Below are 1,140,782 nucleotides of genomic sequence, written 5' to 3' on the forward strand. Positions count from 1 at the left end.
GCTCTGCCTGGGGGTGGACAATGAGTCAGCTGAGAGCTGAAGGGTCAACCTGAGAGGGCAGTCCAACGTGGGCAACGCTGTGTGTGGGGGGGGGATGTCTGCTATGGATCCCCGATCAGGAAGAGGAAGTAGATGAGGCCTTCTTCAAACAACTGGAAGATGCCTCATATTTGCAGGTCCTGGTCCTCACGGCAGACCTAAATTACCCCAGCATTTGCCGAAGGGGCAACATGGTGAGGTGAAAGCCACCCACAGGAGGGTTTTGGAGCTCATTGGTGACGTCTCCCTTCCGCGGGTGACTGAGGAGCCAGCGAGGTGAAGTGTCTTGCGGGACTTCATACCTCCAAACAAGGAGGAGCTGGTCAGGGATGTAACCGTCAGGGATGAGAAGGTAAAGTTGAGGCTCCTGAAAGAAGCAAACCCGTAGGTTTTTCCTTTTGTTTATTCCCCTCTTCTGTGTTACTTTAAAAATCTTTTATTTCGCCCCCGGAAAGCCAGAATGATTTAGAAAAATTGTTTTTCAGCAAGAAAGTTGTCAGTGCCTGAGGAAGAATCTGTTTAGCGAGCTTTCTGTTCTACCTGGCGAAGTTCAAGTGTGGACGGAAACGGACGACGGAATAAACACAGGATGTGTTGTCTTTTCCCTGTTTAGCTCTGGTTTTCCCTGAAAACCAAACCTTTCCCTCTCCTCTAACTCTCCTGCCTGCCTTTACTTCCCACACGTCTCCTCGTTTGTCACCGTCTTCGTGCCGCTTTCTCTGCGTTCCTCTGCATTTTAGCCCATCCTAACAGACGCCTTTAAACAGACTAAAGTAAGAACGATGGAGAAACGCCCGTTTTTTTTTTCCTCCATTGACTGTAAAGGCATTCTTGGCTAAAGAGCTCAAATACAAGAAGTCACATATTGTTATTTATAGTGGATTCCTGCTCTAAGCCCCACACTAAGTTTGCTCTCAGTGGACAAAAGGATGTCGTCTTGCTCTAGGCTGATTCTCCGCTCCTATCTTCTGTTTTCCTTCCAGCCTGTGTCGGAATGTGCCGGTGAATCTTTTTTTTTCTCATCCTTCTACATTCTTTCCCTCTGTCTCATCTTCTTTTAACCTCCCGCGGCATTGTGCCCTCCACTGACCATCTGCCCTTCCTCACTGCGGCTCGGGCGTAGAAATTTTGAACCATACGAGTGCCACAGAGTTCCTTCTCTTGGGCTTCCCCACCCTCCACCATCAGCAGCACCTAAGGGCAGTGACTCTCCTGCCTTTGTACCTGATGATCTTAGTGGGAAACACGCTGGTCATTTCCCTCGTTCTCGCTGAAAGACACCTCTACAGGCCCATGGAATTTTTCTCTGTAACCTCTCCCGTTCGGAGATCTTCATCACTGCGTCCATCATACCCAAAGCCATAGGAAACTTGCTGATGAGCAGCAAAGCCATCTCCTGCCCAGGCTGCTTAACTCAGTGCTGCTTCTACTCCCTTCTGGGCTACGTTGAGTTTGTCCTTCTGGCTGTCACCTCCTATGACCGTTATGTGGCCGTATGCCACCCTCTTCAGTTCCCCGTGCTCACCAACAGTCAGCTTTGCCTCCAGCTTCTCTTGGGCTCGTGCCCTGCAGGCTTGCTGGCCACCATTGTCTCCACGGTCCTGGTTGCCAGGGTGCCCTTCTGCAATGCCAATCAAACTGACCACTTCTTCTGTGACAGCACACTTTTGATCAAGTTGTCCTGTCCAGAAACACAGATTGCTGAGCTGATCGCCTTCCTGGCCTCCTCCATCATTCTCCTGGGCTCACTGGGCGTGACAGCAATGTCCTACCTTAACACGTCATTAACCCCATACTTAGGTTGCCCTCTCACTGCTTCCTCACAGCACAAGAGACGTTCTCTACAAGTTCCTCTAACTTCACCGTTGTCATTGTGGGCTGTGGTTGCTGCATCTTCATGGAAGTCCAGCCATCAAGTCCCCACACCTCCTCTAACAAGGCAGTGACCCTTCTCAGAACAGTGGTAACGCCTTCGACGAGTCCCTTGCTTTCAAGCCTGAGGAACCAGCTGATGAACGATCCTCTTAAGACAGGCTTGAAGAGAAGTGTGGCAATCTTCAGGCAACGCTTTTCCATCTTTCCGGCCTTTTTGTAGATGGATTTTGAAAGGGGAGTCCGGTAGGGAGGGCAAACACAGGATTATGATGCATTTCGGGAATGGAGACCGACCTTTCTCAGCAAAGTTTCCTGAAATGAATATCACCACAGGTTCTCTCCTGCAACAGACCATCATAAGAAGACTTTACATAGGAATGTGTTTCCAGCGACCTAAAAGCACTTCACAAACCACGGTGAATACCTCAATGGTGTTTCCCAAGTGTGGGAACCAACACAGAAAGCAACAAGCAGAGGACTTCATCCCCCCACGACACACCCAGTTCTCAAGAAACTTCACCCTCCATCAGTTGTGATGCAACTTCTCCTTGCTCCTCAATCTGGTTTCCTGATTATTTTGGTGGCAGATCTTTGTTGAACCTTTTAATCTTTAGGAAATGACAGAAAAGAGATGGAACACAATAAAGAGAACAAGAATGGCTTTATTCCTCTATGAAGTGCCGCCTACTTCTCCACATTAACCTCCTGGTGAGATGTCCTGTCCGCTCCTCCCCGCAGGTGGGACCCCGCTGTGCTTTTCCACCGCCGACCCTCCAACGGGGCAAGCGACAAAGTTCACTGCCCTCGGCTGTTAGAGCAGTAAGTGTAAGCAGGAACCTCTCTGCACCCCGTGCCCGGGCAACGGCTATAAACGTAGGTCTGATCACTCCGAGAGCGAACGGTGTCTGCACAATATGCTGTTAATGTCAGTAGTTAGAAGAGACCTGGCTAAGAAGCAAAGTTACCGAACAAACATAGTTCTGTTTTACCTCGAACCAGGAACACAAACACGCCTGAAATAAAGTCCAGTTTAACTTTCTGAAATTACCTTTCCTCTCCTTTGGTGCAAAATCTAGACTATTGGTCAGAAATGTAGTTTTGAGGAACAATGCCCCTGTCTCCAAATCACGTCCGGTGAAATAAATGTCCAGTCCTTGACACAACGCTCTCGCACCCAATACTTCAGCTCATCGAGCAAATTCCGTGGAATTAGCTTATTCAAACATAGGCTTTTATAACTTTAATGTCTAAAAAGATGAGTCCCGACTCCGGTCTCCTTTGGCAGCGTGGAGGAATCAGCATTCTAGAGGATGATATCATCTCCTCCCATAGTGCTCTTGTCCTGGTTCCAGCAGGGATGGGGTTAATTCTCCCAAGGAACCGGCAGGGAACAGAGGTATTACATCCCATGAGACCCATGCCCAGGTTATGGGGGGAGCTTGCCGGGGGAGGGGGCAGGAAGTCGTGGCTTGGAGCGGGCTGCGGCGGTCGGGGTCCGGTCGGTGAGTGGCGGCACTGTAATCACGTTCGTATATTCCTTTACCGGTGTTATTGTTATTCATAGAATCATAGAGTCATCGAATTGTCGAGGTTGGCAGAGACCCTTGGGATCATCGAGTCCAACCATCTACCCTACTCTACAAAGTTCTCCCCTACACCATATCCCCCAACACCACATCTAAACGTCTCTTAAACGCATCCAGGGATGGTGACTCAACCACCTCCCTGGGCAGTCTATTCCAATGCCCCACCACTCTTTCTGTTAAAAAATTCTTTCCTAATGTTCAGTCTAAACCTGCCCTGGTGGAGCCTGGAGCCATTCCCTCTTGTTCTGTCATTCATTACCTGTGAGAAGAGACCAGCACCAACCTCTCTACAGTGCCCTTTCAAATAGTTGTGGAGAATGATGAGGTCTCCCCTCAGCCTCCTCCTCAAACCAAACAGTCCCAGCTCCTTCAACCGCTCTTCATATGATTTGTTGGCTACGCCCTTCACCAGCTTCGTTGCCCTCCTCTGCACTCCCTCCAGCACCTCCATATCTCTCTTGTATTGAGGTGCCCAAAACTGGACAAAATACTCGAGGTGTGGCCTCACCAGTGCTGAGTACAGGGGCACAATCACCTCCCTACTTCTGCTGGCCACGCTATTTCTAATACGAGCCAGGATGCCGGTGGCTTTCTTGGCCACCTGGGCACACTGCCGGCTCATATTCAGCCGCTTGTCAAGTAGAACCCCCAGGTCGCTTTCTGCCCGGCAGCTTTCCAGCCACACCTCCCCAAGCCTGTAGCGCTGCACGGGGTTGTTGTGGCCCAAGTGCAGGACCTGGCACTTGCCCTTGTTGAAACTCATACCATTGATGTTGGCCCAATGATCCCATCTATCTAAGTCTCTCTGTAGAGCTTCCCTATCCTCCTGGGAATCAACACTCCTGCTTAACTTGGTGTCACCTGCACACTCGCCGATGATACACCCTATGTCCTTATCGAGGTCATCGATAAAGACGTTGAACAGAAATGGTCCCAACACTGAGCCCTGAGACACACCACTTGTGACCGGCCGCCGGCTGGATTTAAATCCATTGAGCACCACTTTTTGGGACTGAGCACCACTCTTTGGGACTCGGAGGGTGTCCCACTCTACCTTACCAGTTTGTTCTTCCACGCTTCCCGGGAAGTATCACCGGTTGCTGTGGGAGATCAGGCCTTTGGTTGAGAACAGCGTGGCCATTCCTATGCCACTTTACGGCCCCTTTTGGGGAAGCGCGATAAGCGATTCTCAGCGTTAAAGCAAATGTGCGCACCCTGTTTTTCCCCCCTCCCCCTGCACAGACATGACCACGCACCGACCCACCCACGCAGTTGTGAAATCCTTTGAGACGCGACTGCGTGTGGCTTCCTAACAAAACACGTGAAACTTAACTGCTGGTGATAAAAGTATAAATGCATTTGGGAGAGGCAACGTTAGGACACCTTTCAAATGCCGCCACGCTGTGGGGATGAAGAGGGTGAATCCGTGAAGACGGGGCAACCATTTTCCTCAGCGCACCAGTGAACTGGAGCAACCGGACGCCCACTGCAGAGCAGTGTTTCTTCGCAGTACTAGGGTCCACCTGGGTGCATTTGACTTGAACTGAGGACAGCACAGGAACTCCCCTGCAGGACAACTATCCCCTTACCCACAGGTCCTCTCTGAACGGCGGTGGTCTCTCTGGCGTTCGGAGGGCCACCTTGGTTCGGTGTCCTTTGCCCAGGTTCATCCAGCCAGTTATGAACACATACTGTTGGGACCACAGCAGTTGTTACAGGCATCCCACAGGATGAGAGGGATGTTGGGAGGGCTCCGGCCCAACCGCCTGCCCAAAGCAGGGTCAGCCCTGGGGTCAGACCAGGTGGTCAGAGCTTTGTCCAGCTGGGGCTTGAAACCCCCCAAAGCGCAGAGACGGCACGTTGCCTCTGGGCTACCAGCCCCATGTCCAGACTCTCCTCATGGGCGAAAGGTGGCCCCGGTCTCCAGCAGCAACTCCCGAGTTCCAGCTGACGCTGTGCAGAGGCAGGTGGCCCATTGTGACATCACCGTGTCGTGGAGGGTGACATCACCGTGTCGTGGAGGGTGACATCAGCTGGTGGTGCATTGTGACGTCACATGCCTCATGCTTATATATGGGCGCCGGCAGAGCCTGGGCCAGCCTGGCTCGTGCCCGGACTCCTGCCGAGCGTGCCTGCGAGGTGTGGAAGGCCGAGCGAGGCTTCCGCTGGTGCTGGGTGGTGCTGTGGGGGCTGCCGTCAGCAGCCCTCAGTGCCCGTCCCAGAGCCACCCCCTGTGTTTCCCCGGTCCTGCCTGGTTCAGGCAGCCGGGCACCGCGGGACGCGCTTACAGCAACAGAGGTGAGCTGTGGGGGAAACGTCCCCCCGGGGTGGCTGTGGGGCAGGTGGTGGGGCTGGGGGAGGTGGGAGGGTGTCCTTCTCCAGGGGCCTGGGCATTCCTTCCTCCCTTCCCTTCCATGACACAGCAACCGACCGTGGCCACTCTCCATTTCGCAGCGCGAGACACCCAGTGCCGGTGCCAGCGAGGAGGAGCAGCTCCTCATCTTCAGCTCTTCCTCAACCCAACGCGGAGCACAAAGATGGCCGCGGCAACAGAGTGGAACTGCCTCATCTGCTGCGATGCTCGAGACGACGTTGCTTACGTGATTCCCTGTCTCCACGAGTTCTGCCTGGGCTGCATCCTGCGGTGGGCAAAAGAGGCATCAAGTTGCCCACAATGCAGACGACAGATGGAGGTGGTGAAATTTTCTGTGCGGGCGGACGATGATTACCTGGAGCATGTCATCGCACCGCCTACACAGCCATCAGCCTTCGGCAGCTGGGCAGGCCCATTTCCCAGCCCCACACCGTCCCCTCTGTCGGGAAATCCATTTTGGGAACAGCAGGAGGCTGCGGGGGCAGAGGCTGGAGTTACCATGGGTGGCCTCCTGCCTGAGGTCTGGGCGGCACTTTTCCGTCAAAACCGGCATCTCCTCGACCCCGTGCTGCCCTGGCTGCGTCGGGAGCTTGAAGAAATATACGAGGAAAGGTGGTGGCTGGCAGTAAGAGCAGAAGACCTGATCCTGCAGGCCCTCTGTTACTGTGGGCTGAACCAGCGAGCCATGGTGTGGTGGCTGCAGCCTGGCCTGGGAGAAGCTATAGCACCGCTGGTCCGTGGCCTCATCACTGCCATTCTGCGCTGGTGCAGTGAAGAGGCCCGCAGGCTCCTGCACTTGTACACCGCCAGAGGGGCAGTCAACAGCCCTGCAGCCCGCGCCGGCGGCGCCAGCGCCAGCAGGTCCGGCGCCAGGATCTCTACTGCCGGCGATGCCAGCACCAGCAGGTCCAGCGCCAGCAGCGCCAGCAGTGCCACCACCAGCGGTACCGGCAATGACAGTGCTAGCTACAGCAGCTCCAGTGGTCCCACCTCCACCTCGAGTCCCCCCACGCCCAGCGGGGGAACACCTGCACCCCACCGGCACTCCTCCAGCAGCCCTGCCATCTCCGATGTGGAGGAACCACCCAGCAATGTGGAGGACGCCCCCAGCATGTCGCAGGCCGCCCTGCCCGGGGGTCCCAGCCGCCCCCCATCTGCGCCCGTCTCTGCAGAGCAGGAGCAACCACAGGAGGAGCCGGGGCAGGCGGCAGCGGCCGGTCCTTCTGCCCAGGGCAGGAGCTCCAGCCCCTCCGCTCCCGGCCAGGACAGGGACCGCCTGCCCAGGGCGCCCCGCCGCCCCCCAAAGAGGAGGGCCCCCGGCCCCCAGGACTCTCCCCAGCCCCACAAGCGGCCTCACCGCCGGCGGCACTAGCGGGGCCTCGCCTCGTATGAATGGCAGGAAAAAGCAATAAATGCCTATTTCCCTGACACGGTCCCCGGGTGCTGCTTTCTGCCCCTTCTCCTGCTGCCTTTCCCCGCACCCAGCGCCCCACCGTGGGTGGCACCCGCCCGCTGGGGGGCACAGCCGTGGGCCCCCGCAGAGCATTCCCTGCAGCCGCCAGCTGCTTCTTAGCTTCAGCTTCAATAGCTGGCTACGGAACTGGTGCCATGGCCAGGGGGCCAAGAAATCTGGCTTATATTTATATTTAAATTTATATTTATATTTATATTCATATTCATATTTATATTTATATTCAAGGACGACCTCCGCCAAGCTCAGGAGCGATGCGTCCTGACAAAGAGGGCGTCAGGCAAAAAACGCCTGGCGGCCTGCGTGGATGATCAAGGCGCTCTTGGACAATGTCCAACAGAAAAAGGGAGCCTGCGGAAGGTGGAAAGGAGGCCAGAAATTGTCCCAGCAGCCAGGGATCGGGTTAGGCAAGCTAAAGCCCAGATAGAGATAAATCTGGCCCAGGGTGTGAGGGGCAACAAGATAAGCCTTCTGTAGGTATCTCTGGGAGGCAAAAAGACTGGGGAAAATGTGGACTGGAAGGAAACGGTAGACCTGGCCACCCGGGACATGGAGAAGGCTGAGATACTCAACAACTTTCTTGCCTCAGTCTTCACTTGGGAAGGGCTCTGATCACACTGCCCAAATTGCAGAAGGCAAAGGCAGGGACTGGGAGAACGAGGAAAACTTTTCCACTGTAGGAAAAGACCAGGGTGGAGACCAGCTGAGGAACCTGGAGGTGCACAAGTCCATAGGACCTGATGAGATTGATCCGTGGGTCCTGAGGGAACTGGCAAGCTAAGTTGCTAAGCTCTTATCCATCCTAGTCGGGAGGTCGTGGCAGTCTGGTGAAGTTCCCACTGACTGGAAAAGGGGAAATATAACCCCCATTTTTAAGCAGGGTAAAAAAGAAGAGCCGGGGAACTACAGGCCTGTCAGTCTCACCTCTGTGCCCGGCAAGATCACGGAGCAGATCCTCCTGGAAACTCTGCGTTTTGGGAAACACATAACAATTTATTGTCGTTTAGACAATTTTCTATGCCCTGATGACCCCTCCCCCCCTCTTCCTTCCAAGCGGGAAAGGGAATTGGGAAAAACAAGGAAACGCAGGAGATGATGAAGTATAAACAGATTTGATAGAGTGAGATGAGATCATTAACATTAATAGCACTGAAGAACCAATATTGATCCCAAATAGGGAATACGCACAGATTACACTCAGCCAATTCTATCCGTAGGAGGCTGTGAACTCCCAGCAGTGGACAGTATATGTCAGACACTGTGAGCCCTGTGGCTTCGGGAGGAAGGGAAGGGCTCAGGAGTCTGGCACCAAGGCACAAAGTTCTCAGGATGGCAGCCATCGAGGGAGCGGGGGACCTTCACAGCAAACATTCTAATTTATACTGAATGTGACGTTCATGGTATGAAATAAACCTCTTGGCCAGCCTGGGTCAAGTACCCGGGTCTCACTCCTCCTCGTCCCCGCAGCGGGCGAGCTCGAAAACACCGAGACCTCGAAACCCACACACCACAGCTGGCTGCAAAGTAAGTATTTTCGCAAATTCAGACACTGGAGGCTTCTAAAAGTGCAATCTTCCCAAGTGTTAGAAGAGAAATTAGTCCTGTGTGACTCAAACCAGCACGGGCACAAGGGAAATAAGGAGGTGGTCGGTAGCAGCCAGCACGGCTTCACTAAGGGCAAATCGTGCCTGACAAATTTGGTGGCCTTTTACGATGGCGTTACAGCGTTGGTGCGTAAGGGGAGAGCAACAGACATCATCGCCCTGGGCTTGGGCAAAGCATTTGACGCCGTTCCTCACGACATCCTGGTCTCTGAATTGGAGACATGGATTTGACTGATGGACCGCTTAGTGGATAAGGGAGTGGCTGGACGGTCCCACTCAAAGGAGTTGTGGTCAATAGCTCCATGTCCAAGTGGCGAGCGGTGACGCATGGTGTTCCTCAGCTGGGACCGGTACTATTTTATATCTTTGTTGGTGACATGGACAGTGGGTTGGAGTGCAGCCTCAGCAGGTTTGCCGATGACACCAGGCTGTGTGGAGCAGTTGACACGCTGGAGGGAAGGGATGCCATCCATAGGAACCTGGACAGGCTGGAGAGCTGGGCAGAGAAGAACCTAATGAGGTTCAACAAGAGCAAGTGCAGGGTCCTGCACCTGGGGAGGAAGAATGCAAAGCACCAGTATAGGTTAGGGGAAGCAGTTCTGAGGAGAAGGATGTGGGTGGGGGTCCTGGTAGACAGTAAATTATCCATGGCCCAGCAATGTGCCCTTATTGCCAAAAAGGCCAATGGAATCCTGGGCTGCATAGGGAAGAGTGTGGCCAGTAGGTCAAAGGAGGTCATTCTCCCCCTCTACTCTGCACTGCTGAGGCCACAACTGGAATACTGTGTCCAGTTTTGGGCTCCCCAGTTCAAGAGGGACAGGGAACTGCTGGAGCGAGTCCAGCGAAGGGCAACTAAGATGATTAAGGGATTGGAGCATCTGCCTTATGAGGAAAGGCTGAGAGAGCTGGGACTCTTCTCTTTGCCTTCATCTGTATCCTTCGTACTCGTCAAGTACGAAGCTTGATGAGCTTGATGAGAAGCATCCTTCTCTTTTGAGGTCACGGCTCCTTTTTCTTTCGGCGCTTCCTTTTATGCTTTACTCCTAAGTTCCCCAGTTTTGGTCTAACGGTGCTAGATAGTTTTTGTTCAGGGCAGCCTGGGACCTGAATGGGAACAGAGGTGTTAATTGGGGACACAGGCGTACGCTGTTCTTGCTGCTTGAGCTGTGGCAGTGGACATCACGGCAGCAAGAAAAAGCAGTGCGAGCGGGTAACGGCTCTAACAGGAAGCAGCAAGTTTCTCCATCCCAAGAAAAAGGTACAGTAAGAAACACACTGATCACAGGGATTTGGGCTAAAGAACAGCCAAAGAATAAGGTTTGTCTTAGATTTGTTTCTAAGACCGCACTTCCTACGGCAAGGAGCTGGGTACTATTTAAGCCCCCCCAAATGGGTTTGTTCCATTTACGTTGAGGAGACGGTGGGAATGGGAGACTCTTTGAAACGGTCCGATTTTCCACGCTTTACTCTGAAGCAATGGAGATAAAGGAAGACGTTCAAGCCGGACAGGTCCCAAAGCACCGTCTTTATCATTTCATGAGCTGGAGGAGCGGCTGGCAACCGTGGAACCTCGGAAGCATAACATTCTGTACTGGCTGGCAACTGCCTTTGTTGGTCCAGCAAGCCTGGAGGAGGTACCACCTCTTCGTTTGTGTGTGTATTTCACTGTCAGTTGTAGTTTTGTTTCAAAAAAGAATCCGAGGTAAGGTTCTGACAGTCTAGTTTTTGAAAGAAAATGACTGCTTTCAGGGTAAGAATACGATTTGCCTGACTGTTGATAGCTTTAACGTTTTCATGTATGTTCTGGCAGTGGAGGAGAAGCACAAAAGGTGAAAATGGCCACTGCTGGGAATGACGACTATTTTTATTCCGACTCTGCACAGGTAAATGCAGTAGATTTTAGAGTGGTTTGTATCCTTGATTTTCTTGAGATGCCCATGTTGAAAGGGAGGTTTGTTACGTAAAGTTCGAAGTTGCTATGTCACGCTGGCTGGGTCATGGAAGCATCTGTAGATGAGCTATCTGATCTTCAGAAGCGGCGAGAAGAGCTACCGATCATCTAAACTATGGACAATTTCTCCTGGGAACTGGGCTCAGATACTCAGAGAACACACAAGTTAAAAACCGCGCGTAGAGATCACTCATCACTGTCCCGTTGAACCGACATTATATTGATTCTGAATAAATAGTCCGTGTTTGCAACTTCTGCTAATAGCGACTCCCTGAATTTTGCAAAACCAGTTCTTTAAAGCAAAGTCCTTCAAAAGGGGTTTGGTCTTCCAAGAAATATTTATATTCCACCTGGTGAAAATCCGGGGGCGGCTGTAGGGCTCTTTGTCATTGCATCCGTTTCATCCCCGGGGGATTTAGGCGTTAATGGCGGGGCGATGGGCTTTGGCTCCAGCCCCCGGCGTGTCTCGGGGGATGGCCCAGTCGCACTGACTACAGTCCGACAGTGGCGTGGGTTTGAGATGCTGCTCCTAGACCCAGCCACTGGTGTCTGGAACTGGGTGAAACTGACCTTCAAATGCTCCGATATTTTCGAGTGTGACTTTGTTTTCCTCCAAAAAAATCACTCAGAAACTGGTTAAGAAATAACCGGCAACCTGGCGTTTCCAGCTGTCAGCTGGGATGTCGTTCATACCCGGGATATAAACCCGCGTTTATATTTGTCACCATAATGCTGTTATACCTGGGCTACTGTATTATTAATTAAAACCAAAGAGTTTTAAAAGACGAGATTCCCATTTGAGGCAGCCACTAGAGTATGGGAATGTAGCGCGACTTACCCGCAAAGTCATTGTCCTCATGTGGGTTCCGGGTGCAGATTCTGTCGCTGCGTTCACAGCAGCACACCCCGTATTAATCCATTTAGTCCATTTATTGCTGTTTGTATTGTATTTGTATTGTTATTGTATTTATTGTTGTATTTACAGTACCTGAAAACTGTTTTCTCCTGCAGCAAAAGTACAGCAACACCTCCTGTTGCTGGGAAAGACAACCTTTAGGCCGTTTGAGCATCAGTTGTGCCGTCGGTCACAGCAAACCTCGTTACATGAACGGACCTTTTTTGCCGCCGTGTAACAGTGAGTAAAAATATATTCTCAACCATTTGGTCATGAACCATTTGTTCATGTTCTATGGGCACAAGCTTGAACATAGGAAGTTCCATCTTAACATGAGGAGGAACTTCTTCACTTTGAGGGTAGTGGAGCACTGGAAGAGGCTTCCCGAAGAGGTTGTGGAGTCTCCCACTCTGGAGACATTCAAAACCCGCCTGGACGCCGTCCTGTGCAACCTGTTGTAGGTGCCCCTGCTCTGGCAGGGGGGGTTGGGCTAGATGATCTCCAGAGGTCCCTTCCAACCCTGACTATTCTGTGATTCTGTGAGAGTAGATACAGGAAAATGTCCTCCCGGTGCTTACTTCCCGTGCTTACGTAGTATGTATTAAGGTCAAGAAACGTCCCGTTGCAAATCACTCGGGTATGACCTGCTGCCCCAGCAAGTTGAAGGCAAAGAAAGGGATTGTATTGGCGTTTGAATAGGGTCTGCCACATGAATTTTTTCAGCTGTCACATTACAGGTCTTCCTAACGAGGAGTGACACGAACGATGAACTCACAAATGGCAATTTAGGTTGCCAAGGTCCGCAGAGTAAAAGTGTTGCTTTCCTTGGGTTAAATCTCTCCAGTAGTGAAAGCGGTGAGTAGGCAGGTAGCGATGTAAGAGAAATGAGGAGTGTGCGTGGCGGGGGGAGGAGGTTGGTAGGGCCACCGGTAGCAGTATCTGTTGATAGAGCACAACGTGTGAGATGGATGAGACTCCCCCTCCGATAGAGAACGTCAGACTACAGTGCAGTGCGTGCAGGTGTCTTTCCATTCATCATTTGGAATAAATTGTTCAGGCGTGAACGTTGGACGCAGGCTATTGAAATACCGTGTGCAAGGCAATACCATAGCCCCTCGTCCTTTTTTAAATAGCGTAGAATAACTGTGTTCCTCTTTTCAAAAGGCTTTCTTCAGCGGTGCCTCGTCTGCCCGTTCAGAGGAGCGAGTGCCCGTGATTCTTCCTACTCGCTGTAGTTGGAAGGTGCTCTTGGAAGAGAGTGTCTCTCCTACTCTCTGGTGGTTGGAAGATGTCAACCTCCGCAGAAGAGTTTTTCTGCAATGCACAATCTCTCTATTTAATGATTCCTTCAACATGATAATGATTTAAAAACTGTACCTGCTGGTCTGAACCTGGACTTGATGTTCTAGTTCCCTCCTAATAAAATACATATAATGTCCTTATCTGCAGATGCCCCATTGCCACAGGGTGTAGGAGAAGGGATTCAGCCTGCAGCCCATCGTCACCGATCGCTCAGAACTCATAAGAATATTTTACTACCGGTTCACCCTCCAGTGATTATAAACCTCAGTGACGAAGATGATGAAGAGGACGATGAAGAGGAAGAGAACTGTAAAGAGTTTTTGTCTTTCTTTTTCAATGAAGTAGAGTGGGGTTTTTGGGCCCTTGCAATGCACTTCACAACTGATGTATTATGATTATGTTTTTAGAAAAGAGTTGTTGACAAGTTTTGGAAATAGTTTCCAGCTCATCTTCAAAATTTTGGAATCGGTAGTCCCCAGATGTGAGTGAGGCAACGTTTTCTGACTCCTGTGAAATGCCTGGCTGTAGATGTCAGCAGTGGTGTAATTCACATACTTCTTTTTCATTCAATAAAGTTTAAAATGCGAGCCACCATTCCGATGGTGCGATCCACCGTTCAGGTGGCCATCAAATACTCTTCAAAAGTTCTCAGTATTTGGGGATGAAATCACAAGTTTTGGACGTAGTGCTTTTCTGGGAAACAAACTTCGGCACAGGGGCTGTAGACGCTCATCACTGAAGGTGAAGTCACAGGTTTGTTTACAAAAGAGAGCTGTGTGACTTCAACTCCAATTGTTCGATCGATTTCCTAATTTCTGAAGGCAGTCTCATGTTATTCCAGAAAGTTGTTCTTAAACCTAGCGAAGAGAATCCAGACAAAACTCCTTACTAGATTAACTGCGGTGTCTATGCGTATATATTTACATCATAATTTATTTACATTTTTTGAACTGTAGTTAAACGGTTGACTGTATCTCACTGAGGGATGAGAGATCCATAGGGGTGGAATGAATCGCACGTTCCCAGAGGGTGAGAGAAGGACCTCCTCTCCCGCGTGCACCCCGCAAATGACTGTGCTGGTTCTCCGGCAGCCCCGAGCTGCCTTTCCCTTTCCCCGGCCCTTCGGGTGGGCGGGCAGGGCTGCCTGTTAGGGCCTCCGAACTCGGTGTCAGTTTGAGTTGGCCACGTTAACTGAGACAACAGAAAAAGCGGGGCGTTGCTCGTCTGGGACAGATAAGGAGCGCTCACTTCACCGGCTCTGCCGGCAGACGTCGCGTGACGGTGACTTTAGGCAGAGGTTTGGTGACACGCACTCCCCGGTGACGTGTTTAGTCAGGAGATTTCCTTTTGGGTGTAAACGAAGGATTATTTTGCAAAGGAGGACTGAAGGTGCTTTTGAATCATTTTAAATCGCCGAACGTTAGCTTAATATGTGTTGTGAGTGCAATTCCATTGCACTTGGCAACGCCTAATATTAAGGAACTCTTTTTCTGTCCCGAAGCAGAGGCTGCAGTCAGAAAAGAAACAGCCACGACCCAAATGAAATTCGTTATGGGATTTGATTATTAAGAATTGTTGAAGGTCTTTGTATAGACACCTAAAAATCTTTTTAAACTGTTTCCTACAGATGTTTCTGAATGGGTGCCTAAGGCTGCTGCAGATATTGAAGAGGAAAGAGCAATAAAGGAAGCGTTCTATATATCTGGTAAATACGGAATTAGTCACTCTTTCCTAAGCAGCAGCGCTACCAATATAGTAAACTCTGGTGGTTTGTTTTTTTTTCCCTCTTGGGGTATATTTAGGCGAGTATTACGGGATTCAGTACCCTCACAAACACCGATCAACAAAAACTGCGTCTTCGCGTTGGGAAAATGAGCTATTACCCTTGGAAGGTACCAAGCGACGCTCGCAGAAAGGCGAGTACTTTCCGTCTTCTCGGACAATGTTTACCAGTTTCCAAACTACTGTTACAGGGAGAAACGATGACATAGTTTCCCGCCCTCCCCGCTTTTTTAATTTGGTGACGATAAAAGATAGCGTATTACAAAGAGCATAAAAATCCTTCATTCCTTTTCCCCCGTCTATATTTATACTGTCACACGCGTGGTGACTCCCTGCATCAGTCGACTGTAGGTGGAAAAGGTGGAAATGGGCTGTTAACCCTAAGCGTACGTTCCTGAGATACACAACATAGGTCTTTCATAGACTTTTTCTTCACGATCAAGATCTATGTAGACTAAGTTTAACCACCCTAAGGTCAGGAATGTAGTTTAAATTTCTCATGTGGGCTCTCTGTTGGAAATGGAGAGAGACGGGCACTCTTTGGGGGCTGTTTATTGGATCATAAGACAGCGCCAAAGACAGGTGAGATGGCGCCGCGCTCTCTGCTGGCTCTCTTGGCTGTCCAGAGGATTAGATGCAGCCATACGCCAAACTTTTATAGAACTAAATTTAGAGTAAATAAGTACCCCCTTGAAGTGTCTTGCAAAAGATAGTACCAAATGAGTTCCGTGTTATTTGGAATGTTGTGCTTTATCCAACATAATTAAGCTCCAAGGAGGACAAGCTAATAAATATTTACCTCCTTTAATATGTTTCTCCTTCATTCTTGACCAAGTGGCACGACTGAAAAAAAATCTGTATTAGTTCATTTAACGAACCGGTAATAATACAATTCCATTGTAGGAGGGAGAGTTATGTTCTGAATATAACAAGACAGCAGAGCAGTCGGTGGATCAGTCATTAAGAATTGCTGGGCAGAAACATGACCTGCTACTTTTAATAAAAAAGAATATTATGGTTTGTTTTGGGTAAATGTTCGGGATAAAATCGCGTTAATGCTGTTTTATGTAAAACAGATTTGAGTAGGATGATGTGCTAATTCAAAAATGGGAATGGAAAAATGGTCTCCATTTTATATAATACAGACATGTGAAGTCACGTTTTATTGACGGACCATTGTTGCCAACCTAAATTGGCAAATAGAATTGCGCAACATTATTTTCTTCTAAGGTCTACATTTAAAATGTTTGTTATTAAGATAGTTTTGATAAGCTATTCCTGGCAAGTATTTAGATATATTTAGACTATAGACAAAAGTTGGGAGTTGGACTAGATGATCTCTAGAGGTCCCTTCCAACTCTGAAAATTCCGTCATTCCGTGAAAAGCACTGGCACAGGCTGCCCAGAGAGGGGGGGAGTCTCCCACTCTGGAGCCATTCCAAACCCGCCTGGACGTGTCCTGTGCCACTGCTGGAGGTGCCCCTGCTCTGGCTGGGGGGTGGGACTTGGGGGAGCTCCAGAGGGCCCTTCCAGCCCTGACCAGTCTGGGATTCACTCTGTGATTCTGTAAAGCACTGGGCGTCTGAGCAGCGTGCTTGTGGGTGCTCCAAGAAACGGACAGAGCTGTCGGCCTCTCTTCTGTAGTCTGTCAGTCTTGAGCACTGGCGGCGTCAGTTTTTAGGTCACAGCTATGAAAGCCACGGCGCAGAGTTTCCATGCTTTAGCCGAGGGCCTGTTGGTTGCAGGGCAAGCGTGTCACGCCGAAAAACCTGGTTTACGAAGTGAGACTCTGCCGTGGCTTGTTTTTCTCCAAAGGTCTCTTGGGTTTGTAGCCACACAGAAGCCAAAGCAGCTTAAGCTGCATCAGGAAAGAACCTCACGCATTGGCAGACTCTCCTGTAGTGACCTTTGAGAGCATTTTGCTGTTGGCATTCGAACTATTTTAAAATTTGAAGATTTTGCTGCTTGGGTTTGATGATGAAACCTGAAGACTTCTTGAAATGCACTGTTAGAGCGTTGAGGCGATAACAGCGCACTGTTACACAGAAAATTTTGCTTTTAAATTCGTGCAAGAATTCTCTGAAGTGCTGTCCCAGTCCATAGTAACATATATTCTTAAAAACTGATTGATATTCTTTTCTGTATTTATGTTGTTTTCAGAATACGCAGATGACAATGCCCCGACTCCTAAGAACTCATGGGTAATTGTCGGAAGAATCCCTGCTGGAGGAGTAAAAGGTAGCAGCAAACCATCAGTTATGTAAGTGTCCATAAAGCGTTGTATTCTTTGTTCAGGTTTCAGTGTGTTAACTTTTTTTTATGGGTATTTACAGAGGCACTGAGATTCACAGAATCACAGAATCACAGAATTATCAGAGTTGGAAGGGACCTCTAGAGATCATCCAGCCCAACTCTCCTGCTAAAGCAGGATTGCCCAGAGCACATGATCCTTTTCCTCCAAGCTATCTCCCAGCAGGTCAGCCCCTAACCTGTACTGGTGCCTAGCATTCTTCCTCCCCAGGTGCAGGACCTTGCACTTGGTTTTGTTGAACCTCATTAGGTTCTTCTCTGCCCAGCTCTCCAGCCTGTCCAGGTCACGCTGGATGGCAGCGCGGCCCTCTGGGGTGTCAGCCACCCCACCCAGTTTGGTATCATCAGCAAACTTGCTGAGGATACACTCTGTCCCCTCATCCAGGTCATTAATGAATATATTAAACAAAATAGGACCAAGTATTGACCCCTGGGGGACACCACTGGTTACAGGCCTCCAACCAGACTCTGTGCCGCTGATCACAACCCTCTGAGTCCTGTCCCGCAGCCAACTCTCAATCCACCTCACTGTCACCTCATCTAGCCCATAGATTGTACCACTCTTGTTAAAGCTGCTCTGACCTTTTGTTGTCACGGGGCAGATTTTAACGTATCCTTTATTTTGGTCACCAGACTCCTAAATCGCACAAAATGCTTTCAGGTGACATCGCTACTACTATTTTTAGTCCATTTAGCATATGGAACGCGTTTAGTATTTGGGCACCTTCATGGCTAAGCGTGGTGGATATCTGAAGACAGTGTGTGGGCTTCCACAGAGAAACGCTGTTCTGCAGACTGTGCTGCTGAGATTTGTGTTAATTCTTTGTCGGACGACTGATTTGTTTCACAGAAGTGAACTTGCACTTTGAAGCGTCAGGATCATCGCTGTTCCTTCTTAGAAACTAAATTTCTCTGTCTGGTACCCCTTTGTAATACCGGCGACCCACAGATTGGCTGAAGTTACCTCTATGCTTTGGTGGCTGATTCTTCAAGAACACAAAACTGTAGCACAAGACTTCATTTTTTTTTTTTTTTTTTTGATACTTACGGAGCCGAGATAAAATATCCGAGGACTTCCTCTTGCACTGCCCTCTTCTCCATCTGTCAGTCTCAGAGTGCTTTGTGACCAAGGAGAAATGTGATTTGGGGGTTTTGGTTTTTTCAGTACCAGGAGAGAACAGGTTCTGTATACAAAGGAACTTCCCCGTTCACTGGATTGTCAGAACATAATGTTTTGATGTTCAGGTTGTAGAATGTGTTTTCGCTGCTTTATGTTGGGTACATAAGTTCTGATCCCCTTTCTGTCTTCTCCTAGAAGTCGAACTGGGCCAGCGAGCGGAACATCAAAAGCAGTATGTAAAAACAGTCCCAAAGGTTTTTCTACACGCTGCACTTAATTCTAAACAATGTCGCCTTGTGTTAATTTTCCAAACATCGACTTAATCTATTTTCCAGTAAAATGTAGTCCATGTGGCAAATACAATGTGTTGAATTCAGCACAGCAAAAAGTGAGTAATGCCATCATTTGCCCAGTTCGCACGCGAATATCGGTGTTTGTGCCCAGCAGTGCATTGTATTTCATAGTGAATATGCTGGAAAATTTCCTGTATGACTTTATGTTGTACAGATAATGTATGGTGGGTTTTAGATCGTGCAGGTTCACGGTTTGCACAGCTGAATTTGCTGCCGTGTTCTACCTCTGTCTGTCCGTAGCTTGTGATACGTATGTTTGTATGGGTTGTTGCGTGCTTTTTGTTTCCTGCAATGAAAATTGTTTAGAGGGTATTTTTTTTCCATTTTCACATTGTATTGCTTAGCTTTGGTTTTGGAACAACTTCCCCGACTCTTGAGTGTCCTTTTAATGCGCAAAATATAAATAATGATAGTTGCGTGCATCTGTCCCAATTAAATGAACAGCGGATAGCTTCTCCTTCTAATGGTCCGGAGCTTAAAAATCCATTTAAAAATACGGGGTAGTATATTTTTTTCTGCACATAGCTTCAGTCCGCTTGGAAGAAAACTGGATTGGTCACACCAGTCTTTTTGTGAGGTACAAAGAGAGCCGAAGGTTCTGAGCGCCCGAGAATGCTCTTTTCAGGTGGGTGAACGGGCACATCACGCGATGGCGTAAGGACTCCCCAGAACACCTTCAGGACGACCGTATTTGATAGAAGCCGCTGTTTTCACGCAACCTCAGCTGGCGTTGTGCTGCTCTTTCCAGGATGGGGTGAGCGGTGCTGTCTTGGGCTGTGTGGGCTTAAACGTGTTTCTAATGTGTACATCAAATCCTTCCCTGTTACACAGAGTGACGACCTGGCCGATGCTTCCGAAGAAGATATAATGAAAGCTACGATGATCCAGTCGTGCTGTAAATACGATCCAATGAAGTAAGTGTTGATAATGTCACATCTCTTCTTTGAAAATTATGGAAAGATTGTAGAGGTGGGTTCTTTTAACAAGAGAGACGAATGTATACCTTTTTCTTCTTTTCCCAAAAAAACCTGTTAGTTCCATGAAGAAACCCTTGGCTCCACCTCCACCGTCATACATTTGCTTTCGTTGCGGAAAACCTGGCCGCTATATAAAGCACTGCCCAACCAATGGGGTAAGGTTGTGGGGGACTGCTGGTGTTAATTAGCTTTTATTATTTTTACCTTGGCAGTTACGTAACAAACACGGGAACGCTCATATTCCGAAGTGTTTCCCTTGAGGTGACAGACAGATGCTATATGGCAATGTCGCAAAAGCCTTCAAAATGCAAGGGAAACCCAGAATTAAAAAAGTGACATTTTCTTTTTTCTTTTTTTTTTTTTTTTTCCTAGGTCATAGACATTAAATACGTCCATAGATCTTTCTCTGGGAACTTTCATGCGTATTTACGTATATTTCAATACTATCGATGTTTCTGTTGACCCCACCTATTGAGTATTGACGTGTTTTAAGGACACAAGCCTCTGGCTGAGTATTCGTACCGGGTAACATCAGTCGCTCGACGCATACGCAGCCTTCATGTATATAGGTGGTGAAAGTAAGTTTCTGAAGTGGCCGATTCCGAGCACTGAGTTCAGCTCTCACTCTGGACTGCGCTTTGGAGCCATATGCGATTGTGCCTTTTCTCTGAGTGGGTGGTGAGCTCAGGTAGACGTAACCCTTATGGAACCTGAAGTTAAGCAAAATAACATCGATTCTGCTGCTCAAGTCTTTGGAACATATTGGCTCTATTAATTTAGGAAAATAAGTATTTTAGTCGAGAAACCCTTGCGCTAGGTAAAAGGAGAGGATTAAGGGCTTTTGCTGCTTAAAATGATCATTGAAACGTCGTTCTAAGTGTGGGTCTTAAGATGAGATATGTCTGCATTTCTTTTCTTAACAGGACAAAAATTTTAAGCCTTTTCCCAGAATTAAAAAGAGCACAGGAATTCCAAGGAGCTTCATGATGGAGGTGAAAGATCCCAATAGAAAGGGTGCTATGCTGAAAAGCACCGGAAAATATGCACTACCGATTATTAATGCGTAACTATGGAGTTAATTGGATGGGCCAAAAAGTGAAGGAGACAAACCATGCGTAGATGCCTGAGGGACGATGCAACCGAGTTGGCCAGCGTCGGTCATTACTGGGGAGGAAGCACTGGCGTTGCATCGTCACCTTACCAACTGTGATACTTGCTAGTATTAAAACGGGGTGGTCCTACTGTTCGTGCCTCTGGAATTGGTTAAATTTGCAGCGCGCTAAGAATCTGTAGTTCTGCAAAACATTTCTGTAGTGTTCAACGTGGAGTTGTTCTCTTGGAAAGCCCATTTTGCTTCTGGTTCATGTTCCAAAGGCTTCTTGTAAGATTTAACAAATAGCTCTCGGACTGAGTTTTCCTCCCCTGCTCTGACTTTTATCGAATCCCGTGTGGGAAACCCACTGAGGTTTTCCTGTTGCTATAAATTAAGACAATACTACTGTGTGCTGACAGGAGTGGCTGTTTCAAAATGCACTTGGTGACACTTCTGTTCTTCTGTCCCGCATCTCCTTTTTGTAGAAGCTGTCACGTAGACCTCTTCCATCTATAAAATGCACTTACTCGGAGACAAACTTTATCCTGACTCTACAATTTGCATGTACCCTCTGGCCCAGGAGAGGTGGGATTCATTGCACCTGATTTCTGGCTGTCAAGAAATGATGTTTCCAGTCTGAGCTAATTTCTTAGTTGAGCCAATGAATGGGAAAGTTCTGCAGAAGGAAGATTGCTCCCCCCTCTCTCTTCTGGTCTTGTGGCTATTGCAAAGTGGTTTAAACGAAATGCCTGCGTTTCAGAAGGCAAACGTGGAGTGAGAATTCCATCTATTCTCTTCCTCTGGTGATATCCAAAGCTTCGAACAGTTTTCCTTTACCCATCTGTAACTTTTTTCTTTTTCCTTCCCCACCCCGCCCTCCAGGGAAGCTTATGCTGGAGGAAAGAAGGAAAAGCCTTCCTTTTTCCCAGAGGAGCCCTCCTCCTCCTCCTCCTCCTTCTCCTCCTCCTCCACTTCCTCGTCGTCGTCGTCGTCCTCCTCCTCCTCCTCCTCCACCTCGTTGTCGTCGTCGTCGTCGTTGTCGTCCTCCTCCTCCTCCTCCTCCTCCACCTCATCGTCATCGTCGTCGTCGTCCTCCTCCTCCTCCTCCTCCACCTCCACCTCGTTGTCGTCGTCGTCGTCGTCGTCGTCGTCGTCGTCGTCCTCCTCCTCCTCCTCCTCCTCCACCTCGTCGTCGTCGTCCTCCTCCTCCTCCTCCTCCTCCACCTCGTCGTCGTCGTCGTCGTCGTCGTCCTCCTCCTCCTCCTCCTCCTCCACCTCGTCGTCGTCGTCGTCCTCCTCCTCCTCCTCCTCCTCCTCCACCTCGTTGTCGTCGTCGTCGTCGTCGTCCTCCTCCTCCTCCTGCTCCTCCTCCTCCTCCTCAGAAGAAGAAGAAGACGACCCTATTCCAGCTGAGTTTTTGTGTCTCACTTGTAAAGAGATAACGACTGATGCCGCTGTTATTCCCTGCTGCGGAAAGAGTTACTGTGAGAAATGTACGCGTTCTTCCCGTGTTTCTTAATTCAAAACATCACCTCTGATTTTCTGAGAGCAGAAATAGGAGACGACGAAATTACGTTGTTGCCCGTTCTATTTCATACTAATGTACCCCCTGAATAGGAAAGGGCTCTTTTTGTAGAAAGGAAAAAAAAAAAGGCAGAAAGCATTTTTTCCTTTTATGTATCCGGTTAAATCCTCTTTCCATGCGGAAGGAGGCGTATGAGAAGAGTGCATAACTGCGCAGCGCATTACAGTATTGGATATCAAATGCATTTAGTTTTTTCACAGCCCTTTCTCTCACACATAATTGTGTGCTCTGCAACAAACGGGTCGTTGGGCATTTAATCTGCATTCTTCTCCAGGGGAGAGTTGGTGGAATCCTTCAGGACTCAAACCTACTAATGTTTTGTTGAGGTGTGTTTTATTCATTAACTGTGAGGTTGGTGACTTCTCACTGCGCCGGATAGTGGAAAAGAGACTTGGTCGAACCATCGAGTGTTACACTGGTGAAATATCAAAACTGTGTATGTATTTGCTGCGTACTAGAAATTGTTTACACTACTGAACATTTATAGCTTCACGCTCTCAATTAAAGCCATATTCCCCCATCAGTCATATATGTCTTTTTATTAGAACCCCCAACAATGCCTTCCTTTGGCTAAACCTTCTGTGATGACTCTATCGACACACAGGTATTAGAACGGCGTTACTGGAGTCTGAGGAACGCACATGCCCAAGGTGTCATCAGACAGATGTTTCTCCTGATGCTCTCATTGCCAACCGGTTCCTGCGCAAGGTAACGTGATGACTTCTACGTGAACCGTTTGTAAGAAAAGTCTGTTAGTAAAAGGTGAAAGGGAAGAAAATAATAATTTACATCTCCTTAAGCACGGCGAAATCGAATCATAAGGCCACGTTTACTTTCTAAATACGTCATCTTCTGCTACAGAAGCTTACAACTCTTTAGAGACAATGGGGCCAGTTCAGGGCACACTTTTGTTTTCCGATTCGGTGTTAACACTGAAGTGCTTTAAATACAGATACTCTGTGTCACCCGTCATCAATATCAGTGTTTAATGCGATGTGTTCATACATCTGTGTGTTGATTCATTTTAGGATCGATAACGTTTGCAGGAGCACACAAGTAACGTTACTCTGTGGAGCCTTTTGTTCGTATATCTACTGAAGTTTCATATCACCTTTTTGTAAACGTTTTCCTGCCTCTAGGCCGTGAACAACTTCAACAATGGAACCGGCTATCCAAAAAGGCTCCGTCAGCAGATTCAGCAGCCGCAGCAGCCGCCAGCGCCGCCAGCGCCACCACCTCCACCACCGCTCATGCCTGTTGCACCTCCTCGACCTTTTCGGTAGGAAATCCGTAGATCAACGTGAATATGAAAGACACCAAAATGCTGCAGTCAGATTCTTCTTCTTGAGCTTCTCCGCTGGTGATTTATGTATCATTAGTGACAGTTCCAGATAACTGTGGAATTTCTGGGTTTTGTCTTTACTTTGAATGAGGCCACGTCGATAAGTTGGAAGTGTGCCTCATGCAAGAATTTTCTCAGAAGTGTTCCTTGCTTGGTTGCCTTATCAGTCGTTCAGTAAAGGTGTATCCTGAGAGAGGAACGTTTTTTCCCCAGAAGCCCTTTGATTGCACGTGGCTCACAGTTCCTAAAGGAACCATTTAGTTATGTCAAACCTTCTCGAGTGCATCAATTTCTCTTTAGGACTGGGGAAATAATATTTTCGTGAAAAGCGTAAAAGTACAATTATAGGTAAAATTGGCCAGGAGTTTTCACATTATTTTTTTCTACGGTCTTGATATCATCGATACTATGATAAGTCAGAGTCATCCTCAGCAATACACAGTGTAGTCAGTGCCGCATACAGATTGGATAATAAACGTTGAAACACTGTAAAGCTGAAGTATTTACAAACATGACAGTCTTAAGTTTGCAATCCAGTGAAGTCATATGAAAATACACGAGAAATCTGTGCTATTGTTTAGGGCTTATACCCTTTCGACTTCATGCGCTGAGTGCAAACAGCCGCTCTGCCCAGCAGACTGTCGGGCTCGGCCGTACCGTTGAATGCACCGGATCACAGTTCAAAAGAACCTCTCGGGCAGCCTCTGAACGAGCACATCGACATTTCCCAATAGAATTGCAGCTCTTCCATCTTCCCACACTGAGATTGAGCGTGTGGGTTCCACCTACTCCGATCCTTTCATGTGCAGCCAGCTTAATAAACTATTTTCCCCGTGAGATTTCCCTTTCAATGCCAGTAGTCCATAGGGACTTCTCGACAGGGCTTCATTTGGAATCAGCCAACTTCACATTTGTAAATCTGAAAGAGAGCCGGGAGGACCATGACCCCAATGGATGTGAAGGGGCGCACAGCCGGTCCCGGGTCACCCCTGCATCCGTGATGTCATAACAGGGCGTGTGATGTCATTATGGAGCACGTTGCAGAGCCACCAGGGGTTGGGAGACGGTGTTGGAGAGAGGGCACGGACAAAGCGCTGTGGCACCTCCGGGAGAAGCACCTTCCACTACCGCAGGCTGCGACGTGGGCGATAGCTTGGCTCCTGGTGGACACTCATCCTCACCCAGGGAGAGGAAGATGAGTGCTGTGCTTTGCACCGCCTTCAGTGAGCTTTGCCTGGAGGAGAGACTCTGCGATGTGGTTATCAGCGTGGGTGGCACTGAGTTCAGTGCTCACAAGAACATCCTCTGTAGCTGCAGTCAATACTTCACGGAATCACAGAATTACCAGAGTTGGAAGGGACCTCTAGAGATCATCCAGTCCCACTCCCCTGCCAAAGCAGGATTGCCCGGAGCACATTACTCAGGACTGCATCCAGGCGGGTCTTGAAAATCTCCAGAAAAGGGGTCTCCACCACCTCCCTGGGCAGCCTGTGCCAGTGCTCTGACACCCTCACCGTAAAGAAGTTTTTCCGTGTATTTGAACGGAACTTCCTGTGTTCTAACTTGTGCCCATTGCCCCTCGTCCTGTCACTGGGAACCATTGAGAAGAGCCTGGCTCCATCCTCCTTCAACCCACCCTTTAGATACTTCTAAGCATGAATAAGGTCTCCCCTCAGCCTTCTCTTCTCCAGGCTAAAGAGTCCCAGCTCTCTCAGCCTTTCCTCATAAGGGAGATGCTCCAAGCCCTTCATCATCTTAGTTGCCCTTCGCTGGACTCGCTCCAGCAGTTCCCTGTCCCTCTTGAACTGGGGAGCCCAGAACTGGACACAGTATTCCAGTTGTGGCCTCACCAGTGCAGAGTAGAGGGGGAGAATGACCTCCCTCGACCTACTGGCCACACTCTTCCCTATGCAGCCCAGGATTCCATTGGCCTTTTTGGCAACAAGGGCACATTGCTGGATCATGGATAATCTACTGTCTACCAGGACCCCCAGATCCTTCTCCTCAGAGCTACTTCCCAGCAGGTCTGCCCCTAACCTCTACTGGTGCTTTACATTCTTCCTCCCCAGGTGCAGGACCTTGCACTTGCTTTTCTTGAACCTCATTAGGTTCTTCTCTGCCCAGCTCTCCAGTCTGTCCAGGTCACGCTGGATGGCAGCACGGCCCTCTGGGGTGTCAGCCACCCCTCCCAATTTGGTATCATCAGCAAACTTGCTGAGGATACACTCTGTCCCCTCATCTGGGTCATTAATGAATATATTAAACAAAATTGGACCAAGTATTGACCCCTGGGGGACACCACTGGTTACAGGCCTCCAACCAGACTCTGTGCCGCTGATCACAACCCTCTGAGTTCTGTCCTGCAGCCAACTCTCAATCCACCTCACTGTCACCCCATCTAGCCCATACTTCCTCAGCTTCCTAATGAGGATGTTACGGGAGACAGTGTCAAAAGCCTTGCTAAAGTCAAGGTAGATGACATCTAGAAGGTCCCACAAAGCTTTGGGGTGAAGGAGGTCCCACCAAACGCTGCCCTTTGGGACACCTGCCCAGCTCTTCTCCAGCACGCCAACAAACGCTCAACCAGACGGTTCCCCAAGGCCGCGCTTGCTCGGGCGGTCGCCGCGGGCAGTGCATCCTCCCTCACAGCCAGACCAACCGACCCTTCTCAGTGCCCTCCGGGGCCACTGCGCACATCACACTCACGCCCCTCCGCACCACCACCCTGGCACTCACCCTTCTCCTCCGACCGCTCTGCTGCTGGTGTTGCCAGGAGAAGAAAACAGCACAAGTAAATGAACCCGCACGAAAATAGAAATTAAAGAGGACCGGACAGTAAGGATAAAACAATATCCCGTATCTTATGAGGGGACGAAAAGTCTAAAACCAGTAAGTGATTCATTGTTGAAGGATGGATTGTTGGAACCCTGGATGTCACCTTACGATAGTCCAATTCTACCAGTAAAGGAGGCTGAGGGGAGATAGAGATTAGTCACAGACCTAAGAGAAGTCAATAAACGAGTACAGACTCGGCAGCCTGTGGTTTCGAAACCATATACCCTCCTGAGTAAAATATCGCATAATCGTAAATGGTTTAGTGTAATAGACCTTAAAGACGCCTTTTGGGCCTGTCCATTAGCAGAGGAGAGTAGAAACTTATTTGCCTTTGAATGGGAAGATCCGGACACCGGGAGGAAGCAGCAACTCCGCCGAACCTCCCTGCCTCAAGGGTTCACAGAATCCCCAAATCTATTTGGACAGACACTAGAGAAAATTTTAGGGGAGTTCCAGGCAGAACCCGCAGTAAGAATCTTGCAATATGTAAATGATCTGTTGGTATCGGGAGAGCAGGAAGTCAGAGAGACATCAATAAGTTTGCTGAATTTTTTAGGAGAACAAAGAATTAAGAGTGTCAAAGGCAAAACTGCAGTTGGTACAAAAGGAATTAAGGTATTTAGGGCCTTTAATTAGTGGAGGAAAAAGAAAAATCAATCCAGAACGAATTTCTGGGATTACAGCTTTAAGTGTCCCAAGAACAAAAAGAGAAATAAGGAAGATTTGAGGGTTACTAGGGTACTGTAGACTATGGGTTGAGGGATACACTCAATTAGTAAAATTGCTGTATGACAAACTAGTAAAAGAAGGTCCACTACAGTGGACAGAAGACAAACAGGAGCCATTACAAAAACTGAAGCAGAAGCCAATAAAAGCTCTGGTTTTAGCCCTCCCCTCCCTAGGAAAAAAAAAAAAAGAAACCAAAACCATTTCACCTTCTTGTAAACGTGGAAGAAGGGATAGCGCATGGAGTCCTAATGGAGGGACGGGGCGGAGAAAGGAAACCAGTGGCATAGCTATCCAAATTAATGGACCCAGTATGTCGGAGGTGGCCCACATGCATGCAGGCAGTGGTAGGGACCGAGGCAGTCCCAGGCGACCGAGCTACCAGCACCTGAAACACCAAATCTCTTCAGCGATGGAGCAAACCTGGGAGGAGGGGGGCGGGGAATGACCTGGGGTGGGTCCCTTGTTTGGGAGGAGAGACAAGGGAGGAGAAAGGGAGGAGTCAAGGAAGATGAGGGGGATGTTCAAGCAGGGAAAATGGAGACAAGGGGGGATCAATCCCCCGTTAACTACCCCTGAAATCTGGCTCTTTCTCCTGGGGCTGAGAGCCCTGTTGGCTTCTCACTCTTTGCTGTGGTCAGCAATTTCTCTTGTCACGCTCAGGAGTTTCACACCGTCTGTTCAATTAGCTACGGCTTACGCTGGGCCCTAATCTCCAGCTGTGTGCCTTAATGCATAGCCCCAAAGTTGTCTGCAGGTCACATCACTGTTTCCTATCCTCCATGTGCCAGTCTTCTCCGTCCCATGGTGGCTCTGAGCACCCTCCTCTCTGACCAGGCACCGTTTCAGCCCTTGGGAGTCACTCTCCCTTCGTGCCCTGCTGTCTGCCTGCAGCCTCGTCGGCAGGCGCCGGGCACGCAAGTCCTTGCCTTGCACCGGAGACTGAATTGGACTCAAACACGCTCAGCTGTGAAAATCAGGAACTTTATTTCTACAACCGAGTCAACATCAGCCCTTCTGCGCTCAGAGGAGCGCGGGCAGGACAGAGCAGGCCTTGGCACTGAGGCTGCCTTTGGCTCAGCAGGCATTGCCCCGGAAGGAAATGGTCGTGGAACAGCGCATCCTGCTCTGGAGCCTCTTCGTCACGCTGCTCAAGCCTTTTTCCCCCTTAGGACCTGCAGCAGCTCCTGCAGCCGACTAAAGAATTCCACCAGCTTCTGGAGTGGAAATGGGCAGGAGCTAATCGTGCCCGGTGGTGTTGGTGTTGGCCTTGGCCTCTGATAAGGGGTTGAGGCAGTGAGAAAATGACTCCAAGCCCATGCTGTTGGAGTACCCCTTACTGCTGGGCTCAGTCCCATCTGGACCAGGATCCAGTTGTAGAAGTGCTGGGTGGAGGTGTAGACTCCGGGCCGTTTGGCTCTGGCACAGCCTCTCCCCAGCTGGTCACCCCAACAAGCCAGAAGTAGTCCGCGTTGTTGTCTTTGCACACCAGAGGACCACCACTGTCACCCTGCAGGGGAGGAAAGAGGGTTGAGGTGGTGTTGGGTGGCCGCTGTCAGCGCTCTGGCCGGCTCCTTCTCTCTCCCAGCACCTGCCAGAGCTCTGCTCACTGCACACAACGGCGCTGCTCCGGCGCTGGAGCCTACAGAGCCTCGTGTGGGAGGGGGTGGAGGGCCTGTAAGGTCGGGCGCTCTCTCATCTCTGCACAGTGCTCCCGGCTGTGTGGAAGGGGGATGCTTTGGGATCTGGACCTATGGGCTGCCGGGAGCACAGGATGGGCTTTCTGGGCAGCGTCCCCGGGCTCTGGGACAAGGCGGGCACTGGGCAAGGACCTGCAGCTGGGGAAGGGGAGGTGAGCCCCAGCAGCGGTGGAGACCCAGCAGTAGCAGGGTGACTTGCCAGGCCAAGCACGTGCCGGGCGATGTTTGGGCGTTGCGAGAGGGCTGCCGGTGCTGCCGGGGCTTGACTTGCAGCACGTCCTACCTGGCAGGTGTCGATGCCACCCTGCGGATAGCCAGCACACAGGTTGTGGCTGTGGATGGCCCCTCTGTACCACCCGCTGCTGTTGCAGAGGTTGACATCAATGAGCTGGACCTTGGCCTCCTGCAGGACATCCGTTGACCCTGCAGCTGTGAGCACAGAAAGCAATGAAGCCCCAGCAGCTCCCCCCCTGCCTGGGTGAACCCCTTCCCTCGGGCTTGGCTTTGCGTCCTGAAGGCACTGTGCCCGTGTTTCCCCTCTGTCTGGCTTTGGGCGGTGGGTCAGCCCATTCTCCCCGGAGGCATACGTCCCCACAGCCTGACTGCGGCTTTCGCCTCCGCTCTCGGGAAGCCCAACCCCTCTCCCCAGTGTGCCGAGCTTGCACTCAGGACACCAGCACTTTTGGGGAACTCACATCTTGCAGTGGTGGCGCCCCAACCGCTGACGTAGCAGGTGTGCAGCTCTGACACTCTAAGTGAGGCGTCGGGCACACAGGCAAGCTGGGTGTAGTAGTTGCACTGGACCGGCTGGTCCAGCTCCAGCAGGGCGATGTCGTTCCTCTGCGTGATATTCCTGTAGTGCTCGTGAACCAGCAGCCGCTTAATATGGCGCACTTGGGCCTCGGGGCCCAGCCGAGTCAACTGGGTGGCCCCGATCACCACGCGCCACATGCTGATGTTCCTGGAAGGCAGATGGAGAGGGGGGTCAGAGGGAGCGGAGCCACGCGCTGCAGCAGCCCCGCCGTTCCCTGCCTTCTGCTTCCCAGGGCAGAGAGGAGAGCAGTGCCACGCAGGCTGCCACCGCCCTGGCATGCCTTAGGCACGAGCCACAGAATCATAGAATTGTCTAGGTTGGAAGAGACCCTTGGGATCATCGAGTCCAACCATCTACCCTACTCTACGAAGTTCTCCCCTACACCATATCCCCCAACACTACATCTAAATGTCTCTTAAACACATCCCGGGATGGTGACTCAACCACCTCCCTGGGCAAATGTGGCGCTGGAGGCTGCTAGGAAGCAGTGGCCCGAGCCCAGCCTTCTCCTGAGCAGTCTCTGGGCTGGGCTCGGCAGTGCCCAGGCACTGGGCGTACTGGCAGGAACGGGGATGGGAGTAGCAGGCGGTGCTGCGCGCAGGGCACCTGCGAGGGTGGTGGGGACAGCCCCCTTCCCTGGCCCTCCTTACCTGGCCTCGATGAAGCAGTGTGCCGCCGTGAGGACCCACTGTGGGCTGATGAGGGACCCTCCGCAGATGTGCCCCGTGCCTGCTTCCCAGGGGTCCTGGATGCTGACGATCCAGGGCCAGGCTCCTGGACGGGCATCGGTGCCACCCACCACGCGCGACATGCCGTACTGGTAAGCCATGGGCCGGAGCCCGCAGGTCCCTCTGTAACCAGAAACTCATGACTGTCCTGCTCCACGCGTGCTGCGGTTCAGGCTGAAGGTCAGCCCTCTTCCCTCCCCACAAGGCGCTGCACGGACAGCAGGGCCAGGGAACCCCCTGGGGCGGGCATGCGTGCGCCCCTGTTTCTGCCTGAGCCCCGCAGAGGAGCTGTGCCAGCAGCCGGGGTGCTGGCCAGGATCTGAGGCTCCCAGGCGGGGTTGGGGAAGCTGTGGCCACGGGGGACAAGCGGGCTCCCTCCAGTGAACCCCATCAGGGTTGCCCAAGCTCCCCCCCAGAGCCTGGGGCCACTTACCCACAGCTGTCCCACGCGCCTTGCACAGGCCAGCACAGGGCCAGCAGGACGACGACGAGGAGCAGTTTCATTGCTGCCAGTGGCGGCACGTGGCACCTGCAAGAAGCGAACCGAGGGCCTGTCGCCACCAGTGCCGCAGCCGACGTAGTGCCCGCAGTGCTCACGCTGCCCACGGTGCTCTTGTTCCCGGGGCTGATGTCACAGAGTCGCTGGTTCCGGGCACCGGGCCCGGTGGCCTCTTGGCAGAAGGGGGGGCACCATGGGGGGTTCCCGGCAGGAGGGGAGGCAGAAGCCGGCATGGGACACCCCCGACAGACCCCCGCTGAATTCTCTGCCTGCGGGACGAGGCTGTGCAGGCCCCGCGGCAGGCAGCAGCGCCTGGCTGTGAGCGCTGCCTGCTGACAGCTGGCAGCAAGAAACCCCGTGTGGCATCGCGGCCTCTTGGGGAAGTTCACTGCCACCCCGCTCTCTGCAGCCCTGTGCCACCAGGGCCTTCCCAAAACACATACACCAGAGAACAGAACTGCTACAGGCAGCATGCACGGTTTTGGGTGTTGAAGGGCCCATCTGGCTACAGCCGCAGCAGGCAAGCGGTGATGTGCGAGCGGGACGAGTCCAGCACACCCACATGCTGCACTCCGTACCTATGCGCACGCCTGGGCGCACACACAGAATCACAGAATGGTTTAGGTTGGAAGGGACCTTGAAGACCATCAAGTTCCAACCCCCCCGCCCTGGGCAGGGACACCTCCCACCAGCCCAGGTTGCTCCAAATCCCGACCAACCCGGCCTTGATCACTTCCAGGGATGGGGCAGCCACAGCTTCTCGGGGCAACCTGCGCCAGGGGCTCACCGCCCTCACAGTCAAGAATTTCTTCCTAAGATCTATTCTAAACCTCCCCTCTTCCAGTTTGAAGCCATTCCCCCTTGTCCTGGTTTGAGGTAAAAATAAATGGGCCCGTGACCAAGGTGTGGATTTGGCCTAAACCACGACACCCCTCATCCTGTCACCACACGCCCTTGTAAGAAGTCCCTCCCCAGCTCTCCTGTCGGCCCTTCAGGGACTGGGAAATGCCGGCACGTCAGTTTGTGTGCTGCGCTCTGTGTGTGCACGCATCGTGTGTGCCCTGTGTGTGGGTGCACTCGGTGTCTGGGTGCACTCCGTGTCCCGGTACCCACACGGTGGGTGCACACTGTTTACGTGCAGTGTGGTGTAGATGAGCCTGTGAGCGTGCGCACTGCAGGTATGCGTTTACTGGGTCGAGCGCGTGCCGTGTGTGCGGGCATTTTGTGCGTATGCTGGCAGGCTGTGTGTGCCCGCACTGCGTGTGTGCGTGCGTGCTGCATGTGCATGCCTTCCACGCTCTGTGCATGACGTGCACGAGCACTGTGTGCATTACGTGGGGTGTTCCATGTGTGGTGGGGGCGTGTGTGGGGTGTTAGTGTGTCTTGGTCTGTAGTCAGTGTGTGTGTTCCTATGCAGTCGGGGGGTGTGTCAGTGTGTGTTGCTGTTGTAATAAGTAATTTAGCAAAAGAATTTTGCTTCAGCTAAAATAGATGTGTGCTCACTATGGCTTCAGCTAAGATGGGTCTGTGCTCGCTGTGTGTTTGGGAAAGGGATAGTGTTAGACAGGATATCAGACGAGAGCAACAGTTGGAAGTACAGAAACTTGCAGGGCAAAGGGTGGTGTCGTTAGCTAAGATAACCACAGGAGTGTAAAGAATGAAGAAGCCACAAGAAGGACATGGTGGTAAAGACTTCGAGCCTCCCTCCAATGACTATTAGGAAGACTCGTGAGGAAGCACAGCGCCTGCGCTGCTGGAAGGGAGGGGGCATGTTCAGGGGTGGGCTGCATTCCAAGAACTCATTGATTATGTATTTGGGGGTGGGTTGTGTTCCAAGAACTCAAAGAGGAATCGCCGATGGAACAGTTGAAGAGGCTCTGAAGGAATATTCAGCAGTTTTCTGGGACTGACCCAGACACTGTGGCTGGCCAGGAATTATTAAAAAATAAATTTTGTCACCCATGCCTGGCCAGCTATTAGGAAAAAAATGGAAAAGATGGAAGACTGGCATGAGAGAGGAATCAATGAGCTGTTACGAGAAGCACAAAGAGTATATGTGAGGCGCGATGAGGAGAAGCAGAGGGCAAAAGCAAAACTAATGGTAGTGACTGTAAAAGAAATAACAAAGACTAAAGATAAAGCGCCCCAGAATCCGGGGCCAGGGATGAGAGCACACAAGATACAGGGAGCCCATCTGCTGCCGCTCAAAAAGCCCATGTGAATGAAATCAGGAGCCCCAGAGGGCGGAAAGTGTTACCATTGTGGGCAGGGAGAACATTTTAAGAGAGAGAGTCCCAGGCGAAAGAGAGGTCAACGAGTGTTTAAAATCTGTCAACAGGAAGAATACGCTCCCGAGTAAGGGTGTCAAGGGCTCTGCCTGCTGGGGGAAGAAAGAATTAGTGAGCCCTTGATAAACTTAAAATCACACCCCCAGGAGGAAATTTACACCTTTTTAGTAGACTCAGGAGCTGAGAAGTCTTGTATTATGAAATTGCCTTTGAATGGGAAAATCCAGACACCGGGAAGAAGCAGCAACTCCGCTGGACCTCCCTGCCTCAAGGATTCACAAAATCCCCAAATCTATTTGAACAGACGCAAGAGAAAATTTTAGGGGAGTTCCAGGCAGAACCCGCAGTAAGAATCTTGCAATATGGAAATGATCTGTTGGTATCAGGAGAGAGGGAGCAAAAAGTCAGAAAGAGACATCGATACGTTTGCTGAATGGTTTTTTTTGGAGAAAAAGAATTAAGAGTTTCAACGACACAACTGCAGTTTGTACAAAAGAGGTAAGGTATTTAAGGCATCTAATTAACAAAAGAAAAAGAAAAATCAATCCAGAACGAATTACAGCATTAAGTGTCCCAAGAACGAATAAAGACTTTAAGGTTACTAGAGTACTGTAAATTATGGGCTAAAGGATACAGAAATTTTAGTGACTGAGTCTATGACAAACTTGTAAAAGACAGTCCACTACAGCGGACAGAAGACAAACAAGAGCAATTTAAAGAATTAAAGCAGAAGTTAATAGAAGCCCCGGGTTTAGCCCTCCCCTCCCTAGAAAAAAAAAAGAATTTCACGTTTTTATAAACACGGAAGAAGGGATAGCACATGGAGTTGTAATGCAGGAACGGGGCGGAGAAAGGAAACCGGTGGCATACCTATCCAAAATTAATGGACCCGGTATGTTGGGGGTGGCCCACATGCATACAGGCAGTAGTGGCCACAGCAATATTAGTAGAAAAAAGCCAAAAATTAACCTCTAGAAGAACCCTAATCGTACATCCACACACACACTGTAAGAACTATCTTATCTCAAAAGTCTGGCCGGTGGTTAACAGATTTCAGAACTTTGAAGTACGAAACGATTTTAATAGAAAAGAATGATTTGACCCTGGTGGTAGACAGAAACCTGAATCCTTCACAACTCCTGTAGGAACGGGCAAGTGGGGAGCCGCATCATGATTGATTAGATTTTATAAATTACCAAACCAGGGTAAGAGAAGACCTAATAAACACACCAATGCCCTATGTAATAAAACAAAAACAAACAAACCCAAAAAACTATCCAACAACTTTTTATAGATGGTTCCTCCTGATGTATAGTTGGAAAGAGAGCAAGGAGTTATGTCGTCATTGATGGGGAAGAAAAAGCAGTAATTGAAGAAGGAGGATTACCAGCAAATTAGTCAGCCCAGAGTTGTGAACTATATGCTCTGAAGAGAGCTTTAGATTATCTCCAGGGAAAAGAAGGCATTATCTATACAGATTCAAAGTACGCATATGGAAATTAACCATGAGAAGGAAGTCTCGTGATTTTGCTTTGACAGGAAAAAGCCCTGGAGAGCCTTCAGAAGGCGCATAAGAGTCAGTGCTGCTGCATGAGAGCAACAGACAGCAAAAGCCTTGAGAGTGCCTTCGGACTGGGGTGGCACCAAACCCCTTCGACCCTACTTTGCTGCAGTTGTAATTGTTGCGTGTTATAAATTACACAGGTTAAGTGTAAGAATTGTAATAAGGTCATTTGAGGTCCCCGTGGCAGACAGGAGCAGTACCTCTCCCAAGTCTTCGATCTTTAGTGTATCCGATGTGGGAATACAACCCCAATAGATAAGTGGATTAGACATTATTGTTGCAGAACCCACAGAGAATTACGTAATGTGGATCGACCCAACCAGAATGTTCATAGATCCTCGAAATATCAGCTCCAATATGAGTTCTGGGACCGAAGAAAGGAGCCTATTGTGCCACAAGAATCAGAGATACCGGACTAAAGAGGAGGGAGGGCAAGACCAGGTTGGCCTCTGGACTCGCTGCCAAGAAGAACTATTTCTCGGCTGTTGGAGGCACCCCAATAGGCACGAGAGGTAGGAGTATAAGCCAGGCTGGACCTCCACTGCCAGTGGTATTATCACTAGTGGTATCTCTAGTACCTGGTGACGAACTTAATAGGCAGAACAAGATTAAGAGCAACCAACCCAATCATTAGGAGAAAGTCTCATTTTTCAGTCACGGATTTTCAAGGATTTTCTTTTCAAGCCACCCAAACAGGGCGTGCTTTCATAGCCATCGGCAATTAAGTTCTCCGTCCCCTCCAGAAAAGCCTTTTCCTAAAGGCGCTCTCCTTCCAAGGGCAGACCCACAAAAAGAAGCCCTCTCTGCTTAATCCATTTCACAGAGAATTTCAAATGCAAACAAGAATTAAACAGGACGTCTTTTCCCCGCTTCAGGGAAAGCCACTAATATAGACCTCGGCAACATATTTAGCAAATCTGTCATTGTAATGCCTTTGCATTGCCCATTTCCAGCTGGAGAGCAGGTTGCAAGGACTTTCATAAAAAAAAAAAAAAAAACCACCACTGCAAAACATATTCCTATCTAGGATGTAAATTTATGAAAATAGGACAGAAGTGAAATTCCTGTGAAACAGAGGGGTTCGGATTGTTACAGTCTTCTTCATCTGGGTTCATCTAGAACCCAGATGAAACAATGAAGAATAGAATAGAGAAGTTTTGTTTGAGGCTTGTAATTATAGAAACCTGTCATGCACCAGTGACGCTGCTTAGAAACCCCCTTACCCTTCCCATCTTGATTTAAATATCTACACTCAAATTAATAGATATTAATAGAAATAACCATTGATTATTTGGATATGGGTATTGAGAGTAATGTATAGTCAAGGGACCAATCAATGAAAATCAAACCCATAAGATGCATTTGGGAACTAGGTATGACCTAACCTAGCTGTAGCTTTGAAGTACCTGTGAAGAAAGCGAGGAGTTGTAGGCCTGGTTAGTAAACCGAGAAAATCTTCTGGAGGTTCCAAGATTAAAGGGGAGGTGGAACTCTGTGACCAAGCTGAGCACGCGCAAGGACCGGGTTCAACCAGCAGACACAGTGAGGAAGACTATGGACGACCACCAGAGGACTCTGGATGACCACCAGTGTACCTGAAGGTGCATGTGTCACGGACATTTACATATCTTAGTGAGTTCGCGGAAATCATATGAATATGTCAATTGTTTCTCGGAAATGTAATGAATACGTATATTTTAATTTTTGTAGTGGAGCAACTCGGTACGCACACTGGGTGGAGTGATCCCCTGTGCGCCCGGTGCCGTAATAAAGCAGCGCCTGCTTTCTAAACTTAAATTAAGGCTTAGAAAGTTTGGTTCTGCCGATTTACGGTAACAGTGGGGGGGGGCTACGTGTCGGGAGGGGATGGGGAGGCGACAGGTGACGCCTCCTTTTGGGGAGGTACATTGTACTCGCAGACATGACCCGCAGCCGCCGCACCGGGAGGGCTGTCCGGGGGCGGCGGGGCCGGGCCTCGGGGAATGGGGGCAGAAGAGACGGCCGGGCCGGTGCCCGGGGAGGGGGCAGCCCCCCCGGCCCGCCGCCGCCGGTAGCGGAGTTAAGCGATTTCAGGCGGAATTGCGGCATTGGCAGAACCCCCCGTGACGTCTGAGCAGCGGGGGGCTCCCACACCCCCCGCACGGGGGCTTCGGCGCGGGGGCTCCCACACCCCCCCGCACGGGCTCCGGAGGCAGGGCCCCGCCCGGCACTGACGCACAGGGGCTCAGCGCGCTGCCTGACCGCCACCCGCACCCCCGCGCCGACCCGCCCACGGCTACCGGGGGGTGGACGGCGGCGGCGGGGACACCCCGGCTCGGTACGGGCGAAAAATAACGCACACAACCCCTCCGCCAGCGCCTGCCCCCGAACCGGCACATTTGCATAGACCACGCCCCCTCCCATAGATTTCCACACACCGCGCCTCCAGAACGAGTCCTCCCATGCGCCACCGCCCCCGCGCCCAGAGATTCGCATGCGCCACGCCCCCGACTCGCTATATTTGGATGCACCACGCCCGCAGTCACACATATTTGCATAGGCCACGCCCCCTCGCGCCACCCACCTACCAGAGGCCACTCACCCCGGGCGAGGAACGGGGCGAGCAAAATCCGCAGCGGGCCCGGGGAAGACCGGGCAGCCGGTTCCTCCCGCTCGGGGCCCCGGAAGGCTCCGCGTTTGGGGAAAGACCTCCCCTCCATCCCATTCTTGGCCCATTCCAACACTCAGGTTTGGATGAAACGGCCCAAAATTTGGGGGTTAATGGGGGTTTTTGGACTGCACTGAAAGCGCGGAACAGGCGTCCAAATGGAGTTGGGGATGGGAAAAAATCCCAAATTGCCCTGGTATGCGAAAAGCGCATTTGTTTTAAAAAAATCCAGTTCCCCAAGTTATTTTATGGACAAATAAAGCACCAAATTGCTCCCCATTTCTTTTAAGGCGCTGGTGATGGTGTCACCCGGACAAAGATGACACGTGTGGGGACACACAAATGTCGCTGACAAAAGGATTTGCAGCATCCAACAATTCCCGGCTTTCTCCCCCCAAAATTGTTTAGATTCATCAAAAGAATTTCTCTGAATCCTGGTTGGAAAATAATAAAAATAAATAACTGGGGAATAAAAGCGGGGAGGGAGGAGGGGGTTTGGAGGCGAGAGGAGCGCTCCTCCATGTTATTTGTGCAAAACTGTGGTTTTAAGCCCCTAAAAAAACGTACGTGGAGGCAGCGCTGTGGGGATCTAATACTTTTTAAAACACTATGAAAAAGATGTTTTTATAGATTCACTACCAAGAATGAAAACTGTATTTAGGAAGGGGAGGAAACTGCCCAAAAAGGGGGAAAAAGAAGCCCCCCAAAAGAGAGGAGGAAAGGTGGGAAACTGCACCAAAAAAAGAGGGGGGGAACCACCCTGAAAGGGGGGGGCGGGGGGAGGACGACCCTGAAAGAGCGGGGGGGGGGGGGGAGGACCACCCTGAAAGGGGGGAGGGGGAGAGGGGGGAGTAGAGGGGGGGGAGAGGGGGTGGTGGACTACCGTGAAAGGGGGGGAGGGGGGAGGGGGGGGGAGGACCACCCTGAAAGGGGGAGGGGGGGGGAAGAGGGGGGAGGACCACCCTAAAGGGGGGAAGAGAGGGGGGGAATCAGCAGGGTTAAGGGCTGCTTTTTTCCACTGGAAAGCTGGGAGACACCCCCATTTCCCAACTTTAAAACCTGCTTTTTGCTCCAAAGCTGGGAGGGGAAAAAAAAAAAACACCAAACCCCAACCCCACATTTACCCTTTTGGGGATGGATTGTGGGGTTGGTTTTTTGTGCATGTGGAAACAGAGCTGGCGACAGCTTCCCCACCACCAGTGCTGCCGGGCAGCCCAACGCCCGGCACAGCCCAGGGTCCTCCACAACCCAGTTCCAAACTGGTGGAGCCGGAACGGAGATTCGGCAGGTGACTGGCGAGGTGCTGCCAGGGCCCAAGCGCCCCAAATAGGTGGGTTAAATATGATTGACCTCCGCCGGTAATTAATCTGCAAGAGGCCGGGAGTGGGGTTTTGTTCATAACCTGGATTGGTCGGATTTGAATAGGATTTACCTGTGCTTTGTGCCTGGGTAGGACCTCGCTGGGGGTGGGTGGGTTATTTTGGGGCGTTACGCCATAAAACTGTGGCAGCGACAGAAGATTCGCCCAATGCCGTCGTCCACCGCTGCTCGTCATTGTCTTCGTCACCATCCACCGTGTCAGGACTCCAGGCTGTTTTAGCAGAGGAGTGGGGAAAAACATAAAAAGGAGAAAAACAGCCAAAATCCTTCCATGAAGCGAAAGCAACCTGCCAGTGCTGCCCTCATAGGGTGCAAAGTTGGGTAAAGAAAACCTCATCAGCTAAACATCAGGTATCCCGGGAAGTGAAAGTTCCCGTTCCATGTAGCAAAAAATCCACTCGCATGAATAACTTAGACAAAACCCGCCCACAAAAGGACAAGAGGCACCTTTGGTCACCTTTTGCTTGAAGCTTCGCTAAAACTGTATACTCAGATTGGCCCTGTCCTGCAGTTTCTTTCCCAGAGTTTTGCCCCAAACCCACGCTTCTAGCCCCGCTCCCCAAGCCCTCCCTCGGGGCCACCGCCTTTCCCCAGCCCAGCCTGTCCTTAAAGCTTTTCTTTCCACACACAGCCCTTTCCACTCACCTCCCTCCGGGGCCTCCTCTCTCACAGGCACCTCACAGCCCTGCAAACCTCCTCTCCCACTCACGAAAACCCATTCCCCCCTCACAAACACCCACTCCCCTCACATTAAGACCCATGTCCCCGACTCCTCCCTCACACACCCATTCTACTCACAAACACCTATTTCCCTCATTCCTCCCTCATGGTAACACCCATTGCCCTCACTCCCTGCTCCCGTTAACACCGTCCTCACATAACACCCACTCCCCTCACTACCCCCTTGTAATAAGTAATTTAGCAAAATTTTTGCTTCAGCTCAAATGAACATGTGCTCGCTATGGCTTCAGCTAAGATGGGTCTGTGCTCACTGTGCGTTTGGGAAAGGGATAGTGTTAAATTGGATATCAGATGAAAGCAACAGGTAGAACTACCGAAAATTTGCAGAACAAAGGGTGGTGTCGTTAGCTAAGATAACCACAGGAGTGTAAGGAATGAAGAAGCCACAAGAAGGACGTGGCGATAAAGACTTCGAGCCTCCCTCCGATGACCACCAGGAGACCCCTGAGGCAGCACAGCGCCTGCGCCGCTGGAAGGGAGGGGCGTGCTCGGGGGTGGGCTGCATTGCAAGAAGCCATTGATTATGTAATTAAGGGTTGGTTTATTTTCCGAAAACTCATTGATTATGCAAATTATGTTCCAAGAAGAAACATGAATAAGTATAAGGAATACGAAATAAAAACAAGTGGTTGTAAAGGAAAACTGAGCCACAGGAGGAGAAATCCCCTGTGTAACTCCCAGCGCTGTAATAAATATTCTTTGCTCCACCGAATTTGCCCCAGACTAAAATTCAATACAGTGAGCGTGTTTCTCACAATTTGGGGGCTCGTCCGGGATACCTGAAGCCCACGTTCGGAGCCTTGGACGGGTGAGTAGACCGGGACAGTGCGCCACTGCTGACTTCAGCAATTCTCACGTTCTCCCCGCCCACAGTGACGGACCAGCGGCAACAGCCCGGTGAAGGGGCTCGTGGACACAAGGGGGGTCCCAGGGATAACCGCGGCAGCCGATAACACTTGTGCACGAGACCCGGGTAAGAAAATTGACTGTTAAGTATTGCTCGGGCGGCTGGGTGACGGGGGATTGAGAGTGGTGTGAGTGAGACGCGGACTAGATCTGCGAAGCGAGTGCGGAGTCTTTCTAACCGCGGTTCCGTATCTCCGCGAGGAGACCGGCCGGTGAAGAGACGAAGCAAAAGGCTGGAGTTGAGAGATCCCCCGGGGAAAAAATTGGGACAAGGGAAAAGTAAAAAGGAATTTAAGGGAAATTCCAGGAATACCTCCAGACAGTCCATTCGGGAGGATGTTGTTACAATGGGGGCAGGAAGGAGAGTCCTGCACCCGTGATAAAGATAAAGGAAAGAAAATTATATATTGTATGTTTAAATGGACCAAAGAGCCCATAAGGCCAGAGAAGTTGTATTGGCCAAAGTATGATTCTATAGAGGGGTGGCTGTGTCAAGCACTAAACGTATATGTTAACTCTAAAGAATCATTTGATGAAGAAGAAAGCGAGTATGCAGCATGTTGGAAAGGAGCTGCAGGGGTTTTTAAATGGGAAATACAAAAGAAGGAGGAAGACCAGAGACACCATGTTTTTGTCCTCTACTGCAAAGTGTTCTGTGAAAAACAATCAACCAAACCCCACCCAACGACAACATCAAAACCCAAAGAGAAATCTCTCCAGCTCACACGAGCCTGAGCTCGCTCTCCGTTCCTCTCTTTCCAGTGTCTTTGCGGGGGGGTGGTGGTGGGAGTTTGCCCCATGGCTGTGATGGGGGGAGAAGGGGTGGGTGGGGAGTGGGGGATGTGGTGTGGGGGTTTTTTGGGGGGTGGTGGTTTTTTGCCAGGTGTCGCTTTACCCAGTGGCTCGGGAAGGCGTTGGCATCAGGAAGCCTGCGCTAAAGCGGGGTGGGGGCCTCGCCGCAGTTGGTTAGCAGAGCCAAAGTGGTTACTAATGGTTATTAACGGCAAAGTAATTAGGCCCGTGTAATGGGGAAGCTCAGATGCCCCCTAACCAACCCCCCGGTGCTCCTCTACCCAGGCGAGCGCTGGGCGCCCCCCCCACAGGAGAGGAGCGCACCTCCGGGGTGGGTGGAAGGGCATCACCCAACGGGGAGAGGACCAAGATGGGGCTTGGGTGTCCCTTGGGGTGGCCAGGTGGCGGGGTAGGGCTGCTGGGGGCTGCCCGATGAGGGACATCCCCACCACGCCTTTCTCCATGGCTCCCACAGCTCTGCTCCCTCCCTCCCTCCCACCCATCCAGTGCCACCGGAGAGGTGGTGTCCCCCCTCCTGGGGCGGGCAGGGGCTGTGCCACCCCATCTAACACCTCAACGCAACAAAGCACCTCACTGGGGGAGGGACCCTGTGCCTGGTAGCCCCGTGCGCCCCAGCACTGTAAGGATGAGGCTGAGCCCCCACCACGGCCACCCTGTGCAAACCAAAGACCCCCCCAAACACACCCCACTCCCCCCATTCCCCGCGGCGCTGTGAGGATGCACAGCCGAGGGGTACGGGCAGGGCTCTCTCCATCCCACAGCCTCCCCCTTCCTCCTCCCTCGCCTCCCGACGCTATCCCTTTCGTTGGACTAACATAGGCAGAGAGACAGAGAGTTTTTATTATTGTTTTTTTATTTCCTAAAAGCCACCGGTTTTTCATCCCAGGCATGGCCAGAGGAGCTCGCCCAGTGTTGAGGGGGGGAGGTTGGGCTGCGGTGCACAGCGCAGTGGCTCATCAGTTTTTAGAATTAATGTAACACTAACAAAACTAACGGCGATTTTTAAGTTTTGTAAGGATTTTAATTCTTTATTTATTTCATTTCAGAGGGGGCCAGGGCAGGAGAGGGACATTTGTTTTTTAGCAAAAGCCGGCTTTCCTAGAGGTTAAAGGAAAGGCCGTGCTCGGCTGTAAATGCTCCCCTCCAGCGTCCTGGATGGGGGGGACGGATCTCCTAGGGGCCAGCTGTATCCTTGGAGGATTCCCCATTTGTCTCCCAAGACCCTGCGGTTTATATTTCCTGACTCGGTGAGGGTGCAGGATTATGCCTGAGTGGATTACACTGTCTGGGATATTTCCCTCTGGTGGTGCCATAGCGAAGTCTCTGTTGCCAGTTTGTGATGTCCGGCGCTCAACGTCACGGGAAGAGTGGTGGGATGGGACTCGGGGCATTTTGATTGTTAAGGGCCATTTGGTTTTGGTTGTTCTGCACCATCTGGAGATAAGCCCGGGCTGAGCTGTTTTGCAGCTCCCCCCAAGTTCTCTCTGCACAGCCAAGGCACGGCGGGGATGGAGCTGAGTGGGATGGCAGCTCCCTGCCTCTCACCTCTGGTGCTCTGAAACCGGCTTGGCTGGCTGCTCCCACACAGTGTGTTACTGGCTTGCCCAGCAGGTAAAGAACCCAGATTTGGGACGCCACTGGCGTGTCCATAAGGGGTCCTGGGCTGCCCTTATGGGGTCCTGGGGGGGGGGGGGGGGGGGGGGGAGTCTTGCAGGCCAGAGGGAGTCTGGGGCAGCCCTTCAAGGATCTGGGGGTCCCCTCTGGTGCCTCTGGGGAGGGTTTTGTGGCTGGAGAAGGCCAAGCTGGTTGCAAGAGATGCTTCCTCCCTTTCTCCAGCCCACCCAGCTCCCCCGACACCACCACCCCCCCAGGTTGGTGGGTGCCCGCAGTGCCAGCCTGTCCCACTGGGTCGGGCACTGAGGGGGGCACAGCCCCAGCCGCGGGATGGGAAGATGAACCACAGCACCAGGGATAGAGACCAACATTTTATTTCTTTAACATTTCCCATGGGGTCACCAAAGGGTTGCGTGGCTGCACCGCAGCTGGTGCCAGGAGGGACTCCAACGTCCCCCCCGCAGCTCACCCGGCTCCGCTCGTGATGCTGTTGATGGGGCTCAGCGCGGTCTCTTCTGTGCTACGGACCAAGCGGCTCCAGGTAGGCGACTGCTGCACCGCACTGTGCCGCAGCGTGGGGTGGGGGGCTGCGGCGCGGGGCTGGGAGCTGCTCCCGTCTCACCCAGCTCCCGGGGTCCTGCAGAGGGAATGGAAGAAGCCAAAGCAAGGGACGACGGACGCGAGAGCCCGCCCGCAGGAGCAGAGCAGTGAGTGGCCCCGGCACCGAGCACCATGCAAACAGCCCACACCCCACGGCAGCCCTGAGCCGGGGGCTGCCGGCCGCTCACTCCGTCCCCTCCCTCAGCAGCTTCTCGGCTAGTGGATGAAGGATGGGAGCTCAAGTCGACACAGGAGAAGCAGGGAGTGTGGCGGAGACCCCCAGATCCTGCCCCAGACCCTCAGCCCTTGCCCTGCCCTCCCTGTGCTGGGCAGCCCTGCCCGCCTGCTGAGGAGGGGGTGCTGCCCGTGGGCTCCAGCGGAGGAGACGGTGTGCAGCGGGTCTCTTCTCTCTCCTCCTCTGCAGGGCAACCGAGGAGGCAGCGAGGAGGGAGCACCAGGCCCCACAGGACCCACTGGGCTCCCTGCCAACCATATATCATCTGAGCAGTGATGCCTCTCTCTACCCCCTGCCCCTGCCAAGCCCCCACGTCCCCCTGCCCTCCTCTGCCACCTATAGGTCCTATCAGTGGGGACACCTCCTTCTGGCCCCCGAGGGCCACCGCAAGAGTCCCTGCAGCCTGTGCTCGCTGGCCAACTCGGAGGACTGCAGCAGCCTGTTGAGGAGCAGCTCCTCTTCCCAGAGCTCCCTCTACCACTTCCTGGAGCCCTGGCCCAGTGCAGCAACAGAGCCAGTGGTGCTCACACACTCAGGACAACCCCGCTCTCCCATGGCTGCTGCTGGGGCAGTGCGGAAACCGGGGCTGGTCCTCGGCCAGGAGCCTCCACAGGAGCTGCCAGCAGGGACCGAGAAAGAGTGGGTTCCCAGGCAGGGGATGGACAGGACACAGAGGCCCACGGATGAGCACCTGTCCCCCAGAAGGCCCCCAGCCATGGACATGGACAAGGTGGAGCGGGTGGAGGAGATCACCTGTGCTTTCCAGGCCTTGAACACAAAGACGGAGGAGTCCTGCAAGACCACGGGCAGGGAGTGTGGCCAGGCAGACCCAGGGCTGTGCAGCACAGGAAGGTGCCTGCAGCAGGGCTGCGCCTGGCTGTGGGGCTACCTGAAAGGCTGGTGGAGATGCCACTAGCCGTGTCTGCTTCCGCCAGCCCTGCAAGTGGTGACAGCGCCAGGCCCAGAAGACCAACACTGCCCCGAATACTGAGCGGCTGTGGGGTGTGGGGCCGGGAACCCCTCTGGGGTACCCCCTATGTGAAACGTTAAAGAAATAAAATGTTTGTCTCTAGCCCTCGTGCTGTCCTTCCTCCTCCCATCCCACGGCTGCGGGTGCTCCCCCGAGGGAGCAGGCTGCAATCAGCAAGCACTCTGTGTTGAGCTCCCCTGCTCACAGCCATGCTCCGCCTGAAGGCGGCGAGGCAGGAGCAGTCCCCAGCCGACTTGGGCGCAAAAAGGTTCATCTGACTCAGCGGGTGAGGAAGGGCCCGTTTCAACTCTGTACCTTTGGCAATCTCAGGTCGGAGGATTTGATGGAGCCAACTGGGAGCGGCAGCATACGCTGCGGGGCTCTGAGCTGCTGCGTGGTGCCAGGTCTATCCAACGTCAGGCAGTACGTTCCCAGGAGATGTCACCGCTGACAACTCTTCCGAGGAAGTGGGGCCGTTTCTGTAGTCGTAGCCTGCCTGGAGAAAGAGCCCCACGGAGCTAAGAGTCTGCTGAGCAGCAAGGGAGCAGAGTCGCTGACTCTCAACCAAGGACTGAAGTACAGCAACCCACTCTATTGCCTTCCCCCTTCGCCCGCTGCCTCCCACAGTCTAGAAGAAAAGAACCAGGGAGCTCCAAAGGAGGGGACCCCTCCCCCACTCCCCCAAATCTGCCCAACACCTCCAAAGCTCCCTCAAGACACGGGACTCCTCCCACACACCTCCACTCCCCACACCGCAACCCTCCCCCTCCCCCAACGCTCCAAAAAGCAGCAGTCCTTAGGGCAGACTCCTTAAGCTGACTCCACAGCTACGGCTCCCCGTCGGCTCCGGGGGAGACAAGGGGGCCCCGGGGCTCTCCGTGGGCTTTAAGGGGGTCCCAGGGCTGCCCACGGGCTCCCAGCAATGCCCGTGCCCACCACCCACCCCCGCTTCAGGGGGCCCAGCGATGACACCCCCCGACCCATCTCGGGGGTACCTGGGGGGACTCGGCCGTGGGCTGGAGGCGGGCCAAGGGGGCACGGCCGGGCTGACCTGCCGGGGGGAGCTGAGAGCGGAGCCCAGAGCGGAGCCAAGCGCCCGCCCAGGCCGGCCCCGGGCACCCTGCGCTGCGGCCGGGGCTGCCGCCACCTGCGGGGAGCGAGCGGGGGGTGAGGGGGCGGCAGCGGAGGACGGGGGGGGGGGAGCTAAATCGGCCCTGTTCCCCCCGGGGACCCCCCACTCGGCTCTGCTCCCCCCCAAAAAGGCCCAGGCCGCCCCCCGAGTCCCCCAGCCCGGTCCCGACACCCCACAATCCCCCGAACTGGCCCTGGACACCTCCGCACCACCGCTCCTGCCGCCGCCGCCGCCGCCGCCGCCCCGCCCGCCCACTCTCCTCTACCGCTCCTGCTCTCCTTCTCCCGCTCCTGCTCTCCTCGGCCCCGGTCCCCCCCGTCTCTCCCGGTACCGACCGCCGACGCACACCGGAAACGTTCTCCTTCGCGTCCGCCCAACCGCGCACGCGCCGAAGGGCAAACCCGGGCCACGCCCCCCAGCGTCGCCGCGGCGAAAGCGGGCGAGAGGGGCGGGGCCGCGCCGAGGAGAACGAGGGGGCCGGGCCCCACCGCAGCCCCGCACCGGGCACTGCGAGTTCGAAACCATCCCTGCCCTCCCCAAAATCAGCCGGGACCGCCCGAAACCAGCCCAGCCTTCTCCAAAAGGAGACGGACGTCCGCCTGCAGAGCTCCGCCAGCCCCCCCGACGGACATCACGGGGATGGGGGGAAAGAAAACAACCAGAAAGGTACTGAAAATAACGTGGAGACGGTGCTTAGAGATCCTTCCGAGAGGCAAAACCCGGCCTTTGTTCTCATTTTTGAACACGGGGTTTCGCAGTGCTTCGCGGGCAGTGGTTATCCAGGGGCATCAGCTATCCCGGGAAGCGAACGTTCCCATCCCGTGTGGCAAAAGTCCACTCGCATGAATAACTTAGACAAAACCCGCCCACAAAAGGGCAAGAGGCACCTTTGGTCACCCTTTGCTTGAAGCTTCGCTAAAACTGTATCCTCAGATTGGCCCTGTCCTGCAGTTTCTTTCCCAGAGTTTTGCCCCAAACCCACGCTTCTAGCCCCGGTCCCCAGGCCCTCCCTCGGGGCCCACCACCTTTCCCCAGCCCAGCCTGTCCTTAAAGCTTTTCTTTCCACACACAGCCCTTTCCACTCACCTCCCTCCGGGGCCTCCTCTCTCACAGGCACCTCACAGCCCTGCAAACCTCCCTCTCCCGAAAACCCATTCCCCCCTCGCTCCCCCCTCACGCAACACCTCTTCCCCTCACACACTCGCTCCCACACCCCCCACCATCCTCTCTTCCTCTCTCCTCCCCCTCCCCCCATCTTTCGCCCCCCCTTCCCCTCTCCTCCCATTCAAAATGCCGCCGCCCTTCCCTTCCCTTCCCCTCTCGCCTTTTCCTGCCTCAGCCCCCGCCCCCCGCTCAGGTGACACCGCACACAGCCGCCATGAGGCGCGGCGGGGAGGGCCGGGGCTGTGAGAGGCGATGGCGGGGAGGGAATTTTCCTCTTTTTTCCTCTTCTTTTCATCTCCTCAGGCTTCGGGCAGCCCCGCGTGGGCGGCTGGAGATCCCCCCCTCCCCTTCCAGGAGTGGCCCCGGCCCTGGGGCGGCCCCCGCCTCCCTCCTCCCCACAGGCTCTCCTCAGGGAGAGCCCCCAAATCTGTCCCCTGGGCGGCTCCACAGCCTCCTGTGTGTCCGGGAATGGGGTTTCCCTCAGGGAGAGCCCCCAAATCCATCTCTGTCATTGCCCTACAGCCTCCTGCATGGCTGGGAGCAGTGATTCCCTCAGGGATAGATCCCCCCTCATCCCCAAACCTATCCCCAGGGTGGTCCCACAGCCTCCTGCATGGCTGGGAGCAGTGTTTCCCTCAGGGAGAGCCCCCAAATCCATCCCCAGGGTGGTCCCACAGCCGCCTGTGTGGCCAGGAACGGCGTTTCCCCCATGGATGGAGCCCTCTCCTTCCCCCTACCCCACTCCTGGGCAGCCTTTTCCTCCCTCCCACCTTCTCCCCACAGCTCTTCCAGGGCTGGGAAAACACTCCTGCCCTTTCTCTTCCTGCGGGTTTTGAGAAGAGCCCCCTGTCTTCCCAGCCCACACGTGGGGTGTGGGCAGCTCCACGCCTTGTGTTTGAAGCGGGAATTGGGATATTTCAGTTTTCTTCTGCGATCAGGCATGGTTGTGAAAGGGCCAGTTGTAGTGGTTAGGCTTTGGTGGGTGAGTAACAGCAAATCTTATTGAACTTTTCCTTTTTTTCAGATTTTGTGTAGGGGGCTCGTTGTCCTCACGCCCACGAGTTCTGCTCCAGGTCAAGCGAAGCCCCATGGAACTGGCCCTAAGGGCGGCGGCGGCCATGGACCAGCGCCCCTTTGGCGTCGAGAACGTGGTTTATTTTGAGGTGAATCTCCCTGTTTTTCTTGAAAAGCGGGGGGCTGGTTTGTAGTGAGGCTTAAAACCCCGGGTTGTGCCTAAGTGTGGGGCTGATTTCAACCTCAGGGGCTGCGACTCCGTCCTCAGGGGCTCCGACTCACAGCCCTGGCAGCACCGTCAGCGCGCCGGGCTTGGCATTCTCTTGTATTTTGAAGGGTTTCTTACGGATCCGCAGCAGCCGGGGATATTTAGCAGCTGTGTATTGGTGGTGGAATCCGTGTGGTGAAAAGATCTTTGGGGTAAAGAGGTGAATAGGTGGTTTGTTTTTTTTTCACCTCGAGAATGTTTCTTGTTGCCTTGTACCTGTAAAAAGATGTTCAAATCGTTAAGGTGTTCAAATCGTTTCATAAAATTACCCCCTAGACAGGAATATGTTTTGTGGTTGGTTTGAGGTTTTTTTATGAGTCCTTTCAGCCTGCTCTCCAGGTGGAAATGGGCAATGCAAAGGCATTACAATGATAGATTTGCTAAATATGTTGCCAAGGTCTATATTAGTGGCTTTCCCTGAAGCGGGGAAAAGACGTCCTGTTTAATTCTTGTTTGCATTTCAAATTCTCTGTGAAATGGATTAAGCAGAGAGGGCTTCTTTTTGTGGGTCTGCCCTTGGGAGGAGAACGCCTTTAGGAAAAGGCTTTTCTGGAGGGGATGGAGAACTTAATTGCTGATGTCTCTAAAAGCGCGCCCTGTTTGGGTGCTTTGAATTTTCCAGTGTGGGAAAAGCCGCAGAAGTGTGTATTTCTGTCCAGCTGCAGAGAAATGGGTAATACTGAGCCCTACAATAGCTTGGTTGTTTTTTTTCCCCTGTGTGATGACTGGTGTGGAGGGAGTTTGTACCAAAGAGTCAACTTCTGATTGTGGGCAGCCCCTGTTTTAGGAACTGTTGCGCAGATTGCTTATCGATGCAACTGCTGCCGCGACTCCCGCACTCCCTGCTGCTGTCAAGCTTTTATTACTTGTTCTGAAAAGCTCTCGAAATACGTGCAGAGCTGCGCGGCTCCCCCGAGCCAGGTGTCCACGGCCACTGCCTCCTCGGCTCCTGTTGGCCATGGCTGACTATTTTCAGCAGGATTCGAATATGTCTGTGTGCTCCTCCTTCCTTTTTTAGCCATCTGTTATTTGAGTTTGGGACTCGGAGGCCTTACTGTCTTCCTGCGCTCTGTTTTTTATCACTGTTGACAGTTCTGGATTCACCAATAACAGTACTCAGCGCTTACATCTGGAACTCCCTGAAAACAATGAACTCATTGATCCAGGGCCAAAGGTTTAGAAATAAATGGAACAAGGTCAAGCCTTGGGATCTTTAGTAACGTGATTCGGAGCCTCTCACCTGGCTTCTTGGTGGAGCTGGCACAGAGGTCGGTGATAATCCAAAACTGCAGAGCGAGCTGGGTGCCCGTGGAAGGGGAACCGCACTCTCAAGTGGAAATACTTGGGGTCTCGTTGCCTGTGGGAGGGAAAGGGACGTCAAGAGTCAACCTAAAGGAACTTCTCACCTTCAGAGGTCGCGCTCTGGAGGTGATGGTTAATTGAGGGGAGTCGTGGAAGTGTGCCTTACTGAGCAACATGCTGCTGCTGGCCCGAGACTAAATGTCTCCAAAGTTTGGGATTGGTTTAAGTGCTTTTTGGTTATTAGCTGGATGTCACTCTTAGAAGCACCTCTTGCCCTGTCTGGAGGGGTTTGCTGCTGCCTCCTGCATTGGGCCAAGGGGACCGGCAGCCCTCAGGACAGGGACTTTCTCAGGCGCGGAGGTTAAACCTGGTGCGTGCTGCTTAAAAACTGCTCTGGGTGTTAGTGCGGCGGTCACGGTGAGAAATGTGTTGGCTTAGGGGAGCCTGAGATTTGCATTCCTCTTAACTGCGGGGGATTTTGGGGAGCCTGTGTGGTACAATCCCCTTCCTGCTCCCAGATTCCTGTCACTGACCCGTCAGCGGGGTGTTAGCAGAGCTGATGCCCGCAGCGGCTGAGGGTCGGCATGATCCCGGCATCGCCGGAGCTCTGGAGCCAAGGAATGGGAGCGTGGCCCATTTGCATCACAGCTTGTGAGGGAAATAGTGCGGTTTGATATAGCCGGGGTGCGTAAACGGGGATTCCTCTTTGCACATGTGCTTACAGGGTGCACGCATGTGTGTTACGTGGAGTGTTTCTTAATGCCTGCGAAGATTTACGAGATTGGTTAATGAGCGTTGCTTTGCTGTGCAAGTGCAAAGTGTTATTTTCATGGAGAAACCAGCTCGGATGTTCCGTTTAGGCATTCTGCCTTTAAAAAAAGAAAAATATTTTAAAGCTTTCCTTGCAGGCAGAATAACATCTGCTTTTGAGGATTGTTTCTTTCCCTGCAGGGTGGGAAAATCTACAGCCTCGCTAAGGCCGCAGAGGAAGAAAACTTGTCAGTTTCCTGGAGCAAACTGCAGTTTGGAGGAGGGGGGGTGTGTTTTGCCAGAGCGCCTTTTAGCACCTCGTCGGGCACATTTCTTTTCCCTGGGGGCTGAGGTTTAACACGGCCTTTTCATTTGCCTAGCTTTTGGTTGTATGAATTAATGGGTGTTTCAATGGGAACCACAAGACCTAATTTCTCAGTCGCCATCTTAAAAATTGTGCAGGGACGGAAGTGGGACAGGGAGGTGACCGGAGTGAAACGCTGAAGGCTGTTAAGGCTGGAATAAGGAATGGCGGGGCTTGTTCTGGTCACACACTATGACAATAAAAGGCCACGAGTTCCTCGTGGAGGTAAAGAACCGACAATCTGGGAGGGCGTTCAGGGATTTGCCTCATCGAAGGGTTTCCAGGGGAATATGGGGGTCACTCTCCATCTCATTCCTGGTGAGCTGCCTGCCTGTTAAGACCATTATTACTTTATAATCACGGAGGGAGGCCCTGAATTCAGGTTTGGGAAGCCATTAGCTAATTTTGTGGTTAATGCTTTTTTTTTTTTTCAGAGTGAGTCTGTGAATCGGTTCTCTGTGCTGAAGGTGAGACACGTCCTTCCCTCTGCTTTGGCAATGGCCGCTTTCCTTGGGCACAGGGACCACACAGCCCTCTGCACGTTTCTCGGTAAGTAAATTGTGGCTGTGCCGCCTTCCTGCCCGGCCTGGGGAGCTTGTCCTTTACTGAGTGAGAAAGCAAGTTTTTCCCTGGAAGAAATAAAGAGATTTAAAAATCTCTATCCTTCTGTGCAGCAGTGCCGTCCCAATGCGGCCTCGGGAGAGGCACCTTTCCTCCAGCGCTGGAACCATGGCAGGGAAGGGACCTGCTATATTGTTAGGTGGACGAATTTCATCGTTCTTTGGCAACAAACGAATGTGGTGACAATGGTGACCTGGTCCAGCCAGCCTTGGTGATCAGTCCGCTCCTCCCTTTCCCTGTGGGAAGGCTCCGAGGATCTCCTGGGCTGTAGGAAAGGGGAGGCAGTAAGGATGCTGTGCTGGGGAGCTTTGACTGCCTTTGCTGTCTTCCAGATGGAGAGATGGATCCGCAGCACTTGGGAGCTCACCTTCCCCAAACGCTGAGTTTGCCATTTGTTATCCACAAACGACGTGTTTTTCCGTGCAGGAAATGGATTTTTCAGAAATTCCAGCGTGTTATGGAAAGAAAACGCTCCTGGAGTTTTTAATGCAGGTCATTCTTTTTTGGTGTAGCGGTTAAAACGTGATGTCTGTAACTTTGAAATGAATATTTGTATGCATCTGTCAACGGGTACAATTCACATAGCCGCTCACAGGAGAAGGGATCTTAACCGCATTTCTGATTTTAGGCTGTATCGTGATAATGCCGGGGATTGATGTCGCGCTGGAGATTTTTCTCCAGTTTCCACCTTTTGCCACTAAATGAGCGGCAGAGATTTCCCAGCTAGACAGGCAGTGAGCTCTACGCAGGAATGTGAGCGCGGATCCAACGTTGACGGTAATTAAATTACGTTGTTCAGAGGTTCCTCCTTTTAATGAAAGTCTGGAAAAGTGAAAAAGGAGGTGCCTTTCTCCTTTGGGATTGCTGTTGTGGCAGAGGGGATGGAAACAACCCACGGGGGTTTTGCTCCGCTCCTGGCTTTGGCTTGGAAAAAGCCCTGAACGGTTTGATCCCTGTGGGGCCAACTCTGAGCAGGGTGAGGGGCAGCTGTGCCAGGAGATCCAGAGGGTCCATCTCCACAGCTTCCGTGTCCAGTAAGCAGTTTCCCCGAAAGGAGGGAAATTCTGGGAGAATGGGGAGCGGTGTGTGATGATGAGGGCGGTGAGGAAGGCTAAAGGATGATCTCAACGATTTTAACTTGTGCTGTTTTTTCTATACATCTTTTGGGCAGAATGGATGGGGACTTTGGGTTTAGCCGAAGAAGGATAACCCTAAAATCAGCGTTGGGCCGTGAGCTCCGGCCCAGCGGTCAGAATAACCGCAAACCCTGGGGAAAGGGGGCTGAGGAGCGGGTGCACGGTTGGTTCGGCACCGGGGCTCTGCCAGTCCTTGCTGTTGCTGTTGACCTGCTCCCCATGGCTTGTCCAGTTCTCCCACTGCCCCGCAGCGCTGCAGAGGGTAACAGAGGGGTTATTTTGGCTGGAGTATACCCCCGTGCTTGCCAGAAATGGCCAGTGCTAGCCCAGGCTGGGCTTGCCACTCAGGCTGACCTCATGATGCTGGTTGCCGGCCTCCCGCCTTCTACACAACATTCCAACGGTGGTCTTGGCCCACTGTCGCAGCTCTTCTGCTGCTGGCTGTCGGTCTCAGAGTGAACCTCGCCAGTTTGCTCAGGCTTTTGAGGAAGGAAGCGGCAATTTTCTTGCCCGATGGGGCGCAAAAGGGCTCACGTGGTGGAACGGTAATGCTGTTGGTGGCGAGAAGGGGCTGTGGGAGTTGTTAGAGGGCAGTTGGTGACGCTGTGCTGGGAAATAACTGCCGTACCTGACACGTCCCCTCCTTCGAAGCGGGTGCGTGCTAGCGTGCTGTTCCCAGCTCTCCTTCCTCACCTCCTCTGCCTTAACGATTTCAGACACGTCAACGTCGGCAGTGAATTTCAGGCCGAGATCCCAGACCTCCAGGACAGATCCCGGTTGGAGGAGGAGGAGGAGGGAGCATCGCTAGTGTGGAAGCCCTGGGGAGACATCGCAACGAACCCGGAAACACAGGACAGAGGTTTCTCTTAACGCTTTTCTTCCCAGGTCCCCCCCGAGATACTAAGGGTCGAAAACTGCACGTTTTCACAGCAGCTGTTTGTCCGTTGGGACCCTCTCCCTCTTTTCCTTGACAGCATTCGTGGCTGGTAGCACCCGAGGGTGGCTCAGATCTGGTGGGACAGTGAACAGATAACAACCGGTGGTGCTCTGAGTCGCGTCCTCTGGGAGAGACGGTCAGGGGCGTTTGTAGCTGTCCCACGTCAGCTGCAGCGACCTCGGGAGAGGGGAGATCTGTCTCTGGAGCTACCGGTCCCAAAGCTGCTCTGAAGGGAGAGAGAGCGATACCGGATAACCTGCCTTTTTTTCGGTGCCTTTTCTGGGTCTCCAGTCTGTCTGCTCTGTTTGCCCTCTGCCTTGCATCGCACTTTTTCTCCTTTCTTGACGAAAACTGACTTTCTGTTGGTTTTTGTTGCATTTCTAGTGACAAATCTGCTCAACTTCGCCTGCTCCAATGTCATGCCGGGGGGAAGAGCCAACCTGGAGCACGCCTTGCACCGCCTGCATGAAGCTCTGGTAAGAAGCAGCTCTTTTCGAATTCCTACTGGACTAGGAAATATTCTCATCAACTGCCGTGGGCGGAGGTGACCCCGACACGCTGTTGCTGAGCGTCGACTGAGTACCATCTTCCCACAGTGGGCTGAAGAGTTGATCTTTTGGCCCCTGCTGAGGGGGAATCTAAGTCTTGTTCTCTGAACTCCCGCAGGAGGGTCTGGAGATGTTGCAGTCTGGGGCACCCCAGCGACCTGAATCCCATCCCCTGGCTGATTATCATTACGCAGGTAAACTGGAAGCAGAGCTTGTTGCTTCTCCGGGAATGCGAGCGGGTACTGCCGTTCCCTTTGTTCTGATTGAAAGAAGTGATTTTTAGAAACGTGCGAGCAGTGGCTCGTGTTCTTTGGGGCAGGGAAGTAGTCTTTTTAATCTGTTCTGGGGGCCTTTTGGCACGGGGAATGCCTCGTCCCTGTGTTCTAGCCTGCTGCTGTCCCTTGCGGTGACACCCCATGCCGCCCAACGCTCCTCCTTTCCCTCGCGCCCCGGCTTTACTGCGTGCAGGGCTTGCTCTGCTGGCAGCCATAACTGCTCGTGCTAACAAACTGCCTGCGGTGTTGGCTAATTGCTTTGCGAAGGAGGAGACATGTGGACGCGTGACAAATACATCGTGCGCGTTTCCGTGAGGTTGCAAGGGGTCTAATCGTTTGCACGTGGCTGTTTCTTCCCAGGCTCAGACACTTGGACGCCCCTGGAGGAGCAGTTGTTTAAAGAGGCTTTTTATGTGCATAAGAAGAATTTCCACCTGATCCAGAAGAAGGTAAAGCCGTTAGACCGAGGCGGGTCACGGGTTGGTAGCGTGGAGGGGAGTTTTAACCCAGAAAAGTCGTCTTTTGAATGGTGCATTGTAATCCTGTCCTTGGGATGCCGCTTCATTCCAAAAAGATACCGGTACAAGACATAATTGGCTCTAATGTCTACCGAATTTGCCCGAATATCAAGCGAATATTTAATCTCTCCAGTACAAAATACAGGAAATACTAGAAGAATACTGACACGTTCCGCTGACCATCGGCACGAAACGTACAGTTCTGCCCTCCCAAGGCTTCTTTACGGCCCTTTCAGAAGAAGGGGGCTCGTGTTCAGCCTGATCTCACCCGTGCGTTGCGCTGTGGGAACCGCAGACACAGGGGAGGACAAACAGTGCTGGATAGATCCGTCCTGGGTCTGTGCCTTCATTGTTTTCCTGTGGTATTTCCCTCATCGATCGCTTCTGGTTTTCTCCCGACAGATTCAGACGAAGACCGTGGCCCAGTGTGTGGAATATTACTACACCTGGAAAAAACACGTCAGGTTTGGCGCCACCCGACCAGGATGGACAGCCAAAAGGCTGCAGCGAGGCACGGATGAGGTGGAGGAGGCCGAAGAGAAGGTAGGAAAACTGCCGGGGGTGGGTGCGAGATGCCGCTCCTCCATGAACCCTTCGTCCCAGGCTCTGGGAAACGATCCACTTCGTGTTAAACCTGCTGATGATGATTTTTGGGGATGTTTCGTAACGTCCCAGTGCTCCGTCAAAGGAACTGTTGGTGACCCACCTCTGCGCGGGTGTTGCCAAAACCTTCCTTGCCAGGAAATGGGACTTTGGCTCACAGAAACACATATTATTTAGGGTTTTTTTTGGTGGTAGACACCGGGTAACCATGTCCCTTCAGTGCTCAGTAATTCTACGTTTTAAACCCATTTTACAGACTTTTGTGGAGGAAAGTGCTGTTCCGCTGAGGACGGTAGAAATAATACGGTTTTTCTTTCACCATCTGTCTTCGCACCCCATCCTCCCCGCCGAGTTTCAGCATTGTTTGGGCTGTTTTAGCGTTCGGAGGAGCTCACCGGGGCAGGCTGGGGCTGACAGAACACGTTCCACCCGGCACACAAATAGACCCCTCACTGCCTGGGCCATTTGGGGATGTTTCCAGCCAGTTTTTCGCTTTAGCTGTCCCCCTTGCTGAGGAGAAGGAGAAATGAGCACAGGCTGTCTGCTTTACAGGCTGGTTGCAGCCCGAAGAAGAGGCGCCGGCTCGGGCCCAATGAAAAGCTCACCAAGAAGCAGAAGAGCAGCGAAAAGACGCCCCGTGGCACAGGCAGTCCCTCCCGCCATTCCGGGGACGCTCCGTGCGGGGCTGGAGGCGCAGGCGATGTGGCTGGGTTTCCCTGCGGGCAGTGTGGAAGGTGAGCCGCTCGTTTTTTCTTCTCAAAACCCGCTGCTTTGGGCTCAAACCGATGGAGACTCGGCATTTCCATCCTCTTCCCATCTCCTCCGCACTCGGGGCTCCTCCGTCTCCCGCTGACTGCAGCCACAAGGGTCTCTCTCTCTCTCTCTCCCTTTGAAGGCCCTTTCCTCCCATTACAGGCCTGGGGCGGTTCATCTCCTCGGGCGAGAATCCCAGCGTTTCTCGTTTTTTTTTGGCTGAGAAAAAGGTTCCACTGAAGTTCCTTCTTGCGGTTTGCGGCCCGAGGGCTCCCGCGCTACGGTCGCTTGTGCCACGCAGAGCCACTTGAGTTTCAGTCTGACCCGATTTTAAGCCGTCTCGCCGTTACTTCTCTTATTTTAATCCCTAATGATCTGCCGTGTTTAACCACCGAGGTCCCACCCACCCGGGGGTACTGGCACAAGCTGTATGGCACCACGCAGCAAAACAGACCAGAAGCTCACAAAAGTAGAAATAATGAAATGTCATCTAATGATTATTTTTTTTTAAAAAAAAAAAAAAAGGAATTCAAAATCCCTGTTTGTTTTCTCCCTTCCAGGGTGTTTGGGACAGTCAACGGGAGGAATGCGCACGTGAAATACCATCGCCTGCAGGAGGATCGGAAGGCCCCAGAGGAGTCTTTAAAGGGCGGCAAAGCCGGCAGAAGCCCAGAGGGTGACCGCCTCTAGTTGGCAACTGGGCAACTGCCGGTTCAGCCCGGCAACCAGGTCCCTTTCATGCTCTGGGAAAACCCACCCACCATCTCTCGCCTCCGGCAGCACCTGAGCTCTGCGGAGGGTCCACCACCACGAGGTCGCCCCCACTCACGAAAGACCCACAAGATGAGAATGGCAGAGAAAGAGTTATCATATTTAATAGTGTTTCCCCCTTAGGTAATAGTCCCGTGTAGGTTTTAGGTCTTAGCTAGCCATCCTTTAGGTCTTAGTTTTAGGCTTTAGTGTTCTTCTGATAGGAGTGAGGTTTGTTGTTCTGGTACGAGTCAGGATGTTTATCTTGTTATAGGAGTAAGTGGGGGGGGTTATGTGTTGTTCTCCTTAATTTATTACATTGGGTTGTTGAACGTTCCAGTCCTGGGGCTGCTCTTGCTGGGTTTGTGCTGTAAATAACTGAAGCCGTCAAAACCCGTTCCACACGGTTGGTGGTGCAAAGTGAAGGAGAACCTGGGTCCGCGCCGCGTGGTGCTGTTCCCTGGTTGGTTTTCCCACTGGAAAGCACTGTGGCACCACCGTGGCAGAGCCAGCAGCAGGATTGGGGTGGGTGAAGGCGTTGGATGGCCGCGAAGCCTCTCGGTTATCCGCCAGAGTCGGCGTTGGCCTTTCGTGCTGCACTGTAGCGCCCATCGGTGTTTGATTGCACAAATAACGCGGCTTTCGGCAGTGACAATGGCAGTTGGATTAGTCCAGGGAATGACATTGGAGTTTTCCCTGACCGGATGGCTGCAAAGGTTTTTGTCATCATAGTGAGTTTTGTTCGAATGTCTTAAGAGTCTCGCTATCAAGCAATTATCTCAATCTTATGTATTAGTGATACGGGATAGAAAATGAGGCTCATCCAAGTACAGAAAGACTTGGATAAGTCTCAAAGGGGGGAATTGTTGTAGTAAAATGGACATCAACTAGGAAAATTAAATGTCATTGAAGCAACAAAGGAAACCTGCTGCTGCTCAAGTCCTCTCTACTGCCCCAACGCTATTTCTTGACCTCATCTTCACATAGATAAATAGTTACTGGACACGATTTATCTATGGTTCAGTTAAGGAACTACCCAGCAGGCGATGGAGCACTGTTGAGAAGCAGGGGGTTCCTGTCGAGAGAGCCATGAACTGTAGGCCTGGTCAGCAAACCCCGAAAACCACTCGGAAGTGCCAAGATGAGAGGAAAAGCAGGTAAAAGGGAGTTCCGGCAGGGGGAGATGGTGACCACCCACTCATTGACCACCTCCCCAAACGGTACCACCTACTCAAAAGAAGGAAAAAAAAGACAGAGTCTGCGCACTCCTTTACGTGGGAAGCAAAGAAATCTCGACCAGTCATTAGAGGGAATGACAGGGAATATGTATTAATTGTTCGAATATGTAATAATCAATGAATGAAAGGGGAGATTTTTGGAACTAAGGTGTGAGCACTCCTGTTTTGGGACAAGCAGCCCATTTCTGCGCATTAATGGCATAAACTTAGAAATACCTCTGCTCTGTGTGTGTGACAAAACGGGAAAAAGGGCTTCACTGAGAGGTTCAAATTAACAATTTCTTTGGACTTCTCTCACAGGTCCAATACGTCACTATTGCAAGTTCTGTGTGTGCGATGGCGATTACACTATTGCAGTTTAGAAGCAACTAGCGGGATCCACTATTGCGAGCTACAAATGCCCCCGACAAGTAGCAACACAAACCACGAGGGCGCTAGATATTAATGCCTTAGAAGAGTGCACCAGTCACAAACTCAATCGCATGCCCTATACCGTACGGATGTTTCTTAGTCACTTACCCTCTCTCTCTCAGGTGAGGTCGCTCCATCCCGGGGAAGTTACCCTGTACAGCGTCCTGGATCAGGGGGGGACAGATCTCCTAGGGGCCAGCTGTATCCTTGGAGGATTCCCCATTTGTCTTCCCAGACCCTGCGGTTTATATTTCCTGACTCGGTGAGGGTGCAGGATTATGCCCGAGTGGATTACACTGTCTGGGATATTTCCCTCTGGTGGTGCCATAGCGAAGTCTCTGTTGCCAGTTTGTGATGTCCGGCGCTCAACGTCACGGGAAGAGTGGTGGGATGGGACTCGGGGCATTTTGATTGTTAAGGGCCATTTGGTTTTGGTTGTTCTGCACCATCTTGAGATAAGCCCGGGCTGAGCTGTTTTGCAGCTCCCCCCAAGTTCTCTCTGCACAGCCAAGGCACGGCGGGGATGGAGCTGAGTGGGATGGCAGCTCCCTGCCTCTCACCTCTGGTGCTCTGAAACCGGCTTGGCTGGCTGCTCCCACACAGGGAGGCGTGTGCATCACGAAGCCCGCACTAAAGCGGGGTGGGGGCAGTTGGTTAGCAAAGCCAAAGTGGTTATTAATGGTGGTTAATGGCACACTAATTACGCCCGTGTAATGTGGAAGCTCAGATGCCCCCTAACCACCCACCCCCCCCCGGTGCTTCTCTAGCCAGGCGAGCGCTGGGCGTCCCCCCCGCAGGAGAGGAGCGCACCTCCGGGGTGGGTGGAAGGGCATCACCCTCTTGTGGTTCGCTCCAGGTAAACGAACTGCAAAACTTAACCAGCGCGGCAGTCATTGTGCCACGAGACCAAACCCCAGACGAGAACGAGGAGGTCATCGTTAAAATCATTGGGCATTTCTTTGCCAGTCAGGTACGGTTTGGCCGTGGTGTTACCCGATATTCCCTGGCCGCTTTCATCCACCGAGGAAAGGTGTGGGGCTTGCTGAGCCCAGCAGCACCCGAGCGATCTGCTGCTCTTCTTTTGGGTGGTCTCTGTGCCCCCAAGAGGCACTGAAGGTGTTTCGGTAGCTTCCCCCCAGCTGTGCAAGTGCTGAAATTGAAGATTGGCTCGATTGAGCTAAAAATGTGTGTTCTGGAGGCCGTGCAGAGCAGCGCCCAGGGTGTGAATGGACTCCTCTGTGCAGGCAAAGCCACCCGCATCCCACCTGGGTGCATCTTCCATAACTGCACAGCGCCAGATGAGGGAAATGCTCCAGCAGGTGAAGCAGCAGGAGCAGAAACACGCTCCGGGAGCCCCGGCCTCGCAGCACAGCAAGGGAGGCTCCCGCCGTGCCGCCCAGCACCGCCCGATGACTGTAACCCCGCCGCCAGACATCCCCCCCCCCCCCCCCCAGCAGGTCAGGGGAACAAACCAAAGACCCCCCCAAACACACAGCCCCCCACTCCCCGCGGCGCTGCGAGGATGCACAGCCGAGGGGTACGGGGAGGGCTCTCTCCATCCCACAGCCTCCCCCTTCCTCCTCCCTCGCCTCCCGACGCTATCCCTTTAGTTGGACTAACGTGGGCACGTTTGGGTACCTCAGCACCTCACGCTTGTGTCTCCCTTTTAGAGATTTTGTGTGCCTTGGAAACCTGAGAGTTGGAGGGTTTTTTTATTAATTTTCTAATAAAAAAAGAAACGAGTTGGACAAAACGATGGGAATAGGCAGCACTCTGGTCATTCTCTCCGGGGCGTTGTGGAGGAAGGCTGCCAGTCTTCCTCCCAGTGTACTTTTCCCCGTTGGCTCCAGACTGCTGCTGGGGCTGAGCTCTGAGCCGCCAGAGCGGTTCTCAGCAGACGGTCACTCGGCGCAGACAATGAGGCCCTGAATAGCCCTTCCTGTGCTCTTGATGGCTCCGGATGGCTCTGCTCCTCTGCTGCTTCTAAGGTGGGGCTGCCCCAGTGCCCTCACTCAGGAGCCTTTTGTCCGTGCAGGTCTCACTTGTGACAGGGGGTGGGGGTGTTGCCAAACTAACTGCTGTGTTGCGATGTGTGAGTGGGTGTTCCTGCCCGTGTCAGTGCCAGAGCTCTTCCGTAGACTCCTTCTGCCAGCGGAGAGCCAGGGGCCGCTCCTTCGGGAGAGAGCTTGTTTAAAAAGAGAAGAAATAAAAAAAAAAAAGGGAGGGGGGGAAAGGGAAAAAAAAAGTGGAAAAAAAAGGGGGGGGGAAAGAAAAAAGGGGAGAAAAGTAAAAAAAGAGAAAAGTGAAAACGGGGGAAAAGGGGGAAACAGAGAAAAAAGGGGGAAAAGGCAAAAAAAAAGGGAAAAAACAAAGGGGAAAAAGAGGAAAACAGTAAAAAAAGAGAAAAAGTAAAACGGGGGGAACGGGAAACAGAAAAAGGGGGGAAAAGAAAAAAAAGGGAAAAAGGAAAAAGGGGAAAAGAGAAAAGGGGGAAAAGAAGTGAAAAAAAAGGAGAAAAAAAATATGGGGAAAAGGGGAAACAGAAAAAAGGGGGAAAAAGCAAAAAAAAAGGGAAAAAGAAAAAAAGGGGAAAAAGAGAATAAAGGAGGGGGAAGCAAAAAACAAAAGGGAGAAAGAAGAAAACCCCCACATATTAAAAAAGAATGGTAGAAAGGAAAAACCAAACAAACCAAGGAAGGAAAGTGGGAACAGCCGCCGGGCAGGAGGAGGGACAGGAGCCGGGGGAGGGGGGGGCGTGGGGGGAGGTGGCGGTGCCAGCGCCGGCCCCGGGGGCTGCGACACCAAGTTTTTGTCCTCTACTGCAAAGTGTTCTGTGAAAAAAACAACCAAATCCCACCCAACGACAACATCAAAAAACAAAGAGAAATCTCTCCAGCTCACACGAGCCTGAGCTCGCTCTCCGTTGCTCTCTTTCCAGTGTCTCGGGGGGGGTCACGGCCGAGCTGAGATTGGGGGGTGGTGATGGTGGGAGTTTGCCCCATGGCTGTGATGGGGGGAGAAGGGGTGGGTGGGGAGTGGGGGATGTGGTGTGGGGGTTTTTTTGGGGGGTGGTGGTTTTTTGCCAGGCGTCGCTTTACCCAGTGGCTGTGGGAGGTGTTGGCATCAGGAAGCCTGCGCTAAAGCGGGGTGGGGGCCTCGCCGCAGTTGGTTAGCAGAGCCAAAGTGGTTATTAATGGTTATTAACAGCACAGTAATTAGGCCCGTGTAATGGGGAAGCTCAGATGCCCCCTAACCAACCCCCCCCCGGTGCTTCTCTAGCCAGGCGAGCGCTGGGCGTCCCCCCTGCAGGAGAGGAGCGCACCTCCGGGGTGGGTGGAAGGGCGTCACCCAACGGGGAGAGGACCAAGATGGGGCTTGGGTGTCCCTTGGGGTGGCGGGTTAGGGCTGTTGGGGGCTGCCATGACGAGGGACACCCCCACGCCTTTCTCCATGGCTCCCACAGCTCTGCTCTCTCCCACCCTCCCACCCATCCAGTGCCACCAGAGAGGCGGTGTCCCCCCTCCCGGGGCGGGCAGGGGCTGTGCCACCCCATCTAACACCTCAATGCACCAAAGCACCTCACTGCGGGAGGGACCCTGTGCCTGGTAGCCCCGTGCGCCCCAGCACTGTAAGGATGGGGCTGAGCCCCCACCAGGGCCACCCTGTGCAAACCAAAGACCCCCCAAACACACCCCACTCCCCCCATTCCCCGCAGCGCTGCGAGGATGCACAGCCGAGGGGTACGGGGAGGGCTCTCTCCATCCCACAGCCTCCCCCTTCCTCCTCCCTCGCCTCCCGACGCTATCCCTTTCGTTGGACTAACACAGGCAGAGAGAGAGAGAAAGAGAGGTTTTATTATTCTTTTTTTTTAAATTTTTTATTTTTTATTTCCAAAAAGCCACCGGGTTTTCATCCCAGGCATGGCCAGAGGAGCTCGCCCAGTGTTGAGGGGGGGAGGTTGGGCTGCGGCGCACAGCGCAGCGGCTCATCAGTTTTTAGAATTAATATAACACTAACGAAACTAAGGGTGATTTTTAAGTTTTGTAAGGATTTTAATTATTTATTTATTTATTTCATTTCAGAGGGGGCCGGGGCGGGAGGGGAACATTTGTTTTTTAGCAAAAGCCGGCTTTTCTAGAGGTTAAAGGAAAGGCCGTGCTCAGATGTAAATGCTCCCCTCCAGCGTCCTGGATGGGGGGGACAGATCTCCGAGGGGCCAGCTGTATCCTTGGAGGATTCCCCATTTGTCTCCCCAGACCCTGCGGTTTATATTTCCTGACTCGGTGAGGGTGCAGGATTATGCCCGAGTGGATTACACTGTCTGGGATATTTCCCTCTGGTGGTGCCATAGCGAAGTCTCTGTTGCCAATTTGTGACGTCCGGTGCTCAACGTCACGGGAAGAGTGGTGGGATGGGACTCGGGGCATTTTGATTGTTAAGGGCCATTTGGTTTTGGTTGTTCTGTGCCATCTTGAGATAAGCCCGGGCTGAGCTGTTTTGCAGCTCCCCCAAGTTCTCTCTGCACAGCCAAGGCACGGCGGGGATGGAGCTGAGTGGGATGGCAGCTCCCTGCCTCTCACCTCTGGTGCTCTGAAACCGGCTTGGCTGGCTGCTCCCACACAGTGTGTTACTGGCTTGCCCAGCAGGTAAAGAACCCAGATTTGGGATGCCACTGGGGTGTCTGTAAGGGGTCCTGGGGGGGACTCTTGCAGGCCAGAGGGAGTCTGGGGCAGCCCTTCAAGGATCTGGGGGTCCCCTCTGGTGCCTCTGGGGAGGGTTTTGTGGCTGGGGAGGGCCCAGCTGGTTTCAAGAGGTGCTTCCTCCCTTTCTCCAGCCCACCCAGCTCCCCCGACACCACCACCCCCCCAGGTTGGCGGGTGCCAGCAGTGCCAGCCTGTCCCACTGGGTCGGGCACTGAGGGGGGCACAGCCCCAGCCGCGGGATGGCAGGAGGAACCACAGCACCAGGGATAGAGACCAACATTTTATTTCTTTAACGTTTCCCATGGGGTCACCAAAGGGTTGCGTGGCTGCACCGCAGCTGGTGCCAGGAGGGACTCCAACGTCCCCCCCGCAGCTCACCCGGCTCCGCTCGTGATGCTTTTGATGGGGCTCAGCGCGGTCTCTTCTGTGCTACGGACCAAGCGGCTCCAGGTAGGCGACTGCTGCACCGCACTGTGCCGCAGCGTGGGGTGGTGTGGGGGGCTGCGGCGCGGGGCTGGGAGCTGCTCCTGTCTCACCCAGCTCCCGGGGTCCTGCAGAGGGACTGGAAGAAGCCGAATCAAGGGATAACGGATGCAAGAGCCCACGCGCAGGAGCAGAGAGGTGAGTGGCCCTGGCACCGAGCACCGTGCAAACAGCCCACACCCCACGGCAGCCCTGAGCCGGGGCTCTGCCAGGGGCTGCCGGCCGCTCACTCCGTCCCCTCCCTCAGCAGCTTCTCGGCTAGCGGATGAAGGATGGGAGCTCAAGTCGACACAGGAGAAGCAGGGAGTGTGGCGGAGACCCCCAGATCCTGCCCCAGACCCTCAGCCCGTGCCCTGCCCTGCCTGCGCTGGGCAGCCCTGCCCGCCTGCTGAGGAGGGGGTGCTGCCCGTGGGCCCCGACGGAGGAGACAGGGTGCAGCGGGTCTCTTCTCTCTCCTCCTCTGCAGGGCAACCAAGGAGGCAGCGAGGAGGGAGCACCAGGCCCCACAGGACCCACTGGGCTCCCTGCCAACCATATACCATCTGAGCAGTGATGCTTCTCTCTACCCCCTGCCCCCCCCCACCAAGCCCCCAGGTCCCCCTGCCCTCCTCTGCCGCCTATAGGTCCTATCAGTGGGGACAGCTCCTTCTGGTCCAGGCACCCCCCGGGCTCCTGGGCCCCCCGAGGGCCACCGCAAGAGCCCCTGCAGCCTGTGCTCGCTGGCCAACTCGGAGGACTGCAGCAGCCTGTTGAGGAGCAGCTCCTCTTCCCACAGCTCCCTCTACCACTTCCTGGAGCCCTGGCCCAGTGCAGCAACAGAGCCAGTGGTGCTCACACACTCAGGACAACCCCGCTCTCCCATGGCTGCTGGTGGGGCAGTGGGGAAACGGGCTGGTCCTCAGCCAGGAGCTGCCAGCAGGGACCGAGAAAGAGTGGGTTCCCAGGTAGGGGATGGACAGGACACAGAGGCCCACGGACAAGCACCTGTCCCCCGGAAGGCCCCCAGCCATGGACATGGACCAGGTGGAGCGGGTGCTGGAGATCACCCGCACTTTCCAGGCCTTGAAGGCAAAGACGGAGGAGTCCTGCAAGACCACGGGCAGGGAGTGTGGCCAGGCAGACCCAGGGCTGTGCAGGACAGGAAGGTGCCCGCGGCAGGGCTGCGCCCGGCTGTGGGGCTACTTGAAGGGCTGGTGGAGATGCCACTAGCCGTGTCTGCTTCTGCCAGCCCTGCAAGCGGTGACAGCACCAGGCCCAGAAGACCAACAGTGCCCCGAATACTGAGCGGCTGTGGGGTGTGGGGCCAGGAACCCCTCTGGGGTACCCCCTATGTGAAACGTTAAAGAAATAAAATGTTTGTCTCTAGCCCTCGTGCTGTCCTTCCTCCTCCCGTCCCACGGCTGCGGGTGCTCCCCCGAGGGAGCAGGCTGCAATCAGCAAGCACTCTGTGTTGAGCTCCCCTGCTCACAGCCATGCTCCGCCTGAAGGCGGCGAGGCAGAAGCAGTCTCCAGCCAACTTGGGCGCAAAAAGGTTCATCTGACTCAGTGGGTGAGGAAGGGCCCGTTTCAACTCTGTACCTCTGGCATTCTCAGGTCGGAGGATTTGATGGAGCCAACTGAGAGCGGCAGCATACGCTGCGGGGCTCTGAGCTGCTGCGTGGTGCCAGGTCTATCCAACGTCAGGCAGTACGTTCCCAGGAGACTTCACTGCTAACAACTCTTCCGAGGAAGTGGGGCCGTTTCTGTTGTCGTAGCCTGCCTGGAGAAACAGCCCCACGGAGCTAAGAGTCTGCTGAGCAGCAAGGGAGCAGAGTCGCTGACTCTCAACCAAGGACTGAAATACAGCAACTCACTCTATTGCCTTCCCCCTTCGCCCGCTGCCTCCCACAGTCTAGAAGAAAAGAACCAGGGAGCTCCAAAGGAGGGGACCCCTCCCCCACTCCCCCAAATCTGCCCAACACCTCCAAAGCTCCCTCAAGACACGGGACTCCTCCCACACACCTCCACTCCCCACACCGACAACCCTCCCCCTCCCCCAACGCTCCAAAAAGCAGCAGTCCTTAGGGCAGACTCCTTAAGCTGACTCCACAGCTACGGCTCCCCGTCGGCTCCGGGGGAGACAAGGGGGCCCCGGGGCTCTCCGTGGGCTTTAAGGGGGTCCCAGGGCTGCCCACGGGCTCCCAGCAATGCCCGTGCCCACCACCCACCCCCGCTTCAGGGGGCCCAGCGCTTGACACCCCCCGACCCATCTCGGGGGTACCTGGAGGGACTCGGCCGTGGGCTGGAGGCGGGCGAAGGGGGCACGGCCGGGCTGACCTGCCGGGGGGGGCTGAGAGCGGAGCCAAGCGCCCGCCCAGGCCGGCCCCGGGCACCCTGCGCTGCGGCCGGGGCTGCCGCCACCTGCGGGGAGCGAGCGGGGGGTGAGGGGGCGGCAGCGGAGGACGGGGGGGGGGAGCTAAATCGGCCCTGTTCCCCCCGGGGACCCCCCACTCGGCTCTGCTCCCCCCCAAAAAGGCCCAGGCCGCCCCCCGAGTCCCCCAGCCCGGTCCCGACACCCCACAATCCCCCGAACTGGCCCTGGACACCTCCGCACCACCGCTCCTGCCGCCGCCGCCGCCCCGCCCGCCCACTCTCTTTCTCCCGCTCCTACTCTCCTTCTCCCGCTCCTGCTCTCCTCGGCCCCGGTCCCCCCCGTCTCTCCCGGTACCGACCGCCGACGCACACCGGAAACGTTCTCCTTCGCGTCCGCCCAACCGCGCACGCGCCGAAGGGCAAACCCGGGCCACGCCCCCCAGCGTCGCCGCGGCGAAAGCGGGCGAGAGGGGCGGGGCCGCGCCGAGGAGAACGAGGGGGCCGGGCCCCACCGCAGCCCCGCACCGGGCACTGCGAGTTCGAAACCATCCCTGCCCTCCCCAAAATCAGCCGGGACCGCCCGAAACCAGCCCAGCCTTCTCCAAAAGGAGACGGACGTCCGCCTGCAGAGCTCCGCCAGCCCCCCCGACGGACATCACGGGGATGGGGGCAAAGAAAACAACCAGAAAGGTACTGAAAATAACGTGGAGACGGTGCTTAGAGATCCTTCCGAGAGGCAAAACCCGGCCTTTGTTCTCATTTTTGAACACGGGGTTTCGCAGTGCTTCGCGGGCAGTGGTTATCCAGGGGCATCAGCTATCCCGGGAAGCGAACGTTCCCATCCCGTGTGGCAAAAGTCCACTCGCATGAATAACTTAGACAAAACCCGCCCACAAAAGGACAAGAGGCACCTTTGGTCACCCTTTGCTTGAAGCTTCGCAAAAACTGTATCCTCAGATTGGCCCTGTCCTGCAGTTTCTTTCCCAGAGTTTTGCCCCAAACCCACGCTTCTAGCCCCGGTCCCCAGGCCCTCCCTCGGGGCCCACCACCTTTCCCCAGCCCAGCCTGTCCTTAAAGCTTTTCTTTCCACACACAGCCCTTTCCACTCACCTCCCTCCGGGGCCTCCTCTCTCACAGGCACCTCACAGCCCTGCAAACCTCCCTCTCCCGAAAACCCATTCCCCCCTCACTCCCCCCTAACGCAACACCTCTTCCCCTCACACACTCGCTCCCACACCCCCCACCATCCTCTCTTCCTCTCTCCTCCCCCTCCCCCCATCTTTCGCCCCCCCTTCCCCTCTTCTCCCATTCAAAATGGCCCTTCCCTCCCCCTCTCGCCTTTTCCTGCCTCAGCCCCCGCCCCCCGCTCAGGTGACACCGCACACAGCCGCCATGAGGCGCGGCGGGGAGGGCAGGGGCTGTGAGAGGCGATGGCGGTGAGGGAATTTTCCTCTTTTTTCCTCTTCTTTTCATCTCCTCAGGCTTCGGGCAGCCCCGCGTGGGCGGCTGGAGATCCCCCCCTCCCCTTCCAGGAGTGGCCCCGGCCCTGGGGCGGCCCCCGCCTCCCTCCTCCCCACAGGCTCTCCTCAGGGAGAGCCCCCAAATCTGTCCCCTGGGCGGCTCCACAGCCTCCTGTGTGTCCGGGAATGGGGTTTCCCTCAGGGAGAGTCCCGAAATCCATCTCTGTCATTGCCCTACAGCCTCCTGCATGGCTGGGAGCAGTGATTCCCTCAGGGATAGATCCCCCCTCATCCCCGAACCTATCCCCAGGGTGGTCCCACAGCCTCCTGCATGGCTGGGAGCAGTGTTTCCCTCAGGGAGAGCCCCCAAATCCATCCCCAGGGTGGTCCCACAGCCGCCTGTGTGGCCAGGAACGGCGTTTCCCCCATGGATGGAGCCCTCTCCTTCCCCCTACCCCACTCCTGGGCAGCCTTTTCCTCCCTCCCACCTTCTCCCCACAGCTCTTCCAGGGCTGGGAAAACACTCCTGCCCTTTCTCTTCCTGCGGGTTTTGAGAAGAGCCCCCTGTCTTCCCAGCCCACACGTGGGGTGTGGGCAGCTCCACGCCTTGTGTTTGAAGCGGGAATTGGGATATTTCAGTTTTCTTCTGCGATCAGGAATGGTTGTGAAAGGGCCAGTTGTAGTGGTTAGGCTTTGGTGGGTGAGTAACAGCAAATCTTATTGAACTTTTCCTTTTTTTTAGATTTTGTGTAGGGGGCTCGTTGTCCTCACACCCGCGAGTTCTGCTCCAGGTCAAGCGAAGCCCCATGGAACTGGCCCTAAGGGCGGCGGCGGCCATGGACCAGCGCCCCTTTGGCGTCGAGAACGTGGTTTATTTTGAGGTGAATCTCCCTGTTTTTCTTGAAAAGCGGGGGGCTGGTTTGTAGTGAGGCTTAAAACCCCGGGTTGTGCCTAAGTGTGGGGCTGATTTCAACCTCAGGGGCTGTGACTCCGTCCTCAGGGGCTCCGACTCACAGCCCTGGCAGCACCGTCAGCGCGCTGGGCTCAGCGTTCTCTTGTATTTTGAAGGGTTTCTTACGGATCGGCAGCAGCCGGGGATATTTAGCAGCTGTGTATTGGTGGTGGAATCCGTGTGGTGAAAAGATCTTTGGGGTAAAGAGGTGAATAGGTGGTTTGTTTTTTTTTCACCTCGAGAATGTTTCTTGTTGCCTTGTACCTGTAAAAAGATGTTCAAATCGTTAAGGTGTTCAAATCGTTTCATAAAATTACCCCCTAGACAGGAATATGTTTTGTGGTTGGTTTGAGGTTTTTTTATGAGTCCTTTCAGCCTGCTCTCCAGGTGGAAATGGGCAATGCAAAGGCATTACAATGATAGATTTGCTAAATCTGTTGCCAAGGTCTATATTAGTGGCTTTCCCTGAAGCGGGGAAAAGATGTCCTGTTTAATTCTTGTTTGCATTTGAAATTCTCTGTGAAATGGATTAAGCAGAGAGGGCTTCTTTTTGTGGGTCTGCCCTTGGGAGGAGAACGCCTTTAGGAAAAGGCTTTTCTGGAGGGGATGGAGAACTTAATTGCTGATGTCTCTAAAAGCGCGCCCTGTTTGGGTGCTTTGAATTTTCCAGTGTGGGAAAAGCCGCAGAAGTGTGTATTTCTGTCCAGCTGCAGAGAAATGGGTAATACTGAGCCCTACAATAGCTTGGTTGTTTTTTTTCCCCTGTGTGATGACTGGTGTGGAGGGAGTTTGTACCAAAGAGTCAACTTCTGATTGTGGGCAGCCCCTGTTTTAGGAACTGTTGCGCAGATTGCCTATCGATGCAACTGCTGCCGCGACTCCCGCACTCCCTGCTGCTGTCAAGCTTTTATTACTTGTTCTGAAAAGCTCTCGAAATACGTGCAGAGCTGCGCGGCTCCCCCGAGCCAGGTGTCCACGGCCACTGCCTCCTCAGCTCCTGTTGGCCATGGCTGACTATTTTCAGCAGGATTCGAATATGTCTGTGTGCTCCTCCTTCCTTTTTAGCCATCTGTTATTTGAGTTTGGGACTCGGAGGCCTTACTGTCTTCCTGCGCTCTGTTTTTTATCACTGTTGACAGTTCTGGATTCACCAATAACAGTACTCAGCGCTTACATCTGGAACTCCCTGAAAACAATGAACTCATTGATCCAGGGCCAAAGGTTTAGAAATAAATGGAACAAGGTCAAGCCTTGGGATCTTTAGTAACGTGATTCGGAGCCTCTCACCTGGCTTCTTGGTGGAGCTGGCACAGAGGTCGGTGATAATCCAAAACTGCAGAGCGAGCTGGGTGCCCGTGGAAGGGGAACCGCACTCTCAAGTGGAAATACTTGGGGTCTCGTTGCCTGTGGGAGGGAAAGGGACGTCAAGAGTCAACCTAAAGGAACTTCTCACCTTCAGAGGTCGCGCTCTGGAGGTGATGGTTAATTGAGGGGAGTCGTGGAAGTGTGCCTTACTGAGCAACATGCTGCTGCTGGCCCGAGACTAAATGTCTCCAAAGTTTGGGATTGGTTTAAGTGCTTTTTGGTTATTAGCTGGATGTCACTCTTAGAAGCACCTCTTGCCCTGTCTGGAGGGGTTTGCTGCTGCCTCCTGCATTGGGCCGAGGGGACCGGCAGCCCTCAGGACAGGGACTTTCTCAGGCGCGGAGGTTAAACCTGGTGCGTGCTGCTTAAAAACTGCTCTGGGTGTTAGTGCGGCGGTCACGGTGAGAAATGTGTTGGCTTAGGGGAGCCTGAGATTTGCATTCCTCTTAACTGCGGGGGATTTTGGGGAGCCTGGGTGGTACAATCCCCTTCCTGCTCCCAGATTCCTGTCACTGACCCGTCAGCGGGGTGTTAGCAGAGCTGATGCCCGCAGCGGCTGAGGGTCGGCATGATCCCGGCATCGCCGGAGCTCTGGAGCCAAGGAATGGGAGCGTGGCCCATTTCCATCACAGCTTGTGAGGGAAATAGTGCGGTTTGATATAGCCGGGGTGCGTAAACGGGGATTCCTCTTTGCACATGTGCTTACAGGGTGCACGCATGTGTGTTACGTGGAGTGTTTCTTAATGCCTGCGAAGATTTACGAGATTGGTTAATGAGCGTTGCTTTGCTGTGCAAGTGCAAAGTGTTATTTTCATGGAGAAACCAGCTCGGATGTTCCGTTTAGGCATTCTGCCTTTAAAAAAAGAAAAATATTTTAAAGCTTTCCTTGCAGGCAGAATAACATCTGCTTTTGAGGATTGTTTCTTTCCCTGCAGGGTGGGAAAATCTACAGCCTCGCTAAGGCCGCAGAGGAAGAAAACTTGTCAGTTTCCTGGAGCAAACTGCAGTTTGGAGGAGGGGGGGTGTGTTTTGCCAGAGCGCCTTTTAGCACCTCGTCGGGCACATTTCTTTTCCCTGGGGGCTGAGGTTTAACACGGCCTTTTCATTTGCCTAGCTTTTGGTTGTATGAATTAATGGGTGTTTCAATGGGAACCACAAGACCTAATTTCTCAGTCGCCATCTTAAAAATTGTGCAGGGACGGAAGTGGGACAGGGAGGTGACCGGAGTGAAACGCTGAAGGCTGTTAAGGCTGGAATAAGGAATGGCGGGGCTTGTTCTGGTCACACACTATGACAATAAAAGGCCACGAGTTCCTCGTGGAGGTAAAGAACCGACAATCTGGGAGGGCGTTCAGGGATTTGCCTCATCGAAGGGTTTCCAGGGGAATATGGGGGTCACTCTCCATCTCATTCCTGGTGAGCTGCCTGCCTGTTAAGACCATTATTACTTTATAATCACGGAGGGAGGCCCTGAATTCAGGTTTGGGAAGCCATTAGCTAATTTTGTGGTTAATGCTTTTTTTTTTTTTCAGAGTGAGTCTGTGAATCGGTTCTCTGTGCTGAAGGTGAGACACGTCCTTCCCTCTGCTTTGGCAATGGCCGCTTTCCTTGGGCACAGGGACCACACAGCCCTCTGCACGTTTCTCGGTAAGTAAATTGTGGCTGTGCCGCCTTCCTGCCCGGCCTGGGGAGCTTGTCCTTTACTGAGTGAGAAAGCAAGTTTTTCCCTGGAAGAAATAAAGAGATTTAAAAATCTCTATCCTTCTGTGCAGCAGTGCCGTCCCAATGCGGCCTCGGGAGAGGCACCTTTCCTCCAGCGCTGGAACCATGGCAGGGAAGGGACCTGCTATATCGTTAGGTGGACGAATTTCATCGTTCTTTGGCAACAAACGAATGTGGTGACAATGGTGACCTGGTCCAGCCAGCCTTGGTGATCAGTCCGCTCCTCCCTTTCCCTGTGGGAAGGCTCCGAGGATCTCCTGGGCTGTAGGAAAGGGGAGGCAGTAAGGATGCTGTGCTGGGGAGCTTTGACTGCCTTTGCTGTCTTCCAGATGGAGAGATGGATCCGCAGCACTTGGGAGCTCACCTTCCCCAAACGCTGAGTTTGCCATTTGTTATCCACAAACGACGTGTTTTTCCGTGCAGGAAATGGATTTTTCAGAAATTCCAGCGTGTTATGGAAAGAAAACGCTCCTGGAGTTTTTAATGCAGGTCATTCTTTTTTGGTGTAGCGGTTAAAACGTGATGTCTGTAACTTTGAAATGAATATTTGTATGCATCTGTCAACGGGTACAATTCACATAGCCGCTCACAGGAGAAGGGATCTTAACCGCATTTCTGATTTTAGGCTGTATCGTGATAATGCCGGGGATTGATGTCGCGCTGGAGATTTTTCTTCAGTTTCCACCTTTTGCCACTAAATGAGCGGCAGAGATTTCCCAGCTAGACAGGCAGTGAGCTCTACGCAGGAATGTGAGCGCGGATCCAACGTTGACGGTAATTAAATTACGTTGTTCAGAGGTTCCTCCTTTTAATGAAAGTCTGGAAAAGTGAAAAAGGAGGTGCCTTTCTCCTTTGGGATTGCTGTTGTGGCAGAGGGGATGGAAACAACCCACGGGGGTTTTGCTCCGCTCCTGGCTTTGGCTTGGAAAAAGCCCTGAACGGTTTGATCCCTGTGGGGCCAACTCTGAGCAGGGTGAGGGGCAGCTGTGCCAGGAGATCCAGAGGGTCCATCTCCACAGCTTCCGTGTCCAGTGAGCAGTTTCCCCGAAAGGAGGGAAATTCTGGGAGAATGGGGAGCGGTGTGTGATGATGAGGGCGGTGAGGAAGGCTAAAGGATGATCTCAACGATTTTAACTTGTGCTGTTTTTTCTATACATCTTTTGGGCAGAATGGATGGGGACTTTGGGTTTAGCCGAAGAAGGATAACCCTAAAATCCGCATTGGGCCGTGAGCTCCGGCCCAGCGGTCAGAATAACCGCAAACCCTGGGGAAAGGGGGCTGAGGAGCGGGTGCACGGTTGGTTCGGCACCGGGGCTCTGCCAGTCCTTGCTGTTGCTCCCCATGGCTTGTCCAGTTCTCCCACTGCCCCGCAGCGCTGCAGAGGGTAACAGAGGGGTTATTTTGGCTGGAGTATACCCCCGTGCTTGCCAGAAATGGCCAGTGCTAGCCCAGGCTGGGCTTGCCACTCAGGCTGACCTCATGATGCCGGTTGCCGGCCTCCCGCGTTCTACACAACATTCCAACGGTGGTCTTGGCCCACCGTCGCAGCTCTTCTGCTGCTGGCTGTCGGTCTCAGAGTGAACCTCGCCAGTTTGCTCAGCGTTTGAGGAAGGAAGCGGCAATTTTCTTGCCCGATGGGGCGCAAAAGGGCTCACGTGGTGGAACGGTAATGCTGTTGGTGGCGAGAAGGGGCTGTGGGAGTTGTTAGAGGGCAGTTGGTGACGCTGTGCTGGGAAATAACTGCCGTACCTGACACGTCCCCTCCTTCGAAGCGGGTGCGTGCTAGCGTGCTGTTCCCAGCTCTCCTTCCTCACCTCCTCTGCCTTAACAATTTCAGACACGTCAACGTCGGCAGTGAATTTCAGGCCGAGATCCCAGACCTCCAGGACAGATCCCGGTTGGAGGAGGAGGAGGAGGGAGCATCGCTAGTGTGGAAGCCCTGGGGAGACATCGCAACGAACCCGGAAACACAGGACAGAGGTTTCTCTTAACGCTTTTCTTCCCAGGTCCCCCCCGAGATACTAAGGGTCGAAAACTGCACGTTTTCACAGCAGCTGTTTGTCCGTTGGGACCCTCTCCCTCTTTTCCTTGACAGCATTCGTGGCTGGTAGCACCCGAGGGTGGCTCAGATCTGGTGGGACAGTGAACAGATAACAACCGGTGGTGCTCTGAGTCGCGTCCTCTGGGAGAGACGGTCAGGGGCGTTTGTAGCTGTCCCACGTCAGCTGCAGCGACCTCGGGAGAGGGGAGATCTGTCTCTGGAGCTACCGGTCCCAAAGCTGCTCTGAAGGCAGAGAGAGCGATACCGGATAACCTGCCTTTTTTTCGGTGCCTTTTCTGGGTCTCCAGTCTGTCTGCTCTGTTTGCCCTCTGCCTTGTATCGCACTTTTTCTCCTTTCTTGACAAAAACTGACTTTCTGTTGGTTTTTGTTGCATTTCTAGTGACAAATCTGCTCAACTTCGCCTGCTCCAATGTCATGCCGGGGGGAAGAGCCAACCTGGAGCACGCCTTGCACCGCCTGCATGAAGCTCTGGTAAGAAGCAGCTCTTTTCAAATTCCTACTGGACTAGGAAATATTCTCATCAACTGCCGTGGGCGGAGGTGACCCCGACACGCTGTTGCTGAGCGTCGACTGAGTACCATCTTCCCACAGTGGGCTGAAGAGTTGATCTTTTGGCCCCTGCTGAGGGGGAATCTAAGTCTTGTTCTCTGAACTCCCGCAGGAGGGTCTGGAGATGTTGCAGTCTGGGGCACCCCAGCGACCTGAATCCCATCCCCTGGCTGATTATCATTACGCAGGTAAACTGGAAGCAGAGCTTGTTGCTTCTCCGGGAATGCGAGCGGGTACTGCCGTTCCCTTTGTTCTGATTGAAAGAAGTGATTTTTAGAAACGTGCGAGCAGTGGCTCGTGTTCTTTGGGGCAGGGAAGTAGTCTTTTTAATCTGTTCTGGGGGCCTTTTGGCACGGGGAATGCCTCGTCCCTGTGTTCTAGCCTGCTGCTGTCCCTTGCGGTGACACCCCACGCCGCCCAACGCTCCTCCTTTCCCTCGCGCCCCGGCTTTACTGCGTGCAGGGCTTGCTCTGCTGGCAGCCATAACTGCTCGTGCTAACAAACTGCCTGCGGTGTTGGCTAATTGCTTTGCGAAGGAGGAGACATGTGGACGCGTGACAAATACATCGTGCGCGTTTCCGTGAGGTTGCAAGGGGTCTAATCGTTTGCACGTGGCTGTTTCTTCCCAGGCTCAGACACTTGGACGCCCCTGGAGGAGCAGTTGTTTAAAGAGGCTTTTTATGTGCATAAGAAGAATTTCCACCTGATCCAGAAGAAGGTAAAGCCGTTAGACCGAGGCAGGTCACGGGTTGGTAGCGTGGAGGGGAGTTTTAACCCAGAAAAGTAGTCTTTTGAATGGTGCATTGTAATCCTGTCCTTGGGATGCCGCTTCATTCCAAAAAGATACCGGTACAAGACATAATTGGCTCTAATGTCTACTGAATTTGCCCGAATATCAAGCGAATATTTAATCTCTCCAGTACAAAATACAGGAAATACTAGAAGAATACTGACACGTTCTGCTGACCATCGGCACGAAACATACAGTTCTGCCCTCCCAAGGCTTCTTTACGGCCCTTTCAGAAGAAGGGGGCTCGTTTTCGGCCTGATCTCACCCGTGCGTTGCGCTGTGGGAACCGCAGACACAGGGGAGGACAAACAGTGCTGGATAGATCCGTCCTGGGTCTGTGCCTTCATTGTTTTCCTGTGGTATTTCCCTCATCGATCGCTTCTGGTTTTCTCCCGACAGATTCAGACGAAGACCGTGGCCCAGTGTGTGGAATATTACTACACCTGGAAAAAACACGTCAGGTTTGGCGCCACCCGACCAGGGTGGACAGCCAAAAGGCTGCAGCGAGGCACGGATGAGGTGGAGGAGGCCGAAGAGAAGGTAGGAAAACTGCTGGGGTGGGTGCGAGATGCCGCTCCTCCATGAACCCTTTGTCCCAGGCTCTGGGAAACGATCCACTTCGTGTTAAACTTGCTGCTGATGATTTTTGGGGATGTTTCGTAACGTCCCAGTGCTCCGTCAAAGGAACTGTTGGTGACCCACCTCTGCGCGGGTGTTGCCAAAACCTTCCTTGCCAGGAAATGGGACTTTGGCTCACAGAAACACATATTATTTAGGGGTTTTTTTGGTGGTAGACACCGGGTAACCATGTCCCTTCAGTGCTCAGTAATTCTACGTTTTAAACCCATTTTACAGACTTTTGTGGAGGAAAGTGCTGTTCCGCTGAGGACGGTAGAAATAATACGGTTTTTCTTTCACCATCTGTCTTTGCACCCCATCCTCCCCGCCGAGTTTCAGCATTGTTTGGGCTGTTTTAGTGTTCGGAGGAGCTCACCGGGGCAGGCTGGGGCTGATAGAACACGTTCCACCCGGCACACAAATAGACCCCTCACTGCCTGGGCCATTTGGGGATGTTTCCAGCCAGTTTTTCGCTTTAGCTGTCCCCCTTGCTGAGGAGAAGGAGAAATGAGCACAAGCTGTCTGCTTTACAGGCTGGTTGCAGCCCGAAGAAGAGGCGCCGGCTCGGGCCCAATGAAAAGCTCACCAAGAAGCAGAAGAGCAGCGAAAAGACGCCCCGTGGCACAGGCAGTCCCTCCCGCCATCCCGGGGACGCTCCGTGCGGGGCTGGAGGCGCAGGCGATGTGGCTGAGTTTCCCTGCGGGCAGTGTGGAAGGTGAGCCGCTCGTTTTTAATTCTCAAAACCCGCTGCTTTGGGCTCAAACCGATGGAGACTCGGCATTTCCATCCTCTTCCCATCTCCTCCGCACTCGGGGCTCCTCTGTCTCCCGCTGACTGCAGCCACAAGGGTCTCTCTCTCTCTCTCTCTCCCTTTGAAGGCCCTTTCCTCCCATTACAGGCCTGGGGCGGTTCATCTCCTCGGGCGAGAATCCCAGCGTTTCTCGTTTTTTTTGGCTGAGAAAAAGGTTCCACTGAAGTTCCTTCTTGCGGTTTGCGGCCCGAGGGCTCCCGCACTACAGTCGCTTGTGCCACGCAGAGCCACTTGAGTTTCAGTCTGACCCGATTTTAAGCCGTCTCGCCGTTACTTCTCTTATTTTAATCCCTAATGATCTGCCGTGTTTAACCACCGAGGTCCCACCCACCCGGGGGTACTGGCACAAGCTGTATGGCACCACGCAGCAAAACAGACCAGAAGCTCACAAAAGTAGAAATAATGAAATGTCATCTAATGATTATTTTTTTTTAAAAAAAAAAAAAAAGGAATTCAAAATCCCTGTTTGTTTTCTCCCTTCCAGGGTGTTTGGGACAGTCAACGGGAGGAATGCGCACGTGAAATACCATCGCCTGCAGGAGGATCGGAAGGCCCCAGAGGAGTCTTTAAAGGGCGGCGAAGCCGGCAGAAGCCCAGAGGGTGACCGCCTCTAGTTGGCAACTGGGCAACTGCCGGTTCAGCCCAGCAACCAGGTCCCTTTCCTGCTCTGGGAAAACCCACCCACCATCTCTCGCCTCCGGCAGCACCTGAGCTCTGCGGAGGGTCCACCACCACGAGGTCGCCCCCACTCACGAAAGACCCACAAGTTGAGAACGGCAGAGAAAGAGTTATCATATTTAATAGTGTAGTGTTTCCCCCTTAGGTAATAGTCCCGTGTAGGTTTTAGGTCTTAGCTAGCCATCCTTTAGGTCTTAGTTTTAGGCTTTAGTGTTCTTCTGATAGGAGTGAGGTTTGTTGTTCTGGTACGAGTCAGGATGTTTATCTTGTTATAGGAGTAAGTGGGGGGGGTTATGTGTTGTTCTCCTTAATTTATTACATTGGGTTGTTGAACGTTCCAGTCCTGGGGCTGCTCTTGCTGGGTTTGTGCTGTAAATAACTGAAGCCGTCAAAACCCGTTCCACACGGTTGGTGGTGCAAAGTGAAGGAGAACCTGGGTCCGCGCCGCGTGGTGCTGTTCCCTGGTTGGTTTTCCCACTGGAGAGCACCGTTGCACCACCGTGGCAGAGCTGGCAGCAGGATTGGGGTGGGTGAAGGCGTTGGATGGCCGCGAAGCCTCTCGGTTATCCGTCAGAGTCGGCGTTGGCCTTTCGTGCTGCACTGTAGCGCCCATCGGTGTTTGATTGCACAAATAACGCGGCTTTCGGCAGTGAAAATGGCAGTTGGATTAGTCCAGGGAATGACATTGGAGTTTGCCCTGACCGGATGGCTGCAAAGGTTTTTGTCATCATAGTGAGTTTTGTTCGAATGTCTTAAGAGTCTCGCTATCAAGCAATTATCTCAATCTTATGTATTAGTGATACGGGATAGAAAATGAGGCTCATCCAAGTACAGAAAGACTTGGATAAGTCTCAAAGGGGGGAATTGTTGTAGTAAAATGGACATCAACTAGGAAAATTAAATGTCATTGAAGCAACAAAGGAAACCTGCTGCTGCTCAAGTCCTCTCTACTGCCCCAACGCTATTTCTTGACCTCATCTTCACATAGAGAAATAGTTACTGGACACGATTTATCTATGGTTCAGTTAAGGAACTACCCAGCAGGCGATGGAGCACTGTTGAGAAGCAGGGGGTTCCTGTCGAGAGAGCCATGAACTGTAGGCCTGGTCAGCAAACCCCGAAAACCACTCGGAAGTGCCAAGATGAGAGGAAAAGCAGGTAAAAGGGAGTTCCGGCAGGGGGAGATGGTGACCACCCACTCATTGACCACCTCCCCAAAGGGTACCACCTACTCAAAAGAAGGAAAAAAAAGACAGAGTCTGCGCACTCCTTTACGTGGGAAGCAAAGAAATCTCGACCAGTCATTAGAGGGAATGACAGGGAATATGTATTAATTGTTCGAATATGTAATAATCAATGAATAAAAGTGGAGATTTTTGGAACTAAGGTGTGAGCGCTCCTGTTTTGGGACAAGCAGCCCATTTCTGCGCATTAATGGCATAAACTTAGAAATACCTCTGCTCTGTGTGTGTGAAAAAAGGGGAAAAGGGCTTCACTGAGAGGTTCAAATTAACAATTTATTTGGACTTCGCTCACAGGTCCAATACGTCACTATTGGAAGTTCTGTGTGTGCGATGGCGATTACACTATCGCAGTTTAAAAGAAATTAGCGGGATCCACTATTGCGAGCTACAAATGCCCCCGACAAGTAGCAACACAAACCACAAGGGCGCTAGATATTAATGCCTTAGAAGAGCGCACCAGTCACAAACTCAATCGCATGCCCTATACCGTATGGATGTTTCTTAGTCACTTACCCTCTCTCTCTCAGGTGAGGTCGCTCCATCCCGGGGAAGTTACCCTGTAACGTCCATCGTCCTGGATGGGGGGGACAGATCTCCTAGGGGCCAGCTGTATCCTTGGAGGATTCCCCATTTGTCTCCCCAGACCCTGCGGTTTATATTTCCTGACTCGGTGAGGGTGCAGGATTATGCCCGAGTGGATTACACTGTCTGGGATATTTCCCTCTGGTGGTGCCATAGCGAAGTCTCTGTTGCCAATTTGTGATGTCCGGCGCTCAACGTCACGGGAAGAGTGGTGGGATGGGACTCGGGGCATTTTGATTGTTAAGGGCCATTTGGTTTTGGTTGTTCTGTGCCATCTTGAGATAAGCCCGGGCTGAGCTGTTTTGCAGCTCCCCCCAAGTTCTCTCTGCACAGCCAAGGCACGGCGGGGATGGAGCTGAGTGGGATGGCAGCTCCCTGCCTCTCACCTCTGGTGCTCTGAAACCGGCTTGGCTGGCTGCTCCCACACAGGGAGGCGTGTGCATCACGAAGCCCGCACTAAAGCGGGGTGGGGGCAGTTGGTTAGCAAAGCCAAAGTGGTTATTAATGGTGGTTAATGGCACACTAATTACGCCCGTGTAATGCGGAAGCTCAGATGCCCCCTAACCACCCCACCCCCCCCCCGGTGCTTCTCTAGCCAGGCGAGCGCTGGGCGTCCCCCCCGCAGGAGAGGAGCGCACCTCCGGGGTGGGTGGAAGGGCATCACCCTCTTGTGGTTCGCTCCAGGTAAACGAACTGCAAAACTTAACCAGCGCGGCAGTCACTGTGCCACGAGACCAAACCCCAGACGAGAACGAGGAGGTTGTGATAAGCTCAGCGCTGTTTGTTCACCAAACCTAGAAACTCGCATTGTCACATTGTTTTACAAAAAGGCAATTGCTGAACCTGCTGTTGCAAGATAGCCAGCATCCTGTGAGCGGGCAAGGCTAAAACTGCAAAGGTCAGGTTATGCAAACAAAGTAGGATGTGAAAAAGACTTGGAGGAGGGGAGGGGGGCTCATGAAGACGAAGAGTACATGATGTGAGGAAGACATGAATCTTTCATCCCTGCGACAACCAGGAGGAAAAGGAAAGCAGAAAATGACCCCCTAGCAATAAGTCGTGTCGTGCAGATGCAGAGTACCTCTCTACCGGAAAAAGAAGAGTATAAAACCAAGGACTTTCGGGAACCGGGCGCGAGCCGTCGGCGGAGTGAGACTCCCGGGCCGCCCAGCGCTGTTTTGCTTGCTGCCGCTTGCTAAATAAATATTCCAAATTTTAATTGACTCTGTCTCGCATCAATTTGTGGGATCAACTTATAACAATTTTGGTGCCGTGACTCGGATAGAGGCAATCTGGTGAGAAGCCCCATACGGGGAGGCGCCCCGCTGAAATTCAGCGGCCCTGGCTGGGTGCTATCGCATCACATCCTCTACCGACGAACCCTAAATTCGGCAACAAGCAAAAGAAAGCCGGCAAACCCTGTAATCTTTGTGCACGAAGCCCCGAACGAAGACGCAGGAACGCGTGAGTATAGGCCGGTTATCCGTTCGGTTGGGGTTGGGTATCCCGGAGTGTGATAATGTGAGACGTCCACCGGACTTAGTAGTCCACCGGATGAAGCGAGTGTGGACCCCTTAGTAGTGCGGTTCCCATCTCCCGCGAGGGACTGGGCCACGAATAGGGGGAGCGTGTGTGTGTGTGTAAGAAGGCACTCCGGAAGATGGGACAGAGGAAGAGCAAGCCCTCTGATCCCATGGGTGGATTGGGACCTCACGTGAGACCCCCCCAAATACCACCAGACAGTCCGTTGAATTTAATGATCAAATATTAGGATGATTACCCCTTCTAGGCGGGGTAAGGACAAAGTGAAATTGATTCACTATTGTATGGAAATATGGAGAGAAAGAAACAAATAAGAAAATGTTTATATTGGCCAATTTAGATTTGTGATCAGTCTGACTATCTTGGTGCAGATTAGTGGTAAACGGCAAATAGTTTAAGATTTAAGTTACACGTAACTAGCTATTGTTTTAATTAGAAAATCTTTTGGTGTGAGTGAGAAGTGTAATAGGCTCTTTTATATGACTGAGTGAGTGTTTGAGTGAGTGAGGTGCAGAGTTTGTGTGTTCGCCCTAAGCGAAAAAGAATTTTTATAATAGAGGAGAGTGAACATCGACATAGTCCAGGTGCAGACATTAAATGGCTACTACAGCGGCCAAACTGGACTAATCAAGACACTGAACATAAAACTCATATGGTGGATCTGCTCACCAGAGTTGATCAAGAAATTAAAGAATCTGTTCCTCAAAGACAGAATATAAATAAAACTCTTAGTGAATATCAAAGGAAAGATAACCCCCCCGACATTTATAAAAACATTGTTGAAAAGGAATATAAGACAAAAAAGATTTTAATGAAGATTAGAGGGGTCAAAGTTTCTATTTACTGGGGACTCGTAAAGTCACCGAGCCCTAAATGAAGTTAAAATTGAGTCCCCAACACGAAGTGTCCGAGTTCCTTGTGAATTTGGGCGCCAAAAGATCAACCGTCCAAAGGTTACCATCTGGATGTGTTGAATCAAAGGAAAAACTCCGAGTAATTGGTGCAAAGAGGAAAACTTTTAAAGTGCCCCTGATAAAAAGTGTAACGATAGAAACTCCAAATAAATATGGAGTGAGAACATTTTTATTAGTTCCAGAAGCTGAATATAACTTTTTGAGATGAGACCTGATAGTAAAATAAGGAATTAATTTGAGAGTAGATCAGGAGAAACTAAAAGTAAAATTATGCTTATTAACTGCGGAACATGAAGCCAGAATTAATCCAGAAACCTGGTATAGCCCAGGATCGGTGAAAAAAAAAAAAAAATTAAAAAAAAAAATATTAAACCGATCACAGTCTCCATAAGAGACCCAGACCAACCAATTAAGATAAAATAATATCCCATCTCCAGAGAAGGGAGAGAAGAGTTGCAACCAATAATCTAGAGATTTTTGACCCAAAGACTTTTAAAACCCTGTATGTCTCCTCACAATACTCCCATCCTGCCCGTAAAGCAGCCGGATGGGTCCTATTGTCTGGTATAACACTATACTTAATCAATTAAGCCCAGATTACAAATGGTATAGTGTCATAAATTTAAAAGATGCCTTTTGGGCCTCCTCCTTAGAGGAAGATTGCAGGGATTATTTCGCCTTCAAATGGGAAAATCCCAAAACACATAGAAAACAACAATTACGGTGGACCGTCTTGCCCCAGGGGTTTACAGAATCCCCAAATATGTTTGGACAAGCTTTAGAGCAATTATTAGAATCCTATAAATTAAATCACGAGTTGATTCTGATACAATATGTAGATAATTTACTAATTGCTGGAAAAACTCAAGAAGATGTTAGAACTGAAAACATTAAGTTGCTAAATTTTCTAAGTCTCCAAAGACTAAAAGTTTCAAGATCTAAATTACAGTTTACAGAAGTAGTAGTAAAATATCTAGAGCACTGGCTTACAAAGGGGCATTAGAAATTAAATCCCAAAAGAGTAAAGGGAATCTTGCCTCTAACAATACCTACTAATAAAAGGCAAACAAGACAATTAGAATTGTTAGAGTACTGTTGACAATGGATAAAAGATTATAGTAATAAAGTAAAATATTTATATGAATGAAATTAACTAAAAATGAACTAGTAAAGTAGACCTCTGAGGACAAGAGGCGTTGGGAAGAGATAAAAAGAAAATTGATAGAAGCACCTGTCCTCAACTTACCTGATATCCGTAAACCCTTTCAAATTTTCATCAATGTGGATAATAGAACAACATATGTGGATTTGACCCAGGGATGGGCAGGGCAGAGAAAACCTGTAAGATATTATTCTAAAATCTTAGATCCTGTAAGCGGGGGTGGACCACTTGCCTGCAAGTGGTAGTGACAACCGCATTATTAATAAAGGAGGTTGGAAAAGTCACCTTAGGAGGTGAACTGAAAGTATATACCCCCCATAACATCCGGGGAGTGTTGCAACAACGAGCTGATAAATGGCTTACTGACAGTCGGTTGTCGAAGTATGAGAAAATTCTGATTAACTCCCCTAGATTAGAAATGGAAATGACTTCCATTCAAAATCCAGCCCAATTTTTATACGGAGAGCCCAAAGAAAGACTACTGTCTCCAGTTAATAAATCTACAGACCAAAATAAGAGAAGATTTAGAAGAAGAAGAATTAGATGAAAGAGAAAAATTCTTTGTGGACGGCTCCTCATGAGTAGTGAAAGGGAAACAAAAATCGAGATATGCCATCATGGATAAGTACACTTTTCGAATAAGAGAATCGGGGCCATTGAATACGGCTGGGTCTGCAAAAGCCTGTGAATCATATGCTATGTTGAAAGCACCAAAAACTTTTAGAAAATAAAATTGGGACTATTTATATGGATTCCAAGTATGCCTTTGAGGTGGTACATACCTTTGGAAATCCTACCAAAAGAATTAGCCCGGGGCATACTTAACAAATTACACAGCAGAACCCATTGAGGAATTCAAGCCCTTGTAGATCAATTTGAAACTAACTATGCCTGTGTCGGGATATACGGTTTAGCAAAAAGGATCTTAGAAAGATGTTTAACCTGTCACAAACTGAATAAGAGACAACTTAAAGAAAAAGTACAAGAAGGGCGTGAATTGGCTAAAAGACCATTTGAAAAAAAAAAAAAAAAAACAAACCCAAGTAGATTTTACTGAATTACTGAAGGTTGAGAGATATCAGTATCTATTAGTCTTGGTTGATGATCTTTGTAGAAGCCTTCTCGGTGGTAAGAACTACGGCGAAAACAGTTATTAAAGTCCTCTTGGAAGAGAGGCCCACATTTTACCTCCAAAATAATCAAGAAGCAACTAAATTATTTGGAACAAAATGGGAATACCACCCTCCCTGGTATCCTCAAAGTTCTGGGAAAGTAGAAAGAATGAATGAGGAGATAAAGAAACATCTAACCAAACTAAAGGTAGAGACGAGAATGAATTAGGTTAAATGTTTGCCATTAGCCTTACTACATATTAGAACTCAACCAAGAACAGATACTGGTATATCCCCCTTTAAATTGTTGTATGGGATGCCTTACAATTTCAGAATATTAGTAAAACACCTGAAAGTCGAAGATGAAATCTTAACGAAGTATATTTTAGAACTCACTAAAAGAAGAGACCTCCCTTGGACATTTCCATACACCGAATCCAACCTGGAGATCAGGTGTTGATCAAAACCAGGAAAGAAACATCATTAACGCCCCGCTGGGAGGGATCTTTTTGTTGTTTTACTTAACACAGATACAGCAGTATGGACAGCGGAGAAAGGATAGACCCACACTAGCAGAATAAAAGGACCTATCTTCCCAGAGAGGTGGACTATGACGTCGGAACCGAGAGACCTTTGAGTAAGATTAAGGAACGAGACTGGTAAATGCACTTTTCCAGAAGAGAAGTAACGGATAGTTTAACCATGTATAAAGCACCATACTTCTGGATACCTGTGTTACGTTGTTTGCAAGTGTGCAAAGTTTGGTAAGAAGTGGTCATGTGTCTCGTTTAACATGCAATCTTGCTGTATGAATTGTCGCAAAAATCTGACATATCAAGAATCAGAAAGTCAAGCAAAAATCTGTAAATTATTTTGGGGATGAGAACTATCAATATCTGAACCCTAGGAGGTATATGAAATGAACTGGTATTGAGCCTTAAGACAGTGTGCTGTAAGATTCCTCTGAAAACAGGCCCAGCAACAAAACAGGTGGAAATATATTTAAGAATTATTGATAAATTAACAGCAGAGTTACTAAAGTGAGAAAGGCGTGGTAAAAGAAAAGCCAGAAAATTCCCCTGAAGACTACCTGCTGCTGCCGAGAAGATATTGATATCCCGTTGCTCTCTGCAAGAGAGTAGACGAGGACAGGCAGAGAGGTATTAAACAGTGGGGCAATGAAAGCTGGTATCCTTTCACTACCACGGCCTCAAAAAAAATGAACACCAACCCTTCAATTGGCACCATAGTTAACTACCTTAATTTCCACCCTGGCGGGACCCCTCATAATACTGTTCTTAATTCTAACCTTCGGGCCTTGTTATTGTTAACAAATTTGTAGCTTTTGTTAAGAACAAGTTAAAAACAGTGCAACTAATGGTAATAAAGCAATCAAAACTAGAAATGAAGATTATACCAGATGAAAACTCTGAGTTAAATGCAGCTTGTGAAGTACTGTCCAAGTTTGATCAGCAAATTTCTTGTAAATAAAAGAAAAAGAGGGGAAGGATTGTAATAAGTAACAGAAGATCATTTGCTGATCCAACCAGTCGCTCAAAGACCGTCTGGACAGTAAGTTATCTCAAGCACAATAAAAGCTCAAGCACAAGCGCTTAAGCGGTTTGATGAACAAAATAATAAAAAGTAAAAGGGGGGAATTGTGATAAGCTCAGCGCTGTTTGTTCACCAAACCTAGAAACTCGCATTGTCACATTGTTTTACAAAAAGGCAATTGCTGAACCTGCTGTTGCAAGATAGCCAGCATCCTGTGAGCGGGCAAGGCTAAAACTGCAAAGGTCAGGTTATGCAAACAAAGTAGGATGTGAAAAAGACTTGGAGGAGGGGAGGGGGGCTCATGAAGACGAAGAGTACATGATGTGAGGAAGACATGAATCTTTCATCCCTGCGACAACCAGGAGGAAAAGGAAAGCAGAAAATGACCCCCTAGCAATAAGTCGTGTCGTGCAGATGCAGAGTACCTCTCTACCGGAAAAAGAAGAGTATAAAACCAAGGACTTTCGGGAACCGGGCGCGAGCCGTCGGCGGAGTGAGACTCCCGGGCCGCCCAGCGCTGTTTTGCTTGCTGCCGCTTGCTAAATAAATATTCCAAATTTTAATTGACTCTGTCTCGCATCAATTTGTGGGATCAACTTATAACAGAGGTCATCGTTAAAATCATTGGGCATTTCTTTGCCAGGCAGGTACGGTTTGGCTGTGGCTTTACCTGATCTTCCCCGGCCGCTTTCATCCACCGAGGAAAGGCGTGGGGCTTGCTGAGCCCAGCACCACCCGAGCACCCTGCCACTCTTCTTTTGGGTGGTCCCTGTGCCCCCAAGAGGCACTGAAGGTGTTTCGGTAGCTTCCCCCCGGCTGTGCAAGTGCTGAAATTGAAGATTGGCTCGATTGAGCTAAAAATGTGTGTTCTGGAGGCCGTGCAGAGCAGCGCCCAGGGTGTGAATGGACTCCTCTGTGCAGGCAAAGCCACCCGCATCCCACCTGGGTGCATCTTCCATAACTGCACAGCGCAAGATGAGGGAATTGCTCCAGCAGGTGAAGCAGCAGGAGCAGAAACACGCTCCGGGAGCCCCGGCCTCGCAGCACAGCAAGGGAGGCTCCCGCCGTGCCGCCCAGCACCGCCCGATGACTGTAACCCCGCCGCCAGACATCCCCCCCCCCCCCCCCCCAGCAGGTCAGGGGAACAAACCAAAGACCCCCCCAAACACACAGCCCCCCACTCCCCGCGGCGCTGCGAGGATGCACAGCCGAGGGGTACGGGGAGGGCTCTCTCCATCCCACAGCCTCCCCCTTCCTCCTCCCTCGCCTCCCGACGCTATCCCTTTAGTTGGACTAACGTGGGCACGTTTGGGTACCTCAGCACCTCACGCTTGTGTCTCCCTTTTAGAGATTTTGTGTGCCTTGGAAACCTGAGAGTTGGAGGGTTTTTTTTATTAATTTTCTAATAAAAAAAGAAACGAGTTGGACAAAACGATGGGAATAGGCAGCACTCTGGTCATTCTCTCCGGGGCGTTGTGGAGGAAGGCTGCCAGTCTTCCTCCCAGTGTACTTTTCCCCGTTGGCTCCAGACTGCTGCTGGGGCTGAGCTCTGAGCCGCCAGAGCGGTTCTCAGCAGACGGTCACTCGGCGCAGACAATGAGGCCCTGAATAGCCCTTCCTGTGCTCTTGATGGCTCCGGATGGCTCTGCTCCTCTGCTGCTTCTAAGGTGGGGCTGCCCCAGTGCCCTCACTCAGGAGCCTTTTGTCTGTGCAGGTCTCACTTGTGACAGGGGGTTTGGGTGTTGCCAAACTAACTGCTGTGTTGCGATGTGTGAGTGGGTGTTCCTGCCCGTGTCAGTGCCAGAGCTCTTCCGTAGGCTCCTTCTGCCAGCGGAGAGCCAGGGGCCGCTCCTTCGGGAGAGAGCTTGTTTAAAGAGAGGAAAAAAAAAAAAAGGGGGGGGGGGGGGCGGAATTGTGGGAAAAGAAAAAAGGGGAAAAAGAGAAAAAAAGGGGAAAAAAGTGAAAAAAGGAGAAAAGTGAAAACGGGGGAAAAGGTGGAAACAGAGAAAAAAGGGGGGGGGAGCAAAAAAAAAGGGAAAAAGCAAAAAGGGGAAAAAGAGAAAAAAGGAGGGGGAAGCAAAAAACAAAAGGGAGAAAGAAGAAAACCCCACATATTAAAAAAGAAAGGTAGAAAGGAAAAAAAAAAAACCAAACAAACCAAGGATGGAAAGTGGGAACAGCCGCCGGGCAGGAGGAGGGACAGGAGCCGGGGGAGGGGGGAGGGGGGGGGAGGTGGCGGTGCCAGCGCCGGCCCCGGGGGCTGCGACACCACGTTTTTGTCTTCTACTGCAAAGTGTTCTGTGAAAAACAACCAACCAAATCCCACCCACCGACAACATCAAAAACCAAAGAGAAATCTCTCCAGCTCACAGGAGCCTGAGCTCGCTCTCCGTTGCTCTCTTTCCAGTGTCTCGGGGGGGTCACGGCCGAGCTGAGATTGGGGGTGGTGGTGGTGGGAGTTTGCCCCATGGCTGTGATGGGGGGAGAAGGGGTGGGTGGGGAGTGGGGGATGTGGTGTGGGGTTTTTTTGGGGTGGTGGTTTTTTGCCAGGCGCAGCTTTACCCAGTGGCTCGGGGAGGTGTTGGCATCAGGAAGCCTGTGCTAAAGCGGGGTGGGGGCCTCACCGCAGTTGGTTAGCAGAGCCAAAGAGGTTACTAATGGTTACTAACGGCACAGTAATTAGGCCCGTGTAATGGGGAAGCTCAGATGCCCCCTAACCACCCCCCCCCCCGGTGCTTCTCTAGCCAGGCGAGCGCTGGGCGTCCCCCCCGCAGGAGAGGAGCGCACCTCCGGGGTGGGTGGAAGGGCGTCACCCAACGGGGAGAGGACCAAGATGGGGCTTGGGTGTCCCTTGGGGTGGCCGGGTGGCGGGGTAGGGCTGCTGGGGGCTGCCACGATGAGGGACACACCCACGCCTTTCTCCATGGCTCCCAGAGCTGTGCTCCCTCCCTCCCTCCCACCCATCCAGTGCCACCAGAGAGGTGGTGTCCCCCCTCCCGGGGCGGGCAGGGGCTGTGCCACCCCACCTAACACCTCAACGCACCAAAGCACCTCACTGGGGGAGGGACTCTGCGCCTGGTAGCCCCGTGCGCCCCAGCACTGTAAGGATGGGGCTGAGCCCCCACCACTGCTACCCTGTGCAAACCAAAGACCCCTCCCAAAAACACCCCCCCTCCCCCATTCCCTGCGGCACTGCGAGGATGCACCACCGAAGGGTACGGGGAGGGCTCTCTCCAACCCACAGCCTCCCCATTCCTCCTCCCTCGCCTCCCGACGCCATCCGTTTTGTTAGACTAACACAGGCAGAGAGAAAGAGAGGTTTTATTATTCTTTTTTTTCTTTTAATTTTTTATTTGATATTTCCTAAAAGCCACCGGTTTTTCATCCCAGGCATGGCCAGAGGAGCTCGCCCAGCGTTGGGGGGGGGAGGTTGGGCTGCGGCACACAGCACAGCAGCTCATCAGTTTTTACAATCAATGTAACGATAACGAAACTAGCGGCTATTTTTAAGTTTTGCAAGGATTTTAATTCTTTATTTATTTCATTTCAGAGGGGGCAGGGGCAGGAGGGGGACGTTTGTTTTTTAGCAAAAGCCGGCTTTTCTAGAGGTTAAAGGAAAGGCCGTCCTCGGCTGTAAATGCTCCCCTCCAGCGTCCTGGATGGGGGGGACGGATCTCCGAGGGGCCAGCTGTATCCTTGGAGGATTCCCCATTTGTCTCCCCAGACCCTGCGGTTTATATTTCCTGACTCGGTGAGGGTGCAGGATTATGCCCGAGTGGATTACACTGTCTGGGATATTTCCCTCTGGTGGTGCCATAGCGAAGTCTCTGTTGCCAGTTTGTGATGTCCGGCGCTCAACGTCACGGGAAGAGTGGTGGGATGGGACTCGGGGCATTTTGATTGTTAAGGGCCATTTGGTTTTGGTTGTTCTGTGCCATCTTGAGATAAGCCCGGGCTGAGCTGTTTTGCAGCTCCCCCCAAGTTCTCTCTGCACAGCCAAGGCACGGCGGGGATGGAGCTGAGTGGGATGGCAGCTCCCTGCCTCTCACCTCTTGTGCTCTGAAACCGGCTTGGCTGGCTGCTCCCATACAGAGTGTTACTGGCTTGCCCAGCAGGTAAAGAACCCAGATTTGGGACGCCACTAAGGTGTCCGTTAGGGATCCTGGGCGGCCCTTATGTGGTCCTGGGGGGGGAATCTTGCAGGCCAGAGGGAGTCTGGGGCAGTTTTTCAAGGATCTGGGGGTCCCCTCTGGTGCCTCTGGGGAGGGTTTTGTGGCTGGAGAGGGCTGAGCTGGTTTCAAGAGGTGCTTCCTCCCTTTCTCCAGCCCACCCAGCTCCCCCGACACCACCACCCCCCCAGGTTAGTGGGTGCCAGCAGTGCCAGCCTGTCCCACTGGGTCGGGCACTGAGGGGGGCACAGCCCCAGCCACGGGATGGGAGGAGGAACCACAGCACCAGGGATAGAGACCAACATTTTATTTCTTTAACATTTCCCATGAGGGGCACCCCAGGGTTGCGCGGCTGCACCGCAGCTGGTGCCAGGAGGGACTCCAACGTCCCCCCCGCAGCTCACCCGGCTCCGCTCGTGATGCTGTTGATGGGGCTCAGCGCGGTCTCTTCTGTGCTACAGACCAAGCGGCTCCAGGTAGGCGACTGCTGCACCGCACTGTGCCGCAGCGTGGGGTGGGGGGCTGCGGCGCGGGGCTGGGAGCTGCTCCCGTCTCACCCAGCTCCCGGGGTCCTGCAGAGGGACTGGAAGAAGCCAAAGCAAGGGACGACGGACGCGAGAGCCCGCCCAGAGGAGCAGAGCAGTGAGTGGCCCTGGCACCGAGCACCATGCAAACAGCCCACACCCCACGGCAGCCCTGAGCCGGGGCTGTGCCGGGGGCTGCCGGCCGCTCACTCCGTCCCCTCCCTCAGCAGCTTCTCGGCTAGCGGATGAAGGATGGGAGGCTCAAGTCGACACAGGAGAAGCAGGGAGTGTGGGGGAGACCCCCAGATCCTGCCCCAGACCCTCAGCCCGTGCCCTGCCTGCACTGGGCAGCCCTGCCCGCCTGCTGAGGAGGGGGTGCTGCCCGCGGGCCCCGACGGAGGAGACGGGGTGCAGCGGGTCTCTTCTCTCTCCTCCTCTGCAGGGCAACCGAGGAGGGAGCACCGGGCCCCACAGGACCCACTGGGCTCCCTGCCAACCATATACCATCTGAGCAGTGATGCCTCTCTCTACCCCCTGACCCCCCCAAGCCCCCACGTCCCCCTGCCCTCCTCTGCCGCCTATAGGTCCTATCAGTGGGGACAGCTCCTTCTGGTCCAGGCACCCCCTGGGCTCCTGGGCCCCCCAAGGGCTACCGCAAGAGCCCCTGCAGCCTGTGCTCGCTGGCCAACTCGGAGGACTGCAGCAGCCTGTTGAGGAGCAGCTCCTCTTCCCAGAGCTCCCTCTACCACTTCCTGGAGGCCTGGCCCAGTGCAGCAACAGAGCCAGTGGTGCTCACACACTCAGGACAACCCCGCTCTCCCATGGCTGCTGGTGGGGCAGTGGGGAAACTGGGGCTGGTCCTCGGCCAGGAGCCTCCACAGGAGCTGCCAGCAGGGACCGAGAAAGAGCGGGTTCCCAGGCAGGGAACGGAACTGAGCGTGGAAGCATACACTGTGGAGCTCTGAGCTGCTGCGTGGTGCCAGGTCTATCCAACGTCAGGCAGTATGTTCCCAGGAGACATCACCGCTGACAACTCTTCCAAGGAAGTGGGGCCATTTCTGTAGTCGTAGCCTGCCTGGAGAAACAGCCCCACGGAGCCAATAGTCTGCTGAGCAGCAAGGGAGCAGAGTCGCTGACTCTCAACCAAGGACTGAAGTACAGCAACTCACTCTATTGCCTTCCCCCTTCGCCCGCTGCCTCCCACAGTTTGGAAGAAACCAACCAGGGAGCTCCAAAGGAAGGGACCCCTCCCCCACTCCCCCAAATCTGCCCAACATCCCCAAAGCTCCCCAAACATACGGGACTCCTCCCACACACCTCCACTCCCCACACCGACAACCCTCCCCCTCCCCCAACGCTCCAAAAAGCAGCAGTCCTTAGGGCAGACTCCTTAAGCTGACTCCACAGCTACGGCTCCCCGTCGGCTCTGGGGGAGACAAGGGGGCCCCGGGGGCTCTCCGTGGGCTTTGAGGGGGTCCCAGGGCTGCCCACGGGCTCCCAGCAATGCCCGTGCCCACCAACCACCCCCGCTTCAGGGGGCCCAGCGCTGACACCCCCCGACCCATCTCGGGGGTACCTGGGGGGACTCGGCCGTGGGCTGGAGGCGGGCCAAGGGGGCACGGCCGGGCTGACCTGCCGGGGGGGGCTGAGAGCGGAGCCCAGAGCGGAGCCAAGCGCCCGCCCAGGCCGGCCCCGGGCACCCTGCGCTGCGGCCGGGGCTGCCGCCACCTGCGGGGAGCGAGCGGGGGGTGAGGGGGCGGCAGCGGGGGACGGGGGAGCCTGAATCGGCCCTGTTCTCCCCGGGGACCCCCCACTCGGCTCTGTCCCCCCCAAAAAGGCCCAGGCCGCCCCCCGAGCCCCCCAGCCCGGTCCCGACACCACACAATCCCCCGAACTGGCCCTGGACACCTCCGCACCACCGCTCCTGCCGCCGCCGCGCCGCCCGCCCGCCCGCCCGCCCACTCTCCCGCTCCCGCTCCCGCTCCCGCTCCCGCCCTCCTCGGCCCCGGTCCCCCCCGTCTCTCCCGGTACCGACCGCCGACGCACACCGGAAACGTTCTCCTTCGCGTCCGCCCAACCGCGCACGCGCCGAAGGGCAAACCCGGGCCACGCCCCCCAGCGTCGCCGCGGCGAAAGCGGGCGAGAGGGGCGGGGCCGCGCCGAGGAGAACGAGGGGGCCGGGCCCCACCGCAGCCCCGCACCGGGCACTGCGAGTTCGAAACCATCCCTGCCCTCCCCAAAATCAGCCGGGACCGCCCGAAACCAGCCCAGCCTTCTCCAAAATGAGACGGACGTCCGCCTGCAGAGCTCCGCCAGCCCCCCCGACGGACATCACGGGGATGGGGGCAAAGAAAACAACCAGAAAGGTACTGAAAATAACGTGGAGACGGTGCTTAGAGATCCTTCCGAGAGGCAAAACCCGGCCTTTGTTCTCATTTTTGAACACGGGGTTTCGCAGTGCTTCGCGGGCAGTGGTTATCCAGGGGCATCAGCTATCCCGGGAAGCGAACGTTCCCATCCCGTGTGGCAAAAGTCCACTCGCATGAATAACTTAGACAAAACCCGCCCACAAAAGGGCAAGAGGCACCTTTGGTCACCCTTTGCTTGAAGCTTCGCTAAAACTGTATCCTCAGATTGGCCCTGTCCTGCAGTTTCTTTCCCAGAGTTTTGCCCCAAACCCACGCTTCTAGCCCCGGTCCCCAGGCCCTCCCTCGGGGCCCACCACCTTTCCCCAGCCCAGCCTGTCCTTAAAGCTTTTCTTTCCACACACAGCCCTTTCCACTCACCTCCCTCCGGGGCCTCCTCTCTCACAGGCACCTCACAGCCCTGCAAACCTCCCTCTCCCGAAAACCCATTCCCCCCTCGCTCCCCCCTCACGCAACACCTCTTCCCCTCACACACTCGCTCCCACACCCCCCACCATCCTCTCTTCCTCTCTCCTCCCCCTCCCCCCATCTTTCGCCCCCCCTTCCCCTCTCCTCCCATTCAAAATGCCGCCGCCCTTCCCTTCCCTTCCCCTCTCGCCTTTTCCTGCCTCAGCCCCCGCCCCCCGCTCAGGTGACACCGCACACAGCCGCCATGAGGCGCGGCGGGGAGGGCCGGGGCTGTGAGAGGCGATGGCGGTGAGGGAATTTTCCTCTTTTTTCCTCTTCTTTTCATCTCCTCAGGCTTCGGGCAGCCCCGCGTGGGCGGCTGGAGATCCCCCCCTCCCCTTCCAGGAGTGGCCCCGGCCCTGGGGCGGCCCCCGCCTCCCTCCTCCCCACAGGCTCTCCTCAGGGAGAGCCCCCAAATCTGTCCCCTGGGCGGCTCCACAGCCTCCTGTGTGTCCGGGAATGGGGTTTCCCTCAGGGAGAGCCCCCAAATCCATCTCTGTCATTGCCCTACAGCCTCCTGCATGGCTGGGAGCAGTGATTCCCTCAGGGATAGATCCCCCCTCATCCCCAAACCTATCCCCAGGGTGGTCCCACAGCCTCCTGCATGGCTGGGAGCAGTGTTTCCCTCAGGGAGAGCCCCCAAATCCATCCCCAGGGTGGTCCCACAGCCGCCTGTGTGGCCAGGAACGGCGTTTCCCCCATGGATGGAGCCCTCTCCTTCCCCCTACCCCACTCCTGGGCAGCCTTTTCCTCCCTCCCACCTTCTCCCCACAGCTCTTCCAGGGCTGGGAAAACACTCCTGCCCTTTCTCTTCCTGCGGGTTTTGAGAAGAGCCCCCTGTCTTCCCAGCCCACACGTGGGGTGTGGGCAGCTCCACGCCTTGTGTTTGAAGCGGGAATTGGGATATTTCAGTTTTCTTCTGCGATCAGGCATGGTTGTGAAAGGGCCAGTTGTAGTGGTTAGGCTTTGGTGGGTGAGTAACAGCAAATCTTATTGAACTTTTCCTTTTTTTCAGATTTTGTGTAGGGGGCTTGTTGTCCTCACGCCCGCGAGTTCTGCTCCAGGTCAAGCGAAGCCCCATGGAACTGGCCCTAAGGGCGGCGGCGGCCATGGACCAGCGCCCCTTTGGCGTCGAGAACGTGGTTTATTTTGAGGTGAATCTCCCTGTTTTTCTTGAAAAGCGGGGGGCTGGTTTGTAGTGAGGCTTAAAACCCCGGGTTGTGCCTAAGTGTGGGGCTGATTTCAACCTCAGGGGCTGCGACTCCGTCCTCAGGGGCTCCGACTCACAGCCCTGGCAGCACCGTCAGCGCGCCGGGCTTGGCATTCTCTTGTATTTTGAAGGGTTTCTTACGGATCCGCAGCAGCCGGGGATATTTAGCAGCTGTGTATTGGTGGTGGAATCCGTGTGGTGAAAAGATCTTTGGGGTAAAGAGGTGAATAGGTGGTTTGTTTTTTTTTCACCTCGAGAATGTTTCTTGTTGCCTTGTACCTGTAAAAAGATGTTCAAATCGTTAAGGTGTTCAAATCGTTTCATAAAATTACCCCCTAGACAGGAATATGTTTTGTGGTTGGTTTGAGGTTTTTTTATGAGTCCTTTCAGCCTGCTCTCCAGGTGGAAATGGGCAATGCAAAGGCATTACAATGATAGATTTGCTAAATATGTTGCCAAGGTCTATATTAGTGGCTTTCCCTGAAGCGGGGAAAAGACGTCCTGTTTAATTCTTGTTTGCATTTCAAATTCTCTGTGAAATGGATTAAGCAGAGAGGGCTTCTTTTTGTGGGTCTGCCCTTGGGAGGAGAACGCCTTTAGGAAAAGGCTTTTCTGGAGGGGATGGAGAACTTAATTGCTGATGTCTCTAAAAGCGCGCCCTGTTTGGGTGCTTTGAATTTTCCAGTGTGGGAAAAGCCGCAGAAGTGTGTATTTCTGTCCAGCTGCAGAGAAATGGGTAATACTGAGCCCTACAATAGCTTGGTTGTTTTTTTTCCCCTGTGTGATGACTGGTGTGGAGGGAGTTTGTACCAAAGAGTCAACTTCTGATTGTGGGCAGCCCCTGTTTTAGGAACTGTTGCGCAGATTGCTTATCGATGCAACTGCTGCCGCGACTCCCGCACTCCCTGCTGCTGTCAAGCTTTTATTACTTGTTCTGAAAAGCTCTCGAAATACGTGCAGAGCTGCGCGGCTCCCCCGAGCCAGGTGTCCACGGCCACTGCCTCCTCAGCTCCTGTTGGCCATGGCTGACTATTTTCAGCAGGATTCGAATATGTCTGTGTGCTCCTCCTTCCTTTTTAGCCATCTGTTATTTGAGTTTGGGACTCGGAGGCCTTACTGTCTTCCTGCGCTCTGTTTTTTATCACTGTTGACAGTTCTGGATTCACCAATAACAGTACTCAGCGCTTACATCTGGAACTCCCTGAAAACAATGAACTCATTGATCCAGGGCCAAAGGTTTAGAAATAAATGGAACAAGGTCAAGCCTTGGGATCTTTAGTAACGTGATTCGGAGCCTCTCACCTGGCTTCTTGGTGGAGCTGGCACAGAGGTCGGTGATAATCCAAAACTGCAGAGCGAGCTGGGTGCCCGTGGAAGGGGAACCGCACTCTCAAGTGGAAATACTTGGGGTCTCGTTGCCTGTGGGAGGGAAAGGGACGTCAAGAGTCAACCTAAAGGAACTTCTCACCTTCAGAGGTCGCGCTCTGGAGGTGATGGTTAATTGAGGGGAGTCGTGGAAGTGTGCCTTACTGAGCAACATGCTGCTGCTGGCCCGAGACTAAATGTCTCCAAAGTTTGGGATTGGTTTAAGTGCTTTTTGGTTATTAGCTGGATGTCACTCTTAGAAGCACCTCTTGCCCTGTCTGGAGGGGTTTGCTGCTGCCTCCTGCATTGGGCCGAGGGGACCGGCAGCCCTCAGGACAGGGACTTTCTCAGGCGCGGAGGTTAAACCTGGTGCGTGCTGCTTAAAAACTGCTCTGGGTGTTAGTGCGGCGGTCACGGTGAGAAATGTGTTGGCTTAGGGGAGCCTGAGATTTGCATTCCTCTTAACTGCGGGGGATTTTGGGGAGCCTGGGTGGTACAATCCCCTTCCTGCTCCCAGATTCCTGTCACTGACCCGTCAGCGGGGTGTTAGCAGAGCTGATGCCCGCAGCGGCTGAGGGTCGGCATGATCCCGGCATCGCCGGAGCTCTGGAGCCAAGGAATGGGAGCGTGGCCCATTTCCATCACAGCTTGTGAGGGAAATAGTGCGGTTTGATATAGCCGGGGTGCGTAAACGGGGATTCCTCTTTGCACATGTGCTTACAGGGTGCACGCATGTGTGTTACGTGGAGTGTTTCTTAATGCCTGCGAAGATTTACGAGATTGGTTAATGAGCGTTGCTTTGCTGTGCAAGTGCAAAGTGTTATTTTCATGGAGAAACCAGCTCGGATGTTCCGTTTAGGCATTCTGCCTTTAAAAAAAGAAAAATATTTTAAAGCTTTCCTTGCAGGCAGAATAACATCTGCTTTTGAGGATTGTTTCTTTCCCTGCAGGGTGGGAAAATCTACAGCCTCGCTAAGGCCGCAGAGGAAGAAAACTTGTCAGTTTCCTGGAGCAAACTGCAGTTTGGAGGAGGGGGGGTGTGTTTTGCCAGAGCGCCTTTTAGCACCTCGTCGGGCACATTTCTTTTCCCTGGGGGCTGAGGTTTAACACGGCCTTTTCATTTGCCTAGCTTTTGGTTGTATGAATTAATGGGTGTTTCAATGGGAACCACAAGACCTAATTTCTCAGTCGCCATCTTAAAAATTGTGCAGGGACGGAAGTGGGACAGGGAGGTGACCGGAGTGAAACGCTGAAGGCTGTTAAGGCTGGAATAAGGAATGGCGGGGCTTGTTCTGGTCACACACTATGACAATAAAAGGCCACGAGTTCCTCGTGGAGGTAAAGAACCGACAATCTGGGAGGGCGTTCAGGGATTTGCCTCATCGAAGGGTTTCCAGGGGAATATGGGGGTCACTCTCCATCTCATTCCTGGTGAGCTGCCTGCCTGTTAAGACCATTATTACTTTATAATCACGGAGGGAGGCCCTGAATTCAGGTTTGGGAAGCCATTAGCTAATTTTGTGGTTAATGCTTTTTTTTTTTTTCAGAGTGAGTCTGTGAATCGGTTCTCTGTGCTGAAGGTGAGACACGTCCTTCCCTCTGCTTTGGCAATGGCCGCTTTCCTTGGGCACAGGGACCACACAGCCCTCTGCACGTTTCTCGGTAAGTAAATTGTGGCTGTGCCGCCTTCCTGCCCGGCCTGGGGAGCTTGTCCTTTACTGAGTGAGAAAGCAAGTTTTTCCCTGGAAGAAATAAAGAGATTTAAAAATCTCTATCCTTCTGTGCAGCAGTGCCGTCCCAATGCGGCCTCGGGAGAGGCACCTTTCCTCCAGCGCTGGAACCATGGCAGGGAAGGGACCTGCTATATCGTTAGGTGGACGAATTTCATCGTTCTTTGGCAACAAACGAATGTGGTGACAATGGTGACCTGGTCCAGCCAGCCTTGGTGATCAGTCCGCTCCTCCCTTTCCCTGTGGGAAGGCTCCGAGGATCTCCTGGGCTGTAGGAAAGGGGAGGCAGTAAGGATGCTGTGCTGGGGAGCTTTGACTGCCTTTGCTGTCTTCCAGATGGAGAGATGGATCCGCAGCACTTGGGAGCTCACCTTCCCCAAACGCTGAGTTTGCCATTTGTTATCCACAAACAACATGTTTTTCCGTGCAGGAAATGGATTTTTCAGAAATTCTAGCGTGTTATGGAAAGAAAACGCTCCTGGAGTTTTTAATGCAGGTCATTCTTTTTTGGTGTAGCGGTTAAAACGTGATGTCTGTAACTTTGAAATGAATATTTGTATGCATCTGTCAACGGGTACAATTCACATAGCCGCTCACAGGAGAAGGGATCTTAACCGCATTTCTGATTTTAGGCTGTATCGTGATAATGCCGGGGATTGATGTCGCGCTGGAGATTTTTCTTCAGTTTCCACCTTTTGCCACTAAATGAGCGGCAGAGATTTCCCAGCTAGACAGGCAGTGAGCTCTACGCAGGAATGTGAGCGCGGATCCAACGTTGACGGTAATTAAATTACGTTGTTCAGAGGTTCCTCCTTTTAATGAAAGTCTGGAAAAGTGAAAAAGGAGGTGCCTTTCTCCTTTGGGATTGCTGTTGTGGCAGAGGGGATGGAAACAACCCACGGGGGTTTTGCTCCGCTCCTGGCTTTGGCTTGGAAAAAGCCCTGAACGGTTTGATCCCTGTGGGGCCAACTCTGAGCAGGGTGAGGGGCAGCTGTGCCAGGAGATCCAGAGGGTCCATCTCCACAGCTTCCGTGTCCAGTGAGCAGTTTCCCCGAAAGGAGGGAAATTCTGGGAGAATGGGGAGCGGTGTGTGATGATGAGGGCGGTGAGGAAGGCTAAAGGATGATCTCAACGATTTTAACTTGTGCTGTTTTTTCTATACATCTTTTGGGCAGAATGGATGGGGACTTTGGGTTTAGCCGAAGAAGGATAACCCTAAAATCAGCGTTGGGCCGTGAGTTCCGGCCCAGCGGTCAGAATAACCGCAAACCCTGGGGAAAGGGGGCTGAGGAGCGGGTGCACGGTTGGTTCGGCACCGGGGCTCTGCCAGTCCTTGCTGTTGCTCCCCATGGCTTGGCCAGTTCTCCCACTGCCCCGCAGCGCTGCAGAGGGTAACAGAGGGGTTATTTTGGCTGGAGTATACCCCCGTGCTTGCCAGAAATGGCCAGTGCTAGCCCAGGCTGGGCTTGCCACTCAGGCTGACCTCATGATGCCGGTTGCCGGCCTCCCGCGTTCTACACAACATTCCAACGGTGGTCTTGGCCCACCGTCGCAGCTCTTCTGCTGCTGGCTGTCGGTCTCAGAGTGAACCTCGCCAGTTTGCTCAGCGTTTGAGGAAGGAAGTGGCAATTTTCTTGCCCGATGGGGCGCAAAAGGGCTCACGTGGTGGAACGGTAATGCTGTTGGTGGCGAGAAGGGGCTGTGGGAGTTGTTAGAGGGCAGTTGGTGACGCTGTGCTGGGAAATAACTGCCGTACCTGACACGTCCCCTCCTTCGAAGCGGGTGCGTGCTAGCGTGCTGTTCCCAGCTCTCCTTCCTCACCTCCTCTGCCTTAACAATTTCAGACACGTCAACGTCGGCAGTGAATTTCAGGCCGAGATCCCAGACCTCCAGGACAGATCCCGGTTGGAGGAGGAGGAGGAGGGAGCATCGCTAGTGTGGAAGCCCTGGGGAGACATCGCAACGAACCCGGAAACACAGGACAGAGGTTTCTCTTAACGCTTTTCTTCCCAGGTCCCCCCCGAGATACTAAGGGTCGAAAACTGCACGTTTTCACAGCAGCTGTTTGTCCGTTGGGACCCTCTCCCTCTTTTCCTTGACAGCATTCGTGGCTGGTAGCACCCGAGGGTGGCTCAGATCTGGTGGGACAGTGAACAGATAACAACCGGTGGTGCTCTGAGTCGCGTCCTCTGGGAGAGACGGTCAGGGGCGTTTGTAGCTGTCCCACGTCAGCTGCAGCGACCTCGGGAGAGGGGAGATCTGTCTCTGGAGCTACCGGTCCCAAAGCTGCTCTGAAGGGAGAGAGAGCGATACCGGATAACCTGCCTTTTTTTCGGTGCCTTTTCTGGGTCTCCAGTCTGTCTGCTCTGTTTGCCCTCTGCCTTGCATCGCACTTTTTCTCCTTTCTTGACGAAAACTGACTTTCTGTTGGTTTTTGTTGCATTTCTAGTGACAAATCTGCTCAACTTCGCCTGCTCCAATGTCATGCCGGGGGGAAGAGCCAACCTGGAGCACGCCTTGCACCGCCTGCATGAAGCTCTGGTAAGAAGCAGCTCTTTTCGAATTCCTACTGGACTAGGAAATATTCTCATCAACTGCCGTGGGTGGAGGTGACCCCGACACGCTGTTGCTGAGCGTCGACTGAGTACCATCTTCCCACAGTGGGCTGAAGAGTTGATCTTTTGGCCCCTGCTGAGGGGGAATCTAAGTCTTGTTCTCTGAATTCCCGCAGGAGGGTCTGGAGATGTGGCAGTCTGGGGCACCCCAGCGACCTGAATCCCATCCCCTGGCTGATTATCATTACGCAGGTAAACTGGAAGCAGAGCTTGTTGCTTCTCCGGGAATGCGAGCGGGTACTGCCGTTCCCTTTGTTCTGATTGAAAGAAGTGATTTTTAGAAACGTGCGAGCAGTGGCTCGTGTTCTTTGGGGCAGGGAAGTAGTCTTTTTAATCTGTTCTGGGGGCCTTTTGGCACGGGGAATGCCTCGTCCCTGTGTTCTAGCCTGCTGCTGTCCCTTGCGGTGACACCCCACGCCGCCCAATGCTCCTCCTTTCCCTCGCGCCCCGGCTTTACTGCGTGCAGGGCTTGCTCTGCTGGCAGCCATAACTGCTCGTGCTAACAAACTGCCTGCGGTGTTGGCTAATTGCTTTGCGAAGGAGGAGACATGTGGACGCGTGACAAATACATCGTGCGCGTTTCCGTGAGGTTGCAAGGGGTCTAATCGTTTGCACGTGGCTGTTTCTTCCCAGGCTCAGACACTTGGACGCCCCTGGAGGAGCAGTTGTTTAAAGAGGCTTTTTATGTGCATAAGAAGAATTTCCACCTGATCCAGAAGAAGGTAAAGCCGTTAGACCGAGGCGGGTCACGGGTTGGTAGCGTGGAGGGGAGTTTTAACCCAGAAAAGTAGTCTTTTGAATGGTGCATTGTAATCCTGTCCTTGGGATGCCGCTTCATTCCAAAAAGATACCGGTACAAGACATAATTGGCTCTAATGTCTACTGAATTTGCCCGAATATCAAGCGAATATTTAATCTCTCCAGTACAAAATACAGGAAATACTAGAAGAATACTGACACGTTCTGCTGACCATCGGCACGAAACGTACAGTTCTGCCCTCCCAAGGCTTCTTTACGGCCCTTTCAGAAGAAGGGGGCTCGTTTTCGGCCTGATCTCACCCGTGCGTTGCGCTGTGGGAACCGCAGACACAGGGGAGGACAAACAGTGCTGGATAGATCCGTCCTGGGTCTGTGCCTTCATTGTTTTCCTGTGGTATTTCCCTCATCGATCGCTTCTGGTTTTCTCCCGACAGATTCAGACGAAGACCGTGGCCCAGTGTGTGGAATATTACTACACCTGGAAAAAACACATCAGGTTTGGTGCCACCCGACCAGGATGGACAGCCAAAAGGCTGCAGCGAGGCACGGATGAGGTGGAGGAGGCCAAAGAGAAGGTAGGAAAACTGCGGGGGGTGGGTGCGAGATGCCGCTCCTCCATGAACCCTTTGTCCCAGGCTCTGGGAAACGATCCACTTCGTGTTAAACCTGCTGCTGATGATTTTTGGGGATGTTTCGTAACGTCCCAGTGCTCCGTCAAAGGAACTGTTGGTGACCCACCTCTGCGCGGGTGTTGCCAAAACCTTCCTTGCCAGGAAATGGGACTTTGGCTCACAGAAACACATATTATTTAGGGTTTTTTTTGGTGGTAGACACCGGGTAACCATGTCCCTTCAGTGCTCAGTAATTCTACATTTTAAACCCATTTTACAGACTTTTGTGGAGGAAAGTGCTGTTCCGCTGAGGACGGTAGAAATAATACAGTTTTTCTTTCACCATCTGTCTTTGCACCCCATCCTCCCCGCTGAGTTTCAGCATTGTTTGGGCTGTTTTAGTGTTCGGAGGAGCTCACCGGGGCAGGCTGGGGCTGATAGAACGCGTTCCACCCGGTACACAAATAGACCCCTCACTGCCTGGGCCATTTGGGGATGTTTCCAGCCAGTTTTTCGCTTTAGCTGTCCCCCTTGCTGAGGAGAAGGAGAAATGAGCACAGGCTGTCTGCTTTACAGGCTGGTTGCAGCCCGAAGAAGAGGCGCCGGCTCGGGCCCAATGAAAAGCTCACCAAGAAGCAGAAGAGCAGCGAAAAGACGCCCCGTGGCACAGGCAGTCCCTCCCGCCATTCTGGGGACGCTCCATGCGGGGCTGGGGGCGCAGGCGATGTGGCTGGGTTTCCCTGCGGGCAGTGTGGAAGGTGAGCCGCTCGTTTTTTCTTCTCGAAACCCGCTGCTTTGGGCTCAAACCGATGGAGACTCGGCATTTCCATCCTCCTCCCATCTCCTCCGCACTCGGGGCTCCTCCGAGACTGCAGCCACAAGGGTCTCTCTCTCCCTTTGAAGGCCCTTTCCTCCCATTACAGGCCTGGGGCGGTTCATCTCCTCGGGCAAGAATCTCAGCGTGTCTCCTTTTTCTGTCTGAGAAAAAGGTTCCACTGAAGTTCCTTTTTGCAATTTGCGGCCCGAGGGCTCCTGCGCTGCAGTTGCTCGTGCCAAGCGACATCACTTGTGCCACGCAGAGCCACTCGAGTTTCAGTGCAACCTGATTTTAAGCCGTCTCGCTGTTATTTCTCTTATTTTAATCCCCAACAATCTGCTGTGTTTAACCACCAAGGTCCCACCAAGCCGGGGGTACTGGCAGAGACTCTGTGGCACCACGCAGCAAAACACACAAGAAACTCACAAAAGTAGAAATAATGAAGTGTCATCTAAGGATTTATTTTTTTTTAAAAAAAGGAGTTAAAAATCCCCGTTTGTTTTCTCCCTTCCAGGGTGTTTGGGACGGTCAATGGAAGGAAAGTGCACGTGAAATACCATCACCCGCGGGAGGTTCAGAAGGCCCCGGAGGCGTTTTTAAAGGGTGATGAAGCCGGCAGAAGCCCAGAGGGTGACCGCCTCTAGTTGGCAACTGGGCAACTGCCGGTTCAGCCCGGCAATCAGGTCCCTTTCCTCCACTGGGAAAACCCACCCACCATCTCTCGCCTCCGGCAGCACCTGAGCTCTGCGGAGGGTCCACCACCACGAGGTCGCCCCCGCTCCAGAAAGACCCAGAAGATAAGAACAGCAGAGAATAAGGTATTGTATTTAATAGTGTTTCCCCCTTAGGTGATAGTGACATGTAGATTTTCGGTCTTTCTTTAGTGACGTGTAGTCTTTCGGGTGAAAGACTGAGAGGAATTTGCGTCTCCGCCAGCAAGGGATGATGGTCACGTCCTGGTGATGCTCAGCTGTGACCTGCGTGTGTCCCCCCCTCACAGCCCCACTTTGGGGCTCTGGAGATGTGTCCTCTCCCGGGTCCAGTCCCCGTCACAGCCCAAATCCTGGCTCAGGAGCTGGAGGGGTCCCTGCAGGGGATGGTGCTGACCCCCATGATAGCAAAGGAGGGAGCCACAGGGCCGGTGGCTTCGTCTGGGTAGGATGGAGATGGAGAGGGGTGAGGAGGGGGGTCTCCTGCTCCGCCACCAGAGCAGCTCCCCCAGTTTGGCCCCTCATCCCCTTATAACACTGGGATCAGTGTTATTAATTACACTTTGCGTGAGATTAATTACATTAGTCCTCCCTCCTGCTGCTGGTGGCCAGTCCAGCTTGCGTGTGACGGGACGAGGGGGCCGAGGTGGGAAGTTTGCCTGCTCGTGCGATGCTTTTGGCCTCCCCTGGCACTGGGAGGACTCAAAGCCAGACCTGAACCTCTGCTTTGTACTTTTCCTCATCCTCAATTACACCAAAGCTTCCCCAGGGAAAGATTTTTCTTTCTAACCGGAAGAGTTGCACTGAGACAGGTAAACTGAGGCAGGACAGTCAAAAGTCCCTCTCCCTCCTGCTGGGACAAAAAAAACCCTGCAGCAAAATAATAATTTGGAGAAGTTTTCTTGAGATGGAACAACACCCTCTGCTCCGAAACTCAAAAGTGAGCTCGCCATCCCCTTTCCCAGCCCAGTTTCGATGATTTGATGTTTTCCAAGCGCCTGGCAGCGGCGGCGAAGGACAAAGGGGGAAGGTGAAGCGTCTGTGAGTGCTGGTACCCATCCTGGGATGGGATAATTCGCTTTCTGGAGGCATCTCTCCGTCCTGCTCCGTCCCATCCCAAGCCCACGCATCCACAGATCCCATAGACTTATTAAATTCTTAAATCCTCCAGCAATTTCCTCAATGAAATAACCTTTCTGAGTCCATTTGAGTGGCTTAATCAGGAAAAAGAGGGTTTTGAGTGGCACCGGTTCCTTCGGTGGCATCTCTGTGCGAGGTTTGCCACGATTTCGGGGATGCTGCAACAACTGGGGAAGGGCGATGGGATGCTCGGAGCATCTTGCCACGGACCCACTTGGTTTCTTTCCTCCTGTCTTTGCGTCTGAAGCTTTAATACTAAATAATAAAAAAGCAGCAGAGATCTGAGCTTGGATCCCAATGGGGTTTTAACGGATTAGACCTCGTTGTCACCCTCCTTCGCTGTGTTATTTTACATCCCATATCACCTTTCAGGGCGAGCCGGGGCCGTTAACCTTTGTGCTGAGCAGCGCCGGGGAGGAAGTTCATGACAGCAAATGAATCTGTAGGCTGGAAATGAGGGATTAGCTCCGCTCGGAACATAAAGTAGGGCTGGAGATAGCTGGCGGAAGCAAGGAGAGTAAAACATGGGGCTTCTCTGGACATTTCCGTACGGCGTAGGACTTGGTCTGGCTAACGAGGGTTTATGGAAGCCGCGAAGGGACAGAGGCTGTGCCGAAGGGAGACCTCTCTGAAACACCCTGATTTGATGCAGGAAATGTTGATGAAAATCAGGGCTGCCCCATAACGGGCATTTCCCCAATGGTTTGTGCCTCACGTGGTCTTTTGGCAGTTTGGGCTTTCAAATACACCCAAACACTGTGTAACACCTTTTGCCCTGCCGAGATGCAGCGTTTCCACCCCTTTTCTCTATTCTGGATAGTTTTTCCTCAAAACAGAGCAGGTTTCTCCCCATCCGCTAAGTTTTCCAAGCGGGATCAGTATTGGGGTGTATGGCTTTAAATAACTGCCGGGGTCACCCTGAACATTCCGATCCCAGCAACAGTCGCTGTTTATGTGCTGGAGATGGTTCAGACTGGGAGTCACTGGGCTGCAGTCGGAGGGTTTGGTCCTCTGATTGATCTGGAGGCTCAGTTATCCCCCAAAACCGGTGACCGACTTGAGGATGAAGCAGGAGGAGGGTCCCAAAATGACACTTCTGGAAGAGTTACAGGTGGGAGGGCTGTGCCAAGGGGCTGCGCATCCCCCCAAAAGGGGGGGAGACTTCCCAAAATCCCACTGGCATGTTGCCAGAGCAGGGAAGGATGCGGGGGGACGATGCTTTGTGCCCTGCCGGGGGCAGGTTTAGCATCGTGGGTGGGAGCACGGAGCCAAAATGGTTTCTGAGAGAGAAGCAGACTTTCCCCATGTTGCTCGGGGGGGATTTGGGGAGCTGTGATGCCCAAATCGCTCCCTTTATTCCCACTCTGACACCCCTGTAACACACTCAAGCTCGCTATTGTATTTAAATTGCGATTTTATTTCAATTGTGATTGTATCTAAGTTGCGATTTAATTTAAACAGTGATTTAATTCAAATTGGGGTTTTATTTCGGTGGCGATTTTACTTAAATTGTGATTTAATTCAAATTGGTGTTTTACTTAAGTAACGATTTTACTAAAATTGCCATTTAAAGCGATTTGATTAAGCCCCTTTTGTCCCGTGCCTTTTCTGAGGATGGGGTTTGGGTTTTTGAGTTTTTTTTCCGGTAAATCTGGAGGGGAGTAGACGCATTGCTAAGAAGGGACGGAGGGTGGTGGAGATCAGCGTGGGAGAGAGGACGGGAAAGCCACAGGCGCGTCATAATCCGGCTGCCGGGTGACGCGGGCGAGTGCCGGGAGGTGGCGGGGAGGTCGCAGCAAGTCGGCTTTGAAATTAGTACTCGGGGGCCAGAAAAAACTCATTCCCAGATGGGAACGTTTGTTCCTTTTGCTCATTAAATTAACTGGTGAGCGGGAGGTGTGAGCTTCCCGAGCGTCGCTGCTGCGCGGCGGCAGGTGATGCCATTCAGTCGAAGCAGGGATTTGGGGGATAAAAAGCAGATTTCTGGTGTTTTGCTCTTCTCTAAAGAGAAGGGTTTCCTGGAGGCCCTTTCAAAGTTGCAGTTGCGACTTGAGTGTGAGACGTGGTTGGGTTTTTATTTCTTTGAGCGTGGTGATCCCGGTGATGCCCTTCCCCAGCCCAGGGGCAAGGGGAGAAGAGAACGCCTGTAGTTCTCCTTTGGCTTTTAAGGCACAGATGCTCTTCGTGCAGCACTGGCAGTGGTATTTCAGCCAAGGAGGGCATTAGCTGTTAGCCTTTGGCTTTTCTTTTGAGGAGAAAAACGCAGTTTTGTGTGGAAAGCGGGCTTGCAGCAAGAGAAGCCCGAGCCTGGTTGGGCTGAAGTCGAAGCTTCACCCTTGCAGGTTCTTGAGGGCCTTTGGAGGTTGATGGTGGCCATGTCCTGTGGCCAAGTGCCATCTAGTGAGTCCTGCAGCTATCACTTTTGGAGAATGAAACTGGCTGTGCTCAAAAGTGTGGAGTTGGGTTCCCCCACCCCACTCCACCCCAGTTTGGAAATCCCTTTTTTAATTTTAATTTTTCGAAAGGAACCACAAGAATGAAGCAGGAGGTTTGGTTTTGGTTTGAAACACTCAACTGTCTCCCCTTTTAGTAAATCCTTCCAGACTCACGGTATATACAATACAGGTGACATTACAGGTGGTTTTATTTGGGTATGGGAATAAAAACCTCCAAGTCCGTGTTTTTAGGGCTGTGCCTGGAGGAGGAGACACACAGAGGTGTGATGCTCTTGGGCTCGCGTGGCCGCAGGGATGGGTGATGACTGGGAGGACGTAAGGGAGCTCTCCTCACCCGGCCCCAACTTGTATCTTCTTCTCCTCACTAAACAGAGACACGACGAGGAGGCGGTGATTGACCAGGGAAGAACAAGCACTGCTGTCACTATTCACTATGAGAAGGAGGAGCTGGAAGGTGAGTCGGGAGAGGTGCCACCAGCCCCACGCGTTTTCCCGTCGCGCAAAGTCCCTGCCGCGTCCTGTGCTCAGCGTATGCATCACCTGCAAATAAACAAGCACAGTTATTTTCACATTGTTTTAATATTATGGCTTTTAGACAGAGGGGAAAAAGCCCCCATGGCATCTGCGGTGTGAGCGTTGGCCACAGAGCTTGGTAGTTCCCAGCTTGTTTTCTCAGAGGCTGCTCTTGGCTTGGAGAGGTCAGGAGAATAAGTTGATGGCTGCAGACACAGGGCTGTGATTTTCTTTTTTTTTTGTTCCAGACTTCATTATCACAGGACTGATTGGATCTCCTCTTGTTGCCTTGTGCCATACAAAGATTTTAAAAATAATTACCTTCTGTCGCTGCTTAATGAGCAGGTCTGAGTGTTGTCCAGCCAAAGCTGGAATTTTAGACAAGGGTTGATATTTTCAGGGCACTTTTAGGTGACCCAGAGCCATCGCTTGTTGTTGCTCTATTGTTGCAAAGTTAAACAGGCTTGGAAAAAAGGATGTCTCTGACATTCAGGGATGCAGTGAAACTAAAATGAAGAGAAGTTGGTGTTTCCTCCTGGGATGGATGCGCTGGTTTAATCGTGGCAGCGGTGTCAACCGTCTCCACAATATCGAGAGTGATGCGAACACTGCTTTTTTCGCAGGCCACCGCACCCTGTCCGTGGGCGTGCGGATGCCGCTGGTGAGGCAAAGCCACCGGTGCCACCGGCACCACCGACCCCACCGCCAGAAGCATCGGAAGAAGGAACGGGAGAAGGACTGTGCCCCAATGGAGCAGGGCTACCACTGTAAGTCCCGCCGCAGCGTTCACGAGCCTTCTCGGGGCTGTGTGGGTGCCGGGATCCTCTGCAAGCAGGTCTGTGTGGCTGATTTGTGTGGTTTGCTGTTCTTCTGAGGGAAAGTGGCATTATTTGGGAGGCAGTTGAAGGCATAATGGATTGAGGCTGGTCTTCCTTAGAGGGATCCTGCCATTAAAAATGGAAACGTGGGGAAGGAAAGTGGCCCGTCCTTATGCAGAGGTGCAATAGATGCTTCTCCTTCTCCGTGGCTCTGTGCAAGCCCGGCCAGACCCGGGGGAGAGGGGCCAGCCCAATATTTAGGGCTGAACTGGTGCCGATCAATGGCCACTTTGCGTATGAGTGTGACGGGTCGAATGCAGGTGTGGTAACGGGATTTATCTTCTGCCCCCAGACACCCCATCCCAGCGGGTGCAGTTCATCCTCAGCACCGAGGAGGACGAGCAGCATGTTCCCCACCACTTGTTCACTGAGCTGGATGAGATCTTCCTGAAGGCGGGTGAAGATGCCGAGTGGAAGGAAACGGCAAGGTAAATCCCTGCCGCCGGCTGCGGTGGCGGCCGTGGGCTCTGCCTTCCGCTCTCTGGGACGTGAAGCTTTGCAGCTGCAGGTGCCAATGCGCGGAGCCTTCTCCTCTTGCCGCCCCATAGCTGCACCAAAGAGGTTGCAGAGCTGAGGCTGTTTTCTTGCAACGGGGCTGATCGTGCCCAATGTCCGCAGGTGGCTGAAGTTTGAGGAGGACGTGGAAGATGGTGGCGAGCGCTGGAGCAAGCCCTACGTGGCCACGCTGTCCTTGCACAGCCTCTTCGAGCTGCGGAGCTGCATCAGCAACGGGATGGTGCTGCTGGATGTTTGTGCCAACAGCATCGAAGAGATCGCAGGTACTGAGCGCACTGCGACCCGCTGGGAACGGCCGAGCTCAGTTTGCCGTGGTGCCCTTCACTCCCGTATCAAACCCTGCCCCAATGGCACGTCCTTTTCCAGAACCTCCACTGTGTTTTTAAATCGTGGGTTGCTTTTTGGATGTAGACTGGGTGTACAACAGTCACATCAGCTTTTTCTCCCAGTATGGGAGCCTTTTGAAAGCAATTTGTGGGGTCAGAGAGGCGATTAGAGAATATTCTCCGGCCAGAAAGGAGTGTCAGGGCTTGGCAGGCTGCTCTCAGGAACATGGAGTCTGTGTAAGAGCTGAACCTCCTTAAATAAGCTACTTACTACAAGCTGTTTCTTCCCGTTCTTGGTTTTTTTTTTTCCTATTGCCTTAACATCCAGGATTTAAGAGCTTTAAAGGCAGAGTTTATCTGGCAGGTGACCAAGCAGCATATTTCTGTGGGGAAGATAATTGAAGTTAATTGAAAAAGCGGCTTTGGAGAAATTATCTTTGACTGGCAGGTCTCCATTCAGCCCTTGCAAGAGCTGGAGAAGTCGGAGCCGTTCTTAGCACGTTTCTCCCTGGGCTTGGCAAATTGCAGTCGATGGGCAAAGGAAACTCTGGGAAAGTCTGTGCTAGAGATTGCTTATAATTTGTTGACATGTGTCGAGTCTAGAAAGTCTGTCTAGAAACGCCAGATCGGGCAAAAAAATCACATTATCTAGGATGGGGAATAATTATCTGAGCGGAGTGATGAATAAGCACTTTGATGATGGCTTTTAGCAAAAGAGAATTCTTCCTTTGGCTGCAAAGGCTGAACTGCATTAAAACGTCTTGCTAAGCAAGGCTGAGCCCGCGTTAGGGTATCCTGCATGTCGCAGCCTTCGCCGGGGGCTTGAGGGGTCGGGGCTTGGGGACTTTCTGCTCTGATGGCTTCGTTTCCCGTTGCCATCTCCAGATATGATCCTGGGCCAGCAAGAGCAGTCCACGGAGTTTGATGAGCGCACGCAGGCAAAAGTTCGAGAAGTGCTTTTGAAGAAGCATCACCATCAGAATGAGAAGAAAAGAAACAACCTTCTCCCCATCGTCTGCTCGTTTGCTGACATGAGCAAGAAGCAGTTAGACGTGCATCCCCTCGGCAAGCCAGGTGAGGGTTCCTGCAGGGTTTGGTACCCGGTGAGGGTTTCTGCCAGGCTTTGGCACCAGGTGAAGGTTTCTGCAGGGCTTTGGCCCCATTAGACTTCTCCTGGCAAAGGAGAAGTGTCCCGATTGCTCCTTGCCTGTCTTTCTCAGTGTCTTTCTTTCTCCTCCCAACCCAAACACTCACTCCTCATCCATCTCCCACCACTGCAGAAGCTAAAAATGGGGTGAACCATGACAGCCATGCGATGGATCTAAGCAAGGTGAGACACTCGTAGCTTTCTTACGCTTTTAGGCCAGATTTGCTCTTGCAAACTTGGCTGCAGAGTGTTCTGCAGAGTGCGGTGGGCTTTACTTTTGGGGTAATGGCCTGAAAATCCTTTGTCATGCCCAGGCGGAGCTGCGCTTCATGAAGAAAATTCCCACCGGGGCTGAAGCGTGCAACGTGCTCGTAGGAGAGCTGGATTTCCTTCGCCAGCCCATCGTGGCATTTGTCCGCCTGACCCCAGCTGTCCTCCTCTCGGGCATGATGGAAGTTCCCATCCCAATGAGGTCTGAATGAGAAGCGCAAAGTTTTTATTTAAAAAAAAAAACACCACAACAAAACACCAAATTCATGCATCAGTTGGGCGTCCCAGGGGAACACAGCCAGTGGGAGCAAGCACGTTTCTCCCACCCACATCTCCGTGCTTTCATTCCTCCCTTCCCTGCTGGAGCTTTTAAACCCATTGGCCAATTTTAATGAAAGTTGGCCCAAACCTCAAATTTGTGTTTGGTTTTGATGCGTTTCAAATTCATCACCGGAGTCGGTGAGCCTACACGTCCCCCCTGGAGCCACGCTCTGGGCTGGGAGCTCCCAGGGATTTCCTTGGGCGCCCTTTGAGTGAGGCCATGTTCTTCTCTCTCATTTTGGTTTTCTTGCCTAGGTTCCTGTTTGTTTTGCTTGGACCAGGAGGAAAAGCCCATCAGTACCATGAGATCGGCAGGTCCATGGCTACTATCATGACGGATGAGGTGTGACGAGATAAGAGATATCTCCGGGTCATTTTTTGGGGCTTTCTTCACCTCTCCCTGTCTCTGTAGTAGTGAGGAAGAGGGTTTGCTGTCCCTGTTAGCTGCCTGCAGGAGGCTAAAATCCCACCTGGGCTGCAGCCCATGCCTCATCCTTCTCCCCAGGGTCCCCAGCACGCTGTCCCCAGTGGTGGCATTGCCAGGGCCAGTGAAACTTCTCTGCTTGAAGCAGAAGGCTGTGGTGTGCCATGGGGGACGGGAGCCTGGTGGAGATGGTTACAAATACTGTGATGCACAGATTTTTGCTTTGGGGGGAATATTTCCTGCCACTTCCAACAGGCGATTTGGGGGAAATGACCTTGCATTTAGCCAAGAGCTTATTGCACTGGTTAGGACATCCGAGATGGGTCATGCTCTCACCAGGTTGTCTCCTACGGCAGGTTTTCCACGATGTTGCCTATAAAGCCAAGAACCGGGCTGACCTGGTGGCTGGCATCGATGAGTTTCTGGATCAGGTCATGGTTTTGCCGCCAGGAGAGTGGGATCCCTCCATCCGAATTGAGCCCCCGAAAAACGTCCCTTCGCAGGTGGGTGCTGCGGCAGAAGGAGGCACGAGGGGGACGGGCAGGAGGGCAGCACGGCTGGGGGTGCTGCTCAGGGGCCCAAATTCACAGGTCACGTACCCAGCCCAAAAAGCAAAACAAGCCAGTGGCTGCAAAGACATATCTTTATCTTATTTCCATTTTAACAGGAAAAAAGGAAGGTGCCAGAAGCTCTCGATGACAGCGCTTCTCACAGCAAGCCGGAGAAGCACAGCGGTCCTGAACTGGAGCGGACAGGAAGGTGTGAACTGAAATAGTTTGGTGGGGTGTTTTTCTGTTTGCCCCTAAAATCTGAGTGTGCACCTCCCTTCTAGCAGAGTTTTGGGGTGAACTGGGTCAGTGAAGGGGCTCCAGGTTCCCAGCTTGGTCCCCTGGGCTGGGTGGGTGGGACATTTGGGCAGCTGGGCTCAGCCGCAGCATGGTTGCACACAGGTTTTCTTGCTTTGGGGTGGAAGCAGATGTGTAAGTACCTCCAGGTAGAGCTCTGCTGCTTCTCAAAGTGAGGGACTGTTGCAATAAGAGGGGACGGGCTCTCAGGTTTGGTCTCTTTTTGTTGGAGGGGTTTTTTGTATGCCTCAGTTTCTACTGGGGCTAAAATGGGAGAAGGAGACTTCTTTTTAGCAATGGAAGTTACTCTGTGCTTGCGATTGTCCTTCCTCAGCCAAGAAAACTTAACGCTGTCTTCCACGAAAATGGTTTGGTTTTTTTTTTCCTTCCTCCAGGCTCTTTGGAGGTTTGATCCGGGATGTGAAGCGAAAAGCCCCCTGGTTCTGGAGTGACTTTCGGGATGGTCTGAGCCTGCAGTGTCTGGCGTCCTTTCTCTTTCTCTACTGTGCCTGCATGTCCCCCATCATCACCTTCGGGGGACTGCTGGGGGAGGCGACCAACGGCCACATAGTGAGCACCTCTCTCTGTTGGGTGGCATGGGGGAGGACAAAACTCATGCAAAAGTCCTTGCTGCAGTGAATTTGCACTTGTGTTTTTCCCTCTAATGACTTAATTACTCACTGCTGCCTCTCTTCCCCGGACAGAGTGCCATGGAGTCGCTGCTGGGCGCATCCATGACCGGTGTGGTGTATTCCCTCTTTGCTGGCCAACCTCTCACCATCCTCGGCAGCACCGGCCCCGTCCTCGTGTTCGAGAAGATCCTCTACAAATTCTGCAAGTAAGGCTGGCTGCTGCGGCCAGGTGCTGCGAGCGCCTTTGGAAGGCAGGGATGGAGAAAAGATGTTTTTCTTAGTGGTAGTTGGTAGATTGAAGTTGTCTTCTGTGTCACAGACATCACGCGCTGCTGCTTTAGTATGTGACGGTGCAGGAGCCCTCGGTCTCTGAAGGATGGATGGGTGGTTCGGGTTTTTTAGGGTTAAAGTGAAAGAGCAGGAGGAGGAGAAACCACAAGGATGTGGATGCCCGAGATGGGCTGCACAGGGAAGATGAGACAAATGACTCTGGTTTGGGAATGAGGGAAGATTTGCTTTCCTCTCAGTACAAACTCGGGCACTTTTTTGCATGATTTTTGCTGGAAGTGGAAATATATTTTACCCACATATCCAAAGAGTTTTCTGGTCCAATGTTTTGATGATTTTTGAGAAAGCAGGAGCTTTTCAGGCAAAATGGATATTTTCCATGACAGTCTTTTTGTTGTGGCAACTGTGATGGGAGATTAACCCCCTTATTGCAATTAAATTTATTCTGAAGCCCCAACTTGCTGGCAGCAGGTAACTGGGTGCAAACCCAGCCGGTTTCGCTGTTAGGGCATCGGGGTGATGTGGGAGAACACCACCTTCCACAACAGGGACCTGACCTCAGTTAGGCTCCGAGGCATTAACACAAGGTCATTGTTAAATAAGGATAATTAAATAATTAGCCTCTCCTCCTGCTGGCCCACACCCTGTGCCGCAGCCCTGAGGCTGTCTGTTGTAGGACGTGGAAACTGCATTTACCATCCGCAGCCTTGACACGCTCCTGAATTGCTGCCGACTTTCCCCGAAGGAAGGCACGGCTCGGAGCCTCTTGCTGCCCTCTCCACCCTGCGTTTTCTTTTGCTTTCCCAGGGACTACGCGCTCTCCTATCTCTCTCTCCGGGCATGCATTGGTCTGTGGACCGCCTTCTTCTGCATAGTGCTGGTGGCCACTGATGCTAGCTCTTTGGTGTGCTACATCACCCGCTTCACCGAAGAAGCCTTCGCCTCCCTCATCTGCATCATCTTCATCTATGAGGCTCTGGAGAAGCTGAGTCACCTGCGAGTGACCTACCCTGTGCACACGCACAGCAAGCTGGACTTCCTCACCGTCTCCTAGTGGGTTTCTTCCTCCTAAAACACCGCTGCCCCTTGGCAGGAGCTCAGGGCTGCACCTCCATCGCCTTCCCCTCACCCCTGTCTTGGCTTCTCTCCTCCCAGCTGTAAGTGTGAGGCACCGACCCATCCCAGCAACGGAACCCTGCAGTTCTGGGAGAGCAACAAGATCAATGTGTCTGGCATCACCTGGGAGAACCTCACGGTGACTGTAAGTGCCCCGAGTCACTGCTTCCTCGTGCTGCGGCCGCGGGGTCCAGGGGCACTGGCCTGGTGCAAAGCTCAGAGCCCTTCAGGTGATGGTGGGCTTCAACTTGTGCCAGTGCTGCTCTGAAAAGTCATTACTTCAGTGTGTTTAACCTCCTTGGGCCTGGGAAGGAGAGTCCACCTCTCCACCTCATCCCCGACATGGTGGGCAATAACTGTTATCCTCAGGACAGCGGTTCTGTCTGGGAGCAAGGTTCAGTGGGTGCTTTGGTTATTGGAGAAGTTGGAGGACTTAAGTTCATGCTTGAAGGCTGTAATTAGCTTCCTTAATTGGTTCCTAGTAACTCCAGGCCTTGCTTTCTTACTCAGCGCTGTCTGAAGGTACGTGCATAAACTTGCATGTCTGAGCAGCCCCTTGGGCCGTTGTTGCTGGAAGCAGAGCTCAGGCACAGGGTGGGACGCTCTTATGGACATCTTCACCCCCCTTGGCCGTGTCCTGTGAACCCGCCCCTGGGAAGGGACAATTTGTCTCTTCTCCTTTCCTGTCGCTGTTGTCTTAGCCCTCCTTCCCCGTTCCCTCTTTCGCTCTCCCCAAGAGTTCCCAGTGTTTCCTTCCCCTCTGGTGTCTTCAGCCACGGTTACCTGCCGTTCAAGCGGAGGATGTGCCATAGGTCTGTGGTACAGTGTCCCATCACATCTCCTCTCTCTGCTGTCTGTGTAGTTCCATGTGTCACTTATTCAGCTGCTGTTGATCGTTAAATATAAATCTCCGCTAGCTGCAGCAGTCCCGAGGTCACAGATCTTGGAGCAAGATCCTCCAAACCCCCAAGTTATCCGAGGTTTCCTTGCCGCATGTGCACTACCTTTGTGTCCTGATGCTCTGTTTCCCCAGGAATGTCGGTATTTGCATGGAGAGTTTCGTGGACCTGCCTGTGGACACGATGGCCCCTACACGCCCGATGTCCTCTTCTGGTGCTGCATCCTCTTCTTCTCCACCTTTGTCCTGTCGGGCTTATTGAAGAAGTTTAAAACCAGCCGCTACTTCCCGACCAGAGTAGGTAGAAGACGGCGGCCAGCAGCAGTCTCCACACTCATTTCCCAAAATGGCTTTCCCGGAGCACTAAGCAGTGTTTGCCACCGCTTGGTCAAACTGGGAAATATTGGACCTTGAAGGCCAAACTTGGATGTCTCTCACTCATTTCCAGGAGTGCAAAACAATCGTAGCGTTTCCCACCTGCCTCGTGACCTGCCCCAGAGAGGTATTTTCCCCAGGCAGTGGGAAATCGGTCTTCCAAAGTTGGTTGTTTGTTGTATTTTCATTTGTGGTTTTTTTCACCTGGTGTGCCCAAGGGGAAAGTTGATTCAAATGAGGAACTGCCATAGAAAAAGACACAAAAGACACCGTTTCTTCCTTTTGAGGAACAAATGATGCCTCAGTGCCTTATTCCCATTGTAGCTGTGAGTGCAGCTGTAGTGGCAGACGTCTGTTCCGTTATTTTTTAATATTTATTGGCTTTTTTTTTAAGTTTGAATTTAAACCACCCTTTTCCACCTAATTAAACTTTTTTTATTGCCTGACACCAGATCTCGCAGGTACAAACACAGCAACACTATCCAAACGAGGGATTTGGCTGCATCTTCTCAGAGTGGTGGGAATTTGTTAACCAGCCTTAATGCTGTTGATGTCTTTAACTTTTCCATCTCACGGTATGGCCCCGTTTGTGCTGTCCCTTTCAGCTCTGCTTTCTTGCCCCAGGTACGGTCCGCAGTAAGTGACTTTGGTGTCTTCCTCACCATCGTCGTCATGGTCCTCATTGACTTCCTGGTTGGGATCCCGTCGCCGAAGCTCCACGTCCCCCACATGTTCAAGGTAATGGGGTGTTTTGGTGTGGAGCCGCTTTCAGCCCTTGGGGATGCCACAAGGTGATGCTGGGACAGGACAGGGCTGAGTCTGGAGATGCTGGTGGTGTTACCATCTCCTCTTCCACCTCCGAGTGCATTGTTTCCTTCTGGAAAGAGGAAGCCAGCCCCAAAACTTGATACCTACAGAAGTATCTATAGGTGCTTGCGACGAGGACGCTGGCACTGCTGAACCCGGTAGGAGAGGGTGACACGAAGGCAGGGCCAGGAGATGAGGCGGCACAGCGATGGAGAGGAAAATCAAAGCCAGTGAAGTGGCTGGGCTGGGAGTTGATCCTGATGTGTGTTTTGGCTTTGTTGCAGCCTACCAGAGACGACCGCGGGTGGTTGGTCAACCCCATAGGGCCCAACCCTTGGTGGACGGTGTTGGCCGCGCCCATCCCAGCTCTGCTCTGCACCATCTTGATATTCATGGACCAGCAGATCACGGCTGTCATTGTCAACAGGAAGGAGCACAAGCTGAAGGTAAGGGGCTGCAAGAGCTGACCCCATCCCCACCCCACTCTGGGCTGCAGGTGTGGGGAGAAGCTCCTATGCCAAGTGCTTTGTGAAGGCGTTGGTTTGGGACAACGTCAGGCTGTGTGGCAGGATGCTCTGCTGGATTAGTGATGTCACAGGGAGCAAACGAGGGGAGTTCAGATGAGCAATCTTTTGGAGGAACAAATTAATTTTCCAGCACTATAGAAGCGTGTTTTTGTTTCAAAACGCCAGCAGGAGCTGGGGGAACGATCTGTTTTGACGCGCTGCCAGGGATAACTCGGGGTCACGCCTTGCTTGCCAGTGGTAGAACTTTCTTTATGAATGAAAATAGTCTTTTTTGTTTGGTTTTTTTTGAGAAGTAGCTATTGCACAAACCTCCCAAATCCACTTGGTCTGAACCCCTGCCAGATTTTCATGCAAGGTGCTTGCGCAAAGACCGGATCCATCCTTATTTTTGCCAATTCTTCTCTTAAAGTTTCAAGAGGGTGACTTGTGCCCAAGTAGGGTTTGAGTCTGAGTCGCGACGTTGTCCTCGCTCTTGTGCTGTGGGATGCTCTGTTCCTTGTTTTGCTGCCCACAGAAAGGATGCGGGTACCACCTGGACCTTTTCATGGTGGCCGTGATGCTCGGGGTGTGCTCCGTGATGGGGCTGCCCTGGTTTGTGGCTGCGACTGTCCTGTCCATCACCCACGTCAATAGCCTCAAAGTGGAGTCTGGCTGCTCAGCTCCAGGAGAACAACCCAAGTTTCTGGGGATACGAGAGCAGAGAGTCACCGGCTTGATGATCTTTGTGCTCATGGGCTGCTCTGTCTTCTTCACTTCGGTGTTAAAGGTAAGAGGAAAATGCAAAACGCCCAACAAGCGTGAGCTTTTTGGAGGTTTGACAAAAACCATCCCCTCCCTCCAGGCCTGAGTAGGTGTGGAGCAGAGGAGGAGGCGATCCCAAACCTTGAGGCTTGGCCCACAGTGGGAACCAGCCTCAGTTACCCTTTCCAGCCCTTCACACCCCAGTTTGGTGTCCTCGAGGCAAGCGAGCAGGACAACTGCTTTAATTCCCAGGTGTCTCTCAGGCCCACCTGTGTTTATGGGTTACGATGAAGCGGATTCAGACCAGTACACTGCTCTCTTTCAAGCAGGCAGCACCTTATGGGATGCAATTGGCTCCCCCAAATGCCTCCCAACAGCCGTTCCCAGTAGCTAAACACACCAAAATCATCCCCGTGGGCTTCCTTGTGTGTTCCTCCCACAAAGTCACCACAGCTCAAGGCTAAAAGGAGGCACTTCGCTTTTGCGTGTTGCCACAAAAATGTGTAGAAATGTTCTTCTCCCATCACAGAACGTGGTGTACAGTTTCATTGGTGAAATGACCTATTTTCCTCCAACCTTTCAGGAAAATAGGATTATTCTAATGAAACGTAACTCAGAAGCTCAGCCTAAAGCAGAGCATTCACTCACTCACTCTCACGCACAAAACCTCTACGGGTTAAGAGGTGACACATCTCTAACCCTGTGGAAACTGGAAAGCTTTAGGCAATTTTAGGCAGTGCCTCTAGAAGAGAGCAGTAATACTGAAAAAGCAATTAAAAAAATAAATTATTTCATTCTTTTTTTTTAATTTCCCAGTTTATACCCATGCCTGTGCTTTACGGTGTCTTTCTCTACATGGGTGTGTCGTCGCTCAGAGGGATTCAGGTATGGACTCTTACAGCGTGCGGCTCCCTGCTGTGTCATCTCCAGAGAAGCAGGAAAAAAGCAGTGGTGTGGGAGAAAACCTCCCCAAAAGCAGGCAGTGAAAGTATTTTGTATAAGGAGAAGATTGGTGGGGGCACAGGAGGTACGTAGGGCGGGAGGACCAGGCAAGTTCAGCGCGCTCTGCGTCACAGTTTGGGACAGGGCAGTGTTTGGTGTGGTGAAAATGGGGGAATTCAGTGCAAAGCGAAGGCGATTTCTACTGCCGGTGGGAATCCTCATTGGGGGATTCAGTGGGCTGAGAAATGCCAAATAACAAACAGAAGAATAGAATATATTAAACATATATTTTTATAGAAGAACAGGGAGGGGGGGTGAGATGGTCTGAGGAGGACCTGGGGGTGCGGACTGATGAGAAGCTCACCGTGAGCCGGCAATGCGCGATCGCAGCCCAGAAGGCCGACTGCATCCTGGGCTGCATCAGCAGTGTGGCCGGCAGGGCGAGGGGGGATTGTGCCCTCTGCTGTGCTCTGCTCTGGGGAGACCCCCTGCAGTGCTGCCTCCAGCTCGGGGACCACAGCACAGGAGAGCCATGGACCTGGTGGAGTGGGGCCAGAGGAGGCCCCGGAGCTGCTGGGTGGGCTGGAGCCCCTCTGCTGGGAGGACAGGCTGGGAGAGTTGGGGGTGTTCAGCCCAGAGAAGAGAAGGCTCCGGGGAGCCCTCAGAGCCCCTTCCAGTGCCTAAAGGGGCTCCAGGAGAGCTGGGGAGGGACTCTGGATGAGGGAGGGGAGCGATGGGACGAGGGGGGATGGTTTGACACTGACAGAGGGCAGATTGAGATATCAGGGAGAAATTTTTCCTGTGAGGGTGGCGAGGCACCAGCGCAGGTTGCCCTGAGAATCTGTGGCTGCCCCATCCCTGGAGGTGTTCAAGGCCAGGTTGGTCGGGGCTTGGAGCAACCTGGGCTGGTGGGAGGTGTCCCTGCCCAGGGCAGGGGGTGGGACTGGCTGGTGTTCGAGGTCCCTTCCAACCTAAACCCTTCTGTGATTCTATAATAGAAGGATGTGGAATAATTGCAATTTGGTGGGCAGCTCTCATGGACACACTGGTTTATAGATGGAGCAAAGGGAAAACGGGTGCTGCTCCTGGGAGGAACAAAGTGGGATCCAGGATTTCTCACTGCACGTGAGATCCTGAAAACTCCTTCCACGTCCCAACAGGGCCAGAAACTTTCCACAGCCCCAAGGGGTAACTTTTCTGCTTTTATTTTGCAGTTCTTCGACCGCTTGAAGCTCTTTTGGATGCCGGCAAAACACCAGCCGGATTTCATCTACCTGCGGCACGTTCCCTTGCGGAAGGTGCATTTCTTCACCTTGATCCAGCTCATCTGCCTCGTCCTGCTCTGGGCCATCAAGGTGTCCCGTGCTGCCATCATCTTTCCCATGATGGTAAGAGCCGGTGCCGCTCAGCAGCGGGACGTTTGCAGCGTCGGAGATGTAACATCATCTCAGACCTCACCCCCTCTTCCTTCTTATTTTGTGAAGGTTTTGGCTCTCGTGTTTGTCCGGAAAGTGATGGACTTCTGCTTCTCAAAGCGGGAGCTCAGCTTTTTGGATGACCTTATGCCAGAAAGCAGGAAGAAGTTGGCCGATGCCAAAAATGAAGCCAAAGAAGAAGAGGTGATGCTTGCTGGGTGCTCGGGGGTGGGTGTCTCCCTCAGGCTCTGAGATTGCCTCTTTCTGTCACAGCTTCTCTTGAAATGTTGGGGGAAGATCCGAACTCAATAGAAATAGATCCTGACAGCCTGGATCCCGCATCATAACCTTGTTTTTAAATTAGCAGTGAGCTTAACACTTGAATAGCGGTATAATTTTTAAAGGTGCCATTTATAATCAACATTATAATTATGATGGAAAGATTTGCTCGTAAGGGTGGTTTTAACCCCCCCCCCCAAGTGTTTGGAGTGAAAGGTCTTTCCCCGGCTGCGCTAACAGAAGGTCAGAAGGAAAGGGCAGCACGTGGGCTTTGCTGGGTCTTTAGTTTATCTCCACTTCGATCATAGACAGAGAACTTTGATTTGTCCCTTTTTATGTCAGGAGTCCCAGGAGATGATGGAAGCTGCTGCTGCAAACTCCGTTCGGCTGCAGCTGGGCAAGACCAGCAGCGCGGATATCCCAAAGCCAAGCAGCGACAGGTAAAGCCCCACCAAGCAGCAGGACCCCCGGCAAGATCAGCCTGAAGGGGGTTGGCAGAATTTTCTCCACGTTTATCTTTGCTGAGCATCCCAGCGCCATGCACTCAGCTTGGTGGGAAGAGCAAATTTATGGGCAGGGCGGGCGGCAGAGCGCTGGCACAGGCTGCCCAGAGAGGTGGGGGAGTCTCCCACTCGGGAGCCATTCCAAACCCACCTGGAGGTGTCCTGTGCCACTGCTGTAGGTGCCCCTGCTCTGGCGGGGGTGGGACTGGGGGAGCTCCAGAGGGCCCTTCCAGCCCTGACCAGTCTGGGATTCTGTGCAGAGCCTTTGCACAGAGCTGTAGCTCTGCGGCTCTCCGGCTCGCCTTCCAAACCTCCTCCTCCCACCCAACCCGCTGTGCTTATGCGCAGCTTTGGTTCTCCTCCCCCCCGTTCCTCTTGCTGGTGCTGATGCGCTGGGTGGTGTCAGTTCCCACAGTCACAGATTGCTGTCTCAAATATTTATTGCAGGACTGATCCTTTGGAGATTAATGTCTCAGATGAGATATCAAAAACAACCGTGTGGAAGGCTCTCACTATGAGCACGGAAACAGTCTGAATCTGGGGAGGAAAGAGGTAAATGATCGCGTGGGAACGTGGCCGTGCTCCTTTGCGAGCGGTGGCACGTGCCTACGGCTTTTTTTTTTTGCCGGCAATGCCGAGCAAGCGGCGAGGGCTGCGACACACGAACCAGCTCCTCTCTGCCGGCGCGGTCCCACGAGCGGGGCAGCAGCCCCACTGATGACGCTCTCCCTCCTTTTCTCTCTCCTTCCTCCCCCCAACTCCAGTTTTCATGTGTAGGAATCTTGACTTTGAAGGAGAGGCGTGAGAACGTGACTCGGGGATGTGCCCACGCAGACATGGGCAGAAACCGCTTTTATTTTGTTTTCCAGTTGGCGGATTCCCCTTTAAGCCACGGCGATGGTTTCAGCTGTCCTTGGTGTGCTTCAGGCATTCCCTCTCTCCAGAGCAGCAAACTGAGGCGCACATGACAGTCAGTGGAGTTCGGTGGTGTTCCGCCTCCGTGTGTTCGTGTGTGGGTTGTTGCCGCTTTGTAGCGGTAGAGGGACAGCTACCGCTTCATCGTTCGGTGCTATTTTTTTAATATCTCACTCCTCCTCTTCTGTTTCTCTTTTTGTTCCCCCAAAATAAACTCTGAATGTTTCTGTTGTATGTGATGCATTCTCCACTTTCTTCTTCATCGCGACCAGGTTCTTGGGTCTGGTTTGGGGTCCTGCCTTCAGTTCGCCCTTCTGTCTCTCCCTGCCAGGAGAGGGATGCCCTCCGTGGCGGGGCAGCGCGGAGCGCCCGAGCGGTTGGGCCGAGGCGAAGGAAAAGCATTTGCTCCCTGCGCTCCAGTTTTACATTGGAGTTTTTTTTTAATTTTTGTTTGTTTGTTTGTTTGTTTTTATTATAATTATTTTTCTTGTTTCAGCTCTGCCGTCAGCCTGGAAGCTGCAAAAGGCAGAAATGGCGCCTTCTCCTCCCCCGGCTGTTAAATTAATATAAGGCAGCGCTTCAGATCAAACCCCTCCAATCCGCCGGGTGGTGGCGGGAGCGGCCAGGTGAGACCTGGGGCTCTGTGTCCCCGGGCTGCCCCTCCGCTGTCCCTCCGCTTTCCTTCCTTTTCCCTCCCTGGCTCTCTCTCTGTGGTGTTTTTTCCTCCTCCCCTCTCCTCGCAAAACCGCGTCTCTCTCGCAGGGTGGGATGAGCCCGGAGGCAAGTGGGAAGGTGCCTTTTCCTCCTCCTTTTTCCTGCCCCTTTGCAGGAAGAAGCTGTTGAGCAGAGATGGTTCTCGTGCTCTCTTCCCATCTCGGGGGGGTCGTTGGGCTGCGGCGTGGGGCCACAGAGCCTGGGAGGAGAGGACAACCCCGAAGAAAAGGTCCCCTTGCCGCCCTCCACCAGCAGCGGTGGGATGGGTGCAGGGACCCTCCTGCCATTGGCTTATCCCGTCCCCCGTGGGAGCCTTTTTCTGCAGCAAACCGACCCAAAACGACAACGGCACGTTGGTGCTTCTTGCTAAATGGGGAGGGGGGAGAAAAACAAATCATCTATCAGTTTGCTCTGTAAGGATGGAAGCGGCGCATCCCCAAACAGGGCCAAAATCAGGCGGCTTTTACGGGATGGGGTTTTGCAAAGCGGCTGGTGCCAGTGCCCCACGGTGACGGTCGGAGGGGGAAGAAGCTGGTTGAGCCCTTAAAAAGAGGAAAAGAAAAAGGCTCGGAGGAAGGGAAAGGTGCAGCACCGGGGTTTCCTTGCTGCTGTTCCTCCAGGATGCCCGTGCGTGTCCCCTCCACGCTGCCCGCCGGGCAGGACCGTGCTCGCTGCTCCGGCTCTGCCTCCCCGGAGGGGAAAGGTCCTGGTGCAGGAGAGTCCCCGTCTCTCCCCCCTTCCCAAAAGAAACTTTAATTTAATCGTTGCACTGGTGACCCACAGTGGCTGTGGGGCTGGGGGGCTGTGGTACCAGCCCTGTTGCTGCCCTGCCCTTAAAATGGAATTATACACTTCTAATATAGGGCAATTTGGGTTTTTTTTTCCATTTTGTTTTCCTCCCTGTAAAAGGAGGGAGTGGGGCTGAGCTTCACTTCCTCCTGGCCGGGACCGGGGCCAGAGCCTGGGATGGTTTTCAGCATGTGCCAGGCATCACTCCAGCGGAGACGGAAAAGAAGAAAGTCACCCTGGAGGGAAAACGCGGCCGGTTTTGGGGCAGAGCGGGCTGAGTCCGGCTCTGCATCTCCCCCTTCCCCGGGGGCCACAAAACCTTGGCAGCTGCCTCCAAAAGTCCTTACTTAAAATCAAAGCAGATTTCCCCGGCGCGGCCCTCTCCTGCATTTGAAGCTCGGGGGTTTTTGCTGCTTACAGGGTGAGATTTTTTATTTATTTATATATTTATGTATTTATTTTTAATTAAATGAAAGCTGAGGTCTTGGTTAACAACGTGACTCTGAGCCACCTAAAAGGTGGCTGTGACCCCCCGGGCTGACTGTGGGACACAGTGCTGCGCCTGTCCCCCCCTTCGGGCCCCGTGATCCCACGGCCGGCTCCGTATTTTGGGAGGATTTAATATTTCCCTGTGCAGAGGGGAATTTTATGGGGAGGAGTCGGGAGGAAAAATCCCTCTCAAAGCTGCTGCTGTAGTTGCTTTAGGAATCAAATCCCACTGGACCCAAGCCTGGTTTCATCCCCCAAGGTCAGATCTGAAACTGGGGCCGTTCCCCACCAAGTGTCAAGGACCGGCGCAGGAAGTGCAATTCCTGGGGCTCTGGTGGATTAAAGGAGCTGCTTCAGTCCCTCAAGATACCCTAAAAAAAAACAGAACAGGGGCAGAATCCACCCAGTGTGAAGGAGTTACAGCAAGTTCTAGGAACTTTAAGCTGTTGGCATAAACACACCCCTGGCTTTTCCATCATTGCTCGCCCCTTGATGATTTGCTCAGGAAGGGAAAATCCTGGGAATGGACTGACCAACATACCAATGCCTTGGAATTGCTAATAAAAGAGCTGAGGTTATTCCAACAACTTGGTCCTATACATCCAACTGACCCTGTCCATGTAGAATGGGGGTTCAGTGAACGTGGTTCTCACTGCACTTTGGCAGAAGGGACCCACACACCTCCACTCCCCACACCGACAACCCTCCCCCTCCCCCAACGCTCCAAAAAGCAGCAGTCCTTAGGGCAGACTCCTTAAGCTGACTCCACAGCTACGGCTCCCGGTGGGCTCTGGGGGAGACAAGGGGGCCCCGGGGCTCTCCGTGGGCTTTAAAGGGGTCCCAGGGCTGCCCATGGGCAGAGAGAGGGGTAGGAGAAGAAAAAAGGAGAGAGAGAGGAGAGGAGAGGAGAAGAGAGGAGAGGAGAGGAGAGGAGAGAAGAGAAGAGAAGAGAAGAGAAGAGAAGAGAAGAGAAGAGAAGAGAAGAGAAGAGAAGAGAAGAGAAGAGAAGAGAAGAGAAGAGAAGAGAAGAGAGAGAAGAGAAGAAGAGAAGAGGAGAGAAGAGAGAGGAGAGAAGAGAAGAGGAGAGAAGAGAAGAGGAGAGAAGAGAAGAGGAGAGAGAGAGAGAGAGAAGAGAAGAGAAGAGGAGAGAGAGAAGAGAGAGAGAGGAGAGAAGAGAGAAGAGTCGAGGGGGAGGGGAGAATGGTGGGGGGAATGGTTGGGGGTGTGGGAGTGAGCGTGTGAGGGGGAGTGAGGGGAATGGGTGTTTGTGAGGGGGGAATGGGTTTTCGTGAGTGGGAGAGGAGAAGGAGAGGAGGTTTGCAGGGCTGTGAGGTGCCTGTGAGAGAGGAGGCCCCGGAGGGAGGTGAGTGGAAAGGGCTGTGTGTGGAAAGAAAAGCTTTAAGGACAGGCTGGGCTGGGGAAAGGTGGTGGGCCCCGAGGGAGGGCTTGGGGAGCGGGGCTAGAAGCGTGGGTTTGGGGCAAAACTCTGGGAAAGAAACTGCAGGACAGGGCCAATCTGAGGATACAGTTTTAGCGAAGCTTCAAGCAAAGGGTGACCAAAGGTGCCTCTTGTCCTTTTGTGGGCGGGTTTTGTCTAAGTTATTCATGCGAGTGGATTTTTGCCACACGGGATGGGAACTTTCGCTTCCCGGGATAGCTGATGCCTCTGGATAACCACTGCCCGCGAAGCACTGCGAAACCCCGTGTTCAAAAATGAGAACAAAGGCCGTGTTTTGCCTCTCGGAAGGATCTCTAAGCACCGTCTGCACGTTATTTTCAGTACCTTTCTGGTTGTTTTCTTTCCCCCCACCCCTGTGATGTCCGTCGGGGGGGCTGGCGGAGCTCTGCAGGCGGATGTGTGGCTCATTTTGGGGAGGGCTGAGCTGATTTCAGGGAGTCCCGGCTCATTTTGCGGAGGATTGGGCTGGTTTAGGGGGGTCCCGGCGCATTTTGGGGGAGGGCTGCGCTGGTTTCGGCCTCGCAGTGCCCGGGGCGGAAAGAAGCGGTGGTGCGGGGCTGAGGGGGCCTCGTCGTCCTCGGCGCGGCCCCGCCCCTCTCGTCCGCCGTTGCCGCGGCGACGCTGGGGGGCGTGGCCCGGATCTGCCCCTCGGCGCATGCGCGGTTGGGCGGACGCGAAGGAGAACGTTTCCGTTGTGCGGCGGTGGTCGGGAGCTGCGGCGTTTGGTACCGGGAGAGATGGGGGGACCGGGGCCGAGGGGGGCGGGAGCGGGAGCGGGAGCGGGAGCGGGGTGGGACGGGGCGGCGGCGGCGGCAGCGGCAGGAGTGGTACGGAGGTCTCCGGGGCCAGTTCGGGGGGTTTGTGAGGTGGCGGGACCGGGCTGGGGGGCTCGGGGGGCGGCCTGGGCCTTTTTGGGAGGGACAGAGCCGAGTGGGGGGTCCCCGGGGAGGACAGGGCCGATTCAGACCCCCGTCCCCCGCTGCCGCCCCCTCACCCCCCGCTCGCTCCCCGCAGGTGGCGGCAGCCCCGGCCGCAGCGCAGGGTGCCCGGGGCCGGCCTGGCCGGGCGCTTGGCTCCGCTCTGGGCTCCGCTCTCAGCCCCCCCCGGCAGGTCAGCCCGGCCGTGCCCCCTTCGCCCGCCTCCAGCCCACGGCCGAGCCCCCCCAGGTACCCCCGAGATGGGTCGGGGGGTGTCAGCGCTGGGCCCCCTGAAGCGGGGGTGGGTGGTGGGCACGGGCATTGCTGGGAGCCCGTGGGCAGCCCTGGGACCCCCTTAAAGCCCACGGAGACCCCCGGGGCCCCCTTGTCTCCCCCAGAGCCGACGGGGAGCCGTAGCTGTGGAGTCAGCTTAAGGAGTCTGCCCTAAGGACTGCTGCTTTTTGGAGCGTTGGGGGAGGGGGAGGGTTGGCGGTGTGGGGAGTGGAGGTGTGTGGGAGGAGTCCCGTATCTTTGGGGAGCTTTGGGGATGTTGGGCAGATTTGGGGGAGTGGGGGAGGGGTCCCCTCCTTTGGAGCTCCCTGGTTCTTTTCTTCTAGACTGTGGGAGGCAGCGGGCGAAGGGGGAAGGCAATAGAGTGTGTTGCTGTACTTCAGTCCTTGGTTGAGAGTCAGCGACTCTGCTCCCTTGCTGCTCAGCAGACTATTGGCTCCGTGGGGCTGTTTCTCCAGGCAGGCTACGACTACAGAAATGGCCCCACTTCCTCGGAAGAGTTGTCAGCGGTGACGTCTCCTGTGAACGTACTGCCTGACGTTGGATAGACCTGGCACCACGCAGCAGCTCAGAGCTCCACAGCGTATGCTTCCACACTCAGTCCCGTCCCCTGCCTGGGAACCCACTCTTTCTCCGTCCCTGCTGGCAGCTCCTGTGGAGGCTCCTGGCCCAGGACCGGCCCCGGTTTCCCCACTGCGCCACTAGCAGCCATGGGAGAGCGGGTGTGTCCTGAGTGTGTGAGCACCACTGGCTCTGTTGCTGCACTGGGCCAGGCCTCCAGGAAGTGGTAGAGGGAGCTCTGAGAAGAGAAGCTGCTCCTCAACAGGCTGCTGCAGTCCTCCGAGTTGGCCAGCGAGCACAGGCTGCAGGGTGCAGCCGCGCAACCCTGGGGTGTCTGCCGTGGGAAATGTTAAAGAAATAAAATGTTGGTCTCTATCCCTGGTGCTGTGGTTCATCCTCCCATCCCGCGGCTGGGGCTGTGCCCCCCTCAGTGCCCGACCCAGTGGGACAGGCTGGCACTGCTGGCACCCACCAACCTGGGGGGGTGGTGGTGTCGGGGGAGCTGGGTGGGCTGGAGAAAGGGAGGAAGCACCTCTTGAAACCAGCTCAGCCCTCTCCAGCCACAAAACCCTCCCCAGAGGCACCAGAGGGGACCCCCAGATCCTTGAAGGGCTGCCCCAGACTCCCTCTGGCCTGCAAGAGTCCCCCCCAGGACCCCATAAGTGCCGCCCAGGACCCCTTATGGACACCCCAGTGGTGTCCCAAATCTGGGTTCTTTACCTGCTGGGCAAGCCAGTAACACACTGTGTGGGAGCAGCCAGCCAAGCCGGTTTCAGAGCACCAGAGGTGAGAGGCAGGGAGCTGCCGTCCCACTCAGCTCCATCCCCGCCGTGCCTTGGCTGTGCAGAGAGAACTTGGGGGGAGCTGCAAAACAGCTCAGCCCGGGCTTATCTCCAGATGGCACAGAACAACCAAAACCAAATGGCCCTTAACAAACAAAATGCCCCGAGTCCCATCCCACCACTCTTCCCATGACAGTGAGTGCCGGACATCACAAATTGGCAACAGAGACTTCGCTGTGGCACCACCAGAGGGAAATATCCCAGATAGTGTAATCCACTCGGGCATAATCCTGCACCCTCACCGAGTCAGGAAATATAAACCGCAGGGTCTGGGGAGACAAATGGGGAATCCTCCAAGGATACAGCTGGCCCCTCGGAGATCTGTCCCCCCCATCCAGGACGCTGGAGGGGAGCATTTACAGCCGAGCACGGCGTTTCCTTTAACCTCTAGAAAAGCCGGCATTTGCTAAAAAACAAATGTTCCCCTCCCGCCCCGGCCCCCTCTGAAAATAAATAAATAAATAAAGAATTAAAATCCTTGCAAAACTTAAAAATCGCCGTTAGTTTCGTTAGCGTTACATTAATTCTAAAAACTGACGAGCCGCTGCGCTGTGTGCCGCAGCCCAACCTCCCCCCCTCAATGCTGGGCGAGCTCCTCTGGCCATGCCTGGGATGAAAAACGGGTGGCTTTTAGGAAATAAAAAATTAAAAAAAAAAAGAAGAATAATAAAACCTCTCTTTCTCTCTCTCTCTGCCTGTGTTAGTCCAACGAAAGGGATAGCGTCGGGAGGCGAGGGAGGAGGAAGGGGGAGGCTGTGGGATGGAGAGAGCCCTCCCCGTACCCCTCGGCTGTGCATCCTCGCAGTGCCACGGGGAATGGGGGTGGGGGGGTCTGTGTGGGGGTCTTTGGTTTGCACAGGGTGGCCGTGGTGGGGGCTCAGCCTCATCCTTACAGTGCTGGGGAGCACGGGGCTACCAGGCACAGGGTCCCTCCCCCAGTGAGGTGCTTTGGTGCGTTGAGGTGTTAGATGGGGTGGCAACAGCCCATGCCCACCCCGGGAGGGGGGACACCACCTCTCCGGTGGCACTGGATGGGTGGGAGGGAGGGAGGGAAGGAGCAGAGCTGTGGGAGCCATAGAGAAAGGCGTGGGGGTGTCCCTCATCGTGGCAGCCCTACCCGGCCACCCCAAGGGACACCCAAGCCCCATCTTGGTCCTCTCCCCGTTGGGTGACGCCCTTCCACCCACCCCGGAGGTGCGCTCCTCTCCTGCGGGGGGGACGCCCAGCACTCACCTGGCTAGAGAAGCACCGGGGGGGGGGTGGTTAGGGGGCATCTGAGCTTCCCAGTTACACGGGCGTAATTAGTGCACCATTAATAACCATTAGTAACCACTTTGGCTCTGCTAACCAACTGCGGCGAGGCCCCCACCCCGCTTTAGCACAGGCTTCCTGATGCCAACACCTCCCCGAGCCACTGGGTAAAGCGACGCCTGGCAAAAAACCACCACCCCCCAAAAAAACCCACAGCACATCCCCCACTCCCCACCCAGCCCTTCTCCCCCCATCACAGCCATGGGGCAAACTCCCACCACCACTCCCCCCAATCTCAGCTCGGCCGTGACCCCCCCGAGACACTGGAAAGAGAGCAACGGAGAGCGAGCTCAGGCTCGTGTGAGCTGGAGAGATTTCTCTTTGTTTTTTGATGTTGTCGGTGGGTGGGATTTGGTTGTTTGTTTTTCACAGAACACTTTGCAGCAGAGGACAAAAACGTGGTGTCGCAGTCCCCGGGGCCGGCGCTGGCACCGCCACCTCCCCCCCCCTCCCCCCCCCTCCCCCCTCCCCCGGCTCCTGTCCCTCCTCCTGCCCGGCGGCTGTTCCCACTTTCCTTCCTTGGTTTGTTTGTTTTTTTTTCTTTTCTACCTTTGTTTTTTAATATGTGGGGGTTTTTTCCGTTTTCCCTTTTTCTTTTTTCTCCCTTTTGTTTTTTGCTTCCCCCTCCTTTTTCTTCTTTTTCCCCTTTTTGCTTTTTCCTCCTTTTTTCTGTTTCCCCCTCCCCCCCCCCCCGTTTTTTTTTCTCTCCCCCCGCCTTTTCCCCTGTTTTTCTTTTTCATTTTTCCCCCTTTTTTTCTTTTTCCCCTTTTTTCTTTTCCCACTTCCCCCCCCCCCCTTTTTTTTTTCCCCTCTTTTTAAACAAGCTCTCTCCCGAAGGAGCGGCCCCTGGCTCTCCGCTGGCAGAAGGAGCCTACGGAAGAGCTCTGGCACTGACACGGGCAGGAACACCCACTCACACATCGCAGCACAGCAGTTAGTTTGGCAACACCCCCACCCCCTGTCACAAGTGAGACCCGCACAGACAAAAGGCTCCTGAGTGAGGGCACTGGGGCAGCCCCACCTTAGAAGCAGCAGAGGAGCAGAGCCATCCGGAGCCATCAAGAGCACAGGAAGGGCTATTCAGGGCCTCATTGTCTGCGCCGAGTGACCGTCTGCTGAGAACCGCTCTGGCGGCTCAGAGCTCAGCCCCAGCAGCAGTCTGGAGCCAACGGGGAAAAGTACACTGGGAGGAAGACTGGCAGCCTTCCTCCACAACGCCCCGGAGAGAATGACCACAGTGCTGCCTATTCCCATCGTTTTGTCCAACTCGGTTCTTTTTTTATTAGAAAATTAATAAAAAAACCCTCCAACTCTCAGGTTTCCAAGGCATACAAAATCTCTAAAAGGGAGACACAAGCGTGAGGTGCTGAGGTACCCAAACGTGCCCACGTTAGTCCAACTAAAGGGATAGCGTCGGGAGGCGAGGGAGGAGGAAGGGGGAGGCTGTGGGATGGAGAGAGCCCTCCCCGTACCCCTCGGCTGTGCATCCTCGCAGCGCCGCGGGGAATGGGGGGCTGTGTGTTTGGGGGGGTCTTTGGTTTGCTCCCCTGACCTGCTGGGGGGGGGGGGGGGGGATGTCTGGCGGCGGGGTTACAGTCATCGGGCGGTGCTGGGCGGCACGGTGGGAGCCTCCCTTGCTGTGCTGCGAGGCCGGGGCTCCCGGAGCGTGTTTCTGCTCCTGCTGCTTCACCTGCTGGAGCATTTCCCTCATCTGGCGCTGTGCAGTTATGGAAGATGCACCCAGGTGGGATGCGGGTGGCTTTGCCTGCACAGAGGAGTCCATTCACACCCTGGGCGCTGCTCTGCACGGCCTCCAGAACACACATTTTTAGCTCAATCGAGCCAATCTTCAATTTCAGCACTTGCACAGCCGGGGGGAAGCTACCGAAACACCTTCAGTGCCTCTTGGGGGCACAGGGACCACCCAAAAGAAGAGCAGCAGGTCGCTCGGGTGCTGCTGGGCTCAGCAAGCCCCACACCTTTCCTCGGTGGATGAAAGCGGCCAGGGAATATCGGGTAACACCACGGCCAAACCGTACCTGACTGGCAAAGAAATGCCCAATGATTTTAACGATGACCTCCTCGTTCTCGTCTGGGGTTTGGTCTCGTGGCACAATGACTGCCGCGCTGGTTAAGTTTTGCAGTTCGTTTACCTGGAGCGAACCACAAGAGGGTGATGCCCTTCCACCCACCCCGGAGCTGCGCTCCTCTCCTGCGGGGGGGACGCCCAGCGCTGGCCTGGCTAGAGAAGCACCGGGGGGGTGGGGTGGTTAGGGGGCATCTGAGCTTCCGCATTACACGGGCGTAATTAGTGTGCCATTAACCACCATTAATAACCACTTTGGCTTTGCTAACCAACTGCCCCCACCCCGCTTTAGCGCGGGCTTCGTGATGCACACGCCTCCCTGTGTGGGAGCAGCCAGCCAAGCCGGTTTCAGAGCACCAGAGGTGAGAGGCAGGGAGCTGCCGTCCCACTCAGCTCCATCCCCGCCGTGCCTTGGCTGTGCAGAGAGAACTTGGGGGGAGCTGCAAAACAGCTCAGCCCGGGCTTATCTCCAGATGGCACAGAACAACCAAAACCAAATGGCCCTTAACAAACAAAATGCCCCGAGTCCCATCCCACCACTCTTCCCGTGACGTTGAGCGCCGGACATCACAAACTGGCAACAGAGACTTCGTTATGGCACCACCAGAGGGAAATATCCCAGACAGTGTAATCCACTCGGGCATAATCCTGCACCCTCACCGAGTCAGGAAATATAAACCGCAGGGTCTGGGGAGACAAATGGGGAATCCTCCAAGGATACAGCTGGCCCCTAGGAGATCTGTCCCCCCCATCCAGGACGATGGACGTTACAGGGTAACTTCCCAGGGATGGAGTGACCTCACCTGAGAGAGAGAGGGTAAGTGACTAAGAAACATCCGTACGGTATAGGGCATGCGATTGAGTTTGTGACTGGTGCACTCTTCTAAGGCATTAATATCTAGCGCCCTTGTGGTTTGTGTTGCTACTTGTCGGGGGCATTTGTAGCTCGCAATAGTGGATCCCGCTAATTTCTTTTAAACCGCAATAGTGCAATCGCCATCGCACACACAGAACTTGCAATAGTGATGTATTGGACCTGTGAGTGAAGTCCAAAGAAATTGTTAATTTGAACCTCTCAGTGAAGTCCTTTTTCCCGTTTCGTCACGCTCCCCGAGCCACTGGGTAAAGCAACACCTGGCAAAAAAACCCACACCACCCTCAAAAACCCCACACCACATCCCCCACTCCCCACCCACCCCTTCTCCCCCCATCACAGCCATGGGGCAAACTCCCACCACCCCCCCACTCTCAGCTCAGCTATGACCCACCCCCCTCCCCCCCCCCGAGTCACTGGAAAGAGAGCAGCGGAGAGCGAGCTCAGGCTCTTGTGAGCTGGAGAGATTCCTCTTTGTTTTTTGATGTTGTTGTCGTTGGATGGGATTTGTTTGGTTTTTTTTCACAGAACACTTTGCAGTGTGGTGTCACAGCCCCCGGGGCCGGCGCTGGCAGCGCCACCTCACCCCCTGGCTCTCGTCCCTCCTCTTGCCCGAAGGCTTTCACCACTTACTTTGCTTGGGTTTTTTAGGGGTTTTTTTCCTTTCTACCTTTCTTTTTTTTAATTTGGGGTTGTTGTTTTTTTTCCCTTTTTTTTTTCTTTTCCCCCCTTTTTATCTCTTTTTCCCTTTTTTCTTCTTTCCCCTCGTTTTTTTCCTCCCCCCCTTTTTTTCTTTTATTTTTTTTTCCTTTTTCTCTTTTTAAACATCTCTCAAGCTTTCTCCGAAGGAACAGCCCCTGGCTCTCAGCCAGCAGAAGGAGACTATGGAAGAGCTCTGGCACCCGTGGGATTGCTTTCCTTCTCCCGCCTCGCACTCAGTAGAGTGTGTTTTCCAACTCTTTTTTTTTTTTTATTAAGAAAAGAAACAAAAATAATGTGCCAGCTATCAGTTTTGTAAGGCACACAAAATCTCTAAAAGGGAAACAGAAGCGCAATGTGCTGAGGTAAACCCTGAGGTAGTTTTTGTGTGTGGTTGTGTGTGTGTCATCTGGTGTTGAGGGTTGTATGCGTTTTATTTTTGAAATTAAAAAAAAAAAAATTATTTTGCTAGTGTGTTTTTTTTTTTTCCCCCAGCCCTGGGCTGACAACCTCTTGGAAATCTGGCTTTCCACCCCTGCCCCTCTTTCCCCCTTCTCTCCTTACAACCGGGATCATTCCCCAAAGTGTTTACGGCCGAGCACGGCCTTTCCTTTAACCTCTAGAAAAGCCGGCTTGTGCTAAAAAATAAACATCCTCCTCCTGCCCCCACCCCCTCTGAAATGAAATAAATAAAGAATTAAAATCCTTAAAAAACTTAAAAATCGCCGTTAGTTTCGTTATTGTTACATTAATTCTAAAAACTGATGAGCCGCTGCGCTGCGTGACGCAGCCCAACCTCCCCCCCTGAACACTGGGTGAGCTCCTCTGGCCATGCCTGGGATGAAAACCGGGTGGCTTTTAGGAAATAAAAAAATTTTTAAAAAAGAATAATAAAACCTCTCTTTCTCTCTCTCTCTGCCTATGTTAGTCCAACTAAAGGGATAGTGTCGGGAGGTGATGGAGAGAGCCCTCCCCACACCCCTCGGTTGCGCATCCTCACAGTGCCACGTGGAATGGGGGGGTGGGGGGGAGGTGTGTTTGGGGGGGCTCTTTGGTTTGCTCCCCTGACCTGCTGGGGGTGGGGGAGGGGGGGCAAAGTCTGGCAGTGGGGTTACATTCATTGGGCAGTGCTGGGCATCATTGCGGGAGCCTCCCTTGCTGTGCTGCGAGGCCGGCGCTCCCGGAGCGTGTTTCTGCTCCTGCTGCTTCCCCTGCTGGAGCATTTCCCTCATCTTGTGCTGTGCAGTCCTGGGGAGGAGAGGGGAAAAGCAAGAGGTGGGGGTCAGTGCACGGTTTCTCCCCCTACCACCCACCCCCAAGCCCCCACCGAGCATCTCGCCACTCCCAACTTGTCACTCTGGACAAGCTGTAAGTAATTTCAAGGTTTTTTTTTTTGTCTGTTTGTTTTTTGTTTGTTTGTTTTTTGTTTTTTGTTTGTTTGTTTTTTTTTTTTTTTTTTAAACTTGTGCTTCCTCCACCGCTCCTCAAGACCACCTGAATTTTTCTGGGGGGCCACCATCCCTCTCGAGTGGACAGGAGACAAGGTTATGGAAGATGCACCCAGGTGGGATGCGCGTGGCTCTGCCCGCACTGAGGATTCCATTCACACCCTGGGTGCCGCTCTGCACAGCATTCAAAACACCCATTTTTAGCTCAATCGAGCCAATCTTCAATTTCAGCACTCCCACAGCCGGGGGGAGCTACTGAAACACCTTCAGTGCCTCTTGGGGGCACAGGGACCACCTGAAAGAAGAGCGGCAGGACGCTCAGGTGGTGCTGGGCTCAGCCACCCCGCGCCTTTCCTCGGTGGATGAAAGTGGCCGGGGAATATCAGGTGAAGCCACGGCCAAACCGTACCTGACTGGCAAAGAAATGCCCAATGATTTTAACGATGACCTCCTCGTTCTCGTCTGGGGTTTGGTCTCGTGGCACATGGACTTCCGCACTGGTTGTTTTGCAGTTCGTTCACCTGGAGCGAACCACAAGAGTGTTTTTCTTGTGGAAGAGCCAAAATCCTCCACTGTCGGTGTCACCACGGCACCAGGCACCCTGTGTGTCTCCCCCTTCCTTGGGACCAACAAGAACCACCACCAGGACGTGGGGGCTGAGGGTCAAGACATCGCTGAAACCACTGTGCACCCGGGATTTGTCCCCCTGGGGTGGGCAGGGGTGACAGCTGACACCCAACTCTGCGTCCCCGGGGCAAAGAGAGGGGGGGGCACCCATGCACACACCCCCACACACCTACTGTCTTGCCACCTTTGCCTACCACGCAGCTGGAGGCGAAGGAAGGCACCTTGATGTGGGCTTCAAGCTTCACTTCTTCTTTCGCGTTAAAGAAGTTTTCCTCTTTCAGCTTCCCAAATATTCACCCCTGGGCCTGGGGAGGAGACGGACAGGAAGGAAAACCATCAGGCAGCGCCCGCTGTGCCTCTCCATCCCCAAAGCTGACAATGACCCCATGTCCAGCAGCATCAAAACCACTGTACCCAGCAAAGAGCTCCCCCGGCACTGAGGGAGGCCAAGCCAGGCTGCCAGCACAGTGGTGACCACAGGGACGCTCTCATCTTGTCCCTTACTGTCCCCCCCACCCAGCGCACCTTGAACTGAGCCTCGGGCAGCCCCATGATGATGATCATCCGCTCACTGGCCTCGGGACCTTCTGACGGGGTGATCTGGGAAGGGATGGGGGAGGAGCGTGAGCACGGCCCCCGCTTCGGCAAGACCTTCCCTCAGTGGGATGTCCCCCCCCCAGCGCAGGGCAACCCCCCCATGCAGGAGCATCCCCTCCCACCTGAGCTGGGCTGATAACTGGGGTGCTGCAGACCTGGCCTTCTACTAATGACAGCCTGGAGAGGTGGGCACATGCCAACCTCTTGAAGTTCAACCAGGCCAAGTGCAAGGTCCTGCACATGGGTCGGGGCAATCCCCAGCACAAATCCAGGCTGGGTGGAGAATGGATGGAGTGCAGCCCTGGGGAGAAGGACCTGGCAGTGCTGATTGATGAGAACCTCAACTGCTGCCTCCAGCTCAGGCGGTTCCAACAGCAGAAGGACACGGACTTGATGGAGATGGGCCAGAGGAGGCTGCGGAGATGCTGCAAGGGCTGGAGCCCCTCTGCTGGGAGGACAGGCTGAGAGAGTTGGGGGGGGTTCAGCCCAGAGAAGAGAAGGCTCTGGGGAGACCTTAGAGCCCCTTCCAGTCCCTAAAAGGCTACAGGAGAGCTGGGGAAGGACTTTTTACAAGGGCATGGAGTGATAAGACAAGGGGGAATGGCTTCAAAGTGGAAGAGGGGAGATACAGATGAGATATCAGGAGGAAGTTTTTCCACTGTGAAGGTGGTAAATCACTGGCCCAGGTTGCCCAGAGAAGCTGTGGCTGCTCCATCCCTGGAGGTGTTCAAGGCCAGGTTGGTCAGGGTTTGGAGCAACCTGGGCTGGTGGGAGGTGTCCCTGATCAGGGCAGGGGGGTGGGACTGGATGGTCTTCAAGGTCTCTGTCAACCGAAACCATTCTACGATAATTTGGGGAGCAACACTGCAACCCGCAGACTCCCATTCCCTGCCATTGGCAGTGGGGAGGGGAAACTGAGGCACGAAACACAGGACCAGCCCCGCAGCGCATTCCTCACCTTGATGGAGGCACCTGCAAACCGCACCAGCTGCTTGATGTGCTGCCCCTTCTTCCCGATTATGGCCCCCACCACCTGCGTCCTGATGAATAGGTTCACAAACTCTTGCTCCGGAAGCTGAAGAGGCACAGAAGAGCGAGAGGGTCAGGGGACCAGCCAGACAAGGGACAAGGGAGGTGGCTGTCCCCATGCTACCATCCCATGATGGTGGTGGTTGCTCACCCTCCCAAGGTGCCCAAGCGAAGATCTCCTGGAAAGGGGTGCCAGGCACTTACTGGGTGCTGATTGGGGAAGGCACCGGCCGGGGGGGGGGCTCCATACACACCCAAGAGGTACACCGAGGAGCTCTATGGTGGCAGAGAAAACGATGCTCAGTGACAGCCCCAGCGTGCCAGACCCTTCCCGGCCACTCCCAGCCCCACGCACAGCAGCGTGCCACCACCGTGAGCCCAGCAGGGACACGGGGACAACCCTTCAGGCCCTGAAACCCCCCCTCACAGAGCGTGGGTGCACTCGAGGGTGCATTGGGGTGAGCTGCAGCCCCGACCCAGCGCGATGGGGCTGGGAGGCACATGGGGGCTCCCAGTTACCCCCACACCCTCCCCACTGCCATGTTTTCGTCTGTGTCCTGCATTTGTAGGGGAAAACCAGGACACAACTCTCTCCTGCTCTGCGTTCCAGCAAGTGCAGCCAGATGCTACCTGCAAACCACCATTTCTCAGGGCGGGGAGGAGCAGACCCAGCTCCCCTGCCCAGCCTGGACGCCGCTCTCGCTCCCAGCCCTGGAAAAAAAGCCTCTCCAGGACGGGGCTGCAGCAACAGCCGCACATTTCCACCCCACAGGAAACAGCTCGTTAACGAGGGGCGAGCACCGCATTTCAAAGCCCCCTTAGGAGCAAGGCAGCGCCCCAAGAGCCAGCCCAACCCCCCGCACACAGCTCAGCACTCACCACACGCTCGCCGGCCCCCGCAGCAGCGGCTCGAGCGGGGCTGCCCGCGGCCGGCGGTCGGGCGCCGCTCCGTCACAGCCGCTCACCATGGTGGAACGCCGAACGCAGTCCGCGTCCTTCCAGTCGCGCCGCAGCCATGGCGCAGCCGGATGCGGCTACCGGAGCTCCGCGCCAGAGGGGCGCAAAGCGCCGTGCGAGCGCGGAGGAAAGGGCTCGGTAAGCCCGGGATTGGCATTCCCTCACCCACCGCGGGCAGAGGAGGCAGGAGGGGGCGCGCAAGAGCCCGCGCCGCCGGGCGGTGCCGCTCGCCTCAGTCCTGCGGGACGCCGAAAGGCTTCTCCGCTCTCCGAGGGGCCCCTCCGCCTCTGGGAGGCTTCTGGGGGGCCCCTCCGTCTCTGGAGGGCTTCTGGGGGGCCCCCTCCGGCCTCTGGGGGGGCCTCTCCCCGAGGGCAGACACGCCTCTTCCCCTCCTCCGGGCACCCCCCGCCTCCCGGTGCCCAGCTGCCAGCCGGGGCCCGGCTCGAGGCTTTCGGAGAAGGGCCAGCGCCTCCCCCAGACACAGGAGGGCGAGGCGGGACGCCGCCGGCCCGGCCCCACCGCAGAGCAGAGGCAGAAGCGGGCCGGGCGGCCGCTAACGGCTCCCTCAGGCAGAGCACAGACGCGGCACGCCTGCGCGCACCCACCGCCCCGCCCCTCTCTCCCCCCTCAGCCGCCCCTCCACTAATGGCTGCGGGGGGCCCTCGGCGCCCTCCTCGCCGCCCCCGGCCCCGCCGCCGCGCAAGAGGCCGCCCCCCAGGTCAGCGAGCCGCCCCGCCGCCTCAGGGCCGCCCCCGGGCATCGCCCCGGCGCCCACTCCCCCCCCCGCCTGGGGCCTGCGGGACCCCCGGGGCTCCTTGGCGGGAGCCCGCCCGGCGCCTCTGCCGGGAGCGGCGTTAGTCGCTCTGTGGGCTCGGGTGCAGGGCGGGGTCTTGCTCTGGGGCTCCCCTGGCTCTGGCTGCCCTCCCCTGGGCTGGGCTCGGCCCCTCTGCCCGCCCAGAGTCCCCCCTCCGGGGCGGTGGGGCTCGTGGTGGGCCCCGGCAGCCCCGTGCCCCCCCCCGCCCTCTCCCAGCCCGGCAGCCCCGTCCTTCCGGCCCTGTGCGGCGGCTGTGGCTCCTGCCGCTGTGGGCTCGCCCCGGGCCGCAGTCAGAGTCGTTCCCCTGTGATGCCGAGATGACTGTGGCTTCCAGATGTTCCCCCCGAATCCGTGGGCAAAGCCACCCCCTCGTTGGCTTTCCGTCTGCACAGCGGGGGCTTGAAAAGGGAAAAAGAGGGGGTGGAGACTTGGAGTGGTGAAGGAGCGGGGAGCAGCTTAGTACAACTTCCCAGGAGAGAATTCCTCTTTTCTCACCCTCAAACTGATCCTAAACCTCCAAGTGGCTGGTAAAGTAAAAAAGGACAAAACAAGTCTCTCCCAGGTGCCGGGTGCTCTGGTAAAGCTGGAGAAAGCGGCATTTCTGTTCACAGGCAGTTGCCGTAAGTGCCGTCAGGTATTGAAACTGCGCTTCTCTCAGGACGTAGCCTTGAGCCTGGAGAGCAGCTCAGAAGGAGTTAGCTCCTGCGAACAATTGAGCAGGAGGATACAAAGATTTTGCCTTCTTTACTTTTGCCTTCTGAAGTATGAAATATGCTGAGTAAGAATGCATTTTCATGGGAAGATATTTACCTCTAATGCCTACCCCCCGATATTTTCTGCCTGACTTTAATAGCATAGTAATAGCCAATACTCTTGACATTGTATGAAAGGTGCCGTTAGGGACTTCTTTGTGCTCCTGATACAGAGAGAAGATAGTCCAGAAGCAATGCTATCATCAGGGTTCGGGGGCGTAACAGTTTAAAAGAAATTCCTTTGTGTAAGAAAGACCAAAGAATTCTTCAAAGAATCCTTGCCGTCTGTCATGACATTTGGGAGGGCAAATAGAGGCAAAAACCCACCTCGGACCATCCTTTGTGCTCCATTCCCAAAGGAAAAAGTGATTGAAGTGGGTGTATGCACGAGTTGCTTTCCCACCTTTTATTTCCTGTCCTCCTTAGACCTTTCTTTGCAACTCAGTGTAGTGATTTACGAAATGAGATGGCGTAGTAATCTCTGGTGTGCTGCTTTCCCCGAGGAAAGAGGAGAACTTTACATATGAACTTAAGTTTTTGGCGATGGGAACAAATGTAAAAAGTTAGGAAGCATTAACCGAATGAGAAAAAGAGACCTAATATGCTGCAGCGGGATAATTAGCTCTCTGAGAGCGGTCGTTGGCTGGGAGAGGTTGGGGGGTGTTGAGGAGGGGTGCAGTTAGGTGTGTGTGTGCCTGAGATGATCCCAGGGGCGCTTGGAGGGGGGGACCTTTGGGATAGGAAAGGTAACTTTGGAAGTTTGGGCCCTGTGAAGGGAAGTCAGCCTGTTGGGAGCTTCCCTAGGGTTGCAAAACACTGTTGTGTGTGTTCTCTCCTCAGTGTTTGGATACCTGTGGACGATGGTGATGAGAGTCCGCCGAAAAAGAAAACATCAGGTATTGCACATTACAGAAGTATTGAATATGCCCGATTTTCCTGAGGTTTCGTGTCCCTTGGAAAAGTCTGGCTTTTGTGCTCTGGCATTGTTCCTGAAACTGTGGCTTTTCAAGCTGTTCTTTCCTTGTGGCTATCTATGCCTATAGCCAATGGCTTGAGGGTGTACGGTAGGGCTTAGCCCTCTGTATGACGTTCTCTGCGGTGACTGTGGCAGGGCACAGTACTTTTACTGCCAGCAGGAGATAGCCCAGGTCTCTGGCGGTGAGCCCGCGTGTGTCAGCAGAAAGAGTATTTTAAATCAAAGCTGTGTGCTCCCTCCTGGCTGTATTCCCAATGTACCTCTGTTGGTTTTCATCATGTTCTTATATGGCCTGTCTTTGTTTTTTAGATTATGCCATCTCTGAGTGGAAGGAGAAAGCTGAAGAAGTTTCTGTTGTGGTGCAGTTGCCAACCAAGGCAACCAAACGCCCGGCGGCTTCTGTCAGCGAAGATGCTCCATTCCCAGAGTCTGCGGAAGAGGTTAGTGACAGGTTTGATATATTATGATCTGTGCAAGGTGCAAGAGCAAGCGGCTCTCCCTAATGCATCTTGAGGTTGAGCCTGCTCTGAGCCTGTACAGCTGTAGGTGGTTCTTTTCCATTTCTAGCAGGCAGCTCTAATGTGGGCTGGGTTTGCCTTACTCAAGTCTGCATCCTCTGCTCCGGCACTGGCAGCTGCGGAAGGAGCAAAATGTGTGTTGTCTTCCAGATACTTGACACTTGTTCAAGTTTATAGTTTTAGTGTGTTTGTAAACTGTTATTCTCTTTCTCGAGCTTGCAGTTAAGGCATCAAAATACACTACCTTACAAGAAAAACTGCATACTTCCTGTGGATAGACCTCTTTCTGCTCATTATCCACCAGTCCATGAGAGGATTCCTGTAGGACTTTGGCTCTGTAAAAATGAGCCTCTGACTGCTTGACTCCCTAGTTTGGTTCAAAGGTGTAGTGCTATTTTTCTTATTGCCCCATGGGGTAAGAGGGCTAAGAGACTGTCGGGCTCTAATTCTTCATTCCCGAGAGAGTTGTTAACTCATATTTGTACCAAATATATTTTTCAAGGGCTGAATTATCACACTTTGCAATGTTTAGGAGCTGACTGAGTGATTACTGAGTGACAAGCTTGTATTTTTTTAATTGCTGCATGTATGAGAGCCTGTATTCAAAAATTAAAGCATACCTGTCAGAGATCCTGCAAAGATTGGCATTCTTCTGCAATCTGACCCAGCAAGTCATGGTCCCCAATTCACAGTAGAGCTGACTAAGTCTCAGGAAGTGTGTTTGCTTGGATTCACATTCAGGTTATACTCACACTGGTACTTTTTTTTGTTTTCTTTTAAGCCTCGGTCCACTTCTTTTGAGCCTTCAACTAAAAGACCAAGATTTTCGTCGCTTGATATATCAATGCTGCAAATTGGTAAGGCTGACATCAAGTTATACGACTTGTTTCATTTTCACCCTACTTTGTGTACCGTCCAAGCCTACCCCTAGGGTTCTGTAGGGATTATTGCAGGCACGGGACGAGGCAGCATCTGGGAAGACTTGAGCGTGACCTCTGTTTCTTACCTGCACCCTTGCATTGCTTCTGGAGTGGAGCTGAGCGTTTATCTTGTCATCTCAGTACCAGAGCTGCCTTGGATGCAGTCCTTCCATTCTGATCCGTCCACTGTTAGCTTGCCAGAAGTAAATTGTTTTCAAGGCTCCTTTTAGGTAGTAGATCCCGAGAAGCCTTTCGTATTTCAGGTTTCGTCTGGCAATACCTTGTGCACACAACTTGCTGTAGTTGCCGGTGTGGAAACCTGATGATGTGAGAGAGAAAATGACAATTTATCTTTGGTGAAGCTCGTTACTGTAAACTCATAAAACTCTTCAGTTCCTTTTTATAGTTCCTGATGCCTTACGCTCTTCTCTCATAGGTCAAATGCCGTGTGGAACCCATGCTCACTTGACTAAGCAAACACTATCCCGTCCTCACAAGACAATTCCATGTCCGAGGTAAAAATCCTTCTGTTTTCTTTGACTTCTTCCCCGAAAGGTTTACTGCCTATGGTAAGGGAGGTCTCCAGCTGCTTCCTCCCCGAAGAACCAATTTTAAACTTTTTCTTTAAAACCAGATACTTAATTGACGCAGGAGATTAGGTAGAGATTAAAGGTCTGCGGTAAGAGGAAGTGTTGAACTTGAGAGGAGGCTGAGGACACAATTGACACCGTATCTTCAAGGCAGTTGTTGTGATTTTCACTTTTACTTCTCTGTACTTCCCCATTAGCCAGTTGAAGACAGCAGGTCTTCATCTGAAAGTCATGAACATCTCGTGTCTGTCTCCATCGTCATCGGTGTACGTGCTTGACAAAGTAGTTGGTGGTGGAGGTGCATATTGGAATGTTCTCTGGATACAATTTCTTTTGCGTTGCTGTTTTCAGCACAAGCCGGAACGGCAAACAGAGCATCAAAGCTGCTCCAGACAGCTTCTTACCCCTGAGGCCACCCATTAAGGAGCGCGCTGCACCAGAATCCGCCACTTCAGATGAAAATCCATATCATGAAAATGATACAGAAAACAGTTTCTCATGTAATTTTAAGTGCAATGGCAATAGCATTTGAGAGCGGGTCAAGAGTCTGCTTTGGGCGTCTAATCTGCCAGTCGTTGCTTATTGTGGTGTGGCTCATATTTTGGAGCAGATCTGGAGCCTGAGAAAGAGATTCCTTTCAGAGGAAGCTAAACCAGAGAAGTTCCTGGGGAAGGTGTCTAATGCACTCCAACCGCTACTGAGCATATAGTCCCTGAGGTCAGAGCAGGGCAGGTCTGAAGTAAAATGTCCCAGCAGTGTGGATGTTGTGGACATTGCCATTCTCAGCGTCAGCATAACCTTTAACAAATAGATTGAGCAGAATTGGTCAGGGCTGGTTGAAATGAACGCTGTCTTGTCCCACAGAGTAAAGTGGCCTCCTCAGGTTGATGCAGATATTTGTTGGATGTGCAAAGAATATTTTTTTCTTTTCAAAGAAAAACCCCAAAAGCCACCGTGAATTGGTACGCACTGTTAACAAATGCCCCACATATAAAAATTGTGATTCTCCTCTGTTGTTTGTTTCCTGCCCCAAAGTGTTCAAGCCTCCTCCAAGGAACCAGTGACGACTGTGAGTCGTGTGGAAGAACCAAAATACAGAGGAGAGGTCTATCCACATCCAACACTAAGGACCGGTGAGTATCCCCGTGATTCCAGTCCGTTCCACTTTGTAGGTAGACTTCAAATGGGAATAGGGCATTTCTTATACACTCACAGATGATGTTCCAAGTTCAAAGTGCTTGCCAGAATTCGAACTTCCTGACCATACAGTCAGCATTCAAAGTTTTGGGGTTTTTTATTTATCACTCAGAAATGGAGAGCTATGTAAATCTGATGGTGATTCAAAGTCGACTTCTTGTTTTCTTCCCACTGCTTTTCTGTGCAGGTGTCGAATGTATAGATGTTTGCTGCCCACAGTGGTCGCAGAGAGGTGATACGATCAGGTAGAGTCTCTTTTAATGATGGTTCTTGTTTCTTTTGGCTCTGTGTGCGTATGCCTTTCAGCCGCTGGTAGAGTCTCGGAGATGACCAATGGTATGTGATCGTCTCAGTGCTGTGAAAGAGAAGTAGCTAGCTTGCGGCTCCGGAATTGCTCGCAAGCCAGTTGCATCTCCAACACAAGCGAGAGCCGTGCTGCGTGACAAAGAGGGTTGTGCTGGTGTGGTGTTTGCTGTGGGAAGAAAGCCAGTAAGGGTGCGAGTGGTGGCCGTCCCAAGTTGTCCTTGGATGTGCAGAATCCGTTTTGGTTTGTGAGTCGTTCTGCTGAGCCATCAACGAGCTGACGTTGCATTTCTTTCACTTGGAAACTCACATCCTGAGCATAAGGATGAGAGAGCTTGTAAAGCCTGGTGGGACTTGAGGCAGTTTTTGGGACTTAGAGGATGCGTGGGGTTTGCCTAGGAGGGGGAAAAAGGCAGCGTGCGTTTGGGTTTGAGAGGCCAGCGGCCTCATTGGTGTTGGCTGTCTGAGCTGGCAGGAGTCTGAGTTCTGAGGGCTTTGTGGTGTTGAGGGAAACGGGTTTTGGGGGCAGTAGGTGCAGCTAGAGGGAGAGATTTTGTACGGCGGTAAGATGCACGCATCTTTCTGCAGTGACCTGCCCTTACATGAGAGAGGAGAAAGCGTAGATGGGAGCAGAGAGAGACTCAGTTGCGGCAGTCCTGTTTTTTAGCTAATTCTGTCCCCGTTCTTCTCCCCGCTTTAAAAACTAGTGCTATATTTAGCTGTGCAGCACTGTTGTGTGCTTAAATTAAAATAGTGGTTCCCCTAAGCTGGAGGGGAGAGAAGGAAAGAAAATACTGATAGAGAATGATGCCTTCAAGTAAAAAGAACATTTTCTTGCCTTTTTTGAGGGGGATTTAGTTACTAACTGAAACGATTTGACAAAGCTTGTGATATCTCCTCTTACCATGCTGGACTGAAAGCCGTTAAAGCACAATGAGCGTAGAATACCGTGAGAGTCTGGTGTAGGTCTCCCTCCTGAAAAAAAGGGGTCTTTTGGTGACAATGCGAATTCTTGTTTTTGAAGCAGGGACATATATCTGGACAACTTTAATGTCTGTGTATTTGTTTGCTCTTCAGAGTCTGTGTGGTTTGAATGACAATCCTCTCCAAATGGGGATAGTCACTCTCTTGACTGGCCTGTAGAAGGCAAGTAAACATCCTGTGGCTGTCCCATTTGGAATTCAGTGTGCTGGCCTTAGTTTCCCGAAGCTCACTCTGTTTGGATGCAAGTCTAGTTGCAGATGTTCCTGTTACACCTTGCAGTAGAACACCCAGCGTGCAGTGTTTATCAGCAGTAGATCACAAAGCACTCGATAGAGGAAGTGCTGGTTGCTTCTCTGTTTTCTAAATAATGCAACTGATAAAGAGAAGGAAAAGGAGTCTTGTACAAGTAAATGGGAAAAAAAAAAATTGCAAAGCTCCCAGCTCTTCATTCTATCCCAGTCTTGCTGCTAAGAAAGAACGGTGCTGGAAGTTGAGGCGATATTGTCACATGTTGATGTGCGCAACCGGGGCTGTAGTCAGAATAAGCCTTGAAAAAGCCTTTCTTGTCCAGAGGGTGAATTCTTGAGAATTCCGTGGGAGAGGACGGATACACAGCTCACTTCTCTCTCTCCCTCTCCTGGCAGGTACTGCACACCAGAAGAAAACTCTCAGGAAGAGGAAGGAGCAGCGAAACAAACCATCGCAGGGGTAAGATTGTGTTATTCACAAGGAAAATAGAGCTATTTGTGATCAGAAACTTCAGCGCACTCTCCACTTCACATGACTTACTCAACAATATCTGTATTTGCCCAGGTTGTTTTTCCCCAGGAAAGCGGGAGCATTATTTGATGAGTAGCGCTATGGCAAAGTGTTTTCCGCTACCGTTAATTTTGTTTCTGGACTATTAGGAGCACGCTACACTATAGCATTTTGATTCTTCCCCTTTCATGTGTTGGGTATAGCCTCAAAATCTTTAGCGCACAGCCTTAGTTGACCTGCAAAGCTGGACTGGGGTGTCTTTAGTCTTATCTTGTTTGCTGGGATGGGAAGTACATCTCCGACTTTCACCTCTGGTCAGGATTGAGGTCAAAAATACAATTTTAATCATGGAAATCAGAAATCGTAATCTCACTCTCAACTTGATACCTACACGTGGAGGCTTTGCTGGGGTTCTTAACGCTAGCCCAAGGCAAACGAGCTCTCTGCCTCTCTTGCCTCCGAGTGCAGCACTCCATGGGTGCATAGTTGGAATGCAGTCGTCAATAAAAAGTCACTTTGGGGTTTGCTGTTTGGATGTGTGTACAAAAACCCTTCCAGTTTTCTGTCCTGTCCCCAAGCAAACAAATCTGTGCTTGATTGCTAGCTTAACGTCCGTTTGTCTAACAGAGGCAGCATGGAGCTGAAATCTCAGAAGATGCGTTATTCCAAGGACATCCTATACCTGTTCGGTCCAAAAAGTCAGCCAGCCTCACCGTGGAAGGAAAGAAAGTGCCAAGCCTGGGAAAAACAGCGGAACGCTTTCCTCCGCTCACAGAGGTACCACAGCCGACAGTCTGTTAGACAAAAGAGAAGGTTGTGACAGAGCTGCAGGGAACTCCTCTTATTCTCGGTGGTTCTTGAGGCTTTTTGAAATCTGAAGAACTTGCATTGAACCTGTTAGCGAGTGTCTGCGGCTGTGACTTTGCAGTGCGAGGGTCAGCACTAAAGCTGGTTTGAAGGATTTCGTGTGCTCCAGCGCTCCTTCAGTTGTGCTGCCCTGAGGGTTTGTGGGCCTTCTGTTAGCAGGACAAAAAATTAGTCCAGGTTGAACACCAGTCTCCAGAGCAGTGCTAACCCGACTCATCCAGTTATATTGGATGTGCCTCTTGTCCTACCGTGGTGATAGAACCTGAAAGATCAGCTTGTGCTGGTCCGTGATGCCGTTCCCCAGGGAGTGGGAGTTCAGTTTCCCCTGCTTGTATGAATTTTGGCTGCTTTTATTCTTTGGAGTTGCAGTCTAATTGAGCTCCCCCCACCTTTTCCTGCCTGTTGAGGATGGACTCGGAAAGGGCGGGCAAATGCAGAGTTTACAAAGTCTGCGGAGTTGATGCTGGGTACAAGGGAAACCGGGTGGTTTTCTTATTTTGCTCGCCCAGATTCAAGCAAGAAGGAGATGCTATTGCAGATCAGAGTATTTTATACCACCATCCGTAGTGGTTTCTTTGCATTCCCCGCTGGGGTTGGCTTAAACCTGGGTATTGCGAGGGCTGCGGCAGCACGTGGGAAAGGGGTTTGCCAGAGTTGTGTTCCATTTTCAGCTGCTTTAGCGTGTTTGCTGAGTTTACGGGTTTTATCCCCACGTCCTTGGTGAAAAGAAACGGCAGCAAGCCTGGGCTCTAAAGTTCAAAGTTAGGATGCTGAAACCAACCAAGCAAGGCAAAAGCGCTATCGCTCACTGAGGCAGGAAACCGTCGGAGGCAGTTGCTCTGTCACCTGAGCTGAATTTACAGGCCGTGTTTCAGTGGAAAGCTGCCCCCAGGTCAGCGTGCTCCATGCGCTGTTTCACAAGTCCTTCCCCATTGAATTGTTCCTTTCAGGCCATGGAGAGAGAGGTCAGTGCCGCATTTGGCAGAGGTGAGCCAGATGAGATCATGAGCAGTGCCTTCAAACTAAAGGTCACTCGCGAAGACATCCGCACGCTCAGGAACCTTTGCTGGCTAAACGATGAGGTAAAACCAGCTGCAGCACAGGGACAGTCTCATTCAGCCTTTATTGAAAAATACCCCTCTGCCGTGTACAGAAGTCCCGTCAACGTTCTTTGACGACCTCCGTGGCAGAGCCTAAAAACCTCTGTAGAAGTCTTATTTGAGGTATTGAAGGGTCGAGCGTTTCTGGAAGTTCCGTTACTTCTTGTATGACGCAGCTTCCCGGAGTTCGTCCGGGTTTTTGGTGTGGGTGGCAGGTGTTTTGATCAAACTGCCGATGTAGCCCCGTGTGAAATTCTGGGAACAAAAGCTGACAGCTGAGGCTGGAGTTCTCTCCGCTGCGTGCTTGAGGGTGGCCAGAAAAGAGGTGGTGCTGTATTTTTGGTTGGGGAAGGCAGCGTCTTATTTTGACACCTCACGTTTCCTCTTTATGGTACAGGTCGTTAATTTCTACATGGGTCTGCTGATGGAAAGAGGCAAGAAGGAAGGCTATCCAGCGGTCCACGCTTTCAGTACTTTCTTTTATGCCAAACTAACATCTGGGGGCTACGATGCAGTAAGAAGATGGACCAGAAGTGTTGATGTTTTCAAGCAGGACATCATCTTCGTGCCTGTAAACTTGAAAGCGCACTGGACACTAGCTGTGAGTCCCACGGGCCTTTTCTTTAGAATTGGACAGGGAGCAAAAACTGGCAAGAGAAGTCATTTAGGTGTTGGGGGGTGTGCGGCAGAAGGTTGTGCTTTGTCTAATGGTCACCTTTTAATAACAGGTCATAGATCTCAGGAGGAAGACCATCATGTACTTGGACTCTCTGGGCCAGAAAGGGGACAAGATTTGTCAGACTTTGCTGTAAGTAACCGCTCCGTCACTGCTTTTCTGGTGTGAATGAGGAGAGGGTTTTTAGATTTAGTCCCCGTAAGGCGACTGCAAGTTTTCACATGGCTTGTAGATAACCAACCAGGAATCTTGGAGTTGCTTGCTGCGAGTTGTCTGGCATCGACTGCTTATCTGGTGTCACAGCGACCCCTCCGCCCAGGGTCTGGGGTGCCTGGATTCTGCCACCTTCCCGTGATAGGCACAGCCAAATCCACCATAGCCCCGTGGCACACGTCTACCGGCTTTGTTAGTTGGATCCCAGTATGTGGGATGAAGGCACACGGTGGAATTATGGCATTACAGTTCCTTGCTGGGTTTGTCTCTTTGTCTTCTGATAACATGTGATTTGGGGCTTTTTGACCTCTCTGAAGCAATGGAATCATTGGCCTTGTTCTTGACCATTAGCTCACAGCCTCTCCCTGTGTTTGTAAGTTTCAGATTGGGATTTTTCCTCAAAATCAGCCTTAAATCAGCTGCTGTGAGGATCCTCTGACATTTTACTGTCCTGCCGTTTGTCTTCCTGTGATCCTTCAGCCACTTTATTTTGTTGTTGGCCTAAATTACAGAGATGAAAAGGGATTTATGTTTTTCCCTTTTGTTTTAACCAGCCAATACCTGCAAAAAGAAAGCCGGGAAAAAAGAAACCTGGAGCTGAATGTTTCAGAGTGGACTCTTCACAGCATGGAGCCACGTGTACGTGAGCACCCCTTGGGTTTGAAATGGGAACTGTAAGTGCTTCTTTGGGGCCCAGATCCTGGCCCGTGGCAAAGAAAGGGCTGAGCTGATGTTTCTCGAGGAGTTGATAGTAAAAAGCAGTCCCTAAAGACCGGATTTAAGAAAGGTCACTTAAGAAAAAGGCAGTGCGAACCTCGAGAGCCTCGCAGGGAGGAGGGCTGCTGCCCCTTCTGGGCCTGCCAAGAATTTGGATTGTAGTGTCCGAGTCCGGGAGGCAGAGGGGAGGGATGGTGCGCAGTGAACTGGGTCTGTTCCTCGTGGGCGGGAGTGGGTATTGGGGATTAGGCAAGTAGGGTCAGGAGTGTGCGGTGAGCGCAGTGTCGGTGTGGGTAATGTGCGCTACTTCCAAGTTGCTTTTCTTTTGAGATAGAGGGAAATCCTCCATCTTCTTTGCATTCCTTAGGAGATCCCTCAGCAGCTGAATGGAAGCGACTGCGGCGTCTTTATGTGCAAATACGCAGAGTACATCTCCAGAGAGAAACCGTTCAACTTTACCCAGGTGAGTGAAGGTCATAAACCCCTCCAGCCCCTTTCGCGCAGGGACAGGAGCCGGGGAGGTTACGCAGCAGCTCTTAATTGTGTCCGGGGCAGGGGCTGAGGTTTCGTGCCCCGTTTCGGTGCGTAGTTGCTGGGGTCAGAACTTCCAAGTGGCCTGGGCAGGGCAGAGCTGTGGTTCTCCATCCCTGCCTTTGGGAGCTGCTGCCGGTGAGATTCCTCTTGGGCAAGATACTGCCGCCAGCGGGTTTGGCATATCTGGGCTCGTATCTTTTGGAGAAATGGCTTCTACCCTTTGACCAGTCAAGACAGCGCTTATTTTTATTGATTTCATTTTAGACCGGTCTTTTATTAGCGTGCTTGTAAGCTGTCGCGCGGTCAAGTCAATCTGGTTTTGTCGGGTTGTCGTGTCACCCTCTTAGGAGCCGCGTGGGGTGTTGTACCCAAACGGTTGACAGTTCTTAAAGGGAACTTCATATTAAGGACTCCGCTGGGCGTTTATGCGTGTTTGCCGCCTCTTTCTACCGTGACGTTGTAATTTAATGGATTTCTTTTCTCTTTTCAGACTCACATGCCATACTTCCGCAAGAAGATGGTGTGGGAGATAATCCACCAACAGCTGCTGTGACATGTGGACTATTAGAGTTCTTATTTTAATTACGTTTCTTAGACCTTAGTTACATTTCTTAGGCCTTTAGTTAGTTTTCTTAGACCTTTAGTTACATTTCTTAGACGAATTTTCCTCTTTAGGTTATGAAGTAGAAGTTAAGATGGTTTATTCCCCCCACCTCCCTTATTTTGGAGACAGTAACTCTGGGGTTTGGGGTTTTTTTTTTGCCAACACCACCAACAGCTGCTGTGAGATGTGCACTATTAGAACAACGCTGTGATCACCTCCGGGTGACTAGTTGTTATTGTAGTTACATTTCTTAGACCTTATTTGGAACAGCAGCAGGCACACAAATTTTCCTCTTCAAGTTATGAAGTAGTGGGTTAAGACAGTTTATTTCCCCGTGCCCCCCCCCCCCCTTATTTTGGAGACAGTAACTCTCTTTGAAATTAGCTAACGCACCTTAAGCGAGAGCCAGAAAGATGGGTGTGACCTCGTTAAGGGCAGAGTGAAGAAGGAACATCGTCAACTTCCATGGCTGAGCCGCACGCTCGCGCCTCGCAGCGCACGCGACCACATTACAGACAAATGGGAAACATCCGTGGTGGTGGTTACAGTCGTGTTTGCCCAACTTACCTTCCCAACGACAACGTGCTGAACTACCGTCTCCTCAAAGAGAGTTTTCCTCTGTTTCTGGAATATCTACCGTCTACTTGATTCCTAAAACTGGATTTGTCATGACCACGGAAAGAAAGCGTTTACCATCTCTTGATTTCTCACCAAAGCCCCTGTCATTTGGGCTGGTTTGGGGTGGTTTGTTTTTTGCTGTCTCCAGGGAGTTATCCAATGTGAAAGGATAGGTATTTATTTCTTTATATAATTTAAATATTTATTTTAATAAAAAGAGCCTTAATGGAACGAAACTCTCCCTGTGTCCTGGTTTGAGGTAAAACAGAACCAATTTTGTTCAGTAACTTCGCTTCTTAGCGGGGCCTCTTCTAACTACTGAAGTTAACTGCATATTGTGCAGACAGTGTTCACTCTCTCAGAGAGGTCAGACCAATGTTTACAGCTGATGCCCGGGCGTGGGATGCAGAGAGGCTCTGCTTATACTCATTGCTATAACCCCCACGGCCAAACAACTTTGTGATTTGCCCCATTGGAGGGTCGGAAGCGGAAAAGCATAGTGGGGTCCCACCTGCAGGGAGGAGCGGACAGGACAGGTGACCCCAAACTGACCAACAGGGTATTCCATCCCATCTGCCTCATGCTCAGTATAAAAGCTGAGGGATCAAAGGGTCAGTGCTCTTCCTTCAATGGCCGATGTCTGAGGGGGACTCTGTTCGTCTGCCTGTGATCCCCATCCTGAATGCAGATCCGGAATCCAGTTCCCGTCCGTCACTGAGTCCAGCCTGGGACTGCCCCAGTGCCAGCCGGTGACGTGATTGTCATCTCGGGAGCTTGATACGGTTTTGTATATATTTTTCATTATTTCTTTTTATTTTATTATTAATATTTCATTAAAGTAGTTTAGTTCCTTCTAAACTCCTAAGTCTCTTTTTCCTCCTCTGCCTCTCTCTTTGAAGAGGGGTAGAGGGGAGCATCTGTCGGTCCCGTTTGGGGTCCCCCAGGTCCCCAGTGGTGGATTTGGCCTAAACCATGACAGATTAATTGGCGCCCAACGTGGGGCCCGAGCAGTGCTCCACCAGAGCTGTGATAAGTTGCCCGAATAGTTTGAATTCCAGTTTGCTCAGAGATTAGAACAGACAGCTTGCATCATGTCGTTCTTAGACGAAATCGTGTATCATGCCTTTAAACAGCTTTGTTGGACCTTAATGCAGTCAACTTGGTTTAACCTGCCAAAGGTGTTGCAAACTTCATTTATTCTTTGTCTTTTTATGCGAAGGTTTAAAGGTGCTGTTTTGGTGTGGTTCGCAATTCAGATGTATAACACGATGAGTTGGGTAACGGCTCTACCTGTATATCTCGGGCATCAGGTGATGGATTCTGTTATTAATTATACTTTCGGTTCTACCTGGGGAATGTTTACTTCGCCCTTTGATACTTATGCTGATGTGACACCCTCAGAGCTGGGGCATGGAAACCTTTTGGGCTCTGGTACCTTCTCAAGATCGTGATTTTGTTGTTGGTGCTCCTGAATGTGTTGCAGGGGTGGTTTCATAGGAAACATGGGCACAGGGGAAGCCGTAGGGGACCATGCGCTGCCGCCACTCAGACCCGCGCAGCCGCTCGGCGATCTGCAGCGGTGCAAACCGCAGCCCCGCCCAGCTCGGCCGCAACCGCCCCCCCACCACAGCGGCACCGGCACCACCGGCAGCCGCCCCCCCCACTGCAAGAACACCGGCCCCTCCGCCGCCCGTCCCAGCACACGCCGTGCCCCCCCCCGCAGCGGCACAAGCCATGCCGCCGCCTGTCCCGGCACAACCTACTGCAGCCACTACAACCAGCACCAAAACTACTCAAACTCCATCAAAATCGGTACAAGCCGCCCCGGTAACCAGGAGCAAGAAGAGGAGGTCAACTCCTTCCCCTGCCCCTTACGACAAAGACCACCTCAAGTCAGATAGCTTGGGGGAGAGTTCTGAAGAAGATCCAGGGGAGGGTCCTTCAAGACCAGAGAAGGGAAAGAGACCTTTGAAAACAGACAGAGGCCAGAGTCCTTCTAGAGCAGATGCTGCAGAGGCCCCTTCTGGGGCAGCCTCACCACAGGAGGACTCAGATGTAGAGGGAGTTGTTCAATCCTTCTCCGTGAAAGATCTGAGAAATATCAGGAAGGACTTTAGTCGTCATGAAGGTGAAACACTTGTCTCCTGGTTGCTCCGATGCTGGGATAGTGGGGCAGATACCCTAGACTGAGATGGCAGAGAAGCTAGGCGATTGGGAAACCTGGCCAAGGATGGAGGGATTGATAAAGAAATTGGGAGAAAGACAAGCACTCTCAGTCTCTGGAGGCGACTGGTGTCAGCCATAAAGCGCAGGTATCCCTTCAAGGACGATATCGAATGCCGTCCAAGTAAATGGACCAACATGGGAAAAGGTATGAAGTACCTGAGAGAATTGGCTGTGCGAGAGGTGATTTATAGTGATGGGCAAGTGATTGTAGACCCTGATGAAATGCCATGCAAACGGTCTGTGCTGAAAAAGTTTGTACAAAGTGCACCATCAACATATTCCCACCCATTGTCAACAATGGTCTGGGGAGGATCCGATACTGACACACCAACTGTAAATGAAGGGGTTAATAAGGTACGACAGTATGAAGACAGTCTCTCTCGTCCCTTCTCTGTGGCAGCCATAGAAAAGCTGACTGTGACCACCGAGAAAATGACTGAGAAACTGACTGAGAAAATAGAGCAAATGACCCAGAGATTAGTTGAGCAAACCGATAAACTGTTTGATAAACTAACCAAGGTGGAGGAAAAACTCCATGCTTTCCCTGTACAGACTCATGTTGCAGCTGCTAAGAGGAAACGCCCTCCTACTCAAGAGAAAAACCACCCTCCGACTCAAGACAAATCAAACCCGATGTGAGATATCCTGTGGGTTTGCCTCTGTGAATATGGAGAAGACATGAAGAAGTGGGATGGAGAACCTACCTCAGCCCTACAGGCACGGGTGCTTGAGTTGCAAAATGAAGCCGATAGAAGAAAGGATTCTTACAGGAAGAAGGTTGCTCCAACCTACGGTAGGCGATCCTACGGACCAGGTAGGAACCAATCTGATAATCGTAGGTACTACGGTCAACAGTAGAGGTGCCCTGCCTCCAGCCAGGAGGAGGAGAGGGACAACCGAATTTATTGGACTGTGTGGATTCGACGGCCTGGCACATGAGAGCCACAAAAGTATAAAGCCCTGGTGGACACTCGTGCACAGTGGTGGTGGGGTTTTTTTGCTGTCTCCAGGGAGTTATCTAATGTGAAAAGAGAAGTATTTATTTCTTTATATAATTTAAATATTTATTTTCATAAAAAGAGCCTTAATGGAACAAAACTCTACCTGGTAATAAGAGAGGGTGATTTATTCTTTTTTTTATTTAACTGAAAAAAAGTTGGATGTAGCGATGTGGTTTTTTGCTCCCTCACAATCCCCCAGGAAGAGGATTGGAGCCAGGAGGAGCATCGGAGCACAGAAGCCGCGAAGCGATGGTCACAATGTGCTGAAGGGGCAATCGGGGAGTTGTTCAGCGGTGAGATGAGCAAGCAGCATCCCGAAAATCCGCCCCTGGAGAGGGGTTAGTGGTGTACAGACACCCTCTATGTTCTGTAAACCCCCTGTGGGGAGCCCCTGCTGCCCCCTTGGCAGCGCCCGGGTGGCTGTGACTGCTGAAAGCTGGTTTGGTGCGTTGAGGTGTTAGATGGGGTGGCACAGCCCCTGCCCGCCCCGGGAGGGGGGACACCACCTCTCCGGTGGCACTGGATGGGTGGGAGGGAGGGAGGGAGCAGAGCTCTGGGAGCCATGGAGAAAGGCGTGGGGGTGTCCCTCATCGTGGCAGCCCTACCCGGCCACCCCAAGGGACACCCAAACCCCATCTTGGTCTTCTCCCCATTGGGTGACGCCCTTCCACCCACCCCGGAGGTGCGCTCCTCTCCTGCGGTGGGGACGCCCAGCGCTCGCCTGGCTAGAGAAGGACCGGGGGGGGGGGGGGGATGGGGGTGAGTGACTGGGGGCATCTGAGCTTCCCAGTTACACGGGCGTAATTAGTGCACCATTAATAACCATTAGTAACCACTTTGGCTCTGCTAACCAACTGCGGCGAGGCCCCCACCCCGCTTTAGCACAGGCTTCCTGATGCCAACACCTCCCCGAGCCACTGGGTAAAGCTGCGCCTGGCAAAAAACCACCACCACCCCAAAAAAACCCCACACCACATCCCCCACTCCCCACCCACCCCTTCTCCCCCCATCACAGCCATGGGGCAAACTCCCACCACCACCACCCCCCAATCTCAGCTCGGCCATGACCCCCCCGAGACACTGGAAAGAGAGCAACGGAGAGCGAGCTCAGGCTCCTGTGAGCTGCAGAGATTTCTCTTTTTCTTGTGATGATGTTGTCGTTGGGTGGGGTTTGGTTGTTTTTTTTTCACAGAACACTTTGCAGTAGAGGACAAAAACGTGGTGTCGCAGCCCCCGAGGCCGGCGCTGGCACCGCCACCTCCCCCCACCTCCCCCCCCCTCCCCCGGCTCTGTCCCTCCTCCTGCCCGGCGGCTGCTCCCACTTTCCTTCCTTGGTTTGGTTTGGTTTTTCCTTTCTACCATTCTTTTTTAATATGTGGGGGTTTTCTTCTTTCTCCCTTTTGTTTTTTTGCTTCCCCCTCCTTTTTTCTCTTTTTCCCCTTTTTTTCTTTTTCCCTTTTTTTTTGCTTTTTCCCCCTTTTTTCTGTTTCCCCTTTTCCCCATTTTTTTTTCTCCTTTTTTTCACTTCTTTCCCCCTTTTCTCTTTTCCCCTTTTTTCTTTTTCCCTTTTTGTTGTTTTTTTTTTTTTTTTTGCTTTTCCCCCCTTTTTTCTGTTTCCCGTTCCCCCCGTTTTACTTTTTCTCTTTTTTTACTTTTTTCCTCTTTTTCCCCTTTGTTTTTTCCCTTTTTTTTTTGCCTTTTCCCCCTTTTTTCTCTGTTTCCCCCTTTTCCCCCGTTTTCACTTTTCTCTTTTTTTACTTTTCTCCCCTTTTTTCTTTTCCCCCCCTTTTTTTTTTCCACTTTTTTTTTTCCCTTTATCCCCCCTCCCTTTTTTTTTTTTTTTTTCTCTTTTTAAACAAGCTCTCTCCTGAAGGAGCGGCCCCTGGCTCTCCGCTGGCAGAAGGAGCCTACGGAAGAGCTCTGGCACTGACACGGGCAGGAACACCCACTCACACATCGCAACACAGCAGTTAGTTTGGCAACACCCCCACCCCCTGTCACAAGTGAGACCCGCACAGACAAAAGGCTCCTGAGTGAGGGCACTGGGGCAGCCCCACCTTAGAAGCAGCAGAGGAGCAGAGCCGTCCGGAGCCATCAAGAGCACAGGAAGGGCTATTCAGGGCCTCATTGTCTGCGCCGAGTGACCGTCTGCTGAGAACCGCTCTGGCGGCTCAGAGCTCAGCCCCAGCAGCAGTCTGGAGCCAACGGGGAAAAGTACACTGGGAGGAAGACTGGCAGCCTTCCTCCACAACGCCCCGGAGAGAATGACCACAGTGGTGCCTATCCCCATCGCTTTTCCTACTCGGTTCTTTTTTTATTAGAAAATTAATAAAAAAACCCTCCAACTCTCAGGTTTCCAAGGCACACAAAATCTCTAAAAGGGAGACACAAGCGCGAGGTGCTGAGGTACCCAAACCTGCCCCTGTTAGTCCAACTAAAGGGATAGCGTCGGGAGGCGAGGGAGGAGGAAGGGGGAGGCTGTGGGATGGAGAGAGCCCTCCCCGTACCCCTCGGCTGTGCATCCTCGCAGCGCCGCGGGAATGGGGGGCTGTGTGTTTGGGGGGGTCTTTGGTTTGCTCCCCTGACCTGCTGGGGGTGGGGGAGGAGCGTTTGGGAGGGGGGGCATGTCCGGCGGCGGGGTTACATTCATCGGGCGGTGCTGGGCGGCACGGCGGGAGCCTCCCTTGCTGTGCTGCGAGGCCGGGGCTCCCGGAGCGTGTTTCTGCTCCTGCTGCTTCACCTGCTGGAGCATTTCCCTCATCTTGCGCTGTGCAGTCTTGGGGAGGAGAGGGGAAAAGCAAGAGGTGGGGGTCAGGACACCGCTTCTCCCCCCACCACCCACACCCGAGCTGCCACCGAGCATCTCAATGCTCCCAACTTGTCACTCTGGACAAGCCATAATTAATTCTGGGGGCGGTTTTGGGTGTTGGTTTTTTTTTTGTTGTTGTTGTTTTTGTTTTTTTTTTTTAACTTGTGCTTCCTCCATCGCTCCTCGAGAGCACCTGAATTTTTCTGGGGTGCTGCGATCCTGCTCGAGTGGACAGGAGACAAGGTTATGGAAGATGCACCCAGGTGGGATGCGCGTGGCTTTGCCTGCACAGAGGAGTCCATTCACACCCCGGGTGCTGCTCTGCACGGCATCCAAAACACCCATTTTTAGATCAATCAAGCCAATCTTCAATTTCAGTTCTCGCACAGCCGGGGGGAGCTACCGAAACACCTTCAGTGCATCTTGGGGGCACAGGGACCTCCCAAAAGAAGAGTGGCAGGACGCTCGGGTGGTGCTGGGCTCAGCCACCCCGCGCCTTTCCTCGGTGGATGAAAGCGGCCGGGGAGGATCGGGTAAAGCCGCGGCCAAACTGTACCTGACTGGCAAAGAAATGCCCAATGACTTTAACGATGACCTCCTCGTTCTTGTCCGGGGTTTGGTCTCGTGGCACAAGGACTTCCGTGCTGGTTACGTTTTACAGTTCGTTCACCTGGAGCGAACCACAAGAGGCTTCTGTTGTGGAAGAGCCAAAATCCTCCACTGCCACAGTCACGACAGCACCAGGCACCCTGTGTGTGTCTCCCCCTTCCTTGGGACCAACGAGAACCACCACCAGAACATGGGGGCTGAGGGTCAAGACATCGCTGAGACCACTGAGCACCCGGGATTTGTCCCCCTGGGGTGGGCAGGGGTGATGGGTGATGCCCAACTTTGCATCCCCGGGGCACCACCCCCCACCATTTTGCCACCTTTGCCTGTCACGTGGCCAGCGGTGAAGGAAGGCACCTTGATGTGGGCTTCAAGCTTCACTTCTTCTTTTGCGTTAAAGAAGTTATCCTCTTTCAGCTTCCCAAATATTCACCCCTGGGCCTGGGGAGGAGACGGATGCGAAGGAAAACCATCAGGCAGCGCCCGCTGTGCCCCTCCATCCCCAAAGCTGATGATGTCCCCACGTCCAGCAGCATCAAAACCACGGTACCCAGCAAAGAGCTCCCCTGGCGCTGAGGGAGGCCAAGCCAGGCTGGCAGCACCGTGGTGACCACAGGGATGCTCTCGACTTGGCCCTTACTGTCCCCCCCACCCACAGCCCCCACCCAGCGCACCTTGAGCTGAGCCTCAGGCGGCCCCATGATGATGACCATCCGCTCGCTGCCCTCGGGACCTTCTGACGGGGGCGATCTGGGGAGGGATGGGGTAGAGGGAGCATGAGCGCGGCCCCCACTTCGGCAAGACTTTCCCTCGGTGGGATGTCCCCCCCCAGCGCAGGGCAACCCCCCCATGCAGGAGCATCCCCTCCCACCCAAGCCGGGTTGATAACCAGGGTGCTGCAGGCCTGGCCTTCTACTAACGACAGGACGGAGAGGTGGGCACATGCCAACCTCATGAAGTTCAATGAGGCCCAGTGCAAGGTCCTGCACCTGGGTCGGGGCAATCCAAGCACAAATCCAGGCTGGGCGGAGAATGGATGGAGAGCAGCCCTGAGGAGAAGGACCTGGGGGTGCTGACTGATGAGAAGCTCAACATGAGATGGCAATGCGTGATCACAGCCCAGAAAACCACACATATCCCAGGCTGCATCAGAAGTGTGGCCAGCAGGGTGAAGGATGTGGTTCTGTCACTCTGCTTTGCTCTGGTGATACACCACCTGGAGTACTGCATCCAGCTCTGGAGCCCCCAACATAGGAAAGACATGGACCTGCTGGAGCAGGGCCAGAGGAGGCCACGGAGATGCTGTGAGGGCTGGAGCCCCTCTGCTGGGAGGACAGGCTGAGCGTTGGGGTTGTTCAGCCTGGAGCAGGCGCCGGCCAGGGGGGCTCCGTACAGACCTGAGAGGTACGCCCAGGAGCTCTATGGTCGGAGAGAAAATGAGAGTCAGTGATGGCCCCAGCGTGCCAGACCTTTCCCAGCCACCCCCAGCCCGACGCAGAGCAGCATGCCACCACTGTGAGCCCGGCAGGGACACGGGGACAACGCTTCAAGCCCTGAAACCCTGGGGTGATGTGCAGCCCCATCCCAGCGCGATGGGGCTGGGAGGCGCATGGGGGTCCCAGTTACTCCCAGTCCCTCCCCGCTGCCACATTTCCACCCGTGTCCTGCCTTTGTAGGGGAAAACCAGGACACAACTCTCTCCTGCTCTGCGTTCCAGCAAGTGCAACCAGATGCTACCTGCAAACCACCATTGCTCACGTGGAGGACAAGACCCAGCTCCCCTGCCCAGGCTGGATGCCACTCTCGCTCCCAGACCTCCATTTAAACCACCCACACCGAGGTTTTGTGCTCCTCGCAGCGAGCCCATGCTCCCCGTGTCCACCCTCTGCTTCTGGCCACGGGCTGCTCCATGGCTCCTACACCAACATGTCCTCTCCTGCCCAGCCACTCCTCAAGGCCAGCGTGGACACCGCACCTCCTCACTTCCCTCCCTTCACCAGGAGCCTCATTCCTTCTCCTCCATCCTTCCCAGGTCTCTAGAGCTCCACAGTTGAAGCTACAGCCACCAGCCCCAGGTCCTGCTGAGGATGCAGTCAGAAATGACCACTCCACGGTGTGAAACGTAAAGTACTTGGGTGGAAGGAGCAGAGGCCTCACCAGGGTGGCTTCAAAAAGGTCCCACAAAGCTTTGGGGTGAAGGAGGTCCCACCAAACACTGCCCTTTGGGACACCTGCCCAGCTCTTCTCCAGCACACCAACAAACGCTCAACCAGACGGTTCCCCAAGGCCGCGCTTGCTCGGGCCGTCGCCGCAGGCAGAGCATCCTCCCGCACAGCCAGACCAACCGACCCTTCTCAGTGCCCTCCGGGGCCACCGCGCACATCACACTCACGCCCCTCCGCACCACCAGCCTGGCACTCACCCTTCTCCTCCGACCGCTCTGCTGCTGGCGTTGCCAGGAGAAAAAACCAGCACAAGTAAATGAACCTGTGCAAAAATAGAAGTTAAAGAGGACTGGCCAGTAAGGATAAAACAATATCCCGTATCTTATGAGGGGAGGAAAGGTCTAAAACCAGTAATTGATTCATTGTTGAAGGATGGATTGTTGGAACCCTGGATGTCACCTTACAATAGTCCAATTCTACCGGTCAAGAAGGCTGAGGGGAGATAGAGATTAGTCGCAGACCTACGAGAAGTCAATAAACGAGTACAGACTCGGCAGCCTGTGGTTTCGAACCCATATACCCTCCTGAGTAAAATATCGCATAATCGTAAATGGTTTAGTGTAATAGACCTTAAAGATGCCTTTTGGGCCTGTCCGTTAGCAGAGGAGAGTAGAAACTTATTTGCCTTTGAATGGGAAGATCCGGACACCGGGAGGAAGCAGCAACTCCGCTGGACCTCCCTGCCTCAAGGGTTCACAGAATCCCCAAATCTATTTGGACAGATGCTAGAGAAAATTTTAGGGGAGTTCCAGGCAGAACCCGCAGTATGAATCTTGCAATATGTAAATGATCTGTTGGTATCGGGAGAGAAAGAGCAGAAAGTCAGAAAGAGACATCGATACATTTGCTGAATTTTTTAGGAGAACAAGGATTAAGAGTGTCAAAGGCAAAACTGCAGTTTGTACAAAAGGAAGTAAGGTATTTAGAGCATTTAATTAGTGGAGGAAAAAGAGAAATCAATCCAGAACGAATTTCTGGGATTACAGCTTTAAGTGTCCCAAGAACAAAAAGAGAAATAAGGAAGATTTTAGGGTTACTAGGGTACTGTAGACTATGGGTTGAGGGATACACTCAATTAGTAAAATTTCTGTATGACAAACTAGTAAAAGAAGGTCCACTACAGTGGACAGAAGACAAACAGGAGCCATTACAAAAACTGAAGCAAAAGCTAATAAAAGCCCTGGTTTTAGCCCTCCCCTCCCTAGAAAAAAAAAAAAGAAACCAAAATCATTTCACCTTCTTGTAAACGTGGCAGAAGGGATAGCGCATGGAGTCCTAATGGAGGGACGGGGCGGAGAAAGGAAACCAGTGGCATACCTGTCCAAATTAATGGACCCAGTACGTGGGGGTGGCCCACATGCATGCAGGCAGTGGCGGGGACCAAGGCAGTCCCAGGCGACCGAGCTACCAGCACCTGAAACACCCCATCTCTTCAGCGATGGAGCAAACCTTCTTCTGTGGGTACTCTGCTATTCCAGCACCACGTTTGGCAGGTGGTCAAGGAGGAACAATGAGAGTGGCCACACTGCACAGACAACTGGAGGAATGGTTGGGGTCAGTGTGGGCAGAGGCATCTAGCAGGGCCAGCAGTGCCCAGGAAGCCGCATCAGTAACGCCATGGCGGTCCCAGGCGACCGAGCTACCAGCACCTGAAACACCAAATCTCTTCAGCGATGGAGCAAACCTGGGAGGAGAGGAAGTGACCTGGGGTGGGTCCCTTGTTTGGGAGGAGAGACAAGGGAGGAGAAAGGGAGGAGTCAAGGAAGATGAGGGGGATGTTCAAGCAGGGAAAATGGAGACAAGGGGGGATCAATCCCCCGTTAACTACCCCTGAAATCCGGCTCTTCCTTCTGGGACTGAGAGCCCTGTTGGCTTCTCACTCTTTGCTGTGGTCAGCAATTTCTCTTGTCACGCTCAGCAGTTTCACACCGTCTGTTCAATTAGCTACGGCTTACACTGGGCCCTAATCTCCAGCTGTGTGCCTTAATGCATACCCCCAAAGTTGTCTGCAGGTCACATCACTGTTTCCTATCCTCCATGTGCCAGTCTTCTCCGTCCCATGGTGGCTCTGAGCACCCTCCTCTCTGACCAGGCACCGTTTCAGCCCTTGGGAGTCACTCTTTCCCTTCGTGCCCTGCTGTCTGCCTGCAGCCTCATTGGCAGGCGCCGGGCACGCAAGTCCTTGCCTTGCACCGGAGACTGAATTGGACTCAAGCACGCTCAGCTGTGAAAATCAGGAACTTTATTTCTACAACCGAGTCAACATCAGCCCTTCTGCGCTCAGAGGAGCGCGGGCAGGACAGAGCAGGCCTTGGCACTGAGGCTGCCTTTGGCTCAGCAGGCATTGCCCCGGAAGGAAATGGTCGTGGAACAGGGCGGCCTGCTCTGGAGCCTCTTCGTCACGCTGCTCAAGCCTTTTTCCCCCACAGGACCTGCAGCAGCTCCTGCACCCGAGTAAAGAATTCCACCAGCTTCTGGAGTGGAAATGGGCAGGAGCTAATCGTGCCCGGTGGTGTTGGTGTTGGCCTTGGCCTCTGATAAGGGGTTGAGGCAGTGAGAAAATGACTCCAAGCCCGTGCTGTTGGAGTACCCCTTACTGCTGGGCTCAGTCCCATCTGGACCAGGATCCAGTTGTAGAAGTGCTGGGTGGAGGTGTAGACTCCGGGCCGTTTGGCTCTGGCACAGCCTCTCCCCCAGCTGGTCACCCCAACAAGCCAGAAGTAGTCCGCGTTGTTGTCTTTGCACACCAGAGGACCACCACTGTCACCCTGCAGGGAAGGAGAGAGGGTTGAGGTGGTGTTGGGTGGCCGCTGTCAGCGCTCTGGCCGGCTCCTTCTCTCTCCCAGCACCTGCCAGAGCTCTGCTCACTGCACACAACGGCTCTGCTCCGGCGCTGGAGCCTACAGAGCCTCATCTGGGAGAGGGTGGAGGGCCTGTAAGGTCGGGCGCTCTCTCATCTCTGCACAGTGCTCCCGGCTGTGTGGAAGGGGGATGCTTTGGGATCTGGACCTATGGGCTGCCGGGAGCACAGGATGGGCTTTCTGGGCAGCGTCCCCGGGCTCTGGGACAAGGCGGGCACTGGGCAAGGACCTGCAGCTGGGGAAGGGGAGGTGAGCCCCAGCAGCAGTGGAGACCCAGCGGTGGCAGGGTGACTTGCCAGGCCAAGCACGTGCCGGGCGATGTTTGGGCGTTGCGAGAGGGCTGCCGGTGCTGCCGGGGCTTGACTTGCAGCACGTCCTACCTGGCAGGTGTCGATGCCACCCTGCGGATAGCCAGCACACAGGTTGTGGCTGTGGATGGCCCCTCTGTACCACCCGCTGCTGTTGCAGAGGTTGACATCAATGAGCTGGACCTTGGCCTCCTGCAGGACATCCGTTGACCCTGCAACTGTGAGCACAGAAAGCAATGAAGCCCCAGCAGCTCCCCCCCTGCCTGGGTGAACCCCTTCCCTAGGGCTTGGCTTTGCGTCCTGAAGGCACTGTGCCCGTGTTTCCCCTCTGTCTGGCTTTGGGCAGTGGGTCAGCCCATTCTCCCCGGAGGCATACGTCCCCACAGCCTGACTGCGGCTTTCGCCTCCGCTCTCGGGAAGCCCAACCCCTCTCCCCAGTGTGCCGAGCTTGCACTCAGGACACCAGCACTTTTGGGGAACTCACATCTTGCAGTGGTGGCGCCCCAACCGCTGACGTAGCAGGTGTGCAGCTCTGACACTCTAAGTGAGGCGTCGGGCACACAGGCAAGCTGGGTGTAGTAGTTGCACTGGACCGGCTGGTCCAGCTCCAGCAGGGCGATGTCGTTCCTCTGCGTGATATTCCTGTAGTGCTCGTGAACCAGCAGCCGCTTAATATGGCGCACTTGGGCCTCAGGGCCCAGCCGAGTCAACTGGGTGGCCCCGATCACCACGCGCCACATGCTGATGTGCCTGGAAGGCAGATGGAGAGGGGGGTCAGAGGGAGCGGAGCCACGCGCTGCAGCAGCCCCGCCGTTTCCTGCCTTCTGCTTCCCAGGGCAGAGAGGAGAGCAGTGCCACGCAGGCTGCCACCGCCCTGGCATGCCTTAGGCACGAGCCATGTGGCGCTGGAGGCTGCTAGGAAGCAGTGGCCCGAGCCCAGCCTTCTCCTGAGCAGTCTCTGGGCTGGGCTCGGCAGTGCCCAGGCACTGGGCGTACTGGCAGGAACGGGGATGGGAGTAGCAGGCGGTGCTGCGCACAGGGCACCCGCGAGGGTGGTGGGGACAGCCCCCTTCCCTGGCCCTCCTTACCTGGCCTCGATGAAGCAGTGTGCCGCCGTGAGGACCCACTGTGGGCTGATGAGGGACCCTCCACATATGTGCCCCGTGCCTGCTTCCCAGGGGTCCTGGATGCTGACGATCCAGGGCCAGGCTCCTGGACGGGCATCGGTGCCACCCACCACGCGCGACATGCCGTACTGGTAAGCCATGGGCCGGAGCCCGCAGGTCCCTCTGTAACCAGAAACTCATGACTGTCCTGCTCCACGGCGTGCTGCGCTTCAGGCTGAAGGTCAGCCCTCTTCCCTCCCCACAAGGCGCTGCACGGACAGCAGGGCCAGGGAACCCCCTGGGGCGGGCGGGCGGGCGCCCCTGTTTCTGCCTGAGCCCCGCAGAGGAGCTGTGCCAGCAGCCGGGGTGCTGGCCAGGATCTGAGGCTCCCAGGCGGGGTTGGGGAAGCTGTGGCCACGGGGGACAAGCGGGCTCCCTCCAGTGAACCCCATCAGGGTTGCCCAAGCTCCCCCCCAGAGCCTGGGGCCACTTACCCACAGCTGTCCCACGCGCCTTGCACAGGCCAGCACAGGGCCAGCAGGACGACGACGAGGAGCAGTTTCATTGCTGCCAGTGGCGGCACGTGGCACCTGCAAGAAGCGAACCGAGGGCCTGTCGCCACCAGTGCCGCAGCCGACGTAGTGCCCGCAGTGCTCACGCTGCCCACGGTGCTCTTGTTCCCGGGGCTGATGTCACAGAGTCGCTGGTTCCGGGCACCGGGCCCGGTGGCCTCTTGGCAGAAGGGGGGGCACCATGGGGGGTTCCCGGCAGGAGGGGAGGCAGAAGCCGGCATGGGACACCCCCGACAGACCCCCGCTGAACGCTCTGCCTGCGGGACGAGGCTGTGCAGGCCCCGCGGCAGGCAGCAGCGCCTGGCTGCGAGTGCTGCCTGCTGACAGCTGGCAGCAAAAAACCCCGTGTGGCATCGCGGCCTCTTGGGGAAGTTCACTGCCACCCCGCTCTCTGCAGCCCTTTGCCACCAGGGCCTTCCCAAAACACATACACCAGAAAACAGAACTGCTACAGGCAGCATGCACGGTTTTGGGTGTTGAGGGGCCCATCTGGCTACAGCCGCAGCAGGCAAGCGGTGATGTGCGAGCGGGACGAGTCCAGCACACCCACATGCTGCACTCCGTACCTATGCGCACGCCTGGGCGCACACACAGAATCACAGAATGGTTTAGGTTGGAAGGGACCTTGAACACCATCAAGTTCCAACCCCCCCAGCCTGGGCAAGGACACCTCCCACCAGACCAGGTTGCCCAGAGCCCCGTCCAACCTGGCCTTGATCACTTCCCGGGATGGGGCAGCCACAGCTTCTCTGGACAACCTGCGCCGGGGTCCAACACCCTCACAGTCAAGAATTTCTTCCTAAGATCTATTCTAAACCTCCCCTCTTCCAGTTTGAAGCCCTTCCCCCTCATCCTGTCACTACACACCCTTGTAAAAAGTCCCTCCCCAGCTCTCCTGTCGGCCCTTCAGGGACTGGGAAATGCCGGCACGTCAGTTTGTGTGCTGCACTCTGTGTGTGCACGCATCGTGTGTGCCCTGTGTGTGGGTGCACTCGGTGTCTGGGTGCACTCCGTGTCCCAGTACCCACACGGTGGGTGCACACTGTTTACGTGCAGTGTGGTGTAGATGAGCCTGTGAGTGTGCGCACTGCAGGTATGCGTTTACTGGGTCGAGCGCGTGCCGTGTGTGCGGGCATTTTGTGCGTATGCTGGCAGGCTGTGTGTGCCCGCACTGCGTGTGTGCGTGCGTGCTGCATGTGCATGCCTTCCACGCTCTGTGCATGACGTGCACGAGCACTGTGTGCATTACGTGGGGTGTTCCATGTGTGGTGGGGGCGTGTGTGGGGTGTTAGTGTGTCTTGGTCTGTAGTCAGTGTGTGTGTTCCTATGCAGTCGGGGGGTGTGTCAGTGTGTGTTGCTGTTGTAATAAGTAATTTAGCAAAAGAATTTTGCTTCAGCTAAAATAGATGTGTGCTCACTATGGCTTCAGCTAAGATGGGTCTGTGCTCGCTGTGTGTTTGGGAAAGGGATAGTGTTAGACAGGATATCAGACGAGAGCAACAGTTGGAAGTACAGAAACTTGCAGGGCAAAGGGTGGTGTCGTTAGCTAAGATAACCACAGGAGTGTAAAGAATGAAGAAGCCACAAGAAGGACATGGTGGTAAAGACTTCGAGCCTCCCTCCACTGACTATTAGGAAGACTCGTGAGGAAGCACAGCGCCTGCGCTGCTGGAAGGGAGGGGGCATGTTCAGGGGTGGGCTGCATTCCAAGAACTCATTGATTATGTATTTGGGGGTGGGTTGTGTTCCAAGAACTCAAAGAGGAATCGCCGATGGAACAGTTGAAGAGGCTCTGAAGGAATATTCAGCAGTTTTCTGGGACTGATCCAGAGACTTTTGCTGGCCAGGAATTATTAAAAAATAAATTTTGTCACCCATGCCTGGCCAGCTATTAGGAAAAAAATGGAAAAGATGGAAGACTGGCATGAGAGAGGAATCAATGAGCTGTTACGAGAAGCACAAAGAGTATATGTGAGGCGCGATGAGGAGAAGCAGAGGGCAAAAGCAAAACTAATGGTAGTGACTGTAAAAGAAATAACAAAGACTAAAGATAAAGCGCCCCAGAATCCAGGGCCAGGGATGAGAGCACACAAGATACAGGGAGCCCATCTGCTGCCGCTCAAAAAGCCCATGTGAATGAAATCAGGAGCCCCAGAGGGCGGAAAGTGTTACCATTGTGGGCAGGAAGAACATTTTAAGAGAGAGTGTCCCAGGCGAAAGAGAGATCAACGAGTGTTTAAAATCTGTCAACAGGAAGAATACTCTCCCGAGTAAGGGTGTCAAGGGCTCTGCCTGCTGGGGGAAGAAAGAATTAGTGAGCCCTTGATAAATTTAAAATCAGGCCCCCAGGAGGAAATTTACGCCTTTTTAGTAGACTCAGGAGCTGAGAAGTCTTGTATTATGAAACTGCCTTTGAATGGGAAAATCCAGACACCGGGAAGAAGCAGCAACTCCACTGGACCTCCCTGCCTCAAGGATTCACAAAATCCCCAAATCTATTTGAACAGACGCTAGAGAAAATTTTAGGGGAGTTCCAGGCAGAACCTGCAGTAAGAATCTTGCAATATGTAAATGATCTGTTGGTATCAGGAGAGAGGGAGCAAAAAGTCAGAAAGAGACATCGATACGTTCGCTGAATGGTTTTTTTTGAAGAACAAGAATTAAGAGTCTCAACAACAAAACTGCAGTTTGTACAAAAGAAAGTAAGAGCATCTAATTAGTGAAAGAAAAAGAAAAATCAATCCAGAACGAATTACAGCATTAAGTGTGCCAAGAACGAAATGAGAAATAAAGATTTTAAGGTTACTAGAGTACTGTAAATTATGGGTTAAAGGATACACTCAGTCAATAAAATTTTTCTATTATAAACTTGTAAAAGACAGTCCAATACAGTGGACAGAAGACAAACAAGAGCAATTTAAAGAATTAAAGCAGAAGTTAATAGAAGCCCCGGGTTTAGCCCTCTCCTCCCTAGAAAAAAAAAAAAATCACCTTTTTATAAACACGGAAGAAGGGATAGCGCATGGAGTCGTAATGCAGGAACGGGGCGGAGAAAGGAAACCGGTGGCATACCTATCCAAAATTAATGGACCCAGTATGTTGGAGGTGGCCCACATGCATACAGGCAGTAGTGGCCACAGCAATATTAGTAGAAAAAAGCCAAAAATTAACCTCTAGAAGAACCCTAATCGTACATACCCCCCCACACACTGTAAGAACTATCTTATCTCAAAAGTCTGGCCGGTGGTTAACAGATTCCAGAACTTTGAAGTACGAAACCATTTTAATAGAAAAGAATGATTTGACCCTCATAGTAGACGGAAACCTGAATCCTTCACAATTCCTGTAGGGACAGGCAAGTGGGGAGCCGCATCATGATTGATTAGATTTTATAAATTACCAAACCAGGGTAAGAGAAGACCTAATAAACACACCAATGCCCTATGTAAAAAAAAAAAAAACAACAAAACCAAACCCAAAAAACTATCCAACAACTTTTTAGAGACGGTTCCTCCTGATGTATAGATGGAAAGAGAGCAAGTAGTTATGTCGTCATTTTGGGGGAAGAAAAAGCGGTAATTGAAGAAGGAGGATTACCAGCAAATTAGTCAGCCCAGAGTTGTGAACTATACGCTCTGAAGAGAGCTTTAGATTATCTCCAGGGAAAAGAAGGCATTATCTATACAGATTCAAAGTATGCATATGGAAATTAACCATGAAAAGGAAGTCTCATGGTTTTGCTTTGACAGGAAAAAGCCCTGGAGAGCCTTCAGAAGGCGCGTAAGAGTCAGTGCTGCTGCATGAGAGCAACAGACAGCAAAAGCCTCGAGAGTGCCTTCAGACTGGGGCAGCACACAACCCCTTCGACCCTACTTTGCTGCGATTGTAATTGTTGCGTGTATCTACAGGTTAAGTGTAAGAATTGTAATAAGGTCATTTTAGGTCCCCGTGGCAGACGGGAGCAGTACCTCTCCCAAGTCCTCGATCTTTAGTGTATCCGATGTGGGAATACAACCCCAATAGATAAGTGTAACTGGATTAGACATTACTGTTGCAGAACCACAGAGAATTACGTAATGTGGACCGACCCAACCAGAATGTTCACAGATCCTCGAAATATCAACTCCAATAGGAGTTCCGGGACTGAAGAAAGGACCCTATTGTGCCACAAGAATCAGAGATACCGAACTAAAGAGGATGGAGGGCAAGACCAGGTTGGCCTCTGGACTTGCTGCCAAGAAGAACTATTTCTCGGCTGTTGGAGGCACCCCAATAGGCACGAGAGGTAGGAGTATAAGCCAGGCTGGACCTCCACTGCCAGTGGTATTATCACTAGTGGTATCTCTAGAACCTGGTTGTCCTGGTGACAAACTTAAGAATAGGCAGAACAAGATTAAGAGCAACCGACCCAATCATTAGGAGAAAGTCTCATTTTTCAGTCATGGATTTTCACGGGTTTTGTTTTCAAGCCACCCAAACAGGGCGCACTTTTATAGCCATCAGCAATTAAGTTCTCTGTCCCCTCCAGAAAAGCCTTTTCCTAAAGGCGCTCTCCTTCAAAGGGCAGACCCACAAAAAGAAGCCCTCTCTGCTTAATCCATTTCACAGAGACTTTCAAATGCAAACAAGAATTAAACAGGACGTCTTTTCCCCGCTTCAGGGAAAGCCACTAATAGAGACCTTGGCAACATATTTAGCAAATCTATCATTGTAATGCCTTTGCATTGCCCATTTCCAGCTGGAGGGCAGGTTGCAAGGACTCTCATAAAAGAAAACAAAACAAAACAAAACAAAACAAAAAAATCCAACCACAGAACATATTCCTGTGTAGGGGGTAATTTTATGAAAATAGGACAGAAGTGAAATTCCTGTGAAACGGGTTAGGATTGTTACCATCTTCTTCAGCCTTATCGATCTGAATGTCTTTTTACATGTACAAAGCAACAAGAAACATTTTTGAGGTGCAAAAAAACCCCATCTAGTCACCTCTTTACCCCAAAGATCTTTTCACCACATGGATTCCACCACCAATACACAGCTGCTAAATATCCCCACTGCTGCCGATCCGTAAGAAACCCTTCAAAATACAAGAGAACACCGAGCCTGGCACGCTGACGGTGCTGCCAGGGCTGTGAGTCGGAGCTGGACGGAGTCACAGCCCCTGAGGTTGAAATCAGCCCCACGTTTAGGCACAACCCGGGGTTTTAAGCCTCGCTACAAACCAGCCCCCCGCTTTTGAAAAAAAAATAAAAAAACAGGGAGATTCACCTCGAAATGAACCACGTTCTCGATGCCGAAGGGGTGCTGGTCCATCGCCGCCGCCGCCCTTAGGGCTAGTTCCATGGGGCTTCGCTTGACCTGGAGCAGAACTCGCGGGCGTGAGGACAACGAGCCCCCTGCACAAAATCTACAAAAAAGGAAAAGTTAAATAAGATTTGCTGTTACTCACCCACCAAAGCCTAACCACTACAACTGGCCCTTTCACAACCAGGCCTAATCGCAGAAGAAAACTGAAATATCCCAATTCCCGGTTCAAACACAAGGCGTGGAGCTGCCCAGACCCCACGTGTGGGCTGGGGAGATGGGCGGCTCTTCTTCTCAAAACCTGCAGGAGGAGAAAGGGCAGGAGTGTTTTCCCAGCCCTGGAAGAGGCTGTGGGGCTGCCCCAGCGCTGAGGTGTAGGGAGAGGTGGGAGGGAGGAAAAGACTGCCCAGGAGTGGGGTTGGCGGAAGGAAGGGGCTCCATCCCTGAGGGAAACGCTGCTCCCGGCCTCACAGGAGGCTGTGGGGCCACCCCAGAGATGGATCTGGGGGCTCTCCCTGAGGGAAACACCATTCCCAGCCTTGCAGAAAGCTGTGGGGCTGCCCCAGGGATGGGTTTGGGGGCTTTTCCCTGAGGGAAACGCTGCTCCCAGCCCTGAAGGAGGCTGTGGGGACACCCTGGGGATAGGTTTGGGGTTAAGAGGGTTTCTATCCCTGAGGGAATCATTGCTCCCAGCCATGCAGGAGGCTGTAGGGCAACGGCAGGGATGGATCTGGGGGCTCTCCCTGAGGGAAACACCATTCCCGGCCACACAGGAGGCTGTGAAGACACCCTGGGAATGGGTTTGGGGGCTCTTCCTGAGGGAAACGCCGTTCCCAGCCATGCAGGAAGCTGTGGGGCTGCCCCAGGGATGGATTTGGGGGAGTTTGGTAGCTCTTTCTGAGGGATAACGCTGCTCCCGGCCTCACAGGAGGCTGTGCCACTGCCCTAGGCATGGGTCTGGGGTCTCTCCCTGAGGGAAATGCAATTCCTGGCCACGCAGGAGGCTGTGGGGACACCCAGGCATGGACCTGGGGGCTCTCCCTGAGGGAATTGCTGCTCCCAGCCTTGCAGGAGTCTGTAGGGCAACTGCAGGAATGGATTTGGGGCTCTCCCTTGTTGTAAAATCACCAGATTGTGGTTATAGCAGAAGTAGAATGTGAGAGCACTGGGTGTTCTGGAAGTTGTAACCATAGAGCCCTCACTAGGTAATCGTTGTTTTGTATCAAGGAACAAGTAGAACCCAGATGAAACAATGAAGAATAGAATAGAGAAGTTTTGTTTGAGGCTAGTAATTATAGAAACCTGTTATGCACCAGTGACGCTGCTTAGAAACCCCCTTACCCTTCCCATCTTGATTTAAATATCTAGACCCAAAATAATAGATATTAATAGAAATAACCATTGATTATTTGGATATGGGTATTGAGAGTAATGTATAGTCAAGGGACCGATCAATGAAAATCAAACCCATAATAGGCATTTGGGAACTAGGTATGACCTAACCTAGCTGTTGAACAATGTAGCTTTGAAGTACCTGTCAAGAAAGCGAGGAGTTGTAGGCCTGGTTAGTAAACCAAGAAAATCTTCTGGAGGTTCCAAGATTAAAGGTGGGGTGGAACTCTGTGACCAAACTGAGCACGCACAAGGATCGGGTTCAACCAGAGGACACAGTGAGGAAGACCCTGGACGACCACCAGTGTACCTGAAGGTGCATGCGTCACGGACATTTACATATATTAATGAGTTCCCGGCAATCATATGAATATGTCAATTGTTTCTCGGAAATGTAATGAATACATATATTTTAATTTTTGTAGCGGAGCAACTCGGTACGCACACTGGGTGGAGTGATCCCCTGTGCGCCCGGCGCCGTAATAAAGAAGCGCCTGCTTTCTAAACTTAAAATTAAGGCTTAGAAAGTTTGGTTCTGCCGATTTACGGTAACAGTGCGGGGAGGGGGGGCTGCGTGTCGGGAGGGGATGGGGAGGCGACAGGTGACACCTCCTTTTGGGGAGGTACATTGTACTCGGAGACATGACCCGCAGCCGCCGCACCGGGAGGGCTGTCCGGGGGCGGCGGGGCCGGGCCTCGGGGAATGGGGGCAGAAGAGACGGCCGGGCCGGTGCCCGGGGAGGGGGCAGCCCCCCCGGCCCGCCGCCGCCGGTAGCGGAGTTAAGCGATTTCAAGCGGAATTGCGGCATTGGCAGAACCCCCCCGTGACGTCTGAGCAGCGGGGGGCTCCCACCCCCCCGCACGGGCTCCGGAGGCAGGGCCCCGCCCGGCACTGACACACAGGGGCTCAGCGCGCTGCCTGACCGCCACCCGCACCCCCGCACCGACCCGCCCGCGGCTACCGGGGGGTGGACGGCGGCGGCGGGGACACCCCGGCTCGGTACGGGCGAAAAATAACGCACCCTCCCCCACGCCTGCCCCCCTCAACCGGCACGACATTTGCATAGACCACGCCCCTCCCATAGCTTTCCACACACGGCGCCTCCAGAACGAGTCCTCCCATGCGCCACGCCCCCGACTCGCTATATTTGGATGCACCACGCCCATAGTCACACATATTTGCATAGGCCACGCCCCCTCGCACCACCCACCTACCAGAGGCCACTCACCCCGGGCGAGGAACGGGGCAAGCAAAACCCGCCGCGGGGCCGGGGAAGACCGGGCAGCCGGTTCCTCCCGCTCGGGGCCCCGGAAGGCTCCGCGTTTGCAGGAAGACCTCCCCTCCATCCCATTCTTGGCCCATTCCAACACTCAGGTTTGGATGAAACAGCCCAAAATTTGGGGCTTAACGGGGGTTTTTGGAATTCCCCGAACGGGGATAACTCCCTCTCCAGCGCTGGGGGGAAGGGGCTCACCCCCTCGCCTCCTGTCCCCAGATGGGGCCCTGCGGGGAGGAAAAAAGGGGGTTTAAAATGCAATTTTGTGGCTGGAATTCACCCAAAGGCACTCAGGCAGCATCAAAGCTCCAGAATAGTTTAGTTTTTGAGGTGTTTTCCAGAGGTGCTGCACTGAAAGCGCAGAACGGTCGTCCGAATGGAGTTGGGGATGGGAAAAAATCCCAAATTGTGCTGGTAGCTTTTCCCAGGCCCCGATTCCTTTTAAGGTGCCGGTGACAGCATCACCCAGACAAAGATGACACGTGTGGGGACACTCAAAAATTTCGCTGACAAAAAGAATTTACAGCACCCAACAATTCCCAGCTTTCTTCCCCCAAAATTGTTTAGATTTGTCCAATGCTATTTCCTGAATCCTGGCTAGAAAAAAAAAAAACCAAAACAAACAAACTGGGGAATAAAAGCGAGGAGGGAGAAAAGGGTTTGGTGGCAAGAGGAGTGCTCCTCCATGTATTTGTCTAAAACTGTGGTTTTAACCCCCCCAAAAAAGGACGTGGAGGCAGCACTGTGGGGATTTAATGCGTTTTAAAACACTATGAAAAAGAGCTTTTTTCCACCAAGGAAGAAAATTGTATTTAGGAAGAGGGGAATACTGCCCACAAAAGAGGGAAAAAGCACCCCCCAAAAAGGGGGAGGGGGAACAGCCCCCCAAAAAGGGAGGAGGACTGGGGGGAAACTGCCCAAAAAAAGAGGGAGGGAAACCCTAAAAGGGGGGGAAATAAAAAACTGAAAAGGGTGGTAGGGTGGGAACAGCCTGAAAAGGGGCGGGGGGGAACAAACAACACTTTATAAGAAGGGTTAAAAACTGCTTTAAGGAAGTGCTAAAACCGGCTTTTTTTTCCACCAGGAAGCTGGGAGACCCCCCCATTTCCCACCTTTAAAACCCGCTTTCTGCTCCAAAGCTGGGAGAAAAAAAAAAAAAAAAAACCCACCACCAAACCCCAACCCCACATTTACCCTTTTTGGGATGGATTATGGGGTTGGGTTTTTGTGTGTGTGTGGAAACGGAGCTTCCCCACCACCGGCGCTGCCGGGCAGCCCAACGCCTGGCGCAGCCCAGGGTTCTCCACATCCCAGTTTGAACTGGTGGAGCCAGAGCAGAGACTCAGCAGGTGACTGGTGAGGTGCTGGCAGGGGTAGGCAGGGCCTAAGTGCCCCAATTAGGTGGGTTAAATATGATTGACTGCCGCCGGTAATTAATCTGCGAGAGGTTGGGCATGGGGTTTTGTTCATAACCCGGATTGGTCGGATTTACCTTCGCTTTGTGCCTGGGTGGGACCTTGCTAGGGGTGGGGGGGGTGTTATTTTGGGGTGTTACGCCATAGAACCGCGGCAGTGCCGGAGGCTGAGCCCAACGCCGTCGTCCACCGCCGCTCGTTGTTGTTGTCGCCTTTGTCGCCGTCCACCGTGCCAGGACTCTGAGCTGTTTTATCAGAGGAGGGGGCAAAAGCACAAAAAGGAGATGAACCCCTGAAAAAAAAAACAACCCACATTTATGCCACACCACCTATGATTTTTGCCTTTATTTCACCCACCATGCCTAAAAAACCCACTTGGCAGAAAGCAATAATTTGACTAAAAATCATTCCCTCCAACGATGTTGCCGTCACCTACAATTTCACCCAGGAAGCGTTAATGGAAGAAACATTTTTGACTCCAGCAGAAAGCAAAAAAAACCCCAAACCCAACTTTAAGCGTGGCTGAACGAGGGGAAGGCACGAAGAATTTGGCCACAGACGTGTTCTCGCCCCAGAAAAACAGCCAAAATCCTTCCACGGAGCAAAAGCAACCCGCCAGCGCTGCCCTCACAGAAATAAAGCGGCAGTCGCATCCCGCAGCATGCTAATTAATTACCCATGTGGCCAGGAATATTCACTCCGGAGAGGAACTGGTCATAGCACCATAGAAACAAATAATAAAAAAAACCCACCACAACAAACTCTTGCTATTTTTACATTTGCCGAAAACACATAGCTGATAACTGAGAGCATGACATACTCCCCCTTTTTACCACCCCAACGCTCGCGGGTTTGCCCATCTCCTCACAGGCGATTCCTGCTTTAATCACCAGACTGCAGCAGAAGGAGCCACCACGACACCTTTCCCCCATTAAAACATATTTATTTACTGCCAGGGGACTCTTATCCCTCTCCCCCACCCCCCACACCCGAAAAAAAAAATTGCTTTCCCAGGTGGCTGCATCATCAGCCAGAGCAAAACCACTAAAGAAGAGCTTTTGCACCCCTACAATTAAAATGTTATTATAATTAAGGATGCAGCGACAGCCTGGCATTTGTCCTGGGACAGAAGGCCGTCCTGCTAAAGTTAACCTAAGTGATTTCCTTAAATGGGGGGAAAGAAAACAACCAGAAAGGTACTGAAAATAGCTTGGAGATGGTGCTTAGAGATCCTTCTGAGAGGCAAAACCCGGCCTTTATCCTCATTTTTGAACACGGGGTTTCGCAGTGCTTCGCGGGCAGTGGTTATCCAGGGGCATCAGCTATCCCGGGAAGCGAACGTTCCCATCCCGTGTGGCAAAAGTCCACTCGCATGAATAACTTAGACAAAACCAGCCCACAAAAGGACAAGAGGCACCTTTGGTCACCCTTTGCTTGAAGCTTCGCTAAAACTGTATACTCAGATTAGCCCTGTCCTGCAGTTTCTTTCCCAGAGTTTTGCCCCAAACCCACGCTTCTAGCCCCGCTCCCCAAGCCCTCCCTCGGGGCCCACCGCCTTTCCCCAGCCCAGCCTGTCCTTAAAGCTTTTCTTTCCACACACAGCCCTTTCCACTCACCTCCCTCCGGGGCCTCCTCTCTCACAGGCACCTCACAGCCCTGCAAACCTGTAATAAGTAATTTGGCAAAAATTTTGCTTCAGCTCAAACGAATGTGTGCTCGCTATGGCTTAAGCTAAGATGGGTCTGTGCTCACTGTGCGTTTGGGAAAGGGATAGTGTTACACAGGATGTCAGACGAGAGCAACAGTTGGAAGTACCGAACCGTTGCAGAACAACGGGCGGTGTGGTTGGGTAGGGCAACCACAGGAGTGTAAGGAATGAAGAAGCCACAAGAAGGACACGGTGATAAAGACTTCGAGCCTCCCTCCGACGACCACCAGGAGACCGCCGCTGGAAGGGAGGGGCGTGCTCGGGGGTGGGCTGCATTGCAAGAAGCCATTGATTATGTATTTGGGGGTGGGTCGTGTTCCCAAAACTCACTGATTATGCAAAGTATGTTCCAAGAAGAAACATGAATAAGTATAAGGAATACGAAATAAAAACAAGCGTTTGTAAAGGAAAAATGAGCTACAGGAAGAGAAATCCCCTGTGTAACTCCCAGCGCTGCAATAAATATTCTTTGCTCCACCGAATTTGCCCCGGACTAAAATTCAATACAGTGAGCGTTTCTCACAGCAGCCATGCAGGACGCTGTGGGGCTGCCCCAGGGGTGGATTTGGGGGCTCTGCCTGAGGGAAATCCCATTCCCGGACACACAGGAGGCTGTGAGCCCGCCGTGGGGGCTCTCCCTGAGGAGAGCCTGTGGGGAGGAGGGAGGCGGGGGCCGCCCCAGGGCCGGGGCCACTCCTGGAAGGGGAGGGGGGGATCTCCAGCCGCCCACGCGGGGCTGCCCGAAGCCTGAGGAGATGAAAAGAAGAGAAGATAAGCCTAAAATTCCCTCCCCGCCATTGCCTCTCATAGCCCCGGCCCTCCCCGCCGCGCCTCATGGCGGCTGTGTGCGGTGTCACCTGAGCGGGGGGCGGGGGCTGAGGCAGGAAAAGGCGGGAGGGGAAGGGAAGGGAAGGGCGGCGCCATTTTGATGGGAGGAGAGGGGAAGGGGGGCGAGAGGTGTGTTGGCTGAGGCAAGGAGAGAGAGAGGTAAGAGAAGAGAAGAGAAGAGAAGAGAAGAGAAGAGAAGAGAAGAGAAGAGAAGAGAAGAGAAGAGAAGAGAAGAGAAGAGAAGAGGTGGGTCGAGGGGAGAATGGTGGGGAAATGGTTGGGGGTGTGGGAGTGAGTGTGTGAGGGGGGAGCGAGGGGAATGGGTGTTCTGTGAGGACAATGGGTGTTAACGCGAGGGGGGAGTAAGGGGAATGGGTGTTTGTGTGAGGAAGGAGTGGAGGAAATGGCTCTTAATGTGAGGGGAATGGGTGTTTGTGAGAGGGAGGTTTGCAGGGCTGTGAGGTGCCTGTGAGAGAGGAGGCCCCGGAGGGAGGTGAGTGGAAAGGGCTGTGTGTGGAAAGAAAAGCTTTAAGGACAGGCTGGGCTGGGGAAAGGTGGTGGGCCCTGAGGGAGGGCTTGGGGAGCGGGGCTAGAAGCGTGGGTTTGGGGCAAAACTCTGGGAAAGAAACTGCAGGAAAGGGCTAATCTGAGTATACGGTTTTAGCGAAGCTTCAAGCAAAGGGGGACCAAGTGTGTGTCTTGTGCGGGCCTTTTGTGGGCTGGTTTTGTCTAAGTTATTCATGCGAGTGGATTTTTGCCACATGGGATGGGACCTTTCACTTCCCGGGATAGCTGATGTTTAGCTGATGAGGTTTTTTTTACCCAACTTTGCACCCTATGAGGGCAGCACTGGCAGGTTGCTTTTGCTCCATGGAAGGATTTTGGCTGTTTTTCTGGGGCCAGAACATATCTGCGGCCAAATTCTTCTTACTTTCCCCTCGTTCAGCCATGCTGAAAGTTGTTTTTTTGGGGTTTTTTTTGCTTGTTGCTGGAGTCAAAAATATTCTTGCGTTAATGCTTCCTGGGTGAAATCGTAGGTGACAGCGACATTATTGGAGGGAATGATTTTTAATCAAATTATCGCTTTCTGCCAATTGTTTTTTTTTTTTTTTTAGGCGTGGTGGGTGAAATAAAGGCAAAAATCATATGTGGTGTGGCCTAAATGTGTTTTTTTTTTTTCTCGGGGTTCATCTCCTTTTTATGTTTTTCCCCACTCTTCTGCTAAAACAGCCTGGAGTCCTGACACGGTGGATGTTGATGAGGACGACGACAATGACGAGCAGCGGTGGACGACGGCGTTGGGCCAATCTTCTGTCGCCGCCAGGGTTTTATGGCATAACGCCCCAAAATAACCCCCCCACCCCCAGCGAGGTCCCACCCAGGCACAAAGCAAAGGTAAATCCTATTCAAATCCGACCAATCCAGGTTATGTACAAAACCCCACGCCCGGCCTCTCGCAGATTAATTACCGGCAGCGGTCAGTCATATTTAACCCACCTATTTGGGGCGCTTGGGCCCCGGCAGCACCTCGCCAGTCACCTGCCAAATCTGCGCTCCGGCTCCACCAGTTTGGAACTGGGTTGTGGAGGACCCTGGGCTGTGCCGGGCGTGGGGCTGCCCGGCAGCACCGGTGGTGGGGAAGCTGTCGCCAGCTCTGTTTCCCCATGCACAAAAAACCAACCCCACAATTCATCCCAAAAAGGCTAAATGTGGGGTTGGGGTTTGGTGGTTTGTTTTTTTTTTTTTTCCCTCCCAGCTTTGGAGCAAAAAGCAGGTTTTAAAGTTGGGAAATGGTGGGGGTCTCCCAGCTTTCCAGTGGAAAAAAGCAGCCCCTATCCCTTCTGTCAAGCAGCCCTTAACCCCTCCCTCCTACTCCCCCCAACCCCCCCCGAGGGCGGTCTTCCCCCCCCCCCCCCTTCGAGCCTGGTCTTCCCCCCCCCCCCCCCCCCCTTCGAGGCTGGTCTTCCCCCACCCCCACCCCCCCGAGGCTGGTCTTCTCCCCCCGCCCCCCCCCCCCCACCTTCGAGGCTGCCCGGTCTTCCCCGGGCCCGCGGCGGGTTTTGCTTGCCCCGTTCCGGGGTAAGTGGCCTCTGGTAGGTGGGTGGTGCGAGGGGGCGTGGCCTATGCAAATATGTGTGACTATGGGCGTGGTGCATCCAAATATAGCGAGTCGGGGGCGTGGCGCATGCGAATCTGGGCGCGGGGGCGGTGGCGCATGGGAGGACTCGTTCTGGAGGCGCCGTGTGTGGAAATCTATGGGAGGGGCGTGGTCTATGCAAATGTCGTGCCGGTTGTGGGGGGCAGGCGCTGGCGGGGGGTGTGTGTGCGTTATTTTTCGCCCGTACCGAGCCGGGGTGTCCCCGCCGCCGCCGTCCACCCCCCGGTAGCCGTGGGCGGGTCGGTGCGGGGGTGCGGGTGGCGGTCAGGCAGCGCGCTGAACCCCTGTGCGTCAGTGCCGGGCGGGGCCCTGTCTCCGAAGCCCCCGTGCGGGGGTGTGTGGGAGCCCCCGCGCCGAAGCCCCCGTGCGGAGGTGTGTGGGAGCCCCCCGCTGCTCAGACGTCACGGGGAGTTTCTGCCAATGCCGCAATTCCACTTGAAATCGCTTAACGCCGCTACCTGCGGCGTCAGGCCGGGGGGGCTGCCCCCTCCCCGGGCACTGGGCCGGCCGTCTCTTCTGCCCCCATTCCCCGAGGCCCGGCCCCGCCGCCCCCGGACAGCCCTCCCAGTGCAGCGGCTGCGCGCCACGTCTCTGAGTACAATGTACCTCCCCAAAAGGAGGCGTCGCCTATCGCTCCCCTCCCCCCCCCCGTTACCGTAAATCAGCAGAACCAAACTTTCTAAGCCTTAATTTAAGTTACAAAGCAGGCACTTCTTTATTATGGCACCGGATGCACGGGTTCACTCCACCCAGTGTGCGTACCGAGTTGCTCCACTACAAAAATTATATACAGTCCAAATAGACATATTCATCACATTTCCGAGAAACAATTAACATATTTATACAATTTCCGGGAACTCATTAATATATCCATGATGCATGGGCCTTCAGGTACACTGGTGGTCGTCCAGGGTCTTCCTCACTGTGTCCTCTGGTTGAACCCGGTCCTTGCGTGTGCTCAGCTTGGTCACAGAGTTCCACCCCACCTTTAATCTTGGAACCTCCAGAAGATTTTCTCGGTTTACTAACCAGGCCTACAACTCATCGCTTTCTTGACAGGTACTTCAAAGCTACATTGTTCAACAGCTAGGTTAGGTCATACCTAGTTCCCAAATGCCTATTATGGGTTTGATTTTCATTGATCGGTCCCTTGACTATACATTACTCTCAATACCCATATCCAAATAATCAATGGTTATTTCTATTAATATCTATTATTTTGGGTCTAGATATTTAAATCAAGATGGGAAGGGTAAGGGGGTTTCTAAGCAGCGTCACTGGTGCATAACAGGTTTCTATAATTACTAGCCTCAAACAAAACTTCTCTATTCTATTCTTCATTGTTTCATCTGGGTTCTACTTGTTCCTTTATAGAAAACAACGATTACCTAGTGAGGACTCTATGGTTACGAGTTTCAGAACACCCAGTGCTCTCACATTCTACTTCTACTATAACCAAAATCTGGTGATTTTACAACAAGGGAGAGCCCTAAATCCATTCCTGCAGTTGCCCTACAGACTCCTGCAAGGCTGGGAGCAGCAATTCCCTCAGGGATGGCCCCCAGGTCCATGCCGAGAGCAGCGTTTTCCCTCAGGAAGAGCTACCAAACTCCGCCAAATCTGGGGCAGCCCCACAGCCTCTTCCAGGGCTGGGAAAACACTCCTGCCCTTTCTCTTCCTGCGGGATTTGAGAAGAAGAGCCCCCCGTCTGCCCAGCCCACACGTGGGGTCTGGGCAGCTCCACGCCTTGTGTTTGAACCGGGAATTGGGATATTTCAGTTTTCTTCTGCGATCAGGCCTGGTTGTGAAAGGGCGAGTTGTAGTGGTTAGGCTTTGGTGGGTGAGTAACAGCAAATCTTATTTAACATTTCCTTTTTTTAGATTTTGTGTAGGGTACTCTTTGTCCTCACGCCTGCGAGTTCTGCTCCAGGTCAAGCGAAGCCCCATGGAACTGGCCCTAAGGGCGACGGCGGCCATGGACCAGCGCCCCTTTGGCGTCGAGAACGTGGTTTCTTTCGAGGTGAATCTCCCTGTTTGTTTTTTTTTTTCAAAAGCAGTGGGCTGGTTTGTAGCGAGGCTTGAAACCCTGGGTTGTGCCTGAGTGTGGGGCTGATTTCAACCTCAGGGGCTGTGACTCCGTCCAGCTCCGACTCACAGCCCTGGCAGCACCGTCAGCGTGCCGGGCTCAGCGTTCTCTTGTATTTTGAAGGGTTTCTTACGGATCGGCAGCAGCCGGGGATATTTAGCAGCTGTGTATTGGTGGTGGAATCCGTGTGGTGAAAAGATCTTTGGGGTAAAGGGGTGAATAAGTGGGGTTTTCTTTGCGCCTCGAAAATGTTTCTTGATGCCGTGTACCTGTAAAAAGAGGTTCAGATCGTTAAGGCTGAAGAAGATGGTAACAATCATAACCCCTCTGTTTCGCAGGAATTTCACTTCTGTCCTATTTTCATAAAATTACCCCCTACACAGGAATATGTTTTGTGGTTGGTTTGGTTTTTTTTTATGAGTCCTTTCAACCTGCTCTCCAGGTGGAAATGGGCAATGCAAAGGCATTACAATGATAGATTTGCTAAATATGTTGCCAAGGTCTCTATTAGTGGCTTTCCCTGAAGCGGGGAAAAGACGTCCTGTTTAATTCTTGTTTGCATTTCAAATTCTCTGTGAAATGGATTAAGCAGAGAGGGCTTCTTTTTGTGGGTCTGCTCTTGGAAGGAGAGCGCCTTTAGGAAAAGGCTTTTCTGGAGGGGACGGAGAACTTAGTTGCTGATGGCTATAAAAGCACGCCCTGTTTGGGTGGCTTGAAAACAAAACCCGTGAAAATCCATGACTGAAAAATGAGACTTTCTCCTCATGACTGGGGCTGGTGTTTCTACTGATTTGCCAATTAGTAACGGCTCGTTCCTTACTCGTGGCTGGGGACCCTTGAATTGTTTCCCAAAGCCTAATCCAGCGGGAAGTGCTGGGGATTGCGACAGAGACCAACTTGCTGCGTGGCTAATAAAGTTACTTAAGTGAATAAAGCCTGAGATGTACATAAGCACTCATATACTGAAGAATGAACATAAGTGTGAAATAAGCAGGTAGTTTCTCCCCCGTTAATTTGCTTTTGATGGTTATGCTTTACTGTTCCCATATTTTGACTTTCTTTCCCTTAGTGCTCTGGCTGAGGTTGCTCCAGGAAAGAAAGTGCTGCATATCCCATTCAAGGACTCGGTCCTGACGAAACTCCTGCAGTCCGCTCTGGGGGGAAACAGCCGGACCATCATGGTAAACTGATTCTAATTCTGATCGCATGGCTCTAACAGTGGTGAAAGTGCGTGTAGATAAAAAGATAAAAGATTGCTTTCTATGCAACATAAAGGTGAGAACCCTTCTGCTGGTCACACGTTTCTTGCCACTAGGAAACACATTACTCAAATGGAGAGCACTTCTGTTTTCAGAACAAAAATCTCTCTCTCTCTCTCTCTTTCTACATTAAGCATTCAAACCCCATTTCTTCTGCAAGAGTTTTCTGCATATTTGTAAAAACTTATCTAAATAGAGAGAAATGTAGGTATAACACTCATAAGCAGCCCCCCTTTATTTAGAAAAGCCATGCTCTTTCCATAAAATGAAGCAATATTATGAAGCAACTATATTTTTTTCCTGAAATCTGAGATTATCGTTTGGGCTGTGCACAAGATGTTTCATTCCTAAATAAGATTAAACTGCCAAAGGATCGCCTTTGTCTCAGGGAACTAACTGTGTACTCCATCATCTCTGAAGAGGTATTTTTTCTTAAAGAAAGGACTATCAGTAGAGAGATGGAGGAATACAAATAGAAAAAGTGCATCTGTGAAAACATTGACTAAATGCTGACAGCCTTGAAACAGCTTACCTGAGTTTCTTCAAATGCTAAAGGAGTTAATTTATAGCCAGGTTGCTAAGACACTAGGATTCTCCTTTTATGTTTATGGACTTAATCCCTATCTGATTTTTGGTAGTGTTTAACACTGCTTTAAAAAAAAATCTCCTTCAAAGTCTAATGTCAGTTGATACTTTTCATACGCTTCCAGATTGCGGCCATGAGTCCGGCAGACCTCTCTTACAAAGGAACGTTGTCAGCCTTACGCTATGCTGAAAGGTACGCTTTCATAATTTTTCCTGTTCTGTTCCTGCTGCAAATTGCAGTCAGGTGCTGGGCAAAAGGACAAAAGATACCCCTTCAAAGTGATTGACAGCTCCGGATGAAGAAAGAGCGAATCTGTCAATAAGCAAAGGCAGCAGATTAAGAGCTTATTCTGTCTTTGTATTAGCGGAGGGCATATATTTTCACAACTAAGTTGTGGGACAGAGGTGACTGTTTTTCCTGAGAATTCTGGGTCTCTCTCCTACGTGTGACTTCTGCTTCTTTCCTTCCTTTTCCCTCCCAGTGATGCAGCATGGAGTTGAAACGTAGAACCTACAGATGATCCCTGCTGCCAGGTGTTTGTCACCTCTGCTTCCCAGCGCCAGATCCCAGCGACAGTGCCACACAGAGCTATTCCTGCCTGCCCAGGAGCAGCTCGCTTCCCGGCCGCTTTCCCAGTCTGTTGGGTCCTTCTGGAGGAGAAGGTTCCCCCCTCTCCTCCCCTTTGCTCTCCTCCTGCCCTTTCTGGGGCTCAGGACTGAACACCGCTCTCTTTGTGGTCCTTTCAGTCAGGCTTTTGCTGGGACTCCAGCACGACTTATTCCTTCTTATTCCAGCTGCCCCAAAAAGAGCTCAGGCGCTTACACTGCTGTTATGCCAAAGCGGATCACGTCTCAGTGACCTTGTAGCTGCAGCAGCCCACCTACTAGGAGATATCAGGCACAGAAAATTTAATTTTTCCAGCATCGATTCAGTCTTGCAAAGGGCTGAATTGCTTTCACGTGCCAAGGGACACAGACCAAGAAACTCCCCACGCCGGAGCCAGCTCTGTGCAGGGGCAGCTGGAGTTGTCTCTGCAGGGGATTTGTCCGCCTGCCTGGCGTACCCACGCTTGGGGTGGATGAGGTCTGGTTTGGAAGTACCCCATCCCACATTGCGCCGCGTACGAGGGGCACAGCAGCTGTGGCTGCATTGCTGCAAGTCAGGCTTAGCTGGAGAGGAGGGGATTTTCCCGGGCTGGCAGGGTCCAAAGCAAACCAGGCGGTGACTGCTGGTAGCGGTACAAGAGAGGGCAGCAGATGCTTCCACCCGCAGAGCAAAGTGGCCGTGAGACATTTCCACTTGTGAAGTTTCAGAGCTACACGGGATATTTCTGAACAGGGAAAAGAACAGAAGAAGAAGAGGAAAAGTCACATTTGACGGGAACTCTTCTTGTTTGCTGGGATTATCTGGCTAACAGCTTCTTTTTTTGTCTTTTATGTATTTTCCTATTTAAAAGGAGAAAAAGATCAGGAACAAAGCAGTGGTAAATGCAAGTCCAGTTATAAATGAAAGTTATCAGAGGCATTTTACAAAATGTGAACCCTGGTATGCCAGTTTCAAGTCTTCCAAAAGAGTTGGGTGGGAGAGAGGAGACCTGCACTACCCCTGCTCAGCCCTGACACGCGTGTGGGAGCACACCCCTTGTGTCTGGATTAGGACTCCATCTGACCCTGAGATGAGGCTCATGAGAACCAAGACCACCAGAAGCCTTGTCCTGAGCGGGCACTCCACGACAGTGGATACTCTCCCCTTACTGCCTGCCGGCCAGCTCGCACTCTGCTGTGTTAAGGCCGCTTAGCAGCACTGCTGCGTTTCTGCCTGTCAATACGGGAGTGGTACTTTATATCTGTGACTTGGGACTTTTTTCCAAAGTTTTTTTGTTTTTGTTTTTTTCTCCCCAGACCTTTTAAAAAGGTCAAAGGAAAAGAAGACAGCTCTGCCTTTGAGAAATGGTCCCCGTCCTCATTTGCAGCACTGGCACATTGGGTTGCCAAAGTCAGTTCCCTTATCAAGCGTTGGTGGTTTGCTCAAGGCAAAAGCCCAAAAGAAGTGTAAGTAAGGATGTTGTAGGCAGGAGGGAAAAATGTTCCTGCTGGCTGAGAACGAGTGGCAGATGCAGAGCACGCAGGTGATGTGGCAGTCTGGGCTGGAGGAAGCCTGGAAGGAGTGGGAGCACCAGTAGGTTGCCATGGCTCAGGCGTGTTTCCCAGTAACGGGCAAACAGATACATTAACCTCTGGTCTCCTGAGGCTGATGTGCACCTGCTGCACCAACTGCTTTTCCGACATTGATTTGCCTGGAGTTTGCTTTTTTCAGAGAGTAAGATAAACGTAATCGGGCTTCTATTAATCTCCCGTCTTGTACCGAGTAAGCTGTTGGCTCCAGTTTTAGAGAACTAATGGCGACAAGCCTTTGCTGGTGCGGTATTGCTTTAGTGGCGTGGTGGAGAGAACCCTTAAATTGACAGGAGAGAGTCACCATAAAGCTGGGCCTGTTGCATGTGTTGCCAGTGTTTTTGCGGTTCAGCTTGTCAGGTTGCTCTTTGTAAAAGTATGTTTCAGAATGAGGTATTCAACCGCCGCCTGGACACGGTCCTGGGCAGCCCGCTGCAGGTGGCCCTGCTGGAGCAGCGGGGCTGGCCCAGACGACCTCTGGTGATTGGGGAAGGCCTTCCTCTTCATTGCGATTCTGTGATTCTGAAATTGGTGCTGGGAGGGACAAGCGGTGCGGTACGCTGGAAAGCGTCTTGTTCACGACTGCCTCCCTCTGTCGGGAAGGCTGCGTGTGTGTTCTGTACCGAGATGCTCGGCACCTACGTCTGTCTGTCCAGGTGCACCGAGCGAGGTGAAAAAGAGCATAGTGTCAGAAGTGACTTGAGGAACTTTTGCGAGCTTAGCCACGTTGGACGGGGATTGCCACTCTGGAATGAAAGCACAGTCGTGTTAGGGGATAAGCGTAGGGGGCAGCAGGGTCACGTGGCTCCAGTGTCAAATTCTGATCTGTGGTGTTTGCTTTGTTGTTTCTGGTGGTGTTTTTTCTGTTTGTTTGCTTGTTTTTTAAAGGGAAATCAAAGCTATGGTCTGCATCAGGTACAGGACCTTAGCTGTTGGGGGCTGTTGGGACAGAGAGCTGAAATTCTGTCGTCTTCTCACCTCTGCTGTAGATTTGTGCTTGCAGAGCATCTGCACAAACTCGGCAAGACAATCTGTAGGCTGCACTTGAGTGAAATGAGACCATCTCTGTTACGCTTGTGGCTTTCTAGAGTAAAACTTAGGGCTTGGGTTAAATGGAGCGGTTTTGCCTAAAACATCAGGGGGAGGCTTTCTGCCTACGTGGGAAAGACCCAAGCCAGTGGTACTCACTAATCACCTGCTGACTCACTCACTAAATCCTCTTTCCGCAGGAGTAAAATACGGCAAAATACGAATTCACTGAAGCTGACTACTAAGGCGCAGAAAGTGACCTTTCCATCTACTGCTCCTCCAGTCCTTGTGAGTTGCTTGCTGTTGTTCTGGGGAAAACGTCACTGAACCAGTCCTTAATAATCATAATTTAATATTATTAATAATACAATTTATTATAATTATAAATCGAAAGATATTTTTATATGAATAACATAATATAATGTAATTATAAAAATACATGATTATCTGTTATTAGTCTGCTAATATTATAAGTCTAATAATATTTTAATACTATGAATAATAATTCAATTAATAATGATTGACTTGTGGCTGACAGATAGAGCTCAGAGGGTTGCGGTTAGTGTTGCAGAGCTTAGTTGGAGGTGAGTAAGAAGTGGTGTCCCTCAGGGGTCAGTACGGGATGCAGTCCTGTTCAATATAGTCATCAATGACCTGGATGAAGGGATGGAGTGTACCCTCAGCAAGTTTGCTGATGTCACAAAACTGGGAGGAGTGGCTGACACGCCGGAAGGCTGTGCCACCATACAGCGTGCCCTGGCCAGGCAGGAGAGTTGGGCGGAGAGGAACCTTATGAAATTCAACAAGGGCAAGTGTAAGGTACTGCATCTGGGGAGGAATAACGCCGTGCATCAGTACAGGTTGGGGGCTGACCTGCTGGAGAGCAGCTCTGTGGAAAGGGACCCGGGAGTCCTGGTGGACAACAGGATGACCACAAGCCAGCAATGTGCCCCGGTGGCCAAGAAGGCCAGTGGCATCCTGGGGTGCATCAAGAAGAGTGTGGCCAGCAGGTGGAGGGAGGTCTACTCTGCCCTGGTGCGGCCGCATCTGGAGTATTGCGTCCAGTTCTGGGCTCCCCAGATCAGGAAGGTCAGGGAACTGCTGGAGAGGCTCAAGCAAAAGGTTACTAAGATGATTAGGGGATTGGAGCATCTCTCTCATGAGGAAAGGCTGAGGAACCTGGGTCTTTTTAGTCTAGAGAGAAGATGACTGAGGCGGGATCTTATTAATACTTATAAATACTTAGAGGGAGGGTGCCAGGGGCATGGGAACAGCCTTTTTACAGTGGTGCCCAGCGACAGGACAAGAGGTAATGAGGAAAAACTTGAACATAGGAAGCTCCATCTTAACATGAGGAGGAACTTCTTTACTTTGAGGCTGGCAGAGCACTTGAAGAGGCTGCCCGGAGCGGTGGTGGAGTCTCCCACTCCGCAGACATTCAAAACCCGCCTGGATGCCGTCCTGTGCAACCTGCTGTAGGTGACCCTGCTCGGGCAGGGGGGCATTGGACTACATGATCTCCAGAGGTCCCTTCCAACCCTGACCATTCTGCGATTCTGTGATCTTGACCTGTTGTTCAACAAAGTGGATGCTGTTTTTCCCAAAAGAACTTAGTTTTCTTTCCATTTCTTCTTCTTTGGCTTCTTCCCACTCTTTGTCCTGTTTCCTTAGAAAATGTGATCTGAGTAGAGGCACACAATGTCGTCCCTTCTCTGATCACCAAGTACCACTTCCCTGAAATGACTTTGGCTTCTACCTCTGGCTGAAGGAAGGAGCGACGCCTGTCAGCTGCAGCCTTTCTCAGTGAGACGGGGGGCCTCTCCGTGCAAGAGGGAGTTCTAAGTGGACCGACTGTGTCCTGGGTGGTGTCCTTTCTAAAAGCAAAGGGGTTTTTAGCTCTCCCTGCAAACGGAATGTGGTGTTCACCCATGCCTGAGCTAGCATACCGGCTTACTGCCACAAAACGCACACGGACGAATTCCCTCTCCTTCTTCCCAACGCGTTGTCCTGCCCCCTTCCTTGTGCCGCCTTTTACACTTGCGAGTTCTCTCTGCAAGCCAGTTGGGCTCTCTAACCTGGTGGAACACTGTCTACTTTTCTGGCTTATTTCCCTGTCTGCTTAGGGAGGTAAGTTGGCTCCCAAAGTGCTCTAAGAAGTGTTCAAGGCAGCGCAAGGTAAGCCCACAGGAGTACAGTAGTAGAAGAAAGGGGCAGATGGAGAGATGGGAGGCGGCAGCAAGGCCTCTCTTTTGGTGGCAGCGCAGTCAACATGGTTTGTGAAATCCTCTCTTCAGCTTGGAAACTTGTGCCTGTTACTGAGAAGCTTTTCCCAATAGGATTTTTCTCAGACCTCCTCTTACTCACCTGTGTGAGCAGCCTTGAACTCAGTGTACTGGGTTTTTTCCTGTTATTTATCTCATCCATACCTCTCTGTCACTTTTTGTTGGGGATCTCATGGGCATCAGAAAAGCAAAGGATTCTCCTTTGGCTCTGCTGTGGGAGGAAAAACTGTCCTGATTGCCCCTTTTTTAAGGAAAAGAGATACAGGTGATGCCTAGGAGATTTTTCCCTGCGTCTGATGAAACTTGTGTCAATCTCAAGAATATTTATGGCTGACATGAGTCTGTTTGGTCAATGTTTTTTTTTATTTACAGTGAAGAATGCAAGACCTGAGGGCTCACGTAACGAGCAGTCTGCTGCAGTTTCCAGAGGTGACTCTTGAGGCAATTGGGGAAGAGGAGAGGAGCCGCAATTCTGTGCTGTGCGGGAAGTTTTCTAGAGGTGAGCATTTTCCTTTAAATTTGGACTTGGTATAAAGTTGTTATTGCCCGGAGGTTACCGGAAGCATCGGGTCATAGTATCAACTGTGCCAGGTCGGTGCTGTTAAGGTGCATCAGGCTTAGCGAGACCAAAAAGGATGCTTCAACGTATGCTAATATTAGAACATTGGTATAGTTAAACTTTGAAGTTATAACAACCTGCACCGATCTTGTGCAATTCAAATAGTTTACTTAAACATGCTGAGTCAGTGAGCCCTCCTCAATTTTTAATTCCATAAGAAAGCATTTTCAAAAAGGTGGTGTTTTTGGCGGTATTTATTTGCACCGGCTCTATGACCATCGTAACATCGTGTGCAGAAATAGTTCTTCTAGGCTGTTACAGAGGCACCCCCCCTGCTTTTTCTTTTCTAGTCTGAATAAAAACAGAAGGAAGAGGATAACGCTGTTAAGTGCTGCAGCCATATTTCCAAAGTATCTGCTAGGATGCAGATGAGTACCCCGGGAGAAGGTGTCCTGTGTCAAGGACAATTAATCAACTAGGAATGAATTGGCTTAGATTTATTATGTGGGAAGCCCGCTTGAAGACTTGCATTCCCATATGCATTTCGATGATTTCTAGCAAAACCAAGCCGAATGTGGTCTAAAGACTCTAGGTCAAGATATTGTAATCTTTATCCCAAACAATTCAGATTCTTCAGTGCAGGAATGACAGGTACAAATGCAAAAGAATAAATAAGGCTGTTAATTTTAAGAGGTATGGCTTGAGGATTTCAGTGGGTGATTTAAGGAATTGACCAGGACGAGGTAAGTCGGTCTTCCTCTGTTAGGTTCTTTTAGGGAAGGAAAGGGGCAGCGACTGTGATTTTTCAGTTGTTTTCAGTCTTCTCTTGGACATTTGCTTTAGCCAGCTTTCTTTTCTCTTCCAGGGAGGAATGGCCTAGCGTGGTTGGCGCGTGGTCCTCAGCTTGAGGTAGTGAACTCTGTGACAGCAGAGCGGCTCTCTGCGCACCGTTTCAGTGGAGTAAAGAAACAGCCTCCCACTGTTCGTGTGGTGAAGGAGTTTTCCTGGCAGAAGAGAACCGGACTACTGGTTGGGTTGGAAGAAGCAGAGGGAAGTGTTCTCTGTCTGTACGACCTTGGAACATCACGAGTGGTGAAATCGGTTGTTCTTCCCGGAAGGGTACGTACATTTTAATTGGAGAAGCGAAGCTTTTATGTTATTAGGTGCTGCATGACCCTGTCTCAGGACAAGCTTTGGAGCGCCTCTTTGTGGGAGGTATTTCTTGTCTAGTGCATTAACGTACTGTCCCTTGAGAGTATCCAGTCGAGAGAGCCTTGAGGTAAAATCTTGGGCACAACAGTACTGTTATCTTTTGAGTTTACAGATAGTAAACCAAGTTTTCTAGTTTTATTGTAGAGCACATAGTTACCTGATTCGCCACTTCCACAAAAGGGCATTGAAAAATACCTTTTTTTTGGCACGAGTGAAAAAAAAAAATCACTACCCCACACACTTTTCTGTTTTGTTTGTTTTAATGCTACAGTGTGCTTACTCGTCTCAAGCACTTGTATTGCGGTACTTTCTAAAGCGAGGAGTTGGGTTGGTGCTCCACTGGGTGCGTTTGCCCGCCGTCTGGGTAAATCTGAGAGTTGTAGCTGGAAAGACAAGTTGTGTGCTGGCATAGGTGTATAATCAATAAGTAAATTATGTGTGTGAAAAAGGACATAGCTTTATTAAGTTTTATTTCTGAAATCTAAGCAAGCTGGGAAGAAGAACAGGAAAGGGGAAGAAGGAACATGTCGTGTATTGAGTCTGTGTCTACAGAAGTGTTTTGAAACCAAATAGAGTTATAAGTCTCAGTTGTATCAGGGAGTCTTTCCATACCACAAAAAGAGTGGTTGAGGAGAAAATATGACGAAGCCTTGGGGGGATAAGTTGGCTGTTGTGTGATGAAGGTTGTGAATTTGGGAATAAAGCCAAAGCTTATCTGAGTTTCTGCTCTTATGGCCTGAATGCTCTTGATTACAAACCTGTCTGGTCTGTTGCTTTCATTTCGCTTCCTATCTTTTTGCTCTGAGGTTAGGTGAGCATAGGCAGGACACAGGTGTTGCTGGTTGGACTGTTGACTTCTGTGGACAACAAAGTTATCCAGGTTAACAGCAACTTCAAGTAATTCCGGACCGAGGTGTCAAGCCATGAGTGTATTAATACAGGGTATGTGTAGTGACTGTATGACTGTCTTTTAGTGGAAGAGTAGGTGTGTAGTCGCTCAGAGAGAAAAGGAATGACTTAGAAAACGGAACTTATAAGCTTAGAAAGAATTTTGGCTTTTTTTTTTTTTTTGTCATGGCAACAGCTCTTTTTACCCTCTGGATGATATACATGTGAAATGCAGCAGAAAACTGAAAATGTTAAAGGAGTCTTATTGGAATTGGTTTCTAGTAAAAGCAACTCTGAATTAAAAACATTAGTTCTGTTAAATGGGTTTATAATGGTTGTATGTTTCAGAAGTATGGAATGGTAATTTCCCAAGTTTTCCTGGTTTGTATGAGGTGGAGGGGTAGCATTTGGATCCTGTGAGCTGAGAAAAGTTTTCTGAGTTCATTCCCAGAATGAGTCGGCATTAGTCTAGGAGCATATGAAAAGCCTGTGCAGAGCGCAGTGGAAAACTAGGCCGTTTCAGGAGCTTCTAGGTGGTAAATGGCAGTGTTAAAATCGGGAAACGTTGTTGGAAGACCGTATGTACAAATGGAGAAGATTCATTTGGAGCCAGTTGAACAACGGAAACAATCTTAGAAGAGAAAGAAGTTGGAAGCGACACTTGAACTTTGGCTAATTGTGCAGCAAGCTGTGTAGCGTATTTCTGCTTCCCTCATAACAGTCCTCAAGACTTGGAGCAGCAAGAATTGGAACAATCAAAGCGCTTGCGATAGTCCTTCGAGTAGGAGAGAAGACTGGAAATTTGATTTGATTTAGAGGGAATCTGAAACAGGAAATGACAGTGGTCTAAATTGCTGCGGGTGCTTCTAAGATTAGAATTCTTGTGAGCAAGATGAAAGGTAAATTGTGGAGCAGGTCGCCAGGCAGAGTAGTGGCAACAAGTGCTTGATAGGGGAGAGGAGAAACCTTTGGGGCTTTGGGGTTTGGTTATTTTTCCCCACCTCTGGGGGTAAAAATAGAAGATAAAAAATGGACTACCTTGTGAAGTTCACTTCCTTGCTTTATTTTCCTGTAACAGTTTGTTGTTGATGTAAAGCTTCCTGTTTGCATTGGGTTGCATTTTGTGAGAGGGCTAAACGATAGCCTGTGTCCTTTTGTTGTATAGCTTCAGTGCAGGAGTCTTCCTGTGCTTGTGCTCTGCTCTGGCAGTGGGTATTGTCCTGGGACGTGTTGCAACATGTGCTGAAAAATCTGTCTTCACCTTGTAATAGAGGTGCATGCCGACTGCTTGGCATGTTAGAGAGCAGCGCGCGCTTCTTCCTTCCATAGTTCATTATTTCTAAGTAGGAAATGGAAGTTGGTAAGCTGTAATAATAGACTGCACCATTTCAGTTGAAGTTAATTCCGTGAAATAGCTGTAGGAAATACAGCAAAGGGAAGGCAATAAGAGATTTTGTACAGGGCTGTTTTCTTTTTCCTTGATAGAATCGGAAACCATGCTTTGTTTTTAAGTCTTATGCTCCTGTATTTACTTTCTTGTTTGTGATGTGCCAGTTCTGGCTTCCCTTTTGAATGATTTCGACTTGGGTTGTCAAACAGCTGAAATATTAACTTGTAGTTTTCCTGCAGGTAACTGCTATAGAGCCCATAACGAGTCACGGAGGAGCCAGTGTGAGCACTCAGCACCTTCATCAGAGCCTGCAATGGCTCTTTGGAGTGGCAGCAGTGGCTACAGATGTTGGTCATCTACTTCTGGTTGACCTTTGTTTGGATGATTTGTCTTGCAGTGAGAACGATATCGAAGCATTGGGTAAGCTTCAGTTTTTAAACATGAATTGAGGTGTAAGAAAATGTGTGTCTTTTAAAGAAGCAGTATGCATCCCGCTTTGAAGATACTAGTGTGCAGACATTTGTGAGTACTGACTGCAGGTGGCGGTCTGACATTGTATAGTCCTGAACTGATTAAAGTTAGGAGTGGCTGATTACTCCTTCTAGTGTTATAAATGCCCCCTCCCACCGAGATCGCTGTGTCACTATGGTTCTTGCCAGTGAGGTGTGGGAGTTTTACCATCTGAGTCGGTGCAGCTGCCTGGTAGGAAGTTGTGTCGGAGGTGCCCTATTTCGTGGGAACGTTCTTTGGCTCGTCTTAAGTGACTTGGGGCAAATTCTAGGCTTGTTTTCTAAAAAAAATCCAACTTGTCAAAACCCCTGCATTTGGATGAATGAAATCTCTGATTGGTGTATTCAGATTGCATCCACTGTTACAACATCCACTATTACAACAGTGGCTTCAGGAGTTGGTGTCACTTCAAATAGCTTCACTGTGAGGCCCAAACTCCTGATGTATGGAGTCCAAGAGGAATTTGTCTATGAAGGTTACGCTTCTACTTGATTTTTGCCTACGAGTGAGAATACGTGTCCGATCAGAGAGTTCTTATGTTCTTTGAAGACGTACAAAATGGAAATGGCAAAAAAAGTGCTGCATAAATTGGTATTTTGCCTGGGACGGTCGACTTAGATTATGGGTTTTGTGACGTCAGCGTATAAAATGCACGCTAAATGGCATCACGCATTCATTGTTTTGTGTGTGTAGATCTGGAAGTTGCCACTAGAAGTCCTGCTCAAGTCCCACAGAGAAGAGAAGCTGTGACCAGAGAAGGGAGACGTCTCTGTTTTTATTTAGAAAATCCTTCCGGAACAGCAGTGTCAACCCTGTGCTACATAAGCAGAAGCAATCAGCTCGCTGTGGGTTTTTCAGACGGCTACCTGTCACTGTGGAACATGAAGACTTTGAAGAGGGAGTAAGTAGGCCTTTACCCTTGGCCACGCCTGGAGGGGCAGCGGTCTCCATTTTTTGCGTAAGGAAGTATGTGAATTTAAAGAGGACTTTTTCAGGGACTGAACCCAGTATGAGTACAATCTTGGAATGTGTAGAAATCCTCTTCTGCAATACCTTTTAAGTCATACCTGCATTAAGTGGATGGCCTTCTCCTGCGTGCACTGGGATTGTTTTCCTTATTGTGCCTGTGGATTGAGGAATTGTAACCCAAAGAAGCATGCTTTCCACGTCAAGCAGTTGGGATGCGATAGAGCCGATTTTTATCAGACAGTCTGTTCTACCAGTAGTATTCAGTGAAATTTCCCTGTGTGCGTATTTTGATGAAACTGATTTGAGGAACTCTTTTTCAGATCCAGTAACTGCACCTAGGGCATACTTTGAAAGGCTGAAGTATGTCAGTGGTGTGATTTTGGTGATGCTAGTCGTTAAAATGTGCAGGAGGAAACAAGTGAGAGACGAAAAATCAGTAACTGATCTGTGTCTGAAAATATATTCTTTCCTCCACGTCAGCTTTGGCTGAAATCAGAGATTGACCCATTCCGAGGCAACGATGCGTGTGAATGAAAGTTTGCTTGCAACATTTGGCAGTGAGAATAAGGGAGGTGTAAATTTATAAGTAAGAAAAATTAAGAGGTGATTTAAGATCTGCCAAAGAGCAATCTCACTTGAAATATTTGGCCAGCTTCAGACAGGGATTCACTTCAGCACATCTGCAGCGACTCACCAGAAGCTGTTGGATGCATAGCCAGTGGAGGAATAATTAGGTGGCAAGAATGGACTGTGAAGGTACGAATAAGATTCACAAGTCTGGAAGAAAAATGCTTTGTGTAGTCCAAGAAATGAGAAGCTACTTGTGTTTGGCACTGTTTTAAATTTGTTCAGAAGATATGCTGCATCTGAAGTTCAATATTGAAGTAGGCTACAACAGTAGGAGCAATCTTTTGCTTGGCTGCTGAAGTAATCCTTTATGATGTTCCTCCTCCTGAGGCAGAGGAGGACATAAGCCCAGGTTATTGCATTTGCTGGACAGGAGTTTCCTCACCTCTTGACTGTTGCATATACAGTTGTCTCTTCCTTGACTCACTTGTTTGAGATGGAAGTATGACCTTCTGTACTTTGAGGATAAGCTCGTAAGGTCTTCTTTTCATGGAAGAAGCTGCTACCCTTCTACAAACAGTTAGGGCCGGTAGGCTCACCTTTTCTTTTTTCTTTTTCTTTTTTTTTTTTTTTAACGTTGTAGGCACCACTCTCAGCTTGAAGGAGGAAGGATTCCTGTCTATGCTGTCACTTTTCAAGAGTCTGAGAATGATCCTCACGATTGTTGCTACTTGTGGGCTGTTCGGTCTACACAGGAAAGGTGAATAAACACTTACTGTGAGCCACTGAATTTTATTTTTTTTTTAATATGTTTGTCGGCATACAGTCGATACAGGTATACTTGTTTTTTTTCTTGAGCTATGCAGGAGATCGTCAGGTAGGGAAGGTTTTAAGCTGACAATGCAATTTTTACAGGCTTTAAGAGATGTGAAGAGGGACCGGTAGTTCCCGCCTTCAGAAAGAAGGCAAAGCGACTGTGGCTGCATTTTTGTGCTTGCATTCTTAAATGATTTCCTTTTATTTCCTGCTGACTGTTTCACGGTTTGTTTGATGTTCCCAGCATGGTATTAAAATACCATTAAAAGCAGTTGAGGCTGCAGATCTAGAAGACTAAAGGTGCCGATACAACAGCCCGCTGCCCCTAAAGGAGGGCGGTGACAATATTGGCAATTGCCTTGTGCCAGCTTCGGCAGTCATGAGCCAGTGAGCCTTCGTGAGCCAGTTCAGCTCACCTGGAGGGAAGGATTCAGCAGAGAAGTCAATGGTTTCCTGCTGGACGACTGCATCACATCCAAATGCGGGAGGGTGCAGTGGGTGCAGGAGAGGGACCGGAACTTTGGTGGTAAGGGAAGGGGAGAAAGATCTCTCTCTCTTTCAGCATCAGCTCAGCCGTTCCAAGAGCGGCAGTCTTTTTGAGTTTGACTTTAAAGCAGTTGTGATCGAGACCTCTTGGCTGTGAAGAAGTCTATCCAACAATTTTTAGTCCATACAACGTATTAAAGCTTTCAAAATGTATGGTTAGCATTTGCCCTTGGAGCTTTTAGTGCCAAAATGTCCTCTTATGTATTTTAGTGGCTAAATGTGGCCAGTTACTGTGTTTTGGGAAGCGTTGTTTTACTTGTCAGCAAGAGCGTGCTATTAAGAAAACGTTGGTCTAGAACTAATGAAATGATTATGAGGATTATAAAGCATCTTTGTAATCAAATTTCCTCATTGATACCCTTTTCAGCGAAGGTGATGCGCTGAGTTTACATCTGTTGCAGTTAACATTTGGTGACAGAAAGTGCTTGGCATCAGGACAATTCATGTATGAGGTAAGACATGCACGTGTGTGAAAAGAAGAGTTATTTTCTGTGGGTGAGCATCAGCTGAGTTCGCAGGGGTAATATTGACCATCAAAATTCAGAGCTGACTGGAAAAAAAAGTAGTCTTTTGCTGAGTCTTCTTGGGCCTGGCCTTTGTGCATGCTTTTTGAAAACAAGGCGTACAATTTTGTGCTGCAGTGTCGTGTGTTGCAACTAGATTCGTCTGCAAAGAGCCCCTATCAATTCAATTCCTGAAGAGGAAGCAGCTTTTACAAATAAAATTATTCTTAAACAGCAAATTGAGGGCATGTAGGAAGAAAAGACAGGGCCTCGAATAGCTTTGTTTAACCAACCTGCAGACTTGAATAAGCTTCCGTCTGTCTCCCTTTCTCCAAAGACGGTCATCTATACCTGTTTCTTCTTTGCTGATCTTTGGATTTAGTTTCTTGGTTTCCTTTTGAGCTCTGTCGGCTGTACTTCACATGAAATGTACCTACAGCGTCTCTTACGTGTTGATGATCCTGAAACCTTGTAGCTGTAAAGATAACTTGTTCTTCTCTTTGGCTGGGTTACCTATTGAATCCACTCTCAGAGCCAGCAAAATATGTAAATACAGTAAACAGTGGGATGACTTGTTCAGAAGAGAATACAGAAATGTACAAGCTGGCTCCAAAGGTGGTGCGTTTAAAATGCAGGTGAGGTATCATTATATCTCTGGTATGTAGCAGATATAGGGCGCATCTGTGTAATGTAGAATTCTATTCAGTAGTATGCTCGGAAATCTTCCAAAACCTTTCTGAGGGGAAAGTAATCTTAATTCAGAGCAAGTCTTTCCTCCTATTTTGATCCTTTGTCTTGCATATTCCCAACAGGACAAACCCCAAAAGGTGCATTAGGCCAGGATCTGTACTCTACCGTGGGCACTTTTAGTCCCAGAACACTTCCTTGGAATCACAGCTTGGTCGGTACCACATGACCGTCTGCCTACACGGCTGTCTGAGACGAGTTTCTTTCCATCCTCACTGGCAGAAAAGTGTCTACTTTCATATCGGAGTGTGACCGGTGCATCTCATTTGAAAACTCTCTTCCTATTTTACTGGTCGATACAGTCCCTCCTTCATCTCTTCCATACAATGGAGTTCCTTAAGTGGGATTTGCTTGCCCCAGTGTGGGAAGTTTCAAATAGACTGCTTTGCTTCAGAAGTTGTCTTAGGCAGGAATTGTTTGGTATTATTTTGCCCTTCCCCTCTGCGCCCTCTTTGTGGAGGACTGGCTCTTCATATATGAATGAAAGTCTAAATTTCTAGCTCTTAAAATTAGTCTCTGACAGGTTTCTGGAGTTTTAGGACTTTACCTGATGAAACTGTCTTTTGGAGTGGTGGATGTCTCGTTCAGGACAACATCTTTTATTAAAATTGGGTGTAGTGATCATTCATTCTGTACCAAAAATGAGGCTCTTTGTCTATGCTTCACATCAGTTTTTCAGAGAGATGGTTTTCATTTTCCTTATCTCCTCTGCACGTCTGTTATTTCCAAAGGTGCCTGAGAAAACAGAATGGACTCTGCAGGGTTCAGAGCAAATGTTAGCCTTTTTTTTTTTTTATTAGGAATGAAAACCATAATTTTTTGTAATTATAACTGTTTTTAGACAGCCTTGATATTTATTTGAAACATTTCCTGGAACTATGAAGAGAAAGCTTGTCTCTTCTCAGGTGAATTAGATGTATGTTATAAGATCATATGGGAACGTGTTGTTTCATGCTAGTTTAGGAAAGTTTTAGGAAACTTGGGTAGAACGTGGTGTGATCTGTTTCTGGGTTGGTTTTTGGTGATTGTGGATTTTTGTTGTTTTTTTGTTTGGTGTCCACAGTATGCCCAGTCTTGCACCATACAGCAGACAGTTTGAACCAATGCTGTGTTTGGAAAGACGGTTCATTTTAGTTAATGCTTACTTAGCAACTGGTGGCATCAGGGGTTGAACACAATCCTGCCGGGGTTTCAGTGTATCTCAAAGCAGTTTGCTTACTCTGTAGTGCTTTGTGATCCTAAATGCCTTGGCCACGTGCATCCCATGTCCTCTCTGTTTTCCCCTTTTGCTGTTGGCTGTGCTCGGTGAAGGACCTGAGGGCCATTCACCCATTTCACCCAATTCACCCATTAATCAGTCTCTGACAAGATGAGAAGAGGAGGTGGCAGGAGCTTATGTGGTTTGAAAGAAGATTGTTCATCAGTAAGAAGTTCTCGTAGTTCCCAGCGAGGGATGTGCGTTGACTCTGGCGATGTGCCTCTAGATCATACCTCTCGACAGAGCTTTAGCTGCTGCGATGGCGTGACTTCTCTGACTTCATCAGTTCTGTGACCAAGACATGGAGGAAAGAGCTTTGTGTGCATGCGTGCTGCGTTATTTCAGATGTCTCTTTGTAGATATATATTTAGGTTTATAAAGAAACCTTGACATTGCAAGGAAGTCTGCAAAACACATTTAGATCTGAATAATGTTAGGGAAATGCTAGAGTTTGAAAATGTGCCTGGTCTGTACCGCCAAACTTACCTGTTGGGGTTTGACACTGAATTCTCTTGCATGTCATTTGTAGTTTCTATTTATCGTCACAAATAAGCTCACGGGAAATATACACGGTAAAATATGCTTATTATATGAGATATAGAGTGTCTTTCATATTTAGCTATAATGTGTGTTTTTATCTCAAAATGACCCTTTGTCTCTTCTGTTGTTTCCCCAGGGTTTGAAAAACTGTGACGAGAGGTACACTTTAGATCTCACGGGAGGAGTCTTTCCCTTGAGAGGGCAGATCAGCAGTATTAAATTACTCAGCTGTCAGACTGTAGAAAAATTTCTCAGCCCTGTTGACAGAGAGGATAGCATTAATGAAGGTTTGTTCTGATGTCTGTGTTTGATTATTTTAAAATACGTGGTTTTGGAATGTAAGCAATGGATGCTGTTCTGGCCACAGGGTCTGAAAGCCTTAAATATCTATACAGACTAGATTGTTGGGATTATTGAAAAAGACACACCGTGTGCTTAAGTTATGTGGGACTTCTTTCAGGTAAAAACTAGGTGAGTTTTCACGCTTGCTGACATGCTCTAGCGATGTATGGTGGGGTCATCTGTATAATGCTGCTCAGGCATTTTATTCCTTCAGCTGTCACCTTGGAACAATAAGATCATTCTCTCCACTGCTTTGGAATGTTATAATCTGAATCTCTTTTTGCCCTGTTCAAACCTGTTTGCGTGTCTACATCCAGACGGTAGTCCCTCACAGGCGGTGTTCCCCAGGGCTCAGTACTGGGGCCTGATGTCTTTAATACCTACCTTTATTAATGATCTGGACAGGGGAATGGAGCGCACCCTCAAGAATTTTTCAGAGGACACCAAGCTGAGTGGGAGCCTTGATCCGCTTGAGGGTAGGAAGGCTCCACAGAGGGATGTGGACAGGCTGGCTGGCCGGACTGAGGCCAATGGTCTGAGGTCCAACAAAGGCCGAGTGCCAGATCCTACGCTTGTGTCATAACAACCCCATGCAACAGTACAAGCTTGGGGAAGAAGTTCTCAGGATCACAGCCATCGAGGGAGAGAGAGCACTTCACAGCAAAGTTTCTAATTGATATTGAATGTGATGTTCGTTGTATGAAATCGACTTGTTGGCCAGGTCGGGTCAAGTGCCCGGGTGTCGCTCGTCTATGATTCTAAGAGTGGCTGGAAAGCTGCCTGGTGGAAAAGGACCTGGGGGTGCTGGTCGACAGGCAGCTGAATAGGAGCCGACAGTGTGCCCAGGTGGCCAAGAAGAGCAATAGCATCCTGGCATGTCTTAGAACTAGTGTGACCGGCAGGATTAGGGAAGGGATTGTCCCGCTGTACTCGGCACTGGTGAGGCCACAGCTTGAAGACCGTGTTCAGTTTTGGGCCCCTCCCTGGAAGAAAGACCTTGAGGTGCTGGAGCATGTCCAGAGAAGGGCAACGAAGCTGGTGAGAGGTGTAGAGCGCAAGTCTTGCGATGAGCGGCTGAGGGAACTGGGGTTGTTTAGCCTGCAGAAAAGAAGGCTGAGGGGAGAGCTTCTTGCTCTCTTCAACTACCTGAAAGGAGGTTGTAACGAGGTGGGGGTCAGTCTCTTGTCCCAAGTAACAGGATGAGAGGAAATGAGCTCGAGTTGTGCCAGGTCTGGTTTAGAATGAGTATTAGAAACAAATTCTTCACGGGAGAGGTTGTAAAGCGTTGGAACAGGCTGCCCAGGAAATGGTTGAGTCACCATGCCTGGAGGTACGTAAGAGACCTGTCGCTGTTAGGTTAGTGGTTGGACTCAATGATCTTAAGGGGCTTTGATCTTAAGGGTCTTCATCTGAAATGCCTTTGGATTAAGAGAACTGGTGTTGTGTGTGTAAGCGTGGAGGTGTGAATGTTGTGAATAGTTTATGTTAAAATCTCTATTCCAATTTCTGGTTTGTCGGGGTTTATTTATTTATTTGGTGTGAGAATTGTGGTCTTTCATTCAGAATATGCATGGAAAGGAGCTATTCTTAAAACTCATCATTGAGTCAAAGCTGGAAATGAATAATGCCAGCTGTGTGAGACAAGCATATATGACAATTATTTGTATGCTTTCTAAAAGTCGCAATGTATGTGTTCCTAGTATGCTTTTTTTGCTAAACTGTTCATCTAGCTAAACATCTTGATCAGCTCTTCATGTATGGAGAACTTAATTAGCTAATAATTGTGTATTTGACTTTGCTTAGAACAGATGCAATTTGAATAAGCAAAAGGGGCAGTATGACTGAAACCTGTCGCAGAGATGTTTGCTGCTCTGTAATTTTTTTCACTACTCTTAGTAAGTGTTGTGTTTCATGAGTGATAGAACAAAATTAAGCCAAAATAGAAAGCGTTGTTTTAAAAATAGTGGATCTACCCTATTTTCTGCAAATAAAACAATGTCTTCTCTTTTACAGCAATATATCCTGACATCAGGGTAGCAGTCTTCAGTTGGCAAGTGCAAACATATGGTCAAGGCAAACCATCTACTTATTTGGGTGTATTTGACATTAACAGCTGGTATCGTGCTCAAATGCCAGACTCGCTAAGGTAGATCTTGATTAAGTTGCTTTCAATATCCCTGCAAATAATTCATTTGAATGTCGGCGTTTAGCTGACGCGCTTGTTTTCTTTAAGGCCAGAAGAGTTCCTTCAAGATTGCCCCTATTTTGCTTTGTGGTCACTGGAGACTGTAACAAGCATGACTTCTCCCGAGCTCCTTTTGGATATTGTGGTACATGAGCGCAGTCTACGTCGGGAAGTTCCTCCTTTTTATCCACCACCGGAGCAGTTTTTTAATCCGAGTGCCTGTACTTTTGGTAGGTATTTCAGCGCTTTTAAGAGCGATAAGCTTAAAATGAGATCAAATACTATCTCTCGGTTCTCTTGTTCATTGTCTGTCACACAAAAACCCAACCCAACCCAACCCCCCACACTCCCCCAACCCAACTCTGATGACGTTGTACTAACAAGGTATTTCCTATTGTGAAATATATCTGGCAGTCTGCGGAGTTTTGCTCCTTTTGTAATGTAGCCTGTGAAGTGGTGCTGGTTATAGAAGGAAATGACTTGGAACTGAAGCTCAAAGTACTCAGTTCTATCTTTCCAGATACTGCTGTGTAAACAATGTAAACTGGTCATAACATAACTGAGAGTCTGGAAGGTTGTCAAATGTTTGTTGTTTCTGCAGATGGCACCTGCTTGCTGAACTCCGGAGTTGTTCACATGACTTGCACCAGCTTCCAGAAGGAGGTGACCTTTTATTCTGTCTCTGTTGAGAATGTCACGAGGTGGATGTTTTCTAAGCTTTCTGTTGCACTGCTTTCAGTGTCCGAGACCATTTTATGCTCCTCCTGCCCATCCACACGCGTAATTGCAATTGTAGCCTGTCACCAGATTTATGCAAATGCTCATGCTTTAGGTCCGCTCTTGGGACTGTAAAACCACCAGGGTCTCCTGTGGAAGCATGATCAGGGATTGGATGTATAGAAAGGAATGCAATGTTGCTCTAGGAGCAAGAACAGAAATGTTGTGGAAGTCGGGGAAAGCTGTTACTTCTTTAGGAGCCATCGGTCAAACTGCCTGCGTAGTCTTGAGTTAGGGTTTTTATCCCCGATTAACTTGAAAAAAGGGGGCCAGAATGGAGAAAATGAGAAATTACTTAACTGTTTGAGAAGAACGGAAATTTTTTTTCTCCCAAACTTGGCCCAGTTGTAACTTCCGAGCCACTGCCCAGATTGTGACAAATAATGTTGACTTGAGTTTGAGCTCTCTAAATATTTCCAACGTGGATCAGCTTCTGCACAAACTAGCATCGAAAGGATCTTCCACAGTTGTGTGTTAGTTTAGCTGCTATAGAATGCATTTTGTGTCAGTGGTCAGGGAAAAAGAAAGGCGTGTGTATTGAGAGAGAAGCTAGAAAACACTTAATCATTGCAAGGGCTGCTCTTTTGTTTCACGGGATTTTTAAAATAAACTGTAACTGTTAGTTTGGCTGCTGTCTTTAAGACTCGGCATAGTAACGCTTACTCAGATGGCTAAGCCAAAGCACATTCCTGATGCAGGCTTTCTGACAGTTTAAGGGGACGTTTCTATAATTTCTCTTAGCGGTTACCCAGGCCCTTAGTGACCGACTAACAATGCGGCCTTTATCAGTAGTTTTGGATTGACGTTTCAGACCTTGAATTTTTTGAAGAAATCTGTCCCTTCAATGACTGAAGCCATTGGTGAGAGCTACCACAGGTGTCTGGTAGCTGGCTTGCTGTCTCCAAGACTCGTCGGTGTCCAGCCATCCAGTTTGAGCCAGGTGAGCGCATATGAGGGAATCAAGGGGGAGATACAGCCCTCTGGTTTGGCAGGGCTGGAGAGGCTACAAGACATGATAACGTGGTTTTCGTATTATTTGCCAGTTGCCCTGAAATACGAGTGTTAGCAGAAGAAATAGTATGCTTAGCCGCAAACTACGGAGTTTGACTGGGAACAGCCCTAAGAGATTTGTCTTTAGAGACCCGTCTCTTAATTCTGGGCCACAGACACGCACAAGGAAGCGTGCGCTCAGTGCTGGTCATGCGCAACATCAAGCCTCTTTCCCTCAGAGCAACCTTCATCCCCATCAGTTTCTCGCAGCATGAAGTTTAGTGCAGTAGCTGACGATGGGGGTGTCTCGCTGGGATGCGAGCTGTTGCAAACGTCAGCTTGCTGCACTACACACGACCGTTTGCTTCCAAGGAAGAGAGCTGTGGCAAAGGATTACTGGTGTCAGGTGAAAGCAGATCTTCACCTCCGCGGCCTTTGCCTCGTGCTACAGTAGCCCAACGTACTCCTCTTAGACTGCCCCCTTGTTGCTGCGACACCGTCATCACCTTTATCTCATGACGCTCACTGCCTTCTGTCTGCTTTATCCCGCCATAGTGACTTCACCCCCTCTGTCACAGGTTTTCCTTTGGCACTGACCGTTCTCTCTCATCTGAAGAGCTTCATGAGAGATGGAGTCTTTGTGATGAACAGCCCGTCTATTTTTTAATAGCCTTTGCTGGATTGTGACTGTGCCGTTCAGAGACTTGTTATGCATTTGAGCAGGGATTCCTTTGGAATGTTAGTGAGACAAATTGCAGCAGTAGGGTCGAGAAGCTTGGTTTGCAGTTTTGTTTGCCACTGTGAATAGCATTTGGTGTGTTTCCTTGCCTGCAACCAGTTTTCAGAAAAAGATGGAAATATCACATGTGTATTCCACTGTGTAGAAATCCCTTGGAATGTAACGATTTTGCCTAGAAGGGAAAATGCTTTTGAATGTCTTTAAAAAAACCCAACTAAACAAAACCCCCAAAAGAACAAAGTAAAAGTTTATGGAGAAACCTTTCACCCTTCCTGCACTCCTGATGGCAACCTTACACGCACGGAATGCGTAATGGGGAGTGGCAGAGGATGTTACAGAAAAGAGCTAAGTGGAAGTCAGTGCATGAAGCCTGTACTGCAGAGGCATGGATCTAAAGATCAGAATTAGCCTTCAGTAAGTTGAAATGTCAGAGGAAAAGTTACTGTGCTCCTCAGACCAAGGAGCAGTCCAGCCTGTGGCTCAAATTAAGACAAAGAATGTGGAATGACTCGCATGTCTCCAAATTGACTTTGTGATGTCTGACTGAGTATACAGCTAGAAACAAACATTCACCGTTGATGGTTCAGGTGCTGAAAGTAGGTAAGATTCTCATTTTATTCTGTCTGTTATGTTTAGGAGGAGCAGGTGGAAGCAGTATTGTCAGCTGCTGTCCAGACAGGTTCTGCAGAACTTCTGAGAGGATGCATTAAACGTTGGACGTCTGAAGGTAATACTTCTTGCCTTCTTTTAAGGTGACATATTTTTTGAGTTTGAAATTTTTGATTCATTTCTTTTTTGTTCTCTTTTTTTCTAAAGTTGCCAGAAGTTCTGCAGTAGCCCAATCTGGCAAGATCCTTCCTCGAATTGAAAGGAAGCTGGCTGTTGAGAGAGCCAAGCCTTACCGTTTGCCTTCATTGGTCTTAAGAGAAGGTAACTTTTAGCAGAGGGAATAGAGTGGACAACTCACCGTCACTTTGATTACACAAGCCTGATATGTTTCCCTTCTTGCTTTACAGACTCAAGACCAAAGCCATTATCAACAATAATGAAACAAGCTCATGTGGGAAATGTGTGTAAAAGAGAAAATTTCCTCAGTCGTGTATTGGCCAATATTAGAAAATTCTGGGAAGGAAATGAGCAGAAACCCAGTTTCTCCCAACGCGATGGGTAAGCAGCCTTTTGTCACAGTCTTGAGCTACATGTGTGGAGAGAGAGAGAAAAATCCATTTGCATTATGTGAGTGTTTTGGAGGGAAGGTGCACCTGCGTAAAACTTTGGGTTTTTTGCACGTACAATATAGAACACTTGAGAAACTGTCCTTCATAAGGAGTATTTGGAGAGAGAGTTCTGCTATGAAAATCTCACTTATGCAAATACATATAGATATATGAATATATACACACACACATACATACCACATTGCCATTATGGTGAATGTGTTTACAGAATTTAAGAGGGCTGACACAAAAACTTTGATTACCACTAAGGTACCGTTGTACAGATTTTGATAGACTTGCTCGTGGGATTGAATAGTAATCTTTTACCGCTTCCTGCCCAGTTGCTGCTTCGTTTCTGTCTTTTTTACATCAACTTAAGCAGAATTCTAATGAGCAGGAAAGAGGCTTGCGGTTGTCCGATGATTTTCCTATGGGTGGCATGGTCAAATAAACTTGAATTCTGGTATGTGTGGACTTCAGGGGAATGGGAGTCAGTTACATTTTCCTTGTAATTCTAGTCCTAGAGCTACAGAACCGCCAGCCACAACATCAACTCCCTGTGATGCAGAGTTGCACGATGCATTTGTTGGGACACCAATTACAAAATCTTCACAAAAATGTTCCAGGTATAGTAGATCTAGCATGAATTTTTCCAAAAGGTGTTGCTTCTCGTATGTGGATGGATGGATGTGTGTGTGTAGACTTTCTGTGTTTTCCAAGTGCTTGCATTCTGCTTTGTCTCTGTGAAAGAAAAGGTCAACTTGGGCACACAAGTGAGGGGAGAATGTGAAGTGGTGCCAGTGTTGCAATGCAGATGATATTTCTTCTGGCGTGAGACTGACCTGACTTGCGCAATTTGCAAGGGATACCTCTCTCCTCAGTGGCAGTGGTTTGGGAAATTAAGCATGAGATGTACCAAAATACTTAAGAAACTAGAAGATGCCTGTAACTTGTTCTTGGGCCTGATACATCACCTGAACAGGGAGGGTTCACCTGTATTTCTTGTTCCTGGAATGTTTTTGTTATGTGTCGTGTCAGATTTCTTGACCGCAGCGTGATTTTTTTTTCCCCCCATTTATTTATTACTTTTCATCTTTTAAATTGTGAATCTTCCAGATTGCTGGATTTGGTGGGCCGTCCCGTTCCTTCGTGTTCTCCCGTGCGGGCTCGTAGCTGGCAGTTCCCATGCAGACCACCTACTTCATCCATGGCATCCAGCCCCTTTGGATCAAATATGTGTGGTCCCGTCTCACACAAGAAATTCGCGGGAGCATCAGAGCTGAATGTACCTGAGACTCCTCCTGTGGTTAAGGTTTGTATTTTAAAAAAGCCAGCAACAACAACCGACCACACCAGAAGCCGGTAAACTTGGTGTGAAATGAAGCCACCAAAGAATTTAACGGAAACACTGTTGCATTCACCTTGTGGAATATTTTCAGTGTGCGCGTGAGTATTGCATATACAGTCCTTTTGGAAGCAGCGCGTTAGGACCAGTCTTGAAGAGGGGAAGCTGAGTTCTAATTAAATTGCTGTGTGCACATTGTCCCATAGCTTTGGGAAGTACACTTCTTTATATTGCATGGAAGAAAGTGAGTTAACATTGGCATGTGGTCAGTACTCATTCAGGAAATCGCCTTGAGGAGAAGTGTATGGATTTCCCCAAGAATGTAGGCAGGAAGCAGCTGAAGTTGAAGGAAATATTCCTTTTCCACAGGAAGAAATAACTGTTTCTAACAGTTTTCCTAAAACTGAGGAAATGAATGTAAGTCAACTATGTTCCCATTTTCGACAAAACAGAAAAACTCTTTGCAAATGGAGGACAGTCCTGTCTTACTGACAATTGGAAGGCACCCAAAATGGTCTCAGTTTCTTTAGCTGGTGAACGCAAGTTAAAGCCTCATTACATAAGGGCAGTTCTGTTTTTCTCCTATGCGTTTTGTGGACCTCTAACACCGAATAGAACCCGTCAAGACTGGGGCCTTTGAGGGCTGTAGTAGGAAAAACAAAAGCGCCTAAACTATTTTTTAAAATAACCATACATTCGTTTGGTTTGTTAGAACTTAAAAGTTTCTTATTTGACTTAATAAAAGAAGTCGTTTAATTGTTAAAGACAACACAAAAAGTTGGGGAGTGCAGCTTTTCGATACTGGGGGCCGTTTACCAAATGACAAAATGCTGTGGGAACCAAACTCATTGTCGGAATGATTTAGGTGCTGAGATTGTTTACTCTCTTATTAACATAAACAGAATTCCCCGTAATGAGTTAATTTCAGCATCAAGATACTTCAAGCTACTTAAAAGTCTTTTTTTTTTTTTTCTTAAACTACATTTTTTAACATCTGAACTTTGTAAAATATGAATTTTGAAAGGTTGTTCACATGGACTGAAAATTAGAACTAGTGATTCTCCAGTTGTCCCAGGTTCTTCCCCATTGTTCTCACTTCTGCTGGCGCTGATGAGTTCTTCAGAAGACATCCACCATGAATTGTTAGTAACAGTTAGGAGTGAAATGCAAACTGAAGGGAAGGCGTAGCACAAATAGATTGGTCTTAAGTAAGAGAAAGTGCTTTTCAGTGTCCCACATTTGAGATGAAGTTAAATGGGCAGTCACTTATTTAGCTGTCTCGGCTTTGGGATTTAGGATGACACTGTAGAGAAGAGGGTTACAGACTTGGGAATACGTAAATCCCTTATGGTGTAGACGGGAAATTTGTGATGGGAAGAAGGCAGCGGGTACATGAGACGGTCACAAAGCTTCTGCAGTCATTCGTGTGGCAGTACGGGGAAGGTTTTTCTGCTTTCGTTATAACTGTTTTGTCCTGATTTAGATGTAAACACCTGCTTTTGGCTCGTCTGCCTTCACTGAATTGAGGACAAAGTAGTCACTGCTCTCTTGTTTGTAGATTTGTAAGCATGAAAGGAAAGCTTATGGCAGACTAGTATGTCTTGAGTTTAGTTGTGAAGCATGGTGTGTTACTATCATAGGATGCTTTGGCAACTTTGGACAAGGCAGGAGGCAAGAAAACGAGCCGGTTCTATGGAGACTGCTGCAGAGGGGCTTCTTCCTTCTGCCATCGTTGGCTAGCACGATAACGTAGAGGGCTGGGCAAAGGTGCTTACACAGGGGTTAAATTCTCTTGACCATCGGAGTCACTGGAAATAAGTCACAGATACTACTTTTGTTCTCACTGTAAAAGCCTGAGTATCTCACGTGGATCTAGAAGGAAAGAAGAATTGCTCGGTACAGGGAACTAGAAAGCACGAGGTGGAGGTAGTTAAAATATACGTGTTGTCTCGTGTAATCCAAGTGATTCCTGAAAGCGCAGTGTCGAGATGCCAGATGTGATACCTGGCCAGTTTGGCGCAGTGTTGCGGTCACACCTCTCATGACTGAAACTTCAGACGTTGGGGACATTTTGCCCCATTAGGTGCAGAGTCGGTCACTCCGTGTGGATTAGTAGTCGGTCCAGAAGGTACTGCAATGGGATGATTACTGGCAGTTGTGTATGCAGCTTGTATTGTAAAGCCGCTCACTTTGTCCACGAGTGGGGGCAAATCGTTACTCGTGAAGAGAAACACCAGAAATGGAGCACTGAATGCTCTCTTCTATCCCTTCAACACATGAACTGTTATCTGTAGCAGAGAGTACCTTGTACGTGTCTTAACTTTTTACACCCAGTGGTGATCTGAAAGGAAAAGCAGCATTTCACTGTCCTCGGTTTCATCTAGCTCAACTTGAAGTTAGTCTGTTTGGTAATGAATATTGCCTTAACAGACCTTTTTTAACTTCAGGGGATTGAAGATAGTGCAGCACTGGGAGCATCTCTGTGTCAAGGAACGGGCCAGATTGACACTGCTCATGAGATAAAAACGGCAGCCAGTCCCAGAAGAAGTGCAAGAAAACGGAAAAACCTTAAGGTACAATTTGCTGAAAATACAGTCAGGGATGAAGAGGCGCAGCCTAGTGACCAACCTCTCTTAGCTGGGGAAGCAGACCATCCTGGGCAGCTTCAGGATTTAGACCCGGACTTGTCTTCCCAACCTGTCTTTTCGCCCCCTCTTTTGAGGTCGAGGGGAAAAAAGTGTGTCTAGCATTTCCCGAATTGTGAAAGAACCAGTAAGCAAACCACTGGTTGTCTCATGTTCTTAACTTTTGCTCTGTACTGCTTTTTCAAATCATAGTTAGCAAGGCCTTGCCTTTTTCCTTGAAAGTATATCGAAAGAGAGCTTGAAATTAATCAGCTAAATGATTTGATTATTTTTTTCCTTCATGGAAACTAGCGACAAAAATCACCGTTGAATCTGTGTAGGTCAAGAATTAGGAAGTGTTGCTTTGCCTTTAACAAAAGGCAGAGTAGCTTTCTTTAAACTTACTTGGTGGGCTACCTCTTAATTGCAGACTTTCAACTTGTAGGATGGTAGGAGAATTTGAGATGGAAGGTTTGTTTTTGTGGAGAGAAACTGTCATGCTTTTGGGAATCACTCTGTCATGACTTCTTCATGAAAGAAACATTCATTTGTGTTCTGTAGAAGTGTAAGAACTTGTGCACGAGTAAAGTTTTTGTTGCCTTGACACAGGAGCTTCCAAGTCAAGAGGAGGAGGATACCAACTCCCGAGAGTCTGTGGGAAAGCAAAAACTCAAGAGAGGGAGAGCTGCAAAATCAGAAAGGAAGAAAGCAAGCAAGTATGAAATTCTTTTTGAGCACTTATTTGCATTCCTTTGTCGTGCTAGCGATTCAGCTTTTAGCCACCGAACTGCCTCTTCCTCACTTGGCTCTACAGTTCTGCTCTAACTTTCTGAGCCTGTGCAGCTTGCTGGTCTGCTGGGCACTGTTTTCCCCACTTAGGGGTTTAGTTTTCTAATGGAAACAGAAGAGGGATGGGAGAGAAAAGGGCAAGTGGGCACTACTCTTTGCAACGATGGCGCGCTCTTCTATCTGCCTGTCTGTCTATCTGTCTATCTAAGGTCTTATTCCACCTTATGAAACCACACTCTTATGGTCTTTAGTTCCCTATAGAATGCAGGAGAAGGTCAGATAACGAGTAAAGAGAACTTCTTGTTTCTGGCCATGTTGTCCGGTTCCCTCTGGAAAAGCGTTTGAGGAGGGTTGCCTCTTAAAACCTGGGGGGTGGGAGGGGCTCTGAAAGCTCATGCAAATAGTGACTGAGAATGCTTGGGGCAGTCTGGCAAGGAATGACAGCAGAAGGAAGCTTCTTGATGTACCTTTTCTGCCTTGATCCTGTCTACAAAGAAGGCCATAACTAATTCCTTGGCATTGATTTTGTAACTCCACGGGGTTTCTTTTCCTCTACTAAATACTGTTGGTAATAAAAGAATCAATTTGATACTTCTCTGTCTTTGCAGAACCACAAGAAAAGAAGGTCCTTGGTCACCTCCCCCAATGGAAACAAGATTCATCTCTCCTTTTGGAAGCGCACTAGCTAGAGCGATGGATCGTTTGGCAAGATCATGCCCAGTGTGCATGTCCGCAGCCAACCAAGTAGTTTAATTCCCCTTCAGAACTTCCTCTTGTAGAAGACTGCTCTCAGGGTTGTTAATGCATTAAATTTATTTCCTGCCATTTCTTCAGTTCTCATGTAACTGCCCCTAAATAGCTTTGTAGTTGATTTTAGAGGGGGGTGGGAGGGAAAGAAGCCACAGGTAGAAGCCTCAGTTTCTCGTGAGTCGTTGCCTTTTAATTCTTATCCATAGTCTTGCTGTTAGAGAACAGGGGTTTTTTGGAGTTAGTTGGTCACCTCCACCAGTGGAAATCAAATTCATCTCTCCGTTTGGAAGTCCAGTGGATGGAACAAAAAGCAAACAGAAAGAAACCGCAGGCATGGCAGAGAACACTCTGAAAGAACAAAAAAAGACTGTCTCATTTTCCACAGCCACTTGTGTGCCAGAAGATGCTGTAACTGTTTTTTAAGTTTATAATGAACACCACTGTTTGTAAAGTCATCCAAATGGTGTGGATTAGGAGAAAAGAAAAAAAATCGTCTAATTTGGAAGAGATCATTTATAGAAATGACTGTAAAATTTCATGAACAAAAGGTCTTCGATAAGTAACTCCATATGGACTTTGATTTCCTCTGTCAATGCAGTTTTCTATTTTATATTAAGACTTCATTCATTTATGTAATATGTAGATACAACTTATTTTAGGAATGTTAAATAAACATGTGTACTTCACAATATGCTTACTGCCTGATAGCTTTTTTAGGGAACAGTGGGTTGAACGGCCTGTATAGGTCAGAAATATTAATGTTGGTTTGCAAGAGTATTTTGAGCCCTCAAAAGTGAGGCCAACAGCTTTTTAAGCTTTTTAAAGTTTGCTTACAAGTCCTGTAACAAGTTGACATTTAAAACATCCAGGTTTAAATTTTCTATGTGATGTTTGACCTTCTGCCACAAATAATTTGGCTCACAATGCAAAATGTTAATTCCTTACATTCACAGTTAAGCTGTACTGTACTGAAGTCAGAACGTCAATAACTGTATTTTAAGCTGTGCAATATTATTTGGTACTTGTCCTAAACTTTGGGAAAGCTGCTCTTCCGTTCCTAAAACTACATCACACCTCAGAGGTTTCCCTATTTTTTACAATTTGTTGTCAGCAAAAAGTCGATTGTGTAGAGGGTGTGCTGCTTACAATAGCATATCAAATTTAAAGGGATACTGCCCACAAACTTTGGAATTTGAGTTCAAGAGTTGATTCTGATACAATATGTAGATTATTTACTAATTGCTGGAAAAACTCAAGAAGATGTTAGAACTGAACGCATTAAGTTGCTACATTTTCTAAGTCTCCAGGGACTAAAGGTTTCAAGATCTAAGTTAAAGTTTACAGAAGAAGAAGTAAAATATCTAGAGCACTGGCTTACAAAGGGGCATTAGAAATTAGATCCCGAAAGAGTAAAGGGAATCTTGTCTCTAACAATACCCACTAATAAAAGGCAAATAAAAACAATTGTTAGGATTGTTAGGGTACTGTCGATAATGGATAGAGGATTATAGTAATAAAGTAAAATTTTTATATGAATGAAATTAACTAAAAATGGACTAGTTAAAGGCACCTCTGAGGACGAGAGGCGTTGGGAAGAGATAAAAAGAAAATTGATAGAAGCACCTGTCCTCATCTTACCTGATATCCGTAAACCCTTTCAACTTTTCATCAATGTGGATAATAGAACAACATATGGGGTTTTGACCCAGGGATGGGCAGGGCAGAGAAAACCTGTAGGATATTATTCTAAAATCTTAGATCCTGTAAGCGGGGGTGGACCACTTGCCTGCAAGTGGTAGTGACAACCGCATTATTGATAGAGGAGGTCAGAAAAGTCACCTTAGGAGGTGAACTGAAAGTATATACCCCCCATAACATTCGGGGAGTGTTGCAACAACGAGCTGATAAATGGCTTACTGACAGTCGGTTGTTGACGTAGGAGGGAATTCTGATTAACTCCCCTAGATTAGAAATGGAAATGACTTCCATTCCAAATGCGGCCCAATTTTTATACGGGGAGCCCAAAGAAAGACTACTGTCTCCAGTTAATAAATCTACAGACCAAAATAAGAGAAGATTTAGAAGAAGAAGCATTAGATTAAGGAGAAAAATTCTTTGTGGATGGCTCCTCATGGGTAGTGGAAGGGAAATGGAAATCAGGATATGCCATCGTGGATGGGTACACTTTTCGAATAAGAGAATCGGGGCCATTGAATACGGCTGGGTCTGCAGAAGCCTGTGAATTATATGCTATGTTGAGAGCACTAAAACTTTTAGAGAATAAAATTGGGACTATTTATACGGATTCCAAGTATGCCATTGGGGTGGTACATACCTTTGGAAATCCTTCCAAAAGAATTAGCCCGGGGCATACTTAACAAATTACACAGCAGAACCCATTGAGGAATTCAAGCCCTTGTAGATCAATTTGAAACTAACTATGCCTGTGTCGGGATATACGGTTTAGCAAAAAGGCTCTTAGAAGGATGTTTAACCTGTCACAAAGTGAATAAGAGACAACTTAGAGAAAAGGTACAAGAAGGGTGTGAATTGGCTAAAAGACCATTTGAGAAAATACAAGTGGATTTTACTGAATTACCGAAGGTTGAGAGATATCAGTATCTATTGGTCTTGGTTGATCATCTTTGTAGAAGCCTTTCCGGTGGTAAGAGCTACAGCAAAAACAGTTATTAAAGTTCTCTTGGAAGAGATTTTTCCAAGATATGTGCAGATAGAGGCCCACATTTTACCTCCAAAATAATCAAGGGAACAACTAAATTATTTGGGACAAAATGGGAATACCACACTCCCTGGTATCCTCAAAGTTCTGGGAAAGTAGAAAGAATGAATGGGGAGATAAAGAAACATCTAACCAAGCTAAGGGTAGAGCCGAAAATGAATTGGGTTGAATGTTTGCCATTAGCGTTACTACATATTAGAACTCAGCCAAGAACAAATACTGGTATATCCCCCTTTAAAATGTTGTATGGGATGCCTTATGATTTCGGAATATTAGTAAAACACCTGAAAGTCGAAGATAAAATCTTAACGGAGTATATTTTAGAACTCACTAAAAGAAGACAGGAGCTAAGAAAGAAAGGCTTAGTCTCATAGAGACCTCCCTTGGACATTTCCATGCACCGAATCCAACCTGGAGATCAGGTGTTGATCAAAACCTGGAAAGAAACATCATTAATGCCCCGCTGGGAGGGACCCTTTTGTTGTTTTACTTACCAGAGATACAGCAGTACGGACAGCGGAGAAAGGATGGACCCACAGTAGCAGAATAAAAGGACCTATCTTCCCAGAAAGGTGGACTGTGACGTCGGAACCGAGAGACCTTTGAGTAAGATTAAGGAACGAGACTGGTAAATGCACTTCTCCAGAAGAGGAGGAAGGGATAGTTTGACCATGTATAAAGCACCATACTTCTGGACACCTATGTTGGGTTGTCTGCAAGTGTGCAAAGTGTGGTAAGAAGTGGTCATGTGTCTCGTTTAACATGCAATCTTGCTGTATGAATTGTCGCAAAAATCTGACATATCAGGAATCAGAAAGTCAAGCAAAAATCTGTAAATTATTTTGGGGGTGGGAACTATCAATATCTGAACCCTGGGAGGTATTTGAAATGAACTGGTATTGAGCCTTAAGACAGTGCGCTGTAAGATTTGCCTGGAAACAGGCCCAGCAACAAAACAGGTGGAAATATATTTAAGAATTATTGATAAATTAACAGCAGAGTTACTAAAGTGAGAGAGGCGTGGTGAAAGGAAAGCCAGAAAATTCCCCTGAAGACTACCTGCTGCTGCCGAGAAGATATTGATATCCCGTTGCTCTCTGCAAGAGAGTAGACGAGGACAGGCAGAGAGGTATTAAACAGTGGGGCAATGAAAGCTGGTATCCTTTCACTACCACGGCCTCAAGAAATGAGCACCAACCCTTCCATTGGCACCATAGTTAACTACCTTAATTTCCACCGTGGCGGGGCCCCTCATAATACTGTGGTTAATTCTAACCTTCGGGCCTTGTTATTGTCAACAAATCTGTAGCTTTTGTTAAGAACAGGTTGAAAACAGTGCAACTAATGGTAATGAAGCAATCAGAACTAGAAATGAAGATTACGCCAGATGAAAACTCTGAGTTAGATGCGGCTTGTGAAGTACTGTCCAGGTTTGATCAGCAAATTTCTTGTAAATAAAAGAAAAAGGGGGATTGTAATAAGTAACAGAAGATCATTTGCTGATCCAACCAGTGGCTCAAGGACCATCTGGACATAGGTTATCTCTAGCTAAGGTTAAACATTGAAACTGCATACATAATAAGAAAAGCTTAATCGCAATGTTATGATTTTATGGCTTATGTATTGTTATAATCAAACACAAGCTGTACTTTTATATAAACTTTAAAAGCTAACAGTATAAACCAGATTCAGCCTGTGTAACTGTTAGCCAAACTGATATACTAGCTCTGTATAAGATGCAGTTTTTGGAAACTGGTGTAACTAAAGCTCTATATAACCGGAATATCTGGCTAAGTAAACCAAGTTGTCTTGTTTGATGTATGCTGTGCAAGCAGGGAACGGGCTCTATGAAGGGGGAAGGTCGCGCCTTACCACGAAGGGGAAGAATAGTGACCCCCTCCTAGCAACAAAGAACCGAACCCAAGAAGAAACCAGAGAAGACTGCAAAAACCCGGAATTAAAAGGGTTATAAAAAGGGGACTCTAACAAGGGTAAATTCGCGAGCCTAGGTGGAGCTGCGACTCCCCGGCCGCCCAGCGCTGCTTTTGCTTTCCTACCTTGATAAATATTTAGTGAATCTGGTTTTGATTCAATTGGTCCTAATTTCAACTATAACAATTTGCATATTGCAAGATTCTTACTGCGGGTTCTGCCTGGAACTCCCCTAAAATTTTCTCTAGCATCTGTTCAAATATATTTGGGGATTTTGTGAATCCTTGAGGCAGGGAGGTCCAGCGGAGTTGCTGCTTCTTCCCGGTGTCTGGATTTTCCCATTCAAAGGCAGTTTCATAATACAAGACTTCTCAGCTCCTGAGTCTACTAAAAAGGCGTAAATTTCCTCCTGGGGGCCTGATTTTAAATTTATCAAGGGCTCACTAATTCTTTCTTCCCCCAGCAGGCAGAGCCCTTGACACCCTTACTCGGGAGCGTATTCTTCCTGTTGACAGATTTTAAACACTCGTTGATCTCTCTTTCGCCTGGGACACTCTCTCTTAAAATGTTCTCCCTGCCCACAATGGTAACACTTTCCGCCCTCTGGGGCTCCTGATTTCATTCACATGGGCTTTTTGAGCGGCAGCAGATGGGCTCCCTGTATCTTGTGTGCTCTCATCCCTGGCCCTGGATTCTGGGGCGCTTTATCTTTAGTCTTTGTTATTTCTTTTACAGTCACCACCATTAGTTTTGCTTTTGCCCTCTGCTTCTCCTCATCACACCTCACATATACTCTTTGTGCTTCTCGTAACAGCTCATTGATTCCTCTCTCATGCCAGTCTTCCATCTTTTTCATTTTTTTCCTAATAGCTGGCCAGGCATGGGTGACAAAATTTATTTTTTAATAATTCCTGGACAGCCACAGTGTCTGGGTCAGTCCCAGAAAACTGCTGAATATTCCTTCAGAGCCTCTTCAACCGTTCCATCAGCGATTCCTCTTTCCCTTGTTTACTGCCAATGGCTTTGCTCACATTTGACCCCCTCGGGGCTGTCTCTTTAATTCTCCTTATAATTAACGTCCGATAATCAGACACATTTCTCCTTCCTGCGGGGTCATTTTGATTCCAATCAGGTCTTTGTAGGGGTAACTTTTGGTCCCTCGCCACCCCATGAACGTTTTCCCTTTCCCATATTCTCATCCCTGCTACACGGATCATTTGTCTTTCCTCAGGGGAGAACAAAGTTCCCATGATGGATTGCATTTCTTCCCAAGTGTATACATTGGGACCTAAAAATTGGTCTAATTGTTCTGACAAACCTAGGGGATCTTCCAACAATTTCTTCATTTCTTTTTTAAAGCTCCTGACTTCCGTACTGGTTAGGGGCACATTCACAAATCCTGCCCCATTTTGAACTCCTGGCATCGGGACTTCCCATAAAGGATGCAGCCCGATTGGTTCTGTCATCTCCTCTTTTTCTTCCACTACGGACCTCCCCACTTCCCGCCTCCGTCTCCTCTGGCATTCCCTTCTAACGGGGACCTGAGGCTCTCTCGTGCCTTCCGGAGGGTCCGGGTTATATGGGGGAGGTAAGTATTCGAGAGGATCCCAGACTGGTCTCTGGTCCTCCTCCTTCTCCTTCTCCTTCTCCTTTTGTGTCTCCCATTTAAAAACCCCTGCAGCTCCTTTCCAACACGCTGCATATTCGCTTTCTTCTTCATCAAATGATTCTATAGAGTTAACGTATACATTTAGTGCTTGACGCAGCCATCCGTCTACAGAACCATACTTTGGCCAATACAGCCTGTCTGGCCTCATGGGCTCTTTGGTCCATTTAAACATACAGTAATTGATCATCTTCGCTTCGTCCTTACCCCGGGTGCAGGACTCTCCTTCCTGCCCCCGTTGTAACAACATCCTCCCGAATGGACTGTCCGGAGGTATTTCTGGAATTCCCTGATCAGCTTTTCCCTCAGATTCCTTTTTACTTTTCCCTTGTCCCATTTTTTTCCCCTGCAAACCTCCCTCTCCCGAAAACCCATTCCCCCCTCGCTCCCCCCTCACACAACACCTATTCCCCTCACACACTCGCTCCCACCCCCCCCACCATCCTCTCTTCCTCTCTCCTCCCCTCCCCCTCCCCCTCCCCCTCCCCCCATCTTTCGCCCCCCCTTCCCCTCTCCTCCCATTCAAAATGCCGCCGCCCTTCCCTTCCCTTCCCCTCCCGCCTTTTCCTGCCTCAGCCCCCGCCCCCCGCTCAGGTGACATCGCACACAGCCGCCATGAGGCGCGGCGGGGACGGCCGGGGCTGTGAGAGGCGATGGCGGTGAGGGAACTCTTGGATTTTCTCCTCTTCTTTTCATCTCCTCAGGCTTCGGGCAGCCCCGCGTGGGCGGCTGGAGATCCCCCCCTCCCCTTCCAGGAGTGGCCCCGGCCCTGGGGCGGCCCCCGCCTCCCTCCTCCCCACAGGCTCTCCTCAGGGAGAGCCCCCAAATCCATCCCCAGGGTGGTCCCACAGCCTCCTGTGTGTCCGGGAATGGGGTTTCCTTCAGGGAGTGTCTCCAAACCTATTCCCGGGGTGTCCCCACAGCCTCTTGCGTGGCCGGGAATGGGCTTTCCCTCAGGGAGAGCCCTCAAATCCATCTCTGTCGTTGCCCTACAGCCTCCTGCGTGGCTGGGAGCAGTGATTCCCTCAGGGATAGATCCCCCCTCATCCCCAAACCTATCCCCAGGGTGGCCCCACAGCCTCCTGCATGGCTGGGAGCAGTGTTTCCCTCAGGGAGAGCCCCCAAATCCATCCCCAGGGTGGTCCCACAGCCGCCTGTGTGGCCAGGAACGGCGTTTCCCCCAGGGATGGAGCCCTCTCCTTCCCCCTACCCCACTCCTGGGCAGCCTTTTCCTCCCTCCCACCTTCTCCCCACAGCTCTTCCAGGGCTGGGAAAACACTCCTGCCCTTTCTCTTCCTGCGGGTTTTGAGAAGAAGAGCACCCCATCTCCCCAGCCCACACGTGGGGTCTGGGCAGCTTCACGCCTTGTGTTTGAAGCGGGAATTGGGATATTTCACTTCTGCGATCAGGCATGGTTGTGAAAGGGCCAGTTGTAGTGGTTAGGCTTTGGTGGGTGAGTAACAGCAAATCTTATTTAACGTTTCCTTTTTTCAGATTTTGTGTAGGGGGCTCGTTGTCCTCACGCCTGCGAGTTCTGCTCCAGGTCAAGCGAAGCCCCATGGAACTGGCCCTAAGGGCGGCGGCGGCCATGGACCAGCGCCCCTTCGGCGTCAAGAACGTGGTTTCTTTCGAGGTGAATCTCCCTGTTTTTCTTGAGAAGCGGGGGGCTGGTTTGTAGCGAGGCTTAAAACCCCGGGTTGTGCCTGAGTGTGGGGCTGATTTCAACCTCAGGGGCTGCGACTCCGTCCAGCTCCGACTCACAGCCCTGGCAGCACCGTCAGCGCGCCGGGCTCAGCGTTCTCTTGTATTTTGAAGGGTTTCTTACGGATCGGCAGCAGTGGGGATATTTAGCAGCTGTGTATTGGTGGTGGAATCCGTGTGGTGAAAAGATGTTTGGGGTAAAGAGGTGAATAGGTGTTTTGGTTTTTTTCACCTCGAAAATGTTTCTTGTTGCCTTGTACCTGTAAAAAGATGTTCAAATCGTTTCATAAAATTACCCCCTAGACAGGAATATGTTTTGTGGTTGGTTTGGGTTTTTTTTATGAGTCCTTTCAGCCTTCTCTCCAGGTGGAAATGGGCAATGCAAAGGCATTACAATGATAGATTTGCTAAATCTGTTGCCAAGGTCTATATTAGTGGCTTTCCCTGAAGCGGGGAAAAGACGTCCTGTTTAATTCTTGTTTGCATTTCAAATTCTCTGTGAAATGGATTAAGCAGAGAGGGCTTCTTTTTGTGGGTCTGCCCTTGGGAGGAGAACGCCTTTAGGAAAAGGCTTTTCTGGAGGGGACGGAGAACTTAATTGCTGATGGCTCTAAAAGCGCGCCCTGTTTGGGTGCTTTGAATTTTCCAGTGTGGGAAAAGCCACAGAAGTGTGTATTTCTGTCCAGCTGCAGAGAAATGGGTAATACTGAGCCCTACAATAGCTTGGTTGTTTTTTTTCCCCTGTGTGATGACTGGTGTGGAGGGAGTTTGTACCAAAGAGTCAACTTCTGATTGTGGGCAGCCCCTGTTTTAGGAACTGTTGCGCAGATTGCCTATCGATGCAACTGCTGCCGCGACTCCCGCACTCCCTGCTGCTGTCAAGCTTTTATTACTTGTTCTGAAAAGCTCTCGAAATACGTGCTGAGCTGCGCGGCTCCCCCGAGCCAGGTGTCCACGGCCACTGCCTCCTTGGCTCCTGTTGGCCATGGCTGACTATTTTCAGCAGGATTCGAATATGTCTGTGTGCTCCTCCTTCCTTTTTAGCCATCTGTTATTTGAGTTTGGGACTCGGAGGCCTTACTGTCTTCCTGCGCTCTGTTTTTTATCACTGTTGACAGTTCTGGATTCACCAATAACAGTACTCAGCGCTTACATCTGGAACTCCCTGAAAACAATGAACTCATTGATCCAGGGCCAAAGGTTTAGAAATAAATGGAACAAGGTCAAGCCTTGGGATCTTTAGTAACGTGATTCGGAGCCTCTCACCTGGCTTCTTGGTGGAGCTGGCGCAGAGGTCGGTGATAATCCAAAACTGCAGAGCGAGCTGGGTGCCCGTGGAAGGGGAACCGCACTCTCAAGTGGAAATACTTGGGGTCTCGTTGCCTGTGGGAGGGAAAGGGACGTCAAGAGTCAACCTAAAGGAACTTCTCACCTTCAGAGGTCGCGCTCTGGAGGTGATGGTTAATTGAGGGGAGTCGTGGAAGTGTGCCTTACTGAGCAACATGCTGCTGCTGGCCCGAGACTAAATGTCTCCAAAGTTTGGGATTGGTTTAAGTGCTTTTTGGTTATTAGCTGGATGTCACTCTTAGAAGCACCTCTTGCCCTGTCTGGAGGGGTTTGCTGCTGCCTCCTGCATTGGGCCGAGGGGACCGGCAGCCCTCAGGACAGGGACTTTCTCAGGCGCGGAGGTTAAACCTGGTGCGTGCTGCTTAAAAACTGCTCTGGGTGTTAGTGCGGCGGTCACGGTGAGAAATGTGTTGGCTTAGGGGAGCCTGAGATTTGCATTCCTCTTAAGTGCGGGGGATTTTGGGGAGCCTGTGTGGTACAATCCCCTTCCTGCTCCCAGATTCCTGTCACTGACCCGTCAGCGGGGTGTTAGCAGAGCTGATGCCCGCAGCGGCTGAGGGTCGGCATGATCCCGGCATCGCCGGAGCTCTGGAGCCAAGGAATGGGAGCGTGGCCCATTTCCATCACAGCTTGTGAGGGAAATAGTGCGGTTTGATATAGCCGGGGTGCGTAAACGGGGATTCCTCTTTGCACATGTGCTTACAGGGTGCACGCATGTGTGTTACGTGGAGTGTTTCTTAATGCCTGCGAAGATTTACGAGATTGGTTAATGAGCGTTGCTTTGCTGTGCAAGTGCAAAGTGTTATTTTCATGGAGAAACCAGCTCGGATGTTCCGTTTAGGCATTCTGCCTTTAAAAAAAGAAAAATATTTTAAAGCTTTCCTTGCAGGCAGAATAACATCTGCTTTTGAGGATTGTTTCTTTCCCTGCAGGGTGGAAAAATCTACAGCCTCGCTAAGGCCGCAGAGGAAGAAAACTTGTCAGTTTCCTGGAGCAAACTGCAGTTTGGAGGAGGGGGGGTGTGTTTTGCCAGAGCGCCTTTTAGCACCTCGTCGGGCACATTTCTTTTCCCTGGGGGCTGAGGTTTAACACGGCCTTTTCATTTGCCTAGCTTTTGGTTGTATGAATTAATGGGTGTTTCAATGGGAACCACAAGACCTAATTTCTCAGTCGCCATCTTAAAAATTGTGCAGGGACGGAAGTGGGACAGGGAGGTGACCGGAGTGAAACGCTGAAGGCTGTTAAGGCTGGAATAAGGAATGGCGGGGCTTGTTCTGGTCACACACTATGACAATAAAAGGCCACGAGTTCCTCGTGGAGGTAAAGAACCGACAATCTGGGAGGGCGTTCAGGGATTTGCCTCATCGAAGGGTTTCCAGGGGAATATGGGGGTCACTCTCCATCTCATTCCTGGTGAGCTGCCTGCCTGTTAAGACCATTATTACTTTATAATCACGGAGGGAGGCCCTGAATTCAGGTTTGGGAAGCCATTAGCTAATTTTGTGGTTAATGCTTTTTTTTTTTTCAGAGTGAGTCTGTGAATCGGTTCTCTGTGCTGAAGGTGAGACACGTCCTTCCCTCTGCTTTGGCAATGGCCGCTTTCCTTGGGCACAGGGACCACACAGCCCTCTGCACGTTTCTCGGTAAGTAAATTGTGGCTGTGCCGCCTTCCTGCCCGGCCTGGGGAGCTCGTCCTTTACTGAGTGAGAAAGCAAGTTTTTCCCTGGAAGAAATAAAGAGATTTAAAAATCTCTATCCTTCTGTGCAGCAGTGCCGTCCCAATGCAGCCTCGGCAGAGGCACCTTTCCTCCAGCGCTGGAACCATGGCAGGGAAGGGACCTGCTATATCGTTAGGTGGACGAATTTCATCGTTCTTTGGCAAGAAACGAATGTGGTGACAATGGTGACCTGGTCCAGCCAGCCTTGGTGATCAGTCCGCTCCTCCCTTTCCCTGTGGGAAGGCTCCGAGGATCTCCTGGGCTGTAGGAAAGGGGAGGCAGTAAGGATGCTGTGCTGGGGAGCTTTGACTGCCTTTGCTGTCTTCCAGATGGAGAGATGGATCCGCAGCACTTGGGAGCTCACCTTCCCCAAACGCTGAGTTTGCCATTTGTTATCCACAAACGACGTGTTTTTCCGTGCAGGAAATGGACTTTTCAGAAATTCCAGTGCGTTATGGAAAGAAAACGCTCCTGGAGTTTTTAATGCAGGTCATTCTTTTTTGGTGTCGCGGTTAAAATGTGACGTCTGTAACTTTGAAACGAATATTTGTATGCATCTGTCAATGGGTACAATTCACGTAGCCGCTCAAAGGAGAAGGGATCTTAACCGCATTTCTGATTTTAGGCTGTATCGTGATAATGCCGGGGATTGATGTCGCGCTGGAGATTTTTCTCCAGTTCCCACCTTTTGCCACTAAATGAGCGGCAGAGATTTCCCAGCTAGACAGGCAGTGAGCTCTACGCAGGAATGTGAGCGCGGATCCAACGTTGACGGGAATTAAACTACGTTGTTCAGAGGTTCCTACCTTTTAATGAAAGCCTGGAAAAGTGAAAAAGGAGGTGCCTTTCTCCTTTGGGATTGCTGTTGTGGCAGAGGGGATGGAAACAACCCACGGGGGTTTTGCTCCGCTCCTGGCTTTGGCTTGGAAAAAGCCCTGAACGGTTTGATCCCTGTGGGGCCAACTCTGAGCAGGGTGAGGGGCAGCTGTGCCAGGAGATCCAGAGGGTCCATCTCCACAGCTTCCGTGTCCAGTGAGCAGTTTCCCCGAAAGGAGGGAAATTCTGGGAGAATGGGGAGCGGTGTGTGATGATGAGGGCGGTGAGGAAGGCTAAAGGATGATCTCGATGATTTTAACTTGTGCTGTTTTTTCTATACATCTTTTGGGCAGAATGGATGGGGACTTTGGGTTTAGCCGAAGAAGGATAACCCTAAAATCAGCGTTGGGCCGTGAGCTCCGGCCCAGCGGTCAGAATAACCGCAAACCCTGGGGAAAGGGGGCTGAGGAGCGGGTGCACGGTTGGTTCGGCACCGGGGCTCTGCCAGTCCTTGCTGTTGCTCCCCATGGCTTGGCCAGTTCTCCCACTGCCCCGCAGCGCTGCAGAGGGTAACAGAGGGGTTATTTTGGCTGGAGTATACCCCCGTGCTTGCCAGAAATGGCCAGTGCTAGCCCAGGCTGGGCTTGTCACTCAGGCTGACCTCATGATGCCGGTTGCCGGCCTCCCGCGTTCTACACAACATTCCAACGGTGGTCTTGGCCCACCGTCGCAGCTCTTCTGCTGCTGGCTGTCGGTCTCAGAGTGAACCTCGCCAGTTTGCTCAGCGTTTGAGGAAGGAAGCGGCAATTTTCTTGCCCGATGGGGCGCAAAAGGGCTCACGTGGTGGAACGGTAATGCTGTTGGTGGCGAGAAGGGGCTGTGGGAGTTGTTAGAGGGCAGTTGGTGACGCTGTGCTGGGAAATAACTGCCGTACCTGACACGTCCCCTCCTTCGAAGCGGGTGCGTGCTAGCGTGCTGTTCCCAGCTCTCCTTCCTCACCTCCTCTGCCTTAACAATTTCAGACACGTCAACGGCGGCAGTGAATTTCAGGCCGAGATCCCAGACCTCCAGGACAGATCCCGGTTGGAGGAGGAGGAGGAGGGAGCATCGCTAGTGTGGAAGCCCTGGGGAGACATCGCAACGAACCCGGAAACACAGGACAGAGGTTTCTCTTAACGCTTTTCTTCCCAGGTCCCCCCCGAGATACTAAGGGTCGAAAACTGCACGTTTTCACAGCAGCTGTTTGTCCGTTGGGACCCTCTCCCTCTTTTCCTTGACAGCATTCGTGGCTGGTAGCACCCGAGGGTGGCTCAGATCTGGTGGGACAGTGAACAGATAACAACCGGTGGTGCTCTGAGTCGCGTCCTCTGGGAGAGACGGTCAGGGGCGTTTGTAGCTGTCCCACGTCAGCTGCAGCGACCTCGGGAGAGGGGAGATCTGTCTCTGGAGCTACCGGTCCCAAAGCTGCTCTGAAGGGAGAGAGCGCGATACCGGATAACCTGCCTTTTTTTCGGTGCCTTTTCTGGGTCTCCAGTCTGTCTGCTCTGTTTGCCCTCTGCCTTGTATCGCACTTTTTCTCCTTTCTTGACGAAAACTGACTTTCTGTTGGTTTTTGTTGCATTTCTAGTGACAAATCTGCTCAACTTCGCCTGCTCCAATGTCATGCCGGGGGGAAGAGCCAACCTGGAGCACGCCTTGCACCGCCTGCATGAAGCTCTGGTAAGAAGCAGCTCTTTTCGAATTCCTACTGGACTAGGAAATATTCTCATCAACTGCCGTGGGCGGAGGTGACCCCGACACGCTGTTGCTGAGCGTCGACTGAGTACCATCTTCCCACAGTGGGCTGAAGAGTTGATCTTTTGGCCCCTGCTGAGGGGGAATCTAAGTCTTGTTCTCTGAACTCCCGCAGGAGGGTCTGGAGATGTTGCAGTCTGGGGCACCCCAGCGACCTGAATCCCATCCCCTGGCTGATTATCATTACGCAGGTAAAGTGGAAGCAGAGCTTGTTGCTTCTCCGGGAATGCGAGCGGGTACTGCCGTTCCCTTTGTTCTGATTGAAAGAAGTGATTTTTAGAAACATGCGAGCAGCGGTTTGTGTTCTTTGGGGCAGGGAAGTAGTCTTTTTAATCTGTTCTGGGGGCCTTTTGGCACGGGGAATGCCTCGTCCCTGTGTTCTAGCCTGCTGCTGTCCCTTGCGGTGACACCCCACGCCGCCCAACGCTCCTCCTTTCCCTCGCGCCCCGGCTTTACTGCGTGCAGGGCTTGCTCTGCTGGCAGCCATAACTGCTTGTGCTAACAAACTGCCTGCGGTGTTGGCTAATTGCTTTCCGAAGGAGGAGACATGTGGACGCGTGACAAATACATCGTGCGCGTTTCCGTGAGGTTGCAAGGGGTCTAATCGTTTGCACGTGGCTGTTTCTTCCCAGGCTCAGACACTTGGACGCCCCTGGAGGAGCAGTTGTTTAAAGAGGCTTTTTATGTGCATAAGAAGAATTTCCACCTGATCCAGAAGAAGGTAAAGCCGTTAGACCGAGGCGGGTCACGTGTTGGTAGCGTGGAGGGGAGTTTTAACCCAGAAAAGTTGTCTTTTGAATGGTGCGTTGGAATCCTGTCCTTGGGATGCCGCTTCATGCTAAAAAGATACCGGTACAAGACATAATTGGCTCTAATGTCTACCAAATTTGCCCAAATATCAAGCGAATATTTAATCTCTCCAGTACAAAATACAGGAAATACTAGAAGAATACTGACACGTTCCGCTGACCATCGGCACGAAACGTACAGTTCTGCCCTCCCAAGGCTTCTTTACAGCCCTTTCAGAAGAAGGGGGCTCGTTTTCGGCCTGATCTCACCTGTGCGTTGCGCTGTGGGAACCGCAGACACAGGGGAGGACAAACAGTGCTGGATAGATCCGTCCTGGGTCTGTGCCTTCATTGTTTTCCTGTGGTATTTCCCTCATCGATCGCTTCTGGTTTTCTCCCGACAGATTCAGACGAAGACCGTGGCCCAGTGCGTGGAATATTACTACACCTGGAAAAAACACGTCAGGTTTGGCGCCACCCGACCAGGGTGGACAGCCAAAAGGCTGCAGCGAGGCACGGATGAGGTGGAGGAGGCCGAAGAGAAGGTAGGAAAACTGCCGGGGGTGGGTGCGAGATGCCGCTCCTCCATGAACCCTTTGTCCCAGGCTCTGGGAAACGATCCACTTCGTGTTAAACTTGCTGCTGATGATTTTTGGGGATGTTTCGTAACGTCCCAGTGCTCCGTCAAAGGAACTGTTGGTGACCCACCTCTGCGCGGGTGTTGCCAAAACCTTCCTTGCCAGGAAATGGGACTTTGGCTCACAGAAACACATATTATTTAGGGTTTTTTTTGGTGTTAGACACCGGGTAACCATGTCCCTTCAGTGCTCAGTAATTCTACGTTTTAAACCCATTTTACAGACTTTTGTGGAGGAAAGTGCTGTTCCGCTGAGGACGGTAGAAATAATACGGTTTTTCTTTCACCATCTGTCTTCGCACCCCATCCTCCCCGCCGAGTTTCAGCATTGTTTGGGCTGTTTTAGTGTTCGGAGGAGCTCACCGGGGCAGGCTGGGGCTGATAGAACACGTTCCACCCGGCACACAAATAGACCCCTCACTGCCTGGGCCGTTTGGGGATGTTTCCAGCCAGTTTTTCGCTTTAGCTGTCCCCCTTGCTGAGGAGAAGGAGAAATGAGCACAGGCTGTCTGCTTTACAGGCTGGTTGCAGCCCGAAGAAGAGGCGCCGGCTCGGGCCCAATGAAAAGCTCACCAAGAAGCAGAAGAGCAGCGAAAAGACGCCCCGTGGCACAGGCAGTCCCTCCCGCCATCCCGGGGACGCTCCGTGCGGGGCTGGAGGCGCAGGCGATGTGGCTGGGTTTCCCTGCGGGCAGTGTGGAAGGTGAGCCGCTCGTTTTTAATTCTCAAAACCCGCTGCTTTGGGCTCAAACCGATGGAGACTCGGCATTTCCATCCTTTTCCCATCTCCTCTGCACTCGGGGCTCCTCTGTCTCCCGCTGACTGCAGCCACAAGGGTCTCTCTCTCTCTCTCTCTCCCTTTGAAGGCCCTTTCCTCCCATTACAGGCCTGGGGCGGTTCATCTCCTCGGGCGAGAATCCCAGCGTTTCTCGTTTTTTTTGGCTGAGAAAAAGGTTCCACTGAAGTTCCTTCTTGCGGTTTGCGGCCCGAGGGCTCCCGCACTACAGTCGCTTGTGCCACGCAGAGCCACTTGAGTTTCAGTCTGACCCGATTTTAAGCCGTCTCGCCGTTACTTCTCTTATTTTAATCCCTAATGATCTGCCGTGTTTAACCACCGAGGTCCCACCCACCCGGGGGTACTGGCACAAGCTGTATGGCACCACGCAGCAAAACAGACCAGAAGCTCACAAAAGTAGAAATAATGAAATGTCATCTAATGATTATTTTTTTTTAAAAAAAAAAAAAAATTCAAAATCCCTGTTTGTTTTCTCCCTTCCAGGGTGTTTGGGACAGTCAACGGGAGGAATGCGCACGTGAAATACCATCGCCTGCAGGAGGATCGGAAGGCCCCAGAGGAGTCTTTAAAGGGCGGCGAAGCCGGCAGAAGCCCAGAGGGTGACCGCCTCTAGTTGGCAACTGGGCAACTGCCGGTTCAGCCCGGCAACCAGGTCCCTTTCCTGCTCTGGGAAAACCCACCCACCATCTCTCGCCTCCGGCAGCACCTGAGCTCTGCGGAGGGTCCACCACCACGAGGTCGCCCCCACTCACGAAAGACCCACAAGTTGAGAACGGCAGAGAAAGAGTTATCATATTTAATAGTGTAGTGTTTCCCCCTTAGGTAATAGTCCCGTGTAGGTTTTAGGTCTTAGCTAGCCATCCTTTAGGTCTTAGTTTTAGGCTTTAGTGTTCTTCTGATAGGAGTGAGGTTTGTTGTTCTGGTACGAGTCAGGATGTTTATCTTGTTATAGGAGTAAGTGGGGGGGGTTATGTGTTGTTGTCCTTAATTTATTACATTGGGTTGTTGAACGTTCCAGTCCTGGGGCTGCTCTTGCTGGGTTTGTGCTGTAAATAACTGAAGCCGTCAAAACCCGTTCCACACGGTTGGTGGTGCAAAGTGAAGGAGAACCTGGGTCCGCGCCGCGTGGTGCTGTTCCCTGGTTGGTTTTCCCACTGGAGAGCACCGTTGCACCACCGTGGCAGAGCTGGCAGCAGGATTGGGGTGGGTGAAGGCGTTGGATGGCCGCAAAGCCTCTCGGTTATCCGCCAGAGTCGGCGTTGGCCTTTCGTGCTGCACTGTAGCGCCCATCGGTGTTTGATTGCACAAATAACGCGGCTTTCGGCAGTGAAAATGGCAGTTGGATTAGTCCAGGGAATGACATTGGAGTTTGCCCTGACTGGATGGCTGCAAAGGTTTTTGTCATCATAGTGAGTTTTGTTCGAATGTCTTAAGAGTCTCGCTATCAAGCAATTATCTCAATCTTATGTATTAGTGATACGGGATAGAAAATGAGGCTCATCCAAGTACAGAAAGTCTCAAAGGGGGGAATTGTTGTAGTAAAACGGACATCAACTAGGAAAATTAAATGTCATTGAAGCAACAAAGGAAACCTGCTGCTGCTCAAGTCCTCTCTACTGCCCCAACGCTATTTCTTGACCTCATCTTCACATAGAGAAATAGTTACTGGACACGATTTATCTATGGTTCAGTTAAGGAACTACCCAGCAGGCGATGGAGCACTGTTGAGAAGCAGGGGGTTCCTGTCGAGAGAGCCATGAACTGTAGGCCTGGTCAGCAAACCCCGAAAACCACTCGGAAGTGCCAAGATGAGAGGAAAAGCAGGTAAAAGGGAGTTCCGGCAGGGGGAGACGGTGACCACCCACTCATTGACCACCTCCCCAAACGGTACCACCTACTCAAAAGAAGGAAAAAAAAGACAGAGTCTGCGCACTCCTTTACGTGGGAAGCAAAGAAATCTCGACCAGTCATTAGAGGGAATGACAGGGAATATGTATTAATTGTTCGAATATGTAATAATCAATGAATAAAAGTGGAGATTTTTGGAACTAAGGTGTGAGCGCTCCTGTTTTGGGACAAGCAGCCCATTTCTGCGCATTAATGGCATAAACTTAGAAATAGCTCTGCTCTGTGTGTGTGACAAAATGGGAAAAAGGGCTTCACTGAGAGGTTCAAATTAACAATTTATTTGGACTTCGCTCACAGGTCCAATACGTCACTATTGCAAGTTCTGTGTGTGCGATGGCGATTACACTATTGCGGTTTAGAAGCAACTAGCGGGATCCACTATTGCGAGCTACAAATGCCCCCGACAAGTAGCAACACAAACCACGAGGGCGCTAGATATTAATGCCTTAGAAGAGTGCACCAGTCACAAACTCAATCGCATGCCCTATACCGTACGGATGGTTCTTAGTCACTTACCCTCTCTCTCTCAGGTGAGGTCGCTCCATCCCGGGGAAGTTACCCTGTACAGCGTCCTGGATGGGGGGGACAGATCTCCTAGGGGCCAGCTGTATCCTTGGAGGATTCCCCATTTGTCTCCCCAGACCCTGCGGTTTATATTTCCTGACTCGGTGAGGGTGCAGGATTATGCCCGAGTGGATTACACTGTCTGGGATATTTCCCTCTGGTGGTGCCATAGCGAAGTCTCTGTTGCCAATTTGTGATGTCCGGCGCTCAACGTCACGGGAAGAGTGGTGGGATGGGACTCGGGGCATTTTGTTTGTTAAGGGCCATTTGGTTTTGGTTGTTCTGTGCCATCTTGAGATAAGCCCGGGCTGAGCTGTTTTGCAGCTCCCCCCAAGTTCTCTCTGCACAGCCAAGGCACGGCGGGGATGGAGCTGAGTGGGATGGCAGCTCCCTGCCCCTCACCTCTTGTGCTGTGAAACCGGCTTGGCTGGCTGCTCCCACACAGGGAGGCGTGTGCATCACGAAGCCCGCACTAAAGCGGGGTGGGGGCAGTTGGTTAGCAAAGCCAAAGTGGTTATTAATGGTGGTTAATGGCACACTAATTACGCCCGTGTAATGCGGAAGCTCAGATGCCCCCTAACCACCCCACCCCCCCCCCCGGTGCTTCTCTAGCCAGGCGAGCGCTGGGCGTCCCCCCCGCAGGAGAAGAGCGCACCTCCGGGGTGGGTGGAAGGGCATCACCCTCTTGTGGTTCGCTCCAGGTAAACGAACTGCAAAACTTAACCAGCGCGGCAGTCACTGTGCCACGAGACCAAACCCCAGACGAGAACGAGGAGGTCATCGTTAAAATCATTGGGCATTTCTTTGCCAGGCAGGTACGGTTTGGCCGTGGCGTTACCCGATATTCCCTGGCCGCTTTCATCCACCGAGGAAAGGCGTGGGGCTTGCTGAGCCCAGCACCACCCGAGCACCCTGCCACTCTTCTTTTGGGTGGTCCCTGTGCCCCCAAGAGGCACTGAAGGTGTTTCGGTAGCTTCCCCCTGGCTGTGCAAGTGCTGAAATTGAAGATTGGCTCGATTGATCTAAAAATGTGTGTTCTGGAGGCCGTGCAGAGCAGCGCCCAGGGTGTGAATGGACTCCTCTGTGCAGGCAAAGCCACCCGCATCCCACCTGGGTGCATCTTCCATAACTGCACAGCGCAAGATGAGGGAATTGCTCCAGCAGGTGAAGCAGCAGGAGCAGAAACACGCTCCGGGAGCCCCGGCCTCGCAGCACAGCAAGGGAGGCTCCCGCTGTGCCGCCCAGCACCGCCTGATGAATGTAACCCCGCCGCCAGACATCCCCCCCCTTCCCCCACCCCCAGCAGGTCAGGGGAGCAAACCAAAGACCCCCCCAAACACACAGCCCCCCATTCCCCGCGGCGCTGCGAGGATGCACAGCCGAGGGGTACGGGGAGGGCTCTCTCCATCCCACAGCCTCCCCCTTCCTCCTCCCTCGCCTCCCGACGCTCTCCCTTTAGTTGGACTAACGTGGGCAGGTTTGGGTACCTCAGCACCTCACGCTTGTGTCTCCCTTTTAGAGAGTCTGTATGCCTTGGAAACCTGAGAGTTGGAGGGTTTTTTTATTAATTTTCTAATAAAAAAAGAAACGAGTTGGACAAAACGATGGGGATAGGCAGCACTGTGGTCATTCTCTCCGGGGCGTTGTGGAGGAAGGCTGCCAGTCTTCCTCCCAGTGTACTTTTCCCCGTTGGCTCCAGACTGCTGCTGGGGCTGAGCTCTGAGCCGCCAGAGCGGTTCTCAGCAGACGGTCACTCGGCGCAGACAATGAGGCCCTGAATAGCCCTTCCTGTGCTCTTGATGGCTCCGGACGGCTCTGCTCCTCTGCTGCTTCTAAGGTGGGGCTGCCCCAGTGCCCTCACTCAGGAGCCTTTTGTCTGTGCAGGTCTCACTTGTGACAGGGGGTGGGGGTGTTGCCAAACTAACTGCTGTGTTGCGATGTGTGAGTGGGTGTTCCTGCCCGTGTCAGTGCCAGAGCTCTTCCGTAGGCTCCTTCTGCCAGCGGAGAGCCAGGGGCCGCTCCTTCGGGAGAGAGTTTGTTTAAAAAGAGAAGAAAAGAAAAAAAAAAAAGGGAGGGGGGGAAAGGGAAAAAAAAAAGTGGAAAAAAAAAAGGGGGGGAAAAGAAAAAAGGGGAGAAAAGTAAAAAAAGAGAAAAGTGAAAACGGGGGAAAAGGGGGAAACAGAGAAAAAAGGGGGAAAAGGCAAAAAAAAGGGAAAAAACAAAGGGGAAAAAGAGGAAAAAAGTAAAAAAAGAGAAAGAGTAAAACGGGGGGAACGGGAAACAGAAAAAGGGGGGGAAAGGAAAAAAAAAGGGAAAAAGAAAAAAGGGGAAAAGAGAAAAGGGGGAAAAGAAGTGAAAAAAGGGAGAAAAAAAATATGGGGAAAAGGGGAAACAGAAAAAAGGGGGAAAAAGCAAAAAAAAAAGGGAAAAAGAAAAAAAGGGGAAAAAGAGAATAAAGGAGGGGGAAGCAAAAAACAAAAGGGAGAAAGAAGAAAACCCCCACATATTAAAAAAGAATGGTAGAAAGGAAAAACCAAACAAACCAAGGAAGGAAAGTGGGAACAGCCGCCGGGCAGGAGGAGGGACAGGAGCCGGGGGAGGGGGGGGCGTGGGGGGAGGTGGCGGTGCCAGCGCCGGCCCCGGGGGCTGCGACACCACGTTTTTGTCCTCTACTGCAAAGTGTTCTGTGAAAAAAACAACCAAATCCCACCCGACGACAACATCAAAACCCAAAGAGAAATCTCTGCAGCTCACACGAGCCTGAGCTCGCTCTCCGTTGCTCTCTTTCCAGTGTCTCGGGGGGGGTCACGGCCGAGCTGAGATTGGGGGGTGGTGATGGTGGGAGTTTGCCCCATGGCTGTGATGGGGGGAGAAGGGGTGGGTGGGGAGTGGGGGATGTGCTGTGGGGTTTTTTGGGCGGTGGTGGTTTTTTGCCAGGCGTCGCTTTACCCAGTGGCTCGGGGAGGTGTTGGCATCAGGAAGCCTGTGCTAAAGCGGGGTGGGGGCCTCGCCGCAGTTGGTTAGCAGAGCCAAAGTGGTTACTAATGGTTATTAATGGTGCACTAATTACGCCCTTGTAATGGGGAAGCTCAGATGCCCCATAAGCACCCCCCCCCCGGTGCTTCTCTAGCCAGGCGAGCGCTGGGCGTCCCCCCCGCACGAGAGGAGCGCACCTCCGGGGTGGGTGGAAGGGCGTCACCCAACGGGGAGAGGACCAAGATGGGGCTTGGGTGTCCCTTGGGGTGGCGGGGTAGGGCTGCTGGGGGCTGCCACGATGAGGGACACCCCCACGCCTTTCTCCATGGCTCCCACAGCTCTGCTCCCTCCCTCCCTCCCACCCATCCAGTGCCACCAGAGAGGTGGTGTCCCCCCTCCCGGGGCGGGCAGGGGCTGTGCCACCCCATCTAACACCTCAACGCACCAAAGCACCTCACTGCGGGAGGGACTCTGCGCCTGGTAGCCCCGTGCGCCCCAGCACTGTAAGGATGGGGCTGAGCCCCCACCACGGCCACCCTGTGCAAACCAAAGACCCCCCCAAACACACCCCTCCATTCCCTGCGGCGCTGTGAGGATGCACAGCCGAGGGGTACGGGGAGGGCTCTCTCCATCCCACAGCCTCCCCCTTCCTCCTCCCTCGCCTCCCGACGCTATCCCTTTAGTTGGACTAACAGAGGCAGAGAGAGAGAGAGAGGTTTTACTATTCTTTTTTTTTTTTTTTTAATTTTTTATTTCCTAAAAGCCACCGGTTTTTCATCCCAGGCATGGCCAGAGGAGCTCGCCCAGCATTGAGGGGGGGAGGTTGGGCTGCGGCGCACAGTGCAGCGGCTAATCAGTTTTTAGAATTAATATAACACTAACGAAACTAAGGGTGATTTTTAAGTTTTGTAAGGATTTTAATTATTTATTTATTTATTTCATTTCAGAGGGGGCTGGGGCAGGAGGGGGACATTTGTTTTTTAGCAAAAGCCGGCTTTTCTAGAGGTTAAAGGAAACACCGTGCTCGGCTGTAAATGCTCCCCTCCAGCGTCCTGGATGGGGGGGACAGATCTCCTAGGGGCCAGCTGTATCCTTGGAGGATTCCCCATTTGTCTCCCCAGACCCCGCGGTTTATATTTCCTGACTCGGTGAGGGTGCAGGATTATGCCCGAGTGGATTACACTGTCTGGGATATTTCCCTCTGGTGGTGCCATAGCAAAGTCTCTGTTGCCAATTTGTGATGTCCAGTGCTCAACGTCACGAGAAGAGTGGTGGGATGGGACTCGGGGCATTTTGTTTGTTAAGGGCCATTTGGTTTTGGTTGTTCTGTGCCATCTTGAGATAAGCCCGGGCTGAGCTGTTTTGCAGCTCCCCCCAAGTTCTCTCTGCACAGCCAAGGCACGGCGGGGATGGAGCTGAGTGGGATGGCAGCTCCCTGCCTCTCACCTCTGGTGCTCTGAAACCGGCTTGGCTGGCTGCTCCCACACAGTGTGTTACTGGCTTGCCCAGCAGGTAAAGAACCCAGATTTGGGACGCCACTGGGGTGTCCGTAAGGGGTCCTGGGCGGCCCTTATGGTGTCCTGGGGCGGGGGGGGGGGGGAGTCTTGCAGGCCAGAGGGAGTCTGGGGCAGCCCTTCAAGGATCTGGGGGTCCCCTCTGGTGCCTCTGGGGAGGCTTTTGTGTCTGGAGAGGGCCGAGCTGGTTGCAAGAGGTGCTTTCCTCCCTTTCTCCAGCCCACCCAGCTCCCCCGACACCACCACCCCCCCAGGTTGGTGGGTGCCAGCAGTGCCAGCCTGTCCCACTGGGTCGGGCACTGAGGGGGGCACAGCCCCAGCCGCGGGATGGGAGGAGGAACCACAGCACCAGGGATAGAGACCAACATTTTATTTCTTTAACGTTTCCCATGGGGTCACCAAAGGGTTGCGTGGCTGCACCGCAGCTGGTGCCAGGAGGGACTCCAACGTCCCCCCCACAGCTCACCTGGCTCCGCTCGTGATGCTTTTGATGGGGCTCAGCGCGGTCTCTTCTGTGCTACGGACCAAGCGGCTCCAGGTAGGCGACTGCTGCACCGCACTGTGCCGCAGCGTGGGGTGGGGTGGGGGGCTGCGGCGCGGGGCTGGGAGCTGCTCCTGTCTCACCCAGCTCCCGGGGTCCTGCAGAGGGACTGGAAGAAGCCGAATCAAGGGATAACGGATGCAAGAGCCCACGCGCAGGAGCAGAGAGGTGAGTGGCCCTGGCACCGAGCAAACAGCCCACACCCCACGGCAGCCCTGAGCCGGGGCTGTGCCAGGGGCTGCCGGCCGCTCACTCCGTCCCCTCCCTCAGCAGCTTCTCGGCTAGCAGATGAAGGATGGGAGCTCAAGTCGACACAGGAGAAGCAGGGAGTGTGGGGGAGACCCCCAGATCCTGCCCCAGACCCTCAGCCCGTGCCCTGCGCTGCCTGTGCTGGGCAGCCCTGCCCGCCTGCTGAGGAGGGGGTGCTGCCCACGGGCTCCAGCGGAGGAGACGGGGTGCAGCGGGCTCTCTTCTCTCTCCTCCTCTGCAGGGCAACCAAGGAGGCAGCGAGGAGGGAGCACCAGGCCCCACAGGACCCACTGGGCTCCCTGCCAACCATATACCATCCGAGCAGTGATGCCTCTCTCTACCCCCTGCCCCCCCCGCCCCCCCCCAGCTCCAAGCCCCCAGGTCCCCCTGCCCTCCTCTGCCGCCTATAGGTCCTATCAGTGGGGACAGCTCCTTCTGGTCCAGGCACCCCCTGGGCTCCTGGGCCCCCCGAGGGCCACCGCAAGAGCCCCTGCAGCCTGTGCTCGCTGGCCAACTCGGAGGACTGCAGCAGCCTGTTGAGGAGCAGCTCCTCTTCCCAGAGCTCCCTCTACCACTTCCTGGAGCCCTGGCCCAGTGCAGCAACAGAGCCAGTGGTGCTCACACACTCAGGACACCCCCGCTCTCCCATGGCTGCTAGTGGAGCAGTGGGGAAACCGGGGCCGGTCCTGGGCCAGGAGCCTCCACAGGAGCTGCCAGCAGGGACTGAGAAAGAGTGGGTTCCCAGGCAGGGGACGGGACTGAGTGTGGAAGCACACGCTGTGGGGCTCTGAGCTGCTGCGTGGTGCCAGGTCTATCCAACGTCAGGCAGTATGTTCCCAGGAGACGTCACTGCTAACAACTCTTCCGAGGAAGTGGGGCCGTTTCTGTAGTCGTAGCCTGCCTGGAGAAAGAGCCCCACGGAGCTAAGAGTCTGCTGAGCAGCAAGGGAGCAGAGTCGCTGACTCTCAACCAAGGACTGAAATACAGCAACTCACTCTATTGCCTTCCCCCTTCGCCCGCTGCCTCCCACAGTTTGGAAGAAAAGAACCAGGGAGCTCCAAAGGAGGGGACCCCTCCCCTACTCCCCCAAATCTGCCCAACATCCCCAAAGCTCCCCAAAGACACGGGACTCCTCCCACACACCTCCACTCCCCACACCGACAACCCTCCCCCTCCCCCAACGCTCCAAAAAGCAGCAGTCCTTAGGGCAGACTCCTTAAGCTGACTCCACACCTACGGCTCCCCGTCGGCTCTGGGGGAGACAAGGGGGCCCCGGGGCTCTCCGTCGGCTTTAAGGGGGTCCCAGGGCTGCCCACGGGCTCCCAGCAATGCCCGTGCCCACCACCCACCCCCGCTTCAGGGGGCCCAGCGCTGACACCCCCCGACCCATCTCGGGTGTACCTGGGGGGGCTCGGCCGTGGGCTGGAGGCGGGCCAAGGGGGCACGGCCGGGCTGACCTGCCGGGGGGGGCTGAGAGCGGAGCCCAGAGCGGAGCCAAGCGCCCGGACAGGCCGGCCCCGGGCACCCTGCGCTGCGGCCGGGGCTGCCGCCACCTGCGGGGAGCGAGCGGGGGGTGAGGGGGCGGCAGCGGGGGAAGGGGGGGGCCTGTATCGGTCCTGTTCGCCCCGGGGACCCCCCACTCGGCTCCGCCCCCCCCCAAAAAGGCCCAGACCGCCCCCCGAGCCCCCCAGCCCGGTCCCGCCACCCCACAATCCCCCGAACTGGCCCTGGACACCTCCGCACCACCGCTCCTGCCGCTGCTGCTGCTGCTGCTGGCTGGCTGGCTGGCTGGCTGGCTGGCTGGCTGGCTGGCTGCCGCCCGCCCGCCCGCTCCCGCCCTCCTCGGGCCCGGTCCACCCGTCTCCCCCGGTACCAACCCTCGCAACTCCCGACCGCCGCCGCACACCGGAAGTGCTCCCCTTCGCGTCCGCCCACCCGCGCATGCGTCGAGGGACAAACCCGGGCCACGCCCCCCAGCGTCGCCGCGGCAAAAGCGGGCGAGAGGGGCGGGGCCGCGCCGAGGAAAACGAGGGGGCGGGGCCGGGGCCGGGGCCGGGGGCGGAAGAGGGGGCCGGGGCCCAACCCCCCCGGTGCTTCTCTAGCCAGGCGAGCGCTGGGCGTCCCCCCCGCACGAGAGGAGCGCACCTCCGGGGTGGGTGGAAGGGCATCACCCAAAGGGGAGAGGACCAAGATGGGGCTTGGGTGTCCCTTGGGGTGGCCGGGTAGGGCTGCTGGGGGCTGCCACGATGAGGGACACCCCCACGCCTTTCTCCATGGCTCCCACAGCTCTGCTCCCTCCCTCCCTCCCACCCATCCAGTGCCACCGGAGAGGCGGTGTCCCCCCTCCCGGGGTGGGCATGGGCTGGTGCCACCCCACCTAACACCTCAACGCACCAAAGCACCTCACTGGGGGAGGGACCCTGTGCCTGGTAGCCCCGTGCGCCCCAGCACTGTAAGGATGGGGCTGAGCCCCCACCACGGCCACCCTGTGCAAACCAAAGACCCCCCCAAACACACAGCCCCCCATTCCCCGCGGCGCTGCGAGGATGCCCAGCCGAGGGGGACGGGGAGGGCTCTCTCCATCCCACAGCCTCCCCCTTCCTCCTCCCTCGCCTCCCGACGCTATCCCTTTCGTTGGACTAACAGAGGAAGAGAGACAGAGAGTTTTTATTATTCTTTTTTTTTTAATTGTTTTATTTTTTATTTCCTAAAAGCCACCTGGTTTTCATCCCAGGCATGGCCAGAGGAGCTCGCCCAGCGCTGAGGGGGGGAGGTTGGGCTGCGTCGCGCAGCGCAGCGGCTCATCAGTTTTTAGAATTAATGTAACGATAACCAAACTAATGGCGATTTTTAAGTTTTGTAAGGATTTTAATGCTTTCTTTATTTCATTTCGGAGGGGGTGGGGGCAGAGGCAGAGGGGGTGTTTGTTTTTTAGCACGAGCCGGCTTTTCTAGAGGTTAAAGGAAAGGCCGTGCTTTGATATAAATGCTTTGGGGAAAGATCCCGGTTGCAAAGAGAGAAAGGGGGAAGAGCCAGATTTCCAACAGGTTGTCAGCCCAGGGCTGGGGAAAAAAAAAAAAAACACACTAGCAAAATTATTATTATTTTTTTTTAATTTCAAAAGTAACACACACACAACCCCCAACCCCAGATGACACACACCCATCCACACACAAAAACTACCTCAGATTCTCATACCTCAGCACATTGGGCTTCTGTTTCCCTTTTAGAAATTTTGTGTGCCTTGTAAAACTGATAGCTGGAGCATTATTTTTGTTTATTTTCTTAATGAAAAAAAAACGAGTTGGAAAACACGCTCTACTGAGTGCGAGGCAGGAGAAGGAAAGCAATCCCACGGGTGCCAGAGCTCTTCCGTAGTCTCCTTCTGCTGGCTGAGAGCCAGGGGGTGTTCCTTCGGAGAAAGCTTGAGAGATGTTTAAAAAGAGAAAAAGAAAAAAAAACAAAAGAAAAAAATGGGGGGAGAAAAAAAAAGAGGGTAAAAAAGAACAAAGAGAAAAAGAGATAAAGGGGGGGAAGAAAAAAGGGGGAAACGGAAAAAAAGGAAAAGGAAAAAAGGGGGCGGAGGGGGAAGAGAAAAAGAAAGGAAAAGGAAACAAAACCCCCAAATATAAAAAAAAAAGAAAGGTAGAAAGGAAAAAACAAACAACCACACCAAACAAGGAAAGGGGTGAAAGCCACCGGGCAAGAGAGCCAGGGAGTGAGGTGGCGGTGCCAACGCCGGCCCTGGGGGCTGTGACACCACACTGCAAAGTGTTCTGTGAAAAAACCAACCAAAACCCACCCAACGACAACAACATCAAAACCCAAAGAGAAATCTCTCCAGCTCACACGAGCCTGAGCTCGCTCTCCGTTGCTCTCTTTCCAGTGTCTCGAGGGGGTCATGGCCGACCTGGAATTGGGGGTGGTGGTGGTGGGAGTTTGCCCCATGGCTGTGATGGGGGGAGAAGGGGTGGGTGGGGAGTGGGGGATGTGGTGTGGGGTTTTTTTGGGGTGGTGGTGGTTTTTTGCCAGGCGTCGCTTTACCCAGTGGCTCGGGGAGGTGTTGGCATCAGGAAGCCTGTGCTAAAGCGGGGTGGGGGCCTCGCTGCAGTTGGTTAGCAGAGCCAAAGTGGTTACTAATGGTTATTAACAGCACAGTGATTAGGCCCGTGTAATGGGGAAGCTCAGATGCCCCCTAAGCACCCCCCCGGTGCTTCTCTTCTTCTGGTGTTTTTTTGCCAGGTGTCGCTTTACCCAGTGGCTCGGGGAGTGGGAGAGCGGCAGCATACGCTGTGGGGCTCTGAGCTGCTGCGTGGTGCCAGGTCTATCCAATGTCAGGCAGTACGTTCCCAGGAGACATCACTGCTAACAACTCTTCCGAGGAAGTGGGGCCGTTTCTGTAGTCGTAGCCTGCCTGGAGAAAGAGCCCCACGGAGCTAAGAGTCTGCTGAGCAGCAAGGGAGCAGAGTCGCTGACTCTCAACCAAGGACTGAAATACAGCAACTCACTCTATTGCCTTCCCCCTTCGCCCGCTGCCTCCCACAGTTTGGAAGAAAAGAACCAGGGAGCTCCAAAGGAGGGGACCCCTCCCCTACTCCCCCAAATCTGCTCAACACCCCCAAAGCTCCCCAAAGACACGGGACTTCTCCCACACACCTCCACTCCCCACACCGACAACCCTCCCGCTCCCCCAACGCTCCAAAAAGCAGCAGTCCTTAGGGCAGACTCCTTAAGCTGACTCCACACCTACGGCTCCCCGTCGGCTCTGGGGGAGACAAGGGGGCCCCGGGGCTCTCCGTCGGCTTTAAGGGGGTCCCAGGGCTGCCCACGGGCTCCCAGCAATGCCCGTGCCCACCACCCACCCCCGCTTCAGGGGGCCCAGCGCTGACACCCTCCACCCCATCTCGGGGGTACCTGGGGGGACTCGGCCGTGGGCTGGAGGCGGGCGAAGGGGGCACGGCCGGGCTGACCTGCCGGGGGGGGCTGAGAGCGGAGCCCAGAGCGGAGCCAAGCGCCCGGACAGGCCGGCCCCGGGCACCCTGCGCTGCGGCCGGGGCTGCCGCCACCTGCGGGGAGCGAGCGGGTGGTGAGGGGGCGGCAGCGGGGGACGGGGGGGGGCCTGAATCGGCCCTGTTCTCCCCGGGGACCCCCCACTCGGCTCTGTCCCCCCCAAACAGGCCCAGGCCGCCCCCCGAGCCCCCCAGCCCGGTCCCGCCACCCCACAAACCCCCCGGAACTGGCCCTGGAGACCTCCCCCCCGCTCCCCCGTCTCCCCCGGTACCGACCGCCGCAGCTCCCGACCGCCGCCGCACACCGGAAATGTTCTCCTTCGCGTCCGCCCACCCGCGCATGCGCCGAAAGGCAGACCCGTGCCACGCCCCCCAGCGGGGTGGGGGGGCGCCGCGCCGAGGAGAACGGGGTCCCCTCAGCCCCGCGCCGCCGGTTCCCTCCGCCCCGGGCGCTGCGAGGCCGAAGAAACCAGCCCAGCCCTCCCCCAAATGAGGGTGTCCCTGGCACCCTCCTCCCGGCTGGGATGCGTCACCGCGGGGGCGGCCAGGGGCACCAAAACGGCCCAAAATGGGGGAGTTCATGGGGTCTTTGGACCCCCTGAACGGGCGTTTCCTGTGGGGCGACCCCCCCCAGCACTGGGGCAGAAGGAGCCCACCCCTTCGCCTCCTGCCATGGGATCGGGCCCTGCCGCCACAAAAAAGGGGGTGTCAGCACCATTTTAGAGACGGAATCCATCCAAAGGTGCTTCGGGAACATTTGGGATGGATGTTGGGTACGGGCATCGATATGGAGCTGGTGGGGAGAGAAAAAACCCAAATCGAGCTGGCAGAGACCCACGGGTAGCTCTGAAGGACTCAGGGGGGGTTAATTACAGTTCCCCAAGTTATTGTAGAGATTGATAAACCAATAAAATACTCTAAATTCCTTTTAATACGCTGTGACTGCATCACCCGGACAAAGAACACATGCACGGGATGCCAAAAATGGTATTGCCAAAAGCAGAGATAGAGACTGTCACCGATCGGATTTGCATCCTCCAACAATTAATGGCTTTCTCCCCAAAAATGCTTTAGCTTCTGTGCGCCTTCATCAAATCAATAGCTCTGAATTGTGGCTGAAAAACCTAAAGAAATGGGCAATGAAACCAGGAAGGGAGGAGCGGGTTTGCCAGTGAGACGGGCGCTGCTCCTTCTATTTGTCTGATCCCGTGTGTGAAGCCAGAAAAAAGCAGACGGAGGCAGCGCTGCAGGGACTTGGCACTGATTTAAAACACTATGAACAATATCTTTACAGATATTCACTCACCAGGAAAAAAATTGTACTTAAGAAGGGTTCAAAACTGCTTTAGGGGGGCTGAAAAACTGCTTTGGAAGGGTTAACCAACTGCTTTAAGTAGTGTTCAAAACTCCTTTCAGGAGGGTTCCAAACTGCTTTTGGAAGGGCCACGAACTGCTTTCTGCAGCAGGGAAGCTGGGAGAAACCCCGCATTTCCCACCTGGAAAACCAACAAAAAGAAAGAAATAATCCACAGCCTCACTGAGGCCGCAAAGGAAGAAAACTTGTCAGCTGGGCGCCCGGCGGCGGCACTGCAGTTTTGGGGGTGGGTTGTGTGTGCCAGAGCGCCTTTTAGCACCTCCTCGGGCACATTTCTTTTCCCTCGGGGCTGAGATGTAACAGGGCCTTCTCATCCGGCCAGCTTTCCATTGCGCTCATTAATAGGGGTTGCCATTAGAATGCCCTGGGAACCTTTTGATGGTTGTGCTTGCGTTGTTAAGTTTTGCGGGTTTGACCTTTGTCATTGTCTGGATCTGCGGTAGAGGGAAACGTCCGGCAGAGACCCCGCCGGCTCCTACCGGCCACAGCCGCCGCCGGCCTCTATGGCGGGCAGTGATCCCATCCAGACTCCGCCGGCTGAGATCCTGCTGGCTCCTACGACAGCCCCCACCGACCCCCTGCTGTACACTGTACCGGCTCAGCTCCCGCCAGCCCCCCTGACGGGCATCCCGCCTGCACGGCCCCCGCCAGCCCCCGCGACATACATCATCCCTGCGCAGCCCCTGCTGGCCCTGTGACAGACACTGATCCCATCCAAACCCCACCGCCTCCCACGACAGCACCCGCAGCTGCAACAAGGACCAGACCTACTCTGACCGTGGTGATGGCTGATGCAGCTGAGCTACAGACACAGTCGGTGCCGGTACCAGTCACCTCTGTGCATAAGAGGAAACGTGCAGTAGGGCCAGACAGCAATGGGCAACCAGGGACATCATACAACGAAGGAACAGAGGAAACTACTCCATCAATAGCCCCAAGTGAGCTGCGAGACATACGTAAGGATTACGGCCGTCAGGAAGGCGAGCGAGCAATTCCTTGGCTACTCTGATGCTGGGATACTGGAGCTGAGAGTTTGGACTGAGATGGTAGAGAAGCCAAGCGGTTGGGACCATTGGCTAAAGATTCGGGTATTGACAGGGCTCTTGGAGGACCACCACAATCCCTCACCCTCTGGAGGCGACTGTGACGAAACGGGAAAAAAGGACTTCACGGAGAGGTTCAAATTAACAATTTGTTTGGACTTCACTCACAGGTCCAATACGTCACTATTGCAAGTTCTGTGTGTGCGATGGCAATTACACTATTGCGGTTTAGAAGCAATTAGCGGGATCCACTATTGCGAGCTACAAATGCCCCCGACAAGTAGCAACACAAACCACAAGGGCGCTAGATATTAATACCTTAAAAGAGTGCACTGTGGGAAACCTCGGCTGGTCCGAGGGATCAGAATGCGAGTTTAACATTGACCTTGAGCAGATATCCGTGGACCCTTGAAGAGACTGGGGAGTCCTGAGAAGAGCTGAGTAAAAAGATAAGGGTCGGCAAACATCCTGGCTCTGACCAGAGCATGAACAGCGTGTGATGTGAGAGCGTATCGGGCAAAAGTAGAATGCTGAATATATGCATAGATAAGCACCTGGGTAAGAGAATATAAAAAAGCACTGCTTGTTAAATAAAGAAATTGGATTGCTGCAACTTGATGTCCAGTGTCGTGTCCGTCCCAACAACAACAACTGGTGACCCTGACGTGATTCTAAGGAAGAAGATGACTGGAAATAGTCGTGGGGACGGAGCCCAGTGAAGCTGAGGACAGCGGGCAGAGCTGTTGATGGATCCGGATCATATTTAAGAAGACACCTGTAGTAGGTGAGCCATCGGGGACATGGGAGGGAAGTTAACTAAGGAGGAACAGACTAGACTCTCCACATGGACGCTGTTGTTGAAACGGCAAGGTGTAATCCTCCCTGAAGTGACTTTGCGAAAAATGCTATTGTGGGGAAAAGAACGGGGAGTAGAAGTAACGTCGCTTACAGCATTTAGTATAACGCAATGGACAAAGCTAGGGCAGACTTTATTTGAGGAAGCTACGCGCGGCTCAAAAACGGCTGCTGTGTTGTTAACTATGTGGCGGCTTTTATTAGAGACATTAAAGAACTTTAAGGAGCAGAGAGATTTAGCAGGAGGGAGTGAACAGCCGTCCGCAGCCCCTGCGCTGTTTGTCTCTAAACCTCATGTTGATGATTTAAAGGGGCAGGAGATTGCTGCTCGGGAAAATAAAGGACTGCTCCCGATGAACACAAAAGATAAACAATATAAATATGTATTACCTCGTGACCAAGCTGCAAGTGAAGGTGCTAACCGATCGGGATTTGTATTGCCTAGAGACCAAGTCGAGAGCAGTGAAGAGGTCCAAAAGACCCCTCCGGAGGAGGTGCTCATCCCTTGTGAACCTCCTAATCCACCCTTCCCTTATCCACCTTTGCCTCCTGAATCGGACAATGAGGAGGAAAGCAATTTGATCGACTGGGGCAATTCTCCTCCAGTTTCTGTCCCTTCTGCCCCACCTCCCCCTTGTCCTTCTCCAACTGATGTAAAATCACAAATAGAACAAGGGGGTCCTCTCTGTTGTTCAAAGTATCCCCGAACTTGGGACTTACCACCAGTTCAAGTGATGGTTAAACCCCGAAACCCTGTCCGATTTTGGAGGGAGGTGAAGCAAAAAGCGATGGAATTGGGTGAATGGGACATGTCAGAGAAAATACCTGTTTCACTTTCTCATGCCGAGTCTCCTAGTACTGAAATTGCCGAGCCTGCTGCTTTTCCTGTAGTATACAATGACCCTGCATCAGGGCAGCCCCATGAACATATGCCCTATTCCTGGAAAGTGATTCAGGATTTGCAGAAAGCTGTTGCTCAGTACTGCCCGAACTCTCCTGCAGTAATGCAACTCATAAGATTGCTGTCCTTAGAAGCGATGACTCCTTATGATATTCAACACCTCGCTCAGATTATTTTTCAGCCGGTGCAGTTAACAGTTTTTAGAAGCATTTGGCAACAAAGAGCTGAGGCACAAGCTGTGGCTAACTTACAGTTTCCGCAAGGGGACCCTCGCTTTGGTAATGGCGCTGAAGTATTAACAGGGAGGGGTCAATTTAATAATCCACAGCACCAGGCGCAATGGCCCCCCCTTGTGTTAGAACAAGTGAAGCGAGTAGGAATTGGATCATTAATCCCTACTGCCGAGTTGGCAGAGCCAAAACAGAAATATACCACTATTAAGCAAGGTACTCGTGAAGCATTTCTTCCGTTTGTTGAGAAACTGCAGGCAGCCATTGAGCGACAGGTGTTTGGCACTCACCTCCGTGAGATGCTACTGAAACAGCTAGCCCGAGGTAACGCGAACGCGGACTGCCAAAAAATAATTGAAGCTTTGCCAGGTGATCCCACCTTAGAGGCAATGATAACCGCATGTGCTAAAGTTGGGTCTATGGAACATAAAATGACTGCACTTGCAACAGCAATGGCAGTAGTGCGTGTGCAAAGCCTAAAATGTTATGGGTGTGGTCAGTCGGGCCATGTAAAAGCAGAGTGCCCTAAAAAGAAGCCACAGAGAACTGGCCCTCAAAAGCAGAGTACAGGAGGTGCTGCAAGCATGATGTGTCATCGATGTGGAAGAATGGGACATAGTGCTAAGCAATGTCACTCAAAATATCACTTTAATGGGCAACCTATACCATCGGGAAACGGCAAGAAGAGCACGAAAGGGTGTGCGCAGACACAAATACCCCGCCTCAACAATCCGTTCCTGGGAGTAGTGCAAGAGCAACCCTCTGTGACAGGCTATCAGGAGAGACAAGAGGGGCAGCCAGGATGGATGTATCCACTGCCGACGCAGTGACAATAAGTACGAAAGAGGTACACAAGTTGCCCCTGGATGCTTGGGGACCAATTGGCAAAGGTACCTTACTGATAGGAAGATCTCGTACCACCTTACAAGGCCTCATGGTACATGTTGGAGTGATTGATGCTGATTACACAGGACAAATATGTACCATGGTATCAACAGCTACACCACCTGTGACTATTGAGAAGGGAACTCGACTTGCTCAGTTAATCCCATTTCAAAATTGTGTTCCACGAACAAACAACGTTACACGTGGTAATGGTGGTTTTGGCTCTACAGGAAAGCCACAAGTCTATTGGGTGCAAAGAGTATCTAATCAACACCCACAAATGCATTGTGTTCTTGAACTTAATGATGCCACCCCCAAGAAGATCCGACTGACTGCAGACACTGGAGCAGATGTGACGATCATCTCTTTACGGGAGTGGCCTGTTGCTTGGCCATTAACCTCCAATGCCTTGGGAGTGGCAGGACTCGGAGGAGTTGTCAACAGTTATATGTCCACTAACCCTATTGTGATTGTAAACTCAGAAGGGCAAAGGGCTACAGTGCGGCCATATGTGACCTCGACTCCTTTAAACCTATGGGGAAGGGACTGCTTAGGCCAATGGGGAGTTCGCATAACTACGGATTTTTAGTCGGGGCCACTGTATTGCAGGGTGTTTCTCAACCCACTTTAGCTCTAAAATGGCTAACAGAAAAACCGGTGTGGGTTGATCAGTGGCCCCTTGGCCAAGAGAAATTAACGGCCCTGCAGTCTCTGGTAAGGGAACAACTTGTTGCAGGAGACGTAGAGGCCTCACATAGCCCTTGGAATACCCCAGTATTTGTTATCAAAAAGAAATCGGGGAAATGGAGATTGTTGCATGATTTGAGAAAGATTAACGATGTCATGGCAACAATGGGAGCACTACAACTGGGATTACCTTTGCCTACTATGATACCTACGGGGTGGGAAATTGTTGTAATAGATTTAAAAAAAATTTTTTTTTACCACTCCTCTGGCAGAACAAGACAAATTAAAATTTGCATTTACTGTTCCCTCTGTGAATAACATGGAGCCTACCAAAAGGTATCAGTGGAAAGTGTTGCCACAAGGTATGAAAAACTCGCCTACAATTTGTCAATGGTCTGTAGCAAAAGCGTTGACCATTTACCTTCACACCCATTGCTTAAATTGGGCACACAAATAACCTTTGGAAAAAAAAAAATCTCAGTCGTAGAAACCCAGTGGAGGGCCCCACGGTGTTCACAGATGGGTCAGGAAAAACTGGAAAAGCTGCCATTGTCTGGAGACAAGGAACACAATGGCGACATAAGATTGAACATCAGGAAGGTTCGCCCCAAGTCGTAGAACTACAAGCGATGACCATGGTGTTTCAGAGTTTCCCTGGCCCAGTCAACATTGTGACAGATTCAGCTTATGTGGCCGCTCTGGTACATAAAGCTGTTTTAGGTAATGTAACTAATGAATTACTGTTTGGTGTATTGAAACTGTCATGGATAACAATGCAGAGGCGACAGCAGGAATATTATGTGATGCACATTAAAAGTCATACCCAGTTACCAGGATTTATTGTAGAAGGCAGTGCACAAGCTGATGCTTTAGTGTCTGCAGTGGCCCTGGGACCTGTGCCCAATGTTAAACAGCAAGCGATAGCATCGCATAGTTTTTATCATCAGGGATATCGTGCTTTGAAACGTCAGTTTAATCTTAGTAATACTGAAGCCCGCAATATTATTGCGGCCTGCCCCGATTGTCAAGATGAACATGTACCTGTATATTATGCCACCAATCCACGAGGATTACGCGCTTTACAGCTTTGGCAAACTGATGTCACACATATTACTGAATTTGGCCGTTTGAAGTATATACATGTATCAATGGATACCTTTTCTTCTGCCCTCATAGCCACTGCTCACACTGGAGAATCAGCTCGAGATGTCTTACGCCACTGGCAGCGTGCATTTTCTGTTTTAGGTGTCCCACAACAGATCAAAACTGATAACGGTCCTGCTTATGTATGGCAAAAGGTAGCTTGTTTTTTACAACTCAGGGGTGTGACACATGTCACAGGCATCCCCCACTCACCCACAGCTCAGAGTACCGTTAAGCATGCACACAGGACTCTAAAACACCTTTTACAAAAACAAAAAGGGGGAATGATAGGGGAAACCCCTGAAGCACGATTAACTACAGCTGTATATGTATTAAACTTTTTGCAGCTTGCTGATGATACTCCTGCTGCGATGCCACCCCTTCTTTGGCACTTTGGTTCCCTTGTGACCCAGGAACGGGTGGGTCCTGGAGCAAAAGTGCTGCTGTGAGACCTAATAACCGCGGCATCCTTTTTAGCCCCTGGAGTGGCATCAGCTAGAGCGTGCTACGCTTAACAAGCTTGGGTGTTGGCTGGCCAAGCAATCTAATGCTACATCTTCAGCTTTAAGTAGTTTACTACTAGATGTAGACTCAGACATTCCACACTGCAGAATCGAGCTGCAGTAGATTTTCTGTTGCTGGCTCAAGGTCATGGTTGTCAAGATTTTGATGGGATGTGCTGCATGAACTTATCAGACCATTCTCAATCCATTCATGCGCGCATACAAGAGTTAATGGAACGAACGAAAAAGTTAAAGGAAGAGGATGGGTTCTTCTCTTTTGATCACCTTTTGCAAAACTGGGGACTCTCGGGATGGCTGGTTTCAAAGGTCAAAGCAGGATTAATAATATTGATGATAGTTGTAGTTGTGCTAATGATGGTGCCATGTCTCATCTCCCTACTGCAAAGGGCCCTGCAGCGGGTGATGGGGGCGGCATTTGTAGCACAAATACAAAAAGGGGGAATTGTGGGAAACCTCAGCTGGTCCGAGGGATCAGAATGCGAGTTTAACATTGACCTTGAGCAGATATCCGTGTACCCTTGAAGAGACTGGGGAGTCCTGAGAAGAGCTAAGTAAAAGGATAAGGGTTGGCAAACATCCTGGCTTTGACCAGAGCATGAACAGCGTGTGATGTGAGAGCGTATCGGGCAAAAGTAGAATGCTGAATATATGCATAGATAAGCACCTGGGTAAGAGAATATAAAAAAGCACTGCTTGTTAAATGAAGAAATTGGATTGCTGCAACTTGATGTTCAGTGTCATGTCCGTCCAACAACGACACCTGGGTATTGCGAGGGCCGCAGCAGCACATGGGAAAGGAGTTTGCCAGAGTTGTGTTCCATTTTCAGCTGCTTTAGTGTGTTTGCTGAGTTTACGGGTTTTATCCCAACGTCCTTGGTGAAAAGAAACGGCAGCAAGCCTGGGCTCTAAAGTTCAAAGTTGGGATGCTGAAACCAACCAAGCAAGGCAAAAGCGCTACCGCTCACTGAGCCAAGAAACCGTCGGAGGCAGTTGCTCTGTCACCTGAGCTGAATTTACAGGCCGTGTTTCAGTGGAAAGCTGCCCCCAGGTCAGCGTGCTCCATGCTCTGTTTCACAAGTCCTTCCCCATTGAATTGTTCCTTTCAGGCCATGGAGAGAGAGGTCAGTGCCGCATTTGGCAGAGGTGAGCCAGATGAGATCATGAGCAGTGCCTTCAAACTAAAGGTCACTCGCGAAGACATCCACACACTCAGGAACCTTTGCTGGCTAAACGATGAGGTAAAACCAGCTGCAGCACAGGGACAGTCTCATTCAGCCTTTATAGAAATCTCTGTACGGGTCTTATTTGAGGTATTGAAGGGTCGATCGTTTCTGGAAGTTCCGTTACTTCTTGTATGACGCAGCTTCCAGGAGTTCGTCCGGGTTATTGGCATGGGGGGCAGGTGTTTTGATCAAACTGCCAATGTAACCCCATGTGAAATTCTGGGAACAAAAGCTGACAGCTGAGGCTGGAGTTCTCTCCGCTGCGTGCTTAAGGGTGGCCAGAAAAGACGTGGTGCTGTATTTTTGGTTGGGGATGCCAGCGTCTTATTTTTACACCTCATGTTTCCTCTTTATGGTACAGGTCGTTAATTTCTACATGGGTCTGCTGATGGAAAAAGGCAAGAAGGAAGGGTATCCAGTGGTCCACGCTTTCAGTACCTTCTTTTATCCCAAACTAACATCTGGGGGCTATGATGCAGTAAGAAGATGGACCAGAAGTGTGGATGTCTTCAAGCAGGACATCATCTTTGTGCCTGTGAACTTGCGAGCGCACTGGACACTAGCCGTGAGTCCCACGGGCTTTTTCTGTAGAATTGGACAGGGAGCAAAAACTGGCAAGAGAAGTCATTTAGGTGTTGGGGGGTGTGCGGCAGAAGGTTGTGCTTTGTCTAATGGTCACCTTTTAATAACAGGTCATAGATCTGAGGAAGAATACGATCACGTACTTGGACTCGCTGGGCCAGAAAGGGGACAAGATTTGTCAGACTTTGCTGTAAGTAACCGCTCCGTCACTACTTTTATGGTGTGAATGAGGAGAGGGTTTTTAGATTGAGTCCCTGTAAGGCGACTGCAAGTTTTCACATGGCTTGTAGATAACCAACCCGGAATCTTGGAGTTGCTTGCTGCGAGTTGTCTGGCATCGACTGCTTATCTGCTGTCACAGCGTCCCCTCCGCCCACGGTCTGGGGTGCCTGGATTCTGCCACCTTCCCGTGAGAGGCACAGCCAAATACGCCATAGCCCCGTGGCACACATGTGCCGACTTTGTTAGTCAGATCCCAGGATGTGGGATCAAGGCACTCGGTGGAATTATGGCATTACGGTTCCCTGCTTGGTTTGTCTCTTGGTCCTCTGATAACATGTGATTTGGGGTTTTTTGACCTCTCTGAAGCAATGAACTTAGGTTTGTGTGGAAGCTTCTGTTGGAATCGTTGGCCTCGTTCTTGACCATTAGCTCACAGCCTCTCCCCATGTTTGTAAGTTTCAGATTGGGATTTTTCCTCCCAAATCAGCCTTAAATCAGCTGCTGTGAGAATCCTCTGACATTTTCCCGTTCTGCCGTCTGTCTTCCTGTGATCCTTCAGCCGCTTTATTTTGTTGTTGGCCTAAATTACAGAGATGAAAAGGGATTTCTGTTTTTCCCTTTTGTTTTAACCAGCCAATACCTGCAAAAAGAAAGCCGGGAAAAAAGAAACCTGGAGCTGAATGTTTTGGAGTGGACTCTTCACAGCATGGAGCCACGTGTACGTGAGCACCGCTTGGGTTTGAAATGGGAACTGTCAGTGCTTCTTTGGGGCCCAGATCCTGGCACGTGACAAAGCAAAGGGTTGAGCTGATGTTTTTCGAGGAGTTAATAGTAAAAATCGGTCCCTAAAGACTGGATTTAAGAAAGGTCACTTGAGAAAGACGCCGTGCGAACCTCAAGACGCCTCGCAGGGAGGAGGGCTGCTGCCCCTTCTGGGCCTGCCAAGAATTTGGATTGTAGTGTCCGAGTCCGGGAGGCAGAGGGGAGGGATGGTGCGCAGTGAACTGGGTCTGTTCCTCGTGGGCGGGAGTGAGTATTCGGGATTACGCAAGTAGGGTCAGGAGTGTGCGGTGAGCGCAGTGTCGGTGTGGGTAATGTGCGCTACTTCCGAGCTGCTTTTCTTTTGAGACAGAGGGAAATCCTCCATCTTCTTTGCATTCCTTAGGAGATCCCTCAGCAGCTGAACGGAAGCGACTGCGGCGTCTTTATGTGCAAATACGCAGATGACATCTCCAGAGAGAAACCGTTCAACTTTACCCAGGTGAGTGAAGGTCATAAACCCCTCCAAGCCCCTCTCGCCCAGGGACAGGAGCCAGGGAGGTTACGCAGCAGCTCTTAATTGTGTCCGGGGCAGGGGCTGAGGTTTCGTGCCCCGTTTCGGTGCGTAGTTGCTGGGGTCAGAACTTCCAAGTGGCCTGGGCAGGGCAGAGCTGTGGTTCTCCATCCCCGTCTTTGGGACCTGCTGCTGGTGAGATTCCTCTTGGGCAAGATACTGCCCACGGAATTCGAAAAAAGCTGCTTCTTACCAGAGCTTCATGCAGGCGGTGCAAGGCGTGCTCCAGGTTGGCTCTTCCCCCTGGCACCATGCTGGAGCAGGCGAAGTTGAGCAGATTTGTCACTAGAAATGCAACAAAAACCAACAGAAAGTCAGTTTCCATCAAGAAAGAGGAAAAGGTACGATACAAGGCAGCGGGCAAACAGAGCAGACAGACTGGAGACCCAGAAAAGGCACCGAAAAAAAAGGCAGGTTATCCGGTATCACGCTCTCTCCCTTCAGAGCAGCTTTGGGACCAGTAGCTCCGGAGATAGATCTGGCAGTTGAGGTGGGACAGCTACAAACACCCCTGACCGTCTCTCCCGGAGGACGCGACTGAGAGCACCACCGGTTGTTATCTGTTCACTGTCCCATCAGATCTGAGCACCCTCGGGTGCTACCAGCCATGAAGGCAGTCAAGGAAAGGAGGGAGATGGTCCCAAAGGACAAAAAGCTGCTGTGAAAACACAGAGTTTTCGACCCTTAGTATCTCGGGGGGGGGGACCTGGGAAGAAAAGCGTTAAGAGAAACCTCTGTCCTGTGTTTCCGGCTGCGTTGCGATGTCTCCCCAGGGCTTCCACACCAGCGACGCTCCCTCCTCCTCCTCTTCCAAACGGGATCTGTCCTGGAGGTCTGGGATCTCCGCCTGAAATTCACTGCCGCCGTTGACGTGTCTGAAATCGTTAAGGCAGAGGAGGTGAGGAAGCAGAGCTGGGAACAGCACGATAGCACGCACCCGCTTCAAAGGAGGGGACGTGTCAGGTACGGCAGTTATTTCCCAGCACAGCATCACCAACTGCCCTCTAACAACTCCCACAGCCCCTTCTCGCCACCAACAGCATTACCGTTCCACCACGTGAGCCCTTTTGCGCCCCATCGGGCAAGAAAATTGCCGCTTCCTTCCTCAAAAGCCTGAGCAAACTCGCAAAGTTCACTCTGAGACCGACAGCCAGCAGCAGAAGAGCTGCAACGGTGGGCCAAGACCACCGTTGGAATGTTGTGTAGAACGCGGGAGGCCGGCAACCAGCGTCATGAGGTCAGCCTGAGTGGCAAGCCCAGCCTGGGCTAGCACTGGCCATTTCTGGGCAGCACAGGGGTATACTCCAGCCAAAAATAACCCTCCATTACCCTCCGCAGTGCTGTGGGGCAGTGGGAGAAGTGGCCGAGCCACGGGGAGAAGGTCAATGGCAACAGCAAGGGCTGGCAGAGCCCTGGCGCCGAACCAACCACGCACCCGCTCCTCAGCCCCCTTTCCCCAGGGTTTGCGGTTATTCTGACCGCTGGGCCGGAGCTCACGGCCCAATGCGGATTTTAGAGTTAACCTTCATCGGCCTAAACACAACGTCCCCGGCCATTCTGCCCAAAAGATACATGAAAAAACCCGCTCACGGTAAAAATCATCAAGACCATCCTTTAGCCTTCCTCGCCACCCTCGTCATTGCACACCACTCCCCATTCTCCCAGAATTTCCCTCCTTTCGGGGAAATCTCTCACTGGACACGGAAGGTGTGGAGATGGACCCTCCGGATCTCCTGGCACAGCTGCCCCTCACCTGGGTCACAGTCGGCCCCGCAGGGATGGAGCCATTCGGGGCTTTTTCCAAGCCAAAGCCAGGAGTGGAGCAAAAGCCCGGTGGGCTGTTTCAATCCCCGCTGCCATAACAGCAATCCCAAAGGAGAAAGGCACATCCTTTTTCACTTTTCCAGACTTTCTTTGGAAGGCAGGAGTCTTTTAACAATATAGTTTAATCACTGTCAACGTTAGATCTGCACTCGCATTTCCTGCGTAGAGCTCACTGCCTGTCTAGCTGGGAAATCTCTGCCGCTCAATTAGCGGCAAAAGATGGGAACTGGAGAAAAAAACCCAGCCGGACATCAATCCCCGGCATTATCAGGATACAGCCTGAAATAAGAGATGCGGTTAAGATCCCTTCTCCTTCCAGCGGCTACGTGAATTGCACCCATTGACAAATACGTATAAATATTTGTTTCAAAGTTACAGACATTGCTTTTTAATTGCGACACCAAAAAGGAATAACCTGCATTAAAAGTTCCAGGAGCATTTTGTTCCCACACCGTGCTGGAATTTCTGAAAAATCCTGTTTCCTGCACAGAAAAACTCATCATTTGTGGATAAGAAATGGCAAACTCAGCGTTTAGGGAAGGTGAGCTCTGACAGCAAAGGCAGTCAAAGCTTCCCAGCAGAGCATCCTTACTGCCTCCCTGTTCCTATAGCCCGGGAGATCCTCAGAGCCTTCCCACAGGAAGTGCAGGAAGACAGTAAGGCCTCCGAGTCCCAAACTCAAATAACAGATGGCTAAAAAGGAAGGAGGAGCACGTAGACATACTTGAATCCTGCTGAAAATAGTCAGCCATGGCCAACAGGAGCCGAGGAGGCAGTGGCCGTGGCCACCTGGCTCGGGGGAGCCGCGCAGCTCAGCACGTATTTCGAGAGCTTTTCAGAACAAGTAATAAAAGCTTGACAGCAGCAGGGAGTGCGGGAGTCATGGCAGCAGTTGCATCGATAAGCAATCTGTGCAACAGTTCCTAAAACAGGGGCTGCCCACAATCAGAAGTTGACTCTTTGGTACAAACTCCCTCCACACCAGTCATCACACAGGGGAAAAAAAACCACCAAGCTATTGTAGGGCTCAGTATTACCCATTTCTCTGCAGCTGGACAGAAATACACACTTCTGTGGCTTTTCCCACACTGGAAAATTCAAAGCATTAGTACTAATAAAAAGACTTCTTTTTCTAACGCCTCTGTTGGAGGGCTCCGGCCCGTGGTCTGCAACGAGCAAATATCCACACAAAAACAAGCCCCAGAAGTCCCATGAAGCGGCTCTACCTCTTACGGTTTATTGCTGGCGTCCCCACCAACACCTAAACCCACGTGCCACCCCACCCCCCCCAGTACATCCTTTGCCATTTTGAACTTCGCTGCAAAACATTTTACCATTTTTCCACCCCTCTTTCTTGGGAAAAGACAGAGGGAACGAGACAACTCCAAACCGCTCTCTTTTATTTGATCTGCAGCAATCTGACAACCCCAGCACTTCCCGCTGGATTAGGCTTTGGGAAACAATTCAAGGGTCCCCAGCCACGAGTAAGGAACGAGCCGTTACTAACTGGCGAATCAGTAGAAACACCAGCCCCAATCATTAGGAGAACGTCTCATTTTTCAGTCATGGATTTTCACGGGTTTTGTTTTCCGTCCACCCAAATAGGGTGCGCTTTTATAGCCATCAGCAATTAAGTTCTCCGTCCCCTCCAGAAAAGCCTTTTCCTACACAAAATCTAAAAAAAAGGAAAAGTTAAATAAGATTTGCTGTTACTCACCCACCAAAGCCTAACCACTACAACTGGCCCTTTCACAACCATGCCTGATCACAGATGCGGCGGGAGAAGAGAGGAAGAGAGGATGGTGGGGGGTGTGGGAGCGAGTGTGTGAGGGGAATAGGTGTTGTGTGAGGGGTGAATGGCTTTTCGGGAGAGGGAGGTTTGTAGGGCTGTGAGGTGCCTGTGAGAGAGGAGGCCCCGGAGGGAGGTGAGGGGAAAGGGCTGTGTGTGGAAAGAAAAGCTTTAAGGACAGGCTGGGCTGGGGAAAGGTGGTGGGCCCCGAGGGAGGGCCTGGGGAGCGGGGCTAGAAGCGTGGGTTTGGGGCAAAACTCTGGGAAAGAAACTGCAGGACAGGGCCAATCTGAGTATACAGTTTTCGCGAAGCTTCAAGCAAAGGGTGACCAAACGTGCCTCTTGTGGGCTGGTTTTGTCTAAGTTATTCATGCGAGTGGACTTTTGCCACACGGGATGGGAACGTTCGCTTCCCGGGATAGCTGATGCCCCTGGATAACCACTGCCCGCGAAGCACTGCGAAACCCCGTGTTCAAAAATGAGAACAAAGGCCGGGTTTTGCCTCTCAGAAGGATCTCTAAGCACCCTCTCCAAACTATTTTCAGTACCTTTCTGGTTGTTTTCTTTCCCCCCATCCCCGTGATGTCCGTCGGGGGGGCTGGCGGAGCTCTGCAGGCGGATGTCCGGCTCATTTTGGGGAGGGCTGTGCTGGCTTCGGGGGGTCCCGGTTCATTTTGGGGATAGCTGGGCTGGTTTCAGCCTCGCAGTGCCCGGTGCAGAGGGAAGCCGGCCCCTGGTTCTCCTCGGTGCGGTCACTCCCTTCTCGCCCGCTTTTGCCGAGGAGAAGCTGGGGGGCGTGGCCCGGGTTTGCCCCTCGGCGCATGCGCGGTTGGGCGGACGCGAAGGGGAGCACTTCCGGTGTACGGAGGGGGGTGGGAGTTGTGGACGTCGGTACCGGGGGAGACGGGGGGACCGGGACCGGGGCCGAGGAGGGCGGGAGCGGGAGCGGGAGCGGGAGCGTGGGCGTGGGCGTGGCGTGGCTTGGCGGCAGGAGCGGTGGTGCGGAGGTGTCCAAGGCCAGTTTGGGGGCTTTGTAGGGTGGCGGGACCGGGCTCGGGGGTGGCCTGGGCCTGTTTGGGGGGGCAGAGCCGAGTGGGGGGTCCCCGGGGAGAACAGGGCCGATTCAGGCCCCCCCCCTCGTTGCCGCCCCCTCACCCCCCACTCGCTCCCCGCAGGTGGCGGCAGCCCCGGCCGCAGCGCAGGGTGCCCGGGGCCGGCCTGTCCGGGCGCTTGGCTCTGCTCTGGGCTCCGCTCTCAGCCCCCCCCGGCAGGTCAGCCCGGCCGTGCCCCCTTCGCCCGCCTCCAGCCCACGGCCGAGTCCCCCCCAGGTACCCCCGAGATGGGTCGGGGGGTGTCAGCGCTGGGCCCCCAAAGCGGGGGTGGGTGGTGGGCACGGGCATTGCTGGGAGCCCGTGGGCAGCCCTGGGACCCCCTTAAAGCCCACGGAGAGCCCTGGGGCCCCCTTGTCTCCCCCAGAGCCGACGGGGAGCCGTAGCTGTGGAGTCAGCTTAAGGAGTCTGCCCTAAGGACTGCTGCTTTTTGGAGCGTTGGGGGAGTGTTGGCTGTGTGTGGGAGGAGTCCTGTGTCTTGAGGGAGGTTTGGGGATGTTGGGCAGATTTGGGGGAGTGGGGGAGGGGTCCCCTCCTTTGGAGCTCCCTGGTTGGTTTCTTCTAAACTTTGTGAGGCAGCGGGCGAAGGGGGAAGGCAATAGAGTGAGTTGCTGTATTTCAGTCCTTGGTTGAGAGTCAGCGACTCTGCTCCCTTACTGCTCAGCAGACTATTAGCTCTGTGGGGCTCTTTCTCCAGGCAGGCTACGACTACAGAAAAGGCCCCAATTCCTCGGAAGAGTTGTCAGTGGTGACGTCTCCTGGGAACGTACTGCTTGACGTTGGATAGACCTGGCACCACGCAGCAGCTCAGAGCCCCGCAGCGTGTGCTGTCGCTCCCAGTTGGCTCCATCAAATCCTCCGACCTGAGAATGCCAAAGGTACGGAGTTGAAACGGGCCCTTCCTCACCCGCTGAGTCAGATGAACCTTTTTGCGCCCAAGTCGGCTGGGGACTGCTCCTGCCTCACCGCCTTCAGGCGGAGCATGGCTGTGAGCAGGGGAGCTCAACACACAGTGCTTGCTGATTGCACCTGCTCCCTGTTGCGTTAAAGGGGCAAAGTAGTTTTGGCAGAAAATAACCCCTCTTGCGTTCTCACACTCCTCACTGAGGTGGGAGGCGAGGTGCGGCTAGGTTTAATTTCTGAGTGATGCCCAACCACCACTATCAGTCCAGGCGCATTTAATATATTAAAGGTGTGAGGCGTTAGACCAGTGGGTGGCTGAGTAGGTACACCTTTAGAAGTTTTTTGGGGTACAGGTTTTGGGTTCTTTCAATTCTGTTTGCCAGTTCATAATTTTAGAACTTGGGCTTCTAAATAGGCATACACGATAAAAATAATATTACTGCCCGGATTAATGTCAAGATTCCTTGGAGGCACTTGAGGTCAGCGTAGGCCAATCCGTCGGTCCAGGTACAGTTCATTTAAGGTTCCTGTAAGACATAAAAGAAAAGAAAATCTGCTCGGTCTTATCTGACCGACGGGGTTAGAAAGAGGGCGAGATCCACTGGGTACTAATCCTGTGCATCTTTTCTGAACAATCTCTGGCTTCCTGTGCATGGGGATTTTGGGGAGTAATTAGTACCGTTGGTACTATCACCATTTGAGGCATTTTCGCCAGCACAGGTTGTCCAGGGTGAAATCTCCCTAGGTATTTTTCTGGTTTGGTGGGAACTTTTGGAGAGACGATATTAGCAGATGCACAGAAAGCTTTCATTTTAGGGCAGCCATCTCCACTCCATCTGTTATTTAATTGGTAGATGGCATCATCCAATCGCAAATGCCAACCAGGTTCGTGAGTTTTTGCAAAACGCTTAACCATGATTTCATTAGTGCCTTCTAACTAAGCATACCGCTTTGGAGCTGTGGGTTTCTGGGCAGTGCCGGCTGGTGGGGCTGTTCCTGTACGGACTACATCCAGGAGACAGAAAGGTCCCCGGATGATCACACTCTCTGTTCTCTTCTTATCTGCTCGGCTCGTTTCAACGCTCTCGCTGGGGACAGGAAACCCTTTTCAAGGTCTGAATATCTGTTCTCAGTGTCATTAAAGGAGTGAGAGCTAAATTCTAGTGGTCTTTCCGGTCCCGCTGGTCCCTTCTGCCAAACTGCAGTGAGAACCACGTTCACTGAACCCCCATTCTACATGGACAGGGTCAGTTGGATGTATAGGACCAAGTTGTTGGAATAACCTCAGCTCTTTTATTAGCAATTCCAAGGCATTGGTATGATGGTCAGTCCATTCCCAGGATTTTCCCTTCCTGAGCAAATTATCAAGGGGCGAGCAATGATGGAAAAGCCAGGGGTGTGTTTACGCCAACAGCTTAAAGTTCCTAGAACTTGCTGTAACTCCTTCACACTGGGTGGATTCTGCCCCTGTTCTGTTTTTTTTTAGGGTATCTTGAGGGACCGAAGCAGCTCCTTTAATCCACCAGAGCCCCAGGAATTGCACTTCCTGCGCCGGTCCTTGACACTTGGTGGGGAAAGGCCCCCGTTTCAGATCTGACCTTGGGGGATGAAACCAGGCTTGGGTCTAGTGGGAGGTGTCCCTGCCCATGGAGGGGGGTGGAACTCGATGATCTTCAAGGTCCCTTCCAACCCAAACCGTTCCGTGAGTCTATGATGGTGTCTGTCCAGCTGATGAGCTCCCACCTGAGTTTCACTCGGCGAAAAGCAGCAGCCGGTGCTTGGGTACCCAAAGGCTTCTTTTACATTTTTCCTCTTCTTTGTTTCTTAACTTTGTCAACTCAAACCAAAGGTGTTGGAAAGGGCGGCCCCGTGGGCAGAGAAATCATTCCTCCCTGCGAGATGGGCTGTGGCACCACAGGGCCATCTCACCTGAAAGGAGGAAACCCACAGGTCACTCCTTTTGGTCCAAAGAGTGGAAAAAAATAGAAAAGAGAAACAGCAACAACAACACACACACAAAAAAACCCCGAACCCAACCACCAAACCAGCCCCTCGCTGAAGGCGTAAGGTGGGAAATACTGCAACAACTGTATTTTTTGCAACAGCCCCACTTAAAAAACGCTGTAATGATTCATAACGACCCATCCGACTAAAACCAGGAGTAGCGGTGGCCTACCCGTCAGCTTTTAGCATCCTGCTAACCAGCTTAAAGGCACCGGTGAGGAGAAGAGTTCAGCCACAACCAGCTCGAAGGGGGAAAAGAGGATCTTGCTTTTAGGGGAACGGCTGTCTTTGCAGAAGGTAAGTGCCCCCGCGGCTCGACCGCCCCTTCAAACCACAATTTCTCCGGCTCAGTTTTCTCTGTAACTGCTCCCACAGCACCGCGGATCCTGCAGCTTTCCCTAAATCATAATAAAACCTTCCCTAAATCCGGCAGCCGGTTTCTGACGTCTCCAATGCCTCCGAGCATCGCGTGGGGATCCCGCACGCCACCAGTCCCCTGGGATTTCCAGGCTCTGACCCCTGGCTTGGCTCAGGTGCCCTCTTTTTTCACTCAGTTCCTCAAGTTTTAGGTAAAAGGGCACTGGGGATGCGCCTGCCTGACCCCACAGACCTGTGCCAGAGGGGGGTTTGAAAGAAATGAATAAAAAAAATACTATATGAAAGATAACTAGAATCTCTTTGGATTTTATGTAATGCTAATTAACTATTGCAAATGGACAAAAATATACCCCCAAGAATGTAGGGAGGAAAAAATGCTCAATTTCTGTTGTGCGCCGGCCCCTCCATCCCCCCAGTCCCCTTCCTGAGCTCCCTGAGCACCCCACAGTCTGGCAGAGGGGACACGTGTGATACTGGTGTCCCCTCCCTCCTGCAACACAGAGCTCATTGCAATTACTTGCACAGAGAAACAACCAAAATTATATATAAAAAAAACATTTAAAAACCCAAATTAAAGTAAACAACAAAATTTAAACCCCCAAATTTAATAACCCAAATTAAAAAAAAAATAAATTATAAACCAAAACATAGTTAAGTCATTAAATTTTTCAACCCCCAAACCCCCTAATTTCAGCCCTTTCCCCAGTCAGCTGGTTCCCCACCCCCAGCCCCAGGCAAATGGGCTTTCCCCCAAAAATCAGTGCTGCCCACTCCCCCATCCCCTCCAGCCCCCCCCCCCCAAAAAAAGCTCCACAGCCCCCTCCGCCTCCTCCCCGCCCTCCCAAAGACACGGCAGCGGCGCAGTGAGACAAACGAGAGGTTTATTCCATTATTTTTCCCATTACGTTCAATGGGCAACAAGAGAAAAAGGGCCAACAGTCCCGGCTCCGGCGGGGGGAACCCCTCAGTCCACAGTGATGCTCCACCGACGGGACCCACGCGACGGCGACAGGGATTTGTGTCATTTGTGTTCCACAGAATGAACCCAAAATAAATTAAAAAACCCCAATGAAACAAAAAAACTAAACCCAGACACAAAACCACACAAAGATTCAAAGTTATAACTAACACAGATTTGCTTGGGGGATTCCCCCCCTCCCCCCGGTTTTATTTACAACACGGAGTGTTTCCAAACTAGATCATCTCTTACAATAAAATAAATACATTTCAGCATCTGCGCAAGAAAAAGAACTGCTGCATTTCTACATGTAGTGCACTGGGGGGGGGATTAAAATAATTTAACCCCCCCACCCTTTTATATTACCTTTTTACATTACACCCCCACCCCCCACCCCCCCCCCGCTTAATGATCTCTATTATGCGCATCATTTTAGGAAACTTCTTTCGAGGGGCCCCCGGGGGTGTGAGGAGCTGTTTGAAGGCACCGAAGCGCACAGCAGCCCCCGTCCCGCCTCGCTGGGAAGGGGCTTTGCTGCCAACTAAAGCATTGCGGGTCACTGCAGGGATATCTCTTTTGATTCCTAAAGCGACTCCAGCAGCAGCTTTGAGAGGGATTTTTCCTCCCGACTCCTCCCCGTAAAATTCTCCTCTGCACAGGGAAATATTAAATCCTCCCAAAATACGGAGCCGGCCGTGGGATCACGGGGCACAAAGGGGGGGACAGGCGCAGTACTGTGTCCCACAGTCAGTCCAGGGGGGTTACAGCCGCCTTTTAGGTGGCTCAGAGTCACGTTGTTAACCAAGACCTCAGCTTTCATTTAATTAAATACATAAATACATAAATAAATAAAAAATCTCACCCTGTAAGCAGCAAAAACCCCCGAGCTTTGAATGCAGAAGAGGGCCGCGCCGGGGAAATCTGCTTTGCTTTTTAAATAAGGAATTTTGGAGGCAGCCGCCAAGGTTTTGTGGCCCCTGGGGAGGGGGGAGATGCAGAGCCGGACTCAGCCCGCTCTGCCCCAAAACCGGCCGCGTTTTCCCTCCAGGGTGATTTTCTTCCTTTCTGTCTCTGCTGGAGTGATGCCCGGCACGTGCCGAAAACAATCCCAGTCTCTGGCCCTGGTCCCGGCCAGGAGGGAGTGAAGCTCAGCCCCACTCCCTCCTTTTACAGGGAGCAAAACAAAATGGAAAAAAAAAAAACAAATTGTCCTATATTAGAAGTGTATAATTCCATTTTAAGGGCAGGGCAGCAATAGGGCTGGTACCACACCCCCCCAGCCCCACAGCCACTGTGGGTCACCAGCGTAACGATTAAATTAAAGTTTCTTTTGGGAAGGGGGGAGAGACGGGGACTCTCCTGCTCTGGGACCTTTCCCCTCCGGGGAGGCAGAGCCGGAGCAGCGAGCACGGTCCTGCCCGGAGGGCAGCGTGGAGGGGACGCGCACGGGCATCCTGGAGGAACAGCAGCAAGGAAACCCGGCGCTGCACCTTTCCCTTCCTCCAAGCCTTTTTCTTTTCCTCTTTTAAGGGCTCAACCAGTTTCTTCCCCCTCCGACCGTCACCGTGGGGCACTGGCAGCAGCCGCTTTGCAAAACCCCATCCCGTAAAAGCCGCCTGATTTTGGCCCTGTTTGGGGATGCGCCGCTTCCATCCTTACAGAGCAAACTGATAGATGATTTGTTTTTCTCCCCCCTCCCCATTTAGCAAGAAGCACCAACGTGCCGTTGTCGTTTTGGGTCGGTTTGCTGCAGAAAAAGGCTCCCGCAGGGGACGGGATAAGCCGATGGCAGGAGGGTCCCTGCACCCATCCCACCGCTGCTGGTGGAGGGCGGCAAGGGGACCTTTTCTTCGGGGTTGTCCTCTCCTCCCGGGCTCCGCAGCCCCACGCCGCAGCCCAACGACCCCCCCGAGATGGGAAGAGAGCCCGAGAACCATCTCTGCTCAACAGCTTCTTCCTGCAAAGGGGCAGGAAAAAGGAGGAGGAAAAGGCACCTTCCCACTTGCCTCTGGGCTCATCCCACCCTGCGAGAGAGACGCGGCTTTGCGAGGAGAGGGGAGGAGGAAAAAACACCACAGAGAGAGAGCCAGGGAAGGAAAAGGAAGGAAAGCGGAGGGACAGCGGAGGGGCAGCCCGGGGACACAGAGCCCCAGGTCTCGCCTGGCCGCTCCCGCCACCACCCGGCGGATTGGAGGGGTTTGATCTGAAGCGCTGCCTTATATTAATTTAACAGCCGGGGGAGGAGAAGGCGCCGTTTCTGCCTTTTGCAGCTGCCAGGCTGACGGCAGAGCCGAAGGAAGAAAAATAATTATAATAAAAACAAACAAACAAACAAACAAAAATTCCAAAAAAAACTCCAATGTAAAACTGGAGCGCAGGGAGCAAATGCTTTTCCTTCCCCTCGGCCCAACCGCTCGGGCGCTCCGCGCTGCCCCGCCACGGAGGGCATCCCTCTCCTGCCAGGGAGAGACAGAAGGGCGAACTGAAGGCAAGACCCCAAACCAGATCCGAGAACCTGGTCGCGATGAAGAAGAAAGTGGAGAATGCGTCACATACAACAGAAACATTCAGAGTTTATTTTGGGGGAACAAAAAAAAAAAGAGAAACAGAAGAGGAGGAGTGAGATATTAAAAAAATAGCACTGAACGATGAAGCGGCAGCAGTCCCTCTACCGCTACAAAACGGCAACAACCCACACACGAACACGCGAGGCGGAACACCACCGAACTCCCACTGACTGTCATGTGCGCCTCAGTTTGCTGCTCTGGAGAGAGGGAATGCCTGAAGCACACCAAGGACAGCTGAAACCATCGCCGTGGCTTAAAGGGGAATCCTCCAACTGGAAAACAAAATAAAAGCGGTTTCTGCCCATGTCTGCGTGGGCACATCCCCGAGTCACGTTCTCACGCCTCTCCTTCAAAGTCAAGATTCCTACACATGAAAACTGGAGTCGGGGGGGAGGGAGGAGAGAGAAAAGGAGGGAGAGCGTCATCAGTGGGGCTGTTGCCCCGCTCGTGGGACCGCGCCGGCAGAGAGGAGCTGGTTCGTGTGCCGCAGCCCTTGCCGCTTGCTCGGCATTGCTGGCAAAAAAATACAAAAAGCCGTAGGCACGTGCCACCGCTCGCAAAGGAGCACGGCCACGTTCCCACGCGATCCTTTACCTCTTTCCTCCCCCGATTCAGACTGTTTCTGTGCTCATAGTGAGAGCCTTCCACATGGTTGTTTTCGACACCTCATCCGAGATATTAATCTCCGAAGGATCAGTCCTGCAATAAATATTTGAGACAGCAATCTGTGACTGTGGGAACTGACACCACCCAGCGCATCAGCACCAGCAAGAGGAACCGGGGGGAGGAGAACCAAAGCTGCGCATAAGCACAGCGGGTTGGGTGGGAGGAGGAGGTTTGGAAGGCGAGCCAGAGAGCCGCAGAGCTACAGCTCTGTGCAAAGGCTCTGCACAGAATCCCAGACTGGTCAGGGCTGGAAGGGCCCTCTGGAGCTCCCCCAGTCCCACGCCTGCCAGAGCAGGGGCACCTACAGCAGTGGCACAGGACACCTCCAGGCGGATTTGGAATGGCTCCCGAGTGGGAGACTCCCCCACCTCTCTGGGCAGCCTGTGCCAGCGCTCTGCCGCCCGCCCTGCCCATAAATTTGCTCTTCCCGCCAAGCTGAGTGCATGGCGCTGGGATGCTCAGCAAAGATAAACGCAGTGAAAATTCTGCCAACCCCCTTCAGGCTAATCTTGCCGGGGGTCCTGCTGCTTGGTGGGGCTTTACCTGTCGCTGCTTGGCTTTGGGATATCCGCGGTGCTGCTCTTGCCCAGCTGCAGCCGAACGGAGTTTGCAGCAGCAGCTTCCATCATCTCCTGGGACTCCTGACATAAAAAGGGACAAATCAAAGTTCTCTGTCTATGATCGAAGTGGAGATAAACTAAACACCCAGCAAAACTCACGTGCTGCCCTCTCCTTCTGACCTTCTGTTAGCGCAGCCGGGGAAAGACGTTTCACTCCAAACATTTTGGGTTAAAACCACCCTTATGAGCAAATCTTTCCATCATAATTATAATGTTTATTATAAATGGCACCTTTAAAAATTATACCGCTATTCAAGTGTTAAGCTCACTGCTAATTTAATGCGGGATCCAGGCTGTCAGGATCTATTTCTATTGAGTTCAGATCTTCCCCCAACATTTCAAGAGAAGCTGTGATGGAAAGAGGCAATCTCAGAGCCCGAGGGAGACATCCAGCCCCGAGCACCCAGTAAGCATCACCTCTTCTTTGGCTTCATTTTTGGCATCAGCCAACTTCTTCGTGCTTTCTGGCATAAGGTCATCCAAAAAGCTGAGCTCCCGCTTTGAGAAGCAGAAGTCCATCACTTTCCGGACAAACACGAGAGCCAAAACCTTCACAAAATGAGAGGGAAGAGGGGGTGAGGTGTAAGATGATGCTACGTCTCACTCCGACGCTGCAAACGTCCCGCTGCTGAGCGGCACCGGCTCTTACCATCATGGGAAAGATGATGGCAGCACGGGACACCTTGATGGCCCAGAGCAGGACGAGGCAGATGAGCTGGATCATGGTGAAGAAATGCACCTTCCGCAAGGGAACGTGCCGCAGGTAGATGAAATCCGGCTGGTGTTTTGCCGGCATCCAAAAGAGCTTCAAGCGGTCAAAGAACTGCAAAATAAAAGCGGAAAAGTTACTCCTTGGGGCTGCGGAAAGTTTCCGGCCCTGTTGGGACGTGGAAGGAGTTTTCAGGATCTCACGTGCAGTGAGAAATCCTGGATCCCACTTTGTTCCTCCTGGGAGCAGCACCCGTTTTCCCTTTGCTCCATCTATAAACCAGTGTGTCCATGAGAGCTGCCCACCAAATTGCAATTATTCCACATCCTTCTATTATAGAAACACAGAAGGGTTTAGGTTGGAAGGGACCTCGAAGATCATCCAGTCCCACCCCCTGCCCTGGGCAGGGACACCTCCCACCAGCCCAGGTTGCTCCAAGCCCCGTCCAACCTGGCCTTGAACACCTCCAGGGATGGGGCAGCCACAGATTCTCAGGGCAACCCGCGCTGGTGCCTCACCACCCTCACAGGGAAAAATTTCTCCCTGATATCTCATCTCAATCTGCCCTCTGTCAGTGTCAAACCATCCACCCTCGTCCCATCGCTCCCCTCCCTCATCCAGAGTCCCTCCCCAACTCTCCTGGAGCCCCTTTAGGCACTGGAAGGGGCTCTGAGGGCTCCCTGGAGCCTTCTCTTCTCCGGGCTGAACACCCCCACCTCTCCCAGCCTGTCCTCCCAGCAGAGGGGCTCCAGCCCTCCCAGCAGCTCCGGGGCCTCCTCTGCCCCCGCTCCACCAGGTCCATGGCTCTCCTGTGCTGTGGCCTCCGAGCTGGAGGCAGCACTGCAGGAGGTCTCCCCAGAGCAGAGCACAGCAGAGGGCACAATCCCCCCTCGCCCTGCCGGCCACACTGCTGATGCAGCCCAGGATGTGGTCGGCCTTCCGGGCTGCGATCGCGCATTGCCGGCTCATGGTGAGCTTCTCATCAGTCCGCACCCCCAGGTCCTTCTCCTCATACCATCTCACCCCCCCTCCCTGTTCTTCTATAAAAATATATTTTTAATATATTCTATTCTTCTGTTTGTTATTTGGCATTTCTCAGCCCACTGAATCCCCCAGCGAGGATTCCCACCGGCAGTAGAAATTGCCTTCGCTTTGCACTGAATTCCCCCATTTTCACCACACCAAACAGTGCCCTGTCCCAAACCATGACGCAGAGCGCGCTGAACTTGCCTGGTCCTCCCGCCCTACGTACCTCCTGTGCCCCCACCAATCTTTTCCTTATACAAAATACTTTCACTGCCTGCTTTTGGGGAGGTTTTCTCCCACACCACTGCTTTTTTCCTGCGTCTCTGGAGATGACACAGCAGGGAGCTGCACGCTGTAAGAGTCCGTACCTGAATCCCTCTGAGCGACGACACACCCATGTAGAGAAAGACACCGTAAAGCACAGGCATGGGTATAAACTGGGAAATTAAAAAAAAAGAATGAAATAATTTATTTTTTTTAATTGCTTTTTCAGTATTACTGCTCTCTTCTAGAGGCACTGCCTAAAATTGCCTAAAGCTTTCCAGTTTCCACAGGGTTGGAGATGTGTCACCTCTTAACCCGTAGAGGTTTTGTGCGTGCGAGTGAGTTAATGCTCTGCTTTAGGCTGAGCTTCTGAGTTACGTTTCATTAGAATAATCCTGTTTTCCTGAAAGGTTGGAGGAAAATAGGCCATTTCACCCATGCTACTGTACGCCACATTCTGTGATGGCAGAAGAACATTTCTACACATTCTTGCGGCAACACCCAAAAGCAAAGTGCCTCCTTTTAGCCTAGAGCTGAGGTGACTTTGTGGGAGTGTCCTGGTTTGAGAGACACAGGACTAATTTCTCTTCTAATGCTTGGGAAAACTGCACTTTTTTAGAAGACTCCAGTGTCTGAATTTGTGAAAATATTTACTTTACAGCCAGCTGTGGTGTGTGGGTCTCAAGGTCTCAGTGTTTTCGAGCTCGCCAGGTGCAGGGATGAGGAGGAGCGAGACCTGGGCACTTGACCCAAGCTGGCCAACAGGATTATTTCATACCATCAACGTCACACTCATTATAAATTAGAAAGTTTGCTGCAAAGTTCTCTCTCTCCCTTGATGACTGCCATCCTGAGAACTTCGTGCCCTGGTGCCGGAGCCCTGAGGCCTTCCCTTCCTCCTGAAGCCATAGCACTCGCAGTGTCCCACATTAGCTGTCCACTGCTGGGAGTGCACAGCTTCCTACTGATAGAATTGGCCGAGTATAATCTTTGCATATTCTGTACTGGTGTCGGGATCAATATCAGTTCTTTAGTGCTGTTAATGTTAATTATCTAATCTTATTCTATTAAATCTGTTTATACTTCAGCTCTCGGGTTTTCTTGTTTTTCCCAATTTCCCTTTCCCAGGTGGGGAGGGGTCATCGGGTGATAGAATGATTGTCTAAATGACCACAAATTGTTATGGGTCTCTCAAACCGTAACAGGGAGGAACACACAAGGAAGCCCACGGGGATGATTTTGGTGTGTTTAGCTACTGGGAAAGGCTGTTGGGAGGCATTTGGGGGAGCCAATTGCATCCCATAAGGTGCTGCCTGCTTGAAAGACAGCAGTGTACTGGTCTGAATCCGCTTCATCATAACCCATAAACACAGGTGGGCCTGAGAGACACCTGGGAATTAAAGCAGTTGTCCTGCTCGCTTGCCTTGAGGACACCAAACTGGGGTGTGAAGGGCTGGAAAGCGTAACTGAGGCTGGTTCCCACCGTGGGCCAAGCCTCAAGGTTTGGGATCGCCTCCTCCTCTGCTCCACACCTACTCAGGCCTGGAGGGAGGGGATGGTTTTTGTATAACCTCCAGAAAGCTCACGCTTGTTGGGCATTTTGCATTTTCCTCTTACCTTTAACACCGAAGTGAAGAAGACAGAGCAGCCCATGAGCACAAAGATCATCAAGCCGGTGACTCTCTGCTCTCGTATCCCCAGAAACTTGGGTTGTTCTCCTGGAGCTGAGCAGCCAGACTCCACTTTGAGGCTATTGACGTGGGTGATGGACAGGACAGTCGCAGCCACAAACCAGGGCAGCCCCATCACGGAGCACACCCCGAGCATCACGGCCACCATGAAAAGGTCCAGGTGGTACCCGCATCCTTTCTGTGGGCAGCAAAACAAGGAACAGAGCATCTCACAGCACAAGAGTGAGGACAACGTTGCGACTCAGACTCAAACCCTACTTGGGCGCAAGTCACCCTCTTGAAAATTTAAGAGAAGAATTGGCAAAAATAAGGATGGATCCGGTCTTTGCGCAAGCACCTTGCATGAAAATCTGGCAGGGGTTCAGACCAAGTGGATTTGGGAGGTCTGTGCAATAGCTACTTCTCAAAAAAAAAAACCAAACAAAAAAGACTATTTTCATTCATAAAGAAAGTTCTACCACTGGCAAGCAAGGCGTGACCCCGAGTTATCCCTGGCAGTGTGTCAAAACAGTTCGTTCCCCCAGCTCCTGCTGGCGTTTTGAAACAAAAACACGCTTCTATAGTGCTCGAAAATTAATTTGTTCCTCCAAAAGGTTGCTCATCTGAACTGCCCTCGTTTGCTCCCTGTGACATCACTAATCCAGCAGAGCATCCTGCCACACAGCCTGACATTGTCCCAAACCAACGCCTTCACAAAGCACTTGGCATAGGAGCTTCTCCCCACACCTGCAGCCCAGAGTGGGGTGGGGATGGGGTCAGCTCTTGCAGCCCCTTACCTTCAGCTTGTGCTCCTTCCTGTTGACAATGACAGCCGTGATCTGCTGATCCATGAATATCAAGATGGTGCAGAGCAGAGCTGGGATGGGCGCGGCCAACACTGTCCACCAAGGGTTGGGCCCTATGGGGTTGACCAACCACCCGCGGTCGTCTCTGGTAGGCTGCAACAAAGCCAAAACACACATCAGGATCAACTCCCAGCCCAGCCACTTCACTGGCTTTGATTTTCCTCTCCATCGCTGTGCCGCCTCATCTCCTGGCCCTGCCTTCGTGTCACCCTCTCCTACGGGGTTCAGCAGTGCCAGCGTCCTCATCGCAAGCACCTGTACATACTTCTGTAGGTATCAAGTTTTGGGGCTGGCGTCTTCTTTCCAGAAGGAAACAATGCACTCGGAGGTGGAAGAGGAGATGGTAACACCACCAGCATCTCCAGACTCAGCCCTGTCCTGTCCCAGCATCACCTTGTGGCATCCCCAAGGGCTGAAAGCGGCTCCACACCAAAACACCCCATTACCTTGAACATGTGGGGGACGTGGAGCTTCGGTGACGGGATCCCAACCAGGAAGTCAATGAGCACCATGACAACGATGGTGAGGAAGACACCAAAGTCACTTACTGCGGACCGTACCTGGGGCAAGAAAGGAGAGCTGAAAGGGACAGCACAAACGGGGCCATACCGTGAGATGGAAAAGTTAAAGACATCAACAGCATTAAGGCTGGTTAACAAATTCCCACCACTCTGAGAAGATGCAGCCAAATCCCTCGGTTAGATGCTGTTGCTGTGTTTGTACCTGCGAGATCTGGTGTCAGGCAATAAAAAAAGTTTAATTAGGTGGAAAAGGGTGGTTTAAATTCAAACTTTAAAAAAAAGCCAATAAATATTAAAAAATAAGGAAACAGACGTCTGCCACTACAGCTGCACTCACAGCGACAATGGGAATAAGGCACTGAGGCATCATTTACTCCTCAAAAGGAAGAAACAGTGTCTTTTGTGTCTTTTTCTATGGCAGCTCCTCATTTGAATCAACTTTCCCCTTGGGCACACCAGGTGAAAAAAAACACAAACGAAAAAACAACAAACAACCAACTTAGGAAGACCTGATTTCCCACTGCCTGGGCAAAAAACCGCTCCGGGGCAGGTCGCGAGGCAGGTGGGAAATGCTACGATCGTTTTGCACTCCTGGAAATGAGTGAGGGACATCCAAGTTTGGCCTTCAAGGTCCAATATTTCCCAGTTTGACCAAGCGGTGGCAAACACTGCTTAGTGCTCCGGGAAAGCCATTTTGGGAAATGAGTGTGGAGACTGCTGCTGGCCACCGTCTTCTACCTACTCTGGTCGGGAAGTAGCGGCTGGTCTTAAACTTCTTCAATAAGCCCGACAGGACAAAGGTGGAGAAGAAGAGGATGCAGCACCAGAAGAGGACATCGGGCGTGTAGGGGCCATCGTGTCCACAGGCAGGTCCACGAAACTCTCCATGCAAATACCGACATTCCTGGGGAAACAGAGCATCAGGACACAAAGGTAGTGCACATGCGGCAAGGAAACCTCGGATAACTAGGGAGTTTGGAGGATCTTGCTCCAAGATCTGTGACCTCGGGACTGCTGCTGCCAGCGGAGATTTATATTTAACGATCAACAGCAGCTGAATAAGTGACACATGGAACTACACAGACAGCGGAGAGAGGAGATGTGATGGGACACTGTACCACAGACCCATGGCACATCCTCTGCTTGAACAGCAGGTAACCGTGGCTGAAGAAGACACCAGAGGGGAAGGAAACACTGGAAACTCTTGGGGAGAGTGAAAGAGGGAACGGGGAATGAGGGCTAAGACAACAGCGACAGGAAAGGAGAAGAGACAAATTGTCCCTTCCCAGGGGCGGGCTCACAGGACACGGACAAGGGGGGTGAAGATGTCCATAAGAGCATCCCACCCTGTGCCTGAGCTCTGATTCCAGCAACAATGGCCCAAGGGGCTGCTCAGACATGCAAGTTTATGCACGTACCTTCAGACAGCGCTGAGTAAGAAAGCAAGGCCTGGAGTTACTAGGAACCAATTAAGGAAGCTAATTATGGCCTTCAAGCATGAACTGAAGTCCTCCAACTTCTCCAATAACCAAAGCACCCACTGAACCTTGCTCCCAGACAGAACCGCTGTCCTGAGGATAACAGTTATTGCCCACCATGTCGGGGATGAGGTAGAGTCTCCTTCCCAGGCCCAAGGGGGTTAAACCCACACCTTAGACTGAAGTAATGACTTTTCAGAGCACCACTGGCACAGTTGGAAGCCCATCATCACCTGAAGGGCTCTGAGCTTTGCACCAGGCCAGTGCCCCTGGAACCCGCGGCCGCAGCACGAGGAAGCAGTGACTCGGGGCACTTACAGTCACCGTGAGGTTCTCCCAGGTGATGCCAGACACATTGATCTTGTTGCTCTCCCAGAACTGCAGGGTTCCGTTGCTGGGATGGGTCGGTGCCTCACACTTACAGCTGGGAGGAGAGAAGCCAAGACAGGGGTGAGGGGAAGGCGATGGAGGTGCAGCCCTGAGCTCCTGCCAAGGGGCAGCGGCACTTTAGGAGGAAGAAACCCACTACGAGATGGTGAGGAAGTCCAGCTTGCTGTGCGTGTGCACAGGGTAGGTCACTCGCAGGTGACTCAGCTTCTCCAGAGCCTCGTAGATGAAGATGATGCAGATGAGGGAGGCAAAGGCTTCTTCGGTGAAGCGGGTGATGTAGCACACCAAAGAGCTAGCATCAGTGGCCACCAGCACTATGCAGAAGAAGGCGGTCCACAGACCAATGCACGCCCGTAGAGAGAGATAAGAGAGCGCGTAGTCCCTGGGAAAGCAAAAGAAAACGCAGGGTGGAGAGGGCAGCAAGAGACTCCGAGCCGTGCCTTCCTTCGGGGAAAGTCGGCAGCAATTCAGGAGCGTGTCAAGGCTGCGGATGGTAAATGCAGTTTCCGGTCCTACGACAGACAGCCTCGGGGCTGCAGCACAGGGTGTGGGCCCGCAGGAGGAGAGGCTAATTAATCCTTATTTAACAATGACCTTGTGTTAATGCCTCGGAGGCTAATTGAGGTCAGGTCCCTGTTGTGGAAGGTGGTGTTCTCCCACATCACCCCGATGCCCTAACAGCGAAACCGGCTGGGTTTGCACCCAGTTACCTGCTGCCAGCAAGTTGGGGCTTCAGAATAAATTTAATTGCAATAAGGGGGTTAATCTCCCATCACAGTTGCCACAACAAAAAGACTGTCATGGAAAATATCCATTTCGCGTGAAAAGCTCCTGCTTTCTCAAAAATCATCAAAACATTGGACCAGAAAACTCTTTGGATATGTGGGTAAAATATATTTCCACTTCCAGCAAAAATCATGCAAAAAAGTGCCCGAGTTTGTACTGAGAGGAAAGCAAATCTTCCCTCATTCCCAAACCAGAGTCATTTGTCTCATCTTCCCTGTGCAGCCAAGCTCGGGCATCCACATCCTTGTGGTTTCTCCTCCTGCTCTTTCACTTTAACCCTAAAAACCCCGAACCACCCATCCATCCTTCAGAGACTGAGGGCTCCTGCACCGTCACATACTAAAGCAGCAGCGCGTGATGTCTGTGACACAGAAGACAACTTAAATCCACCAACTACCACTAAGAAAAACATCTTTTCTCCATCCCTGCCTTCTTCCAAAGGCGCTCGCAGCACCTGGCCGCAGCAGCCAGCCTTACTTGCAGAATTTGTAGAGGATCTTCTCGAACACGAGGACGGGACCGGTGCTGCCGAGGATGGTGAGAGGTTGGCCAGCAAAGAGGGAATACACCACGCCGGTCATGGATGCGCCCAGCAGCGACTCCATGGCACTCTGTCCGGGGAAGAGAGGCAGCAGCGAGTAATTAAATCATTAGGGGGAAAAAAACAAGTGCAAATTCACTGCAGCAAGGACTTTTGCATGAGTTTTGTCCTCCCCCGTGCCACCCAACAGAGAGAGGTGCTCACTATGTGGCCGTTGGTCGCCTCCCCCAGCAGTCCCCCAAAGGTGATGATGGGGGACATGCAGGCACAGTAGAGGAAGAGGAAGGACGCCAGACACTGCAGGCTCAGACCATCCCGAAAGTCACTCCAGAACCAGGGGGCTTTTCGCTTCACATCCCGGATCAAACCTCCAAAGAGCCTGGAGGAAGGAAAAAAAAAACCAAACCATTTTCGTGGAAGACAGCGTTAAGTTTTCTTGGCTGAGGAAGGACAATCGCAAGCACAGAGTAACTTCCATTGCTAAAAAGAAGTCTCCTTCTCCCATTTTAGCCCCAGTAGAAACTGAGGCATACAAAAAACCCTCCAACAAAAAGAAAAAGAGACCAAACCTGAGAGCCCGTCCCCTCTTATTGCAACAGTCCCTCACTTTGAGAAGCAGCAGAGCTCTACCTGGAGGTACTTACACATCTGCTTCCACCCCAAAGCAAGAAAACCTGTGTGCAACCATGCTGCGGCTCAGCCCAGCTGCCCAAATCTCCCACCCGCCCAGCCCAGGGGACCAAGCTGGGAACCTGGAGCCCCTTCACTGACCCAGTTAACCCCAAAACTCTGCTAGAAGGGAGGTGTGCGCTCAGATTTTAGGGGCAAACAGAAAAACACCCCACCAAACTATTTCAGTTCACACCTTCCTGTCCGCTCCAGTTCAGGACCGCTGTGCTTCTCCGGCTTGCTGTGAGAAGCGCTGTCATCGAGAGCTTCTGGCACCTTCCTTTTTTCCTGTTAAAATGGAAATAAGATAAAGATATGTCTTTGCAGCCACTGGCTTGTTTTGCTTTTTGGGCTGGGTACGTGACCTGTGAATTTGGGCCCCTGAGCAGCACCCCCAGCCGTGCTGCCCTCCTGCCCGTCCCCCTCGTGCCTCCTTCTGCCGCAGCACCCACCTGCGAAGGGACGTTTTTCGGGGGCTCAATTCGGATGGAGGGATCCCACTCTCCTGGCGGCAAAACCATGACCTGATCCAGAAACTCATCGATGCCAGCCACCAGGTCAGCCCGGTTCTTGGCTTTATAGGCAACATCGTGGAAAACCTGCCGTAGGAGACAACCTGGTGAGAGCATGACCCATCTCGGATGTCCTAACCAGTGCAATAAGCTCTTGGCTAAATGCAAGGTCATTTCCCCCAAATCGCCTGTTGGAAGTGGCAGGAAATATTCCCCCCAAAGCAAAAATCTGTGCATCACAGTATTTGTAACCATCTCCACCAGGCTCCCGTCCCCCATGGCACACCACAGCCTTCTGCTTCAAGCAGAGAAGTTTCACTGGCCCTGGCAATGCCACCACTGGGGACAGCGTGCTGGGGACCCTGGGGAGAAGGATGAGGCGCGGGCTGCAGCCCAGGTGGGATTTTAGCCTCCAGCAGGCAGCTAAGAGGGACAGCAAACCCTCTTCCTCACTACTACAGAGACAGGGAGAGGTGAAGAAAGCCCAAAAAAATGACCCGGAGATATCTCTTATCTCGTCACACCTCGTCCGTCATGATAGTAGCCATGGACCTGCCGATCTCATGGTACTGATGGGCTTTTCCTCCTGGTCCAAGCAAAACAAACAGGAACCTAGGCAAGAAAACCAAAATGAGAGAGAAGAACATGGCCTCACTCAAAGGGCACCCAAGGAAATCCCTGGGAGCTCCCAGCCCAGAGCGTGGCTCCAGGGGGGACGTGTAGGCTCACTGACTCCGGTGATGAATTTGAAACGCATCAAAACCAAATGCAAATTTGAGGTTTGGGCCAACTTTCATTAAAATTGGCCAATGGGTTTAAAAGCTCCAGCAGGGAAGGGAGGAATGAAAGCACGGAGATGTGGGTGGGAGAAACATGCTTGCTCCCACTGGCCGTGTTCCCCTGGGACGCCCAACTGATGCATGAATTTGGTGTTTTGTTGTGGTGTTTTTTTTTTTAAATAAAAACTTTGCGCTTCTCATTCAGACCTCGTTGGGATGGGAACTTCCGTCATGCCCGAGAGGAGGACAGCTGGGGTCAGGCGGACAAATGCCACGATGGGCTGGCGAAGGAAATCCAGCTCTCCTACGAGCACGTTGCACGCTTCAGCCCCGGTGGGAATTTTCTTCATGAAGCGCAGCTCCGCCTGGGCATGACAAAGGATTTTCAGGCCATTACCCCAAAAGTAAAGCCCACCGCACTCTGCAGAACACTCTGCAGCCAAGTTCGCAAGAACAAATCTGGCCCTAAAGGCGTAACAAAGCTACGAGTGTCTCACCTTGCTTAGATCCACTGCATTGGTGTCACGGTTCACCCCATTTTTAGCTTCTGCAGTGGTGGGAGATGGATGAGGAGTGAGTGTTTGGGTTGGGAGGAGAAAGAAAGACACTGAGAAAGACAGGCAAAGAGCAATCGGGACACTTCTCCTTTGCCGGGAGAAGTCTAATGGGGCCAAAGCCCTGCAGAAACCTTCACCTGGTGCCAAAGCCTGGCAGAAACCCTCACCGGGTACCAAACCCTGCAGGAACCCTCACCTGGCTTGCCGAGGGGATGCACGTCTAACTGCTTCTTGCTCATGTCAGCAAATGAGCAGACGATGGGGAGAAGGTTGTTTCTTTTCTTCTCGTTCTGATGGTGATGCTTCTTCAAAAGCACTTCTCGAACTTTCGCCCGCATGCGCTCATCAAACTCTGCAGACTGCTCTCGCTGGCCCAGGATCATATCTGGAGATGGCAACGGGAAACGAAGCCGTCAGAGCAGAAAGTCCCCAAGCCCCGACCCCTCAAGCCCCCGGCGAAGGCTGCGCCATGCAGGATACCCTAACGCGGGCTCAGCCTTGCTTAGCAAGACGTTTTAACGCAGTTCAGCCTTTGCAGCGAAAGGAAGAATTCTCTTTTGCTAAAAGCCATCATCAAAGTGCTTATTCATCACTCCGCTCAGATAATTATTCCCAATCCTAGATAATGCCATTTTTTTGCCCAATCTGGCGTTTCTAGACAGACTCTCTAGACTCGACACATTTCAACAAATTATAAGCAATCTCTAGCACAGACTTTCCCAGAGTTTCCTTTGCCCATCGACTGCAATTTGCCAAACACAGGGAGAAACGTGCTAAGAACGGCTCCGACTTCTCCAGCTCTTGCAAGGGCTGAATGGAGACCTGCCAGTCAAAGATAATTTCTCCAAAGCCGCTTTTTCAATTAACTTCAATTATCTTCCCCACAGAAATATGCTGCTTGGTCACCTGCCATATAAACTCTGCCTTTAAAGCTCTTAAATCCTGGATGTTAAGGCAATAGGAAAAAAACAAAACAAAACAAAGAACGGGAGGAAACAGCTTGTAGTAAGTAGTTTATTTAAGGAGGTTCAGCTCTTAGGCAGACTCCGTGTTCCTGAGAGCAGCCTGCCAAGCCCTGACACTCCTTTCTGGCCGGAGAATATTCTCTAATCGCCTCTCTGACCCCACAAATTGCTTTCAAAAGGCTCCCATACTGGGAGAAAAAGCTGATGTGACTGTTGTACACCCAGTCTACATCCAAAAAGCAACCCACGATTTAAAAACACAGCGCGACTTCTGGAAAAGGATGTGCCATTGGGGCAGGGTTTGATACGGGAGTGAAGGGCACCGCGGCAAATTGAGCTCAGCCGTTCCCGGCGGGACGCAGCGTGCTCAGTACCTGCGATCTCTTCGATGCTGTTGGCACAAACGTCCAGCAGCACCATCCCGTTGCTGATGCAGCTCCGCAGCTCAAAGAGGCTGTGCAAGGACAGCGTGGCCACGTAGGGCTTGCTCCAGCGCTCGCCGCCATCTTCCACGTCCTCCTCAAACTTCAGCCACCTGCGGACATCGGGCACGATCAGCCCCGTTGCAAGAAAACAGCCTCAGCTCTGCAACCCCTTCGGTGCAGCTACGGGGTGGCAAGAGGAGAAGGCTCCGCGCATCGGCACCTGCAGCTGCAAAAGCTTCGCGTTCCGGAGAGCGGAAGGCAGAGCCCACGGCCGCCACCGCAGCCGGCGGCAGGGATTTACCTTGCCGTTTCCTTCCACTCGGCATCTTCACCCGCCTTCAGGAAGATCTCATCCAGCTCAGTGAACAAGTGGTGGGGAACATGCTGCTCGTCCTCCTCGGTGCTGAGGATGAACTGCACCCGCTGGGATGGGGTGTCTGGGGGCAGAAGATAAATCCCGTTACCACACCTGCATTCGACCCGTCACGCTCACACGCAAAGTGGCCATCGATCGGCACCAGTTCAGCCCTAAATATTGGGCTAGCCCCTCTCCCCCGGGTCTGGCCAGGCTTGCACAGAGCCACGGAGAAGGAGAAGCATCTGTTCCACCTCTGCATAAGGACGGGCCACTTTCCTTCCCCACGTTTCCATTTTTAAAAGCAGGATCCCTCTACGGAAGACCAGCCTCAATCCATTATGCCTTCAACTGCCTCCCAAATAATGCCACTTTCCCTCAGAAGAACAGCAAACCACACAAATCAGCCACACAGACCTGCTTGCAGAGGACCCCGACACCCACGCAGCCCCGAGAAGGCTCGTGAACACTGCGGCGGGACTTACAGTGGTAGCCCTGCTCCATCGGGGCACAGTCCTTCTCCCGTTCCTTCTTCCGATGCTTCTGGCGGTGGGGTCGGTGGTGCCGGTGGCACCGGTGGCTTTGCCTCACCAGCGGCATCCGCACGCCCACGGACAGGGTGCGGTGGCCTGCGAAAAAAGCAGTGTTCGCATCACTCTCGATATTGCGGAGACGGTTGACGCCGCTGCCACGATTAAACCAGCGCATCCATCCCAGGAGGAAACACCAACTTCTCTTCATTTTAGTTTCGCTGCATCCCTGAATGTCAGAGACCCCTCCCTTTTTCCAAGCCTGTTTTACTCTAACTTTGCAACAACAGAGCAACAACAAGCGATGGCTCCGGGTCACCTAAAAGTGCCCTGAAAATATCAACCCTTGTCTAAAATTCCAGCTTTGGCTGGACAACACTCAGACCTGCTCATTAAGCAGCGACAGAAGGTAATTATTTTTAAAATCTTTGTATGGCACAAGGCAACAAGAGGAGATCCAATCAGTCCTGTGATAATGAAGTCTGGAACAAAAAAAAAAGAAAATCACAGCCCTGTGTCTGCAGCCATCAAATTATTCTCCTGACCTCTCCAAGCCAAGAGCAGCCTCTGAGAAAACAAGCTGGGAACTACCAAGCTCTGTGGCCAATGCTCACACCGCAGATGCCATGGGGGCTTTTTCCCCTCTGTCTAAAAGCCATAATATTAAAACAATGTGAAAATAACTGTGCTTGTTTATTTAGAAGCACGCCACGTTTCGCTGCAGGTGATGCATACGCTGAGCACAGGACGCGGCAGGGACTTAGCGCGACGGAAAAACGCGTGGGGCTCGTGGCACCTCTCCCGACTCACCTTCCAGCTCCTCCTTCTCATAGTGAATAGTGACAGCGGTGCTCGTTCTTCCCTGGTCAATCACCGCCTCCTCGTCGTGTCTCTGTTTAGCGAGGAGAAGAAGATACAAGTTGGGACCAGGTGAGGAGAGCTCCCTTACGTCTTCCCAGTCATCACCCATCCCTGCGGCCACGTGAGCCCAAGAGCATCACACCTCTGCGTGTCTCCTCCTCCAGGCACAGCCCAAAAAACACAGACTTGGAGGTTTTTATTCCCATACCCAAATAAAACCACCTGTAATGTCACCTGTATTGTATATACCGTGAGTCTGGAAGGATTTACTAAAAGGGGAGACAGTTGAGTGTTTCAAACCAAACCCAAACCTCCTGCTTCGTTCTTGTGGTTCCTTTCGAAAAATTAAAATTAAAAAAGGGATTTCCAAACTGGGGGTGGAGTGGGGTGGGGGAACCCAACTCCACACTTTTGAGCACAGCCAGTTTCATTCTCCAAAAGTGATACCTGCAGGACTCACTAGATGGCACTTGGCCACAGGACATGGCCACCATCAACCTCCAAAGGCCCTCAAGAACCTGCAAGGGTGAAGCTTCGACTTCAGCCCAACCAGGCTCGGGCTTCTCTTGCTGCAAGCCTGCTTTCCACACAAAACTGCGTTTTTCTCCTCAAAAGAAAAGCCAAAGACTAACAGCTAATGCCCTCCTTGGCTGAAATACCACTGCCAGCGCTGCACAAAGAGCATCTGTGCCTTAAAAGCTGAAGGAGAATTACAGGCGTTCTCTTCTCCCCTTGCCCCTGGGCTGGGGAAGGGCATCACCGGGATCACCACGCTCAAAGAAATAAAAACCCAACCACGTCTCACACTCGAGTCGCAACTGCAACTTTGAAAGGGCCTCCAGGAAACCCTTCTCTTTAGAGAAGAGCAAAACACCAGAAATCTGCTTTTTATCCCCCAAATCCCTGCTTCGACTGAATGGCATCATCTGCTGCCGCGCAGCAGCGACACTCGGGAAGCTCACACCTCCCGCTCACCAGTTAATTTAATGAGCAAAAGGAACAAATGTTCCCATCTGGGAATGAGTTTTTTCTGGCCCCCGAGTACTAATTTCAAAGCCGACTTGCTGCGACCTCCCCGCCACCTCCCGGCACTCGCCCGCGTCACCCGGCAGCCGGATTATGACGCGCCTGTGGCTTTCCCGTCCTCTCTCCCACGCCGATCTCCACCACCCTCCGTCCCTTCTTAGCAATGCGTCTACTCCCCTCCAGATTTACCGGAAAAAAAACTCAAAAACCCAAACCCCATCCTCAGAAAAGGCACGGGACAAAAGGGGCTTAATCAAATCGCTTTAAATGGCAATTTTAGTAAAATCATTACTTAAGTAAAACACCAATTTGAATTAAATCACAATTTAAGTAAAATCGCCACCGAAATAAAACCCCAATTTGAATTAAATCACTGTTTAAATTAAATCGCAACTTAGATACAATCACAATTGAAATAAAATCGCAATTTAAATACAATAGTGAGCTTGAGTGTGTTACAGGGGTGTCAGAGTGGGAATAAACGGAGCGATTTGGGCATCACAGCTCCCCAAATCCCCCCCGAGCAACATGGGGAAAGTCTGCTTCTCTCTCAGAAACCATTTTGGCTCCGTGCTCCCACCCACGATGCTAAACCTGCCCCCGGCAGGGCACAAAGCATCGTCCCCCCGCATCCTTCCCTGCTCTGGCGACATGCCACTGGGATTTTGGGAAGTCTCCCCCCCTTTTTGGGGGATGCGCAGCCCCTCGGCACAGCCCTCCCACCTGTAACTCTTCCAGAAGTGTCATTTTGGGACGCTCCTCCTGCTTCATCCTCAAGTCGGTCACCGGTTTTGGGGGATAACTGAGCCTCCAGATCAATCAGAGGACCAAACCCTCCGACTGCAGCCCAGTGACTCCCAGTCTGCACCATCTCCAGCACATAAACAGCGACCGTTGCTGGGATCGGAATGTTCAGGGTGACCCTGGCAGTTATTTAAAGCTATACACCCCAATACTGATCCCGCTTGGAAAACTTAGCGGATGGGGAGAAACCTGCTCTGTTTTGAGGAAAAACTATCCAGAATAGAGAAAAGGGGTGGAAACGCTGCATCTCGGCAGGGCAAAAGGTGTTACACAGTGTTTGGGTGTATTTGAAAGCCCAAACTGCCAAAAGACCACGTGAGGCACAAACCATTGGGGAAATGCCCGTTATGGGGCAGCCCTGATTTTCATCAACATTTCCTGCATCAAATCAGGGTGTTTCAGGGAGGTCTCCCTTCGGCACAGCCTCCGTCCCTTCGCGGCTTCCATAAACCCTCGTTAGACAGACCAAGTCCTACGCCGTACGGAAATGGCCAGAGAAGCCCCATGTTTTACTCTCCTCGCTTCCGCCAGCTATCTCCAGCCCTACTTTATGTTCCGAGCGGAGCTAATCCCTCATTTCCAGCCTACAGATTCATTTGCTGTCATTAACTTCCTCCCTGGCGCTGCTCAGCACAAAGGTTGACAGCCCCGGCTCGCCCTGAAAGGTGACATGGGATGTAAAATAACACAGCGAAGGAGGGTGACAATGAGGTCTAATCCGTTAAAATCCCATCGGGATCCAAGCTCAGATCTCTGCTGCTTTTTTATTATTTAGTATTAAAGCTTCAGGCGCAAATACAGGAGAAAGAAGCCAAGCGGGTCCGTGGCAAGACACTCCGAGAATCCCATCGCCCTTCCCCAGTTGTTGCAGCAGAAATCGCGGCAAACCTCGCACAGAGATGCCACCGAAGGAAACGGTGCCACTCAAAACCCTCTTTTTCCCGATTAAGACACCCAAATGGACTCAGAAAGGTTATTTCATTGAGGAAATCGCTGGAGGATTTAAGGATTTAATAAGTCTATGGGATCTGTGGATGTGTGGGCTTGGGATGGGACGGAGCAGGATGGAGAGAGGCCTCCAGAAAGCGAATTATCCCATCCCAGGATGGGTACCAGCACTCACAGACGCTTCGCCTTCCCTCTTTGTCCTTCTCCGCCACTGCCAGGCGCTTGGAAAACATCAAATCATCGAAACGGGGCTGGGAAAGGGGATGGCGAGCTCACTTTTGAGTTTCGGAGCAGAGGGTGTTGTTCCATCTCAAGAAAACTTCTCCAAATTATTATTTTGCTGCAGGGTTTTTTTTGTCCCAGCAGGAGAGAGAGGGATTTTTGACTGTCCTGCCTCAGTTTACCTGTCTCAGTGCAACTCCTCCAGTTAGAAAGAAAAATCTTTCCCTGGGGAAGCTTTGGTGTAATTGAGGATGAGGAAAAGCACAAAGCAGAGGTTCAGGTCCGGCTTTGAGTCCTCCCGGTGCCAGGGGAGGCCAAAAGCATCGCACGAGCAGGCAAACTTCCCATCTCAGCCCCCTCATTCCGTCACTCGCAAGCTGGACTGGCCACCAGCAGCAGGAGGGGGGATTGATGTAATTAATCTCGCGCAAAGTGTAATTAATAACACTGATCCCAGTGTTATAAGGGGATGAGGGGCCAAACTGGGGGAGCTGCTCTAGTGGTGGAGCAGGAGACCCCCCTCCTCGCCCCTCTCCATCTCCATCCTACCCAGACGAAGCCACCGGCCCTGTGGCTCCCTCCTTTGCTATCGTGGGGGTCAGCACCATCCCCTGCAGGGACCCCTCCAGCTCCTGAGCCAGGATTTGGGCTGTGACGGGGACTGGACCCGGGAGAGGACACATCTCCAGAGCCCCAAAGTGGGGCTGTGAGGGGGACACACACGCAGGTCACAGCTGAGCATCACCAGGACATGACCGTCTTCCCTTGCTGGCAGAGACGCAAATTCCTCTCAGTCTTTCCCGTGAGCTGTAATTTCAGGGCAGATTAATTAATTCCCCACCTCTCGTTTGCCCCCGAGAGCACCTCCTGCAGCTGGGTCCCATGGGTGCAGCGGGGGGGCGGACAGGCCCTCCCCCGGGCCAAGGAGATGCAGAAAGAGGGGGGGACCACCCAGCCACCTCCTGCCTGCACCCCAACACCGGGCGCATCCGTGCAAGCGCCCGGTGGGACAATAGCTGAGGTGACCGGGTAGCATGGGGCTCTGTGGGGACAGTGGCCTTTGTCCCCCTGCTCTGAAGGGCCACAGCATCACCAGGGGGTCACATCGAGATGCGGAGGAGGGGGGGTCTGGTGGGGAGACCCCCAACAGGCATTGCCCAGGTGCCTTCCTCCCCTCCTCACATCCCTCCCGCACCCAACTTGGGTACCCCTCGCCTCCCCCTTTGAGCCCCCACCCCTCTGCCTTGCAGATGCCTTGCTGATGCCTTACACCCCCTTTCAGCGGCCTGCTGTCCCCCCTCCTTGCACACCCCCAGCACCCTATTTTAGACACCTACCACCCTCCTTACCCCCTCCAACCTTGCAGATGCCCTTCACTCCCCTTTCCATGGCCCTCACAGCCCCTTGCAGATGCTTTGCCTCCCCCATTCACCCCCACCCCCTGCTCCCAACGTGTTTCCCCCCAGCCATGAGAAATGCCGCAGTGAGCAGCCATGGAGCATTCTCCAGCCACACCGGCGGCACGGCCCGCCCGGGGGTACCAGGCATCGCCCTCCCTGCCCTGGTGCCGCTGCCCCCCACCTGACAGCTGAGGACCCCATCGGCCCGTTGCTGCTGGTGGGCATGGCGGGGCTGGGGGGGAGATAATTGCTTGATAATGATACTCTTAAGACATCCAAACAAAACACTAACAAAAATCACTACGATCACAAAAATGAGTAGGTTTCACAATAGGCTTTGCAGCTGTCAGCTCAGGGCAAACTCAAAGCCATGCAAGATTTTGTTCAACCATCCGACTTCTATTGCCTCTCGTAGATTTCTGCCATCCAAGTAGAAAACAAATTAATTTTTCTTATTTTCTCTTTTGACTGATTCCCTGTCCAATCAATACACCAAGGAGGAGATCGCGTGTAATGCCATTCTCCGTGTTCTGCCGTCTTCCAAACTGAAGGGAACTGCATTCGAGAAAGTGCTCGAAAGCCCAGCAGTTATCGCCTCTGTTTTGGACCCGCGCTTCAAGGAGATGCAGTTTCTCAGCCCCAGCCTGAGAAGCGAGTTGCACCAGCCAGTGAGAACCACGCTGTTGTGGGTTTGCAACCACCAGTCCCCATCTGCCACCCAGTCTGGGGTGCCAAACTCAGATTCCAAAGCCACGGGCACAGATGCCGGCAGCCAGCTGCCTGCTCGCAAGGACCCATGCACCAGCGCCCCGTCTCAGAGTAGCTACGACATCCTTCTGGGGTAGGACCCGATGGAGAGCATGCCCGAGATCCACCAGCAACTGGAAAACTACATCCTGGAGCCCCTCTGCAAGCACAGCACCAGCTGGTGGAAGAAGAACGAGCATCGCTTCCCGGCCGTGGGGCGGCTGAGCCGGCAGTACCTCGCCATCCCCGCCACCGCCCTCCTGCCAGACCAGGCCTTCGCTGCTGGGGAAAGCGCCCTGGAGCATCGGTGCACTGTCCTGGTGCCGGAGAATCTGGTCCAAATTCTGTTCTTGCATCCACATTCTGATTTTTTAGAATCAATGTGAAACAGCAACAAGACTTGGAACAGGAACTGGCACGTGGAGCCCTTCCCTGGGTCAGTGGGGGGTTAAATCGACCCGCGGGGTTTTGGACACCACAGTTAGATAGGGTGCCGGGTATTTTTCCCAAACTCCCGCCTTTTTGGCATCGCTTGGGCAGCACCGGCAGTGAGGAGCAGGCTTAGGGAAGAGGTGTGAACACGCCGATGCCTCTTCTGACTTTTAGGGTAGTTTTTTTATAAATACAAGTGATGGGAAACAAAAGGAGAATGTTCGTACCCGCTCTGCAAAGCGGGCGCTTCGGGGAAAGAAGTTTACCATGGCCCAGACCTGAAGATCAATACTTTAAAGACAAAACAGAACCAAAATACAGATTTGCTTCAACCGGGCGGGAATATTCAGCCACACAAAAAAAAAAACCAAACCAAAACAAAACAAAAAAAAAAAAAAAAAAAACCCAAAGCCATGAAAATCAGGTGGCCTGGCAACGAAAAGTAAACCTTTTCTCCCTCCCGGTACACCGCCAGCAGAGACCAGCCCCCTTCTTTAGATGTCATTCCCTGAACTAACCCAACCACCATTGTCACTGCCAAACGCTGCGTTATTTGTGCAAACAAACACCGATGGGCGCTACAGCGCAGCACGAAAGGCCAACGCCGACTCTGGCAAATAACCAAGAGGCCTCGCAGACATCCAATGCCTTCACCCGCCCCAATCCTGCTGCCGGCTTTGTCATGGCAGTGCCGCTGCGCTCTCCAGTGGGAAAACCAACCCGGGAACAGCACTGTGTGGCGCAGGCCCAGGTTCTCCTTTGCTTCGCACCACCAACCGCACAGAACGGGTTTTGACGGCTTCGATTATTTCTGGCTCAAACCCAGCAAGAGCAGCCCCAGGACTTGAACGTTCAACAGCTCAATTTAATAAATTGAGGAGAACACATAAAAAAAAACCTTACTCCTCTCAGAAGAACAACAAACCTTACTCCTATCAGAACAACACTAAAGCCTAAAACTAAGAGCTAAAAGATGCCTAACTAAGACCGAAAATCTACACGTCACTATCACCTAAGGGGGAAACACTATTAAATACAATACCTTATTCTCTGCTGTTCTTATCTTCTGGGTCTTTCTGGAGTGGGGGTGACCTCGTGGTGGTGGACCCTCCGCAGAGCTCAGGCGCTGCTGGAGGCGAGAGATGGTGGGTGAGGTTTTCTTAGTGGTGGAAAGGGACCTGGTTGCTGGGCTGCACCGGCAGTTGCCCAGTTGCCAACGGGAGGAGGTCACCCTCTGGGCTTCTGCCGGCTTCGCCGCCCTTTGAAGACGTCCCCAGGGCCTTCCGATCCTCCCGTGGGCGATGGTATTTCACATGCGCGTTCCTCCCGTTGACTGTCCCAAACACCCTGGAAGGGAAAAAACAAACGGGGATTTTTAACTCCTTTTCTAAGAAAAAAAAATTTGTTAGACGACGTTTTATTACTTCTAATTTTGTGAGTTTCTTGTGCGTTTTGCTGCGTGGTGCCACACAGTCTCTGCCGGTACCCCCGGCTGGGTGGGACCTCGTTGGTTAAACACGGCAGATCATTGGGGATTAAAATAGGAGAATTAACATCACGATGGATCAAAATCGGGTCGGACTGAAACTCGAGTGGCTCTGCGTGGCACGAGCAATGTCGCTTGGCACGAGCGACTGCAGCGCAGGAGACCTCGGGCCGCAAACCGCAAGAAGGAACTTCAGTGGAACCTTTTTCTCAGCCAAACAAAGGAGAAACGCTGGGATTCTCGCCCAAGGAGATGAACCGCCCCGAGCCTGTAATGGGAGGAAAGGGCCTTCAAAGAGAGAGAGAGAGAAACCGTTGAGGCTGCAGTCAGCGGGAGACGGAGGAGCCCCGAGTGCAGGGGAGACGGGAGGAGGATGGAACTGAGCAGGAACAATCCCGACAGGTTCGTTGCTCCAACAGGCACAGAGGAAAAGCGGCTATTAAACAAATGGTGGTGACAACACGTGGCCATGTGCGGCATGGGACAGGTGCCCCAACACCTCAGGGAAGAGACAGTGAGGCCTTCAAAGGCACAGGAAAACACAGCGGTTTCAGCTAAAAGTCCAACAAAAGCAGCAGGTGGCGGCGGGACAGTGGGAATCCTCCAGCTGCCCTTAGTTCTGCTCCCCCCCAGCCATCTTGGAGAGTTTCCATCTGTTTGAGCCCAAAGCAGTGAGTTTCAAGAAGAAAAAGCGAGCAGCTCACCTTCCACACTGCCCGCAGGGAAACCCAGCTGCATCGCCTGCGCCTTCAACCCCGCGCGGAGCGTCCCCGGGATGGCGGGAGGGACTGCCTGTGCCACGGGGCGTCTTTTCGCTGCTCTTCTGCTTCTTGGTGGGCCCAAGCCGGCGCCTCTTCTTTGGGCTGCAACCAGCCTGTAAACCAGACAGCTTGTGCTCATTTCTCCTGCTCCTCAGCAAGGGGGACAGCTAAAGCGAAAAACTGGCTGGAAACATCCCCAAACGGCCCAGGCAGTGAGGGGTTTATTTGTGTGCTGGGTGGAACGCGTTCTATCAGCCCCAGCCTGCCCCGCTGAGCTCCTCCGAACGCTAAAACAGCCAAAACAATGCTGAAATTCGACGGGGAGGATGGGGTGCAAAGACAGATGGTGAAAGAAAAACCATATTATTTCTACTGTCCTCAGCAGAACAGTAGAATTACAGAGAACTGAAGTGACATGCTTACCCAGTGGCTGCCATCAAAAAAAAACCCTAAATAATATGTATTTCTGTGAGCCACATTTCTGCTTCCTGGCAAGGAACATTTTGGCAACACCCACACAGAGGCGGATCACCGGCAGTTCCTGTGACGGAGCACTGGGACGTCATGAAACATCCCCGAAAATCATCAGAAGCAAGTTTAATGCAAAGGGGATCGTTTCCCAGAGCCCGAGACAATGCGTCCATGGGGCATCTCGCACCCACCCCCGGCAGTTCCCTTACCTTCTCTTCAGCCGCCTCCACCTCATCCGTGCCTCGCTGCAGCCTTTTGGCTGTCTGTCCTGGTCGGGTGGCGCCAAAACTGACGTGTTTTTTCCAGGTGTAGTAATATTCCACACACTGGGCCACGGTCTTCGTCTGAATCTGTCAGGAAAAAAACAGAAGCGATCGATGAGGGAAATACTGCAGGAAAACACTGAAGGCACAGACCCACAACAAATCTATCCAGTGCTCTTTGTCTGTCCCCCCCTCTGTCTGCAGTCCCCACAGCACAATGAACAGGTGAGATCAGGCCGAAAACGAGCCCCCTTCTTCTGAAAGGGCCGTAAAGAAGCCTTGGGAGGGCAGAACTGTACGTTATATGCCGATGGTCAGCGGAATGTGTCATTATTCTTTTAATATTTCCCATATTTTGTACCGGAGAGATTCAATTTCTTTGGTAATTACACATTAGGAAAATTATGTTTCGTACCGGTGTCTTTTTAGCATGAAGCTGCATCCCAAGGACAGGATTCCGACACGCCGTTCAAAAGATGACTTTTCTGGGTTAAAACTCCCCTCCACACTAACAACCCGCAACCCGCCTCGGTCTAACGGCTTTACCTTCTTCTGGATCAGGTGGAAATTCTTCTTATGCACATAAAAAGCCTCTTTAAACAACTGCTCCTCCAGGGGCGTCCAAGTGTCTGAGCCTGGGAAGAAACAGCCACGTGCAAATGATTAGACCACTCGCAGCCTACCTGAAATCTGCACAAGTTATTCATCACACATCCACATCTCTCCTCCTGTGGAAAGTGATTAGCCAATGCCGCAGGGAGTTCGTTAGCACGAGCAGTTATGGCTGCCAGCAGAGCTGCCGTGAAGCCGGCATGCAAAAGGAGGAGCGTACAGCAGCGTGGGGCATCACTGTACAGGACAGCAGTGGGCTGGAATACAGGGACAAGGCACTCCCCATGCCAAAAGACCCCCGGAACAGATTAAAACAACTATTTTCCCTGCCCCGAAGAACATGAACCGTTGCTCGCACGTTTTTAAAAATCACTTCTTTCAATCAGAACAAAGGGAACGGCAGTACCCGCTCGCATTCCTGGAGAAGCAACAAGCTCTGCTTCCACTTTACCTGCGTAATGATAATCAGCCAGGGGATGGGATTCAGGTCGCTGAGGTGCCCCAGACTGCAACATCTCCAGACCCTCCTGCAGGAGTTCAGAGAACAAGACTTAGATTCCCCCTCAGGAGGGACCTCAACTCTTCAGCCCACTGTAGGAAGACGGTGCTCAGTCGATGCTCAGCAACAGCGCGTCGGGGTCACCTCCGCCCATGGCAGTCGATGGGAATATTTCCTCAATCCACACTGATGTGTTTTAAGAAACCAGAACCCGCGCAGATCTCCGGGGACCAAGCTGTGGCACCCCAACGGCCACTGCTTGCTGCTGGAGTCCTTCTGGGCTCGTCCCCGCTGCAGGCAGAGCTGCCTGCAGGAGTAGGAGGACTTCTATTCTCCAAATTGTCAGAATTGACAAGAGACAGAACAAGCTCTTATTGATACACAGGGTCTGTCATCCCACAAGACCTTAATGCAGACGGCGGCCAACAGGCAGCACGCAAGAACTCTGCCCCTTTAGCAAAGGGATTCGAGCCTGCGAAACAGAAAACTCAGGAGCGACTCCCAGCTCACCCCAGTAATTAAGTCTGTCCTACTCCAGCAGGAATTCGAAAATAGCTGCTTCTTACCAGGGCTTCATGCAGGCGGTGCAAGGCGTGCTCCAGGTTGCCTCTTCCCCCCGGCACCACATTGGAGCAGGCGAAATTGAGCAGATTTGTCACTAGAAATGCAACAAAAACCAACAGAAAGTCAGTTCCCATCAAGAAAGAGGAAAAGGTACGATACAAGGCCGAGGGCAAACAGAGCACACAGACTGGAGACCCAGAAAAGCCACTGCAAAAAAGGCAGGTTATCCACTATCGCTCTCTCTCCCTTCAGAGCAGCTTTGGGACGAGAAGGTCCAGAGACAGATCTCCCCTCTACCGAGGTCGCTGCAGTTGAGGTGGGACAGCTACAAACACCCCTGACCGTCTCTCCCAGAGGACGCGACTGAGAGTGCCACCAGTTATCTGTTCACTGTCCCATCAGATCTGAGCACCCTCGGGTGCTACCAGCCACGAATGCTGTCAAGGAAAGGAGGGAGAGGGTCCCAACGGACAAACAGCTGCTGTGAAAACGTGCAGTTTTCGACCCTTAGTATCTCGGGGGGGAACTGACAAGAAAAGCGTTAAGAGAAACCTCTGTCCTTTGTTTCCAGGTTCGTTGCGGTGTCTCCCCAGGGCTTCCACACTAGCGACGCTCCCTCCTCCTCCTCTTCCAACCGGGATCTGTCCTGCAGGTCTGGGATCTCGGCCTGAAAGTCGCTGCCAATGTTGACATGACTGAAATCGTTAAGGCAGAGGAGGTGAGGAAGGAGAGCTGGGAACAGCACGCTAGCACGCACCCGCTTCGAAGGAGGGGACATGTCAGGTATGGCAGTTATTTCCCAGCACAGCATCACCAACTGCCCTCTGACAACTCCCACAGCCCCTTCTCGCCACCAACAGCATTACCGTTCCACCACGTGAGCCCTTTTGCGCCCCATCGGGCAAGAAAATTGCCACTTCCTTCCTCAAAAGCCTGAGCAAACTCGCAAAGTTCACTCTGAGACCGACAGCCAGCAGCAGAAGAGCTGCAACGGTGGGCCAAGACCACCGTCGGAATGTTGTGTAGAAGGCGGGAGGCCGGCAACCGGCATCATGAGGTCAGCCTGAGTGGCAAGCCCAGCCTGGGCTAGCACTGGCCATTTCTGGCCAGCACAGGGGTATACTCCAGCCAAAAATAACCCTCCATGACCCTCCGCAGTGCTGTGGGGCAGTGGGAGAAGTGGCCGATCCACAGGGAGAAGGTCAACGGCAACAGCGACGGCTGGCAGAGCCCCGGCACCGAACCAACCACGCACCCGCTCCTCAGCCCCCTTTCCCCAGGGTTTGCAGTTATTCTGACCGCTGGGCTGGAACTCATGGCCCAATGCGGATTTTAGAGTTGACCTTCATCGGCCTAAACACAAAGTCCCCATCCATTCTGCCCAAAAGATATATGAAAAAACCCGCTCACGGTAAAAATCATCAAGACCATCCTTTAGCCTTCCTCGCCACCCTCATCATTGCACCACTCCCCATTCTCCCAGAACTTCCCTCTTTTCGGGGAAATCTCTCACTGGACACGGAAGGTGTGGAGATGGACCCTCCGGATCTCCTGGCACAGCTGCCCCTCACCTGGGTCACAGTCGGCCCCACAGGGATTGAGCCGTTTCGGGCTTTTTCCAAGCCAAAGCCAAGAGCGGAGCAAAAGCCCGGTGGGCTGTTTCCATCCCCTCTGACACAAAAGCAATCCCAAAGGAGAAAGGCACATCCTTTTTCACTTTTCCAGACTTTCTTTGGAAGGCAGGAGTCTTTTAACAATATAGTTTAATCACAGTCAACGTTAGATCTGCACTCGCATTCCCTCCGTAGAGCTCACTGCCTGTCTAGCTGGAAAATCTCTGCCGCTCAATTAGCCGCAAAAGATGGGAACTGGAGAAAAATCCCCAGCGGGACATCAATCCCCGGCGTTATCAGGATACAGCCTGAAATAAGAGATGCGGTTAAGATCCCTTCTCCTTCCAGCGACTACGTGAATTGCACCCATTGACAAATATGTACAAATATTTGTTTCAAAGTTACAGACGTCACTTTTTAATTGCGACACCAAAAAGGAATGACCTGCATTAAAAGTTCCAGGAGCGTTTTCTTCCCATACCGTGCTGGAATTTCTGAAAAATCCTGTTTCCTGCACAGAAAATCGCATCATTTGTGGATAACAAATGGCAAACTCAGCGTTTGGGGAAGGTGAGCTCCAAAGTGCTGAGGATCCATCTCTCCATTCACAGGAGGAAGATAGCAAAGGCAGTCAAAGCTTCCCAGCACAGCATCCTTACTGCCTGCCTGTTCCTATAGCCCGGGAGATCCTCGGAGCCTTCCCACAGGGAAAGGGAGGAGGGGGCTGACCACTAAGGCCGGCTGGACTGGGTAACGATTGTCACCATATTCATTTCTTGCCAAAGAACAATAAAATTCATCCATCTAACAATATAGCAGGTCCCTTCCCTGCCATGGTTCCAGCGCTGGAGGAAAGGTGCCTCTCCCGAGGCTGCATTGGGATGGCAGTGCTGCACAGAAGGACAGAGATTTTTAAATCTCTTTTTTTCCTTCCAGGGAAAAACTTGCTTTCTCATTCAGTAAAGGACAAGCTCCCCAGGCCGGGCAGGAAGGCGGCACAGCCACAGTTTACTTACAGAGAAAGGACCAGAGGGGTGTGCGGTCCCTGTGCCCAAGGAAAGCGGCCATTGCCAAAGCAGAGGGAAGGACGTGTCTCATCTTCAGCAGAGAGAACCGAGTCACAGACTCACTCTAAAAGAAAAAAGCATTAACCACAAAATTAGCTAATGGCTTCCCAAACCTAAACTCAGGGCCTGCCTCTGTGGTTATAATGCAGTAACGGTCTTAACAGGCAGGCAGCTCACCAGGAATGAGATGGAGAGTGACCCCTGTATTCCCCTGGAAACCCTTCGATGAGGCAAATCCCTGAACGCCCTCCCAGATTGTCGGTTCTTTACCTCCACGAGGAACTTGTGGCCTTTTATTGTCATATTGGGTGACCAGAACAAGCCCTGCCATTCCTTATTCCAGCCTTAACAGCCTTCAGCGTTTCACTCCGGTCACCTCCCTGTCCCACTTCCGTCCCTGCACAGTTTTTAAGACGGCAACTGAGAAATTAGGTCTTGTGGTTCCCATTGAAACACCCATTAATTCATACAACCAAAAGCTAGGCAAATGAAAAGGCGATGTTAAACCTCAGCCCCCCCCAGGGAAAAGAAATGTGCCCGACGAGGTGCTAAAAGGCGCTCTGGCAAACCACCCCCCTCTCCAAACTGCAGTTTGCTCCAGGAAACTGACAAGTTTTCTTCCTCTGCGGCCTTAGCGAGGCTATAGAATTTTCCCACCCTGCAGGGAAAGAAACAATCCTCAAAAGCAGATGTCATTCTGCCTGCAAGGAAAGCTTTAAAATAGGCATTCTGCCTTTAAAAAAAAGAAAAATAAAGGGAACATCTGAGCTGGTTTCTCCATGAAAATAACACTTTGCACTTGCGCAGCAAAGCAACGCTCATTAACCAATCTCGTAAAGCTTCACAGGCATTAAGAAACACTCCAAGTAACACACGTGCGTGCACCCTGTAAGCACACGTGCAAAGAGGAATCCCCGTTTACGCACCCCGGCTATATCAAACCGCACTATTTCCCTCACAAGCTGTGATGGAAACGGGCCACGCTCCCATTCCTCGGCTCCAGAGCTCCGGCGATGCCGGGATCATGCCGACCCTCAGCTGCTGCGGGCATCAGCTCTGCTAACACCCCGCTGACGGGTCAGCGACAGGAATCTGGGAGCAGGAAGGGGATTGTACCACCCAGGCTCCCCAAAATCCCCCGCAGTTATGAGGAATGCAAATCTCGGGCTCCCTAAGCCAACACATTTCTCACCGTGACCGCCGCACTAACACCCAGAGCAGTTTTTAAGCAGCACACACAGGGTTTAGCCTCTGCACTTGAGAAAGTCCCTGTCCTGAAGGCTGCCGGTCCCCTCGGCCCAATGCAGGAGGCAGCAGCAAACCCCTACAGACAGGGCAAGAGGTGCTTCTAAGAGTGACATCCAGCTAATAACCAAAGAGCACTTAAACCAACCCCAAACTTTGGAGATATTTAGTCTCGGGCCAGCAGCAGCATGTTGCTCAGTAAGGCACGCTTCCACGACTCCCCTCAATTAACCGTCACCTCCAGAGTGCGACCTCTGAAGGTGAGAAGTTCCTTTAGGTTGACTCTTGACGTCCCTTTCCCTCCCACAGGCAACGAGACCCCAAGTATTTCCACTTGAGAGTGCAGTTCCCCTTCCACGGGCACCCAGCTCGCTCTGCAGTTTTGGATTATCACCGACCTCTGTGCCAGCTCCACCAAGAAGCCAGGTGAGAGGCTCCGAATCACGTTACTAAAGATCCCAAGGCTTGACCTTGTTCCATTTATTTCTAAACCTTTGGCCCTGGATTAATGAGTTCATTGTTTTCAGGGAGTTCCAGATGTAAGCGCTGAGTACTGTTATTGGTGAATCCAGAACTGTCAACAGTGATAAAAAACAGAGCGCAGGAAGACAGTAAGGCCTCCGAGTCCCAAACTCAAATAACAGATGGCTAAAAAGGAAGGAGGAGCACACAGACATATTCGAATCCTGCTGAAAATAGTCAGCCATGGCCAACAGGAGCCGAGGAGGCAGTGGCCGTGGACACCTGGCTCGGGGGAGCCGCGCAGCTCTGCACGTATTTCGAGAGCTTTTCAGAACAAGTAATAAAAGCTTGACAGCAGCAGGGAGTGCGGGAGTCGCGGCAGCAGTTGCATCGATAAGCAATCTGCGCAACAGTTCCTAAAACAGGGGCTGCCCACAATCAGAAGTTGACTCTTTGGTACAAACTCCCTCCACACCAGTCATCACACAGGGGAAAAAAAACAACCAAGCTATTGTAGGGCTCAGTATTACCCATTTCTCTGCAGCTGGACAGAAATACACACTTCTGCGGCTTTTCCCACACTGGAAAATTCAAAGCACCCAAACAGGGCGCGCTTTTAGAGACATCAGCAATTAAGTTCTCCATCCCCTCCAGAAAAGCCTTTTCCTAAAGGCGTTCTCCTCCCAAGGGCAGACCCACAAAAAGAAGCCCTCTCTGCTTAATCCATTTCACAGAGAATTTGAAATGCAAACAAGAATTAAACAGGACGTCTTTTCCCCGCTTCAGGGAAAGCCACTAATATAGACCTTGGCAACAGATTTAGCAAATCTATCATTGTAATGCCTTTGCATTGCCCATTTCCACCTGGAGAGCAGGCTGAAAGGACTCATAAAAAAACCTCAAACCAACCACAAAACATATTCCTGTCTAGGGGGTAATTTTATGAAACGATTTGAACACCTTAACGATTTGAACATCTTTTTACAGGTACAAGGCAACAAGAAACATTCTCGAGGTGAAAAAAAAACAAACCACCTATTCACCTCTTTACCCCAAAGATCTTTTCACCACACGGATTCCACCACCAATACACAGCTGCTAAATATCCCCGGCTGCTGCCGATCCGTAAGAAACCCTTCAAAATACAAGAGAATGCCAAGCCTGGCGCACTGACGGTGCTGCCAGGGCTGTGAGTCGGAGCCCCTGAGGACGGAGTCGCAGCCCCTGAGGTTGAAATCAGCCCCACACTCAGCCCGGGGTTTTAAGCCTCGCTACAAACCAGCCCCCCGCTTTTCAAGAAAAACAGGGAGATTCACCTCAAAATAAACCACGTTCTCGACGCCAAAGGGGCGCTGGTCCATGGCCGCCGCCGCCCTTAGGGCCAGTTCCATGGGGCTTCGCTTGACCTGGAGCAGAACTCGCGGGCGTGAGGACAACGAGCCCCTTACACAAAATCTGAAAAAAAGGAAAAGTTCAATAAGATTTGCTGTTACTCACCCACCAAAGCCTAACCACTACAACTGGCCCTTTCACAACCATGCCTGATGGCAGAAGAAAACTGAAATATCCCAATTCCCGCTTCAAACACAAGGCGTGGAGCTGCCCAGACCCTACGTGTGGGCTGGGAAGACAGGGGGCTCTACTCAAAACCCGCAGGAAGAGAAAGGGCAGGAGTGTTTTCCCAGCCCTGGAAGAGCTGTGGGGAGAAGGTGGGAGGGAGGAAAAGGCTGCCCAGGAGTGCGGTAGGGGGAAGGAGAGGGCTCCATCCATGGGGGAAACGCCGTTCCTGGCCACACAGGCGGCTGTGGGACCACCCTGGGGATGGATTTGGGGGCTCTCCCTGAGGGAAACACTGCTCCCAGCCATGCAGAAGGCTGTGGGACCACCCTGGGGATAGGTTTGGGGATGAGGGGGGATCTATCCCTGAGGGAATCACTGCTCCCAGCCATGCAGGAGGCTGTAGGGCAATGACAGAGATGGATTTGGGGGCTCTCCCTGAAGGAAACCCCATTCCCGGACACACAGGAGGCTGTGGGGCCGCCCGGGGGACAGATTTGGGGGCTCTCCCTGAGGAGAGCCTGTGGGGAGGAGGGAGGCGGGGCCGCCCCAGGGCCGGGGCCACTCCTGGAAGGGGAGGGGGGGATCTCCAGCCGCCCACGCGGGGCTGCCCGAAGCCTGAGGAGATGAAAAGAAGAGGAGAAAAGCCGAAAATTCCCTCCCCGCCATCGCCTCTCACAGCCCCGGCCCTCCCCGCCGCGCCTCATGGCGGCTGTGTGCGGTGTCACCTGAGCGGGGGGCGGGGGCTGAGGCAGGAAAAGGCGAGAGGGGGAGGGAAGGGCCATTTTGAATGGGAGGAGAGGGGAAGGGGGAGGGGAGGAGAGAGGATGGTGAGGGGGGTGGGAGCGAGTGTGTGAGGGGAAGAGGTGTTGCGTGAGGGGGGAGCGAGGGGGGAATGGGTTTTCGTGAGAGGGAGGTTTGCAGGGCTGTGAGGTGCCTGTGAGAGAGGAGGCCCCGGAGGGAGGTGAGTGGAAAGGGCCGTGTGTGGAAAGAAAAGCCTTAAGGACAGGCTGGGCTGGGGAAAGGTGGTGGGCCCTGAGGGAGGGCTTGGGGAGCGGGGCTAGAAGCGTGGGTTTGGGGCAAAACTCTGGGAAAGAAACTGCAGGACAGGGCCAATCTGAGTATACAGTTTTAGCGAAGCTTCAAGCAAAGGGTGACCAAACGTGCCTCTTGTGGGCTGGTTTTGTCTAAGTTATTCATGCGAGTGGACTTTTGCCACACGGGATGGGAACGTTCGCTTCCCGGGATAGCTGATGCCCCTGGATAACCACTGCCCGCGAAGCACTGCGAAACCCCGTGTTCAAAAATGAGAACAAAGGCCGGGTTTTGCCTCTCGGAAGGATCTCTAAGCACCGTCTCCACGTTATTTTCAGTACCTTTCTGGTTGTTTTCTTTCCCCCCATCCCCGTGATGTCCGTCGGGGGGGCTGGCGGAGCTCTGCAGACGGCTGTCCGGCTCATTTTGGGGAAGGCTGGGCTGGTTTCGGAGGTCCCGGCGCATTTGGGGAAGCGCTGGGCTGGTTTCGGCCTCGCACTGCCCGAGGCGGAAAGAAGCGGTGGTGCGGTGATGAGGGCAGGGGCGGTGCTGGGGGGCGTGGCCCGGGTTTGCCCCTCGGCGCATGCGCGGTTGGGCGGACGCGAAGGGGAGCACTTCCGGTGTGCGTCGGCGGTCGGGAGCTGCGATGGTCGGTACCGGGCGAGACGGTACCCGGTCGGACCGGGGCCGAGGGTGGGCGGGAGCGGGAGCGGGAGCGGGAGCGTGCGCGGGCGGGGCGGCGGCGGCGGAGGCGGAGGCGGAGGCGGCGGCAGCGGCAGCGGCAGCGGGAGGAGCGGAGGTGTCCAGGGCCAGTTCGGGGGATTTGTGGGGTGGCGGGACCGGGCTGGGGGGCGCGGGGGGCGGCCTGGGCCTGTTTGGGGGGGGCAGAGCTGACTGGGGGGTCCCCGGAGGGAACAGGGCCGATTCAGGCCCCCCGTCCCCCGCTGCCCCCCCTCACCCCCCGCTCGCTCCCCGCAGGTGGCGGCAGCCCCGGCCGCAGCGCAGGGTGCCCGGGGCCGGCCTGGCCGGGCGCTTGGCTCCGCTCTGGGCTCCGCTCTCAGCCCCCCCCGGCAGGTCAGCCCGGCCGTGCCCCCTTCGCCCGCCTCCAGCCCACGGCCGAGCCCCCCCAGGTACCCCCGAGATGGGGTGGGGGGTGTCAGCGCTGGGCCCCCTGAAGCGGGGGTGGGTGGTGGGCACGGGCATTGCTGGGAGCCCGTGGGCAGCCCTGGGACCCCCTTAAAGCCCACGGAGAGCCCCGGGGCCCCGTTGTCTCCCCCAGAGCCGACGGGGAGCCGTAGCTGTGGAGTCAGCTTAAGGAGTCTGCCCTAAGGACTGCTGCTTTTTGGAGCTTTGGGGGGGAGGCAGGGTTGTCGGTGTGGGGAGTGGAGATGTGTGTGAGGAGTCCCGTGTCTTGAGGGAGCTTTGGGGGTGTTGGGCAGATTTGGGGGAGTGGGGGAGGGGTCCCCTCACTTGGAGCTCCCTGGTGACTGTGGGAGGCAGCGGGCGAAGGGGGAAGGCAATAGAGTGGGTTGCTGTATTTCAGTCCTTGGTTGAGAGTCAGCGACTCTGCTCCCTTGCTGCTCAGCAGACTATTGGCTCCGTGGGGCTCTTTCTCCAGGCAGGCTACGACTACAGAAACGGCCCCACTTCCTCGGAAGAGTTGTTAGCGGTGACATCTCCTGGGAACATACTGCCTGATGTTGGATAGACCTGGCACCACGCAGCAGCTCAGAGCTTCACAGCGTATGCTTCCACGCTCAGTTCCGTCCCCTGCCTGGGAACCCACTCTTTCTCGGTCCCTGCTGGCAGCTCCTGTGGAGGCTCCTGGCTGAGGACCAGCCCCAGTTTCCCCACTGCCCCACCAGCAGCCATGGGAGAGCGGGGGTGTCCTGAGTGTGTGAGCACCACTGGCTCTGTTGCTGCACTGGGCCAGGGCTCCAGGAAGTGGTAGAGGGATCTCTGGGGAGAGGAGCTGCTCCTCAACAGGCTGCTGCAGTCCTCCGAGTTGGCCAGCGAGCACAGGCTGCAGGGGCTCTTGGGGTGGCCCTCGGGGGGCCCAGGAGCCCGGGGGGTGCCTGGACCAGAAGGAGCTGTCCCCACTGATAGGACCTATGGGTGGCAGAGGAGGGCAGGGGGACCTGGGGGCTTGGGGGGGGGCAGGGGGTAGAGAGAGGCATCACTGCTTCGATGGTATATGGTTGGCAGGGAGCCCAGTGGGTGCTGCCTCCTCGGTTGCCCTGCAGAGGAGGAGAGAGAAGAGAGCCCACTATACCCTGTCTCCTCTATCGGGGGCCCGTGGGCAGCACCCCCTCCTCAGCAGGCGGGCATGGCTGCCCAGCACAGGCAGGGCAGGGCACAGGCTGAGGGTCTGGGGCAGGATCTGGGGGTCTCCCCCACACTCCTTGCTTCTCCTGTGTCGACTTGAGTTCCGTTCCTTCATCCGCTAGCCGAGAAGCTGCTGAGGGAGGGGACGGAGTCCTCCTCCCATCCCGCGGCTGGGGCTGTGCCCCCCTCAGTGCCCGACCCAGTGGGACAGGCTGGCACTGCGGGCACCCACCAACCTGGGGGGGGTGATGGTGTCGGGGGAGCTGGGTGGGCTGGAGAAAGGGAGGAAGCACTTCTTGAAACCAGCTCGGCCCTCTCCAGCCACAAAACCCTCCCCAGAGGCACCAGAGGGGACCCCCAGATCCTTGAAAAACTGCCCCAGACTCCCTCTGGCCTGCAAGAGTCCCCCCCAGGACCCCATAAGGGCCGCCCAGGACCCCTTACGGACACCCCAGTGGCGTCCCAAATCTGGGTTCTTTACCTGCTGGGCAAGCCAGTAACACACTGTGTGGGAGCAGCCAGCCAAGCCGGTTTCAGAGCACCAGAGGTGAGAGGCAGGGAGCTGCCATCCCACTCAGCTCCATCTCCGCTGTGCCTTGGCTGTGCAGAGAGAACTTGGGGGGAGCTGCAGAACAGCTCAGCCCGGGCTTATCTCCAGATGGCACAGAACAACCAAAACCAAATGGCCCTTAACAAACAAAATGCCCCGAGTCCCATCCCACCACTATTCCTGTGACGTTGAGCGCCGGACATCACAAACTGGCAATAGAGACTTTGCTATGGCACCACCAGAGGGAAATATCCCAGACAGTGTAATCCACTCGGGCATAATCCTGCACCCTCACCGAGTCAGGAAATATAAACCGCAGGGTCTGGGGAGACAAATGGGGAATCCTCCAAGGATACAGCTGGCCCCTCGGAGATCTGTCCCCCCCATCCAGGACGCTGTACAGGGTAACTTCCCCGGGATGGAGCGACCTCACCTGAGAGAGAGAGGGTAAGTGACTAAGAAACATCCGTACGGTATAGGGCATGCGATTGAGTTTGTGACTGGTGCACTCTTTTAAGGCATTAATATCTAGCGCCCTTGTGGTTTGTGTTGCTACTTGTCGGGGGCATTTGTAGCTCGCAATAGTGGATCCCGCTAATTTCTTTTAAACCGCAATAGTGTAATCGCCATCGCACACACAGAACTTGCAATAGTGACATATTGGGCCCGTGACCGAAGTCCAAAGAAATTATTAATTTGAACCTCTCAGTGAAGCCCTTTTTCCCGTTTCGTCACACTCCCCGAGCCACTGGGTAAAGCGACACCTGGCAAAAAAAACACCACCACCTCAAAAAAACCACCACCACCCCAAAAAAACCCCACACGACACCCCCCACTCCCCACCCACCCCTTCTCCCCCCATCACAGCCATGGGGCAAACTCCCACCACCACCACCCCCCAGTCTCAGCTCGGCTGTGACCCCCCGAAGACACTGGAATGAGAGCAACGGAGAGCGAGCTCAGGCTCTTGTGAGTTTGGTTTTTGATGTTGTCGTTGGGTGGGTTTTGGTTGGGTTTTTCACAGAACACTTTGCAGTGTGGTGTCACAGCCCCCGGGGCCGGCGCTGGCACCGCCACCTCACCCCCGGCTCTCGTCCCTCGTCTTGCCCGAGGGCTTTCACCCCTTTCCTTGCTTGGCTTGGTTGTTTGTTTTTTCCTTTCTACCTTTCTTTTTTTTTATATTTGGGGTTTTTGTTTCCTTTTCCTTTTTTTTTCTCTTCCCCCCCTTTTTTCCTTTTCCCTTTTTTTCTTTTTCCCCCTTTTTTCTTCCCCCCCTTTTATCTCTTTTTCTCTTTGTTCTTCTTTCCCCTCTTTTTTTTTCGCCCCCATTTTTTTCTTTTGGTTTTTTTCTTTTTCTCTCTTTAAGCATCTCTCAAGCTTTCTCCGAAGGAACGGCCCCTGGCTCTCAGCCAGCAGAAGGAGACTATGGAAGAGCTCTGGCACCCGTGGGATTGCTTTCCTTCTCCCGCCTCGCACTCAGTAGAGAGCGTGTTTTCCAAGTCTTTTTTTTTTTTTTTTTATTAAGAAAATAAACAAAAATAATGCTCCAGCTATCAGTTTTGTAAGGCACAAAAAATCTCTAAAAGGAACAGAAGCGCAATGTGCTGAGGTATGAAAGCCTGAGGTAGTTTTTGTGTGTGGATGTGTGTGTGTCATCGGGGGTTGGGGGTTGTGTGTGTGTTACTTTTGAAACTAAAAAAAAAATTAATATTTTTGCTAGTGTTGGGTTTTTTTTTCCCCCAGCCCTGGGCTGACAACCTCTTGGAAATCTGTTTTTCCCCCCCGCCCCTCTTTCCCCCCTTCTCTCCTTGCAACTGGGATCTTTCCGCAAAGCGTTTACGGCCGAGCACAGCCTTTCCTTTAACCTCTAGAAAAGCCGGCTTGTGCTAAGAAACAAACATCCCCCTCCCGCCCCCACCCCCTCTGAAATGAAATAAATAAATAAATAAAATAAAGTCCTTACAAAACTTAAAAATCACCATTTGTTTCGTTATCGTTACATTAATTCTAAAAACTAATGAGCCGCTGTGCTGTGCACTGCAGCCCAACCTCCCCCCCTCAACGCTGGGCGCACCTCTGGCCATGCCTGGGATGAAAACCGGTGGCTTTTAGGAAATAAAAAATTAAAAAAAAAAAAAAAGAATAATAAAACCTCTCTCTCTCTCTCTCCTCACAGTGCCACGGGGAATGGGGGTGGGGGGGGTCTGTGTGGGGGTCTTTGGTTTGCACAGGGTGGCCGTGGTGGGGGCTCAGCCCCATCCTTACAGTGCTGGGGCGCACGGGGCTACCAGGCACAGGGTCCCTCCCCCAGTGAGGTGCTTTGGTGCGTTGAGGTGTTAGATGGGGTGGCACAGCCCCTGCCCGCCCCGGGAGGGGGGACACCACCTCTCCGGTGGCACTGGATGGGAGGGAGGGAGGGAGGGAGCAGAGCTCTGGGAGCCATGGAGAAAGGCGTGGGGGTGTCCCTCATCGTGGCAGCCCCCAGCAGCCCCACCCAGCCACCCCAAGGGACACCCAAGCCCCATCTTGGTCCTCTCCCTGTTGGGTGACGCCCTTCCACCCGCCCTGGAGGTGTGCTCCTCTCCTGTGGGGGGGACGCCCAGCGCTCGCCTGGCTAGAGAAGCACCGGGGGGGGGTTGGTTAGGGGGCATCTGAGCTTCCCCATTACACGGGCCTAATTACTGTGCTGTTGAAACCCCCACACCACATCCCCCACTCCCCACCCACCCCTTCTCCCCCCATCACAGCCATGGGGCAAGCTCCCACCACCCCCACCCCCCAATCTCAGCTCGGCCGTGACCCCCCCGAGACACTGGAAAGAGAGCAACGGAGAGCGAGCTCAGGCTCGTGTGAGCTGGAGAGATTTCTCTTTGGGTTTTGATGTTGTCGGTGGGTGGGATTTGGTTGGGGTTTTTTCACAGAACACTTTGCAGTAGAGGACAAAAACGTGGTGTCGCAGCCCCCGGGGCCGCCGCTGGCACCGCCACCTCCCCCCACGGCCCCCCCCTCCCCCGGCTCCTGTCCCTCCTCCTGCCCCGCGGCTGTTCCCACTTTCCTTCCTTGGTTTGTTTGTTTTTTTTTCTTTTCTACCTTTCTTTTTTAATATGTGGGGTTTTCTTCTTTCTCCCTTTTGTTATTCGCTTCCCCCTCCTTTTTTCTCTTTTTTCCCTTTTTTTCTTTTTCCCTTTTTTTTGCCTTTTCCCCCTTTTTTCTGTTTCTCCTTTTCCCCGTTTTACTTTTTCTCTTTTTTTACTTTTTTCCTCTTTTTCCCCTTTGTTCTTTTTCCCTTTTTTTTTCCTTATCTCCCTTTTTTCTCTGTTTCTCCCTTTCCCCCCGTTTTCACTTTTCTCATTTTTTCACTTTTTTCCCCTTTTTTTCTCTTTTTTCCCCTTTTTTCTTTTCCCACTTCCCCCCCCGCTTTTTTTTTTTCCTCTCTTTAAACAAGCTCTCTCCCGAAGGAGCGGCCCCTGGCTCTCCGCTGGCAGAAGAGCCTACGGAAGACCTCTGGCACTGACACGGGCGGGAACACCCACTCACACATCGCAACACAGCAGTTAGTTTGGCAACACCCCCACAGCCTGTCACAAGTGAGACCTGCACAGACAAAGGGCTCCTGAGTGAGGGCACTGGGGCAGCCCCACCTTAGAAGCAGCAGAGGAGCAGAGCCATCCGGAGCCATCAAGAGCACAGGAAGGGCTATTCAGGGCCTCATTGTCTGCGCCGAGTGACCGTCTGCTGAGAACCGCTCTGGCGGCTCAGAGCTCAGCCCCAGCAGCAGTCTGGAGCCAACGGGGAAAAGTACACTGGGAGGAAGACTGGCAGCCTTCCTCCACAACGCCCCGGAGAGAATGACCACAGTGCTGCCTATCCCCATCGTTTTGTCCAACTCGTTTCTTTTTTTATTAGAAAATTAATAAAAAAACCTCCAACTCTCAGGTTTCCAAGGCATACAAAATCTCTAAAAGGGAGACACAAGCGTGAGGTGCTGAGGTACCCAAACCTGCCCACGTTAGTCCAACTAAAGGGAGAGCGTCGGGAGGCGAGGGAGGAGGAAGGGGGAGGCTGTGGGATGGAGAGAGCCCTCCCCGTACCCCTCGGCTGTGCATCCTCGCAGCGCCGCGGGGAATGGGGGGCTGTGTGTTTGGGGGGGTCTTTGGTTTGCTCCCCTGACCTGCTGGGGGTGGGGGAGGAGGGTTTGGGACGGGGGGATGTCCGGCGGTGGGGTTACATTCATCGGGCGGTGCTGGGCGGCACGGCGGGAGCCTCCCTTGCTGTGCTGCGAGGCCGGGGCTCCCGGAGCGTGTTTCTGCTCCTGCTGCTTCACCTGCTGGAGCATTTCCCTCATCTTGCGCTGTGCAGTCCTGGGGAGGAGAGGGGAAAAGCAAGAGGTGGGGGTCAGGGCACCTCTTCTCCCCCCACCAACCACTCCCGAGCCCCCACTGAGCATCTCGCCACTCCCAACTTTTCACTCTGGACAAGCTGTAATTAATTTCGTGGGAGTGGTGCTGGTGTGTGTTTGGGTTTTTTTTTGTTAATTTTTTGTTTTGTTTTGTTCTTTTTTTTTTTTAACTTGTGCTTCACTCCTCGAGAGAGCCTGAATTTTTTGGGGGGTCGCCATCCCGCCGAAGTGGACAGGAGACAAGGTTATGGAAGATGCACCCAGGTGGGATGCGCATGGATTTGCCCGCACCAAGGAGTCCATTCACACCCTGGGTGCTGCTCTGCACAGCATCCAAAACACACATTTTTAGCTCAATCAAGCCAATCTTCAATTTCAGTTCTCGCACAGCCGGGGGGAGCTACCGAAAAACCTTCAGTGCCTCTTGGGGACACAGGGACCTCCCAAAAGAAGAGCAGCAGGTCGCTCGGGTGGTGCTGGGCTCAGCAAGCCCCACACCTTTCCTCGGTGGATGAAAGTGGCCAGGGAGGATCGGGTAAAGCCACAGCCAAACAGTACCTGACTGGCAAAGAAATGCCCAATGATTTTAACGATGACCTCCTCGTTCTTGTCCGGGGTTTGGTCTCATGGCACAATGACTTCCACACTGGTTAAGTTTTGCAGTTCGTTCACCTGGAGGAACCACAAGAGGCTTCTGTTGTGGAAGAGCCAAAAACCTCCACTACCGGTGTCACGACGGCACCAGGCACCCTGTGTGTCTCCCCCTTCCTTGGGACCAACGAGAACCACCACCAGGACATGGGGGCTGAGGGTCAAGACGTCGCTGAAACCACTGTGCACCCGGGATTTGTCCCCCTGGGGTGGGCAGGGGTGATGGGTGATGCCCAACTCTGCATCCCCGGGGCACCACCACCTACCGTTTTGCCACCTTTGCCTATCACACGACCAGCAGTGAAGGAAGGCACCTTGATGTGGGCTTCAAGCTTCACTTCTTTCGCGTTAAAGAAGTTTGCCTCTTTCAGCTTCCCAAATATTCACCCCTGGGCCTGGGGAGCAGACGGACGGGAAGGAAAACCATCAGGCAACGCCCGCTGTGCCTCTCCATCCCCAAAGCTGATAATGTCCCCACGTCCAGCAGCATCAAAACCACTGTACCCAGCAAAGAGCATCCCCTGGCGCTGAGGGAGGCCAAGCCAGGCTGGCAGCACAGTGGTGACCACAGGGACGCCCGCGACTTGTCCCTTACTGTCCCCCCCACCCACAGCCCCCACCCAGAGCACCTTGAACTGAGCCTCGGGCGGCCCTGTGATGATGACCATCCGCTCGCTGCCCTCGGGACCTTCTGCCGGGGCGATCTGGGGAGGGATGGGGGAGAGGGAGCATGAGCGCGGCCCCCACTTTGGCGAGACCTTCCCTCGGTGGCATTTCCCCCCCAGTGCAGGGCAACCCCCCCATGCAGGAGCATCCCCTCCCACCCGAGCCGGGCTGATAACCGGGGTGCTGCAGGCCTGGCCTTCTACTAATGACAGGCCGGAGAGGTGGGCCCATGCCAACCTCTTGAAGTTCAACCAGGCCAAGTGCAAGGTCCTGCACATGGGTCGGGGCAATCCCCAGCACAAATCCAGGCTGGGCGGAGAATGGATGGAGAGCAGCCCTGGGGAGAAGGACCTGGGGGTGCTGACTGATGAGAAGCTCAACATGAGATGGCAACACATGATCACGAGATGTGGGGACTGAGGCAAAAGAAGGGTTAAGTGGGGTAGAACTAATAGGGAGGAATAAACAGCTGCAGCACTGTTCTGGCAGACGATGAAGCTGTGTGAAGCTCCTCCCGAGATAAGGAGGTGCTGCTCACAGGGAAGAGAGATTCCCTTTTCGGTGGGAACGTGATCTTTTGGAGTACGCGATGGTGTAAACAAGTACAGTAGGCAATTACTGCCTTGGTAGAAAGGTATGTAAAGAGCACGCTTGCTTAATACAGCGGATTCCGGTTTCGACCCTGCATATCGCAGTCCGCGCGTTCCCATCGCCACACGCCCCCTCCCCCGCGGGCCGCCCCCCGGCCCCGGCAGCGCCCCGCTCCGCCCGCCCGCCCCCGCCCTGGGCAGGAGCTCCCCGAGCCCGCGCCGCCCCGCCGGAGCGCAGCGGGACGAGCAGCTGCAGCGCCCGGTGCCGCGGGGCCGGTTCCTGCGCGCCGTCACCCGCGGCGGGAGGAGCCGCACCGCGCCCGCGGGCACCGGCGGGGCTCGGCTCCGCTCGGATGGGGTCGGCTGGGGTCGGCTCCGCTCGGATGGGGTGGGCTCCGCTCGGATGGGGTCGGATGGGGTCGGATCTGTTCGGCCCATCCATCCCCCAGTGGTGGGAGGGGAGAAGGGAACCCCCCCTCTTTGCCAGCACCGCCTCCTCCCCACAGTGTCCCCCAGAGAAGGCTCTGAACTCGGGACGATGCCAACGCGGGGGGGGACTGCAGTCTCTGCCCTCCCGCACCCACTCCGAGGGGATCTTCCGCTCTCGGACCATCTCCTGCTCCCGCTGCGGGGAGTCCCTGCTCTGGATGGATCCAGCCGGTTATGGAGGTATCGAGGGCAGTTGGACTCTCGCGTCCGCTACGGGGAGGTCAGAGCTGGGAAGCGCTCCGTACCCCGGCAGCAGCGGGGGGGGTTGAGCTGAGCAGGGAGGTGTTGGCCGGGCAGGAGGAACTGCTGCGCCGTCCCTGTCTCCCTCCAGAAGGACAGCGGCAAGAGAGGAGTGTGGGAGGAGGAGGTGGCGGGGGCAGAAGAGGAGGGGGAAGGGGAGCCGAACGCGGAGGAGCTGCGGGAGAAGAGCTGGACCATGGGGCTGTCCTGCCCCCCGCTGCGGGGCACGGGGGTCTGGGGGCACCGAGGGCTGGAGCTGTGCTCCGCAGGGCTGTGCTGGCCCCCAGGTGTGGTTTTAGTGTTGAATTTCTGTAAATGACTGGCTTGTAGAAGGCAGGTGTAGATTTGGGGAGGGGGGAAGCAGGAGCTGTGGCCGTGGGGGGGTGCATGCAGCTGAGGGGGTGGAGCTGTGACCTTGCTGGGCAGGAAGGACCACGGACCCGTCCGTGTCTGATCCCTGCAGCCCCTCGGCTGTCCCCCTGCAGCTCTAGGGGAAGGGGCTGCCAGCGTCGGACAGGCGGCTCCTGCTCCTGCCCCCCTCCGGGGGAAAAGGGTCCCCGGGGGTGCGGGCAGAGCCCCTCCTGTGCTCCCCGGGGGCTCTCGGGACAACGCCAAGGTGCCGTCAGGAGCGACCTCCTCTTGCAGTAGCAGCGGGGGGGGCAATGCCGCCCGAACCAAGGTGCCTGCCTGTGTCAGGTTCTGCAGGCAGCCTGTGGGCAGGGACGGTGCCCGGAGGGGGCGGGGGGGACCCCGCGCTCTTCCCACATGCCTGCAGCAGGGCAAGCAGCCCCAGGACCCTCCAGCCCCCCACGAGCGCCGGGGGATGTGCCTGTCCCCACCATGGCACCGCTACGGGGAAACAACATCCAGAGAGACATTGCAACATGGCAAAATGCATAGCGAGAGTCGTAGCTGAGAGGCTCCTGAATGGTGACCCTGGGGCAGCTCTACCTTGGAAGTGGCAGAGAGCAGAGCCATCTGGAGCCATAGAGCAGCGGCTTTGGCAACCAGATAAGGACAGTTGACCAAAACAATAGAGTGATTGAAAAGGAGTCAACGACTCCCAGAGGATTCTGAAGGACCACCGGGAGACTATAATGCGCATACCGGGGCGGGTAGTAGCCTATGGTAATGAGTTCCCGGAAAAGTCACGAACATGTTAATCATTTCCCGAAACCCTTGTGAATGTGTATATATGGCATGTCTATAAGCTGTATAACTAACCCTTTACGGTGTGCGAGTTTGGAGGAGCGATCCCCCTTGCACCAGTGCTGGAATAGACATAGGTGCTTTATAACTCTGCGTGAGTTGTGGAATTTGTTTCCGCACGTCAGCACTGCAGGGCTCAAGGATGGGGACGACACCCCCCCCCCCCGTCCCGTCCTGTCCCGTCCCATCCCCCCCCTCCATTCTGCCTGCAGGGAGCAGCCCCAGGCAGGGTTGCTGAGCACGGGGGTTTCTTGACAGGCCTGGGGCTGGCAGTGGTGACACATGGGGGCTGTAGGACATGTCCCACCCAGGCAGGGGTGCAATTCCTTCTGGGGGCAGCATGTCACTGAGAGCTGGGGGGGACTTGGATGGTCTTGGGCAGAGCGAGTGTTACCCCAGCCTGCCACCATGGCCCTTTGCAGCTCCGGCGGTACCCGGGCAGGGACGGGATGGGCTGGCCTGAGGCTGGAGCACCCCAGGGTGATGCCCCCCCACCACAGAGCATCCTCAGACCAATGGGCGCTGTGGGGATGGTGGGGCAGGGCTGGATAAAGGATGTGGGGCCAGGGCAGGGCCAGGGCCATCACCTGTAGCTGTAGCCAAGGGGAAGCCGAAGTCCTTTTGGGGTGAAGGTGGTGGAAGGAGTAGCGAGGGTGGCACTCGCTGTCGGACAGGTCCAGGTTGCAGTTCCAGCTGATGGTCACACTGATCACCCAGTCCTGCAGCAGGGACCAGCAGACCTTGCACAGTGCCAGCACGCTGCGCGCACAGCATTCTAATGGGCACGGCACCACCATGGTCACAGCATCTCCAGGGGCACGGCATCCCCATGGGATACAGCACCTACCTCCTTGCGGGCGTAGAATCTCCACAGACATGGCAATCCCCCAGGCACAGCACCCCAATGGGCATGGCAACCCCCATGGCATCCCTGCGGGCACAGCATGTCCACGGCTATGGCATCCCTGGGGGCATGCAGCATCCCCCCAACCCACACTGCTCTCGCCCGGCCACGAGCACAGCCCCATCCTCGCCCTCCCCAGCAGGACGGGGCTGGGTTGCCACAGGCGTTGGGCCACAGGCCCTTGCCAGGGACGCCGTTGGCACTGCCTGCTGGCCCAAGAGTGCCCGGGAAGGGGCTTCCCAGAGGAGCTGGCCGGGCAGCAAGGAGCAGGTCCCAAAGGACGGGAAGACGCTGGGGACGGGCAGGGGGGCAGAGAGCGGGGGAAGGATGGAACAGCGTCGAGTGCCTCTCCTGGGGGGGACTTGTCTGCTCCCGCAGGTGCAGAGGGCAGGGAGGGCCCTGCGGGGACGCTGCGCTGCTCGGCCACCCGCCCCCATCCCCGGCAGAGGCGGGAGGGAGTCCCGGGGAGGCGGCACTGCCTCGCTCCGGCCGCGCCTGCCGCCTGCTCCCCTCGCCCGGCTCGGCCCGGCTCTGCCCGCACGGCTGGCTGGATCGGCTCGGCTGGGCTCGGCTGGGCTGGGCTGGGCTGGGCTCGGCTCGAGTGGGCTGCGGCCCTGCGGGCCCGGGCCGGGCCGTGCGGCGGGAGCCCCGGCGGAGCGGCGGGGCAGGTGTGGGCGCGGAGGGGGCCGGGGGTCCCGGTGGGTGCGTGCGGGGGCTGCGGGCAGGGGGCGTGTGGGCCTCGCTCCGCGGAGGCTGCGGAGGCCGCGGCGGGGCCCGAGGGCAGAAGCGCGGGGCCGGCGGGCCCGTGAGCGGGTCCCCGCGGGAGCGGGCAGCGGCGCAGCCGTCGGGCGTCCCCCGGGCGCGGCCCCGCCCCTGCCCGCTGCTGCCGGGGGTCTGGCGGGGCGGCCGTCGGCGGGCAGCGGGGGTGCGGAGAGGGGCCGGGCTGCGGCCGCTGGCTGCGCTGCCCCCGGTGCCGGCGGGGACGGGGACGGGGACGGGGACGGGCCCGGGGAGAGGCGGGCTGGCGGCGGGGCAGAGGCTGCGGGGCTCCCCCGGGGCACAGGGTCGGGCCCGGGCCGGTGGAGACGCTCTCGGGCTGCGGCCGGGACAGACGAGGCACAGCCGGCGGCTCTGGCAGAGGAGACGGAGGCTCCGCTTCGATTGCCCGCTCCGTCCTGAGGCAGCATGGCGCCTGCAGCCTGTGCAAGCAGGCCGTGCCCGGCACAGGGCAGAAGACCCCCGGGGGGCTCGTGCAGGGAGGTCCCGGAGGTGCCCCTGCCAAGATGGCACAGGGAGGAGAGGCGGAGGGATGGAGGGCACCGCTGGACTCCCGCTCCTGCCAGGACAGGGAACCGCTGGCCACAACTGGCCCCGAGGAGCCCTGGCAAGGGGCCGTGCTCGGGGCTGCAGAGGAAGGCGAAAGACCCCCGGGGGCCCGTGCCAGTGTGCCCCGGGGGAAAAATTCCTTCCTGACCCCAAAAGTGGCGATCGGCTGTTCCCTGAGCACTCGAGCAAGACCTTTTGCGTGGCCTCCAGGGCAGCGGTGGCTCCAGGGGACACGTGCACTGCCCAACCCCTCCTCTGCTTCCACTGGGGGCACCTCAGGGCCATCCCAGCATGGAAAACTGACATGGTTTTCTCTACCAAAACACTCTTTTTCTATGAAAATGTATCCTCCAGGGTCCACACAAGACTCCTCCCAGGCAACTCCTCCAGGCTTTTGATCACTGCTTTAGGGACCTGAGCTCCCAGGAAGCAACCCCAGACTCATCCAGGGAAGATACCCGAGATGATTTTTCTCCGTGGACAATGCTCCATCCTCTGGGATGCATCCGAGACTCCACCCAGGTATGGCTGTGAGTCTTTTTTTTCCAGTGTTTAAGTGACCTGTGATCCCGGGTAGCAACCCCAGAATCCTCCAGGGAAGATACCCAAGATGATTTTTCTCCTTGGAAAATGCTCCATTCTTTGGGATGCAACCAAGACTCCTCGCAATTATATGTCTGAGTGTTTTTTCTGGTGGTTTAGGGCCCTGTGATCCCAGGTAGCAAGCCCAGACTCCTCCAGGGAAGATACCCAAGATGATTTTTCTCTCTTGACAGTGGTCCATCCTACGGGATCTACCCAGAACTCCTCCCAGGCGTCTTCCGCAGAGTTTTCTGCAATGCTTTAGGGCCCTGTGATCCCGGGTAGCAACCCCAGACTCCTCCAGGGAAGATACCCGAGATGATTTTTCTCCTTGGACAATGCTCCATCCTCTGGGAAGCATCCGAGACTCCTTGCAGGTATGTCCCTGAGTGTTTATTCCGGTGTTTTCGGGCCCTGTGATCCCGGGTAGCAACCCCAGACTCCTCCAGGGAAGATACCCGAGATGATTTTTCTCCTTGGACAATGCTCCATCTTCTGGGATGCATCTGAGATTCCTCCCAAGTGTCTCCCGCAGACATTTTTCCTGTGGTTTTGGTCCCTGTAATCCCGGGTAGCAATCCCAGACTCCTCCAGGAAAGATACCCGGGATGATTTTTCTCCTTGGACAATGCTCCATCCTCTGGGAAGCATCCGAGACTTCTTGCAGCTTTGTCCCTGAGTGTTTATTCCGGTGGTTTTGGGCCCTGTGATCCCGGGTACCAACCCCAGACTCCTCCAGGGAAGATACCCGAGATAATTTTTCTCCTTGGACAATGCTCCATCCTCTGGGAAGCATCCGAGACTCCTTGCAGGTATGTCCCTGAGTGTTTATTCCGGTGTTTTGGGGCCCTGTGATCCCGGCTAGCAATCCCAGACTCCTCTAGGGACGATACACGAGATAATTTTTCTGCTTGGACAATGCTCCATCCTCTGGGAAGCATCCGAGACTCCTTGCAGCTTTGTCCCTGAGTGTTTATTCCGGTGCTTTTGGGCCCCTTCATCCCGGGTAGCAACCCCAGACTCCTCCGTGGAAGATACCCAAGTTGATTTTTCTCCTTGGACTATTGTCCATCCTGCGGGATGCACCCGAGACTCCTCCCAGCTCTGTTTCTGAGTGTTTTCTTCCGGTGGTTTAGCGCCCTGTGATCCCGGGTAGCAACCCCAGACTCCTCCAGGGAAGATAACCCGAGATGATTTTTCTCCTTGGACAATGCTCCATCCTCTGGGAAGCATCCGAGACTCCTTGCAGGTATGTCCCTGAGTGTTTATTCCGGTGTTTTGGGGCCCTGTGATCCCGGTTAGCAACCCCAGACTCCTCTAGGGAAGATACCCGAGATAATTTTTCTGCTTGGACAATGCTCCATCCTCTGGGAAGCATCCGAGACTCCTTTCAGGTATGTCCCTGAGTGTTTATTCCGGTTCTTTTGGGCCCTGTAATCCCGGGTAGCAACCCCAGACTCCTCCAGGAAAGATACCCGGGATGATTTTTCTCCTTGGACAATGCTCTATACTCTGGGATGCATCCGAGACTTGTCGCAGCTATGTCCCTGAGTCTTTTTTCTCGCGGTTTATGGTTCTGTCATCCCAGGTAGCAACCCCAGACTCCTCCAGGGAAGACACCCAAGATGATTTTTCTCTCTTGACAGTGGTCCATCCTGCGGGATCTACCCAGAACTCCTCCCAGGCGTCTCCCGCAGAGTTTTCTCCAGTGCTTTAGGGCCCTGTGATCCCGGCTAGCAACCCCAGACTCCTCTAGGGAAGATACCCGAGATAATTTTTCTGCTTGGACAATGCTCCATCCTCTGGGAAGCATCCGAGACTCCTTGCAGGTATGTCCCTGAGTGTTTATTCCGGTGTTTTGGGGCCCTGTGATCCCGGGTAGCAACCCCAGACTCCTCCAGGGAAGATACCCGAGATGATTTTTCTCCTTGGACAATGCTCCATCCTCTGGGAAGCATCCGAGACTCCTTGCAGGTATGTCCCTGAGTGTTTATTCCGGTGTTTTGGGGCCCTGTGATCCCGGGTAGCAACCCAGACTCCTCCAGGGAAGATACCCGAGATGATTTTTCTCCTTGGACAATGCTCCATCTTCTGGGATGCATCTGAGATTCCTCCCAGGCGTCTCCCACAGACATTTTTCCTGTGGTTTGGGTCCCTGTAATCCCGGGTAGCAACGCCAGACTCCTCCAGGGAAGATACCCGAGATGATTTTTCTCCTTGGACTATTGTCCATCCTGCGGGATGCACCCGAGACACCTCCCAGCTCTGTTTCTGAGTGTTTTCTTCCGGTGGTTTAGCGCCCTGTGATCCCGGTTAGCAACCCCAGACTCCTCCAGGGAAGATACCCGAGATGATTTTTCTCCTTGGACAATGCTCCATCTTCTGGGATGCATCTGAGATTCCTCCCAGGCGACTCCCACAGACATTTTTCCTGTGGTTTGGGTCCCTGTAATCCCGGGTAGCAACCCCAGACTCCTCCAGGGAAGATACCCGAGATGATTTTTCTCCTTGGACAATGCTCCATCTTCTGGGATGCATCTGAGATTCCTCCCAGGCGACTCCCACAGACATTTTTCCTGTGGTTTGGGTCCCTGTAATCCCGGGTAGCAACCCCAGACTCCTCCAGGGAAGATAACCCGAGATGATTTTTCTCCTTGGACAATGCTCAATCCTCTGGGAAGCATCCGAGACTCCTTGCAGCTTTGTCCCTGAGTGTTTATTCCGGTGCTTTTCGGCCCTGTCATCCCGGGTAGCAACCCAAGACTCCTCCGTGGAAGATACCGAAGTTGATTTTTCTCCTTGGACTATTGTCCATCCTGCAGGATGCACCCGAGACTCCTCCCAGCTCTGTTTCTGAGTGTTTTCTTCCGGTGGTTTAGCGCCCTGTGATCCCGGGTAGCAACCCCAGACTCCTCCAGGGAAGATACCCGAGATGATTTTTCTCCTTGGACAATGCTCCATCTTCTGGGATGCATCTGAGATTCCTCCCAAGTGTCTCCCGCAGACATTTTTCCTGTGGTTTTGGTCCCTGTAATCCGGGGTAGCAAGCCCAGACTCCTCCAGGAAAGATACCCGGGATGATTTTTCTCCTTGGACAATGCTCTATACTCTGGGATGCATCCGAGACTTGTCGCAGCTATGTCCCTGAGTCTTTTTTCTCGCGGTTTATGATTCTGTCATCCCGGGTAGCAACCCCAGACTCCTCCAGGGAAGACACCCAAGATGATTTTTCTCTCTTGACAGTGGTCCATCCTGCGGGATCTACCCAGAACTCCTCCCAGGCATCTCCCGCAGAGTTTTCTCCAGTGCTTTAGGGCCCTGTGATCCCGGCTAGCAACCCCAGACTCCTCTAGGGAAGATACCCGAGATAATTTTTCTGCTTGGACAATGCTCCATCCTCTGGGAAGCATCCGAGACTCCTTGCAGGTATGTCCCTGAGTGTTTATTCCGGTGGTTTAGCGCCCTGTGATCCTGGGTAGCAACCCCAGACTCCTCCAGGTAAGATACCCGAGATGATTTTTCTCCTTGGACAATGCTCCATCCTCTGGGAAGCATCCGAGACTCCTTGCAGGTATGTCCCTGAGTCTTTATTCCGGTGGTTTAGCGCCCTGTGATCCTGGGTAGCAACCCCAGACTCCTCCAGGGAAGATACCCGAGATGATTTTTCGCCTTGGACAATGCTCCATTCTCTGGGAAGCATCCGAGACTCCTTGCAGGTATGTCCCTGCGTGTTTATTCCGGTGATTTGGGGCCCTGTAATCCCGGGTAGCAACGCCAGACTCCTCCAGGGAAGATACCCGAGATGATTTTTCTCCTTGGACAATGCTCCATCCTCTGGGATGCATCTGAGATTCCTCCCAGGCGTCTCCCACAGACATTTTTCCTGTGGTTTGGGTCCCTGTAATCCCGGGTAGCAACCCCAAACTCCTCCAGGGAAGATACCCGAGATGATTTTTCTCCTTGGACAATGCTCCATCCTCTGGGAAGCATCCGAGACTCCTTGCAGCTTTGTCCCAGAGTGTTTATTCCGGTGGTTTTGGGCCCTGTGATCCCGGCTAGCAACCCCAGACTCCTCTAGGGAAGATACCCGAGATAATTTTCATGCTTGGACAATGCTCCATCCTCTGGGAAGCATCCGAGACTCCTTGCAGGTATGTCCCTGAGTGTTTATTCCGGTGTTTTGGGGCCCTGTGATGCCGGGTAGCAACCCCAGACTCCTCCAGGGAAGATACCCGAGATGATTTTTCTCCTTGGACAATGCTCCATCTTCTGGGATGCATCTGAGATTCCTCCCAGGCGTCTCCCACAGACATTTTTCCTGTGGTTTGGGTCCCTGTAATCCCGGGTAGCTACCCCAGACTCCTCCAGGGAAGATACCCCGAGATGATTTTTCTCCTTGGACAATGCTCCATCCTCTGGGAAGCATCCGAGACTCCTTGCAGGTATGTCCCTGAGTGTTTATTCCGGTGCTTTTGGGCCCTGTCATCCCGGGTAGCAACCCCAGACTCCTCTAGGGAAGATACCCGAGATAATTTTTCTGCTTGGACAATGCTCCTTCCTCTGGGAAGCATCCGAGACTCCTTGCAGGTATGTCCCTGAGTCTTTATTCCGGTGGTTTAGCGCCCTGTGATCCCGGGTAGCAACGCCAGACTCCTCCAGGGAAGATACCCGAGATGATTTTTCTCCTTGGACAATGCTCCATCCTCTGGGAAGCATCCGAGACTCCTTGCAGCTTTGTCCCTGAGTGTTTATTCCGGTGGTTTTGGGCCCTGTGATCCCGGCTAGCAATCCCAGACTCCTCTAGGGATGATACCCGAGATAATTTTTCTCCTTGGATAATGCTCCATCCTCTGGGAAGCATCCGAGACTCCTTGCAGGTATGTGCCTGAGTCTTTATTCCGTTGGTTTAGCGCCCTGTGATCCCGGGTAGCAACCCCAGACTCCTCCAGGGAAGATACCCGAGATGATTTTTCTCCTTGGATAATGCTCCATCCTCTGGGAAGCATCCGAGACTCCTTGCAGGTATGTCCCTGAGTGTTTATTCCGGTGTTTTCGGGCCCTGTCATCCCGGGTAGCAACCCCAGACTCCTCTAGGGAAGATATCCGAGATAATTTTTCTGCTTGGACAATGCTCCATCCTCTGGGAAGCATCCGAGACTCCTTGCAGCTTTGTCCCTGAGTGTTTATTCCGGTGCTTTTGGGCCCTGTCATCCCGGGTAGCAACCCCAGACTCCTCCGTGGAAGATACCCAAGTTGATTTTTCTCCTTGGACTATTGTCCATCCTGCGGGATGCACCCGAGACTCCTCCCAGCTCTGTTTCTGAGTGTTTTCTTCCGGTGGTTTAGCGCCCTGTGATCCCAGGTAGCAACCCCAGACTCCTCCAGGGAAGATACCCGAGATGATTTTTCTCCTTGGACAATGCTCCATCTTCTGGGATGCATCTGAGATTCCTCCCAAGTGTCTCCCGCAGACATTTTTCCTGTGGTTTTGGTCCCTGTAATCCCGGGTAGCAAGCCCAGACTTCTCCAGGAAAGATACCCGGGATGATTTTTCTCCTTGGACAATGCTCTATACTCTGGGATGCATCCGAGACTTGTCGCAGCTATGTCCCTGAGTCTTTTTTCTCGCGGTTTATGGTTCTGTCATCCCAGGTAGCAACCCCAGACTCCTCCAGGGAAGACACCCAAGATGATTTTTCTCTCTTGACAGTGGTCCATCCTGCGGGATCTACCCAGAACTCCTCCCAGGCATCTCCCGCAGAGTTTTCTCCAGTGCTTTAGGGCCCTGTCATCCCGGGTAGCAACCCCAGACTCCTCCGTGGAAGATACCCAAGTTGAGTTTTCTCCTTGGACTATTGTCCATCCTGCGGGATGCACCCGAGACTCCTCCCAGCTCTGTTTCTGAGTGTTTTCTTCCGGTGGTTTAGCGCCCTGTGATCCCGGGTAGCAACCCCAGACTCCTCCAGGGAAGATACCCGAGATGATTTTTCTCCTTGGACAATGCTCCATCCTGTGGGATGCATCTGAGATTCCTCCCAAGTGTCTCCCGCAGACATTTTTCCTGTGGTTTTGGTCCGTGTAATCCCGGGTAGCAACCCCAGACTCCTCCAGGAAAGATACCCGGGATGATTTTTCTCCTTGGACAATGCTCTATACTCTGGGATGCATCCGAGACTTGTCGCAGCTATGTCCCTGAGTCTTTTTTCTCGCGGTTTATGGTTCTGTCATCCCAGGTAGCAACCCCAGACTCCTCCCGGGAAGACACCCAATATAATTTTTCTCTCTTGACAGTGGTCCATCCTGCGGGATCTACCCAGAACTCCTCCCAGGCATCTCCCGCAGAGTTTTCTCCAGTGCTTTAGGGCCCTGTGATCCCGGCTAGCAACCCCAGACTCCTCTAGGGAAGATATCCGAGATAATTTTTCTGCTTGGACAATGCTCCATCCTCTGGGAAGCATCCGAGACTCCTTGCAGGTATGTCCCTGAGTGTTTATTCCGGTGTTTTGGGGCCCTGTGATCCCGGGTAGCAACCCCAGACTCCTCCAGGGAAGATACCCGAGATGATTTTTCTCCTTGGACAATGCTCCATCTTCTGGGATGCATCTGAGATTCCTCCCAGGCGTCTCCCACAGACATTTTTCCTGTGGTTTGGGTCCCTGTAATCCCGGGTAGCAACCCCAGACTCCTCTAGGGAAGATACCCGAGATAATTTTTCTGCTTGGACAATGCTCCATCCTCTGGGAAGCATCCGAGACTCCTTGCAGGTATGTCCCTGAGTCTTTATTCCGGTGGTTTAGCGCCCTGTGATCCCGGGTAGCAACCCCAGACTCCTCCAGGGAAGATACCCGAGATGATTTTTCTCCTTGGACAATGCTCCATCTTCTGGGAAGCATCCGAGACTCCTTGCAGGTATGTCCCTGAGTCTTTATTCCGGTGTTTTGGGGCCCTGTGATCCCGGGTAGCAACCCCAGACTCCTCCAGGGAAGATACCCGAGATGATTTTTCTCCTTGGACAATGCTCCATCCTCTGGGAAGCATCCGAGACTCCTTGCAGCTTTGTCCCTGAGTGTTTATTCCGGTGGTTTTGGGCCCTGTGATCCGGCTAGCAATCCCAGACTCCTCTAGGGATGATACCCGAGATAATTTTTCTCCTTGGACAATGCTCCATCCTCTGGGAAGCATCCGAGACTCCTTGCAGGTATGTCCCTGAGTGTTTATTCCGGTGTTTTGGGGCCCTGTGATCCCGGGTAGCAACGCCAGACTCCTCCAGGGAAGATACCCGAGATGATTTTTCGCCTTGGACAATGCTCCATCTTCTGGGATGCATCTGAGATTCCTCCCAGGCGTCTCCCACAGACATTTTTCCTGTGGTTTGGGTCCCTGTAATCCCGGGTAGCAACCCCAGACTCCTCCAGGGAAGATACCCGAGATGATTTTTCTCCTTGGACAATGCTCTATACTCTGGGATGCATCCGAGACTTGTCGCAGTTATGTCCCTGAGTCTTTTTTCTCGCGGTTTATGGTTCTGTCATCCCAGGTAGCAACCCCAGACTCCTCCAGGGAAGACACCCAAGATGATTTTTCTCTCTTGACAGTGGTCCATCCTGCGGGATCTACCCAGAACTCCTCCCAGGCATCTCCCGCAGAGTTTTCTCCAGTGCTTTAGGGCCCTGTGATCCCGGGTAGCAACCCCAGACTCCTCTAGGGAAGATACCCGAGATAATTTTTCTGCTTGGACAATGCTCCATCCTCTGGGAAGCATCCGAGACTCCTTGCAGGTATGTCCCTGAGTGTTTATTCCGGTGCTTTTGGGCCCTGTCATCCCGGGTAGCAACCCCAGTCTCCTCCGTGGAAGATACCCAAGTTGATTTTTCTCCTTGGACTATTGTCCATCCTGCGGGATGCACCCGAGACTCCTCCCAGCTCTGTTTCTGAGTGTTTTCTTCCGGTGGTTTAGCGCCCTGTGATCCCGGGTAGCAACCCCAGATTCCTCCAGGGAAGATACCCGAGATGATTTTTTCCTTGGACAATGCTCCATCTTCTGGGATGCATCTGAGATTCCTCCCAGGCGTCTCCCACAGACATTTTTCCTGTGGTTTGGGTCCCTGTAATCCCGGGTAGCAACCCCAGACTCCTCCAGGGAAGATACCCGAGATGATTTTTCTCCTTGGACAATGCTCCATCCTCTGGGAAGCATCCGAGACTCCTTGCAGGTATGTCCCTGAGTGTTTATTCCGGTGCTTTTGGGCCCTGTCATCCCGGGTAGCAACCCCAGACTCCTCCAGGGAAGATACCCAAGTTGATTTTTCTCCTTGGACTATTGTCCATCCTGCGGGATGCACCCGAGACTCCTCCCAGCTCTGTTTCTGAGTGTTTTCTTCCGGTGGTTTAGCGCCCTGTGATCCCGGGTAGCAACCCCAGACTCCTCCAGGGAACATACTCGAGATGATTTTTCTCTCTTGACAGTGGTCCATCCTGCGGGATCTACCCAGAACTCCTCCCAGGCGTCTCCCGTAGAGTTTTCTCCAGTGCTTTAGGGCCCTGTGGTCCCGGCTAGCAACCCCAGACTCCTCTAGGGAAGATACCCGAGATAATTTTTCTGCTTGGACAATGCTCCATCCTCTGGGAGGCATCCGAGACTCCTTGCAGGTATGTCCCTGAGTGTTTATTCCGGTGTTTTGGGGCCCTGTGATCCCGGGTAGCAACCCCAGACTCCTCCAGGGAAGATAACCGGGATGATTTTTCTCCTTGGACAATGCTCCATCTTCTGGGATGCATCTGAGATTCCTCCCAGGCGTCTCCCACAGACATTTTTCCTGTGGTTTGGGTCCCTGTAATCCCGGGTAGCAACCCCAGACTCCTCCAGGGAAGATACCCAAGTTGATTTTTCTCCTTGGACTATTGTCCATCCTGCGGGATGCACCCGAGACTCCTCCCAGCTCTGTTTCTGAGTGTTTTCTTCCGGTGGTTTAGCGCCCTGTGATCCCGGCTAGCAACCGCAGACTCCTACAGGGAAGATACCCGAGATGATTTTTCTCCTTGGACAATGCTCCATCATCTGGGAAGCATCCGAGACTCCTTGCAGGTATGTCCCTGAGTGTTTATTCCGGTGTTTTGGGGCCCTGTGATGCCGGGTAGCAACCCCAGACTCCTCCAGGGAAGATACCCGAGATGATTTTTCTCCTTGGACAATGCTCCATCTTCTGGGATGCATCCGAGACTCCTTGCAGCTTTGTCCCTGAGTGTTTATTCCGGTGCTTTTGGGCCCTGTCATCCCGGGTAGCAACCCCAGACTCCTCCAGGAAAGATACCCGGGATGATTTTTCTCCTTGGACAATGCTCTATACTCTGGGATGCATCCGAGACTTGTCGCAGCTATGTCCCTGAGTCTATTTTCTCGCGGTTTATGGTTCTGTCATCCCAGGTAGCAACCCCAGACTCCTCCAGGGAAGACACCCAAGATGATTTTTCTCTCTTGACAGTGGTCCATCCTGCGGGATCTACCCAGAACTCCTCCCAGGCATCTCCCGCAGAGTTTTCTCCAGTGCTTTAGGGCCCTGTGATCCCGGCTAGCAACCCCAGACTCCTCTAGGGAAGATACCCGAGATAATTTTTCTGCTTGGACAATGCTCCATCCTCTGGGAAGCATCCGAGACTCCTTGCAGGTATGTCCCTGAGTCTTTATTCCGGTGGTTTAGCGCCCTGTGATCACGGGTAGCAACCCCAGACTCCTCCAGGGAAGATACCCGAGATGATTTTTCTCCTTGGACAATGCTCCATCTTCTGGGATGCATCTGAGATTCCTCCCAGGCGTCTCCCACAGACATTTTTCCTGTGGTTTGGGTCCCTGTAATCCCGGGTAGCTACCCCAGACTCCTCCAGGGAAGATACCCCGAGATGATTTTTCTCCTTGGACAATGCTCCATCCTCTGGGAAGCATCCGAGACTCCTTGCAGGTATGTCCCTGAGTGTTTATTCCGGTGCTTTTGGGCCCTGTCATCCCGGGTAGCAACCCCAGACTCCTCTAGGGAAGATATCCGAGATAATTTTTCTGCTTGGACAATGCTCCTTCCTCTGGGAAGCATCCGAGACTCCTTGCAGGTATGTCCCTGAGTCTTTATTCCGGTGGTTTAGCGCCCTGTGATCCCGGGTAGCAACGCCAGACTCCTCCAGGGAAGATACCCGAGATGATTTTTCTGCTTGGACAATGCTCCTTCCTCTGGGAAGCATCCGAGACTCCTTGCAGGTATGTCCCTGAGTCTTTATTCCGGTGGTTTAGCGCCCTGTGATCCCGGGTAGCAACCCCAGACTCCTCCAGGGAACATACTCGAGATGATTTTTCTCTCTTGACAGTGGTCCATCCTGCGGGATCTACCCAGAACTCCTCCCAGGCGTCTCCCGTAGAGTTTTCTCCAGTGCTTTAGGGCCCTGTGGTCCCGGCTAGCAACCCCAGACTCCTCTAGGGAAGATACCCGAGATAATTTTTCTGCTTGGACAATGCTCCATCCTCTGGGAGGCATCCGAGACTCCTTGCAGGTATGTCCCTGAGTGTTTATTCCGGTGTTTTGGGGCCCTGTGATCCCGAGTAGCAACCCCAGACTCCTCCAGGGAAGATAACCGGGATGATTTTTCTCCTTGGACAATGCTCCATCTTCTGGGATGCATCTGAGATTCCTCCCAGGCGTCTCCCACAGACATTTTTCCTGTGGTTTGGGTCCCTGTAATCCCGGGTAGCAACCCCAGACTCCTCCAGGGAAGATACCCAAGTTGATTTTTCTCCTTGGACTATTGTCCATCCTGCGGGATGCACCCGAGACTCCTCCCAGCTCTGTTTCTGAGTGTTTTCTTCCGGTGGTTTAGCGCCCTGTGATCCCGGCTAGCAACCGCAGACTCCTACAGGGAAGATACCCGAGATGATTTTTCTCCTTGGACAATGCTCCATCTTCTGGGATGCATCTGAAATTCCTCCCAAGTGTCTCCCGCTGACATTTTTCCTGTGGTTTTGGTCCCTGTAATCCTGGGTAGCAACCCCAGACTCCTCCAGGAAAGATACCCGGGATGATTTTTCTCCTTGGACAATGCTCTATACTCTGGGATGCATCCGAGACTTGTTGCAGCTATGTCCCTGAGTCTTTTTTCTCGCGGTTTATGGTTCTGTCATCCCAGGTAGCAACCTCAGACTCCTCCAGGGAAGACACCCAAGATGATTTTTCTCTCTTGACAGTGGTCCATCCTGCGGGATCTACCCAGAACTCCTCCCAGGCATCTCCTTCAGAGTTTTCTCCAGTGCTTTAGGGCCCTGTGATCCCGGCTAGCAACCCCAGACTCCTCTAGGGAAGATACCCGAGATAATTTTTATGCTTGGACAATGCTCCATCCTCTGGGAAGCATCCGAGACTCCTTGCAGGTATGTCCCTGAGTGTTTATTCTGGTGTTTTGGGGCCCGGTGATCCCGGGTAGCAACCCCAGACTCCTCCAGGGAAGATACCCGAGATGATTTTTCTCCTTGGACAATGCTCCATCTTCTGGGATGCATCTGAGATTCCTCCCAGGCGTCTCCCACAGACATTTTTCCTGTGGTTTGGGTCCCTGTAATCCCGGGTAGCAACCCCAGACTCCTCCAGGGAAGATACCCGAGATGATTTTTCTCCCTGGACAATGCTCCATCCTCTGGGAAGCATCCGAGACTCCTTGCAGCTTTGTCCCTGAGTGTTTATTCCGGTGCTTTTGGGCCCTGTCATCCCGGGTAGCAACCCCAGACTCCTCCAGGAAAGGTACCCGGGATGATTTTTCTCCTTGGACAATGCTCTATACTCTGGGATGCATCCGAGACTTGTTGCAGCTATGTCCCTGAGTCTTTTTTCTCGCGGTTTATGGTTCTGTCATCCCAGGTAGCAACCTCAGACTCCTCCAGGGAAGACACCCAAGATGATTTTTCTCTCTTGACAGTGGTCCATCCTGCTGGATCTACCCAGAACTCCTCCCAGGCATCTCCTTCAGAGTTTTCTCCAGTGCTTTAGGGCCGTGTGATCCCGGCTAGCAACCCCAGACTCCTCTAGGGAAGATACCCGAGATAATTTTTATGCTTGGACAATGCTCCATCCTCTGGGAAGCATCCGAGACTCCTTGCAGGTATGTCCCTGAGTGTTTATTCCGGTGTTTTGGGGCCCGGTGATCCCGGGTAGCAACCCCAGACTCCTCCAGGGAAGATACCCGAGATGATTTTTCTCCTTGGACAATGCTCCATCTTCTGGGATGCATCTGAGATTCCTCCCAGGCGTCTCCCACAGACATTTTTCCTGTGGTTTGGGTCCCTGTAATCCCGGGTAGCAACCCCAGACTCCTCCAGGGAAGATACCCGAGATGATTTTTCTCCCTGGACAATGCTCCATCCTCTGGGAAGCATCCGAGACTCCTTGCAGCTTTGTCCCTGAGTGTTTATTCCGGTGCTTTTGGGCCCTGTCATCCCGGGTAGCAACCCCAGACTCCTCCAGGAAAGATACCCGGGATGATTTTTCTCCTTGGACAATGCTCTATACTCTGGGATGCATCCGAGACTTGTCGCAGCTATGTCCCTGAGTCTTTTTTCTCGCGGTTTATGGTTCTGTCATCCCAGGTAGCAACCCCAGACTCCTCCAGGGAAGACACCCAAGATGATTTTTCTCTCTTGACAGTGGTCCATCCTGCGGGATCTACCCAGAACTCCTCCCAGGCATCTCCCGCAGAGTTTTCTCCAGTGCTTTAGGGCCCTGTGATCCCGGCTAGCAACCCCAGACTCCTCTAGGGAAGATACCCGAGATAATTTTTCTGCTTGGACAATGCTCCATCCTCTGGGAAGCATCCGAGACTCCTTGCAGGTATGTCCCTGAGTCTTTATTCCGGTGGTTTAGCGCCCTGTGATCACGGGTAGCAACCCCAGACTCCTCCAGGGAAGATACCCGAGATGATTTTTCTCCTTGGACAATGCTCCATCTTCTGGGATGCATCTGAGATTCCTCCCAGGCGTCTCCCACAGACATTTTTCCTGTGGTTTGGGTCCCTGTAATCCCGGGTAGCAACCCCAGACTCCTCCAGGAAAGATACCCCGAGATGATTTTTCTCCTTGGACAATGCTCCATCCTCTGGGAAGCATCCGAGACTCCTTGCAGGTATGTCCCTGAGTGTTTATTCCGGTGCTTTTGGGCCCTGTCATCCCGGGTAGCAACCCCAGACTCCTCTAGGGAAGATACCCGAGATAATTTTTCTGCTTGGACAATGCTCCATCCTCTGGGAAGCATCCGAGACTCCTTGCAGGTATGTCCCTGAGTCTTTATTCCGGTGGTTTAGCGCCCTGTGATCCCGGGTAGCAACGCCAGACTCCTCCAGGGAAGATACCCGAGATGATTTTTCTCCTTGGACAATGCTCCATCCTCTGGGAAGCATCCGAGACTCCTTGCAGCTTTGTCCCTGAGTGTTTATTCCGGTGTTTTCGGGCCCTGTGATCCCGGGTAGCAACCCCAGACTCCTCTAGGGAAGATATCCGAGATAATTTTTCTGCTTGGACAATGCTCCATCCTCTGGGAAGCATCCGAGACTCCTTGCAGGTATGTCCCTGAGTGTTTATTCCGGTGTTTTGGGGCCCTGTGATCCCGGGTAGCAACCCCAGACTCCTCCAGGGAAGATACCCGAGATGATTTTTCTCCTTGGACAATGCTCCATCTTCTGGGATGCATCCGAGACTCCTTGCAGCTTTGTCCCTGAGTGTTTATTCTGGTGCTTTTGGGCCCTGTCATCCCGGCTAGCAACCCCAGACTCCTCCAGGAAAGATACCCGGGATGATTTTTCTCCTTGGACAATGCTCTATACTCTGGGATGCATCCGGGACTTGTCGCAGCTATGTCCCTGAGTCTTTTTTCTCGCGGTTTATGGTTCTGTCATCCCAGGTAGCAACCCCAGACTCCTCCAGGGAAGATACCCGAGATGATTTTTCTCCCTGGACAATGCTCCATCCTCTGGGAAGCATCCGAGACTCCTTGCAGCTTTGTCCCTGAGTGTTTATTCCGGTGCTTTTGGGCCCTGTCATCCCGGCTAGCAACCCCAGACTCCTCCAGGAAAGATACCCGGGATGATTTTTCTCCTTGGACAATGCTCTATACTCTGGGATGCATCCGAGACTTGTCGCAGCTATGTCCCTGAGTCTTTTTTCTCGCGGTTTATGGTTCTGTCATCCCAGGTAGCAACCCCAGACTCCTCCAGGGAAGACACCCAAGATGATTTTTCTCTCTTGACAGTGGTCCATCCTGCGGGATCTACCCAGAACTCCTCCCAGGCATCTCCCGCAGAGTTTTCTCCAGTGCTTTAGGGCCCTGTGATCCCGGCTAGCAACCCCAGACTCCTCTAGGGAAGATACCCGAGATAATTTTTCTGCTTGGACAATGCTCCATCCTCTGGGAAGCATCCGAGACTCCTTGCAGGTATGTCCCTGAGTCTTTATTCCGGTGGTTTAGCGCCCTGTGATCACGGGTAGCAACCCCAGACTCCTCCAGGGAAGATACCCGAGATGATTTTTCTCCTTGGACAATGCTCCATCTTCTGGGATGCATCTGAGATTCCTCCCAGGCGTCTCCCACAGACATTTTTCCTGTGGTTTGGGGCCCTGTAATCCCGGGTAGCTACCCCAGACTCCTCCAGGGAAGATACCCCGAGATGATTTTTCTCCTTGGACAATGCTCCATCCTCTGGGAAGCATCCGAGACTCCTTGCAGGTATGTCCCTGAGTCTTTATTCCGGTGGTTTAGCGCCCTGTGATCCCGGGTAGCAACGCCAGACTCCTCCAGGGAAGATACCCGAGATGATTTTTCTCCTTGGACAATGCTCCATCCTCTGGGAAGCATCCGAGACTCCTTGCATGTATGTCCCTGAGTGTTTATTCTGGTGATTTGGGGTCCTGTGATCCCGGCTAGCAACCCCAGACTCCTACAGGGAAGATACCCGACATGATTTTTCTCCTTGGACAATGCTCCATCTTCTGGAATGCATCTGAGATTCCTCCCAGGCGTCTCCCACAGACATTTTTCCTGTGGTTTGGGTCCCTGTAATCCCGGGTAGCAACCCCAGACTCCTCCAGGGAAGATACCGAAGTTGATTTTTCTCCTTGGACTATTGTCCATCCTGCGGGATGCACCCGAGACTCCTCCCAGCTCTGTTTCTGAGTGTTTTCTTCCGGTGGTTTAGCGCCCTGTGATCCCAGGTAGCAACCCCAGACTCCTCCAGGGAAGATATCCGAGATGATTTTTCTCCTTGGACAATGCTCCATCCTCTGGGAAGCATCCGAGACCCCTTGGAGGTATGTCCCTGAGTGTTTATTCCGGTGTTTTCGGGCCCTGTGATCCCGGGTAGCAACCCCAGACTCCTCCAGGGAAGATACCCGAGATGATTTTTCTCCTTGGACAATGCTCCATCTTCTGGGATGCATCTGAGATTCCTCCCAAGTGTCTCCTGCAGACATTTTTCCTGTGGTTTTGGTCCCTGTAATCCCGGGTAGCAAGCCCAGACTCCTCCAGGAAAGATACCCGGGATGATTTTTCTCCTTGGACAATGCTCTATACTCTGGGATGCATCCGAGACTTGTTGCAGCTATGTCCCTGAGTCTTTTTCCTCGCGGTTTATGGTTCTGTCATCCCAGGTAGCAACCCCAGACTCCTCCAGGGAAGACACCCAAGATGATTTTTCTCTCTTGACAGTGGTCCATCCTGCGGGATCTACCCAGAACTCCTCCCAGGCATCTCCCGCAGAGTTTTCTCCAGTGCTTTAGGGCCCTGTGATCCCGGCTAGCAACCCCAGACTCCTCTAGGGAAGATACCCGACATAATTTTTCTGCTTGGACAATGCTCCATCCTCTGGGAAGCATCCGAGACTCCTTGCAGGTATGTCCCTGAGTGTTTATTCCGGTGCTTTTGGGCCCTGTCATCCCGGGTAGCAACCCCAGTCTCCTCCGTGGAAGATACCCAAGTTGATTTTTCTCCTTGGACTATTGTCCATCCTGCGGGATGCACCCGAGACTCCTCCCAGCTCTGTTTCTGAGTGTTTTCTTCCGGTGGTTTAGCGCCCTGTGATCCCGGGTAGCAACCCCAGACTCCTCCAGGGAAGATATCCGAGATGATTTTTCTCCTTGGACAATGCTCCATCCTCTGGGAAGCATCCGAGACTCATTGAAGGTATGTCCCTGAGTCTTTATTCCGGTGTTTTGGGGCCCTGTGATCCCGGGTAGCAACCCCAGACTCCTCCAGGGAAGATACCCGAGATGATTTTTCTCCTTGGACAATGCTCCATCTTCTGGGATGCATCTGAAATTCCTCCCAAGTGTCTCCCGCTGACATTTTTCCTGTGGTTTTGGTCCCTGTAATCCCGGGTAGCAAGCCCAGACTCCTCCAGGAAAGATACCCGGGATGATTTTTCTCCTTGGACAATGCTCTATACTCTGGGATGCATCCGAGACTTGTCGCAGCTATGTCCCTGAGTCTTTTTTCTCGCGGTTTATGGTTCTGTCATCCCAGGTAGCAACCTCAGACTCCTCCAGGGAAGACACCCAAGATGATTTTTCTCTCTTGACAGTGGTCAATCCTGCGGGATCTACCCAGAACTCCTCCCAGGCATCTCCCGCAGAGTTTTCTCCAGTGCTTTAGGGCCCTGTGATCCCGGGTAGCAACCCCAGACTCCTGTAGGGAAGATACCCGAGATAATTTTTCTGCTTGGACAATGCTCCATCCTCTGGGAAGCATCCGAGACTCCTTGCAGGTATGTCCCTGAGTCTTTATTCCGGTGGTTTAGCGCCCTGTGATCACGGGTAGCAACCCCAGACTCCTCCAGGGAAGATACCCGAGATGATTTTTCTCCTTGGACAATGCTCCATCTTCTGGGATGCATCTGAGATTCCTCCCAGGCGTCTCCCACAGACATTTTTCCTGTGGTTTGGGTCCCTGTAATCCCGGGTAGCAACCCCAGACTCCTCCAGGGAAGATACCGAAGTTGATTTTTCTCCTTGGACTATTGTCCATCCTGCGGGATGCACCCGAGACTCCTCCCAGCTCTGTTTCTGAGTGTTTTCTTCCGGTGGTTTAACGCCCTGTGATCCCGGGTAGCAACCCCAGACTCCTCCAGGGAAGATACCCGAGATGATTTTTCTCCTTGGACAATGCTCCATCTTCTGGGATGCATCTGAGATTCCTCCCAAGCGTCTCCCACAGACATTTTTCCTGTGGTTTGGGTCCCTGTAATCCCGGGTAGCAACGCCAGACTCCTCCAGGGAAGATACCCGAGATGATTTTTCTCCTTGGACAATGCTCCATCCTCTGGGAAGCATCCGAGACCCCTTGGAGGTATGTCCCTGAGTGTTTATTCCGGTGTTTTCGGGCCCTGTGATCCCGGGTAGCAACCCCAGACTCCTCCAGGGAAGATACCCGAGATGATTTTTCTCCTTGGACAATGCTCCATCTTCTGGGATGCATCTGAGATTCCTCCCAAGTGTCTCCTGCAGACATTTTTCCTGTGGTTTTGGTCCCTGTAATCCCGGGTAGCAAGCCCAGACTCCTCCAGGAAAGATACCCGGGATGATTTTTCTCCTTGGACAATGCTCTATACTCTGGGATGCATCCGAGACTTGTCGCAGCTATGTCCCTGAGTCTTTTTCCTCGCGGTTTATGGTTCTGTCATCCCAGGTAGCAACCCCAGACTCCTCCAGGGAAGACACCCAAGATGATTTTTCTCTCTTGACAGTGGTCCATCCTGCGGGATCTACCCAGAACTCCTCCCAGGCATCTCCCGCAGAGTTTTCTCCAGTGCTTTAGGGCCCTGTGATCCCGGCTAGCAACCCCAGACTCCTCTAGGGAAGATACCCGACATAATTTTTCTGCTTGGACAATGCTCCATCCTCTGGGAAGCATCCGAGACTCCTTGCAGGTATGTCCCTGAGTGTTTATTCCGGTGCTTTTGGGCCCTGTCATCCCGGGTAGCAACCCCAGTCTCCTCCGTGGAAGATACCCAAGTTGATTTTTCTCCTTGGACTATTGTCCATCCTGCGGGATGCACCCGAGACTCCTCCCAGCTCTGTTTCTGAGTGTTTTCTTCCGGTGGTTTAGCGCCCTGTGATCCCGGGTAGCAACCCCAGACTCCTCCAGGGAAGATATCCGAGATGATTTTTCTCCTTGGACAATGCTCCATCCTCTGGGAAGCATCCGAGACTCATTGAAGGTATGTCCCTGAGTCTTTATTCCGGTGTTTTGGGGCCCTGTGATCCCGGGTAGCAACCCCAGACTCCTCCAGGGAAGATACCCGAGATGATTTTTCTCCTTGGACAATGCTCCATCTTCTGGGATGCATCTGAAATTCCTCCCAAGTGTCTCCCGCTGACATTTTTCCTGTGGTTTTGGTCCCTGTAATCCCGGGTAGCAAGCCCAGACTCCTCCAGGAAAGATACCCGGGATGATTTTTCTCCTTGGACAATGCTCTATACTCTGGGATGCATCCGAGACTTGTCGCAGCTATGTCCCTGAGTCTTTTTTCTCGCGGTTTATGGTTCTGTCATCCCAGGTAGCAACCTCAGACTCCTCCAGGGAAGACACCCAAGATGATTTTTCTCTCTTGACAGTGGTCAATCCTGCGGGATCTACCCAGAACTCCTCCCAGGCATCTCCCGCAGAGTTTTCTCCAGTGCTTTAGGGCCCTGTGATCCCGGGTAGCAACCCCAGACTCCTGTAGGGAAGATACCCGAGATAATTTTTCTGCTTGGACAATGCTCCATCCTCTGGGAAGCATCCGAGACTCCTTGCAGGTATGTCCCTGAGTCTTTATTCCGGTGGTTTAGCGCCCTGTGATCACGGGTAGCAACCCCAGACTCCTCCAGGGAAGATACCCGAGATGATTTTTCTCCTTGGACAATGCTCCATCTTCTGGGATGCATCTGAGATTCCTCCCAGGCGTCTCCCACAGACATTTTTCCTGTGGTTTGGGTCCCTGTAATCCCGGGTAGCAACCCCAGACTCCTCCAGGGAAGATACCCGAGATAATTTTTCTGCTTGGACAATGCTCCATCCTCTGGTAAGCATCTGAGACTCCTTGCAGGTATGTCCCTGAGTCTTTATTCCGGTGCTTTTGGGCCCTGTCATCCCGGGTAGCAACCCCAGACTCATCCGTGGAAGATACCCAAGTTGATTTTTCTCCTTGGACTATTGTCCATCCTGCGGGATGCACCCGAGACTCCTCCCAGCTCTGTTTCTGAGTGTTTTCTTCCGGTGGTTTAGCGCCCTGTGATCCCGGGTAGCAACCCCAGACTCCTCCAGGGAAGATACCCGAGATGATTTTTCTCCTTGGACAATGCTCCATCCTCTGGGAAGCATCCGAGACCCCTTGCAGGTATGTCCCTGAGTCTTTATTCCGGTGTTTTGGGGCCCTGTGATCCCGGGTAGCAACCCCAGACTCCTCCAGGGAAGATACCCGAGATGATTTTTCTCCTTGGACAATGCTCCATCTTCTGGGATGCATCTGAGATTCCTCCCAAGTGTCTCCTGCAGACATTTTTCCTGTGGTTTTGGTCCGTGTAATCCCGGGTAGCAAGCCCAGACTCCTCCAGGAAAGATACCCGGGATGATTTTTCTCCTTGGACAATGCTCTATACTCTGGGATGCATCCGAGACTTGTCGCAGCTATGTCCCTGAGTCTTTTTTCTCACGGTTTATGGTTCTGTCATCCCAGGTAGCAACCTCAGACTCCTCCAGGGAAGACACCCAAGATGATTTTTCTCTCTTGACAGTGGTCCATCCTGCGGGATCTACCCAGAACTCCTCCCAGGCATCTCCCGCAGAGTTTTCTCCAGTGCTTTAGGGCCCTGTGATCCCGGCTAGCAACCCCAGACTCCTCTAGGGAAGATACCCGAGATAATTTTTCTGCTTGGACAATGCTCCATCCTCTGGGAAGCATCCGAGACTCCTTGCAGGTATGTCCCTGAGTGTTTATTCCGGTGCTTTTGGGCCCTGTCATCCCGGGTAGCAACCCCAGACTCCTCCGTGGAAGATACCCAAGTTGATTTTTCTCCTTGGACTATTGTCCATCCTGCGGGATGCACCCGAGACTCCACCCAGCTCTGTTTCTGAGTGTTTTCTTCCGGTGGTTTAGCGCCCTGTGATCCCGGGTAGCAACCCCAGACTCCTCCAGGGAAGATACCCGAGATGATTTTTCTCCTTGGACAATGCTCCATCCTCTGGGAAGCATCCGAGACTCATTGAAGGTATGTCCCTGAGTCTTTATTCCGGTGTTTTGGGGCCCTGTGATCCCGGGTAGCAACCCCAGACTCCTCCAGGGAAGATACCCGAGATGATTTTTCTCCTTGGACAATGCTCCATCTTCTGGGATGCATCTGAAATTCCTCCCAAGTGTCTCCCGCTGACATTTTTCCTGTGTTTTTGGTCCCTGTAATCCCGGGTAGCAACCCCAGACTCCTCCAGGGAAGATACCCAAGTTGATTTTTCTCCTTGGACTATTGTCCATCCTGCGGGATGCACCCGAGACTCCTCCCAGCTCTGTTTCTGAGTGTTTTCTTCCGGTGGTTTAGCGCCCTGTGATCCCTGCTAGCAACCGCAGACTCCTACAGGGAAGATACCCGAGATGATTTTTCTCCTTGGACAATGCTCCATCTTCTGGGATGCATCTGAAATTGCTCCCAAGTGTCTCCCGCTGACATTTTTCCTGTGGTTTTGGTCCCTGTAATCCTGGGTAGCAACCCCAGACTCCTCCAGGAAAGATACCCGGGATGATTTTTCTCCTTGGACAATGCTCTATACTCTGGGATGCATCCGAGACTTGTTGCAGATATGTCCCTGAGTCTTTTTTCTCGCGGTTTATGGTTCTGTCATCCCAGGTAGCAACCTCAGACTCCTCCAGGGAAGACACCCAAGATGATTTTTCTCTCTTGACAGTGGTCCATCCTGCGGGATCTACCCAGAACTCCTCCCAGGCATCTCCTTCAGAGTTTTCTCCAGTGCTTTAGGGCCCTGTGATCCCGGCTAGCAACCCCAGACTCCTCTAGGGAAGATACCCGAGATAATTTTTATGCTTGGACAATGCTCCATCCTCTGGGAAGCATCCGAGACTCCTTGCAGGTATGTCCCTGAGTGTTTATTCCGGTGTTTTGGGGCCCGGTGATCCCGGGTAGCAACCCCAGACTCCTCCAGGGAAGATACCCGAGATGATTTTTCTCCTTGGACAATGCTCCATCTTCTGGGATGCATCTGAGATTCCTCCCAGGCGTCTCCCACAGACATTTTTCCTGTGGTTTGGGTCCCTGTAATCCCGGGTAGCAACCCCAGACTCCTCCAGGGAAGATACCCGAGATGATTTTTCTGCTTGGACAATGCTCCATCCTCTGGGAAGCATCCGAGACTCCTTGCAGCTTTGTCCCTGAGTGTTTATTCCGGTGCTTTTGGGCCCTGTCATCCCGGGTAGCAACCCCAGACTCCTCCAGGAAAGATACCCGGGATGATTTTTCTCCTTGGACAATGCTGTATACTCTGGGATGCATCCGAGACTTGTTGCAGCTATGTCCCTGAGTCTTTTTTCTCGCGGTTTATGGTTCTGTCATCCCAGGTAGCAACCTCAGACTCCTCCAGGGAAGACACCCAAGATGATTTTTCTCTCTTGACAGTGGTCCATCCTGCGGGATCTACCCAGAACTCCTCCCAGGCATCTCCTTCAGAGTTTTCTCCAGTGCTTTAGGGCCGTGTGATCCCGGCTAGCAACCCCAGACTCCTCTAGGGAAGATACCCGAGATAATTTTTATGCTTGGACAATGCTCCATCCACTGGGAAGCATCCGAGACTCCTTGCAGGTATGTCCCTGAGTCTTTATTCCGGTGTTTTGGGGCCCGGTGATCCCGGGTAGCAACCCCAGACTCCTCCAGGGAAGATACCCGAGATGATTTTTCTCCTTGGACAATGCTCCATCTTCTGGGATGCATCTGAGATTCCTCCCAGGCGTCTCCCACAGACATTTTTCCTGTGGTTTGGGTCCCTGTAATCCCGGGTAGCAACCCCAGACTCCTCCAGGGAAGATACCCGAGATGATTTTTCTCCCTGGACAATGCTCCATCCTCTGGGAAGCATCCGAGACTCCTTGCAGCTTTGTCCCTGAGTGTTTATTCCGGTGCTTTTGGGCCCTGTCATCCCGGGTAGCAACCCCAGACTCCTCCAGGAAAGATACCCGGGATGATTTTTCTCCTTGGACAATGCTCTATACTCTGGGATGCATCCGAGACTTGTCGCAGCTATGTCCCTGAGTCTTTTTTCTCGCGGTTTATGGTTCTGTCATCCCAGGTAGCAACCCCAGACTCCTCCAGGGAAGACACCCAAGATGATTTTTCTCTCTTGACAGTGGTCCATCCTGCGGGATCTACCCAGAACTCCTCCCAGGCATCTCCCGCAGAGTTTTCTCCAGTGCTTTAGGGCCCTGTGATCCCGGCTAGCAACCCCAGACTCCTCTAGGGAAGATACCCGAGATAATTTTTCTGCTTGGACAATGCTCCATCCTCTGGGAAGCATCCGAGACTCCTTGCAGGTATGTCCCTGAGTCTTTATTCCGGTGGTTTAGCGCCCTGTGATCACGGGTAGCAACCCCAGACTCCTCCAGGGAAGATACCCGAGATGATTTTTCTCCTTGGACAATGCTCCATCTTCTGGGATGCATCTGAGATTCCTCCCAGGCGTCTCCCACAGACATTTTTCCTGTGGTTTGGGTCCCTGTAATCCCGGGTAGCAACCCCAGACTCCTCCAGGGAAGATACCCCGAGATGATTTTTCTCCTTGGACAATGCTCCATCCTCTGGGAAGCATCCGAGACTCCTTGCAGGTATGTCCCTGAGTGTTTATTCCGGTGCTTTTGGGCCCTGTCATCCCGGGTAGCAACCCCAGACTCCTCTAGGGAAGATACCCGAGATAATTTTTCTGCTTGGACAATGCTCCTTCCTCTGGGAAGCATCCGAGACTCCTTGCAGGTATGTCCCTGAGTCTTTATTCCGGTGGTTTAGCGCCCTGTGATCCCGGGTAGCAACGCCAGACTCCTCCAGGGAAGATACCCGAGATGATTTTTCTCCTTGGACAATGCTCCATCCTCTGCGAAGCATCCGAGACTCCTTGCAGGTATGTCACTGAGTGTTTATTCCGGTGTTTTGGGGCCCTGTGATCCCGGGTAGCAACCCCAGACTCCTCCAGGGAAGATACCCGAGATGATTTTTCTCCTTGGACAATGCTCCATCCTCTGGGAAGCATCCGAGACTCCTTGCAGCTTTGTCCCTGAGTGTTTATTCCGGTGGTTTTGGGCCCTGTGATCCCGGCTAGCAATCCCAGACTCCTCTAGGGACGATACCCGAGATAATTTTTCTCCTTGGACAATGCTCCATCCTCTGGGAAGCATCCAAGACTCCTTGCAGGTATGTCCCTGAGTCTTTATTCCGTTGGTTTAGCGCCCTGTGATCCCGGGTAGCAACCCCAGACTCCTCCAGGGAAGATACCCGAGATGATTTTTCTCCTTGGACAATGCTCCATCCTCTGGGAAGCATCCGAGACTCCTTGCAGCTTTGTCCCTGAGTGTTTATTCCGGTGTTTTCGGGCCCTGTGATCCCGGGTAGCAACCCCAGACTCCTCTAGGGAAGATATCCGAGATAATTTTTCTGCTTGGACAATGCTCCATCCTCTGGGAAGCATCCGAGACTCCTTGCAGGTATGTCCCTGAGTGTTTATTCCGGTGTTTTGGGGCCCTGTGATCCCGGGTAGCAACCCCAGACTCCTCCAGGGAAGATACCCGAGATGATTTTTCTCCTTGGACAATGCTCCATCTTCTGGGATGCATCCGAGACTCCTTGCAGCTTTGTCCCTGAGTGTTTATTCCGGTGCTTTTGGGCCCTGTCATCCCGGGTAGCAACCCCAGACTCCTCCAGGAAAGATACCCGGGATGATTTTTCTCCTTGGACAATGCTCTATACTCTGGGATGCATCCGAGACTTGTCGCAGCTATGTCCCTGAGTCTTTTTTCTCGCGGTTTATGGTTCTGTCATCCCAGGTAGCAACCCCAGACTCCTCCAGGGAAGACACCCAAGATGATTTTTCTCTCTTGACAGTGGTCCATCCTGCGGGATCTACCCAGAACTCCTCCCAGGCATCTCCCGCAGAGTTTTCTCCAGTGCTTTAGGACCCTGTGATCCCGGCTAGCAACCCCAGACTCCTCTAGGGAAGATACCCGAGATAATTTTTCTGCTTGGACAATGCTCCATCCTCTGGGAAGCATCCGAGACTCCTTGCAGGTATGTCCCTGAGTCTTTATTCCGGTGGTTTAGCGCCCTGTGATCCCGGGTAGCAACCCCAGACTCCTCCAGGGAAGATACCCGAGATGATTTTTCTCCTTGGACAATGCTCCATCTTCTGGGATGCATCTGAGATTCCTCCCAGGCGTCTCCCACAGACATTTTTCCTGTGGTTTGGGGCCCTGTAATCCCGGGTAGCTACCCCAGACTCCTCCAGGGAAGATACCCCGAGATGATTTTTCTCCTTGGACAATGCTCCATCCTCTGGGAAGCATCCGAGACTCCTTGCAGGTATGTCCCTGAGTGTTTATTCCGGTGCTTTTGGGCCCTGTCATCCCGGGTAGCAACCCCAGACTCCTCTAGGGAAGATACCCGAGATAATTTTTCTGCTTGGACAATGCTCCTTCCTCTGGGAAGCATCCGAGACTCCTTGCAGGTATGTCCCTGAGTCTTTATTCTGGTGGTTTAGCGCCCTGTGATCCCGGGTAGCAACGCCAGACTCCTCCAGGGAAGATACCCGAGATGATTTTTCTCCTTGGACAATGCTCCATCCTCTGCGAAGCATCCGAGACTCCTTGCAGGTATGTCCCTGAGTGTTTATTCCGGTGTTTTGGGGCCCTGTGATCCCGGGTAGCAACCCCAGACTCCTCCAGGGAAGATACCCGAGATGATTTTTCTCCTTGGACAATGCTCCATCCTCTGGGAAGCATCCGAGACTCCTTGCAGCTTTGTCCCTGAGTGTTTATTCCGGTGGTTTTGGGCCCTGTGATCCGGCTAGCAATCCCAGACTCCTCTAGGGATGATACCCGAGATAATTTTTCTCCTTGGACAATGCTCCATCCTCTGGGAAGCATCCGAGACTCCTTGCAGGTATGTCCCTGAGTCTTTATTCCGTTGGTGTAGTGCCCTGTGATCCCGGGCAGCAACCCCAGACTCCTCCAGGGAAGATACCCGAGATGATTTTTCTCCTTGGATAATGCTCCGTCCTCTGGGAAGCATCCGAGACTCCTTGCAGGTATGTCCCTGAGTGTTTATTCCGGTGTTTTCGGGCCCTGTGATCCCGGGTAGCAACCCCAGACTCCTCTAGGGAAGATATCCGAGATAATTTTTCTGCTTGGACAATGCTCCATCCTCTGGGAAGCATCCGAGACTCCTTGCAGGTATGTCCCTGAGTGTTTATTCCGGTGTTTTGGGGCCCTGTGATCCCGGGTAGCAACCCCAGACTCCTCCAGGGAAGATACCCGAGATGATTTTTCTCCTTGGACAATGCTCCATCTTCTGGGATGCATCTGAGATTCCTCCCAGGTGTCTCCCACAGACATTTTTCCTGTGGTTTGGGTCCCTGTAATCCCGGGTAGCAACCCCAGACTCCTCTAGGGAAGATACCCGAGATAATTTTTCTCCTTGGACAATGCTCCATCCTCTGGGAAGCATCCGAGACTCCTTGCAGGTATGTCCCTGAGTCTTTATTCCGATGGTTTAGCGCCCTGTGATCCCGGGTAGCAACCCCAGACTCCTCCAGGGAAGATACCCGAGATGATTTTTCTCCTTGGACAATGCTCCATCCTCTGGGAAGAATCTGAGACTCCTTGCAGGTATGTCCCTGAGTCTTTATTCCAGTGTTTTGGGGCCCTGTGATCCCGGGTAGCAACCCCAGACTCCTCCAGGGAAGATACCCGAGATGATTTTTCTCCTTGGACAATGCTCCATCTTCTGGGATGCATCTGAGATTCCTCCCAAGTGTCTCCCGCAGACATTTTTCCTGTGGTTTTGGTCCCTGTAATCCCGGGTAGCAAGTCCAGACTTCTCCAGGAAAGATACCCGGGATGATTTTTCTCCTTGGACAATGCTCTATACTCTGGGATGCATCCGAGACTTGTCGCAGCTATGTCCCTGAGTCTTTTTTCTCGCGGTTTATGGTTCTGTCATCCCAGGTAGCAACCCCAGACTCCTCCAGGGAAGACACCCAAGATGATTTTTCTCTCTTGACAGTGGTCCATCCTGCGGGATCTACCCAGAACTCCTCCCAGGCATCTCCTGCAGAGTTTTCTCCAGTGCTTTAGGGCCCTGTGATCCCGGGTAGCAACCCCAGACTCCTCTAGGGAAGATACCCGAGATAATTTTTCTGCTTGGACAATGCTCCATCCTCTGGGAAGCATCCGAGACTCCTTGCAGGTATGTCCCTGAGTGTTTATTCCGGTGCTTTTGGGCCCTGTCATCCCGGGTAGCAACCCCAGTCTCCTCCGTGGAAGATACCCAAGTTGATTTTTCTCCTTGGACTATTGTCCATCCTGCGGGATGCACCCGAGACTCCTCCCAGCTCTGTTTCTGAGTGTTTTCTTCCGGTGGTTTAGCGCCCTGTGATCCCGGGTAGCAACCCCAGATTCCTCCAGGGAAGATACCCGAGATGATTTTTTCCTTGGACAATGCTCCATCTTCTGGGATGCATCTGAGATTCCTCCCAGGCGTCTCCCACAGACATTTTTCCTGTGGTTTGGGTCCCTATAATCCCGAGTAGCAACCCCAGACTCCTCCAGGGAAGATACCCGAGATGATTTTTCTCCTTGGACAATGCTCCATCCTCTGCGAAGCATCCGAGACTCCTTGCAGGTATGTCCCTGAGTGTTTATTCCGGTGCTTTTGGGCCCTGTCATCCCGGGTAGCAACCCCAGACTCCTCCAGGGAAGATACCCAAGTTGATTTTTCTCCTTGGACTATTGTCCATCCTGCGGGATGCACCCGAGACTCCTCCCAGCTCTGTTTCTGAGTGTTTTCTTCCGGTGGTTTAGCGCCCTGTGATCCCAGGTAGCAACCCCAGACTCCTCCAGGGAAGATACCCGAGATGATTTTTCTCCTTGGACAATGCTCCATCTTCTGGGATGCATCTGAAATTGCTCCCAAGTGTCTCCCGCTGACATTTTTCCTGTGGTTTTGGTCCCTGTAATCCTGGGTAGCAACCCCAGACTCCTCCAGGAAAGATACCCGGGATGATTTTTCTCCTTGGACAATGCTCTATACTCTGGGATGCATCCGAGACTTGTTGCAGCTATGTCCCTGAGTCTTTTTTCTCGCGGTTTATGGTTCTGTCATCCCAGGTAGCAACCTCAGACTCCTCCAGGGAAGACACCCAAGATGATTTTTCTCTCTTGACAGTGGTCCATCCTGCGGGATCTACCCAGAACTCCTCCCAGGCATCTCCTTCAGAGTTTTCTCCAGTGCTTTAGGGCCCTGTGATCCCGGCTAGCAACCCCAGACTCCTCTAGGGAAGATACCCGAGATAATTTTTCTCCTTGGACAATGCTCCATCCTCTGGGAAGCATCCGAGACTCCTTGCAGGTATGTCCCTGAGTGTTTATTCCGGTGTTTTGGGGCCCGGTGATCCCGGGTAGCAACCCCAGACTCCTCCAGGGAAGATACCCGAGATGATTTTTCTCCTTGGACAATGCTCCATCTTCTGGGATGCATCTGAGATTCCTCCCAGGCGTCTCCCACAGACATTTTTCCTGTGGTTTGGGTCCCTGTAATCCCGGGTAGCAACCCCAGACTCCTCCAGGGAAGATACCCGAGATGATTTTTCTCCCTGGACAATGCTCCATCCTCTGGGAAGCATCCGAGACTCCTTGCAGCTTTGTCCCTGAGTGTTTATTCCGGTGCTTTTGGGCCCTGTCATCCCGGCTAGCAACCCCAGACACCTCCAGGAAAGATACCCGGGATGATTTTTCTCCTTGGACAATGCTCTATACTCTGGGATGCATCCGAGACTTGTCGCAGCTATGTCCCTGAGTCTTTTTTCTCGCGGTTTATGGTTCTGTCATCCCAGGTAGCAACCCCAGACTCCTCCAGGGAAGACACCCAAGATGATTTTTCTCTCTTGACAGTGGTCCATCCTGCGGGATCTACCCAGAACTCCTCCCAGGCATCTCCCGCAGAGTTTTCTCCAGTGCTTTAGGGCCCTGTGATCCCGGCTAGCAACCCCAGACTCCTCTAGGGAAGATACCCGAGATAATTTTTCTGCTTGGACAATGCTCCATCCTCTGGGAAGCATCCGAGACTCCTTGCAGGTATGTCCCTGAGTCTTTATTCCGGTGGTTTAGCGCCCTGTGATCACGGGTAGCAACCCCAGACTCCTCCAGGGAAGATACCCGAGATGATTTTTCTCCTTGGACAATGCTCCATCTTCTGGGATGCATCTGAGATTCCTCCCAGGCGTCTCCCACAGACATTTTTCCTGTGGTTTGGGTCCCTGTAATCCCGGGTAGCAACCCCAGACTCCTCTAGGGAAGATACCCGAGATAATTTTTCTGCTTGGACAATGCTCCATCCTCTGGGAAGCATCCGAGACTCCTTGCAGCTTTGTCCCTGAGTCTTTATTCCGGTGCTTTTGGGCCCTGTCATCCCGGGTAGCAACCCCAGACTCCTCCAGGGAAGATACCCAAGTTGTTTTTTCTCCTTGGACTATTGTCCATCCTTCGGGATGCACCCGAGACTCCTCCCAGCTCTGTTTCTGAGTGTTTTCTTCCGGTGGTTTAGCGCCCTGTGATCCCAGGTAGCAACCCCAGACTCCTCCAGGGAAGATATCCGAGATGATTTTTCTCCTTGGACAATGCTCCATCCTCTGGGAAGCATCCGAGACTCATTGAAGGTATGTCCCTGAGTCTTTATTCCGGTGTTTTGGGGCCCTGTGATCCCGGGTAGCAACCCCAGACTCCTCCAGGGAAGATACCCGAGATGATTTTTCTCCTTGGACAATGCTCCATCTTCTGGGATGCATCTGAGATTCCTCCCAAGTGTCTCCCGCAGACATTTTTCCTGTGGTTTTGGTCCCTGTAATCCGGGGTAGCAACCCCAGACTCCTCCAGGAAAGATACCCGGGATGATTTTTCTCCTTGGACAATGCTCTATACTCTGGGATGCATCCGAGACTTGTCGCAGCTATGTCCCTGAGTCTTTTTTCTCGCGGTTTATGGTTCTGTCATCCCAGGTAGCAACCTCAGACTCCTCCAGGGAAGACACCCAAGATGATTTTTCTCTCTTGACAGTGGTCCATCCTGCGGGATCTACCCAGAACTCCTCCCAGGCATCTCCCGCAGAGTTTTCTCCAGTGCTTTAGGGCCGTGTGATCCCGGCTAGCAACCCCAGACTCCTGTAGGGAAGATACTCGAGATAATTTTTCTGCTTGGACAATGCTCCATCCTCTGGGAAGCATCCGAGACTCCTTGCAGGTATGTCCCTGAGTGTTTATTCCGGTGTTTTGGGGCCCTGTGATCCCGGGTAGCAACCCCAGACTCCTCCAGGGAAGATACCCGAGATGATTTTTCTCCTTGGACAATGCTCCATCTTCTGGGATGCATCTGAGATTCCTCCCAGGCGTCTCCCACAGACATTTTTCCTGTGGTTTGGGTCCCTGTAATCCCGGGTAGCAACCCCAGACTCCTCTAGGGAAGATACCCGAGATAATTTTTCTGCTTGGACAATGCTCCATCCTCTGGGAAGCATCCGAGACTCCTTGCAGGTATGTCCCTGAGTCTTTATTCCGGTGGTTTAGCGCCCTGTGATCCCGGGTAGCAACCCCAGACTCCTCCAGGGAAGATACCCGAGATGATTTTTCTCCTTGGACAATGCTCCATCCTCTGGGAAGCATCCGAGACTCCTTGCAGGTATGTCCCTGAGTCTTTATTCCGGTGTTTTGGGGCCCTGTGATCCCGGGTAGCAACCCCAGACTCCTCCAGGGAAGATACCCGAGATGATTTTTCTCCTTGGACAATGCTCCATCTTCTGGGATGCATCTGAGATTCCTCCCAAGTGTCTCCCGCAGACATTTTTCCTGTGGTTTTGGTCCCTGTAATCCCGGGTAGCAAGCCCAGACTCCTCCAGGAAAGATACCCGGGATGATTTTTCTCCTTGGACAATGCTCTATACTCTGGGATGCATCCGAGACTTGTCGAAGCTATGTCCCTGAGTCTTTTTTCTCGCGGTTTATGGTTCTGTCATCCCAGGTAGCAACCCCAGACTCCTCCAGGGAAGACACCCAATATAATTTTTCTCTCTTGACAGTGGTCCATCCTGCGGGATCTACCCAGAACTCCTCCCAGGCATCTCCCGCAGAGTTTTCTCCAGTGCTTTAGGGCCCTGTGATCCCGGCTAGCAACCCCAGACTCCTCTAGGGAAGATATCCGAGATAATTTTTCTGCTTGGACAATGCTCCATCCTCTGGGAAGCATCCGAGACTCCTTGCATGTATGTCCCTGAGTGTTTATTCCGGTGATTTGGGGCCCTGTGATCCCGGCTAGCAACCCCAGACTCCTACAGGGAAGATACCCGAGATGATTTTTCTCCTTGGACAATGCTCCATCTTCTGGAATGCATCTGAGATTCCTCCCAGGCGTCTCCCACAGACATTTTTCCTGTGGTTTGGGTCCCTGTAATCCCGGGTAGCAACCCCAGACTCCTCTAGGGAAGATACCCGAGATAATTTTTCTGCTTGGACAATGCTCCATCCTCTGGGAAGCATCCGAGACTCCTTGCAGGTATGTCCCTGAGTCTTTATTCCGGTGGTTTAGCGCCCTGTGATCACGGGTAGCAAACCCAGACTCCTCCAGGGAAGATACCCGAGATGATTTTTCTCCTTGGACAATGCTCCATCTTCTGGGATGCATCTGAGATTCCTCCCAAGCGTCTCCCACAGACATTTTTCCTGTGGTTTGGGTCCCTGTAATCCCGGGTACCAACCCCAGACTCCTCCAGGGAAGATACCCGAGATGATTTTTCTCCTTGGACAATCCTCCATCCTCTGGGAAGCATCCGAGACCCCTTGGAGGTATGTCCCTGAGTGTTTATTCCGGTGTTTTCGGGCCCTGTGATCCCGGGTAGCAACCCCAGACTCCTCCAGGGAAGATACCCGAGATGATTTTTCTCCTTGGACAATGCTCCATCTTCTGGGATGCATCTGAGATTCCTCCCAAGCGTCTCCCACAGACATTTTTCCTGTGGTTTTGGTCCCTGTAATCCCGGGTAGCAAGCCCAGACTCCTCCAGGAAAGATACCCGGGATGATTTTTCTCCTTGGACAATGCTCTATACTCTGGGATGCATCCGAGACTTGTCGCAGCTATGTCCCTGAGTCTTTTTCCTCGCGGTTTATGGTTCTGTCATCCCAGGTAGCAACCCCAGACTCCTCCAGGGAAGACACCCAAGATGATTTTTCTCTCTTGACAGTGGTCCATCCTGCGGGATCTACCCAGAACTCCTCCCAGGCATCTCCCGCAGAGTTTTCTCCAGTGCTTTAGGGCCCTGTGATCCCGGCTAGCAACCCCAGACTCCTCTAGGGAAGATACCCGACATAATTTTTCTGCTTGGACAATGCTCCATCCTCTGGGAAGCATCCGAGACTCCTTGCAGGTATGTCCCTGAGTGTTTATTCCGGTGCTTTTGGGCCCTGTCATCCCGGGTAGCAACCCCAGACTCCTCCGTGGAAGATACCCAAGTTGATTTTTCTCCTTGGACTATTGTCCATCCTGCGGGATGCACCCGAGACTCCTCCCAGCTCTGTTTCTGAGTGTTTTCTTCCGGTGGTTTAGCGCCCTGTGATCCCGGGTAGCAACCCCAGACTCCTCCAGGGAAGATACCCGAGATGATTTTTCTCCTTGGACAATGCTCCATCCTCTGGGAAGCATCCGAGACCCCTTGCAGGTATGTCCCTGAGTGTTTATTCCGGTGTTTTGGGGCCCTGTGATCCCGGGTAGCAACCCCAGACTCCTCCAGGGAAGATACCCGAGATGATTTTTCTCCTTGGACAATGCTCCATCTTCTGGGATGCATCTGAAATTCCTCCCAAGTGTCTCCTGCAGACATTTTTCCTGTGGTTTTGGTCCCTGTAATCCCGGGTAGCAAGCCCAGACTCCTCCAGGAAAGATACCCGGGATGATTTTTCTCCTTGGACAATGCTCTATACTCTGGGATGCATCCGAGACTTGTCGCAGCTTTGTCCCTGAGTCTTTTTTCTCACGGTTTATGATTCTGTCATCCCAGGTAGCAACCCCAGACTCCTCCAGGGAAGACACCCAAGATGATTTTTCTCTCTTGACAGTGGTCCATCCTGCGGGATCTACCCAGAACTCCTCCCAGGCATCTCCCGCAGAGTTTTCTCCAGTGCTTTAGGGCCCTGTGATCCCGGCTAGCAACCCCAGACTCCTCTAGGGAAGATACCCGAGATAATTTTTCTGCTTGGACAATGCTCCATCCTCTGGGAAGCATCCGAGACTCCTTGCAGGTATGTCCCTGAGTGTTTATTCCGGTGGTTTAGCGCCCTGTGATCCCGGGTAGCAACCCCAGACTCCTCAAGGGAAGATACCCGAGATGATTTTTCTCCTTGGACAATGCTCCATCTTCTGGGATGCATCTGAGATTCCTCCCAGGCGTCTCCCACAGACATTTTTCCTGTGGTTTGGGTCCCTGTAATCCCGGGTAGCAACCCCAGACTCCTCCAGGGAAGATACCCGAGATGATTTTTCTCCCTGGACAATGCTCCATCCTCTGGGAAGCATCCGAGACTCCTTGCAGCTTTGTCCCTGAGTGTTTATTCCGGTGCTTTTGGGCCCTGTCATCCCGGGTAGCAACCCCAGACTCCTCCGTGGAAGATACCCAAGTTGATTTTTCTCCTTGGACTATTGTCCATCCTGCGGGATGCACCCGAGACTCCTCCCAGCTCTGTTTCTGAGTGTTTTCTTCCGGTGGTTTAGCGCCCTGTGATCCCGGGTAGCAACCCCAGACTCCTCCAGGGAAGATACCCGAGATGATTTTTCTCCTTGGACAATGCTCCATCCTCTGGGAAGCATCCGAGACTCATTGAAGGTATGTCCCTGAGTCTTTATTCCGGTGTTTTGGGGCCCTGTGATCCCGGGTAGCAACCCCAGACTCCTCCAGGGAAGATACCCGAGATGATTTTTCTCCTTGGACAATGCTCCATCTTCTGGGATGCATCTGAAATTCCTCCCAAGTGTCTCCCGCTGACATTTTTCCTGTGGTTTTGGTCCCTGTAATCCGGGGTAGCAAGCCCAGACTCCTCCAGGAAAGATACCCGGGATGATTTTTCTCCTTGGACAATGCTCTATACTCTGGGATGCATCCGAGACTTGTCGCAGCTATGTCCCTGAGTCTTTTTTCTCGCGGTTTATGGTTCTGTCATCCCAGGTAGCAACCTCAGACTCCTCCAGGGAAGACACCCAAGATGATTTTTCTCTCTTGACAGTGGTCCATCCTGCGGGATCTACCCAGAACTCCTCCCAGGCATCTCCCGCAGAGTTTTCTCCAGTGCTTTAGGGCCGTGTGATCCCGGCTAGCAACCCCAGACTCCTGTAGGGAAGATACTCGAGATAATTTTTCTGCTTGGACAATGCTCCATCCTCTGGGAAGCATCCGAGACTCCTTGCAGGTATGTCCCTGAGTGTTTATTCCGGTGTTTTGGGGCCCTGTGATCCCGGGTAGCAACCCCAGACTCCTCCAGGGAAGATACCCGAGATGATTTTTCTCCTTGGACAATGCTCCATCTTCTGGGATGCATCTGAGATTCCTCCCAGGCGTCTCCCACAGACATTTTTCCTGTGGTTTGGGTCCCTGTAATCCCGGGTAGCAACCCCAGACTCCTCTAGGGAAGATACCCGAGATAATTTTTCTGCTTGGACAATGCTCCATCCTCTGGGAAGCATCCGAGACTCCTTGCAGGTATGTCCCTGAGTCTTTATTCCGGTGTTTTGGTGCCCTGTCATCCCGGGTAGCAACCCCAGACTCCTACAGGGAAGATAACCGAGATGATTTTTCTCCTTGGACAATGCTCCATCTTCTGGGATGCATCTGAGATTCCTCCCAGGCGTCTCCCACAGACATTTTTCCTGTGGTTTGGGTCCCTGTAATCCCGGGTAGCAACCCCAGACTCCTCCAGGGAAGATACCGAAGTTGATTTTTCTCCTTGGACTATTGTCCATCCTGCGGGATGCACCCGAGACTCCTCCCAGCTCTGTTTCTGAGTGTTTTCTTCCGGTGGTTTAACGCCCTGTGATCCCGGGTAGCAACCCCAGACTCCTCCAGGGAAGATACCCGAGATGATTTTTCTCCTTGGACAATGCTCCATCTTCTGGGATGCCTCTGAGATTCCTCCCAAGCGTCTCCCACAGACATTTTTCCTGTGGTTTGGGTCCCTGTAATCCCGGGTAGCAACCCCAGACTCCTCCAGGGAAGATACCCGAGATGATTTTTCTCCTTGGACAATGCTCCATCCTCTGGGAAGCATCCGAGACCCCTTGCAGGTATGTCCCTGAGTGTTTATTCCGGGCTTTTGGGGCCCTGTGATCCCGGGTAGCAACCCCAGACTCCTCCAGGGAAGATACCCGAGATGATTTTTCTCCTTGGACAATGCTCCATCTTCTGGGATGCATCTGAAATTCCTCCCAAGTGTCTCCCGCTGACATTTTTCCTGTGGTTTTGGTCCCTGTAATCCCGGGTAGCAAGCCCAGACTCCTCCAGGAAAGATACCTGGGATGATTTTTCTCCTTGGACAATGCTCTATACTCTGGGATGCATCCGAGACTTGTCGCAGCTATGTCCCTGAGTCTTTTTTCTCGCGGTTTATGATTCTGTCATCCCGGGTAGCAACCCCAGACTCCTCCAGGGAAGACACCCAAGATGATTTTTCTCTCTTGACAGTGGTCCATCCTGCGGGATCTACCCAGAACTCCTCCCAGGCATCTCCCGCAAAGTTTTCTCCAGTGCTTTAGGGCCCTATGATCCCGGGTAGCAACCCCAGACTCCTCTAGGGAAGATACCCGAGATAATTTTTCTGCTTGGACAATGCTCCATCCTCTGGGAAGCATCCGAGACTCCTTGCAGGTATGTCCCTGAGTGTTTATTCCGGTGCTTTTGGGCCCTGTCATCCTGGGTATCAACCCCAGACTCCTCCGTGGAAGATACCCAAGTTGATTTTTCTCCTTGGACTATTGTCCATCCTGCGGGATGCACCCGAGACTCCTCCCAGCTCTGTTTCTGAGTGTTTTCTTCCGGTGGTTTAGCGCCCTGTGATCCCGGGTAGCAACCCCAGACTCCTCCAGGGAAGATACCCGAGATGATTTTTCTCCTTGGACAATGCTCCATCCTCTGGGAAGCATCCGAGACCCCTTGGAGGTATGTCCCTGAGTGTTTATTCCGGTGTTTTCGGGCCCTGTGATCCCGGGTAGCAACCCCAGACTCCTCCAGGGAAGATACCCGAGATGATTTTTCTCCTTCGACAATGCTCCATCTTCTGGGATGCATCTGAGATTCCTCCCAGGCGTCTCCCACAGACATTTTTCCTGTGGTTTGGGTCCCTGTAATCCCGGGTAGCAACCCTAGACTCCTCTAGGGAAGATACCCGAGATAATTTTTCTGCTTGGACAATGCTCCATCCTCTGGGAAGCATCCGAGACTCCTTGCAGGTATGTCCCTGAGTGTTTATTCCGGTGGTTTAGCGCCCTGTGATCCCGGGTAGCAACCCCAGACTCCTCCAGGGAAGATACCCGAGATGATTTTTCTCCTTGGACAATGCTCCATCCTCTGGGAAGCATCCGAGACTCCTTGCAGGTATGTCCCTGAGGCTTTATTCCGGTGTTTTGGTGCCCTGTGATCCCGGGTAGCAACCCCAGACTCCTCCAGGGAAGATACCCGAGATGATTTTTCTCCTTGGACAATGCTCCATCTTCTGGGATGCATCTGAGATTCCTCCCAGGCGTCTCCCACAGACATTTTTCCTGTGGTTTGGGTCCCTGTAATCCCGGGTAGCAACCAAGACTCCTCCAGGAAAGATACCCGGGATGATTTTTCTCCTTGGACAATGCTCTATACTCTGGGATGCATCCGAGACTTGTCGCAGCTATGTCCCTGAGTCTTTTATCTCGCGGTTTATGGTTCTGTCATCCCAGGTAGCAACCCCAGACTCCTCCAGGGAAGACACCCAAGATGATTTTTCTCTCTTGACAGTGGTCCATCCTGCGGGATCTACCCAGAACTCCTCCCAGGCATCTCCCGCAGAGTTTTCTCCAGTGCTTTAGGGCCCTGTGATCCCGGGTAGCAACCCCAGACTCCTGTAGGGAAGATACCCGAGATAATTTTTCTGCTTGGACAATGCTCCATCCTCTGGGAAGCATCCGAGACTCCTTGCAGGTATGTCCGTGAGTCTTTATTCCGGTGGTTTAGCGCCCTGTGATCCCGGGTAGCAACCCCAGACTCCTCCAGGGAAGATACCCGAGATGATTTTTCTCCCTGGACAATGCTCCATCCTCTGGGAAGCATCCGAGACTCCTTGTAGGTATGTCCCTGAGTGTTTATTCCGGTGCTTTTGGGCCCTGTAATCCCGGGTAGCAACCCCAGACTCCTCCGTGGAAGATACCCAAGTTGATTTTTCTCCTTGGACTATTGTCCATCCTGCGGGATGCACCCGAGACTCCTCCCAGCTCTGTTTCTGAGTGTTTTCTTCCGGTGGTTTAGCGCCCTGTGATCCCAGGTAGCAACCCCAGACTCCTCCAGGGAAGATATCCGAGATGATTTTTCTCCTTGGACAATGCTCCATCCTCTGGGAAGCATCCGAGACCCCTTGGAGGTATGTCCCTGAGTGTTTATTCCGGTGTTTTCGGGCCCTGTGATCCCGGGTAGCAACCCCAGACTCCTCCAGGGAAGATACCCGAGATGATTTTTCTCCTTGGACAATGATCCATCTTCTGGGATGCATCTGAGATTCCTCCCAAGTGTCTCCCGCAGACTTTTTTCCTGTGGTTTTGGTCCCTGTAATCCCGGGTAGCAAGCCCAGACTCCTCCAGGAAAGATACCCGGGATGATTTTTCTCCTTGGCCAATGCTCTATACTCTGGGATGCATCCGAGACTTGTCGCAGCTATGTCCCTGAGTCTTTTTTCTCGCGGTTTATGGTTCTGTCATCCCAGGTAGCAACCCCAGACTCCTCCAGGGAAGACACCCAAGATGATTTTTCTCTCTTGACAGTGGTCCATCCTGCGGGATCTACCCAGAACTCCTCCCAGGCATCTCCCGCAGAGTTTTCTCCAGTGCTTTAGGGCCCTGTGATCCCGGCTAGCAACCCCAGACTCCTCTAGGGAAGATACCCGACATAATTTTTCTGCTTGGACAATGCTCCATCCTCTGGGAAGCATCCGAGACTCCTTGCAGGTATGTCCCTGAGTCTTTATTCCGGTGGTTTAGCGCCCTGTGATCCCGGGTAGCAACCCCAGACTCCTCCAGGGAAGATACCCGAGATGATTTTTCTCCTTGGACAATGCTCCATCTTCTGGGATGCATCTGAGATTCCTCCCAGGCGTCTCCCACAGACATTTTTCCTGTGGTTTGGGTCCCTGTAATCCCGGGTAGCAACCCCAGACTCCTCCAGGGAAGATACCCGAGATGATTTTTCTGCTTGGACAATGCTCCATCCTCTGGGAAGCATCCGAGACTCCTTGCAGGTATGTCCCTCAGTGTTTATTCCGGTGCTTTTGGGCCCTGTAATCCCGGGTAGCAACCCCAGACTCCTCCAGGGAAGATACCCAAGTTGATTTTTCTCCTTGGACTATTGTCCATCCTGCGGGATGCACCCGAGACTCCTCCCAGCTCTGTTTCTGAGTGTTTTCTTCCGGTGTTTTCAGGCCCTGTGATCCCGGGTAGCAACCCCAGACTCCTCCAGGGAAGATACCCGAGATGATTTTTCTCCTTGGACAATGCTCCATCTTCTGGGATGCATCTGAGATTCCTCCCAAGCGTCTCCCACAGACATTTTTCCTGTGGCTTTGGTCCCTGTAATCCCGGGTAGCAAGCCCAGACTCCTCCAGGAAAGATACCCGGGATGATTTTTCTCCTTGGACAATGCTCTATACTCTGGGATGCATCCGAGACTTGTCGCAGCTATGTCCCTGAGTCTTTTTCCTCGCGGTTTATGGTTCTGTCATCCCAGGTAGCAACCTCAGACTCCTCCAGGGAAGACACCCAAGATGATTTTTCTCTCTTGACAGTGGTCCATCCTGCGGGATCTACCCAGAACTCCTCCCAGGCATCTCCCGCAGAGTTTTCTCCAGTGCTTTAGGGCCCTGTGATCCCGGGTAGCAACCCCAGACTCCTGTAGGGAAGATACCCGAGATAATTTTTCTGCTTGGACAATGCTCCATCCTCTGGGAAGCATCCGAGACTCCTTGCAGGTATGTCCCTGAGTCTTTATTCCGGTGCTTTTGGGCCCTGTCATCCCGGGTAGCAACCCCAGACTCCTCCGTGGAAGATACCCAAGTTGATTTTTCTCCTTGGACTATTGTCCATCCTGCGGGATGCACCCGAGACTCCTCCCAGCTCTGTTTCTGAGTGTTTTCTTCCGGTGGTTTAGCGCCCTGTGATCCCGGGTAGCAACCCCAGACTCCTCCAGGGAAGATACCCGAGATGATTTTTCTCCTTGGACAATGCTCCATCCTCTGGGAAGCATCCGAGACCCCTTGCAGGTATGTCCCTGAGTGTTTATTCCGGTGTTTTGGGGCCCTGTGATCCCGGGTAGCAACCCCAGACTCCTCCAGGGAAGATACCCGAGATGATTTTTCTCCTTGGACAATGCTCCATCTTCTGGGATGCATCTGAGATTCCTCCCAAGTGTCTCCTGCAGACATTTTTCCTGTGGTTTTGGTCCGTGTAATCCCGGGTAGCAAGCCCAGACTCCTCCAGGAAAGATACCCGGGATGATTTTTCTCCTTGGACAATGCTCTATACTCTGGGATGCATCCGAGACTTGTCGCAGCTTTGTCCCTGAGTCTTTTTTCTCACGGTTTATGATTCTGTCATCCCAGGTAGCAACCCCAGACTCCTCCAGGGAAGACACCCAAGATGATTTTTCTCTCTTGACAGTGGTCCATCCTGCGGGATCTACCCAGAACTCCTCCCAGGCATCTCCCGCAGAGTTTTCTCCAGTGCTTTAGGGCCCTGTGATCCCGGCTAGCAACCCCAGACTCCTCTAGGGAAGATACCCGAGATAATTTTTCTGCTTGGACAATGCTCCATCCTCTGGGAAGCATCCGAGACTCCTTGCAGGTATGTCCCTGAGTGTTTATTCCGGTGGTTTAGCGCCCTGTGATCCCGGGTAGCAACCCCAGACTCCTCAAGGGAAGATACCCGAGATGATTTTTCTCCTTGGACAATGCTCCATCTTCTGGGATGCATCTGAGATTCCTCCCAGGCGTCTCCCACAGACATTTTTCCTGTGGTTTGGGTCCCTGTAATCCCGGGTAGCAACCCCAGACTCCTCCAGGGAAGATACCCGAGATGATTTTTCTCCCTGGACAATGCTCCATCCTCTGGGAAGCATCCGAGACTCCTTGCAGCTTTGTCCCTGAGTGTTTATTCCGGTGCTTTTGGGCCCTGTCATCCCGGGTAGCAACCCCAGACTCCTCCGTGGAAGATACCCAAGTTGATTTTTCTCCTTGGACTATTGTCCATCCTGCGGGATGCACCCGAGACTCCTCCCAGCTCTGTTTCTGAGTGTTTTCTTCCGGTGGTTTAGCGCCCTGTGATCCCGGGTAGCAACCCCAGACTCCTCCAGGGAAGATACCTGAGATGATTTTTCTCCTTGGACAATGCTCCATCCTCTGGGAAGCATCCGAGACTCATTGAAGGTATGTCCCTGAGTCTTTATTCCGGTGTTTTGGGGCCCTGTGATCCCGGGTAGCAACCCCAGACTCCTCCAGGGAAGATACCCGAGATGATTTTTCTCCTTCGACAATGCTCCATCTTCTGGGATGCATCTGAAATTCCTCCCAAGTGTCTCCCGCTGACATTTTTCCTGTGGTTTTGGTCCCTGTAATCCGGGGTAGCAAGCCCAGACTCCTCCAGGAAAGATACCCGGGATGATTTTTCTCCTTGGACAATGCTCTATACTCTGGGATGCATCCGAGACTTGTCGCAGCTATGTCCCTGAGTCTTTTTTCTCGCGGTTTATGGTTCTGTCATCCCAGGTAGCAACCTCAGACTCCTCCAGGGAAGACACCCAAGATGATTTTTCTCTCTTGACAGTGGTCCATCCTGCGGGATCTACCCAGAACTCCTCCCAGGCATCTCCCGCAGAGTTTTCTCCAGTGCTTTAGGGCCGTGTGATCCCGGCTAGCAACCCCAGACTCCTGTAGGGAAGATACTCGAGATAATTTTTCTGCTTGGACAATGCTCCATCCTCTGGGAAGCATCCGAGACTCCTTGCAGGTATGTCCCTGAGTGTTTATTCCGGTGTTTTGGGGCCCTGTGATCACGGGTAGCAACCCCAGACTCCTCCAGGGAAGATACCCGAGATGATTTTTCTCCTTGGACAATGCTCCATCTTCTGGGATGCATCTGAGATTCCTCCCAGGCGTCTCCCACAGACATTTTTCCTGTGGTTTGGGTCCCTGTAATCCCGGGTAGCAACCCCAGACTCCTCTAGGGAAGATACCCGAGATAATTTTTCTGCTTGGACAATGCTCCATCCTCTGGGAAGCATCCGAGACTCCTTGCAGGTATGTCCCTGAGTCTTTATTCCGGTGTTTTGGTGCCCTGTCATCCCGGGTAGCAACCCCAGACTCCTACAGGGAAGATAACCGAGATGATTTTTCTCCTTGGACAATGCTCCATCTTCTGGGATGCATCTGAGATTCCTCCCAGGCGTCTCCCACAGACATTTTTCCTGTGGTTTGGGTCCCTGTAATCCCGGGTAGCAACCCCAGACTCCTCTAGGGAAGATACCCGAGATAATTTTTCTGCTTGGACAATCCTCCATCCTCTGGGAAGCATCCGAGACTCCTTGCAGGTATGTCCCTGAGTCTTTATTCCGGTGGTTTAGCGCCCTGTGATCCCGGGTAGCAACCCCAGACTCCTCCAGGGAAGATACCCGAGATGATTTTTCTCCTTGGACAATGCTCCATCCTCTGGGAAGCATCCGAGACTCCTTGCAGGTATGTCCCTGAGTCTTTATTCCGGTGTTTTGGGGCCCTGTGATCCCGGGTAGCAACCCCAGACTCCTCCAGGGAAGATACCCGAGATGATTTTTCTCCTTGGACAATGCTCCATCTTCTGGGATGCATCTGAGATTCCTCCCAAGTGTCTCCCGCAGACATTTTTCCTGTGGTTTTGGTCCCTGTAATCCCGGGTAGCAAGCCCAGACTCCTCCAGGAAAGATACCCGGGATGATTTTTCTCCTTGGACAATGCTCTATACTCTGGGATGCATCCGAGACTTGTCGAAGCTATGTCCCTGAGTCTTTTTTCTCGCGGTTTATGGTTCTGTCATCCCAGGTAGCAACCCCAGACTCCTCCAGGGAAGACACCCAATATAATTTTTCTCTCTTGACAGTGGTCCATCCTGCGGGATCTACCCAGAACTCCTCCCAGGCATCTCCCGCAGAGTTTTCTCCAGTGCTTTAGGGCCCTGTGATCCCGGCTAGCAACCCCAGACTCCTCTAGGGAAGATATCCGAGATAATTTTTCTGCTTGGACAATGCTCCATCCTCTGGGAAGCATCCGAGACTCCTTGCATGTATGTCCCTGAGTGTTTATTCCGGTGATTTGGGGCCCTGTGATCCCGGGTAGCAACCCCAGACTCCTCCAGGGAAGATACCCGAGATGATTTTTCTCCTTGGACAATGCTCCATCTTCTGGAATGCATCTGAGATTCCTCCCAGGCGTCTCCCACAGACATTTTTCCTGTGGTTTGGGTCCCTGTAATCCCGGGTAGCAACCCCAGACTCCTCTAGGGAAGATACCCGAGATAATTTTTCTGCTTGGACAATGCTCCATCCTCTGGGAAGCATCCGAGACTCCTTGCAGGTATGTCCCTGAGTCTTTATTCCGGTGGTTTAGCGCCCTGTGATCACGGGTAGCAAACCCAGACTCCTCCAGGGAAGATACCCGAGATGATTTTTCTCCTTGGACAATGCTCCATCTTCTGGGATGCATCTGAGATTCCTCCCAAGCGTCTCCCACAGACATTTTTCCTGTGGTTTGGGTCCCTGTAATCCCGGGTACCAACCCCAGACTCCTCCAGGGAAGATACCCGAGATGATTTTTCTCCTTGGACAATCCTCCATCCTCTGGGAAGCATCCGAGACCCCTTGGAGGTATGTCCCTGAGTGTTTATTCCGGTGTTTTCGGGCCCTGTGATCCCGGGTAGCAACCCCAGACTCCTCCAGGGAAGATACCCGAGATGATTTTTCTCCTTGGACAATGCTCCATCTTCTGGGATGCATCTGAGATTCCTCCCAAGCGTCTCCCACAGACATTTTTCCTGTGGTTTTGGTCCCTGTAATCCCGGGTAGCAAGCCCAGACTCCTCCAGGAAAGATACCCGGGATGATTTTTCTCCTTGGACAATGCTCTATACTCTGGGATGCATCCGAGACTTGTCGCAGCTATGTCCCTGAGTCTTTTTCCTCGCGGTTTATGGTTCTGTCATCCCAGGTAGCAACCCCAGACTCCTCCAGGGAAGACACCCAAGATGATTTTTCTCTCTTGACAGTGGTCCATCCTGCGGGATCTACCCAGAACTCCTCCCAGGCATCTCCCGCAGAGTTTTCTCCAGTGCTTTAGGGCCCTGTGATCCCGGCTAGCAACCCCAGACTCCTCTAGGGAAGATACCCGACATAATTTTTCTGCTTGGACAATGCTCCATCCTCTGGGAAGCATCCGAGACTCCTTGCAGGTATGTCCCTGAGTGTTTATTCCGGTGCTTTTGGGCCCTGTCATCCCGGGTAGCAACCCCAGACTCCTCCGTGGAAGATACCCAAGTTGATTTTTCTCCTTGGACTATTGTCCATCCTGCGGGATGCACCCGAGACTCCTCCCAGCTCTGTTTCTGAGTGTTTTCTTCCGGTGGTTTAGCGCCCTGTGATCCCGGGTAGCAACCCCAGACTCCTCCAGGGAAGATACCCGAGATGATTTTTCTCCTTGGACAATGCTCCATCCTCTGGGAAGCATCCGAGACCCCTTGCAGGTATGTCCCTGAGTGTTTATTCCGGTGTTTTGGGGCCCTGTGATCCCGGGTAGCAACCCCAGACTCCTCCAGGGAAGATACCCGAGATGATTTTTCTCCTTGGACAATGCTCCATCTTCTGGGATGCATCTGAAATTCCTCCCAAGTGTCTCCTGCAGACATTTTTCCTGTGGTTTTGGTCCGTGTAATCCCGGGTAGCAAGCCCAGACTCCTCCAGGAAAGATACCCGGGATGATTTTTCTCCTTGGACAATGCTCTATACTCTGGGATGCATCCGAGACTTGTCGCAGCTTTGTCCCTGAGTCTTTTTTCTCACGGTTTATGATTCTGTCATCCCAGGTAGCAACCCCAGACTCCTCCAGGGAAGACACCCAAGATGATTTTTCTCTCTTGACAGTGGTCCATCCTGCGGGATCTACCCAGAACTCCTCCCAGGCATCTCCCGCAGAGTTTTCTCCAGTGCTTTAGGGCCCTGTGATCCCGGCTAGCAACCCCAGACTCCTCTAGGGAAGATACCCGAGATAATTTTTCTGCTTGGACAATGCTCCATCCTCTGGGAAGCATCCGAGACTCCTTGCAGGTATGTCCCTGAGTGTTTATTCCGGTGGTTTAGCGCCCTGTGATCCCGGGTAGCAACCCCAGACTCCTCAAGGGAAGATACCCGAGATGATTTTTCTCCTTGGACAATGCTCCATCTTCTGGGATGCATCTGAGATTCCTCCCAGGCGTCTCCCACAGACATTTTTCCTGTGGTTTGGGTCCCTGTAATCCCGGGTAGCAACCCCAGACTCCTCCAGGGAAGATACCCGAGATGATTTTTCTCCCTGGACAATGCTCCATCCTCTGGGAAGCATCCGAGACTCCTTGCAGCTTTGTCCCTGAGTGTTTATTCCGGTGCTTTTGGGCCCTGTCATCCCGGGTAGCAACCCCAGACTCCTCCGTGGAAGATACCCAAGTTGATTTTTCTCCTTGGACTATTGTCCATCCTGCGGGATGCACCCGAGACTCCTCCCAGCTCTGTTTCTGAGTGTTTTCTTCCGGTGGTTTAGCGCCCTGTGATCCCGGGTAGCAACCCCAGACTCCTCCAGGGAAGATACCCGAGATGATTTTTCTCCTTGGACAATGCTCCATCCTCTGGGAAGCATCCGAGACTCATTGAAGGTATGTCCCTGAGTCTTTATTCCGGTGTTTTGGGGCCCTGTGATCCCGGGTAGCAACCCCAGACTCCTCCAGGGAAGATACCCGAGATGATTTTTCTCCTTGGACAATGCTCCATCTTCTGGGATGCATCTGAAATTCCTCCCAAGTGTCTCCCGCTGACATTTTTCCTGTGGTTTTGGTCCCTGTAATCCGGGGTAGCAAGCCCAGACTCCTCCAGGAAAGATACCCGGGATGATTTTTCTCCTTGGACAATGCTCTATACTCTGGGATGCATCCGAGACTTGTCGCAGCTATGTCCCTGAGTCTTTTTTCTCGCGGTTTATGGTTCTGTCATCCCAGGTAGCAACCTCAGACTCCTCCAGGGAAGACACCCAAGATGATTTTTCTCTCTTGACAGTGGTCCATCCTGCGGGATCTACCCAGAACTCCTCCCAGGCATCTCCCGCAGAGTTTTCTCCAGTGCTTTAGGGCCGTGTGATCCCGGCTAGCAACCCCAGACTCCTGTAGGGAAGATACTCGAGATAATTTTTCTGCTTGGACAATGCTCCATCCTCTGGGAAGCATCCGAGACTCCTTGCAGGTATGTCCCTGAGTGTTTATTCCGGTGTTTTGGGGCCCTGTGATCACGGGTAGCAACCCCAGACTCCTCCAGGGAAGATACCCGAGATGATTTTTCTCCTTGGACAATGCTCCATCTTCTGGGATGCATCTGAGATTCCTCCCAGGCGTCTCCCACAGACATTTTTCCTGTGGTTTGGGTCCCTGTAATCCCGGGTAGCAACCCCAGACTCCTCTAGGGAAGATACCCGAGATAATTTTTCTGCTTGGACAATGCTCCATCCTCTGGGAAGCATCCGAGACTCCTTGCAGGTATGTCCCTGAGTCTTTATTCCGGTGTTTTGGTGCCCTGTCATCCCGGGTAGCAACCCCAGACTCCTACAGGGAAGATAACCGAGATGATTTTTCTCCTTGGACAATGCTCCATCTTCTGGGATGCATCTGAGATTCCTCCCAGGCGTCTCCCACAGACATTTTTCCTGTGGTTTGGGTCCCTGTAATCCCGGGTAGCAACCCCAGACTCCTCCAGGGAAGATACCGAAGTTGATTTTTCTCCTTGGACTATTGTCCATCCTGCGGGATGCACCCGAGACTCCTCCCAGCTCTGTTTCTGAGTGTTTTCTTCCGGTGGTTTAACGCCCTGTGATCCCGGGTAGCAACCCCAGACTCCTCCAGGGAAGATACCCGAGATGATTTTTCTCCTTGGACAATGCTCCATCTTCTGGGATGCCTCTGAGATTCCTCCCAAGCGTCTCCCACAGACATTTTTCCTGTGGTTTGGGTCCCTGTAATCCCGGGTAGCAACCCCAGACTCCTCCAGGGAAGATACCCGAGATGATTTTTCTCCTTGGACAATGCTCCATCCTCTGGGAAGCATCCGAGACCCCTTGCAGGTATGTCCCTGAGTGTTTATTCCGGGCTTTTGGGGCCCTGTGATCCCGGGTAGCAACCCCAAACTCCTCCAGGGAAGATACCCGAGATGATTTTTCTCCTTGGACAATGCTCCATCTTCTGGGATGCATCTGAGATTCCTCCCAAGCGTCTCCCACAGACATTTTTCCTGTGGTTTTGGTCCCTGTAATCCCGGGTAGCAAGCCCAGACTCCTCCAGGAAAGATACCTGGGATGATTTTTCTCCTTGGACAATGCTCTATACTCTGGGATGCATCCGAGACTTGTCGCAGCTATGTCCCTGAGTCTTTTTTCTCGCGGTTTATGATTCTGTCATCCCGGGTAGCAACCCCAGACTCCTCCAGGGAAGACACCCAAGATGATTTTTCTCTCTTGACAGTGGTCCATCCTGCGGGATCTACCCAGAACTCCTCCCAGGCATCTCCCGCAAAGTTTTCTCCAGTGCTTTAGGGCCCTATGATCCCGGGTAGCAACCCCAGACTCCTCTAGGGAAGATACCCGAGATAATTTTTCTGCTTGGACAATGCTCCATCCTCTGGGAAGCATCCGAGACTCCTTGCAGGTATGTCCCTGAGTGTTTATTCCGGTGCTTTTGGGCCCTGTCATCCTGGGTATCAACCCCAGACTCCTCCGTGGAAGATACCCAAGTTGATTTTTCTCCTTGGACTATTGTCCATCCTGCGGGATGCACCCGAGACTCCTCCCAGCTCTGTTTCTGAGTGTTTTCTTCCGGTGGTTTAGCGCCCTGTGATCCCGGGTAGCAACCCCAGACTCCTCCAGGGAAGATACCCGAGATGATTTTTCTCCTTGGACAATGCTCCATCCTCTGGGAAGCATCCGAGACCCCTTGGAGGTATGTCCCTGAGTGTTTATTCCGGTGTTTTCGGGCCCTGTGATCCCGGGTAGCAACCCCAGACTCCTCCAGGGAAGATACCCGAGATGATTTTTCTCCTTCGACAATGCTCCATCTTCTGGGATGCATCTGAGATTCCTCCCAGGCGTCTCCCACAGACATTTTTCCTGTGGTTTGGGTCCCTGTAATCCCGGGTAGCAACCCTAGACTCCTCTAGGGAAGATACCCGAGATAATTTTTCTGCTTGGACAATGCTCCATCCTCTGGGAAGCATCCAAGACTCCTTGCAGGTATGTCCCTGAGTGTTTATTCCGGTGGTTTAGCGCCCTGTGATCCCGGGTAGCAACCCCAGACTCCTCCAGGGAAGATACCCGAGATGATTTTTCTCCTTGGACAATGCTCCATCCTCTGGGAAGCATCCGAGACTCCTTGCAGGTATGTCCCTGAGGCTTTATTCCGGTGTTTTGGTGCCCTGTGATCCCGGGTAGCAACCCCAGACTCCTCCAGGGAAGATACCCGAGATGATTTTTCTCCTTGGACAATGCTCCATCTTCTGGGATGCATCTGAGATTCCTCCCAGGCGTCTCCCACAGACATTTTTCCTGTGGTTTGGGTCCCTGTAATCCCGGGTAGCAACCACAGACTCATCCAGGGAAGATACCGAAGTTGATTTTTCTCCTTGGACTATTGTCCATCCTGCGGGATGCACCCGAGACTCCTCCCAGCTCTGTTTCTGAGTGTTTTCTTCCGGTGGTTTAACGCCCTGTGATCCCGGGTAGCAACCCCAGACTCCTCCAGGGAAGATACCCAAGATGATTTTTCTCCTTGGACAATGCTCCATCTTCTGGGATGCATCTGAGATTCCTCCCAAGCGTCTCCCACAGACATTTTTCCTGTGGTTTGGGTCCCTGTAATCCCGGGTACCAACCCCAGACTCCTCCAGGGAAGATACCCGAGATGATTTTTCTCCTTGGACAATGCTCCATCCTCTGGGAAGCATCCGAGACCCCTTGCAGGTATGTCCCTGAGTGTTTATTCCGGGCTTTTGGGGCCCTGTGATCCCGGGTAGCAACCCCAGACTCCTACAGGGAAGATACCCGAGATGATTTTTCTCCTTGGACAATGCTCCATCTTCTGGGATGCATCTGAGATTCCTCCCAAGTGTCTCCCGCAGACATTTTTCCTGTGGTTTTGGTCCCTGTCATCCCGGGTAGCAAGCCCAGACTCCTCCAGGAAAGATACCCGGGATGATTTTTCTCCTTGGACAATGCTCTATACTCTGGGATGCATCCGAGACTTGTCGCAGCTATGTCCCTGAGTCTTTTATCTCGCGGTTTATGGTTCTGTCATCCCAGGTAGCAACCCCAGACTCCTCCAGGGAAGACACCCAAGATGATTTTTCTCTCTTGACAGTGGTCCATCCTGCGGGATCTACCCAGAACTCCTCCCAGGCATCTCCCGCAGAGTTTTCTCCAGTGCTTTAGGGCCCTGTGATCCCGGGTAGCAACCCCAGACTCCTGTAGGGAAGATACCCGAGATAATTTTTCTGCTTGGACAATGCTCCATCCTCTGGGAAGCATCCGAGACTCCTTGCAGGTATGTCCGTGAGTCTTTATTCCGGTGGTTTAGCGCCCTGTGATCCCGGGTAGCAACCCCAGACTCCTCCAGGGAAGATACCCGAGATGATTTTTCTCCCTGGACAATGCTCCATCCTCTGGGAAGCATCCGAGACTCCTTGCAGGTATGTCCCTGAGTGTTTATTCCGGTGCTTTTGGGCCCTGTAATCCCGGGTAGCAACCCCAGACTCCTCCGTGGAAGATACCCAAGTTGATTTTTCTCCTTGGACTATTGTCCATCCTGCGGGATGCACCCGAGACTCCTCCCAGCTCTGTTTCTGAGTGTTTTCTTCCGGTGGTTTAGCGCCCTGTGATCCCAGGTAGCAACCCCAGACTCCTCCAGGGAAGATATCCGAGATGATTTTTCTCCTTGGACAATGCTCCATCCTCTGGGAAGCATCCGAGACCCCTTGGAGGTATGTCCCTGAGTGTTTATTCCGGTGTTTTCGGGCCCTGTGATCCCGGGTAGCAACCCCAGACTCCTCCAGGGAAGATACCCGAGATGATTTTTCTCCTTGGACAATGATCCATCTTCTGGGATGCATCTGAGATTCCTCCCAAGTGTCTCCCGCAGACTTTTTTCCTGTGGTTTTGGTCCCTGTAATCCCGGGTAGCAAGCCCAGACTCCTCCAGGAAAGATACCCGGGATGATTTTTCTCCTTGGCCAATGCTCTATACTCTGGGATGCATCCGAGACTTGTCGCAGCTATGTCCCTGAGTCTTTTATCTCGCGGTTTATGGTTCTGTCATCCCAGGTAGCAACCCCAGACTCCTCCAGGGAAGACACCCAAGATGATTTTTCTCTCTTGACAGTGGTCCATCCTGCGGGATCTACCCAGAACTCCTCCCAGGCATCTCCCGCAGAGTTTTCTCCAGTGCTTTAGGGCCCTGTGATCCCGGCTAGCAACCCCAGACTCCTCTAGGGAAGATACCCGACATAATTTTTCTGCTTGGACAATGCTCCATCCTCTGGGAAGCATCCGAGACTCCTTGCAGGTATGTCCCTGAGTCTTTATTCCGGTGGTTTAGCGCCCTGTGATCCCGGGTAGCAACCCCAGACTCCTCCAGGGAAGATACCCGAGATGATTTTTCTCCTTGGACAATGCTCCATCTTCTGGGATGCATCTGAGATTCCTCCCAGGCGTCTCCCACAGACATTTTTCCTGTGGTTTGGGTCCCTGTAATCCCGGGTAGCAACCCCAGACTCCTCCAGGGAAGATACCCGAGATGATTTTTCTGCTTGGACAATGCTCCATCCTCTGGGAAGCATCCGAGACTCCTTGCAGGTATGTCCCTCAGTGTTTATTCCGGTGCTTTTGGGCCCTGTAATCCCGGGTAGCAACCCCAGACTCCTCCAGGGAAGATACCCAAGTTGATTTTTCTCCTTGGACTATTGTCCATCCTGCGGGATGCACCCGAGACTCCTCCCAGCTCTGTTTCTGAGTGTTTTCTTCCGGTGTTTTCAGGCCCTGTGATCCCGGGTAGCAACCCCAGACTCCTCCAGGGAAGATACCCGAGATGATTTTTCTCCTTGGACAATGCTCCATCTTCTGGGATGCATCTGAGATTCCTCCCAAGCGTCTCCCACAGACATTTTTCCTGTGGCTTTGGTCCCTGTAATCCCGGGTAGCAAGCCCAGACTCCTCCAGGAAAGATACCCGGGATGATTTTTCTCCTTGGACAATGCTCTATACTCTGGGATGCATCCGAGACTTGTCGCAGCTATGTCCCTGAGTCTTTTTCCTCGCGGTTTATGGTTCTGTCATCCCAGGTAGCAACCCCAGACTCCTCCAGGGAAGACACCCAAGATGATTTTTCTCTCTTGACAGTGGTCCATCCTGCGGGATCTACCCAGAACTCCTCCCAGGCATCTCCCGCAGAGTTTTCTCCAGTGCTTTAGGGCCCTGTGATCCCGGCTAGCAACCCCAGACTCCTCTAGGGAAGATACCCGAGATAATTTTTCTGCTTGGACAATGCTCCATCCTCTGGGAAGCATCCGAGACTCCTTGCAGGTATGTCCCTGAGTGTTTATTCCGGTGCTTTTGGGCCCTGTCATCCCGGGTAGCAACCCCAGTCTCCTCCGTGGAAGATACCCAAGTTGATTTTTCTCCTTGGACTATTGTCCATCCTGCGGGATGCACCCGAGACTCCTCCCAGCTCTGTTTCTGAGTGTTTTCTTCCGGTGGTTTAGCGCCCTGTGATCCCGGGTAGCAACCCCAGACTCCTCCAGGGAAGATATCCGAGATGATTTTTCTCCTTGGACAATGCTCCATCCTCTGGGAAGCATCCGAGACTCCTTGCAGGTATGTCCCTGAGTCTTTATTCCGGTGTTTTGGGGCCCTGTGATCCCGGGTAGCAACCCCAGACTCCTCCAGGGAAGATACCCGAGATGATTTTTCTCCTTGGACAATGCTCCATCTTCTGGGATGCATCTGAAATTCCTCCCAAGTGTCTCCCGCTGACATTTTTCCTGTGGTTTTGGTCCCTGTAATCCCGGGTAGCAAGCCCAGACTCCTCCAGGAAAGATACCCGGGATGATTTTTCTCCTTGGACAATGCTCTATACTCTGGGATGCATCCGAGACTTGTCGCAGCTATGTCCCTGAGTCTTTTTCCTCGCGGTTTATGGTTCTGTCATCCCAGGTAGCAACCTCAGACTCCTCCAGGGAAGACACCCAAGATGATTTTTCTCTCTTGACAGTGGTCCATCCTGCGGGATCTACCCAGAACTCCTCCCAGGCATCTCCCGCAGAGTTTTCTCCAGTGCTTTAGGGCCCTGTGATCCCGGGTAGCAACCCCAGACTCCTGTAGGGAAGATACCCGAGATAATTTTTCTGCTTGGACAATGCTCCATCCTCTGGGAAGCATCCGAGACTCCTTGCAGGTATGTCCCTGAGTCTTTATTCCGGTGCTTTTGGGCCCTGTCATCCCGGGTAGCAACCCCAGACTCCTCCGTGGAAGATACCCAAGTTGATTTTTCTCCTTGGACTATTGTCCATCCTGCGGGATGCACCCGAGACTCCTCCCAGCTCTGTTTCTGAGTGTTTTCTTCCGGTGGTTTAGCGCCCTGTGATCCCGGGTAGCAACCCCAGACTCCTCCAGGGAAGATACCCGAGATGATTTTTCTCCTTGGACAATGCTCCATCCTCTGGGAAGCATCCGAGACCCCTTGCAGGTATGTCCCTGAGTGTTTATTCCGGTGTTTTGGGGCCCTGTGATCCCGGGTAGCAACCCCAGACTCCTCCAGGGAAGATACCCGAGATGATTTTTCTCCTTGGACAATGCTCCATCTTCTGGGATGCATCTGAGATTCCTCCCAAGTGTCTCCTGCAGACATTTTTCCTGTGGTTTTGGTCCGTGTAATCCCGGGTAGCAAGCCCAGACTCCTCCAGGAAAGATACCCGGGATGATTTTTCTCCTTGGACAATGCTCTATACTCTGGGATGCATCCGAGACTTGTCGCAACTTTGTCCCTGAGTCTTTTTTCTCACGGTTTATGATTCTGTCATCCCAGGTAGCAACCCCAGACTCCTCCAGGGAAGACACCCAAGATGATTTTTCTCTCTTGACAGTGGTCCATCCTGCGGGATCTACCCAGAACTCCTCCCAGGCATCTCCCGCAGAGTTTTCTCCAGTGCTTTAGGGCCCTGTGATCCCGGCTAGCAACCCCAGACTCCTCTAGGGAAGATACCCGAGATAATTTTTCTGCTTGGACAATGCTCCATCCTCTGGGAAGCATCCGAGACTCCTTGCAGGTATGTCCCTGAGTGTTTATTCCGGTGGTTTAGCGCCCTGTGATCCCGGGTAGCAACCCCAGACTCCTCAAGGGAAGATACCCGAGATGATTTTTCTCCTTGGACAATGCTCCATCTTCTGGGATGCATCTGAGATTCCTCCCAGGCGTCTCCCACAGACATTTTTCCTGTGGTTTGGGTCCCTGTAATCCCGGGTAGCAACCCCAGACTCCTCCAGGGAAGATACCCGAGATGATTTTTCTCCCTGGACAATGCTCCATCCTCTGGGAAGCATCCGAGACTCCTTGCAGCTTTGTCCCTGAGTGTTTATTCCGGTGCTTTTGGGCCCTGTCATCCCGGGTAGCAACCCCAGACTCCTCCGTGGAAGATACCCAAGTTGATTTTTCTCCTTGGACTATTGTCCATCCTGCGGGATGCACCCGAGACTCCTCCCAGCTCTGTTTCTGAGTGTTTTCTTCCGGTGGTTTAGCGCCCTGTGATCCCGGGTAGCAACCCCAGACTCCTCCAGGGAAGATACCCGAGATGATTTTTCTCCTTGGACAATGCTCCATCCTCTGGGAAGCATCCGAGACTCATTGAAGGTATGTCCCTGAGTCTTTATTCCGGTGTTTTGGGGCCCTGTGATCCCGGGTAGCAACCCCAGACTCCTCCAGGGAAGATACCCGAGATGATTTTTCTCCTTCGACAATGCTCCATCTTCTGGGATGCATCTGAAATTCCTCCCAAGTGTCTCCCGCTGACATTTTTCCTGTGGTTTTGGTCCCTGTAATCCGGGGTAGCAAGCCCAGACTCCTCCAGGAAAGATACCCGGGATGATTTTTCTCCTTGGACAATGCTCTATACTCTGGGATGCATCCGAGACTTGTCGCAGCTATGTCCCTGAGTCTTTTTTCTCGCGGTTTATGGTTCTGTCATCCCAGGTAGCAACCTCAGACTCCTCCAGGGAAGACACCCAAGATGATTTTTCTCTCTTGACAGTGGTCCATCCTGCGGGATCTACCCAGAACTCCTCCCAGGCATCTCCCGCAGAGTTTTCTCCAGTGCTTTAGGGCCGTGTGATCCCGGCTAGCAACCCCAGACTCCTGTAGGGAAGATACTCGAGATAATTTTTCTGCTTGGACAATGCTCCATCCTCTGGGAAGCATCCGAGACTCCTTGCAGGTATGTCCCTGAGTGTTTATTCCGGTGTTTTGGGGCCCTGTGATCACGGGTAGCAACCCCAGACTCCTCCAGGGAAGATACCCGAGATGATTTTTCTCCTTGGACAATGCTCCATCTTCTGGGATGCATCTGAGATTCCTCCCAGGCGTCTCCCACAGACATTTTTCCTGTGGTTTGGGTCCCTGTAATCAAGGGTAGCAACCCCAGACTCCTCTAGGGAAGATACCCGAGATAATTTTTCTGCTTGGACAATGCTCCATCCTCTGGGAAGCATCCGAGACTCCTTGCAGGTATGTCCCTGAGTCTTTATTCCGGTGTTTTGGTGCCCTGTCATCCCGGGTAGCAACCCCAGACTCCTACAGGGAAGATAACCGAGATGATTTTTCTCCTTGGACAATGCTCCATCTTCTGGGATGCATCTGAGATTCCTCCCAGGCGTCTCCCACAGACATTTTTCCTGTGGTTTGGGTCCCTGTAATCCCGGGTAGCAACCCCAGACTCCTCCAGGGAAGATACCGAAGTTGATTTTTCTCCTTGGACTATTGTCCATCCTGCGGGATGCACCCGAGACTCCTCCCAGCTCTGTTTCTGAGTGTTTTCTTCCGGTGGTTTAACGCCCTGTGATCCCGGGTAGCAACCCCAGACTCCTCCAGGGAAGATACCCGAGATGATTTTTCTCCTTGGACAATGCTCCATCCTCTGGGAAGCATCCGAGACCCCTTGCAGGTATGTCCCTGAGTGTTTATTCCGGGCTTTTGGGGCCCTGTGATCCCGGGTAGCAACCCCAAACTCCTCCAGGGAAGATACCCGAGATGATTTTTCTCCTTGGACAATGCTCCATCTTCTGGGATGCATCTGAGATTCCTCCCAAGTGTCTCCTGCAGACATTTTTCCTGTGGTTTTGGTCCCTGTAATCCCGGGTAGCAAGCCCAGACTCCTCCAGGAAAGATACCTGGGATGATTTTTCTCCTTGGACAATGCTCTATACTCTGGGATGCATCCGAGACTTGTCGCAGCTATGTCCCTGAGTCTTTTTTCTCGCGGTTTATGATTCTGTCATCCCGGGTAGCAACCCCAGACTCCTCCAGGGAAGACACCCAAGATGATTTTTCTCTCTTGACAGTGGTCCATCCTGCGGGATCTACCCAGAACTCCTCCCAGGCATCTCCCGCAAAGTTTTCTCCAGTGCTTTAGGGCCCTATGATCCCGGGTAGCAACCCCAGACTCCTCTAGGGAAGATACCCGAGATAATTTTTCTGCTTGGACAATGCTCCATCCTCTGGGAAGCATCCGAGACTCCTTGCAGGTATGTCCCTGAGTGTTTATTCCGGTGCTTTTGGGCCCTGTCATCCTGGGTATCAACCCCAGACTCCTCCGTGGAAGATACCCAAGTTGATTTTTCTCCTTGGACTATTGTCCATCCTGCGGGATGCACCCGAGACTCCTCCCAGCTCTGTTTCTGAGTGTTTTCTTCCGGTGGTTTAGCGCCCTGTGATCCCGGGTAGCAACCCCAGACTCCTCCAGGGAAGATACCCGAGATGATTTTTCTCCTTGGACAATGCTCCATCCTCTGGGAAGCATCCGAGACCCCTTGGAGGTATGTCCCTGAGTGTTTATTCCGGTGTTTTCGGGCCCTGTGATCCCGGGTAGCAACCCCAGACTCCTCCAGGGAAGATACCCGAGATGATTTTTCTCCTTCGACAATGCTCCATCTTCTGGGATGCATCTGAGATTCCTCCCAGGCGTCTCCCACAGACATTTTTCCTGTGGTTTGGGTCCCTGTAATCCCGGGTAGCAACCCTAGACTCCTCTAGGGAAGATACCCGAGATAATTTTTCTGCTTGGACAATGCTCCATCCTCTGGGAAGCATCCAAGACTCCTTGCAGGTATGTCCCTGAGTGTTTATTCCGGTGGTTTAGCGCCCTGTGATCCCGGGTAGCAACCCCAGACTCCTCCAGGGAAGATACCCGAGATGATTTTTCTCCTTGGACAATGCTCCATCCTCTGGGAAGCATCCGAGACTCCTTGCAGGTATGTCCCTGAGGCTTTATTCCGGTGTTTTGGTGCCCTGTGATCCCGGGTAGCAACCCCAGACTCCTCCAGGGAAGATACCCGAGATGATTTTTCTCCTTGGACAATGCTCCATCTTCTGGGATGCATCTGAGATTCCTCCCAGGCGTCTCCCACAGACATTTTTCCTGTGGTTTGGGTCCCTGTAATCCCGGGTAGCAACCACAGACTCATCCAGGGAAGATACCGAAGTTGATTTTTCTCCTTGGACTATTGTCCATCCTGCGGGATGCACCCGAGACTCCTCCCAGCTCTGTTTCTGAGTGTTTTCTTCCGGTGGTTTAACGCCCTGTGATCCCGGGTAGCAACCCCAGACTCCTCCGTGGAAGATACCCGAGATGATTTTTCTCCTTGGACAATGCTCCATCTTCTGGGATGCATCTGAGATTCCTCCCAAGCGTCTCCCACAGACATTTTTCCTGTGGTTTGGGTCCCTGTAATCCCGGGTACCAACCCCAGACTCCTCCAGGGAAGATACCCGAGATGATTTTTCTCCTTGGACAATGCTCCATCCTCTGGGAAGCATCCGAGACCCCTTGCAGGTATGTCCCTGAGTGTTTATTCCGGTGTTTTGGGGCCCTGTGATCCCGGGTAGCAACCCCAGACTCCTACAGGGAAGATACCCGAGATGATTTTTCTCCTTGGACAATGCTCCATCTTCTGGGATGCATCTGAGATTCCTCCCAAGTGTCTCCCGCAGACATTTTTCCTGTGGTTTTGGTCCCTGTCATCCCGGGTAGCAAGCCCAGACTCCTCCAGGAAAGATACCCGGGATGATTTTTCTCCTTGGACAATGCTCTATACTCTGGGATGCATCCGAGACTTGTCGCAGCTATGTCCCTGAGTCTTTTATCTCGCGGTTTATGGTTCTGTCATCCCAGGTAGCAACCCCAGACTCCTCCAGGGAAGACACCCAAGATGATTTTTCTCTCTTGACAGTGGTCCATCCTGCGGGATCTACCCAGAACTCCTCCCAGGCATCTCCCGCAGAGTTTTCTCCAGTGCTTTAGGGCCCTGTGATCCCGGGTAGCAACCCCAGACTCCTGTAGGGAAGATACCCGAGATAATTTTTCTGCTTGGACAATGCTCCATCCTCTGGGAAGCATCCGAGACTCCTTGCAGGTATGTCCGTGAGTCTTTATTCCGGTGGTTTAGCGCCCTGTGATCCCGGGTAGCAACCCCAGACTCCTCCAGGGAAGATACCCGAGATGATTTTTCTCCCTGGACAATGCTCCATCCTCTGGGAAGCATCCGAGACTCCTTGCAGGTATGTCCCTGAGTGTTTATTCCGGTGCTTTTGGGCCCTGTAATCCCGGGTAGCAACCCCAGACTCCTCCGTGGAAGATACCCAAGTTGATTTTTCTCCTTGGACTATTGTCCATCCTGCGGGATGCACCCGAGACTCCTCCCAGCTCTGTTTCTGAGTGTTTTCTTCCGGTGGTTTAGCGCCCTGTGATCCCAGGTAGCAACCCCAGACTCCTCCAGGGAAGATATCCGAGATGATTTTTCTCCTTGGACAATGCTCCATCCTCTGGGAAGCATCCGAGACCCCTTGGAGGTATGTCCCTGAGTGTTTATTCCGGTGTTTTCGGGCCCTGTGATCCCGGGTAGCAACCCCAGACTCCTCCAGGGAAGATACCCGAGATGATTTTTCTCCTTGGACAATGATCCATCTTCTGGGATGCATCTGAGATTCCTCCCAAGTGTCTCCCGCAGACTTTTTTCCTGTGGTTTTGGTCCCTGTAATCCCGGGTAGCAAGCCCAGACTCCTCCAGGAAAGATACCCGGGATGATTTTTCTCCTTGGCCAATGCTCTATACTCTGGGATGCATCCGAGACTTGTCGCAGCTATGTCCCTGAGTCTTTTTTCTCGCGGTTTATGGTTCTGTCATCCCAGGTAGCAACCCCAGACTCCTCCAGGGAAGACACCCAAGATGATTTTTCTCTCTTGACAGTGGTCCATCCTGCGGGATCTACCCAGAACTCCTCCCAGGCATCTCCCGCAGAGTTTTCTCCAGTGCTTTAGGGCCCTGTGATCCCGGCTAGCAACCCCAGACTCCTCTAGGGAAGATACCCGAGATAATTTTTCTGCTTGGACAATGCTCCATCCTCTGGGAAGCATCCGAGACTCCTTGCAGGTATGTCCCTGAGTCTTTATTCCGGTGGTTTAGCGCCCTGTGATCCCGGGTAGCAACCCCAGACTCCTCCAGGGAAGATACCCGAGATGATTTTTCTCCTTGGACAATGCTCCATCTTCTGGGATGCATCTGAGATTCCTCCCAGGCGTCTCCCACAGACATTTTTCCTGTGGTTTGGGTCCCTGTAATCCCGGGTAGCAACCCCAGACTCCTCCAGGGAAGATACCCGAGATGATTTTTCTCCCTGGACAATGCTCCATCCTCTGGGAAGCATCCGAGACTCCTTGCAGGTATGTCCCTGAGTGTTTATTCCGGTGCTTTTGGGCCCTGTCATCCCGGGTAGCAACCCCAGACTCCTCCGTGGAAGATACCCAAGTTGATTTTTCTCCTTGGACTATTGTCCATCCTGCGGGATGCACCCGAGACTCCTCCCAGCTCTGTTTCTGAGTGTTTTCTTCCGGTGGTTTAGCGCCCTGTGATCCCAGGTAGCAACCCCAGACTCCTCCAGGGAAGATATCCGAGATGATTTTTCTCCTTGGACAATGCTCCATCCTCTGGGAAGCATCCGAGACCCCTTGCAGGTATGTCCCTGAGTGTTTATTCCGGTGTTTTCGGGCCCTGTGATCCCGGGTAGCAACCCCAGACTCCTCCAGGGAAGATACCCGAGATGATTTTTCTCCTTGGACAATGCTCCATCTTCTGGGATGCATCTGAGATTCCTCCCAAGTGTCTCCCGCAGACATTTTTCCTGTGGTTTTGGTCCCTGTAATCCCGGGTAGCAAGCCCAGACTCCTCCAGGAAAGATACCCGGGATGATTTTTCTCCTTGGACAATGCTCTATACTCTGGGATGCATCCGAGACTTGTCGCAGCTATGTCCCTGAGTCTTTTTTCTCGCGGATTATGGTTCTGTCATCCCAGGTAGCAACCCCAGACTCCTCCAGGGAAGACACCCAAGATGATTTTTCTCTCTTGACAGTGGTCCATCCTGCGGGATCTACCCAGAACTCCTCCCAGGCATCTCCCGCAGAGTTTTCTCCAGTGCTTTAGGGCCCTGTGATCCCGGCTAGCAACCCCAGACTCCTCTAGGGAAGATACCCGAGATAATTTTTCTGCTTGGACAATGCTCCATCCTCTGGGAAGCATCCGAGACTCCTTGCAGGTATGTCCCTGAGTCTTTATTCCGGTGGTTTAGCGCCCTGTGATCCCGGGTAGCAACCCCAGACTCCTCCAGGGAAGATACCCGAGATGATTTTTCTCCTTGGACAATGCTCCATCTTCTGGGATGCATCTGAGATTCCTCCCAGGCGTCTCCCACAGACATTTTTCCTGTGGTTTTGGTCCCTGTAATCCCGGGTAGCAAGCCCAGACTCCTCCAGGAAAGATACCCGAAATGATTTTTCTGCTTGGACAATGCTCCATCTTCTGGGATGCATCTGAGATTCCTCCCAGGCGTCTCCCACAGACATTTTTCCTGTGGTTTGGGGCCCTGTGATCCTGGGTAGCAACCCCAGACTCCTCCAGGGAAGATACCCGAGATGATTTTTCTCCTTGGACAATGCTCCATCCTCTGGGAAGCATCCGAGACTCCTTGCAGGTATGTTCCTGAGTGTTTATTCCGGTGCTTTTGGGCCCTGTAATCCCGGGAAGCAACCCGAGACTCCTCCAGGAAAGATACCCGGGATGATTTTTCTCCTTGGACAATGATCTATACTCTGGGATGCATCCGAGACTTGTCGCAGCTATGTCCCTGAGTCTTTTTTCTCGCGGTTTATGGTTCTGTCATCCCAGGTAGCAACCCCAGACTCCTCCAGGGAAGACACCCAAGATGATTTTTCTCTCTTGACAGTGGTCCATCCTGCGGGATCTACCCAGAACTCCTCCCAGGCATCTCCCGCAGAGTTTTCTCCAGTGCTTTAGGGCCCTGTGATCCCGGCTAGCAACCCCAGACTCCTCTAGGGAAGATACCCGAGATAATTTTTCTGCTTGGACAATGCTCCATCCTCTGGGAAGCATCCGAGACTCCTTGCAGGTCTGTCCCTGAGTCTTTATTCCGGTGGTTTAGCGCCCTGTGATCCCGGGTAGCAACCCCAGACTCCTCCAGGGAAGATACCCGAGATGATTTTTCTCCTTGGACAATGCTCCATCTTCTGGGATGCATCTGAGATTCCTCCCAGGCGTCTCCCACAGACATTTTTCCTGTGGTTTGGGTCCCTGTAATCCCGGGTAGCAACCCCAGACTCCTCCGTGGAAGATACCCAAGTTAATTTTTCTCCTTGGACTATTGTCCATCCTGCGGGATGCACCCGAGACTCTTCCCAGCTCTGTTTCTGAGTGTTTTCTTCCGGTGGTTTAGCGCCCTGTGATCCCGGGTAGCAACCCCAGACTCCTCCAGGGAAGATACCCGAGATGATTTTTCTCCTTGGACAATGCTCCATCCTCTGGGAAGCATCCGAGACTCATTGAAGGTATGTCCCTGAGTCTTTATTCCGGTGTTTTGGGGCCCTGTGATCCCGGGCAGCAACCCCAGGCTCCTCTAGGGAAGATACCCGAGATGATTTTTCTCCTTGGACAATGCTCCATCCTCTGGGAAGCATCCGAGACCCCTTGCAGGTATGTCCCTGAGTGTTTATTCCGGGCTTTTGGGGCCCTGTGATCCCGGGTAGCAACCCCAGACTCCTCCAGGGAAGATACCCGAGATGATTTTTCTCCTTGGACAATGCTCCATCTTCTGGGATGCATCTGAGATTCCTCCCAAGTGTCTCCCGCTGACATTTTTCCTGTGGTTTTGGTCCCTGTAATCCCGGGTAGCAAGCCCAGACTCCTCCAGGAAAGATACCCGGGATGATTTTTCTCCTTGGACAATGCTCTATACTCTGGGATGCATCCGAGACTTGTCGCAGCTATGTCCCTGAGTCTTTTTTCTCGCGGTTTATGGTTCTGTCATCCCAGGTAGCAACCCCAGACTCCTCCAGGGAAGACACCCAAGATGATTTTTCTCTCTTGACAGTGGTCCATCCTGCGGGATCTACCCAGAACTCCTCCCAGGCATCTCCCGCAGAGTTTTCTCCAGTGCTTTAGGGCCCTGTGATCCCGGGTAGCAACCCCAGACTCCTCTAGGGAAGATACCCGAGATAACTTTTCTGCTTCGACAATGCTCCATCTTCTGGGAAGCATCCGAGACTCCTTGCAGGTATGTCCCTGAGTCTTTATTCCGGTGGTTTAGCGCCCTGTGATCACGGGTAGCAACCCCAGACTCCTCCAGGGAAGATACCCGAGATGATTTTTCTCCTTGGACAATGCTCCATCTTCTGGGATGCATCTGAGATTCCTCCCAGGCGTCTCCCACAGACATTTTTCCTGTGGTTTGGGTCCCTGTAATCCCGGGTAGCAACCCCAGACTCCTCCAGGGAAGATACCCGAGATGATTTTTCTGCTTGGACAATGCTCCATCCTCTGGGAAGCATCCGAGACTCCTTGCAGGTATGTCCCTGAGTGTTTATTCCGGTGCTTTTGGGCCCTGTCATCCCGGGTAGCAACCCCAGACTCCTCCAGGGAAGATACCCAAGTTGATTTTTCTCCTTGGACTATTGTCCATCCTGCGGGATGCACCCGAGACTCCTCCCAGCTCTGTTTCTGAGTGTTTTCTTCCGGTGGTTTAGCGCCCTGTGATCCCAGGTAGCAACCCCAGACTCCTCTAGGGAAGATATCCGAGATAATTTTTCTGCTTGGACAATGCTCCATCCTCTGGGAAGCATCCGAGACTCCTTGCATGTATGTCCCTGAGTGTTTATTCCGGTGATTTGGGGCCCTGTGATCCCGGCTAGCAACCCCAGACTCCTACAGGGAAGATACCCGAGATGATTTTTCTCCTTGGACAATGCTCCATCTTCTGGAATGCATCTGAGATTCCTCCCAGGCGTCTCCCACAGACATTTTTCCTGTGGTTTGGGTCCCTGTAATCCCGGGTAGCAACCCCAGACTCCTCTAGGGAAGATACCCGAGATAATTTTTCTGCTTGGACAATGCTCCATCCTCTGGGAAGCATCCGAGACTCCTTGCAGGTATGTCCCTGAGTCTTTATTCCGGTGGTTTAGCGCCCTGTGATCACGGGTAGCAAACCCAGACTCCTCCAGGGAAGATACCCGAGATGATTTTTCTCCTTGGACAATGCTCCATCTTCTGGGATGCATCTGAGATTCCTCCCAAGCGTCTCCCACAGACATTTTTCCTGTGGTTTGGGTCCCTGTAATCCCGGGTACCAACCCCAGACTCCTCCAGGGAAGATACCCGAGATGATTTTTCTCCTTGGACAATCCTCCATCCTCTGGGAAGCATCCGAGACCCCTTGGAGGTATGTCCCTGAGTGTTTATTCCGGTGTTTTCGGGCCCTGTGATCCCGGGTAGCAACCCCAGACTCCTCCAGGGAAGATACCCGAGATGATTTTTCTCCTTGGACAATGCTCCATCTTCTGGGATGCATCTGAGATTCCTCCCAAGCGTCTCCCACAGACATTTTTCCTGTGGTTTTGGTCCCTGTAATCCCGGGTAGCAAGCCCAGACTCCTCCAGGAAAGATACCCGGGATGATTTTTCTCCTTGGACAATGCTCTATACTCTGGGATGCATCCGAGACTTGTCGCAGCTATGTCCCTGAGTCTTTTTCCTCGCGGTTTATGGTTCTGTCATCCCAGGTAGCAACCCCAGACTCCTCCAGGGAAGACACCCAAGATGATTTTTCTCTCTTGACAGTGGTCCATCCTGCGGGATCTACCCAGAACTCCTCCCAGGCATCTCCCGCAGAGTTTTCTCCAGTGCTTTAGGGCCCTGTGATCCCGGCTAGCAACCCCAGACTCCTCTAGGGAAGATACCCGACATAATTTTTCTGCTTGGACAATGCTCCATCCTCTGGGAAGCATCCGAGACTCCTTGCAGGTATGTCCCTGAGTGTTTATTCCGGTGCTTTTGGGCCCTGTCATCCCGGGTAGCAACCCCAGTCTCCTCCGTGGAAGATACCCAAGTTGATTTTTCTCCTTGGACTATTGTCCATCCTGCGGGATGCACCCGAGACTCCTCCCAGCTCTGTTTCTGAGTGTTTTCTTCCGGTGGTTTAGCGCCCTGTGATCCCGGGTAGCAACCCCAGACTCCTCCAGGGAAGATATCCGAGATGATTTTTCTCCTTGGACAATGCTCCATCCTCTGGGAAGCATCCGAGACTCCTTGCAGGTATGTCCCTGAGTCTTTATTCCGGTGTTTTGGGGCCCTGTGATCCCGGGTAGCAACCCCAGACTCCTCCAGGGAAGATACCCGAGATGATTTTTCTCCTTGGACAATGCTCCATCTTCTGGGATGCATCTGAAATTCCTCCCAAGTGTCTCCCGCTGACATTTTTCCTGTGGTTTTGGTCCCTGTAATCCCGGGTAGCAAGCCCAGACTCCTCCAGGAAAGATACCCGGGATGATTTTTCTCCTTGGACAATGCTCTATACTCTGGGATGCATCCGAGACTTGTCGCAGCTATGTCCCTGAGTCTTTTTCCTCGCGGTTTATGGTTCTGTCATCCCAGGTAGCAACCTCAGACTCCTCCAGGGAAGACACCCAAGATGATTTTTCTCTCTTGACAGTGGTCCATCCTGCGGGATCTACCCAGAACTCCTCCCAGGCATCTCCCGCAGAGTTTTCTCCAGTGCTTTAGGGCCCTGTGATCCCGGGTAGCAACCCCAGACTCCTGTAGGGAAGATACCCGAGATAATTTTTCTGCTTGGACAATGCTCCATCCTCTGGGAAGCATCCGAGACTCCTTGCAGGTATGTCCCTGAGTCTTTATTCCGGTGCTTTTGGGCCCTGTCATCCCGGGTAGCAACCCCAGACTCCTCCGTGGAAGATACCCAAGTTGATTTTTCTCCTTGGACTATTGTCCATCCTGCGGGATGCACCCGAGACTCCTCCCAGCTCTGTTTCTGAGTGTTTTCTTCCGGTGGTTTAGCGCCCTGTGATCCCGGGTAGCAACCCCAGACTCCTCCAGGGAAGATACCCGAGATGATTTTTCTCCTTGGACAATGCTCCATCCTCTGGGAAGCATCCGAGACCCCTTGCAGGTATGTCCCTGAGTGTTTATTCCGGTGTTTTGGGGCCCTGTGATCCCGGGTAGCAACCCCAGACTCCTCCAGGGAAGATACCCGAGATGATTTTTCTCCTTGGACAATGCTCCATCTTCTGGGATGCATCTGAGATTCCTCCCAAGTGTCTCCTGCAGACATTTTTCCTGTGGTTTTGGTCCGTGTAATCCCGGGTAGCAAGCCCAGACTCCTCCAGGAAAGATACCCGGGATGATTTTTCTCCTTGGACAATGCTCTATACTCTGGGATGCATCCGAGACTTGTCGCAGCTATGTCCCTGAGTCTTTTTTCTCACGGTTTATGATTCTGTCATCCCAGGTAGCAACCCCAGACTCCTCCAGGGAAGACACCCAAGATGATTTTTCTCTCTTGACAGTGGTCCATCCTGCGGGATCTACCCAGAACTCCTCCCAGGCATCTCCCGCAGAGTTTTCTCCAGTGCTTTAGGGCCCTGTCATCCCGGCTAGCAACCCCAGACTACTCTAGGGAAGAAACCCGACATAATTTTTCTGCTTGGACAATGCTCCATCCTCTGGGAAGCATCCGAGACTCCTTGCAGGTATGTCCCTGAGTGTTTATTCCGGTGGTTTAGCGCCCTGTGATCCCGGGTAGCAACCCCAGACTCCTCAAGGGAAGATACCCGAGATGATTTTTCTCCTTGGACAATGCTCCATCTTCTGGGATGCATCTGAGATTCCTCCCAGGCGTCTCCCACAGACATTTTTCCTGTGGTTTGGGTCCCTGTAATCCCGGGTAGCAACCCCAGACTCCTCCAGGGAAGATACCCGAGATGATTTTTCTCCCTGGACAATGCTCCATCCTCTGGGAAGCATCCGAGACTCCTTGCAGCTTTGTCCCTGAGTGTTTATTCCGGTGCTTTTGGGCCCTGTCATCCCGGGTAGCAACCCCAGACTCCTCCGTGGAAGATACCCAAGTTGATTTTTCTCCTTGGACTATTGTCCATCCTGCGGGATGCACCCGAGACTCCTCCCAGCTCTGTTTCTGAGTGTTTTCTTCCGGTGGTTTAGCGCCCTGTGATCCCGGGTAGCAACCCCAGACTCCTCCAGGGAAGATACCCGAGATGATTTTTCTCCTTGGACAATGCTCCATCCTCTGGGAAGCATCCGAGACTCATTGAAGGTATGTCCCTGAGTCTTTATTCCGGTGTTTTGGGGCCCTGTGATCCCGGGTAGCAACCCCAGACTCCTCCAGGGAAGATACCCGAGATGATTTTTCTCCTTGGACAATGCTCCATCTTCTGGGATGCATCTGAAATTCCTCCCAAGTGTCTCCCGCTGACATTTTTCCTGTGGTTTTGGTCCCTGTAATCCGGGGTAGCAAGCCCAGACTCCTCCAGGAAAGATACCCGGGATGATTTTTCTCCTTGGACAATGCTCTATACTCTGGGATGCATCCGAGACTTGTCGCAGCTATGTCCCTGAGTCTTTTTTCTCGCGGTTTATGGTTCTGTCATCCCAGGTAGCAACCTCAGACTCCTCCAGGGAAGACACCCAAGATGATTTTTCTCTCTTGACAGTGGTCCATCCTGCGGGATCTACCCAGAACTCCTCCCAGGCATCTCCCGCAGAGTTTTCTCCAGTGCTTTAGGGCCGTGTGATCCCGGCTAGCAACCCCAGACTCCTGTAGGGAAGATACTCGAGATAATTTTTCTGCTTGGACAATGCTCCATCCTCTGGGAAGCATCCGAGACTCCTTGCAGGTATGTCCCTGAGTGTTTATTCCGGTGTTTTGGGGCCCTGTGATCACGGGTAGCAACCCCAGACTCCTCCAGGGAAGATACCCGAGATGATTTTTCTCCTTGGACAATGCTCCATCTTCTGGGATGCATCTGAGATTCCTCCCAGGCGTCTCCCACAGACATTTTTCCTGTGGTTTGGGTCCCTGTAATCCCGGGTAGCAACCCCAGACTCCTCTAGGGAAGATACCCGAGATAATTTTTCTGCTTGGACAATGCTCCATCCTCTGGGAAGCATCCGAGACTCCTTGCAGGTATGTCCCTGAGTCTTTATTCCGGTGTTTTGGTGCCCTGTCATCCCGGGTAGCAACCCCAGACTCCTACAGGGAAGATAACCGAGATGATTTTTCTCCTTGGACAATGCTCCATCTTCTGGGATGCATCTGAGATTCCTCCCAGGCGTCTCCCACAGACATTTTTCCTGTGGTTTGGGTCCCTGTAATCCCGGGTAGCAACCCCAGACTCCTCCAGGGAAGATACCGAAGTTGATTTTTCTCCTTGGACTATTGTCCATCCTGCGGGATGCACCCGAGACTCCTCCCAGCTCTGTTTCTGAGTGTTTTCTTCCGGTGGTTTAACGCCCTGTGATCCCGGGTAGCAACCCCAGACTCCTCCAGGGAAGATACCCGAGATGATTTTTCTCCTTGGACAATGCTCCATCTTCTGGGATGCCTCTGAGATTCCTCCCAAGCGTCTCCCACAGACATTTTTCCTGTGGTTTGGGTCCCTGTAATCCCGGGTACCAACCCCAGACTCCTCCAGGGAAGATACCCGAGATGATTTTTCTCCTTGGACAATGCTCCATCCTCTGGGAAGCATCCGAGACCCCTTGCAGGTATGTCCCTGAGTGTTTATTCCGGGCTTTTGGGGCCCTGTGATCCCGGGTAGCAACCCCAAACTCCTCCAGGGAAGATACCCGAGATGATTTTTCTCCTTGGACAATGCTCCATCTTCTGGGATGCATCTGAGATTCCTCCCAAGTGTCTCCTGCAGACATTTTTCCTGTGGTTTTGGTCCCTGTAATCCCGGGTAGCAAGCCCAGACTCCTCCAGGAAAGATACCTGGGATGATTTTTCTCCTTGGACAATGCTCTATACTCTGGGATGCATCCGAGACTTGTCGCAGCTATGTCCCTGAGTCTTTTTTCTCGCGGTTTATGATTCTGTCATCCCGGGTAGCAACCCCAGACTCCTCCAGGGAAGACACCCAAGATGATTTTTCTCTCTTGACAGTGGTCCATCCTGCGGGATCTACCCAGAACTCCTCCCAGGCATCTCCCGCAAAGTTTTCTCCAGTGCTTTAGGGCCCTATGATCCCGGGTAGCAACCCCAGACTCCTCTAGGGAAGATACCCGAGATAATTTTTCTGCTTGGACAATGCTCCATCCTCTGGGAAGCATCCGAGACTCCTTGCAGGTATGTCCCTGAGTGTTTATTCCGGTGCTTTTGGGCCCTGTCATCCTGGGTATCAACCCCAGACTCCTCCGTGGAAGATACCCAAGTTGATTTTTCTCCTTGGACTATTGTCCATCCTGCGGGATGCACCCGAGACTCCTCCCAGCTCTGTTTCTGAGTGTTTTCTTCCGGTGGTTTAGCGCCCTGTGATCCCGGGTAGCAACCCCAGACTCCTCCAGGGAAGATACCCGAGATGATTTTTCTCCTTGGACAATGCTCCATCCTCTGGGAAGCATCCGAGACCCCTTGGAGGTATGTCCCTGAGTGTTTATTCCGGTGTTTTCGGGCCCTGTGATCCCGGGTAGCAACCCCAGACTCCTCCAGGGAAGATACCCGAGATGATTTTTCTCCTTGGACAATGCTCCATCTTCTGGGATGCATCTGAGATTCCTCCCAGGCGTCTCCCACAGACATTTTTCCTGTGGTTTGGGTCCCTGTAATCCCGGGTAGCAACCCTAGACTCCTCTAGGGAAGATACCCGAGATAATTTTTCTGCTTGGACAATGCTCCATCCTCTGGGAAGCATCCAAGACTCCTTGCAGGTATGTCCCTGAGTGTTTATTCCGGTGGTTTAGCGCCCTGTGATCCCGGGTAGCAACCCCAGACTCCTCCAGGGAAGATACCCGAGATGATTTTTCTCCTTGGACAATGCTCCATCCTCTGGGAAGCATCCGAGACCCCTTGCAGGTATGTCCCTGAGTGTTTATTCCGGTGTTTTGGGGCCCTGTGATCCCGGGTAGCAACCCCAGACTCCTACAGGGAAGATACCCGAGATGATTTTTCTCCTTGGACAATGCTCCATCTTCTGGGATGCATCTGAGATTCCTCCCAAGTGTCTCCCGCAGACATTTTTCCTGTGGTTTTGGTCCCTGTCATCCCGGGTAGCAAGCCCAGACTCCTCCAGGAAAGATACCCGGGATGATTTTTCTCCTTGGACAATGCTCTATACTCTGGGATGCATCCGAGACTTGTCGCAGCTATGTCCCTGAGTCTTTTATCTCGCGGTTTATGGTTCTGTCATCCCAGGTAGCAACCCCAGACTCCTCCAGGGAAGACACCCAAGATGATTTTTCTCTCTTGACAGTGGTCCATCCTGCGGGATCTACCCAGAACTCCTCCCAGGCATCTCCCGCAGAGTTTTCTCCAGTGCTTTAGGGCCCTGTGATCCCGGGTAGCAACCCCAGACTCCTGTAGGGAAGATACCCGAGATAATTTTTCTGCTTGGACAATGCTCCATCCTCTGGGAAGCATCCGAGACTCCTTGCAGGTATGTCCCTGAGTCTTTATTCCGGTGGTTTAGCGCCCTGTGATCCCGGGTAGCAACCCCAGACTCCTCCAGGGAAGATACCCGAGATGATTTTTCTCCCTGGACAATGCTCCATCCTCTGGGAAGCATCCGAGACTCCTTGCAGGTATGTCCCTGAGTGTTTATTCCGGTGCTTTTGGGCCCTGTAATCCCGGGTAGCAACCCCAGACTCCTCCGTGGAAGATACCCAAGTTGATTTTTCTCCTTGGACTATTGTCCATCCTGCGGGATGCACCCGAGACTCCTCCCAGCTCTGTTTCTGAGTGTTTTCTTCCGGTGGTTTAGCGCCCTGTGATCCCAGGTAGCAACCCCAGACTCCTCCAGGGAAGATATCCGAGATGATTTTTCTCCTTGGACAATGCTCCATCCTCTGGGAAGCATCCGAGACCCCTTGGAGGTATGTCCCTGAGTGTTTATTCCGGTGTTTTCGGGCCCTGTGATCCCGGGTAGCAACCCCAGACTCCTCCAGGGAAGATACCCGAGATGATTTTTCTCCTTGGACAATGATCCATCTTCTGGGATGCATCTGAGATTCCTCCCAAGTGTCTCCCGCAGACTTTTTTCCTGTGGTTTTGGTCCCTGTAATCCCGGGTAGCAAGCCCAGACTCCTCCAGGAAAGATACCCGGGATGATTTTTCTCCTTGGCCAATGCTCTATACTCTGGGATGCATCCGAGACTTGTCGCAGCTATGTCCCTGAGTCTTTTTTCTCGCGGTTTATGGTTCTGTCATCCCAGGTAGCAACCCCAGACTCCTCCAGGGAAGACACCCAAGATGATTTTTCTCTCTTGACAGTGGTCCATCCTGCGGGATCTACCCAGAACTCCTCCCAGGCATCTCCCGCAGAGTTTTCTCCAGTGCTTTAGGGCCCTGTGATCCCGGCTTGCAACCCCAGACTCCTCTAGGGAAGATACCCGAGATAATTTTTCTGCTTGGACAATGCTCCATCCTCTGGGAAGCATCCGAGACTCCTTGCAGGTATGTCCCTGAGTCTTTATTCCGGTGGTTTAGCGCCCTGTGATCCCGGGTAGCAACCCCAGACTCCTCCAGGGAAGATACCCGAGATGATTTTTCTCCTTGGACAATGCTCCATCTTCTGGGATGCATCTGAGATTCCTCCCAGGCGTCTCCCACAGACATTTTTCCTGTGGTTTGGGTCCCTGTAATCCCGGGTAGCAACCCCAGACTCCTCCAGGGAAGATACCCGAGATGATTTTTCTGCTTGGACAATGCTCCATCCTCTGGGAAGCATCCGAGACTCCTTGCAGGTATGTCCCTCAGTGTTTATTCCGGTGCTTTTGGGCCCTGTAATCCCGGGTAGCAACCCCAGACTCCTCCAGGGAAGATACCCAAGTTGATTTTTCTCCTTGGACTATTGTCCATCCTGCGGGATGCACCCGAGACTCCTCCCAGCTCTGTTTCTGAGTGTTTTCTTCCGGTGTTTTCAGGCCCTGTGATCCCGGGTAGCAACCCCAGACTCCTCCAGGGAAGATACCCGAGATGATTTTTCTCCTTGGACAATGCTCCATCCTCTGGGAAGCATCCGAGACTCATTGAAGGTATGTCCCTGAGTCTTTATTCCGGTGTTTTGGGGCCCTGTGATCCCGGGCAGCAACCCCAGGCTCCTCCAGGGAAGATACCCGAGATGATTTTTCTCCTTGGACAATGCTCCATCCTCTGGGAAGCATCCGAGACCCCTTGCAGGTATGTCCCTGAGTGTTTATTCCGGGCTTTTGGGGCCCTGTGATCCCGGGTAGCAACCCCAGACTCCTCCAGGGAAGATACCCGAGATGATTTTTCTCCTTGGACAATGCTCCATCTTCTGGGATGCATCTGAGATTCCTCCCAAGTGTCTCCCGCTGACATTTTTCCTGTGGTTTTGGTCCCTGTAATCCCGGGTAGCAAGCCCAGACTCCTCCAGGAAAGATACCCGGGATGATTTTTCTCCTTGGACAATGCTCTATACTCTGGGATGCATCCGAGACTTGTCGCAGCTATGTCCCTGAGTCTTTTTTCTCGCGGTTTATGGTTCTGTCATCCCAGGTAGCAACCCCAGACTCCTCCAGGGAAGACACCCAAGATGATTTTTCTCTCTTGACAGTGGTCCATCCTGCGGGATCTACCCAGAACTCCTCCCAGGCATCTCCCGCAGAGTTTTCTCCAGTGCTTTAGGGCCCTGTGATCCCGGCTAGCAACCCCAGACTCCTCTAGGGAAGATACCCGAGATAACTTTTCTGCTTCGACAATGCTCCATCTTCTGGGAAGCATCCGAGACTCCTTGCAGGTATGTCCGTGAGTCTTTATTCCGGTGGTTTAGCGCCCTGTGATCACGGGTAGCAACCCCAGACTCCTCCAGGGAAGATACCCGAGATGATTTTTCTCCTTGGACAATGCTCCATCTTCTGGGATGCATCTGAGATTCCTCCCAGGCGTCTCCCACAGACATTTTTCCTGTGGTTTGGGTCCCTGTAATCCCGGGTAGCAACCCCAGACTCCTCCAGGGAAGATACCCGAGATGATTTTTCTGCTTGGACAATGCTCCATCCTCTGGGAAGCATCCGAGACTCCTTGCAGGTATGTCCCTGAGTGTTTATTCCGGTGCTTTTGGGCCCTGTCATCCCGGGTAGCAACCCCAGACTCCTCCAGGGAAGATACCCAAGTTGATTTTTCTCCTTGGACTATTGTCCATCCTGCGGGATGCACCCGAGACTCCTCCCAGCTCTGTTTCTGAGTGTTTTCTTCCGGTGGTTTAGCGCCCTGTGATCCCAGGTAGCAACCCCAGACTCCTCCAGGGAAGATACCCGAGATGATTTTTCTCCTTGGACAATGCTCCATCCTCTGGGAAGCATCCGAGACCCCTTGCAGGTATGTCCCTGAGTGTTTATTCCGGTGTTTTGGGGCCCTGTGATCCCGGGTAGCAACCCCAGACTCCTCCAGGGAAGATACCCGAGATGATTTTTCTCCTTGGACAATGCTCCATCTTCTGGGATGCATCTGAGATTCCTCCCAAGTGTCTCCCGCAGACATTTTTCCTGTGGTTTTGGTCCCTGTAATCCCGGGTAGCAAGCCCAGACTCCTCCAGGAAAGATACCCGGGATGATTTTTCTCCTTGGACAATGCTCTATACTCTGGGATGCATCCGAGACTTGTCGCAGCTATGTCCCTGAGTCTTTTTTCTCGCGGTTTATGGTTCTGTCATCCCAGGTAGCAACCTCAGACTCCTCCAGGGAAGACACCCAAGATGATTTTTCTCTCTTGACAGTGGTCCATCCTGCGGGATCTACCCAGAACTCCTCCCAGGCATCTCCCGCAGAGTTTTCTCCAGTGCTTTAGGGCCCTGTGATCCCGGGTAGCAACCCCAGACTCCTCTAGGGAAGATACCCGAGATAACTTTTCTGCTTGGACAATGCTCCATCTTCTGGGAAGCATCCGAGACTCCTTGCAGGTATGTCCCTGAGTCTTTATTCCGGTGGTTTAGCGCCCTGTGATCACGGGTAGCAACCCCAGACTCCTCCAGGGAAGATACCCGAGATGATTTTTCTCCTTGGACAATGCTCCATCTTCTGGGATGCATCTGAGATTCCTCCCAGGCGTCTCCCACAGACATTTTTCCTGTGGTTTGGGTCCCTGTAATCCCGGGTAGCAACCCCAGACTCCTCCAGGGAAGATACCCGAGATGATTTTTCTGCTTGGACAATGCTCCATCCTCTGGGAAGCATCCGAGACTCCTTGCAGGTATGTCCCTGAGTGTTTATTCCGGTGCTTTTGGGCCCTGTAATCCCGGGTAGCAACCCCAGACTCCTCCAGGGAAGATACCCAAGTTGATTTTTCTCCTTGGACTATTGTCCATCCTGCGGGATGCACCCGAGACTCCTCCCAGCTCTGTTTCTGAGTGTTTTCTTCCGGTGGTTTAGCGCCCTGTGATCCCGGGTAGCAACCCCAGACTCCTCCAGGGAAGATACCCGAGATGATTTTTCTCCTTGGACAATGCTCCATCCTCTGCGAAGCATCCGAGACCCCTTGGAGGTATGTCCCTGAGTGTTTATTCCGGTGTTTTCGGGCCCTGTGATCCCGGCTAGCAACCCCAGACTCCTCTAGGGAAGATACCCGAGATAATTTTTCTCCTTGGACAATGCTCCATCTTCTGGGAAGCATCCGAGACTCCTTGCAGGTATGTCCCTGATTCTTTATTCCGGTGGTTTAGCGCCCTGTGATCCCGGGTAGCAACCCCAGACTCCTCCAGGGAAGATACCCGAGATGATTTTTCTCCTTGGACAATGCTCCATCTTCTGGGATGCATCTGAGATTCCTCCCAGGCGTCTCCCACAGACATTTTTCCTGTGGTTTGGGTCCCTGTAATCCCGGGTAGCAACCCCAGACTCCTCCAGGGAAGATACCCGAGATGATTTTTCTCCCTGGACAATGCTCCATCCTCTGGGAAGCATCCGAGACTCCTTGCAGCTTTGTCCCTGAGTGTTTATTCCGGTGCTTTTGGGCCCTGTCATCCCGGGTAGCAACCCCAGACTCCTCCGTGGAAGATACCCAAGTTGATTTTTCTCCTTGGACTATTGTCCATCCTGCTGGATGCACCCGAGACTCCTCCCAGCTCTGTTTCTGAGTGTTTTCTTCCGGTGGTTTAGCGCCCTGTGATCCCGGGTAGCAACCCCAGACTCCTCCAGGGAAGATACCCGAGATGATTTTTCTCCTTGGATAATGCTCCATATTCTGGGATGCATCTGAGATTCCTCCCAAGTGTCTCCTGCAGACATTTTTCCTGTGGTTTTGGTCCCTGTAATCCCGGGTAGCAAGCCCAGACTCCTCCAGGAAAGATACCCGGGATGATTTTTCTCCTTGGACAATGCTCTATACTCTGGGATGCATCCGAGACTTGTCGCAGCTATGTCCCTGAGTCTTTTTTTTCGCGGTTTATGGTTCTGTCATCCCAGGTAGCAACCCCAGACTCCTCCAGGGAAGACACCCAAGATGATTTTTCTCTCTTGACAGTGGTCCATCCTGCGGGATCTACCCAGAACTCCTCCCAGGCATCTCCCGCAGAGTTTTCTCCAGTGCTTTAGGGCCCTGTGATCCCGGCTAGCAACCCCAGACTCCTCTAGGGAAGATACCCGAGATAATTTTTCTGCTTGGACAATGCTCCATCCTCTGGGAAGCATCCGAGACTCCTTGCAGGTATGTCCCTGAGTCTTTATTCCGGTGGTTTAGCGCCCTGTGATCCCGGGTAGCAACCCCAGACTCCTCCAGGGAAGATACCCGAGATGATTTTTCTCCTTGGACAATGCTCCATCTTCTGGGATGCATCTGAGATTCCTCCCAGGCGTCTCCCACAGACATTTTTCCTGTGGTTTGGGTCCCTGTAATCCCGGGTAGCAACCCCAGACTCCTCCAGGGAAGATACCCGAGATAATTTTTCTGCTTGGACAATGCTCCATCTTCTGGGAAGCATCCGAGACTCCTTGCAGGTATGTCCCTGAGTGTTTATTCCGGTGCTTTTGGGCCCTGTCATCCTGGGTAGCAACCCCAGACTCCTCCGTGGAAGATACCCAAGTTGATTTCTCTCCTTGGACTATTGTCCATCCTGCGGGATGCACCCGAGACTCCTCCCAGCTCTGTTTCTGAGTGTTTTCTTCCGGTGGTTTAGCGCCCTGTGATCCCGGGTAGCAACCCCAGACTCCTCCAGGGAAGATACCCGAGATGATTTTTCTGCTTGGACAATGCTCCATCCTCTGGGAAGCATCCGAGACTCCTTGCAGGTATGTCCCTGAGTGTTTATTCCGGTGCTTTTGGTCCCTGTAATCCCGGGTAGCAAGCCCAGACTCCTCCGTGGAAGATACCCAAGTTGATTTTTCTCCTTGGACAATGCTCTATACTCTGGGATGCATCTGAGACTTGTCGCAGCTATGTCCCTGAGTCTTTTTTCTCGCGGTTTATGGTTCTGTCATCCCAGGTAGCAACCCCAGACTCCTCCAGGGAAGACACCCAAGATGATTTTTCTCTCTTGACAGTGGTCCATCCTGCGGGATCTACCCAGAACTCCTCCCAGGCATCTCCCGCAGAGTTTTCTCCAGTGCTTTAGGGCCCTGTGATCCCGGCTAGCAACCCCAGACTCCTCTAGGGAAGATACCCGAGATAATTTTTCTGCTTGGACAATGCTCCATCCTCTGGGAAGCATCCGAGACTCCTTGCAGGTATGTCCCTGAGTCTTTATTCCGGTGTTTTGGGGCCCTGTGATCCCGGGTAGCAACCCCAGACTCCTCCAGGGAAGATACCCGAGATGATTTTTCTCCTTGGACAATGCTCCATCTTCTGGGATGCATCTGAGATTCCTCCCAGGCGTCTCCCACAGACATTTTTCCTGTGGTTTGGGTCCCTGTAATCCCGGGTAGCAACCCCAGACTCCTCCAGGGAAGATACCCGAGATGATTTTTCTCCCTGGACAATGCTCCATCCTCTGGGAAGCATCCGAGACTCCTTGCAGCTTTGTCCCTGAGTGTTTATTCCGGTGCTTTTGGGCCCTGTCATCCCGGGTAGCAACCCCAGACTCCTCCGTGGAAGATACCCAAGTTGATTTTTCTCTTTGGACTATTGTCCATCCTGCGGGATGCACCCGAGACTCCTCCCAGCTCTGTTTCTGAGTGTTTTCTTCCGGTGGTTTAGCGCCCTGTGATCCCAGGTAGCAACCCCAGACTCCTCCAGGGAAGATATCCGAGATGATTTTTCTCCTTGGACAATGCTCCATCCTCTGGGAAGCATCCGAGACTCATTGAAGGTATGTCCCTGAGTCTTTATTCCGGTGTTTTGGGGCCCTGTGATCCCGGGTAGCAACCCCAGACTCCTCCAGGGAAGATACCCGAGATGATTTTTCTCCTTGGACAATGCTCCATCTTCTGGGATGCATCTGAGATTCCTCCCAAGTGTCTCCCGCAGACATTTTTCCTGTGGTTTTGGTCCCTGTAATCCCGGGTAGCAAGCCCAGACTCCTCCAGGAAAGATAGCCGGGATGATTTTTCTCCTTGGACAATGCTCTATACTCTGGGATGCATCCGAGACTTGTCGCAGCTATGTCCCTGAGTCTTTTTTCTCGCGGTTTATGGTTCTGTCATCCCAGGTAGCAACCCCAGACTCCTCCAGGGAAGACACCCAAGATGATTTTTCTCTCTTGACAGTGGTCCATCCTGCGGGATCTACCCAGAACTCCTCCCAGGCATCTCCCGCAGAGTTTTCTCCAGTGCTTTAGGGCCCTGTGATCCCGGCTAGCAACCCCAGACTCCTCTAGGGAAGATACCCTAGATAATTTTTCTGCTTGGACAATGCTCCATCCTCTGGGAAGCATCCGAGACTCCTTGCAGGTATGTCCCTGAGTCTTTATTCCGGTGGTTTAGCGCCCTGTGATCACGGGTAGCAACCCCAGACTCCTCCAGGGAAGATACCCGAGATGATTTTTCTCCTTGGACAATGCTCCATCTTCTGGGATGCATCTGAGATTCCTCCCAGGCGTCTCCCACAGACATTTTTCCTGTGGTTTGGGTCCCTGTAATCCCGGGTAGCAACCCCAGACTCCTCCAGGGAAGATACCCGAGATGATTTTTCTGCTTGGACAATGCTCCATCCTCTGGGAAGCATCCGAGACTCCTTGCAGGTATGTCCCTGAGTGTTTATTCCGGTGCTTTTGGGCCCTGTAATCCCGGGTAGCAACCCCAGACTCCTCCAGGGAAGATACCCAAGTTGATTTTTCTCCTTGGACTATTGTCCATCCTGCGGGATGCACCCGAGACTCCTCCCAGCTCTGTTTCTGAGTGTTTTCTTCCGGTGGTTTAGCGCCCTGTGATCCCGGGTAGCAACCCCAGACTCCTCCAGGGAAGATACCCGAGATGATTTTTCTCCTTGGACAATGCTCCATCCTCTGCGAAGCATCCGAGACCCCTTGGAGGTATGTCCCTGAGTGTTTATTCCGGTGTTTTCGGGCCCTGTGATCCCGGCTAGCAACCCCAGACTCCTCTAGGGAAGATACCCGAGATAATTTTTCTCCTTGGACAATGCTCCATCTTCTGGGAAGCATCCGAGACTCCTTGCAGGTATGTCCCTGATTCTTTATTCCGGTGGTTTAGCGCCCTGTGATCCCGGGTAGCAACCCCAGACTCCTCCAGGGAAGATACCCGAGATGATTTTTCTCCTTGGACAATGCTCCATCTTCTGGGATGCATCTGAGATTCCTCCCAGGCGTCTCCCACAGACATTTTTCCTGTGGTTTGGGTCCCTGTAATCCCGGGTAGCAACCCCAGACTCCTCCAGGGAAGATACCCGAGATGATTTTTCTCCCTGGACAATGCTCCATCCTCTGGGAAGCATCCGAGACTCCTTGCAGCTTTGTCCCTGAGTGTTTATTCCGGTGCTTTTGGGCCCTGTCATCCCGGGTAGCAACCCCAGACTCCTCCGTGGAAGATACCCAAGTTGATTTTTCTCCTTGGACTATTGTCCATCCTGCTGGATGCACCCGAGACTCCTCCCAGCTCTGTTTCTGAGTGTTTTCTTCCGGTGGTTTAGCGCCCTGTGATCCCGGGTAGCAACCCCAGACTCCTCCAGGGAAGATACCCGAGATGATTTTTCTCCTTGGATAATGCTCCATATTCTGGGATGCATCTGAGATTCCTCCCAAGTGTCTCCTGCAGACATTTTTCCTGTGGTTTTGGTCCCTGTAATCCCGGGTAGCAAGCCCAGACTCCTCCAGGAAAGATACCCGGGATGATTTTTCTCCTTGGACAATGCTCTATACTCTGGGATGCATCCGAGACTTGTCGCAGCTATGTCCCTGAGTCTTTTTTTTCGCGGTTTATGGTTCTGTCATCCCAGGTAGCAACCCCAGACTCCTCCAGGGAAGACACCCAAGATGATTTTTCTCTCTTGACAGTGGTCCATCCTGCGGGATCTACCCAGAACTCCTCCCAGGCATCTCCCGCAGAGTTTTCTCCAGTGCTTTAGGGCCCTGTGATCCCGGCTAGCAACCCCAGACTCCTCTAGGGAAGATACCCGAGATAATTTTTCTGCTTGGACAATGCTCCATCCTCTGGGAAGCATCCGAGACTCCTTGCAGGTATGTCCCTGAGTCTTTATTCCGGTGGTTTAGCGCCCTGTGATCCCGGGTAGCAACCCCAGACTCCTCCAGGGAAGATACCCGAGATGATTTTTCTCCTTGGACAATGCTCCATCTTCTGGGATGCATCTGAGATTCCTCCCAGGCGTCTCCCACAGACATTTTTCCTGTGGTTTGGGTCCCTGTAATCCCGGGTAGCAACCCCAGACTCCTCCAGGGAAGATACCCGAGATAATTTTTCTGCTTGGACAATGCTCCATCTTCTGGGAAGCATCCGAGACTCCTTGCAGGTATGTCCCTGAGTGTTTATTCCGGTGCTTTTGGGCCCTGTCATCCTGGGTAGCAACCCCAGACTCCTCCGTGGAAGATACCCAAGTTGATTTCTCTCCTTGGACTATTGTCCATCCTGCGGGATGCACCCGAGACTCCTCCCAGCTCTGTTTCTGAGTGTTTTCTTCCGGTGGTTTAGCGCCCTGTGATCCCGGGTAGCAACCCCAGACTCCTCCAGGGAAGATACCCGAGATGATTTTTCTGCTTGGACAATGCTCCATCCTCTGGGAAGCATCCGAGACTCCTTGCAGGTATGTCCCTGAGTGTTTATTCCGGTGCTTTTGGTCCCTGTAATCCCGGGTAGCAAGCCCAGACTCCTCCGTGGAAGATACCCAAGTTGATTTTTCTCCTTGGACAATGCTCTATACTCTGGGATGCATCTGAGACTTGTCGCAGCTATGTCCCTGAGTCTTTTTTCTCGCGGTTTATGGTTCTGTCATCCCAGGTAGCAACCCCAGACTCCTCCAGGGAAGACACCCAAGATGATTTTTCTCTCTTGACAGTGGTCCATCCTGCGGGATCTACCCAGAACTCCTCCCAGGCATCTCCCGCAGAGTTTTCTCCAGTGCTTTAGGGCCCTGTGATCCCGGCTAGCAACCCCAGACTCCTCTAGGGAAGATACCCGAGATAATTTTTCTGCTTGGACAATGCTCCATCCTCTGGGAAGCATCCGAGACTCCTTGCAGGTATGTCCCTGAGTCTTTATTCCGGTGTTTTGGGGCCCTGTGATCCCGGGTAGCAACCCCAGACTCCTCCAGGGAAGATACCCGAGATGATTTTTCTCCTTGGACAATGCTCCATCTTCTGGGATGCATCTGAGATTCCTCCCAGGCGTCTCCCACAGACATTTTTCCTGTGGTTTGGGTCCCTGTAATCCCGGGTAGCAACCCCAGACTCCTCCAGGGAAGATACCCGAGATGATTTTTCTCCCTGGACAATGCTCCATCCTCTGGGAAGCATCCGAGACTCCTTGCAGCTTTGTCCCTGAGTGTTTATTCCGGTGCTTTTGGGCCCTGTCATCCCGGGTAGCAACCCCAGACTCCTCCGTGGAAGATACCCAAGTTGATTTTTCTCTTTGGACTATTGTCCATCCTGCGGGATGCACCCGAGACTCCTCCCAGCTCTGTTTCTGAGTGTTTTCTTCCGGTGGTTTAGCGCCCTGTGATCCCAGGTAGCAACCCCAGACTCCTCCAGGGAAGATATCCGAGATGATTTTTCTCCTTGGACAATGCTCCATCCTCTGGGAAGCATCCGAGACTCATTGAAGGTATGTCCCTGAGTCTTTATTCCGGTGTTTTGGGGCCCTGTGATCCCGGGTAGCAACCCCAGACTCCTCCAGGGAAGATACCCGAGATGATTTTTCTCCTTGGACAATGCTCCATCTTCTGGGATGCATCTGAGATTCCTCCCAAGTGTCTCCCGCAGACATTTTTCCTGTGGTTTTGGTCCCTGTAATCCCGGGTAGCAAGCCCAGACTCCTCCAGGAAAGATAGCCGGGATGATTTTTCTCCTTGGACAATGCTCTATACTCTGGGATGCATCCGAGACTTGTCGCAGCTATGTCCCTGAGTCTTTTTTCTCGCGGTTTATGGTTCTGTCATCCCAGGTAGCAACCCCAGACTCCTCCAGGGAAGACACCCAAGATGATTTTTCTCTCTTGACAGTGGTCCATCCTGCGGGATCTACCCAGAACTCCTCCCAGGCATCTCCCGCAGAGTTTTCTCCAGTGCTTTAGGGCCCTGTGATCCCGGCTAGCAACCCCAGACTCCTCTAGGGAAGATACCCTAGATAATTTTTCTGCTTGGACAATGCTCCATCCTCTGGGAAGCATCCGAGACTCCTTGCAGGTATGTCCCTGAGTCTTTATTCCGGTGGTTTAGCGCCCTGTGATCCCGGGTAGCAACCCCAGACTCCTCCAGGGAAGATACCCGAGATAATTTTTCTGCTTGGACAATGCTCCATCTTCTGGGATGCATCTGAGATTCCTCCCAGGCGTCTCCCACAGACATTTTTCCTGTGGTTTGGGTCCCTGTAATCCCGGGTAGCAACCCCAGACTCCTCCAGGGAAGATACCCGAGATAATTTTTCTCCTTGGACAATGCTCCATCCTCTGGGAAGCATCCGAGACTCCTTGCAGGTATGTCCCTGAGTCTTTATTCCGGTGCTTTTGGGCCCTGTCATCCCGGGTAGCAACCCCAGACTCCTCCGTGGAAGATACCCAAGTTGATTTTTCTCCTTGGACTATTGTCCATCCTGCTGGATGCACCCGAGACTCCTCCCAGCTCTGTTTCTGAGTGTTTTCTTCCGGTGGTTTAGCGCCCTGTGATCCCGGGTAGCAACCCCAGACTCCTCCAGGGAAGATACCCGAGATGATTTTTCTCCTTGGACAATGCTCCATCCTCTGGGAAGCATCCGAGACCCCTTGGAGGTATGTCCCTGAGTGTTTATTCCGGTGTTTTCGGGCCCTGTGATCCCGGGTAGCAACCCCAGACTCCTCCAGGGAAGATACCCAAGTTGATTTTTCTCCTTGGACTATTGTCCATCCTGCGGGATGCACCCGAGACTCTTCCCAGCTCTGTTTCTGAGTGTTTTCTTCCGGTGGTTTAGCGCCCTGTGATCCCGGGTAGCAACCCCAGACTCCTCCAGGGAAGATACCCGAGATGATTTTTCTGCTTGGACAATGCTCCATCCTCTGGGAAGCATCCGAGACTCCTTGCAGGTATGTCCCTGAGTGTTTATTCCGGTGCTTTTGGTCCCTGTAATCCCGGGTAGCAAGCCCAGACTCCTCCGTGGAAGATACCCAAGTTGATTTTTCTCCTTGGACAATGCTCTATACTCTGGGATGCATCTGAGACTTGTCGCAGCTATGTCCCTGAGTCTTTTTTCTCGCGGTTTATGGTTCTGTCATCCCAGGTAGCAACCCCAGACTCCTCCAGGGAAGACACCCAAGATGATTTTTCTCTCTTGACAGTGGTCCATCCTGCGGGATCTACCCAGAACTCCTCCCAGGCATCTCCCGCAGAGTTTTCTCCAGTGCTTTAGGGCCCTGTGATCCCGGCTAGCAACCCCAGACTCCTCTAGGGAAGATACCCGAGATAATTTTTCTGCTTGGACAATGCTCCATCCTCTGGGAAGCATCCGAGACTCCTTGCAGGTATGTCCCTGAGTCTTTATTCCGGTGGTTTAGCGCCCTGTGATCCCGGGTAGCAACCCCAGACTCCTCCAGGGAAGATACCCGAGATGATTTTTCTCCTTGGACAATGCTCCATCTTCTGGGATGCATCTGAGATTCCTCCCAGGCGTCTCCCACAGACATTTTTCCTGTGGTTTGGGTCCCTGTAATCCCGGGTAGCAACCCCAGACTCCTCCAGGGAAGATACCCGAGATAATTTTTCTGCTTGGACAATGCTCCATCCTCTGGGAAGCATCCGAGACTCCTTGCAGGTATGTCCCTGAGTCTTTATTCCGGTGCTTTTGGGCCCTGTCATCCCGGGTAGCAACCCCAGACTCCTCCGTGGAAGATACCCAAGTTGATTTTTCTCCTTGGACTATTGTCCATCCTGCGGGATGCACCCGAGACTCCTCCCAGCTCTGTTTCTGAGTGTTTTCTTCCGGTGGTTTAGCGCCCTGTGATCCCGGGTAGCAACCCCAGACTCCTCCAGGGAAGATACCCGAGATGATTTTTCTCCTTGGACAATGCTCCATCCTCTGGGAAGCATCCGAGACCCCTTGGAGGTATGTCCCTGAGTGTTTATTCCGGTGTTTTCGGGCCCTGTGATCCCGGGTAGCAACCCCAGACTCCTCCAGGGAAGATACCCAAGTTGATTTTTCTCCTTGGACTATTGTCCATCCTGCGGGATGCACCCGAGACTCTTCCCAGCTCTGTTTCTGAGTGTTTTCTTCCGGTGGTTTAACGCCCTGTGATCCCGGGTAGCAAGCCCAGACTCCTCCAGGAAAGATACCCGAGATGATTTTTCTCCCTGGACAATGCTCCATCCTCTGGGAAGCATCCGAGACTCCTTGCAGCTTTGTCCCTGAGTGTTTATTCCGGTGCTTTTGGGCCCTGTCATCCCGGCTAGCAACCCCAGACTCCTCCAGGAAAGATACCCGGGATGATTTTTCTCCTTGGACAATGCTCTATACTCTGGGATGCATCCGAGACTTGTCGCAGCTATGTCCCTGAGTCTTTTTTCTCGCGGTTTATGGTTCTGTCATCCCAGGTAGCAACCCCAGACTCCTCCAGGGAAGACACCCAAGATGATTTTTCTCTCTTGACAGTGGTCCATCCTGCGGGATCTACCCAGAACTCCTCCCAGGCATCTCCCGCAGAGTTTTCTCCAGTGCTTTAGGGCCCTGTTATCCCGGCTAGCAACCCCAGACTCCTCTAGGGAAGATACCCGAGATAATTTTTCTGCTTGGACAATGCTCCATCTTCTGGGAAGCATCCGAGACTCCTTGCAGGTATGTCCCTGAGTGTTTATTCCGGTGCTTTTGGGCCCTGTCATCCTGGGTAGCAACCCCAGACTCCTCCGTGGAAGATACCCAAGTTGATTTTTCTCCTTGGACTATTGTCCATCCTGCGGGATGCACCCGAGACTCCTCCCAGCTCTGTTTCTGAGTGTTTTCTTCCGGTGGTTTAGCGCCCTGTGATCCCGGGTAGCAAGCCCAGACTCCTCCAGGAAAGATACCCGGGATGATTTTTCTCCTTGGACAATGCTCTATACTCTGGGATGCATCTGAGACTTGTCGCAGCTATGTCCCTGAGTCTTTTTTCTCGCGGTTTATGGTTCTGTCATCCCAGGTAGCAACCTCAGACTCCTCCAGGGAAGACACCCAAGATGATTTTTCTCTCTTGACAGTGGTCCATCCTGCGGGATCTACCCAGAACTCCTCCCAGGCATCTCCCGCAGAGTTTTCTCCAGTGCTTTAGGGCCCTGTGATCCCGGCTAGCAACCCCAGACTCCTCTAGGGAAGATACCCGAGATAATTTTTCTGCTTGGACAATGCTCCATCCTCTGGGAAGCATCCGAGACTCCTTGCAGGTATGTCCCTGAGTCTTTATTCCGGTGGTTTAGCGCCCTGTGATCCCGGGTAGCAACCCCAGACTCCTCCAGGGAAGATACCCGAGATGATTTTTCTCCTTGGACAATGCTCCATCTTCTGGGATGCATCTGAGATTCCTCCCAGGCGTCTCCCACAGACATTTTTCCTGTGGTTTGGGTCCCTGTAATCCCGGGTAGCAACCCCAGACTCCTCCAGGGAAGATACCCGAGATAATTTTTCTGCTTGGACAATGCTCCATCTTCTGGGAAGCATCCGAGACTCCTTGCAGGTATGTCCCTGAGTGTTTATTCCGGTGCTTTTGGGCCCTGTCATCCTGGGTAGCAACCCCAGACTCCTCCGTGGAAGATACCCAAGTTGATTTCTCTCCTTGGACTATTGTCCATCCTGCGGGATGCACCCGAGACTCCTCCCAGCTCTGTTTCTGAGTGTTTTCTTCCGGTGGTTTAGCGCCCTGTGATCCCGGGTAGCAACCCCAGACTCCTCCAGGGAAGATACCCGAGATGATTTTTCTGCTTGGACAATGCTCCATCCTCTGGGAAGCATCCGAGACTCCTTGCAGGTATGTCCCTGAGTGTTTATTCCGGTGCTTTTGGTCCCTGTAATCCCGGGTAGCAAGCCCAGACTCCTCCGTGGAAGATACCCAAGTTGATTTTTCTCCTTGGACAATGCTCTATACTCTGGGATGCATCTGAGACTTGTCGCAGCTATGTCCCTGAGTCTTTTTTCTCGCGGTTTATGGTTCTGTCATCCCAGGTAGCAACCCCAGACTCCTCCAGGGAAGACACCCAAGATGATTTTTCTCTCTTGACAGTGGTCCATCCTGCGGGATCTACCCAGAACTCCTCCCAGGCATCTCCCGCAGAGTTTTCTCCAGTGCTTTAGGGCCCTGTGATCCCGGCTAGCAACCCCAGACTCCTCTAGGGAAGATACCCGAGATAATTTTTCTGCTTGGACAATGCTCCATCCTCTGGGAAGCATCCGAGACTCCTTGCAGGTATGTCCCTGAGTCTTTATTCCGGTGGTTTAGCGCCCTGTGATCCCGGGTAGCAACCCCAGACTCCTCCAGGGAAGATACCCGAGATGATTTTTCTCCTTGGACAATGCTCCATCTTCTGGGATGCATCCGAGATTCCTCCCAGGCGTCTCCCACAGACATTTTTCCTGTGGTTTGGGTCCCTGTAATCCCGGGTAGCAACCCCAGACTCCTCCAGGGAAGATACCCGAGATGATTTTTCTCCCTGGACAATGCTCCATCCTCTGGGAAGCATCCGAGACTCCTTGCAGCTTTGTCCCTGAGTGTTTATTCCGGTGCTTTTGGGCCCTGTCATCCCGGGTAGCAACCCCAGACTCCTCCGTGGAAGATACCCAAGTTGATTTTTCTCTTTGGACTATTGTCCATCCTGCGGGATGCACCCGAGACTCCTCCCAGCTCTGTTTCTGAGTGTTTTCTTCCGGTGGTTTAGCGCCCTGTGATCCCAGGTAGCAACCCCAGACTCCTCCAGGGAAGATATCCGAGATGATTTTTCTCCTTGGACAATGCTCCATCCTCTGGGAAGCATCCGAGACTCATTGAAGGTATGTCCCTGAGTCTTTATTCCGGTGTTTTGGGGCCCTGTGATCCCGGGTAGCAACCCCAGACTCCTCCAGGGAAGATACCCGAGATGATTTTTCTCCTTGGACAATGCTCCATCTTCTGGGATGCATCTGAGATTCCTCCCAAGTGTCTCCCGCAGACATTTTTCCTGTGGTTTTGGTCCCTGTAATCCCGGGTAGCAAGCCCAGACTCCTCCAGGAAAGATAGCCGGGATGATTTTTCTCCTTGGACAATGCTCTATACTCTGGGATGCATCCGAGACTTGTCGCAGCTATGTCCCTGAGTCTTTTTTCTTGCGGTTTATGGTTCTGTCATCCCAGGTAGCAACCCCAGACTCCTCCAGGGAAGACACCCAAGATGATTTTTCTCTCTTGACAGTGGTCCATCCTGCGGGATCTACCCAGAACTCCTCCCAGGCATCTCCCGCAGAGTTTTCTCCAGTGCTTTAGGGCCCTGTGATCCCGGCTAGCAACCCCAGACTCCTCTAGGGAAGATACCCTAGATAATTTTTCTGCTTGGACAATGCTCCATCCTCTGGGAAGCATCCGAGACTCCTTGCAGGTATGTCCCTGAGTCTTTATTCCGGTGGTTTAGCGCCCTGTGATCCCGGGTAGCAACCCCAGACTCCTCCAGGGAAGATACCCGAGATGATTTTTCTCCTTGGACAATGCTCCATCTTCTGGGATGCATCTGAGATTCCTCCCAGGCGTCTCCCACAGACATTTTTCCTGTGGTTTGGGTCCCTGTAATCCCGGGTAGCAACCCCAGACTCCTCCAGGGAAGATACCCGAGATAATTTTTCTGCTTGGACAATGCTCCATCCTCTGGGAAGCATCCGAGACTCCTTGCAGGTATGTCCCTGAGTCTTTATTCCGGTGCTTTTGGGCCCTGTCATCCCGGGTAGCAACCCCAGACTCCTCCGTGGAAGATACCCAAGTTGATTTTTCTCCTTGGACTATTGTCCATCCTGCTGGATGCACCCGAGACTCCTCCCAGCTCTGTTTCTGAGTGTTTTCTTCCGGTGGTTTAGCGCCCTGTGATCCCGGGTAGCAACCCCAGACTCCTCCAGGGAAGATACCCGAGATGATTTTTCTCCTTGGACAATGCTCCATCCTCTGGGAAGCATCCGAGACCCCTTGGAGGTATGTCCCTGAGTGTTTATTCCGGTGTTTTCGGGCCCTGTGATCCCGGGTAGCAACCCCAGACTCCTCCAGGGAAGATACCCAAGTTGATTTTTCTCCTTGGACTATTGTCCATCCTGCGGGATGCACCCGAGACTCTTCCCAGCTCTGTTTCTGAGTGTTTTCTTCCGGTGGTTTAGCGCCCTGTGATCCCGGGTAGCAACCCCAGACTCCTCCAGGGAAGATACCCGAGATGATTTTTCTGCTTGGACAATGCTCCATCCTCTGGGAAGCATCCGAGACTCCTTGCAGGTATGTCCCTGAGTGTTTATTCCGGTGCTTTTGGTCCCTGTAATCCCGGGTAGCAAGCCCAGACTCCTCCGTGGAAGATACCCAAGTTGATTTTTCTCCTTGGACAATGCTCTATACTCTGGGATGCATCTGAGACTTGTCGCAGCTATGTCCCTGAGTCTTTTTTCTCGCGGTTTATGGTTCTGTCATCCCAGGTAGCAACCCCAGACTCCTCCAGGGAAGACACCCAAGATGATTTTTCTCTCTTGACAGTGGTCCATCCTGCGGGATCTACCCAGAACTCCTCCCAGGCATCTCCCGCAGAGTTTTCTCCAGTGCTTTAGGGCCCTGTGATCCCGGCTAGCAACCCCAGACTCCTCTAGGGAAGATACCCGAGATAATTTTTCTGCTTGGACAATGCTCCATCCTCTGGGAAGCATCCGAGACTCCTTGCAGGTATGTCCCTGAGTCTTTATTCCGGTGGTTTAGCGCCCTGTGATCCCGGGTAGCAACCCCAGACTCCTCCAGGGAAGATACCCGAGATGATTTTTCTCCTTGGACAATGCTCCATCTTCTGGGATGCATCTGAGATTCCTCCCAGGCGTCTCCCACAGACATTTTTCCTGTGGTTTGGGTCCCTGTAATCCCGGGTAGCAACCCCAGACTCCTCCAGGGAAGATACCCGAGATAATTTTTCTGCTTGGACAATGCTCCATCCTCTGGGAAGCATCCGAGACTCCTTGCAGGTATGTCCCTGAGTCTTTATTCCGGTGCTTTTGGGCCCTGTCATCCCGGGTAGCAACCCCAGACTCCTCCGTGGAAGATACCCAAGTTGATTTTTCTCCTTGGACTATTGTCCATCCTGCTGGATGCACCCGAGACTCCTCCCAGCTCTGTTTCTGAGTGTTTTCTTCCGGTGGTTTAGCGCCCTGTGATCCCGGGTAGCAACCCCAGACTCCTCCAGGGAAGATACCCGAGATGATTTTTCTCCTTGGACAATGCTCCATCCTCTGGGAAGCATCCGAGACCCCTTGGAGGTATGTCCCTGAGTGTTTATTCCGGTGTTTTCGGGCCCTGTGATCCCGGGTAGCAACCCCAGACTCCTCCAGGGAAGATACCCAAGTTGATTTTTCTCCTTGGACTATTGTCCATCCTGCGGGATGCACCCGAGACTCTTCCCAGCTCTGTTTCTGAGTGTTTTCTTCCGGTGGTTTAACGCCCTGTGATCCCGGGTAGCAAGCCCAGACTCCTCCAGGAAAGATACCCGAGATGATTTTTCTCCCTGGACAATGCTCCATCCTCTGGGAAGCATCCGAGACTCCTTGCAGCTTTGTCCCTGAGTGTTTATTCCGGTGCTTTTGGGCCCTGTCATCCCGGCTAGCAACCCCAGACTCCTCCAGGAAAGATACCCGGGATGATTTTTCTCCTTGGACAATGCTCTATACTCTGGGATGCATCCGAGTCTTGTCGCAGCTATGTCCCTGAGTCTTTTTTCTCGCGGTTTATGGTTCTGTCATCCCAGGTAGCAACCCCAGACTCCTCCAGGGAAGACACCCAAGATGATTTTTCTCTCTTGACAGTGGTCCATCCTGCGGGATCTACCCAGAACTCCTCCCAGGCATCTCCCGCAGAGTTTTCTCCAGTGCTTTAGGGCCCTGTGATCCCGGCTAGCAACCCCAGACTCCTCTAGGGAAGATACCCGAGATAATTTTTCTGCTTGGACAATGCTCCATCTTCTGGGAAGCATCCGAGACTCCTTGCAGGTATGTCCCTGAGTGTTTATTCCGGTGCTTTTGGGCCCTGTCATCCTGGGTAGCAACCCCAGACTCCTCCGTGGAAGATACCCAAGTTGATTTTTCTCCTTGGACTATTGTCCATCCTGCGGGATGCACCCGAGACTCCTCCCAGCTCTGTTTCTGAGTGTTTTCTTCCGGTGGTTTAGCGCCCTGTGATCCCGGGTAGCAAGCCCAGACTCCTCCAGGAAAGATACCCGGGATGATTTTTCTCCTTGGACAATGCTCTATACTCTGGGATGCATCTGAGACTTGTCGCAGCTATGTCCCTGAGTCTTTTTTCTCGCGGTTTATGGTTCTGTCATCCCAGGTAGCAACCTCAGACTCCTCCAGGGAAGACACCCAAGATGATTTTTCTCTCTTGACAGTGGTCCATCCTGCGGGATCTACCCAGAACTCCTCCCAGGCATCTCCCGCAGAGTTTTCTCCAGTGCTTTAGGGCCCTGTGATCCCGGCTAGCAACCCCAGACTCCTCTAGGGAAGATACCCGAGATAATTTTTCTGCTTGGACAATGCTCCATCCTCTGGGAAGCATCCGAGACTCCTTGCAGGTATGTCCCTGAGTCTTTATTCCGGTGGTTTAGCGCCCTGTGATCCCGGGTAGCAACCCCAGACTCCTCCAGGGAAGATACCCGAGATGATTTTTCTCCTTGGACAATGCTCCATCTTCTGGGATGCATCTGAGATTCCTCCCAGGCGTCTCCCACAGACATTTTTCCTGTGGTTTGGGTCCCTGTAATCCCGGGTAGCAACCCCAGACTCCTCCAGGGAAGATACCCGAGATAATTTTTCTGCTTGGACAATGCTCCATCTTCTGGGAAGCATCCGAGACTCCTTGCAGGTATGTCCCTGAGTGTTTATTCCGGTGCTTTTGGGCCCTGTCATCCTGGGTAGCAACCCCAGACTCCTCCGTGGAAGATACCCAAGTTGATTTTTCTCCTTGGACTATTGTCCATCCTGCGGGATGCACCCGAGACTCCTCCCAGCTCTGTTTCTGAGTGTTTTCTTCCGGTGGTTTAGCGCCCTGTGATCCCGGGTAGCAACCCCAGACTCCTCCAGGGAAGATACCCGAGATGATTTTTCTGCTTGGACAATGCTCCATCCTCTGGGAAGCATCCGAGACTCCTTGCAGGTATGTCCCTGAGTGTTTATTCCGGTGCTTTTGGTCCCTGTAATCCCGGGTAGCAAGCCCAGACTCCTCCGTGGAAGATACCCAAGTTGATTTTTCTCCTTGGACAATGCTCTATACTCTGGGATGCATCTGAGACTTGTCGCAGCTATGTCCCTGAGTCTTTTTTCTCGCGGTTTATGGTTCTGTCATCCCAGGTAGCAACCCCAGACTCCTCCAGGGAAGACACCCAAGATGATTTTTCTCTCTTGACAGTGGTCCATCCTGCGGGATCTACCCAGAACTCCTCCCAGGCATCTCCCGCAGAGTTTTCTCCAGTGCTTTAGGGCCCTGTGATCCCGGCTAGCAACCCCAGACTCCTCTAGGGAAGATACCCGAGATAATTTTTCTGCTTGGACAATGCTCCATCCTCTGGGAAGCATCCGAGACTCCTTGCAGGTATGTCCCTGAGTCTTTATTCCGGTGGTTTAGCGCCCTGTGATCCCGGGTAGCAACCCCAGACTCCTCCAGGGAAGATACCCGAGATGATTTTTCTCCTTGGACAATGCTCCATCTTCTGGGATGCATCTGAGATTCCTCCCAGGCGTCTCCCACAGACATTTTTCCTGTGGTTTGGGTCCCTGTAATCCCGGGTAGCAACCCCAGACTCCTCCAGGGAAGATACCCGAGATGATTTTTCTCCCTGGACAATGCTCCATCCTCTGGGAAGCATCCGAGACTCCTTGCAGCTTTGTCCCTGAGTGTTTATTCCGGTGCTTTTGGGCCCTGTCATCCCGGGTAGCAACCCCAGACTCCTCCGTGGAAGATACCCAAGTTGATTTTTCTCTTTGGACTATTGTCCATCCTGCGGGATGCACCCGAGACTCCTCCCAGCTCTGTTTCTGAGTGTTTTCTTCCGGTGGTTTAGCGCCCTGTGATCCCAGGTAGCAACCCCAGACTCCTCCAGGGAAGATATCCGAGATGATTTTTCTCCTTGGACAATGCTCCATCCTCTGGGAAGCATCCGAGACTCATTGAAGGTATGTCCCTGAGTCTTTATTCCGGTGTTTTGGGGCCCTGTGATCCCGGGTAGCAACCCCAGACTCCTCCAGGGAAGATACCCGAGATGATTTTTCTCCTTGGACAATGCTCCATCTTCTGGGATGCATCTGAGATTCCTCCCAAGTGTCTCCCGCAGACATTTTTCCTGTGGTTTTGGTCCCTGTAATCCCGGGTAGCAACCCCAGACTCCTCCAGGAAAGATACCCGGGATGATTTTTCTCCTTGGACAATGCTCTATACTCTGGGATGCATCCGAGACTTGTCGCAGCTATGTCCCTGAGTCTTTTTTCTCGCGGTTTATGGTTCTGTCATCCCAGGTAGCAACCCCAGACTCCTCCAGGGAAGACACCCAAGATGATTTTTCTCTCTTGACAGTGGTCCATCCTGCGGGATCTACCCAGAACTCCTCCCAGGCATCTCCCGCAGAGTTTTCTCCAGTGCTTTAGGGCCCTGTGATCCCGGCTAGCAACCCCAGACTCCTCTAGGGAAGATACCCTAGATAATTTTTCTGCTTGGACAATGCTCCATCCTCTGGGAAGCATCCGAGACTCCTTGCAGGTATGTCCCTGAGTCTTTATTCCGGTGGTTTAGCGCCCTGTGATCCCGGGTAGCAACCCCAGACTCCTCCAGGGAAGATACCCGAGATGATTTTTCTCCTTGGACAATGCTCCATCTTCTGGGATGCATCTGAGATTCCTCCCAGGCGTCTCCCACAGACATTTTTCCTGTGGTTTGGGTCCCTGTAATCCCGGGTAGCAACCCCAGACTCCTCCAGGGAAGATACCCGAGATAATTTTTCTGCTTGGACAATGCTCCATCCTCTGGGAAGCATCCGAGACTCCTTGCAGGTATGTCCCTGAGTCTTTATTCCGGTGCTTTTGGGCCCTGTCATCCCGGGTAGCAACCCCAGACTCCTCCGTGGAAGATACCCAAGTTGATTTTTCTCCTTGGACTATTGTCCATCCTGCTGGATGCACCCGAGACTCCTCCCAGCTCTGTTTCTGAGTGTTTTCTTCCGGTGGTTTAGCGCCCTGTGATCCCGGGTAGCAACCCCAGACTCCTCCAGGGAAGATACCCGAGATGATTTTTCTCCTTGGACAATGCTCCATCCTCTGGGAAGCATCCGAGACCCCTTGGAGGTATGTCCCTGAGTGTTTATTCCGGTGTTTTCGGGCCCTGTGATCCGGGGTAGCAACCCCAGACTCCTCCAGGGAAGATACCCAAGTTGATTTTTCTCCTTGGACTATTGTCCATCCTGCGGGATGCACCCGAGACTCTTCCCAGCTCTGTTTCTGAGTGTTTTCTTCCGGTGGTTTAACGCCCTGTGATCCCGGGTAGCAAGCCCAGACTCCTCCAGGAAAGATACCCGAGATGATTTTTCTCCCTGGACAATGCTCCATCCTCTGGGAAGCATCCGAGACTCCTTGCAGCTTTGTCCCTGAGTGTTTATTCCGGTGCTTTTGGGCCCTGTCATCCCGGCTAGCAACCCCAGACTCCTCCAGGAAAGATACCCGGGATGATTTTTCTCCTTGGACAATGCTCTATACTCTGGGATGCATCCGAGACTTGTCGCAGCTATGTCCCTGAGTCTTTTTTCTCGCGGTTTATGGTTCTGTCATCCCAGGTAGCAACCCCAGACTCCTCCAGGGAAGACACCCAAGATGATTTTTCTCTCTTGACAGTGGTCCATCCTGCGGGATCTACCCAGAACTCCTCCCAGGCATCTCCCGCAGAGTTTTCTCCAGTGCTTTAGGGCCCTGTGATCCCGGCTAGCAACCCCAGACTCCTCTAGGGAAGATACCCGAGATAACTTTTCTGCTTGGACAATGCTCCATCCTCTGGGAAGCATCCGAGACTCCTTGCAGGTATGTCCCTGAGTCTTTATTCCGGTGGTTTAGCGCCCTGTGATCCCGGGTAGCAACCCCAGACTCCTCCAGGGAAGATACCCGAGATGATTTTTCTCCTTGGACAATGCTCCATCTTCTGGGATGCATCTGAGATTCCTCCCAGGCGTCTCCCACAGACATTTTTCCTGTGGTTTGGGTCCCTGTAATCCCGGGTAGCAACCCCAGACTCCTCCAGGGAAGATACCCGAGATAATTTTTCTGCTTGGACAATGCTCCATCCTCTGGGAAGCATCCGAGACTCCTTGCAGGTATGTCCCTGAGTCTTTATTCCGGTGCTTTTGGGCCCTGTCATCCCGGGTAGCAACCCCAGACTCCTCCGTGGAAGATACCCAAGTTGATTTTTCTCCTTGGACTATTGTCCATCCTGCGGGATGCACCCGAGACTCCTCCCAGCTCTGTTTCTGAGTGTTTTCTTCCGGTGGTTTAGCGCCCTGTGATCCCGGGTAGCAACCCCAGACTCCTCCAGGGAAGATACCCGAGATGATTTTTCTCCTTGGACAATGCTCCATCCACTGCGAAGCATCCGAGACCCCTTGGAGGTATGTCCCTGAGTGTTTATTCCGGTGTTTTCGGGCCCTGTGATCCCGGCTAGCAACCCCAGACTCCTCTAGGGAAGATACCCGAGATAATTTTTCTGCTTGGACAATGCTCCATCTTCTGGGAACCTTCTGAGACTCCTTGCAGGTATGTCCCTGAGTCTTTATTCCGGTGGTTTAGCGCCCTGTGATCCCGGGTAGCAACCCCAGACTCCTCCAGGGAAGATACCCGAGATGATTTTTCTCCTTGGACAATGCTCCATCTTCTGGGATGCATCTGAGATTCCTCCCAGGCGTCTCCCACAGACATTTTTCCTGTGGTTTGGGTCCCTGTAATCCCGGGCAGCAACCCCAGACTCCTCCAGGGAAGATACCCGAGATGATTTTTCTCCCTGGACAATGCTCCATCCTCTGCGAAGCATCCGAGACTCCTTGCAGCTTTGTCCCTGAGTGTTTATTCCGGTGCTTTTGGGCCCTGTCATCCCGGGTAGCAACCCCAGACTCCTCTAGGGAAGACACCCGAGATAATTTTTCTGCTTGGACAATGCTCCATCTTCTGGGAAGCATCCGAGACTCCTTGCAGGTATGTCCCTGAGTGTTTATTCCGGTGCTTTTGGGCCCTGTCATCCCGGGTAGCAACCCCAGACTCCTCCGTGGAAGATACCCAAGTTGATTTTTCTCCTTGGACTATTGTCCATCCTGCGGGATGCACCCGAGACTCCTCCCAGCTCTGTTTCTGAGTGTTTTCTTCCGGTGGATTAGCGCCCTGTGATCCCAGGTAGCAACCCCAGACTCCTCCAGGGAAGATATCCGAAATGATTTTTCTCCTTGGACAATGCTCCATCCTCTGGGAAGTATCCGAGACTCATTGAATGTATGTCCCTGAGTCTTTATTCCGGTGTTTTGGGGCCCTGTGATCCCGGGTAGCAACCCCAGACTCCTCCAGGGAAGATACCCGAGATGATTTTTCACCCTGGACAATGCTCCATCCTCTGGGAAGCATCCGAGACTCCTTGCAGGTATGTCCCTGAGTGTTTATTCCGGTGCTTTTGGGCCCTGTCATCCCGGGTAGCAACCCCAGACTCCTCCAGGGAAGATACCCAAGTTGATTTTTCTCCTTGGACTATTGTCCATCCTGCGGGATGCACCCGAGACTCCTCCCAGCTCTGTTTCTGAGTGTTTTCTTCCGGTGGTTTAGCGCCCTGTGATCCCGGGTAGCAACCCCAGACTCCTCCAGGGAAGATACCCGAGATGATTTTTCTCCTTGGACAATGCTCCATCCTCTGGGAAGCATCCGAGACCCCTTGGAGGTATGTCCCTGAGTGTTTATTCCGGTGTTTTCGGGCCCTGTGATCCCGGGTAGCAACCCCAGACTCCTCCGTGGAAGATACCCAAGTTGATTTTTCTCCTTGGACTATTGTCCATCCTGCGGGATGCACCCGAGACTCCTCCCAGCTCTGTTTCTGAGTGTTTTCTTCCGGTGGTTTAGCGCCCTGTGATCCCGGGTAGCAACCCCAGACTCCTCCAGGGAAGATACCCGAGATGATTTTTCTGCTTGGACAATGCTCCATCCTCTGGGAAGCATCCGAGACTCCTTGCAGGTATGTCCCTGAGTGTTTATTCCGGTGCTTTTGGTCCCTGTAATCCCGGGTAGCAAGCCCAGACTCCTCCAGGAAAGATACCCGGGATGATTTTTCTCCTTGGACAATGCTCTATACTCTGGGATGCATCTGAGACTTGTCGCAGCTATGTCCCTGAGTCTTTTTTCTCGCGGTTTATGGTTCTGTCATCCCAGGTAGCAACCTCAGACTCCTCCAGGGAAGACACCCAAGATGATTTTTCTCTCTTGACAGTGGTCCATCCTGCGGGATCTACCCAGAACTCCTCCCAGGCATCTCCCGCAGAGTTTTCTCCAGTGCTTTAGGGCCCTGTGATCCCGGCTAGCAACCCCAGACTCCTCTAGGGAAGATACCCGAGATAATTTTTCTGCTTGGACAATGCTCCATCCTCTGGGAAGCATCCGAGACTCCTTGCAGGTATGTCCCTGAGTCTTTATTCCGGTGGTTTAGCGCCCTGTGATCCCGGGTAGCAACCCCAGACTCCTCCAGGGAAGATACCCGAGATGATTTTTCTCCTTGGACAATGCTCCATCTTCTGGGATGCATCTGAGATTCCTCCCAGGCGTCTCCCACAGACATTTTTCCTGTGGTTTGGGTCCCTGTAATCCCGGCTAGCAACCCCAGACTCCTCCAGGGAAGATACCCGAGATAATGTTTCTGCTTGGACAATGCTCCATCCTCTGGGAAGCATCCGAGACTCCTTGCAGGTATGTCCCTGAGTGTTTATTCCGGTGCTTTTGGGCCCTGTAATCCCGGGTAGCAACCCCAGACTCCTCCAGGGAAGATACCCAAGTTGATTTTTCTCCTTGGACTATTGTCCATCCTGCGGGATGCACCCGAGACTCCTCCCAGCTCTGTTTCTGAGTGTTTTCTTCCGGTGGTTTAGCGCCCTGTGATCCCAGGTAGCAACCCCAGACTCCTCCAGGGAAGATACCCGAGATGATTTTTCTCCTTGGACAATGCTCCATCTTCTGGGATGCATCTGAGATTCCTCCCAAGTGTCTCCCGCAGACATTTTTCCTGTGGTTTTGGTCCCTGTAATCCCAGGTAGCAAGCCCAGACTCCTCCAGGAAAGATACCCGGGATGATTTTTCTCCTTGGACAATGCTCTATACTCTGGGATGCATCCGAGACTTGTCGCAGCTATGTCCCTGAGTCTTTTTTCTCGCGGTTTATGGTTCTGTCATCCCAGGTAGCAACCCCAGACTCCTCCAGGGAAGACACCCAAGATGATTTTTCTCTCTTGACAGTGGTCCATCCTGCGGGATCTACCCAGAACTCCTCCCAGGCATCTCCCGCAGAGTTTTCTCCAGTGCTTTAGGGCCCTGTGATCCCGGCTAGCAACCCCAGACTCCTCTAGGGAAGATACCCGAGATAATTTTTCTGCTTGGACAATGCTCCATCTTCTGGGAAGCATCCGAGACTCCTTGCAGGTATGTCCCTGAGTGTTTATTCCGGTGCTTTTGGGCCCTGTCATCCTGGGTAGCAACCCCAGACTCCTCCGTGGAAGATACCCAAGTTGATTTTTCTCCTTGGACTATTGTCCATCCTGCGGGATGCACCCGAGACTCCTCCCAGCTCTGTTTCTGAGTGTTTTCTTCCGGTGGTTTAGCGCCCTGTGATCCCGGGTAGCAAGCCCAGGCTCCTCCAGGAAAGATACCCGGGATGATTTTTCTCCTTGGACAATGCTCTATACTCTGGGATGCATCTGAGACTTGTCGCAGCTATGTCCCTGAGTCTTTTTTCTCGCGGTTTATGGTTCTGTCATCCCAGGTAGCAACCTCAGACTCCTCCAGGGAAGACACCCAAGATGATTTTTCTCTCTTGACAGTGGTCCATCCTGCGGGATCTACCCAGAACTCCTCCCAGGCATCTCCCGCAGAGTTTTCTCCAGTGCTTTAGGGCCCTGTGATCCCGGCTAGCAACCCCAGACTCCTCTAGGGAAGATACCCGAGATAATTTTTCTGCTTGGACAATGCTCCATCCTCTGGGAAGCATCCGAGACTCCTTGCAGGTATGTCCCTGAGTCTTTATTCCGGTGGTTTAGCGCCCTGTGATCCCGGGTAGCAACCCCAGACTCCTCCAGGGAAGATACCCGAGATGATTTTTCTCCTTGGACAATGCTCCATCTTCTGGGATGCATCTGAGATTCCTCCCAGGCGTCTCCCACAGACATTTTTCCTGTGGTTTGGGTCCCTGTAATCCCGGGTAGCAACCCCAGACTCCTCCAGGGAAGATACCCGAGATAATTTTTCTGCTTGGACAATGCTCCATCCTCTGGGAAGCATCCGAGACTCCTTGCAGGTATGTCCCTGAGTCTTTATTCCGGTGCTTTTGGGCCCTGTCATCCCGGGTAGCAACCCCAGACTCCTCCAGGGAAGATACCCAAGTTGATTTTTCTCCTTGGACTATTGTCCATCCTGCTGGATGCACCCGAGACTCCTCCCAGCTCTGTTTCTGAGTGTTTTCTTCCGGTGGTTTAGCGCCCTGTGATCCCGGGTAGCAACCCCAGACTCCTCCAGGGAAGATACCCGAGATGATTTTTCTCCTTGGACAATGCTCCATCCTCTGGGAAGCATCCGAGACCCCTTGCAGGTATGTCCCTGAGTGTTTATTCCGGTGTTTTCGGGCCCTGTGATCCCGGGTAGCAACCCCAGACTCCTCCGTGGAAGATACCCAAGTTGATTTTTCTCCTTGGACTATTGTCCATCCTGCGGGATGCACCCGAGACTCTTCCCAGCTCTGTTTCTGAGTGTTTTCTTCCGGTGGTTTAACGCCCTGTGATCCCGGGTAGCAACCCCAGACTCCTCCAGGGAAGATACCCGAGATGATTTTTCTCCTTGGACAATGCTCCATCCTCTGGGAAGCATCCGAGACTCATTGAAGGTATGTCCCTGAGTCTTTATTCCGGTGTTTTGGGGCCCTGTGATCCCGGGTAGCAACCCCAGACTCCTCCAGGGAAGATACCCGAGATGATTTTTCTCCTTGGACAATGCTCCATCTTCTGGGATGCATCTGAGATTCCTCCCAGGCGTCTCCCACAGACATTTTTCCTGTGGTTTTGGTCCCTGTAATCCCGGGTAGCAAGCCCAGACTCCTCCAGGGAAGATACCCGAGATGATTTTTCTCCCTGGACAATGCTCCATCCTCTGGGAAGCATCCGAGACTCCTTGCAGCTTTGTCCCTGAGTGTTTATTCCAGTGCTTTTGGGCCCTGTCATCCCGGGTAGCAACCCCAGACTCCTCCGTGGAAGATACCCAAGTTGATTTTTCTCCTTGGACTATTGTCCATCCTGCGGGATGCACCCGAGACTCCTCCCAGCTCTGTTTCTGAGTGTTTTCTTCCGGTGGTTTAGTGCCCTGTGATCCCGGGTAGCAACCCCAGACTCCTCCAGGGAAGATATCCGAGATGATTTTTCTCCTTGGACAATGCTCCATCTTCTGGGATGCATCTGAGATTCCTCCCAAGTGTCTCCTGCAGAAATTTTTCCTGTGGTTTTGGTCCCTGTAATCCCGGGTAGCAAGCCCAGACTCCTCCAGGAAAGATACCCGGGATGATTTTTCTCCTTGGACAATGCTCTATACTCTGGGATGCATCCGAGACTTGTCGCAGCTATGTCCCTGAGTCTTTTTTCTCGCGGTTTATGGTTCTGTCATCCCAGGTAGCAACCCCAGACTCCTCCAGGGAAGACACCCAAGATGATTTTTCTCTCTTGACAGTGGTCCATCCTGCGGGATCTACCCAGAACTCCTCCCAGGCATCTCCCGCAGAGTTTTCTCCAGTGCTTTAGGGCCCTGTGATCCCGGCTAGCAACCCCAGACTCCTCTAGGGAAGATACCCGAGATAATTTTTCTGCTTGGACAATGCTCCATCCTCTGGGAAGCATCCGAGACTCCTTGCAGGTATGTCCCTGAGTCTTTATTCCGGTGGTTTAGCGCCCTGTGATCCCGGGTAGCAACCCCAGACTCCTCCAGGGAAGATACCCGAGATGATTTTTCTCCTTGGACAATGCTCCATCTTCTGGGATGCATCTGAGATTCCTCCCAGGCGTCTCCCACAGACATTTTTCCTGTGGTTTGGGTCCCTGTAATCCCGGGTAGCAACCCCAGACTCCTCCAGGGAAGATACCCGAGATGATTTTTCTCCCTGGACAATGCTCCATCCTCTGGTAAGCATCCGAGACTCCTTGCTGGTATGTCCCTGAGTGTTTATTCCGGTGCTTTTGGGCCCTGTCATCCCGGGTAGCAACCCCAGACTCCTCCGTGGAAGATACCCAAGTTGATTTTTCTCCTTGGACTATTGTCCATCCTGCGGGATGCACCCGAGACTCCTCCCAGCTCTGTTTCTGAGTGTTTTCTTCCGGTGGTTTAGCTCCCTGTGATCCCGGGTAGCAACCCCAGACTCCTCCAGGGAAGATACCCGAGATGATTTTTCTCCTTGGACAATGCTCCATCCTCTGCGAAGCATCCGAGACCCCTTGCAGGTATGTCCCTGAGTGTTTATTCCGGTGTTTTCGGGCCCTGTGATCCCGGCTAGCAACCCCAGACTCCTCTAGGGAAGATACCCGAGATGATTTTTCTGCTTGGACAATGGTCCATCCTCTGGGAAGCATCCGAGACTCCTTGCAGGTATGTCCCTGAGTCTTTCTTCCGGTGGTTTCGCGCCCTGTGATCCCAGGTAGCAACCCCAGACTCCTCCAGGGAAGATACCCGAGATGATTTTTCTCCTTGGACAATGCTCCATCTTCTGGGATGCATCTGAGATTCCTCCCAGGCGTCTCCCACAGACATTTTTCCTGTGGTTTTGGTCCCTGTAATCCCGGGTAGCAACCCCAGACTCCTCCAGGAAAGATACCCGGGATGATTTTTCTCCTTGGACAATGCTCTATACTCTGGGATGCATCCGAGACTTGTCGCAGCTTTGTCCCTGAGTGTTTATTCCGGTGCTTTTGGGCCCTGTCATCCCGGGTAGCAACCCCAGACTCCTCCGTGGAAGATACCCAAGTTGATTTTTCTCCTTGGACTATTGTCCATCCTGCGGGATGCACCCGAGACTCCTCCCAGCTCTGTTTCTGAGTGTTTTCTTCCGGTGGTTTAGCGCCCTGTGATCCCAGGTAGCAACCCCAGACTCCTCCAGGGAAGATATCCGAGATGATTTTTCTCCTTGGACAATGCTCCATCCTCTGGGAAGCATCCGAGACTCATTGAAGGTATGTCCCTGAGTCTTTATTCCGGTGTTTTGGGGCCCTGTGATCCCGGGTAGCAACCCCAGACTCCTCCAGGGAAGATACCCGAGATGATTTTTCTCCTTGGACAATGCTCCATCTTCTGGGATGCATCTGAGATTCCTCCCAAGTGTCTCCCGCAGACATTTTTCCTGTGGTTTTGGTCCCTGTAATCCCGGGTAGCAAGCCCAGACTCCTCCAGGAAAGATACCCGGGATGATTTTTCTCCTTGGACAATGCTCTATACTCTGGGATGCATCCGAGACTTGTCGCAGCTATGTCCCTGAGTCTTTTTTCTCGCGGTTTATGGTTCTGTCATCCCAGGTAGCAACCCCAGACTCCTCCAGGGAAGACACCCAAGATGATTTTTCTCTCTTGACAGTGGTCCATCCTGCGGGATCTACCCAGAACTCCTCCCAGGCATCTCCCGCAGAGTTTTCTCCAGTGCTTTAGGGCCCTGTGATCCCGGCTAGCAACCCCAGACTCCTCTAGGGAAGATACCCGAGATAATTTTTCTGCTTGGACAATGCTCCATCTTCTGGGAAGCATCCGAGACTCCTTGCAGGTATGTCCCTGAGTCTTTATTCCGGTGGTTTAGCGCCCTGTGATCACGGGTAGCAACCCCAGACTCCTCCAGGGAAGATACCCGAGATGATTTTTCTCCTTGGACAATGCTCCATCTTCTGGGATGCATCTGAGATTCCTCCCAGGCGTCTCCCACAGACATTTTTCCTGTGGTTTGGGTCCCTGTAATCCCGGGTAGCAACCCCAGACTCCTCCAGGGAAGATACCCGAGATAATTTTTCTGCTTGGACAATGCTCCATCCTCTGGGAAGCATCCGAGACTCCTTGCAGGTATGTCCCTGAGTCTTTATTCCGGTGCTTTTGGGCCCTGTCATCCCGGGTAGCAACCCCAGACTCCTCCGTGGAAGATACCCAAGTTGATTTTTCTCCTTGGACTATTGTCCATCCTGCGGGATGCACCCGAGACTCCTCCCAGCTCTGTTTCTGAGTGTTTTCTTCCGGTGGTTTAGCGCCCTGTGATCCCGGGTAGCAACCCCAGACTCCTCCAGGGAAGATACCCGAGATGATTTTTCTCCTTGGACAATGCTCCATCCTCTGCGAAGCATCCGAGACCCCTTGGAGGTATGTCACTGAGTGTTTATTCCGGTGTTTTCGGGCCCTGTGATCCCGGCTAGCAACCCCAGACTCCTCTAGGGAAGATACCCGAGATAATTTTTCTGCTTGGACAATGCTCCATCTTCTGGGAACCTTCTGAGACTCCTTGCAGGTATGTCCCTGAGTCTTTATTCCGGTGGTTTAGCGCCCTGTGATCCCGGGTAGCAACCCCAGACTCCTCCAGGGAAGATACCCGAGATGATTTTTCTCCTTGGACAATGCTCCATCTTCTGGGATGCATCTGAGATTCCTCCCAGGCGTCTCCCACAGACATTTTTCCTGTGGTTTGGGTCCCTGTAATCCCGGGTAGCAACCCCAGACTCCTCCAGGGAAGATACCCGAGATGATTTTTCTCCCTGGACAATGCTCCATCCTCTGCGAAGCATCCGAGACTCCTTGCAGCTTTGTCCCTGAGTGTTTATTCCGGTGCTTTTGGGCCCTGTCATCCCGGGTAGCAACCCCAGACTCCTCTAGGGAAGACACCCGAGATAATTTTTCTGCTTGGACAATGCTCCATCTTCTGGGAAGCATCCGAGACTCCTTGCAGGTATGTCCCTGAGTGTTTATTCCGGTGCTTTTGGGCCCTGTCATCCCGGGTAGCAACCCCAGACTCCTCCGTGGAAGATACCCAAGTTGATTTTTCTCCTTGGACTATTGTCCATCCTGCGGGATGCACCCGAGACTCCTCCCAGCTCTGTTTCTGAGTGTTTTCTTCCGGTGGTTTAGCGCCCTGTGATCCCAGGTAGCAACCCCAGACTCCTCCAGGGAAGATATCCGAAATGATTTTTCTCCTTGGACAATGCTCCATCCTCTGGGAAGTATCCGAGACTCATTGAATGTATGTCCCTGAGTCTTTATTCCGGTGTTTTGGGGCCCTGTGATCCCGGGTAGCAACCCCAGACTCCTCCAGGGAAGATACCCGAGATGATTTTTCACCCTGGACAATGCTCCATCCTCTGGGAAGCATCCGAGACTCCTTGCAGGTATGTCCCTGAGTGTTTATTCCGGTGCTTTTGGGCCCTGTCATCCCGGGTAGCAACCCCAGACTCCTCCAGGGAAGATACCCAAGTTGATTTTTCTCCTTGGACTATTGTCCATCCTGCGGGATGCACCCGAGACTCCTCCCAGCTCTGTTTCTGAGTGTTTTCTTCCGGTGGTTTAGCGCCCTGTGATCCCGGGTAGCAACCCCAGACTCCTCCAGGGAAGATACCCGAGATGATTTTTCTCCTTGGACAATGCTCCATCCTCTGGGAAGCATCCGAGACCCCTTGGAGGTATGTCCCTGAGTGTTTATTCCGGTGTTTTCGGGCCCTGTGATCCCGGGTAGCAACCCCAGACTCCTCCGTGGAAGATACCCAAGTTGATTTTTCTCCTTGGACTATTGTCCATCCTGCGGGATGCACCCGAGACTCCTCCCAGCTCTGTTTCTGAGTGTTTTCTTCCGGTGGTTTAGCGCCCTGTGATCCCGGGTAGCAACCCCAGACTCCTCCAGGGAAGATACCCGAGATGATTTTTCTGCTTGGACAATGCTCCATCCTCTGGGAAGCATCCGAGACTCCTTGCAGGTATGTCCCTGAGTGTTTATTCCGGTGCTTTTGGTCCCTGTAATCCCGGGTAGCAAGCCCAGACTCCTCCAGGAAAGATACCCGGGATGATTTTTCTCCTTGGACAATGCTCTATACTCTGGGATGCATCTGAGACTTGTCGCAGCTATGTCCCTGAGTCTTTTTTCTCGCGGTTTATGGTTCTGTCATCCCAGGTAGCAACCTCAGACTCCTCCAGGGAAGACACCCAAGATGATTTTTCTCTCTTGACAGTGGTCCATCCTGCGGGATCTACCCAGAACTCCTCCCAGGCATCTCCCGCAGAGTTTTCTCCAGTGCTTTAGGGCCCTGTGATCCCGGCTAGCAACCCCAGACTCCTCTAGGGAAGATACCCGAGATAATTTTTCTGCTTGGACAATGCTCCATCCTCTGGGAAGCATCCGAGACTCCTTGCAGGTATGTCCCTGAGTCTTTATTCCGGTGGTTTAGCGCCCTGTGATCCCGGGTAGCAACCCCAGACTCCTCCAGGGAAGATACCCGAGATGATTTTTCTCCTTGGACAATGCTCCATCTTCTGGGATGCATCTGAGATTCCTCCCAGGCGTCTCCCACAGACATTTTTCCTGTGGTTTGGGTCCCTGTAATCCCGGGTAGCAACCCCAGACTCCTCCAGGGAAGATACCCGAGATAATTTTTCTGCTTGGACAATGCTCCATCCTCTGGGAAGCATCCGAGACTCCTTGCAGGTATGTCCCTGAGTGTTTATTCCGGTGCTTTTGGGCCCTGTAATCCCGGGTAGCAACCCCAGACTCCTCCAGGGAAGATACCCAAGTTGATTTTTCTCCTTGGACTATTGTCCATCCTGCGGGATGCACCCGAGACTCCTCCCAGCTCTGTTTCTGAGTGTTTTCTTCCGGTGGTTTAGCGCCCTGTGATCCCAGGTAGCAACCCCAGACTCCTCCAGGGAAGATACCCGAGATGATTTTTCTCCTTGGACAATGCTCCATCTTCTGGGATGCATCTGAGATTCCTCCCAAGTGTCTCCCGCAGACATTTTTCCTGTGGTTTTGGTCCCTGTAATCCCGGGTAGCAAGCCCAGACTCCTCCAGGAAAGATTCCCGGGATGATTTTTCTCCTTGGACAATGCTCTATACTCTGGGATGCATCCGAGACTTGTCGCAGCTATGTCCCTGAGTCTTTTTTCTCGCGGTTTATGGTTCTGTCATCCCAGGTAGCAACCCCAGACTCCTCCAGGGAAGACACCCAAGATGATTTTTCTCTCTTGACAGTGGTCCATCCTGCGGGATCTACCCAGAACTCCTCCCAGGCATCTCCCGCAGAGTTTTCTCCAGTGCTTTAGGGCCCTGTGATCCCGGCTAGCAACCCCAGACTCCTCTAGGGAAGATACCCGAGATAATTTTTCTGCTTGGACAATGCTCCATCTTCTGGGAAGCATCCGAGACTCCTTGCAGGTATGTCCCTGAGTGTTTATTCCGGTGGTTTTGGGCCCTGTCATCCTGGGTAGCAACCCCAGACTCCTCCGTGGAAGATACCCAAGTTGATTTTTCTCCTTGGACTATTGTCCATCCTGCGGGATGCACCCGAGACTCCTCCCAGCTCTGTTTCTGAGTGTTTTCTTCCGGTGGTTTAGCGCCCTGTGATCCCGGGTAGCAACCCCAGACTCCTCCAGGGAAGATACCCGAGATGATTTTTCTCCTTGGACAATGCTCTATACTCTGGGATGCATCTGAGACTTGTCGCAGCTATGTCCCTGAGTCTTTTTTCTCGCGGTTTATGGTTCTGTCATCCCAGGTAGCAACCTCAGACTCCTCCAGGGAAGACACCCAAGATGATTTTTCTCTCTTGACAGTGGTCCATCCTGCGGGATCTACACAGAACTCCTCCCAGGCATCTCCCGCAGAGTTTTCTCCAGTGCTTTAGGGCCCTGTGATCCCGGCTAGCAACCCCAGACTCCTCTAGGGAAGATACCCGAGATAATTTTTCTGCTTGGACAATGCTCCATCCTCTGGGAAGCATCCGAGACTCCTTGCAGGTATGTCCCTGAGTGTTTATTCCGGTGCTTTTGGTCCCTGTAATCCCGGGTAGCAAGCCCAGACTCCTCCAGGAAAGATACCCGGGATGATTTTTCTCCTTGGACAATGCTCTATACTCTGGGATGCATCCGAGACTTGTCGCAGCTATGTCCCTGAGTCTTTTTTCTCGCGGTTTATGGTTCTGTCATCCCAGGTAGCAACCCCAGACTCCTCCAGGGAAGACACCCAAGATGATTTTTCTCTCTTGACAGTGGTCCATCCTGCGGGATCTACCCAGAACTCCTCCCAGGCATCTCCCGCAGAGTTTTCTCCAGTGCTTTAGGGCCCTGTGATCCCGGCTAGCAACCCCAGACTCCTCTAGGGAAGATACCCGAGATAATTTTTCTGCTTGGACAATGCTCCATCCTCTGGGAAGCATCCGAGACTCCTTGCAGGTATGTCCCTGAGTCTTTATTCCGGTGGTTTAGCGCCCTGTGATCCCGGGTAGCAACCCCAGACTCCTCCAGGGAAGATACCCGAGATGATTTTTCTCCTTGGACAATGCTCCATCTTCTGGGATGCATCTGAGATTCCTCCCAGGCGTCTCCCACAGACATTTTTCCTGTGGTTTGGGTCCCTGTAATCCCGGGTAGCAACCCCAGACTCCTCCAGGGAAGATACCCGAGATGATTTTTCTCCCTGGACAATGCTCCATCCTCTGGTAAGCATCCGAGACTCCTTGCTGGTATGTCCCTGAGTGTTTATTCCGGTGCTTTTGGGCCCTGTCATCCCGGGTAGCAACCCCAGACTCCTCCGTGGAAGATACCCAAGTTGATTTTTCTCCTTGGACTATTGTCCATCCTGCGGGATGCACCCGAGACTCCTCCCAGCTCTGTTTCTGAGTGTTTTCTTCCGGTGGTTTAGCTCCCTGTGATCCCGGGTAGCAACCCCAGACTCCTCCAGGGAAGATACCCGAGATGATTTTTCTCCTTGGACAATGCTCCATCCTCTGCGAAGCATCCGAGACCCCTTGCAGGTATGTCCCTGAGTGTTTATTCCGGTGTTTTCGGGCCCTGTGATCCCGGCTAGCAACCCCAGACTCCTCTAGGGAAGATACCCGAGATGATTTTTCTGCTTGGACAATGGTCCATCCTCTGGGAAGCATCCGAGACTCCTTGCAGGTATGTCCCTGAGTCTTTCTTCCGGTGGTTTCGCGCCCTGTGATCCCGGGTAGCAACCCCAGACTCCTCCAGGGAAGATACCCGAGATGATTTTTCTCCTTGGACAATGCTCCATCTTCTGGGATGCATCTGAGATTCCTCCCAGGCGTCTCCCACAGACATTTTTCCTGTGGTTTTGGTCCCTGTAATCCCGGGTAGCAACCCCAGACTCCTCCAGGAAAGATACCCGGGATGATTTTTCTCCTTGGACAATGCTCTATACTCTGGGATGCATCCGAGACTTGTCGCAGCTTTGTCCCTGAGTGTTTATTCCGGTGCTTTTGGGCCCTGTCATCCCGGGTAGCAACCCCAGACTCCTCCGTGGAAGATACCCAAGTTGATTTTTCTCCTTGGACTATTGTCCATCCTGCGGGATGCACCCGAGACTCCTCCCAGCTCTGTTTCTGAGTGTTTTCTTCCGGTGGTTTAGCGCCCTGTGATCCCAGGTAGCAACCCCAGACTCCTCCAGGGAAGATATCCGAGATGATTTTTCTCCTTGGACAATGCTCCATCCTCTGGGAAGCATCCGAGACTCATTGAAGGTATGTCCCTGAGTCTTTATTCCGGTGTTTTGGGGCCCTGTGATCCCGGGTAGCAACCCCAGACTCCTCCAGGGAAGATACCCGAGATGATTTTTCTCCTTGGACAATGCTCCATCTTCTGGGATGCATCTGAGATTCCTCCCAAGTGTCTCCCGCAGACATTTTTCCTGTGGTTTTGGTCCCTGTAATCCCGGGTAGCAAGCCCAGACTCCTCCAGGAAAGATACCCGGGATGATTTTTCTCCTTGGCCAATGCTCTATACTCTGGGATGCATCCGAGACTTGTCGCAGCTATGTCCCTGAGTCTTTTTTCTCGCGGTTTATGGTTCTGTCATCCCAGGTAGCAACCCCAGACTCCTCCAGGGAAGACACCCAAGATGATTTTTCTCTCTTGACAGTGGTCCATCCTGCGGGATCTACCCAGAACTCCTCCCAGGCATCTCCCGCAGAGTTTTCTCCAGTGCTTTAGGGCCCTGTGATCCCGGCTAGCAACCCCAGACTCCTCTAGGGAAGATACCCGAGATAATTTTTCTGCTTGGACAATGCTCCATCTTCTGGGAAGCATCCGAGACTCCTTGCAGGTATGTCCCTGAGTGTTTATTCCGGTGCTTTTGGGCCCTGTCATCCTGGGTAGCAACCCCAGACTCCTCCGTGGAAGATACCCAAGTTGATTTTTCTCCTTGGACTATTGTCCATCCTGCGGGATGCACCCGAGACTCCTCCCAGCTCTGTTTCTGAGTGTTTTCTTCCGGTGGTTTAGCGCCCTGTGATCCCGGGTAGCAACCCCAGACTCCTCCAGGAAAGATACCCGGGATGATTTTTCTCCTTGGACAATGCTCTATACTCTGGGATGCATCTGAGACTTGTCGCAGCTATGTCCCTGAGTCTTTTTTCTCGCGGTTTATGGTTCTGTCATCCCAGGTAGCAACCTCAGACTCCTCCAGGGAAGACACCCAAGATGATTTTTCTCTCTTGACAGTGGTCCATCCTGCGGGATCTACCCAGAACTCCCCCCAGGCATCTCCCGCAGAGTTTTCTCCAGTGCTTTAGGGCCCTGTGATCCCGGCTAGCAACCCCAGACTCCTCTAGGGAAGATACCCGAGATAATTTTTCTGCTTGGACAATGCTCCATCCTCTGGGAAGCATCCGAGACTCCTTGCAGGTATGTCCCTGAGTCTTTATTCCGGTGGTTTAGCGCCCTGTGATCCCGGGTAGCAACCCCAGACTCCTCCAGGGAAGATACCCGAGATGATTTTTCTCCTTGGACAATGCTCCATCTTCTGGGATGCATCTGAGATTCCTCCCAGGCGTCTCCCACAGACATTTTTCCTGTGGTTTGGGTCCCTGTAATCCCGGGTAGCAACCCCAGACTCCTCCAGGGAAGATACCCGAGATGATTTTTCTCCCTGGACAATGCTCCATCCTCTGGGAAGCATCCGAGACTCCTTGCAGCTTTGTCCCTGAGTGTTTATTCCAGTGCTTTTGGGCCCTGTCATCCCGGGTAGCAACCCCAGACTCCTCCGTGGAAGATACCCAAGTTGATTTTTCTCCTTGGACTATTGTCCATCCTGCGGGATGCACCCGAGACTCCTCCCAGCTCTGTTTCTGAGTGTTTTCTTCCGGTGGTTTAGCGCCCTGTGATCCCGGGTAGCAACCCCAGACTCCTCCAGGGAAGATATCCGAGATGATTTTTCTCCTTGGACAATGCTCCATCTTCTGGGATGCATCTGAGATTCCTCCCAAGTGTCTCCTGCAGAAATTTTTCCTGTGGTTTTGGTCCCTGTAATCCCGGGTAGCAAGCCCAGACTCCTCCTGGAAAGATACCCGGGATGATTTTTCTCCTTGGACAATGCTCTATACTCTGGGATGCATCCGAGACTTGTCGCAGCTATGTCCCTGAGTCTTTTTTCTCGCGGTTTATGGTTCTGTCATCCCAGGTAGCAACCCCAGACTCCTCCAGGGAAGACACCCAAGATGATTTTTCTCTCTTGACAGTGGTCCATCCTGCGGGATCTACCCAGAACTCCTCCCAGGCATCTCCCGCAGAGTTTTCTCCAGTGCTTTAGGGCCCTGTGATCCCGGGTAGCAACCCCAGACTCCTCTAGGGAAGATACCCGAGATAATTTTTCTGCTTGGACAATGCTCCATCCTCTGGGAAGCATCCGAGACTCCTTGCAGGTATGTCCCTGAGTCTTTATTCCGGTGGTTTAGCGCCCTGTGATCCCGGGTAGCAACCCCAGACTCCTCCAGGGAAGATACCCGAGATGATTTTTCTCCTTGGACAATGCTCCATCTTCTGGGATGCATCTGAGATTCCTCCCAGGCGTCTCCCACAGACATTTTTCCTGTGGTTTGGGTCCCTGTAATCCCGGGTAGCAACCCCAGACTCCTCCAGGGAAGATACCCGAGATGATTTTTCTCCCTGGACAATGCTCCATCCTCTGGGAAGCATCCGAGACTCCTTGCAGCTTTGTCCCTGAGTGTTTATTCCGGTGCTTTTGGGCCCTGTCATCCCAGGTAGCAACCCCAGACTCCTCCGTGGAAGATACCCAAGTTGATTTTTCTCCTTGGATTATTGTCCATCCTGCGGGATGCACCCGAGACTCCTCCCAGCTCTGTTTCTGAGTGTTTTCTTCCGGTGGTTTAGCGCCCTGTGATCCCAGGTAGCAACCCCAGACTCATCCAGGGAAGATATCCGAGATGATTTTTCTCCTTGGACAATGCTCCATCCTCTGGGAAGCATCCGAGACTCATTGAAGGTATGTCCCTGAGTCTTTATTCCAGTGTTTTGGGGCCCTGTGATCCCGGGTAGCAACCCCAGACTCCTCCAGGAAACATACCCGAGATGATTTTTCTCCTTGGACAATGCTCCATCTTCTGGGATGCATCTGAGATTCCTCCCAAGTGTCTCCCACAGACATTTTTCCTGTGGTTTTGGTCCCTGTAATCCCGGGTAGCAAGCCCAGACTCCTCCAGGAAAGATACCCGGGATGATTTTTCTCCTTGGACAATGCTCTATACTCTGGGATGCATCCGAGACTTGTCGCAGCTATGTCCCTGAGTCTTTTTTCTCGCGGTTTATGGTTCTGTCATCCCAGGTAGCAACCCCAGACTCCTCCAGGGAAGACACCCAAGATGATTTTTCTCTCTTGACAGTGGTCCATCCTGCGGGATCTACCCAGAACTCCTCCCAGGCATCTCCCGCAGAGTTTTCTCCAGTGCTTTAGGGCCCTGTGATCCCGGCTAGCAACCCCAGACTCCTCTAGGGAAGATACCCGAGATAATTTTTCTGCTTGGACAATGCTCCATCCTCTGGGAAGCATCCGAGACTCCTTGCAGGTATGTCCCTGAGTCTTTATTCCGGTGGTTTAGCGCCCTGTGATCCCGGGTAGCAACCCCAGACTCCTCCAGGGAAGATACCCGAGATGATTTTTCTCCTTGGACAATGCTCCATCTTCTGGGATGCATCTGAGATTCCTCCCAGGCGTCTCCCACAGACATTTTTCCTGTGGTTTGGGTCCCTGTAATCCCGGGTAGCAACCCCAGACTCCTCCAGGGAAGATACCCGAGATAATTTTTCTGCTTGGACAATGCTCCATCCTCTGGGAAGCATCCGAGACTCCTTGCAGGTATGTCCCTGAGTCTTTATTCCGGTGCTTTTGGGCCCTGTCATCCCAGGTAGCAACCCCAGACTCCTCCAGGGAAGATACCCGAGGTAATTTTTCTGCTTGGACAATGCTCCATCTTCTGGGAAGCATCCGAGACTCCTTGCAGGTATGTCCCTGAGTGTTTATTCCGGTGCTTTTGGGCCCTGTCATCCCGGGTAGCAACCCCAGACTCCTCCAGGGAAGATACCCGAGATGATTTTTCTCCCTGGACAATGCTCCATCCTCTGGTAAGCATCCGAGACTCCTTGCTGGTATGTCCCTGAGTGTTTATTCCGGTGCTTTTGGGCCCTGTCATCCCGGGTAGCAACCCCAGACTCCTCCGTGGAAGATACCCAAGTTGATTTTTCTCCTTGGACTATTGTCCATCCTGCGGGATGCACCCGAGACTCCTCCCAGCTCTGTTTCTGAGTGTTTTCTTCCGGTGGTTTAGCTCCCTGTGATCCCGGGTAGCAACCCCAGACTCCTCCAGGGAAGATACCCGAGATGATTTTTCTCCTTGGACAATGCTCCATCCTCTGCGAAGCATCCGAGACCCCTTGCAGGTATGTCCCTGAGTGTTTATTCCGGTGTTTTCGGGCCCTGTGATCCCGGCTAGCAACCCCAGACTCCTCTAGGGAAGATACCCGAGATGATTTTTCTGCTTGGACAATGGTCCATCCTCTGGGAAGCATCCGAGACTCCTTGCAGGTATGTCCCTGAGTCTTTCTTCCGGTGGTTTCGCGCCCTGTGATCCCGGGTAGCAACCCCAGACTCCTCCAGGGAAGATACCCGAGATGATTTTTCTCCTTGGACAATGCTCCATCTTCTGGGATGCATCTGAGATTCCTCCCAGGCGTCTCCCACAGACATTTTTCCTGTGGTTTTGGTCCCTGTAATCCCGGGTAGCAACCCCAGACTCCTCCAGGAAAGATACCCGGGATGATTTTTCTCCTTGGACAATGCTCTATACTCTGGGATGCATCCGAGACTTGTCGCAGCTTTGTCCCTGAGTGTTTATTCCGGTGCTTTTGGGCCCTGTCATCCCGGGTAGCAACCCCAGACTCCTCCGTGGAAGATACCCAAGTTGATTTTTCTCCTTGGACTATTGTCCATCCTGCGGGATGCACCCGAGACTCCTCCCAGCTCTGTTTCTGAGTGTTTTCTTCCGGTGGTTTAGCGCCCTGTGATCCCAGGTAGCAACCCCAGACTCCTCCAGGGAAGATATCCGAGATGATTTTTCTCCTTGGACAATGCTCCATCCTCTGGGAAGCATCCGAGACTCATTGAAGGTATGTCCCTGAGTCTTTATTCCGGTGTTTTGGGGCCCTGTGATCCCGGGTAGCAACCCCAGACTCCTCCAGGGAAGATACCCGAGATGATTTTTCTCCTTGGACAATGCTCCATCTTCTGGGATGCATCTGAGATTCCTCCCAAGTGTCTCCCGCAGACATTTTTCCTGTGGTTTTGGTCCCTGTAATCCCGGGTAGCAAGCCCAGACTCCTCCAGGAAAGATACCCGGGATGATTTTTCTCCTTGGCCAATGCTCTATACTCTGGGATGCATCCGAGACTTGTCGCAGCTATGTCCCTGAGTCTTTTTTCTCGCGGTTTATGGTTCTGTCATCCCAGGTAGCAACCCCAGACTCCTCCAGGGAAGACACCCAAGATGATTTTTCTCTCTTGACAGTGGTCCATCCTGCGGGATCTACCCAGAACTCCTCCCAGGCATCTCCCGCAGAGTTTTCTCCAGTGCTTTAGGGCCCTGTGATCCCGGCTAGCAACCCCAGACTCCTCTAGGGAAGATACCCGAGATAATTTTTCTGCTTGGACAATGCTCCATCTTCTGGGAAGCATCCGAGACTCCTTGCAGGTATGTCCCTGAGTGTTTATTCCGGTGCTTTTGGGCCCTGTCATCCTGGGTAGCAACCCCAGACTCCTCCGTGGAAGATACCCAAGTTGATTTTTCTCCTTGGACTATTGTCCATCCTGCGGGATGCACCCGAGACTCCTCCCAGCTCTGTTTCTGAGTGTTTTCTTCCGGTGGTTTAGCGCCCTGTGATCCCGGGTAGCAACCCCAGACTCCTCCAGGAAAGATACCCGGGATGATTTTTCTCCTTGGACAATGCTCTATACTCTGGGATGCATCTGAGACTTGTCGCAGCTATGTCCCTGAGTCTTTTTTCTCGCGGTTTATGGTTCTGTCATCCCAGGTAGCAACCTCAGACTCCTCCAGGGAAGACACCCAAGATGATTTTTCTCTCTTGACAGTGGTCCATCCTGCGGGATCTACCCAGAACTCCCCCCAGGCATCTCCCGCAGAGTTTTCTCCAGTGCTTTAGGGCCCTGTGATCCCGGCTAGCAACCCCAGACTCCTCTAGGGAAGATACCCGAGATAATTTTTCTGCTTGGACAATGCTCCATCCTCTGGGAAGCATCCGAGACTCCTTGCAGGTATGTCCCTGAGTCTTTATTCCGGTGGTTTAGCGCCCTGTGATCCCGGGTAGCAACCCCAGACTCCTCCAGGGAAGATACCCGAGATGATTTTTCTCCTTGGACAATGCTCCATCTTCTGGGATGCATCTGAGATTCCTCCCAGGCGTCTCCCACAGACATTTTTCCTGTGGTTTGGGTCCCTGTAATCCCGGGTAGCAACCCCAGACTCCTCCAGGGAAGATACCCGAGATGATTTTTCTCCCTGGACAATGCTCCATCCTCTGGGAAGCATCCGAGACTCCTTGCAGCTTTGTCCCTGAGTGTTTATTCCAGTGCTTTTGGGCCCTGTCATCCCGGGTAGCAACCCCAGACTCCTCCGTGGAAGATACCCAAGTTGATTTTTCTCCTTGGACTATTGTCCATCCTGCGGGATGCACCCGAGACTCCTCCCAGCTCTGTTTCTGAGTGTTTTCTTCCGGTGGTTTAGCGCCCTGTGATCCCGGGTAGCAACCCCAGACTCCTCCAGGGAAGATATCCGAGATGATTTTTCTCCTTGGACAATGCTCCATCTTCTGGGATGCATCTGAGATTCCTCCCAAGTGTCTCCTGCAGAAATTTTTCCTGTGGTTTTGGTCCCTGTAATCCCGGGTAGCAAGCCCAGACTCCTCCTGGAAAGATACCCGGGATGATTTTTCTCCTTGGACAATGCTCTATACTCTGGGATGCATCCGAGACTTGTCGCAGCTATGTCCCTGAGTCTTTTTTCTCGCGGTTTATGGTTCTGTCATCCCAGGTAGCAACCCCAGACTCCTCCAGGGAAGACACCCAAGATGATTTTTCTCTCTTGACAGTGGTCCATCCTGCGGGATCTACCCAGAACTCCTCCCAGGCATCTCCCGCAGAGTTTTCTCCAGTGCTTTAGGGCCCTGTGATCCCGGGTAGCAACCCCAGACTCCTCTAGGGAAGATACCCGAGATAATTTTTCTGCTTGGACAATGCTCCATCCTCTGGGAAGCATCCGAGACTCCTTGCAGGTATGTCCCTGAGTCTTTATTCCGGTGGTTTAGCGCCCTGTGATCCCGGGTAGCAACCCCAGACTCCTCCAGGGAAGATACCCGAGATGATTTTTCTCCTTGGACAATGCTCCATCTTCTGGGATGCATCTGAGATTCCTCCCAGGCGTCTCCCACAGACATTTTTCCTGTGGTTTGGGTCCCTGTAATCCCGGGTAGCAACCCCAGACTCCTCCAGGGAAGATACCCGAGATGATTTTTCTCCCTGGACAATGCTCCATCCTCTGGGAAGCATCCGAGACTCCTTGCAGCTTTGTCCCTGAGTGTTTATTCCGGTGCTTTTGGGCCCTGTCATCCCAGGTAGCAACCCCAGACTCCTCCGTGGAAGATACCCAAGTTGATTTTTCTCCTTGGATTATTGTCCATCCTGCGGGATGCACCCGAGACTCCTCCCAGCTCTGTTTCTGAGTGTTTTCTTCCGGTGGTTTAGCGCCCTGTGATCCCAGGTAGCAACCCCAGACTCATCCAGGGAAGATATCCGAGATGATTTTTCTCCTTGGACAATGCTCCATCCTCTGGGAAGCATCCGAGACTCATTGAAGGTATGTCCCTGAGTCTTTATTCCAGTGTTTTGGGGCCCTGTGATCCCGGGTAGCAACCCCAGACTCCTCCAGGAAACATACCCGAGATGATTTTTCTCCTTGGACAATGCTCCATCTTCTGGGATGCATCTGAGATTCCTCCCAAGTGTCTCCCACAGACATTTTTCCTGTGGTTTTGGTCCCTGTAATCCCGGGTAGCAAGCCCAGACTCCTCCAGGAAAGATACCCGGGATGATTTTTCTCCTTGGACAATGCTCTATACTCTGGGATGCATCCGAGACTTGTCGCAGCTATGTCCCTGAGTCTTTTTTCTCGCGGTTTATGGTTCTGTCATCCCAGGTAGCAACCCCAGACTCCTCCAGGGAAGACACCCAAGATGATTTTTCTCTCTTGACAGTGGTCCATCCTGCGGGATCTACCCAGAACTCCTCCCAGGCATCTCCCGCAGAGTTTTCTCCAGTGCTTTAGGGCCCTGTGATCCCGGCTAGCAACCCCAGACTCCTCTAGGGAAGATACCCGAGATAATTTTTCTGCTTGGACAATGCTCCATCCTCTGGGAAGCATCCGAGACTCCTTGCAGGTATGTCCCTGAGTCTTTATTCCGGTGGTTTAGCGCCCTGTGATCCCGGGTAGCAACCCCAGACTCCTCCAGGGAAGATACCCGAGATGATTTTTCTCCTTGGACAATGCTCCATCTTCTGGGATGCATCTGAGATTCCTCCCAGGCGTCTCCCACAGACATTTTTCCTGTGGTTTGGGTCCCTGTAATCCCGGGTAGCAACCCCAGACTCCTCCAGGGAAGATACCCGAGATAATTTTTCTGCTTGGACAATGCTCCATCCTCTGGGAAGCATCCGAGACTCCTTGCAGGTATGTCCCTGAGTCTTTATTCCGGTGCTTTTGGGCCCTGTCATCCCAGGTAGCAACCCCAGACTCCTCCAGGGAAGATACCCGAGGTAATTTTTCTGCTTGGACAATGCTCCATCTTCTGGGAAGCATCCGAGACTCCTTGCAGGTATGTCCCTGAGTGTTTATTCCGGTGCTTTTGGGCCCTGTCATCCTGGGTAGCAACCCCAGACTCCTCCGTGGAAGATACCCAAGTTGATTTTTCTCCTTGGACTATTGTCCATCCTGCGGTATGCACCCGAGACTCCTCCCAGCTCTGTTTCTGAGTGTTTTCTTCCGGTGGTTTAGCGCCCTGTGATCCCGGGTAGCAACCCCAGACTCCTCCAGGGAAGATACCCGAGATGATTTTTCTCCTTGGACAATGCTCCATCTTCTGGGATGCATCTGAGATTCCTCCCAGGCGTCTCCCACAGACATTTTTCCTGTGGTTTGGGTCCCTGTAATCCCGGGTAGCAACCCCAGACTCCTCCAGGGAAGATACCCGAGATGATTTTTCTCCCTGGACAATGCTCCATCTTCTGGGAAGCATCCGAGACTCCTTGCAGGTATGTCCCTGAGTGTTTATTCCGGTGCTTTTGGGCCCTGTCATCCTGGGTAGCAACCCCAGACGCCTCCGTGGAAGATACCCAAGTTGATTTTTCTCCTTGGACTATTGTCCATCCTGCGGGATGCACCCGAGACTCCTCCCAGCTCTGTTTCTGAGTGTTTTCTTCCGGTGGTTTAGCGCCCTGTGATCCCGGGTAGCAAACCCAGACTCCTCCAGGGAAGATACCCGAGATGATTTTTCTCCTTGGACAATGCTCCATCCTCTGGGAAGCATCCGAGACCCCTTGGAGGTATGTCCCTGAGTGTTTATTCCGGTGTTTTGGGGCCCTGTGATCCCGGGTAGCAACCCCAGACTCCTCCAGGGAAGATACCCGAGATGATTTTTCTCCTTGGACAATGCTCCATCTTCTGGGATGCATCTGAGATTCCTCCCAAGTGTCTCCTGCAGACATTTTTCCTGTGGTTTTGGTCCCTGTAATCCCGGGTAGCAAGCCCAGACTCCTCCAGGAAAGATACCCGGGATGATTTTTCTCCTTGGACAATGCTCTATACTCTGGGATGCATCCGAGACTTGTCGCAGCTATGTCCCTGAGTCTTTTTTCTCGCGGTTTATGGTTCTGTCATCCCAGGTAGCAACCCCAGACTCCTCCAGGGAAGACACCCAAGATGATTTTTCTCTCTTGACAGTGGTCCATCCTGCGGGATCTACCCAGAACTCCTCCCAGGCATCTCCCGCAGAGTTTTCTCCAGTGCTTTAGGGCCCTGTGATCCCGGCTAGCAACCCCAGACTCCTCTAGGGAAGATACCCGAGATAATTTTTCTGCTTGGACAATGCTCCATCCTCTGGGAAGCATCCGAGACTCCTTGCAGGTATGTCCCTGAGTGTTTATTCCGGTGCTTTTGGGCCCTGTCATCCCGGGTAGCAACCCCAGACTCCTCCGTGGAAGATACCCAAGTTGATTTTTCTCCTTGGACTATTGTCCATCCTGCGGGATGCACCCGAGACTCTTCCCAGCTCTGTTTCTGAGTGTTTTCTTCCGGTGGTTTAGCGCCCTGTGATCCCGGGTAGCAACCCCAGACTCCTCCAGGGAAGATACCCGAGATGATTTTTCTCCTTGGACAATGCTCCATCCTCTGGGAAGCATCCGAGACTCATTGAAGGTATGTCCCTGAGTCTTTATTCCGGTGTTTTGGGGCCCTGTGATCCCGGGTAGCAACCCCAGACTCCTCCAGGGAAGATACCCGAGATGATTTTTCTCCTTGGACAATGCTCCATCTTCTGGGATGCATCTGAAATTCCTCCCAAGTGTCTCCCGCTGACATTTTTCCTGTGGTTTTGGTCCCTGTAATCCCGGGTAGCAAGCCCAGACTCCTCCAGGAAAGATTCCCGGGATGATTTTTCTCCTTGGACAATGCTCAATACTCTGGGATGCATCCGAGACTTGTCGCAGCTATGTCCCTGAGTCTTTTTTCTCGCGGTTTATGGTTCTGTCATCCCAGGTAGCAACCTCAGACTCCTCCAGGGAAGACACCCAAGATGATTTTTCTCTCTTGACAGTGGTCCATCCTGCGGGATCTACCCAGAACTCCTCCCCGGCATCTCCCGCAGAGTTTTCTCCAGTGCTTTAGGGCCCTGTGATCCCGGCTAGCAACCCCAGACTCCTCTAGGGAAGATACCCGAGATAATTTTTCTGCTTGGACAATGCTCCATCCTCTGGGAAGCATCCGAGACTCCTTGCAGGTATGTCCCTGAGTCTTTATTCCGGTGTTTTCGGGCCCTGTGATCCCGGGTAGCAACCCCAGACTCCTCCAGGGAAGATACCCGAGATGATTTTTCTCCTTGGACAATGCTCCATCTTCTGGGATGCATCTGAGATTCCTCCCAGGCGTCTCCCACAGACATTTTTCCTGTGGTTTGGGTCCCTGTAATCCCGGGTAGCAACCCTAGACTCCTCCAGGGAAGATACCCGAGATGATTTTTCTCCCTGGACAATGCTCCATCCTCTGGGAAGCATCCGAGACTCCTTGCAGCTTTGTCCCTGAGTGTTTATTCCGGTGCTTTTGGGCCCTGTCATCCCGGGTAGCAACCCCAGACTCCTCCGTGGAAGATACCCAAGTTGATTTTTCTCCTTGGACTATTGTCCATCCTGCGGGATGCACCCGAGACTCCTCCCAGCTCTGTTTCTGAGTGTTTTCTTCCGGTGGTTTAGCGCCCTGTGATCCCAGGTAGCAACCCCAGACTCCTCCAGGGAAGATATCCGAGATGATTTTTCTCCTTGGACAATGCTCCATCCTCTGGGAAGCATCCGAGACTCATTGAAGGTATGTCCCTGAGTCTTTATTCCGGTGTTTTGGGGCCCTGTGATCCCGGGTAGGAACCCCAGACTCCTCCAGGGAAGATACCCGAGATGATTTTTCTCCTTGGACAATGCTCCATCTTCTGGGATGCATCTGAGATTCCTTCCAAGTGTCTCCCGCAGACATTTTTCCTGTGGTTTTGGTCCCTGTAATCCCGGGTAGCAAGCCCAGACTCCTCCAGGAAAGATACCCGGGATGATTTTTCTCCTTGGACAATGCTCTATACTCTGGGATGCATCCGAGACTTGTCGCAGCTATGTCCCTGAGTCTTTTTTCTCGCGGTTTATGGTTCTGTCATCCCAGGTAGCAACCCCAGACTCCTCCAGGGAAGACACCCAAGATGATTTTTCTCTCTTGACAGTGGTCCATCCTGCGGGATCTACCCAGAACTCCTCCCAGGCATCTCCCGCAGAGTTTTCTCCAGTGCTTTAGGGCCCTGTGATCCCGGCTAGCAACCCCAGACTCCTCTAGGGAAGATACCCGAGATAATTTTTCTGCTTGGACAATGCTCCATCTTCTGGGAAGCATCCGAGACTCCTTGCAGGTATGTCCCTGAGTGTTTATTCCGGTGCTTTTGGGCCCTGTCATCCTGGGTAGCAACCCCAGACTCCTCCGTGGAAGATACCCAAGTTGATTTTTCTCCTTGGACTATTGTCCATCCTGCGGGATGCACCCGAGACTCCTCCCAGCTCTGTTTCTGAGTGTTTTCTTCCGGTGGTTTAGCGCCCTGTGATCCCGGGTAGCAACCCCAGACTCCTCCAGGAAAGATACCCGGGATGATTTTTCTCCTTGGACAATGCTCTATACTCTGGGATGCATCTGAGACTTGTCGCAGCTATGTCCCTGAGTCTTTTTTCTCGCGGTTTATGGTTCTGTCATCCCAGGTAGCAACCTCAGACTCCTCCAGGGAAGACACCCAAGATGATTTTTCTCTCTTGACAGTGGTCCATCCTGCGGGATCTACCCAGAACTCCCCCCAGGCATCTCCCGCAGAGTTTTCTCCAGTGCTTTAGGGCCCTGTGATCCCGGCTAGCAACCCCAGACTCCTCTAGGGAAGATACCCGAGATAATTTTTCTGCTTGGACAATGCTCCATCCTCTGGGAAGCATCCGAGACTCCTTGCAGGTATGTCCCTGAGTCTTTATTCCGGTGGTTTAGCGCCCTGTGATCCCGGGTAGCAACCCCAGACTCCTCCAGGGAAGATACCCGAGATGATTTTTCTCCTTGGACAATGCTCCATCTTCTGGGATGCATCTGAGATTCCTCCCAGGCGTCTCCCACAGACATTTTTCCTGTGGTTTGGGTCCCTGTAATCCCGGGTAGCAACCCCAGACTCCTCCAGGGAAGATACCCGAGATGATTTTTCTCCCTGGACAATGCTCCATCCTCTGGGAAGCATCCGAGACTCCTTGCAGGTATGTCCCTGAGTGTTTATTCCAGTGCTTTTGGGCCCTGTCATCCCGGGTAGCAACCCCAGACTCCTCCGTGGAAGATACCCAAGTTGATTTTTCTCCTTGGACTATTGTCCATCCTGCGGGATGCACCCGAGACTCCTCCCAGCTCTGTTTCTGAGTGTTTTCTTCCGGTGGTTTAGCGCCCTGTGATCCCGGGTAGCAACCCCAGACTCCTCCAGGGAAGATATCCGAGATGATTTTTCTCCTTGGACAATGCTCCATCTTCTGGGATGCATCTGAGATTCCTCCCAAGTGTCTCCTGCAGAAATTTTTCCTGTGGTTTTGGTCCCTGTAATCCCGGGTAGCAAGCCCAGACTCCTCCTGGAAAGATACCCGGGATGATTTTTCTCCTTGGACAATGCTCTATACTCTGGGATGCATCCGAGACTTGTCGCAGCTATGTCCCTGAGTCTTTTTTCTCGCGGTTTATGGTTCTGTCATCCCAGGTAGCAACCCCAGACTCCTCCAGGGAAGACACCCAAGATGATTTTTCTCTCTTGACAGTGGTCCATCCTGCGGGATCTACCCAGAACTCCTCCCAGGCATCTCCCGCAGAGTTTTCTCCAGTGCTTTAGGGCCCTGTGATCCCGGCTAGCAACCCCAGACTCCTCTAGGGAAGATACCCGAGATAATTTTTCTGCTTGGACAATGCTCCATCCTCTGGGAAGCATCCGAGACTCCTTGCAGGTATGTCCCTGAGTCTTTATTCCGGTGGTTTAGCGCCCTGTGATCCCGGGTAGCAACCCCAGACTCCTCCAGGGAAGATACCCGAGATGATTTTTCTCCTTGGACAATGCTCCATCTTCTGGGATGCATCTGAGATTCCTCCCAGGCGTCTCCCACAGACATTTTTCCTGTGGTTTGGGTCCCTGTAATCCCGGGTAGCAACCCCAGACTCCTCCAGGGAAGATACCCGAGATGATTTTTCTCCCTGGACAATGCTCCATCCTCTGGGAAGCATCCGAGACTCCTTGCAGCTTTGTCCCTGAGTGTTTATTCCGGTGCTTTTGGGCCCTGTCATCCCAGGTAGCAACCCCAGACTCCTCCGTGGAAGATACCCAAGTTGATTTTTCTCCTTGGATTATTGTCCATCCTGCGGGATGCACCCGAGACTCCTCCCAGCTCTGTTTCTGAGTGTTTTCTTCCGGTGGTTTAGCGCCCTGTGATCCCAGGTAGCAACCCCAGACTCATCCAGGGAAGATATCCGAGATGATTTTTCTCCTTGGACAATGCTCCATCCTCTGGGAAGCATCCGAGACTCATTGAAGGTATGTCCCTGAGTCTTTATTCCAGTGTTTTGGGGCCCTGTGATCCCGGGTAGCAACCCCAGACTCCTCCAGGAAACATACCCGAGATGATTTTTCTCCTTGGACAATGCTCCATCTTCTGGGATGCATCTGAGATTCCTCCCAAGTGTCTCCCACAGACATTTTTCCTGTGGTTTTGGTCCCTGTAATCCCGGGTAGCAAGCCCAGACTCCTCCAGGAAAGATACCCGGGATGATTTTTCTCCTTGGACAATGCTCTATACTCTGGGATGCATCCGAGACTTGTCGCAGCTATGTCCCTGAGTCTTTTTTCTCGCGGTTTATGGTTCTGTCATCCCAGGTAGCAACCCCAGACTCCTCCAGGGAAGACACCCAAGATGATTTTTCTCTCTTGACAGTGGTCCATCCTGCGGGATCTACCCAGAACTCCTCCCAGGCATCTCCCGCAGAGTTTTCTCCAGTGCTTTAGGGCCCTGTGATCCCGGCTAGCAACCCCAGACTCCTCTAGGGAAGATACCCGAGATAATTTTTCTGCTTGGACAATGCTCCATCCTCTGGGAAGCATCCGAGACTCCTTGCAGGTATGTCCCTGAGTCTTTATTCCGGTGGTTTAGCGCCCTGTGATCCCGGGTAGCAACCCCAGACTCCTCCAGGGAAGATACCCGAGATGATTTTTCTCCTTGGACAATGCTCCATCTTCTGGGATGCATCTGAGATTCCTCCCAGGCGTCTCCCACAGACATTTTTCCTGTGGTTTGGGTCCCTGTAATCCCGGGTAGCAACCCCAGACTCCTCCAGGGAAGATACCCGAGATAATTTTTCTGCTTGGACAATGCTCCATCCTCTGGGAAGCATCCGAGACTCCTTGCAGGTATGTCCCTGAGTCTTTATTCCGGTGCTTTTGGGCTCTGTCATCCCAGGTAGCAACCCCAGACTCCTCCAGGGAAGATACCCGAGGTAATTTTTCTGCTTGGACAATGCTCCATCTTCTGGGAAGCATCCGAGACTCCTTGCAGGTATGTCCCTGAGTGTTTATTCCGGTGCTTTTGGGCCCTGTCATCCTGGGTAGCAACCCCAGACTCCTCCGTGGAAGATACCCAAGTTGATTTTTCTCCTTGGACTATTGTCTATCCTGCGGGATGCACCCGAGACTCCTCCCAGCTCTGTTTCTGAGTGTTTTCTTCCGGTGGTTTAGCGCCCTGTGATCCCGGGTAGCAACCCCAGACTCCTCCAGGGAAGATACCCGAGATGATTTTTCTCCTTGGACAATGCTCCATCTTCTGGGATGCATCTGAGATTCCTCCCAGGCGTCTCCCACAGACATTTTTCCTGTGGTTTGGGTCCCTGTAATCCCGGGTAGCAACCCCAGACTCCTCCAGGGAAGATACCCGAGATGATTTTTCTCCCTGGACAATGCTCCATCTTCTGGGAAGCATCCGAGACTCCTTGCAGGTATGTCCCTGAGTGTTTATTCCGGTGCTTTTGGGCCCTGTCATCCTGGGTAGCAACCCCAGACGCCTCCGTGGAAGATACCCAAGTTGATTTTTCTCCTTGGACTATTGTCCATCCTGCGGGATGCACCCGAGACTCCTCCCAGCTCTGTTTCTGAGTGTTTTCTTCCGGTGGTTTAGCGCCCTGTGATCCCGGGTAGCAAACCCAGACTCCTCCAGGGAAGATACCCGAGATGATTTTTCTCCTTGGACAATGCTCCATCCTCTGGGAAGCATCCGAGACCCCTTGGAGGTATGTCCCTGAGTGTTTATTCCGGTGTTTTGGGGCCCTGTGATCCCGGGTAGCAACCCCAGACTCCTCCAGGGAAGATACCCGAGATGATTTTTCTCCTTGGACAATGCTCCATCTTCTGGGATGCATCTGAGATTCCTCCCAAGTGTCTCCTGCAGACATTTTTCCTGTGGTTTTGGTCCCTGTAATCCCGGGTAGCAAGCCCAGACTCCTCCAGGAAAGATACCCGGGATGATTTTTCTCCTTGGACAATGCTCTATACTCTGGGATGCATCCGAGACTTGTCGCAGCTATGTCCCTGAGTCTTTTTTCTCGCGGTTTATGGTTCTGTCATCCCAGGTAGCAACCCCAGACTCCTCCAGGGAAGACACCGAAGATGATTTTTCTCTCTTGACAGTGGTCCATCCTGCGGGATCTACCCAGAACTCCTCCCAGGCATCTCCCGCAGAGTTTTCTCCAGTGCTTTAGGGCCCTGTGATCCCGGCTAGCAACCCCAGACTCCTCTAGGGAAGATACCCGAGATAATTTTTCTGCTTGGACAATGCTCCATCCTCTGGGAAGCATCCGAGACTCCTTGCAGGTATGTCCCTGAGTGTTTATTCCGGTGCTTTTGGGCCCTGTCATCCCGGGTAGCAACCCCAGACTCCTCCGTGGAAGATACCCAAGTTGATTTTTCTCCTTGGACTATTGTCCATCCTGCGGGATGCACCCGAGACTCTTCCCAGCTCTGTTTCTGAGTGTTTTCTTCCGGTGGTTTAGCGCCCTGTGATCCCGGGTAGCAACCCCAGACTCCTCCAGGGAAGATACCCGAGATGATTTTTCTCCTTGGACAATGCTCCATCCTCTGGGAAGCATCCGAGACTCATTGAAGGTATGTCCCTGAGTCTTTATTCCGGTGTTTTGGGGACCTGTGATCCCGGGTAGCAACCCCAGACTCCTCCAGGGAAGATACCCGAGATGATTTTTCTCCTTGGACAATGCTCCATCTTCTGGGATGCATCTGAAATTCCTCCCAAGTGTCTCCCGCTGACATTTTTCCTGTGGTTTTGGTCCCTGTAATCCCGGGTAGCAAGCCCAGACTCCTCCAGGAAAGATAACCGGGATGATTTTTCTCCTTGGACAATGCTCTATACTCTGGGATGCATCCGAGACTTGTCGCAGCTATGTCCCTGAGTCTTTTTTCTCGCGGTTTATGGTTCTGTCATCCCAGGTAGCAACCTCAGACTCCTCCAGGGAAGACACCCAAGATGATTTTTCTCTCTTGACAGTGGTCCATCCTGCGGGATCTACCCAGAACTCCTCCCAGGCATCTCCCGCAGAGTTTTCTCCAGTGCTTTAGGGCCCTGTGATCCCGGCTAGCAACCCCAGACTCCTCTAGGGAAGATACCCGAGATAATTTTTCTGCTTGGACAATGCTCCATCCTCTGGGAAGCATCCGAGACTCCTTGCAGGTATGTCCCTGAGTCTTTATTCCGGTGGTTTAGCGCCCTGTGATCCCGGGTAGCAACCCCAGACTCCTCCAGGGAAGATACCCGAGATGATTTTTTTCCTTGGACAATGCTCCATCTTCTGGGATGCATCTGAGATTCCTCCCAGGCGTCTCCCACAGACATTTTTCCTGTGGTTTGGGTCCCTGTAATCCCGGGTAGCAACCCTAGACTCCTCCAGGGAAGATACCCGAGATGATTTTTCTCCCTGGACAATGCTCCATCCTCTGGGAAGCATCCGAGACTCCTTGCAGCTTTGTCCCTGAGTGTTTATTCCGGTGCTTTTGGGCCCTGTCATCCCGGGTAGCAACCCCAGACTCCTCCGTGGAAGATACCCAAGTTGATTTTTCTCCTTGGACTATTGTCCATCCTGCGGGATGCACCCGAGACTCCTCCCAGCTCTGTTTCTGAGTGTTTTCTTCCGGTGGTTTAGCGCCCTGTGATCCCAGGTAGCAACCCCAGACTCCTCCAGGGAAGATATCCGAGATGATTTTTCTCCTTGGACAATGCTCCATCCTCTGGGAAGCATCCGAGACTCATTGAAGGTATGTCCCTGAGTCTTTATTCCGGTGTTTTGGGGCCCTGTGATCCCGGGTAGCAACCCCAGACTCCTCCAGGGAAGATACCCGAGATGATTTTTCTCCTTGGACAATGCTCCATCTTCTGGGATGCATCTGAGATTCCTCCCAAGTGTCTCCCGCAGACATTTTTCCTGTGGTTTTGGTCCCTGTAATCCCGGGTAGCAAGCCCAGACTCCTCCAGGAAAGATACCCGGGATGATTTTTCTCCTTGGACAATGCTCTATACTCTGGGATGCATCCGAGACTTGTCGCAGCTATGTCCCTGAGTCTTTTTTCTCGCGGTTTATGGTTCTGTCATCCCAGGTAGCAACCCCAGACTCCTCCAGGGAAGATACCCGAGATGATTTTTCTCCTTGGACAATGCTCCATTTTCTGGGATGCATCTGAGATTCCTCCCAGGCGTCTCCCACAGACATTTTTCCTGTGGTTTGGATCCCTGTAATCCCGGGTAGCAACCCCAGACTCCTCCAGGGAAGATACCCGAGATGATTTTTCTGCTTGGACAATGCTCCATCCTCTGGGAAGCATCCGAGACTCCTTGCAGGTATGTCCCTGAGTGTTTATTCCGGTGCTTTTGGGCCATGTAATCCCGGGTAGCAACCCCAGACTCCTCCAGGGAAGATACCCAAGTTGATTTTTCTCCTTGGACTATTGTCCATCCTGCGGGATGCACCCGAGACTCCTCCCAGCTCTGTTTCTGAGTGTTTTCTTCCGGTGGTTTAGCGCCCTGTGATCCCGGGTAGCAACCCCACACTCCTCCAGGGAACATACTCGAGATGATTTTTCTCTCTTGACAGTGGTCCATCCTGCGGGATCTACCCAGAACTCCTCCCAGGCGTCTCCCGTAGAGTTTTCTCCAGTGCTTTAGGGCCCTGTGGTCCCGGCTAGCAACCCCAGACTCCTCTAGGGAAGATACCCGAGATGATTTTTCTCCCTGGACAATGCTCCATCCTCTGGGAAGCATCCGAGACTCCTTGCAGGTATGTCCCTGAGTGTTTATTCCGGTGCTTTTGGGCCCTGTCATCCCGGGTAGCAACCCCAGACTCCTCCAGGAAGGATACCCGGGATGATTTTTCTCCTTGGACAATGCTCTATACTCTGGGATGCATCTGAGACTTGTCGCAGCTATGTCCCTGAGTCTTTTTTCTCGCGGTTTATGGTTCTGTCATCCCAGGTAGCAACCTCAGACTCCTCCAGGGAAGACACCCAAGATGATTTTTCTCTCTTGACAGTGGTCCATCCTGCGGGATCTACCCAGAACTCCTCCCAGGCATCTCCCGCAGAGTTTTCTCCAGTGCTTTAGGGCCCTGTGATCCCGGGTAGCAACCCCAGACTCCTCTAGGGAAGATACCCGAGATAATTTTTCTGCTTGGACAATGCTCCATCCTCTGGGAAGCATCCGAGACTCCTTGCAGGTATGTCCCTGAGTCTTTATTCCGGTGGTTTAGCGCTCTGTGATCCCGGGTAGCAACCCCAGACTCCTCCAGGGAAGATACCCGAGATGATTTTTCTCCTTGGACAATGCTCCATCTTCTGGGATGCATCTGAGATTCCTCCCAGGCGTCTCCCACAGACATTTTTCCTGTGGTTTGGGTCCCTGTAATCCTGGGTAGCAACCCCAGACTCCTCCAGGGAAGATACCCGAGATAATTTTTCTGCTTGGACAATGCTCCATCCTCTGGGAAGCATCCGAGACTCCTTGCAGGTATGTCCCTGAGTCTTTATTCCGGTGCTTTTGGGCCCTGTCATCCCGGGTAGCAACCCCAGACTCCTCCAGGAAGGATACCCGGGATGATTTTTCTCCTTGGACAATGCTCTATACTCTGGGATGCATCTGAGACTTGTCGCAGCTATGTCCCTGAGTCTTTTTTCTCGCGGTTTATGGTTCTGTCATCCCAGGTAGCAACCTCAGACTCCTCCAGGGAAGACACCCAAGATGATTTTTCTCTCTTGACAGTGGTCCATCCTGCGGGATCTACCCAGAACTCCTCCCAGGCATCTCCCGCAGAGTTTTCTCCAGTGCTTTAGGGCCCTGTGATCCCGGGTAGCAACCCCAGACTCCTCTAGGGAAGATACCCGAGATAATTTTTCTGCTTGGACAATGCTCCATCCTCTGGGAAGCATCCGAGACTCCTTGCAGGTATGTCCCTGAGTCTTTATTCCGGTGGTTTAGCGCCCTGTGATCCCGGGTAGCAACCCCAGACTCCTCCAGGGAAGATACCCGAGATGATTTTTCTCCTTGGACAATGCTCCATCTTCTGGGATGCATCTGAGATTCCTCCCAGGCGTCTCCCACAGACATTTTTCCTGTGGTTTGGGTCCCTGTAATCCTGGGTAGCAACCCCAGACTCCTCCAGGGAAGATACCCGAGATAATTTTTCTGCTTGGACAATGCTCCATCCTCTGGGAAGCATCCGAGACTCCTTGCAGGTATGTCCCTGAGTCTTTATTCCGGTGCTTTTGGGCCCTGTCATCCCGGGTAGCAACCCCAGACTCCTCCGTGGAAGATACCCAAGTTGATTTTTCTCCTTGGACTATTGTCCATCCTGCTGGATGCACCCGAGACTCCTCCCAGCTCTGTTTCTGAGTGTTTTCTTCCGGTGGTTTAGCGCCCTGTGATCCCGGGTAGCAACCCCAGACTCCTCCAGGGAAGATACCCGAGATGATTTTTCTCCTTGGACAATGCTCCATCCTCTGGGAAGCATCCGAGACCCCTTGCAGGTATGTCCCTGAGTGTTTATTCCGGTGTTTTCGGGCCCTGTGATCCCGGGTAGCAACCCCAGACTCCTCCAGGGAAGATACCCGAGATGATTTTTCTGCTTGGACAATGCTCCATCCTCTGGGAAGCATCCGAGACTCCTTGCAGGTATGTCCCTGAGTGTTTATTCCGGTGCTTTTGGGCCCTGTAATCCCGGGTAGCAACCCCAGACTCCTCCAGGGAAGATACCCAAGTTGATTTTTCTCCTTGGACTATTGTCCATCCTGCGGGATGCACCCGAGACTCCTCCCAGCTCTGTTTCTGAGTGTTTTCTTCCGGTGGTTTAGCGCCCTGTGATCCCGGGTAGCAACCCCACACTCCTCCAGGGAACATACTCGAGATGATTTTTCTCTCTTGACAGTGGTCCATCCTGCGGGATCTACCCAGAACTCCTCCCAGGCGTCTCCCGTAGAGTTTTCTCCAGTGCTTTAGGGCCCTGTGGTCCCGGCTAGCAACCCCAGACTCCTCTAGGGAAGATACCCGAGATGATTTTTCTCCCTGGACAATGCTCCATCCTCTGGGAAGCATCCGAGACTCCTTGCAGGTATGTCCCTGAGTGTTTATTCCGGTGCTTTTGGGCCCTGTCATCCCGGGTAGCAACCCCAGACTCCTCCAGGAAGGATACCCGGGATGATTTTTCTCCTTGGACAATGCTCTATACTCTGGGATGCATCTGAGACTTGTCGCAGCTATGTCCCTGAGTCTTTTTTCTCGCGGTTTATGGTTCTGTCATCCCAGGTAGCAACCTCAGACTCCTCCAGGGAAGACACCCAAGATGATTTTTCTCTCTTGACAGTGGTCCATCCTGCGGGATCTACCCAGAACTCCTCCCAGGCATCTCCCGCAGAGTTTTCTCCAGTGCTTTAGGGCCCTGTGATCCCGGGTAGCAACCCCAGACTCCTCTAGGGAAGATACCCGAGATAATTTTTCTGCTTGGACAATGCTCCATCCTCTGGGAAGCATCCGAGACTCCTTGCAGGTATGTCCCTGAGTCTTTATTCCGGTGGTTTAGCGCTCTGTGATCCCGGGTAGCAACCCCAGACTCCTCCAGGGAAGATACCCGAGATGATTTTTCTCCTTGGACAATGCTCCATCTTCTGGGATGCATCTGAGATTCCTCCCAGGCGTCTCCCACAGACATTTTTCCTGTGGTTTGGGTCCCTGTAATCCTGGGTAGCAACCCCAGACTCCTCCAGGGAAGATACCCGAGATAATTTTTCTGCTTGGACAATGCTCCATCCTCTGGGAAGCATCCGAGACTCCTTGCAGGTATGTCCCTGAGTCTTTATTCCGGTGCTTTTGGGCCCTGTCATCCCGGGTAGCAACCCCAGACTCCTCCGTGGAAGATACCCAAGTTGATTTTTCTCCTTGGACTATTGTCCATCCTGCTGGATGCACCCGAGACTCCTCCCAGCTCTGTTTCTGAGTGTTTTCTTCCGGTGGTTTAGCGCCCTGTGATCCCGGGTAGCAACCCCAGACTCCTCCAGGGAAGATACCCGAGATGATTTTTCTCCTTGGACAATGCTCCATCCTCTGGGAAGCATCCGAGACCCCTTGCAGGTATGTCCCTGAGTGTTTATTCCGGTGTTTTCGGGCCCTGTGATCCCGGGTAGCAACCCCAGACTCCTCCGTGGAAGATACCCAAGTTGATTTTTCTCCTTGGACTATTGTCCATCCTGCGGGATGCACCCGAGACTCTTCCCAGCTCTGTTTCTGAGTGTTTTCTTCCGGTGGTTTAGCGCCCTGTGATCCCGGGTAGCAACCCCAGACTCCTCCAGGGAAGATACCCGAGATGATTTTTCTGCTTGGACAATGCTCCATCCTCTGGGAAGCATCCGAGACTCCTTGCAGGTATGTCCCTGAGTGTTTATTCCGGTGCTTTTGGGCCCTGTAATCCCGGGTAGCAACCCCAGACTCCTCCGTGGAAGATACCCAAGTTGATTTTTCTCCTTGGACTATTGTCCATCCTGCGGGATGCACCCGAGACTCCTCCCAGCTCTGTTTCTGAGTGTTTTCTTCCGGTGGTTTAGCGCCCTGTGATCCCGGGTAGCAACCCCAGACTCCTGTAGGGAAGATACCCGAGATGATTTTTCTCCCTGGACAATGCTCCATCCTCTGGGAAGCATCCGAGACTCCTTGCAGGTATGTCCCTGAGTCTTTATTCCGGTGCTTTTGGGCCCTGTCATCCCGGGTAGCAACCCCAGACTCCTCCAGGAAGGATACCCGGGATGATTTTTCTCCTTGGACAATGCTCTATACTCTGGGATGCATCTGAGACTTGTCGCAGCTATGTCCCTGAGTCTTTTTTCTCGCGGTTTATGGTTCTGTCATCCCAGGTAGCAACCTCAGACTCCTCCAGGGAAGACACCCAAGATGATTTTTCTCTCTTGACAGTGGTCCATCCTGCGGGATCTACCCAGAACTCCTCCCAGGCGTCTCCCGTAGAGTTTTCTCCAGTGCTTTAGGGCCCTGTGGTCCCGGCTAGCAACCCCAGACTCCTCTAGGGAAGATACCCGAGATGATTTTTCTCCCTGGACAATGCTCCATCCTCTAGGAAGCATCCGAGACTCCTTGCAGGTATGTCCCTGAGTCTTTATTCCGGTGGTTTAGCGCCCTGTGATCCCGGGTAGCAACCCCAGACTCCTCCAGGGAAGATACCCGAGATGATTTTTCTCCTTGGACAATGCTCCATCTTCTGGGATGCATCTGAGATTCCTCCCAGGCGTCTCCCACAGACATTTTTCCTGTGGTTTGGGTCCCTGTAATCCTGGGTAGCAACCCCAGACTCCTCCAGGGAAGATACCCGAGATAATTTTTCTGCTTGGACAATGCTCCATCCTCTGGGAAGCATCCGAGACTCCTTGCAGGTATGTCCCTGAGTCTTTATTCCGGTGCTTTTGGGCCCTGTCATCCCGGGTAGCAACCCCAGACTCCTCCGTGGAAGATACCCAAGTTGATTTTTCTCCTTGGACTATTGTCCATCCTGCTGGATGCACCCGAGACTCCTCCCAGCTCTGTTTCTGAGTGTTTTCTTCCGGTGGTTTAGCGCCCTGTGATCCCGGGTAGCAACCCCAGACTCCTCCAGGGAAGATACCCGAGATGATTTTTCTCCTTGGACAATGCTCCATCCTCTGGGAAGCATCCGAGACCCCTTGCAGGTATGTCCCTGAGTGTTTATTCCGGTGTTTTCGGGCCCTGTGATCCCGGGTAGCAACCCCAGACTCCTCCAGGGAAGATACCCGAGATGATTTTTCTGCTTGGACAATGCTCCATCCTCTGGGAAGCATCCGAGACTCCTTGCAGGTATGTCCCTGAGTGTTTATTCCAGTGCTTTTGGGCCCTGTAATCCCGGGTAGCAACCCCAGACTCCTCCAGGGAAGATACCCAAGTTGATTTTTCTCCTTGGACTATTGTCCATCCTGCGGGATGCACCCGAGACTCCTCCCAGCTCTGTTTCTGAGTGTTTTCTTCCGGTGGTTTAGCGCCCTGTGATCCCGGGTAGCAACCCCAGACTCCTCCAGGGAAGATACCCGAGATGATTTTTCTCCTTGGACAATGCTCCATCTTCTGGGATGCATCTGAGATTCCTCCCAGGCGTCTCCCACAGACATTTTTCCTGTGGTTTGGGTCCCTGTAATCCTGGGTAGCAACCCCAGACTCCTCCAGGGAAGATACCCGAGATAATTTTTCTGCTTGGACAATGCTCCATCCTCTGGGAAGCATCCGAGACTCCTTGCAGGTATGTCCCTGAGTCTTTATTCCGGTGCTTTTGGGCCCTGTCATCCCGGGTAGCAACCCCAGACTCCTCCGTGGAAGATACCCAAGTTGATTTTTCTCCTTGGACTATTGTCCATCCTGCTGGATGCACCCGAGACTCCTCCCAGCTCTGTTTCTGAGTGTTTTCTTCCGGTGGTTTAGCGCCCTGTGATCCCGGGTAGCAACCCCAGACTCCTCCAGGGAAGATACCCGAGATGATTTTTCTCCTTGGACAATGCTCCATCCTCTGGGAAGCATCCGAGACCCCTTGCAGGTATGTCCCTGAGTGTTTATTCCGGTGTTTTCGGGCCCTGTGATCCCGGGTAGCAACCCCAGACTCCTCCAGGGAAGATACCCGAGATGATTTTTCTGCTTGGACAATGCTCCATCCTCTGGGAAGCATCCGAGACTCCTTGCAGGTATGTCCCTGAGTGTTTATTCCAGTGCTTTTGGGCCCTGTAATCCCGGGTAGCAACCCCAGACTCCTCCAGGGAAGATACCCAAGTTGATTTTTCTCCTTGGACTATTGTCCATCCTGCGGGATGCACCCGAGACTCCTCCCAGCTCTGTTTCTGAGTGTTTTCTTCCGGTGGTTTAGCGCCCTGTGATCCCGGGTAGCAACCCCAGACTCCTCCAGGGAACATACTCGAGATGATTTTTCTCTCTTGACAGTGGTCCATCCTGCGGGATCTACCCAGAACTCCTCCCAGGCGTCTCCCGTAGAGTTTTCTCCAGTGCTTTAGGGCCCTGTGGTCCCGGCTAGCAACCCCAGACTCCTCTAGGGAAGATACCCGAGATGATTTTTCTCCCTGGACAATGCTCCATCCTCTGGGAAGCATCCGAGACTCCTTGCAGGTATGTCCCTGAGTCTTTATTCCGGTGGTTTAGCGCCCTGTGATCCCGGGTAGCAACCCCAGACTCCTCCAGGGAAGATACCCGAGATGATTTTTCTCCTTGGACAATGCTCCATCCTCTGGGAAGCATCCGAGACCCCTTGCAGGTATGTCCCTGAGTGTTTATTCCGGTGTTTTGGGGCCCTGTGATCCCGGGTAGCAACCCCAGACTCCTCCAGGGAAGATACCCGAGATGATTTTTCTCCTTGAACAATGCTCCATCTTCTGGGATGCATCTGAGATTCCTCCCAAGTGTCTCCTGCAGACATTTTTCCTGTGGTTTTGGTCCCTGTAATCCCGGGTAGCAAGCCCAGACTCCTCCAGGAAAGATACCCGGGATGATTTTTCTCCTTGGACAATGCTCTATACTCTGGGATGCATCCGAGACTTGTTTCAGCTATGTCCCTGAGTCTTTTATCTCGCGGTTTATGGTTCTGTCATCCCAGGTAGCAACCCCAGACTCCTCCAGGGAAGACACCCAAGATGATTTTTCTCTCTTGACAGTGGTCCATCCTGCGGGATCTACCCAGAACTCCTCCCAGGCATCTCCCGCAGAGTTTTCTCCAGTGCTTTAGGGCCCTGTGATCCCGGCTAGCAACCCCAGACTCCTCTAGGGAAGATACCCGAGATAATTTTTCTGCTTGGACAATGCTCCATCTTCTGGGAAGCATCCGAGACTCCTTGCAGGTATGTCCCTGAGTGTTTATTCCGGTGCTTTTGGGCCCTGTCATCCTGGGTAGCAACCCCAGACTCCTCCGTGGAAGATACCCAAGTTGATTTTTCTCCTTGGACTATTGTCCATCCTGCGGGATGCACCCGAGACTCCTCCCAGCTCTGTTTCTGAGTGTTTTCTTCCGGTGGTTTAGCGCCCTGTGATCCCGGGTAGCAACCCCAGACTCCTCCAGGGAAGATACCCGAGATGATTTTTCTGCTTGGACAATGCTCCATCCTCTGGGAAGCATCCGAGACTCCTTGCAGGTATGTCCCTGAGTCTTTATTCCGGTGCTTTTGGGCCCTGTCATCCCGGGTAGCAACCCCAGACTCCTCCGTGGAAGATACCCAAGTTGATTTTTCTCCTTGGACTATTGTCCATCCTGCTGGATGCACCCGAGACTCTTCCCAGCTCTGTTTCTGAGTGTTTTCTTCCGGTGGTTTAGCGCCCTGTGATCCCGGGTAGCAACCCCAGACTCCTGTAGGGAAGATACCCGAGATGATTTTTCTCCTTGGACAATGCTCCATCCTCTGGGAAGCATCCGAGACTCCTTGCAGGTATGTCCCTGAGTCTTTATTCCGGTGTTTTGGGGCCCTGTGATCCCGGGTAGCAACCCCAGACTCCTCCAGGAAAGATACCCGAGATGATTTTTCTCCTTGGACAATGCTCCATCTTCTGGGATGCATCTGAAATTCCTCCCAAGTGTCTCCCACAGACATTTTTCCTGTGGTTTGGGTCCCTGTAATCCCGGGTAGCAACCCCAGACTCCTCCAGGGAAGATACCCGAGATGATTTTTCTCCTTGGACAATGCTCCATCTTCTGGGATGCATCTGAGATTCCTCCCAAGTGTCTCCCGCAGACATTTTTCCTGTGGTTTTGGTCCCTGTAATCCCGGGTAGCAAGCCCAGACTTCTCCAGGAAAGATACCCGGGATGATTTTTCTCCTTGGACAATGCTCTATACTCTGGGATGCATCCGAGACTTGTCGCAGCTATGTCCCTGAGTCTTTTTTCTCGCGGTTTATGGTTCTGTCATCCCAGGTAGCAACCCCAGACTCCTCCAGGGAAGACACCCAAGATGATTTTTCTCTCTTGACAGTGGTCCATCCTGCGGGATCTACCCAGAACTCCTCCCAGGCATCTCCCGCAGAGTTTTCTCCAGTTCTTTAGGGCCCTGTGATCCCGGCTAGCAACCCCAGACTCCTCTAGGGAAGATACCCGAGATAATTTTTCTGCTTGGACAATGCTCCATCTTCTGGGAAGCATCCGAGACTCCTTGCAGGTATGTCCCTGAGTCTTTATTCCGGTGGTTTAGCGCCCTGTGATCCCGGGTAGCAACCCCAGACTCCTCCAGGGAAGATACCCGAGATGATTTTTCTCCTTGGACAATGCTCCATCTTCTGGGATGCATCTGAGATTCCTCCCAGGCGTCTCCCACAGACATTTTTCCTGTGGTTTGGGTCCCTGTAATCCCGGGTAGCAACCCCAGACTCCTCCAGGGAAGATACCCGAGATGATTTTTCTCCCTGGACAATGCTCCATCCTCTGGGAAGCATCCGAGACTCCTTGCAGCTTTGTCCCTGAGTGTTTATTCCGGTGCTTTTGGGCCCTGTCATCCCGGGTAGCAACCCCAGACTCCTCCGTGGAAGATACCCAAGTTGATTTTTCTCCTTGGACTATTGTCCATCTGCGGGATGCACCCGAGACTCCTCCCAGCTCTGTTTCTGAGTGTTTTCTTCCGGTGGTTTAGCGCCCTGTGATCCCAGGTAGCAACCCCAGACTCCTCCAGGGAAGATATCCGAGATGATTTTTCTCCTTGGACAATGCTCCATCCTCTGGGAAGTATCCGAGACTCATTGAATTTATCTCCCTGAGTCTTTATTCCGGTGTTTTGGGGCCCTGTGATCCCGGGTAGCAACCCCAGACTCCTCCAGGGAAGATACCCAAGTTGATTTTTCACCCTGGACAATGCTCCATCCTCTGGGAAGCATCCGAGACTCCTTGCAGGTATGTCCCTGAGTGTTTATTCCGGTGCTTTTGGTCCCTGTAATCCCGGGTAGCAACCCCAGACTCCTCCAGGGAAGATACCGAAGTTGATTTTTCTCCTTGGACTATTGTCCATCCTGCGGGATGCACCCGAGACTCCTCCCAGCTCTGTTTCTGAGTGTTTTCTTCCGGTGGTTTAGCGCCCTGTGATCCCGGGTAGCAACCCCAGACTCCTCCAGGGAAGATACCCGAGATGATTTTTCTCCTTGGACAATGCTCCATCCTCTGGGAAGCATCCGAGACCCCTTGGAGGTATGTCCCTGAGTGTTTATTCCGCTGTTTTCGGGCCCTGTGATCCCAGGTAGCAACCCCAGACTCCTCCAGGGAAGATACCCGAGATGATTTTTCTCCTTGGACAATGCTCCATCTTCTGGGATGCATCTGAGATTCCTCCCAAGTGTCTCCTGCAGACATTTTTCCTGTGGTTTTGGTCCCTGTAATCCCGGGTAGCAAGCCCAGACTCCTCCAGGAAAGATACCCGGGATGATTTTTCTCCTTGGACAATGCTCTATACTCTGGGATGCATCCGAGACTTGTCGCAGCTATGTCCCTGAGTCTTTTTTCTCGCGGTTTATGGTTCTGTCATCCCAGGTAGCAACCCCAGACTCCTCCAGGGAAGACACCCAAGATGATTTTTCTCTCTTGACAGTGGTCCATCCTGCGGGATCTACCCAGAACTCCTCCCAGGCATCTCCCGCAGAGTTTTCTCCAGTGCTTTAGGGCCCTGTGATCCCGGCTAGCAACCCCAGACTCCTCTAGGGAAGATACCCGAGATAATTTTTCTGCTTGGACAATGCTCCATCCTCTGGGAAGCATCCGAGACTCCTTGCAGGTATGTCCCTGAGTCTTTATTCCAGTGGTTTAGCGCCCTGTGATCCCGGGTAGCAACCCCAGACTCCTCCAGGGAAGATACCCGAGATGATTTTTCTCCTTGGACAATGCTCCATCTTCTGGGATGCATCTGAGATTCCTCCCAGGCGTCTCCCACAGACATTTTTCCTGTGGTTTGGGTCCCTGTAATCCCGGGTAGCAACCCCAGACTCCTCCAGGGAAGATACCCGAGATGATTTTTCTCCCTGGACAATGCTCCATCCTCTGGGAAGCATCCGAGACTCCTTGCAGCTTTGTCCCTGAGTGTTTATTCCGGTGCTTTTGGGCCCTGTCATCCCGGGTAGCAACCCCAGACTCCACCGTGGAAGATACCCAAGAGTATTTTTCTCCTTGGATTATTGTCCATCCTGCGGGATGCACCCGAGACTCCTCCCAGCTCTGTTTCTGAGTGTTTTCTTCCGGTGGTTTAGCGCCCTGTGATCCCAGGTAGCAACCCCAGACTCCTCCAGGGAAGATATCCGAGATGATTTTTCTCCTTGGACAATGCTCCATCCTCTGGGAAGCATCCGAGACTCATTGAAGGTATGTCCCTGAGTCTTTATTCCAGTGTTTTGGGGCCCTGTAATCCCGGGTAGCAACCCCAGACTCCTCCAGGGAAGATACCCGAGATGATTTTTCTCCTTGGACAATGCTCCATCTTCTGGGATGCATCTGAAATTCCTCCCAAGTGTCTCCCGCTGACATTTTTCCTGTGGTTTTGGTCCCTGTAATCCCGGGTAGCAAGCCCAGACTCCTCCAGGAAAGATACCCGGGATGATTTTTCTCCTTGGACAATGCTCTATACTCTGGGATGCATCCGAGACTTGTCGCAGCTATGTCCCTGAGTCTTTTTTCTCGCGGTTTATGGTTCTGTCATCCCAGGTAGCAACCCCAGACTCCTCCAGGGAAGACACCCAAGATGATTTTTCTCTCTTGACAGTGGTCCATCCTGCGGGATCTACCCAGAACTCCTCCCAGGCATCTCCCGCAGAGTTTTCTCCAGTGCTTTAGGGCCCTGTGATCCCGGCTAGCAACCCCAGACTCCTCTAGGGAAGATACCCGAGATAATTTTTCTGCTTGGACAATGCTCCATCCTCTGGGAAGCATCCGAGACTCCTTGCAGGTATGTCCCTGAGTCTTTATTCCGGTGGTTTAGCGCCCTGTGATCCCGGGTAGCAACCCCAGACTCCTCCAGGGAAGATACCCGAGATGATTTTTCTCCTTGGACAATGCTCCATCTTCTGGGATGCATCTGAGATTCCTCCCAGGCGTCTCCCACAGACATTTTTCCTGTGGTTTGGGTCCCTGTAATCCCGGGTAGCAACCCCAGACTCCTCCAGGGAAGATACCCGAGATAATTTTTCTGCTTGGACAATGCTCCATCCTCTGGGAAGCATCCGAGACTCCTTGCAGGTATGTCCCTGAGTCTTTATTCCGGTGTTTTGGGCCCTGTCATCCCGGGTAGCAACCCCAGACTCCTCCAGGGAAGATACCCGAGATAATTTTTCTGCTTGGACAATGCTCCATCTTCTGGGAAGCATCCGAGACTCCTTGCAGGTATGTCCCTGAGTGTTTATTCCGGTGCTTTTGGGCCCTGTCATCCTGGGTAGCAACCCCAGACTCCTCCGTGGAAGATACCCAAGTTGATTTTTCTCCTTGGACTATTGTCCATCCTGCGGGATGCACCCGAGACTCCTCCCAGCTCTGTTTCTGAGTGTTTTCTTCCGGTGGTTTAGCGCCCTGTGATCCCGGGTAGCAACCCCAGACTCCTCCAGGGAAGATACCCGAGATGATTTTTCTCCTTGGACAATGCTCCATCTTCTGGGATGCATCTGAGATTCCTCCCAGGCGTCTCCCACAGACATTTTTCCTGTGGTTTGGGTCCCTGTAATCCCGGGTAGCAACCCCAGACTCCTCCAGGGAAGATACCCGAGATGATTTTTCTCCCTGGACAATGCTCCATCCTCTGGGAAGCATCCGAGACTCCTTGCAGCTTTGTCCCTGAGTGTTTATTCCGGTGCTTTTGGGCCCTGTCATCCCGGGTAGCAACCCCAGACTCCTCCGTGGAAGATACCCAAGTTGATTTTTCTCCTTGGACTATTGTCCATCCTGCGGGATGCACCCGAGACTCCTCCCAGCTCTGTTTCTGAGTGTTTTCTTCCGGTGGTTTAGCGCCCTGTGATCCCGGGTAGCAAACCCAGAATCCTCAAGGGAAGATACCCGAGATGATTTTTCTCCTTGGACAATGCTCCATCCTCTGGGAAGCATCCGAGACCCCTTGGAGGTATGTCCCTGAGTGTTTATTCCGGTGTTTTGGGGCCCTGTGATCCCGGGTAGCAACCCCAGACTCCTCCAGGGAAGATACCCGAGATGATTTTTCTCCTTGGACAATGCTCCATCTTCTGGGATGCATCTGAGATTCCTCCCAAGTGTCTCCCGCAGACATTTTTCCTGTGGTTTTGGTCCCTGTAATCCCGGGTAGCAAGCCCAGACTTCTCCAGGAAAGATACCCGGGATGATTTTTCTCCTTGGACAATGCTCTATACTCTGGGATGCATCCGAGACTTGTCGCAGCTATGTCCCTGAGTCTTTTTTCTCGCGGTTTATGGTTCTGTCATCCCAGGTAGCAACCCCAGACTCCTCCGTGGAAGATACCCAAGTTGATTTTTCTCCTTGGACTATTGTCCATCCTGCGGGATGCACCCGAGACTCCTCCCAGCTCTGTTTCTGAGTGTTTTCTTCCGGTGGTTTAGCGCCCTGTGATCCCGGGTAGCAAACCCAGAATCCTCAAGGGAAGATACCCGAGATGATTTTTCTCCTTGGACAATGCTCCATCCTCTGGGAAGCATCCGAGACCCCTTGGAGGTATGTCCCTGAGTGTTTATTCCGGTGTTTTGGGGCCCTGTGATCCCGGGTAGCAACCCCAGACTCCTCCAGGGAAGATACCCGAGATGATTTTTCTCCTTGGACAATGCTCCATCTTCTGGGATGCATCTGAGATTCCTCCCAAGTGTCTCCCGCAGACATTTTTCCTGTGGTTTTGGTCCCTGTAATCCCGGGTAGCAAGCCCAGACTTCTCCAGGAAAGATACCCGGGATGATTTTTCTCCTTGGACAATGCTCTATACTCTGGGATGCATCCGAGACTTGTCGCAGCTATGTCCCTGAGTCTTTTTTCTCGCGGTTTATGGTTCTGTCATCCCAGGTAGCAACCCCAGACTCCTCCAGGGAAGACACCCAAGATGATTTTTCTCTCTTGACAGTGGTCCATCCTGCGGGATCTACCCAGAACTCCTCCCAGGCATCTCCCGCAGAGTTTTCTCCAGTGCTTTAGGGCCCTGTCATCCCGGCTAGCAACCCCAGAATCCTCTAGGGAAGATACCCGAGATGATTTTTCTCCCTGGACAATGCTCCATCCTCTGGGAAGCATCCGAGACTCCTTGCAGGTATGTCCCTGAGTCTTTATTCCGGTGGTTTAGCGCCCTGTGATCACGGGTAGCAACCCCAGACTCCTCCAGGGAAGATACCCGAGATGATTTTTCTCCTTGGACAATGCTCCATTTTCTGGGATGCATCTGAGATTCCTCCCAGGCGTCTCCCACAGACATTTTTCCTGTGGTTTGGGTCCCTGTAATCCCGGGTAGCAACCCCAGACTCCTCCAGGGAAGATACCCGAGATGATTTTTCTGCTTGGACAATGCTCCATCCTCTGGGAAGCATCCGAGACTCCTTGCAGGTATGTCCCTGAGTGTTTATTCCGGTGCTTTTGGTCCCTGTAATCCCGGGTAGCAAGCCCAGACTCCTCCAGGGAAGATACCCAAGTTGATTTTTCTCCTTGGACTATTGTCCATCCTGCGGGATGCACCCGAGACTCCTCCCAGCTCTGTTTCTGAGTGTTTTCTTCCGGTGGTTTAGCGCCCTGTGATCCCGGGTAGCAACCCCAGACTCCTCCAGGGAACATACTCGAGATGATTTTTCTCTCTTGACAGTGGTCCATCCTGCGGGATCTACCCAGAACTCCTCCCAGGCGTCTCCCGTAGAGTTTTCTCCAGTGCTTTAGGGCCCTGTGGTCCCGGCTAGCAACCCCAGACTCCTCTAGGGAAGATACCCGAGATGATTTTTCTCCCTGGACAATGCTCCATCCTCTGGGAAGCATCCGAGACTCATTGCAGGTATGTCCCTGAGTCTTTATTCCGGTGGTTTAGCGCCCTGTGATCCCGGGTAGCAACCCCAGACTCCTCCAGGGAAGATACCCGAGATGATTTTTCTCCTTGGACAATGCTCCATTTTCTGGGATGCATCTGAGATTCCTCCCAGGCGTCTCCCACAGACATTTTTCCTGTGGTTTGGGTCCCTGTAATCCCGGGTAGCAACCCCAGACTCCTCCAGGGAAGATAACCGAGATGATTTTTCTGCTTGGACAATGCTCCATCCTCTGGGAAGCATCCGAGACTCCTTGCAGGTATGTCCCTGAGTGTTTATTCCGGTGCTTTTGGGCCCTGTAATCCCGGGTAGCAACCCCAGACTCCTCCGTGGAAGATACCCAAGTTGATTTTTCTCCTTGGACTATTGTCCATCCTGCGGGATGCACCCGAGACTCCTCCCAGCTCTGTTTCTGAGTGTTTTCTTCCGGTGGTTTAGCGCCCTGTGATCCCGGGTAGCAACCCCAGACTCCTCCAGGGAAGATACCCGAGATGATTTTTCTCCTTGGACAATGCTCCATCCTCTGCGAAGCATCCGAGACCCCTTGCAGGTATGTCCCTGAGTGTTTATTCCGGTGTTTTGGGGCCCTGTGATCCCGGGTAGCAACCCCAGACTCCTCCAGGGAAGATACCCGAGATGATTTTTCTCCTTGGACAATGCTCCATCTTCTGGGATGCATCTGAGATTCCTCCCAAGTGTCTCCTGCAGACATTTTTCCTGTGGTTTTGGTCCCTGTAATCCCGGGTAGCAACCCCAGACTCCTCCAGGAAAGATACCCGGGATGATTTTTCTCCTTGGACAATGCTCTATACTCTGGGATGCATCCGAGACTTGTCGCAGCTATGTCCCTGAGTCTTTTTTCTCGCGGTTTATGATTCTGTCATCCCGGGTAGCAACCCCAGACTCCTCCAGGGAAGACACCCAAGATGATTTTTCTCTCTTGACAGTGGTCCATCCTGCGGGATCTACCCAGAACTCCTCCCAGGCATCTCCCGCAAAGTTTTCTCCAGTGCTTTAGGGCCCTGTGATCCCGGGTAGCAACCCCAGACTCCTCTAGGGAAGATACCCGAGATAATTTTTCTGCTTGGACAATGCTCCATCTTCTGGGAAGCATCCGAGACTCCTTGCAGGTATGTCCCTGAGTGTTTATTCCGGTGCTTTTGGGCCCTGTCATCCCGGGTAGCAACCCCAGACTCCTCCGTGGAAGATACCCAAGTTGATTTTTCTCCATGGACTATTGTCCATCCTGCGGGATGCACCCGAGACTCTTCCCAGCTCTGTTTCTGAGTGTTTTCTTCCGGTGGTTTAGCGCCCTGTGATCCCGGGTAGCAACCCCAGACTCCTCCAGGGAAGATACCCGAGATGATTTTTCTCCTTGGACAATGCTCCATCCTCTGGGAAGCATCCGAGACTCATTGAAGGTATGTCCCTGAGTCTTTATTCCGGTGTTTTGGGGCCCTGTGATCCCGGGTAGCAACCCCAGACTCCTCCAGGGAAGATACCCGAGATGATTTTTCTCCTTGGACAATGCTCCATCTTCTGGGATGCATCTGAAATTCCTCCCAAGTGTCTCCCGCTGACATTTTTCCTGTGGTTTTGGTCCCTGTAATCCCGGGTAGCAAGCCCAGACTCCTCCAGGAAAGATACCCGGGATGATTTTTCTCCTTGGACAATGCTCTATACTCTGGGATGCATCCGAGACTTGTTGCAGCTATGTCCCTGAGTCTTTTTTCTCGCGGTTTATGGTTCTGTCATCCCAGGTAGCAACCCCAGACTCCTCCAGGGAAGACACCGAAGATGATTTTTCTCTCTTGACAGTGGTCCATCCTGCGGGATCTACCCAGAACTCCTCCCAGGCATCTCCCGCAGAGTTTTCTCCAGTGCTTTAGGGCCCTGTCATCCCGGCTAGCAACCCCAGACTCCTCTAGGGAAGATACCCGAGATAATTTTTCTGCTTGGACAATGCTCCATCTTCTGGGAAGCATCCGAGACTCCTTGCAGGTCTGTCCCTGAGTCTTTATTCCGGTGGTTTAGCGCCCTGTGATCACGGGTAGCAACCCCAGACTCCTCCAGGGAAGATACCCGAGATGATTTTTCTCCTTGGACAATGCTCCATCTTCTGGGATGCATCTGAGATTCCTCCCAGGCGTCTCCCACAGACATTTTTCCTGTGGTTTGGGTCCCTGTAATCCCGGGTAGCAACCCCAGACTCCTCCAGGGAAGATACCCGAGATGATTTTTCTCCTTGGACAATGCTCTATACTCTGGGATGCATCCGAGACTTATAGAATCATAGAATCATAGAATCAGTGAGGTTGGAAGGGACCTTTAAGATCATCAAGTCCAACCATTAACCTACCCTGATAAAAACACCACCACTCCTAAACCATGTCCCTAAGCACCTCATCTACCCTTTTCTTAAACACCTCCAGGGATGGTGAATCCACCACCTCTCTGGGCAGCTTATTCCAATGTTTAATAACCCTTTCAGTGAAAAAATGCTTCCTAACATCTAATCTAAACCTGCCCTGACATAACTTGAACCCATTTCCTCTTGTCCTATCACTTGTCGCCAGGGAGAAGTGGTCAGCTCCCATCTCTCTAAAACCTCCTTTCAGGTAGTTGTAGAGGGTGATAAGGTCTCCCCTCAGCCTCCTCTTCTCCAGGCTAAACAACCCCAGATCCCTCAGTCGTTCCTCATAAGGTTTGTCCTCCAGACCCTTCACCAGCTTTGTAGCCCTTCTCTGGACACGCTCCAACACCTCAATGTCCTTCTTGTAGTGAGGGGCCCAAAACTGAACACAGTACTCGAGGTGAGGCCTCACCAGTGCCGAGTACAGGGGGATGATTACTTCCCTAGTCCGGCTCACCACACTATTCCTGATGCAGGCCAGGATGGTGTTGGCCTTCTTGGCTGCCTGGGCACACTGCTGGCTCATGCTCAGCCGGTTGTCCACCAACACCCCCAGGTCCTTTTCTGCCAGGCAGCTTTCGAGCCACTCCGCCCCCAGTCTGTAGCGCTGCATGGGGTTGTTGTGACCCAAGTGCAGGACCCGACACTTGGCCTTGTTGAACCTCATACCATTGGCCTCAGCCCATCTGTCCAGCCTGTCCAGATCCCTCTGCAGAGCCAATCTACCCTCAAGCAGATCAACACGCCCCCCCAGTTTAGTGTCGTCTGCGAACTTACTGAGGGAGCACTCGATCCCCTCATCCAGATCGTTGATAAAGATATTAAAGAGAACGGGCCCCAGCACCGATCCCTGGGGGACACCACTCGTCACTGGACACCAACTGGATTTAACTCCATTTACCACCACTCTCTGGACACGGCCATCCAGCCAGTTTTTTACCCAACGAAGAGTATACCTGTCCAGGCCATGAGCAGCCAGTTTCTCCAGGAGAATGCTATGGGAAACGGTGTCAAAAGCCTTGCAAAAATCCAGGTAGACAACATCCACAGCTTTTCCCTTGTCCAGCAAGTGGGTCACCTTGTCATAGAAGGAGATCAGGTTTGACAGGCATGACCTGCCTTTCACAAAGCCATGCTGACTGGGCCTGATCACCCTGTTCTCTTGCATGTGCCGTGTGATGGCACTGAGGATGATCTGCTCCATGACCTTCCCAGGCACCGATGTCAGACTGACTGGCCTGTAGTTCCCTGGATCCTCCTTCCGGCCCTTCTTATGGATGGGCGTCACATTTGCCAACCTCCAGTCAGCTGGGACCTCCCCAGTTATCCAGGACTGTTCATAAATGATGCACAGTGGGCCGGTGAGCACTTCCGCCAGCTCTCTCAGCACCCTTGGATGGATCCCATCCGGCCCCATAGATTTGTGCACCTCCAGGTGCTGAAGCAGGTCCCTCACCATTTCCCTTTGGACTACAGGGGCTTCACTCTGCTCCCCATCCCTGTATTCTAGCTCAGGGGTCGGAGAATTCAAGGAACAACTGGTCCTACTGCTGAAGACTGAGGCAAAGACGGCATTAAGTACCTCAGCCTTTTCCTCATCCTTGGTTACTATGTTACCAGCCCCATCTACTAGAGGACAGATATTATCCTTGGTCCTCTTTTTATCGCTAATATATTTATAGAAACTTTTTTTGTTGTCCTTGACAACAGAAGCCAGGTTTAGCTCTAGCTGAGCTTTGGCCCTTCTGATTTTTTCCCTACATCGCTTTACTACCTCTTTGTAATCCTCCTGGGTGGCCTGCCCTTCCTTCCAAAGGCCGTATATCCTTTTTTTTTCCCTAAGCTGCAACACTAGCTCCCTGCTTAGCCAGGCCGGTCTTTTTCCCCGACGGCTTGTCTTACGGCACACGGGGACAGCCTGCTCCTGCGCCTTTAGGACTTCCGTCTTGAAAGACATCCAGGCTTCCTGGGCTCCTTTGCCGTGGAGGACTGCCTCCCAGGGGACTTTGTCGACCAGGCTCCTGAAGAGCCCAAAGTCCGCTTTCCGGAAGTCCAAGGTGGCAGTTCTGCTGACCCCCTTCCTTGCTTCTCCCAGAATTGAGAACTCTATCATTTCATGGTCACTGTTGCCAAGACGGCCTCCGACCATCACATCCCCCACAAGACCTTCCCTGTTTACAAACAACAGATCCAGCAGGGCACCTTCCCTAGTTGGTTCTTTCACTAGTTGTGTTAAGAAGTTATCCCCAGTACCTTCCAGGAACTTTCTAGACTGTTCCCTTCCTGCTGTATTGTATTCCCAGCAGATGTCCGGCAAATTGAAGTCTCCCACGAGGACTAGAGCTCGCGATCTTGAGACTTCTCCCAGCCGTTTATAGAATATTTCATCTGCCTCCTCATCCTGGTTGGGCGGTCTATAACAGACTCCTACTACAATATCTGCCTTGTTAGCCTTCCCTCTGATCCTTACCCATAAACACTCAATCCCATTATCACCATCATTTAGTTCAAGACATTCATAACACTCCCTAACATACAGGGCCACCCCCCCGCCTCTCCTTGCTTGCCTATCCTTCCTGAAGAGTCTATAGCCATCCATGGCAGCACTATAGCTATGTGAGTCATCCCACCATGTTTCTGTGATGGCAACTACATCGTAATTACCCTGGTGTACAATGGCTTCCAGCTCCTCCTGTTTCTTGCCCATGCTACGTGCATTAGTGTATAAGCACTTCAGCTGGGCTATTGGTCCTTTCTTCTTTTTACTGGAGGGAGCTGAAGTTCTGCCATCCCCAGACATCTTCCTAAGGAGCCCGGTTACGCCCCCTGTCTTTTCCAAGTCTAGTGCCAGCAGACTTGTCGCAGCTATGTCCCTGAGTCTTTTTTCTCGCGGTTTATGGTTCTGTCATCCCAGGTAGCAACCCCAGACTCCTCCAGGGAAGACACCCAAGATGATTTTTCTCTCTTGACAGTGGTCCATCCTGCGGGATCTACCCAGAACTCCTCCCAGGCATCTCCCGCAGAGTTTTCTCCAGTGCTTTAGGGCCCTGTGATCCCGGCTAGCAACCCCAGACTCCTCTAGGGAAGATACCCGAGATAATTTTTCTGCTTGGACAATGCTCCATCCTCTGGGAAGCATCCGAGACTCCTTGCAGGTATGTCCCTGAGTGTTTATTCCGGTGCTTTTGGGCCCTGTCATCCCGGGTAGCAACCCCAGACTCCTCCGTGGAAGATACCCAAGTTGATTTTTCTCCTTGGACTATTGTCCATCCTGCGGGATGCACCCGAGACTCTTCCCAGCTCTGTTTCTGAGTGTTTTCTTCCGGTGGTTTAGCGCCCTGTGATCCCGGGTAGCAACCCCAGACTCCTCCAGGGAAGATACCCGAGATGATTTTTCTCCTTGGACAATGCTCCATCCTCTGGGAAGCATCCGAGACTCATTGAAGGTATGTCCCTGAGTCTTTATTCCGGTGTTTTGGGGCCCTGTGATCCCGGGTAGCAACCCCAGACTCCTCCAGGGAAGATACCCGAGATGATTTTTCTCCTTGGACAATGCTCCATCTTCTGGGATGCATCTGAAATTCCTCCCACGTGTCTCCCGCAGACATTTTTCCTGTGGTTTTGGTCCCTGTAATCCCGGGTAGCAAGCCCAGACTCCTCCAGGAAAGATACCCGGGATGATTTTTCTCCTTGGACAATGCTCTATACTCTGGGATGCATCCGAGACTTGTCGCAGCTATGTCCCTGAGTCTTTTTTCTCGCGGTTTATGATTCTGTCATCCCGGGTAGCAACCCCAGACTCCTCCAGGGAAGACACCCAAGATGATTTTTCTCTCTTGACAGTGGTCCATCCTGCGGGATCTACCCAGAACTCCTCCCAGGCATCTCCCGCAGAGTTTTCTCCAGTGCTTTAGGGCCCTGTGATCCCGGCTAGCAACCCCAGACTCCTCTAGGGAAGATACCCGAGATAATTTTTCTGCTTGGACAATGCTCCATCTTCTGGGAAGCATCCGAGACTCCTTGCAGGTATGTCCCTGAGTGTTTATTCCGGTGCTTTTGGGCCCTGTCATCCCGGGTAGCAACCCCAGACTCCTCCGTGGAAGATACCCAAGTTGATTTTTCTCCTTGGACTATTGTCCATCCTGCGGGATGCACCCGAGACTCTTCCCAGCTCTGTTTCTGAGTGTTTTCTTCCGGTGGTTTAGCGCCCTGTGATCCCGGGTAGCAACCCCAGACTCCTCCAGGGAAGATACCCGAGATGATTTTTCTCCTTGGACAATGCTCCATCCTCTGGGAAGCATCCGAGACTCATTGAAGGTATGTCCCTGAGTCTTTATTCCGGTGTTTTGGGGCCCTGTGATCCCGGGTAGCAACCCCAGACTCCTCCAGGGAAGATACCCGAGATGATTTTTCTCCTTGGACAATGCTCCATCTTCTGGGATGCATCTGAAATTCCTCCCAAGTGTCTCCCGCTGACATTTTTCCTGTGGTTTTGGTCCCTGTAATCCCGGGTAGCAAGCCCAGACTCCTCCAGGAAAGATACCCGGGATGATTTTTCTCCTTGGACAATGCTCTATACTCTGGGATGCATCCGAGACTTGTCGCAGCTATGTCCCTGAGTCTTTTTTCTCGCGGTTTATGGTTCTGTCATCCCAGGTAGCAACCCCAGACTCCTCCAGGGAAGACACCCAAGATGATTTTTCTCTCTTGACAGTGGTCCATCCTGCGGGATCTACCCAGAACTCCTCCCAGGCATCTCCCGCAGAGTTTTCTCCAGTGCTTTAGGGCCCTGTGATCCCGGCTAGCAACCCCAGACTCCTCTAGGGAAGATACCCGAGATAATTTTTCTGCTTGGACAATGCTCCATCTTCTGGGAAGCATCCGAGACTCCTTGCAGGTCTGTCCCTGAGTCTTTATTCCGGTGGTTTAGCGCCCTGTGATCCCGGGTAGCAACCCCAGACTCCTCCAGGGAAGATACCCGAGATGATTTTTCTCCTTGGACAATGCTCCATCCTCTGGGAAGCATCCGAGACTCATTGAAGGTATGTCCCTGAGTCTTTATTCCGGTGTTTTGGGGCCCTGTGATCCCGGGTAGCAACCCCAGACTCCTCCAGGGAAGATACCCGAGATGATTTTTCTCCTTGGACAATGCTCCATCTTCTGGGATGCATCTGAAATTCCTCCCAAGTGTCTCCCGCTGACATTTTTCCTGTGGTTTTGGTCCCTGTAATCCCGGGTAGCAAGCCCAGACTCCTCCAGGAAAGATACCCGGGATGATTTTTCTCCTTGGACAATGCTCTATACTCTGGGATGCATCCGAGACTTGTCGCAGCTATGTCCCTGAGTCTTTTTTCTCGCGGTTTATGGTTCTGTCATCCCAGGTAGCAACCCCAGACTCCTCCAGGGAAGACACCCAAGATGATTTTTCTCTCTTGACAGTGGTCCATCCTGCGGGATCTACCCAGAACTCCTCCCAGGCATCTCCCGCAGAGTTTTCTCCAGTGCTTTAGGGCCCTGTGATCCCGGGTAGCAACCCCAGACTCCTCTAGGGAAGATACCCGAGATAATTTTTCTGCTTGGACAATGCTCCATCCTCTGGGAAGCATCCGAGACTCCTTGCAGGTATGTCCCTGAGTGTTTATTCCAGTGCTTTTGGGCCCTGTCATCCCGGGTAGCAACCCCAGACTCCTCCGTGGAAGATACCCAAGTTGATTTTTCTCCTTGGACTATTGTCCATCCTGCGGGATGCACCCGAGACTCCTCCCAGCTCTGTTTCTGAGTGTTTTCTTCCGGTGGTTTAGCGCCCTGTGATCCCAGGTAGCAACCCCAGACTCCTCCAGGGAAGATATCCGAGATGATTTTTCTCCTTGGACAATGCTCCATCCTCTGGGAAGTATCCGAGACTCATTGAATGTATGTCCCTGAGTCTTTATTCCGGTGTTTTGGGGCCCTGTGATCCCGGGTAGCAACCCCAGACTCCTCCAGGGAAGATACCCGAGATGATTTTTCTCCTTGGACAATGCTCCATCTTCTGGGATGCATCTGAGATTCCTCCCACGTGTCTCCCGCAGACATTTTTCCTGTGGTTTTGGTCCCTGTAATCCCGGGTAGCAAGCCCAGACTCCTCCAGGAAAGATACCCGGGATGATTTTTCTCCTTGGACAATGCTCTATACTCTGGGATGCATCCGAGACTTGTCGCAGCTATGTCCCTGAGTCTTTTTTCTCGCGGTTTATGATTCTGTCATCCCGGGTAGCAACCCCAGACTCCTCCAGGGAAGACACCCAAGATGATTTTTCTCTCTTGACAGTGGTCCATCCTGCGGGATCTACCCAGAACTCCTCCCAGGCATCTCCCGCAGAGTTTTCTCCAGTGCTTTAGGGCCCTGTGATCCCGGCTAGCAACCCCAGACTCCTCTAGGGAAGATACCCGAGATAATTTTTCTGCTTGGACAATGCTCCATCTTCTGGGAAGCATCCGAGACTCCTTGCAGGTATGTCCCTGAGTGTTTATTCCGGTGCTTTTGGGCCCTGTCATCCCGGGTAGCAACCCCAGACTCCTCCGTGGAAGATACCCAAGTTGATTTTTCTCCTTGGACTATTGTCCATCCTGCGGGATGCACCCGAGACTCTTCCCAGCTCTGTTTCTGAGTGTTTTCTTCCGGTGGTTTAGCGCCCTGTGATCCCGGGTAGCAACCCCAGACTCCTCCAGGGAAGATACCCGAGATGATTTTTCTCCTTGGACAATGCTCCATCCTCTGGGAAGCATCCGAGACTCATTGAAGGTATGTCCCTGAGTCTTTATTCCGGTGTTTTGGGGCCCTGTGATCCCGGGTAGCAACCCCAGACTCCTCCAGGGAAGATACCCGAGATGATTTTTCTCCTTGGACAATGCTCCATCTTCTGGGATGCATCTGAAATTCCTCCCAAGTGTCTCCCGCTGACATTTTTCCTGTGGTTTTGGTCCCTGTAATCCCGGGTAGCAAGCCCAGACTCCTCCAGGAAAGATACCCGGGATGATTTTTCTCCTTGGACAATGCTCTATACTCTGGGATGCATCCGAGACTTGTCGCAGCTATGTCCCTGAGTCTTTTTTCTCGCGGTTTATGGTTCTGTCATCCCAGGTAGCAACCCCAGACTCCTCCAGGGAAGACACCCAAGATGATTTTTCTCTCTTGACAGTGGTCCATCCTGCGGGATCTACCCAGAACTCCTCCCAGGCATCTCCCGCAGAGTTTTCTCCAGTGCTTTAGGGCCCTGTGATCCCGGCTAGCAACCCCAGACTCCTCTAGGGAAGATACCCGAGATAATTTTTCTGCTTGGACAATGCTCCATCTTCTGGGAAGCATCCGAGACTCCTTGCAGGTCTGTCCCTGAGTCTTTATTCCGGTGGTTTAGCGCCCTGTGATCACGGGTAGCAACCCCAGACTCCTCCAGGGAAGATACCCGAGATGATTTTTCTCCTTGGACAATGCTCCATCTTCTGGGATGCATCTGAGATTCCTCCCAGGCGTCTCCCACAGACATTTTTCCTGTGGTTTGGGTCCCTGTAATCCCGGGTAGCAACCCCAGACTCCTCCAGGGAAGATACCCGAGATGATTTTTCTCCTTGGACAATGCTCCATCTTCTGGGATGCATCTGAGATTCCTCCCAGGCGTCTCCCACAGACATTTTTCCTGTGGTTTTGGTCCCTGTAATCCCGGGTAGCAAGCCCAGACTCCTCCAGGAAAGATACCCGGGATGATTTTTCTCCTTGGACAATGCTCTATAATCTGGGATGCATCCGAGACTTGTCGCAGCTATGTCCCTGAGTCTTTTTTCTCGCGGTTTATGGTTCTGTCATCCCAGGTAGCAACCCCAGACTCCTCCAGGGAAGACACCCAAGATGATTTTTCTCTCTTGACAGTGGTCCATCCTGCGGGATCTACCCAGAACTCCTCCCAGGCATCTCCCGCAGAGTTTTCTCCAGTGCTTTAGGGCCCTGTGATCCCGGGTAGCAACCCCAGACTCCTCTAGGGAAGATACCCGAGATAATTTTTCTGCTTGGACAATGCTCCATCCTCTGGGAAGCATCCGAGACTCCTTGCAGGTATGTCCCTGAGTCTTTATTCCGGTGGTTTAGCGCCCTGTGATCACGGGTAGCAACCCCAGACTCCTCCAGGAAAGATACCCGAGATGATTTTTCTCCTTGGACAATGCTCCATTTTCTGGGATGCATCTGAGATTCCTCCCAGGCGTCTCCCACAGACATTTTTCCTGTGGTTTGGGTCCCTGTAATCCCGGGTAGCAACCCCAGACTCCTCCAGGGAAGATACCCGAGATGATTTTTCTCCTTGGACAATGCTCCATCTTCTGGGATGCATCTGAGATTCCTCCCAGGCGTCTCCCACAGACATTTTTCCTGTGGTTTGGGTCCCTGTAATCCCGGGTAGCAACCCCAGACTCCTCCAGGGAAGATACCAGAGATAATTTTTCTGCTTGGACAATGCTCCATCCTCTGGGAAGCATCCGAGACTCCTTGCAGGTATGTCCCTGAGTATTTATTCCGGTGGTTTAGCGCCCTGTCATCACAGGTAGCAACCCCAGACTCCTCCAGGGAAGATACCCGAGATGATTTTTCTCCTTGGACAATGCTCCATCTTCTGGGATGCATCTGAGATTCCTCCCAGGCGTCTCCCACAGACATTTTTCCTGTGGTTTGGGTCCCTGTAATCCCGGGTAGCAACCCCAGACTCCTCCAGGGAAGATACCCGAGATGATTTTTCTGCTTGGACAATGCTCCATCCTCTGGGAAGCATCCGAGACTCCTTGCAGCTTTGTCCCTGAGTGTTTATTCCGGTGCTTTTGGGCCCTGTGATCCCGGGTAGCAACCCCAGACTCCTCCAGGGAAGATACCCAAGTTGATTTTTCTCCTTGGACTATTGTCCATCCTGCGGGATGCACCCGAGCCTCCTCCCAGCTCTGTTTCTGAGTGTTTTCTTCCGGTGGTTTAGCGCCCTGTGATCCCGGGTAGCAACCCCAGACTCCTCCAGGGAAGATACCCGAGATGATTTTTCTGCTTGGACAATGCTCCATCCTCTGGGAAGCATCCGAGACCCCTTGCAGGTATGTCCCTGAGTGTTTATTCCGGTGTTTTGGGGCCCTGTGATCCCGGGTAGCAACCCCAGACTCCTCCAGGGAAGATACCCGAGATGATTTTTCTCCTTGGACAATGCTCCATCTTCTGGGATGCATCTGAGATTCCTCCCAAGTGTCTCCTGCAGACATTTTTCCTGTGGTTTTGGTCCCTGTAATCCCGGGTAGCAAGCCCAGACTCCTCCAGGAAAGATACCCGAAATGATTTTTCTGCTTGGACAATGCTCCATCTTCTGGGATGCATCTGAGATTCCTCCCAGGCGTCTCCCACAGACATTTTTCCTGTGGTTTGGGGCCCTGTGATCCCGGGTAGCAACCCCAGACTCCTCCAGGGAAGATACCCGAGATGATTTTTCTCCTTGGACAATGCTCCATCCTCTGGGAAGCATCCGAGACTCCTTGCAGGTATGTTCCTGAGTGTTTATTCCGGTGCTTTTGGGCCCTGTAATCCCGGGAAGCAACCCGAGACTCCTCCAGGGAAGATACCCGGGATGATTTTTCTCCTTGGACAATGATCTATACTCTGGGATGCATCCGAGACTTGTCGCAGCTATGTCCCTGAGTCTTTTTTCTCGTGGTTTATGGTTCTGTCATCCCAGGTAGCAACCTCAGACTCCTCCAGGGAAGACACCCAAGATTATTTTTCTCTCTTGACAGTGGTCCATCCTGCGGGATCTACCCAGAACTCCTCCCAGGCATCTCCCGCAGAGTTTTCTCCAGTGCTTTAGGGCCCTGTGATCCCGGCTAGCAACCCCAGACTCCTCTAGGGAAGATACCCGAGATAATTTTTCTGCTTGGACAATGCTCCATCCTCTGGGAAGCATCCGAGACTCCTTGCAGGTATGTCCCTGAGTCTTTATTCCGGTGGTTTAGCGCCCTGTGATCCCGGGTAGCAACCCCAGACTCCTCCAGGAAAGATACCCGAGATGATTTTTCTCCTTGGACAATGCTCCATTTTCTGGGATGCATCTGAGATTCCTCCCAGGCGTCTCCCACAGACATTTTTCCTGTGGTTTGGGTCCCTGTAATCCCGGGTAGCAACCCCAGACTCCTCCAGGGAAGATACCCGAGATGATTTTTCTCCTTGGACAATGCTCCATCTTCTGGGATGCATCTGAGATTCCTCCCAGGCGTCTCCCACAGACATTTTTCCTGTGGTTTGGGTCCCTGTAATCCCGGGTAGCAACCCCAGACTCCTCCAGGGAAGATACCCGAGATGATTTTTCTGCTTGGACAATGCTCCATCCTCTGGGAAGCATCCGAGACTCCTTGCAGGTATGTCCCTGAGTGTTTATTCCGGTGCTTTTGGGCCCTGTGATCCCGGGTAGCAACCCCAGACTCCTCCAGGGAAGATACCCAAGTTGATTTTTCTCCTTGGACTATTGTCCATCCTGCGGGATGCACCCGAGCCTCCTCCCAGCTCTGTTTCTGAGTGTTTTCTTCCGGTGGTTTAGCGCCCTGTGATCCCGGGTAGCAACCCCAGACTCCTCCAGGGAAGATACCCGAGATGATTTTTCTCCTTGGACAATGCTCCATCCTCTGGGAAGCATCCGAGACCCCTTGCAGGTATGTCCCTCAGTGTTTATTCCGGTGTTTTGGGGCCCTGTGATCCAGGGTAGCAACCCCAGACTCCTCCAGGGAAGATACCCGAGATGATTTTTCTCCTTGGACAATGCTCCATCTTCTGGGATGCATCTGAGATTCCTCCCAAGTGTCTCCTGCAGACATTTTTCCTGTGGTTTTGGTCCCTGTAATCCCGGGTATCAAGCCCAGACTCCTCCAGGAAAGATAGCCGAAATGATTTTTCTGCTTGGACAATGCTCCATCTTCTGGGATGCATCTGAGATTCCTCCCAGGCGTCTCCCACAGACATTTTTCCTGTGGTTTGGGGCCCTGTGATCCCGGGTAGCAACCCCAGACTCCTCCAGGGAAGATACCCGAGATGATTTTTCTCCTTGGACAATGCTCCATCCTCTGGGAAGCATCCGAGACTCCTTGCAGGTATGTTCCTGAGTGTTTATTCCGGTGCTTTTGGGGCCTGTAATCCCGGGAAGCAACCCGAGACTCCTCCAGGAAAGATACCCGGGATGATTTTTCTCCTTGGACAATGATCTATACTCTGGGATGCATCCGAGACTTGTCGCAGCTATGTCCCTGAGTCTTTTTTCTCGTGGTTTATGGTTCTGTCATCCCAGGTAGCAACCTCAGACTCCTCCAGGGAAGACACCCAAGATGATTTTTCTCTCTTGACAGTGGTCCATCCTGCGGGATCTACCCAGAACTCCTCCCAGGCATCTCCCGCAGAGTTTTCTCCAGTGCTTTAGGGCCCTGTGATCCCGGCTAGCAACCCCAGACTCCTCTAGGGAAGATACCCGAGATAATTTTTCTGCTTGGACAATGCTCCATCCTCTGGGAAGCATCCGAGACTCCTTGCAGGTATGTCCCTGAGTCTTTATTCCGGTGGTTTAGCGCCCTGTGATCACGGGTAGCAACCCCAGACTCCTCCGTGGAAGATACCCGAGATGATTTTTCTCCTTGGACAATGCTCCATCTTCTGGGATGCATCTGAGATTCCTCCCAGGCGTCTCCCACAGATATTTTTCCTGTGGTTTGGGTCCCTGTAATCCCGGGTAGCAACCCCAGACTCCTCCAGGAAAGATACCCGGGATGATTTTTCTCCTTGGACAATGCTCTATACTCTGGGATGCATCCGAGACTTGTCGCAGCTATGTCCCTGAGTCTTTTTTCTCGCGGTTTATGTTTCTGTCATCCCAGGTAGCAACCCCAGACTCCTCCAGGGAAGACACCCAAGATGATTTTTCTCTCTTGACAGTGGTCCATCCTGTGGGATCTACCCAGAACTCCTCCCAGGCATCTCCCGCAGAGTTTTCTCCAGTGCTTTAGGGCCCTGTGATCCCGGCTAGCAACCCCAGACTCCTCTAGGGAAGATACCCGAGATAATTTTTCTGCTTGGACAATGCTCCATCCTCTGGGAAGCATCCGAGACTCCTTGCAGGTATGTCCCTGAGTGTTTATTCCGGTGCTTTTGGGCCCTGTCATCCCGGGTAGCAACCCCAGACTCCTCCGTGGAAGATACCCAAGTTGATTTTTCTCCTTGGACTATTGTCCATCCTGCGGGATGCACCCGAGACTCTTCCCAGCTCTGTTTCTGAGTGTTTTCTTCCGGTGGTTTAGCGCCCTGTGATCCCGGGTAGCAACCCCAGACTCCTCCAGGGAAGATATCCGAGATGATTTTTCTCCTTGGACAATGCTCCATCCTCTGGGAAGCATCCGAGACTCATTGAAGGTATGTCCCTGAGTGTTTATTCCGGTGTTTTGGGGCCCTGTGATCCCGGGTAGCAACCCCAGACTCCTCCAGGGAAGATACCCGAGATGATTTTTCTCCTTGGACAATGCTCCATCCTCTGGGAAGCATCCGAGACCCCTTGCAGGTATGTCCCTGAGTGTTTATTCCGGGCTTTTGGGGCCCTGTGATCCCGGGTAGCAACCCCAGACTCCTCCAGGGAAGATACCCGAGATGATTTTTCTCCTTGGACAATGCTCCATCTTCTGGGATGCATCTGAGATTCATCCCAAGTGTCTCCCGCTGAAATTTTTCCTGTGGTTTTGGTCCCTGTAATCCCGGGTAGCAAGCCCAGACTCCTCCAGGAAAGATACCCGGGATGATTTTTCTCCTTGGACAATGCTCTATACTCTGGGATGCATCCGAGACTTGTCGCAGCTATGTCCCTGAGTCTTTTTTCTCGCGGTTTATGGTTCTGTCATCCCAGGTAGCAACCCCAGACTCCTCCAGGGAAGACACCCAAGATGATTTTTCTCTCTTGACAGTGGTCCATCCTGCGGGATCTACCCAGAACTCCTCCCAGGCATCTCCCGCAGAGTTTTCTCCAGTGCTTTAGGGCCCTGTGATCCCGGCTTGCAACCCCAGACTCCTCTAGGGAAGATACCCGAGATAACTTTTCTGCTTGGACAATGCTCCATCTTCTGGGAAGCATCCGAGACTCCTTGCAGGTATGTCCCTGAGTCTTTATTCCGGTGGTTTAGCGCCCTGTGATCCCGGGTAGCAACCCCAGACTCCTCCAGGGAAGATACCCGAGATGATTTTTCTGCTTGGACAATGCTCCATCTTCTGGGATGCATCTGAGATTCCTCCCAGGCGTCTCCCACAGACATTTTTCCTGTGGTTTGGGTCCCTGTAATCCCGGGTAGCAACCCCAGACTCCTCCAGGGAAGATACCCGAGATGATTTTTCTGCTTGGACAATGCTCCATCCTCTGGGAAGCATCCGAGACTCCTTGCAGGTATGTCCCTGAGTCTTTATTCCGGTGCTTTTGGGCCCTGTAATCCCGGGTAGCAACCCCAGACTCCTCCAGGGAAGATACCCAAGTTGATTTTTCTCCTTGGACTATTGTCCATCCTGCGGGATGCACCCGAGACTCCTCCCAGCTCTGTTTCTGAGTGTTTTCTTCCGGTGGTTTAGCGCCCTGTGATCCCGGGTAGCAACCCCAGACTCCTCCAGGGAAGATACCCGAGATGATTTTTCTCCTTGGACAATGCTCCATCTTCTGGGATGCATCTGAGATTCCTCCCAAGTGTCTCCCGCAGACATTTTTCCTGTGGTTTTGGTCCCTGTAATCCCGGGTAGCAAGCCCAGACTCCTCCAGGAAAGATACCCGGGATGATTTTTCTCCTTGGACAATGCTCTATACTCTGGGATGCATCTGAGACTTGTCGCAGCTATGTCCCTGAGTCTTTTTTCTCGCGGTTTATGGTTCTGTCATCCCAGGTAGCAACCTCAGACTCCTCCAGGGAAGACACCCAAGATGATTTTTCTCTCTTGACAGTGGTCCATCCTGCGGGATCTACCCAGAACTCCTCCCAGGCATCTCCCGCAGAGTTTTCTCCAGTGCTTTAGGGCCCTGTGATCCCGGCTAGCAACCCCAGACTCCTCTAGGGAAGATACCCGAGATAATTTTTCTGCTTGGACAATGCTCCATCTTCTGGGAAGCATCCGAGACTCCTTGCAGGTATGTCCCTGAGTCTTTATTCCGGTGGTTTAGCGCCCTGTGATCCCGGGTAGCAACCCCAGACTCCTCCAGGGAAGATACCCGAGATGATTTTTCTCCTTGGACGATGCTCCATCTTCTGGGATGCATCTGAGATTCCTCCCAGGCGTCTCCCACAGACATTTTTCCTGTGGTTTGGGTCCCTGTAATCCCGGGTAGCAACCCCAGACTCCTCCAGGGAAGATACCCGAGATAATTTTTCTGCTTGGACAATGCTCCATCCTCTGGGAAGCATCCGAGACTCCTTGCAGGTATGTCCCTGAGTCTTTATTCCGGTGCTTTTGGGCCCTGTCATCCCGGGTAGCAACCCCAGACTCCTCCGTGGAAGATACCCAAGTTGATTTTTCTCCTTGGACTATTGTCCATCCTGCGGGATGCACCCGAGACTCCTCCCAGCTCTGTTTCTGAGTGTTTTCTTCCGGTGGTTTAGCGCCCTGTGATCCCGGGTAGCAACCCCAGACTCCTCCAGGGAAGATACCCGAGATGATTTTTCTCCTTGGACAATGCTCCATCCTCTGCGAAGCATCCGAGACCCCTTGCAGGTATGTCCCTGAGTGTTTATTCCAGTGTTTACGGGCCCTGTGATCCCGGCTAGCAACCCCAGACTCCTCTAGGGAAGATACCCGAGATAATTTTCCTGCTTGGACAATGCTCCATCTTCTGGGAAGCATCCAAGACTCCTTGCAGGTCTGTCCCTGAGTCTTTATTCCGGTGGTTTAGCGCCCTGTGATCACGGGTAGCAACCCCAGACTCCTCCAGGGAAGATACCCGAGATGATTTTTCTCCTTGGACAATGCTCCATCTTCTGGGATGCATCTGAGATTCCTCCCAGGCGTCTCCCACAGACATTTTTCCTGTGGTTTGGGTCCCTGTAATCCCGGGTAGCAACCCCAGACTCCTCCAGGGAAGATACCCGAGATGATTTTTCTCCCTGGACAATGCTCCATCCTCTGGGAAGCATCCGAGACTCCTTGCAGCTTTGTCCCTGAGTGTTTATTCCGGTGCTTTTGGGCCCTGTCATCCCGGGTAGCAACCCCAGACTCCTCCGTGGAAGATACCCAAGTTGATTTTTCTCCTTGGACTATTGCCCATCCTGCGGGATGCACCCGAGACTCCTCCCAGCTCTGTTTCTGAGTGTTTTCTTCCGGTGGTTTAGCGCCCTGTGATCCCAGGTAGCAACCCCAGACTCCTCCAGGGAAGATATCCGAGATGATTTTTCTCCTTGGACAATGCTCCATCCTCTGGGAAGTATCCGAGACTCATTGAATGTATGTCCCTGAGTCTTTATTCCGGTGCTTTTGGGCCCTGTCATCCCGGGTAGCAACCCCAGACTCCTCCAGGGAAGATACCCAAGTTGATTTTTCTCCTTGGACTATTGTCCATCCTGCGGGATGCACCCGAGACTCCTCCCAGCTCTGTTTCTGAGTGTTTTCTTCCGGTGGTTTAGCGCCCTGTGATCCCGGGGAGCAACCCCAGACTCCTCCAGGGAAGATACCCGAGATGATTTTTCTCCTTGGACAATGCTCCATCCTCTGGGAAGCATCCGAGACCCCTTGCAGGTATGTCCCTGAGTGTTTATTCCGGTGTTTTGGGGCCCTGTGATCCCGGGTAGCAACCCCAGACTCCTCCAGGGAAGATACCCGAGATGATTTTTCTCCTTGGACAATGCTCCATCTTCTGGGATGCATCTGAGATTCCTCCCAAGTGTCTCCTGCAGACATTTTTCCTGTGGTTTTGGTCCCTGTAATCCCGGGTAGCAAGCCCAGACTCCTCCAGGAAAGATACCCGGGATGATTTTTCTCCTTGGACAATGCTCTATACTCTGGGATGCATCCGAGACTTGTCGCAGCTATGTCCCTGAGTCTTTTTTCTCGCGGTTTATGGTTCTGTCATCCCAGGTAGCAACCCCAGACTCCTCCAGGGAAGACACCCAAGATGATTTTTCTCTCTTGACAGTGGTCCATCCTGCGGGATCTACCCAGAACTCCTCCCAGGCATCTCCCGCAGAGTTTTCTCCAGTGCTTTAGGGCCCTGTGATCCCGGGTAGCAACCCCAGACTCCTCCAGGGAAGATACCCGAGATGATTTTTCTCCTTGGACAATGCTCCATGTTCTGGGATGCATCTGAGATTCCTCCCAGGCGTCTCCCACAGACATTTTTCCTGTGGTTTGGGTCCCTGTAATCCCGGGTAGCAACCCCAGACTCCTCCAGGGAAGATACCCGAGATGATTTTTCTCCCTGGACAATGCTCCATCCTCTGGGAAGCATCCGAGACTCCTTGCAGCTTTGTCCCTGAGTGTTTATTCCGGTGCTTTTGGGCCCTGTCATCCCGGGTAGCAACCCCAGACTCCTCCGTGGAAGATACCCAAGTTGATTTTTCTCCTTGGACTATTGTCCATCCTGCGGGATGCACCCGAGACTCCTCCCAGCTCTGTTTCTGAGTGTTTTCTTCCGGTGGTTTAGCGCCCTGTGATCCCGGGTAGCAACCCCAGACTCCTCCAGGGAAGATACCCGAGATGATTTTTCTCCTTGGACAATGCTCCATCCTCTGGGAAGCATCCGAGACTCATTGAAGGTATGTCCCTGAGTGTTTATTCCGGTGTTTTGGGGCCCTGTGATCCCGGGTAGCAACCCCAGACTCCTCCAGGGAAGATACCCGAGATGATTTTTCTCCTTGGACAATGCTCCATCTTCTGGGATGCATCTGAGATTCCTCCCAAGTGTCTCCCGCAGACATTTTTCCTGTGGTTTTGGTCCCTGTAATCCCGGGTAGCAAGCCCAGACTCCTCCAGGAAAGATACCCGGGATGATTTTTCTCCTTGGACAATGCTCTATACTCTGGGATGCATCCGAGACTTGTCGCAGCTATGTCCCTGAGTCTTTTTTCTCGCGGTTTATGGTTCTGTCATCCCAGGTAGCAACCCCAGACTCCTCCAGGGAAGACACCCAAGATGATTTTTCTCTCTTGACAGTGGTCCATCCTGCGGGATCTACCCAGAACTCCTTCCAGGCATCTCCCGCAGAGTTTTCTCCAGTGCTTTAGGGCCCTGTGATCCCGGCTAGCAACCCCAGACTCCTCTAGGGAAGATACCCGAGATAATTTTTCTGCTTGGACAATGCTCCATCTTCTGGGAAGCATCCGAGACTCCTTGCAGCTTTGTCCCTGAGTGTTTATTCCGGTGCTTTTGGGCCCTGTCATCCTGGGTAGCAACCCCAGACTCCTCCGTGGAAGATACCCAAGTTGATTTTTCTCCTTGGACTATTGTCCATCCTGCGGGATGCACCCGAGACTCCTCCCAGCTCTGTTTCTGAGTGTTTTCTTCCGGTGGTTTAGCGCCCTGTGATCCCGGGTAGCAACCCCAGACTCCTCCAGGGAAGATACCCGAGATGATTTTTCTGCTTGGACAATGCTCCATCCTCTGGGAAGCATCCGAGACTCCTTGCAGGTATGTCCCTGAGTGTTTATTCCGGTGCTTTTGGTCCCTGTAATCCCGGGTAGCAAGCCCAGACTCCTCCAGGAAAGATACCCGGGATGATTTTTCTCCTTGGACAATGCTCTATACTCTGGGATGCATCTGAGACTTGTCGCAGCTATGTCCCTGAGTCTTTTTTCTCGCGGTTTATGGTTCTGTCATCCCAGGTAGCAACCTCAGACTCCTCCAGGGAAGACACCCAAGATGATTTTTCTCTCTTGACAGTGGTCCATCCTGCGGGATCTACCCAGAACTCCTCCCAGGCATCTCCCGCAGAGTTTTCTCCAGTGCTTTAGGGCCCTGTGATCCCGGCTAGCAACCCCAGACTCCTCTAGGGAAGATACCCGAGATGATTTTTCTGCTTGGACAATGCTCCATCCTCTGGGAAGCATCCGAGACTCCTTGCAGGTATGTCCCTGAGTCTTTATTCCGGTGCTTTTGGGCCCTGTCATCCCGGGTAGCAACCCCAGACTCCTCCAGGGAAGATACCCAAGTTGATTTTTCTCCTTGGACTATTGTCCATCCTGCGGGATGCACCCGAGACTCCTCCCAGCTCTGTTTCTGAGTGTTTTCTTCCGGTGGTTTAGCGCCCTGTGATCCCGGGTAGCAACCCCAGACTCCTCCAGGGAAGATACCCGAGATGATTTTTCTGCTTGGACAATGCTCCATCCTCTGGGAAGCATCCGAGACCCCTTGCAGGTATGTCCCTGAGTGTTTATTCCAGTGTTTTCGGGCCCTGTGATCCCGGCTAGCAACCCCAGACTCCTCCAGGAAAGATACCCGGGATGATTTTTCTCCTTGGACAATGCTCTATACTCTGGGATGCATCTGAGACTTGTCGCAGCTATGTCCCTGAGTCTTTTTTCTCGCGGTTTATGGTTCTGTCATCCCAGGTAGCAACCTCAGACTCCTCCAGGGAAGACACCCAAGATGATTTTTCTCTCTTGACAGTGGTCCATCCTGCGGGATCTACCCAGAACTCCTCCCAGGCATCTCCCGCAGAGTTTTCTCCAGTGCTTTAGGGCCCTGTGATCCCGGCTAGCAACCCCAGACTCCTCTAGGGAAGATACCCGAGATAATTTTTCTGCTTGGACAATGCTCCATCCTCTGGGAAGCATCCGAGACTCCTTGCAGGTATGTCCCTGAGTCTTTATTCCGGTGGTTTAGCGCCCTGTGATCCCGGGTAGCAACCCCAGACTCCTCCAGGGAAGATACCCGAGATGATTTTTCTCCTTGGACAATGCTCCATCTTCTGGGATGCATCTGAGATTCCTCCCAGGCGTCTCGCACAGACATTTTTCCTGTGGTTTGGGTCCCTGTAATCCCGGGTAGCAACCCCAGACTCCTCCAGGGAAGATACCCGAGATAATTTTTCTGCTTGGACAATGCTCCATCCTCTGGGAAGCATCCGAGACTCCTTGCAGGTATGTCCCTGAGTCTTTATTCCGGTGCTTTTGGGCCCTGTCATCCCGGGTAGCAACCCCAGACTCCTCCGTGGAAGATACTCAAGTTGATTTTTCTCCTTGGACTATTGTCCATCCTGCGGGATGCACCCGAGACTCCTCCCAGCTCTGTTTCTGAGTGTTTTCTTCCGGTGGTTTAGCGCCCTGTGATCCCGGGTAGCAACCCCAGACTCCTCCAGGAAAGATACCCGAGATGATTTTTCTCCTTGGACAATGCTCCATCCTCTGCGAAGCATCCGAGACCCCTTGCAGGTATGTCCCTGAGTTTTTATTCCAGTGTTTTCGGGCCCTGTGATCCCGGCTAGCAACCCCAGACTCCTCTAGGGAAGATACCCGAGATAATTTTTCTGCTTGGACAATGCTCCATCTTCTGGGAAGCATCCGAGACTCCTTGCAGGTCTGTCCCTGAGTCTTTATTCCGGTGGTTTAGCGCCCTGTGATCACGGGTAGCAACCCCAGACTCCTCCAGGGAAGATACCCGAGATGATTTTTCTCCTTGGACAATGCTCCATCTTCTGGGATGCATCTGAGATTCCTCCCAGGCGTCTCCCACAGACATTTTTCCTGTGGTTTGGGTCCCTGTAATCCCGGGTAGCAACGCCAGACTCCTCCAGGGAAGATACCCGAGATAATTTTTCTGCTTGGACAATGCTCCATCCTCTGGGAAGCATCCGAGACTCCTTGCAGGTATGTCCCTGAGTCTTTATTCCGGTGGTTTAGCGCCCTGTGATCCCGGGTAGCAACCCCAGACTCCTCCAGGGAAGATACCCGAGATGATTTTTCTCCTTGGACAATGCTCCATCTTCTGGGATGCATCTGAGATTCCTCCCAGGCGTCTCCCACAGACATTTTTCCTGTGGTTTGGGTCCCTGTAATCCCGGGTAGCAACCCCAGACTCCTCCAGGGAAGATACCCGAGATGATTTTTCTCCTTGGACAATGCTCCATCCTCTGGGAAGCATCCGAGACTCCTTGCAGCTTTGTCCCTGAGTGTTTATTCCGGTGCTTTTGGGCCCTGTCATCCCGGGTAGCAACCCCAGACTCCTCCGTGGAAGATACCCAAGTTGATTTTTCTCCTTGGACTATTGTCCATCCTGCGGGATGCACCCGAGACTCCTCCCAGCTCTGTTTCTGAGTGTTTTCTTCCGGTGGTTTAGCGCCCTGTGATCCCAGGTAGCAACCCCAGACTCCTCCAGGGAAGATATCCGAGATGATTTTTCTCCTTGGACAATGCTCCATCTTCTGGGATGCATCTGAGATTCCTCCCAGGCGTCTCCCACAGACATTTTTCCTGTGGTTTGGGTCCCTGTAATCCCGGGTAGCAACGCCAGACTCCTCCAGGGAAGATACCCGAGATAATTTTTCTGCTTGGACAATGCTCCATCCTCTGGGAAGCATCCGAGACTCCTTGCAGGTATGTCCCTGAGTCTTTATTCCGGTGGTTTAGCGCCCTGTGATCCCGGGTAGCAACCCCAGACTCCTCCAGGGAAGATACCCGAGATGATTTTTCTCCTTGGACAATGCTCCATCTTCTGGGATGCATCTGAGATTCCTCCCAGGCGTCTCCCACAGACATTTTTCCTGTGGTTTGGGTCCCTGTAATCCCGGGTAGCAACCCCAGACTCCTCCAGGGAAGATACCCGAGATGATTTTTCTCCTTGGACAATGCTCCATCCTCTGGGAAGCATCCGAGACTCCTTGCAGCTTTGTCCCTGAGTGTTTATTCCGGTGCTTTTGGGCCCTGTCATCCCGGGTAGCAACCCCAGACTCCTCCGTGGAAGATACCCAAGTTGATTTTTCTCCTTGGACTATTGTCCATCCTGCGGGATGCACCCGAGACTCCTCCCAGCTCTGTTTCTGAGTGTTTTCTTCCGGTGGTTTAGCGCCCTGTGATCCCAGGTAGCAACCCCAGACTCCTCCAGGGAAGATATCCGAGATGATTTTTCTCCTTGGACAATGCTCCATCTTCTGGGATGCATCTGAGATTCCTCCCAGGCGTCTCCCACAGATATTTTTCCTGTGGTTTGGGTCCCTGTAATCCCGGGTAGCAACCCCAGACTCCTCCAGGAAAGATACCCGGGATGATTTTTCTCCTTGGACAATGCTCTATACTCTGGGATGCATCCGAGACTTGTCGCAGCTATGTCCCTGAGTCTTTTTTCTCGCGGTTTATGTTTCTGTCATCCCAGGTAGCAACCCCAGACTCCTCCAGGGAAGACACCCAAGATGATTTTTCTCTCTTGACAGTGGTCCATCCTGTGGGATCTACCCAGAACTCCTCCCAGGCATCTCCCGCAGAGTTTTCTCCAGTGCTTTAGGGCCCTGTGATCCCGGCTAGCAACCCCAGACTCCTCTAGGGAAGATACCCGAGATAATTTTTCTGCTTGGACAATGCTCCATCCTCTGGGAAGCATCCGAGACTCCTTGCAGGTATGTCCCTGAGTGTTTATTCCGGTGCTTTTGGGCCCTGTCATCCCGGGTAGCAACCCCAGACTCCTCCGTGGAAGATACCCAAGTTGATTTTTCTCCTTGGACTATTGTCCATCCTGCGGGATGCACCCGAGACTCTTCCCAGCTCTGTTTCTGAGTGTTTTCTTCCGGTGGTTTAGCGCCCTGTGATCCCGGGTAGCAACCCCAGACTCCTCCAGGGAAGATATCCGAGATGATTTTTCTCCTTGGACAATGCTCCATCCTCTGGGAAGCATCCGAGACTCATTGAAGGTATGTCCCTGAGTGTTTATTCCGGTGTTTTGGGGCCCTGTGATCCCGGGTAGCAACCCCAGACTCCTCCAGGGAAGATACCCGAGATGATTTTTCTCCTTGGACAATGCTCCATCCTCTGGGAAGCATCCGAGACCCCTTGCAGGTATGTCCCTGAGTGTTTATTCCGGGCTTTTGGGGCCCTGTGATCCCGGGTAGCAACCCCAGACTCCTCCAGGGAAGATACCCGAGATGATTTTTCTCCTTGGACAATGCTCCATCTTCTGGGATGCATCTGAGATTCATCCCAAGTGTCTCCCGCTGAAATTTTTCCTGTGGTTTTGGTCCCTGTAATCCCGGGTAGCAAGCCCAGACTCCTCCAGGAAAGATACCCGGGATGATTTTTCTCCTTGGACAATGCTCTATACTCTGGGATGCATCCGAGACTTGTCGCAGCTATGTCCCTGAGTCTTTTTTCTCGCGGTTTATGGTTCTGTCATCCCAGGTAGCAACCCCAGACTCCTCCAGGGAAGACACCCAAGATGATTTTTCTCTCTTGACAGTGGTCCATCCTGCGGGATCTACCCAGAACTCCTCCCAGGCATCTCCCGCAGAGTTTTCTCCAGTGCTTTAGGGCCCTGTGATCCCGGCTTGCAACCCCAGACTCCTCTAGGGAAGATACCCGAGATAACTTTTCTGCTTGGACAATGCTCCATCTTCTGGGAAGCATCCGAGACTCCTTGCAGGTATGTCCCTGAGTCTTTATTCCGGTGGTTTAGCGCCCTGTGATCCCGGGTAGCAACCCCAGACTCCTCCAGGGAAGATACCCGAGATGATTTTTCTGCTTGGACAATGCTCCATCTTCTGGGATGCATCTGAGATTCCTCCCAGGCGTCTCCCACAGACATTTTTCCTGTGGTTTGGGTCCCTGTAATCCCGGGTAGCAACCCCAGACTCCTCCAGGGAAGATACCCGAGATGATTTTTCTGCTTGGACAATGCTCCATCCTCTGGGAAGCATCCGAGACTCCTTGCAGGTATGTCCCTGAGTCTTTATTCCGGTGCTTTTGGGCCCTGTAATCCCGGGTAGCAACCCCAGACTCCTCCAGGGAAGATACCCAAGTTGATTTTTCTCCTTGGACTATTGTCCATCCTGCGGGATGCACCCGAGACTCCTCCCAGCTCTGTTTCTGAGTGTTTTCTTCCGGTGGTTTAGCGCCCTGTGATCCCGGGTAGCAACCCCAGACTCCTCCAGGGAAGATACCCGAGATGATTTTTCTCCTTGGACAATGCTCCATCTTCTGGGATGCATCTGAGATTCCTCCCAAGTGTCTCCCGCAGACATTTTTCCTGTGGTTTTGGTCCCTGTAATCCCGGGTAGCAAGCCCAGACTCCTCCAGGAAAGATACCCGGGATGATTTTTCTCCTTGGACAATGCTCTATACTCTGGGATGCATCCGAGACTTGTCGCAGCTATGTCCCTGAGTCTTTTTTCTCGCGGTTTATGGTTCTGTCATCCCAGGTAGCAACCCCAGACTCCTCCAGGGAAGACACCCAAGATGATTTTTCTCTCTTGACAGTGGTCCATCCTGCGGGATCTACCCAGAACTCCTTCCAGGCATCTCCCGCAGAGTTTTCTCCAGTGCTTTAGGGCCCTGTGATCCCGGCTAGCAACCCCAGACTCCTCTAGGGAAGATACCCGAGATAATTTTTCTGCTTGGACAATGCTCCATCTTCTGGGAAGCATCCGAGACTCCTTGCAGCTTTGTCCCTGAGTGTTTATTCCGGTGCTTTTGGGCCCTGTCATCCTGGGTAGCAACCCCAGACTCCTCCGTGGAAGATACCCAAGTTGATTTTTCTCCTTGGACTATTGTCCATCCTGCGGGATGCACCCGAGACTCCTCCCAGCTCTGTTTCTGAGTGTTTTCTTCCGGTGGTTTAGCGCCCTGTGATCCCGGGTAGCAACCCCAGACTCCTCCAGGGAAGATACCCGAGATGATTTTTCTGCTTGGACAATGCTCCATCCTCTGGGAAGCATCCGAGACTCCTTGCAGGTATGTCCCTGAGTGTTTATTCCGGTGCTTTTGGTCCCTGTAATCCCGGGTAGCAAGCCCAGACTCCTCCAGGAAAGATACCCGGGATGATTTTTCTCCTTGGACAATGCTCTATACTCTGGGATGCATCTGAGACTTGTCGCAGCTATGTCCCTGAGTCTTTTTTCTCGCGGTTTATGGTTCTGTCATCCCAGGTAGCAACCTCAGACTCCTCCAGGGAAGACACCCAAGATGATTTTTCTCTCTTGACAGTGGTCCATCCTGCGGGATCTACCCAGAACTCCTCCCAGGCATCTCCCGCAGAGTTTTCTCCAGTGCTTTAGGGCCCTGTGATCCCGGCTAGCAACCCCAGACTCCTCTAGGGAAGATACCCGAGATGATTTTTCTGCTTGGACAATGCTCCATCCTCTGGGAAGCATCCGAGACTCCTTGCAGGTATGTCCCTGAGTCTTTATTCCGGTGCTTTTGGGCCCTGTCATCCCGGGTAGCAACCCCAGACTCCTCCAGGGAAGATACCCAAGTTGATTTTTCTCCTTGGACTATTGTCCATCCTGCGGGATGCACCCGAGACTCCTCCCAGCTCTGTTTCTGAGTGTTTTCTTCCGGTGGTTTAGCGCCCTGTGATCCCGGGTAGCAACCCCAGACTCCTCCAGGGAAGATACCCGAGATGATTTTTCTGCTTGGACAATGCTCCATCCTCTGGGAAGCATCCGAGACCCCTTGCAGGTATGTCCCTGAGTGTTTATTCCAGTGTTTTCGGGCCCTGTGATCCCGGCTAGCAACCCCAGACTCCTCCAGGAAAGATACCCGGGATGATTTTTCTCCTTGGACAATGCTCTATACTCTGGGATGCATCTGAGACTTGTCGCAGCTATGTCCCTGAGTCTTTTTTCTCGCGGTTTATGGTTCTGTCATCCCAGGTAGCAACCTCAGACTCCTCCAGGGAAGACACCCAAGATGATTTTTCTCTCTTGACAGTGGTCCATCCTGCGGGATCTACCCAGAACTCCTCCCAGGCATCTCCCGCAGAGTTTTCTCCAGTGCTTTAGGGCCCTGTGATCCCGGCTAGCAACCCCAGACTCCTCTAGGGAAGATACCCGAGATAATTTTTCTGCTTGGACAATGCTCCATCCTCTGGGAAGCATCCGAGACTCCTTGCAGGTCTGTCCCTGAGTCTTTATTCCGGTTGTGTGGCGCCCTGTGATCCCGGGTAGCAACCCCAGACTCCTCCAGGGAAGATACCCGAGATGATTTTTCTCCTTGGACAATGCTCCATCTTCTGGGATGCATCTGAGATTCCTCCCAGGCGTCTCGCACAGACATTTTTCCTGTGGTTTGGGTCCCTGTAATCCCGGGTAGCAACCCCAGACTCCTCCAGGGAAGATACCCGAGATAATTTTTCTGCTTGGACAATGCTCCATCCTCTGGGAAGCATCCGAGACTCCTTGCAGGTATGTCCCTGAGTCTTTATTCCGGTGCTTTTGGGCCCTGTCATCCCGGGTAGCAACCCCAGACTCCTCCGTGGAAGATACTCAAGTTGATTTTTCTCCTTGGACTATTGTCCATCCTGCGGGATGCACCCGAGACTCCTCCCAGCTCTGTTTCTGAGTGTTTTCTTCCGGTGGTTTAGCGCCCTGTGATCCCGGGTAGCAACCCCAGACTCCTCCAGGAAAGATACCCGAGATGATTTTTCTCCTTGGACAATGCTCCATCCTCTGCGAAGCATCCGAGACCCCTTGCAGGTATGTCCCTGAGTTTTTATTCCAGTGTTTTCGGGCCCTGTGATCCCGGCTAGCAACCCCAGACTCCTCTAGGGAAGATACCCGAGATAATTTTTCTGCTTGGACAATGCTCCATCTTCTGGGAAGCATCCGAGACTCCTTGCAGGTCTGTCCCTGAGTCTTTATTCCGGTGGTTTAGCGCCCTGTGATCACGGGTAGCAACCCCAGACTCCTCCAGGGAAGATACCCGAGATGATTTTTCTCCTTGGACAATGCTCCATCTTCTGGGATGCATCTGAGATTCCTCCCAGGCGTCTCCCACAGACATTTTTCCTGTGGTTTGGGTCCCTGTAATCCCGGGTAGCAACGCCAGACTCCTCCAGGGAAGATACCCGAGATAATTTTTCTGCTTGGACAATGCTCCATCCTCTGGGAAGCATCCGAGACTCCTTGCAGGTATGTCCCTGAGTCTTTATTCCGGTGGTTTAGCGCCCTGTGATCCCGGGTAGCAACCCCAGACTCCTCCAGGGAAGATACCCGAGATGATTTTTCTCCTTGGACAATGCTCCATCTTCTGGGATGCATCTGAGATTCCTCCCAGGCGTCTCCCACAGACATTTTTCCTGTGGTTTGGGTCCCTGTAATCCCGGGTAGCAACCCCAGACTCCTCCAGGGAAGATACCCGAGATGATTTTTCTCCTTGGACAATGCTCCATCCTCTGGGAAGCATCCGAGACTCCTTGCAGCTTTGTCCCTGAGTGTTTATTCCGGTGCTTTTGGGCCCTGTCATCCCGGGTAGCAACCCCAGACTCCTCCGTGGAAGATACCCAAGTTGATTTTTCTCCTTGGACTATTGTCCATCCTGCGGGATGCACCCGAGACTCCTCCCAGCTCTGTTTCTGAGTGTTTTCTTCCGGTGGTTTAGCGCCCTGTGATCCCAGGTAGCAACCCCAGACTCCTCCAGGGAAGATATCCGAGATGATTTTTCTCCTTGGACAATGCTCCATCCTTTGGGAAGCATCCGAGACTCATTGAAGGTATGTCCCTGAGTCTTTATTCCGGTGTTTTGGGGCCCTGTGATCCCGGGTAGCAACCCCAGACTCCTCCAGGGAAGATACCCGAGATGATTTTTCTCCTTGGACAATGCTCCATCTTCTGGGATGCATCTGAGATTCCTCCCAAGTGTCTCCCGCAGACATTTTTCCTGTGGTTTTGGTCCCTGTAATCCCGGGTAGCAAGCCCAGACCCCTCCAGGAAAGATACCCGGGATGATTTTTCTCCTTGGACAATGCTCTATACTCTGGGATGCATCCGAGACTTGTCGCAGCTATGTCCCTGAGTCTTTTTTCTCGCGGTTTATGGTTCTGTCATCCCGGGTAGCAACCCCAGACTCCTCCAGGGAAGACACCCAAGATGATTTTTCTCTCTTGACAGTGGTCCATCCTGCGGGATCTACCCAGAACTCCTCCCAGGCATCTCCCGCAGAGTTTTCTCCAGTGCTTTAGGGCCCTGTGATCCCGGCTAGCAACCCCAGACTCCTGTAGGGAAGATACCCGAGATAATTTTTCTGCTTGGACAATGCTCCATCTTCTGGGAAGCATCCGAGACTCCTTGCAGGTATGTCCCTGAGTGTTTATTCCGGTGCTTTTGGGCCCTGTCATCCTGGGTAGCAACCCCAGACTCCTCCGTGGAAGATACCGAAGTTGATTTTTCTCCTTGGACTATTGTCCATCCTGCGGGATGCACCCGAGACTCCTCCCAGCTCTGTTTCTGAGTGTTTTCTTCCGGTGGTTTAGCGCCCTGTGATCCCGGGTAGCAACCCGAGACTCCTCCAGGGAAGATACCCGAGATGATTTTTCTGCTTGGACAATGCTCCATCCTCTGGGAAGCATCCGAGACTCCTTGCAGGTATGTCCCTGAGTGTTTATTCCGGTGCTTTTGGTCCCTGTAATCCCGGGTAGCAAGCCCAGACTCCTCCAGGAAAGATACCCGGGATGATTTTTCTCGTTGGACAATCCTCTATACTCTGGGATGCATCTGAGACTTGTCGCAGCTATGTCCCTGAGTCTTTTTTCTCGCGGTTTATGGTTCTGTCATCCCAGGTAGCAACCTCAGACTCCTCCAGGGAAGACACCCAAGATGATTTTTCTCTCTTGACAGTGGTCCATCCTGCGGGATCTACCCAGAACTCCTCCCAGGCATCTCCCGCAGAGTTTTCTCCAGTGCTTTAGGGCCCTGTGATCCCGGCTAGCAACCCCAGACTCCTCTAGGGAAGATACCCGAGATAATTTTTCTGCTTGGACAATGCTCCATCCTCTGGGAAGCATCCGAGACTCCTTGCAGGTATGTCCCTGAGTCTTTATTCTGGTGGTTTAGCGCCCTGTGATCCCGGGTAGCAACCCCAGACTCCTCCAGGGAAGATACCCGAGATGATTTTTCTCCTTGGACAATGCTCCATCCTCTGGGAAGCAACCGAGACCCCTTGGAGGTATGTCCCTGAGTGTTTATTCCGGTGTTTTCGGGCCCTGTGATCCCGGGTAGCAACCCCAGACTCCTCCGTGGAAGATACCCAAGTTGATTTTTCTCCTTGGACTATTGTCCATCCTGCGGGGTGCACCCGAGACTCTTCCCAGCTCTGTTTCTGAGTGTTTTCTTCCGGTGGTTTAGCGCCCTGTGATCCCGGGTAGCAACCCCAGACTCCTCCAGGGAAGATACCCGAGATGATTTTTCTCCTTGGACAATGCTCCATCCTCTGGGAAGCATCCGAGACTCATTGAAGGTATGTCCCTGAGTCTTTATTCCGGTGTTTTGGGGCCCTGTGATCCCGGGTAGCAATCCCCGACTCCTCCAGGGAAGATACCCGAGATGATTTTTCTCCTTGGACAATGCTCCATCTTCTGGGATGCATCTGAGATTCCTCCCAAGTGTCTCCCGCAGACATTTTTCCTGTGGTTTTGGTCCCTGTAATCCCGGGTAGCAAGCCCAGACCCCTCCAGGAAAGATACCCGGGATGATTTTTCTCCTTGGACAATGCTCTATACTCTGGGATGCATCCGAGACTTGTCGCAGCTATGTCCCTGAGTCTTTTTTCTCGCGGTTTATGGTTCTGTCATCCCGGGTAGCAACCCCAGACTCCTCCAGGGAAGACACCCAAGATGATTTTTCTCTCTTGACAGTGGTCCATCCTGCGGGATCTACCCAGAACTCCTCCCAGGCATCTCCCGCAGAGTTTTCTCCAGTGCTTTAGGGCCCTGTGATCCCGGGTAGCAACCCCAGACTCCTCTAGGGAAGATACCCGAGATAATTTTTCTGCTTGGACAATGCTCCATCTTCTGGGAAGCATCCGAGACTCCTTGCAGGTATGTCCCTGAGTGTTTATTCCGGTGCTTTTGGGCCCTGTCATCCTGGGTAGCAACCCCAGACTCCTCCGTGGAAGATACCCAAGTTGATTTTTCTCCTTGGACTATTGTCCATCCTGCGGGATGCACCCGAGACTCCTCCCAGCTCTGTTTCTGAGTGTTTTCTTCCGGTGGTTTAGCGCCCTGTGATCCCGGGTAGCAACCCCAGACTCCTCCAGGGAAGATACCCGAGATGATTTTTCTGCTTGGACAATGCTCCATCCTCTGGGAAGCATCCGAGACTCCTTGCAGGTATGTCCCTGAGTGTTTATTCCGGTGCTTTTGGTCCCTGTAATCCCGGGTAGCAAGCCCAGACTCCTCCAGGAAAGATACCCGGGATGATTTTTCTCGTTGGACAATCCTCTATACTCTGGGATGCATCTGAGACTTGTCGCAGCTATGTCCCTGAGTCTTTTTTCTCGCGGTTTATGGTTCTGTCATCCCAGGTAGCAACCTCAGACTCCTCCAGGGAAGACACCCAAGATGATTTTTCTCTCTTGACAGTGGTCCATCCTGCGGGATCTACCCAGAACTCCTCCCAGGCATCTCCCGCAGAGTCTTTATTCCGGTGGTTTAGGGCCCTGTGATCCCGGCTAGCAACCCCAGACTCCTCTAGGGAAGATACCCGAGATAATTTTTCTGCTTGGACAATGCTCCATCCTCTGGGAAGCATCCGAGACTCCTTGCAGGTATGTCCCTGAGTCTTTATTCCGGTGGTTTAGCGCCCTGTGATCCCGGGTAGCAACCCCAGACTCCTCCAGGGAAGATACCCGAGATGATTTTTCTCCTTGGACAATGCTCCATCCTCTGGGAAGCATCCGAGACCCCTTGCAGGTATGTCCCTGAGTGTTTATTCCGGTGTTTTCGGGCCCTGTGATCCCGGGTAGCAACCCCAGACTCCTCCGTGGAAGATACCCAAGTTGATTTTTCTCCTTGGACTATTGTCCATCCTGCGGGATGCACCCGAGACTCTTCCCAGCTCTGTTTCTGAGTGTTTTCTTCCGGTGGTTTAGCGCCCTGTGATCCCGGGTAGCAACCCCAGACTCCTCCAGGGAAGATACCCGAGATGATTTTTCTGCTTGGACAATGCTCCATCCTCTGGGAAGCATCCGAGACTCATTGAAGGTATGTCCCTGAGTCTTTATTCCGGTGTTTTGGGGCCCTGTGATCCCGGGTAGCAACCCCAGACTCCTCCAGGGAAGATACCCGAGATGATTTTTCTCCTTGGACAATGCTCCATCTTCTGGGATGCATCTGAGATTCCTCCCAGGCGTCTCCCACAGACATTTTTCCTGTGGTTTGGGTCCCTGTAATCCCGGGTAGCAACCCCAGACTCCTCCAGGGAAGATACCCGAGATGATTTTTCTCCCTGGACAATGCTCCATCCTCTGGGAAGCATCCGAGACTCCTTGCAGCTTTGTCCCTGAGTGTTTATTCCGGTGCTTTTGGGCCCTGTCATCCCGGGTAGCAACCCCAGACTCCTCCGTGGAAGATACCCAAGTTGATTTTTCTCCTTGGACTATTGTCCATCCTGCGGGATGCACCCGAGACTCCTCCCAGCTCTGTTTCTGAGTGTTTTCTTCCGGTGGCTTAGCGCCCTGTGATCCCGGGTAGCAACCCCAGACTCCTCCAGGGAAGATACCCGAGATGATTTTTCTCCTTGGACAATGCTCCATCTTCTGGGATGCATCTGAGATTCCTCCCAAGTGTCTCCTGCAGACATTTTTCCTGTGGTTTTGGTCCCTGTAATCCCGGGTAGCAAGCCCAGACTCCTCCAGGAAAGATACCCGGGATGATTTTTCTCCTTGGACAGTGCTCTATACTCTGGGATGCATCCGAGACTTGTCGCAGCTATGTCCCTGAGTCTTTTTTCTCGCGGTTTATGTTTCTGTCATCCCGGGTAGCAACCCCAGACTCCTCCAGGGAAGACACCCAAGATGATTTTTCTCTCTTGACAGTGGTCCATCCTGCGGGATCTACCCAGAACTCCTCCCAGGCATCTCCCGCAGAGTTTTCTCCAGTGCTTTAGGGCCCTGTGATCCCGGCTAGCAACCCCAGACTCCTCTAGGGAAGATACCCGAGATAATTTTTCTGCTTGGACAATGCTCCATCCTCTGGGAAGCATCCGAGACTCCTTGCAGGTATGTCCCTGAGTCTTTATTCCGGTGGTTTAGCGCCCTGTGATCCCGGGTAGCAACCCCAGACTCCTCCAGGGAAGATACCCGAGATGATTTTTCTCCTTGGACAATGCTCCATCTTCTGGGATGCATCTGAGATTCCTCCCAGGCGTCTCCCACAGACATTTTTCCTGTGGTTTGGGTCCCTGTAATCCCGGGTAGCAACCCCAGACTCCTCCAGGGAAGATACCCGAGATGATTTTTCTCCCTGGACAATGCTCCATCCTCTGGGAAGCATCCGAGACTCCTTGCAGCTTTGTCCCTGAGTGTTTATTCCGGTGCTTTTGGGCCCTGTCATCCCGGGTAGCAACCCCAGACTCCTCCGTGGAAGATACCCAAGTTGATTTTTCTCCTTGGACTATTGTCCATCCTGCGGGATGCACCCGAGACTCCTCCCAGCTCTGTTTCTGAGTGTTTTCTTCCGGTGGTTTAGCGCCCTGTGATCCCAGGTAGCAACCCCAGACTCCTCCAGGGAAGATATCCGAGATGATTTTTCTCCTTGGACAATGCTCCATCCTCTGGGAAGCATCCGAGACTCATTGAAGGTATGTCCCTGAGTCTTTATTCCGGTGTTTTGGGGCCCTGTGATCCCGGGTAGCAACCCCAGACTCCTCCAGGGAAGATACCCGAGATGATTTTTCTCCTTGGACAATGCTCCATCTTCTGGGATGCATCTGAGATTCCTCCCAAGTGTCTCCCGCAGACATTTTTCCTGTGGTTTTGGTCCCTGTAATCCCGGGTAGCAAGCCCAGACTCCTCCAGGAAAGATACCCGGGATGATTTTTCTCCTTGGACAATGCTCTATACTCTGGGATGCATCCGAGACTTGTCGCAGCTATGTCCCTGAGTCTTTTTTCTCGCGGTTTATGGTTCTGTCATCCCAGGTAGCAACCCCAGACTCCTCCAGGGAAGACACCCAAGATGATTTTTCTCTCTTGACAGTGGTCCATCCTGCGGGATCTACCCAGAACTCCTCCCAGGCATCTCCCGCAGAGTTTTCTCCAGTGCTTTAGGGCCGTATGATCCCGGCTAGCAACCCCAGACTCCTCTAGGGAAGATACCCGAGATAATTTTTCTGCTTGGACAATGCTCCATCCTCTGGGAAGCATCCGAGACTCCTTGCAGGTATGTCCCTGAGTCTTTATTCCGGTGGTTTAGCGCCCTGTGATCCCGGGTAGCAACCCCAGACTCCTCCAGGGAAGATACCCGAGATGATTTTTCTCCTTGGACAATGCTCGATTTTCTGGGATGCATCTGAGATTCCTCCCAGGCGTCTCCCACAGACATTTTTCCTGTGGTTTGGGTCCCTGTAATCCCGGGTAGCAAGCCCAGACTCCTCCAGGGAAGATACCCGAGATGATTTTTCTGCTTGGACAATGCTCCATCCTCTGGGAAGCATCCGAGACTCCTTGCAGGTATGTCCCTGAGTGTTTATTCCGGTGCTTTTGGGCCCTGTAATCCCGGGTAGCAACCCCAGACTCCTCCAGGGAAGATACCCAAGTTGATTTTTCTCCTTGGGCTATTGTCCATCCTGCGGGATGCACCCGAGACTCCTTGCAGGTATGTCCCTGAGTGTTTATTCCGGTGCTTTTGGGCCCTGTAATCCCGGGTAGCAACCCCAGACTCCTCCAGGGAAGATACCCAAGTTGATTTTTCTCCTTGGACTATTGTCCATCCTGCGGGATGCACCCGAGACTCCTCCCAGCTCTGTTTCTGAGTGTTTTCTTCCGGTGGTTTAGCGCCCTGTGATCCCGGGTAGCAACCCCACACTCCTCCAGGGAACATACTCGATATGATTTTTCTCTCTTGACAGTGGTCCATCCTGCGGGATCTACCCAGAACTCCTCCCAGGCGTCTCCCGTAGAGTTTTCTCCAGTGCTTTAGGGCCCTGTGGTCCCGGCTAGCAACCCCAGACTCCTCTAGGGAAGATACCCGAGATGATTTTTCTCCCTGGACAATGCTCCATCCTCTGGGAAGCATCCGAGACTCCTTGCAGGTATGTCCCTGAGTCTTTATTCCGGTGGTTTAGCGCCCTGTGATCACGGGTAGCAACCCCAGACTCCTCCAGGGAAGATACCCGAGATGATTTTTCTCCTTGGACAATGCTCCATTTTCTGGGATGCATCTGAGATTCCTCCCAGGCGTCTCCCACAGACATTTTTCCTGTGGTTTGGGTCCCTGTAATCCCGGGTAGCAACACCAGACTCCCCCAGGGAAGATACCCGAGATGATTTTTCTGCTTGGACAATGCTCCATCCTCTGGGAAGCATCCGAGACTCCTTGCAAGTATGTCCCTGAGTGTTTATTCCGGTGCTTTTGGGCCCTGTAATCCCGGGTAGCAACCCCAGACTCCTCCAGGGAAGATACCCAAGTTGATTTTTCTCCTTGGACTATTGTCCATCCTGCGGGATGCACCCGAGACTCCTCCCAGCTCTGTTTCTGAGTGTTTTCTTCCGGTGGTTTAGCGCCCTGTGATCCCGGGTAGCAACCCCAGACTCCTCCAGGGAAGATACCCGAGATGATTTTTCTCCTTGGACAATGCTCCATCCTCTGCGAAGCATCCGAGACTCCTTGCAGGTATGTCCCTGAGTGTTTATTCCGGTGTTTTGGGGCCCTGTGATCCCGGGTAGCAACCCCAGACTCCTCCAGGGAAGATACCCGAGATGATTTTTCTCCTTGGACAATGCTCCATCTTCTGGGATGCATCTGAGATTCCTCCCAAGTGTCTCCTGCAGACATTTTTCCTGTGGTTTTGGTCCCTGTAATCCCGGGTAGCAAGCCCAGACTCCTCCAGGAAAGATACCCGGGATGATTTTTCTCCTTGGACAATGCTCTATACTCTGGGATGCATCCGAGACTTGTCGCAGCTATGTCCCTGAGTCTTTTTTCTCGCGGTTTATGATTCTGTCATCCCGGGTAGCAACCCCAGACTCCTCCAGGGAAGACACCCAAGATGATTTTTCTCTCTTGACAGTGGTCCATCCTGCGGGATCTACCCAGAACTCCTCCCAGGCATCTCCCGCAAAGTTTTCTCCAGTGCTTTAGGGCCCTGTGATCCCGGCTAGCAACCCCAGACTCCTCTAGGGAAGATACCCGAGATAATTTTTCTGCTTGGACAATGCTCCATCTTCTGGGAAGCATCCGAGACTCCTTGCAGGTATGTCCCTGAGTGTTTATTCCGGTGCTTTTGGGCCCTGTCATCCCGGGTAGCAACCCCAGACTCCTCCGTGGAAGATACCCAAGTTGATTTTTCTCCTTGGACTATTGTCCATCCTGCGGGATGCACCCGAGACTCTTCCCAGCTCTGTTTCTGAGTGTTTTCTTCCGGTGGTTTAGCGCCCTGTGATCCCGGGTAGCAACCCCAGACTCCTCCAGGGAAGATACCCGAGATGATTTTTCTCCTTGGACAATGCTCCATCCTCTGGGAAGCATCCGAGACTCCTTGCAGGTATGTCCCTGAGTCTTTATTCCGGTGTTTTGGGGCCCTGTGATCCCGGGTAGCAACCCCAGACTCCTCCAGGGAAGATACCCGAGATGATTTTTCTCCTTGGACAATGCTCCATCTTCTGGGATGCGTCTGAAATTCCTCCCAAGTGTCTCCTGCTGACATTTTTCCTGTGGTTTTGGTCCCTGTAATCCCGGGTAGCAAGCCCAGACTCCTCCAGGAAAGATACCCGAGATGATTTTTCTCCTTGGACAATGCTCCATCTTCTGGGATGCATCTGAGACTTGTTGCAGCTATGTCCCTGAGTCTTTTTTCTCGCGGTTTATGGTTCTGTCATCCCAGGTAGCAACCCCAGACTCCTCCAGGGAAGACACCCAAGATGATTTTTCTCTCTTGACAGTGGTCCATCCTGCGGGATCTACCCAGAACTCCTCCCAGGCATCTCCCGCAGAGTTTTCTCCAGTGCTTTAGGGCCCTGTGATCCCGGCTAGCAACCCCAGACTCCTCTAGGGAAGATACCCGAGATAATTTTTCTGCTTGGACAATGCTCCATCTTCTGGGAAGCATCCGAGACTCCTTGCAGGTATGTCCCTGAGTGTTTATTCCGGTGCTTTTGGGCCCTGTGATCCTGGGTAGCAACCCCAGACTCCTCCGTGGAAGATACCCAAGTTGATTTTTCTCCTTGGACTATTGTCCATCCTGCGGGATGCACCCGAGACTCCTCCCAGCTCTGTTTCTGAGTGTTTTCTTCCGGTGGTTTAGCGCCCTGTGATCCCGGGTAGCAACCCCAGACTCCTCCAGGGAAGATACCCCAGATGATTTTTCTGCTTGGACAATGCTCCATCCTCTGGGAAGCATCCGAGACTCCTTGCAGGTATGTCCCTGAGTGTTTATTCCGGTGCTTTTGGTCCCTGTAATCCCGGGTAGCAAGCCCAGACTCCTCCAGGAAGGATACCCGGGATGATTTTTCTCCTTGGACAATGCTCTATACTCTGGGATGCATCTGAGACTTGTCGCAGCTATGTCCCTGAGTCTTTTTTCTCGCGGTTTATGGTTCTGTCATCCCAGGTAGCAACCTCAGAGTCCTCCAGGGAAGACACCCAATGCTGCGATTGAGAGACGGGGAGACAGCTTGATGCAAGCAAGGTTCCGATTTATTGCTCTTAGCGATAGTTTTTATACAGTCATACTTAGTCGTGTCTTTTACTGATTGGTCTAAACACATAATTACCTTATGCATATTGCAAAAGCTAGGCTCACGATTGGTTAGTCGCCAGGCAAACCGTTACACTTACTCTTCTCTTTTTCTCTGCTTCTCCCTCATTCTTCTTTATCACAAGCATCCCGTTTTTGTCTAACTGTCCCAACAAGGACATGCTGTCCTTGTTTCTGATTGGTGATTAACAACTCAGGTCAGCTCTTTTGCACTTTTCCAAGGCCTGTGGTCGAGTTCCATCTTGTCCGCTTCTGTCAGGCGCGTTATGCTAGATACATATCTCAAGTCACTTCCTACATCTCCCCCTTTTTCTTTTTGCACTAACAAAACTTGACCAGCTACACGCGTAAGCAGCTTTCTAATACAAGAGAAAACACAACCCAAAACTACTAATCCAATGATAACAATAATTAATACAAGCAAAGCACTTTGTAACAACCCTTTTAACCAGCCTCCTATACCAAGCCAGTTTGCTAAGCCTTCCAGGCCAAAAAACCCAACATCTTTCTGTATCTTTTGGGAATGCTCCATGAGTTGCTGTATTTCTTTGTGTATTGAACTTGAGTTATCTTCTAAATCCATGCAACACATGCCGTCAAAATCTTCACAACCATGCCCATGAGCTAACAATAAAAAATCAATGGCCATACGATTTTGCAATACGGCATGTTGAACAGAGCTTAGACTATCGGCTAAGTCTGATAAGACTCTACTGGTGAGGTTAGCTTGTTTGACAATCCAGCAAGAAAGCGTTTCTATGTTTCTGTGAGCTCGGGCAGCAGCAACACCTGGGGTAAAAAAGGAGGCAAAGACTACTTCCCATTTGTTCCAGAGTTGAACATTATCATCACAGCTGTTACCAAGAACTTGGGTAAGGTCTCTTTTCCATCTCACTGGGTTAGCTTTTTTGGGGTGATGATGTGGCAAGGCTAAACTCAGGCGACCAATCGTACATGGGCCACCTGTGGGTTTAGGAGGAATTCCGTTCCATGCTCTATTGCCACAGATAAAAAACAAACCAGAAGGTAGTTTTCTAGGGGTTACTATTCCTTCTGTAGGGTGAGTTTGATTTGTAAGTGTGTAGTTACACCACCTTTTCCAGCTAGATCTATTTCCAATTGGATACACAAAGAGATCAGCGGTTGCATTACAAAGAGGATTACGACACTCGCTAGTATTCAGGTGTAGACTATAAGAGGCATTCAGAGAATCTACGAGTTCTATTTCTTGCACGCCAGGGTTAATAGGGAGACTGCCAGCACAGGTTTCTAGTTTTTCAAACAAGTTCCTGGTACTGTTTACTGAACAACGCGAGCGTGGCAGAGACAGGTTAAAAGCCTTCAGTGCGTCCCAGTCAGTATCATTTAGCGGTACCCCTACTAAACAGGTTAAAAAGGGTGCACTAGGGGTTGACAAACTGGCACAAAATGTGGTGGTGTTAACAGACCTACTCAAGGTTACCCATACATTTTCTCTAGGATCAAAAAGTGATGCAGGTATAAAGGCTACGGTTATAGCAATAAGGCTGATTATAACAATAAGCTTCAACATTATGCTTAATGATTCAACACAATTAAGGTGACAATTACTATTCTGAGAGCAACTTTCATCGGCCCTTTCTTAATTTCCAAGCAAACCGCTTCTTACACTTTTCTTTTGTCTGGTTCCAGTCTTTGTTAAGGACTGACCAGATGGCAGGTACTAAATTGGACCTGCTACATTCCAAGCTGCAAACCAATATTTTTCTTGCCTGTTCGGTCACAGTCTTGACCCAATCGGTACGGCGATAAAAATATCGATCAGAATCTTGTGCCTCGTGCTCCGTAACAAGCAAGAGTCTGATTATCTCAAACTCCCTTTCCAAACAACTATCGCACCAGCGTCCTGCAAGAGTTGCCTGACGCCACCACTCTTTTTCACAAGCATAGCACATACACAAAACCCAAGGGTCACAATGTTTACATAAGACACAAGTAATCTGTTTAACAAGCAGTTCTTGATACTTATTCATGTAAGTCTATTCCACTTAAGGTGTTTATCTCCTCGTGGTCCGTTTGTTGTCCAGGGGTCTGGTCGAGGGACTGATCCAAGGGCTGGTTTGAAGGGTGGTCAGGGTTTTCGCCAGGTGGTTGTGGGAGGGATTCACGGAAAGGTCGTACGTTCTTTGCCGGGATCCATCTAGGGCCTTTTTCTGTGGAAACACAAGCATAGCCTCTGCCCCATGTAACAAGAGTCCTACAACTTTACCTGTTTCTGGGTCGCGGACCAGTACTGGTGGCTTAGTTCGCATTTCGAGTGAAGCATTCATGTTAAAATGACGGACTATCGGAGGATTGTCATCCAACAAAGAACAGTTCAAAAAATTAAAAACATATAGAGCATTCTGTAAGCGTTCCTCGGGGGTGGCGGTTCCTACTCCCCCTTTTTGTTGTTGTAGTAGACCTTTTAAAGACTGATGAGAGCATTCAATTAGAGACTGACCTGTAGGGGAATGAGGAATACCAGTGATATGACTAATTCCCCAGGAATCAAAAAATTTTTTAATGGCAGCCGAGATATAAGCAGGGCCATTGTCTGTCTTAATTTGAAATGGGATGCCTAAAGTGGTAAAGGCACGCATTAGGTGTTTTTGAACATCGCGCGCCTTTTCTCCTGCATGGCAGGAGGCAAATAATGCACCAGAAAAGGTGTCAATTGAAGAGTGAATATATCTTAGGTGGCCAAATTCTGAAAAATGGGTAACATCGGTTTGCCAGAGTTGCAAACTTTGCAATCCTCTGGGATTGACCCCTCCCGCTACAGTCGGAAAGGAGTGTTTTTGGCAGTCGGGGCATACGGCAATAATGTTGGCTGCTTGTTGAGCGGTGAGGCCAAATTGTCGTTTCAGGCCTCCGGCATTCTGGTGAAAAAAGGAATGGCTGAGTTTAGCTTGTGCTACGCGATCCGGTAATACTTGCACTGGTAATGTAAGAATATCGGCTTGTCTATTTCCTTCTGCAATAAAACCAGGTAAAGAAGTGTGAGACCGAACATGCATAATAAAATAAGGATGAGAGCGAGAATCTAAAAGAGAGATAAGTTCCTGCAATAAGTTAAACAGTTCAAAATGCGAAACATCACGCAATACAGAGGCGTCAGCTCGTTCAACAATTCCTGTAACATAAGCTGAGTCAGTGATTATGTTAAGAGGTGTAGACCATTTTCGAAAAGCTTGAACAACTGCAGCTAGTTCTACTATTTGAGGAGAGCCTGGCACAGTTTCTATATCTGAGTCCCATTGTTTACGTTGATCATCCCACCATAAGATGACTGATTTGTGTGATTTTCCAGACCCATCTGTAAACACAGTAAGGGCTTGTAACGGCTGATCGCTCTTTTTTGGCTTAGGTATCACTTGAAAGTTAACATTAAATAATTTATGTGGAGGCGAATGAGAGATTAGCTGACCTGCATATCCAGCTATTGCGATATTAAAGGCATCTGACTGCTGGTAGAGCCACTGTAAGTAAATTCTGGCTATGGGTAAACAAATGCAGGAAAAATCCATTCCTGATAATGTCAGCAAACGCTGCCGAGCTCGAATAATTAAAGAGGCAAACATTTCATGTTGTGTTAAGATGGTCTTTGTAGGTTGGTTTGGCAAGAAGACCCATTCAATAATTAACAGTGGGTCTGACTTTTGATAGTCCCACTGAAATATCAATGCATGAGGTTGTCGGACAGGATTTAAAATGGTTAAGTGAAAGGGTAACTCAGGCGCCCAGCGATGTGCTTGCCTGTGAGTGATCGCTGTAGCAACCTTTTGTAAGGAATCGATAGCTTCTGGAGTAAGGCTCCGAGGGGCACACAAGTCAGAGCTTCCCTTAAGTAGGTCGAACAAAGGACTAAGGTCCACGTTGGAAATTCCCAACAAGGGGCGGACCCAATTGATTGTTCCTAGCAGTTTTTGTACATCATGCAGGTTTTTTACATCCGCCTGTATCTGCAGGGGCTGAGGAACAACGGTTTGAGCCCTTATACGCCATCCCAGATATTTCCATGGTGGTGTTTTTTGAATTTTCTCTGGTGCAATACAGAGGTCTGTCGATTTAACAGCAGCCATGACAAGGTACACAGCTTCCTCCATAATCTCGTGTTGTTGTGCAGCCACTAAGATATCATCCATATAATGACACACTAAGACGTCGGGCATCGCAACTCTGACCGGGCTAAGTACTTTAGCCACATACCATTGACATATTGTAGGGCTATTCTTCATTCCTTGTGGCAGCACAACCCACTGATATCTTTGCAATGGAGCTTGCATATTGACGCTTGGAACTGAAAAGGCAAACTTAGGAGCATCGTCTGGATGCAATGGAATGTTAAAAAAACAATCTTTGAGATCAATAACAGTCAAATGCCAATCTCGAGGGATCATAGTAGGGGATGGGAGCCCTGGTTGTAGGGCCCCCATGTCTTCCATAGCGTCGTTAATTTTTCTAAGGTCATGGAGCAAGCGCCACTTGCCAGATTGTTTTTTAATTACAAAGATAGGTGAATTCCAGGGACTAACAGAGGGTACAATATGTCCTTTTGACAACTGTTCCATAACTAATTCTTGGAGGGTGCGAAGCTTTTCTAGCGGTAGGGGCCATTGATCAACCCAAACAGGGGTATCGATTTTCCAGGTTAATTTCAGGGTGTCGCGCACTTCAATGACCCCACCTAAAAATGTGTTTGAATAGACATTCCCCACTGGGACAGCACATCACGCCCCCACAAGATCATAGGAATGGGTAGCACAAAGGGCTTAATGGAGGCTGTATGGCCTTCTGGACCCTGTATCTGAATTAGCTCCAAGCTTTGGTGACTGGTCCCGGTTCCTCCAATCCCTGCTAATGTTTGAGAGACTTTAGCTAAGGGCCACTGTGGGGGCCATTTGGCCTGAGAGATAACTGTAACATTGGCTCCTGTGTCAATAATTCCACTTAATACCACTTGCTGCCCCCGCGAATAAGGGTACATTGACATATAGGTCGTTTTTGTGAGATAGATTGTACCCATAAAATTTGTGGGTTCCCGGTAGATCCAAAACTCCCTTGCCTCTGTTGAAGGGTAGAGGGACTCATTTCCTTGGGAATCAATATTAATTGTGCAATGCGGCTGCCTTTCGGCACAGTGCAGGGGGGAAACGGGGTCCATGCCATGATTTTAATTTCATTAATACTATCAGCATCAATGACACCTGGTAACACAAAAAGTCCCGTCAAGGTTGTAGATGATCTCCCTAATAATAATGCCTGCGTCTTAGGGGGCAAGGGACCCGAAATATCAGTAGACAATAAATGAACAGAAGAATCAAGTAACGTTACTGTGTGGGCGGTTGCCAAGTCCAATCCGGCGCTCCCCGCTGTTGCTGGGCAGAGACTTGAGGCATTGCCGCTTCCCTCCGCGGGGGTTGAAATGTTGGTTGTGGAACTTGTGTCTGCGCGCGCCGCAGTCCCGCGCTTCGCGACCGGTTTCCCTATAGCGGCTGTCCCTGGAAATCATACTTAGATCGACATTGGTTAGAATAATGACGCCCTTTTCGGCATCTGGGACAGATTCCAGGTGCTGGGGGTCTGGTTCCGGCATTAGTGGCTAAGCAATTCTTTTTCAGATGACCGGGTTTACCACAACCGAAACAATTTCCAGGCCCCGCGAGGCCAGGCATGGCAGCGAAGGCAGAAGCCATGGCTTCAAACTTATGGTCCACCGTGCCGATCCTATTACAAGCCTCTATCATCTCTACTAGTGTGGGATTCTGATTTGGAAGAGATTTTAGAAGTTTTTTGCAATCTGCGTTAGCATTTTCAACCACCAATTTTAACAACAAAATCTCTCGTGCTTCAGGGTTATCTATCTGTCGCTCCAAGGCTTGTTTCAACCGATCAATAAACTGCATGTAGGGCTCCCGGGGCTCCTGAACAATAGTAGTTAAAGCTTTTTGTGGTTTTTGGGAATCAGGGACTTTAAAAAAGGCCTTTTTCGCCTCCTCTCGGACTGCTTCAAGGGCTTCCCGTGGGATATCTCGGGCTTGTGCCACTGGGTCAGAATGTTGACCCGTTCCGGTAAGGTGCTCTATAGTCAAGGCTGCCAAGGCTGCATTGCCATTACCCACATATGACACAAGAAGAGTCTGGAGCCCCCCCCTCCAATGCGATTCCCACAGAGTATATTGTGTTGGAGTTAACAACAGCTGTGCGAGAGATTTTAAGTCATGTGGAGTCATTACATAAGTATCAAAAACAGAGGATAACAAACTTGCAAAATACGGAGAAGAAAGACCGTGTTCAGTAACAGTACGGCGCAATTCTTTTACTACTGGGAAAGATAATGCTTCCCACTGAGCTCCCCGTCCTTGATATATAACAGGGGCCACTATTGTTTTTGCAATCTCCAACTCACCCTCCTTTAGGGCTTGATGTCTTATGTTAGCCCACACATCATGGGGATCGGGGGGATAAAGCTGTGGTTCCGCGTCAGGGTCCACTGGTCCTGGATCAAAAGGATCATCCTCTGGGGGATAGCCGGCTGCAGCCACTTGTGGGGGTGCTAGAACATCGTCGTCACTTGGATGACTTTTTCCTTGCTCTGGCTCTTCTTTATTCCCTTTCTCTTGTGCTTTTAAAGTCTCAAATATACTCCTCCTCCACGGGAGCATGTGTTGGGCTTCAGCATTCCCCCGAGTCGCTGCATTCCACAATTTCACTCCAACATTATCCCATAACTCCCGCGTAAAGATAGTAGAGGCAGTAACAGTGGGAATTTTCACTTGCACCCACTTATGCCCCAAGAGATTTTTCCCATGTTTCTTAAGAAGAGCTTTCATTAGCTCATATACATCTCTCTCTGGGGGAGACATCTGGTTCCCCATATTGCCCACAGCTCACCTCTCTACTCCGGAGGGATTTCAGGCCGCTTCCTGCTTCCTTTCAGCAGCTCATTCAAAGTTCTGTGGGACTCGCAGCATGCCACGCAGATAGGTGGTTCTTGCACCCTGGAATCACGTCGGGGTTACCAATTTGCCGCGATTGAGAGACGGGGAGACAGCTTGATGCAAGCAAGGTTCCGATTTATTGCTCTTAGCGATAGTTTTTATACAGTCATACTTAGTCGTGTCTTTTACTGATTGGTCTAAACACATAATTACCTTATTGGTTAGTCGCCAGGCAAACCGTTACACTTACTCTTCTCTTTTTCTCTGCTTCTCCCTCATTCTTCTTTATCACAAGCATCCCGTTTTTGTCTAACTGTCCCAACAAGGACATGCTGTCCTTGTTTCTGATTGGTGATTAACAACTCAGGTCAGCTCTTTTGCACTTTTCCAAGGCCTGTGGTCGAGTTCCATCTTGTCCGCTTCTGTCAGGCGCGTTATGCTAGATACATATCTCAAGTCACTTCCTACATCCCAAGATGATTTTTCTCTCTTGACAGTGGTCCATCCTGCGGGATCTACCCAGAACTCCTCCCAGGCATCTCCCGCAGAGTTTTCTCCAGTGCTTTAGGGCCCTGTGATCCCGGCTAGCAACCCCAGACTCCTCTAGGGAAGATACCCGAGATAATTTTTCTGCTTGGACAATGCTCCATCCTCTGGGAAGCATCCGAGACTCCTTGCAGGTATGTCCCTGAGTCTTTATTCCGGTGGTTTAGCGCCCTGTGATCCCGGGTAGCAACCCCAGACTCCTCCAGGGAAGATACCCGAGATGATTTTTCTCCTTGGACAATGCTCCATCTTCTGGGATGCATCTGAGATTCCTCCCAGGCGTCTCCCACAGACATTTTTCCTGTGGTTTGGGTCCCTGTAATCCCGGGTAGCAACCCCAGACTCCTCCAGGGAAGATACCCGAGATAATTTTTCAGCTTGGACAATGCTCCATCCTCTGGGAAGCATCCGAGACTCCTTGCAGGTATGTCCCTGAGTCTTTATTCCGGTGCTTTTGGGCCCTGTCATCCCGGGTAGCAACCCCAGACTCCTCCGTGGAAGATACCCAAGTTGATTTTTCTCCTTGGACTATTGTCCATCCTGCTGGATGCACCCGAGACTCCTCCCAGCTCTGTTTCTGAGTGTTTTCTTCCGGTGGTTTAGCGCCCTGTGATCCCGGGTAGCAACCCCAGACTCCTCCAGGGAAGATACCCGAGATGATTTTTCTCCTTGGACAATGCTCCATCTTCTGGGATGCATCTGAGATTCCTCCCAAGTGTCTCCCGCAGACATTTTTCCTGTGGTTTTGGTCCCTGTAATCCCGGGTAGCAAGCCCAGACTCCTCCAGGAAAGATACCCGGGATGATTTTTCTCCTTGGACAATGCTCTATACTCTGGGATGCATCCGAGACTTGTCGCAGCTATGTCCCTGAGTCTTTTTTCTCGCGGTTTATGGTTCTGTCATCCCAGGTAGCAACCCCAGACTCCTCCAGGGAAGACACCCAAGATGATTTTTCTCTCTTGACAGTGGTCCATCCTGCGGGATCTACCCAGAACTCCTCCCAGGCATCTCCCGCAGAGTTTTCTCCAGTGCTTTAGGGCCCTGTGATCCCGGCTAGCAACCCCAGACTCCTCTAGGGAAGATACCCGAGATAATTTTTCTGCTTGGACAATGCTCCATCTTCTGGGAAGCATCCGAGACTCCTTGCAGGTATGTCCCTGAGTGTTTATTCCGGTGCTTTTGGGCCCTGTCATCCCGGGTAGCAACCCCAGACTCCTCCGTGGAAGATACCCAAGTTGATTTTTCTCCATGGACTATTGTCCATCCTGCGGGATGCACCCGAGACTCTTCCCAGCTCTGTTTCTGAGTGTTTTCTTCCGGTGGTTTAGCGCCCTGTGATCCCGGGTAGCAACCCCAGACTCCTCCAGGGAAGATACCCGAGATGATTTTTCTCCTTGGACAATGCTCCATCTTCTGGGATGCATCTGAGATTCCTCCCAAGTGTCTCCCGCAGACATTTTTCCTGTGGTTTTGGTCCCTGTAATCCCGGGTAGCAAGCCCAGACTCCTCCAGGAAAGATACCCGGGATGATTTTTCTCCTTGGACAATGCTCTATACTCTGGGATGCATCCGAGACTTGTCGCAGCTATGTCCCTGAGTCTTTTTTCTCGCGGTTTATGGTTCTGTCATCCCAGGTAGCAACCCCAGACTCCTCCAGGGAAGACACCCAAGATGATTTTTCTCTCTTGACAGTGGTCCATCCTGCGGGATCTACCCAGAACTCCTCCCAGGCATCTCCCGCAGAGTTTTCTCCAGTGCTTTAGGGCCCTGTGATCCCGGCTAGCAACCCCAGACTCCTCTAGGGAAGATACCCGAGATAATTTTTCTGCTTGGACAATGCTCCATCTTCTGGGAAGCATCCGAGACTCCTTGCAGGTATGTCCCTGAGTGTTTATTCCGGTGCTTTTGGGCCCTGTCATCCCGGGTAGCAACCCCAGACTCCTCCGTGGAAGATACCCAAGTTGATTTTTCTCCATGGACTATTGTCCATCCTGCGGGATGCACCCGAGACTCTTCCCAGCTCTGTTTCTGAGTGTTTTCTTCCGGTGGTTTAGCGCCCTGTGATCCCGGGTAGCAACCCCAGACTCCTCCAGGGAAGATACCCGAGATGATTTTTCTCCTTGGACAATGCTCCATCCTCTGGGAAGCATCCGAGACTCCTTGCAGGTATGTCCCTGAGTCTTTATTCCGGTGTTTTGGGGCCCTGTGATCCCGGGTAGCAACCCCAGACTCCTCCAGGGAAGATACCCGAGATGATTTTTCTCCTTGGACAATGCTCCATCTTCTGGGATGCATCTGAAATTCCTCCCAAGTGTCTCCCGCTGACATTTTTCCTGTGGTTTTGGTCCCTGTAATCCCGGGTAGCAAGCCCAGACTCCTCCAGGAAAGATACCCGGGATGATTTTTCTCCTTGGACAATGCTCTATACTCTGGGATGCATCCGAGACTTGTTGCAGCTATGTCCCTGAGTCTTTTTTCTCGCGGTTTATGGTTCTGTCATCCCAGGTAGCAACCCCAGACTCCTCCAGGGAAGACACCCAAGATGATTTTTCTCTCTTGACAGTGGTCCATCCTGCGGGATCTACCCAGAACTCCTCCCAGGCATCTCCCGCAGAGTTTTCTCCAGTGCTTTAGGGCCCTGTGATCCCGGGTAGCAACCCCAGACTCCTCTAGGGAAGATACCCGAGATAATTTTTCTGCTTGGACAATGCTCCATCTTCTGGGAAGCATCCGAGACTCCTTGCAGGTCTGTCCCTGAGTGTTTATTCCGGTGCTTTTGGGCCCTGTCATCCTGGGTAGCAAACCCAGACTCCTCCGTGGAAGATACCCAAGTTGATTTTTCTCCTTGGACTATTGTCCATCCTGCGGGATGCACCCGAGACTCCTCCCAGCTCTGTTTCTGAGTGTTTTCTTCCGGTGGTTTAGCGCCCTGTGATCCCGGGTAGCAATCCCAGACTCCTCCAGGGAAGATACCCGAGATGATTTTTCTGCTTGGACAATGCTCCATCCTCTGGGAAGCATCCGAGACTCCTTGCAGGTATGTCCCTGAGTGTTTATTCCGGTGCTTTTGGTCCCTGTAATCCCGGGTAGCAAGCCCAGACTCCTCCAGGAAGGATACCCGGGATGATTTTTCTCCTTGGACAATGCTCTATACTCTGGGATGCATCCGAGACTTGTCGCAGCTATGTCCCTGAGTCTTTTTTCTCGCGGTTTATGGTTCTGTCATCCCAGGTAGCAACCTCAGACTCCTCCAGGGAAGACACCCAAGATGATTTTTCTCTCTTGACAGTGGTCCATCCTGCGGGATCTACCCAGAACTCCTCCCAGGCATCTCCCGCAGAGTTTTCTACAGTGCTTTAGGGCCCTGTGATCCCGGCTAGCAACCCCAGACTCCTCTAGGGAAGATACCCGAGATGATTTTTCTCCCTGGACAATGCTCCATCTTCTGGGATGCATCTGAGATTCCTCCCAGGCGTCTCCCACAGACATTTTTCCTGTGATTTGGGTCCCTGTAATCCCGGGTAGCAAGCCCAGACTCCTCCAGGGAAGATACCCGAGATAATTTTTCAGCTTGGACAATGCTCCATCCTCTGGGAAGCATCCGAGACTCCTTGCAGGTATGTCCCTGAGTCTTTATTCCGGTGCTTTTGGGCCCTGTCATCCCGGGTAGCAACCCCAGACTCCTCCGTGGAAGATACCCAAGTTGATTTTTCTCCTTGGACTATTGTCCATCCTGCTGGATGCACCCGAGACTCCTCCCAGCTCTGTTTCTGAGTGTTTTCTTCCGGTGGTTTAGCGCCCTGTGATCCCGGGTAGCAACCCCAGACTCCTCCAGGGAAGATACCCGAGATGATTTTTCTCCTTGGACAATGCTCCATCTTCTGGGATGCATCTGAGATTCCTCCCAAGTGTCTCCCGCAGACATTTTTCCTGTGGTTTTGGTCCCTGTAATCCCGGGTAGCAAGCCCAGACTCCTCCAGGAAAGATACCCGGGATGATTTTTCTCCTTGGACAATGCTCTATACTCTGGGATGCATCCGAGACTTGTCGCAGCTATGTCCCTGAGTCTTTTTTCTCGCGGTTTATGGTTCTGTCATCCCAGGTAGCAACCCCAGACTCCTCCAGGGAAGACACCCAAGATGATTTTTCTCTCTTGACAGTGGTCCATCCTGCGGGATCTACCCAGAACTCCTCCCAGGCATCTCCCGCAGAGTTTTCTCCAGTGCTTTAGGGCCCTGTGATCCCGGCTAGCAACCCCAGACTCCTCTAGGGAAGATACCCGAGATAATTTTTCTGCTTGGACAATGCTCCATCTTCTGGGAAGCATCCGAGACTCCTTGCAGGTATGTCCCTGAGTGTTTATTCCGGTGCTTTTGGGCCCTGTCATCCCGGGTAGCAACCCCAGACTCCTCCGTGGAAGATACCCAAGTTGATTTTTCTCCATGGACTATTGTCCATCCTGCGGGATGCACCCGAGACTCTTCCCAGCTCTGTTTCTGAGTGTTTTCTTCCGGTGGTTTAGCGCCCTGTGATCCCGGGTAGCAACCCCAGACTCCTCCAGGGAAGATACCCGAGATGATTTTTCTCCTTGGACAATGCTCCATCCTCTGGGAAGCATCCGAGACTCCTTGCAGGTATGTCCCTGAGTCTTTATTCCGGTGTTTTGGGGCCCTGTGATCCCGGGTAGCAACCCCAGACTCCTCCAGGGAAGATACCCGAGATGATTTTTCTCCTTGGACAATGCTCCATCTTCTGGGATGCATCTGAAATTCCTCCCAAGTGTCTCCCGCTGACATTTTTCCTGTGGTTTTGGTCCCTGTAATCCCGGGTAGCAAGCCCAGACTCCTCCAGGAAAGATACCCGGGATGATTTTTCTCCTTGGACAATGCTCTATACTCTGGGATGCATCCGAGACTTGTTGCAGCTATGTCCCTGAGTCTTTTTTCTCGCGGTTTATGGTTCTGTCATCCCAGGTAGCAACCCCAGACTCCTCCAGGGAAGACACCCAAGATGATTTTTCTCTCTTGACAGTGGTCCATCCTGCGGGATCTACCCAGAACTCCTCCCAGGCATCTCCCGCAGAGTTTTCTCCAGTGCTTTAGGGCCCTGTGATCCCGGGTAGCAACCCCAGACTCCTCTAGGGAAGATACCCGAGATAATTTTTCTGCTTGGACAATGCTCCATCTTCTGGGAAGCATCCGAGACTCCTTGCAGGTCTGTCCCTGAGTGTTTATTCCGGTGCTTTTGGGCCCTGTCATCCTGGGTAGCAAACCCAGACTCCTCCGTGGAAGATACCCAAGTTGATTTTTCTCCTTGGACTATTGTCCATCCTGCGGGATGCACCCGAGACTCCTCCCAGCTCTGTTTCTGAGTGTTTTCTTCCGGTGGTTTAGCGCCCTGTGATCCCGGGTAGCAACCCCAGACTCCTCCAGGGAAGATACCCGAGATGATTTTTCTGCTTGGACAATGCTCCATCCTCTGGGAAGCATCCGAGACTCCTTGCAGGTATGTCCCTGAGTGTTTATTCCGGTGCTTTTGGTCCCTGTAATCCCGGGTAGCAAGCCCAGACTCCTCCAGGAAGGATACCCGGGATGATTTTTCTCCTTGGACAATGCTCTATACTCTGGGATGCATCCGAGACTTGTCGCAGCTATGTCCCTGAGTCTTTTTTCTCGCGGTTTATGGTTCTGTCATCCCAGGTAGCAACCTCAGACTCCTCCAGGGAAGACACCCAAGATGATTTTTCTCTCTTGACAGTGGTCCATCCTGCGGGATCTACCCAGAACTCCTCCCAGGCATCTCCCGCAGAGTTTTCTACAGTGCTTTAGGGCCCTGTGATCCCGGCTAGCAACCCCAGACTCCTCTAGGGAAGATACCCGAGATGATTTTTCTCCCTGGACAATGCTCCATCTTCTGGGATGCATCTGAGATTCCTCCCAGGCGTCTCCCACAGACATTTTTCCTGTGATTTGGGTCCCTGTAATCCCGGGTAGCAAGCCCAGACTCCTCCAGGGAAGATACCCGAGATAATTTTTCTGCTTGGACAATGCTCCATCCTCTGGGAAGCATCCGAGACTCCTTGCAGGTATGTCCCTGAGTCTTTATTCCGGTGCTTTTGGGCCCTGTCATCCCGGGTAGCAACCCCAGACTCCTCCGTGGAAGATACCCAAGTTGATTTTTCTCCTTGGACTATTGTCCATCCTGCGGGATGCACCCGAGACTCCTCCCAGCTCTGTTTCTGAGTGTTTTCTTCCGGTGGTTTAGCGCCCTGTGATCCCGGGTAGCAACCCCAGACTCCTCCAGGGAAGATACCCGAGATGATTTTTCTCCTTGGACAATGCTCCATCTTCTGGGATGCATCTGAGATTCCTCCCAAGTGTCTCCCGCTGACATTTTTCCTGTGGTTTTGGTCCCTGTAATCCCGGGTAGCAAGCCCAGACTCCTCCAGGAAAGATACCCGGGATGATTTTTCTCCTTGGACAATGCTCTATACTCTGGGATGCATCCGAGACTTGTTGCAGCTATGTCCCTGAGTCTTTTTTCTCGCGGTTTATGGTTCTGTCATCCCAGGTAGCAACCCCAGACTCCTCCAGGGAAGACACCCAAGATGATTTTTCTCTCTTGACAGTGGTCCATCCTGCGGGATCTACCCAGAACTCCTCCCAGGCATCTCCCGCAGAGTTTTCTCCAGTGCTTTAGGGCCCTGTGATCCCGGCTAGCAACCCCAGACTCCTCTAGGGAAGATACCCGAGATAATTTTTCTGCTTGGACAATGCTCCATCTTCTGGGAAGCATCCGAGACTCCTTGCAGGTCTGTCCCTGAGTGTTTATTCCGGTGCTTTTGGGCCCTGTCATCCTGGGTAGCAAACCCAGACTCCTCCGTGGAAGATACCCAAGTTGATTTTTCTCCTTGGACTATTGTCCATCCTGCGGGATGCACCCGAGACTCCTCCCAGCTCTGTTTCTGAGTGTTTTCTTCCGGTGGTTTAGCGCCCTGTGATCCCGGGTAGCAACCCCAGACTCCTCCAGGGAAGATACCCGAGATGATTTTTCTCCTTGGACAATGCTCCATCCTCTGGGAAGCATCCGAGACTCCTTGCAGGTATGTCCCTGAGTGTTTATTCCGGTGCTTTTGGTCCCTGTAATCCCGGGTAGCAAGCCCAGACTCCTCCAGGAAGGATACCCGGGATGATTTTTCTCCTTGGACAATGCTCTATACTCTGGGATGCATCCGAGACTTGTCGCAGCTATGTCCCTGAGTCTTTTTTCTCGCGGTTTATGGTTCTGTCATCCCAGGTAGCAACCTCAGACTCCTCCAGGGAAGACACCCAAGATGATTTTTCTCTCTTGACAGTGGTCCATCCTGCGGGATCTACCCAGAACTCCTCCCAGGCATCTCCCGCAGAGTTTTCTCCAGTGCTTTAGGGCCCTGTGATCCCGGCTAGCAACGCCAGACTCCTCTAGGGAAGATACCCGAGATGATTTTTCTCCCTGGACAATGCTCCATCTTCTGGGATGCATCTGAGATTCCTCCGAGGCGTCTCCCACAGACATTTTTCCTGTGATTTGGGTCCCTGTAATCCCGGGTAGCAAGCCCAGACTCCTCCAGGGAAGATACCCGAGATAATTTTTCTGCTTGGACAATGCTCCATCCTCTGGAAAGCATCCGAGACTCCTTGCAGGTATGTCCCTGAGTCTTTATTCCGGTGCTTTTGGGCCCTGTCATCCCGGGTAGCAACCCCAGACTCCTCCGTGGAAGATACCCAAGTTGATTTTTCTCCTTGGACTATTGTCCATCCTGCTGGATGCACCCGAGACTCCTCCCAGCTCTGTTTCTGAGTGTTTTCTTCCGGTGGTTTAGCGCCCTGTGATCCCGGGTAGCAACCCCAGACTCCTCCAGGGAAGATACCCGAGATGATTTTTCTCCTTGGACAATGCTCCATCTTCTGGGATGCATCTGAGATTCCTCCCAAGTGTCTCCCGCAGACATTTTTCCTGTGGTTTTGGTCCCTGTAATCCCGGGTAGCAAGCCCAGACTCCTCCAGGAAAGATACCCGGGATGATTTTTCTCCTTGGACAATGCTCTATACTCTGGGATGCATCCGAGACTTGTCGCAGCTATGTCCCTGAGTCTTTTTTCTCGCGGTTTATGGTTCTGTCATCCCAGGTAGCAACCCCAGACTCCTCCAGGGAAGACACCCAAGATGATTTTTCTCTCTTGACAGTGGTCCATCCTGCGGGATCTACCCAGAACTCCTCCCAGGCATCTCCCGCAGAGTTTTCTCCAGTGCTTTAGGGCCCTGTGATCCCGGCTAGCAACCCCAGACTCCTCTAGGGAAGATACCCGAGATAATTTTTCTGCTTGGACAATGCTCCATCTTCTGGGAAGCATCCGAGACTCCTTGCAGGTCTGTCCCTGAGTGTTTATTCCGGTGCTTTTGGGCCCTGTCATCCTGGGTAGCAAACCCAGACTCCTCCGTGGAAGATACCCAAGTTGATTTTTCTCCTTGGACTATTGTCCATCCTGCGGGATGCACCCGAGACTCCTCCCAGCTCTGTTTCTGAGTGTTTTCTTCCGGTGGTTTAGCGCCCTGTGATCCCGGGTAGCAACCCCAGACTCCTCCAGGGAAGATACCCGAGATGATTTTTCTCCTTGGACAATGCTCCATCCTCTGGGAAGCATCCGAGACTCCTTGCAGGTATGTCCCTGAGTGTTTATTCCGGTGCTTTTGGTCCCTGTAATCCCGGGTAGGAAGCCCAGACTCCTCCAGGAAGGATACCCGGGATGATTTTTCTCCTTGGACAATGCTCTATACTCTGGGATGCATCCGAGACTTGTCGCAGCTATGTCCCTGAGTCTTTTTTCTCGCGGTTTATGGTTCTGTCATCCCAGGTAGCAACCTCAGACTCCTCCAGGGAAGACACCCAAGATGATTTTTCTCTCTTGACAGTGGTCCATCCTGCGGGATCTACCCAGAACTCCTCCCAGGCATCTCCCGCAGAGTTTTCTCCAGTGCTTTAGGGCCCTGTGATCCCGGCTAGCAACGCCAGACTCCTCTAGGGAAGATACCCGAGATGATTTTTCTCCCTGGACAATGCTCCATCTTCTGGGATGCATCTGAGATTCCTCCGAGGCGTCTCCCACAGACATTTTTCCTGTGATTTGGGTCCCTGTAATCCCGGGTAGCAAGCCCAGACTCCTCCAGGGAAGATACCCGAGATAATTTTTCTGCTTGGACAATGCTCCATCCTCTGGGAAGCATCCGAGACTCCTTGCAGGTATGTCCCTGAGTCTTTATTCCGGTGCTTTTGGGCCCTGTCATCCCGGGTAGCAACCCCAGACTCCTCCGTGGAAGATACCCAAGTTGATTTTTCTCCTTGGACTATTGTCCATCCTGCTGGATGCACCCGAGACTCCTCCCAGCTCTGTTTCTGAGTGTTTTCTTCCGGTGGTTTAGCGCCCTGTGATCCCGGGTAGCAACCCCAGACTCCTCCAGGGAAGATACCCGAGATGATTTTTCTCCTTGGACAATGCTCCATCTTCTGGGATGCATCTGAGATTCCTCCCAAGTGTCTCCCGCAGACATTTTTCCTGTGGTTTTGGTCCCTGTAATCCCGGGTAGCAAGCCCAGACTCCTCCAGGAAAGATACCCGGGATGATTTTTCTCCTTGGACAATGCTCTATACTCTGGGATGCATCCGAGACTTGTCGCAGCTATGTCCCTGAGTCTTTTTTCTCGCGGTTTATGGTTCTGTCATCCCAGGTAGCAACCCCAGACTCCTCCAGGGAAGACACCCAAGATGATTTTTCTCTCTTGACAGTGGTCCATCCTGCGGGATCTACCCAGAACTCCTCCCAGGCATCTCCCGCAGAGTTTTCTCCAGTGCTTTAGGGCCCTGTGATCCCGGCTAGCAACCCCAGACTCCTCTAGGGAAGATACCCGAGATAATTTTTCTGCTTGGACAATGCTCCATCCTCTGGGAAGCATCCGAGACTCCTTGCAGGTATGTCCCTGAGTGTTTATTCCGGTGCTTTTGGGCCCTGTCATCCCGGGTAGCAACCCCAGACTCCTCCGTGGAAGATACCCAAGTTGATTTTTCTCCTTGGACTATTGTCTATCCTGCGGGATGCACCCGAGACTCTTCCCAGCTCTGTTTCTGAGTGTTTTCTTCCGGTGGTTTAGCGCCCTGTGATCCCGGGTAGCAACCCCAGACTCCTCCAGGGAAGATACCCGAGATGATTTTTCTCCTTGGACAATGCTCCATCCTCTGGGAAGCATCCGAGACTCATTGAAGGTATGTCCCTGAGTCTTTATTCCAGTGTTTTGGGGCCCTGTAATCCCGGGTAGCAACCCCAGACTCCTCCAGGGAAGATACCCGAGATGATTTTTCTCCTTGGACAATGCTCCATCTTCTGGGATGCATCTGAGATTCCTCCCAAGTGTCTCCCGCAGACATTTTTCCTGTGGTTTTGGTCCCTGTAATCCCGGGTAGCAAGCCCAGACTCCTCCAGGAAAGATACCCGGGATGATTTTTCTCCTTGGACAATGCTCTATACTCTGGGATGCATCCGAGACTTGTCGCAGCTATGTCCCTGAGTCTTTTTTCTCGCGGTTTATGGTTCTGTCATCCCAGGTAGCAACCCCAGACTCCTCCAGGGAAGACACCCAAGATGATTTTTCTCTCTTGACAGTGGTCCATCCTGCGGGATCTACCCAGAACTCCTCCCAGGCATCTCCCGCAGAGTTTTCTCCAGTGCTTTAGGGCCCTGTGATCCCGGCTAGCAACCCCAGACTCCTCCAGGGAAGATACCCCAGATGATTTTTCTGCTTGGACAATGCTCCATCTTCTGGGAAGCATCCGAGACTCCTTGCAGGTCTGTCCCTGAGTGTTTATTCCGGTGCTTTTGGGCCCTGTCATCCCGGGTAGCAACCCCAGACTCCTCCGTGGAAGATACCCAAGTTGATTTTTCTCCTTGGACTATTGTCCATCCTGCGGGATGCACCCGAGACTCTTCCCAGCTCTGTTTCTGAGTGTTTTCTTCCGGTGGTTTAGCGCCCTGTGATCCCGGGTAGCAACCCCAGACTCCTCCAGGGAAGATACCCGAGATGATTTTTCTCCTTGGACAATGCTCCATCCTCTGGGAAGCATCCGAGACTCCTTGCAGGTCTGTCCCTGAGTCTTTATTCCGGTGTTTTGGGGCCCTGTGATCCCGGGTAGCAACCCCAGACTCCTCCAGGGAAGATACCCGAGATGATTTTTCTCCTTGGACAATGCTCCATCTTCTGGGATGCATCTGAGATTCCTCCCAGGCGTCTCCCACAGACATTTTTCCTGTGGTTTGGGTCCCTGTAATCCCGGGTAGCAACCCCAGACTCCTCCGTGGAAGATACCCAAGTTGATTTTTCTCCTTGGACTATTGTCCATCCTGCGGGATGCACCCGAGACTCCTCCCAGCTCTGTTTCTGAGTGTTTTCTTCCGGTGGTTTAGCGCCCTGTGATCCCGGGTAGCAACCCCAGACTCCTCCAGGGAAGATACCCGAGATGATTTTTCTCCTTGGACAATGCTCCATCCTCTAGGAAGCATCTGAGACTCATTGAAGGTATGTCCCTGAGTCTTTATTCCGGTGTTTTGGGGCCCTGTGATCCCGGGTAGCAACCCCAGACTCCTCCAGGGAAGATACCCAAGATGATTTTTCTCCTTGGACAATGCTCCATCTTCTGGGATGCATCTGAAATTCCTCCCAAGTGTCTCCCGCTGACATTTTTCCTGTGGTTTTGGTCCCTGTCATCCCGGGTAGCAAGCCCAGACTCCTCCAGGAAAGATACCCGGGATGATTTTTCTCCTTGGACAATGCTCTATACTCTGGGATGCATCCGAGACTTGTCGCAGCTATGTCCCTGAGTCTTTTTTCTCGCGGTTTATGGTTCTGTCATCCCAGGTAGCAACCTCAGACTCCTCCAGGGAAGACACCCAAGATGATTTTTCTCTCTTGACAGTGGTCCATCCTGCGGGATCTACCCAGAACTCCTCCCAGGCATCTCCCGCAGAGTTTTCTCCAGTGCTTTAGGGCCCTGTGATCCCGGCTAGCAACCCCAGACTCCTCTAGGGAAGATACCCGAGATAATTTTTCTGCTTGGACAATGCTCCATCCTCTGGGAAGCATCCGAGACTCCTTGCAGGTATGTCCCTGAGTCTTTATTCCGGTGGTTTAGCGCCCTGTGATCCCGGGTAGCAACCCCAGACTCCTCCAGGGAAGATACCCGAGATGATTTTTCTCCTTGGACAATGCTCAATCTTCTGGGATGCATCTGAGATTCCTCCCAGGCGTCTCCCACAGACATTTTTCCTGTGGTTTGGGTCCCTGTAATCCCGGGTAGCAACCCCAGACTCCTCCAGGGAAGATACCCGAGATGATTTTTCTCCCTGGACAATGCTCCATCCTCTGGGAAGCATCCAAGACTCCTTGCAGCTTTGTCCCTGAGTGTTTATTCCGGTGCTTTTGGGCCCTGTCATCCCGGGTAGCAACCCCAGACTCCACCGTGGAAGATACACAAGTTGATTTTTCTCCTTGGATTATTGTCCATCCTGCGGGATGCACCCGAGACTCCTCCCAGCTCTGTTTCTGAGTGTTTTCTTCCGGTGGTTTAGCGCCCTGTGATCCCAGGTAGCAACCCCAGACTCCTCCAGGGAAGATATCCGAGATGATTTTTCTCCTTGGACAATGCTCCATCCTCTGGGAAGCATCCGAGACTCATTGAAGGTATGTCCCTGAGTCTTTATTCCGGTGTTTTGGGGCCCTGTGATCCCGGGTAGCAACCCCAGACTCCTCCAGGGAAGATACCCGAGATGATTTTTCTCCTTGGACAATGCTCCATCTTCTGGGATGCATCTGAGATTCCTCCCAAGTGTCTCCCGCAGACATTTTTCCTGTGGTTTTGGTCCCTGTAATCCCGGGTAGCAAGCCCAGACTCCTCCAGGAAAGATACCCGGGATGATTTTTCTCCTTGGACAATGCTCTATACTCTGGGATGCATCCGAGACTTGTCGCAGCTATGTCCCTGAGTCTTTTTTCTCGCGGTTTATGGTTCTGTCATCCCAGGTAGCAACCCCAGACTCCTCCAGGGAAGACACCCAAGATGATTTTTCTCTCTTGACAGTGGTCCATCCTGCGGGATCTACCCAGAACTCCTCCCAGGCATCTCCTGCAGAGTTTTCTCCAGTGCTTTAGGGCCCTGTGATCCCGGGTAGCAACCCCAGACTCCTCTAGGGAAGATACCCGAGATGATTTTTCTCCCTGGACAATGCTCCATCCTCTGGGAAGCATCCGAGACTCCTTGCAGGTATGTCCCTGAGTCTTTATTCCGGTGGTTTAGCGCCCTGTGATCACGGGTAGCAACCCCAGACTCCTCCAGGGAAGATACCCGAGATGATTTTTCTCCTTGGACAATGCTCCATTTTCTGGGATGCATCTGAGATTCCTCCCAGGCGTCTCCCACAGACATTTTTCCTGTGGTTTGGGTCCCTGTAATCCCGGGTAGCAACCCCAGACTCCTCCAGGAAAGATACCCGGGATGATTTTTCTCCTTGGACAATGCTCTGTACTCTGGGATGCATCCGAGACTTGTCGCAGCTATGTCCCTGAGTCTTTTTTCTCGCGGTTTATGGTTCTGTCATCCCAGGTAGCAACCCCAGACTCCTCCAGGGAAGACACCCAAGATGATTTTTCTCTCTTGACAGTGGTCCATCCTGCGGGATCTACCCAGAACTCCTCCCAGGCATCTCCCGCAGAGTTTTCTCCAGTGCTTTAGGGCCCTGTGATCCCGGCTAGCAACCCCAGACTCCTCTAAGGAAGATACCCGAGATAATTTTTCTGCTTGGACAATGCTCCATCCTCTGGGAAGCATCCGAGACTCCTTGCAGCTTTGTCCCTGAGTGTTTATTCCGGTGCTTTTGGGCCCTGTCATCCCGGGTAGCAACCCCAGACTCCTCCGTGGAAGATACCCAAGTTGATTTTTCTCCTTGGACTATTGTCCATCCTGCGGGATGCACCCGAGACTCCTCCCAGCTCTGTTTCTGAGTGTTTTCTTCCGGTGGTTTAGCGCCCTGTGATCCCGGGTAGCAACCCCAGACTCCTCCAGGGAACATACTCGAGATGATTTTTCTCTCTTGACAGTGGTCCATCCTGCGGGATCTACCCAGAACTCCTCCCAGGCGTCTCCCGTAGAGTTTTCTCCAGTGCTTTAGGGCCCTGTGGTCCCGGCTAGCAACCCCAGACTCCTCTAGGGAAGATACCCGAGATGATTTTTCTCCCTGGACAATGCTCCATCCTCTGGGAAGCATCCGAGACTCCTTGCAGGTATGTCCCTGAGTCTTTATTCCGGTGGTTTAGCGCCCTGTGATCCCGGGTAGCAACCCCAGACTCCTCCAGGGAAGATACCCGAGATGATTTTTCTCCTTGGACAATGCTCCATTTTCTGGGATGCATCTGAGATTCCTCCCAGGCGTCTCCCACAGACATTTTTCCTGTGGTTTGGGTCCCTGTAATCCCGGGTAGCAACCCCAGACTCCTCCAGGGAAGATACCCGAGATGATTTTTCTGCTTGGACAATGCTCCATCCTCTGGGAAGCATCCGAGACTCCTTGCAGGTATGTCCCTGAGTGTTTATTCCGGTGCTTTTGGGCCCTGTAATCCCGGGTAGCAACCCCAGACTCCTCCGTGGAAGATACCCAAGTTGATTTTTCTCCTTGGACTATTGTCCATCCTGCGGGATGCACCCGAGACTCCTCCCAGCTCTGTTTCTGAGTGTTTTCTTCCGGTGGTTTAGCGCCCTGTGATCCCGGGTAGCAACCCCAGACTCCTCCAGGGAAGATACCCGAGATGATTTTTCTCCTTGGACAATGCTCCATCTTCTGGGATGCATCTGAGATTCCTCCCAAGTGTCTCCCGCAGACATTTTTCCTGTGGTTTTGGTCCCTGTAATCCCGGCTAGCAACCCCAGACTCCTCTAGGGAAGATACCCGAGATGATTTTTCTCCCTGGACAATGCTCCATCCTCTGGGAAGCATCCGAGACTCCTTGCAGGTATGTCCCTGAGTCTTTATTCCGGTGGTTTAGCGCCCTGTGATCCCGGGTAGCAACCCCAGACTCCTCTAGGGAAGATACCCGAGATGATTTTTCTCCCTGGACAATGCTCCATCCTCTGGGAAGCATCCGAGACTCCTTGCAGGTATGTCCCTGAGTCTTTATTCCGGTGGTTTAGCGCCCTGTGATCACGGGTAGCAACCCCAGACTCCTCCAGGGAAGATACCCGAGATGATTTTTCTCCTTGGACAATGCTCCATTTTCTGGGATGCATCTGAGATTCCTCCCAGGCGTCTCCCACAGACATTTTTCCTGTGGTTTGGGTCCCTGTAATCCCGGGTAGCAACCCCAGACTCCTCCAGGGAAGATACCCGAGATGATTTTTCTCCTTGGACAATGCTCCATCCTCTGGGAAGCATCCGAGACTCCTTGCAGGTATGTCCCTGAGTGTTTATTCCGGTGCTTTTGGGCCCTGTAATCCCGGGTAGCAACCCCAGACTCCTCCAGGGAAGATACCCAAGTTGATTTTTCTCCTTGGACTATTGTCCATCCTGCGGGATGCACCCGAGACTCCTCCCAGCTCTGTTTCTGAGTGTTTTCTTCCGGTGGTTTAGCGCCCTGTGATCCCGGGTAGCAACCCCAGACTCGTCCAGGGAACATACTCGAGATGATTTTTCTCTCTTGACAGTGGTCCGTCCTGCGGGATCTACCCAGAACTCCTCCCAGGCGTCTCCCGTAGAGTTTTCTCCAGTGCTTTAGGGCCCTGTGGTCCCGGCTAGCAACCCCAGACTCCTCTAGGGAAGATACCCGAGATGATTTTTCTCCCTGGACAATGCTCCATCCTCTGGGAAGCATCCGAGACTCCTTGCAGGTATGTCCCTGAGTCTTTATTCCGGTGGTTTAGCGCCCTGTGATCCCGGGTAGCAACCCCAGACTCCTCCAGGGAAGATACCCGAGATGATTTTTCTCCTTGGACAATGCTCCATTTTCTGGGATGCATCTGAGATTCCTCCCAGGCGTCTCCCACAGACATTTTCCTGTGGTTTGGGTCCCTGTAATCCCGGGTAGCAACCCCAGACTCCTCCAGGGAAGATACCCGAGATAATTTTTCTGCTTGGACAATGCTCCATCCTCTGGGAAGCATCCGAGACTCCTTGCAGGTATGTCCCTGAGTGTTTATTCCGGTGCTTTTGGGCCCTGTAATCCCGGGTAGCAACCCCAGACTCCTCCAGGGAAGATACCCAAGTTGATTTTTCTCCTTGGACTATTGTCCATCCTGCGGGATGCACCCGAGACTCCTCCCAGCTCTGTTTCTGAGTGTTTTCTTCCGGTGGTTTAGCGCCCTGTGATCCCGGGTAGCAACCCCAGACTCCTCCAGGGAAGATACCCGAGATGATTTTTCTCCTTGGACAATGCTCCATCCTCTAGGAAGCATCCGAGACTCATTGAAGGTATGTCCCTGAGTCTTTATTCCGGTGTTTTGGGGCCCTGTGATCCCGGGTAGCAACCCCAGACTCCTCCAGGGAAGATACCCAAGATGATTTTTCTCCTTGGACAATGCTCCATCTTCTGGGATGCATCTGAAATTCCTCCCAAGTGTCTCCCGCTGACATTTTTCCTGTGGTTTTGGTCCCTGTAATCCCGGGTAGCAAGCCCAGACTCCTCCAGGGAAGATACCCGGGATGATTTTTCTCCTTGGACAATGCTCTATACTCTGGGATGCATCCGAGACTTGTCGCAGCTATGTCCCTGAGTCTTTTTTCTCGCGGTTTATGGTTCTGTCATCCCAGGTAGCAACCTCAGACTCCTCCAGGGAAGACACCCAAGATGATTTTTCTCTCTTGACAGTGGTCCATCCTGCGGGATCTACCCAGAACTCCTCCCAGGCATCTCCCGCAGAGTTTTCTCCAGTGCTTTAGGGCCCTGTGATCCCGGCTAGCAACCCCAGACTCCTCTAGGGAAGATACCCGAGATAATTTTTCTGCTTGGACAATGCTCCATCCTCTGGGAAGCATCCGAGACTCCTTGCAGGTATGTCCCTGAGTCTTTATTCCGGTGGTTTAGCGCCCTGTGATCCCGGGTAGCAACCCCAGACTCCTCCAGGGAAGATACCCGAGATGATTTTTCTCCTTGGACAATGCTCCATCTTCTGGGATGCATCTGAGATTCCTCCCAGGCGTCTCCCACAGACATTTTTCCTGTGGTTTGGGTCCCTGTAATCCCGGGTAGCAACCCCAGACTCCTCCAGGGAAGATACCCGAGATGATTTTTCTCCCTGGACAATGCTCCATCCTCTGGGAAGCATCCGAGACTCCTTGCAGCTTTGTCCCTGAGTGTTTATTCCGGTGCTTTTGGGCCCTGTCATCCCGGGTAGCAACCCCAGACTCCACCGTGGAAGATACCCAAGTTGATTTTTCTCCTTGGATTATTGTCCATCCTGCGGGATGCACCCGAGACTCCTCCCAGCTCTGTTTCTGAGTGTTTTCTTCCGGTGGTTTAGCGCCCTGTGATCCCAGGTAGCAACCCCAGACTCCTCCAGGGAAGATATCCGAGATGATTTTTCTCCTTGGACAATGCTCCATCTTCTGGGATGCATCTGAGATTCCTCCCAAGTGTCTCCCGCAGACATTTTTCCTGTGGTTTTGGTCCCTGTAATCCCGGGTAGCAAGCCCAGACTCCTCCAGGAAAGATACCCGGGATGATTTTTCTCCTTGGACAATGCTCTATACTCTGGGATGCATCCGAGACTTGTCGCAGCTATGTCCCTGAGTCTTTTTTCTCGCGGTTTATGGTTCTGTCATCCCAGGTAGCAACCCCAGACTCCTCCAGGGAAGACACCCAAGATGATTTTTCTCTCTTGACAGTGGTCCATCCTGCGGGATCTACCCAGAACTCCTCCCAGGCATCTCCTGCAGAGTTTTCTCCAGTGCTTTAGGGCCCTGTGATCCCGGGTAGCAACCCCAGACTCCTCTAGGGAAGATACCCGAGATGATTTTTCTCCCTGGACAATGCTCCATCCTCTGGGAAGCATCCGAGACTCCTTGCAGGTATGTCCCTGAGTCTTTATTCCGGTGGTTTAGCGCCCTGTGATCACGGGTAGCAACCCCAGACTCCTCCAGGGAAGATACCCGAGATGATTTTTCTCCTTGGACAATGCTCCATTTTCTGGGATGCATCTGAGATTCCTCCCAGGCGTCTCCCACAGACATTTTTCCTGTGGTTTGGGTCCCTGTAATCCCGGGTAGCAACCCCAGACTCCTCCAGGAAAGATACCCGGGATGATTTTTCTCCTTGGACAATGCTCTGTACTCTGGGATGCATCCGAGACTTGTCGCAGCTATGTCCCTGAGTCTTTTTTCTCGCGGTTTATGGTTCTGTCATCCCAGGTAGCAACCCCAGACTCCTCCAGGGAAGACACCCAAGATGATTTTTCTCTCTTGACAGTGGTCCATCCTGCGGGATCTACCCAGAACTCCTCCCAGGCATCTCCCGCAGAGTTTTCTCCAGTGCTTTAGGGCCCTGTGATCCCGGCTAGCAACCCCAGACTCCTCTAAGGAAGATACCCGAGATAATTTTTCTGCTTGGACAATGCTCCATCCTCTGGGAAGCATCCGAGACTCCTTGCAGCTTTGTCCCTGAGTGTTTATTCCGGTGCTTTTGGGCCCTGTCATCCCGGGTAGCAACCCCAGACTCCTCCGTGGAAGATACCCAAGTTGATTTTTCTCCTTGGACTATTGTCCATCCTGCGGGATGCACCCGAGACTCCTCCCAGCTCTGTTTCTGAGTGTTTTCTTCCGGTGGTTTAGCGCCCTGTGATCCCGGGTAGCAACCCCAGACTCCTCCAGGGAACATACTCGAGATGATTTTTCTCTCTTGACAGTGGTCCATCCTGCGGGATCTACCCAGAACTCCTCCCAGGCGTCTCCCGTAGAGTTTTCTCCAGTGCTTTAGGGCCCTGTGGTCCCGGCTAGCAACCCCAGACTCCTCTAGGGAAGATACCCGAGATGATTTTTCTCCCTGGACAATGCTCCATCCTCTGGGAAGCATCCGAGACTCCTTGCAGGTATGTCCCTGAGTCTTTATTCCGGTGGTTTAGCGCCCTGTGATCCCGGGTAGCAACCCCAGACTCCTCCAGGGAAGATACCCGAGATGATTTTTCTCCTTGGACAATGCTCCATTTTCTGGGATGCATCTGAGATTCCTCCCAGGCGTCTCCCACAGACATTTTTCCTGTGGTTTGGGTCCCTGTAATCCCGGGTAGCAACCCCAGACTCCTCCAGGGAAGATACCCGAGATGATTTTTCTGCTTGGACAATGCTCCATCCTCTGGGAAGCATCCGAGACTCCTTGCAGGTATGTCCCTGAGTGTTTATTCCGGTGCTTTTGGGCCCTGTAATCCCGGGTAGCAACCCCAGACTCCTCCGTGGAAGATACCCAAGTTGATTTTTCTCCTTGGACTATTGTCCATCCTGCGGGATGCACCCGAGACTCCTCCCAGCTCTGTTTCTGAGTGTTTTCTTCCGGTGGTTTAGCGCCCTGTGATCCCGGGTAGCAACCCCAGACTCCTCCAGGGAAGATACCCGAGATGATTTTTCTCCTTGGACAATGCTCCATCTTCTGGGATGCATCTGAGATTCCTCCCAAGTGTCTCCCGCAGACATTTTTCCTGTGGTTTTGGTCCCTGTAATCCCGGGTAGCAAGCCCAGACTCCTCCAGGAAAGATACCCGGGATGATTTTTCTCCTTGGACAATGCTCTATACTCTGGGATGCATCCGAGACTTGTCGCAGCTATGTCCCTGAGTCTTTTTTCTCGCGGTTTATGGTTCTGTCATCCCAGGTAGCAACCCCAGACTCCTCCAGGGAAGACACCCAAGATGATTTTTCTCTCTTGACAGTGGTCCATCCTGCGGGATCTACCCAGAACTCCTCCCAGGCATCTCCCGCAGAGTTTTCTCCAGTGCTTTAGGGCCCTGTGATCCCGGCTAGCAACCCCAGACTCCTCTAGGGAAGATACCCGAGATGATTTTTCTCCCTGGACAATGCTCCATCCTCTGGGAAGCATCCGAGACTCCTTGCAGGTATGTCCCTGGGTCTTTATTCCGGTGGTTTAGCGCCCTGTGATCACGGGTAGCAACCCCAGACTCCTCCAGGGAAGATACCCGAGATGATTTTTCTCCTTGGACAATGCTCCATTTTCTGGGATGCATCTGAGATTCCTCCCAGGCGTCTCCCACAGACATTTTTCCTGTGGTTTGGGTCCCTGTAATCCCGGGTAGCAACCCCAGACTCCTCCAGGGAAGATACCCGAGATGATTTTTCTCCTTGGACAATGCTCCATCCTCTGGGAAGCATCCGAGACTCCTTGCAGGTATGTCCCTGAGTGTTTATTCCGGTGCTTTTGGGCCCTGTAATCCCGGGTAGCAACCCCAGACTCCTCCAGGGAAGATACCCAAGTTGATTTTTCTCCTTGGACTATTGTCCATCCTGCGGGATGCACCCGAGACTCCTCCCAGCTCTGTTTCTGAGTGTTTTCTTCCGGTGGTTTAGCGCCCTGTGATCCCGGGTAGCAACCCCAGACTCCTCCAGGGAAGATACCCGAGATGATTTTTCTCCTTGGACAATGCTCCATCCTCTAGGAAGCATCCGAGACTCATTGAAGGTATGTCCCTGAGTCTTTATTCCGGTGTTTTGGGGCCCTGTGATCCCGGGTAGCAACCCCAGACTCCTCCAGGGAAGATACCCAAGATGATTTTTCTCCTTGGACAATGCTCCATCTTCTGGGATGCATCTGAAATTCCTCCCAAGTGTCTCCCGCTGACATTTTTCCTGTGGTTTTGGTCCCTGTAATCCCGGGTAGCAAGCCCAGACTCCTCCAGGAAAGATACCCGGGATGATTTTTCTCCTTGGACAATGCTCTATACTCTGGGATGCATCCGAGACTTGTCGCAGCTATGTCCCTGAGTCTTTTTTCTCGCGGTTTATGGTTCTGTCATCCCAGGTAGCAACCTCAGACTCCTCCAGGGAAGACACCCAAGATGATTTTTCTCTCTTGACAGTGGTCCATCCTGCGGGATCTACCCAGAACTCCTCCCAGGCATCTCCCGCAGAGTTTTCTCCAGTGCTTTAGGGCCCTGTGATCCCGGCTAGCAACCCCAGACTCCTCTAGGGAAGATACCCGAGATAATTTTTCTGCTTGGACAATGCTCCATCCTCTGGGAAGCATCCGAGACTCCTTGCAGGTATGTCCCTGAGTCTTTATTCCGGTGGTTTAGCGCCCTGTGATCCCGGGTAGCAACCCCAGACTCCTCCAGGGAAGATACCCGAGATGATTTTTCTCCTTGGACAATGCTCCATCTTCTGGGATGCATCTGAGATTCCTCCCAGGCGTCTCCCACAGACATTTTTCCTGTGGTTTGGGTCCCTGTAATCCCGGGTAGCAACCCCAGACTCCTCCAGGGAAGATACCCGAGATGATTTTTCTCCCTGGACAATGCTCCATCCTCTGGGAAGCATCCGAGACTCCTTGCAGCTTTGTCCCTGAGTGTTTATTCCGGTGCTTTTGGGCCCTGTCATCCCGGGTAGCAACCCCAGACTCCACCGTGGAAGATACCCAAGTTGATTTTTCTCCTTGGATTATTGTCCATCCTGCGGGATGCACCCGAGACTCCTCCCAGCTCTGTTTCTGAGTGTTTTCTTCCGGTGGTTTAGCGCCCTGTGATCCCAGGTAGCAACCCCAGACTCCTCCAGGGAAGATATCCGAGATGATTTTTCTCCTTGGACAATGCTCCATCCTCTGGGAAGCATCCGAGACTCATTGAAGGTATGTCCCTGAGTCTTTATTCCGGTGTTTTGGGGCCCTGTGATCCCGGGTAGCAACCCCAGACTCCTCCAGGGAAGATACCCGAGATGATTTTTCTCCTTGGACAATGCTCCATCTTCTGGGATGCATCTGAGATTCCTCCCAAGTGTCTCCCGCAGACATTTTTCCTGTGGTTTTGGTCCCTGTAATCCCGGGTAGCAAGCCCAGACTCCTCCAGGAAAGATACCCGGGATGATTTTTCTCCTTGGACAATGCTCTATACTCTGGGATGCATCCGAGACTTGTCGCAGCTATGTCCCTGAGTCTTTTTTCTCGCGGTTTATGGTTCTGTCATCCCAGGTAGCAACCCCAGACTCCTCCAGGGAAGACACCCAAGATGATTTTTCTCTCTTGACAGTGGTCCATCCTGCGGGATCTACCCAGAACTCCTCCCAGGCATCTCCCGCAGAGTTTTCTCCAGTGCTTTAGGGCCCTGTGATCCCGGCTAGCAACCCCAGACTCCTCCAGGGAACATACTCGAGATGATTTTTCTCTCTTGACAGTGGTCCATCCTGCGGGATCTACCCAGAACTCCTCCCAGGCGTCTCCCGTAGAGTTTTCTCCAGTGCTTTAGGGCCCTGTGGTCCCGGCTAGGAACCCCAGACTCCTCTAGGGAAGATACCCGAGATGATTTTTCTCCCTGGACAATGCTCCATCCTCTGGGAAGCATCCGAGACTCCTTGCAGGTATGTCCCTGAGTCTTTATTCCGGTGGTTTAGCGCCCTGTGATCCCGGGTAGCAACCCCAGACTCCTCCAGGGAAGATACCCGAGATGATTTTTCTCCTTGGACAATGCTCCATTTTCTGGGATGCATCTGAGATTCCTCCCAGGCGTCTCCCACAGACATTTTCCTGTGGTTTGGGTCCCTGTAATCCCGGGTAGCAACCCCAGACTCCTCCAGGGAAGATACCCGAGATGATTTTTCTCCCTGGACAATGCTCCATCCTCTGGGAAGCATCCGAGACTCCTTGCAGGTATGTCCCTGAGTGTTTATTCCGGTGCTTTTGGGCCCTGTAATCCCGGGTAGCAACCCCAGACTCCTCCGTGGAAGATACCCAAGTTGATTTTTCTCCTTGGACTATTGTCCATCCTGCGGGATGCACCCGAGACTCCTCCCAGCTCTGTTTCTGAGTGTTTTCTTCCGGTGGTTTAGCGCCCTGTGATCCCGGGTAGCAACCCCAGACTCCTCCAGTGAAGATACCCGAGATGATTTTTCTCCTTGGACAATGCTCCATCTTCTGGGATGCATCTGAGATTCCTCCCAAGTGTCTCCTGCAGACATTTTTCCTGTGGTTTTGGTCCCTGTAATCCCGGGTAGCAAGCCCAGACTCCTCCAGGAAAGATACCCGGGATGATTTTTCTCCTTGGACAATGCTCTATACTCTGGGATGCATCCGAGACTTGTCGCAGCTATGTCCCTGAGTCCTTTTTCTCGCGGTTTATGATTCTGTCATCCCGGGTAGCAACCCCAGACTCCTCCAGGGAAGACACCCAAGATGATTTTTCTCTCTTGACAGTGGTCCATCCTGCGGGATCTACCCAGAACTCCTCCCAGGCATCTCCCGCAAAGTTTTCTCCAGTGCTTTAGGGCCCTGTGATCCCGGCTATCAACCCCAGACTCCTCTAGGGAAGATACCCGAGATAATTTTTCTGCTTGGACAATGCTCCATCTTCTGGGAAGCATCCGAGACTCCTTGCAGGTATGTCCCTGAGTGTTTATTCCGGTGCTTTTGGGCCCTGTCATCCCGGGTAGCAACCCCAGACTCCTCCGTGGAAGATACCCAAGTTGATTTTTCTCCATGGACTATTGTCCATCCTGCGGGATGCACCCGAGACTCTTCCCAGCTCTGTTTCTGAGTGTTTTCTTCCAGTGGTTTAGCGCCCTGTGATCCCGGGTAGCAACCCCAGACTCCTCCAGGGAAGATACCCGAGATGATTTTTCTCCTTGGACAATGCTCCATCCTCTAGGAAGAATCCGAGACTCATTGAAGGTATGTCCCTGAGTCTTTATTCCGGTGTTTTGGGGCCCTGTGATCCCGGGTAGCAACCCCAGACTCCTCCAGGGAAGATACCCAAGATGATTTTTCTCCTTGGACAATGCTCCATCTTCTGGGATGCATCTGAAATTCCTCCCAAGTGTCTCCCGCTGACATTTTTCCTGTGGTTTTGGTCCCTGTAATCCCGGGTAGCAAGCCCAGACTCCTCCAGGAAAGATACCCGGGATGATTTTTCTCCTTGGACAATGCTCTATACTCTGGGATGCATCCGAGACTTGTCGCAGCTATGTCCCTGAGTCTTTTTTCTCGCGGTTTATGGTTCTGTCATCCCAGGTAGCAACCTCAGACTCCTCCAGGGAAGACACCCAAGATGATTTTTCTCTCTTGACAGTGGTCCATCCTGCGGGATCTACCCAGAACTCCTCCCAGGCATCTCCCGCAGAGTTTTCTCCAGTGCTTTAGGGCCCTGTGATCCCGGCTAGCAACCCCAGACTCCTCTAGGGAAGATACCCGAGATAATTTTTCTGCTTGGACAATGCTCCATCCTCTGGGAAGCATCCGAGACTCCTTGCAGGTATGTCCCTGAGTCTTTATTCCGGTGGTTTAGCGCCCTGTGATCCCGGGTAGCAACCCCAGACTCCTCCAGGGAAGATACCCGAGATGATTTTTCTCCTTGGACAATGCTCCATTTTCTGGGATGCATCTGAGATTCCTCCCAGGCGTCTCCCACAGACATTTTTCCTGTGGTTTGGGTCCCTGTAATCCCGGGTAGCAAGCCCAGACTCCTCCAGGGAAGATACCCGAGATGATTTTTCTCCCTGGACAATGCTCCATCCTCTGGGAAGCATCCGAGACTCCTTGCAGCTTTGTCCCTGAGTGTTTATTCCGGTGCTTTTGGGCCCTGTCATCCCGGGTAGCAACCCCAGACTCCACCGTGGAAGATACCCAAGTTGATTTTTCTCCTTGGATTATTGTCCATCCTGCGGGATGCACCCGAGACTCCTCCCAGCTCTGTTTCTGAGTGTTTTCTTCCGGTGGTTTAGCGCCCTGTGATCCCAGGTAGCAACCCCAGACTCCTCCAGGGAAGATATCCGAGATGATTTTTCTCCTTGGACAATGCTCCATCCTCTGGGAAGCATCCGAGACTCATTGAAGGTATGTCCCTGAGTCTTTATTCCGGTGTTTTGGGGCCCTGTGATCCCGGGTAGCAACCCCAGACTCCTCCAGGGAAGATACCCGAGATGATTTTTCTCCTTGGACAATGCTCCATCTTCTGGGATGCATCTGAGATTCCTCCCAAGTGTCTCCCGCAGACATTTTTCCTGTGGTTTTGGTCCCTGTAATCCCGGGTAGCAAGCCCAGACTCCTCCAGGAAAGATACCCGGGATGATTTTTCTCCTTGGACAATGCTCTATACTCTGGGATGCATCCGAGACTTGTCGCAGCTATGTCCCTGAGTCTTTTTTCTCGCGGTTTATGGTTCTGTCATCCCAGGTAGCAACCCCAGACTCCTCCAGGGAAGACACCCAAGATGATTTTTCTCTCTTGACAGTGGTCCATCCTGCGGGATCTACCCAGAACTCCTCCCAGGCATCTCCCGCAGAGTTTTCTCCAGTGCTTTAGGGCCCTGTGATCCCGGCTAGCAACCCCAGACTCCTCTAGGGAAGATACCCGAGATGATTTTTCTGCTTGGACAATGCTCCATCCTCTGGGAAGCATCCGAGACTCCTTGCAGGTATGTCCCTGAGTCTTTATTCCGGTGGTTTAGCGCCCTGTGATCACGGGTAGCAACCCCAGACTCCTCCAGGGAAGATACCCGAGATGATTTTTCTCCTTGGACAATGCTCCATTTTCTGGGATGCATCTGAGATTCCTCCCAGGCGTCTCCCACAGACATTTTTCCTGTGGTTTGGGTCCCTGTAATCCCGGGTAGCAACCCCAGACTCCTCCAGGGAAGATACCCGAGATGATTTTTCTGCTTGGACAATGCTCCATCCTCTGGGAAGCATCCGAGACTCCTTGCAGGTATGTCCCTGAGTGTTTATTCCGGTGCTTTTGGGCCCTGTCATCCCGGGTAGCAACCCCAGACTCCTCCAGGGAAGATACCCAAGTTGATTTTTCTCCTTGGACTATTGTCCATCCTGCGGGATGCACCCGAGACTCCTCCCAGCTCTGTTTCTGAGTGTTTTCTTCCGGTGGTTTAGCGCCCTGTGATCCCGGGTAGCAACCCCAGACTCCTCCAGGGAACATACTCGAGATGATTTTTCTCTCTTGACAGTGGTCCATCCTGCGGGATCTACCCAGAACTCCTCCCAGGCGTCTCCCGTAGAGTTTTCTCCAGTGCTTTAGGGCCCTGTGGTCCCGGCTAGCAACCCCAGACTCCTCTAGGGAAGATACCCGAGATGATTTTTCTCCCTGGACAATGCTCCATCCTCTGGGAAGCATCCGAGACTCCTTGCAGGTCTGTCCCTGAGTCTTTATTCCGGTGGTTTAGCGCCCTGTGATCCCGGGTAGCAACCCCAGACTCCTCCAGGGAAGATACCCGAGATGATTTTTCTCCTTGGACAATGCTCCATTTTCTGGGATGCATCTGAGATTCCTCCCAGGCGTCTCCCACAGACATTTTTCCTGTGGTTTGGGTCCCTGTAATCCCGGGTAGCAACCCCAGACTCCTCCGTGGAAGATACCCAAGTTGATTTTTCTCCTTGGACTATTGTCCATCCTGCGGGATGCACCCGAGACTCCTCCCAGCTCTGTTTCTGAGTGTTTTCTTCCGGTGGTTTAGCGCCCTGTGATCCCAGGTAGCAACCCCAGACTCCTCCAGGGAAGATATCCGAGATGATTTTTCTCCTTGGACAATGCTCCATCCTCTGGGAAGCATCCGAGACTCATTGAAGGTATGTCCCTGAGTCTTTATTCCGGTGTTTTGGGGCCCTGTGATCCCGGGTAGCAACCCCAGACTCCTCCAGGGAAGATACCCGAGATGATTTTTCTCCTTGGACAATGCTCCATCTTCTGGGATGCATCTGAGATTCCTCCCAAGTGTCTCCCGCAGACATTTTTCCTGTGGTTTTGGTCCCTGTAATCCCGGGTAGCAAGCCCAGACTCCTCCAGGAAAGATACCCGGGATGATTTTTCTCCTTGGACAATGCTCTATACTCTGGGATGCATCCGAGACTTGTCGCAGCTATGTCCCTGAGTCTTTTTTCTCGCGGTTTATGGTTCTGTCATCCCAGGTAGCAACCCCAGACTCCTCCAGGGAAGACACCCAAGATGATTTTTCTCTCTTGACAGTGGTCCATCCTGCGGGATCTACCCAGAACTCCTCCCAGGCATCTCCCGCAGAGTTTTCTCCAGTGCTTTAGGGCCCTGTGATCCCGGCTAGCAACCCCAGACTCCTCTAGGGAAGATACCCGAGATGATTTTTCTCCCTGGACAATGCTCCATCCTCTGGGAAGCATCCGAGACTCCTTGCAGGTATGTCCCTGAGTCTTTATTCCGGTGGTTTAGCGCCCTGTGATCACGGGTAGCAACCCCAGACTCCTCCAGGGAAGATACCCGAGATGATTTTTCTCCTTGGACAATGCTCCATTTTCTGGGATGCATCTGAGATTCCTCCCAGGCGTCTCCCACAGACATTTTTCCTGTGGTTTGGGTCCCTGTAATCCCGGGTAGCAACCCCAGACTCCTCCAGGGAAGATACCCGAGATGATTTTTCTGCTTGGACAATGCTCCATCCTCTGGGAAGCATCCGAGACTCCTTGCAGGTATGTCCCTGAGTGTTTATTCCGGTGCTTTTGGGCCCTGTAATCCCGGGTAGCAACCCCAGACTCCTCCAGGGAAGATACCCAAGTTGATTTTTCTCCTTGGACTATTGTCCATCCTGCGGGATGCACCCGAGACTCCTCCCAGCTCTGTTTCTGAGTGTTTTCTTCCGGTGGTTTAGCGCCCTGTGATCCCGGGTAGCAACCCCAGACTCCTCTAGGGAAGATACCCGAGATGATTTTTCTCCCTGGACAATGCTCCATCCTCTGGGAAGCATCCGAGACTCCTTGCAGGTATGTCCCTGAGTCTTTATTCCGGTGGTTTAGCGCCCTGTGATCACGGGTAGCAACCCCAGACTCCTCCAGGGAAGATACCCGAGATGATTTTTCTCCTTGGACAATGCTCCATTTTCTGGGATGCATCTGAGATTCCTCCCAGGCGTCTCCCACAGACATTTTTCCTGTGGTTTGGGTCCCTGTAATCCCGGGTAGCAACCCCAGACTCCTCCAGGGAAGATACCCGAGATGATTTTTCTGCTTGGACAATGCTCCATCCTCTGGGAAGCATCCGAGACTCCTTGCAGGTATGTCCCTGAGTGTTTATTCCGGTGCTTTTGGGCCCTGTCATCCCGGGTAGCAACCCCAGACTCCTCCAGGGAAGATACCCAAGTTGATTTTTCTCCTTGGACTATTGTCCATCCTGCGGGATGCACCCGAGACTCCTCCCAGCTCTGTTTCTGAGTGTTTTCTTCCGGTGGTTTAGCGCCCTGTGATCCCGGGTAGCAACCCCACACTCCTCCAGGGAACATACTCGAGATGATTTTTCTCTCTTGACAGTGGTCCATCCTGCGGGATCTACCCAGAACTCCTCCCAGGCGTCTCCCGTAGAGTTTTCTCCAGTGTTTTAGGGCCCTGTGGTCCCGGCTAGCAACCCCAGACTCCTCTAGGGAAGATACCCGAGATGATTTTTCTCCCTGGACAATGCTCCATCCTCTGGGAAGCATCCGAGACTCCTTGCAGGTATGTCCCTGAGTGTTTATTCCGGTGCTTTTGGTCCCTGTAATCCCGGGTAGCAACCCCAGACTCCTCCAGGGAAGATACCCGAGATGATTTTTCTCCTTGGACAATGCTCCATTTTCTGGGATGCATCTGAGATTCCTCCCAGGCGTCTCCCACAGACATTTTCCTGTGGTTTGGGTCCCTGTAATCCCGGGTAGCAACCCCAGACTCCTCCAGGGAAGATACCCGAGATGATTTTTCTGCTTGGACAATGCTCCATCCTCTGGGAAGCATCCGAGACTCCTTGCAGGTATGTCCCTGAGTGTTTATTCCGGTGCTTTTGGGCCCTGTAATCCCGGGTAGCAACCCCAGACTCCTCCAGGGAAGATACCCAAGTTGATTTTTCTCCTTGGACTATTGTCCATCCTGCGGGATGCACCCGAGACTCCTCCCAGCTCTGTTTCTGAGTGTTTTCTTCCGGTGGTTTAGCGCCCTGTGATCCCGGGTAGCAACCCCAGACTCCTCCAGTGAAGATACCCGAGATGATTTTTCTCCTTGGACAATGCTCCATCTTCTGGGATGCATCTGAGATTCCTCCCAAGTGTCTCCTGCAGACATTTTTCCTGTGGTTTTGGTCCCTGTAATCCCGGGTAGCAAGCCCAGACTCCTCCAGGAAAGATACCCGGGATGATTTTTCTCCTTGGACAATGCTCTATACTCTGGGATGCATCCGAGACTTGTCGCAGCTATGTCCCTGAGTCTTTTTTCTCGCGGTTTATGATTCTGTCATCCCGGGTAGCAACCCCAGACTCCTCCAGGGAAGACACCCAAGATGATTTTTCTCTCTTGACAGTGGTCCATCCTGCGGGATCTACCCAGAACTCCTCCCAGGCATCTCCCGCAAAGTTTTCTCCAGTGCTTTAGGGCCCTGTGATCCCGGCTAGCAACCCCAGACTCCTCTAGGGAAGATACCCGAGATAATTTTTCTGCTTGGACAATGCTCCATCTTCTGGGAAGCATCCGAGACTCCTTGCAGGTATGTCCCTGAGTGTTTATTCCGGTGCTTTTGGGCCCTGTCATCCCGGGTAGCAACCCCAGACTCCTCCGTGGAAGATACCCAAGTTGATTTTTCTCCATGGACTATTGTCCATCCTGCCGGATGCACCCGAGACTCTTCCCAGCTCTGTTTCTGAGTGTTTTCTTCCGGTGGTTTAGCGCCCTGTGATCCCGGGTAGCAACCCCAGACTCCTCCAGGGAAGATACCCGAGATGATTTTTCTCCTTGGACAATGCTCCATCCTCTGGGAAGCATCCGAGACTCATTGAAGGTATGTCCCTGAGTCTTTATTCCGGTGTTTTGGGGCCCTGTGATCCCGGGTAGCAACCCCAGACTCCTCCAGGAAAGATACCCGGGATGATTTTTCTCCTTGGACAATGCTCTATACTCTGGGATGCATCCGAGACTTGTTGCAGCTATGTCCCTGAGTCTTTTTTCTCGCGGTTTATGGTTCTGTCATCCCAGGTAGCAACCCCAGACTCCTCCAGGGAAGACACCCAAGATGATTTTTCTCTCTTGACAGTGGTCCATCCTGCGGGATCTACCCAGAACTCCTCCCAGGCATCTCCCGCAGAGTTTTCTCCAGTGCTTTAGGGCCCTGTGATCCCGGCTAGCAACCCCAGACTCCTCTAGGGAAGATACCCGAGATAATTTTTCTGCTTGGACAATGCTCCATCTTCTGGGAAGCATCCGAGACTCCTTGCAGGTCTGTCCCTGAGTCTTTATTCCGGTGGTTTAGCGCCCTGTGATCACGGGTAGCAACCCCAGACTCCTCCAGGGAAGATACCCGAGATGATTTTTCTCCTTGGACAATGCTCCATCTTCTGGGATGCATCTGAGATTCCTCCCAGGCGTCTCCCACAGACATTTTTCCTGTGGTTTGGGTCCCTGTAATCCCGGGTAGCAACCCCAGACTCCTCCAGGGAAGATACCCGAGATGATTTTTCTCCTTGGACAATGCTCTATACTCTGGGATGCATCCGAGACTTATAGAATCATAGAATCATAGAATCAGTGAGGTTGGAAGGGACCTTTAAGATCATCAAGTCCAACCATTAACCTACCCTGATAAAAACACCACCACTCCTAAACCATGTCCCTAAGCACCTCATCTACCCTTTTCTTAAACACCTCCAGGGATGGTGAATCCACCACCTCTCTGGGCAGCTTATTCCAATGTTTAATAACCCTTTCAGTGAAAAAATGCTTCCTAACATCTAATCTAAACCTGCCCTGACATAACTTGAACCCATTTCCTCTTGTCCTATCACTTGTCGCCAGGGAGAAGTGGTCAGCTCCCATCTCTCTAAAACCTCCTTTCAGGTAGTTGTAGAGGGTGATAAGGTCTCCCCTCAGCCTCCTCTTCTCCAGGCTAAACAACCCCAGATCCCTCAGTCGTTCCTCATAAGGTTTGTCCTCCAGACCCTTCACCAGCTTTGTAGCCCTTCTCTGGACACGCTCCAACACCTCAATGTCCTTCTTGTAGTGAGGGGCCCAAAACTGAACACAGTACTCGAGGTGAGGCCTCACCAGTGCCGAGTACAGGGGGATGATTACTTCCCTAGTCCGGCTCACCACACTATTCCTGATGCAGGCCAGGATGGTGTTGGCCTTCTTGGCTGCCTGGGCACACTGCTGGCTCATGCTCAGCCGGTTGTCCACCAACACCCCCAGGTCCTTTTCTGCCAGGCAGCTTTCGAGCCACTCCGCCCCCAGTCTGTAGCGCTGCATGGGGTTGTTGTGACCCAAGTGCAGGACCCGACACTTGGCCTTGTTGAACCTCATACCATTGGCCTCAGCCCATCTGTCCAGCCTGTCCAGATCCCTCTGCAGAGCCAATCTACCCTCAAGCAGATCAACACGCCCCCCCAGTTTAGTGTCGTCTGCGAACTTACTGAGGGAGCACTCGATCCCCTCATCCAGATCGTTGATAAAGATATTAAAGAGAACGGGCCCCAGCACCGATCCCTGGGGGACACCACTCGTCACTGGACACCAACTGGATTTAACTCCATTTACCACCACTCTCTGGACACGGCCATCCAGCCAGTTTTTTACCCAACGAAGAGTATACCTGTCCAGGCCATGAGCAGCCAGTTTCTCCAGGAGAATGCTATGGGAAACGGTGTCAAAAGCCTTGCAAAAATCCAGGTAGACAACATCCACAGCTTTTCCCTTGTCCAGCAAGTGGGTCACCTTGTCATAGAAGGAGATCAGGTTTGACAGGCATGACCTGCCTTTCACAAAGCCATGCTGACTGGGCCTGATCACCCTGTTCTCTTGCATGTGCCGTGTGATGGCACTGAGGATGATCTGCTCCATGACCTTCCCAGGCACCGATGTCAGACTGACTGGCCTGTAGTTCCCTGGATCCTCCTTCCGGCCCTTCTTATGGATGGGCGTCACATTTGCCAACCTCCAGTCAGCTGGGACCTCCCCAGTTATCCAGGACTGTTCATAAATGATGCACAGTGGGCCGGTGAGCACTTCCGCCAGCTCTCTCAGCACCCTTGGATGGATCCCATCCGGCCCCATAGATTTGTGCACCTCCAGGTGCTGAAGCAGGTCCCTCACCATTTCCCTTTGGACTACAGGGGCTTCACTCTGCTCCCCATCCCTGTATTCTAGCTCAGGGGTCGGAGAATTCAAGGAACAACTGGTCCTACTGCTGAAGACTGAGGCAAAGACGGCATTAAGTACCTCAGCCTTTTCCTCATCCTTGGTTACTATGTTACCAGCCCCATCTACTAGAGGACAGATATTATCCTTGGTCCTCTTTTTATCGCTAATATATTTATAGAAACTTTTTTTGTTGTCCTTGACAACAGAAGCCAGGTTTAGCTCTAGCTGAGCTTTGGCCCTTCTGATTTTTTCCCTACATCGCTTTACTACCTCTTTGTAATCCTCCTGGGTGGCCTGCCCTTCCTTCCAAAGGCCGTATATCCTTTTTTTTTCCCTAAGCTGCAACACTAGCTCCCTGCTTAGCCAGGCCGGTCTTTTTCCCCGACGGCTTGTCTTACGGCACACGGGGACAGCCTGCTCCTGCGCCTTTAGGACTTCCGTCTTGAAAGACATCCAGGCTTCCTGGGCTCCTTTGCCGTGGAGGACTGCCTCCCAGGGGACTTTGTCGACCAGGCTCCTGAAGAGCCCAAAGTCCGCTTTCCGGAAGTCCAAGGTGGCAGTTCTGCTGACCCCCTTCCTTGCTTCTCCCAGAATTGAGAACTCTATCATTTCATGGTCACTGTTGCCAAGACGGCCTCCGACCATCACATCCCCCACAAGACCTTCCCTGTTTACAAACAACAGATCCAGCAGGGCACCTTCCCTAGTTGGTTCTTTCACTAGTTGTGTTAAGAAGTTATCCCCAGTACCTTCCAGGAACTTTCTAGACTGTTCCCTTCCTGCTGTATTGTATTCCCAGCAGATGTCCGGCAAATTGAAGTCTCCCACGAGGACTAGAGCTCGCGATCTTGAGACTTCTCCCAGCCGTTTATAGAATATTTCATCTGCCTCCTCATCCTGGTTGGGCGGTCTATAACAGACTCCTACTACAATATCTGCCTTGTTAGCCTTCCCTCTGATCCTTACCCATAAACACTCAATCCCATTATCACCATCATTTAGTTCAAGACATTCATAACACTCCCTAACATACAGGGCCACCCCCCCGCCTCTCCTTGCTTGCCTATCCTTCCTGAAGAGTCTATAGCCATCCATGGCAGCACTATAGCTATGTGAGTCATCCCACCATGTTTCTGTGATGGCAACTACATCGTAATTACCCTGGTGTACAATGGCTTCCAGCTCCTCCTGTTTCTTGCCCATGCTACGTGCATTAGTGTATAAGCACTTCAGCTGGGCTATTGGTCCTTTCTTCTTTTTACTGGAGGGAGCTGAAGTTCTGCCATCCCCAGACATCTTCCTAAGGAGCCCGGTTACGCCCCCTGTCTTTTCCAAGTCTAGTGCCAGCAGACTTGTCGCAGCTATGTCCCTGAGTCTTTTTTCTCGCGGTTTATGGTTCTGTCATCCCAGGTAGCAACCCCAGACTCCTCCAGGGAAGACACCCAAGATGATTTTTCTCTCTTGACAGTGGTCCATCCTGCGGGATCTACCCAGAACTCCTCCCAGGCATCTCCCGCAGAGTTTTCTCCAGTGCTTTAGGGCCCTGTGATCCCGGCTAGCAACCCCAGACTCCTCTAGGGAAGATACCCGAGATAATTTTTCTGCTTGGACAATGCTCCATCCTCTGGGAAGCATCCGAGACTCCTTGCAGGTATGTCCCTGAGTGTTTATTCCGGTGCTTTTGGGCCCTGTCATCCCGGGTAGCAACCCCAGACTCCTCCGTGGAAGATACCCAAGTTGATTTTTCTCCTTGGACTATTGTCCATCCTGCGGGATGCACCCGAGACTCTTCCCAGCTCTGTTTCTGAGTGTTTTCTTCCGGTGGTTTAGCGCCCTGTGATCCCGGGTAGCAACCCCAGACTCCTCCAGGGAAGATACCCGAGATGATTTTTCTCCTTGGACAATGCTCCATCCTCTGGGAAGCATCCGAGACTCATTGAAGGTATGTCCCTGAGTCTTTATTCCGGTGTTTTGGGGCCCTGTGATCCCGGGTAGCAACCCCAGACTCCTCCAGGGAAGATACCCGAGATGATTTTTCTCCTTGGACAATGCTCCATCTTCTGGGATGCATCCGAAATTCCTCCCAAGCGTCTCCCGCTGACATTTTTCCTGTGGTTTTGGTCCCTGTAATCCCGGGTAGCAACCCCAGACTCCTCCAGGGAAGATACCCGAGATGATTTTTCTCCTTGGACAATGCTCCATCTTCTGGGATGCATCTGAGATTCCTCCCAAGTGTCTCCTGCAGACATTTTTCCTGTGCTTTTGGTCCCTGTAATCCCGGGTAGCAAGCCCAGACTCCTCCAGGAAAGATACCCGGGATGATTTTTCTCCTTGGACAATGCTCTATACTCTGGGATGCATCCGAGACTTGTCGCAGCTATGTCCCTGAGTCTTTTTTCTCGCGGTTTATGGTTCTGTCATCCCAGGTAGCAACCCCAGACTCCTCCAGGGAAGACACCCAAGATGATTTTTCTCTCTTGACAGTGGTCCATCCTGCGGGATCTACCCAGAACTCCTCCCAGGCATCTCCCGCAGAGTTTTCTCCAGTGCTTTAGGGCCCTGTGATCCCGGGTAGCAACCCCAGACTCCTCTAGGGAAGATACCCGAGATAATTTTTCTGCTTGGACAATGCTCCATCCTCTGGGAAGCATCCGAGACTCCTTGCAGGTATGTCCCTGAGTGTTTATTCCGGTGCTTTTGGGCCCTGTCATCCCGGGTAGCAACCCCAGACTCCTCCGTGGAAGATACCCAAGTTGATTTTTCTCCTTGGACTATTGTCCATCCTGCGGGATGCACCCGAGACTCCTCCCAGCTCTGTTTCTGAGTGTTTTCTTCCGGTGGTTTAGCGCCCTGTGATCCCGGGTAGCAACCCCAGACTCCTCCAGGGAAGATATCCGAGATGATTTTTCTCCTTGGACAATGCTCCATCCTCTGGGAAGTATCCGAGACTCATTGAATGTATGTCCCTGAGTCTTTATTCCGGTGTTTTGGGGCCCTGTGATCCCGGGTAGCAACCCCAGACTCCTCCAGGGAAGATACCCGAGATGATTTTTCTCCTTGGACAATGCTCCATCTTCTGGGATGCATCTGAGATTCCTCCCACGTGTCTCCCGCAGACATTTTTCCTGTGGTTTTGGTCCCTGTAATCCCGGGTAGCAAGCCCAGACTCCTCCAGGAAAGATACCCGGGATGATTTTTCTCCTTGGACAATGCTCTATACTCTGGGATGCATCCGAGACTTGTCGCAGCTATGTCCCTGAGTCTTTTTTCTCGCGGTTTATGATTCTGTCATCCCGGGTAGCAACCCCAGACTCCTCCAGGGAAGACACCCAAGATGATTTTTCTCTCTTGACAGTGGTCCATCCTGCGGGATCTACCCAGAACTCCTCCCAGGCATCTCCCGCAGAGTTTTCTCCAGTGCTTTAGGGCCCTGTGATCCCGGCTAGCAACCCCAGACTCCTCTAGGGAAGATACCCGAGATAATTTTTCTGCTTGGACAATGCTCCATCTTCTGGGAAGCATCCGAGACTCCTTGCAGGTATGTCCCTGAGTGTTTATTCCGGTGCTTTTGGGCCCTGTCATCCCGGGTAGCAACCCCAGACTCCTCCGTGGAAGATACCCAAGTTGATTTTTCTCCTTGGACTATTGTCCATCCTGCGGGATGCACCCGAGACTCTTCCCAGCTCTGTTTCTGAGTGTTTTCTTCCGGTGGTTTAGCGCCCTGTGATCCCGGGTAGCAACCCCAGACTCCTCCAGGGAAGATACCCGAGATGATTTTTCTCCTTGGACAATGCTCCATCCTCTGGGAAGCATCCGAGACTCCTTGCAGGTCTGTCCCTGAGTCTTTATTCCGGTGGTTTAGCGCCCTGTGATCACGGGTAGCAACCCCAGACTCCTCCAGGGAAGATACCCGAGATGATTTTTCTCCTTGGACAATGCTCCATCTTCTGGGATGCATCTGAGATTCCTCCCAGGCGTCTCCCACAGACATTTTTCCTGTGGTTTGGGTCCCTGTAATCCCGGGTAGCAACCCCAGACTCCTCCAGGGAAGATACCCGAGATGATTTTTCTCCTTGGACAATGCTCCATCTTCTGGGATGCATCTGAGATTCCTCCCAGGCGTCTCCCACAGACATTTTTCCTGTGGTTTTGGTCCCTGTAATCCCGGGTAGCAAGCCCAGACTCCTCCAGGAAAGATACCCGGGATGATTTTTCTCCTTGGACAATGCTCTATACTCTGGGATGCATCCGAGACTTGTCGCAGCTATGTCCCTGAGTCTTTTTTCTCGCGGTTTATGGTTCTGTCATCCCAGGTAGCAACCCCAGACTCCTCCAGGGAAGACACCCAAGATGATTTTTCTCTCTTGACAGTGGTCCATCCTGCGGGATCTACCCAGAACTCCTCCCAGGCATCTCCCGCAGAGTTTTCTCCAGTGCTTTAGGGCCCTGTGATCCCGGCTAGCAACCCCAGACTCCTCTAGGGAAGATACCCGAGATAATTTTTCTGCTTGGACAATGCTCCATCCTCTGGGAAGCATCCGAGACTCCTTGCAGGTATGTCCCTGAGTGTTTATTCCGGTGCTTTTGGGCCCTGTGATCCCGGGTAGCAACCCCAGACTCCTCCGTGGAAGATACCCAAGTTGATTTTTCTCCTTGGACTATTGTCCATCCTGCGGGATGCACCCGAGACTCTTCCCAGCTCTGTTTCTGAGTGTTTTCTTCCGGTGGTTTAGCGCCCTGTGATCCCGGGTAGCAACCCCAGACTCCTCCAGGGAAGATACCCGAGATGATTTTTCTCCTTGGACAATGCTCCATCCTCTGGGAAGCATCCGAGACTCCTTGCAGGTATGTCCCTGAGTCTTTCTTCCGGTGGTTTAGCGCCCTGTGATCCCGGGTAGCAACCCCAGACTCCTCCAGGAAAGATACCCGAGATGATTTTTCTCCTTGGACAATGCTCCATTTTCTGGGATGCATCTGAGATTCCTCCCAGGCGTCTCCCACAGACATTTTTCCTGTGGTTTGGGTCCCTGTAATCCCGGGTAGCAACCCCAGACTCCTCCAGGGAAGATACCCGAGATGATTTTTCTCCCTGGACAATGCTCCATCCTCTGGAAGCATCCGAGACTCCTTGCAGCTTTGTCCCTCAGTGTTTATTCCGGTGCTTTTGGGCCCTTTCATCCCGGGTAGCAACCCCAGACTCCTCCGTGGAAGATACCCAAGTTGATTTTTCTCCTTGGACTATTGTCCATCCTGCGGGATGCACCCGAGACTCCTCCCAGCTCTGTTTCTGAGTGTTTTCTTCCGGTGGTTTAGCGCCCTGTGATCCCAGGTAGCAACCCCAGACTCCTCCAGGGAAGATATCCGAGATGATTTTTCTCCTTGGACAATGCTCCATCTTCTGGGATGCATCTGAAATTCCTCCCAAGTGTCTCCCGCTGACATTTTTCCTGTGGTTTTGGTCCCTGTAATCCCGGGTAGCAAGCCCAGACTCCTCCAGGAAAGATACCCGGGATGATTTTTCTCCTTGGACAATGCTCTATACTCTGGGATGCATCCGAGACTTGTTGCAGCTATGTCCCTGAGTCTTTTTTCTCGCGGTTTATGGTTCTGTCATCCCAGGTAGCAACCCCAGACTCCTCCAGGGAAGACACCCAAGATGATTTTTCTCTCTTGACAGTGGTCCATCCTGCGGGATCTACCCAGAACTCCTCCCAGGCATCTCCCGCAGAGTTTTCTCCAGTGCTTTAGGGCCCTGTGATCCCGGCTAGCAACCCCAGACTCCTCTAGGGAAGATACCCGAGATAATTTTTCTGCTTGGACAATGCTCCATCTTCTCGGAAGCATCCGAGACTCCTTGCAGGTCTGTCCCTGAGTCTTTATTCCGGTGGTTTAGCGCCCTGTGATCACGGGTAGCAACCCCAGACTCCTCCAGGGAAGATACCCGAGATGATTTTTCTCCTTGGACAATGCTCCATCTTCTGGGATGCATCTGAGATTCCTCCCAGGCGTCTCCCACAGACATTTTTCCTGTGGTTTGGGTCCCTGTAATCCCGGGTAGCAACCCCAGACTCCTCCAGGGAAGATACCCGAGATGATTTTTCTCCTTGGACAATGCTCCATCTTCTGGGATGCATCTGAGACTCATTGAAGGTATGTCCCTGAGTCTTTATTCCGGTGTTTTGGGGCCCTGTGATCCCGGGTAGCAACCCCAGACTCCTCCAGGGAAGATACCCGAGATGATTTTTCTCCTTGGACAATGCTCCATCTTCTGGGATGCATCTGAGATTCCTCCCACGTGTCTCCCGCAGACATTTTTCCTGTGGTTTTGGTCCCTGTAATCCCGGGTAGCAAGCCCAGACTCCTCCAGGAAAGATACCCGGGATGATTTTTCTCCTTGGACAATGCTCTATACTCTGGGATGCATCCGAGACTTGTCGCAGCTATGTCCCTGAGTCTTTTTTCTCGCGGTTTATGATTCTGTCATCCCGGGTAGCAACCCCAGACTCCTCCAGGGAAGACACCCAAGACGATTTTTCTCTCTTGACAGTGGTCCATCCTGCGGGATCTACCCAGAACTCCTCCCAGGCATCTCCCGCAGAGTTTTCTCCAGTGCTTTAGGGCCCTGTGATCCCGGCTAGCAACCCCAGACTCCTCTAGGGAAGATACCCGAGATAATTTTTCTGCTTGGACAATGCTCCATCTTCTGGGAAGCATCCGAGACTCCTTGCAGGTATGTCCCTGAGTGTTTATTCCGGTGCTTTTGGGCCCTGTCATCCCGGGTAGCAACCCCAGACTCCTCCGTGGAAGATACCCAAGTTGATTTTTCTCCTTGGACTATTGTCCATCCTGCGGGATGCACCCGAGACTCTTCCCAGCTCTGTTTCTGAGTGTTTTCTTCCGGTGGTTTAGCGCCCTGTGATCCCGGGTAGCAACCCCAGACTCCTCCAGGGAAGATACCCGAGATGATTTTTCTCCTTGGACAATGCTCCATCCTCTGGGAAGCATCCGAGACTCATTGAAGGTATGTCCCTGAGTCTTTATTCCGGTGTTTTGGGGCCCTGTGATCCCGGGTAGCAACCCCAGACTCCTCCAGGGAAGATACCCGAGATGATTTTTCTCCTTGGACAATGCTCCATCTTCTGGGATGCATCTGAAATTCCTCCCAAGTGTCTCCCGCTGACATTTTTCCTGTGGTTTTGGTCCCTGTAATCCCGGGTAGCAAGCCCAGACTCCTCCAGGAAAGATACCCGGGATGATTTTTCTCCTTGGACAATGCTCTATACTCTGGGATGCATCCGAGACTTGTTGCAGCTATGTCCCTGAGTCTTTTTTCTCGCGGTTTATGGTTCTGTCATCCCAGGTAGCAACCCCAGACTCCTCCAGGGAAGACACCCAAGATGATTTTTCTCTCTTGACAGTGGTCCATCCTGCGGGATCTACCCAGAACTCCTCCCAGGCATCTCCCGCAGAGTTTTCTCCAGTGCTTTAGGGCCCTGTGATCCCGGCTAGCAACCCCAGACTCCTCTAGGGAAGATACCCGAGATAATTTTTCTGCTTGGACAATGCTCCATCTTCTGGGAAGCATCCGAGACTCCTTGCAGGTCTGTCCCTGAGTCTTTCTTCCGGTGGTTTAGCGCCCTGTGATCACGGGTAGCAACCCCAGACTCCTCCAGGGAAGATACCCGAGATGATTTTTCTCCTTGGACAATGCTCCATCTTCTGGGATGCATCTGAGATTCCTCCCAGGCGTCTCCCACAGACATTTTTCCTGTGGTTTGGGTCCCTGTAATCCCGGGTAGCAACCCCAGACTCCTCCAGGGAAGATACCCGAGATGATTTTTCTCCTTGGACAATGCTCCATCTTCTGGGATGCATCTGAGATTCCTCCCAAGTGTCTCCTGCAGACATTTTTCCTGTGCTTTTGGTCCCTGTAATCCCGGGTAGCAAGCCCAGACTCCTCCAGGAAAGATACCCGGGATGATTTTTCTCCTTGGACAATGCTCTATACTCTGGGATGCATCCGAGACTTGTCGCAGCTATGTCCCTGAGTCTTTTTTCTCGCGGTTTATGGTTCTGTCATCCCAGGTAGCAACCCCAGACTCCTCCAGGGAAGACACCCAAGATGATTTTTCTCTCTTGACAGTGGTCCATCCTGCGGGATCTACCCAGAACTCCTCCCAGGCATCTCCCGCAGAGTTTTCTCCAGTGCTTTAGGGCCCTGTGATCCCGGCTAGCAACCCCAGACTCCTCTAGGGAAGATACCCGAGATAATTTTTCTGCTTGGACAATGCTCCATCCTCTGGGAAGCATCCGAGACTCCTTGCAGGTATGTCCCTGAGTGTTTATTCCGGTGCTTTTGGGCCCTGTCATCCCGGGTAGCAACCCCAGACTCCTCCGTGGAAGATACCCAAGTTGATTTTTCTCCTTGGACTATTGTCCATCCTGCGGGATGCACCCGAGTCTCTTCCCAGCTCTGTTTCTGAGTGTTTTCTTCCGGTGGTTTAGCGCCCTGTGATCCCAGGTAGCAACCCCAGACTCCTCCAGGGAAGATACCCGAGATGATTTTTCTCCTTGGACAATGCTCCATCCTCTGGGAAGCATCCGAGACTCATTGAAGGTATGTCCCTGAGTCTTTATTCCGGTGTTTTGGGGCCCTGTGATCCCGGGTAGCAACCCCAGACTCCTCCAGGGAAGATACCCGAGATGATTTTTCTCCTTGGACAATGCTCCATCTTCTGGGATGCATCTGAGATTCCTCCCACGTGTCTCCCGCAGACATTTTTCCTGTGGTTTTGGTCCCTGTAATCCCGGGTAGCAAGCCCAGACTCCTCCAGGAAAGATACCCGGGATGATTTTTCTCCTTGGACAATGCTCTGTACTCTGGGATGCATCCGAGACTTGTCGCAGCTATGTCTCTGAGTCTTTTTTCTCGCGGTTTATGGTTCTGTCATCCCAGGTAGCAACCCCAGACTCCTCCAGGGAAGACACCCAAGATGATTTTTCTCTCTTGACAGTGGTCCATCCTGCGGGATCTACCCAGAACTCCTCCCAGGCATCTCCCGCAGAGTTTTCTCCAGTGCTTTAGGGCCCTGTGATCCCGGGTAGCAACCCCAGACTCCTCTAGGGAAGATACCCGAGATAATTTTTCTGCTTGGACAATGCTCCATCCTCTGGGAAGCATCCGAGACTCCTTGCAGGTATGTCCCTGAGTGTTTATTCCGGTGCTTTTGGGCCCTGTCATCCCGGGTAGCAACCCCAGACTCCTCCGTGGAAGATACCCAAGTTGATTTTTCTCCTTGGACTATTGTCCATCCTGCGGGATGCACCCGAGACTCTTCCCAGCTCTGTTTCTGAGTGTTTTCTTCCAGTGGTTTAGCGCCCTGTGATCCCGGGTAGCAACCCCAGACTCCTCCAGGGAAGATACCCGAGATGATTTTTCTCCTTGGACAATGCTCCATCCTCTGGGAAGCATCCGAGACTCATTGAAGGTATGTCCCTGAGTCTTTATTCCGGTGTTTTGGGGCCCTGTGATCCCGGGTAGCAACCCCAGACTCCTCCAGGGAAGATACCCGAGATGATTTTTCTCCTTGGACAATGCTCCATCTTCTGGGATGCATCTGAAATTCCTCCCAAGTGTCTCCCGCTGACATTTTTCCTGTGGTTTTGGTCCCTGTAATCCCGGGTAGCAAGCCCAGACTCCTCCAGGAAAGATACCCGGGATGATTTTTCTCCTTGGACAATGCTCTATACTCTGGGATGCATCCGAGACTTGTCGCAGCTATGTCCCTGAGTCTTTTTTCTCGCGGTTTATGGTTCTGTCATCCCAGGTAGCAACCCCAGACTCCTCCAGGGAAGACACCCAAGATGATTTTTCTCTCTTGACAGTGGTCCATCCTGCGGGATCTACCCAGAACTCCTCCCAGGCATCTCCCGCAGAGTTTTCTCCAGTGCTTTAGGGCCCTGTGATCCCGGCTAGCAACCCCAGACTCCTCTAGGGAAGATACCCGAGATAATTTTTCTGCTTGGACAATGCTCCATCTTCTGGGAAGCATCCGAGACTCCTTGCAGGTATGTCCCTGAGTGTTTATTCCGGTGCTTTTGGGCCCTGTCATCCCGGGTAGCAAGCCCAGACTCCTCCAGGGAAGATACCCGAGATGATTTTTCTCCTTGGACAATGCTCCATCCTCTGGGAAGCATCCGAGACTCATTGAAGGTATGTCCCTGAGTCTTTATTCCGGTGTTTTGGGGCCCTGTGATCCCGGGTAGCAACCCCAGACTCCTCCAGGGAAGATACCCGAGATGATTTTTCTCCTTGGACAATGCTCCATCTTCTGGGATGCATCTGAAATTCCTCCCAAGTGTCTCCCGCTGACATTTTTCCTGTGGTTTTGGTCCCTGTAATCCCGGGTAGCAAGCCCAGACTCCTCCAGGAAAGATACCCGGGATGATTTTTCTCCTTGGACAATGCTCCATCTTCTGGGATGCATCTGAGATTCCTCCCAAGTGTCTCCTGCAGACATTTTTCCTGTGCTTTTGGTCCCTGTAATCCCGGGTAGCAAGCCCAGACTCCTCCAGGAAAGATACCCGGGATGATTTTTCTCCTTGGACAATGCTCTATACTCTGGGATGCATCCGAGACTTGTCGCAGCTATGTCCCTGAGTCTTTTTTCTCGCGGTTTATGGTTCTGTCATCCCAGGTAGCAACCCCAGACTCCTCCAGGGAAGACACCCAAGATGATTTTTCTCTCTTGACAGTGGTCCATCCTGCGGGATCTACCCAGAACTCCTCCCAGGCATCTCCCGCAGAGTTTTCTCCAGTGCTTTAGGGCCCTGTGATCCCGGGTAGCAACCCCAGACTCCTCTAGGGAAGATACCCGAGATAATTTTTCTGCTTGGACAATGCTCCATCCTCTGGGAAGCATCCGAGACTCCTTGCAGGTATGTCCCTGAGTGTTTATTCCGGTGCTTTTGGGCCCTGTCATCCCGGGTAGCAACCCCAGACTCCTCCGTGGAAGATACCCAAGTTGATTTTTCTCCTTGGACTATTGTCCATCCTGCGGGATGCACCCGAGTCTCTTCCCAGCTCTGTTTCTGAGTGTTTTCTTCCGGTGGTTTAGCGCCCTGTGATCCCAGGTAGCAACCCCAGACTCCTCCAGGGAAGATATCCGAGATGATTTTTCTCCTTGGACAATGCTCCATCCTCTGGGAAGCATCCGAGACTCATTGAAGGTATGTCCCTGAGTCTTTATTCCGGTGTTTTGGGGCCCTGTGATCCCGGGTAGCAACCCCAGACTCCTCCAGGGAAGATACCCGAGATGATTTTTCTCCTTGGACAATGCTCCATCTTCTGGGATGCATCTGAGATTCCTCCCAAGTGTCTCCCGCAGACATTTTTCCTGTGGTTTTGGTCCCTGTAATCCCGGGTAGCAAGCCCAGACTCCTCCAGGAAAGATACCCGGGATGATTTTTCTCCTTGGACAATGCTCTATACTCTGGGATGCATCCGAGACTTGTCGCAGCTATGTCCCTGAGTCTTTTTTCTCGCGGTTTATGGTTCTGTCATCCCAGGTAGCAACCCCAGACTCCTCCAGGGAAGACACCCAAGATGATTTTTCTCTCTTGACAGTGGTCCATCCTGCGGGATCTACCCAGAACTCCTCCCAGGCATCTCCCGCAGAGTTTTCTCCAGTGCTTTAGGGCCCTGTCATCCCGGGTAGCAACCCCAGACTCCTCTAGGGAAGATACCCGAGATAATTTTTCTGCTTGGACAATGCTCCATCCTCTGGGAAGCATCCGAGACTCCTTGCAGGTATGTCCCTGAGTGTTTATTCCGGTGCTTTTGGGCCCTGTCATCCCGGGTAGCAACCCCAGACTCCTCCGTGGAAGATACCCAAGTTGATTTTTCTCCTTGGACTATTGTCCATCCTGCGGGATGCACCCGAGACTCCTCCCAGCTCTGTTTCTGAGTGTTTTCTTCCGGTGGTTTAGCGCCCTGTGATCCCAGGTAGCAACCCCAGACTCCTCCAGGGAAGATATCCGAGATGATTTTTCTTCTTGGACAATGCTCCATCCTCTGGGAAGTATCCGAGACTCATTGAATGTATGTCCCTGAGTCTTTATTCCGGTGTTTTGGGGCCCTGTGATCCCGGGTAGCAACCCCAGACTCCTCCAGGGAAGATACCCGAGATGATTTTTCTCCTTGGACAATGCTCCATCTTCTGGGATGCATCTGAGATTCCTCCCACGTGTCTCCCGCAGACATTTTTCCTGTGGTTTTGGTCCCTGTAATCCCGGGTAGCAAGCCCAGACTCCTCCAGGAAAGATACCCGGGATGATTTTTCTCCTTGGACAATGCTCTATACTCTGGGATGCATCCGAGACTTGTCGCAGCTATGTCCCTGAGTCTTTTTTCTCGCGGTTTATGATTCTGTCATCCCGGGTAGCAACCCCAGACTCCTCCAGGGAAGACACCCAAGATGATTTTTCTCTCTTGACAGTGGTCCATCCTGCGGGATCTACCCAGAACTCCTCCCAGGCATCTCCCGCAGAGTTTTCTCCAGTGCTTTAGGGCCCTGTGATCCCGGCTAGCAACCCCAGACTCCTCTAGGGAAGATACCCGAGATAATTTTTCTGCTTGGACAATGCTCCATCTTCTGGGAAGCATCCGAGACTCCTTGCAGGTATGTCCCTGAGTGTTTATTCCGGTGCTTTTGGGCCCTGTCATCCCGGGTAGCAACCCCAGACTCCTCCGTGGAAGATACCCAAGTTGATTTTTCTCCTTGGACTGTTGTCCATCCTGCGGGATGCACCCGAGACTCTTCCCAGCTCTGTTTCTGAGTGTTTTCTTCCGGTGGTTTAGCGCCCTGTGATCCCGGGTAGCAACCCCAGACTCCTCCAGGGAAGATACCCGAGATGATTTTTCTCCTTGGACAATGCTCCATCCTCTGGGAAGCATCCGAGACTCCTTGCAGGTCTGTCCCTGAGTCTTTATTCCGGTGGTTTAGCGCCCTGTGATCACGGGTAGCAACCCCAGACTCCTCCAGGGAAGATACCCGAGATGATTTTTCTCCTTGGACAATGCTCCATCTTCTGGGATGCATCTGAGATTCCTCCCAGGCGTCTCCCACAGACATTTTTCCTGTGGTTTGGGTCCCTGTAATCCCGGGTAGCAACCCCAGACTCCTCCAGGGAAGATACCCGAGATGATTTTTCTCCTTGGACAATGCTCCATCTTCTGGGATGCATCTGAGATTCCTCCCAGGCGTCTCCCACAGACATTTTTCCTGTGGTTTGGGTCCCTGTAATCCCGGGTAGCAACCCCAGACTCCTCCAGGGAAGATACCCGAGATGATTTTTCTCCTTGGACAATGCTCCATCTTCTGGGATGCATCTGAGATTCCTCCCAAGTGTCTCCTGCAGACATTTTTCCTGTGCTTTTGGTCCCTGTAATCCCGGGTAGCAAGCCCAGACTCCTCCAGGAAAGATACCCGGGATGATTTTTCTCCTTGGACAATGCTCTATACTCTGGGATGCATCCGAGACTTGTCGCAGCTATGTCCCTGAGTCTTTTTTCTCACGGTTTATGGTTCTGTCATCCCAGGTAGCAACCCCAGACTCCTCCAGGGAAGACACCCAAGATGATTTTTCTCTCTTGACAGTGGTCCATCCTGCGGGATCTACCCAGAACTCCTCCCAGGCATCTCCCGCAGAGTTTTCTCCAGTGCTTTAGGGCCCTGTGATCCCGGCTAGCAACCCCAGACTCCTCTAGGGAAGATACCCGAGATAATTTTTCTGCTTGGACAATGCTCCATCCTCTGGGAAGCATCCGAGACTCCTTGCAGGTATGTCCCTGAGTCTTTCTTCCGGTGGTTTAGCGCCCTGTGATCACGGGTAGCAACCCCAGACTCCTCCAGGAAAAATACCCGAGATGATTTTTCTCCCTGGACAATGCTCCATCCTCTGGGAAGCATCCGAGACTCCTTGCAGCTTTGTCCCTGAGTGTTTATTCCGGTGCTTTTGGGCCCTTTCATCCCGGGTAGCAACCCCAGACTCCTCCGTGGAAGATACCCAAGTTCATTTTTCTCCTTGGACTATTGTCCATCCTGCGGGATGCACCCGAGACTCCTCCCAGCTCTGTTTCTGAGTGTTTTCTTGCGGTGGTTTAGCGCCCTGTGATCCCAGGTAGCAACCCCAGACTCCTCCAGGGAAGATATCCGAGATGATTTTTCTCCTTGGACAATGCTCCATCCTCTGGGAAGTATCCGAGACTCATTGAATGTATGTCCCTGAGTCTTTATTCCGGTGTTTTGGGGCCCTGTGATCCCGGGTAGCAACCCCAGACTCCTCCAGGGAAGATACCCGAGATGATTTTTCTCCTTGGACAATGCTCCATCTTCTGGGATGCATCTGAGATTCCTCCCACGTGTCTCCCGCAGACATTTTTCCTGTGGTTTTGGTCCCTGTAATCCCGGGTAGCAAGCCCAGACTCCTCCAGGAAAGATACCCGGGATGATTTTTCTCCTTGGACAATGCTCTATACTCTGGGATGCATCCAAGACTTGTCGCAGCTATGTCCCTGAGTCTTTTTTCTCGCGGTTTATGATTCTGTCATCCCGGGTAGCAACCCCAGACTCCTCCAGGGAAGACACCCAAGATGATTTTTCTCTCTTGACAGTGGTCCATCCTGCGGGATCTACCCAGAACTCCTCCCAGGCATCTCCCGCAGAGTTTTCTCCAGTGCTTTAGGGCCCTGTGATCCCGGGTAGCAACCCCAGACTCCTCTAGGGAAGATACCCGAGATAATTTTTCTGCTTGGACAATGCTCCATCTTCTGGGAAGCATCCGAGACTCCTTGCAGGTATGTCCCTGAGTGTTTATTCCGGTGCTTTTGGGCCCTGTCATCCCGGGTAGCAACCCCAGACTCCTCCGTGGAAGATACCCAAGTTGATTTTTCTCCTTGGACTATTGTCCATCCTGCGGGATGCACCCGAGACTCTTCCCAGCTCTGTTTCTGAGTGTTTTCTTCCGGTGGTTTAGCGCCCTGTGATCCCGGGTAGCAACCCCAGACTCCTCCAGGGAAGATACCCGAGATGATTTTTCTCCTTGGACAATGCTCCATCCTCTGGGAAGCATCCGAGACTCCTTGCAGGTATGTCCCTGAGTCTTTATTCCGGTGGTTTAGCGCCCTGTGATCACGGGTAGCAACCCCAGACTCCTCCAGGGAAGATACCCGAGATGATTTTTCTCCTTGGACAATGCTCCATCTTCTGGGATGCATCTGAGATTCCTCCCAGGCGTCTCCCACAGACATTTTTCCTGTGGTTTGGGTCCCTGTAATCCCGGGTAGCAACCCCAGACTCCTCCAGGGAAGATACCCGAGATGATTTTTCTCCTTGGACAATGCTCCATCTTCTGGGATGCATCTGAGATTCCTCCCAAGTGTCTCCTGCAGACATTTTTCCTGTGGTTTTGGTCCCTGTAATCCCGGGTAGCAAGCCCAGACTCCTCCAGGAAAGATACCCGGGATGATTTTTCTCCTTGGACAATGCTCTATACTCTGGGATGCATCCGAGACTTGTCGCAGCTATGTCCCTGAGTCTTTTTTCTCACGGTTTATGGTTCTGTCATCCCAGGTAGCAACCCCAGACTCCTCCAGGGAAGACACCCAAGATGATTTTTCTCTCTTGACAGTGGTCCATCCTGCGGGATCTACCCAGAACTCCTCCCAGGCATCTCCCGCAGAGTTTTCTCCAGTGCTTTAGGGCCCTGTGATCCCGGCTAGCAACCCCAGACTCCTCTAGGGAAGATACCCGAGATAATTTTTCTGCTTGGACAATGCTCCATCCTCTGGGAAGCATCCGAGACTCCTTGCAGGTATGTCCCTGAGTCTTTCTTCCGGTGGTTTAGCGCCCTGTGATCACGGGTAGCAACCCCAGACTCCTCCAGGGAAGATACCCGAGATGATTTTTCTCCTTGGACAATGCTCCATCCTCTGGGAAGCATCCGAGACTCCTTGCAGGTATGTCCCTGAGTCTTTATTCCGGTGGTTTAGCGCCCTGTGATCACGGGTAGCAACCCCAGACTCCTCCAGGGAAGATACCCGAGATGATTTTTCTCCTTGGACAATGCTCCATCTTCTGGGATGCATCTGAGATTCCTCCCAGGCGTCTCCCACAGACATTTTTCCTGTGGTTTGGGTCCCTGTAATCCCGGGTAGCAACCCCAGACTCCTCCAGGGAAGATACCCGAGATGATTTTTCTCCTTGGACAATGCTCCATCTTCTGGGATGCATCTGAGATTCCTCCCAAGTGTCTCCTGCAGACATTTTTCCTGTGGTTTTGGTCCCTGTAATCCCGGGTAGCAAGCCCAGACTCCTCCAGGAAAGATACCCGGGATGATTTTTCTCCTTGGACAATGCTCTATACTCTGGGATGCATCCGAGACTTGTCGCAGCTATGTCCCTGAGTCTTTTTTCTCACGGTTTATGGTTCTGTCATCCCAGGTAGCAACCCCAGACTCCTCCAGGGAAGACACCCAAGATGATTTTTCTCTCTTGACAGTGGTCCATCCTGCGGGATCTACCCAGAACTCCTCCCAGGCATCTCCCGCAGAGTTTTCTCCAGTGCTTTAGGGCCCTGTGATCCCGGCTAGCAACCCCAGACTCCTCTAGGGAAGATACCCGAGATAATTTTTCTGCTTGGACAATGCTCCATCCTCTGGGAAGCATCCGAGACTCCTTGCAGGTATGTCCCTGAGTCTTTCTTCCGGTGGTTTAGCGCCCTGTGATCACGGGTAGCAACCCCAGACTCCTCCAGGAAAGATACCCGAGATGATTTTTCTCCCTGGACAATGCTCCATCCTCTGGGAAGCATCCGAGACTCCTTGCAGCTTTGTCCCTGAGTGTTTATTCCGGTGCTTTTGGGCCCTTTCATCCCGGGTAGCAACCCCAGACTCCTCCGTGGAAGATACCCAAGTTCATTTTTCTCCTTGGACTATTGTCCATCCTGCGGGATGCACCCGAGACTCCTCCCAGCTCTGTTTCTGAGTGTTTTCTTCCGGTGGTTTAGCGCCCTGTGATCCCAGGTAGCAACCCCAGACTCCTCCAGGGAAGATATCCGAGATGATTTTTCTCCTTGGACAATGCTACATCCTCTGGGAAGTATCCGAGACTCATTGAATGTATGTCCCTGAGTCTTTATTCCGGTGTTTTGGGGCCCTGTGATCCCGGGTAGCAACCCCAGACTCCTCCAGGGAAGATACCCGAGATGATTTTTCTCCTTGGACAATGCTCCATCTTCTGGGATGCATCTGAGATTCCTCCCACGTGTCTCCCGCAGACATTTTTCCTGTGGTTTTGGTCCCTGTAATCCCGGGTAGCAAGCCCAGACTCCTCCAGGAAAGATACCCGGGATGATTTTTCTCCTTGGACAATGCTCTATACTCTGGGATGCATCCGAGACTTGTCGCAGCTATGTCCCTGAGTCTTTTTTCTCGCAGTTTATGATTCTGTCATCCCGGGTAGCAACCCCAGACTCCTCCAGGGAAGACACCCAAGACGATTTTTCTCTCTTGACAGTGGTCCATCCTGCGGGATCTACCCAGAACTCCTCCCAGGCATCTCCCGCAGAGTTTTCTCCAGTGCTTTAGGGCCCTGTGATCCCGGCTAGCAACCCCAGACTCCTCTAGGGAAGATACCCGAGATAATTTTTCTGCTTGGACAATGCTCCATCTTCTGGGAAGCATCCGAGACTCCTTGCAGGTATGTCCCTGAGTGTTTATTCCGGTGCTTTTGGGCCCTGTCATCCCGGGTAGCAACCCCAGACTCCTCCGTGGAAGATACCCAAGTTGATTTTTCTCCTTGGACTATTGTCCATCCTGCGGGATGCACCCGAGACTCTTCCCAGCTCTGTTTCTGAGTGTTTTCTTCCGGTGGTTTAGCGCCCTGTGATCCCGGGTAGCAACCCCAGACTCCTCCAGGGAAGATACCCGAGATGATTTTTCTCCTTGGACAATGCTCCATCCTCTGGGAAGCATCCGAGACTCATTGAAGGTATGTCCCTGAGTCTTTATTCCGGTGTTTTGGGGCCCTGTGATCCCGGGTAGCAACCCCAGACTCCTCCAGGGAAGATACCCGAGATGATTTTTCTCCTTGGACAATGCTCCATCTTCTGGGATGCATCTGAAATTCCTCCCAAGTGTCTCCCGCTGACATTTTTCCTGTGGTTTTGGTCCCTGTAATCCCGGGTAGCAAGCCCAGACTCCTCCAGGAAAGATACCCGGGATGATTTTTCTCCTTGGACAATGCTCTATACTCTGGGATGCATCCGAGACTTGTTGCAGCTATGTCCCTGAGTCTTTTTTCTCGCGGTTTATGGTTCTGTCATCCCAGGTAGCAACCCCAGACTCCTCCAGGGAAGACACCCAAGATGATTTTTCTCTCTTGACAGTGGTCCATCCTGCGGGATCTACCCAGAACTCCTCCCAGGCATCTCCCGCAGAGTTTTCTCCAGTGCTTTAGGGACCTGTCATCCCGGGTAGCAACCCCAGACTCCTCTAGGGAAGATACCCGAGATAATTTTTCTGCTTGGACAATGCTCCATCCTCTGGGAAGCATCCGAGACTCCTTGCAGGTATGTCCCTGAGTCTTTATTCCGGTGTTTTAGCGCCCTGTGATCACGGGTAGCAACCCCAGACTCCTCCAGGGAAGATACCCGAGATGATTTTTCTCCTTGGACAATGCTCCATTTTCTGGGATGCATCTGAGATTCCTCCCAGGCGTCTCCCACAGACATTTTTCCTGTGGTTTGGGTCCCTGTAATCCCGGGTAGCAACCCCAGACTCCTCCAGGGAAGATACCCGAGATGATTTTTCTCCTTGGACAATGCTCCATCTTCTGGGATGCATCTGAGATTCCTCCCAGGCGTCTCCCACAGACATTTTTCCTGTGGTTTGGGTCCCTGTAATCCCGGGTAGCAACCCCAGACTCCTCCAGGGAAGATACCCGAGATGATTTTTCTCCCTGGACAATGCTCCATCCTCTGGGAAGCATCCGAGACTCCTTGCAGCTTTGTCCCTGAGTGTTTATTCCGGTGCTTTTGGGCCCTGTCATCCCGGGTAGCAACCCCAGACTCCTCCGTGGAAGATACCCAAGTTGATTTTTCTCCTTGGACTATTGTCCATCCTGCGGGATGCACCCGAGACTCCTCCCAGCTCTGTTTCTGAGTGTTTTCTTCCGGTGGTTTAGCGCCCTGTGATCCCAGGTAGCAACCCCAGACTCCTCCAGGGAAGATACCCGAGATGATTTTTCTCCTTGGACAATGCTCCATCCTCTGGGAAGCATCCGAGACTCATTGAAGGTATGTCCCTGAGTCTTTATTCCGGTGTTTTGGGGCCCTGTGATCCTGGGTAGCAACCCCAGACTCCTCCAGGGAAGATACCCGAGATGATTTTTCTCCTTGGACAATGCTCCTTCTTCTGGGATGCATCTGAGATTCCTCCCACGTGTCTCCCGCAGATATTTTTCCTGTGGTTTTGGTCCCTGTAATCCCGGGTAGCAAGCCCAGACTCCTCCAGGAAAGATACCCGGGATGATTTTTCTCCTTGGACAATGCTCCATCCTCTGGGAAGCATCCGAGACTCCTTGCAGGTATGTCCCTGAGTCTTTATTCCGGTGGTTTAGCGCCCTGTGATCACGGGTAGCAACCCCAGACTCCTCCAGGGAAGATACCCGAGATGATTTTTCTCCTTGGACAATGCTCCATCTTCTGGGATGCATCTGAGATTCCTCCCAGGCGTCTCCCACAGACATTTTTCCTGTGGTTTGGGTCCCTGTAATCCCGGGTAGCAACCCCAGACTCCTCCAGGGAAGATACCCGAGATGATTTTTCTCCTTGGACAATGCTCCATCTTCTGGGATGCATCTGAGATTCCTCCCAAGTGTCTCCTGCAGACATTTTTCCTGTGGTTTTGGTCCCTGTAATCCCGGGTAGCAAGCCCAGACTCCTCCAGGAAAGATACCCGGGATGATTTTTCTCCTTGGACAATGCTCTATACTCTGGGATGCATCCGAGACTTGTCGCAGCTATGTCCCTGAGTCTTTTTTCTCACGGTTTATGGTTCTGTCATCCCAGGTAGCAACCCCAGACTCCTCCAGGGAAGACACCCAAGATGATTTTTCTCTCTTGACAGTGGTCCATCCTGCGGGATCTACCCAGAACTCCTCCCAGGCATCTCCCGCAGAGTTTTCTCCAGTGCTTTAGGGCCCTGTGATCCCGGCTAGCAACCCCAGACTCCTCTAGGGAAGATACCCGAGATAATTTTTCTGCTTGGACAATGCTCCATCCTCTGGGAAGCATCCGAGACTCCTTGCAGGTATGTCCCTGAGTCTTTCTTCCGGTGGTTTAGCGCCCTGTGATCACGGGTAGCAACCCCAGACTCCTCCAGGAAAGATACCCGAGATGATTTTTCTCCCTGGACAATGCTCCATCCTCTGGGAAGCATCCGAGACTCCTTGCAGCTTTGTCCCTGAGTGTTTATTCCGGTGCTTTTGGGCCCTTTCATCCCGGGTAGCAACCCCAGACTCCTCCGTGGAAGATACCCAAGTTCATTTTTCTCCTTGGACTATTGTCCATCCTGCGGGATGCACCCGAGACTCCTCCCAGCTCTGTTTCTGAGTGTTTTCTTCCGGTGGTTTAGCGCCCTGTGATCCCAGGTAGCAACCCCAGACTCCTCCAGGGAAGATATCCGAGATGATTTTTCTCCTTGGACAATGCTACATCCTCTGGGAAGTATCCGAGACTCATTGAATGTATGTCCCTGAGTCTTTATTCCGGTGTTTTGGGGCCCTGTGATCCCGGGTAGCAACCCCAGACTCCTCCAGGGAAGATACCCGAGATGATTTTTCTCCTTGGACAATGCTCCATCTTCTGGGATGCATCTGAGATTCCTCCCACGTGTCTCCCGCAGACATTTTTCCTGTGGTTTTGGTCCCTGTAATCCCGGGTAGCAAGCCCAGACTCCTCCAGGAAAGATACCCGGGATGATTTTTCTCCTTGGACAATGCTCTATACTCTGGGATGCATCCGAGACTTGTCGCAGCTATGTCCCTGAGTCTTTTTTCTCGCAGTTTATGATTCTGTCATCCCGGGTAGCAACCCCAGACTCCTCCAGGGAAGACACCCAAGACGATTTTTCTCTCTTGACAGTGGTCCATCCTGCGGGATCTACCCAGAACTCCTCCCAGGCATCTCCCGCAGAGTTTTCTCCAGTGCTTTAGGGCCCTGTGATCCCGGCTAGCAACCCCAGACTCCTCTAGGGAAGATACCCGAGATAATTTTTCTGCTTGGACAATGCTCCATCTTCTGGGAAGCATCCGAGACTCCTTGCAGGTATGTCCCTGAGTGTTTATTCCGGTGCTTTTGGGCCCTGTCATCCCGGGTAGCAACCCCAGACTCCTCCGTGGAAGATACCCAAGTTGATTTTTCTCCTTGGACTATTGTCCATCCTGCGGGATGCACCCGAGACTCTTCCCAGCTCTGTTTCTGAGTGTTTTCTTCCGGTGGTTTAGCGCCCTGTGATCCCGGGTAGCAACCCCAGACTCCTCCAGGGAAGATACCCGAGATGATTTTTCTCCTTGGACAATGCTCCATCCTCTGGGAAGCATCCGAGACTCATTGAAGGTATGTCCCTGAGTCTTTATTCCGGTGTTTTGGGGCCCTGTGATCCCGGGTAGCAACCCCAGACTCCTCCAGGGAAGATACCCGAGATGATTTTTCTCCTTGGACAATGCTCCATCTTCTGGGATGCATCTGAAATTCCTCCCAAGTGTCTCCCGCTGACATTTTTCCTGTGGTTTTGGTCCCTGTAATCCCGGGTAGCAAGCCCAGACTCCTCCAGGAAAGATACCCGGGATGATTTTTCTCCTTGGACAATGCTCTATACTCTGGGATGCATCCGAGACTTGTTGCAGCTATGTCCCTGAGTCTTTTTTCTCGCGGTTTATGGTTCTGTCATCCCAGGTAGCAACCCCAGACTCCTCCAGGGAAGACACCCAAGATGATTTTTCTCTCTTGACAGTGGTCCATCCTGCGGGATCTACCCAGAACTCCTCCCAGGCATCTCCCGCAGAGTTTTCTCCAGTGCTTTAGGGACCTGTCATCCCGGGTAGCAACCCCAGACTCCTCTAGGGAAGATACCCGAGATAATTTTTCTGCTTGGACAATGCTCCATCCTCTGGGAAGCATCCGAGACTCCTTGCAGGTATGTCCCTGAGTCTTTATTCCGGTGTTTTAGCGCCCTGTGATCACGGGTAGCAACCCCAGACTCCTCCAGGGAAGATACCCGAGATGATTTTTCTCCTTGGACAATGCTCCATTTTCTGGGATGCATCTGAGATTCCTCCCAGGCGTCTCCCACAGACATTTTTCCTGTGGTTTGGGTCCCTGTAATCCCGGGTAGCAACCCCAGACTCCTCCAGGGAAGATACCCGAGATGATTTTTCTCCTTGGACAATGCTCCATCTTCTGGGATGCATCTGAGATTCCTCCCAGGCGTCTCCCACAGACATTTTTCCTGTGGTTTGGGTCCCTGTAATCCCGGGTAGCAACCCCAGACTCCTCCAGGGAAGATACCCGAGATGATTTTTCTCCCTGGACAATGCTCCATCCTCTGGGAAGCATCCGAGACTCCTTGCAGCTTTGTCCCTGAGTGTTTATTCCGGTGCTTTTGGGCCCTGTCATCCCGGGTAGCAACCCCAGACTCCTCCGTGGAAGATACCCAAGTTGATTTTTCTCCTTGGACTATTGTCCATCCTGCGGGATGCACCCGAGACTCCTCCCAGCTCTGTTTCTGAGTGTTTTCTTCCGGTGGTTTAGCGCCCTGTGATCCCATGTAGCAACCCCAGACTCCTCCAGGGAAGATACCCGAGATGATTTTTCTCCTTGGACAATGCTCCATCCTCTGGGAAGCATCCGAGACTCATTGAAGGTATGTCCCTGAGTCTTTATTCCGGTGTTTTGGGGCCCTGTGATCCTGGGTAGCAACCCCAGACTCCTCCAGGGAAGATACCCGAGATGATTTTTCTCCTTGGACAATGCTCCTTCTTCTGGGATGCATCTGAGATTCCTCCCACGTGTCTCCCGCAGATATTTTTCCTGTGGTTTTGGTCCCTGTAATCCCGGGTAGCAAGCCCAGACTCCTCCAGGAAAGATACCCGGGATGATTTTTCTCCTTGGACAATGCTCTATACTCTGGGATGCATCCGAGACTTGTCGCAGCTATGTCCCTGAGTCTTTTTTCTCGCGGTTTATGATTCTGTCATCCCGGGTAGCAACCCCAGACTCCTCCAGGGAAGACACCCAAGATGATTTTTCTCTCTTGACAGTGGTCCATCCTGCGGGATCTACCCAGAACTCCTCCCAGGCATCTCCCGCAGAGTTTTCTCCAGTGCTTTAGGGCCCTGTGATCCCGGCTAGCAACCCCAGACTCCTCTAGGGAAGATACCCGAGATAATTTTTCTGCTTGGACAATGCTCCATCTTCTGGGAAGCATCCGAGGCTCCTTGCAGGTATGTCCCTGAGTGTTTATTCCGGTGCTTTTGGGCCCTGTCATCCCGGGTAGCAACCCCAGACTCCTCCGTGGAAGATACCCAAGTTGATTTTTCTCCTTGGACTATTGTCCATCCTGCGGGATGCACCCGAGACTCTTCCCAGCTCTGTTTCTGAGTGTTTTCTTCCGGTGGTTTAGCGCCCTGTGATCCCGGGTAGCAACCCCAGACTCCTCCAGGGAAGATACCCGAGATGATTTTTCTCCTTGGACAATGCTCCATCCTCTGGGAAGCATCCGAGACTCATTGAAGGTATGTCCCTGAGTCTTTATTCCGGTGTTTTGGGGCCCTGTGATCCCGGGTAGCAACCCCAGACTACTCCAGGGAAGATACCCGAGATGATTTTTCTCCTTGGACAATGCTCCATCTTCTGGGATGCATCTGAAATTCCTCCCAAGTGTCTCCCGCTGACATTTTTCCTGTGGTTTTGGTCCCTGTAATCCCGGGTAGCAAGCCCAGACTCCTCCAGGAAAGATACCCGGGATGATTTTTCTCCTTGGACAATGCTCTATACTCTGGGATGCATCCGAGACTTGTTGCAGCTATGTCCCTGAGTCTTTTTTCTCGCGGTTTATGGTTCTGTCATCCCAGGTAGCAACCCCAGACTCCTCCAGGGAAGACACCCAAGATGATTTTTCTCTCTTGACAGTGGTCCATCCTGCGGGATCTACCCAGAACTCCTCCCAGGCATCTCCCGCAGAGTTTTCTCCAGTGCTTTAGGGCCCTGTTATCCCGGGTAGCAACCCCAGACTCCTCTAGGGAAGATACCCGAGATAATTTTTCTGCTTGGACAATGCTCCATCTTCTCAAAAGCATCCGAGACTCCTTGCAGGTCTGTCCCTGAGTCTTTATTCCGGTGGTTTAGCGCCCTGTGATCACGGGTAGCAACCCCAGACTCCTCCAGGGAAGATACCCGAGATGATTTTTCTCCTTGGACAATGCTCCATCTTCTGGGATGCATCTGAGATTCCTCCCAGGCGTCTCTCACAGACATTTTTCCTGTGGTTTGGGTCCCTGTAATCCCGGGTAGCAACCCCAGACTCCTCCAGGGAAGATACCCGAGATGATTTTTCTCCTTGGACAATGCTCCATCTTCTGGGATGCATCTGAGATTCCTCCCAAGTGTCTCCTGCAGACATTTTTCCTGTGCTTTTGGTCCCTGTAATCCCGGGTAGCAAGCCCAGACTCCTCCAGGAAAGATACCCGGGATGATTTTTCTCCTTGGACAAAGCTCTATACTCTTGGATGCATCCGAGACTTGTCGCAGCTATTTCCCTGAGTCTTTTTTCTCGCGGTTTATGGTTCTGTCATCCCAGGTAGCAACCCCAGACTCCTCCAGGGAAGACACCCAAGATGATTTTTCTCTCTTGACAGTGGTCCATCCTGCGGGATCTACCCAGAACTCCTCCCAGGCATCTCCCGCAGAGTTTTCTCCAGTGCTTTAGGGCCCTGTGATCCCGGGTAGCAACCCCAGACTCCTCTAGGGAAGATACCCGAGATAATTTTTCTGCTTGGACAATGCTCCATCCTCTGGGAAGCATCCGAGACTCCTTGCAGGTATGTCCCTGAGTGTTTATTCCGGTGCTTTTGGGCCCTGTCATCCCGGGTAGCAACCCCAGACTCCTCCGTGGAAGATACCCAAGTTGATTTTTCTCCTTGGACTATTGTCCATCCTGCTGGATGCACCCGAGACTCTTCCCAGCTCTGTTTCTGAGTGTTTTCTTCCGGTGGTTTAGCGCCCTGTGATCCCGGGTAGCAACCCCAGACTCCTCCAGGGAAGATACCCGAGATGATTTTTCTCCTTGGACAATGCTCCATCCTCTGGGAAGCATCCGAGACTCATTGAAGGTATGTCCCTGAGTCTTTATTCCGGTGTTTTGGGGCCCTGTGATCCCGGGTAGCAACCCCAGACTCCTCCAGGGAAGATACCCGAGATGATTTTTCTCCTTGGACAATGCTCCATCTTCTGGGATGCATCTGAGATTCCTCCCACGTGTCTCCCGCAGACATTTTTCCTGTGGTTTTGGTCCCTGTAATCCCGGGTAGCAAGCCCAGACTCCTCCAGGAAAGATACCCGGGATGATTTTTCTCCTTGGACAATGCTCTATACTCTGGGATGCATCCGAGACTTGTCGCAGCTATGTCCCTGAGTCTTTTTTCTCGCGGTTTATGATACTGTCATCCCGGGTAGCAACCCCAGACTCCTCCAGGGAAGACACCCAAGATGATTTTTCTCTCTTGACAGTGGTCCATCCTGCGGGATCTACCCAGAACTCCTCCCAGGCATCTCCCGCAGAGTTTTCTCCAGTGCTTTAGGGCCCTGTGATCCCGGCTAGCAACCCCAGACTCCTCTAGGGAAGATACCCGAGATAATTTTTCTGCTTGGACAATGCTCCATCTTCTGGGAAGCATCCGAGACTCCTTGCAGGTATGTCCCTGAGTGTTTATTCCGGTGCTTTTGGGCCCTGTCATCCCGGGTAGCAACCCCAGACTCCTCCGTGGAAGATACCCAAGTTGATTTTTCTCCTTGGACTATTGTCCATCCTGCGGGATGCACCCGAGACTCTTCCCAGCTCTGTTTCTGAGTGTTTTCTTCCGGTGGTTTAGCGCCCTGTGATCCCGGGTAGCAACCCCAGACTCCTCCAGGGAAGATACCCGAGATGATTTTTCTCCTTGGACAATGCTCCATCCTCTGGGAAGCATCCGAGACTCATTGAAGGTATGTCCCTGAGTCTTTATTCCGGTGTTTTGGGGCCCTGTGATCCCGGGTAGCAACCCCAGACTCCTCCAGGGAAGATACCCGAGATGATTTTTCTCCTTGGACAATGCTCCATCTTCTGGGATGCATCTGAAATTCCTCCCAAGTGTCTCCCGCTGACATTTTTCCTGTGGTTTTGGTCCCTGTAATCCCGGGTAGCAAGCCCAGACTCCTCCAGGAAAGATACCCGGGATGATTTTTCTCCTTGGACAATGCTCTATACTCTGGGATGCATCCGAGACTTGTCGCAGCTATTTCCCTGAGTCTTTTTTCTCGCGGTTTATGGTTCTGTCATCCCAGGTAGCAACCCCAGACTCCTCCAGGGAAGACACCCAAGATGATTTTTCTCTCTTGACAGTGGTCCATCCTGCGGGATCTACCCAGAACTCCTCCCAGGCATCTCCCGCAGAGTTTTCTCCAGTGCTTTAGGGCCCTGTGATCCCGGGTAGCAACCCCAGACTCCTCTAGGGAAGATACCCGAGATAATTTTTCTGCTTGGACAATGCTCCATCCTCTGGGAAGCATCCGAGACTCCTTGCAGGTATGTCCCTGAGTGTTTATTCCGGTGCTTTTGGGCCCTGTCATCCCGGGTAGCAACCCCAGACTCCTCCGTGGAAGATACCCAAGTTGATTTTTCTCCTTGGACTATTGTCCATCCTGCGGGATGCACCCGAGTCTCTTCCCAGCTCTGTTTCTGAGTGTTTTCTTCCGGTGGTTTAGCGCCCTGTGATCCCAGGTAGCAACCCCAGACTCCTCCAGGGAAGATACCCGAGATGATTTTTCTCCTTGGACAATGCTCCATCCTCTGGGAAGCATCCGAGACTCATTGAAGGTATGTCCCTGAGTCTTTATTCCGGTGTTTTGGGGCCCTGTGATCCCGGGTAGCAACCCCAGACTCCTCCAGGGAAGATACCCGAGATGATTTTTCTCCTTGGACAATGCTCCATCTTCTGGGATGCATCTGAAATTCCTCCCAAGTGTCTCCCGCTGACATTTTTCCTGTGGTTTTGGTCCCTGTAATCCCGGGTAGCAAGCCCAGACTCCTCCAGGAAAGATACCCGGGATGATTTTTCTCCTTGGACAATGCTCTATACTCTGGGATGCATCCGAGACTTGTCGCAGCTATTTCCCTGAGTCTTTTTTCTCGCGGTTTATGGTTCTGTCATCCCAGGTAGCAACCCCAGACTCCTCCAGGGAAGACACCCAAGATGATTTTTCTCTCTTGACAGTGGTCCATCCTGCGGGATCTACCCAGAACTCCTCCCAGGCATCTCCCGCAGAGTTTTCTCCAGTGCTTTAGGGCCCTGTGATCCCGGGTAGCAACCCCAGACTCCTCTAGGGAAGATACCCGAGATAATTTTTCTGCTTGGACAATGCTCCATCCTCTGGGAAGCATCCGAGACTCCTTGCAGGTATGTCCCTGAGTGTTTATTCCGGTGCTTTTGGGCCCTGTCATCCCGGGTAGCAACCCCAGACTCCTCCGTGGAAGATACCCAAGTTGATTTTTCTCCTTGGACTATTGTCCATCCTGCGGGATGCACCCGAGTCTCTTCCCAGCTCTGTTTCTGAGTGTTTTCTTCCGGTGGTTTAGCGCCCTGTGATCCCAGGTAGCAACCCCAGACTCCTCCAGGGAAGATACCCGAGATGATTTTTCTCCTTGGACAATGCTCCATCCTCTGGGAAGCATCCGAGACTCATTGAAGGTATGTCCCTGAGTCTTTATTCCGGTGTTTTGGGGCCCTGTGATCCCGGGTAGCAACCCCAGACTCCTCCAGGGAAGATACCCGAGATGATTTTTCTCCTTGGACAATGCTCCATCTTCTGGGATGCATCTGAAATTCCTCCCAAGTGTCTCCCGCTGACATTTTTCCTGTGGTTTTGGTCCCTGTAATCCCAGGTAGCAAGCCCAGACTCCTCCAGGAAAGATACCCGGGATGATTTTTCTCCTTGGACAATGCTCTATACTCTGGGATGCATCCGAGACTTGTCGCAGCTATGTCCCTGAGTCTTTTTTCTCGCGGTTTATGGTTCTGTCATCCGAGGTAGCAACCTCAGACTCCTCCAGGGAAGACACCCAAGATGATTTTTCTCTCTTGACAGTGGTCCATCCTGCGGGATCTACCCAGAACTCCTCCCAGGCATCTCCCGCAGAGTTTTCTCCAGTGCTTTAGGGCCCTGTGATCCCGGCTAGCAACCCCAGACTCCTCTAGGGAAGATACCCGAGATAATTTTTCTGCTTGGACAATGCTCCATCCTCTGGGAAGCATCCGAGACTCCTTGCAGGTATGTCCCTGAGTGTTTATTCCGGTGCTTTTGGGCCCTGTCATCCCGGGTAGCAACCCCAGACTCCTCCAGGGAAGATACCCAAGTTGATTTTTCTCCTTGGACTATTGTCCATCCTGCGGGATGCACCCGAGTCTCTTCCCAGCTCTGTTTCTGAGTGTTTTCTTCCGGTGGTTTAGCGCCCTGTGATCCCAGGTAGCAACCCCAGACTCCTCCAGGGAAGATACCCGAGATGATTTTTCTCCTTGGACAATGCTCCATCCTCTGGGAAGCATCCGAGACTCATTGAAGGTATGTCCCTGAGTCTTTATTCCGGTGTTTTGGGGCCCTGTGATCCCGGGTAGCAACCCCAGACTCCTCCAGGGAAGATACCCGAGATGATTTTTCTCCTTGGACAATGCTCCATTTTCTGGGATGCATCTGAGATTCCTCCCAGGCGTCTCCCACAGACATTTTTCCTGTGGTTTGGGTCCCTGTAATCCCGGGTAGCAACCCCAGACTGCTCCAGGGAAGATACCCGAGATGATTTTTCTCCTTGGACAATGCTCCATCTTCTGGGATGCATCTGAGATTCCTCCCAGGCGTCTCCCACAGACATTTTTCCTGTGGTTTGGGTCCCTGTAATCCCGGGTAGCAACCCCAGACTCCTCCAGGGAAGATACCCGAGATGATTTTTCTCCCTGGACAATGCTCCATCCTCTGGGAAGCATCCGAGACTCCTTTCAGCTTTGTCCCTGAGTGTTTATTCCGGTGCTTTTGGGCCCTGTCATCCCGGGTAGCAACCCCAGACTCCTCCGTGGAAGATACCCAAGTTGATTTTTCTCCTTGGACTATTGTCCATCCTGCGGGATGCACCCGAGACTCCTCCCAGCTCTGTTTCTGAGTGTTTTCTTCCGGTGGTTTAGCGCCCTGTGATCCCAGGTAGCAACCCCAGACTCCTCCAGGGAAGATATCCGAGATGATTTTTCTCCTTGGACAATGCTCCATCCTCTGGGAAGTATCCGAGACTCAATGAATGTATGTCCCTGAGTCTTTATTCCGGTGTTTTGGGGCCCTGTGATCCCGGGTAGCAACCCCAGACTCCTCCAGGGAAGATACCCGAGATGATTTTTCTCCTTGGACAATGCTCCATCTTCTGGGATGCATCTGAGATTCCTCCCACGTGTCTCCCGCAGACATTTTTCCTGTGGTTTTGGTCCCTGTAATCCCGGGTAGCAAGCCCAGACTCCTCCAGGAAAGATACCCGGGATGATTTTTCTCCTTGGACAATGCTCTATACTCTGGGATGCATCCGAGACTTGTCGCAGCTATGTCCCTGAGTCTTTTTTCTCGCGGTTTATGGTTCTGTCATCCCAGGTAGCAACCCCAGACTCCTCCAGGGAAGACACCCAAGATGATTTTTCTCTCTTGACAGTGGTCCATCCTGCGGGATCTACCCAGAACTCCTCCCAGGCACCTCCCGCAGAGTTTTCTCCAGTGCTTTAGGGCACTGTGATCCCGGCTAGCAACCCCAGACTCCTCTAGGGAAGATACCCGAGATAATTTTTCTGCTTGGACAATGCTCCATCTTCTGGGAAGCATCCGAGACTCCTTGCAGGTCTGTCCCTGAGTCTTTATTCCGGTGGTTTAGCGCCCTGTGATCACGGGTAGCAACCCCAGACTCCTCCAGGGAAGATACCCAAGTTGATTTTTCTCCTTGGACAATGCTCCATCTTCTGGGATGCATCTGAGATTCCTCCCAGGCGTCTCCCACAGACATTTTTCCTGTGGTTTGGGTCCCTGTAATCCCGGGTAGCAACCCCAGACTACTCCAGGGAAGATACCCAAGATGATTTTTCTCCTTGGACAATGCTCCATCTTCTGGGATGCATCTGAGATTCCTCCCAAGTGTCTCCTGCAGACATTTTTCCTGTGGTTTTGGTCCCTGTAATCCCGGGTAGCAAGCCCAGACTCCTCCAGGAAAGATACCCGGGATGATTTTTCTCCTTGGACAATGCTCTATACTCTGGGATGCATCCGAGACTTGTCGCAGCTATGTCCCTGAGTCTTTTTTCTCGCGGTTTATGTTTCTGTCATCCCAGGTAGCAACCCCAGACTCCTCCAGGGAAGACACCCAAGATGATTTTTCTCTCTTGACAGTGGTCCATCCTGCGGGATCTACCCAGAACTCCTCCCAGGCATCTCCCGCAGAGTTTTCTCCAGTGCTTTAGGGCCCTGTGATCCCGGGTAGCAACCCCAGACTCCTCTAGGGAAGATACCCGAGATAATTTTTCTGCTTGGACAATGCTCCATCCTCTGGGAAGCATCCGAGACTCCTTGCAGGTATGTCCCTGAGTGTTTATTCCGGTGCTTTTGGGCCCTGTCATCCCGGGTAGCAACCCCAGACTCCTCCGTGGAAGATACCCAAGTTGATTTTTCTCCTTGGACTATTGTCCATCCTGCGGGATGCACCCGAGACTCTTCCCAGCTCTGTTTCTGAGTGTTTTCTTCCGGTGGTTTAGCGCCCTGTGATCCCGGGTAGCAACCCCAGACTCCTCCAGGGAAGATACCCGAGATGATTTTTCTCCTTGGACAATGCTCCATCCTCTGGGAAGCATCCGAGACTCATTGAAGGTATGTCCCTGAGTCTTTATTCCGGTGTTTTGGGGCCCTGTGATCCCGGGTAGCAACCCCAGACTCCTCCAGGGAAGATACCCGAGATGATTTTTCTCCTTGGACAATGCTCCATCTTCTGGGATGCATCTGAAATTCCTCCCAAGTGTCTCCCGCTGACATTTTTCCTGTGGTTTTGGTCCCTGTAATCCCGGGTAGCAAGCCCAGACTCCTCCAGGAAAGATACCCGGGATGATTTTTCTCCTTGGACAATGCTCTATACTCTGGGATGCATCCGAGACTTGTTGCAGCTATGTCCCTGAGTCTTTTTTCTCGCGGTTTATGGTTCTGTCATCCCAGGTAGCAACCCCAGACTCCTCCAGGGAAGACACCCAAGATGATTTTTCTCTCTTGACAGTGGTCCATCCTGCGGGATCTACCCAGAACTCCTCCCAGGCACCTCCCGCAGAGTTTTCTCCAGTGCTTTAGGGCCCTGTGATCCCGGGTAGCAACCCCAGACTCCTCCAGGGAAGATACCCGAGATGATTTTTCTCCTTGGACAATGCTCCATCCTCTGGGAAGCATCCGAGACTCCTTGCAGGTATGTCCCTGAGTCTTTATTCCGGTGGTTTAGCGCCCTGTGATCACGGGTAGCAACCCCAGACTCCTCCAGGAAAGATACCCGAGATGATTTTTCTCCTTGGACAATGCTCCATTTTCTGGGATGCATCTGAGATTCCTCCCAGGCGTCTCCCACAGACATTTTTCCTGTGGTTTGGGTCCCTGTAATCCCGGGTAGCAACCCCAGACTCCTCCAGGGAAGACACCCAAGATGATTTTTCTCCCTGGACAATGCTCCATCCTCTGGGAAGCATCCGAGACTCCTTGCAGCTTTGTCCCTGAGTGTTTATTCCGGTGCTTTTGGGCCCTTTCATATCGGGTAGCAACCCCAGACTCCTCCGTGGAAGATACCCAAGTTGATTTTTCTCCTTGGACTATTGTCCATCCTGCGGGATGCACCCGAGACTCCTCCCAGCTCTGTTTCTGAGTGTTTTCTTCCGGTGGTTTAGCGCCCTGTGATCCCAGGTAGCAACCCCAGACTCCTCCAGGGAAGATATCCGAGATGATTTTTCTCCTTGGACAATGCTCCATCCTCTGGGAAGTATCCGAGATTCATTGAATGTATGTCCCTGAGTCTTTATTCCGGTGTTTTGGGGCCCTGTGATCCCGGGTAGCAACCCCAGACTCCTCCAGGGAAGATACCCGAGATGATTTTTCTCCTTGGACAATGCTCCATCTTCTGGGATGCATCTGAGATTCCTCCCACGTGTCTCCTGCAGACATTTTTCCTGTGGTTTTGGTCCCTGTAATCCCGGGTAGCAAGCCCAGACTCCTCCAGGAAAGATACCCGGGATGATTTTTCTCCTTGGACAATGCTCTATACTCTGGGATGCATCCGAGACTTGTCGCAGCTATGTCCCTGAGTCTTTTTTCTCGCGGTTTATGGTTCTGTCATCCCAGGTAGCAACCCCAGACTCCTCCAGGGAAGACACCCAAGATGATTTTTCTCTCTTGACAGTGGTCCATCCTGCGGGATCTACCCAGAACTCCTCCCAGGCATCTCCCGCAGAGTTTTCTCCAGTGCTTTAGGGCCCTGTGATCCCGGCTAGCAACCCCAGACTCCTCTAGGGAAGATACCCGAGATAATTTTTCTGCTTGGACAATGCTCCATCTTCTGGGAAGCATCCGAGACTCCTTGCAGGTCTGTCCCTGAGTCTTTATTCCGGTGGTTTAGCGCCCTCTGATCCCGGGTAGCAACCCCAGACTCCTCCAGGGAAGATACCCGAGATGATTTTTCTCCTTGGACAATGCTCCATCTTCTGGGATGCATCTGAGATTCATCCCAGGCGTCTCCCACAGACATTTTTCCTGTGGTTTGGGTCCCTGTAATCCCGGGTAGCAACCCCAGACTCCTCCAGGGAAGACACCCAAGATGATTTTTCTCTCTTGACAGTGGTCCATCCTGCGGGATCTACCCAGATCTCCTCCCAGGCATCTCCCGCAAAGTTTTCTCCAGTGCTTTAGGGCCCTGTGATCCCGGCTAGCAACCCCAGACTCCTCTAGGGAAGATACCCGAGATAATTTTTCTGCTTGGACAATGCTCCATCTTCATGGAAGCATCCGAGACTCCTTGCAGGTATGTCCCTGAGTGTTTATTCCGGTGCTTTTGGGCCCTGTCATCCTGGGTAGCAACCCCAGACTCCTCCGTGGAAGATACCCAAGTTCATTTTTCTCCTTGGACTATTGTCCATCCTGCGGGATGCACCCGAGACTCCTCCCAGCTCTGTTTCTGAGTGTTTTCTTCCGGTGGTTTAGCGCCCTGTGATCCCGGGTAGCAACCCCAGACTCCTCCAGGGAAGATACCCGAGATGATTTTTCTCCTTGGACAATGCTCCATCCTCTGGGAAGCATCCAAGACTCATTGAAGGTATGTCCCTGAGTCTTTATTCCGGTGTTTTGGGGCCCTGTGATCCCGGGTAGCAACCCCAGACTCCTCCAGGGAAGATACCCGAGATGATTTTTCTCCTTGGACAATGCTCCATCTTCTGGGATGCATCTGAGATTCCTCCCAGGCGTCTCCCACAGACATTTTTCCTGTGGTTTGGGTCCCTGTAATCCCGGGTAGCAACCCCAGACTCCTCCAGGGAAGATACACGAGATGATTTTTCTCCCTGGACAATGCTCCATCCTCTGGGAAGCATCCGAGACTCCTTGCAGGTATGTCCCTGAGTGTTTATTCCGGTGCTTTTGGGCCCTGTCATCCCGGGTAGCAACCCCAGACTCCTCCGTGGAAGATACCCAAGTTGATTTTTCTCCTTGGACTATTGTCCATCCTGCGGGATGCACCCGAGACTCCTCCCAGCTCTGTTTCTGAGTGTTTTCTTCCGGTGGTTTAGCGCCCTGTGATCCAAGGTAGCAACCCCAGACTCCTCCAGGGAAGATATCCGAGATGATTTTTCTCCTTGGACAATGCTCCATCCTCTGGGAAGTATCCGAGACTCATTGAATGTATGTCCCTGAGTCTTTATTCCGGTGTTTTGGGGCCCTGTGATCCCGGGTAGCAACCCCAGACTCCTCTAGGGAAGATACCCGAGATAATTTTTCTGCTTGGACAATGCTCCATCCTCTGGGAAGCATCCGAGACTCCTTGCAGGTATGTCCCTGAGTGTTTATTCCGGTGCTTTTGGGCCCTGTAATCCCGGGTAGCAACCCCAGACTCCTCCAGGGAAGATACCCAAGTTGATTTTTCTCCTTGGACTATTGTCCATCCTGCGGGATGCACCCGAGACTCCTCCCAGCTCTGTTTCTGAGTGTTTTCTTCCGGTGGTTTAGCGCCCTGTGATCCCGGGTAGCAACCCCAGACTCCTCCAGGGAAGATACCCAAGATGATTTTTCTCCTTGGACAATGCTCCATCTTCTGGGATGCATCTGAGATTCCTCCCAAGTGTGTCCTGCAGACATTTTTCCTGTGGTTTTTATCCCTGTAATCCCGGGTAGCAAGCCCAGACTCCTCCAGGAAAGATACCCGGGATGATTTTTCTCCTTGGACAATGCTCTATACTCTGGGATGCATCCGAGACTTGTCGCAGCTATGTCCCTGAGTCTTTATTCTCGCGGTTTATGGTTCTGTCATCCCAGGTAGCAACCCCAGACTCCTCCAGGGAAGACACCCAAGATGATTTTTCTCTCTTGACAGTGGTCCATCCTACGGGATCTACCCAGAACTCCTCCCAGGCATCTCCCGCAGAGTTTTCTCCAGTGCTTTAGGGCCCTGTGATCCCGGCTAGCAACCCCAGACTCCTCTAGGGAAGATACCCGAGATAATTTTTCTGCTTGGACAATGCTCCATCCTCTGGGAAGCATCCGAGACTCCTTGCAGGTATGTCCCTGAGTGTTTATTCCGGTGCTTTTGGGCCCTGTCATCCCGGGTAGCAACCCCAGACTCCTCCGTGGAAGATACCCAAGTTGATTTTTCTCCTTGGACTATTGTCCATCCTGCGGGATGCAGCCGAGACTCTTCCCAGCTCTGTTTCTGAGTGTTTTCTTCCGGTGGTTTAGCGCCCTGTGATCCCGGGTAGCAACCCCAGACTCCTCCAGGGAAGATACCCGAGATGATTTTTCTCCTTGGACAATGCTCCATCCTCTGGGAAGCATCCGAGACTCATTGAAGGTATGTCCCTGAGTGTTTATTCCGGTGTTTTGGGGCCCTGTGATCCCGGGTAGCAACCCCAGACTCCTCCAGGGAAGATACCCGAGATGATTTTTCTCCTTGGACAATGCTCCATCTTCTGGGATGCATCTGAAATTCCTCCCAAGTGTCTCCCACAGACATTTTTCCTGTGGTTTTGGTCCCTGTAATCCCGGGTAGCAAGCCCAGACTCCTCCAGGAAAGATACCCGGGATGATTTTTCTCCTTGGACAATGCTCTATACTCTGGGATGCATCCGAGACTTGTTGCAGCTATGTCCCTGAGTCTTTTTTCTCGCGGTTTATGGTTCTGTCATCCCAGGTAGCAACCTCAGACTCCTCCAGGGAAGACACCCAAGATGATTTTTCTCTCTTGACAGTGGTCCATCCTGCGGGATCTACCCAGAACTCCTCCCAGGCATCTCCCGCAGAGTTTTCTCCAGTGCTTTAGGGCCCTGTGATCCCGGCTAGCAACCCCAGACTCCTCTAGGGAAGATACCCGAGATAATTTTTCTCCTTGGACAATGCTCCATCCTCTGGGAAGCATCCGAGACCCCTTGGAGGTATGTCCCTGAGTGTTTATTCCGGTGTTTTCGGGCCCTGTGATCCCGGGTAGCAACCCCAGACTCCTCCAGGGAAGATACCCGAGATGATTTTTCTCCTTGGACAATGCTCCATCTTCTGGGATGCATCTGAGATTCCTCCCAAGTGTCTCCTGCAGACATTTTTCCTGTGGTTTGGGTCCCTGTAATCCCGGGTAGCAAGCCCAGACTCCTCCGTGGAAGATACCCGAGATGATTTTTCTCCTTGGACTATTGTCCATCCTGCGGGATGCACCCGAGACTCCTCCCAGCTCTGTTTCTGAGTGTTTTCTTCCGGTGGTTTAGCGCCCTGTGATCCCGGGTAGCAACCCCAGACTCCTCCAGGGAAGATACCCGAGATGATTTTTCTCCTTGGACAATGCTCCATCCTCTGGGAAGCATCCGAGACCCCTTGGAGGTATGTCCCTGAGTGTTTATTCCGGTGTTTTCGGGCCCTGTGATCCCGGGTAGCAACCCCAGACTCCTCCAGGGAAGATACCCGAGATGATTTTTCTCTCTTGACAGTGGTCCATCCTGCGGGATCTACCCAGAACTCCTCCCAGGCATCTCCCGCAGAGTTTTCTCCAGTGCTTTAGGGCCCTGTGATCCCGGCTAGCAACCCCAGACTCCTCTAGGGAAGATACCCGAGATAATTTTTCTGCTTGGACAATGCTCCATCCTCTGGGAAGCATCCGAGACTCCTTGCAGGTATGTCCCTGAGTCTTTATTCCGGTGGTTTAGCGCCCTGTGATCCCGGGTAGCAACCCCAGACTCCTCCAGGGAAGATACCCGAGATGATTTTTCTCCTTGGACAATGCTCCATCTTCTGGGATGCATCTGAGATTCCTCCCAGGCGTCTCCCACAGACATTTTTCCTGTGGTTTGGGTCCCTGTAATCCCGGGTAGCAACCCCAGACTCCTCCAGGGAAGATACACGAGATGATTTTTCTCCCTGGACAATGCTCCATCCTCTGGGAAGCATCCGAGACTCCTTGCAGGTATGTCCCTGAGTGTTTATTCCGGTGCTTTTGGGCCCTGTCATCCCGGGTAGCAACCCCAGACTCCTCCGTGGAAGATACCCAAGTTGATTTTTCTCCTTGGACTATTGTCCATCCTGCGGGATGCACCCGAGACTCCTCCCAGCTCTGTTTCTGAGTGTTTTCTTCCGGTGGTTTAGCGCCCTGTGATCCCGGGTAGCAACCCCAGACTCCTCCAGGGAAGATACCCGAGATGATTTTTCTCCTTGGACAATGCTCCATCCTCTGGGAAGCATCCGAGACCCCTTGGAGGTATGTCCCTGAGTGTTTATTCCGGTGTTTTGGGGCCCTGTGATCCCGGGTAGCAACCCCAGACTCCTCCAGGGAAGATACCCGAGATGATTTTTCTCCTTGGACAATGCTCCATCTTCTGGGATGCATCTGAGATTCCTCCCAAGTGTCTCCTGCAGACATTTTTCCTGTGCTTTTGGTCCCTGTAATCCCGGGTAGCAAGCCCAGACTCCTCCAGGAAAGATACCCGGGATGATTTTTCTCCTTGGACAATGCTCTATACTCTGGGATGCATCCGAGACTTGTCGCAGCTATGTCCCTGAGTCTTTTTTCTCGCGGTTTATGGTTCTGTCATCCCAGGTAGCAACCCCAGACTCCTCCAGGGAAGACACCCAAGATGATTTTTCTCTCTTGACAGTGGTCCATCCTGCGGGATCTACCCAGAACTCCTCCCAGGCATCTCCCGCAGAGTTTTCTCCAGTGCTTTAGGGCCCTGTGATCCCGGCTAGCAACCCCAGACTCCTCTAGGGAAGATACCCGAGATAATTTTTCTGCTTGGACAATGCTCCATCCTCTGGGAAGCATCCGAGACTCCTTGCAGGTATGTCCCTGAGTGTTTATTCCGGTGCTTTTGGGCCCTGTCATCCCGGGTAGCAACCCCAGACTCCTCCGTGGAAGATACCCAAGTTGATTTTTCTCCTTGGACTATTGTCCATCCTGCGGGATGCAGCCGAGACTCTTCCCAGCTCTGTTTCTGAGTGTTTTCTTCCGGTGGTTTAGCGCCCTGTGATCCCGGGTAGCAACCCCAGACTCCTCCAGGGAAGATACCCGAGATGATTTTTCTCCTTGGACAATGCTCCATCCTCTGGGAAGCATCCGAGACTCATTGAAGGTATGTCCCTGAGTCTTTATTCCGGTGTTTTGGGGCCCTGTGATCCCGGGTAGCAACCCCAGACTCCTCCAGGGAAGATACCCGAGATGATTTTTCTCCTTGGACAATGCTCCATCTTCTGGGATGCATCTGAAATTCCTCCCAAGTGTCTCCCACAGATATTTTTCCTGTGGTTTTGGTCCCTGTAATCCCGGGTAGCAAGCCCAGACTCCTCCAGGAAAGATACCCGGGATGATTTTTCTCCTTGGACAATGCTCTATACTCTGGGATGCATCCGAGACTTGTTGCAGCTATGTCCCTGAGTCTTTTTTCTCGCGGTTTATGGTTCTGTCATCCCAGGTAGCAACCTCAGACTCCTCCAGGGAAGACACCCAAGATGATTTTTCTCTCTTGACAGTGGTCCATCCTGCGGGATCTACCCAGAACTCCTCCCAGGCATCTCCCGCAGAGTTTTCTCCAGTGCTTTAGGGCCCTGTGATCCCGGCTAGCAACCCCAGACTCCTCTAGGGAAGATACCCGAGATAATTTTTCTCCTTGGACAATGCTCCATCCTCTGGGAAGCATCCGAGACCCCTTGGAGGTATGTCCCTGAGTGTTTATTCCGGTGTTTTCGGGCCCTGTGATCCCGGGTAGCAACCCCAGACTCCTCCAGGGAAGATACCCGAGATGATTTTTCTCCTTGGACAATGCTCCATCTTCTGGGATGCATCTGAGATTCCTCCCAAGTGTCTCCTGCAGACATTTTTCCTGTGGTTTGGGTCCCTGTAATCCCGGGTAGCAAGCCCAGACTCCTCCGTGGAAGATACCCAAGTTGATTTTTCTCCTTGGACTATTGTCCATCCTGCGGGATGCACCCGAGACTCCTCCCAGCTCTGTTTCTGAGTGTTTTCTTCCGGTGGTTTAGCGCCCTGTGATCCCGGGTAGCAACCCCAGACTCCTCCAGGGAAGATACCCGAGATGATTTTTCTCCTTGGACAATGCTCCATCCTCTGGGAAGCATCCGAGACCCCTTGGAGGTATGTCCCTGAGTGTTTATTCCGGTGTTTTCGGGCCCTGTGATCCCGGGTAGCAACCCCAGACTCCTCCAGGGAAGATACCCGAGATGATTTTTCTCTCTTGACAGTGGTCCATCCTGCGGGATCTACCCAGAACTCCTCCCAGGCATCTCCCGCAGAGTTTTCTCCAGTGCTTTAGGGCCCTGTGATCCCGGCTAGCAACCCCAGACTCCTCTAGGGAAGATACCCGAGATAATTTTTCTGCTTGGACAATGCTCCATCCTCTGGGAAGCATCCGAGACTCCTTGCAGGTATGTCCCTGAGTCTTTATTCCGGTGGTTTAGCGCCCTGTGATCCCGGGTAGCAACCCCAGACTCCTCCAGGGAAGATACCCGAGATGATTTTTCTCCTTGGACAATGCTCCATCTTCTGGGATGCATCTGAGATTCCTCCCAGGCGTCTCCCACAGACATTTTTCCTGTGGTTTGGGTCCCTGTAATCCCGGGTAGCAACCCCAGACTCCTCCAGGGAAGATACACGAGATGATTTTTCTCCCTGGACAATGCTCCATCCTCTGGGAAGCATCCGAGACTCCTTGCAGGTATGTCCCTGAGTGTTTATTCCGGTGCTTTTGGGCCCTGTCATCCCGGGTAGCAACCCCAGACTCCTCCGTGGAAGATACCCAAGTTGATTTTTCTCCTTGGACTATTGTCCATCCTGCGGGATGCACCCGAGACTCCTCCCAGCTCTGTTTCTGAGTGTTTTCTTCCGGTGGTTTAGCGCCCTGTGATCCCGGGTAGCAACCCCAGACTCCTCCAGGGAAGATACCCAAGATGATTTTTCTCCTTGGACAATGCTCCATCCTCTGGGAAGCATCCGAGACCCCTTGGAGGTATGTCCCTGAGTGTTTATTCCGGTGTTTTGGGGCCCTGTGATCCCGGGTAGCAACCCCAGACTCCTCCAGGGAAGATACCCGAGATGATTTTTCTCCTTGGACAATGCTCCATCTTCTGGGATGCATCTGAGATTCCTCCCAAGTGTCTCCTGCAGACATTTTTCCTGTGCTTTTGGTCCCTGTAATCCCGGGTAGCAAGCCCAGACTCCTCCAGGAAAGATACCCGGGATGATTTTTCTCCTTGGACAATGCTCTATACTCTGGGATGCATCCGAGACTTGTCGCAGCTATGTCCCTGAGTCTTTTTTCTCGCGGTTTATGGTTCTGTCATCCCAGGTAGCAACCCCAGACTCCTCCAGGGAAGACACCCAAGATGATTTTTCTCTCTTGACAGTGGTCCATCCTGCGGGATCTACCCAGAACTCCTCCCAGGCATCTCCCGCAGAGTTTTCTCCAGTGCTTTAGGGCCCTGTGATCCCGGCTAGCAACCCCAGACTCCTCTAGGGAAGATACCCGAGATAATTTTTCTGCTTGGACAATGCTCCATCCTCTGGGAAGCATCCGAGACTCCTTGCAGGTATGTCCCTGAGTGTTTATTCCGGTGCTTTTGGGCCCTGTCATCCCGGGTAGCAACCCCAGACTCCTCCGTGGAAGATACCCAAGTTGATTTTTCTCCTTGGACTATTGTCTATCCTGCGGGATGCACCCGAGACTCTTCCCAGCTCTGTTTCTGAGTGTTTTCTTCCGGTGGTTTAGCGCCCTGTGATCCCGGGTAGCAACCCCAGACTCCTCCAGGGAAGATACCCGAGATGATTTTTCTCCTTGGACAATGCTCCATCCTCTGGGAAGCATCCGAGACTCATTGAAGGTATGTCCCTGAGTCTTTATTCCGGTGTTTTGGGGCCCTGTGATCCCGGGTAGCAACCCCAGACTCCTCCAGGGAAGATACCCGAGATGATTTTTCTCCTTGGACAATGCTCCATCTTCTGGGATGCATCTGAAATTCCTCCCAAGTGTCTCCCGCTGACATTTTTCCTGTGGTTTTGGTCCCTGTAATCACGGGTAGCAAGCCCAGACTCCTCCAGGAAAGATACCCGGGATGATTTTTCTCCTTGGACAATGCTCTATACTCTGGGATGCATCCGAGACTTGTTGCAGCTATGTCCCTGAGTCTTTTTTCTCACGCTTTATGGTTCTGTCATCCCAGGTAGCAACCTCAGACTCCTCCAGGGAAGACACCCAAGATGATTTTTCTCTCTTGACAGTGGTCCATCCTGCGGGATCTACCCAGAACTCCTTCCAGGCATCTCCCGCAGAGTTTTCTCCAGTGCTTTAGGGCCCTGTGATCCCGGCTAGCAACCCCAGACTCCTCTAGGGAAGATACCCGAGATAATTTTTCTGCTTGGACAATGCTCCATCCTCTGGGAAGCATCCGAGACTCCTTGCAGGTCTGTCCCTGAGTCTTTATTCCGGTGGTTTGGCGCCCTGTGATCACGGGTAGCAACCCCAGACTCCTCCAGGGAAGATACCCGAGATGATTTTTCTCCTTGGACAATGCTCCATCTTCTGGGATGCATCTGAGATTCCTCCCAGGCGTCTCCCACAGACATTTTTCCTGTGGTTTGGGTCCCTGTAATCCCGGGTAGCAACCCCAGACTCCTCCAGGGAAGATACCCGAGATGATTTTTCTCCCTGGACAATGCTCCATCCTCTGGGAAGCATCCGAGACTCCTTGCAGCTTTGTCCCTGAGTGTTTATTCCGGTGCTTTTGGGCCCTGTCATCCCGGGTAGCAACCCCAGACTCCTCCAGGGAAGATACCCAAGTTGATTTTTCTCCTTGGACTATTGTCCATCCTGCGGGATGCACCCGAGACTCCTCCCAGCTCTGTTTCTGAGTGTTTTCTTCCGGTGGTTTAGCGCCCTGTGATCCCAGGTAGCAACCCCAGACTCCTCCAGGGAAGATATCCGAGATGATTTTTCTCCTTGGACAATGCTCCATCCTCTGGGAAGCATCCGAGACCCCTTGGAGGTATGTCCCTGAGTGTTTATTCCGGTGTTTTCGGGCCCTGTGATCCCGGGTAGCAACCCCAGACTCCTCCAGGGAAGATACCCGAGATGATTTTTCTCCTTGGACAATGCTCCATCTTCTGGGATGCATCTGAGATTCCTCCCAAGTGTCTCCCACAGACATTTTTCCTGTGGTTTGGGTCCCTGTAATCCCGCGTAGCAACCCCAGACTCCTCCAGGGAAGATACCCGAGATGATTTTTCTCCCTGGACAATGCTCCATCTTCTGGGAAGCATCCGAGACTCCTTGCAGGTATGTTCCTGAGTGTTTATTCCGGTGCTTTTGGGCCCTGTCATCCCGGGTAGCAACCCCAGACTCCTCCAGGAAAGATACCCGGGATGATTTTTCTCCTTGGACAATGCTCTATACTCTGGGATGCATCCGAGACTTGTCGCAGCTATGTCCCTGAGTCTTTTTTCTCACGGTTTATGGTTCTGTCATCCCAGGTAGCAACCCCAGACTCCTCCAGGGAAGACACCCAAGATGATTTTTCTCTCTTGACAGTGGTCCATCCTGCGGGATCTACCCAGAACTCCTCCCAGGCATCTCCCGCAGAGTTTTCTCCAGTGCTTTAGGGCCCTGTGATCCCGGCTAGCAACCCCAGACTCCTCTAGGGAAGATACCCGAGATAATTTTTCTGCTTGGACAATGCTCCATCCTCTGGGAAGCATCCGAGACTCCTTGCAGGTATGTCCCTGAGTGTTTATTCCGGTGCTTTTGGGCCCTGTCATCCCGGGTAGCAACCCCAGACTCCTCCAGGGAAGATACCCAAGTTGATTTTTCTCCTTGGACTATTGTCCATCCTGCGGGATGCACCCGAGACTCCACCCAGCTCTGTTTCTGAGTGTTTTCTTCCGGTGGTTTAGCGCCCTGTGATCCCGGGTAGCAACCCCAGACTCCTCCAGGGAAGATACCCGAGATGATTTTTCTCCTTGGACAATGCTCCATCTTCTGGGATGCATCTGAGATTCCTCCCAGGCGTCTCCCACAGACATTTTTCCTGTGGTTTGGGTCCCTGTAATCCCGGGTAGCAACCCCAGACTCCTCCAGGGAAGATACACGAGATGATTTTTCTCCCTGGACAATGCTCCATCCTCTGGGAAGCATCCGAGACTCCTTGCAGGTATGTCCCTGAGTGTTAATTCCGGTGCTTTTGGGCCCTGTCATCCCGGGTAGCAACCCCAGACTCCTCCGTGGAAGATACCCAAGTTGATTTTTCTCCTTGGACTATTGTCCATCCTGCGGGATGCACCCGAGACTCCTCCCAGCTCTGTTTCTGAGTGTTTTCTTCCGGTGGTTTAGCGCCCTGTGATCCCAGGTAGCAACCCCAGACTCCTCCAGGGAAGATATCCGAGATGATTTTTCTCCTTGGACAATGCTCCATCCTCTGGGAAGTATCCGAGACTCATTGAATGTATGTCCCTGAGTCTTTATTCCGGTGTTTTGGGGCCCTGTGATCCCGGGTAGCAACCCCAGACTCCTCCAGGGAAGATACCCGAGATGATTTTTCTCCTTGGACAATGCTCCATTTTCTGGGATGCATCTGAGATTCCTCCCAGGCGTCTCCCACAGACATTTTTCCTGTGGTTTGGGTCCCTGTAATCCCGGGTAGCAACCCCAGACTCCTCCAGGGAAGATACCCGAGATGATTTTTCTCCTTGGACAATGCTCCATCCTCTGGGAAGCATCCGAGACCCCTTGGAGGTATGTCCCTGAGTGTTTATTCCGGTGTTTTGGGGCCCTGTGATCCCGGGTAGCAACCCCAGACTCCTCCAGGGAAGATACCCGAGATGATTTTTCTCCTTGGACAATGCTCCATCTTCTGGGATGCATCTGAGATTCCTCCCACGTGTCTCCCGCAGACATTTTTCCTGTGGTTTTGGTCCCTGTAATCCCGGGTAGCAAGCCCAGACTCCTCCAGGAAAGATACCCGGGATGATTTTTCTCCTTGGACAATGCTCTGTACTCTGGGATGCATCCGAGACTTGTCGCAGCTATGTCCCTGAGTCTTTTTTCTCGCGGTTTATGGTTCTGTCATCCCAGGTAGCAACCCCAGACTCCTCCAGGGAAGACACCCAAGATGATTTTTCTCTCTTGACAGTGGTCCATCCTGCGGGATCTACCCAGAACTCCTCCCAGGCATCTCCCGCAGAGTTTTCTCCAGTGCTTTAGGGCCCTGTGATCCCGGCTAGCAACCCCAGACTCCTCTAGGGAAGATACCCGAGATAATTTTTCTGCTTGGACAATGCTCCATCCTCTGGGAAGCATCCGAGACTCCTTGCAGCTTTGTCCCTGAGTGTTTATTCCGGTGCTTTTGGGCCCTGTAATCCCGGGTAGCAACCCCAGACTCCTCCAGGGAAGATACCCAAGTTGATTTTTCTCCTTGGACTATTGTCCATCCTGCGGGATGCACCCGAGACTCCTCCCAGCTCTGTTTCTGAGTGTTTTCTTCCGGTGGTTTAGCGCCCTGTGATCCTGGGTAGCAACCCCAGACTCCTCCAGGGAAGATACCCGAGATGATTTTTCTCCTTGGACAATGCTCCATCCTCTGGGAAGCATCCGAGACTCATTGAAGGTATGTCCCTGAGTCTTTATTCCGGTGTTTTGGGGCCCTGTGATCCCGGGTAGCAACCCCAGACTCCTCCAGGGAAGATACCCGAGATGATTTTTCTCCTTGGACAATGCTCCATCTTCTGGGATGCATCTGAAATTCCTCCCAAGTGTCTCCCGCTGACATTTTTCCTGTGGTTTTGGTCCCTGTAATCCCGGGTAGCAAGCCCAGACTCCTCCAGGAAAGATACCCGGGATGATTTTTCTCCTTGGACAATGCTCTATACTCTGGGATGCATCCGAGACTTGTTGCAGCTATGTCCCTGAGTCTTTTTTCTCGCGGTTTATGGTTCTGTCATCCCAGGTAGCAACCTCAGACTCCTCCAGGGAAGACACCCAAGATGATTTTTCTCTCTTGACAGTGGTCCATCCTGCGGGATCTACCCAGAACTCCTCCCAGGCATCTCCCGCAGAGTTTTCTCCAGTGCTTTAGGGCCCTGTGATCCCGGCTAGCAACCCCAGACTCCTCTAGGGAAGATACCCGAGATAATTTTTCTCCTTGGACAATGCTCCATCCTCTGGGAAGCATCCGAGACCCCTTGGAGGTATGTCCCTGAGTGTTTATTCCGGTGTTTTCGGGCCCTGTGATCACGGGTAGCAACCCCAGACTCCTCCAGGGAAGATACCCGAGATGATTTTTCTCCTTGGATAATGCTCCATCTTCTGGGATGCATCTGAGATTCCTCCCAAGTGTCTCCTGCAGACATTTTTCCTGTGGTTTGGGTCCCTGTAATCCCGGGTAGCAAGCCCAGACTCCTCCATGGAAGATACCCAAGTTGATTTTTCTCCTTGGACTATTGTCCATCCTGCGTGATGCACCCGAGACTCCTCCCAGCTCTGTTTCTGAGTGTTTTCTTCCGGTGGTTTAGCGCCCTGTGATCCCGGGTAGCAACCCCAGACTCCTCCAGGGAAGATACCCGAGATGATTTTTCTCCTTGGACAATGCTCCATCCTCTGGGAAGCATCCGAGACCCCTTGGAGGTATGTCCCTGAGTGTTTATTCCGGTGTTTTGGGGCCCTGTGATCCCGGGTAGCAACCCCAGACTCCTCCAGGGAAGATACCCGAGATGATTTTTCTCTCTTGACAGTGGTCCATCCTGCGGGATCTACCCAGAACTCCTCCCAGGCATCTCCCGCAGTGTTTTCTTCAGTGCTTTAGGGCCCTGTGATCCCGGCTAGCAACCCCAGACTCCTCTAGGGAAGATACCCGAGATAATTTTTCTGCTTGGACAATGCTCCATCCTCTGGGAAGCATCCGAGACTCCTTGCAGGTATGTCCCTGAGTCTTTATTCCGGTGGTTTAGCGCCCTGTGATCCCGGGTAGCAACCCCAGACTCCTCCAGGGAAGATACCCGAGATGATTTTTCTCCTTGGACAATGCTCCATCTTCTGGGATGCATCTGAGATTCCTCCCAGGCGTCTCCCACAGACATTTTTCCTGTGGTTTGGGTCCCTGTAATCCCGGGTAGCAACCCCAGACTCCTCCAGGGAAGATACACGAGATGATTTTTCTCCCTGGACAATGCTCCATCCTCTGGGAAGCATCCGAGACTCCTTGCAGGTATGTCCCTGAGTGTTTATTCCGGTGCTTTTGGGCCCTGTCATCCCGGGTAGCAACCCCAGACTCCTCCGTGGAAGATACCCAAGTTGATTTTTCTCCTTGGACTATTGTCCATCCTGCGGGATGCACCCGAGACTCCTCCCAGCTCTGTTTCTGAGTGTTTTCTTCCGGTGGTTTAGCGCCCTGTGATCCCGGGTAGCAACCCCAGACTCCTCCAGGGAAGATACCCGAGATGATTTTTCTCCTTGGACAATGCTCCATCCTCTGGGAAGCATCCGAGACCCCTTGGAGGTATGTCCCTGAGTGTTTATTCCGGTGTTTTGGGGCCCTGTGATCCCGGGTAGCAACCCCAGACTCCTCCAGGGAAGATACCCGAGATGATTTTTCTCCTTGGACAATGCTCCATCTTCTGGGATGCATCTGAGATTCCTCCCAAGTGTCTCCTGCAGACATTTTTCCTGTGCTTTTGGTCCCTGTAATCCCGGGTAGCAAGCCCAGACTCCTCCAGGAAAGATACCCGGGATGATTTTTCTCCTTGGACAATGCTCTATACTCTGGGATGCATCCGAGACTTGTCGCAGCTATGTCCCTGAGTCTTTTTTCTCGCGGTTTATGGTTCTGTCATCCCAGGTAGCAACCCCAGACTCCTCCAGGGAAGACACCCAAGATGATTTTTCTCTCTTGACAGTGGTCCATCCTGCGGGATCTACCCAGAACTCCTCCCAGGCATCTCCCGCAGAGTTTTCTCCAGTGCTTTAGGGCCCTGTGATCCCGGCTAGCAACCCCAGACTCCTCTAGGGAAGATACCCGAGATAATTTTTCTGCTTGGACAATGCTCCATCCTCTGGGAAGCATCCGAGACTCCTTGCAGGTATGTCCCTGAGTGTTTATTCCGGTGCTTTTGGGCCCTGTCATCCCGGGTAGCAACCCCAGACTCCTCCGTGGAAGATACCCAAGTTGATTTTTCTCCTTGGACTATTGTCTATCCTGCGGGATGCACCCGAGACTCTTCCCAGCTCTGTTTCTGAGTGTTTTCTTCCGGTGGTTTAGCGCCCTGTGATCCCGGGTAGCAACCCCAGACTCCTCCAGGGAAGATACCCGAGATGATTTTTCTCCTTGGACAATGCTCCATCTTCTGGGATGCATCTGAAATTCCTCCCAAGTGTCTCCCGCTGACATTTTTCCTGTGGTTTTGGTCCCTGTAATCCCGGGTAGCAAGCCCAGACTCCTCCAGGAAAGATACCCGGGATGATTTTTCTCCTTGGACAATGCTCTATACTCTGGGATGCATCCGAGACTTGTCGCAGCTATGTCCCTGAGTCTTTTTTCTCGCGGTTTATGGTTCTGTCATCCCAGGTAGCAACCCCAGACTCCTCCAGGGAAGACACCCAAGATGATTTTTCTCTCTTGACAGTGGTCCATCCTGCGGGATCTACCCAGAACTCCTCCCAGGCATCTCCCGCAGAGTTTTCTCCAGTGCTTTAGGGCCCTGTGATCCCGGCTAGCAACCCCAGACTCCTCTAGGGAAGATACCCGAGATAATTTTTCTGCTTGGACAATGCTCCATCCTCTGGGAAGCATCCGAGACTCCTTGCAGCTTTGTCCCTGAGTGTTTATTCCGGTGCTTTTGGGCCCTGTAATCCCGGGTAGCAACCCCAGACTCCTCCAGGGAAGATACCCAAGTTGATTTTTCTCCTTGGACTATTGTCCATCCTGCGGGATGCACCCGAGACTCCTCCCAGCTCTGTTTCTGAGTGTTTTCTTCCGGTGGTTTAGCGCCCTGTGATCCTGGGTAGCAACCCCAGACTCCTCCAGGGAAGATACCCGAGATGATTTTTCTCCTTGGACAATGCTCCATCCTCTGGGAAGCATCCGAGACTCATTGAAGGTATGTCCCTGAGTCTTTATTCCGGTGTTTTGGGGCCCTGTGATCCCGGGTAGCAAACCCAGACTCCTCCAGGGAAGATACCCGAGATGATTTTTCTCCTTGGACAATGCTCCATCTTCTGGGATGCATCTGAAATTCCTCCCAAGTGTCTCCCGCTGACATTTTTCCTGTGGTTTTGGTCCCTGTAATCCCGGGTAGCAAGCCCAGACTCCTCCAGGAAAGATACCCGGGATGATTTTTCTCCTTGGACAATGCTCTATACTCTGGGATGCATCCGAGACTTGTTGCAGCTATGTCCCTGAGTCTTTTTTCTCGCGGTTTATGGTTCTGTCATCCCAGGTAGCAAACTCAGACTCCTCCAGGGAAGACACCCAAGATGATTTTTCTCTCTTGACAGTGGTCCATCCTGCGGGATCTACCCAGAACTCCTCCCAGGCATCTCCCGCAGAGTTTTCTCCAGTGCTTTAGGGCCCTGTGATCCCGGCTAGCAACCCCAGACTCCTCTAGGGAAGATACCCGAGATAATTTTTCTCCTTGGACAATGCTCCATCCTCTGGGAAGCATCCGAGACCCCTTGGAGGTATGTCCCTGAGTGTTTATTCCGGTGTTTTCGGGCCCTGTGATCACGGGTAGCAACCCCAGACTCCTCCAGGGAAGATACCCGAGATGATTTTTCTCCTTGGATAATGCTCCATCTTCTGGGATGCATCTGAGATTCCTCCCAAGTGTCTCCTGCAGACATTTTTCCTGTGGTTTGGGTCCCTGTAATCCCGGGTAGCAAGCCCAGACTCCTCCATGGAAGATACCCAAGTTGATTTTTCTCCTTGGACTATTGTCCATCCTGCGGGATGCACCCGAGACTCCTCCCAGCTCTGTTTCTGAGTGTTTTCTTCCGGTGGTTTAGCGCCCTGTGATCCCGGGTAGCAACCCCAGACTCCTCCAGGGAAGATACCCGAGATGATTTTTCTCCTTGGACAATGCTCCATCCTCTGGGAAGCATCCGAGACCCCTTGGAGGTATGTCCCTGAGTGTTTATTCCGGTGTTTTCGGGCCCTGTGATCCCGGGTAGCAACCCCAGACTCCTCCAGGGAAGATACCCGAGATGATTTTTCTCTCTTGACAGTGGTCCATCCTGCGGGATCTACCCAGAACTCCTCCCAGGCATCTCCCGCAGAGTTTTCTCCAGTGCTTTAGGGCCCTGTGATCCCGGCTAGCAACCCCAGACTCCTCTAGGGAAGATACCCGAGATAATTTTTCTGCTTGGACAATGCTCCATCCTCTGGGAAGCATCCGAGACTCCTTGCAGGTATGTCCCTGAGTGTTTATTCCGGTGCTTTTGGGCCCTGTCATCCCGGGTAGCAACCCCAGACTCCTCCGTGGAAGATACCCAAGTTGATTTTTCTCCTTGGACTATTGTCTATCCTGCGGGATGCACCCGAGACTCTTCCCAGCTCTGTTTCTGAGTGTTTTCTTCCGGTGGTTTAGCGCCCTGTGATCCCGGGTAGCAACCCCAGACTCCTCCAGGGAAGATACCCGAGATGATTTTTCTCCTTGGACAATGCTCCATCTTCTGGGATGCATCTGAAATTCCTCCCAAGTGTCTCCCGCTGACATTTTTCCTGTGGTTTTGGTCCCTGTAATCCCGGGTAGCAAGCCCAGACTCCTCCAGGAAAGATACCCGGGATGATTTTTCTCCTTGGACAATGCTCTATACTCTGGGATGCATCCGAGACTTGTCGCAGCTATGTCCCTGAGTCTTTTTTCTCGCGGTTTATGGTTCTGTCATCCCAGGTAGCAACCCCAGACTCCTCCAGGGAAGACACCCAAGATGATTTTTCTCTCTTGACAGTGGTCCATCCTGCGGGATCTACCCAGAACTCCTCCCAGGCATCTCCCGCAGAGTTTTCTCCAGTGCTTTAGGGCCCTGTGATCCCGGCTAGCAACCCCAGACTCCTCTAGGGAAGATACCCGAGATAATTTTTCTGCTTGGACAATGCTCCATCCTCTGGGAAGCATCCGAGACTCCTTGCAGCTTTGTCCCTGAGTGTTTATTCCGGTGCTTTTGGGCCCTGTAATCCCGGGTAGCAACCCCAGACTCCTCCAGGGAAGATACCCAAGTTGATTTTTCTCCTTGGACTATTGTCCATCCTGCGGGATGCACCCGAGACTCCTCCCAGCTCTGTTTCTGAGTGTTTTCTTCCGGTGGTTTAGCGCCCTGTGATCCTGGGTAGCAACCCCAGACTCCTCCAGGGAAGATACCCGAGATGATTTTTCTCCTTGGACAATGCTCCATCCTCTGGGAAGCATCCGAGACTCATTGAAGGTATGTCCCTGAGTCTTTATTCCGGTGTTTTGGGGCCCTGTGATCCCGGGTAGCAAACCCAGACTCCTCCAGGGAAGATACCCGAGATGATTTTTCTCCTTGGACAATGCTCCATCTTCTGGGATGCATCTGAAATTCCTCCCAAGTGTCTCCCGCTGACATTTTTCCTGTGGTTTTGGTCCCTGTAATCCCGGGTAGCAAGCCCAGACTCCTCCAGGAAAGATACCCGGGATGATTTTTCTCCTTGGACAATGCTCTATACTCTGGGATGCATCCGAGACTTGTTGCAGCTATGTCCCTGAGTCTTTTTTCTCGCGGTTTATGGTTCTGTCATCCCAGGTAGCAACCTCAGACTCCTCCAGGGAAGACACCCAAGATGATTTTTCTCTCTTGACAGTGGTCCATCCTGCGGGATCTACCCAGAACTCCTCCCAGGCATCTCCCGCAGAGTTTTCTCCAGTGCTTTAGGGCCCTGTGATCCCGGCTAGCAACCCCAGACTCCTCTAGGGAAGATACCCGAGATAATTTTTCTCCTTGGACAATGCTCCATCCTCTGGGAAGCATCCGAGACCCCTTGGAGGTATGTCCCTGAGTGTTTATTCCGGTGTTTTCGGGCCCTGTGATCACGGGTAGCAACCCCAGACTCCTCCAGGGAAGATACCCGAGATGATTTTTCTCCTTGGATAATGCTCCATCTTCTGGGATGCATCTGAGATTCCTCCCAAGTGTCTCCTGCAGACATTTTTCCTGTGGTTTGGGTCCCTGTAATCCCGGGTAGCAAGCCCAGACTCCTCCATGGAAGATACCCAAGTTGATTTTTCTCCTTGGACTATTGTCCATCCTGCGGGATGCACCCGAGACTCCTCCCAGCTCTGTTTCTGAGTGTTTTCTTCCGGTGGTTTAGCGCCCTGTGATCCCGGGTAGCAACCCCAGACTCCTCCAGGGAAGATACCCGAGATGATTTTTCTCCTTGGACAATGCTCCATCCTCAGGGAAGCATCCGAGACCCCTTGGAGGTATGTCCCTGAGTGTTTATTCCGGTGTTTTCGGGCCCTGTGATCCCGGGTAGCAACCCCAGACTCCTCCAGGGAAGATACCCGAGATGATTTTTCTCTCTTGACAGTGGTCCATCCTGCGGGATCTACCCAGAACTCCTCCCAGGCATCTCCCGCAGAGTTTTCTCCAGTGCTTTAGGGCCCTGTGATCCCGGCTAGCAACCCCAGACTCCTCTAGGGAAGATACCCGAGATAATTTTTCTGCTTGGACAATGCTCCATCCTCTGGGAAGCATCCGAGACTCCTTGCAGGTATGTCCCTGAGTCTTTATTCCGGTGGTTTAGCGCCCTGTGATCCCGGGTAGCAACCCCAGACTCCTCCAGGGAAGATACCCGAGATGATTTTTCTCCTTGGACAATGCTCCATCTTCTGGGATGCATCTGAGATTCCTCCCAGGCGTCTCCCACAGACATTTTTCCTGTGGTTTGGGTCCCTGTAATCCCGGGTAGCAACCCCAGACTCCTCCAGGGAAGATACACGAGATGATTTTTCTCCCTGGACAATGCTCCATCCTCTGGGAAGCATCCGAGACTCCTTGCAGGTATGTCCCTGAGTGTTTATTCCGGTGCTTTTGGGCCCTGTCATCCCGGGTAGCAACCCCAGACTCCTCCGTGGAAGATACCCAAGTTGATTTTTCTCCTTGGACTATTGTCCATCCTGCGGGATGCACCCGAGACTCCTCCCAGCTCTGTTTCTGAGTGTTTTCTTCCGGTGGTTTAGCGCCCTGTGATCCCGGGTAGCAACCCCAGACTCCTCCAGGGAAGATACCCGAGATGATTTTTCTCCTTGGACAATGCTCCATCCTCTGGGAAGCATCCGAGACCCCTTGGAGGTATGTCCCTGAGTGTTTATTCCGGTGTTTTGGGGCCCTGTGATCCCGGGTAGCAACCCCAGACTCCTCCAGGGAAGATACCCGAGATGATTTTTCTCCTTGGACAATGCTCCATCTTCTGGGATGCATCTGAGATTCCTCCCAAGTGTCTCCTGCAGACATTTTTCCTGTGCTTTTGGTCCCTGTAATCCCGGGTAGCAAGCCCAGACTCCTCCAGGAAAGATACCCGGGATGATTTTTCTCCTTGGACAATGCTCTATACTCTGGGATGCATCCGAGACTTGTCGCAGCTATGTCCCTGAGTCTTTTTTCTCGCGGTTTATGGTTCTGTCATCCCAGGTAGCAACCCCAGACTCCTCCAGGGAAGACACCCAAGATGATTTTTCTCTCTTGACAGTGGTCCATCCTGCGGGATCTACCCAGAACTCCTCCCAGGCATCTCCCGCAGAGTTTTCTCCAGTGCTTTAGGGCCCTGTGATCCCGGCTAGCAACCCCAGACTCCTCTAGGGAAGATACCCGAGATAATTTTTCTGCTTGGACAATGCTCCATCCTCTGGGAAGCATCCGAGACTCCTTGCAGGTATGTCCCTGAGTGTTTATTCCGGTGCTTTTGGGCCCTGTCATCCCGGGTAGCAACCCCAGACTCCTCCGTGGAAGATACCCAAGTTGATTTTTCTCCTTGGACTATTGTCTATCCTGCGGGATGCACCCGAGACTCTTCCCAGCTCTGTTTCTGAGTGTTTTCTTCCGGTGGTTTAGCGCCCTGTGATCCCGGGTAGCAACCCCAGACTCCTCCAGGGAAGATACCCGAGATGATTTTTCTCCTTGGACAATGCTCCATCTTCTGGGATGCATCTGAAATTCCTCCCAAGTGTCTCCCGCTGACATTTTTCCTGTGGTTTTGGTCCCTGTAATCCCGGGTAGCAAGCCCAGACTCCTCCAGGAAAGATACCCGGGATGATTTTTCTCCTTGGACAATGCTCTATACTCTGGGATGCATCCGAGACTTGTTGCAGCTATGTCCCTGAGTCTTTTTTCTCGCGGTTTATGGTTCTGTCATCCCAGGTAGCAACCTCAGACTCCTCCAGGGAAGACACCCAAGATGATTTTTCTCTCTTGACAGTGGTCCATCCTGCGGGATCTACCCAGAACTCCTCCCAGGCATCTCCCGCAGAGTTTTCTCCAGTGCTTTAGGGCCCTGTGATCCCGGCTAGCAACCCCAGACTCCTCTAGGGAAGATACCCGAGATAATTTTTCTCCTTGGACAATGCTCCATCCTCTGGGAAGCATCCGAGACCCCTTGGAGGTATGTCCCTGAGTGTTTATTCCGGTGTTTTCGGGCCCTGTGATCACGGGTAGCAACCCCAGACTCCTCCAGGGAAGATACCCGAGATGATTTTTCTCCTTGGACAATGCTCCATCTTCTGGGATGCATCTGAGATTCCTCCCAAGTGTCTCCTGCAGACATTTTTCCTGTGGTTTGGGTCCCTGTAATCCCGGGTAGCAAGCCCAGACTCCTCCGTGGAAGATACCCAAGTTGATTTTTCTCCTTGGACTATTGTCCATCCTGCGGGATGCACCCGAGACTCCTCCCAGCTCTGTTTCTGAGTGTTTTCTTCCGGTGGTTTAGCGCCCTGTGATCCCGGGTAGCAACCCCAGACTCCTCCAGGGAAGATACCCGAGATGATTTTTCTCCTTGGACAATGCTCCATCCTCTAGGAAGCATCTGAGACTCATTGAAGGTATGTCCCTGAGTCTTTATTCCGGTGTTTTGGGGCCCTGTGATCCCGGGTAGCAACCCCAGACTCCTCCAGGGAAGATACCCGAGATGATTTTTCTCCTTGGACAATGCTCCATCCTCTGGGAAGCATCCGAGACCCCTTGGAGGTATGTCCCTGAGTGTTTATTCCGGTGTTTTCGGGCCCTGTGATCCCGGGTAGCAACCCCAGACTCCTCCAGGGAAGATACCCGAGATGATTTTTCTCTCTTGACAGTGGTCCATCCTGCGGGATCTACCCAGAACTTCTCCCAGGCATCTCCCGCAGAGTTTTCTCCAGTGCTTTAGGGCCCTGTGATCCCGGCTAGCAACCCCAGACTCCTCTAGGGAAGATACCCGAGATAATTTTTCTGCTTGGACAATGCTCCATCCTCTGGGAAGCATCCGAGACTCCTTGCAGGTATGTCCCTGAGTCTTTATTCCGGTGGTTTAGCGCCCTGTGATCCCGGGTAGCAACCCCAGACTCCTCCAGGGAAGATACCCGAGATGATTTTTCTCCTTGGACAATGCTCCATCTTCTGGGATGCATCTGAGATTCCTCCCAGGCGTCTCCCACAGACATTTTTCCTGTGGTTTGGGTCCCTGTAATCCCGGGTAGCAACCCCAGACTCCTCCAGGGAAGATACACGAGATGATTTTTCTCCCTGGACAATGCTCCATCCTCTGGGAAGCATCCGAGACTCCTTGCAGGTATGTCCCTGAGTGTTTATTCCGGTGCTTTTGGGCCCTGTCATCCCGGGTAGCAACCCCAGACTCCTCCGTGGAAGATACCCAAGTTGATTTTTCTCCTTGGACTATTGTCCATCCTGCGGGATGCACCCGAGACTCCTCCCAGCTCTGTTTCTGAGTGTTTTCTTCCGGTGGTTTAGCGCCCTGTGATCCCGGGTAGCAACCCCAGACTCCTCCAGGGAAGATACCCGAGATGATTTTTCTCCTTGGACAATGCTCCATCCTCTGGGAAGCATCCGAGACCCCTTGGAGGTATGTCCCTGAGTGTTTATTCCGGTGTTTTGGGGCCCTGTGATCCCGGGTAGCAACCCCAGACTCCTCCAGGGAAGATACCCGAGATGATTTTTCTCCTTGGACAATGCTCCATCTTCTGGGATGCATCTGAGATTCCTCCCAAGTGTCTCCTGCAGACATTTTTCCTGTGCTTTTGGTCCCTGTAATCCCGGGTAGCAAGCCCAGACTCCTCCAGGAAAGATACCCGGGATGATTTTTCTCCTTGGACAATGCTCTATACTCTGGGATGCATCCGAGACTTGTCGCAGCTATGTCCCTGAGTCTTTTTTCTCGCGGTTTATGGTTCTGTCATCCCAGGTAGCAACCCCAGACTCCTCCAGGGAAGACACCCAAGATGATTTTTCTCTCTTGACAGTGGTCCATCCTGCGGGATCTACCCAGAACTCCTCCCAGGCATCTCCCGCAGAGTTTTCTCCAGTGCTTTAGGGCCCTGTGATCCCGGCTAGCAACCCCAGACTCCTCTAGGGAAGATACCCGAGATAATTTTTCTGCTTGGACAATGCTCCATCCTCTGGGAAGCATCCGAGACTCCTTGCAGGTATGTCCCTGAGTGTTTATTCCGGTGCTTTTGGGCCCTGTCATCCCGGGTAGCAACCCCAGACTCCTCCGTGGAAGATACCCAAGTTGATTTTTCTCCTTGGACTATTGTCTATCCTGCGGGATGCACCCGAGACTCTTCCCAGCTCTGTTTCTGAGTGTTTTCTTCCGGTGGTTTAGCGCCCTGTGATCCCGGGTAGCAACCCCAGACTCCTCCAGGGAAGATACCCGAGATGATTTTTCTCCTTGGACAATGCTCCATCCTCTGGGAAGCATCCGAGACTCATTGAAGGTATGTCCCTGAGTCTTTATTCCGGTGTTTTGGGGCCCTGTGATCCCGGGTAGCAACCCCAGACTCCTCCAGGGAAGATACCCGAGATGATTTTTCTCCTTGGACAATGCTCCATCTTCTGGGATGCATCTGAAATTCCTCCCAAGTGTCTCCCGCTGACATTTTTCCTGTGGTTTTGGTCCCTGTAATCCCGGGTAGCAAGCCCAGACTCCTCCAGGAAAGATACCCGGGATGATTTTTCTCCTTGGACAATGCTCTATACTCTGGGATGCATCCGAGACTTGTTGCAGCTATGTCCCTGAGTCTTTTTTCTCGCGGTTTATGGTTCTGTCATCCCAGGTAGCAACCCCAGACTCCTCCAGGGAAGACACCCAAGATGATTTTTCTCCTTGGACTATTGTCCATCCTGCGGGATGCACCCGAGACTCCTCCCAGCTCTGTTTCTGAGTGTTTTCTTCCGGTGGTTTAGCGCCCTGTGATCCCAGGTAGCAACCCCAGACTCCTCCGGGGAAGATATCCGAGATGATTTTTCTCCTTGGACAATGCTCCATCCTCTGGGAAGCATCCGAGACCCCTTGGAGGTATGTCCCTGAGTGTTTATTCCGGTGTTTTCGGGCCCTGTGATCCCGGGTAGCAACCCCAGACTCCTCCAGGGAAGATACCCGAGATGATTTTTCTCCTTGGACAATGCTCCATCTTCTGGGATGCATCTGAGATTCCTCCCAAGTGTCTCCCACAGACATTTTTCCTGTGGTTTGGGTCCCTGTAATCCCGCGTAGCAACCCCAGACTCCTCCAGGGAAGATACCCGAGATGATTTTTCTCCCTGGACAATGCTCCATCTTCTGGGAAGCATCCGAGACTCCTTGCAGGTATGTTCCTGAGTGTTTATTCCGGTGCTTTTGGGCCCTGTCATCCCGGGTAGCAACCCCAGACTCCTCCAGGAAAGATACCCGGGATGATTTTTCTCCTTGGACAATGCTCTATACTCTGGGATGCATCCGAGACTTGTCGCAGCTATGTCCCTGAGTCTTTTTTCTCACGGTTTATGGTTCTGTCATCCCAGGTAGCAACCCCAGACTCCTCCAGGGAAGACACCCAAGATGATTTTTCTCTCTTGACAGTGGTCCATCCTGCGGGATCTACCCAGAACTCCTCCCAGGCATCTCCCGCAGAGTTTTCTCCAGTGCTTTAGGGCCCTGTGATCCCGGCTAGCAACCCCAGACTCCTCTAGGGAAGATACCCGAGATAATTTTTCGGCTTGGACAATGCTCCATCCTCTGGGAAGCATCCGAGACTCCTTGCAGGTATGTCCCTGAGTGTTTATTCCGGTGCTTTTGGGCCCTGTCATCCCGGGTAGCAACCCCAGACTCCTCCAGGGAAGATACCCAAGTTGATTTTTCTCCTTGGACTATTGTCCATCCTGCGGGATGCACCCGAGACTCCACCCAGCTCTGTTTCTGAGTGTTTTCTTCCGGTGGTTTAGCGCCCTGTGATCCCGGGTAGCAACCCCAGACTCCTCCAGGGAAGATACCCGAGATGATTTTTCTCCTTGGACAATGCTCCATCTTCTGGGATGCATCTGAAATTCCTCCCAAGTGTCTCCCGCTGACATTTTTCCTGTGGTTTTGGTCCCTGTAATCCCGGGTAGCAACCCCAGACTCCTCCAGGAAAGATACCCGGGATGATTTTTCTCCTTGGACAATGCTCTATACTCTGGGATGCATCTGAGACTTGTTGCAGCTATGTCACTGAGTCTTTTTTCTCGCGGTTTATGGTTCTGTCATCCCAGGTAGCAACCTCAGACTCCTCCAGGGAAGACACCCAAGATGATTTTTCTCTCTTGACAGTGGTCCATCCTGCGGGATCTACCCAGAACTCCTCCCAGGCATCTCCCGCAGAGTTTTCTCCAGTGCTTTAGGGCCCTGTGATCCCGGCTAGCAACCCCAGACTCCTCTAGGGAAGATACCCGAGATAATTTTTCTGCTTGGACAATGCTCCATCTTCTCGGAAGCATCCGAGACTCCTTGCAGGTCTGTCCCTGAGTCTTTATTCCGGTGGTTTAGCGCCCTGTGATCACGGGTAGCAACCCCAGACTCCTCCAGGGAAGATACCCAAGTTGATTTTTCTCCTTGGACAATGCTCCATCTTCTGGGATGCATCTGAGATTCCTCCCAGGCGTCTCCCACAGACATTTTTCCTGTGGTTTGGGTCCCTGTAATCCCGGGTAGCAACCCCAGACTCCTCCAGGGAAGATACCCGAGATGATTTTTCTCCTTGGACAATGCTCCATCTTCTGGGATGCATCTGAGATTCCTCCCAAGTGTCTCCCGCTGACATTTTTCCTGTGGTTTTGGTCCCTGTAATCCCAGGTAGCAAGCCCAGACTCCTCCAGGAAAGATACCCGGGATGATTTTTCTCCTTGGACAATGCTCTATACTCTGGGATGCATCCGAGACTTGTCGCAGCTATGTCCCTGAGTCTTTTTTCTCGCGGTTTATGGTTCTGTCATCCCAGGTAGCAACCCCAGACTCCTCCAGGGAAGACACCCAAGATGATTTTTCTCTCTTGACAGTGGTCCATCCTGCGGGATCTACCCAGAACTCCTCCCAGGCATCTCCCGCAGAGTTTTCTCCAGTGCTTTAGGGCCCTGTGATCCCGGCTAGCAACCCCAGACTCCTCTAGGGAAGATACCCGAGATAATTTTTCTGCTTGGACAATGCTCCATCCTCTGGGAAGCATCCGAGACTCCTTGCAGGTATGTCCCTGAGTGTTTATTCCGGTGCTTTTGGGCCCTGTCATCCCGGGTAGCAACCCCAGACTCCTCCGTGGAAGATACCCAAGTTGATTTTTCTCCTTGGACTATTGTCCATCCTGCGGGATGCACCCGAGACTCCTCCCAGCTCTGTTTCTGAGTGTTTTCTTCCGGTGGTTTAGCGCCCTGTGATCCCAGGTAGCAACCCCAGACTCCTCCAGGGAAGATATCCGAGATGATTTTTCTCCTTGGACAATGCTCCATCCTCTGGGAAGTATCCGAGACTCATTGAATGTATGTCCCTGAGTCTTTATTCCGGTGTTTTGGGGCCCTGTGATCCCGGGTAGCAACCCCAGACTCCTCCAGGGAAGATACCCGAGATGATTTTTCTCCTTGGACAATGCTCCATCTTCTGGGATGCATCTGAGATTCCTCCCACGTGTCTCCCGCAGACATTTTTCCTGTGGTTTTGGTCCCTGTAATCCCGGGTAGCAAGCCCAGACTCCTCCAGGAAAGATACCCGGGATGATTTTTCTCCTTGGACAATGCTCTATACTCTGGGATGCATCCGAGACTTGTCGCAGCTATGTCCCTGAGTCTTTTTTCTCGCGGTTTATGATTCTGTCATCCCAGGTAGCAACCCCAGACTCCTCCAGGGAAGACACCCAAGATGATTTTTCTCTCTTGACAGTGGTCCATCCTGCGGGATCTACCCAGAACTCCTCCCAGGCATCTCCCGCAGAGTTTTCTCCAGTGCTTTAGGGCCCTGTGATCCCGGCTAGCAACCCCAGACTCCTCTAGGGAAGATACCCGAGATAATTTTTCTGCTTGGACAATGCTCCATCTTCTGGGAAGCATCCGAGACTCCTTGCAGGTATGTCCCTGAGTGTTTATTCTGGTGCTTTTGGGCCCTGTCATCCCGGGTAGCAACCCCAGACTCCTCCGTGGAAGATACCCAAGTTGATTTTTCTCCTTGGACTATTGTCCATCCTGCGGGATGCACCCGAGACTCTTCCCAGCTCTCTTTCTGAGTGTTTTCTTCCGGTGGTTTAGCGCCCTGTGATCCCGGGTAGCAACCCCAGACTCCTCCAGGGAAGATACCCGAGATGATTTTTCTCCTTGGACAATGCTCCATCCTCTGGGAAGCATCCGAGACTCCTTGCAGGTCTGTCCCTGAGTCTTTATTCCGGTGGTTTAGCGCCCTGTGATCCCAGGTAGCAACCCCAGACTCCTCCAGGGAAGATACCCGAGATGATTTTTCTCCTTGGACAATGCTCCATCTTCTGGGATGCATCTGAGATTCCTCCCAGGCGTCTCCCACAGACATTTTTCCTGTGGTTTGGGTCCCTGTAATCCCGGGTAGCAACCCCAGACTCCTCCAGGGAAGATACCCGAGATGATTTTTCTCCTTGGACAATGCTCCATCTTCTGGGATGCATCTGAGATTCCTCCCAGGCGTCTCCCACAGACATTTTTCCTGTGGTTTTGGTCCCTGTAATCCCGGGTAGCAAGCCCAGACTCCTCCAGGAAAGATACCCGGGATGATTTTTCTCCTTGGACAATGCTCTATACTCTGGGATGCATCCGAGACTTGTCGCAGCTATGTCCCTGAGTCTTTTTTCTCGCGGTTTATGGTTCTGTCATCCCAGGTAGAAACCCCAGACTCCTCCAGGGAAGACACCCAAGATGATTTTTCTCTCTTGACAGTGGTCCATCCTGCGGGATCTACCCAGAACTCCTCCCAGGCATCTCCCGCAGAGTTTTCTCCAGTGCTTTAGGGCCCTGTGATCCCGGCTAGCAACCCCAGACTCCTCTAGGGAAGATACCCGAGATAATTTTTCTGCTTGGACAATGCTCCATCCTCTGGGAAGCATCCGAGACTCCTTGCAGGTATGTCCCTGAGTGTTTATTCCGGTGCTTTTGGGCCCTGTCATCCCGGGTAGCAACCCCAGACTCCTCCGTGGAAGATACCCAAGTTGAGTTTTCTCCTTGGACTATTGTCCATCCTGCGGGATGCACCCGAGTCTCTTCCCAGCTCTGTTTCTGAGTGTTTTCTTCCGGTGGTTTAGCGCCCTGTGATCCCAGGTAGCAACCCCAGACTCCTCCAGGGAAGATACCCGAGATGATTTTTCTCCTTGGACAATGCTCCATCCTCTGGGAAGCATCCGAGACTCATTGAAGGTATGTCCCTGAGTCTTTATTCCGGTGTTTTGGGGCCCTGTGATCCCGGGTAGCAACCCCAGACTCCTCCAGGGAAGATACCCGAGATGATTTTTCTCCTTGGACAATGCTCCATCTTCTGGGATGCATCTGAGATTCCTCCCAAGTGTCTCCCGCTGACATTTTTCCTGTGGTTTTGGTCCCTGTAATCCCGGGTAGCAAGCCCAGACTCCTCCAGGAAAGATACCCGGGATGATTTTTCTCCTTGGACAATGCTCTATACTCTGGGATGCATCCGAGACTTGTCGCAGCTATGTCCCTGAGTCTTTTTTCTCGCGGTTTATGGTTCTGTCATCCCAGGTAGCAACCCCAGACTCCTCCAGGGAAGACACCCAAGATGATTTTTCTCTCTTGACAGTGGTCCATCCTGCGGGATCTACCCAGAACTCCTCCCAGGCATCTCCCGCAGAGTTTTCTCCAGTGCTTTAGGGCCCTGTGATCCCGGCTAGCAACACCAGACTCCTCTAGGGAAGATACCCGAGATAATTTTTCTGCTTGGACAATGCTCCATCCTCTGGGAAGCATCCGAGACTCCTTGCAGGTATGTCCCTGAGTGTTTATTCCGGTGCTTTTGGGCCCTGTCATCCCGGGTAGCAACCCCAGACTCCTCCGTGGAAGATACCCAAGTTGATTTTTCTCCTTGGACTATTGTCCATCCTGCGGGATGCACCCGAGACTCCACCCAGCTCTGTTTCTGAGTGTTTTCTTCCGGTGGTTTAGCGCCCTGTGATCCCGGGTAGCAACCCCAGACTCCTCCAGGGAAGATACCCGAGATGATTTTTCTCCTTGGACAATGCTCCATCTTCTGGGATGCATCTGAAATTCCTCCCAAGTGTCTCCCGCTGACATTTTTCCTGTGGTTTTGGTCCCTGTAATCCCGGGTAGCAACCCCAGACTCCTCCAGGAAAGATACCCGGGATGATTTTTCTCCTTGGACAATGCTCTATACTCTGGGATGCATCTGAGACTTGTTGCAGCTATGTCACTGAGTCTTTTTTCTCGCGGTTTATGGTTCTGTCATCCCAGGTAGCAACCTCAGACTCCTCCAGGGAAGACACCCAAGATGATTTTTCTCTCTTGACAGTGGTCCATCCTGCGGGATCTACCCAGAACTCCTCCCAGGCATCTCCCGCAGAGTTTTCTCCAGTGCTTTAGGGCCCTGTGATCCCGGCTAGCAACCCCAGACTCCTCTAGGGAAGATACCCGAGATAATTTTTCTGCTTGGACAATGCTCCATCTTCTCGGAAGCATCCGAGACTCCTTGCAGGTCTGTCCCTGAGTCTTTATTCCGGTGGTTTAGCGCCCTGTGATCACGGGTAGCAACCCCAGACTCCTCCAGGGAAGATACCCGAGATGATTTTTCTCCTTGGACAATGCTCCATCTTCTGGGATGCATCTGAGATTCCTCCCAGGCGTCTCCCACAGACATTTTTCCTGTGGTTTTGGTCCCTGTAATCCCGGGTAGCAAGCCCACACTCCTCCAGGAAAGATACCCGGGATGATTTTTCTCCTTGGACAATGCTCTATACTCTGGGATGCATCCGAGACTTGTCGCAGCTATGTCCCTGAGTCTTTTTTCTCGCGGTTTATGGTTCTGTCATCCCAGGTAGAAACCCCAGACTCCTCCAGGGAAGACACCCAAGATGATTTTTCTCTCTTGACAGTGGTCCATCCTGCGGGATCTACCCAGAACTCCTCCCAGGCATCTCCCGCAGAGTTTTCTCCAGTGCTTTAGGGCCCTGTGATCCCGGCTAGCAACCCCAGACTCCTCTAGGGAAGATACCTGAGATAATTTTTCTGCTTGGACAATACTCCATCCTCTGGGAAGCATCCGAGACTCCTTGCAGGTATGTCCCTGAGTGTTTATTCCGGTGCTTTTGGGCCCTGTCATCCCGGGTAGCAACCCCAGACTCCTCCGTGGAAGATACCCAAGTTGATTTTTCTCCTTGGACTATTGTCCATCCTGCGGGATGCACCCGAGTCTCTTCCCAGCTCTGTTTCTGAGTGTTTTCTTCCGGTGGTTTAGCGCCCTGTGATCCCAGGTAGCAACCCCAGACTCCTCCAGGGAAGATACCCGAGATGATTTTTCTCCTTGGACAATGCTCCATCCTCTGGGAAGCATCCGAGACTCATTGAAGGTATGTCCCTGAGTCTTTATTCCGGTGTTTTGGGGCCCTGTGATCCCGGGTAGCAACCCCAGACTCCTCCAGGGAAGATACCCGAGATGATTTTTCTCCTTGGACAATGCTCCATCTTCTGGGATGCATCTGAGATTCCTCCCAAGTGTCTCCCGCTGACATTTTTCCTGTGGTTTTGGTCCCTGTAATCCCGGGTAGCAAGCCCAGACTCCTCCAGGAAAGATACCCAGGATGATTTTTCTCCTTGGACAATGCTCTATACTCTGGGATGCATCCGAGACTTGTCGCAGCTATGTCCCTGAGTCTTTTTTCTCGCGGTTTATGGTTCTGTCATCCCAGGTAGCAACCCCAGACTCCTCCAGGGAAGACACCCAAGATGATTTTTCTCTCTTGACAGTGGTCCATCCTGCGGGATCTACCCAGAACTCCTCCCAGGCACCTCCCGCAGAGTTTTCTCCAGTGCTTTAGGGCCCTGTGATCCCGGCTAGCAACCCCAGACTCCTCTAGGGAAGATACCCGAGATAATTTTTCTGCTTGGACAATGCTCCATCCTCTGGGAAGCATCCGAGACTCCTTGCAGGTATGTCCCTGAGTGTTTATTCCGGTGCTTTTGGGCCCTGTCATCCCGGGTAGCAACCCCAGACTCCTCCGTGGAAGATACCCAAGTTGATTTTTCTCCTTGGACTATTGTCCATCCTGCGGGATGCACCCGAGACTCCTCCCAGCTCTGTTTCTGAGTGTTTTCTTCCGGTGATTTAGCGCCCTGTGATCCCAGGTAGCAACCCCAGACTCCTCCAGGGAAGATACCCGAGATGATTTTTCTCCTTGGACAATGCTCCATCTTCTGGGATGCATCTGAAATTCCTCCCAAGTGTCTCCCGCTGACATTTTTCCTGTGGTTTTGGTCCCTGTAATCCCGGGTAGCAACCCCAGACTCCTCCAGGAAAGATACCCGGGATGATTTTTCTCCTTGGACAATGCTCTATACTCTGGGATGCATCTGAGACTTGTTGCAGCTATGTCACTGAGTCTTTTTTCTCGCGGTTTATGGTTCTGTCATCCCAGGTAGCAACCTCAGACTCCTCCAGGGAAGACACCCAAGATGATTTTTCTCTCTTGACAGTGGTCCATCCTGCAGGATCTACCCAGAACTCCTCCCAGGCATCTCCCGCAGAGTTTTCTCCAGTGCTTTAGGGCCCTGTGATCCCGGCTAGCAACCCCAGACTCCTCTAGGGAAGATACCCGAGATAATTTTTCTGCTTGGACAATGCTCCATCTTCTCGGAAGCATCCGAGACTCCTTGCAGGTCTGTCCCTGAGTCTTTATTCCGGTGGTCTAGCGCCCTGTGATCACGGGTAGCAACCCCAGACTCCTCCAGGGAAGATACCCGAGATGATTTTTCTCCTTGGACAATGCTCCATCTTCTGGGATGCATCTGAGATTCCTCCCAGGCGTCTCCCACAGACATTTTTCCTGTGGTTTGGGTCCCTGTAATCCCGGGTAGCAACCCCAGACTCCTCCAGGGAAGATACCCGAGATGATTTTTCTCCTTGGACAATGCTCCATCTTCTGGGATGCATCTGAGATTCCTCCCAAGTGTCTCCTGCAGACATTTTTCCTGTGCTTTTGGTCCCTGTAATCCCGGGTAGCAAGCCCAGACTCCTCCAGGAAAGATACCCGGGATGATTTTTCTCCTTGGACAATGCTCTATACTCTGGGATGCATCCGAGACTTGTCGCAGCTATGTCCCTGAGTCTTTTTTCTCGCGGTTTATGGTTCTGTCATCCCAGGTAGAAACCCCAGACTCCTCCAGGGAAGACACCCAAGATGATTTTTCTCTCTTGACAGTGGTCCATCCTGCGGGATCTACCCAGAACTCCTCCCAGGCATCTCCCGCAGAGTTTTCTCCAGTGCTTTAGGGCCCTGTGATCCCGGGTAGCAACCCCAGACTCCTCTAGGGAAGATACCCGAGATAATTTTTCTGCTTGGACAATGCTCCATCTTCTGGGAAGCATCCGAGACTCCTTGCAGGTATGTCCCTGAGTGTTTATTCCGGTGCTTTTGGGCCCTGTCATCCCGGGTAGCAACCCCAGACTCCTCCGTGGAAGATACCCAAGTTGATTTTTCTCCTTGGACTATTGTCCATCCTGCGGGATGCACCCGAGACTCTTCCCAGCTCTGTTTCTGAGTGTTTTCTTCCGGTGGTTTAGCGCCCTGTGATCCCGGGTAGCAACCCCAGACTCCTCCAGGGAAGATACCCGAGATGATTTTTCTCCTTGGACAATGCTCCATCCTCTGGGAAGCATCCGAGACTCCTTGCAGGTCTGTCCCTGAGTCTTTATTCCGGTGGTTTAGCGCCCTGTGATCACGGGTAGCAACCCCAGACTCCTCCAGGGAAGATACCCGAGATGATTTTTCTCCTTGGACAATGCTCCATCTTCTGGGATGCATCTGAGATTCCTCCCAGGCGTCTCCCACAGACATTTTTCCTGTGGTTTGGGTCCCTGTAATCCCGGGTAGCAACCCCAGACTCCTCCAGGGAAGATACCCGAGATGATTTTTCTCCTTGGACAATGCTCCATCTTCTGGGATGCATCTGAGATTCCTCCCAGGCGTCTCCCACAGACATTTTTCCTGTGGTTTTGGTCCCTGTAATCCCGGGTAGCAAGCCCACACTCCTCCAGGAAAGATACCCGGGATGATTTTTCTCCTTGGACAATGCTCTATACTCTGGGATGCATCCGAGACTTGTCGCAGCTATGTCCCTGAGTCTTTTTTCTCGCGGTTTATGGGTCTGTCATCCCAGGTAGAAACCCCAGACTCCTCCAGGGAAGACACCCAAGATGATTTTTCTCTCTTGACAGTGGTCCATCCTGCGGGATCTACCCAGAACTCCTCCCAGGCATCTCCCGCAGAGTTTTCTCCAGTGCTTTAGGGCCCTGTGATCCCGGCTAGCAACCCCAGACTCCTCTAGGGAAGATACCTGAGATAATTTTTCTGCTTGGACAATGCTCCATCCTCTGGGAAGCATCCGAGACTCCTTGCAGGTATGTCCCTGAGTGTTTATTCCGGTGCTTTTGGGCCCTGTCATCCCGGGTAGCAACCCCAGACTCCTCCGTGGAAGATACCCAAGTTGATTTTTCTCCTTGGACTATTGTCCATCCTGCGGGATGCACCCGAGTCTCTTCCCAGCTCTGTTTCTGAGTGTTTTCTTCCGGTGGTTTAGCGCCCTGTGATCCCAGGTAGCAACCCCAGACTCCTCCAGGGAAGATACCCGAGATGATTTTTCTCCTTGGACAATGCTCCATCCTCTGGGAAGCATCCGAGACTCATTGAAGGTATGTCCCTGAGTCTTTATTCCGGTGTTTTGGGGCCCTGTGATCCCGGGTAGCAACCCCAGACTCCTCCAGGGAAGATACCCGAGATGATTTTTCTCCTTGGACAATGCTCCATCTTCTGGGATGCATCTGAGATTCCTCCCAAGTGTCTCCCGCTGACATTTTTCCTGTGGTTTTGGTCCCTGTAATCCCGGGTAGCAAGCCCAGACTCCTCCAGGAAAGATACCCAGGATGATTTTTCTCCTTGGACAATGCTCTATACTCTGGGATGCATCCGAGACTTGTCGCAGCTATGTCCCTGAGTCTTTTTTCTCGCGGTTTATGGTTCTGTCATCCCAGGTAGCAACCCCAGACTCCTCCAGGGAAGACACCCAAGATGATTTTTCTCTCTTGACAGTGGTCCATCCTGCGGGATCTACCCAGAACTCCTCCCAGGCACCTCCCGCAGAGTTTTCTCCAGTGCTTTAGGGCCCTGTGATCCCGGCTAGCAACCCCAGACTCCTCTAGGGAAGATACCCGAGATAATTTTTCTGCTTGGACAATGCTCCATCCTCTGGGAAGCATCCGAGACTCCTTGCAGGTATGTCCCTGAGTGTTTATTCCGGTGCTTTTGGGCCCTGTCATCCCGGGTAGCAACCCCAGACTCCTCCGTGGAAGATACCCAAGTTGATTTTTCTCCTTGGACTATTGTCCATCCTGCGGGATGCACCCGAGACTCCTCCCAGCTCTGTTTCTGAGTGTTTTCTTCCGGTGATTTAGCGCCCTGTGATCCCAGGTAGCAACCCCAGACTCCTCCAGGGAAGATATCCGAGATGATTTTTCTCCTTGGACAATGCTCCATCCTCTGGGAAGTATCCGAGACTCATTGAATGTATGTCCCTGCGTCTTTATTCCGGTGTTTTCGGGCCCTGTGATCCCGGGTAGCAACCCCAGACTCCTCCAGGGAAGATACCCGAGATGATTTTTCTCCTTGGACAATGCTCCATCTTCTGGGATGCATCTGAGATTCCTCCCACGTGTCTCCCGCAGACATTTTTCCTGTGGTTTTGGTCCCTGTAATCCCGGGTAGCAAGCCCAGACTCCTCCAGGAAAGATACCCGGGATGATTTTTCTCCTTGGACAATGCTCTATACTCTGGGATGCATCCGAGACTTGTCGCAGCTATGTCCCTGAGTCTTTTTTCTCGCGGTTTATGATTCTGTCATCCCAGGTAGCAACCCCAGACTCCTCCAGGGAAGACACCCAAGATGATTTTTCTCTCTTGACAGTGGTCCATCCTGCGGGATCTACCCAGAACTCCTCCCAGGCATCTCCCGCAGAGTTTTCTCCAGTGCTTTAGGGCCCTGTGATCCCGGCTAGCAACCCCAGACTCCTCTAGGGAAGATACCCGAGATAATTTTTCTGCTTGGACAATGCTCCATCTTCTGGGAAGCATCCGAGACTCCTTGCAGGTATGTCCCTGAGTGTTTATTCCGGTGCTTTTGGGCCCTGTCATCCCGGGTAGCAACCCCAGACTCCTCCGTGGAAGATACCCAAGTTGATTTTTCTCCTTGGACTATTGTCCATCCTGCGGGATGCACCCGAGACTCTTCCCAGCTCTGTTTCTGAGTGTTTTCTTCCGGTGGTTTAGCGCCCTGTGATCCCGGGTAGCAACCCCAGACTCCTCCAGGGAAGATACCCGAGATGATTTTTCTCCTTGGACAATGCTCCATCCTCTGGGAAGCATCCGAGACTCCTTGCAGGTCTGTCCCTGAGTCTTTATTCCGGTGGTTTAGCGCCCTGTGATCCCGGGTAGCAACCCCAGACTCCTCCAGGGAAGATACCCGAGATGATTTTTCTCCTTGGACAATGCTCCATCTTCTGGGATGCATCTGAGATTCCTCCCAGGCGTCTCCCACAGACATTTTTCCTGTGGTTTGGGTCCCTGTAATCCCGGGTAGCAACCCCAGACTCCTCCAGGGAAGATACCCGAGATGATTTTTCTCCTTGGACAATGCTCCATCCTCTGGGAAGTATCCGAGACTCATTGAATGTATGTCCCTGAGTGTTTATTCCGGTGCTTTTGGGCCCTTTCATCCCGGGTAGCAACCCCAGACTCCTCCGTGGAAGATACCCAAGTTGATTTTTCTCCTTGGACTATTGTCCATCCTGCGGGATGCACCCGAGACTCCTCCCAGCTCTGTTTCTGAGTGTTTTCTTCCGGTGGTTTAGCGCCCTGTGATCCCAGGTAGCAACCCCAGACTCCTCCAGGGAAGATATCCGAGATGATTTTTCTCCTTGGACAATGCTCCATCCTCTGGGAAGTATCCGAGACTCATTGAATGTATGTCCCTGAGTCTTTATTCCGGTGTTTTGGGGCCCTGTGATCCCGGGTAGCAACCCCAGACTCCTCCAGGGAAGATACCCGAGATGATTTTTCTCCTTGGACAATGCTCCATCTTCTGGGATGCATCTGAGATTCCTCCCACGTGTCTCCCGCAGACATTTTTCCTGTGGTTTTGGTCCCTGTAATCCCGGGTAGCAAGCCCAGACTCCTCCAGGAAAGATACCCGGGATGATTTTTCTCCTTGGACAATGCTCTATACTCTGGGATGCATCCGAGACTTGTCGCAGCTATGTCCCTGAGTCTTTTTTCTCGCAGTTTATGATTCTGTCATCCCGGGTAGCAACCCCAGACTCCTCCAGGGAAGACACCCAAGACGATTTTTCTCTCTTGACAGTGGTCCATCCTGCGGGATCTACCCAGAACTCCTCCCAGGCATCTCCCGCAGAGTTTTCTCCAGTGCTTTAGGGCCCTGTGATCCCGGCTAGCAACCCCAGACTCCTCTAGGGAAGATACCCGAGATAATTTTTCTGCTTGGACAATGCTCCATCTTCTGGGAAGCATCCGAGACTCCTTGCAGGTATGTCCCTGAGTGTTTATTCCGGTGCTTTTGGGCCCTGTCATCCCGGGTAGCAACCACAGACTCCTCCGTGGAAGATACCCAAGTTGATTTTTCTCCTTGGACTATTGTCCATCCTGCGGGATGCACCCGAGACTCTTCCCAGCTCTGTTTCTGAGTGTTTTCTTCCGGTGGTTTAGCGCCCTGTGATCCCGGGTAGCAACCCCAGACTCCTCCAGGGAAGATACCCGAGATGATTTTTCTCCTTGGACAATGCTCCATCCTCTGGGAAGCATCCGAGACTCATTGAAGGTATGTCCCTGAGTCTTTATTCCGGTGTTTTGGGGCCCTGTGATCCCGGGTAGCAACCCCAGACTCCTCCAGGGAAGATACCCGAGATGATTTTTCTCCTTGGACAATGCTCCATCTTCTGGGATTCATCTGAAATTCCTCCCAAGTGTCTCCCGCTGACATTTTTCCTGTGGTTTTGGTCCCTGTAATCCCGGGTAGCAAGCCCAGACTCCTCCAGGAAAGATACCCGGGATGATTTTTCTCCTTGGACAATGCTCTATACTCTGGGATGCATCCGAGACTTGTTGCAGCTATGTCCCTGAGTCTTTTTTCTCGCGGTTTATGGTTCTGTCATCCCAGGTAGCAACCCCAGACTCCTCCAGGGAAGACACCCAAGATGATTTTTCTCTCTTGACAGTGGTCCATCCGGCGGGATCTACCCAGAACTCCTCCCAGGCATCTCCCGCAGAGTTTTCTCCAGTGCTTTAGGGCCCTGTGATCCCGGCTAGCAACCCCAGACTCCTCTAGGGAAGATACCCGAGATAAGTTTTCTGCTTGGACAATGCTCCATCTTCTCGGAAGCATCCGAGACTCCTTGCAGGTCTGTCCCTGAGTCTTTATTCCGGTGGTTTAGCGCCCTGTGATCACGGGTAGCAACCCCAGACTCCTCCAGGGAAGATACCCGAGATGATTTTTCTCCTTGGACAATGCTCCATCTTCTGGGATGCATCTGAGATTCCTCCCAGGCGTCTCCCACAGACATTTTTCCTGTGGTTTGGGTCCCTGTAATCCCGGGTAGCAACCCCAGACTCCTCCAGGGAAGATACCCGAGATGATTTTTCTCCTTGGACAATGCTCCATCTTCTGGGATGCATCTGAGATTCCTCCCAAGTGTCTCCTGCAGACATTTTTCCTGTGCTTTTGGTCCCTGTAATCCCGGGTAGCAAGCCCAGACTCCTCCAGGAAAGATACCCGGGATGATTTTTCTCCTTGGACAATGCTCTATACTCTGGGATGCATCCGAGACTTGTCGCAGCTATGTCCCTGAGTCTTTTTTCTCGCGGTTTATGGTTCTGTCATCCCAGGTAGCTACCCCAGACTCCTCCAGGGAAGACACACAAGATGATTTTTCTCTCTTGACAGTGGTCCATCCTGCGGGATCTACCCAGAACTCCTCCCAGGCATCTCCCGCAGAGTTTTCTCCAGTGCTTTAGGGCCCTGTCATCCCGGGTAGCAACCCCAGACTCCTCTAGGGAAGATACCCGAGATAATTTTTCTGCTTGGACAATGCTCCATCCTCTGGGAAGCATCCGAGACTCCTTGCAGGTATGTCCCTGAGTCTTTATTCCGGTGGTTTAGCGCCCTGTGATCACGGGTAGCAACCCCAGACTCCTCCAGGGAAGATACCCGAGATGATTTTTCTCCTTGGACAATGCTCCATTTTCTGGGATGCATCTGAGATTCCTCCCAGGCGTCTCCCACAGACATTTTTCCTGTGGTTTGGGTCCCTGTAATCCCGGGTAGCAACCCCAGACTCCTCCAGGGAAGATACCCGAGATGATTTTTCTCCCTGGACAATGCTCCATCGTCTGGGAAGCATCCGAGACTCCTTGCAGGTATGTCCCTGAGTGTTTATTCCGGTGCTTTTGGGCCCTGTCATCCCGGGTAGCAACCCCAGACTCCTCCGTGGAAGATACCCAAGTTGATTTTTCTCCTTGGACTATTGTCCATCCTGCGGGATGCACCCGAGACTCCTCCCAGCTCTGTTTCTGAGTGTTTTCTTCCGGTGGTTTAGCGCCCTGTGATCCCAGGTAGCAACCCCAGACTCCTCCAGGGAAGATATCCGAGATGATTTTTCTCCTTGGACAATGCTCCATCCTCTGGGAAGTATCCGAGACTCATTGAATGTATGTCCCTGAGTCTTTATTCCGGTGTTTTGGGGCCCTGTGATCCCGGGTAGCAACCCCAGACTCCTCCAGGGAAGATACCCGAGATGATTTTTCTCCTTGGACAATGCTCCATCTTCTGGGATGCATCTGAGATTCCTCCCACGTGTCTCCCGCAGACATTTTTCCTGTGGTTTTGGTCCCTGTAATCCCGGGTAGCAAGCCCAGACTCCTCCAGGAAAGATACCCGGGATGATTTTTCTCCTTGGACAATGCTCTATACTCTGGGATGCATCCGAGACTTGTTGCAGCTATGTCCCTGAGTCTTTTTTCTCGCGGTTTATGGTTCTGTCATCCCAGGTAGCAACCCCAGACTCCTCCAGGGAAGACACCCAAGATGATTTTTCTCTCTTGACAGTGGTCCATCCGGCGGGATCTACCCAGAACTCCTCCCAGGCATCTCCCGCAGAGTTTTCTCCAGTGCTTTAGGGCCCTGTCATCCCGGGTAGCAACCCCAGACTCCTCTAGGGAAGATACCCGAGATAATTTTTCTGCTTGGACAATGCTCCATCCTCTGGGAAGCATCCGAGACTCCTTGCAGGTATGTCCCTGAGTGTTTATTCCGGTGCTTTTGGGCCCTGTCATCCCGGGTAGCAACCCCAGACTCCTCCGTGGAAGATACCCAAGTTGATTTTTCTCCTTGGACTATTGTCCATCCTGCGGGATGCACCCGAGACTCTTCCCAGCTCTGTTTCTGAGTGTTTTCTTCCGGTGGTTTAGCGCCCTGTGATCCCAGGTAGCAACCCCAGACTCCTCCAGGGAAGATACCCGAGATGATTTTTCTCCTTGGACAATGCTCCATCCTCTGGGAAGCATCCGAGACTCATTGAAGGTATGTCCCTGAGTCTTTATTCCGGTGTTTTGGGGCCCTGTGATCCCGGGTAGCAACCCCAGACTCCTCCAGGGAAGATACCCGAGATGATTTTTCTCCTTGGACAATGCTCCATCTTCTGGGATGCATCTGAGATTCCTCCCAGGCGTCTCCCACAGACATTTTTCCTGTGGTTTGGGTCCCTGTAATCCCGGGTAGCAACCCCAGACTCCTCCAGGGAAGATACCCGAGATGATTTTTCTCCTTGGACAATGCTCCATCTTCTGGGATGCATCTGAGATTCCTCCCAAGTGTCTCCTGCAGACATTTTTCCTGTGGTTTTGGTCCCTGTAATCCCGGGTAGCAAGCCCAGACTCCTCCAGGAAAGATACCCGGGATGATTTTTCTCCTTGGACAATGCTCTATACTCTGGGATGCATCCGAGACTTGTCGCAGCTATTTCCCTGAGTCTTTTTTCTCGCGGTTTATGGTTCTGTCATCCCAGGTAGCAACCCCAGACTCCTCCAGGGAAGACACCCAAGATGATTTTTCTCTCTTGACAGTGGTCCATCCTGCGGGATCTACCCAGAACTCCTCCCAGGCATCTCCCGCAGAGTTTTCTCCAGTGCTTTAGGGCCCTGTGATCCCGGCTAGCAACCCCAGACTCCTCTAGGGAAGATACCCGAGATAATTTTTCTGCTTGGACAATGCTCCATCCTCTGGGAAGCATCCGAGACTCCTTGCAGGTATGTCCCTGAGTGTTTATTCCGGTGCTTTTGGGCCCTGTCATCCCGGGTAGCAACCCCAGACTCCTCCAGGGAAGATACCCAAGTTGATTTTTCTCCTTGGACTATTGTCCATCCTGCGGGATGCACCCGAGTCTCTTCCCAGCTCTGTTTCTGAGTGTTTTCTTCCGGTGGTTTAGCGCCCTGTGATCCCAGGTAGCAACCCCAGACTCCTCCAGGGAAGATACCCGAGATGATTTTTCTCCTTGGACAATGCTCCATCCTCTGGGAAGCATCCGAGACTCATTGAAGGTATGTCCCTGAGTCTTTATTCCGGTGTTTTGGGGCCCTGTGATCCCGGGTAGCAACCTTAGACTCCTCCAGGGAAGATACCCGAGATGATTTTTCTCCTTGGACAATGCTCCATCTTCTGGGATGCATCTGAAATTCCTCCCAAGTGTCTCCCGCTGACATTTTTCCTGTGGTTTTGGTCCCTGTAATCCCGGGTAGCAAGCCCAGACTCCTCCAGGAAAGATACCCGGGATGATTTTTCTCCTTGGACAATGCTCTATACTCTGGGATGCATCCGAGACTTGTCGCAGCTATGTCCCTGAGTCTTTTTTCTCGCGGTTTATGGTTCTGTCATCCCAGGTAGCAACCTCAGACTCCTCCAGGGAAGACACCCAAGATGATTTTTCTCTCTTGACAGTGGTCCATCCTGCGGGATCTACCCAGAACTCCTCCCAGGCATCTCCCGCAGAGTTTTCTCCAGTGCTTTAGGGCCCTGTCATCCCGGGTAGCAACCCCAGACTCCTCTAGGGAAGATACCCGAGATAATTTTTCTGCTTGGACAATGCTCCATCCTCTGGGAAGCATCCGAGACTCCTTGCAGGTATGTCCCTGAGTCTTTATTCCGGTGGTTTAGCGCCCTGTGATCACGGGTAGCAACCCCAGACTCCTCCAGGGAAGATACCCGAGATGATTTTTCTCCTTGGACAATGCTCCATTTTCTGGGATGCATCTGAGATTCCTCCCAGGCGTCTCCCACAGACATTTTTCCTGTGGTTTGGGTCCCTGTAATCCCGGGTAGCAACCCCAGACTCCTCCAGGGAAGATACCCGAGATGATTTTTCTCCTTGGACAATGCTCCATTTTCTGGGATGCATCTGAGATTCCTCCCAGGCGTCTCCCACAGACATTTTTCCTGTGGTTTGGGTCCCTGTAATCCCGGGTAGCAACCCCAGACTCCTCCAGGGAAGATACCCGAGATGATTTTTCTCCTTGGACAATGCTCCATCTTCTGGGATGCATCTGAGATTCCTCCCAAGTGTCTCCTGCAGACATTTTTCCTGTGCTTTTGGTCCCTGTAATCCCGGGTAGCAAGCCCAGACTCCTCCAGGAAAGATACCCGGGATGATTTTTCTCCTTGGACAATGCTCTATACTCTGGGATGCATCCGAGACTTGTCGCAGCTATGTCCCTGAGTCTTTTTTCTCGCGGTTTATGGTTCTGTCATCCCAGGTAGCAAGCCCAGACTCCTCCAGGGAAGACACCCAAGATGATTTTTCTCTCTTGACAGTGGTCCATCCTGCGGGATCTACCCAGAACTCCTCCCAGGCATCTCCCGCAGAGTTTTCTCCAGTGCTTTAGGGCCCTGTGATCCCGGCTAGCAACCCCAGACTCCTCTAGGGAAGATACCCGAGATAATTTTTCTGCTTGGACAATGCTCCATCCTCTGGGAAGCATCCGAGACTCCTTGCAGGTATGTCCCTGAGTGTTTATTCCGGTGCTTTTGGGCCCTGTCATCCCGGGTAGCAACCCCAGACTCCTCCGTGGAAGATACCCAAGTTGATTTTTCTCCTTGGACTATTGTCCATCCTGCGGGATGCACCCGAGTCTCTTCCCAGCTCTGTTTCTGAGTGTTTTCTTCCGGTGGTTTAGCGCCCTGTGATCCCAGGTAGCAACCCCAGACTCCTCCAGGGAAGATACCCGAGATGATTTTTCTCCTTGGACAATGCTCCATCCTCTGGGAAGCATCCGAGACTCATTGAAGGTATGTCCCTGAGTCTTTATTCCGGTGTTTTGGGGCCCTGTGATCCCGGGTAGCAACCCCAGACTCCTCCAGGGAAGATACCCGAGATGATTTTTCTCCTTGGACAATGCTCCATCTTCTGGGATGCATCTGAAATTCCTCCCAAGTGTCTCCCGCTGACATTTTTCCTGTGGTTTTGGTCCCTGTAATCCCGGGTAGCAAGCCCAGACTCCTCCAGGAAAGATACCCGGGATGATTTTTCTCCTTGGACAATGCTCTATACTCTGGGATGCATCCGAGACTTGTCGCAGCTATGTCCCTGAGTCTTTTTTCTCGCGGTTTATGGTTCTGTCATCCCAGGTAGCAACCTCAGACTCCTCCAGGGAAGACACCCAAGATGATTTTTCTCTCTTGACAGTGGTCCATCCTGCGGGATCTACCCAGAACTCCTCCCAGGCATCTCCCGCAGAGTTTTCTCCAGTGCTTTAGGGCCCTGTCATCCCGGGTAGCAACCCCAGACTCCTCTAGGGAAGATACCCGAGATAATTTTTCTGCTTGGACAATGCTCCATCCTCTGGGAAGCATCCGAGACTCCTTGCAGGTATGTCCCTGAGTCTTTATTCCGGTGGTTTAGCGCCCTGTGATCACGGGTAGCAACCCCAGACTCCTCCAGGGAAGATACCCGAGATGATTTTTCTCCTTGGACAATGCTCCATTTTCTGGGATGCATCTGAGATTCCTCCCAGGCGTCTCCCACAGACATTTTTCCTGTGGTTTGGGTCCCTGTAATCCCGGGTAGCAACCCCAGACTCCTCCAGGGAAGATACCCGAGATGATTTTTCTCCTTGGACAATGCTCCATCTTCTGGGATGCATCTGAGATTCCTCCCAGGCGTCTCCCACAGACATTTTTCCTGTGGTTTGGGTCCCTGTAATCCCGGGTAGCAACCCCAGACTCCTCCAGGGAAGATACCCGAGATGATTTTTCTCCTTGGACAATGCTCCATCTTCTGGGATGCATCTGAGATTCCTCCCAAGTGTCTCCTGCAGACATTTTTCCTGTGCTTTTGGTCCCTGTAATCCCGGGTAGCAAGCCCAGACTCCTCCAGGAAAGATACCCGGGATGATTTTTCTCCTTGGACAATGCTCTATACTCTGGGATGCATCCGAGACTTGTCGCAGCTATGTCCCTGAGTCTTTTTTCTCGCGGTTTATGGTTCTGTCATCCCAGGTAGCAAGCCCAGACTCCTCCAGGGAAGACACCCAAGATGATTTTTCTCTCTTGACAGTGGTCCATCCTGCGGGATCTACCCAGAACTCCTCCCAGGCATCTCCCGCAGAGTTTTCTCCAGTGCTTTAGGGCCCTGTGATCCCGGCTAGCAACCCCAGACTCCTCTAGGGAAGATACCCGAGATAATTTTTCTGCTTGGACAATGCTCCATCCTCTGGGAAGCATCCGAGACTCCTTGCAGGTATGTCCCTGAGTGTTTATTCCGGTGCTTTTGGGCCCTGTCATCCCGGGTAGCAACCCCAGACTCCTCCGTGGAAGATACCCAAGTTGATTTTTCTCCTTGGACTATTGTCCATCCTGCGGGATGCAGCCGAGACTCTTCCCAGCTCTGTTTCTGAGTGTTTTCTTCCGGTGGTTTAGCGCCCTGTGATCCCGGGTAGCAACCCCAGACTCCTCCAGGGAAGATACCCGAGATGATTTTTCTCCTTGGACAATGCTCCATCCTCTGGGAAGCATCCGAGACTCATTGAAGGTATGTCCCTGAGTCTTTATTCCGGTGTTTTGGGGCCCTGTGATCCCGGGTAGCAACCCCAGACTCCTCCAGGGAAGATACCCGAGATGATTTTTCTCCTTGGACAATGCTCCATCTTCTGGGATGCATCTGAAATTCCTCCCAAGTGTCTCCCGCTGACATTTTTCCTGTGGTTTTGGTCCCTGTAATCCCGGGTAGCAAGCCCAGACTCCTCCAGGAAAGATACCCGGGATGATTTTTCTCCTTGGACAATGCTCTATACTCTGGGATGCATCCGAGACTTGTTGCAGCTATGTCCCTGAGTCTTTTTTCTCGCGGTTTATGGTTCTGTCATCCCAGGTAGCAACCCCAGACTCCTCCAGGGAAGACACCCAAGATGATTTTTCTCTCTTGACAGTGGTCCATCCTGCGGGATCTACCCAGAACTCCTCCCAGGCATCTCCCGCAGAGTTTTCTCCAGTGCTTTAGGGCCCTGTTATCCCGGGTAGCAACCCCAGACTCCTCTAGGGAAGATACCCGAGATAATTTTTCTGCTTGGACAATGCTCCATCTTCTCGGAAGCATCCGAGACTCCTTGCAGGTCTGTCCCTGAGTCTTTATTCCGGTGGTTTAGCGCCCTGTGATCACGGGTAGCAACCCCAGACTCCTCCAGGGAAGATACCCGAGATGATTTTTCTCCTTGGACAATGCTCCATCTTCTGGGATGCATCTGAGATTCCTCCCAGGCGTCTCCCACAGACATTTTTCCTGTGGTTTGGGTCCCTGTAATCCCGGGTAGCAACCCCAGACTCCTCCAGGGAAGATACCCGAGATGATTTTTCTCCTTGGACAATGCTCCATCTTCTGGGATGCATCTGAGATTCCTCCCAAGTGTCTCCTGCAGACATTTTTCCTGTGGTTTTGGTCCCTGTAATCCCGGGTAGCAAGCCCAGACTCCTCCAGGAAAGATACCCGGGATGATTTTTCTCCTTGGACAATGCTCTATACTCTGGGATGCATCCGAGACTTGTCGCAGCTATTTCCCTGAGTCTTTTTTCTCGCGGTTTATGGTTCTGTCATCCCAGGTAGCAACCCCAGACTCCTCCAGGGAAGACACCCAAGATGATTTTTCTCTCTTGACAGTGGTCCATCCTGCGGGATCTACCCAGAACTCCTCCCAGGCATCTCCCGCAGAGTTTTCTCCAGTGCTTTAGGGCCCTGTGATCCCGGCTAGCAACCCCAGACTCCTCTAGGGAAGATACCCGAGATAATTTTTCTGCTTGGACAATGCTCCATCCTCTGGGAAGCATCCGAGACTCCTTGCAGGTATGTCCCTGAGTGTTTATTCCGGTGCTTTTGGGCCCTGTCATCCCGGGTAGCAACCCCAGACTCCTCCAGGGAAGATACCCAAGTTGATTTTTCTCCTTGGACTATTGTCCATCCTGCGGGATGCACCCGAGTCTCTTCCCAGCTCTGTTTCTGAGTGTTTTCTTCCGGTGGTTTAGCGCCCTGTGATCCCAGGTAGCAACCCCAGACTCCTCCAGGGAAGATACCCGAGATGATTTTTCTCCTTGGACAATGCTCCATCCTCTGGGAAGCATCCGAGACTCATTGAAGGTATGTCCCTGAGTCTTTATTCCGGTGTTTTGGGGCCCTGTGATCCCGGGTAGCAACCCCAGACTCCTCCAGGGAAGATACCCGAGATGATTTTTCTCCTTGGACAATGCTCCATCTTCTGGGATGCATCTGAAATTCCTCCCAAGTGTCTCCCGCTGACATTTTTCCTGTGGTTTTGGTCCCTGTAATCCCGGGTAGCAAGCCCAGACTCCTCCAGGAAAGATACCCGGGATGATTTTTCTCCTTGGACAATGCTCTATACTCTGGGATGCATCCGAGACTTGTCGCAGCTATGTCCCTGAGTCTTTTTTCTCGCGGTTTATGGTTCTGTCATCCCAGGTAGCAACCTCAGACTCCTCCAGGGAAGACACCCAAGATGATTTTTCTCTCTTGACAGTGGTCCATCCTGCGGGATCTACCCAGAACTCCTCCCAGGCATCTCCCGCAGAGTTTTCTCCAGTGCTTTAGGGCCCTGTGATCCCGGCTAGCAACCCCAGACTCCTCTAGGGAAGATACCCGAGATAATTTTTCTGCTTGGACAATGCTCCATCCTCTGGGAAGCATCCGAGACTCCTTGCAGGTATGTCCCTGAGTCTTTATTCCGGTGGTTTAGCGCCCTGTGATCACGGGTAGCAACCCCAGACTCCTCCAGGGAAGATACCCGAGATGATTTTTCTCCTTGGACAATGCTCCATTTTCTGGGATGCATCTGAGATTCCTCCCAGGCGTCTCCCACAGACATTTTTCCTGTGGTTTGGGTCCCTGTAATCCCGGGTAGCAACCCCAGACTCCTCCAGGGAAGATACCCGAGATGATTTTTCTCCTTGGACAATGCTCCATCTTCTGGGATGCATCTGAGATTCCTCCCAGGCGTCTCCCACAGACATTTTTCCTGTGGTTTGGGTCCCTGTAATCCCGGGTAGCAACCCCAGACTCCTCCAGGGAAGATACCCGAGAAGATTTTTCTCCTTGGACAATGCTCCATCTTCTGGGATGCATCTGAGATTCCTCCCAAGTGTCTCCTGCAGACATTTTTCCTGTGCTTTTGGTCCCTGTAATCCCGGGTAGCAAGCCCAGACTCCTCCAGGAAAGATACCCGGGATGATTTTTCTCCTTGGACAATGCTCTATACTCTGGGATGCATCCGAGACTTGTCGCAGCTATGTCCCTGAGTCTTTTTTCTCGCGGTTTATGGTTCTGTCATCCCAGGTAGCAAGCCCAGACTCCTCCAGGGAAGACACCCAAGATGATTTTTCTCTCTTGACAGTGGTCCATCCTGCGGGATCTACCCAGAACTCCTCCCAGGCATCTCCCGCAGAGTTTTCTCCAGTGCTTTAGGGCCCTGTGATCCCGGCTAGCAACCCCAGACTCCTCTAGGGAAGATACCCGAGATAATTTTTCTGCTTGGACAATGCTCCATCCTCTGGGAAGCATCCGAGACTCCTTGCAGGTATGTCCCTGAGTGTTTATTCCGGTGCTTTTGGGCCCTGTCATCCCGGGTAGCAACCCCAGACTCCTCCGTGGAAGATACCCAAGTTGATTTTTCTCCTTGGACTATTGTCCATCCTGCGGGATGCACCCGAGTCTCTTCCCAGCTCTGTTTCTGAGTGTTTTCTTCCGGTGGTTTAGCGCCCTGTGATCCCAGGTAGCAACCCCAGACTCCTCCAGGGAAGATACCCGAGATGATTTTTCTCCTTGGACAATGCTCCATCCTCTGGGAAGCATCCGAGACTCATTGAAGGTATGTCCCTGAGTCTTTATTCCGGTGTTTTGGGGCCCTGTGATCCCGGGTAGCAACCCCAGACTCCTCCAGGGAAGATACCCGAGATGATTTTTCTCCTTGGACAATGCTCCATCTTCTGGGATGCATCTGAAATTCCTCCCAAGTGTCTCCCGCTGACATTTTTCCTGTGGTTTTGGTCCCTGTAATCCCGGGTAGCAAGCCCAGACTCCTCCAGGAAAGATACCCGGGATGATTTTTCTCCTTGGACAATGCTCTATACTCTGGGATGCATCCGAGACTTGTCGCAGCTATGTCCCTGAGTCTTTTTTCTCGCGGTTTATGGTTCTGTCATCCCAGGTAGCAACCTCAGACTCCTCCAGGGAAGACACCCAAGATGATTTTTCTCTCTTGACAGTGGTCCATCCTGCGGGATCTACCCAGAACTCCTCCCAGGCATCTCCCGCAGAGTTTTCTCCAGTGCTTTAGGGCCCTGTCATCCCGGGTAGCAACCCCAGACTCCTCTAGGGAAGATACCCGAGATAATTTTTCTGCTTGGACAATGCTCCATCCTCTGGGAAGCATCCGAGACTCCTTGCAGGTATGTCCCTGAGTCTTTATTCCGGTGGTTTAGCGCCCTGTGATCACGGGTAGCAACCCCAGACTCCTCCAGGGAAGATACCCGAGATGATTTTTCTCCTTGGACAATGCTCCATTTTCTGGGATGCATCTGAGATTCCTCCCAGGCGTCTCCCACAGACATTTTTCCTGTGGTTTGGGTCCCTGTAATCCCGGGTAGCAACCCCAGACTCCTCCAGGGAAGATACCCGAGATGATTTTTCTCCTTGGACAATGCTCCATCTTCTGGGATGCATCTGAGATTCCTCCCAGGCGTCTCCCACAGACATTTTTCCTGTGGTTTGGGTCCCTGTAATCCCGGGTAGCAACCCCAGACTCCTCCAGGGAAGATACCCGAGATGATTTTTCTCCCTGGACAATGCTCCATCCTCTGGGAAGCATCCGAGACTCCTTGCAGCTTTGTCCCTGAGTGTTTATTCCGGTGCTTTTGGGCCCTGTCATCCCGGGTAGCAACCCCAGACTCCTCCGTGGAAGATACCCAAGTTGATTTTTCTCCTTGGACTATTGTCCATCCTGCGGGATGCACCCGAGACTCCTCCCAGCTCTGTTTCTGAGTGTTTTCTTCCGGTGGTTTAGCGCCCTGTGATCCCAGGTAGCAACCCCAGACTCCTCCAGGGAAGATATCCGAGATGATTTTTCTCCTTGGACAATGCTCCATCCTCTGGGAAGTATCCGAGACTCAATGAATGTATGTCCCTGAGTCTTTATTCCGGTGTTTTGGGGCCCTGTGATCCCGGGTAGCAACCCCAGACTCCTCCAGGGAAGATACCCGAGATGATTTTTCTCCTTGGACAATGCTCCATCTTCTGGGATGCATCTGAGATTCCTCCCACGTGTCTCCCGCAGACATTTTTCCTGTGGTTTTGGTCCCTGTAATCCCGGGTAGCAAGCCCAGACTCCTCCAGGAAAGATACCCGGGATGATTTTTCTCCTTGGACAATGCTCTATACTCTGGGATGCATCCGAGACTTGTCGCAGCTATGTCCCTGAGTCTTTATTCTCGCGGTTTATGGTTCTGTCATCCCAGGTAGCAACCCCAGACTCCTCCAGGGAAGACACCCAAGATGATTTTTCTCTCTTGACAGTGGTCCATCCTGCGGGATCTACCCAGAACTCCTCCCAGGCACCTCCCGCAGAGTTTTCTCCAGTGCTTTAGGGCCCTGTGATCCCGGCTAGCAACCCCAGACTCCTCTAGGGAAGATACCCGAGATAATTTTTCTGCTTGGACAATGCTCCATCTTCTGGGAAGCATCCGAGACTCCTTGCAGGTCTGTCCCTGAGTCTTTATTCCGGTGGTTTAGCGCCCTGTGATCACGGGTAGCAACCCCAGACTCCTCCAGGGAAGATACCCGAGATGATTTTTCTCCTTGGACAATGCTCCATCTTCTGGGATGCATCTGAGATTCCTCCCAGGCGTCTCCCACAGACATTTTTCCTGTGGTTTGGGTCCCTGTAATCCCGGGTAGCAACCCCAGACTCCTCCAGGGAAGATACCCGAGATGATTTTTCTCCTTGGACAATGCTCCATCTTCTGGGATGCATCTGAGATTCCTCCCAAGTGTCTCCTGCAGACATTTTTCCTGTGCTTTTGGTCCCTGTAATCCCGGGTAGCAAGCCCAGACTCCTCCAGGAAAGATACCCGGGATGATTTTTCTCCTTGGACAATGCTCTATACTCTGGGATGCATCCGAGACTTGTCGCAGCTATGTCCCTGAGTCTTTTTTCTCGCGGTTTATGGTTCTGTCATCCCAGGTAGCAACCCCAGACTCCTCCAGGGAAGACACCCAAGATGATTTTTCTCTCTTGACAGTGGTCCATCCTGCGGGATCTACCCAGAACTCCTCCCAGGCATCTCCCGCAGAGTTTTCTCCAGTGCTTTAGGGCCCTGTGATCCCGGGTAGCAACCCCAGACTCCTCTAGGGAAGATACCCGAGATAATTTTTCTGCTTGGACAATGCTCCATCCTCTGGGAAGCATCCGAGACTCCTTGCAGGTATGTCCCTGAGTGTTTATTCCGGTGCTTTTGGGCCCTGTCATCCCGGGTAGCAACCCCAGACTCCTCCGTGGAAGATACCCAAGTTGATTTTTCTCCTTGGACTATTGTCCATCCTGCGGGATGCACCCGAGACTCTTCCCAGCTCTGTTTCTGAGTGTTTTCTTCCGGTGGTTTAGCGCCCTGTGATCCCAGGTAGCAACCCCAGACTCCTCCAGGGAAGATACCCGAGATGATTTTTCTCCTTGGACAATGCTCCATCCTCTGGGAAGCATCCGAGACTCATTGAAGGTATGTCCCTGAGTCTTTATTCCGGTGTTTTGGGGCCCTGTGATCCCGGGTAGCAACCCCAGACTCCTCCAGGGAAGATACCCGAGATGATTTTTCTCCTTGGACAATGCTCCATCTTCTGGGATGCATCTGAAATTCCTCCCAAGTGTCTCCCGCTGACATTTTTCCTGTGGTTTTGGTCCCTGTAATCCCGGGTAGCAAGCCCAGACTCCTCCAGGAAAGATACCCGGGATGATTTTTCTCCTTGGACAATGCTCTATACTCTGGGATGCATCCGAGACTTGTCGCAGCTATGTCCCTGAGTCTTTTTTCTCGCGGTTTATGGTTCTGTCATCCCAGGTAGCAACCTCAGACTCCTCCAGGGAAGACACCCAAGATGATTTTTCTCTCTTGACAGTGGTCCATCCTGCGGGATCTACCCAGAACTCCTCCCAGGCATCTCCCGCAGAGTTTTCTCCAGTGCTTTAGGGCCCTGTCATCCCGGGTAGCAACCCCAGACTCCTCTAGGGAAGATACCCGAGATAATTTTTCTGCTTGGACAATGCTCCATCCTCTGGGAAGCATCCGAGACTCCTTGCAGGTATGTCCCTGAGTCTTTATTCCGGTGGTTTAGCGCCCTGTGATCACGGGTAGCAACCCCAGACTCCTCCAGGGAAGATACCCGAGATGATTTTTCTCCTTGGACAATGCTCCATTTTCTGGGATGCATCTGAGATTCCTCCCAGGCGTCTCCCACAGACATTTTTCCTGTGGTTTGGGTCCCTGTAATCCCGGGTAGCAACCCCAGACTCCTCCAGGGAAGATACCCGAGATGATTTTTCTCCTTGGACAATGCTCCATCTTCTGGGATGCATCTGAGATTCCTCCCAGGCGTCTCCCACAGACATTTTTCCTGTGGTTTGGGTCCCTGTAATCCCGGGTAGCAACCCCAGACTCCTCCAGGGAAGATACCCGAGATGATTTTTCTCCCTGGACAATGCTCCATCCTCTGGGAAGCATCCGAGACTCCTTGCAGCTTTGTCCCTGAGTGTTTATTCCGGTGCTTTTGGGCCCTGTCATCCCGGGTAGCAACCCCAGACTCCTCCGTGGAAGATACCCAAGTTGATTTTTCTCCTTGGACTATTGTCCATCCTGCGGGATGCACCCGAGACTCCTCCCAGCTCTGTTTCTGAGTGTTTTCTTCCGGTGGTTTAGCGCCCTGTGATCCCAGGTAGCAACCCCAGACTCCTCCAGGGAAGATATCCGAGATGATTTTTCTCCTTGGACAATGCTCCATCCTCTGGGAAGTATCCGAGACTCAATGAATGTATGTCCCTGAGTCTTTATTCCTGTGGTTTGGGTCCCTGTAATCCCGGGTAGCAACCCCAGACTCCTCCAGGGAAGATACCCGAGATGATTTTTCTCCTTGGACAATGCTCCATCTTCTGGGATGCATCTGAGATTCCTCCCAAGTGTCTCCTGCAGACATTTTTCCTGTGCTTTTGGTCCCTGTAATCCCGGGTAGCAAGCCCAGACTCCTCCAGGAAAGATACCCGGGATGATTTTTCTCCTTGGACAATGCTCTATACTCTGGGATGCATCCGAGACTTGTCGCAGCTATGTCCCTGAGTCTTTTTTCTCGCGGTTTATGGTTCTGTCATCCCAGGTAGCAACCCCAGACTCCTCCAGGGAAGACACCCAAGATGATTTTTCTCTCTTGACAGTGGTCCATCCTGCGGGATCTACCCAGAACTCCTCCCAGGCATCTCCCGCAGAGTTTTCTCCAGTGCTTTAGGGCCCTGTGATCCCGGGTAGCAACCCCAGACTCCTCTAGGGAAGATACCCGAGATAATTTTTCTGCTTGGACAATGCTCCATCCTCTGGGAAGCATCCGAGACTCCTTGCAGGTATGTCCCTGAGTGTTTATTCCGGTGCTTTTGGGCCCTGTCATCCCGGGTAGCAACCCCAGACTCCTCCGTGGAAGATACCCAAGTTGATTTTTCTCCTTGGACTATTGTCCGTCCTGCGGGATGCACCCGAGTCTCTTCCCAGCTCTGTTTCTGAGTGTTTTCTTCCGGTGGTTTAGCGCCCTGTGATCCCAGGTAGCAACCCCAGACTCCTCCAGGGAAGATACCCGAGATGATTTTTCTCCTTGGACAATGCTCCATCCTCTGGGAAGCATCCGAGACTCATTGAAGGTATGTCCCTGAGTCTTTATTCCGGTGTTTTGGGGCCCTGTGATCCCGGGTAGCAACCCCAGACTCCTCCAGGGAAGATACCCGAGATGATTTTTCTCCTTGGACAATGCTCCATCTTCTGGGATGCATCTGAAATTCCTCCCAAGTGTCTCCCGCTGACATTTTTCCTGTGGTTTTGGTCCCTGTAATCCCGGGTAGCAAGCCCAGACTCCTCCAGGAAAGATACCCGGGATGATTTTTCTCCTTGGACAATGCTCTATACTCTGGGATGCATCCGAGACTTGTCGCAGCTATGTCCCTGAGTCTTTTTTCTCGCGGTTTATGGTTCTGTCATCCCAGGTAGCAACCTCAGACTCCTCCAGGGAAGACACCCAAGATGATTTTTCTCTCTTGACAGTGGTCCATCCTGCGGGATCTACCCAGAACTCCTCCCAGGCATCTCCCGCAGAGTTTTCTCCAGTGCTTTAGGGCCCTGTCATCCCGGGTAGCAACCCCAGACTCCTCTAGGGAAGATACCCGAGATAATTTTTCTGCTTGGACAATGCTCCATCCTCTGGGAAGCATCCGAGACTCCTTGCAGGTATGTCCCTGAGTCTTTATTCCGGTGGTTTAGCGCCCTGTGATCACGGGTAGCAACCCCAGACTCCTCCAGGGAAGATACCCGAGATGATTTTTCTCCTTGGACAATGCTCCATTTTCTGGGATGCATCTGAGATTCCTCCCAGGCGTCTCCCACAGACATTTTTCCTGTGGTTTGGGTCCCTGTAATCCCGGGTAGCAACCCCAGACTCCTCCAGGGAAGATACCCGAGATGATTTTTCTCCTTGGACAATGCTCCATCTTCTGGGATGCATCTGAGATTCCTCCCAGGCGTCTCCCACAGACATTTTTCCTGTGGTTTGGGTCCCTGTAATCCCGGGTAGCAACACCAGACTCCTCCAGGGAAGATACCCGAGATGATTTTTCTCCCTGGACAATGCTCCATCCTCTGGGAAGCATCCGAGACTCCTTGCAGCTTTGTCCCTGAGTGTTTATTCCGGTGCTTTTGGGCCCTGTCATCCCGGGTAGCAACCCCAGACTCCTCCGTGGAAGATACCCAAGTTGATTTTTCTCCTTGGACTATTGTCCATCCTGCGGGATGCACCCGAGACTCCTCCCAGCTCTGTTTCTGAGTGTTTTCTTCCGGTGGTTTAGCGCCCTGTGATCCCAGGTAGCAACCCCAGACTCCTCCAGGGAAGATATCCGAGATGATTTTTCTCCTTGGACAATGCTCCATCTTCTGGGATGCATCTGAGATTCCTCCCAGGCGTCTCCCACAGACATTTTTCCTGTGGTTTGGGTCCCTGTAATCCCGGGTAGCAACCCCAGACTCCTCCAGGGAAGATACCCGAGATGATTTTTCTCCTTGGACAATGCTCCATCTTCTGGGATGCATCTGAGATTCCTCCCAGGCGTCTCCCACAGACATTTTTTCTGTGGTTTGGGTCCCTGTAATCCCGGGTAGCAACCCCAGACTCCTCCAGGGAAGATACCCGAGATGATTTTTCTCCTTGGACAATGCTCCATCTTCTGGGATGCATCTGAGATTCCTCCCAAGTGTCTCCTGCAGACATTTTTCCTGTGCTTTTGGTCCCTGTAATCCCGGGTAGCAAGCCCAGACTCCTCCAGGAAAGATACCCGGGATGATTTTTCTCCTTGGACAATGCTCTATACTCTGGGATGCATCCGAGACTTGTCGCAGCTATTTCCCTGAGTCTTTTTTCTCGCGGTTTATGGTTCTGTCATCCCAGGTAGCAACCCCAGACTCCTCCAGGGAAGACACCCAAGATGATTTTTCTCTCTTGACAGTGGTCCATCCTGCGGGATCTACCCAGAACTCCTCCCAGGCATCTCCCGCAGAGTTTTCTCCAGTGCTTTAGGGCCCTGTGATCCCGGGTAGCAACCCCAGACTCCTCTAGGGAAGATACCCGAGATAATTTTTCTGCTTGGACAATGCTCCATCCTCTGGGAAGCATCCGAGACTCCTTGCAGGTATGTCCCTGAGTGTTTATTCCGGTGCTTTTGGGCCCTGTCATCCCGTGTAGCAACCCCAGTCTCCTCCGTGGAAGATACCCAAGTTGATTTTTCTCCTTGGACTATTGTCCATCCTGCGGGATGCACCCGAGTCTCTTCCCAGCTCTGTTTCTGAGTGTTTTCTTCCGGTGGTTTAGCGCCCTGTGATCCCAGGTAGCAACCCCAGACTCCTCCAGGGAAGATACCCGAGATGATTTTTCTCCTTGGACAATGCTCCATCCTCTGGGAAGCATCCGAGACTCATTGAAGGTATGTCCCTGAGTCTTTATTCCGGTGTTTTGGGGCCCTGTGATCCCGGGTAGCAACCCCAGACTCCTCCAGGGAAGATACCCGAGATGATTTTTCTCCTTGGACAATGCTCCATCTTCTGGGATGCATCTGAAATTCCTCCCAAGTGTCTCCCGCTGACATTTTTCCTGTGGTTTTGGTCCCTGTAATCCCGGGTAGCAAGCCCAGACTCCTCCAGGAAAGATACCCGGGATGATTTTTCTCCTTGGACAATGCTCTATACTCTGGGATGCATCCGAGACTTGTCGCAGCTATGTCCCTGAGTCTTTTTTCTCGCGGTTTATGGTTCTGTCATCCCAGGTAGCAACCTCAGACTCCTCCAGGGAAGACACCCAAGATGATTTTTCTCTCTTGACAGTGGTCCATCCTGCGGGATCTACCCAGAACTCCTCCCAGGCATCTCCCGCAGAGTTTTCTCCAGTGCTTTAGGGCCCTGTCATCCCGGGTAGCAACCCCAGACTCCTCTAGGGAAGATACCCGAGATAATTTTTCTGCTTGGACAATGCTCCATCCTCTGGGAAGCATCTGAGACTCCTTGCAGGTATGTCCCTGAGTCTTTATTCCGGTGGTTTAGCGCCCTGTGATCACGGGTAGCAACCCCAGACTCCTCCAGGGAAGATACCCGAGATGATTTTTCTCCTTGGACAATGCTCCATTTTCTGGGATGCATCTGAGATTCCTCCCAGGCGTCTCCCACAGACATTTTTCCTGTGGTTTGGGTCCCTGTAATCCCGGGTAGCAACCCCAGACTCCTCCAGGGAAGATACCCGAGATGATTTTTCTCCTTGGACAATGCTCCATCTTCTGGGATGCATCTGAGATTCCTCCCAGGCGTCTCCCACAGACATTTTTCCTGTGGTTTGGGTCCCTGTAATCCCGGGTAGCAACACCAGACTCCTCCAGGGAAGATACCCGAGATGATTTTTCTCCCTGGACAATGCTCCATCCTCTGGGAAGCATCCGAGACTCCTTGCAGCTTTGTCCCTGAGTGTTTATTCCGGTGCTTTTGGGCCCTGTCATCCCGGGTAGCAACCCCAGACTCCTCCGTGGAAGATACCCAAGTTGATTTTTCTCCTTGGACTATTGTCCATCCTGCGGGATGCACCCGAGACTCCTCCCAGCTCTGTTTCTGAGTGTTTTCTTCCGGTGGTTTAGCGCCCTGTGATCCCAGGTAGCAACCCCAGACTCCTCCAGGGAAGATATCCGAGATGATTTTTCTCCTTGGACAATGCTCCATCTTCTGGGATGCATCTGAGATTCCTCCCAGGCGTCTCCCACAGACATTTTTCCTGTGGTTTGGGTCCCTGTAATCCCGGGTAGCAACCCCAGACTCCTCCAGGGAAGATACCCGAGATGATTTTTCTCCTTGGACAATGCTCCATCTTCTGGGATGCATCTGAGATTCCTCCCAGGCGTCTCCCACAGACATTTTTCCTGTGGTTTGGGTCCCTGTAATCCCGGGTAGCAACCCCAGACTCCTCCAGGGAAGATACCCGAGATGATTTTTCTCCTTGGACAATGCTCCATCTTCTGGGATGCATCTGAGATTCCTCCCAAGTGTCTCCTGCAGACATTTTTCCTGTGCTTTTGGTCCCTGTAATCCCGGGTAGCAAGCCCAGACTCCTCCAGGAAAGATACCCGGGATGATTTTTCTCCTTGGACAATGCTCTATACTCTGGGATGCATCCGAGACTTGTCGCAGCTATTTCCCTGAGTCTTTTTTCTCGCGGTTTATGGTTCTGTCATCCCAGGTAGCAACCCCAGACTCCTCCAGGGAAGACACCCAAGATGATTTTTCTCTCTTGACAGTGGTCCATCCTGCGGGATCTACCCAGAACTCCTCCCAGGCATCTCCCGCAGAGTTTTCTCCAGTGCTTTAGGGCCCTGTGATCCCGGGTAGCAACCCCAGACTCCTCTAGGGAAGATACCCGAGATAATTTTTCTGCTTGGACAATGCTCCATCCTCTGGGAAGCATCCGAGACTCCTTGCAGGTATGTCCCTGAGTGTTTATTCCGGTGCTTTTGGGCCCTGTCATCCCGTGTAGCAACCCCAGTCTCCTCCGTGGAAGATACCCAAGTTGATTTTTCTCCTTGGACTATTGTCCATCCTGCGGGATGCACCCGAGTCTCTTCCCAGCTCTGTTTCTGAGTGTTTTCTTCCGGTGGTTTAGCGCCCTGTGATCCCAGGTAGCAACCCCAGACTCCTCCAGGGAAGATACCCGAGATGATTTTTCTCCTTGGACAATGCTCCATCCTCTGGGAAGCATCCGAGACTCATTGAAGGTATGTCCCTGAGTGTTTATTCCGGTGTTTTGGGGCCCTGTGATCCCGGGTAGCAACCCCAGACTCCTCCAGGGAAGATACCCGAGATGATTTTTCTCCTTGGACAATGCTCCATCTTCTGGGATGCATCTGAAATTCCTCCCAAGTGTCTCCCGCTGACATTTTTCCTGTGGTTTTGGTCCCTGTAATCCCAGGTAGCAAGCCCAGACTCCTCCAGGAAAGATACCCGGGATGATTTTTCTCCTTTGACAATGCTCTATACTCTGGGATGCATCCGAGACTTGTCGCAGCTATGTCCCTGAGTCTTTTTTCTCGCGGTTTATGGTTCTGTCATCCCAGGTAGCAACCTCAGACTCCTCCAGGGAAGACACCCAAGATGATTTTTCTCTCTTGACAGTGGTCCATCCTGCGGGATCTACCCAGAACTCCTCCCAGGCATCTCCCGCAGAGTTTTCTCCAGTGCTTTAGGGCCCTGTCATCCCGGGTAGCAACCCCAGACTCCTCTAGGGAAGATACCCGAGATAATTTTTCTGCTTGGACAATGCTCCATCCTCTGGGAAGCATCCGAGACTCCTTGCAGGTATGTCCCTGAGTCTTTATTCCGGTGGTTTAGCGCCCTGTGATCACGGGTAGCAACCCCAGACTCCTCCAGGGAAGATACCCGAGATGATTTTTCTCCTTGGACAATGCTCCATTTTCTGGGATGCATCTGAGATTCCTCCCAGGCGTCTCCCACAGACATTTTTCCTGTGGTTTGGGTCCCTGTAATCCCGGGTAGCAACCCCAGACTCCTCCAGGGAAGATACCCGAGATGATTTTTCTCCTTGGACAATGCTCCATCTTCTGGGATGCATCTGAGATTCCTCCCAGGCGTCTCCCACAGACATTTTTCCTGTGGTTTGGGTCCCTGTAATCCCGGGTAGCAACCCCAGACTCCTCCAGGGAAGATACCCGAGATGATTTTTCTCCCTGGACAATGCTCCATCCTCTGGGAAGCATCCGAGACTCCTTGCAGCTTTGTCCCTGAGTGTTTATTCCGGTGCTTTTGGGCCCTGTCATCCCGGGTAGCAACCCCAGACTCCTCCGTGGAAGATACCCAAGTTGATTTTTCTCCTTGGACTATTGTCCATCCTGCGGGATGCACCCGAGACTCCTCCCAGCTCTGTTTCTGAGTGTTTTCTTCCGGTGGTTTAGCGCCCTGTGATCCCAGGTAGCAACCCCAGACTCCTCCAGGGAAGATATCCGAGATGATTTTTCTCCTTGGACAATGCTCCATCCTCTGGGAAGTATCCGAGACTCAATGAATGTATGTCCCTGAGTCTTTATTCCGGTGTTTTGGGGCCCTGTGATCCCGGGTAGCAACCCCAGACTCCTCCAGGGAAGATACCCGAGATGATTTTTCTCCTTGGACAATGCTCCATCTTCTGGGATGCATCTGAGATTCCTCCCACGTGTCTCCCGCAGACATTTTTCCTGTGGTTTTGGTTCCTGTAATCCCGGGTAGCAAGCCCAGACTCCTCCAGGAAAGATACCCGGGATGATTTTTCTCCTTGGACAATGCTCTATACTCTGGGATGCATCCGAGACTTGTCGCAGCTATGTCCCTGAGTCTTTTTTCTCGCGGTTTATGGTTCTGTCATCCCGGGTAGCAACCCCAGACTCCTCCAGGGAAGACACCCAAGATGATTTTTCTCTCTTGACAGTGGTCCATCCTGCGGGATCTACCCAGAACTCCTCCCAGGCATCTCCCGCAGAGTTTTCTCCAGTGCTTTAGGGCCCTGTGATCCCGGCTAGCAACCCCAGACTCCTCTAGGGAAGATACCCGAGATAATTTTTCTGCTTGGACAATGCTCCATCCTCTGGGAAGCATCCGAGACTCCTTGCAGGTATGTCCCTGAGTCTTTATTCCGGTGGTTTAGCGCCCTGTGATCCCGGGTAGCAACCCCAGACTCCTCCAGGGAAGATACCCGAGATGATTTTTCTCCTTGGACAATGCTCCATCTTCTGGGATGCATCTGAGATTCCTCCCAGGCGTCTCCCACAGACATTTTTCCTGTGGTTTGGGTCCCTGTAATCCCGGGTAGCAACCCCAGACTCCTCCAGGGAAGATACCCGAGATGATTTTTCTCCTTGGACAATGCTCCATCTTCTGGGATGCATCTGAGATTCCTCCCAGGCGTCTCCCACAGACATTTTTCCTGTGGTTTGGGTCCCTGTAATCCCGGGTAGCAACACCAGACTCCTCCAGGGAAGATACCCGAGATGATTTTTCTCCCTGGACAATGCTCCATCCTCTGGGAAGCATCCGAGACTCCTTGCAGCTTTGTCCCTGAGTGTTTATTCCGGTGCTTTTGGGCCCTGTCATCCCGGGTAGCAACCCCAGACTCCTCCGTGGAAGATACCCAAGTTGATTTTTCTCCTTGGACTATTGTCCATCCTGCGGGATGCACCCGAGACTCCTCCCAGCTCTGTTTCTGAGTGTTTTCTTCCGGTGGTTTAGCGCCCTGTGATCCCAGGTAGCAACCCCAGACTCCTCCAGGGAAGATATCCGAGATGATTTTTCTCCTTGGACAATGCTCCATCCTCTGGGAAGTATCCGAGACTCAATGAATGTATGTCCCTGAGTCTTTATTCCGGTGTTTTGGGGCCCTGTGATCCCGGGTAGCAACCCCAGACTCCTCTAGGGAAGATACCCGAGATAATTTTTCTGCTTGGACAATGCTCCATCTTCTGGGAAGCATCCGAGACTCCTTGCAGGTCTGTCCCTGAGTCTTTATTCCGGTGGTTTAGCGCCCTGTGATCACGGGTAGCAACCCCAGACTCCTCCAGGGAAGATACCCAAGTTGATTTTTCTCCTTGGACAATGCTCCATCTTCTGGGATGCATCTGAGATTCCTCCCAGGCGTCTCCCACAGACATTTTTCCTGTGGTTTGGGTCCCTGTAATCCCGGGTAGCAACCCCAGACTCCTCCAGGGAAGATACCCGAGATGATTTTTCTCCTTGGACAATGCTCCATCTTCTGGGATGCATCTGAGATTCCTCCCAGGCGTCTCCCACAGACATTTTTCCTGTGGTTTGGGTCCCTGTAATCCCGGGTAGCAACCCCAGACTCCTCCAGGGAAGATACCCGAGATGATTTTTCTCCTTGGACAATGCTCCATCTTCTGGGATGCATCTGAGATTCCTCCCAAGTGTCTCCTGCAGACATTTTTCCTGTGCTTTTGGTCCCTGTAATCCCGGGTAGCAAGCCCAGACTCCTCCAGGAAAGATACCCGGGATGATTTTTCTCCTTGGACAATGCTCTATACTCTGGGATGCATCCGAGACTTGTCGCAGCTATTTCCCTGAGTCTTTTTTCTCGCGGTTTATGGTTCTGTCATCCCAGGTAGCAACCCCAGACTCCTCCAGGGAAGACACCCAAGATGATTTTTCTCTCTTGACAGTGGTCCATCCTGCGGGATCTACCCAGAACTCCTCCCAGGCATCTCCCGCAGAGTTTTCTCCAGTGCTTTAGGGCCCTGTGATCCCGGATAGCAACCCCAGACTCCTCTAGGGAAGATACCCGAGATAATTTTTCTGCTTGGACAATGCTCCATCCTCTGGGAAGCATCCGAGACTCCTTGCAGGTATGTCCCTGAGTGTTTATTCCGGTGCTTTTGGGCCCTGTCATCCCGTGTAGCAACCCCAGTCTCCTCCGTGGAAGATACCCAAGTTGATTTTTCTCCTTGGACTATTGTCCATCCTGCGGGATGCACCCGAGTCTCTTCCCAGCTCTGTTTCTGAGTGTTTTCTTCCGGTGGTTTAGCGCCCTGTGATCCCAGGTAGCAACCCCAGACTCCTCCAGGGAAGATACCCGAGATGATTTTTCTCCTTGGACAATGCTCCATCCTCTGGGAAGCATCCGAGACTCATTGAAGGTATGTCCCTGAGTGTTTATTCCGGTGTTTTGGGGCCCTGTGATCCCGGGTAGCAACCCCAGACTCCTCCAGGGAAGATACCCGAGATGATTTTTCTCCTTGGACAATGCTCCATCTTCTGGGATGCATCTGAAATTCCTCCCAAGTGTCTCCCGCTGACATTTTTCCTGTGGTTTTGGTCCCTGTAATCCCAGGTAGCAAGCCCAGACTCCTCCAGGAAAGATACCCGGGATGATTTTTCTCCTTGGACAATGCTCTATACTCTGGGATGCATCCGAGACTTGTCGCAGCTATGTCCCTGAGTCTTTTTTCTCGCGGTTTATGGTTCTGTCATCCCAGGTAGCAACCTCAGACTCCTCCAGGGAAGACACCCAAGATGATTTTTCTCTCTTGACAGTGGTCCATCCTGCGGGATCTACCCAGAACTCCTCCCAGGCATCTCCCGCAGAGTTTTCTCCAGTGCTTTAGGGCCCTGTCATCCCGGGTAGCAACCCCAGACTCCTCTAGGGAAGATACCCGAGATAATTTTTCTGCTTGGACAATGCTCCATCCTCTGGGAAGCATCCGAGACTCCTTGCAGGTATGTCCCTGAGTCTTTATTCCGGTGGTTTAGCGCCCTGTGATCACGGGTAGCAACCCCAGACTCCTCCAGGGAAGATACCCGAGATGATTTTTCTCCTTGGACAATGCTCCATCTTCTGGGATGCATCTGAGATTCCTCCCAGGCGTCTCCCACAGACATTTTTCCTGTGGTTTGGGTCCCTGTAATCCCGGGTAGCAACCCCAGACTCCTCCGTGGAAGATACCCAAGTTTATTTTTCTCCTTGGACTATTGTCCATCCTGCGGGATGCACCCGAGACTCCTCCCAGCTCTGTTTCTGAGTGTTTTCTTCCGGTGGTTTAGCGCCCTGTGATCCCAGGTAGCAACCCCAGACTCCTCCAGGGAAGATATCCGAGATGATTTTTCTCCTTGGACAATGCTCCATCCTCTGGGAAGTATCCGAGACTCAATGAATGTATGTCCCTGAGTCTTTATTCCGGTGTTTTGGGGCCCTGTGATCCCGGGTAGCAACCCCAGACTCCTCCAGGGAAGATACCCGAGATGATTTTTCTCCTTGGACAATGCTCCATCTTCTGGGATGCATCTGAGATTCCTCCCACGTGTCTCCCGCAGACATTTTTCCTGTGGTTTTGGTTCCTGTAATCCCGGGTAGCAAGCCCAGACTCCTCCAGGAAAGATACCCGGGATGATTTTTCTCCTTGGACAATGCTCTATACTCTGGGATGCATCCGAGACTTGTCGCAGCTATGTCCCTGAGTCTTTTTTCTCGCGGTTTATGGTTCTGTCATCCCAGGTAGCAACCCCAGACTCCTCCAGGGAAGACACCCAAGATGATTTTTCTCTCTTGACAGTGGTCCATCCTGCGGGATCTACCCAGAACTCCTCCCAGGCATCTCCCGCAGAGTTTTCTCCAGTGCTTTAGGGCCCTGTGATCCCGGCTAGCAACCCCAGACTCCTCTAGGGAAGATACCCGAGATAATTTTTCTGCTTGGACAATGCTCCATCCTCTGGGAAGCATCCGAGACTCCTTGCAGGTATGTCCCTGAGTCTTTATTCCGGTGGTTTAGCGCCCTGTGATCCCGGGTAGCAACCCCAGATTCCTCCAGGGAAGATACCCGAGATGATTTTTCTCCCTGGACAATGCTCCATCCTCTGGGAAGCATCCGAGACTCCTTGCAGCTTTGTCCCTGAGTGTTTATTCCGGTGCTTTTGGGCCCTGTCATCCCGGGTAGCAACCCCAGACTCCTCCGTGGAAGATACCCAAGTTTATTTTTCTCCTTGGACTATTGTCCATCCTGCGGGATGCACCCGAGACTCCTCCCAGCTCTGTTTCTGAGTGTTTTCTTCCGGTGGTTTAGCGCCCTGTGATCCCAGGTAGCAACCCCAGACTCCTCCAGGGAAGATATCCGAGATGATTTTTCTCCTTGGACAATGCTCCATCCTCTGGGAAGTATCCGAGACTCAATGAATGTATGTCCCTGAGTCTTTATTCCGGTGTTTTGGGGCCCTGTGATCCCGGGTAGCAACCCCAGACTCCTCCAGGGAAGATACCCGAGATGATTTTTCTCCTTGGACAATGCTCCATCTTCTGGGATGCATCTGAGATTCCTCCCACGTGTCTCCCGCAGACATTTTTCCTGTGGTTTTGGTTCCTGTAATCCCGGGTAGCAAGCCCAGACTCCTCCAGGAAAGATACCCGGGATGATTTTTCTCCTTGGACAATGCTCTATACTCTGGGATGCATCCGAGACTTGTCGCAGCTATGTCCCTGAGTCTTTTTTCTCGCGGTTTATGGTTCTGTCATCCCAGGTAGCAACCCCAGACTCCTCCAGGGAAGACACCCAAGATGATTTTTCTCTCTTGACAGTGGTCCATCCTGCGGGATCTACCCAGAACTCCTCCCAGGCATCTCCCGCAGAGTTTTCTCCAGTGCTTTAGGGCCCTGTGATCCCGGCTAGCAACCCCAGACTCCTCTAGGGAAGATACCCGAGATAATTTTTCTGCTTGGACAATGCTCCATCCTCTGGGAAGCATCCGAGACTCCTTGCAGGTATGTCCCTGAGTCTTTATTCCGGTGGTTTAGCGCCCTGTGATCCCGGGTAGCAACCCCAGACTCCTCCAGGGAAGATACCCGAGATGATTTTTCTCCTTGGACAATGCTCCGTCTTCTGGGATGCATCTGAGATTCCTCCCAGGCGTCTCCCACAGACATTTTTCCTGTGGTTTGGGTCCCTGTAATCCCGGGTAGCAACCCCAGACTCCTCCAGGGAAGATACCCGAGATGATTTTTCTCCCTGGACAATGCTCCATCCTCTGGGAAGCATCCGAGACTCCTTGCAGGTATGTCCCTGAGTGTTTATTCCGGTGCTTTTGGGCCCTGTAATCCCGGGTAGCAACCCCAGACTCCTCCGTGGAAGATACCCAAGTTGATTTTTCTCCTTGGACTATTGTCCATCCTGCGGGATGCACCCGAGACTCCTCCCAGCTCTGTTTCTGAGTGTTTTCTTCCGGTGGTTTAGCGCCCTGTGATCCCAGGTAGCAACCCCAGACTCCTCCAGGGAAGATATCCGAGATGATTTTTCTCCTTGGACAATGCTCCATCCTCTGGGAAGTATCCGAGACTCATTGAATGTATGTCCCTGAGTCTTTATTCCGGTGTTTTGGGGCCCTGTGATCCCGGGTAGCAACCCCAGACTCCTCCAGGGAAGATACCCAAGATGATTTTTCTCCTTGGACAATGCTCCATCTTCTGGGATGCATCTGAGATTCCTCCCACGTGTCTCCCGCAGACATTTTTCCTGTGGTTTTGGTCCCTGTAATCCCGGGTAGCAAGCCCAGACTCCTCCAGGAAAGATACCCGGGATGATTTTTCTCCTTGGACAATGCTCTATACTCTGGGATGCATCCGAGACTTGTCGCAGCTATGTCCCTGAGTCTTTTTTCTCGCGGTTTATGGTTCTGTCATCCCAGGTAGCAACCCCAGACTCCTCCAGGGAAGACACCCAAGATGATTTTTCTCTCTTGACAGTGGTCCATCCTGCGGGATCTACCCAGAACTCCTCCCAGGCATCTCCCGCAGAGTTTTCTCCAGTGCTTTAGGGCCCTGTGATCCCGGCTAGCAACCCCAGACTCCTCTAGGGAAGATACCCGAGATAATTTTTCTGCTTGGACAATGCTCCATCTTCTGGGAAGCATCCGAGACTCCTTGCAGGTCTGTCCCTGAGTCTTTATTCCGGTGGTTTAGCGCCCTGTGATCACGGGTAGCAACCCCAGACTCCTCCAGGGAAGATACCCGAGATGATTTTTCTCCTTGGACAATGCTCCATCTTCTGGGATGCATCTGAGATTCCTCCCAGGCGTCTCCCACAGACATTTTTCCTGTGGTTTGGGTCCCTGTAATCCCGGGTAGCAACCCCAGACTCCTCCAGGGAAGATACACGAGATGATTTTTCTCCCTGGACAATGCTCCATCCTCTGGGAAGCATCCGAGACTCCTTGCAGGTATTTCCCTGAGTGTTTATTCCGGTGCTTTTGGGCCCTGTCATCCCGGGTAGCAACCCCAGACTCCTCCGTGGAAGATACCCAAGTTGATTTTTCTCCTTGGACTATTGTCCATCCTGCGGGATGCACCCGAGACTCCTCCCAGCTCTGTTTCTGAGTGTTTTCTTCCGGTGGTTTAGCGCCCTGTGATCCCGGGTAGCAACCCCAGACTCCTCCAGGGAAGATACCCGAGATGATTTTTCTCCTTGGACAATGCTCCATTTTCTGGGAAGCATCCGAGACCCCTTGGAGGTATGTCCCTGAGTGTTTATTCCGGTGTTTTGGGGCCCTGTGATCCCGGGTAGCAACCCCAGACTCCTCCAGGGAAGATACCCGAGATGATTTTTCTCCTTGGACAATGCTCCATCTTCTGGGATGCATCTGAGATTCCTCCCAAGTGTCTCCTGCAGACATTTTTCCTGTGCTTTTGGTCCCTGTAATCCCGGGTAGCAAGCCCAGACTCCTCCAGGAAAGATACCCGGGATGATTTTTCTCCTTGGACAATGCTCTATACTCTGGGATGCATCCGAGACTTGTCGCAGCTATGTCCCTGAGTCTTTTTTCTCGCGGTTTATGGTTCTGTCATCCCAGGTAGCAACCCCAGACTCCTCCAGGGAAGACACCCAAGATGATTTTTCTCTCTTGACAGAGGTCCATCCTGCGGGATCTACCCAGAACTCCTCCCAGGCATCTCCCGCAGAGTTTTCTCCAGTGCTTTAGGGCCCTGTGATCCCGGCTAGCAACCCCAGACTCCTCTAGGGAAGATACCCGAGATAATTTTTCTGCTTGGACAATGCTCCATCCTCTGGGAAGCATCCGAGACTCCTTGCAGGTATGTCCCTGAGTGTTTATTCCGGTGCTTTTGGGCCCTGTCATCCCGGGTAGCAACCCCAGACTCCTCCGTGGAAGATACCCAAGTTGATTTTTCTCCTTGGACTATTGTCTATCCTGCGGGATGCACCCGAGACCCTTCCCAGCTCTGTTTCTGAGTGTTTTCTTCCGGTGGTTTAGCGCCCTGTGATCCCGGGTAGCAACCCCAGACTCCTCCAGGGAAGATACCCGAGATGATTTTTCTCCTTGGACAATGCTCCATCCTCTGGGAAGCATCCGAGACTCATTGAAGGTATGTCCCTGAGTCTTTATTCCGGTGTTTTGGGGCCCTGTGATCCCGGGTAGCAACCCCAGACTCCTCCAGGGAAGATACCCGAGATGATTTTTCTCCTTGGACAATGCTCCATCTTCTGGGATGCATCTGAAATTCCTCCCAAGTGTCTCCCGCTGACATTTTTCCTGTGGTTTTGGTCCCTGTAATCCCGGGTAGCAAGCCCAGACTCCTCCAGGAAAGATACCCGGGATGATTTTTCTCCTTGGACAATGCTCTATACTCTGGGATGCATCCGAGACTTGTTGCAGCTATGTCCCTGAGTCTTTTTTCTCACGGTTTATGGTTCTGTCATCCCAGGTAGCAACCTCAGACTCCTCCAGGGAAGACACCCAAGATGATTTTTCTCTCTTGACAGTGGTCCATCCTGCGGGATCTACCCAGAACTCCTTCCAGGCATCTCCCGCAGAGTTTTCTCCAGTGCTTTAGGGCCCTGTTATCCCGGGTAGCAACCCCAGACTCCTCTAGGGAAGATACCCGAGATAATTTTTCTGCTTGGACAATGCTCCATCCTCTGGGAAGCATCCGAGACTCCTTGCAGGTCTGTCCCTGAGTCTTTATTCCGGTTGTGTGGCGCCCTGTGATCACGGGTAGCAACCCCAGACTCCTCCAGGGAAGATACCCGAGATGATTTTTCTCCTTGGACAATGCTCCATCTTCTGGGATGCATCTGAGATTCCTCCCAGGCGTCTCCCACAGACATTTTTCCTGTGGTTTGGGTCCCTGTAATCCCGGGTAGCAACCCCAGACTCCTCCAGGGAAGATACCCGAGATGATTTTTCTCCCTGGACAATGCTCCATCCTCTGGGAAGCATCCGAGACTCCTTGCAGCTTTGTCCCTGAGTGTTTATTCCGGTGCTTTTGGGCCCTGTCATCCCGGGTAGCAACCCCAGACTCCTCCAGGGAAGATACCCAAGTTGATTTTTCTCCTTGGACTATTGTCCATCCTGCGGGATGCACCCGAGACTCCTCCCAGCTCTGTTTCTGAGTGTTTTCGTCCAGTTGTTTAGCGCCCTGTGATCCCAGGTAGCAACCCCAGACTCCTCCAGGGAAGATATCCGAGATGATTTTTCTCCTTGGACAATGCTCCATCCTCTGGGAAGCATCCGAGACCCCTTGGAGGTATGTCCCTGAGTGTTTATTCCGGTGTTTTCGGGCCCTGTGATCCCGGGTAGCAACCCCAGACTCCTCCAGGGAAGATACCCGAGATGATTTTTCTCCTTGGACAATGCTCCATCTTCTGGGATGCATCTGAGATTCCTCCCAAGTGTCTCCCACAGACATTTTTCCTGTGGTTTGGGTCCCTGTAATCCCGCGTAGCAACCCCAGACTCCTCCAGGGAAGATACCCGAGATGATTTTTCTCCCTGGACAATGCTCCATCTTCTGGGAAGCATCCGAGACTCCTTGCAGGTATGTTCCTGAGTGTTTATTCCGGTGCTTTTGGGCCCTGTCATCCCGGGTAGCAACCCCAGACTCCTCCAGGGAAGATACCCAAGTTGATTTTTCTCCTTGGACTATTGTCCATCCTGCGGGATGCACCCGAGACTCCACCCAGCTCTGTTTCTGAGTGTTTTCTTCCGGTGGTTTAGCGCCCTGTGATCCCGGGTAGCAACCCCAGACTCCTCCAGGGAAGATACCCGAGATGATTTTTCTCCTTGGACAATGCTCCATCTTCTGGGATGCATCTGAAATTCCTCCCAAGTGTCTCCCGCTGACATTTTTCCTGTGGTTTTGGTCCCTGTAATCCCGGGTAGCAAGCCCAGACTCCTCCAGGAAAGATACCCGGGATGATTTTTCTCCTTGGACAATGCTCTATACTCTGGGATGCATCTGAGACTTGTTGCAGCTATGTCCCTGAGTCTTTTTTCTCGCGGTTTATGGTTCTGTCATCCCAGGTAGCAACCCCAGACTCCTCCAGGGAAGACACCCAAGATGATTTTTCTCTCTTGACAGTGGTCCATCCTGCGGGATCTACCCAGAACTCCTCCCAGGCATCTCCCGCAGAGTTTTCTCCAGTGCTTTAGGGCCCTGTGATCCCGGGTAGCAACCCCAGACTCCTCTAGGGAAGATACCCGAGATAATTTTTCTGCTTGGACAATGCTCCATCCTCTGGGAAGCATCCGAGACTCCTTGCAGGTATGTCCCTGAGTGTTTATTCCGGTGCTTTTGGGCCCTGTCATCCCGGGTAGCAACCCCAGACTCCTCCGTGGAAGATACCCAAGTTGATTTTTCTCCTTGGACTATTGTCCATCCTGCGGGATGCACCCGAGTCTCTTCCCAGCTCTGTTTCTGAGTGTTTTCTTCCGGTGGTTTAGCGCCCTGTGATCCCAGGTAGCAACCCCAGACTCCTCCAGGGAAGATACCCGAGATGATTTTTCTCCTTGGACAATGCTCCATCCTCTGGGAAGCATCCGAGACTCATTGAAGGTATGTCCCTGAGTCTTTATTCCGGTGTTTTGGGGCCCTGTGATCCCGGGTAGCAACCCCAGACTCCTCCAGGGAAGATACCCGAGATGATTTTTCTCCTTGGACAATGCTCCATCTTCTGGGATGCATCTGAGATTCCTCCCAAGTGTCTCCCGCTGACATTTTTCCTGTGGTTTTGGTCCCTGTAATCCCAGGTAGCAAGCCCAGACTCCTCCAGGAAAGATACCCGGGATGATTTTTCTCCTTGGACAATGCTCTATACTCTGGGATGCATCCGAGACTTGTCGCAGCTATGTCCCTGAGTCTTTTTTCTCGCGGTTTATGGTTCTGTCATCCCAGGTAGCAACCTCAGACTCCTCCAGGAAAGACACCCAAGATGATTTTTCTCTCTTAACAGTGGTCCATCCTGCGGGATCTACCCAGAACTCCTCCCAGGCATCTCCCGCAGAGTTTCTCCAGTGCTTTAGGGCCCTGTCATCCCGGGTAGCAACCCCAGACTCCTCTAGGGAAGATACCCGAGATAATTTTTCTGCTTGGACAATGCTCCATCCTCTGGGAAGCATCCGAGACTCCTTGCAGGTATGTCCCTGAGTCTTTATTCCGGTGGTTTAGCGCCCTGTGATCCCGGGTAGCAACCCCAGACTCCTCCAGGGAAGATACCCGAGATGATTTTTCTCCTTGGACAATGCTCCATCTTCTGGGATGCATCTGAGATTCCTCCCAAGTGTCTCCCGCTGACATTTTTCCTGTGGTTTTGGTCCCTGTAATCCCAGGTAGCAAGCCCAGACTCCTCCAGGAAAGATACCCGGGATGATTTTTCTCCTTGGACAATGCTCTATACTCTGGGATGCATCCGAGACTTGTCGCAGCTATGTCCCTGAGTCTTTTTTCTCGCGGTTTATGGTTCTGTCATCCCAGGTAGCAACCTCAGACTCCTCCAGGGAAGACACCCAAGATGATTTTTCTCTCTTAACAGTGGTCCATCCTGCGGGATCTACCCAGAACTCCTCCCAGGCATCTCCCGCAGAGTTTTCTCCAGTGCTTTAGGGCCCTGTCATCCCGGGTAGCAACCCCAGACTCCTCTAGGGAAGATACCCGAGATAATTTTTCTGCTTGGACAATGCTCCATCCTCTGGGAAGCATCCGAGACTCCTTGCAGGTATGTCCCTGAGTCTTTATTCCGGTGGTTTAGCGCCCTGTGATCACGGGTAGCAACCCCAGACTCCTCCAGGGAAGATACCCGAGATGATTTTTCTCCTTGGACAATGCTCCATTTTCTGGGATGCATCTGAGATTCCTCCCAGGCGTCTCCCACAGACATTTTTCCTGTGGTTTGGGTCCCTGTAATCCCGGGTAGCAACCCCAGACTCCTCCAGGGAAGATACCCGAGATGATTTTTCTCCTTGGACAATGCTCCATCTTCTGGGATGCATCTGAGATTCCTCCCAGGCGTCTCCCACAGACATTTTTCCTGTGGTTTGGGTCCCTGTAATCCCGGGTAGCAACCCCAGACTCCTCCAGGGAAGATACCCGAGATGATTTTTCTCCCTGGACAATGCTCCATCCTCTGGGAAGCATCCGAGACTCCTTGCAGCTTTGTCCCTGAGTGTTTATTCCGGTGCTTTTGGGCCCTGTCATCCCGGGTAGCAACCCCAGACTCCTCCGTGGAAGATACCCAAGTTGATTTTTCTCCTTGGACTATTGTCCATCCTGCGGGATGCACCCGAGACTCCTCCCAGCTCTGTTTCTGAGTGTTTTCTTCCGGTGGTTTAGCGCCCTGTGATCCCAGGTAGCAACCCCAGACTCCTCCAGGGAAGATATCCGAGATGATTTTTCTCCTTGGACAATGCTCCATCCTCTGGGAAGTATCCGAGACTCAATGAATGTATGTCCCTGAGTCTTTATTCCGGTGTTTTGGGGCCCTGTGATCCCGGGTAGCAACCCCAGACTCCTCCAGGGAAGATACCCGAGATGATTTTTCTCCTTGGACAATGCTCCATCTTCTGGGATGCATCTGAGATTCCTCCCACGTGTCTCCCGCAGACATTTTTCCTGTGGTTTTGGTTCCTGTAATCCCGGGTAGCAAGCCCAGACTCCTCCAGGAAAGATACCCGGGATGATTTTTCTCCTTGGACAATGCTCTATACTCTGGGATGCATCCGAGACTTGTCGCAGCTATGTCCCTGAGTCTTTTTTCTCGCGGTTTATGGTTCTGTCATCCCAGGTAGCAACCCCAGACTCCTCCAGGGAAGACACCCAAGATGATTTTTCTCTCTTGACAGTGGTCCATCCTGCGGGATCTACCCAGAACTCCTCCCAGGCATCTCCCGCAGAGTTTTCTCCAGTGCTTTAGGGCCCTGTGATCCCGGCTAGCAACCCCAGACTCCTCTAGGGAAGATACCCGAGATAATTTTTCTGCTTGGACAATGCTCCATCCTCTGGGAAGCATCCGAGACTCCTTGCAGGTATGTCCCTGAGTCTTTATTCCGGTGGTTTAGCGCCCTGTGATCCCGGGTAGCAACCCCAGATTCCTCCAGGGAAGATACCCGAGATGATTTTTCTCCCTGGACAATGCTCCATCCTCTGGGAAGCATCCGAGACTCCTTGCAGCTTTGTCCCTGAGTGTTTATTCCGGTGCTTTTGGGCCCTGTCATCCCGGGTAGCAACCCCAGACTCCTCCGTGGAAGATACCCAAGTTTATTTTTCTCCTTGGACTATTGTCCATCCTGCGGGATGCACCCGAGACTCCTCCCAGCTCTGTTTCTGAGTGTTTTCTTCCGGTGGTTTAGCGCCCTGTGATCCCAGGTAGCAACCCCAGACTCCTCCAGGGAAGATATCCGAGATGATTTTTCTCCTTGGACAATGCTCCATCCTCTGGGAAGTATCCGAGACTCAATGAATGTATGTCCCTGAGTCTTTATTCCGGTGTTTTGGGGCCCTGTGATCCCGGGTAGCAACCCCAGACTCCTCCAGGGAAGATACCCGAGATGATTTTTCTCCTTGGACAATGCTCCATCTTCTGGGATGCATCTGAGATTCCTCCCACGTGTCTCCCGCAGACATTTTTCCTGTGGTTTTGGTTCCTGTAATCCCGGGTAGCAAGCCCAGACTCCTCCAGGAAAGATACCCGGGATGATTTTTCTCCTTGGACAATGCTCTATACTCTGGGATGCATCCGAGACTTGTCGCAGCTATGTCCCTGAGTCTTTTTTCTCGCGGTTTATGGTTCTGTCATCCCAGGTAGCAACCCCAGACTCCTCCAGGGAAGACACCCAAGATGATTTTTCTCTCTTGACAGTGGTCCATCCTGCGGGATCTACCCAGAACTCCTCCCAGGCATCTCCCGCAGAGTTTTCTCCAGTGCTTTAGGGCCCTGTGATCCCGGCTAGCAACCCCAGACTCCTCTAGGGAAGATACCCGAGATAATTTTTCTGCTTGGACAATGCTCCATCCTCTGGGAAGCATCCGAGACTCCTTGCAGGTATGTCCCTGAGTCTTTATTCCGGTGGTTTAGCGCCCTGTGATCCCGGGTAGCAACCCCAGACTCCTCCAGGGAAGATACCCGAGATGATTTTTCTCCTTGGACAATGCTCCGTCTTCTGGGATGCATCTGAGATTCCTCCCAGGCGTCTCCCACAGACATTTTTCCTGTGGTTTGGGTCCCTGTAATCCCGGGTAGCAACCCCAGACTCCTCCAGGGAAGATACCCGAGATGATTTTTCTCCCTGGACAATGCTCCATCCTCTGGGAAGCATCCGAGACTCCTTGCAGGTATGTCCCTGAGTGTTTATTCCGGTGCTTTTGGGCCCTGTAATCCCGGGTAGCAACCCCAGACTCCTCCGTGGAAGATACCCAAGTTGATTTTTCTCCTTGGACTATTGTCCATCCTGCGGGATGCACCCGAGACTCCTCCCAGCTCTGTTTCTGAGTGTTTTCTTCCGGTGGTTTAGCGCCCTGTGATCCCAGGTAGCAACCCCAGACTCCTCCAGGGAAGATATCCGAGATGATTTTTCTCCTTGGACAATGCTCCATCCTCTGGGAAGTATCCGAGACTCATTGAATGTATGTCCCTGAGTCTTTATTCCGGTGTTTTGGGGCCCTGTGATCCCGGGTAGCAACCCCAGACTCCTCCAGGGAAGATACCCAAGATGATTTTTCTCCTTGGACAATGCTCCATCTTCTGGGATGCATCTGAGATTCCTCCCACGTGTCTCCCGCAGACATTTTTCCTGTGGTTTTGGTCCCTGTAATCCCGGGTAGCAAGCCCAGACTCCTCCAGGAAAGATACCCGGGATGATTTTTCTCCTTGGACAATGCTCTATACTCTGGGATGCATCCGAGACTTGTCGCAGCTATGTCCCTGAGTCTTTTTTCTCGCGGTTTATGGTTCTGTCATCCCAGGTAGCAACCCCAGACTCCTCCAGGGAAGACACCCAAGATGATTTTTCTCTCTTGACAGTGGTCCATCCTGCGGGATCTACCCAGAACTCCTCCCAGGCATCTCCCGCAGAGTTTTCTCCAGTGCTTTAGGGCCCTGTGATCCCGGCTAGCAACCCCAGACTCCTCTAGGGAAGATACCCGAGATAATTTTTCTGCTTGGACAATGCTCCATCTTCTGGGAAGCATCCGAGACTCCTTGCAGGTCTGTCCCTGAGTCTTTATTCCGGTGGTTTAGCGCCCTGTGATCACGGGTAGCAACCCCAGACTCCTCCAGGGAAGATACCCGAGATGATTTTTCTCCTTGGACAATGCTCCATCTTCTGGGATGCATCTGAGATTCCTCCCAGGCGTCTCCCACAGACATTTTTCCTGTGGTTTGGGTCCCTGTAATCCCGGGTAGCAACCCCAGACTCCTCCAGGGAAGATACACGAGATGATTTTTCTCCCTGGACAATGCTCCATCCTCTGGGAAGCATCCGAGACTCCTTGCAGGTATTTCCCTGAGTGTTTATTCCGGTGCTTTTGGGCCCTGTCATCCCGGGTAGCAACCCCAGACTCCTCCGTGGAAGATACCCAAGTTGATTTTTCTCCTTGGACTATTGTCCATCCTGCGGGATGCACCCGAGACTCCTCCCAGCTCTGTTTCTGAGTGTTTTCTTCCGGTGGTTTAGCGCCCTGTGATCCCGGGTAGCAACCCCAGACTCCTCCAGGGAAGATACCCGAGATGATTTTTCTCCTTGGACAATGCTCCATTTTCTGGGAAGCATCCGAGACCCCTTGGAGGTATGTCCCTGAGTGTTTATTCCGGTGTTTTGGGGCCCTGTGATCCCGGGTAGCAACCCCAGACTCCTCCAGGGAAGATACCCGAGATGATTTTTCTCCTTGGACAATGCTCCATCTTCTGGGATGCATCTGAGATTCCTCCCAAGTGTCTCCTGCAGACATTTTTCCTGTGCTTTTGGTCCCTGTAATCCCGGGTAGCAAGCCCAGACTCCTCCAGGAAAGATACCCGGGATGATTTTTCTCCTTGGACAATGCTCTATACTCTGGGATGCATCCGAGACTTGTCGCAGCTATGTCCCTGAGTCTTTTTTCTCGCGGTTTATGGTTCTGTCATCCCAGGTAGCAACCCCAGACTCCTCCAGGGAAGACACCCAAGATGATTTTTCTCTCTTGACAGAGGTCCATCCTGCGGGATCTACCCAGAACTCCTCCCAGGCATCTCCCGCAGAGTTTTCTCCAGTGCTTTAGGGCCCTGTGATCCCGGCTAGCAACCCCAGACTCCTCTAGGGAAGATACCCGAGATAATTTTTCTGCTTGGACAATGCTCCATCCTCTGGGAAGCATCCGAGACTCCTTGCAGGTATGTCCCTGAGTGTTTATTCCGGTGCTTTTGGGCCCTGTCATCCCGGGTAGCAACCCCAGACTCCTCCGTGGAAGATACCCAAGTTGATTTTTCTCCTTGGACTATTGTCTATCCTGCGGGATGCACCCGAGACCCTTCCCAGCTCTGTTTCTGAGTGTTTTCTTCCGGTGGTTTAGCGCCCTGTGATCCCGGGTAGCAACCCCAGACTCCTCCAGGGAAGATACCCGAGATGATTTTTCTCCTTGGACAATGCTCCATCCTCTGGGAAGCATCCGAGACTCATTGAAGGTATGTCCCTGAGTCTTTATTCCGGTGTTTTGGGGCCCTGTGATCCCGGGTAGCAACCCCAGACTCCTCCAGGGAAGATACCCGAGATGATTTTTCTCCTTGGACAATGCTCCATCTTCTGGGATGCATCTGAAATTCCTCCCAAGTGTCTCCCGCTGACATTTTTCCTGTGGTTTTGGTCCCTGTAATCCCGGGTAGCAAGCCCAGACTCCTCCAGGAAAGATACCCGGGATGATTTTTCTCCTTGGACAATGCTCTATACTCTGGGATGCATCCGAGACTTGTTGCAGCTATGTCCCTGAGTCTTTTTTCTCACGGTTTATGGTTCTGTCATCCCAGGTAGCAACCTCAGACTCCTCCAGGGAAGACACCCAAGATGATTTTTCTCTCTTGACAGTGGTCCATCCTGCGGGATCTACCCAGAACTCCTTCCAGGCATCTCCCGCAGAGTTTTCTCCAGTGCTTTAGGGCCCTGTTATCCCGGGTAGCAACCCCAGACTCCTCTAGGGAAGATACCCGAGATAATTTTTCTGCTTGGACAATGCTCCATCCTCTGGGAAGCATCCGAGACTCCTTGCAGGTCTGTCCCTGAGTCTTTATTCCGGTTGTGTGGCGCCCTGTGATCACGGGTAGCAACCCCAGACTCCTCCAGGGAAGATACCCGAGATGATTTTTCTCCTTGGACAATGCTCCATCTTCTGGGATGCATCTGAGATTCCTCCCAGGCGTCTCCCACAGACATTTTTCCTGTGGTTTGGGTCCCTGTAATCCCGGGTAGCAACCCCAGACTCCTCCAGGGAAGATACCCGAGATGATTTTTCTCCCTGGACAATGCTCCATCCTCTGGGAAGCATCCGAGACTCCTTGCAGCTTTGTCCCTGAGTGTTTATTCCGGTGCTTTTGGGCCCTGTCATCCCGGGTAGCAACCCCAGACTCCTCCAGGGAAGATACCCAAGTTGATTTTTCTCCTTGGACTATTGTCCATCCTGCGGGATGCACCCGAGACTCCTCCCAGCTCTGTTTCTGAGTGTTTTCGTCCAGTTGTTTAGCGCCCTGTGATCCCAGGTAGCAACCCCAGACTCCTCCAGGGAAGATATCCGAGATGATTTTTCTCCTTGGACAATGCTCCATCCTCTGGGAAGCATCCGAGACCCCTTGGAGGTATGTCCCTGAGTGTTTATTCCGGTGTTTTCGGGCCCTGTGATCCCGGGTAGCAACCCCAGACTCCTCCAGGGAAGATACCCGAGATGATTTTTCTCCTTGGACAATGCTCCATCTTCTGGGATGCATCTGAGATTCCTCCCAAGTGTCTCCCACAGACATTTTTCCTGTGGTTTGGGTCCCTGTAATCCCGCGTAGCAACCCCAGACTCCTCCAGGGAAGATACCCGAGATGATTTTTCTCCCTGGACAATGCTCCATCTTCTGGGAAGCATCCGAGACTCCTTGCAGGTATGTTCCTGAGTGTTTATTCCGGTGCTTTTGGGCCCTGTCATCCCGGGTAGCAACCCCAGACTCCTCCAGGGAAGATACCCAAGTTGATTTTTCTCCTTGGACTATTGTCCATCCTGCGGGATGCACCCGAGACTCCACCCAGCTCTGTTTCTGAGTGTTTTCTTCCGGTGGTTTAGCGCCCTGTGATCCCGGGTAGCAACCCCAGACTCCTCCAGGGAAGATACCCGAGATGATTTTTCTCCTTGGACAATGCTCCATCTTCTGGGATGCATCTGAAATTCCTCCCAAGTGTCTCCCGCTGACATTTTTCCTGTGGTTTTGGTCCCTGTAATCCCGGGTAGCAAGCCCAGACTCCTCCAGGAAAGATACCCGGGATGATTTTTCTCCTTGGACAATGCTCTATACTCTGGGATGCATCTGAGACTTGTTGCAGCTATGTCCCTGAGTCTTTTTTCTCGCGGTTTATGGTTCTGTCATCCCAGGTAGCAACCCCAGACTCCTCCAGGGAAGACACCCAAGATGATTTTTCTCTCTTGACAGTGGTCCATCCTGCGGGATCTACCCAGAACTCCTCCCAGGCATCTCCCGCAGAGTTTTCTCCAGTGCTTTAGGGCCCTGTGATCCCGGGTAGCAACCCCAGACTCCTCTAGGGAAGATACCCGAGATAATTTTTCTGCTTGGACAATGCTCCATCCTCTGGGAAGCATCCGAGACTCCTTGCAGGTATGTCCCTGAGTGTTTATTCCGGTGCTTTTGGGCCCTGTCATCCCGGGTAGCAACCCCAGACTCCTCCGTGGAAGATACCCAAGTTGATTTTTCTCCTTGGACTATTGTCCATCCTGCGGGATGCACCCGAGTCTCTTCCCAGCTCTGTTTCTGAGTGTTTTCTTCCGGTGGTTTAGCGCCCTGTGATCCCAGGTAGCAACCCCAGACTCCTCCAGGGAAGATACCCGAGATGATTTTTCTCCTTGGACAATGCTCCATCCTCTGGGAAGCATCCGAGACTCATTGAAGGTATGTCCCTGAGTCTTTATTCCGGTGTTTTGGGGCCCTGTGATCCCGGGTAGCAACCCCAGACTCCTCCAGGGAAGATACCCGAGATGATTTTTCTCCTTGGACAATGCTCCATCTTCTGGGATGCATCTGAGATTCCTCCCAAGTGTCTCCCGCTGACATTTTTCCTGTGGTTTTGGTCCCTGTAATCCCAGGTAGCAAGCCCAGACTCCTCCAGGAAAGATACCCGGGATGATTTTTCTCCTTGGACAATGCTCTATACTCTGGGATGCATCCGAGACTTGTCGCAGCTATGTCCCTGAGTCTTTTTTCTCGCGGTTTATGGTTCTGTCATCCCAGGTAGCAACCTCAGACTCCTCCAGGAAAGACACCCAAGATGATTTTTCTCTCTTAACAGTGGTCCATCCTGCGGGATCTACCCAGAACTCCTCCCAGGCATCTCCCGCAGAGTTTCTCCAGTGCTTTAGGGCCCTGTCATCCCGGGTAGCAACCCCAGACTCCTCTAGGGAAGATACCCGAGATAATTTTTCTGCTTGGACAATGCTCCATCCTCTGGGAAGCATCCGAGACTCCTTGCAGGTATGTCCCTGAGTCTTTATTCCGGTGGTTTAGCGCCCTGTGATCCCGGGTAGCAACCCCAGACTCCTCCAGGGAAGATACCCGAGATGATTTTTCTCCTTGGACAATGCTCCATCTTCTGGGATGCATCTGAGATTCCTCCCAAGTGTCTCCCGCTGACATTTTTCCTGTGGTTTTGGTCCCTGTAATCCCAGGTAGCAAGCCCAGACTCCTCCAGGAAAGATACCCGGGATGATTTTTCTCCTTGGACAATGCTCTATACTCTGGGATGCATCCGAGACTTGTCGCAGCTATGTCCCTGAGTCTTTTTTCTCGCGGTTTATGGTTCTGTCATCCCAGGTAGCAACCTCAGACTCCTCCAGGGAAGACACCCAAGATGATTTTTCTCTCTTAACAGTGGTCCATCCTGCGGGATCTACCCAGAACTCCTCCCAGGCATCTCCCGCAGAGTTTTCTCCAGTGCTTTAGGGCCCTGTCATCCCGGGTAGCAACCCCAGACTCCTCTAGGGAAGATACCCGAGATAATTTTTCTGCTTGGACAATGCTCCATCCTCTGGGAAGCATCCGAGACTCCTTGCAGGTATGTCCCTGAGTCTTTATTCCGGTGGTTTAGCGCCCTGTGATCACGGGTAGCAACCCCAGACTCCTCCAGGGAAGATACCCGAGATGATTTTTCTCCTTGGACAATGCTCCATTTTCTGGGATGCATCTGAGATTCCTCCCAGGCGTCTCCCACAGACATTTTTCCTGTGGTTTGGGTCCCTGTAATCCCGGGTAGCAACCCCAGACTCCTCCAGGGAAGATACCCGAGATGATTTTTCTCCTTGGACAATGCTCCATCTTCTGGGATGCATCTGAGATTCCTCCCAGGCGTCTCCCACAGACATTTTTCCTGTGGTTTGGGTCCCTGTAATCCCGGGTAGCAACCCCAGACTCCTCCAGGGAAGATACCCGAGATGATTTTTCTCCCTGGACAATGCTCCATCCTCTGGGAAGCATCCGAGACTCCTTGCAGCTTTGTCCCTGAGTGTTTATTCCGGTGCTTTTGGGCCCTGTCATCCCGGGTAGCAACCCCAGACTCCTCCGTGGAAGATACCCAAGTTGATTTTTCTCCTTGGACTATTGTCCATCCTGCGGGATGCACCCGAGACTCCTCCCAGCTCTGTTTCTGAGTGTTTTCTTCCGGTGGTTTAGCGCCCTGTGATCCCAGGTAGCAACCCCAGACTCCTCCAGGGAAGATATCCGAGATGATTTTTCTCCTTGGACAATGCTCCATCCTCTGGGAAGTATCCGAGACTCAATGAATGTATGTCCCTGAGTCTTTATTCCGGTGTTTTGGGGCCCTGTGATCCCGGGTAGCAACCCCAGACTCCTCCAGGGAAGATACCCGAGATGATTTTTCTCCTTGGACAATGCTCCATCTTCTGGGATGCATCTGAGATTCCTCCCACGTGTCTCCCGCAGACATTTTTCCTGTGGTTTTGGTTCCTGTAATCCCGGGTAGCAAGCCCAGACTCCTCCAGGAAAGATACCCGGGATGATTTTTCTCCTTGGACAATGCTCTATACTCTGGGATGCATCCGAGACTTGTCGCAGCTATGTCCCTGAGTCTTTTTTCTCGCGGTTTATGGTTCTGTCATCCCAGGTAGCAACCCCAGACTCCTCCAGGGAAGACACCCAAGATGATTTTTCTCTCTTGACAGTGGTCCATCCTGCGGGATCTACCCAGAACTCCTCCCAGGCATCTCCCGCAGAGTTTTCTCCAGTGCTTTAGGGCCCTGTGATCCCGGCTAGCAACCCCAGACTCCTCTAGGGAAGATACCCGAGATAATTTTTCTGCTTGGACAATGCTCCATCCTCTGGGAAGCATCCGAGACTCCTTGCAGGTATGTCCCTGAGTCTTTATTCCGGTGGTTTAGCGCCCTGTGATCCCGGGTAGCAACCCCAGACTCCTCCAGGGAAGATACCCGAGATGATTTTTCTCCTTGGACAATGCTCCATCTTCTGGGATGCATCTGAGATTCCTCCCAGGCGTCTCCCACAGACATTTTTCCTGTGGTTTGGGTCCCTGTAATCCCGGGTAGCAACCCCAGACTCCTCCAGGGAAGATACCCGAGATGATTTTTCTCCCTGGACAATGCTCCATCCTCTGGGAAGCATCCGAGACTCCTTGCAGGTATGTCCCTGAGTGTTTATTCCGGTGCTTTTGGGCCCTGAAATCCCGGGTAGCAACCCCAGACTCCTCCGTGGAAGATACCCAAGTTGATTTTTCTCCTTGGACTATTGTCCATCCTGCGGGATGCACCCGAGACTCCTCCCAGCTCTGTTTCTGAGTGTTTTCTTCCGGTGGTTTAGCGCCCTGTGATCCCAGGTAGCAACCCCAGACTCCTCCAGGGAAGATATCCGAGATGATTTTTCTCCTTGGACAATGCTCCATCCTCTGGGAAGTATCCGAGACTCATTGAATGTATGTCCCTGAGTCTTTATTCCGGTGTTTTGGGGCCCTGTGATCCCGGGTAGCAACCCCAGACTCCTCCAGGGAAGATACCCAAGATGATTTTTCTCCTTGGACAATGCTCCATCTTCTGGGATGCATCTGAGATTCCTCCCACGTGTCTCCCGCAGACATTTTTCCTGTGGTTTTGGTCCCTGTAATCCCGGGTAGCAAGCCCAGACTCCTCCAGGAAAGATACCCGGGATGATTTTTCTCCTTGGACAATGCTCTATACTCTGGGATGCATCCGAGACTTGTCGCAGCTATGTCCCTGAGTCTTTTTTCTCGCGGTTTATGGTTCTGTCATCCCAGGTAGCAACCCCAGACTCCTCCAGGGAAGACACCCAAGATGATTTTTCTCTCTTGACAGTGGTCCATCCTGCGGGATCTACCCAGAACTCCTCCCAGGCATCTCCCGCAGAGTTTTCTCCAGTGCTTTAGGGCCCTGTGATCCCGGCTAGCAACCCCAGACTCCTCTAGGGAAGATACCCGAGATAATTTTTCTGCTTGGACAATGCTCCATCTTCTGGGAAGCATCCGAGACTCCTTGCAGGTCTGTCCCTGAGTCTTTATTCCGGTGGTTTAGCGCCCTGTGATCACGGGTATCAACCCCAGACTCCTCCAGGGAAGATACCCGAGATGATTTTTCTCCTTGGACAATGCTCCATCTTCTGGGATGCATCTGAGATTCCTCCCAGGCGTCTCCCACAGACATTTTTCCTGTGGTTTGGGTCCCTGTAATCCCGGGTAGCAACCCCAGACTCCTCCAGGGAAGATACACGAGATGATTTTTCTCCCTGGACAATGCTCCATCCTCTGGGAAGCATCCGAGACTCCTTGCAGGTATTTCCCTGAGTGTTTATTCCGGTGCTTTTGGGCCCTGTCATCCCGGGTAGCAACCCCAGACTCCTCCGTGGAAGATACCCAAGTTGATTTTTCTCCTTGGACTATTGTCCATCCTGCGGGATGCACCCGAGACTCCTCCCAGCTCTGTTTCTGAGTGTTTTCTTCCGGTGGTTTAGCGCCCTGTGATCCCGGGTAGCAACCCCAGACTCCTCCAGGGAAGATACCCGAGATGATTTTTCTCCTTGGACAATGCTCCATCCTCTGGGAAGCATCCGAGACCCCTTGGAGGTATGTCCCTGAGTGTTTATTCCGGTGTTTTGGGGCCCTGTGATCCCGGGTAGCAACCCCAGACTCCTCCAGGGAAGATACCCGAGATGATTTTTCTCCTTGGACAATGCTCCATCTTCTGGGATGCATCTGAGATTCCTCCCAAGTGTCTCCTGCAGACATTTTTCCTGTGCTTTTGGTCCCTGTAATCCCGGGTAGCAAGCCCAGACTCCTCCAGGAAAGATACCCGGGATGATTTTTCTCCTTGGACAATGCTCTATACTCTGGGATGCATCCGAGACTTGTCGCAGCTATGTCCCTGAGTCTTTTTTCTCGCGGTTTATGGTTCTGTCATCCCAGGTAGCAACCCCAGACTCCTCCAGGGAAGACACCCAAGATGATTTTTCTCTCTTGACAGTGGTCCATCCTGCGGGATCTACCCAGAACTCCTCCCAGGCATCTCCCGCAGAGTTTTCTCCAGTGCTTTAGGGGCCTGTGATCCCGGCTAGCAACCCCAGACTCCTCTAGGGAAGATACCCGAGATAATTTTTCTGCTTGGACAATGCTCCATCCTCTGGGAAGCATCCGAGACTCCTTGCAGGTATGTCCCTGAGTGTTTATTCCGGTGCTTTTGGGCCCTGTCATCCCGGGTAGCAACCCCAGACTCCTCCGTGGAAGATACCCAAGTTGATTTTTCTCCTTGGACTATTGTCTATCCTGCGGGATGCACCCGAGACCCTTCCCAGCTCTGTTTCTGAGTGTTTTCTTCCGGTGGTTTAGCGCCCTGTGATCCCGGGTAGCAACCCCAGACTCCTCCAGGGAAGATACCCGAGATGATTTTTCTCCTTGGACAATGCTCCATCCTCTGGGAAGCATCCGAGACTCATTGAAGGTATGTCCCTGAGTCTTTATTCCGGTGTTTTGGGGCCCTGTGATCCCGGGTAGCAACCCCAGACTCCTCCAGGGAAGATACCCGAGATGATTTTTCTCCTTGGACAATGCTCCATCTTCTGGGATGCATCTGAAATTCCTCCCAAGTGTCTCCCGCTGACATTTTTCCTGTGGTTTTGGTCCCTGTAATCCCGGGTAGCAAGCCCAGACTCCTCCAGGAAAGATACCCGGGATGATTTTTCTCCTTGGACAATGCTCTATACTCTGGGATGCATCCGAGACTTGTTGCAGCTATGTCCCTGAGTCTTTTTTCTCACGGTTTATGGTTCTGTCATCCCAGGTAGCAACCTCAGACTCCTCCAGGGAAGACACCCAAGATGATTTTTCTCTCTTGACAGTGGTCCATCCTGCGGGATCTACCCAGAACTCCTTCCAGGCATCTCCCGCAGAGTTTTCTCCAGTGCTTTAGGGCCCTGTGATCCCGGCTAGCAACCCCAGACTCCTCTAGGGAAGATACCCGAGATAATTTTTCTGCTTGGACAATGCTCCATCCTCTGGGAAGCATCCGAGACTCCTTGCAGGTCTGTCCATGAGTCTTTATTCCGGTGGTTTGGCGCCCTGTGATCACGGGTAGCAACCCCAGACTCCTCCAGGGAAGATACCCGAGATGATTTTTCTCCTTGGACAATGCTCCATCTTCTGGGATGCATCTGAGATTCCTCCCAGGCGTCTCCCACAGACATTTTTCCTGTGGTTTGGGTCCCTGTAATCCCGGGTAGCAACCCCAGACTCCTCCAGGGAAGATACCCGAGATGATTTTTCTCCCTGGACAATGCTCCATCCTCTGGGAAGCATCCGAGACTCCTTGCAGCTTTGTCCCTGAGTGTTTATTCCGGTGCTTTTGGGCCCTGTCATCCCGGGTAGCAACCCCAGACTCCTCCAGGGAAGATACCCAAGTTGATTTTTCTCCTTGGACTATTGTCCATCCTGCGGGATGCACCCGAGACTCCTCCCAGCTCTGTTTCTGAGTGTTTTCGTCCAGTTGTTTAGCGCCCTGTGATCCCAGGGAGCAACCCCAGACTCCTCCAGGGAAGATATCCGAGATGATTTTTCTCCTTGGACAATGCTCCATCCTCTGGGAAGCATCCGAGACCCCTTGGAGGTATGTCCCTGAGTGTTTATTCCGGTGTTTTCGGGCCCTGTGATCCCGGGTAGCAACCCCAGACTCCTCCAGGGAAGATACCCGAGATGATTTTTCTCCTTGGACAATGCTCCATCTTCTGGGATGCATCTGAGATTCCTCCCAAGTGTCTCCCACAGACATTTTTCCTGTGGTTTGGGTCCCTGTAATCCCGCGTAGCAACCCCAGACTCCTCCAGGGAAGATACCCAAGATGATTTTTCTCCCTGGACAATGGTCCATCTTCTGGGAAGCATCCGAGACTCCTTGCAGGTATGTTCCTGAGTGTTTATTCCGGTGCTTTTGGGCCCTGTCATCCCGGGTAGCAACCCCAGACTCGTCCAGGGAAGATACCCAAGTTGATTTTTCTCCTTGGACTATTGTCCATCCTGCGGGATGCACCCGAGACTCCACCCAGCTCTGTTTCTGAGTGTTTTCTTCCGGTGGTTTAGCGCCCTGTGATCCCGGGTAGCAACCCCAGACTCCTCCAGGGAAGATACCCGAGATGATTTTTCTCCTTGGACAATGCTCCATCTTCTGGGATGCATCTGAAATTCCTCCCAAGTGTCTCCCGCTGACATTTTTCCTGTGGTTTTGGTCCCTGTAATCCCGGGTAGCAACCCCAGACTCCTCCAGGAAAGATACCCGGGATGATTTTTCTCCTTGGACAATGCTCTATACTCTGGGATGCATCCGAGACTTGTTGCAGCTATGTCACTGAGTCTTTTTTCTCGCGGTTTATGGTTCTGTCATCCCAGGTAGCAACCTCAGACTCCTCCAGGGAAGACACCCAAGATGATTTTTCTCTCTTGACAGTGGTCCATCCTGCGGGATCTACCCAGAACTCCTCCCAGGCATCTCCCGCAGAGTTTTCTCCAGTGCTTTAGGGCCCTGTGATCCCGGCTAGCAACCCCAGACTCCTCTAGGGAAGACACCCGAGATAATTTTTCTGCTTGGACAATGCTCCATCTTCTCGGAAGCATCCGAGACTCCTTGCAGGTCTGTCCCTGAGTCTTTATTCCGGTGGTTTAGCGCCCTGTGATCACGGGTAGCAACCCCAGACTCCTCCAGGGAAGATACCCGAGATGATTTTTCTCCTTGGACAATGCTCCATCTTCTGGGATGCATCTGAGATTCCTCCCAGGCGTCTCCCACAGACATTTTTCCTGTGGTTTGGGTCCCTGTAATCCCGGGTAGCAACCCCAGACTCCTCCAGGGAAGATACCCGAGATGATTTTTCTCCTTGGACAATGCTCCATCTTCTGGGATGCATCTGAGATTCCTCCCAAGTGTCTCCTGCAGACATTTTTCCTGTGCTTTTGGTCCCTGTAATCCCGGGTAGCAAGCCCAGACTCCTCCAGGAAAGATACCCGGGATGATTTTTCTCCTTGGACAATGCTCTATACTCTGGGATGCATCCGAGACTTGTCGCAGCTATGTCCCTGAGTCTTTTTTCTCGCGGTTTATGGTTCTGTCATCCCAGGTAGCAACCCCAGACTCCTCCAGGGAAGACACCCAAGATGATTTTTCTCTCTTGACAGTGGTCCATCCTGCGGGATCTACCCAGAACTCCTCCCAGGCATCTCCCGCAGAGTTTTCTCCAGTGCTTTAGGGCCCTGTGATCCCGGGTAGCAACCCCAGACTCCTCTAGGGAAGATACCCGAGATAATTTTTCTGCTTGGACAATGCTCCATCCTCTGGGAAGCATCCGAGACTCCTTGCAGGTATGTCCCTGAGTGTTTATTCCGGTGCTTTTGGGCCCTGTCATCCCGGGTAGCAACCCCAGACTCCTCCGTGGAAGATACCCAAGTTGATTTTTCTCCTTGGACTATTGTCCATCCTGCGGGATGCACCCGAGTCTCTTCCCAGCTCTGTTTCTGAGTGTTTTCTTCCGGTGGTTTAGCGCCCTGTGATCCCAGGTAGCAACCCCAGACTCCTCCAGGGAAGATACCCGAGATGATTTTTCTCCTTGGACAATGCTCCATCCTCTGGGAAGCATCCGAGACTCATTGAAGGTATGTCCCTGAGTCTTTATTCCGGTGTTTTGGGGCCCTGTGATCCCGGGTAGCAACCCCAGACTCCTCCAGGGAAGATACCCGAGATGATTTTTCTCCTTGGACAATGCTCCATCTTCTGGGATGCATCTGAGATTCCTCCCAGGTGTCTCCCGCTGACATTTTTCCTGTGGTTTTGGTCCCTGTAATCCCAGGTAGCAAGCCCAGACTCCTCCAGGAAAGATACCCGGGATGATTTTTCTCCTTGGACAATGCTCTATACTCTGGGATGCATCCGAGACTTGTCGCAGCTATGTCCCTGAGTCTTTTTTCTCGCGGTTTATGGTTCTGTCATCCCAGGTAGCAACCCCAGACTCCTCCAGGGAAGACACCCAAGATGATTTTTCTCTCTTGACAGTGGTCCATCCTGCGGGATCTACCCAGAACTCCTCCCAGGCATCTCCCGCAGAGTTTTCTCCAGTGCTTTAGGGCCCTGTGATCCCGGCTAGCAACCCCAGACTCCTCTAGGGAAGATACCCGAGATAATTTTTCTGCTTGGACAATGCTCCATCCTCTGGGAAGCATCCGAGACTCCTTGCAGGTATGTCCCTGAGTGTTTATTCCGGTGCTTTTGGGCCCTGTCATCCCGGGTAGCAACCCCAGACTCCTCCGTGGAAGATACCCAAGTTGATTTTTCTCCTTGGACTATTGTCCATCCTGCGGGATGCACCCGAGACTCCTCCCAGCTCTGTTTCTGAGTGTTTTCTTCCGGTGGTTTAGCGCCCTGTGATCCCAGGTAGCAACCCCAGACTCCTCCAGGGAAGATATCCGAGATAATTTTTCTGCTTGGACAATGCTCCATCCTCTGGGAAGCATCCGAGACTCCTTGCAGGTATGTCCCTGAGTGTTTATTCCGGTGCTTTTGGGCCCTGTCATCCCGGGTAGCAACCCCAGACTCCTCCGTGGAAGATACCCAAGTTGATTTTTCTCCTTGGACTATTGTCCATCCTGCGGGATGCACCCGAGACTCCTCCCAGCTCTGTTTCTGAGTGTTTTCTTCCGGTGGTTTAGCGCCCTGTGATCCCAGGTAGCAACCCCAGACTCCTCCAGGGAAGATATCCGAGATGATTTTTCTCCTTGGACAATGCTCCATCCTCTGGGAAGCATCCGAGACTCATTGAAGGTATGTCCCTGAGTCTTTATTCCGGTGTTTTGGGGCCCTGTGATCCCGGGTAGCAACCCCAGACTCCTCCAGGGAAGATACCCGAGATGATTTTTCTCCTTGGACAATGCTCCATCTTCTGGGATGCATCTGAGATTCCTCCCAGACGTCTCCCACAGACATTTTTCCTGTGGTTTGGGTCCCTGTAATCCCGGGTAGCAACCCCAGACTCCTCCAGGGAAGATACCCGAGATGATTTTTCTCCTTGGACAATGCTCCATCTTCTGGGATGCATCTGAGATTCCTCCTACGTGTCTCCCGCAGACATTTTTCCTGTGGTTTTGGTCCCTGTAATCCCGGGTAGCAAGCCCAGACTCCTCCAGGAAAGATACCCGGGATGATTTTTCTCCTTGGACAATGCTCTATACTCTGGGATGCATCCGAGACTTGTCGCAGCTATGTCCCTGAGTCTTTTTTCTCGCGGTTTATGATTCTGTCATCCCAGGTAGCAACCCCAGACTCCTCCAGGGAAGACACCCAAGATGATTTTTCTCTCTTGACAGTGGTCCATCCTGCGGGATCTACCCAGAACTCCTCCCAGGCATCTCCCGCAGAGTTTTCTCCAGTGCTTTAGGGCCCTGTGATCCCGGGTAGCAACCCCAGACTCCTCTAGGGAAGATACCCGAGATAATTTTTCTGCTTGGACAATGCTCCATCTTCTGGGAAGCATCCGAGACTCCTTGCAGGTATGTCCCTGAGTGTTTATTCCGGTGCTTTTGGGCCCTGTCATCCCGGGTAGCAACCCCAGACTCCTCCGTGGAAGATACCCAAGTTGATTTTTCTCCTTGGACTATTGTCCATCCTGCGGGATGCACCCGAGACTCTTCCCAGCTCTGTTTCTGAGTGTTTTCTTCCGGTGGTTTAGCGCCCTGTGATCCCGGGTAGCAACCCCAGACTCCTCCAGGGAAGATACCCGAGATGATTTTTCTCCTTGGACAATGCTCCATCCTCTGAGAAGCATCCGAGACTCCTTGCAGGTATGTCCCTGAGTCTTTATTCCGGTGGTTTAGCGCCCTGTGATCACGGGTAGCAACCCCAGACTCCTCCAGGGAAGATACCCGAGATGATTTTTCTCCTTGGACAATGCTCCATCTTCTGGGATGCATCTGAGATTCCTCCCAGGCGTCTCCCACAGACATTTTTCCTGTGGTTTGGGTCCCTGTAATCCCGGGTAGCAACCCCAGACTCCTCCAGGGAAGATACCCGAGATGATTTTTCTCCTTGGACAATGCTCCATCTTCTGGGATGCATCTGAGATTCCTCCCAGGCGTCTCCCACAGACATTTTTCCTGTGGTTTTGGTCCCTGTAATCCCGGGTAGCAAGCCCAGACTCCTCCAGGAAAGATACCCGGGATGATTTTTCTCCTTGGACAATGCTCTATACTCTGGGATGCATCCGAGACTTGTCGCAGCTATGTCCCTGAGTCTTTTTTCTCGCGGTTTATGGTTCTGTCATCCCAGGTAGCAACCCCAGACTCCTCCAGGGAAGACACCCAAGATGATTTTTCTCTCTTGACAGTGGTCCATCCTGCGGGATCTACCCAGAACTCCTCCCAGGCATCTCCCGCAGAGTTTTCTCCAGTGCTTTAGGGCCCTGTGATCCCGGCTAGCAACCCCAGACTCCTCTAGGGAAGATACCCGAGATAATTTTTCTGCTTGGACAATGCTCCATCCTCTGGGAAGCATCCGAGACTCCTTGCAGGTATGTCCCTGAGTGTTTATTCCGGTGCTTTTGGGCCCTGTCATCCCGGGTAGCAACCCCAGACTCCTCCGTGGAAGATACCCAAGTTGATTTTTCTCCTTGGACTATTGTCCATCCTGCGGGATGCACCCGAGACTCCTCCCAGCTCTGTTTCTGAGTGTTTTCTTCCGGTGGTTTAGCGCCCTGTGATCCCAGGTAGCAACCCCAGACTCCTCCAGGGAAGATATCCGAGATGATTTTTCTCCTTGGACAATGCTCCATCCTCTGGGAAGTATCCGAGACTCATTGAATGTATGTCCCTGAGTCTTTATTCCGGTGTTTTGGGGCCCTGTGATCCCGGGTAGCAACCCCAGACTCCTCCAGGGAAGATACCCGAGATGATTTTTCTCCTTGGACAATGCTCCATCTTCTGGGATGCATCTGAGATTCCTCCCACGTGTCTCCCGCAGACATTTTTCCTGTGGTTTTGGTCCCTGTAATCCCGGGTAGCAAGCCCAGACTCCTCCAGGAAAGATACCCGGGATGATTTTTCTCCTTGGACAATGCTCTATACTCTGGGATGCATCCGAGACTTGTCGCAGCTATGTCCCTGAGTCTTTTTTCTCGCGGTTTATGATTCTGTCATCCCAGGTAGCAACCCCAGACTCCTCCAGGGAAGACACCCAAGATGATTTTTCTCTCTTGACAGTGGTCCATCCTGCGGGATCTACCCAGAACTCCTCCCAGGCATCTCCCGCAGAGTTTTCTCCAGTGCTTTAGGGCCCTGTGATCCCGGGTAGCAACCCCAGACTCCTCTAGGGAAGATACCCGAGATAATTTTTCTGCTTGGACAATGCTCCATCTTCTGGGAAGCATCCGAGACTCCTTGCAGGTATGTCCCTGAGTGTTTATTCCGGTGCTTTTGGGCCCTGTCATCCCGGGTAGCAACCCCAGACTCCTCCGTGGAAGATACCCAAGTTGATTTTTCTCCTTGGACTATTGTCCATCCTGCGGGATGCACCCGAGACTCCTTGCAGGTCTGTCCCTGAGTCTTTATTCCGGTGGTTTAGCGCCCTGTGATCACGGGTAGCAACCCCAGACTCCTCCAGGGAAGATACCCGAGATGATTTTTCTCCTTGGACAATGCTCCATCTTCTGGGATGCATCTGAGATTCCTCCCAGGCGTCTCCCACAGACATTTTTCCTGTGGTTTGGGTCCCTGTAATCCCGGGTAGCAACCCCAGACTCCTCCAGGGAAGATACCCGAGATGATTTTTCTCCTTGGACAATGCTCCATCCTCTGGGAAGTATCCGAGAGTCATTGAATGTATGTCCCTGAGTGTTTATTCCGGTGCTTTTGGGCCCTTTCATCCCGGGTAGCAACCCCAGACTCCTCCGTGGAAGATACCCAAGTTGATTTTTCTCCTTGGACTATTGTCCATCCTGCGGGATGCACCCGAGTCTCTTCCCAGCTCTGTTTCTGAGTGTTTTCTTCCGGTGGTTTAGCGCCCTGTGATCCCAGGTAGCAACCCCAGACTCCTCCAGGGAAGATACCCGAGATGATTTTTCTCCTTGGACAATGCTCCATCCTCTGGGAAGCATCCGAGACTCATTGAAGGTATGTCCCTGAGTCTTTATTCCGGTGTTTTGGGGCCCTGTGATCCCGGGTAGCAACCCCAGACTCCTCCAGGGAAGATACCCGAGATGATTTTTCTCCTTGGACAATGCTCCATCTTCTGGGATGCATCTGAGATTCCTCCCAAGTGTCTCCCGCTGACATTTTTCCTGTGGTTTTGGTCCCTGTAATCCCGGGTAGCAAGCCCAGACTCCTCGAGGAAAGATACCCGGGATGATTTTTCTCCTTGGACAATGCTCTATACTCTGGGATGCATCCGAGACTTGTCGCAGCTATGTCCCTGAGTCTTTTTTCTCGCGGTTTATGGTTCTGTCATCCCAGGTAGCAACCCCAGACTCCTCCAGGGAAGACACCCAAGATGATTTTTCTCTCTTGACAGTGGTCCATCCTGCGGGATCTACCCAGAACTCCTCCCAGGCATCTCCCGCAGAGTTTTCTCCAGTGCTTTAGGGCCCTGTGATCCCGGCTAGCAACCCCAGACTCCTCTAGGGAAGATACCCGAGATAATTTTTCTGCTTGGACAATGCTCCATCCTCTGGGAAGCATCCGAGACTCCTTGCAGCTTTGTCCCTGAGTGTTTATTCCGGTGCTTTTGGGCCCTGTCATCCCGGGTAGCAACCCCAGACTCCTCCGTGGAAGATACCCAAGTTGATTTTTCTCCTTGGACTATTGTCCATCCTGCGGGATGCACCCGAGACTCCTCCCAGCTCTGTTTCTGAGTGTTTTCTTCCGGTGGTTTAGCGCCCTGTGATCCCAGGTAGCAACCCCAGACTCCTCCAGGGAAGATATCCGAGATGATTTTTCTCCTTGGACAATGCTCCATCCTCTGGGAAGTATCCGAGACTCATTGAATGTATGTCCCTGAGTCTTTATTCCGGTGTTTTGGGGCCCTGTGATCCCGGGTAGCAACCCCAGACTCCTCCAGGGAAGATACCCGAGATGATTTTTCTCCTTGGACAATGCTCCATCTTCTGGGATGCATCTGAGATTCCTCCCACGTGTCTCCCGCAGACATTTTTCCTGTGGTTTTGGTCCCTGTAATCCCGGGTAGCAAGCCCAGACTCCTCCAGGAAAGATACCCGGGATGATTTTTCTCCTTGGACAATGCTCTATACTCTGGGATGCATCCGAGACTTGTCGCAGCTATGTCCCTGAGTCTTTTTTCTCGCGGTTTATGATTCTGTCATCCCAGGTAGCAACCCCAGACTCCTCCAGGGAAGACACCCAAGATGATTTTTCTCTCTTGACAGTGGTCCATCCTGCGGGATCTACCCAGAACTCCTCCCAGGCATCTCCCGCAGAGTTTTCTCCAGTGCTTTAGGGCCCTGTGATCCCGGCTAGCAACCCCAGACTCCTCTAGGGAAGATACCCGAGATAATTTTTCTGCTTGGACAATGCTCCATCTTCTGGGAAGCATCCGAGACTCCTTGCAGGTATGTCCCTGAGTGTTTATTCCGGTGCTTTTGGGCCCTGTCATCCCGGGTAGCAACCCCAGACTCCTCCGTGGAAGATACCCAAGTTGATTTTTCTCCTTGGACAATGCTCCATCCTCTGGGAAGCATCCGAGACTCCTTGCAGGTCTGTCCCTGAGTCTTTATTCCGGTGGTTTAGCGCCCTGTGATCACGGGTAGCAACCCCAGACTCCTCCAGGGAAGATACCCGAGATGATTTTTCTCCTTGGACAATGCTCCATCTTCTGGGATGCATCTGAGATTCCTCCCAGGCGTCTCCCACAGACATTTTTCCTGTGGTTTGGGTCCCTGTAATCCCGGGTAGCAACCCCAGACTCCTCCAGGGAAGATACCCGAGATGATTTTTCTCCTTGGACAATGCTCCATCCTCTGGGAAGCATCCGAGACTCCTTGCAGGTCTGTCCCTGAGTCTTTATTCCGGTGGTTTAGCGCCCTGTGATCCCGGGTAGCAACCCCAGACTCCTCCAGGGAAGATACCCGAGATGATTTTTCTCCTTGGACAATGCTCCATCTTCTGGGATGCATCTGAGATTCCTCCCAGGCGTCTCCCACAGACATTTTTCCTGTGGTTTGGGTCCCTGTAATCCCGGGTAGCAACCCCAGACTCCTCCAGGGAAGATACCCGAGATGATTTTTCTCCTTGGACAATGCTCCATCCTCTGGGAAGTATCCGAGACTCATTGAATGTATGTCCCTGAGTGTTTATTCCGGTGCTTTAGGGCCCTTTCATCCCGGGTAGCAACCCCAGACTCCTCCGTGGAAGATACCCAAGTTGATTTTTCTCCTTGGACTATTGTCCATCCTGCGGGATGCACCCGAGACTTTTCCCAGCTCTGTTTCTGAGTGTTTTCTTCCGGTGGTTTAGCGCCCTGTGATCCCAGGTAGCAACCCCAGACTCCTCCAGGGAAGATATCCGAGATGATTTTTCTCCTTGGACAATGCTCCATCCTCTGGGAAGTATCCGAGACTCATTGAAGGTATGTCCCTGAGTCTTTATTCCGGTGTTTTGGGGCCCTGTAATCCCGGGTAGCAAGCCCAGACTCCTCCAGGAAAGATACCCGGGATGATTTTTCTCCTTGGACAATGCTCTATACTCTGGGATGCATCCGAGACTTGTCGCAGCTATGTCCCTGAGTCTTTTTTCTCGCGGTTTATGGTTCTGTCATCCCAGGTAGCTACCCCAGACTCCTCCAGGGAAGACACACAAGATGATTTTTCTCTCTTGACAGTGGTCCATCCTGCGGGATCTACCCAGAACTCCTCACAGGCATCTCCCGCAGAGTTTTCTCCAGTGCTTTAGGGCCCTGTGATCCCGGGTAGCAACCCCAGACTCCTCTAGGGAAGATACCCGAGATAATTTTTCTGCTTGGACAATGCTCCATCCTCTGGGAAGCATCCGAGACTCCTTGCAGGTATGTCCCTGAGTGTTTATTCCGGTGCTTTTGGGCCCTGTCATCCCGGGTAGCAACCCCAGACTCCTCCGTGGAAGATACCCAAGTTGATTTTTCTCCTTGGACTATTGTCCATCCTGCGGGATGCACCCGAGTCTCTTCCCAGCTCTGTTTCTGAGTGTTTTCTTCCGGTGGTTTAGCGCCCTGTGATCCCAGGTAGCAACCCCAGACTCCTCCAGGGAAGATACCCGAGATGATTTTTCTCCTTGGACAATGCTCCATCCTCTGGGAAGCATCCGAGACTCATTGAAGGTATGTCCCTGAGTCTTTATTCCGGTGTTTTGGGGCCCTGTGATCCCGGGTAGCAACCCCAGACTCCTCCAGGGAAGATACCCGAGATGATTTTTCTCCTTGGACAATGCTCCATCTTCTGGGATGCATCTGAGATTCCTCCCAAGTGTCTCCCGCTGACATTTTTCCTGTGGTTTTGGTCCCTGTAATCCCAGGTAGCAAGCCCAGACTCCTCCAGGAAAGATACCCGGGATGATTTTTCTCCTTGGACAATGCTCTATACTCTGGGATGCATCCGAGACTTGTCGCAGCTATGTCCCTGAGTCTTTTTTCTCGCGGTTTATGGTTCTGTCATCCCAGGTAGCAACCTCAGACTCCTCCAGGGAAGACACCCAAGATGATTTTTCTCTCTTGACAGTGGTCCATCCTGCGGGATCTACCCAGAACTCCTCCCAGGCATCTCCCGCAGAGTTTTCTCCAGTGCTTTAGGGCCCTGTTATCCCGGGTAGCAACCCCAGACTCCTCCGTGGAAGATACCCAAGTTGATTTTTCTCCTTGGACTATTGTCCATCCTGCGGGATGCACCCGAGTCTCTTCCCAGCTCTGTTTCTGAGTGTTTTCTTCCGGTGGTTTAGCGCCCTGTAATCCCGGGTAGCAACCCCAGACTCCTCCAGGGAAGATACCCGAGATGATTTTTCTCCTTGGACAATGCTCCATCTTCTGGGAAGCATCCGAGACTCATTGAAGGTATGTCCCTGAGTCTTTATTCCGGTGTTTTGGGGCCCTGTGATCCCGGGTAGCAACCCCAGACTCCTCCAGGGAAGATACCCGAGATGATTTTTCTCCTTGGACAATGCTCCATCTTCTGGGATGCATCTGAAATTCCTCCCAAGTGTCTCCCGCTGACATTTTTCCTGTGGTTTTGGTCCCTGTAATCCCAGGTAGCAAGCCCAGACTCCTCCAGGAAAGATACCCGGGATGATTTTTCTCCTTGGACAATGCTCTATACTCTGGGATGCATCCGAGACTTGTCGCAGCTATGTCCCTGAGTCTTTTTTCTCGCGGTTTATGGTTCTGTCATCCCAGGTAGCAACCTCAGACTCCTCCAGGGAAGACACCCAAGATGATTTTTCTCTCTTGACAGTGGTCCATCCTGCGGGATCTACCCAGAACTCCTCCCAGGCATCTCCCGCAGAGTTTTCTCCAGTGCTTTAGGGCCCTGTCATCCCGGGTAGCAACCCCAGACTCCTCTAGGGAAGATACCCGAGATAATTTTTCTGCTTGGACAATGCTCCATCCTCTGGGAAGCATCCGAGACTCCTTGCAGGTATGTCCCTGAGTCTTTATTCCGGTGGTTTAGCGCCCTGTGATCACGGGTAGCAACCCCAGACTCCTCCAGGGAAGATACCCGAGATGATTTTTCTCCTTGGACAATGCTCCATTTTCTGGGATGCATCTGAGATTCCTCCCAGGCGTCTCCCACAGACATTTTTCCTGTGGTTTGGGTCCCTGTAATCCCGGGTAGCAACCCCAGACTCCTCTAGGGAAGATACCCGAGATGATTTTTCTCCTTGGACAATGCTCCATCTTCTGGGATGCATCTGAGATTCCTCCCAGGCGTCTCCCACAGACATTTTTCCTGTGGTTTGGGTCCCTGTAATCCCGGGTAGCAACCCCAGACTCCTCCAGGGAAGATACCCGAGATGATTTTTCTCCCTGGACAATGCTCCATCCTCTGGGAAGCATCCGAGACTCCTTGCAGCTTTGTCCCTGAGTGTTTATTCCGGTGCTTTTGGGCCCTGTCATCCCGGGTAGCAACCCCAGACTCCTCCGTGGAAGATACCCAAGTTGATTTTTCTCCTTGGACTATTGTCCATCCTGCGGGATGCACCCGAGACTCCTCCCAGCTCTGTTTCTGAGTGTTTTCTTCCGGTGGTTTAGCGCCCTGTGATCCCAGGTAGCAACCCCAGACTCCTCCAGGGAAGATATCCGAGATGATTTTTCTCCTTGGACAATGCTCCATCCTCTGGGAAGTATCCGAGACTCAATGAATGTATGTCCCTGAGTCTTTATTCCGGTGTTTTGGGGCCCTGTGATCCCGGGTAGCAACCCCAGACTCCTCCAGGGAAGATACCCGAGATGATTTTTCTCCTTGGACAATGCTCCATCTTCTGGGATGCATCTGAGATTCCTCCCAGGCGTCTCCCACAGACATTTTTCCTGTGGTTTGGGTCCCTGTAATCCCGGGTAGCAACCCCAGACTCCTCCAGGGAAGATACCCGAGATGATTTTTCTCCTTGGACAATGCTCCATCCTCTGGGAAGTATCCGAGACTCAATGAATGTATGTCCCTGAGTCTTTATTCCGGTGTTTTGGGGCCCTGTGATCCCGGGTAGCAACCCCAGACTCCTCCAGGGAAGATACCCGAGATGATTTTTCTCCTTGGACAATGCTCCATCTTCTGGGATGCATCTGAGATTCCTCCCACGTGTCTCCCGCAGACATTTTTCCTGTGGTTTTGGTCCCTGTAATCCCGGGTAGCAAGCCCAGACTCCTCCAGGAAAGATACCCGGGATGATTTTTCTCCTTGGACAATGCTCTATACTCTGGGATGCATCCGAGACTTGTCGCAGCTATGTCCCTGAATCTTTTTTCTCGCGGTTTATGGTTCTGTCATCCCAGGTAGCAACCCCAGACTCCTCCAGGGAAGACACCCAAGATGATTTTTCTCTCTTGACAGTGGTCCATCCTGCGGGATCTACCCAGAACTCCTCCCAGGCACCTCCCGCAGAGTTTTCTCCAGTGCTTTAGGGCCCTGTGATCCCGGCTAGCAACCCCAGACTCCTCTAGGGAAGATACCCGAGATAATTTTTCTGCTTGGACAATGCTCCATCTTCTGGGAAGCATCCGAGACTCCTTGCAGGTCTGTCCCTGAGTCTTTATTCCGGTGGTTTAGCGCCCTGTGATCACGGGTAGCAACCCCAGACTCCTCCAGGGAAGATACCCAAGTTGATTTTTCTCCTTGGACAATGCTCCATCTTCTGGGATGCATCTGAGATTCCTCCCAGGCGTCTCCCACAGACATTTTTCCTGTGGTTTGGGTCCCTGTAATCCCGGGTAGCAACCCCAGACTCCTCCAGGGAAGATACCCGAGATGATTTTTCTCCTTGGACAATGCTCCATCTTCTGGGATGCATCTGAGATTCCTCCCAGGCGTCTCCCACAGACATTTTTCCTGTGGTTTGGGTCCCTGTAATCCCGGGTAGCAACCCCAGACTCCTCCAGGGAAGATACCCGAGATGATTTTTCTCCTTGGACAATGCTCCATCTTCTGGGATGCATCTGAGATTCCTCCCAAGTGTCTCCTGCAGACATTTTTCCTGTGCTTTTGGTCCCTGTAATCCCGGGTAGCAAGCCCAGACTCCTCCAGGAAAGATACCCGGGATGATTTTTCTCCTTGGACAATGCTCTATACTCTGGGATGCATCCGAGACTTGTCGCAGCTATTTCCCTGAGTCTTTTTTCTCGCGGTTTATGGTTCTGTCATCCCAGGTAGCAACCCCAGACTCCTCCAGGGAAGACACCCAAGATGATTTTTCTCTCTTGACAGTGGTCCATCCTGCGGGATCTACCCAGAACTCCTCCCAGGCATCTCCCGCAGAGTTTTCTCCAGTGCTTTAGGGCCCTGTGATCCCGGGTAGCAACCCCAGACTCCTCTAGGGAAGATACCCGAGATAATTTTTCTGCTTGGACAATGCTCCATCCTCTGGGAAGCATCCGAGACTCCTTGCAGGTATGTCCCTGAGTGTTTATTCCGGTGCTTTTGGGCCCTGTCATCCCGGGTAGCAACCCCAGACTCCTCCGTGGAAGATACCCAAGTTGATTTTTCTCCTTGGACTATTGTCCATCCTGCGGGATGCACCCGAGTCTCTTCCCAGCTCTGTTTCTGAGTGTTTTCTTCCGGTGGTTTAGCGCCCTGTAATCCCGGGTAGCAACCCCAGACTCCTCCAGGGAAGATACCCGAGATGATTTTTCTCCTTGGACAATGCTCCATCTTCTGGGAAGCATCCGAGACTCATTGAAGGTATGTCCCTGAGTCTTTATTCCGGTGTTTTGGGGCCCTGTGATCCCGGGTAGCAACCCCAGACTCCTCCAGGGAAGATACCCGAGATGATTTTTCTCCTTGGACAATGCTCCATCTTCTGGGATGCATCTGAAATTCCTCCCAAGTGTCTCCCGCTGACATTTTTCCTGTGGTTTTGGTCCCTGTAATCCCAGGTAGCAAGCCCAGACTCCTCCAGGAAAGATACCCGGGATGATTTTTCTCCTTGGACAATGCTCTATACTCTGGGATGCATCCGAGACTTGTCGCAGCTATGTCCCTGAGTCTTTTTTCTCGCGGTTTATGGTTCTGTCATCCCAGGTAGCAACCTCAGACTCCTCCAGGGAAGACACCCAAGATGATTTTTCTCTCTTGACAGTGGTCCATCCTGCGGGATCTACCCAGAACTCCTCCCAGGCATCTCCCGCAGAGTTTTCTCCAGTGCTTTAGGGCCCTGTCATCCCGGGTAGCAACCCCAGACTCCTCTAGGGAAGATACCCGAGATAATTTTTCTGCTTGGACAATGCTCCATCCTCTGGGAAGCATCCGAGACTCCTTGCAGGTATGTCCCTGAGTCTTTATTCCGGTGGTTTAGCGCCCTGTGATCACGGGTAGCAACCCCAGACTCCTCCAGGGAAGATACCCGAGATGATTTTTCTCCTTGGACAATGCTCCATTTTCTGGGATGCATCTGAGATTCCTCCCAGGCGTCTCCCACAGACATTTTTCCTGTGGTTTGGGTCCCTGTAATCCCGGGTAGCAACCCCAGACTCCTCCAGGGAAGATACCCGAGATGATTTTTCTCCTTGGACAATGCTCCATCTTCTGGGATGCATCTGAGATTCCTCCCAGGCGTCTCCCACAGACATTTTTCCTGTGGTTTGGGTCCCTGTAATCCCGGGTAGCAACCCCAGACTCCTCCAGGGAAGATACCCGAGATGATTTTTCTCCCTGGACAATGCTCCATCCTCTGGGAAGCATCCGAGACTCCTTGCAGCTTTGTCCCTGAGTGTTTATTCCGGTGCTTTTGGGCCCTGTCATCCCGGGTAGCAACCCCAGACTCCTCCGTGGAAGATACCCAAGTTGATTTTTCTCCTTGGACTATTGTCCATCCTGCGGGATGCACCCGAGACTCCTCCCAGCTCTGTTTCTGAGTGTTTTCTTCCGGTGGTTTAGCGCCCTGTGATCCCAGGTAGCAACCCCAGACTCCTCCAGGGAAGATATCCGAGATGATTTTTCTCCTTGGACAATGCTCCATCCTCTGGGAAGTATCCGAGACTCAATGAATGTATGTCCCTGAGTCTTTATTCCGGTGTTTTGGGGCCCTGTGATCCCGGGTAGCAACCCCAGACTCCTCCAGGGAAGATACCCGAGATGATTTTTCTCCTTGGACAATGCTCCATCTTCTGGGATGCATCTGAGATTCCTCCCACGTGTCTCCCGCAGACATTTTTCCTGTGGTTTTGGTCCCTGTAATCCCGGGTAGCAAGCCCAGACTCCTCCAGGAAAGATACCCGGGATGATTTTTCTCCTTGGACAATGCTCTATACTCTGGGATGCATCCGAGACTTGTCGCAGCTATGTCCCTGAGTCTTTATTCTCGCGGTTTATGGTTCTGTCATCCCAGGTAGCAACCCCAGACTCCTCCAGGGAAGACACCCAAGATGATTTTTCTCTCTTGACAGTGGTCCATCCTGCGGGATCTACCCAGAACTCCTCCCAGGCACCTCCCGCAGAGTTTTCTCCAGTGCTTTAGGGCCCTGTGATCCCGGCTAGCAACCCCAGACTCCTCTAGGGAAGATACCCGAGATAATTTTTCTGCTTGGACAATGCTCCATCTTCTGGGAAGCATCCGAGACTCCTTGCAGGTCTGTCCCTGAGTCTTTATTCCGGTGGTTTAGCGCCCTGTGATCACGGGTAGCAACCCCAGACTCCTCCAGGGAAGATACCCAAGTTGATTTTTCTCCTTGGACAATGCTCCATCTTCTGGGATGCATCTGAGATTCCTCCCAGGCGTCTCCCACAGACATTTTTCCTGTGGTTTGGGTCCCTGTAATCCCGGGTAGCAACCCCAGACTCCTCCAGGGAAGATACCCGAGATGATTTTTCTCCTTGGACAATGCTCCATCTTCTGGGATGCATCTGAGATTCCTCCCAGGCGTCTCCCACAGACATTTTTCCTGTGGTTTGGGTCCCTGTAATCCCGGGTAGCAACCCCAGACTCCTCCAGGGAAGATACCCGAGATGATTTTTCTCCTTGGACAATGCTCCATCTTCTGGGATGCATCTGAGATTCCTCCCAGGCGTCTCCCACAGACATTTTTCCTGTGGTTTGGGTCCCTGTAATCCCGGGTAGCAACCCCAGACTCCTCCAGGGAAGATACCCGAGATGATTTTTCTCCTTGGACAATGCTCCATCTTCTGGGATGCATCTGAGATTCCTCCCAAGTGTCTCCTGCAGACATTTTTCCTGTGCTTTTGGTCCCTGTAATCCCGGGTAGCAAGCCCAGACTCCTCCAGGAAAGATACCCGGGATGATTTTTCTCCTTGGACAATGCTCTATACTCTGGGATGCATCCGAGACTTGTCGCAGCTATTTCCCTGAGTCTTTTTTCTCGCGGTTTATGGTTCTGTCATCCCAGGTAGCAACCCCAGACTCCTCCAGGGAAGACACCCAAGATGATTTTTCTCTCTTGACAGTGGTCCATCCTGTGGGATCTACCCAGAACTCCTCCCAGGCATCTCCCGCAGAGTTTTCTCCAGTGCTTTAGGGCCCTGTGATCCCGGGTAGCAACCCCAGACTCCTCTAGGGAAGATACCCGAGATAATTTTTCTGCTTGGACAATGCTCCATCCTCTGGGAAGCATCCGAGACTCCTTGCAGGTATGTCCCTGAGTGTTTATTCCGGTGCTTTTGGGCCCTGTCATCCCGTGTAGCAACCCCAGTCTCCTCCGTGGAAGATACCCAAGTTGATTTTTCTCCTTGGACTATTGTCCATCCTGCGGGATGCACCCGAGTCTCTTCCCAGCTCTGTTTCTGAGTGTTTTCTTCCGGTGGTTTAGCGCCCTGTGATCCCAGGTAGCAACCCCAGACTCCTCCAGGGAAGATACCCGAGATGATTTTTCTCCTTGGACAATGCTCCATCCTCTGGGAAGCATCCGAGACTCATTGAAGGTATGTCCCTGAGTCTTTATTCCGGTGTTTTGGGGCCCTGTGATCCCGGGTAGCAACCCCAGACTCCTCCAGGGAAGATACCCGAGATGATTTTTCTCCTTGGACAATGCTCCATCTTCTGGGATGCATCTGAAATTCCTCCCAAGTGTCTCCCGCTGACATTTTTCCTGTGGTTTTGGTCCCTGTAATCCCAGGTAGCAAGCCCAGACTCCTCCAGGAAAGATACCCGGGATGATTTTTCTCCTTGGACACTGCTCTATACTCTGGGATGCATCCGAGACTTGTCGCAGCTATGTCCCTGAGTCTTTTTTCTCGCGGTTTATGGTTCTGTCATCCCAGGTAGCAACCTCAGACTCCTCCAGGGAAGACACCCAAGATGATTTTTCTCTCTTGACAGTGGTCCATCCTGCGGGATCTACCCAGAACTCCTCCCAGGCATCTCCCGCAGAGTTTTCTCCAGTGCTTTAGGGCCCTGTCATCCCGGGTAGCAACCCCAGACTCCTCTAGGGAAGATACCCGAGATAATTTTTCTGCTTGGACAATGCTCCATCCTCTGGGAAGCATCCGAGACTCCTTGCAGGTATGTCCCTGAGTCTTTATTCCGGTGGTTTAGCGCCCTGTGATCACGGGTAGCAACCCCAGACTCCTCCAGGGAAGATACCCGAGATGATTTTTCTCCTTGGACAATGCTCCATTTTCTGGGATGCATCTGAGATTCCTCCCAGGCGTCTCCCACAGACATTTTTCCTGTGGTTTGGGTCCCTGTAATCCCGGGTAGCAACCCCAGACTCCTCCAGGGAAGATACCCGAGATGATTTTTCTCCTTGGACAATGCTCCATCTTCTGGGATGCATCTGAGATTCCTCCCAGGCGTCTCCCACAGACATTTTTCCTGTGGTTTGGGTCCCTGTAATCCCGGGTAGCAACCCCAGACTCCTCCAGGGAAGATACCCGAGATGATTTTTCTCCTTGGACAATGCTCCATCTTCTGGGATGCATCTGAGATTCCTCCCACGTGTCTCCCGCAGACATTTTTCCTGTGGTTTTGGTCCCTGTAATCCCGGGTAGCAAGCCCAGACTCCTCCAGGAAAGATACCCGGGATGATTTTTCTCCTTGGACAATGCTCTATACTCTGGGATGCATCCGAGACTTGTCGCAGCTATGTCCCTGAGTCTTTTTTCTCGCGGTTTATGATACTGTCATCCCGGGTAGCAACCCCAGACTCCTCCAGGGAAGACACCCAAGATGATTTTTCTCTCTTGACAGTGGTCCATCCTGCGGGATCTACCCAGAACTCCTCCCAGGCATCTCCCGCAGAGTTTTCTCCAGTGCTTTAGGGCCCTGTGATCCCGGCTAGCAACCCCAGACTCCTCTAGGGAAGATACCCGAGATAATTTTTCTGCTTGGACAATGCTCCATCTTCTGGGAAGCATCTGAGACTCCTTGCAGGTATGTCCCTGAGTGTTTATTCCGGTGCTTTTGGGCCCTGTCATCCCGGGTAGCAACCCCAGACTCCTCCGTGGAAGATACCCAAGTTGATTTTTCTCCTTGGACTATTGTCCATCCTGCGGGATGCAGCCGAGACTCTTCCCAGCTCTGTTTCTGAGTGTTTTCTTCCGGTGGTTTAGCGCCCTGTGATCCCGGGTAGCAACCCCAGACTCCTCCAGGGAAGATACCCGAGATGATTTTTCTCCTTGGACAATGCTCCATCCTCTGGGAAGCATCCGAGACTCATTGAAGGTATGTCCCTGAGTCTTTATTCCGGTGTTTTGGGGCCCTGTGATCCCGGGTAGCAACCCCAGACTCCTCCAGGGAAGATACCCGAGATGATTTTTCTCCTTGGACAATGCTCCATCTTCTGGGATGCATCTGAAATTCCTCCCAAGTGTCTCCCGCTGACATTTTTCCTGTGGTTTTGGTCCCTGTAATCCCGGGTAGCAAGCCCAGACTCCTCCAGGAAAGATACCCGGGATGATTTTTCTCCTTGGACAATGCTCTATACTCTGGGATGCATCCGAGACTTGTTGCAGCTATGTCCCTGAGTCTTTTTTCTCGCGGTTTATGGTTCTGTCATCCCAGGTAGCAACCCCAGACTCCTCCAGGGAAGACACCCAAGATGATTTTTCTCTCTTGACAGTGGTCCATCCTGCGGGATCTACCCAGAACTCCTCCCAGGCATCTCCCGCAGAGTTTTCTCCAGTGCTTTAGGGCCCTGTTATCCCGGGTAGCAACCCCAGACTCCTCTAGGGAAGATACCCGAGATAATTTTTCTGCTTGGACAATGCTCCATCTTCTCGGAAGCATCCGAGACTCCTTGCAGGTCTGTCCCTGAGTCTTTATTCCGGTGGTTTAGCGCCCTGTGATCACGGGTAGCAACCCCAGACTCCTCCAGGGAAGATACCCGAGATGATTTTTCTCCTTGGACAATGCTCCATTTTCTGGGATGCATCTGAGATTCCTCCCAGGCGTCTCCCACAGACATTTTTCCTGTGGTTTGGGTCCCTGTAATCCCGGGTAGCAACCCCAGACTCCTCCAGGGAAGACACCCGAGATGATTTTTCTCCTTGGACAATGCTCCATCTTCTGGGATGCATCTGAGATTCCTCCCAGGCGTCTCCCACAGACATTTTTCCTGTGGTTTGGGTCCCTGTAATCCCGGGTAGCAACCCCAGACTCCTCCAGGGAAGATACCCGAGATGATTTTTCTCCCTGGACAATGCTCCATCCTCTGGGAAGCATCCGAGACTCCTTGCAGCTTTGTCCCTGAGTGTTTATTCCGGTGCTTTTGGGCCCTGTCATCCCGGGTAGCAACCCCAGACTCCTCCGTGGAAGATACCCAAGTTGATTTTTCTCCTTGGACTATTGTCCATCCTGCGGGATGCACCCGAGACTCCTCCCAGCTCTGTTTCTGAGTGTTTTCTTCCGGTGGTTTAGCGCCCTGTGATCCCAGGTAGCAACCCCAGACTCCTCCAGGGAAGATATCCGAGATGATTTTTCTCCTTGGACAATGCTCCATCCTCTGGGAAGTATCCGAGACTCATTGAATGTATGTCCCTGAGTCTTTATTCCGGTGTTTTGGGGCCCTGTGATCCCGGGTAGCAACCCCAGACTCCTCCAGGGAAGATACCCGAGATGATTTTTCTCCTTGGACAATGCTCCATCTTCTGGGATGCATCTGAGATTCCTCCCACGTGTCTCCCGCAGACATTTTTCCTGTGGTTTTGGTCCCTGTAATCCCGGGTAGCAAGCCCAGACTCCTCCAGGAAAGATACCCGGGATGATTTTTCTCCTTGGACAATGCTCTATACTCTGGGATGCATCCGAGACTTGTCGCAGCTATGTCCCTGAGTCTTTTTTCTCGCGGTTTATGGTTCTGTCATCCCAGGTAGCAACCTCAGACTCCTCCAGGGAAGACACCCAAGATGATTTTTCTCTCTTGACAGTGGTCCATCCTGCGGGATCTACCCAGAACTCCTCCCAGGCATCTCCCGCAGAGTTTTCTCCAGTGCTTTAGGGCCCTGTCATCCCGGGTAGCAACCCCAGACTCCTCTAGGGAAGATACCCGAGATAATTTTTCTGCTTGGACAATGCTCCATCCTCTGGGAAGCATCCGAGACTCCTTGCAGGTATGTCCCTGAGTCTTTATTCCGGTGGTTTAGCGCCCTGTGATCACGGGTAGCAACCCCAGACTCCTCCAGGGAAGATACCCGAGATGATTTTTCTCCTTGGACAATGCTCCATTTTCTGGGATGCATCTGAGATTCCTCCCAGGCGTCTCCCACAGACATTTTTCCTGTGGTTTGGGTCCCTGTAATCCCGGGTAGCAACCCCAGACTCCTCCAGGGAAGATACCCGAGATGATTTTTCTCCTTGGACAATGCTCCATCTTCTGGGATGCATCTGAGATTCCTCCCAGGCGTCTCCCACAGACATTTTTCCTGTGGTTTGGGTCCCTGTAATCCCGGGTAGCAACCCCAGACTCCTCCAGGGAAGATACCCGAGATGATTTTTCTCCCTGGACAATGCTCCATCCTCTGGGAAGCATCCGAGACTCCTTGCAGCTTTGTCCCTGAGTGTTTATTCCGGTGCTTTTGGGCCCTGTCATCCCGGGTAGCAACCCCAGACTCCTCCGTGGAAGATACCCAAGTTGATTTTTCTCCTTGGACTATTGTCCATCCTGCGGGATGCACCCGAGACTCCTCCCAGCTCTGTTTCTGAGTGTTTTCTTCCGGTGGTTTAGCGCCCTGTGATCCCAGGTAGCAACCCCAGACTCCTCCAGGGAAGATATCCGAGATGATTTTTCTCCTTGGACAATGCTCCATCCTCTGGGAAGTATCCGAGACTCAATGAATGTATGTCCCTGAGTCTTTATTCCGGTGTTTTGGGGCCCTGTGATCCCGGGTAGCAACCCCAGACTCCTCCAGGGAAGATACCCGAGATGATTTTTCTCCTTGGACAATGCTCCATCTTCTGGGATGCATCTGAGATTCCTCCCACGTGTCTCCCGCAGACATTTTTCCTGTGGTTTTGGTCCCTGTAATCCCGGGTAGCAAGCCCAGACTCCTCCAGGAAAGATACCCGGGATGATTTTTCTCCTTGGACAATGCTCTATACTCTGGGATGCATCCGAGACTTGTCGCAGCTATGTCCCTGAGTCTTTATTCTCGCGGTTTATGGTTCTGTCATCCCAGGTAGCAACCCCAGACTCCTCCAGGGAAGACACCCAAGATGATTTTTCTCTCTTGACAGTGGTCCATCCTGCGGGATCTACCCAGAACTCCTCCCAGGCACCTCCCGCAGAGTTTTCTCCAGTGCTTTAGGGCCCTGTGATCCCGGCTAGCAACCCCAGACTCCTCTAGGGAAGATACCCGAGATAATTTTTCTGCTTGGACAATGCTCCATCTTCTGGGAAGCATCCGAGACTCCTTGCAGGTCTGTCCCTGAGTCTTTATTCCGGTGGTTTAGCGCCCTGTGATCACGGGTAGCAACCCCAGACTCCTCCAGGGAAGATACCCAAGTTGATTTTTCTCCTTGGACAATGCTCCATCTTCTGGGATGCATCTGAGATTCCTCCCAGGCGTCTCCCACAGACATTTTTCCTGTGGTTTGGGTCCCTGTAATCCCGGGTAGCAACCCCAGACTCCTCCAGGGAAGATACCCGAGATGATTTTTCTCCTTGGACAATGCTCCATCTTCTGGGATGCATCTGAGATTCCTCCCAGGCGTCTCCCACAGACATTTTTCCTGTGGTTTGGGTCCCTGTAATCCCGGGTAGCAACCCCAGACTCCTCCAGGGAAGATACCCGAGATGATTTTTCTCCTTGGACAATGCTCCATCTTCTGGGATGCATCTGAGATTCCTCCCAGGCGTCTCCCACAGACATTTTTCCTGTGGTTTGGGTCCCTGTAATCCCGGGTAGCAACCCCAGACTCCTCCAGGGAAGATACCCGAGATGATTTTTCTCCTTGGACAATGCTCCATCTTCTGGGATGCATCTGAGATTCCTCCCAAGTGTCTCCTGCAGACATTTTTCCTGTGCTTTTGGTCCCTGTAATCCCGGGTAGCAAGCCCAGACTCCTCCAGGAAAGATACCCGGGATGATTTTTCTCCTTGGACAATGCTCTATACTCTGGGATGCATCCGAGACTTGTCGCAGCTATTTCCCTGAGTCTTTTTTCTCGCGGTTTATGGTTCTGTCATCCCAGGTAGCAACCCCAGACTCCTCCAGGGAAGACACCCAAGATGATTTTTCTCTCTTGACAGTGGTCCATCCTGTGGGATCTACCCAGAACTCCTCCCAGGCATCTCCCGCAGAGTTTTCTCCAGTGCTTTAGGGCCCTGTGATCCCGGGTAGCAACCCCAGACTCCTCTAGGGAAGATACCCGAGATAATTTTTCTGCTTGGACAATGCTCCATCCTCTGGGAAGCATCCGAGACTCCTTGCAGGTATGTCCCTGAGTGTTTATTCCGGTGCTTTTGGGCCCTGTCATCCCGTGTAGCAACCCCAGTCTCCTCCGTGGAAGATACCCAAGTTGATTTTTCTCCTTGGACTATTGTCCATCCTGCGGGATGCACCCGAGTCTCTTCCCAGCTCTGTTTCTGAGTGTTTTCTTCCGGTGGTTTAGCGCCCTGTGATCCCAGGTAGCAACCCCAGACTCCTCCAGGGAAGATACCCGAGATGATTTTTCTCCTTGGACAATGCTCCATCCTCTGGGAAGCATCCGAGACTCATTGAAGGTATGTCCCTGAGTCTTTATTCCGGTGTTTTGGGGCCCTGTGATCCCGGGTAGCAACCCCAGACTCCTCCAGGGAAGATACCCGAGATGATTTTTTTTTCTTGGACAATGCTCCATCTTCTGGGATGCATCTGAAATTCCTCCCAAGTGTCTCCCGCTGACATTTTTCCTGTGGTTTTGGTCCCTGTAATCCCAGGTAGCAAGCCCAGACTCCTCCAGGAAAGATACCCGGGATGATTTTTCTCCTTGGACAATGCTCTATACTCTGGGATGCATCCGAGACTTGTCGCAGCTATGTCCCTGAGTCTTTTTTCTCGCGGTTTATGGTTCTGTCATCCCAGGTAGCAACCTCAGACTCCTCCAGGGAAGACACCCAAGATGATTTTTCTCTCTTGACAGTGGTCCATCCTGCGGGATCTACCCAGAACTCCTCCCAGGCATCTCCCGCAGAGTTTTCTCCAGTGCTTTAGGGCCCTGTCATCCCGGGTAGCAACCCCAGACTCCTCTAGGGAAGATACCCGAGATAATTTTTCTGCTTGGACAATGCTCCATCCTCTGGGAAGCATCCGAGACTCCTTGCAGGTATGTCCCTGAGTCTTTATTCCGGTGGTTTAGCGCCCTGTGATCACGGGTAGCAACCCCAGACTCCTCCAGGGAAGATACCCGAGATGATTTTTCTCCTTGGACAATGCTCCATTTTCTGGGATGCATCTGAGATTCCTCCCAGGCGTCTCCCACAGACATTTTTCCTGTGGTTTGGGTCCCTGTAATCCCGGGTAGCAACCCCAGACTCCTCCAGGGAAGATACCCGAGATGATTTTTCTCCTTGGACAATGCTCCATCTTCTGGGATGCATCTGAGATTCCTCCCAGGCGTCTCCCACAGACATTTTTCCTGTGGTTTGGGTCCCTGTAATCCCGGGTAGCAACCCCAGACTCCTCCAGGGAAGATACCCGAGATGATTTTTCTCCTTGGACAATGCTCCATCTTCTGGGATGCATCTGAGATTCCTCCCACGTGTCTCCCGCAGACATTTTTCCTGTGGTTTTGGTCCCTGTAATCCCGGGTAGCAAGCCCAGACTCCTCCAGGAAAGATACCCGGGATGATTTTTCTCCTTGGACAATGCTCTATACTCTGGGATGCATCCGAGACTTGTCGCAGCTATGTCCCTGAGTCTTTTTTCTCGCGGTTTATGATACTGTCATCCCGGGTAGCAACCCCAGACTCCTCCAGGGAAGACACCCAAGATGATTTTTCTCTCTTGACAGTGGTCCATCCTGCGGGATCTACCCAGAACTCCTCCCAGGCATCTCCCGCAGAGTTTTCTCCAGTGCTTTAGGGCCCTGTGATCCCGGCTAGCAACCCCAGACTCCTCTAGGGAAGATACCCGAGATAATTTTTCTGCTTGGACAATGCTCCATCTTCTGGGAAGCATCTGAGACTCCTTGCAGGTATGTCCCTGAGTGTTTATTCCGGTGCTTTTGGGCCCTGTCATCCCGGGTAGCAACCCCAGACTCCTCCGTGGAAGATACCCAAGTTGATTTTTCTCCTTGGACTATTGTCCATCCTGCGGGATGCAGCCGAGACTCTTCCCAGCTCTGTTTCTGAGTGTTTTCTTCCGGTGGTTTAGCGCCCTGTGATCCCGGGTAGCAACCCCAGACTCCTCCAGGGAAGATACCCGAGATGATTTTTCTCCTTGGACAATGCTCCATCCTCTGGGAAGCATCCGAGACTCATTGAAGGTATGTCCCTGAGTCTTTATTCCGGTGTTTTGGGGCCCTGTGATCCCGGGTAGCAACCCCAGACTCCTCCAGGGAAGATACCCGAGATGATTTTTCTCCTTGGACAATGCTCCATCTTCTGGGATGCATCTGAAATTCCTCCCAAGTGTCTCCCGCTGACATTTTTCCTGTGGTTTTGGTCCCTGTAATCCCGGGTAGCAAGCCCAGACTCCTCCAGGAAAGATACCCGGGATGATTTTTCTCCTTGGACAATGCTCTATACTCTGGGATGCATCCGAGACTTGTTGCAGCTATGTCCCTGAGTCTTTTTTCTCGCGGTTTATGGTTCTGTCATCCCAGGTAGCAACCCCAGACTCCTCCAGGGAAGACACCCAAGATGATTTTTCTCTCTTGACAGTGGTCCATCCTGCGGGATCTACCCAGAACTCCTCCCAGGCATCTCCCGCAGAGTTTTCTCCAGTGCTTTAGGGCCCTGTTATCCCGGGTAGCAACCCCAGACTCCTCTAGGGAAGATACCCGAGATAATTTTTCTGCTTGGACAATGCTCCATCTTCTCGGAAGCATCCGAGACTCCTTGCAGGTCTGTCCCTGAGTCTTTATTCCGGTGGTTTAGCGCCCTGTGATCACGGGTAGCAACCCCAGACTCCTCCAGGGAAGATACCCGAGATGATTTTTCTCCTTGGACAATGCTCCATTTTCTGGGATGCATCTGAGATTCCTCCCAGGCGTCTCCCACAGACATTTTTCCTGTGGTTTGGGTCCCTGTAATCCCGGGTAGCAACCCCAGACTCCTCCAGGGAAGACACCCGAGATGATTTTTCTCCTTGGACAATGCTCCATCTTCTGGGATGCATCTGAGATTCCTCCCAGGCGTCTCCCACAGACATTTTTCCTGTGGTTTGGGTCCCTGTAATCCCGGGTAGCAACCCCAGACTCCTCCAGGGAAGATACCCGAGATGATTTTTCTCCCTGGACAATGCTCCATCCTCTGGGAAGCATCCGAGACTCCTTGCAGCTTTGTCCCTGAGTGTTTATTCCGGTGCTTTTGGGCCCTGTCATCCCGGGTAGCAACCCCAGACTCCTCCGTGGAAGATACCCAAGTTGATTTTTCTCCTTGGACTATTGTCCATCCTGCGGGATGCACCCGAGACTCCTCCCAGCTCTGTTTCTGAGTGTTTTCTTCCGGTGGTTTAGCGCCCTGTGATCCCAGGTAGCAACCCCAGACTCCTCCAGGGAAGATATCCGAGATGATTTTTCTCCTTGGACAATGCTCCATCCTCTGGGAAGTATCCGAGACTCATTGAATGTATGTCCCTGAGTCTTTATTCCGGTGTTTTGGGGCCCTGTGATCCCGGGTAGCAACCCCAGACTCCTCCAGGGAAGATACCCGAGATGATTTTTCTCCTTGGACAATGCTCCATCTTCTGGGATGCATCTGAGATTCCTCCCACGTGTCTCCCGCAGACATTTTTCCTGTGGTTTTGGTCCCTGTAATCCCGGGTAGCAAGCCCAGACTCCTCCAGGAAAGATACCCGGGATGATTTTTCTCCTTGGACAATGCTCTATACTCTGGGATGCATCCGAGACTTGTTGCAGCTATGTCCCTGAGTCTTTTTTCTCGCGGTTTATGGTTCTGTCATCCCAGGTAGCAACCCCAGACTCCTCCAGGGAAGACACCCAAGATGATTTTTCTCTCTTGACAGTGGTCCATCCTGCGGGATCTACCCAGAACTCCTCCCAGGCATCTCCCGCAGAGTTTTCTCCAGTGCTTTAGGGCCCTGTCATCCCGGGTAGCAACCCCAGACTCCTCTAGGGAAGATACCCGAGATAATTTTTCTGCTTGGACAATGCTCCATCCTCTGGGAAGCATCCGAGACTCCTTGCAGCTTTGTCCCTGAGTGTTTATTCCGGTGCTTTTGGGCCCTGTCATCCCGGGTAGCAACCCCAGACTCCTCCGTGGAAGATACCCAAGTTGATTTTTCTCCTTGGACTATTGTCCATCCTGCGGGATGCACCCGAGACTCTTCCCAGCTCTGTTTCTGAGTGTTTTCTTCCGCTGGTTTAGCGCCCTGTGATCCCAGGTAGCAACCCCAGACTCCTCCAGGGAAGATACCCGAGATGATTTTTCTCCTTGGACAATGCTCCATCCTCTGGGAAGCATCCGAGACTCATTGAAGGTATGTCCCTGAGTCTTTATTCCGGTGTTTTGGGGCCCTGTGATCCCGGGTAGCAACCCCAGACTCCTCCAGGGAAGATACCCGAGATGATTTTTCTCCTTGGACAATGCTCCATCTTCTGGGATGCATCTGAAATTCCTCCCAAGTGTCTCCCGCTGACATTTTTCCTGTGGTTTTGGTCCCTGTAATCCCGGGTAGCAAGCCCAGACTCCTCCAGGAAAGATACCCGGGATGATTTTTCTCCTTGGACAATGCTCTATACTCTGGGATGCATCCGACACTTGTTGCAGCTATGTCCCTGAGTCTTTTTTCTCGCGGTTTATGGTTCTGTCATCCCAGGTAGCAACCCCAGACTCCTCCAGGGAAGACACCCAAGATGATTTTTCTCTCTTGACAGTGGTCCATCCTGCGGGATCTACCCAGAACTCCTCCCAGGCATCTCCCGCAGAGTTTTCTCCAGTGCTTTAGGGCCCTGTGATCCCGGCTAGCAACCCCAGACTCCTCTAGGGAAGATACCCGAGATAATTTTTCTGCTTGGACAATGCTCCATCCTCTGGGAAGCATCCGAGACTCCTTGCAGGTATGTCCCTGAGTGTTTATTCCGGTGCTTTTGGGCCCTGTCATCCCGGGTAGCAACCCCAGACTCCTCCGTGGAAGATACCCAAGTTGATTTTTCTCCTTGGACTATTGTCCATCCTGCGGGATGCACCCGAGTCTCTTCCCAGCTCTGTTTCTGAGTGTTTTCTTCCGGTGGTTTAGCGCCCTGTGATCCCGGGTAGCAACCCCAGACTCCTCCAGGGAAGATACCCGAGATGATTTTTCTCCTTGGACAATGCTCCATCCTCTGGGAAGCATCCGAGACTCATTGAAGGTATGTCCCTGAGTCTTTATTCCGGTGTTTTGGGGCCCTGTGATCCCGGGTAGCAACCCCAGACTCCTCCAGGGAAGATACCCGAGATGATTTTTCTCCTTGGACAATGCTCCATCTTCTGGGATGCATCTGAAATTCCTCCCAAGTGTCTCCCGCTGACATTTTTCCTGTGGTTTTGGTCCCTGTAATCCCAGGTAGCAAGCCCAGACTCCTCCAGGAAAGATACCCGGGATGATTTTTCTCCTTGGACAATGCTCTATACTCTGGGATGCATCCGAGACTTGTCGCAGCTATGTCCCTGAATCTTTTTTCTCGCGGTTTATGGTTCTGTCATCCCAGGTAGCAACCCCAGACTCCTCCAGGGAAGACACCCAAGATGATTTTTCTCTCTTGACAGTGGTCCATCCTGCGGGATCTACCCAGAACTCCTCCCAGGCACCTCCCGCAGAGTTTTCTCCAGTGCTTTAGGGCCCTGTGATCCCGGCTAGCAACCCCAGACTCCTCTAGGGAAGATACCCGAGATAATTTTTCTGCTTGGACAATGCTCCATCTTCTGGGAAGCATCCGAGACTCCTTGCAGGTCTGTCCCTGAGTCTTTATTCCGGTGGTTTAGCGCCCTGTGATCACGGGTAGCAACCCCAGACTCCTCCAGGGAAGATACCCAAGTTGATTTTTCTCCTTGGACAATGCTCCATCTTCTGGGATGCATCTGAGATTCCTCCCAGGCGTCTCCCACAGACATTTTTCCTGTGGTTTGGGTCCCTGTAATCCCGGGTAGCAACCCCAGACTCCTCCAGGGAAGATACCCGAGATGATTTTTCTCCTTGGACAATGCTCCATCTTCTGGGATGCATCTGAGATTCCTCCCAGGCGTCTCCCACAGACATTTTTCCTGTGGTTTGGGTCCCTGTAATCCCGGGTAGCAACCCCAGACTCCTCCAGGGAAGATACCCGAGATGATTTTTCTCCTTGGACAATGCTCCATCTTCTGGGATGCATCTGAGATTCCTCCCAAGTGTCTCCTGCAGACATTTTTCCTGTGCTTTTGGTCCCTGTAATCCCGGGTAGCAAGCCCAGACTCCTCCAGGAAAGATACCCGGGATGATTTTTCTCCTTGGACAATGCTCTATACTCTGGGATGCATCCGAGACTTGTCGCAGCTATTTCCCTGAGTCTTTTTTCTCGCGGTTTATGGTTCTGTCATCCCAGGTAGCAACCCCAGACTCCTCCAGGGAAGACACCCAAGATGATTTTTCTCTCTTGACAGTGGTCCATCCTGCGGGATCTACCCAGAACTCCTCCCAGGCATCTCCCGCAGAGTTTTCTCCAGTGCTTTAGGGCCCTGTCATCCCGGGTAGCAACCCCAGACTCCTCTAGGGAAGATACCCGAGATAATTTTTCTGCTTGGACAATGCTCCATCCTCTGGGAAGCATCCGAGACTCCTTGCAGGTATGTCCCTGAGTGTTTATTCCGGTGCTTTTGGGCCCTGTCATCCCGTGTAGCAACCCCAGTCTCCTCCGTGGAAGATACCCAAGTTGATTTTTCTCCTTGGACTATTGTCCATCCTGCGGGATGCACCCGAGTCTCTTCCCAGCTCTGTTTCTGAGTGTTTTCTTCCGGTGGTTTAGCGCCCTGTGATCCCAGGTAGCAACCCCAGACTCCTCCAGGGAAGATACCCGAGATGATTTTTCTCCTTGGACAATGCTCCATCCTCTGGGAAGCATCCGAGACTCATTGAAGGTATGTCCCTGAGTCTTTATTCCGGTGTTTTGGGGCCCTGTGATCCCGGGTAGCAACCCCAGACTCCTCCAGGGAAGATACCCGAGATGATTTTTCTCCTTGGACAATGCTCCATCTTCTGGGATGCATCTGAAATTCCTCCCAAGTGTCTCCCGCTGACATTTTTCCTGTGGTTTTGGTCCCTGTAATCCCAGGTAGCAAGCCCAGACTCCTCCAGGAAAGATACCCGGGATGATTTTTCTCCTTGGACAATGCTCTATACTCTGGGATGCATCCGAGACTTGTCGCAGCTATGTCCCTGAGTCTTTTTTCTCGCGGTTTATGGTTCTGTCATCCCAGGTAGCAACCTCAGACTCCTCCAGGGAAGACACCCAAGATGATTTTTCTCTCTTGACAGTGGTCCATCCTGCGGGATCTACCCAGAACTCCTCCCAGGCATCTCCCGCAGAGTTTTCTCCAGTGCTTTAGGGCCCTGTCATCCCGGGTAGCAACCCCAGACTCCTCTAGGGAAGATACCCGAGATAATTTTTCTGCTTGGACAATGCTCCATCCTCTGGGAAGCATCCGAGACTCCTTGCAGGTATGTCCCTGAGTCTTTATTCCGGTGGTTTAGCGCCCTGTGATCACGGGTAGCAACCCCAGACTCCTCCAGGGAAGATACCCGAGATGATTTTTCTCCTTGGACAATGCTCCATTTTCTGGGATGCATCTGAGATTCCTCCCAGGCGTCTCCCACAGACATTTTTCCTGTGGTTTGGGTCCCTGTAATCCCGGGTAGCAACCCCAGACTCCTCCAGGGAAGATACCCGAGATGATTTTTCTCCTTGGACAATGCTCCATCTTCTGGGATGCATCTGAGATTCCTCCCAGGCGTCTCCCACAGACATTTTTCCTGTGGTTTGGGTCCCTGTAATCCCGGGTAGCAACCCCAGACTCCTCCAGGGAAGATACCCGAGATGATTTTTCTCCCTGGACAATGCTCCATCCTCTGGGAAGCATCCGAGACTCCTTGCAGCTTTGTCCCTGAGTGTTTATTCCGGTGCTTTTGGGCCCTGTCATCCCGGGTAGCAACCCCAGACTCCTCCGTGGAAGATACCCAAGTTGATTTTTCTCCTTGGACTATTGTCCATCCTGCGGGATGCACCCGAGACTCCTCCCAGCTCTGTTTCTGAGTGTTTTCTTCCGGTGGTTTAGCGCCCTGTGATCCCAGGTAGCAACCCCAGACTCCTCCAGGGAAGATATCCGAGATGATTTTTCTCCTTGGACAATGCTCCATCCTCTGGGAAGTATCCGAGACTCAATGAATGTATGTCCCTGAGTCTTTATTCCGGTGTTTTGGGGCCCTGTGATCCCGGGTAGCAACCCCAGACTCCTCCAGGGAAGATACCCGAGATGATTTTTCTCCTTGGACAATGCTCCATCTTCTGGGATGCATCTGAGATTCCTCCCACGTGTCTCCCGCAGACATTTTTCCTGTGGTTTTGGTCCCTGTAATCCCGGGTAGCAAGCCCAGACTCCTCCAGGAAAGATACCCGGGATGATTTTTCTCCTTGGACAATGCTCTATACTCTGGGATGCATCCGAGACTTGTCGCAGCTATGTCCCTGAGTCTTTATTCTCGCGGTTTATGGTTCTGTCATCCCAGGTAGCAACCCCAGACTCCTCCAGGGAAGACACCCAAGATGATTTTTCTCTCTTGACAGTGGTCCATCCTGCGGGATCTACCCAGAACTCCTCCCAGGCACCTCCCGCAGAGTTTTCTCCAGTGCTTTAGGGCCCTGTGATCCCGGCTAGCAACCCCAGACTCCTCTAGGGAAGATACCCGAGATAATTTTTCTGCTTGGACAATGCTCCATCTTCTGGGAAGCATCCGAGACTCCTTGCAGGTCTGTCCCTGAGTCTTTATTCCGGTGGTTTAGCGCCCTGTGATCACGGGTAGCAACCCCAGACTCCTCCAGGGAAGATACCCAAGTTGATTTTTCTCCTTGGACAATGCTCCATCTTCTGGGATGCATCTGAGATTCCTCCCAGGCGTCTCCCACAGACATTTTTCCTGTGGTTTGGGTCCCTGTAATCCCGGGTAGCAACCCCAGACTCCTCCAGGGAAGATACCCGAGATGATTTTTCTCCTTGGACAATGCTCCATCTTCTGGGATGCATCTGAGATTCCTCCCAGGCGTCTCCCACAGACATTTTTCCTGTGGTTTGGGTCCCTGTAATCCCGGGTAGCAACCCCAGACTCCTCCAGGGAAGATACCCGAGATGATTTTTCTCCTTGGACAATGCTCCATCTTCTGGGATGCATCTGAGATTCCTCCCAAGTGTCTCCTGCAGACATTTTTCCTGTGCTTTTGGTCCCTGTAATCCCGGGTAGCAAGCCCAGACTCCTCCAGGAAAGATACCCGGGATGATTTTTCTCCTTGGACAATGCTCTATACTCTGGGATGCATCCGAGACTTGTCGCAGCTATTTCCCTGAGTCTTTTTTCTCGCAGTTTATGGTTCTGTCATCCCAGGTAGCAACCCCAGACTCCTCCAGGGAAGACACCCAAGATGATTTTTCTCTCTTGACAGTGGTCCATCCTGCGGGATCTACCCAGAACTCCTCCCAGGCATCTCCCGCAGAGTTTTCTCCAGTGCTTTAGGGCCCTGTGATCCCGGGTAGCAACCCCAGACTCCTCTAGGGAAGATACCCGAGATAATTTTTCTGCTTGGACAATGCTCCATCCTCTGGGAAGCATCCGAGACTCCTTGCAGGTATGTCCCTGAGTGTTTATTCCGGTGCTTTTGGGCCCTGTCATCCCGTGTAGCAACCCCAGTCTCCTCCGTGGAAGATACCCAAGTTTATTTTTCTCCTTGGACTATTGTCCATCCTGCGGGATGCACCCGAGTCTCTTCCCAGCTCTGTTTCTGAGTGTTTTCTTCCGGTGGTTTAGCGCCCTGTGATCCCAGGTAGCAACCCCAGACTCCTCCAGGGAAGATACCCGAGATGATTTTTCTCCTTGGACAATGCTCCATCCTCTGGGAAGCATCCGAGACTCATTGAAGGTATGTCCCTGAGTCTTTATTCCGGTGTTTTCAGGCCCTGTGATCCCGGGTAGCAACCCCAGACTCCTCCAGGGAAGATACCCGAGATGATTTTTCTCCTTGGACAATGCTCCATCTTCTGGGATGCATCTGAAATTCCTCCCAAGTGTCTCCCGCTGACATTTTTCCTGTGGTTTTGGTCCCTGTAATCCCAGGTAGCAAGCCCAGACTCCTCCAGGAAAGATACCCGGGATGATTTTTCTCCTTGGACAATGCTCTATACTCTGGGATGCATCCGAGACTTGTCGCAGCTATGTCCCTGAGTCTTTTTTCTCGCGGTTTATGGTTCTGTCATCCCAGGTAGCAACCTCAGACTCCTCCAGGGAAGACACCCAAGATGATTTTTCTCTCTTGACAGTGGTCCATCCTGCGGGATCTACCCAGAACTCCTCCCAGGCATCTCCCGCAGAGTTTTCTCCAGTGCTTTAGGGCCCTGTCATCCCGGGTAGCAACCCCAGACTCCTCTAGGGAAGATACCCGAGATAATTTTTCTGCTTGGACAATGCTCCATCCTCTGGGAAGCATCCGAGACTCCTTGCAGGTATGTCCCTGAGTCTTTATTCCGGTGGTTTAGCGCCCTGTGATCACGGGTAGCAACCCCAGACTCCTCCAGGGAAGATACCCGAGATGATTTTTCTCCTTGGACAATGCTCCATTTTCTGGGATGCATCTGAGATTCCTCCCAGGCGTCTCCCACAGACATTTTTCCTGTGGTTTGGGTCCCTGTAATCCCGGGTAGCAACCCCAGACTCCTCCAGGGAAGATACCCGAGATGATTTTTCTCCTTGGACAATGCTCCATCTTCTGGGATGCATCTGAGATTCCTCCCAGGCGTCTCCCACAGACATTTTTCCTGTGGTTTGGGTCCCTGTAATCCCGGGTAGCAACCCCAGACTCCTCCAGGGAAGATACCCGAGATGATTTTTCTCCCTGGACAATGCTCCATCCTCTGGGAAGCATCCGAGACTCCTTGCAGCTTTGTCCCTGAGTGTTTATTCCGGTGCTTTTGGGCCCTGTCATCCCGGGTAGCAACCCCAGACTCCTCCGTGGAAGATACCCAAGTTGATTTTTCTCCTTGGACTATTGTCCATCCTGCGGGATGCACCCGAGACTCCTCCCAGCTCTGTTTCTGAGTGTTTTCTTCCGGTGGTTTAGCGCCCTGTGATCCCAGGTAGCAACCCCAGACTCCTCCAGGGAAGATATCCGAGATGATTTTTCTCCTTGGACAATGCTCCATCCTCTGGGAAGTATCCGAGACTCAATGAATGTATGTCCCTGAGTCTTTATTCCGGTGTTTTGGGGCCCTGTGATCCCGGGTAGCAACCCCAGACTCCTCCAGGGAAGATACCCGAGATGATTTTTCTCCTTGGACAATGCTCCATCTTCTGGGATGCATCTGAGATTCCTCCCACGTGTCTCCCGCAGACATTTTTCCTGTGGTTTTGGTCCCTGTAATCCCGGGTAGCAAGCCCAGACTCCTCCAGGAAAGATACCCGGGATGATTTTTCTCCTTGGACAATGCTCTATACTCTGGGATGCATCCGAGACTTGTCGCAGCTATGTCCCTGAATCTTTTTTCTCGCGGTTTATGGTTCTGTCATCCCAGGTAGCAACCCCAGACTCCTCCAGGGAAGACACCCAAGATGATTTTTCTCTCTTGACAGTGGTCCATCCTGCGGGATCTACCCAGAACTCCTCCCAGGCACCTCCCGCAGAGTTTTCTCCAGTGCTTTAGGGCCCTGTGATCCCGGCTAGCAACCCCAGACTCCTCTAGGGAAGATACCCGAGATAATTTTTCTGCTTGGACAATGCTCCATCTTCTGGGAAGCATCCGAGACTCCTTGCAGGTCTGTCCCTGAGTCTTTATTCCGGTGGTTTAGCGCCCTGTGATCACGGGTAGCAAACCCAGACTCCTCCAGGGAAGATACCCAAGTTGATTTTTCTCCTTGGACAATGCTCCATCTTCTGGGATGCATCTGAGATTCCTCCCAGGCGTCTCCCACAGACATTTTTCCTGTGGTTTGGGTCCCTGTAATCCCGGGTAGCAACCCCAGACTCCTCCAGGGAAGATACCCGAGATGATTTTTCTCCTTGGACAATGCTCCATCTTCTGGGATGCATCTGAGATTCCTCCCAGGCGTCTCCCACAGACATTTTTCCTGTGGTTTGGGTCCCTGTAATCCCGGGTAGCAACCCCAGACTCCTCCAGGGAAGATACCCGAGATGATTTTTCTCCTTGGACAATGCTCCATCTTCTGGGATGCATCTGAGATTCCTCCCACGTGTCTCCCGCAGACATTTTTCCTGTGGTTTTGGTCCCTGTAATCCCGGGTAGCAAGCCCAGACTCCTCCAGGAAAGATACCCGGGATGATTTTTCTCCTTGGACAATGCTCTATACTCTGGGATGCATCCGAGACTTGTCGCAGCTATGTCCCTGAGTCTTTTTTCTCGCGGTTTATGGTTCTGTCATCCCAGGTAGCAACCCCAGACTCCTCCAGGGAAGACACCCAAGATGATTTTTCTCTCTTGACAGTGGTCCATCCTGCGGGATCTACCCAGAACTCCTCCCAGGCATCTCCCGCAGAGTTTTCTCCAGTGCTTTAGGGCCCTGTGATCCCGGGTAGCAACCCCAGACTCCTCTAGGGAAGATACCCGAGATAATTTTTCTGCTTGGACAATGCTCCATCCTCTGGGAAGCATCCGAGACTCCTTGCAGGTATGTCCCTGAGTGTTTATTCCGGTGCTTTTGGGCCCTGTGATCCCGGGTAGCAACCCCAGACTCCTCCGTGGAAGATACCCAAGTTGATTTTTCTCCTTGGACTATTGTCCATCCTGCGGGATGCACCCGAGTCTCTTCCCAGCTCTGTTTCTGAGTGTTTTCTTCCGGTGGTTTAGCGCCCTGTGATCCCAGGTAGCAACCCCAGACTCCTCCAGGGAAGATACCCGAGATGATTTTTCTCCTTGGACAATGCTCCATCCTCTGGGAAGCATCCGAGACTCATTGAAGGTATGTCCCTGAGTCTTTATTCCGGTGTTTTGGGGCCCTGTGATCCCGGGTAGCAACCCCAGACTCCTCCAGGGAAGATACCCGAGATGATTTTTCTCCTTGGACAATGCTCCATCTTCTGGGATGCATCTGAAATTCCTCCCAAGTGTCTCCCGCAGACATTTTTCCTGTGGTTTTGGTCCCTGTAATCCCGGGTAGCAAGCCCAGACTCCTCCAGGAAAGATACCCGGGATGATTTTTCTCCTTGGACAATGCTCTATACTCTGGGATGCATCCGAGACTTGTCGCAGCTATGTCCCTGAGTCTTTTTTCTCGCGGTTTATGGTTCTGTCATCCCAGGTAGCAACCTCAGACTCCTCCAGGGAAGACACCCAAGATGATTTTTCTCTCTTGACAGTGGTCCATCCTGCGGGATCTACCCAGAACTCCTCCCAGGCATCTCCCGCAGAGTTTTCTCCAGTGCTTTAGGGCCCTGTGATCCCGGCTAGCAACCCCAGACTCCTCTAGGGAAGATACCCGAGATAATTTTTCTGCTTGGACAATGCTCCATCCTCTGGGAAGCATCCGAGACTCCTTGCAGGTATGTCCCTGAGTCTTTATTCCGGTGGTTTAGCGCCCTGTGATCACGGGTAGCAACCCCAGACTCCTCCAGGGAAGATACCCGAGATGATTTTTCTCCTTGGACAATGCTCCATTTTCTGGGATGCATCTGAGATTCCTCCCAGGCGTCTCCCACAGACATTTTTCCTGTGGTTTGGGTCCCTGTAATCCCGGGTAGCAACCCCAGACTCCTCCAGGGAAGATACCCGAGATGATTTTTCTCCTTGGACAATGCTCCATCTTCTGGGATGCATCTGAGATTCCTCCCAAGTGTCTCCTGCAGACATTTTTCCTGTGCTTTTGGTCCCTGTAATCCCGGGTAGCAAGCCCAGACTCCTCCAGGAAAGATACCCGGGATGATTTTTCTCCTTGGACAATGCTCTATACTCTGGGATGCATCCGAGACTTGTCGCAGCTATGTCCCTGAGTCTTTTTTCTCGCGGTTTATGGTTCTGTCATCCCAGGTAGCAACCCCAGACTCCTCCAGGGAAGACACCCAAGATGATTTTTCTCTCTTGACAGTGGTCCATCCTGCGGGATCTACCCAGAACTCCTCCCAGGCATCTCCCGCAGAGTTTTCTCCAGTGCTTTAGGGCCCTGTGATCCCGGGTAGCAACCCCAGACTCCTCTAGGGAAGATACCCGAGATAATTTTTCTGCTTGGACAATGCTCCATCCTCTGGGAAGCATCCGAGACTCCTTGCAGGTATGTCCCTGAGTGTTTATTCCGGTGCTTTTGGGCCCTGTGATCCCGGGTAGCAACCCCAGACTCCTCCGTGGAAGATACCCAAGTTGATTTTTCTCCTTGGACTATTGTCCATCCTGCGGGATGCACCCGAGTCTCTTCCCAGCTCTGTTTCTGAGTGTTTTCTTCCGGTGGTTTAGCGCCCTGTGATCCCAGGTAGCAACCCCAGACTCCTCCAGGGAAGATACCCGAGATGATTTTTCTCCTTGGACAATGCTCCATCCTCTGGGAAGCATCCGAGACTCATTGAAGGTATGTCCCTGAGTCTTTATTCCGGTGTTTTGGGGCCCTGTGATCCCGGGTAGCAACCCCAGACTCCTCCAGGGAAGATACCCGAGATGATTTTTCTCCTTGGACAATGCTCCATCTTCTGGGATGCATCTGAAATTCCTCCCAAGTGTCTCCCGCAGACATTTTTCCTGTGGTTTTGGTCCCTGTAATCCCGGGTAGCAAGCCCAGACTCCTCCAGGAAAGATACCCGGGATGATTTTTCTCCTTGGACAATGCTCTATACTCTGGGATGCATCCGAGACTTGTCGCAGCTATGTCCCTGAGTCTTTTTTCTCGCGGTTTATGGTTCTGTCATCCCAGGTAGCAACCTCAGACTCCTCCAGGGAAGACACCCAAGATGATTTTTCTCTCTTGACAGTGGTCCATCCTGCGGGATCTACCCAGAACTCCTCCCAGGCATCTCCCGCAGAGTTTTCTCCAGTGCTTTAGGGCCCTGTGATCCCGGCTAGCAACCCCAGACTCCTCTAGGGAAGATACCCGAGATAATTTTTCTGCTTGGACAATGCTCCATCCTCTGGGAAGCATCCGAGACTCCTTGCAGGTATGTCCCTGAGTCTTTATTCCGGTGGTTTAGCGCCCTGTGATCACGGGTAGCAACCCCAGACTCCTCCAGGGAAGATACCCGAGATGATTTTTCTCCTTGGACAATGCTCCATTTTCTGGGATGCATCTGAGATTCCTCCCAGGCGTCTCCCACAGACATTTTTCCTGTGGTTTGGGTCCCTGTAATCCCGGGTAGCAACCCCAGACTCCTCCAGGGAAGATACCCGAGATGATTTTTCTCCTTGGACAATGCTCCATCTTCTGGGATGCATCTGAGATTCCTCCCAGGCGTCTCCCACAGACATTTTTCCTGTGGTTTGGGTCCCTGTAATCCCGGGTAGCAACCCCAGACTCCTCCAGGGAAGATACCCGAGATGATTTTTCTCCCTGGACAATGCTCCATCCTCTGGGAAGCATCCGAGACTCCTTGCAGCTTTGTCCCTGAGTGTTTATTCCGGTGCTTTTGGGCCCTGTCATCCCGGGTAGCAACCCCAGACTCCTCCGTGGAAGATACCCAAGTTGATTTTTCTCCTTGGACTATTGTCCATCCTGCGGGATGCACCCGAGACTCCTCCCAGCTCTGTTTCTGAGTGTTTTCTTCTGGTGGTTTAGCGCCCTGTGATCCCAGGTAGCAACCCCAGACTCCTCCAGGGAAGATATCCGAGATGATTTTTCTCCTTGGACAATGCTCCATCCTCTGGGAAGTATCCGAGACTCAATGAATGTATGTCCCTGAGTCTTTATTCCGGTGTTTTGGGGCCCTGTGATCCCGGGTAGCAACCCCAGACTCCTCCAGGGAAGATACCCGAGATGATTTTTCTCCTTGGACAATGCTCCATCTTCTGGGATGCATCTGAGATTCCTCCCACGTGTCTCCCGCAGACATTTTTCCTGTGGTTTTGGTCCCTGTAATCCCGGGTAGCAAGCCCAGACTCCTCCAGGAAAGATACCCGGGATGATTTTTCTCCTTGGACAATGCTCTATACTCTGGGATGCATCCGAGACTTGTCGCAGCTATGTCCCTGAATCTTTTTTCTCGCGGTTTATGGTTCTGTCATCCCAGGTAGCAACCTCAGACTCCTCCAGGGAAGACACCCAAGATGATTTTTCTCTCTTGACAGTGGTCCATCCTGCGGGATCTACCCAGAACTCCTCCCAGGCACCTCCCGCAGAGTTTTCTCCAGTGCTTTAGGGCCCTGTGATCCCGGCTAGCAACCCCAGACTCCTCTAGGGAAGATACCCGAGATAATTTTTCTGCTTGGACAATGCTCCATCTTCTGGGAAGCAGCCGAGACTCCTTGCAGGTCTGTCCCTGAGTCTTTATTCCGGTGGTTTAGCGCCCTGTGATCACGGGTAGCAACCCCAGACTCCTCCAGGGAAGATACCCAAGTTGATTTTTCTCCTTGGACAATGCTCCATCTTCTGGGATGCATCTGAGATTCCTCCCAGGCGTCTCCCACAGACATTTTTCCTGTGGTTTGGGTCCCTGTAATCCCGGTTAGCAACCCCAGACTCCTCCAGGGAAGATACCCAAGATGATTTTTCTCCTTGGACAATGCTCCATCTTCTGGGATGCATCTGAGATTCCTCCCAAGTGTCTCCTGCAGACATTTTTCCTGTGGTTTTGGTCCCTGTAATCCCGGGTAGCAAGCCCAGACTCCTCCAGGAAAGATACCCGGGATGATTTTTCTCCTTGGACAATGCTCTATACTCTGGGATGCATCCGAGACTTGTCGCAGCTATGTCCCTGAGTCTTTTTTCTCGCGGTTTATGTTTCTGTCATCCCAGGTAGCAACCCCAGACTCCTCCAGGGAAGACACCCAAGATGATTTTTCTCTCTTGACAGTGGTCCATCCTGCGGGATCTACCCAGAACTCCTCCCAGGCATCTCCCGCAGAGTTTTCTCCAGTGCTTTAGGGCCCTGTGATCCCGGCTAGCAACCCCAGACTCCTCTAGGGAAGATACCCGAGATAATTTTTCTGCTTGGACAATGCTCCATCCTCTGGGAAGCATCTGAGATTCCTCCCAGGCGTCTCCCACAGACATTTTTCCTGTGGTTTGGGTCCCTGTAATCCCGGGTAGCAACCCCAGACTCCTCCAGGGAAGATACCCGAGATGATTTTTCTCCTTGGACAATGCTCCATCCTCTGGGAAGCATCCGAGACTCCTTGCAGCTTTGTCCCTGAGTGTTTATTCCGGTGCTTTTGGGCCCTTTCATCCCGGGTAGCAACCCCAGACTCCTCCGTGGAAGATACCCAAGTTGATTTTTCTCCTTGGACTATTGTCCATCCTGCGGGATGCACCCGAGACTCCTCCCAGCTCTGTTTCTGAGTGTTTTCTTCCGGTGGTTTAGCGCCCTGTGATCCCAGGTAGCAACCCCAGACTCCTCCAGGGAAGATATCCGAGATGATTTTTCTCCTTGGACAATGCTCCATCCTCTGGGAAGTATCCGAGACTCATTGAATGTATGTCCCTGAGTCTTTATTCCGGTGTTTTGGGGCCCTGTGATCCCGGGTAGCAACCCCAGACTCCTCCAGGGAAGATACCCGAGATGATTTTTCTCCTTGGACAATGCTCCATCTTCTGGGATGCATCTGAGATTCCTCCCACGTGTCTCCCGCAGACATTTTTCCTGTGGTTTTTGGTCCCTGTAATCCCGGGTAGCAAGCCCAGACTCCTCCAGGAAAGATACCCGGGATGATTTTTCTCCTTGGACAATGCTCTATACTCTGGGATGCATCCGAGACTTGTCGCAGCTATGTCCCTGAGTCTTTTTTCTCGCGGTTTATGGTTCTGTCATCCCAGGTAGCAACCCCAGACTCCTCCAGGGAAGACACCCAAGATGATTTTTCTCTCTTGACAGTGGTCCATCCTGCGGGATCTACCCAGAACTCCTCCCAGGCATCTCCCGCAGAGTTTTCTCCAGTGCTTTAGGGCCCTGTGATCCCGGCTAGCAACCCCAGACTCCTCTAGGGAAGATACCCGAGATAATTTTTCTGCTTGGACAATGCTCCATCTTCTGGGAAGCATCCGAGACTCCTTGCAGGTCTGTCCCTGAGTCTTTATTCCGGTGGTTTAGCGCCCTCTGATCCCGGGTAGCAACCCCAGACTCCTCCAGGGAAGATACCCGAGATGATTTTTCTCCTTGGACAATGCTCCATCTTCTGGGATGCATCTGAGATTCATCCCAGGCGTCTCCCACAGACATTTTTCCTGTGGTTTGGGTCCCTGTAATCCCGGGTAGCAACCCCAGACTCCTCCAGGGAAGACACCCAAGATGATTTTTCTCTCTTGACAGTGGTCCATCCTGCGGGATCTACCCAGATCTCCTCCCAGGCATCTCCCGCAAAGTTTTCTCCAGTGCTTTAGGGCCCTGTGATCCCGGCTAGCAACCCCAGACTCCTCTAGGGAAGATACCCGACATAATTTTTCTGCTTGGACAATGCTCCATCTTCTGGGAAGCATCCGAGACTCCTTGCAGGTATGTCCCTGAGTGTTTATTCCGGTGCTTTTGGGCCCTGTCATCCTGGGTAGCAACCCCAGACTCCTCCGTGGAAGATACCCAAGTTGATTTTTCTCCTTGGACTATTGTCCATCCTGCGGGATGCACCCGAGACTCCTCCCAGCTCTGTTTCTGAGTGTTTTCTTCCGGTGGTTTAGCGCCCTGTGATCCCGGGTAGCAACCCCAGACTCCTCCAGGGAAGATACCCGAGATGATTTTTCTCCTTGGACAATGCTCCATCCTCTGGGAAGCATCGAAGACTCATTGAAGGTATGTCCCTGAGTCTTTATTCCGGTGTTTTGGGGCCCTGTGATCCCGGGTAGCAACCCCAGACTCCTCCAGGGAAGATACCCGAGATGATTTTTCTCCTTGGACAATGCTCCATCTTCTGGGATGCATCTGAGATTCCTCCCAGGCGTCTCCCACAGACATTTTTCCTGTGGTTTGGGTCCCTGTAATCCCGGGTAGCAACCCCAGACTCCTCCAGGTAAGATACACGAGATGATTTTTCTCCCTGGACAATGCTCCATCCTCTGGGAAGCATCCGAGACTCCTTGCAGCTTTGTCCCTGAGTGTTTATTCCGGTGCTTTTGGGCCCTGTCATCCCGGGTAGCAACCCCAGACTCCTCCGTGGAAGATACCCAAGTTGATTTTTCTCCTTGGACTATTGTCCATCCTGCGGGATGCACCCGAGACTTTTCCCAGCTCTGTTTCTGAGTGTTTTCTTCCGGTGGTTTAGCGCCCTGTGATCCCAGGTAGCAACACCAGACTCCTCCAGGGAAGATATCCGAGATGATTTTTCTCCCTGGACAATGCTCCATCCTCTGGGAAGCATCCGAGACTCCTTGCAGCTTTGTCCCTGAGTGTTTATTCCGGTGCTTTTGGGCCCTGTCATCCCGGGTAGCAACCCCAGACTCCTCCGTGGAAGATACCCAAGTTGATTTTTCTCCTTGGACTATTGTCCATCCTGCGGGATGCACCCGAGACTCCTCCCAGCTCTGTTTCTGAGTGTTTTCTTCCGGTGGTTTAGCGCCCTGTGATCCCAGGTAGCAACCCCAGACTCCTCCAGGGAAGATATCCGAGATGATTTTTCTCCTTGGACAATGCTCCATCCTCTGGGAAGTATCCGAGACTCATTGAATGTATGTCCCTGAGTCTTTATTCCGGTGTTTTCAGGCCCTGTGATCCCGGGTAGCAACCCCAGACTCCTCCAGGGAAGATACCCGAGATGATTTTTCTCCTTGGACAATGCTCCATCTTCTGGGATGCATCTGAGATTCCTCCCAAGTGTCTCCTGCAGACATTTTTCCTGTGCTTTTGGTCCCTGTAATCCCGGGTAGCAAGCCCAGACTCCTCCAGGAAAGATACCCGGGATGATTTTTCTCCTTGGACAATGCTCTATACTCTGGGATGCATCCGAGACTTGTCGCAGCTATGTCCCTGAGTCTTTTTTCTCGCGGTTTATGGTTCTGTCATCCCAGGTAGCAACCCCAGACTCCTCCAGGGAAGACACCCAAGATGATTTTTCTCTCTTGACAGTGGTCCATCCTGCGGGATCTACCCAGAACTCCTCCCAGGCATCTCCCGCAGAGTTTTCTCCAGTGCTTTAGGGCCCTGTGATCCCGGCTAGCAACCCCAGACTCCTCCAGGGAAGATACCCGAGATAATTTTTCTGCTTGGACAATGCTCCATGCTCTGGGAAGCATCCGAGACTCCTTGCAGGTATGTCCCTGAGTCTTTATTCCGGTGGTTTAGCGCCCTGTGATCCCGGGTAGCAACCCCAGACTCCTCCAGGGAAGATACCCGAGATGATTTTTCTCCTTGGACAATGCTCCATCTTCTGGGATGCATCTGAGATTCCTCCCAGGCGTCTCCCACAGACATTTTTCCTGTGGTTTGGGTCCCTGTAATCCCGGGTAGCAACCCCAGACTCCTCCAGGGAAGATACACGAGATGATTTTTCTCCCTGGACAATGCTCCATCCTCTGGGAAGCATCCGAGACTCCTTGCAGGTATGTCCCTGAGTGTTTATTCCGGTGCTTTTGGGCCCTGTCATCCCGGGTAGCAACCCCAGACTCCTCCGTGGAAGATACCCAAGTTGATTTTTCTCCTTGGACTATTGTCCATCCTGCGGGATGCACCCGAGACTCCTCCCAGCTCTGTTTCTGAGTGTTTTCTTCCGGTGGTTTAGCGCCCTGTGATCCCAGGTAGCAACCCCAGACTCCTCCAGGGAAGATATCCGAGATGATTTTTCTCCTTGGACAATGCTCCATCCTCTGGGAAGTATCCGAGACTCATTGAATGTATGTCCCTGAGTCTTTATTCCGGTGTTTTGGGGCCCTGTGATCCCGGGTAGCAACCCCAGACTCCTCCAGGGAAGATACCCGAGATGATTTTTCTCCTTGGACAATGCTCCATTTTCTGGGATGCATCTGAGATTCCTCCCAGGCGTCTCCCACAGACATTTTTCCTGTGGTTTGGGTCCCTGTAATCCCGGGTAGCAACCCCAGACTCCTCCAGGGAAGATACCCGAGATGATTTTTCTCCTTGGACAATGCTCCATCCTCTGGGAAGCATCCGAGACCCCTTGGAGGTATGTCCCTGAGTGTTTATTCCGGTGTTTTGGGGCCCTGTGATCCCGGGTAGCAACCCCAGACTCCTCCAGGGAAGATACCCGAGATGATTTTTCTCCTTGGACAATGCTCCATCTTCTGGGATGCATCTGAGATTCCTCCCACGTGTCTCCCGCAGACATTTTTCCTGTGGTTTTGGTCCCTGTAATCCCGGGTAGCAAGCCCAGACTCCTCCAGGAAAGATACCCGGGATGATTTTTCTCCTTGGACAATGCTCTGTACTCTGGGATGCATCCGAGACTTGTCGCAGCTATGTCCCTGAGTCTTTTTTCTCGCGGTTTATGGTTCTGTCATCCCAGGTAGCAACCCCAGACTCCTCCAGGGAAGACACCCAAGATGATTTTTCTCTCTTGACAGTGGTCCATCCTGCGGCATCTACCCAGAACTCCTCCCAGGCATCTCCCGCAGAGTTTTCTCCAGTGCTTTAGGGCCCTGTGATCCCGGCTAGCAACCCCAGACTCCTCTAGGGAAGATACCCGAGATAATTTTTCTGCTTGTACAATGCTCCATCCTCTGGGAAGCATCCGAGACTCCTTGCAGCTTTGTCCCTGAGTGTTTATTCCGGTGCTTTTGGGCCCTGTAATCCCGGGTAGCAACCCCAGACTCCTCCAGGGAAGATACCCAAGTTGATTTTTCTCCTTGGACTATTGTCCATCCTGCGGGATGCACCCGAGACTCCTCCCAGCTCTGTTTCTGAGTGTTTTCTTCCGGTGGTTTAGCGCCCTGTGATCCCGGGTAGCAACCCCAGACTCCTCCAGGGAAGATACCCAAGATGATTTTTCTCCTTGGACAATGCTCCATCTTCTGGGATGCATCTGAGATTCCTCCCAAGTGTGTCCTGCAGACATTTTTCCTGTGGTTTTGGTCCCTGTAATCCCGGGTAGCAAGCCCAGACTCCTCCAGGAAAGATACCCGGGATGATTTTTCTCCTTGGACAATGCTCTATACTCTGGGATGCATCCGAGACTTGTCGCAGCTATGTCCCTGAGTCTTTTTTCTCACGGTTTATGGTTCTGTCATCCCAGGTAGCAACCCCAGACTCCTCCAGGGAAGACACCCAAGATGATTTTTCTCTCTTGACAGTGGTCCATCCTGCGGGATCTACCCAGAACTCCTCCCAGGCATCTCCCGCAGAGTTTTCTCCAGTGCTTTAGGGCCCTGTGATCCCGGCTAGCAACCCCAGACTCCTCTAGGGAAGATACCCGAGATAATTTTTCTGCTTGGACAATGCTCCATCCTCTGGGAAGCATCCGAGACTCCTTGCAGGTATGTCCCTGAGTCTTTCTTCCGGTGGTTTAGCGCCCTGTGATCACGGGTAGCAACCCCAGACTCCTCCAGGAAAGATACCCGAGATGATTTTTCTCCCTGGACAATGCTCCATCCTCTGGGAAGCATCCGAGACTCCTTGCAGCTTTGTCCCTGAGTGTTTATTCCGGTGCTTTTGGGCCCTTTCATCCCGGGTAGCAACCCCAGACTCCTCTAGGGAAGATACCCGAGATAATTTTTCTGCTTGGACAATGCTCCATCCTCTGGGAAGCATCCGAGACTCCTTGCAGGTATGTCCCTGAGTCTTTATTCCGGTGGTTTAGCGCCCTGTGATCACGGGTAGCAACCCCAGACTCCTCCAGGGAAGATACCCGAGATGATTTTTCTCCTTGGACAATGCTCCATTTTCTGGGATGCATCTGAGATTCCTCCCAGGCGTCTCCCACAGACATTTTTCCTGTGGTTTGGGTCCCTGTAATCCCGGGTAGCAACCCCAGACTCCTCCAGGGAAGATACCCGAGATGATTTTTCTCCTTGGACAATGCTCCATCTTCTGGGATGCATCTGAGATTCCTCCCAGGCGTCTCCCACAGACATTTTTCCTGTGGTTTGGGTCCCTGTAATCCCGGGTAGCAACCCCAGACTCCTCCAGGGAAGATACCCGAGATGATTTTTCTCCCTGGACAATGCTCCATCCTCTGGGAAGCATCCGAGACTCCTTGCAGCTTTGTCCCTGAGTGTTTATTCCGGTGCTTTTGGGCCCTGTCATCCCGGGTAGCAACCCCAGACTCCTCCGTGGAAGATACCCAAGTTGATTTTTCTCCTTGGACTATTGTCCATCCTGCGGGATGCACCCGAGACTCCTCCCAGCTCTGTTTCTGAGTGTTTTCTTCCGGTGGTTTAGCGCCCTGTGATCCCAGGTAGCAACCCCAGACTCCTCCAGGGAAGATACCCGAGATGATTTTTCTCCTTGGACAATGCTCCATCCTCTGGGAAGCATCCGAGACTCATTGAAGGTATGTCCCTGAGTCTTTATTCCGGTGTTTTGGGGCCCTGTGATCCTGGGTAGCAACCCCAGACTCCTCCAGGGAAGATACCCGAGATGATTTTTCTCCTTGGACAATGCTCCATCTTCTGGGATGCATCTGAGATTCCTCCCACGTGTCTCCCGCAGACATTTTTCCTGTGGTTTTGGTCCCTGTAATCCCGGGTAGCAAGCCCAGACTCCTCCAGGAAAGATAACCGGGATGATTTTTCTCCTTGGACAATGCTCTATACTCTGGGATGCATCCGAGACTTGTCGCAGCTATGTCCCTGAGTCTTTTTTCTCGCGGTTTATGATTCTGTCATCCCGGGTAGCAACCCCAGACTCCTCCAGGGAAGACACCCAAGATGATTTTTCTCTCTTGACAGTGGTCCATCCTGCGGGATCTACCCAGAACTCCTCCCAGGCATCTCCCGCAGAGTTTTCTCCAGTGCTTTAGGGCCCTGTTATCCCGGGTAGCAACCCCAGACTCCTCTAGGGAAGATACCCGAGATAATTTTTCTGCTTGGACAATGCTCCATCTTCTCAAAAGCATCCGAGACTCCTTGCAGGTCTGTCCCTGAGTCTTTATTCCGGTGGTTTAGCGCCCTGTGATCACGGGTAGCAACCCCAGACTCCTCCAGGGAAGATACCCGAGATGATTTTTCTCCTTGGACAATGCTCCATCTTCTGGGATGCATCTGAGATTCCTCCCAGGCGTCTCTCACAGACATTTTTCCTGTGGTTTGGGTCCCTGTAATCCCGGGTAGCAACCCCAGACTCCTCCAGGGAAGATACCCGAGATGATTTTTCGCCTTGGACAATGCTCCATCTTCTGGGATGCATCTGAGATTCCTCCCACGTGTCTCCCGCAGACATTTTTCCTGTGGTTTTGGTCCCTGTAATCCCGGGTAGCAAGCCCAGACTCCTCCAGGAAAGATACCCGGGATGATTTTTCTCCTTGGACAATGCTCTATACTCTGGGATGCATCCGAGACTTGTCGCAGCTATGTCCCTGAGTCTTTTTTCTCGCGGTTTATGATACTGTCATCCCGGGTAGCAACCCCAGACTCCTCCAGGGAAGACACCCAAGATGATTTTTCTCTCTTGACAGTGGTCCATCCTGCGGGATCTACCCAGAACTCCTCCCAGGCATCTCCCGCAGAGTTTTCTCCAGTGCTTTAGGGCCCTGTGATCCCGGCTAGCAACCCCAGACTCCTCTAGGGAAGATACCCGAGATAATTTTTCTGCTTGGACAATGCTCCATCTTCTGGGAAGCATCCGAGACTCCTTGCAGGTATGTCCCTGAGTGTTTATTCCGGTGCTTTTGGGCCCTGTCATCCCGGGTAGCAACCCCAGACTCCTCCGTGGAAGATACCCAAGTTGATTTTTCTCCTTGGACTATTGTCCATCCTGCGGGATGCACCCGAGACTCTTCCCAGCTCTGTTTCTGAGTGTTTTCTTCCGGTGGTTTAGCGCCCTGTGATCCCGGGTAGCAACGCCAGACTCCTCCAGGGAAGATACCCGAGATGATTTTTCTCCTTGGACAATGCTCCATCCTCTGGGAAGCATCCGAGACTCATTGAAGGTATGTCCCTGAGTCTTTATTCCGGTGTTTTGGGGCCCTGTGATCCCGGGTAGCAACCCCAGACTCCTCCAGGGAAGATACCCGAGATGATTTTTCTCCTTGGACAATGCTCCATCTTCTGGGATGCATCTGAGATTCCTCCCAAGTGTCTCCCGCTGACATTTTTCCTGTGGTTTTGGTCCCTGTAATCCCGGGTAGCAAGCCCAGACTCCTCCAGGAAAGATACCCGGGATGATTTTTCTCCTTGGACAATGCTCTATACTCTGGGATGCATCCGAGACTTGTTGCAGCTATGTCCCTGAGTCTTTTTTCTCGCGGTTTATGGTTCTGTCATCCCAGGTAGCAACCCCAGACTCCTCCAGGGAAGACACCCAAGATGATTTTTCTCTCTTGACAGTGGTCCATCCTGCGGGATCTACCCAGAACTCCTCCCAGGCATCTCCCGCAGAGTTTTCTCCAGTGCTTTAGGGCCCTGTTATCCCGGGTAGCAACCCCAGACTCCTCTAAGGAAGATACCCGAGATAGTTTTTCTGCTTGGACAATGCTCCATCTTCTCAAAAGCATCCGAGACTCCTTGCAGGTCTGTCCCTGAGTCTTTATTCCGGTGGTTTAGCGCCCTGTGATCACGGGTAGCAACCCCAGACTCCTCCAGGGAAGATACCCGAGATGATTTTTCTCCTTGGACAATGCTCCATCTTCTGGGATGCATCTGAGATTCCTCCCAGGCGTCTCTCACAGACATTTTTCCTGTGGTTTGGGTCCCTGTAATCCCGGGTAGCAACCCCAGACTCCTCCAGGGAAGATACCCGAGATGATTTTTCTCCTTGGACAATGCTCCATCTTCTGGGATGCATCTGAGATTCCTCCCAAGTGTCTCCTGCAGACATTTTTCCTGTGCTTTTGGTCCCTGTAATCCCGGGTAGCAAGCCCAGACTCCTCCAGGAAAGATACCCGGGATGATTTTTCTCCTTGGACAATGCTCTATACTCTGGGATGCATCCGAGACTTGTCGCAGCTATTTCCCTGAGTCTTTTTTCTCGCGGTTTATGGTTCTGTCATCCCAGGTAGCAACCCCAGACTCCTCCAGGGAAGACACCCAAGATGATTTTTCTCTCTTGACAGTGGTCCATCCTGCGGGATCTACCCAGAACTCCTCCCAGGCATCTCCCGCAGAGTTTTCTCCAGTGCTTTAGGGCCCTGTGATCCCGGGTAGCAACCCCAGACTCCTCTAGGGAAGATACCTGAGATAATTTTTCTGCTTGGACAATGCTCCATCCTCTGGGAAGCATCCGAGACTCCTTGCAGGTATGTCCCTGAGTGTTTATTCCGGTGCTTTTGGGCCCTGTGATCCCGGGTAGCAACCCCAGACTCCTCCGTGGAAGATACCCAAGTTGATTTTTCTCCTTGGACTATTGTCCATCCTGCGGGATGCACCCGAGTCTCTTCCCAGCTCTGTTTCTGAGTGTTTTCTTCCGGTGGTTTAGCGCCCTGTGATCCCAGGTAGCAACCCCAGACTCCTCCAGGGAAGATACCCGAGATGATTTTTCTCCTTGGACAATGCTCCATCCTCTGGGAAGCATCCGAGACTCATTGAAGGTATGTCCCTGAGTCTTTATTCCGGTGTTTTGGGGCCCTGTGATCCCGGGTAGCAACCCCAGACTCCTCCAGGGAAGATACCCGAGATGATTTTTCTCCTTGGACAATGCTCCATCTTCTGGGATGCATCTGAAATTCCTCCCAAGTGTCTCCCGCTGACATTTTTCCTGTGGTTTTGGTCCCTGTAATCCCAGGTAGCAAGCCCAGACTCCTCCAGGAAAGATACCCGGGATGATTTTTCTCCTTGGACAATGCTCTATACTCTGGGATGCATCCGAGACTTGTCGCAGCTATGTCCCTGAGTCTTTTTTCTCGCGGTTTATGGTTCTGTCATCCCAGGTAGCAACCTCAGACTCCTCCAGGGAAGACACCCAAGATGATTTTTCTCTCTTGACAGTGGTCCATCCTGCGGGATCTACCCAGAACTCCTCCCAGGCATCTCCCGCAGAGTTTTCTCCAGTGCTTTAGGGCCCTGTCATCCCGGGTAGCAACCCCAGACTCCTCTAGGGAAGATACCCGAGATAATTTTTCTGCTTGGACAATGCTCCATCCTCTGGGAAGCATCCGAGACTCCTTGCAGGTATGTCCCTGAGTCTTTATTCCGGTGGTTTAGCGCCCTGTGATCACGGGTAGCAACCCCAGACTCCTCCAGGGAAGATACCCGAGATGATTTTTCTCCTTGGACAATGCTCCATTTTCTGGGATGCATCTGAGATTCCTCCCAGGCGTCTCCCACAGACATTTTTCCTGTGGTTTGGGTCCCTGTAATCCCGGGTAGCAACCCCAGACTCCTCCAGGGAAGATACCCGAGATGATTTTTCTCCTTGGACAATGCTCCATCTTCTGGGATGCATCTGAGATTCCTCCCAGGCGTCTCCCACAGACATTTTTCCTGTGGTTTGGGTCCCTGTAATCCCGGGTAGCAACCCCAGACTCCTCCAGGGAAGATACCCGAGATGATTTTTCTCCCTGGACAATGCTCCATCCTCTGGGAAGCATCCGAGACTCCTTTCAGCTTTGTCCCTGAGTGTTTATTCCGGTGCTTTTGGGCCCTGTCATCCCGGGTAGCAACCCCAGACTCCTCCGTGGAAGATACCCAAGTTGATTTTTCTCCTTGGACTATTGTCCATCCTGCGGGATGCACCCGAGACTCCTCCCAGCTCTGTTTCTGAGTGTTTTCTTCCGGTGGTTTAGCGCCCTGTGATCCCAGGTAGCAACCCCAGACTCCTCCAGGGAAGATATCCGAGATGATTTTTCTCCTTGGACAATGCTCCATCCTCTGGGAAGTATCCGAGACTCAATGAATGTATGTCCCTGAGTCTTTATTCCGGTGTTTTGGGGCCCTGTGATCCCGGGTAGCAACCCCAGACTCCTCCAGGGAAGATACCCGAGATGATTTTTCTCCTTGGACAATGCTCCATCTTCTGGGATGCATCTGAGATTCCTCCCACGTGTCTCCCGCAGACATTTTTCCTGTGGTTTTGGTCCCTGTAATCCCGGGTAGCAAGCCCAGACTCCTCCAGGAAAGATACCCGGGATGATTTTTCTCCTTGGACAATGCTCTATACTCTGGGATGCATCCGAGACTTGTCGCAGCTATGTCCCTGAGTCTTTATTCTCGCGGTTTATGGTTCTGTCATCCCAGGTAGCAACCCCAGACTCCTCCAGGGAAGACACCCAAGATGATTTTTCTCTCTTGACAGTGGTCCATCCTGCGGGATCTACCCAGAACTCCTCCCAGGCACCTCCCGCAGAGTTTTCTCCAGTGCTTTAGGGCCCTGTGATCCCGGCTAGCAACCCCAGACTCCTCTAGGGAAGATACCCGAGATAATTTTTCTGCTTGGACAATGCTCCATCTTCTGGGAAGCATCCGAGACTCCTTGCAGGTCTGTCCCTGAGTCTTTATTCCGGTGGTTTAGCGCCCTGTGATCACGGGTAGCAACCCCAGACTCCTCCAGGGAAGATACCCAAGTTGATTTTTCTCCTTGGACAATGCTCCATCTTCTGGGATGCATCTGAGATTCCTCCCAGGCGTCTCCCACAGACATTTTTCCTGTGGTTTGGGTCCCTGTAATCCCGGGTAGCAACCCCAGACTCCTCCAGGGAAGATACCCAAGATGATTTTTCTCCTTGGACAATGCTCCATCTTCTGGGATGCATCTGAGATTCCTCCCAAGTGTCTCCTGCAGACATTTTTCCTGTGGTTTTGGTCCCTGTAATCCCGGGTAGCAAGCCCAGACTCCTCCAGGAAAGATACCCGGGATGATTTTTCTCCTTGGACAATGCTCTATACTCTGGGATGCATCCGAGACTTGTCGCAGCTATGTCCCTGAGTCTTTTTTCTCGCGGTTTATGTTTCTGTCATCCCAGGTAGCAACCCCAGACTCCTCCAGGGAAGACACCCAAGATGATTTTTCTCTCTTGACAGTGGTCCATCCTGCGGGATCTACCCAGAACTCCTCCCAGGCATCTCCCGCAGAGTTTTCTCCAGTGCTTTAGGGCCCTGTGATCCCGGCTAGCAACCCCAGACTCCTCTAGGGAAGATACCCGAGATAATTTTTCTGCTTGGACAATGCTCCATCCTCTGGGAAGCATCCGAGACTCCTTGCAGGTATGTCCCTGAGTGTTTATTCCGGTGCTTTTGGGCCCTGTCATCCCGGGTAGCAACCCCAGACTCCTCCGTGGAAGATACCCAAGTTGATTTTTCTCCTTGGACTATTGTCCATCCTGCGGGATGCACCCGAGACTCTTCCCAGCTCTGTTTCTGAGTGTTTTCTTCCGGTGGTTTAGCGCCCTGTGATCCCGGGTAGCAACCCCAGACTCCTCCAGGGAAGATACCCGAGATGATTTTTCTCCTTGGACAATGCTCCATCCTCTGGGAAGCATCCGAGACTCATTGAAGGTATGTCCCTGAGTCTTTATTCCGGTGTTTTGGGGCCCTGTGATCCCGGGTAGCAACCCCAGACTCCTCCAGGGAAGATACCCGAGATAATTTTTCTGCTTGGACAATGCTCCATCCTCTGGGAAGCATCCGAGACTCCTTGCAGGTATGTCCCTGAGTCTTTATTCCGGTGGTTTAGCGCCCTGTGATCACGGGTAGCAACCCCAGACTCCTCCAGGGAAGATACCCGAGATGATTTTTCTCCTTGGACAATGCTCCATTTTCTGGGATGCATCTGAGATTCCTCCCAGGCGTCTCCCACAGACATTTTTCCTGTGGTTTGGGTCCCTGTAATCCCGGGTAGCAACCCCAGACTCCTCCAGGGAAGATACCCGAGATGATTTTTCTCCCTGGACAATGCTCCATCCTCTGGGAAGCATCCGAGACTCCTTGCAGCTTTGTCCCTGAGTGTTTATTCCGGTGCTTTTGGGCCCTTTCATCCCGGGTAGCAACCCCAGACTCCTCCGTGGAAGATACCCAAGTTGATTTTTCTCCTTGGACTATTGTCCATCCTGCGGGATGCACCCGAGACTCCTCCCAGCTCTGTTTCTGAGTGTTTTCTTCCGGTGGTTTAGCGCCCTGTGATCCCAGGTAGCAACCCCAGACTCCTCCAGGGAAGATATCCGAGATGATTTTTCTCCTTGGACAATGCTCCATCCTCTGGGAAGTATCCGAGATTCATTGAATGTATGTCCCTGAGTCTTTATTCCGGTGTTTTGGGGCCCTGTGATCCCGGGTAGCAACCCCAGACTCCTCCAGGGAAGATACCCGAGATGATTTTTCTCCTTGGACAATGCTCCATCTTCTGGGATGCATCTGAGATTCCTCCCACGTGTCTCCTGCAGACATTTTTCCTGTGGTTTTGGTCCCTGTAATCCCGGGTAGCAAGCCCAGACTCCTCCAGGAAAGATACCCGGGATGATTTTTCTCCTTGGACAATGCTCTATACTCTGGGATGCATCCGAGACTTGTCGCAGCTATGTCCCTGAGTCTTTTTTCTCGCGGTTTATGGTTCTGTCATCCCAGGTAGCAACCCCAGACTCCTCCAGGGAAGACACCCAAGATGATTTTTCTCTCTTGACAGTGGTCCATCCTGCGGGATCTACCCAGAACTCCTCCCAGGCATCTCTCGCAGAGTTTTCTCCAGTGCTTTAGGGCCCTGTGATCCCGGCTAGCAACCCCAGACTCCTCTAGGGAAGATACCCGAGATAATTTTTCTGCTTGGACAATGCTCCATCTTCTGGGAAGCATCCGAGACTCCTTGCAGGTCTGTCCCTGAGTCTTTATTCCGGTGGTTTAGCGCCCTCTGATCCCGGGTAGCAACCCCAGACTCCTCCAGGGAAGATACCCGAGATGATTTTTCTCCTTGGACAATGCTCCATCTTCTGGGATGCATCTGAGATTCATCCCAGGCGTCTCCCACAGACATTTTTCCTGTGGTTTGGGTCCCTGTAATCCCGGGTAGCAACCCCAGACTCCTCCAGGGAAGACACCCAAGATGATTTTTCTCTCTTGACAGTGGTCCATCCTGCGGGATCTACCCAGATCTCCTCCCAGGCATCTCCCGCAAAGTTTTCTCCAGTGCTTTAGGGCCCTGTGATCCCGGCTAGCAACCCCAGACTCCTCTAGGGAAGATACCCGAGATACTTTTTCTGCTTGGACAATGCTCCATCTTCTGGGAAGCATCCGAGACTCCTTGCAGGTATGTCCCTGAGTGTTTATTCCGGTGCTTTTGGGCCCTGTCATCCTGGGTAGCAACCCCAGACTCCTCCGTGGAAGATACCCAAGTTGATTTTTCTCCTTGGACTATTGTCCATCCTGCGGGATGCACCCGAGACTCCTCCCAGCTCTGTTTCTGAGTGTTTTCTTCCGGTGGTTTAGCGCCCTGTGATCCCGGGTAGCAACCCCAGACTCCTCCAGGGAAGATACCCGAGATGATTTTTCTCCTTGGACAATGCTCCATCCTCTGGGAAGCATCCAAGACTCATTGAAGGTATGTCCCTGAGTCTTTATTCCGGTGTTTTGGGGCCCTGTGATCCCGGGTAGCAACCCCAGACTCCTCCAGGGAAGATACCCGAGATGATTTTTCTCCTTGGACAATGCTCCATCTTCTGGGATGCATCTGAGATTCCTCCCAGGCGTCTCCCACAGACATTTTTCCTGTGGTTTTGGTCCCTGTAATCCCGGGTAGCAACCCCAGACTCCTCCAGGGAAGATACACGAGATGATTTTTCTCCCTGGACAATGCTCCATCCTCTGGGAAGCATCCGAGACTCCTTGCAGCTTTGTCCCTGAGTGTTTATTCCGGTGCTTTTGGGCCCTGTCATCCCGGGTAGCAACCCCAGACTCCTCCGTGGAAGATACCCAAGTTGATTTTTCTCCTTGGACTATTGTCCATCCTGCGGGATGCACCCGAGACTCCTCCCAGCTCTGTTTCTGAGTGTTTTCTTCCGGTGGTTTAGCGCCCTGTGATCCCAGGTAGCAACCCCAGACTCCTCCAGGGAAGATATCCGAGATGATTTTTCTCCCTGGACAATGCTCCAGCCTCTGGGAAGCATCCGAGACTCCTTGCAGCTTTGTCCCTGAGTGTTTATTCCGGTGCTTTTGGGCCCTGTCATCCCGGGTAGCAACCCCAGACTCCTCCGTGGAAGATACCCAAGTTGATTTTTCTCCTTGGACTATTGTCCATCCTGCGGGATGCACCCGAGACTCCTCCCAGCTCTGTTTCTGAGTGTTTTCTTCCGGTGGTTTAGCGCCCTGTGATCCCAGGTAGCAACCCCAGACTCCTCCAGGGAAGATATCCGAGATGATTTTTCTCCTTGGACAATGCTCCATCCTCTGGGAAGTATCCGAGACTCATTGAATGTATGTCCCTGAGTCTTTATTCCGGTGTTTTCAGGCCCTGTGATCCCGGGTAGCAACCCCAGACTCCTCCAGGGAAGATACCCGAGATGATTTTTCTCCTTGGACAATGCTCCATCTTCTGGGATGCATCTGAGATTCCTCCCAAGTGTCTCCTGCAGACATTTTTCCTGTGGTTTTGGTCCCTGTAATCCCGGGTAGCAAGCCCAGACTCCTCCAGGAAAGATACCCGGGATGATTTTTCTCCTTGGACAATGCTCTATACTCTGGGATGCATCCGAGACTTGTCGCAGCTATGTCCCTGAGTCTTTTTTCTCGCGGTTTATGGTTCTGTCATCCCAGGTAGCAACCCCAGACTCCTCCAGGGAAGACACCCAAGATGATTTTTCTCTCTTGACAGTGGTCCATCCTGCGGGATCTACCCAGAACTCCTCCCAGGCATCTCCCGCAGAGTTTTCTCCAGTGCTTTAGGGCCCTGTGATCCCGGGTAGCAACCCCAGACTCCTCTAGGGAAGATACCTGAGATAATTTTTCTGCTTGGACAATGCTCCATCCTCTGGGAAGCATCCGAGACTCCTTGCAGGTATGTCCCTGAGTGTTTATTCTGGTGCTTTTGGGCCCTGTCATCCCGGGTAGCAACCCCAGACTCCTCCGTGGAAGATACCCAAGTTGATTTTTCTCCTTGGACTATTGTCCATCCTGCGGGATGCACCCGAGACTCTTCCCAGCTCTGTTTCTGAGTGTTTTCTTCCGGTGGTTTAGCGCCCTGTGATCCCGGGTAGCAACCCCAGACTCCTCCAGGGAAGATATCCGAGATGATTTTTCTCCTTGGACAATGCTCCATCCTCTGGGAAGCATCCGAGACTCATTGAAGGTATGTCCCTGAGTCTTTATTCCGGTGTTTTGGGGCCCTGTGATCCCGGGTAGCAACCCCAGACTCCTCCAGGGAAGATACCCGAGATGATTTTTCTCCTTGGACAATGCTCCATCTTCTGGGATGCATCTGAAATTCCTCCCAAGTGTCTCCCGCTGACATTTTTCCTGTGGTTTTGGTCCCTGTAATCCCGGGTAGCAACCCCAGACTACTCCAGGAAAGATACCCGGGATGATTTTTCTCCTTGGACAATGCTCTATACTCTGGGATGCATCCGAGACTTGTCGCAGCTATGTCCCTGAGTCTTTTTTCTCGCGGTTTATGGTTCTGTCATCCCAGGTAGCAGCCTCAGACTCTTCCAGGGAAGACACCCAAGATGATTTTTCTCTCTTGACAGTGGTCCATCCTACGGGATCTACCCAGAACTCCTCCCAGGCATCTCCCGCAGAGTTTTCTCCAGTGCTTTAGGGCCCTGTGATCCCGGCTAGCAACCCCAGACTCCTCCAGGGAAGATACCCGAGATAATTTTTCTGCTTGGACAATGCTCCATGCTCTGGGAAGCATCCGAGACTCCTTGCAGGTATGTCCCTGAGTCTTTATTCCGGTGGTTTAGCGCCCTGTGATCCCGGGTAGCAACCCCAGACTCCTCCAGGGAAGATACCCGAGATGATTTTTCTCCTTGGACAATGCTCCATCTTCTGGGATGCATCTGAGATTCCTCCCAGGCGTCTCCCACAGACATTTTTCCTGTGGTTTGGGTCCCTGTAATCCCGGGTAGCAACCCCAGACTCCTCCAGGGAAGATACACGAGATGATTTTTCTCCCTGGACAATGCTCCATCCTCTGGGAAGCATCCGAGACTCCTTGCAGGTATGTCCCTGAGTGTTTATTCCGGTGCTTTTGGGCCCTGTCATCCCGGGTAGCAACCCCAGACTCCTCCGTGGAAGATACCCAAGTTGATTTTTCTCCTTGGACTATTGTCCATCCTGCGGGATGCACCCGAGACTCCTCCCAGCTCTGTTTCTGAGTGTTTTCTTCCGGTGGTTTAGCGCCCTGTGATCCCAGGTAGCAACCCCAGACTCCTCCAGGGAAGATATCCGAGATGATTTTTCTCCTTGGACAATGCTCCATCCTCTGGGAAGTATCCGAGACTCATTGAATGTATGTCTCTGAGTCTTTATTCCGGTGTTTTGGGGCCCTGTGATCCCGGGTAGCAACCCCAGACTCCTCCAGGGAAGATACCCGAGATGATTTTTCTCCTTGGACAATGCTCCATTTTCTGGGATGCATCTGAGATTCCTCCCAGGCGTCTCCCACAGACATTTTTCCTGTGGTTTGGGTCCCTGTAATCCCGGGTAGCAACCCCAGACTCCTCCAGGGAAGATACCCGAGATGATTTTTCTCCTTGGACAATGCTCCATCCTCTGGGAAGCATCCGAGACCCCTTGGAGGTATGTCCCTGAGTGTTTATTCCGGTGTTTTGGGGCCCTGTGATCCCGGGTAGCAACCCCAGACTCCTCCAGGGAAGATACCCGAGATGATTTTTCTCCTTGGACAATGCTCCATCTTCTGGGATGCATCTGAGATTCCTCCCACGTGTCTCCCGCAGACATTTTTCCTGTGGTTTTGGTCCCTGTAATCCCGGGTAGCAAGCCCAGACTCCTCCAGGAAAGATACCCGGGATGATTTTTCTCCTTGGACAATGCTCTGTACTCTGGGATGCATCCGAGACTTGTCGCAGCTATGTCCCTGAGTCTTTTTTCTCGCGGTTTATGGTTCTGTCATCCCAGGTAGCAACCCCAGACTCCTCCAGGGAAGACACCCAAGATGATTTTTCTCTCTTGACAGTGGTCCATCCTGCGGGATCTACCCAGAACTCCTCCCAGGCATCTCCCGCAGAGTTTTCTCCAGTGCTTTAGGGCCCTGTGATCCCGGCTAGCAACCCCAGACTCCTCTAGGGAAGATACCCGAGATAATTTTTCTGCTTGGACAATGCTCCATCCTCTGGGAAGCATCCGAGACTCCTTGCAGCTTTGTCCCTGAGTGTTTATTCCGGTGCTTTTGGGGCCTGTAATCCCGGGTAGCAACCCCAGACTCCTCCAGGGAAGATACCCAAGTTGATTATTCTCCTTGGACTATTGTCCATCCTGCGGGATGCACCCGAGACTCCTCCCAGCTCTGTTTCTGAGTGTTTTCTTCCGGTGGTTTAGCGCCCTGTGATCCCGGGTAGCAACCCCAGACTCCTCCAGGGAAGATACCCAAGATGATTTTTCTCCTTGGACAATGCTCCATCTTCTGGGATGCATCTGAGATTCCTCCCAAGTGTGTCCTGCAGACATTTTTCCTGTGGTTTTTATCCCTGTAATCCCGGGTAGCAAGCCCAGACTCCTCCAGGAAAGATACCCGGGATGATTTTTCTCCTTGGACAATGCTCTATACTCTGGGATGCATCCGAGACTTGTCGCAGCTATGTCCCTGAGTCTTTATTCTCGCGGTTTATGGTTCTGTCATCCCAGGTAGCAACCCCAGACTCCTCCAGGGAAGACACCCAAGATGATTTTTCTCTCTTGACAGTGGTCCATCCTACGGGATCTACCCAGAACTCCTCCCAGGCATCTCCCGCAGAGTTTTCTCCAGTGCTTTAGGGCCCTGTGATCCCGGCTAGCAACCCCAGACTCCTCTAGGGAAGATACCCGAGATAATTTTTCTGCTTGGACAATGCTCCATCCTCTGGGAAGCATCCGAGACTCCTTGCAGGTATGTCCCTGAGTCTTTATTCCGGTGCTTTTGGGCCCTGTCATCCCGGGTAGCAACCCCAGACTCCTCCGTGGAAGATACCCAAGTTGATTTTTCTCCTTGGACTATTGTCCATCCTGCGGGATGCAGCCGAGACTCTTGCCAGCTCTGTTTCTGAGTGTTTTCTTCCGGTGGTTTAGCGCCCTGTGATCCCGGGTAGCAACCCCAGACTCCTCCAGGGAAGATACCCGAGATGATTTTTCTCCTTGGACAATGCTCCATCCTCTGGGAAGCATCCGAGACTCATTGAAGGTATGTCCCTGAGTCTTTATTCCGGTGTTTTGGGGCCCTGTGATCCCGGGTAGCAACCCCAGACTCCTCCAGGGAAGATACCCGAGATGATTTTTCTCCTTGGACAATGCTCCATCTTCTGGGATGCATCTGAAATTCCTCCCAAGTGTCTCCCGCTGACATTTTTCCTGTGGTTTTGGTCCCTGTAATCCCGGGTAGCAAGCCCAGACTCCTCCAGGAAAGATACCCGGGATGATTTTTCTCCTTGGACAATGCTCTATACTCTGGGATGCATCCGAGACTTGTTGCAGCTATGTCCCTGAGTCTTTTTTCTCGCGGTTTATGGTTCTGTCATCCCAGGTAGCAACCTCAGACTCCTCCAGGGAAGACACCCAAGATGATTTTTCTCTCTTGACAGTGGTCCATCCTGCGGGATCTACCCAGAACTCCTCCCAGGCATCTCCCGCAGAGTTTTCTCCAGTGCTTTAGGGCCCTGTGATCCCGGCTAGCAACCCCAGACTCCTCTAGGGAAGATACCCGAGATAATTTTTCTCCTTGGACAATGCTCCATCCTCTGGGAAGCATCCGAGACCCCTTGGAGGTATGTCCCTGAGTGTTTATTCCGGTGTTTTCGGGCCCTGTGATCCCGGGTAGCAACCCCAGACTCCTCCAGGGAAGATACCCGAGATGATTTTTCTCCTTGGACAATGCTCCATCTTCTGGGATGCATCTGAGATTCCTCCCAAGTGTCTCCTGCAGACATTTTTCCTGTGGTTTGGGTCCCTGTAATCCCGGGTAGCAAGCCCAGACTCCTCCGTGGAAGATACCCAAGTTGATTTTTCTCCTTGGACTATTGTCCATCCTGCGGGATGCACCCGAGACTCCTCCCAGCTCTGTTTCTGAGTGTTTTCTTCCGGTGGTTTAGCGCCCTGTGATCCCGGGTAGCAACCCCAGACTCCTCCAGGGAAGATACCCGAGATGATTTTTCTCCTTGGACAATGCTCCATCTTCTGGGATGCATCTGAGATTCCTCCCAGGCGTCTCCCACAGACATTTTTCCTGTGGTTTGGGTCCCTGTAATCCCGGGTAGCAACCCCAGACTCCTCCAGGGAAGATACACGAGATGATTTTTCTCCCTGGACAATGCTCCATCCTCTGGGAAGCATCCGAGACTCCTTGCAGGTATGTCCCTGAGTGTTTATTCCGGTGCTTTTGGGCCCTGTCATCCCGGGTAGCAACCCCAGACTCCTCCGTGGAAGATACCCAAGTTGATTTTTCTCCTTGGATTATTGTCCATCCTGCGGGATGCACCCGAGACTCCTCCCAGCTCTGTTTCTGAGTGTTTTCTTCCGGTGGTTTAGCGCCCTGTGATCCCGGGTAGCAACCCCAGACTCCTCCAGGGAAGATACCCGAGATGATTTTTCTCCTTGGACAATGCTCCATCCTCTGGGAAGCATCCGAGACCCCTTGGAGGTATGTCCCTGAGTGTTTATTCCGGTGTTTTGGGGCCCTGTGATCCCGGGTAGCAACCCCAGACTCCTCCAGGGAAGATACCCGAGATGATTTTTCTCCTTGGACAATGCTCCATCTTCTGGGATGCATCTGAGATTCCTCCCAAGTGTCTCCTGCAGACATTTTTCCTGTGGTTTTGGTCCCTGTAATCCCGGGTAGCAAGCCCAGACTCCTCCAGGAAAGATACCCGGGATGATTTTTCTCCTTGGACAATGCTCTATACTCTGGGATGCATCCGAGACTTGTCGCAGCTATGTCCCTGAGTCTTTTTTCTCGCGGTTTATGGTTCTGTCATCCCAGGTAGCAACCCCAGACTCCTCCAGGGAAGACACCCAAGATGATTTTTCTCTCTTGACAGTGGTCCATCCTGCGGGATCTACCCAGAACTCCTCCCAGGCATCTCCCGCAGAGTTTTCTCCAGTGCTTTAGGGCCCTGTGATCCCGGCTAGCAACCCCAGACTCCTCTAGGGAAGATACCCGAGATAATTTTTCTGCTTGGACAATGCTCCATCCTCTGGGAAGCATCCGAGACTCCTTGCAGGTATGTCCCTGAGTGTTTATTCCGGTGCTTTTGGGCCCTGTCATCCCGGGTAGCAACCCCAGACTCCTCCGTGGAAGATACCCAAGTTGATTTTTCTCCTTGGACTATTGTCTATCCTGCGGGATGCACCCGAGACTCTTCCCAGCTCTGTTTCTGAGTGTTTTCTTCCGGTGGTTTAGCGCCCTGTGATCCCGGGTAGCAACCCCAGACTCCTCCAGGGAAGATACCCGAGATGATTTTTCTCCTTGGACAATGCTCCATCCTCTGGGAAGCATCCGAGACTCATTGAAGGTATGTCCCTGAGTCTTTATTCCGGTGTTTTGGGGCCCTGTGATCCCGGGTAGCAACCCCAGACTCCTCCAGGGAAGATACCCGAGATGATTTTTCTCCTTGGACAATGCTCCATCTTCTGGGATGCATCTGAAATTCCTCCCAAGTGTCTCCCGCTGACATTTTTCCTGTGGTTTTGGTCCCTGTAATCCCGGGTAGCAAGCCCAGACTCCTCCAGGAAAGATACCCGGGATGATTTTTCTCCTTGGACAATGCTCTATACTCTGGGATGCATCCGAGACTTGTTGCAGCTATGTCCCTGAGTCTTTTTTCTCACGGTTTATGGTTCTGTCATCCCAGGTAGCAACCTCAGACTCCTCCAGGGAAGACACCCAAGATGATTTTTCTCTCTTGACAGTGGTCCATCCTGCGGGATCTACCCAGAACTCCTTCCAGGCATCTCCCGCAGAGTTTTCTCCAGTGCTTTAGGGCCCTGTGATCCCGGCTAGCAACCCCAGACTCCTCTAGGGAAGATACCCGAGATAATTTTTCTGCTTGGACAATGCTCCATCCTCTGGGAAGCATCCGAGACTCCTTGCAGGTCTGTCCCTGAGTCTTTATTCCGGTGGTTTGGCGCCCTGTGATCACGGGTAGCAACCCCAGACTCCTCCAGGGAAGATACCCGAGATGATTTTTCTCCTTGGACAATGCTCCATCTTCTGGGATGCATCTGAGATTCCTCCCAGGCGTCTCCCACAGACATTTTTCCTGTGGTTTGGGTCCCTGTAATCCCGGGTAGCAACCCCAGACTCCTCCAGGGAAGATACCCGAGATGATTTTTCTCCCTGGACAATGCTCCATCCTCTGGGAAGCATCCGAGACTCCTTGCAGCTTTGTCCCTGAGTGTTTATTCCGGTGCTTTTGGGCCCTGTCATCCCGGGTAGCAACCCCAGACTCCTCCAGGGAAGATACTCAAGTTGATTTTTCTCCTTGGACTATTGTCCATCCTGCGGGATGCACCCGAGACTCCTCCCAGCTCTGTTTCTGAGTGTTTTCTTCCAGTGGTTTAGCGCCCTGTGATCCCAGGTAGCAACCCCAGACTCCTCCAGGGAAGATATCCGAGATGATTTTTCTCCTTGGACAATGCTCCATCCTCTGGGAAGCATCCGAGACCCCTTGGAGGTATGTCCCTGAGTGTTTATTCCGGTGTTTTCGGGCCCTGTGATCCCGGGTAGCAACCCCAGACTCCTCCAGGGAAGATACCCGAGATGATTTTTCTCCTTGGACAATGCTCCATCTTCTGGGATGCATCTGAGATTCCTCCCAAGTGTCTCCCACAGACATTTTTCCTGTGGTTTGGGTCCCTGTAATCCCGCGTAGCAACCCCAGACTCCTCCAGGGAAGATACCCGAGATGATTTTTCTCCCTGGACAATGCTCCATCTTCTGGGAAGCATCCGAGACTCCTTGCAGGTATGTTCCTGAGTGTTTATTCCGGTGCTTTTGGGCCCTGTCATCCCGGGTAGCAACCCCAGACTCCTCCAGGAAAGATACCCGGGATGATTTTTCTCCTTGGACAATGCTCTATACTCTGGGATGCATCCGAGACTTGTCGCAGCTATGTCCCTGAGTCTTTTTTCTCACGGTTTATGGTTCTGTCATCCCAGGTAGCAACCCCAGACTCCTCCAGGGAAGACACCCAAGATGATTTTTCTCTCTTGACAGTGGTCCATCCTGCGGGATCTACCCAGAACTCCTCCCAGGCATCTCCCGCAGAGTTTTCTCCAGTGCTTTAGGGCCCTGTGATCCCGGCTAGCAACCCCAGACTCCTCTAGGGAAGATACCCGAGATAATTTTTCTGCTTGGACAATGCTCCATCCTCTGGGAAGCATCCGAGACTCCTTGCAGGTATGTCCCTGAGTGTTTATTCCGGTGCTTTTGGGCCCTGTCATCCCGGGTAGCAACCCCAGACTCCTCCAGGGAAGATACCCAAGTTGATTTTTCTCCTTGGACTATTGTCCATCCTGCGGGATGCACCCGAGACTCCACCCAGCTCTGTTTCTGAGTGTTTTCTTCCGGTGGTTTAGCGCCCTGTGATCCCGGGTAGCAACCCCAGACTCCTCCAGGGAAGATACCCGAGATGATTTTTCTCCTTGGACAATGCTCCATCTTCTGGGATGCATCTGAGATTCCTCCCAGGCCTCTCCCACAGACATTTTTCCTGTGGTTTGGGTCCCTGTAATCCCGGGTAGCAACCCCAGACTCCTCCAGGGAAGATACACGAGATGATTTTTCTCCCTGGACAATGCTCCATCCTCTGGGAAGCATCTGAGACTCCTTGCAGGTATGTCCCTGAGTGTTTATTCCGGTGCTTTTGGGCCCTGTCATCCCGGGTAGCAACCCCAGACTCCTCCGTGGAAGATACCCAAGTTGATTTTTCTCCTTGGACTATTGTCCATCCTGCGGGATGCACCCGAGACTCCTCCCAGCTCTGTTTCTGAGTGTTTTCTTCCGGTGGTTTAGCGCCCTGTGATCCCAGGTAGCAACCCCAGACTCCTCCAGGGAAGATATCCGAGATGATTTTTCTCCTTGGACAATGCTCCATCCTCTGGGAAGTATCCGAGACTCATTGAATGTATGTCCCTGAGTCTTTATTCCGGTGTTTTGGGGCCCTGTGATCCCGGGTAGCAACCCCAGACTCCTCCAGGGAAGATACCCGAGATGATTTTTCTCCTTGGACAATGCTCCATTTTCTGGGATGCATCTGAGATTCCTCCCAGGCGTCTCCCACAGACATTTTTCCTGTGGTTTGGGTCCCTGTAATCCCGGGTAGCAACCCCAGACTCCTCCAGGGAAGATACCCGAGATGATTTTTCTCCTTGGACAATGCTCCATCCTCTGGGAAGCATCCGAGACCCCTTGGAGGTATGTCCCTGAGTGTTTATTCCGGTGTTTTGGGGCCCTGTGATCCCGGGTAGCAACCCCAGACTCCTCCAGGGAAGATACCCGAGATGATTTTTCTCCTTGGACAATGCTCCATCTTCTGGGATGCATCTGAGATTCCTCCCACGTGTCTCCCGCAGACATTTTTCCTGTGGTTTTGGTCCCTGTAATCCCGGGTAGCAAGCCCAGACTCCTCCAGGAAAGATACCCGGGATGATTTTTCTCCTTGGACAATGCTCTGTACTCTGGGATGCATCCGAGACTTGTCGCAGCTATGTCCCTGAGTCTTTTTTCTCGCGGTTTATGGTTCTGTCATCCCAGGTAGCAACCCCAGACTCCTCCAGGGAAGACACCCAAGATGATTTTTCTCTCTTGACAGTGGTCCATCCTGCGGGATCTACCCAGAACTCCTCCCAGGCATCTCCCGCAGAGTTTTCTCCAGTGCTTTAGGGCCCTGTGATCCCGGCTAGCAACCCCAGACTCCTCTAGGGAAGATACCCGAGATAATTTTTCTGCTTGGACAATGCTCCATCCTCTGGGAAGCATCCGAGACTCCTTGCAGGTATGTCCCTGAGTGTTTATTCCGGTGCTTTTGGGCCCTGTAATCCCGGGTAGCAACCCCAGACTCCTCCAGGGAAGATACCCAAGTTGATTTTTCTCCTTGGACTATTGTCCATCCTGCGGGATGCACCCGAGACTCCTCCCAGCTCTGTTTCTGAGTGTTTTCTTCCGGTGGTTTAGCGCCCTGTGATCCTGGGTAGCAACCCCAGACTCCTCCAGGGAAGATACCCAAGATGATTTTTCTCCTTGGACAATGCTCCATCTTCTGGGATGCATCTGAGATTCCTCCCAAGTGTGTCCTGCAGACATTTTTCCTGTGGTTTTTATCCCTGTAATCCCGGGTAGCAAGCCCAGACTCCTCCAGGAAAGATACCCGGGATGATTTTTCTCCTTGGACAATGCTCTATACTCTGGGATGCATCCGAGACTTGTCGCAGCTATGTCCCTGAGTCTTTATTCTCGCGGTTTATGGTTCTGTCATCCCAGGTAGCAACCCCAGACTCCTCCAGGGAAGACACCCAAGATGATTTTTCTCTCTTGACAGTGGTCCATCCTACGGGATCTACCCAGAACTCCTCCCAGGCATCTCCCGCAGAGTTTTCTCCAGTGCTTTAGGGCCCTGTGATCCCGGCTAGCAACCCCAGACTCCTCTAGGGAAGATACCCGAGATAATTTTTCTGCTTGGACAATGCTCCATCCTCTGGGAAGCATCCGAGACTCCTTGCAGGTATGTCCCTGAGTGTTTATTCCGGTGCTTTTGGGCCCTGTCATCCCGGGTAGCAACCCCAGACTCCTCCGTGGAAGATACCCAAGTTGATTTTTCTCCTTGGACTATTGTCCATCCTGCGGGATGCAGCCGAGACTCTTCCCAGCTCTGTTTCTGAGTGTTTTCTTCCGGTGGTTTAGCGCCCTGTGATCCCGGGTAGCAACCCCAGACTCCTCCAGGGAAGATACCCGAGATGATTTTTCTCTCTTGACAGTGGTCCATCCTGCGGGATCTACCCAGAACTCCTCCCAGGCATCTCCCGCAGAGTTTTCTCCAGTGCTTTAGGGCCCTGTGATCCCGGCTAGCAACCCCAGACTCCTCTAGGGAAGATACCCGAGATAATTTTTCTCCTTGGACAATGCTCCATCTTCTGGGATGCATCTGAGATTCCTCCCAGGCGTCTCCCACAGACATTTTTCCTGTGGTTTGGGTCCCTGTAATCCCGGGTAGCAACCCCAGACGCCTCCAGGGAAGATACCCGAGATAATTTTTCTGCTTGGACAATGCTCCATCCTCTGGGAAGCATCCGAGACTCCTTGCAGGTATGTCCCTGAGTCTTTATTCCGGTGGTTTAGCGCCCTGTGATCCCGGGTAGCAACCCCAGACTCCTCCAGGGAAGATACCCGAGATGATTTTTCTCCTTGGACAATGCTCCATCTTCTGGGATGCATCTGAGATTCCTCCCAGGCGTCTCCCACAGACATTTTTCCTGTGGTTTGGGTCCCTGTAATCCCGGGTAGCAACCCCAGACGCCTCCAGGGAAGATACACGAGATGATTTTTCTCCCTGGACAATGCTCCATCCTCTGGGAAGCATCCGAGACTCCTTGCAGGTATGTCCCTGAGTGTTTATTCCGGTGCTTTTGGGCCCTGTCATCCCGGGTAGCAACCCCAGACTCCTCCGTGGAAGATACCCAAGTTGATTTTTCTCCTTGGACTATTGTCCATCCTGCGGGATGCACCCGAGACTCCTCCCAGCTCTGTTTCTGAGTGTTTTCTTCCGGTGGTTTAGCGCCCTGTGATCCCGGGTAGCAACCCCAGACTCCTCCAGGGAAGATACCCGAGATGATTTTTCTCCTTGGACAATGCTCCATCCTCTGGGAAGCATCCGAGACCCCTTGGAGGTATGTCCCTGAGTGTTTATTCCGGTGTTTTGGGGCCCTGTGATCCCGGGTAGCAACCCCAGACTCCTCCAGGGAAGATACCCGAGATGATTTTTCTCCTTGGACAATGCTCCATCTTCTGGGATGCATCTGAGATTCCTCCCAAGTGTCTCCTGCAGACATTTTTCCTGTGGTTTTGGTCCCTGTAATCCCGGGTAGCAAGCCCAGACTCCTCCAGGAAAGATACCCGGGATGATTTTTCTCCTTGGACAATGCTCTATACTCTGGGATGCATCCGAGACTTGTCGCAGCTATGTCCCTGAGTCTTTTTTCTCGCGGTTTATGGTTCTGTCATCCCAGGTAGCAACCCCAGACTCCTCCAGGGAAGACACCCAAGATGATTTTTCTCTCTTGACAGTGGTCCATCCTGCGGGATCTACCCAGAACTCCTCCCAGGCATCTCCCGCAGAGTTTTCTCCAGTGCTTTAGGGCCCTGTGATCCCGGGTAGCAACCCCAGACTCCTCTAGGGAAGATACCCGAGATAATTTTTCTGCTTGGACAATGCTCCATGCTCTGGGAAGCATCCGAGACTCCTTGCAGGTATGTCCCTGAGTGTTTATTCCGGTGCTTTTGGGCCCTGTCATCCCGTGTAGCAACCCCAGTCTCCTCCGTGGAAGATACCCAAGTTGATTTTTCTCCTTGGACTATTGTCCATCCTGCGGGATGCACCCGAGTCTCTTCCCAGCTCTGTTTCTGAGTGTTTTCTTCCGGTGGTTTAGCGCCCTGTGATCCCAGGTAGCAACCCCAGACTCCTCCAGGGAAGATACCCGAGATGATTTTTCTCCTTGGACAATGCTCCATCCTCTGGGAAGCATCCGAGACTCATTGAAGGTATGTCCCTGAGTCTTTATTCCGGTGTTTTGGGGCCCTGTGATCCCGGGTAGCAACCCCAGACTCCTCCAGGGAAGATACCCGAGATGATTTTTCTCCTTGGACAATGCTCCATCTTCTGGGATGCATCTGAAATTCCTCCCAAGTGTCTCCCGCTGACATTTTTCCTGTGGTTTTGGTCCCTGTAATCCCAGGTAGCAAGCCCAGACTCCTCCAGGAAAGATACCCGGGATGATTTTTCTCCTTGGACAATGCTCTATACTCTGGGATGCATCCGAGACTTGTCGCAGCTATGTCCCTGAGTCTTTTTTCTCGCGGTTTATGGTTCTGTCATCCCAGGTAGCAACCTCAGACTCCTCCAGGGAAGACACCCAAGATGATTTTTCTCTCTTGACAGTGGTCCATCCTGCGGGATCTACCCAGAACTCCTCCCAGGCATCTCCCGCAGAGTTTTCTCCAGTGCTTTAGGGCCCTGTCATCCCGGGTAGCAACCCCAGACTCCTCTAGGGAAGATACCCGAGATAATTTTTCTGCTTGGACAATGCTCCATCCTCTGGGAAGCATCCGAGACTCCTTGCAGGTATGTCCCTGAGTCTTTATTCCGGTGCTTTTGGGCCCTGTCATCCCGGGTAGCAACCCCAGACTCCTCCGTGGAAGATACCCAAGTTGATTTTTCTCCTTGGACTATTGTCTATCCTGCGGGATGCACCCGAGACTCTTCCCAGCTCTGTTTCTGAGTGTTTTCTTCCGGTGGTTTAGCGCCCTGTGATCCCGGGTAGCAACCCCAGACTCCTCCAGGGAAGATACCCGAGATGATTTTTCTCCTTGGACAATGCTCCATCCTCTGGGAAGCATCCGAGACTCATTGAAGGTATGTCCCTGAGTCTTTATTCCGGTGTTTTGGGGCCCTGTGATCCCGGGTAGCAACCCCAGACTCCTCCAGGGAAGATACCCGAGATGATTTTTCTCCTTGGACAATGCTCCATCTTCTGGGATGCATCTGAAATTCCTCCCAAGTGTCTCCCGCTGACATTTTTCCTGTGGTTTTGGTCCCTGTAATCCCGGGTAGCAAGCCCAGACTCCTCCAGGAAAGATACCCGGGATGATTTTTCTCCTTGGACAATACTCTATACTCTGGGATGCATCCGAGACTTGTTGCAGCTATGTCCCTGAGTCTTTTTTCTCACGGTTTATGGTTCTGTCATCCCAGGTAGCAACCTCAGACTCCTCCAGGGAAGACACCCAAGATGATTTTTCTCCTTGGACTATTGTCCATCCTGCGGGATGCACCCGAGACTCCTCCCAGCTCTGTTTCTGAGTGTTTTCTTCCAGTGGTTTAGCGCCCTGTGATCCCAGGTAGCAACCCCAGACTCCTCCAGGGAAGATATCCGAGATGATTTTTCTCCTTGGACAATGCTCCATCCTCTGGGAAGCATCCGAGACCCCTTGGAGGTATGTCCCTGAGTCTTTATTCCGGTGTTTTCGGGCCCTGTGATCCCGGGTAGCAACCCCAGACTCCTCCAGGGAAGATACCCGAGATGATTTTTCTCCTTGGACAATGCTCCATCTTCTGGGATGCATCTGAGATTCCTCCCAAGTGTCTCCCACAGACATTTTTCCTGTGGTTTGGGTCCCTGTAATCCCGCGTAGCAACCCCAGACTCCTCCAGGGAAGATACCCGAGATGATTTTTCTCCCTGGACAATGCTCCATCTTCTGGGAAGCATCCGAGACTCCTTGCAGGTATGTTCCTGAGTGTTTATTCCGGTGCTTTTGGGCCCTGTCATCCCGGGTAGCAACCCCAGACTCCTCCAGGAAAGATACCCGGGATGATTTTTCTCCTTGGACAATGCTCTATACTCTGGGATGCATCCGAGACTTGTCGCAGCTATGTCCCTGAGTCTTTTTTCTCACGGTTTATGGTTCTGTCATCCCAGGTAGCAACCCCAGACTCCTCCAGGGAAGACACCCAAGGTGATTTTTCTCTCTTGACAGTGGTCCATCCTGCGGGATCTACCCAGAACTCCTCCCAGGCATCTCCCGCAGAGTTTTCTCCAGTGCTTTAGGGCCCTGTGATCCCGGCTAGCAACCCCAGACTCCTCTAGGGAAGATACCCGAGATAATTTTTCTGCTTGGACAATGCTCCATCCTCTGGGAAGCATCCGAGACTCCTTGCAGGTATGTCCCTGAGTGTTTATTCCGGTGCTTTTGGGCCCTGTCATCCCGGGTAGCAACCCCAGACTCCTCCAGGGAAGATACCCAAGTTGATTTTTCTCCTTGGACTATTGTCCATCCTGCGGGATGCACCCGAGACTCCACCCAGCTCTGTTTCTGAGTGTTTTCTTCCGGTGGTTTAGCGCCCTGTGATCCCGGGTAGCAACCCCAGACTCCTCCAGGGAAGATACCCGAGATGATTTTTCTCCTTGGACAATGCTCCATCTTCTGGGATGCATCTGAAATTCCTCCCAAGTGTCTCCCGCTGACATTTTTCCTGTGGTTTTGGTCCCTGTAATCCCGGGTAGCAACCCCAGACTCCTCCAGGAAAGATACCCGGGATGATTTTTCTCCCTGGACAATGCTCTATACTCTGGGATGCATCTGAGACTTGTTGCAGCTATGTCACTGAGTCTTTTTTCTCGCGGTTTATGGTTCTGTCATCCCAGGTAGCAACCTCAGACTCCTCCAGGGAAGACACCCAAGATGATTTTTCTCTCTTGACAGTGGTCCATCCTGCGGGATCTACCCAGAACTCCTCCCAGGCATCTCCCGCAGAGTTTTCTCCAGTGCTTTAGGGCCCTGTGATCCCGGCTAGCAACCCCAGACTCCTCTAGGGAAGATACCCGAGATAATTTTTCTGCTTGGACAATGCTCCATCTTCTGGGATGCATCTGAGATTCCTCCCAAGTGTCTCCTGCAGACATTTTTCCTGTGGTTTTGGTCCCTGTAATCCCGGGTAGCAAGCCCAGACTCCTCCAGGAAAGATACCCGGGATGATTTTTCTCCTTGGACAATGCTCTATACTCTGGGATGCATCCGAGACTTGTCGCAGCTATGTCCCTGAGTCTTTTTTCTCGCGGTTTATGGTTCTGTCATCCCAGGTAGCAACCCCAGACTCCTCCAGGGAAGACACCCAAGATGATTTTTCTCTCTTGACAGTGGTCCATCCTGCGGGATCTACCCAGAACTCCTCCCAGGCATCTCCCGCAGAGTTTTCTCCAGTGCTTTAGGGCCCTGTGATCCCGGCTAGCAACCCCAGACTCCTCTAGGGAAGATACCCGAGATAATTTTTCTGCTTGGACAATGCTCCATCCTCTGGGAAGCATCCGAGACTCCTTGCAGGTATGTCCCTGAGTGTTTATTCCGGTGCTTTTGGGCCCTGTCATCCCGGGTAGCAACCCCAGACTCCTCCGTGGAAGATACCCAAGTTGATTTTTCTCCTTGGACTATTGTCTATCCTGCGGGATGCACCCGAGACTCTTCCCAGCTCTGTTTCTGAGTGTTTTCTTCCGGTGGTTTAGCGCCCTGTGATCCCGGGTAGCAACCCCAGACTCCTCCAGGGAAGATACCCGAGATGATTTTTCTCCTTGGACAATGCTCCATCCTCTGGGAAGCATCCGAGACTCATTGAAGGTATGTCCCTGAGTCTTTATTCCGGTGTTTTGGGGCCCTGTGATCCCGGGTAGCAACCCCAGACTCCTCCAGGGAAGATACCCGAGATGATTTTTCTCCTTGGACAATGCTCCATCTTCTGGGATGCATCTGAAATTCCTCCCAAGTGTCTCCCGCTGACATTTTTCCTGTGGTTTTGGTCCCTGTAATCCCGGGTAGCAAGCCCAGACTCCTCCAGGAAAGATACCCGGGATGATTTTTCTCCTTGGACAATGCTCTATACTCTGGGATGCATCCGAGACTTGTTGCAGCTATGTCCCTGAGTCTTTTTTCTCACGGTTTATGGTTCTGTCATCCCAGGTAGCAACCTCAGACTCCTCCAGGGAAGACACCCAAGATGATTTTTCTCTCTTGACAGTGGTCCATCCTGCGGGATCTACCCAGAACTCCTTCCAGGCATCTCCCGCAGAGTTTTCTCCAGTGCTTTAGGGCCCTGTGATCCCGGCTAGCAACCCCAGACTCCTCTAGGGAAGATACCCGAGATAATTTTTCTGCTTGGACAATGCTCCATCCTCTGGGAAGCATCCGAGACTCCTTGCAGGTCTGTCCCTGAGTCTTTATTCCGGTGGTTTGGCGCCCTGTGATCACGGGTAGCAACCCCAGACTCCTCCAGGGAAGATACCCGAGATGATTTTTCTCCTTGGACAATGCTCCATCTTCTGGGATGCATCTGAGATTCCTCCCAGGCGTCTCCCACAGACATTTTTCCTGTGGTTTGGGTCCCTGTAATCCCGGGTAGCAACCCCAGACTCCTCCAGGGAAGATACCCGAGATGATTTTTCTCCCTGGACAATGCTCCATCCTCTGGGAAGCATCCGAGACTCCTTGCAGCTTTGTCCCTGAGTGTTTATTCCGGTGCTTTTGGGCCCTGTCATCCCGGGTAGCAACCCCAGACTCCTCCAGGGAAGATACTCAAGTTGATTTTTCTCCTTGGACTATTGTCCATCCTGCGGGATGCACCCGAGACTCCTCCCAGCTCTGTTTCTGAGTGTTTTCTTCCAGTGGTTTAGCGCCCTGTGATCCCAGGTAGCAACCCCAGACTCCTCCAGGGAAGATATCCGAGATGATTTTTCTCCTTGGACAATGCTCCATCCTCTGGGAAGCATCCGAGACCCCTTGGAGGTATGTCCCTGAGTGTTTATTCCGGTGTTTTCGGGCCCTGTGATCCCGGGTAGCAACCCCAGACTCCTCCAGGGAAGATACCCGAGATGATTTTTCTCCTTGGACAATGCTCCATCTTCTGGGATGCATCTGAGATTCCTCCCAAGTGTCTCCCACAGACATTTTTCCTGTGGTTTGGGTCCCTGTAATCCCGCGTAGCAACCCCAGACTCCTCCAGGGAAGATACCCGAGATGATTTTTCTCCCTGGACAATGCTCCATCTTCTGGGAAGCATCCGAGACTCCTTGCAGGTATGTTCCTGAGTGTTTATTCCGGTGCTTTTGGGCCCTGTCATCCCGGGTAGCAACCCCAGACTCCTCCAGGAAAGATACCCGGGATGATTTTTCTCCTTGGACAATGCTCTATACTCTGGGATGCATCCGAGACTTGTCGCAGCTATGTCCCTGAGTCTTTTTTCTCACGGTTTATGGTTCTGTCATCCCAGGTAGCAACCCCAGACTCCTCCAGGGAAGACACCCAAGATGATTTTTCTCTCTTGACAGTGGTCCATCCTGCGGGATCTACCCAGAACTCCTCCCAGGCATCTCCCGCAGAGTTTTCTCCAGTGCTTTAGGGCCCTGTGATCCCGGCTAGCAACCCCAGACTCCTCTAGGGAAGATACCCGAGATAATTTTTCTGCTTGGACAATGCTCCATCCTCTGGGAAGCATCCGAGACTCCTTGCAGGTATGTCCCTGAGTGTTTATTCCGGTGCTTTTGGGCCCTGTCATCCCGGGTAGCAACCCCAGACTCCTCCAGGGAAGATACCCAAGTTGATTTTTCTCCTTGGACTATTGTCCATCCTGCGGGATGCACCCGAGACTCCACCCAGCTCTGTTTCTGAGTGTTTTCTTCCGGTGGTTTAGCGCCCTGTGATCCCGGGTAGCAACCCCAGACTCCTCCAGGGAAGATACCCGAGATGATTTTTCTCCTTGGACAATGCTCCATCTTCTGGGATGCATCTGAGATTCCTCCCAGGCCTCTCCCACAGACATTTTTCCTGTGGTTTGGGTCCCTGTAATCCCGGGTAGCAACCCCAGACTCCTCCAGGGAAGATACACGAGATGATTTTTCTCCCTGGACAATGCTCCATCCTCTGGGAAGCATCTGAGACTCCTTGCAGGTATGTCCCTGAGTGTTTATTCCGGTGCTTTTGGGCCCTGTCATCCCGGGTAGCAACCCCAGACTCCTCCGTGGAAGATACCCAAGTTGATTTTTCTCCTTGGACTATTGTCCATCCTGCGGGATGCACCCGAGACTCCTCCCAGCTCTGTTTCTGAGTGTTTTCTTCCGGTGGTTTAGCGCCCTGTGATCCCAGGTAGCAACCCCAGACTCCTCCAGGGAAGATATCCGAGATGATTTTTCTCCTTGGACAATGCTCCATCCTCTGGGAAGTATCCGAGACTCATTGAATGTATGTCCCTGAGTCTTTATTCCGGTGTTTTGGGGCCCTGTGATCCCGGGTAGCAACCCCAGACTCCTCCAGGGAAGATACCCGAGATGATTTTTCTCCTTGGACAATGCTCCATTTTCTGGGATGCATCTGAGATTCCTCCCAGGCGTCTCCCACAGACATTTTTCCTGTGGTTTGGGTCCCTGTAATCCCGGGTAGCAACCCCAGACTCCTCCAGGGAAGATACCCGAGATGATTTTTCTCCTTGGACAATGCTCCATCCTCTGGGAAGCATCCGAGACCCCTTGGAGGTATGTCCCTGAGTGTTTATTCCGGTGTTTTGGGGCCCTGTGATCCCGGGTAGCAACCCCAGACTCCTCCAGGGAAGATACCCGAGATGATTTTTCTCCTTGGACAATGCTCCATCTTCTGGGATGCATCTGAGATTCCTCCCACGTGTCTCCCGCAGACATTTTTCCTGTGGTTTTGGTCCCTGTAATCCCGGGTAGCAAGCCCAGACTCCTCCAGGAAAGATACCCGGGATGATTTTTCTCCTTGGACAATGCTCTGTACTCTGGGATGCATCCGAGACTTGTCGCAGCTATGTCCCTGAGTCTTTTTTCTCGCGGTTTATGGTTCTGTCATCCCAGGTAGCAACCCCAGACTCCTCCAGGGAAGACACCCAAGATGATTTTTCTCTCTTGACAGTGGTCCATCCTGCGGGATCTACCCAGAACTCCTCCCAGGCATCTCCCGCAGAGTTTTCTCCAGTGCTTTAGGGCCCTGTGATCCCGGCTAGCAACCCCAGACTCCTCTAGGGAAGATACCCGAGATAATTTTTCTGCTTGGACAATGCTCCATCCTCTGGGAAGCATCCGAGACTCCTTGCAGCTTTGTCCCTGAGTGTTTATTCCGGTGCTTTTGGGCCCTGTAATCCCGGGTAGCAACCCCAGACTCCTCCAGGGAAGATACCCAAGTTGATTTTTCTCCTTGGACTATTGTCCATCCTGCGGGATGCACCCGAGACTCCTCCCAGCTCTGTTTCTGAGTGTTTTCTTCCGGTGGTTTAGCGCCCTGTGATCCTGGGTAGCAACCCCAGACTCCTCCAGGGAAGATACCCAAGATGATTTTTCTCCTTGGACAATGCTCCATCTTCTGGGATGCATCTGAGATTCCTCCCAAGTGTGTCCTGCAGACATTTTTCCTGTGGTTTTTATCCCTGTAATCCCGGGTAGCAAGCCCAGACTCCTCCAGGAAAGATACCCGGGATGATTTTTCTCCTTGGACAATGCTCTATACTCTGGGATGCATCCGAGACTTGTCGCAGCTATGTCCCTGAGTCTTTATTCTCGCGGTTTATGGTTCTGTCATCCCAGGTAGCAACCCCAGACTCCTCCAGGGAAGACACCCAAGATGATTTTTCTCTCTTGACAGTGGTCCATCCTACGGGATCTACCCAGAACTCCTCCCAGGCATCTCCCGCAGAGTTTTCTCCAGTGCTTTAGGGCCCTGTGATCCCGGCTAGCAACCCCAGACTCCTCTAGGGAAGATACCCGAGATAATTTTTCTGCTTGGACAATGCTCCATCCTCTGGGAAGCATCCGAGACTCCTTGCAGGTATGTCCCTGAGTGTTTATTCCGGTGCTTTTGGGCCCTGTCATCCCGGGTAGCAACCCCAGACTCCTCCGTGGAAGATACCCAAGTTGATTTTTCTCCTTGGACTATTGTCCATCCTGCGGGATGCAGCCGAGACTCTTCCCAGCTCTGTTTCTGAGTGTTTTCTTCCGGTGGTTTAGCGCCCTGTGATCCCGGGTAGCAACCCCAGACTCCTCCAGGGAAGATACCCGAGATGATTTTTCTCTCTTGACAGTGGTCCATCCTGCGGGATCTACCCAGAACTCCTCCCAGGCATCTCCCGCAGAGTTTTCTCCAGTGCTTTAGGGCCCTGTGATCCCGGCTAGCAACCCCAGACTCCTCTAGGGAAGATACCCGAGATAATTTTTCTGCTTGGACAATGCTCCATCCTCTGGGAAGCATCCGAGACTCCTTGCAGGTATGTCCCTGAGTCTTTATTCCGGTGGTTTAGCGCCCTGTGATCCCGGGTAGCAACCCCAGACTCCTCCAGGGAAGATACCCGAGATGATTTTTCTCCTTGGACAATGCTCCATCTTCTGGGATGCATCTGAGATTCCTCCCAGGCGTCTCCCACAGACATTTTTCCTGTGGTTTGGGTCCCTGTAATCCCGGGTAGCAACCACAGACGCCTCCAGGGAAGATACACGAGATGATTTTTCTCCCTGGACAATGCTCCATCCTCTGGGAAGCATCCGAGACTCCTTGCAGGTATGTCCCTGAGTGTTTATTCCGGTGCTTTTGGGCCCTGTCATCCCGGGTAGCAACCCCAGACTCCTCCGTGGAAGATACCCAAGTTGATTTTTCTCCTTGGACTATTGTCCATCCTGCGGGATGCACCCGAGACTCCTCCCAGCTCTGTTTCTGAGTGTTTTCTTCCGGTGGTTTAGCGCCCTGTGATCCCGGGTAGCAACCCCAGACTCCTCCAGGGAAGATACCCGAGATGATTTTTCTCCTTGGACAATGCTCCATCCTCTGGGAAGCATCCGAGACCCCTTGGAGGTATGTCCCTGAGTGTTTATTCCGGTGTTTTGGGGCCCTGTGATCCCGGGTAGCAACCCCAGACTCCTCCAGGGAAGATACCCGAGATGATTTTTCTCCTTGGACAATGCTCCATCTTCTGGGATGCATCTGAGATTCCTCCCAAGTGTCTCCTGCAGACATTTTTCCTGTGGTTTTGGTCCCTGTAATCCCGGGTAGCAAGCCCAGACTCCTCCAGGAAAGATACCCGGGATGATTTTTCTCCTTGGACAATGCTCTATACTCTGGGATGCATCCGAGACTTGTCGCAGCTATGTCCCTGAGTCTTTTTTCTCGCGGTTTATGGTTCTGTCATCCCAGGTAGCAACCCCAGACTCCTCCAGGGAAGACACCCAAGATGATTTTTCTCTCTTGACAGTGGTCCATCCTGCGGGATCTACCCAGAACTCCTCCCAGGCATCTCCCGCAGAGTTTTCTCCAGTGCTTTAGGGCCCTGTGATCCCGGGTAGCAACCCCAGACTCCTCTAGGGAAGATACCCGAGATAATTTTTCTGCTTGGACAATGCTCCATGCTCTGGGAAGCATCCGAGACTCCTTGCAGGTATGTCCCTGAGTGTTTATTCCGGTGCTTTTGGGCCCTGTCATCCCGTGTAGCAACCCCAGTCTCCTCCGTGGAAGATACCCAAGTTGATTTTTCTCCTTGGACTATTGTCCATCCTGCGGGATGCACCCGAGTCTCTTCCCAGCTCTGTTTCTGAGTGTTTTCTTTCGGTGGTTTAGCGCCCTGTGATCCCAGGTAGCAACCCCAGACTCCTCCAGGGAAGATACCCGAGATGATTTTTCTCCTTGGACAATGCTCCATCCTCTGGGAAGCATCCGAGACTCATTGAAGGTATGTCCCTGAGTCTTTATTCCGGTGTTTTGGGGCCCTGTGATCCCGGGTAGCAACCCCAGACTCCTCCAGGGAAGATACCCGAGATGATTTTTCTCCTTGGACAATGCTCCATCTTCTGGGATGCATCTGAAATTCCTCCCAAGTGTCTCCCGCTGACATTTTTCCTGTGGTTTTGGTCCCTGTAATCCCAGGTAGCAAGCCCAGACTCCTCCAGGAAAGATACCCGGGATGATTTTTCTCCTTGGACAATGCTCTATACTCTGGGATGCATCCGAGACTTGTCGCAGCTATGTCCCTGAGTCTTTTTTCTCGCGGTTTATGGTTCTGTCATCCCAGGTAGCAACCCCAGACTCCTCCAGGGAAGACACCCAAGATGATTTTTCTCTCTTGACAGTGGTCCATCCTGCGGGATCTACCCAGAACTCCTCCCAGGCATCTCCCGCAGAGTTTTCTCCAGTGCTTTAGGGCCCTGTCATCCCGGGTAGCAACCCCAGACTCCTCTAGGGAAGATACCCGAGATAATTTTTCTGCTTGGACAATGCTCCATCCTCTGGGAAGCATCCGAGACTCCTTGCAGGTATGTCCCTGAGTCTTTATTCCGGTGCTTTTGGGCCCTGTCATCCCGGGTAGCAACCCCAGACTCCTCCGTGGAAGATACCCAAGTTGATTTTTCTCCTTGGACTATTGTCTATCCTGCGGGATGCACCCGAGACTCTTCCCAGCTCTGTTTCTGAGTGTTTTCTTCCGGTGGTTTAGCGCCCTGTGATCCCGGGTAGCAACCCCAGACTCCTCCAGGGAAGATACCCGAGATGATTTTTCTCCTTGGACAATGCTCCATCCTCTGGGAAGCATCCGAGACTCATTGAAGGTATGTCCCTGAGTCTTTATTCCGGTGTTTTGGGGCCCTGTGATCCCGGGTAGCAACCCCAGACTCCTCCAGGGAAGATACCCGAGATGATTTTTCTCCTTGGACAATGCTCCATCTTCTGGGATGCATCTGAAATTCCTCCCAAGTGTCTCCCGCTGACATTTTTCCTGTGGTTTTGGTCCCTGTAATCCCGGGTAGCAAGCCCAGACTCCTCCAGGAAAGATACCCGGGATGATTTTTCTCCTTGGACAATGCTCTATACTCTGGGATGCATCCGAGACTTGTTGCAGCTATGTCCCTGAGTCTTTTTTCTCACGGTTTATGGTTCTGTCATCCCAGGTAGCAACCTCAGACTCCTCCAGGGAAGACACCCAAGATGATTTTTCTCCTTGGACTATTGTCCATCCTGCGGGATGCACCCGAGACTCCTCCCAGCTCTGTTTCTGAGTGTTTTCTTCCAGTGGTTTAGCGCCCTGTGATCCCAGGTAGCAACCCCAGACTCCTCCAGGGAAGATATCCGAGATGATTTTTCTCCTTGGACAATGCTCCATCCTCTGGGAAGCATCCGAGACCCCTTGGAGGTATGTCCCTGAGTCTTTATTCCGGTGTTTTGGGGCCCTGTGATCCCGGGTAGCAACCCCAGACTCCTCCAGGGAAGATACCCGAGATGATTTTTCTCCTTGGACAATGCTCCATCTTCTGGGATGCATCTGAGATTCCTCCCAAGTGTCTCCCACAGACATTTTTCCTGTGGTTTGGGTCCCTGTAATCCCGCGTAGCAACCCCAGACTCCTCCAGGGAAGATACCCGAGATGATTTTTCTCCCTGGACAATGCTCCATCTTCTGGGAAGCATCCGAGACTCCTTGCAGGTATGTTCCTGAGTGTTTATTCCGGTGCTTTTGGGCCCTGTCATCCCGGGTAGCAACCCCAGACTCCTCCAGGAAAGATACCCGGGATGATTTTTCTCCTTGGACAATGCTCTATACTCTGGGATGCATCCGAGACTTGTCGCAGCTATGTCCCTGAGTCTTTTTTCTCACGGTTTATGGTTCTGTCATCCCAGGTAGCAACCCCAGACTCCTCCAGGGAAGACACCCAAGGTGATTTTTCTCTCTTGACAGTGGTCCATCCTGCGGGATCTACCCAGAACTCCTCCCAGGCATCTCCCGCAGAGTTTTCTCCAGTGCTTTAGGGCCCTGTGATCCCGGCTAGCAACCCCAGACTCCTCTAGGGAAGATACCCGAGATAATTTTTCTGCTTGGACAATGCTCCATCCTCTGGGAAGCATCCGAGACTCCTTGCAGGTATGTCCCTGAGTGTTTATTCCGGTGCTTTTGGGCCCTGTCATCCCGGGTAGCAACCCCAGACTCCTCCAGGGAAGATACCCAAGTTGATTTTTCTCCTTGGACTATTGTCCATCCTGCGGGATGCACCCGAGACTCCACCCAGCTCTGTTTCTGAGTGTTTTCTTCCGGTGGTTTAGCGCCCTGTGATCCCGGGTAGCAACCCCAGACTCCTCCAGGGAAGATACCCGAGATGATTTTTCTCCTTGGACAATGCTCCATCTTCTGGGATGCATCTGAAATTCCTCCCAAGTGTCTCCCGCTGACATTTTTCCTGTGGTTTTGGTCCCTGTAATCCCGGGTAGCAACCCCAGACTCCTCCAGGAAAGATACCCGGGATGATTTTTCTCCCTGGACAATGCTCTATACTCTGGGATGCATCTGAGACTTGTTGCAGCTATGTCACTGAGTCTTTTTTCTCGCGGTTTATGGTTCTGTCATCCCAGGTAGCAACCTCAGACTCCTCCAGGGAAGACACCCAAGATGATTTTTCTCTCTTGACAGTGGTCCATCCTGCGGGATCTACCCAGAACTCCTCCCAGGCATCTCCCGCAGAGTTTTCTCCAGTGCTTTAGGGCCCTGTGATCCCGGCTAGCAACCCCAGACTCCTCTAGGGAAGATACCCGAGATAATTTTTCTGCTTGGACAATGCTCCATCTTCTCGGAAGCATCCGAGACTCCTTGCAGGTCTGTCCCTGAGTCTTTATTCCGGTGGTTTAGCGCCCTGTGATCACGGGTAGCAACCCCAGACTCCTCCAGGGAAGATACCCAAGTTGATTTTTCTCCTTGGACAATGCTCCATCTTCTGGGATGCATCTGAGATTCCTCCCAGGCGTCTCCCACAGACATTTTTCCTGTGGTTTGGGTCCCTGTAATCCCGGGTAGCAACCCCAGACTCCTCCAGGGAAGATACCCGAGATGATTTTTCTCCTTGGACAATGCTCCATCTTCTGGGATGCATCTGAGATTCCTCCCAAGTGTCTCCTGCAGACATTTTTCCTGCGGTTTTGGTCCCTGTAATCCCGGGTAGCAAGCCCAGACTCCTCCAGGAAAGATACCCGGGATGATTTTTCTCCTTGGACAATGCTCTATACTCTGGGATGCATCCGAGACTTGTCGCAGCTATGTCCCTGAGTCTTTTTTCTCGCGGTTTATGGTTCTGTCATCCCAGGTAGCAACCCCAGACTCCTCCAGGGAAGACACCCAAGATGATTTTTCTCTCTTGACAGTGGTCCATCCTGCGGGATCTACCCAGAACTCCTCCCAGGCATCTCCCGCAGAGTTTTCTCCAGTGCTTTAGGGCCCTGTGATCCCGGGTAGCAACCCCAGACTCCTCTAGGGAAGATACCCGAGATAATTTTTCTGCTTGGACAATGCTCCATCCTCTGGGAAGCATCCGAGACTCCTTGCAGGTATGTCCCTGAGTGTTTATTCCGGTGCTTTTGGGCCCTGTCATCCCGGGTAGCAACCCCAGACTCCTCCGTGGAAGATACCCAAGTTGATTTTTCTCCTTGGACTATTGTCCATCCTGCGGGATGCACCCGAGTCTCTTCCCAGCTCTGTTTCTGAGTGTTTTCTTCCGGTGGTTTAGCGCCCTGTGATCCCAGGTAGCAACCCCAGACTCCTCCAGGGAAGATACCCGAGATGATTTTTCTCCTTGGACAATGCTCCATCCTCTGGGAAGCATCCGAGACTCATTGAAGGTATGTCCCTGAGTCTTTATTCCGGTGTTTTGGGGCCCTGTGATCCCGGGTAGCAACCCCAGACTCCTCCAGGGAAGATACCCGAGATGATTTTTCTCCTTGGACAATGCTCCATCTTCTGGGATGCATCTGAGATTCCTCCCAAGTGTCTCCCGCTGACATTTTTCCTGTGGTTTTGGTCCCTGTAATCCCAGGTAGCAAGCCCAGACTCCTCCAGGAAAGATACCCGGGATGATTTTTCTCCTTGGACAATGCTCTATACTCTGGGATGCATCCGAGACTTGTCGCAGCTATGTCCCTGAGTCTTTTTTCTCGCGGTTTATGGTTCTGTCATCCCACGTAGCAACCCCAGACTCCTCCAGGGAAGACACCCAAGATGATTTTTCTCTCTTGACAGTGGTCCATCCTGCGGGATCTACCCAGAACTCCTCCCAGGCATCTCCCGCAGAGTTTTCTCCAGTGCTTTAGGGCCCTGTGATCCCGGCTAGCAACCCCAGACTCCTCTAGGGAAGATACCCGAGATAATTTTTCTGCTTGGACAATGCTCCATCCTCTGGGAAGCATCCGAGACTCCTTGCAGGTATGTCCCTGAGTGTTTATTCCGGTGCTTTTGGGCCCTGTCATCCCGGGTAGCAACCCCAGACTCCTCCGTGGAAGATACCCAAGTTGATTTTTCTCCTTGGACTATTGTCCATCCTGCGGGATGCACCCGACACTCTTCCCAGCTCTGTTTCTGAGTGTTTTCTTCCGGTGGTTTAGCGCCCTGTGATCCCGGGTAGCAACCCCAGACTCCTCCAGGGAAGATACCCGAGATGATTTTTCTCCTTGGACAATGCTCCATCCTCTGGGAAGCATCCGAGACTCCTTGCAGGTCTGTCCCTGATTCTTTATTCCGGTGGTTTAGCGCCCTGTGATCACGGGTAGCAACCCCAGACTCCTCCAGGGAAGATACCCGAGATGATTTTTCTCCTTGGACAATGCTCCATCTTCTGGGATGCATCTGAGATTCCTCCCAGGCGTCTCCCACAGACATTTTTCCTGTGGTTTGGGTCCCTGTAATCCCGGGTAGCAACCCCAGACTCCTCCAGGGAAGATACCCGAGATGATTTTTCTCCTTGGACAATGCTCCATCTTCTGGGATGCATCTGAGATTCCTCCCAGGCGTCTCCCACAGACATTTTTCCTGTGGTTTTGGTCCCTGTAATCCCGGGTAGCAAGCCCAGACTCCTCCAGGAAAGATACCCGGGATGATTTTTCTCCTTGGACAATGCTCTATACTCTGGGATGCATCCGAGACTTGTCGCAGCTATGTCCCTGAGTCTTTTTTCTCGCGGTTTATGGTTCTGTCATCCCAGGTAGAAACCCCAGACTCCTCCAGGGAAGACACCCAAGATGATTTTTCTCTCTTGACAGTGGTCCATCCTGCGGGATCTACCCAGAACTCCTCCCAGGCATCTCCCGCAGAGTTTTCTCCAGTGCTTTAGGGCCCTGTGATCCCGGCTAGCAACCCCAGACTCCTCTAGGGAAGATACCTGAGATAATTTTTCTGCTTGGACAATGCTCCATCCTCTGGGAAGCATCCGAGACTCCTTGCAGGTATGTCCCTGAGTGTTTATTCCGGTGCTTTGGGCCCTGTCATCCCGGGTAGCAACCCCAGACTCCTCCGTGGAAGATACCCAAGTTGATTTTTCTCCTTGGACTATTGTCCATCCTGCGGGATGCACCCGAGACTCCACCCAGCTCTGTTTCTGAGTGTTTTCTTCCGGTGGTTTAGCGCCCTGTGATCCCGGGTAGCAACCCCAGACTCCTCCAGGGAAGATACCCGAGATGATTTTTCTCCTTGGACAATGCTCCATCTTCTGGGATGCATCTGAAATTCCTCCCAAGTGTCTCCCGCTGACATTTTTCCTGTGGTTTTGGTCCCTGTAATCCCGGGTAGCAACCCCAGACTCCTCCAGGAAAGATACCCGGGATGATTTTTCTCCTTGGACAATGCTCTATACTCTGGGATGCATCTGAGACTTGTTGCAGCTATGTCACTGAGTCTTTTTTCTCGCGGTTTATGGTTCTGTCATCCCAGGTAGCAACCTCAGACTCCTCCAGGGAAGACACCCAAGATGATTTTTCTCTCTTGACAGTGGTCCATCCTGCGGGATCTACCCAGAACTCCTCCCAGGCATCTCCCGCAGAGTTTTCTCCAGTGCTTTAGGGCCCTGTGATCCCGGCTAGCAACCCCAGACTCCTCTAGGGAAGATACCCGAGATAATTTTTCTGCTTGGACAATGCTCCATCTTCTCGGAAGCATCCGAGACTCCTTGCAGGTCTGTCCCTGAGTCTTTATTCCGGTGGTTTAGCGCCCTGTGATCACGGGTAGCAACCCCAGACTCCTCCAGGGAAGATACCCGAGATGATTTTTCTCCTTGGACAATGCTCCATCTTCTGGGATGCATCTGAGATTCCTCCCAGGCGTCTCCCACAGACATTTTTCCTGTGGTTTGGGTCCCTGTAATCCCGGGTAGCAACCCCAGACTCCTCCAGGGAAGATACCCGAGATGATTTTTCTCCTTGGACAATGCTCCATCTTCTGGGATGCATCTGAGATTCCTCCCAAGTGTCTCCTGCAGAAATTTTTCCTGTGGTTTTGGTCCCTGTAATCCCGGGTAGCAAGCCCAGACTCCTCCAGGAAAGATACCCGGGATGATTTTTCTCCTTGGACAATGCTCTATACTCTGGGATGCATCCGAGACTTGTCGCAGCTATGTCCCTGAGTCTTTTTTCTCGCGGTTTATGGTTCTGTCATCCCAGGTAGCAACCCCAGACTCCTCCAGGGAAGACACCCAAGATGATTTTTCTCTCTTGACAGTGGTCCATCCTGCGGGATCTACCCAGAACTCCTCCCAGGCATCTCCCGCAGAGTTTTCTCCAGTGCTTTAGGGCCCTGTGATCCCGGGTAGCAACCCCAGACTCCTCTAGGGAAGATACCCGAGATAATTTTTCTGCTTGGACAATGCTCCATCTTCTGGGAAGCATCCGAGACTCCTTGCAGGTATGTCCCTGAGTGTTTATTCCGGTGCTTTTGGGCCCTGTCATCCCGGGTAGCAACCCCAGACTCCTCCGTGGAAGATACCCAAGTTGATTTTTCTCCTTGGACTATTGTCCATCCTGCGGGATGCACCCGAGACTCTTCCCAGCTCTGTTTCTGAGTGTTTTCTTCCGGTGGTTTAGCGCCCTGTGATCCCGGGTAGCAACCCCAGACTCCTCCAGGGAAGATACCCGAGATGATTTTTCTCCTTGGACAATGCTCCATCCTCTGGGAAGCATCCGAGACTCCTTGCAGGTCTGTCCCTGAGTCTTTATTCCGGTGGTTTAGCGCCCTGTGATCACGGGTAGCAACCCCAGACTCCTCCAGGGAAGATACCCGAGATGATTTTTCTCCTTGGACAATGCTCCATCTTCTGGGATGCATCTGAGATTCCTCCCAGGCGTCTCCCACAGACATTTTTCCTGTGGTTTGGGTCCCTGTAATCCCGGGTAGCAACCCCAGACTCCTCCAGGGAAGATACCCGAGATGATTTTTCTCCTTGGACAATGCTCCATCTTCTGGGATACATCTGAGATTCCTCCCAGGCGTCTCCCACAGACATTTTTCCTGTGGTTTGGGTCCCTGTAATCCCGGGTAGCAACCCCAGACTCCTCCAGGGAAGATACCCGAGATGATTTTTCTCCTTGGACAATGCTCCATCTTCTGGGATGCATCTGAGATTCCTCCCAAGTGTCTCCTGCAGACATTTTTCCTGTGGTTTTGGTCCCTGTAATCCCGGGTAGCAAGCCCAGACTCCTCCAGGAAAGATACCCGGGATGATTTTTCTCCTTGGACAATGCTCTATACTCTGGGATGCATCCGAGACTTGTCGCAGCTATGTCCCTGAGTCTTTTTTCTCGCGGTTTATGGTTCTGTCATCCCAGGTAGCAACCCCAGACTCCTCCAGGGAAGACACCCAAGATGATTTTTCTCTCTTGACAGTGGTCCATCCTGCGGGATCTACCCAGAACTCCTCCCAGGCATCTCCCGCAGAGTTTTCTCCAGTGCTTTAGGGCCCTGTGATCCCGGCTAGCAACCCCAGACTCCTCTAGGGAAGATACCCGAGATAATTTTTCTGCTTGGACAATGCTCCATCTTCTCGGAAGCATCCGAGACTCCTTGCAGGTCTGTCCCTGAGTCTTTATTCCGGTGGTTTAGCGCCCTGTGATCACGGGTAGCAACCCCAGACTCCTCCAGGGAAGATACCCGAGATGATTTTTCTCCTTGGACAATGCTCCATCTTCTGGGATGCATCTGAGATTCCTCCCAGGCGTCTCCCACAGACATTTTTCCTGTGGTTTGGGTCCCTGTAATCCCGGGTAGCAACCCCAGACTCCTCCAGGGAAGATACCCGAGATGATTTTTCTCCTTGGACAATGCTCCATCTTCTGGGATGCATCTGAGATTCCTCCCAAGTGTCTCCTGCAGACATTTTTCCTGTGCTTTTGGTCCCTGTAATCCCGGGTAGCAAGCCCAGACTCCTCCAGGAAAGATACCCGGGATGATTTTTCTCCTTGGACAATGCTCTATACTCTGGGATGCATCCGAGACTTGTCGCAGCTATGTCCCTGAGTCTTTTTTCTCGCGGTTTATGGTTCTGTCATCCCAGGTAGCAACCCCAGACTCCTCCAGGGAAGACACCCAAGATGATTTTTCTCTCTTGACAGTGGTCCATCCTGCGGGATCTACCCAGAACTCCTCCCAGGCATCTCCCGCAGAGTTTTCTCCAGTGCTTTAGGGCCCTGTGATCCCGGGTAGCAACCCCAGACTCCTCTAGGGAAGATACCCGAGATAATTTTTCTGCTTGGACAATGCTCCATCTTCTGGGAAGCATCCGAGACTCCTTGCAGGTATGTCCCTGAGTGTTTATTCCGGTGCTTTTGGGCCCTGTCATCCCGGGTAGCAACCCCAGACTCCTCCGTGGAAGATACCCAAGTTGATTTTTCTCCTTGGACTATTGTCCATCCTGCGGGATGCACCCGAGACTCTTCCCAGCTCTGTTTCTGAGTGTTTTCTTCCGGTGGTTTAGCGCCCTGTGATCCCGGGTAGCAACCCCAGACTCCTCCAGGGAAGATACCCGAGATGATTTTTCTCCTTGGACAATGCTCCATCCTCTGGGAAGCATCCGAGACTCCTTGCAGGTCTGTCCCTGAGTCTTTATTCCGGTGGTTTAGCGCCCTGTGATCACGGGTAGCAACCCCAGACTCCTCCAGGGAAGATACCCGAGATGATTTTTCTCCTTGGACAATGCTCCATCTTCTGGGATGCATCTGAGATTCCTCCCAGGCGTCTCCCACAGACATTTTTCCTGTGGTTTGGGTCCCTGTAATCCCGGGTAGCAACCCCAGACTCCTCCAGGGAAGATACCCGAGATGATTTTTCTCCTTGGACAATGCTCCATCTTCTGGGATGCATCTGAGATTCCTCCCAGGCGTCTCCCACAGACATTTTTCCTGTGGTTTTGGTCCCTGTAATCCCGGGTAGCAACCCCAGACTCCTCCAGGGAAGATACCCGAGATGATTTTTCTCCTTGGACAATGCTCCATCTTCTGGGATGCATCTGAGATTCCTCCCAAGCGTCTCCTGCAGACATTTTTCCTGTGGTTTTGGTCCCTGTAATCCCGGGTAGCAAGCCCAGACTCCTCCAGGAAAGATACCCGGGATGATTTTTCTCCTTGGACAATGCTCTATACTCTGGGATGCATCCGAGACTTGTCGCAGCTATGTCCCTGAGTCTTTTTTCTCGCGGTTTATGGTTCTGTCATCCCAGGTAGCAACCCCAGACTCCTCCAGGGAAGACACCCAAGATGATTTTTCTCTCTTGACAGTGGTCCATCCTGCGGGATCTACCCAGAACTCCTCCCAGGCATCTCCCGCAGAGTTTTCTCCAGTGCTTTAGGGCCCTGTGATCCCGGGTAGCAACCCCAGACTCCTCTAGGGAAGATACCCGAGATAATTTTTCTGCTTGGACAATGCTCCATGCTCTGGGAAGCATCCGAGACTCCTTGCAGGTATGTCCCTGAGTGTTTATTCCGGTGCTTTTGGGCCCTGTCATCCCGTGTAGCAACCCCAGTCTCCTCCGTGGAAGATACCCAAGTTGATTTTTCTCCTTGGACTATTGTCCATCCTGCGGGATGCACCCGAGTCTCTTCCCAGCTCTGTTTCTGAGTGTTTTCTTCCGGTGGTTTAGCGCCCTGTGATCCCAGGTAGCAACCCCAGACTCCTCCAGGGAAGATACCCGAGATGATTTTTCTCCTTGGACAATGCTCCATCCTCTGGGAAGCATCCGAGACTCATTGAAGGTATGTCCCTGAGTCTTTATTCCGGTGTTTTGGGGCCCTGTGATCCCGGGTAGCAACCCCAGACTCCTCCAGGGAAGATACCCGAGATGATTTTTCTCCTTGGACAATGCTCCATCTTCTGGGATGCATCTGAAATTCCTCCCAAGTGTCTCCCGCTGACATTTTTCCTGTGGTTTTGGTCCCTGTAATCCCAGGTAGCAAGCCCAGACTCCTCCAGGAAAGATACCCGGGATGATTTTTCTCCTTGGACAATGCTCTATACTCTGGGATGCATCCGAGACTTGTCGCAGCTATGTCCCTGAGTCTTTTTTCTCGCGGTTTATGGTTCTGTCATCCCAGGTAGCAACCTCAGACTCCTCCAGGGAAGACACCCAAGATGATTTTTCTCTCTTGACAGTGGTCCATCCTGCGGGATCTACCCAGAACTCCTCCCAGGCATCTCCCGCAGAGTTTTCTCCAGTGCTTTAGGGCCCTGTGATCCCGGCTAGCAACCCCAGACTCCTCTAGGGAAGATACCCGAGATAATTTTTCTGCTTGGACAATGCTCCATCCTCTGGGAAGCATCCGAGACTCCTTGCAGGTATGTCCCTGAGTGTTTATTCCGGTGCTTTTGGGCCCTGTCATCCCGGGTAGCAACCCCAGACTCCTCCGTGGAAGATACCCAAGTTGATTTTTCTCCTTGGACTATTGTCTATCCTGCGGGATGCACCCGAGACTCTTCCCAGCTCTGTTTCTGAGTGTTTTCTTCCGGTGGTTTAGCGCCCTGTGATCCCGGGTAGCAACCCCAGACTCCTCCAGGGAAGATACCCGAGATGATTTTTCTCCTTGGACAATGCTCCATCCTCTGGGAAGCATCCGAGACTCATTGAAGGTATGTCCCTGAGTCTTTATTCCGGTGTTTTGGGGCCCTGTGATCCCGGGTAGCAACCCCAGACTCCTCCAGGGAAGATACCCGAGATGATTTTTCTCCTTGGACAATGCTCCATCTTCTGGGATGCATCTGAAATTCCTCCCAAGTGTCTCCCGCTGACATTTTTCCTGTGGTTTTGGTCCCTGTAATCCCGGGTAGCAAGCCCAGACTCCTCCAGGAAAGATACCCGGGATGATTTTTCTCCTTGGACAATGCTCTATACTCTGGGATGCATCCGAGACTTGTTGCAGCTATGTCCCTGAGTCTTTTTTCTCACGGTTTATGGTTCTGTCATCCCAGGTAGCAACCTCAGACTCCTCCAGGGAAGACACCCAAGATGATTTTTCTCCTTGGACTATTGTCCATCCTGCGGGATGCACCCGAGACTCCTCCCAGCTCTGTTTCTGAGTGTTTTCTTCCAGTGGTTTAGCGCCCTGTGATCCCAGGTAGCAACCCCAGACTCCTCCAGGGAAGATATCCGAGATGATTTTTCTCCTTGGACAATGCTCCATCCTCTGGGAAGCATCCGAGACCCCTTGGAGGTATGTCCCTGAGTCTTTATTCCGGTGTTTTCGGGCCCTGTGATCCCGGGTAGCAACCCCAGACTCCTCCAGGGAAGATACCCGAGATGATTTTTCTCCTTGGACAATGCTCCATCTTCTGGGATGCATCTGAGATTCCTCCCAAGTGTCTCCCACAGACATTTTTCCTGTGGTTTGGGTCCCTGTAATCCCGCGTAGCAACCCCAGACTCCTCCAGGGAAGATACCCGAGATGATTTTTCTCCCTGGACAATGCTCCATCTTCTGGGAAGCATCCGAGACTCCTTGCAGGTATGTTCCTGAGTGTTTATTCCGGTGCTTTTGGGCCCTGTCATCCCGGGTAGCAACCCCAGACTCCTCCAGGAAAGATACCCGGGATGATTTTTCTCCTTGGACAATGCTCTATACTCTGGGATGCATCCGAGACTTGTCGCAGCTATGTCCCTGAGTCTTTTTTCTCACGGTTTATGGTTCTGTCATCCCAGGTAGCAACCCCAGACTCCTCCAGGGAAGACACCCAAGGTGATTTTTCTCTCTTGACAGTGGTCCATCCTACGGGATCTACCCAGAACTCCTCCCAGGCATCTCCCGCAGAGTTTTCTCCAGTGCTTTAGGGCCCTGTGATCCCGGCTAGCAACCCCAGACTCCTCTAGGGAAGATACCCGAGATAATTTTTCTGCTTGGACAATGCTCCATCCTCTGGGAAGCATCCGAGACTCCTTGCAGGTATGTCCCTGAGTGTTTATTCCGGTGCTTTTGGGCCCTGTCATCCCGGGTAGCAACCCCAGACTCCTCCAGGGAAGATACCCAAGTTGATTTTTCTCCTTGGACTATTGTCCATCCTGCGGGATGCACCCGAGACTCCACCCAGCTCTGTTTCTGAGTGTTTTCTTCCGGTGGTTTAGCGCCCTGTGATCCCGGGTAGCAACCCCAGACTCCTCCAGGGAAGATACCCGAGATGATTTTTCTCCTTGGACAATGCTCCATCTTCTGGGATGCATCTGAAATTCCTCCCAAGTGTCTCCCGCTGACATTTTTCCTGTGGTTTTGGTCCCTGTAATCCCGGGTAGCAACCCCAGACTCCTCCAGGAAAGATACCCGGGATGATTTTTCTCCCTGGACAATGCTCTATACTCTGGGATGCATCTGAGACTTGTTGCAGCTATGTCACTGAGTCTTTTTTCTCGCGGTTTATGGTTCTGTCATCCCAGGTAGCAACCTCAGACTCCTCCAGGGAAGACACCCAAGATGATTTTTCTCTCTTGACAGTGGTCCATCCTGCGGGATCTACCCAGAACTCCTCCCAGGCATCTCCCGCAGAGTTTTCTCCAGTGCTTTAGGGCCCTGTGATCCCGGCTAGCAACCCCAGACTCCTCTAGGGAAGATACCCGAGATAATTTTTCTGCTTGGACAATGCTCCATCTTCTCGGAAGCATCCGAGACTCCTTGCAGGTCTGTCCCTGAGTCTTTATTCCGGTGGTTTAGCGCCCTGTGATCACGGGTAGCAACCCCAGACTCCTCCAGGGAAGATACCCAAGTTGATTTTTCTCCTTGGACAATGCTCCATCTTCTGGGATGCATCTGAGATTCCTCCCAGGCGTCTCCCACAGACATTTTTCCTGTGGTTTGGGTCCCTGTAATCCCGGGTAGCAACCCCAGACTCCTCCAGGGAAGATACCCGAGATGATTTTTCTCCTTGGACAATGCTCCATCTTCTGGGATGCATCTGAGATTCCTCCCAAGTGTCTCCTGCAGACATTTTTCCTGCGGTTTTGGTCCCTGTAATCCCGGGTAGCAAGCCCAGACTCCTCCAGGAAAGATACCCGGGATGATTTTTCTCCTTGGACAATGCTCTATACTCTGGGATGCATCCGAGACTTGTCGCAGCTATGTCCCTGAGTCTTTTTTCTCGCGGTTTATGGTTCTGTCATCCCAGGTAGCAACCCCAGACTCCTCCAGGGAAGACACCCAAGATGATTTTTCTCTCTTGACAGTGGTCCATCCTGCGGGATCTACCCAGAACTCCTCCCAGGCATCTCCCGCAGAGTTTTCTCCAGTGCTTTAGGGCCCTGTGATCCCGGGTAGCAACCCCAGACTCCTCTAGGGAAGATACCCGAGATAATTTTTCTGCTTGGACAATGCTCCATCCTCTGGGAAGCATCCGAGACTCCTTGCAGGTATGTCCCTGAGTGTTTATTCCGGTGCTTTTGGGCCCTGTCATCCCGGGTAGCAACCCCAGACTCCTCCGTGGAAGATACCCAAGTTGATTTTTCTCCTTGGACTATTGTCCATCCTGCGGGATGCACCCGAGTCTCTTCCCAGCTCTGTTTCTGAGTGTTTTCTTCCGGTGGTTTAGCGCCCTGTGATCCCAGGTAGCAACCCCAGACTCCTCCAGGGAAGATACCCGAGATGATTTTTCTCCTTGGACAATGCTCCATCCTCTGGGAAGCATCCGAGACTCATTGAAGGTATGTCCCTGAGTCTTTATTCCGGTGTTTTGGGGCCCTGTGATCCCGGGTAGCAACCCCAGACTCCTCCAGGGAAGATACCCGAGATGATTTTTCTCCTTGGACAATGCTCCATCTTCTGGGATGCATCTGAGATTCCTCCCAAGTGTCTCCCGCTGACATTTTTCCTGTGGTTTTGGTCCCTGTAATCCCAGGTAGCAAGCCCAGACTCCTCCAGGAAAGATACCCGGGATGATTTTTCTCCTTGGACAATGCTCTATACTCTGGGATGCATCCGAGACTTGTCGCAGCTATGTCCCTGAGTCTTTTTTCTCGCGGTTTATGGTTCTGTCATCCCAGGTAGCAACCCCAGACTCCTCCAGGGAAGACACCCAAGATGATTTTTCTCTCTTGACAGTGGTCCATCCTGCGGGATCTACCCAGAACTCCTCCCAGGCATCTCCCGCAGAGTTTTCTCCAGTGCTTTAGGGCCCTGTGATCCCGGCTAGCAACCCCAGACTCCTCTAGGGAAGATACCCGAGATAATTTTTCTGCTTGGACAATGCTCCATCCTCTGGGAAGCATCCGAGACTCCTTGCAGGTATGTCCCTGAGTGTTTATTCCGGTGCTTTTGGGCCCTGTCATCCCGGGTAGCAACCCCAGACTCCTCCGTGGAAGATACCCAAGTTGATTTTTCTCCTTGGACTATTGTCCATCCTGCGGGATGCACCCGACACTCTTCCCAGCTCTGTTTCTGAGTGTTTTCTTCCGGTGGTTTAGCGCCCTGTGATCCCGGGTAGCAACCCCAGACTCCTCCAGGGAAGATACCCGAGATGATTTTTCTCCTTGGACAATGCTCCATCCTCTGGGAAGCATCCGAGACTCCTTGCAGGTCTGTCCCTGAGTCTTTATTCCGGTGGTTTAGCGCCCTGTGATCACGGGTAGCAACCCCAGACTCCTCCAGGGAAGATACCCGAGATGATTTTTCTCCTTGGACAATGCTCCATCTTCTGGGATGCATCTGAGATTCCTCCCAGGCGTCTCCCACAGACATTTTTCCTGTGGTTTGGGTCCCTGTAATCCCGGGTAGCAACCCCAGACTCCTCCAGGGAAGATACCCGAGATGATTTTTCTCCTTGGACAATGCTCCATCTTCTGGGATGCATCTGAGATTCCTCCCAGGCGTCTCCCACAGACATTTTTCCTGTGGTTTTGGTCCCTGTAATCCCGGGTAGCAAGCCCAGACTCCTCCAGGAAAGATACCCGGGATGATTTTTCTCCTTGGACAATGCTCTATACTCTGGGATGCATCCGAGACTTGTCGCAGCTATGTCCCTGAGTCTTTTTTCTCGCGGTTTATGGTTCTGTCATCCCAGGTAGAAACCCCAGACTCCTCCAGGGAAGACACCCAAGATGATTTTTCTCTCTTGACAGTGGTCCATCCTGCGGGATCTACCCAGAACTCCTCCCAGGCATCTCCCGCAGAGTTTTCTCCAGTGCTTTAGGGCCCTGTGATCCCGGCTAGCAACCCCAGACTCCTCTAGGGAAGATACCCGAGATAATTTTTCTGCTTGGACAATGCTCCATCCTCTGGGAAGCATCCGAGACTCCTTGCAGGTATGTCCCTGAGTGTTTATTCCGGTGCTTTTGGGCCCTGTCATCCCGGGTAGCAACCCCAGACTCCTCCAGGGAAGATACCCAAATTGAGTTTTCTCCTTGGGCTATTGTCCATCCTGCGGGATGCACCCGAGTCTCTTCCCAGCTCTGTTTCTGAGTGTTTTCTTCCGGTGGTTTAGCGCCCTGTGATCCCAGGTAGCAACCCCAGACTCCTCCAGGGAAGATACCCGAGATGATTTTTCTCCTTGGACAATGCTCCATCCTCTGGGAAGCATCCGAGACTCATTGAAGGTATGTCCCTGAGTCTTTATTCCGGTGTTTTGGGGCCCTGTGATCCCGGGTAGCAACCCCAGACTCCTCCAGGGAAGATACCCGAGATGATTTTTCTCCTTGGACAATGCTCCATCTTCTGGGATGCATCTGAGATTCCTCCCAAGTGTCTCCCGCTGACATTTTTCCTGTGGTTTTGGTCCCTGTAATCCCGGGTAGCAAGCCCAGACTCCTCCAGGAAAGATACCCGGGATGATTTTTCTCCTTGGACAATGCTCTATACTCTGGGATGCATCCGAGACTTGTTGCAGCTATGTCCCTGAGTCTTTTTTCTCGCGGTTTATGGTTCTGTCATCCCAGGTAGCAACCCCAGACTCCTCCAGGGAAGACACCCAAGATGATTTTTCTCTCTTGACAGTGGTCCATCCTGCGGGATCTACCCAGAACTCCTCCCAGGCATCTCCCGCAGAGTTTTCTCCAGTGCTTTAGGGCCCTGTGATCCCGGCTAGCAACCCCAGACTCCTCTAGGGAAGATACCCGAGATAATTTTTCTGCTTGGACAATGCTCCATCCTCTGGGAAGCATCCGAGACTCCTTGCAGGTATGTCCCTGAGTGTTTATTCCGGTGCTTTTGGGCCCTGTCATCCCGGGTAGCAACCCCAGACTCCTCCGTGGAAGATACCCAAGTTGATTTTTCTCCTTGGACTATTGTCCATCCTGCGGGATGCACCCGAGACTCCACCCAGCTCTGTTTCTGAGTGTTTTCTTCCGGTGGTTTAGCGCCCTGTGATCCCGGGTAGCAACCCCAGACTCCTCCAGGGAAGATACCCGAGATGATTTTTCTCCTTGGACAATGCTCCATCTTCTGGGATGCATCTGAAATTCCTCCCAAGTGTCTCCCGCTGACATTTTTCCTGGGGTTTTGGTCCCTGTAATCCCGGGTAGCAACCCCAGACTCCTCCAGGAAAGATACCCGGGATGATTTTTCTCCTTGGACAATGCTCTATACTCTGGGATGCATCTGAGACTTGTTGCAGCTATGTCACTGAGTCTTTTTTCTCGCGATTTATGGTTCTGTCATCCCAGGTAGCAACCTCAGACTCCTCCAGGGAAGACACCCAAGATGATTTTTCTCTCTTGACAGTGGTCCATCCTGCGGGATCTACCCAGAACTCCTCCCAGGCATCTCCCGCAGAGTTTTCTCCAGTGCTTTAGGGCCCTGTGATCCCGGCTAGCAACCCCAGACTCCTCTAGGGAAGATACCCGAGATAATTTTTCTGCTTGGACAATGCTCCATCTTCTCGGAAGCATCCGAGACTCCTTGCAGGTCTGTCCCTGAGTCTTTATTCCGGTGGTTTAGCGCCCTGTGATCACGGGTAGCAACCCCAGACTCCTCCAGGGAAGATACCCGAGATGATTTTTCTCCTTGGACAATGCTCCATCTTCTGGGATGCATCTGAGATTCCTCCCAGGCGTCTCCCACAGACATTTTTCCTGTGGTTTGGGTCCCTGTAATCCCGGGTAGCAACCCCAGACTCCTCCAGGGAAGATACCCGAGATGATTTTTCTCCTTGGACAATGCTCCATCTTCTGGGATGCATCTGAGATTCCTCCCAAGTGTCTCCTGCAGAAATTTTTCCTGTGGTTTTGGTCCCTGTAATCCCGGGTAGCAAGCCCAGACTCCTCCAGGAAAGATACCCGGGATGATTTTTCTCCTTGGACAATGCTCTATACTCTGGGATGCATCCGAGACTTGTCGCAGCTATGTCCCTGAGTCTTTTTTCTCGCGGTTTATGGTTCTGTCATCCCAGGTAGCAACCCCAGACTCCTCCAGGGAAGACACCCAAGATGATTTTTCTCTCTTGACAGTGGTCCATCCTGCGGGATCTACCCAGAACTCCTCCCAGGCATCTCCCGCAGAGTTTTCTCCAGTGCTTTAGGGCCCTGTGATCCCGGGTAGCAACCCCAGACTCCTCTAGGGAAGATACCCGAGATAATTTTTCTGCTTGGACAATGCTCCATCTTCTGGGAAGCATCCGAGACTCCTTGCAGGTATGTCCCTGAGTGTTTATTCCGGTGCTTTTGGGCCCTGTCATCCCGGGTAGCAACCCCAGACTCCTCCGTGGAAGATACCCAAGTTGATTTTTCTCCTTGGACTATTGTCCATCCTGCGGGATGCACCCGAGACTCTTCCCAGCTCTGTTTCTGAGTGTTTTCTTCCGGTGGTTTAGCGCCCTGTGATCCCGGGTAGCAACCCCAGACTCCTCCAGGGAAGATACCCGAGATGATTTTTCTCCTTGGACAATGCTCCATCCTCTGGGAAGCATCCGAGACTCCTTGCAGGTCTGTCCCTGAGTCTTTATTCCGGTGGTTTAGCGCCCTGTGATCACGGGTAGCAACCCCAGACTCCTCCAGGGAAGATACCCGAGATGATTTTTCTCCTTGGACAATGCTCCATCTTCTGGGATGCATCTGAGATTCCTCCCAGGCGTCTCCCACAGACATTTTTCCTGTGGTTTGGGTCCCTGTAATCCCGGGTAGCAACCCCAGACTCCTCCAGGGAAGATACCCGAGATGATTTTTCTCCTTGGACAATGCTCCATCTTCTGGGATGCATCTGAGATTCCTCCCAGGCGTCTCCCACAGACATTTTTCCTGTGGTTTTGGTCCCTGTAATCCCGGGTAGCAAGCCCAGACTCCTCCAGGAAAGATACCCGGGATGATTTTTCTCCTTGGACAATGCTCTATACTCTGGGATGCATCCGAGACTTGTCGCAGCTATGTCCCTGAGTCTTTTTTCTCGCGGTTTATGGTTCTGTCATCCCAGGTAGAAACCCCAGACTCCTCCAGGGAAGACACCCAAGATGATTTTTCTCTCTTGACAGTGGTCCATCCTGCGGGATCTACCCAGAACTCCTCCCAGGCATCTCCCGCAGAGTTTTCTCCAGTGCTTTAGGGCCCTGTGATCCCGGCTAGCAACCCCAGACTCCTCTAGGGAAGATACCTGAGATAATTTTTCTGCTTGGACAATGCTCCATCCTCTGGGAAGCATCCGAGACTCCTAGCAGGTATGTCCCTGAGTGTTTATTCCGGTGCTTTTGGGCCCTGTCATCCCGGGTAGCAACCCCAGACTCCTCCGTGGAAGATACCCAAGTTGATTTTTCTCCTTGGACTATTGTCCATCCTGCGGGATGCACCCGAGACTCCACCCAGCTCTGTTTCTGAGTGTTTTCTTCCGGTGGTTTAGCGCCCTGTGATCCCGGGTAGCAACCCCAGACTCCTCCAGGGAAGATACCCGAGATGATTTTTCTCCTTGGACAATGCTCCATCTTCTGGGATGCATCTGAAATTCCTCCCAAGTGTCTCCCGCTGACATTTTTCCTGTGGTTTTGGTCCCTGTAATCCCGGGTAGCAACCCCAGACTCCTCCAGGAAAGATACCCGGGATGATTTTTCTCCTTGGACAATGCTCTATACTCTGGGATGCATCTGAGACTTGTTGCAGCTATGTCACTGAGTCTTTTTTCTCGCGGTTTATGGTTCTGTCATCCCAGGTAGCAACCTCAGACTCCTCCAGGGAAGACACCCAAGATGATTTTTCTCTCTTGACAGTGGTCCATCCTGCGGGATCTACCCAGAACTCCTCCCAGGCATCTCCCGCAGAGTTTTCTCCAGTGCTTTAGGGCCCTGTGATCCCGGCTAGCAACCCCAGACTCCTCTAGGGAAGATACCCGAGATAATTTTTCTGCTTGGACAATGCTCCATCTTCTCGGAAGCATCCGAGACTCCTTGCAGGTATGTCCCTGAGTCTTTATTCCGGTGGTTTAGCGCCCTGTGATCCCGGGTAGCAACCCCAGACTCCTCCAGGGAAGATACCCGAGATGATTTTTCTCCTTGGACAATGCTCCATCTTCTGGGATGCATCTGAGATTCCTCCCAGGCGTCTCCCACAGACATTTTTCCTGTGGTTTGGGTCCCTGTAATCCCGGGTAGCAACCCCAGACTCCTCCAGGGAAGATACCCGAGATGATTTTTCTCCTTGGACAATGCTCCATCTTCTGGGATGCATCTGAGATTCCTCCCAAGTGTCTCCTGCAGACATTTTTCCTGTGCTTTTGGTCCCTGTAATCCCGGGTAGCAAGCCCAGACTCCTCCAGGAAAGATACCCGGGATGATTTTTCTCCTTGGACAATGCTCTATACTCTGGGATGCATCCGAGACTTGTCGCAGCTATGTCCCTGAGTCTTTTTTCTCGCGGTTTATGGTTCTGTCATCCCAGGTAGCAACCCCAGACTCCTCCAGGGAAGACACCCAAGATGATTTTTCTCTCTTGACAGTGGTCCATCCTGCGGGATCTACCCAGAACTCCTCCCAGGCATCTCCCGCAGAGTTTTCTCCAGTGCTTTAGGGCCCTGTGATCCCGGGTAGCAACCCCAGACTCCTCTAGGGAAGATACCCGAGATAATTTTTCTGCTTGGACAATGCTCCATCTTCTGGGAAGCATCCGAGACTCCTTGCAGGTATGTCCCTGAGTGTTTATTCCGGTGCTTTTGGGCCCTGTCATCCCGGGTAGCAACCCCAGACTCCTCCGTGGAAGATACCCAAGTTGATTTTTCTCCTTGGACTATTGTCCATCCTGCGGGATGCACCCGAGACTCTTCCCAGCTCTGTTTCTGAGTGTTTTCTTCCGGTGGTTTAGCGCCCTGTGATCCCGGGTAGCAACCCCAGACTCCTCCAGGGAAGATACCCGAGATGATTTTTCTCCTTGGACAATGCTCCATCCTCTGGGAAGCATCCGAGACTCCTTGCAGGTCTGTCCCTGAGTCTTTATTCCGGTGGTTTAGCGCCCAGTGATCACGGGTAGCAACCCCAGACTCCTCCAGGGAAGATACCCGAGATGATTTTTCTCCTTGGACAATGCTCCATCTTCTGGGATGCATCTGAGATTCCTCCCAGGCGTCTCCCACAGACATTTTTCCTGTGGTTTGGGTCCCTGTAATCCCGGGTAGCAACCCCAGACTCCTCCAGGGAAGATACCCGAGATGATTTTTCTCCTTGGACAATGCTCCATCTTCTGGGATGCATCTGAGATTCCTCCCAGGCGTCTCCCACAGACATTTTTCCTGTGGTTTTGGTCCCTGTAATCCCGGGTAGCAAGCCCAGACTCCTCCAGGAAAGATACCCGGGATGATTTTTCTCCTTGGACAATGCTCTATACTCTGGGATGCATCCGAGACTTGTAGCAGCTATGTCCCTGAGTCTTTTTTCTCGCGGTTTATGGTTCTGTCATCCCAGGTAGAAACCCCAGACTCCTCCAGGGAAGACACCCAAGATGATTTTTCTCTCTTGACAGTGGTCCATCCTGCGGGATCTACCCAGAACTCCTCCCAGGCATCTCCCGCAGAGTTTTCTCCAGTGCTTTAGGGCCCTGTGATCCCGGCTAGCAACCCCAGACTCCTCTAGGGAAGATACCTGAGATAATTTTTCTGCTTGGACAATGCTCCATCCTCTGGGAAGCATCCGAGACTCCTTGCAGGTATGTCCCTGAGTGTTTATTCCGGTGCTTTTGGGCCCTGTCATCCCGGGTAGCAACCCCAGACTCCTCCGTGGAAGATACCCAAGTTGATTTTTCTCCTTGGACTATTGTCCATCCTGCGGGATGCACCCGAGACTCCACCCAGCTCTGTTTCTGAGTGTTTTCTTCCGGTGGTTTAGCGCCCTGTGATCCCGGGTAGCAACCCCAGACTCCTCCAGGGAAGATACCCGAGATGATTTTTCTCCTTGGACAATGCTCCATCTTCTGGGATGCATCTGAAATTCCTCCCAAGTGTCTCCCGCTGACATTTTTCCTGTGGTTTTGGTCCCTGTAATCCCGGGTAGCAACCCCAGACTCCTCCAGGAAAGATACCCGGGATGATTTTTCTCCTTGGACAATGCTCTATACTCTGGGATGCATCTGAGACTTGTTGCAGCTATGTCACTGAGTCTTTTTTCTCGCGGTTTATGGTTCTGTCATCCCAGGTAGCAACCTCAGACTCCTCCAGGGAAGACACCCAAGATGATTTTTCTCTCTTGACAGTGGTCCATCCTGCGGGATCTACCCAGAACTCCTCCCAGGCATCTCCCGCAGAGTTTTCTCCAGTGCTTTAGGGCCCTGTGATCCCGGCTAGCAACCCCAGACTCCTCTAGGGAAGATACCCGAGATAATTTTTCTGCTTGGACAATGCTCCATCTTCTCGGAAGCATCCGAGACTCCTTGCAGGTCTGTCCCTGAGTCTTTATTCCGGTGGTTTAGCGCCCTGTGATCACGGGTAGCAACCCCAGACTCCTCCAGGGAAGATACCCGAGATGATTTTTCTCCTTGGACAATGCTCCATCTTCTGGGATGCATCTGAGATTCCTCCCAGGCGTCTCCCACAGACATTTTTCCTGTGGTTTGGGTCCCTGTAATCCCGGGTAGCAACCCCAGACTCCTCCAGGGAAGATACCCGAGATGATTTTTCTCCTTGGACAATGCTCCATCTTCTGGGATGCATCTGAGATTCCTCCCAAGTGTCTCCTGCAGACATTTTTCCTGTGCTTTTGGTCCCTGTAATCCCGGGTAGCAAGCCCAGACTCCTCCAGGAAAGATACCCGGGATGATTTTTCTCCTTGGACAATGCTCCATCCTCTGGGAAGCATCCGAGACTCCTTGCAGGTCTGTCCCTGAGTCTTTATTCCGGTGGTTTAGCGCCCTGTGATCACGGGTAGCAACCCCAGACTCCTCCAGGGAAGATACCCGAGATGATTTTTCTCCTTGGACAATGCTCCATCTTCTGGGATGCATCTGAGATTCCTCCCAGGCGTCTCCCACAGACATTTTTCCTGTGGTTTGGGTCCCTGTAATCCCGGGTAGCAACCCCAGACTCCTCCAGGGAAGATACCCGGGATGATTTTTCTCCTTGGACAATGCTCTATACTCTGGGATGCATCCGAGACTTGTCGCAGCTATGTCCCTGAGTCTTTTTTCTCGCGGTTTATGGTTCTGTCATCCCAGGTAGAAACCCCAGACTCCTCCAGGGAAGACACCCAAGATGATTTTTCTCTCTTGACAGTGGTCCATCCTGCGGGATCTACCCAGAACTCCTCCCAGGCATCTCCCGCAGAGTTTTCTCCAGTGCTTTAGGGCCCTGTGATCCCGGCTAGCAACCCCAGACTCCTCTAGGGAAGATACCTGAGATAATTTTTCTGCTTGGACAATGCTCCATCCTCTGGGAAGCATCCGAGACTCCTTGCAGGTATGTCCCTGAGTGTTTATTCCGGTGCTTTTGGGCCCTGTCATCCCGGGTAGCAACCCCAGACTCCTCCGTGGAAGATACCCAAGTTGATTTTTCTCCTTGGACTATTGTCCATCCTGCGGGATGCACCCGAGTCTCTTCCCAGCTCTGTTTCTGAGTGTTTTCTTCCGGTGGTTTAGCGCCCTGTGATCCCAGGTAGCAACCCCAGACTCCTCCAGGGAAGATACCCGAGATGATTTTTCTCCTTGGACAATGCTCCATCCTCTGGGAAGCATCCGAGACTCATTGAAGGTATGTCCCTGAGTCTTTATTCCGGTGTTTTGGGGCCCTGTGATCCCGGGTAGCAACCCCAGACTCCTCCAGGGAAGATACCCGAGATGATTTTTCTCCTTGGACAATGCTCCATCTTCTGGGATGCATCTGAGATTCCTCCCAAGTGTCTCCCGCTGACATTTTTCCTGTGGTTTTGGTCCCTGTAATCCCGGGTAGCAAGCCCAGACTCCTCCAGGAAAGATACCCAGGATGATTTTTCTCCTTGGACAATGCTCTATACTCTGGGATGCATCCGAGACTTGTCGCAGCTATGTCCCTGAGTCTTTTTTCTCGCGGTTTATGGTTCTGTCATCCCAGGTAGCAACCCCAGACTCCTCCAGGGAAGACACCCAAGATGATTTTTCTCTCTTGACAGTGGTCCATCCTGCGGGATCTACCCAGAACTCCTCCCAGGCACCTCCCGCAGAGTTTTCTCCAGTGCTTTAGGGCCCTGTGATCCCGGCTAGCAACCCCAGACTCCTCTAGGGAAGATACCCGAGATAATTTTTCTGCTTGGACAATGCTCCATCCTCTGGGAAGCATCCGAGACTCCTTGCAGGTATGTCCCTGAGTGTTTATTCCGGTGCTTTTGGGCCCTGTCATCCCGGGTAGCAACCCCAGACTCCTCCGTGGAAGATACCCAAGTTGATTTTTCTCCTTGGACTATTGTCCATCCTGCGGGATGCACCCGAGACTCCTCCCAGCTCTGTTTCTGAGTGTTTTCTTCCGGTGATTTAGCGCCCTGTGATCCCAGGTAGCAACCCCAGACTCCTCCAGGGAAGATATCCGAGATGATTTTTCTCCTTGGACAATGCTCCATCCTCTGGGAAGTATCCGAGACTCATTGAATGTATGTCCCTGAGTCTTTATTCCGGTGTTTTGGGGCCCTGTGATCCCGGGTAGCAACCCCAGACTCCTCCAGGGAAGATACCCGAGATGATTTTTCTCCTTGGACAATGCTCCATCTTCTGGGATGCATCTGAGATTCCTCCCACGTGTCTCCCGCAGACATTTTTCCTGTGGTTTTGGTCCCTGTAATCCCGGGTAGCAAGCCCAGACTCCTCCAGGAAAGATACCCGGGATGATTTTTCTCCTTGGACAATGCTCTATACTCTGGGATGCATCCGAGACTTGTCGCAGCTATGTCCCTGAGTCTTTTTTCTCGCGGTTTATGATTCTGTCATCCCAGGTAGCAACCCCAGACTCCTCCAGGGAAGACACCCAAGATGATTTTTCTCTCTTGACAGTGGTCCATCCTGCGGGATCTACCCAGAACTCCTCCCAGGCATCTCCCGCAGAGTTTTCTCCAGTGCTTTAGGGCCCTGTGATCCCGGCTAGCAACCCCAGACTCCTCTAGGGAAGATACCCGAGATAATTTTTCTGCTTGGACAATGCTCCATCTTCTGGGAAGCATCCGAGACTCCTTGCAGGTATGTCCCTGAGTGTTTATTCCGGTGCTTTTGGGCCCTGTCATCCCGGGTAGCAACCCCAGACTCCTCCGTGGAAGATACCCAAGTTGATTTTTCTCCTTGGACTATTGTCCATCCTGCGAGATTCACCCGAGACTCTTCCCAGCTCTGTTTCTGAGTGTTTTCTTCCGGTGGTTTAGCGCCCTGTGATCCCGGGTAGCAACCCCAGACTCCTCCAGGGAAGATACCCGAGATGATTTTTCTCCTTGGACAATGCTCCATCCTCTGGGAAGCATCCGAGACTCCTTGCAGGTCTGTCCCTGAGTCTTTATTCCGGTGGTTTAGCGCCCTGTGATCACGGGTAGCAACCCCAGACTCCTCCAGGGAAGATACCCGAGATGATTTTTCTCCTTGGACAATGCTCCATCTTCTGGGATGCATCTGAGATTCCTCCCAGGCGTCTCCCACAGACATTTTTCCTGTGGTTTGGGTCCCTGTAATCCCGGGTAGCAACCCCAGACTCCTCCAGGGAAGATACCCGAGATGATTTTTCTCCTTGGACAATGCTCCATCCTCTGGGAAGTATCCGAGACTCATTGAATGTATGTCCCTGAGTTTTTATTCCGGTGCTTTTGGGCCCTTTCACCCGGGTAGCAACCCCAGACTCCTCCGTGGAAGATACCCAAGTTAATTTTTCTCCTTGGACTATTGTCCATCCTGCGGGATGCACCCGAGACTCCTCCCAGCTCTGTTTCTGAGTGTTTTCTTCCGGTGGTTTAGCGCCCTGTGATCCCAGGTAGCAACCCCAGACTCCTCCAGGGAAGATATCCGAGATGATTTTTCTCCTTGGACAATGCTCCATCTTCTGGGATGCATCTGAGATTCCTCCCACGTGTCTCCCGCAGACATTTTTCCTGTGGTTTTGGTCCCTGTAATCCCGGGTAGCAAGCCCAGACTCCTCCAGGAAAGATACCCGGGATGATTTTTCTCCTTGGACAATGCTCTATACTCTGGGATGCATCCGAGACTTGTCGCAGCTATGTCCCTGAGTCTTTTTTCTCGCAGTTTATGATTCTGTCATCCCGGGTAGCAACCCCAGACTCCTCCAGGGAAGACACCCAAGACGATTTTTCTCTCTTGACAGTGGTCCATCCTGCGGGATCTACCCAGAACTCCTCCCAGGCATCTCCCGCAGAGTTTTCTCCAGTGCTTTAGGGCCCTGTGATCCCGGCTAGCAACCCCAGACTCCTCTAGGGAAGATACCCGAGATAATTTTTCTGCTTGGACAATGCTCCATCTTCTGGGAAGCATCCGAGACTCCTTGCAGGTATGTCCCTGAGTGTTTATTCCGGTGCTTTTGGGCCCTGTGATCCCGGGTAGCAACCCCAGACTCCTCCGTGGAAGATACCCAAGTTGATTTTTCTCCTTGGACTATTGTCCATCCTGCGGGATGCACCCGAGACTCTTCCCAGCTCTGTTTCTGAGTGTTTTCTTCCGGTGGTTTAGCGCCCTGTGATCCCGGGTAGCAACCCCAGACTCCTCCAGGGAAGATACCCGAGATGATTTTTCTCCTTGGACAATGCTCCATCCTCTGGGAAGCATCCGAGACTCATTGAAGGTATGTCCCTGAGTCTTTATTCCGGTGTTTTGGGGCCCTGTGATCCCGGGTAGCAACCCCAGACTCCTCCAGGGAAGATACCCGAGATGATTTTTCTCCTTGGACAATGCTCCATCTTCTGGGATGCATCTGAAATTCCTCCCAAGTGTCTCCCGCTGACATTTTTCCTGTGGTTTTGGTCCCCGTAATCCCGGGTAGCAAGCCCAGACTCCTCCAGGAAAGATACCCGGGATGATTTTTCTCCTTGGACAATGCTCTATACTCTGGGATGCATCCGAGACTTGTTGCAGCTATGTCCCTGAGTCTTTTTTCTCGCGGTTTATGGTTCTGTCATCCCAGGTAGCAACCCCAGACTCCTCCAGGGAAGACACCCAAGATGATTTTTCTCTCTTGACAGTGGTCCATCCGGCGGGATCTACCCAGAACTCCTCCCAGGCATCTCCCGCAGAGTTTTCTCCAGTGCTTTAGGGCCCTGTGATCCCAGCTAGCAACCCCAGACTCCTCTAGGGAAGATACCCGAGATAATTTTTCTGCTTGGACAATGCTCCATCTTCTCGGAAGCATCCGAGACTCCTTGCAGGTCTGTCCCTGAGTCTTTATTCCGGTGGTTTAGCGCCCTGTGATCACGGGTAGCAACCCCAGACTCCTCCAGGGAAGATACCCGAGATGATTTTTCTCCTTGGACAATGCTCCATCTTCTGGGATGCATCTGAGATTCCTCCCAGGCGTCTCCCACAGACATTTTTCCTGTGGTTTGGGTCCCTGTAATCCCGGGTAGCAACCCCAGACTCCTCCAGGGAAGATACCCGAGATGATTTTTCTCCTTGGACAATGCTCCATCTTCTGGGATGCATCTGAGATTCCTCCCAAGTGTCTCCTGCAGACATTTTTCCTGTGCTTTTGGTCCCTGTAATCCCGGGTAGCAAGCCCAGACTCCTCCAGGAAAGATACCCGGGATGATTTTTCTCCTTGGACAATGCTCTATACTCTGGGATGCATCCGAGACTTGTCGCAGCTATGTCCCTGAGTCTTTTTTCTCGCGGTTTATGGTTCTGTCATCCCAGGTAGCTACCCCAGACTCCTCCAGGGAAGACACACAAGATGATTTTTCTCTCTTGACAGTGGTCCATCCTGCGGGATCTACCCAGAACTCCTCACAGGCATCTCCCGCAGAGTTTTCTCCAGTGCTTTAGGGCCCTGTCATCCCGGGTAGCAACCCCAGACTCCTCTAGGGAAGATACCCGAGATAATTTTTCTGCTTGGACAATGCTCCATCCTCTGGGAAGCATCCGAGACTCCTTGCAGGTATGTCCCTGAGTGTTTATTCCGGTGCTTTTGGGCCCTGTCATCCCGGGTAGCAACCCCAGACTCCTCCGTGGAAGATACCCAAGTTGATTTTTCTCCTTGGACTATTGTCCATCCTGCGGGATGCACCCGAGTCTCTTCCCAGCTCTGTTTCTGAGTGTTTTCTTCCGGTGGTTTAGCGCCCTGTGATCCCAGGTAGCAACCCCAGACTCCTCCAGGGAAGATACCCGAGATAATTTTTCTGCTTGGACAATGCTCCATCCTCTGGGAAGCATCCGAGACTCCTTGCAGGTATGTCCCTGAGTCTTTATTCCGGTGGTTTAGCGCCCTGTGATCACGGGTAGCAACCCCAGACTCCTCCAGGGAAGATACCCGAGATGATTTTTCTCCTTGGACAATGCTCCATTTTCTGGGATGCATCTGAGATTCCTCCCAGGCGTCTCCCACAGACATTTTTCCTGTGGTTTGGGTCCCTGTAATCCCGGGTAGCAACCCCAGACTCCTCCAGGGAAGATACCCGAGATGATTTTTCTCCTTGGACAATGCTCCATCTTCTGGGATGCATCTGAGATTCCTCCCAGGCGTCTCCCACAGACATTTTTCCTGTGGTTTGGGTCCCTGTAATCCCGGGTAGCAACCCCAGACTCCTCCAGGGAAGATACCCGAGATGATTTTTCTCCCTGGACAATGCTCCATCCTCTGGGAAGCATCCGAGACTCCTTGCAGCTTTGTCCCTGAGTGTTTATTCCGGTGCTTTTGGGCCCTGTCATCCCGGGTAGCAACCCCAGACTCCTCCGTGGAAGATACCCAAGTTGATTTTTCTCCTTGGACTATTGTCCATCCTGCGGGATGCACCCGAGACTCCTCCCAGCTCTGTTTCTGAGTGTTTTCTTCCGGTGGTTTAGCGCCCTGTGATCCCAGGTAGCAACCCCAGACTCCTCCAGGGAAGATATCCGAGATGATTTTTCTCCTTGGACAATGCTCCATCCTCTGGGAAGTATCCGAGACTCAATGAATGTATGTCCCTGAGTCTTTATTCCGGTGTTTTGGGGCCCTGTGATCCCGGGTAGCAACCCCAGACTCCTCCAGGGAAGATACCCGAGATGATTTTTCTCCTTGGACAATGCTCCATCTTCTGGGATGCATCTGAGATTCCTCCCACGTGTCTCCCGCAGACATTTTTCCTGTGGTTTTGGTCCCTGTAATCCCGGGTAGCAAGCCCAGACTCCTCCAGGAAAGATACCCGGGATGATTTTTCTCCTTGGACAATGCTCTATACTCTGGGATGTCCGAGACTTGTTGCAGCTATGTCCCTGAGTCTTTTTTCTCGCGGTTTATGGTTCTGTCATCCCAGGTAGCAACCCCAGACTCCTCCAGGGAAGACACCCAAGATGATTTTTCTCTCTTGACAGTGGTCCATCCTGCGGGATCTACCCAGAACTCCTCCCAGGCATCTCCCGCAGAGTTTTCTCCAGTGCTTTAGGGCCCTGTGATCCCGGCTAGCAACCCCAGACTCCTCTAGGGAAGATACCCGAGATAATTTTTCTGCTTGGACAATGCTCCATCCTCTGGGAAGCATCCGAGACTCCTTGCAGGTATGTCCCTGAGTGTTTATTCCGGTGCTTTTGGGCCCTGTCATCCCGGGTAGCAACCCCAGACTCCTCCGTGGAAGATACCCAAGTTGATTTTTCTCCTTGGACTATTGTCCATCCTGCGGGATGCACCCGAGACTCTTCCCAGCTCTGTTTCTGAGTGTTTTCTTCCGGTGGTTTAGCGCCCTGTGATCCCGGGTAGCAACCCCAGACTCCTCCAGGGAAGATACCCGAGATGATTTTTCTCCTTGGACAATGCTCCATCCTCTGGGAAGCATCCGAGACTCATTGAAGGTATGTCCCTGAGTCTTTATTCCGGTGTTTTGGGGCCCTGTGATCCCGGGTAGCAACCCCAGACTCCTCCAGGGAAGATACCCGAGATGATTTTTCTCCTTGGACAATGCTCCATCTTCTGGGATGCATCTGAGATTCCTCCCACGTGTCTCCCGCAGACATTTTTCCTGTGGTTTTGGTCCCTGTAATCCCGGGTAGCAAGCCCAGACTCCTCCAGGAAAGATACCCGGGATGATTTTTCTCCTTGGACAATGCTCTATACTCTGGGATGCATCCGAGACTTGTCGCAGCTATGTCCCTGAGTCTTTTTTCTCGCGGTTTATGATACTGTCATCCCGGGTAGCAACCCCAGACTCCTCCAGGGAAGACACCCAAGATGATTTTTCTCTCTTGACAGTGGTCCATCCTGCGGGATCTACCCAGAACTCCTCCCAGGCATCTCCCGCAGAGTTTTCTCCAGTGCTTTAGGGCCCTGTGATCCCGGCTAGCAACCCCAGACTCCTCTAGGGAAGATACCCGAGATAATTTTTCTGCTTGGACAATGCTCCATCTTCTGGGAAGCATCTGAGACTCCTTGCAGGTATGTCCCTGAGTGTTTATTCCGGTGCTTTTGGGCCCTGTCATCCCGGGTAGCAACCCCAGACTCCTCCGTGGAAGATACCCAAGTTGATTTTTCTCCTTGGACTATTGTCCATCCTGCGGGATGCACCCGAGACTCTTCCCAGCTCTGTTTCTGAGTGTTTTCTTCCGGTGGTTTAGCGCCCTGTGATCCCGGGTAGCAACCCCAGACTCCTCCAGGGAAGATAGCCGAGATGATTTTTCTCCTTGGACAATGCTCCATCCTCTGGGAAGCATCCGAGACTCATTGAAGGTATGTCCCTGAGTCTTTATTCCGGTGTTTTGGGGCCCTGTGATCCCGGGTAGCAACCCCAGACTCCTCCAGGGAAGATACCCGAGATGATTTTTCTCCTTGGACAATGCTCCATCTTCTGGGATGCATCTGAAATTCCTCCCAAGTGTCTCCCGCTGACATTTTTCCTGTGGTTTTGGTCCCTGTAATCCCGGGTAGCAACCCCAGACTCCTCCAGGAAAGATACCCGGGATGATTTTTCTCCTTGGACAATGCTCTATACTCTGGGATGCATCCGAGACTTGTTGCAGCTATGTCCCTGAGTCTTTTTTCTCGCGGTTTATGGTTCTGTCATCCCAGGTAGCAACCCCAGACTCCTCCAGGGAAGACACCCAAGATGATTTTTCTCTCTTGACAGTGGTCCATCCTGCGGGATCTACCCAGAACTCCTCCCAGGCATCTCCCGCAGAGTTTTCTCCAGTGCTTTAGGGCCCTGTTATCCCGGGTAGCAACCCCAGACTCCTCTAGGGAAGATACCCGAGATAATTTTTCTGCTTGGACAATGCTCCATCTTCTCGGAAGCATCCGAGACTCCTTGCAGGTCTGTCCCTGAGTCTTTATTCCGGTGGTTTAGCGCCCTGTGATCACGGGTAGCAACCCCAGACTCCTCCAGGGAAGATACCCGAGATGATTTTTCTCCTTGGACAATGCTCCATCTTCTGGGATGCATCTGAGATTCCTCCCAGGCGTCTCCCACAGACATTTTTCCTGTGGTTTGGGTCCCTGTAATCCCGGGTAGCAACCCCAGACTCCTCCAGGGAAGATACCCGAGATGATTTTTCTCCTTGGACAATGCTCCATCTTCTGGGATGCATCTGAGATTCCTCCCAAGTGTCTCCTGCAGACATTTTTCCTGTGCTTTTGGTCCCTGTAATCCCGGGTAGCAAGCCCAGACTCCTCCAGGAAAGATACCCGGGATGATTTTTCTCCTTGGACAATGCTCTATACTCTGGGATGCATCCGAGACTTGTCGCAGCTATTTCCCTGAGTCTTTTTTCTCGCGGTTTATGGTTCTGTCATCCCAGGTAGCAACCCCAGACTCCTCCAGGGAAGACACCCAAGATGATTTTTCTCTCTTGACAGTGGTCCATCCTGCGGGATCTACCCAGAACTCCTCCCAGGCATCTCCCGCAGAGTTTTCTCCAGTGCTTTAGGGCCCTGTGATCCCGGGTAGCAACCCCAGACTCCTCTAGGGAAGATACCCGAGATAATTTTTCTGCTTGGACAATGCTCCATCCTCTGGGAAGCATCCGAGACTCCTTGCAGGTATGTCCCTGAGTGTTTATTCCGGTGCTTTTGGGCCCTGTCATCCCGGGTAGCAACCCCAGACTCCTCCGTGGAAGATACCCAAGTTGATTTTTCTCCTTGGACTATTGTCCATCCTGCGGGATGCACCCGAGTCTCTTCCCAGCTCTGTTTCTGAGTGTTTTCTTCCGGTGGTTTAGCGCCCTGTGATCCCAGGTAGCAACCCCAGACTCCTCCAGGGAAGATACCCGAGATGATTTTTCTCCTTGGACAATGCTCCATCCTCTGGGAAGCATCCGAGACTCATTGAAGGTATGTCCCTGAGTCTTTATTCCGGTGTTTTGGGGCCCTGTGATCCCGGGTAGCAACCCCAGACTCCTCCAGGGAAGATACCCGAGATGATTTTTCTCCTTGGACAATGCTCCATCTTCTGGGATGCATCTGAAATTCCTCCCAAGTGTCTCCCGCTGACATTTTTCCTGTGGTTTTGGTCCCTGTAATCCCGGGTAGCAAGCCCAGACTCCTCCAGGAAAGATACCCGGGATGATTTTTCTCCTTGGACAATGCTCTATACTCTGGGATGCATCCGAGACTTGTCGCAGCTATGTCCCTGAGTCTTTTTTCTCGCGGTTTATGGTTCTGTCATCCCAGGTAGCAACCTCAGACTCCTCCAGGGAAGACACCCAAGATGATTTTTCTCTCTTGACAGTGGTCCATCCTGCGGGATCTACCCAGAACTCCTCCCAGGCATCTCCCGCAGAGTTTTCTCCAGTGCTTTAGGGCCCTGTCATCCCGGGTAGCAACCCCAGACTCCTCTAGGGAAGATACCCGAGATAATTTTTCTGCTTGGACAATGCTCCATCCTCTGGGAAGCATCCGAGACTCCTTGCAGGTATGTCCCTGAGTCTTTATTCCGGTGGTTTAGCGCCCTGTGATCACGGGTAGCAACCCCAGACTCCTCCAGGGAAGATACCCGAGATGATTTTTCTCCTTGGACAATGCTCCATTTTCTGGGATGCATCTGAGATTCCTCCCAGGCGTCTCCCACAGACATTTTTCCTGTGGTTTGGGTCCCTGTAATCCCGGGTAGCAACCCCAGACTCCTCCAGGGAAGATACCCGAGATGATTTTTCTCCTTGGACAATGCTCCATCTTCTGGGATGCATCTGAGATTCCTCCCAGGCGTCTCCCACAGACATTTTTCCTGTGGTTTGGGTCCCTGTAATCCCGGGTAGCAACCCCAGACTCCTCCAGGGAAGATACCCGAGATGATTTTTCTCCCTGGACAATGCTCCATCCTCTGGGAAGCATCCGAGACTCCTTGCAGCTTTGTCCCTGAGTGTTTATTTCGGTGCTTTTGGGCCCTGTCATCCCGGGTAGCAACCCCAGACTCCTCCGTGGAAGATACCCAAGTTGATTTTTCTCCTTGGACTATTGTCCATCCTGCGGGATGCACCCGAGACTCCTCCCAGCTCTGTTTCTGAGTGTTTTCTTCCGGTGGTTTAGCCCCCTGTGATCCCAGGTAGCAACCCCAGACTCCTCCAGGGAAGATATCCGAGATGATTTTTCTCCTTGGACAATGCTCCATCCTCTGGGAAGTATCCGAGACTCAATGAATGTATGTCCCTGAGTCTTTATTCCGGTGTTTTGGGGCCCTGTGATCCCGGGTAGCAACCCCAGACTCCTCCAGGGAAGATACCCGAGATGATTTTTCTCCTTGGACAATGCTCCATCTTCTGGGATGCATCTGAGATTCCTCCCACGTGTCTCCCGCAGACATTTTTCCTGTGGTTTTGGTCCCTGTAATCCCGGGTAGCAAGCCCAGACTCCTCCAGGAAATATACCCGGGATGATTTTTCTCCTTGGACAATGCTCTATACTCTGGGATGCATCCGAGACTTGTCGCAGCTATGTCCCTGAGTCTTTATTCTCGCGGTTTATGGTTCTGTCATCCCAGGTAGCAACCCCAGACTCCTCCAGGGAAGACACCCAAGATGATTTTTCTCTCTTGACAGTGGTCCATCCTGCGGGATCTACCCAGAACTCCTCCCAGGCACCTCCCGCAGAGTTTTCTCCAGTGCTTTAGGGCCCTGTGATCCCGGCTAGCAACCCCAGACTCCTCTAGGGAAGATACCCGAGATAATTTTTCTGCTTGGACAATGCTCCATCTTCTGGGAAGCATCCGAGACTCCTTGCAGGTCTGTCCCTGAGTCTTTATTCCGGTGGTTTAGCGCCCTGTGATCACGGGTAGCAACCCCAGACTCCTCCAGGGAAGATACCCAAGTTGATTTTTCTCCTTGGACAATGCTCCATCTTCTGGGATGCATCTGAGATTCCTCCCAGGCGTCTCCCACAGACATTTTTCCTGTGGTTTGGGTCCCTGTAATCCCGGGTAGCAACCCCAGACTCCTCCAGGGAAGATACCCGAGATGATTTTTCTCCTTGGACAATGCTCCATCTTCTGGGATGCATCTGAGATTCCTCCCAGGCGTCTCCCACAGACATTTTTCCTGTGGTTTGGGTCCCTGTAATCCCGGGTAGCAACCCCAGACTCCTCCAGGGAAGATACCCGAGATGATTTTTCTCCTTGGACAATGCTCCATCTTCTGGGATGCATCTGAGATTCCTCCCAAGTGTCTCCTGCAGACATTTTTCCTGTGCTTTTGGTCCCTGTAATCCCGGGTAGCAAGCCCAGACTCCTCCAGGAAAGATACCCGGGATGATTTTTCTCCTTGGACAATGCTCTATACTCTGGGATGCATCCGAGACTTGTCGCAGCTATTTCCCTGAGTCTTTTTTCTCGCGGTTTATGGTTCTGTCATCCCAGGTAGCAACCCCAGACTCCTCCAGGGAAGACACCCAAGATGATTTTTCTCTCTTGACAGTGGTCCATCCTGCGGGATCTACCCAGAACTCCTCCCAGGCATCTCCCGCAGAGTTTTCTCCAGTGCTTTAGGGCCCTGTGATCCCGGGTAGCAACCCCAGACTCCTCCAGGGAAGATACACGAGATGATTTTTCTCCCTGGACAATGCTCCATCCTCTGGGAAGCATCCGAGACTCCTTGCAGGTATTTCCCTGAGTGTTTATTCCGGTGCTTTTGGGCCCTGTCATCCCGGGTAGCAACCCCAGACTCCTCCGTGGAAGATACCCAAGTTGATTTTTCTCCTTGGACTATTGTCCATCCTGCGGGATGCACCCGAGACTCCTCCCAGCTCTGTTTCTGAGTGTTTTCTTCCGGTGGTTTAGCGCCCTGTGATCCCGGGTAGCAACCCCAGACTCCTCCAGGGAAGATACCCGAGATGATTTTTCTCCTTGGACAATGCTCCATTTTCTGGGAAGCATCCGAGACCCCTTGGAGGTATGTCCCTGAGTGTTTATTCCGGTGTTTTGGGGCCCTGTGATCCCGGGTAGCAACCCCAGACTCCTCCAGGGAAGATACCCGAGATAATTTTTCTGCTTGGACAATGCTCCATCCTCTGGGAAGCATCCGAGACTCCTTGCAGGTATGTCCCTGAGTGTTTATTCCGGTGCTTTTGGGCCCTGTCATCCCGGGTAGCAACCCCAGACTCCTCCGTGGAAGATACCCAAGTTGATTTTTCTCCTTGGACTATTGTCTATCCTGCGGGATGCACCCGAGACCCTTCCCAGCTCTGTTTCTGAGTGTTTTCTTCCGGTGGTTTAGCGCCCTGTGATCCCGGGTAGCAACCCCAGACTCCTCCAGGGAAGATACCCGAGATGATTTTTCTCCTTGGACAATGCTCCATCCTCTGGGAAGCATCCGAGACTCATTGAAGGTATGTCCCTGAGTCTTTATTCCGGTGTTTTGGGGCCCTGTGATCCCGGGTAGCAACCCCAGACTCCTCCAGGGAAGATACCCGAGATGATTTTTCTCCTTGGACAATGCTCCATCTTCTGGGATGCATCTGAAATTCCTCCCAAGTGTCTCCCGCTGACATTTTTCCTGTGGTTTTGGTCCCTGTAATCCCGGGTAGCAAGCCCAGACTCCTCCAGGAAAGATACCCGGGATGATTTTTCTCCTTGGACAATGCTCTATACTCTGGGATGCATCCGAGACTTGTTGCAGCTATGTCCCTGAGTCTTTTTTCTCACGGTTTATGGTTCTGTCATCCCAGGTAGCAACCTCAGACTCCTCCAGGGAAGACACCCAAGATGATTTTTCTCTCTTGACAGTGGTCCATCCTGCGGGATCTACCCAGAACTCCTTCCAGGCATCTCCCGCAGAGTTTTCTCCAGTGCTTTAGGGCCCTGTGATCCCGGCTAGCAACCCCAGACTCCTCTAGGGAAGATACCCGAGATAATTTTTCTGCTTGGACAATGCTCCATCCTCTGGGAAGCATCCGAGACTCCTTGCAGGTCTGTCCCTGAGTCTTTATTCCGGTGGTTTGGCGCCCTGTGATCACGGGTAGCAACCCCAGACTCCTCCAGGGAAGATACCCGAGATGATTTTTCTCCTTGGACAATGCTCCATCTTCTGGGATGCATCTGAGATTCCTCCCAGGCGTCTCCCACAGACATTTTTCCTGTGGTTTGGGTCCCTGTAATCCCGGGTAGCAACCCCAGACTCCTCCAGGGAAGATACCCGAGATGATTTTTCTCCCTGGACAATGCTCCATCCTCTGGGAAGCATCCGAGACTCCTTGCAGCTTTGTCCCTGAGTGTTTATTCCGGTGCTTTTGGGCCCTGTCATCCCGGGTAGCAACCCCAGACTCCTCCAGGGAAGATACCCAAGTTGATTTTTCTCCTTGGACTATTGTCCATCCTGCGGGATGCACCCGAGACTCCTCCCAGCTCTGTTTCTGAGTGTTTTCGTCCAGTTGTTTAGCGCCCTGTGATCACGGGTAGCAACCCCAGACTCCTCCAGGGAAGATATCCGAGATGATTTTTCTCCTTGGACAATGCTCCATCCTCTGGGAAGCATCCGAGACCCCTTGGAGGTATGTCCCTGAGTGTTTATTCCGGTGTTTTCGGGCCCTGTGATCCCGGGTAGCAACCCCAGACTCCTCCAGGGAAGATACCCGAGATGATTTTTCTCCTTGGACAATGCTCCATCTTCTGGGATGCATCTGAGATTCCTCCCAAGTGTCTCCCACAGACATTTTTCCTGTGGTTTGGGTCCCTGTAATCCCGCGTAGCAACCCCAGACTCCTCCAGGGAAGATACCCGAGATGATTTTTCTCCCTGGACAATGCTCCATCTTCTGGGAAGCATCCGAGACTCCTTGCAGGTATGTTCCTGAGTGTTTATTCCGGTGCTTTTGGGCCCTGTCATCCCGGGTAGCAACCCCAGACTCCTCCAGGGAAGATACCCAAGTTGATTTTTCTCCTTGGACTATTGTCCATCCTGCGGGATGCACCCGAGACTCCACCCAGCTCTGTTTCTGAGTGTTTTCTTCCGGTGGTTTAGCGCCCTGTGATCCCGGGTAGCAACCCCAGACTCCTCCAGGGAAGATACCCGAGATGATTTTTCTCCTTGGACAATGCTCCATCTTCTGGGATGCATCTGAGATTCCTCCCACGTGTCTCCCGCAGACATTTTTCCTGTGGTTTTGGTCCCTGTAATCCCGGGTAGCAAGCCCAGACTCCTCCAGGAAAGATACCCGGGATGATTTTTCTCCTTGGACAATGCTCTATACTCTGGGATGCATCCGAGACTTGTCGCAGCTATGTCCCTGAGTCTTTTTTCTCGCGGTTTATGATTCTGTCATCCCAGGTAGCAACCCCAGACTCCTCCAGGGAAGACACCCAAGATGATTTTTCTCTCTTGACAGTGGTCCATCCTGCGGGATCTACCCAGAACTCCTCCCAGGCATCTCCCGCAGAGTTTTCTCCAGTGCTTTAGGGCCCTGTGATCCCGGCTAGCAACCCCAGACTCCTCTAGGGAAGATACCCGAGATAATTTTTCTGCTTGGACAATGCTCCATCTTCTGGGAAGCATCCGAGACTCCTTGCAGGTATGTCCCTGAGTGTTTATTCCGGTGCTTTTGGGCCCTGTCATCCCGGGTAGCAACCCCAGACTCCTCCGTGGAAGATACCCAAGTTGATTTTTCTCCTTGGACTATTGTCCATCCTGCGGGATGCACCCGAGACTCTTCCCAGCTCTGTTTCTGAGTGTTTTCTTCCGGTGGTTTAGCGCCCTGTGATCCCGGGTAGCAACCCCAGACTCCTCCAGGGAAGATACCCGAGATGATTTTTCTCCTTGGACAATGCTCCATCCTCTGGTAAGCATCCGAGACTCCTTGCAGGTCTGTCCCTGAGTCTTTATTCCGGTGGTTTAGCGCCCTGTGATCACGGGTAGCAACCCCAGACTCCTCCAGGGAAGATACCCGAGATGATTTTTCTCCTTGGACAATGCTCCATCTTCTGGGATGCATCTGAGATTCCTCCCAGGCGTCTCCCACAGACATTTTTCCTGTGGTTTGGGTCCCTGTAATCCCGGGTAGCAACCCCAGACTCCTCCAGGGAAGATACCCGAGATGATTTTTCTCCCTGGACAATGCTCCATCGTCTGGGAAGCATCCGAGACTCCTTGCAGCTTTGTCCCTGAGTGTTTATTCCGGTGCTTTTGGGCCCTGTCATCCCGGGTAGCAACCCCAGACTCCTCCGTGGAAGATACCCAAGTTGATTTTTCTCCTTGGACTATTGTCCATCCTGCGGGATGCACCCGAGACTCCTCCCAGCTCTGTTTCTGAGTGTTTTCTTCCGGTGGTTTAGCGCCCTGTGATCCCAGGTAGCAACCCCAGACTCCTCCAGGGAAGATATCCGAGATGATTTTTCTCCTTGGACAATGCTCCATCCTCTGGGAAGTATCCGAGACTCATTGAATGTATGTCCCTGAGTCTTTATTCCGGTGTTTTGGGGCCCTGTGATACCGGGTAGCAACCCCAGACTCCTCCAGGGAAGATACCCGAGATGATTTTTCTCCTTGGACAATGCTCCATCCTCTGGGAAGCATCCGAGACTCCTTGCAGGTATGTCCCTGAGTGTTTATTCCGGTGCTTTTGGGCCCTGTCATCCCGGGTAGCAACCCCAGACTCCTCCGTGGAAGATACCCAAGTTGATTTTTCTCCTTGGACTATTGTCCATCCTGCGGGATGCACCCGAGACTCTTCCCAGCTCTGTTTCTGAGTGTTTTCTTCCGGTGGTTTAGCGCCCTGTGATCCCGGGTAGCAACCCCAGACTCCTCCAGGGAAGATACCCGAGATGATTTTTCTCCTTGGACAATGCTCCATCCTCTGGGAAGCATCCGAGACTCATTGAAGGTATGTCCCTGAGTCTTTATTCCGGTGTTTTGGGGCCCTGTGATCCCGGGTAGCAACCCCAGACTCCTCCAGGGAAGATACCCGAGATGATTTTTCTCCTTGGACAATGCTCCATCTTCTGGGATGCATCTGAGATTCCTCCCACGTGTCTCCCGCAGACATTTTTCCTGTGGTTTTGGTCCCTGTAATCCCGGGTAGCAAGCCCAGACTCCTCCAGGAAAGATACCCGGGATGATTTTTCTCCTTGGACAATGCTCTATACTCTGGGATGCATCCGAGACTTGTCGCAGCTATGTCCCTGAGTCTTTTTTCTCGCGGTTTATGATACTGTCATCCCGGGTAGCAACCCCAGACTCCTCCAGGGAAGACACCCAAGATGATTTTTCTCTCTTGACAGTGGTCCATCCTGCGGGATCTACCCAGAACTCCTCCCAGGCATCTCCCGCAGAGTTTTCTCCAGTGCTTTAGGGCCCTGTGATCCCGGCTAGCAACCCCAGACTCCTCTAGGGAAGATACCCGAGATAATTTTTCTGCTTGGACAATGCTCCATCTTCTGGGAAGCATCTGAGACTCCTTGCAGGTATGTCCCTGAGTGTTTATTCCGGTGCTTTTGGGCCCTGTCATCCCGGGTAGCAACCCCAGACTCCTCCGTGGAAGATACCCAAGTTGATTTTTCTCCTTGGACTATTGTCCATCCTGCGGGATGCACCCGAGACTCTTCCCAGCTCTGTTTCTGAGTGTTTTCTTCCGGTGGTTTAGCGCCCTGTGATCCCGGGTAGCAACCCCAGACTCCTCCAGGGAAGATACCCGAGATGATTTTTCTCCTTGGACAATGCTCCATCCTCTGGGAAGCATCCGAGACTCATTGAAGGTATGTCCCTGAGTCTTTATTCCGGTGTTTTGGGGCCCTGTGATCCCGGGTAGCAACCCCAGACTCCTCCAGGGAAGATACCCGAGATGATTTTTCTCCTTGGACAATGCTCCATCTTCTGGGATGCATCTGAAATTCCTCCCAAGTGTCTCCCGCTGACATTTTTCCTGTGGTTTTGGTCCCTGTAATCCCGGGTAGCAAGCCCAGACTCCTCCAGGAAAGATACCCGGGATGATTTTTCTCCTTGGACAATGCTCTATACTCTGGGATGCATCCGAGACTTGTTGCAGCTATGTCCCTGAGTCTTTTTTCTCGCGGTTTATGGTTCTGTCATCCCAGGTAGCAACCCCAGACTCCTCCAGGGAAGACACCCAAGATGATTTTTCTCTCTTGACAGTGGTCCATCCTGCGGGATCTACCCAGAACTCCTCCCAGGCATCTCCCGCAGAGTTTTCTCCAGTGCTTTAGGGCCCTGTTATCCCGGGTAGCAACCCCAGACTCCTCTAGGGAAGATACCCGAGATAATTTTTCTGCTTGGACAATGCTCCATCTTCTGGGAAGCATCCGAGACTCCTTGCAGGTCTGTCCCTGAGTCTTTATTCCGGTGGTTTAGCGCCCTGTGATCACGGGTAGCAACCCCAGACTCCTCCAGGGAAGATACCCGAGATGATTTTTCTCCTTGGACAATGCTCCATCTTCTGGGATTCATCTGAGATTCCTCCCAGGCGTCTCCCACAGACATTTTTCCTGTGGTTTGGGTCCCTGTAATCCCGGGTAGCAACCCCAGACTCCTCCAGGGAAGATACCCGAGATGATTTTTCTCCTTGGACAATGCTCCATCTTCTGGGATGCATCTGAGATTCCTCCCAAGTGTCTCCTGCAGACATTTTTCCTGTGCTTTTGGTCCCTGTAATCCCGGGTAGCAAGCCCAGACTCCTCCAGGAAAGATACCCGGGATGATTTTTCTCCTTGGACAATGCTCTATACTCTGGGATGCATCCGAGACTTGTCGCAGCTATTTCCCTGAGTCTTTTTTCTCGCGGTTTATGGTTCTGTCATCCCAGGTAGCAACCCCAGACTCCTCCAGGGAAGACACCCAAGATGATTTTTCTCTCTTGACAGTGGTCCATCCTGCGGGATCTACCCAGAACTCCTCCCAGGCATCTCCCGCAGAGTTTTCTCCAGTGCTTTAGGGCCCTGTCATCCCGGGTAGCAACCCCAGACTCCTCTAGGGAAGATACCCGAGATAATTTTTCTGCTTGGACAATGCTCCATCCTCTGGGAAGCATCCGAGACTCCTTGCAGGTATGTCCCTGAGTGTTTATTCCGGTGCTTTTGGGCCCTGTCATCCCGGGTAGCAACCCCAGACTCCTCCGTGGAAGATACCCAAGTTGATTTTTCTCCTTGGACTATTGTCCATCCTGCGGGATGCACCCGAGTCTCTTCCCAGCTCTGTTTCTGAGTGTTTTCTTCCGGTGGTTTAGCGCCCTGTGATCCCAGGTAGCAACCCCAGACTCCTCCAGGGAAGATACCCGAGATGATTTTTCTCCTTGGACAATGCTCCATCCTCTGGGAAGCATCCGAGACTCATTGAAGGTATGTCCCTGAGTCTTTATTCCGGTGTTTTGGGGCCCTGTGATCCCGGGTAGCAACCCCAGACTCCTCCAGGGAAGATACCCGAGATGATTTTTCTCCTTGGACAATGCTCCATCTTCTGGGATGCATCTGAGATTCCTCCCACGTGTCTCCCACAGACATTTTTCCTGTGGTTTTGGTCCCTGTAATCCCGGGTAGCAAGCCCAGACTCCTCCAGGAAAGATACCCGGGATGATTTTTCTCCTTGGACAATGCTCTATACTCTGGGATGCATCCGAGACTTGTCGCAGCTATGTCCCTGAGTCTTTATTCTCGCGGTTTATGGTTCTGTCATCCCAGGTAGCAACCCCAGACTCCTCCAGGGAAGACACCCAAGATGATTTTTCTCTCTTGACAGTGGTCCATCCTGCGGGATCTACCCAGAACTCCTCCCAGGCATCTCCCGCAGAGTTTTCTCCAGTGCTTTAGGGCCCTGTCATCCCGGGTAGCAACCCCAGACTCCTCTAGGGAAGATACCCGAGATAATTTTTCTGCTTGGACAATGCTCCATCCTCTGGGAAGCATCCGAGACTCCTTGCAGGTATGTCCCTGAGTGTTTATTCCGGTGCTTTTGGGCCCTGTCATCCCGGGTAGCAACCCCAGACTCCTCCGTGGAAGATACCCAAGTTGATTTTTCTCCTTGGACTATTGTCCATCCTGCGGGATGCACCCGAGACTCTTCCCAGCTCTGTTTCTGAGTGTTTTCTTCCGGTGGTTTAGCGCCCTGTGATCCCGGGTAGCAACCCCAGACTCCTCCAGGGAAGATACCCGAGATGATTTTTCTCCTTGGACAATGCTCCATCCTCTGGGAAGCATCCGAGACTCATTGAAGGTATGTCCCTGAGTCTTTATTCCGGTGTTTTGGGGCCCTGTGATCCCGGGTAGCAACCCCAGACTCCTCCAGGGAAGATACCCGAGATGATTTTTCTCCTTGGACAATGCTCCATCTTCTGGGATGCATCTGAGATTCCTCCCACGTGTCTCCCGCAGACATTTTTCCTGTGGTTTTGGTCCCTGTAATCCCGGGTAGCAAGCCCAGACTCCTCCAGGAAAGATACCCGGGATGATTTTTCTCCTTGGACAATGCTCTATACTCTGGGATGCATCCGAGACTTGTCGCAGCTATGTCCCTGAGTCTTTTTTCTCGCGGTTTATGATACTGTCATCCCGGGTAGCAACCCCAGACTCCTCCAGGGAAGACACCCAAGATGATTTTTCTCTCTTGACAGTGGTCCATCCTGCGGGATCTACCCAGAACTCCTCCCAGGCATCTCCCGCAGAGTTTTCTCCAGTGCTTTAGGGCCCTGTGATCCCGGCTAGCAACCCCAGACTCCTCTAGGGAAGATACCCGAGATAATTTTTCTGCTTGGACAATGCTCCATCTTCTGGGAAGCATCCGAGACTCCTTGCAGGTATGTCCCTGAGTGTTTATTCCGGTGCTTTTGGGCCCTGTCATCCCGGGTAGCAACCCCAGACTCCTCCGTGGAAGATACCCAAGTTGATTTTTCTCCTTGGACTATTGTCCATCCTGCGGGATGCACCCGAGACTCTTCCCAGCTCTGTTTCTGAGTGTTTTCTTCCGGTGGTTTAGCGCCCTGTGATCCCGGGTAGCAACCCCAGACTCCTCCAGGGAAGATACCCGAGATGATTTTTCTCCTTGGACAATGCTCCATCCTCTGGGAAGCATCCGAGACTCATTGAAGGTATGTCCCTGAGTCTTTATTCCGGTGTTTTGGGGCCCTGTGATCCCGGGTAGCAACCCCAGACTCCTCCAGGGAAGATACCCGAGATGATTTTTCTCCTTGGACAATGCTCCATCTTCTGGGATGCATCTGAAATTCCTCCCAAGTGTCTCCCGCTGACATTTTTCCTGTGGTTTTGGTCCCTGTAATCCCGGGTAGCAAGCCCAGACTCCTCCAGGAAAGATACCCGGGATGATTTTTCTCCTTGGACAATGCTCTATACTCTGGGATGCATCCGAGACTTGTTGCAGCTATGTCCCTGAGTCTTTTTTCTCGCGGTTTATGGTTCTGTCATCCCAGGTAGCAACCCCAGACTCCTCCAGGGAAGACACCCAAGATGATTTTTCTCTCTTGACAGTGGTCCATCCTGCGGGATCTACCCAGAACTCCTCCCAGGCATCTCCCGCAGAGTTTTCTCCAGTGCTTTAGGGCCCTGTTATCCCGGGTAGCAACCCCAGACTCCTCTAGGGAAGATACCCGAGATAATTTTTCTGCTTGGACAATGCTCCATCTTCTCGGAAGCATCCGAGACTCCTTGCAGGTCTGTCCCTGAGTCTTTATTCCGGTGGTTTAGCGCCCTGTGATCACGGGTAGCAACCCCAGACTCCTCCAGGGAAGATACCCGAGATGATTTTTCTCCTTGGACAATGCTCCATCTTCTGGGATTCATCTGAGATTCCTCCCAGGCGTCTCCCACAGACATTTTTCCTGTGGTTTGGGTCCCTGTAATCCCGGGTAGCAACCCCAGACTCCTCCAGGGAAGATACCCGAGATGATTTTTCTCCTTGGACAATGCTCCATCTTCTGGGATGCATCTGAGATTCCTCCCAAGTGTCTCCTGCAGACATTTTTCCTGTGCTTTTGGTCCCTGTAATCCCGGGTAGCAAGCCCAGACTCCTCCAGGAAAGATACCCGGGATGATTTTTCTCCTTGGACAATGCTCTATACTCTGGGATGCATCCGAGACTTGTCGCAGCTATTTCCCTGAGTCTTTTTTCTCGCGGTTTATGGTTCTGTCATCCCAGGTAGCAACCCCAGACTCCTCCAGGGAAGACACCCAAGATGATTTTTCTCTCTTGACAGTGGTCCATCCTGCGGGATCTACCCAGAACTCCTCCCAGGCATCTCCCGCAGAGTTTTCTCCAGTGCTTTAGGGCCCTGTGATCCCGGGTAGCAACCCCAGACTCCTCTAGGGAAGATACCCGAGATAATTTTTCTGCTTGGACAATGCTCCATCCTCTGGGAAGCATCCGAGACTCCTTGCAGGTATGTCCCTGAGTGTTTATTCCGGTGCTTTTGGGCCCTGTCATCCCGGGTAGCAACCCCAGACTCCTCCGTGGAAGATACCCAAGTTGATTTTTCTCCTTGGACTATTGTCCATCCTGCGGGATGCACCCGAGTCTCTTCCCAGCTCTGTTTCTGAGTGTTTTCTTCCGGTGGTTTAGCGCCCTGTGATCCCAGGTAGCAACCCCAGACTCCTCCAGGGAAGATACCCGAGATGATTTTTCTCCTTGGACAATGCTCCATCCTCTGGGAAGCATCCGAGACTCATTGAAGGTATGTCCCTGAGTCTTTATTCCGGTGTTTTGGGGCCCTGTGATCCCGGGTAGCAACCCCAGACTCCTCCAGGGAAGATACCCGAGATGATTTTTCTCCTTGGACAATGCTCCATCTTCTGGGATGCATCTGAGATTCCTCCCACGTGTCTCCCGCAGACATTTTTCCTGTGGTTTTGGTCCCTGTAATCCCGGGTAGCAAGCCCAGACTCCTCCAGGAAAGATACCCGGGATGATTTTTCTCCTTGGACAATGCTCTATACTCTGGGATGCATCCGAGACTTGTCGCAGCTATGTCCCTGAGTCTTTATTCTCGCGGTTTATGGTTCTGTCATCCCAGGTAGCAACCCCAGACTCCTCCAGGGAAGACACCCAAGATGATTTTTCTCTCTTGACAGTGGTCCATCCTGCGGGATCTACCCAGAACTCCTCCCAGGCACCTCCCGCAGAGTTTTCTCCAGTGCTTTAGGGCCCTGTGATCCCGGCTAGCAACCCCAGACTCCTCTAGGGAAGATACCCGAGATAATTTTTCTGCTTGGACAATGCTCCATCTTCTGGGAAGCATCCGAGACTCCTTGCAGGTCTGTCCCTGAGTCTTTATTCCGGTGGTTTAGCGCCCTGTGATCACGGGTAGCAACCCCAGACTCCTCCAGGGAAGATACCCAAGTTGATTTTTCTCCTTGGACAATGCTCCATCTTCTGGGATGCATCTGAGATTCCTCCCAGGCGTCTCCCACAGACATTTTTCCTGTGGTTTGGGTCCCTGTAATCCCGGGTAGCAACCCCAGACTCCTCCAGGGAAGATACCCGAGATGATTTTTCTCCTTGGACAATGCTCCATCTTCTGGGATGCATCTGAGATTCCTCCCAGGCGTCTCCCACAGACATTTTTCCTGTGGTTTAGGTCCCTGTAATCCCGGGTAGCAACCCCAGACTCCTCCAGGGAAGATACCCGAGATGATTTTTCTCCCTGGACAATGCTCCATCCTCTGGGAAGCATCCGAGACTCCTTGCAGCTTTGTCCCTGAGTGTTTATTCCGGTGCTTTTGGGCCCTGTCATCCCGGGTAGCAACCCCAGACTCCTCCGTGGAAGATACCCAAGTTGATTTTTCTCCTTGGACTATTGTCCATCCTGCGGGATGCACTCGAGACTCCTCCCAGCTCTGTTTCTGAGTGTTTTCTTCCGGTGGTTTAGCGCCCTGTGATCCCAGGTAGCAACCCCAGACTCCTCCAGGGAAGATATCCGAGATGATTTTTCTCCTTGGACAATGCTCCATCCTCTGGGAAGTATCCGAGACTCATGGAATGTATGTCCCTGAGTCTTTATTCCGGTGTTTTGGGGCCCTGTGATCCCGGGTAGCAACCCCAGACTCCTCCAGGGAAGATACCCGAGATGATTTTTCTCCTTGGACAATGCTCCATCTTCTGGGATGCATCTGAGATTCCTCCCAGGCGTCTCCCACAGACATTTTTCCTGTGGTTTGGGTCCCTGTAATCCCGGGTAGCAACCCCAGACTCCTCCAGGGAAGATACCCGAGATGATTTTTCTCCCTGGACAATGCTCCATCCTCTGGGAAGCATCCGAGACTCCTTGCAGCTTTGTCCCTGAGTGTTTATTCCGGTGCTTTTGGGCCCTGTCATCCCGGGTAGCAACCCCAGACTCCTCCGTGGAAGATACCCAAGATGATTTTTCTCTCTTGACAGTGGTCCATCCTGCGGGATCTACCCAGAACTCCTCCCAGGCATCTCCCGCAGAGTTTTCTCCAGTGCTTTAGGGCCCTGTGATCCCGGCTAGCAACCCCAGACTCCTCTAGGGAAGATACCCGAGATAATTTTTCTGCTTGGACAATGCTCCATCTTCTCGGAAGCATCCGAGACTCCTTGCAGGTCTGTCCCTGAGTCTTTATTCCGGTGGTTTAGCGCCCTGTGATCACGGGTAGCAACCCCAGACTCCTCCAGGGAAGATACCCGAGATGATTTTTCTCCTTGGACAATGCTCCATCTTCTGGGATGCATCTGAGATTCCTCCCACGTGTCTCCCGCAGACATTTTTCCTGTGGTTTGGGTCCCTGTAATCCCGGGTAGCAACCCCAGACTCCTCCAGGGAAGATACACGAGATGATTTTTCTCCCTGGACAATGCTCCATCCTCTGGGAAGCATCCGAGACTCCTTGCAGGTATTTCCCTGAGTGTTTATTCCGGTGCTTTTGGGCCCTGTCATCCCGGGTAGCAACCCCAGACTCCTCCGTGGAAGATACCCAAGTTGATTTTTCTCCTTGGACTATTGTCCATCCTGCGGGATGCACCCGAGACTCCTCCCAGCTCTGTTTCTGAGTGTTTTCTTCCGGTGGTTTAGCGCCCTGTGATCCCGGGTAGCAACCCCAGACTCCTCCAGGGAAGATACCCGAGATGATTTTTCTCCTTGGATAATGCTCCATTTTCTGGGAAGCATCCGAGACCCCTTGGAGGTATGTCCCTGAGTGTTTATTCCGGTGTTTTGGGGCCCTGTGATCCCGGGTAGCAACCCCAGACTCCTCCAGGGAAGATACCCGAGATGATTTTTCTCCTTGGACAATGCTCCATCTTCTGGGATGCATCTGAGATTCCTCCCAAGTGTCTCCTGCAGACATTTTTCCTGTGCTTTTGGTCCCTGTAATCCCGGGTAGCAAGCCCAGACTCCTCCAGGAAAGATACCCGGGATGATTTTTCTCCTTGGACAATGCTCCATCTTCTGGGATGCATCCGAGACTTGTCGCAGCTATGTCCCTGAGTCTTTTTTCTCGCGGTTTATGGTTCTGTCATCCCAGGTAGCAACCCCAGACTCCTCCAGGGAAGACACCCAAGATGATTTTTCTCTCTTAACAGTGGTCCATCCTGCGGGATCTACCCAGAACTCCTCCCAGGCATCTCCCGCAGAGTTTTCTCCAGTGCTTTAGGGCCCTGTGATCCCGGCTAGCAACCCCAGACTCGTCTAGGGAAGATACCCGAGATAATTTTTCTGCTTGGACAATGCTCCATCCTCTGGGAAGCATCCGAGACTCCTTGCAGGTATGTCCCTGAGTGTTTATTCCGGTGCTTTTGGGCCCTGTCATCCCGGGTAGCAACCCCAGACTCCTCCGTGGAAGATACCCAAGTTGATTTTTCTCCTTGGACTATTGTCTATCCTGCGGGATGCACCCGAGACCCTTCCCAGCTCTGTTTCTGAGTGTTTTCTTCCGGTGGTTTAGCGCCCTGTGATCCCGGGTAGCAACCCCAGACTCCTCCAGGGAAGATACCCGAGATGATTTTTCTCCTTGGACAATGCTCCATCCTCTGGGAAGCATCCGAGACTCATTGAAGGTATGTCCCTGAGTGTTTATTCCGGTGTTTTGGGGCCCTGTGATCCCGGGTAGCAACCCCAGACTCCTCCAGGGAAGATACCCGAGATGATTTTTCTCCTTGGACAATGCTCCATCTTCTGGGATGCATCTGAAATTCCTCCCAAGTGTCTCCCGCTGACATTTTTCCTGTGGTTTTGGTCCCTGTAATCCCGGGTAGCAACCCCAGACTCCTCCAGGAAAGATACCCGGGATGATTTTTCTCCTTGGACAATGCTCTATACTCTGGGATGCATCCGAGACTTGTTGCAGCTATGTCCCTGAGTCTTTTTTCTCACGGTTTATGGTTCTGTCATCCCAGGTAGCAACCTCAGACTCCTCCAGGGAAGACACCCAAGATGATTTTTCTCTCTTGACAGTGGTCCATCCTGCGGGATCTACCCAGAACTCCTTCCAGGCATCTCCCGCAGAGTTTTCTCCAGTGCTTTAGGGCCCTGTGATCCCGGGTAGCAACCCCAGACTCCTCCAGGGAAGATACCCGAGATAATTTTTCTGCTTGGACAATGCTCCATCCTCTGGGAAGCATCCGAGACTCCTTGCAGGTATGTCCCTGAGTCTTTATTCCGGTGGTTTAGCGCCCTGTGATCACGGGTAGCAACCCCAGACTCCTCCAGGGAAGATACCCGAGATGATTTTTCTCCTTGGACAATGCTCCATCTTCTGGGATGCATCTGAGATTCCTCCCAAGTGTCTCCCACAGACATTTTTCCTGTGGTTTGGGTCCCTGTAATTCCGCGTAGCAACCCCAGACTCCTCCAGGGAAGATACCCGAGATGATTTTTCTCCCTGGACAATGCTCCATCTTCTGGGAAGCATCCGAGACTCCTTGCAGGTATGTTCCTGAGTGTTTATTCCGGTGCTTTTGGGCCCTGTCATCCCGGGTAGCAACCCCAGACTCCTCCAGGGAAGATACCCAAGTTGATTTTTCTCCTTGGACTATTGTCCATCCTGCGGGATGCACCCGACACTCCACCCAGCTCTGTTTCTGAGTGTTTTCTTCCGGTGGTTTAGCGCCCTGTGATCCCGGGTAGCAACCCCAGACTCCTCCAGGAAAGATACCCGGGATGATTTTTCTCCTTGGACAATGCTCTATACTCTGGGATGCATCTGAGACTTGTTGCAGCTATGTCACTGAGTCTTTTTTCTCGCGGTTTATGGTTCTGTCATCCCAGGTAGCAACCTCAGACTCCTCCAGGGAAGACACCCAAGATGATTTTTCTCTCTTGACAGTGGTCCATCCTGCGGGATCTACCCAGAACTCCTCCCAGGCATCTCCCGCAGAGTTTTCTCCAGTGCTTTAGGGCCCTGTGATCCCTGCTAGCAATCCCAGACTCCTCTAGGGAAGACACCCGAGATAATTTTTCTGCTTGGACAATGCTCCATCTTCTCGGAAGCATCCGAGACTCCTTGCAGGTCTGTCCCTGAGTCTTTATTCCGGTGGTTTAGCGCCCTGTGATCACGGGTAGCAACCCCAGACTCCTCCAGGGAAGATACCCGAGATGATTTTTCTCCTTGGACAATGCTCCATCTTCTGGGATGCATCTGAGATTCCTCCCAGGCGTCTCCCACAGACATTTTTCCTGTGGTTTGGGTCCCTGTAATCCCGGGTAGCAACCCCAGACTCCTCCAGGGAAGATACCCGAGATGATTTTTCTCCTTGGACAATGCTCCATCTTCTGGGATGCATCTGAGATTCCTCCCAAGTGTCTCCTGCAGACATTTTTCCTGTGCTTTTGGTCCCTGTAATCCCGGGTAGCAAGCCCAGACTCCTCCAGGAAAGATACCCGGGATGATTTTTCTCCTTGGACAATGCTCTATACTCTGGGATGCATCCGAGACTTGTCGCAGCTATGTCCCTGAGTCTTTTTTCTCGCGGTTTATGGTTCTGTCATCCCAGGTAGCAACCCCAGACTCCTCCAGGGAAGACACCCAAGATGATTTTTCTCTCTTGACAGTGGTCCATCCTGCGGGATCTACCCAGAACTCCTCCCAGGCATCTCCCGCAGAGTTTTCTCCAGTGCTTTAGGGCCCTGTGATCCCGGGTAGCAACCCCAGACTCCTCTAGGGAAGATACCCGAGATAATTTTTCTGCTTGGACAATGCTCCATCCTCTGGGAAGCATCCGAGACTCCTTGCAGGTATGTCCCTGAGTGTTTATTCCGGTGCATTTGGGCCCTGTCATCCCGGGTAGCAACCCCAGACTCCTCCGTGGAAGATACCCAAGTTGATTTTTCTCCTTGGACTATTGTCCATCCTGCGGGATACACCCGAGTCTCTTCCCAGCTCTGTTTCTGAGTGTTTTCTTCCGGTGGTTTAGCGCCCTGTGATCCCAGGTAGCAACCCCAGACTCCTCCAGGGAAGATACCCGAGATGATTTTTCTCCTTGGACAATGCTCCATCCTCTGGGATGCATCTGAGATTCCTCTCACGTGTCTCCCGCAGACATTTTTCCTGTGGTTTTGGTTCCTGTAATCCCGGGTAGCAACCCCAGACTCCTCCAGGGAAGATACCCGAGATGATTTTTCTCCTTGGACAATGCTCCATCTTCTGGGATGCATCTGAGATTCCTCCCAGGCGTCTCCCACAGACATTTTTCCTGTGGTTTGGGTCCCTGTAATCCCGGGTAGCAACCCCAGACTCCTCCAGGGAAGATACCCGAGATGATTTTTCTCCCTGGACAATGCTCCATCCTCTGGGAAGCATCCGAGACTCCTTGCAGCTTTGTCCCTGAGTGTTTATTCCGGTGCTTTTGGGCCCTGTCATCCCGGGTAGCAACCCCAGACTCCTCCGTGGAAGATACCCAAGTTGATTTTTCTCCTTGGACTATTGTCCATCCTGCGGGATGCACCCGAGACTCCTCCCAGCTCTGTTTCTGAGTGTTTTCTTCCGGTGGTTTAGCGCCCTGTGATCCCAGGTAGCAACCCCAGACTCCTCCAGGGAAGATATCCGAGATGATTTTTCTCCTTGGACAATGCTCCATCCTCTGGGAAGTATCCGAGACTCAATGAATGTATGTCCCTGAGTCTTTATTCCGGTGTTTTGGGGCCCTGTGATCCCGGGTAGCAACCCCAGACTCCTCCAGGGAAGATACCCGAGATGATTTTTCTCCTTGGACAATGCTCCATCTTCTGGGATGCATCTGAGATTCCTCCCACGTGTCTCCCGCAGACATTTTTCCTGTGGTTTTGGTTCCTGTAATCCCGGGTAGCAAGCCCAGACTCCTCCAGGAAAGATACCCGGGATGATTTTTCTCCTTGGACAATGCTCTATACTCTGGGATGCATCCGAGACTTGTCGCAGCTATGTCCCTGAGTCTTTTTTCTCGCGGTTTATGGTTCTGTCATCCCAGGTAGCAACCCCAGACTCCTCCAGGGAAGACACCCAAGATGATTTTTCTCTCTTGACAGTGGTCCATCCTGCGGGATCTACCCAGAACTCCTCCCAGGCATCTCCCGCAGAGTTTTCTCCAGTGCTTTAGGGCCCTGTCATCCCGGGTAGCAACCCCAGACTCCTCTAGGGAAGATACCCGAGATAATTTTTCTGCTTGGACAATGCTCCATCCTCTGGGAAGCATCCGAGACTCCTTGCAGGTATGTCCCTGAGTCTTTATTCCGGTGGTTTAGCGCCCTGTGATCACGGGTAGCAACCCCAGACTCCTCCAGGGAAGATACCCGAGATGATTTTTCTCCTTGGACAATGCTCCATTTTCTGGGATGCATCTGAGATTCCTCCCAGGCGTCTCCCACAGACATTTTTCCTGTGGTTTGGGTCCCTGTAATCCCGGGTAGCAACCCCAGACTCCTCCAGGGAAGATACCCGAGATGATTTTTCTCCTTGGACAATGCTCCATCTTCTGGGATGCATCTGAGATTCCTCCCAGGCGTCTCCCACAGACATTTTTCCTGTGGTTTGGGTCCCTGTAATCCCGGGTAGCAACCCCAGACTCCTCCAGGGAAGATACCCGAGATGATTTTTCTCCCTGGACAATGCTCCATCCTCTGGGAAGCATCCGAGACTCCTTGCAGCTTTGTCCCTGAGTGTTTATTCCGGTGCTTTTGGGCCCTGTCATCCCGGGTAGCAACCCCAGACTCCTCCGTGGAAGATACCCAAGTTGATTTTTCTCCTTGGACTATTGTCCATCCTGCGGGATGCACCCGAGACTCCTCCCAGCTCTGTTTCTGAGTGTTTTCTTCCGGTGGTTTAGCGCCCTGTGATCCCAGGTAGCAACCCCAGACTCCTCCAGGGAAGATATCCGAGATGATTTTTCTCCTTGGACAATGCTCCATCCTCTGGGAAGTATCCGAGACTCAATGAATGTATGTCCCTGAGTCTTTATTCCGGTGTTTTGGGGCCCTGTGATCCCGGGTAGCAACCCCAGACTCCTCCAGGGAAGATACCCGAGATGATTTTTCTCCTTGGACAATGCTCCATCTTCTGGGATGCATCTGAGATTCCTCCCACGTGTCTCCCGCTGACATTTTTCCTGTGGTTTTGGTTCCTGTAATCCCGGGTAGCAAGCCCAGACTCCTCCAGGAAAGATACCCGGGATGATTTTTCTCCTTGGACAATGCTCTATACTCTGGGATGCATCCGAGACTTGTCGCAGCTATGTCCCTGAGTCTTTTTTCTCGCGGTTTATGGTTCTGTCATCCCAGGTAGCAACCCCAGACTCCTCCAGGGAAGACACCCAAGATGATTTTTCTCTCTTGACAGTGGTCCATCCTGCGGGATCTACCCAGAACTCCTCCCAGGCATCTCCCGCAGAGTTTTCTCCAGTGCTTTAGGGCCCTGTGATCCCGGCTAGCAACCCCAGACTCCTCTAGGGAAGATACCCGAGATAATTTTTCTGCTTGGAGAATGCTCCATCCTCTGGGAAGCATCCGAGACTCCTTGCAGGTATGTCCCTGAGTCTTTATTCCGGTGGTTTAGCGCCCTGTGATCCCGGGTAGCAACCCCAGACTCCTCCAGGGAAGATACCCGAGATGATTTTTCTCCTTGGACAATGCTCCATCTTCTGGGATGCATCTGAGATTCCTCCCAGGCGTCTCCCACAGACATTTTTCCTGTGGTTTGGGTCCCTGTAATCCCGGGTAGCAACCCCAGACTCCTCCAGGGAAGATACACGAGATGATTTTTCTCCCTGGACAATGCTCCATCCTCTGGGAAGCATCCGAGACTCCTTGCAGGTATTTCCCTGAGTGTTTATTCCGGTGCTTTTGGGCCCTGTCATCCCGGGTAGCAACCCCAGACTCCTCCGTGGAAGATACCCAAGTTGATTTTTCTCCTTGGACTATTGTCCATCCTGCGGGATGCACCCGAGACTCCTCCCAGCTCTGTTTCTGAGTGTTTTCTTCCGGTGGTTTAGCGCCCTGTGATCCCGGGTAGCAACCCCAGACTCCTCCAGGGAAGATACCCGAGATGATTTTTCTCCTTGGACAATGCTCCATCCTCTGGGAAGCATCCGAGACCCCTTGGAGGTATGTCCCTGAGTGTTTATTCCGGTGTTTTGGGGCCCTGTGATCCCGGGTAGCAACCCCAGACTCCTCCAGGGAAGATACCCGAGATGATTTTTCTCCTTGGACAATGCTCCATCTTCTGGGATGCATCTGAGATTCCTCCCAAGTGTCTCCTGCAGACATTTTTCCTGTGGTTTTGGTCCCTGTAATCCCGGGTAGCAAGCCCAGACTCCTCCAGGAAAGATACCCGGGATGATTTTTCTCCTTGGACAATGCTCTATACTCTGGGATGCATCCGAGACTTGTCGCAGCTATGTCCCTGAGTCTTTTTTCTCGCGGTTTCTGGTTCTGTCATCCCAGGTAGCAACCCCAGACTCCTCCAGGGAAGACACCCAAGATGATTTTTCTCTCTTGACAGTGGTCCATCCTGCGGGATCTACCCAGAACTCCTCCCAGGCATCTCCCGCAGAGTTTTCTCCAGTGCTTTAGGGCCCTGTGATCCCGGCTAGCAACCCCAGACTCCTCTAGGGAAGATACCCGAGATAATTTTTCTGCTTGGACAATGCTCCATCCTCTGGGAAGCATCTGAGACTCCTTGCAGGTATGTCCCTGAGTGTTTATTCCGGTGCTTTTGGGCCCTGTCATCCCGGGTAGCAACCCCAGACTCCTCCGTGGAAGATACCCAAGTTGATTTTTCTCCTTGGACTATTGTCTATCCTGCGGGATGCACCCGAGACCCTTCCCAGCTCTGTTTCTGAGTGTTTTCTTCCGGTGGTTTAGCGCCCTGTGATCCCGGGTAGCAACCCCAGACTCCTCCAGGGAAGATACCCGAGATGATTTTTCTCCTTGGACAATGCTCCATCCTCTGGGAAGCATCCGAGACTCATTGAAGGTATGTCCCTGAGTCTTTATTCCGGTGTTTTGGGGCCCTGTGATCCCGGGTAGCAACCCCAGACTCCTCCAGGGAAGATACCCGAGATGATTTTTCTCCTTGGACAATGCTCCATCTTCTGGGATGCATCTGAAATTCCTCCCAAGTGTCTCCCGCTGACATTTTTCCTGTGGTTTTGGTCCCTGTAATCCCGGGTAGCAAGCCCAGACTCCTCCAGGAAAGATACCCGGGATGATTTTTCTCCTTGGACAATGCTCTATACTCTGGGATGCATCCGAGACTTGTTGCAGCTATGTCCCTGAGTCTTTTTTCTCACGGTTCATGGTTCTGTCATCCCAGGTAGCAACCTCAGACTCCTCCAGGGAAGACACCCAAGATGATTTTTCTCTCTTGACAGTGGTCCATCCTGCGGGATCTACCCAGAACTCCTTCCAGGCATCTCCCGCAGAGTTTTCTCCAGTGCTTTAGGGCCCTGTGATCCCGGCTAGCAACCCCAGACTCCTCTAGGGAAGATACCCGAGATAATTTTTCTGCTTGGACAATGCTCCATCCTCTGGGAAGCATCCGAGACTCCTTGCAGGTCTGTCCCTGAGTCTTTATTCCGGTGGTTTGGCGCCCTGTGATCACGGGTAGCAACCCCAGACTCCTCCAGGGAAGATACCCGAGATGATTTTTCTCCTTGGACAATGCTCCATCTTCTGGGATGCATCTGAGATTCCTCCCAGGCGTCTCCCACAGACATTTTTCCTGTGGTTTGGGTCCCTGTAATCCCGGGTAGCAACCCCAGACTCCTCCAGGGAAGATACCCGAGATGATTTTTCTCCCTGGACAATGCTCCATCCTCTGGGAAGCATCCGAGACTCCTTGCAGCTTTGTCCCTGAGTGTTTATTCCGGTGCTTTTGGGCCCTGTCATCCCGGGTAGCAACCCCAGACTCCTCCAGGGAAGATACCCAAGTTGATTTTTCTCCTTGGACTATTGTCCATCCTGCGGGATGCACCCGAGACTCCTCCCAGCTCTGTTTCTGAGTGTTTTCTTCCGGTGGTTTAGCGCCCTGTGATCCCAGGTAGCAACCCCAGACTCCTCCAGGGAAGATACCTGAGATAATTTTTCTGCTTGGACAATGCTCCATCCTCTGGGAAGCATCCGAGACTCCTTGCAGGTATGTCCCTGAGTGTTTATTCCGGTGCTTTTGGGCCCTGTCATCCCGGGTAGCAACCCCAGACTCCTCCGTGGAAGATACCCAAGTTGATTTTTCTCCTTGGACTATTGTCCATCCTGCGGGATGCACCCGAGACTCCTCCCAGCTCTGTTTCTGAGTGTTTTCTTCCGGTGGTTTAGCGCCCTGTGATCCCGGGTAGCAACCCCAGACTCCTCCAGGGAAGATATCCGAGATGATTTTTCTCCTTGGACAATGCTCCATCCTCTGGGAAGCATCCGAGACTCATTGAAGGTATGTCCCTGAGTCTTTATTCCGGTGTTTTGGGGCCCTGTGATCCCGGGTAGCAACCCCAGACTCCTCCAGGGAAGATACCCGAGATGATTTTTCTCCTTGGACAATGCTCCATCTTCTGGGATGCATCTGAGATTCCTCCCAGGCGTCTCCCACAGACATTTTTCCTGTGGTTTGGGTCCCTGTAATCCCGGGTAGCAACCCCAGACTCCTCCAGGGAAGATACCCGAGATGATTTTTCTCCTTGGACAATGCTCCATCTTCTGGGATGCATCTGAGATTCCTCCTACGTGTCTCCCGCAGACATTTTTCCTGTGGTTTTGGTCCCTGTAATCCCGGGTAGCAAGCCCAGACTCCTCCAGGAAAGATACCCGGGATGATTTTTCTCCTTGGACAATGCTCTATACTCTGGGATGCATCCGAGACTTGTCGCAGCTATGTCCCTGAGTCTTTTTTCTCGCGGTTTATGATTCTGTCATCCCAGGTAGCAACCCCAGACTCCTCCAGGGAAGACACCCAAGATGATTTTTCTCTCTTGACAGTGGTCCATCCTGCGGGATCTACCCAGAACTCCTCCCAGGCATCTCCCGCAGAGTTTTCTCCAGTGCTTTAGGGCCCTGTGATCCCGGGTAGCAACCCCAGACTCCTCTAGGGAAGATACCCGAGATAATTTTTCTGCTTGGACAATGCTCATTCTTCTGGGAAGCATCCGAGACTCCTTGCAGGTATGTCCCTGAGTGTTTATTCCGGTGCTTTTGGGCCCTGTCATCCCGGGTAGCAACCCCAGACTCCTCCGTGGAAGATACCCAAGTTGATTTTTCTCCTTGGACTATTGTCCATCCTGCGGGATGCACCCGAGACTCTTCCCAGCTCTGTTTCTGAGTGTTTTCTTCCGGTGGTTTAGCGCCCTGTGATCCCGGGTAGCAACCCCAGACTCCTCCAGGGAAGATACCCGAGATGATTTTTCTCCTTGGACAATGCTCCATCCTCTGGGAAGCATCCGAGACTCCTTGCAGGTCTGTCCCTGAGTCTTTATTCCGGTGGTTTAGCGCCCTGTGATCACGGGTAGCAACCCCAGACTCCTCCAGGGAAGATACCCGAGATGATTTTTCTCCTTGGACAATGCTCCATCCTCTGGGAAGCATCCGAGACTCATTGAAGGTATGTCCCTGAGTCTTTATTCCGGTGTTTTGGGGCCCTGTGATCCCGGGTAGCAACCCCAGACTCCTCCAGGGAAGATACCCGAGATGATTTTTCTCCTTGGACAATGCTCCATCTTCTGGGATGCATCTGAGATTCCTCCCAGGCGTCTCCCACAGACATTTTTCCTGTGGTTTGGGTCCCTGTAATCCCGGGTAGCAACCCCAGACTCCTCCAGGGAAGATACCCGAGATGATTTTTCTCCTTGGACAATGCTCCATCTTCTGGGATGCATCTGAGATTCCTCCCAAGTGTCTCCCGCTGACATTTTTCCTGTGGTTTTGGTCCCTGTAATCCCGGGTAGCAAGCCCAGACTCCTCCAGGAAAGATACCCGGGATGATTTTTCTCCTTGGACAATGCTCTATACTCTGGGATGCATCCGAGACTTGTCGCAGCTATGTCCCTGAGTCTTTTTTCTCGCGGTTTATGGTTCTGTCATCCCAGGTAGCAACCCCAGACTCCTCCAGGGAAGACACCCAAGATGATTTTTCTCTCTTGACAGTGGTCCATCCTGCGGGATCTACCCAGAACTCCTCCCAGGCATCTCCCGCAGAGTTTTCTCCAGTGCTTTAGGGCCCTGTGATCCCGGCTAGCAACCCCAGACTCCTCTAGGGAAGATACCCGAGATAATTTTTCTGCTTGGACAATGCTCCATCTTCTGGGAAGCATCCGAGACTCCTTGCAGGTATGTCCCTGAGTGTTTATTCCGGTGCTTTTGGGCCCTGTCATCCCGGGTAGCAACCCCAGACTCCTCCGTGGAAGATACCCAAGTTGATTTTTCTCCTTGGACTATTGTCCATCCTGCGGGATGCACCCGAGACTCTTCCCAGCTCTGTTTCTGAGTGTTTTCTTCCGGTGGTTTAGCGCCCTGTGATCCCGGGTAGCAACCCCAGACTCCTCCAGGGAAGATACCCGAGATGATTTTTCTCCTTGGAAAATGCTCCATCCTCTGGGAAGCATCCGAGACTCCTTGCAGGTCTGTCCCTGAGTCTTTATTCCGGTGGTTTAGCGCCCTGTGATCACGGGTAGCAACCCCAGACTCCTCCAGGGAAGATACCCGAGATGATTTTTCTCCTTGGACAATGCTCCATCTTCTGGGATGCATCTGAGATTCCTCCCAGGCGTCTCCCACAGACATTTTTCCTGTGGTTTGGGTCCCTGTAATCCCGGGTAGCAACCCCAGACTCCTCCAGGGAAGATACCCGAGATGATTTTTCTCCTTGGACAATGCTCCATCTTCTGGGATGCATCTGAGATTCCTCCCAGGCGTCTCCCACAGACATTTTTCCTGTGGTTTTGGTCCCTGTAATCCCGGGTAGCAAGCCCAGACTCCTCCAGGAAAGATACCCGGGATGATTTTTCTCCTTGGACAATGCTCTATACTCTGGGATGCATCCGAGACTTGTCGCAGCTATGTCCCTGAGTCTTTTTTCTCGCGGTTTATGGTTCTGTCATCCCAGGTAGCAACCCCAGACTCCTCCAGGGAAGACACCCAAGATGATTTTTCTCTCTTGACAGTGGTCCATCCTGCGGGATCTACCCAGAACTCCTCCCAGGCATCTCCCGCAGAGTTTTCTCCAGTGCTTTAGGGCCCTGTCATCCCGGGTAGCAACCCCAGACTCCTCTAGGGAAGATACCCGAGATAATTTTTCTGCTTGGACAATGCTCCATCCTCTGGGAAGCATCCGAGACTCCTTGCAGGTATGTCCCTGAGTGTTTATTCCGGTGCTTTTGGGCCCTGTCATCCCGGGTAGCAACCCCAGACTCCTCCGTGGGAGATACCCAAGTTGATTTTTCTCCTTGGACTATTGTCCATCCTGCGGGATGCACCCGAGTCTCTTCCCAGCTCTGTTTCTGAGTGTTTTCTTCCGGTGGTTTAGCGCCCTGTGATCCCAGGTAGCAACCCCAGACTCCTCCAGGGAAGATACCCGAGATGATTTTTCTCCTTGGACAATGCTCCATCCTCTGGGAAGCATCCGAGACTCATTGAAGGTATGTCCCTGAGTCTTTATTCCGGTGTTTTGGGGCCCTGTGATCCCGGGTAGCAACCCCAGACTCCTCCAGGGAAGATACCCGAGATGATTTTTCTCCTTGGACAATGCTCCATCTTCTGGGATGCATCTGAGATTCCTCCCAAGTGTCTCCCGCTGACATTTTTCCTGTGGTTTTGGTCCCTGTAATCCCGGGTAGCAAGCCCAGACTCCTCCAGGAAAGATACCCGGGATGATTTTTCTCCTTGGACAATGCTCTATACTCTGGGATGCATCCGAGACTTGTCGCAGCTATGTCCCTGAGTCTTTTTTCTCGCGGTTTATGGTTCTGTCATCCCAGGTAGCAACCCCAGACTCCTCCAGGGAAGACACCCAAGATGATTTTTCTCTCTTGACAGTGGTCCATCCTGCGGGATCTACCCAGAACTCCTCCCAGGCATCTCCCGCAGAGTTTTCTCCAGTGCTTTAGGGCCCTGTCATCCCGGGTAGCAACCCCAGACTCCTCTAGGGAAGATACCCGAGATAATTTTTCTGCTTGGACAATGCTCCATCTTCTGGGAAGCATCCGAGACTCCTTGCAGGTATGTCCCTGAGTGTTTATTCCGGTGCTTTTGGGCCCTGTCATCCCGGGTAGCAACCCCAGACTCCTCCGTGGAAGATACCCAAGTTGATTTTTCTCCTTGGACTATTGTCCATCCTGCGGGATGCACCCGAGACTCTTCCCAGCTCTGTTTCTGAGTGTTTTCTTCCGGTGGTTTAGCGCCCTGTGATCCCGGGTAGCAACCCCAGACTCCTCCAGGGAAGATACCCGAGATGATTTTTCTCCTTGGACAATGCTCCATCCTCTGGGAAGCATCCGAGACTCCTTGGAGGTCTGTCCCTGAGTCTTTATTCCGGTGGTTTAGCGCCCTGTGATCACGGGTAGCAACCCCAGACTCCTCCAGGGAAGATACCCGAGATGATTTTTCTCCTTGGACAATGCTCCATCTTCTGGGATGCATCTGAGATTCCTCCCAGGCGTCTCCCACAGACATTTTTCCTGTGGTTTGGGTCCCTGTAATCCCGGGTAGCAACCCCAGACTCCTCCAGGGAAGATACCCGAGATGATTTTTCTCCTTGGACAATGCTCCATCCTCTGGGAAGTATCCGAGACTCATTGAATGTATGTCCCTGAGTGTTTATTCCGGTGCTTTTGGGCCCTGTCATCCCGGGTAGCAACCCCAGACTCCTCCGTGGAAGATACCCAAGTTGATTTTTCTCCTTGGACTATTGTCCATCCTGCGGGATGCACCCGAGACTCCTCCCAGCTCTGTTTCTGAGTGTTTTCTTCCGGTGGTTTAGCGCCCTGTGATCCCAGGTAGCAACCCCAGACTCCTCCAGGGAAGATATCCGAGATGATTTTTCTCCTTGGACAATGCTCCATCCTCTGGGAAGTATCCGAGACTCATTGAATGTATGTCCCTGAGTCTTTATTCCGGTGTTTTGGGGCCCTGTGATCCCGGGTAGCAACCCCAGACTCCTCCAGGGAAGATACCCGAGATGATTTTTCTCCTTGGACAATGCTCCATCTTCTGGGATGCATCTGAGATTCCTCCCAAGTGTCTCCTGCAGACATTTTTCCTGTGCTTTTGGTCCCTGTAATCCCGGGTAGCAAGCCCAGACTCCTCCAGGAAAGATACCCGGGATGATTTTTCTCCTTGGACAATGCTCTATACTCTGGGATGCATCCGAGACTTGTCGCAGCTATGTCCCTGAGTCTTTTTTCTCGCGGTTTATGGTTCTGTCATCCCAGGTAGCAACCCCAGACTCCTCCAGGGAAGACACCCAAGATGATTTTTCTCTCTTGACAGTGGTCCATCCTGCGGGATCTACCCAGAACTCCTCCCAGGCATCTCCCGCAGAGTTTTCTCCAGTGCTTTAGGGCCCTGTGATCCCAGGTAGCAACCCCAGACTCCTCTAGGGAAGATACCCGAGATAATTTTTCTGCTTGGACAATGCTCCATCCTCTGGGAAGCATCCGAGACTCCTTGCAGGTATGTCCCTGAGTGTTTATTCCGGTGCTTTTGGGCCCTGTCATCCCGGGTAGCAACCCCAGACTCCTCCGTGGAAGATACCCAAGTTGATTTTTCTCCTTGGACTATTGTCCATCCTGCGGGATGCACCCGAGACTCCTCCCAGCTCTGTTTCTGAGTGTTTTCTTCCGGTGGTTTAGCGCCCTGTGATCCCAGGTAGCAACCCCAGACTCCTCCAGGGAAGATACCTGAGATAATTTTTCTGCTTGGACAATGCTCCATCCTCTGGGAAGCATCCGAGACTCCTTGCAGGTATGTCCCTGAGTGTTTATTCCGGTGCTTTTGGGCCCTGTCATCCCGGGTAGCAACCCCAGACTCCTCCGTGGAAGATACCCAAGTTGATTTTTCTCCTTGGACTATTGTCCATCCTGCGGGATGCACCCGAGACTCCTCCCAGCTCTGTTTCTGAGTGTTTTCTTCCGGTGGTTTAGCGCCCTGTGATCCCGGGTAGCAACCCCAGACTCCTCCAGGGAAGATATCCGAGATGATTTTTCTCCTTGGACAATGCTCCATCCTCTGGGAAGCATCCGAGACTCATTGAAGGTATGTCCCTGAGTCTTTATTCCGGTGTTTTGGGGCCCTGTGATCCCGGGTAGCAACCCCAGACTCCTCCAGGGAAGATACCCGAGATGATTTTTCTCCTTGGACAATGCTCCATCTTCTGGGATGCATCTGAGATTCCTCCCAGGCGTCTCCCACAGACATTTTTCCTGTGGTTTGGGTCCCTGTAATCCCGGGTAGCAACCCCAGACTCCTCCAGGGAAGATACCCGAGATGATTTTTCTCCTTGGACAATGCTCCATCTTCTGGGATGCATCTGAGATTCCTCCTACGTGTCTCCCGCAGACATTTTTCCTGTGGTTTTGGTCCCTGTAATCCCGGGTAGCAAGCCCAGACTCCTCCAGGAAAGATACCCGGGATGATTTTTCTCCTTGGACAATGCTCTATACTCTGGGATGCATCCGAGACTTGTCGCAGCTATGTCCCTGAGTCTTTTTTCTCGCGGTTTATGATTCTGTCATCCCAGGTAGCAACCCCAGACTCCTCCAGGGAAGACACCCAAGATGATTTTTCTCTCTTGACAGTGGTCCATCCTGCGGGATCTACCCAGAACTCCTCCCAGGCATCTCCCGCAGAGTTTTCTCCAGTGCTTTAGGGCCCTGTGATCCCGGCTAGCAACCCCAGACTCCTCTAGGGAAGATACCCGAGATAATTTTTCTGCTTGGACAATGCTCATTCTTCTGGGAAGCATCCGAGACTCCTTGCAGGTATGTCCCTGAGTGTTTATTCCGGTGCTTTTGGGCCCTGTCATCCCGGGTAGCAACCCCAGACTCCTCCGTGGAAGATACCCAAGTTGATTTTTCTCCTTGGACTATTGTCCATCCTGCGGGATGCACCCGAGACTCTTCCCAGCTCTGTTTCTGAGTGTTTTCTTCCGGTGGTTTAGCGCCCTGTGATCCCGGGTAGCAACCCCAGACTCCTCCAGGGAAGATACCCGAGATGATTTTTCTCCTTGGACAATGCTCCATCCTCTGGGAAGCATCCGAGACTCCTTGCAGGTCTGTCCCTGAGTCTTTATTCCGATGGTTTAGCGCCCTGTGATCACGGGTAGCAACCCCAGACTCCTCCAGGGAAGATACCCGAGATGATTTTTCTCCTTGGACAATGCTCCATCCTCTGGGAAGCATCCGAGACTCATTGAAGGTATGTCCCTGAGTCTTTATTCCGGTGTTTTGGGGCCCTGTGATCCCGGGTAGCAACCCCAGACTCCTCCAGGGAAGATACCCGAGATGATTTTTCTCCTTGGACAATGCTCCATCTTCTGGGATGCATCTGAGATTCCTCCCAGGCGTCTCCCACAGACATTTTTCCTGTGGTTTGGGTCCCTGTAATCCCGGGTAGCAACCCCAGACTCCTCCAGGGAAGATACCCGAGATGATTTTTCTCCTTGGACAATGCTCCATCTTCTGGGATGCATCTGAGATTCCTCCCAAGTGTCTCCCGCTGACATTTTTCCTGTGGTTTTGGTCCCTGTAATCCCGGGTAGCAAGCCCAGACTCCTCCAGGAAAGATACCCGGGATGATTTTTCTCCTTGGACAATGCTCTATACTCTGGGATGCATCCGAGACTTGTCGCAGCTATGTCCCTGAGTCTTTTTTCTCGCGGTTTATGGTTCTGTCATCCCAGGTAGCAACCCCAGACTCCTCCAGGGAAGACACCCAAGATGATTTTTCTCTCTTGACAGTGGTCCATCCTGCGGGATCTACCCAGAACTCCTCCCAGGCATCTCCCGCAGAGTTTTCTCCAGTGCTTTAGGGCCCTGTGATCCCGGCTAGCAACCCCAGACTCCTCTAGGGAAGATACCCGAGATAATTTTTCTGCTTGGACAATGCTCCATCTTCTGGGAAGCATCCGAGACTCCTTGCAGGTATGTCCCTGAGTGTTTATTCCGGTGCTTTTGGGCCCTGTCATCCCGGGTAGCAACCCCAGACTCCTCCGTGGAAGATACCCAAGTTGATTTTTCTCCTTGGACTATTGTCCATCCTGCGGGATGCACCCGAGACTCTTCCCAGCTCTGTTTCTGAGTGTTTTCTTCCGGTGGTTTAGCGCCCTGTGATCCCGGGTAGCAACCCCAGACTCCTCCAGGGAAGATACCCGAGATGATTTTTCTCCTTGGACAATGCTCCATCCTCTGGGAAGCATCCGAGACTCCTTGCAGGTCTGTCCCTGAGTCTTTATTCCGGTGGTTTAGCGCCCTGTGATCACGGGTAGCAACCCCAGACTCCTCCAGGGAAGATACCCGAGATGATTTTTCTCCTTGGACAATGCTCCATCTTCTGGGATGCATCTGAGATTCCTCCCAGGCGTCTCCCACAGACATTTTTCCTGTGGTTTGGGTCCCTGTAATCCCGGGTAGCAACCCCAGACTCCTCCAGGGAAGATACCCGAGATGATTTTTCTCCTTGGACAATGCTCCATCTTCTGGGATGCATCTGAGATTCCTCCCAGGCGTCTCCCACAGACATTTTTCCTGTGGTTTTGGTCCCTGTAATCCCGGGTAGCAAGCCCAGACTCCTCCAGGAAAGATACCCGGGATGATTTTTCTCCTTGGACAATGCTCTATACTCTGCGATGCATCCGAGACTTGTCGCAGCTATGTCCCTGAGTCTTTTTTCTCGCGGTTTATGGTTCTGTCATCCCAGGTAGCAACCCCAGACTCCTCCAGGGAAGACACCCAAGATGATTTTTCTCTCTTGACAGTGGTCCATCCTGCGGGATCTACCCAGAACTCCTCCCAGGCATCTCCCGCAGAGTTTTCTCCAGTGCTTTAGGGCCCTGTCATCCCGGGTAGCAACCCCAGACTCCTCTAGGGAAGATACCCGAGATAATTTTTCTGCTTGGACAATGCTCCATCCTCTGGGAAGCATCCGAGACTCCTTGCAGGTATGTCCCTGAGTGTTTATTCCGGTGCTTTTGGGCCCTGTCATCCCGGGTAGCAACCCCAGACTCCTCCGTGGGAGATACCCAAGTTGATTTTTCTCCTTGGACTATTGTCCATCCTGCGGGATGCACCCGAGTCTCTTCCCAGCTCTGTTTCTGAGTGTTTTCTTCCGGTGGTTTAGCGCCCTGTGATCCCAGGTAGCAACCCCAGACTCCTCCAGGGAAGATACCCGAGATGATTTTTCTCCTTGGACAATGCTCCATCCTCTGGGAAGCATCCGAGACTCATTGAAGGTATGTCCCTGAGTCTTTATTCCGGTGTTTTGGGGCCCTGTGATCCCGGGTAGCAACCCCAGACTCCTCCAGGGAAGATACCCGAGATGATTTTTCTCCTTGGACAATGCTCCATCTTCTGGGATGCATCTGAGATTCCTCCCAAGTGTCTCCCGCTGACATTTTTCCTGTGGTTTTGGTCCCTGTAATCCCGGGTAGCAAGCCCAGACTCCTCCAGGAAAGATACCCGGGATGATTTTTCTCCTTGGACAATGCTCTATACTCTGGGATGCATCCGAGACTTGTCGCAGCTATGTCCCTGAGTCTTTTTTCTCGCGGTTTATGGTTCTGTCATCCCAGGTAGCAACCCCAGACTCCTCCAGGGAAGACACCCAAGATGATTTTTCTCTCTTGACAGTGGTCCATCCTGCGGGATCTACCCAGAACTCCTCCCAGGCATCTCCCGCAGAGTTTTCTCCAGTGCTTTAGGGCCCTGTGATCCCGGGTAGCAACCCCAGACTCCTCTAGGGAAGATACCCGAGATAATTTTTCTGCTTGGACAATGCTCCATCTTCTGGGAAGCATCCGAGACTCCGTGCAGGTATGTCCCTGAGTGTTTATTCCGGTGCTTTTGGGCCCTGTCATCCCGGGTAGCAACCCCAGACTCCTCCGTGGAAGATACCCAAGTTGATTTTTCTCCTTGGACAATGCTCCATCCTCTGGGAAGCATCCGAGACTCCTTGCAGGTCTGTCCCTGAGTCTTTATTCCGGTGGTTTAGCGCCCTGTGATCACGGGTAGCAACCCCAGACTCCTCCAGGGAAGATACCCGAGATGATTTTTCTCCTTGGACAATGCTCCATCTTCTGGGATGCATCTGAGATTCCTCCCAGGCGTCTCCCACAGACATTTTTCCTGTGGTTTGGGTCCCTGTAATCCCGGGTAGCAACCCCAGACTCCTCCAGGGAAGATACCCGAGATGATTTTTCTCCTTGGACAATGCTCCATCCTCTGGGAAGCATCCGAGACTCCTTGCAGGTCTGTCCCTGAGTCTTTATTCCGGTGGTTTAGCGCCCTGTGATCACGGGTAGCAACCCCAGACTCCTCCAGGGAAGATACCCGAGATGATTTTTCTCCTTGGACAATGCTCCATCTTCTGGGATGCATCTGAGATTCCTCCCAGGCGTCTCCCACAGACATTTTTCCTGTGGTTTGGGTCCCTGTAATCCCGGGTAGCAACCCCAGACTCCTCCAGGGAAGATACCCGAGATGATTTTTCTCCTTGGACAATGCTCCATCCTCTGGGAAGTATCCGAGACTCATTGAATGTATGTCCCTGAGTGTTTATTCCGGTGCTTTTGGGCCCTTTCATCCCGGGTAGCAACCCCAGACTCCTCCGTGGAAGATACCCAAGTTGATTTTTCTCCTTGGACTATTGTCCATCCTGCGGGATGCACCCGAGACTCCTCCCAGCTCTGTTTCTGAGTGTTTTCTTCCGGTGGTTTAGCGCCCTGTGATCCCAGGTAGCAACCCCAGACTCCTCCAGGGAAGATATCCGAGATGATTTTTCTCCTTGGACAATGCTCCATCCTCTGGGAAGTATCCGAGACTCATTGAATGTATGTCCCTGAGTCTTTATTCCGGTGTTTTGGGGCCCTGTGATCCCGGGTAGCAACCCCAGACTCCTCCAGGGAAGATACCCGAGATGATTTTTCTCCTTGGACAATGCTCCATCTTCTGGGATGCATCTGAGATTCCTCCCAAGTGTCTCCCGCTGACATTTTTCCTGTGGTTTTGGTCCCTGTAATCCCGGGTAGCAAGCCCAGACTCCTCCAGGAAAGATACCCGGGATGATTTTTCTCCTTGGACAATGCTCTATACTCTGGGATGCATCCGAGACTTGTCGCAGCTATGTCCCTGAGTCTTTTTTCTCGCGGTTTATGGTTCTGTCATCCCAGGTAGCAACCCCAGACTCTTCCAGGGAAGACACCCAAGATGATTTTTCTCTCTTGACAGTGGTCCATCCTGCGGGATCTACCCAGAACTCCTCCCAGGCATCTTCCGCAGAGTTTTCTCCAGTGCTTTAGGGCCCTGTGATCCCGGCTAGCAACCCCAGACTCCTCTAGGGAAGATACCCGAGATAATTTTTCTGCTTGGACAATGCTCCATCCTCTGGGAAGCATCCGAGACTCCTTGCAGCTTTGTCCCTGAGTGTTTATTCCGGTGCTTTTGGGCCCTGTCATCCCGGGTAGCAACCCCAGACTCCTCCGTGGAAGATACCCAAGTTGATTTTTCTCCTTGGACTATTGTCCATCCTGCGGGGTGCACCCGAGACTCCTCCCAGCTCTGTTTCTGAGTGTTTTCTTCCGGTGGTTTAGCGCCCTGTGATCCCAGGTAGCAACCCCAGACTCCTCCAGGGAAGATATCCGAGATGATTTTTCTCCTTGGACAATGCTCCATCCTCTGGGAAGTATCCGAGACTCATTGAATGTATGTCCCTGAGTCTTTATTCCGGTGTTTTGGGGCCCTGTGATCCCGGGTAGCAACCCCAGACTCCTCCAGGGAAGATACCCGAGATGATTTTTCTCCTTGGACAATGCTCCATCTTCTGGGATGCATCTGAGATTCCTCCCACGTGTCTCCCGCAGACATTTTTCCTGTGGTTTTGGTCCCTGTAATCCCGGGTAGCAAGCCCAGACTCCTCCAGGAAAGATACCCGGGATGATTTTTCTCCTTGGACAATGCTCTATACTCTGGGATGCATCCGAGACTTGTCGCAGCTATGTCCCTGAGTCTTTTTTCTCGCGGTTTATGATTCTGTCATCCCAGGTAGCAACCCCAGACTCCTCCAGGGAAGACACCCAAGATGATTTTTCTCTCTTGACAGTGGTCCATCCTGCGGGATCTACCCAGAACTCCTCCCAGGCATCTCCCGCAGAGTTTTCTCCAGTGCTTTAGGGCCCTGTGATCCCGGCTAGCAACCCCAGACTCCTCTAGGGAAGATACCCGAGATAATTTTTCTGCTTGGACAATGCTCCATCTTCTGGGAAGCATCCGAGACTCCTTGCAGGTATGTCCCTGAGTGTTTATTCCGGTGCTTTTGGGCCCTGTCATCCCGGGTAGCAACCCCAGACTCCTCCGTGGAAGATACCCAAGTTGATTTTTCTCCTTGGACTATTGTCCATCCTCTGGGAAGCATCCGAGACTCCTTGCAGGTCTGTCCCTGAGTCTTTATTCCGGTGGTTTAGCGCCCTGTGATCACGGGTAGCAACCCCAGACTCCTCCAGGGAAGATACCCGAGATGATTTTTCTCCTTGGACAATGCTCCATCTTCTGGGATGCATCTGAGATTCCTCCCAGGCGTCTCCCACAGACATTTTTCCTGTGGTTTGGGTCCCTGTAATCCCGGGTAGCAACCCCAGACTCCTCCAGGGAAGATACCCGAGATGATTTTTCTCCTTGGACAATGCTCCATCCTCTGGGAAGCATCCGAGACTCCTTGCAGGTCTGTCCCTGAGTCTTTATTCCGGTGGTTTAGCGCCCTGTGATCACGGGTAGCAACCCCAGACTCCTCCAGGGAAGATACCCGAGATGATTTTTCTCCTTGGACAATGCTCCATCTTCTGGGATGCATCTGAGATTCCTCCCAGGCGTCTCCCACAGACATTTTTCCTGTGGTTTGGGTCCCTGTAATCCCGGGTAGCAACCCCAGACTCCTCCAGGGAAGATACCCGAGATGATTTTTCTCCTTGGACAATGCTCCATCCTCTGGGAAGTATCCGAGACTCATTGAATGTATGTCCCTGAGTGTTTATTCCGGTGCTTTTGGGCCCTTTCATCCCGGGTAGCAACCCCAGACTCCTCCGTGGAAGATACCCAAGTTGATTTTTCTCCTTGGACTATTGTCCATCCTGCGGGATGCACCCGAGACTCCTCCCAGCTCTGTTTCTGAGTGTTTTCTTCCGGTGGTTTAGCGCCCTGTGATCCCAGGTAGCAACCCCAGACTCCTCCAGGGAAGATATCCGAGATGATTTTTCTCCTTGGACAATGCTCCATCCTCTGGGAAGTATCCGAGACTCATTGAATGTATGTCCCTGAGTCTTTATTCCGGTGTTTTGGGGCCCTGTGATCCCGGGTAGCAACCCCAGACTCCTCCAGGGAAGATACCCGAGATGATTTTTCTCCTTGGACAATGCTCCATCTTCTGGGATGTATCCGAGACTCCTTGCAGGTATGTCCCTGAGTGTTTATTCCGGTGCTTTTGGGCCCTGTGATCCCGGGTAGCAACCCCAGACTCCTCCGTGGAAGATACCCAAGTTGATTTTTCTCCTTGGACTATTGTCCATCCTGCGGGATGCACCCGAGACTCTTCCCAGCTCTGTTTCTGAGTGTTTTCTTCCGGTGGTTTAGCGCCCTGTGATCCCGGGTAGCAACCCCAGACTCCTCCAGGGAAGATACCCGAGATGATTTTTCTCCTTGGACAATGCTCCATCCTCTGGGAAGCATCCGAGACTCATTGAAGGTATGTCCCTGAGTCTTTATTCCGGTGTTTTGGGGCCCTGTGATCCCGGGTAGCAACCCCAGACTCCTCCAGGGAAGATACCCGAGATGATTTTTCTCCTTGGACAATGCTCCATCTTCTGGGATGCATCTGAGATTCCTCCCAGGCGTCTCCCACAGACATTTTTCCTGTGGTTTGGGTCCCTGTAATCCCGGGTAGCAACCCCAGACTCCTCCAGGGAAGATACCCGAGATGATTTTTCTCCTTGGACAATGCTCCATCTTCTGGGATGCATCTGAGATTCCTCCTAAGTGTCTCCCGCTGACATTTTTCCTGTGCTTTTGGTCCCTGTAATCCCGGGTAGCAAGCCCAGACTCCTCCAGGAAAGATACCCGGGATGATTTTTCTCCTTGGACAATGCTCTATACTCTGGGATGCATCCGAGACTTGTCGCAGCTATGTCCCTGAGTCTTTTTTCTCGCGGTTTATGGTTCTGTCATCCCAGGTAGCTACCCCAGACTCCTCCAGGGAAGACACACAAGATGATTTTTCTCTCTTGACAGTGGTCCATCCTGCGGGATCTACCCAGAACTCCTCACAGGCATCTCCCGCAGAGTTTTCTCCAGTGCTTTAGGGCCCTGTGATCCCGGGTAGCAACCCCAGACTCCTCTAGGGAAGATACCCGAGATAATTTTTCTGCTTGGACAATGCTCCATCCTCTGGGAAGCATCCGAGACTCCTTGCAGGTATGTCCCTGAGTGTTTATTCCGGTGCTTTTGGGCCCTGTCATCCCGGGTAGCAACCCCAGACTCCTCCGTGGAAGATACCCAAGTTGATTTTTCTCCTTGGACTATTGTCCATCCTGCGGGATGCACCCGAGTCTCTTCCCAGCTCTGTTTCTGAGTGTTTTCTTCCGGTGGTTTAGCGCCCTGTGATCCCAGGTAGCAACCCCAGACTCCTCCAGGGAAGATACCCGAGATGATTTTTCTCCTTGGACAATGCTCCATCCTCTGGGAAGCATCCGAGACTCATTGAAGGTATGTCCCTGAGTCTTTATTCCGGTGTTTTGGGGCCCTGTGATCCCGGGTAGCAACCCCAGACTCCTCCAGGGAAGATACCCGAGATGATTTTTCTCCTTGGACAATGCTCCATCTTCTGGGATGCATCTGAGATTCCTCCCAAGTGTCTCCCGCTGACATTTTTCCTGTGGTTTTGGTCCCTGTAATCCCAGGTAGCAAGCCCAGACTCCTCCAGGAAAGATACCCGGGATGATTTTTCTCCTTGGACAATGCTCTATACTCTGGGATGCATCCGAGACTTGTCGCAGCTATGTCCCTGAGTCTTTTTTCTCGCGGTTTATGGTTCTGTCATCCCAGGTAGCAACCTCAGACTCCTCCAGGGAAGACACCCAAGATGATTTTTCTCTCTTAACAGTGGTCCATCCTGCGGGATCTACCCAGAACTCCTCCCAGGCATCTCCCGCAGAGTTTTCTCCAGTGCTTTAGGGCCCTGTCATCCCGGGTAGCAACCCCAGACTCCTCTAGGGAAGATACCCGAGATAATTTTTCTGCTTGGACAATGCTCCATCCTCTGGGAAGCATCCGAGACTCATTGAAGGTATGTCCCTGAGTCTTTATTCCGGTGGTTTAGCGCCCTGTGATCACGGGTAGCAACCCCAGACTCCTCCAGGGAAGATACCCGAGATGATTTTTCTCCTTGGACAATGCTCCATTTTCTGGGATGCATCTGAGATTCCTCCCAGGCGTCTCCCACAGACATTTTTCCTGTGGTTTGGGTCCCTGTAATCCCGGGTAGCAACCCCAGACTCCTCCAGGGAAGATACCCGAGATGATTTTTCTCCTTGGACAATGCTCCATCTTCTGGGATGCATCTGAGATTCCTCCTACGTGTCTCCCGCAGACATTTTTCCTGTGGTTTTGGTCCCTGTAATCCCGGGTAGCAAGCCCAGACTCCTCCAGGAAAGATACCCGGGATGATTTTTCTCCTTGGACAATGCTCTATACTCTGGGATGCATCCGAGACTTGTTGCAGCTATGTCCCTGAGTCTTTTTTCTCGCGGTTTATGGTTCTGTCATCCCAGGTAGCAACTCCAGACTCCTCCAGGGAAGACACCCAAGATGATTTTTCTCTCTTGACAGTGGTCCATCCTGCGGGATCTACCCAGAACTCCTCCCAGGCATCTCCCGCAGAGTTTTCTCCAGTGCTTTAGGGCCCTGTCATCCCGGGTAGCAACCCCAGACTCCTCTAGGGAAGATACCCGAGATAATTTTTCTGCTTGGACAATGCTCCATCCTCTGGGAAGCATCCGAGACTCCTTGCAGGTATGTCCCTGAGTGTTTATTCCGGTGCTTTTGGGCCCTGTCATCCCGGGTAGCAACCCCAGACTCCTCCGTGGAAGATACCCAAGTTGATTTTTCTCCTTGGACTATTGTCCATCCTGCGGGATGCACCCGAGACTCTTCCCAGCTCTGTTTCTGAGTGTTTTCTTCCGGTGGTTTAGCGCCCTGTGATCCCGGGTAGCAACCCCAGACTCCTCCAGGGAAGATACCCGAGATGATTTTTCTCCTTGGACAATGCTCCATCCTCTGGGAAGCATCCGAGACTCATTGAAGGTATGTCCCTGAGTCTTTATTCCGGTGTTTTGGGGCCCTGTGATCCCGGGTAGCAACCCCAGACTCCTCCAGGGAAGATACCCGAGATGATTTTTCTCCTTGGACAATGCTCCATCTTCTGGGATGCATCTGAGATTCCTCCCACGTGTCTCCCGCAGACATTTTTCCTGTGGTTTTGGTCCCTGTAATCCCGGGTAGCAAGCCCAGACTCCTCCAGGAAAGATACCCGGGATGATTTTTCTCCTTGGACAATGCTCTATACTCTGGGATGCATCCGAGACTTGTCGCAGCTATGTCCCTGAGTCTTTTTTCTCGCGATTTATGATACTGTCATCCCGGGTAGCAACCCCAGACTCCTCCAGGGAAGACACCCAAGATGATTTTTCTCTCTTGACAGTGGTCCATCCTGCGGGATCTACCCAGAACTCCTCCCAGGCATCTCCCGCAGAGTTTTCTCCAGTGCTTTAGGGCCCTGTGATCCCGGCTAGCAACCCCAGACTCCTCTAGGGAAGATACCCGAGATAATTTTTCTGCTTGGACAATGCTCCATCTTCTGGGAAGCATCTGAGACTCCTTGCAGGTATGTCCCTGAGTGTTTATTCCGGTGCTTTTGGGCCCTGTCATCCCGGGTAGCAACCCCAGACTCCTCCGTGGAAGATACCCAAGTTGATTTTTCTCCTTGGACTATTGTCCATCCTGCGGGATGCACCCGAGACTCTTCCCAGCTCTGTTTCTGAGTGTTTTCTTCCGGTGGTTTAGCGCCCTGTGATCCCGGGTAGCAACCCCAGACTCCTCCAGGGAAGATACCCGAGATGATTTTTCTCCTTGGACAATGCTCCATCCTCTGGGAAGCATCCGAGACTCATTGAAGGTATGTCCCTGAGTCTTTATTCCGGTGTTTTGGGGCCCTGTGATCCCGGGTAGCAACCCCAGACTCCTCCAGGGAAGATACCCGAGATGATTTTTCTCCTTGGACAATGCTCCATCTTCTGGGATGCATCTGAGATTCCTCCCAAGTGTCTCCCGCTGACATTTTTCCTGTGGTTTTGGTCCCTGTAATCCCGGGTAGCAAGCCCAGACTCCTCCAGGAAAGATACCCGGGATGATTTTTCTCCTTGGACAATGCTCTATACTCTGGGATGCATCCGAGACTTGTTGCAGCTATGTCCCTGAGTCTTTTTTCTCGCGGTTTATGGTTCTGTCATCCCAGGTAGCAACCCCAGACTCCTCCAGGGAAGACACCCAAGATGATTTTTCTCTCTTGACAGTGGTCCATCCTGCGGGATCTACCCAGAACTCCTCCCAGGCATCTCCCGCAGAGTTTTCTCCAGTGCTTTAGGGCCCTGTTATCCCGGGTAGCAACCCCAGACTCCTCTAGGGAAGATACCCGAGATAATTTTTCTGCTTGGACAATGCTCCATCTTCTCGGAAGCATCCGAGACTCCTTGCAGGTCTGTCCCTGAGTCTTTATTCCGGTGGTTTAGCGCCCTGTGATCACGGGTAGCAACCCCAGACTCCTCCAGGGAAGATACCCGAGATGATTTTTCTCCTTGGACAATGCTCCATCTTCTGGGATGCATCTGAGATTCCTCCCAGGCGTCTCCCACAGACATTTTTCCTGTGGTTTGGGTCCCTGTAATCCCGGGTAGCAACCCCAGACTCCTCCAGGGAAGATACCCGAGATGATTTTTCTCCTTGGACAATGCTCCATCTTCTGGGATGCATCTGAGATTCCTCCCAAGGGTCTCCTGCAGACATTTTTCCTGTGCTTTTGGTCCCTGTAATCCCGGGTAGCAAGCCCAGACTCCTCCAGGAAAGATACCCGGGATGATTTTTCTCCTTGGACAATGCTCTATACTCTGGGATGCATCCGAGACTTGTCGCAGCTATTTCCCTGAGTCTTTTTTCTCGCGGTTTATGGTTCTGTCATCCCAGATAGCAACCCCAGACTCCTCCAGGGAAGACACCCAAGATGATTTTTCTCTCTTGACAGTGGTCCATCCTGCGGGATCTACCCAGAACTCCTCCCAGGCATCTCCCGCAGAGTTTTCTCCAGTGCTTTAGGGCCCTGTGATCCCGGGTAGCAACCCCAGACTCCTCTAGGGAAGATACCCGAGATAATTTTTCTGCTTGGACAATGCTCCATCCTCTGGGAAGCATCCGAGACTCCTTGCAGGTATGTCCCTGAGTGTTTATTCCGGTGCTTTTGGGCCCTGTCATCCCGGGTAGCAACCCCAGACTCCTCCGTGGAAGATACCCAAGTTGATTTTTCTCCTTGGACTATTGTCCATCCTGCGGGATGCACCCGAGTCTCTTCCCAGCTCTGTTTCTGAGTGTTTTCTTCCGGTGGTTTAGCGCCCTGTAATCCCGGGTAGCAACCCCAGACTCCTCCAGGGAAGATACCCGAGATGATTTTTCTCCTTGGACAATGCTCCATCTTCTGGGATGCATCTGAGATTCCTCCCAAGGGTCTCCTGCAGACATTTTTCCTGTGCTTTTGGTCCCTGTAATCCCGGGTAGCAAGCCCAGACTCCTCCAGGAAAGATACCCGGGATGATTTTTCTCCTTGGACAATGCTCTATACTCTGGGATGCATCCGAGACTTGTCGCAGCTATTTCCCTGAGTCTTTTTTCTCGCGGTTTATGGTTCTGTCATCCCAGATAGCAACCCCAGACTCCTCCAGGGAAGACACCCAAGATGATTTTTCTCTCTTGACAGTGGTCCATCCTGCGGGATCTACCCAGAACTCCTCCCAGGCATCTCCCGCAGAGTTTTCTCCAGTGCTTTAGGGCCCTGTGATCCCGGGTAGCAACCCCAGACTCCTCTAGGGAAGATACCCGAGATAATTTTTCTGCTTGGACAATGCTCCATCCTCTGGGAAGCATCCGAGACTCCTTGCAGGTATGTCCCTGAGTGTTTATTCCGGTGCTTTTGGGCCCTGTCATCCCGGGTAGCAACCCCAGACTCCTCCGTGGAAGATACCCAAGTTGATTTTTCTCCTTGGACTATTGTCCATCCTGCGGGATGCACCCGAGTCTCTTCCCAGCTCTGTTTCTGAGTGTTTTCTTCCGGTGGTTTAGCGCCCTGTAATCCCGGGTAGCAACCCCAGACTCCTCCAGGGAAGATACCCGAGATGATTTTTCTCCTTGGACAATGCTCCATCTTCTGGGAAGCATCCGAGACTCATTGAAGGTATGTCCCTGAGTCTTTATTCCGGTGTTTTGGGGCCCTGTGATCCCGGGTAGCAACCCCAGACTCCTCCAGGGAAGATACCCGAGATGATTTTTCTCCTTGGACAATGCTCCATCTTCTGGGATGCATCTGAAATTCCTCCCAAGTGTCTCCCGCTGACATTTTTCCTGTGGTTTTGGTCCCTGTAATCCCAGGTAGCAAGCCCAGACTCCTCCAGGAAAGATACCCGGGATGATTTTTCTCCTTGGACAATGCTCTATACTCTGGGATGCATCCGAGACTTGTCGCAGCTATGTCCCTGAGTCTTTTTTCTCGCGGTTTATGGTTCTGTCATCCCAGGTAGCAACCCCAGACTCCTCCAGGGAAGACACCCAAGATGATTTTTCTCTCTTGACAGTGGTCCATCCTGCGGGATCTACCCAGAACTCCTCCCAGGCATCTCCCGCAGAGTTTTCTCCAGTGCTTTAGGGCCCTGTGATCCCGGCTAGCAACCCCAGACTCCTCTAGGGAAGATACCCGAGATAATTTTTCTGCTTGGACAATGCTCCATCTTCTGGGAAGCATCTGAGACTCCTTGCAGGTATGTCCCTGAGTGTTTATTCCGGTGCTTTTGGGCCCTGTCATCCCGGGTAGCAACCCCAGACTCCTCCGTGGAAGATACCCAAGTTGATTTTTCTCCTTGGACTATTGTCCATCCTGCGGGATGCACCCGAGACTCTTCCCAGCTCTGTTTCTGAGTGTTTTCTTCCGGTGGTTTAGCGCCCTGTGATCCCGGGTAGCAACCCCAGACTCCTCCAGGGAAGATACCCGAGATGATTTTTCTCCTTGGACAATGCTCCATCCTCTGGGAAGCATCCGAGACTCATTGAAGGTATGTCCCTGAGTCTTTATTCCGGTGTTTTGGGGCCCTGTGATCCCGGGTAGCAACCCCAGACTCCTCCAGGGAAGATACCCGAGATGATTTTTCTCCTTGGACAATGCTCCATCTTCTGGGATGCATCTGAGATTCCTCCCAAGTGTCTCCCGCTGACATTTTTCCTGTGGTTTTGGTCCCTGTAATCCCGGGTAGCAAGCCCAGACTCCTCCAGGAAAGATACCCGGGATGATTTTTCTCCTTGGACAATGCTCTATACTCTGGGATGCATCCGAGACTTGTTGCAGCTATGTCCCTGAGTCTTTTTTCTCGCGGTTTATGGTTCTGTCATCCCAGGTAGCAACCCCAGACTCCTCCAGGGAAGACACCCAAGATGATTTTTCTCTCTTGACAGTGGTCCATCCTGCGGGATCTACCCAGAACTCCTCCCAGGCATCTCCCGCAGAGTTTTCTCCAGTGCTTTAGGGCCCTGTTATCCCGGGTAGCAACCCCAGACTCCTCTAGGGAAGATACCCGAGATAATTTTTCTGCTTGGACAATGCTCCATCTTCTCGGAAGCATCCGAGACTCCTTGCAGGTCTGTCCCTGAGTCTTTATTCCGGTGGTTTAGCGCCCTGTGATCACGGGTAGCAACCCCAGACTCCTCCAGGGAAGATACCCGAGATGATTTTTCTCCTTGGACAATGCTCCATCTTCTGGGATGCATCTGAGATTCCTCCCAGGCGTCTCCCACAGACATTTTTCCTGTGGTTTGGGTCCCTGTAATCCCGGGTAGCAACCCCAGACTCCTCCAGGGAAGATACCCGAGATGATTTTTCTCCTTGGACAATGCTCCATCTTCTGGGATGCATCTGAGATTCCTCCCAAGTGTCTCCTGCAGACATTTTTCCTGTGCTTTTGGTCCCTGTAATCCCGGGTAGCAAGCCCAGACTCCTCCAGGAAAGATACCCGGGATGATTTTTCTCCTTGGACAATGCTCTATACTCTGGGATGCATCCGAGACTTGTCGCAGCTATTTCCCTGAGTCTTTTTTCTCGCGGTTTATGGTTCTGTCATCCCAGATAGCAACCCCAGACTCCTCCAGGGAAGACACCCAAGATGATTTTTCTCTCTTGACAGTGGTCCATCCTGCGGGATCTACCCAGAACTCCTCCCAGGCATCTCCCGCAGAGTTTTCTCCAGTGCTTTAGGGCCCTGTGATCCCGGGTAGCAACCCCAGACTCCTCTAGGGAAGATACCCGAGATAATTTTTCTGCTTGGACAATGCTCCATCCTCTGGGAAGCATCCGAGACTCCTTGCAGGTATGTCCCTGAGTGTTTATTCCGGTGCTTTTGGGCCCTGTCATCCCGGGTAGCAACCCCAGACTCCTCCGTGGAAGATACCCAAGTTGATTTTTCTCCTTGGACTATTGTCCATCCTGCGGGATGCACCCGAGTCTCTTCCCAGCTCTGTTTCTGAGTGTTTTCTTCCGGTGGTTTAGCGCCCTGTAATCCCGGGTAGCAACCCCAGACTCCTCCAGGGAAGATACCCGAGATGATTTTTCTCCTTGGACAATGCTCCATCTTCTGGGAAGCATCCGAGACTCATTGAAGGTATGTCCCTGAGTCTTTATTCCGGTGTTTTGGGGCCCTGTGATCCCGGGTAGCAACCCCAGACTCCTCCAGGGAAGATACCCGAGATGATTTTTCTCCTTGGACAATGCTCCATCTTCTGGGATGCATCTGAAATTCCTCCCAAGTGTCTCCCGCTGACATTTTTCCTGTGGTTTTGGTCCCTGTAATCCCAGGTAGCAAGCCCAGACTCCTCCAGGAAAGATACCCGGGATGATTTTTCTCCTTGGACAATGCTCTATACTCTGGGATGCATCCGAGACTTGTCGCAGCTATGTCCCTGAGTCTTTTTTCTCGCGGTTTATGGTTCTGTCATCCCAGGTAGCAACCTCAGACTCCTCCAGGGAAGACACCCAAGATGATTTTTCTCTCTTGACAGTGGTCCATCCTGCGGGATCTACCCAGAACTCCTCCCAGGCATCTCCCGCAGAGTTTTCTCCAGTGCTTTAGGGCCCTGTCATCCCGGGTAGCAACCCCAGACTCCTCTAGGGAAGATACCCGAGATAATTTTTCTGCTTGGACAATGCTCCATCCTCTGGGAAGCATCCGAGACTCCTTGCAGGTATGTCCCTGAGTCTTTATTCCGGTGGTTTAGCGCCCTGTGATCACGGGTAGCAACCCCAGACTCCTCCAGGGAAGATACCCGAGATGATTTTTCTCCTTGGACAATGCTCCATTTTCTGGGATGCATCTGAGATTCCTCCCAGGCGTCTCCCACAGACATTTTTCCTGTGGTTTGGGTCCCTGTAATCCCGGGTAGCAACCCCAGACTCCTCCAGGGAAGATACCCGAGATGATTTTTCTCCTTGGACAATGCTCCATCTTCTGGGATGCATCTGAGATTCCTCCCAGGCGTCTCCCACAGACATTTTTCCTGTGGTTTGGGTCCCTGTAATCCCGGGTAGCAACCCCAGACTCCTCCAGGGAAGATACCCGAGATGATTTTTCTCCCTGGACAATGCTCCATCGTCTGGGAAGCATCCGAGACTCCTTGCAGCTTTGTCCCTGAGTGTTTATTCCGGTGCTTTTGGGCCCTGTCATCCCGGGTAGCAACCCCAGACTCCTCCGTGGAAGATACCCAAGTTGATTTTTCTCCTTGGACTATTGTCCATCCTGCGGGATGCACCCGAGACTCCTCCCAGCTCTGTTTCTGAGTGTTTTCTTCCGGTGGTTTAGCGCCCTGTGATCCCAGGTAGCAACCCCAGACTCCTCCAGGGAAGATATCCGAGATGATTTTTCTCCTTGGACAATGCTCCATCCTCTGGGAAGTATCCGAGACTCAATGAATGTATGTCCCTGAGTCTTTATTCCGGTGTTTTGGGGCCCTGTGATCCCGGGTAGCAACCCCAGACTCCTCCAGGGAAGATACCCGAGATGATTTTTCTCCTTGGACAATGCTCCATCTTCTGGGATGCATCTGAGATTCCTCCCACGTGTCTCCCGCAGACATTTTTCCTGTGGTTTTGGTCCCTGTAATCCCGGGTAGCAAGCCCAGACTCCTCCAGGAAAGATACCCGGGATGATTTTTCTCCTTGGACAATGCTCTATACTCTGGGATGCATCCGAGACTTGTCGCAGCTATGTCCCTGAGTCTTTATTCTCGCGGTTTATGGTTCTGTCATCCCAGGTAGCAACCCCAGACTCCTCCAGGGAAGACACCCAAGATGATTTTTCTCTCTTGACAGTGGTCCATCCTGCGGGATCTACCCAGAACTCCTCCCAGGCACCTCCCGCAGAGTTTTCTCCAGTGCTTTAGGGCCCTGTGATCCCGGCTAGCAACCCCAGACTCCTCTAGGGAAGATACCCGAGATAATTTTTCTGCTTGGACAATGCTCCATCTTCAGAGAAGCATCCGAGACTCCTTGCAGGTCTGTCCCTGAGTCTTTATTCCGGTGGTTTAGCGCCCTGTGATCACGGGTAGCAACCCCAGACTCCTCCAGGGAAGATACCCAAGTTGATTTTTCTCCTTGGACAATGCTCCATCTTCTGGGATGCATCTGAGATTCCTCCCAGGCGTCTCCCACAGACATTTTTCCTGTGGTTTGGGTCCCTGTAATCCCGGGTAGCAACCCCAGACTCCTCCAGGGAAGATACCCGAGATGATTTTTCTCCTTGGACAATGCTCCATCTTCTGGGATGCATCTGAGATTCCTCCCAGGCGTCTCCCACAGACATTTTTCCTGTGGTTTGGGTCCCTGTAATCCCGGGTAGCAACCCCAGACTCCTCCAGGGAAGATACCCGAGATGATTTTTCTCCTTGGACAATGCTCCATCTTCTGGGATGCATCTGAGATTCCTCCCAAGTGTCTCCCGCAGACATTTTTCCTGTGCTTTTGGTCCCTGTAATCCCGGGTAGCAAGCCCAGACTCCTCCAGGAAAGATACCCGGGATGATTTTTCTCCTTGGACAATGCTCTATACTCTGGGATGCATCCGAGACTTGTTGCAGCTATGTCCCTGAGTCTTTTTTCTCGCGGTTTATGGTTCTGTCATCCCAGGTAGCAACCCCAGACTCCTCCAGGGAAGACACCCAAGATGATTTTTCTCTCTTGACAGTGGTCCATCCTGCGGGATCTACCCAGAACTCCTCCCAGGCATCTCCCGCAGAGTTTTCTCCAGTGCTTTAGGGCCCTGTGATCCCGGGTAGCAACCCCAGACTCCTCTAGGGAAGATACCCAAGATAATTTTTCTGCTTGGACAATGCTCCATCCTCTGGGAAGCATCCGAGACTCCTTGCAGGTATGTCCCTGAGTGTTTATTCCGGTGCTTTTGGGCCCTGTCATCCTGTGTAGCAACCCCAGTCTCCTCCGTGGAAGATACCCAAGTTGATTTTTCTCCTTGGACTATTGTCCATCCTGCGGGATGCACCCGAGTCTCTTCCCAGCTCTGTTTCTGAGTGTTTTCTTCCGGTGGTTTAGCGCCCTGTGATCCCAGGTAGCAACCCCAGACTCCTCCAGGGAAGATACCCGAGATGATTTTTCTCCTTGGACAATGCTCCATCCTCTGGGAAGCATCCGAGACTCATTGAAGGTATGTCCCTGAGTCTTTATTCCGGTGTTTTGGGGCCCTGTGATCCCGGGTAGCAACCCCAGACTCCTCCAGGGAAGATACCCGAGATGATTTTTCTCCTTGGACAATGCTCCATCTTCTGGGATGCATCTGAAATTCCTCCCAAGTGTCTCCCGCTGACATTTTTCCTGTGGTTTTGGTCCCTGTAATCCCAGGTAGCAAGCCCAGAATCCTCCAGGAAAGATACCCGGGATGATTTTTCTCCTTGGACAATGCTCTATACTCTGGGATGCATCCGAGACTTGTCGCAGCTATGTCCCTGAGTCTTTTTTCTCGCGGTTTATGGTTCTGTCATCCCAGGTAGCAACCTCAGACTCCTCCAGGGAAGACACCCAAGATGATTTTTCTCTCTTGACAGTGGTCCATCCTGCGGGATCTACCCAGAACTCCTCCCAGGCATCTCCCGCAGAGTTTTCTCCAGTGCTTTAGGGCCCTGTCATCCCGGGTAGCAACCCCAGACTCCTCTAGGGAAGATACCCGAGATAATTTTTCTGCTTGGACAATGCTCCATCCTCTGGGAAGCATCCGAGACTCCTTGCAGGTATGTCCCTGAGTCTTTATTCCGGTGGTTTAGCGCCCTGTGATCACGGGTAGCAACCCCAGACTCCTCCAGGGAAGATACCCGAGATGATTTTTCTCCTTGGACAATGCTCCATTTTCTGGGATGCATCTGAGATTCCTCCCAGGCGTCTCCCACAGACATTTTTCCTGTGGTTTGGGTCCCTGTAATCCCGGGTAGCAACCCCAGACTCCTCCAGGGAAGATACCCGAGATGATTTTTCTCCTTGGACAATGCTCCATCTTCTGGGATGCATCTGAGATTCCTCCCAGGCGTCTCCCACAGACATTTTTCCTGTGGTTTGGGTCCCTGTAATCCCGGGTAGCAACCCCAGACTCCTCCAGGGAAGATACCCGAGATGATTTTTCTCCCTGGACAATGCTCCATCCTCTGGGAAGCATCCGAGACTCCTTGCAGCTTTGTCCCTGAGTGTTTATTCCGGTGCTTTTGGGCCCTGTCATCCCGGGTAGCAACCCCAGACTCCTCCGTGGAAGATACCCAAGTTGATTTTTCTCCTTGGACTATTGTCCATCCTGCGGGATGCACCCGAGACTCCTCCCAGCTCTGTTTCTGAGTGTTTTCTTCCGGTGGTTTAGCGCCCTGTGATCCCAGGTAGCAACCCCAGACTCCTCCAGGGAAGATATCCGAGATGATTTTTCTCCTTGGACAATGCTCCATCCTCTGGGAAGTATCCGAGACTCATTGAAGGTATGTCCCTGAGTCTTTATTCCGGTGTTTTGGGGCCCTGTGATCCCGGGTAGCAACCCCAGACTCCTCCAGGGAAGATACCCGAGATGATTTTTCTCCTTGGACAATGCTCCATCTTCTGGGATGCATCTGAGATTCCTCCCACGTGTCTCCCGCAGACATTTTTCCTGTGGTTTTGGTCCCTGTAATCCCGGGTAGCAAGCCCAGACTCCTCCAGGAAAGATACCCGGGATGATTTTTCTCCTTGGACAATGCTCTATACTCTGGGATGCATCCGAGACTTGTCGCAGCTATGTCCCTGAATCTTTTTTCTCGCGGTTTATGGTTCTGTCATCCCAGGTAGCAACCCCAGACTCCTCCAGGGAAGACACCCAAGATGATTTTTCTCTCTTGACAGTGGTCCATCCTGCGGGATCTACCCAGAACTCCTCCCAGGCACCTCCCGCAGAGTTTTCTCCAGTGCTTTAGGGCCCTGTGATCCTGGCTAGCAACCCCAGACTCCTCTAGGGAAGATACCCGAGATAATTTTTCTGCTTGGACAATGCTCCATCTTCTGGGAAGCATCCGAGACTCCTTGCAGGTCTGTCCCTGAGTCTTTATTCCGGTGGTTTAGCGCCCTGTGATCACGGGTAGCAACCCCAGACTCCTCCAGGGAAGATACCCAAGTTGATTTTTCTCCTTGGACAATGCTCCATCTTCTGGGATGCATCTGAGATTCCTCCCAGGCGTCTCCCACAGACATTTTTCCTGTGGTTTGGGTCCCTGTAATCCCGGGTAGCAACCCCAGACTCCTCCAGGGAAGATACCCGAGATGATTTTTCTCCTTGGACAATGCTCCATCTTCTGGGATGCATCTGAGATTCCTCCCAGGCGTCTCCCACAGACATTTTTCCTGTGGTGTGGGTCCCTGTAATCCCGGGTAGCAACCCCAGACTCCTCCAGGGAAGATACCCGAGATGATTTTTCTCCTTGGACAATGCTCCATCTTCTGGGATGCATCTGAGATTCCTCCCAAGTGTCTCCTGCAGACATTTTTCCTGTGCTTTTGGTCCCTGTAATCCCAGGTAGCAAGCCCAGACTCCTCCAGGAAAGATACCCGGGATGATTTTTCTCCTTGGACAATGCTCTATACTCTGGGATGCATCCGAGACTTGTCGCAGCTATTTCCCTGAGTCTTTTTTCTCGCGGTTTATGGTTCTGTCATCCCAGGTAGCAACCCCAGACTCCTCCAGGGAAGACACCCAAGATGATTTTTCTCTCTTGACAGTGGTCCATCCTGCGGGATCTACCCAGAACTCCTCCCAGGCATCTCCCGCAGAGTTTTCTCCAGTGCTTTAGGGCCCTGTGATCCCGGGTAGCAACCCCAGACTCCTCTAGGGAAGATACCCGAGATAATTTTTCTGCTTGGACAATGCTCCATCCTCTGGGAAGCATCCGAGACTCCTTGCAGGTATGTCCCTGAGTGTTTATTCCGGTGCTTTTGGGCCCTGTCATCCCGTGTAGCAACCCCAGTCTCCTCCGTGGAAGATACCCAAGTTGATTTTTCTCCTTGGACTATTGTCCATCCTGCGGGATGCACCCGAGTCTCTTCCCAGCTCTGTTTCTGAGTGTTTTCTTCCGGTGGTTTAGCGCCCTGTGATCCCAGGTAGCAACCCCAGACTCCTCCAGGGAAGATACCCGAGATGATTTTTCTCCTTGGACAATGCTCCATCCTCTGGGAAGCATCCGAGACTCATTGAAGGTATGTCCCTGAGTCTTTATTCCGGTGTTTTGGGGCCCTGTGATCCCGGGTAGCAACCCCAGACTCCTCCAGGGAAGATACCCGAGATGATTTTTCTCCTTGGACAATGCTCCATCTTCTGGGATGCATCTGAAATTCCTCCCAAGTGTCTCCCGCTGACATTTTTCCTGTGGTTTTGGTCCCTGTAATCCCAGGTAGCAAGCCCAGACTCCTCCAGGAAAGATACCCGGGATGATTTTTCTCCTTGGACAATGCTCTATACTCTGGGATGCATCCGAGACTTGTCGCAGCTATGTCCCTGAGTCTTTTTTCTCGCGGTTTATGGTTCTGTCATCCCAGGTAGCAACCTCAGACTCCTCCAGGGAAGACACCCAAGATGATTTTTCTCTCTTGACAGTGGTCCATCCTGCGGGATCTACCCAGAACTCCTCCCAGGCATCTCCCGCAGAGTTTTCTCCAGTGCTTTAGGGCCCTGTCATCCCGGGTAGCAACCCCAGACTCCTCTAGGGAAGATACCCGAGATAATTTTTCTGCTTGGACAATGCTCCATCCTCTGGGAAGCATCCGAGACTCCTTGCAGGTATGTCCCTGAGTCTTTATTCCGGTGGTTTAGCGCCCTGTGATCCCGGCTAGCAACCCCAGACTCCTCCAGGGAAGATACCCGAGATGATTTTTCTCCTTGGACAATGCTCCATTTTCTGGGATGCATCTGAGATTCCTCCCAGGCGTCTCCCACAGACATTTTTCCTGTGGTTTGGGTCCCTGTAATCCCGGGTAGCAACCCCAGACTCCTCCAGGGAAGATACCCGAGATGATTTTTCTCCTTGGACAATGCTCCATCTTCTGGGATGCATCTGAGATTCCTCCCAGGCGTCTCCCACAGACATTTTTCCTGTGGTTTGGGTCCCTGTAATCCTGGGTAGCAACCCCAGACTCCTCCAGGGAAGATACCCGAGATGATTTTTCTCCCTGGACAATGCTCCATCCTCTGGGAAGCATCCGAGACTCCTTGCAGCTTTGTCCCTGAGTGTTTATTCCGGTGCTTTTGGGCCCTGTCATCCCGGGTAGCAACCGCAGACTCCTCCGTGGAAGATACCCAAGTTGATTTTTCTCCTTGGACTATTGTCCATCCTGCGGGATGCACCCGAGACTCCTCCCAGCTCTGTTTCTGAGTGTTTTCTTCCGGTGGTTTAGCGCCCTGTGATCCCAGGTAGCAACCCCAGACTCCTCCAGGGAAGATACCCGAGATGATTTTTCTCCTTGGACAATGCTCCATCCTCTGGGAAGTATCCGAGACTCATTGAATGTATGTCCCTGAGTCTTTATTCCGGTGTTTTGGGGCCCTGTGATCCCGGGTAGCAACCCCAGACTCCTCCAGGGAAGATACCCGAGATGATTTTTCTCCTTGGACAATGCTCCATCTTCTGGGATGCATCTGAGATTCCTCCCACGTGTCTCCCGCAGACATTTTTCCTGTGGTTTTGGTCCCTGTAATCCCGGGTAGCAAGCCCAGACTCCTCCAGGAAAGATACCCGGGATGATTTTTCTCCTTGGACAATGCTCTATACTCTGGGATGCATCCGAGACTTGTTGCAGCTATGTCCCTGAGTCTTTTTTCTCGCGGTTTATGGTTCTGTCATCCCAGGTAGCAACCTCAGACTCCTCCAGGGAAGACACCCAAGATGATTTTTCTCTCTTGACAGTGGTCCATCCTGCGGGATCTACCCAGAACTCCTCCCAGGCATCTCCCGCAGAGTTTTCTCCAGTGCTTTAAGGCCCTGTCATCCCGGGTAGCAACCCCAGACTCCTCTAGGGAAGATACCCGAGATAATTTTTCTGCTTGGACAATGCTCCATCCTCTGGGAAGCATCCGAGACTCCTTGCAGGTATGTCCCTGAGTGTTTATTCCGGTGCTTTTGGGCCCTGTCATCCCGGGTAGCAACCCCAGACTCCTCCGTGGAAGATACCCAAGTTGATTTTTCTCCTTGGACTATTGTCCATCCTGCGGGATGCACCCGAGACTCTTCCCAGCTCTGTTTCTGAGTGTTTTCTTCCGGTGGTTTAGCGCCCTGTGATCCCGGGTAGCAACCCCAGACTCCTCCAGGGAAGATACCCGAGATGATTTTTCTCCTTGGACAATGCTCCATCCTCTGGGAAGCATCCGAGACTCATTGAAGGTATGTCCCTGAGTCTTTATTCCGGTGTTTTGGGGCCCTGTGATCCCGGGTAGCAACCCCAGACTCCTCCAGGGAAGATACCCGAGATGATTTTTCTCCTTGGACAATGCTCCATCTTCTGGGATGCATCTGAGATTCCTCCCACGTGTCTCCCGCAGACATTTTTCCTGTGGTTTTGGTCCCTGTAATCCCGGGTAGCAAGCCCAGACTCCTCCAGGAAAGATACCCGGGATGATTTTTCTCCTTGGACAATGCTCTATACTCTGGGATGCATCCGAGACTTGTCGCAGCTATGTCCCTGAGTCTTTTTTCTCGCGGTTTATGATACTGTCATCCCGGGTAGCAACCCCAGACTCCTCCAGGGAAGACACCCAAGATGATTTTTCTCTCTTGACAGTGGTCCATCCTGCGGGATCTACCCAGAACTCCTCCCAGGCATCTCCCGCAGAGTTTTCTCCAGTGCTTTAGGGCCCTGTGATCCCGGCTAGCAACCCCAGACTCCTCTAGGGAAGATACCCGAGATAATTTTTCTGCTTGGACAATGCTCCATCTTCTGGGAAGCATCTGAGACTCCTTGCAGGTATGTCCCTGAGTGTTTATTCCGGTGCTTTTGGGCCCTGTCATCCCGGGTAGCAACCCCAGACTCCTCCGTGGAAGATACCCAAGTTGATTTTTCTCCTTGGACTATTGTCCATCCTGCGGGATGCACCCGAGACTCTTCCCAGCTCTGTTTCTGAGTGTTTTCTTCCGGTGGTTTAGCGCCCTGTGATCCCGGGTAGCAACCCCAGACTCCTCCAGGGAAGATACCCGAGATGATTTTTCTCCTTGGACAATGCTCCATCCTCTGGGAAGCATCCGAGACTCATTGAAGGTATGTCCCTGAGTCTTTATTCCGGTGTTTTGGGGCCCTGTGATCCCGGGTAGCAACCCCAGACTCCTCCAGGGAAGATACCCGAGATGATTTTTCTCCTTGGACAATGCTCCATCTTCTGGGATGCATCTGAAATTCCTCCCAAGTGTCTCCCGCTGACATTTTTCCTGTGGTTTTGGTCCCTGTAATCCCGGGTAGCAAGCCCAGACTCCTCCAGGAAAGATACCCGGGATGATTTTTCTCCTTGGACAATGCTCTATACTCTGGGATGCATCCGAGACTTGTTGCAGCTATGTCCCTGAGTCTTTTTTCTCGCGGTTTATGGTTCTGTCATCCCAGGTAGCAACCCCAGACTCCTCCAGGGAAGACACCCAAGATGATTTTTCTCTCTTGACAGTGGTCCATCCTGCGGGATCTACCCAGAACTCCTCCCAGGCATCTCCCGCAGAGTTTTCTCCAGTGCTTTAGGGCCCTGTTATCCCGGGTAGCAACCCCAGACTCCTCTAGGGAAGATACCCGAGATAATTTTTCTGCTTGGACAATGCTCCATCTTCTCGGAAGCATCCGAGACTCCTTGCAGGTCTGTCCCTGAGTCTTTATTCCGGTGGTTTAGCGCCCTGTGATCACGGGTAGCAACCCCAGACTCCTCCAGGGAAGATACCCGAGATGATTTTTCTCCTTGGACAATGCTCCATTTTCTGGGATGCATCTGAGATTCCTCCCAGGCGTCTCCCACAGACATTTTTCCTGTGGTTTGGGTCCCTGTAATCCCGGGTAGCAACCCCAGACTCCTCCAGGGAAGATACCCGAGATGATTTTTCTCCTTGGACAATGCTCCATCTTCTGGGATGCATCTGAGATTCCTCCCAGGCGTCTCCCACAGACATTTTTCCTGTGGTTTGGGTCCCTGTAATCCCGGGTAGCAACCCCAGACTCCTCCAGGGAAGATACCCGAGATGATTTTTCTCCCTGGACAATGCTCCATCCTCTGGGAAGCATCCGAGACTCCTTGCAGCTTTGTCCCTGAGTGTTTATTCCGGTGCTTTTGGGCCCTGTCATCCCGGGTAGCAACCCCAGACTCCTCCGTGGAAGATACCCAAGTTGATTTTTCTCCTTGGACTATTGTCCATCCTGCGGGATGCACCCGAGACTCCTCCCAGCTCTGTTTCTGAGTGTTTTCTTCCGGTGGTTTAGCGCCCTGTGATCCCAGGTAGCAACCCCAGACTCCTCCAGGGAAGATATCCGAGATGATTTTTCTCCTTGGACAATGCTCCATCCTCTGGGAAGTATCCGAGACTCATTGAATGTATGTCCCTGAGTCTTTATTCCGGTGTTTTGGGGCCCTGTGATCCCGGGTAGCAACCCCAGACTCCTCCAGGGAAGATACCCGAGATGATTTTTCTCCTTGGACAATGCTCCATCTTCTGGGATGCATCTGAGATTCCTCCCACGTGTCTCCCGCAGACATTTTTCCTGTGGTTTTGGTCCCTGTAATCCCGGGTAGCAAGCCCAGACTCCTCCAGGAAAGATACCCGGGATGATTTTTCTCCTTGGACAATGCTCTATACTCTGGGATGCATCCGAGACTTGTTGCAGCTATGTCCCTGAGTCTTTTTTCTCGCGGTTTATGGTTCTGTCATCCCAGGTAGCAACCCCAGACTCCTCCAGGGAAGACACCCAAGATGATTTTTCTCTCTTGACAGTGGTCCATCCTGCGGGATCTACCCAGAACTCCTCCCAGGCATCTCCCGCAGAGTTTTCTCCAGTGCTTTAGGGCCCTGTCATCCCGGGTAGCAACCCCAGACTCCTCTAGGGAAGATACCCGAGATAATTTTTCTGCTTGGACAATGCTCCATCCTCTGGGAAGCATCCGAGACTCCTTGCAGGTATGTCCCTGAGTGTTTATTCCGGTGCTTTTGGGCCCTGTCATCCCGGGTAGCAACCCCAGACTCCTCCGTGGAAGATACCCAAGTTGATTTTTCTCCTTGGACTATTGTCCATCCTGCGGGATGCACCCGAGACTCTTCCCAGCTCTGTTTCTGAGTGTTTTCTTCCGGTGGTTTAGCGCCCTGTGATCCCGGGTAGCAACCCCAGACTCCTCCAGGGAAGATACCCGAGATGATTTTTCTCCTTGGACAATGCTCCATCCTCTGGGAAGCATCCGAGACTCATTGAAGGTATGTCCCTGAGTCTTTATTCCGGTGTTTTGGGGCCCTGTGATCCCGGGTAGCAACCCCAGACTCCTCCAGGGAAGATACCCGAGATGATTTTTCTCCTTGGACAATGCTCCATCTTCTGGGATGCATCTGAGATTCCTCCCACGTGTCTCCCGCAGACATTTTTCCTGTGGTTTTGGTCCCTGTAATCCCGGGTAGCAAGCCCAGACTCCTCCAGGAAAGATACCCGGGATGATTTTTCTCCTTGGACAATGCTCTATACTCTGGGATGCATCCGAGACTTGTCGCAGCTATGTCCCTGAGTCTTTTTTCTCGCGGTTTATGATACTGTCATCCCGGGTAGCAACCCCAGACTCCTCCAGGGAAGACACCCAAGATGATTTTTCTCTCTTGACAGTGGTCCATCCTGCGGGATCTACCCAGAACTCCTCCCAGGCATCTCCCGCAGAGTTTTCTCCAGTGCTTTAGGGCCCTGTGATCCCGGCTAGCAACCCCAGACTCCTCTAGGGAAGATACCCGAGATAATTTTTCTGCTTGGACAATGCTCCATCTTCTGGGAAGCATCTGAGACTCCTTGCAGGTATGTCCCTGAGTGTTTATTCCGGTGCTTTTGGGCCCTGTCATCCCGGGTAGCAACCCCAGACTCCTCCGTGGAAGATACCCAAGTTGATTTTTCTCCTTGGACTATTGTCCATCCTGCGGGATGCACCCGAGACTCTTCCCAGCTCTGTTTCTGAGTGTTTTCTTCCGGTGGTTTAGCGCCCTGTGATCCCGGGTAGCAACCCCAGACTCCTCCAGGGAAGATACCCGAGATGATTTTTCTCCTTGGACAATGCTCCATCCTCTGGGAAGCATCCGAGACTCATTGAAGGTATGTCCCTGAGTCTTTATTCCGGTGTTTTGGGGCCCTGTGATCCCGGGTAGCAACCCCAGACTCCTCCAGGGAAGATACCCGAGATGATTTTTCTCCTTGGACAATGCTCCATCTTCTGGGATGCATCTGAAATTCCTCCCAAGTGTCTCCCGCTGACATTTTTCCTGTGGTTTTGGTCCGTGTAATCCCGGGTAGCAAGCCCAGACTCCTCCAGGAAAGATACCCGGGATGATTTTTCTCCTTGGACAATGCTCTATACTCTGGGATGCATCCGAGACTTGTTGCAGCTATGTCCCTGAGTCTTTTTTCTCGCGGTTTATGGTTCTGTCATCCCAGGTAGCAACCCCAGACTCCTCCAGGGAAGACACCCAAGATGATTTTTCTCTCTTGACAGTGGTCCATCCTGCGGGATCTACCCAGAACTCCTCCCAGGCATCTCCCGCAGAGTTTTCTCCAGTGCTTTAGGGCCCTGTTATCCCGGGTAGCAACCCCAGACTCCTCTAGGGAAGATACCCGAGATAATTTTTCTGCTTGGACAATGCTCCATCTTCTGGGAAGCATCTGAGACTCCTTGCAGGTATGTCCCTGAGTGTTTATTCCGGTGCTTTTGGGCCCTGTCATCCCGGGTAGCAACCCCAGACTCCTCCGTGGAAGATACCCAAGTTGATTTTTCTCCTTGGACTATTGTCCATCCTGCGGGATGCACCCGAGACTCTTCCCAGCTCTGTTTCTGAGTGTTTTCTTCCGGTGGTTTAGCGCCCTGTGATCCCGGGTAGCAACCCCAGACTCCTCCAGGGAAGATACCCGAGATGATTTTTCTCCTTGGACAATGCTCCATCCTCTGGGAAGCATCCGAGACTCATTGAAGGTATGTCCCTGAGTCTTTATTCCGGTGTTTTGGGGCCCTGTGATCCCGGGTAGCAACCCCAGACTCCTCCAGGGAAGATACCCGAGATGATTTTTCTCCTTGGACAATGCTCCATCTTCTGGGATGCATCTGAAATTCCTCCCAAGTGTCTCCCGCTGACATTTTTCCTGTGGTTTTGGTCCCTGTAATCCCGGGTAGCAAGCCCAGACTCCTCCAGGAAAGATACCCGGGATGATTTTTCTCCTTGGACAATGCTCTATACTCTGGGATGCATCCGAGACTTGTTGCAGCTATGTCCCTGAGTCTTTTTTCTCGCGGTTTATGGTTCTGTCATCCCAGGTAGCAACCCCAGACTCCTCCAGGGAAGACACCCAAGATGATTTTTCTCTCTTGACAGTGGTCCATCCTGCGGGATCTACCCAGAACTCCTCCCAGGCATCTCCCGCAGAGTTTTCTCCAGTGCTTTAGGGCCCTGTCATCCCGGGTAGCAACCCCAGACTCCTCTAGGGAAGATACCCGAGATAATTTTTCTGCTTGGACAATGCTCCATCTTCTCGGAAGCATCCGAGACTCCTTGCAGGTCTGTCCCTGAGTCTTTATTCCGGTGGTTTAGCGCCCTGTGATCACGGGTAGCAACCCCAGACTCCTCCAGGGAAGATACCCGAGATGATTTTTCTCCTTGGACAATGCTCCATTTTCTGGGATGCATCTGAGATTCCTCCCAGGCGTCTCCCACAGACATTTTTCCTGTGGTTTGGGTCCCTGTAATCCCGGGTAGCAACCCCAGACTCCTCCAGGGAAGATACCCGAGATGATTTTTCTCCTTGGACAATGCTCCATCTTCTGGGATGCATCTGAGATTCCTCCCAGGCGTCTCCCACAGACATTTTTCCTGTGGTTTGGGTCCCTGTAATCCCGGGTAGCAACCCCAGACTCCTCCAGGGAAGATACCCGAGATGATTTTTCTCCCTGGACAATGCTCCATCCTCTGGGAAGCATCCGAGACTCCTTGCAGCTTTGTCCCTGAGTGTTTATTCCGGTGCTTTTGGGCCCTGTCATCCCGGGTAGCAACCCCAGACTCCTCCGTGGAAGATACCCAAGTTGATTTTTCTCCTTGGACTATTGTCCATCCTGCGGGATGCACCCGAGACTCCTCCCAGCTCTGTTTCTGAGTGTTTTCTTCCGGTGGTTTAGCGCCCTGTGATCCCAGGTAGCAACCCCAGACTCCTCCAGGGAAGATATCCGAGATGATTTTTCTCCTTGGACAATGCTCCATCCTCTGGGAAGTATCCGAGACTCATTGAATGTATGTCCCTGAGTCTTTATTCCGGTGTTTTGGGGCCCTGTGATCCCGGGTAGCAACCCCAGACTCCTCCAGGGAAGATACCCGAGATGATTTTTCTCCTTGGACAATGCTCCATCTTCTGGGATGCATCTGAGATTCCTCCCACGTGTCTCCCGCAGACATTTTTCCTGTGGTTTTGGTCCCTGTAATCCCGGGTAGCAAGCCCAGACTCCTCCAGGAAAGATACCCGGGATGATTTTTCTCCTTGGACAATGCTCTATACTCTGGGATGCATCCGAGACTTGTTGCAGCTATGTCCCTGAGTCTTTTTTCTCGCGGTTTATGGTTCTGTCATCCCAGGTAGCAACCCCAGACTCCTCCAGGGAAGACACGCAAGATGATTTTTCTCTCTTGACAGTGGTCCATCCTGCGGGATCTACCCAGAACTCCTCCCAGGCATCTCCCGCAGAGTTTTCTCCAGTGCTTTAGGGCCCTGTCATCCCGGGTAGCAACCCCAGACTCCTCTAGGGAAGATACCCGAGATAATTTTTCTGCTTGGACAATGCTCCATCCTCTGGGAAGCATCCGAGACTCCTTGCAGGTATGTCCCTGAGTGTTTATTCCGGTGCTTTTGGGCCCTGTCATCCCGGGTAGCAACCCCAGACTCCTCCGTGGAAGATACCCAAGTTGATTTTTCTCCTTGGACTATTGTCCATCCTGCGGGATGCACCCGAGACTCTTCCCAGCTCTGTTTCTGAGTGTTTTCTTCCGGTGGTTTAGCGCCCTGTGATCCCGGGTAGCAACCCCAGACTCCTCCAGGGAAGATACCCGAGATGATTTTTCTCCTTGGACAATGCTCCATCCTCTGGGAAGCATCCGAGACTCATTGAAGGTATGTCCCTGAGTCTTTATTCCGGTGTTTTGGGGCCCTGTGATCCCGGGTAGCAACCCCAGACTCCTCCAGGGAAGATACCCGAGATGATTTTTCTCCTTGGACAATGCTCCATCTTCTGGGATGCATCTGAGATTCCTCCCACGTGTCTCCCGCAGACATTTATCCTGTGGTTTTGGTCCCTGTAATCCCGGGTAGCAAGCCCAGACTCCTCCAGGAAAGATACCCGGGATGATTTTTCTCCTTGGACAATGCTCTATACTCTGGGATGCATCCGAGACTTGTCGCAGCTATGTCCCTGAGTCTTTATTCTCGCGGTTTATGGTTCTGTCATCCCAGGTAGCAACCCCAGACTCCTCCAGGGAAGACACCCAAGATGATTTTTCTCTCTTGACAGTGGTCCATCCTACGGGATCTACCCAGAACTCCTCCCAGGCATCTCCCGCAGAGTTTTCTCCAGTGCTTTAGGGCCCTGTGATCCCGGCTAGCAACCCCAGACTCCTCTAGGGAAGATACCCGAGATAATTTTTCTGCTTGGACAATGCTCCATCTTCTGGGAAGCATCTGAGACTCCTTGCAGGTATGTCCCTGAGTGTTTATTCCGGTGCTTTTGGGCCCTGTCATCCCGGGTAGCAACCCCAGACTCCTCCGTGGAAGATACCCAAGTTGATTTTTCTCCTTGGACTATTGTCCATCCTGCGGGATGCACCCGAGACTCTTCCCAGCTCTGTTTCTGAGTGTTTTCTTCCGGTGGTTTAGCGCCCTGTGATCCCGGGTAGCAACCCCAGACTCCTCTAGGGAAGATACCCGAGATAATTTTTCTGCTTGGACAATGCTCCATCTTCTCGGAAGCATCCGAGACTCCTTGCAGGTCTGTCCCTGAGTCTTTATTCCGGTGGTTTAGCGCCCTGTGATCACGGGTAGCAACCCCAGACTCCTCCAGGGAAGATACCCGAGATGATTTTTCTCCTTGGACAATGCTCCATCTTCTGGGATGCATCTGAGATTCCTCCCAGGCGTCTCCCACAGACATTTTTCCTGTGGTTTGGGTCCCTGTAATCCCGGGTAGCAACCCCAGACTCCTCCAGGGAAGATACCCGAGATGATTTTTCTCCTTGGACAATGCTCCATCTTCTGGGATGCATCTGAGATTCCTCCCACGTGTCTCCCGCAGACATTTTTCCTGTGTTTTTGGTCCCTGTAATCCCGGGTAGCAAGCCCAGACTCCTCCAGGAAAGATACCCGGGATGATTTTTCTCCTTGGACAATGCTCTATACTCTGGGATGCATCCGAGACTTGTCGCAGCTATGTCCCTGAGTCTTTTTTCTCGCGGTTTATGGTTCTGTCATCCCAGGTAGCAACCCCAGACTCCTCCAGGGAAGACACCCAAGATGATTTTTCTCTCTTGACAGTGGTCCATCCTGCGGGATCTACCCAGAACTCCTCCCAGGCATCTCCCGCAGAGTTTTCTCCAGTGCTTTAGGGCCCTGTGATCCCGGGTAGCAACCCCAGACTCCTCTAGGGAAGATACCCGAGATAATTTTTCTGCTTGGACAATGCTCCATGCTCTGGGAAGCATCCGAGACTCCTTGCAGGTATGTCCCTGAGTGTTTATTCCGGTGCTTTTGGGCCCTGTCATCCCGGGTAGCAACCCCAGTCTCCTCCGTGGAAGATACCCAAGTTGATTTTTCTCCTTGGACTATTGTCCATCCTGCGGGATGCACCCGAGTCTCTTCCCAGCTCTGTTTCTGAGTGTTTTCTTCCGGTGGTTTAGCGCCCTGTGATCCCAGGTAGCAACCCCAGACTCCTCCAGGGAAGATACCCGAGATGATTTTTCTCCTTGGACAATGCTCCATCCTCTGGGAAGCATCCGAGACTCATTGAAGGTATGTCCCTGAGTCTTTATTCCGGTGTTTTGGGGCCCTGTGATCCCGGGTAGCAACCCCAGACTCCTCCAGGGAAGATACCCGAGATGATTTTTCTCCTTGGACAATGCTCCATCTTCTGGGATGCATCTGAAATTCCTCCCAAGTGTCTCCCGCTGACATTTTTCCTGTGGTTTTGGTCCCTGTAATCCCAGGTAGCAAGCCCAGACTCCTCCAGGAAAGATACCCGGGATGATTTTTCTCCTTGGACAATGCTCTATACTCTGGGATGCATCCGAGACTTGTCGCAGCTATGTCCCTGAGTCTTTTTTCTCGCGGTTTATGGTTCTGTCATCCCAGGTAGCAACCTCAGACTCCTCCAGGGAAGACACCCAAGATGATTTTTCTCTCTTGACAGTGGTCCATCCTGCGGGATCTACCCAGAACTCCTCCCAGGCATCTCCCGCAGAGTTTTCTCCAGTGCTTTAGGGCCCTGTGATCCCGGGTAGCAACCCCAGACTCCTCTAGGGAAGATACCCGAGATAATTTTTCTGCTTGGACAATGCTCCATCCTCTGGGAAGCATCCGAGACTCCTTGCAGGTATGTCCCTGAGTCTTTATTCCGGTGGTTTAGCGCCCTGTGATCACGGGTAGCAACCCCAGACTCCTCCAGGGAAGATACCCGAGATGATTTTTCTCCTTGGACAATGCTCCATTTTCTGGGATGCATCTGAGATTCCTCCCAGGCGTCTCCCACAGACATTTTTCCTGTGGTTTGGGTCCCTGTAATCCCGGGTAGCAACCCCAGACTCCTCCAGGGAAGATACCCGAGATGATTTTTCTCCTTGGACAATGCTCCATCTTCTGGGATGCATCTGAGATTCCTCCCAGGCGTCTCCCACAGACATTTTTCCTGTGGTTTGGGTCCCTGTAATCCCGGGTAGCAACCCCAGACTCCTCCAGGGAAGACACCCAAGATGATTTTTCTCTCTTGACAGTGGTCCATCCTGCGGGATCTACCCAGAACTCCTCCCAGGCATCTCCCGCAGAGTTTTCTCCAGTGCTTTAGGGCCCTGTGATCGCGGCTAGCAACCCCAGACTCCTCTAGGGAAGATACCCGAGATAATTTTTCTGCTTGGACAATGCTCCATCTTCTGGGAAGCATCTGAGACTCCTTGCAGGTATGTCCCTGAGTGTTTATTCCGGTGCTTTTGGGCCCTGTCATCCCGGGTAGCAACCCCAGACTCCTCCGTGGAAGATACCCAAGTTGATTTTTCTCCTTGGACTATTGTCCATCCTGCGGGATGCACCCGAGACTCTTCCCAGCTCTGTTTCTGAGTGTTTTCTTCCGGTGGTTTAGCGCCCTGTGATCCCGGGTAGCAACCCCAGACTCCTCCAGGGAAGATACCCGAGATGATTTTTCTCCTTGGACAATGCTCCATCCTCTGGGAAGCATCCGAGACTCATTGAAGGTATGTCCCTGAGTCTTTATTCCGGTGTTTTGGGGCCCTGTGATCCCGGGTAGCAACCCCAGACTCCTCCAGGGAAGATACCCGAGATGATTTTTCTCCTTGGACAATGCTCCATCTTCTGGGATGCATCTGAAATTCCTCCCAAGTGTCTCCCGCTGACATTTTTCCTGTGGTTTTGGTCCCTGTAATCCCGGGTAGCAAGCCCAGACTCCTCCAGGAAAGATACCCGGGATGATTTTTCTCCTTGGACAATGCTCTATACTCTGGGATGCATCCGAGACTTGTTGCAGCTATGTCCCTGAGTCTTTTTTCTCGCGGTTTATGGTTCTGTCATCCCAGGTAGCAACCCCAGACTCCTCCAGGGAAGACACCCAAGATGATTTTTCTCTCTTGACAGTGGTCCATCCTGCGGGATCTACCCAGAACTCCTCCCAGGCATCTCCCGCAGAGTTTTCTCCAGTGCTTTAGGGCCCTGTGATCCCGGGTAGCAACCCCAGACTCCTCTAGGGAAGATACGCGAGATAATTTTTCTGCTTGGACAATGCTCCATCTTCTCGGAAGCATCCGAGACTCCTTGCAGGTCTGTCCCTGAGTCTTTATTCCGGTGGTTTAGCGCCCTGTGATCACGGGTAGCAACCCCAGACTCCTCCAGGGAAGATACCCGAGATGATTTTTCTCCTTGGACAATGCTCCATCTTCTGGGATGCATCTGAGATTCCTCCCAGGCGTCTCCCACAGACATTTTTCCTGTGGTTTGGGTCCCTGTAATCCCGGGTAGCAACCCCAGACTCCTCCAGGGAAGATACCCGAGATGATTTTTCTCCTTGGACAATGCTCCATCTTCTGGGATGCATCTGAGATTCCTCCCAAGTGTCTCCTGCAGACATTTTTCCTGTGCTTTTGGTCCCTGTAATCCCGGGTAGCAAGCCCAGACTCCTCCAGGAAAGATACCCGGGATGATTTTTCTCCTTGGACAATGCTCTATACTCTGGGATGCATCCGAGACTTGTCGCAGCTATTTCCCTGAGTCTTTTTTCTCGCGGTTTATGGTTCTGTCATCCCAGGTAGCAACCCCAGACTCCTCCAGGGAAGACACCCAAGATGATTTTTCTCTCTTGACAGTGGTCCATCCTGCGGGATCTACCCAGAACTCCTCCCAGGCATCTCCCGCAGAGTTTTCTCCAGTGCTTTAGGGCCCTGTGATCCCGGGTAGCAACCCCAGACTCCTCTAGGGAAGATACCCGAGATAATTTTTCTGCTTGGACAATGCTCCATGCTCTGGGAAGCATCCGAGACTCCTTGCAGGTATGTCCCTGAGTGTTTATTCCGGTGCTTTTGGGCCCTGTCATCCCGTGTAGCAACCCCAGTCTCCTCCGTGGAAGATACCCAAGTTGATTTTTCTCCTTGGACTATTGTCCATCCTGCGGGATGCACCCGAGTCTCTTCCCAGCTCTGTTTCTGAGTGTTTTCTTCCGGTGGTTTAGCGCCCTGTGATCCCAGGTAGCAACCCCAGACTCCTCCAGGGAAGATACCCGAGATGATTTTTCTCCTTGGACAATGCTCCATCCTCTGGGAAGCATCCGAGACTCATTGAAGGTATGTCCCTGAGTCTTTATTCCGGTGTTTTGGGGCCCTGTGATCCCGGGTAGCAACCCCAGACTCCTCCAGGGAAGATACCCGAGATGATTTTTCTCCTTGGACAATGCTCCATCTTCTGGGATGCATCTGAAATTCCTCCCAAGTGTCTCCCGCTGACATTTTTCCTGTGGTTTTGGTCCCTGTAATCCCAGGTAGCAAGCCCAGACTCCTCCAGGAAAGATACCCGGGATGATTTTTCTCCTTGGACAATGCTCTATACTCTGGGATGCATCCGAGACTTGTCGCAGCTATGTCCCTGAGTCTTTTTTCTCGCGGTTTATGGTTCTGTCATCCCAGGTAGCAACCTCAGACTCCTCCAGGGAAGACACCCAAGATGATTTTTCTCTCTTGACAGTGGTCCATCCTGCGGGATCTACCCAGAACTCCTCCCAGGCATCTCCCGCAGAGTTTTCTCCAGTGCTTTAGGGCCCTGTCATCCCGGGTAGCAACCCCAGACTCCTCTAGGGAAGATACCCGAGATAATTTTTCTGCTTGGACAATGCTCCATCCTCTGGGAAGCATCCGAGACTCCTTGCAGGTATGTCCCTGAGTCTTTATTCCGGTGGTTTAGCGCCCTGTGATCACGGGTAGCAACCCCAGACTCCTCCAGGGAAGATACCCGAGATGATTTTTCTCCTTGGACAATGCTCCATTTTCTGGGATGCATCTGAGATTCCTCCCAGGCGTCTCCCACAGACATTTTTCCTGTGGTTTGGGTCCCTGTAATCCCGGGTAGCAACCCCAGACTCCTCCAGGGAAGATACCCGAGATGATTTTTCTCCTTGGACAATGCTCCATCTTCTGGGATGCATCTGAGATTCCTCCCAGGCGTCTCCCACAGACATTTTTCCTGTGGTTTGGGTCCCTGTAATCCCGGGTAGCAACCCCAGACTCCTCCAGGGAAGATACCCGAGTTGATTTTTCTCCCTGGACAATGCTCCATCCTCTGGGAAGCATCCGAGACTCCTTGCAGCTTTGTCCCTGAGTGTTTATTCCGGTGCTTTTGGGCCCTGTCATCCCGGGTAGCAACCCCAGACTCCTCCGTGGAAGATACCCAAGTTGATTTTTCTCCTTGGACTATTGTCCATCCTGCGGGATGCACCCGAGACTCCTCCCAGCTCTGTTTCTGAGTGTTTTCTTCCGGTGGTTTAGCGCCCTGTGATCCCAGGTAGCAACCCCAGACTCCTCCAGGGAAGATATCCGAGATGATTTTTCTCCTTGGACAATGCTCCATCCTCTGGGAAGTATCCGAGACTCAATGAATGTATGTCCCTGAGTCTTTATTCCGGTGTTTTGGGGCCCTGTGATCCCGGGTAGCAACCCCAGACTCCTCCAGGGAAGATACCCGAGATGATTTTTCTCCTTGGACAATGCTCCATCTTCTGGGATGCATCTGAGATTCCTCCCACGTGTCTCCCGCAGACATTTTTCCTGTGGTTTTGGTCCCTGTAATCCCGGGTAGCAAGCCCAGACTCCTCCAGGAAAGATACCCGGGATGATTTTTCTCCTTGGACAACGCTCTATACTCTGGGATGCATACGAGACTTGTCGCAGCTATGTCCCTGAATCTTTTTTCTCGCGGTTTATGGTTCTGTCATCCCAGGTAGCAACCCCAGACTCCTCCAGGGAAGACACCCAAGATGATTTTTCTCTCTTGACAGTGGTCCATCCTGCGGGATCTACCCAGAACTCCTCCCAGGCACCTCCCGCAGAGTTTTCTCCAGTGCTTTAGGGCCCTGTGATCCCGGCTAGCAACCCCAGACTCCTCTAGGGAAGATACCCAAGATAATTTTTCTGCTTGGACAATGCTCCATCTTCTGGGAAGCATCCGAGACTCCTTGCAGGTCTGTCCCTGAGTCTTTATTCCGGTGGTTTAGCGCCCTGTGATCACGGGTAGCAACCCCAGACTCCTCCAGGGAAGATACCCAAGTTGATTTTTCTCCTTGGACAATGCTCCATCTTCTGGGATGCATCTGAGATTCCTCCCAGGCGTCTCCCACAGACATTTTTCCTGTGGTTTGGGTCCCTGTAATCCCGGGTAGCAACCCCAGACTCCTCCAGGGAAGATACCCAAGATGATTTTTCTCCTTGGACAATGCTCCATCTTCTGGGATGCATCTGAGATTCCTCCCAAGTGTCTCCTGCAGACATTTTTCCTGTGCTTTTGGTCCCTGTAATCCCGGGTAGCAAGCCCAGACTCCTCCAGGAAAGATACCCGGGATGATTTTTCTCCTTGGACAATGCTCTATACTCTGGGATGCATCCGAGACTTGTCGCAGCTATGTCCCTGAGTCTTTTTTCTCGCGGTTTATGTTTCTGTCATCCCAGGTAGCAACCCCAGACTCCTCCAGGGAAGACACCCAAGATGATTTTTCTCTCTTGACAGTGGTCCATCCTGCGGGATCTACCCAGAACTCCTCCCAGGCATCTCCCGCAGAGTTTTCTCCAGTGCTTTAGGGCCCTCTGATCCCGGCTAGCAACCCCAGACTCCTCTAGGGAAGATACCCGAGATAATTTTTCTGCTTGGACAATGCTCCATCCTCTGGGAAGCATCCGAGACTCCTTGCAGGTATGTCCCTGAGTGTTTATTCCGGTGCTTTTGGGCCCTGTCATCCCGGGTAGCAACCCCAGACTCCTCCGTGGAAGATACCCAAGTTGATTTTTCTCCTTGGACTATTGTCCATCCTGCGGGATGCACCCGAGACTCTTCCCAGCTCTGTTTCTGAGTGTTTTCTTCCGGTGGTTTAGCGCCCTGTGATCACGGGTAGCAACCCCAGACTCCTCCAGGGAAGATACCCGAGATGATTTTTCTCCTTGGACAATGCTCCATCCTCTGGGAAGCATCCGAGACTCATTGAAGGTATGTCCCTGAGTCTTTATTCCGGTGTTTTGGGGCCCTGTGATCCCGGGTAGCAACCCCAGACTCCTCCAGGGAAGATACCCGAGATGATTTTTCTCCTTGGACAATGCTCCATCTTCTGGGATGCATCTGAAATTCCTCCCAAGTGTCTCCCGCTGACATTTTTCCTGTGGTTTTGGTCCCTGTAATCCCGGGTAGCAAGCCCAGACTCCTCCAGGAAAGATACCCGGGATGATTTTTCTCCTTGGACAATGCTCTATACTCTGGGATGCATCCGAGACTTGTCGCAGCTATGTCCCTGAGTCTTTTTTCTCGCGGTTTATGGTTCTGTCATCCCAGGTAGCAACCCCAGACTCCTCCAGCGAAGACACCCAAGATGATTTTTCTCTCTTGACAGTGGTCCATCCTGCGGGATCTAACCAGAACTCCTCCCAGGCACCTCCCGCAGAGTTTTCTCCAGTGCTTTAGGGCCCTGTGATCCCGGTTACCAACCCCAGACTCCTCTAGGGAAGATACCCGAGATAATTTTTCTGCTTGGACAATGCTCCATCTTCTGGGAAGCATCCGAGACTCCTTGCAGGTCTGTCCCTGAGTCTTTATTCCGGTGGTTTAGCGCCCTGTGATCACGGGTAGCAACCCCAGACTCCTCCAGGGAAGATACCCAAGTTGATTTTTCTCCTTGGACAATGCTCCATCTTCTGGGATGCATCTGAGATTCCTCCCAGGCGTCTCCCACAGACATTTTTCCTGTGGTTTGGGTCCCTGTAATCCCGGGTAGCAACCCCAGACTCCTCCAGGGAAGACACCCAAGATGATTTTTCTCTCTTGACAGTGGTCCATCCTGCGGGATCTACCCAGAACTCCTCCCAGGCATCTCCCGCAGAGTTTTCTCCAGTGCTTTAGGGCCCTGTGATCCCGGCTAGCAACCCCAGACTCCTCTAGGGAAGATACCCGAGATAATTTTTCTGCTTGGACAATGCTCCATCCTCTGGGAAGCATCCGAGACTCCTTGCAGGTCTGTCCCTGAGTCTTTATTCCGGTGGTTTAGCGCCCTGTGATCACGGGTAGCAACCCCAGACTCCTCCAGGAAAGATACCCGAGATGATTTTTCTCCTTGGACAATGCTCCATTTTCTGGGATGCATCTGAGATTCCTCCCAGGCGTCTCCCACAGACATTTTACCTGTGGTTTGGGTCCCTGTAATCCCGGGTAGCAACCCCAGACTCCTCCAGGGAAGATACCCGAGATGATTTTTCTCCTTGGACAATGCTCCATCTTCTGGGATGCATCTGAGATTCCTCCCAGGCGTCTCCCACAGACATTTTTCCTGTGGTTTGGGTCCCTGTAATCCCGGGTAGCAACCCCAGACTCCTCCAGGGAAGATACCCGAGATGATTTTTCTCCCTGGACAATGCTCCATCCTCTGGGAAGCATCCGAGACTCCTTGCAGCTTTGTCCCTGAGTGTTTATTCCGGTGCTTTTGGGCCCTGTCATCCCGGGTAGCAACCCCAGACTCCTCCGTGGAAGATACCCAAGTTGATTTTTCTCCTTGGACTATTGTCCATCCTGCGGGATGCACCCGAGACTCCTCCCAGCTCTGTTTCTGAGTGTTTTCTTCCGGTGGTTTAGCGCCCTGTGATCCCAGGTAGCAACCCCAGACTCCTCCAGGGAAGATATCCGAGATGATTTTTCTCCTTGGACAATGCTCCATCCTCTGGGAAGTATCCGAGACTCAATGAATGTATGTCCCTGAGTCTTTATTCCGGTGTTTTGGGGCCCTGTGATCCCGGGTAGCAACCCCAGACTCCTCCAGGGAAGATACCCGAGATGATTTTTCTCCTTGGACAATGCTCCATCTTCTGGGATGCATCTGAGATTCCTCCCACGTGTCTCCCGCAGACATTTTTCCTGTGGTTTTGGTCCCTGTAATCCCGGGTAGCAAGCCCAGACTCCTCCAGGAAAGATACCCGGGATGATTTTTCTCCTTGGACAATGCTCTATACTCTGGGATGCATCCGAGACTTGTCGCAGCTATGTCCCTGAATCTTTTTTCTCGCGTTTTATGGTTCTGTCATCCCAGGTAGCAACCCCAGACTCCTCCAGGGAAGACACCCAAGATGATTTTTCTCTCTTGACAGTGGTCCATCCTGCGGGATCTACCCAGAACTCCTCCCAGGCACCTCCCGCAGAGTTTTCTCCAGTGCTTTAGGGCCCTGTGATCCCGGCTAGCAACCCCAGACTCCTCTAAGGAAGATACCCGAGATAATTTTTCTGCTTGGACAATGCTCCATCCTCTGGGAAGCATCCGAGACTCCTTGCAGGTATGTCCCTGAGTGTTTATTCCGGTGCTTTTGGGCCCTGTCATCCCGGGTAGCAACCCCAGACTCCTCCGTGGAAGATACCCAAGTTGATTTTTCTCCTTGGACTATTGTCCATCCTGCGGGATGCACCCGAGACTCTTCCCAGCTCTGTTTCTGAGTGTTTTCTTCCGGTGGTTTAGCGCCCTGTGATCCCGGGTAGCAACCCCAGACTCCTCCAGGGAAGATACCCGAGATGATTTTTCTCCTTGGACAATGCTCCATCCTCTGGGAAGCATCCGAGACTCATTGAAGGTATGTCCCTGAGTCTTTATTCCGGTGTTTTGGGGCCCTGTGATCCCGGGTAGCAACCCCAGACTCCTCCAGGGAAGATACCCGAGATGATTTTTCTCCTTGGACAATGCTCCATCTTCTGGGATGCATCTGAAATTCCTCCCAAGTGTCTCCCGCTGACATTTTTCCTGTGGTTTTGGTCCCTGTAATCCCGGGTAGCAAGCCCAGACTCCTCCAGGAAAGATACCCGGGATGATTTTTCTCCTTGGACAATGCTCTATACTCTGGGATGCATCCGAGACTTGTCGCAGCTATGTCCCTGAGTCTTTTTTCTCGCGGTTTATGGTTCTGTCATCCCAGGTAGCAACCCCAGACTCCTCCAGGGAAGACACCCAAGATGATTTTTCTCTCTTGACAGTGGTCCATCCTGCGGGATCTACCCAGAACTCCTCCCAGGCACCTCCCGCAGAGTTTTCTCCAGTGCTTTAGGGCCCTGTGATCCCGGCTAGCAACCCCAGACTCCTCTAGGGAAGATACCCGAGATAATTTTTCTGCTTGGACAATGCTCCATCTTCTGGGAAGCATCCGAGACTCCTTGCAGGTCTGTCCCTGAGTCTTTATTCCGGTGGTTTAGCGCCCTGTGATCACGGGTAGCAACCCCAGACTCCTCCAGGGAAGATACCCAAGTTGATTTTTCTCCTTGGACAATGCTCCATCTTCTGGGATGCATCTGAGATTCCTCCCAGGCGTCTCCCACAGACATTTTTCCTGTGGTTTGGGTCCCTGTAATCCCGGGTAGCAACCCCAGACTCCTCCAGGGAAGATACCCAAGATGATTTTTCTCCTTGGACAATGCTCCATCTTCTGGGATGCATCTGAGATTCCTCCCAAGTGTCTCCTGCAGACATTTTTCCTGTGGTTTTGGTCCCTGTAATCCCGGGTAGCAAGCCCAGACTCCTCCAGGAAAGATACCCGGGATGATTTTTCTCCTTGGACAATGCTCTATACTCTGGGATGCATCCGAGACTTGTCGCAGCTATGTCCCTGAGTCTTTTTTCTCGCGGTTTATGGTTCTGTCATCCCAGGTAGCAACCCCAGACTCCTCCAGGGAAGACACCCAAGATGATTTTTCTCTCTTGACAGTGGTCCATCCTGCGGGATCTACCCAGAACTCCTCCCAGGCATCTCCCGCAGAGTTTTCTCCAGTGCTTTAGGGCCCTGTGATCCCGGCTAGCAACCCCAGACTCCTCTAGGGAAGATACCCGAGATAATTTTTCTGCTTGGACAATGCTCCATCCTCTGGGAAGCATCCGAGACTCCTTGCAGGTATGTCCCTGAGTGTTTATTCCGGTGCTTTTGGGCCCTGTCATCCCGGGTAGCAACCCCAGACTCCTCCGTGGAAGATACCCAAGTTGATTTTTCTCCTTGGACTATTGTCCATCCTGCGGGATGCACCCGAGACTCTTCCCAGCTCTGTTTCTGAGTGTTTTCTTCCGGTGGTTTAGCGCCCTGTGATCCCGGGTAGCAACCCCAGACTCCTCCAGGGAAGATACCCGAGATGATTTTTCTCCTTCGACAATGCTCCATCCTCTGGGAAGCATCCGAGACTCATTGAAGGTATGTCCCTGAGTCTTTATTCCGGTGTTTTGGGGCCCTGTGATCCCGGGTAGCAACCCCAGACTCCTCCAGGGAAGATACCCGAGATGATTTTTCTCCTTGGACAATGCTCCATCTTCTGGGATGCATCTGAAATTCCTCCCAAGTGTCTCCCGCTGACATTTTTCCTGTGGTTTTGGTCCCTGTAATCCCGGGTAGCAAGCCCAGACTCCTCCAGGAAAGATACCCGGGATGATTTTTCTCCTTGGACAATGCTCTATACTCTGGGATGCATCCGAGACTTGTCGCAGCTATGTCCCTGAGTCTTTTTTCTCGCGGTTTATGGTTCTGTCATCCCAGGTAGCAACCCCAGACTCCTCCAGGGAAGACACCCAAGATGATTTTTCTCTCTTGACAGTGGTCCATCCTGCGGGATCTACCCAGAACTCCTCCCAGGCATCTCCCGCAGAGTTTTCTCCAGTGCTTTAGGGCCCTGTGATCCCGGCTAGCAACCCCAGACTCCTCTAGGGAAGATACCCGAGATAATTTTTCTGCTTGGACAATGCTCCATCCTCTGGGAAGCATCCGAGACTCCTTGCAGGTATGTCCCTGAGTCTTTATTCCGGTGGTTTAGCGCCCTGTGATCACGGGTAGCAACCCCAGACTCCTCCAGGAAAGATACCCGAGATGATTTTTCTCCTTGGACAATGCTCCATTTTCTGGGATGCATCTGAGATTCCTCCCAGGCGTCTCCCACAGACATTTTTCCTGTGGTTTGGGTCCCTGTAATCCCGGGTAGCAACCCCAGACTCCTCCAGGGAAGATACCCGAGATGATTTTTCTCCTTGGACAATGCTCCATCCTCTGGGAAGCATCCGAGACTCCTTGCAGCTTTGTCCCTGAGTGTTTATTCCGGTGCTTTTGGGCCCTGTCATCCCGGGTAGCAACCCCAGACTCCTCCGTGGAAGATACCCAAGTTGATTTTTCTCCTTGGACTATTGTCCATCCTTCGGGATGCACCCGAGACTCCTCCCAGCTCTGTTTCTGAGTGTTTTCTTCCGGTGGTTTAGCGCCCTGTGATCCCAGGTAGCAACCCCAGACTCCTCCAGGGAAGATATCCGAGATGATTTTTCTCCTTGGACAATGCTCCATCCTCTGGGAAGTATCCGAGACTCATTGAATGTATGTCCCTGAGTCTTTATTCCGGTGTTTTGGGGCCCTGTGATCCCGGGTAGCAACCCCAGACTCCTCCAGGGAAGATACCCGAGATGATTTTTCTCCTTGGACAATGCTCCATCTTCTGGGATGCATCTGAGATTCCTCCCACGTGTCTCCCGCAGACATTTTTCCTGTGTTTTTGGTCCCTGTAATCCCGGGTAGCAACCCCAGACTCCTCCAGGAAAGATACCCGGGATGATTTTTCTCCTTGGACAATGCTCTATACTCTGGGATGCATCCGAGACTTGTCGCAGCTATGTCCCTGAGTCTTTTTTCTCGCGGTTTATGGTTCTGTCATCCCAGGTAGCAACCCCAGACTCCTCCAGGGAAGACACCCAAGATGATTTTTCTCTCTTGACAGTGGTCCATCCTGCGGGATCTACCCAGAACTCCTCCCAGGCATCTCCCGCAGAGTTTTCTCCAGTGCTTTAGGGCCCTGTGATCCCGGCTAGCAACCCCAGACTCCTCTAGGGAAGATACCCGAGATAATTTTTCTGCTTGGACAATGCTCCATCTTCTGGGAAGCATCCGAGACTCCTTGCAGGTCTGTCCCTGAGTCTTTATTCCGGTGGTTTAGCGCCCTGTGATCCCGGGTAGCAACCCCAGACTCCTCCAGGGAAGATACCCGAGATGATTTTTCTCCTTGGACAATGCTCCATCTTCTGGGATGCATCTGAGATTCCTCCCAGGCGTCTCCCACAGACATTTTTCCTGTGGTTTGGGTCCCTGTAATCCCGGGTAGCAACCCCAGACTCCTCCAGGGAAGATACACGAGATGATTTTTCTCCCTGGACAATGCTCCATCCTCTGGGAAGCATCCGAGACTCCTTGCAGGTATGTCCCTGAGTGTTTATTCCGGTGCTTTTGGGCCCTGTCATCCCGGGTAGCAACCCCAGACTCCTCCGTGGAAGATACCCAAGTTGATTTTTCTCCTTGGACTATTGTCCATCCTGCGGGATGCACCCGAGACTCCTCCCAGCTCTGTTTCTGAGTGTTTTCTTCCGGTGGTTTAGCGCCCTGTGATCCCAGGTAGCAACCCCAGACTCCTCCAGGGAAGATATCCGAGATGATTTTTCTCCTTGGACAATGCTCCATCCTCTGGGAAGTATCCGAGACTCATTGAATGTATGTCCCTGAGTCTTTATTCCGGTGTTTTGGGGCCCTGTGATCCCGGGTAGCAACCCCAGACTCCTCCAGGGAAGATACCCGAGATGATTTTTCTCCTTGGACAATGCTCCATTTTCTGGGATGCATCTGAGATTCCTCCCAGGCGTCTCCCACAGACATTTTTCCTGTGGTTTGGGTCCCTGTAATCCCGGGTAGCAACCCCAGACTCCTCCAGGGAAGATACCCGAGATGATTTTTCTCCTTGGACAATGCTCCATCCTCTGGGAAGCATCCGAGACCCCTTGGAGGTATGTCCCTGAGTGTTTATTCCGGTGTTTTGGGGCCCTGTGATCCCGGGTAGCAACCCCAGACTCCTCCAGGGAAGATACCCGAGATGATTTTTCTCCTTGGACAATGCTCCATCTTCTGGGATGCATCTGAGATTCCTCCCACGTGTCTCCCGCAGACATTTTTCCTGTGGTTTTGGTCCCTGTAATCCCGGGTAGCAAGCCCAGACTCCTCCAGGAAAGATACCCGGGATGATTTTTCTCCTTGGACAATGCTCTGTACTCTGGGATGCATCCGAGACTTGTCGCAGCTATGTCCCTGAGTCTTTTTTCTCGCGGTTTATGGTTCTGTCATCCCAGGTAGCAACCCCAGACTCCTCCAGGGAAGACACCCAAGATGATTTTTCTCTCTTGACAGTGGTCCATCCTGCGGGATCTACCCAGAACTCCTCCCAGGCATCTCCCGCAGAGTTTTCTCCAGTGCTTTAGGGCCCTGTGATCCCGGCTAGCAACCCCAGACTCCTCTAGGGAAGATACCCGAGATAATTTTTCTGCTTGGACAATGCTCCATCCTCTGGGAAGCATCCGAGACTCCTTGCAGGTATGTCCCTGAGTGTTTATTCCGGTGCTTTTGGGCCCTGTCATCCCGGGTAGCAACCCCAGACTCCTCCAGGGAAGATACCCAAGTTGATTTTTCTCCTTGGACTATTGTCCATACTGCGGGATGCACCCGAGACTCCTCCCAGCTCTGTTTCTGAGTGTTTTCTTCCGGTGGTTTAGCGCCCTGTGATCCCGGGTAGCAACCCCAGACTCCTCCAGGGAAGATACCCAAGATGATTTTTCTCCTTGGACAATGCTCCATCTTCTGGGATGCATCTGAGATTCCTCCCAAGTGTGTCCTGCAGACATTTTTCCTGTGGTTTTGGTCCCTGTAATCCCGGGTAGCAAGCCCAGACTCCTCCAGGAAAGATACCCGGGATGATTTTTCTCCTTGGACAATGCTCTATACTCTGGGATGCATCCGAGACTTGTCGCAGCTATGTCCCTGAGTCTTTATTCTCGCGGTTTATGGTTCTGTCATCCCAGGTAGCAACCCCAGACTCCTCCAGGGAAGACACCCAAGATGATTTTTCTCTCTTGACAGTGGTCCATCCTACGGGATCTACCCAGAACTCCTCCCAGGCATCTCCCGCAGAGTTTTCTCCAGTGCTTTAGGGCCCTGTGATCCCGGCTAGCAACCCCAGACTCCTCTAGGGAAGATACCCGAGATAATTTTTCTGCTTGGACAATGCTCCATCCTCTGGGAAGCATCCGAGACTCCTTGCAGGTATGTCCCTGAGTGTTTATTCCGGTGCTTTTGGGCCCTGTCATCCCGGGTAGCAACCCCAGACTCCTCCGTGGAAGATACCCAAGTTGATTTTTCTCCTTGGACTATTGTCCATCCTGCGGGATGCACCCGAGACTCTTCCCAGCTCTGTTTCTGAGTGTTTTCTTCCGGTGGTTTAGCGCCCTGTGATCCCGGGTAGCAACCCCAGACTCCTCCAGGGAAGATACCCGAGATGATTTTTCTCCTTGGACAATGCTCCATCCTCTGGGAAGCATCCGAGACTCATTGAAGGTATGTCCCTGAGTCTTTATTCCGGTGTTTTGGGGCCCTGTGATCCCGGGTAGCAACCCCAGACTCCTCCAGGGAAGATACCCGAGATGATTTTTCTCCTTGGACAATGCTCCATCTTCTGGGATGCATCTGAAATTCCTCCCAAGTGTCTCCCGCTGACATTTTTCCTGTGGTTTTGGTCCCTGTAATCCCGGGTAGCAAGCCCAGACTCCTCCAGGAAAGATACCCGGGATGATTTTTCTCCTTGGACAATGCTCTATACTCTGGGATGCATCCGAGACTTGTTGCAGCTATGTCCCTGAGTCTTTTTTCTCGCGGTTTATGGTTCTGTCATCCCAGGTAGCAACCTCAGACTCCTCCAGGGAAGACACCCAAGATGATTTTTCTCTCTTGACAGTGGTCCATCCTGCGGGATCTACCCAGAACTCCTCCCAGGCATCTCCCGCAGAGTTTTCTCCAGTGCTTTAGGGCCCTGTGATCCCGGCTAGCAACCCCAGACTCCTCTAGGGAAGATACCCGAGATAATTTTTCTGCTTGGACAATGCTCCATCTTCTGGGAAGCATCCGAGACTCCTTGCAGGTATGTCCCTGAGTCTTTATTCCGGTGGTTTAGCGCCCTGTGATCACGGGTAGCAACCCCAGACTCCTCCAGGGAAGATACCCGAGATGATTTTTCTCCTTGGACAATGCTCCATTTTCTGGGATGCATCTGAGATTCCTCCCAGGCGTCTCCAACAGACATTTTTCCTGTGGTTTGGGTCCCTGTAATCCCGGGTAGCAACCCCAGACTCCTCCAGGGAAGATACCCGAGATGATTTTTCTCCTTGGACAATGCTCCATCCTCTGGGAAGCATCCGAGACTCCTTGCAGCTTTGTCCCTGAGTGTTTATTCCGGTGCTTTTGGGCCCTGTCATCCCGGGTAGCAACCCCAGACTCCTCCGTGGAAGATACCCAAGTTGATTTTTCTCCTTGGACTATTGTCCATCCTGCGGGATGCACCCGAGACTCTTCCCAGCTCTGTTTCTGAGTGTTTTCTTCCGGTGGTTTAGCGCCCTGTGATCACGGGTAGCAACCCCAGACTCCTCCAGGGAAGATACCCGAGATGATTTTTCTCCTTGGACAATGCTCCATCCTCTGGGAAGCATCCGAGACTCCTTGCAGGTATGTCCCTGAGTCTTTATTCCGGTGGTTTAGCGCCCTGTGATCACGGGTAGCAACCCCAGACTCCTCCAGGGAAGATACCCGAGATGATTTTTCTCCTTGGACAATGCTCCATTTTCTGGGATGCATCTGAGATTCCTCCCAGGCGTCTCCCACAGACATTTTTCCTGTGGTTTGGGTCCCTGTAATCCCGGGTAGCAACCCCAGACTCCTCCAGGGAAGATACCCGAGATGATTTTTCTCCTTGGACAATGCTCCATCTTCTGGGATGCATCTGAGATTCCTCCCAGGCGTCTCCCACAGACATTTTTCCTGTGGTTTGGGTCCCTGTAATCCCGGGTAGCAACCCCAGACTCCTCCAGGGAAGATACCCGAGATGATTTTTCTCCCTGGACAATGCTCCATCCTCTGGGAAGCATCCGAGACTCCTTGCAGCTTTGTCCCTGAGTGTTTATTCCGGTGCTTTTGGGCCCTGTCATCCCGGGTAGCAACCCCAGACTCCTCCGTGGAAGATACCCAAGTTGATTTTTCTCCTTGGACTATTGTCCATACTGCGGGATGCACCCGAGACTCCTCCCAGCTCTGTTTCTGAGTGTTTTCTTCCGGTGGTTTAGCGCCCTGTGATCCCGGGTAGCAACCCCAGACTCCTCCAGGGAAGATACCCAAGATGATTTTTCTCCTTGGACAATGCTCCATCTTCTGGGATGCATCTGAGATTCCTCCCAAGTGTGTCCTGCAGACATTTTTCCTGTGGTTTTGGTCCCTGTCATCCCGGGTAGCAAGCCCAGACTCCTCCAGGAAAGATACCCGGGATGATTTTTCTCCTTGGACAATGCTCTATACTCTGGGATGCATCCGAGACTTGTCGCAGCTATGTCCCTGAGTCTTTATTCTCGCGGTTTATGGTTCTGTCATCCCAGGTAGCAACCCCAGACTCCTCCAGGGAAGACACCCAAGATGATTTTTCTCTCTTGACAGTGGTCCATCCTACGGGATCTACCCAGAACTCCTCCCAGGCATCTCCCGCAGAGTTTTCTCCAGTGCTTTAGGGCCCTGTGATCCCGGCTAGCAACCCCAGACTCCTCTAGGGAAGATACCCGAGATGATTTTTCTGCTTGGACAATGCTCCATCCTCTGGGAAGCATCCGAGACTCCTTGCAGGTATGTCCCTGAGTCTTTATTCCGGTGTTTTGGGGCCCTGTGATCCCGGGTAGCAACCCCAGACTCCTCCAGGGAAGATACCCGAGATGATTTTTCTCCTTGGACAATGCTCCATCTTCTGGGATGCATCTGAAATTCCTCCCAAGTGTCTCCCGCTGACATTTTTCCTGTGGTTTTGGTCCCTGTAATCCCGGGTAGCAAGCCCAGACTCCTCCAGGAAAGATACCCGGGATGATTTTTCTCCTTGGACAATGCTCTATACTCTGGGATGCATCCGAGACTTGTTGCAGCTATGTCCCTGAGTCTTTTTTCTCGCGGTTTATGGTTCTGTCATCCCAGGTAGCAACCTCAGACTCCTCCAGGGAAGACACCCAAGATGATTTTTCTCTCTTGACAGTGGTCCATCCTGCGGGATCTACCCAGAACTCCTCCCAGGCATCTCCCGCAGAGTTTTCTCCAGTGCTTTAGGGCCCTGTGATCCCGGCTAGCAACCCCAGACTCCTCTAGGGAAGATACCCGAGATAATTTTTCTGCTTGGACAATGCTCCATCTTCTGGGAAGCATCCGAGACTCCTTGCAGGTATGTCCCTGAGTCTTTATTCCGGTGGTTTAGCGCCCTGTGATCACGGGTAGCAACCCCAGACTCCTCCAGGGAAGATACCCGAGATGATTTTTCTCCTTGGACAATGCTCCATTTTCTGGGATGCATCTGAGATTCCTCCCAGGCGTCTCCAACAGACATTTTTCCTGTGGTTTGGGTCCCTGTAATCCCGGGTAGCAACCCCAGACTCCTCCAGGGAAGATACCCGAGATGATTTTTCTCCTTGGACAATGCTCCATCCTCTGGGAAGCATCCGAGACTCCTTGCAGCTTTGTCCCTGAGTGTTTATTCCGGTGCTTTTGGGCCCTGTCATCCCGGGTAGCAACCCCAGACTCCTCCGTGGAAGATACCCAAGTTGATTTTTCTCCTTGGACTATTGTCCATCCTGCGGGATGCACCCGAGACTCTTCCCAGCTCTGTTTCTGAGTGTTTTCTTCCGGTGGTTTAGCGCCCTGTGATCCCGGGTAGCAACCCCAGACTCCTCCAGGGAAGATACCCGAGATGATTTTTCTCCTTGGACAATGCTCCATCCTCTGGGAAGCATCCGAGACTCCTTGCAGGTATGTCCCTGAGTCTTTATTCCGGTGGTTTAGCGCCCTGTGATCACGGGTAGCAACCCCAGACTCCTCCAGGGAAGATACCCGAGATGATTTTTCTCCTTGGACAATGCTCCATTTTCTGGGATGCATCTGAGATTCCTCCCAGGCGTCTCCCACAGACATTTTTCCTGTGGTTTGGGTCCCTGTAATCCCGGGTAGCAACCCCAGACTCCTCCAGGGAAGATACCCGAGATGATTTTTCTCCTTGGACAATGCTCCATCTTCTGGGATGCATCTGAGATTCCTCCCAGGCGTCTCCCACAGACATTTTTCCTGTGGTTTGGGTCCCTGTAATCCCGGGTAGCAACCCCAGACTCCTCCAGGGAAGATACCCGAGATGATTTTTCTCCCTGGACAATGCTCCATCCTCTGGGAAGCATCCGAGACTCCTTGCAGCTTTGTCCCTGAGTGTTTATTCCGGTGCTTTTGGGCCCTGTCATCCCGGGTAGCAACCCCAGACTCCTCCGTGGAAGATACCCAAGTTGATTTTTCTCCTTGGACTATTGTCCATCCTGCGGGATGCACCCGAGACTCCTCCCAGCTCTGTTTCTCAGTGTTTTCTTCCGGTGGTTTAGCGCCCTGTGATCCCAGGTAGCAACCCCAGACTCCTCCAGGGAAGATATCCGAGATGATTTTTCTCCTTGGACAATGCTCCATCCTCTGGGAAGTATCCGAGACTCAATGAATGTATGTCCCTGAGTCTTTATTCCGGTGTTTTGGGGCCCTGTGATCCCGGGTAGCAACCCCAGACTCCTCCAGGGAAGATACCCGAGATGATTTTTCTCCTTGGACAATGCTCCATCTTCTGGGATGCATCTGAGATTCCTCCCACGTGTCTCCCGCAGACATTTTTCCTGTGGTTTTGGTCCCTGTAATCCCGGGTAGCAAGCCCAGACTCCTCCAGGAAAGATACCCGGGATGATTTTTCTCCTTGGACAATGCTCTATACTCTGGGATGCATCCGAGACTTGTCGCAGCTATGTCCCTGAATCTTTTTTCTCGCGGTTTATGGTTCTGTCATCCCAGGTAGCAACCCCAGACTCCTCCAGGGAAGACGCCCAAGATGATTTTTCTCTCTTGACAGTGGTCCATCCTGCGGGATCTACCCAGAACTCCTCCCAGGCATCTCCCGCAGAGTTTTCTCCAGTGCTTTAGGGCCCTGTGATCCCGGCTAGCAACCCCAGACTCCTCTAGGGAAGATACCCGAGATAATTTTTCTGCTTGGACAATGCTCCATCCTCTGGGAAGCATCCGAGACTCCTTGCAGGTATGTCCCTGAGTCTTTATTCCGGTGGTTTAGCGCCCTGTGATCACGGGTAGCAACCCCAGACTCCTCCAGGAAAGATACCCGAGATGATTTTTCTCCTTGGACAATGCTCCATTTTCTGGGATGCATCTGAGATTCCTCCCAGGCGTCTCCCACAGACATTTTTCCTGTGGTTTGGGTCCCTGTAATCCCAGGTAGCAACCCCAGACTCCTCCAGGGAAGATACCCGAGATGATTTTTCTCCTTGGACAATGCTCCATCCTCTGGGAAGCATCCGAGACTCCTTGCAGCTTTGTCCCTGAGTGTTTATTCCGGTGCTTTTGGGCCCTTTCATCCCGGGTAGCAACCCCAGACTCCTCCGTGGAAGATACCCAAGTTGATTTTTCTCCTTGGACTATTGTCCATCCTGCGGGATGCACCCGAGACTCCTCCCAGCTCTGTTTCTGAGTGTTTTCTTCCGGTGGTTTAGCGCCCTGTGATCCCAGGTAGCAACCCCAGACTCCTCCAGGGAAGATATCCGAGATGATTTTTCTCCTTGGACAATGCTCCATCCTCTGGGAAGTATCCGAGACTCATTGAATGTATGTCCCTGAGTCTTTATTCCGGTGTTTTGGGGCCCTGTGATCCCGGGTAGCAACCCCAGACTCCTCCAGGGAAGATACCCGAGATGATTTTTCTCCTTGGACAATGCTCCATCTTCTGGGATGCATCTGAGATTCCTCCCACGTGTCTCCCGCAGACATTTTTCCTGTGTTTTTGGTCCCTGTAATCCCGGGTAGCAAGCCCAGACTCCTCCAGGAAAGATACCCGGGATGATTTTTCTCCTTGGACAATGCTCTATACTCTGGGATGCATCCGAGACTTGTCGCAGCTATGTCCCTGAGTCTTTTTTCTCGCGGTTTATGGTTCTGTCATCCCAGGTAGCAACCCCAGACTCCTCCAGGGAAGACACCCAAGATGATTTTTCTCTCTTGACAGTGGTCCATCCTGCGGGATCTACCCAGAACTCCTCCCAGGCATCTCCCGCAGAGTTTTCTCCAGTGCTTTAGGGCCCTGTGATCCCGGCTAGCAACCCCAGACTCCTCTAGGGAAGATACCCGAGATAATTTTTCTGCTTGGACAATGCTCCATCTTCTGGGAAGCATCCGAGACTCCTTGCAGGTCTGTCCCTGAGTCTTTATTCCGGTGGTTTAGCGCCCTCTGATCCCGGGTAGCAACCCCAGACTCCTCCAGGGAAGATACCCGAGATGATTTTTCTCCTTGGACAATGCTCCATCTTCTGGGATGCATCTGAGATTCATCCCAGGCGTCTCCCACAGACATTTTTCCTGTGGTTTGGGTCCCTGTAATCCCGGGTAGCAACCCCAGACTCCTCCAGGGAAGACACCCAAGATGATTTTTCTCTCTTGACAGTGGTCCATCCTGCGGGATCTACCCAGATCTCCTCCCAGGCATCTCCCGCAAAGTTTTCTCCAGTGCTTTTGGGCCCTGTGATCCCGGCTAGCAACCCCAGACTCCTCTAGGGAAGATACCCGACATAATTTTTCTGCTTGGACAATGCTCCATCTTCTGGGAAGCATCCGAGACTCCTTGCAGGTATGTCCCTGAGTGTTTATTCCGGTGCTTTTGGGCCCTGTCATCCTGGGTAGCAACCCCAGACTCCTCCGTGGAAGATACCCAAGTTGATTTTTCTCCTTGGACTATTGTCCATCCTGCGGGATGCACCCGAGACTCCTCCCAGCTCTGTTTCTGAGTGTTTTCTTCCGGTGGTTTAGCGCCCTGTGATCCCGGGTAGCAACCCCAGACTCCTCCAGGGAAGATACCCGAGATGATTTTTCTCCTTGGACAATGCTCCATCCTCTGGGAAGCATCCAAGACTCATTGAAGGTATGTCCCTGAGTCTTTATTCCGGTGTTTTGGGGCCCTGTGATCCCGGGTAGCAACCCCAGACTCCTCCAGGGAAGATACCCGAGATGATTTTTCTCCTTGGACAATGCTCCATCTTCTGGGATGCATCTGAGATTCCTCCCAGGCGTCTCCCACAGACATTTTTCCTGTGGTTTGGGTCCCTGTAATCCCGGGTAGCAACCCCAGACTCCTCCAGGTAAGATACACGAGATGATTTTTCTCCCTGGACAATGCTCCATCCTCTGGGAAGCATCCGAGACTCCTTGCAGCTTTGTCCCTGAGTGTTTATTCCGGTGCTTTTGGGCCCTGTCATCCCGGGTAGCAACCCCAGACTCCTCCGTGGAAGATACCCAAGTTGATTTTTCTCCTTGGACTATTGTCCATCCTGCGGGATGCACCCGAGACTTTTCCCAGCTCTGTTTCTGAGTGTTTTCTTCCGGTGGTTTAGCGCCCTGTGATCCCAGGTAGCAACACCAGACTCCTCCAGGGAAGATATCCGAGATGATTTTTCTCCCTGGACAATGCTCCATCCTCTGGGAAGCATCCGAGACTCCTTGCAGCTTTGTCCCTGAGTGTTTATTCCGGTGCTTTTGGGCCCTGTCATCCCGGGTAGCAACCCCAGACTCCTCCGTGGAAGATACCCAAGTTGATTTTTCTCCTTGGACTATTGTCCATCCTGCGGGATGCACCCGAGACTCCTCCCAGCTCTGTTTCTGAGTGTTTTCTTCCGGTGGTTTAGCGCCCTGTGATCCCAGGTAGCAACCCCAGACTCCTCCAGGGAAGATATCCGAGATGATTTTTCTCCTTGGACAATGCTCCATCCTCTGGGAAGTATCCGAGACTCAATGAATGTATGTCCCTGAGTCTTTATTCCGGTGTTTTGGGGCCCTGTGATCCCGGGTAGCAACCCCAGACTCCTCCAGGGAAGATACCCGAGATGATTTTTCTCCTTGGACAATGCTCCATCTTCTGGGATGCATCTGAGATTCCTCCCACGTGTCTCCCGCAGACATTTTTCCTGTGGTTTTGGTCCCTGTAATCCCGGGTAGCAAGCCCAGACTCCTCCAGGGAAGACACCCAAGATGATTTTTCTCTCTTGACAGTGGTCCATCCTGCGGGATCTACCCAGAACTCCTCCCAGGCATCTCCCGCAGAGTTTTCTCCAGTGCTTTAGGGCCCTGTGATCCCGGCTAGCAACCCCAGACTCCTCTAGGGAAGATACCCGAGATAATTTTTCTGCTTGGACAATGCTCCATCCTCTGGGAAGCATCCGAGACTCCTTGCAGGTCTGTCCCTGAGTCTTTATTCCGGTGGTTTAGCGCCCTGTGATCACGGGTAGCAACCCCAGACTCCTCCAGGAAAGATACCCGAGATGATTTTTCTCCTTGGACAATGCTCCATTTTCTGGGATGCATCTGAGATTCCTCCCAGGCGTCTCCCACAGACATTTTTCCTGTGGTTTGGGTCCCTGTAATCCCAGGTAGCAACCCCAGACTCCTCCAGGGAAGATACCCGAGATGATTTTTCTCCTTGGACAATGCTCCATCCTCTGGGAAGCATCCGAGACTCCTTGCAGCTTTGTCCCTGAGTGTTTATTCCGGTGCTTTTGGGCCCTTTCATCCCGGGTAGCAACCCCAGACTCCTCCGTGGAAGATACCCAAGTTGATTTTTCTCCTTGGACTATTGTCCATCCTGCGGGATGCACCCGAGACTCCTCCCAGCTCTGTTTCTGAGTGTTTTCTTCCGGTGGTTTAGCGCCCTGTGATCCCAGGTAGCAACCCCAGACTCCTCCAGGGAAGATACCCGAGATGATTTTTCTCCTTGGACAATGCTCCATCCTCTGGGAAGTATCCGAGACTCATTGAATGTATGTCCCTGAGTCTTTATTCCGGTGTTTTGGGGCCCTGTGATCCCGGGTAGCAACCCCAGACTCCTCCAGGGAAGATACCCGAGATGATTTTTCTCCTTGGACAATGCTCCATCTTCTGGGATGCATCTGAGATTCCTCCCACGTGTCTCCCGCAGACATTTTTCCTGTGTTTTTGGTCCCTGTAATCCCGGGTAGCAAGCCCAGACTCCTCCAGGAAAGATACCCGGGATGATTTTTCTCCTTGGACAATGCTCTATACTCTGGGATGCATCCGAGACTTGTCGCAGCTATGTCCCTGAGTCTTTTTTCTCGCGGTTTATGGTTCTGTCATCCCAGGTAGCAACCCCAGACTCCTCCAGGGAAGACACCCAAGATGATTTTTCTCTCTTGACAGTGGTCCATCCTGCGGGATCTACCCAGAACTCCTCCCAGGCATCTCCCGCAGAGTTTTCTCCAGTGCTTTAGGGCCCTGTGATCCCGGCTAGCAACCCCAGACTCCTCTAGGGAAGATACCCGAGATAATTTTTCTGCTTGGACAATGCTCCATCTTCTGGGAAGCATCCGAGACTCCTTGCAGGTCTGTCCCTGAGTCTTTATTCCGGTGGTTTAGCGCCCTCTGATCCCGGGTAGCAACCCCAGACTCCTCCAGGGAAGATACCCGAGATGATTTTTCTCCTTGGACAATGCTCCATCTTCTGGGATGCATCTGAGATTCATCCCAGGCGTCTCCCACAGACATTTTTCCTGTGGTTTGGGTCCCTGTAATCCCGGGTAGCAACCCCAGACTCCTCCAGGGAAGACACCCAAGATGATTTTTCTCTCTTGACAGTGGTCCATCCTGCGGGATCTACCCAGATCTCCTCCCAGGCATCTCCCGCAAAGTTTTCTCCAGTGCTTTAGGGCCCTGTGATCCCGGCTAGCAACCCCAGACTCCTCTAGGGAAGATACCTGACATAATTTTTCTGCTTGGACAATGCTCCATCTTCTGGGAAGCATCCGAGACTCCTTGCAGGTATGTCCCTGAGTGTTTATTCCGGTGCTTTTGGGCCCTGTCATCCTGGGTAGCAACCCCAGACTCCTCCGTGGAAGATACCCAAGTTGATTTTTCTCCTTGGACTATTGTCCATCCTGCGGGATGCACCCGAGACTCCTCCCAGCTCTGTTTCTGAGTGTTTTCTTCCGGTGGTTTAGCGCCCTGTGATCCCGGGTAGCAACCCCAGACTCCTCCAGGGAAGATACCCGAGATGATTTTTCTCCTTGGACAATGCTCCATCCTCTGGGAAGCATCCAAGACTCATTGAAGGTATGTCCCTGAGTCTTTATTCCGGTGTTTTGGGGCCCTGTGATCCCGGGTAGCAACCCCAGACTCCTCCAGGGAAGATACCCGAGATGATTTTTCTCCTTGGACAATGCTCCATCTTCTGGGATGCATCTGAGATTCCTCCCAGGCGTCTCCCACAGACATTTTTCCTGTGGTTTGGGTCCCTGTAATCCCGGGTAGCAACCCCAGACTCCTCCAGGTAAGATACACGAGATGATTTTTCTCCCTGGACAATGCTCCATCCTCTGGGAAGCATCCGAGACTCCTTGCAGCTTTGTCCCTGAGTGTTTATTCCGGTGCTTTTGGGCCCTGTCATCCCGGGTAGCAACCCCAGACTCCTCCGTGGAAGATACCCAAGTTGATTTTTCTCCTTGGACTATTGTCCATCCTGCGGGATGCACCCGAGACTTTTCCCAGCTCTGTTTCTGAGTGTTTTCTTCCGGTGGTTTAGCGCCCTGTGATCCCAGGTAGCAACACCAGACTCCTCCAGGGAAGATATCCGAGATGATTTTTCTCCCTGGACAATGCTCCATCCTCTGGGAAGCATCCGAGACTCCTTGCAGCTTTGTCCCTGAGTGTTTATTCCGGTGCTTTTGGGCCCTGTCATCCCGGGTAGCAACCCCAGACTCCTCCGTGGAAGATACCCAAGTTGATTTTTCTCCTTGGACTATTGTCCATCCTGCGGGATGCACCCGAGACTCCTCCCAGCTCTGTTTCTGAGTGTTTTCTTCCGGTGGTTTAGCGCCCTGTGATCCCAGGTAGCAACCCCAGACTCCTCCAGGGAAGATATCCGAGATGATTTTTCTCCTTGGACAATGCTCCATCCTCTGGGAAGTATCCGAGACTCATTGAATGTATGTCCCTGAGTCTTTATTCCGGTGTTTTGGGGCCCTGTGATCCCGGGTAGCAACCCCAGACTCCTCCAGGGAAGATACCCGAGATGATTTTTCTCCTTGGACAATGCTCCATCTTCTGGGATGCATCTGAGATTCCTCCCAAGTGTCTCCTGCAGACATTTTTCCTGTGGTTTTGGTCCCTGTAATCCCGGGTAGCAAGCCCAGACTCCTCCAGGAAAGATACCCGGGATGATTTTTCTCCTTGGACAATGCTCTATACTCTGGGATGCATCCGAGGCTTGTCGCAGCTATGTCCCTGAGTCTTTTTTCTCGCGGTTTATGGTTCTGTCATCCCAGGTAGCAACCCCAGACTCCTCCAGGGAAGACACCCAAGATGATTTTTCTCTCTTGACAGTGGTCCATCCTGCGGGATCTACCCAGAACTCCTCCCAGGCATCTCCCGCAGAGTTTTCTCCAGTGCTTTAGGGCCCTGTGATCCCGGGTAGCAACCCCAGACTCCTCTAGGGAAGATACCTGAGATAATTTTTCTGCTTGGACAATGCTCCATCCTCTGGGAAGCATCCGAGACTCCTTGCAGGTATGTCCCTGAGTGTTTATTCTGGTGCTTTTGGGCCCTGTCATCCCGGGTAGCAACCCCAGACTCCTCCGTGGAAGATACCCAAGTTGATTTTTCTCCTTGGACTATTGTCCATCCTGCGGGATGCACCCGAGACTCTTCCCAGCTCTGTTTCTGAGTGTTTTCTTCCGGTGGTTTAGCGCCCTGTGATCCCGGGTAGCAACCCCAGACTCCTCCAGGGAAGATACCCGAGATGATTTTTCTCCTTGGACAATGCTCCATCCTCTGGGAAGCATCCGAGACTCATTGAAGGTATGTCCCTGAGTCTTTATTCCGGTGTTTTGGGGCCCTGTGATCCCGGGTAGCAACCCCAGACTCCTCCAGGGAAGATACCCGAGATGATTTTTCTCCTTGGACAATGCTCCATCTTCTGGGATGCATCTGAAATTCCTCCCAAGTGTCTCCCGCTGACATTTTTCCTGTGGTTTTGGTCCCTGTAATCCCGGGTAGCAACCCCAGACTCCTCCAGGAAAGATACCCGGGATGATTTTTCTCCTTGGACAATGCTCTATACTCTGGGATGCATCCGAGACTTGTCGCAGCTATGTCCCTGAGTCTTTTTTCTCGCGGTTTATGGTTCTGTCATCCCAGGTAGCAACCTCAGACTCTTCCAGGGAAGACACCCAAGATGATTTTTCTCTCTTGACAGTGGTCCATCCTGCGGGATCTACCCAGAACTCCTCCCAGGCATCTCCCGCAGAGTTTTCTCCAGTGCTTTAGGGCCCTGTGATCCCGGCTAGCAACCCCAGACTCCTCCAGGGAAGATACCCGAGATAATTTTTCTGCTTGGACAATGCTCCATGCTCTGGGAAGCATCCGAGACTCCTTGCAGGTATGTCCCTGAGTCTTTATTCCGGTGGTTTAGCGCCCTGTGATCCCGGGTAGCAACCCCAGACTCCTCCAGGGAAGATACCCGAGATGATTTTTCTCCTTGGACAATGCTCCATCTTCTGGGATGCATCTGAGATTCCTCCCAGGCGTCTCCCACAGACATTTTTCCTGTGGTTTGGGTCCCTGTAATCCCGGGTAGCAACCCCAGACTCCTCCAGGGAAGATACACGAGATGATTTTTCTCCCTGGACAATGCTCCATCCTCTGGGAAGCATCCGAGACTCCTTGCAGGTATGTCCCTGAGTGTTTATTCCGGTGCTTTTGGGCCCTGTCATCCCGGGTAGCAACCCCAGACTCCTCCGTGGAAGATACCCAAGTTGATTTTTCTCCTTGGACTATTGTCCATCCTGCGGGATGCACCCGAGACTCCTCCCAGCTCTGTTTCTGAGTGTTTTCTTCCGGTGGTTTAGCGCCCTGTGATCCCAGGTAGCAACCCCAGACTCCTCCAGGGAAGATATCCGAGATGATTTTTCTCCTTGGACAATGCTCCATCCTCTGGGAAGTATCCGAGACTCATTGAATGTATGTCCCTGAGTCTTTATTCCGGTGTTTTGGGGCCCTGTGATCCCGGGTAGCAACCCCAGACTCCTCCAGGGAAGATACCCGAGATGATTTTTCTCCTTGGACAATGCTCCATTTTCTGGGATGCATCTGAGATTCCTCCCAGGCGTCTCCCACAGACATTTTTCCTGTGGTTTGGGTCCCTGTAATCCCGGGTAGCAACCCCAGACTCCTCCAGGGAAGATACCCGAGATGATTTTTCTCCTTGGACAATGCTCCATCCTCTGGGAAGCATCCGAGACCCCTTGGAGGTATGTCCCTGAGTGTTTATTCCGGTGTTTTGGGGCCCTGTGATCCCGGGTAGCAACCCCAGACTCCTCCAGGGAAGATACCCGAGATGATTTTTCTCCTTGGACAATGCTCCATCTTCTGGGATGCATCTGAGATTCCTCCCACGTGTCTCCCGCAGACATTTTTCCTGTGGTTTTGGTCCCTGTAATCCCGGGTAGCAAGCCCAGACTCCTCCAGGGAAGACACCCAAGATGATTTTTCTCTCTTGACAGTGGTCCATCCTGCGGGATCTACCCAGAACTCCTCCCAGGCATCTCCCGCAGAGTTTTCTCCAGTGCTTTAGGGCCCTGTGATCCCGGCTAGCAACCCCAGACTCCTCTAGGGAAGATACCCGAGATAATTTTTCTGCTTGGACAATGCTCCATCCTCTGGGAAGCATCCGAGACTCCTTGCAGGTCTGTCCCTGAGTCTTTATTCCGGTGGTTTAGCGCCCTGTGATCACGGGTAGCAACCCCAGACTCCTCCAGGAAAGATACCCGAGATGATTTTTCTCCTTGGACAATGCTCCATTTTCTGGGATGCATCTGAGATTCCTCCCAGGCGTCTCCCACAGACATTTTTCCTGTGGTTTGGGTCCCTGTAATCCCAGGTAGCAACCCCAGACTCCTCCAGGGAAGATACCCGAGATGATTTTTCTCCTTGGACAATGCTCCATCCTCTGGGAAGCATCCGAGACTCCTTGCAGCTTTGTCCCTGGGTGTTTATTCCGGTGCTTTTGGGCCCTTTCATCCCGGGTAGCAACCCCAGACTCCTCCGTGGAAGATACCCAAGTTGATTTTTCTCCTTGGACTATTGTCCATCCTGCGGGATGCACCCGAGACTCCTCCCAGCTCTGTTTCTGAGTGTTTTCTTCTGGTGGTTTAGCGCCCTGTGATCCCAGGTAGCAACCCCAGACTCCTCCAGGGAAGATACCCGAGATGATTTTTCTCCTTGGACAATGCTCCATCCTCTGGGAAGTATCCGAGACTCATTGAATGTATGTCCCTGAGTCTTTATTCCGGTGTTTTGGGGCCCTGTGATCCCGGGTAGCAACCCCAGACTCCTCCAGGGAAGATACCCGAGATGATTTTTCTCCTTGGACAATGCTCCATCTTCTGGGAAGCATCTGAGACTCCTTGCAGGTATGTCCCTGAGTGTTTATTCCGGTGCTTTTGGGCCCTGTCATCCCGGGTAGCAACCCCAGACTCCTCCGTGGAAGATACCCAAGTTGATTTTTCTCCTTGGACTATTGTCCATCCTGCGGGATGCACCCGAGACTCTTCCCAGCTCTGTTTCTGAGTGTTTTCTTCCGGTGGTTTAGCGCCCTGTGATCCCGGGTAGCAACCCCAGACTCCTCTAGGGAAGATACCCGAGATAATTTTTCTGCTTGGACAATGCTCCATCTTCTCGGAAGCATCCGAGACTCCTTGCAGGTCTGTCCCTGAGTCTTTATTCCGGTGGTTTAGCGCCCTGTGATCACGGGTAGCAACCCCAGACTCCTCCAGGGAAGATACCCGAGATGATTTTTCTCCTTGGACAATGCTCCATCTTCTGGGATGCATCTGAGATTCCTCCCAGGCGTCTCCCACAGACATTTTTCCTGTGGTTTGGGTCCCTGTAATCCCGGGTAGCAACCCCAGACTCCTCCAGGGAAGATACCCGAGATGATTTTTCTCCTTGGACAATGCTCCATCTTCTGGGATGCATCTGAGATTCCTCCCACGTGTCTCCCGCAGACATTTTTCCTGTGTTTTTGGTCCCTGTAATCCCGGGTAGCAAGACCAGACTCCTCCAGGAAAGATACCCGGGATGATTTTTCTCCTTGGACAATGCTCTATACTCTGGGATGCATCCGAGACTTGTCGCAGCTATGTCCCTGAGTCTTTTTTCTCGCGGTTTATGGTTCTGTCATCCCAGGTAGCAACCCCAGACTCCTCCAGGGAAGACACCCAAGATGATTTTTCTCTCTTGACAGTGGTCCATCCTGCGGGATCTACCCAGAACTCCTCCCAGGCATCTCCCGCAGAGTTTTCTCCAGTGCTTTAGGGCCCTGTGATCCCGGCTAGCAACCCCAGACTCCTCTAGGGAAGATACCCGAGATAATTTTTCTGCTTGGACAATGCTCCATCTTCTGGGAAGCATCCGAGACTCCTTGCAGGTCTGTCCCTGAGTCTTTATTCCGGTGGTTTAGCGCCCTCTGATCCCGGGTAGCAACCCCAGACTCCTCCAGGGAAGATACCCGAGATGATTTTTCTCCTTGGACAATGCTCCATCTTCTGGGATGCATCTGAGATTCATCCCAGGCGTCTCCCACAGACATTTTTCCTGTGGTTTGGGTCCCTGTAATCCCGGGTAGCAACCCCAGAATCCTCCAGGGAAGACACCCAAGATGATTTTTCTCTCTTGACAGTGGTCCATCCTGCGGGATCTACCCAGATCTCCTCCCAGGCATCTCCCGCAAAGTTTTCTCCAGTGCTTTAGGGCCCTGTGATCCCGGCTAGCAACCCCAGACTCCTCTAGGGAAGATACCCGACATAATTTTTCTGCTTGGACAATGCTCCATCTTCTGGGAAGCATCCGAGACTCCTTGCAGGTATGTCCCTGAGTGTTTATTCCGGTGCTTTTGGGCCCTGTCATCCTGGGTAGCAACCCCAGACTCCTCCAGGGAAGATACCCAAGTTGATTTTTCTCCTTGGACTATTGTCCATCCTGCGGGATGCACCCGAGACTCCTCCCAGCTCTGTTTCTGAGTGTTTTCTTCCGGTGGTTTAGCGCCCTGTGATCCCGGGTAGCAACCCCAGACTCCTCCAGGGAAGATACCCGAGATGATTTTTCTCCTTGGACAATGCTCCATCCTCTGGGAAGCATCCAAGACTCATTGAAGGTATGTCCCTGAGTCTTTATTCCGGTGTTTTGGGGCCCTGTGATCCCGGGTAGCAACCCCAGACTCCTCCAGGGAAGATACCCGAGATGATTTTTCTCCTTGGACAATGCTCCATCTTCTGGGATGCATCTGAGATTCCTCCCAGGCGTCTCCCACAGACATTTTTCCTGTGGTTTGGGTCCCTGTAATCCCGGGTAGCAACCCCAGACTCCTCCAGGTAAGATACACGAGATGATTTTTCTCCCTGGACAATGCTCCATCCTCTGGGAAGCATCCGAGACTCCTTGCAGCTTTGTCCCTGAGTGTTTATTCCGGTGCTTTTGGGCCCTGTCATCCCGGGTAGCAACCCCAGACTCCTCCGTGGAAGATACCCAAGTTGATTTTTCTCCTTGGACTATTGTCCATCCTGCGGGATGCACCCGAGACTTTTCCCAGCTCTGTTTCTGAGTGTTTTCTTCCGGTGGTTTAGCGCCCTGTGATCCCAGGTAGCAACACCAGACTCCTCCAGGGAAGATATCCGAGATTATTTTTCTCCCTGGACAATGCTCCATCCTCTGGGAAGCATCCGAGACTCCTTGCAGCTTTGTCCCTGAGTGTTTATTCCGGTGCTTTTGGGCCCTGTCATCCCGGGTAGCAACCCCAGACTCCTCCGTGGAAGATACCCAAGTTGATTTTTCTCCTTGGACTATTGTCCATCCTGCGGGATGCACCCGAGACTCCTCCCAGCTCTGTTTCTGAGTGTTTTCTTCCGGTGGTTTAGCGCCCTGTGATCCCAGGTAGCAACCCCAGACTCCTCCAGGGAAGATATCCGAGATGATTTTTCTCCTTGGACAATGCTCCATCCTCTGGGAAGTATCCGAGACTCATTGAATGTATGTCCCTGAGTCTTTATTCCGGTGTTTTCGGGCCCTGTGATCCCGGGTAGCAACCCCAGACTCCTCCAGGGAAGATACCCGAGATGATTTTTCTCCTTGGACAATGCTCCATCTTCTGGGATGCATCTGAGATTCCTCCCAAGTGTCTCCTGCAGACATTTTTCCTGTGGTTTTGGTCCCTCTAATCCCGGGTAGCAAGCCCAGACTCCTCCAGGAAAGATACCCGGGATGATTTTTCTCCTTGGACAATGCTCTATACTCTGGGATGCATCCGAGGCTTGTCGCAGCTATGTCCCTGAGTCTTTTTTCTCGCGGTTTATGGTTCTGTCATCCCAGGTAGCAACCCCAGACTCCTCCAGGGAAGACACCCAAGATGATTTTTCTCTCTTGACAGTGGTCCATCCTGCGGGATCTACCCAGAACTCCTCCCAGGCATCTCCCGCAGAGTTTTCTCAAGTGCTTTAGGGCCCTGTGATCCCGGGTAGCAACCCCAGACTCCTCTAGGGAAGATACCTGAGATAATTTTTCTGCTTGGACAATGCTCCATCCTCTGGGAAGCATCCGAGACTCCTTGCAGGTATGTCCCTGAGTGTTTATTCTGGTGCTTTTGGGCCCTGTCATCCCGGGTAGCAACCCCAGACTCCTCCGTGGAAGATACCCAAGTTGATTTTTCTCCTTGGACTATTGTCCATCCTGCGGGATGCACCCGAGACTCTTCCCAGCTCTGTTTCTGAGTGTTTTCTTCCGGTGGTTTAGCGCCCTGTGATCCCGGGTAGCAACCCCAGACTCCTCCAGGGAAGATACCCGAGATGATTTTTCTCCTTGGACAATGCTCCATCCTCTGGGAAGCATCCGAGACTCATTGAAGGTATGTCCCTGAGTCTTTATTCCGGTGTTTTGGGGCCCTGTGATCCCGGGTAGCAACCCCAGACTCCTCCAGGGAAGATACCCGAGATGATTTTTCTCCTTGGACAATGCTCCATCTTCTGGGATGCATCTGAAATTCCTCCCAAGTGTCTCCCGCTGACATTTTTCCTGTGGTTTTGGTCCCTGTAATCCCGGGTAGCAACCCCAGACTCCTCCAGGAAAGATACCCGGGATGATTTTTCTCCTTGGACAATGCTCTATACTCTGGGATGCATCCGAGACTTGTCGCAGCTATGTCCCTGAGTCTTTTTTCTCGCGGTTTATGGTTCTGTCATCCCAGGTAGCAACCTCAGACTCTTCCAGGGAAGACACCCAAGATGATTTTTCTCTCTTGACAGTGGTCCATCCTGCGGGATCTACCCAGAACTCCTCCCAGGCATCTCCCGCAGAGTTTTCTCCAGTGCTTTAGGGCCCTGTGATCCCGGCTAGCAACCCCAGACTCCTCCAGGGAAGATACCCGAGATAATTTTTCTGCTTGGACAATGCTCCATGCTCTGGGAAGCATCCGAGACTCCTTGCAGGTATGTCCCTGAGTCTTTATTCCGGTGGTTTAGCGCCCTGTGATCCCGGGTAGCAACCCCAGACTCCTCCAGGAAAGATACCCGAGATGATTTTTCTCCTTGGACAATGCTCCATCTTCTGGGATGCATCTGAGATTCCTCCCAGGCGTCTCCCACAGACATTTTTCCTGTGGTTTGGGTCCCTGTAATCCCGGGTAGCAACCCCAGACTCCTCCAGGGAAGATACACGAGATGATTTTTCTCCCTGGACAATGCTCCATCCTCTGGGAAGCATCCGAGACTCCTTGCAGGTATGTCCCTGAGTGTTTATTCCGGTGCTTTTGGGCCCTGTCATCCCGGGTAGCAACCCCAGACTCCTCCGTGGAAGATACCCAAGTTGATTTTTCTCCTTGGACTATTGTCCATCCTGCGGGATGCACCCGAGACTCCTCCCAGCTCTGTTTCTGAGTGTTTTCTTCCGGTGGTTTAGCGCCCTGTGATCCCAGGTAGCAACCCCAGACTCCTCCAGGGAAGATATCCGAGATGATTTTTCTCCTTGGACAATGCTCCATCCTCTGGGAAGTATCCGAGACTCATTGAATGTATGTCCCTGAGTCTTTATTCCGGTGTTTTGGGGCCCTGTGATCCCGGGTAGCAACCCCAGACTCCTCCAGGGAAGATACCCGAGATGATTTTTCTCCTTGGACAATGCTCCATTTTCTGGGATGCATCTGAGATTCCTCCCAGGCGTCTCCCACAGACATTTTTGCTGTGGTTTGGGTCCCTGTAATCCCGGGTAGCAACCCCAGACTCCTCCAGGGAAGATACCCGAGATGATTTTTCTCCTTGGACAATGCTCCATCCTCTGGGAAGCATCCGAGACCCCTTGGAGGTATGTCCCTGAGTGTTTATTCCGGTGTTTTGGGGCCCTGTGATCCCGGGTAGCAACCCCAGACTCCTCCAGGGAAGATACCCGAGATGATTTTTCTCCTTGGACAATGCTCCATCTTCTGGGATGCATCTGAGATTCCTCCCACGTGTCTCCCGCAGACATTTTTCCTGTGGTTTTGGTCCCTGTAATCCCGGGTAGCAAGCCCAGACTCCTCCAGGAAAGATACCCGGGATGATTTTTCTCCTTGGACAATGCTCTGTACTCTGGGATGCATCCGAGACTTGTCGCAGCTATGTCCCTGAGTCTTTTTTCTCGCGGTTTATGGTTCTGTCATCCCAGGTAGCAACCCCAGACTCCTCCAGGGAAGACACCCAAGATGATTTTTCTCTCTTGACAGTGGTCCATCCTGCGGGATCTACCCAGAACTCCTCCCAGGCATCTCCCGCAGAGTTTTCTCCAGTGCTTTAGGGCCCTGTGATCCCGGCTAGCAACCCCAGACTCCTCTAGGGAAGATACCCGAGATAATTTTTCTGCTTGGACAATGCTCCATCCTCTGGGAAGCATCCGAGACTCCTTGCAGCTTTGTCCCTGAGTGTTTATTCCGGTGCTTTTGGGCCCTGTAATCCCGGGTAGCAACCCCAGACTCCTCCAGGGAAGATACCCAAGTTGATTTTTCTCCTTGGACTATTGTCCATCCTGCGGGATGCACCCGAGACTCTTCCCAGCTCTGTTTCTGAGTGTTTTCTTCCGGTGGTTTAGCGCCCTGTGATCCCGGGTAGCAACCCCAGACTCCTCCAGGGAAGATACCCGAGATGATTTTTCTCCTTGGACAATGCTCCATCCTCTGGGAAGCATCCGAGACTCATTGAAGGTATGTCCCTGAGTCTTTATTCCGGTGGTTTGGCGCCCTGTGATCCCGGGTAGCAACCCCAGACTCCTCCAGGGAAGATACCCGAGATGATTTTTCTCCTTGGACAATGCTCCATCTTCTGGGATGCATCTGAAATTCCTCCCAAGTGTCTCCCGCTGACATTTTTCCTGTGGTTTTGGTCCCTGTAATCCCGGGTAGCAAGCCCAGACTCCTCCAGGAAAGATACCCGGGATGATTTTTCTCCTTGGACAATGCTCTATACTCTGGGATGCATCCGAGACTTGTTGCAGCTATGTCCCTGAGTCTTTTTTCTCGCGGTTTATGGTTCTGTCATCCCAGGTAGCAACCTCAGACTCCTCCAGGGAAGACACCCAAGATGATTTTTCTCTCTTGACAGTGGTCCATCCTGCGGGATCTACCCAGAACTCCTCCCAGGCATCTCCCGCAGAGTTTTCTCCAGTGCTTTAGGGCCCTGTGATCCCGGCTAGCAACCCCAGACTCCTCTAGGGAAGATACCCGAGATAATTTTTCTGCTTGGACAATGCTCCATCTTCTGGGAAGCATCCGAGACTCCTTGCAGGTATGTCCCTGAGTCTTTATTCCGGTGGTTTAGCGCCCTGTGATCACGGGTAGCAACCCCAGACTCCTCCAGGGAAGATACCCGAGATGATTTTTCTCCTTGGACAATGCTCCATTTTCTGGGATGCATCTGAGATTCCTCCCAGGCGTCTCCAACAGACATTTTTCCTGTGGTTTGGGTCCCTGTAATCCCGGGTAGCAACCCCAGACTCCTCCAGGGAAGATACCCGAGATGATTTTTCTCCTTGGACAATGCTCCATCCTCTGGGAAGCATCCGAGACTCCTTGCAGCTTTGTCCCTGAGTGTTTATTCCGGTGCTTTTGGGCCCTGTCATCCCGGGTAGCAACCCCAGACTCCTCCGTGGAAGATACCCAAGTTGATTTTTCTCCTTGGACTATTGTCCATCCTGCGGGATGCACCCGAGACTCTTCCCAGCTCTGTTTCTGAGTGTTTTCTTCCGGTGGTTTAGCGCCCTGTGATCCCGGGTAGCAACCCCAGACTCCTCCAGGGAAGATACCCGAGATGATTTTTCTCCTTGGACAATGCTCCATCCTCTGGGAAGCATCCGAGACTCATTGAAGGTATGTCCCTGAGTCTTTATTCCGGTGTTTTGGGGCCCTGTGATCCCGGGTAGCAACCCCAGACTCCTCCAGGGAAGATACCCGAGATGATTTTTCTCCTTGGACAATGCTCCATCTTCTGGGATGCATCTGAAATTCCTCCCAAGTGTCTCCCGCTGACATTTTTCCTGTGGTTTTGGTCCCTGTAATCCCGGGTAGCAAGCCCAGACTCCTCCAGGAAAGATACCCGGGATGATTTTTCTCCTTGGACAATGCTCTATACTCTGGGATGCATCCGAGACTTGTTGCAGCTATGTCCCTGAGTCTTTTTTCTCGCGGTTTATGGTTCTGTCATCCCAGGTAGCAACCTCAGACTCCTCCAGGGAAGATACCCGAGATGATTTTTCTCCTTGGACAATGCTCCATTTTCTGGGATGCATCTGAGATTCCTCCCAGGCGTCTCCAACAGACATTTTTCCTGTGGTTTGGGTCCTTGTAATCCCGGGTAGCAACCCCAGACTCCTCCAGGGAAGATACCCGAGATGATTTTTCTCCTTGGACAATGCTCCATCCTCTGGGAAGCATCCGAGACTCCTTGCAGCTTTGTCCCTGAGTGTTTATTCCGGTGCTTTTGGGCCCTGTAATCCCGGGTAGCAACCCCAGACTCCTCCGTGGAAGATACCCAAGTTGATTTTTCTCCTTGGACTATTGTCCATCCTGCGGGATGCACCCGAGACTCCTCCCAGCTCTGTTTCTGAGTGTTTTCTTCCGGTGGTTTAGCGCCCTGTGATCCCGGGTAGCAACCCCAGACTCCTCCAGGGAAGATACCCGAGATGATTTTTCTCCTTGGACAATGCTCCATCCTCTGGGAAGCATCCGAGACCCCTTGGAGGTATGTCCCTGAGTGTTTATTCCGGTGTTTTCGGGCCCTGTGATCCCGGGTAGCAACCCCAGACTCCTCCAGGGAAGATACCCGAGATGATTTTTCTCCTTGGACAATGCTCCATCTTCTGGGATGCATCTGAGATTCCTCCCAAGTGTCTCCTGCAGACATTTTTCCTGTGGTTTTGGTCCCTGTAATCCCGGGTAGCAAGCCCAGACTCCTCCAGGAAAGATACCCGGGATGATTTTTCTCCTTGGACAATGCTCTATACTCTGGGATGCATCCGAGACTTGTCGCAGCTATGTCCCTGAGTCTTTTTTCTCGCGGTTTATGGTTCTGTCATCCCAGGTAGCAACCCCAGACTCCTCCAGGGAAGACACCCAAGATGATTTTTCTCTCTTGACAGTGGTCCATCCTGCGGGATCTACCCAGAACTCCTCCCAGGCATCTCCCGCAGAGTTTTCTCCAGTGCTTTAGGGCCCTGTGATCCCGGCTAGCAACCCCAGACTCCTCTAGGGAAGATACCCGAGATAATTTTTCTGCTTGGACAATGCTCCATCCTCTGGGAAGCATCCGAGACTCCTTGCAGGTATGTCCCTGAGTCTTTATTCCGGTGGTTTAGCGCCCTGTGATCCCGGGTAGCAACCCCAGACTCCTCCAGGGAAGATACCCGAGATGATTTTTCTCCTTGGACAATGCTCCATCTTCTGGGATGCATCTGAGATTCCTCCCAGGCGTCTCCCACAGACATTTTTCCTGTGGTTTGGGTCCCTGTAATCCCGGGTAGCAACCCCAGACTCCTCCAGGGAAGATACCCGAGATGATTTTTCTCCCTGGACAATGCTCCATCCTCTGGGAAGCATCCGAGACTCCTTGCAGGTATGTCCCTGAGTGTTTATTCCGGTGCTTTTGGGCCCTGTCATCCCGGGTAGCAACCCCAGACTCCTCCGTGGAAGATACCCAAGTTGATTTTTCTCCTTGGACTATTGTCCATCCTGCGGGATGCACCCGAGACTCCTCCCAGCTCTGTTTCTGAGTGTTTTCTTCCGGTGTTTTGGGGCCCTGTGATCCCGGGTAGCAACCCCAGACTCCTCCAGGGAAGATACCCGAGATGATTTTTCTCCTTGGACAATGCTCCATCTTCTGGGATGCATCTGAGATTCCTCCCACGTGTCTCCCGCAGACATTTTTCCTGTGGTTTTGGTCCCTGTAATCCCGGGTAGCAAGCCCAGACTCCTCCAGGAAAGATACCCGGGATGATTTTTCTCCTTGGACAATGCTCTATACTCTGGGATGCATCCGAGACTTGTCGCAGCTATGTCCCTGAGTCTTTTTTCTCGCGGTTTATGGTTCTGTCATCCCAGGTAGCAACCCCAGACTCCTCCAGGGAAGACACCCAAGATGATTTTTCTCTCTTGACAGTGGTCCATCCTGCGGGATCTACCCAGAACTCCTCCCAGGCATCTCCCGCAGAGTTTTCTCCAGTGCTTTAGGGCCCTGTGATCCCGGCTAGCAACCCCAGACTCCTCTAGGGAAGATACCCGAGATAATTTTTCTGCTTGGACAATGCTCCATCTTCTGGGAAGCATCCGAGACTCCTTGCAGGTCTGTCCCTGAGTCTTTATTCCGGTGGTTTAGCGCCCTGTGATCACGGGTAGCAACCCCAGACTCCTCCAGGGAAGATACCCGAGATGATTTTTCTCCTTGGACAATGCTCCATCTTCTGGGATGCATCTGAGATTCCTCCCAGGCGTCTCCCACAGACATTTTTCCTGTGGTTTGGGTCCCTGTAATCCCGGGTAGCAACCCCAGACTCCTCCAGGGAAGATACCCGAGATGATTTTTCTCCCTGGACAATGCTCCATCCTCTGGGAAGCATCCGAGACTCCTTGCAGCTTTGTCCCTGAGTGTTTATTCCGGTGCTTTTGGGCCCTGTCATCCCGGGTAGCAACCCCAGACTCCTCCGTGGAAGATACCCAAGTTGATTTTTCTCCTTGGACTATTGTCCATCCTGCGGGATGCACCCGAGACTCCTCCCAGCTCTGTTTCTGAGTGTTTTCTTCCGGTGGTTTAGCGCCCTGTGATCCCGGGTAGCAACCCCAGACTCCTCCAGGGAAGATACCCGAGATGATTTTTCTCCTTGGACAATGCTCCATCCTCTGGGAAGCATCCGAGACCCCTTGGAGGTATGTCCCTGAGTGTTTATTCCGGTGTTTTGGGGCCCTGTGATCCCGGGTAGCAACCCCAGACTCCTCCAGGGAAGATACCCGAGATGATTTTTCTCCTTGGACAATGCTCCATCTTCTGGGATGCATCTGAGATTCCTCCCAAGTGTCTCCTGCAGACATTTTTCCTGTGCTTTTGGTCCCTGTAATCCCGGGTAGCAAGCCCAGACTCCTCCAGGAAAGATACCCGGGATGATTTTTCTCCTTGGACAATGCTCTATACTCTGGGATGCATCCGAGACTTGTCGCAGCTATGTCCCTGAGTCTTTTTTCTCGCGGTTTATGGTTCTGTCATCCCAGGTAGCAACCCCAGACTCCTCCAGGGAAAACACCCAAGATGATTTTTCTCTCTTGACAGTGGTCCATCCTGCGGGATCTACCCAGAACTCCTCCCAGGCATCTCCCGCAGAGTTTTCTCCAGTGCTTTAGGGCCCTGTGATCCCGGCTAGCAACCCCAGACTCCTCTAGGGAAGATACCCGAGATAATTTTTCTGCTTGGACAATGCTCCATCCTCTGGGAAGCATCCGAGACTCCTTGCAGGTATGTCCCTGAGTGTTTATTCCGGTGCTTTTGGGCCCTGTCATCCCGGGTAGCAACCCCAGACTCCTCCGTGGAAGATACCCAAGTTGATTTTTCTCCTTGGACTATTGTCTATCCTGCGGGATGCACCCGAGACTCTTCCCAGCTCTGTTTCTGAGTGTTTTCTTCCGGTGGTTTAGCGCCCTGTGATCCCGGGTAGCAACCCCAGACTCCTCCAGGGAAGATACCCGAGATGATTTTTCTCCTTGGACAATGCTCCATCCTCTGGGAAGCATCCGAGACTCATTGAAGGTATGTCCCTGAGTCTTTATTCCGGTGTTTTGGGGCCCTGTGATCCCGGGTAGCAACCCCAGACTCCTCCAGGGAAGATACCCGAGATGATTTTTCTCCTTGGACAATGCTCCATCTTCTGGGATGCATCTGAAATTCCTCCCAAGTGTCTCCCGCTGACATTTTTCCTGTGGTTTTGGTCCCTGTAATCCCGGGTAGCAAGCCCAGACTCCTCCAGGAAAGATACCCGGGATGATTTTTCTCCTTGGACAATGCTCTATACTCTGGGATGCATCCGAGACTTGTTGCAGCTATGTCCCTGAGTCTTTTTTCTCACGGTTTATGGTTCTGTCATCCCAGGTAGCAACCTCAGACTCCTCCAGGGAAGACACCCAAGATGATTTTTCTCTCTTGACAGTGGTCCATCCTGCGGGATCTACCCAGAACTCCTCCCAGGCATCTCCCGCAGAGTTTTCTCCAGTGCTTTAGGGCCCTGTGATCCCGGCTAGCAACCCCAGACTCCTCTAGGGAAGATACCCGAGATAATTTTTCTGCTTGGACAATGCTCCATCCTCTGGGAAGCATCCGAGACTCCTTGCAGGTCTGTCCCTGAGTCTTTATTCCGGTGGTTTGGCGCCCTGTGATCACGGGTAGCAACCCCAGACTCCTCCAGGGAAGATACCCGAGATGATTTTTCTCCTTGGACAATGCTCCATCTTCTGGGATGCATTTGAGATTCCTCCCAGGCGTCTCCCACAGACATTTTTCCTGTGGTTTGGGTCCCTGTAATCCCGGGTAGCAAGCCCAGACTCCTCCAGGGAAGATACCCGAGATGATTTTTCTCCCTGGACAATGCTCCATCCTCTGGGAAGCATCCGAGACTCCTTGCAGCTTTGTCCCTGAGTGTTTATTCCGGTGCTTTTGGGCCCTGTCATCCCGGGTAGCAACCCCAGACTCCTCCAGGGAAGATACCCAAGTTGATTTTTCTCCTTGGACTATTGTCCATCCTGCGGGATGCACCCGAGACTCCTCCCAGCTCTGTTTCTGAGTGTTTTCTTCCAGTGGTTTAGCGCCCTGTGATCCCAGGTAGCAACCCCAGACTCCTCCAGGGAAGATATCCGAGATGATTTTTCTCCTTGGACAATGCTCCATCCTCTGGGAAGCATCCGAGACCCCTTGGAGGTATGTCCCTGAGTGTTTATTCCGGTGTTTTCGGGCCCTGTGATCCCGGGTAGCAACCCCAGACTCCTCCAGGGAAGATACCCGAGATGATTTTTCTCCTTGGACAATGCTCCATCTTCTGGGATGCATCTGAGATTCCTCCCAAGTGTCTCCCACAGACATTTTTCCTGTGGTTTGGGTCCCTGTAATCCCGCGTAGCAACCCCAGACTCCTCCAGGGAAGATACCCGAGATGATTTTTCTCCCTGGACAATGCTCCATCTTCTGGGAAGCATCCGAGACTCCTTGCAGGTATGTCCCTGAGTGTTTATTCCGGTGCTTTTGGGCCCTGTCATCCCGGGTAGCAACCCCAGACTCCTCCAGGGAAGATACCCGAGATGATTTTTCTCCTTGGACAATGCTCCATCTTCTGGGATGCATCTGAGATTCCTCCCAGGCGTCTCCCACAGACATTTTTCCTGTGGTTTGGGTCCCTGTAATCCCGGGTAGCAACCCCAGACTCCTCCAGGGAAGATACACGAGATGATTTTTCTCCCTGGACAATGCTCCATCCTCTGGGAAGCATCCGAGACTCCTTGCAGGTATGTCCCTGAGTGTTTATTCCGGTGCTTTTGGGCCCTGTCATCCCGGGTAGCAACCCCAGACTCCTCCAGGGAAGATACCTAAGTTGATTTTTCTCCTTGGACTATTGTCCATCCTGCGGGATGCACCCGAGACTCCTCCCAGCTCTGTTTCTGAGTGTTTTCTTCCAGTGGTTTAGCGCCCTGTGATCCCAGGTAGCAACCCCAGACTCCTCCAGGGAAGATATCCGAGATGATTTTTCTCCTTGGACAATGCTCCATCCTCTGGGAAGCATCCGAGACCCCTTGGAGGTATGTCCCTGAGTGTTTATTCCGGTGTTTTCGGGCCCTGTGATCCCGGGTAGCAACCCCAGACTCCTCCAGGGAAGATACCCGAGATGATTTTTCTCCTTGGACAATGCTCCATCTTCTGGGATGCATCTGAGATTCCTCCCAAGTGTCTCCCACAGACATTTTTCCTGTGGTTTGGGTCCCTGTAATCCCGGGTAGCAAGCCCAGACTCCTCCAGGGAAGATACCCGAGATGATTTTTCTCCCTGGACAATGCTCCATCCTCTGGGAAGCATCCGAGACTCCTTGCAGCTTTGTCCCTGAGTGTTTATTCCGGTGCTTTTGGGCCCTGTCATCCCAGGTAGCAACCCCAGACTCCTCCAGGGAAGATACCCAAGTTGATTTTTCTCCTTGGACTATTGTCCATCCTGCGGGATGCACCCGAGACTCCTCCCAGCTCTGTTTCTGAGTGTTTTCTTCCAGTGGTTTAGTGCCCTGTGATCCCAGGTAGCAACCCCAGACTCCTCCAGGGAAGATATCCGAGATGATTTTTCTCCTTGGACAATGCTCCATCCTCTGGGAAGCATCCGAGACCCCTTGGAGGTATGTCCCTGAGTGTTTATTCCGGTGTTTTCGGGCCCTGTGATCCCGGGTAGCAACCCCAGACTCCTCCAGGGAAGATACCCGAGATGATTTTTCTCCTTGGACAATGCTCCATCTTCTGGGATGCATCCGAGATTCCTCCCAAGTGTCTCCCACAGACATTTTTCCTGTGGTTTGGGTCCCTGTAATCCCGCGTAGCAACCCCAGACTCCTCCAGGGAAGATACCCGAGATGATTTTTCTCCCTGGACAATGCTCCATCTTCTGGGAAGCATCCGAGACTCCTTGCAGGTATGTCCCTGAGTGTTTATTCCGGTGCTTTTGGTCCCTGTCATCCCGGGTAGCAACCCCAGACTCCTCCAGGGAAGATACCCGAGATGATTTTTCTCCTTGGACAATGCTCCATCTTCTCGGATGCATCTGAGATTCCTCCCAGGCGTCTCCCACAGACATTTTTCCTGTGGTTTGGGTCCCTGTAATCCCGGGTAGCAACCCCAGACTCCTCCAGGGAAGATACCCGAGATGATTTTTCTCCCTGGACAATGCTCCATCCTCTGGGAAGCATCCGAGACTCCTTGCAGCTTTGTCCCTGAGTGTTTATTCCGGTGCTTTTGGGCCCTGTCATCCCGGGTAGCAACCCCAGACTCCTCCAGGGAAGATACCTAAGTTGATTTTTCTCCTTGGACTATTGTCCATCCTGCGGGATGCACCCGAGACTCCTCCCAGCTCTGTTTCTGAGTGTTTTCTTCCAGTGGTTTAGCGCCCTGTGATCCCAGGTAGCAACCCCAGACTCCTCCAGGGAAGATATCCGAGATGATTTTTCTCCTTGGACAATGCTCCATCCTCTGGGAAGCATCCGAGACCCCTTGGAGGTATGTCCCTGAGTGTTTATTCCGGTGTTTTCGGGCCCTGTGATCCCGGGTAGCAACCCCAGACTCCTCCAGGGAAGATACCCGAGATGATTTTTCTCCTTGGACAATGCTCCATCTTCTGGGATGCATCTGAGATTCCTCCCAAGTGTCTCCCACAGACATTTTTCCTGTGGTTTGGGTCCCTGTAATCCCGCGTAGCAACCCCAGACTCCTCCAGGGAAGATACCCGAGATGATTTTTCTCCCTGGACAATGCTCCATCTTCTGGGAAGCATCCGAGACTCCTTGCAGGTATGTTCCTGAGTGTTTATTCCGGTGCTTTTGGGCCCTGTCATCCCGGGTAGCAACCCCAGACTCCTCCAGGAAAGATACCCGGGATGATTTTTCTCCTTGGACAATGCTCTATACTCTGGGATGCATCCGAGACTTGTCGCAGCTATGTCCCTGAGTCTTTTTTCTCGCGGTTTATGGTTCTGTCATCCCAGGTAGCAACCTCAGACTCTTCCAGGGAAGACACCCAAGATGATTTTTCTCTCTTGACAGTGGTCCATCCTGCGGGATCTACCCAGAACTCCTCCCAGGCATCTCCCGCAGAGTTTTCTCCAGTGCTTTAGGGCCCTGTGATCCCGGCTAGCAACCCCAGGCTCCTCCAGGGAAGATACCCGAGATAATTTTTCTGCTTGGACAATGCTCCATCCTCTGGGAAGCATCCGAGACTCCTTGCAGGTATGTCCCTGAGTCTTTATTCCGGTGGTTTAGCGCCCTGTGATCCCGGGTAGCAACCCCAGACTCCTCCAGGGAAGATACCCGAGATGATTTTTCTCCTTGGACAATGCTCCATCTTCTGGGATGCATCTGAGATTCCTCCCAGGCGTCTCCCACAGACATTTTTCCTGTGGTTTGGGTCCCTGTAATCCCGGGTAGCAACCCCAGACTCCTCCAGGGAAGATACACGAGATGATTTTTCTCCCTGGACAATGCTCCATCCTCTGGGAAGCATCCGAGACTCCTTGCAGGTATGTCCCTGAGTGTTTATTCCGGTGCTTTTGGGCCCTGTCATCCCGGGTAGCAACCCCAGACTCCTCCGTGGAAGATACCCAAGTTGATTTTTCTCCTTGGACTATTGTCCATCCTGCGGGATGCACCCGAGACTCCTCCCAGCTCTGTTTCTGAGTGTTTTCTTCCGGTGGTTTAGCGCCCTGTGATCCCAGGTAGCAACCCCAGACTCCTCCAGGGAAGATATCCGAGATGATTTTTCTCCTTGGACAATGCTCCATCCTCTGGGAAGTATCCGAGACTCATTGAATGTATGTCCCTGAGTCTTTATTCCGGTGTTTTGGGGCCCTGTGATCCCGGGTAGCAACCCCAGACTCCTCCAGGGAAGATACCCGAGATGATTTTTCTCCTTGGACAATGCTCCATCTTCTGGGATGCATCTGAGATTCCTCCCACGTGTCTCCCGCAGACATTTTTCCTGTGGTTTTGGTCCCTGTAATCCCGGGTAGCAAGCCCAGACTCCTCCAGGAAAGATACCCGGGATGATTTTTCTCCTTGGACAATGCTCTATACTCTGGGATGCATCCGAGACTTGTCGCAGCTATGTCCCTGAGTCTTTTTTCTCGCGGTTTATGGTTCTGTCATCCCAGGTAGCAACCCCAGACTCCTCCAGGGAAGACACCCAAGATGATTTTTCTCTCTTGACAGTGGTCCATCCTGCGGGATCTACCCAGAACTCCTCCCAGGCATCTCCCGCAGAGTTTTCTCCAGTGCTTTAGGGCCCTGTGATCCCGGCTAGCAACCCCAGACTCCTCTAGGGAAGATACCCGAGATAATTTTTCTGCTTGGACAATGCTCCATCCTCTGGGAAGCATCCGAGACTCCTTGCAGGTATGTCCCTGAGTCTTTATTCCGGTGCTTTTGGGCCCTGTCATCCCGGGTAGCAACCCCAGACTCCTCCGTGGAAGATACCCAAGTTGATTTTTCTCCTTGGACTATTGTCTATCCTGCGGGATGCACCCGAGACTCTTCCCAGCTCTGTTTCTGAGTGTTTTCTTCCGGTGGTTTAGCGCCCTGTGATCCCGGGTAGCAACCCCAGACTCCTCCAGGGAAGATACCCGAGATGATTTTTCTCCTTGGACAATGCTCCATCCTCTGGGAAGCATCCGAGACTCCTTGCAGGTCTGTCCCTGAGTCTTTATTCCGGTGGTTTGGCGCCCTGTGATCACGGGTAGCAACCCCAGACTCCTCCAGGGAAGATACCCGAGATGATTTTTCTCCTTGGACAATGCTCCATCTTCTGGGATGCATTTGAGATTCCTCCCAGGCGTCTCCCACAGACATTTTTCCTGTGGTTTGGGTCCCTGTAATCCCGGGTAGCAAGCCCAGACTCCTCCAGGGAAGATACCCGAGATGATTTTTCTCCCTGGACAATGCTCCATCCTCTGGGAAGCATCCGAGACTCCTTGCAGCTTTGTCCCTGAGTGTTTATTCCGGTGCTTTTGGGCCCTGTCATCCCGGGTAGCAACCCCAGACTCCTCCAGGGAAGATACCCAAGTTGATTTTTCTCCTTGGACTATTGTCCATCCTGCGGGATGCACCCGAGACTCCTCCCAGCTCTGTTTCTGAGTGTTTTCTTCCAGTGGTTTAGCGCCCTGTGATCCCAGGTAGCAACCCCAGACTCCTCCAGGGAAGATATCCGAGATGATTTTTCTCCTTGGACAATGCTCCATCCTCTGGGAAGCATCCGAGACCCCTTGGAGGTATGTCCCTGAGTGTTTATTCCGGTGTTTTCGGGCCCTGTGATCCCGGGTAGCAACCCCAGACTCCTCCAGGGAAGATACCCGAGATGATTTTTCTCCTTGGACAATGCTCCATCTTCTGGGATGAATCTGAGATTCCTCCCAAGTGTCTCCCACAGACATTTTTCCTGTGGTTTGGGTCCCTGTAATCCCGCGTAGCAACCCCAGACTCCTCCAGGGAAGATACCCGAGATGATTTTTCTCCCTGGACAATGCTCCATCTTCTGGGAAGCATCCGAGACTCCTTGCAGGTATGTCCCTGAGTCTTTATTCCGGTGCTTTTGGGCCCTGTCATCCCGGGTAGCAACCCCAGACTCCTCCAGGGAAGATACCCGAGATGATTTTTCTCCTTGGACAATGCTCCATCTTCTGGGATGCATCTGAGATTCCTCCCAGGCGTCTCCCACAGACATTTTTCCTGTGGTTTGGGTCCCTGTAATCCCGGGTAGCAACCCCAGACTCCTCCAGGGAAGATACACGAGATGATTTTTCTCCCTGGACAATGCTCCATCCTCTGGGAAGCATCCGAGACTCCTTGCAGGTATGTCCCTGAGTGTTTATTCCGGTGCTTTTGGGCCCTGTCATCCCGGGTAGCAACCCCAGACTCCTCCAGGGAAGATACCCGAGATGATTTTTCTCCTTGGACAATGCTCCATCTTCTGGGATGCATTTGAGATTCCTCCCAGGCGTCTCCCACAGACATTTTTCCTGTGGTTTGGGTCCCTGTAATCCCGGGTAGCAACCCCAGACTCCTCCAGGGAAGATACACGAGATGATTTTTCTCCCTGGACAATGCTCCATCCTCTGGGAAGCATCCGAGACTCCTTGCAGGTCTGTCCCTGAGTCTTTATTCCGGTGGTTTGGCGCCCTGTGATCACGGGTAGCAACCCCAGACTCCTCCAGGGAAGATACCCGAGATGATTTTTCTCCTTGGACAATGCTCCATCTTCTGGGATGCATTTGAGATTCCTCCCAGGCGTCTCCCACAGACATTTTTCCTGTGGTTTGGGTCCCTGTAATCCCGGGTAGCAAGCCCAGACTCCTCCAGGGAAGATACCCGAGATGATTTTTCTCCCTGGACAATGCTCCATCCTCTGGGAAGCATCCGAGACTCCTTGCAGCTTTGTCCCTGAGTGTTTATTCCGGTGCTTTTGGGCCCTGTCATCCCGGGTAGCAACCCCAGACTCCTCCAGGGAAGATACCCAAGTTGATTTTTCTCCTTGGACTATTGTCCATCCTGCGGGATGCACCCGAGACTCCTCCCAGCTCTGTTTCTGAGTGTTTTCTTCCAGTGGTTTAGCGCCCTGTGATCCCAGGTAGCAACCCCAGACTCCTCCAGGGAAGATACCCGAGATGATTTTTCTCCTTGGACAATGCTCCATCCTCTGGGAAGCATCCGAGACCCCTTGGAGGTATGTCCCTGAGTGTTTATTCCGGTGTTTTGGGGCCCTGTGATCCCGGGTAGCAACCCCAGACTCCTCCAGGGAAGATACCCGAGATGATTTTTCTCCTTGGACAATGCTCCATCTTCTGGGATGCATCTGAGATTCCTCCCAAGTGTCTCCCACAGACATTTTTCCTGTGGTTTGGGTCCCTGTAATCCCGCGTAGCAACCCCAGACTCCTCCAGGGAAGATACCCGAGATGATTTTTCTCCCTGGACAATGCTCCATCTTCTGGGAAGCATCCGAGACTCCTTGCAGGTATGTCCCTGAGTGTTTATTCCGGTGCTTTTGGGCCCTGTCATCCCGGGTAGCAACCCCAGACTCCTCCAGGGAAGATACCTAAGTTGATTTTTCTCCTTGGACTATTGTCCATCCTGCGGGATGCACCCGAGACTCCTCCCAGCTCTGTTTCTGAGTGTTTTCTTCCAGTGGTTTAGCGCCCTGTGATCCCAGGTAGCAACCCCAGACTCCTCCAGGGAAGATATCCGAGATGATTTTTCTCCTTGGACAATGCTCCATCCTCTGGGAAGCATCCGAGACCCCTTGGAGGTATGTCCCTGAGTGTTTATTCCGGTGTTTTCGGGCCCTGTGATCCCGGGTAGCAACCCCAGACTCCTCCAGGGAAGATACCCGAGATGATTTTTCTCCTTGGACAATGCTCCATCTTCTGGGATGCATCTGAGATTCCTCCCAAGTGTCTCCCACAGACATTTTTCCTGTGGTTTGGGTCCCTGTAATCCCGGGTAGCAAGCCCAGACTCCTCCAGGGAAGATACCCGAGATGATTTTTCTCCCTGGACAATGCTCCATCCTCTGGGAAGCATCCGAGACTCCTTGCAGCTTTGTCCCTGAGTGTTTATTCCGGTGCTTTTGGGCCCTGTCATCCCGGGTAGCAACCCCAGACTCCTCCAGGGAAGATACCCAAGTTGATTTTTCTCCTTGGACTATTGTCCATCCTGCGGGATGCACCCGAGACTCCTCCCAGCTCTGTTTCTGAGTGTTTTCTTCCAGTGGTTTAGCGCCCTGTGATCCCAGGTAGCAACCCCAGACTCCTCCAGGGAAGATATCCGAGATGATTTTTCTCCTTGGACAATGCTCCATCCTCTGGGAAGCATCCGAGACCCCTTGGAGGTATGTCCCTGAGTCTTTATTCCGGTGTTTTCGGGCCCTGTGATCCCGGGTAGCAACCCCAGACTCCTCCAGGGAAGATACCCGAGATGATTTTTCTCCTTGGACAATGCTCCATCTTCTGGGATGCATCTGAGATTCCTCCCAAGTGTCTCCCACAGACATTTTTCCTGTGGTTTGGGTCCCTGTAATCCCGCGTAGCAACCCCAGACTCCTCCAGGGAAGATACCCGAGATGATTTTTCTCCCTGGACAATGCTCCATCTTCTGGGAAGCATCCGAGACTCCTTGCAGGTATGTCCCTGAGTCTTTATTCCGGTGCTTTTGGGCCCTGTCATCCCGGGTAGCAACCCCAGACTCCTCCAGGGAAGATACCCGAGATGATTTTTCTCCTTGGACAATGCTCCATCTTCTCGGATGCATCTGAGATTCCTCCCAGGCGTCTCCCACAGACATTTTTCCTGTGGTTTGGGTCCCTGTAATCCCGGGTAGCAACCCCAGACTCCTCCAGGGAAGATACCCGAGATGATTTTTCTCCCTGGACAATGCTCCATCCTCTGGGAAGCATCCGAGACTCCTTGCAGCTTTGTCCCTGAGTGTTTATTCCGGTGCTTTTGGGCCCTGTCATCCCGGGTAGCAACCCCAGACTCCTCCAGGGAAGATACCTAAGTTGATTTTTCTCCTTGGACTATTGTCCATCCTGCGGGATGCACCCGAGACTCCTCCCAGCTCTGTTTCTGAGTGTTTTCTTCCAGTGGTTTAGCGCCCTGTGATCCCAGGTAGCAACCCCAGACTCCTCCAGGGAAGATATCCGAGATGATTTTTCTCCTTGGACAATGCTCCATCCTCTGGGAAGCATCCGAGACCCCTTGGAGGTATGTCCCTGAGTGTTTATTCCGGTGTTTTCGGGCCCTGTGATCCCGGGTAGCAACCCCAGACTCCTCCAGGGAAGATACCCGAGATGATTTTTCTCCTTGGACAATGCTCCATCTTCTGGGATGCATCTGAGATTCCTCCCAAGTGTCTCCCACAGACATTTTTCCTGTGGTTTGGGTCCCTGTAATCCCGGGTAGCAAGCCCAGACTCCTCCAGGGAAGATACCCGAGATGATTTTTCTCCCTGGACAATGCTCCATCCTCTGGGAAGCATCCGAGACTCCTTGCAGCTTTGTCCCTGAGTGTTTATTCCGGTGCTTTTGGGCCCTGTCATCCCGGGTAGCAACCCCAGACTCCTCCAGGGAAGATACCCAAGTTGATTTTTCACCTTGGACTATTGTCCATCCTGCGGGATGCACCCGAGACTCCTCCCAGCTCTGTTTCTGAGTGTTTTCTTCCAGTGGTTTAGCGCCCTGTGATCCCAGGTAGCAACCCCAGACTCCTCCAGGGAAGATATCCGAGATGATTTTTCTCCTTGGACAATGCTCCATCCTCTGGGAAGCATCCGAGACCCCTTGGAGGTATGTCCCTGAGTGTTTATTCCGGTGTTTTCGGGCCCTGTGATCCCGGGTAGCAACCCCAGACTCCTCCAGGGAAGATACCCGAGATGATTTTTCTCCTTGGACAATGCTCCATCCTCTGGGAAGCATCCGAGACCCCTTGGAGGTATGTCCCTGAGTCTTTATTCCGGTGTTTTGGGGCCCTGTGATCCCGGGTAGCAACCCCAGACTCCTCCAGGGAAGATACCCGAGATGATTTTTCTCCTTGGACAATGCTCCATCTTCTGGGATGCATCTGAGATTCCTCCCAAGTGTCTCCCACAGACATTTTTCCTGTGGTTTGGGTCCCTGTAATCCCGCGTAGCAACCCCAGACTCCTCCAGGGAAGATACCCGAGATGATTTTTCTCCCTGGACAATGCTCCATCTTCTGGGAAGCATCCGAGACTCCTTGCAGGTATGTTCCTGAGTGTTTATTCCGGTGCTTTTGGGCCCTGTAATCCCGGGTAGCAACCCCAGACTCCTCCGTGGAAGATACCCAAGTTGATTTTTCTCCTTGGACTATTGTCCATCCTGCGGGATGCACCCGAGACTCCTCCCAGCTCTGTTTCTGAGTGTTTTCTTCCAGTGGTTTAGCGCCCTGTGATCCCGGGTAGCAACCCCAGACTCCTCCAGGGAAGATACCCGAGATGATTTTTCTCCTTGGACAATGCTCCATCTTCTGGGATGCATCTGAGATTCCTCCCAAGTGTCTCCTGCAGACATTTTTCCTGTGCTTTTGGTCCCTGTAATCCCGGGTAGCAAGCCCAGACTCCTTCAGGAAAGATACCCGGGATGATTTTTCTCCTTGGACAATGCTCTATACTCTGGGATGCATCCGAGACTTGTCGCAGCTATGTCCCTGAGTCTTTTTTCTCGCGGTTTATGGTTCTGTCATCCCAGGTAGCAACCCCAGACTCCTCCAGGGAAGACACCCAAGATGATTTTTCTCTCTTGACAGTGGTCCATCCTGCGGGATCTACCCAGAACTCCTCCCAGGCATCTCCCGCAGAGTTTTCTCCAGTGCTTTAGGGCCCTGTGATCCCGGCTAGCAACCACAGACTCCTCTAGGGAAGATACCCGAGATAATTTTTCTGCTTGGACAATGCTCCATCCTCTGGGAAGCATCCGAGACTCCTTGCAGGTATGTCCCTGAGTGTTTATTCCGGTGCTTTTGGGCCCTGTCATCCCGGGTAGCAACCCCAGACTCCTCCGTGGAAGATACCCAAGTTGATTTTTCTCCTTGGACTATTGTCTATCCTGCGGGATGCACCCGAGACTCTTCCCAGCTCTGTTTCTGAGTGTTTTCTTCCGGTGGTTTAGCGCCCTGTGATCCCGGGTAGCAACCCCAGACTCCTCCAGGGAAGATACCCGAGATGATTTTTCTCCTTGGACAATGCTCCATCCTCTGGGAAGCATCCGAGACTCCTTGCAGGTCTGTCCCTGAGTCTTTATTCCGGTGGTTTGGCGCCCTGTGATCCCGGGTAGCAACCCCAGACTCCTCCAGGGAAGATACCCGAGATGATTTTTCTCCTTGGACAATGCTCCATCTTCTGGGATGCATTTGAGATTCCTCCCAGGCGTCTCCCACAGACATTTTTCCTGTGGTTTGGGTCCCTGTAATCCCGGGTAGCAAGCCCAGACTCCTCCAGGGAAGATACCCGAGATGATTTTTCTCCCTGGACAATGCTCCATCCTCTGGGAAGCATCCGAGACTCCTTGCAGCTTTGTCCCTGAGTGTTTATTCCGGTGCTTTTGGGCCCTGTCATCCCGGGTAGCAACCCCAGACTCCTCCAGGGAAGATACCCAAGTTGATTTTTCTCCTTGGACTATTGTCCATCCTGCGGGATGCACCCGAGACTCCTCCCAGCTCTGTTTCTGAGTGTTTTCTTCCAGTGGTTTAGCGCCCTGTGATCCCAGGTAGCAACCCCAGACTCCTCCAGGGAAGATATCCGAGATGATTTTTCTCCTTGGACAATGCTCCATCCTCTGGGAAGCATCCGAGACCCCTTGGAGGTATGTCCCTGAGTGTTTATTCCGGTGTTTTCGGGCCCTGTGATCCCGGGTAGCAAACCCAGACTCCTCCAGGGAAGATACCCGAGATGATTTTTCTCCTTGGACAATGCTCCATCTTCTGGGATGCATCTGAGATTCCTCCCAAGTGTCTCCCACAGACATTTTTCCTGTGGTTTGGGTCCCTGTAATCCCGCGTAGCAACCCCAGACTCCTCCAGGGAAGATACCCGAGATGATTTTTCTCCCTGGACAATGCTCCATCTTCTGGGAAGCATCCGAGACTCCTTGCAGGTATGTCCCTGAGTCTTTATTCCGGTGCTTTTGGGCCCTGTCATCCCGGGTAGCAACCCCAGACTCCTCCAGGGAAGATACCCGAGATGATTTTTCTCCTTGGACAATGCTCCATCTTCTGGGATGCATCTGAGATTCCTCCCAGGCGTCTCCCACAGACATTTTTCCTGTGGTTTGGGTCCCTGTAATCCCGGGTAGCAACCCCAGACTCCTCCAGGGAAGATACACGAGATGATTTTTCTCCCTGGACAATGCTCCATCCTCTGGGAAGCATCCGAGACTCCTTGCAGGTATGTCCCTGAGTCTTTATTCCGGTGCTTTTGGGCCCTGTCATCCCGGGTAGCAACCCCAGACTCCTCCAGGGAAGATACCCGAGATGATTTTTCTCCTTGGACAATGCTCCATCTTCTGGGATGCATTTGAGATTCCTCCCAGGCGTCTCCCACAGACATTTTTCCTGTGGTTTGGGTCCCTGTAATCCCGGGTAGCAACCCCAGACTCCTCCAGGGAAGATACACGAGATGATTTTTCTCCCTGGACAATGCTCCATCCTCTGGGAAGCATCCGAGACTCCTTGCAGGTCTGTCCCTGAGTCTTTATTCCGGTGGTTTGGCGCCCTGTGATCACGGGTAGCAACCCCAGACTCCTCCAGGGAAGATACCCGAGATGATTTTTCTCCTTGGACAATGCTCCATCTTCTGGGATGCATTTGAGATTCCTCCCAGGCGTCTCCCACAGACATTTTTCCTGTGGTTTGGGTCCCTGTAATCCCGGGTAGCAAGCCCAGACTCCTCCAGGGAAGATACCCGAGATGATTTTTCTCCCTGGACAATGCTCCATCCTCTGGGAAGCATCCGAGACTCCTTGCAGCTTTGTCCCTGAGTGTTTATTCCGGTGCTTTTGGGCCCTGTCATCCCGGGTAGCAACCCCAGACTCCTCCAGGGAAGATACCCAAGTTGATTTTTCTCCTTGGACTATTGTCCATCCTGCGGGATGCACCCGAGACTCCTCCCAGCTCTGTTTCTGAGTGTTTTCTTCCAGTGGTTTAGCGCCCTGTGATCCCAGGTAGCAACCCCAGACTCCTCCAGGGAAGATATCCGAGATGATTTTTCTCCTTGGACAATGCTCCATCCTCTGGGAAGCATCCGAGACCCCTTGGAGGTATGTCCCTGAGTGTTTATTCCGGTGTTTTCGGGCCCTGTGATCCCGGGTAGCAACCCCAGACTCCTCCAGGGAAGATACCCGAGATGATTTTTCTCCTTGGACAATGCTCCATCTTCTGGGATGCATCTGAGATTCCTCCCAAGTGTCTCCCACAGACATTTTTCCTGTGGTTTGGGTCCCTGTAATCCCGCGTAGCAACCCCAGACTCCTCCAGGGAAGATACCCGAGATGATTTTTCTCCCTGGACAATGCTCCATCCTCTGGGAAGCATCCGAGACTCCTTGCAGCTTTGTCCCTGAGTGTTTATTCCGGTGCTTTTGGGCCCTGTCATCCCGGGTAGCAACCCCAGACTCCTCCAGGGAAGATACCTAAGTTGATTTTTCTCCTTGGACTATTGTCCATCCTGCGGGATGCACCCGAGACTCCTCCCAGCTCTGTTTCTGAGTGTTTTCTTCCAGTGGTTTAGCGCCCTGTGATCCCAGGTAGCAACCCCAGACTCCTCCAGGGAAGATATCCGAGATGATTTTTCTCCTTGGACAATGCTCCATCCTCTGGGAAGCATCCGAGACCCCTTGGAGGTATGTCCCTGAGTGTTTATTCCGGTGTTTTCGGGCCCTGTGATCCCGGGTAGCAACCCCAGACTCCTCCAGGGAAGATACCCGAGATGATTTTTCTCCTTGGACAATGCTCCATCTTCTGGGATGCATCTGAGATTCCTCCCAAGTGTCTCCCACAGACATTTTTCCTGTGGTTTGGGTCCCTGTAATCCCGCGTAGCAACCCCAGACTCCTCCAGGGAAGATACCCGAGATGATTTTTCTCCCTGGACAATGCTCCATCTTCTGGGAAGCATCCGAGACTCCTTGCAGGTATGTTCCTGAGTGTTTATTCCGGTGCTTTTGGGCCCTGTCATCCCGGGTAGCAACCCCAGACTCCTCCAGGAAAGATACCCGGGATGATTTTTCTCCTTGGACAATGCTCTATACTCTGGGATGCATCCGAGACTTGTCGCAGCTATGTCCCTGAGTCTTTTTTCTCGCGGTTTATCGTTCTGTCATCCCAGGTAGCAACCTCAGACTCTTCCAGGGAAGACACCCAAGATGATTTTTCTCTCTTGACAGTGGTCCATCCTGCGGGATCTACCCAGAACTCCTCCCAGGCATCTCCCGCAGAGTTTTCTCCAGTGCTTTAGGGCCCTGTGATCCCGGCTAGCAACCCCAGACTCCTCCAGGGAAGATACCCGAGATAATTTTTCTGCTTGGACAATGCTCCATGCTCTGGGAAGCATCCGAGACTCCTTGCAGGTATGTCCCTGAGTCTTTATTCCGGTGGTTTAGCGCCCTGTGATCCCGGGTAGCAACCCCAGACTCCTCCAGGGAAGATACCCGAGATGATTTTTCTCCTTGGACAATGCTCCATCTTCTGGGATGCATCTGAGATTCCTCCCAAGTGTCTCCTGCAGACATTTTTCCTGTGCTTTTGGTCCCTGTAATCCCGGGTAGCAAGCCCAGACTCCTCCAGGAAAGATACCCGGGATGATTTTTCTCCTTGGACAATGCTCTATACTCTGGGATGCATCCGAGACTTGTCGCAGCTATGTCCCTGAGTCTTTTTTCTCGCGGTTTATGGTTCTGTCATCCCAGGTAGCAACCCCAGACTCCTCCAGGGAAGACACCCAAGATGATTTTTCTCTCTTGACAGTGGTCCATCCTGCGGGATCTACCCAGAACTCCTCCCAGGCATCTCCCGCAGAGTTTTCTCCAGTGCTTTAGGGCCCTGTGATCCCGGCTAGCAACCACAGACTCCTCCAGGGAAGATACCCGAGATAATTTTTCTGCTTGGACAATGCTCCATCCTCTGGGAAGCATCCGAGACTCCTTGCAGGTATGTCCCTGAGTGTTTATTCCGGTGCTTTTGGGCCCTGTCATCCCGGGTAGCAACCCCAGACTCCTCCAGGGAAGATACCCAAGTTGATTTTTCTCCTTGGACTATTGTCTATCCTGCGGGATGCACCCGAGACTCTTCCCAGCTCTGTTTCTGAGTGTTTTCTTCCGGTGGTTTAGCGCCCTGTGATCCCGGGTAGCAACCCCAGACTCCTCCAGGGAAGATACCCGAGATGATTTTTCTCCTTGGACAATGCTCCATCCTCTGGGAAGCATCCGAGACTCCTTGCAGGTCTGTCCCTGAGTCTTTATTCCGGTGGTTTGGCGCCCTGTGATCACGGGTAGCAACCCCAGACTCCTCCAGGGAAGATACCCGAGATGATTTTTCTCCTTGGACAATGCTCCATCTTCTGGGATGCATTTGAGATTCCTCCCAGGCGTCTCCCACAGACATTTTTCCTGTGGTTTGGGTCCCTGTAATCCCGGGTAGCAAGCCCAGACTCCTCCAGGGAAGATACCCGAGATGATTTTTCTCCCTGGACAATGCTCCATCCTCTGGGAAGCATCCGAGACTCCTTGCAGCTTTGTCCCTGAGTGTTTATTCCGGTGCTTTTGGGCCCTGTCATCCCGGGTAGCAACCCCAGACTCCTCCAGGGAAGATACCCAAGTTGATTTTTCTCCTTGGACTATTGTCCATCCTGCGGGATGCACCCGAGACTCCTCCCAGCTCTGTTTCTGAGTGTTTTCTTCCAGTGGTTTAGCGCCCTGTGATCCCAGGTAGCAACCCCAGACTCCTCCAGGGAAGATATCCGAGATGATTTTTCTCCTTGGACAATGCTCCATCCTCTGGGAAGCATCCGAGACCCCTTGGAGGTATGTCCCTGAGTGTTTATTCCGGTGTTTTCGGGCCCTGTGATCCCGGGTAGCAACCCCAGACTCCTCCAGGGAAGATACCCGAGATGATTTTTCTCCTTGGACAATGCTCCATCTTCTGGGATGCATCTGAGATTCCTCCCAAGTGTCTCCCACAGACATTTTTCCTGTGGTTTGGGTCCCTGTAATCCCGCGTAGCAACCCCAGACTCCTCCAGGGAAGATACCCGAGATGATTTTTCTCCCTGGACAATGCTCCATCTTCTGGGAAGCATCCGAGACTCCTTGCAGGTATGTCCCTGAGTCTTTATTCCGGTGCTTTTGGGCCCTGTCATCCCGGGTAGCAACCCCAGACTCCTCCAGGGAAGATACCCGAGATGATTTTTCTCCTTGGACAATGCTCCATCTTCTGGGATGCATCTGAGATTCCTCCCAGGCGTCTCCCACAGACATTTTTCCTGTGGTTTGGGTCCCTGTAATCCCGGGTAGCAACCCCAGACTCCTCCAGGGAAGATACACGAGATGATTTTTCTCCCTGGACAATGCTCCATCCTCTGGGAAGCATCCGAGACTCCTTGCAGGTATGTCCCTGAGTGTTTATTCCGGTGCTTTTGGGCCCTGTCATCCCGGGTAGCAACCCCAGACTCCTCCAGGGAAGATACCCGAGATGATTTTTCTCCTTGGACAATGCTCCATCTTCTGGGATGCATTTGAGATTCCTCCCAGGCGTCTCCCACAGACATTTTTCCTGTGGTTTGGGTCCCTGTAATCCCGGGTAGCAACCCCAGACTCCTCCAGGGAAGATACACGAGATGATTTTTCTCCCTGGACAATGCTCCATCCTCTGGGAAGCATCCGAGACTCCTTGCAGGTCTGTCCCTGAGTCTTTATTCCGGTGGTTTGGCGCCCTGTGATCACGGGTAGCAACCCCAGACTCCTCCAGGGAAGATACCCGAGATGATTTTTCTCCTTGGACAATGCTCCATCTTCTGGGATGCATTTGAGATTCCTCCCAGGCGTCTCCCACAGACATTTTTCCTGTGGTTTGGGTCCCTGTAATCCCGGGTAGCAAGCCCAGACTCCTCCAGGGAAGATACCCGAGATGATTTTTCTCCCTGGACAATGCTCCATCCTCTGGGAAGCATCCGAGACTCCTTGCAGCTTTGTCCCTGAGTGTTTATTCCGGTGCTTTTGGGCCCTGTCATCCCGGGTAGCAACCCCAGACTCCTCCAGGGAAGATACCCAAGTTGATTTTTCTCCTTGGACTATTGTCCATCCTGCGGGATGCACCCGAGACTCCTCCCAGCTCTGTTTCTGAGTGTTTTCTTCCAGTGGTTTAGCGCCCTGTGATCCCAGGTAGCAACCCCAGACTCCTCCAGGGAAGATATCCGAGATGATTTTTCTCCTTGGACAATGCTCCATCCTCTGGGAAGCATCCGAGACCCCTTGGAGGTATGTCCCTGAGTGTTTATTCCGGTGTTTTCGGGCCCTGTGATCCCGGGTAGCAACCCCAGACTCCTCCAGGGAAGATACCCGAGATGATTTTTCTCCTTGGACAATGCTCCATCTTCTGGGATGCATCTGAGATTCCTCCCAAGTGTCTCCCACAGACATTTTTCCTGTGGTTTGGGTCCCTGTAATCCCGCGTAGCAACCCCAGACTCCTCCAGGGAAGATACCCGAGATGATTTTTCTCCCTGGACAATGCTCCATCTTCTGGGAAGTATCCGAGACTCCTTGCAGGTATGTCCCTGAGTGTTTATTCCGGTGCTTTTGGGCCCTGTCATCCCGGGTAGCAACCCCAGACTCCTCCAGGGAAGATACCCGAGATGATTTTTCTCCTTGGACAATGCTCCATCTTCTGGGATGCATCTGAGATTCCTCCCAGGCGTCTCCCACAGACATTTTTCCTGTGGTTTGGGTCCCTGTAATCCCGGGTAGCAACCCCAGACTCCTCCAGGGAAGATACACGAGATGATTTTTCTCCCTGGACAATGCTCCATCCTCTGGGAAGCATCCGAGACTCCTTGCAGGTATGTCCCTGAGTGTTTATTCCGGTGCTTTTGGGCCCTGTCATCCCGGGTAGCAACCCCAGACTCCTCCAGGGAAGATACCTAAGTTGATTTTTCTCCTTGGACTATTGTCCATCCTGCGGGATGCACCCGAGACTCCTCCCAGCTCTGTTTCTGAGTGTTTTCTTCCAGTGGTTTAGCGCCCTGTGATCCCAGGTAGCAACCCCAGACTCCTCCAGGGAAGATATCCGAGATGATTTTTCTCCTTGGACAATGCTCCATCCTCTGGGAAGCATCCGAGACCCCTTGGAGGTATGTCCCTGAGTGTTTATTCCGGTGTTTTCGGGCCCTGTGATCCCGGGTAGCAACCCCAGACTCCTCCAGGGAAGATACCCGAGATGATTTTTCTCCTTGGACAATGCTCCATCTTCTGGGATGCATCTGAGATTCCTCCCAAGTGTCTCCCACAGACATTTTTCCTGTGGTTTGGGTCCCTGTAATCCCGGGTAGCAAGCCCAGACTCCTCCAGGGAAGATACCCGAGATGATTTTTCTCCCTGGACAATGCTCCATCCTCTGGGAAGCATCCGAGACTCCTTGCAGCTTTGTCCCTGAGTGTTTATTCCGGTGCTTTTGGGCCCTGTCATCCCGGGTAGCAACCCCAGACTCCTCCAGGGAAGATACCCAAGTTGATTTTTCTCCTTGGACTATTGTCCATCCTGCGGGATGCACCCGAGACTCCTCCCAGCTCTGTTTCTGAGTGTTTTCTTCCAGTGGTTTAGCGCCCTGTGATCCCAGGTAGCAACCCCAGACTCCTCCAGGGAAGATACCCGAGATGATTTTTCTCCTTGGACAATGCTCCATCCTCTGGGAAGCATCCGAGACCCCTTGGAGGTATGTCCCTGAGTGTTTATTCCGGTGTTTTCGGGCCCTGTGATCCCGGGTAGCAACCCCAGACTCCTCCAGGGAAGATACCCGAGATGATTTTTCTCCTTGGACAATGCTCCATCTTCTGGGATGCATCTGAGATTCCTCCCAAGTGTCTCCCACAGACATTTTTCCTGTGGTTTGGGTCCCTGTAATCCCGCGTAGCAACCCCAGACTCCTCCAGGGAAGATACCCGAGATGATTTTTCTCCCTGGACAATGCTCCATCTTCTGGGAAGCATCCGAGACTCCTTGCAGGTATGTCCCTGAGTCTTTATTCCGGTGCTTTTGGGCCCTGTCATCCCGGGTAGCAACCCCAGACTCCTCCAGGGAAGATACCCGAGATGATTTTTCTCCTTGGACAATGCTCCATCTTCTCGGATGCATCTGAGATTCCTCCCAGGCGTCTCCCACAGACATTTTTCCTGTGGTTTGGGTCCCTGTAATCCCGGGTAGCAACCCCAGACTCCTCCAGGGAAGATACCCGAGATGATTTTTCTCCCTGGACAATGCTCCATCCTCTGGGAAGCATCCGAGACTCCTTGCAGCTTTGTCCCTGAGTGTTTATTCCGGTGCTTTTGGGCCCTGTCATCCCGGGTAGCAACCCCAGACTCCTCCAGGGAAGATACCTAAGTTGATTTTTCTCCTTGGACTATTGTCCATCCTGCGGGATGCACCCGAGACTCCTCCCAGCTCTGTTTCTGAGTGTTTTCTTCCAGTGGTTTAGCGCCCTGTGATCCCAGGTAGCAACCCCAGACTCCTCCAGGGAAGATATCCGAGATGATTTTTCTCCTTGGACAATGCTCCATCCTCTGGGAAGCATCCGAGACCCCTTGGAGGTATGTCCCTGAGTGTTTATTCCGGTGTTTTCGGGCCCTGTGATCCCGGGTAGCAACCCCAGACTCCTCCAGGGAAGATACCCGAGATGATTTTTCTCCTTGGACAATGCTCCATCTTCTGGGATGCATCTGAGATTCCTCCCAAGTGTCTCCCACAGACATTTTTCCTGTGGTTTGGGTCCCTGTAATCCCGCGTAGCAACCCCAGACTCCTCCAGGGAAGATACCCGAGATGATTTTTCTCCCTGGACAATGCTCCATCTTCTGGGAAGCATCCGAGACTCCTTGCAGGTATGTTCCTGAGTGTTTATTCCGGTGCTTTTGGGCCCTGTCATCCCGGGTAGCAACCCCAGACTCCTCCAGGAAAGATACCCGGGATGATTTTTCTCCTTGGACAATGCTCTATACTCTGGGATGCATCCGAGACTTGTCGCAGCTATGTCCCTGAGTCTTTTTTCTCGCGGTTTATCGTTCTGTCATCCCAGGTAGCAACCTCAGACTCTTCCAGGGAAGACACCCAAGATGATTTTTCTCTCTTGACAGTGGTCCATCCTGCGGGATCTACCCAGAACTCCTCCCAGGCATCTCCCGCAGAGTTTTCTCCAGTGCTTTAGGGCCCTGTGATCCCGGCTAGCAACCCCAGACTCCTCCAGGGAAGATACCCGAGATAATTTTTCTGCTTGGACAATGCTCCATGCTCTGGGAAGCATCCGAGACTCCTTGCAGGTATGTCCCTGAGTCTTTATTCCGGTGGTTTAGCGCCCTGTGATCCCGGGTAGCAACCCCAGACTCCTCCAGGGAAGATACCCGAGATGATTTTTCTCCTTGGACAATGCTCCATCTTCTGGGATGCATCTGAGATTCCTCCCAGGCGTCTCCCGCAGACATTTTTCCTGTGGTTTGGGTCCCTGTAATCCCAGGTAGCAACCCCAGACTCCTCCAGGGAAGATACACGAGATGATTTTTCTCCCTGGACAATGCTCCATCCTCTGGGAAGCATCCGAGACTCCTTGCAGGTATGTCCCTGAGTGTTTATTCCGGTGCTTTTGGGCCCTGTCATCCCGGGTAGCAACCCCAGACTCCTCCGTGGAAGATACCCAAGTTGATTTTTCTCCTTGGACTATTGTCCATCCTGCGGGATGCACCCGAGACTCCTCCCAGCTCTGTTTCTGAGTGTTTTCTTCCAATGGTTTAGCGCCCTGTGATCCCAGGTAGCAACCCCAGACTCCTCCAGGGAAGATATCCGAGATGATTTTTCTCCTTGGACAATGCTCCATCCTCTGGGAAGTATCCGAGACTCATTGAATGTATGTCCCTGAGTCTTTATTCCGGTGTTTTGGGGCCCTGTGATCCCGGGTAGCAACCCCAGACTCCTCCAGGGAAGATACCCGAGATGATTTTTCTCCTTGGACAATGCTCCATTTTCTGGGATGCATCTGAGATTCCTCCCAGGCGTCTCCCACAGACATTTTTCCTGTGGTTTGGGTCCCTGTAATCCCGGGTAGCAACCCCAGACTCCTCCAGGGAAGATACCCGAGATGATTTTTCTCCTTGGACAATGCTCCATCCTCTGGGAAGCATCCGAGACCCCTTGGAGGTATGTCCCTGAGTGTTTATTCCGGTGTTTTGGGGCCCTGTGATCCCGGGTAGCAACCCCAGACTCCTCCAGGGAAGATACCCGAGATGATTTTTCTCCTTGGACAATGCTCCATCTTCTGGGATGCATCTGAGATTCCTCCCACGTGTCTCCCGCAGACATTTTTCCTGTGGTTTTGGTCCCTGTAATCCCGGGTAGCAAGCCCAGACTCCTCCAGGAAAGATACCCGGGATGATTTTTCTCCTTGGACAATGCTCTGTACTCTGGGATGCATCCGAGACTTGTCGCAGCTATGTCCCTGAGTCTTTTTTCTCGCGGTTTATGGTTCTGTCATCCCAGGTAGCAACCCCAGACTCCTCCAGGGAAGACACCCAAGATGATTTTTCTCTCTTGACAGTGGTCCATCCTGCGGGATCTACCCAGAACTCCTCCCAGGCATCTCCCGCAGAGTTTTCTCCAGTGCTTTAGGGCCCTGTCATCCCGGCTAGCAACCCCAGACTCCTCTAGGGAAGATACCCGAGATAATTTTTCTGCTTGGACAATGCTCCATCCTCTGGGAAGCATCCGAGACTCCTTGCAGCTTTGTCCCTGAGTGTTTATTCCGGTGCTTTTGGGCCCTGTAATCCCGGGTAGCAACCCCAGACTCCTCCAGGGAAGATACCCAAGTTGATTTTTCTCCTTGGACTATTGTCCATCCTGCGGGATGCACCCGAGACTCCTCCCAGCTCTGTTTCTGAGTGTTTTCTTCCGGTGGTTTAGCGCCCTGTGATCCCGGGTAGCAACCCCAGACTCCTCCAGGGAAGATACCCAAGATGATTTTTCTCCTTGGACAATGCTCCATCTTCTGGGATGCATCTGAGATTCCTCCCAAGTGTGTCCTGCAGACATTTTTCCTGTGGTTTTGGTCCCTGTAATCCCGGGTAGCAAGCCCAGACTCCTCCAGGAAAGATACCCGGGATGATTTTTCTCCTTGGACAATGCTCTATACTCTGGGATGCATCCGAGACTTGTCGCAGCTATGTCCCTGAGTCTTTATTCTCGCGGTTTATGGTTCTGTCATCCCAGGTAGCAACCCCAGACTCCTCCAGGGAAGACACCCAAGATGATTTTTCTCTCTTGACAGTGGTCCATCCTACGGGATCTACCCAGAACTCCTCCCAGGCATCTCCCGCAGAGTTTTCTCCAGTGCTTTAGGGCCCTGTGATCCCGGCTAGCAACCCCAGACTCCTCTAGGGAAGATACCCGAGATAATTTTTCTGCTTGGACAATGCTCCATCCTCTGGGAAGCATCCGAGACTCCTTGCAGGTATGTCCCTGAGTGTTTATTCCGGTGCTTTTGGGCCCTGTCATCCCGGGTAGCAACCCCAGACTCCTCCGTGGAAGATACCCAAGTTGATTTTTCTCCTTGGACTATTGTCCATCCTGCGGGATGCACCCGAGACTCTTCCCAGCTCTGTTTCTGAGTGTTTTCTTCCGGTGGTTTAGCGCCCTGTGATCCCGGGTAGCAACCCCAGACTCCTCCAGGGAAGATACCCGAGATGATTTTTCTCCTTGGACAATGCTCCATCCTCTGGGAAGCATCCGAGACTCATTGAAGGTATGTCCCTGAGTCTTTATTCCGGTGTTTTGGGGCCCTGTGATCCCGGGTAGCAACCCCAGACTCCTCCAGGGAAGATACCCGAGATGATTTTTCTCCTTGGACAATGCTCCATCTTCTGGGATGCATCTGAAATTCCTCCCAAGTGTCTCCCGCTGACATTTTTCCTGTGGTTTTGGTCCCTGTAATCCCGGGTAGCAAGCCCAGACTCCTCCAGGAAAGATACCCGGGATGATTTTTCTCCTTGGACAATGCTCTATACTCTGGGATGCATCCGAGACTTGTTGCAGCTATGTCCCTGAGTCTTTTTTCTCGCGGTTTATGGTTCTGTCATCCCAGGTAGCAACCTCAGACTCCTCCAGGGAAGACACCCAAGATGATTTTTCTCTCTTGACAGTGGTCCATCCTGCGGGATCTACCCAGAACTCCTCCCAGGCATCTCCCGCAGAGTTTTCTCCAGTGCTTTAGGGCCCTGTGATCCCGGCTAGCAACCCCAGACTCCTCTAGGGAAGATACCCGAGATAATTTTTCTGCTTGGACAATGCTCCATCTTCTGGGAAGCATCCGAGACTCCTTGCAGGTATGTCCCTGAGTCTTTATTCCGGTGGTTTAGCGCCCTGTGATCACGGGTAGCAACCCCAGACTCCTCCAGGGAAGATACCCGAGATGATTTTTCTCCTTGGACAATGCTCCATTTTCTGGGATGCATCTGAGATTCCTCCCAGGCGTCTCCAACAGACATTTTTCCTGTGGTTTGGGTCCCTGTAATCCCGGGTAGCAACCCCAGACTCCTCCAGGGAAGATACCCGAGATGATTTTTCTCCTTGGACAATGCTCCATCCTCTGGGAAGCATCCGAGACTCCTTGCAGGTATGTCCCTGAGTGTTTATTCCGGTGCTTTTGGGCCCTGTCATCCCGGGTAGCAACCCCAGACTCCTCCGTGGAAGATACCCAAGTTGATTTTTCTCCTTGGACTATTGTCCATCCTGCGGGATGCACCCGAGACTCTTCCCAGCTCTGTTTCTGAGTGTTTTCTTCCGGTGGTTTAGCGCCCTGTGATCCCGGGTAGCAACCCCAGACTCCTCCAGGGAAGATACCCGAGATGATTTTTCTCCTTGGACAATGCTCCATCCTCTGGGAAGCATCCGAGACTCATTGAAGGTATGTCCCTGAGTCTTTATTCCGGTGTTTTGGGGCCCTGTGATCCCGGGTAGCAACCCCAGACTCCTCCAGGGAAGATACCCGAGATGATTTTTCTCCTTGGACAATGCTCCATCTTCTGGGATGCATCCGAGACTTGTTGCAGCTATGTCCCTGAGTCTTTTTTCTCGCGGTTTATGGTTCTGTCATCCCAGGTAGCAACCTCAGACTCCTCCAGGGAAGATACCCGAGATGATTTTTCTCCTTGGACAATGCTCCATTTTCTGGGATGCATCTGAGATTCCTCCCAGGCGTCTCCAACAGACATTTTTCCTGTGGTTTGGGTCCCTGTAATCCCGGGTAGCAACCCCAGACTCCTCCAGGGAAGATACCCGAGATGATTTTTCTCCTTGGACAATGCTCCATCCTCTGGGAAGCATCCGAGACTCCTTGCAGCTTTGTCCCTGAGTGTTTATTCCGGTGCTTTTGGGCCCTGTAATCCCGGGTAGCAACCCCAGACTCCTCCGTGGAAGATACCCAAGTTGATTTTTCTCCTTGGACTATTGTCCATCCTGCGGGATGCACCCGAGACTCCTCCCAGCTCTGTTTCTGAGTGTTTTCTTCCGGTGGTTTAGCGCCCTGTGATCCCGGGTAGCAACCCCAGACTCCTCCAGGGAAGATACCCGAGATGATTTTTCTCCTTGGACAATGCTCCATCCTCTGGGAAGCATCCGAGACCCCTTGGAGGTATGTCCCTGAGTGTTTATTCCGGTGTTTTCGGGCCCTGTGATCCCGGGTAGCAACCCCAGACTCCTCCAGGGAAGATACCCGAGATGATTTTTCTCCTTGGACAATGCTCCATTTTCTGGGATGCATCTGAGATTCCTCCCAGGCGTCTCCCACAGACATTTTTCCTGTGGTTTGGGTCCCTGTAATCCCGGGTAGCAACCCCAGACTCCTCCAGGGAAGATACCCGAGATGATTTTTCTCCTTGGACAATGCTCCATCCTCTGGGAAGCATCCGAGACCCCTTGGAGGTATGTCCCTGAGTGTTTATTCCGGTGTTTTGGGGCCCTGTGATCCCGGGTAGCAACCCCAGACTCCTCCAGGGAAGATACCCGAGATGATTTTTCTCCTTGGACAATGCTCCATCTTCTGGGATGCATCTGAGATTCCTCCCACGTGTCTCCCGCAGACATTTTTCCTGTGGTTTTGGTCCCTGTAATCCCGGGTAGCAAGCCCAGACTCCTCCAGGAAAGATACCCGGGATGATTTTTCTCCTTGGACAATGCTCTGTACTCTGGGATGCATCCGAGACTTGTCGCAGCTATGTCCCTGAGTCTTTTTTCTCGCGGTTTATGGTTCTGTCATCCCAGGTAGCAACCCCAGACTCCTCCAGGGAAGACACCCAAGATGATTTTTCTCTCTTGACAGTGGTCCATCCTGCGGGATCTACCCAGAACTCCTCCCAGGCATCTCCCGCAGAGTTTTCTCCAGTGCTTTAGGGCCCTGTGATCCCGGCTAGCAACCCCAGACTCCTCTAGGGAAGATACCCGAGATAATTTTTCTGCTTGGACAATGCTCCATCCTCTGGGAAGCATCCGAGACTCCTTGCAGGTATGTCCCTGAGTGTTTATTCCGGTGCTTTTGGGCCCTGTCATCCCGGGTAGCAACCCCAGACTCCTCCAGGGAAGATACCCAAGTTGATTTTTCTCCTTGGACTATTGTCCATCCTGCGGGATGCACCCGAGACTCCTCCCAGCTCTGTTTCTGAGTGTTTTCTTCCGGTGGTTTAGCGCCCTGTGATCCCGGGTAGCAACCCCAGACTCCTCCAGGGAAGATACCCAAGATGATTTTTCTCCTTGGACAATGCTCCATCTTCTGGGATGCATCTGAGATTCCTCCCAAGTGTGTCCTGCAGACATTTTTCCTGTGGTTTTGGTCCCTGTAATCCCGGGTAGCAAGCCCAGACTCCTCCAGCAAAGATACCCAGGATGATTTTTCTCCTTGGACAATGCTCTATACTCTGGGATGCATCCGAGACTTGTCGCAGCTATGTCCCTGAGTCTTTATTCTCGCGGTTTATGGTTCTGTCATCCCAGGTAGCAACCCCAGACTCCTCCAGGGAAGACACCCAAGATGATTTTTCTCTCTTGACAGTGGTCCATCCTACGGGATCTACCCAGAACTCCTCCCAGGCATCCCCCGCAGAGTTTTCTCCAGTGCTTTAGGGCCCTGTGATCCCGGCTAGCAACCCCAGACTCCTCTAGGGAAGATACCCGAGATAATTTTTCTGCTTGGACAATGCTCCATCCTCTGGGAAGCATCCGAGACTCCTTGCAGGTATGTCCCTGAGTGTTTATTCCGGTGCTTTTGGGCCCTGTCATCCCGGGTAGCAACCCCAGACTCCTCCGTGGAAGATACCCAAGTTGATTTTTCTCCTTGGACTATTGTCCATCCTGCGGGATGCACCCGAGACTCTTCCCAGCTCTGTTTCTGAGTGTTTTCTTCCGGTGGTTTAGCGCCCTGTGATCCCGGGTAGCAACCCCAGACTCCTCCAGGGAAGATACCCGAGATGATTTTTCTCCTTGGACAATGCTCCATCCTCTGGGAAGCATCCGAGACCCCTTGGAGGTATGTCCCTGAGTCTTTATTCCGGTGTTTTGGGGCCCTGTGATCCCGGGTAGCAACCCCAGACTCCTCCAGGGAAGATACCCGAGATGATTTTTCTCCTTGGACAATGCTCCATCTTCTGGGATGCATCTGAAATTCCTCCCAAGTGTCTCCCGCTGACATTTTTCCTGTGGTTTTGGTCCCTGTAATCCCGGGTAGCAAGCCCAGACTCCTCCAGGAAAGATACCCGGGATGATTTTTCTCCTTGGACAATGCTCTATACTCTGGGATGCATCCGAGACTTGTTGCAGCTATGTCCCTGAGTCTTTTTTCTCGCGGTTTATGGTTCTGTCATCCCAGGTAGCAACCTCAGACTCCTCCAGGGAAGACACCCAAGATGATTTTTCTCTCTTGACAGTGGTCCATCCTGCGGGATCTACCCAGAACTCCTCCCAGGCATCTCCCGCAGAGTTTTCTCCAGTGCTTTAGGGCCCTGTGATCCCGGCTAGCAACCCCAGACTCCTCTAGGGAAGATACCCGAGATAATTTTTCTGCTTGGACAATGCTCCATCTTCTGGGAAGCATCCGAGACTCCTTGCAGGTATGTCCCTGAGTCTTTATTCCGGTGGTTTAGCGCCCTGTGATCACGGGTAGCAACCCCAGACTCCTCCAGGGAAGATACCCGAGATGATTTTTCTCCTTGGACAATGCTCCATTTTCTGGGATGCATCTGAGATTCCTCCCAGGCGTCTCCAACAGACATTTTTCCTGTGGTTTGGGTCCCTGTAATCCCGGGTAGCAACCCCAGATTCCTCCAGGGAAGATACCCGAGATGATTTTTCTCCTTGGACAATGCTCCATCCTCTGGGAAGCATCCGAGACTCCTTGCAGCTTTGTCCCTGAGTGTTTATTCCGGTGCTTTTGGGCCCTGTCATCCCGGGTAGCAACCCCAGACTCCTCCGTGGAAGATACCCAAGTTGATTTTTCTCCTTGGACTATTGTCCATCCTGCGGGATGCACCCGAGACTCCTCCCAGCTCTGTTTCTGAGTGTTTTCTTCCGGTGGTTTAGCGCCCTGTGATCCCGGGTAGCAACCCCAGACTCCTCCAGGGAAGATACCCGAGATGATTTTTCTCCTTGGACAATGCTCCATCCTCTGGGAAGCATCCGAGACCCCTTGGAGGTATGTCCCTGAGTGTTTATTCCGGTGTTTTCGGGCCCTGTGATCCCGGGTAGCAACCCCAGACTCCTCCAGGGAAGATACCCGAGATGATTTTTCTCCTTGGACAATGCTCCATCTTCTGGGATGCATCTGAGATTCCTCCCAAGTGTCTCCTGCAGACATTTTTCCTGTGGTTTTGGTCCCTGTAATCCCGGGTCGCAAGCCCAGACTCCTCCAGGAAAGATACCCGGGATGATTTTTCTCCTTGGACAATGCTCTATACTCTGGGAAGCATCCGAAACTTGTCGCAGCTATGTCCCTGAGTCTTTTTTCTCGCGGTTTATGGTTCTGTCATCCCAGGTAGCAACCCCAGACTCCTCCAGGGAAGACACCCAAGATGATTTTTCTCTCTTGACAGTGGTCCATCCTGCGGGATCTACCCAGAACTCCTCCCAGGCATCTCCCGCAGAGTTTTCTCCAGTGCTTTAGGGCCCTGTGATCCCGGCTAGCAACCCCAGACTCCTCTAGGGAAGATACCCGAGATAATTTTTCTGCTTGGACAATGCTCCATCCTCTGGGAAGCATCCGAGACTCCTTGCAGGTATGTCCCTGAGTCTTTATTCCGGTGGTTTAGCGCCCTGTGATCCCGGGTAGCAACCCCAGACTCCTCCAGGGAAGATACCCGAGATGATTTTTCTCCTTGGACAATGCTCCATCTTCTGGGATGCATCTGAGATTCCTCCCAGGCGTCTCCCACAGACATTTTTCCTGTGGTTTGGGTCCCTGTAATCCCGGGTAGCAACCCCAGACTCCTCCAGGGAAGATACCCGAGATGATTTTTCTCCCTGGACAATGCTCCATCCTCTGGGAAGCATCCGAGACTCCTTGCAGGTATGTCCCTGAGTGTTTATTCCGGTGCTTTTGGGCCCTGTCATCCCGGGTAGCAACCCCAGACTCCTCCGTGGAAGATACCCAAGTTGATTTTTCTCCTTGGACTATTGTCCATCCTGCGGGATGCACCCGAGACTCCTCCCAGCTCTGTTTCTGAGTGTTTTCTTCCGGTGGTTTAGCGCCCTGTGATCCCAGGTAGCAACCCCAGACTCCTCCAGGGAAGATATCCGAGATGATTTTTCTCCTTGGACAATGCTCCATCCTCTGGGAAGTATCCGAGACTCATTGAATGTATGTCCCTGAGTCTTTATTCCGGTGTTTTGGGGCCCTGTGATCCCGGGTAGCAACCCCAGACTCCTCCAGGGAAGATACCCGAGATGATTTTTCTCCTTGGACAATGCTCCATCTTCTGGGATGCATCTGAGATTCCTCCCACGTGTCTCCCGCAGACATTTTTCCTGTGGTTTTGGTCCCTGTAATCCCGGGTAGCAAGCCCAGACTCCTCCAGGAAAGATACCCGGGATGATTTTTCTCCTTGGACAATGCTCTATACTCTGGGATGCATCCGAGACTTGTCGCAGCTATGTCCCTGAGTCTTTTTTCTCGCGGTTTATGGTTCTGTCATCCCAGGTAGCAACCCCAGACTCCTCCAGGGAAGACACCCAAGATGATTTTTCTCTCTTGACAGTGGTCCATCCTGCGGGATCTACCCAGAACTCCTCCCAGGCATCTCCCGCAGAGTTTTCTCCAGTGCTTTAGGGCCCTGTGATCCCGGCTAGCAACCCCAGACTCCTCTAGGGAAGATACCCGAGATAATTTTTCTGCTTGGACAATGCTCCATCTTCTGGGAAGCATCCGAGACTCCTTGCAGGTCTGTCCCTGAGTCTTTATTCCGGTGGTTTAGCGCCCTGTGATCACGGGTAGCAACCCCAGACTCCTCCAGGGAAGATACCCGAGATGATTTTTCTCCTTGGACAATGCTCCATCTTCTGGGATGCATCTGAGATTCCTCCCAGGCGTCTCCCACAGACATTTTTCCTGTGGTTTGGGTCCCTGTAATCCCGGGTAGCAACCCCAGACTCCTCCAGGGAAGATACACGAGATGATTTTTCTCCCTGGACAATGCTCCATCCTCTGGGAAGCATCCGAGACTCCTTGCAGGTATGTCCCTGAGTGTTTATTCCGGTGCTTTTGGGCCCTGTCATCCCGGGTAGCAACCCCAGACTCCTCCGTGGAAGATACCCAAGTTGATTTTTCTCCTTGGACTATTGTCCATCCTGCGGGATGCACCCGAGACTCCTCCCAGCTCTGTTTCTGAGTGTTTTCTTCCGGTGGTTTAGCGCCCTGTGATCCCGGGTAGCAACCCCAGACTCCTCCAGGGAAGATACCCGAGATGATTTTTCTCCTTGGACAATGCTCCATCCTCTGGGAAGCATCCGAGACCCCTTGGAGGTATGTCCCTGAGTGTTTATTCCGGTGTTTTGGGGCCCTGTGATCCCGGGTAGCAACCCCAGACTCCTCCAGGGAAGATACCCGAGATGATTTTTCTCCTTGGACAATGCTCCATCTTCTGGGATGCATCTGAGATTCCTCCCAAGTGTCTCCTGCAGACATTTTTCCTGTGCTTTTGGTCCCTGTAATCCCGGGTAGCAAGCCCAGACTCCTCCAGGAAAGGTACCCGGGATGATTTTTCTCCTTGGACAATGCTCTATACTCTGGGATGCATCCGAGACTTGTCGCAGCTATGTCCCTGAGTCTTTTTTCTCGCGGTTTATGGTTCTGTCATCCCAGGTAGCAACCCCAGACTCCTCCAGGGAAGACACCCAAGATGATTTTTCTCTCTTGACAGTGGTCCATCCTGCGGGATCTACCCAGAACTCCTCCCAGGCATCTCCCGCAGAGTTTTCTCCAGTGCTTTAGGGCCCTGTGATCCCGGCTAGCAACCCCAGACTCCTCTAGGGAAGATACCCGAGATAATTTTTCTGCTTGGACAATGCTCCATCCTCTGGGAAGCATCCGAGACTCCTTGCAGGTATGTCCCTGAGTGTTTATTCCGGTGCTTTTGGGCCCTGTCATCCCGGGTAGCAACCCCAGACTCCTCCGTGGAAGATACCCAAGTTGATTTTTCTCCTTGGACTATTGTCTATCCTGCGGGATGCACCCGAGACTCTTCCCAGCTCTGTTTCTGAGTGTTTTCTTCCGGTGGTTTAGCGCCCTGTGATCCCGGGTAGCAACCCCAGACTCCTCCAGGGAAGATACCCGAGATGATTTTTCTCCTTGGACAATGCTCCATCCTCTGGGAAGCATCCGAGACTCATTGAAGGTATGTCCCTGAGTCTTTATTCCGGTGTTTTGGGGCCCTGTGATCCCGGGTAGCAACCCCAGACTCCTCCAGGGAAGATACCCGAGATGATTTTTCTCCTTGGACAATGCTCCATCTTCTGGGATGCATCTGAAATTCCTCCCAAGTGTCTCCCGCTGACATTTTTCCTGTGGTTTTGGTCCCTGTAATCCCGGGTAGCAAGCCCAGACTCCTCCAGGAAAGATACCCGGGATGATTTTTCTCCTTGGACAATGCTCTATACTCTGGGATGCATCCGAGACTTGTTGCAGCTATGTCCCTGAGTCTTTTTTCTCACGGTTTATGGTTCTGTCATCCCAGGTAGCAACCTCAGACTCCTCCAGGGAAGACACCCAAGATGATTTTTCTCTCTTGACAGTGGTCCATCCTGCGGGATCTACCCAGAACTCCTCCCAGGCATCTCCCGCAGAGTTTTCTCCAGTGCTTTAGGGCCCTGTGATCCCGGCTAGCAACCCCAGACTCCTCTAGGGAAGATACCCGAGATAATTTTTCTGCTTGGACAATGCTCCATCCTCTGGGAAGCATCCGAGACTCCTTGCAGGTCTGTCCCTGAGTCTTTATTCCGGTGGTTTGGCGCCCTGTGATCACGGGTAGCAACCCCAGACTCCTCCAGGGAAGATACCCGAGATGATTTTTCTCCTTGGACAATGCTCCATCTTCTGGGATGCATTTGAGATTCCTCCCAGGCGTCTCCCACAGACATTTTTCCTGTGGTTTGGGTCCCTGTAATCCCGGGTAGCAAGCCCAGACTCCTCCAGGGAAGATACCCGAGATGATTTTTCTCCCTGGACAATGCTCCATCCTCTGGGAAGCATCCGAGACTCCTTGCAGCTTTGTCCCTGAGTGTTTATTCCGGTGCTTTTGGGCCCTGTCATCCCGGGTAGCAACCCCAGACTCCTCCAGGGAAGATACCCAAGTTGATTTTTCTCCTTGGACTATTGTCCATCCTGCGGGATGCACCCGAGACTCCTCCCAGCTCTGTTTCTGAGTGTTTTCTTCCAGTGGTTTAGCGCCCTGTGATCCCAGGTAGCAACCCCAGACTCCTCCAGGGAAGATATCCGAGATGATTTTTCTCCTTGGACAATGCTCCATCCTCTGGGAAGCATCCGAGACCCCTTGGAGGTATGTCCCTGAGTGTTTATTCCGGTGTTTTCGGGCCCTGTGATCCCGGGTAGCAACCCCAGACTCCTCCAGGGAAGATACCCGAGATGATTTTTCTCCTTGGACAATGCTCCATCTTCTGGGATGCATCTGAGATTCCTCCCAAGTGTCTCCCACAGACATTTTTCCTGTGGTTTGGGTCCCTGTAATCCCGCGTAGCAACCCCAGACTCCTCCAGGGAAGATACCCGAGATGATTTTTCTCCCTGGACAATGCTCCATCTTCTGGGAAGCATCCGAGACTCCTTGCAGGTATGTCCCTGAGTGTTTATTCCGGTGCTTTTGGGCCCTGTCATCCCGGGTAGCAACCCCAGACTCCTCCAGGAAAGATACCCGGGATGATTTTTCTCCTTGGACAATGCTCTATACTCTGGGATGCATCCGAGACTTGTCGCAGCTATGTCCTTGAGTCTTTTTTCTCACGGTTTATGGTTCTGTCATCCCAGGTAGCAACCCCAGACTCCTCCAGGGAAGACACCCAAGATGATTTTTCTCTCTTGACAGTGGTCCATCCTGCGGGATCTACCCAGAACTCCTCCCAGGCATCTCCCGCAGAGTTTTCTCCAGTGCTTTAGGGCCCTGTGATCCCGGCTAGCAACCCCAGACTCCTCTAGGGAAGATACCCGAGATAATTTTTCTGCTTGGACAATGCTCCATCCTCTGGGAAGCATCCGAGACTCCTTGCAGGTATGTCCCTGAGTGTTTATTCCGGTGCTTTTGGGCCCTGTCATCCCGGGTAGCAACCCCAGACTCCTCCAGGGAAGATACCCAAGTTGATTTTTCTCCTTGGACTATTGTCCATCCTGCGGGATGCACCCGAGACTCCACCCAGCTCTGTTTCTGAGTGTTTTCTTCCGGTGGTTTAGCGCCCTGTGATCCCGGGTAGCAACCCCAGACTCCTCCAGGGAAGATACCCGAGATGATTTTTCTCCTTGGACAATGCTCCATCTTCTGGGATGCATCTGAAATTCCTCCCAAGTGTCTCCCGCTGACATTTTTCCTGTGGTTTTGGTCCCTGTAATCCCGGGTAGCAACCCCAGACTCCTCCAGGAAAGATACCCGGGATGATTTTTCTCCTTGGACAATGCTCTATACTCTGGGATGCATCTGAGACTTGTTGCAGCTATGTCACTGAGTCTTTTTTCTCGCGGTTTATGGTTCTGTCATCCCAGGTAGCAACCTCAGACTCCTCCAGGGAAGACACCCAAGATGATTTTTCTCTCTTGACAGTGGTCCATCCTGCGGGATCTACCCAGAACTCCTCCCAGGCATCTCCCGCAGAGTTTTCTCCAGTGCTTTAGGGCCCTGTGATCCCGGCTAGCAACCCCAGACTCCTCTAGGGAAGATACCCGAGATAATTTTTCTGCTTGGACAATGCTCCATCCTCTGGGAAGCATCCGAGACTCCTTGCAGGTATGTCCCTGAGTCTTTATTCCGGTGGTTTAGCGCCCTGTGATCCCGGGTAGCAACCCCAGACTCCTCCAGGGAAGATACCCGAGATGATTTTTCTCCTTGGACAACGCTCCATCTTCTGGGATGCATCTGAGATTCCTCCCAGGCGTCTCCCACAGACATTTTTCCTGTGGTTTCGGTCCCTGTAATCCCGGGTAGCAACCCCAGACTCCTCCAGGGAAGATACCCGAGATGATTTTTCTCCTTGGACAATGCTCCATCCTCTGGGAAGCATCCGAGACTCCTTGCAGGTATGTCCCTGAGTGTTTATTCCGGTGCTTTTGGGCCCTGTCATCCCGGGTAGCAACCCCAGACTCCTCCAGGGAAGATACCCAAGTTGATTTTTCTCCTTGGACTATTGTCCATCCTGCGGGATGCACCCGAGACTCCTCCCAGCTCTGTTTCTGAGTGTTTTCTTCCAGTGGTTTAGCGCCCTGTGATCCCAGGTAGCAACCCCAGACTCCTCCAGGGAAGATATCCGAGATGATTTTTCTCCTTGGACAATGCTCCATCCTCTGGGAAGCATCCGAGACCCCTTGGAGGTATGTCCCTGAGTCTTTATTCCGGTGGTTTAGCGCCCTGTGATCCCGGGTAGCAACCCCAGACTCCTCCAGGAAAGATACCCGGGATGATTTTTCTCCTTGGACAATGCTCTATACTCTGGGATGCATCCGAGACTTGTCGCAGCTATGTCCCTGAGTCTTTTTTCTCACGGTTTATGGTTCTGTCATCCCAGGTAGCAACCCCAGACTCCTCCAGGGAAGACACCCAAGATGATTTTTCTCTCTTGACAGTGGTCCATCCTGCGGGATCTACCCAGAACTCCTCCCAGGCATCTCCCGCAGAGTTTTCTCCAGTGCTTTAGGGCCCTGTGATCCCGGCTAGCAACCCCAGACTCCTCTAGGGAAGATACCCGAGATAATTTTTCTGCTTGGACAATGCTCCATCCTCTGGGAAGCATCCGAGACTCCTTGCAGGTATGTCCCTGAGTGTTTATTCCGGTGCTTTTGGGCCCTGTCATCCCGGGTAGCAACCCCAGACTCCTCCAGGGAAGATACCCAAGTTGATTTTTCTCCTTGGACTATTGTCCATCCTGCGGGATGCACCCGAGACTCCACGCAGCTCTGTTTCTGAGTGTTTTCTTCCGGTGGTTTAGCGCCCTGTGATCCCGGGTAGCAAGCCCAGACTCCTCCAGGAAAGATACCCGGGATGATTTTTCTCCTTGGACAATGCTCTATACTCTGGGATGCATCTGAGACTTGTTGCAGCTATGTCACTGAGTCTTTTTTCTCGCGGTTTATGGTTCTGTCATCCCAGGTAGCAACCTCAGACTCCTCCAGGGAAGACACCCAAGATGATTTTTCTCTCTTGACAGTGGTCCATCCTGCGGGATCTACCCAGAACTCCTCCCAGGCATCTCCCGCAGAGTTTTCTCCAGTGCTTTAGGGCCCTGTGATCCCGGCTAGCAACCCCAGACTCCTCTAGGGAAGATACCCGAGATAATTTTTCTGCTTGGACAATGCTCCATCCTCTGGGAAGCATCCGAGACTCCTTGCAGGTATGTCCCTGAGTCTTTATTCCGGTGGTTTAGCGCCCTGTGATCCCGGGTAGCAACCCCAGACTCCTCCAGGGAAGATACCCGAGATGATTTTTCTCCTTGGACAATGCTCCATCTTCTGGGATGCATCTGAGATTCCTCCCAGGCATCTCCCACAGACATTTTTCCTGTGGTTTGGGTCCCTGTAATCCCGGGTAGCAACCCCAGACTCCTCCAGGGAAGATACCCGAGATGATTTTTCTCCTTGGACAATGCTCCATCCTCTGGGAAGCATCCGAGACTCCTTGCAGGTATGTCCCTGAGTGTTTATTCCGGTGCTTTTGGGCCCTGTCATCCCGGGTAGCAACCCCAGACTCCTCCAGGGAAGATACCCAAGTTGATTTTTCTCCTTGGACTATTGTCCATCCTGCGGGATGCACCCGAGACTCCTCCCAGCTCTGTTTCTGAGTGTTTTCTTCCGGTTGTTTAGCGCCCTGTGATCCCGGGAAGCAACCCCAGACTCCTCCAGGGAAGATACCCGAGATGATTTTTCTCCTTGGACAATGCTCCATCCTCTGGGAAGCATCCGAGACTCATTGAAGGTATGTCCCTGAGTGTTTATTCCGGTGTTTTGGGGCCCTGTGATCCCGGGTAGCAACCCCAGACTCCTCCAGGGAAGATACCCGAGATGATTTTTCTCCTTGGACAATGCTCCATCTTCTGGGATGCATCTGAAATTCCTCCCAAGTGTCTCCCGCAGACATTTTTCCTGTGGTTTTGGTCCCTGTAATCCCGGGTAGCAAGCCCAGACTCCTCCAGGAAAGATACCCGGGATGATTTTTCTCCTTGGACAATGCTCTATACTCTGGGATGCATCTGAGACTTGTCGCAGCTATGTCCCTGAGTCTTTTTTCTCGCGGTTTATGGTTCTGTCATCCCAGGTAGCAACCCCAGACTCCTCCAGGGAAGATACCCGAGATGATTTTTCTCCCTGGACAATGCTCCATCCTCTGGGAAGCATCCGAGACTCCTTTCAGCTTTGTCGCTGAGTGTTTATTCCGGTGCTTTTGGGCCCTGTCATCCCGGGTAGCAACCCCAGACTCCTCCGTGGAAGATACCCAAGTTGATTTTTCTCCTTGGACTATTGTTCATCCTGCGGGATGCACCCGAGACTCCTCCCAGCTCTGTTTCTGAGTGTTTTCTTCCAGTGGTTTAGCGCCCTGTGATCCCAGGTAGCAACCCCAGACTCCTCCAGGGAAGATATCCGAGCTGATTTTTCTCCTTGGACAATGCTCCATCCTCTGGGAAGCATCCGAGACTCCTTGCAGGTATGTCTCTGAGTCTTTATTCCGGTGTTTTCGGGCCCTTTGATCCCGGGTAGCACCCCCAGACTCCTCCAGGAAAGATACCCGAGATGATTTTTCTCCTTGGACAATGCTCCATCTTCTGGGATGCATCTGAGATTCCTCCCAAGTGTCTCCCGCAGACATTTTTCCTGTGGTTTTGGTCCCTGTAATCCCGGGTAGCAACCCCAGACTCCTCCAGGAAAGATACCCGGGATGATTTTTCTCCTTGGACAATGCTCTGTACTCTGGGATGCATCCGAGACTTGTCGCAGCTATGTCCCTGAGTCTTTTTTCTCGCGGTTTATGGTTCTGTCATCCCAGGTAGCAACCCCAGACTCCTCCAGGGAAGACACCCAATATGATTTGGTTGTCTTCCCACAGACATTTTTCCTGTGGTTTGTGTCCCTGTAATGCCGGGTAGCAACCGCAGATTCCTCCAGGGAAGATATCCGAGATGATTATTCTCCTTGGACAATGCTCCATCCTCTGGGAAGCATCCGAGACTCCTTGCATGTATGTCCCTGAGTGTTTATTCCGGTCGTTTAGCGCCCTGTGATCCCGGGTAGCAACCCCAGACTCCTCCAGGGAAGATACCCGAGATGATTTTTCTCCTTGGACAATGCTCCATCTTCTGGGAAGCATCTGAGATTCCTCCCAGGCGTCTCCCACAGACATTTTTCCTGTGGTTTGTGTCCCTGTAATCCCGGGTAGCAACCCCAGACTCCTCCAGGGAAGATACCCGGGATGATTTTTCTCCTTGGACAATGCTCCATCTTCTGGGATGCATCTGAGATTCCTCCCAGGCGTCTCCCGCAGACATTTTTCTTGTCGTTTGGGTCCCTATAATCCCGGGTAGAAACCCCAGACTCCTCCAGGGAACATACCCGAGATGATTTTTCTCTCTTGACAGTGGTCCATCCTGCGGGATCTACCCAGAACTCCTCCCAGGCATCTCCCGCAGAGTTTTCTCCAGTGCTTTAGGGCCCTGTGATCCCGGCTAGCAACCCCAGACTCCTCTAGGGAAGATACCCGAGATAATTTTTCTGCTTGGACAATGCTCCATCCTCTGGGAAGCATCCGAGACTCCTTGCAGGTATGTCCCTGAGTGTTTATTCCGGTGCTTTTGGGCCCTGTCATCCCGGGTAGCAACCCCAGACTCCTCCAGGGAAGATACCCAAGTTGATTTTTCTCCTTGGACTATTGTCCATCCTGCGGGATGCACCCGAGACTCCACCCAGCTCTGTTTCTGAGTGTTTTCTTCCGGTGGTTTAGCGCCCTGTGATCCCGGGTAGCAACCCCAGACTCCTCCAGGAAAGATACCCGGGATGATTTTTCTCCTTGGACAATGCTCTATACTCTGGGATGCATCTGAGACTTGTTGCAGCTATGTCACTGAGTCTTTTTTCTCGCGGTTTATGGTTCTGTCATCCCAGGTAGCAACCTCAGACTCCTCCAGGGAAGACACCCAAGATGATTTTTCTCTCTTGACAGTGGTCCATCCTGCGGGATCTACCCAGAACTCCTCCCAGGCATCTCCCGCAGAGTTTTCTCCAGTGCTTTAGGGCCCTGTGATCCCGGCTAGCAACCCCAGACTCCTCTAGGGAAGATACCCGAGATAATTTTTCTGCTTGGACAATGCTCCATCCTCTGGGAAGCATCCGAGACTCCTTGCAGGTATGTCCCTGAGTCTTTATTCCGGTGGTTTAGCGCCCTGTGATCCCGGGTAGCAACCCCAGACTCCTCCAGGGAAGATACCCGAGATGATTTTTCTCCTTGGACAATGCTCCATCCTCTGGGAAGCATCCGAGACTCCTTGCAGGTATGTCCCTGAGTGTTTATTCCGGTGCTTTTGGGCCCTGTCATCCCGGGTAGCAACCCCAGACTCCTCCAGGGAAGATACCCAAGTTGATTTTTCTCCTTGGACTATTGTCCATCCTGCGGGATGCACCCGAGACTCCTCCCAGCTCTGTTTCTGAGTGTTTTCTTCCGGTGGTTTAGCGCCCTGTGATCCCAGGTAGCAACCCCAGACTCCTCCAGGGAAGATACCCGAGATGATTTTTCTCCCTGGACAATGCTCCATCCTCTGGGAAGCATCCGAGACTCCTTTCAGCTTTGTCGCTGAGTGTTTATTCCGGTGCTTTTGGGCCCTGTCATCCCGGGTAGCAACCCCAGACTCCTCCGTGGAAGATACCCAAGTTGATTTTTCTCCTTGGACTATTGTTCATCCTGCGGGATGCACCCGAGACTCCTCCCAGCTCTGTTTCTGAGTGTTTTCTTCCGGTGGTTTAGCGCCCTGTGATCCCAGGTAGCAACCCCAGACTCCTCCAGGGAAGATATCCGAGCTGATTTTTCTCCTTGGACAATGCTCCATCCTCTGGGAAGCATCCGAGACTCCTTGCAGGTATGTCTCTGAGTCTTTATTCCGGTGTTTTCGGGCCCTGTGATCCCGGGTAGCAACCCCAGACTCCTCCAGGAAAGATACCCGAGATGATTTTTCTCCTTGGACAATGCTCCATCTTCTGGGATGCATCTGAGATTCCTCCCAAGTGTCTCCCGCAGACATTTTTCCTGTGGTTTTGGTCCCTGTAATCCCGGGTAGCAACCCCAGACTCCTCCAGGAAAGATACCCGGGATGATTTTTCTCCTTGGACAATGCTCTGTACTCTGGGATGCATCCGAGACTTGTCGCAGCTATGTCCCTGAGTCTTTTTTCTCGCGGTTTATGGTTCTGTCATCCCAGGTAGCAACCCCAGACTCCTCCAGGGAAGACACCCAAGATGATTTGGTTGTCTTCCCACAGACATTTTTCCTGTGGTTTGTGTCCCTGTAATGCCGGGTAGCAACCGCAGACTCCTCCAGGGAAGATATCCGAGATGATTATTCTCCTTGGACAATGCTCCATCCTCTGGGAAGCATCCGAGACTCCTTGCATGTATGTCCCTGAGTGTTTATTCCGGTCGTTTAGCGCCCTGTGATCCCGGGTAGCAACCCCAGACTCCTCCAGGGAAGATACCCGAGATGATTTTTCTCCTTGGACAATGCTCCATCTTCTGGGAAGCATCTGAGATTCCTCCCAGGCGTCTCCCACAGACATTTTTCCTGTGGTTTGTGTCCCTGTAATCCCGGGTAGCAACCCCAGACTCCTCCAGGGAAGATACCCGGGATGATTTTTCTCCTTGGACAATGCTCCATCTTCTGGGATGCATCTGAGATTCCTCCCAGGCGTCTCCCGCAGACATTTTTCTTGTCGTTTGGGTCCCTATAATCCCGGGTAGCAACCCCAGACTCCTCCAGGGAACATACCCGAGATGATTTTTCTCTCTTGACAGTGGTCCATCCTGCGGGATCTACCCAGAACTCCTCCCAGGCGTCTCCCGCAGAGTTTTCTCCAGTGCTTTAGGGCCCTGTGATCCCGGCTAGCAACCCCAGACTCCTCCAGGGAAGATACCCGAGATAATTTTTCTGCTTGGACAATGCTCCATCCTCTGGGAAGCATCCGAGACTCCTTGCAGCTATGTCCCTGAGTCTTTTTTCTCACGGTTTATGGTTCTGTCATCCCAGGTAGCAACCCCAGACTCCTCCAGGGAAGACACCCAATATGATTTTTCTCTCTTGACAGTGGTCCATCCTGCGGGATCTACCCAGAACTCCTCCCAGGCGTCTCCCGTAGAGTTTTCTCCAGTGCTTTAGGGCCCTGTGGTCCCGGGTAGCAACCCCAGACTCCTCTAGGGAAGATACCCGAGATAATTTTTCTGCTTGGACAATGCTCCATCCTCTGGGAAGCATCCGAGACTCCTTGCAGGTATGTCCCTGAGTCTTTATTCCGGTGGTTTAGCGCCCTGTGATACGGGTAGCAACCCCAGGCTCCTCCAGGGAAGATACCCGAGATGATTTTTCTCCTTGGACAATGCTCCATCCTCTGGGAAGCATCCGAGACTCCTTGCAGCTTTGTCCCTGAGTGTTTATTCCGGTGCTTTTGGGCCCTGTCATCCCGGGTAGCAACCCCAGACTCCTCCGTGGAAGATACCCAAGTTGATTTTTCTCCTTGGACTATTGTCCATCCTGCGGGATGCACCCGAGACTCCTCCCAGCTCTGTTTCTGAGTGGTTTCTTCCGGTGGTTTAGCGCCCTGTGATCCCAGGTAGCAACACCAGACTCCTCCAGGGAAGATATCCGAGATGATTTTTCTCCCTGGACAATGCTCCATCCTCTGGGAAGCATCCGAGACTCCTTGCAGCTTTGTCCCTGAGTGTTTATTCCGGTGCTTTTGGGCCCTGTCATCCCGGGTAGCAACCCCAGACTCCTCCGTGGAAGATACCCAAGTTGATTTTTCTCCTTGGACTATTGTCCATCCTGCGGGATGCACCCGAGACTCCTCCCAGCTCTGTTTCTGAGTGGTTTCTTCCGGTGGTTTAGCGCCCTGTGATCCCGGGTAGCAACCCCAGACTCCTCCAGGGAAGATACCCGAGATGATTTTTCTCCTTGGACAATGCTCCATCCTCTGGGAAGCATCCGAGACTCCTTGCAGGTATGTCCCTGAGTCTTTATTCCGGTGTTTTGGGGCCCTGTGATCCCGGGTAGCAACCCCAGACTCCTCCAGGGAAGATACCCGAGATGATTTTTCTCCTTGGACAATGCTCCATCCTCTGGGTTTCACCCGAGAATCCTTCCAGGCTTCTGTTGTTCTCTTTTGTCATATATTTGAGGGACCTTAGATCCCTGGTAGGACCTCCAGACTCTCCAAAGGGAGATACCTGTGATGGTTTTTTCCCATTGGGAAGTTACCTATCATGTTTTTTCTCTTTTAGGCAAAGCTTTTTACCCCGCAATAAACCCATGGCTCCTTCCAGGCATCTCCCAGAGACTTTTGATCTCTAGTTGAGGGACCTGATATCACAGGTAGCTACCAAGACTCCTCCAAGGAAGCTTCCTTCTGTTTTGCCAATAGGTCTCTGTTCCTGGATCCATCCAACCCTCCCATTAGGGTTAGGTTAGGGTGTGCGTTCTGTATGAGAATCCCACAGCTCCAGGGACACGTGGCTGGAAAAGGTATGTCGAGGAGGGAACGGCATTGCACCAACATCACTCCCTTGACACTGTGATGGTGTGCTCCCCCTCCCCGCCTTCCAACCTGACCTTTATCTCCCGTGACCCTGCCCAAGCACTAACACCCGTGGTGGTCACAATGGGCACGTGTACATGTGATGGCTGCCCCCGGCTCGATGTGGTTTCGGGGAAACACATAACACCACCGTAGCCAAGGGCTAACTTGAGCAGTGCTGGTACTGTGGCCAATATGCAGATATGACTATAGGTCAATCATCTCACCCACATAAATAGTGAACAGCCCAAGAGCCCTTTGAGCTCCCCTGCACGCCAGGATCTCCCCATGAGCGGGGACGCCTCTCAAGGTTACTCCTTGAGCTTCACAGATTCTTTGCCGCAACAGATCCTCAGTCAGTGACTAATAGCACGCGAAACTGTGAAATCTTAGCTAAGTGATAGAAAGGATTGATTGCACATATATAATCCCTTAGACATAAACTGTTGACCCAGTCCGGGACCAGGATTGGATCCAGCCGCACCCAGACTCCTCTCTGAGAAGGAGGTTAGAAAGCAAGGGGCTCCTTTCCGAACTTCAGCCCAACAGGAGGGTCTCCCTGGCAGTTCTGCCTGACCCTGTCCTCCATGCAGGAAATAACCAAGTGTACCTTGCCATCGAATCCTGCTAAAGCACTGTCGCATTTACTCTCAAACTTTGTTAAATCCCTGTTTTGTATCAATAAACGTGTCGCTGCTTCTCTCTACGAGTGAAGTGCATCGCTCCATCCGCAACAGACACCTCTCTCCTCTGGGCCACCCGTGCTGCTGGGGACCTCAGCCTCAGCCCACGCTGCCATTAGCTGCCTGTCAAAGCGCTGCTACGGGATGGTGAAGGCAGGAACAGCTTTCCATCCTTGCTCCTTTTGTGTAGGAGCAGTCGCTGGATGTTTTCCATTTTGGAGCGGGGCTCTGGCGAGTGTGGGAGAGAGTGTTGGGAGCGTTACGGTGCAAGGAAAGCGCAGAGCCCCAGTGTTGGTCAGGCTGTGAAAGTGCTGCCAAGGGATAGTGAGGGCAAGCAGTCTAATATGACCGAACTGAATGAAACAATCCAGGAATTCTTTACTTACAGAATCTCACTTGGATACAGCCCACGCTGAGGGATGCTGGACTAAAGTCACACTCCTTTTCTTTGGAGGAATTCTGAAAGGAAAAGGAACCAAAGAACTGTTACACAATGTAAAATTCTATTGTACAGGAGAAGTTTATTTGTTTGCTTGCTTTAAGAACTAAAGGTGGTTTCAAACCCTAAAAATGCAAGATAACCAAAGTACAGAACGAGATACCCGAGCTAAACAAAAGACATCTCTCTCGTCTGTGCTATCGCCTAGCAGCCAACTACTCCCCTCGATAAATATCACCGTCAGGAGGAGCCCAATTTGACCTCTCCCTGAATGGCAGCTGGACTGCACGCCAGGCGACTCTCCCCGTGGGCAGGGGCGACTCTCAAGGTTAGAGATTCCTTACCTGAGACTGAGAGCCTTCCTCACCCAAGGCGGAGAGATGCCTTAGCTGCGGCAGATCCTCAGTAAGTGACTGAGAGCGTGCTGAATTAGTACTAATGAGACATTACTAATCCATGCAGCTACTCAATATTATTGCAAACATTGTATAGATAATTCCGTTAGACATAAGCTGTTCTCCAAGTCTGAGACCGGGGCTCCATAAGGAGTTTAGAAGGCAAGGGGATCCACTCTGAACCTCGTGACTCAATGGGAGGGTCTTCCTTACTCTTTACGTCTCCAGTCTCTGTGTGAATCAGCCTAACCTGCTTCTAACTCAGTTTTCCTTTGTATGTTTTTTCCAAGCGGTAGGTAATCATAGAATGGTCTGGGTCGTCTTCAATTGGATCTGGTTGCTCAGAGCCCCATCCAACCTGACCTGGAATGTTTCCAGGTATGGGCCATCTCCCACCTCTTTGGGCAACCTGGGCCAGTGTCTCCCCACCCTCATCATCAAAAACCATAATCTTCCCAGATGCCCCATCCCTGCTTATTGCAGGGGGTTGGACTCAACAACCTCTAAAGGTCCCTTCCAACCCAAATGATTCTATGACACTGTGATTTCACTGATGTTTCCCTGTTGGCTTCTGTTCCGTCAGAAGCCCCTGGCTCATCTCCATAAGACTCCGAGTGTGCTGCACCCAGCACGTCTCAGACCAACAGGCTGAGGGTCCTCGCTGGCGCCCCGTCCCCCTGACCTTAGCATGTTCCCGCAGCTTGTCACGGGCAAGCCTGATCCTATCCCTGACCCCTTCAAGCCTGATCCTATCCCTGACCCCTTCAAGTCTAGTTTAAAGCTCTGCCAATGAGCCCCACTGGCTCCTGAGCAAAGACCCTCTTCCCCCTTTCAGAAAGCTCAATCCCATCTGACCCCAGCAGGCCTGGCACCATGGAGGCCACCCTATTTGTGAAAAAAACAAACAAACAAACAAACAAAAAAAAACAACCCCCCAAAAAAAAACCCAAAAAAAAACCAAAAACCCCACCCAACAAAATTGTGGTGGTGACAGCAGCCATGGAGCCATGTATTAAGAGACCAGGTCCGTCTGTTCCTTCCAGTGTCGCTGCGCATAACTGGAAGGAGAGAGGAAAAATAGCCGGCGCTCCAGATTCCCTTACCACCCATCCCAAGGCCCTGAAGTCTCTCCGGATCGCCCTCGGACTACGCATTGTGGCTTCGTGGCCACCCACAGGGAAGAGCAGCGCTGGGCAATAGTCCGAGGGCCGTACCAGGCCGGGAAGTTTCCTAGTGACGTCCTTAACCCGGGCCCAGGGGGGCAGCAGACTTCCCCAAGAGGAGGGTCTGCCCGGCAGATCGGGTCCTCCGTTCCCGTCCCCGTCTCCGGGAGGGCAGAGCGTGGCTCCAGCGGCCCCTCTCTCTCTCGCTCCCACTCCCGGCTGCTCCTCAGCCTTTCTCCTTCCTCCCCCGGCTCTGCCGCCAGGCCGAGCGCACCGTCCCCCTGCTCCCCCCTCACGGCTGCTCTCCCCGCTGCCGCCCCTCAGCAGGGACAGGCCCCGCCTCGCCCTGCGGCCTGGCCGGCTGCGGGTTCTCCTGGGAGCTCCGCCTGGGCCGCCACATCCATCCTGCCGAGCGCAGCGGACACGGCTTTCTGCCGGCGGATGCCACAGCCGAGCTCCTTCCCGGAGGGCGACGGCCACCGACCGAGCTCACCTCTTGAGCCGGCAGGGCGGCGACGCCCGGCCAGGCCCCCTACCGCCCCACGCTCTGGCTGCCCGCTCCGCTGGCGGTGCTGCTGCTCGCTCGCGCTCCCCAGGCTGCTCGGTACAGGGCCGGGAGTGGCCGCGGCCCGGCGGGACGGCACCCGCCGCTGCGCTGCTCTCCGCCGCGGAGCGGGCCGGCCCTCGAGCGGCTCCCTCGGCCACCGGCCGCTCCCTCCGCTGCGGCGCGTTTGAGCCTCCCGCCGTTGCCCGGGCAACGCCCAGGTCTCGCCAGCGGCTGTGGCGAGAGGTACCGGCTGCCGCTCGGCTCCGCTCGGCAACACTCGGCCCCGCTCGGATCGGCTCGTCATCTCGCGGCCCCTCTCGGCCGGTCAGGGCCGTCCCCGAGCGCGGCGGCGGGGCCGAGCCGCCCCGGGAGGCGGCCGCGGGGCGCTCCCCTCCTGCGCTGCCCCGAGATCCCGGCCGGTCCGGGGCAGCCGCTCGGTGTCCCTCGGGTCCCCGCTGTCCGGGCGTCGGGGCAGCCCCGGGGCTGGGCTGGGGCCGGCTCCGTCCCGGCGGCCATCCCCCTTTGGCGGGGCAGCCGGCGGGGGGCACGGCCGGACCCTCCTGCCTGCCCCGGGCCCCGCCGCACGGGCTCTGTGCCGCACACACCGTCCCGTCCGTACCCGCCCTCTCCCCCGCTGGGAGGGCGGTGGGGCCACCGCGGGGCGGGCAGAGCCCTGCGGGGCTGCGCCCGGGAGTCACCGAGCGCCGCAGGTTGCCCGATGCGGAGCGAAAGGAGCCCGAGGGGCCGCCCAGAGCAGCCCCCGCAGCGCAGCGCAGCGGCACAGGCAGCGGCAGGAGGGGCAGCCCCCGGCCGGGGGAGCCCCCGTCGGGGCGGGTAAGTAGCACAGCCACGTCTGCGCAAGAGGAGCAACGCAGAAGCCTTTTCCCGCCCCGACTGCTCCCGCCAGCGAGCTCGGGGCCGGTGGCACTGACGGCGGCAGCCAGGAGCATCGGGCCCCGAGTCACCGGTGCCGACAGCACAGGCGCCGCTGGAGGCGTCCGCCTCTTCCCGCCCCGACGGGGTGCCGAGGGCAAGAGCGGGAAGAGGCCCCCAGACGCAGCCCCGCTGCCTTGCTGCGGCTCCTCTGCTTCCAGTACCTTTCCCTTTCCTTCCACAAGGCCGCCGTATCTTCACCAATCTTGACCTTTTCATGCTGGGAAGCAGAGGCCCGGCTCATACTAGAAACCTCTGCTGCTTCTTGGAGGGAATGAGTGTTTTCTGCCGGGGTAAGACTGATTAAAGACTGATTAAAATAACACCAAGTTCCAAGTTGCTGCTTCTTTTATTAGAATCCCATAGAACAGTTTTTCAAAGGCACATTGCCACTTTGTGACACGCAAGGATCAAAATCTTAAAGCTTGTTGCTCTTTTCCCCAAAACTCTAGGTTGTGCAGAAAAACACATTCCAACCCAACACGTTCAGTACATCAATTTGGAAACATAAACAAAGTAGCATTTCAATTAAAGCATTCACTAGCTGAGACAAGCCATGTGAAAAGCAGAGTTACACAAGAAACAATACCACCAAATAGTCACACTACAAGTTTACCTTTCCACAACAATCAGTGCTTCCAGGTCAGTTCTTTCCACCAAAAAGATGCTGGAGTGGCAAAAAGATGATGCTGGGGAAACAACAAGAGCACGTTACACTGCCAGTCCTTCTCTGAGAATTGTAATGACAAGGCCATTTCTGGCCACCGGAAAGACACAACCCCAGCACAAAACAGACAGGGAAAGACTGAAAAAGTAGAGACAACATAAAGAATAACTGGTGCACAGTGATGTTAATTTCAGTTTGCAATGGTGTCTTCAGGAGTGTTATGGTTTGAGAGACCCATAACAATTTGTTGTCATTTAGACAATCATTCTATCACCCGATGACCCCTCCCCACATGGGAAAGGGAAATCGGGAAAAACAAGAAAACCCGAGAGCTGAAGTATAAACAGATTTAATAGAATAAGATTAGATAATTAACATTAACAGCACTAAAGAGCTGATATTGATCCCGACACCAATACAGAATATGCAAAGATTATACTCCGCCAATTCTATCAGTAGGAAGCTGTGCACTCCCAGCAGTGGACAGCTAATGTGGGACACTGCGAGCGCTACAGCTTCAGGAGGAAGGGAAGGGCTCAGGGCTCCGGCACCAGGGCACGAAGTTCTCAGGATGGCAGCCATCAAGGGAGAGAGAGAACTTCGCAGCAAACTTTCTAATTTATAATGAGTGTGACGTTGATGGTATGAAATAATCCTGTTGGCCAGCTTGGGTCAAGTGCCCGGGTCTCGCTCCTCCTCATCCCTGCACCTGGCTAGCTCGAAAACGCTGAGACCTTGAGACCCACACACCATAGCTGGCTGTAAAGTAAATATTTTCACAAATTCAGACACTGGAGTCTTCTAAAAAAGTGCAGTTTTCCCAAGCATTAGAAGAGAAATTAGTCCTGTGTCTCTCAAACCAGGACACCCGCCTACTTGTTTTTCGGCACATGGGAACAGCCTGCTCCTGTGCCTTTAAGACTTCTTTCTTGAAGTATGTCCATCCTTCCTGGACTCCTGTATCCATCAGGGCATCCTCCCAAGGGATTCTGTCTAGCAGTCTTCTGAACAGATTAAAATTTGCCCTCCGGAAGTCTAAGGTGGCAGTTTTGTTAACCTTTCTCCTATATAATAGAGTAGATATTTTTTTTAGAGTAGGTTTTTATTTTGAACTCCTTCGATATACATAAATGAATGCTCATTTATCAACATAGATTAAAATAAGGGCTTTTTCTCCATTTCAGTGCCTCACACCCACATTCACAGGTTTTAATGGTATTTAATCCCCCCATGAACTTCCAGACATTTTGGGGCTGTGACCCACCTCTTTTGGAGCGACCCCCGCATGACCCTCCCCATCCCCCACTCACCTGCTCCTCCACCGCAGCACTGCCCCCCACCCCACACCCCCGGTGACCTTGCGCTGCCCCAAATGACACCATCGCCCACTCTGACACACACAGAGCCCCACTCGCAGCCTCGAGTGCGGTTTCGGCCGGCTGGCGGCGCGGGGCACGCCGGGAGTTGTAGTCCCCGTGCCATTCCCTTGGGGTGCGCATCCGCACGACGCCTCATGCCGTCCCCGCTGTACCGCGCTGCCCGGGGCAGAGCCGCTAGGGCTCGGGAGCGGAACGGGCGGAGCGTGGTGCTGGCGCGAGAATACACCTCCCCACATGCTTCCAACCCCCCCTGCCACCACAGAGGCACTGGGGACAAGGATGCTTTGGGGGTCACCAGCCACCCAGGGGGGGCCACTCATCCTGTAGCAGCGGGTCAGGGTGTCCCCATGACCCTTTCCCGATCCCTCAGGGGGGTGACACCCATCGCAGGACCCCATCACAGCTCACGTGTGGTGTTGGCATCAGCTTGTCCGGCAGTGCAGAGCTCAGCATTGTGGCAGCTGAGGGCAAAGAGGCGGCCAACAGCCAGCAGTGCGACAGCTGCGCAGACACCGAACATGCTCCTGGTGCCTGTCTGATGGTTGCTGTCGTGGAGAGCCAGTAGATCCAGACAGGCCAGTAAGTTCAGGGAGAGGAAAATCCAGTTCATCACCAGGCTCAACCAGTTCACCACCAGGCTCAATTTACATGTCCCGCAGGAACGCTGGCACACCTCCAGGAGCCGGGCAGGAGCAATGCCGGGGGACAAGGCCCAGGGCAGTGGCACTCCGAGCTGCTGAAGGCACCCAGGTCTGAGCTCTGCAGAGGCCGCTGGCACCGAGCTGTGCAGGAGGCATTGGCTCGGGCCTCCCAGGGCCTCTCTGAGGGGAGAGCAGGGGCTGACCCATGCCGGGCATGGCCACCTCGGAGCCATGGCACAACCAGTCCAAGCTGGTCCCAGCCGGTCACGGGTGTGGGCATCACCATGGCGACTGCCAGCGCTTTGTGATGGGGGCACCGCATCATGCCCAGCAGCCATTGTGACACGGGTGGCCACAGTGACCATGGGGTATATAAGGGGCCAGAGCCCTGGGGTGCCCACTCCCAGGAGAGCACCTGCCTCAGGAGGCAGCATCTCCCCTGGGTGCCCACAGCAGCTCTACGGCACAGGACGCCGAAGATGCCCATGGACAGAGAGGCGAACACGCCATCTCAGCCCAACAAGGGGCTGCTGAGCCTGCGGAAGAGGCGTCAGGTGAGGGATAGGGCAGGAGGGAGAGGCTGCTGGTGGGACGGGGCCACACCGAGCTGCCTTCGTGCCGAGGCCGAGCTGGATGGCACTCTGGGGGCCACTGTGCCAAGGCAGCCACCTCCATCCCATGCCTTCTCCTTCTTCTGCCCGCAGGTGGGCCAGAGGCCACCAACGCCAGCGCCGCAGGGCAGGCAGAGCCCGGCCTCGTCCCTCCACGGGGTCAGGCTGCCAGACCTGCACTGCCCAGAGAGCTTGCAGGCCGCTGGGAGTTGCCACGCACAGGTAGGGAACCTGCGAGAGACGGGGCTGAATGTTTTCCCGACCCTGGGGAGCTGCCAACGGGCAGGTGGGAGGTGCAGGAGAGGACAGGCGGGCTCGGCCCCTGTAGCAAGCCGGACCCCCTGTGCCATGCCCAGCAGGCTGCCTGGGCATGCCGGGGATGCTCCTGCGGGGACCAGCCCTCTCCCAGCCGGCTGTGGGAACAGGGCGGCAGCTGCCTGTGGGGCTGAGCGCTGCCCTGGGGGCTGGCGGGGGAGCCCGGCCACAGGAGCTCTTCCAGCTGTTACAAGGGGGGCAAGGGCCACCGTCTCACAGCCTCTCTCCTCAGCTTCTTTTGCAGACAGACAGCGTGGCACACATGGAGGCACTGCCCTGCAACCCGATGGTACTGCCCAGCATCGTGGAGAAACTGGAGACTCTGCCCGGGCGGGCAGCGGCACCCAGATACGCACCCGCAGCTCGGCTACCAGCAGCTGACAGCACCCGCTGCAGGCTGCCTGCTCTGCCAGCAGCACCCGCTGCACCTTCTGCCGGGGCATGGGACACGGCCAGCAGCAGTGCAGCCATCAGACACCGACAGCCAGTCCCACCTCCCTGGGGCACCTGCAGTGAGTGGGGCAGACCTGCGAGGGTCAGGAGATTCAGGCCTGCCACGCAGAGCCCTGCGGCCTATACACCAGCTGTGAAGGGGACAGCTCCGTGCCTCACCAGTGAGGTCCCAGGCAAGGTTTTCCGTGGGAGCTGGAGTCACAGCCAGCAGGCAGTGGCACCGTGGGACTGGGCACGTAACAGAGCCCTGTCAATAACAGCAAGAACAGACGAGGTCCAGGTGTCAATGGGAGCAAGGCTCCTGCAGCTCAGCTCTCGCCTGATCCCCATGCATGGGGGGGACACTGATGCTGCCGTCAGGGGCCCTGCACCAGCTGCCCGGGGACAGCATATGAGGCCGGGGTGCTGGGGACACGCAGCGGAGCACAACCCAGCAATGTGGGCGATGTGGATCAGGTGCGACCTCTACAAGAGATCACCGGGGGTGCACCACCAGGCTTCCGCAGAGCATGTGGACATCCTATCCATCAAGATGCAGGCTCCGGAGGAGCTGGGGAGGAGCTTCCTGGCCCGCACCGGGCACAGTCTGGCCCAGCTCAGGAATGCCAGCCTGCAGTGTCAGCGGGACTGCCCAGAGGAAAAGGCCTTGGCCGAGGAGGAGTGTCAGAACAACAGGGACAAAGAGCTGACCCAGGGGGAAGACATCAACATCCCCAGCATCTGTGTCAACAACTCCTTGGTCCAGGAGCTCTTCCAGGATGCCCACTCTAGTCCCCAGGAGGGGCCTGGCTGGCCCAGCAGCATGGACACAGAGGGGACTGGAGACAGAGCTGGGGATCTGCAAAGTCCCAGCTATGGTCCCAGGGACATTGAACCAACAGCTTCTGGCCTGGCCGGAGCTCATGAGGAAGAGGGGCAGCGCGCACCACTTGCTCCTGTGGCACAAGAGGAGGCAGAGGAGCCAGCAGAAGCCTTTGGCGAGCAGGCCCCAGCAGCAGAGGCAAAGAGCCGGGCAGCTGCCCCACACAACCCCGCAGGCTACGAGGCAGCACTGCAGGATGCAGCCTGGTGCATTGTGAGGGAGGTTGTGGCCAGCGCTGTGCTTGTATTCCAACAAGAACAGGCAGCAAGAACACCGGCAGTACCTCAGGGCACCGAGGGTCCGGTGACCGCAGAGGCTCATGGAGAGGACAGCACAGCTGTTGTCTCCCCGGCAGCGCAGGAGGATGAAGTGGCTGCTTCAGTGCTACAAAACGCTCCGGCAGATGCTGGCGCACCCCACTTTGCCCCAGCAGAAGAGGCAGAGAGCCAGGCACCTGCCCTGCACAGCCCCACAGCATATGAGGAGGCTCTGCAGGACGTTGCCTGGCACACTGTGCGGGAGGCCGTGGCCGGTGCTGTGCTTGTGATCCAGCAGGAGCAGGCACAGAGCGCGGATGCAGAGACGGCTGCGAGAACACCTGCAGCACACCAAGACACCGAGCGTCTCTTGGCTGCAGAGCCTCACGTAGAGGCCAGCACAGCCCCTCTCGCCCCAGCTGCAGACGACCAGGGAGGTGCAGCAGCTTCTCCCGTGGCTCGGGAACCTCAGCACCAGGTGAGCCAGGCGCACGTGGCCAGCACCGGGCATCCTGAGTTGCCGAAGGCAGGCGCAGCGCCCGGGCTGTGTGTAGCAGGGAGATGCCTGGTGCCCTCCAGGTCTCCCGCTGACATCCCCTCCCTCCCCTCCCTCTGCTCTTGCTCTTCCCCTGCAGGCGCTCTCCGAGCATCCAGGCAGCGCACAGCCCTCCTGCGGCTGCAGGGACGTGCCGGAGGATGTCCCAGGTAGGTCCCTGAGCCGAGGGCAGGCCTGGCTGGGTGCTGCTCATCCCGGCGAGTGGCACCCAGGGCAGGTCGGCAGCACTGCACACACGGGGACTGGCCATGCTGTGGCCACCCCTCCCTGGGGAACCGCCTCGGTGGCAGGGGGCTGGCAGCGGCTTGCCCGTTGCCTGCCCAGCCCCTCACCTACAGCTCTCTGTTCCCCGCAGGCATCGTGGCCCTGCCACACACCCCGGCTCGACAGCGACGGCCCTCCTTCTTCAGGAGGGCGCTCAGGGCTCTGCGCAGGGCTTTCCGCTGTACCTGCATAGCGGGACAGAAAGAACAGTAGTGTCCTGCTGCCAGTGCCAGGCGGGTCCCCAGAGATGGCATCTGGCCCTGAGCCTGCACAGCATCCAGGCAACCGAAGGATGGGTGCATGGACAGCGCCCCAGACATTCATCTGCCCTGAGGACATCGTGCTGCCAGCCTCCGCTCGGCTATGGAGGCTTTCTGAGGCCAATAAAAGATGACAATTTTCCCCCAATGCTTGTCTGTGCCTGGCCCATCTCAGGAGAAAGATGGCTATAGACCAACACCCCCAGGTCCCTTTCTGCCAGGCAGCTTTCCAGCCACACTTCCCCAAGCCCGTAGCACTGCACGGGGTTGTCACCCAAGTGCAAGACTTGACACTTGGCCTTGTTGAAACTCATACCATCGTCTGCAGCCCAGCCAGCCAGCCTGTCCAGATCCCTCTGTAGAGCCTTCCTACCCACCACTAGATCAACATTCCCACCCAACTTGGTGTCCTCTACAAACTTAGCGAGGCTGCACTCGATCCCCTCCTCCACATCGTTGATAAACACATTAAACAGAACCGGCCCCAGCACCAAGCCCTGGGGAACTAGGAGAGCACCCACCCGCCTTATGCCCGCGCAGCCTTACTTTGCCAATAACGAAGATGTTGGAGAGCCTGGTAGCAAAGCTATTGCCATTGGCATCCTTCACGTGAACCACGTCGAATGACCCGGGGTGTCTCTCCCGGTTGGTGATCACTCCAGTATGGCCCAAGTTGGCACGGAATACAGGTGTGAGAAGAGCTGGCACCAGGAGCCGTGGTGAAGGCCTTCCACTTGGCTCCTTGAGGAGCACCACTGGAGAAGGGCAGCGACAGGGCCACACTGGCCCACGGAGCGGCCACCAGAGCACCTGGGGACACCTGCATGTCCCACAGGAACACTGGCACACTTCGAGGAGCCAAAGAGCTCTCTCTGGTCCCAAGACTCAAGCAACCCCTCCACCAGCTCATTGCTTTTACCTGGTGCCTGCTTGCTTTTGGAATCCCTCCAAGTCCCTATGCCAAACGCCTCCTACACGGGAGGAAACCCTGCTCCAGGTGGTTTCTTGGGAAACCACCCCTTTCCCAAGACTGCCACCACTGCTTCTTTATTTTAGAGAAAAGCTGTTTGGCATTTGTACTTAACTCCTGTACTGCTCTCCACAGTGGGGAACTGCCACATGGGGTGCAAGACCCACCTGTGTCAAACTTGATGAAATCTGTGATCTTGCCTGTCTCCAGGTCAGTCTGGACCGTATCATTCACCTTGATGAGGGGGACTGGATAGCGGATGGTGCGGGCATTGTGGGTGACCAGATGAGGGATTCCTTTGGTGCCCATGAAGATCTTCCTCGCTTTGCACAGGTTGTACTGCAAACAGAACCCAACGCTGCTTAGCTGAGGCAGTGCAGCACCATGGACCAGGGGACTCTTGTCCCCTGTGGGAAACCTCGGCTGGTCCGAGGGATCAGAATGCGAGTTTAACATTGACCTTGAGCAGATATCCGTGTACCCTTGAAGAGACTGGGGAGTCCTGAGAAGAGCTAAGTAAAAGGATAAGGGTTGGCAAACATCCTGGCTCTGACCAGAGCATGAACAGTGTGTGATGTGAGAGCGTATCGGGCAAAAGTAGAATGCTGAATATATGCATAGATAAGCACCTGGGTAAAAGAATATAAAAAAGCACTGCTTGTTAAATAAAGAAATTGGATTGCTGCAACTTGATGTCCAGTGTCGTGTCCGTCCCAACAACGACACACCCTCATTTGGGGGAGAGCTGGGCTGGTTTGGGGGGGGTCCCGGCTCTTTTTGGGGAGGGCTGGGCTGGTTTCTTCGGCCTCGCAGTGCCCGGGGCGGAGGAAAGCGGTGGCGCGGGGCTGAGGGGCCCTCGTTCTCCTCGGCACGGCCCCCCCCCGCTGGGGGGCGTGGCCCGGGTCTGCCCCTCGGCGCACGCGCGGGTGGGCGGACGCGAAGGAGAACGTTTCCGGTGTGCGGCGGCGGTCGGGAGGTGCGGCGGTCGGTACCGGGGGAGACGGGGGAGCGGGGGTTGTGGCGGCAGGAGCGGTGGTGCGGAGGTGTCCAGGGCCATTTCGGGGGGGTTGTGGGGTGTCGGGACCGGGCTGGGGGGCTCGGGGGTGGCCTGGGCCTGTTTGGGGGGGGCAGAGCCGAGTGGGGGGTCCCCGGGGAGAACAGGGCCGATTCAGGCTCCCCCGTCCCCCGCTGCCGCCCCCTCACCCCCCGCTCGCTCCCCGCAGGTGGCGGCAGCCCCGGCCGCAGCGCAGGGTGCCCGGGGCCGGCCTGGCCGGGCGCTTGGCTCCGCTCTGGGCTCCGCTCTCAGCCCCCCCCGGCAGGTCAGCCCGGCCGTGCCCCCTTCGCCCGCCTCCAGCCCACGGCCGAGTCCCCCCAGGTACCCCCGAGATGGGTCGGGGGGTGTCATCGCTGGGCCCCCTGAAGCGGGGGTGGGTGGTGGGCACGGGCATTGCTGGGAGCCCGTGGGCAGCCCTGGGACCCCCTTAAAGCCCACGGAGAGCCCCGGGGCCCCCTTGTCTCCCCCAGAGCCGACGGGGAGCCGTAGCTGTGGAGTCAGCTTAAGGAGTCTGCCCTAAGGACTGCTGCTTTTTGGAGCGTTGGGGGAGGGGGAGGGCTGGCGGTGTGGGGAGTGGAGGTGTGTGGGAGGAGTCCCGTATCCTGAGGGAGCTTTGGAGGTGTTGGGCAGATTTGGGGGAGTGGGGGAGGGGTCCCCTCCTTTGGAGCTCCCTGGTTCGTTTCTTCCAAACTGTGGGAGGCAGCGGGCGAAGGGGGAAGGCAACAGAGTGAGTTGCTGTACTTCAGTCCTTGGTTGAGAGTCAGCGACTCTGCTCCCTTACTGCTCAGCAGACTCTTAGCTCCGTGGGGCTGTTTCTCCAGGCAGACTACGACTACAGAAACGGCCCCACTTCCTCAGAAGAGTTGTTAGCAGTGACGTCTCCTGGGAACGTACTGCCTGACGTTGGATAGACCTGGCACCACGCAGCAGCTCAGAGCCCCACAGCGTGTGCTTCCACACTCAGTCCCGTCCCCTGCCTGGGAACCTGCTCTTTCTCGGTCCCTGCTGGCAGCTCCTGTGGAGGTTCATGTCCGAGGACCGGCCCCGGTTTCCCCACTGCTCCATCAGCAGCCATGGGAGAGCGGGGTTGTCCTGAGTGTGTGAGCACCACTGGCTCTGTTGCTGCACTGGGCCAGGGCTCCAGGATGTCGTAGAGGGAGCTCTGGGAAGAGGAGCTGCTCCTCAACAGGCTGCTGCAGTCCTCCGAGTTGGCCAGCGAGCACAGGCTGCAGGGGCTGTTGCGGTGGCCCTTGGGGGGCCCAGGAGCCCGGGGGTTGCCTGGACCAGAAGGAGCTGTCCCCACTGATAGGACCTATAGGCAGCAGAGGAGGGCAGGGGGACGTGGGGGCTTGGGGTGTGCAGGGGGTAGAGAGAGGCATCACTGCTCAGATGGTATATGGTTGGCAGGGAGCCCAGTGGGTCCTGTGGGGCCCGGTGCTCCCTCCTCTCTGCCTCCTCGGTTGCCCTGCAGAAGAGGAGGGTGAAGAGAGCCCGCTGCACCCCGTCTCCTCCGTCGGGGCCTGCAGGCAGCACCCCTTCCTCAGCAGGCGGGCAGGGCTGCCCAGCGCAGGCAGGGCAGGGCATGGGCTGAGGGTCTGGGGCAGGATCTGGGGGTCTCCCCCACACTCCCTGCTTCTCCTGTGTTGACTCTAGCTCCCATCCTTCATCCGCTAGCCGAGAAGCTGCTGAGGGAGGGGACGGAGTGAGCGGCCAGCAGCCCTGGGCACAGCCCCGTCCCTTGGTTTGGCTACTTCCAGTCTGTCTCCTGGACCCCGGGAGCTGGGTGAGACAGGAGCAGCTCCCAGCCCCGTGCCGCAGCCCCCCACCCCACCCCACGCTGCGGCACAGTGCGGTGCAGCAGTCGCCTACCTGGAGCCGCTTGGTCCGTAGCACAGAAGAGACCGCGCTGAGCCCCATCAAAAGCATCACGAGCGGAGCCAGGTGAGCTGTGGGGGGGATGTTGGAGTCCCTCCTGGCACCAGCTGCGGTACAGCCGCGCAACCCTGGGGTGCCCCCCATGGGAAATGTTAAAGAAATAAAATGTTGGTCTCTATCCCTGGTGCTGTGGTTCATCTTCCCATCCCGAGCTGGGGCTGTGCCCCCCTCAGTGCCCGACCCAGTGGGACAGGCTGGCACTGCTGGCACCCACCAACCTGGGGGGGTGGTGGTGTCGGGGGAGCTGGGTGGGCCGGAGAAAGGGAGGAAGCACCTCTTGAAACCAGCTCAGCCCTCTCCAGACACAAAACCCTCCCCAGAGGCACCAGAGGGGACCCCCAGATCCTTGAAGGGCTGCCCCAGACTCCCTCTGGCCTGCAAGAGTCCCCCCCAGGACCCCATAAGGGCAGCCCAGGACCCCTTACGGACACCCCAGTGGTGTCCCAAATCTGGGTTCTTTACCTGCTGGGCAAGCCAGTAACACACTGTGTGGGAGCAGCCAGCCAAGCCGGTTTCAGAGCACCAGAGGTGAGAGGCAGGGAGCTGCCATCCCACTCAGCTCCATCCCCGCCGTGCCTTGGCTGTGCAGAGAGAACTTGGGGGGAGCTGCAAAACAGCTCAGCCCGGGCTTATCTCAAGATGGCACAGAACAACCAAAACCAAATGGCCCTTAACAAATAAAATGCCCCGAGTCCCATCCCACCACTCTGCCCGTGACGTTGAGTGCTGGACATCACAAATTGGCAACAGAGACTTCGCTATGGCACCACCAGAGGGAAATATCCCAGACAGTGTAATCCACTCAGGCATAATCCTGCACCCTCACCGAGTCAGGAAATATAAACCGCAGAGTCTGGGGAGACAAATGGGGAATCCTCCAAGGATACAGCTGGCCCCTAGGAGATCCGCCTCCCCCATCCAGGACGCTGTACAGGATAACTTCCCCGGGATGGAGCGACCTCACCTGAGAGAGAGAGGGTAAGTGACTAAGAAACATCCATATGGTATAGGGCATGCGATTGAGTTTGTGACTGGTGCACTCTTTTAAGGCATTAATATCTAGCGCCCTTGTGGTTTGTGTTGCTACTTGTCGGGGGCATTTGTAGCTCGCAATAGTGGATCCCGCTAATTTCTTTTAAACCGCAATAGTGCAATCGCCATCGCACACACAGAACTTGCAATAGTGATGTATTGGACCTGTGAGTGAAGTCCAAAGAAATTGTTAATTTGAACCTCTCAGTGAAGTCCTTTTTTCCGTTTCGTCACACTCCCCGAGCCACTGGGTAAAGCAACACCTGGCATAAAAACCACCACCACCCCAAAAAAACCCCACAGCACATACCCCACAGCACATCCCCCACTCCCCACCCACCCCTTCTCCCCCCATCACAGCCATGGGGCAAACTCCCACCACCCCCCCCCCCACTCTCAGCTCAGCTATGACCCACCCCCCCCACCCCCCCACCCCCCCCCGAGTCACTGGAAAGAGAGCAACGGAGAGCGAGCTCAGGCTCTTGCGAGCTGGAGAGATTTCTCTTTGTTTTTTTATGTTGTTGTCGTTGGATGGGATTTGTTTGTTTTTTTTTCACAGAACACTTTGCAGTGTGGTGTCACAGCCCCCGGGGCCGGCGCTGGCAGCGCCACCTCACCCCCTGGCTCTCGTCCCTCCTCTTGCCCGAAGGCTTTCACCACTTACTTTGCTTGGTTTTTTTAGGTTTTTTTTTCCTTTCTACCTTTCTTTTTTTATATTTGGGGTTGTTGGGTTTTTTTTCCCTTTTTTTTTCTTTTCCCCCCTTTTTATCTCTTTTTCCCTTTTTTCTTCTTTCCCCTCGTTTTTTTCCTCCCCCCCTTTTTCTCTTTTATTTTTTTTTTCTCTTATTTTTTTTTTCTCTTTCTCTTTTTAAACATCTCAAGCTTTCTCCGAAGGAACGGCCCCTGGCTCTCAGCCAGCAGAAGGAGACTATGGAAGAGCTCTGGCACCCGTGGGATTGCTTTCCTTCTCCCGCCTCGCACTCAGTAGAGCGTGTTTTCCAACTCTTTTTTTTTTATTTTTATTAAGAAAATAAACAAAAATAACGTGCCAGCTATCAGTTTTGTAAGGCACACAAAATCTCTAAAAGGGAAACAGAAGCGCAATGTGCTGAGGTAAACCCTGAGGTAGTTTTTGTGTGTGGTTGTGTGTGTGTCATCTGGGGTTGAGGGTTGTATGCGTTTTATTTTTGAAATTAAAAAAAAAATAAATTATTTTGCTAGTGTGTTTTTTTTTTTCCCCCAGCCCTGGGCTGACAGCCTCTTGGAAATCTGGCTTTCCACCCCTGCCCCTCTTTCCCCCTTCTCTCCTTACAACCGGGATCATTCCCCAAAGTGTTTACAGCCGAGCATGGCCTTTCCTTTAACCTCTAGAAAATCCGGCTTGTGCTAAAAAATAAACATCCTCCTCCTGCCCCCACCCCCTCTGAAATGAAATAAATAAAGAATTAAAATCCTTAAAAAACTTAAAAATCGCCATTAGTTTTGTTATTGTTACATTAATTCTAAAAACTGATGAGCCGCTGCGCTGCGTGCCGCAGCCCAACCTCCCCCCCTCAACACTGGGTGAGCTCCTCTGGCCATGCCTGGGATGAAAACCGGGTGGCTTTTAGGAAATAAAAAAATTTTAAAAAAAGAATAATAAAAACTCTCTTTCTCTCTCTCTCTGCTTATGTTAGTCCAACTAAAGGGATAGCGTCGGGAGGTGATGGAGAGAGCCCTCCCCACACCCTTCGGTTGCGCATCCTCACAGTGCCACGTGGAATGGGGGGGTGGGGGGGAGGTGTGTTTGGGAGGGCTCTTTGGTTTGCTCCCCTGACCTGCTGGGGGTGGGGGAGGGGGGGCAAAGTCTGGCAGTGGGGTTACATTCATTGGGCAGTGCTGGGCATCATTGCGGGAGCCTCCCTTGCTGTGCTGCGAGGCCGGCGCTCCCGGAGCGTGTTTCTGCTCCTGCTGCTTCACCTGCTGGGGCATTTCCCTCATCTTGTGCTGTGCAGTCTTGGGGAGGAGAGGGGAAAAGCAAGAGGTGGGGGTCAGGGCACTGTTTCTCCCCCTACTACCCACCCCCAAGCCCCCACCGAGCATCTCGCCACTCCCAACTTGTCACTCTGGACAAGCTGTAAGTAATTTCAAGGGGTTTTGTTTGGTTGGTTTTTTTGTTTGTTTGGTTTTTGGGGTTTGTTTTTTTTTTTTTTTTAAACTTGTGCTTCCTCCATCTCTCCTCAAGACCACCTGAATTTTTCTGGGGGGCCACCATCCCTCTCGAGTGGACAGGAGACAAGGTTATGGCAGATGCACCCAGGTGGGATGCGCGTGGCTCTGCCCGCACTGAGGATTCCATTCACACCCTGGGTGCCGCTCTGCACAGCATTCAAAACACCCATTTTTAGCTCAATCGAGCCAATCTTCAATTTCAGCACTCCCACAGCCGGGGGGAGCTACCGAAACACCTTCAGTGCCTCTTGGGGGCACAGGGACCACCTGAAAGAAGAGTGGCAGGACGCTCGGGTGGTGCTGGGCTCAGCCACCCCACGCCTTTCCTCGGTGGACGGAAGCAGCCGGGGAATATTGGGTAAAGCCACGGCCAAACCGTACTTGACTGGCAAAGAAGTGCCCAATGATTTTAATGATGACCTCCTCATTCTTGTCCAGGGTTTGGTCTCGTGGCACAAGGACTTCCACACTGGTTAAAATTTGCAGTTCATTCACCTGGAGCGAACCACAAGAGGGTTTTGTTGTGGAAGAGCCAAAATGCTCTGCTGCCGGTGTCACCACGGCACCAGGCACCCTGTGTGTCTCCCCCTTCCTTGGGACCAACAAGAACCACCACCAGGACATAGGGGCTGAGGGTCAAGACATCGCCGAAACCACTGTGCACCCGGGATTTGTCCCCCTGGGGTGGGCAGGGGTGACGGCTGATGCCCAACTCTGCGTCCCCGGGGCACCACCACCTACCGTCTTGCCACCTTTGCCTATAACATGGCCGGTGGCAAAAGGAGGCACCTTGATGTGGGCTTCAAGCTTCACGTCTTTCGCGCTTTCCTCTTTCATCTTCCCAAAATATTCACCCCTGGGCCTGGGGAGGAGACGGACAGAAAGGAAAACCATCAGGCAGCGCCCACTGTGCCTCTCCATCCCCAAAGCTGACGATGTCCCCATGTCCAGCAGCATCAAAACCACTGTACCCAGCAAAGAGCTCCCCTGGCGCTGAGGGAGGCCAAGCCAGGCTGGCAGCACAGTGGTGACCACAGGGATGCCCTCGACTTGTCCCTTACTGTCGCCCCCCCCATAGCCCCCACCCAGCGCACCTTGAACTGAGCCTCGGGAAGCCCCGTGATGACCATCCGCTCGCTGGCCTCGGGACCTTCTGCCGGGGCGAGCTGGGGAGGGATGAGGGAGAGGGAGCATGAGCGCAGCCCCCACTTCAGCAAGACCTTCCCTTGGTGGGATGTACCCCCCCAACGCAGGGCAACCGCCCCATGCAGGAGCATCCCCTCCCACCTGAGCTGGGCTGATAACCAGGGTGCTGCAGGCCTGGCCTTCTACTAATGACAGGCTGGAGAGGTGGGCACATGCCAACCTCATGAAGTTCAAGGAGGCCAAGTGCAAGGTCCTACACATGGGTCGGGGCAATCCCCAGCAAAAATCCAGGCTGGGCGGAGAATGGATGGAGTGCAGCCCTGAGGAGAAGGACCTGGGGGTGCTGATTGATGAGAAGCTCAACATGAGATGGCAAGAGAAGCTGTGGCTGCCCCATTCCTGGAGGTGTTCAAGGCCAGGTTGGTCAGGGTTTGGAGCAACCTGGGCGGGTGGGAGGTGTCCCTGACCAGGGCAGCAGGGTGGACTGGATGGTCTTCAAGGTCTCTGTCAACCGAAACCATTCTATGATAATTTGGGGAGCAACACTTTAACCCGCAGACTCCCATTCCCTGCCCTCGGCAGTGGGGAGGGGAAACTGAGGCACAAAACGCAGGACCAGCCCCGCGGCCCCTTCCTCACCTTGATGGAGGCACCCAAAAACCGCACCAGCTGCTTGATGTGCTGCCCCTTCTTCCCGATGATGGCCCCCACCGCCTGCATCCCGATGAACAGGTTCACAAACTCTTGCTCCAGCAGCTGAAGGGGCACAGAAGAGCGAGAGGGTCAGGGGACTGGCTGGACAAGGGACAAGGGAGGTGGGTGTCCCCATGCTACCATCCCATGGTAGTAGCTGCTCACCCTCCCAAGGTGCCCAAGTGAAGATCTCCTGGAAAGGGGTACCAGGCACTTACCGGGTGCTGATGGCGGAAGGCACCGGCCGGGGGGGGCTCCATACACACCCAAGAGGTACATCGAGGAGCCCTATGGTTGGAGAGAAAATGAGGGTCAGCGATGGCCCCAGCGTGCCAGACCCTTCCCGGCCACTCCCAGTCCCACGCAGAGCAGTGTGCCACCACCGTGAGCCCAGCAGGGACACGGGGACAACCCTTCAGGCCCTGAAACCCCCCCTCACAGAGCGTGGGTGCACCCGAGGGTGCATTGGGGTGAGCTGCAGCCCCGACCCAGCGCGATGGGGCTGGGAGGCAGACGGGGGCTCCCAGTTACGCCCACACCCTCCCCACTGCCATGTTTTCGTCTGTGTCCTGCATTTGTAGGGGAAAACCAGGACACAACTCTCTCCTGCTCTGCATTCCAGCAAGTGCAACCAGATGCTACCTGCAAACCACCATTGCTCACGTGGAGGACAAGACCCAGCTCCCCTGCCCATGCTGGACGCCGCTCTCGCTCCCAGCTCTCCATTTAAACCACCCACGCCGAGGTTTTGTGCTCCTCCTCGCATTGAGCTCACACTCCCCGTGTCCACCCTCTGCTTCGGGCCACGGGCTGCTCCACGGCTCCTACACCAACGTGTCCCCTCCTGCCCAGACACTCCTCGACGCCGGGCTGGACACTGCACCTCCTCATTTCCCTCCCTTCACCAGGAGGCTCGTTCCTTCTCCTCCATCCTTCCCACGACTCTACAGCTCCACAGACGAAGCTACAGCCCAAGACACCAGCTCCTGCTCAGGACATTCGCTCCTCTTACACTTAAAAACCCCTCTGGAAAAGCCTCTCCGCCACGGGGCTGCAGCAACACCCGCACATGTCCACCCCCCGTTAACGATGGGCGAGCACCGCATTGAAAAGCCCCCTTAGGAGCAAGGGCAGGGCGAGGCCGTGCCCCAAGAGCCAGCCCAACCCCCCGCACACAGCTCAGCGCTCACCACACGCTCGCCGGCCCCCGCAGCAGCGGCTCGAGCGGGGCTGCCCGCGGCCGGCGGTCGGGCGCCGCTCCGTCACAGCCGCTCACCATGGTGGAACGCCGAACGCAGTCCGCGTCCTTCCAGTCGCGCCGCAGCCATGGCGCAGCCGGGTGCAGCGAGCGCAGCTCCCCGCCAGAGGGGCGCAAAGCGCCGTGCGAGCGCGGAGGAAAGGGCTCGGTAAGCCCGGGATTGGCATTCCCTCACCCACCGCGAGCAGAGGAGGCAGGAGGGGGCGCGCAAGAGCCCGCGCCGCCGGGCGGTGCCGCTCGCCTCAGTCCTGCGGGACGCCGGAAAGCTTCTCCGCTCTCGGGGGGGCCCCTCCGCTCTCTGGGAGGCTTCTGGGGGGCCCCTCCGTCTCTGGAGGGCTTCTGGGGGGCCCCCTCCGGCCTCTGGGGGGGCCTCTCCCCGAGGGCAGACAGGCCTCTTCCCCGCCTCCGGGCACCCCCCGCCTCCCGGCGCCCAGCTGCCAGCCGGGGCCCGGCTCGGGGCTTCCGGAGAAGGGCCAGTGCCTCCCCAAGACAGAGGAGAGGGCGAGGCGGGACGGCGCCGGCCCGGCCCCACCGCAGGGCAGGGCAGAAGCGGGCCGGGCGGCCGCTAACGGCTCCCTCAGGCAGAGCACAGACGGCGGCGCGCCTGCGCGCACCCACCGCCCCGCCCCTCTCTCCCCCCTCAGCCGCCCCTGTACCGATGGCTGCGGGGGGCTCTCGGTGCCCTCCTCGCCGCCCCCGGCCCCGCCGCCGCGCAAGAGGCCGCCCCCCAGGTCAGCGAGCCGCCCCGCCGCCTCAGGGCCGCCCCCGGGCATCGCCCCGGCGCCCACTCCCCCCCCCGCCTGGGGCCTGCGGGACCCCCGGGGCTCCTTGGCGGGAGCCCGCCCGGCGCCTCGGCCGGGAGCGGCGTTAGTCGCTCCGTGGGCTCGGGTGCAGGGCGGGGTCTTGCTCTGGGGCTCCCCTGGCTCTGGCCTCGGCCCCTCTGCCCGCCCAGAGCCCCCTCTCCGGGGCGGTGGGGCTTGTGGTGGGCCCCGGCAGCCCCGTGCCCCCCCCGCCCTCTCCCAGCCCGGCAGCCCCGTCCTTCCGGCCCTGTGCGGCGGCTGTGGCTCCTGCCGCTGTGGGCTCGCCCCGGGCCGCAGTCAGAGTCGTTCCCCTGTGATGCTGAGATGACTGTGGCTTCCAGATGTTCCCCCCAAATCCGTGGGCAAAGCCACCCCCTCGTTGGCTTTCCGTCTGCACAGCGGGGGCTTGAAAAGGGAAAAAGAGGGGGTGGAGACTTGGAGTGGTGAAGGAGCGGGGAGCAGCTTAGTACAACTTCCCAGGAGAGAATTCCTCTTTTCTCGCCCTCAAACTGATCCTAAACCTCCAAGTGGCTGGTAAAGTAAAAAAGGACAAAACAAGGCTCTCCCAGGTGCCGGGTGCTCTGGTAAAGCTGGAGAAAGTGGCATTTCTGTTCACAGGCAGTTGCCGTAAGTGCCGTCAGGTATTGAAACTGCGCTTCTCTCAGGACGTAGCCTTGAGCCTGGAGAGCAGCTCAGAAGGAGTTAGCTCCTGCGAACAATTGAGCAGGAGGATACAAAGATTTTGCCTTCTCTACTTTTGCCTTCTGAAGTATGAAATACGCTGAGTAAGAGTGCATCTTTATGGGAGGGTATTGGCCTCTAATGCCTACCCCCCAATATTTTCTGCCTGACTTTAATAGCATAGGAATAGCCAATACTCTTGATGTTGTATGAAAGGTGCCGTTAGGGACTTCTTTGTGCTCCTGATACAGAGAGAAGATAGTCCAGAAGCAATGCTATCATCAGGGTTCGGGGGCATAACATTTTAAAAGAAATTCCTTTGTGTAAGAAAGACCAAAGAATTCTTCAAAGAATCCTTGCCGTCTGTCATGACATTTGGGGGGGCAAATAGAGGCAAAAACCCACCTAGGACCATCCTTTGTGCTCCATTCCCAAAGGAAAAAGTGATTGAAGTGGGTGTATGCATGAGTTGCTTTCCCACCTTTTATTTCCTGTCCTCCTTAGACCTTTCTTTGCAAATCAGTGTAGTGATTTACGAAATGAGATGGTGTAGTAATCTCTGGTGTGCTGCTTTCCCTGAGGAAAGAGGAAAACATTACATATAAACTCAATTTTTTGGCGATAGGAACAAATGTAAAATGTTGGGAAGCATTAACAGAATGAGAAAAAGAGGCCTAATGTGCTGCAGCGGGATAATTAGCTCTCTCAGAGCGGTCATTGGCTGGGAGAGGTTGGGGGGTGTTGAGGAGGGGTGCAGTTAGGTGTATGTGCCTGAGATGATCCCAGGGGCGCTTGGAGGGGGAGACCTTCGGGATAGGAAAAGTAACTTTGAAAGTTTGGGCCCTGTGAAGGGAAGTCAGCCTGCTGGGAGCTTCCCTAGGGCTGCAAAACACTGTTGTGTGTGTTCTTTCCTCAGCGTTTGGATACCTGTGGACGATGGTGACGAGAGTCCGGCGAAAAAGAAAATATCAGGTATTGCACATTACAGAAGTATTGAATATGCCTGATTTTTCTGAGGTTTCGTGTCCCTTGGAAAAGTCTGGCTTTTGTGCGCTGGCATTGTTCCTGAAACTGTGGCTTTTCAAGCTGTTCTTTCCTTGTGGCTATCTATCCCTATAGCCAATGGCTTGAGGGTGTACGGTAGGGCTTAGCCCTCTGTATGACGTTCTCTGCGGTGACTGTGGCAGGGCACAGTACTTTTACTGCCAGCAGGAGATAGCCCAGGTCTCTGGCGGTGAGCCCGCGCGTGTCAGCAGAAAGAGTATTTTAAATCAAAGCTGTGTGCTCCCTCCTGGCTGTATTCGCAATGTACCTCTGTTGGTTTTCTATCATGTTCTTACATGGCCTGTCTTTGTTTTTTAGATTATTCCATCTCTGAACAGAAAGAGAAAGTTTCTGCTGTGGTGCAGTTGCCGACCAAGGCAACCAAACGCCCGGCGGCTTCCGTCAGCGAAGATGCTCCATTCACAGAGTCTGCGGAAGAGGTTAGCGAGGGGTTTGAAATATTAGGATCTGTGCAAGGTGCGAGAGCAAGCAGCTCTCCCTAATGCATCTTGAGGTTGAGCCTGCTCTGAGCCTGTACAGCTGTAGGTGGTTCTTTTCCATTTCTAGCAGGCAGCTCTAATGTGGGCTGGGTTTGCCTTACTCAAGTCTCCGTTATTCTCTTTCTCGAGTTTGTGGTTAAGGAATCAAAATACACTACCTTACAAGAAAAACTGCGTACTTCCTGCGGATAAACCTCTTTCTGCTCATTAGCCACCAGCCCAGGAGAGGATTCCTGTAGGACTTTGGCTCTGTAAAAATGAGCCACCTACTGCTTGACTCCCTAGTTTGGTTCAAAGGTGTAGTGCTATTTTTCTTATTACCCCATGGAATTAGAGGCCTAAGAGACTGTCGGGCTCTAATTCTTCATTCCTGAGAGAGTCGTTAACTCTTATTTGTACAAAATATATTTTTCAAGGGCTGAATTATCACACTTTGGAATGTTTAGGAGCTGACTGCACGTATGAGAGCCTGTATTCAAAAATTAAAGCGTACCTGTCAAAGATCCTGCAAAGATTGGCATTCTTCTGCAATCTGAACCAACAAGTCATGGTCCCCAAGTCATAGCAGAGCTGACTAAGTCTCAGGAAGTGTGTTTGCTTGGATTCTCATTCAGGTTATACTCACATTGGTACTTTTTTTTTGTTTTCTTTTAAGATTTGGTCCACTTCTTTTGAGCCTTCAAGTAAAAGACCAAGATTTTCATCGCTCGATGTAGCAATGCTACAAATTGGTAAGGCTGACATCAAGTTATACGACTTGTTTCATTTTCACCCTACCTTGTGTACCGTCCAAGCCTACCCCTGGGGTTCTGTACAGATTATTGCAGGCACAGGACGAGGCGGCATCTGGGAAGACTTGAGCGTGACCTCTGTTTCTTACCTGCATCCTTGCATTGCTTCTGGAGTGGGGCCGGGCATTTATCTTGTCATCTCAGTACCAGAGCTGCCTTGGATGCAGTCCTTCCATTCTGATAGGTCCACTGTTAGCTTGCCAGAAGTAAATTGTTTTCAATGCTTCTTTTAGGTAGTAGATCCCGAGAAGCCTTTTGTATTTCAGATTTTGGCTGGCAATACCTTGTGCGCACAACTTGCTGTAGTTGCCGGTGTGAAAACCTGAAAATGTCCTCAAGTGACATAACAGAAATAATATGATGATGTGAGAGAGAAAATGACAGTTTATCTTTGTTGAAGCTCGTTACTGTAAACTCATGAACCTCTTCAGTTTCCTTTTAGAGTTCCTGATGCCTTATGCTCTTCCCTCGTAGGTCAGATGCCGTGTGGAACCCATGCTCACCTGACGAAGGAACCACTATCCCATCCTCACAAGATAATTCCACGTCTGAGGTAAAAATCCTTCTGTTTTCTTTGACTTCTTCCCCAAAAGGTTTACTGCCTATGGTAAGGGAGGTCTCCAGCTGCTTCCCCCCTGAAGAACCAATTTTCAACTTTTTCTTTAAACCCAGCTACTTAATTGACAGAGGATATTAGCTAGAGATTAAAGGTCTGCGGTAAGAGGAAGTGTTGAACTTGAGAGGAGGCTGAGGACACAATCAACAGCGTATCTTCATCTGAAAGTCATGAACATCTCGTGTCTGTCTCCATCATCATCGGTGTACGTGCTTGACAAAGTAGTTGGTGGTGGAGGTGCATATTGGAATGTTCTCTGGATACCATTTCTTTTGCCGTTGATGTTTTCAGCACAATCCGGAACGGCAAACAGAGCATCAAATCTGCTCCAGACAGCTTCTTACCCCTGAGGCCGCCCATTAAGGAGTGCGCTGCGCCAGAATCCGCCACTTCAGATGAAAATCCATATCATGAAAATGATACAGAAAACAGTTTCTCATGTAATTTTGTGTGCACTGAGTTTAAGCGCACTGCATTTGAGAGCGGGTCAAGACTCTGCTTTGGGCGTCTAATCTGCCAGTCGTTGCTTATTGTGGTTTGGCTCATATTTTGGAGCAGATCTGGAGCATGAGAAAGAGATTCCTTTCAGAGGAAGCTAAACCAGAGAAGGTTCCTGGGGAACGTGTCTAATGCACTCCAACTGCTACTGAGCATATAGTCCCTGAGGTCAGAGCAGGGCAGGTCTGAAGTAAAATGTCCCAGCAGTGTGGATGTTGTGGACATTGCCATTCTCACTGTCAGCATAATCTTTAACAAATAGATTGAGCAGAATTGGTCAAGGCTGGTTGAAATGAACGCTGTCTTGTCCCGCAGAGTAAAGTGGCCTCCTCAGGTTGATGCAGATATTTGTCGGATGTGCAAAGAATATTTTTTTCTTTTCAAAGAAAAACCCCAAAAGCCACCGTGAATTGGTATACACTGATAACAAATGCCCCACATATAAAAATTGTGATTCTCCTCTGTTGTTCTTTCCTGCCCCAAAGTGTTCAAGCCTCCTCTAAGGAACCAGTGACGACTGTGAGTCACCTGGAAGAACCAAAATACGGAGGAGAGGTCTATCCACGTCCAACACTAAGGACCGGTGAGTATCCCCATGATTCCAATCCGTTCCACTTTGTAGGTAGACTTCAAATCGGAATAGGGCATTTCTTATACACTGGCAGATGATGTTCAAAGCGCTTGCCAGAATTCAAACTTCCTGACCATACAGTCAGCATTCAAAGTTTTTCTTTTTTTTTTTAATTATCACTCAGAAATGGAGAGCTATGTACATCCGATGGTGACTGAAAGTCGACTTCTTGTTTTCTTACTACTGCTTTCCTGTGCAGGTGTCGAATGTATAGATGTTTGCTGCCCGCAGTGGTCGCAGAGAGGTGATACGATCAGGTAGAGTCTCTTTTAATGTAGTAATGAGTAGCTACCTTGCGGCTCCGGAATTGCTCGCAAGCCAGTTGCATCTCCAACACAGCTGCCATGTGAGAGCCGTGCTGCGTGACAAAGAGGGTTGTGCTGGTGTGGTGTTTGCTGTGGGAAGAAAGCCAGTAAGGGTGCGAGTGGTGGCCGTCCCAAGTTGTCCTTGGATGTGCAGAATCCGTTTTTGTTTGTGAGTCGTTCTGCCGAGCCATCAAGGAGCTGACATTTCATTTCTTTCACTTGGAAACTCGCATCCTGAGCATAAGGATTAGAGAGCTTGTAAAGCCTGGTGGGACTTGAGGCAGTTTTTGGGACTTAGAGGATGCGTGGGGTTTGACTAGGAGGGGGAAAAAAGCAGCGTGCGGTTGGGTTTGAGAGGCCAGCAGCCTCTCTCAAAGGGGTCTTTTGGTGACAATGCGAATTCTTGTTTTTGAAGCAGGGACATATATCTGGACAACTTTAATGTCTGTGTATTTGTTTGCTCTTCAGAGTCTGTGTGGTTTGAATGACAATCCTCTCCAAATGGGGATAGTCACTCTCTTGACTGGCCTGTAGAAGGCAAGTAAACATCCTGTCGCTGTCCCATTTGGAATTCAGTGTGCTGGCCTTAGTTTCCCGAAGCTCACTCTGTTTGGATGCAAGTCTAGTTGCAGATGTTCCTGTTACACCTTGCAGTAGAACACCCAGCGTGCAGTGTTTATCAGCAGTAGATCACAAAGCACTCGATAGAGGAAGTGCTGGTTGCTTCTCTGTTTTCTAAATAATGCAACTGATAAAGAGAAGGAAAAGGAGTCTTGTACAAGTAAATGGGAAAAAAAAAAAATTGCAAAGCTCCCAGCTCTTCATTCTATCCCAGTCCTGCTGCTAAGAAAGAATGGTGCTGGACGTTGAGGCGATATTGTCACGTGTTGATGTGTGCAACTGGGGCTGTAGTCAGAATAAGCCTTGAAAAAGCCTTTCTTGTCCAGAAGGTGAATTCCTGAGAATTCCATGGGAGAGGACAGATACAAAGCTCACTTCTCTCTCTCCCTCTCCTGGCAGGTACTGCACACCAGAAGAAAACTCTCAGGAAGAGGAAGGAGCAGCGAAACAAACCATCGCGGGGGTAAGCTTGCGTTATTCACAAGGAAAATAGAGCTATTTGTGATCAGAAACTTCAGCACTCTCCACTTCACGTGACTTACTCAACAATATCTGTATTTGCCCAGGTTGTTTTTCCCCGGGAAAGCGGGAGCGTTATTTGATGAGTAGCGCTATGGCAAAGTGTTTTCCGCTACCGTTAATTTTGTTTCTGGACTATTAGGAGCACGCTACACTATAGCATTTTGATTCTTCCCCTTTCATGTGTTGGGTATAGCCTCAAAATCTTTACTGCACAGCCTTAGTTGACCTGCAAAGCTGGACTGGGGTGTCTTTAGTCTTGCTGGGATGGGAAGTACATCCCTGACTTCCATCTCTGGTCAGGATTGAGGTCAAAAATAAAATTTTAATCATGGAAATCATAAATAGTAGTCTCACTCTCAACTTAATACCTACACGTGGAGGCTTTGCTGGGGTTCTTAACGCTAGCCCAAGCCAAACGAGCTCTCTGCCTCTCTTGCCTCCAAGTGCAGCACTCCATGGGTGCACAGTTGGAATGCAGTCGTCAATAAAAAGTCACTTTGGGGTTTGCTGTTTGGATGTGTGTACAAAAACTCTTCCAGTTTTCTGTCCTGTCCCCAAGCAAACAAATCTGTGCTTGATTGCTAGCTTAATGTCCGTTTGTCTAACAGAGGCAGCATGGAGCTGAAATCTTAGAAGATGCGTTATTCCAAGGACATCCTATACCTGTTCGGTCCAAAAAGTCAGCCAGCCTCGATGTGGAGGAAAAGAAAGTGCCAGGCTTGGGAAAAACAGCGGAACGCTTTCCTCCGCTCACAGAGGTACCACAGCCGACAGTCTGTTAGACAAAAGAGAAGGTTGTGACAGAGCTGCAGGGAACTCCTCTTATTCTCGGTGGTTCTTGAGGCTTTTTGAAATCTGAAGAACTTGCATTGAACCTGTTAGCGAGTGACTGCGGCTGTGACTTTGCAGTGCGAGGGTCAGCACTAAAGCTGGTTTGAAGGATTTCGTGCTCCAGCGCTCCTTCAGTTGTGCTGCCCTGAGGGTTTGTGGGCCTTCTGTTAGCAGGACAAAAATGAGTCCAGGTTGAACACCAGTCTCCAGAGCAGTGCTAACCCGACTCATCCAGTTATATTGGATGTGCCTCTTGTCCTACCGTGGTGATAGAACCTGAAAGATCAGCTTGTGCTGGTCCGTGATGCCGTTCCCCAGGGAGTGGGAGTTCAGTTTCCCCTGCTTGTATGAATTTTGGCTGCTTTTATTCTTTGGAGTTGCAGTCTAATTGAGCTCCCCCCACCTTTTCCTGCCTGTTGAGGATGGACTCGGAAAGGGCGGGCAAATGCAGAGTTTACAAAGTCTGCAGAGTTGATGCTGGGTACAAGGGAAACCGGGTGGTTTTCTTATTTTGCTCGCCCAGATTCAAGCAAGAAGGAGATGCTATTGCAGATCAGAGTATTTTATACCACCATCCGTAGTGGTTTCTTTGCATTCCCCGCTGGGATTGGCTTAAACCTGGGTATTGCGAGGGCCGCGGCAGCACGTGGGAAAGGGGTTTGCCAGAGTTGTGTTCCATTTTCAGCTGCTTTAGCGTGTTTGCTGAGTTTACGGGTTTTATCCCAACGTCCTTGGTGAAAAGAAATGGCAGCAAGCCTGGGCTCTAAAGTTCAAAGTTGGGATGCTGAAACCAACCAAGCAAGGCAAAAGCGCTATCGCTCACTGAGGCAGGAAACCGTCGAAGGCAGTTGCTCTGTCAGCTGAGCTGAATTTACAGGCCGTGTTTCAGTGGAAAGCTGCCCCCAGGTCAGCGTGCTCCATGCGCTGTTTCACAAGTCCTTCCCCATTTAATTGTTCCTTTCAGGCCATGGAGAGAGAGGTCAGTGCCGCATTTGGCAAAGGTGAGCCAGATGAGATCATGAGCAGTGCCTTCAAACTAAAGGTCACTCGCGAAGACATCCGCACGCTCAGGAACCTTTGCTGGCTAAACGATGAGGTAAAACCAGCTGCAGCACAGGGCTAGTCTCACTCAGCCTTTATTGAAAAATACCCCTCTGCCGTGTACAGAAGTCCCGTCAACGTTCTTTGACGACCTCCGTGGCAGAGCCTAAAAACCTCTGTAGAAGTCTTATTTGAGGTGTTGAAGGGTCGAGCGTTTCGGGAAGTTCCGTTACTTCTTGTATGACGCAGCTTCCCGGAGTTCGTCCGGGTTTTTGGTGTGGGGGGCAGGTGTTTTGATCAAACTGACGATGTAGCCCCGTGTGAAATCCTGGGAACAAAAGCTGACAGCTGAGGCTGGAGTTCTCTCCGCTGCGTGCTTAAGGGTGGCCAGAAAAGACATGGTGCTGTATTTTTCATTGGGGAAGGCAGCGTCTTATTTTATACACCTCACGTTTCCTCTTTATGGTACAGGTGGTTAATTTCTACATGGGTCTGCTGACGGAAAGAGGCAAGAAGGAAGGCTATCCAGCGGTCCACGCTTTCAGTACTTTCTTTTATGCCAAACTAAGATCTGGTGGCTACGATGCAGTAAGAAGATGGACCAGAAGTGTTGATGTCTTCAAGCAGGACATCATCTTCGTGCCTGTAAACTTGAAAGCGCACTGGACACTAGCCGTGAGTCCCACGGGCTTTTTCTTTAGAATTGGACGGGGAGCAAAAACTGGCAAGAGAAGTCATTTAGGTGTTGGGGGGTGTGCGGCAGAAGGTTGTGCTTTGTCTAATGGTCACCTTTTAATAACAGGTCATAGATCTCAGGAGGAAGACCATCATGTACTTGGACTCTCTGGGCCAGAAAGGGGACAAGATTTGTCAGACTTTGCTGTAAGTAACCGCTCCGTCACTGCTTTTATGGTGTGAATAAGGAGAGGGATTTTAGATTGAGTCCCTGTAAGGCGACTGCAAGTTTTCACATGGCTTGTAGATAACCAACCCGGAATCTTGGCGTTGCTTGCTGCGAGTTGTCTGGCATCGGCTGCTTATCTGGTGTCACAGCGTCCCCTCCGCCCAGGGTCTGGGGTGCCTGGATTCTGCCACCTTCCCGTGAGAGGCACAGCCAAATCCACCATAGCCCCGTGGCACACGTCTACCGGCTTTGTTAGTTGGATCCCAGTATGTGGGATGAAGGCACACGGTGGAATTATGGCATTACAGTTCCTTGCTTGGTTTGTCTCTTTGTGCTCTGATAACATGTGATTTGGGGCTTTTTGACCTCTCTGAAGCAATGGAATCATTGGCCTTGTTCTTGACCATTAGCTCACAGCCTCTCCCTGTGTTTGTAAGTTTCAGATTGGGATTTTTCCTCAAAATCAGCCTTAAATCAGCTGCTGTGACGATCCTCTGACATTTTACTGTCCTGCCGTTTGTCTTCCTGTGATCCTTCAGCCACTTTATTTTGTTGTTGGCCTAAATTACAGAGATGAAAAGGGATTTTTTTTTCCCTTTTGTTTTAACCAGCCAATACCTGCAAAAAGAAAGCCGGGAAAAAAGAAACCTGGAGCTGAATGTTTTGGAGTGGACTCTTCACAGCATGGAGCCACGTGTACGTGAGCACCCCTTGGGTTTGAAATGGGAACTGTCAGTGCTTCTTTGGGGCCCAGATCCTGGCACGTGACAAAGAAAGGGCTGAGCTGATGTTTCTCGAGGAGTTGATAGTAAAAAGCAGTCCCTAAAGACTGGATTTAAGAAAGGTCACTTAAGAAAAAGGCGGTGCGAACCTCGAGAGGCCTCGCAGGGAGGAGGGCTGCTGCCCCTTCTGGGCCTGCCAAAAATTTGGATTGTAGTGTCTGAGTCCGGGAGGCAGAGGGGAGGGATGGTGTGCAGTGAACTGGGTCTGTTCCTCGTGGGCGGGAGTGGGTATTCGGGATTAGGCAAGTAGGGTCAGGAGTGTGCGGTGAGCGCAGTGTCGGTGTGGGGAATGTGCGCTACTTCCAAGTTGCTTTTCTTTTGAGATAGAGGGAAATCCTCCATCTTCTTTGCATTCCTTAGGAGATCCCTCAGCAGCTGAATGGAAGCGACTGCGGCGTCTTTATGTGCATATACGCAGAGTACATCGCCAGAGAGAAACCGTTCAACTTTAGCCAGGTGAGTGAAGGTCATAAACCCCTCCAAGCCCCTCTCGCCCAGGGACAGGAGCCAGGGAGGTTAGGCAGCAGCTCTTCATTGTGTCCGGGGCAGGGGCTGAGGTTTCGTACCCCGTTTTGGTGCGTAGTTGCTGGGGTCAGAACTTCCAAGTGGCCTGGGCAGGGCAGAGCTGTGGTTCTCCATCCCCGCCTTTGGGAGCTGCTGCCGGTGAGATTCCTCTTGGGCAAGGTACTGCCGCCAGCGGGTTTGGCATATCTGGGCTCGGTATCTTTTGGAGAAATGGCTTCTACCCTTTGACCAGTCAAGACACCGCTTATTTTTATTGATTTCATTTTACACCGGTCTTTTATTAGCGTGCTTGTAAGCTGTCGCGCAGTCAAGTCAATCTGGTTTTGTCGGGTTGTCGTGTCACCCTCTTAGGAGCCGCGTGGGGTGTTGTACCCAAACGGTTGACAGTTCTTAAAGGGAACTTCCTATTAAGGACTCCGCTGGGCGTTTATGCCTGTTTGCCGCCTCTTTCTACCGTGATGTCATTATTTAATGGATTTCTCTTCTCTTTTCAGACTCACATGCCATACTTCCGCAAGAAGATGGTGTGGGAGATAATCCACCAACAGCTGCTGTGACACATGGACTATTAGAGTTCTTATTTTAATTACGTTTCTTAGACCTTAGTTACATTTCTTAGACCTTTAGTTACTTTTCTTAGACCTTTAGTTAGTTTTCTTAGACCTTTAGTTACATTTCTTAGATGAATTTTCCTCTTTAGGTTATGAAGTAGAAGTTAAGATGGTTTGTTCCCCCCACCTCCCTTATTTTGGAGACAGTAACTCTGGGGTTTGGTACACAAGTTTTCCTCTTCAAGTTATGAAGTAGTGGTTAAGACAGTTTATTTCCCCACCACCACCCCCCACCCCACCCCCCCCCTTATTTTGGAGACAGTAACTCTCTTTGAAATTAGCTAACGCACCTTAAGCAAGAGCCAGAAAGATGGGTGTGACCTCGTTAAGGGCAGAGTGAAGAAGGAACATCGTCAACTTCCATGGCTGAGCCGCACGCTCGCGCCTCGCAGCGCACGCGACCACATTACAGACAAATGGGAAACATCTGTGGTGGTGGTTACAGTCGTGTTTGCCCAACTTTCCTTCCCAAGGACAACGTGCTGAACTACCGTCTCCTCAAAGAGAGTTTTCCTCTGTTTCTGGAATATCTACCGTCTCCTTGATTCCTAAAACTGGATTTGTCACGACCACGGAAAGAAAGCGTTTACCATCTCTTGATTTCTCACCAAAGCCCCTGTCCTTTGGGCTGGTTTGGGGTTGTTTGTTTTTTGCTGTCTCCAGGGAGTTATCTAATGTGAAAAGAGAAGTATTTATTTCTTTATATAATATAAATATTTATTTTAATAAAAAGAGCCTTAATGGAAGGAAACTCTCCCTGTGTCCTGGTTTGAGGTAAAAGAGAACCAATTTTGTTCAGTAACTTGGCTTCTTAGCTGGGCCTCTTCTACCAACTGAAATTAACTGCCTATTGTGCCGTCAGCGTTCACTCTCTCAGAGCGATAAGAGCAATGTTTACAGCTGATGCCCAGGCATGGGATGCAGAGAGGCTCTTGCTTATACTTATTGCTATAACCCCCACGGCCAACCAGCTTTGTTATTTGCCCCGTTGGAGGGTCGGAAGCGGAAAAGCATAGTGGGGTCCCACCTGCGGGGAGGAGCGACAGGACAGGTGACCCAAAACTGACCAACAGGGTATTCCATCCCATCTGCCTCATGCTCAGTAGAAAAGGGACCAAAGGATCAAAGGGTTCTTCTACCTGGGGAATGTTTACTTCGCCCTTTGATAATTATGCTGATGTGACCCCATCAGAGCTGGGGCATGGCAACCTTCTGGGCTCTGAGGATAAGGACTGGTACCTTGTTAAGATCGTGATTTTGTTGTTGATGCTCCTGAATGTGGTGCAGGGGTGGTTTCTTGTGAAACATCTGTGCAGGGGGAGCTGGAGGGGACCGTGCGCTGCCGCCACTCAGACCCGCGCAGCCGCTCGGCGATCTGCAGCGGCGCGAACCGCGGCCCCGCCCGGCCCGGCCGCAGCTGTCCCCCCCGGAGCAACGGCACCACCGGCAGCCGCCTCCCCCACGGCACCGGCGCCACCGGCAGCCGCCCCCCCCACCGCCACGGCACAGGCGCCTCCGCCGCCGCCTGCACCGGCACCGGCACCCGCACCACCGGCAGCCGCCCCCCCCACCGCAACAACACCGGCCCCTCCGCCGCCCGTCCCGGCACAAGCCGTGCCCCCCCCGCAGCGGCACAAGCCACGCCGCCGCCTCTCCCGGCACAACCTACTGCAGCCACTACAACCAGTACCAAAACTACTCCAACTCCATCAAAATCGGTACAAGCCGCCCCGGTAACCAGGAGCAAGAAGAGGAGGTCAACTCCTTCCCCTGCCCCTTACCACAAAGACCACCTCAAGTCACATAGCTTGGGGGAGAGTTCTGAACAAGATCCAGGGGAGGGTCCTTCAAGACCACAGAAGGGAAAGAGACCTTTGAAAACAGACAAAGGCCAGAGTCCTTCTAGAGCAGATGCTGGAGAGGCCCCTTCTGGGGCAGCCTCACCACAGGAGGACTCAGATGTAGAGGGAGTTGTTCAATCCTTCTCCGTGAAAGATCTGAGAAGTATCAGGAAGGACTTTAGTCGTCATGAAGGCGAAACACTTGTCTCCTGGTTGCTCCGATGCTGGGATAGCGGGGCAGATACCCTAGACTGAGATGGCAGAGAAGCTAGGCGATTGGGAAACCTGGCCAAGGATGGAGGGATTGATAAAGAAATTGGGAGAAAGACAAGCACTCTCAGTCTCTGGAGGCGACTGGTGTCAGCCATAAAGCGCAGGTATCCCTTCAAGGACGATATCGAATGCCGTCCAAGTAAATGGACCAACATGGGAAAAGGTATGAAGTACCTGAGAGAACTGCCTGTGCGAGAGGTGATTTATAGTGATGGGCAAGCGACAGTAGACCCTGATGAAATGCCATGCAAACGATCTCTGCTCAAAAAGTTTGTACAAAGTGCACCATCAACATATTCCCACACATTGTCAACAATGGTCTGGGGAGGATCCGATACTGACACACCAACTGTAAATGAAGGGGTTAAGAAGGTACGACAGTATGAAGACAGTCTCTCTGGTCCCTTCTCTGTGGCAGCCATAGAAAAGCTGACTGTGACCACCGAGAAAATGACTGAGAAACTGACTGAGAAAATAGAGCAAATGACCCAGAGATTAGTTGAGCAAACCGATAAACTGTTTGATAAACTAACCAAGGTGGAGGAAAAACTCCATGCTTTCCCTGTACAGACTCATGTTGCAGCTGCTAAGAGGAAACGCCCTCCTACTCAAGAGAAAAACCACCCTCCGACTCAAGACAAATCAAAGCTGATGCGAGATATCCTGTGGGTTTGCCTCTGTGAATATGCAGAAGACATGAAGAAGTGGGATGGAGAACCTACCTCAGCCCTACAGGCACGGGTGCTTGAGTTGCAAAATGAAGCCGATAGAAGAAAGGATTCTTACAGGAAGAAGGTTGCTCCAACCTACGGTAGGCGATCCTACGGACCAGGTAGGAACCAATCTGATAATCGTAGGTACTACGGTCAACAGTAGAGGTGCCCTGCCTCCAGCCAGGAGGAGGAGAGGGACAACCGACTTTATTGGACTGTGTGGATTCGATGGCCTGGCACATGAGAGCCACAAAAGTATAAAGCCCTGGTGGACACTGGTGCACACTGGTGTTGGGTTGTTTTTTGCTGTCTCCAGGGAGTTATCTAATGTGAAAAGAGAAGTATTTATTTCTTTATATAATTTAAATATTTATTTTCATAAAAAGAGCCTTAATGGAACGAACCTCTACCTGGTAATGAGAGAGGGTGATTTATTCTTTTTTTTTTATTTAACTGAAAAAAAGTTGGATGTAGCGATGTGGATTTTCGCTCCCTCACAATCCCCCAGGAAGAGGATTGGAGCCAGGAGGAGCATCGGAGCACAGAAGCCGCGAAGCGATGGTCACACAGTGCTGCAGGGGCAATCGAGGTGTCGTTCAGTGGTGAGATGAGCAAGCAGCATCCCGAAAATCCGCCCCTGGAGAGGGGTCAGCGGTGTACGGACGCTCTCTGTGTTCTGTAAGCCCCCTTTGGGGAGCCCCTGCTGCCCCCTTGGCAGTGCCCGGGTGGCTGTGACTGCTGAAAGCTGGTTTGGTGCGTTGAGGTGTTAGGTGGGGTGGCAGCAGCCCCTGCCCGCCCCGGGAGGGGGGACACCACCTCTCTGGTGGCACTGGATGGGTGGGAGGGAGGGAGGGAGCACAGCTCTGGAAGCCATGGAGAAAGGCGTGGGGGTGTCCCTCATCGTGGCAGCCCCCAGCAGCCCTACCCCGCCACACGGCCACCCCAAGGACACCCAAGCCCCATCTTGGTCCTCTCCCTCTTGGGTGATGCCCTTCCACCGGCCCTGGAAGTGCGCTCCTCTCCTGCAGGGGGGGACGCCCAGCACTCGCCTGGCTAGAGAAGCACCGGGGGGGGTGCTTAGGGGGCATCTGAGCTTCCCAGTTACACGGGCATAATTAGGGCGCCCTTAAGAACCATTAATAACCACTTTGGCTCTGCTAACCAACTGCGGCGAGGCCCCCACCCCGCTTTAGCGCAGGCTTTGTGATGCCAACACCTCCCTGAGCCACTGGGTAAAGCGACGCCTGGCAAAAAAACACCATCACCCAAAGAAAACCCCACACCACATCCCCCACTCCCCGCCCACCCCTTCTCCCCCCATCACAGCCATGGGACAAACTCCCACCACCACCACACCCCAATCTCAGCTCGGCCGTGACACCCCCAAGACACTGGAAAGAAAGCAACCGAGAGCAAGCTCAGGCTCCTGTGAGCTGCAGAGATTTCTCTTTGGTTTTTGATGTTGTCGTTGGGTGGGTTTTGCTTGGTTGTTTTTCACACAACACTTTGCAGTAGAGGACAAAAACGTGGTGTCGCAGCCCCCGGGGTCGGCGCCGGCACTGCCACCTCCCCCCCCAGCTCCTGTCCCTCCTCTTGCCCCGCAGCTGTTCCCACTTTCCTTGCTTGGTTTGGTTGGTTTTTTTTCCTTTCTACCTTTCTTTTTTAATATGTTTTCGCTTCCCCCTTTTTTCTCTTTTACCCCTTTTTTCTTTTGACCTTTTTTGCTTTTTCCCCCTTTTTCCCCCCCTTTTTTTCTTTTTCTCTTTTTTATTTTCCCACTTTATTTTTCCTCCTTTCCCTTTTCTCTTTTTAAACATTTCTCAAGCTTTCTCCTGAAGGAACGGCCCCTGGCTCTCCGCTAGCAGAAGGAGCCTACGGAAGAGCTCTGGCACTGACATGGGCAGGAACACCCACAAGTGAGAACTGGATAGACAAAAGGCTCCTCAATGATGACACTGGGGCAGCCCGACCTTAGAAGCAGCAGAGGAGCAGAGCCACCCAGAGCCATCCAGAGCACAGGAAGGGCTATTCAGGGCCTTATTGTCTGCGCGAAGTAACCATCTGCTGAGAACCGGTCTGGCGGCTCAGAGCTCAGCCACAGCAGCACTCTTGAGCCAAAGGGGAAAAGTACACCGGCAGGAAGACTGGGAGCCTTCCTCCACAACAACCCACAGATCATGACCAGAGTGGTGCCTATTCCCAGCCTACACTAATGAATACGTACGCCTTTGCATCAGAAAGGAACGCTTGCTTTACCAGCCCCTGGGCGAGTTGGGAGCCATCCCCCTTGCACCCAGCGCTGCAATAAACATGCTGCTTTGTAACTTGCCCCGAGTTGGGGAGTTTCTTTCCGCACGTCAGCACCCCTGGGATTGCTTTCCTTCTCCCGCCTCGCACTCGCTCGACATGGTTTTTTCCAACTCATTCTTTTTTATTAAAAAAATTAATAAAAAAATGCTCCAACTCTCAGTTTTACAAGGCACACAAAATCTCTAAAAGGGAAACACAAGCGTGAGGTGTTGAGGTACCAAAACCTGCCCCTGTTAGTCCAACTAAAGGGACAGCGTCGGGAGGCGACGGAGGAGGAAGGGGGAGGCTGTGGGATGGAGAGAGCCCTCCCCGTACCCCTCAGCTGCGCATCCTCGCAGCGCCGCGGGAATGGGGGGCTGTGTGTCTGGGCGGGTCTTTGGTTTGCTCCCCTGACCTGCTGGGGGTGGTGGAGGAGGTTGGAGGGGGTTGTCCGGCAGTGGGGTTACATTCATCAGGCGGTGCTGGGCGGCACGACAGGAGCATCACTTGCTGTGCTGCGAGGCCGGGGCTCCCGGAGCGTGTTTCTGCTCCTGCTGCTTCACCTGCTGGAGCATTTCCCTCATCTTGCACTGTGCAGTCTTGGGGAGGAGAAGGGAAAAGCAAGAGTTGGGGGTCAGGGCACTGTTTCTCCCACCACCACCCACCCCTGAGCCCCCACCGAGCATCTCGCCGCTCCCAACTTTTCACCCCGGACAAGCCCTAATTAATTTCAGGTTTCTGGGTTTTTTTAACTTGTGCTTCCTCCATCGCTCCTTGAGAGAGGCTCAATTTTTTGGGGGGGGGGCCGCCATCCCGCTCGAGTGGACAGGAGACAAGGTTATGGAAGATGAACCCAGGTGGGATGCGGGTGGCTTTGCCCGCACCGAGGAATCCATTCACAATGTCCTCACGTCCAGCAGCATCAAAACCACGGTACCCAGCAAAGAGCTCCCCTGGCGCTGAGGGAGGCCAAGCCAGGCTGGCAGCACAGTGCTGACCACAGGGACGCTCTCAACTTGGCCCTTACTGTCCCCCACACCCACAGCCCCCACCCAGCACACCTTGAACTGAGCCTCGGGCGGCCCTGTGATGATGACCATGCGCTCGCTGCCCTTGGGACCTTCTGCCGGTGCAATCTGGGCAAGTATGGGGGAGAAGGAGCGTGAGTGCAGCCACCGCTTCAGCAAGACCTTCCCTCGGTGGCATGTCCCCCCACAACGCAGGGCAATCCCCCCATGCAGGAGCATCCCCTCCCACCCGAGCCGGGCTCATAACCAGGGTGCTGCAGGCCTGGCCTTCTACTAAACACAGGCGGGAGAGGTGGGCCTATGCCAACGGGTACAGGAGAGCTGGGGAGAGAATTTTTACAAGGGCATGGGGTGACAGGACGAGGCGGAGTGCCTTCAAAGTGGAAGAGGGGACATTTAGAGGAGATAACAGGAAGAAATTTTTCACTGTGAGGGTGGTGAATCACTGGCCCAGCTTGCCCAGAGAAGCTGTGGCTGCCCTAGCCCTGGAGGTGTTCAAGGCCAGGTTGGACGGGGCTTGGAGCAACCTGGGCTGGGGGGAGGTGTCCCTGAACAGGGCAGGGGGGTGGGACTCCATGATCTTCAAGGTCCCTTCCAACCTCAACCGTTCTGTGATAAGTTGGGGAGCAAAACTGCTCCCCGCACACTCCCATTCCCTGACCTCGGCAGTGCAGAGGGGAAACTGAGGCACGAAGCGCAGGACCAGCCCCGCAGCGCCTTCCTCACCTTGATGGAGGCACCCGCAAACCGCACCAGCTGCTTGATGTGCTGCCCCTTCTTCCCGATGATGGCCCCCACCGCCTGCGTCCCGATGAACACGTTCACAACCTCTTGCTCCAGAAGCTGCGGGGGCATGGAAGAGTGAGAGGGTCAGGGCACCAGCTGGACAGGGGACAAAGGAGGTGGCTGTCCCCATCCCACCATCCCATGGTAGTGGTTGCCCACTCTCCCAAGGTGCCCCAGCAAAGATCTCCCGGAGAGGGGGGACAGGCACCTAAAGGGTGCTGATGTGGGAAGGCGCTGGCTGGGGGAGCTCCGCCGAGAGCTGGCTGAGAGCTCCGCAGAGGAGCTCTATGGTGGGAGAGAAAATGAGGGTCAGTGATGGCCCCAGCATGCCAGACCCTTCCCGGCCACCCCCAGACCCACGCACAGCAGCAAGATACCACCATAAGCCCGGCAGGGACACGGGGACAACCCTTCAGGCCCTCAAACCCCCCCTCACAGAGCGTGGGTGCATCTGAGCTGCATCCAGCGCCATGGGGCTGGGAGGCAGACGGGGGCTCCCAGTTACCCCCACTCCCCCCACGCTGCCACCTTGCCGCCCGTGTCCCGCATCTGCAGGGGAAAACCACGACACAACTCTCTCCTGCTCTGCATTCCAGCAAGTGCAACCGGATGCTACCTGCAAACCACCACTGCTCAGCTGGAGGACGAGCAGACCCGGCTCCCCTGCCCAGCCTGGACGCCGCTCTCGCTCCCAGCCCTGGAAAAAAAGCCTCTCCAGGACGGGGCTGCAGCAACAGCCGCACATTTCCACCCCACAGGAAACAGCTCGTTAACGAGGGGCGAGCACCGCATTTCAAAGCCCCCTTAGGAGCAAGGCAGCGCCCCAAGAGCCAGCCCAACCCCCCAGCACACAGCTCAGCACTCACCACACGCTCGCCGGCCCCCGCAGCAGCGGCTCGAGCGGGGCTGCCTGCGGCCGGCGGTCGGGCGCCGCTCCGTCACAGCCGCTCACCATGGTGGAACGCCGAACGCAGTCCGCGTCCTTCCAGTCGCACCGCAGCCATGGCGCAGCCGGGTGCAGCGAGCGCAGCTCCCCGCCAGAGGGGCGCAAAGCGCCGTGCGAGCGCGGAGGAAAGGGCTCGGTAAGCCCGGGATTGGCATTCCCTCACCCACCGAGGGCAGAGGAGGCAGGAGGGGGCGCGCGAGAGCCCGCGCCGCCGGCCGCTGTCGCTCGCCTCAGGCCTGCGGGACGCCGAAAGGCTTCTCCGCTCTCCGAGGGGCCCCTCCGCTCTCTGGGAGGCTTCTGGGGGGCCCCTCCGTCTCTGGAGGGCTTCTGGGGGGCCCCTCCGGCCTCCGTGGGGGCCTCTCCCCGAAGGCCTCTTCCCCTCCTCCGGGCACTCCCCGGCCTCCCGGCGCCCAGCTGCCAGCCGGGGCCCGGCTCGGGGCTTCCGGAGAAGGGCAAGCGCCTCCCCCAGACAGAGCAGGGCCGGGCGGGACGGCGCCGGCCCGGCCCCACCGCAGGGCAGGGGCAGAAGCGGGCCGGGCGGCCGCTAACGGCTCCCTCAGGCAGAGCACAGACGGCGGCGCGCCTGCGCGCGCGCACCCACCGCCCCGCCCCTCTCTCCCCCCTCAGCCGCCCCTCCACTAATGGCTGCGGGGGGCCCTCGGCGCCCTCCTCGCCGCCCCCGGCCCCGCCGCCGCGCAAGAGGCCGCCCCCCAGGGCAGCGAGCCGCCCCGCCGCCTCAGGGCCGCCCCCGGGCATCGCCCCGGCGCCCACTCCCCCCCCATCTCCCCGGCCAGAAGCAATGCTATCAGCAGGGGTCGGGGGCATAACAGTTCAAGAGAAATTCCTTTGTGTAAGAAAGACCAAAGAGTTCTTCAAAGGATCCGGCTGTCCTGACATTTGGGGGGGCAAAGAGAGGAAAAAACCCACCTCGGACCAACCTGTGTGCTCCATTCCCAAAGGACAAAGTGATTGAAGTGGGTGTATGCCCGAGTTGCTTTCCCACCTTTTATGTCCTGTCCTCCTTAGACTTTTCTTTGCAACTCAGTGTAGGGATTTCCGAAACGAACTTAATTTGTTGGCGATAGGAAGAAAGGTAAAATGTTGGGAAGCATTAACGGAATGAGCCAAAGAGGCCTAATGTGCTGCAGCGGGATCATTAGCTCTCTGCGAGCGGTCGTTGGCTGGGAGAGGTTGGGGGGCGTTGAGGAGGGCTGCAGTTAGGTGTATGTGCCTGAGATGATCCCAGGGGCGCTTGGAGGGGGAGACCTTTGGGATAGGAAAAGTAACTTGGGAAGTTTGGGCCCTGTGAAGGGAAGTCAGCCTGCTGGGAGCTTCCCTAGGGTTGCAAAACACTGTTGTGTGTGTTCTTTCCTCAGCGTTTGCATAGTTGTGGATGATGATGATGACGAGACTCCGCCGAAAAAGCAAAAATCAGGTATCGCGCATTACACAAGTACTGAATATGCCCGATTTTTCTGAGGTTTCGTGTCCCTTGGAAAAGTCTGGCTTTTGTGCTCTGGCATTGTTCCTGAAACGGTGGCTTTTCAAGCTGTTGGCTTCTTGCCTTGTGGCTCTCTATGCCTATAGCCAATGGCTTGAGGGTGTCCGGTAGGGCTTAGCCCTATAGATGACGGACGTTCTCTGCGGTGACTGTGGCAGGGCCCAATACTTTTACTGCCAGCAGGAGATAGCCCAGGTCTCTGGCGCTGAGCCCGCGCCTGTCAGCAGAAAGAGTATCTTAAATCCAAGCTGTGTGCTCCCTCCTGTCTGTATTCGCAATGTACCTCTGTTGGTTTTCTAGCCTGTTCTTATACGGCCTGTCTTTGTTTTTTAGATTCTTCCATCTCTGAGCAGAAAGAGAAAGTTGAAGTTTCTGCAGTGCTGCAGTTGCCGACCAAGGCAACCAAACGCCCGGCGGCTTCCGTCAGCGAAGATGCTGCCGGCACAGAGTCTGCGGAAGAGGTTAGCGAGGGCTTTGAAATGTTAGGGTCTGTGCAAGGTGCGAGAGCAAGCAGCTCTCCCTACTGCATCTTGAGGTTGAGCCTGCTCTGAGCCTGTACAGCAGTAGGTGGTTCTTTTGCATTTCTAGCAGGCAGCTCTAATGTGGGCTGGGTTTGCCTTACTCAAGCCTGCGTCCTCTGCTCCGGCACTGGCAGCTGCGGGAGGAGCAAACTGTTTGTTGTCTTCCAGATACTTGAGAATGGTTCAAGTTTATAGTTTTAGTGTGTTTGCAAACTGTTATTCTCTTTCTCAAGCTTGTGGTTAAGGAATCAATATACACTACCTGACAAGAAAAACTGCATACTTGCTCTGGATAAACCGCTTTCTGCTCATTATCCACCAGTCCAGGAGAGCGTTCCTGTAGGACTTTGGCTCTGTAAAAATGAGCCACCTTGACTGCCTAGTTTGGTTCAAAGGTGTAGTGCAGTTTTTCTTATTGCCCCATGGGATTAGAGGGCTAAGAGACTGTCGGGCTCTAGTTCTTCGTTCCTGAGAGAGTCGTTAACTCTTATTTGTACAAAATATATTTCTCAAGGGCCGAACTATCACCCTTTGGAATGTTTAGAAGCCGACTGAGTGATAACTCAGTGACAAGACTGTATTCTTTTAATTGCTGCACATATGAGAGCCTGTATTCAAAATTTAAAGCGTACCTGTCAAAGGTCCTGCCAAGATTTGCCGCCTTCTGCAATCTGAACCAGCAAGTCATGGTCCCCAAGTCATAGTAGAGCTGACTAAGCCTCAGGAAGTGTGTTTGCTGGGATTCACATTCAGGTTACACTCACGCTGGTGCTTTTTTGTTGTTTTCTTTTAAGCCTGGGTCCACTTCTTTAGAGCCTTCCACTAAAAGACCACGATTTTCGTCACTCGATGTAGCCGTGCTGCAAATTGGTAAGGCTGACATCAAGTTATACGACTTGTTTCATTTTCACCCTACCTTGTGTACTGTCCAAGTCTACCCCTAGGGTTCTGTAGGGATTATGGCAGGCACGGGACGAGGCAGCATCTGGGAATACTTGAGCGTGACCTCTGTTTCTTACCCGCATCCTTGCATTGCTTCTGGAGTGGAGCCGGGCGTCGATCTGGTCGTCTCGGTACCAGAGCTGCCTTGGATGCAGTCCTTCCGTTCTGATAGGTCCACTGTTAGCTTGCCAGAAGCAAATTGTTTTCAATGGTCCTTTTAGGTAGTAGATCCTGAGGAGCCTTTTGTATTTCAGGTTTCGGCTGGCAATACCTTGTGCGCGCAACTTGCTGCAGTTGCCGGTGTGAAAACCTGAAAATGTCCTAAAGTGACATAACACAAATCATATGATGATGTGAGAGAGAAAATGACAATTTATCTTTGGTGAAGCTCGTTACTGTAAACTCATAAACCTCTTCAGTTTCCTTTTATACTTACCGATGCCTTACGCTCTTCTCTCGTAGGTCAAATGCCGTGTGGGACCCATGCTCGCTTGACGAAGGAACCACTCTCTCGTCCTGACAAGACAATTCCCCGTCTGAGGTAAAAATCCTTCCGTTTTCTTTGACTTCTTCCCCGAAAGGTTTACTGCCTATGGTAAGGGAGGTCGTCAGCTGCTTCCCCCCCGAAGTACCAATATTAAACTTTTTCTTTAAATCCAGCTACTTAATTGACACAGGAGATTAGCTAGAGATTAAAGGTCTGCGGTAAGAGGAAGCGTTGAACTTGAGAGGAGGCTGAGGACACAATCAACAGCGTATCTTCAAGGCAGTTGTTGTGATTTTCACTTTTACTTCTCTCTACTTCCCCATTAGCCAGTTGAAGACAGCAGGTCTTCATCTGAAAGTCATAAACATCTCGTGTCTGTCTCCATCGTCATCGGTGTACGTGCTTGACAAAGCAGGTGGTGGTGGAGGTGCACATTGGAATGTTCTCTTGATACCGTTTCTTTTGCCGTTGATGTTTTGAGCACAAGCCGGAAGGGCAAACAGAGCATCAAAGCTGCTCCAGACAGCTTCTTACCACTGAGGCCACCAGTTAAGGAGTGCGCTGCGCCAGAATCCGCCACTGCAGATGAAAATCCATACCATGAAAATGATACAGAAGAGAGTTTCTCATGTAATTTTGGGTGCGCTGAGTTTAAGCGCACTGCATTTGAGAGCAGGTCAAGACTCTGCTGTCGGCGTCTCATCTGCCAGTCGTTGCTTATTGTGGTTTGGCTCATATTTTGGAGCAGATCTGGAGCCTGAGAAAGAGATTCCTTTCAGAGGAAGCTAAACCAGAGAAGTTCCTGGGGAAGGTGTCTAATGCACTCCAACCGCTACTGAGCATATAGTCCCTGAGGTCAGAGCAGGGCAGGTCTGAAGTAAAATGTCCCAGCAGTATGGATGTTGTGGACATTGCCATTCTCAGCGTCAGCATAACCTTTAACAAATAGATTGAGCAGAATTGGTCAGGGCTGGTTGAAATGAACGCTGTCTTGTCCCACAGAGTAAAGTGGCCTCCTCAGGTTAATGCAGATATTTGTCGGATGTGCAAAGAATATTTTGTTCTTCTTAAAGAAAAACCCCAAAAGCCAGCGTGAATTGGTACGCACTGATAACAAATGCCCCCCGTATAAAAATTGTGATTCTCCTCTGTTGTTTGTTTCCTGCCCCAAAGTGTTCAAGCCTCCTCCAAGGAACCAGTGGCGACTGTGAGTCACCGGGAAGAACCAAAATACGGAGGAGACGTCTATCCACGTGCAACACTCAGGACCGGTGAGTATCCCCATGATTCCAATCCGTTCCACTTTGTAGGTAGACGTCAAATCCGAATAGGGCATTTCTTACACACTCGCAGATGACGTTCCTAGTTCAAAGTGCTTGCCAGAATTCGAACTTCCTGACCATACCGACCATACCGTCATCCTTCAAAGTTTTTCCTTTTTTTTTATTTATCACTCAGAAATGGAGAGCTGTGTACATCTGATGGTGATTGAAAGTCGACTTCTTGTTTTCTTACTACTGCTTTTCTGTGCAGGTGTCGAATGTATAGATGTTTGCTGCCCGCAGCGGTCGCAGAGAGGTGATACGATCAGGTAGAGTCTCTTCTAATGATGCTTCTTGTTCCTTTTGGCTCTGCGCGTGTATCTCTTTCAGCCGCTGGTAGAGTCTCGAAGATGACCAACGGTCTTTGATCGTCTCAGTGCTGTGAAAGAGAAGTAGCTAGCTTGCGGCTCCGGAATTGCTTGCAAGCCAGTTGCATCTGCAACACAAGCGAGAGCCGTGCTGCGTGACAAAGAGGGTTGTGCTGGTGTGGTGTTTGCTGTGGGAAGAAAGCCAGTAAGGGTGCGAGTGGTGGCCGTCCCAAGTTGTCCTTGGATGTGCAGAATCCGTTTTTGTTTGTGAGTCGTTCTGCCGAGCCATCAATGAGCTGACATTTCACTTCTTTCACTTGGAAACCCGCATCCTAAGCGGAAGGATTAGAGAGCTTGTAAAGCCTGGTGGGACTTGAGGCAGTTTTGGGGACTTTGTAAGTCCCAAAGGATGCCTGGGGTTTGCCTAGGAGGGGGAAAAAGGCAGCGTGCAGTTGGGTTTGAGAGGCCAGCGGCCTCATTGGTATTGGCTGTCTGAGCTGGCAGGACTGTGAGTTGCGACGGCTTTGCGGTCTTTATGGAAACAGGTCTTGGTTTCCCGAAGCTCACTCTGTTTGGGTGCAAGTCTAGTTGCAGATGTTCCTGTTATACCTTGCAGTAGAACACCCAGCGTGCAGTGTTTATCAGCAGCAGATCACAAAGCACTCGACAGAGGAAGTGCTGGTTGCTTCCCTGTTTTCCAAATAATGCAACTGATAAAGAGAAGGAAAAGGAGTCTTGTACAAGTAGATGGGGAAAAAAAAAACAAACTTCCAAAGCTCCCAGCTCTTCATTCTATCCCAGTCTTGCTGCTAAGAAAGACCGGTGCTGGAAGTTGAGGCGATATTGTCACATGTTGATGTGTGCAACCGGGGCTAGTCAGAATAGGCCTTGCAAAAGCCTTTCTTGTCCAGAGGGTGAATTCTTGAGAATTCCATGGGACAGGACGGATATAGAGCTCACTTCTCTCTCTCCCTCTCCTGGCAGGTACTGCACACCAGAAGAAAACTCTGCGGAAGAGGAAGGAGCAGTGAAAGAAACCATCGCAGGGGTAAGCTTGTGTTATTCCCAAGGAAAATAGAGCTCTTTGTGGTCAGAAACTTCAACAAATCTGTGCTTGATTGCTAGCTTAACGTCCGTTTGTCTAACAGAGGCAGCGTGGCACAGAAATCTTAGAAGATGCCTTATTCCGAGGACACCCTACACCTGTTCCGTCCAAAAAGTCAGCCAGCCTCGATGTGGAGGAAAAGAAAGTGCCAAGATTGGGAAAAACAGCGGAACGCTTTCCTCCGCTCACAGAGGTACCGTAGGCGACAGTCTGTGAGACAAAAGAGAAGGTTGTGGCAGAGCTGCAAGGAAGTCCTCTTCTTCTCGGTGGTTCTTAAGGCGCTTTGAAATCTGAAGAACTTGCATTGAACCTGTTAGCGAGTGGCTGTGGTTGTGGCTTCACAGTGCGAGGGTCAGCACTAAAGCTGCTTTGAAGGATTTTGTGTGCTCCCCGCGCTCCTTCAGTTGTGCTGCCCTAAGGGTTTGTGGGCCTTCTGTTAGCGGGACGGCTGCCTCAGTTTCCCCCTTTGCCGTTCCCTTTGAAGTCCCCCACCTTCACGTTCTTTCAGGCTCCTGACTTAGCTGCCTCGGTACGGAGGATGCCCGCTGGGGTTGGCTTAAACCTGGGTATTGCGAGGGCCGCAGCAGCACCTGGGAAAGGGGGTTGCCAGAGTTGTGTTCCATTTTCAGCTGCTTGAGCGTGTTTGCTAAGTTGACGGGTTTTATCCCCACGTCCTTGGTGAAAAGAAACGGCAGCAAGCCTGGGCTGTGAAGTTCAAAGTTAGGATGCTGAAACCAACCAAGCAAGGCAAAAGCGCTATCGCTCACTGAGGCAAGAAACCGTCGGAGGCAGTTGCTCTGTCACCTGAGCTGAATTTACAGGCCGTGTTTCAGTGGAAAGCTGCCCCCAGGTCAGCGTGCTCCATGCGCTGTTTCACAAGTCCTTCCCCATTTAATTGTTCCTTTCAGGCCATGGAGAGAGAGGTCAGTGCCGCATTTGGCAAAGGTGAGCCAGATGAGATCATGAGCAGTGCCTTCAAACTAAAGGTCACTCGCGAAGACATCCACACGCTCAGGAACCTTTGCTGGCTAAACGATGAGGTAAAACCAGCTGCAGCACAGGGCTAGTCTCACTCAGCCTTTATTGAAAAATACCCCTCCGCCCTGTACAGAAGTCGCGTCAACGTTCTTTGACGACCTCCGCTGCAGAGCCTAGAAATCTCTGTACACTTCTTATTTGAGGTGTTGAAGGGTCGAGCGTTTCGGGAAGTTCCGTTACTTCTTGTATGACGCAGCTTCCAGGAGTTCGTCCGGGTTATTGGCGTGGGTGGCAGGTGTTTTGATCAAACTGCCGATGTAGCCCCGTGTGAAATCCTGGGAACAAAAGCTGACAGCTGAGGCTGGAGTTCTCTGCGCTGCGTGCTTAAGGGTGGCCAGAACAGAGGTGGTGCTGTATTTTTGGTTGGGGAAGGCAGCGTCTTATTTTTACACCTCACGTTTCCTCTTTATGGTGCAGGTCGTTAATTTCTACATGAGTCTGGTGATGGAAAGAGGGAAGAAGGAAGGCTATCCAGCAGTCCACGCGTTTAGTACTTTCTTTTATCCGAAACTAACATCTGGGGGCTACGAGTCGGTCAGAAGGTGGACCAAGAGTGTCGATGTCTTCAAGCAGGACATCCTCTTCGTGCCTGTGAACTCGCGAGCACACTGGACACTAGCCGTGAGTCCCACGGGCTTTTTCTTTAGAATTGGACGGGGAGCAAAAACTGGCAAGAGAAGTCATGTAGGTGTTGGGGGTGTGCGGCACAAGGTTGTGCTTTGCCTAACGGTCACCTTTTAATAACAGGTCATAGATCTGAGGAAGAACACCATCACGTACTTGGACTCGCTTGGGCAGAAAGGGGACAAGATTTGTCAGACTTTGCTGTAAGTAACCGCTCCGTCACTGCTTTTCTGGTGTGAATGAGGAGAGGGGTTTTAGATTGAGTCCCTGTAAGGCGACTGCCAGTTTTCACGTGGCTTGTAGATAACCAAGCAGGAATCTTGGAGTTGCTTGCTGCGACTTGTCTGGCATCGACTGCTTATCTGCTGTCACAGCGTCCCCTGCACCCAGGGTCTGGGGTGCCTGGATTCTGCCACCTTCCCGTGAGAGGCACAGCCAAATACGCCATAGCCCCGTGGCACACGTGTGCCGACTTTGTTAGTTCTTGACCATTAGCTCACAGCCTCTCCCCGTGTTTGTAAGTTTCAGATTGGGATTTTTCCTCAAAATCAGCCTTAAATCAGCTGCAGTGAGGATCCTCTGACATTTTACCATCCTGCCGTCCGTCTTCCTGTGATCCTTCAGCCGCTTTATTTTGTTGTTGGCCTAAATTACAGAGATGAAAAGGGATTTTTTTTTTCCTTTTGTTTTAACCAGCCAATACCTGCAAAAAGAAAGCTGGGAAAAAAGACAGCTGGAGCTGGATGTTTCAGAGTGGACTCTTCACAGCATGGAGCCACGTGTACGTGAGCACCCCTTGGGTTTGAAATGGGAACTGTCAGTGCTTCTTTGGGGCCCAGATCCTGGCACGTGACAAAGAAAGGGTTGAGCTGATGTTCCTCGAGGAGTTGATAGTAAAAAGCAGTCCCTAAAGACCGGATTTAAGAAAGGTCACTTAAGAAAGAGGCGGTGCGAACCTTGAGACACCTCGCAGGGGGGAGGGCTGCTGCGCCTTCTGGGCCTGCCAAAAATTTGGATCGTAGTGTCCGAGTCCGGGAGGCAGAGGGGAGGGATGGTGAGCAGTGAACTGGGTCTGTTCCTCGTGGGCGGGAGTGGGTATTGGGGATTAGGCAAGTAGGGTCAGGAGTGTGCGGTGAGCGCAGTGTCGGTGTGGGTAATGTGCGCTGCTTCCAAGTTGCTTTTCTTTTGAGACAGAGGGAAATCCTCCATCTTCTTTGCATTCCTTAGGAGATCCCTCAGCAGCTGAATGGAAGCGACTGCGGCGTCTTTATGTGCATATACGCAGAGTACATCGCCAGAGAGAAACCGTTCAACTTCAGCCAGGTGAGTGAAGGTCATAAACCCCTCCAAGCCCCTCTCGCCCAGGGACAGGAGCCGGGGAGGTTACGCAGCAGCTCTTAATTGTGTCCGGGGCAGGGGCTGAGGTTTCGTACCCCGTTTCGGTGCGTAGTTGCTGGGGTCAGAACTTCCAAGTGGCCTGGGCAGGGCAGAGCTGTGGTTCTCCATCCCCGCCTTTGGGAGCTGCTGCCGGTGAGATTCCTCTTGGGCAAGATACTGCCGCCAGCGGGTTTGGCATATCTGGGCTCGGTATCTTTTGGAGAAATGGCTTCTACCCTTTGACCAGTCAAGACACCGCTTCTTTTTCTTGATTTCGTTTTAGACGGGTCTTTTATTAGCGTGCTTGTAAGCTGTCGCGCGGTCAAGTCAATCTGGTTTTGTCGGGTTGTCGTGTCACCCTCTTAGGAACCGCGTGGGGTCTTGTACCCAAACGGTTGACAGTTCCTAAAGGGAACTTCCTATTAAGGACTCCGCTGGGCGTTTATGCGTGTTTGCCGCCTCTTTCTACCGTGACGTCATTATTTAATTTCTCTTTTCTTTCTCTTCTCTTTTCAGACTCACATGCCATACTTCCGGAAGAAGATGGTGTGGGAGATAATCCACCAACAGCTGCTGTGACACGTGGACTCTTAGAGCTCTTCTTTTGATTACGTTTCTTCAACCTTAGTTACTTTTCTTAGGCCTTTAGTTAGTTTTCTTAGACCTTTAGTTACATTTCTTAGACGAATTTTCCTCTTTAGGTTATGAAGTAGAAGTTAAGATGGTTTATTCCCCCCACCTCCCTTATTTTGGAGACAGTAACTCTGGGGTTTTGGTACACAAGTTTTCCTCTTTAGCTTATGAAGTAGAAGTTAAGATGGTTTGTTCCCCCCACCTCCCTTATTTTGGAGACAGTAACTCTGGGGTTTTGGTACACAGTTTATTTCCCCACCACCCCCCACCCCACCCCCCCCCTTATTTTGGAGACAGTAACTCTCTTTGAAATTAGCTAACGCACCTTAAGCAAGAGCCAGAAAGGTGGGTGTGACCTCGTTAAGGGCAGAGTGAAGAAGGAACATCGTCAACTTCCATGGCTGAGCCGCACGCTCGCGCCTCACAGCGCACGTGACCACGTTACAGACAAATGGGAAACATCCGTGGTGGTGGTTACAGTCGTGTTTGCCCAACTTACCTTCCCAAGGACAACGTGCTGAACTACCGTCTCCTCAAAGAGAGTTTTCCTCTGTTTCTGGAATATCTACCATCTCCTTGATTCCTAAAACTGGATTTGTCACGACCACGGAAAGAAAGCGTTTACCATCTCTTGATTTCTCACCAAAGCCCCTGTCCTTTGGGCTGGTTTGGGGTTGGCTTTTTTTGCTGCCTCCAGGGAGTGATCTAATGTCAAAAGAGAAGTATTTATTTCTTTATATAATATAAATATTTATTTTAATAAAAAGAGCCTTAATGGAAGGAAACTCTCCCTGTGTCCTGGTTTGAGGTAAAAGAGAACCAATTTTGTTCAGTAACTTGGCTTCTTAGCTGGGCCTCTTCTACCAACTGAAATTAACTGCCTATTGTGCCGTCAGCGTTCACTCTCTCAGAGCGATAAGAGCAATGTTTACAGCTGATGCCCAGGCATGGGATGCAGAGAGGCTCTTGCTTACACTTATTGATATAACCCCCACGGCCAACCAGCTTTGTTATTTGCCCCGTTGGAGGGTCGGAAGCGGAAAAGCATAGTGGGGTCCCACCTGCAGGGAGGAGCGACAGGACAGGTGACCCAAAACTGACCAACAGGGTATTCCATCCCATCTGCCTCATGCTCAGTAGAAAAGGGACCAAAGGGATCAAAGGGTTCTTCTACCTGGGGAATGTTTACTTCGCCCTTTGATAATTATGCTGATGTGACCCCATCAGAGCTGGGGCATGGCAACCTTCTGGGCTCTGAGGATAAGGACTGGTACCTTGTTAAGATCGTGATTTTGTTGTTGATGCTCCTGAATGTGGTGCAGGGGTGGTTTCTTGTGAAACATCTGTGCAGGGGGAGCTGGAGGGGACCGTGCGCTGCCGCCACTCAGACCCGCGCAGCCGCTCGGCGATCTGCAGCGGTGCGAACCGCGGCCCCGCCCGGCCCGGCCGCAGCTGCCCCCCCCGGAGCAACGGCACCACCGGCAGCCGCCTCCTCCACGGCACCGGCGCCACCGGCAGCCGCCCCCCCCACCGCCACGGCACAGGCGCCTCCGCCGCCGCCTGCACCGGCACCGGCACCGGCACCACCGGCAGCCGCCCCCCCCACCGCAACAACACCGGCCCCTCCGCCGCCCGTCCCGGCACAAGCCGTGCCCCCCCCGCAGCGGCACAAGCCACGCCGCCGCCTCTCCCGGCACAACCTACTGCAGCCACTACAACCAGTACCAAAACTACTCCAACTCCATCAAAATCGGTACAAGCCGCCCCGGTAACCAGGAGCAAGAAGAGGAGGTCAACTCCTTCCCCTGCCCCTTACCACAAAGACCACCTCAAGTCACATAGCTTGGGGGAGAGTTCTGAACAAGATCCAGGGGAGGGTCCTTCAAGACCACAGAAGGGAAAGAGACCTTTGAAAACAGACAAAGGCCAGAGTCCTTCTAGAGCAGATGCTGGAGAGGCCCCTTCTGGGGCAGCCTCACCACAGGAGGACTCAGATGTAGAGGGAGTTGTTCAATCCTTCTCCGTGAAAGATCTGAGAAGTATCAGGAAGGACTTTAGTCGTCATGAAGGCGAAACACTTGTCTCCTGGTTGCTCCGATGCTGGGATAGCGGGGCAGATACCCTAGACTGAGATGGCAGAGAAGCTAGGCAATTGGGAAACCTGGCCAAGGATGGAGGGATTGATAAAGAAATTGGGAGAAAGACAAGCACTCTCAGTCTCTGGAGGCGACTGGTGTCAGCCATAAAGCGCAGGTATCCCTTCAAGGACGATATCGAATGCCGTCCAAGTAAATGGACCAACATGGGAAAAGGTATGAAGTACCTGAGAGAACTGCCTGTGCGAGAGGTGATTTATAGTGATGGGCAAGCGACAGTAGACCCTGATGAAATGCCATGCAAACGATCTCTGCTCAAAAAGTTTGTACAAAGTGCACCATCAACATATTCCCACACATTGTCAACAATGGTCTGGGGAGGATCCGATACTGACACACCAACTGTAAATGAAGGGGTTAAGAAGGTACGACAGTATGAAGACAGTCTCTCTGGTCCCTTCTCTGTGGCAGCCATAGAAAAGCTGACTGTGACCACCGAGAAAATGACTGAGAAACTGACTGAGAAAATAGAGCAAATGACCCAGAGATTAGTTGAGCAAACCGATAAACTGTTTGATAAACTAACCAAGGTGGAGGAAAAACTCCATGCTTTCCCTGTACAGACTCATGTTGCAGCTGCTAAGAGGAAACGCCCTCCTACTCAAGAGAAAAACCACCCTCCGACTCAAGACAAATCAAAGCTGATGCGACATATCCTGTGGGTTTGCCTCTGTGAATATGCAGAAGACATGAAGAAGAGGGATGGAGAACCTACCTCAGCCCTACAGGCACAGGTGCTTGAGTTGCAAAATGAAGCCGATAGAAGAAAGGATTCTTACAGGAGGAAGGTTGCTCCAACCTACGGTAGGCGATCCTACGGACCAGGTAGGAACCAATCTGATAATCGTAGGTACTACGGTCAACAGTAGAGGTGCCCTGCCTCCAGCCAGGAGGAGGAGAGGGACAACCGACTTTATTGGACTGTGTGGATTCGATGGCCTGGCACATGAGAGCCACAAAAGTATAAAGCCCTGGTGGACACTGGTACACAGTGGTGGTGCTTTATTTTTTGCTGTCTCCAGGGAGTTATCTAATGTGAAAAGAGAAGTATTTATTTCTTTATATAATTTAAATATTTATTTTCATAAAAAGAGCCTTAAGGGAATGAACCTCTACCTGGTAATGAGAGAGGGTGATTTATTCTTTTTTTTTTATTTAACTGAAAAAAAGTTGGATGTAGGGATGTGGATTTTCACTCCCTCACAATCCCCCAGGAAGAGGATTGGCGCCAGGAGGAGCATCGGAGCACAGAAGCCGCGAAGCGATGGTCACACAGTGCTGCAGGGGCAATCGAGGTGTCGTTCAGTGGTGAGATGAGCAAGCAGCATCCCGAAAATCCGCCCCTGGAGAGGGGTCAGCGGTGTACGGACGCTCTCTGTGTTCTGTAAGCCCCCTTTGGGGAGCCCCTGCTGCCCCCTTGGCAGTGCCCGGGTGGCTGTGACTGCTGAAAGCTGGTTTGGTGCGTTGAGGTGTTAGGTGGGGTGGCAGCAGCCCCTGCCCACCCCGGGAGGGGGGACACCACCTCTCCGGTGGCACTGGATGGGTGGGAGGGAGGGAGGGAGCACAGCTCTGGGAGCCATGGAGAAAGGCGTGGGGGTGTCCCTCATCGTGGCAGCCCCCAGCAGCCCTACCCCGCCACACGGCCACCCCAAGGACACCCAAGCCCCATCTTGGTCCTCTCCCTCTTGGGTGATGCCCTTCCACCCGCCCTGGAGGTGCGCTCCTCTCCTGCAGGGGGGGACGCCCAGCACTCGCCTGGCTAGAGAAGCACCGGGGGGGTGCTTAGGGGGCATCTGAGCTTCCCAGTTACACGGGCATAATTAGGGCGCCCTTAAGAACCATTAATAACCACTTTGGCTCTGCTAACCAACTGCGGCGAGGCCCCCACCCCGCTTTAGCGCAGGCTTTGTGATGCCAACACCTCCCTGAGCCACTGGGTAAAGCGACGCCTGGCAAAAAAACACCATCACCCAAAGAAAACCCCACACCACATCCCCCACTCCCCGCCCACCCCTTCTCCCCCCATCACAGCCATGGGACAAACTCCCACCACCACCACACCCCAATCTCAGCTCGGCCGTGACACCCCCAAGACACTGGAAAGAAAGCAACCGAGAGCAAGCTCAGGCTCCTGTGAGCTGCAGAGATTTCTCTTTGGTTTTTGATGTTGTCGTTGGGTGGGTTTTGCTTGGTTGTTTTTCACACAACACTTTGCAGTAGAGGACAAAAACGTGGTGTCGCAGCCCCCGGGGTCGGCGCCGGCACTGCCACCTCCCCCCCCAGCTCCTGTCCCTCCTCTTGCCCCGCAGCTGTTCCCACTTTCCTTGCTTGGTTTGGTTGGTTTTTTTTCCTTTCTACCTTTCTTTTTTAATATGTTTTCGCTTCCCCCTTTTTTCTCTTTTACCCCTTTTTTCTTTTGACCTTTTTTGCTTTTTCCCCCTTTTTCCCCCCCTTTTTTTCTTTTTCTCTTTTTTATTTTCCCACTTTATTTTTCCTCCTTTCCCTTTTCTCTTTTTAAACATTTCTCAAGCTTTCTCCTGAAGGAACGGCCCCTGGCTCTCCGCTAGCAGAAGGAGCCTACGGAAGAGCTCTGGCACTGACATGGGCAGGAACACCCACAAGTGAGAACTGGATAGACAAAAGGCTCCTCAATGATGACACTGGGGCAGCCCGACCTTAGAAGCAGCAGAGGAGCAGAGCCACCCAGAGCCATCCAGAGCACAGGAAGGGCTATTCAGGGCCTTATTGTCTGCGCGAAGTAACCATCTGCTGAGAACCGGTCTGGCGGCTCAGAGCTCAGCCCCAGCAGCACTCTTGAGCCAAAGGGGAAAAGTACACCGGCAGGAAGACTGGGAGCCTTCCTCCACAACAACCCACAGATCATGACCAGAGTGGTGCCTATTCCCAGCCTACACTAATGAATACGTATGCCTTTGCATCAGAAAGGAACGCTTGCTTTACCAGCCCCTGGGCGAGTTGGGAGCCATCCCCCTTGCACCCAGCGCTGCAATAAACATGCTGCTTTGTAACTCGCCCCGAGTTGGGGAGTTTCTTTCCCCACGTCAGCACCCCTGGGATTGCTTTCCTTCTCCCGCCTCGCACTCGCTCGACATGGTTTTTTCCAACTCATTCTTTTTTATTAAAAAAATTAATAAAAAAATGCTCCAACTCTCAGTTTTACAAGGCACACAAAATCTCTAAAAGGGAAACACAAGCGTGAGGTGCTGAGGTACCAAAACCTGCCCCTGTTAGTCCAACTAAAGGGACAGCGTCGGGAGGCGACGGAGGAGGAAGGGGGAGGCTGTGGGATGGAGAGAGCCCTCCCCGTACCCCTCAGCTGCGCATCCTCGCAGCGCCGCGGGAATGGGGGGCTGTGTGTCTGGGCGGGTCTTTGGTTTGCTCCCCTGACCTGCTGGGGGTGGTGGAGGAGGTTGGAGGGGGTTGTCCGGCAGTGGGGTTACATTCATCAGGCGGTGCTGGGCGGCACGACAGGAGCATCACTTGCTGTGCTGCGAGGCCGGGGCTCCCGGAGCGTGTTTCTGCTCCTGCTGCTTCACCTGCTGGACCATTTCCCTCATCTTGCGCTGTGCAATCTTGGGGAGGAGAAGGGAAAAGCAAGAGTTGGGGGTCAGGGCACTGTTTCTCCCACCACCACCCACCCCTGAGCCCCCACCGAGCATCTCGCCGCTCCCAACTTTTCACCCCGGACAAGCCCTAATTAATTTCAGGTTTCTGGGTTTTTTTAACTTGTGCTTCCTCCATCGCTCCTTGAGAGAGGCTCAATTTTTTGGGGGGGGGGCCGCCATCCCGCTCGAGTGGACAGGAGACAAGGTTATGGAAGATGAACCCAGGTGGGATGCGGGTGGCTTTGCCCGCACCGAGGAGTCCATTCACAATGTCCTCACGTCCAGCAGCATCAAAATCATGGTACCCAGCAAAGAGCTCCCCTGGCGCTGAGGGAGGCCAAGCCTGGCTGGCAGCACAGTGCTGACCACAGGGACGCTCTCAACTTGGCCCTTACTGTCCCCCACACCCACAGCCCCCACCCAGCGCACCTTGAACTGAGCCTCGGGCGGCCCTGTGATGATGACCATGCGCTCGCTGCCCTTGGGACCTTCTGCCGGTGCAATCTGGGCAAGTATGGGGGAGAAGGAGCGTGAGTGCAGCCACCGCTTCAGCAAGACCTTCCCTCGGTGGCATGTCCCCCCACAACGCAGGGCAATCCCCCCATGCAGGAGCATCCCCTCCCACCCGAGCCGGGCTCATAACCAGGGTGCTGCAGGCCTGGCCTTCTACTAAACACAGGCGGGAGAGGTGGGCCCATGCCAACGGGTACAGGAGAGCTGGGGAGAGACTTTTTACAAGGGCATGGGGTGACAGGACGAGGCGGAGTGCCTTCAAAGTGGAAGAGGGGACATTTAGAGGAGATAACAGGAAGAAATTTTTCACTGTGACGGTGGTGAATCACTGGCCCAGCTTGCCCAGAGAAGCTGTGGCTGCCCTAGCCCTGGAGGTGTTCAAGGCCAGGTTGGACGGGGCTTGGAGCAACTTGGGCTGGGGGGAGGTGTCCCTGAACAGGGCAGGGGGGTGGGACTCCATGATCTTCAAGGTCCCTTCCAACCTCAACCGTTCTGTGATAAGCTGGGGAGCAAAACTGCTCCCCGCACACTCCCATTCCCTGACCTCGGCAGTGCAGAGGGGAAACTGAGGCACGAAGCGCAGGACCAGCCCCGCAGCGCCTTCCTCACCTTGATGGAGGCACCCGCAAACCGCACCAGCTGCTTGATGTGCTGCCCCTTCTTCCCGATGATGGCCCCCACCGCCTGCGTCCCGATGAACACGTTCACAACCTCTTGCTCCGGAAGCTGCGGGGGCATGGAAGAGCGAGAGGGTCAGCGCACCAGCTGGACAGGGGACAAAGGAGGTGGCTGTCCCCATCCCACCATCCCATGGTAGTGGTTGCCCACTCTCCCAAGGTGCCCCAGCAAAGATCTCCTGGAGAGGGGGGACAGGCACCTAAAGGGTGCTGATGTGGGAAGGCGCTGGCTGGGGGAGCTCCGCCGAGAGCTGGCTGAGAGCTCCGCCGAGGAGCTCTATGGTGGGAGAGAAAATGAGGGTCAGTGATGGCCCCAGCATGCCAGACCCTTCCCGGCCACCCCCAGACCCACGCACAGCAGCAAGATACCACCATAAGCCCGGCAGGGACACGGGGACAACCCTTCAGGCCCTCAAACCCCCCCTCACAGAGCGTGGGTGCATCTGAGCTGCATCCAGCGCCATGGGGCTGGGAGGCAGACGGGGGCTCCCAGTTACCCCCACTCCCCCCACGCTGCCACCTTGCCGCCCGTGTCCCGCATCTGCAGGGGTAAACCACGACACAACTCTCTCCTGCTCTGCATTCCAGCAAGTGCAACCGGATGCTACCTGCAAACCACCACTGCTCAGCTGGAGGACGAGCAGACCCGGCTCCCCTGCCCAGCCTGGACGCCGCTCTCGCTCCCAGCCCTGGAAAAAAAGCCTCTCCAGGACGGGGCTGCAGCAACAGCCGCACATTTCCACCCCACAGGAAACAGCTCGTTAACGAGGGGCGAGCACCGCATTTCAAAGCCCCCTTAGGAGCAAGGCAGCGCCCCAAGAGCCAGCCAACCCCCCAGCACACAGCTCAGCGCTCACCACACGCTCGCCGGCCCCCGCAGCAGCGGCTCGAGCGGGGCTGCCTGCGGCCGGCGGTCGGGCGCCGCTCCGTCACAGCCGCTCACCATGGTGGAACGCCGAACGCAGTCCGCGTCCTTCCAGTCGCACCGCAGCCATGGCGCAGCCGGATGCGGCCAGCGGAGCTCCCCGCCAGAGGGGCGCAAAGCGCCGTGCGAGCGCGCAGGAAAGGGCTCGGTAAGCCCGGGATTGGCATTCCCTCACCCACCGAGGGCAGAGGAGGCAGGAGGGGGCGCGCGAGAGCCCGCGCCGCCGGCCGCTGTCGCTCGCCTCAGGCCTGCGGGACGCCGAAAGGCTTCTCCGCTCTCCGAGGGGCCCCTCCGCTCTCTGGGAGGCTTCTGGGGGGCCCCTCCGTCTCTGGAGGGCTTCTGGGGGGCCCCTCCGGCCTCCGTGGGGGCCTCTCCCCGAAGGCCTCTTCCCCTCCTCCGGGCACTCCCCGGCCTCCCGGCGCCCAGCTGCCAGCCGGGGCCCGGCTCGGGGCTTCCGGAGAAGGGCAAGCGCCTCCCCCAGACAGAGCAGGGCCGGGCGGGACGGCGCCGGCCCGGCCCCACCGCAGGGCAGGGGCAGAAGCGGGCCGGGCGGCCGCTAACGGCTCCCTCAGGCAGAGCACAGACGGCGGCGCGCCTGCGCGCGCGCACCCACCGCCCCGCCCCTCTCTCCCCCCTCAGCCGCCCCTCCACTAATGGCTGCGGGGGGCCCTCGGCGCCCTCCTCGCCGCCCCCGGCCCCGCCGCCGCGCAAGAGGCCGCCCCCCAGGGCAGCGAGCCGCCCCGCCGCCTCAGGGCCGCCCCCGGGCATCGCCCCGGCGCCCACTCCCCCCCCATCTCCCCGGCCAGAAGCAATGCTATCAGCAGGGGTCGGGGGCATAACAGTTCAAGAGAAATTCCTTTGTGTAAGAAAGACCAAAGAGTTCTTCAAAGGATCCGGCTGTCCTGACATTTGGGGGGGCAAAGAGAGGAAAAAACCCACCTCGGACCAACCTGTGTGCTCCATTCCCAAAGGACAAAGTGATTGAAGTGGGTGTATGCCCGAGTTGCTTTCCCACCTTTTATGTCCTGTCCTCCTTAGACTTTTCTTTGCAACTCAGTGTAGGGATTTCCGAAACGAACTTAATTTGTTGGCGATAGGAAGAAAGGTAAAATGTTGGGAAGCATTAACGGAATGAGCCAAAGAGGCCTAATGTGCTGCAGCGGGATCATTAGCTCTCTGCGAGCGGTCGTTGGCTGGGAGAGGTTGGGGGGCGTTGAGGAGGGCTGCAGTTAGGTGTATGTGCCTGAGATGATCCCAGGGGCGCTTGGAGGGGGAGACCTTTGGGATAGGAAAAGTAACTTGGGAAGTTTGGGCCCTGTGAAGGGAAGTCAGCCTGCTGGGAGCTTCCCTAGGGTTGCAAAACACTGTTGTGTGTGTTCTTTCCTCAGCGTTTGCATAGTTGTGGATGATGATGATGACGAGACTCTGCCGAAAAAGCAAAAATCAGGTATCGCGCATTACACAAGTACTGAATATGCCCGATTTTTCTGAGGTTTCGTGTCCCTTGGAAAAGTCTGGCTTTTGTGCTCTGGCATTGTTCCTGAAACGGTGGCTTTTCAAGCTGTTGGCTTCTTGCCTTGTGGCTCTCTATGCCTATAGCCAATGGCTTGAGGGTGTCCGGTAGGGCTTAGCCCTATAGATGACGGACGTTCTCTGCGGTGACTGTGGCAGGGCCCAATACTTTTACTGCCAGCAGGAGATAGCCCAGGTCTCTGGCGCTGAGCCCGCGCCTGTCAGCAGAAAGAGTATCTTAAATCCAAGCTGTGTGCTCCCTCCTGTCTGTATTCGCAATGTACCTCTGTTGGTTTTCTAGCCTGTTCTTATACGGCCTGTCTTTGTTTTTTAGATTATTCCATCTCTGAGCAGAAAGAGAAAGTTGAAGTTTCTGCAGTGCTGCAGTTGCCGACCAAGGCAACCAAACGCCCGGCGGCTTCCGTCAGCGAAGATGCTGCCGGCACAGAGTCTGCGGAAGAGGTTAGCGAGGGCTTTGAAATGTTAGGGTCTGTGCAAGGTGCGAGAGCAAGCAGCTCTCCCTACTGCATCTTGAGGTTGAGCCTGCTCTGAGCCTGTACAGCAGTAGGTGGTTCTTTTGCATTTCTAGCAGGCAGCTATAATGTGGGCTGGGTTTGCCTTACTCAAGCCTGCGTCCTCTGCTCCGGCACTGGCAGCTGCGGGAGGAGCAAACTGTTTGTTGTCTTCCAGATACTTGAGAATGGTTCAAGTTTATAGTTTTAGTGTGTTTGCAAACTGTTATTCTCTTTCTCAAGCTTGTGGTTAAGGAATCAATATACACTACCTGACAAGAAAAACTGCATACTTGCTCTGGATAAACCACTTTCTGCTCATTATCCACCAGTCCAGGAGAGCGTTCCTGTAGGACTTTGGCTCTGTAAAAATGAGCCACCTTGACTGCCTAGTTTGGTTCAAAGGTGTAGTGCAGTTTTTCTTATTGCCCCATGGGATTAGAGGGCTAAGAGACTGTCGGGCTCTAGTTCTTCGTTCCTGAGAGAGTCGTTAACTCTTATTTGTACAAAATATATTTCTCAAGGGCCGAACTATCACCCTTTGGAATGTTTAGAAGCCGACTGAGTGATAACTCAGTGACAAGACTGTATTCTTTTAATTGCTGCACATATGAGAGCCTGTATTCAAAATTTAAAGCGTACCTGTCAAAGGTCCTGCCAAGATTTGCCGCCTTCTGCAATCTGAACCAGCAAGTCATGGTCCCCAAGTCATAGTAGAGCTGACTAAGCCTCAGGAAGTGTGTTTGCTGGGATTCACATTCAGGTTACACTCACGCTGGTGCTTTTTTGTTGTTTTCTTTTAAGCCTGGGTCCACTTCTTTAGAGCCTTCCACTAAAAGACCACGATTTTCGTCACTCGATGTAGCCGTGCTGCAAATTGGTAAGGCTGACATCAAGTTGTACGACTTGTTTCATTTTCACCCTACCTTGTGTACTGTCCAAGTCTACCCCTAGGGTTCTGTAGGGATTATGGCAGGCACGGGACGAGGCAGCATCTGGGAATACTTGAGCGTGACCTCTGTTTCTTACCCGCATCCTTGCATTGCTTCTGGAGTGGAGCCGGGCGTCGATCTGGTCGTCTCGGTACCAGAGCTGCCTTGGATGCAGTCCTTCCGTTCTGATAGGTCCACTGTTAGCTTGCCAGAAGCAAATTGTTTTCAATGGTCCTTTTAGGTAGTAGATCCTGAGGAGCCTTTTGTATTTCAGGTTTCGGCTGGCAATACCTTGTGCGCGCAACTTGCTGCAGTTGCCGGTGTGAAAACCTGAAAATGTCCTAAAGTGACATAACACAAATCATATGATGATGTGAGAGAGAAAATGACAATTTATCTTTGGTGAAGCTCGTTACTGTAAACTCATAAACCTCTTCAGTTTCCTTTTATACTTACCCATGCCTTACGCTCTTCTCTCGTAGGTCAAATGCCGTGTGGGACCCATGCTCGCTTGACTAAGGAACCACTCTCTCGTCCTGACAAGACAATTCCCCGTCTGAGGTAAAAATCCTTCCGTTTTCTTTGACTTCTTCCCCGAAAGGTTTACTGCCTATGGTAAGGGAGGTCGTCAGCTGCTTCCCCCCCGAAGAACCAATATTAAACTTTTTCTTTAAATCCAGCTACTTAATTGACACAGGAGATTAGCTAGAGATTAAAGGTCTGCGGTAAGAGGAAGCGTTGAACTTGAGAGGAGGCTGAGGACACAATCAACAGCGTATCTTCAAGGCAGTTGTTGTGATTTTCACTTTTACTTCTCTCTACTTCCCCATTAGCCAGTTGAAGACAGCAGGTCTTCATCTGAAAGTCATAAACATCTCGTGTCTGTCTCCATCGTCATCGGTGTACGTGCTTGACAAAGCAGGTGGTGGTGGAGGTGCACATTGGAATGTTCTCTTGATACCGTTTCTTTTGCCGTTGATGTTTTGAGCACAAGCCGGAAGGGCAAACAGAGCATCAAAGCTGCTCCAGACAGCTTCTTACCACTGAGGCCACCAGTTAAGGAGTGCGCTGCGCCAGAATCCGCCACTGCAGATGAAAATCCATACCATGAAAATGATACAGAAGAGAGTTTCTCATGTAATTTTGGGTGCGCTGAGTTTAAGCGCACTGCATTTGAGAGCAGGTCAAGACTCTGCTGTCGGCGTCTCATCTGCCAGTCGTTGCTTATTGTGGTTTGGCTCATATTTTGGAGCAGATCTGGAGCCTGAGAAAGAGATTCCTTTCAGAGGAAGCTAAACCAGAGAAGTTCCTGGGGAAGGTGTCTAATGCACTCCAACCGCTACTGAGCATATAGTCCCTGAGGTCAGAGCAGGGCAGGTCTGAAGTAAAATGTCCCAGCAGTATGGATGTTGTGGACATTGCCATTCTCAGCGTCAGCATAACCTTTAACAAATAGATTGAGCAGAATTGGTCAGGGCTGGTTGAAATGAACGCTGTCTTGTCCCACAGAGTAAAGTGGCCTCCTCAGGTTAATGCAGATATTTGTCGGATGTGCAAAGAATATTTTGTTCTTCTTAAAGAAAAACCCCAAAAGCCAGCGTGAATTGGTACGCACTGATAACAAATGCCCCCCGTATAAAAATTGTGATTCTCCTCTGTTGTTTGTTTCCTGCCCCAAAGTGTTCAAGCCTCCTCCAAGGAACCAGTGGCGACTGTGAGTCACCGGGAAGAACCAAAATACGGAGGAGACGTCTATCCACGTGCAACACTCAGGACCGGTGAGTATCCCCATGATTCCAATCCGTTCCACTTTGTAGGTAGACGTCAAATCCGAATAGGGCATTTCTTACACACTCGCAGATGACGTTCCTAGTTCAAAGTGCTTGCCAGAATTCGAACTTCCTGACCATACCGACCATACCGTCATCCTTCAAAGTTTTTCCTTTTTTTTTATTTATCACTCAGAAATGGAGAGCTGTGTACATCTGATGGTGATTGAAAGTCGACTTCTTGTTTTCTTACTACTGCTTTTCTGTGCAGGTGTCGAATGTATAGATGTTTGCTGCCCGCAGCGGTCGCAGAGAGGTGATACGATCAGGTAGAGTCTCTTCTAATGATGCTTCTTGTTCCTTTTGGCTCTGCGCGTGTATCTCTTTCAGCCGCTGGTAGAGTCTCGAAGATGACCAACGGTCTTTGATCGTCTCAGTGCTGTGAAAGAGAAGTAGCTAGCTTGCGGCTCCGGAATTGCTTGCAAGCCAGTTGCATCTCCAACACAAGCGAGAGCCGTGCTGCGTGACAAAGAGGGTTGTGCTGGTGTGGTGTTTGCTGTGGGAAGAAAGCCAGTAAGGGTGCGAGTGGTGGCCGTCCCAAGTTGTCCTTGGATGTGCAGAATCCGTTTTTGTTTGTGAGTCGTTCTGCCGAGCCATCAATGAGCTGACATTTCACTTCTTTCACTTGGAAACCCGCATCCTAAGCAGAAGGATTAGAGAGCTTGTAAAGCCTGGTGGGACTTGAGGCAGTTTTGGGGACTTTGTAAGTCCCAAAGGATGCCTGGGGTTTGCCTAGGAGGGGGAAAAAGGCAGCGTGCAGTTGGGTTTGAGAGGCCAGCGGCCTCATTGGTATTGGCTGTCTGAGCTGGCAGGACTGTGAGTTGCGACGGCTTTGCGGTCTTTATGGAAACAGGTTTTTGGGGGCAGTAGGTGCAGCTACAGGGAGAGATTTTGTACGGCGGTAAGATGCACGCATCTTTCTGCAGTGACCTGCCCTTACATGAGAGAGGAGAAAGCGTAGATGGGAGCAGAGGGAGGTTCAGTTGCAGCAGTCCTGTTTTGTAGCTAATTCTGTCCCTATTCTTCTCCCCGCTTTAAAAACTAGTGCTGTATTTAGCCTTGCAAAAGCCTTTCTTGTCCAGAGGGTGAATTCTTGAGAATTCCATGGGACAGGACGGATATAGAGCTCGCTTCTCTCTCTCCCTCTCCTGGCAGGTACTGCACACCAGAAGAAAACTCTGCGGAAGAGGAAGGAGCAGTGAAAGAAACCATCGCAGGGGTAAGCTTGTGTTATTCCCAAGGAAAATAGAGCTCTTTGTGATGAGAAACTTCAGCACTCTTCACATGACTTCCTCAACAATATCTGTATTTGCCCAGGTTGTTTTTCCCCGGGAAAGCGGGAGCGTTATTTGATGAGTAGCGCTATCGCCAAGTGTTTTCCGCTGCCGTTAATTTTGTTTCTGGACTATTAGGAGCACACTACACTATACGGTTTTGATTCTTCCCCTTTCACGTGTTGGGTATAGCCTCAAAATCTTTAGCGCACAGACTTGGTTGACCTGCAAAGCTGGACTGGGGTGTCTTTAGTCTTATCTTGTTTGCTGGGATAGGAAGTACGTCTCTTTGACTTTCACCTCTGGTCAGGGTTGAGGTCAAAAATAAAATTTTAGTCATGGTAATCAGAAATAGTAGTCTCAATCTCAACTTGATACCTACACGTGGAGGCTTTGCTGGGGTTCTTAACGCTAGCCCAAGGCAAAGGAGCTTTCTGCCTCTCTTGCCTCCGAGTGCAGCACTCCATGGGTGCACAGTTGGAATGCAGTCGTCAAGAAGAAGTAACTTTGGAGTTTGCTGGTTGCATGGGTGTACAAAAACCCTTCCAGTTTTCTATATAAGCAAGATTTTCTGTCCTGTCCCCAAGGAAACAAATCTGTGCTTGATTGCTAGCTTAACGTCCGTTTGTCTAACAGAGGCAGCGTGGCACAGAAATCTTAGAAGATGCCTTATTCCGAGGACACCCTACACCTGTTCCGTCCAAAAAGTCAGCCAGCCTCGATGTGGAGGAAAAGAAAGTGCCAAGATTGGGAAAAACAGCGGAACGCTTTCCTCCGCTCACAGAGGTACCGTAGGCGACAGTCTGTGAGACAAAAGAGAAGGTTGTGGCAGAGCTGCAAGGAAGTCCTCTTCTTCTCGGTGGTTCTTAAGGCGCTTTGAAATCTGAAGAACTTGCATTGAACCTGTTAGCGAGTGGCTGTGGTTGTGGCTTCACAGTGCGAGGGTCAGCACTAAAGCTGCTTTGAAGGATTTTGTGTGCTCCCCGCGCTCCTTCAGTTGTGCTGCCCTAAGGGTTTGTGGGCCTTCTGTTAGCGGGACGGCTGCCTCAGTTTCCCCCTTTGCCGTTCCCTTTGAAGTCCCCCACCTTCACGTTCTTTCAGGCTCCTGACTTAGCTGCCTCGGTACGGAGGATGCCCGCTGGGGTTGGCTTAAACCTGGGTATTGCGAGGGCCGCAGCAGCACCTGGGAAAGGGGGTTGCCAGAGTTGTGTTCCATTTTCAGCTGCTTGAGCGTGTTTGCTAAGTTGACGGGTTTTATCCCCACGTCCTTGGTGAAAAGAAACGGCAGCAAGCCTGGGCTGTGAAGTTCAAAGTTAGGATGCTGAAACCAACCAAGCAAGGCAAAAGCGCTATCGCTCACTGAGGCAAGAAACCGTCGGAGGCAGTTGCTCTGTCACCTGAGCTGAATTTACAGGCCGTGTTTCAGTGGAAAGCTGCCCCCAGGTCAGCGTGCTCCATGCGCTGTTTCACAAGTCCTTCCCCATTTAATTGTTCCTTTCAGGCCATGGAGAGAGAGGTCAGTGCCGCATTTGGCAAAGGTGAGCCAGATGAGATCATGAGCAGTGCCTTCAAACTAAAGGTCACTCGCGAAGACATCCACACGCTCAGGAACCTTTGCTGGCTAAACGATGAGGTAAAACCAGCTGCAGCACAGGGCTAGTCTCACTCAGCCTTTATTGAAAAATACCCCTCCGCCCTGTACAGAAGTCGCGTCAACGTTCTTTGACGACCTCCGCTGCAGAGCCTAGAAATCTCTGTACACTTCTTATTTGAGGTGTTGAAGGGTCGAGCGTTTCGGGAAGTTCCGTTACTTCTTGTATGACGCAGCTTCCAGGAGTTCGTCCGGGTTATTGGCGTGGGTGGCAGGTGTTTTGATCAAACTGCCGATGTAGCCCCGTGTGAAATCCTGGGAACAAAAGCCTCCAGCTGAGGCTGGAGTTCTCTGCGCTGCGTGCTTAAGGGTGGCCAGAACAGAGGTGGTGCTGTATTTTTGGTTGGGGAAGGCAGCGTCATATGTTTACACCTCACGTTTCCTCTTTATGGTACAGGTGGTTAATTTCTACATGGGTCTGCTGATGGAAAGAGGCAAGAAGGAAGGCTATCCAGCGGTCCACGCGTTCAGTACTTTCTTTTATGCCAAACTAACATCTGGGGGCTACGAAGCAGTAAGAAGATGGACCAGAAGTGTGGATGTCTTCAAGCAGGACATCATCTTTGTGCCTGTGAACTCGCGAGCACACTGGACACTAGCCGTGAGTCCCACGGGCTTTTTCTTTAGAATTGGACGGGGAGCAAAAACTGGCAAGAGAAGTCATGTAGGTGTTGGGGGGTGTGCGGCACAAGGTTGTGCTTTGCCTAACGGTCACCTTTTAATAACAGGTCATAGATCTGAGGAAGAACACCATCACGTACTTGGACTCGCTTGGGCAGAAAGGGGACAAGATTTGTCAGACTTTGCTGTAAGTAACCGCTCCGTCACTGCTTTTCTGGTGTGAATGAGGAGAGGGGTTTTAGATTTAGTCCCTGTAAGGCGACTGCCAGTTTTCACGTGGCTTGTAGATAACCAAGCAGGAATCTTGGAGTTGCTTGCTGCGAGTTGTCTGGCATCGGCTGCTTATCTGCTGTCACAGTGTCCCCTGCACCCAGGGTCTGGGGTGCCTGGATTCTGCCACCTTCCCGTGAGAGGCACAGCCAAATACGCCATAGCCCCGTGGCACACGTGTGCCGACTTTGTTAGTCGGAGCCCAGGATGTGGGATCAAGGCACCCGGTGGAATTACGGCATTACAGTTCCTTGCTTGGTTTGTCTCTTTGTGCTCTGATAACATGTGATTTGGGGCTTTTTGACCTCTCCGAAGCAATGGAGTCGTTGGCCTCGTTCTTGACCATTAGCTCACAGCCTCTCCCCGTGTTTGTAAGTTTCAGATTGGGATTTTTCCTCAAAATCAGCCTTAAATCAGCTGCGGTGAGGATCCTCTGACATTTTACCGTCCTGCCGTCCGTCTTCCTGTGATCCTTCAGCCGCTTTATTTTGTTGTTGGCCTAAATTACAGAGATGAAAAGGGATTTTTTTTTTCCTTTTGTTTTAACCAGCCAATACCTGCAAAAAGAAAGCTGGGAAAAAAGACAGCTGGAGCTGGATGTTTCAGAGTGGACTCTTCACAGCATGGAGCCACGTGTACGTGAGCACCCCTTGGGTTTGAAATGGGAACTGTAAGTGCTTCTTTGGGGCCCAGATCCTGGCCCGTGGCAAAGAAAGGGTTGAGCTGATGTTTCTCGAGGAGTTGATAGTAAAAAGCAGTCCCTAAAGACCGGATTTAAGAAAGGTCACTTAAGAAAGAGGCGGTGCGAACCTTGAGACACCTCGCAGGGGGGAGGGCTGCTGCGCCTTCTGGGCCTGCCAAAAATTTGGATCGTAGTGTCCGAGTCCGGGAGGCAGAGGGGAGGGATGGTGAGCAGTGAACTGGGTCTGTTCCTCGTGGGCGGGAGTGGGTATTGGGGATTAGGCAAGTAGGGTCAGGAGTGTGCGGTGAGCGCAGTGTCGGTGTGGGTAATGTGCGCTGCTTCCAAGTTGCTTTTCTTTTGAGACAGAGGGAAATCCTCCATCTTCTTTGCATTCCTTAGGAGATCCCTCAGCAGCTGAATGGAAGCGACTGCGGCGTCTTTATGTGCATATACGCAGAGTACATCGCCAGAGAGAAACCGTTCAACTTTAGCCAGGTGAGTGAAGGTCATAAACCCCTCCAAGCCCCTCTCGCCCAGGGACAGGAGCCGGGGAGGTTACGCAGCAGCTCTTCATTGTGTCCGGGGCAGGGGCTGAGGTTTCGTACCCCGTTTCGGTGCGTAGTTGCTGGGGTCAGAACTTCCAAGTGGCCTGGGCAGGGCAGAGCTGTGGTTCTCCATCCCCGCCTTTGGGAGCTGCTGCCGGTGAGATTCCTCTTGGGCAAGATACTGCCGCCAGCGGGTTTGGCATATCTGGGCTCGGTATCTTTTGGAGAAATGGCTTCTACCCTTTGACCAGTCAAGACACCGCTTCTTTTTCTTGATTTCGTTTTAGACGGGTCTTTTATTAGCGTGCTTGTAAGCTGTCGCGCGGTCAAGTCAATCTGGTTTTGTCGGGTTGTCGTGTCACCCTCTTAGGAACCGCGTGGGGTGTTGTACCCAAACGGTTGACAGTTCCTAAAGGGAACTTCCTATTAAGGACTCCGCTGGGCGTTTATGCGTGTTTGCCGCCTCTTTCTACCGTGACGTCATTATTTAATTTCTCTTTTCTTTCTCTTCTCTTTTCAGACTCACATGCCATATTTCCGGAAGAAGATGGTGTGGGAGATAATCCACCAACAGCTGCTGTGACACGTGGACTCTTAGAGCTCTTCTTTTGATTACGTTTCTTCAACCTTAGTTACTTTTCTTAGGCCTTTAGTTAGTTTTCTTAGACCTTTAGTTACATTTCTTAGACGAATTTTCCTCTTTAGGTTATGAAGTAGAAGTTAAGATGGTTTATTCCCCCCACCTCCCTTATTTTGGAGACAGTAACTCTGGGGTTTTGGTACACAAGTTTTCCTCTTTAGCTTATGAAGTAGAAGTTAAGATGGTTTGTTCCCCCCACCTCCCTTATTTTGGAGACAGTAACTCTGGGGTTTTGGTACACAGTTTATTTCCCCACCCCCCCCCACCCCCCCCCCCCCCTTATTTTGGAGACAGTAACTCTCTTTGAAATTAGCTAACGCACCTTAAGCAAGAGCCAGAAAGGTGGGTGTGACCTCGTTAAGGGCAGAGTGAAGAAGGAACATCGTCAACTTCCATGGCTGAGCCGCACGCTCGCGCCTCACAGCGCACGCGACCACGTTACAGACAAATGGGAAACATCCGTGGTGGTGGTTACAGTCGTGTTTGCCCAACTTACCTTCCCAAGGACAACGTGCTGAACTACCGTCTCCTCAAAGAGAGTTTTCCTCTGTTTCTGGAATATCTACCATCTCCTTGATTCCTAAAACTGGATTTGTCACGACCACGGAAAGAAAGCGTTTACCATCTCTTGATTTCTCACCAAAGCCCCTGTCCTTTGGGCTGGTTTGGGGTTGGCTTTTTTTGCTGCCTCCAGGGAGTGATCTAATGTCAAAAGAGAAGTATTTATTTCTTTATATAATATAAATATTTATTTTAATAAAAAGAGCCTTAATGGAAGGAAACTCTCCCTGTGTCCTGGTTTGAGGTAAAAGAGAACCAATTTTGTTCAGTAACTTGGCTTCTTAGCTGGGCCTCTTCTACCAACTGAAATTAACTGCCTATTGTGCCGTCAGCGTTCACTCTCTCAGAGCGATAAGAGCAATGTTTACAGCTGATGCCCAGGCATGGGATGCAGAGAGGCTCTTGCTTACACTTATTGATATAACCCCCACGGCCAACCAGCTTTGTTATTTGCCCCGTTGGAGGGTCGGAAGCGGAAAAGCATAGTGGGGTCCCACCTGCAGGGAGGAGCGACAGGACAGGTGACCCAAAACTGACCAACAGGGTATTCCATCCCATCTGCCTCATGCTCAGTAGAAAAGGGACCAAAGGGATCAAAGGGTTCTTCTACCTGGGGAATGTTTACTTCGCCCTTTGATAATTATGCTGATGTGACCCCATCAGAGCTGGGGCATGGCAACCTTCTGGGCTCTGAGGATAAGGACTGGTACCTTGTTAAGATCGTGATTTTGTTGTTGATGCTCCTGAATGTGGTGCAGGGGTGGTTTCTTGTGAAACATCTGTGCAGGGGGAGCTGGAGGGGACCGTGCGCTGCCGCCACTCAGACCCGCGCAGCCGCTCGGCGATCTGCAGCGGTGCGAACCGCGGCCCCGCCCGGCCCGGCCGCAGCTGCCCCCCCCGGAGCAACGGCACCACCGGCAGCCGCCTCCTCCACGGCACCGGCGCCACCGGCAGCCGCCCCCCCCACCGCCACGGCACAGGCGCCTCCGCCGCCGCCTGCACCGGCACCGGCACCGGCACCACCGGCAGCCGCCCCCCCCACCGCAACAACACCGGCCCCTCCGCCGCCCGTCCCGGCACAAGCCGTGCCCCCCCCCGCAGCGGCACAAGCCACGCCGCCGCCTCTCCCGGCACAACCTACTGCAGCCACTACAACCAGTACCAAAACTACTCCAACTCCATCAAAATCGGTACAAGCCGCCCCGGTAACCAGGAGCAAGAAGAGGAGGTCAACTCCTTCCCCTGCCCCTTACCACAAAGACCACCTCAAGTCACATAGCTTGGGGGAGAGTTCTGAACAAGATCCAGGGGAGGGTCCTTCAAGACCACAGAAGGGAAAGAGACCTTTGAAAACAGACAAAGGCCAGAGTCCTTCTAGAGCAGATGCTGGAGAGGCCCCTTCTGGGGCAGCCTCACCACAGGAGGACTCAGATGTAGAGGGAGTTGTTCAATCCTTCTCCGTGAAAGATCTGAGAAGTATCAGGAAGGACTTTAGTCGTCATGAAGGCGAAACACTTGTCTCCTGGTTGCTCCGATGCTGGGATAGCGGGGCAGATACCCTAGACTGAGATGGCAGAGAAGCTAGGCAATTGGGAAACCTGGCCAAGGATGGAGGGATTGATAAAGAAATTGGGAGAAAGACAAGCACTCTCAGTCTCTGGAGGCGACTGGTGTCAGCCATAAAGCGCAGGTATCCCTTCAAGGACGATATCGAATGCCGTCCAAGTAAATGGACCAACATGGGAAAAGGTATGAAGTACCTGAGAGAACTGCCTGTGCGAGAGGTGATTTATAGTGATGGGCAAGCGACAGTAGACCCTGATGAAATGCCATGCAAACGATCTCTGCTCAAAAAGTTTGTACAAAGTGCACCATCAACATATTCCCACACATTGTCAACAATGGTCTGGGGAGGATCCGATACTGACACACCAACTGTAAATGAAGGGGTTAAGAAGGTACGACAGTATGAAGACAGTCTCTCTGGTCCCTTCTCTGTGGCAGCCATAGAAAAGCTGACTGTGACCACCGAGAAAATGACTGAGAAACTGACTGAGAAAATAGAGCAAATGACCCAGAGATTAGTTGAGCAAACCGATAAACTGTTTGATAAACTAACCAAGGTGGAGGAAAAACTCCATGCTTTCCCTGTACAGACTCATGTTGCAGCTGCTAAGAGGAAACGCCCTCCTACTCAAGAGAAAAACCACCCTCCGACTCAAGACAAATCAAAGCTGATGTGACATATCCTGTGGGTTTGCCTCTGTGAATATGCAGAAGACATGAAGAAGAGGGATGGAGAACCTACCTCAGCCCTACAGGCACAGGTGCTTGAGTTGCAAAATGAAGCCGATAGAAGAAAGGATTCTTACAGGAGGAAGGTTGCTCCAACCTACGGTAGGCGATCCTACGGACCAGGTAGGAACCAATCTGATAATCGTAGGTACTACGGTCAACAGTAGAGGTGCCCTGCCTCCAGCCAGGAGGAGGAGAGGGACAACCGACTTTATTGGACTGTGTGGATTCGATGGCCTGGCACATGAGAGCCACAAAAGTATAAAGCCCTGGTGGACACTGGTACACAGTGGTGGTGCTTTATTTTTTGCTGTCTCCAGGGAGTTATCTAATGTGAAAAGAGAAGTATTTATTTCTTTATATAATTTAAATATTTATTTTCATAAAAAGAGCCTTAAGGGAATGAACCTCTACCTGGTAATGAGAGAGGGTGATTTATTCTTTTTTTTTTATTTAACTGAAAAAAAGTTGGATGTAGGGATGTGGATTTTCACTCCCTCACAATCCCCCAGGAAGAGGATTGGCGCCAGGAGGAGCATCGGAGCACAGAAGCCGCGAAGCGATGGTCACACAGTGCTGCAGGGGCAATCGAGGTGTCGTTCAGTGGTGAGATGAGCAAGCAGCATCCCGAAAATCCGCCCCTGGAGAGGGGTCAGCGGTGTACGGACGCTCTCTGTGTTCTGTAAGCCCCCTTTGGGGAGCCCCTGCTGCCCCCTTGGCAGTGCCCGGGTGGCTGTGACTGCTGAAAGCTGGTTTGGTGCGTTGAGGTGTTAGGTGGGGTGGCAGCAGCCCCTGCCCACCCCGGGAGGGGGGACACCACCTCTCCGGTGGCACTGGATGGGTGGGAGGGAGGGAGGGAGCACAGCTCTGGGAGCCATGGAGAAAGGCGTGGGGGTGTCCCTCATCGTGGCAGCCCCCAGCAGCCCTACCCCGCCACACGGCCACCCCAAGGACACCCAAGCCCCATCTTGGTCCTCTCCCTCTTGGGTGATGCCCTTCCACCCGCCCTGGAGGTGCGCTCCTCTCCTGCAGGGGGGGACGCCCAGCACTCGCCTGGCTAGAGAAGCACCGGGGGGGTGCTTAGGGGGCATCTGAGCTTCCCAGTTACACGGGCATAATTAGGGCGCCCTTAAGAACCATTAATAACCACTTTGGCTCTGCTAACCAACTGCGGCGAGGCCCCCACCCCGCTTTAGCGCAGGCTTTGTGATGCCAACACCTCCCTGAGCCACTGGGTAAAGCGACGCCTGGCAAAAAAACACCATCACCCAAAGAAAACCCCACACCACATCCCCCACTCCCCGCCCACCCCTTCTCCCCCCATCACAGCCATGGGACAAACTCCCACCACCACCACACCCCAATCTCAGCTCGGCCGTGACACCCCCAAGACACTGGAAAGAAAGCAACCGAGAGCAAGCTCAGGCTCCTGTGAGCTGCAGAGATTTCTCTTTGGTTTTTGATGTTGTCGTTGGGTGGGTTTTGCTTGGTTGTTTTTCACACAACACTTTGCAGTAGAGGACAAAAACGTGGTGTCGCAGCCCCCGGGGTCAGCGCCGGCACTGCCACCTCCCCCCCCAGCTCCTGTCCCTCCTCTTGCCCCGCAGCTGTTCCCACTTTCCTTGCTTGGTTTGGTTGGTTTTTTTTCCTTTCTACCTTTCTTTTTTAATATGTTTTCGCTTCCCCCTTTTTTCTCTTTTACCCCTTTTTTCTTTTGACCTTTTTTGCTTTTTCCCCCTTTTTCCCCCCCTTTTTTTCTTTTTCTCTTTTTTATTTTCCCACTTTATTTTTCCTCCTTTCCCTTTTCTCTTTTTAAACATTTCTCAAGCTTTCTCCTGAAGGAACGGCCCCTGGCTCTCCGCTAGCAGAAGGAGCCTACGGAAGAGCTCTGGCACTGACATGGGCAGGAACACCCACAAGTGAGAACTGGATAGACAAAAGGCTCCTCAATGATGACACTGGGGCAGCCCGACCTTAGAAGCAGCAGAGGAGCAGAGCCACCCAGAGCCATCCAGAGCACAGGAAGGGCTATTCAGGGCCTTATTGTCTGCGCGAAGTAACCATCTGCTGAGAACCGGTCTGGCGGCTCAGAGCTCAGCCCCAGCAGCACTCTTGAGCCAAAGGGGAAAAGTACACCGGCAGGAAGACTGGGAGCCTTCCTCCACAACAACCCACAGATCATGACCAGAGTGGTGCCTATTCCCAGCCTACACTAATGAATACGTATGCCTTTGCATCAGAAAGGAACGCTTGCTTTACCAGCCCCTGGGCGAGTTGGGAGCCATCCCCCTTGCACCCAGCGCTGCAATAAACATGCTGCTTTGTAACTCGCCCCGAGTTGGGGAGTTTCTTTCCCCACGTCAGCACCCCTGGGATTGCTTTCCTTCTCCCGCCTCGCACTCGCTCGACATGGTTTTTTCCAACTCATTCTTTTTTATTAAAAAAATTAATAAAAAAATGCTCCAACTCTCAGTTTTACAAGGCACACAAAATCTCTAAAAGGGAAACACAAGCGTGAGGTGCTGAGGTACCAAAACCTGCCCCTGTTAGTCCAACTAAAGGGACAGCGTCGGGAGGCGACGGAGGAGGAAGGGGGAGGCTGTGGGATGGAGAGAGCCCTCCCCGTACCCCTCAGCTGCGCATCCTCGCAGCGCCGCGGGAATGGGGGGCTGTGTGTCTGGGCGGGTCTTTGGTTTGCTCCCCTGACCTGCTGGGGGTGGTGGAGGAGGTTGGAGGGGGTTGTCCGGCAGTGGGGTTACATTCATCAGGCGGTGCTGGGCGGCACGACAGGAGCATCACTTGCTGTGCTGCGAGGCCGGGGCTCCCGGAGCGTGTTTCTGCTCCTGCTGCTTCACCTGCTGGACCATTTCCCTCATCTTGCGCTGTGCAATCTTGGGGAGGAGAAGGGAAAAGCAAGAGTTGGGGGTCAGGGCACTGTTTCTCCCACCACCACCCACCCCTGAGCCCCCACCGAGCATCTCGCCGCTCCCAACTTTTCACCCCGGACAAGCCCTAATTAATTTCAGGTTTCTGGGTTTTTTTAACTTGTGCTTCCTCCATCGCTCCTTGAGAGAGGCTCAATTTTTTGGGGGGGGGGCCGCCATCCCGCTCGAGTGGACAGGAGACAAGGTTATGGAAGATGAACCCAGGTGGGATGCGGGTGGCTTTGCCCGCACCGAGGAGTCCATTCACAATGTCCTCACGTCCAGCAGCATCAAAATCATGGTACCCAGCAAAGAGCTCCCCTGGCGCTGAGGGAGGCCAAGCCAGGCTGGCAGCACAGTGCTGACCACAGGGACGCTCTCAACTTGGCCCTTACTGTCCCCCACACCCACAGCCCCCACCCAGCGCACCTTGAACTGAGCCTCGGGCGGCCCTGTGATGATGACCATGCGCTCGCTGCCCTTGGGACCTTCTGCCGGTGCAATCTGGGCAAGTATGGGGGAGAAGGAGCGTGAGTGCAGCCACCGCTTCAGCAAGACCTTCCCTCGGTGGCATGTCCCCCCACAACGCAGGGCAATCCCCCCATGCAGGAGCATCCCCTCCCACCCGAGCCGGGCTCATAACCAGGGTGCTGCAGGCCTGGCCTTCTACTAAACACAGGCGGGAGAGGTGGGCCCATGCCAACGGGTACAGGAGAGCTGGGGAGAGACTTTTTACAAGGGCATGGGGTGACAGGACGAGGCGGAGTGCCTTCAAAGTGGAAGAGGGGACATTTAGAGGAGATAACAGGAAGAAATTTTTCACTGTGACGGTGGTGAATCACTGGCCCAGCTTGCCCAGAGAAGCTGTGGCTGCCCTAGCCCTGGAGGTGTTCAAGGCCAGGTTGGACGGGGCTTGGAGCAACTTGGGCTGGGGGGAGGTGTCCCTGAACAGGGCAGGGGGGTGGGACTCCATGATCTTCAAGGTCCCTTCCAACCTCAACCGTTCTGTGATAAGCTGGGGAGCAAAACTGCTCCCCGCACACTCCCATTCCCTGACTTCGGCAGTGCAGAGGGGAAACTGAGGCACGAAGCGCAGGACCAGCCCCGCAGCGCCTTCCTCACCTTGATGGAGGCACCCGCAAACCGCACCAGCTGCTTGATGTGCTGCCCCTTCTTCCCGATGATGGCCCCCACCGCCTGCGTCCCGATGAACACGTTCACAACCTCTTGCTCCGGAAGCTGCGGGGGCATGGAAGAGCGAGAGGGTCAGGGCACCAGCTGGACAGGGGACAAAGGAGGTGGCTGTCCCCATCCCACCATCCCATGGTAGTGGTTGCCCACTCTCCCAAGGTGCCCCAGCAAAGATCTCCTGGAGAGGGGGGACAGGCACCTAAAGGGTGCTGATGTGGGAAGGCGCTGGCTGGGGGAGCTCCGCCGAGAGCTGGCTGAGAGCTCCGCCGAGGAGCTCTATGGTGGGAGAGAAAATGAGGGTCAGTGATGGCCCCAGCATGCCAGACCCTTCCCGGCCACCCCCAGACCCACGCACAGCAGCAAGATACCACCATAAGCCCGGCAGGGACACGGGGACAACCCTTCAGGCCCTCAAACCCCCCCTCACAGAGCGTGGGTGCATCTGAGCTGCATCCAGCGCCATGGGGCTGGGAGGCAGACGGGGGCTCCCAGTTACCCCCACTCCCCCCACGCTGCCACCTTGCCGCCCGTGTCCCGCATCTGCAGGGGAAAACCACGACACAACTCTCTCCTGCTCTGCATTCCAGCAAGTGCAACCGGATGCTACCTGCAAACCACCACTGCTCAGCTGGAGGACGAGCAGACCCGGCTCCCCTGCCCAGCCTGGACGCCGCTCTCGCTCCCAGCCCTGGAAAAAAAGCCTCTCCAGGACGGGGCTGCAGCAACAGCCGCACATTTCCACCCCACAGGAAACAGCTCGTTAACGAGGGGCGAGCACCGCATTTCAAAGCCCCCTTAGGAGCAAGGCAGCGCCCCAAGAGCCAGCCAACCCCCCGCACACAGCTCAGCACTCACCACACGCTCGCCGGCCCCCGCAGCAGCGGCTCGAGCGGGACTGCCCGCGGCCGGCGGTTGGGCGCCGCTCCGTCACAGCCGCTCACCATGGTGGAACGCCGAACGCAGTCCGCGTCCTTCCAGTCGCACCGCAGCCATGGCGCAGCCGGGTGCAGCGAGCGCAGCTCCCCGCCAGAGGGGCGCAAAGCGCCGTGCGAGCGCGGAGGAAAGGGCTCGGTAAGCCCGGGATTGGCATTCCCTCACCCACCGAGGGCAGAGGAGGCAGGAGGGGGCGCGCGAGAGCCCGCGCCGCCGGCCGCTGTCGCTCGCCTCAGGCCTGCGGGACGCCGAAAGGCTTCTCCGCTCTCCGAGGGGCCCCTCCGCTCTCTGGGAGGCTTCTGGGGGGCCCCTCCGTCTCTGGAGGGCTTCTGGGGGGCCCCTCCGGCCTCCGTGTGGGCCTCTCCCCGAAGGCCTCTTCCCCTCCTCCGGGCACTCCCCGGCCTCCCGGCGCCCAGCTGCCAGCCGGGGCCCGGCTCGGGGCTTCCGGAGAAGGGCAAGCGCCTCCCCCAGACAGAGCAGGGCCGGGCGGGCCGGGCGGGACGGCGCCGGCCCGGCCCCACCGCAGGGCAGGGGCAGAAGCGGGCCGGGCGGCCGCTAACGGCTCCCTCAGGCAGAGCACAGACGGCGGCGCGCCTGCGCGCGCGCACCCACCGCCCCGCCCCTCTCTCCCCCCTCAGCCGCCCCTCCACTAATGGCTGCGGGGGGCCCTCGGCGCCCTCCTCGCCGCCCCCGGCCCCGCCGCCGCGCAAGAGGCCGCCCCCCAGGGCAGCGAGCCGCCCCGCCGCCTCAGGGCCGCCCCCGGGCATCGCCCCGGCGCCCACTCCCCCCCCATCTCCCCGGCCAGAAGCAATGCTATCAGCAGGGGTCGGGGGCATAACAGTTCAAGAGAAATTCCTTTGTGTAAGAAAGACCAAAGAGTTCTTCAAAGGATCCGGCTGTCCTGACATTTGGGGGGGCAAAGAGAGGAAAAAACCCACCTCGGACCAACCTGTGTGCTCCATTCCCAAAGGACAAAGTGATTGAAGTGGGTGTATGCCCGAGTTGCTTTCCCACCTTTTATGTCCTGTCCTCCTTAGACTTTTCTTTGCAACTCAGTGTAGGGATTTCCGAAACGAACTTAATTTGTTGGCGATAGGAAGAAAGGTAAAATGTTGGGAAGCATTAACGGAATGAGCCAAAGAGGCCTAATGTGCTGCAGCGGGATCATTAGCTCTCTGCGAGCGGTCGTTGGCTGGGAGAGGTTGGGGGGCGTTGAGGAGGGCTGCAGTTAGGTGTATGTGCCTGAGATGATCCCAGGGGCGCTTGGAGGGGGAGACCTTTGGGATAGGAAAAGTAACTTGGGAAGTTTGGGCCCTGTGAAGGGAAGTCAGCCTGCTGGGAGCTTCCCTAGGGTTGCAAAACACTGTTGTGTGTGTTCTTTCCTCAGCGTTTGCATAGTTGTGGATGATGATGATGACGAGACTCCGCCGAAAAAGCAAAAATCAGGTATCGCGCATTACACAAGTACTGAATATGCCCGATTTTTCTGAGGTTTCGTGTCCCTTGGAAAAGTCTGGCTTTTGTGCTCTGGCATTGTTCCTGAAACGGTGGCTTTTCAAGCTGTTGGCTTCTTGCCTTGTGGCTCTCTATGCCTATAGCCAATGGCTTGAGGGTGTCCGGTAGGGCTTAGCCCTATAGATGACGGACGTTCTCTGCGGTGACTGTGGCAGGGCCCAATACTTTTACTGCCAGCAGGAGATAGCCCAGGTCTCTGGCGCTGAGCCCGCGCCTGTCAGCAGAAAGAGTATCTTAAATCCAAGCTGTGTGCTCCCTCCTGTCTGTATTCGCAATGTACCTCTGTTGGTTTTCTAGCCTGTTCTTATACGGCCTGTCTTTGTTTTTTAGATTCTTCCATCTCTGAGCAGAAAGAGAAAGTTGAAGTTTCTGCAGTGCTGCAGTTGCCGACCAAGGCAACCAAACGCCCGGCGGCTTCCGTCAGCGAAGATGCTGCCGGCACAGAGTCTGCGGAAGAGGTTAGCGAGGGCTTTGAAATGTTAGGGTCTGTGCAAGGTGCGAGAGCAAGCAGCTCTCCCTACTGCATCTTGAGGTTGAGCCTGCTCTGAGCCTGTACAGCAGTAGGTGGTTCTTTTGCATTTCTAGCAGGCAGCTGTAATGTGGGCTGGGTTTGCCTTACTCAAGCCTGCGTCCTCTGCTCCGGCACTGGCAGCTGCGGGAGGAGCAAACTGTTTGTTGTCTTCCAGATACTTGAGAATGGTTCAAGTTTATAGTTTTAGTGTGTTTGCAAACTGTTATTCTCTTTCTCAAGCTTGTGGTTAAGGAATCAATATACACTACCTGACAAGAAAAACTGCATACTTGCTCTGGATAAACCACTTTCTGCTCATTATCCACCAGTCCAGGAGAGCGTTCCTGTAGGACTTTGGCTCTGTAAAAATGAGCCACCTTGACTGCCTAGTTTGGTTCAAAGGTGTAGTGCAGTTTTTCTTATTGCCCCATGGGATTAGAGGGCTAAGAGACTGTCGGGCTCTAGTTCTTCGTTCCTGAGAGAGTCGTTAACTCTTATTTGTACAAAATATATTTCTCAAGGGCCGAACTATCACCCTTTGGAATGTTTAGAAGCCGACTGAGTGATAACTCAGTGACAAGACTGTATTCTTTTAATTGCTGCACATATGAGAGCCTGTATTCAAAATTTAAAGCGTACCTGTCAAAGGTCCTGCCAAGATTTGCCGCCTTCTGCAATCTGAACCAGCAAGTCATGGTCCCCAAGTCATAGTAGAGCTGACTAAGCCTCAGGAAGTGTGTTTGCTGGGATTCACATTCAGGTTACACTCACGCTGGTGCTTTTTTGTTGTTTTCTTTTAAGCCTGGGTCCACTTCTTTAGAGCCTTCCACTAAAAGACCACGATTTTCGTCACTCGATGTAGCCGTGCTGCAAATTGGTAAGGCTGACATCAAGTTATACGACTTGTTTCATTTTCACCCTACCTTGTGTACTGTCCAAGTCTACCCCTAGGGTTCTGTAGGGATTATGGCAGGCACGGGACGAGGCAGCATCTGGGAATACTTGAGCGTGACCTCTGTTTCTTACCCGCATCCTTGCATTGCTTCTGGAGTGGAGCCGGGCGTCGATCTGGTCGTCTCGGTACCAGAGCTGCCTTGGATGCAGTCCTTCCGTTCTGATAGGTCCACTGTTAGCTTGCCAGAAGCAAATTGTTTTCAATGGTCCTTTTAGGTAGTAGATCCTGAGGAGCCTTTTGTATTTCAGGTTTCGGCTGGCAATACCTTGTGCGCGCAACTTGCTGCAGTTGCCGGTGTGAAAACCTGAAAATGTCCTAAAGTGACATAACACAAATCATATGATGATGTGAGAGAGAAAATGACAATTTATCTTTGGTGAAGCTCGTTACTGTAAACTCATAAACCTCTTCAGTTTCCTTTTATACTTACCCATGCCTTACGCTCTTCTCTCGTAGGTCAAATGCCGTGTGGGACCCATGCTCGCTTGACTAAGGAACCACTCTCTCGTCCTGACAAGACAATTCCCCGTCTGAGGTAAAAATCCTTCCGTTTTCTTTGACTTCTTCCCCGAAAGGTTTACTGCCTATGGTAAGGGAGGTCGTCAGCTGCTTCCCCCCCGAAGAACCAATATTAAACTTTTTCTTTAAATCCAGCTACTTAATTGACACAGGAGATTAGCTAGAGATTAAAGGTCTGCGGTAAGAGGAAGCGTTGAACTTGAGAGGAGGCTGAGGACACAATCAACAGCGTATCTTCAAGGCAGTTGTTGTGATTTTCACTTTTACTTCTCTCTACTTCCCCATTAGCCAGTTGAAGACAGCAGGTCTTCATCTGAAAGTCATAAACATCTCGTGTCTGTCTCCATCGTCATCGGTGTACGTGCTTGACAAAGCAGGTGGTGGTGGAGGTGCACATTGGAATGTTCTCTTGATACCGTTTCTTTTGCCGTTGATGTTTTGAGCACAAGCCGGAAGGGCAAACAGAGCATCAAAGCTGCTCCAGACAGCTTCTTACCACTGAGGCCACCAGTTAAGGAGTGCGCTGCGCCAGAATCCGCCACTGCAGATGAAAATCCATACCATGAAAATGATACAGAAGAGAGTTTCTCATGTAATTTTGGGTGCGCTGAGTTTAAGCGCACTGCATTTGAGAGCAGGTCAAGACTCTGCTGTCGGCGTCTCATCTGCCAGTCGTTGCTTATTGTGGTTTGGCTCATATTTTGGAGCAGATCTGGAGCCTGAGAAAGAGATTCCTTTCAGAGGAAGCTAAACCAGAGAAGTTCCTGGGGAAGGTGTCTAATGCACTCCAACCGCTACTGAGCATATAGTCCCTGAGGTCAGAGCAGGGCAGGTCTGAAGTAAAATGTCCCAGCAGTATGGATGTTGTGGACATTGCCATTCTCAGCGTCAGCATAACCTTTAACAAATAGATTGAGCAGAATTGGTCAGGGCTGGTTGAAATGAACGCTGTCTTGTCCCACAGAGTAAAGTGGCCTCCTCAGGTTAATGCAGATATTTGTCGGATGTGCAAAGAATATTTTGTTCTTCTTAAAGAAAAACCCCAAAAGCCAGCGTGAATTGGTACGCACTGATAACAAATGCCCCCCGTATAAAAATTGTGATTCTCCTCTGTTGTTTGTTTCCTGCCCCAAAGTGTTCAAGCCTCCTCCAAGGAACCAGTGGCGACTGTGAGTCACCGGGAGGAACCAAAATACGGAGGAGACGTCTATCCACGTGCAACACTCAGGACCGGTGAGTATCCCCATGATTCCAATCCGTTCCACTTTGTAGGTAGACGTCAAATCCGAATAGGGCATTTCTTACACACTCGCAGATGACGTTCTGAGTTCAAAGTGCTTGCCAGAATTCGAACTTCCTGACCATACCGTCATCCTTCAAAGTTTTTCCTTTTTTTTTATTTATCACTCAGAAATGGAGAGCTGTGTACATCTGATGGTGATTGAAAGTCGACTTCTTGTTTTCTTACTACTGCTTTTCTGTGCAGGTGTCGAATGTATAGATGTTTGCTGCCCGCAGCGGTCGCAGAGAGGTGATACGATCAGGTAGAGTCTCTTCTAATGATGCTTCTTGTTCCTTTTGGCTCTGCGCGTGTATCTCTTTCAGCCGCTGGTAGAGTCTCGAAGATGACCAACGGTCTTTGATCGTCTCAGTGCTGTGAAAGAGAAGTAGCTAGCTTGCGGCTCCGGAATTGCTTGCAAGCCAGTTGCATCTGCAACACAAGCGAGAGCCGTGCTGCGTGACAAAGAGGGTTGTGCTGGTGTGGTGTTTGCTGTGGGAAGAAAGCCAGTAAGGGTGCGAGTGGTGGCCGTCCCAAGTTGTCCTTGGATGTGCAGAATCCGTTTTTGTTTGTGAGTCGTTCTGCCGAGCCATCAATGAGCTGACATTTCACTTCTTTCACTTGGAAACCCGCATCCTAAGCAGAAGGATTAGAGAGCTTGTAAAGCCTGGTGGGACTTGAGGCAGTTTTGGGGACTTTGTAAGTCCCAAAGGATGCCTGGGGTTTGCCTAGGAGGGGGAAAAAGGCAGCGTGCAGTTGGGTTTGAGAGGCCAGCGGCCTCATTGGTATTGGCTGTCTGAGCTGGCAGGACTGTGAGTTGCGACGGCTTTGCGGTCTTTATGGAAACAGGTTTTTGGGGGCAGTAGGTGCAGCTACAGGGAGAGATTTTGTACGGCGGTAAGATGCACGCATCTTTCTGCAGTGACCTGCCCTTACATGAGAGAGGAGAAAGCGTAGATGGGAGCAGAGGGAGGTTCAGTTGCAGCAGTCCTGTTTTGTAGCTAATTCTGTCCCTATTCTTCTCCCCGCTTTAAAAACTAGTGCTGTATTTAGCCTTGCAAAAGCCTTTCTTGTCCAGAGGGTGAATTCTTGAGAATTCCATGGGACAGGACGGATATAGAGCTCGCTTCTCTCTCTCCCTCTCCTGGCAGGTACTGCACACCAGAAGAAAACTCTGCGGAAGAGGAAGGAGCAGTGAAAGAAACCATCGCAGGGGTAAGCTTGTGTTATTCCCAAGGAAAATAGAGCTCTTTGTGATGAGAAACTTCAGCACTCTTCACATGACTTCCTCAACAATATCTGTATTTGCCCAGGTTGTTTTTCCCCGGGAAAGCGGGAGCGTTATTTGATGAGTAGCGCTATCGCCAAGTGTTTTCCGCTGCCGTTAATTTTGTTTCTGGACTATTAGGAGCACACTACACTATACGGTTTTGATTCTTCCCCTTTCACGTGTTGGGTATAGCCTCAAAATCTTTAGCGCACAGACTTGGTTGACCTGCAAAGCTGGACTGGGGTGTCTTTAGTCTTATCTTGTTTGCTGGGATAGGAAGTACGTCTCTTTGACTTTCACCTCTGGTCAGGGTTGAGGTCAAAAATAAAATTTTAGTCATGGTAATCAGAAATAGTAGTCTCAATCTCAACTTGATACCTACACGTGGAGGCTTTGCTGGGGTTCTTAACGCTAGCCCAAGGCAAAGGAGCTTTCTGCCTCTCTTGCCTCCGAGTGCAGCACTCCATGGGTGCACAGTTGGAATGCAGTCGTCAAGAAGAAGTAACTTTGGAGTTTGCTGGTTGCATGGGTGTACAAAAACCCTTCCAGTTTTCTATATAAGCAAGATTTTCTGTCCTGTCCCCAAGGAAACAAATCTGTGCTTGATTGCTAGCTTAACGTCCGTTTGTCTAACAGAGGCAGCGTGGCACAGAAATCTTAGAAGATGCCTTATTCCGAGGACACCCTACACCTGTTCCGTCCAAAAAGTCAGCCAGCCTCGATGTGGAGGAAAAGAAAGTGCCAAGATTGGGAAAAACAGCGGAACGCTTTCCTCCGCTCACAGAGGTACCGTAGGCGACAGTCTGTGAGACAAAAGAGAAGGTTGTGGCAGAGCTGCAAGGAAGTCCTCTTCTTCTCGGTGGTTCTTAAGGCGCTTTGAAATCTGAAGAACTTGCATTGAACCTGTTAGCGAGTGGCTGTGGTTGTGGCTTCACAGTGCGAGGGTCAGCACTAAAGCTGCTTTGAAGGATTTTGTGTGCTCCCCGCGCTCCTTCAGTTGTGCTGCCCTAAGGGTTTGTGGGCCTTCTGTTAGCGGGACGGCTGCCTCAGTTTCCCCCTTTGCCGTTCCCTTTGAAGTCCCCCACCTTCACGTTCTTTCAGGCTCCTGACTTAGCTGCCTCGGTACGGAGGATGCCCGCTGGGGTTGGCTTAAACCTGGGTATTGCGAGGGCCGCAGCAGCACCTGGGAAAGGGGGTTGCCAGAGTTGTGTTCCATTTTCAGCTGCTTGAGCGTGTTTGCTAAGTTGACGGGTTTTATCCCCACGTCCTTGGTGAAAAGAAACGGCAGCAAGCCTGGGCTGTGAAGTTCAAAGTTAGGATGCTGAAACCAACCAAGCAAGGCAAAAGCGCTATCGCTCACTGAGGCAAGAAACCGTCGGAGGCAGTTGCTCTGTCACCTGAGCTGAATTTACAGGCCGTGTTTCAGTGGAAAGCTGCCCCCAGGTCAGCGTGCTCCATGCGCTGTTTCACAAGTCCTTCCCCATTTAATTGTTCCTTTCAGGCCATGGAGAGAGAGGTCAGTGCCGCATTTGGCAAAGGTGAGCCAGATGAGATCATGAGCAGTGCCTTCAAACTAAAGGTCACTCGCGAAGACATCCACACGCTCAGGAACCTTTGCTGGCTAAACGATGAGGTAAAACCAGCTGCAGCACAGGGCTAGTCTCACTCAGCCTTTATTGAAAAATACCCCTCCGCCCTGTACAGAAGTCGCGTCAACGTTCTTTGACGACCTCCGCTGCAGAGCCTAGAAATCTCTGTACACTTCTTATTTGAGGTGTTGAAGGGTCGAGCGTTTCGGGAAGTTCCGTTACTTCTTGTATGACGCAGCTTCCAGGAGTTCGTCCGGGTTATTGGCGTGGGGGGCAGGTGTTTTGATCAAACTGCCGATGTAGCCCCGTGTGAAATCCTGGGAACAAAAGCCTCCAGCTGAGGCTGGAGTTCTCTGCGCTGCGTGCTTAAGGGTGGCCAGAAAAGACGTGGTGCTGTATTTTTGGTTGGGGAAGGCAGCGTCATATGTTTACACCTCACGTTTCCTCTTTATGGTACAGGTGGTTAATTTCTACATGGGTCTGCTGATGGAAAGAGGCAAGAAGGAAGGCTATCCAGCGGTCCACGCGTTCAGTACTTTCTTTTATGCCAAACTAACATCTGGGGGCTACGAAGCAGTAAGAAGATGGACCAGAAGTGTGGATGTCTTCAAGCAGGACATCATCTTTGTGCCTGTGAACTTGCAAGCACACTGGACACTAGCCGTGAGTCCCACGGGCTTTTTCTTTAGAATTGGACGGGGAGCAAAAACTGGCAAGAGAAGTCATGTAGGTGTTGGGGGGTGTGCGGCACAAGGTTGTGCTTTGCCTAACGGTCACCTTTTAATAACAGGTCATAGATCTGAGGAAGAACACGATCACGTACTTGGACTCGCTTGGGCAGAAAGGGGACAAGATTTGTCAGACTTTGCTGTAAGTAACCGCTCCGTCACTGCTTTTCTGGTGTGAATGAGGAGAGGGGTTTTAGATTTAGTCCCTGTAAGGCGACTGCCAGTTTTCACGTGGCTTGTAGATAACCAAGCAGGAATCTTGGAGTTGCTTGCTGCGAGTTGTCTGGCATCGGCTGCTTATCTGCTGTCACAGTGTCCCCTGCACCCAGGGTCTGGGGTGCCTGGATTCTGCCACCTTCCCGTGAGAGGCACAGCCAAATACGCCATAGCCCCGTGGCACACGTGTGCCGACTTTGTTAGTCGGAGCCCAGGATGTGGGATCAAGGCACCCGGTGGAATTACGGCATTACAGTTCCTTGCTTGGTTTGTCTCTTTGTGCTCTGATAACATGTGATTTGGGGCTTTTTGACCTCTCCGAAGCAATGGAGTCGTTGGCCTCGTTCTTGACCATTAGCTCACAGCCTCTCCCCGTGTTTGTAAGTTTCAGATTGGGATTTTTCCTCAAAATCAGCCTTAAATCAGCTGCGGTGAGGATCCTCTGACATTTTCCCGTCCTGCCGTCCGTCTTCCTGTGATCCTTCAGCCGCTTTATTTTGTTGTTGGCCTAAATTACAGAGATGAAAAGGGATTTTTTTTTTTCCTTTTGTTTTAACCAGCCAATACCTGCAAAAAGAAAGCTGGGAAAAAAGACAGCTGGAGCTGGATGTTTCAGAGTGGACTCTTCACAGCATGGAGCCACGTGTACGTGAGCACCCCTTGGGTTTGAAATGGGAACTGTAAGTGCTTCTTTGGGGCCCAGATCCTGGCCCGTGGCAAAGAAAGGGTTGAGCTGATGTTTCTCGAGGAGTTGATAGTAAAAAGCAGTCCCTAAAGACCGGATTTAAGAAAGGTCACTTAAGAAAGAGGCGGTGCGAACCTTGAGACACCTCGCAGGGGGGAGGGCTGCTGCGCCTTCTGGGCCTGCCAAAAATTTGGATCGTAGTGTCCGAGTCCGGGAGGCAGAGGGGAGGGATGGTGAGCAGTGAACTGGGTCTGTTCCTCGTGGGCGGGAGTGGGTATTGGGGATTAGGCAAGTAGGGTCAGGAGTGTGCGGTGAGCGCAGTGTCGGTGTGGGTAATGTGCGCTGCTTCCAAGTTGCTTTTCTTTTGAGACAGAGGGAAATCCTCCATCTTCTTTGCATTCCTTAGGAGATCCCTCAGCAGCTGAATGGAAGCGACTGCGGCGTCTTTATGTGTAAATACGCAGATTACATCGCCAGAGAGAAACCATTCAACTTTAGCCAGGTGAGTGAAGGTCATAAACCCCTCCAAGCCCCTCTCGCCCAGGGACAGGAGCCAGGGAGGTTAGGCAGCAGCTCTTCATTGTGTCCGGGGCAGGGGCTGAGGTTTCGTACCCCGTTTCGGTGCGTAGTTGCTGGGATCAGAACTTCCAAGTGGCCTGGGCAGGGCAGAGCTGTGGTTCTCCATCCCCGCCTTTGGGAGCTGCTGCCGGTGAGATTCCTCTTGGGCAAGATACTGCCGCCAGCGGGTTTGGCATATCTGGGCTCGGTATCTTTTGGAGAAATGGCTTCTACCCTTTGACCAGTCAAGACAGCGCTTCTTTTTCTTGATTTCGTTTTAGACGGGTCTTTTATTAGCGTGCTTGTAAGCTGTCGCGCAGTCAAGTCAATCTGGTTTTGTCGGGTTGTCGTGTCACCCTCTTAGGAACCGCGTGGGGTGTTGTACCCAAACGGTTGACAGTTCCTAAAGGGAACTTCCTATTAAGGACTCCGCTGGGCGTTTATGCGTGTTTGCCGCCTCTTTCTACCGTGACGTCATTATTTAATTTCTCTTTTCTTTCTCTTCTCTTTTCAGACTCACATGCCATACTTCCGGAAGAAGATGGTGTGGGAGATAATCCACCAACAGCTGCTGTGACACGTGGACTCTTAGAGTTCTTATTTTGATTACGTTTCTTCGACCTTAGTTACTTTTCTTAGGCCTTTAGTTAGTTTTCTTAGACCTTTAGTTACATTTCTTAGACGAATTTTCCTCTTTAGGTTATGAAGTAGAAGTTAAGATGGTTTATTCCCCCCACCTCCCTTATTTTGGAGACAGTAACTCTGGGGTTTTGGTACACAAGTTTTCCTCTTTAGCTTATGAAGTAGAAGTTAAGATGGTTTGTTCCCCCCACCTCCCTTATTTTGGAGACAGTAACTCTGGGGTTTTGGTACACAAGTTTTCCTCTTTAGCTTATGAAGGAGAAGTTAAGATGGTTTATTCCCCCCACCTCCCTTATTTTGGAGACAGTAACTCTGGGGTTTTGGTACACAAGTTTTCCTCTTCAAGTTATGAAGTAGTGGTTAAGACAGTTTATTTCCCCACCACCCCCCCCCACCCCCCCTTATTTTGGAGACAGTAACTCTCTTTGAAATTAGCTAACGCACCTTAAGCAAAAGCCAGAAAGGTGGGTGTGACCTCGTTAAGGGCAGAGTGAAGAAGGAACATCGTCAACTTCCATGGCTGAGCCGCACGCTCGCGCCTCGCAGCGCACGCGACCACGTTACAGACAAATGGGAAACATCTGTGGTGGTGGTTACAGTTGTGTTTGCCCACCTTACCTTCCCAAGGACAACGTGCTGAACTACCGTCTCCTCAAAGAGAGTTTTCCTCTGTTTCTGGAATATCTACCATCTCCTTGATTCCTAAAACTGGATTTGTCACGACCACGGAAAGAAAGCGTTTACCATCTCTTGATTTCTCACCAAAGCCCCTGTCCTTTGGGCTGGTTTGGGGTTGGCTTTTTTTGCTGCCTCCAGGGAGTGATCTAATGTGAAAAGAGAAGTATTTATTTCTTTATATAATATAAATATTTATTTTAATAAAAAGAGCCTTAATGGAAGGAAACTCTCCCTGTGTCCTGGTTTGAGGTAAAAGAGAACCAATTTTGTTCAGTAACTTGGCTTCTTAGCTGGGCCTCTTCTACCAACTGAAATTAACTGCCTATTGTGCCGTCAGCGTTCACTCTCTCAGAGCGATAAGAGCAATGTTTACAGCTGATGCCCAGGCATGGGATGCAGAGAGGCTCTTGCTTACACTTATTGATATAACCCCCACGGCCAACCAGCTTTGTTATTTGCCCCGTTGGAGGGTCGGAAGCGGAAAAGCATAGTGGGGTCCCACCTGCGGGGAGGAGCGACAGGACAGGTGACCCAAAACTGACCAACAGGGTATTCCATCCCATCTGCCTCATGCTCAGTAGAAAAGGGACCAAAGGGATCAAAGGGTTCTTCTACCTGGGGAATGTTTACTTCGCCCTTTGATAATTATGCTGATGTGACCCCATCAGAGCTGGGGCATGGCAACCTTCTGGGCTCTGAGGATAAGGACTGGTACCTTGTTAAGATCGTGATTTTGTTGTTGATGCTCCTGAATGTGGTGCAGGGGTGGTTTCTTGTGAAACATCTGTGCAGGGGGAGCTGGAGGGGACCGTGCGCTGCCGCCACTCAGACCCGCGCAGCCGCTCGGCGATCTGCAGCGGTGCGAACCGCGGCCCCGCCCGGCCCGGCCGCAGCTGCCCCCCCCGGAGCAACGGCACCACCGGCAGCCGCCTCCTCCACGGCACCGGCGCCACCGGCAGCCGCCCCCCCCACCGCCACGGCACAGGCGCCTCCGCCGCCGCCTGCACCGGCACCGGCACCGGCACCACCGGCAGCCGCCCCCCCCACCGCAACAACACCGGCCCCTCCGCCGCCCGTCCCGGCACAAGCCGTGCCCCCCCCGCAGCGGCACAAGCCACGCCGCCGCCTCTCCCGGCACAACCTACTGCAGCCACTACAACCAGTACCAAAACTACTCCAACTCCATCAAAATCGGTACAAGCCGCCCCGGTAACCAGGAGCAAGAAGAGGAGGTCAACTCCTTCCCCTGCCCCTTACCACAAAGACCACCTCAAGTCACATAGCTTGGGGGAGAGTTCTGAACAAGATCCAGGGGAGGGTCCTTCAAGACCACAGAAGGGAAAGAGACCTTTGAAAACAGACAAAGGCCAGAGTCCTTCTAGAGCAGATGCTGGAGAGGCCCCTTCTGGGGCAGCCTCACCACAGGAGGACTCAGATGTAGAGGGAGTTGTTCAATCCTTCTCCGTGAAAGATCTGAGAAGTATCAGGAAGGACTTTAGTCGTCATGAAGGCGAAACACTTGTCTCCTGGTTGCTCCGATGCTGGGATAGCGGGGCAGATACCGTAGATTGAGATGGCAGAGAAGCTAGGCAATTGGGAAACCTGGCCAAGGATGGAGGGATTGATAAAGAAATTGGGAGAAAGACAAGCACTCTCAGTCTCTGGAGGCGACTGGTGTCAGCCATAAAGCGCAGGTATCCCTTCAAGGACGATATCGAATGCCGTCCAAGTAAATGGACCAACATGGGAAAAGGTATGAAGTACCTGAGAGAACTGCCTGTGCGAGAGGTGATTTATAGTGATGGGCAAGCGACAGTAGACCCTGATGAAATGCCATGCAAACGATCTCTGCTCAAAAAGTTTGTACAAAGTGCACCATCAACATATTCCCACACATTGTCAACAATGGTCTGGGGAGGATCCGATACTGACACACCAACTGTAAATGAAGGGGTTAAGAAGGTACGACAGTATGAAGACAGTCTCTCTGGTCCCTTCTCTGTGGCAGCCATAGAAAAGCTGACTGTGACCACCGAGAAAATGACTGAGAAACTGACTGAGAAAATAGAGCAAATGACCCAGAGATTAGTTGAGCAAACCGATAAACTGTTTGATAAACTAACCAAGGTGGAGGAAAAACTCCATGCTTTCCCTGTACAGACTCATGTTGCAGCTGCTAAGAGGAAACGCCCTCCTACTCAAGAGAAAAACCACCCTCCGACTCAAGACAAATCAAAGCTGATGCGAGATATCCTGTGGGTTTGCCTCTGTGAATATGCAGAAGACATGAAGAAGTGGGATGGAGAACCTACCTCAGCCCTACAGGCACGGGTGCTTGAGTTGCAAAATGAAGCCGATAGAAGAAAGGATTCTTACAGGAAGAAGGTTGCTCCAACCTACGGTAGGCGATCCTACGGACCAGGTAGGAACCAATCTGATAATCGTAGGTACTACGGTCAACAGTAGAGGTGCCCTGCCTCCAGCCAGGAGGAGGAGAGGGACAACCGACTGTATTGGACTGTGTGGATTCGATGGCCTGGCACATGAGAGCCACAAAAGTATAAAGCCCTGGTGGACACTGGTGCACAGTGGTGTTGGGTTGTTTTTTGCTGTCTCCAGGGAGTTATCTAATGTGAAAAGAGAAGCATTTATTTCTTTATATAATTTAAATATTTATTTTCATAAAAAGAGCCTTAATGGAACGAACCTCTACCTGGTAATGAGAGAGGGTGATTTATTCTTTTTTTTTTATTTAACTGAAAAAAAGTTGGATGTAGCGATGTGGATTTTCGCTCCCTCACAATCCCCCAGGAAGAGGATTGGAGCCAGGAGGAGCATCGGAGCACAGAAGCGGCGAAGCGATGGTCACACAGTGCTGCAGGGGCAATCGGGGTGTCGTTCAGTGATGAGATGAGCAAGCAGCATCCCGAAAATCCGCCCCTGGAGAGGGGTCAGCGGTGTACGGACGCTCTCTGTGTTCTGTAAACCCCCTGTGGGGAGCCCCTGCTGCCCCCTTGGCAGCGCCCGGGTGGCTGTGACTGCTGAAAGCTGGTTTGGTGTGTTGAGGTGTTAGGTGGGGTGGCAGCAGCCCCTGCCCGCCCCGGGAGGGGGGACACCACCTCTCCGGTGGCACTGGATGGGTGGGAGGGAGGGAGGGAGCACAGCTCTGGGAGCCATGGAGAAAGGCATGGGGGTGTCCCTCATCGTGGCAGCCCCCAGCAGCCCTACCCCGCCACCCGGCCACCCCAAGGACACCCAAGCCCCATCTTGGTCCTCTCCCTCTTGGGTGATGCCCTTCTACCCACCCTGGAGGTGCGCTCCTCTCCTGCAGGGGGGGACGCCCAGCACTCGCCTGGCTAGAGAAGAACCGGGGGGGTGCTTAGGGGGCATCTGAGCTTCCCAGTTACACGGGCATAATTAGGGCGCCCTTAAGAACCATTAATAACCACTTTGGCTCTGCTAACCAACTGCGGCGAGGCCCCCACCCCGCTTTAGCGCAGGCTTTGTGATGCCAACACCTCCCTGAGCCACTGGGTAAAGCGACGCCTGGCAAAAAAACACCATCACCCAAAGAAAACCCCACACCACATCCCTCACTCCCCGCCCACCCCTTCTCCCCCCATCACAGCCATGGGACAAACTCCCACCACCACCACACCCCAATCTCAGCTCGGCTGTGACGCCCCCAAGACACTGGAAAGAAAGCAACCGAGAGCAAGCTCAGGCTCCTGTGAGCTGCAGAGATTTCTCTTTGGTTTTTGATGTTGTCGTTGGGTGGGTTTTGCTTGGTTGTTTTTCACACAACACTTGGCAGTAGAGGACAAAAACGTGGTGTCGCAGCCCCCGGGGTCAGCGCCGGCACTGCCACCTCCCCCCCCAGCTCCTGTCCCTCCTCTTGCCCCGCAGCTGTTCCCACTTTCCTTGCTTGGTTTGGTTGTTTTTTTTTCCTTTCTACCTTTCTTTTTTAATATGTTTTCGCTTCCCCCTTTTTTCTCTTTTACCCCTTTTTTCTTTTGACCTTTTTTGCTTTTTCCCCCTTTTTTTCTTTTTCTCTTTTTTCTTTTCCCACTTTTTTTTTCCTCCTTTCCCTTTTTTTTTTTCCCCCCCTTTTCTCTTTTTAAACATTTCTCAAGCTTTCTCCTGAAGGAACGGCCCCTGGCTCTCCGCTAGCAGAAGGAGCCTACGGAAGAGCTCTGGCACTGACATGGGCAGGAACACCCACAAGTGAGAACTGGATAGACAAAAGGCTCCTCAATGATGACACTGGGGCAGCCCGACCTTAGAAGCAGCAGAGGAGCAGAGCCACCCAGAGCCATCCAGAGCACAGGAAGGGCTATTCAGGGCCTTATTGTCTGCGCGAAGTAACCATCTGCTGAGAACCGGTCTGGCGGCTCAGAGCTCAGCCACAGCAGTACTCTTGAGCCAAAGGGGAAAAGTACACCGGCAGGAAGACTGGGAGCCTTCCTCCACAACAACCCACAGATCATGACCAGAGTGGTGCCTATTCCCAGCCTACACTAATGAATACGTATGCCTTTGCATCAGAAAGGAACGCTTGCTTTACCAGCCCCTGGGCGAGTTGGGAGCCATCCCCCTTGCACCCAGCGCTGCAATAAACATGCTGCTTTGTAACTCGCCCCGAGTTGGGGAGTTTCTTTCCCCACGTCAGCACCCCTGGGATTGCTTTCCTTCTCCCGCCTCGCACTCGCTCGACATGGTTTTTTCCAACTCATTCTTTTTTATTAAAAAAATTAATAAAAAAATGCTCCAACTCTCAGTTTTACAAGGCACACAAAATCTCTAAAAGGGAAACACAAGCGTGAGGTGCTGAGGTACCAAAACCTGCCCCTGTTAGTCCAACTAAAGGGACAGCGTCGGGAGGCGAGGGAGGAGGAAGGGGGAGGCTGTGGGATGGAGAGAGCCCTCCCCGTACCCCTCAGCTGCGCATCCTCGCAGCGCCGCGGGAATGGGGGGCTGTGTGTCTGGGCGGGTCTTTGGTTTGCTCCCCTGACCTGCTGGGGGTGGTGGAGGAGGTTGGAGGGGGTTGTCCGGCAGTGGGGTTACATTCATCAGGCGGTGCTGGGCGGCACGACAGGAGCATCACTTGCTGTGCTGCGAGGCCGGGGCTCCCGGAGCGTGTTTCTGCTCCTGCTGCTTCACCTGCTGGACCATTTCCCTCATCTTGCGCTGTGCAATCTTGGGGAGGAGAAGGGAAAAGCAAGAGTTGGGGGTCAGGGCACTGTTTCTCCCACCACCACCCACCCCTGAGCCCCCACCGAGCATCTCGCCGCTCCCAACTTTTCACCCCGGACAAGCCCTAATTAATTTCAGGTTTCTGGGTTTTTTTAACTTGTGCTTCCTCCATCGCTCCTTGAGAGAGGCTCAATTTTTTGGGGGGGGGGGCCGCCATCCCGCTCGAGTGGACAGGAGACAAGGTTATGGAAGATGAACCCAGGTGGGATGCGGGTGGCTTTGCCCGCACCGAGGAGTCCATTCACAATGTCCTCACGTCCAGCAGCATCAAAATCATGGTACCCAGCAAAGAGCTCCCCTGGCGCTGAGGGAGGCCAAGCCAGGCTGGCAGCACAGTGCTGACCACAGGGACGCTCTCAACTTGGCCCTTACTGTCCCCCACACCCACAGCCCCCACCCAGCGCACCTTGAACTGAGCCTCGGGCGGCCCTGTGATGATGACCATGCGCTCGCTGCCCTTGGGACCTTCTGCCGGTGCAATCTGGGGAAGTATGGGGGAGAAGGAGCGTGAGTGCAGCCACCGCTTCAGCAAGACCTTCCCTCGGTGGCATGTCCCCCCACAACGCAGGGCAATCCCCCCATGCAGGAGCATCCCCTCCCACCCGAGCCGGGCTCATAACCAGGGTGCTGCAGGCCTGGCCTTCTACTAAACACAGGCGGGAGAGGTGGGCCCATGCCAACGGGTACAGGAGAGCTGGGGAGAGACTTTTTACAAGGGCATGGGGTGACAGGACGAGGCGGAGTGCCTTCAAAGTGGAAGAGGGGACATTTAGAGGAGATAACAGGAAGAAATTTTTCACTGTGACGGTGGTGAATCACTGGCCCAGCTTGCCCAGAGAAGCTGTGGCTGCCCTAGCCCTGGAGGTGTTCAAGGCCAGGTTGGACGGGGCTTGGAGCAACTTGGGCTGGGGGGAGGTGTCCCTGAACAGGGCAGGGGGGTGGGACTCCATGATCTTCAAGGTCCCTTCCAACCTCAACCGTTCTGTGATAAGCTGGGGAGCAAAACTGCTCCCCGCACACTCCCATTCCCTGACCTCGGCAGTGCAGAGGGGAAACTGAGGCACGAAGCGCAGGACCAGCCCCGCAGCGCCTTCCTCACCTTGATGGAGGCACCCGCAAACCGCACCAGCTGCTTGATGTGCTGCCCCTTCTTCCCGATGATGGCCCCCACCGCCTGCGTCCCGATGAACACGTTCACAACCTCTTGCTCCGGAAGCTGCGGGGGCATGGAAGAGCGAGAGGGTCAGCGCACCAGCTGGACAGGGGACAAAGGAGGTGGCTGTCCCCATCCCACCATCCCATGGTAGTGGTTGCCCACTCTCCCAAGGTGCCCCAGCAAAGATCTCCTGGAGAGGGGGGACAGGCACCTAAAGGGTGCTGATGTGGGAAGGCGCTGGCTGGGGGAGATCCGCCGAGAGCTGGCTGAGAGCTACGCCGAGGAGCTCTATGGTGGGAGAGAAAATGAGGGTCAGTGATGGCCCCAGCATGCCAGACCCTTCCCGGCCACCCCCAGACCCACGCACAGCAGCAAGATACCACCATAAGCCCGGCAGGGACACGGGGACAACCCTTCAGGCCCTCAAACCCCCCCTCACAGAGCGTGGGTGCATCTGAGCTGCATCCAGCGCCATGGGGCTGGGAGGCAGACGGGGGCTCCCAGTTACCCCCACTCCCCCCACGCTGCCACCTTGCCGCCCGTGTCCCGCATCTGCAGGGGAAAACCACGACACAACTCTCTCCTGCTCTGCATTCCAGCAAGTGCAACCGGATGCTACCTGCAAACCACCACTGCTCAGCTGGAGGACGAGCAGACCCGGCTCCCCTGCCCAGCCTGGACGCCGCTCTCGCTCCCAGCCCTGGAAAAAAAGCCTCTCCAGGACGGGGCTGCAGCAACAGCCGCACATTTCCACCCCACAGGAAACAGCTCGTTAACGAGGGGCGAGCACCGCATTTCAAAGCCCCCTTAGGAGCAAGGCAGCGCCCCAAGAGCCAGCCAACCCCCCAGCACACAGCTCAGCGCTCACCACACGCTCGCCGGCCCCCGCAGCAGCGGCTCGAGCGGGGCTGCCTGCGGCCGGCGGTCGGGCGCCGCTCCGTCACAGCCGCTCACCATGGTGGAACGCCGAACGCAGTCCGCGTCCTTCCAGTCGCACCGCAGCCATGGCGCAGCCGGATGCGGCCAGCGGAGCTCCCCGCCAGAGGGGCGCAAAGCGCCGTGCGAGCGCGCAGGAAAGGGCTCGGTAAGCCCGGGATTGGCATTCCCTCACCCACCGAGGGCAGAGGAGGCAGGAGGGGGCGCGCGAGAGCCCGCGCCGCCGGCCGCTGTCGCTCGCCTCAGGCCTGCGGGACGCCGAAAGGCTTCTCCGCTCTCCGAGGGGCCCCTCCGCTCTCTGGGAGGCTTCTGGGGGGCCCCTCCGTCTCTGGAGGGCTTCTGGGGGGCCCCTCCGGCCTCCGTGGGGGCCTCTCCCCGAAGGCCTCTTCCCCTCCTCCGGGCACTCCCCGGCCTCCCGGCGCCCAGCTGCCAGCCGGGGCCCGGCTCGGGGCTTCCGGAGAAGGGCAAGCGCCTCCCCCAGACAGAGCAGGGCCGGGCGGGCCGGGCGGGACGGCGCCGGCCCGGCCCCACCGCAGGGCAGGGGCAGAAGCGGGCCGGGCGGCCGCTAACGGCTCCCTCAGGCAGAGCACAGACGGCGGCGCGCCTGCGCGCGCGCACCCACCGCCCCGCCCCTCTCTCCCCCCTCAGCCGCCCCTCCACTAATGGCTGCGGGGGGCCCTCGGCGCCCTCCTCGCCGCCCCCGGCCCCGCCGCCGCGCAAGAGGCCGCCCCCCAGGGCAGCGAGCCGCCCCGCCGCCTCAGGGCCGCCCCCGGGCATCGCCCCGGCGCCCACTCCCCCCCCATCTCCCCGGCCAGAAGCAATGCTATCAGCAGGGGTCGGGGGCATAACAGTTCAAGAGAAATTCCTTTGTGTAAGAAAGACCAAAGAGTTCTTCAAAGGATCCGGCTGTCCTGACATTTGGGGGGGCAAAGAGAGGAAAAAACCCACCTCGGACCAACCTGTGTGCTCCATTCCCAAAGGACAAAGTGATTGAAGTGGGTGTATGCCCGAGTTGCTTTCCCACCTTTTATGTCCTGTCCTCCTTAGACTTTTCTTTGCAACTCAGTGTAGGGATTTCCGAAACGAACTTAATTTGTTGGCGATAGGAAGAAAGGTAAAATGTTGGGAAGCATTAACGGAATGAGCCAAAGAGGCCTAATGTGCTGCAGCGGGATCATTAGCTCTCTGCGAGCGGTCGTTGGCTGGGAGAGGTTGGGGGGCGTTGAGGAGGGCTGCAGTTAGGTGTATGTGCCTGAGATGATCCCAGGGGCGCTTGGAGGGGGAGACCTTTGGGATAGGAAAAGTAACTTGGGAAGTTTGGGCCCTGTGAAGGGAAGTCAGCCTGCTGGGAGCTTCCCTAGGGTTGCAAAACACTGTTGTGTGTGTTCTTTCCTCAGCGTTTGCATAGTTGTGGATGATGATGATGACGAGACTCCGCCGAAAAAGCAAAAATCAGGTATCGCGCATTACACAAGTACTGAATATGCCCGATTTTTCTGAGGTTTCGTGTCCCTTGGAAAAGTCTGGCTTTTGTGCTCTGGCATTGTTCCTGAAACGGTGGCTTTTCAAGCTGTTGGCTTCTTGCCTTGTGGCTCTCTATGCCTATAGCCAATGGCTTGAGGGTGTCCGGTAGGGCTTAGCCCTATAGATGACGGACGTTCTCTGCGGTGACTGTGGCAGGGCCCAATACTTTTACTGCCAGCAGGAGATAGCCCAGGTCTCTGGCGCTGAGCCCGCGCCTGTCAGCAGAAAGAGTATCTTAAATCCAAGCTGTGTGCTCCCTCCTGTCTGTATTCGCAATGTACCTCTGTTGGTTTTCTAGCCTGTTCTTATACGGCCTGTCTTTGTTTTTTAGATTATTCCATCTCTGAGCAGAAAGAGAAAGTTGAAGTTTCTGCAGTGCTGCAGTTGCCGACCAAGGCAACCAAACGCCCGGCGGCTTCCGTCAGCGAAGATGCTGCCGGCACAGAGTCTGCGGAAGAGGTTAGCGAGGGCTTTGAAATGTTAGGGTCTGTGCAAGGTGCGAGAGCAAGCAGCTCTCCCTACTGCATCTTGAGGTTGAGCCTGCTCTGAGCCTGTACAGCAGTAGGTGGTTCTTTTGCATTTCTAGCAGGCAGCTGTAATGTGGGCTGGGTTTGCCTTACTCAAGCCTGCGTCCTCTGCTCCGGCACTGGCAGCTGCGGGAGGAGCAAACTGTTTGTTGTCTTCCAGATACTTGAGAATGGTTCAAGTTTATAGTTTTAGTGTGTTTGCAAACTGTTATTCTCTTTCTCAAGCTTGTGGTTAAGGAATCAATATACACTACCTGACAAGAAAAACTGCATACTTGCTCTGGATAAACCACTTTCTGCTCATTATCCACCAGTCCAGGAGAGCGTTCCTGTAGGACTTTGGCTCTGTAAAAATGAGCCACCTTGACTGCCTAGTTTGGTTCAAAGGTGTAGTGCAGTTTTTCTTATTGCCCCATGGGATTAGAGGGCTAAGAGACTGTCGGGCTCTAGTTCTTCGTTCCTGAGAGAGTCGTTAACTCTTATTTGTACAAAATATATTTCTCAAGGGCCGAACTATCACCCTTTGGAATGTTTAGAAGCCGACTGAGTGATAACTCAGTGACAAGACTGTATTCTTTTAATTGCTGCACATATGAGAGCCTGTATTCAAAATTTAAAGCGTACCTGTCAAAGGTCCTGCCAAGATTTGCCGCCTTCTGCAATCTGAACCAGCAAGTCATGGTCCCCAAGTCATAGTAGAGCTGACTAAGCCTCAGGAAGTGTGTTTGCTGGGATTCACATTCAGGTTACACTCACGCTGGTGCTTTTTTGTTGTTTTCTTTTAAGCCTGGGTCCACTTCTTTAGAGCCTTCCACTAAAAGACCACGATTTTCGTCACTCGATGTAGCCGTGCTGCAAATTGGTAAGGCTGACATCAAGTTATACGACTTGTTTCATTTTCACCCTACCTTGTGTACTGTCCAAGTCTACCCCTAGGGTTCTGTAGGGATTATGGCAGGCACGGGACGAGGCAGCATCTGGGAATACTTGAGCGTGACCTCTGTTTCTTACCCGCATCCTTGCATTGCTTCTGGAGTGGAGCCGGGCGTCGATCTGGTCGTCTCGGTACCAGAGCTGCCTTGGATGCAGTCCTTCCGTTCTGATAGGTCCACTGTTAGCTTGCCAGAAGCAAATTGTTTTCAATGGTCCTTTTAGGTAGTAGATCCTGAGGAGCCTTTTGTATTTCAGGTTTCGGCTGGCAATACCTTGTGCGCGCAACTTGCTGCAGTTGCCGGTGTGAAAACCTGAAAATGTCCTAAAGTGACATAACACAAATCATATGATGATGTGAGAGAGAAAATGACAATTTATCTTTGGTGAAGCTCGTTACTGTAAACTCATAAACCTCTTCAGTTTCCTTTTATACTTACCCATGCCTTACGCTCTTCTCTCGTAGGTCAAATGCCGTGTGGGACCCATGCTCGCTTGACTAAGGAACCACTCTCTCGTCCTGACAAGACAATTCCCCGTCTGAGGTAAAAATCCTTCCGTTTTCTTTGACTTCTTCCCCGAAAGGTTTACTGCCTATGGTAAGGGAGGTCGTCAGCTGCTTCCCCCCCGAAGAACCAATATTAAACTTTTTCTTTAAATCCAGCTACTTAATTGACACAGGAGATTAGCTAGAGATTAAAGGTCTGCGGTAAGAGGAAGCGTTGAACTTGAGAGGAGGCTGAGGACACAATCAACAGCGTATCTTCAAGGCAGTTGTTGTGATTTTCACTTTTACTTCTCTCTACTTCCCCATTAGCCAGTTGAAGACAGCAGGTCTTCATCTGAAAGTCATAAACATCTCGTGTCTGTCTCCATCGTCATCGGTGTACGTGCTTGACAAAGCAGGTGGTGGTGGAGGTGCACATTGGAATGTTCTCTTGATACCGTTTCTTTTGCCGTTGATGTTTTGAGCACAAGCCGGAAGGGCAAACAGAGCATCAAAGCTGCTCCAGACAGCTTCTTACCACTGAGGCCACCAGTTAAGGAGTGCGCTGCGCCAGAATCCGCCACTGCAGATGAAAATCCATACCATGAAAATGATACAGAAGAGAGTTTCTCATGTAATTTTGGGTGCGCTGAGTTTAAGCGCACTGCATTTGAGAGCAGGTCAAGACTCTGCTGTCGGCGTCTCATCTGCCAGTCGTTGCTTATTGTGGTTTGGCTCATATTTTGGAGCAGATCTGGAGCCTGAGAAAGAGATTCCTTTCAGAGGAAGCTAAACCAGAGAAGTTCCTGGGGAAGGTGTCTAATGCACTCCAACCGCTACTGAGCATATAGTCCCTGAGGTCAGAGCAGGGCAGGTCTGAAGTAAAATGTCCCAGCAGTATGGATGTTGTGGACATTGCCATTCTCAGCGTCAGCATAACCTTTAACAAATAGATTGAGCAGAATTGGTCAGGGCTGGTTGAAATGAACGCTGTCTTGTCCCACAGAGTAAAGTGGCCTCCTCAGGTTAATGCAGATATTTGTCGGATGTGCAAAGAATATTTTGTTCTTCTTAAAGAAAAACCCCAAAAGCCAGCGTGAATTGGTACGCACTGATAACAAATGCCCCCCGTATAAAAATTGTGATTCTCCTCTGTTGTTTGTTTCCTGCCCCAAAGTGTTCAAGCCTCCTCCAAGGAACCAGTGGCGACTGTGAGTCACCGGGAGGAACCAAAATACGGAGGAGACGTCTATCCACGTGCAACACTCAGGACCGGTGAGTATCCCCATGATTCCAATCCGTTCCACTTTGTAGGTAGACGTCAAATCCGAATAGGGCATTTCTTACACACTCGCAGATGACGTTCTGAGTTCAAAGTGCTTGCCAGAATTCGAACTTCCTGACCATACCGTCATCCTTCAAAGTTTTTCCTTTTTTTTTATTTATCACTCAGAAATGGAGAGCTGTGTACATCTGATGGTGATTGAAAGTCGACTTCTTGTTTTCTTACTACTGCTTTTCTGTGCAGGTGTCGAATGTATAGATGTTTGCTGCCCGCAGCGGTCGCAGAGAGGTGATACGATCAGGTAGAGTCTCTTCTAATGATGCTTCTTGTTCCTTTTGGCTCTGCGCGTGTATCTCTTTCAGCCGCTGGTAGAGTCTCGAAGATGACCAACGGTCTTTGATCGTCTCAGTGCTGTGAAAGAGAAGTAGCTAGCTTGCGGCTCCGGAATTGCTTGCAAGCCAGTTGCATCTGCAACACAAGCGAGAGCCGTGCTGCGTGACAAAGAGGGTTGTGCTGGTGTGGTGTTTGCTGTGGGAAGAAAGCCAGTAAGGGTGCGAGTGGTGGCCGTCCCAAGTTGTCCTTGGATGTGCAGAATCCGTTTTTGTTTGTGAGTCGTTCTGCCGAGCCATCAATGAGCTGACATTTCACTTCTTTCACTTGGAAACCCGCATCCTAAGCAGAAGGATTAGAGAGCTTGTAAAGCCTGGTGGGACTTGAGGCAGTTTTGGGGACTTTGTAAGTCCCAAAGGATGCCTGGGGTTTGCCTAGGAGGGGGAAAAAGGCAGCGTGCAGTTGGGTTTGAGAGGCCAGCGGCCTCATTGGTATTGGCTGTCTGAGCTGGCAGGACTGTGAGTTGCGACGGCTTTGCGGTCTTTATGGAAACAGGTTTTTGGGGGCAGTAGGTGCAGCTACAGGGAGAGATTTTGTACGGCGGTAAGATGCACGCATCTTTCTGCAGTGACCTGCCCTTACATGAGAGAGGAGAAAGCGTAGATGGGAGCAGAGGGAGGTTCAGTTGCAGCAGTCCTGTTTTGTAGCTAATTCTGTCCCTATTCTTCTCCCCGCTTTAAAAACTAGTGCTGTATTTAGCCTTGCAAAAGCCTTTCTTGTCCAGAGGGTGAATTCTTGAGAATTCCATGGGACAGGACGGATATAGAGCTCGCTTCTCTCTCTCCCTCTCCTGGCAGGTACTGCACACCAGAAGAAAACTCTGCGGAAGAGGAAGGAGCAGTGAAAGAAACCATCGCAGGGGTAAGCTTGTGTTATTCCCAAGGAAAATAGAGCTCTTTGTGATGAGAAACTTCAGCACTCTTCACATGACTTCCTCAACAATATCTGTATTTGCCCAGGTTGTTTTTCCCCGGGAAAGCGGGAGCGTTATTTGATGAGTAGCGCTATCGCCAAGTGTTTTCCGCTGCCGTTAATTTTGTTTCTGGACTATTAGGAGCACACTACACTATACGGTTTTGATTCTTCCCCTTTCACGTGTTGGGTATAGCCTCAAAATCTTTAGCGCACAGACTTGGTTGACCTGCAAAGCTGGACTGGGGTGTCTTTAGTCTTATCTTGTTTGCTGGGATAGGAAGTACGTCTCTTTGACTTTCACCTCTGGTCAGGGTTGAGGTCAAAAATAAAATTTTAGTCATGGTAATCAGAAATAGTAGTCTCAATCTCAACTTGATACCTACACGTGGAGGCTTTGCTGGGGTTCTTAACGCTAGCCCAAGGCAAAGGAGCTTTCTGCCTCTCTTGCCTCCGAGTGCAGCACTCCATGGGTGCACAGTTGGAATGCAGTCGTCAAGAAGAAGTAACTTTGGAGTTTGCTGGTTGCATGGGTGTACAAAAACCCTTCCAGTTTTCTATATAAGCAAGATTTTCTGTCCTGTCCCCAAGGAAACAAATCTGTGCTTGATTGCTAGCTTAACGTCCGTTTGTCTAACAGAGGCAGCGTGGCACAGAAATCTTAGAAGATGCCTTATTCCGAGGACACCCTACACCTGTTCCGTCCAAAAAGTCAGCCAGCCTCGATGTGGAGGAAAAGAAAGTGCCAAGATTGGGAAAAACAGCGGAACGCTTTCCTCCGCTCACAGAGGTACCGTAGGCGACAGTCTGTGAGACAAAAGAGAAGGTTGTGGCAGAGCTGCAAGGAAGTCCTCTTCTTCTCGGTGGTTCTTAAGGCGCTTTGAAATCTGAAGAACTTGCATTGAACCTGTTAGCGAGTGGCTGTGGTTGTGGCTTCACAGTGCGAGGGTCAGCACTAAAGCTGCTTTGAAGGATTTTGTGTGCTCCCCGCGCTCCTTCAGTTGTGCTGCCCTAAGGGTTTGTGGGCCTTCTGTTAGCGGGACGGCTGCCTCAGTTTCCCCCTTTGCCGTTCCCTTTGAAGTCCCCCACCTTCACGTTCTTTCAGGCTCCTGACTTAGCTGCCTCGGTACGGAGGATGCCCGCTGGGGTTGGCTTAAACCTGGGTATTGCGAGGGCCGCAGCAGCACCTGGGAAAGGGGGTTGCCAGAGTTGTGTTCCATTTTCAGCTGCTTGAGCGTGTTTGCTAAGTTGACGGGTTTTATCCCCACGTCCTTGGTGAAAAGAAACGGCAGCAAGCCTGGGCTGTGAAGTTCAAAGTTAGGATGCTGAAACCAACCAAGCAAGGCAAAAGCGCTATCGCTCACTGAGGCAAGAAACCGTCGGAGGCAGTTGCTCTGTCACCTGAGCTGAATTTACAGGCCGTGTTTCAGTGGAAAGCTGCCCCCAGGTCAGCGTGCTCCATGCTCTGTTTCACAAGTCCTTCCCCATTTAATTGTTCCTTTCAGGCCATGGAGAGAGAGGTCAGTGCCGCATTTGGCAAAGGTGAGCCAGATGAGATCATGAGCAGTGCCTTCAAACTAAAGGTCACTCGCGAAGACATCCACACGCTCAGGAACCTTTGCTGGCTAAACGATGAGGTAAAACCAGCTGCAGCACAGGGCTAGTCTCACTCAGCCTTTATTGAAAAATACCCCTCCGCCCTGTACAGAAGTCGCGTCAACGTTCTTTGACGACCTCCGCTGCAGAGCCTAGAAATCTCTGTACACTTCTTATTTGAGGTGTTGAAGGGTCGAGCGTTTCGGGAAGTTCCGTTACTTCTTGTATGACGCAGCTTCCAGGAGTTCGTCCGGGTTATTGGCGTGGGGGGCAGGTGTTTTGATCAAACTGCCGATGTAGCCCCGTGTGAAATCCTGGGAACAAAAGCCTCCAGCTGAGGCTGGAGTTCTCTGCGCTGCGTGCTTAAGGGTGGCCAGAAAAGACGTGGTGCTGTATTTTTGGTTGGGGAAGGCAGCGTCATATGTTTACACCTCACGTTTCCTCTTTATGGTACAGGTGGTTAATTTCTACATGGGTCTGCTGATGGAAAGAGGCAAGAAGGAAGGCTATCCAGCGGTCCACGCGTTCAGTACTTTCTTTTATGCCAAACTAACATCTGGGGGCTACGAAGCAGTAAGAAGATGGACCAGAAGTGTGGATGTCTTCAAGCAGGACATCATCTTTGTGCCTGTGAACTTGCAAGCACACTGGACACTAGCCGTGAGTCCCACGGGCTTTTTCTTTAGAATTGGACGGGGAGCAAAAACTGGCAAGAGAAGTCATGTAGGTGTTGGGGGGTGTGCGGCACAAGGTTGTGCTTTGCCTAACGGTCACCTTTTAATAACAGGTCATAGATCTGAGGAAGAACACGATCACGTACTTGGACTCGCTTGGGCAGAAAGGGGACAAGATTTGTCAGACTTTGCTGTAAGTAACCGCTCCGTCACTGCTTTTCTGGTGTGAATGAGGAGAGGGGTTTTAGATTTAGTCCCTGTAAGGCGACTGCCAGTTTTCACGTGGCTTGTAGATAACCAAGCAGGAATCTTGGAGTTGCTTGCTGCGAGTTGTCTGGCATCGGCTGCTTATCTGCTGTCACAGTGTCCCCTGCACCCAGGGTCTGGGGTGCCTGGATTCTGCCACCTTCCCGTGAGAGGCACAGCCAAATACGCCATAGCCCCGTGGCACACGTGTGCCGACTTTGTTAGTCGGAGCCCAGGATGTGGGATCAAGGCACCCGGTGGAATTACGGCATTACAGTTCCTTGCTTGGTTTGTCTCTTTGTGCTCTGATAACATGTGATTTGGGGCTTTTTGACCTCTCCGAAGCAATGGAGTCGTTGGCCTCGTTCTTGACCATTAGCTCACAGCCTCTCCCCGTGTTTGTAAGTTTCAGATTGGGATTTTTCCTCAAAATCAGCCTTAAATCAGCTGCGGTGAGGATCCTCTGACATTTTCCCGTCCTGCCGTCCGTCTTCCTGTGATCCTTCAGCCGCTTTATTTTGTTGTTGGCCTAAATTACAGAGATGAAAAGGGATTTTTTTTTTTCCTTTTGTTTTAACCAGCCAATACCTGCAAAAAGAAAGCTGGGAAAAAAGACAGCTGGAGCTGGATGTTTCAGAGTGGACTCTTCACAGCATGGAGCCACGTGTACGTGAGCACCCCTTGGGTTTGAAATGGGAACTGTAAGTGCTTCTTTGGGGCCCAGATCCTGGCCCGTGGCAAAGAAAGGGTTGAGCTGATGTTTCTCGAGGAGTTGATAGTAAAAAGCAGTCCCTAAAGACCGGATTTAAGAAAGGTCACTTAAGAAAGAGGCGGTGCGAACCTTGAGACACCTCGCAGGGGGGAGGGCTGCTGCGCCTTCTGGGCCTGCCAAAAATTTGGATCGTAGTGTCCGAGTCCGGGAGGCAGAGGGGAGGGATGGTGAGCAGTGAACTGGGTCTGTTCCTCGTGGGCGGGAGTGGGTATTGGGGATTAGGCAAGTAGGGTCAGGAGTGTGCGGTGAGCGCAGTGTCGGTGTGGGTAATGTGCGCTGCTTCCAAGTTGCTTTTCTTTTGAGACAGAGGGAAATCCTCCATCTTCTTTGCATTCCTTAGGAGATCCCTCAGCAGCTGAATGGAAGCGACTGCGGCGTCTTTATGTGTAAATACGCAGATTACATCGCCAGAGAGAAACCATTCAACTTTAGCCAGGTGAGTGAAGGTCATAAACCCCTCCAAGCCCCTCTCGCCCAGGGACAGGAGCCAGGGAGGTTAGGCAGCAGCTCTTCATTGTGTCCGGGGCAGGGGCTGAGGTTTCGTACCCCGTTTCGGTGCGTAGTTGCTGGGATCAGAACTTCCAAGTGGCCTGGGCAGGGCAGAGCTGTGGTTCTCCATCCCCGCCTTTGGGAGCTGCTGCCGGTGAGATTCCTCTTGGGCAAGATACTGCCGCCAGCGGGTTTGGCATATCTGGGCTCGGTATCTTTTGGAGAAATGGCTTCTACCCTTTGACCAGTCAAGACACCGCTTCTTTTTCTTGATTTCGTTTTAGACGGGTCTTTTATTAGCGTGCTTGTAAGCTGTCGCGCGGTCAAGTCAATCTGGTTTTGTCGGGTTGTCGTGTCACCCTCTTAGGAACCGCGTGGGGTGTTGTACCCAAACGGTTGACAGTTCCTAAAGGGAACTTCCTATTAAGGACTCCGCTGGGCGTTTATGCGTGTTTGCCGCCTCTTTCTACCGTGACGTCATTATTTAATTTCTCTTTTCTTTCTCTTCTCTTTTCAGACTCACATGCCATACTTCCGGAAGAAGATGGTGTGGGAGATAATCCACCAACAGCTGCTGTGACACGTGGACTCTTAGAGTTCTTATTTTGATTACGTTTCTTCGACCTTAGTTACTTTTCTTAGGCCTTTAGTTAGTTTTCTTAGACCTTTAGTTACATTTCTTAGACGAATTTTCCTCTTTAGGTTATGAAGTAGAAGTTAAGATGGTTTATTCCCCCCACCTCCCTTATTTTGGAGACAGTAACTCTGGGGTTTTGGTACACAAGTTTTCCTCTTTAGCTTATGAAGTAGAAGTTAAGATGGTTTGTTCCCCCCACCTCCCTTATTTTGGAGACAGTAACTCTGGGGTTTTGGTACACAAGTTTTCCTCTTTAGCTTATGAAGGAGAAGTTAAGATGGTTTATTCCCCCCACCTCCCTTATTTTGGAGACAGTAACTCTGGGGTTTTGGTACACAAGTTTTCCTCTTCAAGTTATGAAGTAGTGGTTAAGACAGTTTATTTCCCCACCACCACCCCCCACCCCCCCTTATTTTGGAGACAGTAACTCTCTTTGAAATTAGCTAACGCACCTTAAGCAAAAGCCAGAAAGGTGGGTGTGACCTCGTTAAGGGCAGAGTGAAGAAGGAACATCGTCAACTTCCATGGCTGAGCCGCATGCTCGCGCCTCGCAGCGCACGCGACCACGTTACAGACAAATGGGAAACATCTGTGGTGGTGGTTACAGTTGTGTTTGCCCACCTTACCTTCCCAAGGACAACGTGCTGAACTACCGTCTCAAAGAGAGTTTTCCTCTGTTTCTGGAATATCTACCATCTCCTTGATTCCTAAAACTGGATTTGTCACGACCACGGAAAGAAAGCGTTTACCATCTCTTGATTTCTCACCAAAGCCCCTGTCCTTTGGGCTGGTTTGGGGTTGGCTTTTTTTGCTGCCTCCAGGGAGTGATCTAATGTGAAAAGAGAAGTATTTATTTCTTTATATAATATAAATATTTATTTTAATAAAAAGAGCCTTAATGGAAGGAAACTCTCCCTGTGTCCTGGTTTGAGGTAAAAGAGAACCAATTTTGTTCAGTAACTTGGCTTCTTAGCTGGGCCTCTTCTACCAACTGAAATTAACTGCCTATTGTGCCGTCAGCGTTCACTCTCTCAGAGCGATAAGAGCAATGTTTACAGCTGATGCCCAGGCATGGGATGCAGAGAGGCTCTTGCTTACACTTATTGATATAACCCCCACGGCCAACCAGCTTTGTTATTTGCCCCGTTGGAGGGTCGGAAGCGGAAAAGCATAGTGGGGTCCCACCTGCGGGGAGGAGCGACAGGACAGGTGACCCAAAACTGACCAACAGGGTATTCCATCCCATCTGCCTCATGCTCAGTAGAAAAGGGACCAAAGGGATCAAAGGGTTCTTCTACCTGGGGAATGTTTACTTCGCCCTTTGATAATTATGCTGATGTGACCCCATCAGAGCTGGGGCATGGCAACCTTCTGGGCTCTGAGGATAAGGACTGGTACCTTGTTAAGATCGTGATTTTGTTGTTGATGCTCCTGAATGTGGTGCAGGGGTGGTTTCTTGTGAAACATCTGTGCAGGGGGAGCTGGAGGGGACCGTGCGCTGCCGCCACTCAGACCCGCGCAGCCGCTCGGCGATCTGCAGCGGTGCGAACCGCGGCCCCGCCCGGCCCGGCCGCAGCTGCCCCCCCCGGAGCAACGGCACCACCGGCAGCCGCCTCCTCCACGGCACCGGCGCCACCGGCAGCCGCCCCCCCCACCGCCACGGCACAGGCGCCTCCGCCGCCGCCTGCACCGGCACCGGCACCGGCACCACCGGCAGCCGCCCCCCCCACCGCAACAACACCGGCCCCTCCGCCGCCCGTCCCGGCACAAGCCGCGCCCCCCCCTGCAGCGGCACAAGCCACGCCGCCGCCTCTCCCGGCACAACCTACTGCAGCCACTACAACCAGTACCAAAACTACTCCAACTCCATCAAAATCGGTACAAGCCGCCCCGGTAACCAGGAGCAAGAAGAGGAGGTCAACTCCTTCCCCTGCCCCTTACCACAAAGACCACCTCAAGTCACATAGCTTGGGGGAGAGTTCTGAACAAGATCCAGGGGAGGGTCCTTCAAGACCACAGAAGGGAAAGAGACCTTTGAAAACAGACAGAGGCGAGAGTCCTTCTAGAGCAGATGCTGGAGAGGCCCCTTCTGGGGCAGCCTCACCACAGGAGGACTCAGATGTAGAGGGAGTTGTTCAATCCTTCTCCGTGAAAGATCTGAGAAGTATCAGGAAGGACTTTAGTCGTCATGAAGGCGAAACACTTGTCTCCTGGTTGCTCCGATGCTGGGATAGCGGGGCAGATACCCTAGACTGAGATGGCAGAGAAGCTAGGCAATTGGGAAACCTGGCCAAGGATGGAGGGATTGATAAAGAAATTGGGAGAAAGACAAGCACTCTCAGTCTCTGGAGGCGACTGGTGTCAGCCATAAAGCGCAGGTATCCCTTCAAGGACGATATCGAATGCCGTCCAAGTAAATGGACCAACATGGGAAAAGGTATGAAGTACCTGAGAGAACTGCCTGTGCGAGAGGTGATTTATAGTGATGGGCAAGCGACAGTAGACCCTGATGAAATGCCATGCAAACGATCTCTGCTCAAAAAGTTTGTACAAAGTGCACCATCAACATATTCCCACACATTGTCAACAATGGTCTGGGGAGGATCCGATACTGACACACCAACTGTAAATGAAGGGGTTAAGAAGGTACGACAGTATGAAGACAGTCTCTCTGGTCCCTTCTCTGTGGCAGCCATAGAAAAGCTGACTGTGACCACCGAGAAAATGACTGAGAAACTGACTGAGAAAATAGAGCAAATGACCCAGAGATTAGTTGAGCAAACCGATAAACTGTTTGATAAACTAACCAAGGTGGAGGAAAAACTCCATGCTTTCCCTGTACAGACTCATGTTGCAGCTGCTAAGAGGAAACGCCCTCCTACTCAAGAGAAAAACCACCCTCCGACTCAAGACAAATCAAAGCTGATGCGAGATATCCTGTGGGTTTGCCTCTGTGAATATGCAGAAGACATGAAGAAGTGGGATGGAGAACCTACCTCAGCCCTACAGGCACGGGTGCTTGAGTTGCAAAATGAAGCCGATAGAAGAAAGGATTCTTACAGGAAGAAGGTTGCTCCAACCTACGGTAGGCGATCCTACGGACCAGGTAGGAACCAATCTGATAATCGTAGGTACTACGGTCAACAGTAGAGGTGCCCTGCCTCCAGCCAGGAGGAGGAGAGGGACAACCGACTGTATTGGACTGTGTGGATTCGATGGCCTGGCACATGAGAGCCACAAAAGTATAAAGCCCTGGTGGACACTGGTGCACAGTGGTGTTGGGTTGTTTTTTGCTGTCTCCAGGGAGTTATCTAATGTGAAAAGAGAAGCATTTATTTCTTTATATAATTTAAATATTTATTTTCATAAAAAGAGCCTTAATGGAACGAACCTCTACCTGGTAATGAGAGAGGGTGATTTATTCTTTTTTTTTTATTTAACTGAAAAAAAGTTGGATGTAGCGATGTGGATTTTCGCTCCCTCACAATCCCCCAGGAAGAGGATTGGAGCCAGGAGGAGCATCGGAGCACAGAAGCGGCGAAGCGATGGTCACACAGTGCTGCAGGGGCAATCGGGGTGTCGTTCAGTGATGAGATGAGCAAGCAGCATCCCGAAAATCCGCCCCTGGAGAGGGGTCAGCGGTGTACGGACGCTCTCTGTGTTCTGTAAACCCCCTGTGGGGAGCCCCTGCTGCCCCCTTGGCAGCGCCCGGGTGGCTGTGACTGCTGAAAGCTGGTTTGGTGTGTTGAGGTGTTAGGTGGGGTGGCAGCAGCCCCTGCCCACCCCGGGAGGGGGGACACCACCTCTCCGGTGGCACTGGATGGGTGGGAGGGAGGGAGGGAGCACAGCTCTGGGAGCCATGGAGAAAGGCATGGGGGTGTCCCTCATCGTGGCAGCCCCCAGCAGCCCTACCCCGCCACCCGGCCACCCCAAGGACACCCAAGCCCCATCTTGGTCCTCTCCCTCTTGGGTGATGCCCTTCTACCCACCCTGGAGGTGCGCTCCTCTCCTGCAGGGGGGGACGCCCAGCACTCGCCTGGCTAGAGAAGAACCGGGGGGGTGCTTAGGGGGCATCTGAGCTTCCCAGTTACACGGGCATAATTAGGGCGCCCTTAAGAACCATTAATAACCACTTTGGCTCTGCTAACCAACTGCGGCGAGGCCCCCACCCCGCTTTAGCGCAGGCTTTGTGATGCCAACACCTCCCTGAGCCACTGGGTAAAGCGACGCCTGGCAAAAAAACACCATCACCCAAAGAAAACCCCACACCACATCCCTCACTCCCCGCCCACCCCTTCTCCCCCCATCACAGCCATGGGACAAACTCCCACCACCACCACACCCCAATCTCAGCTCGGCTGTGACGCCCCCAAGACACTGGAAAGAAAGCAACCGAGAGCAAGCTCAGGCTCCTGTGAGCTGCAGAGATTTCTCTTTGGTTTTTGATGTTGTCGTTGGGTGGGTTTTGCTTGGTTGTTTTTCACACAACACTTGGCAGTAGAGGACAAAAACGTGGTGTCGCAGCCCCCGGGGTCAGCGCCGGCACTGCCACCTCCCCCCCCCAGCTCCTGTCCCTCCTCTTGCCCCGCAGCTGTTCCCACTTTCCTTGCTTGGTTTGGTTGTTTTTTTTTCCTTTCTACCTTTCTTTTTTAATATGTTTTCGCTTCCCCCTTTTTTCTCTTTTACCCCTTTTTTCTTTTGACCTTTTTTGCTTTTTCCCCCTTTTTTTCTTTTTCTCTTTTTTCTTTTCCCACTTTTTTTTTCCTCCTTTCCCTTTTTTTTTTTCCCCCCCTTTTCTCTTTTTAAACATTTCTCAAGCTTTCTCCTGAAGGAACGGCCCCTGGCTCTCCGCTAGCAGAAGGAGCCTACGGAAGAGCTCTGGCACTGACATGGGCAGGAACACCCACAAGTGAGAACTGGATAGACAAAAGGCTCCTCAATGATGACACTGGGGCAGCCCGACCTTAGAAGCAGCAGAGGAGCAGAGCCACCCAGAGCCATCCAGAGCACAGGAAGGGCTATTCAGGGCCTTATTGTCTGCGCGAAGTAACCATCTGCTGAGAACCGGTCTGGCGGCTCAGAGCTCAGCCACAGCAGTACTCTTGAGCCAAAGGGGAAAAGTACACCGGCAGGAAGACTGGGAGCCTTCCTCCACAACAACCCACAGATCATGACCAGAGTGGTGCCTATTCCCAGCCTACACTAATGAATACGTATGCCTTTGCATCAGAAAGGAACGCTTGCTTTACCAGCCCCTGGGCGAGTTGGGAGCCATCCCCCTTGCACCCAGCGCTGCAATAAACATGCTGCTTTGTAACTCGCCCCGAGTTGGGGAGTTTCTTTCCCCACGTCAGCACCCCTGGGATTGCTTTCCTTCTCCCGCCTCGCACTCGCTCGACATGGTTTTTTCCAACTCATTCTTTTTTATTAAAAAAATTAATAAAAAAATGCTCCAACTCTCAGTTTTACAAGGCACACAAAATCTCTAAAAGGGAAACACAAGCGTGAGGTGCTGAGGTACCAAAACCTGCCCCTGTTAGTCCAACTAAAGGGACAGCGTCGGGAGGCGACGGAGGAGGAAGGGGGAGGCTGTGGGATGGAGAGAGCCCTCCCCGTACCCCTCAGCTGCGCATCCTCGCAGCGCCGCGGGAATGGGGGGCTGTGTGTCTGGGCGGGTCTTTGGTTTGCTCCCCTGACCTGCTGGGGGTGGTGGAGGAGGTTGGAGGGGGTTGTCCGGCAGTGGGGTTACATTCATCAGGCGGTGCTGGGCGGCACGACAGGAGCATCACTTGCTGTGCTGCGAGGCCGGGGCTCCCGGAGCGTGTTTCTGCTCCTGCTGCTTCACCTGCTGGACCATTTCCCTCATCTTGCGCTGTGCAATCTTGGGGAGGAGAAGGGAAAAGCAAGAGTTGGGGGTCAGGGCACTGTTTCTCCCACCACCACCCACCCCTGAGCCCCCACCGAGCATCTCGCCGCTCCCAACTTTTCACCCCGGACAAGCCCTAATTAATTTCAGGTTTCTGGGTTTTTTTAACTTGTGCTTCCTCCATCGCTCCTTGAGAGAGGCTCAATTTTTTGGGGGGGGGGGCCGCCATCCCGCTCGAGTGGACAGGAGACAAGGTTATGGAAGATGAACCCAGGTGGGATGCGGGTGGCTTTGCCCGCACCGAGGAGTCCATTCACAATGTCCTCACGTCCAGCAGCATCAAAATCATGGTACCCAGCAAAGAGCTCCCCTGGCGCTGAGGGAGGCCAAGCCAGGCTGGCAGCACAGTGCTGACCACAGGGACGCTCTCAACTTGGCCCTTACTGTCCCCCACACCCACAGCCCCCACCCAGCGCACCTTGAACTGAGCCTCGGGCGGCCCTGTGATGATGACCATGCGCTCGCTGCCCTTGGGACCTTCTGCCGGTGCAATCTGGGCAAGTATGGGGGAGAAGGAGCGTGAGTGCAGCCACCGCTTCAGCAAGACCTTCCCTCGGTGGCATGTCCCCCCACAACGCAGGGCAATCCCCCCATGCAGGAGCATCCCCTCCCACCCGAGCCGGGCTCATAACCAGGGTGCTGCAGGCCTGGCCTTCTACTAAACACAGGCGGGAGAGGTGGGCCCATGCCAACGGGTACAGGAGAGCTGGGGAGAGACTTTTTACAAGGGCATGGGGTGACAGGACGAGGCGGAGTGCCTTCAAAGTGGAAGAGGGGACATTTAGAGGAGATAACAGGAAGAAATTTTTCACTGTGACGGTGGTGAATCACTGGCCCAGCTTGCCCAGAGAAGCTGTGGCTGCCCTAGCCCTGGAGGTGTTCAAGGCCAGGTTGGACGGGGCTTGGAGCAACTTGGGCTGGGGGGAGGTGTCCCTGAACAGGGCAGGGGGGTGGGACTCCATGATCTTCAAGGTCCCTTCCAACCTCAACCGTTCTGTGATAAGCTGGGGAGCAAAACTGCTCCCCGCACACTCCCATTCCCTGACCTCGGCAGTGCAGAGGGGAAACTGAGGCACGAAGCGCAGGACCAGCCCCGCAGCGCCTTCCTCACCTTGATGGAGGCACCCGCAAACCGCACCAGCTGCTTGATGTGCTGCCCCTTCTTCCCGATGATGGCCCCCACCGCCTGCGTCCCGATGAACACGTTCACAACCTCTTGCTCCGGAAGCTGCGGGGGCATGGAAGAGCGAGAGGGTCAGCGCACCAGCTGGACAGGGGACAAAGGAGGTGGCTGTCCCCATCCCACCATCCCATGGTAGTGGTTGCCCACTCTCCCAAGGTGCCCCAGCAAAGATCTCCTGGAGAGGGGGGACAGGCACCTAAAGGGTGCTGATGTGGGAAGGCGCTGGCTGGGGGAGCTCCGCCGAGAGCTGGCTGAGAGCTACGCCGAGGAGCTCTATGGTGGGAGAGAAAATGAGGGTCAGTGATGGCCCCAGCATGCCAGACCCTTCCCGGCCACCCCCAGACCCACGCACAGCAGCAAGATACCACCATAAGCCCGGCAGGGACACGGGGACAACCCTTCAGGCCCTCAAACCCCCCCTCACAGAGCGTGGGTGCATCTGAGCTGCATCCAGCGCCATGGGGCTGGGAGGCAGACGGGGGCTCCCAGTTACCCCCACTCCCCCCACGCTGCCACCTTGCCGCCCGTGTCCCGCATCTGCAGGGGTAAACCACGACACAACTCTCTCCTGCTCTGCATTCCAGCAAGTGCAACCGGATGCTACCTGCAAACCACCACTGCTCAGCTGGAGGACGAGCAGACCCGGCTCCCCTGCCCAGCCTGGACGCCGCTCTCGCTCCCAGCCCTGGAAAAAAAGCCTCTCCAGGACGGGGCTGCAGCAACAGCCGCACATTTCCACCCCACAGGAAACAGCTCGTTAACGAGGGGCGAGCACCGCATTTCAAAGCCCCCTTAGGAGCAAGGCAGCGCCCCAAGAGCCAGCCCAACCCCCCAGCACACAGCTCAGCACTCACCACACGCTCGCCGGCCCCCGCAGCAGCGGCTCGAGCGGGGCTGCCTGCGGCCGGCGGTCGGGCGCCGCTCCGTCACAGCCGCTCACCATGGTGGAACGCCGAACGCAGTCCGCGTCCTTCCAGTCGCACCGCAGCCATGGCGCAGCCGGGTGCAGCGAGCGCAGCTCCCCGCCAGAGGGGCGCAAAGCGCCGTGCGAGCGCGCAGGAAAGGGCTCGGTAAGCCCGGGATTGGCATTCCCTCACCCACCGAGGGCAGAGGAGGCAGGAGGGGGCGCGCGAGAGCCCGCGCCGCCGGCCGCTGTCGCTCGCCTCAGGCCTGCGGGACGCCGAAAGGCTTCTCCGCTCTCCGAGGGGCCCCTCCGCTCTCTGGGAGGCTTCTGGGGGGCCCCTCCGTCTCTGGAGGGCTTCTGGGGGGCCCCTCCGGCCTCCGTGGGGGCCTCTCCCCGAAGGCCTCTTCCCCTCCTCCGGGCACTCCCCGGCCTCCCGGCGCCCAGCTGCCAGCCGGGGCCCGGCTCGGGGCTTCCGGAGAAGGGCAAGCGCCTCCCCCAGACAGAGCAGGGCCGGGCGGGACGGCGCCGGCCCGGCCCCACCGCAGGGCAGGGGCAGAAGCGGGCCGGGCGGCCCTTAACGGCTCCCTCAGGCAGAGCACAGACGGCGGCGCGCCTGCGCGCGCGCACCCACCGCCCCGCCCCTCTCTCCCCCCTCAGCCTCCCCTGTACCGATGGCTGTGGGGGCCCCTCGTCGCCCTCCTCGCCGCCCCGGGACCCGCCGCCGCGCAAGAGGCCGCCCACTCCCCCCCCATCTCCCCGGCCAGAAGCAATGCTATCAGCAGGGGTCGGGGGCATAACAGTTCAAGAGAAATTCCTTTGTGTAAGAAAGACCAAAGAGTTCTTCAAAGGATCCGGCTGTCCTGACATTTGGGGGGGCAAAGAGAGGAAAAAACCCACCTCGGACCAACCTGTGTGCTCCATTCCCAAAGGACAAAGTGATTGAAGTGGGTGTATGCCCGAGTTGCTTTCCCACCTTTTATGTCCTGTCCTCCTTAGACTTTTCTTTGCAACTCAGTGTAGGGATTTCCGAAACGAACTTAATTTGTTGGCGATAGGAAGAAAGGTAAAATGTTGGGAAGCATTAACGGAATGAGCCAAAGAGGCCTAATGTGCTGCAGCGGGATCATTAGCTCTCTGCGAGCGGTCGTTGGCTGGGAGAGGTTGGGGGGCGTTGAGGAGGGCTGCAGTTAGGTGTATGTGCCTGAGATGATCCCAGGGGCGCTTGGAGGGGGAGACCTTTGGGATAGGAAAAGTAACTTGGGAAGTTTGGGCCCTGTGAAGGGAAGTCAGCCTGCTGGGAGCTTCCCTAGGGTTGCAAAACACTGTTGTGTGTGTTCTTTCCTCAGCGTTTGCATAGTTGTGGATGATGATGATGACGAGACTCCGCCGAAAAAGCAAAAATCAGGTATCGCGCATTACACAAGTACTGAATATGCCCGATTTTTCTGAGGTTTCGTGTCCCTTGGAAAAGTCTGGCTTTTGTGCTCTGGCATTGTTCCTGAAACGGTGGCTTTTCAAGCTGTTGGCTTCTTGCCTTGTGGCTCTCTATGCCTATAGCCAATGGCTTGAGGGTGTCCGGTAGGGCTTAGCCCTATAGATGACGGACGTTCTCTGCGGTGACTGTGGCAGGGCCCAATACTTTTACTGCCAGCAGGAGATAGCCCAGGTCTCTGGCGCTGAGCCCGCGCCTGTCAGCAGAAAGAGTATCTTAAATCCAAGCTGTGTGCTCCCTCCTGTCTGTATTCGCAATGTACCTCTGTTGGTTTTCTATCCTGTTCTTATACGGCCTGTCTTTGTTTTTTAGATTATTCCATCTCTGAGCAGAAAGAGAAAGTTGACGTTTCTGCAGTGCTGCAGTTGCCGACCAAGGCAACCAAACGCCCGGCGGCTTCCGTCAGCGAAGATGCTGCCGGCACAGAGTCTGCGGAAGAGGTTAGCGAGGGCTTTGAAATGTTAGGGTCTGTGCAAGGTGCGAGAGCAAGCGGCTCTCCCTACTGCATCTTGAGGTTGAGCCTGCTCTGAGCCTGTACAGCAGTAGGTGGTTCTTTTGCATTTCTAGCAGGCAGCTCTAATGTGGGCTGGGTTTGCCTTACTCAAGCCTGCGTCCTCTGCTCCGGCACTGGCAGCTGCGGGAGGAGCAAACTGTTTGTTGCCTTCCAGATACTTGAGAATGGTTCAAGTTTATAGTTTTAGTGTGTTTGCAAACTGTTATTCTCTTTCTCAAGCTTGTGGTTAAGGAATCAATATACACTACCTGACAAGAAAAACTGCATACTTGCTCTGGATAAACCACTTTCTGCTCATTATCCACCAGTCCAGGAGAGCGTTCCTGTAGGACTTTGGCTCTGTAAAAATGAGCCACCTTGACTGCCTAGTTTGGTTCAAAGGTGTAGTGCAGTTTTTCTTATTGCCCCATGGGATTAGAGGGCTAAGAGACTGTCGGGCTCTAGTTCTTCGTTCCTGAGAGAGTCGTTAACTCTTATTTGTACACAATATATTTCTCAAGGGCCGAACTATCACCCTTTGGAATGTTTAGAAGCCGACTGAGTGATAACTCAGTGACAAGACTGTATTCTTTTAATTGCTGCACATATGAGAGCCTGTATTCAAAATTTAAAGCGTACCTGTCAAAGGTCCTGCCAAGATTTGCCGCCTTCTGCAATCTGAACCAGCAAGTCATGGTCCCCAAGTCATAGTAGAGCTGACTACGCCTCAGGAAGTGTGTTTGCTGGGATTCACATTCAGGTTACACTCACGCTGGTGCTTTTTTGTTGTTTTCTTTTAAGCCTGGGTCCACTTCTTTAGAGCCTTCCACTAAAAGACCACGATTTTCGTCACTCGAGGTAGCCGTGCTGCAAATTGGTAAGGCTGACATCAAGTTATACGACTTGTTTCATTTTCACCCTACCTTGTGTACTGTCCAAGTCTACCCCTAGGGTTCTGTAGGGATTATGGCAGGCACGGGACGAGGCAGCATCTGGGAATACTTGAGCGTGACCTCTGTTTCTTACCCGCATCCTCGCATTGCTTCTGGAGTGGAGCCGGGCGTCGATCTGGTCGTCTCGGTACCAGAGCTGCCTTGGATGCAGTCCTTCCGTTCTGATAGGTCCACTGTTAGCTTGCCAGAAGCAAATTGTTTTCAATGGTCCTTTTAGGTAGTAGATCCTGAGGAGCCTTTTGTATTTCAGGTTTCGGCTGGCAATACCTTGTGCGCGCAACTTGCTGCAGTTGCTGGTGTGAAAACCTGAAAATGTCCTAAAGTGACATAACACAAATCATATGATGATGTGAGAGAGAAAATGACAATTTATCTTTGGTGAAGCTCGTTACTGTAAACTCATAAACCTCTTCAGTTTCCTTTTATACTTACCCATGCCTTACGCTCTTCTCTCGTAGGTCAAATGCCGTGTGGGACCCATGCTCGCTTGACGAAGGAACCACTCTCTCGTCCTGACAAGACAATTCCCCGTCTGAGGTAAAAATCCTTCCGTTTTCTTTGACTTCTTCCCCGAAAGGTTTACTGCCTATGGTAAGGGAGGTCGTCAGCTGCTTCCCCCCCGAAGAACCAATATTAAACTTTTTCTTTAAATCCAGCTACTTAATTGACACAGGAGATTAGCTAGAGATTAAAGGTCTGCGGTAAGAGGAAGCGTTGAACTTGAGAGGAGGCTGAGGACACAATCAACAGCGTATCTTCAAGGCAGTTGTTGTGATTTTCACTTTTACTTCTCTCTACTTCCCCATTAGCCAGTTGAAGACAGCAGGTCTTCATCTGAAAGTCATAAACATCTCGTGTCTGTCTCCATCGTCATCGGTGTACGTGCTTGACAAAGCAGGTGGTGGTGGAGGTGCACATCGGAATGTTCTCTTGATACCGTTTCTTTTGCCGTTGATGTTTTGAGCACAAGCCGGAAGGGCAAACAGAGCATCAAAGCTGCTCCAGACAGCTTCTTACCACTGAGGCCACCAGTTAAGGAGTGCGCTGCGCCAGAATCCGCCACTGCAGATGAAAATCCATACCATGAAAATGATACAGAAGAGAGTTTCTCATGTAATTTTGGGTGCGCTGAGTTTAAGCGCACTGCATTTGAGAGCAGGTCAAGACTCTGCTGTCGGCGTCTCATCTGCCAGTCGTTGCTTATTGTGGTTTGGCTCATATTTTGGAGCAGATCTGGAGCCTGAGAAAGAGATTCCTTTCAGAGGAAGCTAAACCAGAGAAGTTCCTGGGGAAGGTGTCTAATGCACTCCAACCGCTACTGAGCATATAGTCCCTGAGGTCAGAGCAGGGCAGGTCTGAAGTAAAATGTCCCAGCAGTATGGATGTTGTGGACATTGCCATTCTTAGCGTCAGCATAACCTTTAACAAATAGATTGAGCAGAATTGGTCAGGGCTGGTTGAAATGAACGCTGTCTTGTCCCACAGAGTAAAGTGGCCTCCTCAGGTTAATGCAGATATTTGTCGGATGTGCAAAGAATATTTTGTTCTTCTTAAAGAAAAACCCCAAAAGCCAGCGTGAATTGGTACGCACTGATAACAAATGCCCCCCGTATAAAAATTGTGATTCTCCTCTGTTGTTTGTTTCCTGCCCCAAAGTGTTCAAGCCTCCTCCAAGGAACCAGTGGCGACTGTGAGTCACCGGGAAGAACCAAAATACGGAGGAGACGTCTATCCACGTGCAACACTCAGGACCGGTGAGTATCCCCATGATTCCAATCCGTTCCACTTTGTAGGTAGACGTCAAATCCGAATAGGGCATTTCTTACACACTCGCAGATGACGTTCCGAGTTCAAAGTGCTTGCCAGAATTCGAACTTCCTGACCATACCGTCATCCTTCAAAGTTTTTCCTTTTTTTTTATTTATCACTCAGAAATGGAGAGCTGTGTACATCTGATGGTGATTGAAAGTCGACTTCTTGTTTTCTTACTACTGCTTTTCTGTGCAGGTGTCGAATGTATAGATGTTTGCTGCCCGCAGCGGTCGCAGAGAGGTGATACGATCAGGTAGAGTCTCTTCTAATGATGCTTCTTGTTCCTTTTGGCTCTGCGCGTGTATCTCTTTCAGCCGCTGGTAGAGTCTCGAAGATGACCAACGGTCTTTGATCGTCTCAGTGCTGTGAAAGAGAAGTAGCTAGCTTGCGGCTCCGGAATTGCTTGCAAGCCAGTTGCATCTCCAACACAAGCGAGAGCCGTGCTGCGTGACAAAGAGGGTTGTGCTGGTGTGGTGTTTGCTGTGGGAAGAAAGCCAGTAAGGGTGCGAGTGGTGGCCGTCCCAAGTTGCCCTTGGATGTGCAGAATCCGTTTTTGTTTGTGAGTCGTTCTGCCGAGCCATCAATGAGCTGACATTTCACTTCTTTCACTTGGAAACCCGCATCCTAAGCAGAAGGATTAGAGAGCTTGTAAAGCCTGGTGGGACTTGAGGCAGTTTTGGGGACTTTGTAAGTCCCAAAGGATGCCTGGGGTTTGCCTAGGAGGGGGAAAAAGGCAGCGTGCAGTTGGGTTTGAGAGGCCAGCGGCCTCATTGGTATTGGCTGTCTGAGCTGGCAGGACTGTGAGTTGCGACGGCTTTGCGGTCTTTATGGAAACAGGTCTTGGTTTCCCGAAGCTCACTCTGTTTGGGTGCAAGTCTAGTTGCAGATGTTCCTGTTATACCTTGCAGTAGAACACCCAGCATGCAGTGTTTATCAGCAGCAGATCACAAAGCACTCGACAGAGGAAGTGCTGGTTGCTTCCCTGTTTTCCAAATAATGCAACTGATAAAGAGAAGGAAAAGGAGTCTTGTACAAGTAGATGGGAAAAAAAAAACAAACTTCCAAAGCTCCCAGCTCTTCATTCTATCCCAGTCTTGCTGCTAAGAAAGACCGGTGCTGGAAGTTGAGGCGATATTGTCACATGTTGATGTGTGCAACCGGGGCTAGTCAGAATAGGCCTTGCAAAAGCCTTTCTTGTCCAGAGGGTGAATTCTTGAGAATTCCATGGGACAGGACGGATATAGAGCTCACTTCTCTCTCTCCCTCTCCTGGCAGGTACTGCACACCAGAAGAAAACTCTGCGGAAGAGGAAGGAGCAGTGAAAGAAACCATCGCAGGGGTAAGCTTGTGTTATTCCCAAGGAAAATAGAGCTCTTTGTGGTCAGAAACTTCAACAAATCTGTGCTTGATTGCTAGCTTAACGTCCGTTTGTCTAACAGAGGCAGCGTGGCACAGAAATCTTAGAAGATGCCTTATTCCGAGGACACCCTACACCTGTTCCGTCCAAAAAGTCAGCCAGCCTCGATGTGGAGGAAAAGAAAGTGCCAAGATTGGGAAAAACAGCGGAACGCTTTCCTCCGCTCACAGAGGTACCGTAGGCGACAGTCTGTGAGACAAAAGAGAAGGTTGTGGCAGAGCTGCAAGGAAGTCCTCTTCTTCTCAGTGGTTCTTAAGGCGCTTTGAAATCTGAAGAACTTGCATTGAACCTGTTAGCGAGTGGCTGTGGTTGTGGCTTCACAGTGCGAGGGTCAGCACTAAAGCTGCTTTGAAGGATTTTGTGTGCTCCCCGCGCTCCTTCAGTTGTGCTGCCCTAAGGGTTTGTGGGCCTTCTGTTAGCGGGACGGCTGCCTCAGTTTCCCCCTTTGCCGTTCCCTTTGAACGTTCTTTCAGGCTCCTGACTTAGCTGCCTCGGTACGGAGGATGCCCGCTGGGGTTGGCTTAAACCTGGGTATTGCGAGGGCCGCAGCAGCACCTGGGAAAGGGGGTTGCCAGAGTTGTGTTCCATTTTCAGCTGCTTGAGCGTGTTTGCTAAGTTGACGGGTTTTATCCCCACGTCCTTGGTGAAAAGAAACGGCAGCAAGCCTGGGCTGTGAAGTTCAAAGTTAGGATGCTGAAACCAACCAAGCAAGGCAAAAGCGCTATCGCTCACTGAGGCAGGAAACCGTCGAAGGCAGTTGCTCTGTCACCTGAGCTGAATTTACAGGCCGTGTTTCAGTGGAAAGCTGCCCCCAGGTCAGCGTGCTCCATGCGCTGTTTCACAAGTCCTTCCCCATTTAATTGTTCCTTTCAGGCCATGGAGAGAGAGGTCAGTGCCGCATTTGGCAAAGGTGAGCCAGATGAGATCATGAGCAGTGCCTTCAAACTAAAGGTCACTCGCGAAGACATCCACACGCTCAGGAACCTTTGCTGGCTAAACGATGAGGTAAAACCAGCTGCAGCACAGGGCTAGTCTCACTCAGCCTTTATTGAAAAATACCCCTCCGCCCTGTACAGAAGTCGCGTCAACGTTCTTTGACGACCTCCGCTGCAGAGCCTAGAAATCTCTGTACACTTCTTATTTGAGGTGTTGAAGGGTCGAGCGTTTCGGGAAGTTCCGTTACTTCTTGTATGACGCAGCTTCCAGGAGTTCGTCCGGGTTATTGGCGTGGGTGGCAGGTGTTTTGATCAAACTGCCGATGTAGCCCCGTGTGAAATCCTGGGAACAAAAGCCTCCAGCTGAGGCTGGAGTTCTCTGCGCTGCGTGCTTAAGGGTGGCCAGAACAGAGGTGGTGCTGTATTTTTCGTTGGGGAAGGCAGCGTCTTATTTTGACACCTCACGTTTCCTCTTTATGGTGCAGGTCGTTAATTTCTACATGAGTCTGGTGATGGAAAGAGGGAAGAAGGAAGGCTATCCAGCAGTCCACGCGTTTAGTACTTTCTTTTATCCAAAACTAATATCTGGGGGCTACGAGTCGGTCAGAAGGTGGACCAAGAGTGTCGATGTCTTTAAGCAGGACATCCTCTTCATGCCTGTGAACTCGCGAGCACACTGGACACTAGCCGTGAGTCCCACGGGCTTTTCCTTTAGAATTGGACGGGGAGCAAAAACTGGCAAGAGAAGTCATGTAGGTGTTGGGGGGTGTGCGGCACAAGGTTGTGCTTTGCCTAACGGTCACCTTTTAATAACAGGTCATAGATCTGAGGAAGAACACGATCACGTACTTGGACTCGCTTGGGCAGAAAGGGGACAAGATTTGTCAGACTTTGCTGTAAGTAACCGCTCCGTCACTGCTTTTCTGGTGTGAATGAGGAGAGGGGTTTTAGATTGAGTCCCTGTAAGGCGACTGCCAGTTTTCACGTGGCTTGTAGATAACCAAGCAGGAATCTTGGAGTTGCTTGCTGCGACTTGTCTGGCATCGACTGCTTATCTGCTGTCACAGCGTCCCCTGCACCCAGGGTCTGGGGTGCCTGGATTCTGCCACCTTCCTGTGAGAGGCACAGCCAAATACGCCATAGCCCCGTGGCACACGTGTGCCGACTTTGTTAGTTCTTGACCATTAGCTCACAGCCTCTCCCCGTGTTTGTAAGTTTCAGATTGGGATTTTTCCTCAAAATCAGCCTTAAATCAGCTGCAGTGAGGATCCTCTGACATTTTACCGTCCTGCCGTCCGTCTTCCTGTGATCCTTCAGCCGCTTTATTTTGTTGTTGGCCTAAATTACAGAGATGAAAAGGGATTTTTTTTTTTCCTTTTGTTTTAACCAGCCAATACCTGCAAAAAGAAAGCTGGGAAAAAAGACAGCTGGAGCTGGATGTTTCAGAGTGGACTCTTCACAGCATGGAGCCACGTGTACGTGAGCACCCCTTGGGTCTGAAATGGGAACTGTAAGTGCTTCTTTGGGGCCCAGATCCTGGCACGTGACAAAGAAAGGGTTGAGCTGATGTTCCTCGAGGAGTTGATAGTAAAAAGCAGTCCCTAAAGACCGGATTTAAGAAAGGTCACTTAAGAAAGAGGCGGTGCGAACCTTGAGACACCTCGCAGGGGGGAGGGCTGCTGCGCCTTCTGGGCCTGCCAAAAATTTGGATCGTAGTGTCCGAGTCCGGGAGGCAGAGGGGAGGGATGGTGAGCAGTGAACTGGGTCTGTTCCTCGTGGGCGGGAGTGGGTATCGGGGATTAGGCAAGTAGGGTCAGGAGTGTGCGGTGAGCGCAGTGTCGGTGTGGGTAATGTGCGCTGCTTCCAAGTTGCTTTTCTTTTGAGACAGAGGGAAATCCTCCATCTTCTTTGCATTCCTTAGGAGATCCCTCAGCAGCTGAATGGAAGCGACTGCGGCGTCTTTATGTGTAAATACGCAGATTACATCGCCAGAGAGAAACCGTTCAACTTTAGCCAGGTGAGTGAAGGTCATAAACCCCTCCAAGCCCCTCTCGCCCAGGGACAGGAGCCAGGGAGGTTAGGCAGCAGCTCTTCATTGTGTCCGGGGCAGGGGCTGAGGTTTCGTACCCCGTTTCGGTGCGTAGTTGCTGGGATCAGAACTTCCAAGTGGCCTGGGCAGGGCAGAGCTGTGGTTCTCCATCCCCGCCTTTGGGAGCTGCTGCCGGTGAGATTCCTCTTGGGCAAGATACTGCTGCCAGCGGGTTTGGCATATCTGGGCTCGGTATCTTTTGGAGAAATGGCTTCTACCCTTTGACCAGTCAAGACACCGCTTCTTTTTCTTGATTTCGTTTTAGACGGGTCTTTTATTAGCGTGCTTGTAAGCTGTCGCGTGGTCAAGTCAATCTGGTTTTGTTGGGTTGTCGTGTCACCCTCTTAGGAACCGCGTGGGGTGTTGTACCCAAACGGTTGACAGTTCCTAAAGGGAACTTCCTATTAAGGACTCCGCTGGGCGTTTATGCGTGTTTGCCACCTCTTTCTACCGTGACGTCATTATTTAATTTCTCTTTTCTTTCTCTTCTCTTTTCAGACTCACATGCCATACTTCCGGAAGAAGATGGTGTGGGAGATAATCCACCAACAGCTGCTGTGACACGTGGACTCTTAGAGCTCTTCTTTTGATTACGTTTCTTCGACCTTAGTTACTTTTCTTAGGCCTTTAGTTAGTTTTCTTAGACCTTTAGTTACATTTCTTAGACGAATTTTCCTCTTTAGGTTATGAAGTAGAAGTTAAGATGGTTTATTCCCCCCACCTCCCTTATTTTGGAGACAGTAACTCTGGGGTTTTGGTACACAAGTTTTCCTCTTTAGCTTATGAAGGAGAAGTTAAGATGGTTTGTTCCCCCCACCTCCCTTATTTTGGAGACAGTAACTCTGGGGTTTTGGTACACAAGTTTTCCTCTTTAGCTTATGAAGGAGAAGTTAAGATGGTTTATTCCCCCCACCTCCCTTATTTTGGAGACAGTAACTCTGGGGTTTTGGTACACAAGTTTTCCTCTTCAAATTATGAAGTAGTGGTTAAGACAGTTTATTTCCCCACCTCCACCACCCCCCCCACCCCCCTTATTTTGGAGACAGTAACTCTCTTTGAAATTAGCTAACGCACCTTAAGCAAGAGCCAGAAAGGTGGGTGTGACCTCGTTAAGGGCAGAGTGAAGAAGGAACATCGTCAACTTCCATGGCTGAGCCGCACGCTCGCGCCTCACAGCGCACGCGACCACGTTACAGACAAATGGGAAACATCCGTGGTGGTGGTTACAGTCGTGTTTGCCCAACTTACCTTCCCAAGGACAACGTGCTGAACTACCGTCTCCTCAAAGAGAGTTTTCCTCTGTTTCTGGAATATCTACCGTCTACTTGATTCCTAAAACTGGATTTGTCACGACCACAGAAAGAAAGCGTTTACCATCTCTTGATTTCTCACCAAAGCCCCTGTCCTTTGGGCTGGTTTGGGGTTGGCTTGTTTTGCTGCCTCCAGGGAGTTATCTAATGTGAAAAGAGAAGTATTTATTTCTTTATATAATATAAATATTTATTTTAATAAAAAGAGCCTTAATGGAAGGAAACTCTCCCTGTGTCCTGGTTTGAGGTAAAAGAGAACCAATTTTGTTCAGTAACTTGGCTTCTTAGCTGGGCCTCTTCTACCAACTGAAATTAACTGCCTATTGTGCCGTCAGCGTTCACTCTCTCAGAGCGATAAGAGCAATGGTTACAGCTGATGCCCAGGCATGGGATGCAGAGAGGCTCTTGCTTATACTCATTGCTATAACCCCCACGGCCAACCAGCTTTGTTATTTGCCCCGTTGGAGGGTCGGAAGCGGAAAAGCATAGTGGGGTCCCACCTGCGGGGAGGAGCGACAGGACAGGTGACCCAAAACTGACCAACAGGGTATTCCATCCCATCTGCCTCATGCTCAGTAGAAAAGAGACCAAAGGGATCAAAGGGTTCTTCTACCTGGGGAATGTTTACTTCGCCCTTTGATAATTATGCTGATGTGACCCCATCAGAGCTGGGGCATGGCAACCTTCTGGGCTCTGAGGATAAGGACTGGTACCTTGTTAAGATCGTGGTTTTGTTGTTGATGCTCCTGAATGTGGTGCAGGGGTGGTTTCTTGTGAAACATCTGTGCAGGGGGAGCTGGAGGGGACCGTGCGCTGCCGCCACTCAGACCCGCGCAGCCGCTCGGCGATCTGCAGCGGCGCGAACCGCGGCCCCGCCCGGCCCGGCCGCAGCTGCCCCCCCCGGAGCAACGGCACCACCGGCAGCCGCCTCCCCCACGGCACCGGCGCCACCGGCAGCTGCCCCCCCCCGGAGCAACGGCACCACCGGCAGCCGCCTCCTCCACGGCACCGGCGCCACCGGCAGCCGCCCCCCCCACCGCCACGGCACAGGCGCCTCCGCCGCCGCCTGCACCGGCACCGGCACCCGCACCACCGGCAGCCGCCCCCCCCACCGCAACAACACCGGCCCCTCCGCCGCCCGTCCCGGCACAAGCCGCGCCCCCCCCTGCAGCGGCACAAGCCACGCCGCCGCCTCTCCCGGCACAACCTACTGCAGCCACTACAACCAGTACCAAAACTACTCCAACTCCATCAAAATCGGTACAAGCCGCCCCGGTAACCAGGAGCAGGAAGAGGAGATCAACTCTCCCCTGCCCCTTACCACAAAGACCACCTCAAGTCACATAGCTTGGGGGAGAGTTCTGAACAAGATCCAGGGGAGGGTCCTTCAAGACCACAGAAGGGAAAGAGACCTTTGAAAACAGACAGAGGCCAGAGTCCTTCTAGAGCAGATGCTGGAGAGGCCCCTTCTGGGGCAGCCTCACCACAGGAGGACTCAGATGTAGAGGGAGTTGTTCAATCCTTCTCCGTGAAAGATCTGAGAAGTATCAGGAAGGACTTTAGTCGTCATGAAGGCGAAACACTTGTCTCCTGGTTGCTCCGATGCTGGGATAGCGGGGCAGATACCCTAGACTGAGATGGCAGAGAAGCTAAGCGATTGGGAAACCTGGCCAAGGATGGAGGGATTGATAAAGAAATTGGGAGAAAGACAAGCACTCTCAGTCTCTGGAGGCGACTGGTGTCAGCCATAAAGCGCAGGTATCCCTTCAAGGACGATATCGAATGCCGTCCAAGTAAATGGACCAACATGGGAAAAGGTATGAAGTACCTGAGAGAACTGCCTGTGCGAGAGGTGATTTATAGTGATGGGCAAGCGACAGTAGACCCTGATGAAATGCCATGCAAACGATCTCTGCTCAAAAAGTTTGTACAAAGTGCACCATCAACATATTCCCACACATTGTCAACAATGGTCTGGGGAGGATCCGATACTGACACACCAACTGTAAATGAAGGGGTTAAGAAGGTACGACAGTATGAAGACAGTCTCTCTGGTCCCTTCTCTGTGGCAGCCATAGAAAAGCTGACTGTGACCACCGAGAAAATGACTGAGAAACTGACTGAGAAAATAGAGCAAATGACCCAGAGATTAGTTGAGCAAACCGATAAACTGTTTGATAAACTAACCAAGGTGGAGGAAAAACTCCATGCTTTCCCTGTACAGACTCATGTTGCAGCTGCTAAGAGGAAACGCCCTCCTACTCAAGAGAAAAACCACCCTCCGACTCAAGACAAATCAAAGCTGATGCGAGATATCCTGTGGGTTTGCCTCTGTGAATATGCAGAAGACATGAAGAAGAGGGATGGAGAACCTACCTCAGCCCTACAGGCACGGGTGCTTGAGTTGCAAAATGAAGCCGACAGAAGAAAGGATTCTTACAGGAAGAAGGTTGCTCCAACCTACGGTAGGCGATCCTACGGACCAGGTAGGAACCAATCTGATAATCGTAGGTACTACGGTCAACAGTAGAGGTGCCCTGCCTCCAGCCAGGAGGAGGAGAGGGACAACCGACTTTATTGGACTGTGTGGATTCGATGGCCTGGCACATGAGAGCCACAAAAGTATAAAGCCCTGGTGGACACTGGTGCACACTGGTGTTGGGTTGTTTTTTGCTGTCTCCAGGGAGTTATCTAATGTGAAAAGAGAAGTATTTATTTCTTTATATAATTTAAATATTTATTTTCATAAAAAGAGCCTTAATGGAACGAACCTCTACCTGGTAATGAGAGAGGGTGATTTATTCTTTTTTTTTTATTTAACTGAAAAAAAGTTGGATGTAGCGATGTGGATTTTCGCTCCCTCACAATCCCCCAGGAAGAGGATTGGAGCCAGGAGGAGCATCGGAGCACAGAAGCCGCGAAGCGATGGTCACACAGTGCTGCAGGGGCAATCGAGGTGTCGTTCAGTGGTGAGATGAGCAAGCAGCATCCCGAAAATCCGCCCCTGGAGAGGGGTCAGCGGTGTACGGACGCTCTCTGTGTTCTGTAAGCCCCCTTTGGGGAGCCCCTGCTGCCCCCTTGGCAGTGCCCGGGTGGCTGTGACTGCTGAAAGCTGGTTTGGTGCGTTGAGGTGTTAGGTGGGGTGGCAGCAGCCCCTGCCCGCCCCGGGAGGGGGGACACCACCTCTCTGGTGGCACTGGATGGGTGGGAGGGAGGGAGGGAGCACAGCTCTGGAAGCCATGGAGAAAGGCGTGGGGGTGTCCCTCATCGTGGCAGCCCCCAGCAGCCCTACCCCGCCACACGGCCACCCCAAGGACACCCAAGCCCCATCTTGGTCCTCTCCCTCTTGGGTGATGCCCTTCCACCGGCCCTGGAAGTGCGCTCCTCTCCTGCAGGGGGGGACGCCCAGCACTCGCCTGGCTAGAGAAGCACCGGGGGGGGTGCTTAGGTGGCATCTGAGCTTCCCAGTTACACGGGCATAATTAGGGCGCCCTTAAGAACCATTAATAACCACTTTGGCTCTGCTAACCAACTGCGGCGAGGCCCCCACCCCGCTTTAGCGCAGGCTTTGTGATGCCAACACCTCCCTGAGCCACTGGGTAAAGCGACGCCTGGCAAAAAAACACCATCACCCAAAGAAAACCCCACACCACATCCCCCACTCCCCGCCCACCCCTTCTCCCCCCATCACAGCCATGGGACAAACTCCCACCACCACCACACCCCAATCTCAGCTCGGCCGTGACACCCCCAAGACACTGGAAAGAAAGCAACCGAGAGCAAGCTCAGGCTCCTGTGAGCTGCAGAGATTTCTCTTTGGTTTTTGATGTTGTCGTTGGGTGGGTTTTGCTTGGTTGTTTTTCACACAACACTTTGCAGTAGAGGACAAAAACGTGGTGTCGCAGCCCCCGGGGTCGGCGCCGGCACTGCCACCTCCCCCCCCAGCTCCTGTCCCTCCTCTTGCCCCGCAGCTGTTCCCACTTTCCTTGCTTGGTTTGGTTGGTTTTTTTTCCTTTCTACCTTTCTTTTTTAATATGTTTTCGCTTCCCCCTTTTTTCTCTTTTACCCCTTTTTTCTTTTGACCTTTTTTGCTTTTTCCCCCTTTTTCCCCCCCTTTTTTTCTTTTTCTCTTTTTTATTTTCCCACTTTATTTTTCCTCCTTTCCCTTTTCTCTTTTTAAACATTTCTCAAGCTTTCTCCTGAAGGAACGGCCCCTGGCTCTCCGCTAGCAGAAGGAGCCTACGGAAGAGCTCTGGCACTGACATGGGCAGGAACACCCACAAGTGAGAACTGGATAGACAAAAGGCTCCTCAATGATGACACTGGGGCAGCCCGACCTTAGAAGCAGCAGAGGAGCAGAGCCACCCAGAGCCATCCAGAGCACAGGAAGGGCTATTCAGGGCCTTATTGTCTGCGCGAAGTAACCATCTGCTGAGAACCGGTCTGGCGGCTCAGAGCTCAGCCACAGCAGCACTCTTGAGCCAAAGGGGAAAAGTACACCGGCAGGAAGACTGGGAGCCTTCCTCCACAACAACCCACAGATCATGACCAGAGTGGTGCCTATTCCCAGCCTACACTAATGAATACGTACGCCTTTGCATCAGAAAGGAACGCTTGCTTTACCAGCCCCTGGGCGAGTTGGGAGCCATCCCCCTTGCACCCAGCGCTGCAATAAACATGCTGCTTTGTAACTCGCCCCGAGTTGGGGAGTTTCTTTCCGCACGTCAGCACCCCTGGGATTGCTTTCCTTCTCCCGCCTCGCACTCGCTCGACATGGTTTTTTCCAACTCATTCTTTTTTATTAAAAAAATTAATGAAAAAATGCTCCAACTCTCAGTTTTACAAGGCACACAAAATCTCTAAAAGGGAAACACAAGCGTGAGGTGTTGAGGTACCAAAACCTGCCCCTGTTAGTCCAACTAAAGGGACAGCGTCGGGAGGCGAGGGAGGAGGAAGGGGGAGGCTGTGGGATGGAGAGAGCCCTCCCCGTACCCCTCAGCTGCGCATCCTCGCAGCGCCGCGGGAATGGGGGGCTGTGTGTCTGGGCGTGTCTTTGGTTTGCTCCCCTGACCTGCTGGGGGTGGTGGAGGAGGTTGGAGGGGGTTGTCCGGCAGTGGGGTTACATTCATCAGGCGGTGCTGGGCGGCACGACAGGAGCATCACTTGCTGTGCTGCGAGGCCGGGGCTCCCGGAGCGTGTTTCTGCTCCTGCTGCTTCACCTGCTGGACCATTTCCCTCATCTTGCACTGTGCAGTCTTGGGGAGGAGAAGGGAAAAGCAAGAGTTGGGGGTCAGGGCACTGTTTCTCCCACCACCACCCACCCCTGAGCCCCCACCGAGCATCTCGCCGCTCCCAACTTTTCACCCCGGACAAGCCCTAATTAATTTCAGGTTTCTGGGTTTTTTTAACTTGTGCTTCCTCCATCGCTCCTTGAGAGAGGCTCAATTTTTTGGGGGGGGGGCCGCCATCCCGCTCGAGTGGACAGGAGACAAGGTTATGGAAGATGAACCCAGGTGGGATGCGGGTGGCTTTGCCCGCACCGAGGAGTCCATTCACAATGTCCTCACGTCCAGCAGCATCAAAATCATGGTACCCAGCAAAGAGCTCCCCTGGCGCTGAGGGAGGCCAAGCCAGGCTGGCAGCACAGTGCTGACCACAGGGACGCTCTCAACTTGGCCCTTACTGTCCCCCACACCCACAGCCCCCACCCAGCGCACCTTGAACTGAGCCTCGGGCGGCCCTGTGATGATGACCATGCGCTCGCTGCCCTTGGGACCTTCTGCCGGTGCAATCTGGGGAAGTATGGGGGAGAAGGAGCGTGAGTGCAGCCACCGCTTCAGCAAGACCTTCCCTCGGTGGCATGTCCCCCCACAACGCAGGGCAATCCCCCCATGCAGGAGCATCCCCTCCCACCCGAGCCGGGCTCATAACCAGGGTGCTGCAGGCCTGGCCTTCTACTAAACACAGGCGGGAGAGGTGGGCCCATGCCAACGGGTACAGGAGAGCTGGGGAGAGACTTTTTACAAGGGCATGGGGTGACAGGACGAGGCGGAGTGCCTTCAAAGTGGAAGAGGGGACATTTAGAGGAGATAACAGGAAGAAATTTTTCACTGTGACGGTGGTGAATCACTGGCCCAGCTTGCCCAGAGAAGCTGTGGCTGCCCTAGCCCTGGAGGTGTTCAAGGCCAGGTTGGACGGGGCTTGGAGCAACCTGGGCTGGGGGGAGGTGTCCCTGAACAGGGCAGGGGGGTGGGACTCCATGATCTTCAAGGTCCCTTCCAACCTCAACCGTTCTGTGATAAGTTGGGGAGCAAAACTGCTCCCCGCACACTCCCATTCCCTGACCTCGGCAGTGCAGAGGGGAAACTGAGGCACGAAGCGCAGGACCAGCCCCGCAGCGCCTTCCTCACCTTGATGGAGGCACCCGCAAACCGCACCAGCTGCTTGATGTGCTGCCCCTTCTTCCCGATGATGGCCCCCACCGCCTGCGTCCCGATGAACACGTTCACAACCTCTTGCTCCGGAAGCTGCGGGGGCATGGAAGAGTGAGAGGGTCAGGGCACCAGCTGGACAGGGGACAAAGGAGGTGGCTGTCCCCATCCCACCATCCCATGGTAGTGGTTGCCCACTCTCCCAAGGTGCCCCAGCAAAGATCTCCTGGAGAGGGGGGACAGGCACCTAAAGGGTGCTGATGTGGGAAGGCGCTGGCTGGGGGAGCTCCGCCGAGAGCTGGCTGAGAGCTACGCCGAGGAGCTCTATGGTGGGAGAGAAAATGAGGGTCAGTGATGGCCCCAGCATGCCAGACCCTTCCCGGCCACCCCCAGACCCACGCACAGCAGCAAGATACCACCATAAGCCCGGCAGGGACACGGGGACAACCCTTCAGGCCCTCAAACCCCCCCTCACAGAGCGTGGGTGCATCTGAGCTGCATCCAGCGCCATGGGGCTGGGAGGCAGACGGGGGCTCCCAGTTACCCCCACTCCCCCCACGCTGCCACCTTGCCGCCCGTGTCCCGCATCTGCAGGGGAAAACCACGACACAACTCTCTCCTGCTCTGCATTCCAGCAAGTGCAACCGGATGCTACCTGCAAACCACCACTGCTCAGCTGGAGGACGAGCAGACCCGGCTCCCCTGCCCAGCCTGGACGCCGCTCTCGCTCCCAGCCCTGGAAAAAAAGCCTCTCCAGGACGGGGCTGCAGCAACAGCCGCACATTTCCACCCCACAGGAAACAGCTCGTTAACGAGGGGCGAGCACCGCATTTCAAAGCCCCCTTAGGAGCAAGGCAGCGCCCCAAGAGCCAGCCCAACCCCCCAGCACACAGCTCAGCACTCACCACACGCTCGCCGGCCCCCGCAGCAGCGGCTCGAGCGGGGCTGCCTGCGGCCGGCGGTCGGGCGCCGCTCCGTCACAGCCGCTCACCATGGTGGAACGCCGAACGCAGTCCGCGTCCTTCCAGTCGCACCGCAGCCATGGCGCAGCCGGGTGCAGCGAGCGCAGCTCCCCGCCAGAGGGGCGCAAAGCGCCGTGCGAGCGCGGAGGAAAGGGCTCGGTAAGCCCGGGATTGGCATTCCCTCACCCACCGAGGGCAGAGGAGGCAGGAGGGGGCGCGCGAGAGCCCGCGCCGCCGGCCGCTGTCGCTCGCCTCAGGCCTGCGGGACGCCGAAAGGCTTCTCCGCTCTCCGAGGGGCGCCTCCGCTCTCTGGGAGGCTTCTGGGGGGCCCCTCCGTCTCTGGAGGGCTTCTGGGGGGCCCCTCCGGCCTCCGTGGGGGCCTCTCCCCGAAGGCCTCTTCCCCTCCTCCGGGCACTCCCCGGCCTCCCGGCGCCCAGCTGCCAGCCGGGGCCCGGCTCGGGGCTTCCGGAGAAGGGCAAGCGCCTCCCCCAGACAGAGCAGGGCCGGGCGGGCCGGGCGGGACGGCGCCGGCCCGGCCCCACCGCAGGGCAGGGGCAGAAGCGGGCCGGGCGGCCGCTAACGGCTCCCTCAGGCAGAGCACAGACGGCGGCGCGCCTGCGCGCGCGCACCCACCGCCCCGCCCCTCTCTCCCCCCTCAGCCTCCCCTCCACTAATGGCTGCGGGGGGCCCTCGGCGCCCTCCTCGCCGCCCCCGGCCCCGCCGCCGCGCAAGAGGCCGCCCCCCAGGGCAGCGAGCCGCCCCGCCGCCTCAGGGCCGCCCCCGGGCATCGCCCCGGCGCCCACTCCCCCCCCATCTCCCCGGCCAGAAGCAATGCTATCAGCAGGGGTCGGGGGCATAACAGTTCAAGAGAAATTCCTTTGTGTAAGAAAGACCAAAGAGTTCTTCAAAGGATCCGGCTGTCCTGACATTTGGGGGGGCAAAGAGAGGAAAAAACCCACCTCGGACCAACCTGTGTGCTCCATTCCCAAAGGACAAAGTGATTGAAGTGGGTGTATGCCCGAGTTGCTTTCCCACCTTTTATGTCCTGTCCTCCTTAGACTTTTCTTTGCAACTCAGTGTAGGGATTTCCGAAACAAACTTAATTTGTTGGCGATAGGAAGAAAGGTAAAATGTTGGGAAGCATTAACGGAATGAGCCAAAGAGGCCTAATGTGCTGCAGCGGGATCATTAGCTCTCTGCGAGCGGTCGTTGGCTGGGAGAGGTTGGGGGGTGTTGAGGAGGGCTGCAGTTAGGTGTATGTGCCTGAGATGATCCCAGGGGCGCTTGGAGGGGGAGACCTTTGGGATAGGAAAAGTAACTTGGGAAGTTTGGGCCCTGTGAAGGGAAGTCAGCCTGCTGGGAGCTTCCCTAGGGTTGCAAAACACTGTTGTGTGTGTTCTTTCCTCAGCGTTTGCATAGTTGTGGATGATGATGATGACGAGACTCCGCCGAAAAAGCAAAAATCAGGTATCGCGCATTACACAAGTACTGAATATGCCCGATTTTTCTGAGGTTTCGTGTCCCTTGGAAAAGTCTGGCTTTTGTGCTCTGGCATTGTTCCTGAAACGGTGGCTTTTCAAGCTGTTGGCTTCTTGCCTTGTGGCTCTCTATGCCTATAGCCAATGGCTTGAGGGTGTCCGGTAGGGCTTAGCCCTATAGATGACGGACGTTCTCTGCGGTGACTGTGGCAGGGCCCAATACTTTTACTGCCAGCAGGAGATAGCCCAGGTCTCTGGCGCTGAGCCCGCGCCTGTCAGCAGAAAGAGTATCTTAAATCCAAGCTGTGTGCTCCCTCCTGTCTGTATTCGCAATGTACCTCTGTTGGTTTTCTAGCCTGTTCTTATACGGCCTGTCTTTGTTTTTTAGATTATTCCATCTCTGAGCAGAAAGAGAAAGTTGAAGTTTCTGCAGTGCTGCAGTTGCCGACCAAGGCAACCAAACGCCCGGCGGCTTCCGTCAGCGAAGATGCTGCCGGCACAGAGTCTGCGGAAGAGGTTAGCGAGGGCTTTGAAATGTTAGGGTCTGTGCAAGGTGCGAGAGCAAGCGGCTCTCCCTACTGCATCTTGAGGTTGAGCCTGCTCTGAGCCTGTACAGCAGTAGGTGGTTCTTTTGCATTTCTAGCAGGCAGCTCTAATGTGGGCTGGGTTTGCCTTACTCAAGCCTGCGTCCTCTGCTCCGGCACTGGCAGCTGCGGGAGGAGCAAACTGTTTGTTGTCTTCCAGATACTTGAGAATGGTTCAAGTTTATAGTTTTAGTGTGTTTGCAAACTGTTATTCTCTTTCTCAAGCTTGTGGTTAAGGAATCAATATACACTACCTGACAAGAAAAACTGCATACTTGCTCTGGATAAACCGCTTTCTGCTCATTATCCACCAGTCCAGGAGAGCGTTCCTGTAGGACTTTGGCTCTGTAAAAATGAGCCACCTTGACTGCCTAGTTTGGTTCAAAGGTGTAGTGCAGTTTTTCTTATTGCCCCATGGGATTAGAGGGCTAAGAGACTGTCGGGCTCTAGTTCTTCGTTCCTGAGAGAGTCGTTAACTCTTATTTGTACAAAATATATTTCTCAAGGGCCGAACTATCACCCTTTGGAATGTTTAGAAGCCGACTGAGTGATAACTCAGTGACAAGACTGTATTCTTTTAATTGCTGCACATATGAGAGCCTGTATTCAAAATTTAAAGCGTACCTGTCAAAGGTCCTGCCAAGATTTGCCGCCTTCTGCAATCTGAACCAGCAAGTCATGGTCCCCAAGTCATAGTAGAGCTGACTAAGCCTCAGGAAGTGTGTTTGCTGGGATTCACATTCAGGTTACACTCACGCTGGTGCTTTTTTGTTGTTTTCTTTTAAGCCTGGGTCCACTTCTTTAGAGCCTTCCACTAAAAGACCACGATTTTCGTCACTCGATGTAGCCGTGCTGCAAATTGGTAAGGCTGACATCAAGTTGTACGACTTGTTTCATTTTCACCCTACCTTGTGTACTGTCCAAGTCTACCCCTAGGGTTCTGTAGGGATTATGGCAGGCACGGGACGAGGCAGCATCTGGGAATACTTGAGCGTGACCTCTGTTTCTTACCCGCATCCTTGCATTGCTTCTGGAGTGGAGCCGGGCGTCGATCTGGTCGTCTCGGTACCAGAGCTGCCTTGGATGCAGTCCTTCCGTTCTGATAGGTCCACTGTTAGCTTGCCAGAAGCAAATTGTTTTCAATGGTCCTTTTAGGTAGTAGATCCTGAGGAGCCTTTTGTATTTCAGGTTTCGGCTGGCAATACCTTGTGCGCGCAACTTGCTGCAGTTGCCGGTGTGAAAACCTGAAAATGTCCTAAAGTGACATAACACAAATCATATGATGATGTGAGAGAGAAAATGACAATTTATCTTTGGTGAAGCTCGTTACTGTAAACTCATAAACCTCTTCAGTTTCCTTTTATACTTACCGATGCCTTACGCTCTTCTCTCGTAGGTCAAATGCCGTGTGGGACCCATGCTCGCTTGACGAAGGAACCACTCTCTCGTCCTGACAAGACAATTCCCCGTCTGAGGTAAAAATCCTTCCGTTTTCTTTGACTTCTTCCCCGAAAGGTTTACTGCCTATGGTAAGGGAGGTCGTCAGCTGCTTCCCCCCCGAAGTACCAATATTAAACTTTTTCTTTAAATCCAGCTACTTAATTGACACAGGAGATTAGCTAGAGATTAAAGGTCTGCGGTAAGAGGAAGCGTTGAACTTGAGAGGAGGCTGAGGACACAATCAACAGCGTATCTTCAAGGCAGTTGTTGTGATTTTCACTTTTACTTCTCTCTACTTCCCCATTAGCCAGTTGAAGACAGCAGGTCTTCATCTGAAAGTCATAAACATCTCGTGTCTGTCTCCATCGTCATCGGTGTACGTGCTTGACAAAGCAGGTGGTGGTGGAGGTGCACATTGGAATGTTCTCTTGATACCGTTTCTTTTGCCGTTGATGTTTTGAGCACAAGCCGGAAGGGCAAACAGAGCATCAAAGCTGCTCCAGACAGCTTCTTACCACTGAGGCCACCAGTTAAGGAGTGCGCTGCGCCAGAATCCGCCACTGCAGATGAAAATCCATACCATGAAAATGATACAGAAGAGAGTTTCTCATGTAATTTTGGGTGCGCTGAGTTTAAGCGCACTGCATTTGAGAGCAGGTCAAGACTCTGCTGTCGGCGTCTCATCTGCCAGTCGTTGCTTATTGTGGTTTGGCTCATATTTTGGAGCAGATCTGGAGCCTGAGAAAGAGATTCCTTTCAGAGGAAGCTAAACCAGAGAAGTTCCTGGGGAAGGTGTCTAATGCACTCCAACCGCTACTGAGCATATAGTCCCTGAGGTCAGAGCAGGGCAGGTCTGAAGTAAAATGTCCCAGCAGTATGGATGTTGTGGACATTGCCATTCTCAGCGTCAGCATAACCTTTAACAAATAGATTGAGCAGAATTGGTCAGGGCTGGTTGAAATGAACGCTGTCTTGTCCCACAGAGTAAAGTGGCCTCCTCAGGTTAATGCAGATATTTGTCGGATGTGCAAAGAATATTTTGTTCTTCTTAAAGAAAAACCCCAAAAGCCAGCGTGAATTGGTACGCACTGATAACAAATGCCCCCCGTATAAAAATTGTGATTCTCCTCTGTTGTTTGTTTCCTGCCCCAAAGTGTTCAAGCCTCCTCCAAGGAACCAGTGGCGACTGTGAGTCACCGGGAAGAACCAAAATACGGAGGAGACGTCTATCCACGTGCAACACTCAGGACCGGTGAGTATCCCCATGATTCCAATCCGTTCCACTTTGTAGGTAGACGTCAAATCCGAATAGGGCATTTCTTACACACTCGCAGATGACGTTCCTAGTTCAAAGTGCTTGCCAGAATTCGAACTTCCTGACCATACCGACCATACCGTCATCCTTCAAAGTTTTTCCTTTTTTTTTATTTATCACTCAGAAATGGAGAGCTGTGTACATCTGATGGTGATTGAAAGTCGACTTCTTGTTTTCTTACTACTGCTTTTCTGTGCAGGTGTCGAATGTATAGATGTTTGCTGCCCGCAGCGGTCGCAGAGAGGTGATACGATCAGGTAGAGTCTCTTCTAATGATGCTTCTTGTTCCTTTTGGCTCTGCGCGTGTATCTCTTTCAGCCGCTGGTAGAGTCTCGAAGATGACCAACGGTCTTTGATCGTCTCAGTGCTGTGAAAGAGAAGTAGCTAGCTTGCGGCTCCGGAATTGCTTGCAAGCCAGTTGCATCTGCAACACAAGCGAGAGCCGTGCTGCGTGACAAAGAGGGTTGTGCTGGTGTGGTGTTTGCTGTGGGAAGAAAGCCAGTAAGGGTGCGAGTGGTGGCCGTCCCAAGTTGTCCTTGGATGTGCAGAATCCGTTTTTGTTTGTGAGTCGTTCTGCCGAGCCATCAATGAGCTGACATTTCACTTCTTTCACTTGGAAACCCGCATCCTAAGCGGAAGGATTAGAGAGCTTGTAAAGCCTGGTGGGACTTGAGGCAGTTTTGGGGACTTTGTAAGTCCCAAAGGATGCCTGGGGTTTGCCTAGGAGGGGGAAAAAGGCAGCGTGCAGTTGGGTTTGAGAGGCCAGCGGCCTCATTGGTATTGGCTGTCTGAGCTGGCAGGACTGTGAGTTGCGACGGCTTTGCGGTCTTTATGGAAACAGGTCTTGGTTTCCCGAAGCTCACTCTGTTTGGGTGCAAGTCTAGTTGCAGATGTTCCTGTTATACCTTGCAGTAGAACACCCAGCGTGCAGTGTTTATCAGCAGCAGATCACAAAGCACTCGACAGAGGAAGTGCTGGTTGCTTCCCTGTTTTCCAAATAATGCAACTGATAAAGAGAAGGAAAAGGAGTCTTGTACAAGTAGATGGGAAAAAAAAAAACAAACTTCCAAAGCTCCCAGCTCTTCATTCTATCCCAGTCTTGCTGCTAAGAAAGACCGGTGCTGGAAGTTGAGGCGATATTGTCACATGTTGATGTGTGCAACCGGGGCTAGTCAGAATAGGCCTTGCAAAAGCCTTTCTTGTCCAGAGGGTGAATTCTTGAGAATTCCATGGGACAGGACGGATATAGAGCTCACTTCTCTCTCTCCCTCTCCTGGCAGGTACTGCACACCAGAAGAAAACTCTGCGGAAGAGGAAGGAGCAGTGAAAGAAACCATCGCAGGGGTAAGCTTGTGTTATTCCCAAGGAAAATAGAGCTCTTTGTGGTCAGAAACTTCAACAAATCTGTGCTTGATTGCTAGCTTAACGTCCGTTTGTCTAACAGAGGCAGCGTGGCACAGAAATCTTAGAAGATGCCTTATTCCGAGGACACCCTACACCTGTTCCGTCCAAAAAGTCAGCCAGCCTCGATGTGGAGGAAAAGAAAGTGCCAAGATTGGGAAAAACAGCGGAACGCTTTCCTCCGCTCACAGAGGTACCGTAGGCGACAGTCTGTGAGACAAAAGAGAAGGTTGTGGCAGAGCTGCAAGGAAGTCCTCTTCTTCTCGGTGGTTCTTAAGGCGCTTTGAAATCTGAAGAACTTGCATTGAACCTGTTAGCGAGTGGCTGTGGTTGTGGCTTCACAGTGCGAGGGTCAGCACTAAAGCTGCTTTGAAGGATTTTGTGTGCTCCCCGCGCTCCTTCAGTTGTGCTGCCCTAAGGGTTTGTGGGCCTTCTGTTAGCGGGACGGCTGCCTCAGTTTCCCCCTTTGCCGTTCCCTTTGAAGTCCCCCACCTTCACGTTCTTTCAGGCTCCTGACTTAGCTGCCTCGGTACGGAGGATGCCCGCTGGGGTTGGCTTAAACCTGGGTATTGCGAGGGCCGCAGCAGCACCTGGGAAAGGGGGTTGCCAGAGTTGTGTTCCATTTTCAGCTGCTTGAGCGTGTTTGCTAAGTTGACGGGTTTTATCCCCACGTCCTTGGTGAAAAGAAACGGCAGCAAGCCTGGGCTGTGAAGTTCAAAGTTAGGATGCTGAAACCAACCAAGCAAGGCAAAAGCGCTATCGCTCACTGAGGCAAGAAACCGTCGGAGGCAGTTGCTCTGTCACCTGAGCTGAATTTACAGGCCGTGTTTCAGTGGAAAGCTGCCCCCAGGTCAGCGTGCTCCATGCTCTGTTTCACAAGTCCTTCCCCATTTAATTGTTCCTTTCAGGCCATGGAGAGAGAGGTCAGTGCCGCATTTGGCAAAGGTGAGCCAGATGAGATCATGAGCAGTGCCTTCAAACTAAAGGTCACTCGCGAAGACATCCACACGCTCAGGAACCTTTGCTGGCTAAACGATGAGGTAAAACCAGCTGCAGCACAGGGCTAGTCTCACTCAGCCTTTATTGAAAAATACCCCTCCGCCCTGTACAGAAGTCGCGTCAACGTTCTTTGACGACCTCCGCTGCAGAGCCTAGAAATCTCTGTACACTTCTTATTTGAGGTGTTGAAGGGTCGAGCGTTTCGGGAAGTTCCGTTACTTCTTGTATGACGCAGCTTCCAGGAGTTCGTCCGGGTTATTGGCGTGGGGGGCAGGTGTTTTGATCAAACTGCCGATGTAGCCCCGTGTGAAATCCTGGGAACAAAAGCTGACAGCTGAGGCTGGAGTTCTCTGCGCTGCGTGCTTAAGGGTGGCCAGAACAGAGGTGGTGCTGTATTTTTCGTTGGGGAAGGCAGCGTCTTATTTTTACACCTCACGTTTCCTCTTTATGGTGCAGGTCGTTAATTTCTACATGAGTCTGGTGATGGAAAGAGGGAAGAAGGAAGGCTATCCAGCAGTCCACGCGTTTAGTACTTTCTTTTATCCGAAACTAACATCTGGGGGCTACGAGTCGGTCAGAAGGTGGACCAAGAGTGTCGATGTCTTCAAGCAGGACATCCTCTTCGTGCCTGTGAACTCGCGAGCACACTGGACACTAGCCGTGAGTCCCACGGGCTTTTTCTTTAGAATTGGACGGGGAGCAAAAACTGGCAAGAGAAGTCATGTAGGTGTTGGGGGTGTGCGGCACAAGGTTGTGCTTTGCCTAACGGTCACCTTTTAATAACAGGTCATAGATCTGAGGAAGAACACCATCACGTACTTGGACTCGCTTGGGCAGAAAGGGGACAAGATTTGTCAGACTTTGCTGTAAGTAACCGCTCCGTCACTGCTTTTCTGGTGTGAATGAGGAGAGGGGTTTTAGATTGAGTCCCTGTAAGGCGACTGCCAGTTTTCACGTGGCTTGTAGATAACCAAGCAGGAATCTTGGAGTTGCTTGCTGCGACTTGTCTGGCATCGACTGCTTATCTGCTGTCACAGCGTCCCCTGCACCCAGGGTCTGGGGTGCCTGGATTCTGCCACCTTCCCGTGAGAGGCACAGCCAAATACGCCATAGCCCCGTGGCACACGTGTGCCGACTTTGTTAGTTCTTGACCATTAGCTCACAGCCTCTCCCCGTGTTTGTAAGTTTCAGATTGGGATTTTTCCTCAAAATCAGCCTTAAATCAGCTGCAGTGAGGATCCTCTGACATTTTACCATCCTGCCGTCCGTCTTCCTGTGATCCTTCAGCCGCTTTATTTTGTTGTTGGCCTAAATTACAGAGATGAAAAGGGATTTTTTTTTTTCCTTTTGTTTTAACCAGCCAATACCTGCAAAAAGAAAGCTGGGAAAAAAGACAGCTGGAGCTGGATGTTTCAGAGTGGACTCTTCACAGCATGGAGCCACGTGTACGTGAGCACCCCTTGGGTTTGAAATGGGAACTGTAAGTGCTTCTTTGGGGCCCAGATCCTGGCACGTGACAAAGAAAGGGTTGAGCTGATGTTCCTCGAGGAGTTGATAGTAAAAAGCAGTCCCTAAAGACCGGATTTAAGAAAGGTCACTTAAGAAAGAGGCGGTGCGAACCTTGAGACACCTCGCAGGGGGGAGGGCTGCTGCGCCTTCTGGGCCTGCCAAAAATTTGGATCGTAGTGTCCGAGTCCGGGAGGCAGAGGGGAGGGATGGTGAGCAGTGAACTGGGTCTGTTCCTTGTGGGCGGGAGTGGGTATCAGGGATTAGGCAAGTAGGGTCAGGAGTGTGCGGTGAGCGCAGTGTCGGTGTGGGTAATGTGCGCTGCTTCCAAGTTGCTTTTCTTTTGAGACAGAGGGAAATCCTCCATCTTCTTTGCATTCCTTAGGAGATCCCTCAGCAGCTGAATGGAAGCGACTGCGGCGTCTTTATGTGCATATACGCAGAGTACATCGCCAGAGAGAAACCGTTCAACTTTAGCCAGGTGAGTGAAGGTCATAAACCCCTCCAAGCCCCTCTCGCCCAGGGACAGGAGCCGGGGAGGTTACGCAGCAGCTCTTAATTGTGTCCGGGGCAGGGGCTGAGGTTTCGTACCCCGTTTCGGTGCGTAGTTGCTGGGGTCAGAACTTCCAAGTGGCCTGGGCAGGGCAGAGCTGTGGTTCTCCATCCCCGCCTTTGGGAGCTGCTGCCGGTGAGATTCCTCTTGGGCAAGATACTGCCGCCAGCGGGTTTGGCATATCTGGGCTCGGTATCTTTTGGAGAAATGGCTTCTACCCTTTGACCAGTCAAGACACCGCTTCTTTTTCTTGATTTCGTTTTAGACGGGTCTTTTATTAGCGTGCTTGTAAGCTGTCGCGCGGTCAAGTCAATCTGGTTTTGTCGGGTTGTCGTGTCACCCTCTTAGGAACCGCGTGGGGTCTTGTACCCAAACGGTTGACAGTTCCTAAAGGGAACTTCCTATTAAGGACTCCGCTGGGCGTTTATGCGTGTTTGCCGCCTCTTTCTACCGTGACGTCATTATTTAATTTCTCTTTTCTTTCTCTTCTCTTTTCAGACTCACATGCCATACTTCCGGAAGAAGATGGTGTGGGAGATAATCCACCAACAGCTGCTGTGACACGTGGACTCTTAGAGCTCTTCTTTTGATTACGTTTCTTCAACCTTAGTTACTTTTCTTAGGCCTTTAGTTAGTTTTCTTAGACCTTTAGTTACATTTCTTAGACGAATTTTCCTCTTTAGGTTATGAAGTAGAAGTTAAGATGGTTTATTCCCCCCACCTCCCTTATTTTGGAGACAGTAACTCTGGGGTTTTGGTACACAAGTTTTCCTCTTTAGCTTATGAAGTAGAAGTTAAGATGGTTTGTTCCCCCCACCTCCCTTATTTTGGAGACAGTAACTCTGGGGTTTTGGTACACAGTTTATTTCCCCACCACCCCCCACCCCACCCCCCCCCTTATTTTGGAGACAGTAACTCTCTTTGAAATTAGCTAACGCACCTTAAGCAAGAGCCAGAAAGGTGGGTGTGACCTCGTTAAGGGCAGAGTGAAGAAGGAACATCGTCAACTTCCATGGCTGAGCCGCACGCTCGCGCCTCACAGCGCACGCGACCACGTTACAGACAAATGGGAAACATCCGTGGTGGTGGTTACAGTCGTGTTTGCCCAACTTACCTTCCCAAGGACAACGTGCTGAACTACCGTCTCCTCAAAGAGAGTTTTCCTCTGTTTCTGGAATATCTACCATCTACTTGATTCCTAAAACTGGATTTGTCACGACCACGGAAAGAAAGCGTTTACCATCTCTTGATTTCTCACCAAAGCCCCTGTCCTTTGGGCTGGTTTGGGGTTGGCTTGTTTTGCTGCCTCCAGGGAGTTATCTAATGTGAAAAGAGAAGTATTTATTTCTTTATATAATATAAATATTTATTTTAATAAAAAGAGCCTTAATGGAAGGAAACTCTCCCTGTGTCCTGGTTTGAGGTAAAAGAGAACCAATTTTGTTCAGTAACTTGGCTTCTTAGCTGGGCCTCTTCTACCAACTGAAATTAACTGCCTATTGTGCCGTCAGCGTTCACTCTCTCAGAGCGATAAGAGCAATGTTTACAGCTGATGCCCAGGCATGGGATGCAGAGAGGCTCTTGCTTATACTTATTGCTATAACCCCCACGGCCAACCAGCTTTGTTATTTGCCCCGTTGGAGGGTCGGAAGCGGAAAAGCATAGTGGGGTCCCACCTGCGGGGAGGAGCGACAGGACAGGTGACCCAAAACTGACCAACAGGGTATTCCATCCCATCTGCCTCATGCTCAGTAGAAAAGAGACCAAAGGGATCAAAGGGTTCTTCTACCTGGGGAATGTTTACTTCGCCCTTTGATAATTATGCTGATGTGACCCCATCAGAGCTGGGGCATGGCAACCTTCTGGGCTCTGAGGATAAGGACTGGTACCTTGTTAAGATCGTGATTTTGTTGTTGATGCTCCTGAATGTGGTGCAGGGGTGGTTTCTGGTGAAACATCTGTGCAGGGGGAGCTGGAGGGGACCGTGCGCTGCCGCCACTCAGACCCGCGCAGCCGCTCGGCGATCTGCAGCGGCGCGAACCGCGGCCCCGCCCGGCCCGGCCGCAGCTGTCCCCCCCGGAGCAACGGCACCACCGGCAGCCGCCTCCCCCACGGCACCGGGGCCACCGGCAGCTGCCCCCCCCCGGAGCAACGGCACCACCGGCAGCCGCCTCCCCCACGGCACCGGCGCCACCGGCAGCCGCCCCCCCCACCGCCACGGCACAGGCGCCTCCGCCGCCGCCTGCACCGGCACCGGCACCCGCACCACCGGCAGCCGCCCCCCCCACCGCAACAACACCGGCCCCTCCGCCGCCCGTCCCGGCACAAGCCGCGCCCCCCCCTGCAGCGGCACAAGCCACGCCGCCGCCTCTCCCGGCACAACCTACTGCAGCCACTACAACCAGTACCAAAACTACTCCAACTCCATCAAAATCGGTACAAGCCGCCCCGGTAACCAGGAGCAGGAAGAGGAGGTCAACTCCTTCCCCTGCCCCTTACCACAAAGACCACCTCAAGTCACATAGCTTGGGGGAGAGTTCTGAACAAGATCCAGGGGAGGGTCCTTCAAGACCACAGAAGGGAAAGAGACCTTTGAAAACAGACAAAGGCCAGAGTCCTTCTAGAGCAGATGCTGGAGAGGCCCCTTCTGGGGCAGCCTCACCACAGGAGGACTCAGATGTAGAGGGAGTTGTTCAATCCTTCTCCGTGAAAGATCTGAGAAGTATCAGGAAGGACTTTAGTCGTCATGAAGGCGAAACACTTGTCTCCTGGTTGCTCCGATGCTGGGATAGCGGGGCAGATACCCTAGACTGAGATGGCAGAGAAGCTAGGCAATTGGGAAACCTGGCCAAGGATGGAGGGATTGTACCTGAAAGAACTGCCTGTGCGAGAGGTGATTTATAGTGATGGGCAAGCGATAGTAGACCCTGATGAAATGCCATGCAAATGATCTCTGCTCAAAAAGTTTGTACAAAGTGCACCATCAACATATTCCCACACATTTTCAACAATGGTCTGGGGAGGATCCGATACTGACACACCAACTGTAAATGAAGGGGTTAAGAAGGTACGACAGTATGAAGACAGTCTCTCTGGTCCCTTCTCTGTGGCAGCCATAGAAAAGCTGACTGTGACCACCGAGAAAATGACTGAGAAACTGACTGAGAAAATAGAGCAAATGACCCAGAGATTAGTTGAGCAAACCGATAAACTGTTTGATAAACTAACCAAGGTGGAGGAAAAACTCCATGCTTTCCCTGTACAGACTCATGTTGCAGCTGCTAAGAGGAAACGCCCTCCTACTCAAGAGAAAAACCACCCTCCGACTCAAGACAAATCAAAGCTGATGCGACATATCCTGTGGGTTTGCCTCTGTGAATATGCAGAAGACATGAAGAAGAGGGATGGAGAACCTACCTCAGCCCTACAGGCACAGGTGCTTGAGTTGCAAAATGAAGCCGATAGAAGAAAGGATTCTTACAGGAGGAAGGTTGCTCCAACCTACGGTAGGCGATCCTACGGACCAGGTAGGAACCAATCTGATAATCGTAGGTACTACGGTCAACAGTAGAGGTGCCCTGCCTCCAGCCAGGAGGAGGAGAGGGACAACCGACTTTATTGGACTGTGTGGATTCGATGGCCTGGCACATGAGAGCCACAAAAGTATAAAGCCCTGGTGGACACTGGTACACAGTGGTGGTGCTTTATTTTTTGCTGTCTCCAGGGAGTTATCTAATGTGAAAAGAGAAGTATTTATTTCTTTATATAATTTAAATATTTATTTTCATAAAAAGAGCCTTAAGGGAATGAACCTCTACCTGGTAATGAGAGAGGGTGATTTATTCTTTTTTTTTTATTTAACTGAAAAAAAGTTGGATGTAGGGATGTGGATTTTCACTCCCTCACAATCCCCCAGGAAGAGGATTGGCGCCAGGAGGAGCATCGGAGCACAGAAGCCGCGAAGCGATGGTCACACAGTGCTGCAGGGGCAATCGAGGTGTCGTTCAGTGGTGAGATGAGCAAGCAGCATCCCGAAAATCCGCCCCTGGAGAGGGGTCAGCGGTGTACGGACGCTCTCTGTGTTCTGTAAGCCCCCTTTGGGGAGCCCCTGCTGCCCCCTTGGCAGTGCCCGGGTGGCTGTGACTGCTGAAAGCTGGTTTGGTGCGTTGAGGTGTTAGGTGGGGTGGCAGCAGCCCCTGCCCACCCCGGGAGGGGGGACACCACCTCTCCGGTGGCACTGGATGGGTGGGAGGGAGGGAGGGAGCACAGCTCTGGGAGCCATGGAGAAAGGCGTGGGGGTGTCCCTCATCGTGGCAGCCCCCAGCAGCCCTACCCCGCCACACGGCCACCCCAAGGACACCCAAGCCCCATCTTGGTCCTCTCCCTCTTGGGTGATGCCCTTCCACCCGCCCTGGAGGTGCGCTCCTCTCCTGCAGGGGGGGACGCCCAGCACTCGCCTGGCTAGAGAAGCACCGGGGGGGTGCTTAGGGGGCATCTGAGCTTCCCAGTTACACGGGCATAATTAGGGCGCCCTTAAGAACCATTAATAACCACTTTGGCTCTGCTAACCAACTGCGGCGAGGCCCCCACCCCGCTTTAGCGCAGGCTTTGTGATGCCAACACCTCCCTGAGCCACTGGGTAAAGCGACGCCTGGCAAAAAAACACCATCACCCAAAGAAAACCCCACACCACATCCCCCACTCCCCGCCCACCCCTTCTCCCCCCATCACAGCCATGGGACAAACTCCCACCACCACCACACCCCAATCTCAGCTCGGCCGTGACACCCCCAAGACACTGGAAAGAAAGCAACCGAGAGCAAGCTCAGGCTCCTGTGAGCTGCAGAGATTTCTCTTTGGTTTTTGATGTTGTCGTTGGGTGGGTTTTGCTTGGTTGTTTTTCACACAACACTTTGCAGTAGAGGACAAAAACGTGGTGTCGCAGCCCCCGGGGTCGGCGCCGGCACTGCCACCTCCCCCCCCAGCTCCTGTCCCTCCTCTTGCCCCGCAGCTGTTCCCACTTTCCTTGCTTGGTTTGGTTGGTTTTTTTTCCTTTCTACCTTTCTTTTTTAATATGTTTTCGCTTCCCCCTTTTTTCTCTTTTACCCCTTTTTTCTTTTGACCTTTTTTGCTTTTTCCCCCTTTTTCCCCCCCTTTTTTTCTTTTTCTCTTTTTTATTTTCCCACTTTATTTTTCCTCCTTTCCCTTTTCTCTTTTTAAACATTTCTCAAGCTTTCTCCTGAAGGAACGGCCCCTGGCTCTCCGCTAGCAGAAGGAGCCTACGGAAGAGCTCTGGCACTGACATGGGCAGGAACACCCACAAGTGAGAACTGGATAGACAAAAGGCTCCTCAATGATGACACTGGGGCAGCCCGACCTTAGAAGCAGCAGAGGAGCAGAGCCACCCAGAGCCATCCAGAGCACAGGAAGGGCTATTCAGGGCCTTATTGTCTGCGCGAAGTAACCATCTGCTGAGAACCGGTCTGGCGGCTCAGAGCTCAGCCCCAGCAGCACTCTTGAGCCAAAGGGGAAAAGTACACCGGCAGGAAGACTGGGAGCCTTCCTCCACAACAACCCACAGATCATGACCAGAGTGGTGCCTATTCCCAGCCTACACTAATGAATACGTATGCCTTTGCATCAGAAAGGAACGCTTGCTTTACCAGCCCCTGGGCGAGTTGGGAGCCATCCCCCTTGCACCCAGCGCTGCAATAAACATGCTGCTTTGTAACTCGCCCCGAGTTGGGGAGTTTCTTTCCCCACGTCAGCACCCCTGGGATTGCTTTCCTTCTCCCGCCTCGCACTCGCTCGACATGGTTTTTTCCAACTCATTCTTTTTTATTAAAAAAATTAATAAAAAAATGCTCCAACTCTCAGTTTTACAAGGCACACAAAATCTCTAAAAGGGAAACACAAGCGTGAGGTGCTGAGGTACCAAAACCTGCCCCTGTTAGTCCAACTAAAGGGACAGCGTCGGGAGGCGAGGGAGGAGGAAGGGGGAGGCTGTGGGATGGAGAGAGCCCTCCCCGTACCCCTCAGCTGCGCATCCTCGCAGCGCCGCGGGAATGGGGGGCTGTGTGTCTGGGCGGGTCTTTGGTTTGCTCCCCTGACCTGCTGGGGGTGGTGGAGGAGGTTGGAGGGGGTTGTCCGGCAGTGGGGTTACATTCATCAGGCGGTGCTGGGCGGCACGACAGGAGCATCACTTGCTGTGCTGCGAGGCCGGGGCTCCCGGAGCGTGTTTCTGCTCCTGCTGCTTCACCTGCTGGACCATTTCCCTCATCTTGCGCTGTGCAATCTTGGGGAGGAGAAGGGAAAAGCAAGAGTTGGGGGTCAGGGCACTGTTTCTCCCACCACCACCCACCCCTGAGCCCCCACCGAGCATCTCGCCGCTCCCAACTTTTCACCCCGGACAAGCCCTAATTAATTTCAGGTTTCTGGGTTTTTTTAACTTGTGCTTCCTCCATCGCTCCTTGAGAGAGGCTCAATTTTTTGGGGGGGGGGCCGCCATCCCGCTCGAGTGGACAGGAGACAAGGTTATGGAAGATGAACCCAGGTGGGATGCGGGTGGCTTTGCCCGCACCGAGGAGTCCATTCACAATGTCCTCACGTCCAGCAGCATCAAAATCATGGTACCCAGCAAAGAGCTCCCCTGGCGCTGAGGGAGGCCAAGCCAGGCTGGCAGCACAGTGCTGACCACAGGGACGCTCTCAACTTGGCCCTTACTGTCCCCCACACCCACAGCCCCCACCCAGCGCACCTTGAACTGAGCCTCGGGCGGCCCTGTGATGATGACCATGCGCTCGCTGCCCTTGGGACCTTCTGCCGGTGCAATCTGGGCAAGTATGGGGGAGAAGGAGCGTGAGTGCAGCCACCGCTTCAGCAAGACCTTCCCTCGGTGGCATGTCCCCCCACAACGCAGGGCAATCCCCCCATGCAGGAGCATCCCCTCCCACCCGAGCCGGGCTCATAACCAGGGTGCTGCAGGCCTGGCCTTCTACTAAACACAGGCGGGAGAGGTGGGCCCATGCCAACGGGTACAGGAGAGCTGGGGAGAGACTTTTTACAAGGGCATGGGGTGACAGGACGAGGCGGAGTGCCTTCAAAGTGGAAGAGGGGACATTTAGAGGAGATAACAGGAAGAAATTTTTCACTGTGACGGTGGTGAATCACTGGCCCAGCTTGCCCAGAGAAGCTGTGGCTGCCCTAGCCCTGGAGGTGTTCAAGGCCAGGTTGGACGGGGCTTGGAGCAACTTGGGCTGGGGGGAGGTGTCCCTGAACAGGGCAGGGGGGTGGGACTCCATGATCTTCAAGGTCCCTTCCAACCTCAACCGTTCTGTGATAAGCTGGGGAGCAAAACTGCTCCCCGCACACTCCCATTCCCTGACTTCGGCAGTGCAGAGGGGAAACTGAGGCACGAAGCGCAGGACCAGCCCCGCAGCGCCTTCCTCACCTTGATGGAGGCACCCGCAAACCGCACCAGCTGCTTGATGTGCTGCCCCTTCTTCCCGATGATGGCCCCCACCGCCTGCGTCCCGATGAACACGTTCACAACCTCTTGCTCCGGAAGCTGCGGGGGCATGGAAGAGCGAGAGGGTCAGGGCACCAGCTGGACAGGGGACAAAGGAGGTGGCTGTCCCCATCCCACCATCCCATGGTAGTGGTTGCCCACTCTCCCAAGGTGCCCCAGCAAAGATCTCCTGGAGAGGGGGGACAGGCACCTAAAGGGTGCTGATGTGGGAAGGCGCTGGCTGGGGGAGCTCCGCCGAGAGCTGGCTGAGAGCTACGCCGAGGAGCTCTATGGTGGGAGAGAAAATGAGGGTCAGTGATGGCCCCAGCATGCCAGACCCTTCCCGGCCACCCCCAGACCCACGCACAGCAGCAAGATACCACCATAAGCCCGGCAGGGACACGGGGACAACCCTTCAGGCCCTCAAACCCCCCCTCACAGAGCGTGGGTGCATCTGAGCTGCATCCAGCGCCATGGGGCTGGGAGGCAGACGGGGGCTCCCAGTTACCCCCACTCCCCCCACGCTGCCACCTTGCCGCCCGTGTCCCGCATCTGCAGGGGTAAACCACGACACAACTCTCTCCTGCTCTGCATTCCAGCAAGTGCAACCGGATGCTACCTGCAAACCACCACTGCTCAGCTGGAGGACGAGCAGACCCGGCTCCCCTGCCCAGCCTGGACGCCGCTCTCGCTCCCAGCCCTGGAAAAAAAGCCTCTCCAGGACGGGGCTGCAGCAACAGCCGCACATTTCCACCCCACAGGAAACAGCTCGTTAACGAGGGGCGAGCACCGCATTTCAAAGCCCCCTTAGGAGCAAGGCAGCGCCCCAAGAGCCAGCCAACCCCCCAGCACACAGCTCAGCGCTCACCACACGCTCGCCGGCCCCCGCAGCAGCGGCTCGAGCGGGGCTGCCCGCGGCCGGCGGTCGGGCGCCGCTCCGTCACAGCCGCTCACCATGGTGGAACGCCGAACGCAGTCCGCGTCCTTCCAGTCGCACCGCAGCCATGGCGCAGCCGGGTGCAGCGAGCGCAGCTCCCCGCCAGAGGGGCGCAAAGCGCCGTGCGAGCGCGGAGGAAAGCGCTCGGTAAGCCCGGGATTGGCATTCCCTCACCCACCGAGGGCAGAGGAGGCAGGAGGGGGCGCGCGAGAGCCCGCGCCGCCGGCCGCTGTCGCTCGCCTCAGGCCTGCGGGACGCCGAAAGGCTTCTCCGCTCTCCGAGGGGCGCCTCCGCTCTCTGGGAGGCTTCTGGGGGGCCCCTCCGTCTCTGGAGGGCTTCTGGGGGGCCCCTCCGGCCTCCGTGGGGGCCTCTCCCCGAAGGCCTCTTCCCCTCCTCCGGGCACTCCCCGGCCTCCCGGCGCCCAGCTGCCAGCCGGGGCCCGGCTCGGGGCTTCCGGAGAAGGGCAAGCGCCTCCCCCAGACAGAGCAGGGCCGGGCGGGCCGGGCGGGACGGCGCCGGCCCGGCCCCACCGCAGGGCAGGGGCAGAAGCGGGCCGGGCGGCCGCTAACGGCTCCCTCAGGCAGAGCACAGACGGCGGCGCGCCTGCGCGCGCGCACCCACCGCCCCGCCCCTCTCTCCCCCCTCAGCCGCCCCTCCACTAATGGCTGCGGGGGGCCCTCGGCGCCCTCCTCGCCGCCCCCGGCCCCGCCGCCGCGCAAGAGGCCGCCCCCCAGGGCAGCGAGCCGCCCCGCCGCCTCAGGGCCGCCCCCGGGCATCGCCCCGGCGCCCACTCCCCCCCCATCTCCCCGGCCAGAAGCAATGCTATCAGCAGGGGTCGGGGGCATAACAGTTCAAGAGAAATTCCTTTGTGTAAGAAAGACCAAAGAGTTCTTCAAAGGATCCGGCTGTCCTGACATTTGGGGGGGCAAAGAGAGGAAAAAACCCACCTCGGACCAACCTGTGTGCTCCATTCCCAAAGGACAAAGTGATTGAAGTGGGTGTATGCCCGAGTTGCTTTCCCACCTTTTATGTCCTGTCCTCCTTAGACTTTTCTTTGCAACTCAGTGTAGGGATTTCCGAAACAAACTTAATTTGTTGGCGATAGGAAGAAAGGTAAAATGTTGGGAAGCATTAACGGAATGAGCCAAAGAGGCCTAATGTGCTGCAGCGGGATCATTAGCTCTCTGCGAGCGGTCGTTGGCTGGGAGAGGTTGGGGGGCGTTGAGGAGGGCTGCAGTTAGGTGTATGTGCCTGAGATGATCCCAGGGGCGCTTGGAGGGGGAGACCTTTGGGATAGGAAAAGTAACTTGGGAAGTTTGGGCCCTGTGAAGGGAAGTCAGCCTGCTGGGAGCTTCCCTAGGGTTGCAAAACACTGTTGTGTGTGTTCTTTCCTCAGCGTTTGCATAGTTGTGGATGATGATGATGACGAGACTCTGCCGAAAAAGCAAAAATCAGGTATCGCGCATTACACAAGTACTGAATATGCCCGATTTTTCTGAGGTTTCGTGTCCCTTGGAAAAGTCTGGCTTTTGTGCTCTGGCATTGTTCCTGAAACGGTGGCTTTTCAAGCTGTTGGCTTCTTGCCTTGTGGCTCTCTATGCCTATAGCCAATGGCTTGAGGGTGTCCGGTAGGGCTTAGCCCTATAGATGACGGACGTTCTCTGCGGTGACTGTGGCAGGGCCCAATACTTTTACTGCCAGCAGGAGATAGCCCAGGTCTCTGGCGCTGAGCCCGCGCCTGTCAGCAGAAAGAGTATCTTAAATCCAAGCTGTGTGCTCCCTCCTGTCTGTATTCGCAATGTACCTCTGTTGGTTTTCTATCCTGTTCTTATACGGCCTGTCTTTGTTTTTTAGATTCTTCCATCTCTGAGCAGAAAGAGAAAGTTGAAGTTTCTGCAGTGCTGCAGTTGCCGACCAAGGCAACCAAACGCCCGGCGGCTTCCGTCAGCGAAGATGCTGCCGGCACAGAGTCTGCGGAAGAGGTTAGCGAGGGCTTTGAAATGTTAGGGTCTGTGCAAGGTGCGAGAGCAAGCAGCTCTCCCTACTGCATCTTGAGGTTGAGCCTGCTCTGAGCCTGTACAGCAGTAGGTGGTTCTTTTGCATTTCTAGCAGGCAGCTCTAATGTGGGCTGGGTTTGCCTTACTCAAGCCTGCGTCCTCTGCTCCGGCACTGGCAGCTGCGGGAGGAGCAAACTGTTTGTTGTCTTCCAGATACTTGAGAATGGTTCAAGTTTATAGTTTTAGTGTGTTTGCAAACTGTTATTCTCTTTCTCAAGCTTGTGGTTAAGGAATCAATATACACTACCTGACAAGAAAAACTGCATACTTGCTCTGGATAAACCGCTTTCTGCTCATTATCCACCAGTCCAGGAGAGCGTTCCTGTAGGACTTTGGCTCTGTAAAAATGAGCCACCTTGACTGCCTAGTTTGGTTCAAAGGTGTAGTGCAGTTTTTCTTATTGCCCCATGGGATTAGAGGGCTAAGAGACTGTCGGGCTCTAGTTCTTCGTTCCTGAGAGAGTCGTTAACTCTTATTTGTACAAAATATATTTCTCAAGGGCCGAACTATCACCCTTTGGAATGTTTAGAAGCCGACTGAGTGATAACTCAGTGACAAGACTGTATTCTTTTAATTGCTGCACATATGAGAGCCTGTATTCAAAATTTAAAGCGTACCTGTCAAAGGTCCTGCCAAGATTTGCCGCCTTCTGCAATCTGAACCAGCAAGTCATGGTCCCCAAGTCATAGTAGAGCTGACTAAGCCTCAGGAAGTGTGTTTGCTGGGATTCACATTCAGGTTACACTCACGCTGGTGCTTTTTTGTTGTTTTCTTTTAAGCCTGGGTCCACTTCTTTAGAGCCTTCCACTAAAAGACCACGATTTTCGTCACTCGATGTAGCCGTGCTGCAAATTGGTAAGGCTGACATCAAGTTATACGACTTGTTTCATTTTCACCCTACCTTGTGTACTGTCCAAGTCTACCCCTAGGGTTCTGTAGGGATTATGGCAGGCACGGGACGAGGCAGCATCTGGGAATACTTGAGCGTGACCTCTGTTTCTTACCCGCATCCTTGCATTGCTTCTGGAGTGGAGCCGGGCGTCGATCTGGTCGTCTCGGTACCAGAGCTGCCTTGGATGCAGTCCTTCCGTTCTGATAGGTCCACTGTTAGCTTGCCAGAAGCAAATTGTTTTCAATGGTCCTTTTAGGTAGTAGATCCTGAGGAGCCTTTTGTATTTCAGGTTTCGGCTGGCAATACCTTGTGCGCGCAACTTGCTGCAGTTGCCGGTGTGAAAACCTGAAAATGTCCTCAAGTGACATAACACAAATCATATGATGATGTGAGAGAGAAAATGACAATTTATCTTTGGTGAAGCTCGTTACTGTAAACTCATAAACCTCTTCAGTTTCCTTTTATACTTACCCATGCCTTACGCTCTTCTCTCGTAGGTCAAATGCCGTGTGGGACCCATGCTCGCTTGACTAAGGAACCACTCTCTCGTCCTGACAAGACAATTCCCCGTCTGAGGTAAAAATCCTTCCGTTTTCTTTGACTTCTTCCCCGAAAGGTTTACTGCCTATGGTAAGGGAGGTCGTCAGCTGCTTCCCCCCCGAAGAACCAATATTAAACTTTTTCTTTAAATCCAGCTACTTAATTGACACAGGAGATTAGCTAGAGATTAAAGGTCTGCGGTAAGAGGAAGCGTTGAACTTGAGAGGAGGCTGAGGACACAATCAACAGCGTATCTTCAAGGCAGTTGTTGTGATTTTCACTTTTACTTCTCTCTACTTCCCCATTAGCCAGTTGAAGACAGCAGGTCTTCATCTGAAAGTCATAAACATCTCGTGTCTGTCTCCATCGTCATCGGTGTACGTGCTTGACAAAGCAGGTGGTGGTGGAGGTGCACATTGGAATGTTCTCTTGATACCGTTTCTTTTGCCGTTGATGTTTTGAGCACAAGCCGGAAGGGCAAACAGAGCATCAAAGCTGCTCCAGACAGCTTCTTACCACTGAGGCCACCAGTTAAGGAGTGCGCTGCGCCAGAATCCGCCACTGCAGATGAAAATCCATACCATGAAAATGATACAGAAGAGAGTTTCTCATGTAATTTTGGGTGCGCTGAGTTTAAGCGCACTGCATTTGAGAGCAGGTCAAGACTCTGCTGTCGGCGTCTCATCTGCCAGTCGTTGCTTATTGTGGTTTGGCTCATATTTTGGAGCAGATCTGGAGCCTGAGAAAGAGATTCCTTTCAGAGGAAGCTAAACCAGAGAAGTTCCTGGGGAAGGTGTCTAATGCACTCCAACCGCTACTGAGCATATAGTCCCTGAGGTCAGAGCAGGGCAGGTCTGAAGTAAAATGTCCCAGCAGTATGGATGTTGTGGACATTGCCATTCTCAGCGTCAGCATAACCTTTAACAAATAGATTGAGCAGAATTGGTCAGGGCTGGTTGAAATGAACGCTGTCTTGTCCCACAGAGTAAAGTGGCCTCCTCAGGTTAATGCAGATATTTGTCGGATGTGCAAAGAATATTTTGTTCTTCTTAAAGAAAAACCCCAAAAGCCAGCGTGAATTGGTACGCACTGATAACAAATGCCCCCCGTATAAAAATTGTGATTCTCCTCTGTTGTTTGTTTCCTGCCCCAAAGTGTTCAAGCCTCCTCCAAGGAACCAGTGGCGACTGTGAGTCACCGGGAAGAACCAAAATACGGAGGAGACGTCTATCCACGTGCAACACTCAGGACCGGTGAGTATCCCCATGATTCCAATCCGTTCCACTTTGTAGGTAGACGTCAAATCCGAATAGGGCATTTCTTACACACTCGCAGATGACGTTCCTAGTTCAAAGTGCTTGCCAGAATTCGAACTTCCTGACCATACCGACCATACCGTCATCCTTCAAAGTTTTTCCTTTTTTTTTATTTATCACTCAGAAATGGAGAGCTGTGTACATCTGATGGTGATTGAAAGTCGACTTCTTGTTTTCTTACTACTGCTTTTCTGTGCAGGTGTCGAATGTATAGATGTTTGCTGCCCGCAGCGGTCGCAGAGAGGTGATACGATCAGGTAGAGTCTCTTCTAATGATGCTTCTTGTTCCTTTTGGCTCTGCGCGTGTATCTCTTTCAGCCGCTGGTAGAGTCTCGAAGATGACCAACGGTCTTTGATCGTCTCAGTGCTGTGAAAGAGAAGTAGCTAGCTTGCGGCTCCGGAATTGCTTGCAAGCCAGTTGCATCTGCAACACAAGCGAGAGCCGTGCTGCGTGACAAAGAGGGTTGTGCTGGTGTGGTGTTTGCTGTGGGAAGAAAGCCAGTAAGGGTGCGAGTGGTGGCCGTCCCAAGTTGTCCTTGGATGTGCAGAATCCGTTTTTGTTTGTGAGTCGTTCTGCCGAGCCATCAATGAGCTGACATTTCACTTCTTTCACTTGGAAACCCGCATCCTAAGCAGAAGGATTAGAGAGCTTGTAAAGCCTGGTGGGACTTGAGGCAGTTTTGGGGACTTTGTAAGTCCCAAAGGATGCCTGGGGTTTGCCTAGGAGGGGGAAAAAGGCAGCGTGCAGTTGGGTTTGAGAGGCCAGCGGCCTCATTGGTATTGGCTGTCTGAGCTGGCAGGACTGTGAGTTGCGACGGCTTTGCGGTCTTTATGGAAACAGGTTTTTGGGGGCAGTAGGTGCAGCTACAGGGAGAGATTTTGTACGGCGGTAAGATGCACGCATCTTTCTGCAGTGACCTGCCCTTACATGAGAGAGGAGAAAGCGTAGATGGGAGCAGAGGGAGGTTCAGTTGCAGCAGTCCTGTTTTGTAGCTAATTCTGTCCCTATTCTTCTCCCCGCTTTAAAAACTAGTGCTGTATTTAGCCTTGCAAAAGCCTTTCTTGTCCAGAGGGTGAATTCTTGAGAATTCCATGGGACAGGACGGATATAGAGCTCGCTTCTCTCTCTCCCTCTCCTGGCAGGTACTGCACACCAGAAGAAAACTCTGCGGAAGAGGAAGGAGCAGTGAAAGAAACCATCGCAGGGGTAAGCTTGTGTTATTCCCAAGGAAAATAGAGCTCTTTGTGATGAGAAACTTCAGCACTCTTCACATGACTTCCTCAACAATATCTGTATTTGCCCAGGTTGTTTTTCCCCGGGAAAGCGGGAGCGTTATTTGATGAGTAGCGCTATCGCCAAGTGTTTTCCGCTGCCGTTAATTTTGTTTCTGGACTATTAGGAGCACACTACACTATACGGTTTTGATTCTTCCCCTTTCACGTGTTGGGTATAGCCTCAAAATCTTTAGCGCACAGACTTGGTTGACCTGCAAAGCTGGACTGGGGTGTCTTTAGTCTTATCTTGTTTGCTGGGATAGGAAGTACGTCTCTTTGACTTTCACCTCTGGTCAGGGTTGAGGTCAAAAATAAAATTTTAGTCATGGTAATCAGAAATAGTAGTCTCAATCTCAACTTGATACCTACACGTGGAGGCTTTGCTGGGGTTCTTAACGCTAGCCCAAGGCAAAGGAGCTTTCTGCCTCTCTTGCCTCCGAGTGCAGCACTCCATGGGTGCACAGTTGGAATGCAGTCGTCAAGAAGAAGTAACTTTGGAGTTTGCTGGTTGCATGGGTGTACAAAAACCCTTCCAGTTTTCTATATAAGCAACATTTTCTGTCCTGTCCCCAAGGAAACAAATCTGTGCTTGATTGCTAGCTTAACGTCCGTTTGTCTAACAGAGGCAGCGTGGCACAGAAATCTTAGAAGATGCCTTATTCCGAGGACACCCTACACCTGTTCCGTCCAAAAAGTCAGCCAGCCTCGATGTGGAGGAAAAGAAAGTGCCAAGATTGGGAAAAACAGCGGAACGCTTTCCTCCGCTCACAGAGGTACCGTAGGCGACAGTCTGTGAGACAAAAGAGAAGGTTGTGGCAGAGCTGCAAGGAAGTCCTCTTCTTCTCGGTGGTTCTTAAGGCGCTTTGAAATCTGAAGAACTTGCATTGAACCTGTTAGCGAGTGGCTGTGGTTGTGGCTTCACAGTGCGAGGGTCAGCACTAAAGCTGCTTTGAAGGATTTTGTGTGCTCCCCGCGCTCCTTCAGTTGTGCTGCCCTAAGGGTTTGTGGGCCTTCTGTTAGCGGGACGGCTGCCTCAGTTTCCCCCTTTGCCGTTCCCTTTGAAGTCCCCCACCTTCACGTTCTTTCAGGCTCCTGACTTAGCTGCCTCGGTACGGAGGATGCCCGCTGGGGTTGGCTTAAACCTGGGTATTGCGAGGGCCGCAGCAGCACCTGGGAAAGGGGGTTGCCAGAGTTGTGTTCCATTTTCAGCTGCTTGAGCGTGTTTGCTAAGTTGACGGGTTTTATCCCCACGTCCTTGGTGAAAAGAAACGGCAGCAAGCCTGGGCTGTGAAGTTCAAAGTTAGGATGCTGAAACCAACCAAGCAAGGCAAAAGCGCTATCGCTCACTGAGGCAAGAAACCGTCGGAGGCAGTTGCTCTGTCACCTGAGCTGAATTTACAGGCCGTGTTTCAGTGGAAAGCTGCCCCCAGGTCAGCGTGCTCCATGCGCTGTTTCACAAGTCCTTCCCCATTTAATTGTTCCTTTCAGGCCATGGAGAGAGAGGTCAGTGCCGCATTTGGCAAAGGTGAGCCAGATGAGATCATGAGCAGTGCCTTCAAACTAAAGGTCACTCGCGAAGACATCCACACGCTCAGGAACCTTTGCTGGCTAAACGATGAGGTAAAACCAGCTGCAGCACAGGGCTAGTCTCACTCAGCCTTTATTGAAAAATACCCCTCCGCCCTGTACAGAAGTCGCGTCAACGTTCTTTGACGACCTCCGCTGCAGAGCCTAGAAATCTCTGTACACTTCTTATTTGAGGTGTTGAAGGGTCGAGCGTTTCGGGAAGTTCCGTTACTTCTTGTATGACGCAGCTTCCAGGAGTTCGTCCGGGTTATTGGCGTGGGTGGCAGGTGTTTTGATCAAACTGCCGATGTAGCCCCGTGTGAAATCCTGGGAACAAAAGCCTCCAGCTGAGGCTGGAGTTCTCTGCGCTGCGTGCTTAAGGGTGGCCAGAACAGAGGTGGTGCTGTATTTTTGGTTGGGGAAGGCAGCGTCATATGTTTACACCTCACGTTTCCTCTTTATGGTACAGGTGGTTAATTTCTACATGGGTCTGCTGATGGAAAGAGGCAAGAAGGAAGGCTATCCAGCGGTCCACGCGTTCAGTACTTTCTTTTATGCCAAACTAACATCTGGGGGCTACGAAGCAGTAAGAAGATGGACCAGAAGTGTGGATGTCTTCAAGCAGGACATCATCTTTGTGCCTGTGAACTCGCGAGCACACTGGACACTAGCCGTGAGTCCCACGGGCTTTTTCTTTAGAATTGGACGGGGAGCAAAAACTGGCAAGAGAAGTCATGTAGGTGTTGGGGGGTGTGCGGCACAAGGTTGTGCTTTGCCTAACGGTCACCTTTTAATAACAGGTCATAGATCTGAGGAAGAACACGATCACGTACTTGGACTCGCTTGGGCAGAAAGGGGACAAGATTTGTCAGACTTTGCTGTAAGTAACCGCTCCGTCACTGCTTTTCTGGTGTGAATGAGGAGAGGGGTTTTAGATTTAGTCCCTGTAAGGCGACTGCCAGTTTTCACGTGGCTTGTAGATAACCAAGCAGGAATCTTGGAGTTGCTTGCTGCGAGTTGTCTGGCATCGGCTGCTTATCTGCTGTCACAGTGTCCCCTGCACCCAGGGTCTGGGGTGCCTGGATTCTGCCACCTTCCCGTGAGAGGCACAGCCAAATACGCCATAGCCCCGTGGCACACGTGTGCCGACTTTGTTAGTCGGAGCCCAGGATGTGGGATCAAGGCACCCGGTGGAATTACGGCATTACAGTTCCTTGCTTGGTTTGTCTCTTTGTGCTCTGATAACATGTGATTTGGGGCTTTTTGACCTCTCCGAAGCAATGGAGTCGTTGGCCTCGTTCTTGACCATTAGCTCACAGCCTCTCCCCGTGTTTGTAAGTTTCAGATTGGGATTTTTCCTCAAAATCAGCCTTAAATCAGCTGCGGTGAGGATCCTCTGACATTTTCCCGTCCTGCCGTCCGTCTTCCTGTGATCCTTCAGCCGCTTTATTTTGTTGTTGGCCTAAATTACAGAGATGAAAAGGGATTTTTTTTTTTCCTTTTGTTTTAACCAGCCAATACCTGCAAAAAGAAAGCTGGGAAAAAAGACAGCTGGAGCTGGATGTTTCAGAGTGGACTCTTCACAGCATGGAGCCACGTGTACGTGAGCACCCCTTGGGTTTGAAATGGGAACTGTAAGTGCTTCTTTGGGGCCCAGATCCTGGCCCGTGGCAAAGAAAGGGTTGAGCTGATGTTTCTCGAGGAGTTGATAGTAAAAAGCAGTCCCTAAAGACCGGATTTAAGAAAGGTCACTTAAGAAAGAGGCGGTGCAAACCTTGAGACACCTCGCAGGGGGGAGGGCTGCTGCGCCTTCTGGGCCTGCCAAAAATTTGGATCGTAGTGTCCGAGTCCGGGAGGCAGAGGGGAGGGATGGTGAGCAGTGAACTGGGTCTGTTCCTCGTGGGCGGGAGTGGGTATTGGGGATTAGGCAAGTAGGGTCAGGAGTGTGCGGTGAGCGCAGTGTCGGTGTGGGTAATGTGCGCTGCTTCCAAGTTGCTTTTCTTTTGAGACAGAGGGAAATCCTCCATCTTCTTTGCATTCCTTAGGAGATCCCTCAGCAGCTGAATGGAAGCGACTGCGGCGTCTTTATGTGTAAATACGCAGATTACATCGCCAGAGAGAAACCATTCAACTTTAGCCAGGTGAGTGAAGGTCATAAACCCCTCCAAGCCCCTCTCGCCCAGGGACAGGAGCCAGGGAGGTTAGGCAGCAGCTCTTCATTGTGTCCGGGGCAGGGGCTGAGGTTTCGTACCCCGTTTCGGTGCGTAGTTGCTGGGATCAGAACTTCCAAGTGGCCTGGGCAGGGCAGAGCTGTGGTTCTCCATCCCCGCCTTTGGGAGCTGCTGCCGGTGAGATTCCTCTTGGGCAAGATACTGCCGCCAGCGGGTTTGGCATATCTGGGCTCGGTATCTTTTGGAGAAATGGCTTCTACCCTTTGACCAGTCAAGACAGCGCTTCTTTTTCTTGATTTCGTTTTAGACGGGTCTTTTATTAGCGTGCTTGTAAGCTGTCGCGCGGTCAAGTCAATCTGGTTTTGTCGGGTTGTCGTGTCACCCTCTTAGGAACCGCGTGGGGTGTTGTACCCAAACGGTTGACAGTTCCTAAAGGGAACTTCCTATTAAGGACTCCGCTGGGCGTTTATGCGTGTTTGCCGCCTCTTTCTACCGTGACGTCATTATTTAATTTCTCTTTTCTTTCTCTTCTCTTTTCAGACTCACATGCCATACTTCCGGAAGAAGATGGTGTGGGAGATAATCCACCAACAGCTGCTGTGACACGTGGACTCTTAGAGTTCTTATTTTGATTACGTTTCTTCGACCTTAGTTACTTTTCTTAGGCCTTTAGTTAGTTTTCTTAGACCTTTAGTTACATTTCTTAGACGAATTTTCCTCTTTAGGTTATGAAGTAGAAGTTAAGATGGTTTATTCCCCCCACCTCCCTTATTTTGGAGACAGTAACTCTGGGGTTTTGGTACACAAGTTTTCCTCTTTAGCTTATGAAGTAGAAGTTAAGATGGTTTGTTCCCCCCACCTCCCTTATTTTGGAGACAGTAACTCTGGGGTTTTGGTACACAAGTTTTCCTCTTTAGCTTATGAAGGAGAAGTTAAGATGGTTTATTCCCCCCACCTCCCTTATTTTGGAGACAGTAACTCTGGGGTTTTGGTACACAAGTTTTCCTCTTCAAGTTATGAAGTAGTGGTTAAGACAGTTTATTTCCCCACCACCACCCCCCACCCCCCCTTATTTTGGAGACAGTAACTCTCTTTGAAATTAGCTAACGCACCTTAAGCAAAAGCCAGAAAGGTGGGTGTGACCTCGTTAAGGGCAGAGTGAAGAAGGAACATCGTCAACTTCCATGGCTGAGCCGCACGCTCGCGCCTCGCAGCGCACGCGACCACGTTACAGACAAATGGGAAACATCTGTGGTGGTGGTTACAGTTGTGTTTGCCCACCTTACCTTCCCAAGGACAACGTGCTGAACTACCGTCTCAAAGAGAGTTTTCCTCTGTTTCTGGAATATCTACCATCTCCTTGATTCCTAAAACTGGATTTGTCACGACCACGGAAAGAAAGCGTTTACCATCTCTTGATTTCTCACCAAAGCCCCTGTCCTTTGGGCTGGTTTGGGGTTGGCTTTTTTTGCTGCCTCCAGGGAGTGATCTAATGTGAAAAGAGAAGTATTTATTTCTTTATATAATATAAATATTTATTTTAATAAAAAGAGCCTTAATGGAAGGAAACTCTCCCTGTGTCCTGGTTTGAGGTAAAAGAGAACCAATTTTGTTCAGTAACTTGGCTTCTTAGCTGGGCCTCTTCTACCAACTGAAATTAACTGCCTATTGTGCCGTCAGCGTTCACTCTCTCAGAGCGATAAGAGCAATGTTTACAGCTGATGCCCAGGCATGGGATGCAGAGAGGCTCTTGCTTATACTTATTGCTATAACCCCCACGGCCAACCAGCTTTGTTATTTGCCCCGTTGGAGGGTCGGAAGCGGAAAAGCATAGTGGGGTCCCACCTGCGGGGAGGAGCGACAGGACAGGTGACCCAAAACTGACCAACAGGGTATTCCATCCCATCTGCCTCATGCTCAGTAGAAAAGGGACCAAAGGGATCAAAGGGTTCTTCTACCTGGGGAATGTTTACTTCGCCCTTTGATAATTATGCTGATGTGACCCCATCAGAGCTGGGGCATGGCAACCTTCTGGGCTCTGAGGATAAGGACTGGTACCTTGTTAAGATCGTGATTTTGTTGTTGATGCTCCTGAATGTGGTGCAGGGGTGGTTTCTTGTGAAACATCTGTGCAGGGGGAGCTGGAGGGGACCGTGCGCTGCCGCCACTCAGACCCGCGCAGCCGCTCGGCGATCTGCAGCGGTGCGAACCGCGGCCCCGCCCGGCCCGGCCGCAGCTGCCCCCCCCGGAGCAACGGCACCACCGGCAGCCGCCTCCCCCACGGCACCGGCGCCACCGGCAGCTGCCCCCCCCCGGAGCAACGGCACCACCGGCAGCCGCCTCCTCCACGGCACCGGCGCCACCGGCAGCCGCCCCCCCCACCGCCACGGCACAGGCGCCTCCGCCGCCGCCTGCACCGGCACCGGCACCCGCACCACCGGCAGCCGCCCCCCCCACCGCAACAACACCGGCCCCTCCGCCGCCCGTCCCGGCACAAGCCGCGCCCCCCCCTGCAGCGGCACAAGCCACGCCGCCGCCTCTCCCGGCACAACCTACTGCAGCCACTACAACCAGTACCAAAACTACTCCAACTCCATCAAAATCGGTACAAGCCGCCCCGGTAACCAGGAGCAAGAAGAGGAGGTCAACTCCTTCCCCTGCCCCTTACCACAAAGACCACCTCAAGTCACATAGCTTGGGGGAGAGTTCTGAACAAGATCCAGGGGAGGGTCCTTCAAGACCACAGAAGGGAAAGAGACCTTTGAAAACAGACAGAGGCGAGAGTCCTTCTAGAGCAGATGCTGGAGAGGCCCCTTCTGGGGCAGCCTCATCACAGGAGGACTCAGATGTAGAGGGAGTTGTTCAATCCTTCTCCGTGAAAGATCTGAGAAGTATCAGGAAGGACTTTAGTCGTCATGAAGGCGAAACACTTGTCTCCTGGTTGCTCCGATGCTGGGATAGCGGGGCAGATACCCTAGACTGAGATGGCAGAGAAGCTAGGCAATTGGGAAACCTGGCCAAGGATGGAGGGATTGATAAAGAAATTGGGAGAAAGACAAGCACTCTCAGTCTCTGGAGGCGACTGGTGTCAGCCATAAAGCGCAGGTATCCCTTCAAGGACGATATCGAATGCCGTCCAAGTAAATGGACCAACATGGGAAAAGGTATGAAGTACCTGAGAGAACTGCCTGTGCGAGAGGTGATTTATAGTGATGGGCAAGCGACAGTAGACCCTGATGAAATGCCATGCAAACGATCTCTGCTCAAAAAGTTTGTACAAAGTGCACCATCAACATATTCCCACACATTGTCAACAATGGTCTGGGGAGGATCCGATACTGACACACCAACTGTAAATGAAGGGGTTAAGAAGGTACGACAGTATGAAGACAGTCTCTCTGGTCCCTTCTCTGTGGCAGCCATAGAAAAGCTGACTGTGACCACCGAGAAAATGACTGAGAAACTGACTGAGAAAATAGAGCAAATGACCCAGAGATTAGTTGAGCAAACCGATAAACTGTTTGATAAACTAACCAAGGTGGAGGAAAAACTCCATGCTTTCCCTGTACAGACTCATGTTGCAGCTGCTAAGAGGAAACGCCCTCCTACTCAAGAGAAAAACCACCCTCCGACTCAAGACAAATCAAAGCTGATGCGAGATATCCTGTGGGTTTGCCTCTGTGAATATGCAGAAGACATGAAGAAGTGGGATGGAGAACCTACCTCAGCCCTACAGGCACGGGTGCTTGAGTTGCAAAATGAAGCCGATAGAAGAAAGGATTCTTACAGGAAGAAGGTTGCTCCAACCTACGGTAGGCGATCCTACGGACCAGGTAGGAACCAATCTGATAATCGTAGGTACTACGGTCAACAGTAGAGGTGCCCTGCCTCCAGCCAGGAGGAGGAGAGGGACAACCGACTGTATTGGACTGTGTGGATTCGATGGCCTGGCACATGAGAGCCACAAAAGTATAAAGCCCTGGTGGACACTGGTGCACAGTGGTGTTGGGTTGTTTTTTGCTGTCTCCAGGGAGTTATCTAATGTGAAAAGAGAAGCATTTATTTCTTTATATAATTTAAATATTTATTTTCATAAAAAGAGCCTTAATGGAACGAACCTCTACCTGGTAATGAGAGAGGGTGATTTATTCTTTTTTTTTTATTTAACTGAAAAAAAGTTGGATGTAGCGATGTGGATTTTCGCTCCCTCACAATCCCCCAGGAAGAGGATTGGAGCCAGGAGGAGCATCGGAGCACAGAAGCGGCGAAGCGATGGTCACACAGTGCTGCAGGGGCAATCGGGGTGTCGTTCAGTGATGAGATGAGCAAGCAGCATCCCGAAAATCCGCCCCTGGAGAGGGGTCAGCGGTGTACGGACGCTCTCTGTGTTCTGTAAACCCCCTGTGGGGAGCCCCTGCTGCCCCCTTGGCAGCGCCCGGGTGGCTGTGACTGCTGAAAGCTGGTTTGGTGTGTTGAGGTGTTAGGTGGGGTGGCAGCAGCCCCTGCCCGCCCCGGGAGGGGGGACACCACCTCTCCGGTGGCACTGGATGGGTGGGAGGGAGGGAGGGAGCACAGCTCTGGGAGCCATGGAGAAAGGCATGGGGGTGTCCCTCATCGTGGCAGCCCCCAGCAGCCCTACCCCGCCACCCGGCCACCCCAAGGACACCCAAGCCCCATCTTGGTCCTCTCCCTCTTGGGTGATGCCCTTCTACCCACCCTGGAGGTGCGCTCCTCTCCTGCAGGGGGGGACGCCCAGCACTCGCCTGGCTAGAGAAGAACCGGGGGGGTGCTTAGGGGGCATCTGAGCTTCCCAGTTACACGGGCATAATTAGGGCGCCCTTAAGAACCATTAATAACCACTTTGGCTCTGCTAACCAACTGCGGCGAGGCCCCCACCCCGCTTTAGCGCAGGCTTTGTGATGCCAACACCTCCCTGAGCCACTGGGTAAAGCGACGCCTGGCAAAAAAACACCATCACCCAAAGAAAACCCCACACCACATCCCTCACTCCCCGCCCACCCCTTCTCCCCCCATCACAGCCATGGGACAAACTCCCACCACCACCACACCCCAATCTCAGCTCGGCTGTGACGCCCCCAAGACACTGGAAAGAAAGCAACCGAGAGCAAGCTCAGGCTCCTGTGAGCTGCAGAGATTTCTCTTTGGTTTTTGATGTTGTCGTTGGGTGGGTTTTGCTTGGTTGTTTTTCACACAACACTTGGCAGTAGAGGACAAAAACGTGGTGTCGCAGCCCCCGGGGTCAGCGCCGGCACTGCCACCTCCCCCCCCCAGCTCCTGTCCCTCCTCTTGCGCCGCAGCTGTTCCCACTTTCCTTGCTTGGTTTGGTTGTTTTTTTTTCCTTTCTACCTTTCTTTTTTAATATGTTTTCGCTTCCCCCTTTTTTCTCTTTTACCCCTTTTTTCTTTTGACCTTTTTTGCTTTTTCCCCCTTTTTTTCTTTTTCTCTTTTTTCTTTTCCCACTTTTTTTTTCCTCCTTTCCCTTTTTTTTTTTCCCCCCCTTTTCTCTTTTTAAACATTTCTCAAGCTTTCTCCTGAAGGAACGGCCCCTGGCTCTCCGCTAGCAGAAGGAGCCTACGGAAGAGCTCTGGCACTGACATGGGCAGGAACACCCACAAGTGAGAACTGGATAGACAAAAGGCTCCTCAATGATGACACTGGGGCAGCCCGACCTTAGAAGCAGCAGAGGAGCAGAGCCACCCAGAGCCATCCAGAGCACAGGAAGGGCTATTCAGGGCCTTATTGTCTGCGCGAAGTAACCATCTGCTGAGAACCGGTCTGGCGGCTCAGAGCTCAGCCACAGCAGTACTCTTGAGCCAAAGGGGAAAAGTACACCGGCAGGAAGACTGGGAGCCTTCCTCCACAACAACCCACAGATCATGACCAGAGTGGTGCCTATTCCCAGCCTACACTAATGAATACGTATGCCTTTGCATCAGAAAGGAACGCTTGCTTTACCAGCCCCTGGGCGAGTTGGGAGCCATCCCCCTTGCACCCAGCGCTGCAATAAACATGCTGCTTTGTAACTCGCCCCGAGTTGGGGAGTTTCTTTCCCCACGTCAGCACCCCTGGGATTGCTTTCCTTCTCCCGCCTCGCACTCGCTCGACATGGTTTTTTCCAACTCATTCTTTTTTATTAAAAAAATTAATAAAAAAATGCTCCAACTCTCAGTTTTACAAGGCACACAAAATCTCTAAAAGGGAAACACAAGCGTGAGGTGCTGAGGTACCAAAACCTGCCCCTGTTAGTCCAACTAAAGGGACAGCGTCGGGAGGCGAGGGAGGAGGAAGGGGGAGGCTGTGGGATGGAGAGAGCCCTCCCCGTACCCCTCAGCTGCGCATCCTCGCAGCGCCGCGGGAATGGGGGGCTGTGTGTCTGGGCGGGTCTTTGGTTTGCTCCCCTGACCTGCTGGGGGTGGTGGAGGAGGTTGGAGGGGGTTGTCCGGCAGTGGGGTTACATTCATCAGGCGGTGCTGGGCGGCACGACAGGAGCATCACTTGCTGTGCTGCGAGGCCGGGGCTCCCGGAGCGTGTTTCTGCTCCTGCTGCTTCACCTGCTGGACCATTTCCCTCATCTTGCGCTGTGCAATCTTGGGGAGGAGAAGGGAAAAGCAAGAGTTGGGGGTCAGGGCACTGTTTCTCCCACCACCACCCACCCCTGAGCCCCCACCGAGCATCTCGCCGCTCCCAACTTTTCACCCCGGACAAGCCCTAATTAATTTCAGGTTTCTGGGTTTTTTTAACTTGTGCTTCCTCCATCGCTCCTTGAGAGAGGCTCAATTTTTTGGGGGGGGGGGGCCGCCATCCCGCTCGAGTGGACAGGAGACAAGGTTATGGAAGATGAACCCAGGTGGGATGCGGGTGGCTTTGCCCGCACCGAGGAGTCCATTCACAATGTCCTCACGTCCAGCAGCATCAAAATCATGGTACCCAGCAAAGAGCTCCCCTGGCGCTGAGGGAGGCCAAGCCAGGCTGGCAGCACAGTGCTGACCACAGGGACGCTCTCAACTTGGCCCTTACTGTCCCCCACACCCACAGCCCCCACCCAGCGCACCTTGAACTGAGCCTCGGGCGGCCCTGTGATGATGACCATGCGCTCGCTGCCCTTGGGACCTTCTGCCGGTGCAATCTGGGCAAGTATGGGGGAGAAGGAGCGTGAGTGCAGCCACCGCTTCAGCAAGACCTTCCCTCGGTGGCATGTCCCCCCACAACGCAGGGCAATCCCCCCATGCAGGAGCATCCCCTCCCACCCGAGCCGGGCTCATAACCAGGGTGCTGCAGGCCTGGCCTTCTACTAAACACAGGCGGGAGAGGTGGGCCCATGCCAACGGGTACAGGAGAGCTGGGGAGAGACTTTTTACAAGGGCATGGGGTGACAGGACGAGGCGGAGTGCCTTCAAAGTGGAAGAGGGGACATTTAGAGGAGATAACAGGAAGAAATTTTTCACTGTGACGGTGGTGAATCACTGGCCCAGCTTGCCCAGAGAAGCTGTGGCTGCCCTAGCCCTGGAGGTGTTCAAGGCCAGGTTGGACGGGGCTTGGAGCAACTTGGGCTGGGGGGAGGTGTCCCTGAACAGGGCAGGGGGGTGGGACTCCATGATCTTCAAGGTCCCTTCCAACCTCAACCGTTCTGTGATAAGCTGGGGAGCAAAACTGCTCCCCGCACACTCCCATTCCCTGACCTCGGCAGTGCAGAGGGGAAACTGAGGCACGAAGCGCAGGACCAGCCCCGCAGCGCCTTCCTCACCTTGATGGAGGCACCCGCAAACCGCACCAGCTGCTTGATGTGCTGCCCCTTCTTCCCGATGATGGCCCCCACCGCCTGCGTCCCGATGAACACGTTCACAACCTCTTGCTCCGGAAGCTGCGGGGGCATGGAAGAGCGAGAGGGTCAGGGCACCAGCTGGACAGGGGACAAAGGAGGTGGCTGTCCCCATCCCACCATCCCATGGTAGTGGTTGCCCACTCTCCCAAGGTGCCCCAGCAAAGATCTCCTGGAGAGGGGGGACAGGCACCTAAAGGGTGCTGATGTGGGAAGGCGCTGGCTGGGGGAGCTCCGCCGAGAGCTGGCTGAGAGCTACGCCGAGGAGCTCTATGGTGGGAGAGAAAATGAGGGTCAGTGATGGCCCCAGCATGCCAGACCCTTCCCGGCCACCCCCAGACCCACGCACAGCAGCAAGATACCACCATAAGCCCGGCAGGGACACGGGGACAACCCTTCAGGCCCTCAAACCCCCCCTCACAGAGCGTGGGTGCATCTGAGCTGCATCCAGCGCCATGGGGCTGGGAGGCAGACGGGGGCTCCCAGTTACCCCCACTCCCCCCACGCTGCCACCTTGCCGCCCGTGTCCCGCATCTGCAGGGGTAAACCACGACACAACTCTCTCCTGCTCTGCATTCCAGCAAGTGCAACCGGATGCTACCTGCAAACCACCACTGCTCAGCTGGAGGACGAGCAGACCCGGCTCCCCTGCCCAGCCTGGACGCCGCTCTCGCTCCCAGCCCTGGAAAAAAAGCCTCTCCAGGACGGGGCTGCAGCAACAGCCGCACATTTCCACCCCACAGGAAACAGCTCGTTAACGAGGGGCGAGCACCGCATTTCAAAGCCCCCTTAGGAGCAAGGCAGCGCCCCAAGAGCCAGCCCAACCCCCCAGCACACAGCTCAGCACTCACCACACGCTCGCCGGCCCCCGCAGCAGCGGCTCGAGCGGGGCTGCCTGCGGCCGGCGGTCGGGCGCCGCTCCGTCACAGCCGCTCACCATGGTGGAACGCCGAACGCAGTCCGCGTCCTTCCAGTCGCACCGCAGCCATGGCGCAGCCGGGTGCAGCGAGCGCAGCTCCCCGCCAGAGGGGCGCAAAGCGCCGTGCGAGCGCGGAGGAAAGGGCTCGGTAAGCCCGGGATTGGCATTCCCTCACCCACCGAGGGCAGAGGAGGCAGGAGGGGGCGCGCGAGAGCCCGCGCCGCCGGCCGCTGTCGCTCGCCTCAGGCCTGCGGGACGCCGAAAGGCTTCTCCGCTCTCCGAGGGGCGCCTCCGCTCTCTGGGAGGCTTCTGGGGGGCCCCTCCGTCTCTGGAGGGCTTCTGGGGGGCCCCTCCGGCCTCCGTGGGGGCCTCTCCCCGAAGGCCTCTTCCCCTCCTCCGGGCACTCCCCGGCCTCCCGGCGCCCAGCTGCCAGCCGGGGCCCGGCTCGGGGCTTCCGGAGAAGGGCAAGCGCCTCCCCCAGACAGAGCAGGGCCGGGCGGGCCGGGCGGGACGGCGCCGGCCCGGCCCCACCGCAGGGCAGGGGCAGAAGCGGGCCGGGCGGCCGCTAACGGCTCCCTCAGGCAGAGCACAGACGGCGGCGCGCCTGCGCGCGCGCACCCACCGCCCCGCCCCTCTCTCCCCCCTCAGCCTCCCCTCCACTAATGGCTGCGGGGGGCCCTCGGCGCCCTCCTCGCCGCCCCCGGCCCCGCCGCCGCGCAAGAGGCCGCCCCCCAGGGCAGCGAGCCGCCCCGCCGCCTCAGGGCCGCCCCCGGGCATCGCCCCGGCGCCCACTCCCCCCCCATCTCCCCGGCCAGAAGCAATGCTATCAGCAGGGGTCGGGGGCATAACAGTTCAAGAGAAATTCCTTTGTGTAAGAAAGACCAAAGAGTTCTTCAAAGGATCCAGCTGTCCTGACATTTGGGGGGGCAAAGAGAGGAAAAAACCCACCTCGGACCAACCTGTGTGCTCCATTCCCAAAGGACAAAGTGATTGAAGTGGGTGTATGCCCGAGTTGCTTTCCCACCTTTTATGTCCTGTCCTCCTTAGACTTTTCTTTGCAACTCAGTGTAGGGATTTCCGAAACGAACTTAATTTGTTGGCGATAGGAAGAAAGGTAAAATGTTGGGAAGCATTAACGGAATGAGCCAAAGAGGCCTAATGTGCTGCAGCGGGATCATTAGCTCTCTGCGAGCGGTCGTTGGCTGGGAGAGGTTGGGGGGTGTTGAGGAGGGCTGCAGTTAGGTGTATGTGCCTGAGAAGATCCCAGGGGCGCTTGGAGGGGGAGACCTTTGGGATAGGAAAAGTAACTTGGGAAGTTTGGGCCCTGTGAAGGGAAGTCAGCCTGCTGGGAGCTTCCCTAGGGTTGCAAAACACTGTTGTGTGTGTTCTTTCCTCAGCGTTTGCATAGTTGTGGATGATGATGATGACGAGACTCCGCCGAAAAAGCAAAAATCAGGTATCGCGCATTACACAAGTACTGAATATGCCCCATTTTTCTGAGGTTTCGTGTCCCTTGGAAAAGTCTGGCTTTTGTGCTCTGGCATTGTTCCTGAAACGGTGGCTTTTCAAGCTGTTGGCTTCTTGCCTTGTGGCTCTCTATGCCTATAGCCAATGGCTTGAGGGTGTCCGGTAGGGCTTAGCCCTATAGATGACGGACGTTCTCTGCGGTGACTGTGGCAGGGCCCAATACTTTTACTGCCAGCAGGAGATAGCCCAGGTCTCTGGCGCTGAGCCCGCGCCTGTCAGCAGAAAGAGTATCTTAAATCCAAGCTGTGTGCTCCCTCCTGTCTGTATTCGCAATGTACCTCTGTTGGTTTTCTAGCCTGTTCTTATACGGCCTGTCTTTGTTTTTTAGATTATTCCATCTCTGAGCAGAAAGAGAAAGTTGAAGTTTCTGCAGTGCTGCAGTTGCCGACCAAGGCAACCAAACGCCCGGCGGCTTCCGTCAGCGAAGATGCTGCCGGCACAGAGTCTGCGGAAGAGGTTAGCGAGGGCTTTGAAATGTTAGGGTCTGTGCAAGGTGCGAGAGCAAGCGGCTCTCCCTACTGCATCTTGAGGTTGAGCCTGCTCTGAGCCTGTACAGCAGTAGGTGGTTCTTTTGCATTTCTAGCAGGCAGCTGTAATGTGGGCTGGGTTTGCCTTACTCAAGCCTGCGTCCTCTGCTCCGGCACTGGCAGCTGCGGGAGGAGCAAACTGTTTGTTGTCTTCCAGATACTTGAGAATGGTTCAAGTTTATAGTTTTAGTGTGTTTGCAAACTGTTATTCTCTTTCTCAAGCTTGTGGTTAAGGAATCAATATACACTACCTGACAAGAAAAACTGCATACTTGCTCTGGATAAACCGCTTTCTGCTCATTATCCACCAGTCCAGGAGAGCGTTCCTGTAGGACTTTGGCTCTGTAAAAATGAGCCACCTTGACTGCCTAGTTTGGTTCAAAGGTGTAGTGCAGTTTTTCTTATTGCCCCATGGGATTAGAGGGCTAAGAGACTGTCGGGCTCTAGTTCTTCGTTCCTGAGAGAGTCGTTAACTCTTATTTGTACAAAATATATTTCTCAAGGGCCGAACTATCACCCTTTGGAATGTTTAGAAGCCGACTGAGTGATAACTCAGTGACAAGACTGTATTCTTTTAATTGCTGCACATATGAGAGCCTGTATTCAAAATTTAAAGCGTACCTGTCAAAGGTCCTGCCAAGATTTGCTGCCTTCTGCAATCTGAACCAGCAAGTCATGGTCCCCAAGTCATAGTAGAGCTGACTAAGCCTCAGGAAGTGTGTTTGCTGGGATTCACATTCAGGTTACACTCACGCTGGTGCTTTTTTGTTGTTTTCTTTTAAGCCTGGGTCCACTTCTTTAGAGCCTTCCACTAAAAGACCACGATTTTCGTCACTCGATGTAGCCGTGCTGCAAATTGGTAAGGCTGACATCAAGTTATACGACTTGTTTCATTTTCACCCTACCTTGTGTACTGTCCAAGTCTACCCCTAGGGTTCTGTAGGGATTATGGCAGGCACGGGACGAGGCAGCATCTGGGAATACTTGAGCGTGACCTCTGTTTCTTACCCGCATCCTTGCATTGCTTCTGGAGTGGAGCCGGGCGTCGATCTGGTCGTCTCGGTACCAGAGCTGCCTTGGATGCAGTCCTTCCGTTCTGATAGGTCCACTGTTAGCTTGCCAGAAGCAAATTGTTTTCAATGGTCCTTTTAGGTAGTAGATCCTGAGGAGCCTTTTGTATTTCAGGTTTCGGCTGGCAATACCTTGTGCGCGCAACTTGCTGCAGTTGCCGGTGTGAAAACCTGAAAATGTCCTAAAGTGACATAACACAAATCATATGATGATGTGAGAGAGAAAATGACAATTTATCTTTGGTGAAGCTCGTTACTGTAAACTCATAAACCTCTTCAGTTTCCTTTTATACTTACCGATGCCTTACGCTCTTCTCTCGTAGGTCAAATGCCGTGTGGGACCCATGCTCGCTTGACTAAGGAACCACTCTCTCGTCCTGACAAGACAATTCCCCGTCTGAGGTAAAAATCCTTCCGTTTTCTTTGACTTCTTCCCCGAAAGGTTTACTGCCTATGGTAAGGGAGGTCGTCAGCTGCTTCCCCCCCGAAGTACCAATATTAAACTTTTTCTTTAAATCCAGCTACTTAATTGACACAGGAGATTAGCTAGAGATTAAAGGTCTGCGGTAAGAGGAAGCGTTGAACTTGAGAGGAGGCTGAGGACACAATCAACAGCGTATCTTCAAGGCAGTTGTTGTGATTTTCACTTTTACTTCTCTCTACTTCCCCATTAGCCAGTTGAAGACAGCAGGTCTTCATCTGAAAGTCATAAACATCTCGTGTCTGTCTCCATCGTCATCGGTGTACGTGCTTGACAAAGCAGGTGGTGGTGGAGGTGCACATTGGAATGTTCTCTTGATACCGTTTCTTTTGCCGTTGATGTTTTGAGCACAAGCCGGAAGGGCAAACAGAGCATCAAAGCTGCTCCAGACAGCTTCTTACCACTGAGGCCACCAGTTAAGGAGTGCGCTGCGCCAGAATCCGCCACTGCAGATGAAAATCCATACCATGAAAATGATACAGAAGAGAGTTTCTCATGTAATTTTGGGTGCGCTGAGTTTAAGCGCACTGCATTTGAGAGCAGGTCAAGACTCTGCTGTCGGCGTCTCATCTGCCAGTCGTTGCTTATTGTGGTTTGGCTCATATTTTGGAGCAGATCTGGAGCCTGAGAAAGAGATTCCTTTCAGAGGAAGCTAAACCAGAGAAGTTCCTGGGGAAGGTGTCTAATGCACTCCAACCGCTACTGAGCATATAGTCCCTGAGGTCAGAGCAGGGCAGGTCTGAAGTAAAATGTCCCAGCAGTATGGATGTTGTGGACATTGCCATTCTCAGCGTCAGCATAACCTTTAACAAATAGATTGAGCAGAATTGGTCAGGGCTGGTTGAAATGAACGCTGTCTTGTCCCACAGAGTAAAGTGGCCTCCTCAGGTTAATGCAGATATTTGTCGGATGTGCAAAGAATATTTTGTTCTTCTTAAAGAAAAACCCCAAAAGCCAGCGTGAATTGGTACGCACTGATAACAAATGCCCCCCGTATAAAAATTGTGATTCTCCTCTGTTGTTTGTTTCCTGCCCCAAAGTGTTCAAGCCTCCTCCAAGGAACCAGTGGCGACTGTGAGTCACCGGGAAGAACCAAAATACGGAGGAGACGTCTATCCACGTGCAACACTCAGGACCGGTGAGTATCCCCATGATTCCAATCCGTTCCACTTTGTAGGTAGATGTCAAATCCGAATAGGGCATTTCTTACACACTCGCAGATGACGTTCCTAGTTCAAAGTGCTTGCCAGAATTCGAACTTCCTGACCATACCGTCATCCTTCAAAGTTTTTCCTTTTTTTTTATTTATCACTCAGAAATGGAGAGCTGTGTACATCTGATGGTGATTGAAAGTCGACTTCTTGTTTTCTTACTACTGCTTTTCTGTGCAGGTGTCGAATGTATAGATGTTTGCTGCCCGCAGCGGTCGCAGAGAGGTGATACGATCAGGTAGAGTCTCTTCTAATGATGCTTCTTGTTCCTTTTGGCTCTGCGCGTGTATCTCTTTCAGCCGCTGGTAGAGTCTCGAAGATGACCAACGGTCTTTGATCGTCTCAGTGCTGTGAAAGAGAAGTAGCTAGCTTGCGGCTCCGGAATTGCTTGCAAGCCAGTTGCATCTCCAACACAAGCGAGAGCCGTGCTGCGTGACAAAGAGGGTTGTGCTGGTGTGGTGTTTGCTGTGGGAAGAAAGCCAGTAAGGGTGCGAGTGGTGGCCGTCCCAAGTTGTCCTTGGATGTGCAGAATCCGTTTTTGTTTGTGAGTCGTTCTGCCGAGCCATCAATGAGCTGACATTTCACTTCTTTCACTTGGAAACCCGCATCCTAAGCAGAAGGATTAGAGAGCTTGTAAAGCCTGGTGGGACTTGAGGCAGTTTTGGGGACTTTGTAAGTCCCAAAGGATGCCTGGGGTTTGCCTAGGAGGGGGAAAAAGGCAGCGTGCAGTTGGGTTTGAGAGGCCAGCGGCCTCATTGGTATTGGCTGTCTGAGCTGGCAGGACTGTGAGTTGCGACGGCTTTGCGGTCTTTATGGAAACAGGTTTTTGGGGGCAGTAGGTGCAGCTACAGGGAGAGATTTTGTACGGCGGTAAGATGCACGCATCTTTCTGCAGTGACCTGCCCTTACATGAGAGAGGAGAAAGCGTAGATGGGAGCAGAGGGAGGTTCAGTTGCAGCAGTCCTGTTTTGTAGCTAATTCTGTCCCTATTCTTCTCCCCGCTTTAAAAACTAGTGCTGTATTTAGCCTTGCAAAAGCCTTTCTTGTCCAGAGGGTGAATTCTTGAGAATTCCATGGGACAGGACGGATATAGAGCTCGCTTCTCTCTCTCCCTCTCCTGGCAGGTACTGCACACCAGAAGAAAACTCTGCGGAAGAGGAAGGAGCAGTGAAAGAAACCATCGCAGGGGTAAGCTTGTGTTATTCCCAAGGAAAATAGAGCTCTTTGTGATGAGAAACTTCAGCACTCTTCACATGACTTCCTCAACAATATCTGTATTTGCCCAGGTTGTTTTTCCCCGGGAAAGCGGGAGCGTTATTTGATGAGTAGCGCTATCGCCAAGTGTTTTCCGCTGCCGTTAATTTTGTTTCTGGACTATTAGGAGCACACTACACTATACGGTTTTGATTCTTCCCCTTTCACGTGTTGGGTATAGCCTCAAAATCTTTAGCGCACAGACTTGGTTGACCTGCAAAGCTGGACTGGGGTGTCTTTAGTCTTATCTTGTTTGCTGGGATAGGAAGTACGTCTCTTTGACTTTCACCTCTGGTCAGGGTTGAGGTCAAAAATAAAATTTTAGTCATGGTAATCAGAAATAGTAGTCTCAATCTCAACTTGATACCTACACGTGGAGGCTTTGCTGGGGTTCTTAACGCTAGCCCAAGGCAAAGGAGCTTTCTGCCTCTCTTGCCTCCGAGTGCAGCACTCCATGGGTGCACAGTTGGAATGCAGTCGTCAAGAAGAAGTAACTTTGGAGTTTGCTGGTTGCATGGGTGTACAAAAACCCTTCCAGTTTTCTATATAAGCAACATTTTCTGTCCTGTCCCCAAGGAAACAAATCTGTGCTTGATTGCTAGCTTAACGTCCGTTTGTCTAACAGAGGCAGCGTGGCACAGAAATCTTAGAAGATGCCTTATTCCGAGGACACCCTACACCTGTTCCGTCCAAAAAGTCAGCCAGCCTCGATGTGGAGGAAAAGAAAGTGCCAAGATTGGGAAAAACAGCGGAACGCTTTCCTCCGCTCACAGAGGTACCGTAGGCGACAGTCTGTGAGACAAAAGAGAAGGTTGTGGCAGAGCTGCAAGGAAGTCCTCTTCTTCTCGGTGGTTCTTAAGGCGCTTTGAAATCTGAAGAACTTGCATTGAACCTGTTAGCGAGTGGCTGTGGTTGTGGCTTCACAGTGCGAGGGTCAGCACTAAAGCTGCTTTGAAGGATTTTGTGTGCTCCCCGCGCTCCTTCAGTTGTGCTGCCCTAAGGGTTTGTGGGCCTTCTGTTAGCGGGACGGCTGCCTCAGTTTCCCCCTTTGCCGTTCCCTTTGAAGTCCCCCACCTTCACGTTCTTTCAGGCTCCTGACTTAGCTGCCTCGGTACGGAGGATGCCCGCTGGGGTTGGCTTAAACCTGGGTATTGCGAGGGCCGCAGCAGCACCTGGGAAAGGGGGTTGCCAGAGTTGTGTTCCATTTTCAGCTGCTTGAGCGTGTTTGCTAAGTTGACGGGTTTTATCCCCACGTCCTTGGTGAAAAGAAACGGCAGCAAGCCTGGGCTGTGAAGTTCAAAGTTAGGATGCTGAAACCAACCAAGCAAGGCAAAAGCGCTATCGCTCACTGAGGCAAGAAACCGTCGGAGGCAGTTGCTCTGTCACCTGAGCTGAATTTACAGGCCGTGTTTCAGTGGAAAGCTGCCCCCAGGTCAGCGTGCTCCATGCGCTGTTTCACAAGTCCTTCCCCATTTAATTGTTCCTTTCAGGCCATGGAGAGAGAGGTCAGTGCCGCATTTGGCAAAGGTGAGCCAGATGAGATCATGAGCAGTGCCTTCAAACTAAAGGTCACTCGCGAAGACATCCACACGCTCAGGAACCTTTGCTGGCTAAACGATGAGGTAAAACCAGCTGCAGCACAGGGCTAGTCTCACTCAGCCTTTATTGAAAAATACCCCTCCGCCCTGTACAGAAGTCGCGTCAACGTTCTTTGACGACCTCCGCTGCAGAGCCTAGAAATCTCTGTACACTTCTTATTTGAGGTGTTGAAGGGTCGAGCGTTTCGGGAAGTTCCGTTACTTCTTGTATGACGCAGCTTCCAGGAGTTCGTCCGGGTTATTGGCGTGGGTGGCAGGTGTTTTGATCAAACTGCCGATGTAGCCCCGTGTGAAATCCTGGGAACAAAAGCCTCCAGCTGAGGCTGGAGTTCTCTGCGCTGCGTGCTTAAGGGTGGCCAGAACAGAGGTGGTGCTGTATTTTTGGTTGGGGAAGGCAGCGTCATATGTTTACACCTCACGTTTCCTCTTTATGGTACAGGTGGTTAATTTCTACATGGGTCTGCTGATGGAAAGAGGCAAGAAGGAAGGCTATCCAGCGGTCCACGCGTTCAGTACTTTCTTTTATGCCAAACTAACATCTGGGGGCTACGAAGCAGTAAGAAGATGGACCAGAAGTGTGGATGTCTTCAAGCAGGACATCATCTTTGTGCCTGTGAACTCGCGAGCACACTGGACACTAGCCGTGAGTCCCACGGGCTTTTTCTTTAGAATTGGACGGGGAGCAAAAACTGGCAAGAGAAGTCATGTAGGTGTTGGGGGGTGTGCGGCACAAGGTTGTGCTTTGCCTAACGGTCACCTTTTAATAACAGGTCATAGATCTGAGGAAGAACACGATCACGTACTTGGACTCGCTTGGGCAGAAAGGGGACAAGATTTGTCAGACTTTGCTGTAAGTAACCGCTCCGTCACTGCTTTTCTGGTGTGAATGAGGAGAGGGGTTTTAGATTTAGTCCCTGTAAGGCGACTGCCAGTTTTCACGTGGCTTGTAGATAACCAAGCAGGAATCTTGGAGTTGCTTGCTGCGAGTTGTCTGGCATCGGCTGCTTATCTGCTGTCACAGTGTCCCCTGCACCCAGGGTCTGGGGTGCCTGGATTCTGCCACCTTCCCGTGAGAGGCACAGCCAAATACGCCATAGCCCCGTGGCACACGTGTGCCGACTTTGTTAGTCGGAGCCCAGGATGTGGGATCAAGGCACCCGGTGGAATTACGGCATTACAGTTCCTTGCTTGGTTTGTCTCTTTGTGCTCTGATAACATGTGATTTGGGGCTTTTTGACCTCTCCGAAGCAATGGAGTCGTTGGCCTCGTTCTTGACCATTAGCTCACAGCCTCTCCCCGTGTTTGTAAGTTTCAGATTGGGATTTTTCCTCAAAATCAGCCTTAAATCAGCTGCGGTGAGGATCCTCTGACATTTTCCCGTCCTGCCGTCCGTCTTCCTGTGATCCTTCAGCCGCTTTATTTTGTTGTTGGCCTAAATTACAGAGATGAAAAGGGATTTTTTTTTTTCCTTTTGTTTTAACCAGCCAATACCTGCAAAAAGAAAGCTGGGAAAAAAGACAGCTGGAGCTGGATGTTTCAGAGTGGACTCTTCACAGCATGGAGCCACGTGTACGTGAGCACCCCTTGGGTTTGAAATGGGAACTGTAAGTGCTTCTTTGGGGCCCAGATCCTGGCCCGTGGCAAAGAAAGGGTTGAGCTGATGTTTCTCGAGGAGTTGATAGTAAAAAGCAGTCCCTAAAGACCGGATTTAAGAAAGGTCACTTAAGAAAGAGGCGGTGCAAACCTTGAGACACCTCGCAGGGGGGAGGGCTGCTGCGCCTTCTGGGCCTGCCAAAAATTTGGATCGTAGTGTCCGAGTCCGGGAGGCAGAGGGGAGGGATGGTGAGCAGTGAACTGGGTCTGTTCCTCGTGGGCGGGAGTGGGTATTGGGGATTAGGCAAGTAGGGTCAGGAGTGTGCGGTGAGCGCAGTGTCGGTGTGGGTAATGTGCGCTGCTTCCAAGTTGCTTTTCTTTTGAGACAGAGGGAAATCCTCCATCTTCTTTGCATTCCTTAGGAGATCCCTCAGCAGCTGAATGGAAGCGACTGCGGCGTCTTTATGTGTAAATACGCAGATTACATCGCCAGAGAGAAACCATTCAACTTTAGCCAGGTGAGTGAAGGTCATAAACCCCTCCAAGCCCCTCTCGCCCAGGGACAGGAGCCAGGGAGGTTAGGCAGCAGCTCTTCATTGTGTCCGGGGCAGGGGCTGAGGTTTCGTACCCCGTTTCGGTGCGTAGTTGCTGGGATCAGAACTTCCAAGTGGCCTGGGCAGGGCAGAGCTGTGGTTCTCCATCCCCGCCTTTGGGAGCTGCTGCCGGTGAGATTCCTCTTGGGCAAGATACTGCCGCCAGCGGGTTTGGCATATCTGGGCTCGGTATCTTTTGGAGAAATGGCTTCTACCCTTTGACCAGTCAAGACAGCGCTTCTTTTTCTTGATTTCGTTTTAGACGGGTCTTTTATTAGCGTGCTTGTAAGCTGTCGCGCAGTCAAGTCAATCTGGTTTTGTCGGGTTGTCGTGTCACCCTCTTAGGAACCGCGTGGGGTGTTGTACCCAAACGGTTGACAGTTCCTAAAGGGAACTTCCTATTAAGGACTCCGCTGGGCGTTTATGCGTGTTTGCCGCCTCTTTCTACCGTGACGTCATTATTTAATTTCTCTTTTCTTTCTCTTCTCTTTTCAGACTCACATGCCATACTTCCGGAAGAAGATGGTGTGGGAGATAATCCACCAACAGCTGCTGTGACACGTGGACTCTTAGAGTTCTTATTTTGATTACGTTTCTTCGACCTTAGTTACTTTTCTTAGGCCTTTAGTTAGTTTTCTTAGACCTTTAGTTACATTTCTTAGACGAATTTTCCTCTTTAGGTTATGAAGTAGAAGTTAAGATGGTTTATTCCCCCCACCTCCCTTATTTTGGAGACAGTAACTCTGGGGTTTTGGTACACAAGTTTTCCTCTTTAGCTTATGAAGTAGAAGTTAAGATGGTTTGTTCCCCCCACCTCCCTTATTTTGGAGACAGTAACTCTGGGGTTTTGGTACACAAGTTTTCCTCTTTAGCTTATGAAGGAGAAGTTAAGATGGTTTATTCCCCCCACCTCCCTTATTTTGGAGACAGTAACTCTGGGGTTTTGGTACACAAGTTTTCCTCTTCAAGTTATGAAGTAGTGGTTAAGACAGTTTATTTCCCCACCACCACCCCCCACCCCCCCTTATTTTGGAGACAGTAACTCTCTTTGAAATTAGCTAACGCACCTTAAGCAAAAGCCAGAAAGGTGGGTGTGACCTCGTTAAGGGCAGAGTGAAGAAGGAACATCGTCAACTTCCATGGCTGAGCCGCACGCTCGCGCCTCGCAGCGCACGCGACCACGTTACAGACAAATGGGAAACATCTGTGGTGGTGGTTACAGTTGTGTTTGCCCACCTTACCTTCCCAAGGACAACGTGCTGAACTACCGTCTCAAAGAGAGTTTTCCTCTGTTTCTGGAATATCTACCATCTCCTTGATTCCTAAAACTGGATTTGTCACGACCACGGAAAGAAAGCGTTTACCATCTCTTGATTTCTCACCAAAGCCCCTGTCCTTTGGGCTGGTTTGGGGTTGGCTTTTTTTGCTGCCTCCAGGGAGTGATCTAATGTGAAAAGAGAAGTATTTATTTCTTTATATAATATAAATATTTATTTTAATAAAAAGAGCCTTAATGGAAGGAAACTCTCCCTGTGTCCTGGTTTGAGGTAAAAGAGAACCAATTTTGTTCAGTAACTTGGCTTCTTAGCTGGGCCTCTTCTACCAACTGAAATTAACTGCCTATTGTGCCGTCAGCGTTCACTCTCTCAGAGCGATAAGAGCAATGTTTACAGCTGATGCCCAGGCATGGGATGCAGAGAGGCTCTTGCTTACACTTATTGATATAACCCCCACGGCCAACCAGCTTTGTTATTTGCCCCGTTGGAGGGTCGGAAGCGGAAAAGCATAGTGGGGTCCCACCTGCGGGGAGGAGCGACAGGACAGGTGACCCAAAACTGACCAACAGGGTATTCCATCCCATCTGCCTCATGCTCAGTAGAAAAGGGACCAAAGGGATCAAAGGGTTCTTCTACCTGGGGAATGTTTACTTCGCCCTTTGATAATTATGCTGATGTGACCCCATCAGAGCTGGGGCATGGCAACCTTCTGGGCTCTGAGGATAAGGACTGGTACCTTGTTAAGATCGTGATTTTGTTGTTGATGCTCCTGAATGTGGTGCAGGGGTGGTTTCTTGTGAAACATCTGTGCAGGGGGAGCTGGAGGGGACCGTGCGCTGCCGCCACTCAGACCCGCGCAGCCGCTCGGCGATCTGCAGCGGTGCGAACCGCGGCCCCGCCCGGCCCGGCCGCAGCTGCCCCCCCCGGAGCAACGGCACCACCGGCAGCCGCCTCCTCCACGGCACCGGCGCCACCGGCAGCCGCCCCCCCCACCGCCACGGCACAGGCGCCTCCGCCGCCGCCTGCACCGGCACTGGCACCGGCACCACCGGCAGCCGCCCCCCCCACCGCAACAACACCGGCCCCTCCGCCGCCCGTCCCGGCACAAGCCGCGCCCCCCCCTGCAGCGGCACAAGCCACGCCGCCGCCTCTCCCGGCACAACCTACTGCAGCCACTACAACCAGTACCAAAACTACTCCAACTCCATCAAAATCGGTACAAGCCGCCCCGGTAACCAGGAGCAAGAAGAGGAGGTCAACTCCTTCCCCTGCCCCTTACCACAAAGACCACCTCAAGTCACATAGCTTGGGGGAGAGTTCTGAACAAGATCCAGGGGAGGGTCCTTCAAGACCACAGAAGGGAAAGAGACCTTTGAAAACAGACAAAGGCCAGAGTCCTTCTAGAGCAGATGCTGGAGAGGCCCCTTCTGGGGCAGCCTCACCACAGGAGGACTCAGATGTAGAGGGAGTTGTTCAATCCTTCTCCGTGAAAGATCTGAGAAGTATCAGGAAGGACTTTAGTCGTCATGAAGGCGAAACACTTGTCTCCTGGTTGCTCCGATGCTGGGATAGCGGGGCAGATACCGTAGATTGAGATGGCAGAGAAGCTAGGCAATTGGGAAACCTGGCCAAGGATGGAGGGATTGATAAAGAAATTGGGAGAAAGACAAGCACTCTCAGTCTCTGGAGGCGACTGGTGTCAGCCATAAAGCGCAGGTATCCCTTCAAGGACGATATCGAATGCCGTCCAAGTAAATGGACCAACATGGGAAAAGGTATGAAGTACCTGAGAGAACTGCCTGTGCGAGAGGTGATTTATAGTGATGGGCAAGCGACAGTAGACCCTGATGAAATGCCATGCAAACGATCTCTGCTCAAAAAGTTTGTACAAAGTGCACCATCAACATATTCCCACACATTGTCAACAATGGTCTGGGGAGGATCCGATACTGACACACCAACTGTAAATGAAGGGGTTAAGAAGGTACGACAGTATGAAGACAGTCTCTCTGGTCCCTTCTCTGTGGCAGCCATAGAAAAGCTGACTGTGACCACCGAGAAAATGACTGAGAAACTGACTGAGAAAATAGAGCAAATGACCCAGAGATTAGTTGAGCAAACCGATAAACTGTTTGATAAACTAACCAAGGTGGAGGAAAAACTCCATGCTTTCCCTGTACAGACTCATGTTGCAGCTGCTAAGAGGAAACGCCCTCCTACTCAAGAGAAAAACCACCCTCCGACTCAAGACAAATCAAAGCTGATGCGAGATATCCTGTGGGTTTGCCTCTGTGAATATGCAGAAGACATGAAGAAGTGGGATGGAGAACCTACCTCAGCCCTACAGGCACGGGTGCTTGAGTTGCAAAATGAAGCCGATAGAAGAAAGGATTCTTACAGGAAGAAGGTTGCTCCAACCTACGGTAGGCGATCCTACGGACCAGGTAGGAACCAATCTGATAATCGTAGGTACTACGGTCAACAGTAGAGGTGCCCTGCCTCCAGCCAGGAGGAGGAGAGGGACAACCGACTTTATTGGACTGTGTGGATTCGATGGCCTGGCACATGAGAGCCACAAAAGTATAAAGCCCTGGTGGACACTGGTGCACAGTGGTGTTGGGTTGTTTTTTGCTGTCTCCAGGGAGTTATCTAATGTGAAAAGAGAAGCATTTATTTCTTTATATAATTTAAATATTTATTTTCATAAAAAGAGCCTTAATGGAACGAACCTCTACCTGGTAATGAGAGAGGGTGATTTATTCTTTTTTTTTTATTTAACTGAAAAAAAGTTGGATGTAGCGATGTGGATTTTCGCTCCCTCACAATCCCCCAGGAAGAGGATTGGAGCCAGGAGGAGCATCGGAGCACAGAAGCGGCGAAGCGATGGTCACACAGTGCTGCAGGGGCAATCGGGGTGTCGTTCAGTGATGAGATGAGCAAGCAGCATCCCGAAAATCCGCCCCTGGAGAGGGGTCAGCGGTGTACGGACGCTCTCTGTGTTCTGTAAACCCCCTGTGGGGAGCCCCTGCTGCCCCCTTGGCAGCGCCCGGGTGGCTGTGACTGCTGAAAGCTGGTTTGGTGTGTTGAGGTGTTAGGTGGGGTGGCAGCAGCCCCTGCCCGCCCCGGGAGGGGGGACACCACCTCTCCGGTGGCACTGGATGGGTGGGAGGGAGGGAGGGAGCACAGCTCTGGGAGCCATGGAGAAAGGCATGGGGGTGTCCCTCATCGTGGCAGCCCCCAGCAGCCCTACCCCGCCACCCGGCCACCCCAAGGGACACCCAAGCCCCATCTTGGTCCTCTCCCTCTTGGGTGATGCCCTTCTACCCACCCTGGAGGTGCGCTCCTCTCCTGCAGGGGGGGACGCCCAGCACTCGCCTGGCTAGAGAAGAACCGGGGGGGTGCTTAGGGGGCATCTGAGCTTCCCAGTTACACGGGCATAATTAGGGCGCCCTTAAGAACCATTAATAACCACTTTGGCTCTGCTAACCAACTGCGGCGAGGCCCCCACCCCGCTTTAGCGCAGGCTTTGTGATGCCAACACCTCCCTGAGCCACTGGGTAAAGCGACGCCTGGCAAAAAAACACCATCACCCAAAGAAAACCCCACACCACATCCCTCACTCCCCGCCCACCCCTTCTCCCCCCATCACAGCCATGGGACAAACTCCCACCACCACCACACCCCAATCTCAGCTCGGCTGTGACGCCCCCAAGACACTGGAAAGAAAGCAACCGAGAGCAAGCTCAGGCTCCTGTGAGCTGCAGAGATTTCTCTTTGGTTTTTGATGTTGTCGTTGGGTGGGTTTTGCTTGGTTGTTTTTCACACAACACTTGGCAGTAGAGGACAAAAACGTGGTGTCGCAGCCCCCGGGGTCAGCGCCGGCACTGCCACCTCCCCCCCCCAGCTCCTGTCCCTCCTCTTGCCCCGCAGCTGTTCCCACTTTCCTTGCTTGGTTTGGTTGTTTTTTTTTCCTTTCTACCTTTCTTTTTTAATATGTTTTCGCTTCCCCCTTTTTTCTCTTTTACCCCTTTTTTCTTTTGACCTTTTTTGCTTTTTCCCCCTTTTTTTCTTTTTCTCTTTTTTCTTTTCCCACTTTTTTTTTCCTCCTTTCCCTTTTTTTTTTTCCCCTTTTCTCTTTTTAAACATTTCTCAAGCTTTCTCCTGAAGGAACGGCCCCTGGCTCTCCGCTAGCAGAAGGAGCCTACGGAAGAGCTCTGGCACTGACATGGGCAGGAACACCCACAAGTGAGAACTGGATAGACAAAAGGCTCCTCAATGATGACACTGGGGCAGCCCGACCTTAGAAGCAGCAGAGGAGCAGAGCCACCCAGAGCCATCCAGAGCACAGGAAGGGCTATTCAGGGCCTTATTGTCTGCGCGAAGTAACCATCTGCTGAGAACCGGTCTGGCGGCTCAGAGCTCAGCCACAGCAGTACTCTTGAGCCAAAGGGGAAAAGTACACCGGCAGGAAGACTGGGAGCCTTCCTCCACAACAACCCACAGATCATGACCAGAGTGGTGCCTATTCCCAGCCTACACTAATGAATACGTACGCCTTTGCATCAGAAAGGAACGCTTGCTTTACCAGCCCCTGGGCGAGTTGGGAGCCATCCCCCTTGCACCCAGCGCTGCAATAAACATGCTGCTTTGTAACTCGCCCCGAGTTGGGGAGTTTCTTTCCCCACGTCAGCACCCCTGGGATTGCTTTCCTTCTCCCGCCTCGCACTCGCTCGACATGGTTTTTTCCAACTCATTCTTTTTTATTAAAAAAATTAATAAAAAAATGCTCCAACTCTCAGTTTTACAAGGCACACAAAATCTCTAAAAGGGAAACACAAGCGTGAGGTGCTGAGGTACCAAAACCTGCCCCTGTTAGTCCAACTAAAGGGACAGCGTCGGGAGGCGAGGGAGGAGGAAGGGGGAGGCTGTGGGATGGAGAGAGCCCTCCCCGTACCCCTCAGCTGCGCATCCTCGCAGCGCCGCGGGAATGGGGGGCTGTGTGTCTGGGCGGGTCTTTGGTTTGCTCCCCTGACCTGCTGGGGGTGGTGGAGGAGGTTGGAGGGGGTTGTCCGGCAGTGGGGTTACATTCATCAGGCGGTGCTGGGCGGCACGACAGGAACATCACTTGCTGTGCTGCGAGGCCGGGGCTCCCGGAGCGTGTTTCTGCTCCTGCTGCTTCACCTGCTGGACCATTTCCCTCATCTTGCACTGTGCAGTCTTGGGGAGGAGAAGGGAAAAGCAAGAGTTGGGGGTCAGGGCACTGTTTCTCCCACCACCACCCACCCCTGAGCCCCCACCGAGCATCTCGCCGCTCCCAACTTTTCACCCCGGACAAGCCCTAATTAATTTCAGGTTTCTGGGTTTTTTTAACTTGTGCTTCCTCCATCGCTCCTTGAGAGAGGCTCAATTTTTTGGGGGGGGGGCCGCCATCCCGCTCGAGTGGACAGGAGACAAGGTTATGGAAGATGAACCCAGGTGGGATGCGGGTGGCTTTGCCCGCACCGAGGAGTCCATTCACAATGTCCTCACGTCCAGCAGCATCAAAATCATGGTACCCAGCAAAGAGCTCCCCTGGCGCTGAGGGAGGCCAAGCCAGGCTGGCAGCACAGTGCTGACCACAGGGACGCTCTCAACTTGGCCCTTACTGTCCCCCACACCCACAGCCCCCACCCAGCGCACCTTGAACTGAGCCTCGGGCGGCCCTGTGATGATGACCATGCGCTCGCTGCCCTTGGGACCTTCTGCCGGTGCAATCTGGGCAAGTATGGGGGAGAAGGAGCGTGAGTGCAGCCACCGCTTCAGCAAGACCTTCCCTCGGTGGCATGTCCCCCCACAACGCAGGGCAATCCCCCCATGCAGGAGCATCCCCTCCCACCCGAGCCGGGCTCATAACCAGGGTGCTGCAGGCCTGGCCTTCTACTAATCACAGGCGGGAGAGGTGGGCCCATGCCAACGGGTACAGGAGAGCTGGGGAGAGACTTTTTACAAGGGCATGGGGTGACAGGACGAGGCGGAGTGCCTTCAAAGTGGAAGAGGGGACATTTAGAGGAGATAACAGGAAGAAATTTTTCACTGTGACGGTGGTGAATCACTGGCCCAGCTTGCCCAGAGAAGCTGTGGCTGCCCTAGCCCTGGAGGTGTTCAAGGCCAGGTTGGACGGGGCTTGGAGCAACTTGGGCTGGGGGGAGGTGTCCCTGAACAGGGCAGGGGGGTGGGACTCCATGATCTTCAAGGTCCCTTCCAACCTCAACCGTTCTGTGATAAGCTGGGGAGCAAAACTGCTCCCCGCACACTCCCATTCCCTGACCTCGGCAGTGCAGAGGGGAAACTGAGGCACGAAGCGCAGGACCAGCCCCGCAGCGCCTTCCTCACCTTGATGGAGGCACCCGCAAACCGCACCAGCTGCTTGATGTGCTGCCCCTTCTTCCCGATGATGGCCCCCACCGCCTGCGTCCCGATGAACACGTTCACAACCTCTTGCTCCGGAAGCTGCGGGGGCATGGAAGAGCGAGAGGGTCAGGGCACCAGCTGGACAGGGGACAAAGGAGGTGGCTGTCCCCATCCCACCATCCCATGGTAGTGGTTGCCCACTCTCCCAAGGTGCCCCAGCAAAGATCTCCTGGAGAGGGGGGACAGGCACCTAAAGGGTGCTGATGTGGGAAGGCGCTGGCTGGGGGAGATCCGCCGAGAGCTGGCTGAGAGCTACGCCGAGGAGCTCTATGGTGGGAGAGAAAATGAGGGTCAGTGATGGCCCCAGCATGCCAGACCCTTCCCGGCCACCCCCAGACCCACGCACAGCAGCAAGATACCACCATAAGCCCGGCAGGGACACGGGGACAACCCTTCAGGCCCTCAAACCCCCCCTCACAGAGCGTGGGTGCATCTGAGCTGCATCCAGCGCCATGGGGCTGGGAGGCAGACGGGGGCTCCCAGTTACCCCCACTCCCCCCACGCTGCCACCTTGCCGCCCGTGTCCCGCATCTGCAGGGGAAAACCACGACACAACTCTCTCCTGCTCTGCATTCCAGCAAGTGCAACCGGATGCTACCTGCAAACCACCACTGCTCAGCTGGAGGACGAGCAGACCCGGCTCCCCTGCCCAGCCTGGACGCCGCTCTCGCTCCCAGCCCTGGAAAAAAAGCCTCTCCAGGACGGGGCTGCAGCAACAGCCGCACATTTCCACCCCACAGGAAACAGCTCGTTAACGAGGGGCGAGCACCGCATTTCAAAGCCCCCTTAGGAGCAAGGCAGCGCCCCAAGAGCCAGCCAACCCCCCAGCACACAGCTCAGCGCTCACCACACGCTCGCCGGCCCCCGCAGCAGCGGCTCGAGCGGGGCTGCCTGCGGCCGGCGGTCGGGCGCCGCTCCGTCACAGCCGCTCACCATGGTGGAACGCCGAACGCAGTCCGCGTCCTTCCAGTCGCACCGCAGCCATGGCGCAGCCGGATGCGGCCAGCGGAGCTCCCCGCCAGAGGGGCGCAAAGCGCCGTGCGAGCGCGCAGGAAAGGGCTCGGTAAGCCCGGGATTGGCATTCCCTCACCCACCGAGGGCAGAGGAGGCAGGAGGGGGCGCGCGAGAGCCCGCGCCGCCGGCCGCTGTCGCTCGCCTCAGGCCTGCGGGACGCCGAAAGGCTTCTCCGCTCTCCGAGGGGCCCCTCCGCTCTCTGGGAGGCTTCTGGGGGGCCCCTCCGTCTCTGGAGGGCTTCTGGGGGGCCCCTCCGGCCTCCGTGGGGGCCTCTCCCCGAAGGCCTCTTCCCCTCCTCCGGGCACTCCCCGGCCTCCCGGCGCCCAGCTGCCAGCCGGGGCCCGGCTCGGGGCTTCCGGAGAAGGGCAAGCGCCTCCCCCAGACAGAGCAGGGCCGGGCGGGCCGGGCGGGACGGCGCCGGCCCGGCCCCACCGCAGGGCAGGGGCAGAAGCGGGCCGGGCGGCCGCTAACGGCTCCCTCAGGCAGAGCACAGACGGCGGCGCGCCTGCGCGCGCGCACCCACCGCCCCGCCCCTCTCTCCCCCCTCAGCCGCCCCTCCACTAATGGCTGCGGGGGGCCCTCGGCGCCCTCCTCGCCGCCCCCGGCCCCGCCGCCGCGCAAGAGGCCGCCCCCCAGGGCAGCGAGCCGCCCCGCCGCCTCAGGGCCGCCCCCGGGCATCGCCCCGGCGCCCACTCCCCCCCCATCTCCCCGGCCAGAAGCAATGCTATCAGCAGGGGTCGGGGGCATAACAGTTCAAGAGAAATTCCTTTGTGTAAGAAAGACCAAAGAGTTCTTCAAAGGATCCGGCTGTCCTGACATTTGGGGGGGCAAAGAGAGGAAAAAACCCACCTCGGACCAACCTGTGTGCTCCATTCCCAAAGGACAAAGTGATTGAAGTGGGTGTATGCCCGAGTTGCTTTCCCACCTTTTATGTCCTGTCCTCCTTAGACTTTTCTTTGCAACTCAGTGTAGGGATTTCCGAAACGAACTTAATTTGTTGGCGATAGGAAGAAAGGTAAAATGTTGGGAAGCATTAACGGAATGAGCCAAAGAGGCCTAATGTGCTGCAGCGGGATCATTAGCTCTCTGCGAGCGGTCGTTGGCTGGGAGAGGTTGGGGGGCGTTGAGGAGGGCTGCAGTTAGGTGTATGTGCCTGAGATGATCCCAGGGGCGCTTGGAGGGGGAGACCTTTGGGATAGGAAAAGTAACTTGGGAAGTTTGGGCCCTGTGAAGGGAAGTCAGCCTGCTGGGAGCTTCCCTAGGGTTGCAAAACACTGTTGTGTGTGTTCTTTCCTCAGCGTTTGCATAGTTGTGGATGATGATGATGACGAGACTCCGCCGAAAAAGCAAAAATCAGGTATCGCGCATTACACAAGTACTGAATATGCCCGATTTTTCTGAGGTTTCGTGTCCCTTGGAAAAGTCTGGCTTTTGTGCTCTGGCATTGTTCCTGAAACGGTGGCTTTTCAAGCTGTTGGCTTCTTGCCTTGTGGCTCTCTATGCCTATAGCCAATGGCTTGAGGGTGTCCGGTAGGGCTTAGCCCTATAGATGACGGACGTTCTCTGCGGTGACTGTGGCAGGGCCCAATACTTTTACTGCCAGCAGGAGATAGCCCAGGTCTCTGGCGCTGAGCCCGCGCCTGTCAGCAGAAAGAGTATCTTAAATCCAAGCTGTGTGCTCCCTCCTGTCTGTATTCGCAATGTACCTCTGTTGGTTTTCTAGCCTGTTCTTATACGGCCTGTCTTTGTTTTTTAGATTCTTCCATCTCTGAGCAGAAAGAGAAAGTTGAAGTTTCTGCAGTGCTGCAGTTGCCGACCAAGGCAACCAAACGCCCGGCGGCTTCCGTCAGCGAAGATGCTGCCGGCACAGAGTCTGCGGAAGAGGTTAGCGAGGGCTTTGAAATGTTAGGGTCTGTGCAAGGTGCGAGAGCAAGCGGCTCTCCCTACTGCATCTTGAGGTTGAGCCTGCTCTGAGCCTGTACAGCAGTAGGTGGTTCTTTTGCATTTCTAGCAGGCAGCTCTAATGTGGGCTGGGTTTGCCTTACTCAAGCCTGCGTCCTCTGCTCCGGCACTGGCAGCTGCGGGAGGAGCAAACTGTTTGTTGTCTTCCAGATACTTGAGAATGGTTCAAGTTTATAGTTTTAGTGTGTTTGCAAACTGTTATTCTCTTTCTCAAGCTTGTGGTTAAGGAATCAATATACACTACCTGACAAGAAAAACTGCATACTTGCTCTGGATAAACCGCTTTCTGCTCATTATCCACCAGTCCAGGAGAGCGTTCCTGTAGGACTTTGGCTCTGTAAAAATGAGCCACCTTGACTGCCTAGTTTGGTTCAAAGGTGTAGTGCAGTTTTTCTTATTGCCCCATGGGATTAGAGGGCTAAGAGACTGTCGGGCTCTAGTTCTTCGTTCCTGAGAGAGTCGTTAACTCTTATTTGTACAAAATATATTTCTCAAGGGCCGAACTATCACCCTTTGGAATGTTTAGAAGCCGACTGAGTGATAACTCAGTGACAAGACTGTATTCTTTTAATTGCTGCACATATGAGAGCCTGTATTCAAAATTTAAAGCGTACCTGTCAAAGGTCCTGCCAAGATTTGCCGCCTTCTGCAATCTGAACCAGCAAGTCATGGTCCCCAAGTCATAGTAGAGCTGACTGAGCCTCAGGAAGTGTGTTTGCTGGGATTCACATTCAGGTTACACTCACGCTGGTGCTTTTTTGTTGTTTTCTTTTAAGCCTGGGTCCACTTCTTTAGAGCCTTCCACTAAAAGACCACGATTTTCGTCACTCGATGTAGCCGTGCTGCAAATTGGTAAGGCTGACATCAAGTTATACGACTTGTTTCATTTTCACCCTACCTTGTGTACTGTCCAAGTCTACCCCTAGGGTTCTGTAGGGATTATGGCAGGCACGGGACGAGGCAGCATCTGGGAATACTTGAGCGTGACCTCTGTTTCTTACCCGCATCCTTGCATTGCTTCTGGAGTGGAGCCGGGCGTCGATCTGGTCGTCTCGGTACCAGAGCTGCCTTGGATGCAGTCCTTCCGTTCTGATAGGTCCACTGTTAGCTTGCCAGAAGCAAATTGTTTTCAATGGTCCCTTTTAGGTAGTAGACAGGATCTACTACTAAGGGCGCAAGCTAATCAGATCGACGCCCGGCTCCACTCCAGAAGCAATGCAAGGATGCGGGTAAGAAACAGAGGTCACGCTCAAGTATTCCCAGATGCTGCCTCGTCCCGTGCCTGCCATAATCCCTACAGAAGGACAGTACACAAGGTAGGGTGAAAATGAAAAAGATCTGTGGTCTTTTAGTGGAAGGCTCTAAAGAAGTGGACCACGATTTTCGTCACTCGATGTAGCCGTCGCTGCAAATTGGTGACTAAGGAACCACTCTCTCGTCCTGACAAGACAATTCCCCGTCTGAGGTAAAAATCCTTCCGTTTTCTTTGACTTCTTCCCCGAAAGGTTTACTGCCTATGGTAAGGGAGGTCGTCAGCTGCTTCCCCCCCGAAGTACCAATATTAAACTTTTTCTTTAAATCCAGCTACTTAATTGACACAGGAGATTAGCTAGAGATTAAAGGTCTGCGGTAAGAGGAAGCGTTGAACTTGAGAGGAGGCTGAGGACACAATCAACAGCGTATCTTCAAGGCAGTTGTTGTGATTTTCACTTTTACTTCTCTCTACTTCCCCATTAGCCAGTTGAAGACAGCAGGTCTTCATCTGAAAGTCATAAACATCTCGTGTCTGTCTCCATCGTCATCGGTGTACGTGCTTGACAAAGCAGGTGGTGGTGGAGGTGCACATTGGAATGTTCTCTTGATACCGTTTCTTTTGCCGTTGATGTTTTGAGCACAAGCCGGAAGGGCAAACAGAGCATCAAAGCTGCTCCAGACAGCTTCTTACCACTGAGGCCACCAGTTAAGGAGTGCGCTGCGCCAGAATCCGCCACTGCAGATGAAAATCCATACCATGAAAATGATACAGAAGAGAGTTTCTCATGTAATTTTGGGTGCGCTGAGTTTAAGCGCACTGCATTTGAGAGCAGGTCAAGACTCTGCTGTCGGCGTCTCATCTGCCAGTCGTTGCTTATTGTGGTTTGGCTCATATTTTGGAGCAGATCTGGAGCCTGAGAAAGAGATTCCTTTCAGAGGAAGCTAAACCAGAGAAGTTCCTGGGGAAGGTGTCTAATGCACTCCAACCGCTACTGAGCATATAGTCCCTGAGGTCAGAGCAGGGCAGGTCTGAAGTAAAATGTCCCAGCAGTATGGATGTTGTGGACATTGCCATTCTCAGCGTCAGCATAACCTTTAACAAATAGATTGAGCAGAATTGGTCAGGGCTGGTTGAAATGAACGCTGTCTTGTCCCACAGAGTAAAGTGGCCTCCTCAGGTTAATGCAGATATTTGTCGGATGTGCAAAGAATATTTTGTTCTTCTTAAAGAAAAACCCCAAAAGCCAGCGTGAATTGGTACGCACTGATAACAAATGCCCCCCGTATAAAAATTGTGATTCTCCTCTGTTGTTTGTTTCCTGCCCCAAAGTGTTCAAGCCTCCTCCAAGGAACCAGTGGCGACTGTGAGTCACCGGGAAGAACCAAAATACGGAGGAGACGTCTATCCACGTGCAACACTCAGGACCGGTGAGTATCCCCATGATTCCAATCCGTTCCACTTTGTAGGTAGATGTCAAATCCGAATAGGGCATTTCTTACACACTCGCAGATGACGTTCTGAGTTCAAAGTGCTTGCCAGAATTCGAACTTCCTGACCATACCGTCATCCTTCAAAGTTTTTCCTTTTTTTTTATTTATCACTCAGAAATGGAGAGCTGTGTACATCTGATGGTGATTGAAAGTCGACTTCTTGTTTTCTTACTACTGCTTTTCTGTGCAGGTGTCGAATGTATAGATGTTTGCTGCCCGCAGCGGTCGCAGAGAGGTGATACGATCAGGTAGAGTCTCTTCTAATGATGCTTCTTGTTCCTTTTGGCTCTGCGCGTGTATCTCTTTCAGCCGCTGGTAGAGTCTCGAAGATGACCAACGGTCTTTGATCGTCTCAGTGCTGTGAAAGAGAAGTAGCTAGCTTGCGGCTCCGGAATTGCTTGCAAGCCAGTTGCATCTCCAACACAAGCGAGAGCCGTGCTGCGTGACAAAGAGGGTTGTGCTGGTGTGGTGTTTGCTGTGGGAAGAAAGCCAGTAAGGGTGCGAGTGGTGGCCGTCCCAAGTTGTCCTTGGATGTGCAGAATCCGTTTTTGTTTGTGAGTCGTTCTGCCGAGCCATCAATGAGCTGACATTTCACTTCTTTCACTTGGAAACCCGCATCCTAAGCAGAAGGATTAGAGAGCTTGTAAAGCCTGGTGGGACTTGAGGCAGTTTTGGGGACTTTGTAAGTCCCAAAGGATGCCTGGGGTTTGCCTAGGAGGGGGAAAAAGGCAGCGTGCAGTTGGGTTTGAGAGGCCAGCGGCCTCATTGGTATTGGCTGTCTGAGCTGGCAGGACTGTGAGTTGCGACGGCTTTGCGGTCTTTATGGAAACAGGTTTTTGGGGGCAGTAGGTGCAGCTACAGGGAGAGATTTTGTACGGCGGTAAGATGCACGCATCTTTCTGCAGTGACCTGCCCTTACATGAGAGAGGAGAAAGCGTAGATGGGAGCAGAGGGAGGTTCAGTTGCAGCAGTCCTGTTTTGTAGCTAATTCTGTCCCTATTCTTCTCCCCGCTTTAAAAACTAGTGCTGTATTTAGCCTTGCAAAAGCCTTTCTTGTCCAGAGGGTGAATTCTTGAGAATTCCATGGGACAGGACGGATATAGAGCTCGCTTCTCTCTCTCCCTCTCCTGGCAGGTACTGCACACCAGAAGAAAACTCTGCGGAAGAGGAAGGAGCAGTGAAAGAAACCATCGCAGGGGTAAGCTTGTGTTATTCCCAAGGAAAATAGAGCTCTTTGTGATGAGAAACTTCAGCACTCTTCACATGACTTCCTCAACAATATCTGTATTTGCCCAGGTTGTTTTTCCCCGGGAAAGCGGGAGCGTTATTTGATGAGTAGCGCTATCGCCAAGTGTTTTCCGCTGCCGTTAATTTTGTTTCTGGACTATTAGGAGCACACTACACTATACGGTTTTGATTCTTCCCCTTTCACGTGTTGGGTATAGCCTCAAAATCTTTAGCGCACAGACTTGGTTGACCTGCAAAGCTGGACTGGGGTGTCTTTAGTCTTATCTTGTTTGCTGGGATAGGAAGTACGTCTCTTTGACTTTCACCTCTGGTCAGGGTTGAGGTCAAAAATAAAATTTTAGTCATGGTAATCAGAAATAGTAGTCTCAATCTCAACTTGATACCTACACGTGGAGGCTTTGCTGGGGTTCTTAACGCTAGCCCAAGGCAAAGGAGCTTTCTGCCTCTCTTGCCTCCGAGTGCAGCACTCCATGGGTGCACAGTTGGAATGCAGTCGTCAAGAAGAAGTAACTTTGGAGTTTGCTGGTTGCATGGGTGTACAAAAACCCTTCCAGTTTTCTATATAAGCAACATTTTCTGTCCTGTCCCCAAGGAAACAAATCTGTGCTTGATTGCTAGCTTAACGTCCGTTTGTCTAACAGAGGCAGCGTGGCACAGAAATCTTAGAAGATGCCTTATTCCGAGGACACCCTACACCTGTTCCGTCCAAAAAGTCAGCCAGCCTCGATGTGGAGGAAAAGAAAGTGCCAAGATTGGGAAAAACAGCGGAACGCTTTCCTCCGCTCACAGAGGTACCGTAGGCGACAGTCTGTGAGACAAAAGAGAAGGTTGTGGCAGAGCTGCAAGGAAGTCCTCTTCTTCTCGGTGGTTCTTAAGGCGCTTTGAAATCTGAAGAACTTGCATTGAACCTGTTAGCGAGTGGCTGTGGTTGTGGCTTCACAGTGCGAGGGTCAGCACTAAAGCTGCTTTGAAGGATTTTGTGTGCTCCCCGCGCTCCTTCAGTTGTGCTGCCCTAAGGGTTTGTGGGCCTTCTGTTAGCGGGACGGCTGCCTCAGTTTCCCCCTTTGCCGTTCCCTTTGAAGTCCCCCACCTTCACGTTCTTTCAGGCTCCTGACTTAGCTGCCTCGGTACGGAGGATGCCCGCTGGGGTTGGCTTAAACCTGGGTATTGCGAGGGCCGCAGCAGCACCTGGGAAAGGGGGTTGCCAGAGTTGTGTTCCATTTTCAGCTGCTTGAGCGTGTTTGCTAAGTTGACGGGTTTTATCCCCACGTCCTTGGTGAAAAGAAACGGCAGCAAGCCTGGGCTGTGAAGTTCAAAGTTAGGATGCTGAAACCAACCAAGCAAGGCAAAAGCGCTATCGCTCACTGAGGCAAGAAACCGTCGGAGGCAGTTGCTCTGTCACCTGAGCTGAATTTACAGGCCGTGTTTCAGTGGAAAGCTGCCCCCAGGTCAGCGTGCTCCATGCTCTGTTTCACAAGTCCTTCCCCATTTAATTGTTCCTTTCAGGCCATGGAGAGAGAGGTCAGTGCCGCATTTGGCAAAGGTGAGCCAGATGAGATCATGAGCAGTGCCTTCAAACTAAAGGTCACTCGCGAAGACATCCACACGCTCAGGAACCTTTGCTGGCTAAACGATGAGGTAAAACCAGCTGCAGCACAGGGCTAGTCTCACTCAGCCTTTATTGAAAAATACCCCTCCGCCCTGTACAGAAGTCGCGTCAACGTTCTTTGACGACCTCCGCTGCAGAGCCTAGAAATCTCTGTACACTTCTTATTTGAGGTGTTGAAGGGTCGAGCGTTTCGGGAAGTTCCGTTACTTCTTGTATGACGCAGCTTCCAGGAGTTCGTCCGGGTTATTGGCGTGGGGGGCAGGTGTTTTGATCAAACTGCCGATGTAGCCCCGTGTGAAATCCTGGGAACAAAAGCCTCCAGCTGAGGCTGGAGTTCTCTGCGCTGCGTGCTTAAGGGTGGCCAGAAAAGACGTGGTGCTGTATTTTTGGTTGGGGAAGGCAGCGTCATATGTTTACACCTCACGTTTCCTCTTTATGGTACAGGTGGTTAATTTCTACATGGGTCTGCTGATGGAAAGAGGCAAGAAGGAAGGCTATCCAGCGGTCCACGCGTTCAGTACTTTCTTTTATGCCAAACTAACATCTGGGGGCTACGAAGCAGTAAGAAGATGGACCAGAAGTGTGGATGTCTTCAAGCAGGACATCATCTTTGTGCCTGTGAACTTGCAAGCACACTGGACACTAGCCGTGAGTCCCACGGGCTTTTTCTTTAGAATTGGACGGGGAGCAAAAACTGGCAAGAGAAGTCATGTAGGTGTTGGGGGGTGTGCGGCACAAGGTTGTGCTTTGCCTAACGGTCACCTTTTAATAACAGGTCATAGATCTGAGGAAGAACACGATCACGTACTTGGACTCGCTTGGGCAGAAAGGGGACAAGATTTGTCAGACTTTGCTGTAAGTAACCGCTCCGTCACTGCTTTTCTGGTGTGAATGAGGAGAGGGGTTTTAGATTTAGTCCCTGTAAGGCGACTGCCAGTTTTCACGTGGCTTGTAGATAACCAAGCAGGAATCTTGGAGTTGCTTGCTGCGACTTGTCTGGCATCGACTGCTTATCTGCTGTCACAGTGTCCCCTGCACCCAGGGTCTGGGGTGCCTGGATTCTGCCACCTTCCCGTGAGAGGCACAGCCAAATACGCCATAGCCCCGTGGCACACGTGTGCCGACTTTGTTAGTCGGAGCCCAGGATGTGGGATCAAGGCACCCGGTGGAATTACGGCATTACAGTTCCTTGCTTGGTTTGTCTCTTTGTGCTCTGATAACATGTGATTTGGGGCTTTTTGACCTCTCCAAAGCAATGGAGTCGTTGGCCTCGTTCTTGACCATTAGCTCACAGCCTCTCCCCGTGTTTGTAAGTTTCAGATTGGGATTTTTCCTCAAAATCAGCCTTAAATCAGCTGCGGTGAGGATCCTCTGACATTTTCCCGTTCTGCCGTCCGTCTTCCTGTGATCCTTCAGCCGCTTTATTTTGTTGTTGGCCTAAATTACAGAGATGAAAAGGGATTTTTTTTTTTCCTTTTGTTTTAACCAGCCAATACCTGCAAAAAGAAAGCTGGGAAAAAAGACAGCTGGAGCTGGATGTTTCAGAGTGGACTCTTCACAGCATGGAGCCACGTGTACGTGAGCACCCCTTGGGTTTGAAATGGGAACTGTAAGTGCTTCTTTGGGGCCCAGATCCTGGCCCGTGGCAAAGAAAGGGTTGAGCTGATGTTTCTCGAGGAGTTGATAGTAAAAAGCAGTCCCTAAAGACCGGATTTAAGAAAGGTCACTTAAGAAAGAGGCGGTGCAAACCTTGAGACACCTCGCAGGGGGGAGGGCTGCTGCGCCTTCTGGGCCTGCCAAAAATTTGGATCGTAGTGTCCGAGTCCGGGAGGCAGAGGGGAGGGATGGTGAGCAGTGAACTGGGTCTGTTCCTCGTGGGCGGGAGTGGGTATTGGGGATTAGGCAAGTAGGGTCAGGAGTGTGCGGTGAGCGCAGTGTCGGTGTGGGTAATGTGCGCTGCTTCCAAGTTGCTTTTCTTTTGAGACAGAGGGAAATCCTCCATCTTCTTTGCATTCCTTAGGAGATCCCTCAGCAGCTGAATGGAAGCGACTGCGGCGTCTTTATGTGTAAATACGCAGATTACATCGCCAGAGAGAAACCATTCAACTTTAGCCAGGTGAGTGAAGGTCATAAACCCCTCCAAGCCCCTCTCGCCCAGGGACAGGAGCCAGGGAGGTTAGGCAGCAGCTCTTCATTGTGTCCGGGGCAGGGGCTGAGGTTTCGTACCCCGTTTCGGTGCGTAGTTGCTGGGATCAGAACTTCCAAGTGGCCTGGGCAGGGCAGAGCTGTGGTTCTCCATCCCCGCCTTTGGGAGCTGCTGCCGGTGAGATTCCTCTTGGGCAAGATACTGCCGCCAGCGGGTTTGGCATATCTGGGCTCGGTATCTTTTGGAGAAATGGCTTCTACCCTTTGACCAGTCAAGACAGCGCTTCTTTTTCTTGATTTCGTTTTAGACGGGTCTTTTATTAGCGTGCTTGTAAGCTGTCGCGCGGTCAAGTCAATCTGGTTTTGTCGGGTTGTCGTGTCACCCTCTTAGGAACCGCGTGGGGTGTTGTACCCAAACGGTTGACAGTTCCTAAAGGGAACTTCCTATTAAGGACTCCGCTGGGCGTTTATGCGTGTTTGCCGCCTCTTTCTACCGTGACGTCATTATTTAATTTCTCTTTTCTTTCTCTTCTCTTTTCAGACTCACATGCCATACTTCCGGAAGAAGATGGTGTGGGAGATAATCCACCAACAGCTGCTGTGACACGTGGACTCTTAGAGTTCTTATTTTGATTACGTTTCTTCGACCTTAGTTACTTTTCTTAGGCCTTTAGTTAGTTTTCTTAGACCTTTAGTTACATTTCTTAGACGAATTTTCCTCTTTAGGTTATGAAGTAGAAGTTAAGATGGTTTATTCCCCCCACCTCCCTTATTTTGGAGACAGTAACTCTGGGGTTTTGGTACACAAGTTTTCCTCTTTAGCTTATGAAGTAGAAGTTAAGATGGTTTGTTCCCCCCACCTCCCTTATTTTGGAGACAGTAACTCTGGGGTTTTGGTACACAAGTTTTCCTCTTTAGCTTATGAAGGAGAAGTTAAGATGGTTTATTCCCCCCACCTCCCTTATTTTGGAGACAGTAACTCTGGGGTTTTGGTACACAAGTTTTCCTCTTCAAGTTATGAAGTAGTGGTTAAGACAGTTTATTTCCCCACCACCACCCCCCACCCCCCCTTATTTTGGAGACAGTAACTCTCTTTGAAATTAGCTAACGCACCTTAAGCAAAAGCCAGAAAGGTGGGTGTGACCTCGTTAAGGGCAGAGTGAAGAAGGAACATCGTCAACTTCCATGGCTGAGCCGCACGCTCGCGCCTCGCAGCGCACGCGACCACGTTACAGACAAATGGGAAACATCTGTGGTGGTGGTTACAGTTGTGTTTGCCCACCTTACCTTCCCAAGGACAACGTGCTGAACTACCGTCTCAAAGAGAGTTTTCCTCTGTTTCTGGAATATCTACCATCTCCTTGATTCCTAAAACTGGATTTGTCACGACCACGGAAAGAAAGCGTTTACCATCTCTTGATTTCTCACCAAAGCCCCTGTCCTTTGGGCTGGTTTGGGGTTGGCTTTTTTTGCTGCCTCCAGGGAGTGATCTAATGTGAAAAGAGAAGTATTTATTTCTTTATATAATATAAATATTTATTTTAATAAAAAGAGCCTTAATGGAAGGAAACTCTCCCTGTGTCCTGGTTTGAGGTAAAAGAGAACCAATTTTGTTCAGTAACTTGGCTTCTTAGCTGGGCCTCTTCTACCAACTGAAATTAACTGCCTATTGTGCCGTCAGCGTTCACTCTCTCAGAGCGATAAGAGCAATGTTTACAGCTGATGCCCAGGCATGGGATGCAGAGAGGCTCTTGCTTATACTTATTGCTATAACCCCCACGGCCAACCAGCTTTGTTATTTGCCCCGTTGGAGGGTCGGAAGCGGAAAAGCATAGTGGGGTCCCACCTGCGGGGAGGAGCGACAGGACAGGTGACCCAAAACTGACCAACAGGGTATTCCATCCCATCTGCCTCATGCTCAGTAGAAAAGGGACCAAAGGGATCAAAGGGTTCTTCTACCTGGGGAATGTTTACTTCGCCCTTTGATAATTATGCTGATGTGACCCCATCAGAGCTGGGGCATGGCAACCTTCTGGGCTCTGAGGATAAGGACTGGTACCTTGTTAAGATCGTGATTTTGTTGTTGATGCTCCTGAATGTGGTGCAGGGGTGGTTTCTTGTGAAACATCTGTGCAGGGGGAGCTGGAGGGGACCGTGCGCTGCCGCCACTCAGACCCGCGCAGCCGCTCGGCGATCTGCAGCGGCGCGAACCGCGGCCCCGCCCGGCCCGGCCGCAGCTGCCCCCCCCGGAGCAACGGCACCACCGGCAGCCGCCTCCCCCACGGCACCGGCGCCACCGGCAGCTGCCCCCCCCCGGAGCAACGGCACCACCGGCAGCCGCCTCCTCCACGGCACCGGCGCCACCGGCAGCCGCCCCCCCCACCGCCACGGCACAGGCGCCTCCGCCGCCGCCTGCACCGGCACCGGCACCCGCACCACCGGCAGCCGCCCCCCCCACCGCAACAACACCGGCCCCTCCGCCGCCCGTCCCGGCACAAGCCGCGCCCCCCCCTGCAGCGGCACAAGCCACGCCGCCGCCTCTCCCGGCACAACCTACTGCAGCCACTACAACCAGTACCAAAACTACTCCAACTCCATCAAAATCGGTACAAGCCGCCCCGGTAACCAGGAGCAAGAAGAGGAGGTCAACTCCTTCCCCTGCCCCTTACCACAAAGACCACCTCAAGTCACATAGCTTGGGGGAGAGTTCTGAACAAGATCCAGGGGAGGGTCCTTCAAGACCACAGAAGGGAAAGAGACCTTTGAAAACAGACAGAGGCGAGAGTCCTTCTAGAGCAGATGCTGGAGAGGCCCCTTCTGGGGCAGCCTCACCACAGGAGGACTCAGATGTAGAGGGAGTTGTTCAATCCTTCTCCGTGAAAGATCTGAGAAGTATCAGGAAGGACTTTAGTCGTCATGAAGGCGAAACACTTGTCTCCTGGTTGCTCCGATGCTGGGATAGCGGGGCAGATACCCTAGACTGAGATGGCAGAGAAGCTAGGCAATTGGGAAACCTGGCCAAGGATGGAGGGATTGATAAAGAAATTGGGAGAAAGACAAGCACTCTCAGTCTCTGGAGGCGACTGGTGTCAGCCATAAAGCGCAGGTATCCCTTCAAGGACGATATCGAATGCCGTCCAAGTAAATGGACCAACATGGGAAAAGGTATGAAGTACCTGAGAGAACTGCCTGTGCGAGAGGTGATTTATAGTGATGGGCAAGCGACAGTAGACCCTGATGAAATGCCATGCAAACGATCTCTGCTCAAAAAGTTTGTACAAAGTGCACCATCAACATATTCCCACACATTGTCAACAATGGTCTGGGGAGGATCCGATACTGACACACCAACTGTAAATGAAGGGGTTAAGAAGGTACGACAGTATGAAGACAGTCTCTCTGGTCCCTTCTCTGTGGCAGCCATAGAAAAGCTGACTGTGACCACCGAGAAAATGACTGAGAAACTGACTGAGAAAATAGAGCAAATGACCCAGAGATTAGTTGAGCAAACCGATAAACTGTTTGATAAACTAACCAAGGTGGAGGAAAAACTCCATGCTTTCCCTGTACAGACTCATGTTGCAGCTGCTAAGAGGAAACGCCCTCCTACTCAAGAGAAAAACCACCCTCCGACTCAAGACAAATCAAAGCTGATGCGAGATATCCTGTGGGTTTGCCTCTGTGAATATGCAGAAGACATGAAGAAGTGGGATGGAGAACCTACCTCAGCCCTACAGGCACGGGTGCTTGAGTTGCAAAATGAAGCCGATAGAAGAAAGGATTCTTACAGGAAGAAGGTTGCTCCAACCTACGGTAGGCGATCCTACGGACCAGGTAGGAACCAATCTGATAATCGTAGGTACTACGGTCAACAGTAGAGGTGCCCTGCCTCCAGCCAGGAGGAGGAGAGGGACAACCGACTGTATTGGACTGTGTGGATTCGATGGCCTGGCACATGAGAGCCACAAAAGTATAAAGCCCTGGTGGACACTGGTGCACAGTGGTGTTGGGTTGTTTTTTGCTGTCTCCAGGGAGTTATCTAATGTGAAAAGAGAAGCATTTATTTCTTTATATAATTTAAATATTTATTTTCATAAAAAGAGCCTTAATGGAACGAACCTCTACCTGGTAATGAGAGAGGGTGATTTATTCTTTTTTTTTTATTTAACTGAAAAAAAGTTGGATGTAGCGATGTGGATTTTCGCTCCCTCACAATCCCCCAGGAAGAGGATTGGAGCCAGGAGGAGCATCGGAGCACAGAAGCGGCGAAGCGATGGTCACACAGTGCTGCAGGGGCAATCGGGGTGTCGTTCAGTGATGAGATGAGCAAGCAGCATCCCGAAAATCCGCCCCTGGAGAGGGGTCAGCGGTGTACGGACGCTCTCTGTGTTCTGTAAACCCCCTGTGGGGAGCCCCTGCTGCCCCCTTGGCAGCGCCCGGGTGGCTGTGACTGCTGAAAGCTGGTTTGGTGTGTTGAGGTGTTAGGTGGGGTGGCAGCAGCCCCTGCCCGCCCCGGGAGGGGGGACACCACCTCTCCGGTGGCACTGGATGGGTGGGAGGGAGGGAGGGAGCACAGCTCTGGGAGCCATGGAGAAAGGCATGGGGGTGTCCCTCATCGTGGCAGCCCCCAGCAGCCCTACCCCGCCACCCGGCCACCCCAAGGACACCCAAGCCCCATCTTGGTCCTCTCCCTCTTGGGTGATGCCCTTCTACCCACCCTGGAGGTGCGCTCCTCTCCTGCAGGGGGGGACGCCCAGCACTCGCCTGGCTAGAGAAGAACCGGGGGGGTGCTTAGGGGGCATCTGAGCTTCCCAGTTACACGGGCATAATTAGGGCGCCCTTAAGAACCATTAATAACCACTTTGGCTCTGCTAACCAACTGCGGCGAGGCCCCCACCCCGCTTTAGCGCAGGCTTTGTGATGCCAACACCTCCCTGAGCCACTGGGTAAAGCGACGCCTGGCAAAAAAACACCATCACCCAAAGAAAACCCCACACCACATCCCTCACTCCCCGCCCACCCCTTCTCCCCCCATCACAGCCATGGGACAAACTCCCACCACCACCACACCCCAATCTCAGCTCGGCTGTGACGCCCCCAAGACACTGGAAAGAAAGCAACCGAGAGCAAGCTCAGGCTCCTGTGAGCTGCAGAGATTTCTCTTTGGTTTTTGATGTTGTCGTTGGGTGGGTTTTGCTTGGTTGTTTTTCACACAACACTTGGCAGTAGAGGACAAAAACGTGGTGTCGCAGCCCCCGGGGTCAGCGCCGGCACTGCCACCTCCCCCCCCCAGCTCCTGTCCCTCCTCTTGCCCCGCAGCTGTTCCCACTTTCCTTGCTTGGTTTGGTTGTTTTTTTTTCCTTTCTACCTTTCTTTTTTAATATGTTTTCGCTTCCCCCTTTTTTCTCTTTTACCCCTTTTTTCTTTTGACCTTTTTTGCTTTTTCCCCCTTTTTTTCTTTTTCTCTTTTTTCTTTTCCCACTTTTTTTTTCCTCCTTTCCCTTTTTTTTTTTCCCCCCCTTTTCTCTTTTTAAACATTTCTCAAGCTTTCTCCTGAAGGAACGGCCCCTGGCTCTCCGCTAGCAGAAGGAGCCTACGGAAGAGCTCTGGCACTGACATGGGCAGGAACACCCACAAGTGAGAACTGGATAGACAAAAGGCTCCTCAATGATGACACTGGGGCAGCCCGACCTTAGAAGCAGCAGAGGAGCAGAGCCACCCAGAGCCATCCAGAGCACAGGAAGGGCTATTCAGGGCCTTATTGTCTGCGCGAAGTAACCATCTGCTGAGAACCGGTCTGGCGGCTCAGAGCTCAGCCACAGCAGCACTCTTGAGCCAAAGGGGAAAAGTACACCGGCAGGAAGACTGGGAGCCTTCCTCCACAACAACCCACAGATCATGACCAGAGTGGTGCCTATTCCCAGCCTACACTAATGAATACGTATGCCTTTGCATCAGAAAGGAACGCTTGCTTTACCAGCCCCTGGGCGAGTTGGGAGCCATCCCCCTTGCACCCAGCGCTGCAATAAACATGCTGCTTTGTAACTCGCCCCGAGTTGGGGAGTTTCTTTCCCCACGTCAGCACCCCTGGGATTGCTTTCCTTCTCCCGCCTCGCACTCGCTCGACATGGTTTTTTCCAACTCATTCTTTTTTATTAAAAAAATTAATAAAAAAATGCTCCAACTCTCAGTTTTACAAGGCACACAAAATCTCTAAAAGGGAAACACAAGCGTGAGGTGCTGAGGTACCAAAACCTGCCCCTGTTAGTCCAACTAAAGGGACAGCGTCGGGAGGCGAGGGAGGAGGAAGGGGGAGGCTGTGGGATGGAGAGAGCCCTCCCCGTACCCCTCAGCTGCGCATCCTCGCAGCGCCGCGGGAATGGGGGGCTGTGTGTCTGGGCGGGTCTTTGGTTTGCTCCCCTGACCTGCTGGGGGTGGTGGAGGAGGTTGGAGGGGGTTGTCCGGCAGTGGGGTTACATTCATCAGGCGGTGCTGGGCGGCACGACAGGAGCATCACTTGCTGTGCTGCGAGGCCGGGGCTCCCGGAGCGTGTTTCTGCTCCTGCTGCTTCACCTGCTGGACCATTTCCCTCATCTTGCGCTGTGCAATCTTGGGGAGGAGAAGGGAAAAGCAAGAGTTGGGGGTCAGGGCACTGTTTCTCCCACCACCACCCACCCCTGAGCCCCCACCGAGCATCTCGCCGCTCCCAACTTTTCACCCCGGACAAGCCCTAATTAATTTCAGGTTTCTGGGTTTTTTTAACTTGTGCTTCCTCCATCGCTCCTTGAGAGAGGCTCAATTTTTTGGGGGGGGGGGGCCGCCATCCCGCTCGAGTGGACAGGAGACAAGGTTATGGAAGATGAACCCAGGTGGGATGCGGGTGGCTTTGCCCGCACCGAGGAGTCCATTCACAATGTCCTCACGTCCAGCAGCATCAAAATCATGGTACCCAGCAAAGAGCTCCCCTGGCGCTGAGGGAGGCCAAGCCAGGCTGGCAGCACAGTGCTGACCACAGGGACGCTCTCAACTTGGCCCTTACTGTCCCCCACACCCACAGCCCCCACCCAGCGCACCTTGAACTGAGCCTCGGGCGGCCCTGTGATGATGACCATGCGCTCGCTGCCCTTGGGACCTTCTGCCGGTGCAATCTGGGCAAGTATGGGGGAGAAGGAGCGTGAGTGCAGCCACCGCTTCAGCAAGACCTTCCCTCGGTGGCATGTCCCCCCACAACGCAGGGCAATCCCCCCATGCAGGAGCATCCCCTCCCACCCGAGCCGGGCTCATAACCAGGGTGCTGCAGGCCTGGCCTTCTACTAAACACAGGCGGGAGAGGTGGGCCCATGCCAACGGGTACAGGAGAGCTGGGGAGAGACTTTTTACAAGGGCATGGGGTGACAGGACGAGGCGGAGTGCCTTCAAAGTGGAAGAGGGGACATTTAGAGGAGATAACAGGAAGAAATTTTTCACTGTGACGGTGGTGAATCACTGGCCCAGCTTGCCCAGAGAAGCTGTGGCTGCCCTAGCCCTGGAGGTGTTCAAGGCCAGGTTGGACGGGGCTTGGAGCAACTTGGGCTGGGGGGAGGTGTCCCTGAACAGGGCAGGGGGGTGGGACTCCATGATCTTCAAGGTCCCTTCCAACCTCAACCGTTCTGTGATAAGCTGGGGAGCAAAACTGCTCCCCGCACACTCCCATTCCCTGACCTCGGCAGTGCAGAGGGGAAACTGAGGCACGAAGCGCAGGACCAGCCCCGCAGCGCCTTCCTCACCTTGATGGAGGCACCCGCAAACCGCACCAGCTGCTTGATGTGCTGCCCCTTCTTCCCGATGATGGCCCCCACCGCCTGCGTCCCGATGAACACGTTCACAACCTCTTGCTCCGGAAGCTGCGGGGGCATGGAAGAGCGAGAGGGTCAGGGCACCAGCTGGACAGGGGACAAAGGAGGTGGCTGTCCCCATCCCACCATCCCATGGTAGTGGTTGCCCACTCTCCCAAGGTGCCCCAGCAAAGATCTCCTGGAGAGGGGGGACAGGCACCTAAAGGGTGCTGATGTGGGAAGGCGCTGGCTGGGGGAGCTCCGCCGAGAGCTGGCTGAGAGCTACGCCGAGGAGCTCTATGGTGGGAGAGAAAATGAGGGTCAGTGATGGCCCCAGCATGCCAGACCCTTCCCGGCCACCCCCAGACCCACGCACAGCAGCAAGATACCACCATAAGCCCGGCAGGGACACGGGGACAACCCTTCAGGCCCTCAAACCCCCCCTCACAGAGCGTGGGTGCATCTGAGCTGCATCCAGCGCCATGGGGCTGGGAGGCAGACGGGGGCTCCCAGTTACCCCCACTCCCCCCACGCTGCCACCTTGCCGCCCGTGTCCCGCATCTGCAGGGGTAAACCACGACACAACTCTCTCCTGCTCTGCATTCCAGCAAGTGCAACCGGATGCTACCTGCAAACCACCACTGCTCAGCTGGAGGACGAGCAGACCCGGCTCCCCTGCCCAGCCTGGACGCCGCTCTCGCTCCCAGCCCTGGAAAAAAAGCCTCTCCAGGACGGGGCTGCAGCAACAGCCGCACATTTCCACCCCACAGGAAACAGCTCGTTAACGAGGGGCGAGCACCGCATTTCAAAGCCCCCTTAGGAGCAAGGCAGCGCCCCAAGAGCCAGCCCAACCCCCCAGCACACAGCTCAGCGCTCACCACACGCTCGCCGGCCCCCGCAGCAGCGGCTCGAGCGGGGCTGCCTGCGGCCGGCGGTCGGGCGCCGCTCCGTCACAGCCGCTCACCATGGTGGAACGCCGAACGCAGTCCGCGTCCTTCCAGTCGCACCGCAGCCATGGCGCAGCCGGGTGCAGCGAGCGCAGCTCCCCGCCAGAGGGGCGCAAAGCGCCGTGCGAGCGCGGAGGAAAGGGCTCGGTAAGCCCGGGATTGGCATTCCCTCACCCACCGAGGGCAGAGGAGGCAGGAGGGGGCGCGCGAGAGCCCGCGCCGCCGGCCGCTGTCGCTCGCCTCAGGCCTGCGGGACGCCGAAAGGCTTCTCCGCTCTCCGAGGGGCGCCTCCGCTCTCTGGGAGGCTTCTGGGGGGCCCCTCCGTCTCTGGAGGGCTTCTGGGGGGCCCCTCCGGCCTCCGTGGGGGCCTCTCCCCGAAGGCCTCTTCCCCTCCTCCGGGCACTCCCCGGCCTCCCGGCGCCCAGCTGCCAGCCGGGGCCCGGCTCGGGGCTTCCGGAGAAGGGCAAGCGCCTCCCCCAGACAGAGCAGGGCCGGGCGGGCCGGGCGGGACGGCGCCGGCCCGGCCCCACCGCAGGGCAGGGGCAGAAGCGGGCCGGGCGGCCGCTAACGGCTCCCTCAGGCAGAGCACAGACGGCGGCGCGCCTGCGCGCGCGCACCCACCGCCCCGCCCCTCTCTCCCCCCTCAGCCTCCCCTCCACTAATGGCTGCGGGGGGCCCTCGGCGCCCTCCTCGCCGCCCCCGGCCCCGCCGCCGCGCAAGAGGCCGCCCCCCAGGGCAGCGAGCCGCCCCGCCGCCTCAGGGCCGCCCCCGGGCATCGCCCCGGCGCCCACTCCCCCCCCATCTCCCCGGCCAGAAGCAATGCTATCAGCAGGGGTCGGGGGCATAACAGTTCAAGAGAAATTCCTTTGTGTAAGAAAGACCAAAGAGTTCTTCAAAGGATCCAGCTGTCCTGACATTTGGGGGGGCAAAGAGAGGAAAAAACCCACCTCGGACCAACCTGTGTGCTCCATTCCCAAAGGACAAAGTGATTGAAGTGGGTGTATGCCCGAGTTGCTTTCCCACCTTTTATGTCCTGTCCTCCTTAGACTTTTCTTTGCAACTCAGTGTAGGGATTTCCGAAACGAACTTAATTTGTTGGCGATAGGAAGAAAGGTAAAATGTTGGGAAGCATTAACGGAATGAGCCAAAGAGGCCTAATGTGCTGCAGCGGGATCATTAGCTCTCTGCGAGCGGTCGTTGGCTGGGAGAGGTTGGGGGGTGTTGAGGAGGGCTGCAGTTAGGTGTATGTGCCTGAGAAGATCCCAGGGGCGCTTGGAGGGGGAGACCTTTGGGATAGGAAAAGTAACTTGGGAAGTTTGGGCCCTGTGAAGGGAAGTCAGCCTGCTGGGAGCTTCCCTAGGGTTGCAAAACACTGTTGTGTGTGTTCTTTCCTCAGCGTTTGCATAGTTGTGGATGATGATGATGACGAGACTCCGCCGAAAAAGCAAAAATCAGGTATCGCGCATTACACAAGTACTGAATATGCCCCATTTTTCTGAGGTTTCGTGTCCCTTGGAAAAGTCTGGCTTTTGTGCTCTGGCATTGTTCCTGAAACGGTGGCTTTTCAAGCTGTTGGCTTCTTGCCTTGTGGCTCTCTATGCCTATAGCCAATGGCTTGAGGGTGTCCGGTAGGGCTTAGCCCTATAGATGACGGACGTTCTCTGCGGTGACTGTGGCAGGGCCCAATACTTTTACTGCCAGCAGGAGATAGCCCAGGTCTCTGGCGCTGAGCCCGCGCCTGTCAGCAGAAAGAGTATCTTAAATCCAAGCTGTGTGCTCCCTCCTGTCTGTATTCGCAATGTACCTCTGTTGGTTTTCTAGCCTGTTCTTATACGGCCTGTCTTTGTTTTTTAGATTATTCCATCTCTGAGCAGAAAGAGAAAGTTGAAGTTTCTGCAGTGCTGCAGTTGCCGACCAAGGCAACCAAACGCCCGGCGGCTTCCGTCAGCGAAGATGCTGCCGGCACAGAGTCTGCGGAAGAGGTTAGCGAGGGCTTTGAAATGTTAGGGTCTGTGCAAGGTGCGAGAGCAAGCGGCTCTCCCTACTGCATCTTGAGGTTGAGCCTGCTCTGAGCCTGTACAGCAGTAGGTGGTTCTTTTGCATTTCTAGCAGGCAGCTCTAATGTGGGCTGGGTTTGCCTTACTCAAGCCTGCGTCCTCTGCTCCGGCACTGGCAGCTGCGGGAGGAGCAAACTGTTTGTTGTCTTCCAGATACTTGAGAATGGTTCAAGTTTATAGTTTTAGTGTGTTTGCAAACTGTTATTCTCTTTCTCAAGCTTGTGGTTAAGGAATCAATATACACTACCTGACAAGAAAAACTGCATACTTGCTCTGGATAAACCGCTTTCTGCTCATTATCCACCAGTCCAGGAGAGCGTTCCTGTAGGACTTTGGCTCTGTAAAAATGAGCCACCTTGACTGCCTAGTTTGGTTCAAAGGTGTAGTGCAGTTTTTCTTATTGCCCCATGGGATTAGAGGGCTAAGAGACTGTCGGGCTCTAGTTCTTCGTTCCTGAGAGAGTCGTTAACTCTTATTTGTACAAAATATATTTCTCAAGGGCCGAACTATCACCCTTTGGAATGTTTAGAAGCCGACTGAGTGATAACTCAGTGACAAGACTGTATTCTTTTAATTGCTGCACATATGAGAGCCTGTATTCAAAATTTAAAGCGTACCTGTCAAAGGTCCTGCCAAGATTTGCTGCCTTCTGCAATCTGAACCAGCAAGTCATGGTCCCCAAGTCATAGTAGAGCTGACTAAGCCTCAGGAAGTGTGTTTGCTGGGATTCACATTCAGGTTACACTCACGCTGGTGCTTTTTTGTTGTTTTCTTTTAAGCCTGGGTCCACTTCTTTAGAGCCTTCCACTAAAAGACCACGATTTTCGTCACTCGATGTAGCCGTGCTGCAAATTGGTAAGGCTGACATCAAGTTATACGACTTGTTTCATTTTCACCCTACCTTGTGTACTGTCCAAGTCTACCCCTAGGGTTCTGTAGGGATTATGGCAGGCACGGGACGAGGCAGCATCTGGGAATACTTGAGCGTGACCTCTGTTTCTTACCCGCATCCTTGCATTGCTTCTGGAGTGGAGCCGGGCGTCGATCTGGTCGTCTCGGTACCAGAGCTGCCTTGGATGCAGTCCTTCCGTTCTGATAGGTCCACTGTTAGCTTGCCAGAAGCAAATTGTTTTCAATGGTCCTTTTAGGTAGTAGATCCTGAGGAGCCTTTTGTATTTCAGGTTTCGGCTGGCAATACCTTGTGCGCGCAACTTGCTGCAGTTGCCGGTGTGAAAACCTGAAAATGTCCTAAAGTGACATAACACAAATCATATGATGATGTGAGAGAGAAAATGACAATTTATCTTTGGTGAAGCTCGTTACTGTAAACTCATAAACCTCTTCAGTTTCCTTTTATACTTACCGATGCCTTACGCTCTTCTCTCGTAGGTCAAATGCCGTGTGGGACCCATGCTCGCTTGACTAAGGAACCACTCTCTCGTCCTGACAAGACAATTCCCCGTCTGAGGTAAAAATCCTTCCGTTTTCTTTGACTTCTTCCCCGAAAGGTTTACTGCCTATGGTAAGGGAGGTCGTCAGCTGCTTCCCCCCCGAAGTACCAATATTAAACTTTTTCTTTAAATCCAGCTACTTAATTGACACAGGAGATTAGCTAGAGATTAAAGGTCTGCGGTAAGAGGAAGCGTTGAACTTGAGAGGAGGCTGAGGACACAATCAACAGCGTATCTTCAAGGCAGTTGTTGTGATTTTCACTTTTACTTCTCTCTACTTCCCCATTAGCCAGTTGAAGACAGCAGGTCTTCATCTGAAAGTCATAAACATCTCGTGTCTGTCTCCATCGTCATCGGTGTACGTGCTTGACAAAGCAGGTGGTGGTGGAGGTGCACATTGGAATGTTCTCTTGATACCGTTTCTTTTGCCGTTGATGTTTTGAGCACAAGCCGGAAGGGCAAACAGAGCATCAAAGCTGCTCCAGACAGCTTCTTACCACTGAGGCCACCAGTTAAGGAGTGCGCTGCGCCAGAATCCGCCACTGCAGATGAAAATCCATACCATGAAAATGATACAGAAGAGAGTTTCTCATGTAATTTTGGGTGCGCTGAGTTTAAGCGCACTGCATTTGAGAGCAGGTCAAGACTCTGCTGTCGGCGTCTCATCTGCCAGTCGTTGCTTATTGTGGTTTGGCTCATATTTTGGAGCAGATCTGGAGCCTGAGAAAGAGATTCCTTTCAGAGGAAGCTAAACCAGAGAAGTTCCTGGGGAAGGTGTCTAATGCACTCCAACCGCTACTGAGCATATAGTCCCTGAGGTCAGAGCAGGGCAGGTCTGAAGTAAAATGTCCCAGCAGTATGGATGTTGTGGACATTGCCATTCTCAGCGTCAGCATAACCTTTAACAAATAGATTGAGCAGAATTGGTCAGGGCTGGTTGAAATGAACGCTGTCTTGTCCCACAGAGTAAAGTGGCCTCCTCAGGTTAATGCAGATATTTGTCGGATGTGCAAAGAATATTTTGTTCTTCTTAAAGAAAAACCCCAAAAGCCAGCGTGAATTGGTACGCACTGATAACAAATGCCCCCCGTATAAAAATTGTGATTCTCCTCTGTTGTTTGTTTCCTGCCCCAAAGTGTTCAAGCCTCCTCCAAGGAACCAGTGGCGACTGTGAGTCACCGGGAAGAACCAAAATACGGAGGAGACGTCTATCCACGTGCAACACTCAGGACCGGTGAGTATCCCCATGATTCCAATCCGTTCCACTTTGTAGGTAGATGTCAAATCCGAATAGGGCATTTCTTACACACTCGCAGATGACGTTCTGAGTTCAAAGTGCTTGCCAGAATTCGAACTTCCTGACCATACCGTCATCCTTCAAAGTTTTTCCTTTTTTTTTATTTATCACTCAGAAATGGAGAGCTGTGTACATCTGATGGTGATTGAAAGTCGACTTCTTGTTTTCTTACTACTGCTTTTCTGTGCAGGTGTCGAATGTATAGATGTTTGCTGCCCGCAGCGGTCGCAGAGAGGTGATACGATCAGGTAGAGTCTCTTCTAATGATGCTTCTTGTTCCTTTTGGCTCTGCGCGTGTATCTCTTTCAGCCGCTGGTAGAGTCTCGAAGATGACCAACGGTCTTTGATCGTCTCAGTGCTGTGAAAGAGAAGTAGCTAGCTTGCGGCTCCGGAATTGCTTGCAAGCCAGTTGCATCTCCAACACAAGCGAGAGCCGTGCTGCGTGACAAAGAGGGTTGTGCTGGTGTGGTGTTTGCTGTGGGAAGAAAGCCAGTAAGGGTGCGAGTGGTGGCCGTCCCAAGTTGTCCTTGGATGTGCAGAATCCGTTTTTGTTTGTGAGTCGTTCTGCCGAGCCATCAATGAGCTGACATTTCACTTCTTTCACTTGGAAACCCGCATCCTAAGCAGAAGGATTAGAGAGCTTGTAAAGCCTGGTGGGACTTGAGGCAGTTTTGGGGACTTTGTAAGTCCCAAAGGATGCCTGGGGTTTGCCTAGGAGGGGGAAAAAGGCAGCGTGCAGTTGGGTTTGAGAGGCCAGCGGCCTCATTGGTATTGGCTGTCTGAGCTGGCAGGACTGTGAGTTGCGACGGCTTTGCGGTCTTTATGGAAACAGGTTTTTGGGGGCAGTAGGTGCAGCTACAGGGAGAGATTTTGTACGGCGGTAAGATGCACGCATCTTTCTGCAGTGACCTGCCCTTACATGAGAGAGGAGAAAGCGTAGATGGGAGCAGAGGGAGGTTCAGTTGCAGCAGTCCTGTTTTGTAGCTAATTCTGTCCCTATTCTTCTCCCCGCTTTAAAAACTAGTGCTGTATTTAGCCTTGCAAAAGCCTTTCTTGTCCAGAGGGTGAATTCTTGAGAATTCCATGGGACAGGACGGATATAGAGCTCGCTTCTCTCTCTCCCTCTCCTGGCAGGTACTGCACACCAGAAGAAAACTCTGCGGAAGAGGAAGGAGCAGTGAAAGAAACCATCGCAGGGGTAAGCTTGTGTTATTCCCAAGGAAAATAGAGCTCTTTGTGATGAGAAACTTCAGCACTCTTCACATGACTTCCTCAACAATATCTGTATTTGCCCAGGTTGTTTTTCCCCGGGAAAGCGGGAGCGTTATTTGATGAGTAGCGCTATCGCCAAGTGTTTTCCGCTGCCGTTAATTTTGTTTCTGGACTATTAGGAGCACACTACACTATACGGTTTTGATTCTTCCCCTTTCACGTGTTGGGTATAGCCTCAAAATCTTTAGCGCACAGACTTGGTTGACCTGCAAAGCTGGACTGGGGTGTCTTTAGTCTTATCTTGTTTGCTGGGATAGGAAGTACGTCTCTTTGACTTTCACCTCTGGTCAGGGTTGAGGTCAAAAATAAAATTTTAGTCATGGTAATCAGAAATAGTAGTCTCAATCTCAACTTGATACCTACACGTGGAGGCTTTGCTGGGGTTCTTAACGCTAGCCCAAGGCAAAGGAGCTTTCTGCCTCTCTTGCCTCCGAGTGCAGCACTCCATGGGTGCACAGTTGGAATGCAGTCGTCAAGAAGAAGTAACTTTGGAGTTTGCTGGTTGCATGGGTGTACAAAAACCCTTCCAGTTTTCTATATAAGCAAGATTTTCTGTCCTGTCCCCAAGGAAACAAATCTGTGCTTGATTGCTAGCTTAACGTCCGTTTGTCTAACAGAGGCAGCGTGGCACAGAAATCTTAGAAGATGCCTTATTCCGAGGACACCCTACACCTGTTCCGTCCAAAAAGTCAGCCAGCCTCGATGTGGAGGAAAAGAAAGTGCCAAGATTGGGAAAAACAGCGGAACGCTTTCCTCCGCTCACAGAGGTACCGTAGGCGACAGTCTGTGAGACAAAAGAGAAGGTTGTGGCAGAGCTGCAAGGAAGTCCTCTTCTTCTCGGTGGTTCTTAAGGCGCTTTGAAATCTGAAGAACTTGCATTGAACCTGTTAGCGAGTGGCTGTGGTTGTGGCTTCACAGTGCGAGGGTCAGCACTAAAGCTGCTTTGAAGGATTTTGTGTGCTCCCCGCGCTCCTTCAGTTGTGCTGCCCTAAGGGTTTGTGGGCCTTCTGTTAGCGGGACGGCTGCCTCAGTTTCCCCCTTTGCCGTTCCCTTTGAAGTCCCCCACCTTCACGTTCTTTCAGGCTCCTGACTTAGCTGCCTCGGTACGGAGGATGCCCGCTGGGGTTGGCTTAAACCTGGGTATTGCGAGGGCCGCAGCAGCACCTGGGAAAGGGGGTTGCCAGAGTTGTGTTCCATTTTCAGCTGCTTGAGCGTGTTTGCTAAGTTGACGGGTTTTATCCCCACGTCCTTGGTGAAAAGAAACGGCAGCAAGCCTGGGCTGTGAAGTTCAAAGTTAGGATGCTGAAACCAACCAAGCAAGGCAAAAGCGCTATCGCTCACTGAGGCAAGAAACCGTCGGAGGCAGTTGCTCTGTCACCTGAGCTGAATTTACAGGCCGTGTTTCAGTGGAAAGCTGCCCCCAGGTCAGCGTGCTCCATGCTCTGTTTCACAAGTCCTTCCCCATTTAATTGTTCCTTTCAGGCCATGGAGAGAGAGGTCAGTGCCGCATTTGGCAAAGGTGAGCCAGATGAGATCATGAGCAGTGCCTTCAAACTAAAGGTCACTCGCGAAGACATCCACACGCTCAGGAACCTTTGCTGGCTAAACGATGAGGTAAAACCAGCTGCAGCACAGGGCTAGTCTCACTCAGCCTTTATTGAAAAATACCCCTCCGCCCTGTACAGAAGTCGCGTCAACGTTCTTTGACGACCTCCGCTGCAGAGCCTAGAAATCTCTGTACACTTCTTATTTGAGGTGTTGAAGGGTCGAGCGTTTCGGGAAGTTCCGTTACTTCTTGTATGACGCAGCTTCCAGGAGTTCGTCCGGGTTATTGGCGTGGGTGGCAGGTGTTTTGATCAAACTGCCGATGTAGCCCCGTGTGAAATCCTGGGAACAAAAGCCTCCAGCTGAGGCTGGAGTTCTCTGCGCTGCGTGCTTAAGGGTGGCCAGAACAGAGGTGGTGCTGTATTTTTGGTTGGGGAAGGCAGCGTCATATGTTTACACCTCACGTTTCCTCTTTATGGTACAGGTGGTTAATTTCTACATGGGTCTGCTGATGGAAAGAGGCAAGAAGGAAGGCTATCCAGCGGTCCACGCGTTCAGTACTTTCTTTTATGCCAAACTAACATCTGGGGGCTACGAAGCAGTAAGAAGATGGACCAGAAGTGTGGATGTCTTCAAGCAGGACATCATCTTTGTGCCTGTGAACTCGCGAGCACACTGGACACTAGCCGTGAGTCCCACGGGCTTTTTCTTTAGAATTGGACGGGGAGCAAAAACTGGCAAGAGAAGTCATGTAGGTGTTGGGGGGTGTGCGGCACAAGGTTGTGCTTTGCCTAACGGTCACCTTTTAATAACAGGTCATAGATCTGAGGAAGAACACGATCACGTACTTGGACTCGCTTGGGCAGAAAGGGGACAAGATTTGTCAGACTTTGCTGTAAGTAACCGCTCCGTCACTGCTTTTCTGGTGTGAATGAGGAGAGGGGTTTTAGATTTAGTCCCTGTAAGGCGACTGCCAGTTTTCACGTGGCTTGTAGATAACCAAGCAGGAATCTTGGAGTTGCTTGCTGCGACTTGTCTGGCATCGACTGCTTATCTGCTGTCACAGTGTCCCCTGCACCCAGGGTCTGGGGTGCCTGGATTCTGCCACCTTCCCGTGAGAGGCACAGCCAAATACGCCATAGCCCCGTGGCACACGTGTGCCGACTTTGTTAGTCGGAGCCCAGGATGTGGGATCAAGGCACCCGGTGGAATTACGGCATTACAGTTCCTTGCTTGGTTTGTCTCTTTGTGCTCTGATAACATGTGATTTGGGGCTTTTTGACCTCTCCAAAGCAATGGAGTCGTTGGCCTCGTTCTTGACCATTAGCTCACAGCCTCTCCCCGTGTTTGTAAGTTTCAGATTGGGATTTTTCCTCAAAATCAGCCTTAAATCAGCTGCGGTGAGGATCCTCTGACATTTTCCCGTTCTGCCGTCCGTCTTCCTGTGATCCTTCAGCCGCTTTATTTTGTTGTTGGCCTAAATTACAGAGATGAAAAGGGATTTTTTTTTTTCCTTTTGTTTTAACCAGCCAATACCTGCAAAAAGAAAGCTGGGAAAAAAGACAGCTGGAGCTGGATGTTTCAGAGTGGACTCTTCACAGCATGGAGCCACGTGTACGTGAGCACCCCTTGGGTTTGAAATGGGAACTGTAAGTGCTTCTTTGGGGCCCAGATCCTGGCCCGTGGCAAAGAAAGGGTTGAGCTGATGTTTCTCGAGGAGTTGATAGTAAAAAGCAGTCCCTAAAGACCGGATTTAAGAAAGGTCACTTAAGAAAGAGGCGGTGCAAACCTTGAGACACCTCGCAGGGGGGAGGGCTGCTGCGCCTTCTGGGCCTGCCAAAAATTTGGATCGTAGTGTCCGAGTCCGGGAGGCAGAGGGGAGGGATGGTGAGCAGTGAACTGGGTCTGTTCCTCGTGGGCGGGAGTGGGTATTGGGGATTAGGCAAGTAGGGTCAGGAGTGTGCGGTGAGCGCAGTGTCGGTGTGGGTAATGTGCGCTGCTTCCAAGTTGCTTTTCTTTTGAGACAGAGGGAAATCCTCCATCTTCTTTGCATTCCTTAGGAGATCCCTCAGCAGCTGAATGGAAGCGACTGCGGCGTCTTTATGTGTAAATACGCAGATTACATCGCCAGAGAGAAACCATTCAACTTTAGCCAGGTGAGTGAAGGTCATAAACCCCTCCAAGCCCCTCTCGCCCAGGGACAGGAGCCAGGGAGGTTAGGCAGCAGCTCTTCATTGTGTCCGGGGCAGGGGCTGAGGTTTCGTACCCCGTTTCGGTGCGTAGTTGCTGGGATCAGAACTTCCAAGTGGCCTGGGCAGGGCAGAGCTGTGGTTCTCCATCCCCGCCTTTGGGAGCTGCTGCCGGTGAGATTCCTCTTGGGCAAGATACTGCCGCCAGCGGGTTTGGCATATCTGGGCTCGGTATCTTTTGGAGAAATGGCTTCTACCCTTTGACCAGTCAAGACAGCGCTTCTTTTTCTTGATTTCGTTTTAGACGGGTCTTTTATTAGCGTGCTTGTAAGCTGTCGCGCGGTCAAGTCAATCTGGTTTTGTCGGGTTGTCGTGTCACCCTCTTAGGAACCGCGTGGGGTGTTGTACCCAAACGGTTGACAGTTCCTAAAGGGAACTTCCTATTAAGGACTCCGCTGGGCGTTTATGCGTGTTTGCCGCCTCTTTCTACCGTGACGTCATTATTTAATTTCTCTTTTCTTTCTCTTCTCTTTTCAGACTCACATGCCATACTTCCGGAAGAAGATGGTGTGGGAGATAATCCACCAACAGCTGCTGTGACACGTGGACTCTTAGAGTTCTTATTTTGATTACGTTTCTTCGACCTTAGTTACTTTTCTTAGGCCTTTAGTTAGTTTTCTTAGACCTTTAGTTACATTTCTTAGACGAATTTTCCTCTTTAGGTTATGAAGTAGAAGTTAAGATGGTTTATTCCCCCCACCTCCCTTATTTTGGAGACAGTAACTCTGGGGTTTTGGTACACAAGTTTTCCTCTTTAGCTTATGAAGTAGAAGTTAAGATGGTTTGTTCCCCCCACCTCCCTTATTTTGGAGACAGTAACTCTGGGGTTTTGGTACACAAGTTTTCCTCTTTAGCTTATGAAGGAGAAGTTAAGATGGTTTATTCCCCCCACCTCCCTTATTTTGGAGACAGTAACTCTGGGGTTTTGGTACACAAGTTTTCCTCTTCAAGTTATGAAGTAGTGGTTAAGACAGTTTATTTCCCCACCACCACCCCCCACCCCCCCTTATTTTGGAGACAGTAACTCTCTTTGAAATTAGCTAACGCACCTTAAGCAAAAGCCAGAAAGGTGGGTGTGACCTCGTTAAGGGCAGAGTGAAGAAGGAACATCGTCAACTTCCATGGCTGAGCCGCACGCTCGCGCCTCGCAGCGCACGCGACCACGTTACAGACAAATGGGAAACATCTGTGGTGGTGGTTACAGTTGTGTTTGCCCACCTTACCTTCCCAAGGACAACGTGCTGAACTACCGTCTCAAAGAGAGTTTTCCTCTGTTTCTGGAATATCTACCATCTCCTTGATTCCTAAAACTGGATTTGTCACGACCACGGAAAGAAAGCGTTTACCATCTCTTGATTTCTCACCAAAGCCCCTGTCCTTTGGGCTGGTTTGGTGTTGGCTTTTTTTGCTGCCTCCAGGGAGTGATCTAATGTGAAAAGAGAAGTATTTATTTCTTTATATAATATAAATATTTATTTTAATAAAAAGAGCCTTAATGGAAGGAAACTCTCCCTGTGTCCTGGTTTGAGGTAAAAGAGAACCAATTTTGTTCAGTAACTTGGCTTCTTAGCTGGGCCTCTTCTACCAACTGAAATTAACTGCCTATTGTGCCGTCAGCGTTCACTCTCTCAGAGCGATAAGAGCAATGTTTACAGCTGATGCCCAGGCATGGGATGCAGAGAGGCTCTTGCTTATACTTATTGCTATAACCCCCACGGCCAACCAGCTTTGTTATTTGCCCCGTTGGAGGGTCGGAAGCGGAAAAGCATAGTGGGGTCCCACCTGCGGGGAGGAGCGACAGGACAGGTGACCCAAAACTGACCAACAGGGTATTCCATCCCATCTGCCTCATGCTCAGTAGAAAAGGGACCAAAGGGATCAAAGGGTTCTTCTACCTGGGGAATGTTTACTTCGCCCTTTGATAATTATGCTGATGTGACCCCATCAGAGCTGGGGCATGGCAACCTTCTGGGCTCTGAGGATAAGGACTGGTACCTTGTTAAGATCGTGATTTTGTTGTTGATGCTCCTGAATGTGGTGCAGGGGTGGTTTCTTGTGAAACATCTGTGCAGGGGGAGCTGGAGGGGACCGTGCGCTGCCGCCACTCAGACCCGCGCAGCCGCTCGGCGATCTGCAGCGGCGCGAACCGCGGCCCCGCCCGGCCCGGCCGCAGCTGCCCCCCCCGGAGCAACGGCACCACCGGCAGCCGCCTCCCCCACGGCACCGGCGCCACCGGCAGCTGCCCCCCCCCCGGAGCAACGGCACCACCGGCAGCCGCCTCCCCCACGGCACCGGCGCCACCGGCAGCCGCCCCCCCCCCCGCCACGGCACAGGCGCCTCCGCCGCCGCCTGCACCGGCACCGGCACCCGCACCACCGGCAGCCGCCCCCCCCACCGCAACAACACCGGCCCCTCCGCCGCCCGTCCCGGCACAAGCCGCGCCCCCCCCTGCAGCGGCACAAGCCACGCCGCCGCCTCTCCCGGCACAACCTACTGCAGCCACTACAACCAGTACCAAAACTACTCCAACTCCATCAAAATCGGTACAAGCCGCCCCGGTAACCAGGAGCAGGAAGAGGAGGTCAACTCCTTCCCCTGCCCCTTACCACAAAGACCACCTCAAGTCACATAGCTTGGGGGAGAGTTCTGAACAAGATCCAGGGGAGGGTCCTTCAAGACCACAGAAGGGAAAGAGACCTTTGAAAACAGACAAAGGCCAGAGTCCTTCTAGAGCAGATGCTGGAGAGGCCCCTTCTGGGGCAGCCTCACCACAGGAGGACTCAGATGTAGAGGGAGTTGTTCAATCCTTCTCCGTGAAAGATCTGAGAAGTATCAGGAAGGACTTTAGTCGTCATGAAGGCGAAACACTTGTCTCCTGGTTGCTCCGATGCTGGGATAGCGGGGCAGATACCCTAGACTGAGATGGCAGAGAAGCTAGGCGATTGGGAAACCTGGCCAAGGATGGAGGGATTGTACCTGAAAGAACTGCCTGTGCGAGAGGTGATTTATAGTGATGGGCAAGCGATAGTAGACCCTGATGAAATGCCATGCAAAAGATCTCTGCTCAAAAAGTTTGTACAAAGTGCACCATCAACATATTCCCACACATTGTCAACAATGGTCTGGGGAGGATCCGATACTGACACACCAACTGTAAATGAAGTGGTTAATAAGGTACGACAGCATGAAGATAGTCTCTCTGGTCCCTTCTCTGTGGCAGCCATAGAAAAGCTGACTGTGACCACCGAGAAAATGACTGAGAAAATAGAGCAAATGACCCAGAGATTAGTTGAGCAAACCGATAAACTGTTTGATAAACTAACCAAGGTGGAGGAAAAACTCCATGCTTTCCCTGTACAGACTCATGTTGCAGCTGCTAAGAGGAAACGCCCTCCTACTCAAGAGAAAAAACACCCTCTGACTCAAGACAAATCAAAGCTGATGCGAGACATCCTGTGGGTTTGCCTCTGTGAATATGCAGAAGACATGAAGAAGAGGGATGGAGAACCTACCTCAGCCCTACAGGCACGGGTGCTTGAGTTGCAAAATGAAGCAGATAGAAGAAAGGATTCTTACAGGAAGAAGGTTGCTCCAACCTACGGTAGGCGATCCTACGGACCAGGTAGGAACCAATCTGATAATCGTAAGTACTACGGTCAACATTAGAGGTGCCCTGCCTCCAGCCAGGAGGAGGAGAGGGACAACCGACTGTATTGGACTGTGTGGATTCGACGGCCTGGCACATGAGAGCCACAAAAGTATAAAGCCCTGGTGGACACTGGTGCACAGTGGTGTTGGGTTGTTTTTTGCTGTCTCCAGGGAGTTATCTAGTGTGAAAAGAGAAGTATTTATTTCTTTATATAATTTAAATATTTATTTTCATAAAAAGAGCCTTAATGGAACGAAACTCTACCTGCTAATGAGAGAGGGTGATTTATTCTTTTTTTTTTTATTTAACTGAAAAAAAGTTGGATGTAGCGATGTGGATTTTCGCTCCCTCACAGTCCCCCAGGAAGAGGATTGGAGCCAGGATGAGTATCGGAGCACAAAAGCCACGAAGCGATGGTCACAACGGGCTGAAGGGGCAATCGGGGTGTCGTTCAGCGGCGAGATGAGCAAGCAGCATCCCGAAAATCCGCCCCTGGAGAGGGGTCAGCGGTGTACAGACGCTCTCTGTGTTCTGTAAACCCCCTGTGGGGAGCCCCTGCTGCCCCCTTGGCAGCGCCCGGGTGGCTGTGACTGCTGAAAGCTGGTTTGGTGCGTTGAGGTGTTAGGTGGGGTGGCAGCAGCCCCTGCCCGCCCCGGGAGGGGGGACACCACCTCTCCGGTGGCACTGGATGGGTGGGAGGGAGGGAGGGAGCAGAGCTCTGGGAGCCATGGAGAAAGGCGTGGGGGTGTCCCTCATCGTGGCAGCCCCCAGCAGCCCCACCCAGCCACCCCAAGGGACACCCAAGCCCCATCTTGGTCCTCTCCCCGTTGGGTGATGCCCTTCCACCCACCCCGGAGGTGCGCTCCTCTCCTGCGGGGGGGGATGCCCAGCGCTCGCCTGGCTAGAGAAGCACCGGGGGGGGGGGGGGTGGGGGGGGGTGGGGGGGTGACTGGGGGCATCTGAGCTTCCCAGTTACAAGGGCGTAATTAGTGCACCATTAATAACCACTTTGGCTCTGCTAACCAACTGTGGTGAGGCCCCCACCCCGCTTTAGCACAGGCTTCCTGATGCCAACGCCTCCCCGAGCCACTGGGTAAAGCGACGCCTGGCAAAAAACCACCACCACCTCAAAAACAACCCACAGCACATCCCCCACTCCCCACCCACCCCTTCTCCCCCCATCACAGCCATGGGGCAAACTCCCACCACCACCACCCCCCAATCTCAGCTCGGCCGTGACCCCCCGAGACACTGGAAAGAGAGCAACGGAGAGCAAGCTCAGGCTCGTGTGAGCTGCAGAGATTTCTCTTTTTCTTGTGATGATGTTGTCGTTGGGTGGGGTTTGGTTGTTTTTTTTCACGGAACACTTTGCAGTAGAGGACAAAAATATGGTGTCACAGCCCCTGGGGCCACACTGGCACCGCCACCTCACACTGCCCCCCCCAGCTCCTGTCCATCCTCTTCCCAGCGGCTTTCACCACTTTCCTTGCTTGGTTTTGTTTTGTGTTTTTTTTTTTTTTTCTTACAACCTTTTTTTATATTTGGGTTGGGTTTTTTTTCCCTTTTTTTTTTTCACCTTTCTTCCCCCCCCTTTTTTCTCTTTCTCCTTTGTTCTTTTCTCCTTTTTTCTTTTGCTTTTTTTCTTTTCCCCCTTTCTTTTTCTTTCCACCACTTTTTTTTCACCTTTTTTTTTCCTCCTTTTTAACATTTCTCAAGCTTTCTCCAAAGGAACAGCCCCTGGCTCTCAGCTAGCCAAAGAAGACTACGGAAGAGCATTGGCACCCGTGGGAGTGGTTTCCTTCTCCTGCTTCACACTCGGTTGAGATCGTTTTTTCCAACTCGTCTTTTTATTTTTTTAACAAATTAAACACAAAAAAAAGCTCCAAGTATCAGTTTTACAAGGCACACAAAATCTCTAGAAGGGAAACACAAACGCAAGGTGCTGAGGTATGAAAACCTGAGGTGTTTTTTTCTGTGTGGATGTGTGTGTGTCATCTGGGGTTGGGGGTTGTGTGTGCTTTATTTTTGAAATTTAAAACAAATAATAATTTTGCTAGTTTGTTTTTTTTTTTTTTTTTTTTTTTTTTTTCCCCAGCCCTGGGCTGACAACCTCTTGGAAATCCGGTGTTTCCCCCGTCGTGGTTTGGCCTCAGCCGGCAACAAAGAACCACGCGGCCGCTCGCTCCACTCCCGCAGCCGGGGGCAAAATCGGAAGAAAAAGGCAAAAAACTCGCGGGTTGAGATAAAGGCAGTTTAAGAGAAGAGCAACGGGAGGGGCAAACAATCCCAATAACAGCGGTAAAGGAATAGACGGACGCGATGACAGCGCCTCCGCGCACCGACCGGCCCCGCACCGCCGCAGCCCGCTCCCAGCCGCGACTTCCCGCCCCCTCCCCCGGCGAGCTCCCCCCAGCCCCGGGCATGGCTCACAGGGGATGGGATACCTGTGTCCCTGCCGGCTCCTCGAGGAAATTAACCCCATCCCCGCCGGAACCAGGACACCCCCCGCCCCTCTTTCCCCCCTTCTCTCCTGCAACCCGCATCTTTCAGCCGCGTCGGGGCGGTGATGGAGAGCGAAGGGACAGAGGGACAGCCGGGACAGGGGGACGCAGCAGATGCCAACCCCAGTTTGGGACTCAGGGAAGCAAAGAGGAAAGGGCGCGTGAAAGAGAAATGCCTCTTTGAGGAGACGGGATCCCTTCTCTTGGCTCATACAGGCACTGCTCTTCTCAAAGCCCTTAAGAAATCGCTTTTTAACGCTCCTTTAATTATTATGGGGGGTTTCACCCCCTGCTGGCAATCCTACATCCCTGCTCTACCGGGCATTAGAGAACCACTGGACTAGTTCCTGTCCTTTAACCTCGAGAAAAGCCGGCTTTTGCTAAAAACCAAACATCCTCCTCCCGCCCCCACTCCCTCTGAAAAAAAAAAAAAAAATTAAAATCCTTACAAAACTGAAAAATCCTCCGGCTCCTCCGGCTGTGCCTGAGGTGAAAAACAGGTGGCTTTTAGTAAATTAAAAATAATAAAAAAAAATACTAAAAACTCTCTCTCTCTCTGCCTCTGTTAGTCCAACTAAAGGGATAGCGTCGGGAGGCGAGGGAGGAGGAAGGGGGAGGCTGTGGGATGGAGAGAGCCCTCCCCGTACCCCTCGGCTGTGCATCCTCGCAGCGCCGCGGGGAATGGGGGGCTGTGTGTTTGGGGGGGTCTTTGGTTTGCTCCCCTGACCTGCTGGGGGTGGGGGAGGAGGGTTTGGGAGGGGGGGGGTGGATATCCGGCAGTGGGGTTATATTCATTGGGCGGTGCTGGGCATCATTGCGGGAGCCTCCCTTGCTGTGCTGCGAGGCCGGGGCTCCCGGAGCGTGTTTCTGCTCCTGCTGCTTCACCTGCTGGAGCATTTCCCTCATCTTGCGCTGTGCAGTCTTGGGGAGGAGAGGGGAAAAGCAAGAGGTGGGGGTCAGGGCACCGCTTCTCCCCCCACCACCCACTCCCGAGCCCCCACCGAGCATCTTGCTGCTCCCAACTTGTCACTCTGGACAAGCCATAATTAATTCTGGGGGCGGTTATGGGTGTTGTTTTTTGTTTTGTTTTGGGTTTTTTTGTTGTTTTTTTTTTTTTTTTTTTTTTTTTTTTTTAACTTGTGCTTCCTCCATTGCTCCTCAAGAGCACCTGAATTTTTCTGGGGGGCTGCGATCCTGCTCGAGTGGACAGGAGACAAGGTAATGGAAAAATGCACCCAGGTGGGATGCGGGTGGCTTTGCCTGCACAGAGGAGTCCATTCACACCCTGGGTGCTACTCTACACGGTATTCAAAACACCCATTTTTAGCTCAATCGAGCCAATCTTCAATTTCAGTTCTCGCACAGCCGGGGGGAGCTACCGAAACACCTTCAGTGCATCTTGGGGACACAGGGACCTCCCAAAAGAAGAGTGGCAGGGTGCTTGGGTGCTGCTGGGCTCAGCAAGCCCCACGCCTTTCCTCGGTGGATGAAAGCGGCCGGGGAGGATCGGGTAAAGCCGCGGCCAAACTGTACCTGACTGGCAAAGAAATGCCCAATGACTTTAACGATGACCTCCTCGTTCTTGTCCGGGGTTTGGTCTCGTGGCACAAGGACTTCCGCGCTGGTTAAGTTTTACAGTTTGTTCACCTGGAGCGAACCACAAGAGGCTTCTGTTGTGGAAGAGCCAAAATCCTCCACTGCCACAGTCACGACAGCACCAGGCACCCTGTGTGTCTCCCCCTTCCTTGGGACCAACGAGAACCACCACCAGAACATGGGGGCTGAGGGTCAAGACATCGCTGAGACCACTGAGCACCCGGGATTTGTCCCCCTGGGGTGGGCAGGGGTGATGGGTGATTCCCAACTTTGCATGCCCGGGGCACCACCCCCCACCGTTTTGCCACCTTTGCCTGTCACGTGGCCGGCGGCGAAGGAAGGCACCTTGATGTGGACTTCAAGCTTCACTTCTTCTTTCAGGTTAAAGAAGTTATCCTCTTTCAGCTTCCCAAATATTCACCCCTGGGCCTGGGGAGGAGACGGACAGGAAGGAAAACCATCAGGCAGCGCCCGCTGTGCCCCTCCATCCCCAAAGCTGATGATGTCCCCACGTCCAGCAGCATCAAAACCACTGTACCCAGCAAAGAGCATCCCCTGGTGCTGAGGGAGGCCAAGCCAGGCTGGCAGCACAGTGGTGACCACAGGGATGCTCTCGACTTGTCCCTTACTGTCTCCCCCACCCACAGCCCCCACCCAGCGCACCTTGAACTGAGCCTTGGGCGGCCCCGTGATGATGACCATCCGCTCACTGGCCTTGGGACCTTCTGACGGGGCGATCTGGGGAGGGATGGGGGAGAGGGAGCATGAGCGCGGCCCCCACTTCAGCAAGACCTTCCCTCGGTGGGATGTCCCCCCCCAGTGCAGGGCAACCCCCCCATGCAGGAGCATCCCCTCCCACCTGAGCTGGGCTGATAACCAGGGTGCTGCAGGCCTGGCCTTCTACTAACGACAGGACGGAGAGGTGGGCACATGCCAACCTCATGAAGTTCAACCAGGCCCAGTGCAAGGTCCTGCACCTGGGTCGGGGCAATCCAAGCACAAATCCAGGCTGGGCGGAGAATGGATGGAGAGCAGCCCTGAGGAGAAGGACCTGGGGGTGCTGACTGATGAGAAGCTCAACATGAGATGGCAATGCGTGATCACAGCCCAGAAAACCACACATATCCCAGGCTGCATCAGAAGTGTGGCCAGCAGGGTGAAGGATGGGGTTCTGTCACTCTGCTTTGCTCTGGTGATACACCACCTGGAGTACTGCATCCAGCTCTGGAGCCCCCAACATAGGAAAGACATGGACCTGCTGGAGTGGGGCCAGAGGAGGCCACGGAGATGCTGTGAGGGCTGGAGCCCCTCTGCTGGGAGGACAGGCTGAGAGTTGGGGTTGTTCAGCCTGGAGCAGGCGCCGGCCAGGGGGGCTCCGTACAGACCTGAGAGGTACGCCCAGGAGCTCTATGGTGGGAGAGAAAATGAGAGTCAGTGATGGCCCCAGCATGCCAGACCTTTCCCCGCCACCCCCAGCCCGACGCAGAGCAGCGTGCCACCACTGTGAGCCCGGCAGGGACACGGGGACAACCCTTCAAGCCCTGAAACCCTGGGGTGATGTGCAGCCCCATCCCAGCGCGATGGGGCTGGGAGGCGGATGGGGGGTCCCAGTTACTCCCAGTCCCTCCCCACTGCCACGTTTCCACCCATGTCTTGCCTTTGTAGGGGAAAACCAGGACACAACTCTCTCCCGCTCTGCGTTCCAGCAAGTGCAACCAGATGCTACCTGCAAACCACCATTTCTCATGTGGAGAAGGAGCAGACCCAGCTCCCCTGCCCAGGCTGGACGCCACTCTCGCTCCCAGCCCTCTAGTTAAACCCGCTGCGCCGAGGTTGTGCTCCCTCTCACATTGAGTCCACACTCCCCGTGTCCACCCTCTGCTTCTGGCCACAGGCTGCTCCATGGCTCCTACACCAACATGTCCTTTCCTGCCCAGCCACTCCTCAACGCCAGCATGGACACCGCACCTCCTCACTTCCCTCCCTTCACTCATTCCTTCTCCTCCATCCTTGCCAGGTCTCTACAGCTCCACAGTTGAAGCTACAGCCACCGTCCCCAGGTCCTGCTGAGGATGCAGTCAGAAATGACCACTTCACGGTGTGAAACATGAAGTACTTGGGTGGAAGGAGCAGAGGCCTCACCAGGGTGGCTTCAAAAAGGTCCCACAAAGCTTTGGGGTGAAGGATGTCCCACCAAAGGCTGCCCTTTGGGACACCTGCCCAGCTCTTCTCCAGCACACCAACAAACGCTCAACCAGACGGTTCCCCAAGGCCGCGCTTGCTCGGGCCGTCGCTGCAGGCAGAGCATCCTCCCGCACAGCCAGACCAACCGACCCTTCTCAGTGCCCTCCGGGGCCACCGCGCACATCACACTCACATGCCCCTCCGCACCACCAGCCTGGCACTCACCCTTCTCCTCCGACCGCTCTGCTGCTGGTGTTGCCAGGAGAAGAAAACAGCACACGTAAACACGACGCTAGAGAAAATTTTAGGGGAGTTCCAGGCAGAACCCGCAGTACGAATCTTGCAATATGTAAATGATCTGTTGGTATTGGGAGAGAGGGAGCAAAAAGTCAGAAAGAGACATCGATATGTTTGCTGAATGGTTTTTTTTGGAGAACAAGAGTTAAGAGTCTCAACAACACAACTGCAGTTTGTACAAAAAGAAGTAAAGTATTTAAGGCATCTAATTAACAAAAGAAAAAGAAAAATCAATCCAGAACGAATTACAGCATTAAGTGTCCCAAGAACGAAATGTGAAATAAATAATATTTTAAGGTTACTAGAGTACTGTAAATTATGGGTTAAAGGATACACTCAATTAGTAAAATTTCTGTATGACAAACTTGTAAAAGACAGTCCAATACAGCGGACAGAAGACAAACAAGAGCAATTTAAAGAATTGAAGCAGAAGTTAATAGAAGCCCCGGTTTTAGCCCTCCCCTCCCTAGAAAAAAAAAAAACAAAGAATTTCACCTTCTTCTAAACACGGAAGAAGGGATAGCGCATGGAGTTGTAATGCAGGAACGGGGCGGAGAAAGGAAACCGGTGGCATACCTATCCAAAATTAATGGACCCGGTATGTTGGGGGTGGCCCACATGCATACAGGCAGTAGTGGCCACAGCAATATTAGTAGAAAAAAGCCAAAAATTAACCTCTAGAAGAACCCTAATCATACATACCCCCCACACACTGTAAGAACTATATTATCTCAAAAGTCTGGCCGGTGGTTAACAGATTCCAGAACTTTGAAGTACGAAAACATTTTAATAGAAAAGAATGATTTGACCCTCGTAGTAGACGGAAACCTGAATCCTTCACAATTCCTGTAGGGACAGGCAAGTGGGGAGCCGCACCATGATTGATTAGATTTTATAAATTACCAAACCAGGATAAGAGAAGACCTAATAAACACACCAATGCCCTATGTAAAAAAAAAAAACAAAAACCAAAAAAACAAAAACCAAAAAACCAAACCCAAAAAACTATCCAACAACTTTTTATAGATGGTTCCTCCTGATGTATAGATGGAAAGAGAGCAAGTAGTTATGTCATTGAAGCAACAAAAGGCGGGAGGGGGAGGGGGAGGGGGAGGGAAGGGAAGGGCCATTTTGAATGGGAGGAGAGGGAAAGGGGGGGGCGAGAGAGGAAGAGAGGATGGTGGGGGGTGCGGGAGCGACTGTGTGAGGGGGGAGTGAGGGGAATGGGTGTTTGTGAGGGGGGAATGGGTTTTCGTGAGTGGGAGAGGCGAAGGAGAGGAGGTTTGCAGGGCTGTGAGGTGTCTGTGAGAGAGGAGGCCCCGGAGGGAGGTGAGTGGAAAGGGCTGTGTGTGGAAAGAAAAGCTTTAAGGACAGGCTGGGCTGGGGAAAGGTGGTGGGCCCCGAGGGAGGGCTTGGGGACCGGGGCTAGAAGCGTGGGTTTGGGGCAAAACTCTGGGAAAGAAACTGCAGGACAGGGCCAATCTGAGTATACAGTTTTAGCGAAGCTTCAAGCAAAGGGTGACCAAAGGTGCCTCTTGTCCTTTTGTGGGCGGGTTTTGTCTAAGTTATTCATGCGAGTGGACTTTTGCCACACGGGATGGGAACGTTCGCTTCCCGGGATAGCTGATGCCCCTGGATAACCACTGCCCGCGAAGCACTGCGAAACCCCGTGTTCAAAAATGAGAACAAAGGCCGTGTTTTGCCTCTCGGAAGGATCTCTAAGCACCGTCTCCACGTTATTTTCAGTACCTTTCTGGTTGTTTTCTTTCCCCCCATCCCCGTGATGTCCGTCGGGGGGGCTGGCGGAGCTCCGCAGACGGCTGTCCGGCTCATTTTGGGGAAGCGCTGGGCTGGTTTCGGCCTCGCACTGCCCGAGGCGGAGAGAAGCGGTGGTGCGGTGATGAGGGCGGGGGCGGTGCTGGGGGGCGTGGCCCGGGTTTGCCCTTCGGCGCATGCGCGGTGGGCGGACGCGAAGGGGAGCACTTCCGGTGTGCGGCTGCGGTCGGGAGCTGCGATGGTCGGTACCGGGGGAGACGGTACCCGGTCGGACCGGGGCCGAGGGGGGCGGAAGCGGAAGCGGGAGCGTGCGCGGGCGGGGCGGCGGCGGCGGCAGCAGCGGCAGCGGCAGGAGCGGAGGTGTCCAGGGCCAGTTCGGGGGATTTGTGGGGTGGCGGGACCGGGCTGGGGGGCTCGGGGGGTGGTCTGGGCCTGTTTGGGAGGGGCAGAGCTGACTGGGGGGTCCCCGGAGGGAACAGGGCCGATTCAGGCCCCCCGTCCCCCGCTGCCCCCCCTCACCCCCCGCTCGCTCCCCGCAGGTGGCGGCAGCCCCGGCCGCAGCGCAGGGTGCCCGGGGCCGGCCTGGCCGGGCGCTTGGCTCCGCTCTGGGCTCCGCTCTCAGCTCCCCCGCCCCCGGCAGGTCAGCCCGGCCGTGCCCCCTTCGCCCGCCTCCAGCCCACGGCCGAGCCCCCCCAGGTACCCCCGAGATGGGTCGGGGGGTGTCAGCGCTGGGCCCCCTGAAGCGGGGGTGGGTGGTGGGCACGGGCATTGCTGGGAGCCCGTGGGCAGCCCTGGGACCCCCTTAAAGCCCACGGAGACCCCCGGGGCCCCCTTGTCTCCCCCGGAGCCGACGGGGAGCCGTAGCTGTGGAGTCAGCTTAAGGACTCTGCCCTAAGGACTGCTGCTTTTTGGAGCTTTGGGGGGGAGGCAGGGTTGTCGGTGTGGGGAGTGGAGATGTGTGGGAGGAGTCCCGTATGTTTGGGGAGCTTTGGGGATGTTGGGCAGATTTGGGGGAGTGGGGGAGGGGTCCCCTCACTTGGAGCTCCCTGGTGACTGTGGGAGGCAGCGGGCGAAGGGGGAAGGCAATAGAGTGAGTTGCTGTATTTCAGTCCTTGGTTGAGAGTCAGCGACTCTGCTCCCTTGCTGCTCAGCAGACTATTGGCTCCGTGGGGCTCTTTCTCCAGGCAGGCTACGACTACAGAAATGGCCCCACTTCCTCGTAAGAGTTGTTAGCGGTGACATCTCCTGGGAACGTACTGCCTGACGTTGGATAGACCTGGCACCACGCAGCAGCTCAGAGCTCCAGAGCGTATGCTTGCACGCTCAGTTCCGTTCCCTGCCTGGGAACCCACTCTTTCTCCGTCCCTGCTGGCAGCTCCTGTGGAGGCTCCTGGCTGAGGACCAGCCCCAGTTTCCCCACTGCCCCACCAGCAGCCATGGGAGAGCGGGGGTGTCCTGAGTGTGTGAGCACCACTGGCTCTGTTGCTGCACTGGGCCAGGGCTCCAGGAAGTGGTAGAGGGATCTCTGGGGAGAGGAGCTGCTCCTCAACAGGCTGCTGCAGTCCTCTGAGTTGGCCAGCGAGCACAGGCTGCAGGGGCTCTTGGGGTGGCCCTCGGGGGGCCCAGGAGCCCGGGGGGTGCCTGGACCAGAAGGAGCTGTCCCCACTGATAGGACCTATAGGTGGCAGAGGAGGGCAGGGGGACCTGGGGGCTTGGGGGGGGGCAGGGGGTAGAGAGAGGCATCACTGCTTCGATGGTATACGGTTGGCAGGGAGCCCAGTGGGTGCTGCCTCCTCGGTTGCCCTGCAGAGGAGGAGAGAGAAGAGAGCCCGCTATACCCTGTCTCCTCTATCGGGGCCCGTGGGCAGCACCCCCTCCTCAGCAGGCGGGCATGGCTGCCCAGCGCAGGCAGGGCAGGGCACAGGCTGAGGGTCTGGGGCAGGATCTGGGGGTCTCCCCCACACTCCTTGCTTCTCCTGTGTCGACTTGAGCTCCGTTCCTTCATCTGCTAGCCGAGAAGCTGCTGAGGGAGGGGACGGAGTCCTCCTCCCATCCCGCGGCTGGGGCTGTGCCCCCCTCAGTGCCCGACCCAGTGGGACAGGCTGGCACTGCTGGCACCCACCAACCTGTGGGGGGGTGGTGTCGGAGGAGGTGGGTGGGCTGGAGAAAGGGAGGAAGCACCTCTTGAAACCAGCTCGGCCCTCTCCAGCCACAAAACCCTCCCCAGAGGCACCAGAGGGGACCCCCAGATCCTTGAAAAACTGCCCCAGACTCCCTCTGGCCTGCAAGAGTCCCCCCCAGGACCCCGTAAGGGCAGCCCAGGACCCCTTACGGACACCCCAGTGGTGTCCCAAATCTGGGTTCTTTACCTGCTGGGCAAGCCAGTAACACACTGTGTGGGAGCAGCCAGCCAAGCCGGTTTCAGAGCACCAGAGGTGAGAGGCAGGGAGCTGCCATCCCACTCAGCTCCATCCCCGCCGTGCCTTGGCTGTGCAGAGAGAACTTGGGGGAGCTGCAAAACAGCTCAGCCCGGGCTTATCTCAAGATGGCACAGAACAACCAAAACCAAATGGCCCTTAACAAACAAAATGCCCCGAGTCCCATCCCACCACTCTTCCCATGACAGTAAGCGCCGGACATCACAAATTGGCAACAGAGAATTGGCCCCTAGGAGATCCGTCCCCCCCATCCAGGACGCTGTACAGGGTAACTTCCCCGGGATGGAGCGACCTCACCTGAGAGAGAGAGGGTAAGTGACTAAGAAACATCCGTACGGTATAGGGCATGCGATTGAGTTTGTGACTGGTGCACTCTTCTAAGGCATTAATATCTAGCGCCCTTGTGGGTTGTGTTGCTACTTGTCGGGGGCATTTGTAGCTCGCAATAGTGGATCCCGCTAATTGCTTCTAAACCGCAATAGTGTAATCGCCATCGCGCACACAGAACTTGCAATAGTGACGTATTGGGCCCGTGACCGAAGTCCAAAGAAATTGTTAATTTGAACCTCTCAGTGAAGCCCTTTTTCCCGTTTCGTCACACTCCCCGAGCCACTGGGTAAAGCGACACCTGGCAAAAAAAACACCACCACCTCAAAAAAACCACCACCACCCCAAAAAAAACCCACACGACACCACCCACTCCCACCTACCCCTTCTCCCCCCATCACAGCCATGGGGCAAACTCCCACCACCACCACCCCCCAATCTCAGCTCGGCTGTGACCCCCCGAAGACACTGGAACGAGAGCAACGGAGAGCAAGCTCAGGCTCTTGTGAGTTTGGTTTTTGATGTTGTCGTTGGGTGGGTTTTGGTTGTTTTTTTCACAGAACACTTTGCAGTGTGGTGTCACAGCCCCCGGGGCCGGCGCTGGCACCGCCCCCTCACCCCCGGTTCTCGTCCCTCGTCTTGCCTGAGGGCTTTCACCCCTTTCCTTGCTTGGTTTGGTTGTTTGTTTTTTCCTTTCTACCTTTCTTTTTTTTTTTATATTTGGGGGTTTTGTTTCCTTTTCCTTTTTTTTTCTCTTCCCCCCCCCCTTTTTTTCCTTTTCCCTTTTTTTCCGCTTCCCCCTTTTTTCTTCCCCCCCTTTATCTCTTTTTCTCTTTGTTCTTCTTTCCCCTCTTTTTTTTTCTCCCCCCATTTTTTTCTTTTGTTTTTTTTTTTTCTTTTTCTCTTTTTAAACATCTCTCAAGCTTTCTCCGAAGGAACGGCCCCTGGCTCTCAGCCAGCAGGAGACTATGGAAGAGCTCTGGCACCCATGGGATTGCTTTCCTTCTCCCGCCTCGCACTCAGTAGAGAGCGTGTTTTCCAACTCTTTTTTTTTTTTTTTTATTAAGAAAATAAACAAAAATAATGCTCCAGCTATCAGTGTTACAAGGCACACAAAATTTCTAAAAGGGAAACAGAAGCGCAATGTGCTGAGGTACGAAAACCTGAGGTAGTTTTTGTGTGTGGATGTGTGTGTGTCACCTGGGATTGGGGGTTGTGTGTGTGTTACTTTTGAAATTAAAAAAAAATAATAATTTTGCTAGTGTTTTGTTTTTTTTTTTTCCCCCCAGCCCTGGGCTGACAACCTGTTGGAAATCTGGCTCTTCCCCCTTTCTCTCTTTGCAACCGGGATCTTTCCCCAAAGCATTTATATCCAAGCACGGCCATTCCTTTAACCTCTAGAAAAGCCGGCTTGTGCTAAAAAACAAACACCCCCTCTGCCCCTGCCCCCACCCGCTCTGAAATTAATTAAATAAATAAATAATTAAAATCCTTACAAAACTTAAAAATCACCGTTAGTTTCGTTAGCGTTACATTAATTCTAAAAACTGATGAGCCGCTGCGCTGCGCGACGCAGCCCAACCTCCCCCCCTCAACGCTGGGCGAGCTCCTCTGGCCATGTCTGGGATGAAAAACCGGTGGCTTTTAGGAAATAAAAAAATAATAAAAAACAGAATAATAAAACCTCTCTGTCCCTGTCTCTGTCTCTCTGCCTGTGTTAGTCCAACGAAAGGGATAGCGTCGGGAGGCGAGGGAGGAGGAAGGGGGAGGCTGTGGGATGGAGAGAGCCCTCCCCGTACCCCTCGGCTGTGCATCCTCGCAGCGCCGCGGGGAATGGGGGGCTGTGTGTTTGGGGGGGTCTTTGGTTTGCACAGGGTGGCTGTGGTGGGGCCTCAGCCCCATCCTTACAGTGCTGGGGAGCACGGGGCTACCAGGCACAGGGTCCCTCCCCCAGTGAGGTGCTTTGGTGCGTTGAGGTGTTAGATGGGGTGGCACCAGCCCCTGCCCGCCCCGGGAGGGGGGACACCACCTCTCCGGTGGCACTGGATGGGTGGGAGGGAGGGAGGGAGCAGAGCTGTGGGAGCCATGGAGAAAGGCGTGGGGGTGTCCCTCATCGTGGCAGCCCCCAGCAGCCCTACCCCGCCACACGGCCACCCCAAGGGACACCCAAGCCCCATCTTGGACCTCTCCCTGTTGGGTGATGCCCTTCCACCCACCCCAGAGGTGCGCTCCTCTCCTGTGGGGGGGGACGCCCAGCGCTCGCCTGGCTAGAGAAGCACCGGGGGGGGGGGTTGTTTAGGGGGCATCTGAGCTTCCCCATTACACGGGCCTAATTACTGTGCCGTTAATCACAGAATCACAGAATTATCAGAGTTGGAAGGGACCTCTAGAGATCATCTAGTCCAACTCTCCTGCTAAAGCAGGATTGCCTAGAGCACATTACTCAGGACTGCATCCAGGCGGGTCTTGAAAATCTCCAGGGAAGGGGACTCCACAACCTCCCTGGGCAGCCTGTGCCAGTGCTCTGTCACCCTCACCGTAAAGAACTGTTTCCGTGTATTTGAACGGAACTTCCTGTGTTCTAACTTGTGCCCATTGCCCCTCGTCCTGTCACTTGGTACCAATGAAAAGAGCCTGGCTCCATCCTTCTTCCACCCACCCTTTAGATACTTGTACGCCATAATAAGGTCTCCCCTCAGCCTTCTCTTCTCCAGGCTAAAGAGTCCCAGCTCTCTCAGCCTTTCCTCATAAGGGAGGTGCTCCAAGCCCTTAATCATCTTAGTTGCCCTTCGCTGGACTCGCTCCAGCAGTTCCCTGTCCCTCTTGAACTGGGGAGCCCAAAACTGGACACAGTATTCCAGTTGTGGCCTCACCAGTGCCGAGTAGAGGGGGAGAATGACCTCCCTCGACCTACTGGCCACACTCTTCCCTATGCAGCCCAGGATTCCATTGGCCTTTTTGGCAACAAGGGCACATTGCTGGGCCATGGATAATTTACTGTCTACGATAACCATTAGTAACCACTAATGTCTAATAACCATTAGTAACCACTTTGGCTCTGCTAACCAACTGCGGCGAGGCCCCCACCCCGCTTTAGCACAGGCTTCCTGATGCCAACGCCTCCCCGAGCCACTGGGTAAAGCTGCGCCTGGCAAAAAAACACCACCCCCCAAAAAACCCCCACAGCACATCCCCCACTCCCCACCCAGCCCTTCTCCCCCCATCACAGCCATGGGGCAAACTCCCACCACCACCACCCCCAATCTCAGCTCGGCCGTGACCCCCCCGAGACACTGGAAAGAGAGCAACGGAGAGCGAGCTCAGGCTCCTGTGAGTTGGAGAGATTTCTCTTTGGGTTTTGATGTTGTCGGTGGGTGGGATTTGGTTGGTTGTTTTTCACAGAACTCTTTGCAGTAAAAGACAAAAACGTGGTGTCGCAGCCCCCGGGGCCGGCGCTGGCACCGCCACCTCCCCCCAAGCCCCCCCCTCCCCCGGCTCCTGTCCCTCCTCCTGCCCGGCGGCTGTTCCCACTTTCCATCCTTGGTTTGTTCGGTTTTTTTTTTTTCCTTTCTACCTTTTTTAATATGTGGGGTTTTCTTCTTTCTCCCTTTTGTTTTTTGCTTCCCCCTCCTTTTTTCTCTTTTTCCCCTTTTTTCTTTTTCCCTTTTTTTTGCTTCCCCCCCCCCCCCTTTTTCTCTGTTTCCACCTTTTCCCCCGTTTTCACTTTTCTCCTTTTTTCACTTTTTTCCCCTTTTTTTCTCTTTCCCCCCTTTTTTCTTTTCCCACAATTTCCCCCCCCCCCCCTTTTTTTTTTCCCCTCTTTTTAAACAAGCTCTCTCCCGAAGGAGCGGCCCCTGGCTCTCCGCTGGCAGAAGGAGCCTACGGAAGAGCTCTGGCACTGACACGGGCGGGAACACCCACTCCCACATCGCAGCACAGCAGTTAGTTTGGCAACACCCCCACCCCCTGTCACAAGTGAGACCTGCACAGACAAAAGGCTCCTGAGTGAGGGCACTGGGGCAGCCCCACCTTAGAAGCAGCAGAGGAGCAGAGCCGTCCGGAGCCATCAAGAGCACAGGAAGGGCTATTCAGGGCCTCATTGTCTGCGCCGAGTGACCGTCTGCTGAGAACCGCTCTGGCGGCTCAGAGCTCAGCCCCAGCAGCAGTCTGGAGCCAACGGGGAAAAGTACACTGGGAGGAAGACTGGCAGCCTTCCTCCACAACGCCCCGGAGAGAATGACCACAGTGGTGCCTATCCCCATCGCTTTTCCAACTCGTTTTTTTTTTTATTAAAAAATTAAAAAAAAATAATACTCCAACTCTCAGGTTTACACGGCACACAAAATCTCTAAAAGGGAGACACAAGCGTGAGGTGCTGAGGTACCCAAACCTGCCCACGTTAGTCCAACGAAAGGGATAGCGTCGGGAGGCGAGGGAGGAGGAAGGGGGAGGCTGTGGGATGGAGAGAGCCCTCCCCGTACCCCTCGGCTGTGCATCCTCGCAGCGCCGCGGGGAATGGGGGGCTGTGTGTTTGGGGGGGTCTTTGGTTTGCTCCCCTGACCTGCTGGGGGGGGGGGGAGGAGGGTTTGGGAGGGGGGGGATGTCCGGCGGCGGGGTTACATTCATCGGGTGGTGCTGGGCAGCACGGCAGGAGCTTCCCTTGCTGTGCTGCGAGGCCGGGGCTCCCAGAGCGTGTTTCTGCTCCTGCTGCTTCACCTGCTGGAGCATTTCCCTCACCTTGCGCTGTGCAGTCTTGGGGAGGAGAGGGGAAAAGCAAGAGGTGGGGGTCAGGACACAGCTTCTCCCCCCACCACCCACACCCGAGCTGCCACCGAGCATCTTTTCAACTTTTCACTCCAGACAAGCTGTAACTAATTTCAAGTTTGTTTTTTTGGTTTGTTTTGTTTTTACTTTTTTTTTTTTTTTTTTTTTAACTTGTGCTTCCTACATCGCTCCTCAAGAGCGCCTGAATTTTTTTGGGGGGCCGCCCTCCCTCTCGAGTTGACAAGAGACAAGGTTATGGAAGATGCACCCAGGTGGGATGCGCGTGGCTTTGCCCGCACCAAGGAGGCCATTCACACCCTGGGTGCTGCTCTGCACAGCATCCAAAACACCCATTTTTAGATCAGTCAAGTCAATCTTCAATTTCAGCGCTCACACAGCCAGGGGGAGCTGATGAAACACCTTCAGTGCCTCTTTTGGGTGGTCCCTGTGCCCCCAAGAAGAGCGGCAGGGTGCTCGGGTGGTGCTGGGCTCAGCCACCCCGCGCCTTTCCTCGGTGGATGAAAGCGGCTGGGGAATATGGGGTAAAGCCATGGCCAAACCGTACCTGACTGGCAAAGAAATGCCCAATGATTTTAACGATGACCTCCTCGTTCTCGTCTGGGGTTTGGTCTCATGGCAAAAGGACTTCCGCACTGGTTAAGTTTTGCAGTTCATTCACCTGGAGCGAACCACAGCAGGCTTCTGTTGTGGAAGAGCCAAAATCCTCTGCTGCTGGTGTCACCATGGCACCAGGCACCCTGTGTGTGTGTCTCCCTTCCTTGGGACCAACGAGAACCACCACCCGGACATGGGGGCTGAGGGTCAAGACATCGCTGAGACCACTGAGCACCCGGGATTTGTCCCCCTGGGGTGGGCAGGGGTGACGGCTGATGCCCAACTCTGCGTCCCCGGGGCAAAGGGGGGGGGGCACCCATGCACACACACCCCCCCCCCCCCCGACTGTCTTGCCACCTTTGCCTATCACACAGCTGGAGGCAAAGGAAGGCACCTTGATGTGGGCTTCAAGCTTCACTTCTTTTGGGTTAAAGAAGTTATCCTCTTTCAGCTTCCCAAATATTCACCCCTGGGCCTGGGGAGGAGACGGACAGAAGGAAAACCATCAGGCAGCACCCGCTGTGCCTCTCCATCCGCAGAGGGGATGATGTCCCCATGTCCAGCAGCATCAAAACCACGGTACCCAGCAAAGAGCTCCCCCGGCGCTGAGGGAGGCCAAGCCAGGCTGCCAGCACAGTGGTGACCACAGAGACGCTCTCATCTTGTCACTTAGTGTCCCCCCCACCCACAGCCCCCACCCAGCGCACCCTGAACTGAGCCTCGGGCAGCCCCGTGATGATAACTATCCGCTCGCTGGCCTCGGGACCTTCTGCCAGGGTGATCTGGGGAGGGATGGGGGAGAAGGAGCATGAGCACAGTGCCCACTTTGGCAAGACCTTCCCTCCGTGGGATGTCCCCCCCACAACGCAGGGCAACCTCTCCATACAGGAGCATCCCCTCCCACCTGAGCCGGGGTGATAACTGGGGTGCTGCAGGCCTGGCCTTCTACTAACGACAGGCCGGAGAGGTGGGCACATGCCAACCTCATGAAGTTCAACCAGGCCAAGTGCAAGCTCCTGCACCTGGGTCGGGGCAATCCCCAGCACAAATCCAGGCTGGGCGGAGAATGGATGGAGAGCAGCCCTGGGGAGAAGGACCTGGGGGTGCTGATTGATGAGAAGCTCAACATGAGCCGGCAACACGCGATCACAGCTCAGAAAGCCACCCGTATCCTGGGCTGCATCAGAAGAAGTGTGGCCAGCAGGGCGAGGGAGGGGATTCTGCCTCTCGGCTGCACTCTGGGGACACCTCTCTGCAGTGCTGCCTCCAGCTCAGGCGGTTCCAACAGCAGCAGGACACAGACTTGGTGGAGTGGGGCCAGAGGAGGCCCTGGAGATGCTGTGAGGGCTGGAGCCCCTCTGCTGGGAGCACAGGCTGAGAGAGTTGGGGGGTTCAGCCCGGAGAAGAGAAGGCTCCAGGGACACCTTAGAGCCCCTTCCAGTCCCTAAACGGCTACAGGAGAACGGGGGAGGGACTTTTTACAAGGGCATGGAGTGATAGGACGACAGGGAATGGCTTCAAACTGGAAGAGGGGAGATTGAGATGAGATATCAGGAAGAAATTTTTCATTGTGAGGGTGGTAAATCACTGGCCCAGGTTGCCCAGAGAAGTTGTGGCTTCCCCATCCCTGGAGGTGTTCAAGGCCAGGTTGGTCGGGGTTTCGAGCAACCTAGGGTGGTGGGAGGTGTCCCTGACCAGGGCAGCAGGGTGGACTGGATGGTCTTCAAGGTCTCTGTCAACCCATTCTATGATAATTTGGAGAGCAACACCGCAACCCGCAGACTCCCATTCCCTGCCCTCAGCAGTGGGGAGGGGAAACTGAGGCACAAAGCACAGGACCAGCCCCGCAGCACCTTCCTAACCTTGGTGGAGGCAACGCAAACCGCACCAGCTGCTTGATGTGCTGCCCCTTCTTCCCGATGATGGCCCCCACCCCCTGCGTCCCAATGAACAGGTTCACAGCCTCTTGCTCCAGCAGCTGTGGGGGCACAGAAGAGCGAGAGGGTCAGGGGACCGGCCGGACAAGGGATAAAGGAGGTGGCTGTCCCCATGCCACCATCCCATGGTAGTAGTTGCCCACCCTCCCAAGGTGCCCAAGCGAAGAAGGGGTGCCAGGCATTTACCGGGTGCTGATGGGGGAAGGTGCCAGCCAGGTGAGCTCCATACAGACCCGAGAGGTATGCTGAGGAGCTCTATGGTGGGAGAGATAATGAGGGTCAGTGACGGCCCCAGCGTGCCAGATCCTTCCCCGCCGCTCCCAGCCCCATGCACAGCAGTGTGACACCAGCATGAGCCCAACAGGGACATGGGGACAACCCTTCAGGCCCTGAACTCCTCCCCTCACAGAGGGTGTGTGCACCCGAGGGTGCATTGGGGTGAGCTGCAGCCCCAACCCAGCGCGATGGGGCTGGGAGGTGGATGGGGGCTCCCAGTTTCTCCCACTCCCTCCCCGCTGCCACGTTTCCACCCGTGTCCTGCCTTTGTAGGGGAAAACCAGGACACAACTCTCTCCTGCTCCGCGTTCCAGCAAGTGCAACCAGATGCTACCTGCAAACCACCATTTCTCAGGGGGAGAAGTAGCAGACAGAGCTCCCCTGCCCAGGCTGAGGGCCGCTCTCGCTCCCAGACCTCCATTTAAACCCCCCACGCCGAGGTTTCGTGCTCCTCCTCGCATTGAGCCCATGCTCCCCGTGTCCACCCTCTGCTTCGGGCCACGGGCTGCTCCATGGCTCCTACACCAACGTGTTCCCTCCTGCCCAGACACTCCTCGACGCCGGGCTGGACACTGCACCTCCTCACTTCCCTCCTTCACCAGGAGCCTCGTTCCTTCTCCTCCATCCTTCCCACGACTCTACAGCTCCACAGATGAAGCTACAGCCACCGATGTGATAAGCTCAGCGCTGTTTGTTCACCAAAACTAGAAACTTACATTGTTACATTGTTTTACAAAAAGGCAATTGCTGAACCTGCTGTTGCAAGATAGCCAGCATCCTGTTGAGCGAGCAAGGCTAAAACTGCAAAGGTCAGGTTATGCAAACAAAGTAGGATGTGAAAAAGACTTGGAGGAGGGGAGGGGGGCTCATGAAGACGAAGAGTACATGATGTGAGGAAGACATGAATCTTTCATCCCTGCGACAACCAGGAGGAAAAGGAAAGCAGGAAACGACCCCCTAGCAACAAGTCGTGTCGTGCAGATGCAGAGTACCTCTCTACCGGAAAAAGCAGAGTATAAAACCAGGGACTTTCAGGAACCGGGCGCCAGCCGTCGGCGGAGTGAGACTCCCGGGCCGCCCTGCGCTGTTTTGCTTGCTGCCACTTGCTAAATAAATATTCCAAATTTTTAATTGACTCTGTCTCGCATCAATTTGTGGGATCAAATTATAACAACCGACACCACGTCCTGCTCAGAACATTCGCTCCTCTTACACTTAAAAAACTCTCTGGAAAAGCCTCTCCGCCACGGGGCTGCAGCAACACCCGCACATGTCCACCCCCCGTTAACGATGGGCGAGCACCGCATTGAAAAGCCCCCTTAGGAGCAAGGGCAGGGCGAGGCAGCGCCCCAAGAGCCAGCCCAACCCCCCGCACACAGCTCAGCGCTCACCACACGCTCGCCGGACCCGCAGCAGCGGCTCGAGCGGGACTGCCCGCGGCCGGCGGTTGGGCGCCGCTCCGTCACAGCTGCTCACCATGGTGGAACGCCGAACGCAGTCCGCGTCCTTCCAGTCGCGCCGCAGCCATGGCGCAGCCGGGTGCAGCGAGCGCAGCTCCCCGCCAGAGGGGCGCAAAGCGCCGTGCGAGCGCGGAGGAAAGGGCTCGGTAAGCCCGGGATTGGCATTCCCTCACCCACCGAGGGCAGAGGAGGCAGGAGGGGGCGCGCAAGAGCCCGCGCCGCCGGGCGGTGCCGCTCGCCTCAGTCCTGCGGGACGCCGGAAAGCTTCTCCGCTCTCGGGGGAGGCCCTCCGCTCTCTGGGAGGCTTCTGGGGGGCCCCTCCGCCTCTGGAGGGCTTCTGGGGGGCCCCCTCCGGCCTCTGGGGGGGCCTCTCCCCGAGGGCAGACACGCCTCTTCCCCTCCTCCGGGCACCCCCCGCCTCCCGGCGCCCAGCTGCCAGCCGGGGCCCGGCTCGGGGCTTCCGGAGAAGGGCCAGCGCCTCCCCCAGACACAGGAGGGCGAGGCGGGACGGCGCCGGCCCGGCCCCACCGCAGGGCAGGGGCAGAAGCGGGCCGGGCGGCCGCTAACGGCTCCCTCAGGCAGAGCACAGACGCGGCGCGCCTGCGCGCACCCACCGCCCCGCCCCTCTCTCCCCCCTCAGCCTCCCCTCCACTAATGGCTGCGGGGGGCCCTCGTCGCCCTCCTCGCCGCCCCCGGCCCCGCCGCCGCGCAAGAGGCCGCCCCCCAGGTCAGCGAGCCGCCCCGCCGCCTCAGGGCCGCCCCCGGGCATCGCCCCGGCGCCCACTCCCCCCTCCGCCTGGGGCCTGCGGGACCCCCGGGGCTCCTTGGCGGGAGCCCGCCCGGCGCCTCGGCCGGGAGCGGCGTTAGTCGCTCTGTGGGCTCGGGTGCAGGGCGGGGTCTTGCTCTGGGGCTCCCCTGGCTCTGGCCTCGGCCCCTCTGCCCGCCCAGAGCCCCCCCTCCGGGGCGGTGGGGCTCGTGGTGGGCCCCGGCAGCCCCGTGCCCCCCCCGCCCTCTCCCAGCCCGGCAGCCCCGTCCTTCCGGCCCTGTGCGGCGGCTGTGGCTCCTGCCGCTGTGGGCTCGCCCCGGGCCGCAGTCAGAGTCATTCCCCTGTGATGCCGAGATGACTGTGGCTTCCAGATGTTCCCCCCAAATCCGTGGGCAAAGCCACCCCCTCGTTGGCTTTCCGTCTGCACAGCGGGGGCTTGAAAAGGGAAAAAGAGGGGGTGGAGACTTGGAGTGGTGAAGGAGCGGGGAGCAGCTTAGTACAACTTCCCAGGAGAGAATTCCTCTTTTCTCGCCCTCAAACTGATCCTAAACCTCCAAGTGGCTGGTAAAGTAAAAAAGGACAAAACAAGTCTCTCCCAGGTGCCGGGTGCTCTGGTAAAGCTGGAGAAAGCGGCATTTCTGTTCACAGGCAGTTGCCGTAAGTGCCGTCAGGTATTGAAACTGCGCTTCTCTCAGGACGTAGCCTTGAGCCTGGAGAGCAGCTCAGAAGGAGTTAGCTCCTGCGAACAATTGAGCAGGAGGATACAAAGATTTTGCCTTCTCTACTTTTGCCTTCTGAAGTATGAAATATGCTGAGTAAGAATGCATTTTCATGGGAAGATATTTACCTCTAATGCCTACCCCCCGATATTTTCTGCCTGACTTTAATAGCATAGTAATAGCCAATACTCTTGACATTGTATGAAAGGTGCCGTTAGGGACTTCTTTGTGCTCCTGATACAGAGAGAAGATAGTCCAGAAGCAATGCTATCATCAGCGTTCGGGGGCGTAACAGTTTAAAAGAAATTCCTTTGTGTAAGAATGACCAAAGAATTCTTCAAAGAATCCTTGCCGTCTGTCATGACATTTGGGAGGGCAAATAGAGGCAAAAACCCACCTCGGACCATCCTTTGTGCTCCATTCCCAAAGGAAAAAGTGATTGAAGTGGGTGTATGCACGAGTTGCTTTCCCACCTTTTATTTCCTGTCCTCCTTAGACCTTTCTTTGCAACTCAGTGTAGTGATTTACGAAATGAGATGGCGTAGTAATCTCTGGTGTGCTGCTTTCCCCGAGGAAAGAGGAGAACTTTACATATGAACTTAAGTTTTTGGCGATGGGAACAAATGTAAAAAGTTAGGAAGCATTAACCGAATGAGAAAAAGAGACCTAATATGCTGCAGCGGGATAATTAGCTCTCTGAGAGCGGTCGTTGGCTGGGAGAGGTTGGGGGGTGTTGAGGAGGGGTGCAGTTAGGTGTGTGTGTGCCTGAGATGATCCCAGGGGCGCTTGGAGGGGGGGACCTTTGGGATAGGAAAGGTAACTTTGGAAGTTTGGGCCCTGTGAAGGGAAGTCAGCCTGTTGGGAGCTTCCCTAGGGTTGCAAAACACTGTTGTGTGTGTTCTCTCCTCAGTGTTTGGATACCTGTGGACGATGGTGATGAGAGTCCGCCGAAAAAGAAAACATCAGGTATTGCACATTACAGAAGTATTGAATATGCCTGATTTTCCTGAGGTTTCGTGTCCCTTGGAAAAGTCTGGCTTTTGTGCTCTGGCATTGTTCCTGAAACTGTGGCTTTTCAAGCTGTTCTTTCCTTGTGGCTATCTATGCCTATAGCCAATGGCTTGAGGGTGTACGGTAGGGCTTAGCCCTCTGTATGACGTTCTCTGCGGTGACTGTGGCAGGGCACAGTACTTTTACTGCCAGCAGGAGATAGCCCAGGTCTCTGGCGGTGAGCCCGTGTGTGTCAGCAGAAAGAGTATTTTAAATCAAAGCTGTGTGCTCCCTCCTGGCTGTATTCCCAATGTACCTCTGTTGGTTTTCATCATGTTCTTATATGGCCTGTCTTTGTTTTTTAGATTATGCCATCTCTGAGCGGAAGGAGAAAGCTGAAGAAGTTTCTGCTGTGGTGCAGTTGCCGACCAAGGCAACCAAACGCCCGGCGGCTTCTGTCAGCGAAGATGCTCCATTCCCAGAGTCTGCGGAAGAGGTTAGTGACAGGTTTGATATATTATGATCTGTGCAAGGTGCAAGAGCAAGCGGCTCTCCCTACTGCATCTTGAGGTTGAGCCTGCTCTGAGCCTGTACAGCTGTAGGTGGTTCTTTTCCATTTCTAGCAGGCAGCTCTAATGTGGGCTGGGTTTGCCTTACTCAAGTCTGCATCCTCTGCTCCGGCACTGGCAGCTGCGGAAGGAGCAAAATGTGTGTTGTCTTCCAGATACTTGACACTTGTTCAAGTTTATAGTTTTAGTGTGTTTGTAAACTGTTATTCTCTTTCTCGAGCTTGCAGTTAAGGCATCAAAATACACTACCTTACAAGAAAAACTGCATACTTCCTGTGGATAGACCTCTTTCTGCTCATTATCCACCAGTCCATGAGAGGATTCCTGTAGGACTTTGGCTCTGTAAAAATGAGCCTCTGACTGCTTGACTCCCTAGTTTGGTTCAAAGGTGTAGTGCTATTTTTCTTATTGCCCCATGGGGTAAGAGGGCTAAGAGACTGTCGGGCTCTAATTCTTCATTCCCGAGAGAGTTGTTAACTCATATTTGTACCAAATATATTTTTCAAGGGCTGAATTATCACACTTTGCAATGTTTAGGAGCTGACTGAGTGATTACTGAGTGACAAGCTTGTATTTTTTTAATTGCTGCATGTATGAGAGCCTGTATTCAAAAATTAAAGCATACCTGTCAGAGATCCTGCAAAGATTGGCATTCTTCTGCAATCTGACCCAGCAAGTCATGGTCCCCAATTCACAGTAGAGCTGACTAAGTCTCAGGAAGTGTGTTTGCTTGGATTCACATTCAGGTTATACTCACACTGGTACTTTTTTTTGTTTTCTTTTAAGCCTTGGTCCACTTCTTTTGAGCCTTCAACTAAAAGACCAAGATTTTCGTCGCTTGATATATCAATGCTGCAAATTGGTAAGGCTGACATCAAGTTATACGACTTGTTTCATTTTCACCCTACTTTGTGTACCGTCCAAGCCTACCCCTAGGGTTCTGTAGGGATTATGGCAGGCACGGGACGAGGCAGCATCTGGGAAGACTTGAGCGTGACCTCTGTTTCTTACCTGCACCCTTGCATTGCTTCTGGAGTGGAGCTGAGCGTTTATCTTGTCATCTCAGTACCAGAGCTGCCTTGGATGCAGTCCTTCCATTCTGATCCGTCCACTGTTAGCTTGCCAGAAGTAAATTGTTTTCAATGGTCCTTTTAGGTAGTAGATCCCGAGAAGCCTTTCGTATTTCAGGTTTCGTCTGGCAATACCTTGTGCACACAACTTGCTGTAGTTGCCGGTGTGGAAACCTGATGATGTGAGAGAGAAAATGACAATTTATCTTTGGTGAAGCTCGTTACTGTAAACTCATAAAACTCTTCAGTTCCTTTTTATAGTTCCTGATGCCTTACGCTCTTCTCTCATAGGTCAAATGCCGTGTGGAACCCATGCTCACTTGACTAAGCAAACACTATCCCGTCCTCACAAGACAATTCCATGTCCGAGGTAAAAATCCTTCTGTTTTCTTTGACTTCTTCCCCGAAAGGTTTACTGCCTATGGTAAGGGAGGTCTCCAGCTGCTTCCTCCCCGAAGAACCAATTTTAAACTTTTTCTTTAAAACCAGATACTTAATTGACGCAGGAGATTAGGTAGAGATTAAAGGTCTGCGGTAAGAGGAAGTGTTGAACTTGAGAGGAGGCTGAGGACACAATTGACACCGTATCTTCAAGGCAGTTGTTGTGATTTTCACTTTTACTTCTCTGTACTTCCCCATTAGCCAGTTGAAGACAGCAGGTCTTCATCTGAAAGTCATGAACATCTCGTGTCTGTCTCCATCGTCATCGGTGTACGTGCTTGACAAAGTAGTTGGTGGTGGAGGTGCATATTGGAATGTTCTCTGGATACAATTTCTTTTGCGTTGCTGTTTTCAGCACAAGCCGGAACGGCAAACAGAGCATCAAAGCTGCTCCAGACAGCTTCTTACCCCTGAGGCCACCCATTAAGGAGCGCGCTGCACCAGAATCCGCCACTTCAGATGAAAATCCATATCATGAAAATGATACAGAAAACAGTTTCTCATGTAATTTTAAGTGCAATGGCAATAGCATTTGAGAGCGGGTCAAGAGTCTGCTTTGGGCGTCTAATCTGCGAGTCGTTGCTTATTGTGGTGTGGCTCATATTTTGGAGCAGATCTGGAGCATGAGAAAGAGATTCCTTTCAGAGGAAGCTAAACCAGAGAAGTTCCTGGGGAAGGTGTCTAATGCACTCCAACCGCTACTGAGCATATAGTCCCTGAGGTCAGAGCAGGGCAGGTCTGAAGTAAAATGTCCCAGCAGTGTGGATGTTGTGGACATTGCCATTCTCAGCGTCAGCATAACCTTTAACAAATAGATTGAGCAGAATTGGTCAGGGCTGGTTGAAATGAACGCTGTCTTGTCCCACAGAGTAAAGTGGCCTCCTCAGGTTGATGCAGATATTTGTTGGATGTGCAAAGAATATTTTTTTCTTTTCAAAGAAAAACCCCAAAAGCCACCGTGAATTGGTACGCACTGTTAACAAATGCCCCACATATAAAAATTGTGATTCTCCTCTGTTGTTTGTTTCCTGCCCCAAAGTGTTCAAGCCTCCTCCAAGGAACCAGTGACGACTGTGAGTCGTGTGGAAGAACCAAAATACAGAGGAGAGGTCTATCCACATCCAACACTAAGGACCGGTGAGTATCCCCGTGATTCCAGTCCGTTCCACTTTGTAGGTAGACTTCAAATGGGAATAGGGCATTTCTTATACACTCACAGATGATGTTCCAAGTTCAAAGTGCTTGCCAGAATTCGAACTTCCTGACCATACAGTCAGCATTCAAAGTTTTGGGGTTTTTTATTTATCACTCAGAAATGGAGAGCTATGTAAATCTGATGGTGATTCAAAGTCGACTTCTTGTTTTCTTCCCACTGCTTTTCTGTGCAGGTGTCGAATGTATAGATGTTTGCTGCCCACAGTGGTCGCAGAGAGGTGATACGATCAGGTAGAGTCTCTTTTAATGATGGTTCTTGTTTCTTTTGGCTCTGTGTGCGTATGCCTTTCAGCCGCTGGTAGAGTCTCGGAGATGACCAATGGTATGTGATCGTCTCAGTGCTGTGAAAGAGAAGTAGCTAGCTTGCGGCTCCGGAATTGCTTGCAAGCCAGTTGCATCTCCAACACAAGCGAGAGCCGTGCTGCGTGACAAAGAGGGTTGTGCTGGTGTGGTGTTTGCTGTGGGAAGAAAGCCAGTAAGGGTGCGAGTGGTGGCCGTCCCAAGTTGTCCTTGGATGTGCAGAATCCGTTTTGGTTTGTGAGTCGTTCTGCTGAGCCATCAACGAGCTGACGTTGCATTTCTTTCACTTGGAAACTCACATCCTGAGCATAAGGATGAGAGAGCTTGTAAAGCCTGGTGGGACTTGAGGCAGTTTTTGGGACTTAGAGGATGCGTGGGGTTTGACTAGGAGGGGGAAAAAGGCAGCGTGCGTTTGGGTTTGAGAGGCCAGCGGCCTCATTGGTGTTGGCTGTCTGAGCTGGCAGGAGTCTGAGTTCTGAGGGCTTTGTGGTGTTGAGGGAAACGGGTTTTGGGGGCAGTAGGTGCAGCTAGAGGGAGAGATTTTGTACGGCGGTAAGATGCACGCATCTTTCTGCAGTGACCTGCCCTTACATGAGAGAGGAGAAAGCGTAGATGGGAGCAGAGAGAGACTCAGTTGCGGCAGTCCTGTTTTTTAGCTAATTCTGTCCCCGTTCTTCTCCCCGCTTTAAAAACTAGTGCTATATTTAGCTGTGCAGCACTGTTGTGTGCTTAAATTAAAATAGTGGTTCCCCTAAGCTGGAGGGGAGAGAAGGAAAGAAAATACTGATAGAGAATGATGCCTTCAAGTAAAAAGAACATTTTCTTGCCTTTTTTGAGGGGGATTTAGTTACTAACTGAAACGATTTGACAAAGCTTGTGATATCTCCTCTTACCATGCTGGACTGAAAGCCGTTAAAGCACAATGAGCGTAGAATACCGTGAGAGTCTGGTGTAGGTCTCCCTCCTGAAAAAAAGGGGTCTTTTGGTGACAATGCGAATTCTTGTTTTTGAAGCAGGGACATATATCTGGACAACTTTAATGTCTGTGTATTTGTTTGCTCTTCAGAGTCTGTGTGGTTTGAATGACAATCCTCTCCAAATGGGGATAGTCACTCTCTTGACTGGCCTGTAGAAGGCAAGTAAACATCCTGTGGCTGTCCCATTTGGAATTCAGTGTGCTGGCCTTAGTTTCCCGAAGCTCACTCTGTTTGGATGCAAGTCTAGTTGCAGATGTTCCTGTTACACCTTGCAGTAGAACACCCAGCGTGCAGTGTTTATCAGCAGTAGATCACAAAGCACTCGATAGAGGAAGTGCTGGTTGCTTCTCTGTTTTCTAAATAATGCAACTGATAAAGAGAAGGAAAAGGAGTCTTGTACAAGTAAATGGGAAAAAAAAAAATTGCAAAGCTCCCAGCTCTTCATTCTATCCCAGTCTTGCTGCTAAGAAAGAACGGTGCTGGAAGTTGAGGCGATATTGTCACATGTTGATGTGCGCAACCGGGGCTGTAGTCAGAATAAGCCTTGAAAAAGCCTTTCTTGTCCAGAGGGTGAATTCTTGAGAATTCCGTGGGAGAGGACGGATACACAGCTCACTTCTCTCTCTCCCTCTCCTGGCAGGTACTGCACACCAGAAGAAAACTCTCAGGAAGAGGAAGGAGCAGCGAAACAAACCATCGCAGGGGTAAGATTGTGTTATTCACAAGGAAAATAGAG

General features: G+C 52.6%; 4 protein-coding genes across 4 annotated transcripts; 2 read left to right on the plus strand and 2 right to left on the minus strand.

Moving 5' to 3' along the window:
- Window positions 1–1,162: 1,162 nt before the first annotated feature.
- LOC309685115 (olfactory receptor 6E1-like) lies at window positions 1,163–2,737 on the plus strand (the record flags this gene model as incomplete). The annotated part of the gene is given in 4 exon segments (XM_082500930.1): window positions 1,163–1,333; window positions 1,336–1,814; window positions 1,817–2,100; window positions 2,653–2,737. Coding segments are annotated over 4 exon segments (1,019 nt in total), but the record flags the coding sequence as incomplete, so codon positions are not given.
- A 3,300-nt stretch (window positions 2,738–6,037) lies between these two features.
- Window positions 6,038–927,024, plus strand: LOC309685117 (electroneutral sodium bicarbonate exchanger 1-like; the record flags this gene model as incomplete). The annotated part of the gene is made up of 27 exons (XM_082500931.1): window positions 6,038–7,036; window positions 106,511–106,592; window positions 107,275–107,418; window positions 107,822–107,957; window positions 108,148–108,308; window positions 109,257–109,411; window positions 109,839–109,990; window positions 110,365–110,452; window positions 110,890–111,036; window positions 111,201–111,292; window positions 111,774–111,948; window positions 112,083–112,216; window positions 113,106–113,337; window positions 114,466–114,609; window positions 115,312–115,425; window positions 115,779–115,940; window positions 116,536–116,787; window positions 117,579–117,647; window positions 118,919–119,092; window positions 119,189–119,323; window positions 145,019–145,096; window positions 146,137–146,268; window positions 146,684–146,887; window positions 147,015–147,094; window positions 147,730–147,814; window positions 148,260–148,355; window positions 926,962–927,024. The coding sequence occupies 27 exons, from the start codon at window positions 6,038–6,040 to the stop codon at window positions 927,022–927,024; spliced, it is 4,485 nt and encodes a 1,494-aa protein (XP_082357057.1).
- On the minus strand, window positions 160,927–173,433 carry LOC309685113 (acrosin-like; the record flags this gene model as incomplete). The annotated part of the gene is made up of 6 exons (XM_082500928.1): window positions 160,927–161,286; window positions 161,760–161,899; window positions 162,157–162,437; window positions 162,776–162,976; window positions 172,932–172,998; window positions 173,430–173,433. The coding sequence occupies 6 exons, from the start codon at window positions 173,431–173,433 to the stop codon at window positions 160,927–160,929; spliced, it is 1,053 nt and encodes a 350-aa protein (XP_082357054.1).
- Window positions 260,968–275,648, minus strand: LOC309685114 (electroneutral sodium bicarbonate exchanger 1-like; the record flags this gene model as incomplete). Its single annotated transcript, XM_082500929.1, has 24 exons — window positions 260,968–261,055; window positions 261,566–261,663; window positions 262,060–262,191; window positions 262,292–262,465; window positions 263,746–263,814; window positions 265,259–265,510; window positions 266,109–266,270; window positions 266,624–266,737; window positions 267,441–267,602; window positions 268,495–268,600; window positions 268,703–268,948; window positions 269,830–269,963; window positions 270,098–270,272; window positions 270,759–270,850; window positions 271,015–271,161; window positions 271,599–271,686; window positions 272,061–272,218; window positions 272,351–272,460; window positions 272,607–272,795; window positions 273,750–273,910; window positions 274,102–274,237; window positions 274,641–274,784; window positions 275,496–275,575; window positions 275,635–275,648. 24 exons carry the CDS (start codon window positions 275,646–275,648, stop codon window positions 260,968–260,970), a joined length of 3,231 nt encoding a protein of 1,076 aa, XP_082357055.1.
- Window positions 927,025–1,140,782: the final 213,758 nt, after the last annotated feature.

Source organism: Vanellus vanellus (genome assembly GCF_965231255.1).
Source record: "Vanellus vanellus genome assembly, contig: HAP1_SCAFFOLD_58, whole genome shotgun sequence".
NCBI lineage: Eukaryota > Metazoa > Chordata > Aves > Charadriiformes > Charadriidae > Vanellus > Vanellus vanellus.